The following is a 1,093,794-nucleotide window of genomic DNA, read 5'->3' as shown; positions in this document are numbered from 1 at the left end:
ACAGACTCATCATTAGAAAATTACTAACTATAGAAAAGCACTTCAAAAGTTTCCTTCTTGGGATTTCCCTGGTGGTCCAGTGGTTAAAAATCAGCTTGCCAATTTAGGAGACACAGGTTCTATCCCTGGTCAGGGAACTAAGATCCCACGTGCCACCAGGGCAACTAAGCCTGTGAGCCACAACTATTGATCCCACAGGCCACAACTAAAGAAAGCCCAGGTGCAGCAACCAAGTGCCAAGTGCCATTAAAAATAAATAAATGATTTTTTAAATTCCTTCTTTGAGTTAAAAATTAGCATCCTCTACTTCTTGTTGTTGTTCAGTTTCTAAGTTGGGATGGACTCTTTTCGACCTTAGGGAATGTAGCCTGCCAGGCTCCTCTGTCCATGGGGATTTCTAGGGAAAAATAATGGAGTTGGTTGCCATTTCTTCCTCCAGGGGATTCAGGGATCGGACAGGGGTCTCCTGTGTTGGCAGGCAGATTCTTTACCATTGAGCCACCAGGGAAGCCCCTACTTCTCCTTACGGACAGTTTTTGTACTTAATATTATTCACTGGTTCAGTTATTCATTTGCTTATCTTGTTAGCTGTGGTACCAATTGCACACCTCAAAGACCACTTTAAGTACTTAATATAAGTTTATTGGAGCAGACAGTGACTTTACATTTTTTAAATAAATACCTTCTAAGTTTTCTTCTATTAAGGACCAACAACATCTCAGATAAGGTGCACTAATACAGCTGCTTTGTAAGGTGAGCACCATTACCATCCTCATTTTACAGAGAATCCCGGTTCTGCAACTGATAACAGAAGCTGGCCCAAAGCTACAGAGAACACAGGCCACCCAGGCTTGAAAGTTGACTGTATATGCCCTCATCATCTTTCCTCAAACCCTGTGCTACAGCCTTAGTAAGCTCTGTGTCTGCCTTTCTTCACTGTGTCTTTCATACCGCTGCTACAGTCTTTATTCCCTTCCAGTGGAAATGATCTAGAAATGATTAGCAGAATACCTTTAGCGTTTCAAATTCTGAACATCCAGGAATCTGAGAGTGGCTTACCTGAGCAGTGCTGTTACCGAAAATTGAAAAGAGGCCAGGCAATAAATTCAGTTAAGCCTTTACTTGGACTCACGCTGCAGCACAAAGGAGTGAAAACAAGTAACAGGTGCCCTTGCTTGCTCCCTCACAGATGCTGGAGAGGGGAGGCGGGCGGAGAGCTGGTCCTTGGAGTGAGGGTGGGGGCAGATCCCAGGATCGGGCTGGAGGGATGCTTCGGGTGCTTTGTGCACCTCCTTGGAATTGCTGTCTGCCAGGACCATGTGCAATACCCTGCTTTTGTTTCCAACTCCTCAGATGTGATATTGGGTGTTTGGACTTTTGTGTCTTGTTCATAATTTGCCCTGGCAGTGCATGCATCAGTCATTTTTAGTCTCTCATAGTTTCTTTACTGCTTGATGAGATGTTTGTAAACATGCAAACACTGCTGCAAAGAGTCCCAAGTCCCAGGTCCCAGCCAGTAACTGAGCAGGACCCTGCGAGGCCTTCCCAGGATAGAGCCCCCGACCCGTTTCGTCCACCTGCCTTCTGTGTGTACAAAAACTTTTCAAAGAATACATTTAATCAGAGAAGTGACAAAATGCAGAAAGAAAGGAAAATGGTCAAGCAAGACAAGATAATAATACTTTGGCCATTAAACAGTCAAGGAAAGACCTTTAGTTCTTCCTCAAGGACTATAGATAGTATTCTAAGTCATGTTCTTTGAGCTGTTTTGCAGATACTAAAACCCCCACCAGGTGGAAGAAGTAAACTGTGTGCTGCGCACAAACATGTAACCCCAGACCAATTAGAACCACAGGTTGATGATACTGACTCCTAATTACCTCCCTAAACTCCAGTACTTTGGCCACCTCATGCGAAGAGTTGACTCATTGGAAAAGACTCTGATGCTGGGAGGGATTGCGGGCAGGAGGAGAAGGGGACGACAGAAGATGAGATGGCTGGATGGCATCACTGACTCGATGGACGTGAGTCTGAGTGAACTCCGGGAGTTGGTGATGGACAGGGAGGCCTGGCGTGCTGCAATTCATGGGGTCGCAAAGAGTTGGACACGACTGAGCGACTGAACTGAACTGAACCAACCAGTCAGAAGAATGTCCACGAGCTGATCACGCCCTATTCCTTAAACATGATAAGACTCCTCACTATCCACTCCAGCATGGGACTCACAGTCTGCTGTTGCCCCTTTGCCTGGCAAAGCAATAACACTATTTCACCCAAAGCTTTGTCTCTGAGATTTAATTCAGCACCAGTGGACAGAGGCTGAATTTCAGCAACAAGCCTGTCTCAGTTCAGACTCAGGGTCTCTCTGATAAGGGTGCAGTCAAGGCATTGGCTAGGGCTATATCTGAAGAGTTGGTGAGGACTGGAGAATCCACCTCCAAAAGGGCGTCTTTCCATGGCTACCAAATTAGTGCCAACTTTTGGCAGGTGGCCTCAGTTCCTCATCTCATAGACCTCTCTCCAGGATTGCTTGAGTGTCCTCAGCTGGTGAGTAACCTAAGTGCGAGCAAGACAGAAATGTTACATTCTATTGTACAGAGGTAAAAGCTCCATCAGGTATTTCATGATGCCACTGGAGAGCCTTTAGGAAATACAGATATAACAGACATGGCCTGGGGCCCCTGTTCCATGAAATGCTTACCGAAAGATCCATTACCAGTTGTGCATGACTTTAAATGGAATATTACAGTGCATTGTCATTGTCACCACATTGCAAAGAGAGTATATACTCAAATCTTCTATTTCAAAAAAAATGGGAAATGCAATAACTACTGGCTTGCAGAAACGTGAAATTATACTAATAATATTGTTTTCTTCAATTAAATCTACCTCTGTAAGCCAAGTTTATGTTTAAACAAGTTCTGAAATATACATAATATTTATAAAAATAAGCAAGACATCAAAAACAATATATCAGAAAACAAATCAGAGGACTTCCCTGGTTGTCCAGTGCTTAAGATTTCATGCTCCCAATGCAGGGGGCCCAGGTTCGATCCCTGGTCAAGGAAGTAGATTCCACATGCCACGACTAAGAGCTGATGCAGCCAAGTAAAAAAAACTTAGGTCCACCTTAGGGGAAATAAAGGACATAATCTTTAACCAGAACTAGACCCAAGTTCCAAATTCCTGTTGCTGATCTTTATTGAAAGATAAAGTAATAGAACCATTTTCAATATAAGTATTCATATATCTCAACCCATATGCAAAGAAAATACAAAATGTAAAAATTCTGTTTTAAACGACAGTCTTCTTTTTGAGTGAAGTAAGTCAGAGAAGGAGAAATCTCATATGACATCCTTTATATGTGGAATCTAAGAAGAAATGATAAAAATGAAATTATAAAACAGAAAGAGACTCACAGACTTCGAGAACGAACTTATGGTTTCCCAGAGGAAGGATGTGGGGAAGGAATAGTTATAGGGTTTGGGATGAACATGTACACACTGCTAAATTTTAAATGGATAACCAGCAGGGACCTACACCTGTTTAGCACATAGAACTCTGCTCAACGTTATGTGGCAGCCTGGATGGGAGGGGAGTTTGGGGGAGAATTCAGTTCAGTTCAGTTCAGTTGCTCAGTTGTGTCCGACTCTTTGCAATCCCATGAATCGCAGCACACCAGGCCTCCCTGTCCATCACCATCTCCCGGAGTTCACTCAGACTCACGTCCATCGAGTCCGTGATGCCATCCAGCCATCTCATCCTCGGTCGTCCCCTTCTCCTCCTGCCCCCAATCCCTCCCAGCATCAGAGTCTTTTCCAGTGAGTCAACTCTTCGCATGAGGTGGCCAAAGTACTGGGGTTTCAGAGAATAGATCCATGTATATACATGGCTGAGCCCCTTCCATGTTCACCTGAAGCTGTCACAGCATTGTTGATTGGCTATACCCCAATACAAAATAAAAAGTTTAAAAAAAAAAAAAAGAGTCTTCTTTTAAGTAATAATAACAAGGTTATGCATTCCATGTGGGTTTGTGTTTTCATTTCAAATGAGTAAGGAAAAAAAAAACCAAGACTATCCTTTCAATAAATGGCTTTGGGACAGTTAGATAACCATTTAGATGAAAATTATGTTTCATCCCTGTCTCACAATTCACCTCCAAAAACTGTTCCAAATGGGTTAAAATTCTCACTTGACATAATTTGACTATTAAACTATTAGAAGGAAAAGGTAAATATTTTAATATTCTTAAGGTAAATAAACAGGTTTATGCATGAGTTTTTTTAACTAGGAAAAATATTTGCAACACATATGACAAGAATGAATTCTTAATACTAAATAGCTCCTATAAATTAAAAAGAAGGGACTTCTCTGGTGGTCCAATGGCTAAGACCCCAAGCTCCCAATGCTGGGAGCCTGGGTTGGATCTCTGGTCAGGGAACTAGATCCCATATGCCACAACTAAGACCCAGGGAAGCCAAATAAATAAATATTAAAAAAGAAAGAAAACCCCCAATGTCAATAGAAAGAAATGGGGAAAGTCACAAAGGAAGAAAAATAAGTAGCTAATGAACATGTGAAAATATTTTAAATTCCTTAATAACATCAAAATGAAAATTAAAACAATACATTTTTTAAACTTATCAAATAGGCAAAGACTTTTCTAGAGTATGTGTTTGTTTAGTCGCTGAGTTGTGTCTGACTCTTTGCAACCCCATAGACTGTAGCCCGCCAGGCTTCTCCGTCCATGGGATTCTTCAGGCAAGAATACTGCAGTGGGTTGCCATTTCCTTCACCAGGGATATTCACGACACAGGGATCAAACCCTCGGCTCCTGCCACATATCCTGCATTGCAGGAAGATCCTTTTACCACTGAGCCACCAGGGAAGTCCAAGATTTTTCTAAGGGGAGCATCAAAGCAACTTTTCTGGTGAGTGATATGGCAAGATATCAAAACCCTAAAAAATGTTTTTTATTCCTCGATTTTTCTACTTATTCCATTGGTACTCTAAGGAACTATTTTTTTTAATCCATAGAAATATAACTATAAGCATATTCATTTCACAGTTTTCCAGAGCAAAAGAATTTTTCTACAACCAAAAATGTTCATCATTGCCTGATTGAGATAATGTGGTTATAGTATCCATATGTATCTATTTAAAGCCATGATGTAGAAGAATCTTTAATGATACAGAAGGATGGTAAACATAAAAATAGTTGCACAGGGACCTGCCTGGTGGTCCAGTGGCTAAGATTCCAAGCTCCCTATGCAGGGGACTCAGGTTCGACCCTAGGGAATCAGGGAACTAACTAACTTCCACATGCCTCAGCTAGGTGTTCACGTGCCACAACCAAGACCTGACATAGCCAAATAAATAAGTAAACAAATAAAAAAAAATTTTTTAATGTTGCACAAAAGCACTTGCATATATGTTGGTTTCTCTCTTTATGCCCCAGCAAACCCACTGTCTGTTTTCCCTTCTCTAATTTTCTGTCCTAGAGAGCCGACCCTTAGGAATTGCTCCCTAGTTTCCAATATGGTTTGGCCAATGAAGGTCATGGACAGACGTGAGGATTGCTGGAGAAAGAGGTCAGGGTAAATCATCTGTGCTCCCTGCCTGCTCCCACCCAGTTCCCTCCTATGGAACAGCTTCCACTCTCAGGCTCCGTTTCTCCCGCAGGTCTAGGGAGCATAATAGCTTCCCACCATTGTAAGCACTGGCTCCCTCCTTGTACCTTATTGACTTTCCAACACTGCCCAAGTTTCTCTTCAAAACCCCAGTTGGGTGCCTTCTGTTTGCTGCTAGAACTCTGACTGACAGAAGACACTCTAATCCAGTTTTTTGAAACATTTGCATAGTAATTATCTATTGCTGCAATAACAAACTACCCTAATAACTTGGCAGCTTAGAAACATGTCCCATCTCAGAGTTTCTGTGGGACTAAAATCTGGAAGCGGCATAGCTAGGCCTGGCTGCCTCAGAGTTTCTCATTAGGCTGCAGTCAGCCAGGGCTGCAACCCCATCTGACGGCTCAAATGGAGATCTTCTTCCAAACTCACTCACTTGGTTGTTGGCAAGATTCAGTTCTACAAAGAATGTTGGAGTGAGTGGCTCAATTCCTCAATGTCTGTTGACTGGAGGCCTCCCTCAGTTTCTTGCCCTGGAGGCTTTACATGTGGAAGCTTTCGACACAGCCCCTGGCTTCCATCAGAGAGAGAGCACCCGAGACAGAAGCCACAATCTTTTATAACCTAATTACACTCAAACGGAGGGGATTATACAAGGCTAGACTATAAGACAGAGACAATCAGTGGGGATAATCTTACAGGGAATATATCAATATAATTTACAAATGCACAGAAAAAAATCTGTATGATGACTGGTTATCTTTGGGTACATTAAAAGTGATTTCTATTTTCTTCCTGCATTACTGGCCATTTCTAATGAATAAACATTACTGCTGCAATTGTTACCATCATTTATTGTTTTTGACCCTCCAGCCGGCAGCCACTCACATGATATTGCTTAATTTCTTTGCCTTTTCCATGGGCCAATTTATATAAACCTGCCTAGAATTCACCAAGCATGAATCAGTTATCTCCCATTATTGGATTTTGTTCAGTATTTGACCCAAGAAGCAGCTCTGGCTGTGTTTCTAAAACATATATTAAAATAATCAGGATGAAATTTGCTCAGCTAATTTTTACATACTCTGCCAAAATCTCCACTTCGTTGGATGTGGAGGAAAAAAAAGTTGCTCAGAAATGGTGGTTGCGAAGTGAAGTGAAGTGAAAGTCGCTCAGTCGTGTCCGATCCTTTGTGACCCCATGAACTATACAGTCCATGGAATGCTCCAGGCCAGGATACTGGGAATGGGTAGCCTTTCCCTTCTCCAGGGGATCTTCCCAACCCAGGGATCAAACCCAGGTCTCCTGCATTGCAGGAGGATTCTTTACCAGCTGAGCCACAAATTATCCTAAAACCTTGCGCCTTGTGCATCTACTGCCCATCAATTCTTCAAGCCTCTCACACTGAAATACAACAAGGAAGTGCCTTTGCTGTAATTGCTCTCCTCTATTCAAGTGGCAACTGATAATTATGTCACCTGTGTGATCCCTGACGCAGATGACAACAGCAAATGATTTTTCTCAGCCACTCACTGCTGAAATTCAAGGACAAATTGAGCTTTTTTTCTCTCTCTTTGCAGTAGAGGAAATAATAGGAAAACAGAAATGGGGTCCATGATCTTCCCATTTTAGGAATTTAAAACAAAAATGTCCACCTTTAAACCACAATCTTCTGGCTAATCACAAATAAGAACTTTATTAGTCTTCAAATTAATTCCATCAGCAAGTGCTAACTGCATTGGTGTCCATAACAGACTTTCTTCTTTCTAAACATCTGATCTTCCCAACTTCATTTTTTATCATGGTGTTCCTTGATTCTTACAATCTGCTAGGCTAAGAAGCCTGCCTCTTGTCCGATTTCTTAATTATCCTTGATGCCTAAACCATTGCCTAATTCTTTAGAGGAGTTCTTCCTCTCCTTTCTGCAAAACGACTTGGTTTAAGCCTTCATAAATCGAAATTTAATGACCAAAAAGGTCATAAAAACCTTCTCCCAATTCTGTATCCCCATTTCCAGTTCATCTAGACAACTGCGCAAGAGTAAAAGAAAAAAAAGGAACCGTCTTATCTCAGCCCTTACGTAGATGACTGATTTCCCTATTTATTTTCTCAGTTAATTTAAGCTGCCGACCTGTGACTTAGATATTAAAATCAAGTCTGGGCTCCTGGTTTTTGAAAGGAAAACAGTAAAACCCAAAAGGAAGTCATTGACACTTTGAAAGACAGTTTGGCAGTTTCTTATAAATCCAAATGTAGTCTTAACATATAATTTGCAAATTGTGCTCCACGGTATTTATTTCGTGTATTTCAAATCAGTCGAAAACTTACGTCCACTCAAAAATCTCCAAATGGATGTTTGTAGCAGCTTTATTTGTAACGGCCGGAACTTGGAAGTAATCAAGATGTCATTCACCAAGTAAATGGATAAATAAACTGTGGTCTACCCAGATAATAGAATGGTATTCACTGTTGAAGAAAAAATGAGCTATCAAGCTGTGAAAAGACATGTTGGAACCTTAAACATGTGCTACCGTTTGAGAGAAGTCAATATGAAAATGCTGTATACTGGATGATTTCCAACATTCTGGAGAAGGCAAACTGAGACTATTCTATGTGATGCTATAATGGTGGATACATATCATTACGACTTGTCAAAACGGATAGAATGTACACTGCTGAGTGATTTACCTAATGTAAAGTATGGATTTGGATGATAATAAAGTTTCAATGTAGACTTATCAACTGTAACAAACATACCCCTCTCATGAGGGATGTTTATAGTGGGGGCAGCTGTGGGGTGTGGGTGGACAGGAACCAGGGCGTATATGGGAACTCCCCAGTGAGTACTGCAGATGGAGCACTTTCTGCTCAGCTTTGCTGTGAATCTAGAACTGCTCTAAAAGATAAATTACATTGTAATAATTTTTTTAAAGGTAGTCATTGTACTATACCCTGAGATTCCCACTGAAAACAAACTGCAGTCAAATTCTATCCTCCTCCTACAGGGGTTAGGGCCTCCCTGGTAGCTCAGAGGATAAAGCGTCTGCCTGCAATGTGGGAGACTCGGGTTTGATCCCTGGGTTGGGAAGATCCCCTGGAGAAGGAAATGGCAACCCACTCCAGTATTCTTGCCTGGACAATCCCATGGACAGAGGAGCCTGGTGGCCTACAGTCCACCCGGTTGCAAAGAGTCGGACTCTACTCGACTTCACTTTCACTTTCACTTTCTACAGGGGTTGGGATTAGCAAGGAAGCAGAGACTAGAGGGATGGGAGAGAGGGAGGGAAGGGGGAAGGAAGCAAAGAGAGTGCAAGAAAAAAAGGGGATATAAGACTATATATGAAAAGAAAAATATCTTGTCCCTGCTCCATGGGCTGGAGATGCTTTTTCTCCACCCCAAATGTTCACTGACACATGAATAAACAAAATGTGGTGCGTACATACAGTGAAACCGCGTATGTATGCTCACTCACAAAGTCTTGACCGACTCTTTCTCAACCCCATGGACTGTAGCCCACCAGGCAAGAACACTAAAGTGGGTTGCCATTTCCTTCTCCAGGGGATCTTCCCAACCCAGAGATCAAACTCACGTCTCCTGCATTGGCAGGCAGATTCTTTACCACTGAGCCACCTGGGAAGCCCCTTTGCTTATTACCTTATGTCAAACAAACAGCAGTCCTCCATTCAAAAGGGCATGACCTTTTACTCCTCTGAGTTACCAGCATGAGTCCTAAATGAACACTTTAGGCTTCATGCTACACACTGAATAGTAATCTCCATCCAGCCCCGGGTGAACCAATTAGAGCTCAAAAAATCACTTTAAAAAGGTGACTTAATACCTTTGTCATTTCTCAGGCCTGATGTTACTGACATTGCAAAATGGCCTCTGTTCCCCCAAATAATCACAAGAGAGCGTTGTGTCACTTAGGTGCAAGCCCCATGTCCTCTGTTAACTTTTAGTTCCTCTTTGCAGGTTTTACTCCTCAACAGACATTTTATATTCTTACCTGAATCACTGGGCCCAAGGCTACTGCTTCAAGCTCGTGGCCTGCCAGGCACCTTTCTCTGCTCTTGATCCCCCAGGGAAGTTGATCTTCTCCACACCTTCTGCCTCAGGGCTTGTGCACAAACTCAACCCCCACTTCCACACCTTTCCGTATTACCTGACCTTGACTGATGGCTCAGCTTACTGTGGTTTCCTGAGACGTTGTCTTTTCTGTCACATCGCCCTCATCATATTGTATTTTTCCTGTAGCTTTTCCCCCGCACTTCTCATAACCTGTAATTCTATGTTTGTATGCTCATCTGTCTCCACCACTAGATTATGGAAACCATGAATGGGGACTTCCCTCTCAGTCCGGAGAATCCGCCTTGCAGTGCAAGAGATGAGGATTCCATCCCTGGTTAGGGAACTAAGATCTCACATGCCACGGAGCAACTAAGCCAGCGCAGCACAACTAAGACCTGATGCAGCTTAATAAATAAATGAGAATAAAATCCATGAAGACAAGGTCCACATCTATCAAGTTCACCACTGTACTCAGCACCAGACACATAGGAGGAGTTCAGCTGTTGGAAGAATGAAGGACAGGAGAGAGGACAGGAGGAAGGGAATGAAGGAGACCATAAGAAACAGTTGCATCTTCAGGCATGTAGCAAAGCTGATGTGCATTGGGAAGATGCATCGGGCAGCCAAGACTTCTGGAGACCAATTCTAGAGGGTCTGTGATGCTATGTGAATCTTCAGGTGTCCTTTCCTCCAGAAAACTATTCCTCCTCTATATCTGAGGGTTGAAAAGCAAAGGATGTCAATTCAGAGCATGCGGTCCTGACAAAGGAGCATATATAATCCATACAGCAATCCCTAGCCTAATTTCCCTGATCCGTGCCCCTCCCAGAGTTCACGGTCATTGGCCTGCCGTGGTATTCATTCAAGAAATGAGCTCTCCAGACTTCCCTGGTGGTTCAGTGGCTAAGACTCCGGGCTCCCAATGCAAGGGGCCTGGGTTTGATCCTGGTTAGGGAACTAGATCCCACATGCTGCAACTAAAAAAGATATCGCATGCCATAACTAAGACCCACTGCAGCCAAAATAAATAAATAAATAAAATTTTTTTTACAAAAAGAAATGAAATAAGCTCTTTCAGTAGCACAAGTGAATCCAACCAGTGCAATGAGAAACCGGTTGTGCTGTGACCTGGTTGGAAATATAGAATGGTCATTTCACAAAAGCAGGTAATCATCTCTCTTTTTAAAAGTCATTGAGATGATTGATGAGATTGTGTTGCTTGCAGATAATTAAACAAGAAGACTAAAGAAGAACCTAGATCTTATCTTAGTAAATCCAGAGAAAAAAATCATTGAAAATAAGCTTCAAAAAAGCTAGAATACAGTTGGCTAATCCCTCAGAAACAAAGTGATTTTTCTGTAGTGTTTTAATTATAAAGTCTTTTCCCATGCAATATATGGTTTACTCTCGGCAAGTACTCAGCAAGTACTCTACCTACACAAGTACTCATAGTATGCTTACTTTATGCTTGCATATAATGAATTTTTTAAAAAGTTTTATTAAATTTGTTACAATATTGATTCTGTTTTATGTTTTGGTCTTTTGGCTGTGAGGCATGCAGGATCTTAGCTCCCCGACCAGGGATTAAACCTGCATCCCTTGCCTTGGAAGCTGAAGTCGTAACCACTGGACCACCAGGGAAGTCCCTACAATGAATTTTCAATTCATGAAAAATAGGCAGAACCACCATTGTGCTGTTTCAACAACTGATCAATAGTAATCAGTTCAGTTCAGTTCAGTCACTCAGTCATGTCTGACTCTTTGTGACCCCATGAACCACAGCACGCCAGGCCTCCCTGTCCATCACCAACTCCCGGAGTCCACCCAAACCCATGTCCATTGTGTCGGTGATGACATCCAACCATCTCATCCTCTGTCATCCCCTTCTTCTCCTGCCCTCAATCTTTCCCAGAATCAGGGTCTTTTCAAATGAGTCAGCTATCCCTATCAGGTGGCCAAAGTATTGGAGTTTCAGCTTCAACATCAGTCTCTCCAATGAACACCCAGGACTGATTTCCTTTAGGATGGACTGGTTGGATCTCCTCGCAGTCCATAATAGTGAAGAGGAAAAGTTAAAATTTTTACATAACTTCCTGCCCTTTCTGCCTCTGTAACTCAGCTTACTCCTTGCAAAGTCTTGATCACATAGGTTTCAGAAAGTGGGGACTCACAATACTAGGAACTGGAGCTTATCTCATTCACTCTTATCCTACTTTTTGAGATCGCCCTAGCCCCTACAAACCCACAAACCTCCTTAATCATGCCTGTCCGTGTATAAAAACTCTGTAACCCCTTTGTCTGGGGCTCAGAGCATAGAGTGTTAACTCCTCTGGGCCTGCCGGCATAATAAACCTGAATTCTCCAATTCTCCAAGTATGGTGCTTGCTTTCTCAAGTACTGGTTTTTGCAATAATAGTAGATGATTATATTATACTATATTTCTTCTCTACTTGCATTTCTTCTCAGCTTCTAAATTAGTCCTCTAAAACAAAGCTTAGATGGATAAGAAAATTGGGACAGAACTTATGATCAAGATTTAATGTACATTATGTGCCTATCTTCTTCTCTAAATATTTTACAATTAACGATAAGACTCATTTGTAATTTTTCTAAAAGGTTGATTTTAACTATGTATTTTTTTCTAATGAAAGTTTATATTTTTGTTGTTTAGTGGCTCAGTCATATCTGACTGTTTGTGACTCTGTGCACAGGGTTTCCCAGGCGAAAATACTGGAGTGAGTTGCCATTGCCTTCTCCAGGGGATCTTCCCAACCCAGGGATCGAACCTGTGGCTCCTGCCAGGTCTCCTGCATTGCAGGTGGATTCTTTTACTGCTGGGTCACCAGCGAAGCCCAAAGCCCATGAAAGTTTATAGCATTTGTCAATTGCTTTAGGCAGGAATTTGAAGATGAGGGCCAAGTTTCATATGCATTGTATACTTATTCATCAAAGAATCATGCAAAATATTGCAAGCGAATCATGCACAATATTGCATCGGGCCCTGGGCTGAACCTAGATCTGCCTTTGAAACAACTTCAGAGTGTGTCTTCTTGTAGTTCTGTCTCATTGGAAATGACAAACTAAGATACACATGGAGGGTTTTATCTGCCTTGTTTGCTGTGAAACATCTAATTGTTGGGACAACACCGGACTAGAATGGTCTAAAGAATTGGTGGAAACCTGAGACTGCAAACTCTCGGAGCCAACATAACACACCTGTACCTTGTACACATGGCAGCTGTACCTGTCCACATAGGTGAGGAAGGCCAGAGGACCGGGAATCTGAATAGCAGCTGGGTCCCTCAGTGAGGGACTGTGTGTGTGGTCTGTATCCATCTAAAACGCTAAGAAAAGATGCTGTTAGGCAAAGCTTTCTGGATCTCCAGAGTCTGACGGCCATTTAGAACCTGTAACTACCACTGGGCTGATACAAACATATTAACTGAAGTCCCTTGTTTTCCTGAAATGTCTTCTGTCTGATGCTTTACAATGATTTATTCATCCTTGCAAAAATAATATCTACCCTTCGGACTTTTTTTTAATATAAAAGAAATTGTGTGGGGACTTCCCTGATTTAATGGCTGACTCCACACTCCCAAAGCAGAGGGCTCAAGTTTGATTCCTGGTCGGGGAACTAGAACCCAAACGCTGCAACTAAGAGTTCAGAAGCTGCAACTAAAACTCCTGCACACCACGACAAAGATAAGGCAGGGTGATGCAACTAAAACCTGGAGCAGCTAAAAAAATAAATATATACATAAAAAGAAACTGAGTGTACAGCTTTGCAGGTTGTGTGCCGCATGGCTCCAAGAGGTGACAATCACAGAGTAGTTCTCATGAATGTTTCGCCCAGCGCTCATTGCACAGCTCCGGGAGACAAACATTACATTTCATTCCGTGTAACTGGCAAGCCTCGGAGCGGTAGTGCACAGCCTACCCAGCCTTACACGGCAGCCCTCGATCTACCTCAGTTTGAAGTTTGTTAGTTCTAAAACTGGACCTGCCTTGGAGTAGAGAGAGGATTTTACACTAAATGATACTGCTGCTTGGCCCCAAATCTCTTTGGTTTACCGGCAGTTGTAGTTAACGGTCCCTGACACAATGACAACATCTCAACTCAGGAATCAGAGTCTCTTGTCCTCTCTCTGAATTTTCTCCTGCTCCAAGAGCTTGGCGGGCACCATCAAGGAGTATAGGTAAATCAATGCTCCACCCTTCACTCTTTAACAGGGACGTTCTCAGATGTTCCCCAGGATAACTGAGCCCTAGTTGTCCCTAGCCCTAACCAGCTATTTTATGCACACTTTATCACTTTGTCCCCTTTCCTGTCTCACTTTTTCCACTTCCTCGTTTATGCTTCCAGGAAGTGTCTCCCCCCAAAAACTACCTGCATCCAAGTCTTTGTCTCAGGGTCTGTTGTAGAAGAAACTGAAATTGAGACAGATGCCCTTAGGAACAGATGACCTTAGTTGGTTCTGTAACCTGAGTGCTGGTCTGGGGAAAAATGCTCATTGGATGAATGAATGAATAATTCTCACACAGGGCAATGGACTGCCTCTACTGATCAGGAAGGTGAGAAGTGATAACAAATTAAGCAATGAGTTTTCATGCCTCAAACTGCATCTGTGACAACGTGACAGGAAACTCAGCTGCCCATCACAGAGCCAACAAAGCGTGCTGCATTTCAGATGAAAATGACTGCTCCTTGAGCAAGCACTGACATACTTCACGTTGTAATTTTGAGTGGGGAGAAGTATAAGACCCTTTGTATTTATGCTATAGAAGGTCTTTCTCTACCCCTCAAATTCTCTTCAAGCTCTTAGTAAAATAGCTGCAGACACCCCCAATCTGATCTAGGACACACAGCCTTGAGATAATCTAGCTTTGGAAAAATGACAAGTGCATCTTCTTTCTAACCAGAGAAAGATATAAGACTCTGGGGACGAGGAATTATAAATCCATTTCTTTGTTCTTTAAAATCACTGCTTTATCTCTGATCCTCAACAATGCTTTTTTCTCCATCTCTAATTCAAGAAGGAATACATGTGCAAAGGGTGTGAAATTAACAGAATGCATGCACAATCTCAATAAATAAACATGAAAACCTTTTCGTTGCACATCACTAGCTTCATTCAATTAGTATCATGTTAAAACACTGTTGCATTGCACAACCTTTTGATTTGTGGAAAAACTAAATAAAATAAACAAAAAGCTCGTGAATAAAAAAAAGCCTAAAATTCTTCTGTTTCCACCAGAGTACTCAGCCAAACATGGAAGCAGCAAAATCTGTCTTCCAGAATTCTCATTTCCATCTCAGAACCCCTTTAGTCCTCCTGGTTAATACACATCTCCCATCCAGTACCACAGTCTTCCTCTTTGCAGTCAACTAACTGTCCAGAATGTTAGCTGATACCTAAGGCAAGGAGAGTGGTTTAACACATTCACAGCAAACACATTACAAAAATCCTCACTTTGCCTCATTTTGTACATGCAAACATTGCTAATCTATTGCTGAAACATCACACAGCTCAACAAATTGCTGCCAGCAGACAGCAGCTGGCAATAAGAATTGGTACCAGAAAATCACTCCTTCAACTAATCTTTACAGAACTCCAACTACGTTCCAGTCACTATTCTCACTCAAGGAATGAAAATGAAAATGAAAAAGCAATGTCCTTGATGACATGCTAGAGCGGTGAACACAACACAGTATGTTCCTGTCTGTTGAGTATGAGGCATCAGCATTTTAATAAGTGCTTTTGAAAACATAAAACTCTGAACATCCAAAAGAGTGAACCTACAGGAGTAAATGGTGTGGCTGCTTTCGGCTGCATACACCATCCTGACATTTTCATTAAAGCTTCCAGCCAAAAGACAAGCAATTCTAGTACTGTATCATTAGGTCAATTATCTCATACTGATTACAAATTCAGACACAAAGGAAGGAGGTACATAAATTGAGTAGAGTGTCCCTTTTTTTCACTTCTTCCCAACACTCTGCATGAGGACTATTTGCCAGGTGCTAAACTATGCATGGACCTGACAGTCCAGGTTCCTAGCAATATTGCTTTTTACAGCATTGGACCTTGCTTCTATCACCAGTCACATCCACAGCTGGGTATTGTTTTTGCTTTGGCTCCATCCCTTCATTCTTTCTGGAGTTATTTCTCCACTCATCTCCAGTAGCATATTGGGCACCTACTGACCTGGGGAATTCCTCTTTCAGTATCCTATCATTTTGCCTTTTCATACTGTTCATGGGGTTCTCAAGGCAAGAATACTGAATTGGCTTGCCATTCCCTTCTCCAGTGGACCACATTCTGTCAGGCCTCTCCACCATGACCCGCCCGTCTTGGGTTGTCCCGCAGGCATGGCTTGATTTCACTGAGTTAGACAAGGCTGTGGTCCTAGTGTGATTAGATTGACTAGTTTCCTGTGAGTATGGTTTAACTGTGTCTGCCCTCTGATGCCCTCTTGGAACACCTACTGTCTTACTTGGGTTTCTCTTACCTTGGACTTGGGGTATCTCTTCACGGCTGCTCCAGCAAAGTGCAGCCGCTGCTCTTTACCTTGGATGAGGGGTATCTCCTCACGGCCGCCCCTCCTGACCTTGAAGGTGGAGTGGCTCCCCTAGGCCCTCCTGTGCCCGCGCAGCCACCACTCCTTGGACGTGGGGTAGCTCCTCTCGGCCACTGCCCCTGACCTCAGACGTGGGGTAACTCCTCCCGGCTGCCGCCCCTCGGGCATGGGGTCCTCCCGGCTTCTGCCCCTGACCTCGGACGTGGGGTAGCTCCTCTCAGCCACGCTAAGTGCGCCGGTCGCAGCCGCCTGCACTAAGTGCTCCAGAATTGGAAGTGGTCAAACAAGTGATGGCAAGAGTGAACATCAACATTCTAGGAATCAGCGAACTAAAATGGACTAGAATGGGTGAATTTAACTCAGATGACCATTATATCTACTACTGCGGGCAGGAATCCCTCAGAAGAAATGGAGTAGCCATAATGGTCAACAAAAGAGTCCAAAATGCAGTACTTGGATGCAATCTCAAAAACGACAGAATGATCTCTGTTCGTCTCCAAGGCAAACCATTGAATATCACGGTAATCCAAGTCTACGCCCCAACCAGTAATGCTGAAGAAGCTGAAGTTGAATGGTTTTATGAAGACCTACAAGACCTTTTAGAACTAACACCCAAAAAGATGTCCTTTTCATTATAGAGGACTGGAATGCAAAAGTAGAAAGTCAAGAAACACCTGGAGTAACAGGCAAATTTGGCCTTGGAATATGGAATGAAGCAGGGCAAAGACTAATAGAGTTTTGCCAAGAAAATACACTGGTTATAGCAAACACCCTCTTCCAACAACACAAGAGAAGAGTCTACACATAGACATCACCAGACGGTCAACACCGAAATCAGATTGATTATGTTCTTTGCAGCCAAAGATGGAGAAGCTCTATACAGTCAACAAAAACAAGACCAGGAGCTGACTGTGGCTCAGATCATGAACTGCTTATTGCCAAATTCAGACTTAAATTGAAGAAAGTAGGGAAAACCACTAGACCATTCAGGTATGACCTAAATCAAATCCCTTATGATTATACAGTGGAAGTGAGAAATAGATTTAAGGGACTAGATTTGATAGATAGAGTGCCTGATGAACTATGGACGGAGGTTCGTGACATTGTACAGGAGACAGGGATCAAGACCATCCCCATGGAAAAGAAATGCAAAAAAGCAAAATGGCTGTCTGGGGAGGCCTTACAGATAGCTGTAAAAAGAAGAGAAGCGAAAAGGAAAGGAGAAAAGGAAAGATATAAGCATCTGAATGCAGAGTTCCAAAGAATAGCAAGGAGAGATAAGAAAGCCTTCCTCAGTGATCAATGCAAAGAAATAGAGGAAAACAGCAGAATGGGAAAGACTAGAGATCTCTTCAAGAAAATTAGAGATACCAAGGGAACATTTCATGCAAAGATGGGCTCGATAAAGGACAGAAATGGTATGGACCTAACAGAAGCAGAAAATATTAAGAAGAGGTGGTAAGAATACACAGAACTGTACAAAAAAGAGCTTCATGACCCAGATAATCACGATGGTGTGATCACTCACCTAGAGCCAGATATCCTGGAATGTGAAGTCAAGTGGGCCTTAGAAAGCATCACTACAAACAAAGCTAGTGGAGGTGATGGAATTCCAGTTGAGATATTTCAAATCCTGAAAGATGATGCTGTGAAAGTGTTGCACTCAATATGCCAGCAAATTTGGAAAACTCAGCAGTGGCCACAGGACTGGAAAAGGTCTGTTTTCATTCCAATCCCAAACAAAGGCAATGCCAAAGAATGCTCAAACTACCACACAATTGCACTCATCTCACATGCTACTAAAGTAATGCTCAAAATTCTCCAAGCCAGGCTTCAGCAACACATGAACCGTGACCATCCAGATGTTCAAGCTGCTTTTAGAAAAGGCAGAGGAACCAGAGATCAAATTGCCAACATCCGCTGGATCACGGAAAATGCAAGAGAGTTCCAGAAAAACATCTATTTCTGCTTTATTGACTATGCCAAAGCTTTTGACTGTGTGGATCTCAATAAACTGTGGAAAATTCTGAAAGAGATGGGAATACCAGACCACCTGACCTGCCTCTTGAGAAACCTGTATGCAAGTCAGGAAGCAACAGTTAGAACTGGTCATGGAACAACAGACTGGTTCCAAATAGGAAAAGGAGTACATCAGGGCTGTATATTGTCACCCTGTTTATTTAACTTATATGCAGAGTACATCATGAGAAACGCTGGGCTGGAAGAAGCACAAGCTGGAATCAAGATTGCTGGGAGAAATATACCTCAGATATGCAGATGACACCACCCTTATGGCAGAAAGTGAAGAGGAACTAAAAAGCCTCTTGATGAAAGTGAAAGGAGAGTGGAAAAGTTGGCTTAAAGCTCAACATTCAGAAAATGAAGATCATGGCATCCGGTCCCATCACTTCATGGGAAATAGATGGGGAAACAGTGGAAACAGTGTCAGACATTATTTTGGGGGGCTCCAAAATCACTGCAGATGGTGACTGCAGCCATGAAATTAAAAGATGCTTACTCCTTGGAAGGAAAGTTATGACCAACCTAGATAGCATATTCAAAAGCAGAGACATTACTTTGCCAACAAAGCTCTGTCTAGTCAAGGGTATGGTTTTTCCAGTGGTCATGTATGGATGTGAGAGTTGGACTGTGAAGAAAGCTGAGCGCCAAAGAATTGATGCTTTTGAACTGTGGTGTTGGAGAAGACTCTTGAGAATCCCTTGGACTGCAAGGAGATCCAACCAGTCTATTCTGAAGGAGATCAACCCTGGGATTTCTTTGGAAGGAATGATGCTAAAGCTGAAACTCCAGTACTTTGGCCACCTCATGTGAAGAGTTGACTCATTGGAAAAGACCCTGATGCTGGGAGGCATTGAGGGCAGGAGGAGAAGGGGACGACAGAGGATGAAATGGCTGGATGGCATCACCAACTCGATGGATGTGAGTCTGAGTGAACTCTGGGAGTTGGTGATGGACAGGAAGGCCTGGCGTGCTGCGATTCACGGGGTTGCAAAGAGTCGGACACGACTGAGTGACTGAACTGAACTGAAACTATGCATGAGGATACAAAATGATTACGTTCCATTCTCTGCCGTTGTACTGCTCACAGTGTCACAGGGGATACGGAGGACATCTTCACATTGTTTCGGACCTCCCACCCTTGTAGCTTACTTGACGTTCAACCTGGCTCTGACTAACTATAGCCAGATCTTTACTCTGATGCTCACCGTAACCATCATACTACCTTCACCCTGAACCTGACCCTCACCTTACCTTGACTCTGAGAATGACCCTGATCCTGATTATATACACCTTCCTCTGGTGTCACACTGATACTAACTCTGACTCTGATCCTCACCCTGACTCTCCCCTAAACAGTGACCCTACATTGCCACCTTGTCCTTGATCTTAATCCTCACCTTGTTTCTGAAGCTGAACTCAACTTTACCCCAGATTTGACCCTTATGTGGCCTCCCTCTGTTTCTGATTCCCACAGTGAACCCAAGAGTAACCTTGATCTCAACCCGCCCTCAACACCCTGACACTGCCTTACAGCACACTTGCCCTCCACCTGACTCTGATTTCTACTTTCACTCTGACTATAAACCTTTCATTGACCATGACTCTTAGGTTGACCTTGACACGCATTTTGACCCTGATTCTGAGCCTGATCCTTTCTGTGACCTGAAGCTCACACTCACCGTAAGAGTGACCCTGAACCTCACCGTCAAGCCTGTCTCTGATCCTCTTCTTGACACAAAACTTGGTCCTGACCCTCTTGATTAACCTCTCTGTGACCTGAACCCTACCCTCATCCTGAGCCTGACAGCCTCTATCACCATGAACTACTTAATCAATACCTTGACCTTTTCCAGAGCCTGATACTGACCCTGATTCTTATTATGACCTGGGCTCTGATGGGAGCCTTGCCTTCATCAGGATGAATTTGAATATGAACTCTTGTACAATTATACTCTGGTTTTATCAAGATTCCTTGTAACTCAAGATAAGAATGTATTTTTGAAAACTAGGTATACTTTTGAAGTTTTGAATTCATACTACATGCTTTCAAATATGCTGTTTTGATTTGTGTTAAGATAGTCTACCTCTAAGTAAGAAAGTGCAGTTGAGAAGACCGTGTGGTCCTCGTTGATTTGCCTCAGTTTTGTTAATTCTAAGTCATTAAGAATTTTCTGTAGATATGAAGGTTTTCTTTTCCTTTGGCTAAATAAAAGTAAGTTTTTATTTTTTGGTAGCATCAAGACCATCATCTTTATTAGAGATGAAACTTTGATTCTGAGCTTGATTTCCTCTTTACACCTTGTCTGTACACATATATACAGTTTTCAACTATGTTTGCTTTAACTTGCAAAAAGAAGTTATTGTTGGGAACAATTCGTAAATATGAGCTCTTTCACATACACAACTTAGGCAAGCCTAAGCTTGAAGTTTGTTAAAACTCATAGGAAGAAAAAGCAGTTGAGAGGAAATGCATTTGAGTTTTGTTTTTGTTTTTTCCTCACATAAATCTTGCATATGTCTCAGTTTAGGCAAACAAGAAACAGTATTGAGAACAATTCATATTGGTGCAAATCGGCTCAGCCTCACACAATCCTTTCATAAGAAAGTCATTTCTCCTTAGAGTAAACCGAGATAAACGTGAGGACAGCAAAACAGATTCGTTTCAAAGGTACACGCTTCCCTGAAGAAAAAAAGATATAAAACACTGTTTATAAACCATAATGACCCCGTATTAACTGACCCCTTTTTTCTTAAACTATAAGTGAGTTAAAATAGGCACAAACTTTTGGGTGACAATACATATATATTTGTATTTGTCTTATCAAAAATTTTAATTAATATGAGATAAACACCAAAAAATTACCTGGATGGCTTTTAACTTTCTGTCCTCTAGGTGTCACTTATGACTACAGAAAAAGAAAGAAAAGAATGATTACTTCAATTAAAAATAAGAATTAATGCAGTTGATTGAGAGATTCTATTTGATTTTCTACGTGTTTCTTTTAAAAAGTTGCTGCAGTTCATTCACATAATAAATGTAATATGATCTATATATTGCTTTATTTAGTAAACTAGCAATTACATTACATTTTAGAGCTGTAAGTATAAACTTTAAATTACTACCTAATTACAAGTTTGTATAGCCACAAAAATACTGGATTATAGAACTGGCCCAGTTTTCTAACAACACCCAGTCTACAGCAAACCCTTCACTTCCCTAGACCTTCCCCAAATCACCCAACAAAAGAACAAATTCTGTAAGAGTTATTCATAACAGTCTCCTATTGAGACACCCTGTGGCACACCGGAGCTGTGCATTCTCCCTCCATGCAACCAGTAATAAGCCCAGGTTATTCAATGACAGGTATGTTCCCAGGAGTCACTGATTCAAGGGCTCTGACAAATCAAATGCACACACGGGCACAGGCCTTGTGGGGTAAGCCTGCATAGAGTTAAAAGACCTTTTTTCTTTCCATTTCAAAAATGTTAAAATAATAGAAAATAAAGACTATTTTCAGAAAAAAGCTGGATGGTTTTAAACTTTCTACCTTCTGGGTATCTTTAATGTTTAAAGAAGAAAATAGGAGTTGCTTACTTTAATTAAAGATACTAAATAATTAACAGCATTAACTAATTGATGCTAATTTATATAAATTTTAATGGAAACTATACTAGGTATAATGATTTCACAGACATACAGACCTGTATATAGGGTAATTTTATTTTAAAGCTATTATCAGAAACTTGAAATTATCTCCTATTTATATGTTTGCATGTATGTATGTGCTTGAATTCATACAAATAAATGTATATAAATAGACCCTTTACTAAAATGCATTACATAAATAATGTTAAGAAATAAATTTGAATTTAAGATTTTCATGTAAAATTATTATTTTAATCCGGGATAAACAGAGGTTCCTTTTATCACCAAATTATTGTTAATTCTCAATGCTTTATGCATACTCTTCCACTATTCTGTTGAAATTCCCTTGTGTAGTCCTGACCGAATTTTACTTGTTAATGGTAAAAAAAAAAAAAAAAAAAAAAAATGCCATTGCAAACTTGAATCCCTGCCTAAAATATGGACCACAGACCAGCAGGTGGAGACATCCAGCCCGTGCGTTCCTGCCGCTAAAGCGAGCCCGCTGGCCTACCAGCGCAAGCGCACTTTCTCGAAGGAGCAGGGAGTCACAATCTGATGTTTATCTGAGCCTCGACCCTCCCAGCTGTGTCGTTCTTCCTTTTGAAGAAGGAAGAAGATGCAACAGATCTCCCTGTAAACCTTTATCCTTGCCGCTAACGGGCACGCCAGGGGTTGCGTAGGGCTCCCTCGCGCTGGAATTTGCAAAGACTCAAGGGTTTTTGAAACCTTAGTTAATTTTAATTCTAAAATTCGTTTAGTCTTCTGGGTTGTTGTTGACTTGTAGGTGATAAGGACAGTGGAGTTTCTGTGTAAAAGCACTTAATTGCAGTGATAGTGAAATGAGTGTCTCAGTCATTAAAGGAGTAAGTGGGAATTCCCCTGGTGGGAAAACAAAACCCACACCCCAACCCCTACTCCACCCCAAGTTTGGGGATAACTCTCCAGCAAGGAAAAGCTTAGATGCACTCTGACAGTAAATATACAATGGAAGCAACAAATTTCTAATTTACTGCAAAAAGTATTTGTATTAAGTCCATTCAGAGGTATTTAAAGGACCCTGGGGCTCTTGGTTCCTGTTCTGGATCCACCCACCTTGACAGTTTAAAGGTTGTATGGTTGGCAAGTAAGACTTGTTCAAGATGTCCTTTTCATTATAGGGGATTGGAATGCAAAAGTAGAAAGTCAAGAAACACCTGGAGTAACAGGCAAATTTGGCCTTGGAGTACAGAATGAAGCAGGGCAAAGGCTAATAGAGTTTTGCCAAGAGAACGCACTGGTCATAGCAAACATCCTCTTCCAACAACACAAGAGAAGACTCTACACATGGACATCACCAGATGGTCAATGCCGAAACCAGACTGATTACATTTTTTCAGCCAAAAATGGAGAAGCTCTATACAGTCAGCAAAAACAAGACCGGGAGCTGACTATGGCTCAGAGCATGAACTCCTTGTTGCCAAATTCAGACTTAAATTGAAGAAAGTGGGGAAAACCACTAGACTGTTCAGGTATGACCTAAATCAAATCCCTTATGATTATACAGTGGAAGTGAGAAATAGATTTAAGGGACTAGATTTAATAGATAGAGTGCCTGATGAACTATTGTACAGGAGACAGAGATCAAGACCATCCCCATGGAAAAGAAATGCAAAAAAGCAAAATAGCTGTCTGAGGAGGCCTTACAAATAGCTGTGAAAAGAAGAGAAGCGAAAAGCAAAGGAGAAAAGAAAGATATAAGCATCTGAATGCAGAGTTCCAAACAATAGCAAAGAGAGATAAGGAAGCCTTGCTCAGCAATCAGTGCAAAGAAATAGAGGAAAACAATAGAATAAGAAAGACTAGAGATCTCTTCAAGAAAATTGGAGATACCAAGGGAATATTTCATGCAAAGATGGGCTTGATAAAGGACACAAATGGTATGGACCTAACAGAAGCAGAAAATATTAAGAGGAGATGGCAAGAATACACAGAAGAACTGTACAAAAAAGATCTTCACAACCAAGATAATCACAATGCTGTGATCACTCACCTAGAGCCAGATATCCTGGAATGTGAAGTCAAGTGGGCCTTTGAAAGCATCACTACGAACAAAGCTAGTGGAGGTGATGGAATTCCAGTTGAGCTATTTCAAATCTGGAAAGATGATGCTGTGAAAGGGCTACACTCAATATGCCAGGAAATTTGGAAAACTCAGCAGTGGCCACAGGACTGGAAAAGGTCAGTTTTCATTCCAATCCCAAAGAAAAGCAATGCCAAAGAATGCTCAAACTACCACACAATTGCACTCATCTCACATGCTACTAAAGTAATGCTCAAAATTCTCCAAGCCAGGCTTCAGCAATACGTGAACCGTGAACTTCCAGATGTTCAAGCTGCTTTTAGAAAAGGCAGAGGAACCAGAGATCAAATTGCCAACATCCGCTGGATCATGGAAAAAGCAAGAGAGTTCCAGAAAACCATCTATTTCTGCTTTATTGACTATGCCAAAGCCTGTGACTGTGTGGAACACAATAAACTGTGGAAAATTCTGTGGAAAAAGAGATGGGAATACCAGACCACCTGACCTGCCTCTTGAGAAACCTATATGCAGGTCAGGAAGCAACAGTTAGAACTGGTCATGGAACAACAGACTGGTTCCAAATAGGAAAAGGAGTACATCAAGGCTGTATACTGTCACCCTGCTTATTTAACTTATATGCAAAGTACATCATGAGAAACGCTGGGCTGGAAGAAGCACAAGCACAAGCTGGAATCAAGATTGCTGGGAGAAATATCAATAACCTCAGATATGCAGATGACACCACCCTTTTGGCAGAAAGTGAAGAGGAACTAAAAAGCCTCTTGTTGAAAGTGAGAGGAGAGTGAAAAAGTTGGCTTAAAGCTCAACATTCAGAAAACGAAGATCATGGCATCTGGTCACATCACTTCATGGGAAATATGTGGGGAAACAGTGGAAACAGTGTCAGACATTATTTTGGGGGGCTCCAAAATCACTGCAGATGGTGACTGCAGCCATGAAATTAAAAGACGCTTACTCCTTGGAAGAAAAGTTATGACCAACCTAGATAGCATATTGAAAAGCAGAGATATTACCTTGCCAACAAAGGTCTGTCTAGTCAAGGGTATGGTTTTTCCAGTGGTCATGTATGGATGTGAGAGTTGGACTGTGAAGAAAGCTGAGCACCAAAGAATTGATGCTTTTGAGCTGTGGTGTTGGAGAAGACTCTTGAGAGTCCCTCGGACTGCAAGGAGATCCAACCAGTCCATTCTAAAGATCAGTCCTGGGTGTTCACTGGAAGGACTGATGCTGAAGCTGAAACTCCAGTACTTTGGACACCTCATGCTAAGAGTTGACTCATTGGAAAAGACCCTGATGCTGGGAGGGATTGGGGGCAGGAGGAGAAGGGGACGATAGAGGATGAGATGGCTGGATGGCATCACCAACTCGATGGACATGAGTTTGAGTGAATTCCGAAAGTTGGTGATGGACAGGGAGGCGTAGCATGCTGTGATTCATGGGGTCGCAAAGAGTAAGATAGGACTGAGCAACTGAACTCAACTGAACTGATGTTGATATGATACTGTTGCAGATTTATCTTTGCTTCCTGGGCAATGTCATGAAGAACTGTTGTTAAACTCCCTTCTGCAATTGTTTTGGCATAAGCAGCCATCCAGAAATGTAATGAACATCCCAAGTTGAATTAGGGATGAGTGTCTGACATTTTTTTTTAATTTCTCAAAGATTTCTCTTGTCTGCTTGATTATAAGAGTATTTATCTAGGTAAAAAGAATTTTTTAACATAGTAATCGTCTGCTGAAGCTTTGCTATGAGATTCTAAGTCTTACTCTTTGACCTTTTATTTTTCATTACAGCTATTTTCTTAGGTACAAGAAAGTACCTAAAAGTTCTTTAAAGTGTTGTCCAATGGCACCCCACTCCAGTACTCCTGCCTGGAGAATCCCAGGGACGGGGGAGCCTGGTGGGCTGCCGTCTATGGGGTCACACAGAGTCGGACACGACTGAAGTGACTTAGCAGTAGCAGCAGCCACTTTATTCAGATTTTCAAGGTTAGAAAAACCTTATATATATATATATATATTTATTTATTTATTTAATTTGTTTGGCTGCACTGGCTCTTAGCTCCAGCATGTGGAATCTCTGACCTTCACTGTGGAATTTTTTGTTATGGCATGCAGGATCCTTTAGTCCCAATGTGCAGAATCTTTGGTTGCAGAATGCAGTCATTTGTTCCCTGACCAGGGATTGAACCTGGGCCCCCTGCATTGGGACCAAGGAGTCCTAGCCACTGGACCACTGGGGAAATCCCAGAAACACCTTTATTTCTAAGTAACTCTGAATTTGTGAGCTACCTCCAGAGCATATTTGTATAAATACTTGCACTTTTATTTTTTGAGAGCAGGCAACCACGAATGAGAACAATTATGCTAGTCATCTGAACTCATTTATTTGTGGAAGCTGTCCGTCTAAAGGATGACTTAACTTTGTTAAAAAGGATGGTTTTTAACTTTCAACAGATTGGGTCAAGGCTATCCAAGGGACTTGCTGAGAAAGTGGTTGAAGAGTATGCAAAAAACACAAGCGTTAATAGTTAACCAACAGTTAACATTTGGCGACAAAAAGGAACCTCTGTTGATCTGGGCATAAAGCAATCATTTTACAGAAAAGGCTCAAAGTTTAATATTATTCCTTGGGCACTTCACTTGCGTAACAGATTGTAGAAAAGATCCATACCTATTCCATGTGCACCAAGACATGTGTGCTCAGTTACTCAGTTGTGTCCGACTCTTTGCAACCACTATGGTCTGTAGCCTGCCAGGCTCCTCTGTCCATGGGATTCTCCAGTCAAGAATATTGGAGTGAGTTGCCATTTCTTCCTTCAGGGGATCTTCCCAACCCAGGGATCAAACCCACATCTGTGTCTGCTGCTTTGGCAGGCAGATTCTTTACCCTCGAACCACCTGAGAAGCTCAAGAAATACATAGACAGAAAACATATGAGTAGATAATTTTAAATTAATTTAAATATTAATTTTAATTTAAATATTTAATTTAAAAATAATTTAAATTGTCAGTATACTAAATAAAACATCATCTTAAATTTATTATGTGAATGAAGTGCACAACTTTTAAAAACAAACAGAAAATCACCTCTTACGCATACACCTGTATCTCTGCAGTGCAGTAGCTGTCCACACCAAGTACTTTCTTTAAATAATCCTTTCTTTCTTTTTTCTCTGGACTTAAGGGACACCTAAAGGACAGAAAGTTAAAAACCATGTAGGTAATTTTTTACAAGCATTTTACCAGTGTTCTTGCCTGGAGAATCCCAGGGACGGGGGAGCCTGGTGGGCTGCCGTCTATGGGATCGCACAGAGTTGGACACGACTGAAGTGACTTAGCAGCAGCAGCATGTCATATTAATTAAAGGCTCTGAGAAGGCAAATACAAACAAAAATCTATTATTTATAAAAAATGTTTGCATATTTTTAAATCCATGGACATTTTAAGAATAAAGGATTAATTAAATATTACTTAGTAAACAGTAAATTTTTATCTTTTTGTCTTTTTAATGAGAATGTGCCTTTTCAAGTGTTGTGCTGTACTTATATTTATCTTGCTTTACTCTGAAAAGCAATGTAGAGTTATCTTTGAAAAGAATGTCTGAAACTGAGCTTGTTTATACTAATAGGGACTCTCTTCACTACTATGGCTTAGACTCTTCCTCATTAGCTCTAAGGGTGTGCCTTTGAGACGATCATCCACACTTGTGTTCATCTTAGTTTACTCTGAGAAGCACCAAGGAGTTTCTTTTTCGAGAAATATCTGAGACTGAGCTTTTTTCCATTAATACAAATTTTTTTCAATTCTCCTTTCTGTTTGCCTACGTGCAGACATATGTAAGATTTATATAAGCAAAAAACCCTCAGAAACTCACCCTCATCTTCATTGCATTTTCTTCCTGTGAGTTAGAACAAGATAAGAGGACTCTAACCCATATTTATGAAAATAAGTTCATATTTACACACTGTTCTCCATAGTAACTTTCTTATCGTGAGTTAAGGCATATATCACTGAAAATCACATTTGTGTGAACAAACTAGCAGTACAGAAATCAGATGTTGATCTGTAAAGAAAACTCTTATTGAGAAATCAATGAGAACCACACATGATCAAAAGTAGACCCTATTAACACATCAAAGCAGCACATTTGAAAACATACAATACAAATGTAAGAAAGTTCAGAACTATACAAAGTTCTCAAAAGTATGTTCTTATTGCTAGTTATAAGAAATCTAGGTGAAATTAGTATGAGAGTGTACAAGATTTTGTGTTCAGACCCAACTTGGTGATGGTAGGTAATTGTTAGGGTCAGAACCATTCTGAATAGCATTATGAGAGTCAGAGTCACTTTGCAGGTCAGGCAGGGTGAGGTTAGGGGTCAAAGTCACAATGAGAGTGAGCTTTAGGATCATAACGAGGGTCAGGATAGGTGTTAGGATCTGGGTCAGGGTGTATGCTGGGGTCAGGGTGTATGCTGAGATCAGGGTCAGTGAGGGAGTCAGTGTCGGGTTGAGGATCAGTGATCACCATCAAGGTCAGGCTAAGGGTCCTGATAAGAGTTAGGGTAAACATGTGAATGAATTTCAGGGTCAAGGTGGAAGTGATGATGAAACTCAGAGTAATTGTCCTCCTTCATGCGAGGGACAGGATGAAGATCTGGTCAGGCTGAGATTCCAGCCAGGCTCACTGTCAGTGCGAGGTAAAGGTCAAGGTATGATCAGGATTAGGGTCATGTTGAGGATCGAAAAGCTGACAAAAAAGTGAGGGTCAACTTCAGGGTGAGAGTAATACAAGGGTCAAGGTCAGGGTGCTAATCAAGTTCAGAATGATGAACAGGGTCAAGATCACCCAAGAGTAATATTGGGGGCTTAAGGAAGTCAGACAGAGTCAGGGTGATGTCAAGGTCAGAGGCACTTTGAGGTAAACAAGGTAAACGTGAGCACTAGGGTCAGAGTGAGGATCAGGTTGATGAAGCAGGAATTCTGTGTACTTAGGGTCAAGGTTATCGAAACGGTGAGAATAAGGATGAAGTTCAGGGAGAGGGTCAGGGTCAGAGTCAGCATGAGAGTCAGAGAAAGGGTTAAGTTCAAGCCACACTCAGAGAGGTAGACGGTCAGAGTAAAGTTCACTGATGGTCCCGGTCAGGGTCAGCTTGAGGGATGTCGTGAAAGTCAGCCTAAAGCGCAGAATCAGGTCAAATCCAGTTTCTGGGTTGGTGTGAGGGTAGAGTCTGCGTCAGGGGCTGCTTCAGGATCAGGGAAAAGGTTTTCAAGACAGGGTGATGATGCGGGTCCAGTTAAAGGCAGGGACAAGTTGAGAATCAGTTCACGTAAGGCTCCAGGGTGGGAAAGTCAGAGGCAAAGTTAAGGCTGACCTCAGAGGCAATTCCACTGAGAATGAGGGTCACAGTGAGGGTCAGGTTGAAGGTCAGTGTCGGGTCAGATCTGGGGACAAGGTCACTGTGGGGCTTGGGATTAGGGTCATCATTTATGCACAGAAAGCCAATAGCTACTTTATGATCCTCCACATTTTTCCTGTCCAGTCCATCACGTCAGGTCTTTGGAAAGACCTAGCTGACAATCCGTGGCCTCTTAGAGGACATCTAGAACGGCAAGAAGTAATCCACAACCTGCACTGCAAAAGCTTCCTTCACGCGCCTTCAGGCACAGCCTCCTCCAGGCACATTTTAATTCTCTATGGAAGAATTAGAGCACGGCTGCTTGGAGGTTCCCTAGCTTTTCACCCACACTCCCCTCCCTGCAAGCGCTGATGAGGCCCCATAACCACTGGCCCTCCAGCCAGAGACTTCTCTCTGGGTCTTATTTGCCACACCTGTAAAATAAGGAATTGGATGCTCTTTTCAGACTCCATGCGATCCTTTCAGGCCCCAACTCCTAACTTTCAGGCCCTGCTTCTCTTCTGAAGACTGCAGAATAATGTCTCCCAGCTTTTCACATCCCACACAGCCCAAAACACAGGGTGACTATCACCTCACAATTCAGAGCCCACCTCCTACACAGCTGCAGGGGTCAAGGAGATTCTGCCGAGCTGTGATTTCTATAGTTTGTGTTGTGAGAATAAGAGATATTTTTGGTGTTTTCCCAAACATGAACATCATAATGTGAGATCTATCTGCCTTTTCAAGCAACGCCGCGCCCTTCACTCCCTTAGAAGAGCTCGGCGAGCTCTCTCAGGCTGTCGTTTCCCTGTCTCTTTCCACCTCTCTTTTGGGAATCTCTGTTCTCAAATCATTGAAAGATATTGATTATCTGCTCTACCACGGCCGTGTTCTTCTTCTTTTTGTCCTGATTGCCACTGTTTGGTGTCAGTTTTCAGATAAGAAAAGAGAGTGCTGTTGAGGCTCTATTTATAATATGCCCTTGAAGGCTGAGTGCCGACTTCTTTGAGCTAAAAACTGGCAGGTTAGCAGCAGACTCAAGACGAAGGGTCGTCCTCAGGCAGGTGTGTGTGCGCACACACACACACACAGCACACACTTAGCCTCCAGGTCAAAATGAATAAAGAGAAAAGAAATACAGATTCAGGGAAAGAGGGGAAATGCCAGGAGCATAATAGAAACTCCATACAAGTTTGATGAAGATAAAAAAAAAAAAAAACCAGAAGAGAGGGACTGAGAAGGGAAGGGAAGAATTCAGAGATAGCAACTTTAGTTCAGAGAGCACAAAACTTGGCGTCAGGGGACTTACATTTGAAGCCTGGCTTGATTTATTAGATTTGCTAGGAAATCGAGCTTAGGAAAGTTTTTTGGCTGCTCTGAACTTGGGTTTCCTCTTCCCTCGAGTGGGTGTAACGTTTCCTTTCCAACGAATCTTGTAAGATGGCTATAAAAATAAAATGTAATCATAGTTATGGAAGCTCTTTGTAAACTCAAAATATTGGGGGAAAAAAGCTGAAAATACACTAGGCTCCCAGCCTCCTTAACAGAGCTGCAATTTAGTAGAGCAAATTTGGTAGCAGCCTTTCTGACTTGCTCTGCATACATTAAAGCATCTAACCTCACAGCGATCTTGCAGGTATGAAGTACTACTATTCCTGTTCGACAGATGAGGAGCCACGCAGAGGTCACGCCCTTAGAGGGCCATTAAGTAGGATTTGTCCAGCAGCCACTTCCCTTAACCACCCGGCTGCCTCTCAGACACTGATGTGCATCCTGAGCCGTTTAACATCCCCTTACGTGTGCTTAGTCACTCAGTCGTTTATGACTCTTTGTGACCCGTGGACTGTAGCCTACCAGGCTCCTCTGTCCATGGGATTCTCCAGGCAAGAATACTGGAGTGTGTGGGGTCATGCCCTCCTCCAGGGGATCTTCCCAACCCAGGGATCGAACCCAGGTCTCCTGCGTTGCAGGTGGACTCTTGACCGTCTGAGCCACCAGGGAAGGCCTTAACATCCCCAGGTGAGACGAAATGCATCTTCCAGTGTTGCTTGACATTAACACTGTGAGTCAGGGTGGGCTGCCACAACGGAACACCACAGACCAGGTGGCCTTCCACAACAGCAGTGTATTCTCCACGGTTCTGGGGTTGGAACTCCGAGAGCGAGGTGCCGATACCGCTGGTTTCCAGTGGGAGCTGTCTTCCTGGCTCGCAGATGGCTGCCTTGTGTCTGGGTCTGCACGTGGCCTTTTCTCTGAGTTTGTGCAGAGCCTGGGATCTCTGGTGCCTCTTCCTTCCTTCCAAGAACACCAGTCCCATAGGGTTAGGGACCCACCCTATGACCTCATTCAGTATCAGTTACCTTACTAAAGGTCCTATCTCCAAATACTGTCACATTAAGGGGAAGGGGGTCAGGATTTCAACATACGAATTCAGTCCACACTTGACACATACTCCAAAAAATAAGTAAATACTCTGTCAACTTTTTCTCCCCAATGAGGAAATTTTTTAATCCCATCAGCTCAATAGCAGCCACTGCAGTAAAATTCTTGAGCTCTGAGTCCTGCTCAGATAACTCCCATAATGCCAAGCAGTTCTGCTGTCAAAGGAATGAAGCAGGTTTCGTGAAAAATACTTAAAACGTTCCGGCTCACTCCCTCCTTCCTCTCAAGAGCATTCCGCAGAAGTGAAAGGTCTGTCCCTTGTTCCCCTCTTGCCAGGAGTTCCTATTTATAGTTTCTGGCACTGACGAGTCTGAAGGAGTCAAGAGTTCTCAAATCACTTCCAAGGCTTTACAGCATGCCACCCCTCTCCTATCCCCCAGGCCATTAGAAATCATTATTCCTTGTTCCCATAGGGTGGGAGTCGGGGGAGAAGGGAAAAAGAAAGGTTTGCAGTATGCAAAGCTACAAGTTCTTTTAAAAAGCAAAACAAAACAAAACATAGAGGAAAAGGCATTCTGCTTTGTATCTCTGTAGCGCTTTCTGTTGGCTGGTGGTGGTTTATTCAAGTTGTGTCTGACTCTTGCGACGCCATGGACTATGGAGTCCCATGGAGCCCTGCCAGGCTCCTCTGTCCATGGGATTTCCCAGGCAAGAACACTGGATTTCTATTTAGGTCTCTTCATAACCAAGCCCTCCCCATCTCTTCCTTAAAACTTAGAGAAAAATTTCCTGTGGACTTCATCCTTGAATCCTACTTCAGAGAGATGCTGATGCATTCGAGGGGAGGGGAGAGAGACAAAGGCCAGAAAGGCTTGTTGCCTGGAGGCCAGAAGCCATTAAAGGGTTTTACAACTCATCTCCCTACTTGTGCCTGCACGTGATAAATTACCAGCATCCATCTATCTAACAGGATCAGACTTCAGAATTTGTGAGCCATATGCTCACGTCATTGCTTTGTGCAAATAGAGACTCTAAATATGCAACAACCTGGCACGTTTCATGCGTATTTATCAAAATGTTCTCTTGTCTCCCAACACATATTAATATATTAATAAAAAATAATACTGAATAATTCCAAGTGGCAGCTGTGCACATGATTCCAAATTAGAAGTTCAGTTTGCACATTTAATGAAGGTTATTTTTAATCATTCGAAGGGAAAAAAAATAGCCCAGCAACCAGAAGTACTTATAGAAGATAGAATGAAGCTCATATGTTTACAGTGTTTATAGATGGCTGCAGTCCATGGGGTCGAAAAGAGCCAGACACGACTGAGCGACTGAACAACAGGGGAAGGATAGAAATGTGGTTGAACTTGGTTTATCCCCAGTAAAAATTCTGGATTGAGGGATCAGCTATGCAGGGCAATAGTAAACAGTCTTTACTTTGGGAACCTTGTCCAGGTGACAGGGAAATCGATCACACCCCATCTTTACCCCCTTAGTGCTCATCTCACAAGATTCTAGAGAAGAAATTGATACCTTTAAAAAATTTTCTGTTACCAATGCTTCCCCCTTGGTTACCATAGTCAACAACAGAAGTTTTGGGCTTCTAAAGAAAGCAAGAAAGTTGCATTTCAAGGCAACAAAATGTAAGTTAGAAAAAAATCTGGAGGAAAATATATGGAATTGAGACTACAGCTTGTAGCTTTGAGCTGAATTTATGCAGGACATTTTAAATCTTTGTTTAAAGTTTGAATTCACTGACTTCCTAGGAAACATGTAATACTGCTTTAACTTTCTAATCAGGGAACATTTTAAAGTCATAGTATGAGAAAATATAATAAATGCCTGCATACTTTGCAACCAAAATAAACAAATGTTAATATTCTGTCCACTTCAAACCGTTCTTTAAAATACATAACAAAAGTTACAGATTAAGTTGAAATCCTCTCTAGAGCCCTTGCAAGCTCCATTTGCCTGTTTACTTCCCCAGAGGTGGCCACCACTGTGAATTAAGAAGGCATCCTTCAACCATAAGCACAGGTAGCCCATCAATTACATAAGATGTTGCTTTGTATGTCCTTTGACAATTGTATACACATCTTACTGTATCATTCTGCAACCTAATTTTGCATTCTCATATGCATACTTGGGCTTCTCTGGTGGCTAAGTGGTAAAGAATCCACCACCAATGCAGGAGCCACAGGAGACATAGGGTCAGTCCCTGGGTTGGGAAGATCCCCTGGAGCAGGGTGTGGCAACCCACTCCAGTATTCTTGCCTGGAAAATCCCACGGACAGAGGGGCCTGGCAGACTATAGTCCATAGGGTTGTAAAGAGTCGGACACAAAAACCCAGCCCAGCCAAAAGTAATAAATAAATGAGTGAACTAACTACTTAAAAAAAACCTCCAGCACATAATAAATGCTCAATAAACATACTGTGAACCGTTGACCCCACTTTGTACCTAAAATGCCAACTTGACTTAGCATGACTCCTGAAGGAAGGACAAGTCCATACCCTGACAGTTTCATACACCATCCAGGTCACCCAGCGATCTCACTTATCCCCATCTCCTGGACAATCACAGGACGGACAGAGGATGGATACCTCAGAGACATACAGGGGACCATTGCATCTGTTCTATGTGGGGACAAAAGGTAACATGAGGATTCTATCTGAGGTGGAGGGGACAGGAGATGCTTGCCAGGAGGGGTAGGAACTCAAAGCGTGTTAGTCGCTCAGTTGTGTCCAACTGTTTGTGGCCCCATGGACTGTAGCCCTCCAGGTTCCTCTGTCCATGGGATTCTCCAAGCAAGAATACTGGGGTGGGTTGCCATGCCCTTCTCCAGGGGATCTTCCTGATCCAGAGATTGAACCCAGGTCTCCAGCACTACAGGTGGATTCTTTACCATCTGAGCCACCAGGGAAGTGCTTGGTAGCTCAAAGCAGGAGAGCTGCTCACCAGGAAGTGTTGTGAATTTTACTGAAAACAAGTTTTGCTGGGGGTCCACTGTGATTCTCCTTTTGTCATTTATTCTAGTGGTTTTGGGAACAGTTGCTCTGTTCAGAGCCTCCTTGTTACTTATCATTATCACTAAGATTGCCGAAACCTAATCTACTGTGTTCAATCCTGCTATGTCAGCACTTCCAACATTCTGCAGGCTAGAGATCACATCATCTGATGTTCACTGTGGTACCCAGGGAACCGTCCATTCACTCAGTCAACAGGGCCATCCTTTGATTAAACCTGCCAAGCTCCCAATGCCAAAGGGAAGCTGAGGATGACAGTGATTGACTGGATGACCCCCACCATCATCTCACTTTTGCCCAAGTGTGATCCTTACATTAATTGCTTGATGACTAGAGGGAGACTTCATTCTTAGAATTATAAAATTATAGGACTAGAAAGAGGTCTAAGAAGGTCATTTATCTCCAGGACAATAAGCTCAGTTATGTGGTACAAAAAGATGTAAAGAACAGACTGTTGGACTCTGTGGGAGAAGGCGAGGGTGGGATGATTTGAGAGAATAGCATTGAAACATGTGTATTAACATATGTGAAATAGATCGCCAGTCCAGGTTCGATGCAAGAGGCAGGGTGCTCAGGGCTGGTGCACTGGGATGACCCTGAGGGATGGGATGGGGAGGGGAGGGTCAGGATGGGGAACACATGTACACCCGTGGCTGATTCATATGAATGTATGGCAAAACCACCACAATATTGTAAAGTAATTAGCCTCCAATTAAAATTTAAAAAAATAATAATAATTTTTTTAAAAAGAAAATAAAACAGAAAGATATGAGACATTTCTTCCTTTCCACGCGTAGTGGATGGGGGCTGGGGAGGGGAGAGATTTGTTACCATCCCTGCCCTCATCCTTCCCAGGTGGCACAGTAGTAAAGGGCCAGGAGATTCAAGAGATGCAGGTTCGATCCCTAGGTTGGGAAGATCCCCTGGAGAAGGAAACGGTAACCCACTCCAGTATTCTTGCCTGGGAAATTTCATGGACAGGGGAGCCTCGCGGGCGATAGTCTACGGCGTGGCAGAGTCAGACACAACTGAGGACACAAGCATTCTCTCGCTTTCTCTTACCAGCTTCCACTCCTTCCCCAATAAAGCAACCAAAAATGAAGTCCTCAGCAGATCCTACAGGCTATGAAGTGCCCCTTAGGGACAAAGGATAATGCAGTTGAGGGGATGGGTGAAATGGGTGGTGGTGGGGGGATTAGGAGGTACAAACTTAGAGCGATAAAATAAATAAGTCACAGGGATGTGATGGACATCATAGGGAGCAAAGTTAAAAACGTTGCGGTAACTCTGGTGATTGATGGCAACTAGACATAATAATCATTTCAAAATGTAGGAAGATATGAAAGCATTGTGGTATACACCTGAAACTAACATAATATTGTGTGTCAATTATAATTCAGTTAAAAGGAAAAGGACAGGGACTTCCCTGATGGTTCAGGGGTTATGACTCTGTGTTTCCACTTCCGGGGGTGCAGGATCGATCCCTGGTCAGGGAACTAAAATCCCACAGGCTTCATGGCACAGACAGAAAAAAGAAAAAGGACAGTGTAAGCTGTCCTTTCATTCCTGTCTTCAGTGACCATTTATTTTGTTGGCTAGGTATAAGGTGATGTTACACTTGGAAATGGTGAATTTACGTATACTCAGACGCCTGAGAGCTTCTAAATTCCCACCCTCTGCTTTGGGCTGATATTTTTTCCTTAATAGTCTCAAATTTCTGGCAACATCCTGTAGCTGCAAATAGGTTCTAGAAGATTTGATTTCTTATTTAATCAATGAGGCTCAAATCTGCTTTTGATTTACTAAGCTCCAAGGCGTCCTCTGAATTTATATTAGAGCAGCGAGCTACAGGAACAAGGACTGTCGTTTGTAAACAATGCCACCATTCACCAGCTCTCTCTGTGTTTCCCTCTTCCGGCTGTCACAGCGTTCATCATTCCTAGGTTCGGTTTTTCTTTTTTATGGTTATATAACACCTCAGTCAGAGAAGGCAATGGCACCCCACTCAGTGCTCTTGCCTGGAAAATCCCATGGACGGAGTAGCCTGGTAGGCTGCACTCCATGGGGTTGCTGAGAGTCGGACACGACTGAGCGACTTCCCTTTCACTTCTCACTTTCATGCATCGGAGAAGGAAATGGCAACCCACTCCAGTGTTCTTGCCTGGAGAATCCCAGGGACGGGGGAGCCTGGTGGGCTGCTGTCTCTGGGGTCGCACAGAGTCGGACACGACTGAAGCGACTTAGCAGCAGCAGCAACACACCAATACTTTTCTCAGGTTTGATGGAAGATGCCAGAATATTTGCTCTTTCTTTCTTAAATAACTCTATGTAAGCATAGACAGCTTTTTGAAACCATTACTGGGAGGTGTAATTCTCTTATACCACAAAGTAAAAACAGGATGAAACACTTCCTTTGACACAGCACCTCCTTAATGACAGAAAAAACAAAAAATCCAGGTGTGGGTTTTCGAAGATTCCATTTATCTAAACACCATAGTCAAGCCAAAGATTAAGTGCACTTATGGTAGTCTAATGACAAAAGAAAAAAAAATTTTTTTTTAAAGTTCATAGTGGTTGCCATTTTGCCAAGTGCTTTCCTTCGACACCATGCCCTGTAATCCCACAGGTTAATTATTTAATCCTCAAAGTGACCATAAGGGCCACATATATTTACTGCCATATTGTAGATGAAGAAACTGATGCTTAAAATACTCGCCCAGTTACGTGCCCAGAAAGTAAAGGTTGGAGCTGGGCTCAAAACCAGGTCTATTATGAGTCAAAAGTCAGGTATGCAGATAACCTTTATGCTCAGTGTACCAACTGTGTTTCATTTAACATAGAAACACGACTTACTTTCTGGATTAATTAACCAATGCAACTTACTTTCGGAATTAACTAAAGTGGGAAGCCAGGTAAACTGAAATGGACCCTCTGAACCTGTAAAGCTTCAAGCACTATGTTCTGCATAGCAATAGTTGGTGACTTCTCATAATGCATTTTCATATGTCTGACATCATTTCATTTTGGTTTTCATTTCAAAATAATGATGAATATTAATAAGTGCTCCAGGCACTGTCTTTTCTTATGAGAGCCTTAATCACACGAGTGGGGGAGCATCTGAAAGTCTGGTTCAAAATGGAAATGTGGATATAAACGCTGAAGTGCTGAGATGCGGGGACTCTGGGCTACATGACTTAGCTACAACTCTGCAAACTGCTCCCTGGCCCTGATGAGGAGTTTGGGGCGACGGTATTTCCAGGGAGAGTTGTTCGTCGGCCGTAACTTTATACAGAAGAAGAAAATAACTCAAATTTGGTGGAATACTGAACAATGGCATCCTATCTGTTTTCGGCTGCTTGTTATTTCAAAGACAAAGACAGCCAGAAACCCACCTGGGCTGGGAGAGCGGCAGCCTCAGGAGAAACCAAAGCTGTTCAAACCTTGACCTTGGATTTCTACCCCCAAATCTGTGACTAATAAATAACTTTGCTTTTTAACAAAAATGTCCACCAACAGATCAACGCACAAAGAAGACGTGGTTCAAATATACAGTGAACTATTACTCGGCCATAAAAAAGAAGAATGAAATGAAGTCATTGGCAGCAACATGAACGCCGAGAATGATCATATACTAATTCAGCCAGAGAGGGACAAAGAGCCAGTCACGTCACTTTAAAGTACAATGGAAAAACCAGATACAGCAGTTCACTTTGTAAAGAATAAATTTACAAAAAAGGAAACACACAGAGTTAAACCACCAGGATTACACACTGGAAAGGTTAAGGGGAAAACACATTAGAAGGTCTGGATTCGCATATACACAGAAATATAAAAGTAATAGGAATTCACGAGCAATTGGCTTCAGACAAGAAGATCTACTCCACTCCCAGCTCTAACTGCTACGGGAAAACAATCAGAAAACCACTAGATGCACTGTGATATAGTTGTAAATGAAATTATCAGCTGTACATAGAAAAAGCACACCAATGAAAACCAATTATTTTCACATCAAAACAAGTAGCAAGTTTCAAAAAAAAAATAATAAAGGAATGGGAATTATATTGGTCTCAGTCCTCGGGGACCTGGGCTGGAGACAGATCCCTGGACCCTGAGCAGCCTTGACTCCCAAGGCTGGACTGGGCTGAAGTACAGGGTGCTAGGGGACGATGGACTAGCAAGAGGAGCACAAATTTCAACAGAGCATTGAGGCCTGTGAATGGGACCTCAAACCACAGATCCTGGCAGTCTCTAGTATACCTCAAGTTAGCCTCATGCTCCCCAAGGACGCTGGATCCTCTGGACTGAAAGCTCTTGAAAAGACACGTGGCCTCAGACTCCCAATGATGGAGTTTCCCACAGCAGTCTGTTTCTCCTGAGACTCTGGGCCCCTTCAGACAGGACCCTGAGCATCGCTGTTTGGACAGGATTGAGGATTTTTCTGGGGGCGGGGGTGCAGGGGAAGGGGAAAAATGTCAAAAGACACGGGCCTTGGCACAGGTTTGCCACTCAAATCTATAACCCTGGAACGCGGCTCTGATGGCGGAGGGACCCCTGTAGGGCACGAGACAGTGCTGCCGCCTCGTGGACATTTCTAGTAACAGCAAGAGGAAAACCAGTGCTTAAGGGCACTTCTAGTCACAAAGCCTGAAGCGCTGAGAATACCTGACCTCAAGCAATGCCCAGGGTAGATAGTTGAAAACACCTCAACAGGGCAGACTTTCAAGGACCCAATCTCTTAGAATTCAATTAACAAAAGGCGTTTTGGTGTTTTCTTTTTTTTTAAAGTCCATGAGAGGCTGATCTACGTCCCTAAATATCACAAAAAATATAAAAGCTGCAATAAGGAATCACCTGGCAGCCCTCAGAACTGCCATCATGAAAAAATTAAAAACTGCAGTTTCAGGGAGAATGGATATATGGGAATGGATGGCTGATTCTCTCTGCTTTTCCCCTGAAACTCCAGTCTCAGTTCAGCTGCTCAGTCGTGTCTGACTCTGCGACCCCATGGACTGCAGCACACCAGGCTTCCCTGTCTATCACCAACTTCTGGAGCTTGCTCAAACTCATGTTCATCAAGTCGGTGATGCCATCCAACCATCTCATCCTCTGTCGTCCCCTTCTTCGCCTGCCTTCAATCTTCCCCAGCATCAGGGTCTTTTCCAGTGAGTCAGCTCTTCCCATCAGGTGGCCAAAGTATTGGAGCTTCAGGTTCAGCTTCAGCTTCAATCCTTCCAATGAAAATCAGGACTAATTTCCTTTAGGACTGACTGGTTTGATCTCCTGGCAGTCCAAGGGACTCTCAAGATTCAACACCACAGTTCAAAAGCATCAATTATTTGGTGCTCAGCTTTCTTTATGGTCCAACTCTCACATCCATACATGGCTACTGGAAAAACCATAGCTTTGACTAGATGGACCTTTGTTGGCAAAGTAATGTCTCTGCTTTTTAATGCGCTGTCTAGGTTGGTCATAACTTTTCTTCCAAGGAGGAAGTGTCTTTTAATTTCATGGCTGCAGTCACCATCTGCAGTGATTTTGGAGCCCAAGAAAATAAAGTCAGTCATGGTTTTCATTGTTTCCCCATCTATTTCCCATGAAGTGATGGGACCAGATGCCATGATCTTAGTTTTTTGAATGTTGGATTTTAAGCCAGCTTTTCGACTCCAGCATCGATGCTAATTGGCTCTTCTCCACAGTAAAGTAAAAAGTTGAAGGGAAAAATACAAACAAACAAACAGGGCACCGCGGGGTACAAGGAGTAACGGTGTGAGAGGGCATGGAGAGCTGATAACGCGACTACACTTCTCGGGGACTGTGTAGTTGTTAACAGTCAGGACAAAGGACAATAAAGAGATTGCCTAAAAAGCTGGAAACTGAGATGCCGCATGACTGGTCCTTTTCACTCCAGGCCTCTTCTGGGAGAAAGCTGCGATTCTGGAACAACACAGGCACCGCAACCGTCACTGCAGCATGGTTTACACTCAGCAGAAAGCGAAGTACCCAAAAGTTCTAGGGACGATGGATGGAACAAGAAGCCGTTTCCTATACCTACAGTAATATGCCTCAGCCAGAGAAAAGAATGAGCTAAAATCTTGTCCAGTGGCATGGACGTACTTGCAATGACCATACTAAGTGAACGGAGACTCAGAGAGGAAAACAAAAGGTCTGGGATATCCCGAAGGGGGAAATACGAACATCGATACACATGAACTGGTTTTAAAAAGAGAAACCGACTCTGAGACTTGGAAACTTCTGGTTACTAAAAAGAACGGTCGGGTTCAGGGAGGTTTAAATACAGAGGTTGGTTTGAACATATACACAATAATAGAGGCAATGTAAATAGTCCAACAGGACCTAAGGCATAACTCAGGGAAATCTACTCCATGCCCTGAAATAGTGCCAATGGGAAAAGAATCCCAAGAATACACATAGGTATCTCTATGACTGAATCAGGATACCGAACACGTAAGCCAACACTGCTTTTTAATCAGCTCCACTCCAGTATACAATGATAACTCAATTTAAAAAGAGAAAAAAACCTCAGAAATAAATGCGTGGGGTATTGGCCTCAGGCTTAGGCTACCTGGGCTGGTGACACGTCCCTAGACCCTGAGCAACGGCGGGTGCAGAGGCTGGACTGTACGGAATCAGAGGGTGTTAGGGAGCATGGATCAGCAAAGGAGCCCCACTTTGGAGGAGGAGTCCCTTGTGGCCTGTGGATGGGACCCCGATCTTCAGATGCAGGCGTGTCCTCGGACACCTCCTCCTGAACTGCTGCTGCTGCTGCTGCTAAGTCGCTTCAGTCGTGTCTGACTCTGTGCGACCCCATAGACGGGCTCCAACCAGGCCCCTGGACTAGTGCACCCAAAAGACAGCAGGGCTTCTGGGCAGAAAGCTCCTTGAAAACTCCCCTGGCCTCCAAGACTCTCAGTCCCCGGCGTCCCTGCTGCAGCCTGTGTCTCCTGAGACTTCGGCCCCGTTCCGAAATTACCCTGAGCATCACTGTTTGGGCAGGACTTGGGAATCTTCTAGCGGGGTTCAGGGGAAGGGGAAAAAAATGTCAAAAGACACGAGACTTGGCACAGGCTTCCCACTCGAACCCGGGAACGCAGCTAGCTCTCTGTAGGGATCCAGTTAGCCTAGGAGCCCTAGTAACGTATGAGACAGTGCTGCCGCCTTGTGGACATCTCTGGTAACAGCAAGAGAAAAACCGGTGCTTTAGGGACACTTCTGATGGATGCACAAAGCCTGAAGAGCTAGTTGAAAAGGATACCTGACCTCAAGACCTCAGGTAACTGTCCAGGGCAGATGGTTGAAAAAACTCAACAGAGCCCATCTTCAAAAATCCAATCTCAAGAGTTCAATTTAGCAAAGGTTTGTTTTTTTTTTGAAAGCCCTTGTAAGGCTGATCCACGTCCCTAAATGTCAGAAAATTGAAAATGAAAACTGCAAGGAGGCAACCCTCAGAACCACAGTCATCAAAAAATTAACAAGTTCTGTTTCAGGAAGAACGGCTATATGGGAATGCACAACTGAGCCTCTGGCTCTTCACCTTATACTGTCACATTCATGCTAATCAGCTGCTCTCCACAGTAAAGTAAAAAGTTGAAGAAAAAAAAAGGGCATTGGGGTATAAGAAGCAAATTCACGAGAGGGCATGGAGAACTGAACTGTACTACACTTCTTGGGAACCGTGTAATTGGCAACAGGCCAGAGGACAGTATGCAATTTCCTTAAAAGACTGAAAATTGAGATGCCATGTGACTGGTCCTTTTCATTCCAGGTCCCTTCCTGGAGAAAGCCGGGACTTGGGAACGACACAAGCACTCCAGCATTCACCGCAGCGCTATTTACACTAAGCAGAAAGCAAAGCACCTACAAGTTCCAGGGAAGACGGATGGATCCAGAAGCTGTTTCATACACCTACAGTAACATGCCTCAGCCAGAGAAAATAGAGAGCTGAAGTCACTTCCAGCAGCATGGACGGATGTGAGATGATTAAGTGAAGGCGGACCCCCAGAGGATGACAAAATGTCTGTGACACCCCGATGGGGGGAACATGAACAGCTACACAAATGAACTGATTTTAAAAGGAAAAACCGACTCAGAGACTCAGAAAGGAGATTTCTGGTTACCAAAGAAGAACGGTGGGGTTCAGGCAGGTTTCAATACAGAGCGTGGTTTGAACATCAACGCAGTAGAAGAGGCGATACACATTATCCCCAAGGAGCTAAGGCATAACTCAGCGAGCTCCACTCGACACTGTGTAATACCGCAGACGGAAAGTATCTCTATAACCTCGATGTCTCTATAACTGAAGCAGGATACCAAACACCCAAGACAACACCACTTTGTTCAACTCTACTCCAGTAGGCAATGATATCTAAATAAAACAGAGAAGAAAAACTCAGAAACAAATGGTTTCCAAAGTTGGGATTTACCTCTGGGGTGAGGGGTTATGGTGAGGAAATAATGAGTCCAGAACCCCTTGGGTTTTTTTTTTTTTCTCCCCCTTTGGCTGCCTGGCAAGTGGGATTCTAGTTCCCCCAAGAAGAACTGATCCAGTTGCTGGATCAAATAGAAGCAAGGAGTTTTCACCACTGGACCACCAAGGAAGCCCGCTTGGGTACTTGCTCTAACACGTAACACTTGAATTTGCGACCTGGGAACGGAACTTTCCATAAAGCTCTTGTCTGAGTAACCAGAACTGGGTATGAAGAAATCCTGCCGCCTTGTGGCCATTTCCCATAACAACAACCTTAAAACCGGTGCTTATGGACACTTCATCTTAACAAAGGCCTTCCCTTGGTAGGCTCAGATGGTTAAGAATCTGCCTGCAATGCGAGAGACCCAGGTTCGATTCCAGGGTCAGGAAGGGTATGGCAATCTACTCCAGTATTCTTGCCTGGAGAATCCCATGGACAGAGGAGCCTGGCGGCTACAGTCCGTGGGGTTGCAAAAGAATCGGACACAACTGAGCGACAAACACCTTCACTTCACAAGACCTGGGGGATTGTAAATGACCCCTGCCCTCAAGAAAGGTCCTGTGTGGCAGAGAATCAGAAAAGAATGCAAAACGCACAGCCTGTGAAAAAGTCAGTTTCAAGACGTAACTTTTACTCACACTGTTTAAAAATAAAACACATGACATGATGCTCAACACCCATAATAGAGAGATGCAAATCAGAACTACAACGAGGTATCGCCTTGCACCAGTCACAGCGGCCATTCTCAGAAATTCTGCAAACAAAAGTAGCTGGAGAGGGTATGGAGAAAAGGGAGCCCGCCTAAGCTGCTTGTGGGAATGGAAGCCGACAATCACTGTAGAGAACAGTACGGCAGTTCCATAAAAAACCTGAAAGGACACCGTCAGGTGATCTGACAGCGCCACTCCTGGGGTTTATCCAGAGAAAGCCAGTATTCGAAAAGACCCTCAACCCCAGTGTCCACTGCAGCAGTTATTTACAAGAGACAAGACATGGAAGCAATGAAAATGGCCACAGACAGATGAATGGGTAGTACACGTGGTATGACTATGATGGATACTGCAGATGAATATGTGGTGTATGCAACGGAACACTACTCAGCCATTACAAAAGAATGAAGCAAGGCCATCTGCAGCAGCACGAGTCGGCCTAGAGATGGTCACGCTAAGGGAAGTGAGGAGAAAGAGAAAGACAAACACTGTAAGATAGCACTGGCACGTGGGATCTGAAGTGTGGCCCAAATAAACTCATCTATAAAACAGAAACAGACTCACAGGCATAGCCAAGAGTGTTGTGGTTGCCTAGAGGGAGGGATGGATTGGGAATTTGGGGTTGGCAGATATAAACTATTATATACAGAATGGATAAACAACAAAGTCCTACTGTATAGCACAGGGAACTATATTCAATATCCTATAATAAACCATAATGGAAAAATATGAAAAGAATATATATATATATATATCTGAATCACTTTGTGGCATAGCAGAAATTAACACCATGTTGTAAATCAAATATACTTCAGTAAAATAAATTAAATGGGTCTATATACATATATCTCTATCTCTGTTCTCTTTGTTTAAAGCCATCCATCATGGAGTGCTTTGTTATGATAGCCCTAGCACATGCATACAGGGCCACTGACCAGTCTCGCCTGGACCTGATTTGCCCTAGAATTTTCAGTTTTCTGAGCCTCTGTGTGTGTGTGTGTGTGTGTATACATATATATTTTTTACTTAATTCAATATGATTGAGTTTCTAACACTTGCTACTTAAGATTCCTCACACATACTCCACTGAACTCTTATAGCATTGGTGGTGGGGGGGGGGGGGGGGGCGGGCTACAGGGAATAGGATGATGTTGGGACTAAAACTGTGTCCACTAGGCGAGGTTGAAGAAGCTGGGGACATTTAATCAGCAGAATGACGATGCAGGGAGGAAGTAAAGGAAGAGTGAGGCTATTTTACGTGATCTCCAGGAGAGCAGCACCTTTTCCTGAGTGGTTCCTTGCTGTATCTCCAGTGCTCGCCACAAAGGAGTTGCTCTATAAATATGTGATGAACAAACGCCATGAAAATGGCAGAGGACTTAGTTGCAAGAAATAGCACATGTTTAACAAAAATAAGGTGGGAAGGGTTTATTAACAGGCTACTGAACCAAATAATTGCTGGGATGACTAGAGAATCTGATCAGAGGAAGCACGCTGGATCATAATCAAAATCATGCGACCAGGCACTTCCTGGTGGTGGAGTGGCTAAGAATCCACCTGCCATTGCAGGGGACGCAGGGTAGATCCCTGGTCCAGGAAGATCCCACATACCACGGAGAGACTACTGAGCCTGTGCTCCAGAGTCCATGAGCCACAAGTGCTGAACCCGTGCACCTAGAGCCTGTGGCTCTGCAGTAAGAGAAGCCACTGCAACGAGAAGCCTGTGCTTTTTCTCATCCAGCTGATATTCATTGAGTGTCCACCCTGCATCTGGCATAGTTTCTAGCAGCTGGTGATACAGATGTGAAAAAGACGACCAGGCCTGTGTCCTTGGGGAACTGAAATTCTAGGGGCAAGATTACAATAAAGACAAAAAGCAAGATACAGAACGAGACGGGATACAGTAGCCAAGAGTGACTAATAGGTGGCTGTTTTCATGGGTTGGGCAGGGTAGGTCCTTAGGAGTCTTTTGCGTTGATATCTAAATGGCAAGCCCAATGTTTAAAGAACTAAAAACTGTACTCCAAGGCAGAGGAAATACCAAGCGCAAAGGGCCTGTAGAGGTAATGAACGTGGTCTTAGAGGAATAGAGATGGGACCACTGTAGGTGGCATATAGTAAATTAACACTGAATTTGAGGCCCCAGTAACTCAATAGTGCAATAAGCTTAGTTTCTGACCACTTGATAACTATTTAATAGGATTTTAGAAATAGAACCTGTGAGTACTAATGACAATTTAGGAGACCTGAGTACGTCAAGGCTGTATATTGTCACCCTGCTTATTTAACTTATATGCAGAGTACATCATGAGAAATGCTGGACTGGAAGAAGCACAAGCTGGAATCAAGATTGCTGGGAGAAATATCAATAACCTCAGATATGCAGATGACACCACCCTTATGGCAGAAAGTGAAGAGGAGCTAAAAAGCCTCTTGATGAAAGTGAAAGAGGAGAGTGAAAACGTTGGCTTAAAGCTCAACATTCAGAAAACGAAGATCATGGCATCTGGTCCCATCACTTCATGAGAAATAGATGGGGAAACAGTAGAAACAGTGTCAGACTTAATTTTCTGGGGCTCCAAAATCACTGCAGATGGTGGCTGCAGCCATGAAATTAAAAGACGCTTACTTCTTGGAAGAAAAGTTATGACCAATCTAGACAGTATATTCAAAAGCAGAGACATTACTTTGCCGACTAAGGTCCATCTAGTCAAGGCTATGGTTTTTCCTGTGGTCATATATGGATGTGAGAGTTGGACTGTGAAGAAGGCTGAGCACCGAAGAATTGATGCTTTTGAACTGTGGTGTTGGAGAAGACTCTTGAGAGTCCCTTGGACTGCAGGGAGATCCAACCAGTCCATTCTGAAGGAGATCAACCCTGGGATTTCTTTGGAAGGAATGATGCTAAAGCTGAAGCTCCAGTACTTTGGCCACCTCATGCGAAGAGTTGACTCATTGGAAAAGACTCTGATGCTGGGAGGGATTGCGGGCAGGAGGAGAAGGGGACAACCGAGGATGAGATGGCTGGATGGCATCACGGACTCGATGGACGTGAGTCTGAGTGAACTCTGGGAGATGGTGATGGACAGGGAGGCCTGGTGTGCTGCGATTCATGGGGTCGCAAAGAGTCGGACACGACTGGCGACTGAACTGAACTGAACTGAACTGAACTGAACTGAACTGAAAAGTCCTTATAAAAATTCAAGAAAGGGCTAGCACTTTTAATAATTATTAATTACCATTTTAGGAAGACCTGTGGGCTATAGGTCAATTTTTAGAAATTACTTGACCTAGGTGGGTTCTGAAGGGGTCCAAACCACCTCTATCAGCTGGAAGCTCTAATTCACCAAATTTTTAGACTCCACTGCAGCCCCTCCCTTCATTTCAACCATTGACTCTTCAACATCTCTAAATTATACTCTAAAATGTCCTACTTTTAGGGAAAAACACAAAGTCCCATGTTTCCAGCAGAGATATTTCAAGTTTGGAGGAAAAAATAAGACTAATTATGGTTCTGACTTGAAGTCAAGGCTCCAAAAGGACTCCCTAAAAATGCTTTAGAAATGCAAGCTTTTGTAAAGAGCTCCTCACTCCAAAAGAGAGAGAAGTTAATTTGAGAGAACATCTGCAAAAGTTTTTCCCTCCCTCAGAATTTCAGGAATGTCACTGTAATAGATTCATCTTAGTGCAGATAAAATCAAAGGCAGTGAGTGTTGGAGTGTCCTATCATCCAAAATGGCAGCCATTTCACTGCAATTTAAGCAAAACATTAAGGGAGCAATGGTTTCCTTAAGGTTCTTGTTATGCAAAAAGCTGTTTGCACTTAACTCTGAGCAGCTAGGCATTTTTAACCCATACGGAAAGAAGACAGAGCTCTGTCAGGTTATTATGTAGTTCCCTGAGAAATTCAATAAATGAAACACATTAGCCTAATATCAAAGGAGGGGCAATTGAACATTTTCTCCACCATCAGGGCAACATGGCTGCAGGACTATATTGAAGGAATAATGTTTATTATGCACTTAAGGACACCTGGAGAGATTAAAGGATCAGCTCCAGAGAACATTATGGCAGTTTTTACACTTTCTGCTAGACAAAAGGTTTTCAAATATTTTTCTTGTCCTCATAATAACTCTTAGAGTTCACATGTTAGTCAGGATTCTTTAGGTTGCAAATGAAAGATACATATCTCAAGCATGCTTAAGCATAAGAGGGAATGTATTAGCATATATGAGTGTGGGTTAGTTGCTCAGTAGTGTCCAATTCTTTGCAACCCCATAGACTATAGCCCGCAAGGCACCTCTGTCCATGGAATTCTCCAGGCAAGAATACTGGAATGGGTTCCATTCCCTTCTCCAGGGGATCTTCCTGACCCAGGGATTGAAGCTGGGTCTCCTGCTTTGATTCAGATTTTGTACCTCTGAGCTACCCAGAAGCCAATTGGCATATATAAAATGTATTATATTCAGGTCTGGCTAGATCCAGAGGTCAAACAACCTCTCTCCCTCCCTCTCTTTCATTCTATCTTAACCCTTCCCTCTATGTATCTTGGTTTCATTTTTCTTTAACACATTAGTGTGATCTTCTTCTATTGCAGACGGCTTCCTACAGGCAGCTAAAGCTTATGTCATCCTTGTAGATTGTAACTCCACATGAAGCAGAAATCAGATCATGTGGGGAGATTCTAATGGGCCCTGCCTCAGTCATGTACCCATCCCTTGAGCCAACCTCTGTGAACACTGGAGCAGTTTGTCACCATTAGCTGGGCTCACGTGTATGGTTACTATGGTGACCAGACAGTAAATGTGATTGACAGTCCAGCTACAGCCACATGGAATTAGGGCTGGGGGTACTATCTCTGCAATGGAAGGAGGCATGCTAAGCTGACAAAAGCTACAGATAGGCAGAGCCAATCTCGTTAGTTCCATTTGGCCAACATACAAATTTTAACAGTGGACTTGCCCAAATTAAAACATGTCTGTTAATCATGACCTCATTAACCTTCATTCCATAAGACAGATGAGGTTTAAAGTGTATGGTAAAAAAATAAAAAATAAATAAAGTGTATGGTAACACAGATAAGTTAAACCAACATGGAAGAAAAAATTCAAGGTGCTGCTCTGAGAGTCAGTCTTATGTAGGAAGATGTATATAGTGTGTGTATGAAGGAGGAAGGAGGAAACACAGTAAAGAGAGCTATTTGAGTCCTTGTCACTTCCCCTCTAGACTGCAGACTTTTTTGAGGAAAGAGTCTGTGACTTCCCCCCCTTTCCCCCCTGTAGGGCTTGGCAAATAATCGCAAGCAGCAGTAAATGTGCGCTGAATAAACAGAAATAAATTAGCACCTTCCCTTGTCCTCTTTCCCTTGGTAAATTGCTGTGAGTTCAGTATATCAAGCTCAGCGCTACGTCCATCTGATAGACAAAGCTGACCTTCTACATTAGCAGGAACTGAAGGTGTTTGACAGGGATCTAAGAGTAGTACAAAGAAGCTGGAAGCATGAATTTTCAGATTCGAGCTGAGTTTTAAACAGCCTATGATTCAACTCCTCCAATTTTACATATCAGAGAATGGCTGCCAGAAAATGCATATCAAGCCCCAAGTTGCCTGTGGAGGGAAGTGGCAGAGGTGCTCAGGCTACTGTCCTTGGTTCTGAACCATTGCTTTTCCTAACGGTGGACACTTGTATCCCAGTCCAACCTCTCCTGGTCCTATGGGTGTTCCTGTATTTCTATCTTTGAGATGAATGGGGAAAAAAGATAAGTTATTTACTGCCTCAGAGAAAATAACTGAGACTTGTATTAAATATATAGTTTATTCTACAAGCATTTGATAGTTCTCTCATTTTTTTTTTCTGTCAACTATACCTTCTTCTTCCAAGATGTGCTTATGTCATCCCAAGAAGTGAGTCAGTCTGCCTCAAGTTCACAAATGAAGTAGAGGTCCCAGGCTTCCTGAGTCCTGGTCTGTTGGGTTTCCACCCTCCTCTCCCTACTACACCTTACTGTCTTACTAATATTTGAAAATTCCATTTCAAAAGTCTTAAGACTAAGGCTGGTGTTATCCATGGCTGTGTAACTAATCACCCCAAAACTAAGGGACTTAATCAGTATGTATTGTCTTACAGTTCCTGTGGGTTGGGAATTCGGAAGCTGCTTAGCTGAGTTCTGGCCCAGGATTTCTCATGAGGTTGCCATTAAGATATGAACCAGAGCTGCAAGCAAGCCAAAGGGTGTCTGGGTCTGGAGGAGCTGCTTCCAGGGACATTCATCCCACGGCTGACAAGTTGGAGCTGGTCGTGGGTGGGATGCCTCAGCTCCTCTCTTTGTGGGCCTCTCAACAGTTCCTTACATTGTTCTCACAACAAGGCAACTAGTTTTCCCCAGAATGGCACTTCAAGAGAATGAGGGACAAGCAGCTGTGTCTTTTAGGACCTGGCCTCTAAAGCCATATGCCGTCCCTTCCATTAGTCCAAAAAACCAACCTAATACAAGCAGATGAGTACTAGGAAGCAGGGATCATTGGGGGTCATCTAATGGCAACAGCCTCTTTTATGCATTCTTATCACAGCACTTGTCCTGAGGTGTTGTAATTACCTTTTATTTGCACACCCTTCTGTAGCATACACAGCTGTCTGCTTACCAAGAGTCTTTATTCCCATTCTCCTTGATAATAGAACCCTGGTTTTTTCAGGTATTAGAAAGCAATTTTTCCAGGTATTAGCAAACTATGACCCATTGAACTAAAGATAGTTTTAACAGTTATAAAAATTAAAAGAATGTGCAACACAGACCGTATATTGCACTCGAAGACTAGAATATTTTCTATATGATCCTTTACAGAGAAAGCTTGCTAATTCCTGATGGTAATCTCATTTCCAACTTTCCCTGAAGGGTTTAAGGACAGGTAGGGGTCCCAATTCTAGTCTGAAGAATAAAGAGAAAGCCTACTGGGCTTGGGGAGCTTCTGGAAAGATTTTTTTCTTCTTCATAAGAAAGAAATGATATCACTAAAGGAGATCCCAAATACTTTTCATCTATCCTGCTTTTGGGGTTGTTTTGCAGTCAGCAAAAAGAGACCGGGAGCTGACTGTGTCTCAGATCATGAACTCCTTATTGTCAAATTCAGACTTAAATTGAAGAAAGTGGGGAAAACCATTAGACCATTCAGGTATGACCTAAATCAAATCCCTTATGATTATACAGTAGAAGTGAGAAATAGATTCAAGGGACTAGATCTGATAGATAGAGTGCCTGATGAACTATGGACGGAGGTTCGTGGCATTGTACAGGAGACAGGGATCAAAACCAGCCCCAAGAAAAAGAAATGCAAAAAGGCAAAATGGCTGTCTGAGGAGGCCTTACAAATAGCTGTGAAAAGAAGAGAAGCAAAAAGCAAAGGAGAAAAGGAAAGATATAGGCATCTGAATCCAGAGTTCCAAAGAATAGGAAGGAGAGATAAGAAAGTCTTCTTCAGCGATCAATGCAAAGAAATAGAGGAAAACAGAATAACAAAGACTAGAGATCTCTCCAAGAAAATTAGAGATACCAAGGGAACATTTCATGCAAAGATGGGCGCAATAAAGGACAGAAATGCTATGGACCTAACAGAAGCAAAAGATATTAAGAAGAGGTGGCAAGAATACACAAAAGAAGTGTATAAAAACAATCTTCATGACCAAGATAATCATGATGGTGTGATCACTCACCTAGAGTCAGACATCCTGGAATGTGAAGTCAAGTGGGCCTTGGGAAGTATCACTACGAACAAAGCTAGTGGAGGTGACGGAATTCCAGTTGAGATATTTCAAATCCTGAAAGATGTTGCTGTGAAAGTGCTACACTCAGTATGTCAGGAAATTTGGAAAACTCAGCAGTGGCCACAGGATTGGCAAAGGTCAGTTTTCATTCCAATCCCAAAGAAAGGCAATGCCAAAGAATGCTCAAACTGTCACACAATTGCACTCATCTCACATGCTAGTAATGTTCAAAATTCTCCAAGCCAGGCTTCAGCAATATCTGAACCATGAAATTCCAGATGTTCAGGGTGGTTTTAGAAAAGGCAGAGGAACCAGAGATCAAATTGCCAACATCCGCTGGATCATCGAAAAAGCAAGAGAGTTCCAGAAAAACATCTATTTCTGCTTTATTGACTATGCAAAAGCCTTTGACTGTGTGAATCACAATAAACTGTGGAAAATTCTGAAAGAGATGGGAATACCAGACCACCTGACCTGCCTTTAGAGAAACCTGTATGCAGGTCAGGAAGCAGCAGTTAGAACTGGCCATGGAACAACAGACTGGTTCCAAATAGGAAAAGGAGTACGTCAAGGCTGTATATTGTAACCCTGCTTATTTAACTTCTATGCAGAGTACATCATGAGAAATGCTGGGCTGGATGAAGCACAAGCTGGAATCAAGATTGCTGGGAGAAATATCAATAACCTCAGATATGCAGATGACACCACCCTTATGGCAGAAAGTGAAGAAGAACTAAAGAGACTCTTGATGAAAGTGAAAGAGGAGAGTGAAAAAGTTGGCTTAAAGTTCAACAGTCAGAAAACTAAGATTATGGTATCTGGTCCCATCACTTCATGGCAAACAGATGGGGAAACAGTGGAAACAGTGTCAGACTTTATTTTTCTGGGCTCCAAAATCACTGCACACGGTGATTGCATCCACGAAATTAAAAGACACTTACTCCTTGGAAGGAAAGTTATGACCAACCTAGACAGCATATTAAAAAGCAGAGACATTACTTTGTCAACAAAGGTCCGTCTAGTCAAGGCTATGGTTTTTCCAGTAGTGATGTATGGATGTGAGAGTTGGACTGTGAAGAAAGCTGAGCACCGAAGAATTGATGCTTTTGAACTATGGTGTTGGAGAAGACTCCTGAGAGTCCCTTGGACTGCAAAGAGATCCAGCTAGTCCATCCTAAAGGAGATCAGTCCTGGGTGTTCATTGGAAGATCTGATGTTGAAGCTGAAACTCCAGTACTTTGGCCACCTGATGTGAAGAGCTTACTCATTGAAAAAGACTCTGATGCTGGGAGGGATTGGGGGCAGGAGGAGAAGGGGACGACAGAGGATGAGATGGCTGGATGGCAACACTGACTCGATGGATGTGAGTATGTGTAAACTCCAGGAGTTGGTGATGGACAGGGAGGCCTGGCGTGCTGAGGTTCATGGGGTCGCAAAGAGTTGGACATGACTGAGCGACTGAACTGACTGACTGTGAGAATGGTGCTTTGGCAGCCACTTTGTAAACATGAAAAGAAAGCCAAGAATATTCTGGAGAAGTTGACTCACACCTCACATTGTCGAGTTGCTTAGTTAACCAATCCTAAAACAACCTATTTCCATATTTTTGTTACATGAGAAAATTTAAACTATCTTTAAGCCAATCCTTGGGATCTTGTTACTGGCAGCTTAAATCACACTAAATTATATATACCTTCCTCTAGACAGTGAATTTTTAGAGGGTAAAAATGCATGCTTATCACAGAATCTTTTATTTCTACCATAAGGCCTGGCATAGAATAAAGTCTAAAGTATCACTTGTATAAACCACGGTTTCTCAACCTCAGCAGGACTGACACAGGGGCCAGATAATTCTTTGTTGTGGGGGCTGCCATGTGGATTGTAGGATGCCTAGCAGCATCCCTGGGCTCCACCCAGCTAGATTTTTATTTTTTTGACAGCACCACTCAATATACAGGATCTTAGTTCCCCTACCAGGGATTGAACCCAAGACCCTTGCAGTGGAAGCACAGGGTGTTAACCACTGGTCCACCAAGGAAGTCTCTCCACCTGCTAAATCTTGCAAACACCCCTTCCCTTATGTTGTGACAAACAAAAATGCTCCCAGACGTTTCCACATGCCTCCTGGGGGAACAAAATCACTCCTGGTTGAGAATTACTGGTATTGTGGAATGATTCCCAGGATATTCGTTTCTAGTGCACATGATATATTATGCAAAACTTTAGATTAAGTGTGGGGTTCAGCCACATTCTGGTCAAGGCAGAGAGGCCTTCAAGACAATGGGTACATTGAGACAGGGTGATGGAACCATGAAGACAAAGGAAGAGGAGGGAGGTGGGCACAGTGAAATCCTGGCTGGAGGGGGCACAGAGATAACCACTCCCATCTCCTCTTCTGATCCTTTTTTTTTGTTGTGTGGAAGTTATTGGGCATGATGACAAAGTTTCTTGGTCTGGGTCTTGGACAAAATGGTCCTGGTGAACCACAAAATTTCTGATGATAAAGATGAAAAGAAAGAAAGGTGATCTTGTTAACAGTATCCAGGCTTTAGGGAAGTCATGGCCCTTTGGGGCCAAGGTTCTGATAAAGGATGGGGTGGTGGGGTAGGGGGAGATTAAGTAGCACCCAGGACTTCCCTGGTGGTACATTGGATAATAATCCACCTGCCAATGCAGGGGACATGGTTCAATGCCTGGTCTAGGAAGATTCCACATGCCTCTGAGCAACTAAAGGCCGTGCTCCACAAGTGCTGAGCCCAGGTGCTGCAAGTACTGAAGCTCGTGCACTCTACGGCCCGTGCTCCACAACAAGAGAAACCACTGCAGCGAGATGCCTGTGCATGGCAACGGGAGGGTAGCCCACAGGCAGCAATGACGACCTAGTGCAACCAAAAATAAATAAATAGACCAATCAATTAAAAAAAAAAGGAAGGTAGCACCTAAAAGTGGTTGAGAAAACATAACTCAGCAATGAGAAAAATCATTGTATCAAGAGTGGTTCCCAGCAATATGTCTATCTCTTTTGGAAACACAACAGAAAAGCTTCCAGCAAACTGTTTTCTGTCAAATGCTGGCCCCTGACAGATTGTGGCATATGGAGTGTGGTTTGTCTCTTAAGTCATTGGGGTTTTCTCACTCAACGTCACCAAATGGCGGCTGTAATTATGGCAATCAGTGCTTCTCAAGTGACAGCTTTCTTTCTCCCTTAAAAGGGTGAATGTTTTTAACAAGGCTGTGGAGTAGACCACAAATAAACATGTGCTGCAGGGCTTTTTGGAAGGGCGGCTAGAGAATGCAGTTGATCACTCAGAAAGGAAGCTGATTTCCTAGAAAGAGCCTAGGGTGAAGAGTGAGAGAACAGAGTCCCAATCTGGGTCCCATCTCCACCTCACAGGCCAGCTTGGTGACCTTGGCTCGGCAGGTCCCTCTGTCTCTCTGAGCCATGGTTTTCTCAGCTGTGACTTTGGAGGATTGAACAAAAACATCTTCATGAAAGAGCTTCTTTAACTGCACCTACATATGCAAGGACAATTATTACCCTTATTACCTCCACAAATTGTATTCTACGAAAGGTGCAGGGGTTCTTCCCAGGTAGCACTTGTGGGAAAGAACCCAATGGCTGTGCAGGACCCACAGGAGGCACAGGTTCAGTTCCTGGGTCAGGAAGATCCCCAGAGGAGGGTATGGCAATCCACTTCAGTATTCTTGCCTGGAGAATGCCATGGACAGAGGACCCTGGCCAGCTATGGGGCATGCGGTCGCAAAGAGTTGGACATGACTGAAGCAACTTGGCATGCGGGAAAGGTGAACAGCCTCCTGACTGCTTGTGCAAATCATGCTACGTGAACATGAGGAAAGACCACGTGAAGATGGCTGTCCAAAAGCCAGGGAGTGAGGCCTTGGGAGAAATCAGCCCTGCCCTCATCTTGACTTTGGACTTCCAGCCTCTAGAACTGTGAGGAAATAAATATCTGTTGCTTAAGCCGCCTAGTCTAGGGTACTTCATTATGGCAGCCCAAGGAAACTAATACACCCTAGGAAGTCTTCCATGACTTCCAGGAGACCAACCATGACCCTCCGTTACCACCCTTTATTCTTCTTTTCCAAACACTTATCATATTGAAATGTTCTGTCTCCTCAGTGTGTGAGTGTGTGGGCGTTGATGGCTTGGCTTGAGGGGTGGATGACCGAAAGTCCTGAGGTCAGGGATTATGCATCTATGTATCATCAAGACCTACCTGAATGCCTACAGGCATATAGAAGGCATGCAACACAGTATGGTTTCCATAGATGAACGGATGGACATGAATGGAAAACATCATGTCAGTTATCCAGTAATTTAGGTAAACAAAACCTCCCTCACTTAGGAAAAGACAGATTTGGAGCGGCATCTTGCTAGTTAGTTTACCTAAATTCAGGGATTTCTAATCAAATTATCTATACCTCACCAGATCTATGAAGGTATACATTTCAAATGTTCCCCAAATTTGGCCTGAGAATCATGAATAGTCAAAGAAAATTTTCTGGTGGGTTTTCCATTATTTATCTGTTTATCTAGGTTCTGTGTCTCACCATGTCTGTTTCACTCACACTCCCCATAGGAGTCAGATTAAGTGATGACGGGAGGAGAAGATGAAAGAGAGAAGAATTTCTTGGTGCATTTGCTGCTGCTGCTGCTGCTGCTAAGTCGCTTCAGTTGTGTCCGACTCTGTGCGACCCCATAGACGGTAGCCCTCCAGGCTCCCCCGTCCCTGGGATTCTCCAGGTAAGACCACTGGAGTGGGTTGCCCTTTCCTTCTCCAATGCGTGCATGCATGCATGCTGTCGCTTCAGTCGTGTCCGACTCTGTGTGACCCATGGACAGCAGCCCACCAGGCTCCTGTGTCCACGGAATTCTCTAGGCAAGGGTACTGGAGTGGGTTGCCACTTCCTTCTCCACTTGGTGCTTTTAGGCATCCACAATCTGGAAGCACCTTAGTATCTCCTGTGAGCTCAGTCACTCAGTCGTGTCTGACTCTTTGTGATCCCATGGACTAGCCCACCAGGCTCCTCTGTCCATGGGATTTCCCAGGCCAGGATACTGGAATGGGTAGCGATTTTCTTCTCCAGGGGATCTTCCTGACCCAGGGATCGAACCCACATCTGTTGCATCTCCTGAACTGGCAGGTGGATTCTTTACCCACTGAGCCACCTCATCAGTCCTAATACCTCCTGCTGCACCTCAAATCCATTTATGCTGATTCCATAGGAAAGCAATTGGCCTCCACTTTCTATGTAACCACCAATCATAGCTCAAAATGATGAGTTTAAGGGAATAAATACAAGATTGGAGAAGTTCTTTAGAAAATAAAATCCTATTTTGCACTTTCAGTAATTGAAATCACCCAATAATACCCAGACAAGATCCGCTTTCTTGATATTCGGATAACGAACAACTGAAAGCCAAGACAGCCAGAGGGAGCAATTAGGGAGAAAAAGAAAATTAAGAACTTGCCAATACATTCTATTCTGTCAACTTCATCAGTGAAGTGTTCCCTTTAATTACTATTGGTTTTCATAATAGTTTATTAACCCAATATGTTAATTTAAGTTTGTCGCAGGCTATTGTAGATGTAGAATAATGCATTTTTTGGTCTTGTTGTGGGGGGAGGGGGGCTAGTGTAATGAGAATAAATTTACCCCTCTTACACTTTTGTGTCTGATTTTTAAAAATTGTTTTGCTTGGGCAGAACTTTATTTTATTTCAGGCAGAACTGAGCCAAATGGATCAGTCATCCTGACAGTGTTTTGGCTTCCAGCATTAGCTTCTGAAGCACTCTATTCACTCGCTGGCTTTGGAGAGTGGTGGTGGTAGAGAAATGGGAGACAGACTGATCTGCCAAGTTAAGTCAATAAAGTGAAAGTGAAAGTGAAGTCACTTAGTCGTGTCCAACTCTTTGCGACCCCACGGACTGTAGCCTACCAGGCTCCTCCCTCCATGGGATTCTCCAGGCAAGAGTACTGGAGTGGGGTGCCATTTCCTTCTCCAGGGAATTAAGTCAATAAAACCATCTTATAACTTTCATTATTAACTTCTTATGAATGCAGCCTAGGACTTGTGTCGAACCGAGAGAATCACTGTCAGAACTCATTTGTTTTGCCACTGAAGACACTTTGTAAACCTCATGAGTTAAAAAATGGGGCTTCGTGAACTTCCTTGGTGGCTGAGTGGATTAGAATCTGCTGTCAATGCAGGGGACATTGGTTTGATACCTGGTCCAGGAAGATCCCACATGCTGCCGGAGCAGCTAAGCCCATGCAGCACGTCTTCTGAGCCTGCGCTTCTAGAGCCTGCGCTCTGCAACAAGAGAAGCCACCACGATGAGACATCGTGCACTGCCACGAAGAGTAACCCTGCTCACCCCAACTAGAGAAAGCCTAAGTGCAGCGAGAAAGACCCAGCACAACCAAAAATAAATTAAAAAATAATTTTAAAAAATGGGGCTTCATGATACCTGCTTCATCCTACCTTCTCGAGTGGGGACAGGGCCCACATCAGATCATGGAAGGGCTTCTTAAAGGTAAGAACACACAAAGAGAAGATGTTACAGGCTTCCTTGTTTACAGAAAAGTATCTTTAACCTCCAAACACTGAAGGACATAGCAGACTCTCAGAGCAAACGCCTGGAACCAAAAGCTCAAAAGATTTACCAATCTTGGCTAATAAAATAGAAATTAAACCCCAATTACTACAGAAGGGAAATCAGATTAATGGGGTGGTACCTTATCTGAATAATAATTATGAATTAGGAGATTCCATTACAAGGCCCAGGCAGGGCATGCTTTATTGGTTCATCAATAAGGCACGCATTCTAATGGACTGGCATAAAACATGCTCTGAGGATCTTCCTGCTGGATACCAGAAACTCAAAATAATTTACATGGTACAAAATCGCTTTTCTTCCAATCTGTAAAACACTCATGAGAAATACTGGGCTTTGTAGAAATATGAGGATTTAAAAGGTCACAGATGCTTCCATCTTTCCTTCCTTCAGTAGGCTCACAGCTATTGTGCTTATCCTTGTCAGGCCTAGAATTCCCTAAAAGGCAAAAAGTGACCGTGGATTTGAACAAGGGTCTTAGAGGTAGGGCCACGGGATGTGATCATGGTAGTTGTTAGCCTATGGGTTAAAGATTCATTCCCAAATCAGGCTGACACTTACCCCCCGAGCCTTCCCATGTGACAGCGTGTTCTCACATCCTGGCCTCTTTGTGGAAGCCACTGCCCACCAGCTCATATCCCTCAGCCACCTCCTTGCTGGCCCTCATTCCAGCATCAATATGGGGACACGGTCCCCACCATATTGAACCCCATCCTTTGGGTCCCAAAGCATCCTGCCAGGGCACAGAGTATTATTACTAGGTGCTTCAGGAACTTCTTGAGCTCTTAACTATTTCCTCTCTTCCCTAAGACTTGAGATCAATTCATGAGACAAGGTTGTCTCTACCTTTCCCTTCTTCCGCTGCCTCTTCACATATAAACAGATAACAAAAAACTACCTTATATAGTAATTGGTGAACAAAATACCTATAAGAATCAACACCCTATAACCAATAAGAGGAACAATAGCACTTAGGTTTGTACTTAAGGGGATTAAAAACAAGCATCCACAACACTTCTACATACATGTTTGTTGGTAACAATGTTATTCATAATAGCCAAAACGGAAAGCTACTACAATGGCTATCAACGGATGAATAGATAAATAAAATGAGTTACATCCACACAATAGAATAGTATGAAGCTTTAAAAAGGAATGCAGTACAGATACGTGCTACAACATGGATGAACCTCAAACATACGTTATGTGAAGGAAGCTGAACACAAAGACCACATGCTGATTCCATTTATATGAGACGTCCAGAACATGTAAAGTCAGAGAGACAGAAAGTCAGCAGGTAGTTGCCAGGAGCTAAGGGAACAGGGAAGTGGGGAGTGACTGTGGCTTGACTTCCTTAACTGTAAAAGGGGGATTATAATTGTACCTCATAGTATAATTGTAGAAATTAATACATGTAGAGCTTTTAGAACAGAGCTGTGATACTTCATTTTAGAACAAGAAATATATATTTGGTCTTCATCCCCATTTCTGGCACAGAGCTCCTAAAACCCTAAGAATATCTTAAGTGATGAGTGACAAAGGTGTCTTTTTATGTTAACAAGGTGTGGGATTGAATTATTCACCTGTGGAACCTGGAGCTCTCTCTCCTTAGAGAGTGTCAGATTGACTTGAATTGTAGGACACCCTCTGACCGTGTAGAGTATCCTCTCTCACTCTGAAATTGTTGGCCAGGACAGTTAATTGCTTCCTGTAGTTAAGTTTGCAGTAAACGTCAGCTGTTGCGTTTCTAAGGCTGCTGAGAGTATCGACTTGCCCATTGCTACACCCTTTCTGTGGGAGACTACTGGGAAAAGTCCACGAGACTTGGAGTTGCAATAAACAGAAGAACATCTCTCCCATGCACTCCCCCGCCCTCCCCCTGATGCTGGCACTAGGGAGGCCCCCAGAGAAGGCAAAGATAGGTGGCTCCTGGAATGTGGCTTGTCCTGAGCCATAGAGAGTCAAGAGAAGATGACTCCTGCCCCTGGTTCTTCCTAAACCAGCCCAAACTCCATTCCTTGCCCTGGATTGTTCTTCATATCATGATAAGCACAGAGAGAATTGCAAGGAACATTCTGGATTCTACTTTGAAGTCCTTCTTCATAAATAGAACAACAAGATCCTGGCACTATTTTGGATATTTTGGGCCATTAAGACAGACTAAAACACTGTAAGTGGCTGTTAAAAATAACCGCCTCACTCCTTGCCCCATCATCTTATATTATATTGCCATTTCCTCCATGCACTTATCTGAAGTTATCCTGCTAGTGTTCACAGTTGCTGTAATGTACAATTGTTTGTCCTGTAGAATGAGGGTTCCGGGGGGACAAAGTTCCTGACTGTCTTCTTTCTCACTGCTGGATCCCAGCACCTGGAATAAAGACCAGAACATGGAAGGCATTCACTGGATATTTCTTTCTTTTTTTTTTTTTTCAGTGGATATTTCTTAAATAACGAATGAATGGTCCTTGCCCCAGCGCTCAACACAGTGCCAGCGTTCCAGACACAATAATCTCGATCGATAATCACCGCTGAGCCTCCATTCCCCCTCTGAGAGAACCAGTCAGCGTTTGCCCTCTGCGCCTCTGCTTTTGGGGCCCCTCCACACTGGGGGTGGCTCGGAGGACCTCCCTCACCACACACACTACCTCTGCCATCATGGCTGGTTAGACCTGGGGTGGATTCCTTCTCTAAGCCGAGACATACCTAATTTTGTTCTGGAAAATTTGGGCTTGGCACTCAGAGATTCTGATGATAAGAGTTGGTGCTTAAAATGTGAAGCTGGAGAGGTCTGGATCTCAAATATACTCAAAGCAGAAGGAGCTAGTATGAAGGTAAAGAGAATAAAACGCACTGTAGAGAGGAAGTGAAGGGATGGGAGAAGAGTGAGGAAGAGAGAGGGAGAGATAGTCCGGGTAAGTGAACTCATTGATTGGAGCATGCTGGTTTCCAGCTTTTCATCTTGCCCCTCAAGACTCAGCTGTGTTTCTAGCCTTAATTGTTTCTTTCACTTTACATTAGCTTGATTGGGTTTCTGTTTCTTGCCACAAAAAATTCCTGACCACTAAACCCTAGCATGTGGGAGGCATTCTCAAAACCTTTGTTGACTTGACTTCATTTTTCATATATGTGTTCATTTGTTCACTTACTCAACAAGTATTTATCAAGCTGGGCACTGGGCTAGAAAATAGAGGAAAACAGATGTGCAGAAAGTTAGACACTGCCTCTGCCTTGGTGGAATTAGGGCAGGGAGACAGCATTAATCAAACAAGAGAAATAGTGAATGTTTGCATCATATACTGTCTGCTATGTGCCGGGAATGTGTTGGGCATCATCAGTATTAAGGGGACCACCATCTGCTTAGAATGGGACCCACATATGGTTCTTTACCAACCAAAGAACCAAGCACTAACACACATTTTATCTGATTTGATGCTCAGACTGATCCCACATAATTGGTTTTTAAAAGATATCCATTTTATAGGCATGTTTGTAAAACTTAGCCCCACCCACAAGGGTTAAGTGACGTATCCAAAGTCAATGAGGCTGGTCAGAGGCAGAGCCTGGACTTAACCGCTATCTTCTGTCTCCAAAGCCCAGTACAGTTCTTTACCAGCCATCCTGCAAAATGCTGCCTTTACGAGGAGATGACAAGTGTGGCAGAACCATCACTGCACAACCCTGAAGAAACATCGGGCAGAAGGTATCCAGACAGGACTCTGCTCTGTTATTTTTAGGATAAATTCTGCTAAACCTATGCAAGCAGCAAAGGGAAGAGGCAGTTAGTTAGCTGTGCCTGCTGAAGCAGTGTGTCTATGCCCAGTGCTGGATCTCTGACAGAGGCCCAGGGTCCCCCACCTCAGGAGGCAGGATGGATGGCTGAAGTTCACGAGGACTCCTCTCTCTTCCCTAAACCTCCCAGGCAGCCAGGGTCTGGTACCTGGGGGTTTCACATGCAGGCATCACAGTGAGATGATAAACACAGTCCTGGCCACAGAGCTTCTAGCAGGCTCAGACTAGGCTCATTGCAACTACATTAATGTCCATTAAACTGGACATTCCTCTGTGGGGGGGGTGGTATCTTGTTTTTCTTTCTGACTCATCTCTCAGCACTCTCAGAAAGGAGAGAATTTACCTCCTCAGAGCTATAAAAACGAATGTCAGTGAAACCTTCAGAACTTGCTTGGTGCACTGGAACCCTGTCTTCAGGCAATCTTTCCTCCAAAGAAGATGAGAGCTGGGTTTTTATTTGATTTTACAAGGCCAAGGAACATTCTGTTATTGTTTCTCGAGGTGTGCTCTGTGGAACACTGACATTCAAATCAACTTTATCAAAGTAAGTGTTCAGCTAACTGGACTCTCATTTCAGATTGCATGAATTAATTCTTCAGAGCATGGGACCCAGGAAGTTTCATTTTAAACAAGTACTCTTGTTAATCCTTAAGTACAATTAGGCTTGAAAACAACCATTCTACCCTATATGTTCGCCTACCGGGGTGCCAGAACATGCTGCAAACAAATGACTGTTTCTAAAACCTTTGCCCTCTAGGTCAAATGTTCTTCACTTCCATACTATCAACACCTGGCCCAGGTAGTTTTTTTGCAGTTGGGGGTTATCCTCTACCTTATAGAATGTTTAGCACCATACTATTAGATACCTATAATGACTTCCCTCCAGTTGTGGCCACCAGAAACGGCTCCAAATGTCAATAGAATGTCAATGACCAATGACAAGTGTCCCCTGGGGACAGAACCTCCCCTCCTTTACACCCTACTGAGAAGCACTGTTGTAGATAAGTGGGTTCCAATCCTGGCTGAACATTGGAGTCACTCAAGGACCTTTGTCAAACTTGGATTATTGAACTTTACCCCAAGAAAGTCTTGTTTGTTTGAGTTGGGGTGGAAGCTAGGCACCATTAAGATTTCCCAAATGATTCAATATGGCAGAGCTGAGAATCCCTGCTCCAGGGAGATGCTGGAGGCATGAGTCTACATGGATGTTTGTGACTTCATGGAAGCTATGAACACTCAAGTCACATTGATGGCATTATCTGAGCACCTATGTATCATCAGGACCAGGCACCCAGACAGGATGACAAAAGCCATCTCTTTTGAAACTAACAAACACAGAGCTTCAGCCAAACACATTATAAATTCCTCCCATCTCACCCCACATATGACCTAAATCAGAGTTTAAAACAGAACTTTTCTTGATGGCTAGGAAAACAGATAATTTTTTTTCTACTGGACGGTAAAATATAGAGATATGACAGCTGAAAAAGCTGCAGTCATTTTGCCACTATCAAAAAGCTGACCAAAAACGGAAAGAGTGCTCAGAGGAGGGCAGCACCGAAAGAATCACAGAGCAACCGAGCTATAGCCTTGACCAAATTGTACCTGAATTCCATCCTGCCAAGTTATAATCAGGTACATGACAAGATAAACCATCTTTATTTTTAAAGTAAGCCAGCCTTTGACTGTGTGGATCACAATAAACTGTGGAAAACTCTGAAAGAGATGAGAATACCAGACCACCTGACCTGCCTCTTGAGAAATCTGTATGCAGGTCAGGAAGCAACAGAACAGGACATGAAACACCAGACTGGTTCCAAATAGGAAAAGGAGTACGTCAAGGCTGTATATTGTCACCCTGCTTATTTAACTTATATGCAGAGTACATCATGAGAAATGCTGGGCTGGAAGAAGCACAAGCTGGAATCAAGATTGCCGGGAGAAATATCAATAACCTCAGATATGCAGATGACACCACCCTTATGGCAGAAAGTGAAGAGGAACTCAAAAGCCTGTTGATGAAAGTGAAAGAGGAGAGTGAAAAAGTTGGCTTAAAGCTCAACATTCAGAAAACTAAGATCATGGTATCAGATCCCATCACTTCATGGCAAATAGATGGGGAGACAGTGGAAACAGTGTCAGACTTTACTTTGGGGGGCTCCAAAATCACTGCAGATGGTGATTGCATCCACGAAATTAAAAGACACTTACTTCTTGGAAGGAAAGTTATGACCAACCTAGATAGCATGTTAAAAAGCCGAGACATTACTTTGCCAACAAAGGTCCGACTAGTCAAGGCTATGTTTTTCTAGTGGTCATGTATGGATGTGAGAGTTGGACTGTGAAGAAAGCTGAGCACCAAAGAATTGATGCATTTGAACTGTGGTGTTGGAGAAAACTCTTGCGAGTCCCTTGGACTGCAAGGAGATCCAACAAGTCCATCCTAAAGGAGATCAGTCCTGGGTGTTCTTTGGAAGGAATGATGCTAAAGCTGAAACTCCAGTACTTTGGCCATCTCATGCGAAGAGTTGACTCATTGGAAAAGACTCTGATGCTGGGAGGGATTGGGGGCAGGAGGAGAAGGGGATGACCGAGGATGAGATGGCTGGATGGCATCACCAACTCGATGGACATGAGTTTGAGTGAACTCCAGGAGTTGGTGATGGACAGGGAGGCCTGGCGTGCTACGGTTCATGGGGTCGCAAAGAGTCAGACATGACTGAGCGACTGAACTGAAATGAAGCCAGCTTGAGCTGCATTTTCTGTTTCCTGCAATCAAAAGCACTCTAACTGATATACCACTCCAGACCAGTATCCTCTTGCAATTATAGATGGTCCCCAAATTACAGTGGTTTGACTTACAATTTTTCAACTTTATGATGATGTGAAAGAAACACACATTCAGCAGAAACTGTACCTTAAATTTTGAATGTTGATCTTTTCCAGTCTAGCGATATGATATTGTCTTGAGATGCTGGACAGGGCAGTGAGTGCAGCTCCCAGTCAATCACCGATCACAGGGTAAACAACTGATACACTTAGAACCATTCTGTACTCTGAGAACCACTCTGTTTTTCAGTCTTAGTATAGTATTCAATAAATTACACGAAATAGTCAAGACTTCATTATAAACTAGGCTTTGTGTTAGATGATTTTGCTCAACTTTAGGGTAATGTAGGTGGCACAGTGGTAAAGAATTTGCCTGCCAGTGCAAGAGATGCAAGAGATTCGGGTTTGAATCCTGGGTCAGGAAGATCCGCTGTAGTAGGAAAAGGCAACCCATTCCAGTATTCTCACCTGGAAAATTCCATAGACAGGGGAGCTTGGTGGGCTACAGTCCAGGGAGTCACAAAGAGTCAGACACGACTGAGTGACTAAGCACACACATACAGGGTATGTAAGTGTTCTGAGCACTTTAAGGTAGGCTAGGCTATGGTAGACCCACTCCAGTGTTCTTGCCTGGAGAATCCCAGGGACGGGGGAGCCTGGTGGGCTGCCATCTATGGGGTCGCACAGAGTCGGACACGACTGAAGCGACTTAGCAGCAGCAGCAGGCTACGGTAAAACTACGGTATTCAGCAGGTTAGATACATTAAATGCATTTCCAACATAGCATATTTTTCAGTTATGATGGGCTTATCAGATGGAATCTCACTGTAAGTCAAGGAAGATCTGTATAGTAGATTACTTAGAGGTAATGAAATGAAATAATTTTTAAGGCAAGGCAAGAAAAGAACTTAACATAAAATTTTTTCTATCTTTTGAGCTCTTACCCCTCTCCTTTTAGTGTGCATTGTACCCTAACTAGATCCCCTAAGAAGACTCAGGAATGCCTACTAGTCAAAAAAAAAAAAAAGAAGATGCAATTTCTTCCTGACACCAGCAAGATAACCCTTTGACATTCCTTTCTCAAGTCTGTAAGGGGTTACAGTGACTAGTCTTATTTTGATGTATAACCCTTTGTCTCAAAAACTTATATAAATGTGGTTTGACCTCTAATGGGTGGAACAGTCCTCAGAAGTTTCTGAATGACTGTCTCCTGGGTTATAATCCTCTGGTTGGCCTGAATAAAATGTTCCATTTCTTTCTTAGATTGACTATCGATTAATTTTTTTATCAACAAGCCTTGACGAAGAACGGTCCTTGAACCAGCAGCCTCAACATCACTTAGGAACTTCTTGGAAATGCAGAATCTTAGGCTCCTCTTCAGATCTACTGAATCAGAAACTGTGCTGTAATAAGAACCTTGAGGGACTCATACGAACATTAAAGCTTAAAAAACCTGGACTTAGGTAACTGCTCTCTTAAGCACTGAGCTAGATAATAGGGACCCAAGGATAAGCAAAAAACAGACGTGGTTACTTGGTTCTATGACTTGGTTAAATGCCCTGTTTTATACTTGCCAACACCTCAACTCCATCAGTTCATCCATCCTTTCACTCATTCAACAAATACATATTTAGCACTACGTTTATGAGTTTAAGGCTTCCCTGCTGGCTCAGTCAGTAAAGAATCCGCCTGCAGTGCAGGAGACTACCTGCAATGCAGGGACAAAATTAGCAGAAACACTAAAAAGTGTGCTCAGAGAAGGGAGACGAGGCATACTCTGCCCTTTAAGAAGCTCCTTGCGCACTTGAGAAAACAGATATCGTAATCACACATGTTAACGTGCCAGTGATGTAAGTGCTACCCTGGAGAGGTCCTGTGGGGGTTCCTCCCATCCGGTTCCTCCGTGGGGGATATTTGATTTGATCAGAGTGGTCAGGCAAGGCTGCCCTGAGGAGATGTGAAGTGTGAGGAGAGAAGAGTGGGACACATAAAGAGGAGAGTATTTGAGGCACAAGGGAAGACAATGTGTAAGCTTTTCAAGCTGGACGAAGCGAGTGAACACAACAGTTGCCAGGAGCAGGGAGGGTCAGAATGAGACCAGACAGGTAACCAAGGGCCAGCGCCTTTAACAATATAAAAACCACATTAAGGATTCCTCCCTTAATCCTCAAACTAACAGCCATTGATGCATTTTAATATTTATTTCACTTTTTTTTAAATTTCACTTTGATAGGAATACTTAATCTACCTTCTTACCACATATTTACATGTACATTATTGTTGACTTTAGGCTGACAATGTTATACAGCATTTCTAGAGCTTATTTATCCTCCTTAACTGAAAGTAAATGCCTGTTGATGAGTATTTCCCTATATCCCTCACTCCCAGCTCCTAGCAACCACCCTTCTTTGATTTTATAAATTTTACTATTTTACATATCTCAAATAAGCAGGATCATGTAGTATTTGTCTTTCTGTAGCTGGCTCATTTCATTTAGCATAATATCCTTGAGTTTCATCCATGTTGTTGCATATTACAGAGTTTCTTTTTATCATAAGGTGGAATAGTATTTCCCCATGTGTATATACCACATTGATTTTATTCATTCATCGGTCAATGGACTTTTAGGTTGCTTCCACACCTTGGCTATTGTGGATACTGCTGTTTTGAACATGGGAATGTTAATTTCTCTTTGAGACTCTGATTGCAGTTCTTTGGATCAGATACCCAGAGCTGGGATTGCTGGATCACATAGTAGCTCTATTTTTTTTTTTTTTTAACTTTTTTGAGGAATCTGTATACTGTTCTCTGTAGTGGGTGCATCAGCTTGCACTCTCACCAGCAACGTGCAAGCCTTTCCATCCTTGCCACAACCTCCACCTCCTCACCAACATTTGCCGCCTCTTTGGAAAATAGCCATCCTGGAGGGTGAGGTGAGATCTGATTATGGTTTTAATTTGCATTTCCCTGATAATTAGTGATGTTAAGCATTTGTTCATCTGCCTGTCAGTTGTTGGTATGTCTTCTTTGCAGAAAAGTGTCTTCAAGTCCTTAGCCCATTTAATCGAGTTTTCAGTTATCTTGCTATTGAGTTGTAGGAGTTTCTAATACACTTGGACATCAGATTTGTGGTTTCCATGTGTTTTATCCCATCCCATAGGATAGCGTCACCATGCTGATTCCTTTGCTGAGCAGGAAGTCATTGACATCTTTTAAATATAGTGCTTTCCACATAGCACAGCTTATCAACTGAGAGTGCACACAATCTGAGCCCTTGTCCCAACACCTTTTGTTTTTGTCTTCCCCCTCCTTGCCTTATCACCCAGCAGAGTAGACCAGCACGGCCTAGCTTGTTCACACCACACTTGTTATTTGGGGCTGACAGACAGGATGGAGCTGTGGGTCAGGCTGACTTGACCTGAATCCATTTCCATATCTTCGTTGCTGTGAGGGCCACAATGACAGTGACTACAGGTGACAGCGTCACAGCGTGCTCAGCACTCTACCACACACCTGGGCACAAAGAAGGGCAGACTAGGGACTTCTCTGCTGGTCCACTGGTTAACATGCCGTGCGTCCAAGGCAGGAGGTGTGCGTTCCATCTCTGGTTGGGGAACTAACGTTTCATGGTGAAGCCAGGAAAAAAAAAAAAAAAAAAAAGACAGACTAAATAATCATTAGGTGAATGGCCTAACTCAGGGAAGCTGCTGGGGGCTTCCCTAATCATCACCCCTAGTGACTCTTTGCATCAAGACTCCCTGGAGAGCTGGCTCTCATGTCTACTGAGGGAGGCGCCAGGTGGATGTGCCAGTGAGGCACTCAGAAGGACCCCTGGCTTTGCAGAGGCAGCTCTGGGAGCCCAGGTCTATGGTCTAGGCCAGGAAGCCTTGAACTTGGGCCTGCTTGGTCAGGATGCATGTCCTCTCCCCAGGAGAACCTTCTTCTACAATGTTCTCCAGGTCTTCCCATGAGAGCCAGTCAGCCTGGTCCCCCACGAAGCGTGCCTGCACATGTGTGGCTTTGGAGCCATGTGCAGAGCTGGTGTGCCTGGGTATGTGTCTACTTTTGCAGCCAAGAGTGTCCTGAGCAGGACTGTCCTGAGTGCCCTGCTTTTGTAGACAGCTCTATGGCTTAGAGGGCTCCCCAGGTGGCACTAGTGATGAAGAGCCCCGTGCCAATGCAGAAGACATGAGCCATGTGGGTCTGATCCATGGGTTGGAAAGGTCCCCTGGAGAAGGGCATGGCAACCCACTCCAGTATTCTTGCCTGGAGAATCCCGTGGACAGAGGAGCCTGGCCCAGCTATAGTCCACAAGGTTACAAAGAGCTGGACACGACTGAAGTGACTTAACATAACATTGTTAAAAAAATGTGAAAATATAAAAAAGAAAAGAATCACATCTTATCTTACCCTTAGAGGTGATGATTATGCGCATTTTGGGATATACTCTTTCATAATTTATTTTTTGCAGGTAAATACATATCTACACAAGGCTTATGGTTCATGTGATCAGTTTGATTCAGTTCAGTTAAGCCGCTCAGTTGTGTCTGACTCTTTGTGACCCCATGGACTGCAGCACACCAGGTTTTCCTGCCCATCACCAACTCCCAGAACTTGCTCAAACTCATGGCCATCGAGTCGGTGATATCATCCAACCATTTCATTCTCTGTCGTCCCCTTCTCCTCCCGCCTTCATTCTTTCCCAGCATCAGGTTTTTTCCCATGAGTCAGTTCTTCGCATCAGGTGGCCAAAGTATTGGAGTTTCAGCTTCAGCATCAGTCTTTCCAATGAATATTCAGGACTGATTTCCTTTAGGATGGACTGGTTGGATCTTCTTACAGTCCAAGGGACTCTCAAGAGTCTTCTCCTTGCTTTCGGATCATCAAAAAAGCAAGAGAGTTACAGAAATACATCTACTTCTATTTTATTGACTATGCCTTTGACTGTGTGGATCACAACAAACTGTGGAAAATTCTTCAAGAGATGGGAATACCAGACCACCTGACCTGCCTCCTGAGAAATCTGTATGCAGATCAAGAAGCAACAGTTAGAACTGGACATGGAACAACAGGCTGGTTCCAAATCAGGAAAGAAATACATCAAGGCTGTATATTGTCACCCTGCTTATTTAACTTATATGCAGAGTACATCATAAGAAATGCTGGGCTGGAAGAAGCACAAGCTGGAATCAAGAATGCCAGGAGAAATAGCAATAACCTCAGGTATGTAGATAACACCACCCTTATGGCAGAAAGTGAAGAGGAACTAAAGAGCCTCTTGATCAAGGTGAAAGAGGAGAGTGAAAAAGCTGGCCTAAAACTCAACATTCAAAAAACTAAGATCATGGCATCCAGTCCCATCACTTCATGGCAAATAGATGGGGAAACAATAGAAACAGTGAGAGACTTTATTTTCTTGGGCTCCAAAATCACTGCAGATGGTGATTGCAGCCATGAAATTAAAAGACAATTGCTCTTTGGAAGAAAAACTATGACCAACCTAGACAGCATATTAAAAAGCAGAGACATTACTTTGCTGACAAAAGTCCATCTAGTCAAAATTATGGTTTTTCCAGTAGTCATGTATGGATGTGAGAGTTGGACTATAAAGAAAGCTGAGCACCAAAGAATTGATGCTTTTCAACTGTGGTGTTGGAGAAGACTCTTGAGAGTCCCTTAGACTGTAAGGAGAACCAACCAGTCCATCCTAAAGGAAATCAGTCCTGAATATTTATTGGAAGGACTGATGCTGAAGCTGAAACTCCAATACTTTGGCCACCTGATGTAAAGAACTGACTCATGGGAAAAACCTGATGCTGGGAAAGAATGAAGGCGGGAGGAGAAGGGGACGACAGAGGATGAGATGGTTGGATGGCATCACCGACTCAATGGACATGAGTTTGAGCAAGCTCTGGGAGTTGGTGATGGACAGGAAAGCCTGGCGTGCTGCAGTCCATGGGGTCACAAAAGGTCAGACACGACTGAGCGACTGAAGTGAATTGAACATATATACCTATTTTTTAAAACAAAGGTGAAATGATTATTCAGTTTTTAAATTAAAAGTTCTCAAAAGTGAAAAGTGCATACTAGTCTACCTTTCCTATTAAAACAAATCATAGGAAGTTAATGTTCTCAGATTAAATTTCAATCATAGAAAAGATACATACAAAGATACATCTTTATCTTTGTAGAACATTATTATTATGATTATTATAATGTCACCTTTTCCCAAAACAATTACAAAAAACATATTTTCAGAGTTCTGGCTTATAAAGAAGTGACTAAACTTTCAAATTTTACTCAGGCTGGGAAAAATAAATGTGGAGAATATTTTTTTACTTAGCTGGTTTTCAGTGAATTTCTTCTATGATCATAGAGGAGAAAGGGGAAAAAAGAATTAAAATAAGATAGCACATTATCTAGTTTCAATTTCCATCTGGAGAGGTTCTATTTAGCTTAAAATGAGATATAACATTTTCCCTAGGTACCTCACGTTCCAAGGGGAAAAAAAAGCTACCAAATGATGATGAGTATTAAAAAAAAAAAAAAAAAAGGTATGTATTTCACGATCTGAATGGAATGCTGAGTCAGCAAAGTCTGTCAAAAAGGCAAGAGAATTTGGAATTTTGTATATTACCAAGAACTATCTTGTAACTGGATGCCCAGACATGGCTGAAACCATGCAGAACGTTCTCACTGGTTGGTACTTCCACAAACATAATGAATATGAAGTACACTTTGGAACCTGATATGGCCAGCAATGGGCTTCCCGAGTGGTTCAGTGGTAAAGAATCTGCCTGACAATGTAAGAGATGTAGGAGGCACGGGTTCAACCCTTGGGTGGGGAAGATCCCTGGAGGATGAAATGGCAACACACTCCAGTATTCTTGCCTGGAGAATCCCATGAACAGAGGAGCCTGATGGGCTATAGTCCATGGGGTTACAAAAAGTCCGATGTGACTCAGTATGGACCCAAGGACGTGATCAGCAATGAGCTACATTATTTGTATACTGACACCCCCACCACCCAATTCATATGTTGAAATTCTATCCTTAGTGTGATGCTATTAGTTGGGGGAGGAGGGACTTTGGGAAGGTAATTAGTTCCCAAAGATGGAGCCCTCATGAATGAGATTAATGTCCCACTTATTAGATCCTTTATAAAAGGGACCTGAGACAGCTCTCTCACCATCTTTCCACCATGTGAGGATACAGTGAAAAATCCATCTTTCACCTAGAAGAGGGATCTCACCAAACCCAACCATGCTGGCACCCTGTTCCTAGAATTCCAGCCTCCAGAACTATGAGAAATAAATGTTTGTTGTTTCAGACATCCAGTCTGCATTCGTTTGCTACGACCACTTCAAATGACTGAAGCAGTGTCCTTTAAAATGAATATGATCACATTTATCTGTCTGAGCATGATCTAAGATAACAAAGTGTTTATCTAACCAAAAAGAACTAGGAAATATTTATTCATGAAAATCCTGTGAAGTGTTTATACTGCCGCCTGATCGTTTCTGTGATCTGATATCATCATTTTCTCCTCCTGGATGATACTCATTGCTGTTCTCTCTTGGTTTCTAGTACTAGCAAGCTATGGGAAGACTTGGCGCATACAGGTTTCCCACCACACCCCCAGTCTCCAACTTCATTAGCTCAGTTTTTTTAAACCACTGATTTTACAGTAATTCCTAAAATATCCCTTCTGGACTGCATCACCTCTCTGAGTCACTCATCCTGCCCTCACAGTTCCAGAAACTTCTTGGCTTGGGTGTAAATCCTACTTCTTGGGCCAGGGCTTCCCCAGTTGCAGAAAGAACTGCTAGGTCAGCCAGATGTCTGACTGTTTCACCTACATAGCGCTTGTAAATGCTGTCTGGCATCATGTTCTCCACATTTTTCCCAGTTTCCAGAACTTTATGAGTACTGAACTTTTGAAGGCATGCTGGGAGGGATGAAGAGACACACAGAAGCCCTCAGCAGTGATGGCAGCGCAGCACCCACTCCCGTGTCTGGATGGTGTGTGCGAGAGTGTGCACAGAGGTCACTCTATGCTCTGGGCCTCAGTTCACCCTCCTGCCCCCCACGACTCTGCACTTAGAGACTCCTCTTCTCAGTCCATCCCAGGAGATGGTCTCTGACCCTGGTTGGCATTTACAGTATGCTTCTTAACATTGACTTGCATCACATTCTCCACACACACCACATCCTGCCACCCCTCAGCTCAGCACTCCTGCAGATAACCACAAATTCTCTGTGAAGCAGAGCACATTTGACACATTCGGTGAAAGCTGACTCCCACCCGCGCCCCTGCCGAGAAGGACCTGGGGAACAGCGGTGTGCCACGGCCTGCTCATTGAGAATGATGGGTCCAGAGTCTAAAGTTACCATGCTTCACTGCCTTCACTCCAAAAACAGGTCCAGTTTTTACTGAGTAGAATTGTAAAAACTTGGGGGCCCTCTTCAGGGAACGTATGGTTAGAAATCATACTTCAACACATGCTGAAGTCACCAGGCTCCAGCCACAGTGGCTTGATTCTGTTGTTTTGGCTCTTTACACCAAGAGCATTTACGCCCTGGGGCCTTTGTCCAGTCTATTCCATCTGCCTGGCTGCTCTGCCCCCAGATGGAGATAAACTGTTTCCTTTTCATCATCCAGGTCTGAGCTTGAATATAACCTCAGAAAGGCCCTTCCCTACCACCTATACTAAGTAGCTCACACATTCCTGGTTGTTGCTGCTCATCAAGTATCCCCATTTCATGTACTTGTGGGTGCTTGGCAGCTGAAATGACCATACTTATGTTTTTGTTGTCAGGATCAGCTTCAGCATGAGTGACAGTAAGTTCTCTTGGAATCCCGTGTTTAGACAGGTTCTTCATGTGGTTTAATGCTCTGTTGTTGCTGTCTTGGGATTCTAAATTTTTTTTTCCGAGAATATCTTCATTTTCATTTTATAACACAAGTTATGCACCTCTCCAGCTTACTGTTTATTATCTCTTTGCTAGTAGGTACCCAGGAGAGCAAGGTATCTCCTAGGTTCAATATTGTGTCGTCAGTACTTAGGACACTATAGAGAATACCGTAGCTGCTCAATGAGTATTTGTTAAGTTAGATAGAGGATTATTATGTGACCCAGCAATTTCACTCCTAGGTATATACCCTAAAAAACTGAAAAAAGATGTTCAAGCAAAAACTTGTATACCAATGTTATAGTGGCACTATAACCAAAAGGTGGAAACAACCCAAATTTCCATCAGCTGTTGAATGGATGAACAAAGTGTGCTATATCTGTAAAACAGAATATTATTTGACCAGGAAAAAGAGTGAAACATTGATATGTGCTCTGATATACATGAATGTTATCCATAGCAAAATATTATGCTACGTCAAATCAAATACAAAAGATCACATGTTTATAATTCTGTCTTGTGAAATATCCAGAAAGTTAATCTGTAGAAATAGGAAGTAGACTGGTGGTTGCCAGAGGCTAGAGGAGGCAGGCAAGGAAGGAGAGATGGAGAGTAACTGCTTGACGATGTATGGGGTCTTCATGGATGGAGCTGGATAGAAATGGTGGTTGCGAAGTGATGAAGCGAAAGTCGCTCAGTCGTGTCTGACTCTTTGCAACCCCATGGACTATACAATCCATGGAATTCTCCAGGCCAGAATCCTGGAGTGTGTATCCTTTCCCTACTCCAGGGGATCTTCCCAACCCAGGGGTTGAAACCAGGTCTCCTGCATCGCAGGCAGATTCTTTACCAGCTGAGCCACAAGGGAAGCCATTGTTGCACAGGCTTATTATGAATGTATAATACTAAATGCTGCAGAATTGTTTCTTTTAAAAGGTTAGTTTTGGTTTAACTGTGTATTGTATTAACTTTACCTTGATTTTTAAAAAAAAAGAAAACTGAAAAAAAAATTTGCTGAAAGAATACATATTTATAGAACTTGTGACCAAACTCTTTCCAAAACCAAGTACAGCGTACTCTTAACTTAGCCTAGGGCTTCAGTAATTTCAGTCCATGAAGATAAGGACACATTCATTACCTTTCTTTGAAAAAACATTTTAAGTACTTGCTTCTGTCAAGATGACATCAGATCTTGTTGTCATTAACATGCCAACCGTTTTCTACATTTTTTTTTTGGTGGTTGTTTTGTTTGTTGGTCTTATGGTATCTTTATTTTTTTTTTTAATTGTAAAAGAACTTTTTAGATAATTATAGATGCATATGCAGCTGTAAAAAATATTATACAGAGAGATTCTGTGTTCCTCCTCCCAATTTCTCCCAATGGTAATGTCTTTCAAAATTATAGAATAATATCACAACCAGGAAATTGATATTTATACAATCCATCTACCTCATTCAGATTTGGTGGTTTTATCTGTACTCATTTGTGTGTCTGTGTCCTGTCTCTATACTGAAGTGTAACAACAGTTCCTTTTAGTATTACTGTAGTCTGTCAGCGAGAAAGACATTCCAGAGAGATTGTGGCACAACCAGAATAACCACAAGAAAATGACTCTGAGCACAAGTTAAAAGAAAGAAACATTTCCAAAGAAGTAACAGGGGCCTAGCAGTCTGGAACCTGTTAGGTCAGCCATGCCTTCTTTACATTCACTTGACCCTTTCAGCGCCAGGATTCTCAAAAGGGCTGGCATGTATTTTGGTTAATTCAACAGACTGAGGGATGGGGGTACTCTAAGATACTCTTCTTTCATTTGAGAAAATGGGAAATGTAAAAGCCAGCAAACATTGAGCGGGAGCATAGAAAAGATGCCAGGAAGATTGTTTTTACCTGTGAAGAACACGGGTTATTTCACCCTGGTAACAAACGTAACTTGGAACTCCTCAGGCAAATACATAGACGTGAGGACATTTCCCAGTGTTGACTGTAGGCTCCATCCTGTGTATTAACTTAATTCATGTGAAGGTTCTAGTGAATGTTCCTTTCTACACTGCATTTGTTAAAGGGTCAGACATCTCTTTCGCCTTGTCAGCATCCCTTCACCATCATCTGCTGATAGCATGTAGGTTTCCCTTGAAGGGCCACTCACCTCCTCTCCTAGTCTACGTGTTTTGGTAGTGCTACGTACAAACCCTGTTTTCTCCCGCTTTGCCCCTCTTTCACCTCCCCCACCCCTGCCCTGACACACGTGCACACACGCTCATGGCTCAGTAGAAGGACTCCATCAAAACATGTTTCTCTTCCGGACACAATGATTGGTTCAGAAAACACACATATTCAAAACTGGTCAAAGAGATGTAATCCATGATCTTGCCCGATGATTAGGACCAAGAATCTCTTTCCATTGGGTTTGAAGGTGTTAATACATAAACATGGAGTATCAGTGGAGACCATCAGGGATGTCACGCTGGAAAGGAAGCCAACAGGGAAGGGAGCAGAATTGACAGCCTTACCTAAGTGTCTAGAACCAGCTATATCTAAAGCTCTGAACTTCTTAGTTACATGAACTAATAAGATTAAAAAATTACATTTTGGGGTGTAGGTAAATTTTTGTTTTGGTTTGGTTTTTTGGTCACTTGCAACTCACTGAGAAGGACTGAAACACATAACATTCATTAGGCTAAGCTTGGGGCCATAAACCCTTAAGCTAATTTTAGTCTTTGTCCTCTCATCATTCAACAGTTCCCTTATCTTCTCATGTGTCTGCATTACTGCCTGCAATAATTTGCCTGACCCAGGCTTTGGGGCTTACTGTAAAAGAAGTAACTCAAGTAGAGTGAATGAATGGCACCGGGAGTACATTAATTCTTCTGCCCCTACAATGTTGTCTTTTAAATAGGTTATGCATTAGTAATGCTGCAGCTGACCATCTGTACTGATTATTTAAGTTCTGTAATGAAATGGTCAGGTCTCTCATTGTTTACTTATGTGATGCAGACAGCCATTCTCTAAATCCTACTTCAATTTTCAGTCACTGTTTTGTAGGCTAGGCGCTCTAATGACTGCAAAAGAAATGTCTGCTGCTTCAGGTGGTGTTATTAAAAGAAAATTGCTCCCAAAGAAATTCTTATCTCCTGATGGGGGGAGCTAAATCACTATAAATTATGCAAAAGGAAATTGCAAATGTGTCTTGCTTTCTCTTTATTGGAGGCATTGTTTTATCACAACTGTCAAGGAGAGCGCACACCTATTTTGAAAGCTTTTTACAGCTTTGAATTAAGCCCAAATGGAGAAATAAGAGGCTGCACCATTAGAGCAGCTGAACTGGAGTTGTGCTTTGCAAGGCAAAGGCAGGGTTTTACCATTACTTTCTTATTCACAAATGGCACCAGCGAGGGGGTGGGGCGGGGCAAGGCGGTGGAAAAGCCGAGAAAAGCAACAGCAAAATACAGTTAAGAAAAACAACCGAAGAGATCACCGGAGACCTGGCAGGAGGATAATCAGAATCTTGAAAAGGAAAGGGGAGACCTTTAGAATTGCATTACTCTGGGGAGGAGGCGGGAGGGGGTTGCGGATTCTCATTTGTTTCAACCGAATAAGCACAATCAGTCAATCCATCAGTGTTGCTGTAAACTTTGTCCTTATAAAGATTGCATAAAGGGTGGCTGTTTCTCGTCTGTCCATCACAGGCGATTTCAATGGACTCGGCTCCTCCGTGGTCACTGCTCAAAGCATCACGCAGCGAATGTGTTCGCGGAGGCCAGCAGAGGGAGCGCGAGATTAATGGGTGGGTTCCCAGCGTTACCAAGGCTACCGGCTCCCTGACTCAGGACTGCCCAATCTAGTTTGTGCAGGTGAAGCTGTCTCCATGGCTCCTTTCCTCCATCTCCTCCATCCAAACTGTCTGATTGGTTCATCTGGGAACATTTCTACCCAAGGGTTCACAGGTTGACGTTCTCTTGGCAGATCCCACGATGAGTGCAAAAGCAAGGCCCTACTGCCGGGAAACATGAAAAATGGTGCTGAGTGAAAAGAATTCTGTAACACCAAGTAAAAGGCTGATGATATAATGTTAAGTGGAAATAACTGGTTGCAAAACTGTGTATACAGTAGTAGCCTGGTGGGCTACCGTCCATAGAGTTGCAAAGAGTTGGACGAAACTGAGTGCACACATGCACACACACACACACACACACACATATATTTTTAATTATAGAAACACTGAATTTTGACAAGTTAAGAATGATTAACTTTGATGCGTGATGTGTGTGTGTGTGTGTGTGTACAGGGAGGTGGAATTTGAGGGAGGCCTTTTTTAGTTGCTTTATTATCTTTTCGTATGTTTCAAATGTGTATTCTGGCACAACGTATACAATGTGTACACTGACCACATACAGCTTTGGTAATTGTGGGGGGAATGAAAGACTGGAAATGCTTGTATGTATTTCATGTGTTCATATGGTATACTCTCTGCTGCTGCTACTAAGTCGCTTCAGTCATATCCGACTCTGTGCGACCCCAGAGACGGCAGCCCACCAGACTCCTCCATCCCTGGGATTCTCCAGGCAAGAACACTGGAGTGGGTTGCCATTTCCTTCTCCAATGCATGAAAGTGAAAAGTGAAAGTGAAGTCGCTCAGTTGTGTCCGACTCTTAGCGACCCCACGGACTGCAGCCTACCAGGCTCCTTCATCCATGGGATTCTCCAGGCAAGAGTACTGGAGTGGGCTGCCATTGCCTTCTCCCAGTATACTCTCTACTTTATAATAACACAGGGAATCATGTGACAATACCAAGTGCCATCACAGAAAGAAGGAAGCAAATGAGGCTCCAATTAAGTCCTCTGTGCTAAGGACTGTGTGAGAAGCTGCAGGATTAAAAAGATAAGCCAGGTATACTCTGGGGAGCTTATAGTCACCTGTATCATCTTATTTCTTTGTCACAATGACTCTGTGAGGTAGATGGTAGTGTTCTCAGTTTGGTGGCTAGGTTCCTAGAGGTGGTAATCGACCCAAGCCACTTACTTAATACACAACTGACTGTTTTTCATCTGGATTTTCACCTCCAAAGTCTCTTCTCCATCCTAAATTTGAGGCCTCGTAAATCTCATTGGAAAAGACCCTGATGCTGAGAAAGATTGAAGGCAAAAGGAGAAGAGGGTGGCAGAGGATGAGACGGTTAGATAAAATCACTGATTCAATGGCCATGAATCTGAGCAGACTGGGAGATAGTGAAGAACAGGGGAGCCTGGCCTGCTGCAGTTCATGGGGTCGCAAAGAGTCAGACTCGATTTAGCGATTGAACAACAATAAGAGTCATGGTATTTGCCATCTCCTAGTTCATCACTTCATGGGAAATAGATGGGGAAACAATGGAAACAGTGGCTGACTTTATTTGGGGGGGGCTCCAAAATCACTGCAGATGGTGACCGCAGCTATGAAATTAAAAGACACTTGCTCCTTGGAAGATAAGCTATGACCAACCTAGACAGCATAGTAAAAAGCAGAGACATTCCTTTGCCGATAAAGGTCCATCTAGTCAAAGCTATGGTTTTTCCAGTGGTCACGTGTGGATGTGAGAGTCGGACTATAAAGTTGAGGGCTGAAGAATCGATGCTTTTGAACTGTGGTGTTAGAGAAGACTCTTGAGAGTCCCTTGGACTGCAAGAAGATCAAACCAGTTAATCCTAAAAGAAATCAGTCCTGAATGTTCATTGGAAAGACTGATGCTGACTGAAGCTGAAACTCCAATACTTTGGCCACCTGGTGCAAAGAACTGACTCATGGGAAAAGACCCTGATGCTGGGAAAGATTGAAGGTGGGAGGAGAAGGGAACGACAGAGGATGAGATGGTTGGATGGCATCACTGACTCCATGGACATGAGTTTGAGCAAGCTCTGGGAGTTGGTGATGGACAGGGAAGCCTGGTGTGCTGCAGTCCATGGGGTCACAAAGAGTCAGACACAACCGAGCAACTGAACTGAACTGAGTTCATAACTGTTATTGCAACCTATTTTTGACAGCAATCTATTTTAAGAGAAGTTTTATACTACTAATGTAAATTCAAAACAGAATAATTTTCCATAAATAAAAGATAACCGTTAAATAAGCACAACAAAAACAAACAAAGAAACGAAAATAATTAAAAGTACTGACCGTGCTGGGGAAGCTCTGCAGCTCTCTTTGTTGGAAAAGAGTAGCAAGAATGAGAGAGATGTGAAAGGCACACAGCCACTTCATTGAGGTTTCTTCTCGACATAATCAGAAGGCCTGAGCAAGAACTGAGAGGGAGTAGCCACGTACGCAATTTAATGCATACCTTAAATGAGACCAACCGAAGCTTTGAGAAATATGGTATTATTTGATGCAAAGCCAAGAAAAGCATCCCCACCAAAGCAGAACAGAGAAATAGTTTTCAAGGTGACTTTCAGCTCAATGGACTTTCTAGCAGTTAGAAAGACAAAGCTGGGCTCTGAGACTGTATAAATCAAATTTACTATGAATTTCAAGATTATGGGGTATCCTTTTTTTTTGGATAACAAGTAATGACTTTGAATATCAGCATCAACTGGAACATAAAGCTAAAAGCAATCTTTTAATGCTTAAAAATCTATTTCTCAATAAGAAGGCAATGCTAAGGGATAGAACAAAACAACAGTTTAGGAACTGAGCGGACATGGATTCAAGTCCAGGTGGGCAGTTTATTGCCTGTATATAATTCTCTGAGTTTCTGTGAACCTAACTCTCTTTATCTATAAGCCTAGGGAGAATGATTAGAGGTTTTCTCTGGTTCAGTGGCCATTTATATAATATCTTAGGTTAAAGGATATTTTTCACCAAAAGGTAAAGGCATGACTCCCCTATAGATATGAAAGGTGAAGTGAAAGTGGAAATTGCTCAGTCATGTCCAGCTCTTTGTGACCCCATGGACTATACAGTCCATGGAATTCTCCAGGCCACAACACTGGAGTGGGTAGCCTTTCCCTTCTCCAGGGGATCTTCTCAACCCAAGGATCGAACCCAGGTCTCCCACATTGCAGGCAGATTCTTTACCAGCTGAGCCACAAGGCAAGGAATAGCTTGTAAATATTTTATTTCACTATCAGTGAAATGTGACAACTCATTCAAAGAAGAAGTCACAGAGAAGAGACATGTATAGATGGGAATGCTAAAATAAATTTACAAATGGATACAAAGCTGTTTTCTTCTACAACAGGAGAGGAAAATCAATAGACTGTTCATGGGACACTCTTTGCTTGTCTATGGACAAGAATTATTTGCATTACTAGAGTTTCCTCATCAAATTCTGGATTGTTCTGGTCAACTGAAATAGTTTTCAAGTTGACTTTTAGCTCAATGGACTTGTAAAATAGCTTAGTCACAGATAAACATGTATGTTCCTGTAGGGGTACAAGATCCCCAGAGGTATCAGTGTTCTGCTGAAAGACTATCCAGTCATCTCTTTTTTTTAAATTCCAAAGTCTTAAATTTTTCCCTATGCTTATGTCAAGACGTGATGTGCAGATGTTAATACCACTTTGAAAACAGCAGATTTATAATACAAAATAGATGAAGTAGGGGAAAAAGTGTGCTCAGAAGCTCAGTGGTGTCCGACTTTTTGTGATTCCATAGACTGTAGCCCACCAGGCTCCTCAGTCCTGGATATCTCCAGGCAAGAATACTAAAATGGGTTGCCATTTCCTTCTCCAGGGGATCTTCCTGACCCAGGAATAGAACCTAGATCTCCCGCATTGCAGGCAGATTCTTTAGTATCTGAGCCACCAGGGAGATGAGGTGGGAAACCTGGGGAGGGAAGGGGAAGGGCTTCCCAGGTGGCTCAGTGGTAGACAGAAGAGACGCCGGTTTGATCCCTGGGTCAGGAAGATCCCCTGGAGGAGGAAATGGCAGTGTTCTTGCCTGGGAAATCCCACTGAGGGAAGGGCCTGGCGGGCTACAGTCCATGGGGTCATGACTGGGTGATGGAGCACACAGTAATCATCCAACTAGTGGCAAAGATGGGACAGAAAGGGCCCTTTCCAAATCTCAAATTTTAGGGTCCCATCCCCTAGCAGGTTATAATGTTTATTTACATTTTACAAAAAGCTAGTTTTAAAAAGGCTGGGAGTAAGTTGAAAATCAACCTGACGCAGCCACTGTGGAAAGCAGTATGGAGGTTTATCCAAAAACTAAAAGTAGAACTACCATACATTCCAGCAATTCCACTCCTAGAATATACCAAAACCCCCCAAAACACTAATTTGTAAAGATACATGCAATATCCTCAAATTCACTTTAAAAAATCAACTTGAAATAAAAATAATTGCTGAAATTAAAATGTAAGTCAAGAAAAAAGAACTGCTTATAGGAAAATAAATAACTTTCAGTAAAAGATGCTATATAATCTCAGACTTTTCCTTATTTAAGAAATACTGACAAAGAATGACACTATCAAAGATGAAAGATGACAGAAGCTCTAGCTCAATGTTCTGATCAATACAGAAATTTATGGTAAAACAATTTCCAAGACTTTCTTCAAAGTGACCTACATAATCATTTGAAACTCATTCTTTTGCAAAGCTCTCTAACACTGTTTCAGTAACAGAGTATCATTTTTTAACACAGTAAAAAAGGTAAATCAAGCTACATTTTCTAACCAAATTGAGGTAGCTTGTGAGCATCCGAAAGTTGATTTCCTAATTTCATTAATTTCTTAATTTTACTGTGAACTCAGATTTCCCAGGAAGCTCTATAAGTCTCTTAAATAATTCACCACTGCCCCTAAATGGACTGGTTCTTATGGTCAGTTCAAGGGCCATTCCCAATGACAGATCCACAATCCAATAATTCTCTCTAAGCCTTTTAAACCACCCAAGCCTTCAAATAAATTTAGTGAACAAAGCAAAGGAGTTCAAGTGACATTTCCTTCTATTCACAAAAACTTCAACTTTTATGTTCAGTAATTAATGGCACTGTTTAACCAGGAACGACATTACAAAATGGGGGCAGTTGTTATTTACCATCACCGTGAAATAGAGTGTCAAAGGTTATCACAACAGGATATCTGTGTTTAAATGGAAAGAGATAAAGAGACAAAGTCAAGCTAGTTATGCCTGTTTTGTTTTCCAACTGGAGGGAAGTCTGCTGAAATAGACTTCTGAATACCTACAGCTGCCATCTCAGCACCAATGGTAATTTTGATGTTCTAGCCCTTCTTTCCTTTCAAACTGGGGGTGACTGAAACGAACATTAGAATACAGCAATTCTGAGTGCCTGCAAAGTGAATTATTTTACTGGCATCTTCTCTTGATCCGGATGGAGTATGCATTCTCATTCTCACATTATAGAAGGAGGGTAGGTAGGTTCTAGAAGCAGTCTGGAAACACATAGTGAGCCTGTGCTGATGTTGGTTTGGGGAGTGTGGACATCCCCATGTCTTCACTTTAACTGTGAGAGATTGTGTTTTCTCACAGATTCCCCTGCCATCTTCTTATCGGGATTCATTAACAACTGTCATTTCGACCCTTCATCTTTATTTTTATTGAAAAAGGCACAGCTTTAGAGAAACACTCTTCCCTTTCCCTGAACTTATCCAGGAGAGACGCTGAAGCTTGGAGGTTTAGGTTGCATGTGCGATCAGTAACCCACTGGATTCGAACCCACATCTGCTCAGTTCCTAAGCCGATGTTCTTTCTTCTTCATGCACTCTGTCCTCGTTGAATGTGTATTCACTTAAAAATTGCTTTTAGGAAATTCCCTGGTGGTCCAGTGGTTAGGATTCTGCGCTTCCAGTGCAGGGGGCATGGGTTCGATCCTTGGCTGGGGAACGAAGACCCCACAAGCCTTGGTTCCACAAAAAAATAGAAAAAACATTGCCTTTACCTGTTCTTTGTAAAAATAATTTAAACTTTGCAAGTAAAAGCAAAATAAGAAAGTAAAAATAACTCAAACTTCCATCCTACAATGGTTAATACATAAATATAGTGTTTTCCTGGTTTTTTAATGCATCTTAAAAAACTGGAATCATTCAGTAATTACATTATTCCATATCTTCCATATTTTTATTCAAGACATACTAACACCATATTAATGTTTTTCAGAAAGTGGTTGCTAGTACTTGCAAGTAATTCCTTTGTGTTCACGGACCAGTTTCTTCAAACCATTCAAGAAAGATTTAAAAATCATTTTGATTATCCAAATCTTTCATCATAAATCTTTATCCTATAAGTAGAATTATTACATCCACAAGCTATGGAATTCAGAAATTGAGAGCATAGGGTTTTGTTTTCAGCAGTTTCAAATACAACTGAATAAGCAGCCGGGACTTCCTCTAAACAGATTATTAGCAAAAAAAGTTTTAGATGACAAAAACATGAAAAGGTCTGAATCTATTATAACTCAGATTTTTCACAGTTAAAAAGAAAAACTTTTCACTTAGGCAGCATTTACACAGTACCAAAACATCCAGATAAAGAATGGAAAACCATCTGGATGTGGCAGTTTTGTAAAAGTGCTGAATCATCTGGGCAATCTTGGTAATATCAGGGGTAAAAGCGAGCATCACACAGCACCACACTGCAACCAAAAAGTGAAATGCAATGGAAAGCGTTTTAAACATCTGTATGCAAAGCATAGGACTTCCCAGCTGGCTCAGGGGTAAAAAATCTGTCTGCAATGCAGAAGACTCAGGTTCAATCCCTGGGTCAGGAAGATCCCCTGGAGAAGGGAATAGCTATCTATTCCAGTATCCTTGCCAGGAAAATCCTATAGACCGAGAAGCCCGGCAAGCTACTGTTCATGCGGTTACAGGACTGGACACGACTGTGCAACTGAGCACACATACACACAAAGCATAAAGAGTCACTGGTGAATGTAATGGAAGGTAGCATATTATAAGCATGTTACAGTCCCAGTGTTCACTGACATTGTTCCACCCTTCTCCTTAACGATTCTCTTGAAAGTGGACTTGGATGCACCTGCGGATTTGGGTCCAGGCAAGAGTTTTAGGAACCATACTTGTCAACTTGCACAAAGGTGCGATTATAGCATAAAAGGATTGGGAGGAAAAGAACTGGCAGCAGGAGTCCACACATTAGCCCAGTCTCAAGAAAAAATAAATCTGATAGCATTTGAATTTGCGATTATGGTCAACAAACTTTCTAGATGCAAAAATAACATTTCTGCTTAACTGTCTTATAACACCTGAGCACCTGAGAACCTTTCTAAGGCTGTATGTGAATCAGAACACAACACAAAGTTTCACCCAACACAGCAGCCTCTTGACGCTAAAACATTGAGCTCTCAAAATGCACCTTCTTTAATATTAACCTACATTCAAGAGGATATATGTATACATCTAACTGATTCACTTTGCTGTACTGCAGAAACTAACACAACAGTGTAAAGTCACTATACCCCAATAAAATTTTTTTTTAAATTAGTACATTTACCAGATGGGCTCATGAGTTGAACAGAATGTCTCTAAAATTACTCCCTCTCTTATAAATTGCCCACATCCAGTTTATTTTCTGGAAATAGTTTTTTCTTGCATTTGCCTATACCAAGCTTTAAAAAATAAAAAATAAAATGCCCTCTGACCCCTCCACCTCATGATCATTTACCATTATTTCCAGGAACAATATCATTTTTGCTCTTGTGTGTCAGGGAGAAGAGAGGAGATAATTTTTAAAAGCATCAAAAAGGAGAAAAGGACTCATCACAGCTTTGAAAGAATGTTTAGGAAAACTAAGGCTGATTTATCCCACCTCTTGAAAGCTGGATTTTATAAAACTATGCAGACATGGTTATACTGCTTCCTTGTCCTGGATTAAATTATAACCAACAAAGGATCAGTAAAAGTGCAGTTGATCTTGGCAAGATTGCTTGTTTCCTGATTGAGAATTCAGCTGAAATGTCACCTCTTTGGACAGCTGCTTCCCTAACTTCCAGGTACAATGTAGCATCTGAGTCACTCTAATGTCTCTCCTTATTTTACTACTGCAGCTGTTTCGGATTGTTGTTTTCTGGCAAGTGGGTATGTATGTACTGATGGGTGTGTGTTTGCTTTCTGGTTTGCTGTTTGCCTTAACTACAGTGACAGGTCCGAGGGAGTATAGTTCTCAGAAGTCTTGGAGCAGCTGGCATTGCTAGCTGCTTATTCAAGGATGCCTTTAATTGTACTCTTTCCCCCAATTTTGTTTATGAAATAATACAGCTGACCAAAAGAAGCAAACAAAAAATGCTGTGTTTCTTAGTATTGGTGCTAGGTGGCCAAGAGATGGGTAAGAAGAAGTAAGTGGAGATAGGAAGAGATCGATCACAGGCTGAGGAATCCTCTGGAACACACATTTTCCTTTGGCCATTCCCCTCTTCCTGCTTGGAATGCAGACACTGACGGAGTTGAGGCAGCAAACTTGGGACCACATGGAGGCGGCAGAAGCAGACAGGGTCCCTGGTGGCCCCCTGGAGCCACTGTACGCGCCCCGGACCGCCTACGTCTAGACTTCTAATTATACGAGAAAAATAAAACCAACTCGGTTTAAGCCGTTTCTTCCGGTGTTTCTGCCTTCCAAAAGCCATTCCTAGCTACTATAAAGCGATGTTCCTGGTATTTAAACAGTGCCTGGTATGTAGTTGACGGTCAACATTTTTGAGAGAGCATGAGGGCCATTGAAGGCCATTCATAATCAGGTCCTAAAGGGTATATGTTAGCATGTGAGATGTCAATTAATCATATTTTTTCATCTCTTGGGGATTATAAGTCAATTGATATATAGACACAGGACACTAAAAGAGACTTTTTTAAATGACCTTTCATTCATTCATTTCATTCATAAATATTAAATGACTTTTCATTTAATACTTATTGAACATCTACTATGTACCAGCCACCATGCTAAGCATTTCAGGTAAAGCCACAAACACAACAGACCAAAATTCTGCCCTTGTGGTGCCTCTGTTAAATGGGGTAAGAAAGACAGTGAGCAAGATACTCGTGTATGTTAGAAGTAGAGAGGCGATTTAAACCCGGTGATCAGGAGAGGCCTTGCTGAGGAGTCATTTGAGCATAAACCTAAGAAGTTAAAACTCAATCATCAGAGGGAAAAGTGTTGCAGGCAGAGCAAATGCGTGGGGCTGTCGTGGACATTTTCAGGGTCTTGCCCTTATGCCTCAGGCTTTATTAGTGGAGGGCCAGCCTGACGTCAAATTACCAACATTTTTATCCTTTCTGCCTGTAGGCTTTCTCTGGGCGCTGGAGCCTTCTGTGTTTACACAGGCAGATAGATGGACATACACACACACAACCAGCTACAGGAGAGACCTGGGGCATCACCTCCAGGCCCCTTGCCTCTCGGGAGGGCTGGCCCTGCCATGTCTGTTCCACACTGGCTCCCACACTTTGCCAGTGGAACTGAAATCAGTGGTCCACGGTGACGGCTGCCTCAGCAACATTCCGTATTAGGAGACTTTGCTTTCCAATCTCCCTTCCCAATGTCCTGTGGGTATTTCCTTCGCTTCCCCAGCTAAATAACTGACACTCAAATCCTTGTCTCTGAGTCTGCTGCTGGGGGTGTGGGGGACACAAACAGAAAGGCCCTGGGTGTGGGCATAGAAGGAGGCCTGTACTGCTATATGGAAGGAGGCAGGGGAATGACAGGAGAGAAAGTCAGAGAACAAGACAAAATCACGCCACAAGGCCTGGAGGATGCTCAGATCTAGTAAAATGGGCTTCACAGGTGGCGCTAGTGGTAAAGAACCTGCCTGCCAACACAGGAGATAGAAGAGACACGGGTTCCATCACTGGGACATGAAGATCCCCTGGAGGAGGGCATGGCCACCAACTTTAGTATTCTTCACTGGAGAATCCCATGGAGGGGCCTGGAGGGCTACACCCTATAGGGTCACAGAGTCAGACACAACTGAAGTGCTTAGCATGCATAAGATGGGAAGCCATCTGAGAGTTTTATTTTTTGGCTGCACCGCACCACTTTTGGGATCTTAGTTCCCTGACCAGAGATTGAACTCATGCCCTCAGTAGTGAAAGTGTGAAGTCTTAACCCCTGGACCGCCAGGGAATTCCTGGGGTGACCTGTTCTGACTTATACTTTAAATGCTTGCTCCAACTGCTGTGTGGGGAACAAATTGTAGGAAGAGACCATATTAGAAACAGGGAGACTTAGCAGGAAATTATTACAACTAACACAGATAATAGATGATGAGAGTTTGGACCGGAGTGGAAGCTTTATCGTCATTAAAGTTGGAGGGAAGAATACTGCCAACACAGAGCCAAAATAATCTTCCTGTCTCTCCTCGTCTCAGATGAATTTATTCTCCACATAGAGCAGCTGGAAAACTGCAGACCTCCCAGCACCGGGCAGGTCAGCATTCAGTAAGCTCGACATCCCTGGGTTTGAGTCCTGGCTCCATCACTTGCTATCACTGCATATTGCACAAGTTACCCAATTTCTCCAGGGCTAAAGATATTACCTTCACGGCTGCTGTGAAGATCAAATTAAATGAGAGAATGTTTGAAAATTGCTGCAACTGCCTGGACCAATAAATTACAGTTTTAATATTATCATTCTAATTACCAGGTTTCATCAAAATATAAGACACCATTACTGGTAAATGCATTGTTATTTATCTACCTCCAGGGAAAAGTAAGGATTTCCCAGGTGGTACTAGTGATAAAGAACCTGGCTGGCAATGCAGGAGACATAAGAGATGCCTGGGTGGGGAAGATCCCCTGGAGAAGGGAATGGCAACCCACTCCAGTATTCTTGCCTGGAGATCCCATGGACAGAAGAGTCTGGAGGGCTACAGTCCATGGGGTAAACAGTCCAAGAGTCAGATATGACTGAAGTGACATAGCATGCTAGGAAAAGTAAACATGCTGCCAAATGACAACATAAGGCTTTAATGACAATCCTGCACGATGCCTGAACAAGGTAACGGCAGCTTCTCGATGCTTTAAAATTTCTTTCGTCTATTTCAAGGCATTTGGCCATTTCTCCTTCCTTCAGCTGCATGACTTGACATGAGATGAGAAATACTTTCGCATATACCTGAGAAACAGCATGAACTCAAGTATGACTGGCAGTTTCGTCTCCTTGAGGGGGTCTGTGTTCTTAGGTTTCTTCTACAAATATTTAGAAGAATTGAAGTAATCCTCCCTTGATGAATATTTGTATCAATCACACAATTTGCACCCTGCTACTCTGTTTTTTAATTTTCCTGGTGGCTCAGCAGTAAAGAATCCTCCTGCCAATGCAGGAGACTCAAGATTGATCCTTGGGTTGGGAAGATCCCCTGGAAAAGGAAATGGCAACCCACTCCAGTATTTTTGCCTGGAAAATCTCATGGATGGAAGAGCCTGGTGGGCTACAGTCCACGGGGCTGCAAAAAAATCAGATACGACTTGGCAACTACCAACAACAACAATTCTTGTTTCTATATCCATGAAAACTATGGATGTAACTTTCCATTTTAATGCTGAATCATTATGTTCTCTTTTCTCAAGTTTATCAAACATCAGTTAAACCCAATGTGTGTAACTTTAACCATGTACAAAATGTCATCGATACAACAAAGATGAACAGCCATGACCAAGTTAATTAACAGGTCCACAGGTAAAATCACCTACATCATGACCCAAAAGAAATGCATACACGTGTGCACCAAAACTCATATACTAAAATACTCACAGTCACCCTCTTCCTAAGAGCCTCCGACTGGAAACTTCCCAAAGATCAGTGGTGGAATGGATAACGTTCAGTCTGTGCATACTGTGAGATACACAGCAATCAATAAGAATGAATAAACCACTGTCAGCAATGACAAATATGAATCTCATAGACACAAGGTGGGAAAAAGAAGGCAGATACAAAATGTAATTTTATTTATATCAAGTTTAAGAATAAGCAAACCTCACCTATGAGGCTATCAGAAGACAAGGGAGTTACTTGTTGAGGGGAGTATGGGAATGGTGGATGGCTGGATTTAACCATGAGAGGAGCATTCAGGGTGCTAGCAAAGCTCTGTTCCTGGAGCTAGGTGCTGACTTCCTGGGTGTGAAGAGTTTATGAAAATGAAAACTCATTGAGCTTTACACTTAGGAGTTGTGCGTTTTCTGTGAGTATATTATAGACCAGAAAAGTTTAAAGTTTTGAAGCTCTGGATCATTACATACACACATACACAGGTATGCGTATACGAAAGGAAAACTGATCTTTTTTTGTATTAGGCTAAAAAAGTGGCACTTGAGTTAAGGATGACGTGTCTTGCCCTTTATCATAAAATTTTATGTGTGAAAACTTTATGCCAAGCAAAACAATAAACACTTGATTCATTCTTTGCCTCTTGCATGTCGTTGCCATCAGAAACAACATTTTATCGAGTAAGAAATCATTTCTTTTTATAATTTCTTTCAAGGTCAAGTACCGCTAAGCCTGCTCTCACACCAAACACACATCCACATTAAGCACTGAAGTTTGCACCTCATTTGAAGTTTTGATCCAGTGCCAGGGACCTCTTGTGAGTATAAAATACTGCAGGGACACAGCAGGACAAACAACCACTTCTGCCTGGAGGAATCTGGAAAGCATTTCCCGAGAAGTATGTGTAACAGTGGCTTCTGCACAAGGATCCATAGGTCACCAGGTCAAGGCTCAGTTATTAGATGAAATGAGAGTGATGAGCTGGAGGATGGGCTGTGCTCCGATGGGATTCTGGTTTCTTTGTACATGAGTAAGTTTGTCTCTTCTTATTTATGCTGCAATTTACCAAACGCCTGATCGTTCCTCCAACTTCTTTAACAGCCTTAGGGTCTGGGGAGGCTTCAGTCTTCTCTCCAAGACTGTTCATCCTCTCTTCCTAAAAAATACAGTGTCACTTATTTTTATCGGCTCTTACCTGCTCTGCTGCGAGAGTCAATTTACATCTCTCCTCAATGAATGTATTAGTTTATCCCCTAGCTAATACCATGGATAGACCTCCAGCTACCCCCATAAGGATCAGAAGAACTACTCAGCCCATATTCTGCAGCCACAAAAGCAGGAGACATAACAAAATGCTGGGTTTTAAAAAAACTTTTTACTGGAGAATAGTTAATTTACAATGCCATGTTAGTTTCCGGTGGTGCGGGAAAGTGAATCAGTTATACGTTTATCTACTCGCCATTGCAGAACACTGAGTAGAGTTCCCTGTGCTGTACAGTAGGTCTTTGTGGGTATTTTTTATTTAATTTGGCAGCACCTGGTCTTAGTTCCAGCATGCGGCATCTTCAGTCTTCTTTGCAGCATGGGGGAACCTTTAATTGCGGCATGAGGGATCTAGTTCCATGACCAGGGATCGAACTCAGGCCCCTTGCTTTGGGAGCACAGAGTCTTACCACTGGACCACCAGGGAAGTCCCAGTAGGTCTTTGTTGATTATCTATTTTATATATAGTAGTGTGCAATGTCAATGCCAACTGCCCAATTTATCCCTCCCCCACTTGCCCCCTGGTAATCACAAGAATGTGTTATGTATCTAGAACTCTAAATGCTGGTGTTTTATGCCACTCTTTTAGTGAAGCTTGGTATACAGCAAGAGATGACTGGAGCAGTAATAACTCGATTCAGACGATGAATAATTTAAAGGAAATACACTGAATTTTGGGAAAGACTGAGAAACTTATTAGCCCAATAAGGATAACAGAATAAGACGATAGAAACGAAACTTAGAGAACCACTGGGACAAACTTTTACTTTTTGGTGGTCCTGAAGCTCAGTCCTTGGCCCTCTGCTCGTCTCTAAATAAATACTCCCTGAATGATTTCTTTCAGTCCCATGACTCAACATCATCTATATGCCAGTAACTCCCCAGTCATATCTCTGGCTCAGATCTTTCTCCTACAGTCCAGACTCACTGTTGCAACTACCTACGCAGTTGCTTCTCATGGATGCATATCTAATAGACACGTGGGAATTAACACGGCCAAACTCTACACTCAATCCTCCACTCCACCCCTCACTTGTTCCCTTTGCAGTCTTCCGTATCTCAGCAAATTTCCACTTCCTCTCTCCAGTCGCTCTGGCCAAAAACCTGGGATTCATCCTCGTCTGCAATCTTTGTCTCACTTTCCGTATCCTATCCATCAGGAAATCCTGTTGGCTCTACCATCAAAATGCATCTATGCTCTGTGCTCTTTTATGAGACAGTCAGGCGCGGCCATAAGAACAGACACAGGAGTGGCTCAGGCAAACAAGTTTTAATATCCTTACAGACCTTGGAAACAGGAGGCAAGACAGGCCACCTAGGGCCGTGTGAGGGACACCAGGTTTGGGTCAGGGGAAGGAAGACAGGAAGGAGGGGAAAATCTAGGTCAACCTTTACTGAAGTTTCTGCAGGAACTGCAAAGCAAGGCACAGCTGGGTAAATGGTTTAGGATTGGCTATTTGGAATAATTCTTTGGAATTTAAGCTCTCAGGGTGGTCTCTATTTACCTGGTCCCTGGCTTTAGGGTGATTAAGGCAGAGGAATGGGAAGCAGAAGTCAAGGAGAGGATGTCTGTCTCTGAATTGGTTAGTCTGCAAACCAAAGGCATGCTGAGCCCTTTCCTATCTCTAAGAATAGCCTTGGGAGGGGCAGTCTTTCTCTAGCCAGAAAGGTGTGGTCTTTTAAAGACGTCAAAATAACACAACATAAAGAAAATTTAAAAATATAAACAATGGAATCCAGAATCTGATCCCCTGTAACACTTTTGCAGACAATACCATGGCCTAACTCATCATCTTCCCTCACCTGCATTAAGTCAATGGTTGCAGCCTCTGGAGGACAGATAAAGGCAAGCGGGGCAAGGCACCAGCAGTACCAATTGCAGGGACATCACAGAGAGTTGCACTTATGACCCGTGTCATCCAGCTTTCCAAGTTAGAGTGCTTGCAGCACAGACAAGTACAGACATGTACTCATTCAGTGAATGTATCATGAGCGCCTGCCCCATGCCATGCACTTTTCCGGGCACTGTGGACACAGTGGTAAGCAAGGCAGGCAAGTTTTGTGGAGCTCATAAATGCACCCCTTCTTGTTCCAGAGGAGGCATTAACAAGCCTGGACTTGGCAGTGATCAGATTGATTCATTTGCCTTATTTAAGTACGACCAAGATTTAATTCAGATTCTTCCTTCTTACTTTATATATCCAATTGGTCTCCAATGGTGGGTCTTCCCACCTCAAAATATTCCAGGGACTGAGAGTGGATCCTGGCCTAGCCCACCATCTTTTCTTCTTCCTTCACCTGCTCACTTCTCCAGCTGATGTCACTCAGTCCCATGACTTTAAAATACACTTACTTATTTGTGGACCACCCTTGGTTAAAAAAAAAAAGAGGAAACACAGTCAGGGAACTGCTTACTACTATGTTACTATCTACTGGCAGTAAAGGAGATTGGCAGCTCAGATTTCACTCAGGAGCACATTCTTAAAAGTACCCCTTGGTGAACTTCGAGCAGCAGTTATAAAGTCTTTGTCTAAGGCAAAGGCTCCACAAAGAACAACAGGCCCGGAGTCTGAACCTGATTTCCTATCTTTTTCTATTACATATGGACATTTCCCACTGGAAGACTTTAAGAGTATAAATGTGCTCCCCACCCCACCATATGTAAAACCAGCATCTCCAGCCTAAGAAGCCTTTAGACTTCTGCATCGTAACAGAACCTCTAAACACCACTGTTCTCAGCCGAGGGCTGTTTTGTTCCCAGGGGACATTTGGCAATATCTGGAGACATTTTCGGTTGCTGTGACAGCCAGAGGATAGGTGCTAGAGGCATTTAGTAGGTGGAGGCCAAGCATGCATCCTACAGTGCACAGGATGGTGCCCACAGCAAAGAATGATCCAGCTCCAAGTCTCTAGAGTGCTGAGGCTAGGGATGAGTACCTGCCCTCCTTCCTCCTCACCCCGCCTCACTCCATCCTTCTCTGCACCTCTCAGCCCTTCAAGGATCAGCTAAATTCAATAGCTATAACTCTAGCAGCTTAGACCACCAGCCTTCACAGTCTGGCTCTCAGTTTCTGAGCAGCGAATATACACTGTCTCCAATAAAGCACACTTGCTGATGTACATGCCCTCGGGTAGTCCTCTGAATCTAATTTAAATATATTGGCCATATGGGATGTGGGGATCTTAGTTCCCCAATCAGGAATTGAACCTGTGCCCCCTCCAGTGGAAGTGTGGAGTCTCAGCCACCAGACCAGCAGGGAAGTCCCCTATCCTTGAGTCTAAATGTCCCTGTGATTCCCTGTCACCAGTAGGCATGTGCATACTCAGTTGCTTCAGCTGTGCCTGACTCTTTGTAACCCCACGGACCGTAGCCCACCTGGTTCCTCTGTTCGTGGGATTTTTCCCGGCAAATATACTGGAGTGGGTTGCCATGCTCTCCTCCCAGGTATCTTCCTAATACAATGATTGAACCTGTATCTACTGTGTCTCCTGCACAGTAGGCAGGTTCTTCACACTGACCACTGGGGAAGCCCCATTGTCACCAGCAGAATGTGGCAAATGGGACACTATGCATGATATCAGCCTAAGCCTTTGGAAGGCCTGGTGGCATCTGCTTTTGTACTTGGGAATTCCTGAGGTGCCATGTAAGAAATCCAGCTACCTGTTTAGAGAGACCAAATGGACAGGCAACATGGAGAGGCCATGTGGGGAGGGAGAGGCTCTGAGATGACATGTAAAGAGAGAGAGTGGCCCAGTGTCCCATGTGAGTCAAACTTACAGGCATTCCTGTCAAAAGAGATAAGCTCACTGAGCCCCCAGATAACTGTAGCCCAAGAGATGTCACTAGGAGCAGCAGAACCGCCTGGCTGAGCCCAGCCAGCTCACAGAATTGTAGGAGACAACAAAAGGCCTTTTGTGAAGCCTCTATGTTTGAAGGTACCTTGCTCTGCAATGATAGACAGTTACAACTTTTTCCTTATCTTTAAGATGAGAAGAGGACACAAGATCACGGTGTTTCAAATTCTTTTTAGTCTCAGACTCCTGATCTAAACAAAATCTTACCTGGAAGCACCATGTTTGTATATCTGTCAGGAACGCCTTTTTGAATGCAAGTGAAACACCTGGAGTAACAGGCAAATTTGGCCTTGGAATACCGAACGAAGCAGGGCAAAGGCTAATAGAGTTTTGCCAAGAGAATGCACTAGTCATAGCAAACACCCTCTTCCAACAACACAAGAGAAGACTCTAGAGATAGACATCACCAGATGGTCAACACCAAAATCAAACTGATTATATTCTTTGCAGCCAAAGATGGAGAAGCTCTATACAGTCAATAAAAACAAGACTGGGAGCTGACTGTGGCTCAGATCATGAACTCCTTATTGCCAAATTCAGACTTAAATTGAAGAAAGTAGGGAAAACCACTAGACCATTCAGGTATGACCTCAATCAAATCCCTTATGATTATACAGTGGAAGTGAGAATTAGATTTAAGGGACTAGATCTGATAGACAGAGTGCCTGATGAACTATGGATGGATGTTCGTGACATGTACAGGAGACAGGGATCAAGACCATCCCCATGGAAAAGAAATGCAAAAAAGCAAAATGGCTGACTGGGGAAGGCTTACAAATAGCTGTGGAAAGAAGAGAGGCGAAAAACAAAGGAGAAAGGAAAGATATAAGCATCTGAATGCAGCGTTCCAAAGAATAGAAAGAAGAGATAAGAAAGCCTTCCTCAGTGATCAATGCAAAGAAATAGAGGAAAACAGCAGAATGGGAAAGACTAGAGATCTCTACAAGAAAATTAGAGATACCAAGGGAACATTTCACGCAAAGATGGGCTCGATAAAGGACAGAAATGGTATGGACCTAACAGAAGCAGAAGATATTAAGAAGAGGTGGCAAGAATACACGGAAGAACTGTACAAAAAAGATCTTCACGACCCAGATAATCATGATGGTGTGATCACTCACCTAGAGCCAGATATCCTGGAATGTGAAGTCAAGTGGGCCTTAGAAAGCATCACTACGAACAAACCTAGTGGAAGTGATAGAATTCCAGTTGAGCTATTTCAAATCCTGAAAGATGTTGCTGTGAAAGTGCTACACTCAGTATGTCAGGAAATTTGGAAAACTCAGCAGTGGCCACAGGACTGGAAAAGGTCCGTTTTCATTCCAATCCCAAACAAAGGCAATGCCAAAGAATGCTCAAACTAACACACTATTGCACTCATCTCACACGCTATAATGCTCAAAATTCTCCAAGCCAGGCTTCAGCAATACGTGAACTGTGAACTTCCAGATGCTCAAGCTGGTTTTAGAAAAGGCAGAGGAACCAGAGATCAAATTGCCAACATCTGCTGGATCATGGAAAAAGCAAGAGAGTTCCAGAAAAACATCTACTTCTGCTTTATTGACTACGCCAAAGCCTTTGACTGTGTGGATCACAATAAACTGTGGAAAAATTCTGAAAGAGATGGGAATACCAGACCACCTGATCTGCCTCTTGAGAAACCTATATTCAGGTCAGGAAGCAACAGTTAGAACTGGACATGGAACAACAGACTGGTTCCAAATAGGAAAAGGAGTATGTCAAGGCTGTATATTGTCACCCTGCTTATTTAACTTCTATGCAGAGTACATCATGAGAAACGCTGGGCTGGAAGAAGCACAAGCTGGAATCAAGATTGCCTGGAGAAATATCGATAGCCTCAGATATGCAGATGACACCACCCTTATGGCAGAAAGTGAAGAGGGACTAAAAAGCCTCTTGATGAAAGTGAAAGGAGAGTGAAAAAGTTGGCTTAAAGCTCAACATTCAGAAAACGAAGATCATGGCATCCGGTCCCATCACTTCATGGGAAATATGTGGGGAAACAGGGGAAACAGTGTCAGACTTTATTTTTCTGGGCTCCAAAATCACTGTAGATGGTGATTGCACCCATGAAATTAAAAGATGCTTACTCCTTGGAAGGAAAGTTATGGCCAACCTAGATAGCATATTCAAAAGCAGAGATATTACTTTGCCAACAAAGGTCCGTCTAGTCCAGGCTATGGTTTTTCCAGTAGTCATGTATGGATATGAGTTTTGGACTGTGAAGAAAGCTGAGCGCTGTAGAGTTGATGCTTTTGAACTGTGGTGTTGGAGAAGACTCTTGTGAGTCCCTTGGACTGCAAGGAGATTCAACCATTCCATTCTAAAGGAAGTCAGTCCTGGGATTTCTTTGGAAGGAATGATGCTAAAGCTGAAACTCCAGTACTTTGGCCACCTCAGGCAAAGACTTGACTCATTGGAAAAGACTCTGATGCTGGAGGGATTATGGGCAGGAGGAAAAGGGGACAACAGAGGATGAGATGGCTGGATGGCATCACGGACTCGATGGATGCGTGTCTGAGTGAACTCTGGGAGTTGGTGATGGACAGGAAGGCCTGGTGTGCTGCAATTCATGGGGTTGCAAAGAGTTGGACACGACTGAGTGTCTGAACTGAACTGAACTGAACTGAATGAAAGCCCAATGAAGCAGCTTAGACAGTAGGGGGTTCCTTTCCTCACATGGCTAGAATTCTGGAGCCAGATGTTTGCTGGCATTGATTCAGTCACTCATTGATCGAATTCCATGTCTGTGCGATTCCAGACATTCCCATCATGCTTATGGACACACAGTGACAAGACTGCAAGTGGAGAAGCAGAGGCAATGCTGGCCATGAAGGCAGGCAGAGGAGTAAAGGCAAGGTCAGAAGCAGCCACACATGTCCCTTAGTACTCAGGAAATCACAGTTTCCCCGAAGCTTCCGCATCAGGGACTTCTCATGTTTCCATGAGAAGCCATAGCTGGGTCACATGTCAATCCATAGCTCCCAGCCAGACAGGGATGGAGGGACAGGGTTGTCGTGAACGACTTTGATCAGACCCCACAGCTTGAAGTTGGGCCCACTGCCACTGCACACAAAATCAGGGTGTAGGAAGACAGTGGGGGAAGAGGACTGAGCAGTAAATAGCTAGTTTCTGAAACAGGTCAAGAAGCACAAAAATGGAGTTGATCAGTCTGGACTGGGGAGGAAGGGCATGAATTCCTGGCACTTCAGTCTTCATTTATTACGATTTCCCATTTACCACAGTGAGACTTCCAAGAAGACCCCAGGACTCTAGAAATCTGACTGTAACACTCACTTGATTAAAACTTGTCATTTATTTCTGCTTTAACTTTCTAGAATCTGTATAGTCAATTAATATAACTTCTTGAGGTAGTAACTTCCATACTTTTTTTTTCTGAGTGGGATAAGCATCTTACATTTTAATCATCTCAAGTGGTTAAAACTCTCCACTTTTCATAATATTTCATTCATCCATTCACTAACCAAGTCCTTTACAAAACTCTGGGATTTCTCCCCCATGTAATGATAAAAGGTTAAAAATATATTTTCAGGATCATTGTTTCAGTGATCTTCACAGGTACTCTGTGAGGTAGGTATTATTATTCCTTTTTACAGGTGAGGGAAGGAGGTTCAGAAAGATGGGGGAATGAGTCAAAGTTGCTCATTGTTGGAAATGCCACCCAAATCATCTGACCTCTTGTCAAGTGCTCTTTGTACCTAGTAAGTACCACAATCTCTTCCAGAAGCTGGGGATGGAGTGGTGAACAGGGCAAGTGAAGGTCTTGCTCTCATACACCTTCTGTGGAAGATGAGAAAGACATAAAATAAGCGAACTTGTAGGGCATTCCCTGGCCTTCTCTGGTGGCTCAGTGGTAAAAAAAAAAAAATGCCTGCAAAGCAGGAAACTCAGGATCCACCCCTGGGTCGGGAAGATCCCCTAGAGAAGGAAATGGTAATCTACTCCAGTATTTTTGCCTGGGAAATTCTATGGACAGAGGAGCCTGGAGGGCTACAGTCCACGGGGTTGCAAAAGAGTCAGAGAGGACTTGGTGACTAAACAACAGCAACAAGGGAATTCCCTGGTAGTCCAGTGGTTAGGACTCTGCACTTCCTTTGCAAGGAGCATGGGTTTGACCCTTAGCCAGGGAACTAAGATCCCATAAGCTGCACAGTGCAATCAAACAAAAAAGAAAAGTGAACTGGTAAGTGAATAAGCAGTTATTTCAGAGAGTCCAAAGGATTAAGGAAACAATAAGATAGGGTGACGTATTGAAAGAATATTGCTGGGGTAAGCTGGAGGGGCTTCTTTCAGCGAAGTGACGAGGAAAGCTACTCTGAAGAAGTGATCCTTGAGCTGAGAAAGTGCCAGGCATGAGAAGATCTGGGAGGAAGAGCTTCAGGTCATCATGGAAAAGCTTACATATTTGAGGGGTTGTGAAGAGACCACTGTGGTTGGACTGGAGGGTGGAAGAGGCATTGATTGAGTCAAGAGGAGTGGTCTGAGAGAAGCCAGCCCATTCGTTGGTCCACAACTTCGTAAAGTCTCGAAATTTATCGTCCCCATCATTCTCTTTACAAGACTCTGGTTTCACTTTTGTCTTCTTTGAGGGTCAAAAGCTAGAAAAGTCAGATCCACTGATGTTGATTCTGGAACCCAGTGGTTTTATAAGAGTAGGCTTGGAGGAGAAATGGTAAGAGAGAGCCTACAGGTGAATCTTCCTAATGCTGTTTCTTTTTTTTTTCCTTCTCATTTGGAAGCTGGCATTCATCTGACCAGATGAATCATGGTCTTTGCAGCTAAGAACTGCTGAGTCAAGAAAAGATGATGCTTGGCTTTATGGAACATATGCTATATCTGTAATACATCTATCCTGAGGTGGAGGGGTGGGGTGCCACTGTGATGGTATATACTCCAAAATATGAAGGGATAGCCCTAATGTCCTTAGTTCCACTCCTGCAGAATTTATGGGATAAGCTCTTGGTATCTGTTAGAAACCAATGAACAGATTTTATAACTGCCAAATTACCCTAGACCAAGTGTAAACAAATTGATTAATGACATCTGCTGGCAAAGAACAGTTTCACAGGATTATTGCTCTAACAAACTCTGTTCACACAAGATAGGAGTTTTTGTGTTTAAATAAGATAAAGAGTGGAATTTGGATGTTAGGTGAGGACCTGTTGAGCCAGAGCATCAGGAAGCTTCCGTGGACAAGGAGAACCTTTCACCGTGCAGGGATGATTTGGCATCTTCACAGAGTTTCAGCAATCCCCAAGTACTATTTATAAGGCTTCCTAACAAGCCAATGGGAAATAAACTTGAGGTAACTACATTTGCCCTTTGACATGAGAGCTAAAATGACTTTTAAAGGAAGCTTAACATAACGGTAGTATAATCTGTAACCAATCAACAATTGACTGAGGCTACAAGCACCACCCTTACGTGCTTCATGATTTATGACAGTGGTCATTATCCCTTTAACAGAATGAAAGGCCACTAAAAAAACCTCAGATATTAACAACAAGGATATGTCAGTGAATGGAACAAGAATGAATCAATCATACCATAAAATAATGTCGATGATGACAACAATGATGACCATGATAAATTTTGCCATTTATTAAGAGCATATTATGTGGCAGGAACTTGGCATGTTTTATCTCAGTTCTTACAACGTCCCTGTGAGGTAAGTACTAGTGTAATGAAAGCTACTGTCATAATACTAGATGCTCATTAAACAGAAAATAAAACTAGTCTAAGAATTTGGTAAAAAAAAAAAAAATTAAGAAAATTTAAAAAAAAAGAATTTGGTAACATGCACTGAGATACTTAATTCTAGGTGTTCTGATTCTATAGGAAGTGAACCCAACCATGAGGCATTCTGCCCCTTAAGCAGCATTTGTGCCAATTAGATCAGATTTCTGTTTTTAAAGATCCTTTGAAAACAGGTGTTTCAAAACCCACTGAGCCTGTTGCTCCTTGGCGAGGGGGCTTTTAGTTATGTTTTGATTTGGCTGTATTTCTAAATTCACCAATTCACAGTAAACAAACATGTCAAGCTCAATCAAAGACAGCTTAAAGTATATACTGGTTTGGTTGGCTAGCCATCCATGTTCTATGTCATTTGAAATGGTTGGTTTGCACACTTGCTTGTTTGCCAGGAAAAATTCCATGATGGAGTTGATTCCATGAAGAAGTTTAACCTTCTTAACAAAACAAAGGTAGTCACACACAAATCTCCCTTTGGAAGGAAGGGAGGAGGAAAGAAAGGTGGAAGGACAGCCTCTTATAGCATTCTAATTGATATCCATGAGGGGAGAAGAGCAACAAGAGCAAATCATCCTTCAGGTTCCTGAGATGCCTGGCAAACCCCATCCCTATGTCAGGAGAGTTATTGGCCGAAGATGAAGGGAGACTCCCCCCTCCCTACCAGCTTCTGATCAGTAGTTTATTTTGTAAGGTAGTGAGCAACGGGTTCAGAACTCCAGGAGGTAGGCTTCAGTTAGAATAGCTTTCCAAGAAGTTCCTTTTAGTGTGTACTCAAAATGCTAGTAAATCATGTAATAAAACACACATTTCACACATTTTCTCAGATTCTAACTGCCCCCTTTTCTCTCCTGGTTACTGCCTCATTCATGGGTGGCCATTCTTCTACTTCAGGGAGAGGGTACCTGTTTCCTGAGAAGTTGCCAAGGGGTGAGTGATACAATAGGAAGAGAGGCAAATTAGTTCTCCATGAGGGTAAACTTTGACAGTTGGGAATGGGAAGAGGGAGGGAGAAGAATCGATAAATCCCCTTCCTTTTCTCCTTCCATGAACCACTCCCAGGCACAATGCTTTCTTGCAACCCAGAGAAAAGCACTATGTGCAAAGCCTGAGGAGGGGTTCATGCATCTCTTCATGACTGACTTGTAAAGCTAAGCATCTCACTGCTTCCCATCTTGCCTTGTCTGGCTACAGTTCTTCCCTCACCATCACCTCCCTGGGTTTGAACACCCAAAATCCAAAGTTTTAGTGCCATATCCATGGCTTCACTGTGAGAGACCAAACTCTTGGATCTGGGTGTGGCTATTTGACTAAGTTCTTGCCAATGGGCTATGAGAAGTGGAATATACAAACTCTAGGTCTTGCCCTTAAAAACAATTTAGTAAATGCCTCCCTCCCATCCTCTTTCTATCATCCCACTCCCTACTGGCAGGGAAGTAGTACTGATTTGAATAGTTTTAAGGCTACAAATCAATGATAGCTGAGCTGCCTTGCCAGTTCTGGACCATTCATCACTGGGTCTGTACATGAGAGAGAGAAACTTTGATCTTTAGAATGAAAATGTATTAAGTGTCTCTATCTTTCCTCGGGTTCTACTTTCTAAAGAACTCAAGCCAAGGCCAGTAATAATCAGGTATTATCTGTATTTCATTTGCCAGCTTTCTTCTGGTAAATATTTTCCCCTGAATTATACTAAACTTCCTGGCTAAACCAAAGGTGCTACTCCCACTCAGGAGGTTAGATACATCTGAAAAGAAATGCTTCCATGCTCAAGCATCACAGCTGTTAACTTGGATCCAGCTTTTCCCCCTGTAGGGGGACCTTCTTTTATACCTGAAACGATTGATAGATGACATCCAAAGGCAAGCATTGATCTTTGGACCACTGAACAGTTGGTTTGCTTTATTCTCAAATAAAAGTATGACAAAGATAGAAAGCATGCTCAAATTCTCATAATGTAGAGAAAGACAGAAAGACTCAAGAAATTCCCAGGCTTCCATTCACGTCCCTGAGTAAAATCACTAAATTAACCCTTACAAATAAAATAGTCTGTGCCATAATCTTCAGTGCTCAACTCTTCAAACATGAAGGAGTGGTCACTGCAAGGCAGATAGCCAAGGTCTTGTCCTGCTGAGTCAGGGTCACCCAAGGGCCCTCTGACAAAATACCTAAACCTAAGGACAATGTATCTGCAAGTAGATTAGAGGGATTTGGGGAATGAAACCGAAGGGGAAAACCCCCAAATCTCTCTCCAAATGTCAGCAATTCTACTTCTAGGAATTCACCTTAAGGAAATGACTCAGTGTGGTAAATGCTTTATGTTGCTGTTTAGTCACTAAGTCGAGTCTGACTATCTGTGACCGTATGGGCTGGGGCCTGCCATGGGATTCTCCAGGCAAGAATACTGGAGCGGGTTGCCATGTCCTTCTCCAGAGGATCTTCCCTACCCAGGGATCAAACCCATGTCTTTCATGTCTCCTGCATTACAGGTGGACTCTTTACTGCTGAGCCACCGGGGAATCAGGAGTTAGTTCTTGAGTTAGTCAGGACTACCATAAAATAATACTTATGGCAGGATTGTGCATGTTAATATAATAGCAACTCCCCACCAAACAGAAGTATCTATTATTGGAGAAGGCAACGGCACCCCACTCCAGTACTCTTGCCTGGAAAATCCCATGGATGGAGGAGCCTGGTAGGCTGCAGTCCATGGGGTCGCTAAGTCAGAAACGACTGAGCGACTTCCCTTTCACTTTTCACTTTCATGCATTGGAGAAGGAAATGGCAACCCACTCCAGTGTTCTTGCCTGGAGAATCCCAGGGACGGAGGAGCCTGGTGGGCTGCTGTCTATGGGGTCACGCAGAGTCAGACACGACTGAAGCGACTTAGCGACTAGCGATTATTAGTAGCATGGTTTTGCAAGTTCTGATATAGCTAATATAATACTAGGTAGTCACTCAAAAAGACGATAAAGATCTGTACTCACTGACATGAAAAAGAAGCTCATGAAAGATGTGAGTCTTAAAAGCATGTTGCTAAATACAGTAAGATGGTGGGCTTTCTTGGTGGCTCAGTGGTAAAGAATTTGCCTGCCAATGCAGGGGACGTGAGAGTTCAATCACCAGTCAGGGAAAACCCCACATAACTCGAGGCAAATAAGCCCGAGCATCACAACTACCCAGCCTGTGCTCTAGAGCCTGGGAGCCGCAGTTAACGGCCGCAACTACTGAAGCCTGCATGCCTAGAGCCCACACTCTGCCATAAGAGAAGCCACTGCAAAGAGAAGCCTGAGTGCAGCAAGTAGAGAGAAGTCCCTGTTGGCCACAACTAGGGAAAAGCCCACCAAGTCATGAAGACCCAGCACAGCCAAAAATAAATTAAAAAATACAAGTTTAAAAAGAAAACTAAAACAAACAGATACATGCAGTAAGATGGTATCTAAATTCTAGAGCAGCAGCTCTCAAAGAGTGGTCCCAGGGCCAGCAGCATCAGCACCACTTGGGAAAATGCCCTATTTCAGACTTACTGAATCAGAAGCTCTTTAATAGATTAAGGCAAGCTGTTTTAATAGCTTTGTAGGTGATTCTAACACATGCTAAATATTGAAAGTCACTGGTCTATAAGGGATGAGTAAGAGCATCCCTTTGTTATTTTAATACAGCTTAATACCAGGGCTATTAGTTACAGTGTTCAGTAAAAAATACTCAGTCAAATGGTCCTGAACAATATGTAAATTATTACTTCACATGAACTTGAATAGGGCAGGTTCTAAGACCTCTGTTTAAGGCTCCATCTCCATTTCTTATCATTCTTTCACATATGTGCTTCATCTTCAGTCCTGGCTCTTGCAGTTCCATGCATCACACACCACACCCAGAGGCAAATGGACTGTGTCTTCTGGAAGCTCCTTCTTAATAGTAAGGAAACTTTCCTAGGAGCCCCTGCTGCCCTCAGCAGACCTTTATTCCTTTCTCATTGACTAGACATGGTCACAAGCTTATTATAACTTAGTTAATTACTGGGGAAAGTAATAGGAAAACCAGGATTAACTTAGTTATGATTTGCCCCTGAGCTGGTCATCAGTTCACCTCTCCTGAAATATGGCCACTGAACAAAGCTAAGGTCCTGCTAGTAAGAGGGCAAACGAATTTTGAGTTGAACAACAAATGGTATGCTACCTTAAGTCTGCAGTAATAACTGCTTTTTCATATTTATTGGGCCAAATAAATCCAAGTGAACTTGTGGGCCAGCACCATACTTTTCTACAAAACTAGAACGGGTTACCATTTACTTCTCTAGGGAATATTCCTGACCCAGGGAGTGAACCCACGTCTTGTGCGTTGCAGGCAGATTCCCTACTGCTGAGCCACCAGGGAAGCCCTATTCACCACTGTTGTGAGTTAACTTGTCAGGTGTGAGGAAAAATGCGGTCTGCCGTGTGTTTTTATTTTTTATTTCTAGGGTCTTCTTTGCTTTGGAAATGGCTCCTCAAGCTCCAAGAAAATGATTTATATCATGCAAGGTTTTCCTTTTTTCTTTCTTTTCCTTTAAGGCAACTTAAAAGACTAACAGTATCACAAGCTCTGCGGTTGTGGAGCAACTGGAAACCACATACTTGGTAGGAGTATAAATTAGTACAAACACTTTGAAAAAAAACCAGTCTTATTCTTTGACCTAGCAATTTCATTCCTAGAAATGTGAATAAACATGCATAAGAATAGTCATAGAAGCTTTCAAACTGGAAACAACTTATATGTCTATCAACTAAGAAATGGATGAGACAATCGTGGTACAAGGCATAGAATGGAATACTACATAACAATGAAAATAAACAAGCTACTGATACTAACAACTTCTGTGAATGCATCTCACAGAATTAAGATTAAATGAAAGAAATAAGACTCAAAGTAGTACACACTGTATAGTTGTATACAAAGATCGAAAGCAGGCAAAATTAATCTAAGTGATGGAGTCAGAATAGTTTTTACCCACACTAGAAAAGAAAACTTTAAGTGTGGTCTTGGTCTATCAAATAAATAGCCTTTAAAATTAAAACAGTGTTGTATTTGCAAATGAAGACACACTGACCTGTGCAATAGGAAGCCTCAAATAGACTCAAGGATATATGAGAATCTAGCATATGATAAAAGTGGCATCTCAAATCACACAAAGAAATATTCCTAAGCCATAAAAAAGAATGAAAAAACGCCATTTGTAGCAACATGGATAGACCCTAGAAATTATACTAAGTAAGTCAGAGAAAGACAAATATGTGATATCATTCACATGTGAAATCTAATTTTTTAAAAAATGATCAAATGAACTTATTTACAAAATAGACTCACAGATTTTGAAAACAAATTTATAGTTACAAGAGGGGAAATGTAGAGGAGGGGAGGGAAGGATAAACTAGGAGCTTGGGATTAACATAAACATGATGCCTGTGTGCATGCTCAACGGTGTCTGACTCTGCAACCCCATGGACTGCAGCCCACCAGGCTCCTCTGTCCATATCATTTCCTACTCCAGGGGATCTTCCTGACCCAGGATTGAACCCAAGTCTCTTACGTCTCCTGCATTGGCAGGTGGATTCTTTAGCACTGGGACACCTGGAAAGCCCATAAACATTGTACTATATATAAAACAGACAACCAACAAGGACCTACTATATATTCTGTGATAACCTATATGAGAAAAGAATCTGAAAAAGAATGAATATATGTATAACTGAATCACTTGGCTGTACACCTGAAACTAAGACAATGTAAATCAATAAAATTTTTTAAAAAGCAGATAATAAAGGGTCATGTTTAAAGGACACAGGAGGCAACAAGAAGGGACTTCCAATGGCCTAAAGCTACCCAATGGACAATTTGAGAAAGAAATATTGATAGTAATGAATTATAATGCATAGAATAAAATAAATCTCCATGAGTACAGACTAATATTAATAAATAATTAGGTGAAGAAATAAATGTAGGAGAAGGGCCAGTTCTTCCTTACAGGAGAGTTTCAATTCGTAAGTAGGAAAGGAATGGTAAAAATAGAAAAGCACCAATTTGGCAAATAATGGATGCTAAAATTAGTCAGTAAATGCCTGATGAGTAATAAGGTATTTGCATGGTCTCAAAATATCTCCCAAGATAATTATTAATTAGAAAGGGGGAAAATATCTTTACATTTGAGAACTCTGGGAGCTATTACCTTCATTGTGTGATCAAGACTAAAGTCAACAATATCGAGACGTTATCATACGTCTCCAGTTAGAAAGCACTAAGCCGAGCACATCATTTCTGAAGCATTCTTGCCGAAAACACATAACCTGAATGTAATCTGGGGAAACATCACACGGACTAAACTGAGGGACATGCTCCAAAATAGTGGAATGGTCTCTTAAAATGTCATGAAAGACAGGAAAGGCAGAGGAACTGTCCCAAACTGGGACAGACTCAAGAGAGAAGAAAGCAGGGTGCAATGTGTGAGCCTGGCTTGAATCCTGGATCAGAAAAAGAACTCTAGTGGAATAATTGAGATAAGGTCTCTACAAGAGTTAGCAGTATTGTATCAGTGTTAATTTCTGGGTTTTGAGAATTGTCAATGATTAAGAAATATGTCACCACTGGGGAAAAGTGGGTGATAGGTAGACAAATTCTTTGTCCTACTTTTGAAACTTTTTGTGTTGGTAAAGATGAGATTATTTCATAATGCAATGTTACAAAAAAACAAAAGAATATTGTTCGCTTCCAGAGAAGTATCAACTGGGAGGGATATAAGGAAAGCTGGGGCACTAGATATTCTCTGTCTTGATCCTGGTTCGGGGTACATGGGTGCATACGTTTAACTTCCCCTGAACATGACGCTCAAGATTTATGCATTTTACTGTAGGCATGTTGTTCCTCAATTTTTAAAAAGTGTTTAAAAAAGGGATCAAGTCAACTTAAAGTACAAAGTATGAGCAAGCTCATCAATGCTCAACCCTGCATTAGGCTGGGCTCTTAATCTTTATTAGTCGCTCGGTCATGTCTGACTCTTTGGCCTGTAGCCTGCCAGGCTCCTCTATTGATGGAATTCTCCAGGTGAGGATACTGGAGTGAGTAGCCATTCCCTTCAGGGGATCTTCCTGACCCAGGGATCAAACCTGGGTCTCTCTCATTGCAGGCAGATTTTTTATTGTCCGAGCCACTATAAAAGTTTAGGCATGTACTATTTATCATCATGGTGCTCTCCATGACTATGGCAAATCCCAGAGAGACATCACATGTTAAATTCACAGCCCAATTCAGCTTTTCACAGGTGCTTGTAATTGGCAGAGATTATGTGACATGGTTTTTATTTTACGGATTTTTCACGACAAAACAGTGAAGGAGATTTTAGGACCTACTTCCAGCCTTTTTAAAGATAAGGAAACCAGGTCTCAGAGAAACAAGAAGACATTGACCACTCAGGCAGAAACTGGCAAAGCCAGTCTTTAAAAGCCAGATCCATCTAAGTCTTAGGTGTTTCCTGCTATTCCATACCGCCTTAAACAGGAAGATTTTTTATTTGTATGTTAAAAGAATGAATTCCAAGACATTTTATAGTTACAGCTCTTAGCACCTGAATTATGGTCATGATTTTAGCTGCACTCTAACCCCCACCCCAAACCCCCCACACACAAAATAGCTAATTTAATAAGGGTTTGGACACTTGACACTTGATTAAGAAATGTGTCAAATGTTTAAAAAAGAAATTTTTCCAGTTTAGCTTTTTATCAGTTTGATTTATTTTCTCCTTTTGCTAACTTTCAGACTTCACTTCATTAACTTTCCCTTGAATTTAAGTTGAATGCTGATCACTAATTATAATAAAACGAAAGAACAAGTTGAGACAGGCTCATCATCAAGTCAATGAACAAAGACTAAGTGCAGTAACGCCTTCTCACAGTGCTTCTTTGTATCTGTTTGCCACACATATTAAAGACAGGTCTGCTGCTGCTGCTGCTGCTAAGTTGCTTCAGTCGGGTCCGACTCTGTGTGACCCCATAGACGGCAGCCCACCAGGCTCCCCCGTCCCTGGCATTCTCCAGGCAAGAACACTGGAGTGGGTTTCCATTTCCTTCTCCAAAGACAGGTCTGCTGTACCTCAAATACCTCTTATTCCCATGAGTCCAAGGAATCCTGAAATCATCTCTATCTAATCCACAGAATTCAGCAGGCCCCTCTGTGGGTAAAACAGGCATGCTAAGTTGCTTCAGTTCAGTTCCGTTCAGTTGCTCAGTCGTGTCCGACTCTGCGACCCCATGATCACAGCACGCCAGGCCTCCCTGTCCATCACCAGCTCCCGGAGTTCACTCAGATTCATGTCCATCGAGTCCGTGATGCCATCCAGCCATCTCATCCTCTGTCGTCCCCTTCTCCTCCTGCCCCCAATCCTTCCCAGCATCAAAGTCTTCTCCAATGAGTCAACTCTTCGCATGAGGTGGCCAAAGTACTGGAGTTTCAGCTTTAGCATCCTTTCTTCCAAAGAAATCCCAGGGCTGATCTCCTTCAGAATAGACTGGTTGGATCTCCTTGCAGTCCAAGGGACTCTCAAGAGTCTTCTCCAACTCCAATTCTTTGCGACCCTATGGACTGTAGGGTCCCCTGTCCAGCCCCGCCTGGGAATTGGGGGCAGCCTGGCACCCAGGATGGAGGCTCCTTCTGTCTCAGGTCCCCTGTCCAGCCCTACATGGGAATGCTCTGCTTTCCATTTAATCAAATATGTAAATCAAATATGTAAATCTGGAAGAAACTCATAATTTGAGTCACAAAAGTAGAGAGAAGGACAGAGACTATAAACCAGTAACAATTTAGACTTATTTTGTACTTTTTTTTTTTTTAGTATTTATTGAGTACTAAAGAGCTTCCCAAGTGACTCAGTGAGCAAAGAATATGCCTGAAGTGCCAGAGACACAGGTTTGATCTCTCAGCCAGGAAGATCCCATGGAGAAGGGTATGGCAACCCACTCCAGTATTCTTGCCTGGAGAATCCCATGGACAGAGGAGCCTGTCAGGCTACTCATAGGGTTGCAAAGATTTGGGCATGACTGAGGCAACTGAACATGCATGCATTGAGCACTAATTTGTGAAGCTTCATTCATACTCACATGTGAACATCACAGTAACTTTACTGATAATCTACATCAATCCTCATTTGAAAGATCAAAGCAAACACAATCCCAGTAGTCAAGCACTTACACAGGTGACTGAGGCAAGAGTTAAATCCAGGTGTGAACTAGGGTCAAGGCCAAAATTTTACCCCCTCCCCTTGCCCTCTCCAAGGTCAGCCAGGAAAGAACAGAAAGTAAACTGAAAAGATAGAGGCACATGACAGAAGGGTGAAAATAAAGAATTGGTTTTAGACCCATTTCCAGAGTCCTCTTGGTGGTATCCAGTATTAATTGTGGCAATCACAACTGAGGCCATCACACATTTACAAATTTTTATAAACTGAAGGTACTGCCCAGAGTAAGATTTCCCATGCAGGAGAAGAGGGTCCTCATACTCTGCTTTTTGGCAAGCTTAGGTATGGCTCTCAGACCCAACCCTACCCATTGCCTGTTTTGTTTTGTTTTTAATAAAGTTTTATTGATGTAGAGCCACTCTTGTTCATTCAGGTGTTGGTTTTGGCTGTGGTTGCTTTCATACCTCACTGACCGAGGTGAGAGGTTGTAACAGAGCCATTAAAAGCCTTAAATATCCTCTACTCAATACTCTATAATGACCTGTATGGAAAAGAATTTAAAACAGAGTGGATATATGCCTATGTATAACTGATTCTCTTTGCTATAGAACAGAAAGTAACACAACATTGTAAATTAACTATACACTCCAATAAAAATTAAGTTTTAAAAAGCCTTAATATTGACAATCTGTCTTTAGTAAAATAAAATAAATAAATAAGCAAACAGAAGTGAAGTGAAAGTGAAGTCGCTCAGTCGTGTCTGACTCTTTGCGACCCCATGGACTGTAGCCTACCAGGCTCCTCCATCCATGGGATTTTCCAGGCAAGAATACTGGAGTGGGTTGCCACTTCCTTCTCCAGGGGATCTTCCCCACCCAGGGACTGAAACTGAGTCTCACACATTGTATGCAGACGCTTTACTGTCTGAGCCACCAGGGAAGTAAACCTCAGTTAAATAGAGTCAGGAGACCAGAAGGGGGAGCCCTCACGCCCTAGGAAGAAAGACTTCTTTCCTGGCAAGGACTCAGCCAATGAACAGTCATGGAGCCTTTGTTTACTCTAGCCCTCCCAACTTCCTTTTCCCCTCTATAAAAGCAGTTTCCTTCCCTGGCTGTGCAAGGCTTGCTGGAGTTGCAGATTCAAATTGCAATTCTCTACTGATCCCAAATAAATGACCCCCACCTTTTTTTTTTTTTTTTTTTTTGCTGGAGAAATATCCAGCGGTCTACTTATTTCAGGTCAACACCCTTTACAGAAAAGTTTACCAACCTTTGCTCTCTGATGTGGCTACAGTTCAAAGATCTTCCTATTTATACCACACCAGCTCCGTTGTAACATTAAGCTGAAGCCTTGGGACCAAACACTAAAAATCTGTTTCCATGGATTTTTCCACTGCTGAACACATGGATTCAGAGCTAATGCTGGACCTCTGTATCATAATGAAAACTTTAATTAAATGTTCAGCGATACAAAACCCATTCAGACTCCCACTCTTTTGTGTGACCAGTCTGTACACCAGGAGACACCGCCTGAACCTTGTTAACACATGCCCTTGTGCACGCCTGTTACCTCGATGAAAAACGTGACAGTAATCTTAATTAAGTTTAAATCCACTGGATTCATATTCTATCGAGTCACAATAAATGAATGTGAAAGAAAATGAAGACAGTCGCCTTAGGGAAGATGACTTTTAGAACAGGGTTGGGAAATAGAGGGAAAATGGGCATCTTGGCTGTCTTTTTGAACTGACAGAAAACTGTAGTGATTACATTATTCAGCAAGTAATGAAATGTTCCTACACACTTATTCTCAGAGGGGAGAACCTGGGGTTTTAATCAGTTGGTAATGCACTTCCCTCAAATCTTGCAGATTTGTCAAATGCTGTAAATGAACCACAGTTTTCTCTCTTTTCGTCTCTGGGGCCCAGCTCTAGTTTTTCAATCAGCACAGGCAACTTTAAGCAGACAGGACAGCTGGGAAGGGAAACTACCCTTCCCAAGAACGGCTGAGCGCCACGTGCTGGCCCCAGCTGTGTGTGAAGGGCTGCCGACCCCACCGATCCCTCAGGTTTTCCTGAAATCTCCTTTCAGGCGGCAGAGGCAGAAGGAGCTGCAACATTTAAAAATTTTCTGGGCTCCTAATGGAAAAGCACTCTTAGTAGGTAAAGTCTGGTTTCTGTGCTCGGTTCACAGTGACCACACAACGTGCTTTGATGCCTGACTCGGCGTGATCCTTTTCCTGTCTAATTTCAGCCACTTGTCATTTCTGTTTCCTCTTGGCTTCAAATGCATTGTGGCAATCCTTTCCTGAGGGCGGGGGTGGGGGGCTGTACCATCAATCTTCCTGTGGATTATTCACTGGTTGGATTATAGGAGGCATGTTTCTAATCCTAGCTGGGCTTCCACATGCCACCCAGCACGATCTCAGCCAAACCCTCTGCCATCTTACATGCTGGGGAAAGGAAAGCCAGTTTGAATTAGTTAATTCTGGTCTCTGCCTAAAAGAAACAGTACTACCGGAAGATTAAGAGGAAAGGCTTTTTCAGGGAGATGAACTTAGTTCTGAGCATCGGTTTTGCCTCTTCCTGGCTGTGTGACCTGCAGTCAGTGTCTTAACTGTTCTGAATCTGTTTTCTCATTTTAAAATGGGGTGGCAATACCCAATTCCCAAGCTTGTTATGAGGATTAAATGAGTACATGTATAAAAAGGACTTAGATTCTTAAAATAAATGTTCACAAATAAGAGTAAATCCACCTAGAAACTGCGAAGGAGAAAAATATCAGCAAAGCAATAGAAATACGACTGGAACACTGACAGGTCACAGAAAAATAAACATAAATGGCTCTCACACATTTGAAAAGATGTTTGACCACCTCACTTATAGAAGAAAACTGCAAGTCAAAACTGCACAAGGATATCATTTTTCACCTATCAAGTTGGCAAAAATTCAATTCAGAAGTTTTACCCAGTACATTCTGTAATAAATAGCGGAATTGGGCATTTTCACACATTGCTGGCAAGAGTGAAAAATGGCCCACAACCCTTTGGGGAGCTTATTGGCGATCACTATTGAAGTTATGAATGCATTTACTTTTTAACTCAGCAATTTCACTCCTGGGATTTTTTTTTTTTTTTTTTACAGCTCTGCTTAAACCAATGTGAAGTAAAGTGACAGATAAACCTCGTATTGATCGTAAGATTGGGTGCATGTGTGAGCAAGTGGCTGCAAATACCCAAGTGTCCATCTAAAGAGGAGCAGATAAATAATCCATGGTACTTCCACACGGTATCAGTGGCTGAGCAAAGGAGAATGCAATTCTCCATGCCCTGTGGAAATATCTCAGGGAAAAGAGGAAGGATGCAAAGCAGTGTATATAGCATTTCTATGTAAACAGGGGGCAAATAAGAATATATTTGCTTACATCTGCAGAAATACAAACACCAGAAGGTTACACAAGAAATTAGTGAGTGGGTACATATAGGAGGCTGAAGGTGGAAAATTAGGTAGGTGGAGTCAGGAGATAGAATAAGACTTCTTTTGACTGCAATATATTTTTAAGTTGTGTGACTATATGACAACTCCAATAATACAATCAAAATAAAGAAAATAACATCTTCTAAAATGAATACAGACTTCCCAACTCAGATCCATGTTTGTCTTCTCTGTCATTTTGAAAACCCTGATGGCCCTGTGCAACGTCGTATGCAGCGCCTATAAAGCAGGTAGCCAGATATGTCTCTCACTCTCAAGCAGAGAGTTTAAGGCATACTTTTTCCTGAACAAATGAACGAATGAGCTTGCTGCTTTCAGCTGCAGAGAGAATGATCTTTAGCTGATTCTGTCAAAAACTATCAAAGAACCAAGGAATGGCAGGAAAACAATGAAGTTTTCAGTTTTCAAATGGAAAGTAGAAAACAGACCACTGAAGGAAGAGCTTAACGACCTTAGATAGAAAAAAGAAAACTATAAATGTATTCCTTCTGTGAAGTTGATGGAAGGCTTTAATCCAGCTTTCTTTTGGAGGATTTACATTTGAAATTGAAACCCCAATGCAACAGCGCTGCTGTCTCTACAGGCTGGAAAAACAGCACTCACCTACCCGGTCGTGTTAAACCTGGAGAGAGACTTGTTAGGTCAAAGAGGATGCTCCTCCACAGAACTTTCAACTCTTTCCTCATCATCAGTCCTCCAGGAAAAATGGAGGGGAAGATCAGCTCAGACAGACGACCAGTAAAGTGACTTCTACGCCAAGAAGCCAGTAAAAATTTGTTCACCCATGATTTTCCTTCCTGGATCCACAATAATTTATACAAAAATGCCATCTCCTTACCGCAGGGTGCCTGATTTATAAGATGCGGCATCTGTTTCATATCAAGGGACCCTGAATGGAACAACACTCCACGTTCTAACAAAACAGAGAACTCATTTCATAAATCACTTTCAACCTATCAGATATCTCACACTGAACTTCTTTTAAATCCAGGCACATTTTTCTTTGCCTCAGAGTTTGCCCTGCATGTTGCTATCGAGAACACAAAAACACTTGAAGTTTTGAAAAGACTCCAGCAGAGCAATAGCAAACCTAGCAATTGGTCTATTTCTTTTGTTTGAGCCTAGAAGAACCTGTTATAAATGTTTTCAGGAAGAAATATTTTTTAAAAATTACTGTCCTCGGGGAGCCCAGAGAGTCCAGGAATTTGCAAACAAATGGAACTTATTTTGTCACTTCCTGTTCCTTTGCCCATAGCAGACATTACTATGGGCAATGATCAACTCCTTCCCGCTGAGTTTGTTTGAAGTCCTGCTGTCCTTCTCAGGCCCCAAATGCCAGGAAGCCTCTGTTAGGGAGCAGCAATTAACACGCAGGGTGAGATAGTCCAATTCCATCACTTTAAACAAACAAAAAATTTTTATAATTTATTTTTGGCTGTGTGGGTCTTCGTTTCTGCACAGGCTTTTCTCGAGTTGTGGCAAGTGGGGGCTACACTCTAGCTGCAGTTCGAGGGCTTCTCCTTGCAGGGGCTTCTCTTGTTGTGGAACACAGACTCTAGTGCACGCAGACTTCAGTGGCTGCAGCACATGGGTTCAGTGGTGGTGGTTCCCAGGCCCTAAGAGCACAGGCTCAATAGTTGTGGCGCTTGGGCTTAGTTGCTCCAAGGCAAGTAGGATCCTCCCAGATAAGAGATCAACCCTTGTCTCATACATTTGCAGGCAGACTCTTTACCTCTGTGCCTCCAGTGAAGCCCCTGATCACTTTTAAGATAACAGAACTGAACCCCAGAAGAGGAAAGAAATTTTGCTACAGTCACACTGTCAATCAGTGATGCACTTGATACATATCCCTGAGTACTGATCCCCAGGGATCTCCTTTATCTGCACCAACACATGACTTAAATTCAGAAGATCAAGTAGAATTTTGATGTATGTGCATTGGGGAAGTAGTGTGGGTTTTGTTTTTCAACAGAGCTTTCTTCAGAAGAAGTCCTTTTACACCAAACCGATCCCAAGTAGCCATGCTTTTCAGATAAAGAGTTTACTAATCATTCTAATACAAATGATTCAGAAGCTCCTGGAAGCCTGCTGCTCTAAATATTATTTTGTTTTAGCAATAATCTTCTTTTACCATCAAATATGCTTCCTCCTCAATGCAGAAGAGATAATTGTTATTAAACAGGAAATTACTTCTCATTTGGGCTAACAAAGGACTATGCAACAAGCTTGGATGCACAGGCACTGTTTTCCATCACAGTTATGCAAGGACGTGGTAAACCTGCAGTAGCTCTTTAATCAATTGATTACAGAGTTTACTCAATCTCAACTGGGTTTTTTGTTTTGTTTTGCTTCACTGAAATTTCTTAGAATTACAGAATGTCAGAGCCAGAGGGGACCTTACAATTCATCTGATGAGACAACTAGGAGAAAGCAGAAGGAGAGTCCTAGACATGACTTGCCCAGGGTAGCACAGTGAGGGCCCAGGTATCACAATTCCAAGCTCCCTTTAACTCAGCATCTCACAGTTCTGAGATCAAAACGAGCAATTCCCCATGTAGCAGATAATGCAAAACATACTGAATTCTCTGATCAAGCTTCTGAAATTGTAATGTGTGTATAAATCACTTGGCGATCTTGTTAGAATTATAGATTCCTCTTATGTAGGTCTAGGATAAAGCCTGAAATTCTGTAGTTCTGACAGCTCCCAGGGGACACTGATGCTGCTGATCCCTGGACCAGTCCTCTGTTTAGTCTAAGATAGCCATCTCAATAGAGAAACTTGACTTAATCCCAAACTTATAAGTCACATATAATTATTGGGTCAATCAGATTATCTCAGGTTGTAAAAACTGAATTACAGTTTACATAGTAATGTGAGAAACTGATTAATTAAATGAATTGAACTTGATAGAGTTCCTTGATAAGGAACCAAATTAATTTCCCCCATTGCCATCTTTAGATCTTCTCTACTGTGTTTGTCTCCTCTACCCCAGGTCAATATCTAGGCCAGATTCCATGGCTTGTTCGGGAACATTTGAGTATTAACAATCTCATTTTCAGGTATTAGAGTGTCCAGTGTAGTGTAACTATCAAAACTTCAGTTTCTCATCCATTCCAGAATTCTTTCCCAAGTAACTCAGACCCCAAGTAGCTAGATGGTTAGAGCAAAATGCTTTGATGCTTCTCTCCTTGTTGTGCCTCCAATTTTAGCCACTTTGGGGTACTTCTGGATCACAAAGAGCTGAGGCTGGGAGAAAGGGAAGAGCTTATGGTCTTTAGTGAACCTTAGATATGGTCCTGTGTGTGTGCATGCTCAGTCACTTCAGTTGTGTCCAACTCTTTGCAAACCTAGTATGCCAGGCTCCTCTGTCCATGGGATTCTCCAGGCAAGAATACTGGAGTGGGTTACCATGCCCTCCACCAGGGGATCTTCCCAACCCAGGGATCAAACCTGTGTCACTTATGTCTCCTGCACTGCAGGCAGATTCTTTACCACTGAGTCTCTGAGGAAGCCCCAAATATGATCTTCAGTTCAGTTCCGTCGCTCAGTCACGTCCGACTCTTTGCGACCCCAAGAATCGCAGCACGCCAGGCCTCCCTGTCCATCACCAACTCCCAGAGTTCACTCAGACTCACGTCCATCGAGTCCGTGATGCCATCCAGCCATCTCATCCTCTGTCGTCCCCTTTTCCTTCTGCCCCCAATCCCTTCCAGCATCAGAGTCTTTTCCAATGAGTCAACTCTTCGCATGAGGTGGCCAAAGTACTGGAGTTTCAGCTTTAGCATCATTCCTTCCAAAGAAATGCCAGGGCTGATCTCCTTCAGAATGGACTGGTTGGATCTCCTTGCAGTCTGAACACCAGAATAAGGGATTTCTGACACTGCCCTATTTCCTTAGTTAATGTACATTTTCAGCAACAGCCTGTGTTTCCTTCCAGGCTACTTGGGTGAGCCAGCAATGCCACATTTGGCTACTCTCCTCTTCAGTGTGGGGGGACCTTCAGAAAATCAAAGTTACCAATGCCAATGAAATGTCCACACTCTCGGTTCACAGCTCACTCGGACGGACAATCTCTCAGCTACTAAGCTTCAGGCTATTCTGTGTAAGTCAGGTTCTGGGCCCTCCAAACCAAACTCCAGGAGAAATTAGTCAATCCCTTCTTCGAACCTTTCCATTGTACTCCAGTAGGTGACATTTGCCTTTTTAAAAAGACTCTTGACAACTATACAGTATTATAGAATGATAGTCTATGGACCTTAAATCCCTAGAGGTGTATATCTGTAGACTAAAGCATGTTTCTGAATAGAGACGGTTTTAAAGGTCTAATAAATGGCGCTAATTCTACGAGCATAATGGTTGGCTAAATGGCATTGAATGTTTCTTCTACTTCCATTAATTATAGCAATTGAGCACCTACTAATTTCTAGGCACTCCTTGAAGACTTAAAATCCTAAAATTGCTATGAATTAATGATAAAAGTACTATTAGAATTCTAGTAAGTGACATTTTTTTTTCTCCTCATGAAAAATGAATCATACAGAGAACCTTAATCTCCTGGTACATTCACACAGTAAAATATCTACCAATGTATTTCTTTTTTTTTTTTTAATATTTATTTATTTTACTGCAGGAGGTCTTAGTTGCAGCGTGTGGTATCCAGTTCCCTGACCAGGGATTGAACCAGGGCCCCCTGCATTGGGAACTCGGAGTTCTTAGCCCCTGGACCTACCAATGTATTTCTATAGAAAGACATCTATGATAGATTTAGTGAAAAAATGTTTATAGAAGAGACTATACATAGTATGTATGTGTAATTACAGTTTACAAGGGTATAAGCCATCATGTTAACAAAAATGATGATTTAGTTTGTGGGAGAGCTTTTACTTTCTAATTTATTCTTTCCTGTACTAACTTTTTTCTTTTTTACTGTAATACATTTACAAACAGAAAAAAACATTATTAAGAAACAAATAATGATGCTGCGGAACTAAATCTCTAGTTTTTTCCTTTCCAGGTATCTTTTGTGAGACTCTGCAATAGGTTAAATTAGCCTACCCAATGGAAATAAATATATACGAGCTACAGATAAAATTTTATTCTGTTGACTAAAAAAGATGTACAACTTGAGAGTTGTGAGTTAAGTTTCATTTGTGGCAAAAAGAGAACTGCAGCCCGGGAGGCTGCATCTCAGATAGCTCTGAGAATCTCTAAAGTGGCCGTGGGGGGAAAGTCAATACCTATAAGGTTTTGGTGAAGGGGGAGTTCATGAAGCACTCATTTTACATAAGGTTTTTGTTAGGCATGAAGATCTGATATCACCTTGAAGGGATTTAGTGCTTCTCTAGACAGGAGGAGATGCAAGGATTGAGATAATAAAATCTGTCCCTAAAAACATTCAACTATCTAAAGACCTGTCCCACCAGGCTCCCTGGAGCACAGAGTGCCTCACTCCACCCTGAACTCCCTCAGGGGTTGTTGATGGTCAACAGCTATAGCAGCATGGGGTTCGATTCCCTAGAGGCAGATGGCAAGTGCCTTTCAGTGCTCTTGGTAAGTGCCAATTTGAAGTTGACATAGTAATAAAATATTTTACTTAATCTACTATATCCAAAAGATTGTCATTTTAATATATAATCGATATAATGCCATTGATATATTCTTTTTTTTTCCTAAGCCTTTGAAATTCTCTGTATTTGACATAGGACATCTCAGTATGGCTAGAGTCTTGCTGTATAGAACAGAGTGGTTTTAGATGGGCATATGCCCTCATTCTCCATAACAATAGGGTAGCCAGTTCTGTTATTGGTAACTTTTCGCTTGTATTTTTTTAATTTAAACTGATCATTTAAAGAAACCAAAGCAAAATAAAACAAAGACCTGCTCAAGAGTTAACGGTGTTTATTTTTAGAAGGAGAGTCTTTAATTCACAGGTTGTTTATGTTAAAATTCTATTGTTAAAATATTATTACATATTAAGATTATATCAGTAATATTTATTTATTTCAACTTCCCTGGTGGCTCAGACCATAAAGAATCCGCCGGCAATGCAGGATACCCGGGTTCAGTCCCTGAGTTGGGAAGATGCCCTGGAGGAGGAGAGGGCATGGCAACCCACTCCAGTATTCTTGCCTGGAGAATCCCACGGATAGAGGAGCCTGGTGGGCTACAGTCCATGGGTTCACAAAGAGTCAGACACGACTGAGCAACTAACACTTTCACTTTCAATGTATATTTATTTAAATAGAAAGGAAAATATGTTTAACAGGTTTTAAAATTTTTATTATAGTTATGTATCAGTATCTTTAAAACAGAGTTGGTGCTGGGTTGTTTGTTTGAAGAAACTGCTGCTGTCAGGAATGCCTTTCCCTGCACTAACACAACTTGGGTGAAATCCTACCTCTACTTTCATTCTCTATTGTTGACAGGTGGAGTCAAAGCCAAAATCTTCAGGAGCTACAATTTTTGCTTACCCCTGGAGGAAGGAAGGGCAGGGAGATAGCAAGAAAAGGCCACACGTAGCAGAGATCACTCAACTGCACCATGAGAGAAGGACTGAAACTATCTTCAAACTTCTCTGAATAATCGAAGTGACATCGCAAAGGTCTGATTCCTTCTAAAGAGTAATCCTGTTCCCTCTTTTGCAGTAATACCAATCCCATGGGGATATTTTCATTGCCTGATACACTGGCTACAGTGTATCCAGGTAGGCCTGGGTTTATATGTCTCTGGGCTTCCTCAGCTGTAAACATCATAATATATAACTTACTTCATAAGACTGTACCATTTTTTGATGACTCTTTCATAACATTTTCTCGCTATTCTATAACAATATACAAAATACAGGGACTTCCTTGGCAGCCCAGTGGTTAAGAATCTGTCTTCCAACGCAGAGGATGTGGGTGCAAGTCCTGGTCAAGGAACTAGGATCCCACATGCTGCAGGGCAACCAAGTCCACCCACTGCAACAAAAGATGCCACGATGAAGATCCCACATGCCACAACTAAGACTCAACAGAACCAAAAATAAATAAACAAAATAAAAATTTTAAACATATATACAAAATACAAATAGAAAAGTACACATATCCTAAGTATAAAGCACAATGAATCGTCACAACTTAAAAATATACTGGTATAGGAAATTCTCTGGAGATCCAGTGGTTAGAATTTGGTGCTTTCACTGCTGAGGCCCAGGTTCAATTCCTGGTTGGGGAACTAAGATCTTGCAAGCCTCAAAGCACAACCTACATATATATGAGTGAGTGAGTGAAAGTTGCTCAGTCATGTCCAACTCTTTGTGACCCCATGAACTATACAGTCCATGGAATTCTCCAGGCCAGCATACTTTTAGCCTTTCCCTTCTCCAAGGGATCTTCCCAACCCAGGGATCGAACCCAGGTCTCTCACACTGAAGGCAGTATCTTTACCAGCTGAGCCACCCGGGGAGCCCAAGGAGCCCAAGAATACTGGAGTGGGTAGCCATCCCCTTCTCCAGTGGATCTTCCCGACCCAGGGATAAAACTGGGTCTCCTGCGTTGCAGGCAGATTCTTTACCAACTGAGCTACCAGGGAAGCCTACACACACACACACACACACGCACACACACACACACACACACTCACACACGCGCGTGCGCGTGCGCGCACACACACACACGTGTAACCATCACTTTGATCAGGAAACAGAACACTCTCAGTGGCCCAGTAGCTCTTTCCAGTCTCTATGGTCTATATTAATTTTCTTTTGCTATGTAAAAATCTAGTTTAGTGCCTTAAAACAAGATACATTGATTACCTCAGCTTCCATAGGGCAGGAGTCGGGGCGTGGCTTAGGTAGATCCCCTGCTTAGGTCCGTGGTGAGAATCAAGGTGTCACACAATGCTTGGGTCTTATTTGTGACCTGAGCTCATTCATGTTGTTGTTGGAACTCAGTTTCTTATTGCTCAATAACTGAGGTCCCCTCTTTCATTAGCTGTTGGCAGGATACCAGTCTCAGCTCCTACAGGTTGCCCACAGTTCTTGCCATGTGGCTTTCATCCAGTTAACCCTGTTGCTTTCTTTCAGTCTAGCAGTAGCTGATCTCTCTAATTTCTATCTCTGACCTTTAAATGCTCTTTCAAGAGCTCGCCTGGTTAGTTCAAGCTACCCAGGTCAATCTCCTGGGTGATTAAGATCTTAGTTACAGGAATTATATCCCATCAAATCACAGGTTCCACTGTATTAAAGTGGCAGAGGTTATGCTAGGGAGTAATACTACTGGCATGGATCATGTGGCTGCCTTGGCATTCTCCTACCACACCCTTCTCTAAGGGTAGCTACTCTCTGATATATATACAACACAGGAGTTTTACCTATTTTTGATCTTTATAAAAACGGAATCATACAGTATGCCTCTTGTGTCTTGTTTCCTTGATCCAACACTATGGTTGTGAAATACACTCAAGAGGAGCTAAAAAGCCTCTTGATGAAAGTGAAAAAGGACAGTGAAAAAGTTGGCTTAAAGCTCAACATTCAGAAAACGAAGATCATGGCATCCAGTCCCATCACTTCATGGGAAATAGATGGAGAAACAGTGGGAACAGTGTCAGACTTTATTTTTCTGGGCTCCAAAATCACTGCAGATGGTGACTGCAGCCATGAAATTAAAAGACGCTTACTCCTTGGAAGGAAAGTTATGACCAACCTAGATAGCATATTCAAAAGCAGAGACATTACTTTGCCGACTAAGGTCCGTCTCGTCCAGGCTATGGTTTTTCCTGTGGTCATGTATGGATGTGAGAGTTGGACTGTGAAGAAGGCTGAGCGCCAAAGAATTGATGCTTTTGAACTGTGGTGTTGGAGAAGACTCTTGAGGGTCCCTTGGACTGCAAGGAGATCCAACCAGTCCATTCTGAAGGAGATCAACCCTGGGATTTCTTTGGAAGGAATGATGCTAAAGCTGAAACTCCAGTACTTTGGCCACCTTATGCGAAGAGTTGACTCATTGGAAAAGACTCTGATGCTGGGAGGGATTGGGGGCAGGAGGAGAAGAGGACGACCGAGGATGAGATGGCTAGATGGCATCACGGACTCGATGGAAGTGAGTCTGAGTGAACTCCGGGAGTTGGTGATGAACAGGGAGGCCTGGCATGCTGCGATTCATGGTGTCGCAAAGATTCGGACACGACTGAGCGACTGAACTGAACTGAACTGAACTTCTATATGTAATTGTAGATGGTTCATTTGCATTGCTGCAAGTGTGACTATAACACAATTTACTTACCCATTTAAAAGTTGATGGGTATTTGGGTACTTCTTCTTTGGGGGCTATTACTAACATTACTCCTATGCATATTTTAGAAAATATCTTTTGGTAAGCACTTGTACACATTTGTGTTGGGTATATATATACTAAGGAGTGGAATTGCTGGGTCATAGGGTATGCATGTGTTCAGTTTGGGAGAGAGTGCTAGTTTTCTAAAGTGGCTTTACCAAGCTGTATACCCACCAACAATGTTAGAATGTTCCATAAGCCTGTTTTGAAGGATGTAAAATATAAAGAACACAGGACAGGATCTGGGATATATTAATAGTAATGACTAAATAATAGTATTCCCAATGGAAATTAATTAATGCCAGGTGTTATCTTCTGTTACACTAGTTTTTGAGATATATGTGTCCTGCTTATTGATATACCCCTAGTGCCAAGCCAAAATGTATTAAATAGCCTAAGGAACATATCTGTGTAGAGTAGTTTCCTGATCAGAAACAACTTTTTTAGATTTGTATTTACTTTCCTTTTCCTTCGTCCCTGCACCAAGGCACACAATAAGAAGATACTGAATCTCCTTTGGTCAGATCTGAAAGTTGTACAGGACTCACTGAGAAGGTAGTTTCTTCAAACTACAAGCCAGCCAGCAAAATTAAAATTAAGGACCACGGTGATTTTGCATACAGCATCTATCTCTAGAACAAAACTACTCAGATTATGTCTTGCAGGACAAGATTTAAAGAAAGATAGTTCAGTTGGTGGGATCACCAAACCAAAAGAAATATTTTGCTTTAAAACCTAGCCTAGGGACTTCCCTAGTGGTCCAGTGGTTAAGAATCCACCTTGCAATGCAGAGGACATGGGTTCCATCCCCCACCTGAGAGCTAAGGTCCTACATGCCAAGAGGGAACTAAGCCACAACTAGAGAAAGCCTGTGGGCCCCAGTGAAGAGCCCACACATGGAAACAAAGACTTAGGGCAGCCAAAAAAAGGAAAACATAGTTTAGGGAAAGACTTTGTCTCACTTTGCATGGGATTAAGGGCTTCCCTGGTGGCTCAGATGGTAAAGCATCTGCCCGTAATGCGGGAGACCCAGGTTCGATCCCTGGGTCGGGAGGATCCCCGGGAGAAGCAAATGGCAACCCACTCCAGTATTCTTGCTTGGAGAATTCCATGGACTGAGGAGCCTGGTAGGCTACAGTTCACGGGGCCGCAAAGAGTCGGACACGAATGAGTGATTTCACTTCGCTTTGCTTGCATGGGATTAAGACTTGAAACAGGACACTTAGCAGTAAAGAAATGCTAATCTTCTGTACTGGGTTATCTTTTTATCCAAGGGCTCAAGCATACCGGCTCCTCCTAATTGTTTGTCCTTACTCCACTCTTAATAGTCTTCTAAGACTGCAATTGCATGCCTTAGAAGGCCAAGTCAAGTCAAAGGGAGTAGTATCAATAGTAACCAGCTCTGGAACACCAGTCTTTCAGCAAATTAAAGTTATTGGCTAGACCAAAAGCTCTTCAGAAATTGGTCTGACTTTAATTAGTGGTCACTTTGCTCCTCTAAACTTCTAATTCCTCATTTGTAAAATAGGGCAAATAAAGGCATCAACTTTAAATCACTGGTTCAAGAAAGATTTCCTTTCTATTATATGCTAGATTCTGCTTCAGGCAATGAATAAGTTTATCAAATGCTATTCATAAATCAGCTATTATTTAATAATTAATAGTAATAATCATTAAATAATTATTTGCAAATCAACTATCAACTTGGTGAAAATGTATCTGAAAAATGTGGAGTCTTATGTGCTGTGTGCTTAGTTGCTTTAGCCATGCCCAGCTCTTTGTGACCCCAAGGACTGTAGCCCACTGGCTCCTCTGCCCATGGGATTCTCCAGGCAAGAATATTGGAGTGGGTTGCCATTCTCTTCTCCAGGAGATCTTCCTGACCCAGGGATCAAACCTGCGTCTCCTGGGTCTCCTGTATTGGCAGGACGGTTCTTTACCACCAGCGCCACCTGGGAAGCCCATGGAGTCTTGGGCTGACTTAATTATTATCAACAATTATTTGCATACCAACTCTTCACTGGGTGGGAAAGTATCTGAAACATCTAGAGTCTTAGGCTGGCTTCCTAAACCACCTAACCCCAAACTTACACCCACCCACATAAATAAATCATATGCCCATTGATGACCACAGTTAAATCCAACTCCTCAAGCCTGTATCCTCCAATTATTGTGAACCAGGAATGACAACTAAGTTTATTAGCAGCCTAAGAGCTTCATAATTTAAAAAGGGAAATTTGCCACATTTCAAAATCATAGAAAAATGTGGGGATTATCTGCCCCACATTTTCCCTCCCATTGGCTAGGAACATTAGGGGGCAGATCATGAGATGGGTCTGAAGGCAGACAGATTCTCATTCTCCTCTATTTTCTTACCTTCCCCACCTTCAGTCCCCTCCTGAGTCCCATCCCCACCTCCTAGAACAGTACAAGAAACTATCAGTGAGAAAAGTTTCCAGAGTGCCTTTTTCTTTCCTCTTAGAGAAGTGTTCAAATTTGCTTATGGCCTTATTCATAAGATTAAAGAGTAAATACTAAATTAACACTGAAAGGGGAACAAAACCACAGAAAGAGAATGGTACTAAACAGACTATTCATCTCTGGAGGGACTTCCCTGGTGGTCCAGGGGTTGGGACTCCCCACTTCCACTGCAGGGGGGCATGGGTTCTATCCTAGTTAGGGAACTAGGATCCCAAATGCAGTGGGAAGTGGCCAAAAAGTAAAAATAGAAATTGAAGCAAAAAAAAAAAAAAAAATCCATGATAAATAACAACAAAAAATAATCTCTGGAGCCAAAATTCTTAGGTTCATATCCTGGCCACTTCATTTTAAAGCTGCCAGATAAAATACACGGCAGCCAGTTAAATTTAATTTTTAGATAAACACTAAATGCCCATTTAGCAAAAATACAGAGATATTTGTATTTACACAGTGGCGCTAGTGGTAAAAAGCTCGCCTGCCAATACAGGAGATACAAGAGACGTGGGTTCAAATCTGGCCCAGGAAGATCCCCTGGAGGAAGGCATAGCAACCCACTCTGGTATTCTTGCCTGGAGCAATCTCATGGACAGAGGAGCCTGGAAGGCTACAGTCCATAGCGTTGTAAAGAGTTGGATAGGACTGAAGGTGACTTGGCACCCCCACACATACTAAAAAATTATTTGTTGTTTGTCTGAAATTCAAATTGAACCAGATGTCCTGTATTTTTATTTGCTAAACCTGGTCATTCTACTCTGTTTACTGTTTTTATGACCTGAGGCAGGTTCCATAAATTCTCTATGCTTCAGTTTTCTCATCTGTAAAGTGGATAAGAAATGGGTGTAGTAAAAGCACATTCTTCACAGAACAGTTGCAGAAGTTATTTTCCTTGTTCAATAAATTTGTGTTTTTCTTCCAGAAATACGGGTAGGGCAGTACTTTCTTGAGCTCCTCAAGTTAGGTGAGGCCTACAATCTGCTTTAGCCAATGAGAGGTGAGCAGAAGGAAGGCATTACTTCGAGCGGAGTCTTAAGTACTGCTGCACAATCTGCCATGCTCTGTTTCCTTGTCAGAGGGGCCTGCAATTTTCCAGGTGCAGCCAAGGCAGACAGAAGATGATGTGGAGAGGAGCCTCCCACTTACACCCACAAGGACCCAGAAAAACTTAGGTGTGAAGGAGAAATAAACATATAGTTTTTATTTTATGGAAGTATAGTTGGGAAAGGTCAGTTTTAGTTCCAGGACCAAAGAAGGACAATGCCAAAAAATGTTCAGAGTACCACATAATTTTACTCATTTCACATGCTAGCAAGGTAATGCTCAAAGTCCTTCAAGCTAGGCTTCAACAGTATGTGAACAGAAGACTTCCACACGTACAAGCTGGATTTAGAAAAGGCAGAGAAACCAGAGATCAAATTGTCAACATCCATTGGATTATAGAAAAGCCAAGAGAACTCCAGAAAAAATTCTACTTCTGCTTCATTGACTACACTAAAGCTTTGACTGTGTGGATTATAACTAATTGTGGAAAATTCTTCAAGAGATGGGAATACCAGATCACCTTATCTGCCTCCTGAGAAATCTGTGTACAGGTCAAGAAGCAACCGTTAGAATCGGACATCGAACAACGGATTTTTTCCAAATTGGGAAAGGAGTATGTCAAGGCTGGATATCGTCAGCTTGCTTATTTAACTTACATGCAGAGTACGTCATGCGAAATGCTAGATTGGCTGGAGCACAAACTGGAATCAAGATTGCTGGGAGAAATATCAATAACCTCAGATAGGCAGATGATACCACCCTCATAGGAGAAAGCAAAGAGGAACTAAAGAGCCTCTTGAAGAAGGTGAAAGAGGAGAGTGAAAAAACTGGGTAAAACTCAACATTTAGAAAACTAGGATCATGGCATCTGGTCCCATTACTTCATGGCAAATAGATGGGAAAAAAAATGAAAGTAGTGACAGACTTTATTTTCTTGGGCTCCAAAATCACTGCAGACATTGACTGTAGCCATGAAATTAAAAGACACTTACTCCTTGGAAGGAAAGTTATGACCAACCTGGATAGCATATTAAAAAGCAGAGACATTACTTTGTCAACAAAGGTCCATCTACTCAGGCTATGGTTTTCCCAGTAGTCATGTATGGATGTGAGAGTTGGACTATAAAGAAAGCTGAGCACTGAAGAATTGATGCTTTTCAACTGTGGTGTTGGAGAAGACTCTTGAGAGTCCCTTGGACTGCAAGGAGATCCAACCAGTCCATCCTAAAGGAGATCAGTCCTGGGTGTTCATTGGAAGGACTGATGTTGAAGCTGAAACTCCAATACTTTGGCCACCTGATCCAAGGAGCTGACTCATTTGAAGAGACCCGGATGCTGGGAAAGATTGAGGGCAGGAGGAGAAGGGGACGACAGAGGATGAGATGGTTGGATGGCATCACTGACTCAATGGACATGAATTTGGATAGACTCCAGGAGTTGGTGATGGACAGGGAGGCCTGGCGTACTGTGGTTCATGGGGTTGCAAAGAGTCCGACACGACTGAGTGACTGAAATGAACTGAACTCATATAAGTAATTATTAGCTTTAAAAAAAAGTGTGCAACACTCTTTCAGTACTAAACAGGGATTGAGATAGGCCTTGATTGCTGTCCCAGTTTTGGTAATAAACATGTATTGTCCAATTTTCTGTCTCCAGGCCAAAGAAATCTAATCTACCCCTTCCCCACAGTGTTTGGTAATAAACTCTGTAAAGTCAGCAGCATTGAGCTCAGGAAGTTTCTTTAATCATTAGACAGAATTTTCATGTCGAAAGCACTCCTGATATAGGTCCACTCAAATTGCAGCATCGGTTCTAACTGAACGGCAGACTGGATCGCAGATGACCTGGGCTAAATCTGCGGAAGCCAACCATGTGCACAGTAATTCAGAGAGGGCAGAGCCGCAGGATCCAGGGGAGAAATCATGGGCAGTTAATGAGAATCAGATGCAGTGTAATTCTGACCGCAGCGCTCGTCCTGATCTCTGGGCACAGAGAATTACATCCATAAACAGACCAGACTTGATTTTATACAGCACTTTCATCCCCCAAAGAATTCCAAAAGCATTCCAAAAGAATGCTCTGGTTGCTGGTAGCTCAGTGATGGGGAAGACAAACAGGGAAATTGTTGTGTTCACAGCCCAGGCTCTGAACCTTCGTTAAAATCTCTGTCCTCCAGAATAGGCTAGTTTGAGAGACCAGGAACCCTTTCCTGTTATGAAAAACATACTCCCTCTGTCCCTTTCAAATATAAATGTGCTCATAAAGGAAATCCAAGCATGCATTCAAGAGGTTTTTAAACTCTAAGAACCACAGTACAAGTACATAGTTCATGTCAGATTCAATGATTCACTGTATTGATTTCTATGTATACTTGGATATATACATATTTTTAAATATACAACTTAAATGAAATTTCACTAAATACTACTTATTCTTCTCTTCTAACGTGATATATTCTGATGTTATCTATTCTATTTCATTTATAAAAAGCTGACCACTCTCCATAAATTAATACTGTTATTGTTTAGTCACTAAGTTGGGTCCAACTCTTTGTAAACCCATGTAGTGTAGCCCTCCAGTCTTCTCTGTCCATGGGATTTCCCAGGCAAGAAAACTGGAGTGGGTTGCTATTTCCTTCTCCGGGGGATCTTCCTGACCCAGGGATCAAACCCACGTGTCCTGAAGCAGCAGATGGATTCTTTACCCACTTAGCCTCCTGGAAAGCCCAAGTCGATATTACAATCCACATATATGCAGGATCTTACATTTTGAAATTTGTTTCACTAAAAGATAGTGAAAGAGAGTGGAGGACTCTAACATCACGGCACTTCAGTTACACCACAACAGACAACCCTGGGACAGCAGTAACTTCACCTTTTTAGGTCACAAACTTTCTGGGATTCTTTCTGGTTTAACTTGCTGAAATTTTTATGTATGGCACTTATGTAGAAAGTGAAAGTTGCTCAGTTGTGTCCGACCTTTTGCAACCCCATGGACTTACAGTCCATGGAATTCCCTAGGCCAGAATACTGGAGTGGGTAGCCTTTCCCTTCTCCAGGGGATCTTCCCAACCCAGAGATCGAACCCAGGTCTCCCACATTGCAGGCAGTATCTTTACCAGCTGAGCCACAAGAGAAGCTGAACCTAAATTCACATGCTGAGACTTTCCCCCAAATTCCTTTGTTGATTCAGAGTTGGGGTGGAAGGTATGGAGGAAGTCCACTTTCTTTTAGTACTAAACACAGTTTTGGGTGACTCCTAAATCAGAACGGTGAGGTTTTTGTTGTTGTTGTTGTTTTTCTATTGCAGGTAACAAAATCCTCCCTCTATCCAAAAACATACAAAGGAAATTACTGGTTCAAATAGTAGACTTGTCTAGAAGCTATAGATTTTAGCACAGATGGACACTGTCTTCCCTCATCTCTGGGTTCTACTTCTCTCAGCTATTATTTTGTCCTGTTATAGATAGGATTGCTCCTTGAAACTAGAGAAGATATTTATCAGCACCTCTAGACTTAAATTCGTCCAGCCTAACAATCCAAAGGAAAGAGGGCACCTCTTTCCTGACTGTTTAAGCAAAAGTTCTAGACTTCTCATCAGCCCATTTTGGGAGGTCACATCCCCATTCTTGAACCCAATATTGTGACCAGGTATATGGATTGTTCCAAATGGTCATGTCTGGACCACGTGTCTACCCCCAGGGCATAGTGATGGTCTCAGAACAAGCAAACTACGTGAACTTGAGAATCTCACAAAGGAAAATGAATGGGCCGTATCCAGAAGTCAGAGACACGAATTTCAAGTAGATGATGAAAAAAAAAAAGGTTGTTACTGACCTCTGTCCAGATATAACTCCAGTCTCTGCTTCCTATTCAGTCTTAAAGTACAGAGACAAAGCTGGCATTCTATCACTCCACTTGAAGAGTACTTTTCTCATCAAGAGAAATCCTGACATTTTCTCTCTCCAATCACTTTGAGAAGTTAGAAGCTGTGGCAAGGGATTCTCTTAGCTTTCAAATGGAAAAACTTAATGTGCCATGAACTTCTGGTCATAAACTAAGAAGCAAAAACTCTCTTTGGGCCTTTTAGAAATCAGCTCTCCAACTTTATGTCCATGGTTTGTAATGTCGTAATTACCTCCCTGGTTGTACAGCAGCTGCCTTTGCAAACAAAGTTGAAACCTGCAGGTCACCTTGGATTAACCAATGTATTGTGTGCACAACTGCCAGGGCCCTGAATATGTGCTCTGTCTTGAACAGAAAAGCGCATGAAGAGGGAAAACACACAGGCACACAAAACAACTTTGGCTAAATCTGACAAACAGGAAGAAAGCATATTGGAGAAAGATGGCTTGGGTATGATTATTTTCCTGCATTTTGCTAAACACCATTTATCTTCTGGGAAGCAGTACAAACAGAGCTGTGGCTTTCAGACTGTGCAAATATTATTGCTATGCATGTGAAGAGATTAACTCACTGAAACATAGAAAAACACAGACTCTAAGGAGTAGTATAGATTCTTTCTTTTGACTTGTGCCTTTCTCTTGTCAGATTATCACGGCCAGCATTTTGGTTTTTCGTTTGCTTGCTTTTTTGGGGGTGTTTGTTCCTTGCTTTAGTTTGGGGTTTTTCTTTCTTCTTCTTTTTTTTTTCAAATGATTTCTCACAGAATAGTTCAAATCAAACTGAGAAAATGCACCCTTACTGTGAAGTAGGCTCATTTATCACCTTCAAGAAATTGACAGCTTTTCTTCGATAACACTCTTTTGCCTTGGGTTTAAGATGCAAAATACAATAGTTATTACTTTATAGGTATCCCATCAGGAATAAAGAAACTGGTGTTTTACCCACTGCCTAGAACATTGTCCCTTCCTTTTTCCTCGGCTCTTTCTTTTTTCATTTTCATATCTTTGCTTAAATGTCAGGACTTAGTTTCTTAAAAATTAAACATACTCCAAAGTAAACAAAATTACCACAACAACTGAGCAATTCTACTTCTAGGCATGTGCCCAAGAGAAGTGAAAACATCGGCACAAAACCTTGTGCATGATTGTTCATAGCGACATTATTCTTAAGAGCCCCAAACTGGGAAATATCCAAAGATTTGTCAACTGGCAAATGGATAAAATGGATAAACAAAATGTGATATATCCACAGATCGAAATATTATTTAGCTGCAAAAAGTACTGGTGTATGCTACAACACTGATTAACCTAAAAACCTTTATGCTAAATGAAAGCAGTCAATACAAAAGATCACATATTGTGGGATCTCCCCTTGTATGAAATGTCCAGAAAAAAGCAAGTCTGTAGGAACTACTCAAAAGGTTGCTTGTGACTAGAGATAGAAATAGAAATTAACTGTACATGGGAATGAGGGACTTTATAGGGGTGATGAGAATGTTCTAAATTATAAATATAAATTATATTTTGATGACAGTTATACAACTCAATCAATTGAATGAAAATCACTGAATTGTACAACAAAAAAATTTTAATAATAATAAAGCCAGGCCTTTTTTAGCCTGAGATTAAATAAAATGCCCTTGCTGTACCTTCCCTTGGCCCCTGCTTTAGATAGCCTCATTCCATTTGAAAGTACCTGGATTTGGTCTCAGATACACATGGATTCTATTCTCAACTGTGCTATTTACTGGCTTGATCTTGCCCTTCTTAAGAGTTCAGGGTGCAGGTCTGTTTGTATTGAATTATTTGTCATAGCATCAGAATGTTTTTATGTTTGTGTCCTTTTACCTAACTAGACCATGCACTTGGGGCCTGTTCTTCTGTCTCTCTTGTACTATGCCTGGTGACACAGGTGACATCTCTGGGCAGAGCAGCGTGGTGGGTAAAACCTCTGCAACCAGGGTGCTTGCATTTAATGACCCACTCTCTAGCTGTGTGACCGTGGCCAAGGTATTTAACCACACTGATTCACCATTCTTAAATGTTTTGTGTGTGTGTGTGAGTTATTAAGGTCTTCTGAAAATTAAATGAGATGATACAAATTACATGAGGTGAAGCATGCTGATACATATACAGTGATCAGAACAGTGCCTGAGGGCCCATCCGAAGTGCTATCTGCTAGGTATAATCTGTGTACACCATATCTGGACAGATACAAATAACACACATCTGCTTGGCTTTTTACTTCCCAGGAGTGTTTGGATCCACCCTCGAAACGCATCACCACCAACCAGCCTTGGTAACACTCTTCAACAGAAAATGCTCACCTAGACCTCTGAACAGCCTGGGTTTTTATGGTTCTTTAATCCTCTGCCTCAGTTTCTCATCAAAGTAGGTTGTCTTTTAGTAAAAACTTAACAAATGTTTTTGTACTTGAATTTTGTACTAGCAAATTCCATTAATTCGAAGAATTGTGCACTTAGCATAGTTATTGAATGCTCACTGAGTACCGGAATTCTAGGAGGTGGAGACTAAAATACTTGTCCTTGAGAAGTTTGAGATCAGCATCAGAGACTCCCAAACTCCCTGGGTACCAGTGCCCTCGAGAAACAGTAGGCGGTAAGGTGTGGCAGGAGGAAGGAAGGATTAAAAATCACTCCTCTACCCCATCACCTCCAGAAAGTTACATCTGGCTAAAACAATTTTTTTTAAGTAATGTAATATCTGCAGAAAACCACCTTTAGAAAACTTTGCTATTTTCATTGATCTGTAACATGCAATCAACGTAAACATAACATGTTTGCTATGCAAACACAGCCTCAGGTAAGTCCCCTATGAGACTGTTCCTCAAAACGAACTTCTGACATACACCTATGTTGAAATTTTGGAATTGTCATCCAAGTATAAAGTTTTGTTTGCTCATTTACTTATTTAAACCAGTATTCTGGTGGATTTAAAAAATACAGATTCACTGGACTTTCTGACTCAGAATCTCTAGAGGTAGAACCCAGGCATCTGTCAACTGTCCCCCAGGGTCCAGTTAACAGATCTGTGTTGGGGAACCACTGCTCACAGGTGGCAGAAAGGGAAGATGGGTTTCACTAAAGACAGGGAGACCAGTGAGGAGGTGAGAAGTGAGGAAAAGGTGAGCAAGGCAAGAAGGATGTGGGGGGCTTAGCCCCTCGAGATGTGCATGTCCTCATGCCTCACCTGACATGGCAAGAAGGACTTTGCAGATGTGATTAGAGACCTTGAGAGAGGCAGGTTATCTGGGCGAGCTCTTAGTGTTATCACAGTATCCTTGTAAGAGGGAAGGAGCGGGAGATTCAGCTGTAGAAGAGGAAGAAGTCTTTGGCAGGGAGAGGAAAACTGTTGTTCTTGGAGGAAGCAGCCATTAGGTTTGAACAACGCTGGTGTTAATCCACATACAATTTACAGTTGGGCCTCCATGTCCGTGATTCTTCTGCAGCCATAGATTCAACCAACAAAGGACCATGTACTGCTATATTATTTACCATTGAGAAATATCCCCATATAAGTAGAAACATGTGGTTCAAACCTGTGTTGTTCAAGGGTCGACTGTACAGAAATATATAGGAATGAAACCATTAAGAGCTGGCAATTGTTAGATTATGCAAGGTTTAAAAACAGAGTGAGAAGGAAGAATCAAAAATGAGTCAAGATTTCTAATTGTTGATGGATGAATTGATTCCTGACCCCCTCAAAAAACAAACAAACAAACAAACAAAAACCCAGAAAACAAAAAAGGAGGTTATAAAAAAAAAAATAGAAAGATTTGTTTGGGCTTTTACTCAGGGAAGGTACAGGTGAAGATGGCCAACAGATAGTTGGATATACACGTTTAAGATTTGGGTTCTATCATCTGCAAAAGGGAAAGCTGAAATATAATCCATGTCTGCTGATTGCCGGGACTAAAGGAGACAGTGTATGTCAAAGTCTGGTGTGTGAAGGTACTCAAGACATCAGAGGAAATACCTCCACCACAGCATAGTTCCATGATCTGGGGTCTGTTTCCAGGCAAAGGAGGCTATGAGACTTTGTCCCTTATCCCACCCTCACCCCATTAGTCTGTTTGGCAGAATGCAAAATGCTAACTGGAGTGGTCATTAAAATAGTCACGAACATCAGCTAAGGTTTAAGTGCCTGGTGAAAGGTGCCTCTGTTGACCCCAGAGGAAGATGCAGGCTAATGCAGCCAGTCAATATTTCTTAACTGAGTAAAGCTTCATTAACTGGGACACAGAATGGCTCAACTCTTAACAGAGTTTATGTTTTCCCCCTTTTTAAAGAAAAGGGAAGCAAAATGAAGAGTTTAACAAGATTTCCAGAGGGAATATTTAAACATCTTACAAAAGCAAACTGCTTTTAATCACCTTCGAACACTTGAGAAGCACCATTGGCCGTCCAGCTGATTTCTGAATGGCAAATCATTTCTAATTCTTTATTAAGCAAGTGCTCAAGGGAAGATGAAGGAATAATTTTATAACCTGGTTCTATTTCTTGGAAATAATGAAGCTGTTTCCTTTAAAATACGTCACCATTCTGACCTCCACTCATTCTAACTGGCTTTCCTCTAACAAGGAGTAGGGGCGTCCCTGGTGGCTCAAATGGTAAACAATCTGCAGTGTAGGAGATGTGGGCTCGATCCCTGGATTGGGAAGATTCTCTGGAGAAGATTTAGTGAAAGCTATGGTTTTTCCAGTAGTCATGTACAGATGTGAGAGTTGGACCATAAAGAAGGCTGGGAGTGAAGAATTAATGCTTTTGAGCTTTGGTGTTGGAGAAGACTCTTGAGAGTCCCTTGGACTGCAAGGAGATCAAACCAATCAATCCTAAAGGAAATCAACCCTGAATATTCATTGAAAGGACTGATGCTGAAGCTGAAGCTCCAATACTTTGGCCACCTGATGCGAAAAGCTGTCTCATTTGAAAAGACCCCGATGCTGGGAAAGAGTGAAGGCAGGAGGAGAAGGGGATGACAGGGGATGAGATGGTTGGATGGCATCACTGACTCGATGGACATGAGTTTGTGCATACTCCGGGAGATGTTGAAGGAAAGGGAGGCCTGGCATGCTGTAGTCCATGGGGTCACAAAGAGTTGAACACGACTGAGTGACTGAACAACAAAAACAAGGAGTCAGATAAATGAGGGTTTCATAGATCTTCTCCAGAGCTCTTTCTCCACCACCTGTCTTAGCCATGTATTTTGGGGTTTCTGGACTCAATTCCAGTGTATGAGTGTGTGTATAGGGGTGGGGCTCCTTCCCATATCAGCAAGCAAGTCTCAGGACACCAGGTGGCGTCCTATGATTCAACTCAGTTCTGTCACTGCACACCCAGGGATCGTGTCAGGTTTCAGAGTCAGGGTTCAGTCCCACAGGAGCGCCCACATCTGCTCCCTGCTGTCCCACTTCAGTTATCTCCTGTGCTTGTGACCACCTGGCTAGAGACTGGAGGTTCTGATGATTCTCTCTAATTCATGATGCCAAATGCAAGTCCAGGTTATCACCTGTGCATCTGACCAATCAGCTATAGACTGAAGGTTCCCACAGCCTCCTTCCTTAATTTGCTAGAGCAGCTTGCAGAACTCAGAAACATTTATTTACTAGGTTACTGGTTTATTGTAAAAGGATTTAATTCAGGAATAGTGAGATGGAAGTCAATAGCCAAAAACCGAAAAAATTCAATTAAAAAAGAGGTTCGATTTAGTTCAGTTGCTCAGTCATGTCAAACTCTTTGCGACCCCATGAACTGTAGCACCCCAGGCCTCCCTGTCCATCACCAACTCCTGGAGTTCACTCAAACTCATGTCCATTGAGTCGGTGATGCCATCCAGCCATCTCATCCTCTGTTGTTCCCTTCTCCTCCTGACCTCAATCTTTCCCAGCATCAGGGTCTTTTCCAATGAGTCAGCTCTTCGCATCAGATGGCCAAAGTATTGGAGTTTCAGCTTTAGCATCAGTCGTTCCAGTGAACACCCAGGACTGATCTCCTTTAGAATGGACTGATTGAATCTCCTTGCAGTTCAAGGGACTCTCAAGAGTCTTCTCCAACACCACAGTTCAAAAGCATCAATTCTTCAGCGCTCAGCTTTCTTTACAGTCCAACTCTCACGTCCATATATGACTACTGGAAAAACCATAGCCTTGACTAGACAGACTTTTGTTGACAAAGTAATGTCTCTGCTCTTTAGTATGCTGTCTAGGTTGGTCATAACTTTCCTTCCAAGGAGTAAGCATCTTTTAATTTCAGATATGCTGAATAGATATTTTTCCAAAGAAGACTTACAGATAGCCAACAGGTGTACTCAAAGACATTCCATGTCACTAATCATAAGGGAAATGCAAATCAAAACCACAATGAGATGTCCCCTCACACCTGCAAGTAGGCCTATTATCAAAAGACAGAAAATAACAAGTGTTGGCAAGGATGTGGAGAAGTATTGGAGAGAATGTAAATTAGTATAGCCACTATGGAAAATAGTGGGCTTCCCGGGTAGCCTAGCTGCTAAAGAATCCACCTGTAATGCAGGAGACCTCAGTTCAATTCCTGGATCAGGAAGATCTGCTGGATTGTGGGCTTCCCTGGTAGCTCAGATGGTAAAGAATCAGCCTGCAATGCAGGAGACCTGGTTTCGATCCCTGGGCTGGGAAGATCCCCTGGAGAAGGGAATGGCTATCCACTCCAGTATTCTGGCCTGGATCATTTAATGGACAGAGGAGCCTGGCAGGGTACAGTCCATGGGCTTGCAAAGAGTCAGACACGACTGAGTGACTTTCACACACATGGAAAACAATATGGGGGTTCCTCAAAAAATTAAAAATGCAACCATAATGTGATCCAGAAATTCTACTTCTGGATATTTATCTAAAGACCTCAGAAACACTAATTTGAAAAAAAAAAAAGAGCCCCCATGTTTTCACACATACAGACACACACACATACAGTGGAATATTATTCAGCCATAAAAGAGAATTAAATCTGGCCATTTGCAACAACGTAAATGGACTTTGAGGGTATTATGCTAAGTGAATACCATATGATCTTATTTAAATGGGGAATCTTAAAACAAAAAACCAAGATGATAGATATAGAGAAGAGCTGATTGGTGGTTGCCAGATGTGGCAGGTGAAGAATGGGAGGAATAGGTTAAAAGAAAGAAAAGATTAATTAAAAAAAATTTTTTTTTCGTCCCAGCTCCCATCATCTTCTACCTGGACTCCTGCAACAGTTCTTCCTCTAGCTTGTTGAATCTACTCAATAGTCTTCTAATTACCCCAGTGACAAGTGCCAGTGAGATCTACCCAAAACAAAGTGTAGTCTCTGGAGTCAGACTGAATGGGATCATTAACCCTGGGACTTTTGCTCATGCATAGTGTTTCCTAGCCTCATTGTCTTCATCTACAAAACTGATAGCAGTCACTGCCTCTGAGGTTTCAGGTGAGGATTAGGTGAAGGTGAAGGGCTTTCCTTGGCACCTACAAATAACAACTGCTAAGTAAATCTAGGTTCCATGACTGTGACCACTTGGCCTGTCCACCAGCCAACCAGTTTGGACAATCTCACCCCAGTTATTACAAACTAGCACGTGTTTATTCTGCAATAGTCATATATCAGTTTATGTAAGTCAAGTGCAAAAGGAGGTTTATGCCTTGTTTTTTTCCCCGTAATTTTTGAGAAGCATAATTAGGAGAATATGCATATAACTTAAATGAAACCAATCATGCTTATGAACGGTCTAAGTCATGGATATAAAACGAGCATTTAAAATATGAGTAGATGGATCGATTCATTATTCTTTCTTTAAAGTGAATACAATACCTTTCATACGCCTAACAGACTCTTCCCACAACTTATCCCCTGTAGCTCCCAGTAAAAAGATCAAAAACATCTTTAAAGAAATTTAAAAAACAACTCTGAGTGAGCCATTAAATATTCAGAAGGGCACTTAATCTATGAAGAAAGAATGCAATCCTTAGCTGACCGGAGATAAACAAAGAAAAATTAGAAAATAATGCTACTCTGAAATCTTCATTGTAATTCTCTCTAGACACAAATAACGTGTTTTCTATCAGGTGATTCCTTTTATCTCAGGAGCTGTTCTAATTGCTTAAAATTTGCTCCGAGTTGGGTAATTCAAAGTGTCTCACCATCATATTTTGTTAGAAAAGCTCATTATCTTAATGTGAAGGAAGCTTTCTCTAAAATGATGAAAAGAATATATTTAAATGAAATGCCATTTTATTCTTTTTAAAGGACTTAGGGCTGCAGTTTGTACTTTAAGAAGCTCTAAAGACTGAAGACATTACAATGGCTACTCTCTACACCCCACCTCGTATTTCAAAATAAAAACAACTCTAAAATAAGTGGGGGAAAAGGCCAAAGTTCTACTTTTCCCACAAGGACTACATTGTTGATTTCCTTCAAATAGCATATACTTAAATTCTTCAAATTTTTTCTTGATGAAGTTACCTGATTGGCTTAATTTGCCTAGTACAGACTCAGCATAGTACGGACCCACAGGACTCTAAGTGTTTGGGCACAGAGTAGTCTAGCAAAGGTGAGACTTGAAGACCTGGATCCAAATCCCATCTGAGCCACTTACTACCTGTGTGAACCTGGGCTAATTCCTTCTCTCTGAGCATTAATCATCTGGTCTATGGTTGAAGCATGGTTGTGTTGGGATAAGAACAAGTAAACAGATGCACAGTCCCCTAAATCTGTCCTCTCAATTTGCTAACTAAATAATAGTATAGAGCGCTTTGCAATTAACCCATCACTTGTACGTAAACAGTGCCTCAGCAAAGCACTATTGATTTCCTTAAGTAAACTAAATGGGCACCTTTACAGTGTTTATTTATTTTAAAAATTTGTTTAGCATGTTCAGACAGCAGAGAATATTTCAAAAACTCCACAGGTTTCAGTTGATCAGAATTTGAGTTAATGAGTTTTTGGTAGGTAGCTTAACATGTGGAGAGAAGGAATGAAAAAAGAAGAGAAGAAAATTATGTACAATGGCCGTTAAAGATAACAGAACACAATCTTTCCAGTGGATTTTAAGCATTTGGGGAGTAAACAAAATATTCTTTTGTAGGAATATGCTTGATACCTGCTGGGAAACCCATTTTCCTGAGAAGGTGAAGGCTTTAAATACCTGCTCAATTACTTTGTACCTTGTCACTTGTTAGGTGACTGAAATTTTAAAGAAAAAGATGGTACTAGTTAACACCTCATTGCTGCAGGAGTCATTCATTCAACAAGCAAACTTTTTATTGAGTCTATTCAATATCAACCCATGATCTTAGATAATTAGGATGAAATTACCAACAAGACTCATATATGACCCTCGTCACACGGAACATACATGTTTGGAGAGTGGAAGAAAGCTACCCTTGAGAACATTTATTTTCTAGTAACCATGTGCCAGGCACTCCTTTAGCACATTACATGTGAATGCATTTTTATGAATTTCACTGATAGGACTGAATTAGAAGCTATGCAATTCCTGTTTCTTCTTGCAGTTACCATCAATAGTTGTTCAGCAGGAATAAATTAATGGTTAGGATTAATACACACACATTACTTTACATAAATATATCTATTATCTGTGTATATATATACATAATAGATAACCAAAGAAGATCTACTGTATAGCACAGAGAACTATACTTACTATTTAGTGATAACCTATAAGGGAAAAGAATTTGAAAAAGTATATATATATGTAAAACTGAATCACATATATTTATATATATAACAGAGTATGCATGCATGAATGCTGAGTTGCTTCAGTCATGTCCAACTCTTTGCAACCCCATGGATTGTAGCCTGCCAGCCTCCTCTGTTCATGGGAATTCTCCAGGCAGTAATACTGGAGTAGGCTGCCATTTCCGCCTCCAGGATATATATATATTATATATATATAATATATATAATATATAACATGTATGTATATGTTATATATATAACTGAATTACAGTGTTGTACATATGAAACTAAGAATTCTAAATCAACTATACTTCAATTTTTTAAAACTTTGTTAGCTGAAAAATTAAAACCACCATCATTAAACCTAAATTTCTCCAAAAATTTTTTCTACGTAATTATATTTAAAAAGGGACCTACGTTCTTCAAAAATGTCACTGCTATGGGAAAAAAAAAACAAAACAGAAGAACTGATCAAAATTAAAGGAGACATAGTAACAAAATGTAATAAGCAATCTTGGTCTGAATCCTGTACTGTAGAAGAAAAATACAATAAAGATCCTTATTGGATCAGTCAACAAGATTGGAATGTGAAGAGTAGATTGAATAGAAATATTGATTAACGTTTAATTACCTGAAGTGGGTAACTGTAGTGCAGTTATGTAACAGAATGTTCTTATTCTTAGGAAGACACAGTAAAGAACCTAAGGATAAGGTGGTATAATGAATGCAACATAACTGCAGATGGTTTGGGGAAAATATTCTATATATGACAAATGACAAAGTAGATAGGGCAAGACATTAACAATTGGTGAATCTAGGTGAAGGGCATTAAGGAGTGTTTTTATACAATCTTGGTAATTTTTTTTTCTTGATGCTTGTCATGCCTTGCAAATAGAAGTTTAAAACTACTGTAAATCTAAAACATAGGCTCCCTAATAGCAAAAGGTAGGGATGAAAATTCCAAGTACATACTCTCTGCAGCTGGGGATCATTAAGAATGATGTCCTGTTGTGACCAGATATTAAAAGTCTGATCTACCATGGTGAATTTCTATGGATCTGGGCAATAAAATGGAACATTCTCCCAGCCTAGGATTTTATTATCATTCCTCTGAGGATGTATTCTTGGTCAGATATTCTTTATTTTGGCTCCAGATCACCTACAACTTCAGGATGTGTTTTGAAGTCAATTCATCTCTAAGGCCTTCCAAATATTGAAAATGTCATTAAAATATGAAGTAGAACTGAGCAGATTTTTGCGATAAAATTCTCCCAATCTATTCCCATTTCCACTCATCACTGTGTGTGTGTGAGTGCGCGCACACACACACACACACACACTCCATCATGTCCTACTCTTTGTGTCTCTTTGGACTATAGCCTGCCAGGCTCCTCTGTCCATGGAATTTCCAGACAAGAATACGGGAGTTGGTTGCCATTTCCTTCTCCAGGGGATCTTCCCAACCCAGGGATTGAACCTGCATCTCCTGTGTCTCCTGCACTGGCAGGTGGGTTGTTGACCAGCTGAGCCACTAGGGAAGCCCTGAGCCACCAGGGAAGCCCACTGCGGAAGTTTTACTGAAAACTGAAATCCCTAAGTAGCTTAGTCTCTTGATAGCTCAAATATAACTTTTTTGCTCTGATTTAAAGTTTTCTTTAACAATGTGATTTATGTGCTAACTTAGACATTTCTCAGGAGATGAGGGATTCAAAGAGCAGCCATGACTTGGGACTCTGGGAAGGAATAATTTTATGGAGGCTCAGTTATAATGGGGAAAATAATTCTTACCTCAGAGGGGATGATGTAAGAGATAATTGTCATTTGCAAAATGCCTCAAGGTCTTGAGATAAAAGGGGTCATTTTGGTGTATCAGGCTGTCATTTTTATTATGTGCTTTCTTATTTTTCTTTTACAGATTATGGAGCAAAATCGTTTTAAATGAATTCAAAGTGGTTGCCTTACTTCACCGATTAAACCATCTACTTGCCCTTGGCCACAGGCAGAGTTCTTATCAATGGAATGAAGAAGAATAAAGTAATTCCTAGCTTTGTTGCTTCTCCTTTTATTTTCACTGGCTTTCTAAATGAGCTACTTTATTTTCAATATATTATTCCGCTTTAATTATTTCCATATTATTATTTTAGTTTAAATTATACAAATGACGCTTGCCTTAGCACATTAATGGTAAGTGTACAGCCACGGAAATTCAATTTCACTGTCTTAGTCTAATTGGGCTGCTATAACAGAGCATCATAGACTGTGACTTCTAAACAACAGAAATCTGTTTCTCAGTCTTGGAGACTGGAAGTCTGAGACAAGGGTGCTAGTATGGATGGGTTCTGATGAGGGTCCACTTCTGGCTTGTAGATTGCCCTCTTCTCCTAGTACCTTCGCATGGAGGAAAATAGACAAAGGAGTACTCTAACCTCTTTTTATAAGGGCACTAATCGGTGGCTCAGACAGTAAAGGGTCTGCCCACAATGCAGGAGACCTGGGTTTGATCCCTGGGTTGGGAAGATCCCCTGGAGAAGACAACAGCTACCCATTCCAGTATTCTTGCCTGGAGAATTCCATGGACAGAGGAGCCTGGCAGGCTACAGTCCATGGAGACACAAAGAGTCAGACAGGACTGAGCGATTTTCACTTTACTTCAAACCCATTTACCAAAGCTTCATCACATGACTTAATGACTTCCACCTCTGAATTCCATCACATTAGGAGTTAGGATTAGGGGTGGGGAACACAAACATTGAGTCCATAACATCCACCAATATTTACTGAACACCTGTCATGTGTTAGGCACTGAGAGAAAACTGATGGACCCACTTGCAGAGTTTATGAAGCTTGGAGTTTAGTGGTGCAGAAGCACAGGGAATAATCATAAAATAAATAGTCCATTTTAAAGTTTGACGAAAGACATAACCAGAGGCTTGATACTACTAGGATAGAGCCTGGTATAAACTTCTAATAGATCTTCCTAGTTCTGTTTGTAATAAATGTGATTGCAGATGTCCTCAGAGGTAAGACATTTTAATAACACACTAATTTGTCAGAAACAGTGTATCTAGGTCAAAGGAAGAGCTCAGTCTCAATTGTTAGTGATGATTTTGGTTTTCTCTGAGTTTTAATATCTTTGAGGATATGATGGAACATTGCAACTGTAGAAAAAATTGCAGACACTGAGCCAAAACTGGTTCTTATATAATTGACTGTAAACATCAAGAGGAAATTAAACTTTTTTAAAAAGAAAAATATGAAATAAACAACATTGCAGTAATGAACTTAAGGACAAAATATTTATGAGTCATTGCAATTCCCTAGTGGAACATCTAGTTATCATTTATTGAATGCTTTCTCTTTGTACAGAGTAAGGACTCAATAAATAATACCTATTACTGTGTTCTATTTTGGAGGCTCATATTGTGGTAAGGACTCACTCAGATTAGCTCAAATAATGTGGAGACGTCAAAAGGACCTGAAAATACAGGCAATCAGGAATTTCAGCTCTGGTGTAAATGATCTCACAGGGACCCAGAAAATGAAATGTTCTATCTAGCCTAACAGTAAGAAGAGGACCCATCTTACTTCAAAGAGATTTGAATGCATCGAATATTTCTGTAGAGTAGTGGTTCTCAAAGTTTGGTCCTTGGATCAACAGTATCAGCATCAACTAGGAATTTGTTAGCAATGCAAAGTCTTAGTGCCCCAGACCCACTGTGTCAGGAATCTGACTGTGGAACTAGTATTATTTTAACAGGCCCTCCAGGCAAGGAGAGAAGATTGTTTCTCGATTTCCATCACCTTTACCATCTGGGATAATTGGGACATCAATCACCAATTAAACAGAAGTCTCAATTTAAACAATAAGTGGAATTATGAACTGACCTAAATTAAAGATCCAGAAGCAGGGACTCTCTGCCCAAGTTTGAGGAAAACTGCCCTAGACCAGACCTGCCCTGGTTAACTCTGGCTTGTCACTGGGTATGAAAACCTTGGCTACAGGATTTCATGACTTGACTATATGACTCAGCCTCTCCTCTCCTTTGGGTTTTGCTTCCTTAGCTAACACTTATTTTATTTTCTCAGTATCTCAATTTGAGATGGTCTGATTAGTCCAATATTGTAAGCACTACTTCTATTGGACAGAGCTCTGGAGCCAGGCCAGCCTATCGGTCACCAATCAGCTTATAAAGTGGCTGCCTTAAGGTCCCATGCCCACTCCTGGTCCAGTCAGCCAAGGCCAGAGAGCTGGGCCTATAGGGAAGCACCTGTAGGTGGGGCTACTGATGCATAATGAATGGCTTGGAACTGTTTCTAGAAGTATTCTATGGAAGGCTCTCCATCAAAAGGGACTATTGGTCCTTTACTTTTATCACCTAGAAATATTGAATGACCTAACACAGACATGACTTCTGATACAGGTCCCAAAATGAATTGGTTTGTACTGAAATAACTGTGAAGCTGTTATAACAAATCCCTTAAATACTAACGTGTCTAAATAACTACGGATGACTGGACATTCATCAGACCTATTACGTTTTTCTTCAGTGAAGATCCTTGAGGTAAGGATCAGTACCCAAAATACTCCCTGGCACATAGTGAGTGCTCAATAACTATTTATTGAATAAATGAATGGATGGATGGGTGAGTGAGAAAAAGGAATCTATCTGGACCTACAGATTACCATATGAAGTGAAGTGACCAGAGAAAGACAAATATTATATATCACTTTATATGAAATCTAAACAAATGATACAAAGTCATTTACAAAATGGGAATAGACTCACAGACATATAAAACAAACTTAAGATAACCAAAAAGGATGCGATGGGGGAATAAACTGGGAGTAAGGGATTAACAGATACACACTATTCATAAAGTAAAAAGTAAGGATTTACTGTGCAGCACGGGGAACTATATTCAATATCTTGTAATACTTATAATGGACAAGAATCAAATACAAAATATATGTAATATATATGTAATATAATATAGTATAATTTAAAACTGAATCACTTTGCAGTACACCTGAAAATATCCTAATATTGTAAATCAATTATCCTTCAATTTTAAACTCTACAGGCTGTTGTTGAGAACATTTTACATAGCTTTCAAACAAAGGAGCATACATAACAACATTTGCTGTAGCTTTATGTAAAATAGCCAAAGGTTATAGCCTAAATGATTCTCTAAAGGACCTTGGTTAAATAAATCACAGAACCAAAAACAGAGAATAGTTTGGAGCTGTTTCACAATTTTAAATGAATTTCTTCAGAAATGTGCAACAGGTATTTGCTACAGTTGCTTCATTTCACTGATTCAACAAACAAATTAATTTACTCACCCTTGTTTGCAGGTAGCAGTGAAATGAAGAATGAAAAATTCCTAGCCGTGTTGTCATGTTTAAGAAGCAATTTTCCCATTAAGAAAAACAAATATGGTTGTTGGTTGCCCATCAACCACATTTCAATTGAAATAAAAAATAAAGAAGCAGCTTAAATATTTTCTGATATGGAACAACCTCTGAAAAATATTTGTAAGCAAAAAAAGCAAGATGCTGACAGCATATATTAAGTTTGCCAAAAGCTTCATTTGTGTTTTTCCATAATGTCTTATAGAAAAACTCGAACAAACTTTTAGGCCAACCCAATAGCACCATTTGTGTCAACTAAAAGGAAGATCTTAGTGCAGAATATCTTTAGAAGTATACTAAGAAGCCCGTAAAGGAATTAAATGTTGCCTTTGTGGAGGAGAACTGAGGAAAATGGGATGGAGACCCCCTCCTCACTGTCTGGAGACACCCTCCTCACTGTCTATCCTTTCATACTGTTGCCATTTTTAAGAAAACACATGTATTCAAAATGTTATTAACATATTTAAGGTGTTAACACTTGGAAGATTTCACTTTAAAAAACTAAGAGAAAATAGATCTTGCAGCAATTACAGCTGTATTCTGATTTCCTATACATACTACTATATTTTTAGAGAACAGAAAATTATTTCTGGATTTCTGTCACCCTTACCTCCTAGGATGTTTGGCCAGCGAATCCAGAAGTTTCAGTTTGAGCAACGGAACATGTAGACTTTGTGGAAGAGTCCAGAAACAGGGCCAGATTCAGTTGCGATATGATTCATGTTATGGGGGCTCCGCTGCTCTTTCCACTCAGTTCTGTCATCTCTGGCCTCTGAATTAGCACTGGTCTCAGGCTGGCTCCCCCTATCAGTGGCAAAAAAATGTCACTGCTGTTCCAGGGGTTGGCAGCACCACCACACAGCCCAGCGTTAGGGGAGCCTCTGTCCCAGCATTCCAAGTGCAGCGCCCGAGGTTCACGCCTGGAACCAGCCTAGCTCACAGGTGCAGAGCCTGGCATCCATGATTGTGGCCAGGTGAACCAAATGGGCCACACCTGGGTTCCCTGCTCCTACCCCTGGGAAGACAGAATTCACTTCCGTGGTACCATGATGTAATGGGATGCATGCATGCTCAGTCATGTCTGACTCTTTTCAACCCCCTGGACTATAGCCCTGCCAGGCTCCTCTGTCTATGGAATTTTCCAGGTAAGAATGCTGGGATGGGTTTCCCTTCTTCAGGGGATCTTCACCACCCAGGGATCCAACCCTCATGCCGCCTGCATTGGCAGGTAGGTTCTTTACCACTGAGTCGCCGGGGAAGCCTCCCTGGTACCACAGGTGGCCTCAAATGCAAGATGAGAATTGTTGGGAAGCAGGAACCGAAGAGTGGAGGCTGATAAGAAATATCAGGAATTCTCCCCTGAAAGTTGATTTCAAGTTTGGAAAAGTGAGGGAGGGGTTGGCCAGCTCTTCGCACTTTGTCCCAGAATCATGCTATACCTTTTGTTTGTTTGTTTTTTCCTCGCAGATGAAATGCCTTGGCAATCCATCTACTGGATGGGCAGTGGTATCTTAGATAACACCACACATTCTTGAAATAAAAGAACAATATTGTCTTCTCATCTGACAGTTTGATTCTTTAAGACTATGCAGTAAGCACCCACCGTAGACTAGAAGTGCACTATGGCTGAGTCAAGATGAGAATGTCATCTTGGTATGATAAAGGGAGAAAAGTGCCGCTTGGACTCTTTCTCAGAGGGAGGATATCTTCGAGGTCACAGTCAGCTTTTATCTATGATTTTGAAACAGAAGTCACAGCTTTGAATACTACCGAATTTGCTGTGCTGTTCTAAACCCAGAATGTGGCATAGTCCACTCACAAAACTCTAGTTGCCTGTTACCACTGAGGCTTTCAGCTGGTTGTGAGACTGCTGGGGCTGTTAGCCAGTCAGTCAGCCAGTCCACAGATAAAGCCCCTGCCCTTGGGACTTCTCAGCTTGTCCAATGGTTAAGAATCTGCCTTCTAATGCAGGGGACATGGGGCTCCATCCCTAGTTGGGGAACTAAAAGCCCACATGCTGCAGGGCAACTGAGCCCTCACACCACAGTTACAGAGCTCACATATGCTCTGAAACCAGCACGTACCACAACTGGAGAGAAGCCCGTGCATGTGCAACTACTGTGCCCTTGAACTCTGGAGCCTGCGCTCCACAACAGATCCCCCGAGACTGGGGCTGGCGCACTGCAATTGGGAGTCATCTGCAGCTCTCTTACCTCAATGGAAAGATCCCATTTGACACAGGGATGATCCTGAGGGCTGCCTCCTTTCCCCTCAGTTCACCCTACTATTTATTCCTAAGGGAACCCCGTGTTCAGATTTGATCAGGTATCTTTTCTATTTTCTTTTGCAGGGGTGTGGGAAGGGGACATAGCAAACAGGCAGGATCTTCATTTCTTGGCTGTGGCAATTTATTACTTTCTTTAAATATATATATATAATTTAATTTGTTTATCTTATTTGGGGCTGTGCTGGTTCTTCGTTGCAGCTAAGGCTTTCTCTAGTTGCAGTGAGCAGGGGCTACTTCCTCGTTGTGGTTTGTGGTTGTGGTTCACGGTCTTCTCACCTCTGTGGCTTCTCTTGTGCGGAGGGCGGGCTTCACTAGTCGTGGCGCAGGGGCTTAGTTGCCCTGAGGCAGGTGGAATCTTCCAGAACTGGGGATTCAACCCATGTTTCCTGCAATGGCAGGTGAATTCTTAACCACTGGACTACCAGGGAAGTCCATTTCTTAAGATAACAGTGAAGTTTGCCACACCGATTGACTCTTCCTTTCACAAATTATTTCTCTTTAGCATGCAATTTGATAGCATTACCCATAGTAGGACTTCTTTCAAATTGGAGTCAACCGTTTCAAAGCCTGCTGCTCCTTTATCAACTAAGCTTATGTCATATTCTAAATCCTTTGTTGTCATTTCAATGATCTTTACAGTATCTCCTCCAGGAGATGAAGGAACTAGTGATCTCAAGAAACCATTTTCTTTGGTCGTCCACAAGAAGCAACTCTTCATTTGTTCATGTTTTATTCTGAGATTGCAGCAATTTAGCCACATCTTCAGGCTCCACTTCTAATTCTAGTTCTCTTGCTATTTCTACCATAGCTGTGGTTCCTTTATTCACTGAAGTCTTGAAATTTATATAGTTATATATATATAACAAAGTTATATAGGAGGGTTGGAATTGACTTCTTCCAAACTCCCATTAATATTGACATTTTGACCTTTTCCTATGAATCTTGAATTTTCTTAACAGCATCTAAAATGGTGAATCCTTTCCAGAAGGTTTTCAATTTCTTTTGCCTAGATTCATCAGAGGAATCACTGTCTGTGGAAGCTATAGCCTTAGGAAGTATATTTCTTACTAATAAGACTTGAAAGTAAACATGACTCCTTGATCCACAAGTTGCAGAATGGATAATGTTGCTAGCAGGCATGAAAACATTAATCTCATTGTTTATCTCCGTCAGAGAGGTTAGATGACAAGATGCACTGTCACTGAGCAGCAGTAATATTTATTTTTAAAAATAATTTATTTATTAATTTTTGGCTGTGCTGGGTCTTCCTTGCTGTGTGGTCTTTTCTCTAGTTGCGATGAGTGGGGGCTACTCTGTAGGTGCGGTGCACAGACTTCTCATTGCCGTGGTTTGTCTTATTGGGGAGCACAGGCTCTAGGGTGTGCGGGCTTCAGTAGTTTCAGCACATGGTCTCAGGAGTTGAGGTTCCTGGGCTCGAGAGTACAGGCTCAATAGTTGTGGCACATGAATTTAATTGCTTCATGACACGTGGGATCTTCCTGGACCAGGAATCAAACTCATGTCTCCTGCATTGGCGGGAGGATTCTTTACCACTGAGCCCCCAAAAAAGCCCAGTGAACAGTAATATTTTACAAGGAGTCTTTTTTTTCCCTGAGGAGTAGTTCTCAACAGTGGGCTTAAAATATTCAGTTAACCATGTTGTAAACAGATGTGCTGTCTGTCATCCAGGTTTTGTTGTTCCATTGACAACGCATAAGCAGAGTAGATTAAGCATAATTCTTAGGGGCCCTAAGATTCTCAGAATGGTAAACGAGCATTGGCTTCAATTGCAAATGACCAGCTGCAATAACCCCTCACAAGAGAATCAGCCAATCCTTTGAAGTTCTGAAGCTAGGCGTCAACTTCTCCACTCTAGCTACCTCTCTAGCTATGAAAGTCCTAGAGGACATCTTCTTTCAAAAGAACATTGTTTTATGTATATTGAAAATCTCAGGATAGTCACCTTCATAAATTATCTTAGCAAAATATTTTGTACACCTTGCTGCAGCTTCTACGTTAGCACTTGCTGCTTCTGTTTGCACTTTTATGTTACAGATATGGTTTCTTTCCTTAAGCCTCATGAACCAACCTCTGATAGTTTTAAATTCTTGTTCTGCAGCTTGCTTACCTCTTTCAGTCTTCATAGAATAGAGGAGAGTTAGGAACTGGCTCTGGATTAGGCTTTGGCTTAAGGGAATGTTCTGGCTGGTTTGATCTTCTATCCAGACCACTAATATGTTCTCCATATCAGCAGTAAGGCTGTTTCACTTTCTTATCATTTCTGGATTCACTGGAGCAGCACTTGTAATTTTCTCCAAGAACTTTTTCCTCTGCGTTCACAACTTGGCTAACTGGTGCAAGAGGCCTGACTTTTGGCCTGTCTAGGCTTTTGACTTTCCTGCCTCACTAAGCTTCATCATTTCTAGTTTTTACTTAAAATTAGAGACATGAGACTCTTCCTTTCACTTGAAAACTTAGAGGCCATTATTAACTGTCCTAATGTCAATATCATTGTGTCTCAGGGAATAGGACAGCAGGAGGAGAGGGGTCGAGACAGGGCCGGGGGAACGGTCAGTTTGTGGAGCAGTTGGAACACACACAGCATTTATCAGATAAGTTAACTATTTCCTTACACAGGTACAGTTTGTGGTGTTAGAAAACAATTACAATAGTAACATCAAAGATCACTGATCACACATCACCATAACAGATACAATGTTAATGAAAAAAATTGAAATACTGTAAGCATTACCAAAATGTGACACAGAGACCAGGAGTAAGCAAATGTTGATGAAAAATGGAACCAGTAGATTTGCTTGAGGTGGGGTTGCCACAAACCTTCAATTTATAAAAATGTTAATACAATATCTGCAAAATGCAGGAAACTGAGGTATGCCTGCAGGTCAAACGTCAGTTAGACTTTGTTATATTTGTTGGTAAGACTAGCATGTTTGAACAGGCATGGAAACTGTTAAACCTTTCCCTCCCTAGATACCCATCAGACCCAGCTCCCTGCTCTTCACACAGTCACTCAGTTGGCAGTTTTGTTGGCCTGTAGTTTCTTGCCAAGAATGGAGATCGAAAATCTCCCATAGAGCAATTAGCGTCAGGGTTGACCAAGTGGAAGCCAAACCCTGCAGCTATTTTCCTCCCCGCATTCCTCAACTCCCAGGAGAGCCCAAGAGGATGAGGAACAGGGGTTAGAGGGCAGGGTTCTAGAAGTTTCTTTTTCTTACTTTAGAAAGGCTGAGTTGTGTGGCTGGAAGAATTGTGTATGGTGTAGAGCAGAGAGTGCTGTCTGAATTTTTGGGAGATGAATTTCCTCTACCGCGGTAAATTTGCCCTTTCAGTTACTAATGACGCTAAAGGAGCAACATGGTTTCTTCCTGAGCTATGTCAGGATTTGCTCCGAAATTACCTGGGAGGATGCCATATGCAAATCCACAAAGAAACAGCAGTCTTGATATTCATGGTGACAGCTTAGTTATCCTCAAGGGGAAGGGAAGGAAACGTAGGTATCTTTTCTTCCTAATAAAGTCTTTCCTATCAATTCCCAGATTCCATGACTATTCTTTTGTAGAAACAGTTGGAAGCAGCCTAGAAATTTTAGTAATAGCAATTTAGCCTATATTTCAGTATAACCTCGCATAATCATTACAGTGAATTGCTGGACTCCTTTGGATGCCATTTTAAAGATCTGTTCATGGGATACTTTTCCTGGGATGTAAAAACTCACATATGGTGATAAAACTATGATTGTTATCTCCCCAAACCCAGATCACTTTCCTTTTAATGAAATTATCATTAGGAAGACTAGTAACACTCAATTCACATATATACAAAGGTGAAAAAAAAACAAAGCATATATTAATCATCATCATTATTTTTAGGCTAGGTGACAACTTATATAAAAACTATTTCATTATAACCAGTAGCAATGACACACAGTTGACGAATGAGGACTCTGAGTCTCAGACAGGTTATAAAACTTGCCTAAGGATAACTAGTCATTATGTGAGAGCACAGGGCTTTGATTCTACAGCTGCCAGTTTTGAAAGTCCACGCTCTAAATCAAGATGCTGTGCTGAACGCTGATATTTCATGTAATATTTAATTTTTTTTCCTTTTTAAGTTGTATCATATCTCCCAGAACATTCTATTTCAGTATACTACCTTTTAAAAATGGTATCCCAGTGAGCTTTTAAATTGAGGTAAAATTCACTGAACATAAAGTTTGCTATTTTATTACTATTATTCTTGACATATGGCTTTTGGGACAAGGGATTGAACCTGGGCCACTGCAGTGAAAGTGCCAAGCCCAACTACTGGACTGCCAGGGAATTCCCTATCTTATCCATTTTAAAGTGTACAATTCAGTAGCATTTAGTACATTCAAAGTACTGTGCAGCTATCACCATTATTTAGTTCCAGAACATTTTCATCATCCCAGAAGAAAATCCCATGATCATTAACTAGCACTCCCTCATAACATATGTCAGTCCTTTGTTCCATTTTACAGCTGAATACTGTTCTACTGTATGGAAAGCTACATTTTCTTTAACATAATTTTTGATGGATTTTTGGGTTATTGCCATCTTTGGCTATTGTGACAACTGCCGCTATGAACATCCACATACAAGTTTTTGTTTGTACGTCTGTGTTCAATCCTTTTGCATATATGGATATACACCTAGGAATTTAATTGCTGGGTGATACAGTAATTCAACATTTAGCTTATTGAAGAGCCATCAAACTGTTTTACAGTGTATGCATCATTTTATAGTTCCAGCAAAAATGCATAAGTGTTCTAATTTCTTTGCATCTGCACCAACACTTGTTATCTTCCATTAAAAAAAAAGTGTACCCATCCTAGTGGAGGTATAGTAGTATCTCACTGGGGTTTTGGTTTGCATTTCTGTAACAACTAATGAAATTAGACATTTTTTCATGTGCTTCATCGTGTTCTTAAAAAATTTATTCTAGAATAATTTTAGATTTATAGAACATTTGCAAAAATATATAACACAACATTTTAATAACAATTTCCATATCAAATGTACTGGAAGGCATTTCTCTGCCTCCTCTACTTCTTCCACCTTGAGTTTTTAACTTTTTGGTAGAGAAATATGTCACTGAAAAATATTATAGTTATTAATGAAGGTTTTGATACATTGTCTATTTTGGTTACAAAATTATAGGGGTAGGTATTACCATGATATTAGAAATTAATAAATGGAAGTACATAGCATAGTAATTAAGAAGATCATCTGTCTTAGTCACACCAGATCTAACTATACTAGTCACACCATCTTAGGCAATGTACTTAACCTCTCTGGACCTCAGTTCTTCCTTCTGTAAAACAGGGATAGCATCTAACTCATAGTGCCCTTATGAGGGTTAATTGAGTAAAGATACTGAAAGCAATTACATAAAGTAGTTGTTGTTGGTGGTGGTAGTTTAATTGCTAAATCATTTCAGACTCTTGTGACTGCAGCCCGCCAGGCTCCTCTGTCCATGGGATTTTCCAGGCAAGAATATTGCAATAGATTACCATTTCCTTTTCCAGGTGATCTTTCTGACCCAAGGATCGAACTTGAGTTTCCTGCATCTCCTTCAACGCAGGTGTGTTTCTTTACTGCTGAGCCACCAGGAAAGCCCACTTGAAGTATTTAGCACTTAATAAATGAGGGATTTACTTTGTTTATTTGTTTGGTTGGTTGCTTTTTAATGCACCAAGCAATCACCTAATTTATCTGTGTTCTCATAGTTGGTCAGGGTCTATGGATACCATCAATCTATCTCTGCATCCTTCATTCATTCATTCTTCAAATATACATTGGGTCCATATTATATGTCAAGCTATGGTCAAGAAGCTGAAAACATCAATAGTATTAAGAACCAAAAGTTTGGAAGCAGAGAAACCTAGGGTTAAATCCTAATTACCACTTCCTAGGTGTATAATCCTGTGCAAGTGATATAGCCTCTGTTTTGTCATCTATTAAGTGTGACTACTAGTATCCCCTGCCTCATAGAGTGAAAGAGAAAATTTTGGTCGCTTAGTCATGTCTGACTCTTTGTGACTCCATGGACTAGCTTGCCAGGCTCTCTGTCCATGGAATTCTCCAGGCAAGAATATTGGAGTGGGTTGCCATGCCCTTCTCCAGGGGATGTTCTGAACCCAGGCCCCTCTCATTGCAGGCAGGTTCTTCACCATTAGGGCTACCTGGGAAGCATCATTGAAAGCACTTACCAAGGCATCCTGCACACTGAGCACTCCCTCAAAATATGTTAACCACTAAAGATTTAACAAGTCAATAAATGCAAAGGCTCAGAAGAGCACATGACATATTGTAAATGTGTCTCATTATAATTTGTTTGTTTGCTTTTTAACCACTGAAAAACATAAAACCATTCTTAGCTTGTAGGTAATCCAGGGAAAGGTTAAGAAATATGGCTGTGGGCCATAACCCAAGGCATAGTACATCATATGCAGAAAGGATAAATACGGTTTCCTGAAATTTCTGTTTCAATCATATATATGTGTGTGTGTTTATATATGTTTATGTGCTGTTTCTTATTCTAAACAGCAATCATAGAATTTGAAAACATTAATCTAGAGAACAGTCTCAGCTCTCTGGAGAGCAGTGTCAAAATGCCACCTTGCCTTAGCAGGTGGGTCACACAGCTTTACTAGTTTTAGGTTTTAGTGCTATCAATTCAAAGTGTAACGTCGTACCAAGAAGGTAGATTAAAAAAAAATTAATAACTGGAAGGGAAGTTGGGTCTAGTTTAAAACAAAGTAGCCTAAGATTTAAGCAAATAAATAAAAGAAAAAGAGAATTGCTATCTGTCTAGTTTTGCTCCCATCACTCAGCTGTGACTGTTCCCAGGACTCTCAGGATTCTAGAGGAAAGGTCACAAGATCAAGGTCAAACATTTTAAAAATGCAGTTGCTGTGAGTTTGGAAACAGAAACATTCCCAAACATATGCCAGCTTGTGCATTCACTAAAGCAGGGGGCTAACTTAATAATTGAAACTGCAATGTCTTCCAACACTAAGCTTAATTCAGTAGTTCTCTGCTGCATGTAAAATCCTTGGGGTACCCAAACTTAGGCAAGCTGAATTTCTCAGCCAGTATTGTCAGGAATGTTCAGAATACAAGCACTCCAAATTTGGGAACTGACTTCCTGGGGGATGGTGCTCATAACTGTTCCTGGCTTGGCTAAGCCCCCCTCACCTGGGCAACAGTCCATAAAAATGAGCTTAAAATTCTAGGAATGCGCTAAATCTGGAAAGTGAGTACTGCATCTTTGGGGGTCCTCGTTCATCTGGCTACAAGATTTTATACAGAACAATTTTCCAAAGATAGTACAGTTCAAGGAGCAAGGCTGCTCAGATTCCAGATTGCTGAGTCATTTTCCAAAACTCCACCTAGCGTTTGCTGGATCACTTTGTGGCAAGACAGAGTTGTCCTTTATAGAAGCACATATTCACACTATATTCAACTGTAACCATCTGGGAACTCAGTGAATGGTTCCATGAAACATATCCTCAAGTATCATAATGTGATCATAAAACTGGACATTCTCTTTCACTTATTAAAATACTATTAAAATAAATTATGGGTAGAGGAGGCAAGAAGTTCTAAAAACTGCACCTTTAATTTCTGAAGCCATGTTTGCAAACTATAATTTTCCTAAAGAGATGTCTACCAAGATGACCCTAGCTCCTTGTCATTGAACTTACCCAACACAGTTGAACTTGTATTTTTTTTTTGTCTGTGTATCCAATTAGGAGGTAACCTTCCTCCAGCCAAAAAAAAAAAACAACAACAAAGCCTAGTGAGTCTTTTAGTTCTATACCATCAGTGTCTAGTGCAAATTGACAAAATAAGTATTTAATCAGCATTTGTTGAAGGAACAAATGAATGAAAACAATCTAACAATCTACCAACTGTCACGGATCATCTTAAAATATTTAACTTTCTCTTTTTTGGTTTAGCTTCAGAAAAACTTAAGACTCATTTCAGAATATTTGAAATTGATGTTATGTAAATAGTTTAACAAACCATCTGTATTAAATAAGTATAACACTTGACTGGCTTCCTTTGTAAAGGGTACAATCCTGCACTACTGCCAGCTTCAGAGTTTATTCAAAATAGCTACCAATGTGTGGGCCAACCACTGCAGCTTTGATTGAAATCAAACTCCCACTGTATTTGTATTCTTGGAACTCTTAGTTAACTGCGTAACAGGCAACCACGATAGGAGCTTGTAGAGAAACGTACCTTAATGACCGTTCCCACACACACACTGCCAGGCTTGATCAGGTAGCCAATCATGTTTGTGACTTACTTGTGTTTATTCTCAAAGCTGGTGAAAAGTATACAAACTCCATCTATATGCTCCACAATTTAAACTGAAAGCTTTAATACAGAATGAAATTTCTCTCATTGCTTTTCGCATCTGTTAGTGAAAATCTTTCTTTTGGGATTACTAAACCTAGATGCACGTGGTTGTCTTTCCTGGATTTTGGAAGAAGGTCAATCCATATGTAGTATGAGAGGATGAGGGCAACTAAGGAAAAAAGAACCGAGACATGGAGGGATAAAGCTGACAGCATTGATTGAGCCTCTTAATCTAGGCTTGCTGAAAACTAGTTTCATCTCTAGCCTTGCCAGTTATAATGGATTAATACATTTCCTTTTATTCCTGTTAGTTCAACTAAGTTTCTGTCCCTGGCAACCAAAACATCCTAATACAAATAATTACTTTAGTTTCATGCAGAATCCTAAATGATCATGAATAGGGCATTATTTTAATAAATTTTGGAACATTTAAAGAATGGAATATTATTGAGCTGATAAAAGTGATAGATATAGGTTTATATTTAACAAATAGAAATTTGAGGATATATTGGTGAGTAATAAAAGATAAGGGGCTTACCAGGTGGCACAGTGGTAAAGAATTCACCTGCCAGTGCTGGAGAGGCAGATTCAGTCCCTGGGTTGGGAAGATCCCCTGGAAGAGGACATGGCAACCCACTCCAGTATTCTTGCCTGGGAAATCCCATGGACAGAGGAGCCTGGTGGGCTACAGTCCATGGGGTCTCAAAGAGTTGGACACGACTGAGCAACTGATCACACAAACACACACACACACACACAATAAAAGGTATAAAGGATTATTTTATTCCATAAACTAACTATAAATCCTAAATGAGGAGAGAGACAACTAAAGAAAGTAGATTGTGTCAATGTGTGTATATTTGTATTGGCCTAAGTCCAGGAGGAGATAAACCCAAATATAAAAGTAGGTAAAACAATCTTGAATTATTTAATTCTGCCTTTTCATTTATCTATTTTTAAAGTTGTTCAGCAATAATTTATACTATGGGGTATTTTTTAAAGTGCCCGTATTGCATCCTTGATTTCAATGTGCAATTTCCTCTTCTTTCATTCAGTTCTGCTTCAGTGCAATAAAAATTGTTAAAATATATAAGAAGAAGACATACACAGAATGAACACCTTCACTAATCAAATTATTATTTAAGCATGTACCATGTTCCAATTACTAATTTTCATAGAGTTGGTGGGAGATAAAAGAGATACAAATATCTATTATGAAGAAAATTGCAAATATCCTGTTCATAAGGAAATTTACTGTCACCAGGTATAGTTTCAGTGGAATTATGCAGGATGATATGCTACAGTATAGCTGAATATTTGGGAAATTTTAGGAGAGAGTCCCATAATAAATTCTTGGGTTTCTCTTGGTTCCTCACAGCCAACATTGAAATTTCAAATCTTCCAGTTACCAGTATTAACTTTTTCCCATGGAAGTGAACTAGAACATTAGCCAGGATTAAACTCTCTTCCTGGAGTCCTTCCTCTAGGATATGAAAATAACAGTTCACATGCGATTGCTTGGAAGATCATGAGAATTAACATTTTATTTTTTCTTCCCTAGCTGAAAGGACTAGAGGGGTACTGTGGTCAGAAAAAACCTGTCTGCCTCCCTGTGAGGAAAAGAACATGTTATCAAGTGAATCGTAAAAGTGCCTCCAGGAGATGACTCAGAAAGTGGTCCTCACTATCTGTTTCCCTTTATCTGAAATAAGGATTTTAACTGTCTTTGTTGATCTGCTCTAAATTACCAGTTTGGAGTCAGTTACCTTATTGAATATGAAGCATTTACCTTGATATCTATAATATATACTTCTTGATGACATTCTTCAGAAACTTAAAGATAACCAATTTATATGTCCTCTTTTGCCTCACAGTCAACCAACTTATCTCCTGTCTTCACATTTTCAGAAAAAGGAGGTAAGTTACCACTTTAGATTGCAGTAATGCTTTCTTTACTCATAGCTAGAAACCTTTGAAAAGAAATGTCTTTGGAAGAAAGCAATGCACAATTTTACAATTGTGGATTTTCTTCTTCCTTTGAGTGGAACTAGCTATAGGAAAATAAGACCATCGTTTTTGCAGTTTATTATGTCACAGTTTACTTCTTAATCACGTTTATTAAGATTCCGTTGTTGAACTGCTTCTGCAGTAACAATATATTGGCATGTCACCTGTACCAGAGCCCATAGATCTCTAGACACTTCAGAAATGTTTGCAAATTAATCCTCTTTACATTCCAATAAATTATTTGATCTTCAGAGCCCACAGAAGGAGGATTGCAGATTGGATTCCAGAGTGGAACACTGTGTTCTTTCAGTTTAAAAGGAAGAGATAGGAGAGTGTCTTAACTGATATGCACACACTATGTGGTGGATACTGGAGCCAAAATATGCTGGTACCCAAATATGCTACATGGTGGATGGCCACATCCTACCCCTCCCATAGGGCTGTAGTTCTGAATGTGGGCCTTGGTTCAGGCCCCTGCATTCATATCCTAGCTCTATCATTTCCAGGCTCTTGAGCAGATTTCTTTACTTATCTAGCTTTACTTTCCTTTAAAATAAAAGTCACTCATACAAAATCAAGGCCATACCTACCTCACACAATTGTTATAGTGATTAAATAAAATAATGCACATAACTATCCTGGCATACATGGTAAACCTCAAAGTTAGGTATTTTATGGCATTATTTCCCCCACTAGAATGTATTGTCAAAGTCATGATGTAAGTGAGGGAAGCCAGAATACAGGGTTCTTCTTTATATATATTCAAGAAAAATCTACTTCAAGATAGCTATAAACTCTTAAGAAAACAATCTATAAATATCAGTTTTAGCCACAAAATCTAAATGGGTTTCATGTTTTTTTTTTTTTAATTTTACTTACTTAATTTTTTGGCCATGCCACGGGGAACTCATGCCCCCTGCAACAGAAATGTGTAGTCCTAACTAACCACTGAAAGGCTAGGGAATTTAATTGGGTTTCATGCTAAAGGTCACAAACTACATAGTTTAAGGTCACACTTCACCCATGCATTCACACATTCATTCATCAAGTGTGTATGTGCACACTCACCTCGAGGCATGGGTTTAGGTGCTGAGGATTCAAAGTTTGGGTAGAATAAATATGATTTCTGCCCCGAGGCTCCTTCCAATCTGGGACACAGGAACTGAACCAGGAGAAAGAACAAACAGAAAGGTTCAGAGGAGAGACAGAGAGTTTGGGAACATCATAAACTTAATGTCTGGAAATTGGCAGTCTTAGCTGTTTTGAAAGTTCAAATTACTTCTTTTTAAATTCCTGGATTTTAATATGTCTCTCTACACCTCTCTCTACCCTGCTGTCTGTGCCCTCACTTTTCTCTTCTTTTTTGGGGGGGTTATTCCATACCTAGAATCTGAAATAGGCTAAATTCCAAGTCCATTCCTCTTCTCTGCTTCAGGGTCATGTGGAAGCCTGGAGAGGGAAAACGGTGCTGCTGCCAGTAATTGCCAACCACTTGATCTTGTCTATTGTTCGGAATCCTCTAGGTAGGTGACCGCTGATTAGAGGCAAGTAGGAGAATTCCTCGTAAGTAGGCACCTATAGTTATAAAATATGGAGTGTGGGAGGTGGGAAATATAGGTCAAGCTCACCAATGATCTGTAGGGAAATCTGTGATTTCACTCTTAAGGTGGTATGCAAAAATGTGCATTTGGGAAGAGGGTTCACTCACTGAATACTTGAACATTAACAAGGTACCAGATACTGTTCTAAGAATTGGGACTACATCAGTAAACCAAACTGCCAAAATCCACTACCTTCCTGGAGTATATGCTGTCCAAGGAGATGTGGACATAGATTCTTACCCTAAAAGTGTCTGTGAGCTCAGGAATCAAGCTGACTTCTGGTCCTCAGTGTTGTGTACTAGCACCATGCATGTAAAGGCAACCTTAAACATCCAGATGATAGAGCCTATCCTTAAGATTCTGACTGGGTGGATCTTTATTTCGTTTTGGGGCTGAAGCTTTTTAATTTCTCATTCATTTTGATCCAGTCAAGCTGGAGACAAATGGATATTTTCTGAGAAAAGAGGCTGAAGATGGTTTCCCTTATCAAGAAGAGCCATGGAAAACTGGTCACTTTCTTCTTTTACAAATACTAGAAGGCAATAGGATTTTTCAGTTTTGGAGATCTCAAGAGAGAAGTAGCAACGTTCTTCTCTTATTTTTATTGGCTTAGAAAAGTGCCCTATAAGCAGTGCTTTAAAATATTTAAATGTATGCCTATATGCGAGAAGAGGAGGAATTACCATGTAACTTGAAACCCCGAATGATTCCTAAATTTTCAAATTACTACTAGTACTACTACTAGTTAGCTTTTATTATATATCCCCGTAATACTCCCAAGAATCTTGTCAGGTATTGTTACACTTACTTAAGAAACTCAGGCTCTGAGGGGTCCCAGCGCTTGGTCAAGATCACATGGACACTGGACCGGTGAGAACCTAAACCTCAGAGCTCAGCTCTCAACCGTGACCTCTGCGGCACCCCGTCCTTTCGGAGTCCTTTACACTCACCTCCCTTGTTTAGCACTTGAAATCTCTCTTGTGACCCAAGATGGATAAATAAGTTATAAATCACTGAGGAAAAGAAAATGTTTAGGAGACTATCGCCCAGGCCGATTGGGGAGTATTTAGGGAGGGTAGCCTTGCCGGTGCAGGATATTCTTTCTGTCCGCAGCCCCCGAACACATTCCGAAACCTAGCAGGGACATTAGCTGGCTCTACCCCCGCCCTCGGGCGGTGCCCGAGGCAACAGCAACTCCAGGCTGTGAATTCCGAGAGGTGGCTGCCGCGCCCACGCCCCCGCGGGCGCCAGGACTTGGGTGCAGATCCCAGACCCAGGAGTGAGCCTTATCTCCTGGCCCCGGGGCGGGTCCAAAGGCTGCCCAGCTTAGCCAGGAACAAGAGTCCAGGACAGACGCCTGGTTCCAGAGGTCTCTGGCCGCAAGTTTTAAAGAGCTAGACCCTTTTCGGTTGAAGACCCCAAGCCTCTCATGCTTTTTGGCTTCTTTCCCTCGCCTTATACTTAATCTGCGTCCAGAAAAGTTGGCCCTAAAGTTTAAGGATGCAGATAAGTGTGTGTATACGTGTGTGAGCGTGTGACGGATCCCATTTGGGGGACCACCACGGCCCCCTCTCCCCAGGGCCGCAGAGGCTGGGGCACACCCTACTCAAAGACCAGAACCCGCCCTCACAGTGCAGGTTGGGGGGAAGCCGGGCAGGCGCTCTCCTCTGGGTTGGGTTCAGGGTATTAGAGGGACTTGCGGCGGGGGGTGGGCTGGTGACCGACAGCGTGGCCGGCCACTGGCCGAGGGCGGTAAGGAAGCTTAGGCCGGCGTGTGTGCGTGCGTGTGTGCGTGAGTGTGAGCGCGAGGGTGAGTGTGAGCCTCCCCAACCCCCACCTGTTTGAAATGGTTTTAAAATACCCAAGCAGATTGCCCCTGTTAAGTTGCAGACAGTTGGAGTAAAACACTTCCTCGTCTCCCAGACCCCCGAAGGGCTATGCAGAGTCGTGAGCACTGAAATAAAAGTAGGAATGAGAAGGGTGTGTGAAGGGGGAGAAAAGTGGCTGATCCTGGAGAAGTCGGACTTAGGACCCAACGGGAAGCACATTGGAATCTCTCACTTCGGGAAGGCGGGGTGGGGCGGGCCGGCCGGCAGGCGGTCGCGGGGCGCATGCGCGCGCGTCTCCTCTTGCCGGCCGCTGCGCTCGGCCGCGCGGAATAGAATGAACTGTAACAAAACAAGCCGAGCCTTTGTATCTGCTTAAAGGGGACGCAGGCACTTCCCTCCTGTCCCCCCCCGCCCCCGCTCAGCTACAGCGTCTCCAGGGCTCCCAGCAACTGCCTAGAAGGGCTTCCCTCACCCTCAGAAACTGCCCGCCAGCGAGGAAAGGCGACCCAGGCGGGAGGCAAAGAGGAGACACCGCATTTCTAAGAGGCAAGAAAGAAAGGAAGGAAAAAAAAATAATCCAAGCGGCGCAGAGTGGACTCTGGTCCCAGAGAGCACGGTCGGGCGCCGGAACGTGGACCGAGAAGCACCGGAATGCAAACAAAGCTCGCGGGCGCCTGTGCAGGGCTCGCGGGGAAGCCCAGAAAGTTTGTTTTATGATGGCTTGAGTGAGCGAGTGTGTGCAAGGGAGCGAGGCTGCCAAGTTTCTCTCTCCCGCTGCGTTGTTTGGAGGGGAGATGTCTCTCCCATGAACCAGCAGGGGCTTGGGGGCTTGTGCTGTGGGGGGCACCTGTCTCTCATTTTATCATTTTTTTTTTTGGCGGGCGTAGTAGGGGTGTAACTCATCATGTCGAAAGTGATCCAGAAGAAGAACCACTGGACTAGCAGGGTTCACGAATGCACCGTAAAACGGGGACCCCAGGGAGAGCTGGGGGTGACGGTGCTGGGGGGCGCGGAGAACGGAGAGTTTCCGTATGTCGGAGCGGTGACGGCTACCGAAGCGGCGGGGCTTCCCGGCGGCGGCGAGGGCCCTCGGCTGATCGAGGGCGAGTTGCTACTGGAGGTGCAGGGGATCCGGGTGTCCGGCTTGCCCCGCTATGACGTACTGGGAGTCATCGACAGCTGCAAGGAGGCCGTCACCTTCAAAGCCGTCAGACAAGGTAAGTCGGGCCGCGCCTCCTGGAGGCGCCCCCAGAAAAGAGAACCGGCCTGAGAAGTCTCCCTCAGCCCCCCTTCCGATTTCCCGCTTTTCTTCTGCGAACGCGGCATAGGGGCGATGTTGAGGCCGTGTGCCCAGTGATGGTGAAATACACCAAGTTGTTGAGAGGCAGTGGGTTGCTTGCCCACCTGCGTTGGGAAGAGGGGCTTGGGTTAGGTCGGGGAAGCGCAGAGATTTTTCCCTGGCCCGGTTTGCTAACCTGTTATCTCCGCCACCAAGCGCAGCAGTGGCTTGCCTGCACCGGGAGGAGAGTTGGGACACTGAGGCAGGGGCAAAGTGGACGCTCTCCTGGCTCCCTGGGCGAGTGTTGCAGCGGGCGCAGCTACTGTGTTCTTTGATCTCTTAGCTGTTTTCAGACCTGGAGAATGGGTATGAAGGAGGTGAGGGTCTTTGATTGTTGGACATCCTGAATCAAAAAATCAGCATCACCCCGTGACCGGCCAGGTGGGCTAGGGCATCAACACCTTTCAGTCCTAAAGCTTGCAGCTTGAAGATCTTGCATTCACCCCACAGCTGGATGACGCATGTGTCTCAACCCGTGTGGCCTGGCCCCAGACTTTTGGGTGGCGGTGCGGGGAGAGAATAGAGAGGGTATTTCAGCGCCATTCAAGCCCAAGTTTATACTGCCAACAACATCACCACCATCCCCATCACTGCAACCATCGTCATCATCCCTGTGAAGATGATTATAGCTGCTGTTTCTTATTCACTTATTATGTGTCAGGTTCTATGTAAAATGCTTTCCTTGCACTCTTTTGTTCTGATGCACAATTCTGAGAGCGAGTGTTTCTTCTAAACCCCCTTATGTTACCGATAAGGAAGCTGGGACTGACGTTGTTTCATTTACTGATATTGGTTCAGTTACTTGCCCAAGGTCACACAGATGCCAAGAGTGAGGGTTTGAAAATCCTTGCTGCAGAGCCTTAACCACCAAGGAGGAAGAGGATGAGTGTGGGAGACCTGAGGGGTGCACTTAAGAGAAGGGAGTGGAAGCAAATTCACCTCTCCGAAGCTTGGAGAGGAGTGATGACCCTTCTGATGGCTGCTGGTTGCGGGGAGTCCCTTGCATCTTAGTTTGGTATAGCCTCAGGGCTGTCCCTGAGTAGAGAAGTAGAGAAGGAGTGGATTCCCTTAAAGGGGTCCCTTGTATGACCAAGCACCGCGATGCAGGTTCTTCCCTGGTTGAGCCCTGGTGAAAAGTTCACACATGTGCCTGTGTGCTTGAAAGGGCAAGCAGCAGCTGGAGGACTGTGTCAGAGGAAAGGAGGGCTAGGCTGAGCTAGTCCTCTTTTGGAAACAGGCCTGTTCCAGATGAAGTGGAGGAGGGGGACAGGGAGAAGAGATGGGCCTTTTGGTAGCTTTGGGAGTTGAGGGACTGACAGTTATGGAAATCTCCTTCCATTTGTGTCCTCATTATCTGCTTGCACACCTCCTCCAAGAAGCCCTCAGGCGTCCTGCCAGGATGAAGAAATCAGCGTTCCTCTGGACTCCCCTAATGTGTGTCTTGTCGGTTTTCTACTTATTCTGAACTATGCGTTAGATCCCTTCCCTTCTTTCCATACAAGGTGGTAAGCTTATTGAAAGGAGAGAATATGCCTCATTGACTGCACACCACCTCATCTTTGCTTAAGGTCCAACACCTTGTCTCACCTGGAAATATGTCTCCCGTTATCTGTAAACTGGCTGTTTTGTATTACATAAACTTATAAAGGGTGCAGGATAGTGCCTGACACATAATAAGTGCTCAGTAAAGACCACCTATTATTGTTATGTTTCAGGTGAAATTGGGGCAGTTATTTATTTCTGTGTCTAGCTTTTAAGTTTAGCTTTAAAAAAAAATATTTTGGCACTTTATTAGGTATTAGGTATAGAATGATAATAAACCAGTGTATTACCATTACTACATTAAAACAGGTTCTGCTTACTCCATATATCACCAAACATTTTGAGACACTTATGTGCTATGTACTGAGCTGGCAATGCTAGAGATAAAATGAAGTTTACAAAACAGTCCTCAATCTCTAGGAGCGTCCAGTCTCACAGAAGAAAATAATGCCTATGTACAAACAGGATCTTAAAGTGCGATGTATATGATACTTAAAAAAGTGAACATTAGCATTTAGGAAACTAGGAGCTAACTTCCAGTTGTATGGTCAGAGAAGGTTTCCTAGAGGACTTTGTCGTTGTTCAGTCTCTAAGTCATGTCTGACTCGGGCTTTTTTAGTGTCAGGAATCTGAATTATGAGGTAAACACCATAATTCAGGGTCCTGCATTACTAGGACTTGATACAACTGTAGAGAAAATACTGCATCTTAGCATTTGATGGGATCGGCTGTGGGTCACCATGCAGGGGCATCTTGGAGACATGGCTGGTAGAGGATGGGCATGAGTTCCTGACTATCCTGGAGATTATGGGGGCAGGGAGCGTTTTACTAGTGTCTAATTGATCGATGGGAGCTCATTCTCAGTGTGCGAGATACTATAGGTGGCAGCGCCTCCCTCCACCAGTTACCAAAGATTGGGAGGCTTTGTCCCAGTGTTGCATCATCGCGAAACCTTGGAAAGGTCAATGAGGTAACCAAGTGTCTTTGGAATCAGAGGCCTCTGTGTTTGAAGGAAGCTAGTGTATCCCCATCTTATTTCCTTTCACCTGGAATTATTCTGTGTGCTATGCAAGAATGCTCATAGAAAGTGTGTGTGCATGTGTGTGTATGCAAATCTACTTGTTCTTTTAGTGGGATAAAGTTATGGATGGGGACATTTGAATGGCTTCAAATCCACCACAATGTGAAAGCTACTATTTCCTGTCATGATTACCCAGGCGCAGGCAGCTCTTCTAACATCTTCATTAAAGAAAGAAGGCACTGGAAAGCATTTCACCAGCCTTCTCTCTCTCTGTTTTCTTTTGGTAGCTTGAAACTTTTTATTTTGTATTGGGATATAGCTGACTTAACAGTGTTGTGGTAGTTTTAGGTAAACAGGGAAGGGACTCAGTCATACATATATATGTGTATCCATTCTCCCCCAGACTCCCCTCCCATCCAGGCTTCACCATCACCAGCCTTCTCTTTCATATTGAGAATATGATTTAAATTATATGACAAAATTGTTCTTCTTGTGTTTTCATTACTGTGTTTTAATCATATTAAATAGGCTCCTACTTGGTAAAGGAAAATAATACTTTTGAGTTGTCTCCACCTTAAACTCGCTACTCCCAGGGCCATGGGTCACTCTTATGGAAATGTCATGGTCCTCTTCTGGGAGAGAATTCTGCTCTATTTCACGGCAGCTCTCTGGAAAGTTGCACAGACCAAACTAGTCTGTTGTAAATGGTATATGAAATAGGACTGGTCTGTGAAAGAATCAAGCTAAATGGATCTACTTGGTTGGAGTTGGTTTATTTGAAATGAGGGATGACAGTTTTTTGTCACAAAAGTGCCTTAAGAAATTTACATATATATGCTATATAAAATAGATCACTTCATATATATAATGAGATATATATACATGTACTATATATACTATAGGCTTATATTTACCTGTAGTAAAATGCACAGATCTTAAGTATATAGTTTGATGGGTTTTGACAAATGTATATGCTCATGTCCGCTTCACCCAGATCAAGATACAGAGCGTTTCCGTTACCTCAGAAATTTCCCTCCTATACTTTTCCAGTCAGCTCCCTCCACCTCTTCCAGAGGCATTGATTGTTTGATTTCTCTCACTTTGGTTAGTCTTGTCTGTCATTGAAATTCATATCTATGAAATAATGCACTATGCACTCTTTTGTGTCTGGGTTTTTTCCCGCAACAAAATATTTTGGAGATTTCATATTGTGTGTATCATGGTTGTTTTGTATTGTAGAGTAGCATTACATTGCATACATATACCAGATTGTTTATATTTTTATTTCTCAATGGACATTTAGACTGTTTCTTCTTTCACCTATTATGAATAAAGCTGCTATAAATGTTCCAGTTCTGCCATATCTTTTCCAATCTTTGATCTTATCTATCTTTTGAACTTTAACTATTCTAGTGTATGTTGAGAAAGGAGAAAAGTGAAGTATTTTCAAATGGTACATTCCAACTTAGGCACAGTGAGAGATTAACAACATGAGAAAATAGAACAAATTAGAACTGTATAAAAGGTATGTGACTGTGGCCTCTAAAAATACCTTACTGTACAAATTTAATGCCTTTTCTATCTTATTAATATCAAAGCATTTATTATGCACTGCAGCTGCAACTTTGCAATTTTAAGTATGAAAGCAAAACTAGCATGTATTTCTTTTTTCCTTCTTCATGATTTTACAGATAGAAAATTCATTCTTGCTGTAGATCTTAGTATCCACAGCTTAATGATTTTTTTTGGTTGTGCCCTGTGGCATATGGGATCTTAGTTCCCAGATCAGGGATCAAAACATTGCCCTCTGGGGTAGAAGTGCAGTCTTAACCAGGGAAGTCCCCATAGCATATGATTTTAAGTTGAGAACTTGCACCTTTTCACTTCAAGGAAGTACTTTATGGCTTCTCTTTGGCAGATCTGAACTACCAGCATCTCTCCTCTTGTGCTTTTGGGCCATTATTGAGCACAGTAAGGGTCACTTGAATACAAGAACTGCTATACCTGGACAGTTGATTTGATAATGGGACTTCGAAGTGACTAATGGGCAGGATACCCTGGACAAAGGGATGATTCATGTCCTGGGCAGGACAGAGCGGGAAGGTGGGAACTTTCATCATGTTACTTGGCGCACAATTTAAAACGTGTGAATTGTGTATTTGTGGGATTTTCTGTTTAATATGTTCAGACTGGGGTTGACGGTAGGTACCTGAAATCACAGGAAGTGGAATAGCAGATAACGGGGAGCCATGATGATGAAGGAAACGTTTCTGTATTGGGATGTAACTAGTATTTTTTTGAGCACTTGCTTCTAAAAGGCCTTGCTCTTGGCTGAGCTAGAGCTATATGGGCATTTCTTTATTCCTCCCAACTGGACTTATGTGTCAGAGACTGAAGTCCAGAGGGTTTGGGTGGCTTTTCCAAGGGTCATCCAAGTGGCTGAAGTGGAGCTGGAACTCAGCTGTGTTAGGTTGCAAAACCCATGCTTCCAGTTCTTGGGTCAGTGAATTTCAAGTAGGGTCCCCAGACTAGTGGCATTGACATCACCAGGGAACTGGTTATATGTGCAGATTCCTGGCCCTTACCCCAGCCCTACAGATACCTAAAACTCAGGAGCATGCAGCCTGTGGGTGTTTTAAACAAGTCCTCATGTGATTCTGATGCATGCTCAATTTTGAGCACCACTGTCCTAGGATATAGAGTGACATTGGAAATATGGTGTTGAACTTCCCTGGTAGTCTAGATGTTAAGACTCTGTGCTTCCAATGCAGAGGGCATGTGTTTGATCCCTGGTTGAGGAACTGAAATACCATATGCTGCACAGTGAGGCTGAAAAAAAGAGAAGAAAACAAATATGGCATCAAATGAAACAGATAATCGTGAACAAGCTAGGTGACTAGTGCTGTTATCGCCATTATGTTACCTATTTGGACCTTTCTTTATTCCTAAAATAAGTGGATATGCCCCTTCAGTTCCTTTGCATTCATAAAATGCTAAGATTCCCTGAATAACCCAGACTCCAAAAGTTTAAAAGGGTGTGACTGTAGTTTCCCAAACTGGTAATATTATAGGTCACGCTTACATATTTTTGTAAGTGAATTTTGTGGTTTTGCAAATTACCCAGGAACCAAAACTGTCCTTCCACTTTTTTTTTTTTACAGACAGAATGGAGACAATAAATAAGACACAATTTAAAAACCACAACACCACCACCAGACCCTTCCCCTCGCTGTAATGAGGGACTTAGGACCATTACACAATTTAATATAGCTCTTTGTGCTTTTTTGAGTTTTGTTTTGACATTGCGTGTTTATTTTGACCAATTGGAATGTATTACAACATTTTAACAAAATAATTCTGTTCTTGTTTTAAAACAGTGCTTTATCTTGCTTGGTTTCCTGTGAATTCTGCTTTTGGGATCTCTGGGCTTGCTTCCTCCCCGACCCCACCCAAGATGGTCACAAGATTGACTTGTCTATTTAGTGTCTCTTCAGAAAGACCTCCTCATCTGGTGGTGTGCTCCTAAAGGCTTAACAACTGGCTCTGGTGGCAGGGAGACACTGATTGGTTGCATCACTGGAGCTGCAAAGAGATGGATGTAATTGGTTCTCCAGAGCCAGTCTGAGGTGGCCCCAGTGTTCACACTGATCCCCACATAAGAGAGCTCCCTGGATGACCTGCCATCTCCCCATTTTGGTTTGTGTCTTCATAGCCTTGATATAATTTCACATTATCTTCTTTCGTTGCTTGTATATTGTCTGTCTCTCTTCCCACTGGAATGTAAGGTTCATGAAAATAAGAAATTTATCTCACGTATTCATGCCTCTATTTTCCAAAATTAGTACCTGGCAAGTCATCAGTTCAGTACAGTCGCCCCGTCGTGTCTGACTGTTTGCAACCCCATGGACTTGTCCATCACCAACTCCCGGAGTTCACCCAGACTCATATGCATCGAGTCGGTGGTGCCATCCATCCATTTCATCCTTTGTCGTCGCCTTCTCCTCCTGCCCCCAGTCCCTCCCAGCGTCAGAGTCTTTTCCGATGAGTCAACTCTTAGCATGAGGTGGCCAGAGTACTGGAGTTTCAGCTTTAGCATCAGTCCTTCCAAAGAACACCCAGGAATGATTCCTTTTACGATGGACTGGTTGGATCTCCTTGCAGTCCAAGGGACTCTCAAGAGTCTTCTCCAACACCACAGTTCAAAAGCATCAATTCTTCAGCGCTCAGTTTTCTTTATAGTCCAACTCTCACATCCATACATGACTCCTGGAAAAACCATAGCTTTGACTAGACAGACCTTTGTGGGCAAAGGAATGTTTCTTTTCAGTATGCTGTCTAGGTTTGGCATAACTCTACTTCCAAGGAGCAAGCGTCTTTTAATGTCATGGGTGCAGTCACCATGTGCAGTGATTTTGGAGCCCAAGAAGATAAAATCTGTCACTGTTTCCACAGGTGCTCGCTAAAATTTGTTGGCTGCATGAATGAATTTTCTCTTGCTGCTGCTTATTAGGATGGTGAATGTAGATCAGGCCATCCACAACATGTTTCCTCTTTTCCTCTCTATTCCTCTTTGATTTCTTCTCAGTTTGGATCCTAATATGTTCATTTTCTCATCACTAGGCATTCTGATCAGCTGGTTCTCTGTCTAATAATTTATACTGAGCTATAAATAAATAAATAACTGACAAGGCTTCATGAATTATACTTAAGTGTTTCTGCCTGTGGACTCTAGGTGGGGTTTAAGAGGTGAAATTTCAGATGTTCACTGAACAGGATGATGAGGAGCTGTCCTGTTTTTTGTTTATGTGGGACCTGGTCTATGTCAGCATCCAGAAGAATGACACTTTACCTCTGTCTTCTTGTAGCCTTGTCCCTGGGTACAGTTTTTCCAGCCAAGAGCAAATCGGATCTTTGCTGGGGAAAACAGCCTGATTTTTTTCCTCTCTTGCTCTTAAACTGAGCTTTGTGTTTATGTCTTTTTTTTTTTTTAACTTAAACTTTCAAAAACCAATCTGTTTTTGTTCGTGGTGCCAAAAGACCACTCTCTGAAGGATATATTTAGGTTTTACTGTGGAACATTCTACAGCTTTTACAAAAAATAATGCAAGGACAGTGAACCCAACATGTCCATTGTTTCTGGTGGCTACTCTTTGCCAATGGCTGTGTTATTTAAAAATAGAATAACTTGACCTTATGATGCCTTGGCATACAGTGGGCTCACTGCATTTGTTGGCATTCATTACCCAGCTAGTTTCGGATGGCAGAATTGATGACATCCACCAAGGGGAATTAAGTGGTTTATAAGGGAAAACATTCTGACATCTCCTTACCACAAGGGTTTACATGAAGGATGTTGCTTTATAAACGATGATTATTTAATGCAAAACACCAGTCTCTGATGTTAGTGGTCCCTTCCTTAAGTTTGTATATACGTGTAACAGAATATACTGATTTTTGTATACACTGTGAATAAAGGCTGTCAAATTCGTTAAGGGCTGACATTCATATCCTAAAAAAAGGAGGTTACTGCCTTCCTGCCTGTCTTCATGGAGCTCATATGTGAGATCTATAACCTTGAAAAATCCTTGGGAAACACTGGAGCTTTGCTCTACTGCGCTCCTGTGGATGTCAACATCCATGTAGTATGTCTGGGGAATTTGTTTTGGTGTTTTTCACAGCTGAACCTTCATGGATGTCAAGGACAAGCAAGTAATGCCGACTTTTGCTTTAAGGTATAGTAGTCTGTGGAGGGTCCAGTGTGTTCTAGATGTTATCCTTTCTGAAAGCACGGAGCAAACTGAGAAGATGGAATTTGAACAATGACTCTTATGATTAAATAGTAATCTCTTTTTATAGCTAAATAATTAAAGAATGGATAATCTATAACACAGTTGTTTCTCTAGTCCTTCTGTCTTGAGTAAAAACTGAAATCCTCCTGGTGACTCACAAGACCCCCCAGCCCCCAACAACCTGGCCTGTAACTTGTCCTCTGTCTCCCTGGCCATGGCCTGATGGTCCCCACCTGGTCACCTGGGAGGCTTACTCCCTCATAAACTTCAAATCTTTCCCACTTGTCTTGTCATTCCCCATTCCCGTCCTCTGCTTTATTTTACTTTATAATATGTTGAGTATTTAAAAATGACTAAGTTCCTTACGTTGTCTCTTTCAAATATAAGCTCCAAGCCGGTAGGCTGGTTGTGGATCTGTTTCCTGTTGCATCCCCGATACCAAGACTGGCGCCTAATGCATAGTAATTGCTCAAGCATTTCTTGAGTGTCCATTGTCCACTTTAGAGCTAGAAGAATTCTCTCTGAGCTTGGTTGCCTCTGAAAATTCTGATATTTGAGTCTCTGAAAATGTAGGTACTTTGTGATAAACTGCATTAAACTTGATTTAACTTTTGCTGTCTATAACTTGGGCTAAATAGAGCTTCACTGATTGATTTCAGAGTAACCTTGAAGACAGGGAACCTTGCAGGTCTTCATTTTAGGGATTTAGACCAGCACTGTGCTGAGTGTGCCAGATAACTTTGCACACTCTCTCACCCTTCAGTGGATGGTGGAGATGTTCTGGGCACCGTCAGTTGTGTGTATAGACTTTTGCCGTTCCATCTGCAGTGTGGTGAGAATGAGTTACGTAAGAGAACTACATCCTCCCGGCTAAGGTGTCAGCCCTGTTCTTACTGCCAGAGGAGGCATTAGTGTGTGACTTTAATGGGATGCAGTTATGTTTTCCACAATAAGGCTAATCTTTCAGTCCATTGTGAGGAGAGACTCGAAGCTCTCTTTATGGACAGTGGCATGATGGTGCAATTAAAAGGCCATTATGCCCTGATTATAAGCCATGTTTCACTGTTATTGCCACATACAGTGTTAACAGGACTGTATGCATTTATCGATGTGTTGTAGATTGGCAGGTTTTGGACTCAGTCTGGCCTGGGTTAGAAGTCAGGCTTTTCAATGTAGTACCTGTGTGACTTGGGGCAAGATACTCTACCTCATTGTGCCAGGATTTCCCCTTCTGAAAATGGGGATAATAATACCTACTACCTGAGGCTGATGGAGGGATCAAATTAGGAGATTGAGGTAAAGGGCCTGGCACGTGGTGAGTGCTCACAAAATACCGGCTTCTGTTATTGTTTGAATGTTCCCTGTTGGAAAGCACGTGCGCGAGAAGAAAGGATCTCTTGAGAGATAGCAATTGTGGTACACAGTTCCCTAGAGAGCTTTTCAAGTCTAGAAAAGCCCTCATTTTTTTTTTTGCCTGATTCAGATACCACTATTTAAAAAGGCTGAGACTGGATTAGTACAGACAAAGAAGAAGGAAACCTCTGGATCTCTGCCTGAATTGCTTCCGTGTTGTCACTGGTGAAGAATTAATTCTGATGAGTGTCCTCAGGACCCTGGTTCAGGAAGGTGTAGGAAGGATGGATCCTCTCCCAGTTTCCTGGGGATCCTGGGTAGGGCAGTACCAGTGAAAGTGATCCTTAAGAGCTTGACCCTGAGGTCCTCTGGCCTTCCTGGCACCATACCTGGGCTCCTGAATCAAGAAAGGCTGGAGAGGCAGTGGGACTTGGTGTTACAAGCTTTTGAAGTCAGCCTGGTTGGGTCTGACTCCAGCTGAAGAACCACAGGCATGTTAACCTCCCAGAACGTCAGTTGTCCCAGTTGAAAATGAGAATAATGCCTACCTCATAGGGGTGGTTGTGAAGATTAAATGAGAAAACATATGCAAAACACTTTATCCTCTGTTTGGCATGTACGGTATGTAGTCCTTACCTACTTAATAGCAGCCATGATCATTTTCAGTTCAGAAATGAAGACCCATCAACAAAGACCCAACAATCCATCCTCTGAAGAAGTGGTTTTTCAACTGAAGATGATTTTGATCCCCAAGGGACATCTGGCCATGTCTGGAGATGTTGTTGGTTGTCTCAACTCAGGATGGGTCAGTGCTAAGTGGCATTTAGAGAGCAGAGCCCAGAGATGTAACTAAACATCTTACAGTGCACAATATGTCCACCTGATGCGAAGAGCTGTCTCGTTGGAAAAGACCCTGATGCTGGGAGAGATTGAAGGCAGGAGGAGAGGGGGATGACAGAGGATGAGATGGTTAGATAGGGTCACCAACTCAGTGGACATGAATTTGAGCAAACTCCAGGAGATAGTGGAGGCCAGAGGAACCTGGCGTGCTTAGTGACTGGACAGCAACAACCATCGCAGAGAGATATCGAGCCCCAGAGGGCCCAGAGACTGAGTCCAGAAGCTCTTCTCTCAGGTGTAGTTTCATGGTTGAGACTGGGAATCTGAATTAGAAGCAGTAAACTGAGCATCATAATTACTATATATTGATCTTCCGCCACGTCTCTGAGACCGTGGTTAGGGTTTTGCCTGGGTGGATGATGTCATTTCTCATTTTAGCTATGAGAAAAGTAGCTTGAGAGCTCAGGTAATTTATCCTGGTCTGCAGGTAGCTTACACAAGGGAGATTCAAGCTCAGATCTGCCTGGTTCCAAAATTCTCATCCTAGGTTTTTCCACACTAGAAGTGTGTTGACCTCTGTTAAGCTGTACCATTGCTGTCTGAGATAGCAAACCATGCCTGGTAACCTCACCTATCCCCCAAAAGAGTCCAAGAATTAATAATAATAAAATGGATTTGCAAAGTGTTTATTGGTCAGAACACAGAGAGGGTGTTGCTACAACGGAGTTTCTGGCAATTCTGCTTATTTGCCTTCTCTTTTCCCAGATCTCCATCACCAACACTGTTGATTCTTTCCTCCTCTGTGCTCTATCTTCCCCCATGCACATCATGATTTCAGGAGTCACAATAGTGTCTTGAACGCAGATTTGCTTGTCTGTTTCCTGCACTGGGTTACGTGTTTCTCACAGTCTTGAAGGCCGCATCCCTGTTTTATGTCTCTTTGTAATCTCTGCCCTCTCTAGGTACTCAAGCAATCACCTTTGAATCGAAATCTTTTGAGGTAACGAGTAGGCATAACTTTTAAATAAATAAGAAAAATTCTTGCCTAAGATCTTGTTGGCTCAAAAATCTGTGGCTTATTTTTAAAGCATATTAAATATACTTAGCCATATGTCTGACTTTTCCGTGATGATTTAAGATGGTTGTCTGCCAGTTGTCGTGGCATTTTGAACTGTCAGGAAAATATTGAATTAATTGTGTTGAAGGTCTTAGAGGGCCTTTATTCTGACCAGATGTGTGCAGCAGTGGAGCCTATTGCTTATGTAACGTGGCCACGGAAGGCATCACTTTGGCTTGATTTAAATAGAGTCAGTATTTTACCACCTGGATTCTTGGCTAAGCGTTGGAATTTACATCTGATAGGGAGAGCCTGTTCATTTCCTCCTCCAACTATCAGCCTGTTTAAGTCTGTGTGACTTGGTTAAGAATTCAAAACTCAAGATCAAGTTATTAAAAAATGACTTTCTTTGGTGTTGGAGCATGTAGTTTTCTTTCTTTTTTTTTTTCTCTTCCCAGAAAGCACAGGCATGTAGATTTTTTTGGTTTCTAATTTTTTAAAAACTCCAAGTTGTGATCTTGGATGACTGTCAATCACTCTCCATTGTTGTTCGGTGCTTCCATAGCTTATGGTTTTTTCATGGTGAAATTCAATTTGTTCCCTCATTTAAACAGTGTGTACAATACAGAAAGATGTGACTCTATGAAAGGAAAATGTACCCACATCGCACATAATCCCATCTCAGAGAAATACATGTGTTACTCTATTTTTACCCAGACATTTATATGTATATATAAACATACATAAATACACATACTTTTTTTTTTGGTAGACTTTTTTGGCAGGGTCTTTTTCTTCTGAAAATTGAATAGTACTGCACATACAGTTTTAGTGTGATTTTTCTTTGTGCCTAACGACATATCACAGACTTTTCTTTTACACTTATGTGTAGATCAATTTTACCATTTTGATGGCTGTGGAATCGGTTTTTAGTTGTGCTATAATATGTTAAATCATGTTTTCAGAAGGTCGTTTTTAGTTCTTGTTTTATACAACACAATGCTGAATATCCTTCTATATACATTTCAGTGAACTTCTTCAGCTATTTTCTTTGGATAGATGTCTAGAACTTCTTGTCTCACTTGAATTTTATCTTTTTAAACCTTAATGCCTTGAAAAAACCATTCAGGCCGTTTATCAACTTAACTCCCTGCTGCCTGGGAGTTAAGTCCTGTATTTTTCTTACCTTAGCTCAGTTAGAACAGATCCTACCTAGCACTGGAATTGTTCCTTTGCAATAGTCATCACAAACGCAGATAATGAGTGGATATTTTAAAGGGCATTAGGGAGTGGTGGGGGCCGGGGTAAATTGGAAGGAGCTGTTTTGTTCAAAGAGAGCAGTTGCCACTCAGCTTCAGCCGGTTGTTGACTTGTCGGGGCATTGCCCATTGATGCCAGATTTTTTTTAAGCTTTAAACAGAAATGCAGAATCTTTGATTGTTAAAAAAAATGAACTTTGCCAATTTGAAAGTGTTAGTTCAAAAATTTTCTAAAGCATGGATAAACCAAGCAACACATCTGGGAGCCATATTTGGTCCTCAAGCAGCAAGCTGCAGCCTCTGGTTGACCTATTTGTCTTTCTCACTTGATGTCTCTCACACTGTTTCTTCAAGAGCAGTTATCACATTTCTTACTTGTCTGTGTTCTCAGGGCCCAGGATAGCCACTGGCTCCCAGTGAGGGCCCACAAACGTGTGGTGAGGAGAATAATAAGTTCCAGAAGTGGTCAGGTTTGTCTCTTTAGACCGTGCTAGTTTATTGGTTGCTTAGCTGGTGACAGCTCTCCCATTCGAGTTACAAGAAGATGGGGAGACGATATATTTTGACAGCTGATCTTGAGTCTTGGACTATTTTATTTCAGGGTCCTGATCTGCTGAGTCTTAGAACTGGGTGCAAAATAACATCTTGATGATGACATTTATGTGAGTATGTACTGGGAACAGTATATATTCTCTGCCCTGAGGTTACTGTACTCTAAAATTTGTAGTCTCCCAAATTAAAGAATGAATGACTTTTGTGTGTATTTCTTAGGCAACTTCTAAATATGGCAGGAAAATCCCTAATAACATGTCTCGTTTGGCTATTCTACAGGTAAATCAGGACCCTGGCCTTTATTTTTTTTATTTTTATTTATTTATTTATTATTTTTAGGACCCTGGCCTTTAGCCCAAGAGCAGATGCTTTCAGAACACGATTCGCCTCTGTTCTCCAGGCCAGCATTATTTGGTAGAATTCTAGTTTTTTGAAAGCCAGCGCAGTCCTTCTTGCTTTCCTGCCTGCATCATGGATCATTTTGTGCTGCAGGATTCATGGTGGGCACCAGGCTTGCTGACCTAGGATGGGGAAGGGGACTTGTGTAAATCAGATTTGAAATTTAGGGAGTGCAGTTTTTCTATCATGGAGCCAACCAAGGACGGGCCTCTGTAAAATGAAAACTGTAGAGTTGGCAGTGAGAGCCCGACATGGAGCTCAGATTGTGCCAGGTGTGGATTGGGACTGTGTTTCTATTCTCTTCTGCTCCCGTTGCCTTCTTTCTCTCCATATCTGTATCAGAGTGAGAACATTCCAAGAGACTGTCTAGGAATTCAGATTTTAGATAAGATATACTATATGTAATCCAGGACTTTGGGTGTGAGACAAAACTAAGGAGTGTTTTCAAGTGGAGACTGCTATATGCTCTGATCCGCCTCCTTCAGTATGATCACCACTTTTGGGGCACCCATGATTTCCCCAAGTCAGGATGAAATTTGGCTTCTGTCCTACTTTAAAATGCCCAAGGATAAGATGGAGCAGGAAAGGCTTATATTCTGCAGTGTTTTAACTGTTTTTATTATTTTTTTTAATTTTAATTTTTTGGCTGCACTATGCCGCATGCAGGATCTTCCCAGACCAGGGAATGAGCCTGTGCCCTCTGCAGTGCAGTCTTAACTGCTGGACCACCAGGGAAGTCCTCTGCAGTGTTTTAGGCTGGACAGACATTGGTAAGCTTCCTGAGCTTTGGTATTTGGTAAAGAGAAGAATCCAGCTATGAGGAATCATGCCACAGTGCAGAGTCACCGTTCAGTACCTGCACAGGGTCTAGGAAGACTCTTCAGAAAGCACACAGTGTTGTCTCAATATTGATATATTGTACACATATCATGATTTGAAAAAGGAATGTCAGAGAGATAGGATGCCCAGCAGAGGAAAACTCAGTGCAGCTCTTGGCTATTTCTGTCTCTGTCTGTGGGAAAATACTGCCATAAGGAAGAAAGGCCTAGGCTTTCTAAAGCAATGTGAATCTGTTTCTGAGACATTTTAGCTAAAAATGTAAGCTCAAGCTATTCTGTGTGAATTATCTCTGAGCAGGGCAATTGTTAGAAGACGGCGTTATTGAGGAAGATGATAGCTGGTTGTCACTGTTGGAATCTGTTTCGGTAGAAGGCACCCGTCCATGGGGTTTAATAAAACATGATGAGTCACCCTATTGCCTGGATTCCTGAGGGAAGAAAGACATTCTGGAAGGGCTGTGGGGAAATTTGAAGCCCTGAGTACCTGTTACCAGGCACTTGTAGTCACCTGGTGGCTGCCGGCAGCTTGCAGGCAGAGCTGCTTGGAGAAAATCAACTTCGGAAACGGGCCTGCAAATTAGGTTTTAGGTAAATGGAAAGTACATCAGAATTACCTGGGAGAGTTTGTAAAGCTCTGGACATCTGTGGGCGAGTCCGTTAGTGGACTTGCCCTGCCCAGTGGAATCCTGATAACCCCAGCTCCAAAGAGTGGTTCATAAAACAGTCACCGTTCAGAATCATCCAGAGTGTTTATGAAATTCAGGGGTTACTCGGCCCCATCTCAGACCTGTGGAATCTAGAATCCTAGGGGGTGGACCGTGTGAATCCACACGTTTTTTCTTTTTTTTTTTTAATTTTGCCTTGTTGTGGTAAGTTTAAAGCTTGAGACTCCAGGCTCTAACATGCTGGCCTTTTCAAATCCAGTTCCCTAATAAATGACGGTAGCAGACCCCACTCTACATCTAAACGAACATTGATTGGGGAATGGAGTCAACAATAGAAATACTAATTATTTGAGCTACAGTTATTTGAGCTGCTGGTTCTTTTAGGGTGACACATACTGGCTGTGTGCAGATGCGTACGTGGAAGGTCATTTTTTTGCTTCAGGATCCTAGCATTAGCCTGGTAATTTAAGACACCTCTTCCTCATCACCACATGTGCCTTTTTGTAAAATAGAAAATAAACTCTGGAGAAGGAAAGTATTAATACAACCCAGTAGAATTTTTTTTGCAGTGATGGAGATGCTCTTGACCGGTGCTGACTGCTAAGGAGATTGTGTACTTGTGTGGTTGGCGTGGCTACCTCTCACCAGCCAAGCTACGAAAAAGGTTTTTTTTCCTTTTTATTTACATAGCATTAATTTAAGTTTAGCCGTCAGTGGCCACGCGTGGCTAGAGTCTGCCATATTGAACAGCATGGGAGACATTGCTATCACAAATGGTGAGGGCAGTCATATTTCTTTAGTGACACATTTATCTGCTCCAAGAAAAAGAGGCTGAAGTGACCCTTTGTGTTGATGTTTGTTAAATGTGGAGGCCTGGGATAGGTAGATTTTAAGTGTCCTTTTGACCGTTTTATCAATATATTTACTGGTGACAGTTTTCTTAAAGAAGCTCAGTATGGCAGTATGCTGATTGTCTCAAATGGAGTGGTTTACGTAGAACAGATGAATTCCATGAAGCTAGGGGTGATGTTTTTCCTGTGGACTGCTCAGTTTCCAGCACCTAATATAACAGATGGTTGAATAAATTACTTCAATTTGAGTATTTTATGCAGGGAGGGAAACTCTTAAGTTACCTGGGAGTTGCGTAAGCCATTTTATCACCTGATGCTTTTGGTTACAAATCATAGGAAAAAACAACTCAAGTGGCTTAAACAGCAAAGAGGATTAACTGATATATGTAACCAAGGATTTCAGAATAAGAAGGGAGCTTCAGGTAGGGTTTGATCAGGGCATGGGCCATGTTTTTCTGGTTTGCTTCAGAGCTGCCACTAGCCCATATGATGTCTTTGTTCAGAGTAGAAATTATATCTCTGCTGGGCAAACACATCCCTGCGTGGCATGGAGAGCAGAGAATGGATTGGATTTCAGCCTGTACTTAGCAGGTGTAAGGACACTGCCTAGATACCATAAAGGGAGGCCTTGATTCTCTCAGTGCTCTCTTCACAATGCTGGCTTGACCTTAGGATGGCTTCTCTTGTTTGCAGACAGGTGACCGTGGCCAAAGGGGTGACGGGCCTGCTTATTTATAGCCAGGGGGAGAGAGATGGGGAAGAATGCCACATACTGTGTGTAAACCAGTCCTTGAGGCTTAAGCAGATCATTGGCCACTTGCAGTAGGAGTGAGTTTAGCCATCTGGGTCCTTTGTATTGTACCAAGATTTAGAAATCCTGGTCTAGACTCGTGTTGCCTTCTGAAAAAACCTTCCTCTCCTCCAGTCACTCACCGCTTCATCACTCTACTTTTACTTTTGCCCTCTTCGCCATCTGAAATGAACCCCTTTCTTATCTGTCCCACCAGAGTGTGATTACCTTAAGGGCAGGAACTTGAATCATATACTTTGTTATTTGTCTTTTGGCTGCGCAGTGCAGCTTTCAGGATCTTAGTTTCCCAACCAGGGATCCGACCCAGGCCATGGCAGTGAAAGCACTAAGTCCTAAGCACTGGACCACCAGGGAATTCCCTGCTTTCTTATTCTTGTGGCCAGGCAGTTTCTGGCACTTGATAGCTGAGCAGAACAAACCAATGAATTGGTCCATTCATTCCATGGACCAACGAATGAATGAAGCCGAATGGCTGCCTTCTCATGGTGGGTAAGTACTTTCAGATATATACATGGCTTAGGGAAGAGATGAAAATTAACCAGGAATTTTGATTGAGCAGTTCAGGAGAACTATGGAGACACACCATGGATTCCTGAAGGGCAGAGTGAGAGATGAGCAGACAGATTTTCAGTCTGCTGGCAAAGCTTGACAAGCACTGACTTGAAGAAGGAAATGGAATTAAGTAAGCAGAACAAGTGTGTGTTGTGCTGAGTGAGTTAACAGCCTGAGCACTCAAAATGCAAGGGATGTGAAGAAGGTCACCAGCCTCATTAGCTGTAGCAGGTATTGCTGGAATACATGTATAATCAGGCTGTAGGGAACCATGAACTCTGTGAATCAAAAGAGCTAGGTGGTTACAGTGGGCTGCCCTGATTTCAGTTCCAGTCCATTCTTTACCAGCTGTATGGCCTTGGGCATATGACTTCACTTCTCTGTGCCTCAGTTCCCTTGTCTGTAAAATCCAGTGATAATTCTAGTTCCTGGCTGCAGGCCACATAGCTAGCTTCTTACTTAAGAGTTTTGGAAATGCAGAGTGGGTTCACATGCTGGCTCTGAATACCCTGGTAGATGGGTGTAGGAGGGAGATGCCATCTTTAGGGAAAGATAGTGTGGCCAAATTCTGTTACCCAAGCATATAGTTTTTGGAGGAAAATAGTCTTCTTTTACATCTCCCAAGTAGTGGTAACAGAAAGTTGCAAATGTGAGAATATGCCTCGGTTGCTCCTGTGTGTATTGTGTGTATGAGAAGTACAGCCAGCAATAATTAGGGACCCCATCTCTGACCAAGATAAGAGGGGGAAAGTTAAATGAATCCCAGATAAGAAAGCAATTGGCAGATTTTTAACTCCCAAAGAGGAGTAAGGATGCTTGCTTCTCCTTTATTATGTTGGCTCCTGGCATTCTCACGGTTCAACTCAAATGCCCTTCTGCTTTATTGTGTGAGACTGTAAGTCCATCTTTCTTGTCAGAGTCGGGAAGCCTTCTGGCCCCCACCTCCTCATACTTTGTCCTGTTGTCTGCCTTTTGGACTTCACGTATGGGAGTGAAAACCCAGCAGAGAAAGCTAGTACCAGTGAGGCCCTCAAGAGCAGAACTAGGTTCAGTGCTGGGCAGGTCAGGCTTTGCTCTGAGGGCTACCCAAGCCTGATCTGTAATCCTCAGCACAAGCTGTGAAGTGTGTGTGGTGGTGGAGGTTGTGGTTTAGTCGCTTAGTCATATCTGACTCTTTGCGACCCCATGGACTGTAGCTCGCCAGGCTCCTCTGTCCGTGGAATTTCCCAGGCAAGAATACTAGAGTGGGTTGCCATTTCATTCTTCCGGGGATCGTCCTGACCCAGGGATTGAACCTGGGTCTCCTGTGTTGCAGGCAGATTTTTTACCAACTGAACCACCAGGGAAGCCCGTATATCCCCTGCAATCACCATCTGATTCAGCCTCAACACAGAAGTCACATCTGAACAGCAGACAGGTCCTGCCTAAAATTGAAGCGTGTGTGCCATCCTCCCATATTTAATTAATTAAATTAATTATTTTAAAAACTTTTAATTTTGTGTTGATTAACAATGTTGCGATAGTTTCAGGTGAACAGCAAAGGGACTCAGCCATACATAGACAGGTATCCATTTTCCCTCATACTCCCCTCCCATCTAGGCTGCCATGTGACACTGAACAGAGTTCCCTGTGCTTTATAGTAGGTCTTTGTTGGTTATACATTTTAAATATAGCAGTGTGTACATGCCCATCCCAAACTCCCTAACCGTCTTTCTAGTTTAGAGGTTGGAGCATTGAGGCTTGAGAGGTCATTACAGACCTAGGTTTCTCCTCCGATTAAGTGACAGCGATGGCATTTCTGCAGGCTTCCACCAGGATGCTGCATTATTGCCTTGTGCCATGTGGTAGGATCAGCTTCAGATGGCACCACACCACTGTGTGAATTCAGGGTGTGGAGACTTCTGGAGTGTAGTCTGGGGAAGGCGGGGAAGGCCGGAAGCCAGGCACCCTTTATTGTGCTCAGGGAGTCTACAGTCCTTGTGTCCTCTCTGGGGAAGGAAATGTCAGTGCCTGGGGGGTGGTTTGCGGTGAGTTTGCTTGGACCATCGCAGCTCAGAGCTTCTGTTTGTCTGTAGCCGTGCCCTGCGTAGATCCTGACCCAAGTGCCTGCCTTTCCCAGCACTTAGGCACAACTCTCTTACGGTTCCAGGCAATGGAACTTGCTCTTTATGGCCATAGCAAGGTTGTATTTGACTTTTTGTAAAAATGGTGGTAAAATATATGTAACATAAAATTAATTTAACCATTTAAAAAATGTACAGTTCAGTGGCTTTTAAGTACGTTCACATTGTTGTGCAGTCATTAGTCATTTGTCTCCAGAGCTCTTCCATCTTCCCAAACTCGCTGTCCATTAAACACTCAGTCCCCATTCTCCCCTCCCTTAGTGCCTGGCAGCTACTATTCTAGTCACTGTCTCTATAACTCAGACAACTCCAGGTACCTCATCTGAGTGAATCATACAGAGTTTGTCCATCTGTGTCTCGCTTCTCTCACTTAGCATATTGTGCTCAAGGCTCATCCATGTTGTAGCATGTGGCAGAATTTCCTTTTAATGGCTGAGTAACATTCCATTGTATGGATATACCACCATTGTGTATCCATTCTGCTGCCAATGGGCATTTGGATTTTTACCTTTTTCTATTTGACTTTTCCCACTGCCATCAGAAGCAGGTGCAGTTAGATTTTCTTGATATCTTGGCCGAATCTGTTCTGCTTTTTCTTCTTTCTCATAGCTTTGCCTGACCTTCCCAGGTATGTCAGGAACACCATTTGCTTGATGTCTCTGGCTCAGACGATGGGGAATTTGTTGTCTGGGTTTGCCAGCTTTGCCATCAATACTTCCTTATCATCTCTTTGGCACTTAGAGGGGTATGTATATTGGTCACCAGGTTTTTTTTTTTTAAGCTGTCCCTGGTCAACTAGACTTGGAGGCTTCAATCCTACCATCAACTTTGATTTGGCCAACATTTCTTGCTGGGTTTGAGGCCATAAGCTTAGAAGTGATACTCGCCAACTTTGCATTTCAGATATGTGTGTGTGTGCACTCCATCTTTTTAGTTGTGTCTGACTCTTTGTAACACTATGGACTGTAGCCCGCCAGGCTCCTCTGTCCATGGAATTCTGCAGACAAGAATACTGGAGTGGGTTGCCATGCCTTCCTCTAGGGGATCTTTCTGACACAGGGATCAAACCTGGGTCTCCTGCATCTCCTGTATTGCAGATGGATTCTTTACCCACTGGGTTCAAATCCAGTCTCACTTCTTGACTGCTGTGTGACCTTTGCTGCATGGTTTTACTTCTGTGACCTTGTATGGTTGTTGCAAGGATTAAAAGAAACGTTGCAATGAAGCTCTTATTGTGGAACACAGAGCATTGAATGAATGATATTATTATATTACATTTGTCAGCTTCTCTCTTTTGAATCTGATTACTTTTGATTTTAGGTTTATGGAACCACTGAATTTACTGCATAATTGACTTAAAACACTTCTGTTTAACACTCTGCATTTTTATATTCTTCCTTGGCACTAACACCTCATCTTAGATTTTATGGAGCTGAATTTGTTGGACCAAATTATATGGAGCAGATTTGATAGAGACACATTCTAAGTATACTGTCTTTATGTCTTCATGTTATTTTTCTTAAATCTCTCTCTTGAGGTCTGAATTTAGTCACCACTCTGTGGAAGCTACAAATGATTACAGAGCAATTAAATGATTCCTGAGTCTTTAGAATTCTAGAATGATTAGTATAAAGATAGGCATTTTCCAATAAACTTGATGCAAGAGTAGCTACCTAGTTCGGTCAGTTATTCTTGCAAATGTTTATTCCAGCTGTGAATGGGATCATGAGGGAACCACTAGACATTTATTGCTTATTAAATTTTTTGTATACTTTTCTCTCATTTAATCCTTCTTAAAAGTACTAGTTAGAGCTTGACTGTGTGCTATGCTTTGTTGTCAGTGCTCTATATTATTTCATTTACTCCTCAACTCTGTGGAGTGTAGGTACTATAATCCTTCCCATTTTATGGAAGAAAAAAATTGAGGCTCGGAGAAGTTAAAAGTATCCTCTGCCATTGGTGTTAACGGCAGACCAGGAATACAAAGTGAGTCCAGGAATGATGGATGCCCTTCTGAGCACTGGGAGGTGGTTGGCGTCTTTACTTGTTGATAAAGAAATGGACTTCTCTGAGGATCAGCAGAGCCCATACCGGTCTTTTTTTTTTTCCTTTCTTTTTTAAGTATAGTTGATTTACAGTGATGTGTTATTTATAGCTGTACAGCAAAGTGACTCATTTATTTATATATATATATACACACGTACATTCTTTTTCATAATTGTTTTTCATCGTGGTTTATCATAGGATATTGAATATAGTTTCACCCATCCAGGTCTTTGATGCTGTGTCTTGAGCTGATTTTGATTTACTACAGCAATCTTCATTATGTACATTACATCTTCCATTTCTCCAGGTCCAGAAAAACCACTGATATATGACAAGGGCATTTTGGACAAACCCTGCGAATGAGGCAACAGATCAGCAAGGTTGTTGAAGGGAAAACTGTACTTCCCAACTATTCCATTTTATCCCTACTTTCAAATGATACAGGACTCTGCTACTCTGTACTGCCAATGCCTCAGTTTCTTTGTCTATAGAAAGAGTACTATGCTGTATTTGTGGACGTCAAGACATATTTCTAGAATTCAGTGAAGTTATTGTTTGCATGTCTGCCAAGGTTGAGTATCTATCCCGAGAACATGGCTTCTTTGCACCTTACGTGCTAGCAGTGGCTTTGGCTGTGCACTCCTCCCCCGTGGAGCTCAAAGTTGCTCATATGTGCAAGTCTCGTTTTGGAATTGTTCCCCAAGCTCCTGCAGTGCCCAGGCCTGTTTGCTGTCCTGAGGCTGCAGGCTGCAGCAGGGCTTTATGAATATGTCTTGGGCTTGCAGGGTGCAGCGTGGGGCAGCTCCGGGACTGGCGGGACTGAAAGAACCCCTGGCTGAGCCTAGCTTCAGAGACCTGGCATTCTCCATCCACAGAACTGTTTCATCTGTCCCTGCTTTATATTTAAAATAAATATTCGGTTTCATTGAAAGGGAGAGCTGGTGACAGATGGGTGATTCAAGGTCAGGGATACCTGAGTGGTGATTCCACTAAGCAGCAGGTTCCCCCCACAATCTGAAAATCGAGGCGCCATGCATATAAAGATATTTTATAATCTAGGAAATAACTCATATGTAACTACGGCAAGGAGGTCTTGGGACTCCGTTGATTTCCCTCTCTAGTGGGATTTTAGATGCATTGTGGGGTGTAACACAGGGACACAGGGCCACTGTGTTAGGTACAGACTCTGGGGTCAGGCAGCTGTGAGTCTGAATGTCTGATTCGCCTGTGGCTTTGGGTGAGATTTGTAACCTCTTCAAGTCTTAGTTTTCTTACATGTTAAGTACCTACCTCATAGAATTATTTGTGAGGATTAAGTTATGATAATGGATGAGAAATATTCATCAGAATGCCTTGTGCTTTTCTAAATGCTCAATTCATGTGAGATACCATTGTTATTAGTATAATTTGATCCATTGAGCAATAACATTAATCTCCATTCAACAAACACATATATTGTATGATTTCTATGTGTGATTGAATGTGCTAGATTCCAAAGGACTCACAGCTGAATCAAACTTAGCCCTCAAGGGCGTTCTCTCATTAAATAGTAATAAATTAAATTGTTAGCATTTCTTTCTGTTATATTATATGTTAAGTATTTGCTATACACTTGCTCATATAATTTTCAAAATAAACCTTAGGGTAATTTCTATATAAAATCCCCATTTTATGGATGCAGAAACTGAGGCATGGAAATTGGGTAGGGCAGGTCTTTTGCCTGTGTGTGCCCGTTGACTCTTGTCTTTGAGTTCCCATGATTTAGTGGTAATTGTGGACTCTAATTCAGGTTATGGGAAAGGGGTTGCAGTGGGGGGGATTAGCATGGTGGGCTTTCGTAGGAGGAAAAGATGATGTGAAGACAGTTTGTAGTTAGTCTGGCTCAGGACAGGTCTTATGGAGGTTGTATTTATTGTTGGTAGCATATTTAAAGAGATGGGTAGAATGTTATTCTAAGTGGAGGGAGCAACAGAGTAGAGGCCTGGTGGCAGGAAAATTCCATAAACACTCACGGCCCAGATTGTCTGGAGTTGAGGGAACATATAAGGAAATCATGGAATGAGTTAACATCCTTTTTTGTTTGTTTGTTTTGTTTTCAATTTGGCACAGTTGATCAGGGTATGAGGATAGAAATGCCTTTGACATCTCATCTTCGATCATTTGGTCAAGCCTTCTGGGGCATGGTCTCTGACCCCTACCAAAAGGTCGCTTATTGCCTATTCTTTTTTTCTCTCTCTAATTTTGTGTGCATCTGCTTTAAAAAAATATCAGAAGATTGTTTACATTCTGTAGTGCTTTACAGTTTTCAGAAGTATCACACACATGATTTCATATAATTCCATAATAACCTTTTTCATCTCCCTTACCCCTATATTGTCCCTCTCACCACTGGTAACCTATTTCTGTGTATCTCTGAGTCTTCTTCATTTTTGTTTTATTTGCTAGTTTTATTTATTTATTTTTAGATTCCCCATATAACTGATGTGGGGCTTCCCAGGTGGCTCAGTGGGTAAAGAATCCACCTGCAGGGCAGGAGATGCGGATTCAATCCCTGGGTCAGAAAGATCCCTTGGAAGAGAGCATGGCAACCCACTCTGGTATACCTGCCTGGAGAATCCCATGGACAGAGGAGCCTGGTGGGCTACAGTCCATAGGGTCGCAGAGTTGGACACGACTTACGAGTGAGCATGCACGCACATAAGTGACTTCATACAGTATGTGCCTTTCTCTGACTTATTCCACTTAACAGAATGCTATCCAAGTCCATCCATGTTGTAAATGGAAAAATGTCATTCTTTTTTATGCCTGAGCAATATTCTATTGTGTATTTATGGCCCATCTTCTTTATCCATTTGCCTGTTGATGGACACCTAGATTACTTCCATTCTGAGGCAATTGTAAATAATGCAGCTATGAACACTGGGGTACGTTAGCATGCTTCCTTTATCAGCTTGGCAGAAACTCAAAAACAGTCAAGGAACTGTCTTAATATGACCTGGGAAGGCATTTGGGGAAAACCCTTCAAAAATTGTAACCTTTGATTTAGCATTTTCACCACCAGCAGCCTATTCTCCGGAAATACACAAGCCCATAAAAGATGTGTTTAGGGTTATGTTCCCTGTAGCACTACTTATAATGACGAAAATATGAAGTTGCCTTACCTGTGTTTGAAAAATTATGGTACCTTAGATCAGCCCTGGGATTTCTTTGGAAGGAATGATGCTAAAGCTGAAACTCCAGTACTTTGGCCACCTCATGCGACGAGTTGACTCACTGGAAAAGACTCTGATGCTGGGAGGGATTGGGGGCAGGAGGAGACGGGGACGACAGAGGATGAGATGGCTGGATGGTATCACTGACTTGATGGACATGAATCTGAGTGAACTCCGAGAGTTAGTGATGGACAGGGAGGCCTGGTGTGCTGCGATTCATGGGGTCGCAAAGAGTTGGACACGACTGAGCGACTGAACTGAACTGAACTGATATAGTAGTATATTCTGCATTAACAACAACAACCAAAAAAATGAGGTGATCTCTGTTTTCTGACATGTAGACACATCATATGTTAAATTAAAAAAGAAAAAAAACCCTACAGGAGACAGCAGAATCTATAGGCTCATCCCATTAGTGTGACTCATTCACAGTTGACCTCATGGATGCCTGTGTGTGTACCTTAAAATTGTGAATGACAGGTAACTATGAGCCATGGCTACCTCTGAGTGGGGTGGCCATCCGTCCCACTTTGCTGCAGAAATACCTGGTCCACACCTGTGCTGCTGCTGCTGCTAAGTCGCTTCAGTTGTGTCCGACTCTGTGTGACCCCGTAGACGGCAGCCTACCAGGCTCCCCCGTTCCTGGGATTCTCCAGGCAAGAACACTGGAGTGTATCCACGCCTGTTAACCCGGTATAATTATTCTCGTGCTCCCTTTCAGCTTTGAGTGGCCTGGTTGGGATGATGAATTACGTGGTTACTTTACCTTCCTCTGAGGATTAGAAATGGGGCAAGAGGAAAGGGAAATTGGATGTCACACACTGGAGTTGGTATAGTTTATAACAGGCAAGTATTATTTTTATAAGGTAAACTGAGGATATGCTCCTAAGATATTATGCATTGGTGTTCTGCTTAGCCACAACGTGAGGCCATTACTAAAAGATAAGTTACCTTTTTTTGGTTTTGTCTGATATCTGAGCATCTACTTTGTTCTGCTTAAATAAGTCTTGGGTCCACTCATTGAAGATACTCCTTTGTCTGAGAAAAGTGCTTATTAGGCTTCTGACTAACAGGCTTTTTCATTGATCTAGTGGGGATTTTTGCATTTCCTTCTTTCATTTGGCTCCTAGGCCATTAAATTGAAATTCTCTTTTGGAAAAACAACACACCTTAAAAAAAAAATGTAAAAATTGTGGCCTTCCTCACCCCTGGGTTTCTCAAACATAAAAGACACAATAGGAGTCAGAATTATTAAATGAGCTAGATGCAAACTCTTGACCCAGAGTGGGCTTCAAAGTTGGCTGGGTTCCTCTTTTCTTTGCTTCCCAGTAAAATCATAGAGGAAATAGAGATGGGTGGGAAGTAGCTGCAGTTAAAAAATAGCAGTGATTCAGACTGCCCAGACATCATGGGCACCTTTGATGTGCCGGGCACTGTGCTGGGTCATTTCTCACGTGCCATCTCATGTGTTCCTTACCAAAACTCTTCAAGAGTGTTATAGGCCCCCTTTTAAGCCTTTGGAGACTGAGGCTCAGAAAAACAAAGTTCCTGGCCCAGGTAACGTGGGATTCTACTTGGGTTCCTTTGACTGGGGATTCTAGAGCTCCCTCCACTCCACTAGGATTTTCCCTCCTCAGCACTGTTAACATTTTGTGCTGGATAATTATTTGAGTGCCACTTTCTTGAGTAACTTGACCAAGAAGATACATCTGGAAAGTAGATGTGTTTGGATTTGAGTTCACACAAAAAAATTACTTTTTATCTTTTGGCTGTGCCACTCATGTGAGATCATAGTTCCTCGACCAGGAGTGGAACCAGAGTCCCCTGTGTTGGAAGCTCAGCTTCTTAACCCCTGGACCGCCAGGGAAGTCCCCTGAATTCACATTTGACTAGTCCCCAAACCTTTACCGAGACAGCTTGCAATGCGAGTTGCCCCAGAAAAGAATACCCATGGCAGTCTGCTTCATTTTCCATGTGGCTTTATATCCGCTGCGGTGTGCGGACCCCCTTGAGGCTTGGTGAATTGACTTTCTCTGACATACCTTTTGTCACAGGGGGTGAAAGGAAAGGTAAAATCATTTGTCCTAAACGAATCATCAGTTGGAAAAGAAAAAGTCTGAACTCTATGCCTCTATTATGTTCCTCAGCCAGGGGTGACTTCAAACACATTGGTGACCCTCCAGTTCCTCTGGGAAGCACTTGACTCACCAGGTCCCTTACCATTAAAATCCGGCGGGGAACACTTGGCTTCCTTTCAGAAAGCTCTCAAGTCCTGGTGCTTGGCTTACAGCTGACTGGCGTTCTGCTTGCCCCTGATTGCACTAGTACAGGACCAAAGCTATAAAAGATTTCTTCTCCGCTTTTGTCGATGCCTGGAAATCCTGAGGGCAAAGGTGTTTTGTAAATACCAAATTGGCGGTGGCCATGGTGTGCAAAACATTGGAAAATAAAGGTAGTTCAGTTTATGGTTGAAGGAACCCAGAGTTGAAGCAATTCCTCTAAATACCCCAAACAGGAAATTCCAAGGAGAAAGTTACATTTTACCAAAATTCAGTCCTGAGGGATTTGCAGGTCACTGGACTGCTTTAGGACATTGCAGTCCAGCCAAGACTGAGAGATATAGTGAGGTGCTCTTCTCTTCAGCCTTTCTTAGTGTTTTCTTTTTACCTTTTCTTTTTTTGGCCTTGCCATATGACATATGGGATCTTAGTTCCTCAACCAGGGATGGATCCCATGCCCCTTGCATTGAAAGTGCAGGGTCTTAACCTTTGGGAGTCCCCAACCTTTCTTGCTCTTCACCTGACTCGGAGGGTCAGATTCTTTTAGCAGCAGCTTCCTTCATCCAAGCTTTTTACTCAGTTGGAATTTGGGTGCACCAGGTCTCATTAGGAATTGGTGAATTTTGTGCTGATTGCTTCAAGGAATGGGGGAGCCCTTAGTGGGAACTGCCCCCCTACCACTTGGTGTGTGCCCACGGGGAGCCCTCAGGATCCATGCGCCTGCTTAGAGCCTGGACTCACACTTGGCGCATGAGCTGGCAGCTTGTCCTCTTTGTGCTTTGTTGTGCAGTGGGCTTAATAGCAGTGTCCACTTTGTAGAGCTTAATAAATGAGAGATGAGGGCTTTACATTGTGTCTAAGTATTTGCTCCTTGGTAATGAAGATGATCTTTTAATAAAGAAGCTTTTAGCTTCAAGAGTTAATATGTTCATGGAGGCAGGTTGAGAACCACAGTGATGTGTAAAGATAAGACATCTTTCGTTGAACACCTACTGCATGCTAAGGGCATTGCTTAGGGCTTGTAGACTCTGTTTCTGCTTTGTTCAAACCAATCAGACCCCTGTGATGTAGGGATTATTACGGCCTTGAGTAAATGAAGGCTGAGATGTCCAGCAGTAGAACCAGGTCTGAATTCAGATATTCCTAGAGTCTCAAGTACTACATAACATCCCTCCAACATTACAGGAAGCCATTTAGGCTTATTGACTAGCTTAACTGTATGTTTCTCTTGCTTTAGCATTGGGGAGCTTCTTGCATACCCTTCTGTAGGTAAGGGGCTCACTTTGTGTTGTGGGGTGGGTGGCAGGCAAGGTAGAGTCAAGGTGCAAAAGGAGGGAAGGTAAATTGTACAGAGAGGATTGTCCAAGATCTGAGTCTTGCTTCCAGAGTGAAATCTCTGGGATCTGTCCATTTGTCTGCTCTCTTTTTTTCTCACGTTGGGGAGCCTACCTAAAACCTGTCAGGGACTTCCCTCTGTTCTTAGGATCAAATGCTTCCTGGATCTACAGGAGCCGGTGTGATCTGCCCTCTGCCTCTCTTGCCAGTCTCATTTTGTAAGTATTGGGCCAATATAGTTCCTTTAATGTGTGGTGTTCCTTCAGGCCACAGGGCTTTTGCATATGCGGGAGACCTGGGTTCGATCCCTGGGTTGGGAAGATCCCCTGGAGAAGGGAATGGCAACCCACTCCAGTACTCTTGCCTGGAGAATCCCATGGAGGGAGGAGCCTGGTAGGCTACAGTCCATGGGGCCGCAAAGAGTTGGACACGACTGAGCGACTTGACTTTACTTACTTCCTCTCTACCTGAATGCCATACCTTCTCCTTACCTACCTAGTTAATGTCTAGGCATCCTGCAGATTTCAGTTCTATCATCGGTTTCTCTAGGGAGCCATCCTTGACAGGGTCTGATCTCCTTATTTTATGCTTTCGGAAGACCACATGTTTTTCTTTGAGAGCACTCATGACACTTTTTATGTTGTACTTTTATATGTATTTGTGGTTGTATGAGTCTTCTCTTCCCTCCACCGCACCGCACCCCCCACCCCCCCGCCCCGCCCAGTGCTCAACTCTAAGCTGCGTGAGGGCTGGTGACTTTCTGTTTATTTGCTTATTGCCTGCTCTCCATCTTCATTGCTGAGAGGGGGCTTTCTCTATTATGGTGGCTTCTTTTGTTGCGGAGCACTGACTCCAGGGCACACAGGCTTCAGTAGTCGCAGTACATGGGCTTTGTTGCCCTGTGGCATGGTGAAATCTTCCTAGACTAGGGATCTCACCCATGCCTCCTGCATTGGCAGGGGGATTCTTAACCGCTGGACCACCGAGAAAGTCCCAACATGCCGTTTTTTATATCAGTTTTATATATCTACACTCCCTGCCAGAGATGGTGCCTGCATTCCATGGGTCTTCACATTTTGGAGACTAACAGAAGGAAGAGATGAAGAGAAGATGGGTTCTTCTGGGTTCACCAGATGGTGTAGGGCCCAGCAGAGTAAACTTGAATATGTATATGAATTATATGGGGATGTCAATTCTGACTCAGTGGCTCAGGTTGGGCAGCTCTAACAAGCTGCCAGGTGATGCTGATGCGTTGAATAGTAAGAGTGCGGCCCGGTAAGATCCAGAGAGCAGGTGTGGCTGGTGCGCACACCCCTCCCCCATTTGTACCTTTCATTCTCTGTTGCTCCCGAGGAAAGTAGAACAGATACCCTGACATAGTTTTCTCTTCTCTGTGGCTTGTCACATTTAGTTGTTCTCTGTTTTCCTTCTTGTGTACAGTGTATTTTCTCTTTTGTGTCAAGCTCATCCGTATCATGTTCCAACTCCTGTGATGAATGGTCCTGAAGTATTTCCTCTGAAACAACACTGCGGCCACAACAGACCTTACCGAAGGTGGCTGCTTGGGATGCGGTTGAGGGATTTCTCCTCCGTGTAGCAACGTTCTTTTCCTCGTACATTTATGGAGCTGAGTTTCTTTGTCCGCTCTCCTCGTCCTCCGCAGGCCTGAGCTGCGCCTGAGACATGTGGTGCCAGAGGACTTGGAGGCAACTCCCGGAGTCTTAGGCACTGATTAGGTTCTGAGTGTGTGACCCAACTTTTCTGCTTCTTGTTTTCCTTATTCTCGTGTTTGCAACTTGATTTTTGCCTGTTAATTAATTATATAGGAAAAGAGGCCGTGACTTATTGGGAAAATGGGAATGCCACCGTGACCTGGGGGCTTAGATAATCAGATAGAGCTGATAATAACCTGAAGGTCTACCAGGATGCGACAGGGGACTCACCCTCTTCTCCTGACCCTCAAATCCAGCCTCTGCTCTGTGCTCAGAGCTTGGTAGAACTCAAATACATTTTATAGGAACTTTGTGCTTTTTAAAGATAAAACTGCTGAACTAAAAACAAACCGAAACAAAATTTAAAAATGTATAATCCCATTCTCTCTTAATATTTATGTGTCTGTTCAGATGTTTTTATGTCATACTCTTTAAACAGTATAATATGTGACATCGTTGGAAACTTCCTTAAGTCCTGATACCATAGGATGGTTAGCGTTAAGCAAATAAAAAAGCTTTATTTGGCATTTGCCTGGGGTTTGGCATTTGCTGAAAGTAAATCACTTTAGTTTGACTTAGGCATACAGACACACCTACATACATACATGTACCCAAATATATGCATGACTGTAGTTACTTATAAACCCCTATACATACATGTGTGTATACATTTGTGTTGCAAATTAAAAAAAATAACTTGATTGACATTATGAGAAGTTTCTAAGACTTTAAAACTGCAAATAAAATCCATGGCACTTTTCTCTTTTAGAAGGTTGGAATTCCTTTTATTTTACATTTACCACTGGCAGTAATTTCTCAGCCTCTTGTGAGTTAATTTTTCTTTGTTGATATTATTTGCATAGTAGCAACACAGATGCCTCCTTTCCTGGTTGCTTGTCCTGCCTGGTGAATAGTTCATGCTGAGGAACAATAGATGATAAGAGCTCAGTGAATCTGTATGATTTCTATTTGCCCACTATGTTGCATTGGTAAATCACATTCTTGGGCAGAACTGAGTTGTCAGCTTCCAATTAAGCCTCAACTTACTATGATTTTTTTTTTTTTTGGTCCTGCTGTGCAGTTTGTGGGATCTTAGTTCCCTAACTAGGGATCAAACCTGGGCCCCCTGCAGTAGAAGCACTGAGCCCTAACCACTGGACAATCAGGGAATTCTCTCTAAGCCTTTTTATCAGCTGTGTGGACCCCATGAAAATCCATAGGTCCTGGTGCAGCTTCTCCTTCAAGGAAAGTCTAGGGCCAACAGTAGAAGTGGTTCTCATATATCTCTTGAAGAACATTTAGAGGAACTCAGGCAGGCAACACTTCCGTTCTCTGACAATCTGTCTCCAATCCCATTCTTGGTACCTGGTAGATGCCTTGACGGTCTCCTCACCGTACATTCCTTATTCTCTAGCAAGTCTCTCCCTGACGTCCTGCTGCCCTTCTTCTTGGTCTCGTCCTCCCTCTCTTTTTCTTCATCCTTCAGCTGCTATCTTCTAACCTCCCTTTGCATTTTACTCCTCCACCCACACACAGTGATTGCCTCAGTATGTTGGATAAGACACAAGGAGATTTAGGAATGGAGTTAATGCTAAGTGGAAAAGGCCAAAGATTTCTTAGGAGGTGAGAGGAGGCAAAGAGGCTGTGGGTATTGATTACTGAACAAGTCTCAGTAGGGCAGTTACTTCCATAATAAATGTCCTAACCTAGTAGCAGATAGCGATGATGGTCCTGGTCGGTGGTGGTACTAGAAATCTGAAAGATGAGTGTGTGTGTGTGTGTGTGTGTGTGTGTGTGTGTGTGTGTGTGTGTGTATGTTTGTGTGCGCATATGCACTTTCAGTTGTGTCCCACTCTTTGTGACCCCGTGGACTGTGGCTTGCCAGGCTTCTCTCTCTATGGGATTTCCCAGGCAAGAATACTGGAGTGGGTTGCCATTTCCTCCTCCAGCGGATCTTCCCAACCCAGGATCTAACCTGGGTTTCTTGTGTCTCCTGCATTGGCAGATTCTTTACCAGTGTACCACCTGGGAAGGCCAAAGATGTGTTTGTTACATCCTTAAAGAGGAAGAGGCATGATTAGGTATTTTAGGTTTAAAAAGGGGAAAGTTGCTGATAAACCATGGGGCAGTGTCGATCATCTCCTCTGCTCTGCCTCTTCTTGCCATCTTGGAGAGCAGGCTTGCTTTGAATGCTACATTATTGAAGACTGAAGTCTCCCTTGCAGTACATCTGTAGGTCACATCAGCTCTGAATTAAACCTAACCCATGGCTTTGCATGTGGGGCTGCTTTATAAACAGCTGCTCTCTGTGTTCCATTAAAAATTGAAAAAAAAAAAATGTATTTAACATGGTGAATTCATGGTTTCATAGATTTCATCTCAATGTCATCTGAACTTTGGAATTGTAATTCAGCAGATGTTTTATTACTCTCGTACATTTAATCATATGTCAGTGGAATACAGAAGAAACCAAGCTGTAATAAAACAGAGGAGATACATATTGTATGTTGAGGACACTTTTAATTGTTACCAGGACCAATGTTTGTAACCATGACTTCAAAAGAAACTCAATGGGCTTCCGTGGCTAAAAAGCCGTTCCTCTGGCTTTGGGCTGTGATCTTTTGCCTATCAAAGTGCTGGCTTTAAATTGACAATAGTCAAGGATACCTGAGATCCAGATTTTTGTACTTACCTTGGTCATGTACGGCAGACTGCATTTCCAAAGGTGGAGGCAAAACTCTGTCCCATTCCACAAGCTTATCTTATAACATGACTGTGACTCTTCTTCCATGGAGTAAGGAGGGGTGTTTATATCTTCTCCTCTGGAACCTGGGCAGACCTTTGTGAGCCTCTTGACCTACAGAGTATGATAAAAGTCATACTGTGACTTTTGAGGCAAAACCATAAAAGTGCCATGTGTTTCTGCCTTACTCTTGGAACCCAGCCACCATGCTGTGAGGAAGCTCAAACTAACCCATGTAGAGAGACCACATGGAGAGGCCATGTGTAGGTGTTCCAGCTAATGGCCAGTATGAGCCTCCAGACATGTAACTGAAGATGCCTTCAGACGTTCCAGTGCTTAGCTGTCAAGTCACCCCCAGCCAAAGCCCCAGACACTGTGGGGTCCAACTGTCTCCATTTTGTTCCATCTGAACTCTAGAACCAGTGAGCCTAATAAAATGGTTATTTCATACCACAGAGTTTGAGGATGATTTGTTTCAGAGCATTAGTAATCAGAGAGAGAGAAACAAAAAGCTTTCCATTCAAGTGAATTTTGAGTGTTTTTTTTCCCCCCACATATGTATATTTATAACATGAAATAATTCAAAACCTTTTGAATTATTTAGCTTGCCTCCCAGGTATAAAGGAAGTAGCATTGTTAGCTTCAGGTAGACGCTGTGATGTACTCACCTTTTCTTGGTGCTGTTCTGTTACTAAAACAAACTAACAAAAAGGTGAGAATTTGCTCCAGGCAGTTACCAGGTTAGCCTTAAATCACCAGGTTAAGCCTTAAAAGCAATTGGGGTTTCTCTTCAATGTGAAATGTTTGAAAAATTTTGGTGTCCTGACATCCCACAGGATCTGCAGTATTCTTGGTTTTGAGTTACTGTCTTCCTGTATAGCTCCCTATCCATGATGACTTTTCTCAACCACATTTGACAAATATTTGGTGAAAGGCACTTTCTGGTAACGTGTGTCAAGGCTACAATGACCTTGGCAGTCACATATCTATCATCTTTATCTTTTGGTTTTTTTCTTTTGGCCATACTGCTCAGCTTGGTCATTATTAGTTTCCTGAGCAGGGCTCAAACCCATTCCCTCCCCACTGGAAGCGCGGAGTCCTAACCACTGGACCTTCTCTGTTATCTTTATCTTACAGAAGCCGATACTGAGAGAGAGATGACTTGGCTGGGGTCACACAGCCAGGATGTGGTAGAGCTTAGACTAGGTTTCTGGCCTCCTGGCTCTCAGGCCAGCACTATTTTTGGACACCATGCTATCTTCAGACAGAAATTGCCTAAAGGTGATTTTAAGAAAGTGTTACTCACTCAGTGGTGTCTGACTCTTTGTGACCCCATGGACTGTAGCCTGCTAGGCTCCTCTGTCCATGGGATTCTTCAGGCAAGAACACTGGAGTGGGTTACCATTTCCTTCTCCAGAAGGTAATTTTAGTGTTAATAAAAGCTGTTTGTATTCACAGGAGATGTCCTGGGGACTATTATGTTCCTTTCTTCCTGGTACATAAATATGTAAATACATTTAAAAATTTTTATCTGTCCATGTGTGATAGAAATTATATGACAGGAGATTCCCCCCTTTTCTGTAGTGGAGAAGTTTTCTCTCATGCCTACCCTCTTTTAACCTCAGGAGTCAACAAGCCAATTTACTTTGCATTATACTGTGGCCAGATTGCCAGTGCACAGTGCAAATGCCAAAGAAAGGGGAGGGGAGGAAGGGAGGGGATGAAGAGTTTGAGTGAGAGCTTATGGCACCACCTGTCTGTGCATCGTCACTACGTTATTAGGTATCAAACTTATCCTTTCTTCTTTTGTATGTTCACGGCGAACAGGTCTAAGTAGTTCAAGCAGAAGTTTTGCCTAATATATGAATATAGATCTAATACTGCCTGGATGGTGTGTGTATGTGTTTGTGTATATGTGTTAATTGTTTATTGTTAATTCCACCCCTGCACTAATTCTCCTGTTGAGTCAATCATTAATTTACCTGCCTAAGCTAATGGTCCTCCTTGTGCCAGTGGTACCTGGAAATATTAGAGGCCAGATCTGAAATGTAGTGAATCAGAAGCACTGCTTTTGGTAGTCGTTGGGACATGCAGGTGTTGAGTTGTCCTCATTCATTTTGGAGAAAACACAGATCATCTTTTCCTCTCCAAAATGTCTTAAAAATAGTCTCCAATTCTTGCCTAAGACCTATGTCCTTTCACATAAAATAGGGGTGGTAGTGTTGTCTGCTGTATAATTGCATGAAAAGGAAACAAAATGTCAAGTGGTTAAAGTGGATAGGTAGGGAATATTTGTATTATAGAGGTGTTTTAAAATAGTGAGATCTCACTTCTGCAGCCAGACTTACTTTTTTTTCTTTTCAGCAAATTGACCCTTTGTTTCTAAAAGTGCTAATTTAAAATGCTTTATTTATAAGCATTGATTAGAAGTTGATTTTAAGCATGATTATAAGCATGGTTATGGAAGTTAGTGTTTTGTTTGAGGAAAACGAATGCCAGGGCCTTTACTTTACTGGCAAGAGATTTCTGTGTTGACCAGTTGCTTTTGTTTACGAGACTCACTCGGTGAAATTGAGGCATCAAGCATGTCAGGTGACTTCAGAGGGTCTGAAGTCTAGAGGCAGGAAGTAGTTTGTCAAAACTGAGCTTTCTGTTGGGAGGGATCAAGTACAGAAGCTGGGGAAATATTTGGACCTTGACAGCCATCACAGAGGATAGTTTTTTTTTGGCTACACTTCCCAGCACGTAAGATCTTTGATTCCCATTCAGGGATTGAACCCTCACTCCCTGAATTTGGAGTGCAGTCTTAACCACTGGACTGCTAGGGAAGGCCCCAGGGTAGCTTTTCATTTTATATACAGGAGAGCTTTCAACGTCCATCTCTTTCTAAGGGCTTTCATAGCTTGGCCTGTGGGCAAGCAGTTATTTCACTGAATTTGGCACAAATGTCCAAGATTTTCCATTGTTTTTCAGATTATTTGTGTTTTGATTAGGCAGACATATCGTTATGAACTGCAGAGGAAGCAAAGTCTGAAGGGCAAGTAGGAACAGTTTTTAAGGTCTCAATCATGTACATTTCTGTATTATATTGGAATGGAGTCCAATCAGTTATTTTCCTTGTTACTCAAACTCTCACTGAGGCTCAGTTTTCCCCTGTGTAATATAGGGCTCATTATAGGAACTACTCTTAGTAGTCATGAGGATTTAAGAGAGATCCTGCCTGTTAGGCCTTTATGACAATGCCTGGCACATAATAATCACAATTATTTTTAGATGTTATGCATGTTTTTTGGAATATTCAACGTTTATTTCAAGATTTTCCTTTTAAAACCCCATTGGGGTGAATTCTTTCTTTTTTTAAATATATTTTTTTATTTAAAATATTATAATTGAAGTATAGTTGATTTACAGTGTTGTGTTAGTTTCAGGGGTACAGCAAAGTGATTCAGTTATATATACATGTGTTCTCAGTCGCTTTAGTCATGTACAGCTCTTCACAACCCCATGGACTGTAGCCCATCAGGCTTGTCTGTCTATGGGATTTTCTTAGCAAGAGTATTGGAGCAGGTTGCCATGCCCTCCTCCAGGGGATCTTCCTGACCCAGGGAGCAAACCTGTGTCTTATGGGCCTCCTCTGAACCTCTTGTATTTGCTTCTTATTGTAATATTCAGTTATTGTCTGAAAACCTTTCTATCTCTTCTGTTTGATAAGCAGGTACCTTAAAAATAATTACATTTCTCCATTTCACCACCTCCAGTACCAGGACAAGGTATCTTCCTACTGTCTTAGTACATGCTGACTGCAGCTCTTGGAGCCTCAGTTTCCTCATTGCTCACTAGGTCATTGGGGTGGTTAAATGAAATAATATGTGTGAAACACTTTAGACAGGGTTTAGCCTGGCGTGGATTGTCACTGAGGTTGGTGGACTGAGAGTAAGTAATTCCCGCCCTTTCATAAACTCTGATAGAGAAGATTGAACCCATGAGCCAGGGGATTGCATTCCTTAAGTGCCCGCTCTGGGCCCAGCCTTTGTGCTAAGTGCTGACCATCCCGACATCAGCCCCCAGCTCCCCTGTCCCTCCAGGAAGCATAGGGCCTAAGCCAAGTTCTTAGCCTACCTGGTTACTTTTTGAGATACTACAGTTTGTAACGCCTTTCATCGTGTGTGGTACTGTTGGATAATCTTCATTTTTAATCCCTACCATTACTTGGTAAATAACCAGAGCTGAATCATCAGAGTATGTGTATATAGGAAGTAGTTTTTGCCTTCATCATCATGTGTGTGTGTGTGTATATATATATATATATATATATTTTTTTTTTTTTAAAGCCTGTTTTCTTTAGTAAGAAAATTTAATTGGGATAGGAAGAAAGATAAGGGAAATTAAAGATTAAAACCACATACTATCTCTCAACCTGGTTTCCTGTGTCTTAGAGTTCTTAAAAAACCTTTGGGGAGGGGGGAATCTCAAGTTTTTTTCATTGTTAAATGAGAACAAAATCTGCTGGACTAGAGTTTGTTTTCTAAAGATGCGGTTACGTAGGTTAACTAAAATATCAAGTTTCTTTACTTTTAGTTGGAATTATCTCACCTCTGTTGGTTTCATTGGCTATCTTGGAAGCAGATAAGTTTCTCATTATTTTGTAAATGCAACCGGGGAGCACAGGCTTCTCATGACTGGGCTGTATTTGCAAAGCATGATGCAATTAGTTCTCTGGATGGCAAAAAGATAATAGACCACTGGTATACCCTACTGTGGCTCTGTTAGGGGCTTCTCCGATATTTTTTCACAGTTGGAAGGGAAGAAGCCATTGATAGATTATGCCCATCTGCACATACAGACTTTTAGTATTTCATATGCTTGGCACATTCAAATTAAACATATCAGTACCATAGCTGGGAAACATATTGGTCTCAGATTTTATTGGTCCTTCCCCCTTTCTGTCTGTCTATACGCCACCCCACTGAAATTGTATTAATGATTGTATTACAAAGGGATTCTTTCACAGCTGTTGCATTGAGTGATAAAGGGTCAAAATGAAAAGATACTTAGAGATTGTAATGTGGCTTTACTCCCATTTCGATGTGATTCTAGTCTCTGCTAAGAAATGAAGTAATTGTAAATACAGTACGTAAGTGAACTGTAAAACTACTTCCATTTAGTGTTCAAGTAATGGAAATACATCAACAATAACCCTACAAAGCTATATGCCTTAAAAGTTTACAGCCTCAATTTTATGAGCTTCAAGGCTTTCTGCACTAGACGAAAGGGATAGTACCCCATTAAAGTTGATATCTTATGAGCTTGAAGCCTTCACCAGCATTTTAAGAAAGGAGAGGGTTAAAAAAAATCATGGTTTCAGAATATAATCTATAAATGGAAGAAGTAGTTATTATCTTTTGGTTCTGGTTCAATAAGAAAGACCAAACAGATCACTGTTGGTCTCTTTGGTCCCAGTTTCTGAATATGTATTCTTTATTACACAAAGGAAGCAAAACCAGGCTTAAAACTTGATGTGTTTAGAACTGTCACGAATAGTAGAGTTTTAGAAGTGCTAAGTGGAATGAAATTTTTTTCTTTAGTTACTTTAGCAAACGTACATGGGAAAAAATGAAAACAAACATATTGAGAGGCTACTGTATTAGTCATCTGTTGGTACAAAAGTGGTGTGTAACAAATTACTCCAAGTAAGTTTTTATTCTCACACTACCATGTCTGCAGGTTGGCCAAGGAGCTCTTTTCTGCAAGTCTCTTTCTGGGGACCAGGCTGGTGGGAGCATTGGTAATTTAGGGCAGGTTCTCCTTGTGGTGCAAGAACCCAAGCTCCTAGAGGGCAAGCAGGTATACATGTAGACAGATAAGTCTTGTCTTGGAAGTGACATGACACTGTCATTTAGACACATCCAAGGCATGTTAATGAAGTATATTTCTCCCACCTTGGTTATAGAAGGAGGGAGAGATATTTGCCTGAAAAAATTTGAATCCATACCCACTACTATTTGCTATACCTTGTAAGGTCAGAGTTACAACGATGAACAAGACTGATAAAGTCCTTGCACTCAAGGATCATTTATTCTTGTTTCAGGGGAGCAGGGGTGGAGGGAAAAGATCGTAAACACAACAGCAAATACTGGAACAAGATGGTTTAGATAGTGGATGAGACGAAGAACATACTGCCTGAACTATCATATATGTGTATTTTACTTTGTCATTTGTTTAGAGTTCTGTAAGGTTGATAGTTTTTTCTTCCTAGTGTGATATTGCTATAGTTTTATAGGTCTTGGCAAATCTGAACATTGGTCTGTGGTCAACGTGGTGGAGGTTTTTGTGGTTTGGATCTTGTATGAAGTTTCGCACATGCTGGTCAGAGGAAGTGAGGAAGTTTGTTGCCAGACTGTGTCCATCAAGGCCAAGGTGTGCACTCAGACACATTTTTAAGTCGTCCCTGGAGCAGAAACTATTCTCTTGATAGTGTCAAGGGCTGGAGGCAACAAAATCTGCAGGATGTAATCTAAAGAACCATCTATATCCCAATTAAATTTCTGCCTTCACTAAGCATATTAGCAGCCAGCAGGCTGTTTCCTTTTCAGGAGTGAGAAGTTGAAAGTTGAACACCCAGCAAGGTGTGTCCTGGTGATGATGTCATTTGATCCTGCATATGGCCACACATGAGTTGCTTAAGCAGCAGGCATGTCCTTTGGTGATTAAATCTTTAACCCTGGCTGACTGGGGCCCTCTCTCAGATTAGGGTGCTTATACTATCAGAAACACCCCAGAAAGAATGGTAGAAAGATTCCTGAGTTCCCAGCCCCTCCCTTGTCTGTCCCAGCTGTCAACACAAACTGGAGTGTCTCTTGCTTTACCTGGCAGAGAGCTCCTGGCTCAGAACAGGAAATGTGGGAGTTCTCCACCCAACCTTGACAGACAGGAGTGGAAAGGAGCAAAGCTAGAGGAAGTCTAACTTCATTTTTGGTTTTCAGACCGGCAGACTGGGAGGGTGACTGGAAGTTGGGGATTTTTAATTTTTTTCTTAGTTTTTCATTTATAGTTATCACTAAATATATTCCAATGATGGAAAATTACGGCTTTTCACTTGCCATTTGGCAGCTGTGCCTGTATCTCTTTTTTAGTTTTTGGTGTATATTTGAAATTCAGTTAGACTTGAATGGGATGGAATTAGACCTAAAAAGAATGAAGTGTCTCACTGCTAATGTAGGGTTAGGTGTGGTATAAAAAGGCGAGTTATAATAGTAGCTAGCAATTATTGAGAGTTTATTGGGTGCTATGTCCTGAGCAAAGCACTTGACATATCATTTTTTTTTTAGCTTCCTAACATCTTTATGAGGTGGGTGTTATAATTATTCTCTTATTATAGATGAGGAAACTGAGGCTTAGAGAAGTGCAGTAGTGGCCCAAGGTTACTGAGCTCATGACTGGTGGGTCCTAGATTCTGATCCACACTTGTATGTCTAGGACGCAAATTCATAGAACTCTAGTTATTATTAGGAAGCAGATAAAGAGCCTTTTGAATTCCTGTACAAACTCTCGTTATGAAGAACCTATTGCCAGGGTTCACACAGCATGGACTTGGTACTTGGATGTTGAGTACTATGGAAACCAGTGCACTTGAATAATTACAAATGGGAATAGAAGGACCCAGTGGAGCAGTGCTCTCTCAGCTGGAAGAGATTATGGGAGGTTGTTAAGTTGGTGTTTTAGGAATGCGCTTGCTATTCCTTCATTTCCCCTACTCCTCTGACTATAGCTGGAGTAGGATTTGAATTCGTTGTTTGGGGCCTGGAGACACACTTCGAATCTGACCCCTTTCTCAAAAAAAAAAAAAAAGCCTGTAAGGGAGCCATCATTCCCTAATTGCCTACAGGGAAAATGGGAGAAAAGATTGTGTCCTCTTGTTTCCATCAGCTGTATGGTTAAAAAAAATATTTTCAATTTCCAGTTAACTTGAGCTTTCAGGGGGACCAAACCTGTCTCTTATTATTTCTTGACTGCCCTGTGTTGGGTCAACTCAAGCCGCTTACCTCCTAATGACTCACTGTAGTAATTGGCCATTGCCAAATCCTCTGGACAGGCACTGTCGAGTAGAAAATTCATCCCGAGACCAGATTGCTTGTGTTATTTATGCTGCTGCTTATCTCGGCGCCTTTATGGAAATGTGTTTCTTGTTGTCTGCACCAGGGAGATGCCAAAGCTGTGTGACTCATCAGAGGGTCATGGACGGTGCCTTCCGTGTTTGTCTGAGGCCTGCAGTGTGTGAGCCAGGGGCAGTCACTGAGGAACAATGCAATGTTCTCCCCCCTGAATCTTGTATGTTGGTGGGGAGGCTTCTGGTCCAAGACTCTGTGCCCCTCACTTTTAGTACCTGGTTTCCTAACACTCTGTAAACATTTCTAACCATTCAACCGTTCTTGTTGGGATCCCCAACTCGTGGGTGTACAAGGTGTCTCAGAGACCCCGGCTCCATTAGATAAGATACCACTTTCAAAATAATGAAATGGTTCTTGAATTTGTTCTAAGCCCCTAAGTTTTGGTTAATTTGGTTTTAAAAAGGTAATTGAAACATACATTCAGGAGATAGTTCAGTTCAGTCTCTCAGTCGTGTCCAACTCTTTGCGACCACATGGACTGCAGCACACCAGGCTTCCCTCTCTATCACCAACTCCCAGAGTTTGGTCAAACTCATGTCTGCCTAGTTGGTGATGTTGTCCAATCATCTCATCCTCTGTCATCCCCTTCTCCTCCTGCCCTCAGTCTTTCCCAGCATCAGGGTCTTTTCAATGAGTCAGTTCTTTGCATCAGGTGGCCAAAGTATTGGAGCTTCAGCTTTAGCATCAGTCCTTCCAATGAATACTCAGGACTGATCTCCTTTAGGATGGACTGGTTGGATCTCCTTGCAGTCCAAGGGACTCTCAAGAGTCTTCTCCAACACCACAGTTCAGAAGCATCAATTCTTTGGTGCTCAGCTTTCTTTATAGTCCAACTCTCACATCCATACATGACTACTGGAAAAACCATAGCTTTGACTAGATGGACCTTTGTCAGCAAAGTAATGTCTCTGCTTTTTAATATGCTGTCTAGGCTTGTCATAGCTTTTCTTCCAAGGAGCAAGAGTCTTTTAATTTCATGGCTGCAGTCACCTTCTGCAGTGATTTTGCAGCCTAAGAAAATAAAGTCTGTCACTGTTTCCTTTGTTTCTGCATCTGTTTGCCTTGAAGTGATGGGACCGAATGCCATGATCTTTGTTTTTTGAATGTTGAGTTTTAAGCCATCTTTTTCACTCTCCTCTTTCACTTTCATCAAGAGGCTCTTTAGTTCTTCTTCGCTTTCTGCCATCAGGGTGGTGTCATCTGCATATTTGAGGTTTTTGGTATTTCTCCTGGCAGTCTTGATGCCAGCTTGTGCTTCATTCAGCCCAAGCATTAAAAATGTCCAGGAGATACTTAGTCAGCACTAAGTGTCTCTGTACCTCTTGGAGCTTAGTGTATGTGTGCGTGCTAAGTTGCTTTGTTTGTGTCTGACTCTTTGCCACCCTATGGCCCATACATTGCATGCGAGGATCCTCTGTCCTTGAGATTTCCCAGGGAAGAATATTGGAGTGAGTTGCCATGCTCTCCTCCAGGGGATCTTCCCAACCCAGGGATTGAACCCATGTCTCTTATGTCTCTTGTATTGGCAGGTGGTTTCTTTCCCACCGGTGCCAACTTGGAAGCCATATTGTATGGATGGGAAGAAAGAGGTTTGATATAGTTTCCCAAGTTAAAAGTATTTTGAAAAGGGCAATGAGTTGCTCATGGGATGCTGAGTTCTAGAGGATGTTGTGTTGGAAGTGTTCCCTTTGGCTTACCATTTACCATTTTCTGTGTTTGTTGAAATGCCTCCAAGCTGTGGGTTGTTCTCTATTTTTCATGAGATGGTAAACTTCTTGAGGGCAGGCATGGAGTTGATTGTCTCCTCTGAGGAGATAGAGCAGGCTCAAGATGGAGAGCATGGATCTTGGAGTCAGGCGGGATGTTGTTCCTTGGTATGTATTAGCTGTTTGGGAGAAGTTTACTTAACCACCCCAAGATGGGTATGTGTGTGTGTGATCTGTCTCTCTCTCTTTTTTGTCTATGCCATGTAGCATGTGGGATCTTAGTTCCCTAACCAGGGATCAAACTTCTACCCCCCTGCAGTGGTGGTGCAGAGTTTTAACCACTGGGCAGCCAGGGAATTCCCTGTGATCCCTTAACTATAGATAATGTTAACCTCCTGGAGTTCAAAAACTGTAAGATGATGTAGCAAGTAGTCTGATAAGATCTGATAAGATGATGTTTGAACTTCTGAAGGCATAGGCTTGTTTTGATCAAATGTCGTTCAATTTGATTAAAAAAAAGAGAGAGAACCTACCAAGGATTGTTAAGGCTACAGTATGAACAAATTTCTGAGTTCGGTGCCAGCATTTGTTGAATGAATGACTAGTGTGTGAAGTCTGTTTGGATGGAAGTTATTCTTGGTCAGTAGGTGTTCAGTAAGGGCTTGCTGGTTTTTCTAATTGCCTCTCAGTTCCTACAGCGACCCAGCCTCTAGCTACCTCGACATTTGTTCCACCAACGCAGGGCCACACCCTATGGAATAATAGGCCAAAAAACTGTCAGTTTGAATTGTCAGTGGGGAATCTGACATCAGATGAGTTGCTGGTAAAATCATGCAAAGCAAGCAAATTAGCTTTGTGTCATTATAACCAGCACCTTAAGGCCTGATCCAGTGGTTCTTCATTAAGTGGGGGAATTGTGTTAGACATTTTCTGCTTGGAACATCTGAAAATGAAGCTGAATGACAGTCAGACTCTTGGAAAGAGAAGGAAATTTGTGAGAATCTGATAAGGTTCTTCCCTTGTTCTAAGTACTGGCTCTGGAAGGTGATGATGTTGTCTGGGTTTTTGCTACCTAAAATGTAGTCTTTGGACTGACTAGCAGCTTCAACATCTCCTGAGAGCTTATTAAATATGGCATCTCAGTCCCCTTCCCGGTGCTATGAGATGAGAATCTGCATTTGAACAGGATCCTTAGGTGATGCCTTGGCCCATTACATGTGATGGGAGGAGAGTTTTGGTTAGATGGGCCTGGTATTGAAGGGAAGGCAAAATGATGACTATTAAACTAAAAGTGCAGACAGGATACACTGTTAATTGACAAGTAACTTTGGTCACAGTTAACTTTGGTCTGTTTTTGGCTCAGTACAAACTGCATTCATTCCATGTATTTTTATTACAGAGAATGGAGAATATCACTCAGGGATCTGAGGAAGGAGAGCAAAATACTTGTCCTAAATTATTTATGGGCTAAATGTCTGTGTCAGGACATGGGTGAGGTCCTGATTCCTTAACTCTATAACTGGCTTTTTTTTTTTAAAGAAAGGGAAAGCAGGCTGACATTTATGAAATACCTATTATATGTCAGTTAGTACATGACCCACCTTTTGTGCGTTATTTCATTTCATCATCTTACAGCTTCGGAAAGATGTGGAGGTTTGAGGAGATTAATTTGATTGTGAAAGTTAAAGGGAAGTTGCTCAGTTGTGTCTGACCCTTTGCGACCCCATGGATTGTAGTAGCCTACCAAGCTCCTCCGTCCATGGGATTTTCCAGGCAAGGGTACTGGAGTGGGTTGCCATTTCCTTCTTGAGAGGATCTTCCTGACCCAGAGATCGAAGCTGGGTCTCCCGCACTGCAGGCAAACGCTTTGCCACCTGAACCACCAGGAATTTGATTGCCAATGATCAAACTCTGCATCTTTCTGGCACCTGAACACTTCTGTGCCATCATCCTGCACACTTTTTTTCTCATGGCTTTGGGATGTATTTTTTTTTTAAACTAATATCGACATGAGATTTAGGGAGGAATCTAAGCAAGAAAAGAGTCTACATCAAAACATCATCTTTGGTTGGTTAAAGTCTTCAGTGTAGTAGTGGTTGGTAAATGTTTGAATTTCATTGCATCAGAAGCAGGCCAGGAGGATGAGCTCATGAGAGCTATTTTTTTCAGTTTCCTGGGAACGAGAAAAAGTGATGTCTAGTTCTGCGTTTCCAATACCTACGTCTCGTAAATATACTGCAGCTGTAGAGACACACGTATAATGCCATTGAAAGAGAACACTAAAACACATATCTGCAACAGAAGTCCTCAAATATGAGTCATTTGGAAACCACCTTCACGATTTCCCCCCTGTTCACATACTGTTGCTGGACTATTAACCTGTTTTTCTGTAGCTGAGTCACTTTTAAAGAATTAGATATGCTTTAGATCAGTTTTCCGTGGAAACCCACACTGTTTGCCATGAATATAACCCATCTTAAATACAAGCTTCTGGGCCTGAGTCCTGCTGTCCATTCATTAAAGAGTGACCTGGAGGAGTGGGATGGGGGAGGGGAGCGAGGCACAAGAAGAAGGTGTTATGTGTATAATTAGGGCTGATTTGCGCTGTTGTATGACAGAACCAACACAACAGTGTAAAGCAATTTTCCTCCAGTTTAAAAAAAAATGCGATTAACCAGTGTGAGATGGGAAAAACCCCCTCTAGTTCTAAACTCTGGCCTTCTGAGATCCAAAATGTGAAGAATTGAGAGAGAATTAGACAGGAGTAATTTTCTCAAAATGTGATTCACTCATTTTTGTGTCTGTATACCATCGGAATTCTTCTCCTGTCCATTGGCACATATGACTGAAGATGAGTAAGTTTTCATGGTTGGAATTCTCTTCCTCAAGCCATCCCTGAGCAAGTGGTTCGTAGACTTCAGGAACATTACATTATGCTGAGTTCATGCTCATCATTTACCCTGTGTGAGGAGGCAGACTGCCTCAAAGGAATATAGTGCCATGGCAGGAACTGAATTTGAAGAATGAAACTTGAAGCATGCATGTGCCCGAGAATGGCTTGATAGCTATGCTCGGATGGTTTTAGAAACTTCGGCTAAATAAGGAGAGTCTCTCTTACTCCAGGGCCGTTCTGTGGCAGGCTGCCATAGTAGGTGGCACCTTCCTCAAGGGACCTGTGGATCTTTCTAAGGCAACTAGCCTGAGCATTTGGTTTAGATGTTGGTCTTCCATGAGCAACCTCCTTAATCTTTAATAACTTTTCCTTTTTCTGCCTGTGGTGGAATGCTTACTGAAACCCTACCCGGTATTTATAGTACTTGGAGCAAGATAGAGAACTAAGAACTTGACTTCTTTTTCCTGCACTTTGTCATGGTGCACTCTGTCATGGTGCACTCTTGGTAACTCCTTCTGCCTCTTCCCAGCCACTTGCTGGTTCCTCTTCCTGTGTCTACTTTTTCCTGTCTCCTTTCTCTCAGTTCCCCTCCCCACTCCATCTTTTATCATCAAAGATCTAGACTTCAGCCATTCTTGAACCACCTTCATAATTTTTTTCTATGTCTGTCTACCACCCGTACTATTTTTTACTTATATTTTTCTGTTGGTCAGAAACTTTTTACAAGGTAGTCTGATAAAGTCTGTAAAATCCTTGGTTTTATAGGGTCACTAATGTTTTCCAAATATTCATAAAAATGAACATATAACTGTTAAACACACAATGTGCCTGGTATGACAAAGTCATTTCACGTACCCTCCTTGCCCATGTATTTTGGGTACTGAGCTCTGACCTGTAGCAGCGGTTTTTCAGCTGAAGTATATTAGATTCATGTGGGAAGATATTTTTAAAAAACCCAACAAACTCCATGTCCCAAGCTTTATCAGTTAAATCAGAATTTCTGAGAATGGGTTACAAGTAGAACGTGTTTTTCTAAAAAGCATCTGTGGTGAGTCTGTTGTGCAGCTGGAGTTGAAAACCACTGAGCCTAGAATAGGGTCAGATAGTCTTACTATCTTTAGTCTCTACCTGTTTTAACTCCTGTTTTACTGTATGTCTATGTTAATCTTCTCAAAGCTGTGATCTTCAAGGCTCACTGGTTGTACAGAAATAATTACAGTGCTTTGAATAGTATGTGCAGAGGGCACAGTTTAGGTACAGTTTGGTGATACTGGAGTGAAAGTGAGCAAACGGGGTCTAAGCTCAGTTCCGCCATGTTTTCACTTGAGGACTGTAGGTAAATGGCTGTCTCTTTCTGAATTTTAGTTAAGTCAGTAGTCACATAGAGAGACTCATCCATACCCTGCATATCTCCCAACTCAGTAATGTTCAAATGAGAAAATGCATTCTTAACATGCGCCATCAGGATATATAATTATGATTGATTCACATTGATATGGCAGAAACCAACACAGCATTGTAAAGCAATTTTCCTTCAGTTAAAAAAAAAAACCAAAAAAAAAAAGTGCCATCAAATGTATTAAGGGTATCATGTCATACAAGTATTATTAATTAGCAAGTCTGGGGAAAGATAAGAAATAACATAGGAAGAGTATGAGGAGAGAATATTTCACATTAGTGTTGGGTGATTTAAAAAAATGACTGCTTGCTAATTATAATTATAGAATCTACCCTATATTTTTGCTCTCGGACTGTTCATAGTCCCCAAAATGGGACAGCTGGGCTCATCGTAGTGCTTGAAATGAATAGTGGCTGTTAATTACAACTAAAATAAAATATATAGTTGGGTCTGAATTTGGTGTCTTGAAGTTAGACTCCCTTTCCCTGTATCTCATTGTGTTTACTTTGTTTTTACTGCAGTGGGTTAGCTCTGGATTTGCCCTCATTTGTGGTAGAGTCTTGGAAGTTGCGTGTTTCCACACTGGTGACAGAAGTCTTGTTTTGTTCCAGATGATGGCTCAGATGCAGGAGTGTGGGTGAAGAGAAACATCTACCCTCCCCATCTCCCAGGGGCTTAGGGTGCTGTATGAATTCCTCCTCTTCCTAGGGACAGTTTCTAACATTATCAGGAACTCAATTATGCCTGATTTAACCTTCAACTCGAAAACAGCTGGCCTTCCTGGCTTCTGGGATCCATAGGCTAAAAAAAATTTGGATCTTACAGACAAACAAAAACCTTAAGTTTCAGGACAAGTGGAGATCTGAGTGACTTGGAGAGGCTTCTGAATATTTCCATTACTTACTGATGTAGGTTTCTTTTTTTGATTGGAATGTCCTAAGTCCCTATTAATAAGCTTTGAAAAGTTGAGAGGATTTTTGTTTTTCAAACTTAAAAAAAAAGTATTCAGATAATAACTTGCACCTGTCTTATATTTTCAGTGCATTTTCAGATCCCTGTTCTCATTTTAGCCTTATAACACTATGAGGTAATCAGGAAAGGCATCAGCTTCATTAGATAGAAGTAAATGGTGCTGGCAGTTAAAATCCAGCTTTAAGTAAGCTGGAGTCAGAAAGTAAGTGTTTTGAATTCTGACTCCTGTCACTTACAAGCTGTGTGACACTGGGCAAATTAGTTAGTTTCTGTGAGCCATGTTATCATGGGCTGTAAGAATGTAGTACGTGGGTGTATGAAGAGTTAAAGGATAACGTGGGAACCCTTGTGATTTAGCTCAGAATTGCTGCTGTTGTTCTGTCGCTAAGTTGTGTCCGACACTTTGTGACCCCGTGAAAGGCAGCATGCCAGGCTCCCTTGTCCTTCACCATCCCAGAGTTTGCTCGGACTTGTGTGTATTGTGTTGGTGATGCCATCCAACCATTTTGTCTTAGTTAATAGCTAAGTTTCACAGTGGTTAAATGATGGGTGTAGGTCAGAGGACTAGTTTGTACACAGAACTCCTGAAGTTTGATACTGTGGGAAAGAGCACTGGCCTGAGAGTTTGAAAGTTTACTTACTAGTGCCGACCAGGCCATGGATCATCCGTGTGCTCAAGAGCTTACCCTGTCCTATGTTCACATTATTTACATTTATATAATTACAATTAAATGAATAGAAATCAAATAAAATAATACATTTAATTCCTCAGTTACACTAGCTTCATTTCAAGAACTCAGTAGCCATGTGTGGCTGGTGGTTGCTGTAATTGGATAGCTTAGCTGGAGAACAGTGGTCCCCAACCTTTTTGGCACCACCGACCAGGTGTGGAAGAATGGTTTCAGGGTGATTCAAGTGCGTTACACTTGACAGGAGGTGGAGCTCAGGCAGTAGTGTGAGAGAGAGGGAGTGGCTGTTAATACAGATGAAGCTTTGCTTCCTTGCCCACCTCCTGCTGTGCAGCCTGGTTCCATGGAGCTGCCCATATCCTCTGTCCATGAGATTCCTACTATGCCACCTTGAGCCTCCCCTTATCCCACTGCACATAATCCCCTTACAGACTTGTAAATATTCTATGAGAAGTTTTATACACTAAGACTCAAAAGATGGTGTATATGTATTTTGCATGTAGAGGCAATGGCACCCCACTCCAGTACTCTTGCCTGGAAAATTGCATGGATGGAGGAGCCTGGAAGGCTGCAGTCCATGGGATCGCTGAGGGTCGGACACGACTGAGTGACTTCATCTCACTTTTCACTTTCATGCACTGGAGAAGGAAATGGCAACCCACTCCAGTGTTCTTGCCTGGAGAATCCCAGGGACGGGGGAGCCTGGTGGGCTGCCATCTATGGGGTCACACAAAGTCGGACACGACTGAAGTGACTTAGCAGCAGCAGCAGCACTCCTCCGTCCCTGGGATTCTCCAGGCAAGAGTACTTACCCCTAATCTTAAAAGTGGGGCCCTCTGGCTGCCTTCAGAGCTCAAATTCTTAAAACAGCACTGCAGTGCAGCACCTTCTGACCTTGTAGGAGTGGACGTCTTAATTATGTAACTTAAAATAGCGAAGCCATATCTTCCCTGCAGTGCTGTTGTGGCTGCCACTGGGTGTTATCTGAAGACAAGCTCCTTCAGTCTCTTGGCCTAGGCCCCCTGGGCATCTGACCTTTTCCTAGTGGCTCTGAGAAGAACCTAGTGATTTAGGGAGGGGATTTCTATGAGCACTTCAGCCTGAGATTGGCTTGGGATTCAGTTCCCACCCCCTCCTTATCTCTGGGGCTAAACTTGGGCAGGCTCCCTGCTCCTTGTCTTGTACTGGATATTCCTACACAAGGTACAGCTTCCAGAATGAAGGCAGATCCCTGTTCTGTATCTGTCTCCTCACTGTCGACATACTTCAGTCCCAGTCCTGGACAGAGGTTGGGAGACACTTGGGTACTTTCCACCGTGCATTCATAAAGGGAATAAGTGCCAAACAAGCTATAAAAATGATGGTATATTTTAAATATTTATGCCTAATAAATTCGTGCTTTTAATGCATACCTAACATGCCATGTGGAGTTACTGCCATTATTATATGGTTATGGTTTCATAAAAAATATTAATTACTGGTGTCTTAGAGGATGTGTGGTCTGGTAATGGGGCTTATGTGTAGAGTTGTACTGACAGTGATGTAATTTCATTCCTGTCAGTAGATTATAGTCAGGTATACCTAAACTCACTATGAGACAATGTTGCAAGACTGAATTAGAAGCTCCCTGTGACTAAGAGACCCTGGAACTAAGAGCTTGCAAAAGCCTTCATGATAGTCTTGGGACGGCACAGTCTGGCCTATAAAAATTAAAAAAAAAAAATTTTTTTTTTTAACAGCGAGGAGCATGGCTGTTTAAATGCATGGGGTTTCTTAGAGAAGAAGAAAAATCCAAGCTACCTCATAAAGGAGAACTTGTTTGCTTTCTGACATAAATATTTGCTTCCTTTTCTTTATTATGTTCACTTACTATTTATTTCTCTCCTCTTGCTTTCTGCTTCAATAGCTCCTGATTTATGGACCATTGTTTACTTGTGTTCCCCTTTGAAGTTGTGAAAATTAAACGAAGTTCTTTTATCCCAATAATGCAGAGTACAGTGTGGTTCTCTGAGGTCTCTGTGAAGTGACTTTAAAACAGCTGGTGAGCATGGCAACTCTGGGCTTTTCTGTCTTTTAAAATTTACTTACAGAATTTGGATTAAGAGAATTGGAATGAATGGGACTTCCCTGGCAGTCCAGTGGTTAAGACTCCATGCTTCCAGTGCAGGGGGGTGTTGGCGCAATGCCTGGTCAGGGAATTAAGACCCTGCATGCCAGTGCCGCATAGCCAAAAAAAGAAAAAAGGAAGAATTGGCACTGACAGCGAGATTTAGATAGCATGATTTCAAATTTGAATGCTTTCCTCTACATTTTCTTTTTAGATAAATATTGTGTTTAAAAAAAAAATCAAATTAAAGGGTTTGGTGGCTAGTCCTTTAAATAAATCATTGATCTGCCCCTCCTATATTCTTTTCTTCCTCCCAATTATCCTCTCACTATTCCCTCATGCCCTCATCTTTCCATCACTCAGCATTCCTAGAATGGACGGAAATATTAGTTGGGAGCAGCTACTTTCTTGGGTGACTTTGCCAGTTACTTAACCTTTCTGTGTCTCCGTTTTCCAGATTTGTAAAATGGGAATAGTGATATTACAGCCTCTGATGATAACTACCATAGGTACAGTGTATAAATTAGTGGGAGGTTTAAATGAGTTAATGCATATAATGTACCTGGCACCCAGGAAGTACTAAGTACATTGTCATTAATATTACTTTTCTGATGTTATTATTAGTCATCATTATCATCATCATTTAATTCACCTGCTCTCTCATTCATCCAATATGAGCTGAATGCCTTCTTAGAGGGCAGTGTGTTAGTGGTTAATGGAAAAATGTGGTTTTCCATTCGTGGATGCTTGAACTTAATATTTATACCAGGGTGGGAATTCTGTTTATACCAGGGTGGGAATGCTTAATGGAATTGTTGTGGCCAATCTGCATGTTTATGTCTTCCCCCTTTTAAATATATAAATATAATAGACCATTATGTATTTTTCAAAAGATAATGCCATTTTATTCTCAGATTGGGACTTCTCTGGTTGGTAAAGAATCTCTGCGTGCAATGCTGGAGACCTGAGTTTGATCCCTGGGTCAGGAAGATCCCCTGGAGAAAGGAATGGCTTTCCACTCCAGTATTCTTGCCTGAAGAATTCTATGGACAAGAGGAGCCTGGTGGGCTACAGTCCATGGGATCGCAAAGAACTGGACATGATTGAGCACCTAACACTTTTTTTTTCAGATTAATATTGTGGAGAGGAGGGGAGATTTTACTTTTGTTTTGCTTTGTAGTAATTTGAAGTTCTACCTAAGTCCAGTTCTTTGTAGCAGCCCTTGCAACCTACTTTTGGTACTGATGGCAAGCCCATTTCCTCAGTTATTAACTATGGATTGTGAGCCTTTTGTAAGGCTGTTAGCCTCTCGAGTTCCGTGATGAATTAGATAGCCATTCTCTTACTCTGAGCATGTAACTAGAAGTATGCTGGGTATTGGATGGAGTTCCCAGAGTTTCAGGAGCATGTGAGATAAGTTGTTCTTTATACCATCTGTATAAGGAGTGGCAAGTCAAGGACTTGGCAGAAGATAGCATTGACTTGAGTCTTTTCTGAGAAGGGCCAAAATGATCACAGTGGCCTATTTGGTAGCCTGATTATTTTTGTCATATTCAAGGCTATTGTCAATGGCTGATTGGATCTAGTTGGTAAGTCAGTATTTAGGCTCTTCCTCATTGGAAATGTATGTGATAAATAATTGGGAAAAGTTTGAAATGTCTATCTATCTGTCTTGATCTTATTGAAAACTCTTTATGTATCACATTCTGAAAAGTTCAGTGGGATTGAAAGTCATGGAAGGGAGTACAGGACAAATAAACTATAAAGGAGTGAATCCCATGCCTTTTTCCCCCTGGTACTTTGAGAGGCTAAAATAAACTTCATTTCCAGTATTTGATTGTTTATTTACTAACCACCTTTTTGGAGGAAATGTCATATTGTCTCAGAACAATGGGGCTATGATTTCAGACAGTGATTTGGGATAGACCCAATTTGGCTCAAGTTTTTTGCATCTGTGAGTTCAGGTGAAAAGGCTAGTGGCATTGCCGAAAATCCAAGAGAGCTGAAAATGGAAAACTAAAACAAAATAGTGTCCATTTTGAGTCTACACCATGTCTCAATTTAGAACCATTAGTCAAGAAGGGTGTATTACATGCTGCAGACTTCTGCCCTAGTTGGTAGATTGCTGTCTTTCACTGGCTTTTGGATAATCAACTCAAGGGCAAGGGTTTAGGATCAGAGTAGCAAATGGGTTAAGTCTATGTGGTCATTGTTTTCCCAAGCCCATGACAGACACAGCTGATTTTGGCACCTTCTCCCGCCATATGCAGTTGTGGTTGCAGTTATTCTCAGGTTATTAGAATTGGCACATGAAATGAAACTGTGTTATTCATAATAATATGACATGATTTTTTCTACTGATGTGTCCTAGATTTTACCCATATTAAATTAACTTAGAAAAAAAGGATCAAATTATCTTAGAAGAAGAGTTAATATTTGCAGAGATCCTTAGGTTCAGATGAAGACATAGGTTCTATAAATACATTTACAGCCTATCCTAATTTTATCCATGGATGAGTTGGGATGTGCATCTGAATCAAGGCCAACCTCTACGCTCTACTAGTATAAGTGTGTAATTAAGGTAAAGGGTTTGGAACAGGCCCGGCAGTCCTAAAATTAGCTCTTGCTTTGATGTTCCCCAGGTGCAAATGCATACATCTCAGATTCTTTCACCCTTGATTTCATTTTCTAAGGGATGTGTGTGGCCTTACCAAGGTTGCAGCAAGTTTGGTTCTGGCTCAGATTAGGTAACTGAGGTTGTTTTTCTCTTGTGGTACATAAGTCACAGTTGAAGTATCCATTGGAGTTGCAGAAGCTTATATGCTTGTTTGTCTAAATATTCTTTTAAGGAGAAGTCTTACATGATAGTCCAGCACAAGCTATTTCAAGCTCTTTTTGGGCTGATACATTGAGGGTTATGTTGTATTCCTTGTATCCTTTCTTTTAAGTGAAGGTAGGCAGTGCAGTGCAGGAAGGGGTTTGAAGCTTACTTGTCAAGAGATACCAGTACAGCTACACATTCCCCTCTGGCTCCTTTAGGAGGGAAGCCCTTGGACTCCCTGCAACCTTGGGCAAGTTATGTAACTTGTCTTGACTAAAATGGCGATCATGACAGTAGCTGCCTCATAGGGTTGTTATGAGGATTAAATCAAATGACATAACAGAGATGAGTAAATCCACTGACACGTGAAGCTTAAGATGTAAGCAGTACTCCATAGAGATGGGCTGCCCGTGCAGCAGCTCACCTTGGTAGAAGCACTCACCTTGGTTGCAAAATTTCTGGGGTGCCAAAAGCTCAATAATCAAGGTAAATAATAGCAAATGCAGTACTTTTAAATTAATGCAAAATTTATGACAATACTAAAATTGAAAATAAATTCAGGATCTGACCCTGCACACGGGTGCCCCAGCCTCATTCTCCCTGTCTGCATCTGGCCCTGATGGTTGTTCAGATGTGCTCTCACCCAGGACCAATGACTCAGCAGCTCTTTCAGGAATGGTGTTCCGTTGTACTGACCCACTTTGCAGGTCAGTTCGTTTTGAGTCATTAGCACATACTTTCAAGATGGACTCTCTAAAGCCAAGAGTGCAGCCGAATCCTGAAATATTGCTGAGCTCAGTTTATCAGGAGAGACTGACTTTGCATCCTTGCTCTCATAGCCGGGTGCTAGAAATGTCTGGGGCTTCCCTTATAGCTCAGTTGGTAAAGAATCTGCCTGCAATGCAGGAGACCTGGGTTCGATTCCTGGGTTGGGAAGATCCCCTGGAGAAGGAAATGGCAACCCACTCCAGTATTCTTGCCTGGGAAATCCCATGGACAGAGGAGCCTGGCAGGCTACATCCATTGGGTTGAAAGAGTTGGATATGACTTAACAACTAAACCACCGCCAGAAGCACCTGAATGATGGAGTCCCCAGACACTGGAGTGATCAGTATGTCCTATTATTGCATAAAATATTCACTCATAAAGATCTCTTTAGGACCCTGTATCTTCAAGTGTAGCAGTGCAGCTGTTCTTCAGAGAGTTGAAGCGTAAGTTCCATTTCCTACTGCTGACCTGGTTTCTAAAAACAAAATGAGGAATAGGGAGAGACAAGATTCCAGAAGAGGCTTCAATTGTTGCTCATATGTCTATGAGTATTTTATGTAGTAAAACAGAGATTCTGCCATTCAGTTCCCTGAAGTGAAGAGAGCTAAGAGTCCTATAAGCACGTCCCCAAAGAAAGCTGATCAGGGTTCCTTGGGGTTACTGGGCTACACTGCTTTGAGGAAAAACAGCACAGCCCTGAAGAGTACAAATAGCTGAAACCACACATCCCAGTGAGCTTCCAGCCAAGGGCTCCTGAAGGAAACCGTAGTTAACTGCTAGGAAGGTTTTGTTGGATGGCATTTTGATTAAGCAGCAGGCTACTTACCTCCCAGCCCTGGGAATGGGATCTCTTGAAGATAGAAATACTGTAGTCCGCATAGGAGTTAGAGGAGCAGCAAGGGCTTGCAGGCTGAGGTTGTGTGTTGTTTGATAAATTACTGTAAAAAAAAATTGGACTGGATTTTTAAAGTTCAGTTCTTATTTATTGTTTCAGAGATCTTGAGATCTCTGTAAGTTGACTGTGGCAAAAACAAAAAATAACAAAACACGAAAACCCCCAAACCTGGCTGTTCTCTCTAAAACTCTTTTTCTGGAAATGAGTGAGTTGAGTAGCTATTAAGGCCCATTGGATGAAGAAAGAGATGCTCTCTGGATACTTAAAATTGTTGCTCTATGATTGAAGAAATTTATAGCTGAGTCACCCATATTATATTATTTCAGATTGACCTGGTAACGAAGAAGCTGAGTGCACTGGTGGAGGCTGGCAGTATTTGGGGTGATGGGGTAGGAGATGAATTAGCTCCCTTCTTCTAACCCTTTTCTTACCAGCATCCGGCAGTGAGTAGAACAGAGAGGGTCTCTGCTCTGACAGGAAGGCAGCAGGATGTGATGGTTAAGAGTATGAATTCTGGACCCACACACTTCTGGATCTGAATCCTAGTTTTATCCCTGAGTAGCTGTGTGTCCTGGGCAAAGTATTTAACCTCAGTGTGTTTGGTGGTCCCATTTGTGAAAAGAGGATGAAAGTCTTGGTTAGTTGCCTTATGTAGTTGTTGAGAGAACTAAGGTACTTGGAACTATGCTTGGCAACCTAATGAATTTTATATCCAACATCAGCCTTAGTTTTTTTATCAACTGCTGTTATTATAGAGCTTGTTGCCTTATGTGTACCCACATGACAGGTGATAGACATGTTAATGAGTAAATGCAGGCAAATACAATAGCTAATGATAAGAGAGAATGGGATATGCAATGTTAGTTTGATTGGTTGGGGAGGGCTGTTCTGAGAAGCTGATACTTGAGGCAGGACCTGGATTCTAAGGAGTCTACCTCTCAATCATCTGGGGGAAGAAGGAGCAGCCCCACCAAAGGCCCTGAGGCAGAAAAGAACCTAGTGAGCTTGAGGAAGAGCTGCAAGACCAGTGTGACTCAAAGACGTGGCCATTTCACGTAGAGCTTTGTAGACCTTGGAGGTGAACTTGGATTTTGTCGAAAGGGTATTGTAAGGTGGGTGTCCAAATGAGCAGGGTCTTGACCTGGTATTGGAAAAGCTACTCTGGAACCTGTACCTGAGTGTGCTCTTAGAATGAAGTCAAGTGAAGTTGCACACAAGTTAAAGGTGACTTTGACACTGGCAGTGATGTTGACAACCTTTGAAGCATGTCATTGGATGGAGGAGAGGTCCACAAGGGTTAGAGTCTTTGATGACCTCTGGTCTCCTTTCCAAGGCTGAGATGCTTAAAGCACAAATTAAATGGAAGGAAACCTCCTGCTATCACCATCTTTTATAAATAAGTATTGAACATCACTAAAGAGGGCCAATGTTAACTGTTTTAATTGACATTTAGGTTTCCTGAAATTAGAATTTGAATGATTGCTGGAGTTGTTTCCATTTATTAACCTGAAATATTCAAATGATTTCTGCTTGAAAATACCTGAAAGAGATACCACAGAGAATGAAGGTGTTTTTTGAAATGCCTTCTGCCTTTGTTGCTTCTGAACAAAGCAGGTGTGTGATCTGAATTAGGGCAGGTAAGAAAGCTTCTACCAATTTAGTATTACAACTTCTAATGCCTTTTCTTGGTGTAACTGCCTTTTAAACTTAAGTGTGTTTGATTGATTCACGTATGTAATTGAGTTTGATTCAAAAGGCTAACAGAATCAAATTCAAGAGTAATTAATTCTAGACCATGATCAAAAGTGTTTTGCCATCAATAAACTCAGTGGTGAGAGATGTCTTTTATATATATATATATATATATTTTTTTTTTTAAAGGATTGAAGTATATAGTTAGTTGATTTTTGTGTTAGTTTAAGGTATAAAGTGATTCAGTCATACATACATGCAAATATATGTGTGTGTTTATATATGCATGTATATATTTTTCAGATTCTTTTCCATTATAGGTTATTACGAGACAGTGAATTTAGTTCCCTTTGTTATATAATAGCACTAAGGTCTTTGTTGTTTATCTGTTTTGTTTATAGTAGTATATATCTGTTAATCTGATACTTCTAATTTATCCCTCCACCACCTTTCCCCTTTGGTTACCATAGTTTATTTTCTATATGTGTGAGTCTGTTTCTGTTTTGTAAATAAGTTCATTTGCAACATTCTTTTTCAATTCCACATTTAAGTAATATCGTATGTTATTTGTCTTTCTCTCTCTGAGAGACCTGAAGAAAATTTTACCATTACCTTGTGCATGGCCTATGTTTTAACCCCCCTCCTCACTTTGAAGAACAGTCATGAACAATAATTTCTGTCATTTGAAGGTGTTGGGGATAATTTGCTTTACTTATGAATATCCTACTACTCAGCAGCTTTTACAGTATCATCTAGGGTCATATACGGGCTGAACTGGGAGGGGCAGCAAGGGGTTACAGCCTACAGAAAGAAGCACGATTGAGGTTACCAGCTGCTTCTGGCTTTTTTAGCATTTGCAACAGAACTTTGATGTATGTGGGTGTGAGAGCTAAGTTGCTCAGTTGCATCGGAATCTTTGCAGCCCCATGGACTGTAGCCCACGGGCTCCTCTGTCCATGAAAAATTTCCTGGCAAGAATACTGGAGTGGGCTGCCATGTCCTCCTCCAGGGGATCTTCCTGACCCAGGGACTGGACCCGTGTCTCTTGCGTCGGCAGTTGGATTCTTTACCACTGTGCCACCTGGGAACTCCGGAATATTGATGATGTATTTGCAAAAGGCAGTTTTGAACATACCAGAATAGGAAGCAGCCATAAGGATGGTCCTTCGGGAGAGGGACCATCTCCATCATTCAGCAGTAAAACTGAGTTCAGCCTGGCGTTTGTTTCTTCTTAATTCCAGATCCAGAGGGGAAAAAAAAGCTTTAAAGTACTTTGTATTAATGTATGCTGGCCACTGCCACCATCCTCTGGAAGCATTTAAAAAGAGGAAGATGTGCCACATAAGGGTATGCAGGGGCTTGATCCAGTCACGGAAGAAGAGCTCAAAAAACATCGGTCAGTTATGACTTTATTTTAGTTCAAGTCTGGGTGACATCTGATTACAGACAAAGAAATAGAGGGAAACTGGTGCAAAGCTTTCGGTGATGTAAAAACCATCTTCCAATTCAGACCTTGGGTAATAAGGCATTCTAAAAAAAGTGTTTCCTTCTATTTTATGCCTTACTTAAAATGTAACTTATTTATACAAGGGCTCAAAATGACAGCTCATTTTGTGGTCTAGATTGTTTCTTCATTTATATCTAACCTGTGCTCCAGAAAGAGCGAGATGTGATTTTAGAGATTTGCCTTTTTGGCATTGATGTGTTTGCTGAGTTAAGTTTTGAATTTTTGGAGTGCAAACCACTATTGCCATGAGTTGGGAGTTAGACAGCAGGTCATTTTTGGATCAGGAAGAAAATTAAAGTTGACATTGCTCATAGATGGTTACTTTTTCTTCTTTATAGGTATTTCCCTTTTTGGTTTTATAACATAATATGAATGTTTTGTATAAGCTTTTGTTACTGTACAAAAAGAAATCGCCTCTGATGCTGTGTTACTTTGTCAGCGTCTGAGTTGGCTCAGAGATTTAGAAGAGTTGATGATTTTAAACTTTATAGCCTTTAGAATGTCCCTCCATGATTCCAGGTATTCACACCCTTGTGCAGGACTGGCCTGTGTGACCCCTAGCAGAATTGATGGTGCATCTTTATAAAAGCCTACCTTCTTTCCTCAGCATTTTTTCTCTTTCCCTCTCTCTTGGGATCCCTCACTCTGGGGAAAAATCCATGTTGTGAGCAACCCTGTGGAGAGGAATATTCAAACAGACACATGCATGAGCTTGGAAGAGAATCTCCAGACCCAGTCAAGCTGTAGATGACTGCAGTCCTGTTAATGTTTTGACTCCAATACCGTGAGAGATCCTAACCCAGAACCACCCAACTAAGCCATTTCTGGTTTCCTGACTGATAGAAACTGCAAGATAATAAAATTTTATTATTTGAAGTCAGTGCATTTGGGGTAATTTGTTATAAAGGAATAGAAAACAAATACAGTCTAGTAATATAAGATTGGTTAATTTATCCACCCCTGCATCTACCCTTCCATTCATCCATCCATCCACCCACCCCACCCACCCATTCCACCTACTTTATCCATACATTCATCCATCCATCCAACTCTCTGCTTTCAACAAATATTTGAGGAGTTACTCTGTCCTATGAACAATACTCAGTGATTAGAAAGCTGAAGTGAATGCCACAATCAGTGTTCTCAAGGAGTAAAAATATCTAGTTTTCCCCATTAAATCAGGGTGGAATACTACCTTTCCACTTTCCTAGGATTAATTTTTTTTAAGGTAGAACTAAATATGACTTTAAAAAGTGAATAAATATTTAAAGGAAATTCTTGTTTTTTTTTCTCTGTCTTTCCTTTTTTATAATCTTTATGCTACTCAGAACAGGTAACAATAAACATTGCATGCTAAGTCAGTTCAGTCTCTTCCTACTCTGTGTGACCCCATAGACTGTAGCCTTCCAGGCTCCTATATCCATGGGATTTCCCAGGCAAGAATACTGAATGGGTTGCTCTTTCCTCCTCCAGGAGATCTTTCTGATCCAGGGATTGAACCTGAGTCTTTATGTCTGCTGCATTGGCAGGTGGATTCTTTTAGCGCCACCTGGGAAGCCCATAATAAACATTACTTTAAATCTTAAAGTGAAGTCGCTCAGTCCTGTCTGACTCTTTGCGACCCCATGGACTATAGCCTACCAGGCTCCTCTGTCCATGGGATTTTCCAGGCAATAGTACTGGAGTGGATTGGCATTTCCTTCTCAGGGGATCTTCCGGACCCAGGGATCGAACCCAGGTCTCCTGCATTGTAGACAGACGCTTTACTGTCTGAGCCCCATTATAAAAATGAATTTTAGATGAAATTAATGCAAAATATATGGCCTCAGTATTTATAAGTTATATATAATGCTTTGATTGAATTCTTGATATTCATTGTTTATAATTTTCCCCTGATTATATGAATGGTTCCAAAAATAAAAAGTTACTAAGGAATTTCAGGAAGAAAATGTGGTTTGAGCCAGATTAATGCATGAGTGCGTGCTCTGTCATGTCTGACTCTTTGAGACCCCATGGACTGTAGCCCACCATGCTCTTCTATCTATGGAATTCTCTAGACAAGAATACTGGAGTGGGTTGTCATTTCTTCCTCCAGAGCATGCCAGACTCAGGGATCAAACCCACATCTGTGTCTCCTGCATTGACAGGCGGATTCTTTACCACTGAGCCACCTGGAAAGCCCCAGTTAATACTTAATAGTAAATACTATTAATGATATTGATTGGAGTGCTTTCTCTATGCCAGATTCTGTGCTAAGCAATTTATTTACATATTTTCTGTTAGTCCTCAAAAGGTATTATAATTATTATCCCTATTTTGTGGATATCAAACTAAGATTTAGAACAATTAATCAGCGCGGAGTCCAAAAATCAGTAAGGGTGGGAGGTGACTTTCAAGCTTGTGTCTCAAGATCTTCGCTGCTCTGTTCCACATCGATGTATGTGCCTGTATACCGATACGCAGGGCCATATTTCAGGAGTTAATAGTTTTTGCAGGGTACTCTCAGTTGTCCTGTTTTTTTATGTGGAAACAGAGCCCTTAAAGCATGATTTGGCCAAATTTGTATCAGAATATCCTGGGGGCTGTAATAGTCAGAACTGTGAATTGAGGTTTATCCTGTGCAGCCTAAAGGAACTCTTCCTTCGTAAAGATGCTGAAGTTGGGGGAAAAAAGAGAAAACCATAGCAGATTCTCTTGAAAGTTCTTATGAAAACTTACTTTATCTCATTAAATTTTGATCACTGTTAAGAGAGGAGGCCGAGATGAGTTGACTAACGCCTCTGGGAGGAGAACAAGTCCCCTTACCTTTTGTCTTTAGAAAGCTCTGTTTGTCACCCACCTGGAGGGCAGGGCACTTGGGAAGGTGTTCCGAGATCAGGACTGGGATTAATTGGCCCTGGCTTTAATCCAAGCACCACTGTTTACCAAGTGTATGACTTAAGTCAGAGGCCTAGGTATTTTTTAGCATATTTTCCCATATATAAAATTAGAATAATATTAGCATACTATTATGTTCTGAGGATTGAGTAAATGCATATATATATGTGTTTAATAAAAGTTGACTGTTAATAGTTTAATATAGAGTCGCTCTTCTTTTCCCTTTCTTCCCCTCTTCGTCATCATCATCCTCATCATTGGCAATGATTTTAGCAGGAATACATGGGATTTTAGGCTGGCTAGAAACTTCAAATAAAAATTAAGGAACAAAATAGTTCCAGCCAAGTGAAGGTCATATGGTGCTGACTACCCAGGAGGTTGCATAATAAAAACTGAGTTAAGAGGAATACTTTTAGTTAATTTACAATTTAAATAAAAGAAGAAATGTGTATGCATGTGGCATACACATAGGGCAGCGGAACATTACTGCATCAGGAAATATTTAAAATTGCCAACAACCCCCCCTCCCACCCAACTAAAAACCAAAAAACTTCTAAAAATAAAAATAGAAAAATAAATTTGTCAGTGAAATTTCATCTTTTGGTAAACATCTTTCTAAAGTATTTCTGTTCTGTCATTTTTTTTTTTTAAACACTAATGTTTTGAATTTAAAACAATATGCTTTGCGTCACAAATTCCTCTTGTCATAGTTTTCTCCTTTCCACTTTTTTCTCTGCTGCTAGTGTGTGTTTCTCTTCCCTGCTGTCTTGGTCCCTGGTGGTTTTCCAAATAAGAAATGGGTGCTGCTTTGCCATGTGATGGGACCTGCTAGAGGCTGCGGGGATGGAGGGGGTGGGTGTGAGAAAACTTTGTCTTAATGCATTCTCTCCTGTGCTCTAGATCAGTCTTCTCCTGGGTGCCGTTCCTCTTATCCCCCGATCGAATCTTGTTCCATTTGCCCTTGGATTCTTCCTCTGCTCCTTCTTCTATTGGTGCAGTGTGATTATTGTATATGCCCAAGGGTGAGCTTGGGGCATAGAAGCATTAGAAGTTTGCCTCTTGGAGAAAAAAATCCAAACCATTCTTCCTCCTTCGGGCACTTGGTGCAGAGGTGAAGAGAGGCTGGAGCTCTTGGAAACCCAGGGAAGCACATCAGGCAAGAAACAAAAAAACTTCCTCCCAGGAAGATGCAGGAAGGCATCTCTGTGTTGTGGAAGTGATGGAGCATTGGAGTTGGCTTCATCGATCTTAGTGGATGTTGACAGGGCTCCTTTGAGCCTTCTGATTGTTCAAGGTTTGGTTTCTTTGACTTGCATCAAAACATGCACTTGACTTGGATGTGAATTTTATTTCCTCCTTGGGTGATGGGTCTTGGATAGTACAGTCTGTCAGCTGCCAGCTTGGAGTGACTACCAGGGACTGCTGAAAGGAGAAATTTTGAAAGGAGAGTGCTAAATGAAGCTTGTGCTTCAGGGAGCAGTTCAAATTAGATCCTTTCTGAATCAGATGGTCTTCTCGGATGATAATGCATTATGAGAGGTGCCAGAATTTGTTTTCTTCAGATTTAACACCATTTAAGACTATAAACCTTTTCGTACTGCTCATGGGGTTCTCAAAGCAAGACTACTGAACGGGTTTGCCGTTCCCTTCTCTAGAGGGACAGAGGATGAGATGGCTGGATGGCATCACTGACTCGATGGATGTGAGTCTGAGTGAACTCCGGGACTTGGTGATGGACAGGGAGGCCTGGCGTGCTGCGATTCATGGGGTCGCAAAGAGTCAGACACGACTGAGCGACTGAACTGAAGACTATAAGCCACAGGCCCTTAAGGAATGAAGCATATTTCTACATTGGACTCACCTTGTTCAAAACTCTGAGGCCTAGTGGGCCTCCTAAATAATTCATAAAAGTTTATAGTTCAGGGCATTATATTTAAAATAACCTATACACATGTAATTCTAGAATGCAACTCCTCCTAAGATGCTTGTGGCAGGTACTCATTGATGATTCTCTTGATGGCAAAACCATGACCACTAAAACTCTTTGTATCAGGTAGCTTTTGGTCTAAACATGCTGTGTAACAAATTGCTCACATATCCCATAGCCTGCAATAGTAACATGTCTTTCTCTCGGTCACAGGTTGCTGAAGTGGCTTTAAGTCAGGCTGTGGGTTAATAGATCTTGGCTTCAGAGTATGGGGTTAGGTTTGGATCTGTTATGTTTATTTCTTCTTTCTTTGACTAGCAGCTACTCGGGCATTTTCTTCTGATGGTGCATCAATTGAGTGCCCTAGACTGCAAAGGCAAACCAGACTGCAAAGTACATGGAAACCTCTGTTTGTGTCTTGTCATCCTGTCCAAAGCAGATCATGTGGTCAGATCCAACATTAATGGTGCAGGGAAATATACTGTATCCATATCAGAAAAAAGAAAACTATAAATGTACAGGGGAAAGGGCATGGATGTATAATTTTTATGCAGAGATAGCATGAAGAATCATGAGGCATGGTTTAGTCCACCATACTCCATTAGGTTTTGTAGGTCCATCCATCCATTCATCCGTCCGTCTGTCTTCCCTCCTTCTCTTTCTTTCTTTCTTTTTTTTTGTGGTAAAATATATATAAATCTGGGCTTCCTGGGTAGCTCAACTTGTAAGAAACCCACCTGCAATGCAGGAGACCCCAATTCGATTCTTGGGTTGGAAAGTTCCCCTGGAGAAGGGATAGGCTACCCACTCCTCTATTCTTGGGCTTCCGTGGTGGCTCAGCCGGTAAAGAATCCCCCTGCCATGCGGGAGACCTGGGTTCCATCCCTGGGTTGGGAAGATCCCCTGGAGGAGGGCATGGCAACCCACTCCAGTATTCTTGCCTGGAGAGAGGAGCCTGATGGGCTACAGTCCACAGGGTCACAAAGAGTCGGACACAACTGAGCGGCTAAGCACAGCACAACACATACATAAATCCATAGTTCTTTATGTGGCATTAACGACATTCATGTTTTTGTGAAGCCATCACTATCACCCAGAGCTTTTCATCTTCCCCAAGTGAAAGTCTGTGCCCATTAAACACCAGCACCCCATTTCTTCTTTCCCCCAGCCCCTATCAACTTCCCTTCTATATAATGTCTGTATGAATTTGATAATTCTAGGAACCTCATGTAAGTAAAATCACCTAATATTTGTTATTTTGTGACTTGGCATAATGTCTTCAAGATTCATTCATGTGGTAGCATGTGTCAAATTTTCCTTTCCTTTTCGGGCTGAATAATACACATATACCATATTTTGTTTATATAATCATCTTTCAGTGGATACTTGGGTTAATTTCATTTTTCTGATTCTTTACCACTAATTTTCCATTTTTCCCTATGGCTGGAGTCATCTGACTTTGCCTAATAATCCTTTCCACTCCAGAACCTGTGTTCATTCTTGTTCATTCATTAATTCAACAAATATTAAGTGCCAGTATGTGCCAGCAGTTTTCCTCAAGCACCCTAAAATTTCTCAATAGACAGAGTTGTGTTCTCCTTTTTGGTAGCCAATAGTTACATGTGGCTATTTCAATATAAATCAAAGTGAAACAAAATTTTAAAATGTGCTTCTTCACTTGCAGTAGCTGCCTTTCAAAGGATTAATAGCCACATGTGGTTAGTGACTACTGTATTGAATGATGCAGATATGAAACAGCTCTCTCCTTCTGGAAACTTTCTTCCTCTAAACCACAGACCTGTCAAAGTCACCTTCTGAGTGCAAGATGGCCATATTTTATTTGTCCAGATCTGAGCAACCAGCTAGCCAGTCAGAGCCCTTCCTCAGCATTTCGGAAAGTAAACTGAGCAAATAATTTAGATTTCTCTAGGTCAGTGACGGAGAAGGCAATGGCACCCCACTCCAGTACTCTTGCCTGGAAAATCCCATGGACGGAGGAGCCTGGTAGGCTGCAGTCCATGGGGTCGCTGAGAGTTGGACACGACTCAGTGACTTCTCTTTCACTTTTCACTTTCATGCTTTGGAGAAGGAAATGGCAACCCACTCCAGTGTTCTTGCTGGGAGAATCCCAGGGACGGCGGAGCCTGGTGGACTGCTGTCTATGGGGTCGCGCAGAGTCAGACACAACTGAAGCGACTTGGCAGCAGCAGTAGCAGCAGCAGGTCAGTGATAATTTTACCCGCAGGAGGCATTTGGCAATGTTTGGCAAGTGTTTTGATTGTCACAGCTTCAGGGAGAGGGAGGTGCTACTGGCATCTCATCTGGAGGGTGGAGGCCAGGGATGCTGATAAACCTCTTACAATGCACAGGGCTGTCCCCGTACCACAAAAGTATATGGCCCCAAATGCTAATGATTCCAAACTAGAGATATGTTCCTGCTCCTGGTGAACTGTTTACAGATGATAACGGATATCTGAGAGACATGTTTTCTGGTATGTAGAAGAAGCTGGTGTCACTGAGAGAGAATGCAGCCACAGAGATGGAGACCCCTGACCAGGATCCAGTTTCCTTGTTTCTGAGACCAGCCTTTTTCCTTTTCTGGGGTTCTGTATAGGACCTCAGTGTTACAAAACTTTCCTCTTTCATCTGAGTTCTTTTGGGTTGGGTTTTTAGCCTTTTGCTGCATGTTCCTAATAAGGCAAGTTATTTAGTAGTTCCTTATCTTAGTTCCACCCTGTGTAAACTGGGTCAGAGGGTAATTGTCTGCAGTTGTAGAAGACCTGGGTTCCATCCCTGGGTTGGGAAGATCCCCTGGAGGAGGGCATAGCAACCCACTCCAGTATTCTTGCCTGGAGAATCCCATGGACAAAGGAGCCTGGTGGGCTGTAGTCCACGCGGTCTCAAAGAGTCGGACACGACTGAGCGACTAATACTCTCTCTCTTATGTCTACGCAGAGTAGGCATTCACTGCAGTAATCTCATGGAGATGTTTTAACTACATTCCAAATGGAGTATCTCATTCCCTATGAATGAAGTATTATTTTGCATAAACAAATGATGTGACCTCATCATACTTTACTTTGGGTAAAGTAAATAATCTTTGGGTTGGTGATACTCTTTGGGTTGGTGATAATCTTTAGCCCTACTTGTCAAATCAAAGGGCATCAGTAAAATGCTTTTTTTAACGATTTTATCAACTCAGCAGGCAGTGGTAGCATCTGAGGATTTTCTGTCTTACATCACCTGTGTGGACTGAAAGACCTGTAGGTACTTAGTCAAAGTGTTAGACACTCGGTCGTGTCTGACTTTTTGAGACCCCAGGGACTGTAGCCCACTAAGCTCCTCTGTCCATGGGATTTTTGAGGCAAGAAGACTGCTGTAGGTTGTTATTCTCTTCTCCAGGGGATCTTCCTGACCCAGGATTGAACCTGGGTCTCCTTCATTGCAGCTGTATTCTTAACCATCTGAGCCACCAGGGAAGCCCATATGTACTTTAAGGGGGACCTATGTTTTTTTTTTTGGACATGGTGCAAGGCATGTAGGATCTTAATTCCCTGACTAGGGGTTGAACTCATGCTCCATGCATTTAAAGTGCCCAGTATTAACCACTGGACCGCCAGGGATGTCCCAGGACCTGTGATTTTTGAAGAAGACTTGAATTTTAATCAGTTGGAAACTATATGAATTAACATGATTTCCCCAATTCGATAGCCCCTGAGATACTTCGATTTTTATCCCTGAAAAAATCCATGGCAGAATGCGCATGGAAGTGACATGTTTTTGTCCTGGATATTTTAATCAACAGCAGTTAATTAGACACATGCATACTTTTCCCCCATTTATCACTTTGCTGTACAGCAGAAATGAACACAACAGTATAAATCTTTAATAAGAACATATAGAAAAATATATAGAAAAGAAAATTTATATATATGTATGTGTGTTACATAAATACATATACATACATAGAGTCTATGTAATTTTTTATGTTCTATTCCTTATTGTTTTCAGTTAATATTTACAACTTTGTCTCAGAGCTGTTTTTCCATCAGTACTGAAACTGGCTTCATTCTTTTCAGTGACTTGGAGTTTGCCCTCCTGTCAGTGTTCCATACATAATTTATTGAACCAGTCTCCTGCTAATGTGCATTACAGTCCTCTCCAGTCTTTGGGTTTTATAAATGCTGCAATGAACAATACACTCTTGTATCTTAATCTTTATGCATTTATAATTATATTTGTAAAGTAAAATCCCGGTAGTGGACATTCTCGTTCAAAAGGTAGGTACATTTTATGTTTCTATGACATATTGCCAGATTACCTTTTAAAAAGACGCACCGTTTTCTACCTTAACCTGTTTATGCACGTGCCTAAAATTTCATCTTTCTACTTCGTTATAATCTTTACCACCCTGTTTCCCTCTCCATCTTTCATCCTGCCCCCAGGCCCAGTCTAGAAGTTGAGAAGCCTTCAATGAAAAGGTTTATCTTATTGAAGTCTGTAGAACACAAACTGCGGGAGCTTTCCTGAAAGACACAGACCTGTCCGCTGTGTGAGCACTGGCCCTATTTCCTTCCTGGCGGGGTAGGCAATGCCGCCGGCCAGTGGCCCCCTTCCCCTGCATTTGCTGGCTCAGCCTCATCGGTGTGAAATCCCTCTCCTCACTCTTCTCTCTTCATTCCTTTGGGAAGCTTTTAAGAGCTGGTCTTCGTCGCTAGCACCCCGAGAAAGTCCAAATCTGTTCACTTGTCTTGGGTGCTTGCCAGTACTTAAAGATAGGCATGGTTGGCCCACTGCATTCTTTGCCCTTTCAGACGAAGTTGTGTCTTGTTTGCAAGTACAGTGTCAAGAAACGATTTCCAGATGACTGCTTTGGCCTGGCATCTCCATTAACGCTTTCAGTGGGGAGATGGTTTCTCTAGTGAACCTGGCAGAAGACCAAGGTTTTCATCCCCTCAGCTCCTCTGTTTCCCAGCCTTCCATCCCATGTGGGGTTACCTGTAACTTGATTCTGTGGCCTCTGGAATTTAATGGGGACACTGAAGAAAAAGGGATTAAAAAAAGGATTAAAAAAATCCTTTCAACATGACATCATTGGCAAATCCTTTTTTTCAGTGTTCTTCCATTTTTTGAGCAGGAAACAACATCCTGGGCTCATCCTCACTCTCCTTCCAGTATTTTATTATGAGAAATTCTAAACATCTAGCAAAGTTGTAAAAATTTTATAGTGAACACTCATATGTCTGCTAATAGATTCTGCCCTAAACATTTTACTATACTTATTTTATTATATTGCTGTCTCCCCATTCATCATTTGAGGCTCTATTAGTGATACCTCTGGCATTTCAGAGGCATCATGGCATGAGTGTGGTTTGGAGTGTGAGCTGTGAGTTTGAATCCTGGCTCCTCTGTTTGAACCATGTGACCTTAGGTAAGTTACCAAACCTCTGTCACTTCGGTGTTCTCATCCGCAAAATGGAAATAATAATAGTGCCTGCTTCAGGGGGTTTGTGAGATTAAATGCATCAGTACATGTCTAGCATGTAGAACAGGACACCACATATAAGTCACTTAGAACATGCCATAAAGTAAGTGCTAAGTTAATTTTGATTTCCTGGATTAAAAAAAGAAGCAATAAATTTCCTGGATTTTAAGGGGAAACAACTGTGTACTTGATATTGGGCCAGACATTGTATGTACATTGCCTCATTTGAGCCTCAGAATAACCTTAAATAGGTTATCCCATTTGCGGATGAGCTAACTGAGGCCAGAAAGTGTCAGGGATGGGATTTAGTCACAAGTATATCCTACTCCAGTGGTCATTATCTCCATGCTTCGCTCTTTCTCTTTTAATCACAAGATGGAGACATTGCCGGATTGTGTAAGGTGGCAGAGATTTCTATGGCTCAGACAAAAACTTCCCCTTGAATTCCAGAAGCAGGCACCAGCAGGCACTCAAGGTTTTACCACTTCGGTGTGACCTTGAGCTGCTGAAGGTCAGTCTTGCAAAAAAAAAGAACTTGCTGTTTTTTTTGTGTCTTGTTAAAATTCTTTTCCTTCTCATTCACACTTCCAGTTCTGGGTCCTCCTGCTGCTGGGTGTGCTGACTGACCTTGCTGGGTAGGAACTACCTTGAGGGTATTTTGGAGTACCATTGTATGTCACCTGTTTAACATCTCAAATGCTAGCTTGCCTGCTAAGTGGGTTCAGCTGTGTCCAACTCTTTGCGACCCTATGGACTGTAGGTTTTTTAATCCAGGAAATCCAGGTCCATCAGGCTCCTTTGTCCATGGATTCTCCAGGCAAGAATACTGGAGTATGTTGCCATGCCCTCCTTCAGGGGATCTTCCCTACCCCAGGGATCAAAGCGTTTGGGCTAGTGGCAGGATCTGCTGGCCAGTGCCGCAGACAAAAGAGAGGCAGAGTCCATCCCTCTGTTGGGAAGGTCCCCTGGAGGAGAGGAAGTCTGCAGTAAGCTGTGTTATGCACACACCTCAAGCAGTAAAGACGAGATTGAAGTAAAGCCCCTAGGCTTTTTTTGTTTTCTCCGTGGAGTTCCTGCCTCCATTCAGATTCAATCCTTTCCCCTGTTCCTCTTAATTCTAGGTGCTAATATGTCTTTAATACCCTTTAACATTTGCTAATCTCCCTTTCTGCTGCCTAGGTAGAGCAGTGGTAAAGAATCTGCCTGCCAATGCAAGGGACATAGGTTCAGTCCCTGGGTCTGGAAGATTCCCCTGGAGTAGGAAATGGCAGCCCACTTAAGTATTCTTGCCTGGAGAATCCCTTGGACAGAGGAGCCTGGTGGGCTACAGTCCATATAGTCGCCAAGAGTCTGACACGACTGAGCATGCACACGTGCACAAATCTCCCTTTTTAACTGAGAGGCCCAGTGGCGCCCCACTCCAGTACTCTTGCCTGGAAAATCCCATGGACGGAGGATCCTGGTAGGCTGCAGTCCATGCGGTCGCTGAGGGTCGGACACGACTGAGCGACTTCCCTTTCACTTTTCTCTTAACTGCATTGGAGAAGGAAATGGCAACCCACTCCAGTGTTCTTGCCTGGAGAATGCCAGGGACGGCGGAGCCTGGTGGGCTGCCGTCTCACACAGAGTCGGACACGACTGAAGCGACTTAACAGCAGCAGCAGCAGCAGTTTTTAATGACAGCATTTTGCCTTGCTTGTATTTGCTTTTGGAGTTACCTTATTTTTATGGCAACTGATTCTGTATGTCTGCTTATAGAAGTGATAAAAAGTTTCCACATAAGATATGTTTATTTACATAAATATAAGCTGGGGTTCTTTTGGAAAGTGAAGATGGAATAATATAATGATACTCAACTGAGACCAGATTTGTGAGAATGAGAATGCAAATGATGGTGTTTAAAGAAATACTGACCAGTCCTCAGGGTTTTTGGTCCTGTCTCTTGACAGTAAATGCTTTGGAGAGAGGGAACATGTATCAGGAAGTTGCTTCTGTTGTGAAGATACTCAGTGGAAAATGCTCACCCTACATCTGTCTCTTGGCTGAGAAGACATGTGTAGTAGGTTTTGGGCTCTCTGGAAGTTTTCAGAGCAACACTAATTATAATTATGCCTTGGAGCTCTGGGCAAGCACACTTGTTTTTATGAGACAGCCCTTGGTATCATTGGTACCTAGAATGGTTGAGTTGGATGCCGATGTTTTTAACTTCTCCTTGAATTTCTTTGCATTTATGTGTCCGGAAACCCAGGAAATGGTTACTATATGTCTTGTTAGTCTTGGGGTGACTTCATAAGGCAGAGGGACATCAAAAAGGACGTCCTCAGAGAGTGCCCTGAAAGGGAGTCCAGGATAAGCCTCAGGATTGGCATGGTTCTCAGTGATTCTGTTCAGGAGGATAAATGTGTACCCCTGCTCTCAGAATCTGTCTGAGCTGGGTTAGTGCTAAATTATTGGATCCTCCTTTGGAAAGGAGGGAAGGTAAGGACAGGACCTAACCTCGGAAATAGAAGCAGATGCTCACTGATAAGAACTTGTTCCAATTCATGGACACTTGAGAAAGGGTGCAAATGAAAAAGAGAGAAACCGATTGATTGATTGGGAGAGACTGAGAGATTTCTAGGTATGAAAGGAGAACTCCTTTTCTTTGCATCACTTGGTAAAAGAGGAACCCATGACTCATGCCACTGTTCTGTGAAGAGTTCTTCTTTCCCTTTGATTCACTTGCTGATACAGGGATATGGGGCCCATTCAGATTGTCCGGGTGATTTCGGATGAGCTCCCTCTACCCTTTGCTTTCTCCTTCTTCTTGGTACTGATTTTGACATTAAACAGAAGTGACTTTCTCCCACAGGGGCTATGGTATCCACAGGTCCATGGTTTGGCTTCTCCTGAGTTCTGGTGGTCTTCACTTCCCCATGTAGCTGTGCACGTGTGCTAGGCTGCTTCAGTCGTGTCCGACTCTTCGCTACCCTGTGGACTGTAGCCCGCCAGGCTCCTCCGTCCATAGGATTTCCCGGGCAAGAATACCGGAGTGGGTTGCCATTTCTTCCTCCAGGGGAGCTTCCCGACCCAGGGCTCTATCCCAGTCGCTTGTGTCTCTTGCATTGTCAGGTGGGTTTTTTACCACTGGGGTCGCCTGGGAAGACCCTGTGGAGCTGTGGCGGTGGGGGTTTAGTTGCTAAGTCGTGTCTGACTCTTGCGACTCTGTGGACTGTAGCCCACCAGGCTCCTCTGTCCATGGGATTCTTCTCCAGGCAAGAATACTGGAGTGGGTTGCTATTTCTTTCTCCATGGAGCTGTAACTCTAAAGAAATTCTTGGGGGTCAAGTTTCCTGAAAGAGACAGTGGAAGGAGAGTGAAATTCATGGGCAGGGCAGTTACTGGGTTAATGGATTAAAGAATGTTTCTCATTCTACAGGATAGTGCCTTGTAGCTGCCTTGCAGGGGTATGATGTGATCTTAAAAGTGTTAGAAGTCGATTCTCTTTGTCTGAATCTCTATTCCTGGACTTGTGGACACGAGGGAAGGGAAGGGGATGTGTGACAAATTGAGATAGTAGCATTGTCATACATACAGTATAAAATAGATAGCTAGTAGGAAGCTGCTGTATAACACTGGGAGCTCAGCCTTGTGCTCTGTGATGACCTAGAGTGGTGGGATGGAGTGTGTGCGTGTGAGGGAGGTTCAGAGGGAGGGGATATATGTACACATACAGCTGATTCATGTTGTTGTACAGAGAAACTAACAATAGTGTAAAGCAATTATACTCCAATTAAATTTTTTCTTTTTATGTCCAGCCCTGCCAGGACTCAGGAATCCCACCACCTTTCTTTGGGAGCCTGGCTCAGCCACTTCCTAGTCTTCTGGTCTCCGACAAGGTGCTTGAGATTTATGAGCTGCATTGTCTAACATATGACCTCAGTCAACAGATTTCACTATATACCTACTGTGCACCAGACACCATGCCAGCTCTTAAGATAAATGAGTGCAAAAGCAGGCAAAGCTCTCTGCCCTCACGGAATTTTTTTTTTCCCTTCTTACTTAAGATTATTGTGAAATTTAAGTAACTTAGTGCCTGTAAAAGGGCATAAAGCTCTAGTTAAAATTAGGAAATAACTGTTATCGAGAACTGATGAGCTGCCCATTCTACACTGGGGTGTCAATTTAACAATAGAATTATTGAAAAATGACTTCATTATTCTACACACAGTATTTTTTAAAAATTTGTTTTCTTTAAATGTTCTTTTTTCTTTTTTTTTTTTGCCTATATATGAGAGAAACCAAATTTCTCTGCCCCTGTGTCTTGACTTTTTAATCACTATTTTGATGTAACAAAGTCCCATCTTCTTTTTTTAACATTAATTTTTATGGGAGTATAGTTGATTGACAGTATTGTGAAAATGTGTCCTCTTAAACAACTCAGTAGGAAAGTGCATTTATTTGGTGTGTGTGTGCACACATATGTGCATGTGTATAACTCTTGGAAAAACTTGAATACATTTGAATAACACAGTTGAGTAGTGTCTGTGAGGAGAAAAAAATAAATATGCTTCCTTCTTATCTTGAAAGTACTGATTATGAGAAAGAGAGTAGAAGAAAAAGAACCTGCTGTTGAACATTGTTCCAAGTGGGACATTGAAAGTGTCCCAGTTGGAAATAACCTCTTCCAAAGACCTTAACTGATTTGCTCAGGTGGCTCCTAAGTGTTTAGTTCAAACCAAGCAACTTGATATGAGCTTCTTTCTTCTTGGCACAGTGGAATATTCATGATGTTTATCAGGGAGAAACTTCATTAAGGGAAGCCTGACAAGAGCGATTCATGGGATCGCGAAGAGTCGGACACGACTGAATGACTGAACTGAACTGAACTGACAAGAAGGTCATGGGGAAGAGGAATGAATGTGTTGTTATTGGAAATCTTGATTTTTGAAACATGTAGAATTGCATAAACAGATGTACTTCTGTATGATCTTTTTGGCTCCTGACTGTACTGAAAAAGAGGATACTTATTCTTCATAAAGTGCCTTTTGAGGTGCAATCTAGGTGCTAAGTCTTCCTTATTTCATTGTTATCTCCAAAAAGAGCTCCATTTTAATATTATTGCTTTGTGGTAAGTTGAGCCGTGTATTGAGGGTCCACCATGTGCTGTGTATGGCTCAGACAGCCCATCATGTGGCCCCTGTGGTCTGAACCACGAGGGTCGGGAGGCAACTGTTCCATCCATGGTGGAAGGACTAGATGGCCCTCTTGCAGATGGAATTTTGCCTCTTTGAGAATGCAGTGTGAAGTTCCCAGCATCTTTTGGTAATACAAGGATTTCATGTTTTGTTTTGTTTTTTCGTAATATGGTGAGCATATGTATGTGAGTTTTTAGAATTGGTACTAGGAGGGTCTTCCCATGTGGCGCAGTGGTAAAGAATCTGGCTGCCAAGGCAGGAGATGTAAGAGATGTGGGTTTGATCCCTGAGTCAGGAAGATCCCCTGGAGTAGGAAATGACAGCTCATTTCAGTATTCTTACCTGGAAGATTCCATGGACAGAGGAACCTGGCAGGCTGCAGTCCACTGGGTCCCAAAGAGTTGGACACACCGAGTGGCGGAGCACACATGGTAACCAGCAGAGCACGTATACAAAGGTATTTCAACTGTTAAAGCCAACCATACAGTATGCATGTTATTTTTCAACATACTTTTTTTAGTTTTATATTTTTTCTCAATTTACATAAGGAATCTTCAAGACCCTAGTAATTTATTCAGTGCTGACAGTATACAGTTCATTTGCACATATTCAGGAGCTTAAGCAACTCTATCTCAGGAAAGGATGGGCTGAGTCACTCAATGAATTCAAAGAGGTAAGGGGAAATGAATGCTGGGCAAGTAGCACTAAGATCAAGGTGGCTTTTGTTTCTATAGATCTGTGTTGAATAAGTTTCTGATTTGATCAAGAGTAGTTTTCTGTCGTCTTCCTTCTGATGTATCTTAACACATGGGGATAGCCTGATGCAGGGGTATACCAGGTAGCAAACAGCAGTAATCTTACCCTTTTTCGTTCACAGAAGCTTGGTGTCAGGGAAGTTCAAAAGGTTATTCTGGCATTTCATGTATTTCAAAGCAGAAAAGGAACCTAACTTATCCATCTAGCCTATCAGTGTTTGCATGCCTGCTTTGCCGACATATAGGGTGTACTCTCTGCTGAGAGTATGGAAAAGACAGATCAGTCCCTGTCTATCAACAGCTTAGAGCTTAGAGTCAAGGTACAGAAAGTCAGCAAGGGTAATGGGTTATTAACAAACAAGGAAGGAATGCGTGTATCTAGAGCATGAAACTCATTTCTTAGAAATTTTTTCCTCATGGCCATATAGGAGGAATGATAAGGAAATTGTATGTAAACTAAGATGGGGACATTTTAGGGGAAAAGTGAGAGAATGGATATGGGGGAAGAGTACCAGAGACCCTCTGCCCGGCACAGTTCTGCTCCATGGCAGTTTTATGTATTAATATATGTGTATGGGCACTGGGGTCCACAATTCTAGCTTGAAACCTGGGAGATTTTCTCCTCTGTGGTTTCAGCATAAAATATTGTAATTAGATCATGATTAAGCATATTTTCACTGTGTTGGAGCCACTCCATAGGACAGGCCTTCTTTTTTGTTCGGCAACCGCGGGGACCAGTGACATCCTAGCCTTTTAGAATTGTTTGTACTTACTGGTTTGTTGGAAACCACTCTAAAGACTGCAGTCTGTCCACCCATCCCCCAACTCTCTTCTCCAGAGATGTCAAAACCCTCTTGTGGAATCTGTGAAATGTGAACTATGACTCGGTTATATGAGGTTCAGTGAAATAGCTGGAGGTTTTCCCAGCAGAAGGCTAAGCAGAATTGTCTAGACATCGCTTTCTCCTTATCTCGGCAAGCCTTTCTGGGAGCTTTTCCACATGGGGAATCTAGGCAGAAAGGAAAATGAACTTGACTGTCTAAAAACCCCCTTGACTTTTAGATCTCTTCTGAAACTTACCAGGCTGCAGTTTATTGTTTTGAATAGAACAGGAAGATATTTGCCTTTGTTGTTACTACGAGAGAGATTTTTCATTTATCCATTAAGACTTTATCAAGCACCCACTGTGCACAGATATTTTGTCATAAGCAATCGAAGATGGACAGAAAAGTGATGTTCTTTGCAGCAAATGAAGTTAAGTAGATAAGGATATAATGACAGTTTGAGTAAAGGGCTGATTGGAAAAGAATAACATTCTAAGGGTCTAGAAGATGAAAGGACCCACAGGGGAAGGGGAGGTCAGAGAAAGCTTGGAAGCAGTAAGCTTGAGGCAGGTCTGAAAAATATTTAGGAGTTAACCAAATGAAGGGACCAGACAAACAAACCACTTTAGAGTCCCAGGATCTGTGTCTGTTGGAGGTACCATGCCCTCAGGGGCTCTTGGAGAGTTTGAAAATTTTTTTTAAAGAAATGTGGTTTTATTTTTATTTAGTTATTTAATGACCGCACTAAGTCTTTGTTGCTGTACGCAGGCTTTTTCTAGTTGCAGCAAGTGGCGGGGGGGCAGGGCAGGTGGTGCTCCTCTCTAGTTTTGCTGGGTGGTCTCTCCTTGCGGTGGCTTCTGCTGTTGCCAAGCAAGGCTCTAGGGTGTGAGTTTCAGTAGTTGCTGCGCATGGTCTCTAGTGCACGGGGTCTGTGGTTGTGGCCCATGGGCTTACTTGTTCCATAGCATGTGGAATCTCCCCGGACCAGGGATTGAACCCGTGTCTTCTGCGTTGGTAGACAGATTCTTAACTGCTGGACCACCAGGGAAGTTCAAGTTTGAAATCTTATTTGTCCTTTGGCAGGTTGAGAAGCAGTGCATTTCTTTCTATACTGGCCAAGGGGCGTAGTGAGTATTTTTCCTCACTGGGAGCATGAAGATTTTTTTTTTTTAATCTCAGATGTATGGGTCATATCATACTATATAGAGCCCTGTCGTCTTATAGGATTGCTGAAGTAAGTCTGCCATGGTAAAGACAACATTTAAGACCAGGCTGGTCCTTTGTTTTCTCTTAGTAGCTGATGTTGAGAATGCTCAGTTTTTACCCTGGCATACAGGATTTTGTACCAAAATACTAAATGACTTCATCATTGCAAGAAGAGAGTTATCCTTTCGAACCCCTGGCACTGTGTGTGTGTGTGTGTGTGTGTGTGCATGTGCGTGTGTGCCCCTTCCTGAGATGGATCACATTTGTGTCTCTTTGATGCCACAATAGAGGATTTTGTACCAAAATACTAAATGACTTCATCATTGCAATAAGAGAGTTATCCTTTCGAACCCCTGGCACTGTGTGTGTGTGTGTGTGTGTGTGTGTGCCCCTTCGTGAGATGGATCACATTTGTGTCTCTTTGATGCCACAATAAACAGGTCTTTATTGAATACAAACATGGTTTACAATCATACTGAGAAGATCTCTCTGTAGAGCTTTTCCTGTGTGTTAAGATCATTGAACTTGGTTTAGAATGTCTTATACAGTACCTCCCCCCACCCGCCAGTATGGATCTTAAAAACCTGGTTTATTTTTCAGGGTTTTATGAATTTCCTTACTTTGTTTGTTTGTTTTGAGGGAAGGGAGAGGAAGGTCATCTGAAAGAGAGTCACAGAAGTCTTAAGCAGACAATGGATAAGTTTACCCCAAAGGCTGGATCTGAAATTAGAACTTGACAAAACCAAGACGCTCCTTCTTAGGACTTGCTTCCTTCTCCCCAAAAGTAACCGCTGTCCTGACTTTGCTGCCCACTGATGAGCTGTGCTTGTTTTGGAACTCTTTATAAATGGATTCATTCAGTGTTGTATTCTTTTGCTTTCATTTCCTCACCATTATCCTGAGGTTTGTCTGTGTTGTGGATAGCTATGGTTCATTCATTTTCATTTTTGTATAGTATTACAGTGTGGAGACAGCACCGTTTACAAGCATGCTTTACTTTTGGTGACATTTATGTTGCTTGCAATTTGGGACTCTTATGAATAATATCACTGTCACTATGACCATCGATGACCATCTATGTCTTGGTGCACATGAAAAGTACATGCATTTCTCAGGGGTTGAACCCTGGGGTGCAATTGCAGGATTGGGGCATAGGGTATGAGTTTATCTAATTCTACTAGATAGTTTTAAATAGTGTTCCAAGATGGTGGTGCCAGTCCGCATTCCCACCAGCAGTATATGAATTTCTGTTGTTTAGCATTCTCACCTACACTTGGTATTGCCATTCTTTTCATTTTAGACATAGAAAAAGTACGCCTACTTTAAATTTTAAAATTGATCATTGTAGAGTCTAGGTGTTTTTGGTGAAAAGAAATGAGATGTGGAGCCCAGAAACTTTGAATGAATTTCACTTAAACCCTTGTTGAAGGGACACTGAGGTACTATCTGAGCCAATTTTCTTAAAGTTCGACCTCCAGAATCTCACAGACCACGGTCCAAAAGCCAATGGCAAACTTTGTGAACCTATACCATGGCTTGACCTCCATGAGCCTCAGTCTTCTCACCTACAAAATGGGAATAATTTCAAATTCATCACAGCACTGGTACAAAGAGTCTGTGGGTCAATCCACCAAAGAGCATGTCATTCCTGGCCCATGCTCATTACAAAAAAGAAGCCATGAGATCGTTGTGAGTCACAGGAAGAAGTAGCTGACTACAGTGCTTTGGAAAACGCCTGTATTTGTTTTAGTTTACCTATTTTTAGGGGAAACAAAGTTATTTCACTCAGTGCATTGGACGTCAAAACCCAGTATATCCTTTCTGGAACAACCTCGCTTGTTTGATGTTGGGTGGCTCTGTGTGTTGTTTTGAAGGATGGCGTGTTTATAGCTCCGTGGGACCATAAACACTCCTTGAGCCCAGGGCAGCTCTGAATTTGTGTGCAGTTGACACCAGGGCAGCAGAGAAGGAAATCATCTTCAGCTTGTGTTTTGACACAGAGGAGTTTTTGTTTTTCCTTTGTCAAGTCTCGGTATCCTCCACCGAAAACTAACAAAACATTCCAGCCCTGGTAAATATTGTGACAAGCAGCCCTGTGTGGTTGTTTTTTTCCTTTCCTGCCATCACAGGGTGAGCGAGGGTGGCATTTTGAAAGATCAGTCATTGTCATGCTGATATTTGAAGGACAACCAACTGTAGCAATTCCAGAGATGAAAAAGTGATATAAAGAAACATAGGAACCTCAAGGTAAATATTTCTTTCGAGGGAAACTGGGAGACTTCTCAAGGAGGAAAAAGCACAGCAGAGTTATGTGCGTTGTTTGCATTCCCTTCCTTAAGCGCCTGGATTTATCGTGCTGCCTCTCTTGAGCCTTAGGAGAGATTTTTCCAAGAAAGTTGAGCTGTGGTTAATTGAGTCTCTTCCCTGTGAGCATGGCCTTCCTCTGCTCTATTTGCCCGTCTGGGGAAGATCAACTAGAATTGGGGTGCAAGCCAGGCCAAGAGGGCAGGAGAAGAGTAGCCCCTCATCTCTCAGCCTTCAAGAGTTTGACTTGGTAGAATTTCATGTCTTTAAGATTATTTTTATTAATTAGAAAAGTATAATATACCCTATTTTTTTAAAAAGACTTCTCCTATCACTTTCTTTTTTTAAGAGAGAAATAAGTCAGTAAAGAAAAGCCAGACAAGAGACCAAAGAGACTAACCCTGCTGGGTTGTGAGTTGACACCACTGGTGTGCATCCCTCCACGTGGTCTCTTATTAACTCCATGGTGTAGAGCAAATTCTGTAATTTCTCTAAGCTTCTGTGCTTTCATCTCTGCATGGAGACAGTAGTCCTACCTTTTGTTAGAAAGGTTGTGGCAAATGTGACAAATGTTACCAAGTAACATGTGAGAACTGCAGTTACCTTAAGTACTGGGTATATATACGTTCATTAATTCTTACCACAGCCGTGTGGGTTGTGGGCTCTAATCTACAGAGGAGGAAACTGAAGCAGAGAGTGTCTGAGTAACTTGACCAAGCATCACTCAGGTAAGAAGAAGCCAAGCTGGGATTTGTACAGGAGGCAGTTTGGTTCCCGAGTTTATGTCTTTGTCACAATATTTTCCACCATCCCTCCAACCAGGGTATCCCCATCCTTCACTGTTATCTAGAGATAAGCATTTCACAGGTTGGCATAACTCCTCCTATGTAATTTGAAGCAAGAAAGCAGATCCAAGAAACCGGGTCCATGTTGCTTGTTCCCTGACACACTGTCATAAACATTTTTCCAGGTCAGTACCTATAGCTCTACCTGGGTCAAAAATTAACCACCTTGGCAAGAGCTGGCCATTTTAGCCCAGCCTTGGCGGGGGCTGGCTGGCTTTCAGAGAAACCCAGTTCTAGCTGGCTTGTTGCCTAGGAACTGGCTTTCTTTCCCACAAAGTAGCTTCTGAGAAAAACTGTGGGAAACAAATGACTTCAGAGGTTTTGAGAAACAAAAGTGCAAACTCTAACAAATTTCATCTGGCCCCAAAATGTTATTACCCCAAATCTTGAAAATATTTTCTTATAGGATTATTCCCCTAAGGTTGTTAATCTGAGAATGGGCCAGGCCTATTAGGCCTGACTTTTTGCCCCTTGATATTGGAATCCTGTGTATTTGAGTGCCGGAGTGCGGGGGTCGAGGTAAAAATATTTCTCTGGAGGAAATGAAGTCATTTTATTTAATATTATAGTTACCACTGGGACTCCATCATTTCAGCAAGGGGATGGCAGTTAACATAGCCAAGAAGAAGCTTTTATATTAGTCCAAGAAATCTTTTAAAAGAGAGCAGTGGGTTTTCTGAGCCACAAATATTGATCGATTGTATCTGCCCCAAAGATTCCTGATGTAGTTAAATTTTACCCAAGAAGCCTTGTCTATCTAGATGAATGTTATTGTAACATTATCAGACTCTTTCTTTTAGTGGTTGGCATTCAAAGCCTTTTACTTTCAGCGTTACAGAGTGGCAGCCTGCTAAAATGTTTCTGTGTTGAGATTACTGTGTGTGTTTTTGTGAGGCTGTTATCTGGCTCTTGGAGCCTAGCACAGCCTGGAGACAATTCTGCATTTGTTCACAGAAGGCAAGAATGTGGCCCTTGTACACCTGCCTCCCTGGATACACCTGTAGGGCTGGTTTCTCTGGTGAAAGCTCATGGCTGAGCGCCTGACACAGGCGGAGTTCGCATGGTCCTGGCAACAGTGTCAATAGTGACTGGACACCTAGGAACTAAGGTTTCTGGGTCATTCCCCTGCTGGTTCAGTCCCATGAGCATGTGTGTAATCTCTCTTGAGCTGGTGTGGTGAAGTCGAAACTTGGCTTATCACAGGCCTCAGTTCCCCTGGAACGTATTTCAGATAAGAGTTGGAAGAAATGCCAGGCCTAGCATTCTCTGTGCTGAGATACAGAAGAGCTTATTTTTCATCACAGACAAAGAAAGGCCTTTGGTTTAATTTTGAAACCTGATTGTGAATATGCTGGGAGGTATAAAAATGGCCTTTCTTATATAAAGGTGGCCTTTCTTACCTCATCTAGCTTTACTTTTTCAGCAAGTGATTAAGAAGCAAGAATGAAGATGATAAAACAAAACGAAACAAAACAAAACCATTAGCTCACTTGTAATGAGCAGTCTTGAGGTTCCATTGTTTGGTGTTGACCTCACCTTGAAAATACAATAGGCAGCTGGTTTCTCTTGGAAGCCCAGCTGTGTAACCTTGGGAAAGTTATTTAACATCTCTCTGAGCCTCAATTTTCTCATTTTTATTAGGGGATAATACTGATTATACTTAAGTCATAGGATTGTGTTAAGGATTTAGGAGTTAATGCTTGGAGTCCTAGAACAGTACCTCACAGACAATAGGTATAGTAGAAGTGTTTGTAAATTAAAATAAACTGGGAGGTACTTTGTGCAATTATATTTAGTTCAGTTGCTCAGTTGTGTCCGACTCTTTGTGACCCCCATGGACTGCAGCATGCCAGACTTCCCTGTCCATCGCCAGCTCCCGGAACTTGCTCAAACTCATGTCCATTGCATTGGTGATGCCATCCAACCATCTCATCCTGTCGTCCCCTTCTCCTGCCTTCAGTCTTTCCCAGCATCAGGGTCTTTTCCAGTGAGTCAGTTCTCCATATCAGGTGGCCAAAATATTGGAGCTTCAGCTTCAGCAACAGTCCTTCCAATGAATATTTAGGACTGATTTCCTTTAGGGTGGACTGGTTGGATCTCCTTGCAGTCCAAGAGACTCTCAAGAGTCTTCTCTAACACCACAGATCAAAAGCATCCATTCTTTGGTGCTCAACTTTCTTTATGGTCCAACTCTCACATCCATGCACGATCACTGGGAAAACCATAGCTTTGACTAGACAGACCTTTGTCACTAAAGTCATGTTTCTGCTCTTTAATATGCTGTCTAGGTTAGTCAAAGCTTTTCTTCCAAGGAACACACATCTTAATTTCATGGCTGCAGTCACCGTCTGCAATGATTTTGGAGCCCCCCCCGCCCCCAAAAAAGTCTGTCATGTTTTCCATTGTTTCCGTATCTATTTGCTATGAACTGATGGGACTGGATGCCATGATCTTCGTTTTTTTTGAATGTTGAGTTTTAAGCCAACTTTTTCACTCTCTTCTTTTACTTTCATCAAGAGGCTTTTTAGTTCTTGTCGCTTTCTGCCATAAGGGTGGTGTCATCTGCATATTTGAGGTTATTGATATTTAGTACGAAATGCAGTAATTGGATGCAGTCTCAAAAATGACAGAATGATCTCTGTTTGTTTCCATTCAGTATCAAACCATTCAATATCACAGTAATCCAAGTCTATGCCCCAAGTTCTAATGCCGAAGAAGCTAAAGTTGAACAGTTCTATGATGACATATAAGACCTTCTAGAACCAACACCAAAAACAGATGTCCTTTTCATCACAGGGGACTGGAATGCAAAAGTAGGAAGTCAAAAGATACAAGGAGTAACAGCTAAATTTGACCTTGGAGTACAAAATGAAGCAGGGCAAAGGCTAACAGGGTTTTGCTAAGAGAATGCACTGGTCATAGGAAACACCCTCTTCCAACAACACAAGAGACAACTCTACACATGGACATTACCAGGTGGTCAATTATATTAAGTGCCACTGAAATTTCTGTGGTCTTTGTGGTTGCTGAATATTCTGACACACAGAAATTAATCATTAGATCAAAAGACTAATTTTTGATACTATGTACTTAAAAATTTTTTTCTTTCCTTTTAAATATACATTCTTCAACAGGATATTCAGGATATTCAGTATGTTGTGATAAATTATAATAGAAAAGAATATGAAAAATATATGTGTATAACTGAGTCATTTAGCTGTACAGCAGAAAATAACACATTGTAAATCAACTATACTTCAAAAAAATTAAAATATATACATTCTGAACTGCTCTTCCTGTTCTCTTTGGAGAGCAAAAGTATCGGAAAAAAACAAGTGCAAGCATTTCCTTATAATATTGGTTTGGTTGTGGTCAAAAACAGGAATTGTGAGTCATGACCTCCAAATGAACAGGAATGAGCCAAGGTGAAATGACATCCTAGGGATAGGGGTCATTTTTAACAAACAGATTCAGGAATTCACCAGGTAGTAAAACAGTCCTTTTAACCTAGAGTCCATGGATCCCCGCGGGGGTCTGTGAGTAAATATTAAGGGGTTTATACATTTGGGCGGAGTAAAAAGTAAGTACATCCACATTCCCCACACCTCACCCTGAACTGCACTTGAGCATTTCCTTCAATTATAAATGTAGGCAACAAACCTCAGCAGCATAAACAATACCCACAACTTTGCCATCAAATAGAAATCTTGGAAAATTTAATATGGCATGACAGATTCATTTATGTTTGTCTCTAGTTAGAAATTATGCTAGTCATTTGACTCATCACTATTTATTTATGGTTTTCAGTTCTTTAATTATGAAAAGTACACTTTCAAAAAAGAAAAGCACAATTATAAAATTATTTTTAAAGAATTTGGGCAACAGTATTTTAGTATAATTGGTTTCATTTGTGAAACCAATTTATTTTATTGTATTCATTTGATAAACCACTCATTTTATTTATTTATAAGCATCATTCTTAGAAGGGTCCATAGGTTTTATCTGATTGCCAAAGTCCAGACACAGAAAAGATTAAGAGGGAGTTTTAAAGCTGAAAGTTTAGCCTGATTTAAATCTGAAGAGTGGTGCTGTCCAATGTAAATATAATGTGAACCACAAGTAGTTAAAAATTTTTAATAGCTACTTTAAAAGAATAAAATGAAGTAGATTTAATTACTGTTAATAATAGAATTTTATTATTGTATAAATAAAATTAATTTCAACTGGTAAATTATAATAAATTAATTTTAATGATACTCATTTTGACTGAATCTATTCAGGATATTATCATTTCAACAAGTAGTCAATATTAAGTTACTAATGAGATTTTTACCTTTGTTTTCGTACCGGTCTTTGAAATCAAGTGTATATTTTACATTTAGAGTACATCTCAGTTTGGATGCTGTGATTTCATTGGGAATACTTGCTCTGTGTGTGTGTCTTCCATACTTGAGTATATACATTTAAAAGAATTTAGTTGGAAAAGTAGATTCAGGTGGTTTAAAATAAAATGAAAAGTTTTCCATTAACTGCACTATCTTTTTAAATCAGTGAAGATGAAATTTAAAATAAAGTTTCTCTGTCGCATTCGCCTCCGCTTATAAGTATGTAAGCAGTCCTGTGCGTGGCCTGTGTCCATCCTGTTAGCCCATCTTGGGAGCCAGACTAGATATGGAGGCCCCGCAAGGAGATGCAGGAATAGGACTCCAGGGAGACTTCCTTAAGATAACATGCGCTCTTTTGTTACTTTGTTTAGTGAACCAAGTGCTTTTTTTGTCCTCTCCCTAAAGTCTCCCCAGCGCTCTGCCTGTCTTTCAACAGATGCATCCTTCCTGTTCCCCACTAGACCCGCACAGAATACAGAACTCTGGCTGGAGCTTTGTGTATTACAGGGTAGGCATTTTCATTCAAGTGTTGGCTTTTGACGATCAGTGGGAGCTGGCATTTTGTAATTTCCATTCCAACTGGTAGAAGAGGGATTTACAAATTCTTGGAGAGGAGAGATTCTAATTATTTTTCTTGAGCAATCCTTTGGCATAATAAGGGAATTAATTTACATATGAATTTATAGTAGTTATATCTGTGTTTTGCAGGACTCAGTTTCATCATTTAGTCTTTTACTTTAGTCCTTACTTTTTGGATTCAAATCCTATCTTCTTTGACTATCATTCACCAGGTAGGGCAGGTGCAAGCCTAGTGTTCTGGTTTTGTGCCCACGTGTGTGTGTGTGTGAGTGTGTGTGTGTGTTCTGAGATATAGTTGGTGTATAATATATGTTTCAGGTGTCCAACATAGTGATTCACAGTTTTTAAAGATTGTACTCCATTTATAGTTATTGCAAAATAATGGATATATTCCCTGTGCTGTACAATATATACTTTTAGCTTATTTTATACATTGTACTTTGTATCTCTTAATCCTCTATCTTTATCCTGCCCCTTCTTCCCTCTCTCTTCTCACTGGTAACCACTAGTTCTCTAAATCTTCAAGTCTGTTTCTTTTTTGTTGTATTCACTCGCTTTAGTTTTTAGATTCGCATATAACTAATAACACAGAGTATTTATCTTGACCTACTTATTTCACTAAGCATGAAACCATCCAGGTCCATCCATGTTGTTGCAAAAGGCAAAATTTCATTCTTTTTTATGACTGAGTGGTATCCGAGCCTAGTGTTTTTTAGTCTTAGCAGGGCTGAGAGGAGATGTAAATTCATGTGGAGTTCCTTTACCAGGAACGTTAAGTGAGGCTCCACATTTTCCACAATTGACTGCAGTTGTTCATGTCTTTCCCTTCCAGGAATGGATCTCTGAAGTTAAGCTAGGTAATTTCAGCCAAGACTAAGCTCTCCACAAGACTAAGCTCTCCACTTGGGCGGTCCAGCTCTATTTTCATATCCTAACGTGTGTGTCTAATTTTTGATCCTGGATGTGGCCTTTTCATTTCTTCTGCTTAAAATTGACAAGCTGTGAAAACATTATGAACCAACAGAGTAGCTAGTCCCAATCCGGTTTATTGTTTCCTAGACATAAAAGTTTAAACATTTGAGGTTTAGATGGAAATGGAAGGCAGTCAGATGCTGTTGGTAAATGAATTCTGTACTCCTGGGTGTATTTGGCTCTTTGAGAGAATGTTGAACTCTCTGGGACCTTAGAAACCTAGAAGCATGTCCCACCCTTCAACTGACCTCTGGGCCTGCATGTTAATGTCATAGTGTTTCTAGGGCTTCTGAAAGAGAACCAAAGGCACTCTTCCTGCTCTTGGGGACTTGGAGTCGTTAGTCTTGGTAAAACAAAGCTGTGAGTTTGGATAAGCCTAAAGGATGATTGAGACAGAAGGTACAAATGTCAGTGGATTCTGTTTTGTTTGTTTAATCCCACACCTAACAGAAACTTAGGAATTTCCAGCCAAGCAGCAGTAATAACATCAGAGACAACAGTGGGCATTTACTGGTTCATTCAACAAGTGTTTAGTGGGTGCTTCCTATGTGTCAAGCACTGTTCTAAAATATAGTTACCCACACAATGGATGCAGAGTTCGCTTGGGTTTATTGTGCAGATGTTGGGGACTTATCAGATGTAACACTGGCACACTTGTACTTTAACGAGTTGGGCGACTAAAAATTTATAGCTGAATAATCCACTGCTATGGAAGTGTGCTCAGGAAGTGACCAATGCTTGGAAGAATATGGAGCAGTAAGTCTGTTGAGTGCATTTCAAGGAGTGACATTTGCCTTCTTTTCTCTTTACTTCTTCACTCTGCTCTTGTCATCTTTTTAGGTTTGTTCCTGGGCAGTTGAAGGAGGCTGGGTGAGTCAGTTCAGTCCTTTTGCTTTGGGACATAAAAATTCAGCTGCGTGGTTCACAGATAGTGTATCTCTGCAGTAGCTTCTTCATGCATTGCAGCATTTGTTTCTTAATAAATCTCTTGTGAGATTTTATGATGCTAAAATCAAAACAGGTTTTAAATTGTTCAAACAATTTGAAGCACTTTAAATTTTAGATAATTTAAATAGTTGCTTAGACATTATACATTGGCAGGAATGACTTTTGAAATGCTTGAGTTGAAGAGGAATGCCTTTGCTTGTGATATTAAGGGATTTGTTTTACAAATCTATTGAATAAGCTGAGCCAGTATGAATTATGTTATTATCTTTTAAAGGAAAGATGTCCAAAGTTCAAACATGGGTTTTGAGGTTTTGAGTTAGTCCGACTGAACTTTCCAAGAATTTTCGACCTCTTGGGTTTAACACAAACTGAAGTTTAATGAGGCTGGCCCAGGTGACTTCTAATCCTGTTTCAAACTTTACCATAGCTCTGCTTGAACACTTTGAATTTTATCACAACGAAAAGGCAAATTACTGAGCATTTTATTCAGGCTGTTGCAGTAGGGAAAACTTTCATTAATGAGGAAAGTCTCAAAGTAGAGAGAGAAAACTCGACCTTTTATAGAACAAGAGAATCACTGAGAGGGCCAAGTGAGGTGGGTCTCATCTCAGAATATTCCAGGTCTTTTCCTTTTGCCTTTAAAGAGGGGGTATGATTGAACTGGTCATTTTTCCTTGGGCTTAAAGTTCAACACTGTCTTAGCACACTGGGCAAAGTAGTTTTAAAAAGGTACTACTGGTAAAAGCTTCATTAGTTAATCAAAGATGTGCAGTTTATAATTAGTGTTATTTGGTCACAATAATTTCATGATAGCTTGTCTCAGTGTAGTCTTTTGGTGATCTTAAGATATAAATACAGGATTTTTTTATATGGGCTTCTCTGGTGGCTTAGCTGGTAAAGAATCCACCTGCAGTGCAGGAGACCTTAGTTTGATCCCTAGGTTGGGAAGATCCCTTGGAGAACGGAATGGATACCCATTCTAGTATTCTGGCCTAGAGAATTCCATGGACTGTATAGTCCATGGGGTTGCAAAGAGTCGGACACGACTGAGAGACATTCGTTTTTCACTTTCACTTTCACGGGATTTTTAAATGCTTGCAAATTATCTTAAACCAGAATTTAGAGAAATGTTGTTTATTCTCCCCCTTCTCCCATTTTAGGTTGCTCATACATTTTTCTAGGTTCGTAAGCCTATGTGTGGTATAGTTCCATCTTGCAGTTCTGTTTGGGAGTTTTACAAATTTCAGTCCCAGCCTTAGTATGGATACAGGTATAAATATAAAAGGACAGAGGCTGACTCTCTTAGCATTTTGCTGGTGTGCTTTCAGAAACTGTTTACTGTGGCTAATAGATCTAATTCTCTTGTAACACTGGAATTCTGTTTCCTTTAGGGACTGCAGGAAGTGCAAGCTGGGAAATTATTTTACATAACAGTCAGGAGAAAATGTTATTTATTTATAAGCTACTCAGGGCCTGAAGGCCTTAGGGCACCAAACATAATGCCATGTAGAAAGCAAACCAGTTTTCCTTGACATTTAGCTGTAACTTGAAATTAACTCATATAAAATACCTGAGATGAAACACTTTAGTAGTGGAATTTTGGGTACTGCTTGGCTTTCCTGGTTTTGTCATTTAACTTCAGAAGTATGCTGTATCAACTTATTGGGTAAAATTCTCCAGCTATCCGCATTTTATTCTGTACTTTCTCTGTAGCTAAAAAAAATCTTTGTGTATTGAAAAATTTTATGTGTTTTGTTCCATGTTGATTGTATCTTTTTTGTTCTCATTCCCTTTTGTCTGGCCCTGCTTCTTTTGAAAGGCACTGGAGAGGTGGTATACGGTGTGTGTGTGTGTGTGTGTGTGTGTGTGTCTGTGTGTGTCTGTGTGTGTCTGTGTGTGTGTGTGTCTGTGTGTGTGTGTGTCTGTGTGTGTGTGTGTGGTCAGGATACCATTTTTGGGAAATGGATGACTGCAAAATAGCCAGGCCTGCCTACTTGTGGGTGAATGACATAACCAGCAGCTTACTGAATGCCTTGCCAAGACAAATAGGACTGAGTTGTCCTCTTAGGTGGCTGATCCTGCCCAGGGTGAATTTTATACCCTCATTGAGTCTGTCATTTTCTAACCTGGAGATGCTTTTGCTGAAATTTGGAACCAAAGGGGGTGGGTGGAGGACCAGAAATAGAACGTAGTGAAGCTTTAATATTTTAAATCAGGAAGTAAATGATAAAATGCAGAAAAGGGAGAGAGCAAATTCTAACTGCACTGAGTTCAGAGGGTCGGCATCAGTAACCAGAAGGAGGAAGAGGAGGACTTGCAGCTTTGAAAGTCCTTTAACCGGGGCTTGTTGGCAAGAGAGCGGACATATTTTTTTTGCTTCCTCTCTGTCAGCACCCTTTCTGTTCTCCAGTGATCCTCCCATGGTCCCAGGGAGAGGGCACACACAGGACTGGCAGGAAAGGCTGGAGCCTCCTTTGTAGACCCTCTCCAGGTGGCTGCTAGCCCTTGTGGTCAGCCTACTCCACTCCCTCCCAGTGTCCACATCTGAGACTGACCTTTGGGTCAACCCCAGATGGCTGCCTAACGGCTTTTTCCTCTAATGTAATAAATAAATTACAGCCGGGAAATTTTGGTTCCCGAATAATTTTTTTGAATTTATTTGAAGAATACTATATTACTTTAAAATAATTTTTAAAAAGTTATTACCACCCGAATGCTTGTTTCTCACGTGTGCTTTTCTCACTGATCGGATTTTAGCACCTCAAGCAGGTATTACGCACTGAGGTTTCATTGAAAGAATGTGTGGTCTACAGACCAGCAGCCTCAGAAGCTGCTGGGTGGTCGTTAGAAATGCAGATTCTCAGGCACACCACAGGCCTCAAGAATCAGAATGTCTGGAGAGAGGCCAGAACATCTGCATCTTAAGGTTGATTTCTCCAGCAGACTCCTGTTGAGAACTGATGCCCTCACACACCAGCTCTCTTCAGTTTTCCCTGTTGTAACATGAGGATCTTAGTTCCTGTTCTCCAGTCCAGACTCCCTGCCTCTCCACAGCAATATCATATAAGGAATATCCCCTGTATAACAGCTGAGTGCTGACATTATATAATTCATGTTTACCCAGTTACACATTTTGGTGTTATCCAGCGAACCGACAGTCTCTATATTACATAACCAATTCCCTGGTTTTACCTTACCTTCCCCTCCCCCCATTTTCCATTTTCCATTTTTGCTTGTTTTGTTTTTTGCCTTGGTTTCCACTTTCCCATTTTAATATTCTGGCAGACTAGAATTTAATGAACATTTGATGAGTGAATCAATGAATGGGTATGTGAATGGGCACACACACACACGTGTGTGTGTGCATGCGTGTGTGCCCTGTTGCTCAGTAGTGTCTGTAGTGTCTCTGACCCCATGGACTGTAGCCAGCCAGACTCTTCTGTGGAACTTTCCAGGCAAGAATACTGGAGCGGGTTGTTATTTCCTCCTCCAGTGGATCTTCCAGACGCAGGAGTTGAACACAGTCTCTGGCGTCTCCTGCATTGGCAGGGGTGTTATTTACCACTAGCGCTTCCTGGGAAGCCCTCTGTTATTCTGTAATGCTACAAAGAATAATTTAGGCATATAGCTTTTCAGTTTGTGAGCTGGTGGTTCTTTCTCGAAGTATCTTACAGAGAGGAAATAGACTATCCAAAGGATTCTCTTCATGGTCTTAAATATTTTATTTATTTAAAAGACTGTATTAAAAAATTGCTAGCTCTGTAAAGTAATAGATGTTAACTAAACTTACTGTGGCAATCATTCAGAATATATATATATCTAATTATTAGTGTTATATATTGTAATACAACATTATATGTCAATTATATCTCATTTAAACTAGGAAAAAAAAAGAAACGCCAATCCTCCACCCTAAAACATATGTGTCTATATATTATATAATCATTATATTAATGATATACAATTAATATAATTAAATGCTCACACACACATATGGACACCCAGTGTAGTGCTTACACATAAACATTTATTGGGTACAATACTGCATAAATGGATGAATGAGCACCCTCCCCCAAAAAAAGACTTTTGAAAGCTTTTAGCATCTATGTAGCAGTTTTAATCTCATTTAATCTTACTTATACAAAAAAGATCTTCATGATCTAGATAACCACGATGGTGTGATCACTCATCTAGAGCCAGACATCCTGGAATGTGAAGTCAGGTGGGCCTTAGGAAGCATCATTGTGAACAAAGCTAGTGGAGGTGATGGAATTCCAGTTGAGCTGTTTCGAATCCTGAAAGACGATGCTGTGAAAGTGCTGCACTTAATGTGCCAGCAAATCTGGAAAACTCAACAGTGGGCACAGGACTGGGAAAGGTCAGCTTTCATTTTAATCCCAAAGAAAGGCAATGCCAAAGAATGCTCAAGCTACTGCACAATTTACTCATCTTACATGCTAGCAAAATAATGCTCAAAATTCTCCAAGCCAGGCTTCAACAGTACGTGAACCATGAACTTCCAGATGGCCAAACTGGATTTAGAAAAGGTAGAGGAACTGGAGATCATATTGCTAACATCCGCTGGAAACAGCAAGAGAGTTCCAGAAAAACAGCTACTTTTGCTTTATTGACTATGCCAAAGTCTTTGACTGTGTGGATCACAACAAGCTGTGGAAAAGAATGAAAGAGATGGAATACCAGACCACCTGGCCTGCCTCTTGAGAAATCTGTATGCAAGTCAAGAAGCAACAGTTAGAACTGGACATGGAACAACAGACTGGTTCCAGATTGGGAAAGGAGTACGTCAAGGCTATATATTGTCACTCTGCTCATTTAACTTACATGCAGAGTACATCATGATAAATGCTTGACTGGATGAAGCAGAAGCTGTCATCAAGATTGCCGGGAGAAAGATCAATAACCTCATATATGCAGATAACAGTGAAGAAGAACTAAAGAGCCTCTTGATCAAAGTGAAAGAGTAGAGTGAAAAAGGTGACTTGAAACTCAGCCTTCAGAAAACGAAGATGATGTCATCCGGTCCCTTCACTTCATGTCAAATAGATGGGGAAACAGTGACAACAGTAAGAGACTTTGTTTCTTGGGCCCCAAACTCCCTGCAGATGGTGACTGCAGTCATCAAATTAAAAGATGCTTGCTCCTTGGAAGAAAAGCTATGACCAACCTAGACTGCATATTAAAAAGCAGAGATACTACTTTACCAACAAAGATCTGTCTAGTCAAAGCTATGGTTTTTCCAGTGGTCATGTATGAATGTGAGAGCTGGACTGTATAGAAAGTTGAGCACTGAAGAATTAATGCTTTTGAACTGTGGTGTTGGAGAAGACTCTTGAGAGTCTCTTGGACTGCAAGGAGATCCAACCAGTCCATCCTAAAGAAAATCAGTCCTGAATATTCATTGGAAGGACTGATGCTAAAGCTGAAACTCCAATACTTTGGCTACCTGATGTGAAGAACCGACTCATTGGAAAAGACTGTGATGCTGGGAAAAATTGAAGCACGGAGGAGAAGGGGATGACAGAGGATGAGATGGTTGGATAGCATCACCGACTTGATAGACATGAGTTTGAGAAATTTCCAGGAGTTGGTGATGGACAGGGAGGCCTGTCGTGCTGCACTCCATGGGGTCGCAAGGAGTCGGACACGATTGAGTGACTGAAATGAACTGAACTGAACTGAATTTTGCTTACTCAATTCGGACATTCTTTTATAAGGGAAGAGCAATTCAGGATCAGTTCAGTTCAGTTCAGTTGCTCAGTCATGTCCTACTCTTTGTGACCCCATGAACCGCAGTATGCCAGGCCTCACTGTCCATCACCAACTCCCGAAGTCCACCCAAACCCGTGTCCATTGAGTCAGTGATGCCATCCAGCCATCTCATCCTCTGTCGTCCCCTTCTCCTCCTGCCCTCAATCTTTCCCAGCATCAGGGTCTTTTCAAATGAGTCAGCTCTTTGCATCAGGTGGCCAAAGTATTGGAGTTTCAGCTTCAACATCTGTCCTTCCAACGAACACCCAGGACTGATCTCCTTTAGGATGGACTGGTTGGATCTCCTTGCCGTCCAAGGGACTCTCAAGAGTCTTCTCCAACACCACAGCTCAAAAGCATCAATTCTTTGGCGCTCAGCTTTCTTCACAGTCCAACTCTCACATCCATACATGACCACTGGAAAAACCATAGCCTTGACTATATGGACCTTTGTTGGCAAAGTAATGCCTCTGCTTTTCAATATGCTATCTAGGTTGGTCATAACTTTCCTTCCAAGGAGTAAGCATCTTTTAATTTCATGGCTGCAGTCACCATCTGCAGTGATTTTGAAGCCCAGAAAAATAAAGTCAGCCACTGTTCCCACTGTTTCCCCATCTATTTGCCATGAAGTGATGGGACTGGATGCCATGATCTTTGTTTTCTGCATGTTGAACTTTAAGCCAACTTTTTCACTCTCCTCTTTCACTTTCATCAAGAGGCTTTTTAGTTCCTCGTCACTTTCTGCCAGAAGGATGGTGTCATCTGCATATCTGAGGTTATTGATCTTTCTCCCGGCAATCTTGATTCCAGCTTGTGCTTCCTCCATCCCAGTGTTTCTCATCATGTACTCTACATATAAGTTAAATAAGCAGGGTGACAATATAAAGCCTTGACATACTCCTTTCCCAATTTGGAACCAGTCTGTTGTTCCATGTCAAGTTCTAACTGTTACTTGCTGACCTGCATACGGATTTCTCAAGAGGCAGGTCAGGTGGTCTGGTATTGCCATCTCTTTCAGACTTTTCCACAATTTGTTGTGATCCACACAGTCAAAGGCTTTGGCATAGTCAGTGAAGCAGAAATAGATGTTTTTCTGGAATTCTCTTGCTTTTTCCATGATCCAGCGGATGTTGATAGTTTGATCTCTGGTTCCTCTGCCTTTTCTGAAACCAACTTGAACATTGGAATTCACGGTTCACGTATTGCTGAAGCCTAGCTTGGAGAATTTTGAGCATTGCTTTACTAGCGTGTGAGATGAGTGCAGTTGTGTGGTAGTTTGAGCATTCTTTGGCATTGCCTTTCTTTGGCATTCAGGATCACTTGTCATTAAATCATATTAAGAAACTGCAAAATGCTTAACAGAATTGAGTGAGAATTCCTAAGCACCTCCTTTGAGTTAGTCACAGGTTTAAGGCACTTGTAGGCTGAGTCACGAAGAATGCCTCTTTGAGGCTTTGTTTTCCTTCCATTTAAGAAATATAAGAATTAGCTATGATTCCTCAAGCTTTGTAGTGGTACTCTGTTACCAACGAAGAAAAAATATTCCCAGTCCATAAATAAATTTGAGATCTTTGAGTTCTACAGGATGAATCCATTTCTTAATTTGGAATTTCTTGGCTTGCATTGTGTTTGGGGTATATGACATAAACTGTTTCCCAAACTTATTTGACTACAGAACCCCTTCTTTAATATCTGCTGATCTTACCTCTCTGCAGAACACCTCTGACACATATGGTCCTGAAGTGGTGTTTTCAAATGGTAGAACAAGGTTCATAAATGATGGTAGGGAAATTTATGTAGTAGGTTGCAATCAGAATTGACATGTACACATACGTATATACATAAGGTTAGTACATCACATATAGTGGGGTATTGTTTTCTAGGAAAAATAAAATGATTTTTTCCCCAAGGTGTGAGTGTGTCCTAAAAGTTCAGAGATAAAAAGGGACATTTCAAAACAGTGTTCCTACCAGAAGAAAAACAAGAAAAATAACAGCCAATTTGACATGAAGAATGCCACCATAAGCATTAAAATATCATGTTCAAATAATCAGGCCACATTAACTTTATTTAACAATCACTTATGTTGATTCCTATGTTGCAACACTGTTGTGAACCTTTTATAAGTTTGATCCTCATAACAGCCCTGTGCTATTATTATTCCCGTTTTATAGATGAGAAAAGTGAGGTGCTTGCTAGCATTCTGTCTGATACAATGAACTGTAAAATCAGAAAGTGGCAGTAAGTATTACTCTAGTGTGTATAACTTTGACCTCATGTTTAATAGTGGTCAATAAAAACCAAAAAGAGAAGTCAACCATATAATATTAGAGTGGGTGTCATGCCAAGTATTCTTTCTGGCCCCATAGTGATGGGGTTGAGGGACATAGCAAGATATGCTCAGCTGCTGAAATGATCAACTGTCTGCTTAATGGCTCTTAAAATATGACCATTGTCCAAAACATGGATAAAACTTCTTCTGGTACTGCTTGCCAGCCATCCTTAGTAAGAAGTAGTTTTGTTTGATAATAAAGTGTTTCACTAATGTCAGGATTACTGCTCTTGTTGGTTTTATATCTGTCTTCTCTGAAAGCGGATGAAAGTATCAGTTCTCAGAAACTGAACTGTGTACATAGTGACATGTTGAGTTGGCCACAGGTGAGGAAGAAAACAGTGTTCAGGACATACTATCCCAAAGTATGACCCTTAGCACTTTGGATATTCTTTTTATTGAAGTATAGGGGTTGGAAAGATCCGCTGGAGGAGGGAATGGCTCCCCACTTCAGCATCCTTGACTAGAGAATTCCATGGACAGAGGATCCTGCCTTGCCACAGTCCATATAATCGCAGAAAGTCCGACATGACTGAGCGACTAACACTGCTGCTGCTGCTGCTATAGTTGATTTACGGGGCTTCTCAGTTGGCTCTGTGGTAAAGAAATTGCCTGTTAGTGAAGGAGATGCGAGTTTTAATCCCCGGGTCAGAAAGATCCCTTGGAGAAGGAAATGGCAACCCACTCTAGTATTTTTGCCTGGGAAATCCCACAGACAGAGGATCCTGGTGGGTTACAGACTCAACAACAACAGTTGATTTACAGTGTTGTGTTAATTTGTACGATACAGCAAAGTGACTCAGGTTTTCATACATGTATATTCTTTTTTTAAAATTCGTATTGTTTTCCATTCTGGTTGATCACAGGATACTGAGTATCGTTCCCTGTGCTATATACTAGGACATTTGTTGTTGGCATTTGACTGCTTGGAACTGAAGGAGTTTGAGAATTGGCATTGGCATGAAGGGCTCTCTGACCCTTCCCTGAAGCAGGCTCATGACCCTTGTGTGCCCAGGAGGAAAGGAGCATCCATGTTTCCTAAGACACCACCTGTGTGCCCATTTGCTCAGTCATCTCTGGCTGTCTGTCATCCTTTGGACTGTGTAGCTTGCCAGGCTCCTCTTTCCATGGGGTTTTTCAGGCAAGAATACTGGGGTGGGTTGCCTTTTTCCTCCTCTCAGGGGTCTTCCCAGCCTAGGGATCTAACCTGCGTCTCCTGTACCTCCTGCATTGCGGACGGGTTATTTACCTGGTGAGCTGTTAAGACACCAGGAGACATCTGAATTAAGAGGTTTTGCCAGGCTTCCCCAGTTCACTTCCCTTGCCTCATGTCCTTCTGTCCTGTCACCTTTTCCATGAGTTTGTGCTCTTCATCAAACATAGTATAAAGAAATGCTCAGATTTTACTACTTTGTTTGGCCTTCATTTCCTTATGAAGGCTTCTGTGTCATGTAAAACTTATATTAAATAAATCTGTGCTTCTCTCTTGTTAATCTGTCTTTTGATATAGAGCCCTGGCTGAGAATTGAGCAAGACAGAGAAAAAAAGACTTTTCCCCCTCCTCAACGAAGGAAACTGGCATTCTCTAAGAAAGTTAATATTTTTTCCTCGACTGCCCCAGAGCTGTTGAGAAACACTTTTCATTTCTAAAGAAGTTATTTGATTCACTTAGGAGAGAAGCTAAACTCATGAGTCTGGTGACTTTATACTAGAGTTGTGGTTCTCATTTCAGTGATGTTAACCTAGCAGTGGTTCTCCACAGGGTTAATGGTGTCTCCCAGGAGACATTTGGCAATATCTGGACACAGTTTTGATTGTCACACCTGGGAGGGTGCTGTTGGCACCTAGAGGGTAGAGGCCAGGGATGCTGCTTAAACATGCTGCAATGCACAGTATAGTTCCTCAGAGGAAAGAATTTACTAGCTGTGAGAGCAAATAGTGCTATAGTTGACAAAGCCTGCTTTGGAGAAATTAGATGCAGTTCAGTATTAGTGAACCATCTTGGTTTTAACTAGGAACAGTAGAATTGAACTCCTTTGCACTTTGATTACATTAATTTTTTTTTTTTCCTTCGCTACAGTTTCATATGCAGTTGCAGAAATTAGTTGGAAGGGGATAGAATCCTGCGGTGGTGAGGAGAGGTGAAAAACAATGGCAGCTGCCTGGAAAATCATAGTATTCATAGAGTTTCTCTAATTGTTGAACTTTGGAGTAACAGGAGGTTGTTTGGGGTTTGAAATTTGTGTGTTGGTAGAGATCTTCTGCTGAAATGCATGCTACAAACAAGCTAAATCATGATTAAAAATTTCAGGTTGTCCCTGTGTTGGGTAGTGTGACAACTGCTTTGCATATATTATTTTGCTTACTCATGATAGTCAATAAACTTCAAAATCTTACTCATTTTAATGATGAAAAAAAGAGTCTCAGTATTGAAATAACTGGACTCCCTAATTCTTTCTTTAAGCATGATGCACGAGGTCTTTGGCATCACTGACTTGATGGACATGAATTTGGGCAAGCTCCAGGTATTGGCGATGGACAGGGAAGCCTGGTGTGCTGCAGTTCATGGGGTCGCAAGGAGTTGGACACGACTGAGCAACTGAACTGAACTGAATTTGAGTGGGCATTCCTAACAGTTGCTTTGCTTGTGAGCTTTGCTTTGTTTGGGATAAAGAGAAGTAGGATGTAGAGAACTTCCTGAGTGTGAGTCTGGTACTGTGAAACCTTCCCTCCCTGATGATCTAGCTCAGCTCCTGGTACTTGATCACCAGTAATGTGAAAGTTCTGTTACTAAGGGGTGAAAGGGTAGAATTGACAACAGGCAAATTACAGCTTGTACTGCACTAATATTTCAAGATTCTTCTTCTTTTTTTTTTTTAAATTTCACTAAAAATTTGTCTTGCTCATTTTTTCTTCCTTTATCTGAGAGACTATAAATTGATCCAGAAACTAGAGAATATTTTGAGTGGCCATTTATCAAGTGGCCACAGTGTGCTTACTAATGTTCAAAGAATATGAGGAATGTCAGTTCTGCTTCCAAATCCTCATTAGCCATGAACTACTTCATACCGTGACTGCTTCAGTCTTTTTACTCCCCAAATCAATCACCCTTTCCTTTTTTGTAGGGTCTGTGATGTGGATGATACATTCTAGGGAAGATCAGAGGGGCTAGTCTGAGTGATGGAGAAGTAGGAGTTGGTGTTTTATATGGCCCTTGTTACTCCTACTTAATAATTTAAATGGGCTCATCTTTTAACATCCACCATTGAAATATTTTCTCAGAAATTAGAAAACGAACCATCTTTCAGACCCTTTGACAGTGTTTCATTGCTATACTTTCACATTATTTAGTTTGTCTGTGAGTAATTCAAGATCAGTTGTCTACATTTAGCTATTTGTAATTTGTTTAGAATTAGCATTGGTCATCCATCTGGTTATTGATCCTGCCCCCCGCCCTCCCCACCAGTGTTTAACCATGAAATACTACTGTGAAATACAGATGGTAAAATGTACTTTGTATATATTTTTAATAGTAAAGATTACCCAGTTTGCTGTTATATAGGTCTTTGTGCCGATAGTCATAAAATGTGGAAGCCTGCAGGACTTGAAAAAGGAAATTTAAAAAAAGAGAGGAAATAAAAATACTTCATGTCCAACTAGGGGGGCCACAGTAAGTTCCAAAGAGTATATTTCATGGATGATCTGAGTGTCCCAGTTTCTGCGTAAACAGTCTACTTATTTGAAATTAATCTACGTTAATTTAAAATATAAGTAGATTGATTTATGTTTTTCTCTTCAGCTGCATGATCAATCACAAAGGAATTACTAATGCTAATGTTCACTCTATAAGCATAGGGTCTCCTAAATTAATGAGTTAAACAGGACAGGATGTAATAGCCTGAGAGTGTTCTTGCTGTTTACCTCCAATGGCTGCATCCTCTTTTCATTTTTTTTTTTTTTAATGCCCCTCCCTCTGCTACAAAGGCTGAGCTCTGGCAGCCTACCACAATAAAATGATTTCAGTGATGTGGTCTCATTTCAGGAAATGTTTAATGAGTCTCAGGAAAACTATAAATAAATCTTATGTCACTGTTACACCAAAGAACAAGGACATCTTGAGGCCTGAGATAATTAGGATGTCCCACCTACGTACATTACAAGCAGTCTGCATTTAAAGGGGTGTGTGTTTGACACTTGTTTTAATTTATTCCATTCCGGGCTTTAAATTGTTTTGTCTAAATGCTGAAAGGGGAAAAATAACAAGTCTCCGTGAATATGGCTAGTGGTGAGGTTTTCCTTTTGAACAATGTCATCATAAGACTGAAGGAGACATTCAGAGATTGTCCCTCCTGTCCCAGCCTCTATGTAGTACTTGAATCACCTGGAGCAGGTAAGTGAGAGCAGAGCCTTTGTTAACGTTCTTAAAGAAGCAAGTTGTACAGTTTCCCCCAAGTAACACTTTAGTTAACTAAGCTAAATTGGAAGATATTGCATCTTTCCATGGATCAAGTTCTTTATTTCTCACAGTAGCTCTATTTTCATTTGTACCATGGATAGTTGAAAAAACATTGGCAGTAGCTTAAAGATTGTCTTCCTTGTATGTGTTTGCAGTTGAGAGCAAGGATGATCATATTGACATTTAATGTGGAATATATTCTCTTAAGGTCACGTGTGCGTGTGCACTCTGTCGTGTCTGACTCTTTGTGGCCCCGTGGATTGTAGCCTTCCAGGCTCCTCTGTCCATGGAGTTTTCTAGGCAAGAATACTGGACTGGGTTGCCATTTCCTGCTTCAGGAGATCTTCCCGACCCAGGGATCAAAGTCATGACCCTTGCATCTCCTATATTAGCAGGTCGATTCTTTACCACTGCACCACTTGGGAAGCCCCCTTAAGGTCTTAGGTGTGTAGTTAAATAGTTCATCCTTAGAAAAATATTATTTTGGCCATATTCCTTTGATTCTGGCAATTGCTGTTAAAAAAACTAAATACATAAATAAAATTAAATAAAAAGTAAAGAGCTGCCATATTCTCTTTTTATTGAATTGACTGGGAGGCTGACTTCCCCTATTTAAAACTCTTTCGGGCTAAAGTATTCATCAAACTGAAGAATGTCTTTAGGGAAAATTCTTATTTAATTTTGATGTAATTTCATTACCTCTCTCTTCACCCTTCTTGGATTGAGACGCCACCCTTTGCAATAGCACTCCTATTTATCAGAAGTGAAGTGGGAAATAAAAAAACCAAACAACTAAAATTTATGACTTAAAAGTTCTATTTAGCAGGTGAGGGATAGTGGGTCCTGGGTGGTGCTTATTTGAAGCAGTCCATACAGCAGACACTCATGCAGACAGGTAATTCACACTGCAGAGGCTGCCTGAGGCCCGGTGGTCGGCCCAGCATCCACAAGTTGACCAGCTGGGGAGACAGCTCCAGAGACAGTCTCCCTCTCTCCCTGTAGGCAGTCAGGCCACCTCCAGGAAAAAGCTGACTTCTAAACAATTTCCTGGTGAGCCAGCTGGGGAAGGAGGGGATTTCCTTAGCTGAACACTGTGCCCTGCCATTCAAAACAGACAAAGCTGGGGAGCCTGGGAAATAGGAGGGAAAGGGCAAAGGAGATGTGACAGGGAGGGGCAGACTGAGGTCCGCAAATTGGCTGAAAGCAGTTTCAAGGTATTTGGCTACCATCCTTTTGACAGCTTTTGGTGATCTCCAGCGGTCATAACTTGCTGTTGGAATTTAGAGTCCAGAAAATAGGCCTTCTTCTCTTTTGCTAATTTACTTCCCTGATGAGATTCTCTGCCCGGTATAAGTACGTGGGTATCAATTTGCTTTTGGTCATCTGTACAAACTAGCTCATCATTGGGATGAAAGATTCCATCTATAGAGAAAGTTAGGGAGAGAATTGTTTTTTTTAAGGAGTTTGACTCAAATTTTGCTAAATTTTTGGCCTGCAAGATAGATAAAATTTCTTTGCTGTATTCATGAGTTGGCACCATGGTGTGGTAAGCCTTTTGGTGTCTCTGATGACTACTCTCACTTCTGGGACCTTCTCTTTGTTCCCATATTTGCCATTTAAAGACAAGTCTTTTTGGAGAGCCTTTCCTCTGTGGCTAGTCTAACAGGTTAAAATGAACCCATCTCCCTGATGAAAAATGATAAATGTAACTATCTAAGAATTGATTTGTAGCCATCCTGCTGCAGATTGCAGACATCTAATGAAACATGAATGAGCTCTGATTCTGCCTTTGTTTTTGTTTTTGTTTTATGTTCTTTTGCATTTCATAATCCATTCCGTCTCTTCTTTAACTTTACAAGATTTTGCAGCTCCTGGAAATCTTGTTGGCCTGGGCACTGTATCTCTGGTACTCATAGATTGTGTTACTCGACTCTAAAAACCCATCCATGTCTTACCATTGATTCAGGATGAATTTCAAAGTCTTTTACCTGGTCCTGTACAATTTGTCTTCTTTCTATTTGCTAACAAAATCCCCAAAGCTTAGTAACTTAAAAAAATAAAAAACTAAGAATTTTTTATTTCTTACGATTTTTTGAGTTGACCAGATGGTAGTTGGGCTAATTTCACCCAGGTGGTCAGTTGGAGGGGTAACTGAGCTCTAGAAGGTCCAAGCTCATCTCCATCATGTGTTTGGTCTTTGGTTCTGCTTGTCTGCTGGGGCACCTTGCTTCTCTTCCAGGTGGTCCCTTTGCCTCCATTGGCCTAGACTGGTTTCCTTACCTGGTGGTATTGGGACAGCATTCCAAAGGAGTGAAAGAGGATATGGCAAGGTCTCTTGGGGCCCAAACTAATAGAGGTCACAGTGTTACCTTCACCACATTTATTGGTCAAAGCACATCCCGGGCTGGCCAGAATTTAAAGGGTGAGGAAATGGACTTCTCTTCTTGCCAGGACTTGTTGCGCAGAATTTACTCTGCTAAACCATTCCTTTCTCGTTTCCCACTTACCCCCTTTCATTGCACATTTTAGTCTCTCACTTCTTTCAGTTCCTTAAATTCATCTTGTTTTCTAGCTTTTGGCCTTCAAACATGTATGTCTCTCCACCTGGAATATACTTTCTTGCCTATCTCCCCCCGCGTCCCCACCCCCCACCGTTAATGCATACACATAGTTTAGTTTTTTAACTTCATTATCCTTACTAGAGCTTAAAAAAAAAGTTGTTTTTTTTACCTTTCCTGATAAACTGGAAACTGTCAGAGATCAGGATTGGTGTCTGTCTTGTTCTTAGTCTGTGTCTAGTACGCAGCACAGTGACTGGCTTATAATAGCTCAGTTCAGTTCAGTTCAGTCGCTCAGTCGTGTCCGACTCCTTGCGACCCCATGAATCGCAGCACGCCAGGCCTCCCTGTCCATCACCAACTCCCGGAGTTCACTCAGACTCATGTCCATCGAGTCAGTGATGCCATCCAGCCATCTCATCCTCGGTCGTCCCCTTCTCCTCCTGCCCCCAGTCCCTCTCAGCATCAAAGTCTTTTCCAATGAGTCAACTCTTCTCATGAGGTGGCCAAAATACTGGAGTTTCAGCTTTAGCATCATTCCTTCCAAAGAAATCCCAGGGCTGATCTCCTTCAGAATGGACTGGTTGGATCTCCTTGCAGTCCAAGGGACTCTCAAGAGTCTTCTCCAACACCACAGTTCAAACGCATCAATTCTTCGGCGCTCAGCCTTCTTCACAGTCCAACTCTCACATCCATACAGGACTACTACTGTTAGATAAATATTTATGAACTCACAAGATGAAATTGGTGTAGATTCCTTATTGTTGTTTGCTCACAAGATGATTTTGAAGTTCCCCTTGGAATACTACCTCCTACCCACTCTAAAAGTTTTTTTTTTTCTTCCCTTCTCAGCCCAGCAATCTAGCATCAAGATGATAGCCCAGTTGAAGAGGTACTTGGTTGTGGAGTAATTAAGGTGGAAACCCTTTTCTTAGATTTAATGAGTCATTAGAGCTGTTAAATCACTTACTAGCCTCAAATGAATGTTTGGAAGAAGTCCTACCTGTAGTCCATAAAATAGGTGGTTAAAAATGTGAAGTTAAGCTAAGCTTTTGTTTGTAAAGAGTGGAGAATGGCTTTCCCATAGCTCAGCCACCCTATTAGTTCTTCCTTTTCTGAGTCTGTATTACACTTAGAATCAGTGCACTCTAATTGCTCTCTCATTATGCCATGTGCAAGTCTCAACCTCTCACCTAGAATTAACTTTTTGAAGGAATAGGAGTGTATTTCATTCCTCATTTATTTTCTTCGCAATGCATACTATCATAAATAATTAATAGACTCCGGCTCAGCCAAAACATCCTCCTCCTTTCTTCTTTTGCTCCAAGCATTAGATTTAGTGTTAAGAATTTCAACGAATTTATTTTCTAATTTAGTCAAGTGTAGTAGCTAGTCTCCAAGGCAGCCCTCCCCACTACCCCCGACCTCAATAGTTCCTACCTCCTTGTATTTATGCCCATGTATAGTCTCTTCCCATACCAAATCATACCGACATTTGAGCCAGTCCAGGATGGTGGAATAAAAGACATTGTGGCTTCTGGTGTGCTTTTTTTGATCACTTGCTCTGAGGTAAGCCAGTTGCCACTTGAGGATATGCAAGCAGCCTTTGAGAATTGTCCATGTGGTCAATTGGACTATGACGTGAGGAACCCAGGTCTCTTGCCAACAGCCATATGAATTAGCATCTTAGAAGCAGATCCTCTAGCTTCCATCAGGCCTTCAGATGACTGGTCAAAATCCTGACTGCACAAACATGAGGGACAGAGCCAGAGCCCCATAGCTATTTCCAAATCCTGACCCACAGAAATAGTAAATATTGAGGTAATTCATGACTCTTGTTATTTTAGGCTTGTTACATGTTGAGTAGTATGTTACATGGAAACAGAAGTATATATTGGCCATTTTGCATTCTCTCTGGACTCTTATGAAATGAACTTGGTGTTTGTCTGTGACAAGATTGACTGAGCTTTGCTTTGGAAAAGATACATATTGCATGATATATCTATTTATTGGGAGAAACATAAGTATAACTTTTCCTGTATACCCAGATTTCAGTGGAACATTGGGTTAGATGCTACCTAGAGGCAGATGGGAAAATCGTGTCGTCTTTCATATCATTCATACCTTATATGATTAAAACTCTGAAAAGATAGAAATGTTAAGTAAGTTAAGTCTGGTACAGGGTAGTATAGCAGAGTGCTTTATTTAAACTTAAGAATTGGCTTTGGTTTCAAGTAACAGCATAAGCAGAAAGGAAATTGATTATATAGAAAAAGAGATGTCTCATGGAGCCCCAGGTTAAGGATGGGAGGAGCTGGAGTTGGGGTGGGACTATGGGACTGCTTGTAGCATTTTCCTGTTGATGGTATAGGTATGTTGGGTGGGAGTTGGGTAGGGAGAGTAAGGATACTGTAGGGGCTGTTAGGTTCTAAAGGAGCCTGTGAGACAGACAGAAATCTCAGAGGTATTTGCTCAGATAGGAGACAACCAGTTTTAGAAAACATGATTGTATTATCTCAGCTTTGTGAGGCAGCACATTCTCAGCCTGTTGTTTTATAAAATGGTAGTTGATGATAAAACCCTAGATATCATTTCCCTTCTCTCCCTTATTCCCACTTAGATCCTGGGTTATAAATGTTACTACCAAGAACTTTAGTGAGAACATAGTTTATTACCCATGTTAAAGGTCAAAATCAGAGACAGGTATCAATAATGTACTTTTATGACACCCATGAGGAAAGTCAGTGTTCTTGGTCATTCCAAATCATCACTTGTAAATATACATTTGAAAGAGTGGGAGGAGTGAAAATAAATACCCTTCTAGTCCATGTACACTTAAGCTTTGTCTGGCAATTTGGGCAAAGTACATGTGGCAGTTCTGATGTTCTTAATTTGCCACATACATCTTAGAGTCAGGATGTCTGAAATACTTCCTCCTTGAACAATATAATGAAATAATTGGGATACAGTACTAGTTTCCAACAGGGCTTTCTCTGTGTTGTTTTAAACAGAATGGAAGAGAAAAATGAATAAGAAACTGATGTATTAGTCAGATTAAAAAGAGCAAGTTTGATGCATTCCTTGCTGAAAAAAAATAGTTCATTGAGCTCTTCTGAAATGTTTCTAACCATTTGTGTTTTCACAAGTTTACTTTACTGTGTTTTTCTTTTTTCTATTCAAAAATGCTTGCATTCATCAATCACTTGATTTATCTGTGGAATATTTGGCATTTCCCAGTTTCAGTGAAGTATCTGGAATAACGTATGTGATGGTAAGGCTTTCCTGGTGGCTCTGATAGTAAAGAATCTGCCTGCAATGCAGGAGATGAGGTTTGATCCCTGGGTCAGGAAGATCCCTCGGAGATGGGAATGGCTATCCACTCCAGGATTCTTGCCTGGAGAATTCCATGGACAGAGGACCCTGGTGGGCTACAGTCCAGTTCACAAAAGAGTCAGATATGACTTAGGAACTATTGTAATATTCCAATGGGGAGGGAGTATTTTAAAACACATGGTTTAGTTAGTGTCATAAGGCTTTTCTGTAAGTGTACATATCTGCATACTCTAGCTATAATACTGTTACAGTAAGCGGGAGTCCTTCCCAGGGCTCTAGAGATCCTGTGTAACACTCAGAAATGCACGTGCTGATAAAGCTAGACTTTTATTGGGAAAGGGCGCCTGTGCAGAGAACAGTAAGGCAAGGGAATCCAGGAGAACTACTCTGCCATGTGGCTCGCAGTCTCGGGTTTTATAGTAATGGGGTTACTTTCTGGATGGTCGTCTTGCTTGGCTCATGTCTGACTTCCTGGTGGCACATGCGTCTCTCAGCCAAAATTGATCACTGAAAAGGACTCTGGAAGGTTGGTCATCTCCTTCTTTTGGCCTCTCCCAAATTCTCATGGCTAGTGTTCTTTATCGGGACCTTCTGTTGTGGGACAGCTCAGGCAAGTAGTTATCACTTGCCTGGCCAAGTTGTGTGGTTCCCTAACGGTACAAGGAAAAGTCAGTTGTAAGAAAATATAGGTAGGGATTTTCCCTGTGCCATACATAAAATTGGGTTCAAATCCTTTTTTAATGGTGGTATTTCTGTGCCCTTGGGAATAATGCATAACCTGTTTATCCTATAATATCGGAGGAGGAAATGGCAACCCACTCCAGTGTTCCTGCCTGGAAAATCACATGGACGGAGGAGCTTGGTGGGGTACACACTCCATGGGGTTGCAAAGAGTCAGACACGACTGAGTGACTAACACACATCCTGTAATATAACTTGAAAAGAAGTTGAGCAAACACAAGAATGCAAGTAATCTTTTTGATAAATACTTGGAGAAGCTGAAGGCCAAAACATAATCGGAAGAACCTAATGCTTATTTTAGATACAATATACATTTTTGTTATTCATAGTTTTCTCTTAAAGAGTTTACACTGAGATACTTTTAAGGGATTTACCCTGTAGAAAAGATGTGAGGTCCCCACGGGAGCATTTTTCTTTTGCTGATGGGAAAAACTAACTTCATTTAATTGCTTGCCCAAAGCCATGAAGGTGTTATCACATCAAAGAATGAACTAGAACCCTGGATTTCTGACTGAGTACACCTCCCATGTTACATCCCTTCCGCTTCTCATCCTAAATAATTCCCCTGACTTGGTTTCTGGACCAGGCCCCCTGGTTTGTGGTTTATGGTACCTTGTTTGTAAGGATTTTTTTCATTTTTTTACTTTATAACTTCGACAGCGTGAAAAGATCTTAGTTAAAGAATAGGTGAAATTGTCCAGTATCTTATACAGATTGCTTTAAATATTTTGATTCCATTTCTTTGTGATGGTGGAGTTTTTGTCACCATTTTGTTACCACCAAGAGAGGATACTTGTGTAAATGAGTTTTGAATCAGAATGAGGAGAAAGGATGAATGAAATAGAGGTAGCTTTCAGGACAGGTTCATTGTCACAGGCTTTTTTCATTGAATGCTCTGAGCACTCATTATCATTGCTTCGCTGGAAACTGCTCATTGCATCATTTTCAGGGTGGGGTGGGGTGCTGGTGGCGGTGGATGTCCTTTTCATTGTTTTGCCCGTAGGCTAGGATGGTAGCCCTGTAAGGTGTGGTTTTCTTTGTGTAACAGCTTCCATTGTAACTTTATTTGGAAGGTAGGTTTTAAAAGGTGAAACTGCATGTTTTCTATTTAAAGGAAGGCATTGGCTGCTTTTCTGTTGAGGTCAGGACCATGGAAATCAGATCTAATGTAGTTTGACGTGTATTACAGAATTTTAGAATCTGGAGGGAGATGGAAGCATACAGCCAGCATATGCAGCATGCTTGCTCCTGTGGCAGTGTTGGAGGTGCGGAGATGGGCGCAGTGGAGATTCCTGTGCGCGCAGAGCTGAGTCAGTGGGAACACAGTGCATTGATTGCATTTCATGTACTTCTGACAAATGATGTCCATTTTCTGTTTAAACATGCTCCTGGGGCCGCTTTGGAAAACTCTCTCACTGAAAGTTTGTCCGTAAGTTGCTCTTGCCCCTAATTCTGTCCTCAAATGTAATTAGTGGTATGCTGGTTAATGGTTATCAACCTGCTCAGGGCAGGGAATGCTGGTTTGTAGTGTTTGCCTATTTCCACTGTGTAAATACTCACACTTTGGCCAATGTTAAGTCACTAATGAAAAGACACTGAGCACAGGATTGGGAAGAGTTGCACACAATTGGCTCCTTGGTGTTAATAATGAGTGGCTTCTGCCGCCACTGAGCTCCATATTAATATGATAACTGTAAATGAGAATGGATAACAGTTTATTGGGAACAATAGTTTTAAAAGCTCTTTTACACACACACACACACACATTATACCATGATAACTGGGAAATAAGTGTTATTAATCACCTCATTTTAATACAGTCTCTATTCCCAAATACTTGGATTCTCAACCTCTTTATAGTTACCTCTGTGAAACTTGAGGTTATCCAAATATTTAGAGTGTAATTGCCTGTAAGTGGCAGATTCAAACCCATGTCTTTCTGATACCAGAATCTTCACAGAGAGTCACCGTACAATACAAAATAAAATTAAAGGCTGATTGCATTTCATCTAAGCATCTCCTTTCTGGTTGTGTGCACCCACAATTCTAATAAAGTAGCTCTTTCATTGAATGAGTGTACTGAGCATCTGTGTGTATTAGTCATTGTTCTGGGCACTCCTGGTGCATCTGTGAACTAAACAGTAAATACCCTCCCGTTTATGGAGGGAGATAGACAACAGACTCATGGAAAAGCAAGGAATTTGCCTGTTAGGAGGCGAAAATGCTGTGAAACAGAATAGAAGAGAATGAAGGGGATTATGTATATTGGAGAGACTTGGGTTGCTGTTTTAAATATGGGGATAATATTCCTCACGTGACTTAATTTTCAGACCTTTCACGATAGCTCATTGCCTTTTCTCAAAGGACACGCTGTGTTAAGTTGTGTGTCCTGAGCCCCAGGTGTCATAGTGCAAACTGGTCCCTAATAGGTTAAGCACTCAGCCTGAGAGGCCCTTCTCTCTCCATGGACCCAAGTCCCATTCTTGGCCGCTGTTGTCTTGTGGTCAGTGCAAGCCACAGGTCCCTTGCCACAGGAATGCCTGCCAGCCATGTTAGCTTTCCCTCATCAGATCGTTTCACCCTTGACTGATGGAACCTAGAGGCAGTACTTTATGTTCATTTCTGTGGTCTCTCATTATGCAAAATAACTACAGGGGCAGCTTGATTTATTGGCAGATAGATTTGCATTTGTGACATCTGTAGGTCTTAATGCTCCTTGAGGCGATGTTTTCCAAAGTGTGGAATCACTCATGAAAGGTGGGGATTGGCACTGAAAGACGCTGAATCTTAAAGGAACAGAGTTGCTCCCCTTGTAGTTCACTGGCAGTGAGTGTGATGCAGTTGAGGTTACAGTCTCATTTTGGTGCCAGTGAGTCTTTAATAGCTTATATCAGTTGGCAAGAGTTGGAAACTGAGCAACTGAACAAAAACAGCAATGTTTTTGCCGATGTACCTTTTCTCAAAAGAGAAAGGAGACAGGGAGAAAGGGGTGTGTAGGAACTTTAGAGTCTTCACAGATGACTGGTTTAACTAGAAATGAACATTCCTTTAGTTACAATATATTGTATTTATGTATCTTTAGGGTTGTCTTTTACTCACAGTGGATGATACTGATTTTCCTCTCACATAATGAAATAAAATTTTCTTTCAAATTGAAACTATTCATGTTAAAATGTGTTTATTTAAAGAAATTGGAAATAAATAGCAGGTGATTTTTAAGTTTGACACATTATGAAGGTAAACCTTCAAGGTCTGAAGTTCGGTTAATGTCTGTGTAAACAATGCTGCAATATCGGAAGTGGATACAAAGCTCTTTAAGAGCTCAGATCATAAAATAAGCAACATTTTAAAATCTAAAAACATTTCATCATAATCATGGTTGTGTATAGCAGTCAAGAGTGTGAACCATGAGTCTCTTGACTTGAATTCCTCTTTTACCAGTTGTGTGATCTTGGGTAAGGTTCTTAGTGCTTGGTGCATCCTCAGTGTGCTCGTCTGAAAAATGGGGATAAAAGCCCTTATGTCAAAGGGTAGTAGTGAGGATTAAATGAGCTATACGTTAAAGATAGTTATGGCTATGTAAGTGTGAACTATTATAATTATTTTTAAGAGAGTGATGTTCTTCATGGTGGCAGTGGTGGGGGAATTCTTCATTTTTATCAGTCTAACCGATACATTCTAGTTCTTAAAGGAGTGTTACTTAGGGTTCTAAGTTATGTAAACAGAAAAAAAGAATGAGCCACATTGTGTTAATATGATGAACAAAAGTTCTTATTGTTTTCCTCCCAGCTCCACTTTGGGAAATTATGTTTTCACTGGCCCTGGGTTGTTTATAATTGTCCTTGTTGAGTCAAGGTGGGCTTTTTTACACTAAGTCTGGGCAAGATGCCCTTTATTGTCATTTCATGTGACCTTTCAGCCAATTTCTGATGTATAAATAACACATAAAAACACCACCTGGATTGAGGCCTTTTATTACTTTGAAATTAAATTTCAACGGAAATATCAAGGACGATGCAATAGATGAGGAACTGGAAATTTAAAGGTGGCCTAAATATGGGTCTGCTTTTTCTTCTGCCATCTCGTGACTTCTGTTATAAATAAAATCTCCTTCTGGATTCCTGAATGAGCAGCTGTGTGTCCCATGGTGAGCTCTGTAGGACTTGAGCTCCCCTAGTGATACAAAGTGTGTAACAGGTAGAAAAAAGGATCTGCTGGCCAGACAAGTTTGGGAAAGATGGGCACACGTAGAGCTCAATGGATTTATCTGTTCTCATGTTTGTTCACAGGGTTTTATGCATGGAAATCCATCGTGATGCTTTAAAAATGAAAATAGCAATAACAGTTAACTTGTATTTAGCACTTACTATGTGCCAAATGTGGTTCTGAGCACTTAACGTGTATTACCTTGTAAATCTGCAGAGTGGCTCTAGGAGGTAATAAGCACGACTGTTACTCTCATTTGATATGTGAGGAAACCGAATCCTAGACTGGAAGATGTAGGATTTCTTAAATGTTATCTGACCAGAGACAAGCTTTTTGATGCACCTCATGTAATGAGAGCCGTGGGAAGCTTGGTCTAACGCTCTAAACACAATAACTCACGTGTAGATAATTTTGGATGTCGGATGGCCTTTTTCTGACCTCACGTTTCTAGGCCTTCTGGTTTCTGTGGAGGAAATGATAGCTTCTCTTAAAATCTGCATGTTATATAGATTTGTTTCCCAATGATTTTCTTGCTTGCTTTGATGCTATAAGTTCTGAAAGTGCAGGACTCATACATCTTAATGTGACAGATTTAATTTTCCAACCTTACAGTCTCCTGGATGGGGAGAATAGATCCCTTTTCTGCAGACCTAACCTTCTTCATTTGAGCATTTTAGTAGCATCGCTTGAAAGTGAGAACTTGCTGTGTGGAAATGAAAGACAGCTTTGCATAGGGCTTGTGATCTTACTGGAGTCAAATGAAAGTACATCTGATTAATAAAGGGTTTATATCCTCCTGAAGTTAAGAGAATGAAAAAAAGCTATATTTTTCATCCTAGTTTTAAATGCACATTAACTGGTAAAATGCCAAAATGGCATTTTGACAAATGGTCTTCACTTCAATTATTTATACATTTCCTTGAATTATTTCAGTATTACACAAGTGATGAAATCATCTTGAGTAAATTACTGCCTCTGCTCCCATAGACAGTTGAGTCTAGTATGTACAAAATTCTTCCATTATTTGCCACCACTCTTAATATGAAATCCAGATTTATTATTGCTACCTACAAGACCTAACCCCTGTCGTCTACAGCCTCAGGGCTGATGCTAGTTTGAATTGCCTCTTTGTGGTAATGAGGAAATAATGCTTTTCTGGTCAGGCTTTACCTGTGGACAGGGCTACACATGTTCCTTGGCCATGTGCCCTTGTGCAGTGCACAGCCCATACAGCTGCACCTAAATGACCACCTCATCTCATATTCCTCGTAACATCTTTTATGTTTCCTCGGTAATTCTTGTCTCACTTAAAATGACTGATTGACTGTCTCTCATTTTTGCTAGAGAGTAAACTCTCTGTAAACTGTGTCTGTATTTGTCGTATTTACTACTCTATTGTTAAGAACAAGCAAAATGCCAGGTACCCAGTATGCTTTTTATGATGTTTATTGTTTATGATGTTTATTGAAGGCAGGCTTGACAGTTGCATCCGTGGCTGGGCCCATGGATGTCTATGGAATGAATAGAGCAAGCATAGGTCTTACACAGAAGGATTAGAAATCTTTTGACTGAGGTGTATGAACCTGGGATTTAGAATCAAACTTGCAGGCTGGTATAGAATAATCAAGTTTTATCTAGGTACTTTTCAGCCCTTAGGGAGGCTATATTTTGCACATATCTTCTGTTGTAAATCTCTTATATTTGACATAACCAGATGTTCCTGCTGTCAAGAAAAAGTGGTGTGTTTTCTCATTATGTGCTGTGCCACCAGAGCTCATCTTAGGTGTATGTAGTAGTAATAGAGTGGGGCAGTGCACAGCCCTTAGCATGCAGCTGTTGCCCTATGCCATTATAGCGCATCTCCTTACCAGGCAACAGTTACCGTGAAACCACTAATGGGAGATCACTGATGTGAGATGGTTAGAGCTGTGGTTAGAGGTCCCTGCTCAGCCATTGGTTGGTGACACAGTGGGCTCCTCCCCAAAGCGAGCAACTGTCAGTTGTCAAAGAGCGACGGTTAGTGGTCCTGCTCAGACCTTGGTTGGTGCTGCTGTGGGCCCCTCCCCAAAGCGAGCACCTGTCAAGAGTGGCCGTTAGTGGCCTGTTCAGCCAACAGTCAGTGGAGTGTAGGCTGTTGGAGAACGAGGTAAGAGGTGGGTCCCAGCCTTATCCCATGGCTCCTCGGTTTACCTGGCCTCAGGCTGGCACGTGAATTGGGGGGCCAGGGAACAGGCTGGGGCCTTTGTCCTGCAGGGCTTCAGAGCCCACACCAAGGCCGCCCACTAGCCAAGCCCAGGCCTTGAGGCAGCGGTGAACCTTTCCTCCCTTTCCCTCTTCCTCCACCTGATGGCAGCGGCTGTCTCCTATTCTTTATGTGACTTTGTGCATGTCATGTCGTATATTAGATGCTCAATTTCAGTAGAAGGGCACCAGTAATAGTACTTGTGTCTTAGGAAGTTTTCAGCATTAAATGTGATAATGCAGATAAATAGTATAATACACAACCAGTACAGGGTAAAGCTAATACTCTCTTCTTCTCGTTCTTTTCTTTCGTATTTAACCTGAACCTAAAATTACTTTCTAAACAGAATTTTTTTCTTAACTTTTTCCAAATCAATTCTGATTTTCTTCTTTGTTTCTCTAACTTTTGTTGGTAGGTTGCATACAATTATCATTCTTTTTAAATTCATTCTTCTACAATTGACAGGGCAAAATGATCATTCCTTGGGGATCAGGGAAATGGCGAGTGGAGAATGTATTACAAGAGAGGTAATGGTGTCTGTGTTGATTGGAGGTTATTCTAATCCGGTGGTAGAGTTTTTAAGAAAGTTGTTAAGTCGAGGCTAAAATACATACTTTAAAAAATTGTCTTTTCAAGTCAATTTTTTTATGATTGCACATTGGCTTGAGCAGATGTCATGTGATAGGGTTCTTCCAACTTGGCGAAACCATGTTAAATAATTTGTGCAGTGGGTTGAAATGGTAATAAAAAGTCAAAGTCATATGTTTGCACTTTTAGTGCAATAATCGCTTTTCACTGAACTTATTCTGGCAGTGGAGTAGATTATAAGTATAAAATTGCAACCTAATTCTATTTTGTACTTAGTGAATGTAAATATAATATAAATTAAAACCCATGTATAAATAATCACAGGGGATAATTTAACATTAATTTTAATTTTCTTCTGAAATGTGAAATTGAATAAATGTTAAGAGTTTTTTTGAGAAGTGGCAGAATGGGCTAAACTTAATTATACTGTATTGTTTGAAAAATATGTAAGTTCCAGGAGAGAATGAAGTTTATAAATATGGTGTGCCTTGAGGTGATTGAATCTAAGAGAAGTTAGGTTTTACGTCTGACTCGTATTATGGCTTAAAATGAGATGGCCCAGGATTAGAAATTCATATGGCGTTTGTATGTGACTATCAGAATTTGATTGAAGATCCAATACGTTTTGTTCCACACAATTTAAAACTGGAAGGAAAGTAATTTTAGAACAACTTGTTCTGGAATATTTCTGTCTTTAATGACTATTGACAGAGGCCTTAGAGAAAATGAGGGCAGAACTTGAGGAAATAATACAGCAGATAGGAGGTGGAGACCAACACTTTGAATAAGTGAACAACTGATATTTGTAAATGAACTTCCGTTTGTTTTAAAAGCGTCTGCCTGCACTGTGGGAGACCTGGGTTCAATCCCTGGGTCGGGAAGATCCCCTGGAGAAGGAAATGGCAACCCACTCCAGTATTCTTGCCTGGAGAATCCCATGGACGGAGGAGCCTGGTGGGGTACAGTCCACGGGGTTGCAAAAAGTTGGACACGACTGAGCGAGTGACTTAACTTAAAGAGATGTGAACAGGACTATGGCTGTAATTGGTGACTTGTGAAGTGCCCTAATATGAGATGTGGCCGCCTCAAAAGGTGGTTCGTTCATTGGCATCTGAGCTCTCCAAACCCATCCTGGGTCATTCTAAGCAGAAGTTGTGAATGGACTCAGATATTAGATGAGAAGTTGGGCCAGGTGACCACTGAGATTCCTGTCATTCTTGCATTTCCAGGAATTTTAAGCTGATGACCACTGGATACAATTGAAAAATTTAAAGGAGGCAACATGATTGAAGGTCTAGAATGTGTGTGTGTGCCTTTCTGTTTAACTGCTCTTGATTCTCTTAAATCTGATCCCTTACTCAGCTTAAATGTCCTCCCTTTGGAGAGGCCATGCCTAGCTAAAGTTTTGTTCTTGTTTAGTCAGTAAGTCATGTCCCATTCTTTGTGACCCTGTGGACTGTAGTCCTCCAGACTCCTCTGTCTATGGAATTTCCCAGGCAAGAGTACTGGAGTGGGCTGCCATTTCTTTCTCCAGGAGATCTTCCTGCCCCAGGGATTGAACCCACGCCTCTTGTGTCTCCCTCACTGGCAGTGAATTCTTTACCACTGCACCACCAGGAGGGTCCTTGAAGGTCTAGAATATTTAGTTAAAAAGTAGACTTTTGATACACAAATGAGTATCTGGCTATTAATGAGGTGGCTAAGAATATGTATGAGCAAAATTTTTCCAACAGTATTTAGTGTTCATTGTCAGCAAGGCCTCAAATGGTGGAAAATTGCCGTTTTCTCACTTGGCACAACGTGAGAGGTGTAGAGGATGGAGGGAGGAGAATGAATATGAATGAGAATATATCCAAATTCCCTGTTGGATGCCTTCTCTTGTGTAAGCACTTTGGGGATTAAGAAATAGCAAATCTGTATAAAAATATTGAATTCTTATGTTGTATACCTGAAACTAGTATAATGTTTTATATCAGTTTTAACTCAACAAGAAAAGAAATGGAAAGCTGTGTTGTTCTTACATATATAGTTTCAGAATGAGAAGTCAGCATTTTATCTTCTGGGTGGGGGAAAAAAACCCCCTCCAAAACCAGTTATAGTAATTCACCCTTCTCCAAAATAAATGGTGATGAAATTCTCTTGAGTAGGGTCATGAAAACTGATCTTCTCAAATCAATGCTTAGCTTATTTCCTGGTTCCACGTACTTTGAATCCCCAGTAGACATGCTATTGTTGTCTTCCAGAATAATATAGGCCTCAAATTTTGTGCCCTTTTGGCTGGTGTTCATTTTGTAGTGGTTGTTCTATTTATTTTTATTTTTTGGAAAATGAGAATTATCATCTTTCCTTCAGAAAATCAGTTCTCTCTGGGTTTAACTGTTCAGCACTTTTTATAAGCATTTTCCATATGAGACATTTGTTTATGGGGATGGGGAGTAATTTGAAGTGAAGAAAAATATTTGAAATATTTTAGGCATACCTTGATTTTCAGTTCACATGCCTAGCCCCTAAGCAGTAGGATGAAAACAATTTATTTATTGTAAATAGATCAGTTGAAGAATGTTGTGGAGCTAGATATTTCTATAGATTCTCAAAATAATACATTGTACAGACAAAAGTTTCCTACTCTAGATTTTTAATCAAGATAAGCTAAGTAAAGAATGCATAGGGGAAAAAAAAGAGGTTATTATATGAAATCATGTGTGTGAAACTTTTGAAAATTATAAAGAACTGTAGAATATAAATTCTTTCATTCAATAAAAAATAGAATTTTATATTAAATATACTGTGATTAAACTCACAGTAGTTACAAAATACATTGGAAGCCCAGTTGCTGCCAACAGTCAAATAATATATGAAATATCTGAGGGGCAGAAGGATCTTAATTTTAACTACTTCTTAATTATTTATAAGTATAGATATCTGTAATGAAGAAATAGGAATATTCCTATACAATAAGTTGAATCTGGAAGAAAGAAAAGGATGCAGAAAATTAACCTGATATAATTAAGTCCCTGTTTAAACTACAGTTGTCCTGAGCATTTAATAAAAATGCTTAAAGATAACAATTTATTTGTAAGGATTCTGACCCTACCTCAGTATGTAGCTATTCTCTTTATAAAATTAACTCAGTCTCATTCTGACATTTTTCTGTGTAGGTTAAAAAAAATAGATTTTATTTTTTAGAGCAGTTTTAAGTTCATAGCAAAACTGAGAGTACGGTACAGAGATTTCCCCTCTACCCTCTGTCCCCACATGTGCATAACCTCCTGTGTTATCAACATGCCTCACCAGAGTGATAACATTTGTTATAATTGATGAACCTACACTGACACATTGTTATCCCCTTTTGTTATAATTGATGAACCCACACTGACACATTGTTATCGCCCAAAGTTCATAGTTTCCATTAGGGTTCCTTCTTGATATTATGTAGTCTCAGTTCAGTTCAGTCGCTCAGTCGCTCAGTCGTGTCTGACTCTTTGCGACCCCATGAATTGCAGCATGCCAGGCTTCCCTGTCCATCACCAACTCCCGGAGTCTACTCAAACTCATGTCCATCGAGTCAGTGATGCCATCTGGCCGTCTCATCCTCTGTCATTCCCTTCTCCTCCTGCCCCCAATCCCTCCTAGCATCAGGGTCTTTTCCAATGAGTCAACTCTTCGCATGAGGTGGCCAAAGTACTGGAGTTTCAGCTTTAGCATCAGTCCTTTAAATGAACACCCAGGACTGATCTCCTTCAGAATGGGCTGGCTGGATCTCCTTGGAGTCCAAGGGACTCTCAAGAGTTTATTGTGATCCGCACAGTCAAAGGCTTTGGCATATTCAATAAAGCAGAAATAGATGTTTTCCTGGAACACTCTTGCTTTTTCGATGATCCAGCAGATGTTGGCAATTTGATCTCTGGTTCCTCTGCCTTTTCTAAAACCAGCTTGAACGTCTGGAAGTTTGCGGTTCACATATTGCTGGAGCTTGGCTTGGAGAATTTTGAGCATTCCTTTACTAGCGTGTGAGATGAGTGCAATTGTGCGGTAGTTTGAGCATTCTTTGGCATTGCCTTTCTTTGGGATTGGAATGAAAACTGACCTTTTCCAGTCCAGTGGCCACTGCTGAGTTTTCCAAATTTGCTGGCATATTGAGTGCAGCACTTTCACAGCATCATCTTGTAGTCTGTGTGTATGGACAAATGTTTAAAGACTTATATTCTCAGTTATCGTATTATACAGAGTATTTTCTCTGCCCTGAAAATTAGCTGTGTTCTGGTAGTCATCCTTCCTGCTGCTCTAACCTCTGGCAACCACTGATCTTTATACTCTTTCAGTAGCTTTGCATTTTCCAGAACGTTATATAGTTGGAGTTGTATAGTATAGCTTTTTAAGATTGGTTTTTCATTTAGTCATATGCATATAACATTCCTCCATGCCCTTTCATGGCTTCATTGCTCATTTCTTTTTAGTGCTGAATAATATTACATGGTCTAGATGTACCACAGGTTATTTATCCATTCTCTTACTGAAGGACATCTTGGTTACTTCCAGATTTTTACAGTTGTGAATAAAGCTGCTCTAAACATCTGTGCATAGGTTTTTCTGTGGTTGTAAGTTTTTTACCTCCTGTGGGTGACTACCAAGAAGTACGACTGTGTGGTAGCAGTATTTAGTTGTGTAAGAAACCACCAAAATGGCTTCCAACGTGGCTGTACCATTCTTTGTTCCCACCAGAATGAATGAGAGTTCCTGCTGCTTCTACATTGTTGTCAGCATTTGGTCTTGTCAGTTCTGAATTGTGTCCGGCCATTCTAAGAGATGTGGAAGTGGTATCTCTTTTTCTACCCTGTGAATTCAGTTCAGTTCAGTCGCTCAGTCATATCCGACTCTTTGCGACGACACGGATTGCAGCACACCAGGCTTCCCTGTCCATTACCAACTCCTGGAGCTTGCTCAAACTCGTGTCCATCAAATCAGTGATGCCAACCAACCGTCTCATCCTCTGTCGTCTGCTTCTCCTCCTGCCTTCATCTTTCCCAGCATCATGGTATTTTCCAGTGCATCAGTTCTTCGCATCAAGTGGCCAAAGTATTGGAATTTCAGCTTCAGCATCAGTCCTTCCAATGAATATTCAGGACTGATTTCCTTTAGGATTGACTGGTTTGATCAGCTTTTACTTTATTATTATTATTTTAAAAATTTAAAGGTGATACTGTTACAGAAGTCTAGACAAGAAAGCAAACCTTCTAGTCCCTTCTGCTTAGAGTTAGTGGTCTGATGTATGCCTTTCTAGATGCTTTATTTATGTGTAAAAAAGAGAAATATCCATGGGTAAATTTTAGTTAAAAACAGATTAGTGTAAACTTCTTTTTTAGTAGTTCTTTTATATGTAAGAAACACCTGGCAGTCCGGATGAAATTTTTAAAAGAGGTACATTTTGGGGGCCATTAATATATTCATCAGGTGTATAATTTCAGAAGGTAAGAGGGTGGACGATGAAATCCGTAATCAGCTTGGTTCCCCTCAGCTCCCTTGGTGGGTTCTCTTGGGTTAATGACAAGGTGTGCATAGGTGTGTGTTGTGAAACACAAATGGTAAATTTATACTCATTTTACATCTAGCATTTTTTTTTAAACACTGACAGTATACTTTGATTTAAAATAAATTAAAGCTTGATTTACTTAGCTCTGAGCCTCTTGCTTCATGGTTACTTAATTATTTTTAGAATTAAGGAAATACAAATGAACTGAGATGTCCATAGGGAGGAAAGCCAGGAAGCAGAAAATACCATTAGTTACCTGATAGTCATCATTTTACCAAAACTAAGAGACGGCAGTTTTCAGGAAAGCATATGGAATATGCCTCTTGCTGGGGCTACGTGCCACTTGAAGGATACATGTGGATAATCCACAGGGATGATTCACTACCGTGCAGCTGTAAACTTCTTTTAATTAGGTAGGAAGCACCTGGGTGTTATTACTTCATCATTTTTCCTCTTCCCAGTCCATTTTCTTCAGGGATTAAAAAAGAAAAAAGCTCAACAAGTTGGAATTTAAATTTTTTGTAGGGGAAAGTGTTCAATGTCTTAAAAAGGGGAGTTATACTGATCATCTGCTGGAAGATGAGGTGAGAATAGTAACATTAATCCATGTGAATTATAGAGGGAAAATGTGTACATTGCAAAGTGTTTGACAGGGAGCTGTGTATTAGCATCCTATGTGTATTTGGATTTGCACTTCTGATTTGTGTTTAAAAATATTTAATAGAATTAATGCTAAACGTGTACAAACTACTCTTCAAATTTGAATGGCACTAGTAGTTTTTAATCTTCTCTGGGTTCTGAGCTTTTCCATGAGGTGGCCCTGGCATCTTTCCATGACTTCTGGAAAGTGACTGATGTTGGTCACAAGATTAGTAGCTTCTCCCAAGGGATTGATCAACGTTGTTTACCTATGAAATTTACTCTATCCTCCAATGAATCATTCTGTACATCACGTGTAGTAATAACTGATATATACTTCATAATAAAAATTATTAACTGTTGTTTAATTGTGTGTGTAGGTCTGCAGTAAATAGATTGCCAGAAACTTCTCCAGCAGAAATATTTGGGATCAGCAGAGAATCAAAGTTTTGAGAGTTGGCAATCTTGGCAAGTCACCTGCAAGTTCCTTCTTTGGCAAGGGAAGGAGACCACTTTAGCAGAGGAAAAGGAAATGGGGGAGGGCTATAGTAAACAGAGACCCTGGCTTTTCATTGGCTGAGGCCCTACCAGTTTCTTCCTCCCATTGGGTTCTAATATCATAGCAGGTATTGACACAGCTCTATTTAATTGAAATTTCTTTTTATTAATATTCTTAACAAATGCCTGCTATCTGCTAAAAGTGTCACAAATGTTACAAATGTATCCTTGTGTAACCTGTACTACAATACAGAGGGCTTGATATTATCATCTTCATTTTATAAATGAGCAGACTCAGGCTCAGAGAGGTGACATCTATTGCCTGAGGTCACTCAAGAGGTGATTGTAAGGCGTTCAACTCAGTTGTACAGTGTTGAAAATATATTATGTTGGTATGTACACCTTGCAAATAGTCATCCACCATAAGCAAATGTATTTGACACATCTGGGTTGACACTCTATTCTCAACTTGGCAATTTGTGAATTTAATGTGCTCATCAGGCATTTGCAGAGGAGTTGGGTCAAATCCTCTTAAGAATGGTGGGTCTCCAGAGGTCTCAAGCCAGCAGCCTGTAGGCTGAATGTGGACTGCACCTGTTATGTTTTGTTTTGGAGAGGGGAGGAAGGGAGACGCCAGCCCTGTGTTTTAATTGAATTGATCATGAAAGCCTTGAGGCTTCTGTGTGCCCTCAGGTTCCTCCTTAGTCCCCTTAACTCTATTTCCTTAGGCCCTGCCTGCTTCACTCGTTAAGGTTATCTACATGGACCCTGATTGCATCCACATTTGCAATTGCAGAAGCCATTCAATCAGAAAGTGTGCTGGTTAGGATGTGTTCATTTGTGGGTTCAGATTTATTTACATTACTCTCTATAAAACAATGGGTCAACTTCATTACCAATTTACTGTGAACATGTTTCACAGAAGGCCTTTGGTAGGTAGAATTTCCTGCCTAACTTCTGTCTGCTGACGTGTGGTAGAATCATACGTTGCATCCCCTGAAGACTGATGTTTGGTTGATTAGAATAATATACCCTGAGGTGAGTTTTTTCGTAAGTTTAAATCTCTTGACTGAAAAAAAGATGAAAGCAAGTTTGTTCATCATCATTAGGAGAGAAAGAACAGTCTGATTTTTTTTTCCCTCCCTTCCTTTCTTCCTGCATTCCTTCCTTCCTCCCATGTTTCCTAATTGACTCTCCAGTTTTAGATGACTTGCATTTTGGCCCCATATGAATGTTTTTTAATAATGTTCAAGGAACCTTAGTACTCCTTGAATAGTATGAAGGGAACTTGGGATACTGAGTCAGTGGTAGAACTCCCCTCCCATGCTGCTATTTATGTGCATTGCTGTGTTTTGAAAAGAGGTCTGTTTCATGTATTTCCATCTTTAAATATTTTCTACCATATTTTCAATGTGTCTCCCATGAAATACTTCCCTGTAGGATGCTCAATACAAATGTTTGGGAAATATTTTTTATTCCAGCGTTTACTCAGGAACTTGAAGTGCATACTATATTAGAGTATGTGGGCAGTACCATATTTAAGGAATATAGTTAGTTTATCAGAGAACTCCTCTGGAATCCCATCCTTTCTGTACATCACCTCCTTGTCCTCCAAAACTGCACATACCTATCAGCTTTCTACAGAACATACATTGAGATTGCCTCTTAATAGAAGTTACCTAAAAACATGAACCACGGTTTTTGTTGGTTTCTTGGTGTTGTTTGGGCAGGAGGAGGGGAAGGGTAAGAGCATGATCCCAATTCCATTTCAATGGATTTATTTTGTGAAATGCAAGTTTGTCAAGTCTGAATAATTTTTAATGAAGCATTGAACTTCATAGCTTTGTTGTCTTTAAAATGATTAGGCTAATAAATAAAGCCTATGTCATTCTTCATGATGTCTGTGGGTGGATTGCTTGATGACATGGGAACTGCATTTCTTTCTGTTTCGGTGACTGGCAACTAATCTTATCCTGCAGTTTGTAACACATTGGACAAACTTGTCCAGATGTCGACCCAGGTGGACCTGCTTTTTCTCCTTTCCATGTTTGTTAATATCTTGTCTTGGTCGTAAATCTTTCCTGAATAAAATACTTTCCTTTGATTGTTATAATAATCCTGTGAGATTACTGTAGGAAACATATTTCCCCATTGTATTAAGGAAGCTAGTTCTAGAAGATCAAGTCGCTTGCTCAGGGTCTCATGGTGAGTTAATTCAGTGACAGTCTTTCTAGCTGCATGTCTGCATTACCAAAACTAACCCTGCTTTGTGTATGACTTGAAAAAAATACCTTTGTGTTAACTTGATTTTTTTTTTTTAAAGCCCCAAAATGAGAATTCCTTACATTTTGGCATTTGTTTATTAGACAAAACAGGGAGTCCAAATAAAACCAGATGTGAGCTGTTTTTAACTGTGCCCCAATCCTAATGATCCATATGTAAATTACCACTTGTAGCTAACTTTTAATCCACTGATGGATTCTTCCCAGCTTCTCTGTCGGCTGTTCTGTCACTCTGCCCCTGCCTTGGTTTTGTCAGAGCTGCTTATAAAGCAACTCTAAAGTCTGTGGACATTACTTTGCCAACAAAGGTCCATCTAGTCAAAGCTATGGTTTTTCCAGTAGTCATGTATGGATGTGAGAGTTGGACTGTGAAGAAAGCTGAAGAATTTATGCTTTTGAACTGTGGTGTTGGAGAAAACTCCTGAAAGTCCCTTGGACTGCAAGGAGATCCAACCTGTCCATCCTAAAGGAGATCAGTCCTGAATATTCATTGGAAGGACTGATGTTGAAGCTGAAACTCCAATACTTTGGCCACCTGATGCAAAGAGCTGACTTATTTGAAAAGACCCTGATGCTGGGAAAGATTGAAGGCGGGAGAAGGAGATGACAGAGGATGAGATGGCTGGATGGCCTCACCGACTCGATGGACATGAGTTTGAGTGAACTCTGGGAGTTGGTGATGGACAGGGAGGCCCGGCATGCTGCAGTCCATGGGGTCACAAAGAGTCAGGCACAACTGAGCAACTGAACTGAACTGAACTGAAAGTCTGTGGACATGGCATGTGTGATTTAGGATGCTGACATTTTTCTTAAGAGGACAGCACTTTATTTTTTCTGTTTAGATGAAATAATGGATTGTTTCATTTAACTCTGAATAGTTTTCAAGACAGGGCTTGTGGACATTCAGATTGGCAGAGTTTTTAAATGAGACCCAAGGGAAGATATTGGTTGGTCATCTGCAACCAGTCAACAAAATGAAAATCGCCAAGGTCCAATTAGTTTCATACCCATTTCCTCCACTCCAGTCAAATGTTATCATTGGTGGTTGGGAATTGAGGTTTTTGAGGGTATACTTGGTTTTAAATCCTGGTTTGTTTTTTCCCGAGCAGTGTATGTATATTGTGCAAGGTAATCTCTTTTCAGCCTTAGTATACTTGTCTGTTAAAGGGGATTGCACCACCTATCCTGTGTAGATTAAGTGAAATAAGGTATGGTGGGAGTAAACACCTAGGAATGGGTAGATGAAATAACTTGATCACATTGTTGGTAGCAAATTCAATGTAGGAAAATCACAAGTTAGTGGCCTATAAAATTATGGTTTTGTATTTTTTTGAGAAAGCAGAGTACATAAAAAAGTAAGAGTACAGGATAGGAGTCATAAAAACTTTGAGGAAGGAGGTTCATGGTGTTGGGGTGTAACATTGAGGGACTTGAAAATTATCTGTGACTGGGTTTTGGTACCAAGCTGTCAGAATGATCTTGTCAAGCATGTGGGCTTTGTGTGTTTTGGGTACAAGCAGCAGATTATCTGCCCTGAATACACTTTAAGCAGAAGATACATTTATTAAAAGCCAACAATAGAGACACGGAGTAAGTAGCCTATGGAGTCTGAGGGTCACCTGAAAAATGGAATCAGAGAGGTTAGGAACTGGACACCTCCAGGGTTGCTGGGTGAAAGAACTGATGCACCATCTCTGTCAAATGCCCCCTGTAGAATGATTGCTCCCTGGCCTTTTTCAGCCTTTTTCTGCTGGAACAAGTGGTCCAGCTTGGGTAAGTGCCCACACAGAGCGCTTTAACTCTCACTCAACCAGAGCCAGTGAAGAAAGGATTTTGTCTTTTGAAAGAATTGCATTATTCCTACCAGATACAGGGGAAATGCATGTTAGGTGGCAAAAGGTTACCTACCATGTACGGAAGAGACCTGAAGGTAGAAATCAATCAGTGATGTTGCATAGGTGATGAACAGAGATTTGATGAGACCAAGGCCTTTGCATCAGGAGGATATTGGGAAGGAAAGCTGGAGCCACTGTTAGATTTTGGTGAAGGTTGAAGGTCATGTCTTGTTTTTACAGCAAAATATTATAAGTACATAGTTCTTTACAAACCATCACTGACTCTTTCCTTAGATTAATTTCTAATTTTTTCTGGCTACCCCATACCTCCATCATTATAGTTTTTGGCATGTGCTGACCCAGCAACCACTTTAACATATAAATAAGAGAGACACTGACGAATGGTGACATGCTTTTTTGGTTGTTTTCCACTGACTTATTTTCTAGGATATTTGCTTTTCCTCTGGAATGTGTCTTTGACAGATTTGTATATTGTCAGCACAGGATTTATCATCATTTTCTATATATCTGCTTTGAACTAACTGGCATAGTTAGCTCTCTGTATCCATGGGTTTTGCATCCATGGATTGAACCAACCACAGATTAAAAATATTTGACAAAATTTTCCATAAATTTCCAAAAAGCAAAACTTTAATTTGCAGCACATTGGCAACTATTTACATAGCACTTACAATATATTTTACAACTATTTATGTGACATTTACTTTGTATTAGGTATTATACCTCATGTAGGGGATGATTTAAAATATGTGGGAGGATATGCACAGGTTATAAGCAAATAGTGCACAGTTTTATAAAAGAGACCTGAACATCTGCGGAATTTGATTTCCACAGGGAATCCTGGAACCAGTTTCCCTGGCAGATATTAGAGGGATCACTGTATATTCTTTTCATGGGGATAAAAAATCTCATAAATTTGACATTCCCAGCTCATGATATATCTAGCTCATAACAAAGGTGCTTCTTAAGTCTTTAAATTAATAGCCCAAGCTACTTAAACAACTTATTATTTTGTATTCAGTTATTCAGTATAATGTTTTCGAAACAGACATATGGTTATGAACTAACATTGTATTGATATTATTTGTGTTTGCTTACATTTGGAATCTCCAAACCTCTGAAATAAAGCTGGCAGCGGCTACTTTGGGAAGACGTGGGCTGTAGAACATAATTTTGAAACTCGCACTTATTGATGGTTGTCAGTGTAGGAAGAAGGATTTTATACTTGTGATTATAACTTGAGAGTCGCCTCCTGGAGATGGGAGGTACTGTGAGTAGAAGGCACCCTCTAATGAGAATCAACATACTGTCCTTGGAAGTAGTTTCACTTTTGAGTCCCAGTTGTGTACAGGGTTGGCACTGCAAAATGAGTTAATTCCTCATAGCTGGGAGGAAATATTTTAAACCATAAATGCGCCATTTTTGTTACTAAATTGATCTTCATAGCATAACATGCTAGGAAATGAAAAGGCTTCTGAGTAGCAGCCCCACTGTGTTACAGATGGAAATGAGAGGACTGTGAATAGCCCTTATAGCTAATGACCAAGAGAGTCTTCTAATGAGGTACACTGGAAAGTTGCCCTGCGTTGGACAAATGTTGGACAGACTGATCAACGCTTTTGGGAGGGGCAGGTGGCCAGAGAATCCTGATCTACTTTATTTTGGACAGGTTAGTTAGTTTTTTCTTAGCTGATTGTTGTATCCTAACCTATTTCTTGGCAACCCACTGGAGAATTCTTGCCTGGAGTATCCCATGGACAGAGGAACCTGGTGGGCTACAGTCCATAGGGTTGCAAAGAGTTGAGCACGATGTAATCCTAGTAGGCCTCTTGGAGGAAGTGATGTTTGAGTTGGAATATTGAGCCAAGCCAGGCACATGGATATTGGGGAAAGAGAGTTCCTTGCGGAGAGAATGGCAAGTGTCAAGGGCCTCAGGCAGGAACAAGTCTGAATAAACCATTGGATGTTTGAGGAAGGAAGTGAGATGGAGAAGGAATAGTTAGAAACAGGTTGCAATGACATGACAGTGAAGTTTCCCCGGAGGATTAATGGTGGCTAAATGAGGATTCTGGGTCAGGCAACATGAAAAGCCAGGTCTACTGAAGGCTTCTACCTGAAAAATGTCAAGCCTCTGATTGGCCAGTTCTGGAGAGCAGAGTCTTCCAGATTTTAAAACAGTTTGTGCTTTTGCTTTTAACCTGGTTCTTTGCTTTCATAATTCCTTATGTTTCAGTAGTGGAAGCTTGACTGACTGAGCTGTTATAAGATCCAGGACAGAGGTGGGAGTGGAAGCATTTTGCAGGTGGTGACCTTCAAAGTATTTGGAACCAGAGACCCGAGTCTGAGTCTTAACTCTGTCACTGACAATCTATAGGACGTTGGGCAAATAACTTCATCTCACTAGGCCTCAGTCTGTGAAAAGATAGTGATATTCACCCACTAGAGTTTTCTGAAGGATCAATGGGTATAACATATATAGAATGTTTATTATTAATAATACATATGACATCATATTTGAAACCAAAGAAAGGTAAGCAGTAAGATTCTTAGGATTTAATACTCTAATTAAGGGCTTTTTAGGCAGTAGCATGACTAAAACTAATGTTACTGTTGTAACCGAGCTATTTCTTTATGAAAATCCTTAACCTGCACCAAGATGAGCTTATTCCAGTGGTTATTGTTTTAAGTAAATAAGAAGCAAGATTTTTCTCACTGAATGTATGGATGCATGCTAGATCCAATGGGCTTCCCAGGTGGCTCAGTGCTAAAGAATACGCCTACTAATACAGGAGACGTGAGGTTGATCCCTGGGTCAGAAAGATCCCCTTGGATGAGGAAATGGTACCGCACTCCAGTATTCTTGCCTGAAAAGTCTCATGGACAAAGGAGCCTGGCGGGCCGCAGTCCATAAGATCGCAAAGAGTTGGACAATACTGAGCCTGCACACTAGATCCAATAGGGAGATCTCATTTTTCTCACCCAACTCAGATGCAGAAGTACATTCTTAATTTCTTTTTAAAACTTCACGGGAAAACCATAGACTTTGTTTTAGATTTAGACTTTTCATTGTCTTTCCCTTGAGAGTTTAATGAAGGCATTGACTTTCATGGACACTGAAGAGGGCAAGCAAGGTCTGCGAGCCTGGGGGCTGTTTCCCTGCAGGAAAAGACGAGTGCTCATCGTTCGCCTCCTCTCCCCCCAGGGCACAGCTCTTGTGCTACAATTAGCTGCTTGTCTCGGCTGTTCTTCATACTGGGCTGAAATCCTCCCTTGCTTCTATGTCCCTGTGTAACCCTAACCCTCTGTAAGTCCCACCCCTAGTGCTTCTTTCTCTACGAAGCCTTCACTTGCTCTTTTGAGCCACCTTAATCTCTGCAATCCTTTTATTAATTTTAGACCATGAGTCTCCCTTTCCTCTCTTAGTCCTGATTCAAGACCTCCATTCTCTTTATGGTTAACTGCTATCATTGTGAACATGTGCTTTCATGATAGCATATTTTCAGGCAGAAGAATGACACACCTCTCCATTATTAGGTAATGCAAAACACATGTTCCAAGACAGGGATGTTAAAATAAAAAGTGAGCAAATGCAAAGTTATTTTTTTTAAAAAGGAATACTTTAATTGTACATAAACCACCCTAGAAATTCCATTCTTTTAGCATTCTAAAAACTCTTGAGAATGCTTCCTTGTACCCAGGAACAGCACACACAAAAAATCTATCAGAGGACAAGTTTGTCCTCATCTTTATGGCGCTGCCCTGTGGTTTAGCTACGCGATTTTTCCCTGCTGTGTAGTATAAGTTGAATGGCGTACAGTCCTCAACTAAGTTTTTAGACTATATTTTCTCCCATTTCTGTACTCTTTGGGTAAGTGCCACTCTGAACATGGGTTTTATAGACTCATGTTGGGTGCAAATGGTGTTTTAATTCCTGGTGCACAATTATTGATACAATTCAACTTTTAGAGATGTAACAAGGGCCTTGAGATTGGATGACTTTAATGCCTCTTCTAATCCCGAGAGTCTGCTTTCAGTCAGTTCAGTTCAGTCGCTCAGTCGAGTAGTCGTGTCCGACTCTTTGTGACCCCGTGAATTGCAGCACGCCAGGCCTCCCTGTCCATCACCAACTCCCGGAGTTCACTCAGACTCACGTCCATCGAGTCAGTGATGCCATCCAGGCATCTCATCCTCTGTCGTCCCCTTCTCCTCCTGCCCCCAATCCCTCTCAGCATCAGAGTCTTTTCCAGTGAGTCAACTCTTCAAGCAGGGGAAATAGAAAATGAATTGGGGTTGGTCAAGGTAGGTAACTCTGGCCTTCAGCAGCTCTCTTCACCTCATAGATTGTAGATCTATCAGCCATGAATGTGATGGTGTTTCTGCATTGTCTAGAATTAGTTTGAAATGTGAGAACTGAATCAAAAAGTTATTACACAATCTAGATGGCTTCCCCAAAGAGGACGTATTCTGTGTCCCAACCTAATTTGCTAGGTTTATGTGTTTTCAAGGAATTTAAAATTTTCTGTGCCTTTTTTCTACCACATTGTAAACTGGGCCATTTGTAAAAGGTACTTAGGAATTTTCCTTAAAGCAAACCAGTTGACAAGGAATAAAACCAAAAATCTTTCAGGAAGTATCTTCTTTTCTTTCTCTTCAGGAAACTGGTCTTGAAGGTATGGGTGTGTGGGTGTGCGTACATGCTCTTCTGTTCATTCCCCTTAATAATGGCATTTCGTAAGTGCTCTTTGTGTGTTCAGAATTTAATTCTCACCCCACCCTATGAAGTTTAGGCACTGTTGTTATCACTGTTTTGTAGATGAAGAAACTTTACCCCAGAGAGGAGGGACTTGTCCAAGGTAACACCCAACTAGGAACTGGCGGAGTCAGGATATAAACCAGGGTTGCATAGCTGGAGCTCTTATCTTCTGCTCTCCCACTGCTTGAAGACTTCAAACTAAGAACTTCTGGCTGAATGTCGACAAATTCCATGGCTCCTTTTTAAAGGATTGGCCCTGTGCCTAATTTCAGCCATTTGATTGACACTCATGATCTCTTTTGTTCTCCTCCTTTGATCTTTCATTTTTGATTGTGTTAAAGCTCCTTAAGGCAATTTTAGTTTCCTGAGATTAATAATAGTGTTGGAAAGTCAGTACTAGTGTCCTGGTCTTTCTCTTGAGCTCCTGATGAAGGTGATATCCTTGCCCTGGCATCTTCCTGGAGAGGGAGCATTCTCAGTTTCCTGCACGCAGGTGTGAGCAGTCATTCCAGCAGCCCCGCCCCTTACTCGGAGTTGCAGGGAGAGCCCTGATAGCCTGTCCCAAATTGGAATAAGGGGGAGGGAGCCGCAGGCTGGTACAGGTAAGAGAGCCCGAGCTCGGTCTGTTGTTTTACAGCTAAAACTTAGCCCTTCTGCTTGTGACTCCAGCAGGGCCGTGGGTGCTTTCTGCAGGAACGAATGACTCCATATGGGGGTTTATTTTTACCCTTTCAAGGGGCTGGGGCTATCCCTGCCTCTGAAATCAGTTTTGGTGGGTGGCTGTCTTCCTGCATTGCTGGAATTTCAGTGTGAAGGAGCCATCTTGGCTCTTTTTATTTTCATTACACTCTTGGAAGCTGGGCTTCATGTCGGGGGCTGCCAGTCTGTGACTTCCCTCCTGGAGGGAGAGGCAGTGTTTCTGGCACCAGTTCTTTGGGAAGACAGAGCTCAGTTCCACTTTGTGTGTGTGCCTCCCTTTCATTTGTGTAATGCTAACATCCCAACCTGTACAATTGTTTAGGAAGCAGAAGCAAATCCAGCTGTCTATTCCTTATTCTTACTCTATTAGAAGATATTGTTAATTTGTATCAGAGAATGCTCACAGAGGTTTTATTGTTACAGTTTTTGATGTTTAGTATCATGGGGAAAAATTGTTATGTTTGTTCTTTTGCAGAAAACAGTCCTGACAGGTTTTTTTTTTCTTGGGGGGGGGTATGGTGAAAGGGGTGTATTTTAATAATAATGATTTTTTTTTCAACCTGGCAGGTATCTTCTGAAGCAGATTGAGCATGTTCTAGTAAAAGTGAAGATTATCGGAACTCTGTGGGGATAGCAGGCATTTGGGGGAGTTTTTAGCCATTCTTGGCTATGTCAGTGCAAGTGTGTGGAAATGAGAACAGTAGAATTAGTCTCTACAAAATTTGCTGTTTTCCCAGAATCTGGGGATCCGACCAGAATCTTCGTATAGCTTAAGCAGAAGTTATTTTTGTTTGTAGATTTTCACCATTCTGAAGCTTAGGAAAAATATTTTTCAATAGAAATCCCCCTTGAAAGAACTGTAGTTCTTTCTTTTCCACAGCGGTAGCAAGTGGTGAATGAGAGAATGTTTCTAACTGAAATCACAGAACTTCATCTCAGCCAGCTTTTGATTGCATCCCCTGTGTAGGATTTGCCAGAGTTTCAAGCAAGACTGTACAAGAAAGGAAAAGAATGTGGTATTCACAGATACTAAAACATTGTAAAAACAGCGCTGATAGCTGCAGCCAGTGGGATCACTGTCTTTCCCCAGCCCTTACTCAGTGGATGAACAGAACTGCAGTTCATCTGCTTGCTCTGAGCTCTCCGGCCTCCGTCTTGGCTCTGCGTGGTGGATTCCTCTTCTGTTCAAGTGCCACCCTGGATCATTTGCCCTTCCCTTTCTCGCCTTTCTTATCTGTTGATTATTTTTGTTAATCTTTCATGTAAGGCTGAGTTGCAAGTAGTATAATGCTTTTTAGCAGAAGCAAAACGGAGGTATGTATTTGTAGGAAATAAGGTGCCTGAGAGATAAGGTAAGGCACATAGTCAAGGTAAGGCATGACATCAAGCCTTTAAAATACCCTAGAACTTGGGGCTTTGAACCTTATTTGGTTTCGTTATAAGTATCTGCACTTTCCCCCTTAATATGCGCTTGCTTTAGTCTTCTGTTTCATAAAAATAGACTCATCTCCCTTCCATACCCGAATGTGATTCCCTGCAGTTCCCAGCATACATTTCTTAACTCTCACTGGCTCAGCCAGACTGAGGTTGGAATCATGTAAGTCCCTTTCAGGGAGAGGAGCTCTGATTGAGAGAGTTGGGTCCATAAGAGCCTTGATCCATAAATGGTGCAATGGAGTTCTATGCAGCTGTGGTAGCTGGAAGTGTGTCTGTGGAAACCAGTAAACAGGAGTATGACAATGACTAGATAATTGGAAGGAGGGTGGTAGCAGAGTATTTCCCAGGCTTCCCGGTGGTATACACCACAGTTGGATTTTATGCTTGTTCATTGGACCTTGTAGGATCTCTTGCTAATGCCCTCTCCATCCTAACTTGAGCTTTATCAGAACTTAATCAAACACTGGTATTTATATGTGTGGTGTTGGACAGACAGATATGGCAAAATAATTATGTCTAGAATATTATTATTATTTAGTGAGCATTTGAGTGTCTACTGTGTTATGCTTTGTTTCAAGTCTGGTATTAGACATTAATTACATGACTCAGTTTATTTTTGTCCATGTCTTTACTACCTCTTCCCGATTTTAACTGGTTTTTTCTGTCTGCTTGTCACGCATCACGTTCATTATAGTGAACAGCAAGTTATTTTGAGAGTTAGGTAGTGATGTTTGATATGTATCTTTTATGTCCTGGTGTTGGTTGTGACTTTAAATAGTGAATTCAAAGATGCCCGATAAAGGCAAGATAAGATCTGTAAGAAACTGCATATGTCCTTGAAGGAAACTGCATGTGTCTTTGAAGAAATATCCATGGCATGAAGATTGGATATCTGTTGCCCATCACCTGTCCCAGAGACACTCAAAGAATAATTTACCAGTAGGCAAGAAAGCTCATTATATTCTGGGTCTAGGTAATTGAAATCTTGGGACACTAATTCTTTTGGAACTTTAATTATTCTCTTTGATCTAAGCATACAAGTGATTAACTGCAGACATGTGAAAAACATTCTTTTCCATCTTTCTTTGGAGGCAAGATGTGCATTTCCACGGACTTATGGCCATTTTAGTACTCTCACTTTGGACTTGACCAAGACTTCTGTTTTCTCTGGAAAAGGAATGCCTCAGGGAGAGTTTGTTTTAATTTGCATTCCTTAATCCAATTTTAACTTTAATCCCCCTTTGCACATCTAATTCAAAATGTAAGCAAGTTACCTGAAGTATATTAGAAATTATATTAAAAATCTCTATGGGTTTTTGGTGCATGTATGGAAAATTAACATTGATGCCAAGGTCCTTGCTCTAAATTAATTTTCCAGCATAAAAATAAAAACAACTAATAAGTGTTCTATTCCCAGTCCTCTTATTTTATTTCTCTGATATTGTTGTCTACAAAGGATTTTAGTCCAGTCATGTCAAAAGGGTTGGTAGTTTTTGGCATGGGTGATATTTCCATTATCTGTCAGCACCTCTGTAATGTTCTCTCTCTCTCTCTCTTTTTTATGAAGTTGACTTTCCTCCTCTGCCTTCCTGTGATCTGTTTTCATTTCATGATAAGCCTGATTTTTTTCAGATGAATGATCATGAAGGTACATGTTGTTAGTAAGAATTATAGAGAGAAAATAGATCTGAATAAGTGGGAATTTCCTGCCTCTGGTGACTGTTTTCATGGACCTGAATCCTCTTGGTATAGATTTCACAGTGTGAATGCATCTTTTTACAGTGTATTGCTTTGTCATTGGTTTCTGTTGTTTTTATTTGTTGCTCTCAGTTAGTTGTCTTGAAGGACTTTGCATAATAAGCATTTCAAAATGGTAATAGAAACTTTTGCTGAAATGAGTCATAGGAATGAATGAGCCAGCAACTAACTTCTATTGTTTGTACTTGCCAAAATTTGAATTTCAGATTATATGTTTTGTTTGATATGTGTATGTGTGGGTAACTATACACACATACACACAGAGATCCATAATACAAACAAATATGTATATTCAATTTTTACAAACAAATGACTACATTATATGTTGTTGCCACACTAAACTCTGCTGTGTCACTGCTTTTTCTTAAGGTATTAAAAAACAGTACTTTTTCCCGTATCCCTTACCCCACCCCATTTGTATTTAAAGTTTTCAGTGGAATATCATTTGGTAAGACTCAGAATTTGATTCTTTATAATTAATATTGGACTTCTGGGTGAAAATACCTAGCAAAAATAGATAAATTGAAAAAAGTTATTTTGAGCACTGATTCTATTGAAAGAAATATTAAACTTGTGGCGTATCAAATGCTCTGGCTGGTGGTCTTATCTCAAGCATTTATCTTAAGAATTGTACAGAGAAAAAAGAGCTAGTTATGAAATTATCTTGAGTTAAATATTTGGATTTGGGCTACAAGTTAATTTTAGGGAGCAAATATCTCTTTGAAAACAATATGCCTTTAAAAATGCTCCATTTAAAGGCACAGAATGTGGGAAACTGCTTATATGATTTCCATTAACTTTCTGATGCAAAAGAATGCTCTGTGTTTGTTAGAGTAACATTAGAATAGATTTTAAAAAAACCTTTAATTCCACCAATGTTATCCTTTTGTGATGTTACTCTAGAAGTATATTTGTATATAAAATTAAGATTCATATTGAAGTGTGTACATGTTGCTACTTGAATTTTCACTTCGCAATAAATTGTGAATATTTTGTTCTGCCCAAAACATCCCCATATGATTTTTACACTGTCCCTTTAAGGTTTATTCAGCGCGCGTGCGTGTGTGTGTGTGTGTGTGTGTGTGTGTGTGTGTGTGTGTGTGTGTGTGTTGTCGCTTCAGCCCTTTAAGGTTTATTCAGCGCGCGCGCGCGCGCGCGTGTGTGTGTGTGTGTGTGTGTGTGTGTGTGTGTGTGTGTTGTCGCTTCAGTCCTGCCCAACTCTTTGCAACCCTGTGGACTGTAGCCCGCTAGGCTCCTATGACCATGGGATTCTCTAGGCAAGAATATTGTAGTGAGTTGTCATTTCCTTCTCCAGGGGGTCTTCCCAATCCAAGGGTCGAACCTTGCATCTCCTGCATTGACAGGCAGGTTCTTGTGACTACTGCTGCTATTGTTGTTATGATGATAATGATGGTGATTTCACATCCTGGTGGTTTCTGTTTTGACTAGGACTTCAGTTTTCTTCCTTGCCCAAGTATGTTTACTCATGCCTGAATTTGAGGTTTTGTAACATTTGACTTTTGGCCTCAGCCTGTAAGAGGGAGAATAACCACAGCTGGTAGAGATGTGATGTCTTGGACTTTCTCAGCCAGGCAGTTGGATGTTATTGATAGGATCCTCTTTGAGCATCCTTTAGGAGTGTGGGCCAGATGCAGTGAGAGTGAATCTGTAGTCCTCTCCTTGCTAGAGGAATGCTAGGAAGTGTTTCCATTGTACAGCAATCAGGGTACCTCTTGGTGTCTAGGCAGCTAAGGAATGAGGAATAATTAACTGGGTTCCAGAGAGATGTTAATTTCTGTCATTGAATATTATTTTGGGCTTAATGGCAATAATAGTTTGATTATTGAAGAATCCAGTTAGAAGAGAAAAGCATTTAGAAGTAAGTGTGTTGATGACATAGATATGCATTGTTTTCCAACATTAATTTGGAGGTTGACTTGGTATAATTTTGGGTGAGGCTTCTCCATTGAGATGATTTGTTTTAATGTGAGCCATTAACTATGCAGTTGGCACCTCGAACTATAGTTAATATATGTTATTCCCTTTGATAAAGCTCCAGGATAGGTAGATAGTCATTAATCATTTCACAATTTATGGTGGGGGTTTGGAAAGAAAAATTGTGATTATTGTTTGAAGGCAGAAGTAGTGTCTTTGCTGTGCCATGCCTTCTGGAATGACAGACAGTAATTTTGAGAATTCTGGCCTCTGACTCTGGGGCATTAGTTTGATTCTGAACTCTTAAAATGTCACTGATTAAACCCAGACCAGGAAATACTGTGTGTATTTCACCTGTTGTATTCTTGGGTGGAGAGAAGAGGGATTGAAAAAGAGGGACTGAAAAAACAATGATTTTTAAAACAAGGCATTCTGTGCTTCCCTGGTGTCTCAGTAGTAAGGAATTCGCTGCCAGTGCAGGAGACACAGGATCGATTCCTGATCTGGGAAAATCTCACATGCCGTGGAGCAACCAAGCCCGTGTGCCACAGCAATTGAGCCTGTGCTCTGGAGCATGGGAACTGCAACGACTGAAGCCTGTGCTCCCTAGAGTCCTTGCTCCACGACAAGAGAAGTCACTGCAATGAGAAACTCGCACACTGCAACCAGAGAAAAGCCCCCACTTGCCGCAACCAGAGAGAAGCCCATGCAGCAGTGAAGACACAACGGAGACAAAGCAAAAAGATACAGTGATTTTAAAAGTAAGGCGTTCTGCTTATTGCACTGATACGAGCCCATCTCGGAACAAGTGCTGACCCTGCCCACTTGAAAGCTGCATTTGTTCCAGACATTCACGCCTGGCATTTCCTCACCCCAGTGATCCAGCGGAGGCTGGATGGATTTATTGTCAGGTTATGCAAGACCGTGTGCAGATTTCTAAGTCTCCCACGAATATCCCAGACCCCTAGAAAAAGAGAAATCTTGAATTGTTTTAATAAATAACATGAAGTGTCCTCATCTCTGATCCTTGCTGTATTGTTCAGTCCTCTTTGGAAGTGTCGCAGTAATGGGTGTGTGTTACCTTTGCCTCGTATGAAGGCGCTATGGCAACAGTAAACATTCAGCTTACAGTTTTTATGAGGCAGTGACTGTGGGTGATGTCAGCAGCCTTGGCTTGTAATGAAGAGGTGTGGAGAAATTTCCCATGCCAGAGGAGTCACTCGTTGCTGGGCTTGGCACTTTCGTGGCTGTTGATGGTGATGACTAAGGATTCCTTTCTTGGACTTGACCGCAGGTGAAGATGGTCGCTCACTGGGTTCTCTGTGTTGCCTGGGTCTGTCCTATATAGGCTTCACTGGATGGTTGCATAGCTGCCCTAGGTGGCTCTTGTTCTCCTCAAGGACTGTCTTTACAGAATGCTCTTGGTACTCTGTTTCTCTTCTCTTAACACAAATCCTCAATTAAAAACAAGCTCTAGTATTCAACATGCTTGACAAGGCTAAAAATGTAATAGGATTTTTACTTGCCACCTTTCCAAAATCTGATAATTCATATTTGGATAATCTTTTAGCATAATTTTTATGAGATGCTTTGCTTTTTAAACATTTTTTTTCAAAAACACAGGTATGCTACCTTTTGCCAAAGAATAGCACAATTTCAGTGGTGGTTTTACAAGTAATGGTAAATTGTATAGAATTTGGCATCACCATGGCCTGTTTTAGCATCTTAATATAGTTTATTAGTTATGTCAACTTAGGAAGGTCACAGAGCCTTTCTGAAACTTAGTTTTTCAGCCTAGTTAGGAATCATAATACTCGTCCCTGAGGGATTATGGCACCAACTGACTGTTGTGATAGCTCCCATTCGACTGGACACTGTTTCCATGGGGAGGAAGGGGGCAGTGGAGTCTGTGTCGCTTCTCTTTGAGTCAAAAGGAATTTGTGATGATGATGGGAGTGGTGCTGTGACAATTCCAAGGTAGTGTCCTGAAAAGAGAGCTATTTGCTGAGTGTCTTGAGACATTTGCCTTTGGAATCCAGCCAGCAGGCTGCGAGGAACCTCAGGCAACCACTTAGAGGTGCTCCCATTGGTTTTGTAGTGGACAGCCCCACTTGAGCTAGCAGGATACTGCATGAGTTACCCCTCGCTGTCGAGTCACCCTCAGTCTTACCAGCAGAAGCTCCAGGAGTAAAGAAGCAGAGACAAGACATTTTCACTGTGCTATGTGTAAAACCCTGATGCACCACAACTGTAAAAGGTAATAAATGTCTGGTTGTTGTCTGAAGTCATGATATTTTGGGGTGATTTGCCATGTAGCAGTAAGTAACCAGAACAAGTTCAGTGCAAGATTCAAAAGAAGCAGTCATTCTTCTAGGTTTGAATCCTGTCTCCACCCCGTAATAGCTGTGTGACCTTAGGGAAGCTATTTAACTTCTTTTGTTTGTTTCCTTAAGTATAAATGGGACTCCCTCTAGACTTATGATATTTAGTGTTTTAATACTTGTGAGATGTCAAATAAATGATACTTGTTATTTCCTATGAAACTATATTGTTGGTGTTTGATAATGTGTGGAGGGATTTATGTTGATTGTTATGATTTTTAAAGGAGTTACGCAAATGTTATTTAAGCACCTTTAGGTAAGAAACCAATGGGGCTTTTGGATATCAAAGTTTGAATGTCATTTTTGTGAAATGAAAAAAGTCTTTTACTAATATCTGTCAAACATTTATTTTACATATCTTGCTAAGATTAAGATTGTACATGTCCAAGAACCTTTAGTTTCGGTTGGTAGAAAGAGGAATAAATATTCCATTATAGAAGAACAGATGAAGAAAAGGGGAGCAGAAGTAAATCTTATTTTATTCGTGTTACATACCAAAAACTATGCTATAGGCTTGTATTTACTGTTGTTTTCATAGGTACTTTGAGGCAAATAATTGTAGAAGAATCTTACTAAATCTTTGCTCTCACTGAAATTGAGTTTGTTACTGTCCTTCTTTGTTGTGTTTTGGGGAAAGAGGAGTTTGTTGAAAGTCACTGATAGTATTCAACTAAGGGGAGTCAAGAATAGTCATTACTATGGCTCATTGTGTTGCACAGTAGCTGAGAAGACAGAGAATATGACTCTGAATTAAAAATGTTGAGCGCATCGCTAAGCCCAGAAGAGAAGGATTTGTGCTGATTCAAAATCTGTGGAAGCAGTGGGACCTTTCCAAGGACTCCCAGAAACAGAAAGGAGTTCTTGGCTTTTTCAGTTCATAGATCTTTCTCTTCTCCTTTCACACATGTTCCACTGCAGGTTGGATGATTGGTCTTTTTGCTTAGTTACTTCAGCCATTTCAGACTGACCCAGGTCTGATTTAGTAACTCTCGCTAGCTATCAGATAGTTTATTACCCAGGTTAATTGAAAGATCACTCTGGCTAAGGATGTGGTTTCTATTCTTTTAGAGTCTGTATTAAAAAAAAAATTAGACACTTAATATTAATTATACTTTTAGGATCTGGTACTTTTGGAAAGCCACTATGAATCTGGTAGTGCCTATTTATTATATATTGCAACTCTGTATTACCACATCTGTTACATATGTGTGTAATGGAGAATATTTTGTTTATATTATTTATTTATTATACAGATAATATATAGAGTACCAAACCTCTCGGAATAACTGTTTTCCATCTATCAGATTTTGTCACTTGAAGTTCATAGCAGTATTGGACTGGAATGTCTTGAGCATCTGGGCAATCTTTATGCTTTCTCTTTCTTTTAGAATGGGAAAATTAAAGGCTTTTAGTTTTTTATAATCAATATTTTGTTTTTGAGAGTTTTTTTTAAAATTGTAAAGAATACTGTTTTAGCATTTTAAAATTTAATATCTGTGTGTGTATATGTAAGATTATCAGTTCAGTTCAGTCGCTCAGTCGTGTCCAACTCTTTGCAACCCCGTGAATCGCAGCACGCCAGGCCTCCCTGTCCATCACCAACTCCCGGAGTTCACTCAGATTCACGTCAATCGAGTCAGTGATGCCATCCAGCCATCTCATCCTCTGTCGTCCCATTCTTCTCCTGCCCCCAATCCTTCCCAGCATCAAAGTCTTTTCCAATGAGTCAACTCTTCGCATGAGGTGGCCAAAGTACTGGAGCTTCAGCTTCAGCATCATTCTCTCCAAAGAAATCCCAGGGCTGATCTCCTTCAGAATGGACTGGTTGGATCTCCTTGCAGTCCAAGGGACTCTCAAGAGTCTTCCCCAACATCACAGTTCAAACGCATCAATTCTTTAGTGCTCAGCCTTCTTCACAGTCCAACTCTCACATCCATACAGGACCACAGGAAAAACCATAGCCTTGACTAGACGGATCTTAGTCAGCAAAGTAATGTGTCTGCTTTTGAATATGCTATCTAGGTTGGTCATAACTTTCTTTCCAAGGAGTAAGCGTCTTTTAATTTCATGGCTGCAGTCATCATCTGCAGTGATTTTGGAGCCCCCCAAAATAAAGTCTGACACTGTTTCCACTGTTTCCCCATCTATTTCCCATGATGTGATGGGACCAGATGCCATGATCTTCGTTTTCTGAATGTTGAGCTTTAAGCCAACTTTCTCACTCTCCACTTTCACTTTCATCAAGAGGCTTTTTAGTTGCTCTTCACTTTCTGCCATAAGGGTGGTGTCATCTGCATATCTGATTCCAGCTTGTGTTTCTTCCAGTCCAGCATTTCTCATGATGTACTCTGCATATAAGTTAAATAAGCAAGGTGACAATATACAGCCTTGACATACTCCTTTTCCTATTTGGAACCAGTCTGTTGTTCCATGTCCAGTTCTAACTGTTGCTTCCTGACCTGAATATAGGTTTCTCAAGAGGCAGGTCAGGTGGTCTGGTATTCCCATCTCTTTCAGAATTTTCCACAGTTTATTGTGATCCACACAGTCAAAGGCTTTGGCATAGTCAATAAAGCAGAAATAGATGTTTTTCTGGAACTCTCTTGCTTTTTCGATGATCCAGTGGATGTTGGCAATTTGATCTCTAGTTACTCTGCCCTTCCTAAATCTGACTTGAACATCTGGAAGTTCACAGTTCATGTACTGTTGAAGTCTAGCTTGGAGAATTTTGAGCATTACTTTGCTAGCACAAGGGTTGAGTGCAATTGTGTTGTAGTTTGAACGTTCTTTTCCATTATCTCTCTTTGGGATTGGAATGAAAACTGACCTTTTCCAGTCCCATGGCCACTGCTGAGTTGTCTAAACTTTCTGGCATATTCAGTGCAGCACTTTCACAGCATTATCTTTTATGGTTTGAAATAGCTCAACTGGAATTCCATCACCTCCACTAGCTTTGTTCATAGTGATGCTTCCTAAGGCCCCCTTGACTTTGCATTCCAGGATGTCTGGCTCTAGGTGAGTGATCACACCATCGTGGTTATCTTGGTCATGAAGATCTCTTTTTATAGAGTTCTTCTGTATATTCTTGCCACCTCTTCTGAATATTTTCTGCTTCTGTTAGGTCCATACTATTTCTGTCCTTTATTGTGTCCATCTTTGCATGAAATATTCCCTTGGTATCTCTAATTTTCTTGACAAGATCTTTAGTCTTTGCCATTTTATTGTTTTCCTCTATTTCTTTGTATTGATCACTGAGGAAGGCTTTCTTGTCTCTCCTCGCTATTCTTTGGAACTCTGCATTCAGATGGATTTATCCTTCCTTTTCTCTTTTCCCTTTCTCTTCTCTCCTTTTCCCAGCTATTTGTAAGGCCTCCTCAGACAATCATTTTGCCTTTTTGCGTTTCTTTTTCTTGGGAATGATCTTGATCACTGCCTCCTGTACAGTATCATGAACCTCCATCCATAGTTCTTCAGGCACTGTTTGTCAGATCTAATCCCTTCGATCTATTTGTCACTTCCACTGTATAATCGTAAGGGATTTGGTTTAGGTCGTGCCTGCATGGTCTAGCGGTTTTCCCTACTTTCTTCAATTTAAGTCTGAATTTGGCAAGAAGGAGCTCATGATCTGAGCACAGTAAGCTCCTGGTCTTGTTTTTGCTGAGTGTATATAGAGCTTCTCCATCTTTGGCTGCAAAGAATATAATCAGTCTGATTTTGGTATTGACCATCTGATGATTTCTATGTGTAGAACCGTCTGTTGTGTTGTTGGAAGAGGGTTTTTCCTATGACTTCAGTATTCTTGCCTTGAGAACCCCATGAACAATATGAAGAGTATGAAAAGACGAGGTTTAGTTACATTATTAGCTGCGCTTAGTCACTCTTGTCTGACTCTTTACGACCCCATGGATGGTAGTCTGCCAGACTCCTCTGTCCATGGGATGTCCCAGGCAAGAATACTGGAATGGGCTGCCATTTTTTTTCCCAGGAGATCTTCCTGAACCAAGATCAAACCTACATTTCCTGTGTCTCCTCTTCTCTTGCCTTGTAGGTAGATTCTTTACTCACTGAGCCATTGTAATTTGCATATGCTCCCAAATCATAGTGGTTTCAGTATCACAGAAGTTCATTTCTGTCTCATATAATGGTCAAACCCTATAATAGTTCAGGGTGAATGTGGGGCTTCTTTGGGGTTGTTAAGTTGGGTTCCATTTCATTTATTACTCTGCTGTTTGCAATATTTTGTCCTCCATAGCATTCCTGCTAGTGGTCAGTGGGCCATGGGAGTGCAGGGCTCTACTTTTGTAGACATGTCTTAGAAATTACACACTCCACTTCTGCTCGCATCGTATTAGCCAGACCTCATCATATGGTCATAACCAGATGCAATGGAGCACTTTAATCAGAGCAGCCATATGCTCAGCTGAGAAATTTGGAGGATGTGGGGAACAGGTATTTTCGAAGGCGTCTCACAGTCTTTGTGACAAGTATAACTTTATCATTTTGTTTAAAGGGAATCTTGAGACATAAACATAGTTTGCAGATTAAGTGAAAAATCCCCTATTGGACCAAATATAAGTTAACCAAATAGTTTTCTCTTTTAAGTATTTTCCTTGTTGTTAATCATTTATGTAGTTTGACTGTCAAAAAGTATTACATATAATTTTGCTGATAATGGAAGCTTTTTGTTGTTTTTTTGTTGGTTAGTTGCTAAGTTGTTGCTGACTTTTGCGATCTCATGGAGTATAACCCACCAGGCTTCTCTGTCCTTGGGACTTTGCAGGCAAGAAAACTGGAGTTGGTTGTCATTTCCTCTTCCGGGGGATCTTCCTGACCCACGGATCGAACCCATGTCTCCTACACCTTCCGCACTGACAGATTGTTTACCTCTGAGCCACTTGGGAAGGTCAATGAAACTTTACATATGAATATTCTCTACAGAATAAGTATGAAGCTAAAATTAGGAAACCATTTAAAAAATAGGGAGATTTGGAGTATAATAGTTCATTTCTCAGCCTAACGAAAAATTGGCTCGTTACATACATAGATGCCTAATCTTTAAAAAAGTATACCACCTTATTCTTGTAGAGTTACTTTTACTTGAATTTATCAAACTTGTTTGCTATACTCAGAAAATATAGACAAAGAAAACTGTAATACCTCTTCTCAGAGATTACTGCTGTACAACATTTGATTTTTAAATAGTATTATATATATGTGAATATATCTGTATATAGAAATATATACATATAATACCCACAATTACATAAGCATTTGACTCAGAGATCTTAGCTGCTTCATAGCCTGAATTTTTCCCACATGATCTATATTTGATAATGTAGGATGTTCACGGTTCTCTTGTATTGTTGGAAGAGGGTGTTTGCTGTTACCACTGCGTTCTCTTGGCAAAACTCTGTTAGCCTTTGACCTGCTTTGTTTTGTACTCCAAGGCCAGCCTGATTTCCTGTTACTCCAGGTGTCTCCCGACTTCCTACTTTTGCATTCCAGTCCCCTGTAATGAAAAGGACATCATTTTGGGATGTTAGCTCTAGAAGGTCTTGTAGGTCTTCACAGAACCGTTCACCTTCAGCTTCTCCAGCATGACTGGTTGGGACATAGATGTGGATTACTGTGATATTGAATGGTTTGCTTTGGAAATGAACAGAGATCATTCTGTCGTCTTTGAGATTGCATCCAAATACTGCATTTAGGACTCTTTTGTTAACTATGATGGCTACTCCATTTCTTCTAAGGGATTTTGGCCCACAGTAGTCGATATAATGGTCATCTGAGTTAAATTCACCCATTCCAGTCCATTTTAGTGGACTGATTCCTAAAATGTCTGCGTTCACTCTTGCCATCTCTTGTTTGACGACTTCCAATTTTCCTTGATCCATGGACATAACATTCCAGGTTCCTTTGCAATATTGCTCTTTACAGCATCAGACCTTGCTTCCATCACCAGTCACATCCACGAGTGGCGGGGAATGGTTTGCTTTGGCTCCGTCTCTTCATTCTTTCTGGAGTTATTTCTCCACTGATCTCCAGTAGCATATGGGCACCTACAGACCCAGGGAGCTCACCTTTCAGTGTCCTATCTTTTTGCCTTTTCATACTGTTCATGGGGTTCCCAAGGCAAGAATACTGAAGTGGTTTGCCACTCCCTTCTCCAGAGGACCATGTTTTGTCACAACTCTCCACCATGCCCATCCATCTTGGGTGGCCTTACACGGCATGGCTCAATGTTTGATTGAGTTAAACAAGGCTGTAGTCCATGTGATCAGTGTGGTTAGTTTTCTGTGATTGTGATTTTCATTCTGCCTGCCCTCTGATGGGGAAGGATAAGAGGCTTATGGAAGCTTCCTAATGGGAGAGAATGACTGAGGGGAAAACTGGGCCCTATTCTGACGAGTGAGGCCAAGTTCAGGAAATCCAATTTGATGTTGATCGGCTGGGCTGTGTTTTCTCCCTGTTGTTTGACCTGAGGCCAAATCACGGTGGAGCTAAAGTGGACATCACCAGATGGTCAATACTGAAATCAGATTGATTATATTCTTTGCAGCCAAAGATGGAGGAGCTCTATACAGTCAGCAGAAACAAGACTGGGAGCTGACTGTGGCTCAGATCATGAACTCCTTATTGCCAAATTCAGACTTAAATTGAAGAAAGTAGGGAAAACCACTAGATAATTCAGGTGTGACCTAAATCCAATCCCTTACGATTATACAGTGGAAGTAACAACAGATCAAAGGGATTAGATCTGACAGATAGAGTGCCTGTAGAACTATGGTCGGAGGTTCGTGACATTGTACAGGACACGGGGATCAAGACCATCCCCAAGAAAAAGAAATGCAAAAGGCAAAATGGTTGTCTGAGGAGTCCTTACAAATAGCTGAGAAAAGAAGAGAAGTAAAAGGCAAAGGAAAAAAGGAAAGGTATATCCCACTGAATACAGAGTTCCAAAGAATAGCAAGGAGAGATAAGAAAGCCTTCCTCAGTGATCAATGCAAAGAAATACAGAAAAGCAGTAGAACAGGAAAGACTAGAGATCTCTTCAAGAAAATTAGAGATACCAAGGGAATATTTCATGCAAAGATGCGCACAGTAAAGAACAGAAACTGTATGGACGTAGCAGCAGCAGAAGATATTAAGAAGAGGTGGCAAGAATACACAGAAGATCTATACAGAAAAGATCTTCATGACCCAGATAATTATGATAGTGTGATTGCTCAGGGCCTCATGAAGCATCGCTATGAATAAATCTAGTAGCGGTGATGGAATTCCACTTGAGCTTTTCAAATCCTTAAAGGTGATGCTGTGAAAATGCTGCACTCAATATGCCAACAAATTGGAAAACTCAACAGTGGCCACAGGGCTGGAAAAGGTTAGTTTTCATTTCAATCTCAAAAAAAGATAATTTGAAAGAATGTTTAAACTACCGCACAGTTACACTCATCTAACACGCTAGGAAAGTAATGCTCAAAATTCTCCAATCGAGGCTTCAACAGTATGTGAACTGTGAACTTCTGGATGTTCAAGCTGGATATAGAAAAGGTAGAGGAATCAGAGATCAAATTGCCAACATTCGCTGGATCATCAAAAAGGAAGAGAGCTCTAGAAAAACATCTACTTCTGCTTTATTGGCAAAGCCTTTGACTCTGGGTTACAACAAACTGTGGAAAATTTTTAAAGAGATGGAAATACCAGTCCACCTGACCTGCCTCTTGAGAAATCTGTATGCCCATCAAGGAACAACAGACTGGTTCCAAATCAAGAAAGAAGTACATCAAGGCTGATATTGTCACCCTGCTTATTTAATTTATATGCAGAACACATCATGTGAAATGCTGGACTGATGAAGCATAAGCTGAATCAAGATCGCTGTGCTAATTATCAGTAACCTCAGATATACAGATGTCACCACCCTTATGGCACAAATCGAATAATAACTAAAGAGCCTCTTGATGAAAATGAAAAGGAGAGTGGAAAAGGTGGCTTAAAACTCAACATTTAGAAAACTGAATCATGGCATCCTGTCCCATCACTTTGTGGGAAATAGAGGCTGAAGAAATGGAAACAGTGAAAGACTTTATTTTTCGGGGCTCCAGACATCACTGCAGATGCTCATTGCAGCTGTGAAAAGCTGTTAAAAGATGCTTGCTCCTTGGAAGGATAGCTATGACCAATCTAGACAGCATATTAAAAAGCAGAGACATTACTTTGCCAACAAATATCAGTCTAGTCAAAGCTTTGGTTTTTCCAGTAGTCATGTATACATGTGAAAGTTGGACCATAAAGATAACTGAGTGCCGAAGAATTGATACTTTTGAGCTGTGGTGTTGGAGAAGACTCTTGAAAGTCCCTTGGACTGCCAGGAGGTCAAATCAGTTAATCCTAAAGGATATCAGTCCTCAATAATCATTGGAAGGATTGACGTTGAAGCTGCAACTCCAATACTTTGGCCACCTGATGCGAAGAACTGACTCATTGGAGAAGACTCTGATGCTGGTAAAGATTGAAGGCATGAGGAGAAGGGGATGACAGTGGATGAGATGGTTGGGTGGCATCACCGACCCGATAGACATGACTTTGAGTAAGCTCTGGGAGTTGGTGATGGACAGGGAAGCCTGGTGTGCTGCAGTCCATTGGGTTGCGGGGAGTTAAACATGACTGAGCGACTGAAGTAACCTTAACTGACATTCATGCTACATGTAAAAACCATTTTGCACCACTATTAAGGTATCTATTTTATGGATATTTTAGAATTGATGTAAGGAGTTTCAATTTTGAATATTTAGTCTGTGTCTGCACTTCTGCTGTTTTAAACAATACCATGATGAATATTTTTGTGTACATAATGTATATTTTTCTGAATATTTCCTTAAGACAGGTATATGCAGAACTATTTGGTGATGGGATTTATACTTTTTTAAGGTTTTTGATAAATATTATGTTAATACAAATTTCCTTGTATTCTACTCAACCCTGGAGTTTTATCTTTCTCTTAAATCTATGATGATCTGATAATAAATATGGTTAATTGTTTTAGTAGTTGGGAAATTGATTCTAGTTATTAAAATTTTTTTTTTTCTTCTTTGATTTTATCCCTCACTTGGAAATAGTGTCTCTGTATTTGAGGGGATTATTTTTTCCACGGTTTGCTATGTTGTATGGATGTTTGTAGATGGTGGCATAATTGAGTTCTCCCTTTATTCTTCCACTCCGTGTGGTACAATTTATCCTTTCTTATTGGTAATGAGTCTGCACTTGGATACCTCATGTTCTGTGCTTTCTGTCGATAGCTCCCTGTTGTATCTAAGGATAGGCAGCAATTGTTTGGCCATAGGGAATGGCGATTGGTCAACTTTGTGTGGGCCTGCAATTCTTTCTGTTAGATTGTGAGTCTGGGAATCACATTAGTGGACCATCACTTTCTTTCTTTCTTTTTTTAACCTACTGGAGTATGATTCTGAAAAAATTCCTTTCTTCTTTCTTTTTGGTAAACTTGGGGGAATTAATGCTGAAAAGCTTTTTTTTTCCTAATGAACAAGAAATAGAGTAGCCCTGGTAGTTTATTTGGGAGAGTCACAGTTTATTGAATGCCCATAGGCAGTTCATATATACATAAAGCTCAAGATGAATGTAATTTTTGCAGTTTCCTCTCTTAGTGTCTCAGGGTAAGAGACAGGGAAGATAAGACCCTAGAGTAGGTTAGAACAGTGGCTGTCTTGAAATATATCATTTGTCTCACAACTGGATATTCTGATGCCTGTGTTTAGAGTAACAATTTCTGTCAAAGAATATATTTTTAAAACTGTGAATATTAGTAATTCACTAATTCACACATTCCATCTTAACTGGGTGGTCTTCCAGCAGTAGAATCCTAGTGCAAATTGCCAGTTTCAGCGGAACTGCACAAATACGTCTTTACTGTAATTGTTGCAGAGTTATTTATCTTAACAAGTATGAAGTTCTTTCCTATGATCCATCCTGCTTATAAACAAGATACTGTTTTTCATTCTTGAGAATTACATTTCAGAATTTTTTCGTTCTGTGTTTTTGGACGCAAGAAGCTCCTAATTCAACTTCTGCATGCATATGCTTTTTTAAATTGACTTTTAATTGGAAAATGATTGCTTTACAATGTTTTTGTTGGTTTCTGCCATACAACAACATAAATCAGCCGTAAGTATACATATGTCCTCTCCCTCTTGAACTTCCCTCCAATGTATGTTTTTGAAACACTATTTCCAGCTTGTTTGGTTAACACAAAATCCAGCTTCAAAAAGGATTGTAGGATGAGGTACATCATCATAAGAAAGTTACTTTGTATGATTTTCACTGACTTTGGGGCTCCTTTTTAATATATGTTTTACCTGTGCTCTTCTCATGAGAGTCCCTTGTTATATTCACACCCAGTCTTCCACTTTTTTAGTGTAGCTAGGCCCATGAAAAGACTGGCATTTTAAATAAATTGGAGAGATCGGCAGTCACATCAGGTGCGACTGTGGGCTTCCTAACTGAACTTGACATGACTTTGGGCATTTTCTTCATGGAGGTGATTGGCGCACATTTTCTTTCTTTCTTTTTTTTTAAATTTAAATTTATTTTAATTGGAGGCTAATTACTTTACAATATTGTATTGGTTTTTCCATACATCCACATGAATCTGCCACGAGTGTACACGTGTTCCCAATCCTGAGCCCCCCTCCCACCTCCCTCCCCGCACCATCCCTCTGGGTCATGCCAGCGCACCAGCCCCAAGCATCCTGTATCCTGCATCGAACCTGGACTGGCAATTCGTTTCTTATATGATATACGTGTTTCAATGCCATTCTCCCGAATCATCCCACCCTCTCCCTCTCCCACAGAGTCCAAAAGACTGTTCTATACATCTGTGTCTCTTTTGGTGCACATTTTCTTTGATCATTTTTTCCTCATTCTTTTGCTTCCTTTTTCTCCCCTCCCCCCTTTTTTGCCCATTGGGAAATGTCTCATTTAGTTTTAATGGGTTCGCCCCCCAAAGTTCTCTGACTTCTGCTGGGAGAATGTGTGACTTAAGCTAAACCCGTAAGACCCTTCCAAAAGTTAAATACAGAACTGAGTGATGTGAAAACTTACTCACCCAGAGGTGAAAAGAGACTGTGGCTCCCACTTCGTAGATCTTTATTTTGTTATTTTGTTACCTGTTCTTCCTGAGGCTGTTTCTAAAGCCTTTTATTTTTTGGTCACACAATAAATTGCTCTTTTTCTTTCAGGTTAGCCAGAGTTGGTTTCTGTTGCTAACCAAAGAAGCCTGTCTGAAATGTACAATGTACACTTGTACAAATGTACAATGAACAATTTCACAGTGGCTCAAGGGCAGCTAGTGCAGCAGCCAGGGAGCCTCCAAGGAGGGTATTTACCTAGCTGCCAGGAGCAAATTCACATTAGTTCATTTCACAGAACCATGAGTTAGAATGAACACATATGAATTTATAAAAAGAAAGGCTGCTGTCAATGTGCAAGCTTAATATAGCATTTTAATGCTTGCCTATTGGCAAGCCATGTGGAATTCAGGAATTTCCCAGATAGAAGACTGCTTGATGAATAGGGTAAGATAGTTGTATGACGCAGGATAGAAACCTGATTTCCTCTTGATAATGCTTGAGTGGACTCTTGTCAACCCATAGCCCTTTTCTCTGCTAGATTTCCAAAGGATCCCATGCCTTTTTAACCAGTCTACTGTGAGGAAGAGAACTTTGAATTTCCTCTCCTACCCAGGTCACCTGCAAGGAAAAATACAACTAATTTAGAAAGATGCGAAGAGCTGAGGCGCTCCGCCATAAAATTGAGAGCACATTCTTCTTTAAATCTATACATTCTTAAGGCTAAGTCTTATCATTTTATAAAGCTACTCCAAATGTAAGATGAGCTTAATACAGCTGCATTATGTTCTCAGGTTCCTGGGACTTAAACCGTGCTACCTGGATTGGACTCTAAATGCTTCTGAATTCTTCAGTGTATGTTAGAGAAAACCTCATGTTCATGCTGTAATGTGGCCATTCACAGTTGCTGCCCCGGAGAAACAGCTTTAGTCTCTCCCTCCTTTTTATCCTATTTTCCTCTCAAGATCTTGGCGGAAACTTGAGAATAACACCTCTAGATTAGAGGCTGAAAAAGGACCCAGCCTTCCCAGAAAGATAGCTAGACTTGATTTCCCCAGATATTTTATGTGTCCAAGACTAGAACGTCTTAGGACCGTTGCTGCCACTGATGTTTATTTTTCTTTGCTGTCACCTTCCCTTCCCTAAGGATTGTTAGAATAAGTTTACCTGGTTTCCCTGATTTTAATCTCATCCTTTTACTTAATTTTGTTGATGTCATCAGAATAACTTTTCCAAGAAATTACTTTGATCCTTCTGGTTTCCGTACTCTTTCTGTCTGTAGAGGAGCTGTATAGCACACTGGCCTGGAGCACAGGTTCTGGAGTGTAAATGCTTGGGCTGACTGATTCTTCTCTTGGGTAAATTACTTCCCCTCACAGTGCCATGATTTCTTCATCTGTAAAGTAGGGGATAGTTACAGAACTTAGCGGCTATTGAGAGGATTAAATATGTTTGATATTAAATATCAAAATGGCCTTTGTTCTACTTTTTAAGGCTAAAGTTGATTACCGTTTCTTAATCACTGGTATATGCCATGTACTGTGCTAAATTTTGTTAATATGTTGTGAAAGAGCTATCCTCCAAAGTAGTCTTCAGCTCCATTTTTCAAGTAGGAAAATGAGACTGGGAAAGGTTAGGGCCCAAAGTCAGGTTACTTAGCTGCTGAGGTGTGGTAGAAGAAAAATTCAGACCACGAACTGCCCTGTCCACACTGTCGCTCTTGGTTCCTCTTGGAAACTGCACTGTATGAAGTTCTGACACACCTGGCCACGGTCATCCAGCCAGCAGTTTGCCTACTTGAGATTTTCATTGTTGCATGCTCAAGAATTGCACCATATATTATTTTTCTAATCAATGGAAATGCTCTAGCACAGATTTTTAAACTACTTAGAAAAAAAAAAGACATAATTTCTTAGAATTCCTCCACATCAAGAGACCAAACAATGTTTAAATACTTTAAAATAATTTGTAAAGCTGACTCTATTATTGAATCATTTTAAAGCAGAGTCAGTGGTACATCTTGGCAGTTCTCATAAAATTTCAGTGTATTTAGAAAAGAGGGTCATTCTGGATAATGATTTTGTAGATAGAGAATTGAAGACAGAAGGTTGTTTATTGACTTGCCAAAGGCCACCTGGTAAATTAACAACAAAACTTGCTTTACAGCCGTGTTTTCCAGCTCCTTCTGTGCAGTTTCTACCCTGAGACCATCTTGTCCTTTAAGGCGAGAGAGTAATTTAAAATTTATATGTGATGCTTCCTGGGAAACTAAATCTGTTTGAAATTGTATTTGGGAGGAATTGACACATTCGCCAGGCAGCGTCAGGCTGCTGTGTGTGGATTTCAGTGATGGAGGGCGAAGACATATAGGTGCCTAGAAATTGGTTATTAATATTTTTTAAATGTTGGAATGTCTATAGTGTGCGGTTATTTGTAATCTTGACTTCAGGCTTGATATGAATCTGCTGTTCCCTCCACCTGGGAGAATTGACCCCATTTCTGGTTCTCATCCTTCTCAACACACCTGTTCTTGTCATAGTCCTAGTTTAGGTCTCAGGGTCAAGCTCTTTCTCAGAAAACCCAACCCTTATTCACTGCTCTGATTCTTCCTCATCTGACCTCACTTCTGTTCTTCAAATTTCCCCCAATTCCCATTTTCCCAGTTTCCCAATTCCCAGTTTCTTCCTCCCTTTTAGGGGCCAGTGTGTCAGAACTTGACTTTTAATCATGCCTATGGATTCTCCTGCCCAAAACATATTTTCCTTGTTGGTGAAATCATGGTCATCAGAATCTTCAGATTCAGTACATTCTACTACTGGCTACAAAACATCCACAGTGTTCCAAAATAATAAGCACCTTCACATGGAGAACCTCTCACAAGAATCATTTTTTTTTTTTAAACTTGTTACTTACCCCAACCATTTCTAATCATGTAAACATAGGACATTTTTCTCCTGATCAGTACTACCCATCTGTATTATTTAATTAATTCTGTGATATGATTCTTTACTTTTAAGAATGAAGACTGCATGGGGACAGGTTCAGTTCCTGTTTTGGTCATTGTTACATCCACAGGGAAGTGTGTAACACAGAGGAGAAGCTTAGTAAATATTTGTTGGATAAATGCACATTTTGATGAGTGTGTGCAAATGGGCAGTGGTTGAGAGACTGAGGGTGAACGGAAGGGTAGAATGATGAATCTGGGCATCAAGGAACTTCCAGTCCAGAGGAAGAGAAAAATGGTGAATGATAAAATTCATTTACAGGATCCCTGAACTGAGGGTTAAGTGGCAGATCAAGGAGAAAGGGCTGACTTGATAAGAGAATGAGAAGTGATTGGTCCTAATTGGGCTGAGGAAAGACAAAGTAGACCTCACAGAGTAGATGAAATTTAATTTGGCCTTGAAAGAGAAACTGATTTAGGAGGGTGGGAAGGGTTTGAAAGCATGATAAATTGCTGTTGTGTTTACGCATCCCTGGATCCCTCGTATTTTTCTCTCCTGTCAGGATAGGAGACAGATCCTATGGCTGGGAATCAGGGAACCTGAGTTTGTTGCTGTTTATCATGGGGCCTTTCTCACTGCTCACTATTTCAGTTTGCAACAGAAAGGTATTACACATGAATTTGAAGGACTCTTTCTCCTCTAGAACTCTAGGATGCCATTCTGTCCTCTGACTCACGTGAGAAATGTGCCTTTCTATTGTGACCTTTCTTTTCTGCACGTCATGGAAAATGTCAGTGAGGAGTTAGGGTTGTGTCCTGGTCCTCTTTGTGGCTTGCTGACTGCAGACCTGTTCTAGTGTTTCTCTGGTTTTGTTTTAGTAGGTGAGATGTGCAGTTAGAGCGCAGGGTAGGTAGTGGGATCACAACCTCTTGGGTTCTCCTTGGATCGCCCTGGTCTCCAGGTCAGGGTTTTGTCAGGCTGAGTTGGGTCCACTTGACTTAGCGGAATACTGATGGTGAGCAACCCCGTTGATACAGACTTGGTCTTTCTCACTTCCTACATGTGGTTTGGAAATGCATGGCCTTTTGACCCACAGCGGCTGAAATTCCTTCTTGCACATGAGTTCTTGGGAGAGATGTCAAGTTATGAAACAAGTGGAAGCAGGGGCCTGAAGAAAGGAATAGGCTGGAGTTGAGCCCAAACTGCAAATATTTACAGAGTATCTGTGGCCTTTGCAGATCTAAAATTATCTTATGTTAATTATACTATGTTTTGAGAACATCGAATGTCCTGAGTGTGATTTTGTTTTCATATGAAATTACTACATTTCTACTCTTCTTCTATGGTAAATTGAGAAGTTTGGTCATTAGATAATCTTTGATATTTCTTTAGTTATAACATGCTATGAATTTTTTAGTGAAGGTAGGTGAAAGAGTGAGTAGGTACCAGAAAAACTGGGATAGAGGAAGCATCTCCTCTGTTAAAACATCGTTACCCTGGGACTTCCCCAGCAGTCCAGTGATTAAGACTCTGCAGTTCCAATGCAGGGGGCGTGGCTTTGATCCCTGGGTCAGGAAGAAAGTAGTAATCTTGCATTTCTCTCTTCTTCACTTTTTGCCCTCGAGAAATTTGCTTTCTGATGCAAAGAGAGGAATCAACAATGATGAACTTCCAGCTTGTGAAAACAATAGTGCCATCTGGTTAATTACCTTTTTTGCTGTGTGGATTTCTTCTGTATTTTCTGGGAAGGAAGTGTTCAATATATACACAATAAATTGTAGGAGTTGTGTGTCTGTGTATATATGATTCAGGTTTGATTTAATCCCTCATTTATGATGGCAGGGATCTGTTTGTGAAATGATGAATTGCAAATGTTCATCTTTTTTCTTTATTTCTGAGATACTAATGAACTTTGCATGTAAGACTTGCAAATTGTGAGATCCAAAGAAATAGATTAATCCTTTTGTAGAGGAAAACAGAAAATGTTAATAATGAGATACCATTAATTTACTGAGTCCTTAGTGTTTGCCTGCTAAGAGATTTAAAGATATCATTTATGCATTCAGCAAATATTTAATATCTGCTTAGTTTGTGCCGGTACTGTTATAAGGTATTGGCTGTTTACTGGTGAACATGACTCAGTCCCTGTCCTTATAGACATTAGGGCAAAGAAGAGGAATTAAAATCAGACCCAGAGATGTTTCATTGTCCAAGAAAATGATGAAAATGTAGAAGATGAAAGTCATGTGACATTGTTGAGATGTGTCCTGGACCGAGAGTACTTTCCTAATCGTTAGTTCAGGAGTTACAACGATTTCTCAAACTTGTCTTTGATTTTCTCTATTGAAGAAAAATTAAGGCCATTTCCTCCCTGCTTAACCTGCTGAGATGGTGCACAGATCACCTCCCTGTGATCTGTGACTGTCAGCTGTTCGTCAAGTTCTCATTTGTGAGGTGTGTAATGCTTTCTTTTATGGCACAAGCATTTGCTCCTCCCACCCTATCTGTCATAAAGATCCTTGTTTGGGTACCATTCTCCAGTATTTCTTGTCCATAATTGTCCCGCCAAAGCATAGCTCCCTTTCTATGATCCAGATCGCTGATGTTTTACCTGATATGTAACCCTTGGATTCTCTGCTGACAGAAAAGGTGAGATATTGTATATACACACTTTAGTCCACAGTGGCACGCAGAGGGTCACTGAGGACTGCTATGATGATGATAACCACTGCCAACACCACCCCCGCCCCTATTGTTAGTACTGAATGGGCTTGCTAGGAAACTTTAATTTTTCTTCTAAGTTTTTTTTTTTTTAAATCTTATGGACAAGCCAACAGCTGATCTCATGTATCTGTTGGGGTTGATAAGGGGAAAGGTATAGGGGAGAGGAGGGGCCCATCAGACCCACTTATCAGACCCACAACTTATCAGCTATGTAATGTTAAGACAAGTGTGGTATCCCTTCTAAGCTGGTTTCTTTATCTGTAAAATGAGAATAATAATAACCATAAAATGATGTTGATTACTTATTATGAATCAGACATTTTACTCAGATTGTTTACTTTGGACCTTTTAAATAATTCCTCTTTGAGTTGTAGGAATTGTTATTATTTCCAATTTACATATGATCCTTAGCATCGAGAGGTTAAGAGCTTTGTCTGTGGACACACAGCCAGCATGAAGTGGGGCTGGGATCGGAACACAGGCAGTCTGGTTGTCCCAGGTTGTTGTAATACATGAGACTTTGTACATCACTTCCCTTGAAGGGTACATTGTCATGTTTATTCAGAGTGTAGTATCACGACCACAAACTGGGCTTTCAGCATCAAATAAAGCTGCTCTTCCCTCATGGAGGTGGCCTTGACTGCTCTATCAGTTCAGTTCAGTCGTTCAGTTGTGTCTAACCTTTGCAACCCCATGGACTGCACCCTGTCCAGGGGGATGGACCCCCTGTCCATCACCAACTCCTGGAGCTTACTCAAATTCATGCTCATTGAGTCGGTGATGCCATCCAATCATCCTCTGTCGTCCCTTTCTCCTCCTGCCTTCAGTCTTTCCCAGGTAGACTGCTCTCTACCCAGAACCCTTACTCCCAACTTGGAGTTCTTTCTGCCGGCTGCAGGTGGAGGTGGGTCTGATGTTCCAAATTCCTTAATGCAAAGGAAGAATGATTACTTAACCAGTGTTTAACTGTTCATCCTGGAACTTCCTGGTGAACTTAGTCACGTCTTTTCACTCTCTGCTTCCACTTCAATTTCTGGTTTGACATCAGCATGTTGAGAAATGTTAGGGGAGCTTTGCAGCTAGCCTCTGTTACCTCGATGAGCTTTTGCACCCACAGGACCTGCCCGGTGAGGATACTTTTTGTTTACTGAGAAGCATTTCTTTTTTTTTTTTTCTTAAGGTGCTTTGATGGCATGGAAGTTACTCCAAAGTAAGATCTGTGTTGACTTTGATCACTTCACCCCCAGCTGAAGGAGTTCTGGCCCCAGGGGCAGCTGAAACCAGCTCCAGTGCGGTCAATGATGAGGATTTGGGGGAAGAAACTCTCTAGTGCAAAAGTCAGTTCCCACCTTAGCACCTCTGTTCATCCCCCCACCTGTTGCCTACATCAACTGGAGGTGGCTTCTGGTCTGAGCTGGTTACCACATCAACCCAGGCAGCTTTCCTTTGGGCTGTGACAAGGAGCTGGTTCTGGGCTATTTGTAAATAGGTTGACAGCATCGAAACAAAGTGTAATATTTAAACCATAACACAGAACATGCAGTCATGGTGGCAAGGCTGTCCCATCTCTGGTGTGATTTGTCCCTTACTTTTATTTTTTCCTTCTCATCTTGTGGTAAAGATGTACTCATTTGAGGACTGGAGAGAATGATTATTTTGTCTTTATTTGGGTAATTAAAGGATGGATGGATGTATACTCTCACATCCAAAGTTTTGATTTACAGTGTGAACCCTATGACCTGAGTATTTCATCCAGTGCCAGAATGGTTTGGCTATGGACCGTGGTTTGTTTTTGTTCTGTTTTGGCAGGTGATTAGATTCTTCCTTAAAAAAAAAAAAGTTTATTTAATTTATTTTAAAACTATTTTGGCTGCGTGGTACAGCATGTGGATCTTAGTTCCCTGAGCAGGAATTGAACCCACATGCCTGTCAGTGGAAGCTTGCAGTCTTAACCACTGGACCACTAGGGAAGTCTCTGATCGGGTTCTTTTCTGATGATCAGAAAGCTTCAGCACATAAGTTAACTGAAAATTCAGGTTTGTATATTTTGTGGGAAACAGTTTCTCTGTCTTTTTCTTACCGTACTCATTCTGTTCCTGAGAGCTAAGACACTTTCTCCCTGGATGAGGCCTTGTTCACTGCAGCTGGATGCAAGCTGAGATCATCTCTAGGGAACCAGTCCTCATGGGTGGAAGTGGAGAAAAACACATTAAAATATCTCTGGGCTTTTGAGAGGTCCTCATTCTTATAAGGAGGCTGCCGATGTTTATGGCCCTGACTGATTACTGGTGTTACTCATCTCAGTTAAGTGTTAGAAGATAGGGAGTTGAACTGTGGAGGGTTTCATCTCTTCTGTGGAATGAATAAACTCATGTTGGTGGTTATGTCAAAATGTCTTGAAGACGTTTTCTAAGACATCTCCAAGATAATTTTTTTATAAATTTCAGAGGGAAAAAGGCCTAGTAGGTTGGGCCACAGAGTGTGTTGATAACAGCGTGAATTTTGAATTGAGACCTCCTTTTGAATTTCAGCTCAAACTTGAAGAGGGTTTTGGCTTTAACTTAATTTTTATTTTAAAAAATTAATAAAGCAGTACACATAGATAATTTTAAGAAGCACAAAGGTTTATAACAATAACTTGAGAGTCCCCAACATCACTCCTCCCTACCCTTCAATGGGATCCCCCAGAGGGTACCATTTTTAACTGTAAGTTTTTCTTCTGAAATTTCCCTTTATATTTAGAACTCATATGTTTGTGTCTCTTTCTTAAAGTTTAAAATGTAGGTATCTTGTCTTGTTACCTCTTATTGTCCCTTGAAAGGACCTTGAGGTTTGTTTACTCACTCCATCTAAAAACACAAAATTCTTCCTCTACCCTCCTAAAATCTACATAGTAGTACCAGTGTATCAGCATTTTTGGATGAGCATTCACAGTGAAGTCTTATAGTGTACTATAATTACATTGTTTTTTATGGCAGAGGTGCTTTGCTTTTTCTGTTGCTCGTTTTCCTTTGTACCCTAATTCTTTTTCAAACTCTATACCAGAACTGAAAAATCCTCCCAACATAGTCAAACCAATCACATTCTTCAGTTCCTTTAAAATTTTTCTTTGGAGTCCTGTCTCATGTTGTTGACTGGCTTTCTGCCCTAATCTTGACTGGGTGTTTTCTGTGTCTGTCCCATAGTGTCATATTGGAATTTCTCTTCTTAAAGTCCTTGAAAGGGAAAGTGTCTTAACCCTTCTCAGCCCTGGATCTTCATCTGTGAAATGGGGCTAATATTATCAATAACAGGGAGTTACTATGAGAACTTAATAAGCTGAGAGAAATGGAAGGCAGTGGCATGAAATAAAAACTTAATCAGTGTTAGTTACTGTTATTCTTGTTAAAGAAAAACTTTCTCCTCTTCTTTATCATGTTAAATTATGCTCCCGAATCCGCAATGCATCTTTAAGAATCAGGTGTCTTTTTATAGCTGGAAAAGACCTGAGATGTAATAACCTTTCATTTTGCAGTGAGACCCAGAGTAGAGAATGTGTCTTTACCGAGGTCATGGGTCTAGTCAGTACAGAGAAGTGGAGCCATAAGGAGATCCCTGTATCTCTAACATTAGTTATAGTCATGTGTTCTTTCCATTTTCTCTTGTAGCCCAGTAACTTGCAGGGTTTTTTATTTTGTTTTTATTGTGTTATGTCTTAGCCACTTCTTCTTCCTTTGCCTAATTTCTTAATTTAAAACAAATAAGTAGTAGCTTTATTGAAATAGTTTGAATATCAGTCACTTACTTAAAGTTTATAATTCAATAGTTTTAGCATATTCACAGAATTGTATGCCATTGCCAAAATCTGACTTAACATTTTCACCATCTCAAAAAGAAATCCTGTAGTTTTGCTATCACTCCCCTGACCCTTAACCCTCAGTTCAGTTCAGTCGCTCTGTCGTGTCCGACTCTTTGCGACCCCATGCATCGCAGCAGGCCAGGCCTCCCTGTCCATCACCAACTCCCGGAGTTTACCCAAACTCATGTGCATCGAGTTGGTGATGCCATCCAGCCATCTCATCCTGGGTTGTCCCCTTCTCCTCCTGACCCAATCCCTCCCAGCATCAGGGTCTTTCCCAGTGAGTCAGCTCTTCACATGAGGTGGCCAAAGTATTGGAGTTTCAGCTTCAGCATCAGTCCTTCCAATGAACACCCAGGGCTGACCTCCTTTAGCAGTATTAAACACAAGTACTTCATCCAGGGTTTTCTGGAGTAGTTCAAGAAGGAACAATGATTGTATGGAGTGAAGGACAAAGGAGAGTTGGCGGATCTCTTTCTATAATATTTAGCCTCATCTTCATGGTAAGTTTTTGAGTTTCTTTCCCAGCATTCACTAGAAACTTTGCATCAAGGTTCTGATAATGGTCCAGATCACACCTTCCCCCCACTTCTTTCTGAAGTCTCATCCCTCAGTCTGGTCCCAGGTAAAAGTGCCTTCCTATTCCATTTTCTTCTGGCTCCACCTGCCATGTTTTGTGCTCTGCTGGCCTTACACCATGTTTCTGTTGCTTTCTAAGATCCAGGATTTGCCTCCTGGGAAGCACCCAGGGTTCCACAGTTATTTTTCTTCCTCTTCCCCTCCGTAATTCCTCCATTGCCTTCTCTCGGTGCTGTGCTCTTCGCTGGATGGCTTTGCGGTAGTTCCATAACCCCAGTCCTGGAGCAAGTCACATATTTCAGAGGTGCAGGAAAGAAATGTTAACCTCCCTCCTTCCCCCTCCAAACTCACCCTTCCCTCAGCCCCACTCCAGCCAGCCAATGATGCCAGACTGATTAGCTTTTTGTACTTGTAGGAACATATAAAAGACTGAAGACCATAGTCTGTCTTCATTTCTTTACTAAAATGGTAGGGCCTCACTGTGCACACAGTCCAGTTTTCTGCTTCTCTCTCCTCTCCTCTTTCCTGTGATTTTTCCTCCTTCCCTCTCTCGCTGTCTCCTTTCTGCCTACTTCCCTGCAGATCCATTCTCTCTCCCTTTCTGGCTCCTTCCGTTTTCCCCTTCATTTCCCCCTCTCCCCTTCCTGATTTGAGTTGCTTGCTTAGTTCAGTCATCGTGTAGGGACCAGGGGGTATAAAGATGCACTGAGACAAGGCCATCACTTTCTAGGAGACCAAGATCTTGTGAGGAGGTCAGAATATGAATAGTTTATTGTTATAAAAGCTTTCTGTCTTTTAGACAGTCCTCCTTACTCACTCAGAATGCAATTGAAGAACCATTGGCGACCCAAACTCCCTTCTCCAGTATAGAATTGAACTTGGGGCCTGAGAATTTAAAAAAAAAATCATATCCCAGTGCTCAGGCAGCCTATTACATTAAGTCCATTCCTATCCTTCCCATGTTTGTTTACATTATAGATATTTGTCAACATTATAGGCTTCTGTCTACAGTAGAAATAAACTCTCAGCATCGTTGGTAGAATAAATAGCTCTTTCTAAGGGAAATTGCATTTAATGAAGAATGGCTTTCCCAACCTCAGAATTAACTTGATCCATTTTAAGGGTAGCAATCAGTGATTCACTCTATACAGCCAGGTATTGGAATGCAATGCAGAATTCATTTTCTGGGAGATGTATTGACACTCTATTACTCTGTGCCCAGTCTTACACTGTATGGTCCACACGTCTCATCCTCTCATTCTCATTCTCAGACATGAAATAACCAGCAGTGGAATCGTTTAATTGCAGACAAGAAATGTGAGGTGCTAAATAGTAAGAATCTCTATCTATTTCAGTTTAGTTCACTTAGGAGTATTCATTGGGTGCCTATTGTGTGCCAGGCTCTGTTGTAAGACACTTGGAATACATCATTAAAAAACAAAGAGGCTTGCCCTTAGGTAGTGTACATTCTAAAAAGGGTAGGTAGGTAGGGTAGGATAGATAAAAATGTATAAGCATAATCAATTAGAAAATTATAGAATACAGTAGAAGTTGATAAGAACTGGGGGGGAAAAGAAAGTAGAGCAAGGTAAGGAAATTGAAAGTGGTCAGGGTTCAGCAGATTATTGTAGTAAATGAAACAGGGTAGACTTCATGGAGAAGTCAAGAATTGAGTAAAATATGGAAAATATTACCTCTTATCTCATTAAGAGTTGGAAAACTCATCTACCAAGTCTTTTTGGAGCTGGGCAGTGCAGGAACGGTTCATCCTGTTACCCATGCCCCTTAATGGCTCATAGTTTCTCTAGGGGGATCTATTAGCCCCAGGAAGTGACTGGGTGGCGGAAGGAATAGGGCAGACAGTTTTTCAGTAGAGTTCAGAGGATGTGAGACTGTATGTCGGTAAGCACCTCCTGCAGATAAATGCTTAGCACATGTTATGTGGAGATTTTGTGACCGACTTCCAGAGGTTTTGAGCCATTTTTCCGGAATACTGGGAACCTCTCTGGGATTTTAAGTGACGGAGCTCTGTCTTCAGAGTCATACTGTCTTTTGAATGTGAGTTTTACCATTTGACAATGATGATTGTGTTTCTTCACCTTTTTCAGCTTTGCTTTCTTCCTCTGTAAAATGGGAAAATTGATACTTAGCTCAAAAGTTGTTGTAAAGCTAATATAAGTGTTACTGACAGTGTTTAGTATGGGGTCTGACGCATTGTCACAGTGGTGATTATTCTTATTCATTCTCATCTGTAGAAACATCTAAGGTTTTGTTTCAAGAAAGGAGTTGTTGGCAAGATGGTTTAGGTAACAATTAGCCTTGCAAGGCCCCTTGTCTAGGCCAGGTGAGAAGCCTAGAGTAGGGAGGCCCTCGCACTTCTCACTTCCGCTTCCTAACACGGGGCCAACTTTTCAGAACAGCATATGGACCAAAAGAACTCACGGGGATTTTTCTCAGCAGGTAGACTCGTAAACAAATGACAGGGCAGAGAGAAGTGACTTGTGGAATCTTGATAGATCAGCAGTTACAAGGAGTCACCCCTGGGACCACCATCTGTTCCCAGTCCTCCCCTGGCTGAGGTTAGCTTTACGCGGTAGCTGTTTTCTGTGCAGCCCATTCACGTCCTTTAAGATGATGTGGGTTCTCGATCAGTGATACAGAAAGGAATTCTGGACCTTAGGTCTTGGGGAAATATTCCAGGACTGCTTCAAGTATTCAGAAAGCATTGCTGCCCTCAGTGTGTCAGACACTGCACTAGGGGTTGTGTAACCAAAACTCGTGGAGGCACAGGCCCTGCTGTCCGGGGGCTTCTGACATAGTGGTTCTTTGGGAGCGTGGGTGGATGATGGTTGGATGATGATAAACACTATGTGTTTATTTGGGGCCAGGTAAGGTCTGATCCACACAAAGCGCTTCTAAGTCTGAAGTCATTTATATGTTACAGCAGCCTTGGGGGAGATACTGTTGTTATCTCCAATTTACAGGATGAGAAAACTGTGCTGGAGAGGGGTTAGGTAACTCACCCCAGAGCACACCCATTGGTAAATGGACACTTAAAATATCAGATTTCCCAGATATCTGGGTTTTCAGCTTCTGCTTAAAAAGACCTGCAGATGGATGGACATGAATGGGCTTGCATCCTGCTCAGCGTCGGCCGGCAGCAGTTGTGTGGCTGCTCATCCTGTTGACTGGCTGCAGTCCTCACTGCTCCATAATCTCGCACCCTCTTCCCTGTGCTGACTTCCTGACCTCTTCCACACTTGGTGAGCAGCCCTGAGTTACGCTGTTTATCAAATTTATTTGATTAATATGGCAGCACCCCAGTTGTGGAAAATGGTCAGCCTTAGAAAGAAGTGGAGTTCAGATGCCTGGGGAAGGAGAGGGGAAGGGGGACAGCTGAAAGGTGTAGGAGGCAGTGCCCACGGTGGAAATGCTATTGTGCCTCTATATGCATATAATTGAGACACTGCCTTTCTTAGTTCTAGAGCACATATTACATAGGTTATTCTGTCATAACTTGGTCTTGATGCTGAAACTTGGCTTCTGTGCACTGTTGCAGGATTGATTTTCAGGGACAGAGTGTTGGGTGAAGTAGAAAAGAATAGTGCTTTGCCAGTCAGACGGGGATACAGTGGGCCAATACCCTCAAAACTGTGTGTCCCAACCCAGGAGGATTGGGTGAGGAGTTTTATAGCAGTGGTTCAAGGGATGGAGAGTTGCTGATAGGGATTAAGGTCTGTGCAGCGCCTGTACTCTTTTAATCTGACCTCAGGTGGTCTCCTGATCAGCCTCTGTGGTTTTTCATGTTATCAGACTGTGACCTTCTTTGGAATGAAGACTGCTTCATCAAGTAGTTAACATCTTCCATTTGCTGGAGGTTCTAGTTCTGTAGAAGAATTCAAAGATATTGTTTTATGTATCCCTTGAAGAGGAAGCAGGATCCTGGCTCAAGGCTGCAGGATTATTTCTTGACTGCTCCTCCCTTGTGTCTCATCCCCTCCCTTCCCTGATTAGAACTGAGCTGTTGAACTTTGAAACTCAGGGAAGGTCTTGGAGGCTGAAGCCTATTCCCTGCAAATAAGAAACGGGACACAAAAAGATTTCCATGTCCCGGAAACCCCCAGGGTCCTGCTTGGTTTCATTCTTTCTCAGCCGGCTTTTCTGAACCCTTGTTTAGGTAGTCTTCCTTTTTGCTTTAGAGTTTTCTTTGTTCCCGCCTTAAAAAAAACCCTGTGTATCTCATTTTTAAAGAAAAAAAGTAGAAAATATGGGAGAAAAACATAAAGAGAGTCAACATCAACAATCCCTCCCAAGCATATCTATGCTATTCATGTGTAGTATACCTTCATTTTATATATGATTCAAATAGTTTTATATCCTATGTAATATTTATATTTTAATAGAATAATATAAACATTTAGTTTATATATATGTTATATGTTTATGTTAACAAAATTTGAATAAATATATGTAATATTTTGAAAACAGTTACAGTATTTTGAAGTTTGTTTTTCATGTAATAATACATCATGAACATCATTCCCTGTCAGCAGATGCACCTGTGATTTTTAAAGTATGCAAAGTGATCCTTGTTTCGATGTACCAAAGTTACTGCTTTGGATATTTCTATATTTTCATTTTGGCACACATCCTAGATTTTTTTTTTTTTGGCTGCACCACACAGCATTCAGGGATCTTAGTTCCCTGACCAGGGATTGAACCTTGGCCCCTGTCTTGGAAGCATGAAATCTTAACTAGTGGACTGACAGGGAAGTTTCCCTAGATTATTTGTTTGACAAATTTCCAGGAACACATTGTGCCATCAAAGGGTGAAGAATATCAGTCTGTGCCGTCTAGTTTCCCCTACTTCTGATTTTTTAAGTAGAACATTATCATATGTATACCTTCCACATACATAGTATATGTATGTGAGTATGCATGCATGTATTATTGTATGTATAGGCATGGATGAGTGTCTATATACGTGTGTGCATATGTACATATGTATGTGTGTAGCAGTACTGTAGATGTCCTTATCTAAAGTGTTGAAGGGCAGAGCTGCTTTTGTATATCCTTATGATAATGGTAGATATTTACATATATTCCTTTATCCCTGCCAGCTTTCCCTACGAAAATCTTCATTTCCCTTATTATGCAGCCTCAGTGAAATCTCCCTGTTGTGACTGAGACTTGAGACTGAAGAGCAAAACAGTGACTAGGCAGAACTTTCCCATTAGTTCAGGGTTTCCAGTGATTCACCTTGAAAAGCTACCTGGTTCTTCATCACAGCCTGGAGGCAGGTAGCGGGGAAAGGGTACCAGTGCTTTCCCTCCTTCTATAACTCTTCTCCATAGTGAGCTTGCTCAAACTGGGTAACTGAAAATGCAAAGTGCTGTTTTTTCCAGTTTGATGTGCAGCTGGCAACACAGCAGACCCGGTGGTCTCACCGCTCAGCTAGTGCCCTGGGCCCTGTTGTAGTGCCATGGCTGATGGATGGCCTGGACCATTCACACTTGCTCATCACAGCTGCTGTTTTCTCAGTTGGCAAGCAAGGCAGGGAAGCAAGCCACCTCTTCCACCTGCTCACAGAAGTGGTCCATTTCATCCATTGCTCGGGAGGAAACTCGAGTGGACTGGACCAGGAAAAAGAAAGAGAAAGAGCCTGGAATCTTCTGATCAGGATTATAAACACCCTACAGACGTTTTCATCTTGGGTAGAAAAGCCCATTATTGACACTTTGGTTAAAGATCTTCCATAGGTTCCTTACTGTGTGTGTGTGTGTGTGTGTGTGTGTGTGTGTGTGTGTGTGTGTTGTCAGGCGGATGTAAAATTTTTCTTTTGCAAAATAGGACTATGTTGAATATGCTCCTCTGTAACCTATTTTAAAATTTAGAAGTATATTATTTTTTCATGTCAGTATTCTGTTGAATATTCATTCATTCATGTATTTATTCATTCACTAACTTTTAAAAATTACACAAAAGAACATGCTTGCCACCATCATTCAGTATCATTGGGAGAGACAGATAATAGTCAAATAATTGTAGCAATGAATGTGAAGGAACTCTGAAGGAAAGTTGCTTGGTGGACATTTAGCAGAGAGGACCCAATCCCCAAGGGACTGTCACTGCAGTTGCCATTTGAGGTCTGCATCTATTTTTATAGCTCTGTAATAATTCCATTTATGGATATGTCACAGATTATATAACATTGTTGGCCTTTTTTTTCCCAGCTTTATTGATGTATGTGGTGGCATTTAGATTATTGCTGATTTTTCATCCATTTTGTTCATTTTTTATGGATGGATTAGAGCTTTGAGCTCTTGGTCTGGCAGTGGAATGAATTTGCCTGTATTTACCAACATCCTTATCTGGCTTCTGATACTCAGTGGTCCAAGTTTCCAAAGCTCAGACTGGACTGTTGGCAAAGGTAATAGGCCTGCCAAGGAACTGCACAACGAAGTGGCCTCATGTGGTAGCTGGAATATGCCCCTTTTCCTTTGGGCCTCTGTGAATCTCGTGTAACATTTACCAGGGCCCTCCTCCTGACAACTAGTATGTTAAGGGCTGAGAACATGAAGTCGGGAAGCTCTTAGCCTCTTCCTTCAAGTGCACCCAGTGTATGTGGTGATACCGAGGCTGTTCACTCTATGGTATTACAAGGCAGCCTCGTGTAGTAAAGGATTGAGCCTAGTCTGTTCCAGCTGTTCTGGAAGCCCGGGGACATGGTCACCAGCTCCACGTGGGTGCCTCAGTGGAGGTTGTGTATGAACTAATCCTTGAAGGCTGATTGGAATTTTGTCAGGTATCGAGGGATTTGGGCCTTCTGATAGAAGGAACCCTAAGAGGAACAATATCTGGGATTACAGAGGCCTGGCGATATCTGGTACTTATGGAAAGTACTAGGTGCATCACTGGCTTTTTGGTGGGAAATGGGCTTGTAGAGGTTGGGGCTGGATTGGCAGAGACCTTGAATGCTGTGCTAGGAAGGTTACATCTCATTCTGTAGGTAGTGAGGAGAGAATTGTTTCATCATGATTATGTTGGGGAATATTAGCTGATTTAGCAGATTAACTCCAGAGCCTCTGTGACTTCACACCATAGAAGTTTATTTCTCCTTCACATAATGTCCAAAAGCGGTGTTTGTAATTGACATGCGACTCTCTTTCAAGTGGTGATTCAGGACCCCAGTCTTTTCCATTTCGGGGACTCTGCATCTTTAGTCTGTGGCTTCCATGTCATATCTGCAACAAGCTGGTGGAAGAAGGAAAAGCACACAGCAGCCTGAAGTTTTTGTATGCCAAGTTTATAAATGGTCTCATGTCACATTTGCGCACATTTCGTTGGTCCTAACTAAGTTCCAAGGCACCCTCAAGCTGGACATGGGCTCGGGAATGGAGTCCAGGTGCAAACGTCGCTGCCTCGCTGTCTTAGTTGTGGTGGATAAGAGTGTGATCTAGAGGAGAAGGAGCCCAAAGACAGGGAGGGAAAAGGGCTCAGCACGAAGGCATGAATAATTAGGGCTAACATTTTTTTGTTAATAAATGTTAACAGATGTCACTGTAAGACTGGAGCTGAGTTACTTCATAAGCACCAACCCTGTGAGATAGTTTGGAGAAGGAAATGGCAACCCACTCCAGTATCCTTCCCTGGAGAATCCCATGGGCAGAAGAGCCTAGTGGGTTACAGTCCATGGGGTCACAGAAAGTCCGACACGACTGAGCGACTAACGTGAGGTAGTTACTGTTGTTGCCCCCATTTTACAGAAGAAAAATCTCAGCCTGGGGATGGCTTGTTGAGAACTAGAAGAACCAGGGTTCAGAACGAGGCAGATCTTACTCTAGCATCTGAGTTTTGAGTCTAGACTGACTCTTGCTGGGCTGGGCTGCCTTCCTAGAATGCAGGAGGAAGGGGAAGGTGAGCATTTGGACCAGGTCTGCACAGAGGTGGCCAGTGCCTCAGAAGTCCAAGCTGAACAAGATGGCAGCTTGGGGGCCCAGGGGTGCGCATTAGAGACAGGGCATGCTCTGTGTGACTCTGTGTGAGAGACCTTACCGGTTGTTCCAGATCTCCCATCTCACAATGCCTGACCCCGTTGTTAGCACATGGACTGTACACGCCTGTTCACATCTTGACGCATTGCCTTGTAAGTAGTTGTATTGGTTTTTATTGATTGCTCTGTGGTAAGGGATAGTTTGATGCACTTTTAGATGGGACAGTGGAGGCACAGTCCCTGTGACTCAGCCCTTGAGTCATTCCGATCTTCATTGTCTCAGGCTGCCCCTCCCCTCTGCCACCTTCCAGCCATCTTCAAGACCAAGGTCAGATGGCCTCTCCTTGGGAAGCTTTCTCTAACTTCCATGGTCAGAGGCAGTTTAATGTTCATGCTTTGACGTTAACTCTCTTTATGTTTAGTTTTTGTAATAATCTCTTCTGGACTCTTTCCTCTGTGAGGATATTAATTTAACATCCCCAGTTTCTGGGGTTTATATACAAATGGGGTTGCAGGGGACATACTTTTTGTGGACATGAGGTTTGTTCTTTTCCTCTTCTGAATATATAAAATGGAGGTTGCAACAGAAAATGTTTAGGGGCCAGGGAGGTGACATAAGAGTGACCCTCACCTGTCTGGGACAGTCAGAATTGGTGGGGTGGCAGCTCAGTGAGAGAGTGCATGCATGGTCTGTAAAACTGCTAACTAAACTGAAGAACAAAGCAAAATATCGTTTTGGCAAACAAAATAGTTACATGAGATATGTTCAGTCCTTTGGTTTCTTATTTGTGATCTCTGATAAAGAATATAGCTCTTTGGAGAAATCATAGAAAACACGGATTATTAACATCAAGAGCATATAGCCAAGCCCCCACCCCCTGTGCACCCCCCAAGCCGAAAACTAGTGTGAGGAGGCTTTGTTTTCTGTCACTCTTAAATTTGGCCTCGTGGTCACAGGGCATGCCATCAGCTGACCCGCTGACATCCTTTGAAATACTGCTAAAATCAAGACCTTCACTGAGACACGAGCTAAGCCCCTCTTATTTGAATTCTGCATGTTAGTTTGGAAGTAATGAGAAAACAAGGGAAGGTAATGAGTGTTGTTTGTTATTTTGAAATGGCTCAAAAGTGTAATTTGTCATGTCAAACCCAGTTGAAATCTATGAAGGGCAGTCTCTTCTCAAAGGAGGTGGTGGAAATGGAAGAAGAGGGAAAATTACTCACGATGAGTTTACCGTACTCACATCCTGCTTTTCTCTCCTGAGGACGCCTTTCAGAGGCACCAGCTGCCTTGGTGGAGGGCAGCTCAAATCACAACCCCAGAGGGACGTTCTCTGTAGCATCTGACTGAGGATGCCATCACCATGGCAGATCCCCATAGGTCCTGTTAGAGACGTACCCAGAGATCCCTGTGACCTCCCACGAGGACTTCTTTCTATTTTTGGAGCAGGAGGGAAGGGAGCGGGGCGCAACTTTTGAAAGAATGACATAGCCCAAGGAGGCAACATAAGCTGATTAGAATCAGATGATTCTAAGATGGCAGTCAAGCCAACTTTGACTAGACCTTGATCCTCAGTATACACTCATCGTAACGCATTAGAGAGCTAAATGACACACTCAGAGGTGCCATGACAGTTCGGCCACTGACCGTCCAAGACCAAAAGTGGGAGGTGGCCCAACTCCTGGAAATCTCTGCCCCTTCCCCAGATAGTGGGAATAGTCCTCCCACTAATGCAGAAGGAGAAGAGGCTTATGGAAGCTTTACTGAGGGGGAAACGGGGTCTTTCCCAAATTGGGAAAGGGGTACCTCAAGGCTGTATATTGTCACCCTGTTTTTTAAACTTATATGCAGAGTACATCATTAGAAAGGCTTGACTGGATGAAGCACAAGCTGGAATCAAGATTGCTGGGAGAAATGTCAATAACCTCAGATATGCAGATGACACCACCCTTATGGCAGAAAGCAAAGTAGAACTAAAGAGCCTCTTGATTAAAGTGAAAGAGGAGAGTGAAAAAGTTGGCTTAAAGCTCAACATTCAAATAAAGAGGATCATGGCATTTGGTCCCATCTCTTCATGGCAAATAGATGGGGAAACAATGGAAACAGAGACTTTATTTTTGGGGGCTCCAAAATCACTGCAGATGTTGACTGCAGCCATGAAATTAAAAGACAGTTTCTCCTTGGAAGGAAAGCTATGACCAACCTAGACAGCATATTAAAAGCAGAGACATTACTTTGCCAACAAAGGTCCATTTGGTCAATGCTATGGTTTTTCCAGTGGTCATGTATGGATGTGAGAGTTGGACAATAAAGATGGCTGAGTGCTGAAGAATGGATGCTTTTGAACTACGGTGTTGGAGAAGACTCTTGAGAGTCCTTTGGACAGCAAGGAGATCAAACCAGTCCATCCTAAAGGAAATCAGTCCTGAATATTCATTGGAAGGACTGATGCTGAAGCTGAAACTCCAGTACTTTGGCCACCTGATGCGAAGAACTGACTCACTGGAAAACACCCTGATGCTGGGAAGGATTGAAGGCAGGAGCAGAAGGGGTGACAGACGATGAAATGGTTGGATGGCATCACTGACTTGATGGACATGAGTTTGAGTAAGCTCCAGGAATGGACAGGGAAGCCTGTCATGCTGCAGTCCATGAGGTTGCAAAAGTTGGACATGACTGAGCGACTGGACTGGACTGAGGTCCGGAAACCAGGTGTTGTGATCTCAGTTGAAAGATTGTGGGTTTTGGCTAGGTTTCAGTCCCAGCCAGGTGGGTTCAAGTCCCAGAGTGGGTTTTGGCTGTGTCTGAGTCCCAATCTGAGGTGAACTGTTTCATTTTGAGTAGTGTGGAGGGAGGGAGGGGAAGCACATGAGCTGCAGAGACCAGCACTCTCACTGCCCAACTATGAGGCTCTGGTTCCTCCTTGATCCAGTGTTTGTGTCCATTTTTGAAGATGGCTCTGTTAGTATGCTTGTTTACGATTCTGGTATAAGGAAAAAAGAAAATCGTATATTTAAAGCACATGCCGCAGTAGTTATGCTGAAATCTCAGCTTCTCTGTGCATCAGTGCTAAGCCAAATCTTGGAGACAGGGTATTGGGTGAAGCATAAGAGTAGTTTTATTGTTTTGCCAGATAAAGGGGGCCATAGCTGGCTAATACCCTCAGAAGCATGTGTCCCAACTTGGGGGAGATAGTGAGCAGTTTTATAGCAGCTCTTCAAAGAGGGCGTGATCAGCTTGTGGACACTCTTTTCATGGATTGGTGGTGAGGTAGGTAGCAGTCAACGTCATCAACCTTCAGGTCCAACTGGTTTGGGGTCTACATTCTTGTGGGCAGCATACCATCATTAATTGTTCCCTTCATCCCCTTTCCTGCCCATGATAAGAATTTCTTGCTCTTTAAGTTTGAAGATTCCGCTTGTATTTATAGTTGATACAGAGAAACTTGGTGTTAGCTCATTCAGGAGTAAAGATGAGTTAACTTTGAATTACTAATAAAATCAGTGACAAAATGCGATTTCATTTATTGCAATTGCAGTTACATGTAGTTGGAGATTATGTATTTTTCTAAAATAATCCTTGAAAACTGCAGTATTGTTTTATCTCATGTCATCAAACAGTTGGAGTTTCTTGCAGAGATGAGAAAAGCAGGTCCTTGGTGGGTTTTTTTTTTTATTTGAGTCATTAAACATTTATTTTCAACTTTCTCAGTTCAGTTCAGTTCAGTTCAGTCGCTCAGTCGTGTCCGACTCTTTGCGACCCCATGAATCGCAGCACGCCAGGCCTCCCTGTCCATCACCATCTCCCTGAGTTCACTCAGACTCACGTCCGTCGAGTCCGTGATGCCATCCAGCCATCTCATCCTGGGTCGTCCCCTTCTCCTCCTGCCCCCAATCTCTCCCAGCATCAGAGTCTTTTCCAATGAGTCAACTCTTCGCATGAGGTGGCCAAAGTACTGGAGCTTCAGCTTTAGCATCATTCCTTCCAAAGAAATCCCAGGGTTGATCTCCTTCAGAATGGACTGGTTGGATCTCCTTGCAGTCCAAGGGACCCTCAAGAGTCTTCTCCAACACCACACTTCAAACGCATCAATTCTTCGGTGCTCAGCCTTCTTCACAGTCCAGCTCGCATCCATACATGACCACAGGAAAAACCATAGCCTTGACTAGGCGGACCTTAGTCGGCGAAGTAATGTCTCTGCTTTTGAATATACTATCTAGGTTGGTTATAACTTTCCTTCCAAGGAGTAAGCGTCTTTTAATTTTATGGCTGCAGTCACCATCTGCAGTGATTTTGGAGCAGCCAAAAATAAAGTCTGACACTGTTTCTACTGTTTCCCCATCTATTTCCCATGAAGTGATGGGACCAGATGCCATGATCTTTGTTTTTCTGAATGTTGAGCTTTAAGCCAACTTTCTCAGTGTTTTTAAAAAGCAAACTTTTAGGGTCTTAATGCTACCCACGCCCATGAAGAGATAAGGAGTAGAATGGAGTTAAAGGAATTTTAAGTTCCTCCTGGGAAGAAGCAATGATTTAGTGATCTCTTATTAGAATTTTGAAAATCCTGTTTCTCATCTTTTCAAATTTATTAATAGCATTTCCCATCCAAACAGAGTCACAGATCCACAAGGTTGAAAATTTGTTGAGTTCGGCATGGACGCACTGATGTATTGTCTCTGCAACAACTGGCTTGTGTTATGAATGTTAGGCATGGAACTTTCTTTTTGCTAATCACGCTGTTTTATAAACATCCCTTCATGTTATGTCAACATGGAGCAGAGACTTCTTTCTGAAGTCATCTGGAAGCTTCATTTTGTCGTGAAGTTTTGTTCAATGCAACGGTTACATTTAAGATTATACCATTATTAAAATATTATACTTGTTATTGTCATTTTGCAGTTAATACAGTTGAAAACACTAGGTTTTTATGAATATTTACTTAAAAGTGTAAATGTTGTATCGCTTGGTCAATGCATTCCTTCCCTCTTCCCGTCGAGTATTCTTTTAAATGCCTAAGGGATGTTTGCAGGGTTTCCCTCCAGAAAAGAAAGAAATACAGGTAAAACAGGACCCTCCTGTGACTATCCCATATATAGTCTGACAGACTATAGCACCATCTAACCAGCTTCCTAGGGCATAGCACTTTTCAGGATTTCAAGAAAGGCAGCATCTCAGGTGTGCACATTTTTAGCTTTTTAGGGAAGGGAAAATAATATTATCTTTACCCTGTTGGTTTTAGCTGAGACACTCCCCCTGCCACCCTCTTAGTAATAAATGAAAGATTCACAGGAGGAAAACAAATAGAGGTTTAATAACATCTTTACCTCTTGTATACAGGAAATATACCTAGGAAAACGGAATAAAATTCCCTGAAATAACCCAAACCATATCTTAAATGCCATCTCCATTAAAAGACAAAAGAAGGTGTTAGGGATGAAATAGGGGGTAGTCAGTTATGGGGGATTCCTAGAAAACCACACTCAACCAGAGTATGGTTAATATGCAGCTTTAAATCCTTGATTCTCTGTTGATAAGAATTTCTTATTCATGTTCCTCTTCCTGGGACAGACAGGAAGATACCCTTACAAATGGAGATTTCCCTTATCAAGTAAATGTCTCTTATAAAAGGTAACTCTTACTCACTTTTCAGAGCTTCACCCTGTCGGCTGTTTCTTAAAAATGATCAGCCCTAAAACAATATTTTTGTCTGAGAGACATATTTTGGGGTGGCAAATTCTGCTTCCCTTCAGGTTCTTCCGTTAGGGGAATACTGGGCAGAAGAGCCAAAAAATCACAGCCTTGCTGAGCAGCTCCCTGTAGCATATCCCCGAGGGGAAGAAGAGCAGAGACCTTGAACTCCGAACTGTGTGATCTGGCAGGAAACTCCATCAATTGGGTTCCAAGATCTCTGCTCTGGCCACAATAATGTGAGGCTTAACCTGTGTAAATTTACAGAATAGCCATGAAAGCACTCTAATTTTCAATGATTCTTGGGTGATAATTACACAGTTTCCATCCATTTTAATGTTGTTAAAATGTGAAAAGTAGGACATAGCTGAAATCATAGATGACTTGGCTTCATTTTTGTGTTTTGATGGTTTGTAAAATCTACAACAGTCTCAGACTTTGGGCAGGTCTTGTATGTGTCCTCCCTCCAGAAAACCACTTGCCAGTCCTCATAAAGACCAGTTCTCTTTCCTGTTCTGAATACCTCTGACCATGACTCTAGCAGCTGCCCCTAGGAAGAAGGCCAACTCCTATGGAGAAATAAGGTCTGCCTTTCTGCCAGGTGTGCTTGTGTGTGTGTGCGGTGGCCATGAATCCCGCTAAGCTCCGTTACCTCTGCTTGAGCTGGCTGATTCCTGTCAAGTGAATAGGGCAGTTAGGTTATATTGGTTTTCATATGGTTCCTGCATTTTGAGGAGACTGGTTGACAGTTTTTCATATATCACTCAATTAAGAAAAAGGGAAGTCTGGTGCAGTTTGAGGTCCACTTCCATTTGGCATCCTATAAACTTGAGCATGTATCAAGCCTCCCAGAGAAGAGAAGATCCTGTTCCTTCATGTGCTGACTGCACTCAAAATCAAGTTCCCCTGCCAAGTTGATGATTAACCTCTCTCTATTCAAAACTGCAAGGCATTCAAACCAGTCAATCCTAAAGGAAATCAAACCTGAATATTCATTGGAAGGATGGATGCTGAAGCTGAAGCTCCAATACTTTGGCCACCTGATGCGGAGAGTCAGCTTATTAGAAAAGACCCTGATGCTGGGAAAGATTGAAGGCAGGAGGAGAAGGGGATGACAGAGGATGAGATGGTTGGATGGCATCACCGACTTGATGGACATGAGTTTAAACAAGCTCCGGGAGTTGGTGAAGGACAGGGAAACCCGGTGTGCTGCAGTCCATGGGGTTGCAAAGAGCGGGACACAACTGAGCAAAACTATTTCCTTTCTTGTTCTTTTCTTATTCCCTTCAGGATTGAGAAGTATCACAGAAAAGGGAAAGTGAAACCCAGCAGGACTCTGTGGAGCCTTCCCTCTCTCCTAGGCCTTCCTAGAGTTGCAACAAGCAGACTGAAGCAGTTACTAATTGGGGAAGTGAGGCAGAAATTAACAAAAGCAGTAAAGCTAACAAAATCCTGGTAACTTAAACAATAATTCAGCAATAAAACAAAACCCTAATTCTTCCTTGAGGGATATACGTATGTGACAATCTGTTGCATATCTTTGAGTTGTTCTGCAGAAACTAAGACCCCTGCCCAGGTGGAGGGTGCTGACTGCATGCTGACAACCCAGACTGGTTGGAACCAGGATATTGATGATTAAGATTCATGAAACATTACCTTGTTACCTCACCATGAACCAATCAGGATAAAGTCCACAGACTTCAACCATCACCCCAAATAAGCTGATCACTTAAAAAAGGATTGTTGACATGAAGTTTTAGCTCATGATGTCCTCCCTTATTCATCCGAAATATGTCAGAATAAATAGGAGCAAAGCTTGGTGTGTTCTCTTAGACTCCTTGTTTTCTGTAGTGCTGCAGCGTTTCTGTTCCTTGATGTGCAGGTGATCTTGTCATTCTGCCTGTTGGGATGTGTGGGAAGGAAACAGCATCACGCAGCAGGCAGTCTGGACTAAATTGGGTTGGGCATCGGAGCTCATTCACTTAGTGTTCTTATAGATACTTTATTGGATAGGACCTTAAGTGTTTGTCACCACCTGCCATTTGATTTTAATTTCTGTCACCTGGGATAGTTTTTTTCTTTTTTTTAAGATTGGATGGAGGAGGTAGCCATGGAAAAGCTGAACATGTCAGCTGTTTAATTGGTACCGAAAATTTAATATACAGAGGGGTGTTGGGATGGGTCCTGCATTCTGTCCCTCTGGAGTCTTCATTTTTCCTTTCTTTTCTTCTTTCCGACTGAGAATTGCTCATCTCCAAGCTCTCCCTGTGTCTATCCTATCCACTGTGGTGCCCGTTAGCCACATGGATCTATTTAAATAGAAATATAAATTGACGAAAATGAAAAAGAATGAAAAGGCCCTCAATCCCTCCAACACAGTTTCCATGTTTCAAGTGGTCTGTAACCACGTGTGGCTGCCATGTAGGACAGTGCGATGTAATTGTTTCCATCAGTGCACAAAATTCTGTTGGACAGCAATACAGTCAGTAAACTCTGAACGAGCAGATGGCCTCTGTATGTGTGTGTGTGTGTACACGTGCATATGTGCATATTAATTCCATCATCTTTAGTGCAGAAATGGGGGTGCCTGACCAAGAAAAGCTCCCAGTGACTATCCTTTGCACAAGTGAGTTAGAGAAGGAGAGGTGAATGAAGGGATTTCGTTCACCATATGCTTGGTTTCAAGCTGTACTTTTCTCCCCCCTCACTCAAACTGATGTCCCCAGTGAGTGTAATGCTTTCCAGGAGTGGTTCTTATAAGTATGCCATGTGCCATCTGCCCCCTTCTGACTTCTCTTATTTAATTAAATTTCCTCCCAGTTCTTCAGAGCTGTTGGATCTTTTGCCTGAAGGTCTCAAAGCAAGCATTTCACAGGCCATTTTCTGTCGTTTGGACTTATACTGTGTCATACTCCTAAAGGCATTTTTCTTTGAGTACATCCTGTACACTGGGCACTAAGTGTCTTAGGTCAACAATTTAATGCAATCCTTGCATTCTTCGCGGGAGGTAGATTCTCTTGGAGTCCCCATGGGAAAGCTGACGACTGCCAGGATAAGAAGCTTGCCCAAGGTGAGCCAGCTGTGTAGAACGTGTCAGATCTAGTGGTCACATCTGTATCGAAGAATTGAAAGCCACTAGGTTGGACCCTCTTTCACTATATCCTTATTGTTTTCATTTCTGTAATATTCTGATTCATCTTGGAAGTACCTCAGGCTCTGTATCATTTAAGATTAATTATATTAGTATCATTTAGGATTAATTATATTGGGATGATAATGCAGAGACCCTAAAGTGGTAACCTACACAAGATGGACTTTTTTCCCCAGGAAATGAAAAGTCTAGGCAAAGGTGATCTAGGGTGTTTAAAGCCCATTGTAATATCATGATTTTTGTTTTCTATTCTGCTGTTCCTGAGTCAGGCTCTTATCCTCACCTTGAATGAGACTCCTTTGTCAAATTCAAGATAGGAGGGAGCAAGAAGGATGAGAAGGGGGATAAGATTAGATGACAGCTGTCTGTCCTGTTTGAAGGAAGTTTTTGAAGTTCCACCCAGTGACTCTGCTGGCACCTCCTTAACTTTCCCTCACTGCAGGGGAAGCTGGAACATGTAGTCTTTCATCTGAACATCCTTCCCCTAGTGACATTGACCTTCCACCCACAAGTAATAAGTGAAGAATGAGTATTAGGTAGGCACCCTGTAGCCTGGCTCGACCCCATGCTTTTATTTCCGTTTTAGAGGTTGTGAATGCATATTCCATGGATGTGGGCAGGTTCTATTCTATACGCCCAGACCTTAACTATTTATTTTTATCCTTAAGGATAGGCATACCCTCTCCAGCTGCAGTCAGCACATCCCCTCTTGTATAATGCCTAGCACATGTGCTTATTAATGGTCACCTTCCTGGTTTCTGCAGACACTTGAGTCTCCAGCCCCTGATCAGAGGATGCTATTCCCATCTTTCAGGTGCCACACTTTTCTCTAGATTGTGGGGTTTTGTTGTTTTCTTTGCAGTGCTGAGTAGCTTGTGGGATCTCAATTCCCCTGCTGCTGCTGCTGCTAACTCACTTCAGTTGTGTCCGATTCTGTGTGACCCCGTAGACGGCAGCCCACCAGGCTCCCCTGTCTCTGGGATTCTCCAGAAAGAACACTGGAGTGAATTGCCATTTCCTTCTCCAGCACGTGAAAAGTGAAAGTGAAGTCACTCAGTCGTGACCAACTCTTTGTGACCCCATGGACTGCAGCCTACCAGGCTCCTCAGCCCATGGGGTTTTCCAGGCAAGAGTACTGGAGTGGGTTGCCATTGCCTTCTCTGCTTAGTTCCCCTACCAAGGATTAAACCCAAGTCCTTTGTGGTGAGAGCATGGAGTCCCAACTACAGGGCTGGCAGGGAATTCTCATTGTGGGCTTTTAACAGGTGTTTCCTTTTCAGGGATGTGACCATCTGTCGTGGCTTATCATCCAGGGGGTATGTGGGAACTGCCCTTCATAGTGCAGCCTAAAGAGCCAGGTGACAGAGCAGATAGCTTGATCTGTAGATCTCTGCTTTTGTGAAACAGAGCCCCCCTCTGGGTGGATGTTGCAAATTACCCTGAATAGGATTTCCTGGAGTGATGTTTTTAAGACTAGCTTTAAGCTTTTCTATGAATGTATTTGAAAGTTATCCATGTTGTAGAGAAAATGATCCTCTAAAGTTTAGCCTTTGAAACCACGTTTATTTACATGGTCGGCTTTTTGTATGACTCATATGGAAACTGCAATTCCTACAGTATAGGAATTACAGTATAGGAATTCCTGAGCTTTCTGAGTGGAGAGTGGATGCCTGTGATTCACTTCATTCATTGAATCATCCTTCCATCCATCCACCCATCCCCCATTCACCCATCCAAAGATGTGATATTTTGTATGTACAAAGCACACTCTACGTTACTGTGTTGGCAAAATCCTTGAGTGCACGAAAGCATGTTGCATTTGTTTATGTTTCTTTGTTTTTATCTGCTGAATTTTTTTTCCCCCTAAATGAAAGGTTAGACTTTTCATATAACTGATCTGTTTTTTGTCAAGGACATTTCTGAGAGTTCTTGGTTTAGAAGACCATTTTCTTCTGTAAAGCTTTCTGCTTTTAGTATTAGCTACAAGATATGCCAGGCAAATCATTTTATCTCAATTTCATAAAATATGTTCTTGTGTAGATAAAGACTGCTTTTCTTTGCAGTCTCTATCTTCTTTTTGGACACATCTTAAGATTTACTTATTGATTCAGAAATTCATTGTATGTTTCTCTAAGGGAGGCCAGTATGGACAGAGCAGATTAATGAGTAAGGGTTAGATGTATCAGAACTTGCCAGCATCCAAGAAAAGTGTAGTGTTTGAAACTTTTGATAGTAAGGCATTTGAGGGCTGGAGTGTGTGTTAAAAATATTATCAGCACATCATATGCATAGAAGAATGAGCTAAGATCTTGCTCCTGCCAGGAACTCACTTATCTGTATCTTAAACATCCACTCATAGAACTCTTCATATCACACAAGTAAGGTAATGCTCACAGTTTCCACTGAGCTGTTCACTACATCCATGTTGTGTTGGGCTTTCTAGAGATTTTCATCAATATTAAGACACTTCTTTTTGAATCTTGGGTTACAAATCAACAAAGGATCTGGTGGTGTGTCTCAGAGTAGAGACCACAAATATTTTCTCATAGTTTAGCATTTATTTAAAATATGGGTGTAAGGCATGTCTTCTGTTCCCCCCGCTCTTTGTAATGGACATGTGTGTGTACACACCTGTAGTGTTTGTTTTTACTTATTAGGTATGAGCGCCACACTTCTACCTCCCATCCTAAATGTGTTTGATCACTGCCCTCCTCTTACTTTTCTGGGCAGGCTCAAATCTGATGCTGACCAGGGGCAGGAATTCCATCCCTGTCAGCCTGCTGTCCCCCTGACTGGGTGCCGTGTCACCTCATGGAAGCCACCAGGAGAAATACCTTGGTCGGGATCTCTTCGTTGTGTTGGGGTCCAAAAAGAGGGCAGTTGCAGGTAGTGTTGACCCATGAACACTTGACATATAGGCCAGTCGTAACCCCAGCTGGTAGAAGAATCGACTACTAGGCTTGGGCCCTTGTGCTCTTGAGCCCCCAGGTCGATTTATTCTCTTTTCAAACCTTAGAAAACTTCTCTATAGGATCTCAGCTTTTGGCCTTCATCCACATTGCTCTCAAATTCTTCCCCCTTTTCCTCTTTTTCTTGTAGATCAAAAATCTGCAGCTTCTTCTTTCTTTTGATGCTTATGTCTTCATACTTTTTCACTTAAACTTTGTTTTTGTTTTTTTAAATTACTGAGTATAAACACATGATTTCTGCCAGCATAATATCTTTTAGAAAATATTCCCGAACATATGTGGCCATGTCAGTATAGATATATATAACTTAGCCTAACAGATTTCCCCCAACTTAAGTTTACAGATATACACCACTACCCAACAAAATCCAAATCAAGCAATAACGTAATATTTATAAATCACTGAAAAGGGAGAAAATAAGATAAAGAAATTTACAAAAATAAATGAGATCACTTTCATACAGCTTTTATTAGTATGCAAATTACTTCTGTAAATATGCTCATCTTTGATGGTTTCGCAGATCCTACCATGGGTAGTAGTTTTATCTCTGACTGGAGATTTAGCTCCTCATTTAGTGAAACATTGCAGATTGAGCCCTTCCTGTGTGCCAGGCCTAGTTCTAGATACCAGGCACACAGTACGTCATTAACAAAGCAAAGTCCTGGCCTTCTAGTGGGGATTGCTTGAAAATAAAGGAAGTGTGATTGTGCCTTTGAGGGGTTCAAGGCCTGGCGTAGGTTCATGTAGCAAGTTAGGGAGGGTGTGAACATTGCATCCTAGATGTTTCTATGTCGGCAGTTTTTCTTCTGTAGTCTTGTTTATCAGTTCTTTCCACCTGTGTACCTCTGTAAAAACCGAGCATGAACAACTCAACTACTTTGACTGCTTGAGTTTTTTTTCCCCTGAAAGTTCATCCAGAGTTTACGTAGTATTCTATTATATATCTTTGTTTTCATATGAAACTCTTTTAGGTGATGTAATGTCCCTCCTTTTACCTTTACATTCCAGGAAGATGTTTCTTGTTTACTTGATGCTTGAAGGATGTCTTTTCTTTACTGCGTGACCCAGCATCCTGGTTTGTCCTGGATTGAGGGGACTCTTGGGATGTGTGACTTTCTTAACATAGAGACAGTGCTGGACCATCCTGATGGTTTCCCTGAGAGTGAGTGGTTTCCTGGGTCTGTGGGACTTTCAGTGCTTAAACTGGGTTAAGTGTCAGGCAAAATGGTACTTGTTGGTCGTCCTAGATTGCATCCCGGAAGTAGGAGGGGGCTACATTTATCTCAGTTTGTAGCACATCACAAACATGCTGGTACATACTCTTAGAACGTTCTACAAATAGTTACATTTAAATTAGTGTTAGTATTATTTTTTTAAATAGAGAAATAAGTTTGACTGCTGATATTTTTTATCTTGCGTCTTGTTGTTCAGTTGCTAAGTTGTGTCCTATTCTTTGTGACCCCGTGAACACAGCACACCAGGCTTCTTGGCCCTTCACCATCTCCCAGAGCTTGCTCAAACTCATGTCTGTTGAGTCAGTGGTGCCATCCAACCATCTCATCCTCTGTTGTCCCCTTCTCCTGCCTTCAATCTTTCCCAGCATCAGGGTCTTTTCTAATTAGTCAGCTGTTTGCATCAGGTGGCCAGAGTATTGGTGCTACATCAGCATCAGCCCTTCCAATGAATATTCAGGGTTGATTTCCTTTAGGATTGACTGGTTTGATTGTTATTTTCTAAGCAGAGAAACAGGGTATCTAAATAAGTTTGGCTGGTGATATTTTGTCTCACTTCTAATGTTAGTTATTTTGGAGAAAAATATGATACGGCCTTTGAACTATGATAGTGCATGATTGGTAAATTGATTTTAGGTACGTATTCATGTTTTGTTCCTTGCTAGTCAAGTATCTTATTTATCTGTACTGCAGAGAAAGTCTCTACAGTCTATGTGTGTTTATATTTGTGTTTATTTTCCTTCTGTGCTGAGAATTTTCAATGAAGGGAAGAAAATGAACTTAAATTTATAAAGAGATAAATACATTCTGTAGTAGGGAGGGGAAGAATAGCAGCTGTGTAATTTAGTGTTGAGGCTTGGGTTGCTGGACCCTGATAGTCCTGAGTTTGACCCCTGCCCATGCAAGCAAAATGCTCTTGGTTGAGTTGCTTAAACTCTCTTAGAAGGTGACTCTGGAGGAAAGAACTCTTTGGGATTAAATTTCTGTAGGTTTCCAAACACCAACATCAAATCTTTAGTGGAACCTGGAAAGAAGGAAAAAAGAAAATGTTTACTGGTTTATATTTTAGTTTTGTTAAACCTCTTCTGTGTTAGGTGTGAAGAAAAAAATATACCTCCAGTATACCCTGGGAACACCATTTAACCATTTGTACTTGGTAAAAATGTGTATTTCTTACCAAACAATCAAATGACAACAAACACAACAACAAAAAATCAGTTATTCGTTGACTACTTGTGGATATCTTAACTTTACTCCTTATAATTAACTTATAAAAGTGGTCTATCAGTTGGTATTGTCTAAAGTAACAGATGCAAACCAACCCCCCAAATACCAGTGCTACCAAAAAAACAAGAACAAAAACACAGAAAAAAAAGAAAATAGACTTGCTTTTTTCTCAGGATACTTATGCATCAGTAGAGTCAATGAGTGGGGAGTGGTCCTGCCCAGCATAGTCACTCCGAGCCATGGAGAACTCACCCTCCCTGGGTGGTTTTGAATCTGGAGTTCAGAGTTTGGAGTGGACACAGTACCCTTGGTTTCTACATACATCTGATGGGCTAGAACCAAACATATGCTCTCCTACCCACCTCTCACTTATAAAAGAGGAGACTGGGTAGTTAACCCTTTCATGTCTTCACTGGCAAAGGGCAAACAATAGTTGGTGAACTGCTTTGATGTCCGCCACATCTGGAAATCTCTATTTGAAGATGAGGGACAAGAGACTAAGAAAATTCAAGTAACTTGATCTATAGCATCCTGCTTGCAGGTGACAGGACTCAGTGCAGGTTTTTTTGGGGGGGAGGGTTCTGTTTATTTGGCCATGAGACTTCCCTGTTGGTTCAGACAGTAGAGAATCTGCCTGCAGTGCGGAAGGTGCAGGTTTGATCCCTGGGTCCGGAAGATCCCCTGGGGAAGGGAGTGTCTACCCACGCAGTGTTCTTGCCTTGAGAGTTCCACGGATAGAAGAGCCTGGCAAGCTACAGTCCACGGGGTCACACAGTCAGACACGACTAAGCGACTGACACTTCCGTTTTCATTTGCCAACACCATATGGTATGTGGGATCTTAGTTGTTGCCCAGGAATTGAACCCACACCTCCTGAAGCGGAAGTTCGGAGTCTTAACCACTGGACCACCAGGGAAGTCCCTGTCTCTGTATAAATTATCATTTTTTCCCTTTATTGATAACTCTCCGAAGAGAAGGAACACACACACACAGATACAACGTAAGTTGAGTAACTCTACCAAAAAAGTCATTTTCTTTGTACAAAGTATGCCTCAAGTTATTTTCAGTGTATTTTAATTAAAATTTGCCTGTCAGCTGTTTGTAAGTGTTATTGTAAGCTGCACACTAGTAGGTCTCTGGGACCAGGGGTAAATGTATTTAAGTGCTGAAGTAGATTCTCAGTTCATAGGACGTCAGTCTGAGCATCTTATTAAGGTTGTTCAAGCCTAGCATGGGTGTGAAACATTCTAGGTCACTTGACTTTGCTTCATCCACCTCTTTAATTCTCCCATATGTTTCCCATTTGGTTTTATAATGCTCGAAACCATTCAGGATAACACACAGTTCTCCTGGTCACCATACTTTAGTTAGTTACTTAGAGAGACAGAGCTGGACAGAGTGGATTTCTTCAGACTTGTGTCTCCTTGTTGATGCTTGGTTTCCGTTTACCAAACATCCTTCCTATCCTTTGGGTAGTTCTTACCTTCTGGTTATCTCTTGTGTGCTTCTACTGGGCAAAGGTATTTAGGACTTTAGAGCTACCGAAGGTATACTGAACTTTTAACTATTTGGCTAATGCTTGAGCACTTGTGTATCCAGTATAATTACACCTATATTTAGCAGGATTTCCAGCCAAGGACAGTTTCAGCTTGACTGCAGTTAGTTAATAGGATTTAAAGATAGAACTCTTAAAACAAAACCGGAACGTCTCCATTTTCACGCACATATATTTGGATGAATCATCATTGTGGTCATCATGACAAAGCAAATCACAGTATAGCAGTGAGGACCATTAAAAAACAGGTAAAACAGCATTTAAATCCCTAGTTCTGGGAAAAGTTTTAAATCCAGGCTGAGCCTCATTGTTCTTACCTGTAAAATGATGACATGGACAGTACCCAGTGGAGTTACATTATCAGAAGCACATTTACCTTTGAGGAAATTGTCTCTCCGTCCTCAGCATGAATGAATGTTGTGGGTGGTTCCCCATGCTGTATGGTTTCAGAAGTGCTCCAGCTGAGCCGGGCGTGAGTCTTTTCAACTCATGTATTTTGATAGAAGTTCTATATTTAAGAGAATGCTCTAGAGGTGAGAGTATTTTCATGTGGATAAAAACTAAATTCATTCAACACTTTAGTTAGAATTATGTGAATGAAATATAAAGATTGCCTTCTTTCTTCCATGGATAACCCTGACAGAATATCTTCCAGGTCTTAGTTTTATGGTTCAGTGAAATTTAGCTTTTAGAGGAGGAAGAAAGCCACCAGGTGGTGCCAGCCATTTTCAGATGCAAAAAGAAGACAACTCAGCTAAGGAATTTCATCCGGGATACCCTTAATAGTTTGGGATCTCTTAAGGCACTCAGCCATATGCCTCAGATTTAATGTTATTAAGTACTTTGAAATTCTTGAGCTTTAAATCTCTATGGAGAAGACTGTGTCTCTGGCTTGTGATCTGTCCTGCTACACTCTTTCAGCTGATTGGAGTTTTGTATTTACAAAGAGAAAGTAGTTGCCTGTAGTGATCAGCTGTTGCTTTTTTGCATAGCCATTTCATTATGTGGCAATGTTTGAGCACCTACTCTAAGGGTAGTAAAAATTTGGTTCAGCAGATTATTGTGTTAAAATCAGTACAAACAAATAATGCTTGGTATTTAGTAAGATAATTCCACTCTGTAATCTGTAGGGAGAACAAATCAATGTTTCCCTCTTTTATTTGGGAAGGGAAAAAAAGGCCCTGGAGGATGAAAAGATCAGATAATTGTATTAATTAACCCACCCATCCTTTCACATATTAAATGCTTCCTTCGGAAGCGATGTGATCTGCTGGCTGTAACCTCAGACCCCGAAGGCAGATTCCCTGCGTTTGAGTCCTTGCTCCAGCATTTCCTAGCTGCCTTGGATAGAAGTCCTGTGACCTCTCAGTCTACAGTTATCCCATCTGTTTTGGGGGTAAGAGGACCTAGTTTGGGGTTGTTGTGAGCTACAAGTATGAAGCATGTTTTTTTTTTTTTTTCTTACAGAATAAATGCTGAAAAGACATTGGTGACCATGAATATTGGTACTTTGATCCCAGTTGCTACCTAGGATTATTACAGGGACTTTTAGGGAGCCAGAGACCCCATCCCAGTTTCACTGCTCTCCTGTGCCATTGGTGGCAGAGCATCATTTAACTCTTAACAACCCAGAACATCCAGAGCATGATCCCCATTTTGCAGATGAGGGAATGTTGCTGAGAGTGGTTAAATAACTTACTAGACCAAGCTGCATCCAGCATCTCAGTGTTGCTGTAGATTTACAGTGTGGTACAGTCTGGGGTGAAGTTTACCTTTTTATCTATTGTTCACTTGAAACCATACTGTATCAGGGCTTGTTGCATCCTAGAATGACACTAATTTTTAGGCAGCCCCTAGGCAACTTTGGAGCTTCCTGTGAGCGTCTGGAAAATAACACTTTTACAGGAACACTGCCTTCTGTTCGCGTTAGGATGAGGCTAGCAGTTGCTGCCTTTATAGTTGCCTGATCTCCTGTTCCCTCGCGCTCTCTGTGTGCCCACAGCCCAAGTCAGTTTCTTTGGATTCAGAACTGGCCAAATGAAGGGCTTAAGGTTAGTACTTCTGATTTGTAGCTTTGAGTCCCAGATTTTTTATAAGGAAGATTTATTTATTTATTTTTTTAAATCACAGCCTTCTACTTACTTTTTATCTTTTAATTCAATAAGGAGGGCAAAAGGATTGGATAGGTTTTGCATGTTAATCTGTCTCTAGGCCATAAGGTCAGTAACTTATTGGGTGATATCATGAATGATCTTGGAAGTAAGATAGCAAAGCTTACCCTTTGTAAAACACGGTAAGCTCTGAAGCTTGCTAGAAGGAAGGAAGGGTGGAATTATGGAGAAGCATTTTGCTGTAGTCCAAATATTTCTTTCAGCAGGAAAAAATATTAGGTTAAAAGTACACATGTATAAAATTCAAGGGAAAGAGAATGAAAAAGAGGTGAAAACAGGTGTGAATTTGTTTACTTGATGAAATAACCTTTTATACTTCCTCCCTTAGAAGAGTATAAATTGTGATGTTACAAATGCGGATATTATTTATTTGTTATCTCTTAAGAAACCCAGGAGGGAACAATCAACTGCTTCCTCCTCTTTGGGAAACAGCTCCATAACTCAGAGCTGTGACATCTGTTTTGATGTTAGGGAAATGGTAATAAAAATTTGATTGAGGCAAAACATTTCTGTGGGTGGTGGGGAAGGTATGGGGCAAGAACTAGAAAGGTAGAAATAAACATTCTGCGGCTGATGTTTAAATATTGAGTTATTTAAATGTTTAATTACCAGGATTGGCTTCCTTTATGTCTATATTATCACCGTAGTTAATGATCCTGTTTTTGAAATGAGCCCCCGATGTCACTCAGGCGTTTTGAGTTGGCTCCCTTCAAGCCAGCTGTAATATGGATCGTTTGTTTTCCATATGTGAAAATCCCCTTCACCTCCTCCCTCACTCACTCCTGGATGCTGTCTGGACACATTTTTGATGAACTTGGTGGTGGTGGTGGGAGATGCTCCTGACAGAGGCGAAGGGTGCTGCTAAACATCCCACAGTGCACAGCAAAGCCCCAGCAGTAGAGAATTATCCATCCCCAAATGTCAACAGTGTGAGGGTCGCAGAGTTGGATACAGCTGAGTGACTGAGCACGCGCACAGCGCGTAAGGAAGTGTGAGATTTGGGGTTATGCCTTTAAGTAACCAGAGAGCAATATCAGATAGGAGCAACATAGCAAAGACCATCATAGATTAGCATGCTGACAAAAACCACTCTTATGTCTCTAAAGGAGAAAAACGTATAGCATGAAGAGAAAGAAAATGACAACATGTTTTGAGTTATTTTGTGCTTTACAGTCACCTGGGGTTTTTAGGCCACAGGTAAATGCTCATTGTTACCAAGCAACAGGAGCTTGGCTGGAGCTTGGGTGAGCAGCTGGTTGCAGGGGCTGCAGATTTCATACAAGCAGAGGATGAAGACCCTGCTAGTGTGGTATTCCCTTGTGGTGAGCTGGAGGAATAGCGACAATGGTGGTCTGACTTTGCAGGTGTGTGGGTGTTGGAGAATGGGGCTGGAAGAAATCCAGGGGCCCTGTCTTACCTATGGGAGGTTGTTGCATTTCCCCCCACTCTTTCTGCTTCAGTGTTGTGCTCTGTCTTCTCTCAGCAGGCACTGCAGCTGGTGTTGACCTGAGGCTTGTTCAGCCAGCTGCTGCAGAAACACCAGGCAGGTCCTGGGATGGAGGAGGCAGGAACAGGGAGGCACACATCTGCCTTGGAAGCTACATTTGCCTGGGATTATTCCTAATAGGAAGTGGTTCCCATATCCCACCTGTGCTGCCTTGGAGCTGAGATATCATGGTTGTTTCACAAGGACACTGATCTGATTCCATTTCCCTGTGTGTGTGTTTTTAAAAATTTAATTTTGTTCATCATTTTTTCTCAAAGTATAGTTAGTGTATTAGTGATCTTAATTTTTTCTTTGTTGACATCCTCAATCTCTGTTGCGTTTTAGAGATCCTTTAAGGAACTAGAAAAACTGCAAGAGCACTGCACTGTGCCTGCAGAATTGGTTACCTAGGGCTAACCAAGGTAACTGTCAGTAGCTGAGGTTGTTTACTGTCCTGATGGTAATCTCTCATGCAGAGTTTTCAGATTTTCCAATGAAAAAGTTATCCTTCTTTGGCTTTGTGATGTTGTGTATAGTTCCTTTCACCTCTTACATGGGACTGGATTCGCCTCACTTCAGTCCTGGATCCCACAGCCTGCTCGAGGCAGCACTGAGCTGGTAGACCAAAGGAATATGTACCTGACACTGGTGGATAATGTGGCGGAAGCCACCAAACTAGTGTCCTGATACTGGGCCCTCAGGTTGAGCAGCCTGGTTGTGTGCAGTGATGTGGACTTCAGTTTGCCTTTCTTCTCTTCTTCATGATACCGATTTCATTATTTAAGCAGAAATAACCAAGAAGCCTAATGCAATCTACAAGGGAAGAAACAGGGTGGTTGAACAGAAGGGTTGCATTTTGGTTTCAGGCACAAGATGGGAGAACCTATGTATGGTGCAGTGGGTGCTGAAATTATAATTATAAATCATTAAATCTGCCAAATAACAGTCTATAAATACCTAGTGTAAAGGAAGAAGATTCTCATTTACATTTAAATAGTTTAGATTTCTTAGGTTTTACTATAAAAATGTAATATTAATGCAAATATTATTTGGCAATGAAAGGAAATATACTGGACAGTTATTAATTTGTTACACACAGTCATCTATTTTTAAATATTGGCTTATCATGAATGGTCTTTATCACACTTATGAGCCCTATTTGTTGAAGTGGCAAGAACTAGAGACAGGAAATGGAGATTCACGGAATTAGAAAGTGCATTAGGTTTGGATTGAAAGTGAATCTTTTTTGTATTTGTTTGATATAAATTAGCTTGCTGGTACATTTGTCATTGCTATTAAGAGGCCCATCTAACACTTCTCTCTTTCTGTCAAACATACCTGAACTAGTGCATTTTTAAATATTCTTATGATATAACTGCAGTCTTGTGTCCTTGATGTGAGTGAAGTAGTTGTATAGTATCTAGCACAAAAGTCCCTGGATAAAATAAATATTTTAAGATATATACTCAAAAATACTATAGATAAATCGAAAGGAATTCTAAAAAAGGCTCAAGTAACGCATAGGAAAGTAGGAAACAGAAAAGAGAGAAAACAAAAACAGAAAGAAAAAAAAAGACCTAAGTCCCAACCCCTTTGATGAGTAATTTCATTAAATGCAGGTGGTGTAAGTACACCAATTCAAGACAGAGACTGGCAGGGTGGGTTGAAAATATGACCCGATTATATGGTATCTTCAAGGAACTCACTTCAATTAATAGGAAATAGGCAGATTCAAGGTAAAAGGATGGAATAGTGTATCATGGAAACAGTAATCAAAAGAAAGCAAAGGTGGCTATATTAATCTCAGATAAGGAAGGCTTCATAGCAAATAAAATAACTACAGATAGAGAGAGACAGTTTATAATAAAAGGGTCGTTCAGCAAGTTGATATAGGAATTCTACATGTCTGCGCATCAAACAACAAAGCAGCCAACTGTGTGAAGCAAAAACTTATAGATGAAAGAAAAATAGACAAATCCACAGTTATGGTGGGAGACTTCAACACCTGTGTCTCAGCAACTGTGAGAACAAGTGGGAAGATGAGCATAGATATTGAAGAATACAGTAGCACCATCAGCCATCAGGCTGGCATTTATAGAACACTCCACCCATCAAAAGCAGAACATGCGTTCAAGTACCCACAGACCATTTACCAAGATGGACTGTATCTTGAGCCATAAAACAAGCCTCACCAAGTTTGAATGAATTGAGATTGTCCTTTGACCACGATGGGCTGAAAAGTAATCAGTAAGGGAACGACAGCTCCAGCAATTTGGGCTTTCTGTATTGTTTCTCTAACATATTAAACCCATCCACACCACTTGAGGTCTTTGTCTAGATGTCTTTCCTCAGGTTTTCTGCCGACTTCCTCATCTAAACTCTAAATTCACGACCATCTCAGAAACTTTGGTAGTTACCTTTGGTAGTTACCTTATCATCTAAAGAAAATTTGGGTTTCCCTGGTGGCTCAGTCGGTAAAGAATCTGCCTGCGATGAGGAGACCTGGGTTCCATCCCTGGATTGAGAAGATCCCCTGGAGGAGTGCATGGCAACCCACTCCAGTATTCTTCCCTGGAGAATCCCCATGGAGAGTGGAGCCTGACAGGCTACAGTCCTTGCAGTTGCGGTGAGTCTAACCTGACTGAGTGACTAAGCACACAAAGAAATTTTGCACAGCATCGTCTGGCCACTGTCTTCTTGACTTCACCACCCTCCATCAACTTTTGTGTTAGTCTGCATTTTCTTCTTAGTACCAGGTGGCTCAGTGGTAAAGAATTTGCCCGAAAAATCCCACGGACAGAGGAGCCTGGTGGACCACAGTCCATAGGGTTGCAAAGAATTTGACACGACTGAACATGCATGCACACACTTATTAATATCTGAAATTACCTTTTCTTTTTGTTTACTTATTTATGAGCCAGTATTATACACAAGAATATTAGCTTCAGGAGACTTCCCTGGCAATCCAGTGGTTAAAACTCCATGCTTCCACTGCAGGGGTGTGGGTTTGTTCCTTGGTTGGAGAACCAAGATCATGTATGCTGCATGAGGCAGCCAAATAAATATATGTGTACGTTTCAGAAAAGTAGGGATTACACTTGCTGTATCACCAGTCCCAGCCTCTGGGGCAGTAAGTGCTGAGTAAGAATTTGTTGCATGATTGTAGATTTCAATCATCTAGGTAGCCACATATACTGGTTATCCAAAGGTACTCTCTCTGTCACAGAAAGCCACTAGGGGTCTTGTGAAAGTTAATAAATAAACTCTTTACTGCATGCAAATGAGACAAAGAGAACTAGCCTCTCTCTGTTTAGCTAACCTTTGGTTCATATATTTGTTTTCCCAGCTAAGGAAACTCTTAGGGGAGTTTGGGTTGAAATAGGACAAATGCTTATAAGCATTCAGAAGCCTGCAGACTTAACTTGTGGAACAAGGCTGGTGGTTCCCCGAAGCTGATTGTAATAATGAAGTAAAACTGGAATTTAAAAATTAATATTCTCTATTTTATAGAGCATTGACAAGACTTGAAAATAGGTAAATGATTACCAAACAGTGGTTACCCTATCAAATAGATAGTTGAACATACGCATGCATATTAAGTGAAAAATCATTGTCAAGTTTTTGTTCCTTCTATTTTGGAGTTGGACATACGCTGTTGGGTAAATTGAAGAGACCATAATGCATAGGTTTGGGAGTTTGATAGATCTAGGGACCCAGTCCTTGGTTTGTCACTGGTTTTGTTGGGAGATATTTGGAAAGTCATTTACTCTTTCAAGACTTAGTTACCTCAACTGTAAGAAGGGGAATGGCAAAGGCACCACTGTAGAGTTGCTGTATGTATTTTAATAAGAAAAAAAATAATGCATTTTTAATTTGTTCCCTTGACACTGTCATATGCTGGGTGAAAGTAGTGAAGTAGTGAGTAGAGGTCAAGTTATCTCCCTCCCCCTGTCCCCAACTACATAAAAATAATCAGACTTGCAAACTCAACAGTATCCTTGATGGTGTGTTATTTCCATCAAAGTGGCTAGAGACCTAGAGGGTTAAATTTGAGGCAGATCCTTTTCTTGATTGACAGGCATGGAAGTAAATATGAAGTACCACTTATATATCTGGTGTGGGGCTAGGCTGTTGAGGTACAGAAATGAACAGAAAAATTAGGTCTTGGGAGAGAAATGGTCAGAAGAAAAGGAACAGCTACAAGGCATATAGTAATTGCTGGAACTGAAGCTGTGGACTGGGCTCTTTTGTACCAGAGACAAAGAAACATGCACCTTCCCTCAGCAGTCTCCAAGGATGAGTGACTCTTCAGCTGACAAAGGTAGAGGAATCAGGCGGAGTTTACTCGCAGAGCAGAGAGGTTTGGAAGAACACACATTCAGAGATTTGCTAGCAGTCTGGCTATGAAGAATTGCCATAAACTTTCTAGTTTTGTGATTTCCCAATTCCTAGAAATTTTATTTTCAATAGGTTTAGTTTTATTATGTGTACTGAAAACACGCTGAAAGTCTTTCCCCATTGTTTTAAAGAGTATCTGTTTGCTTCTCCCTTGGCATAATTTTTTGAAGGCTTAGCCAAATTATAAGGCATGAGGACCCTACAGAACCAGCTGCATTTGCAGGCACTGATGTGAGAGACATCAGTTCTGCCAATTAAACGTGGCGGTTAGTGGATCTGCAGCGTGACTTAGGCTGATGGCTGTGTTTGTTCCTTTTTTGTACACGATTAAACATCCCTCTGTGGACAGATGAGAGAGGTGCTCTTGGAAAGGGAGATGGTTGAGAACAGCAGAGACCAAGAGGCATTCAGAAGTGATGCCAAGAAAGTGGTCAAGACTTCTTGATATGAAGTCTCTCAAGAGAGTATTGGCACTATTACTGAAAGCAAGGTCCCCCCAATTATTAGTCACCATTCACTAAGTCCAGGAGGGGATAAATGATATGAATTAGAATTCTGAGGATGTTCTCCTCAGTGTAACCTTGTGTCTCACATTGTGGTGGCAGGATTCAGATTTGCCTTTTTCAATTTCATATATGCAGTAAAGACTGATTACCTGCCACCTTTCTTCCCTCCCTCTCTTCCTTTCTTTAAAGTCCTTGCAGTTCAAGTGGGGCATTTTATCTAAAAGTCCCATTCCTGCAAGTAGGTTTTCTTTAGTAGGTGCTTTTAAAATTCTCTCTTGCCAAAAATATTTGTGGAATTCTGTTTTGTCTCATTTTGCTTTCCTGCCCAAATCTTAAGACTAGGAGTCATTTAGCCTGATTTTTTTTTTTGGTTCAGAAGCTTGGCGTGCTTTATTGTGGCTGCATGCCAGTTGTCAGGAGTTAGAGGCCAATCTTCAAGTCGATTTCATGGATTAGGCATTCTATTTTGTGTGCTTTGGAAGAAGGATGGCCAAGTCCAACAGTGTATTTGGTCCCAATGAGATGCTCTCCCTTTTTTATTTTTCCACTCCACACACTCCATTCTTAAAATTATAAAGGAAGTGGAACTCACTAGCTTGGAGTTTAATCTGAGCATTATTTAGTTTTTATAAACAGGGATGCTACTTTGATTGTATAGGAATGTCTCCCCAGGTAGCCCTATTCTCTTCACAGTTAGAAAAGGAAGCTTTTAGCAAAGGAGAAGCTGAGGCTTGCTGGGAAATCCACACTTGCTCGAGTTTGCTCATCAAATCAGGGTTCAGAGCAATGGGCTAACTGACACCTAGCTCAGTCTTAGAGGTAAGGAACATCATCAGAACCTGACGACAACAGGGACACTGCTATTCCACTTTGCATTCGTGAATTTGGAGTGCAAAATCAAATGAGAACCAACCGCATCATTTTACACATGAGGGGGAAAATCTTGAGGCCCAATTATTTGTCTAAAGATGTACATCAGATTATTGGCAGAGTCTAAATGCCAGTCTTGTTGTCACTTAAAAAATTCCATATAACCATCCTAAAACCATCAAATGTTGCCTTCTCTGTGGTTTTGCGCACTTGTTTGGTTCAATTTAATATTATAAACCTTTTCATTAGTTATCACTAGATGTCACATTTGGGATTTGTGATAAACCATGAAATTACTTTCATCTCTTTATATTTTACTTACCCATAGTACTGAAGTAAGATTATATTCTAACCTTGATAAACTTTGGGCAAGTGTTCTGGTATTTGACTACATGGGCGTATCTAATTATTTTTAATGGATTGTGCAACATCATACTGTTAACTATAAGTTATATTGGAAATGGATTGTGTTTGTTAAGTTATCCTTGTATTATTTGAGGTTGGTTGCTGGATCTCATATTGATATAAAGTCTGCCTTTGGGAGTCTTGTGGACATAATGTCTACTGATGGAAAATGAGTATAGCAGCGTATTCTCCAAGTATTGGTTTTGTGTGATTTAATATTTAGAAATATAATTGAATCATTTTTCTGTTTTAAAACATTTTCTTTTTGTCTTAAGAACTTAGTTGAACCAAGGTATGTGTTGGTGAAAAACGGAAACATGCCAACATGCTGCCTCATGTATTTTTTGGAAAGTGATTTTTGTTAGGGGGGAGGATAGTCATTCTGTTTATAGTATCTTTCCCAGGTGTGGTTTTAGCAGTGTATAACATAACTTCATGTGGTTTTGTGATTATTAAAAAATTCCTTGAAATGTTAAGAGGATTAAAAATCCTTAGATAGTAAAAATATATTAAGACTTATCCATAAGATAGAAATTGGAAAACCTATGATGCCTCTGACAGAGGTACCCTCTGACACATATGTGCCAAGACTAATGGCGGTATTTAGTCCATGATGCTGGTTTTCATTTTATGGGTCTGAGCAGTGCTGGTGGCCAGGACCCAGAAGAATCTTTGCCCCTCCATGTGTACCAAGCTTTGTATAAATAATTTTCCCTTTTGTGTATGGGATGCAATTTTTCATCTGTATGTAGATTCTGTTGTGATTAATAAGATGCAAAGACATTCACAAGCATTAATGAATCCAGACTAGATTTGGGGGATTATGTCAATATATACTTGACTAAAAGCATCACTGTTCATGTAGGAGCCCATCCATACCATTTATTGCTTCTATAAAAGCTCGTTATACTTGAAAAAAACTTGGAATTACTGGTCAAAGTTAATTATCTTTGCTTTTGAGGATAATCTGGGTTGATTTAATATTTTTGGGAATAATCTTTCAGAGGCTTTTCTGAACACCAACAGCTGTCTTTGGTATTGCAAATGTTGTTCTACAGCCGCTCTCACTTACTGAAGAACATTTGTAAACAATGTACTATGTAATTTGTTCCTTGTGATTTTAAAGACTGAAATCCTAGAAGATATTCTCACAAGGCTTCATTTTGCCTGAGCTCATGTATTAGTTTTCTCTTGCTGCTATAACAAATTGTCATGAACCTAGTGTCTTATGACGACACAAATTTATTTTATATTTCTGACACAGAATTTACTAGGCTAGTATCAAGGTGTTGGCAGGGCTGCCTTCTTTTCTGGAGGCTCTTGGGAGAGGTCTGTTTCCTTGATTGTTTGGGTTGTTGGCAAAATTCATTTCGTTGTCACTGTAGTAATGAGATCCCCATTTTCTTGCTGGCTGAGAGCCATTCTTAGCTTCTAAGGACCCTCCGTTTTCATTAGCTGGTTACTGTATAATCTTCCGTCTTTAAGCCAGCAACAGTGGTTGAGTTCCTTTTGCTTTTGAAATCTGTCCTCCTCCTTCTATCCTGTCTCTCTGACCAGGACTTGCTCTCAGTTCTTAAGGACTCAAATGATTTATATTGGATCTACTGGATAATCCAGGATCGCCTTCACATCTGAAGGACTGTATGTGTGCTCAGTTGCACAGTTGTGTTTGACTTTTTGCAACCCCATGGACTGTAGTCTGCCAGACTCCTCTGTCCATGGGATTTCCCGGGCAAGAATGCCAGGGTGGGTTGCCATTTGCTACTCCAGGGGATCTTCCTGACCCAGAGATTGAACCCACATCTCTTGAATCTCCTACATTTCAGGCTGATTCTTCACCACTGATCAACCAAGGAAGCCCCTAGAGGACCATACCTTTTCTTTATCCTACCTGCCAAGTCTTTTAATGTAACATAACATAATATCTAGGCATTAGGATGTGGACATCCGAGGGAATATTATCTTGCTTACATAGCCTAACCTTTAAAACTTGAAAAACCATGTTAGTTTGCTTAGATTTCTGCCTTCAGGATTTGGTGATCAGAGTATTAATCATTAACCATAGGGTAACATTGTAGTTCTTGCTCCCTTTCCTCTAGGCCCCATGTTAAAGAGTCATTCAGAGAAATCTGGCCATATATCTAAGATAAGACGACCTCAAAGAACAGTAACAATGCAGAAGGTAGATTTCACTGTAGAGAAGTGGAGAGAAGTTTTGGTGGTGGAAAATCTTATTGCTGTGGGGTGACCCTTCTCTCTCCTGTCAAAGTTCAGCCCCAGAGTTAGCCTGTGATGCTGATGTTTGATGTTCACTCACCTTGTGATGGAACTTGATAAAGAAAGAGTCCTCCTCTGGCCTTGAGATCTGTTAAGATGTGCTGAGTTAAGACAGTGAAAAGTAGACCTAGATGAGAACTTTTGGTTTCAAGTCCAGATAGAAACATCCGAGACTCAGATCTCCCTTAAACTGACTTAAAATCCATCTCCTCTACACTGCCAGGAAAGCAGATGGGGTCTTGTCATTGCGAAGTGAAGCAGTGTTAATTAATATATTATGAAACTGACTCCAGTTGAACATGCACTTTATATGAATGAGTGGTTTACTGGTTCTTCTGAAAGGAGGTGCTCAGGGAATTTTTTGGATGAATATTAAGTCTCAGCATTGTCATGATTGATGTAAAGATGCTGTTTATTTTTAGACATAACTTTTTATTATACTGCAGGCAGTTGGAAGGATTTGATGGGATATAACTTACATATTACATAAATATGAGAGCTGTATTTCTCAGTACTAAAGTGAGATCAGAGAAAGCTTATCTTTCTCTGTGATAATTATCTCAGTAATCTTATACAACTTCCTCCATGCTAATGTGCATAGCTGGGGAACTAGAAATTTAGTGTGTGGTGGAGGGACTGTAGGTGAGTAGGGCTTGATGAAAAGATGCACCTGATAATGCTGTGGTTTGCCCACTTCACTAAGGTATCCTGGGTCAAAAACAGTAAAATTTAGATCCTGGCTTGCTTGGAGGTAGAAGATTATAGTGCTCAAGATAAAGAGTTTTGGGCAAGGGTGATTTGACTTCATAGTTAACCAACTTTGCTGTGTGTGACTTTGGTATTGTCTTATTTTACTGAGTACTATCTGGATGTTAGTCTCCAGAAGGGATTTTTGAGCATTGAGAGACTTTTTCTTTTTAAATAATATGTTGGTACTGTGCTTGGCATGTGGTGAAGTGATCAATAAAAGGAAATAGTTGCTTTCTTCTTCCCTTGCACCCCCACTTGCTGTCTGACATTCCAGTTCATCATTAACTTTCTCAAGTCCTGCAGATCTCTTATGCTTCTGGTCACGGGTATTCCTGTTTTGCTGCTCTGTCAGGGAAACTAGTGAAATATATAAAGGAAAAGAATGAGCTACCCAATGATTAGTGGTGAAGATAACAGGAATTCTGTGTGTGTGTGTGTGTGTGTGTGTGTGTGTGTGTGTGTGTCCAGTATCCCTCTGGGGCTATGCACTATGGTAGTCCTTAAGATGGCATACATTTGTAGAGCAAATCTCAGATTCCTAGTACTATGGGACAACCACTCAGTTCAGTCACCCATTCATGTCTGACTCTTTGTGACCCCATGAACTGCAGCATGCCAGGCCTGTCTGTCCATTACCAACTCCCCAGAGTCCACCCAAGCCCATGTCCGTTGAGTCAGTGATGCCATCCAACCATCTCATCCTCTGTCGTCCACTTCTCCTGCCCTCAATCTTTCCGAGCATCAGGGTCTTTTCAAATCAGCTCTTCACATCAGGTGGCCAAAGTATTGGAGTTTCAGCTTCAACATCAGTCCTTCCAATGAAAACCCAGGACTGAGCTCCTTTAGGATGGACTGGTTGGATCTCCTTGCAGTTTAAGGGACTCTCAAGAAAATGTAACTGCAAGATAAATGAAATATTTCTATCTAACATAGCTGATGAGAAGATCCCAGATCTCAGTTTCTCAAAAAATTGTGCAGGTTAAAAGTATAAATACCAACAAAATAAATGATAGCATTGAATTGTAGCCCGAAGAATAAAATGATTATCCACGAGACCACAATAATGACAGTCATTACAGAAGAATTCCAAGTAGTCTATGTTGATGCTTGCACTCTTAGAAGGGGGAGCTAAATTTGCCTCCTATGAAGTGTAGTGTGAACTCAGTAACTTGCTTTCAAAGAATATAAGGTAGGGAATGGAAAATAGTGACTTTACCATGGAGAGACCTGGTAGACACAATCTTACTAAGTGAATATGGTCAACATCACCAGTGATAAGCCATGTTAGCATCACGTGCCCCTAATATGGTATGATTAGAAGCACATCTCACCTGTTCATATTTTTTCCACAACTTTATAACCCTAGTCTAATGAGAAATACATCAAAGAGAAATGGAAGGTTGTTCTATAAAATACCAGATCAGTATTCTTCAGAAGTGTCAAAGTCATGAAGAAAAGGCAAGTCTGAAAAACTTGAATAAAATAAGGAAATGCTTATTTTAGGAGCCTTATAATCATCTGATTACTCTGGATTATGGAAATTGAACTCCCACAGGAGATGCTATAGCCAGAGATCTCTTTACTGGAGTAGGGTACAGGGGCTGGTGGTACAAATTCGTATTAGATTCGAATAACTCAAGTAATGTGAGGAGAAGCTGGAGGATGTTGCTAAGAACAGTGCTAGTAGGATGGATTAATTTCCTCTTACTCATTTTTAAAGACTTTCTCATTCCTCTCACTAATGTTATTGTTTGCATTATGTTTGATAAAATGTTTAAAGGCATTGGAAAATAGTCACATTTGAAATAGGAAATGGATCATGTTTCCGCCTTCAAAACCTACTGCAGACGGTTTTGGAGAATCTGAGATTATTAGAGCATCCGAATGGCGAAACTGTTGATTTCTCAATGCAATGATGTCTTTGCGGCAATTAGAGAGTTAAAAAACAAAACAAAACAAAACATGCTGTATATGTCATGTTGGCCTGGTCTTCTGAGTTGGGCACAAAATATTCCAAGTGTTGAATGCTATGGACCAGTGTATGCAGTGATAGGAAAGTTCACTAAGAAAAGAATTCTTCTCAATTATATGCTAGTTTTTTTTCAAAGTTTTATCAGACTGAGTATCCATTCTTAATTAGTCTGGAAGCAGGTGAAGGTGCATTTAGGCCAAAACAACTCAAAATTTACAGGGAACTCTGATACCTAATTCATTTCAATATTTTTTAAAAAATAAATAAAATGAAAAGGAGAGAATACTCCCCTGTACTTCTTACCCCAATCATCTTCACATACAGGTGGTTCATGATTCTAGCATTGAAATTTGTATACTTGGGCCAGTATTATAACACTAATTTCTTTTCATTTAAGTTTCACTGTAGTCCCCTGCCCATTTTGAAATTACAGCCATTTATTCCAAAAACTTTGGAAAATTCAGAAAAGTTAGATAAACTAGAATTGACTCATACTCTTACCAGCCATTGATAGTGTGCTTTACATATTTTTCCAGACTTTTCTCTCTTTGTGTGTGTATGTATATGTATTTATACATATGTAAGTTATTAAAATGGTATCCCATGTAAAAATACATATGTATATATATGTAGTTTTAAAATTACCTCCAAAATCACTACAGATGGTGACTGCAGCCATGAAATTAAAAGACGCTTACTCCTTGGAAGAGAAGTTATGACCAACCTAGATAGTATATTCAAAAGCAGAGCCATTACTTTGCCGACTAAGGTCCGTCTAGTCAAGGCTATGGTTTTTCCTGTGGTCATGTATGGATGTGAGAGTTGGACTGTGAAGAAGGCTGAGCGCCGAAGAATTGATGCATTTGAACTGTGGTGTTGGAGAAGACTCTTGAGAGTCCCTTGGACTGCAAGATCTAACCAGTCCATTCTGAAGGAGATCAACCCTGGGATTTCTTTGGAAGGAATGATGCTAAAGCTGAAGCTCCAGTACTTTGGCCACCTCATGCGAAGAGCTGACTCATTGGAAAAGACTGATGCTGGGAGGGATTGGGGGCAGGAGGAGAAGGGGACGACCGAGGATGAGATGGCTGGATGGCATCACTGACTCGACAGACGTGAGTCTGAGTGAACTCCAGGAGTTGGTGCTGGACAGGGAGGCCAGGCGTGCTGCGATTCACGGGGTCGCAAAGAGTCGGACACGACTGAGCAACTGAACTGAACTGAACTGAAAATTACCTCTAACATATAATTGTAACTTTAAAATGCTGTGGACACCTTTCCTTCTCCATCAATATATATTTTGGAATTCTGTTGTATAGTTTTGCCATAATTTATTAAATCTCTCCTTAATCTTTTTTTTTTAAGTTCTAACTCTTGGCTCTGCTGGGTCTTTGTTGCTGTACAAGCTTTTCTCTACCTGTGGTGAACAGGGCCTCTTTTCTAGGTGCGGTGTGCGGCCTTCTCAGCATGGTGGCTTCTCCTGTAGCAGAGCATGGGCTCTGGGGCGCATGCTATTCAGCGGTTGCGACACGCGGGCTCAGGAATTGCAGCTCTTGTGCTCTTGAGCACAGCCTCAGTAGTTATAGCACACAGGCTTAGTTGCTTTGAGGCATATGGGATCTCCCCCGACTGGGGATCAAACCCATGTCTCCTGCATTGGCAGGCAAATTCTTTACCGCTGAGCCACCAGGGAAGCCCAAACCAGTCCCTGTTTGATGGATATTTTGCTCTGTTGGTGTGCTGGTGTTTAACTGGCTCTCTGGGCAAAAGAAAAGACTTCTGACTTGTAGCATTTGGTGATTTCCAAGGTGTAAACATACCTACCATGACTGATTTCAGCCTATTAACATGAATGTCACTGAACCTGCAATTGAAAAGAGATACTGCAAGCCAGCTTCAGCCACCTAGTACTAGGGTTCAAAGTTTTATACAATTGATGTTAAGAACAGTTTTTTTAATAGAAGTGTTGTTTAAATGCAAGGCCCTCAGGGAGAGAAAAGACAGTGTCATTGGCCAGAATGGTTATTGGTGAGCTATAAAGTATGTTGCCTCTCTTAGATTTCTGAAAACTAACCTTAGGCTTATGTTTTCAAAAATAATATATTAAAATGTCTTAAACCAAGATGCTCTTTACAAATGGTTCATTCATTGTCTGCTCTACTTTTTGAAGATAATTCTTTCTCCACTTTAAACTTCAAGGATCTTCTCCCTTAAGCTGCTTGTGTGTGCCTGTTTGATTGTTTGAGGTAGGCAGTGCAGATCACGCTTCTCACAGGGAGCACTTGTAAATATTTAGTATCCATGTAATCTTAAAATATTTTTGAATATTGCCACAGATTCGTTGTTGTGTGGCAGCAGAAGAGTTTATGATGGAAAGTAACATGGTGCTTTTCAGCAAGCAGATGTTTCCTGTAATTTCCTGAGAGGTTAAATTATTGATAGGAAGAGAAAATCCATGGCTCTGTGCAGTACTGACTGCTTTCCTGACTAAAAACCCAAACCCTAGATGCTGGTATAGATTTGAAAGGTATTTAGGTGGCCACTTTCAGGAGGAAATGGAGGGCTATTGTATCTTGTTTCTTTGTTGGTGAGTCCATTAGTAATGGAAAGAGGTTGAGTCAGCTGAGAGCAGTGGATGGATTTATTTTTGAAGATGATGAAACTAATACAAAATCCTTTCAACAACTCATTTGGCTTGTACATGCTGCTTTCTGAGGGTCTCCCTCACCATTCCTGTATTTTTTAACAGCTCAAGGTTGGGGAATTAACCTTGGGCCTTCAAGACCTGCTGACCCCCTCCCTTGTTTGCCTCCATCCATACAGTGGAGTATGGCTCATTTGCCTCATGCAGCAAGTTTACAAATAAGACTTAAAACTTTGGAACTTGTGAAGTTCCAAAAAATTGGAACTTGGCCACCAAGGAATTGGAGAGAAGTCCAGATGTGATGAGCAGCCAAGTCCTATTATCTGCATTTCTGCAGCTCTGGAAGTTGTTAAGTCTCTCATCTGAGACCCCCCCACCCCCACCCCACCCCCCCCACCCAAGGGCTTAGGAAAAGAGCAGAATGGGGATTCTCCAAATCATGTGCAATTCCAAGTTAGCAGGGGTAGTGAGTAGATGTGGGTAACTTGGCCAAACAGCCTTTAATCCTCTTCTAATTAAAACAAGTTAATCTTCAAACTTTGCCTGGGAAAAAACCTGATATGATAACCAGTAGCCGTAGTCATTATTTTGGCTGGATGTTGTGATAGCCATTTTGTGTTTAATCCCAACAACTCTGGGAAGTAGAATTTTAAATATTCTCTGTTTTACCAGTGAGGACACCGAGGCAAAGAGAGTTTAAAGGGTTCATCTAGTGTCCCACCATCTGGTCAGGGGCAAAACCAAGATTTATACCCACTCTTAAATTCTAGAGCCTTCCTGTGCTTTGATGCCTCCCATGGTGACATTGAGGAGGGGGTGTGCCGGGCATGTGTCCATGCTTCAAAGTGAAAGCCCCATGAAAGGCTTATCATCCTCAGGATCTAGGTCAGTACAGGTGCAGTAAATACCATTTTTCAAAAGAAAAAAAAAAAGATTCCCTTGGGTTGGACTTTTCTCACTTTTATTGCATTCCAGTAAGCATGGAGATGACGTGCCAAGCTGTGAGCACTGAAGGAGAAGCCACCTGGAAGCTCAACAGTAGTGGGAGACGGGAGGAGGTGCTGTTGACAGCAGCGGGGCGTGCAGTGTATGGAAATACCAGTAGCAGTAGGCTGGGGAAGGTTTTATTTAGATTTATGCGGGCCTCACCGTGTTACCACTAGCCTTAGGACTAGTGAAGTAATACGAACCAAATGAATACTATGAACTAGTGGGGATACCCTCTACATTCATTTCTTTTCTTTCTCTTTTTTTTGGTTGAAATATAATTGATGTACAATATTATGTAAGTTTCAGCTGTACTACATAATGATTTGACATTTCACACATTATGAAAAGATTACAGTAAGTCTAGTAACCATCTGTCTCCATACAGTTATTAAAATATTGTTGACCGTATTTGGCATGCTGTATTTTACATCCTTGTGGATGATTTATTTTATTGATATAATTGGAGATTTGTACCTCTTAGGGCTTCCCAGGTGGTGGTAGTAGTAAAGAATCTGTCTGCCAGTGCAGGAGACACAGGAGACATGGATTTGATCCCTGGGTCGGGAAGATCCCCTGGAGGAGGAAATGGCAACCCACTCCAGTGTATTCTTGCCTGGGAACTCCCCTGGACAGAGGAGCCTGGTGGGATACAGTCTGTGGGGTTCCCAAAGAGTCAGACATGACTGAGCATGCATGCACCTTGTACCTCTTAATTCTCTTCACCTATTTTGCCCTCCTACCCTCGGCATCCCCGACTTCTGGCAGCTACTCTTGCTCTCTGTATCTATAAGTCTGTTTTCATTTTTTAAAAAAATTTACGCATATAACTGAGATTATATGGTATTTGTCTTTCCCTTACTTTCCAGCATATTACCTTCTAGATTTACGTACGTTGTTGCAAATGACAATATTTCTTTTCTTTAAAAAATCGCTGGTTTATTCTTCTGTGTGGGGTGTGTGTGTGTGTGCACCACATGTTCTTCATCCATCCATCTATTGATGAACACTTAGGTTGCTTCACACCGCGCTATTGTAAATAATGTTGCAATGAACATTATTATGCATATGTCTTTTTGAATTAGTATTTAACCCTCTCTTTCCTTTAACCCATATTTATTATGCTTTTTCTTCTTTTTTGATTACCGCAGTAAGGTTATTGAACATCCAGCATCATATATATATATATATGCAGTATTAAAAGAAACAAAATTTTTTCCTTGTGTGAGAACTTGCTTATGATTTACTCTCTTAACAACTTTTATATATAACATACAAAAATGTTAATTATATTTGTCATGTTGTACATTACGTCCATAATACTTATTAGCCTAAAAGGGTAAGGACCCTTGCTTGGTGAAGGTATGTTTAAATCAGAGTTGAAGGTATACTTCTTGACTTAAATGGAAGAGATTGCTACTCTATCATGGGGTTTCCCAGGTGGCGATAGTGATAAAGAACCTGTCTGCCAATGCAGGGGACATAAGAGACACAGGTTTGATCTCTGGGTTGGGAAGATCCTCTGGAGAAGGAAATGACAATCCCCTCCAGTATTCTTGTCTGGAAATTTCCATAGACAAGAGTCAGACAGGACTAAAGAAATTTAGCATGTAAGCATGCACTCTGTCACTGCCCATTCTACCCATTGACCCCTTGAAATGGAGGATGATGTCACTGATGTAACTGGAGATGGGCTGTAAATAGCAAGAAAATCATGGAGAAATCTCAAATGCTAAAGAGCAGACTTCTAAAACTGTTGCCATTTGTGGTAAGAGCACCAGAGATTCATCTCCAAGGATCTCCCAGAAAATGGTAATTTTATGCGGTGCAAGCTGAAAGGCAGAAAAAAATATATGCTACAATAAATAACACTATTCAAGTATGGTGATTTTTTTTTTTTCTCTCACTTTGAAATACTTGCTTCTGCAGCAGTAAAGACTTGTTTCTCTTTGGGTACTAATTTTTGGGTATTCTAGAAAGTCAGCTTAAAGGTCAGTTAACTAATTTATAAATTGCTGGGATAATGCCTAGTATGGTCCAGTGGGATTCTTCCTGAGTGCAAATGTAGCATATTTGCTTGATATACAGGTATATAGTTCTGCTCAACAATTTCTGGAGGGATACATTTATCCCTCAACTTTGGTTTTTATTGTTTTAATACTGGGTGGACTGTATTATATTTGGTAGAATTAACATTGTGAACAAAAGAAGCTACTTTAGTTCAGGGGAAGATCTATCTCTTAACTGTGACCTGCTGCTATGCAGGTGTATCCATTGACCACTAGAATGACTGATGTGAGGGTGGTGGGAAGAAGATAGAGTACCTAAAATTTGGGGGAAGCTAATTTAGTGGTTATGAAACAGCTTAAACTCCATATCCTTACCACCTATGGATGGTAAGCACATACCTTGTTAGTAAAGAATGATAGAAGTATGTATTTTGGGCGTGAATAGGTAAATAGGTTTTCCAGCATGAATTAAGTTAATCAATGCTGTCGATTGATCTTGCATTGAATCCTGTTAAACTGCCTTCTGAGAGACAGTCATCAGGAGTCTTATGCACTTTGGCCTCCTCCACACTCCAGTTTCTTTTCTCCAAGGCTATCAGGATAATTGTCCCATAAAACTCAAGTCTGGCACCTCCAGTGCCAGAGGGATAGAAGCTGAGACTCCTTAACGTGATGTATAAATCCTTCACTGTTGCTTCTGCTCATTCTCGGGCCATGTCTTGAACCCACTTTCTTCTTGAGCTTAGTGAGCATTGCCTTCTCCTTCATTCAGTGCCCTGCTTACCACTGAGCTGTTGTACATGTTAATTTTTTGGATAGTGATGCTCTTAATGTCCCGTATTCTCCATTGGTTCTGTTTTCCAACTTAGATCACATCTTCTGGAAGGTGTTTTCTCCCTTCCATATGTGGGCTGGATCCACCCTTCTCTATGTTCTGACAGCATCCTGATTGTGCTCCTGTTAGAGCCCTTATCAGATCTTTTTTATCCATAAATTTATATGTTGTTCCATCAGACCATTAAACTTACCGTGTTCATTGTCAGATTGCCAGTGTCTGATATGGCACTCGGCATATGGAGCCTCAATAAGCATTTTTTGAGTTAGATATTGAAGATAGATGTGCAAACAAAAATAGTACAGTGAATAAATACTTTGATAGGAAAATGTATAAGATATCCCATGGAGGATCAGTTAACCAACCTTTTTTCAGGCCAGGGTAGTGTTTGAATTATATGGACTATTGTCTTGGGGAAAAAAAAAAGGACTATAGGCTTTAAAACAAATCCTGTTTAAAAAGATAAAGTGAAATATATTCATAATTTCACTCGTTCTTTGCTGCAGCTAATGTGTTATGTCTTTGACTTTCACTATGTAATCGGAAAGGAACAATTAGTAGATATCATGGTCTCTTCCAGTCCTGGGTGTTCAGTGGAAGGACTGATGTTGAGGCTGAAACTCCAATATTTTGGCCACATGATGTGAAGAGCTGACTCATTTGAAAAGACCCTGAAGTTGGGAAAGATTGAAGACAGGCGGAGAAGGGGACATCAGAGGATGAGATGGTTAGATGGCATCACCGACTCAATGGAAATGAGTTTGGGTAAACTCTGGGAGTTGATGATGGACAGGGAGGCCTGGGGTGCTGTGTTTCATGGGGTTGCAAAGAGTTGGATATGACTGAGCGACTGAACTGAACTGAACTGATGGTCTCTTGCGTTGGAAATGACTGTTTTAGGCCATTATCATAGTCCAAATTTCTTTTAAGATTTGCTTTTCCTTTTATGGGACCATTGTGTCTTGTATTACATTTGTATGTCATTTTCTTGAAAACAAAGGCAAACTTACTTTTCATTGCTGTCATAAAAGGAGTTACCAAGGCCAGAACAGTAGTTGTTACTTGGATGATATAGAGTAGAATAGGAATGGTCCAAAAGAACTGTACCCTGAAAGCAACTGATGATCTTGGATCTTGAATACATTCAACACATTTGTGTTGAATTAGTGTTACTAATCCCTCTTCCTCTCTCTTTTCTAGCAGCTCTTAGTCGTTAACTTGTCCTGACTTTGGAAAATGGACATTCAAGTATATTATCAAGTTAATAAGTGTATCAACAAGGTTTTAGTGTTTATCTCCAGACAGTTTAATTTACCAGATGAAGTTCCTGGTTTTGTTTAGCTTCGTATTATCCTCAGGTTTTGCGTGACTGCACTATAAAGGGAAATACAGAGCCATAGAGGATGTTTCTTTTTGAAAGTCCCATTCAGAATATAGTAAATCATTTTAAATAATTGAGGTATTCACATATATAATTAGTTAAACATTAAGTTAAATTTTAAATTCAGATATAAAATATTTTAACATTTGATATGCAAAATTCAAATAATCTGAGCTTTTGAAAAAGCATCTCACTTTATGGCAAAATTTAGGGAAATACACACATGTCTGGAATGACTACTGACATGTAGTCTTGTAGCCCAAATTAAGGAATGTTTCTTATCAGAATTTTAAAAATTCTTATTGAAGTAAAAGTGGCACTTTTTGGTAGACTGTGGATATTTTTTTGACTTTTCAGGTGGTTCAGTGGTAAAGAATCCACCTGCCAGTGCAGAAGATTTGAGTTCGATCCCTGGGTTGGGAAGATCACCTGGAGGAGGAAATAGCAACGCATTCCAGTAGTCTTGTGTGGAAAATACCACGGACAGACGAGTCCATGGGCTACAGTCCACAGTGTTGCAGAGAGTTGAACATGACTTAGCGACTGAGCACATAGATTTTTTAGACTGTAACTTCTGTCTAAGCCCTTATATTCCTCAAGTATTATTAGCTACAATATTCACAATATCAGATAAATGTATTTATATTTTCTATACTATTACTAATCAATCCATGGAAAATATGTGTGTGTGTGTGTGTGTGTGTGTATGTATACTTTAGTAGATGCCAAAGATATGAAGATGCAGTTTCTTCACATCCTTAACTGTCTCCACTTCTTTGCATTATCAGTATGATATGGTGTATATAACAGACATGGCTTGCGGGTCGTACTTGCTTTATACAGAACAAATAAAGAATGATTCTGAAGACTTGTGTCCTCAAAGCATATTTGGCTGGACATACTTTCTATGGCATTGAAAGTACCTTACCCTGTAAGGTACTCAGAGCATCTGAATTGTTAACAAAGCTCCATTTTAGAAAATTGGTCCTAAGGGATATGAACAGTAAGGCCTTATCTACCTTGCCTTGTTGCTTTCAGTCCATCTCCCTCTTTTTAGCTATTGCAAACCAAGGATGCTGAGATGAATTGAGGGGGCCTCTGGAACTGTGTTGTCCATTATAGTAGCATCTATTCTCGATTAAATGGAAAATAATTGAAATTAAATGTTAAATTGACTTCAGTCACACTAGCCATTGTAGCTAGTAGCTACCATACTGGACAAGGCAGATTATAGATCATTTCTAACATGGACAACACTGTGCTAGAGTATTCTAAAACTTCATTTGGTCACTTAGCTTCTTTTATTAACTAACATTTAATTTCTACTCTGCATCATTCCAGATGGTAGTTTGACTTGTACTCTCTGTGTAAATCACCTGTGGAAGTATATAAAAATTCTGATGTAGAAACTAATTGGAATCAGAATAGGGATCAAGGCCTGGGGCCTGGGCACCGGCATTAAAAAAAAAAAAAAAAAAAAAATTCCCTGAGCCATTCCAGTCAGCTGCTAACATTCAGAGCCACCATCTAGACAAAAAACATTTTGTTTTTTAATGGGACAAATCAGTGTCCTCTGTACTTGCTACTTCTGTCTTTTGTTTACCAGCCTCCTTTGGAACTTGGCTGGAGAGCAATGTGGATATAATATTAGAGTTAGCATTTAGAGTCAAATGACCCTGGGTTGTTCTGCTTCTTTACTTGTTGCTTGACTTTTGGCCAGTTACTTAACCAGACTAAGGTTCCGTAACTAAAATATAGATAATAGAACTTGCCTTGACACATATGAGGATTAATTTAAGATAAGGCATACAAAACACTTCTCTATAAACTACATATAATCACCGTTCCTGGCACAAAAATCCTTAATAAATATTAATATATCTTAGAATATACTTTACAACATAAAATGGATTTTATAATTTAAAAATATAATAAAAAATTCATGCTAAGATAATACCACAGGATTTGTCTTCATGGATTTTGCCCTTTCTGACAGGGAAATGTTAAGTATTTCCTTACTATATCTCATGGTAACTCAAGGTAAGAATTTAGGCATTCCTATCAAATGAGTAGGGAGAAATTTTGAAACAGGAAGGTTCCTTTCTTTCTTTTAATAACAGACATTTATTTCTCACAAATGTACACGTTTGGAATCTCAGATTAAGGTCCCAGCGTTTTTGGCTTTTAATGAGAACTCTTTTCCGGGCTTTTCCGTAGGAACATTTCTGTAGAGTCTGTTGTACCTACCAGAAGTTGCTTGCTCAGCTTTTCTGGTTCACAACATAAAACTGCTGAGCAGGCTTGAATCTGAGTGTTCTTAGCAGGTGTTCTCTCTTGAGACTTGACTGGATTTGGTATTGCCTCCATGCATAGAGCAGTCAGGGCTTCACTGGTGGATCAGATGGTAAAGAATCTGCCTGCAATGCAGGAGACCTGGGTTCTATCCTGGGTTGAGAAGATCCCCTGGAGACGGGAGTGGCTACCCACTCGTGTTTTTGCATGGAGAATTCCATGGACAGAGGAGCCTGACTGGCTACAGTCAATGGAGTTGCAAAGAGTCAGACACAACTGAGCAACCAACAGTTTTCACTTTTTAGAGCAGTCAACAACCAGTTGGCGGCCCTGGTTTGGATTAGGCTGGACCAGTTTATTCGCAGACATCAGGCCCAGACTTGTCAGATTTTGAGGAAAGAAACTCCCTTCTAGGTCTCTGAGTCCTTGAGACTTTCATGAGGTTAGATGTAGAAGTGGTGATGGAGGAGCACATGTCAGCTCTGCTGTTCACTATCGGCTCCTGGAACCCTTTAGACAAGGGACTCTCATTGCAGCAGCTGGCTGGGAATGTACCAGGCAGGCCTTAGCAATATATCAGTGGATCTATAGATTGAGTTTCCCAATGGATGATCTTGCAGCTTTCCCAAGTCAAAACTAAAATGCAGTTAAGTTTTATGAGCTTCATCCATCCTTTTCCTCTCTGTAGACACTAGTAATTTCTTTCAATAGGTATGTTTTCATAAGCTGCCTATTAAAATGCCAAGACTCTTAGCAACTGGTTATATAAATGAACCATTTTATGTGTGAATTTTAAAATGATAAAATCAAATTACTATAGAAGTGAAACCTGAATTATTGCCGTTTCTCAAAAACATAAAAACACAACAGCCATACTTTTCTAAATAAAAGACTTTTGTAATGTTCTTTGATGCTCTGAGTGTTCTCTGAATTGTCCTTTGGCTGTGGGGAAAGGCAACCTGTTGAGTTGTTACTGAGGCTGTGCAGTTGTTTTAAGAAAATGAAGTGCTTGCTTTGTTAGCTGCAAATGTCCCTGCCCCTGCCAACACCTGCACAGTTCAGATTGGAGTCCTTTGGGTGAGATTTTTGACTATGTAAAAGGCATGGCTTTGAACTATCTATAAGGTGAAACGTAACATTTTAAAAAGTTTTGTTACCCTTTGTTGGGGAGGGGCTTTGAAAAAAAATGCTTCCATATTTGATTTGGTTACTTATAAATGTATTCTCCATTATTCCAATTATGCACAAAGTTATTATATTTTAATAGAACAGCCAATGGAATAGAAACGTATGCATTCAGTTCAGTTCAGTTCAGTCTCTCAGTCATGTCCGACTCTTTGCGACCTCATGGACTACAGCATGCCAGGGCTCCCTGTCCTTCACCAACTCCTGGAGCTTACTCAAACTCGAGTCCATTGAGTCAGTGATGCAATCCAACCATCTCATCCTCTGTCACCCTCTTCTCCTGCCTCTTTCAATCTTTCCCAGCATCAGGGTCTTTTCAAATGAGTCAGTTCTTCGCATCAGGTGGCCAAAGTACTGGAGTTTCAGCTTCAGCATCAGTCCTTCCAATGAATATTTAGGAATGATTTCCTTTAGGATGGACTGGATGGACCTCCTTGCCGTCCAAGGGACTCTCAAGAATCTTCTCCAACACCACAGTTCAAAAGCATCAGTTCTTTGGCACTCAGCTTTCTTTATAGTCTGACTCTCACATCCATACATGACTACTGGAAAAACCATAGCCTTGACTAGATGGACCTTTGTTGGCAAAGTAATGTCTCTGCTTTTTAATATGCTATCTAGGTTGGTCATAACTTTTCTCCTGAGGAGTAAGTGTCTTTTAATTTCATGGGTGCAGTCACCATCTGCAGTGATTTTGGAGCCCCCAAAAATAAAGTCTGACACTGTTTCCACTGTTTTCCCATCTATTTGCCATGAAGTGATGGGACCAGATGCCATGATCTTAGTGTTCTGAATGTTGAGTTTTAAGCCAACTTTTTCACTCTCCTCTTTCACTTTCATCAAGAGGCTTTTGAGTTCGTCTTCACTTTCTGCCATAAGGGTGGTGTCATCTGCATATCTGAGGTTATTGATATTTGTCCTGGCATTCTTGATTCCAGCTTGTGCTTCATCCAGCCCAGCATTTCTCATGATGTACTCTGTATATAAGTTAAATAAGCAGGGTGACAGTATGCAACCTTGACGTACTCCTTTCCCTATTTGGAACCAGTCTGTTGTTCCATGTCCAGTTCTAACTGTTGCTTCCTTACCTGCATACAGATTTCTCAAGAGGCAGGTCAGGTGGTCTGGTATTCCCATCTCTTTCAGAATTTTCCACAGTTTATTGTGATCCACACAGTCAAAGGCTTTGGCATAGTCAATAAAGTAGAAATAGATGTTTTTCTGGAACTCTCTTGCTTTTTTGATGATCCAGCGGATGTTGGCAATTTGATCTCTGGTTCCTCTGCCTTTTCTAAATCCAGGTGGAACATTTGGAATTTCACGGTTCATGTATTGTTGAAGCCTGGCTTGGAGAATTTTGAGCATTACTTTATTAGCGTGTGAGATGAGTACAGTTGTGCAGTAGTAAGCATTCTTTGACATTGCCTTTGGGATTGGAATGAAAACTGACCTTTTCCAGTCCTGTGGCCACTGCTGAGTTTTCCAAATTTGCTGGGATATTGAGTGCAGCACTTTGACAGCATCATCTTTCAGGATTTGAAAGAGCTCAACTGGAATTCCATCACCTCCATTAGCTTTATTCATAGTGATGCTTCCTAAGGCCCACTTGACTTTGCATTTCAGGACGTCTGGCTCTAGGTGAGTGATCATACCATCGTGATTATCTGGGTCGTGAAGATCTTTCTTGTATAGATCTTCCGTGTATTCTTGCCACCTCTTCTTAATATCTTCTGCTTCTGTTAAGTCCATACCATTTCTGTCCTTTATTGTGCCCTTCTTTGCATGAAATGTTCCCTTGGTATCTCTAATTTTCTTGAAGAGATCTCTGGTCTTTCCCATTCTGTTTTTTCCCTCTGTTTCTTTGCACTGATCACTGAGGAAGTCTTTTCTTATCTCTCCTGGTGTTCTTTGGAAGTCTGCATTGAAATGGGTGTATCTTTCCTTTCTTCCTTTGCTTTTCACTTCTCTTCTTTTCATAGCTATTTGTAAGGCCTTCTCAGACAGCCGTTTTGCTTTTTTGCATTTCTTTTTCTTGGCGATGGTCTTGATCCCTGTCTCCTGTACAATGTCAGGAACCTGTGTCCATAGTTCTTCAGACACTCTATCAGATCTAATCCTTTGACTCTATTTGTCACTTCTACTGTATAATCGTAAGGGATTATATTCATTAGTTAGGCATTTTTATTGAAAATAGTTTGCATTCTGTTAAAATTTCCCAGAAATAAAATATCTTTCCATAATCAGAAAAAGAAAAGACTTGGTTTTATGGGTGCCTTCTAGAAGGACTGAACTGCTGCTGATTTTAATTGCTACATTAATGGAAAGTGAAGGTTGAACACTGGGAAAGTAAACTTCTAAGCTTTAGGCTGACGTATAGCAAAAGGGCTTCCATTGTGGACTCTTGTGTATCAGACACTGAGGCAAACACTTTTCTATCATCTTAATTAAATTTCATCATCATCTTAAAGATGAATTTTATCTTAATTGCCTTATCTAGATAAAGTTAAAGAGCAAGTTAGGAGTACATTTATATATTTTCTTTTAAAGAATGTAAGCCAATTTAAACTAGTCATTTGGTGTCATTAATTTTAAGTCATCTAGAATTCCTTTAAAGCATAGCATGCCAAGTGTCATTGCTAAGTCTTTTAATTATCCCATAATTTTATTCAATCCTTGATAGGAAAAGATGTTTTTACAGTTACGACAGCAAAAGTGTGCCCCCATCTCACATATCCTACTGGGGAGCACTGGGTCAGAAACAGCTAATTAATAATAGCAACAATAACAGCTATTAACATGCCTAGAACACTCACTCTGTGGCAGCTTTTATGTTGCACCTACACTGAGTCAGAAATGCCACGAGTGTCCAACTTGGTGGGGCATTCTTATTTTCCCTCTCTACTTAAAAAAATTATCATTTGTCTAGGAAACTATGTTTTCTGAAAACTATTTAGATGGTTTGTTCTTTGAGCTTCATAAAGCAAAAAAACAAACAAACAGTTTCATGCTGAATTCATTTACAGATTGTGAGATTTGGAGTTTTTATGGGAGTTTGCAGTAAGAGAAAAAGTTTCATATTCATAGCCTGTTGTATGCATGTTCCCATGCATATGTATATAAATACACAAAAGGTTTTCATTTTCTTAGGGTATGTAAATATGCATATTGGGTTGTATTCAGTTAATTAGCTAGCAACAAAAGTAGCTCAAGTAAAAGAAGAAAAAGAGGGTGTCTGTTATACCAGGGTGTTTCTTGGTATTCCCGGTCACAAGTGAGCTGGTACTTGGGAAAGGGCAATCTTCTGGACCTGAAAACCTACTGGGATATTCTCTGGTTCTCTTGCCTCTCCTTTTTAGTTTTTGCTGCATTCTGCATTCTTCTGCTGAGCAGCTTTCTCACTGAAGAATACATGAATAACCCCTAGCTGCTTCTACAATTCCAGCCACCCACGGAGACTGGCTGGCTGGCTCTCATTCACAGTTCCAATTTCCCTGGAAAGTTAGATTCTGCTTTGCCAAGCCTGGGTCATGTGACTGCTCTTGGCCAATGAGTGCAGCCTGGCTTCCCTGTCCAAACATGGCTGCTTGGGGCTCCCTTGGAGATCTGGCAAGAAGCTTCCCAAGAAGATGATCGGCTTCTGGGCTTGCCAGACAATCCAAAAGATGTCCAATATAATAAGAAAAAAGCTACCCAGGATTCAGACACTAATCTCCTAGACTCTAACCAGGAAATGTTAGCAACTGTAGTCTTCATTGTTTGTTCATGTCCGTACTGTCTGAATTATAAGACTGACGGAAAGTTATCATAACAGAAACATGTTCTATAAATATTGAGGGGCCAAGATGCAAAGAACTTTTTCTGTGAAACTACATTCAGATAAATAATGAAGTATGTTTGCCAACTTTTTGCTTTCTTGTGTACTTGCTTTGGTATTATAGAATATTTTCTACTGTTAACTTACAGAAGCTAAAAGTCTATGATGAATCATGCAAAAAATCATTCTTTCCTTCTTCCATATGTGTTATGGACTGAATGTTTCCATCCCCTCCAAATTTGTATGTTGAAGCCCTACTTCCTAACATGATGATATTGGAGGTGGTGTCTTTGGGAAGTAATTAGATTTTGGTGAGGTCATGACCTTGTAGCCCCCTTGATGGGAATAGTGACCTTATAAGAAGATAAACAGACCAGAGTGCTCCCTTTTGTCACCATGTGAGAAGAGAGTGAGAACGTGGCCCATCTGGAAGCTGGGAAAAGAGCTCTCCCCAGGAACCAAATCAGTTGGCGCCTGAATCTTCCACTTCCAAATTTTATTAACTCTGAGAACAAAATTTCTGATATGTAAGGCACTCAGTGTTTTGTTATATTTCTAGCTGACTGACTTAGTATGTAGCAATTCATTAAGTTAGTCATCAGTCTTTTGTTTAAAACCAAAGGATTAATTATGCTAAGAAATATGTATGAAGTGTTTTATACTAGGTCAGGAACTTACAAGGTAATGAAGATACTGCCAGAAGCCTCCTGAAATATGTGGTCTTGCATGGGAGAATGGGGAGAGAGACTGAACACGTATATACATAACAAAAGAAGTGCAATATCAAAGGTATGTGGGTGCTTTGAGGCACATAAATAGGTTGCTGTAAGTGAGAGTCTGTGGAACTGAGGATGAAATAGGGCTGTTTCCAAACCATTAATTTCAAGTCATGAAAAAGATGCATTGGCTTGAGACTGGAGGAATGGGAAGAATTGGGCAAAGACTCCTCCAGATAGAGGGAAGGACAGTCTTGGCTGGGTCCTAATGAGTGAGGCAGATTGGTGTGCCTGATCCTGGGTCATGAAGACCTGGTGGATGGTGAGTTTTCATTTTTTAACAATTCTGCATGGTTTGTAGTCCATTTTGGAATATATGATGGATATGACAACAAGCAAATACATCTGGGAATGAGAGGTACAGGGAACTGTGGGGCCACAGTAAATGTGGCATCTAAATTTCTCAGGAGCGGGGAAAGAAAGTAGGGAAAATGTCTGATTATCCCAGGCTGAGTGAAGTGTGTCAGTGTAAGGTCTGGAGGCTAGATATTTTTGTTTCATCTAAAGCATCTGGACACATGGGGTGTCTTATTCCCACATTCAGAGATGTGCGTTGAGAAAGTCTCTGAACAGGCGATACCGTTGAAACTGGAAGACAGATCTAGGTTGCCATTAAAAAAAAAAAAGAAAGAAAATCTATCTGCTCCTCCCCCATAATACCTTTAGCAAATATTTAATGAAATTACTAAGAAGGCAAACATGTCCTTCTGGTACTAACATTATTTGTGAGTCATTCTGCAGTTCGATTGACTGCATCATTAGGTGTTTTTGTACATATGTATGTTGTGTAAGCAGCAGGGGAACGAGATTTGAGCTTGTATTGCCTGTATTTTGTGGAAATGTGGAGACCTATTCGTTGCCATATGTTGACACTGGTTTGTGCCCCTTTGGCTGACTGAGGAACACAAGATATCCAACAGAGGCCTGCCATCATCTTCCCTGTGACTGACCTCTTAGCATCACTGACAGACAGGGAACCTTTGCTGGATCTTCCGAAGTTAGAGAAGGGAAATACCCATCCGTTCATTCAGTTCTCTCCAGAGAGCCCAATTGGAACTCATTTTCCATTTGTTGCTGTGGTTACTACTTTCTTGTCTGAAGTAGTTTCTGCCTTGTGTTCGTAATCAACGCTAATGGAATTACTCATGTTTCATTTAACAGTCTGTTTTGAAATAACCTTTTGGAAGTATTACTTTTCCAGGTAAAGACATTACTGGCCATGCATATCCTTTTAGGTGGATGGAGCAGAAACTGGATAAAGAGAGAGGCCTCCTGTGGGCTATCTCTGTGGCTGTTCTATCTCTGTGGCATGATTTGAAACCCATTCGGAAGAAAGGTCTTCTTGGTCTCCCCAGAAGTGTCGCAGTATCTGAAATTCCACCATTAGCATGTATGCCTTCAAGTTAAAATAACTTTATGTAAAGGGACATTACAGGCAAAGAGGAAGATGACAGCACCTTTGGTGAATTATTTCTTATACTGGCTCATGTTTGTACTGTAGCTTAAATTATAAGATACTTGGAATAAGTGGAGATCCTGAAATGGAGAAAAATGGCAGATAATGGAGAGAAGTTTGTGTGTGTTGAGTGAGGGATCAAGAGTGAGCACGCAGAGGAAGTAGGAGGACAGTTAGGGAGGGGCGGTCCAATTGGGGATGTGTAGTAGGGCAGTAGAGAGGAAAGGAACACAAATGAGTTTGAAAGACTGTGAGTTTTTCTAGGAGGAATAGCTTGGGCAGTATTTACCGTTATATGTACATGATACATGATTGGAATGTGCAGTATATGTTTTCTCCTGCGTGATCTCCATTCCCTCTTCTTGATAACTGGATACCACCTCCCACTGGGCCTGCCACCTTTTTCTCCTGCATTAGCCTCTTCCAGGCTCCAGGGCTGGGCATGTGACTAGGTCAGTAGGTGAGAGTCTCCCGTCTTCCGCTTCAGTTGGGTTTTCCGTCATAACTGAAAGGTGTTTTTTTTCAAGTTGTTTGGGACCTTTGCATGGTGGTGGAACTGAACCTCCATAGTGTTAGAACACAGTGGACAGCCCAGTGCCAGGTGCTCCTGAAAGCCCCCAATGCAAGTCGCCCTTTCCTACTCCGTAGTTGTCGCTTCTCCGCCACCTTTGATGCCTCCAGTTTCTGGCTTGTATAAGCTCTCCTTTCCCTATTGCAAAAGAACTTACGATGGATGACATCTGAGAACTGAATTTCTGTGATCCTGAAAAATAATATAAAATTCCTTAACCTACTTATTTAACTTCCCTTTGGAAACAGTGACAGTTGTTGCTAAATTCTAATGGCCTTGCATTTAAATTGGTCTTCCACATGTGAGCTCCTGAAGCATCCAGAAACAAGCGTAGGATCCCAGTGTTGTCAATTATCCTAGCTTTTAGATCATCTCATCACTGTGATGGGAGGGCTCTGTGAAACTTCAAACAGTGCTTTTACACTGGTGTGTGTAGGCAGAATAGTCTCTCAGTTAATAACAGTCCTGGGCCCTTCTAAACCATAATCATGGCCTCAATTCTCCTGTGTTATTCCCAATATCCAAATATTTCTCTCCGATTAAATGTCTGTACTGTAGATTATTTCCGCCTTGAGTGTTGCTCTCGTTTTCCCACCATAAATCTCCCTTTGTGTCTTTGCTCCCCTTTTGGATTATCCGCCAGACACGTTGTACATGGACCTCACATGTCCCAGCTGACCTTCAACTGTGAAGTTAATATCCTGGTAAAGGGAAATTTCACTTAGAAAAAAACCACAAAATATCTGGTTCTACTTAAAATAAAATCTAAAAAGCCAATACCTAAATGGAGCCTGAGGTGGTCCAGAGGGACAGGATACCGGAACAGTCCCCAGTTTGTGAGGTGCTTGGATCATGAGTGAGTTCTGTTGGTCTTAACAAGATCTCACCACAAAGTGGGACCCAAGGGGATTTCACCTGCATTGGTTACTGCCCATGGTATGTGTGCTGTTGATGCTATTATTCTTTCTCAACCCATAAAATCATTGAATCCCTAGCAGTTGAAGCTCAGTTGTCAGAACAATCTCATTTTAAGTCTTGGCTCTATTCGGAAAGTCAGTTATGTGACCTTGAATTACTTAGTCACGTCTCTGGATGTAGTTTTTTTGTTTTCTTTCTTTTTTTTTTTTTCCTTTTTGTCTTTACCTGTAACATAGGAATGCTGGTGTCTATCTTGAGGGGTTGCTCTGAGGATGATCAAGATTGTATGTAAAGCCTATGTTATTAATAGGAGCCTCCCAGGGGTTTCCTGGCCAGCGATGCCCTGCTTTACCTGCCTCTCCACAAAGTCTGTTGTATACTTTGGGTACCACGTTATACATTGACCTCTCTCTGCAACAGCCTGTTTAGTGTTGCATTCAAAAACACACTAATGATTCTTGGGGAGATGGCAGTATGTAGCATGATTTAGAAAGTGAACGCTTGTCACCCCCTTAATAATTGTATGACTTTGAATAAGGCACTTAACTTTTTAAAACTTCAGTTCCTTTATTTATAATATGTGGAAAATTGTAGTACCTATCTCATAGGGTGGTTTTATAGGATAAAGTATATGTAAAGCCCCTAGGACAATATCTGATGTAGAATAATAAGTTGAAATTGTTCTGATTTATTATTTTTCCTGCTTTTTTACTGTCTTCATCATCATCATTGTCATCATCTGCGTCGTTGCTCTTCCTTAGTGTTTCTCACCCGAGGGCTGTTTCATCCCCCAGGAGATATCGGGAATGTCTGGAGATTTTTTTTTTTTTGGTTGTTGTGACTTGGGTGTGTACTACTGGTATCTAGTGGGCAGAAACTTGGTATGCTGTTAAGCATCCTGCAATGCACAGTCTCCTATAAAAAATAATTGTCTAGTCCCAAGTGCCAAGAGTGTTGAGGTTAAGAAACTCTGATGTAAATAAATTGTCCATAGCAGTCAGTGATGTCAGCTGGAAATCTTTCTTCTGTTTTGATATTCTGGAATTACTGTGTCTCTTTTGCTAAGCCATCTGAAAAAATGTTCTGTTTTGCAGCATGATGAATTCTTTGGAACTTTCTGCCTTGCTTGTATTCTGCGCCAAGCAGAGTCTGTGCCAGGCTGTGTCAAGGAGCTAATGGTGTGATCCTTCTCTGGGTTTCTGCATTGCTAAGACAAATGTTTGTTTTTCAGACTTCTTGAAGGTTACAAATGGGACTTGAATGTCCTTGGAGTTGTCCCAGGGATAGACGGAGAGTGGATTTTAGAGATTCCTTAAACAGTTTGTGCTAGATTCATGTTACCATCATTATCTTAAAGATTTAAGTTGTTTTTATGGACCTTCTTTAAAAAAATGTTTGAGGCCTTCATGTTATCATTCCTGTGTGAAAGAAGGTATGAGGTATTTTGTCCTTAGCAAAATTGATTTAACAAAATAGCTTACCTTCACACATTCAAGTGATGGGTGGAATAAAGTTTCACACAGGGAACAATTTTAAGATGAGAAGTTTAAGGGGACACATTGTGTCACCTCTGAATATTTCCTTAGTGTATCTTTTATTTTTAGTCAACAAGCATGTGAATAGAAAATTATTTAAGCATCGACTATTGAGAATAAAGAGAATTTACAAATAGAAATGTTGAATGCATTCTTATTTGCAGAATACGCTTTATAATAGCACATAGGTAGTTTAGATCCCAACAGTGTTAAATTTTCACCTCCTAACAGAATGCTGTTAGATTCCTCATACTATTCTCAGTCTGTATCACTGCTAGATTAGAGATATTTTCTCTAATACAAAAGAAAAAAAAATCAACTTGTTTAATCATTGTTTTATTCAAAACCTGTTTCACTAAGTAGCAGAAAACAAACAAAAAGTGGAGGAGGACGTTACTAAAAACATAAAAGGAGGACCTACTGAGGGAGTCTATTGGGATTGTTTAAAATGTTGTCTCTGTCTTTATCTGCTTGTTGGTTTCGTGGATACAGGGTCGAAATTTGTGTTCCTCACAGCAGCTAAGCTGTGCTGTGCTTAGTAGTGTCCAACTCTTTGTGACCCCATGAACTGGAGCCTGTCAGGCTCCTCTAGCCATGGAGATTCTCCAGGTAAGAACAGTGGAGTGGTTTGCCATGCCCTCCTCCAGGGGATCTTCGCGACCCATGGATTGAACCCAGGTATCCTGCATTGCAGGCTGATTCTTTACCATTTGAGCCACTAGGGTAGCCCAAGAATACTGGAGGGGTTAGCCTAACTCTTCTCCAGGGGATCTTCCTGACTCAGAAATCAAACCGGGGTCTCGTGAATTGCAGGCGGATTCTTTACCATCTGAGCTACCAGGGAAACCCAGCCAGTCAAGCTAGCTGTCAACAAAATATAGACACTTAGGAGTGATCCTTTGAGGGGGGTCTTGGATAGTGTGTTGAAGTCACCAAGGAAGGAGAAATGATCAGCATTCAGTCCTTAAGACGTGACACTGGAGCTTCTTCATTCACTTATTCTTTCAGCAAGCCAGTTAATAATTACACAATTCAGTGTTGGTTGTATGCCAGTCACTGTGTACTTGATGGGGTTTACAAGGACCAACAAAAGGAAGATGATTCTTGCTTGAGTGTTGTCAGTTTACTAATTCTCATTGATGTGAACAACTGGGGAGAGCCACTGGTTTCTCATTGTAACATGCAGTGTAGAGTTGGGTAGTCTTGTATGCTGAGGATGGCAAGGGTGAGGAGGGCTTAAAGTAGTTGGAAAGGACTGTTTAATGTTTCTAGGTATCTCTTAGTGTTAGTCACTCAGTCGTGCCCGACTCTTTGCGACCCCATGGACTGCAGTCTACCAGGCTCCTCTGTCCATGAGATTTTCCAGGCAAGGATCCTGGAGTGGGTTGCCATTTCCTTCTCCAGGGGATCTTACCAACCCAGGGATCGAACCCGGGTCTCCTGCACTGCAGGCAGATTCCTTACCGACTGATCTACAAGGGAAGCCATCTCTTACATAATTATTTTACCCCCTCCCTTTATGTTTAGTTTCATGACTAATTCATGAATACATCTACGTAGTCAAAAATTAAAACACCAAATATAAAGGAAAAGTTACCTCCATCTCTTTCTCTTATCTCCTTCCCTCAACCAAATAAAATTCAGAATTCTTCTGTCAGAAGAAGCCATTTTCTTCAGAGCTCTTTTGAGACAGAGAGGTCTAGGAAGGAGGGAGAGCAGGAATGAGAAGGTCTGAGAGGCAAAATTTGTGTCTCAAGTTCTGTGAACAGTGTCTAGCACATAATAGGGTCTCAAATATCAGTGGGATGACTTGTTTTTAAGTGAATGCAGATTCTTTGGGGATTAATAAAATAGAAACCCTGTTGGCTTTTAAATGTTTTTAAAAACATTTTTGTTGGGGGCATAGTTGATTTACAAAGCTGTGTTAGTTTCATGTGTACAGCAAAGTGAAACTGTTATACATAGACATATATCAACTCCTATTTTGATTCTTTTCCTGTATAGGCCATTCAGTTCAGTTCAGTTCAGCCGCTCAGTCGTGTCCGACTCTTTGCGACCCCATGAATCGCAGCACGCCAGTACAGGGTATTACCTAGAGTTCCCTGGGCCATAACAGTAGGTCCTTTTTAGTTATCAGTTTTATGTCTAGCAACATGTATGTGTCAATCCCAATCTTGCAATTTATTCTTCCTCCCTTGGTGAATTTCTTAATGGTTTTTAAATATGTATTTTCTTAACCAACATATTAATAACTGAATACTTAGTCATTCCACTGAAGTTTAAAACCTGTCTACATGGTTGGAAAAGATGGAGCCACTGAGTTGGAGTGCTGGACAAGCAGTGGGTGGGCAAGTTGCTGGAAAGTGAGGCAGGGTTCCAGGATATAGAGATCTTCCTCAGAACTTAATGTGAAACTGTTTTCAGGCCAAGTTTGTCTAAGATGGTAACTTCAGTGAAGTTACTCAAGTACGAGTTTGCAGTCATCTTGATGGAATCTAAAGTCTAAGGGGTCTGTCATTTCTCTATAATGTTATGACTTTGCATCTGATCTCAAGACGTTGGTACTTTTATCACTTCAGAGCTTCCATTTTTTTTTTTCTTTTTCTTTAAACCCATCCTTTGAATATATAGTATTAGATCTGGAAATACTCAAGCTGCTGTTATTGACTCCATCAGTGTTTTGTATAACTGCAAGCTAAACACCTGCTGTTTAGGAAATCTGTATTCCCTCCCCCTCCCGACTGTGGTTGTCTCTTGCCATTTCTAAAACGAATATTCTCCTGGAAATTTTAGCACCATGGTGTGAGCCCTAAAGAACGTTACCCAGAGTTGTTCTTTATCTCTCATTTTCATAAACATCTAAAATAGAAACCAGTGTTGCTTGGAGTTTGGAAAGAAATGTAAGGTGACTGAGAAGGAGAGTTAAGTAAGAACTTGGAGAGAAAATTGCTTGTACTCACTCGATTCATCCCACCCTCTAGCCTCCAAGAAAACTTAAAAACTATGTAACAAATACCCTCATTTTAAGGCAGAGGAAGTATATATGCTGTGGAATTTCTGGCAGAATATAAGAATATTGAGGTGCTTGAAAACCATAGCAATGGACACATTTTTATTTTTTCAGTTTTTATTTCTCTTTCCTAGAAATGCCAATTTTGCCAGTTTCTTGTATAGTGATTTTTTCTTGCTTATTTAAAAATATGTCTCATGGTGGGTGTTACCTCTTTCAGTGAATACATTTCACACATTTGAAGCAGTTCAAGGTTTGCTCACAGAGCTCCTGTTTTCTGGGCTGTCTGGTAGATGATCAGGAGACTGTGATAGTGTTGAATTGGTCTCACTGACCCTCATGTCTGGCCTTCTCTAAAGATCCCTCTATTTCCTCCTGGGGATAAGAGAGAAATTCAGAATTACTAACAGCTGTTCTTCAATTTTAAACAAACTAAATAATGGATGGTTGACTGTATTTAACAGTTAATGTGCCCCCCCCCTCAATTTTTATCTCCTTGTACATTTAACTTTCATGACACCTTTAAATGAGAGGACCAAAAATTGATGAAGAAAAAGATGATGATGGTGGTGCTGATGATAATTAGCACTTACTAAGGGCTTGCTAGGGGGCTTCCCTGGTGGCTCAGAGGTTAAAGCGTCTGCCTCTAATGTGGGAGACCTGCGTTCGATCGCTGGGTCAGGAAGATCCCCTGGAGAAGGAAATGGCAACCCACTCCAGTATTCTTGCCTGGTATCTGCCATGTATTTTCCTAAATAATTTACATTCATTGAGTCATCTCTCTTCCTTAGAGCCCAGTATGGGGGCAACATTATTAAGATCTCCATTTCCAAAACAAAAAACAGGTTTTGGGAGATGAAGTAACATCCTTAAAGATGGTACAACTAGTAAATGCTTGACCTGGAATTATGTAGCCTGAATATTCATTCATGGTATCAAGAAAAATCTGGAAACACACTATAAAATTGTTTTTGAGCATTATGTTAGCTGTTTGTTCAAATAATATGCTCACTTTTGAAACTACTAGGCATCTTTTCAACTGAAGAACATTGAAATGTTCTTTGGGTCCACTTACTCATCTGGAAAAGAATGTACAAAATGCTACAGCATTTCCAAAGATTTTTTAAAACACGGATCAAAAGAATATACTTTAAAAATATTTAAATGTGGGTTTTATTATGCTTAGTCCTTTCCAGTGCCTTGTGACCCTATGAACTGTAGCCTGCCAGGCTCCTCTGTCCACAGGATTCTACAGGCAAGAATGCTGTAGTGGGTTGCCATTTCCTACTCTTAGGGATCTTCCCAATCCAGGGATCGAATCCATGTCTCCTTCATCTCCTGAATTGCAAGCAGATTCTTTACTGCTGAGCCTCACATTAAAACTATAGTAGTCTGATTTGTAAATCAGTCTTTAATATAGCTGTAGCATTTCTGTAAGTGTTTTAATTAAAAGAACCTCAGTTCACAATGAGGTTCTCAATGAAGATTGCTTTAGATCTTGGGACTATTTTTTTTTATTGGCAATCTTCCTGAATGTTGAGCTTAACGAAACTCAGGGCACTTTTCTGAAGCCACAGTTGAGACATAAGAGCTGTAGCAGCTCTACACTCCTCTTGATGGGAGTCCTACCACTGATGTCTTTCTTTGAAACCTAAAGGTGACGTCTTTAATGCTCAGAATGATGTCAGCTCTCTCTGGGCTCTGATGACTCCATTTCCTGTGAGGAAGAAGGACATGGAAGGGTGGGGAGGTCACTGCTGAAAGCACCTGTGGCTGTGTTTTTAAAAGGAAGAATTGAAGATACGTTCTAGCAGTTCAGGCAAGTTATATCCGTGTCAAGAGCTGTACTGCCCATATACTAATATTTCAGGTTTATCTAATCCAAGGGTGTACTTACTCATAGCACTGTAATCATAACATACTTTTCCAGTATGCTGAATCAATTTTGTATCTTTTTTCCCATGTCTCTATTTTGGACTCTTCTAAGTTCCTGATTATTAATATTGGTTAAAATGCTAATATTTATAGAAAATAGGTTTTTGTTTTATTTTTCTACTTCAAATCTGTTTCATCAGAAGAAGAAATTCAATTCTTATATCGCAGTAATTAAAAAGCTTTTCTGGAATAATACAGTTAGTCCTAGACTCTCTCAAGGCATCATGACTCCATTAAAACCTTCCTTAGAAGCTTCTTCCCTGTTGATGGTGCTACAGTGTTTATCTATCTCCACTTAATTCTTTTGAAAACTTGAGAGCCCATTGAAGCTGGGTAATGGCTTGTATAGTCCATGCTAATTAGGCTTGCTTTCTATCTCAGAGAATGAGGCTTTTAATCATTTTTTCTTACAGTTAAAAAACTGCCAGCAAATAGTAATAACTCAAGATTCAACGTACAACAAGTAATCATGACTCATGAAGCATAGCCAGAGTTTTCTAGATAAATAGCAAGCGCTATTTAAAAAAAAGAAGTATGATTAGATTCACTTCAAGATCACACCCTGAAAAGTTGAAGGGAGAATGAAAAATTTTTGAAAATCTGTTGGTAATAGCTAAGGCAAGGATCTTCAAACTGTGGCCCTCAGACCAAAATCTGCCCTGTGATCTGTTTTATAAGTAATGTATGTTGTTGTTGGTTTTTTCCCACCATGTGGCGTGCAGGATCTTAGTTCCCTGACCGGGAATTGAACCCATGCTCCCTGCAGTGTGTAACCCCTGGACCAGAAGGGAAGTCCCTATAAGTAAAATTTTGATGGAACACAGTCATTCTTATTCGTTTCTGTGTAGTCCAGGGCTGCTCTTCCAATACAACGGTGGACTTGAGAGGTTAGGGTAGAGAATGTATATCCTGCAGTGCATGAAATACTTACCATCTGATGCTTTCTTATATATATTAAGGTGAAAAGTGAAATGAGTCACTCAGTGGTGTCCAGTTCTTGTGACCCCATGGACTATAGCCCGTGAGGCTCCTCTGTTCATGGAATTCTCCAGACAAGATTATTGGAATGGCCAGAAAAATAAACAATCCAATCAAAAAATGGGCCAAAGAACTAAACAGACATTTCTCCAAAGAAGATATACAGACAGCTAACAAACACATGAAAAGATGCTCAACATCACTCATTATCAGAGAAATGCAAATCAAAACCACAATGAGGTACCATCTCATACCCGTTAGAATGGCTGCTATCCAAAAATCTACAAGCAATAAATGCTGGAGAGGGTGTGGAGAAAAGGGAACCCTCTTAAACTGTTGGTGGAAATGCAAACTAGTATAGCCACTGTGGAGAACAGTGTGGAGATTCCTTATAATAGAACTACCATGTGACCCAGCAATCCCACTGCTGGGCATACACACCGAGGAAACCAGAATTGAAAGAGACACGTGTACCCCAATGTTCATTGCAGCACTGTTTACAATAGCCAGGACATGGAAGAAACCTAGATGTCCATGGGCAGACGAATGGATAAGAAAGCTGTGGTACATATACATATGGAATATTACTCAACTATTGAAAATAATGCATTTGGATCAGTTCTAATAAGGTGGATGAAACTGGAGCCTATTATACAGAGTGAATAAGTCAGAAAGAAAAACATCAATACTGTATATTAATGCATATATATGGAATTTAGAATGATCCCTTGCAGGCGAATTTTTTACTGTCTGAGCCACCTGTGAAGCCATTTCACATATATAAGATATGCCAACCCCTCGGTTAGAGCATCAGAATCAGTGTAACTATTATTCATTAGGTTTAAGCTTTAAGTATTCAAACTGACTGAATAAAAATACCTTAATTCTGTTTCATGGAAAAGCTGAACTTACTAATATCTTGCTTGCCCCACTTAGATGTCACCGTGCTCAGAGCCAATTTCTGTGAGAGCCAAATGGCCCACTCCCTCCATGTTCTCTGTTTAGTGGTTGAACACCAAAGAGAAAAGTGCAGGGTGAGGACCAGGTTGATGCAGGCAAGCCTGGGGACAGAAACTATGGGGAAACCATGAAGTGAAGTCTCCCCAAGGTGGCCTTTGCTTCCCCAGTAGGCCTGAGCATTGTAGCGGCAGCTGAGGAAAAGAAAGGGTTGAGTTTTGAGAGTTGCCTGTATATTCTGGATCCTAGTCCAGTATCAGATACATGATATGCAAATATTTCCTCCCAGTCTGTAGCTTGTCCTTCCGTTGAGCAAAAGTTTTACATTTTATATCTCATTCATGGTTTCCCTTTCCATGGATGGTGCTGTCGACCCTTCCGTATCTTCTGTCCATGGCTTTCCTCTCATCTTTTTACTGTTATTGTACCTTTTAGTTTGAGGACGTGGTCCACGAAGGGGGAAACTCGCGACCCAACATGTATTTTTTATAGTGGATGTGCAGTAAATCCCTGTTGCTGTGGTTTCTATGTCCCAGGAGAAAAGAAGGGGATGGGTTTGCAGGCTCGCTGGAGTGCAATATGAGGAGGAGGTTGGATAACTTCTCAGCCACTAGGAGCTTTAAGTATCATCTGGGTCCACAAGTTGCCAGCATCACATAGTGGAAAATAGACTTGTTTCTGTTTATGTGGTATGGATGCAGAAATATATCCGGGTAATAATGTATTTATCGTTTCCATAACTAGAGTCTCTGTTGGAGTATGGAGAAGACAAAGCAAGGAGAAGAACCAGGGGCACAGTGCTCTTGAAAGGCAGTTCTTCTGGACAAAACAGCTCAGATATCTGCTTCAGTTATTCTTTCTGAAATCATAATCTCTTCTAGGCTAACCACCTTGAAGTTAACTCAGTGGTTATTTTGATTCTCTAACTTATCCATGGTCTCTTTTTGGATAAATACTTTGATGTGCATAGCCCATACCTTAGGGTGGGTTTTTTTGATACTCCTTTTCTGATCTGCTTTATGTAATTTCTCAGTTCCATCTCATATCTATCATTCTGTGATTCTGTGGTTCACAGTGGGAAACAATTGGTTTCTTTATCTCAGGCTCTATTGGTGGGAACTCTTTTCATTAGTACCATTGTATATGATTAACCAACTTATATATCAATCATTTTATCCTTTACCAGGGCCAGTAATTTTATTAAAGATGATTGCAAACAGATTCATCCCATGTGCAGTCTGTCCCAACTAAACTGGCTTTTTCCCTTCAGCAGAGCCCAGAGAACCTAAATGGTATGAATTCAGTTGAATATGACCAAGCCCTGCCAGTAATTGCCACTTTGGGTTCATGACTCTGCCTTCCAGATTCCCTTCTTTCTGAGACTGGCTTCCCCAGAGACAGCCTTCAAAGGGTTTCTCATCAAAAAAAGAAACCTATTCAGCTTAGCTGGTTGCCTGAACAAATGACTAGGATCAGAATTTAGCCTTATAATAAACCAGTTTGTAAAACTCAGAGACAGTATTTCTCCTACTTTGATGTGCTTTACAGATGTGCTTTACAGTGAATCACTGAGAGAGACTTAAAATACAAATTCTAGGACTGCCTCAGAAGTTCTGATTTAAAAGAATGGAGTGGAGGTAAGAACGCTATTTTGAAAAGGTACTCACAGGCAGTTGTGTTGCTTATGGTTCCACAAGCCATACTATTATAAAGGCCTTAAAGAAACATCAAAGGGTAGGTTTGTGTATGTGTGGGGTGGTATATATGTATATGTGTGTATATATATATATCCTACGTGGGGATTCCCAGGGAGCTCAGTGGTAAAGAATCCACTTGCAATGCAGGAGATGTGGGTTCAATCACTAGGTTGGGAAAATCCCCTGAAGAAGAAAATGGCAACCCATTGCAGTGTTTTTGCTGGGAAATACCATGGATAGAGGAGCCTGGCGGAGTGTAGTCCATGGGGTTTCAAAGAGTTGGACATGACTGAGCATGCAAATATTTTGCAAGGAGTCCTCAATGGACTTTCTAGTTCTTTTTCCTTCCGATTTATGTGAACTGATGTAATTAAGAAGGCAATAAGATCAAAAGGTCAAACAAAACATTCTATCACTTGTTTTTCTTTTTTATAAATTATGGTCCAGTGGTTCCTAATTCTTTAATATTATATCTTGATTTTTAAATGTTGGTCCAGTGGTTCCTAATTCTTCCTAATTTTTTAGTATTGTATCTTGATTTTTAAATGCTGAGTTTGTTTAGTGAAATTCAGTTCAGTTCAGTTTAGTCGCTCAGTTGTGTCCGACTCTTTGCGACCCCATGAATCGCAGCACGCCAGGCCTCCCTGTCCATTACCAACTCCCGGAGTTCACTCAAACTCACGTCCATCGAGTCCGTGATGCCATCCAGCCATGTCATCCTCTGTCATCCCCTTCTCCTCCTGCCCCCAATCCCTCCCAGCATCAGAGTCTTTTCCAATGAGTCAACTCTTCGCGTGAGGTGACCAAAGTACTGGAGTTTCAGCTTTAGCATCATTCCTCCCAAAGAACACCCAGGGTTGATCTCCTTCAGAATGGACTGGTTGGATCTCCTTGCAGTCCAAGGGGCTCTCAAGAGTCTCCTCTAACACCACAGTTCAAAAGCATCAATTCTTCGGTGCTCAGCTTTCTTCACAGTCCAACTCTCACATCCATACATGACCACTGAAAAACCATAGCCTTTAGTAAACGGACCTTTGTTGGTAAAGTAATGTCTCTGCTTTTGAATATGCTATCTAGGTTGGTCATAACTTTCCTTCCAAGGAGTAAGCGTCTTTTAATTTCATGGCTGCAGTCACCATCTGCAGTGATTTTGGAGCCCAGAAAAATAAAGTCTGACACTGTTTCCACTGTTTCCCCATTAGGGCAAGCATAAACTTGCTTTGGCTCTTAGGAAAGTTAGAACTGGTTTCCTCCCGCCCCCCAAATAGTTCTTTGATTTTTAAAAAGAATGATATGCAAGTTTTGAAATGAAAGTGAGGCTATTTATTACATTTATAATGATGATATATGATTATGCATTTAATAATAATGGTTTTTGTTTTGAGTGCTCTGGGCAAGACACAATTTTGAGGAGTTGAAGATTTTTGTGTTCAAGATGCTTCCTTTTTGTGGGGAAAAAAAGAACATAGGAAATTTTGATGAAATTATTGAGATTGCATACTGTTGAAGGACTTTATAAAAGCAAGCCTTGTGATTTTTTTTCCATTTGAAATTTGCTCCATAAATTTTACATAATTCTCACCAATTTTGAGTCCCCAATGGCAGCATTAGGGCCCCGAAGAACTGAGGCATTCACAAAAGCAGCCTCTTGAGGTGTTTCTGTCCCATCATTTAATGTTTACTGAGCCCAGAGGGTACTTTCTTGTACCGTGTATGAAAAAGATTTTCTATAGGGCTTGAGAGATTTGAGCATGGAGACACATATTATTCAAAAAGACAGATGTGGCTCCCTAACTTAGGGCTCAGAGATTTGAGCTTGGTTTCTGATTTTTCCTTACACTGAGTAGCTGAGTTTAAATTTCTCAGCCTTTTTGATAATCATCTGCGTCAAAGTGTAAAATGGGTCTCATTTAAACCTCTCAAGGTTGGATGAAGGATTAAATGATACCCAATAATTTGCAGAATGGAGAAGACTTGGAGCTAAGCAGAATGTTCTATGACTCGTGACTATAGGCTGTAGTTGGGCTTTCAGCATCTGGGTCAATCTCTTTTCTCCCACAAAAAGAGTTTCCGAGGCCTCTGTTTCCACCTGCAGGAGTTCTGGACCCAGGAGGATTAAGTATCCTTTGAGAATGGGGAGGAGAGAGGAGTGCCATAGGGCGTTGCCTTGTCCACATGCTTGCTTTTTGCCTTCCCAGTAGAGGAGATGTTCTTGATCTTTTTGTTTTGTTTTGTTTCTTAAAATTTTTGTTAGTTTGTTTTGTGAGTTTTGTGCTTGGGAAATCAATAAACTTTTCTAAATTATCCTTTTAGCCTCACTGAGAAAACCCCACGCATAATTGGAGAAGGCGTCTTAGACTAATATTATTTTCCTTTGAGGATGCCCCATTTCTTTGAATATTGATTTACTTTCTGAGATGCTTCTGTTTGGTGTGAGTAGCAATACAGAGATTTTATTACAGCAGAGTGCCTTAAGTGCAAGCTGAACTTGCTAATTTTTCTTAGCAGTCCACAGACCTCAGTGACACTGCTGCCAGTAGGGCCTGTGAGAAGTGAATTTAGGCAGAACACACTGGAAAAGAAGCTTCCTGAAATAGACATTTGAAATAAACTATCAAAAAAAGCTTAGTGAAGAGTGGTCATAACTTATGTACACACTAACAACTTGTTTCCAGAGGAAGTCGGGTGTTTTGGTAGCAAAAAAGAAGAAAATTGGAATAGGAGAGGCCGGGTTTGGGGTCCAAGTATCAATATTATTCGTGAGTTCATGACCATAGCTAGCCTATTCTCCTTTTTGAACCTCAGTAGTGCTATTTGTAGGATGGGAATGAGAGCCCCTACCTTGTGGGATGGTGGTGGGATTGCTAGGACAAATTGCATTTGATGACTTTTTAAAACTTTAAAGTACTTTTAGTATACATGTGATTTGTGAGTCCTGCCCACTTGGCTTTTCAAAAGTTTCACACAGTTGAGTGACAATGTGTGTTAATTACTTTGTAAGGTTTTTAGTTTGACCTCAAAGAAATTTAGAAGAGTCTAGAAAATATGAGGAAAGGAACAGTGCAGCTTCCAGACGTTCAGGCATTGTAGCCATGGCTCCCGTAGGATCTGCCTAAATAAATTTCTTTTTTTTTGTGACTGGCTCCTCTTTACCTCCTTCACCCTTGTAAGCCTCTGTTCCATAGTTGGATTCAACTGTATTAAACCCTGTTATTTCTTGAACTTGCTAAGCTATTCTGCTCCCAAGTTTTTATACAGGCTTTTTGTTTTCCTGCCTGGGCTATTTTTTCTATTTATGTCAGTGGTTAGATTCTTCTCTTAAATTTCAGCTGTATTGTCACATCCAGATATAGTCATTAGTAAACACCCAGAGTTAAATTAGGTGTTCAACCTCTGTGTTCCCATACACCACCTGCCTACCCCTGACATTCCTGTCTCTTTGGTTAGCACCAGTTTATATTTGTTCATCAGCTCTACTAGGCTCTGTGCTTCCAGAGGGCAGGAAATGTGCCCTTTTTGGCCCTTTTTGCTGTTATGTCTCCAAGCGCCTAATATAACCCCGAGTTACATGGAATAATATTTAGGTATATAAATGAATGATGTGTGAGAGTTAGTTTCCTTGTTGCTCAAGTACAATGTGTTTTGGCGTTCTATTTAAAGTTTCTGGGCTGCCTAGAACTGGCTAAACATAACATCTTTGTTTTGACAGTACACTCTTCACTAAAAAATGGCAGAGGAAGACTTTTCAAGTTGAGTTTATCGTTTGGTGATCCAGTTTCCTGCAAAATGTGTTGCTATGAAAGTGTTTCAGTGCCTGATGAATTCAAGGTACCTTAAAGATGACCAGTGTCTGTGTCTGCAGCAGCTCATCCTCTACCCATTTGTTAATCCCAAATGAAAATGCAGTCTAAAAAAATCATGCCTAATTTTTATTGTGGTTGAGCTAGGGGGTAATACAATTTTTGCAACTAAACCTGGCTTCTGCGTAGGAAATAGGGCCAGTATTATTATTGCTTGAGATGCTATTCTGATGTCAAACTGTTTGAAATATGAGAGGGATGGATAGGAATATGACTTCTAATGAAATGTTTTATGCTTGTGGTTTATTGAGAGGTACATTGATTGAGGAACTTTAAATACGAAGATGAGAGACAATGCATTGAGAGAGAGATGTCAGTCAGTATTAAAGGATTCCTTGGCCAAAGAAACTATATTAAACACCACAGAATGTCTCTGTAGATACTTATTCAGTGAAATAACTGTAATGTTTTATTCATTTCTGGTATGGACCAAGGGAAATATTTTGATCTGGCTTCCAACGCATAGGTAAAACTTTTTTTTTCTTATAAATTTAAGAACTGTGGATTTCACTCAGTCATTTGTTTCTCTGATTCATTTAATGAATATTTATTGAGTGCCACTTACACCAGGCATTGTTCCGACGGAAATAAATAACAAAGAACTGGAGACCAAGTATTTATAACGTTTTATTTCTTGTAATGATTTTTTATTTTATGCTACTTTGTATAATGTGTTATACAGCTAGAAGGGAAAAAAGAATGAGACACAGTGTCATCCATAGTTTCTCTGACGGAGGTTAATATTAAACGTTTACTTTTTATCTGTGTTTAAGTCATGATTAACTAAACCTGTCACCATCTCTGGTCACACTATTGGCTTAAAGGTATTGGATGAAATATACTCCAGCATTAACTCCAACAAAAATTGGAGAAGGATGGTAAACTGGTAAATATTATCCAGGTAATGTAAAATTGGTCTTCCCTAGTGGCTCAGATGGGAGAGAATCTGCCTGCAATGCGGGAGCCCTGGGTTCAGTCCCTGGGTTGGGAAGATCCCCGGAGGAGGGCGTGGCAATCCAATGCAGTATTCTTGCATGGAGAATCCCCATGGACAGAGGCTGGCGGGCTACAGTTCATGGGGTCGCAAAGAGTCTGAGGCAACTGAGCTACAGTGTGTAGACTCTCCTGAGTGTGAAGCTGTGAAGAACGTGCCCTCTTGTGGCTGCTTGAGGTTTTAAATTGTTTTTCAAGTTGCTTCTTTATTTAAAACTGGGGAGCAGTTCATAAATACATATGGAGAATAGAATAGTATATTAATTATATCTCAGTAAAGCTGTTTACAGTGTAATTTAACTTCTGTATACCATATGGTTTTTTTTCTCTTGTGTATATACCTAGGAATGGAATTGCTAGGTTATAGGGTAATTCCGTGTTTAACTTTTTGAAAAACTACAGGACAGTTTTTCAAAGTGACTGACCCGTGAAGGTCTTAATTTCTCCACATCCTCACCAAAACTTGTTATTATGCCTTTTTAATTTAAGCCACTCTAGTGGATGTGAAGTGGTATTTCATTGTAGGTTTGATTGATAATTCCTTAGTGAGTAATAATGTTGAGCATCTTATGTGCTTAGTGGCCACTGTTTATCTTTGAAGAAATGAGTATTTAAATTCTTGGTGAAAGTCTTCTCAGTCGTTGCCAACTCTTTGTAACCCTATGGACTATACAGTCCATGGAATTCTCCAGGTCAGAATACTGGAGTGGGTAGCCTTTCCGTTCTCTAGGGGATCTTCCCAACCCAGGGATTGAAACCAGGTCTCCTGCATTGCAGGCGGATTCTTTACCAGCTGAGCCACAAGGGAAGCCCTTAAATTCTTAAGCCAGTTTTTTAACTGGACTGTCTTTTTACTGTTGAGCTTCAGTTTTTGTTTTTTTCCATCTTATAGATAATGGACCCTAATCACTACATGGTTTCCAAATATTTTCCCCCTTCTTCAGGTTGCCTCTTCACTTTCTTAATGGCATTGTTTTCAGCCCCTAATTTTACTTTTAACGTAGTGCATTTTGTCCGCTTTTTTCTTTCGTTGCTTGTGCTTTTGGTCACACCTAAAAAACATATTTTGGTTAAAGGTCATGGAATTTACTTCTGTTTTCTTTTAAGAGTTTTAAAGTTTTAGCCCTTAAATTTCAGCTTATGATCCATTAAGTCAATTTTTACCAGTGGCCCAACTGTATTTGCCTCACAGGTTGTGAGAACTTATACCTGGAACATAGCCAACACTCAGCCAATATTAATGGTTGCTATTGAACTTGAAAACGGATCAATTTTACTAAAATAGAATCCTCCAACTATTAAGATCGTGCCCTAAACTATAATAAAAGTGAACTTCAATTACTCTGGAAGGCAGATATTGTGAGGAAAATAATACTAATAATGAACAACTGTTCATCTAACTTGTGATATTTTTTCTTTTGCTAGAATAATCCATGTAATTCTTTTAAAAAGAGTTTATATTATTCTTTGTGTAAAGAGGTCTAGACAAAAGTTCAGTAATTACTCCCTGTATTAATTTCCTTTTTACTACTGTTAAAAATTAAACCAATTTATGACTTATTATACTTTTTTAGGTTAGAAATCTGACAAGGGTCTCATGGGGCTAAAATCAGGTTATCTGCAGGGTTGTGTTCCATTCAGATCTCTAGGGGAACATCTGTTTCCTTGATTTCTCAGTTCAGTTCAGATCAGTCACTCAGTCGTGTCCGACTCATGTGACCCCATGGACTGCAGCACGCCAGGCTTCCCTTTCCATCACCAACTCCCCGAGCCTTCTCAAACTCATGTCCATCAGGTCGGTAATGCCATCCAACCGTCTCATCTTCTGTCGACCCCTTCTCCTCCAGCCTTCAATCTTAGCAAAGTCAAGTCTCCTTTGGCATGTATCATATTCATAAATCTGGACATTAGGTTGTGGGTATCATCAAGGGCCATTATTCTGAGTTTCATTCTTCCTAATTTTGTCTGTGCCAGGTGTAACTCCGGAGTATTTCCCTTTGATAGCCATGAGTTTCTAGACATGGTACCTGTGAGAAACTGACATGCAAGGCATCTCATTCCAAACTATGTGAGATAGTCTGCTCAGGAGGATGCTCTTCTCACGTGTCTCTGTTTTTACAGAACCATTTGCAATGAGGGGCTCTCCAATCAGATGGTTCAGCTTCCCCCTGACCCTGTGAGGAAAGCTACCTCAACTGTTTTTGTAGCCTCAGAGGGAGAGGCAGAGTGATAGAGATTAATCAGAATTGACTTTAAATGTTACCAGGTTCCTCTCATGGAGGCTGTTTTCATTATGGTTATTGCCAGTATGGCCCCCAAAGCTGTTATGATCCTATAACAGCATCTCAGTCATGAGATGAAACTGAATTATCTATAATATGACTTTAATGTCAATTCAATTTCATTATATCCTTCGTTTTTGAAAAGCTGTAATTGTATATAATTTGTATAATAATTATTTTAATGAACCTGTTTCTATGAAACAAACTGTGTACTTAAAAAAAAAAAAAGACTCCATTTGCTGATCAGGGTTGATGAGGGAGTTAGGAAGATGAGAAAACCAAATGCTTGTATCATCGAGAGCAATGCCTGGCACATGGATGTGCTCAGTGGATACTATGAACTAGCTTATGAAAGTGAAAGTGAAAACTGCTCATTCATGTCTGACTCTTTGCGACCCCATGGGCTATACAGTCCATGAAATTCTCCAGACCAGAATACCAGCCTTTCCCTTCTCCAAGGGATCTTCCCAACTCAGGGATCGAACCCAGGTCTCCTGCACTGCAGGTGGTTTCTCTGCTAGTTGAGCCACAAGGGAAGCCCAATAATACTGGAGTGGGTAGACTGTCCCTTCTGCAGCGAATCTTCCTGACCCAGGAATCGAACCGGGATCTCCTACATTGCAGGTGGATTCTTTACCAACTGGGCTATCAGGGAAGCTCGAACTTTCTTACGATGATGCGCACCAATGTTTGTTTTTGAGGATTCTATTTGCAGGCGTTATTCTCTTTTGCTTCCAAATTTAAAAAATACAAATACGGAAGTATTACAACATAAAAACTTAAAAACGCTGAAAAAATAAAATTCATCCATAAACAGAGCCCTGAGAAGATATAAAACAAGTGTTGCTAATACCTCCTTCTGCCTTCAGTGAGCTAGATTTTTTTCCTCTTCTCTCATCAGCCCCACTCTGTGAACCACTGTTAATAATTTGATACCCATCCTTCCTTAATTTTTTTAAGTTTTACACACAAATCCACACTTGCCCTTAAAATACACAGTGGGTTATTCATCTAATTGATCAGAATGGTGATTTATTTTAATGTTAGGATCATGCTGTTTTAGAAAAAAAAGAGGAACTTTAGTTCCACTGTTAACACTTTCAGACCTTGGGTAATCTTGAATATGAATATAAAAACCATTTGAAAATTGGCCCTCCCAGATTCTTCTTCATTTTAAAATTTCATTTATTTATTTGTGACTGCACTGGGTCTACACTGCTGCTCACGGGTTTTTTTTGCAGTTGTGAACAGGGGCTCTATTTGCTCTGTAAGGACTTTTCATTGCAGTGGCTTCTTCTGTTGTGGATCATGAGTTCAGGTTCTAGGGCTAAAGTCCTCCGTATTTGAGGCGGGCAGACTTAGTTGCTTAGTTTCATGTGGAATCTTCCCAGACTGGGGATCGAATTTGAACTCGCATCCCCTGCTTGGCAGGCAGATTTTTAACTAGTGGACCACCAGGGAAGTCCGAAGTCCCTAAATGGTTTCAGATCTGACTGTTCATTCTTTGGGGAAAGGGAAGTTGCTCAGTCATGTCCAACCCTTTGCAACCCCATGGAACCTACCAGGGTCCTCTGTCCATGGGATTTTCCAGGCAAGACTACTGGAGTGGGTTGCCACCTCCTCCAGGGGGTCCTCCCAACCCAGGGATCAAACCTGGGTCTCCTGCTTTGCAGGCAGATGCTTTACCATCTGAGCCACCAAACTGGATGAGAACAAATCAAATTTGTAGCTTTTTTATTTTCTGGAATTAAAACATCTTGAAATTAAATTCAGAGAAGGCAATGGCACCGCACTCCAGTACTCTAGCCTGGAAAATCCCATGGACGGAGGAGCCTGGTGGGCTGCAGTCCATGGGGTCGCTAGGAGTCGGACACGACTGAGCGACCTCACTTTCACTTTTCACTTCCATGCATTGGAGAAGGGAATGGCAACCCACTCCAGTGTTCTTGCCTGGAGAATCCCGGGGACGGGAGAGCCTGGTGGGCTGCCGTCTCTGGGGTCGCACAGGGTTGGACACGACTGAAGCGACTTGGCAGCAGCAGCAGCATGTTTAAATCACTGCAGTTGTTACTAATTTAACATTAATCAACAGAAAATCTACCTGTATAATCATAAATGGATGGATAAAGTTAGAAAGAAACTGTGTTCAGTAAATAACTATTGAGTACATTTGTTGAAACAGTGTCCCTTTTGGTCAGCTTCTCATTTTAAAAATTATCAGGGTCTTCTCTCTCTCTTTTGGTCACGCCTTGGCATTTGGGATCTTAATTTCCCAAATCAGGGATGAATCCAGTGCCCCCTGCAGTGGAAGCTGGCGTCCTAACCAACGGACTGCCAGGGAATTCCCAGGGTCTTCTCTTTCTAAACTACAAACCCAGTTTAGAAATATGTCAGTTGGGTGTTAGTAATTTAGCATTAAGTGCTGATTTAAAGTATTCTGTGTAAGTTTGCTGCTGCTGCTGCTGCTAAGTCACTTCAGTCGTGTCTGACTCCGTGCAACCCCATAGAACTGCAGCCCACCAGGCTCCTCTGTCCCTGGGATTCTCCAGGCAAGAATACTGGAGTGGGTTGCCATTTCCTTCTCCAATGCATGGAAGTGAAAAGTGAAAGTGAAGTCGCTCAGTCGTGTCCAACTCCTAGCGACCCCATGGACTGCAGCCCACCAGGCTTCTCCATCCATGGGATTTTCCAGGCAAGAATACTGGAGTGGGGTGCCATTGCCTTCTCTGGTGTAAGTTTGCTAGGGAGAGTATTTTTGCCATCCTGCTTACACGTTAGATGGCCATGGCCTTGAGTAAATCTCCTTTCCTTTTTCCTGCTTCTTACTGTGACACATTAAGTTGACAGCATCATCTCACAAGGCACCACCTCTTTTTCAGGTTGTCAGAAGTGCTACAGCTGTCATCCCTCCCCCTTCTTAAATGCTGTGATTTGCCTGACAATTCAGATACCCATCACAAGTAATCTGTAACAGATCTAGCCAGTAAGAAGATGGTTAGAGTTATTTGCTACTGCCGAGGCTTAACAACATACTTGTTACTGATACAAGATGGATCTTGGAGACCTTAAGAAATCAAGATCTTTTTCTTTATGATGTGAGAAAAGTTCATTAGACTGTGACTTTTAAAAAAGGCTTGTGTTCCCACAGGAGAACTATTCATTCAACTAGAACCATAAATCTTAAGTTGAATTTTTCTGGGAAGGGGCAGAGGCTATCAAATTAAGGGATAAATCTATCAAGTGACTGTGTGGTTCCTGCCATTAGAAAGCAGATTTAACTTTGCCCTTGCAAAGTTTAATTTTAAATTGTTCCACAATTTCTTATGCTGGAAAACACAGGCAGAGGAGACCTTATCACTAGGGCGAGGATGTATTATATCTGGAAAAAATTTTAAGTGTGACAATGAATGTCATCTGAAAGAGCCTGCCCCTGACCTTCCTTACTTTGGGCTGAGTCCTTCCAGAAGCTAATTGAGAACCTCCTGTACCAACTTGAATCCAACCTCGGTCCATTTGTTGCCATCTATATGGAGAAGAGGGCCATGAACGTGAATGCTGGCTGAGCCCAGAATGTGATGGGCAAGGTCATATTGCCAGTAATGTCTGCTGAAGCAGAAACTTAATAGTGAAGAAAAAATGAGTATGTTAAGTGGTTATTCCTGTGGAATTCTGAAGCATGACCAAGCACAAGCACAGTACAACTGTTTGGAGAGTCAAAGGTTTTTACTTAATTGATTAATACAGGATTTCTTAATCTCTACTCTATTGATGTTTGGACTGGATAATCCCTCACTGTGTATAGAAGGGCTCTTTGGGCTAGTCTATGTATTGTAGGATATTTATCCACACCGTTGGCCTCTAGTTGTAGGCACCAGTAGTGCCTCACTCATCGTGACAACCATTAATGTCACTGGACAGTGACGGCTCCCTGGGAGCATCATCACCCCTGTACAGAGCTTTTGGATACATTGCCATCTTTGGAGATTTGTTAATAATAAGACCATGAGCTGAGATGAAGAGTTCTCTTTATAAAAGTTACGAAATATGAAGATAAATTCTGATTATTTGGCTTTATTCACCTCTGTTTATTTTTCTATTTATGAAATTTAAAAAGAGAAGGGCATGGAGTTGGGTGGATCTGAGTTTGAGTTCTGGTCATTTCTGGTCCGGTGTGGTCTTGGCAAGTGGCTTAACTGCTGTGTTTCCTCACCTGTGCAGGTGAGATGATGGTATTAATCTTCTTGGTAAGCAGTGAGGAAGAAATTAGATCATATATGTGAAGGGCTCTATACAGGGCCTGGCATGTGCTGGATATTCAGCGAATGTATCTCGTTCTCACCTACATTCCCCCGAAGGTTTTTTTTTTTTCCTTTTTAATGTTTTGTCTTTAATGAAGTTAGTGCTATAAACTCTCTCGTTTGGCTCTTGTGGGGCTTTTCAGAATATGGATCTAAAATTGCTTTGTATGCTATAAGTTCTCATAAGCATGAGATGCATGAGTAAATGAAACAACATATAAATTATTGTACAATATCTATTTAATCATGATGTTGAAAAAATGAAAGTAAAAGTCACTCAGTGGTGTCGGACTCTTTCTGAGCCCCTAGACCACACAGTCCTTGGAATTCTCTAGGCCAGAATACTAGAGTGGGTAGCTTGTCCCTGCTCCAGGGGATCTTCCCAACCCATATTACTCGATCGTCAAATAGCAGTCTTGTAGTGTTAGCTGAAATGTATTGCTTGTTAACTTTGTGCCAGGCATCTTGCTAAATTCTTTACAAATACTATTAATTTAATCTTCACAAAAACCCTATGAGACGGGAACACAAAAACTTATCATCTCCATATAGAGATTGTTTACACAGATGCCCATACATTATATTAATGTAACACCCCAACCAAATAGGCAGGATTCATAGCCAGCTGTGAGTATTTGATCCTCATTTTTTAAGGAGACTGAACATATTTTTCATGTTCATTTGATATTATACTAAGGATGGCCCCTTGAGTTTTAATAAACTAGTGATAATGAACTTGGTGTTTATTTGCTTCTAGTTACTTTTCCCCCTTGACTTTTATTCTGCAACCCTCATCCTGTTCCAGTTACAAGCAGTAGCTGATTTAGCCGTTTTATGACAACCCCCTGAGACAGAGACTATTACTGTTTGTTTTCCAGATGAGGAAACCAAGGCACAGAGGCTAAGGGTTTTACCTAAGGTCACATAGCTATTGAGCACAATATCTGTGTGTCTGCTTCTAAACTTAGAATAAGGATCCTCAAAGACTTAAGAACAGAACTGCCGTATGATCTAGCAATTCCACTTCTAGGTATGTAACCAAAGGAAACAAAAAGGTTAACTTGAAAAGATATCTGCATCCCCATATTCATAGCAGCACTATTCACAATAGCCTAGACATCACAGCACGCCAAATGTCCACTGAAGGATGCAGGAATGAAGAAGCTGTGATATGTATATACGACGGGGTGTTATCCATAAGAAATGAGGAAAACCTGCCGTTCGCAACAACATGGATGAAGCTTGGCTGCATTGTGTTAAATGAAATGTCAAGTGGGAAAAGACAAATATGATCTCACTTATATGTGGAATCTAAAATAACCATCTAAAATAACCAAGCAACCCTCGCCCCCCGCCCCTGCCCAACTCGTAGAAAAGGAGATTACATTTGTAGTTGTCAGAGGTTGGGGTGGACAGAGGGAGAATTTGAGGAAGGTGATCAACAAGCTTCTGGTTATAAGGTAAAAAAGTACTAGGAATTTAACATATAACATAATGACAGAAGCTAACACTGCTGTATAAGATGTAGAAAAAAATGTTACAGGTGTAAATCCTAAGAGTTCTCATCACAAAGAAAAAAAAATTAGTTTTGCTCTTTTCTTTTTATTCTGTCTATATGAGATGATGGATGCTAACTAATTGTGATTATTTCACAATATATATGTCAGACCATTATGCTATGTACCTTAAGCTTATACAGTGATATATAATAGTTATGTCTTGTTGATTGAAAAAGATGCACATTGTGAGAACTGTCGCCCTTTTATTCCGGGACTTGACTGTAGCCTGGGAGACAGCCTCTCAGATAGCTCTGAGTAATCACTTCAAAGAGATAGGAGGAGATGCCAGTCTTTATACCATTCTGGTGAAGGAGGACATGCAACCCAGCATACATCTCAGTTACTGTTGTTCAGGAGAAACAGATGGCTCAGGGATTTTAGTGCTTTTCAAACTATGGAAAGATGCAAGAATCCAGATTCATAAAAAATGTTTTCCCTTGAAATATTACTAAGAACCTGTTTTGCTTGTTTTTCCAGAGCACAGAGCGCCTCACCCGGTTCTTCATCCTGAATTCCTTTCAGGGTGGACTGTAAGTCAGCAACTGCAGTGGCTAATAACTTAATCCTTGTAGAACTGGATGGCAGGCAACACTGTTTGTTTTTTAATCTCAAGAAAACTAGAAAAAACTTGAAACAACAGAAAATTTTGTTTTTATAAATTTGTAAATGTTATAAAGTTTTTACATTTTTCTTTATGAATAGTTTTAGAACCAGGAATGTGTTTTAGTTTTCAGTGCTAGCTTTTGGTACACATTCTTTATTTTAAAAAATTATTTCATTGACATATAGTTGATTCGCAGTGTTGTAGTAATTCCTGCTTTAAATTTTAGTGACTGGTTGTACGTATATATACATTTTTTTTTCTTACTCGTTTCCATTATGGTTTATCACAGAATACTGAGCATAGTTCTCCATGGGATACAGTAGGTCCTTGGTGGAAAGATACATATCTTTCTGTGTAGGATAGTTTGTGTCTGCTGATACCAAACTCCCAGTCCTTCCCTCCCCTACCTTCCTTCCCTTATTAACCATAAGTCTTTCTTTACGTCTGTGAGTCTGTTTCTGTTTTAAGTTCATGTGTGCAATATTCTACATTAAAGGGATTCGTATGGTGTTGGTCACTCTCTTTCTGGCTTACTTTACTCAGTGTGATGGTCTCTGATTGCACCCATGCTGCTGCTTATGGCACTGTTTCATTCCTTTTCATGGCTGAGTAATACTCTGTTAGCGCTTCCCTAGTGGCTCAGTGGTAAAGAACGCCCCTGCCAATGCAGGAGACGCAGGTTCGATCCCTGGGTCAGGAACGTCCACTGGAGAGGGAAATGGCCACTCACTCCAGTATTCTTGTCTGGGAAATCTCCTGGACAGAGGAGCCTGTTGGTCTACAGTCCATGGGGACACAACTTAGTGACTAAACAACAACAACAAATTTTCTGTTGTGTATATGTGTACCACATCTTCTTTGTTCGTTCATCTGTTGATGGACATGTATGTTGTCTTCCGTGTCTTGACTGTTGTAAATAGTTCTGCTCTGAATATAGTGATGCATGTATCTTTTGGAACTATACTCTTGTCTGGATATATGCCCAAGGGTGGAATTGCTGGATCATCTGGTAGTTCTGTTCTGAGTTTTTGGAGGCATCTCCATGCTGTTTTCCATACTGGCTCCACGCATTCACATTTGCTCTAACAGTGAAGGATTCCCTTTCCTCCACATTTTGGCGCACATTCTTGATCTGTGTGTTCATTTGCCACCCAGCCTGTCAATCCACGGCCTCTCATTGAGCATCTGCTGTATTCTCGGCACTGTGCAAGCCCTTGATGCCGCTCAGGGCTATAGGCAGATGTAAAATGAGGAGAAAATAAAGGACTTGTTGGAATCAGTGATAGAAGCCACAAGTGCTGTTCAGCCCAGACATAATCTGGGTATGAATGAAGCAGCCAGTGATGGGAGTCAATAAGAGTAGCTGAAATGCAGAAAAGGTCTGATGGAAGAGATCAAATCACTCTTTGTTCATGAATGACACAAATGTCTTTCAGCTGTTCTAGGCTAGAAGCCCTGAGGATTCATGTTTTACATTAAATCTGTGGTTATTTGGGGCGGCGGGGGGCGGGTGTACCATTTTTTGTTGCTGTCAGGTTTTTTTTTTTTTTTTCATTATGATGCCTGAAAGCTGGCATTAATTATTGTAGCGGTGTGTCTGCCCAGAGAGTTCTTGCAGCTGCCAAGAAAACCAAATATTCGCAAAGTCAAAATCACCCCAGATGTGTTCTATTATAATTTAGAAATCAGCCTTTACAAAACTGATGTCCAATTTATCATTTAATGTGTTTGACAAGGAGATCTTTGTGTATGTTTTAAAAAGCATTACCATTTAAAAAATTATGTTTTCTGGGACTCAGAAATCTTAAAAATTCTTTGGAAGTATATCTTTCATTCTTTCAGTTCATCACTTTTTTTAATGTCAATGTTTGTATGCTTTTTTGAAAAGAAAAATTGAAAGGAGGATTTAATTAATGGAAGGTAAAACATTCCAAAGCCATAAAAAAAACCCTAGCTGTCTAATGCCAGTAGTGTTTCATGCAGAAGGTAGTAAAGAATGCTTCATTAGTTTCATTTATTCTTTCTGTACCACCTATGGAGAAGACAGAGGAATGAGTATTTATACCTCAAGGAACTGGTAAAAATTGCCAACTGGGTAGCAAGGGTGACCAAAAAATGCATTCGTGTAATATATTCACCTGTACTTTGGACACTTTGTAAGCTGGTGGTTTTTGTTTTCTTTCTTTTATAGAAGCCCATTTTAATTTCTTTATTTCATAAGTACTATTTGTTCATTGAACAGCAGCAAGAAAATGCTGTTAGAAAGACCTGTAGGTTTACCATTTTTTGTAACCTCGGTTGACACTCCTGTGTAGATTATGGCAGATATTTTCTGTGCACGTCCGTTAGCATATAGTCTTTGTGGTTTAGTTGCTCAGTCGTGTCTGACACTTTAGCTACCCCATGGACTGTAGCTTGCCAGGCCTCTCTGTCCATGGGATTTCCCAGGCAAGAATACTGGGGTGGATTGCCAGTTCCATCTCCAGGGGATCTTCCTGACCCAGGGAGTAAGCCTGTGTCATCTGCATTGCAGACAGATTGTTTACCACTGAGGCACCAGGGAAGCTATGCTTTCTTCGAAGAATGGATACTTTCAAATTGTGGTACTGGAGAAGGCTCCTGAAGGTCCCTTGGACATCAAGGATTTCAAACCAACGAGTCAGTCCTAAAGGAAATCAATCCCGAATATTCATTGGAAGGATTGTTGCCGAAGCAGAAGCTCTGATACTTTGGCCACTTGATGTGAAGAGCTGACTCACTGGAAAATATCCTGATGCTTGGAAAGATAGAAGTCAGGAGGAGAAGGGGACAACAGAGGATGAGATGGTTAGATGGCATCACCGATTCAGTGGACATGAGTTTGAGCAAACTCCAAGAGATAGTGGAGGACAGAGGAGCCTGGGGTGTGGCAGTCCACGGCGTCACAAAGAGTAGGACGTGACTCAGCAGCTGAACAACAATGACAGCAGTTTTTACAGTGTCTGTCATTTTCTCCCAAAGTAAGCAGCAGTGTTTCTGCAGAGTGGTGGGGGGAAAGGTGAAACTTTATAATATAACATGATTTCAGAAAATTTAGAAAAATACATTTGAGATTAATGTATATCTATATTGTGTTAATGTGAGTCTCCTATATGATAATAAGAATATGATGATGATAAAAATCATAGCCAATCTTACTGAACTCTCTCAGTACCAGGCACTATGAACTTAATGTATATTGTTCTATCACATTTTCACTACTATCTTGTGATGACGGTAATATTTTATCCTACATTTGTAGATAGATGAGGAAACCGAAGCTTAGAAAGGCTGGATAATTGGCTCATGTAGCTAATCAACTGCAGAGGCAGCAATCAACCCAATCCTACCTGGTGCCAAACACATGACCTCTTAGTATGGTCTCCCACTGGCCAAGGCCAAGAACTCCTTGTTAGGCACACAACACTTGCTCATCTCCATTTGGCTCTCTGTTTCAGTTTCTTGACCGTCTTACTGTGATCTTTAAGTTCTACATAGTTGTTCTTCAGCAAATGGGAAAGTATTTTGAGTATACTGTTTCTCTTAGCAGAACAGTTGAGCATCAGGATGAAGAATGAGCGCACAGTACAGTCATACGCTGTAGGAACAGTAGCTTGATTGACTCTTGAGCTTTAGAGGACACCTGCCAGTGAGGTTCTAAGGAAATTATGTGAGCACCTGCTCTGAGTCCTTTTCTACCAAAACCTGGGTATTCAAAATAAGAAGGAACCTTTTGCTCCAAGAAGATTTTAAATGGAGGCCAAATTTGGCCTTTGGAAGCTAGTTATTCTAGAAGCATTTGCAGGACAGAAGTTGTGCTCATTTCAAATGTATTTACAATAAGTTCGTTGGGTGGGAAAAAAATCACAGGGAGATTTTAGAGGCAATAATAATATTATCTTGGTACTATCACTGATAAATGCCTTCTGTGCCTTTGGTAGCAACAGCATAGGTGATAACCACCATTTCGTCCTGCTCAGGACTTATGTGCTTGTTAAAAACAGAATTTTAGTTCAGCTGGAATTATATTAATGTCACAAACAGACATTCATAATAATTAAAATTTTCATTCAGTATTAGGATAAAATGTTATATTCTTTTGGTTTTCAACTTTTGTTTATTAGCTAGAGAATCTGGGGCAAAGGAAACAAATATCCTGTGCCACTTAATTGTTGAGTTGGTTGCATTTGGGAGTCAGTAGTGTGTAATTTTTATAGCAGAGCTATGTACCCTTTGGAATTTTCTCTCTTCCCGTGAATTCTTCTTCCTCTTTGTTCTTTGTTCAGAATTATTCTAATTTGTAACTTGTTCAGCAACCACAAGTAATTCATATTAAATTGAAAGTACAATGGGATATAAAAATTCTAATCTTTGTATCTAATTACAAAAAATGTCATTAAAATTAATGACTTAAGTATAATTAAGGCATAGCCAGCCTAGTCAAGGAGATCTGAGGCCTGAGAAAAGCAAATTAGAACAGTTATATTTTCCTTCTGAATTGACTGTACTCTCCAGAAGGCAGTCTTGTGCACTTCTTAATCATAGAGGAAATTCAAAGGTGATTGTAACTTAGAATTACAAGTCCTGTCTACCAGCACCACAGCCTGTGTAACTTTCTAAGCCAGTGGCTGACTTTGTACATTCAGAATGGTGTTGTTCAGACCTGGTGTCAGAATATTATAAGTTCATCTGCCAGCAATCCTTACCCAAACCCCATCCTGTTAGGTCATTAGTCTTCAGAAGGCGTTGACTCTTGTTTTAATGTGTCAGTCCTTGGTCATTGTGATTCAGGGTCAGTGAGAACATGAGAGTTCATGTTTTTTCTTTAACTTTGCATGTTATGGCGGTTAAAGTAGTAATATCTAGTATTAATGGAGAGCCACCATATTTGAAGAAGTCTGGTTATATCTCATTTTAATAGCCAGTTTTTTTTTTAAATTGCAGATATGTAATATGATAATTGTGATTTTATATTATACAATTATGAAATTTTTTTCCTTTTGGTTTATGACACTATCTCTGCTCTGCTACCTGAAAACACTGAGAACCACATTTAAGATTTATTTTTCCCACTTTCACGTATTACCTGTGCTGATATTTGCCTAACAATAGGGCGCTAGTGGACTGCAAGGAGATCCAACCAGTCAATCCTACAGGAAATCAATCCTGAATATTCATTGGAGGGACTGATGCTGAAGCTGAAACTCCAATACTTTGACTATGTGATGCGAAGAACTGACTGTTGGAAAAGACTCTGATGCTGGGAAAGTTTGAAGGCAGGAGGAGAAGGGGACGACAGAGGATGAGATGGTTGGATGGCATCACCGACTCGATGAACATGAGTTTGAACAAGCTCCAGGAGTTGGTGATGGACAGGGAAGCCTGTGTGCTGCAGTCCATGGGGTCTCAGAGAGTCGGACATGACTGAACGGCCGAACTGAACTGAATTGAGTGGTTAAGAACCCGCCTACAAATGCAGGAGATATAAAAGATGTGGTTTGTTCCCTTGGTTGGGAAGATCCCCTGGAGGAGTGCATGGCAACTCACTCCAGTATTGCCTGGAGAATCCCATGGACAGAGAATCCTGGTGGGCTATAGTCCATAGGTTGCAAAGAGTCAGAAATGACTGAAGCAATTTAGCATGCACATGGTCTTTATGTCGACTTCATTAAAAAAAAAACAAACTAATGAAAGAAAACTCACCTGTATACGAACCACTCATTTTTTGAATGCTTCAGTTCAGTTCAGTCGCTCAGTTGTGTCCGACTCTTTGTGACCCCATGAATCGCAGCACGCCAGACCTCCCTGTCCAGCACCAACTCCCGGAGTTCACTCAGACCCACGTCCATCGAGTCCGTGATGCCATCCAGCCATCTCATCCTGGGTCGTCCCCTTCTCCTCCTGCCCCCAATCTCTCCCAGCATCAGAGTCTTTTCCAATGAGTCAGTTCTTCGCATGAGGTGGCCAAAGTACTGGAGCTTCAGCTTTAGCATCATTCCTCCGAAAGAAATCCCAGGGCTGATCTCCTTCAGAATGGACTGGTGAAAAGCATCTTTCATAATCCTTTCCCATCCCTCCGTGCAAAGTGCACCACACTTTGAAAAACACTTGAGGCAAATAAGTACCTTTTACCCGTTTGAGCTGAGGCACACAGAGTGACTTGCTTCTGGGAAGGGCTAGTGCGTATGGTCAGAACAAGAACTGACCAGTGGAGTTTTTCCCAGCTCTGTTTCTTTCTACACCTAGCAAGATGAATGGCAGATTAACTTTACTGAGGTAATGTCCTATGGTATTGAAAAGGGTAGAGAAAAATCCATGTTCATTTTAAACACTACTAATGGTGCTTGGCCAATTTTGATATAAGGACAGGAATGACAGTTTTCCAGGAGGCATCTTCTTTAGAATGGGGCCCAGATTGAGATTCCCAGGGAACAGTTGAATGGCCTGAAAGCTTTTGTCCCAGTGGATGCATTTCTGTAGGCAGAAAATTCAAATAAGCCTGTGGTAAGCAGAGAGCAGTTAGCATTATGATATATTTTCCTCTCTATCCCTCACTTGCCCTGTATCCTCAGTAATAAGGTACATGAGAGGTATATCATGTCAAGGGCACAAGATAGCAGTCTTCCAGGTGGCATATAGATCTGCCACTTGAGACTTTCAGTGGTGAATTTTGGACAGGAACATCTTTGCCCAAGAACCCTGTTGGGTGCATTGATTTTCATTAAGAGTTGTGACAGCAGAAGCCATCCCATTCATGATGTCTAAGTGACTTTATTGGAGAAGTGATGGAAGCTGGGGAAACTGTTCCCAAATACCCTTCACCTCTCCCAAAACCTGAACTCTAAGGGTCCTTTAACATCTTTCTGCTTCACTTTCCTTTGCGACAAACAAGTATGTGAAGTTTATTGCACCAAGATTAAATGAGATGGATAATGAGATTAGGTAATTGCTTACAGTGGTTCTGAAATGGTTTTTTAAGTTGTGCTTTTGTTTTCACAACAGTTTAGAGGTAAATAAGACACATTATCATCACCTATGGGTCCATTCTAGAAAAATCAGATCATGCTATTTTTTTTTTTAAAGGCATTGTTATATAGAGATGGTAGAGACACTTTTAAAACGAGGTGCATATTTATTTCCTTGGTGTCCGGGGATACGTGTTATCAGTATCTGGATCTGGATCTGGATCTTCTCCCCACAGAAGAATAGAGAATGGTGCTTTAGAATCCCCTTACAGCCCAGGGCTTCTTCAACGTTCTTTTACATATGAATCCCCTTGAATATCCTTAAAATACAGCTAGTACCTGGGGTGGTGCCTGTCACTGTGTATTTTTAATAAGCTTCCTATGATGCTAATGACCTTTGAGCAGTAAAACCAAGGAAGGGCAAGTGCAGTGTGAGCCCATGTTTGTAAAAAGATTGTTGCAGGAAGGGGGCTCCTGCTAAGGGCCCGAGAGTGTGTTCTTGTCTGACACTGGGAAATGAATTGTTCGAGGAGACACACGTGCTGACAAAGCAAGGGACTTTATTGGGAAGGGGCGCCTGGGTGGAGAGAGCAGGGTAAAGGAACCAGAAGAACTGCTCTGCCAAGTGGCTTGCAGTCTCAGTTTTTACGGTAATGAGGTTAGTTTCCCGGTTGTCTCTGACATATCATTCTGACTCAAGGTCCTCCCTGGTGACACACGCATCACTCAGCCAAGATGGCTTCCAGTGAGGAGGTTTCCAGGAGGTTGGTAGGAGCATGGACTTGTGTTTCCTCTCTGCTTATAACATTTCCTGAATTATTCCAGTTGGTAGTGTGTTAGTTCCACATTCCTTCCTAGGACCTCCTGTTGTAAAATAACTCGTGCAGATGGTTGCCGTCAGGTCTGGCCAGCGCGGTCAATTTTGGTCAGTGGTTCCCCTGAGAAGATCATGAAACAACCCTTAAATACACACATTTATTAGAATTATATACATTAAAATAACCATTTTGCCGTGCTTACTTGAATTCCTTTGTCATTAAAAAAAAAAAGATTGATGACTTTTGAAGAATATTTTCCTGATTCTTTGTTTTGATGATAAAGCAGGCAATGAGTTCAGACTTTGCAAAAAAATATTTTAAGTCACTGCTTCTTATTAAGGAGATGTTGACTTTAAAACTGAAATACTTCAATTGAAGTTACCAAGATCTATTTGCTAGTTTTACATTTTCTGAATTTTTAGCACTGAGTTTGGGATAGGAAGACTTACTTAGAATCCCAGCGGGCTGCAGTAGGGTGGCGCTGGAAAAATTTACCTTGTCCCTGGGGCTTAAAGGGGAAAATATTATTCTCTATGTGGTGCGGTTTTTATCTTTTAAGAACATATTTCTCACATTTTCTAAAAGATAATGATTTCTTTAAAGTAATGCCACTATGGAGTTGTCTAAAGCAGAGATACTAAAAATTAAATTTTAGGAAGGTTCAAACGCACACTCATGTGTGCTTTACCTTAACTGGAAAAAAATAGGCCTTCACTGCTGCATTTCGTCTTTGTCATTTACTTAATAGACCTGAATAAAGTCATTCTACCCCACAGCTGGCTCTGTTATGTAAACCCTGCAGGAGTGATTAGTTTTTCAGAAACCATTCTAACTTTCTGCTCTTAGATTTCAGTAGATTTTGTAAGCATGCATGTGCACTTTAGTCAAGCAAAAATGATTAAAAAACTCAATTGAGGCAAGTGACCTTTGTTTTACCAGTTCTTGAATTTGATATGGTAGAACCAATATCCTTAAAAAAAAATTTTTTTTTTCTGTAGTTTGTTTAGAGGATTTCCATTAGGAAAAGGATGCTTGCCTGATTCTGTTCTCAGACCTTCATCCTGGGATGTTCTGTCCTTTACAGAAGAGGATGGCTTTGTGCTTTTAAATTAATTTGTTCTTTTTTGCTGTCCTTGGTCTTTGTTGCTGTGCACCGACTCTCTCTAGTTGTGGCGTGAGGGCTTCTTACTGCAGTGGGCTTCTGCGAGCTTGGGCTCTAGGGCACACAGGCTCAGTAGTTGCGGCTCCCAGGCTCTAGAGTGCTAGCTCAGTAGTTGTGGTGCGTGGACTTGGTTGCCCCAAGACATGTGGAATCTTCCTGTATCGGGGATCGAACCCTTGTTCCCTGCATTGGCAGGTAGATTATTAACCATAGGACCAGCAGGAAAGTCTAGCTTTTGCTTTTTAAGTGCTATAAAAATATTCTCCAATTTAGGATGATGGGGATTTTGGAAATGCTTTGAGGAAGGTCTTCATTAACCAAACAAAATTATGAGTGACTCAGAGAGAGAAAGCATATATATTTTTGGATCATATAGGGGTTAGGAAGGAACGTTAAAAGTGTGAATAGGTGATTATTGATAAGATGGAGAGGCAATAAGTGTGAGGATCTGAGGAATTCTTACTGACCAAATGGAACCTCTGTGCTGATTGATTTTGCATGCCGTGGTTCTGCCATTTCTGCTAGATAATCGAGACCAAACACATGGAAGAGAAAAAAAGAGAAAGTGAAAGTCAAAGAGAGGCATCTGACTTGCTGAGGATAGTGGTCTGCTATCAACTGTTGGGACAAGAACCAGGCATGTTTACCCCCGTGCTAGTGGATTCTGTATTGGTCCATCACACTAATGGCTGTGGTGAAGGTTTTTCTTTCACTTCAGCAGACCATATTTCCCACTCTTGCCATTTTATCAAACATGCCAATTTGTCTTTACAGGTGTCTCGAAGCTCTTGTCAGTAGCTGGTATTGCCTGCTGAGGTGTAGATGTCTAAGCCTTTTTTTTTTTTTTTTTTTTAAGGGGGGAAAAAAACCTTTAGCATCTCTTCCCTAAATGTGTCCCCCCTAAATACTAAGAATGTTAGTATTTTTTTTAAATCTCCAATAGGAAGATATTAGAGTATCGTATCATTTCCAACTATTTGACATACAACCCCCCCTTCTTGTTTTTGTTTTTTAGTGTATCCTATTAAACTCTTGTTTTGAGCTAGTATAAGGAACATTTTTTTTTTAGATATATACCTCCCATAGAATCCCTTTCAACCTGGTTTCAGATCTCTCTTATTTGCACCTCCTTTGGGGACAGTTTGGTTTGTGTCCCTCTTAAGGTGTGGCACCCAGTGAATTACAGTAACTTCGGTGTTTTGTCAGGACCATTGGTCCCCACTTATCCATGGTTTTACATTTCTGTGGTTTCATTTATCACAGGTCCACCATGGTCCGAGAATATTAAGTGGAAACTTCCAGAAATAAACAGTTCATAGGTTTTAAATCATGTGCCTCTCTGAGCAGCACGATGGAATCTGCCGACCTGCCCTCGGAGCGCATCATCCCCCTCTGTACGTCATGTCCACCTTGTAGTCACAGTAGCAGAAAAGATCAACTGTGTTCACAGTCCTTGTGTTCTAGTGACCTTTATTGTACTTAATGACCCCAAACTGCAAGAGTAGTAGTGATACTGGCAGTTCAGGTTTGCCAACGAGAAGTCCCAGAGTGCTTCCTTGACGTGAGTCCATGAGAGTTCTTGACTTAATGAGGAAAGAAAAAACTGTGCAGAGGCTGCTGAGATGTCTGGTAAGATTGAATCTTCTATCCGTGAAATTGTGACAAAGGAAAAAGAAATCCGTGCTAGTTTTGTTGTTGCATCGCAAAGTGCAAAAGGTGTGGCCACAGTGAGTGATAGCTAGCTAAGATGGAAAAGGCATTAAATTTGGTATTAAATGCGATATTTTGAAAGAGAGATAATATTCACATAACTCTCATTACACTATATTGTTATAGTTGTTCCGTTTTCTTATTAATTATTGTTAGTCTCTTCCTGTGCCTACTTTATCATGGGGTAGGTACATCTAGGGGAAAACATAGTATACGTAGGGCTGGGTATTACCTCCAGTTTTAGGTATCCACTGGAGGGGGTGGATCTTAGCACATATGCCCTAGCAATAAGGGGGGAACTGTTATATTGCCTGCTAGAGCAGGATGCCTCCTTCTTTTTTGACTTTTTATTGAAGCATAATTGATTTACAGTGTTGTGCGAATTTCTGTTATACAGCAAAGGGAGTCGGTTACACTATGTGTGTGTGTGTATTATATTCTTTTTCATATTCTTTCCCATTATGGTTTATCACAGGATATTTAATATAGTTTCCTGTTGTTTATCTATTCCATACATACTAAATTGCGTCTGCTAATCCCATACTCCCACTCTACCACCTACCTTCAACCACATCTGTTCTCTAGGTCTGTGAGGTCACCTCCCTTCTTCTAGATCGTATGCTACATTGAATACCACCACAACTCATTAAAATCTCTACTTCTGAGCTGAAGCGGATACTTCACACTTATACCAATTTTCTGAGCATTAATTTGTTCACTTGTGCTGTGCCTTGTAGAAAGAGCTGTGCTAAATCTGTGAAGCTTAATTAGTACTAAATATGTTAGGAAGGCAAATGCAAATAGCCATAGTTGTTAATTAAATAAGCAGGGAAATGTTAGGTTTAGTTCATTGCTACCCCTTTATCTCTGGTTAATAAGTAGCAGGAATAAAACCACGCTGAGACTGGTGTTTGGGATGGTCAAATAATCAAGTTATTATTTAGTTAAGGGCAGCTAGTATTTTGGTTATATTAAGCAGAGTTATGTACATATTAACAGGTTAGGCAGATTTTGAAGAAATGAGAATATTGTCTAGGAAGAATCATTAACCTGCTTAGAAACAAGTTTAAGAAGGACAGGAAATCTGAAAATGTTAACCCATGTGAAGATTGTCCATTGACTTGCTTATAGAAACAAAGGAATTGATTCCATAGGGAAGGAACCACTGGCATTCAGCAGCTAGTGATTGACTTCTCTACAAAATTAATTCCAAAATGCTGTGTAAGCTCTGGCTGAGTATTTCTAAATGCTAGTATCACACTTTTTAAGGCAAGGTAAAGGTGGAGGAAAGGCACTATCGGTTAGTGAATTTGAGGTTAGGCTATGCCGAGCTTGATTCCTGACTCGTCCAGATCTCTAGTTGAATGACGTTGGTTTATTACTTAAATCCTTTAAAATTCAATTTTCCCTATTATTTAAGATAGAGTTAATCAGACACACTAAGATTGTTAAGAGCACTAATGAGACTCTTGTGTTTTACAGTTCTCAAATATTAGTACCTTTATAGTTGTCATTGCCATGACCAGCTGTTGAGGGAGAACCAAATACTTGGCACTAAATAAAAATCGAGCCCCATATTAGCTATCTTGTTGTAGTTGGGTGGCTTTTACCGTTAGTATCAGCCCATTCCTAACACCAGCACTGTAAATGGGATTCATCGTGTTTGCCAGAGATTTTCACTCTATAGGAGCTGACTTCATGTATTACACTTTTAAAATAGAACAGATCAGTCAGTGTTAATCACATAACATTAGCTTTTGAGTTCTGTAGGGCTGATTGACCTCTAAGATGGAAAGCATGCATTGCAACCCCAGGGACATAGCCCCTTAGGAAAGCCAACCTCACTGTTTGGTTGACTTAATTTATTTCCTATGATTTCTTTGATGATTGAGTGTTCACTTTCCTGCCATAATCTTGGTTAAGTGTTGGAACTGCAAGGGGATAGTACACAGTGTGTTGCCATGGGACTTGGAGTCAAGTGAACAAGACATGAAAGTGGACAGAACAAGAGCTGCTGTTCTTAAATGTCTGGCAGAAATCATGAAACCCCAGGCATGAACTGTATCTGTTGTGTAGGTATCGCTAGTTCATCTCAGAAATGAATGAATTTCTGAAATTCCATTCAAAAAGTCATGTTAATTGATATTATTTTTTTGACATCTTGTGCTTTTTGTAAAAAAAGAAAATAGATAGATATAAATAGATATATCTCAATAATTCAGTATCATACCATTTTTGACATCTCTGTTTTTTTTTGTGGGGCAGGGGTTGAGTTCTAGAAATTCTGCTAACTGTATGAAGTATTTTGTTATAAAATGGAAGAGAAAACTTTTAAAATACCCTCTTATAAATTTTTTTTTAAACAATTGGGGGTTTTCCTTTATGAAAAAATATAAGTATATGTAATAAAATATGGAATATACATACATTCCCAAAAAGGAGAGTGTGTTGTTTTGTAGCCATTAATATAGGGTACTGCTTAAGAACGTACACTTTGAGCTGACAGCCTGGATTGGATCCCTAGCCTTTGCACTTAGCAGTCACGTGATTGGGTGCTTTGTTTGTCTGTGTCTCAGCTGTCTGAACTGGTTGAGAGGATTAAATGAGCTAATAGATGGGAAATATCTGACAGACAGTGAGTGCTATGTAAATGTTGCTGTTATCCCCTCCCTTAGCTCTGTGTTTCCCTTTGCATATATTACCTTGCATGACTTGCTCACAGTTTTGTGACCCAGCGCTACTTTGTGGATAGATGATATTTTCATTTTTTGTTTTTACTCTGTTGCAGTGAATATCCTTGTATGTACACTGATGCCTGCATTTAGTAGACCATGTCCTGGAGGTGATAGAGTGATGTATACATTAATACCACATAGAAAATGCTGCTCCATTTCTTTTTCTAAGTGCAGACCAGAGTTTAAGTCCTATCTCAAGCCACTTACTAGCTATATGACTGGTGAGTTACTTAGCCTCTCAGGACCTGTTTCCTCTTTGATAAAATAAGTGGAACCAATAGTATCTACTTCAATGCTGTTTATAAGGATTATGTGAAAAAAGCATGTAAAACACTTAGGGAAGTGGTTGGGCCATTATAAACGCATCAGACATGATGTAACCAACGGAACAAATAGAAACGGGATCATTATTGTTAATGATAGCATTCTTGCTTCCCCAGAGTCCTGTTCACGATCCTCCAGTAAATGAGTAAATGAAGAACGAGTGGTTCACTACTTTCATGGGATTATTATAAAGTAGAATAATGATGGTGTCTGTCTGAGAGCTTGTGCATTTTTGCTTTTTTTTCTTCCCCTTCCTACTCTTTGTTACCTCACTGTCCATCTGATCTGCAATACTGAGATTCCTAAAAGAGGCTAGGTTTTGGAGAATGAATAGGTGCTTTGAAAGTACCTCTGCTGCAAAGATCTCTTTTCCATCATCAGAGAGGTCTATACAGAATTTCTGATTTGGAGAAGAGCGAAATGGATTTTCAAGGAGGTGCCGATGGAACCCCTTCCCAGGATACGTTTGTGGTTTTTGTTGGAAAGGAAAAAGTGAAACCAGTTGAGCTGTGATTGTTCATGGATTGCCTGCCTGAAAGGACCTGGGCATTTGAAGGGGTTTTTACCTGTTGAAATGCAATTGTTCTGGAGTATGTGAATGCTGGATACAGGAAACTGAGTTACAGAAACAAGAAAGGAAAGTACTTGCCCTCAGTGCCCTGGGGGCTCCTGAAACTTTGTGGGTTTCTATCACCATCTGGATCTCCAAGAGTTAACAGTCCTCACTTTGTGTCCATTGAGTCCTGTGTACAAACAGGATGGAAAACACAGCTCTTCATCTTGTCAAGGCCATTTTTCATTTCTTGCACCAGCTGACTTGTTTTCACAGACACCTGGAAGCCCAGGAATCCTTCCCTTGGAGGGGAAATAAAACCGATTGCATTCGCTACTATGTGGTCCTGAGAGGAAGACCCGTCAGTTTTACCTGCAGCCATCACTAGCCTTTCTTTGCTGTGATTGCCATGAAATTGTGCATTCCAGGCTCATTCCTGGCTGGTTAATGAGGAGCAGGCTGGCTGACAGAATAAAGATTTCTTTTGCGGCATTGTGCATTCAGTTTGTGGCTTGTTTGAAAGAAAATTGTTCTCTCCTCTTAACCTTTCTGCCTTTGCCACTATAGACAAGAGACAGACATAAAAGCGTTTGGAGAGGTTAGGAATGAAACCTCATGTAATTACTGTAGGAAAAGGCTTAACAATGTTGGGATTTGGTATTCTGTTGTAGTTCTTTAGAGTCTTTACTTGACAAGATTACGCCTAGGACTATTGGAAATGCTGTATTCTTTCTTCATAGAAATGTCTATAACGGTTTTCTTAAATTGACTCTATTTGCCTTCTCTGGCTGTGTTGGTATCTCCAGTTACAGTCTTGAGCTGAATAATTATTCCTCTGAATTTGGTTGGTGATCATATGGTGAAGTTGTATAGGTTTATGATGCCTGAAGGCTGTTTTCCCCCAAATATCCCATCTTTTGCATTCTACATCTCAGGGACACTCTGGAAATTGGATTTGCTTGATGAGAGTCAAGATTGAGGGTTTAAAATAACATATGTTATTTTACTTCATCGGCCATGTGGAAAGGCTTCATGTTTTCCTTCTTCAATATCTGCCTTTTTCAGGGATCCTTGATTGTGCCTTTAGGTCATCTGTCGGTATACACTAAATATGTTTAATGACAAGCAAGCTCACTGCACTCAAATACAATTTCCCACCTACCTCAATCCCGTATTTTAAAGATGTGTTTCCAGAAGCTTCCCTCTACAGGCCAGCTCGGGCATGTCGTTTCTCTTCATGATTTTGAGGTGAAGCTCGTGTGTTGAAATTTTAGGTTCATGAGAAATTTCTCAGCCTCCGTTTCACTGTTCCTCTTTTTTTTTCCCCGCGCCATGCCTCATGCATCATGTGAGCCCACACCCCATGCAGAGGAAGCCTGGAGTCCTAACCACTGGATCTCCAGGAAAGTCCCCACTGTTGCTTTATTTTAAAACAGGGTGTCGGGTGGATAAGGACTTAGACTTTGAAGCCTGACAGCCTGGGCTCAAATTTCAGCTCTGTTGCTTCCCAGCTGTGTGACCCTGAGCAAGTTTCTTAACCTCTCTGATGGCCAATTTCTTCCTTTTTCAAAGGGGATGATAATAGTAACTACCTCATAGTACAGTGTTTGGCATGTAGTACACCATCATTAAATATTTGCAATTATTAATCAGTAGACATTCAAAATTGTGAGCCTGCTGTGAGCTTGGTCTTACGGATGATGGTGGCGTTGATGACAGTCATTGTGATGATAACAAAAAGCAGCATCAGTAGTGATGGTTAGCATTTATTCTACATGTACTATATGTTAAGAGTTCAACACATGCTTTTTCATTTCAATCTCAAAATCGTTCTGTGAGGGAGAGGTACTGTTGTCTGGTCCAAATTTGACAAGAAAGCTGAATTGTTACCAGTATTATGTAACTTTCTACTGATCAGAGCTAGAAAGTCTTAGAGCCAGGATTTGAATCTGGGTTGTCTGATTTGAGTTGGGCTTGAGTTTTAATTTCAGTGCCACGTCAGTCATGTAAAAATGAGCTTCATTTTGAGTCTGTTTGACCTATCCCTTTCAATAGGGAGATTAGATTCAGATCAGTTTCACTGGACAAAGATATTTACGATAGGTGCTGCTTATGGTGGCTTTCCTCTCCTGCCGTTGGGTTGCTTGCTTAAATATTATTCTGCTATAATTACACACTTGATCTGCAGTCCCACTTCATGCGAAGAACAATAGCAGCTGTTTGTTCTTCTGAGAGCTTGTCCTGTGCCAAGTACAGATTTTTTTCCAAGTGTTTCACGAGTGCCTTTCTTGGGTACAAGCTCCGCATGATTAAGAGAAAAAAACAGTGAGACAGACTGCCCAATATGTGGACTGTTTTGAGGATAATAAACTCAGCTGCTAGATCTTTAAAGACAATGAGTACCTTTCTTTCCCTCTCTTCCCTTGGTTTTGTTAGTCTTAGTCTGCCCCAGTCTTGACTTGGGAAGGTGATTATTTTAACAATGTGCGTCTCTCTTGTGTGTGTGTTCCTCTCTGTGCCTCTTTGAGAGACTCAACTAGAAGTGAGAGATTTATCTCCTAGAGGGTTAGTACACTCTTGAAGTCAGCAAGTGTCCTTTTTTTGGGGTTTGAACCACTTAATTGGGCTCTAGGATTTCAGGTGCCTTTAAGCTATGTGTAACACACTGAGAGATCACAGAAATGGGCCTCTCATGTTAGCTCTTCCTTGGAGAAGTTCCTGGCAAGAAAAGAAATAGTCGTAAATGTCTCCCTGGAGCAGAATGTCTTTCAGTATTTTTCAGAGGAAATTAGGTGCTTCATTTAGTTAAAATTCAAGTGTGTCTTACTTTCTATATCAAAAGATGGAAATCTTAACTTTTAAACCAGAGAAAGCAGAAATGAGTATTTTTTTCTTTTTAATTTCTTTAAGAATTCATTTTAGAGTTCCAGTTTAATGAATCAAACTGTAAAGAATCTGACAGAAAAACCTCAAACTGAAGTTGTTATTTGTCCCTACATCTTCTGAGAAGATGGTTTAAGTAACTAAGAGGTTATGGTTTTATTTATAGAAATTTAATTTACACTATATTTTAAGAAATCAACTGGTTATATAGCTACAGTAGAGTCCCTTTGTTTTCATGTTCAGAAAATCTCTTTTCTGCAAATGCCCTCCAAAATGGTTATGTCAATGGTTATAAGTCACTTAATGGTTATAAGTCGCTTATTTATAAAAAAGAGTCCATATGGATAACCAAATATAGTTTTTTCTCCAGGTTTCTGGTTTAAAAAAACTAGCTAATGGAAATTACATAATTTGGGAAAGGCTTTTGAATGATTTTATAAACTTTGCATTGAAAACTGTAATAACCTGAGGCTATGATATATTACAAGATTCTGAAGTATATTTTAAGTGTCTGAAAGCAAATTATTTCTGCACGGTTTTAGAGTTATTTTCTTCAACTGAAAATCTTTCAGACTTCACTGTCTATGTAAAATTTCAAATATAAGTTCCAAAGGAATTCTATTTTTTATCAGGGTTCAGTTCAGTTCAATTCAGTCGCTCAGTCATGTCCGACTCCTTGCGACCCCATGAATCACAGCATGCCAGGCCTCCCTGTCTATCACCAACTCCCGGAGTTCACTCAAACTCATGTCCATCAAGTCGGTGATGCCATCCAGCCATCTCATCCTCTGTCGTCCCCTTCTCCTCCTGCCCCCAATCCCTCCCAGCATCAGGGTCTTTTCCAGTGAGTCAACTCTTCACATGAGGTGGCCAAACTATTGGAGTTTCAGCTTCAACATTAGTCCTTCCAATGAACACCCAGGACTAATCTCCTTTAGGATGGACTGGTTGGATCTCCTTACAGGCCAAGGGACTCTCAAGAGTCTTCTCCAACACCACAGTTCAAAAGCATCAATTCTTCGGCACTCAGTCTTCTTCATAGTCCAACTCTCACATCCATACATGACTACTGGAAAAACCATAACCTTGACTAGATGGACCTTTGTTGGCAAAGTAATATCTCTGCTTTTGAATATGCTGTCTAGGTTGCTCATAACTTTCCTTCCAAGGAGTAAGCATCTTTTAATTTCATGGCTGCAGTCACCATCTGCAGTGATTTTGGAGCCCAAAAAAATAAAGTCTGACACTGTTTCCACTGTTTCCCCATCTATTTGCCATTAAGTGATGCGACCAGATGCCATGATCTTAGTTTGCTGAATGTTGAGCTTTAAGCCAACTTTTTCACTCTCCTCTTTCACTTTCATCAAGAGGTTTTTTAGTTCCTCTTCACTTTCTGCCATAAGAGTGATGTCAGTTGCATATCTGAGGTTATTGATATTTCTCCCAGCAATCTTAATTCCAGCTTGTGCTTCTTCCAGACCAGCATTTCTCATCATGTACTACAAGGTTAGGTAACAATTAAGTAGAGTAACCATCTTAACAAATACTTAATAGGTAAGTAGTTAACTATTTCTTATGATGGTATATTTGTGGGTGTTACTTTTAGTCAAGACTGAAGCATAGATACTGTATAGCTTTCATTGTAGCTCTCTCCTCTGAGTACTCTGCACTGATAATAAGAATGTCTGCCATTAACCTCACGCAGAATGTGTCACTTGGGAATATTACCATAATTTTCCAGACATGTAGTTTATAGGAAACAGACCGCCACCATAATTCATGTTGGAGAATGTCCAGTGGGCAAAGGGCTTATTTCTGGATGTCCAGATACTATGAAAGGCTTGTTGTGGATATCTCTGCAAATAGCAGGTGCTGGATGCTGGCATGCACAACACATCATGTTTATAACTCTGTACTTACCCTGTCCAGTCCCAGAGCTGTGTTGCATTTAAAGAAGCATAGTCCCATGTGAATTTTGATCTTTACTTATGTTTTTACAAAGAACCCAGATGGTACCAGTGAAGAATTCTCCTGCCAGTGCTGGAGATGTAAGAGATGCAGGTTTGACTCTGGGTGGGGAAGATCCCCTGGAGGACGGCATGGCAACCCACTCCAGTATTCTTGCCTGGAAAATCCCACTGATGGAGGATTCTGGTGGCTTACAATCCATGGGGTCGCAAAGAGTCAGAAACAACTGAAGCAGCTTCACATCAGTTCAGTTCAATTCAGTCCCTCAGTTGTGTCCGACTCTTTGCGACCCCATGAATCACAGCACGCCGGGCCTCCCTGTCCATCACCAACTCCCGGAGTTCACTCATACTCACGTCCATCGAGTCAGTGATGCCATCCAGCCATGTCATCCTCTGTCGTCCCCTTCTCCTCCTGCCCCCAATCCCTCCCAGCATCAGAGTCTTTTCCAGTGAGTCAACTCTTCTCATGAGGTGGCCAAAGTACTGGAGTTTCAGCTTCAGCATCATTCCTTCGAAAGAACACCCAGGGCTGCTCTCCTTCAGAATGGACTGGTTGGATCTCCATGCAGTCCAGGGGACTCTCAAGAGTCTTCTCCAGCAGCACGCATATTTATACAAAGTATTGAAGGTGGTCCAAAACCACTGACTACATGACAGCTCTTACTGAAATTTTTTTGCAGCTCTTTTCTCTAGCTTCTCAGTGCTTGAGAACTTGGCTTTCACTTACACCATCATGTACCACCATTCAGTTCCTTAGCTGTGCTCCAGAGAAATGTGTACAGTTTCTTCCTAAGAGACCCTGTTTCCCCAGTGGTAGGCAGCCTCCATTCTGACTCTGATGTGGAAGCTCATCAGATTGTCCCTTTCCTTTTCATCCAGTGGGGATCAGGGAGGAAACTCAGTTGGGAAAGAGAAGAAGAAATCCATCAATTCTCCTATATTAATGTTTTCATCACCTGCATATTGTGTCTTTGTTCCAAGATTCAGAATATTTTTGAATATTCAAAATATCTTTGGATTCTTTCATTGTGAAAGTATTTTAAAAATTTAAGATGAGAGCTTATTCATAAGTGGATAAGTAAAAATAGTAATGCTGTATGAATGTAACATGTAAGAGATCAGAAAGGACAGATTTTGAATTATCCAGGTTCAAAGGTGATTCATTATTTGTGTTACAACATAATAATGCAGTAAGTTGCCTCCGGGGTAACAGTTTCCTCGAATGGGCACTATTTGAAATAAGTTGGTGCAGGGTTAATAAGATTTTATTTTAATAATTGTGGTAACTTTGAAGAATACCTGTTGAAAAACTTAATTTTTTTCTAGACTTGCTTGATTGTGGTAAGTTAATTTCATTATTCACATGAGAAAATATTAAAGCATTATACTAACCTTTCTGTAGGTCATCAATATATATAGTCATATCCTTAGGTAACATTTACATTTTTAGAAGATATTTATTTTGTATGCTTATATACCTACCATCCTCATGCTGAATTCCATCACATATGGTGTGGAAGAAATTAATTCTAATATTGCCCACACTCTTTCCCTGCCTCGTCTACAACTCTGCACAAAATAGTGATTTTTATTTCAAATAAACTCCCATGTGTTTGTGTAAATGTGCTACTCTTAGGGACTGCAGGTATAGGGCACAAGAATATGGGCTGCATCTGGTCAGAAATGACCATGAACCCAGACTAGTCAATTAAGTTTTCTAAGCCCTTTCCTTAATTGTCAAAAGGAGGTAACTACCTTCTTGGGTGAATTGTTTAAGCATTCATTGAGACAATATGTAAATTGATATAGCTACTGTGGAAAATGTTACAGAGGTTCCTCAAAAAATGAGAAATAGAGCTACCATAGAATCTAACAATTCAACTATATCTCAAGGAAATGAAATCACTAAGTCAAAGAGATATTTGCATCCCCCTCCCCACCATGTTCATAGAAAAGTATTATTTATAATAGCCAAGACACAGAAGCAACCTTCGTTTCCATCAGCAGATGACTGGAAGAAAAAAATGTCGGGTATGCGTATACAGTGAAATACTGTTCAGTCATTAAAAGGAAACTATGATTTGTGACAACAGAGATAGGCCTCAATGCTTCCGGGAAAGATAAATATTATATGATCTCACTTATATATGAGAACTCATGGAAGCAAAGTAAAAATTGGTGTTTGCCAAAAGCCAGGGGCAGGGATGGCATGGGGTGGGAAATGGGTGAAAAAATTGAAATATTCTAAATATACTGTGTTTGGGGGGATAGTAGGTATTGAACTGGCCCTTCTTCTACCCTCCTTTAATTGGAAGGTTCTCAAATCTTTTAAACATGGAAAATAGCAATCAACTGATAAGTTCTCCATATGGATTTAACCTCTAAGAGAATATTCAAATCAGTTGACTAGAAGTTTGCCATGTGTTTATCTGTAACTTGCATATTTGGTTTCAAATAATGAGAAGATAGAATTTGAAACCTAATAGGGCTTTTCCAAGGTTTTACTTCTTTTAGCTTCCTGGAACTAACACTGCCTTTGGGGGCTAAAACTGGTTTATATAAAGCTGTTTTCCTTAAGGTATTTCCTTTCACAGTAGCACCGCTAAAAAGGTAGACTCAGCGATAAAAAAAATTACATCATAAAATACAGTTAATAAAATGCTTGTCTTGGACACTTGTGAAATAACTTCCTTATTACTCTTGATAAAATGGTGATGAGGGTAAAAATCTGGGGACTAGAACAAGTGAGTAAGCATCAAATTGGTTGAATGTGTTTTTGAGTGCCCGGTTGGATCTACTTGCAGTCCAAGGGACTCTCAAGAGTCTTCTCCAACACCACAGTTCTAAAGCATCAATTCTTCGGTGCTCAGCCTTCTTCACAGTCCAACTCTCACATCCATACATGACCACAGGAAAAACCATAGCCTTGACTAGACAGACCTTGGTTGGCAAAGTAATGTCTCTGCTTTTGAATATGCTATCTAGGTTGGTCATAACTTTTCTTCCAAGGAGTAAGCGTCTTTTAATTTCATGGCTGCAATCACCATCTGTAGTGATTTTGGAGCCCCCAAAAATAAAGTCTGACACTGTTTCCACTCTTTCCCCATCTATTTCCCATGAAGTGATGGGACCAGATGCCATGATCTTCGTTTTCTGAATGTTGAGCTTTAAGCCAACTTTTTCACTCTCCTCTTTCACTTGCATCAAGAGGCTTTGTAGTTCCTCTTCACTTTCTGCCATAAGGGTGGTGTCATCTGCATATCTGAGGTTATTGATATTTCTCCTGGCAGTCTTGATTCCAGCTTGTGTTTCTTCCAGCCCAGCGTTTCTCATGATGTACTCTGCATATAAGTTAAATAAGCAGGGTGACAGTATACAGCCTTGACGTACTCCTTTTCCTATTTGGAACCAGTCTGTTGTTCCATGTCCAGTTCTAACTGTTGCTTCCTGACCTGAATATGGGTTTCTCAAGAGGCAGGTCAGGTGGTCTGGTAGTCCCATCTCTTTCAGAATTTTCCACAGTTTATTGTGATCCACACAGTCAAAGGCTTTGGCATAGTCAGTAAAGCAGAAATAGATGTTTTTCTGGAACTGTCTTTCTTTTTCCATGATCCAGCAGATGTTGGCAATTTGATCTCTGGTTCCTCTGCCTTTTCTAAAACCAGCTTGAACATCAGGGAGTTCACGGTTGCTGAAGCCTGGCTTGGAGAATTTTGAGTATTACTTTACTAGCATGTGAGATGAGTGCAATTGTGCAGTAGTTTGAGCATTCTTTGGCATTGCCTGTCTTTGGGATTGGAATGAAAACTGACCTTTTCCAGTCCTATGGCCACTTCTGAGTTTTCCAAATTTGCTGGCATATTGAGTGCAGCACTTTCGCAGCATCATCTTTCAGGATTTGAAACAGCTCAACTGGAATTCCATCACCTCCACTAGCTTTGTTCGTAGTGATGCTTTCTAAGGCCCACTTGACTTCATATTCCAAGATGTCTGGCTCTAGATGAGTGATCACATCATCATGATTATCTGGGTCGTGAAGATCTTTTTTGTACAGTTCTTCTGTGTATTCTTGCCACCTCTTCTTAATATCTTCTGCTTCTGTTAGGTCCATACCATTTCTGTCCTTTATCGAGCCCATCTTTGCATGAAGTGTTCCCTTGGTATCTCTTAATTTTCTTGAAGAGAACTCTAGTCTTTCCCATTCTGTTGTTTTCCTCTATTTCTTTGCATGGATTGCTGAAGAAGGCTTTCTTACCTCTTCTTGCTGTTCTTTGGAACTCTGCATTCAGATGCTTATATCTTTCCTTTTCTCCTTTGCTTTTCGCGTCTCTTCTTTTCACAGCTATTTGTAAGGCCTCCCCAGAGAGCCATTTTGCTTTTCTGCATTTCTTTTATATGGGGATGGTCTTGATCCCTGTCTCCTGTACAATGTCAGGAACCTCATTCCATAGTTCATCAGGTGCTCTATCTATCAGATCTAGTCCCTTAAATCTATTTCTCACTTCCACTGTATAATCATAAGGGATTTGATTTAGGTCATACCTGAATGGTCTAGTGGTTTTCTCTCCTTTCTTCAATTTGAGTCTGAATTTGATAATGAGTTCATGACTGTGAAGGAGGCTGAGCTCCGAAGAATTGATGCTTTTGAACTGTGGTGTTGGAGAAGACTCTTGAGAGTCCCTTGGACTACAAGGAGATCCAACCAGTCCATTCTGAAGGAGATCAGCCCTGGGATTTCTTTCGAAGGAATGATGCTAAAGCTGAAACTCCAGTACTTTGGCCACTTCATGCGAAGAGTTGACTCATTGGAACAGACTCTGATTCTGGGAAGGATTGGGGGCAGGAGGAGAAGGGGACGACCGAGGATGAGATGGCTGAATGGCATCACAGACTCGATGGACGCGAGTCTGAGTGAACTCCGGGAGTTGGTGATGGACAGGGAGGCCTGGCGTGCTGCGATTCATGGGGTCGCAAAGAGTCGGACATGACTGAGCGACTGAACTGAACTGACTGAACTGAATGTTAATAAGTCTGTGATAGATATTTTAAATAGTGAACTGTTTCATTTTGTTACCAATTAGCTTTTTATTTTTTTTTCCTCCTTGCAACTGTCACTTGAATAGAGACAAATTAATTTTTAATATGCCATTGTTTTTACATCAGATACTGGCATACTTGCTTGGTTTACTCTTTGTGGTAATGATCACAATTCTGTCTCTCATCGGTAAGTAGGAAATAACAGTTTTGCTTTTATGCCTTAAGATAATTGGCAAAAAGTTAGTTTTTCTAGCAGGAGCCATCATGTGTTAGATTTCAAGTGACTAGTAGATGGGTTAGGAAGGCGAATTCTAGGAGAAATTTTGGAAAAACAATGAGAAAGATTTTGTGTGATTATGGCTAACGTTGAGGGCAAACTAATTTGCTTCTTCTGTAAGACTTTGTGTCCATCAAAAATTGCCTACATCCACATGGTCCACTAACAGGACTGTGGCTGAAGGCAAGTCAAAGTAATTAGGTATCAAGGAGGGGAAAGTTATTATGATTTGTTAAAATGGAGCTAGGCAGGCCAAAAGTGGGATGAGGAACAAGACCAAGAGAAAAGCTTAGAGGAGCCCAGCTAAAATTTGGTCTAAGAGAGAGTCTTTGTCAACACACAGGGATACAGGAAGGCCTGTCCCCTCAGTAGCTTGGCTCTTTCTGGATGCTTAAAAATCACACCTCTGAGATTGCACTTATATCTTTACAAAATCAGTTTTAAGATTTTATGGAGAGGAACCATTTTAGATTAATTATGTGATTCATTTTGACTGTAAATTTTCTTTATGTGCTGGGTTGCCATTTGTAAAGTACTTTCCTATACATTATTTCATTTATGCCTCACAAGAAACCTAAGTAGGCATCTTAAAGACAAAAATTAAAGCTTAAAGAGATTAAGTGACTTGGCTGACATCATAGTAAAGTAAACATCAAAACCTGAGGTTTGAATCTCGATCTTAAAAATATCTTTTAAGTATCTTTAGAAACAGCTTTAAAGGTAGTGAAATCACTCAGTCGTGCCCAACTCTTTGTGACCCCGTGAACTGCAGCCCATCAGGATCCTCAGTCCACGGGATTCTCCAGGCAAGAATACTGGAGTGGGTTGCCATTTCCTTCTCCAAGGGATCTTCCTGACCCAGGGATCGAACCCATATCTCCCGCATTGCAGGCAGATGCTTTAACTTGTGAGCTACCAGGGAACCTTTAAAAATTTCTTCCGTAAGGAATGCTGTAGTTGCAAAAGACTGAACAGAACAAAGAAGGAAATTTAAAAAATTAGTGATCAAGTCTTTCAATTATTCTGTTTTCTTTTAAGCTGTAAAAATGTTACATGAACTTAATTGTAGAATTCGTATACATTTCAGTGAAGGAGAAAAATGGGTTTAATATATAGGTGCATATACAAATTCACACAAACACATATTCTTACAATACCTACCATCCACATTTGCCTCAGTGATACTTACAAAGAACATTCTTCAGTGACATTTGGAAATCACTTTTGTCATTGGTGTCTTTTTCCTAAGGCCACTATTAAATGACAATTGTTGTCTTGTCCTCTTGGTAAGAAGTACTGCTAGGGTCTAGGAAGTGTTTTTTAGAAAGCGGCTTATCAGAGCTGTGTAGAGCAGCACCCTTTTCTCTAAAGGTTAGTGTGACACCATAATCTGAGGTTGAAAAGAGTCATCAAAGTAGACACGGAGAGACACTGTTTGCTCTTTGAAGCTGACCCTGCCACGTAGTGAAACCGCTCTGGCCTGACTGATGCTGCAAACGTCTCATTCTTCCTCTCCGTGTGAATAACCCGTTGCCCAGCAGGGGGCAGGACAGTTTCTTTCTTTGGGAGAAGAGGGCAGCCGAAGGCTCCTCACTTGTACTTCAGGGAGTCTCAGGGCTAAGGGCAGAAATGTAATTGACACTTTCCTCCTCTTTTAAATGCAGGACTAGCTATCTCATTTTAAGCAAATATTTTATACAGATAATTATAGCTTATAACCGTTAGGCACTTGCTCTGTGCCAGGCGCTGTGCACATGATGAATGTGTTAGCTGGGCAAGTTCTCTGAAGATTTATGACATTATTTTTAATACCCGTTTTAAAGATGAAGAAAGCGAGGTTCTGAGAGGGTAAATAGCTTGCCCGCTGCATCTTTGTTTGAAAGCTGGCATTGAGTCATTATTGTCATTAGTTGATTTACAATATTAAGAGTTTCAGATGTGTACCATAGTGATTTGCAATTTTTAAGTTATGCTCCATTTATAGTTATTATAAAACATGGGCTATATTCCCCACGCAGTACCGTGTGTCCTGGTAGCGTAGTTACTTATTTTACACAGAGCGATTTCTGCCTCTTAATCCTCTGCCCTGCCTTGTTCCTCCTCCGTTCCCTCTCGGTACTGGCAACCTCGAGTTTTTTCTCTGTATCCGTGAGTTTGTTTCTTTTTTGTTATATTGACTGTTATATTTTGACTGCATCTTATACAAAGGAAGGTTCAGAGATTTTTTATAAGCTGCTCATTTCAGTATCCAAAGACACCTGCTCTTGTAAAACTCTTTCTTTGGCTACAAAAATTCCAAGTAGTATTTTATTTCTTAAGTTCATTGAGAACAGTTGAGTATGTAACAGCCCATCCTTCAAGGTCGGCTTCCTTTCCCCTCATGGCTTTCAAATTTCAGTGTTTGTAAAATTCTTCGGGGGACCTTCTGAAAATTTCATATTCCTGTGACCTGAAGATTCCAATGAAATGAATCTGATTTGACTCCTAAAGTGTGCTTTTTTTTTTTTTTTTTTTTTAAACAAATATCTCAAGTGAGAGAGCGCTAGATTCTCCATTGGCCACGTTTGGAGAAATTCTAATCTAAATAGCAAATTTTGAACTTAAGTCTGATTCTCAGAGTCACTAATGACATTAAATAGGTTGTCTAAATGTATATAAACCAGTATTTGTGAAATAAATCTCAATTTAGAGGACCTATGTTGTGAGATCTTTTATAAAATTTGTGAGTTCATCTTCTTCATTCATCTCGTTTGTTAATGCCAGATTTTGTCTTAGAGGGAGATGAGAAGCAGTATTAAAGATTTCTTTCCTACCTCTCTGCTTATAAATCCCAGCTCCTCAGTCACTTTTTAAAAAGCCTGTTCTCCCAACCCCTCTGTGACATGTGTGCCTACCTTTTGAACTCTCAGATTTCACATATTTTCGTCCCTATCTCTATTAGCACACTTGGCAGAATTACAGGATGCTTCCTTTATGGTCCCCGACCATCATTTTACTGATTACCCACTCGTCTTGTTCTCCTGTTTGCCTGAGGGCTTCGATTTTTCTGATTTTAATTTGTGGCATGTATCTAAGCTTCAGCAGCAACTGGACCCCATCCTGTTTTTCCTGCCCTTAACCAGAGCTTTGTCCTCCAGGAAGTTGAATTTTCCTCATTTGTGCTGTCGTTTTTCTGACCTGTCTTCCATTGCATCATTATTTTGACTTTAAATCCTACCCTCAAGGTTATAGAGCCTGGTGGAAAGAGGATGCTCTGTCTGTATCACCTGGACTTTGCCCGAAGAGGCTCAAACAAAGTATGTATTTTAGAATAAAGATTCCAGAACAAGGCTGGAGGCCTCCCCTTTGTTTGCTTGGCCATGATTTGATTCTGTAATATCAGCTCTTTCTGAATATAACTTTCAGCTTCACTCACGTAATAAATGATTAGCCCGCAGCACAGTGTAATAGCTGATTTTGGTCTATGTTTTACATATAACAGAATCAAATTCATCTTTATTTGTCCTGATGCTCAGTTACAAGGAGAACTCCAATAATAGCAGTAACAACAGTTATTATGAATCACATTTTCAGACACTTCCAGGGTTTCTTTTCATTTCATGTTCCTCACAATCTTGGCTATGGTTTGCTGGCCACCACCAAATGCTTTCCACTCCTGTGTGACCTGTCAGCTCTTCCACTAGAGAGAATTGGCTGTTCGTGCTGTTTTCCTCTCTTTAATTTTGTGCATCCTGTCATTTGCATAGTCCTGGGCTTCCCTGGTGGCTCAGATGGTAAAGAATCTGCCTGCAATTCAGGAGACCTGAGTTTGATCCCTGGGTCAGGAAGATCCTTTGAAGAAGGGATTCGCAACCCACTCCAGGATTCTTGCTTAGAGAATTCCATGGACAGAGGAGCCTAATGGGCTACAGTCCATGGGGTCGCAAAGAGGTGGACACCACTAAGCAACTAACACTTTCACTTCCTTTTCATCTATGGCATTCCAGAATATCTCTGTATCCATCTCCTTCTATCACTGTTCCTAACTGGCCAGGTTGACGATGCCAGTCACGCCCACTGTCATCACGCCTCTCTCTTCTCCAGCATTTAGTTTAATCCCCTTTCCCAGAGTTGCTTTGGGATCCTGTGTTGCTTCTGCCTTTTGTACATGTGTTCCTCCAAGTTTCAACACGGTTGGACCTTTCATTTCCTCACCTGGCCAAATACTACTTGTTAACCAGACCTCAATTTTGACAATGTCTCCTCCAGAAAGATATGTTCTTCTTATTGTCCTTCCTTTGGGTGCCTATAGTATCCTTTCTTTATCTTTTAACATATATCAGACTCTCTATTCTGGTCTTTTTTTTTTTTTTAATCAGTTCATCAACTTGATCACCAGGTCCTGGATGTCAGGTCTGACACACAGTTGGTGTTTAATAGAGGTCAGTTGAAAGAATGAATGGACTGCTGAACCTAGCCTGTCCTGTACTGAGTAGCAGTACAAAGCAATAGCTATAAATTTACATCATCCTCTGTCTGAAGATTGCATATCTTTAAGTGCCTTTCCCGAGCATCTTGCACTCTCTGGGGGTTACTGCTTGGTTTTTAAAAACCCTAACCCAGAAGAAAGCTCAAAGATCTAAAGGCTCACATCCTGCCCCCAGCTTTACGTTAATCATGTCCAGAAGATTTGAACTTGAGAATTGAAATGTCTGTACAGTCTTTGCCTGTTTCCTTCTCTTTGCCAGAGGAGAAAGTGACTTTAGTCACTTTAGTCTATGATGACATTTTCAAGTTCAGTTCAGTTCAGTCGCTCAGTCGTGTCCGACTCTTTGCGACCCCATGAATCGCAGCACGCCAGGCCTCCCTGTCCATCACCATCTCCCAGAGTTCACTCAGACGCACGTCCATCGAGTCCGTGATGCCATCCAGCCATCTCATCCTGGGTCGTCCCCTTCTCCTCCTGCCCCCAATCCCTCCCAGCATCAGAGTCTTTTCCAATGAGTCAACTCTTCGCATGAGGTGGCCAAAGTACTGGCGCTTCAGCTTTAGCATCATTCCTTCCAAAGAAATCCCAGGGTTGATCTCCTTCAGAATGGACTGGTTGGATTTTTTTTTTTCAAGTTACCTGGTATATATTAAAAGAAGAAAATCTTAATTCTTCTAATCTTGATAAGAGCAGACTTCACAAGTCTTAATATCTAAATTCTGCTACTCTGGTGCCTACAGCCATTAGTTGTAGCTTGATTGCCTCTGAGACTTTTTGTTTTTGTAGTCTCTCTTAGCTGTCATTAGAGAGAAGAGGGGTCCTATTTCAGGCAATCATGCTGGGAAGCATTTATCTTACCCATAGCATTCTTCAGAGTCACACCTTAGCTCTCGTTACCATCGCTTCTCATCCTGGTTGCTGAGCACTCTGTTTACAGGTTTCTCTGCCCACCTCCTTCAGTAGCTTCAATTCTTCTTTTTTATAGGTCAGTGGTTTTCAAACCATTTGATCTCAGCATTCTTAATCCCCCCTCTTTCTTTTATAAGGAATAATTGAATTAAAGTGTTATTTTCAGGGGTACAACAGAGTGATTCAAAATGTTTATAGATGATACTCCATTTATAGTTATAAAATATTGACTGCATTCTCTGTGCTGTACAATATGTCTATGTTGCTTGCCTATTGTATATATAATAGTTTCTGCTTATTAATTCTCCACCTCTATCTTTCCCTTTTCCCCCTTTCTTCTCCCCACTGGTAACCTCTAACTTATTCTCTGTCTGTGAGTCTTTTTTCTTATATTCATTCAGTTCAGTTCACTCACTCAGTCGTGTCTGACTCTTTGTGACCCCATGCACTTCAGCACACCAGGCTTCCCTGTCCTTCACTAACTCCTGGAGCTTGCTCAAACTCATATCCATCAAGTTGGTGATGCCGTCTAACCACCTCATCCCCTGTCATCCCTTTCTCTTGCCTTTAGTCTTTCCCAGCATCAGGGTCTTTTCTAGTGAGTCACTTTTTCACATCAGGTAGCCAAAGTATTAGAGCTTCAGCTTCAGCATTAATCCTTCCAATGAATATTCAGGACTAATTTCCTTTAGGATGGACTGGTTGGATCTTCTTGCAGTCCAAGGGACTCCCAAGAGTCTTCTCCAACACCACAGTTCAAAAGCATCCATTCTTTGGTGCTCAGCTTTCTTCACAGTCCAACTCTCACATCCATACATGACTACTGGAAAAGCCATAGCTTTGGCTAGATGGACTTTTGTCAACAAATTAACGTGTCTGCTTTTTAATATGCTGTCTAGTTTGATCATATATTCATATATATGCTCTCTAGGTTGGCTTACAAACATTAGTCTTGACTAAGCATAATATACTCTAGTTCCATCCATGTTGTTGCAAATGGCAACGTTTCATTTTGATGGCTGAGTCATATTCCATAGTGTGTGTGTGTGTGTGTGTAATGTCTTTGTCTATTCATCTGTTGATGGACACGTAGGTTGTTTCCATATCTTGGCTATCATAAATACTGCTGTTGTGGACGTTACGTGCAGGTGTCTTTCTGAATTAGTGTTTCTGTTTTCTTCAGATCTATGTACCCAGCAGTGTAATTACTAGATCATATGGTAGTTCTGTTTTTAGTTCTGTGAAGAATCTTCATACTTTTTTCCACAGTGGTTTCACCAGTTTGTGTTCCCACCAACAGTGTTCAGGGGTTCCTTTTTTTCCACATCCTGGCCGATGTCTGTTATTTGTGTTTCTCTTGATGATAGCCATTCTGACAGGTCTGAACTGATATGTTATTGTGGTTTTGATTTGCATTTCTCTGATGATTAATGATGTTGAACATCTCTTCATACGCCTGTTGATCATCTGTATGTCTTCTTTGGGAAAGATAGCTATTTAGGTCTTCTGTCCATTTTTTTAGTCAGATTGTTATTTTGATGTTGAGTTGCATGAACTGTTTATACCCTTTGATTATTTACTCCTTCTCAGTCATATCATTTACAAATATTTTCTCCCATTCAGTAGTTTGTCTTTTTGTTTTGTCGGTGACATCCTTTGCTGTGCCAAAGCTTTTAAGTTTAATTAGGTCCTGTTTGTTTCTGTTTCCTTTGCCTTAGGGGACAGATATTTTTTAAAAAAATTGCTGCAATTTATGTCAAAGAGCATTTTACTTTTTTTTTTTTCTTCTAGGAGGTTTATAATTTCTGGTATTACATTTAGGTCTTTTATCCAGTTTGAGTTTATTTTTTCATATGGTATGTGAATCTCTCTCTTTTTAATAGACTGTAGTTTTTAGAGGAGCTTTGGGTTTACTGAAAAATTGCACAGAAAACATGTAGAGTTCCCACATATCCTTTCCCCTTTACCTCATCGTTTCTCTTATTAATAACTTCTTGCGTTGCTGCTGTACAGTTGCTAAGTGATGTCCAACTCTGTGTTTGTGTACAGTTTTTCTGTAAACCCAAAGCTGCTCTAAAAATCTCTTGTGTTAGTGTGTATTTTTGTTAGCATTGATGAAGCAGTGTCAATATATTATTTAATCAAAGTCCATAGTTTACTTTCTTCAACTCATAAATATGTTTGAGAATGCAGAAAGGCTTTGTTTCTTATGTAGTCACCTTTATAAAATTAAAACTGAGAAATTAAAAAATATGTATGTAGCAATGATATTCTTTTATATTTTTGTCTGTTTCTTTCAGGTCTGATTTAATAGAATACAATTGGTTTCTCATGATTGATTCTGCCTTCGTTCAGTTTTGATGCCACTAGTCACATAGGCTCTGCAAAACACCACTGTATACTCTAAAAAAACTGAGAGTGAAAAGGGCATATATGTGTTAGTATTATTAGGAAATGGTTTGAGCTTGTCAGTCCTCTGAAAGGGCCTTGAGAATGCTCCTGGGTTCCCTGACCACACTTTGGGAACCACTTTTATCCACCTATATGATGCTTCCTTTAAGTCCTAATAATCGTTTAGGTCTCAGTTTAGATGTGTGTCATCAAAGAGGCGTTCTCTCACCCAATACTACAGCTCCCTATTGTGCCATCATATCAGGCACACTTATATTAAAACATCTGTATTTAACTACCAAATTCTAAGGTCCCTGAGGGCAGGGACTGGAGCTTCATTCACTATTATATTATGCATTGCTACACATATGGTCTGATTATACTTACTGTATCCATTATTGAGTAGGCAGAAGTAAAAACTAATACAATTATTTTTTTAGGAATTTACTAGTAACGAGGAAAAAGGCTATAACATCATTTATTTCTACTTTAGGATCTAAAGTCCTTAATGGCTGGCATCATGCTTTTTCTCCATGGATCATCAGTGGACATAGTTTGTGTTCAGTACATGTTGTACTGAGTGAATGGATGGATATTCAACTAGTGAATAGGTGAATTCAGGGATTAGATGGGATTTTGACTGAGAGTGGAGGACTTATTTCATTATGTAATTATTGTATCCTGGAAATGACTAACTGCCCTATTAATAATATAATTGCTGTCAACTCTGAGTTATGTTTGATGCAATGGTTTCATATATTTGTGTTAGGAGCACTCATCAAATATACATGCTAGATGGAAATGTCTCCATCAAAACAGTCTTGAGCTGGTGGGAATAATGTGCTTTGAATTAAGACTTCGATATTCCCTTGCCTTTGCCAGTCTTCCGTGAGAAGAAGAAATAATTGATTAAACATGTAGCTTAAATGACTAAGAAAGACATAAAATTATGCCAATTGAATTTTAATATGTGTTACGTGTTTATGTTTTTCAGGTAAGGAATGACATTTGGTTCTGCCTGGTTTCCTAAGGAACCTGACAGATGCTGTCTTGTGTTCATTTGTACCCTGCCAAGTCATGCAAAATACGCTTGCCTGCAAAATTAGGGCTTCAATTGTAAGTAAGATGCTCTGTGCTTTTGTCAGTGGAGTGGATCTGGAGGTAAGAGCTCTGCAAGACACTCTGCGTTGTATTTGCTCTCCGTTGGGCTGATGTCAGCGTGCCAGTCAGATTCAGAACCGCTGATCCTAAGCTCCTCTCCCTACACCAATGTGTGGACCGTCTGTCCTCTGTACTGTTCCTGCTATATTCTTCCTTCTTGGGGCGGCTTCCTTTCTCTCTTCTGCTTCATTGTTTATCACTCATTATTAAAACACAAAGCCTGATGTTATCCTGTATATAACATTTCCACTGTAATACAAAATTCAAATATGCAAATACAAATTGAAAAAAATGATCAGTTGTAGAGGAACCTCGAAAACGTTGTGGTACTTGAAAGAAGCCAGAGACAAAGGCACTGATATTATATGATGCCATTTATATGAATTCTTTAGACTAGACAACTTCATAGCAATGGAGAGTAGACTAGAGGTTACCAGGGATGGGAGGAGGGAGGCAGAGAGTATGAAGTTATTGCCTAATAATTACAGAACTTTTATTTGAGTTGATGACTAAGGTTTTTTTTTTTCTCCTGTGTTATTGAAATATAACTGAAAAAGTTTTGTAAATAAATAGTGATGATGGTTGTATAACATTGTGAATATAAGTAATGCTGCCCAATTATTCATTTAAAAATGGCTAAAATGACTAATATAATGTGTATATATTTTTATATACACACACATGTATATATATAATCACAGTTTTTAAAATGTTGAAAAATAAATCAACCATAATCCTACCCTTCCTACAGCAATATCACTGTTAATACTCAGGCACGTTTTCCTTACATTTTACATTTTTTTTTTTTTTTTTTTTACATTTTACATTTTTAACAATTTTCTTGATAATGTTTCTTATGATTGAAGTTAAACTCATGTACATAATAAATTCCACATCACTTTCTTTGTCTCAGTGTTCGCTCATAAGTATTTTTTCCATACCTTTGGAGCCTTTGCATCCATACTGTCAACTACATAAGATTTCATCCTAATCAGTCACATTGATTCAAGACCAAGGGCTGTTCATCCCATTCCTGGTCACACTGATTTGTCCGTTTTGTTCATTCAGCACGCAGCTCTTGAGCACTCACTGTGTGCCAGTCATTCTTCTGGGCCCTCTGAACCCAGAGGGTTCATCTGACCTACGCAAACTAGTTGTGTGGATATATTTCGGGTGACACTGGGCTGAATGTTCTAGGATTCTGTCCCCTTCCTGTGGTCTGAGATTCTCTGATATAGGGCATTTAATTTTGACACTTGAAAACTAAGTGCAGGTAACCTGGCCATGAACAAGCAATTATGAGCATTTTTCAAAGTAAGCTCTGTTGGACATTGCCTGGTGGTCCAGTGGTTAGGACTGTGCAGTCTGATTGCTGAGGGCCGGGGTTCAATCCCTGGTCAGGGAACTAAAATCCCACAAGCACGTGCTCCAGCCAAAAACCAAACAAACAAAGCAAAGTCAGCTAGCTCTTCTTTCTTATGTCAGTGGATGCTTGACAGACATGCTTTTGGCCTTTCCTCAAAACTGATTTGTAATATAATAGTTCACTTTAGTAGAATTCTAATGAAGGAGGGTGTAGTCTCATATTTTAAGAAGTAAAAGGACAGAGCTCATGCACAATAGTGGAGTCTTGGTGAATATGTGTCTGTCTTAACGTGTAAATGAATTCTCCTCAGGCTTTCTTTTCTTCTATTAAAATGTATCCCATTCAAGATTAGAGAATCAACACAGGAAAATGAATATATTCTAAAAATACAACAGGGACAGGGGAAAAATACACATTTTCACAAAAGCCTTAATGAAATGCATTGAAATTTTTTTAGCATTTTTAAATACTGGTGGAAACTAGGTTTGCTTCAGAAACATTTATCTTGGTTGATTTATAAGTGAGATGGTGGAGTGAGAATAATTGGAGAAACTGTTTGGGATCTTCTGGACTATCTTATCATTGTGTATAATGGTACCAGGTATATAATAGGAACTTGATATGCAGCTAGATGAATGAAGGGATTTTTGAAAGGACAGAACTTTTTAACATTAGACCACGAATGTTATCACCACAGGGACAAAGATATATTTTAACACATGATCTCAGGGAAATTGGGGAGGTGATCATGGGATGGTATGACTCCTGTTTGTATTGTTATGAGCATCTGGCAGTAAGGACTGTGTGCTGATGCCTTTGTAGGTACAAAGCAGATAGCATTGCTTTTCCTAGAGATTGATAAAATAGGGCTTGTTTTACCCTACCTCCTATTACCTCCTTCAAAAGTTAAGTATCCTGTCTGTTTTCAGGCTTGTATGTGGGCAGATGTTTCAGAGTTTGTTTACAAACATTTCCCAGACATATTGTCGATCAGCAGGTTTCCTCAATTAACATGCAGCTTCTTAAGTCTGTTTTCTGTGTTCTGATTGTATGACAAATGCTATAGGGTTTTGTAGATGCAGGGACAGAGAAGTTTACTGACTCAGCAGAGTCCAGGGAGTCTGAGGACGGAGTGTACACCATGGAATTTATTAAAAGGGTGAGAGCACAGGAAGCAATTTGGTTGCAGGTCTTGACTTGAATAAGAACATGGCCAGTTGCCATGCCTATCCTGCCACGTTCCTGGCAGTGCACACACACATTCACTCACGTGTGGTGTCTTCATGTCATCTTCTGAAGAGTTCTGGAGAAGAGACTGGAACCTTCATTTCACAGATGAGGATAGAGTGGCTCAGAGACTATAGAATTGACTGAAGTTTGGACAAATTCTCAGTGTCCCCCAAGTCATACTCTGTTGTGTCAGGCTCCAAAGCCCTACCTGCTCTTATAAACAAGGAATTATTGAATAAGAAACGTGTTCTGGGGTGTGTTGAATTTTTGTGAAAGGAAAAAGAAATGGATGCATTGTCTTAAAACACGAGCACAGAGATTCTGAGAGTCAACTCTTAAATATGAGAGACAATGTAAAATTTTTGACATGGTCCCTGATACCCTGTAAGTCATGAGATCTGTTGCTGCTGTTTTTGTTATTGACACAGAATGGCGGAAGACTGTGTAGACAGCCTCTGTTCTTACACTTAATATTGGTGGGCATGGTTTTGAGAAACACAGGTGTTGGAGTCAGGCTCTCCAGGTTCAGATCTCAGGATTGTAATTTACTGGATTGGTAACCCTTGGCCAGCTCATTAACATGCCTAAGCGCTGCTCTTTGTCCTTGCACATTGGGGATAGTAATTGCACTAACCTCCTAGGATCCATGCGAGGATTAAATGTTAAGGTCATGTGTGAACTGTACCTTGTACGTCTGGCACTCAGAAAATGTGATTAGTGTTATTATCCGTCATTAGTGTCGTTATCAGTTGATCATTATAAAAACCTAAAAGGCACCCCCATTGGAAGTTGATCCATGGGTATTTCCCAGCAGAAATGTGAATCTAGGTTGCTGATTTGATATGTGAGTGTGTGGTTGTGTGTGTGTGTGCGTGTGTGTACTGAGTATACCTTCCTATCAGATGCTTCAGCTGAACTAGCACAAGAAAACCAATTATAAGTCTCCTTGGAGGCACTGGGGAGGATGGGTGCTCGTTTCATTGTAAACCTGTTTTTGAAAACACTTTGGGACTAGAGTGAGAAGATGTGGCCTGAAGCCATTGGCTCAAACTGGAAAGAAAACTGGGAGCTTTGGAAAGCACTCTTGCTTACAGTGAGTCTTTTTATGTTAGAAAATTGTAAGAGGATACAGAATCTAATTTTAGGAGGCCTAATGAGGCTGGTTTCACAGGCTAATGCTATGTGTGGGTGGGTGTGTGTATTCAGTCATTGGAGAAGTGGAACCTCAGTCTTGCCTGTCACCCACTTCTGACCCATTTGCCAGAGGTAGCTAGCTGGAGTGATGCTGATGAAGTGGAATCTGATGGCCTCACTTCCCTGTTTGAAGCCTTTCGTTGATTCTACTTTGACAGGACTTACTTGGCTTTTGGTGACCTGGCCCTGGCCACCTGCCCATCGAAAGTCTTTATTTCCTGCTTGCAGCAGAGTTGGAAGGGCTGGCAGTAGGTGGTGGCGGTAGGTCGTCAGTGAGAAGTGGTTGAAGCCCTTAGACCAAGCTTTCAGGCCCCACAGCTTACTAATGTCACTTGCCTGACATCTGTAGACATTTGCTGCCTGTGGATGAAGACGACTGTGGTGTCTTTAGTATAGAAATTTAGCTCCCTGTTGCTGTGTTCCCATAAAACTTGCTTCTGCTTACCCTCATTGAAACATTTGCAAATTGGAGCATTCCAATGTCTACCATGTTGTAGATTCTGACTCAGGGCACGCTAGGTGAATGAATAAATTAGTTCCAAAGATTGACTGGTCTCTTACCTGAGACCAATAGAAGTTGCTTTTATCATTAATTTTGGGGCAGATGTGTCTTTCTGTCAAGCTAGACATCCATCCATCCATCCATCCATCCATCTACCCACCTATCTATTCCTTTTACTTTTATTTCTTAAATTTTAACAATTTAGAAGTCTTTCCAATTCAGTTGGTTCATTTATTTATTTATTTTGGCTGTACAGTGTGGCATTTGGAATCTTAGTTCCCCAACTGGGGATTGAACCCATGCCCCCTGCAGTGGCAGCGCAGAGTCCTAACTTCTGGACTGCCAGAGAATTTCCCTCATCCCTTGTTTTAAAAAAACTTGAAGTAGATAGTATTAATGGTCAGTTTTGGCAGGTGAGGATACAGGGATTTATAATATTTGATTGATTCAAAGACATTGTTGTCTTTGAAATTAATAGTATTCCCTGAAACAAGGCCCCTGGAGCATTATTCGTCTAAAAATAACCACTGTCAAATCCTAAATAAGTCTGCTGCTGTGTCTGGGAACTTTTCATATGGGTTTGCCATCCACTGATAGCATTGAAAGTCCTTTTGTAGTGAGACCCATATAAAGCTATAGGTGAGTTAAATGATGGAAACAGAGAATGAGGGGTGGATAGCCAACCATTTCCTCTCTGAATTCATTTTAACAAATATCCATGTTGTTTCTGAAAAGGCTATGTCTGGGAATTTTAGTTGTTAGAGCTTCTTAGGTAAGATATATAGCTTTGGATCTGGGTTTGGGCTATAGCTTGGGTACTCACTGGTGGGATGACCCTGACTGGGCCATCTAATCTCCATGGGTGTCCGTGAACCCTGACTATAGAGATCAGAGTGGCAAGTCTCACAAAGACATCTTCAGAATTCATTGACACAGTGCCTGTTAAGTGCTTGGCGTAGTGCCTGGCATGGACTATACATTTAATGGATGGTGGCAATTATCATTGTTAAACTGTTCATATTGAAATGCCTGATTTCTTTAGTTGTAAATGAGAATTAGCAAGGAAAAAAATCTTTACTTGTGGAGCCCTTTGGTTACCATGTGTTGCGTTTTGTTTGGTCTTTAATAGGTTGTTGATAATAATCACTATCGATATGCTGCTCTGGGACCTGGGGGTTGTATTTTTACAGTTTCCGCTGACTTCAAATGATCCACAGCAAGAGTTATGTATACTGAATTTCAGTGCCATCTGAGCATGAGTGGAGTCTTTAGATTGCCCTTGACCCTTTGACAACATGACTGATTATTCTGATATATAATCTCCAAATGATAAAGCAAGTCCACAGAATCTCACTGATCCCACTTACTCTTACATAACCTCAGTTATCACATCAGCATTTGTTAAAAAAACAAATGATAAGAAACATTTGATAAAAAAACAAACTTAAAAAAATCAGCCTTATCCAGGGGAGAGGGGAGCGGAAGGTGAGATGTATGGAGAGAGTAACATGGAAACTTACATTACCATATGCAAAATAGATAGCCAACGGGAATTTACTGTATGTCTCACGAAACTCAAACAGGGTCTCTGTATCACCCTAGTGAGGTGGGATGGGGAGGAAGAAGGGAGGGAGGTTCAAAAGGGAGGGGGGATATATGTATACCTACAGCTGATTCATGTTGAAGTTGGACGGAAAACAGCAAAATTCTGTAAAGCAGTTATCCTTCAATTAAATTAAAAATAAGTAAATTTAAAAAAATAAGGAAAAAAAACTCAACATTCAAAAAACAAACAAATGAAAATCAACCTTATTCACTTTTAAAATGAGAGACCTAAACAATACATTCTGCTTTCGTTTGTCTATTATTAGAACACTTGCAGGGAGCAATCAATACAGTGAAATTGTAAACGAAGCAGTCTGCATGACTCTCGTACATTCATTTGCAAGGGAAAAATTAAGTGTTAGGAATATAATACAATTGCAGTAGGGATTTGAAGCAGTGTTTGGAGATGAAATGACATCCATTGGTCTTTAAATGTAACTTTGCATCTCCTTCAGGAATAATTTGCTTTTAAATGATCAATAAAGATTTGGTGAGCTTTTCAAGTAACTTAACTGTATGTACAGGTTCATACATTGTTTAATATATCTAGAGAAACTCTCATGTGAATCACAGTGGTCAGTAGGATAATTTTAGGGTCTGTTCTCTTGCTCTCTATCTCTTTCTCACTTACTCACTCTGTCTCTTATCCAGAGCTGTTAATCCAGATATGATACTGGATTTAGGCTCCCTGGGAACTCCTGGTAAATGCATAAATATATTCAGAGAGATTGCATCTTTTTATTAAATTTTAGCAACTCTGCTTCCTTCAGAAATCTTCAAAGGTCATGTATCTGAGTGGAGAACAGTCACTAAGGAGATTTCAGTGCTGCTTGCTGAAATAGAGATTTGACTAATGATAGTAAAGGTTATATAGATAAGATAGTGTATTTAACCCTCAAATGAAAATGAGTTGGCACCTTGCCAGCTCATCCTCATTTGCTAAATCTTTTCTCATATGCCTTGGTCTGTCAGCTCTGGAGAAAATGAACTGAGAGTCTGTACTCATTTTTGAAAAGGATAAGTGGAAGTGAGGAAGGGCCATTATGCCATTAGGAAGGGTAGATTGGAATTTAAATCAGACCCAAGATGAGGAAAACTAACAGTAGGAGTTAAGGCTAGAAATTTTGTTTCGTGCATTGCTCTTCCATGGGGGACAACAACTGACAGAAGAGGTGCCATGGCCTCCTGCAAACATGAAGGCTGTTCCATTGCCTCCACTTCCTCCTCGGGGGATGACCTTCTGACTACCTGTCCTCTGAGCTTTTGGACTGAGCCAGCAGGAGAAGAAATAGGCCAAACTCTGGGAGTGATTTATTTATGTTTTAATATGCCATAGAAAGCTACTTTGTTTCAAAATTAAGTGGAAAAACCCAAGAAAGGGACTAGCTGAAGATTTAAGCAGTCTTCAAATTACCACATCTGCTACATCTGTCCCTATTAACCAGATGGTTTTTTGATAGGCTGGATCTCATTGTAGGAGAGATGGATGAGTTTTCCTTGTCTGGTTTGTCGTTGCCGTTGACAGATGATGTTACAGCAGAGATATCCGCTCTGGTGGGCAAATCCAGTGTATTGTGATTTCTTTTACCCAGTATAGTGTTTGGTGGTAATTTAAACATCAGAATCATGGAGATTTTATATATATATTTGGGGACTTTTCTTTAGAAAAAAATCAAGTTTTGCTGCAACCATGGGCCCAGGAATGAAGAAGATCCTCACCCCTATAAGGGGCATGAGTTTTCCAGTGTGTCACAGTACTTACCATTCCTTAAGTTTTTATACCCAGCTTATTTGCATTTCTAATCAATGAATTCAAGAATCACCTAATCAAAAAATGGGCCAAAGAACTAAATAGACATTTCTCCAAAGAAGACATACGGATGGCTAACAAACACATGAAAAGATGCTCAACATCGCTCATTATTAGAGAAATGCAAATCAAAGCCACAATGAGGTACCACTTCACACCAGTCAGAATGGCTGCGATCCAAAAATCTGCAAGCAATAAATGCTGGAGAGGGTGTGGAGAAAAGGGAACCCTCCTACACTGTTGGTGGGAATGCAAACTAGTACAGCCACTATGGAGAACAGTGTGGAGATTCCTTAAAAAATTGCAAATAGAACTCCCTTATGACCCAGCAATCCCACTGCTGGGCATACACACCGAGGAAACCAGAATTGAAAGAGACACATGTACCCCAATGTTCATCGCAGCACTGTTTATAATAGCCAGGACATGGAAATAACCTAGATGTCCATCAGCAGATGAATGGATAAGAAAGCTGTGGTACATATACACAATGGAGTATTACTCAGCCGTTAAAAATAATTCATTTGAATCAGTTCTGATGAGATGGATGAAACTGGAGCCGATTATACAGAGTGAAGTAAGCCAGAAAGAAAAACACCAATATAGTATACTAACACATATATATGGAATTTAGAAAGATGGCAATGACGACCCTGTATGCAAGACAGCAAAAAAGACACAGCTGTGTATAATGGACTTTTGGACTCAGAGGGAGAGGGAGAGGGTGGGATGATTTGGGAGAATGGCATTCTATCATGTATACTATCATGTAAGAATTGAATCGCCAGTCTGTGTCTGACGCAGGATACAGCATGCTTGGGGCTGGTGCATGGGGATGACCCAGAGAGATGTTATGGGGAGGGAGGTGGGAGGGAGGTTCATGTTTGGGAACACATGTAAGAATTAAAGATTTTAAAATTAAAAAAAAATAAAAAGTAAAAAAAAAAAAAAAAAAAAGAATCACCGAGTCACCATAAAAAAGAATGAAATAATGCCATTTGCAGCAAGGTGGATGGAACCTAGATATTATATTAAGTGAAGTAAACCAGACAAAGACAAATATATGATATTGCTTATTTGTGGAATCTTTTAAAAAAAAGAAAAACTATACAAATGTACTTACGTATAAAACAGAAATAGACTGACTGCATAGAAAACAAATTTATGGTTATCAAAAGGGAAGGGGGATGAGGGATAAATTAGTAGGAGTATGGGATTAACAGGTACACACTATACTGAATAAATTATGCTTAAATGTGATGTACAGTCAGTCTATGACAAGATTTTTGCATAATTTCCTCATAGTAGTCAAAATGGAAAAACCTGTCTCAGAAGAGTTTTGAATGTTATATTGAAGACATCGTCATTTTAAAACAATTTCACATTCTTGTTTTTAAGTCATCAGAAATAAATGAATAAAAAGTATGTAGTGATGTGAAAACTTTGGCAGTCTGGTCTTTTTTTTCCTGCTGTAATATTCAGCTCCTCTAGAAGGCAGTATAGAGCAGTCTAATGTTAAGAGTCTGGGGCAGGGTCACCGGTTTGGAATAGTTCTGAAACCTTCTATCTTTCTTGCATGTAAATTCTGGGAGTACAGGAAGTTGTTGGAGATGTGAGAAAAGGGATGAAAGTTAGATTTTCTGTTAGGTATTGTTTAGTAGCATCGCTAGGAGTCAAATAAGAAATGTGTATATACAAAGTATTGGCAAGTTTTTGTGTCTTTCGTTTTTTGTGTGTGTCTTTTAAATCATTCTGGCCAAATACTGCCTTCATGTCTGTGTTGTTTGACTACCAAGTGCCAAAGAACTGGACTGTAATCCTAGCACAGAGACAAGGAAAAGAAAGCCGGAAGCTCTTCCTCTCTAGTTCCTGTTGTCTCAGATTTCTGGCCTCTGTCTTTAGACTAAGACTGAATTCATTTTATTCCTGAACAGGTTGGCAAGAGCTATTTTGCTTAATTGATTTACATGGTTATTTTCTACTAGGAAGCAGAGTAATTTAAAGGGGAAATTTTCCACAGGATTTATAATAGAATTGTTTAATTTTGGCATTTTATTATCATCTTTGCACCATATCTGAACCCCAGATAATCACTTTACCAATATTACATTTGGTAGTTTCTAAAATTTGCAGACTCATTTTGCCCTGTGCTTAAGATTTAGCAAGAAGGGAGACTGCATCTTACTTTCCAATCTTGGCAACTACTAACATTTAATGTTTATCTAAGTCCTTGATTCCTGGGGATACATATACACAGTTTGCTTATTGGCTGAGTTTTAAGAAATACTGTTGACTGTTTAAAACACTAAAAATTGCTAATTTATGTGTAGTAATGTAAATTTCTTTATATGCTACTGGAATTCAGTTTTAGCCAGACTGCAACCAAATGTTAAGGTTGGCTGTGCAATGGTGTTTTTAGCTATAACATAGATATTACTTGTATGTGTGCCTGACTTGGCAGAAAAACATCCTCATGTTTCCTTTGGAGCTCTATATTCTGACAACAGATTGCCTCCAAGTTTCACCTTTTCTTTATATACTACTTGTTGTATCACTGGAGTGAGTATGTGTTGTACATTTTAAAATGGACATTTAAATCACCTTCCAGGGAGAGTGGATGAAATAACCTGTTGTATTTTTGTTACCCTTGGAGTCATCCGATCACTGCATTTGGTGGGGTGGGAAGATATTTCCAGAGACGATTTGATCCTGCTTCTTTGCAGAGGATATGGTAAAACTTGGTATGGAGATGACCATCTCTCTTATTAAGAACAATCCTCATAAAATCCAAGGAGGAGAGTTAGATAATAACTCATCTGTGTTTATAGCTCTGACCCATTTCAGTTTCCCACAATATTCAGGCTTAACAGGAGATGGAAGATATACTATTATATTTTTTTCTTTAATGGCCATGTGTTTATGTGGCTTTTCAGAGATCCTTCCATTCTGTGAAACACTTGTAGCATAAACAACTATTTTTGCCTAACTAGCACCTATCCCCTCAGTTTTGTATGTAGTCAGCTTGGTCTCAAGCAAAGCAGGTTGACTCCAGTAATCCTTGATGAATTGTGGTTAGTCTAAGCCAGTCTGGTCAGCCCATTCTGTTTCAGAAGTGATTGGTATAAAGCTGTGCATTTGACTCAGTCCTAACCAATGAGGCTTAAGGGGAAGTGGGAGAGATTCCCTTCCTGAATAAAAATGACTCCCATGAAGGCAAATCCTTTTGCCTCTGTCTCTCTTGCTTTCTGCTTTAATAGAGGATATGTTGCTTGGAAAGGTAGCAGCCAACTTGAAAAACGAGGGGACAGGCTTGAAGAAGAAAACTCACATGCTGAGGGTAGTGGACTAGAAAGGGAGAGCTGTGTCTTCGTCAGTATTGTGGAATAGCTGAATCTCTCCCAGGGACCACCTCTCTCCAGATTTCTAGGCAAAAAATAAACTACTAATTATTGAAGCCACTGTTATTTAAGGATTCTCTTATTTGCACTCAAAAGCATTCCTGATTGATATGCCATGTAAAGGTAACATGCAGTGGAGAAGTTCAGCAACTCAACTAGATGAAAAGACTGTAGCATATTTTATCTCAAGCTGCTATTCTGTAAATATTATTTTCTTTTGGCCTGGAATGAAACACAGATGTTGAGAAATGTAATTAGACTCTCGGTATTTGTGGCCAAGTTTTAATTTTTAATTGAACATGAGGTCCCAAAGTATTTGGCCACAGAAAGAAAATAACCTAGCATTTCTTTTTTAATTAAATCATCCTGTACTACTGTATACCTGAAGATCAGCGCTAGCAGGGTTGCATTTCATGGTCATTTTAGTGTTGCTGTCTTTTATTGCAAACCACTTGTTTTAAAATCTAGTCCAGTCTCCTGCTTAGACTACAGTACTATATTTACAGTAGACTGACTCAGAGTTTGCCTCCAGAGACTCTGAGTATGACTGTATTTCTGGAACAGCTGAAGAGGTCAGGAGGTGGAGTTTACTTTCATTAGTGATAGGAGCCTCCAGGATGGGTTCCCAGAGAGGGCAAGCACAGGTCTACTCAAGGAACTTGGCCTTGTTGGGCAGTTCCTGTAATATTTAGATGAAGCAAGATTAGTAGTGTCTCTTCTGGGCTAGATTCAGCTTCATTTCTAAACCTAAAGAGCTGTAGGTTACTGCACTTAGAAATTCAGGTAAAACTAAATCTACAAGTGACAGACTGAATATGTCTGTTGTTTATTAAGTATTGTGTGAAATATTATACCTGGAATATTAAAATGCACTGATTGTGTGTGATTCCAATTAACCACAATGTTTAGCTAGAATTCCTGAAAATTTTCAACTAGGAAATATTTTGAAATTAATACATTTGTTTGCTAATATATAGATGCAAGAAACCTCAAAGTAGGCTATGAATGTAATAGTAATCTTTAAGTGGCCTGCATGAATGAGTAGATGAACAGTTTGTAATCAGTGGTTGGTTGTGCATAAATATATTTCTGTACAGTTTGTTCTCTTCAGAATGAATACCCTCCTCCCCGTAATTATTTGTTAATCCCTAATTTGTAGAACAGAATTTGAAAAAAATTGGATAAAGCAGAATACTGATTTAGATTACCCAGGTCCCGATTTTTACAGAATCCCATTTAATAGGACCAGAATTAATCAGATTTTGCCATATGCCAAGGTTTTCTCTTTTAAATCTCAAGAATTATTAAACATGGTAAGTTACCATTTTGTGAGACAATGTCATTTGGGTGTTGATTAAAAATCAAGGTAAAGCCTTACTATTTTTAAAAAATAATTGGCTTCAGTACACACTTGGGCTCTACTAGAGGAATAATGCTTATGTAGGTAAAAAAAAGTTTTATCTTCACATTCTTTCTCTTTTTTTCCTTTCATTTACGATTCAAAAGAAGGTTGTTAAGAATAAATGACGCTGTAGACAAGCTAATATGAAAGCAGATTTTTTTATTTCTTTGTGTCACTTCTTTGACATGACTGTGTCTCCTCTGACAATAGTGCTGTGCCCCCGTGTGACAGAACATCTGGTCCTTCTTGCTGCTGCTGCTAAGTCGCTTCAGTCGTGTCCGACTCTGTGCGATCCCATAGACGGCAGCTCACCAGGCTCCGCCATCCCTGGGATTCTCCAGGCAAGAACACTGGAGTGGGTTGCCATTTCCTTCTCCAATGCAGGAAAGTGAAAAGTGAAAGGGAAGTTGCTCAGTCGTGTCCGACTCTTCGCGACCCCATGGACTGCAGCCTACCAGGGTCCTCCGCCCATGGGATTTTCCAGGCAAGAGTACTGGAGTGGGGTGCCATTGCCTTCTCCACTGGTCCTTCTTAGTTGGATGAAAATCAGGCTTGACTCATCCCTGCAGAATTTGGACTTTTAGGCCCTAAGATTTGAGGAGGTAACCTACCATATAATTATTCTATTTCATTTCTTTACTTTTTCCTATCACTGTTTCCCACACAACAGCACCCATCTTTATTTTAAAGAAAAGTTTATATATTTACTTATTTTTGACTGTGCTGGGTCTTTCTTAAGGCTTCCCTGGTGGCTCAGATGATAAAGAATCTGCCTGCCAGTGCAGGAGACACGGGTTCGATCCCTAGGTCTGGAAGATCCCCTGGAGAAGGAAATGGCAACCCACTCCAGTAGTCTTGCTTGGGAAACGCCATGGACAGAGGAGCCTGGAGGGCTACAGTCTATAGATTTGCAAGGCGTTGGACACGGCTTAGCAGCTCAACAACAGCAGGGTCTTTGTTGCTGCTCAGGCTCTGCTCCAGTTGGAGTGAGCTGGGGCTGCTCTCCAGCTGAGCTGCTCGGGCTTCGCATTGCAGGGGCAGAGCACGGGCTCTAGGGTGAGGGGTCTTCGGCAGTTGAGGCATGTGGACTCGGAAGCTGCGGCTCCTGGGCCCTAGAACACGTTGTGGTGCACAGGCTTAGTTGCTCTGCGGCGTGCGAATCTTCTCAGATTAGGGATCTGAACTGTGTCTCTTGCATTTGCAAGTGGATGCTTTACCAGCAAGCCACCAGGGACGCCCCAACAGCACCCGTTTTTAGGGACAGAAATCACGTCAGGGCTTTTACTGTTAAAAGTACTGAGTTCCTTTCCTTAGATGTGCGTCCGGATTCTTCACCGTGAGCTCTATGCTCCTGTGCGATCTGGCCCCCTCCTGGGTCTGCAGGCTCATCTCTTGCCACCTTCTCCCTCTTAGGAAGTGCTCCAACTGCGCTTACTGTCTTTACCCCAGACTCATTTCCGGCTCTAAGCACTTGCGCCTGTTGTTTGTCTAGTAAGGGAAACCTCTTCAGATCTGTGCTTGGCTGACTGAGTCTCCTGGTTACACACTCCAGTCCTGTGTCACTCCAGTCTTTCTTGCCGTATCACATCACCCAGGTGGACGAGTCACACTTAAAAGCGTAACATATTTCAAGTCGTATGTTGGTATTTCTATTGTCCGTCTCCCTTTCTGTGGACGGAAGTTCCACGTGGCCCGCTGTAGGTATTTCTAAGGACCATGGGATCTCCCAGTGCCTAAGGCACATAGTAGGCACTCATCGATACTCCTCAAATGGAGCAAAAGGAAGCAAACAATGTAAAAATATACCTGGAATATTTTAGAAGTAAAATGGCAGAATTAATTGAGGCCATCCAAATGTATTCTTACTCTCTTCTCCCAGATCACATTCTGTCCTTTGTATCATAAAGTGTCTGCATCATCAGGAACTCCATCTGGAATGATACCTCCTTTCTTTTTTAATTTATTTTAAAAACAATTCAAATGTAACTCAAATGCATATTGAAGCCCCTTCATCCGGTCACAAGGTAAATACTCAGAGCAGCAGTTCTCAAACTGTGTGTTCTGTTCTTAATCCAGATGAAACACCATTAAAACGTGAGTGCTATCAAATAAGTTGGAGAAATCCAGCAGTATTGTATTCCTTTAGCATATTCCAATAGCATATCAAGGGATTTTTCAAGGTTTGTAGTAAAGAAACCCCTTATTACTTTGTGTTCCTATTCACTATATTTATTTAGCCATGGAGTCCCCATCCCACTATATTTTGCTTTCTTCCAAACTCCTGTTAAGATTGTATGGAACTATAGCCTGTCCTTCTGCCTCCAACTTTGGCATATCATGGCCGAAATAGCCAGTGGTATTATTAGCATGACATTTCAGAGAGAATTTAGAGCTCTAATAAAATGCATATAGGATGAGTTCATTCTGGAGCTCTCATCTCCCCAAATCCCCACCAAGGCCCCCAGGGCCAAGGGCATCAATCTTCCTAGGAACGCTAGTTGAGAAGCTGTGCTTCTAGCGCATTTATGAATGGAGTCCTAGGTAACGTAGACTGTGGCCTTTCAAATCACTATGTGTAGAAGATCACTGGAGAGAATCACATTCTCTCCAGCTGTTTCCTAGATGTCATCTGTGAAGTAAAAATGGCATCATTCAGAGACTTCTGGACTTTCTGAATGCTGCAGAAGTTTGGTGCCCCAACAAGAAAGCATGGTAGTACATGTCTGTGGTATAGTTGTTAAAGATTGGTAGAATTTTAAAATCTACTTCCCAATCATAAGAAAATATACATTGCAATAGTTCTCCAGTGTCAGAGACTCAGTGTCTTTACCAGATTGAATGGTTTAGCATCACACATACTAAATTTTCTCTTCTCCTAGACTCCCGTTTTGGCATAATTTAATTCAAAAGCAAGGTTCCTTATTGTGAAATATTAAGCCAAGGTGTTTTATATAAAAAGTGTTGAATTATTTTATTCTCCCGGTGGCATAGTTTAAATAAGATGAAAGTGTAAATCTAATCAACTACAAGACCATGTCTATTTTATGCTGTATAGATTCTTGAAAAAAGACTGATTCATATGCAACAGTAATTCATTTAATCTCAACAAGTCTTTGCATAATTTTATATTTCTTCACTCTACTCTCTCTGCCAAGAATTTGTTCATATAAATCTCTTTTCCCCTGCTAAATTGGCTTCAAAAAATATTTGAAAAGCAACCAGACTATTAACCCTTTAAACCATAGGTTCTTTTCCCCTTTTCTTTCCTTTTTTTTTTTTTTTTTTTACTAATTAGATTATCTGAAACCAGGTTTTCTGAGAGGTTGAGTTTCCACATTTTTCTTATTATGCACAGAATTTTCTAATAATTGGAGCATCTAGCTTGGAGTGTCTCAGCTAACCTCTAGATTTTTTGGTCTATGATTGGTTGAGGCTGGGTCCTTCCACTTTTTTAGTTGGCTGGAATCAAACGTGTTGCCACTCATTCTGCGGTTATGGTGGAGTGTGGATGGAGGAGATCATAGTTCTTTTCTTTCAACCCCTTGGCCTCAGTGAAGTCCCTCACGTTCCTTCTTTTTTGTGCCGTGGATCAAAAAGCAAGCCCACATGTTTAGTTTCCAGTCTTAGTTTCTGAGTAGCGGTTGGAAATTCAAAGCATCTATTCATTGTGGTCTTCAGAGATTTGGCAGAGTTTCTAAGTCCACTTCCCAACTGTAGGAAAATGTCCACCAGTTTTTGGGACAGTGGAAGGCTATCTCGTGATTGTCCTTCTGCCTCCTGGTGGGGAGAGTTAAACATGTAGCCATATATATATAGTATCTGCTGCTGTTGTAAGAACATGGGGATGTTTTAGTCATCTTTTTATCTGTAGTGTGTGCTGAATGGTAATAGCCAACATTTAATGTCGGTCCTGTTTCTCACTGTCTTTCTCAGATGGAGACGCTGAGGCACACACAGTAGTTAGCTGATCGCTTTAAAGTCACTAGGTGATAGACTCAGAATTCAAACCCAGGCATTTTGGTCCCAGAGTCCATCTACTTCACCATTGTACTCCTGTGTCTGCTGAATGAGTTCATTATAAACGGAAGGGATAAAGAATAAAGCTTAAGGAATCTTGTTTGGATTTCTTCTGATCAGATTGAGAAATTGAGTACTCTTGACTCCAGACCTGGGCCTTTTGATTTTACAAGGCTGTGGCGTTTTACGCTGTGGTTCTCCTTAGTGCTGTGTTTTTCATTATCTTTCATTTGACATAAACTTACTGGCACTTAGCATGTGCCAGGCATTATCTTAGGTAATGCTGATTCAGCAAAAAGCAAAACCGTGGAGAAACCCTGCTTTCATGTAGCACACACGCTACTGGGCAGTGCTGCCAATTTTTTTGAGCCAGGTATGCAGTAAAATTTCCTGTCCAGAGACTTTTGTAGTTATGGTCACACTCAGGTGATTCAGAACAGAGTCCTGTGCCTGAGGGACTTTCTTCTGGATGGCTGAAAGATACCTCAAGCAAGTCATTCTGGTAAGAACCTGAGAGATGAGACGGAGTCACTCAGATATTTTCAGTATGGTGGCGATTTTCATTGCTATGGTAACCAGTTCTCTTAGCATCCCTCTCCAGTGCTACATCATAATTTTGACAGGACAGAGTGAGTGAGTTTATGAACACACAAATGTGCTTTTTACAGAGCCTGGTTGGGTCGGAGGAAATCTGTAATACCTGTGTTGTCTTTATAAAGATATGCAGTGTTCAGGGTAATTAAACCTGTCTGTGCAGGCTTCTCATTGCCCCTGCCTCGCTTGGAATATCAGATTGCTTTGTTTGTAATGATAGTCTGTCTGCGAACAATGGGCTTTTTAAAATATATATGTTCACAGGTACACCTAGCAGATTCTCACTTTTTCTAATCCAGAAAGCATGCTAATTTTCACGCAAAGCTCTCTGAAGCTCATGTTGCATCTCAGTGAAGATGAAATACTTGAGGCTCTAATGAGGCCCTCCTCTGCGATTCAGATTTCATTGCTCTCACTTTGGCATAAGTTCTCCACCAAAACTGTGATTACGATGTGCATTTTACATGTCAGAATGACTGACTTTATCATCTTTTGTTGTTGTTGTTGCTGATTTCCTGAGATTAATGAGGGAGCACTACTTAGACAGGAGCTGTGTGCTCGAGAGGCGTAGATGCCAGCCTGTTTTGAATGGTGGCACAAGTTACATCTGCGGAATCCCGTCGGCATCCTGGGGGACCCTGTGAGCAGGAGAAAGGCCTTGGCAGAATGATTTAGGAAAGTATAAAGAAGTCCTGAGACCTTGAGTAGTTTCTACAATCAAAGATACCAAGATAAGACTCTCTGCTCTTGTCTCTGCCATCTGGAGGGTCTCTGCTTCCTTCTTGAGCTACCTTGGGATAGGGGGATGTCAGATAGAGACGTTCTGTGTGAAAACCCCAATAGTGAGCCTTTGATGAGGTAGCTCCTTTTTTCTCCCATACACCCACGCGTTTTCCTCACTACAGTGTATCCACAGTGACAGAGGGATTTCGCTGCTAGCCATACCCTGTCCCCCTCCTAGGGCCATCGTTTGCTCATTCATGTATTAACAGTGATGTCATAGGTGAATATGAATTCGTATGAAGCAGTGTTCACAGTATTTGTTCCTGGTAGTATTTGTTCATCTGGTAGAAACAAAGTTACAAAACAGCACATAATGTTCCATCGTTTATTAAAAGTAATCTGTGTAGTCAATATAGGGCTTCCCAGATGGCTCAGTGATAAAGAATCCGCTTGTCAGGGCAGGAGATGAGGGGTTGGGAAGATCCTCTGGAGGAGGAAATGGTAATCCACTCCAGTATTCTTGCCTGAGAAATCCCATGGACAGACGACCATGAAGGGCTGTAGTCGCTGGGGTCACAAAGGAGTCGGACACGAATGAGCACACTCACAACAACGGATATAGTCAATGTAGTCTAATACAGAAATCTATGCAGTAAATATGGTATAATAGCCATACCGTAAATGTAGTATATTACTATGCTTTACAAAAATGAAGTTGTGTATGGTAATATATATGGACTGTATGTGTGCGTGCATGCTAAGTCGCTTCAGTCATGTCCAATTCTGCAACGCTGTGGACTGTAGCCTACCAGGGTCCTCAGTTGATGGGATTCTCCAGTCAAGAATACTGGAGTGGGTTGCCATGCCCTCCCTCAGAGGATCTTGCCAACCCAGGCATCAAACATGAGTCTCCTGCGTTGGCAGGCGAGTTCTTTGCCACTGGTGCCACCTGGGAAGTCTGTATGTACTGTGTATGTATGTATACATTCTATGTAGTTCATAAGTGTTTGTATAAAGGCACACATTTATGTACAGTTTGAACAAATCTAAAGCAGCATGTTTATACTGATTACCTTTGTGTGGACAGACAGCTGCTTGTAGATTTCTTTGTATTTGTGTCTTTTGGTGTTTTGCAATGAATATATAAGTTTTTGGTTTAGATGTTATTTTTTGAAAGGGCATTTACTGTGTGTCCTTTCGTTTGTAGGGCTGTGTGCTGCTGGTTGGAAATTCTGGAAGACAGCTTGTAGGATGGGGTGAGGAGCAGAAAGAGGGCAGGGTGGAATTGGCAAGGACTCCTGGTGAATTCTGAAAGGAAGGAATGATGGAAGGGAATAAGGAGGGAAAGGAAGAAATGAGAAATGAAGGGAGGAAAAGTACTGTGCTCTAGTTTGAAAGGAAGGGACACTTCTGTAAAGGATGCTTAGTGATGCTTGACTTGGGAAGATGAGTCCAAACATGACAAATATATTGTTCATGGGAAATTCCTATGCAAAAAGAGGATTTTATTCGTCTTACTTTTATGTTGCCCTCGTTAGTGTTTTATCAACTTCTAGGTTCACAGTATCATGTTTGTATGTGAATCCTATAATATTTTGACTTCACTTATGCTCAGAAATCTGTATCATCCTTGATCACAGGCTACTTTTGACTATTTATATAAGAGTTATGAAAAGTTAAGGAAATTTTAAGGCAGGGCACATGACCAATGCTTAACTAAAGTGAACCACTTATGCTTTGCAGATAAAAGGAGTGTGAGAGGTCAGTTTGAAAAGATAAAGCAAATACTCACCATTGCCACGTTTGGGCTGGGGCACTAAGGTCATTTTCCTTTCTCCTGTCCGTTGCTGTTACTGATCAAAAATTCATTCGTCTTTGTCTTGGTCTAGAAACGTGTACTGTGAAGAGAATTGCATCAAGTTCTGAGGCTAATCCTTTTTTCATCATCTTAGGAAGTTATGTTTCAGATCCAGCCACAGTGCTTCTGGCAGCTTTGTAGAGTTTGTTTCTACTATGAGAGTGCCCAGTCATAGCATTCTTAAAAAGAAAGTCTTCTTGACCAAATCGTGTCATGTTAACCTGAGACAACACAGCCTGTGAGCTGGATGTCGTTTTGACCCTTCAGAAACACTCTGATGGAGAGCTGGGGACAATTCAGAGGCCCACGTAGAGATGTGGAGCCAACAGATTCCTGTTCATGGGAGATGTTGTTAGTGGTTATAAAACCCCCCGGAATCACTCTTGATCCACTTGATTGGACAGGCTCTGTCTCAGCAGCAGACATTTCAAATTCTTTCTTACCTTGTTTCCTTTTGATGGTCATCTTCTGCCGCTGCATAATGGTTTATGTGGAGCTGGAGCCGACTCAGCCCTTTTGGGCCTAGGGGAGGGCATGTGACTAAGCGTGGCCAATCAAAATAGTACTTCATCCTCATAGCTGCTGAGATTGATTTACGCTGTTGTTGTTCAGTTACTCAGTCATGTCCGACTTTGCAACCCTGTGGACTGCAGTATGCCAGGCTTCTCTCTCCTTCATTATCTCTCGGAGTTTGCTCAAACTCATGTCCATCGAGTCAGTGATGCCATTCAACCATCTCATCCTCTGTCGTCCCCTTCTCCTCCTACCCTCAGTCTTTCCCACCATCAGGGTCTTTTCCAATGAGTCAGCTCTTCGCATCAGGTGGCCATATTATTGGAGCTTCAGTTTCAGCTTCAGTCCTTCCAGTGAATATTCAGGATTGGTTTCCTTTAATTCTGGTTTGATCTCCTTATGGTCCAAGGGACTCTCAAGAGTTTAGGAGTCTGGATAAATCAAGATGGGCCAATCAGAATGACCCCCAAGAATTTGCCAGACCCAGCAAAGAAGGGATTTTTGAGGTTGAAAGCAGTGGGCTTGAAGCTGTATGCAGCCACTTTGCTACCATGTGGGGAGATCTTACCTAAGGATAAAACTAAACAAAGCCAAGACATATAGAGAGATGTGTCAGTATAATGTTAAGACAGAGCACTGTTGATGTTTTGGGCTCGGTGATTCTTTGTTGATGGGGGCTGTGTTATACCTTATAGGATGTTTAGCACCATGCTTGACCTCTACCCAGCAGATGCCAATTGCACAACCCCTGAACTTTAGGTTTGATAACTGGACATGTTTCCAGGTTTTGCCAAATGTCCTCTGAAGGACAAAAGTCTCTCTAGGTCAAAACTACTGGTTGAAGCAACAGGGCCTAATTGGGTTTGAAGGAACTCCTGAGGTTTTTGGTTGTTTGTACTGTATCAGTTTTCTGTTGCTGTTGTCTATACGACCCTTGTTCTGTCTTCATATCTGTGACTAAAGCCAGAAAATACTCTTCTCTTTTAAGGAGTCATGTGATTAGATTGGCCCATCCAGGTAATCCAGAATAGTCTCCCCATCTTAAACCTTAATTTCATCTGCTAAGTCATTTTGCCATGTAAGGTGACGTATTCATAAGTTCAAGGAGTTGGGTTGGACATTTTTCTGCCTCCTCCGTGCACTGATAAATTTCTTTTTTGCTTGAACTAGATTGATGTCAGTGACTACAGCCAAAAATTAACAACGAAATGTTTGAGATTTAGTATTGGAAACCTCTTTCTAGTCATGGTACGGTTTATAAACTCAGTTTTTTTAAACTCCCAGCACCTAACACAAAGCCTGTTACACAGTGGGGCCTCCCTTTGGACTCAGTGAATGTGAGTTTATTCTTTCCATTCATCTTGGGTGCCATGAATAAGAGTTATTAGAAACTTTACCGCATGAATTGTTAGATAGGACTCTGGGAGAGAAAATGAAGAGAAAGGAAGTAAACATTCCCTGCAAAGAGACGCAATTAAGTGATTTTAAAGAGCTGGGATTTCAGAGTCAGGTAGCAAAGAAGGAACTGTAGTTCCCCACTGTTCCTGCCACTCTGTGAAATAAGATAGTCAGCCTTCATGTTAGCCTAATTGCTGCTCTCCCTTCCCTTCATTTTTTGTGCTTTGCGCATCGAGGTAAGTGACTGATAAATCAACCTGGGTGGATAAGAATTTATTACTTTTATTTTCCTTCTCAGAGCAGTTTCTCAAACTGCTCAGACTCAGAGCAGTTTCTCAAACATATATTTATGTTCTCAGCTGTGTGTCCGGGAGTCTGTGAATTTTCTAACAGGGAGATTACACAAATCCCTTTGGAATTACCATTTAGCAGCCTGGAGCACATCCAGTGGTCCTTTCAATGCCTTCCATGTCCTCAGGGACTCTCCTAGCTTCTCAGGTTGGTCCTGCCTCTGATGTCGTTCCTCACTCCACAAGAGATGGTGTCTGGTACATCAGCCCCCAAGGTGACGACCAGGGATGCCTTTCATTTAAAGCAATCCAAGGGAGCCTGACTGCTTTAGTAGAGCAAGTGCTCTCTTGGAGGCTAATTTTTTGTTTTCAAAGGCCTCAGGGAACAAAGAGACCTGAATCTCACATCCCTTGACTTATGACAGGGAACAGGGAACTTCTTGAAAACTCGATTCTCATGAACTGCTTCCAGCACCTCTGGTTGTTCAAAGGACAGCTGATACGGGAGTGTCGTCCTGGCCTTAAGGTGCTCAATTTGTAAATCCCAAACAGAATGAATTTAGCAACCTAAACGCTTCCTAATTTTTTACTTCAGCAGAAAACCTTGGTTATAAAAGGCAATGTTTTCCTATAATGAGTGTGCATAAATATTTCATTAATGCGATTATCTTTGACGTGAAATAATTCTGCAGCTTGGCTAGTGCCTGGGAGAAATGATGAACCTATTTCCTTCCCCTGAGTGATTTCTTTTTTAAATAAACAAAATGTGCATCTGAAATGATGGTTCATGTGTGTACGTATCTCTTTGTACCTGCTGTTTCCTTCTCTGGAATTTGCATGTGACTTCTAAGAGGAAGTTGTAATGAGATAGGAAAGCAGTGGGTTTTTGTTTTGTTTTTCTTTTGTTTTTGGCAGTCACAATGAAATAGTCAACGGCTGGTCCAGTTGCAGTTTCCAGACTCCCAGCAGTATCCTTATTTGAAAATGCATTTCAGATTCTGAGCTTTTGCCATGTATAATAAGAGTTAGTGAATTCAACTTACACCTTTGCACTTAAAAATAAAATGGCTTAGAGAGAAGAAAGAAAATACAATAATAAGAGTCTAGGAAAAGCTTCTGACTCTTCAGAAGTAATAACTGCTGCGTGTGCATTTTTTACTTTTACTTGAGATAGAGGAAACTGTTACACACCATTTTTTACCATCTGATACAAGTGATATGCCCTTTTGCTGATTAAAACTTACTTGTCTAAGTTCATTTTCCTTCCTAGATAGGTCTCCATTTGAGAGCAAATCTATGTGCTTTACCTCATTTGCAAATTTGCCACCTTCTCTGTTTTTTTTTGATTCTTTGGCAGATTTCACTGTCTTTTGTCATAACTTTGTCACTGTACTATATGCTGATTCTAAAGTTGTGTCTGTATAGGGCCTCTGGTCTTTCTGACTTGCTAGAGGAAAAAAAAAAGCCATCGTTCATACAATAGTTCTCTAGTGATGAGGAATAACAGAAACTGCCCCGCTTAGTGGTGGTGGGTAAAGAAACTGGAGGTGATTTAGACTGGTGCTGTGTGGTGTGTGTATGTTTTGTGATGATGGTACGTGCAAACCACCATTAAGAGAGCCTGCTGTGTCAGGGAGGAAGTGACTGATGGCTTATCTGTAGAAAACTAACTTAAAGGTCATTGGTGACTTTGAAAGGATGCTATCAGGATTAGAGATTCTACCCTGCATATGAACTAAAATTGCCTATTATGGTATCATGCATGCTTCCAGAAAACATAAGGCTCCTGGGTCAGATAAAGAACTTAATCAGTCACAGCACAATAGGCAACAAGAGCGTCACATATGTATCAGCTCCCCACATCCCACGCAGGCGATGTGAAGGGGCCTAGGGGAATACTGTGTGCACTGGGTTTGCTGCAAAGCCAAGGAATTGGGAGCTTGGGGGATCCATCTCTTTTATGCAGACTTGTGTTTTGCCCTGGAAGCAGACAAGACTTTTCCCCTCAAGATTGCTCTCTGCAGACACAGACCTGTTAGTGGCCTTGGCAAAGAGTGGTCAGGACTTAGCATTCTTTGCTGGGATACTCAGGGCTCATGGCCTGTGGTGGAATGCTACTCCCAAGATACTTTGATGTGTCATATTAATCATACAGCTAGCTGCCATTTACTGAGCATCATCGTGCTCCAAACACAGCATATGTACTCAGTGTAGTTTAATTTGCATCCTTGTGACAACTCCAGCGCAGTGTATGACTGTTTTGCTGCTGCTGCTGCTAATTTGCTTCAGTCTGACTCTGAGCGACCCCATAGACGGCAGCCTGCCAAGTTCCACCATCCTTGGGGTTCTCCAGGCAAGAACACTGGAGTGGGTTGCCATTCCTTTCTCCAATGCTTGAAAGTGAAAAGTGAAAGTGAAGTTGCTCAGTCATGTCCGACTCTTCACGACCTCATGGACTGCAGCCTACCAGGCTCCTCTGCCCATGGGATTTTCCAGGCAAGAGTACTGGAATGGGTTGCCATTGCACGCAGACTCACACGTAAAGAGTTGAAACAGCATTACCTGCACTAAGGTGAAACTGTTATTTCGTGTTAGCTTCTTATATGTCTCTTTCCTGGCTCTCATCACAACATGTCCTTTCGTTTAAATGTTTTCCTCTGTCTTCATTGCTAGAGTGAAAGCTCCTTAATGTCAAGGATTTCATCTCATTCACCTTTGTTTTCCCTGCAGCTAGATTATGTGCCTAGTGGTGTGTTAGGCATGGGGTAGATCTTCTGGAGTATGTCTGTTTTGTATCCCAAGGGTTTTCTCAAAGCTACTGTGACCTAGTAGATACCTCAAATATTTGTTGAATGAATATATAAATGAGCAAATGGACTTGCCCAGCTACTTAGTAATGGAGTCAGGACTGGAAATGAGGTCTGACTCGGAGTTAATTATTATTAGTCTCTGCCCTTCTCAATTAGTGGTGGAATCAGCCTGATGCACAGACATCCTTGGAGCTTATGGTTCTTTATCACTTGTTTTAGTAGTTCCCGCAAGGTAGGCAGTTAAGTGTAATTTTGGAAGTCAGTTACAAACGAGTTTCATTTGTTTTTATTTTTGGAATCTCTCTTACAGCTTCCTAGGGAGAAAACAATGGGAGAAAGCAATAGGTGCCTCTCCGAATTTGAAATAACCATTTTTACTTAAATACGAGCTTCTCCTTCCAGAGCTTTCTGTGAGTGATAGCATAGAGGGTTCGCCCAAGAATGTTGAGCTTCTCCCTGGGCTGGTTTCCATGGTAATGGTTGCAGCTTTGATTGGGCTGGGACCGCAGAGAGAGGAAGCGGCAGACAGGGTGACACTGCGTTGTGAGGTGTCCCAAGTCCTTATGGCCACTAACAGTACAGTCTGCAGCCAGGGACAGTGGGCAGGAACTGGCTCCTCATGTTCCAGGAATGGGTTCTGAAAAGCTGTTTTTGTCTGTGAAAGAGAGGTTTGCCTGTACTCAGGGTCAAGACTTAACAATAGGATTACTTTTCTAACTAAGATTTGCCTAAATACATAGTAAGTTGGAGATGTTACCTGTGAGGGAATAAAGGTAGAATGGTGCCCTTGTGGTAAGGTTCCCAGAGGCATCCCAAAGCACTATGGACAAAATTTGTAGGAATATGTCAGAAAGAAATTCATTGAGAACATATTTAAAGAGTGCTGTTTAAGTAATCTCTTGCTCTATAACCTTTCCAAAACAACACAGTTTAGCATAACAACTGTATGTTATCTGCCCTGGTTTGGGGGATTGTTGTTGTTCTGGTCTCTTGTGTGGTTGCAGTTCAAATAGGAACTGCAGCTGTATTCATCCTGGGGGTTCCTAATTCATGTTCTGGCTGATGCTGCTTCATAGCTGGGACCTCACCTTGAACTGTCAGCCAGCACATGTGCTGGTAGTCTCTCTGCCTGGCCTGGTTTCATCACACTGTGGTGACTGGGGTGCAGGAGTGGGTGTCCAGGAGAAAGGAACTGGAAGTCTCTTAAGCCCTCAGCCTGAAAACTGGCATGACATTGCTTCTACTATATTCTGCATGGTCATGTTGTCCAAAAGCCCACATTAAAGGGGAGGAGACATAGACCCTACCTGCCAATGGAAAGAGTGTGAAAAAATGTTTAGGTTGTCTTTTAAGCCATCACAACTGGCAGCTCTATCCTCTTGCTGTTCTTCTGAAGTTCGTAGACAAATTAAAACACTACTAAGTACTCTTCCCAGGTAGCGCTAGTAGTAAAAAACCTTCCTACCTAAAAAAAAAAATAATAATAAAAAATAAAAAATAAAAAAAAAAGAAGAAATTAAAAAAAAAACAAACCAACCTTCCTACTTGTATAGGATCATAAGAGACCAGAGTTTGATCCCTGGGTCAGGAAGATACCCTTCAGGAAGAAATGGCTACCTGCTCCAATATTCTTGCCTGGAGAATCCCATGGACAGAGGAGCCTGGTGGTCTACAGTCCATGGGGTCACAAAGAGTCGGATGCATCTAAAGCGACTTAGTACATAAGTACTCTTGAAATTTAAGGGGAGACATGATACTCAAAATCAAGTGTCTTCTAAACTTACCGATTTTAAGCCTATGTTTGTCAATTATGGACTTCCCTGATGACTCAGATGGTAAAAAATCTGCCTGCAATGCAGGAGACCCAGGTTCAGTCCCTGCGTCAGGAAGATCCCCTAGAGAAGGGATTGGCTACGCATTCCAGGATTCTTGCCTGGAAAATCCCACGGACAGAGGAGCCTGGTGAGCTACAGTCCACGGAGTCACAAAGAGTTGGACATGACTGAGCGACTAACATTTTCACTTTTTCAGTTATGCCTAAACTGTCTCCCTCCTGTAGTATTTTGCTTTTCTAAATCAACTCTAAAGGATTGTGAAGTCTTAGGGAATAACTTATTCAGTTCAGGTCAGTCACTCAGTCATGCCCAACTCTGCCAGCATATGGACTGCAGCACGCCAGGCTTCCATGCCCATTGCCAACTCCCAGAGCTTGCTCAAACTCATGTCCATGGAGGCGGTGATGCCGTCCAACCATCTCATCCTCTGTCATCCCCTTCTCCTCCCACCTTCAACCTTTCCCAGCATCAGGGTGGTCTTTTCCAACGAGTTAGTTCTTTGCATCACGTGGCCAAAGTATTGGAGTTTCAGCTTCAGCATCAGTCCTTCCAGTGAATATTAGGTGATCTCCAAAAGAGTACTTTCAAAAGCCAAAAACTTAGACTTCTATGTTCTTCTATGTTTACTCTTTTCTCCTTGAGTAGGCTTTTTGGAGGAGCTATGGCCATAAGGTCACTCATTTTGGAGACAGTTATTCCCCATAACTTACAGCACACCAGACACTTCTAGGCATGTCAGGCATTGTCTGATTTACACCAGTTATAGTTTGCATTTCAATTAATACAGAGGCTGGTGTCATAAGTATATTACAGCTACTCATTTTCTCTTCAAATTGCTTAACAAAAGCATGTCTTGAGTTTTTAACCTGTTTCATATGACACATCAAGTGAGCACTTCTGTGTGCTGATGGAGGTGAGAGAAGTGGATGTCACCTTGCTTAAACACAACTCTAGTGGATAAGAGACAGAAGGGAAGGCATTAAATGTGTCTTGTCTTGCTGGAAGCTCATGTTAGCAAAAAAGTGCTGATGTCCTTGCTTTGTCTGTAATTTCACATCTTCATTTTCCCAATGTTTCTAAAAGAGATTTAAATATTTTGTCCTCCAATCTGGTTTTTTTTTTTTTTTTTCAGTAGATCTTAAAAGTGAAGGGAAACCTCAGAAGTATTAACAGAGGTGGTTGAATTGACTCACTTTTAAAGGCAAAGTCTTGGCAAAAGACACAGCCTCAAAGATGAATTTTCTCAAAACTTTTGAGGACTCTGTAATCCAGTGTGCTAAGCACTGGACTGGAGACAGAGATAGAAGGTTTTCATTTCTGATGTGTCACTAACCACTTCTACCTTGGAAGCTGGTTTAAGAAATGTGTCAGGCTGCATATCTTTCTTTCCTCCTCAACTCTTTTTATACTTGTAAAAAACTGAGTGACAGTGATGTGAATATAGAGCGTATTTCCGTCACACAAAAGGGAACAGAGATCTCTTATATATATAACATATGTGTATCCATCCATATTTATTGGAAAATGACTGAGTAGTTTTAAACTTAGTTTCTACCCTGCAGAAGCTGGGGTGTGGGGTCTGTCCCATGTTCTGAGGTCTAGTTAAATTAGAACAATTTGTCAACTCATATGAAACCTCAGATTTCTCCCTCTGAGCCACAGAGCCAGTGTAGGATGGGGAGAATATAATAGGGTGAGAGTGGGGAAATTACTCTTCGCTTCTTGGCTGGATTTCTCCTTTTATCAAGTACCTGCGCAGTAGGGTGGGTAATAAGGGAAACACTAATTGGCAAGTTCTTTGGAAGCTGTCAGAAGACGCAGAGTGTTATCTTTTGTCTGTTCTTTCTCCTTTCTCCTTCCTCTTCTTTTTCTTTCTTTTGGTTGGTCATACCATATGGCATGTGGGATCTTAGTTCCCCGACCAGGAATTGAACTCACTCCTCCTGTGGTGGAAATGTTACAGCCTAACCATGGGACTGCCAGGAAATGCCCCCTCCTCCTCTTCTTCCTTCTTTAGCCTTCTTCCTCACCCCCATGCATCAGCTCTTCTCTCCTCCTGTATTCTTTTCTCAATTTACCTTCCTTTTTTTCCCGTTCCCCCCCACTACCAATAACACAATTGCCCGTCTTACTATTTACTTAAACCCTAGTTAGAAGAAATAAATGATTGAAACCTTCGTCCCAAATGCTTTTTTAAGAAAAGAAAGCTTTTCTGGATTAAGGAGAAAATGGCATCTCCCAGCTTTTCTCTCTTTCTGCTCCACCTATGATTGGGCTCTTTCCCCCGTGGCTGCTCTTCTGACCGAATCCCCTCTTTCTCCACAGAGACAGAGAACCCTACCCAGGCTCTTCCGTCTCCATTTCAAGTGGCCACAGGATCCTTGTCCCAGCAGACGCTGCCATTCCTCCTCTCCTGGGTCTCGCTATCTTCCCTTAATTGTTCTTTTCTTTTTTTTTAAAGTCTCCACATTTAAATGGGCTTATTATTATTATTATTTTAAGGTAGAGGGAAAATCAGGTTGAGTCTTATCTATAAGTGGTTGGAGCAGTCTTGAAACTCAGATTGGAGGTTTAGTTGCGGGAGAGTCATGAATCTTGTTAGGCTAGTTCCAAAGATTATTTTTCAACTTACAGAAAGTGGGTTGCATTTGTAGGGTTGGTTGCTTTGGTCAGTAGGTTGTATGTAGAAGTATGTCCAACTTCATGCTCTCTGATGATGAAATGCTTTTTTAGTATGTGTACATTGATGCTCTGTCTAATGATGCATGACTGTTTGTACCTATTCAGTTGTATATTCTCCACATAGTCACAGCCTCAGGTGGGACTGGCATGGTCATAACTTTGGGTTTTGACAGGCCTTCTAATTGTCAGTATTTTATTGATCATTTTCCTCTGGTTCGACTATCGATGTAGTTTAAAGGCTTTACTGAGAAAGAAACTTGAGAGGGAAGTTTTGATAACCTTGACTGGCAAAACATCTTTTATCTCTGTGGCTTTTAGTAACTCTCTCTTCTCCACAGGTGCCTTTGCCTTCTTGATTGCATATTTTGATTATTTACAAAGTGCTTCCATGTGGCATAGCATCAAACCTGAAGCATATGAGTCATGAAATATTTAATTTGTAAGTGTGAAATGTCAGGTTCAGTTTGAAAGTTATACCTTAGGAGCCTTGCTAATCAGCCCTGAAGAATGTTTCCTACATCTAAGGTTTGGTCAGACTTTGGGGATGGAAGTTCCTATACTGTTTACAGTAACTGTTGCATACACAGTCATGTTTGATCAATGAGCTGTCATCTCTCTAAGTTCTTTGCCAAGGCTTTAGTTTATCCTGCTGCCTCCTGAAACAGTGGCTCACTGGAGATGATGGATGAAACCCACAGGTGGTTTTGGTATGGAAATTTTTTATGCCTCCCAAAGATGGAATTATAGGGCTGGATTTAAAGCAAATTGAGCATCCTAAATAAATGTCTTCAGTGTCTTCCTGCTGAAATGAGAATAAGATGCAGAAACTTATTACTATGGCCAACCAAGCCCTGTGGTGTCTGGCCCCTCCCTGCTTCTTTAGTTCCATCCCATGCCACCCAGCCCTGTTTTCATTTGTCTGAAATCAACAGAAATGCCACAGTGCTGTCATAATTACTTTGTCTTCCCTATCTACTTTCTGAATCTCTCCCTTCTCCTCCCATGCTTGCAAGCTTGCGTGCTAGGTTGCTTCAGTTATGTCTGACCCTTTGCAGTGCTATGGACTGTAGCCTACCAGGCTCCTCTGTCCCTGGGATTCTGCAGGCAGGAATACTGCAGTGGGTTGCCATGCTCTCCTCCAGGGGATCTTCCCGACCCAGGGATTGAACCCTGCTCTCTTGTGTTGGCAGGCAGGTTCTTTACCACTACTACCACTTGGGAAGCCCTCCTCACCTTTTACTCCAGTCAGGAGCATCCTGGGTTTCCTCCCAGCATCGCAAGCTTCCCTGTGCCCTTTTTATTTGGCAGATTCTATTGTAAGTGTGAGTGTTAGTCGCTCAGTCATGCCCGACTCTTCGCGACCCCATGGACTGCAGCCCACCAGGCTCTTCTGTCCATGAGATTTTCCAGGAAAGGATACTGGAGTGGGTTGCCATTTCCTTCTCCAGGGGATCTTTCCCGCCCAGGGATTGAACCCCGGTCTCCACTGCAGGCAGACTCGTTACCGACCGAGCTACAAGGGAAGCCAATAGAAAAGCCAGTAGAAAAGATTCTATTGCAGTGTTGTCTGTTTCCCAGCTGATTGAAACAGGGGACCTTGGCTCATTTTTGACAGTTTTTCCATGTGTTGCCTTGTGGTTCGTACCTGGGATATGCTTAATCTACACTTGTTGAACCAGTGAATGGAGTTATAAACAGAGAGGATAGGGGAAGAATTTGTTAACTCATGGACTTAGACTAAGTTTATGCTAAAAATACACTTCCTCCACAGAAATATACAGCAGGTAAGGAAATGATCTTTCTACTACAAGAGTTTTCCTTCATTAATAAAATTATCAGTACTCACTTTTTGTTTGATTCTGTAATGTGAGGACAGATGCTCTGAAACCTGAAGAATCTTGGAACTTTTGTTCTGTGGCATTGAACTTAAAGGTCAATAGTTATTTAATTTTAAAATTAACTTTTTCATATGGAAGTAATGTTTGAGATGACATGAGTGAAAGTCTCATCATCAGGGGGAGTGTGAAGATGTCCAGGATCAATTATAATTCAGAGATTTAGCCATAAATTGCTTTTTAAGAATCTGGTGTATAATTAGCCTTGCTTCTCTTAAGGGTCTAGTTAGAATTTTAGTAAATTCCTAGAGGACCTCATAGATGGCCTTGGTTTGCCACTGAATGCTAACCACTTTCTAAAACTTAACAGGGCAGAAAAAATACTCAGGTAAGCTAACACACTCAAATTTTTTTTAATTAGCTAGAATAACACTTTATTATTCACCTGTAAGCTTAGAAAATTTCTCTTACTTCAAATGAACCTTGATACGAGCATAACTTGACTTAACACCATGAAACTGAGAGTTTTTAGAAAATCTTCCAAAATTCTCTGCATCAGTGTCCCATCTAGTATTTGTATGAAAGTAATATGTGATGAATTGTGACTGATCCTTCAGATCAGCAAAGTTCTCCAAAAATTCAGCCAGGCAGAGCCATTTTTAATTGATTGGGGATTTGGGAAAACCACTAAGGAGTTTGTGCAGCAGTAGAAAGCCATGTTTTGAGTCTAGAAGGAAAGTAGGGATTAATTGGAAAAGTAGGTAAATATGAGACATACCTCACAGGGCACATCCATTGCAGAATGGAATGAGATGGGGTCTTATGCATGACTACAACAGAGGAGAAATACTTAGCTCGTCAGATAGGTGCCTGTCTCTATAGGGTTAGTGTTGATGCTACCAGTGTCATTGAAAAAAAAAAAGAATCTAAAAAAAGTCAGTCTTTACAAGTCAAGGCATTCAGTTCTCAGGAATTGATGAAAATAAATGTTGAAAAAGAAACTGATCTACAATAACATCCCTAAACTTACAAATCCACGTCAACTCCATTGATTCTGTTGTAAAATATACAAGTTTTTGGTGCCCGCTCAGATGAGGGGGATAAAAAAGAGGCCACACTTTCAAATTAAAAATAATCTGTCTGGACAAGGATAATTGGAAACAGAGAATATCAAGGGCAGGAGAAATCTGGCAAGGGGTAATGTCCAAAAGCTCTCAAGGCAGCATGTGGAAAGGAGGGGAGCACAGCCAGTCTGACCTGAGCACCTCCCTGGGCAGGATAGATGGTCGGCCCTGGGCAAACCGGCTGAGTTGATACCTGAGGCAGGTGCACATTTGGTAATAACCCCGTCAAAGAAAATTGGAGAGTTGAAGCTTGGGAGCAAGCTGCAAATGAAACTGTGTCTTTTGAGAACCACAGCACTCTGTTCAAGGATGTTGCTAACTAAGACTGTTGGTGAACGAAAACATAAAAGGAATGAGGCAAAACACAAGACTGACTGGACTTGGATGGTGTTGCTCAAGAAACAGTATTTTCCTAAGAGGATTGTTAAAAGAGAACAGTGGATTGATGATCTCCATCCTCTTTCATTCCTTCTCATGCCCTATCCTGGGAGATCCTTCATTAATTGAGACACCTTAAAAGCTAAGTAAGCAATAAAGGGCTATTAGGTTGTACCTGCTTCCCTGCACTCAATTCTAGGCAAGTGAATTTCTTGCAGCAACTGTAAGGCCATCATTGTCTAAGAAGTCCCCAGCTAACACTGTCGTTTACGATTGCCAGGTTAATGGGAGGTTGGGTAGCATTTTATTGACAGTGTTCACTGCCGTTTGTGCTGTAGAATTCATTTCCCTGAGGTTCATTTACCCAAGCAAATCAGTTCAGTGGCATCCTCCCTACAGGCATCCCCATCCATGAGAGGGAAAGACTGTGTATAATCTTTCGTGTCATCTGAACCTGAAATGAACCTGCCACTTTCTATCAGCATGACCTTAGGCAAGTTTTGCACATTATGAATTTGAGATGCCTGCAAGATACCCAAGTAGCCAAGTCCAAGGGGCAGTTGGCCATGTGGGAGAAGCTCAAGAGAGAGGTCCAGCCTGGAAGACTCATTAGCATAGAGATTGTAATGGAAGACTTGAGCTCAGATTGAATTGCCTAAGGGCAACATGTCTAATGGAATGGGAAAGGGCACCAGGAGTGTATTTAAATTTTCTTGAGCAAGTTTTTATTGGGTCTTTATACTAATGAGCCAGAAAAGTTGTCCAGGGCAGTCTTGCTAGCATTTGAATAGATAATTGCTTCACCAGTCTTGGGTCCTCACTTATACCTCATTCCTGGGTTCAGTGTATGTGCTCCTGGTGTTCATTACTCTAGTTAAGCTCACTCAGCATTGGGGCAGCTGTCAGATGTGCTCATCTTCTGGCTCAGTAGCCATACAACACATATAGCAGCGAAGGCTGAAAAGCCAGCCACCCTCTGCCCAAACAGTAGGGAGAAGTACATCATGCCTTGAAGCCCAAATGAGGCAGATTGGCAAGTGCTGAGTGGATCTCCTGAACTTAGAGTGTGCCCTGACTCCCTGGGCCCCTCCCTCAGTGTTTCTGCTGCAGATTCTACTGGAAAGTGTTCTATGAAGGCAAATACCTTCCATTATCCTTAGCAGGGGGATAGCCCTGGCTCTCAGATATCTAAGGAAGAAAGTTTCTCACTGCCATATGTGGAGCTCAAGCTTTTAGGAGTGGAAATTTTAAAAGCGAGCTGCTTATTTATTTATTTACTTGGCAAGCCTGCATCAGCCTCTGCGTTCGAGATACCCTATTGTCATTACAAACAAAGTCTCTGCTTTTAAGGAATTCACATTCTAGAAGAGATATACTATAGATAAATGAAATAGTTACAAGTGATTAATATTCTGGTAGAAAATAATTGAGGAATCTTCTTAGCTTCCCCAGTGGCACAGCAGTAAAATGTCCATCTGCAGTGCAGGGGGAACAGGTTTGATCCTGGGTTGGGAGGATCCCCTGGAGGAGGTCATGGCAACCCACTCCAGTATTCTTGCCTGGGAAATCCCATGGACCAAGGAGCCTACAGTGTGAGCTGGTAGGCTACAGTCCATGGGGTTGCAAAAGAGTTGGATGCAGCTTAGCAACTTAGTGACTAAACAACAAGAAATCCTTAGCCTAGGGACGGCCTCTTCAAAGAGTGGACATTTAAGCTGAGTCCTGAAGGATGCAAAGGGGATAGATTTAGGACAATCTAGAGCAGTTAAACAGTTACAAAGGCCATGCTGGAAAGTCTTTGGTAATTCTAGGCAGCGAGAGGTGTATGCCGTGTGTGAGATGTCTCCCAGGCTAGTGACCCTATGACAGGTGACAGCAGTGACTCAGAGGGCAGTGGTGGCGTTGAGCTTTCCGTGGTTTCCATTTGAATTCTCATTTCAAAGGCATTGGGTTCAACTGTGAAAAACTTCTGCCTAATGAGTCCATCAAAGAGGTGGTTTGTTGTGTGCGTGTGTGGATTTTTAAAGAAGCAGGGTGGCAAAAGTCTGTCTGTAACTAGGCTGAGACCTTTGAAACTGACACTTAAAAAATACACGTATACACATTCTTCTAGATGTTTGGATTTAGTGCTGCCATTGTAGGAGACCAGTGAACATAGGTACCGAATACTGATCAGAAACTTCCCTCAGATGTGTCGTCTCCACTGCAGCAAATGTTCCATCCAGAGCACTGAGCCAAGAGGGCAATCCCAGTTCCATTGTTTCTACTTCGATTTCCTGAGGGCCACATCCCAGGGAGGGCAGAGCAAAAGAAAAAAAAAAAACAAAGGCAGGGAGAGAGGGAGAGGGAGAGACAGAGAGAGGGAGAGAGAGAGAGATGGGAATACGTGCAGGCATTGTGGAGGAGAAGGCAATGGCACCCCACTCCAGTACTCTTGCCTGGAAAATCCCATGGACAGAGGAGCCTGGAAGGCTGCAGTCCAAGGGGTCGCTAAGAATTGGACACAACTGAGCGACTTCCCTTTCACTTTTCACTTTCATGCATTGGAGAAGGAAATGGCAACCCACTGCAGTGTTCTCGCCTGGAGAATCCCAGGGATAGGGGAGCCTGGTGGGCTGCCATCTATGGGGTCACACAGAGTCGGACAGGACTGAAGCAACTTAGCAGCAACAGCAGCAGCAGGCATTGTGGGGGATTTGCATGGGATTTACATAGGACTTGATAAGCTGAAATCTGGTCTCCGAAAATGTTCAAATTAAAATTTTATCATGGCTACCAATGTAGCCATTTCTTACTATTTCCCTGTCTATTTTATTCTTTCACTCACATTGACTGTCTGTGATGCATGTATCTTTTTGTTAGAAATGTACAGCTGTGATTCAGAGCATCAAAGAAGGAAAAAGGGGGAAAATCTGAGTCTGCCGGAGACCATTTCTTGGCAAATGAAGTTTGCATTCAAGTGCTTCAAGTCTAGTCACATCTTTCTCTGTCCTTCAGTGGAAGTGCCTTTATTTGGGTTTTCTTGGAAGCTCAAGGAAGCCATATGTGTGACAGGGGGAAAAAAAGTAAGTCTTGTGTAGAAAGCTACTTGGATTCAAGTTCAGGCTTTGGTCTTTGTGTTGTGCAATTTTAGATAAATTACTTTGTCTGTTGGGACCTCAGTTCCTTTGTTTGTAACTGAGGATAAATACAAACTTCAGAGGGCCATTGTGAAAATGAAACAACATGTACTATGAATGTAGCACTTGGTATAAGGCAGATTCATATTGCTAACTTGTTTATATAAACTGTCCTCAAGCCATATCATGGGCATGGTTTTTGTCTCTGAAATTTGATAATGAACACTGTTGTGGTGGCTGCAGAGTGTCAACTGCAGTGATCTGGGGACCCCAACACTCTGTGTTCACTGGAGTTGGGGAGTGACTTAAGCACTTAGGTTTTCTGAAGAGCCGTGCACATCTTATAAGTACTCACATTTGCACTTAATATTTAATTAACACATGCATTGACTTCATTAGAAGCAATTAGAGAAACAACTTCAGGTAAAGACAGTTTGTGAAATTTCTGGATGTGGGGCCATTAGACACATGTTTTCAGTCCTTCGAGGATTTCTTACAGGACGTTTTACAGTCAGTTTTTAATTTGCTGATTCCTGCTAATTATCAGAACTTCTACCTGAAACAGTCACAACATTGGCATAAGGTTAGATGTGCTTGTTCCATTTTATTTATAAGTAGATCTGGGGCAGATATGGAATATGAAGCTTGATTCTTGAAAATGCTTAAAACATTAACTCCATTCTGTACAACTTTTTGTCAAAATGACAGTCCCATTAAGGTGATAAAATCAGGTTTGCTATTATTTAACAGCTGTCTTATTCACCTTATAAGGAATCATGTTTTTAATTTACAAGACAAAAGAGTAAAGTTTTGCCTAGTTAAAGTTTGAAAAAGTTCAAATCTCCTTTCGGGGCAGTAGTTAGCAAACTCGAATGTACATCAGAATCGTTTGGAAGGCTTGTTAAAGGGCCTCTATTTCTGGGTCTCTACCTTTAGAGTTTTTGATTCAGGGTATGTAGTGTGGGGCCCAAGACTTTGCATTTCGAGCTTGGAAGGAGGGGCCCTGATGCTGAGTTTAGGGACCGTATTTTGAGAATCACTGCTTTAGGGAAACCCTGTAAGGGGTTATGCAGGGGGCTTTCCCCATCTTGTTTCCTTGTTACATGTATGTCATGAGTGAGTACATTGCTTTTTGCTGAGAATGTACATTTCTGTTTGTCTTCTCTCTAAAATTGTTTCAAATTGGGAAATTGGATTTATGGTATTTGGTAGGAGGGTAGCAAGATATGAAACCCATATACATTGCAGGAAAGGGGACCCCTTCCAGGACCCAAGGGTGAGCTCTTGTCTGACACTTGGAAGTGAATTGTCCAAGGAGACAACACTAGCTGACAAAGCAAGAGACTTTATTGGGAAGGGGCACCTGGGTGGAGAGCAGTAAGGCAAGAAAACCCAGGAGAACCGCTCTGCCATGTAGCTTGCAGTCACAGTAATGGGTTTAGTTTCCAGGTTGTCTCTGACCAGTCATCTTGCTTGGCCTATGGTTGTTCTGACTCAGGTCCTTCCTGGTGGCACGAGCCTCTCTCACCCAAGGTGGATTCCAGAGCAAAGGATTCTAGGAGGTTGGTAGGATATATTATGGGCTGGCGTCTCCTCCCTCCTTTTGGCCGCTCCCAATTTTTCCAGTTAGTTTTCAGCACCAGCACCACGTTCTTGTTTGGACCTCCTGTTGCAAGACCACTCATGCAAGCAGTGACCATTGTGCCTGGCCAAGGTGGGCAGTTTCAGTCAACAGTTCCCTAACATATAGACAGGTTTTAATGGGTGGAGAAGCTATTCTTTCGATGAAAATAGGCTTTAATCATTTTAATTATCAGTGGGAATTTATTTATTTACTATTCATTCATTCAACATGTATGTTGGGGGGACTCTTCATATGTACCCAGTATTATTCTCAGCATTCTGGATACTTCTTGAAGTAAGACAAAATCACTTTTCTAATGGAGTTTAGGCATTTAGGTGGCACATGGGAAGGGATGGAGGGAGCAAACAGACAATAAATCATGTCAAGTAAGAAGTGTCCTAAAGAAGAATAAAGCTAATGGGATTACAAAAAGTGGTGGTGAAGGAGTGCAATTTTGCAAAAAGGGTAAAAGCCATTGAATACCAGACCACGTGACCTGCCTCTCGAGAAATCTGTATGCAGGTCAGCAAGTAACAATCAGCACCAGACATGGAACAACGGACTGGTTCCAAATAGGAAAAGGAGTACGTCAAGGCTGTTTATTGTCACCCTGCTTATTTAACTGATATGCAGAGTACATCATGAGAAATGCTGGGCTGGATGAAGCACAAGCTGGAATCAAGATTGCCGGGAGAAATATACCAGAAATAACCTCAGATATGCAGATGACACCACCCTATGGCAGAAAGTGAAGAAGAACTAAAGAGCCTGTTGATGAAAGTGAAAGAGGAGAGTGAGAAAGTTGGCTTAAAGCTCAACATTCAGAAAACTAAGATCATGGCATCTGGTTCCCATCACTTCATGGCAAATAGATGAGAAACAGTGGAAACAGTGGCAGATTTTATTTTGGGGGCTCCAAAATCACTGCAGATGGTGACTGCAGCGATGAAATTGAGAAGACGCTTACTCCTTGGAAGGAAAGTTATGACCAACCTAGACTTCATATTAAAAAACAGTGACATTACTTTGCCATCAAAGGTCTGTCTAGTCAAGGCTATGGTTTTTCCAGTAGTCATGTATGGATGTAAGAGTTGGACTATAAAGAAAGCTGAATGCTAAAGAATTGATGCTTTTGAACTGTGGTGTTGGAGAAGACTCTTGAGAGTCCCTTGGCCTGCAAGGAAATCCAACCAGTCCATCCTTAAGGAGACCAGTCGTGAATATTCATTGGAAGAACTGATACTCAAGCTGAAACTTTAGTACTTTGGCCACCTGATGTGAAGAACTGACTCATGGGAAAAGACTGTGATGCTGGGAAAGATTGAAGGTGGGAGGAGAAGGGGATGACAGAGGATGAGATGGTTGGATGACATCACTGACTCAATAGACATGAGTTTGGATAAATTCTGGGAGTTGGTGATGGACAGGGAGGCCTTGCGTGCCTGGGGTCCAACGGGGTCCCAAAGAGTCAGACACGACTGAGTGACTAAACTGAACTGAACTGATCTTTTGGTGTCTGCACATGAAATGAAGTCTCTTTCTCTCTCTCCCAGCAGTTCACATAGCAAATGGCTTTCCAGTGCTCTATCTGTCCTTCAAAGAGGTCTGGGCACCTGCTTCAGTGACATTTGTTCATCAACACTATGTACTGAGTGTTGTGAGGCAGACATTACAAAAAGCCTATAAGCAGATGGACTTGATAATTTCAGATCATAAGCGCTTTGAAGAAGAACTTGATTGAGTCCTGAAAAACGAGGCCATTTACATAATAGGGGAAGCAGAAGAGCAGGAGGTACAGGGTTCCATGGCAAGATGGACTGAAGGAGAGTGTGTCTTGGGCACAGATCCTGTTTTTTCTTAGTTCACATGTACCCTTCTGGTCCATGCATCCTTTGATGGGGGTGATGGATGCCTGCGTCCGTTCTGGGCTTTCCCTTTAATATCCCCCGCCATCCAACTCTCTTGCTCTCATTTCCATTTTGTCTTCCTTTCTGTAATTCTTTTATTTCTTATCCTCTTTTTTTTCATTTTTCCATTACTTATGTTGATGAGGATTGTGTGGGGGACTATATTAGAATGGATCTCACATGGCATTTATGTATTAATAAGTTTATTAGTTTGGGGGCTTCCTTTCTTCTTTGCCTCCATAATTATTTTTTGTAATAAATGCCCGTTTCATTTTCTAAATTTTCCTTTGAGCCCAGGAGACCTTGTGTACAAAAGGTATTTCTCATCTTGTACCCTGATATAGTATTTGCTAAAATATACACACAGAAAAAAGTCATTAAACAGGAAAAATAAAACAAAAAGGAAACCAGTTGTTTCATCTGTTCAGAGAGGCATCCAGCCGGAGTAGTGAGTAGTAATTGCAGTATTTTGTCATGGAAGTCTTTGGTTGTAAATAATAGATTTCTGTTTTTGGCCTACTTTTGTCTTATTGCCCATTGGAGGGCCTCACTTTGAAAAGTGCAGCTGAGGGCTTAGTCATGGGAGCGTGAGTTAGCGAGAATTATGGGGCAGCTGCTCTTTGCTGTGTAAGAGTTTCCAGGTGTGGTTGGTGCAGAACTGAGGCTCAGCCAGAACCGACCCTGTTGTCAGAGTGTGTCTTGATTAAGGGACTCTACGGTGAGCCCTTTTTGCTCTCCAGCCTTGAAGATGGCTCACTATGCTTTGGTATACTCATCTGTAAAATGGAGTTAATTGGGCCCACCTCATTGGGTTTCTGTGGGGATTAACTCAGGATGGTGGTGATGAGAAGAGTTCACATTTTGAGTGCTTGAAATCGACCAGGCAAATGCCAGAACACTTTCCATTCACCGTTTCCGTTGATCCTTGCAGTAGCTGCTGAGATCAACACTGCTGCCCTCATGCTTCTCTTGGGGAATGGATGGCATGGAAGGTTAGGTGAACTGCTCAGGGGCACCCAGGTTAGTGCAGTGCCTGATACACATGGAGTGTTTCTGGAAAGGAAATAGCTGCTGCTGCTGTTCTTTAGATTTAACAAAAGAGAGACGTAGTTTGAATGTATTACAGAGTATAAGAGATCTGATACCTAGTATGCGCTGTTTTCTGTTTATGTAGTTGTCTGACTCCATTTCATAACACTAATTTTCAGCTTTGTTTTTCCACTGATAAAAAATCAGTTTAAATTTTTTGTTTTTCCCATTTTTTTTTTTCCTCCTGTAAATGCTCTGAGTATGGGGATCCTATCACAACACAATATCTGCTGGTCCTTCTTTGTGTCATCTAGGAAGATTCTTCTTGACTCCTCTTTAGGGATAGGGGAATAGTCATTTTGTATAAGTCAATGAAGATCCTTCAGGAAATTATGACTGTGGCTATTGCTTCTACTTCTTCTAATTTTTAGCATCTTCAGAATCTCATTTGGCTTGCTTGGAACCAGAGCCAGTTTGTACGCTACTTTTAATATTGCGGGTGGGTTGGACCCAAGAGTGTGAGGGCAGGAAAGACTTGAGTCTATGTCTGAGCTCTGCTTATAAGAGTTGCCTGATCTTAGGCAAGTCTCTCAGTGTTTTAGCATCTCAGCCCTCATAACCCACAAGGGGCTGGTGGGGATGATGACATGATGACAATGTCCATCCTGTAGGGTTACATTAATTAAATACGACTTTGTAGGTTAAGGCCACTGTAGGCTTTTATTCCTCCTCTCAAGTTGCATACTTCATTCCCTGTGTGTTCTACTTTTCCCTCAATGCCTGTTTCCTTTACAGTGTTCCTTCCTGCCTTCCCTACCCTTTCTTCCATTCTCTCCATCCTTCCATCTGTCCAATAGTCTATCCACTCACCCACCCCCCCATTCTTCCTTCCATACACCCATCCATCCATGCAACTGTCCATCAATCCATCATCTATCCATCTGTCTATTCGTCTGTCCAGCCAGCCAGCCATCCAGCCACCCCCCACCCCCTCTTCAACTTTGAGTTTCAGTTTTACCAAATGCCGCTTTGCACCTTTGGCCTACAGCAGTGAACAACTTGTTGCCAGTTACAGTGCCATGGCCACGTAGGTGTGAATCTATACCATGATCTTCTAGATAATATGTTTTTCTTATTTTATTGTGTTTATTTTCTGTCCTCCCCTCCACCCCCTAGATGTTTTAGTTAATGCTCTAAGTGTAGCTATATCCCCAGTGTCTCGACCAGAGCCTGGCACGGAGTGAATTCTCAACAGATGCTTTTGAATAAACAAATGGATCCCTACTGAAACGTAACATGCAGGCAAGTTGAGATATGGATGAGCTTGCCTTTTCTAAGGACTTTTTTTGTTTTTTTAAAGAGATTTTGGTAGTTTCAGAATTGTTATAGCAGAAGAGAACTATGAGGTTTGCAAATGATGGCCTTTGTAGATTTCAGAGTTTCTTTAAAGTGTGTTGAAATTGATTTTCTTGGAGAAGAGAGAAATGCTGAGCTGATGTGATTCTGGCTTCCCACACCCAGCTTCAGTCAGACTGGTTTTGCTTTTCTCTGATTTATGTATCTGGCTTCTACTTAAGATCTGATTTGAAGAATGGTTTCCCCTACTGAAAAGTTTTATTTTAGATTGGAAAATTCTTCAAATGCAACACTGCTCTGGCAGTCTCTTGTTTTGGCCATTTTCTGACCTCCTTCAGGCATTTTCCATATCAGAGCCAAGATGGTATTTTGAAGTATAAACCTGACCACCATGTCACTCCTTCAAAACACTACAATGGATTTGTGTTAATAATAAAAGCAATATCTGCTGTTTATTAAGGCTTACTAAGTCCATTCTGGGCGTTTTCTGTGTATTGGATTCTTTATACTGTAGAGAGAGTCTTCTAAAGCCCCATTTTACAGATGAGGGAACCAGGTTTCAGAGATGTTAAAACTTGCCCAAGTGACACAGCTGGCAATTAAACTTAGAAGAGAGACGAAATAAAGATATTAAAAGTTCCTAAACTTTTTGTGCCTGTACCCTTTCTGGCACTCTGGTAAAACCTATGGAAACTGTCTCAGCATATTATTTTTTAACTGTATAAATTAGTATTACAAAGGAAACAATTACATTTAAATATAATGTGCAAAATATTTTAAATAAACTTGGAGCTTATGGATCATAGAAGTAATATATAAACTTCTTCAAATGTATTAAGTTATGAGATCCAGAGCTAGGCACAGTAACTCCATAATTTGTAAGTAGTGATAAATGTGTATGAATTTCATGGTGTCTGCAAAACCCTAACAAGATAGGAAAATGGATTCTAACTTCTGTGGGTGAGAAAGTGGCAGCTATTGCTATAATAGCATCATGATTTGTTGGCCTATGCTCATGATAGGAGGAAATGCTGAATTTTAGCCAAAGAGAGTAAAGATAGAAATGTAATTTTTACCCATCCAAGTTCTGAGACCCTTGGAATATAATCTTAACAGTAAGTCCTTCCCTGTCTTGTACCCTATGGCTTGGCCTCTGATTACCTTGCCAGACATGTATCTCCTCCACATTAGCTTCCTCTTTGCTCCCAATCACACTGCCTACTCTTGGTCCCTCATATGCCTCTCCATGAGACCTTTGCACATACTGGATCTCCTGCCTGGAGTATACACCCCCTCCTTTCTCATTCTGTTAAGTTTTTTCCTCCCCATCTTGGTACAGTGTCTCTTCCCCAAGGAAGATCTCCGTCATCTCCCCTCCAGGTCACAGAACCTCTTTTGGGATCTCCATGCTCCCACTCAGACCTCCAGGTTTGGGATTCTTTGCGTGATCATTTGATCAAAGTCTGCCTCTATATAGAGTTTAAGCTTTCTGAGTGTATTTGTTTGCTAATATCACCAAGTATTGACTAGGTGGCTTCCGCAACAGAAATTTATTTCCTCACAATTCTGGAGGCTAGAAGTTGGTTTCCAGCAGGATTGGTTTCTTCTGAAGTTTCATTCCTTGCCTTGTAGATGGCCTCCGTCCTTCTGTGTTTTCACACGGTCTTGTCTCTGTGCTTGACTGTGTCCTAATTTCTTCTTCATATAAGGATACCCTTCGTATTGGATTAGGACCACTCTTATGTACTCATTTTAACTTAATCACCTTTTTTAAGACCTTATCTCCAAATACAGTCACATTCTGAGAAAGCTGGGAGTTAGAACTTAAATGAATTTGGCCTGCATGGAGGTGGAGCACAATTCAGCCAATAACACGAGTGAAGGAGAAAGTGTGTTTCATTCGCCACACTTTCCCCATCATCTAGCATCTAGCGCTTAACCCAGAGTTGACCATCGATAAATATCTCTTGGGCTTCCTTGGTAGCTCAGCTGATAAAGAATCTGCCTGCAATGCAGGTTCAGTTCCTGGGTTTGCGAAGATCCCCTGGAGAAGGGATAGGCTACCCACTCCGGTATTCTTGGGCTTCCCTGGTGGCTCAGATGGTAAAGAACCAGCTTGCAGTGCGGGAGACCTGGATTTGATCCCTGGGTTGGGAAGATCTGCTGGAGCAGGAAATGGTAATACACACCAGTATTCTTGCCTGGAGAATCCCCAGGGAAAGTGAGAAGACTGGTGGGCTCCATGGAGTCACGAAGAGTGGACATGACTAAGCGACTAACACACACACACACACACACACACACACACACACACACACACACACACACAAACACACACACACACACATCTATTAAATGAATGAATATGGATGCAGGTGTAAATGAATGAAATATACTTTGCTGGCCATTGAAACATTAAAAACATGGCTTTTTATCTCATGTTCTAACATTGAGCTTATTCTTTCTGGATTCTATTTTTCACTGTTCTGAAGTGAGTCCATCTGATCTAGGAATGTCCAAATCACATTAAATGGAAAATCTCATGTGCCTATACTTGTCTACTTGATTCAGCTCAAGTAGCATTACTCATGTAATTAAATCACAGACTCGGAATATGTAAATTTCACTTCTGGGCTGATTAGTTATAACCTGAATGTTACTCTGTTCTGACACGCAGCACGTTGACTTTGGTTGTTAATCGAATCGCTATGTGGTTGTAGAAAGCAGGGTGTTAGCTTCTATGAGAAACTAATTAGATTGAAATTGGTTGAAGCAGCTATTTTCTGGGATGATTGCAGTCCCTTTATGCATGCCTTTTTCTTTTTTGCTCCCATGTAAGTACAGGTGGCCACAGCAGTCTCACATACAAAATTGAAAAATGTAACACAGTGCTGATAGTAGAACTTCTAGAAGTACATTATCGTGTGATAGGCTGTGATAGTGGGATTTAAATTCTGTTGGATTTCAAAAATCAAGGTTCTTAGCATTTTTATCAATATAGCAGCAAACTGGGAAGAATGAGCTGAGGGATGTACTTAACATGGGACTGGTGGGTTCTTTATTTTTTTTTAAGGTTTTGCACGTCTAACATGCATGCATGCATGCTAAGTCACTTCAGTTGTGCCCGACTCTTTGTGATCCTGTGGACTGTAGCCCTCCAGGCTCCTCTGTCCATGGAATTCTCCAGGCAAGAATACTGGAGTGGGTTGCCATTCCCTTCTCCATGTGTAACATAGGCAAAAATATTTAAGTCAACAAATTCTTAAGGAATTTCACATGTTCTGATTCTTTCCACTGCCAGTCACTTTAGTTCCACCAAAGTCATGATCTTCTAGATAAGATAGGCCTTTCAAAAAGTTTTGTTCAATTCACAGCTGTCATTTTAGTCAGCCCACAATTCTTTCAGTTGGACCTCTTTGATCTCCAGTGGAATACGGACACACTTCAAAATTCCCCATCTGTACTCTTTGGGATCCAATTTCCTCAAGCAATTTACTGTAGGACCATGTTTAGGGTCAGAAGATGGATCTGCCTGAATTTGACACCTTATAAAAGTATTAAGTTCATATCATATTCACTCCTAGGTTGTCACACCCTAGAATAGTACACATTGTTGGGATATGCCAAGACCTTTGTAAAATCCAGACACTGCGTTTTCAAGATAAAAGGCTAAAAAAAGAAGCCATCTTTGTTTCATGTCAACATTAAAATTAGAGTACTCAATCAATACAGCTGATGATTTAAATGTAGCTGATGGGATCTTGAGTGTAGTTGTTTTCCCTAATGTTCCTAAGTACTGCTAAAAATAAAAATAAATAAATAAAATTGTAAAAATAAAAATATAATAATAAATGAAAGTTTTTTGGTCAAAGAGCAAAAATGCTGATATTCGTTGTGACTTTCCAGGTCGGAAATACAGCGTGCACACTTGCACACATTTCCCCCCCACACTCTTTTTATCTTAAGGGACTGGTATCCTGAGAAACATACTTTGAGGATGGTCTCTGTAGGCAGTCTAAAATTAGTTCACGCGTTTTGTTGCTTTGGGGGTATTTCTTAGAATTTCATCTATTACCATTCAAGATATCATAGAATTATATGTTGGTATTTCACAGGCATCATTCTAAATATAAGTTTTTAATGCAGACCATTACAGTGGTTAAAGTGTAAGTTTTAAAACTATATTTAGCAATTAAAAAAAAACAAACTCCTCAAAGTTTCCTTGTTTATTGTTGCAAGTGTCAGAAAATCATCTCCAACTGGCTTTAACAAAAAATTGTGTGAAAGTGTCTGGAGAGGGATTTATTAACTGCTGAAGAGTATGTCATCAAGATTCAGCCCAGTTCTGTCTGCAGAATTTTCTGTCCCTCTGCAGTCACTTGATCATTAAGGAAGATCTTTGCCTGTCTAAGGAGATGGACTCTTGTAGGTCTGCTCACTTAGGGTGTACAGTGGCTATTGATATATATCTATATATATTTCCTTTCTTCCAACAGAGCCCTAGATTTAATTCTCATTGGTCTGGTTTGGGTCCTGTGACTCCCTGCCTCCTACTTCCTCCTACTCCTGTGTGGGCAAAACTAGATTGTGTATCCCGTCTTATGCCGAGGGGTGGGGCTACCCCATTGAAAGTCCATGCACAGAGCAAGGAAGGGGACGCGGGATATGGATCCCTAGGGAAAAATGGAGGTACAGTGCCCCAAAGAAGCAGAAATGTATGCCTGGCAGGTGAAAACATCAGGTATCCCATTTGCCTGCCTTCAGGCTTGTGAATACTCTTTTCCTGTAAATCCAATGAAAATGATTTCAGTTAATTAAGTTTCTAGTTAGTTAAACTGCAGCTAATTAAGTTTGTTAGCTAACTAGGTACTGATGAAGTAAACAAATAGAAGAAATGTCACAGAAATAAAATCAACATATCCTGACAATTGATTCTGAGTGGGAAGCAAGTAAGAGGGAGGTTTCGAGGATAACTTTATTCCGATGATATGACTTTGACTATGAGGATTTCTTGTCTGTGAGCTTGACCACCTGGGGTACCATGTTTGTTCCATCTTGGCATCACTGTAGCCTGGCATATAGTTAATTGTCAGTGACTTTTTTCACTGTTACAGAATTAGAGGATTGGGATTTGTATTTATTTATTTATTCTTGGTGAGAAGTCATGAACTGAAATAAGGGAGCGTAGGGGAAAAAGCAGATTAAGGAGAAAAGATGCTGAGTGTGAATTTGGAAGTGAGACACACTTGACCTGTATTAGTGGAACAGTGGCAGTTGGGAGCATGAAACTCAGGTCCATTTGGTTGTATCCTGAGAAAATCCAATTTTAGCTGTAACTTCAGTTTAAAGCAAAATTTTCCCTGGTAAAAGTGTAGGCATATTTTCTCATGAGATGCAGGAGGTTGGGTGCTGTATTAAGGAAAAAGACTATTCAAGGGAAGTATTCATGGGGTGTTTTCTCTTAATTGCACTGATGTGTTTCCCAGTGTTTCCATTTGTGAGTGGCAAATTGTGTTCATGCCACACTTTAGCGACATTAACATCTCACTGCCTCAATGAAGACAATTTAGGGTACAAAAATTATAGTCAAGGGAAAATTCTTGTTTGTTTCTATTGTAATCAGCTGAACTTCACCTCTTTTCCTAGGGCTAGAAAAATAAAACTACAAACAGAGCTGGAAATGGGTAAATAGTTTCTTCAGTAGTTCTCAACGCTGAGACTCCCTATTTTATATTTAATAATAAATATTTTTAGTATTCCCTTTATTTTCCAAAAATGAAACTAGTAGGTAATATATTTTTAAATATGCCTGATTCTTCTCTCTCTGTTTATTATTATTTTTTGTTGAAGTATCGTTGATTTATAATGTTTTATTAGTTTCAAGCATATAGCAAAGTACTTCAGTTATTACATATGTGTATATTCTTTTTCAGATTCTTTTCCATTATAGGTTATTACAAGATAATTGCATATGGTTCCCTGTACTATAAAGTAGGTGATTGCTGTTTATCTATTTTATATATAGTAGTGTGGATCTGTGAACCCCAAATTCTTAGTTAACTTTAGTTCGTCTAATTCTTTAAACTCATGTACTTCTCTAACGCTAGAAAATACAAATGGAAGAGATTTATAACAAATGTTGCAGGATGTGAGTGATGCTTCAGCACAGGTTTTCTAGAGCATCACTTCTCTTCAGAATTTTCTAAGATGCATATTCTGACTCTGCGGCTCTGGTATGGGGCCTGAGATTATTCATTTCTAACAACCTACAAGGAAGTGCTGGTACCAATGAGTTTGATCCCTACTTTGGACAAGAATACTCTGAAGAACATAAGAAGATATCAGATGCTTGCGCTTATACACAAACTCTTTATGAATGCTTCAGCTATGAAACCCCCTGCTACAGATGCACCGAATGGGCTACCGTTGCTGTGGGTGATACCACTTTTGAAATGGTAAACAATCCTTAGTAAAGTTCCCAGCAAAGCAGAATAGCAGTTTCTTCTCATTTTAACACAATTTTACATGCCGAGTATATTAAGACTGTAAAGCAAAAACAGAAACGAAAAAATATTATTTGCATTTTTGTGAACTGAAGGAGGTTTCTAGGTTTGGAGGCTTGACATTTTGTTTCCTACCCACTAGGGTAGTCCTGTATATGTCACGGCTGTATAGTGTCACCCTGCTTATTTAACTTATATGCACAGTACATCATGAGAAATGCTGGGCTGGATGAAGCACAAGTTGGAATCAGGATTGCCGGGAGAAATATCAATAACCTCAGATATGCAGATGACACCACCAAAAGTGAAAGAGGAGAGTGAAAAAGTTGGCTTAAAGCTCAACTTCAGAAAACTAAGATCATGGCATCTGGTCCCATCACTTCAGGGGAAATAGATGGGGAAACAGTGGAAATAGCGTCAGACTTTATTTTTATGGGCTCCAAAATCACTGCAGATGGTGATTGCAGCCACCATCTTAAATTGAATTAAATTAAATTTAATTTATTTTAGTTAAAAGCATCTTAATTAAAAGACGTTTGCTCCTTGGAAGGAAAGTTAAGACCAACCTAGACAGCGTATTCAAAAGCAGAGACATTACTTGTACCAACAAAAGTCCATTTAGTCAAGGCTATGGTTTTTCCAGTAGTCATGTATGGATGTGAAAGTTGGACTATAAAGAAAGCTGAGTGCCAAAGAATTGACGCTTTTGAACTGTGGTGTTGGAGAAGACTCTTGAGAGTTCCTTGGACTGCAAGGAGATCCAACCAGTCCATCCTAAAGGAAATCAGTCCTGAATATTCACTGAGAGTACTGATGTTGAAGCTGAAATTCTAATACTTTAGCCACCTGCTGCGAAGAACTGACTCATTAGAAAAGACTGTGGTGCTGGGAAAGATTGAAGGCACGAGAAGAAGGGGATGACAGAGGATGAGATGGTTGGATGGCATCACCGACTCAATGGATATGAGTTTGAGTAAACTCTGGGAGTTGGTGATGGACAGGGAGGCCTGACGTGCTGCAGTCTATGAGGTTGCAAAGAATCGGACATGACTGAATGACTGAACTGAACTGAACTGAGGGCAGTCCCGAGTTGTGCAGTGTCTTGCAGAAGTCTCAGATCCCACTCCGGCCTCTCAATTGCTCCCTTTCCCTCTGGATTCAGAAAACACCCCGTAGATTTCCAAGATGCCCCTTGTGAGCAAGTACCATCTGTTGAGGACTTCTGAACCCAAAGACCAATACACGGGAGCCGGCCACAGGGACATTCACAGGTATGGTGTCACTCCCTGTAGTTTATTTAGGCACATTGTCCCATGACCCAGGGCCCGTGGTTAATAGAGAAATGGAAGTCCTTGCACAGCACATGGCAGCTGAAGGGCACATTCTTTTCGGAGGTGTTTTCCCTGCTGTTCACTTTGTTACCCTGGTAATTGGGGGAAGTTGCTATGGCCGTATTTGCTGCTGGCTGATTTGTTTTGCAGTGTGTTGTGAGAGGGTGTTAAATCCAGGCCTGTGAAGAAACTGAAGCAAATGGAGATAATTTTGGGGGTGGGGTGGAAATAAGCAACGGTAACTTCCTGGTAACCACAGCCTGAATTGTTTTTCCAGTTTAGTTTCTACCTCTCCCAGTGGCCCTGTATTTCCAGTGTCAGAGACCATGGGTATCCTCCTGACACAGAAAAGGAAAGAGCAGTTATTCAGGGTGATGTAATCCCTGAAGTCCTACCTCTGTTCCATACAGTTCTGTTGAGTCTTATTCCTTGGTTTTAATAGGTGTATTGCAAGAAAGATTTATTTTCAAGGAACCACCACTTCTGGATTCAACGTTACTGACTCAGATAGGTTCTTAACTTAAAAAAATCTTAACATCTTAATCCTCAGACAAGTTGCCTTCTCTCTCATTGTGCTGGGTAAGAAATACATACAATGAGGATGATTTTTTTCCTCCTTTTGATATCAAGCATTTTTAATACCATTGGAGTAAAAGAACCATTGGATTATATACATTTTTGAGTATTTGAAAAATAAATTACAAATTTGAGAGAAAAATTAAACAGCAAGTAACAGCGTGCCTCATCTCACCATCAGAAATGACAACTGCAGACAAGTATTTCTTCCTAAACTTTTTTAAATGTAAAAATAGTATAGGCACATGTTCACATTTTAACAGAATCAGAATAGTTCCACTCATTTTGTATGCTAGTATTTTTATTTAGTGTTAAAAAGTATGCATCTTAATGATGCTTCATATTAGCACTAATTTTTTATTAATAGAAAACTTTGAGATACTCATAGGTTTACGGGCAGTTTCATGAGATAGATACCTTTGACACTTGGACCAGTTTCGTCCAATGGTTACATTTTGCAAAACTCAAGTCTAGAAACAGAAAGGGTTGAGAACAGACCTGTGGTTGCCAAGGGGGAGGGGCTGGGAAGGGGTGGGGTGGAGATTGGGTCTAGCAGATGGAAACCATTATATATAGAATGGATAAACCACAAGGTCCTACTGTATCTAGCAAGGGGAAATATATTCAATATCTTGTGATAAGACAAAATGGAAAAAGGGTATAAAAATGGATGTATATATGTGTATGTACATTTATGTACATATTATATACATATATATGTATAACTGAATCAGTTTGCTGTACTGCACAAATCAACTCAACACTGTAAATCAACTATATTTCAATTAAAAATAAAAGGCTCAAGTGATTAGAGGGTTGGAAATTCCATCCCGTGCCACTGACTTTCAGCGAGAAAGAAGTAGCTGGAGATGAACTCTATGAAAACTTTTGAACCACAAGATTTGGGGAGCTTCCAGGTTAGTGAAAACATCGGGACGACACACTACCTGTGAGCATGGAAGCCCCGCACACATACACACCCTCTTCTCTTTGGCTGTTCCTTAGTTGCCTCTCTTTATATTTAACCAGTAGCAGTAAGTAAAAACAAAAAAACCCCACCTCTAGTGTAATATCCCATCACAGATATGACACTGATACAATCTACCAGTTTTGTTACAGTTTCTCCTATTGTGATTGTACTCATTTGTGTGGATACATGTACTTGGTTTTGTAAAGTTCAGTCACCTGCGTATGTTTGTGTGTCCACCTCCACAGTCAAATATGAGCAGTTTTAACATCACAACTAGCCCTCCTTTTACAGCCACACTCATCTCCCTCCTGCCTCCACTTCTAACCCCCGATAACCACTCCTCTAGCTCAATTTCTAAAATTTTGTCTTTTCAAAAATTTTGTTACTGCAATATTACATATTAACATTTTGGGGTTCCCATCCTCATTCTCTGGAGATTCATCCACATTGTTGTTAGTATCAATATTCTGTTGTTTTTCAGTTGCTGAGTAGTATATCATGATACATACACACATACTGTTTATATACAATATATATGTGTGTACGTCAACATATCATTACATATATATATATTTAGATGTATGTACGTAGACATGTGTATATTCTATGTATTCCACAGTTTGCTTAACCACTCACCTGTTGAAAGACACTTTGGCTGGATCCAGCTTTTAGCTGTGAGAAAGCTGCCGTGAACATTCATGTACAGTTTTTTTGTTTGGTTGCTTGTTTTGAGTAAAAATTTTCATTTTTTTTCCCCCAGGATAAATACACATGAGTGCAATTGCTGGTCAAATGCTTAGTTTTATGAGAAACTTGCAAGCCGTTTTCCAGGCTTGTATCGTTCTCACCAGCAGTGTATGAGTATAATCCAATTTTGTCGTATCCTTACTAGCAGATGCTGTTGTCACTGTTTTAATTTTATCCGTTCTGATAGGTGTGAAATGATCTCATTGTAGTTTAAATTGGCATTTCCCTAGTGCCTTATTATTAGTTCTTTATTACTGCTTACAAGGGCTTCCCTGGTTGCGTAGTGGTAAAGAATCCTCCTGCCAATGCAGGAGACGTGGGTTCGATCCCTGGGTTGGGAAGACCCCCCCGAGAGGAAATACTTTTGAGGTGGCAACCCACTCCAGTATTCTTGCCTCAGAGATCCCATGGACAGAGGAGCCTGGCAGGCTCCATGAGGTCACAAGTCGGACACAACTGATCAGCTAAACAATAGCAATAATGCCTAGTAATGTTGAGCATCTCTTCATGTGCTTGCCATCCGCAGACCTTCTTCGGTCAGATATCCATTCAGGCCTTTCGCTCATTTTTTTTTTTTTTAATTTTTTTAATTTTAAAATCTTTAATTCTTACATGTATTCCCAAACATGAACCCCCCTCCCACCTCCCTCTGCTCATTTTTTTAAAGTGGACATTTTGTTTTTAATGTTGATGTTTGAGAGTTCTTTATATGTTGTAGATACTAGTCACATATGTGATATGAAATATTTTCTCCCAGTCTGTAGGTTGTCTTTTTCTTTTTCTTCACGTGGGTTTTCATAGAGCAAAAGGTTTAAAGTTTGATTAGGTTCAAATCATCAATTTTTTGGTTTTATGAATCAATATTTTGGTATCAAGTCTAATAATTACAACAACAAATAGCACTTACTCTAGATCTAAAGATTTTTGCATTTTTTCCCCTCTAAAAGTGTAAACGTTTTTACATTTTACATTTAAGTCCCTGATCCGTCCTGAGTAAAGTTTTGTGTGTGGTGTGAGATTATGTCAGTAGTCTTTTTTTTGTTTTTTGCCAATGAATATCTACTTGTTCTAGTACCATTTGTGAAAAAGACTAATCCTGTGTTCGAATGCTTTTTGTACCTTGGTCAATCAGTTAGGCGTGTGTGTGGTCTGTGTCTGGGTTCTAGATTATGTCCCATTGGTTTTTGTGTCTTTCCCTGTGTCCTCATTATTGTAGCTCTGTAGCAAACCTTAAATTAGGTAGAGTGATTCCTTCCACCTTATTCTTTGTCAGGATTGTTGCAGCTCTTCTAGGGCTGCTTGTCGCGGGTGGGTCCTCTTTTCTGGTTTTGCATACCTGTCCTTGGTGTTCATTTTCAACCCTGGACTCAGTGTTCTAATTTTCTCTCCAGAGATTATTTTGTTTTACAGAGGGAACGTTTCCTTTTCCCAGGAAATCCTGTCTTTTATTTTTCCTTACTCAGTTTTCACAATTAAAATTGTAGATGTCAACAATTTTATTTTTGTGCACCTAAACCTGCTGAAATTTTCAAGGACATTTGCCATAAACTCATTCTGGCCTTTTTTTTTTTTTTTAAACCATCATCTACTTAGATACTTGGGTATCTGACTTCTTTCGATTTTGTTCAAATTTATCTACATGATTGGGAATGGGGATGAAGAGTGAAAATTAGCCACTGACATTCTCACAGTATTATGTTCAAAGGCAAGAGGGTTTTGCACTGGAATCTCAGTGAACTTGAGCATAAATAGACGTGCTCAGGGTCTGCCAGTGTTTATTTAAACAGAAAGTTTTTTGGAGTTATCTTCTTTGGAAAATATTTCCAAACAATATGACAGCAAAATGATAGTGTAAATTGTAATGTCTGTCTCAGATTTATAAACATAGGAAGAGTTTTTTCTGAAAAATGTTTGAGTTGTTCATTTAGAGTGAAAATGATATAACTCATATTATAAAATAAGGGCAGGATGAAATAATGATTTTATCTTTGAGAGTCATAGGTCCTTTGTTACTTGGCAGGGAGTTGAAGGGACTAGCTTGTTTGGGGCAGATGTTTTTAGATTGTGGTCTGTGAGTAAATCCCAGGTCTTTGGAAGAGAGAAGGAATACATTCAGGGAGAGATGATTTAGAAATATTCTTAGTTCATAAATAATGGAATGGGTGCTCTCAAGTGTCTCTGATCATGCTGTAGCCAATAAACCATGGAGTACCTAAGCTCTCTTCTCACAGTTCCTGAGACACTTGTGCACAGAAGATGAATCAGAGTGCAAGCATGTAGACAGCTTTGTCCCCAGGGCCCCCTGCAGACCTTGGTTAAGCATATCTGGACCTACAGACCTGTGGGGAACACCTTTCCTGAGCCCTGTCAGGCAAACCAGGCATCAGTTCTTCGGCGCTCAGATTTCTTTATGGTCCAACTCTGACACCCGTACATGACTACTGGAAAAGCCATAGCTTTGATTAGATGGACCTTTGTTGGCAAAGTAATGTCTCTGATATTTAATATACTATCTAGGTTGGTCATAGCTTTCCTTCCAAGGAGTAAGTGTCTTTTAATTTCATGGCTGCAGTCACCATCTGCAGTGATTTTGGAGCCCAAGAAAATAAAGTCTCTCACTGTTTCCATTTTTTCCCCATCTATTTGCCCGAAGTGCAATAGGGGACCATGATCTTCATTTTTTGAATGTGGAGTTTTAAGCCAACTTTTTCACTCTCCTCTTTCACTTTCATCAAGAGGCCCTTTAGTTCCTTTTTGCTTTCTGCCATAAGGGTGGCGTCATTGGCATATCTGATTTATTGAGATTTCTCTCAGCAATCTTGAGTCTAGCTTGTGCTTCATCCAGCCTGACATTTCTCGTGATGCATATAAGTTAAATAAGCAAGGTGACAATAAACAGCCTTGATGTATTTATTCCTTTCCCAATTTGGAACCAGTCCATTGTTCCTTGTCTGGTTCTAAATGTTGCTTCTTGCCCTGCATCCAGATTTCTCAGGAGGCAGGTAAAGTGGTCTTGTATGCCCATCTGTTTAAGAATTTTCCACAGTATGTTGTGATCCACACAGTCACAGGCTTTGGCATAGTCAGTAAAGCAGAAGTAGATGTTTTTCTGGAACTCTCTTGCTTTTTCTGTGATCCAAGGGATGTTGGCAGTTTGATCTCTGGTTCCTCTGGCTTTTCTAAATCCACCTTGAACATCTGTAAGTTCTCGCGGTTCACGTAATGTTGAAGCCTCACTTGGAGAATTTTGAGCATGACTTTGCTAGCGTGTGAGATCAGTGCAGTTGTGTGGTAGTTTGAGCATTCTTTGGCATGTCACATGTCTGTGACAATTCTAATGTATATCCCTGGTTGTCCCAGTATGATTAACTGTTTACTCCCTTTCACTCTGAAGAGGGTGCATGTTTGGATGATATTATAGGCCCCGTAAGCTTAGCATACTAAGTCCTAAACAAATCAGAAGGAAAGTATTGGTGCGAGCATGATGTGACCTCCCTTAATGCCTGTGGGAGGCTACCCTAGGCCTCTGTCCGCTAATGGGCCCTGACTGAGATGAGTTAGGCACAGTGCATGGGAATCTAATGGAAATACTTACAGATCTGTTCTACTTTTTCTCATGAAAGAATAGAAAGCATACAAAGAAAAAAGTATGAAATGTCAGGGCTTTTCCTACGCATGCCTTTCCACGTTTTCTACCCAGATTTCAAAGACGGGGAATCTTTGAGGTCAAGGGAGAAAAAGGTTCTGTCTCCTTCATCCCCCTTCATCAAGAGAAGAGTCAATGCCAGAATATCAGCAGCATCTTGCCATGCTCTCTCCTAGAGCCTTAATCATGTTACTGCCCGAGAGCCATGGAAACTTGGGAGATGGACAAGATTCTGCAGCCCCGTGCAGTCAGACTTCTGACCGGCAGAAAGCAATCACCCCCCCACCCCAGTCTTTGAGACCACTAAAATGACCTTTGCCCTCTCCGACGATGGTAGCCCTCTTCTTACTGGATGGTAGAATGAAGGTGGGAGATATGAGGGGTTTTCTTACAGCCACATCTATCTCCTGCTCTTCATGAATAGTCCCCGGTTCTTACCATTATTTTGCCTCTAAGGAATGGGGTAACATGATGAAACTTCCCCAAAGGTAAGGGGAGCATCAGTGCCTCCACTCTTCTTAGGTATAGCATGTTTAACAGTATTTTTTAAACACATAAGTAGTGATACCAACAATTTATGTATCTCAAAAAGTCTCATCTTAGCAGGAAATGAAACTGATGTCTTAAACATTTCATTAGAAAGTGTTTGTTGCTATTAATGGCACTATCAGTAAGGAATGCATACAATATTTGACATTTGAACAGTAAAATTCACACATTTCTCACTGAACTAAAGAAGATAGAGTAGAATGCAGATATGGGAGGACTACCTTTTTTGTGAATGTGCCTCTAATTCATGCTAGTTTATGTGAAAAAGAGAAGAAAATAATTAGCAAACCTGAACGCTTGATTGTTACGTTTCTTGTTTCATTCTTTCTATCCTTTTGGGAAGTATACTGGAGTGTTTGAGGACCTCTGACCAAGAGTGGGAACATTTAACAGTTACAGGCCTTAAGTCATCTGTCCAGGTAATATGTAGAACCCTCTGAAGGAAGCACCCTCTATAAGGTCTTGTGGGTTTGATTTGTTCTCCTTTCTTTTTTTTTTTTTAAATTACTTATTCAATTTTGACTGCACTGGGTCTTCATCGCTGCACATAGGTTTCTCATTCTGGTGGCTTCTCTTGTGGAGCTCACGCTCTAGGCACTTGGGCTCCAGCTGTTGTAGCACAGAGCTCAGGAGTTGCTGCTGCTGGGCTCTAGAATGCAGGCTCACTAGTTGTGCCCTCGGGCTTAGTTGCTCTGAGACCTGTGGGATCTTCCCAGACTGGGGGGTTGAACCCACTATCCCTTGCATTGGGAGGCGGATTCTTATCCACTGAATCACCAGGGAAGTCTTCTCCTTTCTTTTTGATGGATTTTCTGATTAGTCCAGGGGAGGCTTTCATTAGGCCGTGGGAATGCTTACAGTAAGACTTATCCAAAAAATCCCCAGGGAAACATCGATCACAGTTCTTATCACCATAGATACCTGCACAGGGATGGTCCTAAAATGAAGTAATCACTGGCTCACTGTTTGTAATTCATGTATCAAACACAGTGCAGTTGCAGAATACTTGAGACAGTTGAGTACTTACTACATTCAGGTTTTTGAGCTGAAGGAGGTAGGCAGCTAAACAGCAAGCTCTCCCTGCAGAAATGGCACACGCTGGGGGAAAATTGCTTTGTTAGTCCAAAGATATGCTTAGCTGACAAGAAATTAAACAACATGATTAAGGAGGAAAAGCTAAGCAGGTAGAACATGGAAATAACAAAGAATCTTGTCACCATCTATGCCATTATTCATGTTTGGAGATTAGATAACTCTTAATTATTCATTTGGGTCTCCATGAGGATAGAGAACATCTATCTTTGAAGACAGAAAGGATACGTTGAAATGAATAAGAGATTCTCAAGAGTCACAAGATAAGTATGTGTGGAATTTTGCAGCTGTTCAGAAATCTGTTGAGTTTCGGAATAGGAGAGCCATGCTCCACTGATGGACAGTATTGTTTGAAGGGCATTAGCACAACAAGCTGACAACAAGCACAGCATGGATAAGCAAAGGAATAAAAAGATGACTCTGAGGTTTCTGCATTGAACAAGGCAAGCTGTGTGTTAGTATCAGTGCAAGCAAATCCAACTACGCTTCCTTGAATCTTTAGAAAGTTGAAAAGTACAGAGTGGACACGAGATAGTCTTGATTATCCATTCCCTCCAGTTTTAGGACCAGAAAGACTTCTGTACATTTCCCTTAATCCCATTGTGCTGTTACTTGATCTGGTAGTACTTGATCACTTGTTACCTGATCACTTATTTTGTTGGCAACGGCATTTGATTTAATTTTTGGGCTGCGTGGTAGATACATAAAGAAAACACAAAAATACTGCCACTTAGTAGATTTTTCTTCTTCTTCTTTTTTTTTTTAGGGAATGGAAACACAGTCTACCAATGATTAATAGTGTTAAATTTTTGTCCTCACCTGTGGCGCATGCCCTGTATCTGTTCTTTAGTGTATTTCCTAGTGGATTTACATTAGGCAGAGGTGGGTCGCTTGGTATATGAAGAGTTTTACCTTTTGGCATGGATACAAAAGATCAAGCAGAAGTGGCCCCTGAGCTTTCATGTCAACTGCAGAAAGCTGTAAGCTGTAGAAAGTATGGAGGCAACCAAAGTGTTGATTCCTTTTCCTAAAGGATAAATCTGGATCCAAATTTGACTTTTTAAACTGCTTTCCTGTTTCCACAAACTGATGTGAATTCTTGCTCATTTTGTTAAGTTCTCTTCTCGAATTCAACATCTTTCTTCCTGTTTGTGTCAGTTATTGGAACATCCCCCATTGCTGTTTATGAGACTACCAAACCTTGCTAATTTGCCACCACGCCAGGTCAAATATTCTTTGATGGTCACTACCCTTAACTCAGCTGGCACTGCTGGATGGCTTATGGCTGTGGAATGCTCTTTCCTCCTCTTTATGCCTTCAACTTGTGGTATGGCCTGACCAGAACTTCAGTGTTCTCTTTTCCAAAGCTTATCTGATCCTGCTGGCAAATAGTAAATACCAAAGCAAGACAAAACCAAAAACTTAAGAAGGAAAACGAATTAAAATAGTAAAAATTTAAAAAGTCATTAAATAGTTTTCTGCTTACCCTATTTAGCCTAGTCTCAACTCTATAAAGATCTTGTTTATGCTATAATAATAATGATCATAATTAATGATGATGATGGAATGCAGTCTCCTGGTTAATCTTAAACTATCCTGAATTGTTTATCTTCTTTCCTACTAAGGAGTTTTAAATTTGTAAAGTTCCCTCCCCTGCTCGTAATAAAATATCAGTGCATGGGAGACACTGAATTAATATTTGTTGAATTAAGTTAAAAACATCTGGTGAAATCCCTTTGAATAGCTCATTAGTAATGAAGTCTGCCAAGTTCCTGTATGAGCAGCAAACTGGGGTATGTCACTCCGTATTGTCAAACATGATATTGTTCCTCCAAAAAAACATTGTTGGTTTTGTGTGATTTCATTGACAAATTCAAAGGATGGGGTGACCATCTGTTTTCTATAGCTCCTGAGGAAAGAACAAAAAGTCTGGGCTCTGAGCTGAGAGTAAGAAGAAGAGGGTAGATAAAAGGGAGGATTTTTTTTTCACTGTTCATGTTATATAACATTGACTGGATTATCTCAGAACTCTGCCATCCTCTTCCCTAGAGTCTTCATAAAAAGGAAGGTCCTCTTTGATGGAGGTGATGGGCATAGTTTTTCCGGATGACCTCTCTGGGCTGATTCCAGCTCTGTGGTTTTTAGTTCAGGTGTTTTCCCCTCTTATTCTCCAGATTTATGTTTTTGTTTGTTTATTTTAATTATAAGGGAGATTTGTTTGTTTAAAAATATATGAGATTTCAGAAATGTATAACATAAAAAAATGCAACCTCTGCTTCACTTTCTTTCCCCAGAACTAACCACTATTAATGGTTTAGTGCCTGTCTTTTCCTGCTTTTTACTTTAAATATAAAAATATATATATATGCATATATGACAAAACATGTCATGACATTTATAAAAGACGATTATAGTTTTTATTCTTTCTCATTTGCATATTTTCTCTCATTACTGTGTCTGCGTATTTCCTTCTTTTTAATGATTTTGTAGGATTTGTCATAATTCTGTAACTGCTCTCAAATAGATACATGTTGGGGTTTTTTCCAGAATTAACTACTGAATCCAATGCTGCAGATATTCCTGTACTTTACCAAAGTGTGTCAAGAATTTGTGCTCAATTTTATCAGAGGCTTTCTTTCTATTATATGCTCAGGTAATCATATGGTTTTTTTCTCTAAATTATTGATATGTCGAGGATCTTAATGTTGAAGGCCTTCACAGGTGGCTCAGCGTTAAAAGAAGCTGCCTGCCAGTACAGGAGACATGGGTTCAGTCCCTGGATTGGGGAGATCACCTGGAGAATGAAATGACAGCTCACTCCAGTGTTCTTGCCTGGAAAACCCCAGGGACAGAGGAGCTGGGTGGGCTATAGTCCATGGGGTCTTGAAAGGGTCAGACATGACTTAGCAACTAAACAACGAAACAAATTAATGTTGAAAGTTAATAAACAAGGTGAAAATTGTACAGATGTTCCCTGACTTATCATGGTTTGGCTTATGATTTTTTGGCAAAAGTGTTATGTATCCAGTAGACACCATGCTTGGAAGTTTTATCTTTTCCTGGATTAGTGGCACACAGCGTGGGCCTCTCTTGTGATGCTGACAGTGGCGGCCACTGCAGCTCCCCGTCAGCCATGTGAGCAAAAGGGTAAACAACCTTTAGGATTACAACCGTTCTGTACCCAGACAGCCGTTCTGTTTTCACGTTCAATGCAGTAGATAAGAAGTTACATGGGATATCAAGACTGTATTCTAAAACCTGCTTTGTGCCAGATGGTTGTGCCCAACCACAGGCTAAGTATTCTGAGCATATTTAAGGTATGCCGACTACGCCATGGGATTTGTTACCATTTACACTTACTGGTATTCCCACTTATGATGGGTTTGTCAGGACATAATCACATTGTAAGTCAGCAAGTTTTGTACAGTACTGTCATGATTGTTTTTGAAACTCTGTCAAACCATTCCCACTTCTGCTCTAGTATTTCTCAGTGAGAACAGCTCAGCCAAATTTTCCTCTGAGCTTGAAATTGATCATTGTTTCTTTGAATGAATCTCATGAACTGACTGGCTTGTGTTAAAGAACCATCTTTTATCAAAGACAGTTGTTCTTGGTTTTGTTGATACTGTTTTGTTTTGAGATCAGTAATACAGTTGAAATTCCTAAGTCAGATTGTGGGTATGAGACTCTACCATTGTAATGAACTCTGCAATAGATCTTTCTGTTGTTTTTCCCTTTAGTTTTGGGGTCAAGCCCTGCTTGGTTCATGGTGGATTTGCTTTTGTTTTTAATACATTGTTGAATTCACTGTGCTCCATTTGTGTGTGAGTTTGTATGAGCTTATCTTTTTATGTTTTTCAAAAGTTCCTTAATGGGTAACCTTTGTTCTATCATGTACTGTTAGTACACTTTTTCAAGTAGTATTTTTCTGGCACCTTTGAAAATTTTTCTTGTGTTTAAGTTGCCATTTATGCTTTGGCAGAGATTACTTTGAGACTGATGACTGCAGCTTTCCAAACTGATTTATTCAAAGCAAGCATCTTCGTTCCTCCTTGAAGTTTGGAGGCCATGGGGGTTCCATTTTTAAGGCTGATACGTTGCTATTTTAAATTATACCGAAACTCTAAACATATGGAGCTTTTCATCTACCCTTCCATCACACATGTTAATGAATGTCGTGATTTTATTTTTATTTGGCCTCATGAATCTCAGTGCCCACATGATGTGATTAAGAGTGCTGATATGGTTGAAGTTTTGTTAGGAAGATCAGAGGGGATCAGGTCAGAATGTTTCTCCCCCTCTAATTTCTGAATCTTTTATCTTGTGAGATACAGCAGAGCCGGCTGCTTGCATCCTTGGGTACTGCACCCTTAGATTATCAATGGCACTCTCCCCTCCTTTCTGTTGGGAACCTGGTACAAAAGCAAAATTGGGAATGCACTTTACAGTGTCTGCAGGAAGTTTGAAGTTTATTTATCAACACTAAATGCATCTGTTGGGCTGCAGTGATGAGATTAATCCTCATTTTTAATATTCGGTTTGCAACTGATTAATAGCTTGAAGCCTTCACTGTCATACAAATGTAGACTACTGATGTGACTGGGAAGTGTACCAGATATTTAGTCAGAGAGCAGGTTGTGTGGTGGGCAGCGCTCAGACCACAGAGTGCGTGGAGCTGGGTTGGAGTGGAAATAGTGACGAGGTGAAGGGGTGCATTGGAATTTTTTTTTTTCGCAGTGACTAGAGAATGAACCTTGTCTAAGAACATAAAATCTGGGAAATAGCTGCTGTAGGAATGAGGGAAAGCTGAACTGTGTCAGTAGAAGAGATGGACGTGACTGAGTACGCATGCTATCTCTTTGCAAGCCCATGGACTGTAGCGCCCCAGGCTCCTCTGTCCATGGATTTCTTCAGGCAAGAATACTGGAGTGGGTTGCCATTTCCTCTTCCATGAAATTTTCCCCACCCGGGGATCGAATCCCCTTTTCCTGCATCTCCTGCATTGGCAGGCTAATTCTTTACCAGTGAGCTCCCTGGGAAGCTCAAAAGAGAGGGAGGGTGTTCTTGTATTCATTGCTCCTGGCACTTTGGCCTTGCCCCTGAGAATACACTTCCCATATGTGAAGTCTCACAGGCACCTCTTGCAGTTGGGTCTGTCTGTGATCACAGGGAAGAAATAAAATGCCTGGTTTTTGTTCTTGAAAATACATTTGAGGACTTGATTCTTCAGTGTTTGTAAGAGTCTGCCCTGAAGACCTCAGGCGGATTGGGCTGTGACTGGGTTCTCTGTCCTGGTGCATTATCTTTTGGGGCTTGTCAGAATGTGAAAAATCCACAGACCACCAAGTGGGAAAATCTCAGCTATTTATCTTCTTTTTTCAATAGGTATATGTATATATTTTTAAGCCTTTTTTTTTTAGGACAGTATTAAGTTCACAGCAAAATCTCAATTTAGCTGTGAAGATACAGAATTCCTATATATACCTTCTGCTCTTAAACATACATAGCCTCCCCCATTACCACCATCCCTCACCAGAGTGGTGGCGGTTGTTGTTCAGTCGCTAGGTCATATCTGACTCTTTGCAACCCTGTGGACTGCAGCACACCAGGCTTCCCTGTCCTTCACTATTTCCTGGAGTTTGCTCAAACTTAACATCTATTGTGTCTATGGTACCATCCAACCATCTTTTCCTCTGACCCCCCTCCCCCCCACCTCCTTCTCCTGCCCTCAGTCTTTCTCAAGATCAGGGTCTTTTCCAGTGAGTTCACAACAGGTGGCCAACGTATTGGAGCTTCAGCTTTAGCATGAATATTCAGAGTAGATTTCAGAGTGGTACGTTTGTTCTAATTGATGAACTTAAATTGACAAGCCGTAATTACCCAAAGTGCATCATGTACAATAGGATTCGCTCTTGGTGTTGTACGTTTTATGGACTTGAACTAATGTATAATAATATGCAGCTACCCATCACTATAGTATCATAAAGAATAAGTTCGACACCCTGAATATCCTCTGTGCTCTACCTGTTCATCCTTCCCCTCCCTTAATCCCTGGCAACCACTGACCTTTTATTGTGCCCCTAGTTTCACCTTTTCCAGAATATCATTGAGTTGAAATCATGGAGTATGTAGCGTTTCAGATTAGCTTCTTTCCTAACAATGCTCAAAATTCTCCAAGCCAGGCTTCAGCAATACATGAACTGTGAACTTCCAGATGTTCAAGCTGGTTTTAGAGAAGGCAGAGGAACCAGAGATCAAGTTGCCAACATCTGCTGGATCATCAAAAAAGCAAGGGAGTTCCAGAAAAGCATCTATTTCTGCTTTATTGACTATTCCAAAGCCTTTGGCTGTGTGAATCACAATAAACTGTGGAAAATTCTGAAAGAGATGGGAATACCAGACCATCTGACCTGCCTCTTGAGAAATCTGTATGCAGGCCAGGAAGCAACAGTTAGAACTGGACATGGAACAACAGACTGGTTCCAAATAGGGAAAGGAGTATGTCAAGGCTGTATATTGTCACCCTGCTTATTTAACTTATACGCAGAGTACATCATGAGAAATGCTGGGCTGGATGAAGCACAAGCTGGAATCAAGATTGCCGGGAGAAACAAAATAGCCTCAGATATGCAGATGACACCATCCTTTTGGCAGAAAGTGAAGAGGAACTAAAAAGCCTCTTGATGAAAGTGAAAGAGGAAAGCGAAAAAGTTGGCTTAAAGCTCAACATTCAGAAAACGAAGATCAGGGCATCTGGTCCCATCACTTCATGGCAGATAGATGGGTAAACAGTGGAAACAGTGGCTGACTTTATTTTGGGGGGCTCCAAAATCACTGCAGATTGTGACTGCAGCCATGAAATTAAAAGACACTTACTCCTTGGAAGAAAAGTTATGACCAACCTAGATAGCATGTTGAAAAGCAGAGACATTACTTTGCCAACAAAGGTCCGTCTAGTCAAGACTATGGTTTTTCCAGTGGTCATGTATGGATGTGAGAGTTGGACTGTGAAGAAGGCTGAGTGCCGAAGAATTGATGCTTTTGAACTGTGGTGTTGGAGAAGACTCTTGAGAGTCCCTTGGACTGCAAGGAGATCCAACCAGTCCATTCTGAAGGAGATCAGCCCTGGGATTTCTTTTGGAGGACTGATGCTAAAGCTGAAACTCCAGTACTTTGGCCACCTCATGCGAAGAGTTGACTCATTTGAAAAAACCCCGATGCTGGGAAAGATTGAAGGCAGGAGGAGACGGGGACGACAGAGAATGAGATGTTTGGATGGCATCGCTGACTCAATGGACATGAGTTTGGGTAAATTCTGGGAGATGGTGATGGACAGGGAGGCCTGACGTGCTGCGGTTCATGGGGTTACAAAGAGTCAGACACGACTAAGCAACTGAACTGAACTGAACTGAACTGAATTAGCAATTCAACCTGAATATTTGGTGATAAAATATAAGAAATTCATGGCAATACTGGTTTGGGGGTTGGTTTTTTCCAGGGATGGAATAGATAGTTTGCTTAATGCCAAGCTGCATTTCTAATTGAGATTAAATTTCACTTCCCCTCAAATGTGAAGTGGAAATTAGCCTTTTTCCAGCAGTGATTCTTTACCAGTTTTGTGTCTGCCGTGAATAGATTGTGTTTCTGTTAAGAAATCTGTCTTTGGCCAGATTGTCTCATAGTCCTATGATGGAATTGTACAAACTTTTCTGTTGGGGGAATTTGGCCCACTTTGTGCAGTGTGGCATAGAAATCTGGAATGGAGTGAAACACTGGGTGCCGGACGGTTTCACAGAATGGATGGTTAACTATGGAGAGGTCTTCCACATTGCCTAGCTGTGTCTACTCAACTTATTGATAAGGGATTTGAGACTCTGAGAAGGCAAGTAGTTCCTCAAGATGATACAACTAATGGGGCTGGGACAAATGTCTCCTCCTCCTCTTAAGTTTCTCCTGAGCCATTTTGCTGGATCCCTAGAGACTGGAAACTGCAATTCTAATCTTATTTTTTAAAGTGTCTTGTAGGTATTTCTAATTTATAGTCAGGTTGAGGAATTCCTCTACTCTGTTTCTCTTAATTTGCAACAGTGCTTCTCACTAAGGGGCAGTTTTGACTTACAGAGGTCATTTGGCAAGCTCATTGGAATGAGTTTTGTTCTTACCAGAGCCACTTTTAATTGTCACAAATGGAAATGGCTCCTCGTATCCAGTCGGTGGTGGCTAGAGATGCTGCTAAACACCTGTGATGCACAGCACAGAATTATTGAGTCCTGTGTCAAAATTGAGAAACCTGATTACAGTAATTAATAGCACAGGGTCTCAAGTCTACCAGACTCCAGACTGAATCTTACCAGGTCTGTGACCCTAGGCAAGTTACTTAATTTCTTGAAGCTTAGTTTTCCCATCTGTAAAATGGCGATACTTCACAACGGGGGACAGTTAACAAAATAATGTAAAGTACTTAGAAGAATGCATAGCTGGTAGTAAATTCTCAATAAACATTTGGTGTTATGACTAAATTATCATTATAGTGCATGATTTTTAGTTTTGATACAGTGTTGTTAAGACGTGGCTAAAAACAGTGAATGAATGACCTTCAAAGGTGAAAACTTATAAAAAGTACTTTGGCACATTCTGGGGGTTTGATGTGTGCTTGTTGATTTTTATTAAGTTGAAAATTTGAGAGAGAGAGAGTGAGTGAGTGTGTGTGTGTGTGTGTGTGTGTGTGTGTGTGTGAGTGTGTATAGCATCACCCTCTGTATGTATCTAGTAGGAATGATGAGCCCCCAGTATGCATAGCCTCAGGCTATACTGAACCATATCAACTGTGGAGAGAGCTGAGGTTTCTGGAGGAAGGACAGAAGACAGATAATGGTACTTAAAGGGACCCAGGGAAGGCAATGATCACTGGCTACTTGGGGCCAGATTCCTATTTACTCTTCCTTTAATCCTATGAGAGAAGAGATTGAGTTTTACTTCTGGCATTTTCTTGGCAAACAGTTTTAGCTAGGTGGAAAACTCTTTGTGGGCAAAGCCCTTTGTTATGCCTCTTCAGTAGTCCTTAATGACTAGGCCTGTGCACATACACATGTGTGTGTGTGTGTGTGTGTGTGTGTACATATATATGGATATGATGTTCTGGGAAATGTTTAACACTGACTGCTCTTTCAGAGGATGACAGATGTCACTGAATATGGAATTGGAAAAGAATTTTACTCTGAGCCAGTGCAAGTGAACTCTAGCACACAGCTATTAATACTCTTTGTGTGTGCCAGGTACTGTGCTAAGTATCATAAGTATATTAATTCATTTACATACTTATGTATATAAGTATATAACTTCATGTCAGCCCTTTTGAGGTAGATGTACTAGTGTCATCCCCATTTTGCAGGTGAGAAAACTGATCACAGAAAGGGTAAACAAATAACCTAAGGTCACAAAGCCAGTAAATGTCAGAGTTGGGTTGGGGACCCAGGCAGCCTGGTTTCAGAGTGCGTGTCCTGCACTGCAGCATTATATTGTTATTGCTCAGAAAAGTCTAAGAGGTCCAGAATTACTTCTGAAAGACACCTCTTCCTCCTGGCTGTCTCCTTTTCCCTCACACGCAGCCCTCCCTTCTGTTACCAGTGCCAGGCACACATCACGCTTCTCATGCAGGCATGTCTCTGATGGCTTCAGAAAGCATAATTAAGTTTTACCTTCTGGCTGCTTTTCTCATAGGAGCTAGCCACTGTGGAATTCTGAAGAACTGAACTCTACTTTGCATACATTTGTTCATCCTGTTTAAACCACCCTTCCATATTCTCAAAAGACTCCAGTCCCACTTGTCCATTTGGAATTGTCCCTCAAGGCCTAGCCCATTGCTTACTTCTTTATGGACTCTCTCCTGATGCCACCAAATCATTTCCATAAAGGCCTTTTGAAAATGAACATATGTTAATTTGTAGACTTTCTCCTCTGTTCTTATTCCAGACAGAAGGAAGGCCATTTTCACTCTATGTGGACAAACAGGAAACTCAGTTTTCTTCTATAAGAACATTCTTTTGTCATGCTCGTCTCTCCCAATGGGGTGGTTGTAGCTATTTGTAAAAGACTTAACTTGGATTGTATTGTCTGGTTTGGGATGGATATTGTCATGGAGAAAAAAGAAGTGAAGCCCAATCTTTGTCTCCCCCTAAGCACCCTTAACTGTGGCATGCCACTATGAGGCAAATGGTGCAGCCATGGAATTTCTTAAGGGATCCAAAACTGTATAGAGAGGGATCTGTGATGAGTCCTTACATTTAGGAAAGGAAAGTGAGGAGTCCCAGAGGACCCGTGAGAGCAATGAAGGGCCCTTTGGTGGCAGATGGTTTTATCTTTCTCTGTGGCCTCTTCCAGTAATATATTCAAACAATATTTTCCAGTGTTGTTCCCTGGAGTTTATAGGTGCTTAAAAGAAGTCCCTCATCATCTAAGTCTAAGAACTGCTCTTTGAAACATATTTCAGACATGTTTCATTCCTATCTTCCCTTTAGGGAGTCTCTGAGCTTTTATTATATTTTATGTGATGGAATGTCTGCAAGATTTTACCTAGCAATTTTCCTAGTCTCACCTGCCATAGAATTCTTTCTTCTCGAATAATTTTATGGGATTTGTGTTCAGTAGAAGATCCTCTGGGGAATTTTGTATTGAAGATAAAAATTGTTTGACATTTGAGGATGACCATGAGATCCACACTGAGCAGGAGTCAGTCGTTGTTCTCTTAAGAACATAACATTTCCAAGTCATTCATAATCCTGTTAATGTCTCTGATGATTTTTTAAGTGTTTTAAAATAATTCTGTTTGTTTATTTTTGGCTGTGCTAGCTCTCGGTCACTGCCCGGGCTTTTGTCTAGCCCCCGGGGCTGCTCTCTAATTGCGGTGCGCAGGCTTCTCACTGTGGTGGCGTCTCTTGGTGTGGAGCATGGACTCTGGGGGGCACGGGCTTCAGTACTTGTGGCTCCTTGAGCTTAGTTGCTCCTTGGCATGTGGGATCTTCCCGGATTAGGGATCGGACCCGTGTCTCCTGTGTTAGCAGGTGGACTCTTTACCACTGAGCCACCAGGGAAGCCCACTGTGATGGTTTTTAAATGCTATTTGTGTATTGCTCTGATTATTAATGTAATGGTTCATGGTAAACAAAGGCACAAATGTGAAGTTTTCAAGAGGTGGGAAATTTAAGTGACCAGGAGTCGATGATAGACTCCTATTATATACTGATTAACATGAGTGACAGAAGAGATGATTGGATGGCATTACCAAGTCAATGGACATGAGTTTGAGCAAACTCTGGGAGATAGTAAAGGACAAGGAAACCTGGCGTACTGCAGTCCATGAGGTTGCAAATGGTCAGACATGACTTGGTGACTGTACACCCCCACCACCATGAGTTAGTGTAACTGTGGTTAGTATAGAAAGCCTTCTGCCTCAGTGAGTACACTTTTGGCTGGAATTTTAGGTGGGGTTACTTTTTAAATAACCCCATGAAGGTGTTGAATTTTTTTTCCCCTGGTGGTTTTAAGTAAATTGTTGACTGGAAGCAAAGATATCCAGATAATTTCATGACATCAGCTTGTGTTTCTGGCTATGCACATTTAATTCAGGGTTATGCCAGATTCTGGGATGAATAACTTCTGTTAGGGAACATAGTATGCGCCAGGTATTCATAGACACAGATCTGTGGATAAAGAACATTCAGACTTATGGACCCTTGTGCTGAAATTTTAATTCAGAGCACCAAGTTAAAGCTTAGAAATGTGTGATTTCTATGGGTAGTCTAAAAGTAGTTAGTTGGTGCTTGTTATTTGCAGTACTTATATTCTGTAGGGTTGCCAGAATGCTGACTTTGCAAATACTGAGCTAGTACTCCTAGGGTAAATACAGGATTAGGTTCCTGCAAGCTTTTGGTTACATTTTCATCCATTACTCAGTGCCTGTCTTTGTTTTATTTCTGTTTCTGTTTACGGACATTTTATGTAACATGTACGTCTAAAAATCATACATGCAGAATTTCTTTATAATGAAACAGGAAATAAGAAAGATCTAATATTTTCCTGACCCTGCATAATGTGACCATAAATTTCTTTGACTTTCAGTCTCACAGTGCTGTCTCCTATGCTGTTTTTTAAAAAATCAGTTGTCATCCCAAGAACTCACAAATGCAGTCACTTTTCTATTTTTTTCTGTAGCTTCATCATATGCTATAAATGTTACTTTTAGCACTTTCTGGAGCAGCCTCATGTACAGATGGGCAAATTTTCTATTCCTTTTTCTGAGTATACCTACTATTGAACTCATGGCACTATATAGCCTCTTAATATCTGAGGGTGATTGGTTCTAGGACCCCTGCCCTGGGGATACAAAAATCTAAGGATGTTTATAGAAAGTGGTTTAGTATTTGCATATAACCTAGGCTCATCCTATATATATATTCTGAATCATCTCTGGATGATTATAGTACCGGATCCAATGTAAATGTCATGTAAATAGTTGCTGGTGCATAGGGAAATCAAGTTTTGCTTCTTGGAACTTTCTGGAAAAAATTTTAAAATCTTTTTGATCTGAGATTGATTAAATATGCAGATGATGAAAGCTACCTACAATTAATGCCTCAGTTCAGTTCAGTCGCTCAGTCGTGTCCGACTCTTTGCAACCCCATGAATCGCAGCACGCCAGGCCTCCCTGTCCATCACCAACTCTCGGAGTTCACTCAGACTCACGTCCATCAATGATGCCATCCAGCCATCTCATCCTTGGTCGCCCCCTTCTTCTCCTGCCCCCAATCCCTCCCAGCATCAAAGTCTTTTCCAGTGAGTCAACTCTTTGCATGAGGTGGCCAAAGTACTGGAGTTTCAGCTTTAGCATCATTCCTTCCAAAGAAATCCCAGGGTTGATCTCCTTGAGAATGGACTGGTTGGATCTCCTTGCAGTCCAAGGGACTCTCAAGAGTCTTCTCCAACACCACAGTTGAAAAGCGTCAATTCTTCGGCGCTCAGCCTTCTTCACAGTCCAACTCTCACATCCATGCATGACCACAGGAAAAACCACAGCCTTGACTAGATGGACCTTAGTCGGCAAAGTAATGGCTCTGATTTCAACATGCCATCTAGGTTGGTCATAACTTTTCTTCCAAGGAGTAAGTGTCTTTTAATTTCATGGCTGCAGTCACCATCTGCAGTGATTTTGGAGCCCCCCAAAAATAAAGTCTGACACTGTTTCCACTGTTTCCCCATCTATTTCCCATGGAGTGATGGGACCAGATGCCATGATCTTCGTTTTCTGAATGTTGAGCTTTAAGCCAACTTTTTCACTCTCCTCTTTCACTTTCATCAAGAGGCTTTGTAGTTCCTCTTCACTTTCTGCCATAACGATGGTGTCATCTGCATATCTGAGGTTATTGATATTTCTCCCAGCAATCTTGATTCCAGCTTGTGCTTCTTCCAGCCCAGCATTTCTCATGATGTACTCTGCATATAAGTTAAATAAGCAGGGTGACAATATACAGCCTTGACATACTCCTTTTCCTATTTGGAACCAGTCTGTTGTTCCATGTCCAGTTCTAATTGTTACTTCCTGACCTGCATACAGATTTCTCAAGAGGCAGGTCAGGTGGTCTGGTATTCCCATCTCTTTCAGAATTTTCCACAGTTTATTGTGATCCACACAGCCAAAGGCTTTGGCATAGTCAATAAAGCAGAAATAGATGTTTTTCTGGAACTCTCTTTCTTTTTCCATGATCCAGCGGATGTTGGCAATTTGATCTCTGGTTCCTCTGCCGTTTCTAAAACCAGCTTGAACATCAGGGAGTTCACAGTTCACATATTGCTGAAGCCTGGCTTGGAGAATTTTGAGCATTACTCTACTAGCATGTGAGATGAGTGCAATTGTGTGGTAGTTTGAGCATTCTTTTGCATTGCCTTTCTTTGGAATTGGAATGAAAAGTGACCTTTTCCAGTCCTGTGGCCACTGCTGAGTTTTCCAAATTTGCTGGCATATTGAGTGCAGCACTTTCACAGCATCATCTTTCAGAATTTGAAATAGCTCAATAGGAATTCCATCACCTCCACTAGCTTTGTTCGTAGTGATGCTTCCTCAGGCCCACTTGACTTCACATTCCAAGATGTCTGGTTCTAGATGAGTGATCACACCATCGTGATTATCCAGGTCATGAAGATCCTTTTTGTACAGTTCTTCTGTGTATTCTTGCCATCTCTTTTTAATATCTTCTGCTTCTGTTAGGTCCGGACCATTTCTGTCCTTTATAGAGCCCAACTTTGCATGAAATGTTCCCTTGATATCTCTAATTTTCCTGAAGAGATCTCTAAATGAAACTTACCTAATGCGTATTTTTTCTGTAAGGCACATCATGACCTTCTTGCACTTTGGGACACTAGACAGCATTTTAGCAGTTTATTTGAGGGTTTCTTTAAATAGAGAAATCACAAAAAGCACAAAAGTGTGAAAACATGGCACTTAATAGATCATGAAAAAAATGCTTGTTTATACTGTGGGACCTAAAAAAAGAAGGTAGAGCCTCACCTTCTTTAATCTCCTGTAATGTGATGTTGGTCAATGAAAATTTTTCACCGATGGTCATGTGTCTGTGAATTATTGGGAAAGTGCCACAAAGGTTGATTTAGGGGTTACATATAGGTGAATTCAGAAATACCTACTCCATGAATAATCAGTATTTCTCCATGTGAAGTTGGATTTTGAGGAACCACCTGTGTAGAAGCATTCAAATCCCTCTTCCTACAGTTTGTGTCAGAGTGCCGTAACTTCAGACTCATTATTTAGTTTCTCTTAACCTCAGGTTATTTTTTGGTACAAAATGTGACAGTATCAGATGCTCTCTCACAGGGCTGTCATTTAGTTGAGATAATGGTGAGAACAAGTTTACATATGTGCGTTCTCCATAAATGTTAAACGTTCTCTGTTGTTGGCCGTCATGATCTTAGACTTGGAGTAAACTCGCCTGCTTCATGCTAAAGGTTTAATTTCTCTAGGTCTGTTTACTTTCGCTTGCAAGCATACTATAATATTTACACTTGACTCTTGTACAATGCTGGGATTAGGGAGAGTAACCTTCTGTGCCATTGAAAATCCATTTATAACTTCATAGTATTTGTGGTTCCACATCCACAGATTCAACCAGATTATGCAGTAATGTAGTAAATTACTGTAGAAAAAAAATTTGTGTGTAAGTGGATCCACCCAGTTCACCCTGTGTTTTTCAAGGTTATTCTGTGCTTAAGAGGGCTGCAGTGTGCATTTTATCGACATACCATTGGTGACAGAATTTGGTTAGCTCTGAAGGCCAACAGAACAGTTACAGTTTGATGAAGTCATAAATATCACTTAGTCAGCATTTATAGTATTTTTCCACAAGGATTTAAGATTTTGGGGTAAAGCCCCTTTCTCACCACTTAGCATATTATACTTCCTGTCAACTATAATTATCATTCTTTTGCTTTCAGCCAGTGGCTCACATTGGAAATGATTTTGATTATCAGGGGCAGCTGGCAATGTCTGAAGATCTTTGTGGGTTGTCATAACTGGAGGTGCTATTGGCATCTAGTGGGTAGAGGCCAGGGTTGCTGCTAAGTTTCTTACAGACACAGGACAGCTGGCTGCCCACAGCAAAGAACTGTCTGGTTAAAAATGGCCATAGGACCAAGGGTGAAAAACCCTGAATGAAACTGAAAGCTTCCTGAGCTCAGGCACCAACTTTCTCACCCTGCGAACCCTGACACAGGAGTGGATACCCAGTGGGCCCTCAAGGGGTACTTGTAGATTGAAGGAATTTACAAATGCACAGACCTTTGATTTGGCATATCCACAGGTGGGCTTCGTGACCTCTAATGTTAAAGAGTTAATCTTTGACTTTTCTCCTCCCTTTTCAGTTAATTATTTATAAAATTTCAACTGTGCCATATTTCAAACATATGGAAAAAAGAAAGAAAATAGTATAAACAGAGCTCACAATGTGGTCTGTGGAGTGGTGCCAGTCTGCAAACTGTTATCAGTCCAGAAGGAGGCTAGTAGATAATGTGGGAGTAAGAGTTTAGGCATTTTGAAAGCAATTGGCCAATCCTGTGATGTTTCTGTTGAATATACAGAATCATCGAACTGCAGCAGGTTGGAAATTTAAAAGCCTGATTCTTCACTTTTGCTAGTTTGAGAAGTATAGATAACCAGTGATCAGATTCTGACTTTCCAGATTTCACAAATGTTGACATTTTGCTATCTTTTTCTTTTTTTTTAATTTTTATTTTATTTTACTTTACAATACTGTATTGGTTTTGCCATACATTGACATGAATCCACCACGGGTGTACATGCGTTCCCAAACATGAACCCCCTTCCCACCTCCCTCCCCATAACATCTCTCTGGGTCATCACCGTGCACCAGCCACACGCATGCTTGGCCAAGCCACATGTCTTTCAGGATCTTAGGTGCTTGAGCAGGGATCCCCTGCTGTGGAAATGTGGAGTCCTAAGCCCTGGACGGCCAGGGAATTCCTGACACTGCTGTCTCAAGTTTGTATTTGTCATCTCCCTTTCAGCCTCACTCTGTGACCTTTTCTCTGTTTGTTAAAGAGGTACAACGTTGCTGACATTGAGCACCCAGTCCGTGCTTGGGCACAGGTCGGGTGCCGTTCTCTGGAACAGGTGTTTCAGCGCTCTGCTCAGCATGCTGCCTCCACTCCACTCAGAAACCTGTCTTCACCCACCCCAGCCCCACCCAGAACCACAGCAAGTCGACAGAACCAGCTGCTGGAAAAACGATAAACCCATACCTACCATACTGACTTCTCAAACTTCCGTTTAGGCCAGAGATTGTTAAGCTACTCCCGTTGCATAAAAGTTTTATTGGAACACAGCCATGCCCGAGCATCGTCTGTGGCTGCCTGCTGAATTGAGTGGTTGCCACAGAGTCTGTGTGGTCTGCAAAGTGTAAGATAATCAGTGTGGTCTTTTACATAAAGTGTTCGGTGATTCCTAATTTAGACAAGCACTTTTTCACGTAAAACCAGGCTAGGGTGCTCATTTGCATATCCGATCTAAACAATTTGATTTCTCTTTGAACTGAATAGGTCCTACTTGTTATGATGGGGGTGAGAGAAAGTAGTTCCAGTCAAATGATGATTTTTCTTTTTATTTTTTTCTCCTTTAATGCACCTTTTGGTTTGTTTTGATAAAGCTTCTCTCCTGAATTTGTTAGTGGAGTTCTTGGTAGTTCCTGTTTTTTCAGTGTGTTCATGGCCTGCTTTCTTGGTGGTCATAATAAAGAAATAAAGATGAAACTGTGGTTTTCCAGTAGTCATGTACGGATGTGAGAGTTGGACCATAAAGAAGGCTGAGGCTGAAGAATTGATGCTTTTGAATTGTGGTGCCAGAGAAAATGATTGAGAGTGCCCTGGATAGCAAGATCAAACTAGTTAATCCTAAAGGAAATCAAGCCTGACTATTCATTGAAAGGACTGCTGCTAAAGCTGAAACTCCAATATTTTGGCCACCTATTGCAAAGAGCTGACTCATTGGAAAACACCCTGATGCTGGGAAAGATTGAGGGCAGAAGAGGGAGACAGAGGATGAGATGGTTGGATGGCATCACCCATTCAGTGAACAAGAGTTTGAACAAATTCTGGGAGATCATGAAGGACAGGGAAGCCTGGCATGCTGCAGTCTGTGGGGTTGCAGAGTCTGACATGACTTAGTGACTGAAGGACAATAATAACATAAGACTAGAAATAACAGGTGATGCTTACTAGTACAAAGCACCAGGTTATATGCTTTGTATGCCTCACATCATAGCAAATACGCCCCTGTTTTCATATGGGGAACCCAAGGCCCAGATATGAGACACCCAAGGTCTTCTAGCTTAGAAGGAGCAGGACAGGGTTTCCAACTCAAATATCTTGACCTGAGTCTATTCATAACCCTTATACTTCAGAGGCTTTGATTATTGATGTGTTGCTGTGGTTTCTGTTTTCCCCATATATTTTAGAATGTTAATTTTCCAGCTCTTTTTCTGAAAAACACCAAGATGTCATTTTAAATGGCTGTTTTCCACTGAATTTGTCCTTGTTTAATTATGAAAATGACTTGTGTGTTTAATAAGATGCCACTTCCAAAACAACCTACAGGATTCGTTTTGTTGACAGGAAATCATTTATTCTGTAATTTACATAGGATAATGGGGGTATGCTGTGACATTTGCTTTTCTCCCCACTCATTCTAGATTGAGACTAGGGACCCGAAACGGCTAGTTCTGCCCCCTGGGGAGAACATATACCCACAATAAATCTAGTTGCAAACCATCTGCTGAGCAAATGTGTAGAGGATGGACATTTGGGCTTTTCAAGTTTGTTTGTTTGTTTGTTTGTTTCTCCTAGAGCTCTCAACTAGTGTTGGAAAAGATAATTCTGTGTCCTGAAGGGTGCCTGATTTGCTCGGGAAATGAGTATTGGTGCTGGTCCTGGGGTGTAGTTTGGTGTTTTATCTGATATGCCTTTGAGGTGCCAGTTTGATGAGTGTGTTTTTGTTTGAACTTGATGCTTTTCTGCCTACCATTTTTATCCCCAGGATTAACTTCTAGTAATAATTGGTCCTCTGGCATTTTGTAGTTGACTTCATTGTGTTGTAATAGCTTGTTACGGAAGACTGGACCTTGTGGCCTCCCCTGGAGATGATGTTTCTTGTTAATCTTGTTTCATTATAGCAAAATTTGTCTAATCTGAAAGTGAAAAGAATAATTAGAAGACAGATGTCAGGAAACTTTTTGACACCCCTGGTTTCTGTGATTTTAAGCCTAGTTTGAAGTAATCATGTGATAAGAGCAGGAATCTGGCCCATTTTCCTCTAATGAGATCTGGACACTTTCAAAAGACAATAATGTCCTTTGTTCCCCATGAATGTGTAGATTTCAGAGTTGTCAAGGGGCCATCACTTTGTATAGCTAGACCACTCCTTCAAAGGTGGCTAAATATTGGTGTTTGAGTATTTATCTTAACCTTGCTTGAGTTTCTTAGAATGTACTGTCTGTGGCCCTACACAAGACCATGTCTCCCCCAGCATTTTGTACTTGACTGTTGCTCCACTCATCACATTTGTATATGATTATTTATATAATTTCACATTTAATGTGTATTTCTACTGGTTGACTATGAACTCAGGGTGAAACTGTTGTTTGACTTTGCAGAGTGGGTGACATGGGATAGTCACAGAGTGAATATTTGTGAAATGAATGAGACAAATCAATAAAAGTTTTACCTCACCAAAAATACTGGGTTCCTTTGGAGGCTGAAACCATGCCTTCTCCTTCTTGTATGTACATAACAAAGCACAGAAGAGTAATTTTCTAAATAGCAGTTAAATTGGACAGCTGAGTGATTTCTATGTGGCCAGTTTATAATCTGTGACTATTTAGTATTGTTCTTGGCAGGCTATAAAGCATGGACTCAATCTATCACATGGAGAGACCCAACCAAACTCTGGGAACCTGCTTTCTTCACCATCCACTCATTCGGAAATTCTAGGGATGAGAAAGGTAGAACCTGAGGCCGACATCACTGTGACACAGGCAGTGATTTGGTGCTGAATTTTTCCAGAAGCAGAATCGGCAGTTCTGGGATAATTGTACATCATGGCATAGTGTTTATGAGCATGGACTTGGTAGTCAGACACTCTGTACTTCCTGTCTGGTGACATTGGGCAAGTTATTTAATCTGGCCGAGCCTCACTTTCCTCTTGTATAGAATAGAGATAAATACAGGACCTACCTTGTAGTTCCTTTTCATACTGTTCATGGAAATGCCAGACTGGATGAAGCACAAGCTGGAATCAAGATTGCAGGGAGAAATATCAATAACCTCAGATATGCAGATAACACCACCCTTATGACAGAAAGTGAAGAGGAACTAAAGAGCCTCTTGATGAAGGTGAAAGAGGAGGGTGAAAAAGCTGGCTTGAAACTCAACATTCAAAAAACTTAAGATTATGGCATCTGGTCCCATCACTTCATGGGAAATAGATCATGGCAAATGAAAACAGTGGGAGACTATTTTTTTGGGCTCCAAAATCATTGCAGATGGTGACTGCAGCCATGAAATTAAAAGACATTTGCTCCTTGGAAGAAAAGCTATGACCAACGTAGACAGCATATTAAAAAGCAGAGACATTACTTTGCCAGCAAAGGTCCGTCTAGTCAAGGCTATGGTTTTTCCAGTGGTCATGTATGGATGTGAGAGTTGGTCTATAAAGAAAGCTGAGCACCGAAGAATTGATGGTTTTGAACTGTGGTATTGGAGAAGACTCTTGGGAGTCCCTTGAACTGCAAGGAGATCCAACCAGTCCATCCTAAAGGAAATCAGTCCTGAATATTCATTGGAAGGACTGATGCTGAAGCTGAAGCTCCAGTACTTTGGCCACCTCATGCGAAGAGCTGACTCATTGGAAAAGACCCTGATGCTGGGAAAGATTGAAGGCCGGAGGAAAAGGGGATGACAGAGGATGAGATGGCTGGATGGCATCACCAACATGATGGACATGAGTTTGAATAGGCTTCAGGAGTTGGTGATGGACAGGGAAGCCTGGTGTGCTGCAGTCCATGGCGTTGCAAAGAGTCAGACACAACTGAAGGACTGAACTGACTGACTGACTGACCTGGTAATTGCTGAGATTAGGTGAGTGCAGAGGACTGGCATGAAACATGTGAGGAGGGAGGCACCATCATTGATCCTTAAAAGAAGAAATTGTGGATAAAAGTGCTGGTTAATTTCAGGTATTTACTATCTTCATCCTTGTGTAGTTATAGTACTGGGAAAGAAAATCTTCAAATTTAGACTCAGTGTACTTATGTACTTTGTATATATTTCATTTGGTTTTGGCATTGGACAGAAACTTAGGTAGGAGCACAGAATGTTGCTTATGAGCTGATAAAGTTTTTTTTCAAAGCTGGATTTATGAGAGAGAGAGCATGTGTGCACACGTGAGTGATGGTTGCCTTGTGTCTCACAACCTTGCTACTCAAAAGTGTGATCCATGGACCAGCAGCATTGGCATCACCTGTGAGTTTATTAGAAATGCAGAATTTCATGGCTCACCTCAGTCCAGAGGAACCAGATCAACACTGTAACCAAATTCCTAGATAATTGAAAAAAAGGCACATTAACATCTGAGAAGATACATCTGCTAGAGTTCCTTCATTTGGTTACTAGCAAATGGGAATCTTGGTGCCTATAGATGGCATTGGAGGACAGAAAAGTTAAAAATCATTTTTTAAATTAAACTTGTTTGTTAAAACAGCAGCATTTTCCTTGACCAATTAATTTTGACTCAATAACTAACTGGAGCTTTCATTCCTTTACTGATATATTGATATTTGGTTTGTCATATCCTTATGGAAAGTCAACAGTGATATTTATAGAGAACTGTGTAGTTCTCTGGAGTCCAAAAGAAAGATTTTATAAGTGAAGTCAGAAAGACTATAATAAATAAATGTTAAGAAACCCTCACGTCATTCCACCTTTGATTGTTCTTTTTGGCATTCAATTTCTTTCCCCAAGGAACATAATAGTTAAGTCACTGATTTTCCCTAGTGTGACTTCCACATCATTTGAAAGTCCTCACATACTGCATTAATGTTAAATCCTAAATTGCTTTCTGTGTACACACTTAATGCTTCACTGATAAATATATCAGATGTGATGCAAACATTTCACATGCATTATCTCAATTGTCAAAGACCCTCACGGGAAGATACTGCTCCACTAGTTTGATAGATGAAGAAATTTCACTTAGAATATTGGTGACCTTCCCAGTAGCAGGTGGGCGAATCAAGATTTAAACAAAGGTCTTAGTACTGTCGCTTCTATTGGAGGTTTTTTTCAAGTTGGTTTGATTTTTATTGGGCTTTGCTCCAGACTTGGGAGCAAGTGTCATTGCTATCATGTTTTGGCTGCACAAAGCTCAGGCTAATTAGGATGCATGCAGATAGAGGTTTCTATAGAAAGCAAAGTTTAACCAGACTGACCGTTGAAGCAGGTAGGAGGCAGGCTGCTGCTGCTAAGTCGCTTCAGTCGTGTCCGACTCTGTGGGACCCCATAGATGGCAGCCCACCAGGCTCCCCCGTCCCTGGGACTCTCCAGGCAAGAATACTGGAGTGGGTTGCCGCAGGGAGGGGTGTTCAATTTCCCAATTGCTTGGGGGATCCTGCTTTGTGTTCCCTTTGACAGGGGGCTTCATTTAGGAAATAACTGCAACTTTCTCCCTCAATAACTAGCTACATATGTCTATTGTACATATTAAGTAGAGAGCACTTTCCCCTACCCCTCTTAATTCAAAGGCATATTTTCTGTTTGTTTTACCTGGGAGGCATTGTCAGTACAGGCCCTGGAGGTGGATCTCAGCTCCACATTTGCTGTACGCCTTGGGCAATATACTTAGCCTGCCTGTGTTTCTGTTTCTTTCTCTTTAAATTGGAGCTAACAATAGTATTTACTTTCTAGGGATATTGTGGCTTTAAAGGGGTGTGAGTGTGTGCCCGAAACATGTGTGTGCATGTTCAGTCATGTCTGACTCTTTACAACCCCATTGTAGCCCGTGGACTAGCCCACCAGGCTCCTTTGCCCATGGAACTTTCCAGGCAAAAATACTGGAGTGAGTTGAGATTTCCCCCTCCAGGGGATCTTCCCCATCCAGGGATTGAACCCATGTTCCTGCATTAACAGGTGGATTCTTTACCACTGGGCCACCTGGGAAGTCCTGGGAGGCTTATCAGGTTCTTAGCCCAATGCTTGGCAGGTATTAGGCATTCCATAATATTAGCTATTGATATCATTATCCTTAGCCTCTTTATCATCATGTTTGCTATTTTATCTCTTTTTTGATACCTCCAGATATAGCCTATGTTTGGTGTGGAACACAGTAGATTTTCTTCCATTTATTCTCCCCCTTTTTTTGTTTGTTTGTTTCTTTTTTTGTTAGATAGCCCTTCTTCATTTCCCCCATGGAAGAAGAAGTTTGTACCAAAAGATTCCTTTATATTTTTACCTATGATGATTATCTTAAGTCCATTAGCCTCTTTTATATTCCATAATATTTTATATTATGGAATGCATAATATAAATTATGAAATGCATATATTATGAAATGCATAAGATTTAGAATTAAAAATGACTTAAAAGATGCATGTTATTCTGTGTTTAAGGATGGTTTGGCATGTAGAATTTGATCTCCTTTGGATCTCAGATCTAGTTTGAAAATTGATACCAAACTTCACCTCATTTCTAATATTAAGCCTTCTGGGAGGCCAACTGGAAAAGAGAAAGAGAGCTAATATCGTAGCAGTGTTCTATATAGTTTGAGATACAGTAAGATGCATCAGAGGCAAAGGGGCTTTGAAATGGATGCAAGTTTTCTAACTTTTGATCAAGAATGAATTTTCTCAATATATGGCTTGGAATTTTTGTGGTGATATTGAGGGAAACTTTTTTTAAATTTAGCACTTCTGAAACTTCATTTCTTTTTCCCTGATGCAGACTTGATGAGATTAGAGGGTTATGTTTTTATACTGAAATCTGAAATGGTCAGCAAGAAGACCCACGCTTGCATGCTCAGACAGTTCCTGTGTCTTTGGCATTAGAGCTTTCCAGGTTGTCAGTGAACTCAAGGTACAGCCCACCTTTGAGGAGAAACTAAAAGACAAAAACCAAACAAATCCCCCAAATTTAGAAAGATGATTTCTTGCTAAACAGCATGACTTTTCACAAGAGTGTGAAATAGCCCTGGGAATGGGCTCTTACTAAGCTGTTTGAACTTGGGCAGCTTTCTCAACTTGTCTGTGCTTCCATTTTTGTTTCCGAAAACAGAGATAATGATAGTTCCCATTTCAAAAAGTGGTGAGGATTGAATTAAATAATGTATGTAAGCACTTACCACATAGTCCTGCAATAAATTGCAGTCAGCGTGGTGATGGATGAGGACGATTGAGAATTCTCCTCTACATGTCAAAGTGAGCAACATGAAAAAACTCTTTGAGTTAACAAATTTGTAGGCATTGTACCATCAGTGGAATGACAACCAGAAAAGCTCTTCATTTTCTCATGTGTGTTTTGCTAGAGTTTGGGTTCTATTTCTAAAGTCACAGTTGACTGTGTAATAATCTGTACCATAACTCTGTGTGGCTGGATGTAGACCCTTTTTTCCCTTTTAATTAGTGCATTGCTTTATATTTTCTAAAGCCTTTATGGGTTTTCGGTGAAGTGTCTTCCAGTGCCATCTGGGATTACAGGTGGTGAGATGCTGTTTTTCCCCCTCTCTTCTCTCTGTGTCTGAATTCCCAGTCATCATACTGTTAGAATGCCAGGGAGTTGGATGAGACCCCCCCGCTGGCCTTCACACTGGTAGGAAAATGCATTGTGTGTAATAAAGAGAGCTTATAAAGGCTCCTGTAATGATTGCAACTGTGCTAAGGCAGGAGACAATTTTCACGTTTTGAAATTGATCTGAAAGAAATGCAAGAGGCATTTTCATGTTGAGATTTAGGTTATTTGACAGTTACAAAATACATAGTTCACTCCACGTGTACTTTATGCTTACCATTTTGCATTTCTCAAACTACTGGACAATGAAGTCAATGTAGTTTCTATTCTCATAGTTGAGACCCTCAACACTCAGGAACTTGGGAAAAGAAATGGAATAGACAGAAGGAGTCAGTGTGGAACGTGGCCCCTACACAGTGGTGCATTTCGTGCCCTGACCAAAGTTCACACTGTTGCTTTGGGGCAAGAAGAGATAAAAGCAGGTAAAGTTAGGCAGATTGGCATGTCCTCTTGCCCAGAGTGAAAAAAAGACATTCTTCAGGGCAAAAAGTAGACAATCACTGCCCATGTCACTAGCACAGAGAACAAGACTCAACACTGTGCGTTGAATTAAGCTGTGAATTTGAAGCTTTTTACTCTGCATGAAAGCGGCGAGGAAACCTTTTTACTGATCATTATCAGGCGCTCATACTTCAAAACTGCGCTTTTCCTTTTGCTTATATTCCCTGTGGGTCAGCATTCCACAGCTTTCTCTGTACTTTTAACTTGTGCACTAGTGTTCTCCTACCACCGTTTAACAATGTTACAGGACATTCCCCTGTCCTCAATTTTGTCTGTCTTGCTGTGTGTTTGTCAAAAAGCTTAGGGCTGAATGAATTGAGGGAATAACTTCTGGACACACCACACGACAACAGTTTCTATCCTGTGCCCCGTTATCTGGGCACAGAGATCTGCAGCTTAGCAGAGTAAGGGCAAGTGATAAATCTTTACATTCCAGAATAATTTGATACTACTTTTGCCATCTGGTCTGTATCTTAGCCAATATATAAAGGCTTACATTTTTTGTTAATTAATTTTTTACTGAAGGATAATTGCTTTACAGAATTTTGTTTTCTGTCAGACCTCAACATGAAGCTAAGGCTTACTTAAAGTTACCTTTTAGAGTTTTTATTTACTTTTCTTATTCTGTTATTGATAGTGGAAACCACATGAAAGTGTGGAAAATCAAATTAATCATCTCTAATCTCAGCATCCAGAGATATTCCTGTTAACATATGGCTGTGTTTCTTTCTGGTTCATTTGCCTTGCTAGGAACTGCCTCCATAAGGGCTTCCTCTACCCCATGGAAATATGCCACATATGTGTATGTGTGTTTTGGACATAGCTGGAGTTGTGTTTTATATTCCCGAATCACATTCTAAATAATGTTTATCACCACTTTAACTTCCCCAAACCTTCACCCTTGCCACATTTAAACTAATCTTGGCCTAACTCCCTCACTGTCTCAGGGAAAAGGAAAGCACAACAGAAATTCAAAGAAAAACGAAGGTTGATTCTTGGCCTTTGAGTTCCAAAAGCCCAGGTCCTGGCAGGCTAGTGGGATTTTAAGGTATAATTTAGATTACCAGTAATTCTGGCTTTTTAAACTTTTAGTACCAGGCTCAGCTTAAGATCTGATTCCATTGCATGTGATACTGATTTTTTTTTTTTTTTAATATCCCTCCCCTGCACCCATATTGATGGTCCAGATAATGTAGAAGCATGAGGATGTTTGGATTTCATTTAAGAACAGTGGGAAACCCGTGAAGAAAGGCGATCAGATTTGTGCGTTTAAAAAAATCAGATTTGTGCGATCAGATTTTTGTGTTTTATGTCCCATGGGAGAAGCCAAGACTAGAAGCTCAGTATTTACTTAGGAGGTGTCTGTAGTAATTCAGCAATGAAATGTATGATGCAAAGAAGTGGGCCTATTCAAGAGAGATACAAGAGGTGGAATTGGGAGAACTTTGCAACTATTGTAATATGGGGGATGTGGGAAATAGAAAGAGTCAAAGATGCCTTTCAGGTATAAGAAGGTGCCTTTTCCTGTTCACCAGGTTGTGAGTTCAGTGCAGATTTTCATTGGGAAAGAAATGGAAAAATAACATACGGAGTTGCTTACCTCTTTGAATGTATTTCTTAAACACCAGTGACCTTGTGGATGAGTTAGTTCACCTCGTGCACTTCTGCTAACTACTCAATGTTCCTGGACTCCAGCAATTTAGGCCAATAGGCTGTCATATTTTGATAACTTTGGCCAGGACCGCAGTCTACTTGCCCATAGTTTTGGGCATAGTGACTATTTCAGGTATGCCTCACAGTAACTCTAGTCACTAGCTTCAGCCTTCAAAATATACATATATTCAGTCTCTAGAAAATCAGTGAGCAGTTGACACCACCATCATTTCAATTCCAGTAAAGCTGAGGCCTCTTCATGCATGGGCTTGCATTGCATGCCATCTGCTAATACTTGATGATTCCTCAAATACAGTCATAGGAGGTTGAATGGTGACAGTCATTCTCTTGTGTTGGCAAACCAGTGAACCACAGAGGCCAAGAGAGTTTTCAGTTACATTTAGGATTCACTAGGCTACTCTGTTGCTTAAGCTAAGCCGTGGTGCTCAATCGAGGACAGTTAATTCCCCAGGAGAAGTTTGGCAATGACTGGAGATGTGTTTGGTTTTCACAACTGGCCACAAATGAGTTTTGGCATCTCGTGCGTAGATACCAGGGATGCTGCTAAACATCCCACAATGCCCAGCACAGCCCCCACAACAAAGAATTACCTCACCCCGGATGTCAGTAGTGCTAAGGGTGAAAGCCCCGAATTAAAGTAAAATTTGTATTTGTTCTAGTTGTTACGGCTCTCTTACTGTCTTTGAATGACTGTGAATTGCCCTTCCTTTTTGAAATCTTTCAAAAATGACAAGTGACTTCATATTTAGAAGTAAAAACCAATTTTCCTAGAAGAGTGTTTATTTATCTACCCTTTGATAATCAGAGTTTAAAAATACTTAAGTAATGATTTCATAGCATGAGTATGACTAGTATAGAAACAGTAATAAAGCTCCTTTGGTTTTCATTTTGGATGGCATGTGTATAAATAATTGTTGAAGTTTGGAAGTAGATATTGTTTTGTTCAGCCAGTATAGCATTATCCCTTTAATTAAAGTGTTGTTGTTGTTTTTTTTCCCTTCAGTGTAATAGTTAAGGAATATAGGGTTTTAGATGTTTACATATAAATATTCCCAGAACATGTTTGAACTGGGTCACTACATACTCTAAACATGAGCTGAAGAGTTTATCTGCAATGTAGTCATTTTGAGATGAAGTGGGGAAAAGTTGGCTTGTAGTAAAAAATCATTTGAAGAATTAACTTTGGGGTTAAGTTAAGCATATAGTTTTTTTTCAGCTATGGGACACAGATTATCTCTTGGATCCTCTGAAAATCTGGTGGTGTTTTCTTGGTGCCATTTACAAGGATGACATGCTTGGGATTCTGCCTGCAGTGAGGAAGAAAAGGAAGCAAAGAATTTAAAAGATGACTCGTTGATGAGCAGTCAGTTGATTTCTTTGTCTGGTGCTGATGCCACGTGACTGGAGGAGTGGGTTTAATGTACAGTCTCAGAGACCATAATGTCCAGGCCCACAGCTAACCACCATCACAGTCAGGACATTGTGTATTTCTGGTGAGTGCTGGGCTCTCGCTGCCATGTCTGCATCCTGGAGCCAGTGTAGACCCAAAGACTTTGGACCTGGAGAGAGTGTTACTCTACCGACAAGTTGGACCTTATGTCTAGAGCATATTTGAGATGCTTTGGGTGTGCCTTCAAATGAGGCTCCTTTGGACCACTATTTGTTCTTTTTGCAGGTAGTTAAACTGGCTAAAACCAAGCCAGGGCCCTTGCAGATCTGGTTGCTCATGAGCCTGTGTAACCTCGAGTATGTGGGATTTCATTCTACCAGGTCATCATGATCCTAGGAAAGCAGCAATCCAGAAAGTAAAAAGTGTTGATCCTCATACATTGGCCCTGGCATCTTGTCATATAACATATTAGCAGGATTATAAGTGTTAAGAACAAAGTGGGGGACTTGGTGAGGAAAGAGTCATAATCCCTCTGCCTCCAAACTGCTCTTTTTATGTTGTGCTCATTTCCTGCCAGGCCTTGACTTGTGTGCACACACAGAAATTACACTAGCATTAAGGAATTTCAGATGTGTACCCTGCTTATTTTGCTTGTGGGGATATAGTACATACATTCCATGTTGGTGCAAAGTCATCACTACGGTGAATTAAGAATTGTGTAGTAGGAAATTCCCTGGCAGGCCAGTGGTCAGGACTCTGTGCTTTCACTGCTAAAGGCCGGGGTTGATCTCTGGATGAGGAACTAAGATCCCACAAGCTGTGTGGTCCCCATCCCCCCAATCATGTTCATATCAGTGCCCCTCAAACTTTATTTGCATGTTCATCACTTGGCAATATTTATTTTTTTGAATATTTATTTGTATTTATTTATTTGGCTGCACCAGGTCTTAATTATGGCATGCAAGATCTTTCACTGGTTCCAAATAGGAAAAGGAGTACATCAAGGCTGTATATTGTCACCCTGATTATTTACCTTATAGTACATCATGAGAAACACTGGGCTGGAAGAAGCACAGGCTGGAATCAAGATTGCCAGGAGAAATATCAATGACCTCAGAAATGCAGATAACACCACCCTTATGACAGAAAGTGAAGAGGAACTAAAGAGCCTCTTTGAAGGTGAAAGAGGAGGGTGAAAAAGCTGGCTTGAAACTCAACATTCAAAAAACTTAAGATTATGGCATCTGGGCCCATCACTTCATGGCAAATAGATCATGGTAAATGAAAACAGTGAGAGACTTTATTTTTGGGGGCTCCAAAATCACTGCAGATGGTGATTGCAGCCATGAAATTAAAAGACGCTTAACTCCTTGGAAGAAAAGTTATGACCAACCTAGACAGCATATTGAAAAGCAGAGGCATTACTATGCCAACAAAGGTCCATCTAGTCAAGGCTATGGTTTTTCCAGTGGTCATGTATGGATGTGAGAGTTGGACTGTGAAGAAAGCTGAGCACCGAAGAATTGATGCTTTTGAACTGTGGTGTTGGAGAAGACTCTAGAGAGTCCCTTGGACTGCAAGGAGATCCAACCAGTCCATTCTGAAGGAGATAAGCCCTGGGTGTTCATTGGAAGGACTGATGTTGAAGCTGAAACTCCAATACTTTGGCCACCTCATGCGAAGAATTGTCATTGGAAAAGTCTCTGATGCTGGGAGGGATTGGGGGCAGGAGGAGAAGGGAACGACAGAGGATGAGATGGCTGGTTGGCATCACCGACTCGATGGATGTGAGTTTGAGTGAACTCTGGGAGATGGTGATGGACAGGGAGGCCTGGCGTGCTGCGATTCATGGGGTTGCAAAGAGTCGGACATGACTGAGTGACTGAACTGAACTGAACTGAAGATCTCTCATTGCAGCCTACAGAATCTTTTAGTTGTGGCATGTGAACTTCTCAGTTGCAGCATGTGAACTCTTAGTTGAGTCATGTGAGATCTCGTTCCCTGACTAGGGATCAAACCCAGGCCCCCCTGCCTTGAACCTATTACCTGGTTCTTTAGGTAGAGAGAACAGACTTTTGTTGGACTCTCGACATTTACTTGTTGTCAGCGTCTTCTCCTGCAATGCTGGATTATATGGGACGTAAAGAAAGAGAACTCACCTGCATGCTGAGATCTTTCCTGAGAGTCCTAAGAGGTCTGCCTTCTGTTCACATTTCAGAGCCTTCTTGTCAGTTTCGTAGATGACATTGGAGGTCTGCCGTTGTGCTCCGGGGGAGGATGAGGGAAATGCACGTCTGCATCATCTTCCCAGAAGAGGAGGTGTTACTCCTTTACTGTTCATAGACAGCAGATGTGACGTTGACTTGGCTCTGTAAGCCAGAACATTTATTAATGAGAGCTGTTGAGTTGGCATGAGATGTTTGATAAAGGCATGGTTTTAAAGGAGATAATAATTCCCCAGAGAGCTGGTTATATGCATTTATCCAGTTCTTGTCTTTCCAACCCTTGTAAGGCACCCTCACCTGGAGAAGCTCTAATGTAAGGGCAGAGATGATGAGAAGCTGAGAAATGAATAACCTACCCCACCATCTGGCCTGTTGCAGTTCCAAAAGTCACATGGCACAGCCAAGTTAGTTCTTCTTCGCTGTGTTTATTTGAGGTGCCAAATGCTAGATTTAAGCCAAGAACCGATTTTGAAAATATTTTTCTACTTCTGTTTTGTCAAACGTGTTCCTTGGCATATTATGTTAGGGCTTGTTCTGCTAAAGCTTAGCAGAGCCTTCTGTTTCTTCAAGCTGATTTGGCTTGCACAATTTAAACATTAGACCCTCGTTTTGGAACAGAATTCTTCTCTAGAGATAGCACGAAGTGTTTTAATTTCCAGTCAGGTAATACCTATCAAATGAAGGATGGAGCTTTTATTCTTTAATTGTTATTCTTTTGTATATGGGGCTTCTATTTTAGCTATTTTCTGCTCAAGCCTGTTTGACTACATTTTCTCTTCTCTTTCCATAATCTTTCTAATTAAGGGGAAAAAACGCAAATGTTAAGCTAGAATTCTTTTAACAAGAAAAAGAAATGAAAGTGTAACTGCTTTACTTTAATAATTTGATTTTGCTTGAACTTTTAAGATACCAGTGTGATTTTAGTATAAAGAAATAAAGAGTACACATGAGGGTTTTAGAGATTATACATGTCCAGGTAAGACAGCACAGAAACACTTTTAATTTGTGAAAAATTTTAATATATGGATGAGGAAAAAGTTTTCTGCTGGGGTTAAATATATGTAGTTGCTGATGAAAAAGCTTTAAAGCCTTTTCACTTATTCCCTGGGAGTCTTTTGGAGAGAGGGATGATTGTAGTAGCTTCTATATCTCTGACTAGTGGCAGAACAATATTTCATTAAAGGAAATTGATTGTTTGTGAGCACTGAACAGCTTGACTGAGGTCTGAGGGTGGCTGAAAGCATCACTTGGTGTTGGTACTTGAAGAAATGAGGCAGCCCATGGTTCAGCGTCAGCTTGAGTGTAGAATCCATCAACAGAATAATTACCCGATTCACAGCAGTTACATTTGAGTTGTGTTTAATTTAGGGGAGATTTCTGTTTGTTCTTTCATCCTCTCTGTTTCTTCCTAAGTGTGTCGGTGCTTTATTCAGCTCCAGAAATCAGCCTGTACCACTTTTCAGACGTCAGCATTACTATTTTCATGTGGGAAAGCCCTGCGTTTGTGCTCGCAGTCCACCCTTTCTCACCTTGTTCTCTGTCATTGGTTGTAGCCCCTTTCCCACCTTGTCACTTGGTAAGTGTTCTTCAAACTAAATATATGTAACTTATTACTTTTCTCAGGAATTGGTCAGAAAGCCAAGGAGATGCCTGAGCTGCAGTGAGAGACATCAAAGTCCAAGTCCCCCAGCATCCCCAGATCCTTGGAAATGAATTTCCTACCCAGCTAAGTTGAGTGTTCTTCCCTAGTCAGGGCAGGCAGAAACCCAGTTTAACTTCCCAGGGCTATGGCTCTAAGAGGGTGTTAGATTTTGTTCGTTTGTTTTAAGCTCTCTTTCCTCTTGGTGTTCTTCACTCCACCCATCTCACCCTGCTCCTGGTTCAGAGTCTGATTTCACCTTTGAAGCTCAGGGCACTTCATCTTTGGAGATCCTACAGGATTCGCTCTACACAGAAGGTTCTGCAGAGATATTCTCACAATTAGTGACTCCACTAAGTGTCCAGGATCAGAGAAGTAGGCTAGGCTTAGAATGCTGACTGCACACTGCAATCCCTAGGGAAGATGAAAGACCAAAACACCCACCACTGTCCATTCTCTCCTCATAGATTCTTATTTAGTTGCTCAGAGGTGGGAGATTGGACACTGGTGTTATTTCAGCTGTGCCCTAGTGATTCTAATGTTCATCAAGGTTCATAACCCTCCCTTCCAGGTAACGTCCAGTCACCTCTTCCATTCTGAGTGAGCCTGGCTGGTTGCTTGTCATTAAGACATCCCAGGCCCCAAGGAGAGACCAGTTCCCTGCTTTTGCTGTTAGAGACATGTGAGGGAAGCCAGATGAACTCCATTCCTTCAGGTTCTCACGGTGACTCTAAATCATTGTCACCTAATTTTCTTATTTAATACGACTTATTCTAAAGCAGGAATTCTCAAATGTGGCTTATCATCTCCCTGGGATGTAGGCTGGTCTCAAAAGGCATCGCAAAATTTATTTAAGATCACTTTAATTTCTAATGAAAATTTTCTGTCTCCTTTGGACTGGTCTGAAATCAGTCAGTGGAAAAGAGGGTGTCAGAGGTTCCCAAAGGGTGAGGTGTTGACATACTACTGTTTGTTCCTCTGACAAATGTTAGACCCCTTTCTGTGTTTTGGTACCTCTGGAGTGTCACCTGTGACTTGCTCGCCTCATAAACAACAATCAGTAGTTAGATTTATTGCCTCATTTGGTGACTTTGTTGCAGTTTTTAAAATGTCAGTTTAGAAGTCCGGTGAGTATGTCTGTGTATCAGCAATTTATTTATTTATTGTTTTTTGGTTTGTTTTAGCATCCTGTTTTTTTTTTAATTGAAACATAGTTGATTTACAATGCTGTTTTAGTCGCAGGTGCATAGCCATGATTCAGTTATACATAGATATATGAATCAGTTATATATATATAGATATGATTCTGTTTTAGATTAATTTAGATTAAAATTCTTTTTTAGATTCTTTCCCATTGTAGGTTATTACAAGATCTTGAGTAAAATTCCCTGTGCTGTTAAGAATTTGGCTGCTGTAACCTGTATGATGTGTAAATACTCAAATAACTTTGAACTGTCTGAACTCCTTAGCTAGCACTCTCCTTCCTCAATGTTGGGGCAAACAAGCCAGAACAGGTTTACCTGTAGCAGGGCCTGTTAAGAGTGACTGCTGAGTTGATGAGCCAAGAGAATGGTTTGTCACTTTTTCTGAGAAGCATAGCTGGATTAATTTTGCAAGAGGACACCCAAGGGAGAAGCCCTTGCTGGAATGGAAAGGTGAGATCAGATAAGTATCAGAATGGGAGAGAACTCTGGGATGGTTAAATCTAGCCTGTTCACTTCAAGTATGTGAACCAAGCTGATTTATTGGGGATTTCAGCAAGATTCATTAAGTGCCTGTTAGAATGTTGCATGTCATGTTGGAACCAGAAGAGGTAGTTAATGTATTCGGGTTCTGCAGAGAAGCAGAACCAATAGGAAGTTTTATCTATTTATGGATATTTAGGAGAAGGCAATGGCACCCCACTCCAGTACTCTTGGCCTGGAAAATCCCATCGATGGAGGAGCCTGGTAGGCTGCGGTCCATGGGGTCGCTAAGAGTCAAACACGACTGAGCGACTTCACTTTCTTTTTTCACTTTCCTGCATTGGAGAAAGCAATGGCAACCCACTCCAGTGTTCTTGCCTGGAGAATCCCAGGGATGGCAGAGCCTGGTGGGCTGCTGTCTATGGGTTCGCACAGAGTTGGACACGACTGAAGCGACTTAGCAGCAGCATGACAAGAAATTGGGCTTCCCTTGTGGCTCAGCTGGGAAAGAGTATGCCTGCAATGCAGGAGACTTTGATTTGATCCCTGGGTTGGGAAGATCCCTTGGAGAAGGGAACAGCTATCCACTGCAATATTCTTGCCTGGAGAATTCCATGATCTGTATAGTCCATGGGATTGCAAAGAGACATGACTGAGCAACTTTTCCTTACTTACTTTATGGTAAGAAATTGGCTTATGCAATTATATAGACCTACAAACCCAAGGTCTATAGTTGATAAGCTGGAGGCCCAGAAATACTGATGGTGTGGTTTTAGTTAAGAGTCTAGAGGTTTGAGATCTGGGAGAGCTGATGGTGTAAGTTCTAGTCTGAAGGCTGCAGGCTTGAGACAAGGAGAGCTGATGTTTCGGTTTAGTATGAAATCCGGAAAGCTGATGTCTCAGCTCAAAGGTTGAGGCAGGAGCTCTTATTCATGAGCTTATTCATGAGCCCTTACTCATGGGCAAGTCAGCTTGCCCTCAACTGATTGGGTGAGGCCCACTAATATTAGAGATGGTGATCTGCTTTACTCAGTATATGAATTGAAACATGAAAGTCATCCCGTAGAATTCTCATAAGAAACATGCTAAATAATACTTGACTAGATACATAGATATCTAGACACCCTGTGGTCCAGTCAGGCTGATGCATAAAGTTAGCGCTCACTCATGACTTTTCCAAAACATATGGCACAGATGTAGGTCTCAAATCAACATCTCCTGACCCTTGCTCAGGGTTCTGTCTGCTTCATGTTCCTATTTTATGACTCATCTGTAACAAATGAACAATAAAGACAAAAGTAACCATAGAAATCAATAAATGAGGCTTCATCAACCATCAAAACTTCCACTCATCAAAAGATATCCTTAACAAAGTGAATAGACGAGTCACAGGCTAGGAGAAGGGGTTTGCAAATTTATTTCAGACAAAGGACTGATATGCAGGATCTATAAGGAACTCTTAAGGAAAGGAAGCAATATAACACATATATGAAGAACATTGAAATAAATAGTAAAGTGAAAAATGAATGCCAGATTTCCTGATAACTGGTGCTGGACTGAAGGGTGTGTGATACTCTGTACTGTCATTCATATTCCATACAAACCTAAAAATCCTGTCTTTGTCACACACCTTTGGCCGTAGAGTATACCGTGGATGCGCTATTTGTAAGTGTTCGGTGTGTGAAAGCAGTCCAGCGACAGCATCCAAGTTTTAGTTAGTTTTCAGCCTAGTAATATGGAAAGCTTGACTTGTTTAACTTGTTTTATACATTCTGTCATGAGCATTAATTATTAAAAAACTCTCCCTGAGGACAAACAACCCCACAAAAGGTACATTTTGGAATATGATACTGATACTTCCAAGTCAAAGGGAGGGTAGCTAGCATTTGCTGAACATTGCATGTTTTCATTTAATAATCTTTACCACCCTGTTGTATGTACTGTCATTATCCCCACTTTCCTAATAAAGAAACAAAGACCCAGAGTGATTAAGGAACTTGCCTAAGAACACAGAGGTAGCAAACGGCAAAGCCAGGATGGGAATGTAGTTCTGCTTAGTCCTGCTTTAGTCACTAGTGTTATTTTAAATAGTGTTTTCATCCTTCATCCACTCATTTCATCATCACTAGGTCTATGCCAATTTCTCCTCTAAGCTGAGAGGGTCTCAGCTCTCATGTGAAACTATCATGGTGGTAGAGGACACATAATAAACAAGATGAAGAAACATATTGATAAACCACCTTAGGTGGCTCAGTGGGTAAAAAAATCATGACTTTAGGTGGCTCAGTGGGTGAAAAATTCACCTGCAGTGCAGGAGATACAGGAGACAAGGGTTCTATCCCCGGGTCAGGAAGAGCCGCTGGAGGAGGGCATGGCAACCTACTGCAGTGTTCTTGCCTGGAGAATCCCTTGGACAGAGGAGCCTGGTGGGCTACAGCCCATAGGGTCGCAAAGAGCTGGACATGACTGAAGCGACTGAGCATACATGCAAAGGCTGTGAACACAGTAAACCGGAGTGATGGGCTAGACACTGGTGGAGGGGCTTTCCATTGAGAGGCTTGCCGGAGACTGTCTCTGCTGTATCATTGTTAAGACTAGCACAAACCTCTGGTCTCAGCATTAAGCTCTGATTCCTCTTCACCAGCATCCCTGCACTAGAAGACAGATATGCTTATGTAAGTATGTGCCGAGGAGATCTTAGCTGTTTGAAATCATCCCCAGTATGAGGGTTTTTCCCCCAGTATTTTTCTAATATGCTCTTGGATCTAAATGGAGAAAAGAAAGAAAACTCAACAGGAATAGCTGTTCCTGATTGCTCTTCATTTATCCGTCTCCCAGCGTGACACTGCCTCACTAGGCTTGTGGCAGTGACTGGGGATCACTTCAGGCATTTATTTGGAAGCTGCCAAGAACCAGGCTGCTGAGATTCAGAGAGTAAACCCACAACAAAGAATTTTCCTGTCCAAGATGCCAGTGGCACTCCTGGAAGAAACCCTTGGTGAATCGTGCCATGGGCTTAAGCTTACATCTGTTAAAGTCTTGTGTATCAAGGGGGTGAGATTTGACCAGCTCGTCCTTGGATTTCCTTTAGGTCTTTCCCCTTCTGTGACAAAGGCCAGGATTCTAACCAGATCCAGTTGATGATGTTTTCTGCTTTTCCTCTGGTTATCTGGATCCATGAGATGGCAAGACAGAGGATGGTTTATTGAGTCTGGTTTTCTTTCCTTGTATATAAAATTTTAAATGCTGTAGCACTTTGGCTCGCAAGTCAGTGCTCTAGTTAAGAAAAAGATGACTATTAAGAGCCCTGTTTTCATCTGCAATTGGAGAGTTCGTCAGAGAGAAACCAGCTTGGCAGATGTGATGGGGTTTCCTTACATAAATCACCTCCCACTGTCGGGGTGGGCATATGGCCAGTGAGTGTCCTAATTATTGAATGGCTTTTATAGCCCCATTATTTATAATCACTTTTGAATAACAGCTGAAAGATGGTGATGGAATGGAAATAGTAATGTGAAAATGATAATCACTTATGGAATTACAAGAATTAGAAATATCTTGTGACCACCTATGAATTAAGAACTCTTTCTCCCAAAGATTTTTTAGCCACATATACTGTATATCATACTCTCTATAAATGAGAACTGTGATCAATCCCTGTAAGAATTCTTACCTACTGGTTTCGCAAAAGTAAAACAGCCTGAGAATCCTGCACATAGGCACTTTCACATAGGTGCATTATGTACATTTTTTTAGAAATAAATTCTGTTTTGGAATATTTTAGATGCAAAAAGTTGCAAAGATAGTACAGAGCATTCTGGAACCTCCTTTACCTAATTTTCCCCAGTGCCAACATCTTGCGTGGTCATGATACATTTGACATGAGTTGCTTTTACAGTGCCTATTTCTGTCTATGTTGTGTTTAGTTGTCATGTCTTAAACTCCTCTAGTCTGTACAAGGTTCTTAATCTTTTCTTCTTCTTCCATGACCTTGACAGTTGTGATAAATACCAGTATATGTTTTTAACAAAAAGTTTTACTCTCCACTGCTGGATAAACACCTGGTTTAGAATCACAGAGATGAAAGGGGGAAAGTGTAGAGGTTTGGAGTTAGGACATCTGAGTTCTAGTCCTACATCCATCTGATCCCTTCAGGACCTGGGAGTCTCACTTTCTTCATCTGTTTTGAAGTGGGAACAATGTTAACCATTCTCCCTGGGTTTTCTGAAGTTTAAATGAGATAAAGTTCATGAAAGAGATTTATGATAAAGCATCAAACATATGATCATCAAAGGGAAATTTTTATTTATAATGTCTGAGTTTTTCTATCCTGCAGATCTCTATAGAGTGGAGATTGACACCAATAACATTCCATTCCAGGAAACATTTAATACATTTCTCAGAAGGCTCTTTAAATGTGTAAAATTGTTCTGCTTTGTAGAGGCCATGAGAATGGGTTATGTTTAAGCAACTGAGTTTTTTTATGAAAGCCCCATCAGTGCAGATCACGGCTCACCCTCCTACTCTTTTTCTAAGGCAGTTGTTTGTACACCAGAGCTACCTGTATACACACAGATGCACAGTTATGTAAAGCCTGGCAAGCTTAGGCAAACAGCACATTTTTGAGAGAGAGACAATCCTTGGGATGGGGTGGTGGCAAACTACAGCTTGTGGGCCAAGTCCAGGCTACTGTATGATTTTGTAATAAAGTTTTATTAGAACATAGCCAGGCACAACTGTTTACATCTTGTTTAGAGTTGATTTCCTGGTAAAACAGAGCTGAAGAGTTGGAACACAGACCTTAGAGCCTATGAAGCCTAAAATATTTACTATCTGACCTTTCAGAAACGTTTTGCCTGCATCTGCTGTAGAATCTTACTGATGCAAGGTGTCTGTCTTTCCATTCTCACCTGTCTGGGACCATATACTTGTGGTTCTCTCATTTGTTTTCAGTTCGGAAAGATTTTTAAAGAGGAGTACTATGCAAAGCATAGAATTATTAGGATGCTTTGCTCAGGGAAAATGGTCTCACCTTTTTCAGACCCATCAAATAATGTGTAGATATTGTTGGTGGGCTCTGTTCTCACAATCCAGCAGAAAATTGGAGTGGCATGTGCTAACGTAATCCTTGTTGTTCAGTCACTCAGTAGTGTCTGACCCTTTGTGATCCCGTGGCCTGCAGCATGACAGGCTTCTCTGTCCTTCACTATCCCCTGGAGTTTGCTCAAACTCATGTCCATTGAGCTGATGATGCCAGCCAACAATTTCATCCTCTGTTGCCTCCTTCTCCTGCCTTCAGTCTTTCCCAGCACCCTGTTTGTATGGCTTGGTGGCTTCCCTGGTGACTTTAAGACAGTAAAGCATCTGCCTGCAATGTAGGAGACCCGGGTTCAATCCCTGGGTCAGGAAAATCCCCTGGAGAAGGAAATGGCAATCCATTCTAGTACTTTTGCCTGGAAAATCCCATGGACGGAGGAGCTTGGTAGGCTACAGTCCATGGGGTCCCAAAGAGTCAGGACACGACTGAGTGAATTCACTTTAACTTTCTGCTTCTATGATATTTCCTTGTGTGGGTCAGAGGACCTGGAACTCTAGTCCTCGTCTGCTGTTGCTTGAATGATATCAGACCATATTAGAATATTGTTTGCCACCTGCATTATCTGTTCTTATCTGAGAATAAATTGGAGTGAGATTGGGACGGTAGGGGAACAGCTTCGTTAATTACTATGGATGTTCAAACTATGGAATGCCACTGGCATCTCAGTTTGTATTTTCATAAACACACTGAAAACTTCTTACTTGTCAACAGTGTCCTAAGACCCAAAAGTGCAGGGCTTCAATCTGGGGTGCCCAATCCTGGGAAGGAACCTTGCATACACTCCCTGGTTGGGTGTTCTCTGGAATCTAATGCTGTTCAGATGTCACTTTCTTGGTGTTTCCTTATGTTGAGCATCAAGAGAATACTGGAACAGCTGTACAATGCCGCAGTTTTATGGGAAGTCAGCCTGCGGTTTTTATGTTGAGATCCACATAGATGTTTTCTAGTGGCATGATGAGTGTGACTGTTTAAGAAAAAAAATCATTTTATTCTTTTTTTAATCTTGAAATATTTCAAACCCATACACTAATTTAAAAAAAAAAACAGCATAATGTATTCCATCATCACTGACCAGCTATTAACATCTCGCCATGCCCATTATCTCTCTCTATTTACACATATTTCCACTTTGTCAAATTACCTGGGTTATGGGGCAATCTGTGAGCCTCATCTTCAGTAAGATGACATTGGAGGCAGAACCAGTCTCATTGGGTTGGAGTAACGATTGTAAAGTTATTACTTAGCATTGTGGGTGGCCTTCAGAGCCATGTTCCATCCAGTGTTCACTGTCAGCACTTGAGTCCTGCAGGCTGGCTGAGCACAGTTCTGTTAGTTCCTAATGTGTTTTTAAGAATTGAGTGTCTTCTTGAAGGACACACACACACACACTGTCTTCAGATTCCACTCATGGTTCTGATTATAGAGACATTTGACTTCAACTTTACATGAGGTCATGCAGCTGTTTGTTGATTAGGTTTAGGCAGAAGCTCATATCAGCTATATAGTGTTGCCAGCAGGGGACCATTGTCTTTTCTGCTCTCAGTAAATCTTTTATGTATTTATTTTTCTGAGCAGGTGTTATTCTACTACCCTGTTTAGCTAGAATGAATATAAGAAGCACAAAAGGCTGGAAATAATGAGAAGAATAGAGATGATGGAATTTGAACCTTGTTTTCCTTTCCAGGCTTAATTCAGGTTTCTTCTGGCTAGGGGATGAAATTTATCAAAAGACTGACCAGGAGAAAAAGAACCAAGAAAACAGGCGGGATAATAATAATAAAGCAGCTATCCTCAAGTGGTAGCAAAGTGTTTCATGCTTCTCCATGTGGGGAGTTAAATGTAGATAGTAATTTCTAGAGCTTCATCAGCATACAGAAATCTGTCCTGCAGCCTCTGTTTCACATCACAGACTCACCATGTATTTTTCTTCTCTGTTTTTTAAGTTCTGCAGAAACAAGACTGTAAGGATAGCAGTCTTTGTACCACTAGGGGAAAGGATTCAATCTCTGCTGGTCTAATGAGATACCACCTGCCTGGAGTCATGTGTGCTGTGCCTCTTATTATAAAGTGTTATTACTAGCTCACTAGCGGAGTGGCAGCATCTCTTGAGGTTTGCAAGAGATGGGAGAAATAGGGAAAAGCTCGTTCTTAGAACCTAGTTCCCCAAGTTTTATTAAGGAACTTTGCTGGACTTAGACCTTTAATTTGAAGACTTTAGCATGCATAAAGGCTTGTTAAACCATAGATTGGTGAACCTGACTTTCAGAGATTTTAGTTCCGTAGGTCCTGAGTACAATGTAGTAATCTGAATTTCAGTAAGTTTCTGAGTAGAGCCGCTTAGGCTAATGTTCGAGACGATGAATATCCTGTACCCCAAGTATTACACACGAATTGCTCACCTGGAGATGCAGAACCAACATCTGGACCAAGAGTTAGCCAAATGTGGCCCCTGGGCCGAATCTGCTGCCTACGTTTGTAAATAAGTTCTATTGGAAAACAACTTTTTTTTACATATAATCTATGGCTGTTTTCATACTACAAAGGCAGAGTTGACCAGTTGGACTGAGTCCATGCATGCCCCCAAAGCTGAAAAATATGTGCTGTCTGGCTGTTGGCCCTTTACAGAAAAATTTTGCTGACCCCTGACCTAGACCAATGCTTCCGTGTCATTTGGGGGAAGGCATCTTGGAAGTAACTCTGTAACTGGCACACTGAGTGTTACCAATTTCTGTATTTTTTAGACACAAGGGTTCTTCTGTTTTTATTTTATTTTTTCACTTAAATACATATGATTGTGGAATTCATTTGTTATTTCTCAACAAGCTGTTCTCCAAATCGGTTTTCTCATTGGAACCAACAGTTTCTCAGAATTAAAAGAAACATAGTTTTAGTAGCCATGCTGCTTCTGTAATACAGAGCTTTGAATTAGAATTATTTGAATTATTGGTGGAAACTTTTTTTTTTAATCACATAATTTAAAGGAGAAAAATCATTCTCATATGGACTCTTTACTTGTTAGATGTGTGTTAATTGCTCAGTCGTGTCTGACTCTTAGTGACCCCATGGACTGTCGCCCACCAGGCTCCTCTGTCCATGGAATTCTTCAGGCAAGAATACTGGAGTGGGTAGCCATTCTCTTCTCCAAGGGATCTTCCTGACCCAGGGATTGGTCTCCCACATTACAGGCAGATTCTTTACCTTGTGAGCCACCAGGGAAGCCCCCAGTTGTCAGATCAGTGATACCATATTTCCTCCAAAAACTGCCGTATGGAAGGCAATTTGTCAATATGTTATAAAAATCTTTAATGTTCATACTCATTGCTCTATTCATTCTACTTCCAAGAAATTTCAGCAAAAATTCATATTCAGTGTTTTCCATTACAGCACTATTTATATATATATATATTTTTATATATATATTTTAAGAATAAAACATCTATATGACTGTAAATGTGAAGCTAATAATGTTAAGGTGAACCCACACTGCTATTTTGGGACCATTTAAAATCAAGCTGGAAGGAAATGCCCTGGCTGTTCAGTGGTTGAGACTCCGTGTTTGTACTGCAGGGGGCATAGATTTGATCTCTGGTTGGGGAACTAAGATCCCCACATGCCTTGTGATGTTGTAAAAATAAATGAAATCAAGCTGGATGAAGGGATGCTGATACAATCTTTTTGGAGGGGATTTTCTGTCAAGAACCTTAAACGTTTTTATACCTTTTGTACCAACATTTTCACTTAAGGATCATGAGAAAGTAATAAGAAATACAGATAGATTTTGTATAAGGAAGATAAGCACAGTGGAAACAATTTGTATGCTTAATAATTGGTAATGATTACATAGGTTGTAATAAATTGATAAGCTAAAGTCCTATGTAAATTAAAAGTATATTTTGAGCTCTAATAGTATATTGGAAATGCTTATGAATTATTAGAACATTTGGGTATGAATCATGTATATCACATGATCTTACATATCCCATGTTCAATAGGTACTCATGGAACTCTCAGTTCCCCTCAGACCTGTAAATCACAGCTTAACTGAAGCTCAGACACTGAAGTCATTTTTGAGTCCTCTCTTGCGTTTGGTATTTTCCTCCATCACATAGGTGAACTCTTATCAGTTTCAGCTTTAAATTGCACCTCCTCTGTCCCCCCTGCCCTTCTATTTGGTCATTTCCTTAATCCAGGTCATCTCAGGTCTTGTTGGGTCAGCTTCATCCCATTTCCTCCCTGTACGCTTCACCCACTGCTCGGCTGCAAGCGTCATCTCAGAATTTAGACCACACCTTCCCATCTCTCTGACTAAATCCCTTGAGTGGATTCCTACTGAGCTTGGAATAAAATGCAGACTCTTTCTCACGGTCTGCAAGGTACACAATTATCTGGTTCCTGCTTATCTTTGGAACCTCAAACTGAGCCGAGCCCTTGTCTGAGCTTTTTGCTGTTTCTCTAAAATTTCAACCTCTGTTCTGCTTCTGGAACTTTTACACATGCTGTCCCTCTGCCTACAGTGCTTTACCCGACACTTAGCAAAACTAACCAGCTTCTCGTCTTCCTTCTCATCTTACTATTACTTCAGTCCTGAGGCCTGCTTTTTGCTGCCTGAAACGGGTGTGTCAGTCCTGACTCAGGAACTCAGTGTTTTCATGCCCTGTCTTCTGGGTCCACAGGGTATCTGGCTGAAGGCACTTAAGAAAAATTTGTGGAGTGAATCAATGAATCTGCTCCATTATTTAAGCATATTATAAGTATATATGTATATGCCTACTCGGGGCATATAGTACTAAATGTTAATGGTGATGCAAATTAAAGAAGAGTTTATTTTAAACTTTTGATAGAAAACAAAATTCTGTAAAGCAGTTATCTTTCAATTAAAAATAAAAAATAAACTTTCTTTGGGAAGTTTTGTATATTTTTTAAATCTTGTAATTAATTTATATTACTTCTTTATTGCGGTAAAATATACATAAAATATATCATTTTAACCATTTTTAAGTATACAGGTCTGTGGCGTTAAGTACATTCACTTTGTCGTGCAGCCATCAACACCATACATTTCCAGAATTTTTTTCATCCTTCACAGGTGAAACTCTGTACCCATTAAATATTAAATTTCACCAGTAACTTATCTTATTTTCACAATAAGAAAAACATTAGGAAAAATAGGTTACGACAAAACAAATAGCGAACATACTTTTTGGACAAAGCTCATTTAAAGGTATGTCAGATTGTGAGTCTGAGTGACTACAAAGCTAGTAAATTTGTTCTTCACCTTATAATTTTGTATTAGAAAGGCCCATCCTGTATATAGTACCTGTATATAGATGTATATGTATAAAAATGTATATACACACACATACATCTAAAGCATATATATATTCTTTTCAGATTCTTCTGTTATAGTTTAAGATACTGGATATAATTATTTGTGCTATACAGTAAGTTCTTATTGTTTATTTACAATAGTGTGTATCTCTTAATCCAAACCTCTTAATTTATTACCCCTCCCTTTCCCTTTGGTAACCATTAGTTTGTTTTCTATCTCTATGAGCCTATTTCTGTTTTGTAAATAAGTTCATTTATATCATTCTTTAGATTCCACATATAAGTGGTATCATATAGCATTTGCCTTTCTCAGTCTGACTTCACTTAATACAATACTTCTAGGTCCATCCATTTTGTTGCAAATGAATTATTTTATTCTTTTTTATGGCTGAGTAATATTTCAGTTGTGAGGTTTTTTTTTTTTTTTTTTTTTTGCGTGTGTGTGTGTGCCTGCATCTATATGCACACATACACTGTATCTTCTTTATTCATTGATCCACTGCTGGACACTTAGGTTGCTTCCATGACTTGGCTATTGTTAATATTTCTGCTGTGAGCATAGGAGTTCATATATCTTTTTGAATTAGAGTTTTCACCTTTTCCAAGTATATGCCCAGAAGTGGGGTTGGTGGATCATATGGTAGCTTTATTTTTTGTTTTTAAGGAGCCTCCATACTATTCTCTGTAGTGCTTGCACAGATTTACTTTTCCCGTCAACAGTGTAGGAGAGTTCTCTTTTCTCCACATGCTCTTCGGCGTTTATTAATTGTAGACTTTGATGGTGGCAGTTCTGGTTGATGTAAGGTGATATCTCATTGTAGTTTTGATTTGCATTTCTCTAATAATTAGCAATGTTGAGCATCTTTTCATGGGTCTCTTGGCCGTCTGTGTGTCTTCTTTGGAAAAATATCTACCTAGGTCTTCTGTCCATTTTTTGATTGAGTTTTTTGTTTTTTTTGTTGTTGTTGTCGGACTGTGTGAGCTGTTTCTATATTTTGGAAATAAATCCGAAATAGGATGCATCGTTTGCACATACTGAATATTTTCTCCCATTCTGTAGGTACTTTTGTTTATGTGGAAACCTAATTTCTTGACTGTGCAGATTATTTCTACTGACAAGCATTCCTCCTTAGAATCTATATTCTAGGAGATAGAGATCAGAGCAGAGTTCCCTCATAGTCCATCACCTTTAAATTGATGCTCTGGTTGAGTCGGTAGAAAACCACCTAGCATGGGAGAGGAATAGTTGGAGAATAGCACAACTCAGTTATTTTGGGAATTGTTTCATGTTTAAATAATAATAGGCAAGGTTTGTAACATAAATACTTGATGAAGGAATCATACCCAGAATATATAAATAGCATCTTATCGAGAATAACAAGACAGCCTATTAGGAAAATGCACAAAGGCTATGAACAGGCAAGTTACAGGAGAAGAAATGTTAAAAAGAAAACAAGAATGTCCAATTTCATTAATACTTGGTTTGTAAATAAATTAGTGTAACACCAAAATATCAATTCATCTTTATTAGATTAGGAAGATTTTTTTTAAAAGATGGGTGGTTTGTGTATGCTCAGTTACGTCTGACTCTTTGCCCTCCCATGGACTGTGTAGCCCACCAGGCTCCTCTGTCCATGGAATTTTCTAGGCAAGAGTACTGGAGTGGGTTGCCACTTCCTACTCCAGGGGATCATCCTGACCCAGGGATTGAATCCTTGTCTCTTGCATCTCCTGCATTGGCAGGTGGATTCTTTCCCATTGTGCCACCTGGGAAACACCATGGACAGTACAGAAAAGAGCTGATGGTTAGTTTGAATGCCAGCGTACCAAATTGGCTCTTGGCTAGGGTCTGGAACATTGCATTTCCAGAGGGTTCTATCCATTCCCAGAACTAATAGCGGCTTACTGTGCTTTAGCTGTTGATACAAAAGATACATTTTATCCTTTCCTTCTGAGAGTTTGGAACTTGATTTTGTGCCAGGCAGAGGCAGCCTGCATGATTAGCTTCTAATACAAATTCTGGGCCCTTATGTGTAATGAGTTGCCTTGAGTGTCTAATGGGCACATTTCACATTGTTGCCCTGGGAATTAGAGTGACTTCACTGGGGAGGGGACTCTTAGAAGCTTGTACCTGATTTCCTTTAGACTTTACTGCCCCTTGAACCTTTTCCCTTTGTTGCACTTGTGGTGTACCCTTTTTCCATAATGAAATATAGCTTTGAGTACAAGTATATTCTGAGTCCTGTGAATCTTCAAACCTGGGACTAGTCCCAGGACCCTACATATACAAATAATAGCAAATGTTGGCCTAAGTGTGGGGAAATGGGACTTCCCAGCCTTTTGGTAGAAAAGCAAGTTGGTCCCAATGATTTTGAGAATTTAGAGATACCTAGGTAAATTTGAAGGTGACTACATCTATTTCCAGGTTTAGATATTTAAAAAGGGTAAAAAAATACACAGTTTCGCTTTTAAAAAAAAAATATTTTAATGACACTTACTGCAGCATTGTTGAATTGTCAGCAACATTGGAAGTAGCCTAATTATCTCTGAAGGAGAAATAAAATTGCTGTATTTTAAAAATGGAATATTATATAGCATTTAAATAATTCAAAAGTACACTGATTGACATGGTTAAATTTCTGTCAAGTAATGGTAATCAAAAAGCAGAGCTATATTGTTGTAAATTTAAAACCACAGAATTCCAGATATATACATATGAAAATATGAAATAGTGGCTAATCCAACACAGGGTCTAAAGTCCCCCTTTTCCTATTTAAATAATAAAATTATCTTAAAATTAGCTCTGAAACCTTTTCTTGGAAAAAGTTCTGTATGTTGCTGATCTGTGTTCTCTTTTCCATTTGCAAAACAAATCTTGAATTTCACAGAGAGCGAAGATGCTATGACAAACTCTTCCTCTAACAATTATTATTTCATTGGCTCGCTGCCCTTGACAATTAGGAGAAGATTTATAGACATGTCCCCTGAATAATTGGCAATTAATTTGAGATTAGATGCCCAAAAAGTACAGTATTTCTAATGTAATGCGAAGGTTGAGGCTTTTGGCTTATAAATGTCACGAAACACAGAGTAAATGTTAACTGGCAGCGTAGTTAACCTTGCCCTTTTGCACATCCGCAGTAGGGAGGAGTTTTAGTTTAATGATCATAAACTTTAGCTAGCTTGGCTAGTTTGATTGTAAAGCTCAAGTGTAAACAAAGAATGTCTATGAATTAAGAATGCTTCCAGTCTCAATGCCCCAGGTTCATCTTGACAGGTATTGAATATGATTCATAAGGATCTATGTGGGATAAAGAAATACTCTATCCTGAGTCTTCTTTGGATTTTTGTTTTGGACTCATAAGGACCTATATGAGATAAAGAGATACTGAATCCTGAGTCTTCGGAATTGCTTTTGACTTAGGCAGTGGTACATTTGGATTCCATAACATCTTTACAACTTACAGATCAAATGTTAACTGTCAGTGTGTTTTTATTGCACAGAACTCTGGTCTCCTAGGGGAATATAAATCCTAGGTTCTAGGCAATGAGGATTTTGCTGATAAACTTTCTTGTCCTTGTGGTCAAATTAAGAAAGTTTAGACCTAGAAATAGAGTTGGCCAGCATGACTATCACATGTCAGTAATTTACTAGTTGATTTTATTTTCTGAACAATTCCAGTGCAGTGCCAGTTCAGTTCAATTCAGTCGCTCAGTTGTATCCAACTCTTTGTGACCCCATTGACTACAGCACACCAGGCAGGGGTCTATCACCAACTCCTAGAGCTTGCTTAAACTCATGTCTATCAAGTCAGTGGCAAGGTGCCAGGAGTATATTAAATCTGTGCTAAATGTTAACCAGATTACATGTGTCCAGAAAATTTTAGTGCTGTAAAGTTTATATTAGAGTCCTGAATAGTTATTGGAAGGACTGATGCTGAAGCTGAAACTCCAATACTTTGGCCACCCGATGCGAAGAACTGATTCGCTGGAAAAGACCCTGATGCTGGGAAAGATTGAAGGCAGGAGGAGAAGGCGATGACAGAGGATGAGATGGTTGGATGGCATCACCTACACGATGGACATGAGTTTAAGTAGGCTTCAGGAGTTGGTGATGGACAGGAAAACCTAGCGTGCTGCAGTCCATGGGGTCTCTAAGAGTCGGGCACAGCTGAGCGACTGACCTGAACTGAGAGTTTTATTCCCTTCTGGAAACTCTAGAAGTATCTTTTATTCCAAATTTCCCTGTGCCTGTATTTTGTTTCTGGCCATGTAAGTCAAAAGTTTTATGTGCATTTTTTAAAAGTTCATTTTAATTATAATTTCTTATATATCTAATTCATAGTTAGTATTTTGTATATGTGTATATTTGGCCACTCTGTGTGGCTTTTTAGGATCTTGGTTCCTTAACCAGTGATTGAACTGAGGGAGGCCCTTGGCAGCGAGAGCTTGGTGTCCTAAGCATTGGACCACCAGGGAATTTCCTGTGTGTATTTTTAAAAGGAATAGCAGTCTGTTTTTGGACTGATCTCAGCTCTTTCTTCACTTGCTTCGATGGTGGCCCACTCTAGTGATAATCTCCATCTTTTATTAAGTGCTTTCTCTTCTCCAAGTACTGTCTGAATCTCATTTAATCCTTACAAGTCTTGTATTAGAGCGACTGTTACATCAGTGCTCTGTTTTCATAAATGAGAAAAGTGAGGTTCAGAGGTTAAGCAAGGCACTTGGGTTCACCAGCTAATAAAGAGTAGAACCAGGATTCACTCTTCATTCCCAAACCTGTCTGTCTCAACCACCAAGATTTACTCCACTCTTCTTTCAGTTTCTCTCTTTAATGAGACATTGAAAACTAAGCATTTATAACAGTGCCTACCATATAGTCTTTTAATAATTATGTACAGTTTAAACTTTTGAAATTGATCTTATGATAGTATAATTTCTATACTATAAAATGTCTCCATTTAGATATACTCTTCTGTAAGTTTTGATAAATGTGTAAACCCGTGTTATCACTAACACAATTGAGATATACTGCATTGGAATCCCCCCCGCTGCCAAAGTTTCCTCTTGATTCCCCCTTTTAAAAAAGTTTTTGTCTTGATATCAGTGTTGACTCTCAGGAAGTCATAAAAAATAGTTCAGACTTCTTGCTTTATCCTTCACCCTGCCTCTTCCAGTGGTAACATTCTTATATAGCTATATAATACAGTTGCAAAGCCAGGAAATTATAAGTATACTGTATGGATTTTATTCCCTGTGTGTTAATCTCTTCCTGTTCTCACTCCAGGTAACTGCTGAACTGTTTTGTGTCATTGTAGATAGGCCTTCTGTGAAGCTTTATATATAAATGGCATCAGACAATATGTTGTCTTTTGTGTCTGGCTTCTTTTGCTCAGCATAATGTATTTGAGATTCATCAATATTAGTGATTTGTATCTTTTCATTGTTGTATAGCGTCCTGTTGTTTGAATATAATACAGTTCCCTTATCCATTCAATACTGATAATTGTTTGGATTGTTCCAATTAGGGGCTACTATATAATGAATAAAGTTGCTGTGATGATTCATCTATAAGTTTTGTGTTTATATGTATGTACTTGTTTTCACTTCTCTTGCATAAGTAACAGTGGAATAGGGTCATTTCATTAGTGAAGATTAGTTTATAAGATACTGTCAAATTGTTTTCCCATTTTAGACACCCACTAGTGTATATAGGAGTTCCTGTTGCTTCACGGTCTTGCTAAAACCTAATACTGATTTTGCCATTCTGGCAGGTATGTAGTAGGATCTCACTATGACTTTAATTTGCCTTTCTCTAATAATTAGTGATATTGAATATCTTTTCATATGCTTAATGCACAATTGTATATATTTTATAAACTATATATTCAGACCATTTTGGGGTGGTAGGAAATGTGTGTGTGTGTATGTCTTCTTACCTAATAAATATTTGATGAATAATTGAATGACCTGAGATAGAGCTATGTATTTTTCTTTTGGCTACTCGAAATCTTAGGTGTACTACAACTCAAATAAAGTAGTTCAAATTGAATTTCATTAGCCTATTCTAAAATGATCACCTATAGTAGGAAATCTGGTTTAGAATATGATACTAAAATAAAGATCAGTAATTCCTCTCCTAGGCGTCATAGCATCTTCTTGACCATCAAAACTTTCATCCTCACAACTTGTTCTTTTTGACGATGGGAAAATGATCTTCTGAAGACGTGAATTTTGTGGTTCACACGGATACTGCATTGTTTCTCTAATGCTAAAAATGCTCTTACCTAATTTTTATCTTGTCTAAAAACGGAAGGACAATCTTAGCCTTGTTATTTTTAGCTGTCACTGAAGCAGTTTTCTCCACTAAGAATAAGTGTTAGCTATAGTGATCTATAAGCCATCTGCTGATCATGTAGACTATAATTTGTGTTTATAATTTTTTTGAAAAGTTTGGTTACCTACTTCTTTCTGTGATACAATTTGTATTTTTTAAGCTTTTGTGTCGGTCTGTTATCTGTAGAGAATTAAAAAGAAATAAACACATAGACCAGCCCAGGTAACTATTGCTTAAGCAGCACCAATTTAAAAAAAATGTGTTTAGTGATTATAAATCAACACAGAATAGTAAGCTCTATATATCTCTTTCTGTCTCTATAATGAAGAGTGACGTCTCCTCTTTTATTTCCCAAACTCAAGTCCTTCTTTCTAAAGGAGACTGTTGTTAAAACTTTTTGGTGGTTCCTTCCATTAACACATGGTCTCTCGTTTTCTTTATTCTTCTCACATAAAAGGTCAGATACCGTTCCACGTATTTTCCTGCAGTTCCAACACATGAAGATCTAGCTTTTGTAGAGTAGTTATTATGCAGATCATAGTTTTACTTGGTTGATTCCTGATGGTTGTTTCCAGGGTTTTTTTGTGATTATTTTTATTTATTCACCGTTACAAAAATGTTTCAATACTGGAGATTTGGGCAGACTTTTGCAAGTATAGCCATAGAGTAAATTTATTGCAGTTGAATCCTTGGTCAAAGAGCATTTTTAAATTTGTCAGCTATTGCTAGACTGTCCTCTGTAAGATTTCAGCCATCCACTTTTCATCTAATAATGTTTGCAAGTGTCTACAATACATATTTTAAATGTAATAGCCTCTTTTGCATTCTTTGTTATTTGAGTCTCCTCGTATTATGTGAATTGGGATCCCCAAACTGATGCTGTTTCAGTGCTGTTTTATCTCTGTTACATTCCTGCTTGCTTTTCCCCCTGCATAGGAAAACCTAAACTTGAGTCTTCCCACTGACAGAGGGTAGCAGACTAGAATGGCTTCATGGGGCTTTCCTATACGTGGCTCTCAGGCTGCCCAGTCTCTAGGAAACCTGGTGTTTGATGCCTTCTGTTTTATATCTTTCCTGTAGGAGGAAAGCTGAACAAAGACCTGCGACATTTTCTCAATCAGAGGTTCCAGAAAGGGTCGCCTGATCATGAGCTCCAGCAGACCATAAGAGATAACCTTTACCGCCATGCTGTGCCTTGTAAGTAGCCAGTTTTGGACATCTTACTGCTAGTGGGTGTGTGAAAAGCTGAGGGAAGACAGACGATAGCTGGTTCTGGAATACTTGGCAGTTTGTTCATTTAGTGACTCCCTAAGTGCAGGAAGTCCAAATTGACAACAAGGGACTGGCAATCCAGTGGTTAAGACTCCACACTTCCAATGTAGGGGGCATGAGTTCTATCCCTAGTTAAGACACTAAGACCCCACATACTGCAAGGGGAGGCCAAAAAATGGTGAAACAATTTAAAAACAAGCAAAAAAATGGACAGTGAGACAGAGTACTAAACCAGATGAATGACTTGGTTTTTCAAGTTCTGGCTTGAATATGCCAGGCAAATTATTTATCCTTTGTAAGGTCATGTTTTCACAGCAGTGAAAAGCACATCTCACTCCTACTACCTTCACAGAACTGTTAGAAAGTCAAAGGAGTGACATTTGTCAATGTGTCTGTATGGTATGGGCATGGTGTAAGCCTCATAAATGTTAACCATTTTTGTTATGAGTGGAGAGGACCAGGCCAGAGGCCTTCAAACTGACCTCTGGTGGCCCTCAACAAAGGGAATGCCTCAGTGAATATTCTCTTCCTCCCCACCTTAATGAGATTCATAAATCATGATTTCATGTATGATTTCTTTTGAAGAAAGCCTGCGATTCCACAGATTAAAACCCCCAAATTTCCAAACCTATTAGATAAGACCAAATCTGAGAAAGCAAGATAATGGAATATAGGGACTATGACATTGGGAATTTTGTGGTTAAGGGAAAGAAGGAAGGGAGGAGGGAATCAGCCTATCAGATCATGAGGTATTACCATGCTCTATCAGACTACATTCTCATCCAGCTCATTATGAGATGAGAATCCTGGGAAGACGTGTGATTATTTACATTCATTCAAAATAGGAAGGAAAAAACGAAGAAAAGAAGATGAAAGAATGATTTTTATTTTATTACTTGGGAGTTTTCTTTTTTCTCTCAATTATCCAGTCATTCAAAATTTTATAATTAAAAAAAAATTTTTTTAATCACCTAAAGAAAGGAGGACAAATTTGAAGTTCAAGGTACTCTGCTGATTGCTCTAATTTGTTTGCTATGGATGGTAATATTTTTCCAGTGATGTGCTAGAGTGCTAGTGTTTCCTCATACTACTGCAAAATGATGAACAGAATTGATTTCAGGCATGCCATGGTTCTGCAAGGACTTAGACTGAAAGCGTAGCTGGGGACCTTTAGCGATCAGATTTTAGAACAGACCCTGCCTTCCATTTCACCTATTCATAAAGCCAAGACTCCAAGAGTAAGACTGAGTTGACTGCAAGTGACATGGGTCAGTGCCCCAAAGTTGCCTCTTTCTGCTGAGTGGAAGAGCCAGATTTATTTATTTATTTATTTTCAGAGCTGCATTTGACAGAGAAAATACGGTCATGCATTGATGTGAATCCCTGGCCCCCAGTTCTTTTAATTTTGCATTATTAGTATTGAAAGCCATAATCCTAAAATATCCTAACTGTTCCTTACACTTGGATTAATAATAATAATGATGATAATACCTATGGTTACTCACATGCATGGGCAGGGATTGCCTTTCTATTTTTATATAAATAAAGAAAGAAAACAAGACACAAAGGTAAGCCAATTAAAGCAAGGCCAAAGGTGACTAGGGTTTCAAGTCATTGTCCTACCTCTGATATACTGTCCCATGTTACACTTAGAATAGCAGCCCTTTGAGGTCGAGGTTTCCAGTACCCATTTTCCAGATGAGGAAACACAGTCACAGAGCGATCAAGTAACTGTTTCATGGCAGATCCAGGGCTTTGGGACTTGTAAGCCATCCAGGGCTATTTCTGTAGCTCAACCGTTGCTGCCCCCGAAGTTCTAGTAAGCAGGTTGGATGCAATTTTGCATAATTCAGTAATTGCAGAATCATGATTGTTCTCTGTGTAATTTTTCCCCTACTCAGATTCCAATTTAAGAAATGGGGAATGAAGCAAATGAGCACACCATTTCTTGACGCATCTGTGGTGTTACTATGGTTACATTTTGGCAAGCTTTTCCATTTATTTTTTCCCAGTGATTTATTGGACCTGACTGTGAGCTAAATGGCTTGATTTTAAGCTTATCACTCTGTAGGAATTGGGGCAAAAGTGACCTCAGCCTTTTAAAAAACAGTGGAAAATAATATTTTGTCTTTGCTTATATAGAGCCATTGGTATTGATGTTTCATGTCCATGAAACCAATAAATCAGAAATTAGAATGTGGAGAGAGTTTTTTTTTTTCTTACTAAAGAGAAAACAGGTAACATTTCATTTTGTATTTCCTGCATAAAACAGGAAGGAAACTCGGAAGAGGTCTGTTTCTGAATCTGGCACAGTGTGTGTGCCTTTGAACAGGGGTCACATGGGATTTGGTTATGGGCTTAGATGACTGGGGCCACATTTGTGTTTATTTTGGTTCTTTGGCTCATGTGACTGATAGAGCAGAACTCAGTACCAAGCTGTTGTGCTCATGGATGAGGAAGCCCTTGATTGAGTCACGGATCTTCCCAGTGATGTTGTAACTGTGCCACCGGGAAATGAACTGCAATCTATATTTTCCAGAACTTCCTGCTGCCGATATTTCAGTAACATTGGTCTTTTGAGAAGGGATGATCTCATGAACAGGTGCTTGCGAGCTGGGGTAGACTTCCTTTTCTGTACATTTTAGGAGGCTCACATGTCACTAGAAATGAACAGATAAGGCTGTTTGTTCTCAAGTTTGTTTTAGGGTCATCATAGTGTAGTAGAACCTTCTGGGCACCATGATGGGTTTTGCCATTCAGAATTCCATTTTATCCTCGTTTTTTGGCAGACAGTATAGGTTTTGCATCCATATTTTCAGGTAAAAAAAGTGAAGTAACAAATGTAGTTTCCTCAAAATCATACCAGTTCTAATGCCACATTACTCACTTCTCATCCACTGCTATTTTTAAAAGTGGCTTTATTGAAATATAATTCATATATCATATAATTCACCCAGTTAAATTGTTCATTTAGTGCTATTTTTTGCTATAGTCATTATTATTTTCTACTCCTCTTTTGTTTTGATTCAAAAACATTTATTATTTCCATAGTATGAAAAGGGTCATCATAGATAAAATTTAATTATATTATTATTGAAAATTACTCATTTCAGTTCAGTTTCTCAGTTGTGTGTGACTCTTTACAACCCCATAGACTGCAATACTCCAGGCTTTCCTGTCCATCACCAACTCCTGGAGCTTTCTTAAACTCATGTCCATCGAGTTGATAATGCCATCCAACCATCTCATCCTCTGTCATCACCTTCTCCTCCTGCCTTCAATCTTTCCCAGCATCACAGGCTTTTCTAATGAGTCAGTTCTTGACATCAGGTGGCTAAAGTATTGGAGCTTCAGCTTCAGCATCAGTCCTTCCAATGAGTATTCGGGATTGATTTCCTATAGGATTGACTGGTTTGATCTCCTTGCAGTCCAACAGACTCTCAAGAGTCTTTAACACCACAGTTCAAAAGCATCAGTTCTTCAGCGCTCAGCTTTCTTTATGGTCCAACTCTCTCATGGATACATGACTATTGGCAAACCCATAGTTTTGATTAGATGGACCTTTGTTGGCAAAGTAATATCTCTGCTTTTTAATATGCTTTCTAGGTTTGTCATAGCTTTTCTTCCAAGGAGTAAGTGTCTTTTAATTTCATGGCTGCAGTCACCATCAGCAATGATTTTGTTGCAGGAAGGGGGGACACTTCCAGTTACCAAAAGTCTAACACTCAGAAATGAATTGTCCAAGGAGACACATATGCTGACAAAGCAGGAGAGTTTATTGGGAAGGGGCACCTGGGCGGAGTGCCGTAGGGTAAGGAACCCAGGAGAACTGCTCTGCCTTGTGGCTTGTAGTTTCCAGTTTTATGGTGAAGGGATTATTTTCTGAGTTGTTTTTGGCCAATCATTGTGACTCACAGTCCGTCCTGGTGGTGCATACATTGATCAGCCAAGATGGATGCTAACTAGAAAGATTCTGGGAGGTGGTTGGACATGTGATGTCACCTTTTGAACTTTCCTGAACTCTTCTGGTTGGTGCTGGCTTATTAGTTCTGTGTTCCTTACCAGGACCTCCTATTGTAAAACAGATGGTTAGTATTTTGCCTGGCCAGGTCATACCTGAATGGTCTAGTGGTTTTCTGTACTTTCTTCAATTTAAGTCTGAATTTTGCAATAAGGAGTTCATGATCTGAGCCACAGTCAGCTCCCAGTCTTGTTTTTGCTGACTGTATAGAGCTTCTCTATCTTTGGCTGCAAAGAATGTAATCGGTCTGGTTTTAGTGTTGACCATCTGGTGATGTCCATGTGTAGAGTCTTCTCTTGTGTTGTTGGAACAGGGTGTTTGCTATGACCAGTGCGTTCTCTTGGCAGAACTCTGTTAGCCTTTGCCCTGCTTCATTCTGTCTTCCAAGGCCAGACTTGCCTGTTACAGCAGGTATTTCTTGACTTCCTACTTTTGCATTCCAGTCCCCTATGAGGAAAGGACATCTTTTTTGGGTGTTAGCTCTAGAAGGTCTTGTAGGTCATTATAGAACTGTTCAACTTCAGCTTTGTCAGCATTAGTGGTTGGGGCGTAGACTTGAATTGCGGTGATACTGAATGGCTTGCCTTGGAAACAAACAGAGATCATTCTGTCATTTTTCAGATTGCTCCCAAGCACTGTATTTCAGACTCTTGTTGAGTATAAGGGCTACTCCATTTGTTCTAAGGGATTCTTGCCCACAGTAGTAGATATAATGGTCATCTGAATTAAATTCACCCATTCTGGTCCATTTTAGTTCACTGATTCCTAAAATGTCGAGGTTCACTCTTGAAATGTCCTGTTGAACACTTTCAACTTACCTTGATTCATGGACCTAACATCCCAGGTTTCTATGCAATGTTGTTCTTTACAGTGTTGGGCTTTATTTCCATCACCAATCACATCACAACTGGGCATTGTTTTCACTTTGGTTCTGTTTCTTCATTCTTTCTGGAGTTATTTCTCCACTCTTCTCCAGTAGCGTATTGGGCACCTACCGACCTGGGGAGTTCATCTTTCAATGTCATATCTTTTTGCCTTTTCATACTGAAAATTACTACTACCACCACCACCCCCAAAATTACTGCAGAAAAAGGGATAACTAATGAGTCAGAAGCCTTGGTGTAAAATCTGAGGGCTGTTCTATAACTGGTCAGCTTGGTCAGATAGCCTCTCTGAGTCTCTCTCTATATATATTTTTTAAAAATCGGAGCTGGAAATATCTATCTCCAGCATTGTCTTACCAAATGCTGATGGCAGCCCCAAGAGATGGATACACTGGAGGAGACAGAGACTCAGAGAGGTTTATAGGTTGCTTCAAATCACACAGTTAGCAAAGAGCATGGTCAGGATTTAACCAATTCTCTAACTCCTGTACTAATCACACAGTAATGTGATTAGAGAAACCTGTTTGCAGTTCAGGAAGCAACCATTAGAACCAGACATGGAACAATGAACTGGTTCAAAATTGGGAAAGGAGTATGTCAAGGCTGTGTATTGTCACCCTGTTTATTTAACTTATATGCAGAGTACATCATGTGAATGCTAGGCTGAATGAAGCACAAACTGGAATCCAGATTGCAGGGAGAAATATAAAGTAAACCCCAATACGCAGATAACACCACCCTTATGGCTGGAAAGTGAAGAGGAACTAACTAAAGAGCCTTTGAGGATGGTGAAATAAGAGAGTGGAAAAGCTGGCTTAAAACTCAACAATCAAAAAACTAAGGTCATGGCATCCGGTCCTACCACTTCATCACTTCATGGCAAATAGGTGGGGAAACAATGACAGACTGTTATTTTCTTGGGCTCCAAAAGCACTGCAGATAGTGAGTGCAGCCATGAAATTAAAAGACGCTTGCTCCTTGGAAGAAAAGCTATGACAAACTGGAACAGCATATTAAAAAGCAAAGGCATTACTTTACCAACAAATGTTTGTCTAGTCAACGCTTTGGTTTTTTTAATAGTCATGTATGGATGTGAGAATTGGACCATAAAGAAAGCTGAGTGCTGAAGAATTGATGCTTTCGAACTGTGGTGTTGGAGAAGACTCTTGAGAGTCTGTTGGACTGCAAGGAGATCAAACCAGTCAATCCTAAAGGAAATCAACCCCGAATATTCATTATAAGGACTGATCTGAAGCTGAAACTCCAATACTTTGGCCACCTGATGCAAAAAGCTGACTCATTAGGAAAGACCCTGATGCTGGGAAAGATTGAGGCCGGAGGAGAAGAGAATGACAGAGGACCTGATGGTTGGATGGAATCTCTGATTCAATGGACATGAGTTTGAGCAAGCTCCTAGAGATGGCGGTGAACAGGAAAGCCTGGCCTGCTGCATGCAGTCTATGGGGTTGCAAAGAGTCAGACACGACTGAGAGACTAAACAACAAAAATGTGATTAGAGCAGTATACCATGGACCACTGAGACTGAAAGAAGAAAGAAAGAAAAACCTCATTGTTGAATTACAAATGTTTAAAATCATAGAGTTTTATGTCTTGGGGGTGGGAAGCTAGGTAAGTCATCGTATCTAAGAAATAAGCATCTTCTCTCTGATTTTCATGTATTTCACTGATGTGTGTAGTATTGAATTTTAATAACTGCTTAATGATTATTCAGCTTTTAAAAAATCACAGTAGGAACCTTTTGAGATATATCAGTAGTCTACTCATGGAAAACCACCTTAAGATAAATGGATCTTTTAAAAAAGATTTTTTAAAATTTTCAGCTGCCCTGGGTCTTCCTTGCTGCATGAGCTTTTCTCTAGTTGCAGTGAATGGGGGCTATTCTGTAGTTGCAATGAGCAGGCTTCAGTGGTTATATCTCAGTAATTGCGGTTCCTGGGCTCTAGGGTACAGGCTCAATGGTTGTGGTGCCTGGGCTTAGTTGCTCCTCAGCATGTGGGATCTTCCTGAACCAGGAATCCAATCTGCAGGCAGATTCTTTACCACTGAGCTACAGGGGGAGCCCCAATAAGTGGATTTCAAATGCATGGAAACATCATCAGTGTTGCTGACTTCTATTATTCCTCAGAATCATCTGGATAATATTTCTGTCTCCTGCCCCTCAAATCCTGCTTACATTCCCAGTATCCTTCCCCTGAATTCTTTAGTCATACAAACTTTGTCCATTTCTCAAATATGCCTGATATCTTCTTATAACTGGATATCAATTATTGTCTCTTTTCTCTCCATCTTTCCATCTAACCAGTTCATAAGCTTCCTGTAAGCTTTAGTCGAGATGCCACTACCTCCAGGAAGGTCTCCGTTGATTGGACCCATTGCCTTCCTCACTGCTTCCACAGCCCCGCCACCCCATTTGACCACATACCCTGCCTGCTGTATATCTGTCTGTTCTTTTAGAATCCTACTCTTGTGAGGCCAGCGACTGATCTACCTCAGTGATCAGCCCACACCTGGCTGGCTGAGTGCCTGGACCATGGGATAAACATCTATTGATTGAAAGAACTGATGAAGAAATGGATAGAGACCCTCTTTGTTTTTCTTGTTTTATTATTTGTTTTCTTCATTACTTAACATTTGGGGGAATCAGCAGAGCTACTCTTGCCATAAAGCACTCAGAATAAAGGGCAGCTCAGCAGCTTGAGCTCCGAGTTGGCTGATGAAGACTCCCCTGATTACGTGACTGAGAATCTAAACCCAGAAAGTCCAGTCTCCCAGTGAGTTTGGAGCTGGAGTGCCCATTCACAGCTCCTCCTAATTACAGTCTAGATATCACCGCACCTCCTGCACTGATAGCCATTCTGCTTTATGACTTCTTGTCTTAGCTGATGTGACAACATCTGAGATTCTTGCTTTGGAACGGCTGCTTTGCCCGTGAAGATAAATGCATTACCTGACAGGGCTTGTCATTTACTCTACTGCTGCTGTCAAAACGAGATACAACTCATCTAGGAGTCTCAGGGCTCTGGAATGCCGAAGTCCACCCCTCCTGTTCCTTCTCCCTTCTCTGGGCACAATAGTGATTGAACACATCTTTCTTTTCAAGCAGAGGTCATTTGAAAGAGGAAAGGATAAGTCAGTTTTTTTCTGTAGCTTAACATGTTGATCAAGCCTCTCCTTGATACTGAGATCATTGCAACCTGTAAGAGGCATTGGTCATTGACTTAAAGGAGTTTACAAAGGAATTAAACATGTTTGATCTCTAAGATTATTTAAATCTAATGTGGTAAACATAGGTGATCCTGCTTTTTGTTTGTAGAGGTGGTGGATTTTAATGGACATGTTTGTTAGCATCTGCTAACCAACAGTTGATGTTTTTATTATTTTGAATGTGACTGTGAAGTCAGGGGAGAAGGAAATGGCAACTCACTCAAGTACTCTTGACTGGAAAATCCCACGGACCGAGGAATCTGGTAGGCTACAGTCCGTGGGGTCCCGAAGAGTCATTTAAGAGAATGAAATACAATATATGTTTAAAGAAATCTTGTATCAAATGTGTTTTATAAAACTATGTACAAATAAAATTTCTAGCTTCTCTAATGGATAATGAGCACTTATGATGAGATCCAAGTAAGAACACTTCACCAGTTATGCTGTGTTAAGTTACCCAAGTCCCTATGAAGTGAGCTACCCACAGTTTAAACAATAAGAAAATGTCACTTTTGTTAGTTTCAGTCATGATAAGAATAAAGTAGACTTATGAGCTGCTTGGCCTATTGCCTATTGCATTTAAAATTTAACCAGTTATACATCTCTATTTTGGGAAAATACACTGTAATGTATTTAGGGATATAGGGCTATGGCTACAAAAGATTAGAAATGGTTAAAATTTTGTACTATTCTTACTCTTACAAATTTCTATAAATATGAAATTATTCCCAAATAAAAGTATTTTAAAAACAGTTCAGTTCAGTCACTCAGTTGTGTCTGACTCTTTGTGACCCCATAGACTGCAGCACACCAGGCTTTCCTGTCCATCACCAACTCCTGGGGCCTACCCAAACTCATGTCCATTGTGTCGGTGATGCCATCAGCCGTCTCATCTTTTGTCATCCCCTTCTCCTCCCACCTTCCATCTTTCCCAGCATCAGGGTCTTTTCGGTTCTTCGCATCAGGTGGCCAAAGTATTGGAGCTTCAGCTTCAGCATCAGTCCTTCCAGTGAATATTCAGGGCTGATTTCCTTTAGGATGGATTGGTTGGATCTCCTTGCAGTCAAAGGGACTGTCAAGAGTCTTCTCCAACACTACAGTTCAAAAGCATCAGTTCTTTGGTGCTTAGCTGTCTTATGGTCCAACTCTCGCATCCATACATGGCCACTGGAAAAACCATAGCTTTGACTAGACGGACCTTTGTTGGCAAGGTAATGTCTCTGTTTTTTAATATGCTGTCTAGGTTTGTCACAGCTTTTCTTCCAAGGAGCAAGTATCATGGTTTCATGGTTGCAGTCACCATCTGCAGTGATTTTGGAGCCCCCAAAATAAAATCTCTCACTGTTTCCATTGTTTCCCCATCTATTTACCCATACCATAAATTTTTTTAAAAAAACAACCAATGTAGTTTCTGGAAAAGGGGATTATATATTAGTGTTATATTTTTGTTTTTCCAGATTATTAATATTAATGTTTTTAACCTAACATTGTGATTTTGTTAGTACTTTGATAGATCTTATTTATTAACCTATAGTGGGACTAGCCTGAGACATTGTGCATATATTAAACCCCCAACACTTACAGAATACCAAATACATGCTAAGTGTTGTAGTTTTAGGTCCTCATTTAACCTTTGCGGAAAAACTGTGGGGATAAAGTAATTGTTATTGTTCTCATTTACAGATGAGGAAACTGAGCCTTGGTAAGGTTAATACTTTGTCTTAAAATTGTGGAATCGAACTGGAACCGAGGCACTCAACACGGATGCTAATGCTGCCTCTAGTAGCCACCACATTTTCTTAGCTCAGACTGTGTGTATGGATATATATACACAGAGTCAATATATTTAGGAAATAAGTTAGGAAAATTCTTTTAAATGGGTCCTAAGTATCTGCTAATGGCATTCTAGATGACTATGAGTATAATAATCATCATTAGAATTATTACCGTATATTGAGTGCTTGCCAGGTGCTAGGTTTTGTCTTATATTTGTGTAATAACTCATTTAATCCTCACAGTAGCCTTGTATGTGTATGTTATTACTCTCCACATTCAGGGAAACTGAGGAACAAAGTGATTGAATACCTTGCTGAAGATGTCACGGTGAAGGTAGAACTGTGTTGTCTTGTTCTGAAAGTTTGCTTCTTAGCCAGTGGCTCATATTGCCTGCTATTTATAACTCTGGAGAATATTAGGAAAAAAAAAGGAAAATAATCCGTAATTCAACATACTCCTTCTTTTTTGGAGAACAGAGCAACTATTTTTTCATACTCTTTTTTTGCTGGGGGAATGGGGGTATTAGGTCCATGACCAGGGATTGAATCTCAGCCCACAGCAGTGAAAATGTGGAGTCCTAATCACTGAACTGACAGAATATTCCCTGCTTTTCAAGATAATATGTCTTAGTCTTAGATTCTATCAAAGCTACCACAGTATACAATTCCAGGGGGCACTATTCAGTTTATAATCTATGTGAATGGTGCCCTGGGTTGTGGGCAGCACCCTGACTGCCTGGCTTTATGTTGTGGCTGAGTTCCAGTAGCCGATACTCAGCTAGCCTGAAAGAAAACCCATTGCCATTCAGTTGGGATGCATGTGTCTCAATCATGGTAAAACGGTACCTTACCCCTGTGAGGGTAATACCCACCACATACTTGAACACCAGAAGCCTAAGCCAGTCCAATTACATGATCTCTCCATCCTTAATTCTGCCAATTAAAGGTTTGAGACAGTACTGGAATTGAATCTTTTAGGTTAGAAGCTGATATTTCTTTTATTTATCCTGCCTTCAGTCATTTGCTCTAACTATTCACACAGCCAGTCTCCATTTATTTCATGTATCTGTCTATTCAGCAAGCATGTATTGAATACTACGCTCAACATTTAGGGGGGAAACTGGTTACCTTTCCTGCTTTCAGGGAGTTTATAGTATAGTGGGCAACCACTATAACAAACAAGAGACAGCTGTAAGAGAGAGAAGTAAATCCCATGGTAGAGTAAGCCCAGGACTACATGACATACAGGGACAGACACCAAGCTCAGTCTTGAGACCAATGAATCAGTGTGACCAGGAAGTGAAATAAATCCCCGAAGAGAAGACAAAAGGAAAAGCAGTGCAATATCTTTCCTAGGAAGAATCAGGAAATATCTACTCATGTAACCATGGGCAAATGACTAAAATCTGTAGGCTTAATTCCTCTTTAAAAAGGAGTATGTTCATTAGGGGTATAATTGACTCATTAAGCATCTTAATATCCCAGGCCCAGTCTCAAGATAATGTAGTCCTTTGTACAGTGCTCTCTCTTAGGTCCCTTCAAGAATAGACTGCTTAGAGTTTTGTATCTTACAACAACTAAAACCAGTGCCACAGTAAAAGATAGGATGCGATTTTAATGCTTGCATTTACTTAATCCTTTTAGCATACACATAACAATGCAGTATAATAGGGCAGTTCACTAGCTGCAAGATGTATAAAACATTAACTCAAGGTATACTAAACACAGTATATTCTAGTAATAGACTCCAAGTCCAAATACATTTCTTTTAGTGTATCTTTGTAACTGTAGACATAACTTTATTTGATGATAACAAAAGTCTAATTTTCAGGCTCTTTTTGAATAGTAGACATGGATTAAAGATCTTGCCCCTTTGCCTGCTTGGCATCTCAGTAGATATAGGATGCTATGAGATGAGATAGGGGCGTCCCTGATAACTCAGTTGGTAAAGAATCCACCTGCAATGCAGGAGACTCTGGTTTGATTCTTGGGTCGGGAAGATCCACTGGAGAAGGGATAGACCACCCACTCCAGTATTCTTGGGCTTCCCTTGTGGTTCAGCTGGTAAAGAATCCACCTGCAATGTGGGAAACCTGGGTTTGATCCATGGGTTGGGAAGATCTCCCAGAGAAGGGAAAGGCTACCCATTCCAGTATTCTGGCCTGAAGAATTCCAAGGACTGCATAGTCCATGGAATCACAAAGAGTAGGACACAACTGAGCGATTTTCTAAAACAGCTTGAACATCTGGAAGTTCACGGTTCACATATTGCTGAAGCCTGGGTTGGAAAATTTTGAGCATTACTTTACTAGCATGTGAGATGAGTGCAATTTTGCGGTAGTTTGAGCATTCTTTGGCATTGCCTTTCTTTGGGATTGGAATGAAAACGGACCTTTTCCAGTCCTGTGGCCACTGCTGAGTTTTCCAAATTCACTGGCATATTGAGTTCAGCACTTTCACAGCATCATCTTTCCGGATTTGAAACAGCTCAACTGGAATTCCATCACCTCCACTAGCTTTGTTTGTAATGATACTTTCTAAGGCCCACTTGACTTCACATTCCAGGATGTCTGGTTCTAGGTGAGTGATCATACCATCGTGATTATCTGGGTCATGAAGATCTCTTTTGTACAGTTCTTATGTGTATTCTTGCCACCTCTTCTTAATATCTTCCGCTTGTTAGGTCCCTACCATTTCTGTCCTTTATCAAGCCCATCTTTGCGTGAAATATTCCCTTGATATCTCTAATTTTCTTGAAGAGATCTCTAGTCTTTCCCATTCTGCTTTTTCCCTCTATTTCTTTGCATTGATCGCTGAGGAAGGCTTTCTTATCTCTCCTTGCTATTCTTTGGAGCTCTGCATTCAGATGCTTATATCTTTCCTTTTCTCCTTTGCTTTTCGCCTCTCTTCTTTTCACAGCTATTTGTAAGGCCTCCCCAGACAGCCATTTTGCTTTTTTTGCATTTCTTTTCCATGGGGATGGTCTTGATCCCTGTCTCCTGTACAATGTCCCAAACCTCCGTCCATAGTTCATCAGGCACTCTATCTATCAGATCTAGTCCCTTAAATCTATTTCTCACTTCCACTGTATAATCTTAAGGGATTTGATTTAGGTCATACCTGAATAGTCTAGTGGTTTTCCCCACTTTCTTCAATTTAAGTCTGAATTTGGCAATAAGGAGTTCATGATCTGAGCCACAGTCAGCTCCCGGTCTTGTTTTTGCTGACTGTATTGAGCTTCTCCATCTTTGGCTGCAAAGAATATGATTGATCTGAATCAGATGAACCAGAGGTCAAATTGCCAACATCCACTGGATCATGGAAAAAGCAAGAGAGTTCCAGAAAAACATCTATTTCTGCTTTATTGACTATGCCAAAGCCTTTGACTGTGTGGATCACAATGCTGCTGCTGCTGCTAATTCTATGCGACCCCATAGACGGCAGCCCACCAGGCTCCCCCGTCCCTGGGATTCTCCAGGCAAGAACACTACAGTGGGTTGCCATTTCCTTCTCCAGTGCATGAAAGTGAAAACTGAAAGTGAATTTGCTGAGTCTTATCTGACTCTTAGCGACCCCATGGACTGCAGCCTACCAGGCTCCTCCGTCCATGGGACTGTCCAGGCAAGAGTACTGGAGTGGGGTGCCATTGCTTTCTCCGGTGGATCACAATAAACTGTGGGAAATTCTGAAAGAGATGGGAATACCAGACCACCTGACCTGCCTCTTGAGAAACCTATATGCAGGTTAGGAAGCAACAGTTAGAACTGGACATGAAACAACAGACTGGTTCCAAATAGGAAAAGGAGTACATCAAGGCTGTATATTGTCACCCTGCTTATTTAACTTATATGCAGAGTACATCATGAGAAACGCTGGGCTGGAAGAAACACAAGCTGGAATCAAGATTGCCAGGAAAAATATCAATAACCTCAGATATGCAGATGACACCACCCTTATGGCAGAAAGTGAAGAGGAACTAAAAAGCCTCTTGATGAAAGTGAAAGAGGAGAGTGAAAAAGTTGGCTTAAAGCTCAGCATTCAGAAAACGAAGATCATGGCATCTGGTCCCATCACTTCATGGGAAATAGATGGGGAAACAGTGGAAACATTGTCAGATTTTATTTTTCTGGGCTCCAAAATCACTGCAGATGGTAACTGCAGCCATGAAATTAAAAGGTGCTTACTCCTTGGAAGGAAAGTTGTGACCAACCTAGATAGCATATTGAAAAGCAGAGACATTACTTTACCAACAAAGGTCCATCTAGTCAAGGCTATGGTTTTTCCAGTGGTCATGTATGGATGTGACAGTTGGACTGTGAAGAAGGCTGAATGCCCAAGAATTGATGCTTTTGAACTGTGGTGTTGGAGAAGACTCTTGAGAGTCCCCTGGACTGCAAGGAGATCCAACCAGTTCATCCTAAAGGAGATCAGTCCTGGGTGTTCATTGGAAGGACTGATGTTGAAGCTGAAACTCCGATACTTTGACCACCTCATGTGAACAGTTAACTGATTAGAAAAGACCCTGATGCTGGGAGGAATTGAGGGCAGGAGGAGAGGAGACGACAGAGGATAGATGGCTGGATGGCATCACTGACTTGATGGACATGAGTTTGAGTGAACTCCGGGAGTTGGTGATGTACAGGGAGGCCTGATTTGCCGTGATTCAAGGTGTTGCAAAGAGTCGGACACGACTGAGTGACTGAACTGAACTGAACTGAGCGACTTTCACTTTCATGAGATATAATGACACTTTGGACTGAGACTTGGCTCTTTCAAATCAAGGTGCAGTGGGTTATTAATGGAAAAAGCCAAAGTAGGGTAAATAAGTGATCTGAACTATCTAAGCAAGCAAGACAGGCCCTACTGAGCCAAGGCTCAGCTTTCTCATTGTATTTCTAACACTTCTATCCTCAAAAGGAAAACGTTTTATTACTTGGACCATTTCGTCTGAGGTTGCCATGTTTCTAATTGGGTCTTCTCTCCTGACCTCCCTATTAGAAGTGAGACCATGCTATCTCTTAAGTGCTTTGCTTTGAAAACTGAGACAGAATTTGGTTATATTACCAATGAAGTCATTTTCAGGGTCAACAAGCTTAAAAGATTTATTAGTTTGGCTTTCTAGTTATAGTTGCTGTACATAAATAAACTTGATATTTTTCTCTTTTCCAGTTTCATAAGATCATTTTAAACAGATCTTACAGGATTGTCAGAAATTACAACTTAGGTATTTTTAGTTTTCCTCATCAGTTAAAATGATGAGGGATGCACACAAAAATGTTACCCAAATTGTACATAAAATATTCTCTAGATGAATAATATGACTTGGAAGTGAAACATCCTAGAAAACCATCAGATGAGCTCAAATTTGACCTAAGCTCTGATGGTTTGGTGCGTGACTATAAATAAGTCTGAGAATCTACATGTTTTTGCCCTAGTGAATAGAATTTTGTGACTAATACAGGTTCTGTTGAATTTCGAGTTTGCTGCTTAATGTGGTCCTCCCATATAGGTTGCCTGCTAGAAGGTAGGCATTCAACCAGGCATTCAACCTTCTTCATTACACTGGAATCAGACACTGCTTGCAAATCCACCATTGTCTGGGATACTTTAGAAGAATTTCTTACCTCTGACTGTAGATTAGATGATTTGCAGAAGCAAACTGTTAGATACAACTTAAAAAAATGATATCTTTAGGGAACATGGAGCAGTTGAAAAAAAATAACTTATTGATATAATACTTGCTGTTGTGTTCTGAATTCATGTTGTATACTTCAGGGGCCTGGCCTGCCTTGACCTGTCAGCCTTCTTTCTCCTTTCCTCTGTTGTTTCCTTCCTTCCATTGTCCTTCCCACCCTCTATTTCCTACCCCCTCTTTCTTTTCTTTCCTTCCACCACAAACTGTCTATTTCTTCCCCTTGTTCCAGACTCTGGCAGTAGAGCAGTCAGTAGCCGTTACTGGAGGTATGTGTACTTGGGCTCTAACAGAGACCCTAAAAAAAAGTTAAGGTAGAAAACAAATAAAACATCTGTAATAAATTATATAAATCTTAAGTTCATAGCTTGCTGAATTTTTATGCAGATTCACATTCATACCCCCACCCCCATGTCTATGTACCCATTACCCAGATCAATATGGAGAACACTGAGCATTCCAGCAGGTCCCTCATGTCCCCTCTCATGATTGTAACTTAAGTACCCTAGATTACTTTGTCTCTTCTTGAATTTCATATAAACAGAATCATGCAATGCGTATTATTTTGTTCTAACTTCTTTTTCATCCATATTGTTTGCATGTAACAATAGCCATAGTTTGGTTTTTCCTTGTTTTTGTGCTGAGTCTTGCATTATGTGACTATACCACCATCTTCATCCATTTTTCTGTTGATGTAAACTAGCTTCCAGTTTTAGCTTCCTTACTGCTGGGAACATTGTTATGTAAGGGGATGTATGGACTCGTTTCACACCTAGAATTGTTGGCATATGTGTAGGCATATGCAGGCATACGCAGTTCTCTGTAACAGAGATTGTCACATAGTTTCCAAAGTGATTGTACCGATTTGCACTAGTACTTTACATGAGTGAGAGTTCCAGTTGCTCCTCATCCTTACTGACATTTGCTATTGTCAGTCTTTTACATTTTTCATCCTTGTGGTAGATGTGCCATGGTTCTTCATTATCATTTGAATTTTCATTTTTTCTGATATGTAATGATATTAAGCACATTTTCAAATGTTTATTGTCTACTTGGGGACCTTCTTTTGTGAAATATAATTGAAATCCTTTCCCATTTTTCTTTTTAATTGGGTAGTTTGTTTTTTTCTTGCTGATTGGTAGAGAAAGCTGGGTTTTAAATCCTCACTCTGCTGGTTATTAGATGTACTTGGAAAGGTTGCCTCACCTTTTTGAGCTTCATCTATAGGATCGGGCCAGTAATACCTATTTTATAGGTTGTGGTGAGAGTGGCTTGAAGAATTGTGTGTTAATTTCTAGTAATATACATTACTATGCCTGTGTTTCCACGCACAGAAAAGGCATGGGTGTCTTATACCTGAACTGAAAAAAAATCTGTTCTGCTATCAGGTGAATAGCCTATTGAGATATTTTAAATACCTTTCTTTTTCTTTCCCAATATTCTCTTCTCTTTTTTATACTTATGTAACAAAAAGGAAGACAGTGCCCATGTCCATTATACACTATAGGCCAAAGTGACTTATCTCCTACAAACGAACACTAGAAGTTGTATCTGTTCTCCTAAGAATTCTGTGCTTGCAACTGGGACAAGTGAGAGCCAAGAGACTTTCTGAAAAGGAAAGAATAAGATAAAATGCAGATGTAGGACCCAATTAAAGAAATCTGCCTGCCCTGGGTAGTGGTGGGAAGCATGTCTTTTATTTCCTCTTTCTTCCTTGTCAGCCAGTTTCTTGAGACTTTGCTTTCTCATTTGGAAAATAGGAATAACAACATTTTCCTTAAAGGTTGAGTCAGGTGGCCTGGCACAATCTGGACCTCCTGTAAGCACTTCGCATCTGGAGAATGCTGGGATGGGTCATAGGCATAGTGACTGTGCGGGCCATGATGGGGATAGTGGTGAAGGTATTGAAGATACTGAAGGGATGACTTCTGTTAGCAGACTTGTTTACAGCCTACGTGAAAGGCTGTTTCGGGGCACACAATAGCAGTTTCAGGAAGTAGGTGGGAAGGCTAGAAAAGAGCAAAGAATCCTCTGTCCTGAGAGGAATTAGCGTAGGTTGCCCGTTTGTACACCAGATTTGTGTGTGTTGAAGATGACCTGGGCATCCCAAACCATATTACTGTGATAGATTATTTATTCCTAAAAATATCAAAATCATTATATCCTAATGGTATAGGCAGTTATTGAAACCCACCTTGAATACCTGTGTCAACATTGAGCAGAACCTTATTACAAGGGAGTGAAGTGAAGTCACTCAGTCGTGTCCGACTCTTTGCGACCCCGTGGACTGTAGCCCGCTCAGGCTCCTCTGTCCATGGGATTCTCCAGACAAGAATACTGGAGCGGGTTGCCATTTCCTTCTCCAAGGGAACTTCCTGGAAAATCAGTCCCCTTCAGTTTTCAGGATGCTGAAGAGGCACAGGGTTGTGACTGCTGAGTCAACATAAGCTTCGGTTGTGGATAGAACTGGTTTGATTCACCACCCCTCCACTCTGTGGCTCTGTGATCTCAGATAAATTACTTCCCTGAGGTTTCCTAGTTTATAAAATTGGGACAGTAGTATCATCCCAGTAGAAGTGTGGTGAGAGTTATGTGACATAAGACATAAGAAGCACCAAGAGAGGTCCTGGCAAGTAATAGTTGCTCAGACTGCAGAAATATATTCATGTATCTGATGAGTACGTGTGCATGCTCTATTTCTATGACAACTGTTTAGTGAGCAGAGTGGAGTGATGCAGAGGAGGACGAAAGGGTCTTTCGATGTAACTACCCTGCTGTATAAGAGCGCTTGCTAGACCTCATCTCTGGGTTGTGGATAAAAATGGGCTTTCTTTTAAAAAAAAAAAAAAAAAAAAAGGGCTTTCTTGCAAGGTTTGGTCTCTATAATTCTTCCACTATAATGTTTGATATTAGAGCAATTACCGTTGAGAAAAGTCCACTGCATAACTCACCCACTATCGAGGCCATGTTGGACAATTTATAATTTACTAACATAGGGCCCACTGATAGGTACTCTCAAATGCTGCATAGTGTAAGCTTAATTCATTCTTTCCTCCTCATTAACTCTGATCTGCTGAAAGCCCTTCAGCACACTCTAAAGGTAGGATAGGCACCCTGGAAAGGACTAGTTGGCCTCCAAGGGCTAGTTTTTCTTTTATTGCCAGCTCTTGGGCTCTCCGTCTCTGAGTCATTGCATATCTGCAAGAAGATAAGCACTCCCAGCAGTGGGGCATGGTCCCCGAGAAGCACAGTTGCCTTTCACAACAGACTCTCCAGAAAGTATCGAATCTGTATTTCATGCCCCCTTTACTCATTCACTGTGACAGATTTATTCAGAAGCCTTTTTGGCTGGTATATGAAAGTAGTGAAAGGTTCTAACTTGCACACGGTGAATATACTCTTGGGAGGCCTAATTTGTATCCTGAAGGCAGCAGGAGTCAAAAGACACAAAGATGATACTGTAGATTCAATGTAAGTTTTGCAGTTTAAAGGAGGGAGAGATGTGGTCTTGTAAAACAGGTCATTTGTAGAGAAATCTGGTCATAAAAATGTAAAGAGTCAATTTTGACACCGTCCTTTGTGCAGTTAAAGTCTGAAGTTCCTGAAACTTTGATCTTTGATAGCACCATTGCAGGATCCTTCTCCTATTAATCATCTTAAATTGTGTATTTTCATTGCATGAGCCATTTTCTTGTGTATTAGCTGGAAGCCTGATTTTTTTTTTTTTTTTTTTTTGCATTTTCTTGGAAAAACCTGTAAAAAATCTCATTTGAGTCCCATCCAAGAATATGATCATCTTTCACACCTTAAAGAGAAGTAATGCTAGGATTATGACACTTGAATATAAATGTTCCATGCCTATCCTTTTCCACTTCTTGTTGAAATTTACATCCATAGGAATTCTATGTATTTCCCCTTTGCTATTTGGCTCCTCTTTTGACTAAGAAAAGCCAGGAAATTGTCACTGGACTTGTTACTTCATAAAGAGTCTCTTCCTCACACTTCCATGGAAATTCAAGTTAAAAATCCAGCTGGAAAATACCATCTCAGGTTGATCTATATATTTTTTAATGCTGGAAATCCAAGTTTATTATAAGGAAAATACCCATTTCTTTGGGTGTGTAAGTACTTGAAGCTAAGTGATATGGTCATTTGTCTTTGACATATGAAAGTTGTTATCTTTCATCCATAAGTCATGAAAAAACATAAACAATATAAACTCCAATATCACTCTTATATGTTGATCTTATATTCAGGCCCCTTGGTCACTTTAAAAAGCATCATATATAATGAGATGCTTCTGTTTTCCTTCCTAACCAATGGTGTTTTCCTAATAACCAAAATATTTGTTATTTCTTATAATTAATGTCCATATCTTATTAAATATCATTTTCCAGACCGATCTTGGCTACAGAATCTAAACAACACAGATTAAATTATTATCATTTGAAGAATATTTTTCTTTTTTATCAGCATTTCACTTGGTTAGATAGCACCATTATTTCTTGATTCTCAGATAGTAAGAAATCAATATTTTTTTCTGTAATTGGCTGTTGTTGAACATAGATGTAGATGTTTATTGTGGTAGTTTTCCTTTTTTCTGGAAAGTTATTAATTCAAAAATGTATTTTATAATTAATGATATCTTAGAACTAAGAAAATTTTGGTATTCAAAATTACCAGGCTTCTGCTTTGACGTTTTGGTCAGGCTTGCAAATCCACCATTCAGTCAGTTCAGTTCAGTCACTCAGTCATGTCCGACTCTTTGCAACCCCGTGAATTGCAGCACGCCAGGCCTCCCTGTCCATCATCAACTCCCAGAGTTCACTCAAACTCATGTCCATCAAGTCGGTGATGCCATCCAGCCGTCTCATCCTCTGTCGTCCCCTTTTCCTCCTGCTCCCAATCCCTCCCAGCATCAGTCTTTTCCAATGAATCAACTCTTCACATGAGATAGCCAAAGTATTAGAGTTTCACCTTTAGCATCATTCCTTCCAAAGAACACCCAGGACTGATCTCCTTTAGGATAGACTGGTTGGATCTCCTTGCAGTCCAGGGGACTCTCAAGAGTCTTCTCCAACACCACAGTTCAAAAGCATCAATTCTTCGGCATTCAGCTTTCTTCACAGTCCAACTCTCACACCCATACATGACCACAGGAAAAACCATAGCCTTGACTAGATGGACCTTTGTTGTCAAAGTAATGTCTCTGCTTTTCAAGATGCTATCTAGGTTGGTCATAACTTTCCTTCCAAGGAGTAAGCATCTTCTAATTTCATGGCAATCACCATCTGCAGTGATTTTGGAGCCCAAACAAATAAAATCTGCTACTGTTTCCACTGTTTCCCTATCTATTTCCCATGAAGTGATGGGACCAGATGCCATGATCTTCGTTTTCTGAATGTTGAGCTTTAAGCCAACTTTTTCACTCTCCTCTTTCACTTTCATCAAGAGGCTTTTTAGTTCCTCTTCACTTTCTGCCATAAGGGTGGTGTTATCTGCATATCTGAGTTTATTGATATTTTTCCTGGAAATCTTGATTCCAGCTTGTGCTTCCTCCAGCCCAGCGTTTCTCATGATGTACTCTGCATATAAGTTAAATAAGCAGGGTGACAATACACAGCCTTTTCCTTTTCCTATTTGGAACCAGTCTATTGTTCCATGTCCAGTTCTAACTGTTACTTCCTGACCTGCATACAGAGACTATTTATTTCGTTCCTTAGGGATTTTTGCCTGCAATTAGAATACATTGCCATAAGGTGGCAATAATGGTACCCTCTTATCTACCCTCCATGTTTCAGTCAATGAGACAGAAAATTTAGAATCCAGTGAACACTAATTTTTTTTCACTTCACATTCCTTTTTCTATTGTGTAAGCAATGCATGCCAATTTTTCATTAAAAACAAAAACATCGTAATAAATGTCAGCATCCTCTTGGACCATCCCACCCTCATGCTGTTTTCTATTGTTTTCCCCAAAGGCAACCACAGATCATCATTTAAAATTGTCCCCTGGGATAGTTTCCTAATCATACATAAATAGATATATAAATCCAGAGAAAATGGAGAATACATAGTTGTGTGTGTGTGTTGATTACCATAAAGGGTACCACATTCTTTGAAAGTCTTTGTAAAATCTGCCCATAAAGCATCCTGGCCTAGGACATTTTTTTCCCCTTATAAATGCTAGGAAAAGGGAACAAGGAGATAATTCTTTAACATCATTTCATTTTAGTTAAAGCCATTGCTCTACTTAGGATTCCTATTGCTTCTTGAGGTAGATCCATTAATTTATTGCCCTGGAAAATGATCTGTTCCTACTAGATTTTGAAATTAAACTGGTATAAAGCTGTACATGGCATTCTCTTATACATGAAAATAAATCTCTTTTATATATTTTTAATGCCACCTCTTTTGTGCTAAAGTTGATTTTTTTTTTTTTTTTTTTTGAGTGTGTGTGATTTCTCCTCCCGACTCTGCACCCACCCATGGTCATAATTGCCAAAGGCTTTTCAGTTTTATTAATCCTATCATAAAACAGCTTTTTTTCCTCTTGATTTTTTTTCTTTATTGCCTCCAGTTACCTATCTATATTTCTACCTTAATTTCATTATTACTTCTTTCTACATTTTTAGAACAACTTTATGGAAATGTAATTCACATACTATATAGCTCACCCGCTTTTCAAAAAGTCAGTGTTTTTTAGTATATTCACAAGGTTGTGAGGGTGTCACCACAATCAAATTTTAGAGTGTTTTAATCTTCCCCATAAGGAATCTTTGACTAATTAACAGTTATGCCCCATTTCCTCCCAAATCCCAAAGCTTTAGGTAACTATAATACTAGTCTATTCTTCATCTATAAATCTGCCTGTTCTTGGACATTTCATATCAATGAAATCATACACTATGCAGCATTTTGTGTCTAGTTTCTTTAACTTAGCATAATGTTTTCAAGGTTCATCCAAGTTGCAGCATCTATCAGTACTTAATTCCTTTTTATTGCTGAATAATATCCTATTGTATGGATACACCACGTTTATGAATTCATTTGTTAGTTGATGGATGTTTGGTTTATTTCCTTTTTGGGTTATTATGAATAATGTTGCTGCTGCTGCTGCTGCTGCTAAGTCGCTTCAGTCATGTCCAACTCTGTGCGACCCCATAGATGGCAGCCCACCAGGCTCCCCCGTCCCTGGGATTCTCCAAGCAAGAACACTGGAGTGGGTTGCCACTTCCTTCTCCAGTGCATGAAAGTGAAAAGTGAAAGTGAAGTCGCTCAGTCGTATCCGACTCTTGGCGACCCCGTGGACTGTAGCCCACCAGGCTCCTCCATCCATGGGATTTTCCAGGCAAGAGTACTGGAGTGGGATGCCATTGCCTTCTCTGGAATAACCAGGGAAGCCCAATAATGTTGCTGCTGCTGCTGCTGCTGCTGCTGCTGCTGCTGCTAAGTCGCTTCAGTCGTGTCTGACTCTGTGGAACCCCATGGATGGCAGCCCATCAGGCTCCACCGTCCCTGGGATTTTCCAGGCAAGAGTACTGGAGTGGGATGCCATTGCCTTCTCCGGAATAACCAGGGAAGCCCAATAATGTTGCTAGCAACATTCAATTAAAAGTTTTGTGTAGAAGTAGTTTTAATTTCTCTTGGCTATAGATCTAGGAATAGAGTTGCTGAGTTTTCAATGATAGCCACCCAAGTGAGTTTGAAGTGGTATCTCATCTTGGTTTTGATTGGCATTTCCCTAATGACTAATGATGTTGTACTTCTAATATGCTTATTGGCCATCTGTGTATTGTCTTTGGAGAAATATCTAAGTACTTTCTCATTTTTTAATTTAACATTTCAGTTATTTGTCTTTATTGTTAAGTTGAAGGGAGTCCTTGTACAGTCTAGATGCAAGTCTCTTATCAGGTATATGATTCACAACTATTCTCTTCCATTTTGTGGATTGTCATTAAAAAAACAATGTTGGACTGTAGTTGATTTACAATGTTGTGTTAGTTTCAGATATGCAGCAGAATGAATCTGTTATACATGTACCTATATCCTCCACAGATTGTCATTTCACATTATTGGTAACATTTTTTTTCAGCACAAAACTTAGATTTTGATGTAGTATAACATGCCTATTTTTTCTTTTGTGATGTGTACTTTTGTTGTCATTATCTAACCCAAATTTACTCCTGTGTTTTCTTCTAAGAGCAGCATAGTTTTAGGTCTTACACTTAGGCTATGATTCATTTTGAGTTACTTTCCATGTACTGTATGAGGTAGGTTTCCAACATGATTCATTTGTATGTGGATATTCATTTGTCTCAACTCAAATTTTCTCTTGCTTCTTTTAAAAATTCATTTCATTTTTATTTTATAGCTTCATGAGTCTAAAGCAGAAGACATTAATTTTCTGTCTCTCTTGTTCTCTAATAAATACATTTAAAGCTATAATTTCCTTCTGTTTAGGAATCTAGGTACATCCCACAGATTTTATTGTTATTATCGATAATTTTTCTTCCTTTTCTATTAAATTTTTTCTGTTTTTATTTTATTTTACTCCACGAAGGTAGCCTGTATTATTAATGTCACATGAAAAAATCAATATAATTTTATCCAAAGTACATTTCTATTAAAAAATAACTATAAAGTGTTTTTTCAACTCTATACATGTAGTACTTATTACATGCAAATGCTGTGTCCTTGGTATGTGCTAATACATATTTATGGAAAGACATATGTAGAGCAACCTAACTGTGAGAAGTGATTGATGTCACAGTAATAACTAACACTTACTAAGTACTTTTCTCTGCCCCAGCCACTCATATAAGTGCCTTGCCCGGTATGTACTCAGTTTTTGTAGCAATCCTAGGAGGCAGGAATGTTTATTCTCACTTTATAGGTGAGAAAGTGAAGGTGTAGCAAGGTGGTGTCCCTTACCCAATGATTCATACCAAGAGAGAGCCAGAGGCGGGTTTTCAACCCAGCTAGTCTGGCCCCAGATGCCACTCTGAGGATTACTACATTCTATCGCCTCCTAAATGGTCACTTTCCCACATTTAATTGGTCTGATTTATAATTATTTCTGTAATTGCTTTGAACACAGTCAGTGGAGGAGATTCTTGGCCCTTTTCTTTCCATTGTTAGTTAAACATTGTGATAAAGGCATATCTACATTTCGCTACCACTCCGAACTGTGCTCTGGAGACACTGCATAGCTCACCCTTAAGTTTCAGAAGTTAGACATCCAGGAAGGAAGGCTAGTTCAGGACCTACTGGTTTTCATTTGTGTGTGTGTGTGACACAAAGAAACTCAGAAAAAATGCAGTAAAGCATCTCTCCTGGCTTACGCTGGAGACCACACAAGCTCAGAGAGCCAGTTTTTGAGATCAAGTGTGTACTCTGATAAAAACCAAGTAGATTTTCATGGAATCTTTTCCTTGTGCTTCATTAGACATAGAGAAACCTGGTTTTTGGAGCTCTGATTGAAAATAATTTGTTATTGTTAGGGACATTTCCAAACCAAATGAGGGCTATTTTTCTCCCCCTATTGAAGATTGGAAAGCTACATCCTTGAATACTTATTGAATAAAAGTTCCCTTCTTTCTTTCATAAGGAGAATGGCTTTTGTATTTTTGTTCCCATCAGTGCAGTCTCTAAGCAGATTCCTTGCAAAAGAGCAATTTAATTTGTACTGCACAATCATTTTCTTGTGGAAAACTAATAACACACAAATTCCATTTTTCAGCATTGGGTTGTAGCTAAAGGCTTTTAAAAGTTTTATGTAGAATCTGCTTTCCTTTCTGTTTCTTCTTTTTGATGATGATCAAGAGGGGAAATGATGTAAATGTTCACATGTATTATGTACATGGTTGATAAAGAAACCATCCCCTTAAGTTTTTATTGTTTCTTGCAAACCAAAAATGTAATCTAATACTCCTCATTCACGTCTCAAGGGCTTTCCATCTTCCTCAAAGTAGATGTGAGACAAGAATGAAGCAGATGAAACTGCTTTTTCTTCCAGGGTGTCTGTTTCTGACCAGGTGACATCCAGGGTGCTGGTGTGTGCCTTTTGCTAAGCCTGGGGAGCTGTCCCAATTTGTAGGTGTCCACAGAAGTAGAGGATGGAGGTTTTCACTTTGTGAGGACTCTTTACATAGAGATAAAGTGATAATAATAATCATAGGTGACATTTATTTTAGGGAGCACCGTTTTTTTGTGTGGTGAACTGTGCCAGGCACTTGCTATATATTATCCAACAAGTAGTTTTAGTACCTTTTACATGTGGAGAAAAACAGGTGCAGACCTAGCAAGTAAGTTACCCTCTGCCCCACTGCAGAAAGGTAGAGAGAATAGGGAGAATGCAGTGAGTGTGACTCCAGAGTTGAGGGTTTTGACCATCATGAATGACTAGAAGGACAAGGAGCTTTAGCAGTGCTGTCCGTCCACATCCCGGTTTGTCAGGGAACAGATAGCAAGATGGATGTGCACACAGAGACTGTTTACTGGGTAGCAAATGTCGAAGGAACACATTCTGTTTTCTCATCTGGTGTGAAATGCAGCTGGCACTGCCTTCAAGGGTGGACTTTCTGTTACCCTGTGATTTCAATGTCTCTGCTGCCCTCTCACCTTTCCTCCATCACTGCTCTATGATCACATGAAATCTGGTCTTCTGTCCATGTTGAATATAGGTTCTGCATTGTCCTTGTCCACCCTGGCCCCCAGGAATAGACATGTCCCTTGCTTCCTCCCTCCCTTTTCTTATATTCTTGTCACTTGTCCCCCTGGAATATTTCTTCTGCCTCCTTATCTCCTCCTGTCCCAACTGAGTCAGGAATTTTCAGAGGCTGCTTACATGCGGCTCTGTCACACCTGGGTGAGGGGAAGGCAGGCAGTGGACTGTCCCCCTCCTTTGACAGTCTGTGGGCGTTCTCTGCCTTACAAGTGGCTTCAGCAGTTTCTAAGGACCGACTATTTGACAGTAGAGGGAAAAAATGTACCTCTTTAGAGCCAGATGGCTTTCAATAAAGTTTTCCCGGTAAGGAGGGTGAGGACCCCTAAAGAGGGGAAGGATGCCTCATTGGAAGCAGAGGCGAGATAACACCACTAGTCTCTTACGTTTAAAGAGTGGATTTGAATGACACAGAGATAAGCCCTAAAGAAACAGCTTGATTCTGAGCCTGCTTCTGCTCTGAGTTCTTGAAGTGGCTGTTCCTTGAAAGTAGATTTCACAAATTAATATGCTAAGCTTCTCCATCCACCTCTAACTCCAGGGAAAACTATTATTTCAAACATCAGAGTTATTATCTTTGAAGTTCCCTCCAGAGCTGGGGACAAGGCAGAAGGGCAGAAATGAGTCCCACCTGAAGGTGCTTGGGAGCCAGCTGCCCCTTCCTCTTGGGAAGTTAGGGTTGCATCCTTAGCCAAGAGAATCACCACCTTCCCCCGTCTTTCCTTCCCCCAGCCTTCTGCGTCTTGCAAATGGAGCAGCCTTATATCCCGCCTTTCCTTGGCCAAGGTCTCCCCCAGGCAGGACCTCACGGGCGACGGGGACCTGACGCGCCTGACGGGAGAGGCCGTGCCCGCTTCGCTTGGCTCTTGGCTTCCGCCCACTCCGCAGGTGCGGCCCTAATCCCCCTGGCCTAGATATCCGGCAGCCTCTAGGAACCCGGGCTCTGTGATGTAATACTCTTTTTTCACACTCCCGGCTTAAATACAGATGGAAATTGTTGTCATGTGTTAGAAATGTCGCCTGTAATATAAAAGGCGCAAGCTTGGGCATCTTCGTTTCCTTCTCGCACCGTCAGCTGCTCCTGCCGCCAGCGCCTGCTTCCCTCGCAAAACCTCTCCATGGTCAGGTGGCCGAGGCGCCCCCAGCTCGCCTAGGAAGGGGTTCGGATCCCACCCCACCCCCTCAACCCCCGCCTCTCTTTACAGCCGCTGCAGAGCCGAGGGCCGGCGTGGTGGGAGGCTCTTTCTGGCTCACAAAGGGAAGGATTAATCTTGGCGATTGGGCTGGGGTTTGCAGGCAAGTACAAGAGGTCCACGATCGCCCGCTCTTCGCCCCTGCCGCCCCCTGCCCACCTCTGGATTCGAACGCTCGCCTGCGGGAGGAAGCCTGGGCACAGGCAGGCGTCGGCAGAGGCGCACCGTCGCCCGAGGTTTGCGCTTGGGTTGTGGGAACATCCATGGAGGTGAAGATGCCCTGTGTGGTGTGTGGACCAGGGAGGAGGGGCGGGGAGAAACCGGGCCAGCTTGGGAGGGCCAGATGGCTGCGGCTGCGTTCTAATTCACCGGACAGGCCCGTTTGGCCCGGCAGGGCGGGCGGGAGGGGGTGGGGGGAGAAAAAAAAATCAGGGGTCAGTGGGTAGGGAGAGGCCGGGCTCTGGAGCAGATGCCTGGCGAACAATGGGTCTTTTGAAGGGGATGCTGGAGGAAGTGTGGCGCGCGCTTTGTATCGCCTCCTCCGCATTGCAGGTTGGAATCGGGCAGCTAAATTTTAATGAAGTGCATTCCAAAGTGTGCTCGTCAGCCTCGGCTTTGGAGAGAGGGGCTCGGCTGAATGGGAACCGGCGGTGGGAGGGGGAAGGGGGCGCCGAAATGAGTTCCTGATGGATGGTAAAGGAGGAGATGAAAGCCTGCTCAGTGTGGAGGGCAGGGGAAGGGACGGGGGAAAAATCAATAGGTCCCCGTGCATATTAATAGGCTCCAGCAGGTGTTGGGAAATCTATGTTACTGCATTGTTCCGGCGGCCAGGCTGGGGTAGGCGGGGAAGAGGGTGAGCTACTTCGCCCTGGTACTGGTGGGCAAATGTCTTTGCACTTTGGAGGGCTTTGCAAGCTCCCGGGGAAATGAAAGGAGGAAAGAGCTGCCATCCCCTCCTCCCGTTTTACCCATTTTTAAAAGTAAGAGAGTACCTGCAGGTGCAGGCGGCTTTTTAAGTTTCCTGGAAATTAACATGTGTGTATCAGAGCACTGTCTTATCTAGGTAAGATATGGATGTCTGTGGGCAACCAGAAAATAGAAAACAGAATCTAGAGTCTCTGGCTTGCTGAGTGCTTGGGAGCTGAAAGGCTCTTCTCGCTGTGTGGTTCTTATAAGTGAGTGGGCCAAGCAAGGAAGGCTGGGAGGGTTTTAGAGAGGCATGAAGGCTGGCCCTTCCCCTTCCCAAGTCGTGAGTCTGTCTGACCGGAGTACCAGGCAACAGTGGAGTGTGCATGGAAGCTGTCATGTCGTGGTGTTGAAACACGGACTTTTGCCTGGAACACAAAGGGAATGGATTTGTGCCTGAGCCAAATTATTTGAGGGTATGTGTAGCATATTTATAAGGATTAGGAGGTATGTAGTAGAGTTTACCGTGCTCGTGCTTTGTCAGTTGAGAATCATTGAGGAGGCTACTTCCTCACGAGTGTGTGCTGACCAAAACAGCCTTGCTGGTTTTTGTTGTGGTCTGTTTGTTTGCTTTACTATTCATCTTGAATAAGTATTCAGTGCTTTCACAACGTTCAGACATGTTTGTTGGGGGAGCCAATAAAACTGGAAGCTTCTGTATGAGGTCATCGTGACTTTTTCATATTAAAAATATTTGAGAGTGGGTATGTATACAACACAGATGAACCCATGTATATGAACTCGGTAACCTCAATAATAACATACTGTCTTTCTGGTTCTGGGAAAATACATTTCTTTAGTTGAGAAAAAGCTTGTCTTTTATCACCTGTAAGGCTCTTACCTTCTAAAAACTGGTGTGTTTGATAACTTTGCAAGCCCTCAAGTATTGATTGGATATGCCCGTAGGTTCTTTTCTTGATTTAACTTGCACTGGAACTTGTCAACAAGATGCAGCTCATCAGTTGCCCATGAATTTTAGTGCTGTTGAAAGCTTTAGCAGATTAATGGTATCAACAGGGTCTTGATTCCTCCATTTCTCAACTGAGCAAACAGAAGCAGTCTGCCCTGGCCTCCCAGTGTCTTTCCTCTTACCTTTTGGGAGAAGGGGATGGGCCAGAGGGAAAGGCTCCCTGCTGAGGACACTGGTCTCTAATCCTGAAGCCCACCTCACCCCTCCTGGACCCCACCAAATGAAATACTGAATGTTACTGATTTGCATCCCTATGTAGTTTTTTTCTTAGGCTATATTTCTGCGGCAGCATTAAAAAAAAAATGTTTGGATTTTGGTATTTGAATTTGTTGTGCATGTAATAAAGAGATGTGGGATCAGTTTGTTGTTCTTTTCACTTACTATAGCTCCTGAATGGATCTATATTTCGTTTAGACTTGAGTCTTACCTGCTGGTGTGTGCTGAGCAAAAACATGGAGAGTTGTGTTTATCATGAGACCTCCCACAGGGGAGTCCAGAGCCTCACTACCTTTTACGTTAACTGTGGTCAGAGGAACGGTTTGTGATGGAGCCTCTGGTGTGTTTCCTAGAGCTACCAATCATGGAACTCAGGTTCTCTGAAAACTTGCAGGTAACAATTTCATGAACAGAAAGGACCACCTCAGACTAGTGTATTTTTTCTGACACCAGGGCTGTTTTTGTAGTCAACAGCTGTAGCTCTTTGACGTGCCTAAGTGTGAAAACAGAAACGCTGCCCGTGCATTAAAGGTACCACAGAAGCCCTGACAGTAGCTGATATTACTAAGACTCAGGCAGCAGAGGCTTCTGATGAGGCACTCTTTCTCTCCCCCTTGTTTCCATTCTCTCGTAGCATCTGGATGTGGGTAGAGGAGAGGAAAAAGAGGAGAGAGCGAGAGAATGAGGCTCTCATATTCACAGAGAAGCCAATCACCATGACTACGTGATACCAGTGATAGAAAAATTAAATTGTAATTTCTGTTTGACCCTCTGTTGTGTCACTTAAAGCAGGTGATGTAATACCAACAGAGATTGCTGATTTACTGATCCCAAGAAGTATATATAGATCCATGATGCTGGCTGATTAGAGTTGCTGTAGGGAAAAGAATTTGGGAGACACCTATAACTAAAGGTGAAAGAATTTCTGAAAGGAAAAGTAAAACAGAGAAATAGTGTTAGAAAAAGGGAAATCACAGGAATCCCTCAGCTCCATCAAATACATACCAAGTAGTGTTTTTCCCTTGTAACTATGTTTTCATGGCAAAATCCAGTTAGTTTGGTGATCACCATTTTCCTATCTTGTTTGCCTCTTCTTTTTAGAATTGTTTTTATGTTGATAATCAGGCCCCAAATATTTGACTGTAAGCACATCCCTTGCAGTCATACTGACACCCTCTGGCACCAGAAAAACTGTCGAAAAAAATTTGAGAAGTCTGGTGGGAAGAAAAGAGAGCAGTGCCAACCATTAATTCAGTAACTCTTCTGATGGCTGTGTCTGACAGCCGGTCGGCTCTGGGTGACTTTTAGAGCATTATAAACACTAAGTGCAAATATCTTGCTGGCGTGTTGGGTCTTGATGACAATTTTCAGCTCCTGGGGATCTCCGGCACAACTGATCGATTTAGGATGCTCACAGCCAGGAAAATTATGCCCAAACAATACCTCTGAAGGAGTGTGGTATGCCATTTTCACTGATAAACCTATTTGATATGTGGTGCCATGTTGATAAAAATGCCACACTGAACCCATTCACTTCCCCATAGTCTTATTGAGTTGATGACTGCATGCGATCTAGATACCTGTTTTTGTTTTTTGTTGATACAGTTCTGGAGTTGCTGTTAATGATTTTTATTCTTTCTTCCAATGAGGTTGACATCTGTTAAAGTTTGGAATCAACTATCAAATTTAAAAACAGAATGGTAGAAATGTTGCCTAGTATTTACTAAGGTGTTTGAGAAGATTGTAAGCATGAGAGTAGAAGAGGACTTAGAAATGAATTACGAGGCTGAAAGTTCTTGAATGAGAAGATTTGAAGGTGTTGACACTTTACGTTTATCTAACCTGAAAGGACAGCAAAAAAGCATAGTGCACATACCTCTGTTTTGTGAGGCACAGCATATTTGTCCCTGGAGGGTTTTGCTATTCCTTTTTCTGTGTACGAGTTCTAAGCCCAAACACTTAACCTATCACATGTGATAGGTTAACAAGCAATTGAATGAGCGGTTGCATCGAGAATGTAGACCACTCACTGTGAAAAAGTTTGAGTAATTTCCTGGAGTGAAATTACTCAGCAAAACAGCAAAACGCACGATTCCATCGAATGTTGTTTTAAAAACAGAAAAAGGAAACACCACTTTTTATCAATTTTAATAACATATATTCTTTCCCACAAACCAGTTTTCCTGTTGTTCTATTGGAAATTTGAAAATCATTTAGGTTTCTACTAATTGGTTGATTGATCTTAAATGCTGAGCTATTCTCTTGATTAGAGAATCTCCTTTTTTCCATGACCTGTCCCACAATAGTTGACCTTGGGTCTGAATTATTGCACTGGGTATTCTTCTTTGCTGCTATGAATATTAGATCAGTGGGAATCTATACATTTGACAATTATCATATGAAATAACTTGCCTAGGAGACAACAAATGCCATAATTTTCAAGTTAATTGTGGAGCAGTGCCAAAGAGAGTTGCTTTAAAAATACACAATGATTGTGAGAGAGACCTGAAAGGGAGCAAAAATGTCTAAAACGTTTTAACTCCTTATTTGGAGGCTTAATACTCTAGTTTATGGAGGCCTTTGATATTTCTTTTTGAACTGTTTCATTCACTGCTTATATTTTTACCTGGAGGTGGTCTCATATTAGAACCAATTTACTTTATAAATATTTAAGAGCCTACTATGTGCCAGACACTTTCTGAGTATTAGCACAGTGACCAAATCAGACAGTCTCCCTGCCCTCCTCAAGCTTGTATTAGAATCCATATTAATTTACTCCTAATAAGATCACGGAATAGGGAATAAGGTTGAAATGATTAGTTAAAATGAAATCTTTCAGCTGTGAGACACTTATTCCAAAAATGTCTGTGGTTGGTTTGATTCCTTCTGAATCAAGCAAACTGCTTGATTCCTTGCACAATGAAACAATGCAGTATAAAATTACACAGGACCCTTCTTTCTCTCCTCAGCCTCACTCCTCAAAAATAACTTATTTTAAAATATATCTTTCAAATATAAAAAATTATATGTATAGAAATTTGGTTTCCCTCCTTTTTTGCTTTAATATTGATACACACAACTTCTTTTCTTTTTTTTTTAATTTCAAAGTAAATGGTATTACACTCTAAATCCTGTTCAGTCAATAACAACTTTTTTCCCCTAGCTGAAATTGACATCTTAATACGATAAAGTAAATACTCATACATAATTCTTGGTAACGACTATGTGGTATCCAAAGCATGACTTGAGGATTGGCATAATCTATTTAAGTATTACCTGGGTAAAGAGATTTTAGATTATTTCTGTTAGTCTTTTTTTTTTCCAGTATTGCTAATAGTGCTGTGATAACTGTCTTTGCATACTAGTAACTTGGCTTTAATTATTGTCGTTATGATTGGCCAACCTTCCACATCGGTACCTGTATGCTTACTTCATTCTTTCTAATAACTGGAACCCATATTTATTAGATGATTATTTGCTAGGGCTGGTTCATTTTGTTCTGACAAAATCATTAAGATTTTTCATTCAGCAAATATTTATTAAACAACTTTCATGTGCTAGAAACTGTTCTAGGTGCTTAGGACATTCTTGACCAAAAGAGATGAAGATTCCTCTTGGGGTTTATGTTCTAGTCAGGGAAACAGACAATAAACAGTTAATGTACTCAAATAAGTAAATTATTTTGTATGTTAGAAGGTGGTATGGGGGAGGGGAAGCAATGCAGAGTAACAACATTGTCAAGACTGTGGAAATGGGCCATGTTGTAATTTTAAACAGGGTTATCAGGGTAGACCTCTCTGGGAAAGTAGCATTTAAGCAGAAATTTGAAAGAGTGAAGCGAGGGGCCATGTGTATATCTGGCTGAAGTACAGATGTCCTTTGGTGGCGTTGCAAAGGCCCTGAGATAGAAGTGGTACCTGCATTGTGGCAAGAGTGGCTGGAATAGAGAGAGCAGAGGCTAGAAATGTGGAAGGAGAGGTCACATTGTAAGGGACAGCAGACAGGTCATGATAAGCATTTTAGATCCTTTTAATTACTTGACTCCAGGTGTAGCGGTAGTCACTGCAGGGTCTTGATTGGGATAATGACATGTCTCAATTAACATAGGAGAAGTCTCACTTTGGTTAATGCATTAAGGATTTATGGAGGAGTAGAAGCAGGGAGCACAGCTGGGAAGCTGTTATTGAAATCCTAGTGCAAGATGGTAGTGGTTAGACCAGAGGAGCAGTAGGAGTAAAGGTGGTGTAAATGGTTAGGTGTATTTTGAAAGCATCCCCAAAGCAATTGCCTGATGGCTTAGATGAGGGATATGAGAATGACTACAAGATTTTATTTGTCTGTTTTTTTAAATGGAGCACCTTAAAAGATGGAGTTGCTCTTTACTGGATGGGGAGAGCTGGGGCTGTGTCAGGAAGTGAAAAGTGAAAGTGTTAGTCTCTAAGTCGTGTCTGACTCTTTGCAACCCCGTGGACTGTAGTCTGTCACGCTCCTCTGTCGATGGTATTTTCCAGGCAAGAATACTGGAGTGGGTTACCATTCCCTTCTCCAGTGAGATCTTCCCAACCCAGAGACTGAACCTGGGTCTCCCGCACTGCAGGCGGATTCTGAATGGTCTGGGCCCCACCAGGGAGGCCATGGGCTGGGTCATCTCTTGTTGTAAGATCTGGAGTTTCATTTTAGACTTACTGAGTTTGAGATGTTTATTAGACACGGAAGTGGGCTGTCAGGAACTCAGTGGGTGAATTCATGGAGAACATGGCTGCACCATCATCCCTCAGTTGTGGAAAGGTAGAAACAGTGCTGAAAAAGAGCATCTTGCACATACACCTGGGCGCCCAACTGTGAATCCTAACGAAAGCTAAACTGAAGCTGGCCCCACTGAGTTTCAGAGTGTGTGCATTTTGGGATTTGAAAGTACTTCCAAATTATTCTACCGAAAGGATTGTATGATTTACATTCCCATCAGTGTGTACAAGAGTATTTATTTCACTTCGTCTTTGCCAAAACTTAACATAGTTTTTTAAAGTTTTGCAACTTCGATAGGTCAAAGACTTTTTACGGGCTTTTACTTTGAGCTCACGTGTCCTCTGATCTCAGAAGCTCTGTCCAGCTCTGGAACACATAGGGCTGTTCCCTGTTCTGTGAAGGTTTGCACAGTGGTGATGCAGGTCATGCTTGGTAGCTTGAGGACTAATTGCTTGAGGACTTAGCTCTCTGGAAGAGGATGCAACATATTCAGCATTGTTCAAGCAGCTAATTAAAGACTAATGGGGAGACAGCGAAGTAGCAGTTTTAAAGTACATCTCTTTTAAAAGGGGAAATGTTGAATTATATCCTCCTGAAAAAAGAACAGTTCATTCTGACATTTGGACAACGTTAAATAGCGAGTGTTGAATTCAAATCATTGACATCACCAAGATAGAACATTGAGCGAATTGCAGTCTCTTTATTTAAATTTACGCCAAGTCAGATGAAGACCAAGTTAGAAGCTTTGTGACTTCCTTTTATTAATTAAATAAATTAATAAACTTAGCTGTTATGACACAGCTAATGCAAAGATATATGAAACACAACCTTTATCCTCATAGAGGGTCCATTGGAGTTGGTGGGGGAAGACACATATACAAGCAGACGTTCCAGTGTGCCATGGGTATAAAAGAATTATGTAAAAGTTCTTGGGGAATAAAGACACTGGCCTGAATTTTGTCCAGAATTCAGGTCGGGGAATTTTCATGAAACGCTGGTTATGGGTTTGAAGGACAGACGCAATATATTAGAGACGTGATGTATTAGAGGATGTATGTAGCCAGTTAGACTAGAGGAGACATTGCAGAAAGAGGACCCAAGCCTGTCCAAATCATGGCGTGAGAGGTTGGTATTTCTGGGAAGCATCAAGTCATTGATTGCTGAATGTGCAGTCTCGAGCTGTGAGGGACTGGCGAGGGGAGAGACACAGAGGCCCTTGTATGTCCTGCCAAGGAGCCTGGAACTTCTCCTGAGGGCAGTGGGAGACTTAGAAGAGTTTAGGGTGGGGAATAACATGGTCTTATTGGTATTTTTTGAAAGCCACTCTGGCAGACATCTAAGACATGGTTCATCAAACTATGATCCTCAGGCCACTGCCTGTTTTTGTTAAAGATGTTTTACTGGAACACAGTTCTATGTTTATGTATTGTTTATGGCTGCTTTTGTGCTACAGGGGCATTGTTGAGTAGTTGAATCAGAGACTGTACAGCCTCCAAAGCCTGCGCTATTCACTATCTGACCCTTTACAGAAAAAGTTTGTCAACCCTTAATTTATGGGATGAAATTAATGTGGGTGGTGAGGAACAGAGTGGAAACAGAGAAGCTGTGGCTAAAGTGAAAACTTAAGGCAAAGGAGGCCAGGGGGAGGGGAGACTCAGGAGGTATTCAGGAAAGAGAACTTAGTGAGTCATGGGATGGGAGGTGTAGAAAGAGGGAGGAGGCCAAGATTGTGTACAGGGTCCTGGGAAGAGTGACCAGGCTGCCCAGAAGGTCATAAGTGACATCTGAATGGAAACGTGCAGCTGAATGAGGGATAAATGAGCCCAAGTGTGGTAGAAGCGGGTGTTCAAAATGGTGAGTTTGCACCTGTGTTCAAAGTATCTTGTTATCATGTAAAAGTCCAGAACCATCTAATCCCACTGCCCCATCGAACATCATATTCTGGAAATGAGTCCTTTCTTTGACATTTTTAATCTTTCTTGGCCAGTCAATGCTTGTCATCATGTCTGTGCCCTTCAGGAGGCCTTCTTTGCAGACTACAGGCTGTCCGTGCTGACTCTCCCTTCTCTGAACCTTTATGTGGATTTAGTGGACTGCCTATGTGGTTCTTCTATCAAACAATCGTTTCTTGTCTCCCTATCTAGATCATAAGTTCAAGGGTACGCTCTGTGTCTCCTGCGTGTTTGTGTGTCTGCTAGGTCTACCATGAAGTGTCAAATTAGGTGTATAAAGTTTATTTCCAATTTACAGAACCCAATAGTCAAATGATGGGACAAAAGCAATCTTATCTTACCTCTAATATCATTCACTCAGTTGTTCAACAAAAATTTATTGAGAACATTGTACATATATGCCACTCTTCTAGGTTTCAGTTCAGTTCAGTTCAGTCACTCGTTCGTGTCCGACTCTTTGCGACCCCCATGGACTGCAGCACGGCAGGCCACCCTCTCCATCACCAACTCTGGGAGTGTACTCAAACTCATGTCCATTTGAGTCGGTGAGGCCATCCAACCATCTCATCCTCTGTCATCCCCTTCTTCTCCCAACTTCAGTCTTTTCCAGCATCAGGTTCTTTTCAAATGAGTCAGTTCTTCACATCAGGTGGCCAAAGTATTGGAGTTGCAGCTTCAGCATCAGTCTTTCCAATGACTATTCAGGACTAATTTCCTTCAGGATGGCCTGGTTGGATCTCCTTGCAGTCCAAAGGACTCTCAGGAGTCTTCTCCAACACCACAGTTCAAAAGCATCAGTTCTTCACCACTCAGTTTTCATTATAGTCCAACTCTCACATCCATACATGACCACTGGAAAAACCATAGCTTGGACTAGACAGACCTTTGTTGGCAAAGTAATGTTTCTGCTTTTTAATACGCTATCTAGGTTGGTCATAACTTTTCTTCCAAGGAGGAAGTGTCTTTCAATTTCATTCCTGCAGTCACCATCTGCAGTGATTTTGGAGCCCAAAAAATAAAGTCTGTCACTGCTTCCACTGTTTCCCCATCTGTTTGCCATGAAGTGATGGAACCAGATGCCATGATCTTAGCTTTCAGAATGTTGAGTTTTAAGCCAACTTTTTCACTCTCCTCTTTCACTTTCATCAAGAGGCTCTTTAGTTCCTCTTTGCTTTCTGCCATAAGTGTGGTGTCATCTGCATATCTGAGGTTATTGGTATTTCTCTCAGCAATCTTGATTCCAGCTTATGCTTCATCCAGTACACTATTTCTCATAATGTACTCTGCATATAAGTTAAATAAGCAGGGTGACAATATACAGCCTTGAAACACCTCTTTCCCAGTTTGGAACCAGTCTGTTGTTCCATGTCCAGTTCTAACTGTTGCTTCATGATCTGCATACAGATTTCTCAGGAGGCAAGTCAGATGGTCTGGTATTCCCATCTCTTGAGGAATTTTCCACAGTTTATTGTGATCCACACAGTCAAAGGCTTTGGCGTAGTCAATAAAGCAGAAATAGATGCTTTTCTGGAACTCTTGCTTTTTCGATGATCCAGTGGATGTTGGCAATTCGATCTCTGGTTCCTCTGCCTTTTCTAAAACCAGCTTGAACATCTGGAATTTCACAGTTCACGTACTATTGAAGCCTGGCTTGGAGAATTTTGAGCATTACTTTGCTAGCGTGTGAGATGAGTGTGCAATTGTGCGGTAGTATGAGCATTCTTTAGCATTGCCTTTCTTTGTGATTGGAATGAAATCTGACCTTTTCCAGTCCTGTGGCCACTGCTGAGTTTTCCAAATTTGCTGGCATATTGAGTGCAGCGCTTTCACAGCATCATCTTTCAGGATTTGAAATAGCTCAGCTGAAATTCCATCACGTCCACTAGCTTTGTTCGTAGTGATGCTTCCTAAGGCCCACTTGACTTCACATTCCAGGTTGGCTCTAGATGTCTGGCTCTAGATGAGTGATCACACCATCGTGATTATCTGGGTTGTGAGGATCTTTTTTGTACAGTTCTTCTGTGTATTCTTGCCACCTCTTCTTAATATCTTCTGCTTCTGTTGGGTCCATACCATTTTTGTCCTTTATTGAGCCCATCTTTGCATGAAATGTTCCCTTGGGGTCTCTAATTTCTTGAAGAGAACTCTAGTCTTTCCCATTCTATCGTTTTTCTCTATTTCTTTGCATTGATCACTGAAGAAGGCTTTCTTATCTCTCCTTGGTAATCTTTGGAATTCTTCATTGAAATGGATATATCTTTCCTTTTCTTGTTTGCCTTTTGCTTCTTTTCGTAACTATTTGTAAGTCCTCCTTAGACAACCATTTTGCTTTTTTGCATTTCTTTTTCATGGGGATGGTCTTGATCACTGCCTCCTGTACAATGTCAGGAACCTCCAACCATAGTTCTTCAGGCACTCTATCAGATCTAATCCCTTGAATCTGTATCTCACTTCCACTGTATAATTGTAAGGTATTTGATTTAGGTCATACCTGAATGATCTAGTGGTTTTCTGTACTTTCTTCAATTTAAGTCTGAATTTGGCAATAAGGAGTTCATGATGTGAGCCATAGTCTGCTCCCCATCTTGTTTTTACCAACTGTATAGAGCTTCTCCATCTTTGGCTGCAAAGAATATAATCAATCTGATTTCGGTATTGACCATCTGGTGATGTCCATGTGTAGAGTCTTCTCTTGTGTTGTTGGAAGAGGGTGTTTGCTATGACCAGTGCATTCTCTTGGCAAAACTCTATTAGCCTTTGTCCTGCTTCATTCTGTCCCTCATGGCCAAATTTGCCTGTTACTCCAGGTATTTCTTCCCTTCCTACTTTTGCATTCCAGTCCCCTATAATGAAAAGGACATCTTTTGGGGTGTTAGTTCTGGAAGGTTTTGTGGGTCTTCATAGAACCTTTCAACTTTAGCTCCTTCAGCATTACTGGTCGTGGTATAGACCTGGATTACTGTAATATCAAATGGTTTGCCTTGAAAACGACCAGAGATCCTTCTGTCATTTTTAAGATTGCATCCAAGTATTGCATTTCATACTCTTTTGTTGACTATGATGGCTACTCCATTTCTTCTAAGGGATTCTTGCCGACAGTAGTAGACATAATGGTCTTCTGAGTTAAATTCACCCGTTCCAGTCCATTTTAGTTCACTGATTCCTAAAATGTTGATGTTCACTCTTGCCACCTCCTGTTTGACCACTTCCAATTTGCCTTGATTCATGGACCTAACATTCCAGGTTCCTATGCAATATTGCTCTTTACAGCATCGGACTTTACTTCCATCACCAGTCACATCCACAGCTGGGTGTTGTTTTTGCTTTGGTTCCGTCTCTTCATTCTTTCTGGAGTTATTTCGCCACTGATCTCCAGTAGCATACTGGGCACCTACCTACTGACCTGGGGAACTCATCTTTCAGTGTCCTATCTTTTTGTCTTTCCATACTTTTCATGGGATTCTCATGGCAAGAATACTGAAGTGGTTTGCTAGGTATCAAGGATACAATGATTGCCCTCATGAAACTTAAATTTTAATAGGAGATAGAAAAGATGTTACCCTCTACGCTTTTCTTAAAAGTATAGACCATAATATTGCAAGAGAACACTGAGATTGTATTCTTGCTCAGTTATCTTATTTTACAGATGTTTAAATTGTGCAGATATAGAACTTGAACTGCCCGTTTCAGAAGTAGAGTGATGAGGCTTTCATTCGTGTTGTTCAGATTGAACAGTGTGATTTGATTTCCATTCAAGAACATAGCAATTCACTGTTTTAATGCACTTTTGTATACAGGGAGTTGCTTGTTATGTTTACTCTGGTGAGTGTCCATTCTGAAGTGCCGGAGTTTTATTTTTGTTTTTTTTTTCTGCTTCCAGATTTGTATTTTCCTGCAAAATCTCTGCCATACTGGGGTCAAATTTAGGGAGGAATGCTTCCCCCTGGTTCCCATTTTATTCTCATGTAACATGCTGATATCTGTATTCTTGGAAACTGACATGGAAAATGAAGGAACACGGAGTCTCTGGCGGCTTCCCGTTTTCATCATTATAGGAGTTGAAAGCATCAATTTTCATTTCATGCTTTGAATTGCTTGTAATATAGGTTTTTAACAAGTCTTTGGTAGGCAGATGAGCCAGAGCTCGGGGGCTGTTCATGGAAGGAGCCTCTAAGGAAAGCAAGAGAATAACCTCTCAAGCCCCAGGGAGGGAACCATATGTGTGCTGGGGAATTGAGACACGAGTGTTCCTCTCCCAAAACTGCCAAGCGGAGCTGCTCTGGCTTGCCAGAGACTTCATTTATACTTACTGATTGAGGGCCTCTGTTAGGTCTCTTTATGTTCAATGAGTCTTGCAAAAAAGTGGGATGGAGAGTGTGGCTAATATTCTAGTGATAGTAAGAAAAACATTAGGGTAAAGAGAGACTTGGGGCCCAAAGATAACTTATTGGGGAATGGCACAAGATGTCAAAAGGAGCTAACCGTGACTTTGACAGCAGAGTACTTACCCAGCAGTAGATGAGGAAGGAAACTCCTGGGGCAGTAAACCAGGTTATTCTTATGGTGCATCTTCCCTAATGGGAAACCAGCAAGCCTTTGGAAAATTACAGCTTTGTGACAGTTTCTCTCCAGTAAAGACATACATTAGCTACAGCAGATTTTATGACATTACAGACTGAGGAGAAACCTGTCTCCCCTATCCCAGGAGCTCCCCTGCACCACATTTTTGTATTTTCCAGCATTCAGAGTGAAGGTACTGGAGGGAACTGTTCTACTTACCAACCAGAGGGAAGGGGTTAAAGAAAAAAAGTCTGTTACTTGCTGGTAGGAAAGTATGTGTGGTCCAACATTTTGTCTTTAAGAAAATTACTTGTAATTTGAGATGGCTATAATCAAGATGAGTTTCCAGCCTTGTAATGCATCTATGAGAGGTGTTTAATTTGTCATGTTAAAAAACCACAGTTTTTTGAAGTGAGCTTTACTCACCTTTCAGAGTTTACTTGCAATAAAGTTTGCTCTTCTTGCTAAACTACTGTCTGAGTTGTGGTAAATGCATACAATCTTGTGACACCATTTCATTCAAGGCACAGAACAGTCTCAGCCCCTCTGTCTGCACAATTCTTTCCTCTCATTCTCTTGTTCTTAGTCTTCCGCTATCACTTGGCAACCACAGCTGTTTTCTGTTCTTAATGATTTTGCCTTTTTCTGAATGTTGTATAAGTGGAATCATATAGTAGGAAGCTTTTGGATTTAGTTTCTTTCACTTACTAAGAGGATTTCAGGTTCATTCATTTAGTTGCTTCTATCATACTTGTTCGCTTTTCTTGCTGCATCATATTCCGCTTTATGGACATACCAGAGTGTGTCTATTCTTTCACTAGTTAAAGGACAGTTGAGTTGTTGCTGGTTTTAGGGGATTATGAATAAAGTCAATAAACGAGCTTCCAAAGGAAGCAAGAGAATAGACTCAGAGCCCTAGGGAAAGAATCAAAGATATACTAGAGAGGTTTTGTGTAAATAGCAGGTTGTCAGTTTGCTTGGATAGATACCCAGGAGTGAGATCACTGGTGATGGTGAATATGTACAACCTTATAAGAAACTGCCGAAGTCTTTGGCAAAAAGCTGAACCATTTTGCATTCTTCCTTAGCAATGTTTAAAAGTTCCAGCTGCTCTGCATCTTCACAGGCAATTGGTATTGTCAATTAAAAAAAGGAAGTTTCCCTTACCTCCAGACTTTTTAATACATAATATGGGGGTATTTCCTTGTGATTTTAACTTGCATTTTCCAAATGATTAAGATGTTGAGCACGTTTTCATGTGTATATTTGCCATCAATGTCTTTGGTGAAGTGTCTTTTATCCATTTTTTAAAGTGGAGTTTTTTTCAATTACACATTTTAAGAGAATGTACAAACTATCACTCAATCCTGCTCATGTTTGGCTTGCCTGATTTTTTAAAAATACAAAATAACACTTTCAAACATTATTTATAAACATTTCATTTTTTTAAAACTTAGAGGTGAGTTACAATATTGTATTAGTTTCAAGTGTACAGCAAAGTGGTTGACGTATATATGTGTATATATATGGAAAAGGATCTATATATATAAGGGTATATCTATACACATGTATTCTTTAGAATACATTTAGATTCTTTTCCAATATAGGTTATTACAAGATATTGAATATAGTTTCCTGTGCTATACAGTATAAACACTTCTTTTTCAAACATTAAGCTTACGACAGCTATCAAACCTGGACCTCTTGGCTCTGTCATTGACTATCGATTGACCATGGCAAGTCATTTGACCTCTTCAGCATTCAGTTACATCATTTGTAAAATGGTCTCAATGCCTACTTACTGATGGTTGTTAGGATTGGGTGCCTTGCATAGAACATAACACATGGTAGGTATTCACCAAATAACAGTTCTTATAAATATCAGCATCACTGACTCAGGTGAACGTAGGTAGGCAGGTCTTTGTCAACCATTGCAGCGTCCGTGTCTAGCATGGTGCCCAGTGCATGAAAAGATGTGAAGTGATTGAAGAAATGAGTCGGGGAAAGCATGCCTACTGTTTGTGCTTACCTCACCGAGAATATCACGCATACAGTTTTGTGAGACAGTGTCCTGAGTCGAGGAGTATGTGTTGAGTTGTAGCCCTGTTACATTTCCCATTTATTTTAGTGTGTAGTTATTGATATCTTTTTACCCACACACTTCAGATTTATTTTTAGGGAGGCTGAGGGTGGAAGCATTTGGGATGCTGCATGATTTTCTTTTTCTTCCCTCTGCTTTTATATGCTTTCTTAAAGGCCAAAGAACCATGACCCACGACTCATTCTTAGATATCTCTCCCACTTGAACGGGATGCTAGCAAATAATTGCAGATAGACCAATGGCTTCCCAGCCTTGCGGAACACTGCTAATCACTCAGCTCTGCTAGAGGTTGCTGCCAGTTTCGTTTGGGCTGTTTTCTGGCTAGTGGGTGTGTGTGTAGGCTGGTCTTTGCCTTTTCCAAGAAAGAGGGCCGGTAGATAGAGCCTCTGAGTTTCTGTGTCCTGACCCCATTTTGAAGAAATCACTGATTTTGGCAGGGTGATTTCAGAGCCTCACCAACTCCAGAAGTGGTCTGAAAAACCGTTTTTTCAGCTGGTCGCTGCTGAGTCAGCTGTTAGAAGTGGGCCTGAATGTCTCATTCTGTAGGCAGAACAATACTGGAAACTAGCCTTCCACCCTCAAAGGAGGCAGTTAACATTAAACCAGTATGTTCTCTTTTGCAGAAGGAACTTTTTTTTAGGTCGTGGTAGATGGAAATAAGGGTGGGGAATGTCTGAGTCTGGACACTCAGTGATGTGTTAATTATTTTAGGTCCATCGTGCTACAGACTTCACACCACTGTTGCTGTGGAAAGTTCTGCAAATTGAACTGCCTCTCGTATTCTGGTAATCCATTTCACCTTTGAGAGGCTAGTGGAAGCTCTAATCTCTGAGGAGAAAATGACAGAGCTCTTCTTGGTATAGATTTTCAAAGCAACTCTCTCCCCTGGTAAATTCTCTCCTAACCTGAGTGTATTTAAAGTTCTTCTTCATTAAAAAGTTGGTTAGAGCATTCCTTTGAGTTCTCAGAGTTCTGTCCTGTTCTTCTTAAGCCTCATCTTGGTTTTATCTATTGGACCACTAAGAGCTGACTTACAGGCATGCAATTACAATGAGAAGGTAATTGCACTTGAACTTTGCCCTGTTCTAGCTTCTTTTCTGTTGCTGTGCATTTGTTTGATGTTTGTTCGTGGTGATGTTGGCATGCTGTTTCAAGAAACCTTGCAGTCAGCACAGACTTGCCCTTGCTATCCATAGAAACTCCATATAAGAAACTTAAGGAAGTTGATGAAATTAACTGAAATGGGTTCTAGTTAGAGGTCAGAGAAACACACATAGTATTTTCAAATGAGAGACAGGTTATCTCTGTCTTACACGTCTGTCCTTTCATGCTATGATATTGCTTCATTTAACTGCCTTGCAAGGAACATGTTTTTGAACCTGAGAATAATGAAAGTGATGTCATTATAGGTTAGGAGACATTTTAAAATCGGTTGTAAAATCTTGAAATGGTGCTAGTCTGAGAGTTACACTAACATCCTGAAAGAGAAAGAACTTAACATACAGACTTGGCTGCCCACTCTGGTAGCCTCTAGCCATTCATGACTTGGAGAATTTCTAATGTGACCAGGTAGCACTGAAGTAAGCTGTCCGTGCAAAATATATACTAGATTTTGAAGAATTAGTATGAAAAAAGAAAGTAAAATATCTCATTAACAATTCTTTGTTGACTTCATGTTATACTTACAGTATTTTGGATATATCAGGTTAGAATTAAAATTTAAACAGTATTAAATTAATATCACTTGTTTATTTTTACTTTTTAAAAAAATATTTTTAAATTGAAGTGTAATTATTTTATAATGCTGTGTTAGTTCAGGTATACAGCAAAGTGATTCAGCTTTATAGGCGCATACACACATACATACATTTTATATATATGTATATATTTCAGATTCTTTTCCATTATTGGTTATTATAAGAATGTAGTTTCTTGTGCTATACAATGAATCCTTATTGTCTGTTTTATATGTGTATATGTATACACACACACACACACACACACACACACATATATATAGTGTATGTGTTAATCCTAAACTTATTTTTAATGTTATGCATGTAATTTGACATTGCATATGTGGTTCACATTATGTCTTTATTAGATGGTGCTGCAAGAGTGTATGAAAATGGTACCCTTCATCCCAAAGGCTATAGACATTGTAGTCCTGTCTCATAGCAGTGCTCATTTGCTGAAGAGGTCTATCCATCTTTGGAACATTCACATTCATGTAGCAAAGCCTGTGAGAATTGCTCTATCAGATCAGAGACCCCAGGGAAAGACAGGTGATGACCGAAGTTTCTTCCCTGGATAGCTGGGCTCATGGCAGGGAATATCACCTGAGTGGTGACGTTCAAGATGAGAGAAGTGAGGTCACAAGGTGAGAATGTGAAGGGAAACCCCAGCAATTTCCCTTGAGAAGCTTGCCTTCCACAAGAGTCTTACTTGACCTCGTTTTTGTGCTCGGCATCCTCACGTATGTCAACACTGGTGAGGCTCTCTCTGCTGTGATGTAATAGGAATTCCGAAGGGCTGTCCCCTGATGTGAAATGCTTCTGTGCCATGTTTAAAATCATCCCTTTTGCTAATATTCCCAAGAATAATGAGAGAGGCCCCTGTGTGTAGCGCTGCCACCTGGTTGGTTGGTTGATTTTTCTTTGATCTAGTCATTACGCAGAGCTGAGCCTGTGTCTGGTGTGACTTCTGTGTCTGGGTAGGATCAGACACTCAGAGCCATCAAGAGCTGTATTTCATGTCCACAGGGAGCTTATAGCATGCCACGTGTTATCTGGGTTTGAGGAGGCAGCAGTGAGAAAGCAGATGTAAGTTCCTACCTATAGGGAGCTTACATTCTGGTGGAGCCTATGGTATAGTTTAAAACCTCAATTGGAATAAATTTGTGAGCTAGGGAGGAGGGTTGCCTTGGGGATATTTTACATGGTAAATGTATCATAGGGGTTAGTGCAATACCTCACATATGGCAGTCTCCACTTGTGTATATTCATTTACTCGACAGGTATTTATTAAAAGCCTACTGCATTCTAGGCACTTTTCTAAGCATTGGGAATATATTGGGAAGTAGAAGAAAGATTAGTGTTCTCAAGGAACTTTGATTCCATCTGAGTGTGGGTAATGGGGTATCCACTGACAATGGCCTAAGATATAAGTAAGTTATATGACATGTCTGCAACTGGCAAAAATGGATGAAAGGAAAAAGACAAGTATAGCAGGGCAGTAGTGGGTATTGGGAATGCTGGTGGGAGATGGGTTGCAACTTTCAATAGAGCCTAATTTGGGAGGTATCTGCTGTGCAAGAGTTGGTGTGGAGGATATTAAGGACTGGCAGGGATGAGGGGCTAGAGGGGTTGGGTTACATTCCAGGTAAAGGGAACAAACTGGTACAAAGTTGCCAAGGCAGGAGCCTGCCTGATCTGTTTGAGGAGTAGCCAAGGGGCTAGTGTGGCTGGACCACAATGTGCCAGAGGAGAAAGAATATTAGAAGATGAAATCAGGGGGGTGATAGCCAATTGGATCAAAGGGGAATTTCACTTTTACAATATAGGATTTTGAGCAGAGAACTTCAGTGGTCTGACTTAACATTTTTCATTAAATTTTTTTAAACATACCTTTTTTGCTGTACAGTTCTCTGAGCTTTGATAAATGCACACAGTCCTATGACCACGACCACAATCAAAGCACACAGTCAGTCTTCCCATCACTTCAGAAACCTCCCTCATGCTACCCCTTTGCTAATAACTTAATACTTGAGAGGACAGTTCTGGATGCTCTGTGGATTGTAGATTACAGGAAAGCACCTGAGATGCAGGAAGACCAGTTGGGACGCTTATGCACTTATTAAGGTGAGTAGTGATGGAGAGTTGCTTGGAGCAAGTGGGGACTGGTCTTTTCTGAAGGTAGAGGTTTGGTAGGTGTAAAAGAAAGAGAGCAGAAAATCATGACATGATTTTTGCCCTGAGCCAAAAGGAAAATTGGTGTCATTTACTGAGATAGGACAAGTTGTAGGTGTGAAGGGGAAGAATATTGTGTAGCTTTGGACATTTTTTATTTCATTAGCTATCCAAGTAGAGATATCAGTTGGAAAGTCAGGTGAATTGAAATGCACAAATAATTTTTAGAAACCAAATTTTTAATATCATGAAACAGTTGGGGGGGGGGGAATGTGCAATTCTTAAAGGAAACCACTTTTGAGTCTTTAGCATTCAGAAGTTCTTGAGTAATCTGATACCCAGGATTTTTGTGTGCACAACTTTTTTATGGTCCTTCAATTCTTTCTCTTTCTTATTTTTTTCTATTTTTGCCTATGCCGCACTGCATGTAGGAACTTAGTTTCCCAACCAGGGATCAAACCCATGCCCCCTGCAGTGGAAGTGGGGCATCTTGTCCCCTGGACCACCAGGGAAGTCCTTCAGTTCATTTCTTTATCTGTTCTTTGGTAGATAGACCTACATCCTTTCTGTGCAGAGAATACCACAAAGTTCAGTATGATGGTAATGGTCCTGGTGTTTGCTTAACTTGTTAATTGAAAACATGACCTGTGTTAGTAGTGAGGAAGAACTAGTTCAGAAGGACTCTTTTTATTCCACCAAAGATGTTTAACTCCAGGAAGAACTTCCAGTGTTTGACTTTAGGTCACTGTGTATTGACTGACTCATTTCTGGTGCCTTTAGCTGCCAATGTACTTGAGTTGAAGAAGAGAGAACCGAAGGGAAGGCTAAAAATAAAAGCAAGATATGATGTTAGTTGGCAAAGAAAAGTAGAATGCAAAATTCTATATATGGTCTAATCTCAAATTAGATTGAAAGCTTGTATGTACATGTACAGAATACATTCTGAACAGAATATTCTGAAATAGAACAGCCACTATCTCTCTGTTGTGAAATGATGGGAGAGTTTTATTTGAAGTATTTTGGGGGGGGAATTTCAATAAGTAGATATATTTTTCTTTTTAAAAAAATATTCAGGAAGTGTTTATTCAATATTTGATTCAGATGCAGATGAAGGCAGATCAGTGAAGAAGACAGGAAGAGGTTTCGCAGCTTCAGGGAGCTAATAGCCTTGTGAGATCATTGTAGTTTTATAATTAGAAGAAAGATACACTAATTAATGAAGAAAGAATGCGAGTGAACTTATCTAGTTTCATTGGCTTTTTTATACACATGGACTGAGCGAGTTTTTTATGAATCACCCTCTGTCCACGTTTCTTCCTGTGATGGTCTCAAAAGAGTGAGCCTTTGTGGCTGTTGTGACTCTTGGCTGAATTTCTGAAGCCACTCGTATAATATGGTGTATCTTGTAATAGTGGGTTGAGGGGTCTATCTTGCCTTACCATGGTGAGGGGCTACATAAAGCCTGGACATGTAACAGCCTTGGGCTTAATTGATCCTACCACAGGGCAGCTACAAAGATCATACTTCCTCAACAAAAGCTTTGGGGAAAAGTCAAACCTGCTGTCTGCTTCCCAAGGGGCTCAGTGGTAAAGAATCTGCCAATGCAGGAGATTCAGGAGACACAGGTTCAACCTCTGGGTTGGGAAGATACCCTGGAGAGGGAAATGACAACCCACTCTAGTATTCTTGCCTGGGAAATCTATGGACAGAGGAGCCTGGCGGGCTACAATCTATGGGGTCGCAAAGAGTCAGATGTAACTGAGCATGCGCACACAGATACCTGCTGTCAGTATAATCTAAAATGAGTTACCCAGTCTTGCTAAGCAAGCTTCTGCTACCTCATTTGAATAATATCTGGGACTAGTTGAATCTGATCCTCTCTGAGTCCAGAATTTACACAGTGGTGGTGCTGGACAGTGCCTGATTTGAGTGTGAAGAACATTCAGCTCGTGGATATTTACATGAACATAATTATCCAACCTCCCTTCTGTTAAGAGATGTCCTGTGCCAAATCCATGCTTTGTTTCAGCGACCCAAAAATGGAGCTGATTGCGGAGAGCTCACAGAGAACACCCGTTCTCACTGAGAGACTTAGATCAGGGAGGTTTCATTTTCCCCCGTGACTGTCTCTCCATTTGGGCTCAAATACACTGAGTAGAATGGGCGTCCAGCTCTTAGATTAGTGACTGGCTAGATGTCACGAGGAGGAGCAAAGAGGAATAGGAGGGCTTATTTTGTACCTGAGGATTTGAAACCTGCAAGACACATTTGCTCTTATCTTCTCTGTACTGGATTTTGTAGCTGGTTGAGTTTTGCTTTCCTCCTTTTTTTCTCTCTTCTTGTGTGAAAATGTTGATATGGTGACTTTCTTCTAATTTTATCAAATACAGTATGTCCAGAAACAAAACAGAACCATGTTTCCGTGTGTGATTCCTGGCAGAAATGGTGCGATTTCATCTCAGGATAAAACTGTGAATTTGTGGGAAGCAATATGGTACGGGTACTTAGGGAAAGCAAAAGGAATACAGAGCCTGGCTGCCAGTCGCCTTTGTCTTGGTGACTGGAGGAGATCACTCGTGATTTGTAGGAGCTGAGGCCCCTGAGGATAGAGTCGGTCAATGAGCAGGCAAGCCGGGTAAGGCCAAGGCTCAGGCAGTATTATGTTTCCAGTAGAGCCACATAATTTATGCATTCACCTTACACGTGTGTGTGTTTATGTGCATGTGAGAGAGAGAAAGAGAAAAAGACCGAAATGGAGAGAAAGAGGCACAGAGGGAAAGAAAGAACACAAATGAAAACACATATGGACAGAAGAGCATAACTGGGTCCAGCTGCCTTGGAGGCTGTGCCTGAAGTCGGGGTGACATGGAAGACAAGATTCTGTTGATCTCACTTCCCAGGGACCTCATGCAGCATCAGCACCTCGAGCTGAGTGTGACAGTGCTGAAGACACATTTTGTGTATGGTGAGGCTCTTTAAATATAAGCCAGCATCTTCATGCAGGGCTTATCTGGAGAAACAGTAAGCTGTTCCAACACTGTCGACAAATGAACTGGGTTGACTATGTTGAGAGTAGAATATTTTATTTCATAGACAGTCTAAGGGATTTTTCAAGGTCAATTTTGACTGTCAAGCAGAGCTGGGGTTAGGTGAAGCCAATGAGGCACTCATCTTCAGCACAAAATTAATGCAGGTGCTAAAAAAGAATTCATAATCATGAGAAATAATATTTTTAAAAAGTCAAAAATTTTTAAAAATAAATGTAGGATTGGTGTAACTATTTTTTTTCCTTTTGCCTCAGGCTTCAATATGACTCAGCATGGCACTATTAACTGATTTCATCTTTATTTAAAACTGATGCTTGGCTCATCAGGGATTTGTTTGCATTAATTTTGATTTTAAAAAATGTTACGTGAAAATAACTATTTCTCCTAGTTACTGAATTCTGGGGGCAATTCAGTGAAATTTGTACTCAAGTGATGTGGTTTAGTTGCTTCTCTCTAGTCCAGCTCTGTTCATGACATTTGCATTAGTTTTTAACTTTAGAAGCCCTGAGTAAAAAATGATTCCAAGGGACAAATAAAGCACACAGGGTGACTATCTCCAAGAACCTCAATATTTATAGACTATTATCTATGTATATGAATTGACATCTTTTGTATATGCCATGATACGGGAAAGGCTATTTACACATTCATTTATTTAGTAGCTATTTATTCAGCACTTAGTATGTGCTTGGCACTATTTTAGATGCTGGAGTTACAGTGATACACCAGTTAGACAAAATGTCAGTATTTGTAGAGCTCACATCCCATTGGTGTGATGATCCCATACATCATCTCTAGTTTTCACAACTCTGTAATATAGATATCAGTTTCACCATTTCATAAGTGAGAAAAAGGATGCTCAAAAATAACTCTAGCTACAAATAACTATTGCATTGTCTAGTACAGAATCTAGTGTTGAAAGGATTCAGAGAAAGCCATAGTTACCATGATATGGGCTTAGTCAATAGGAAACTTCTGGAATGAGTCTTAAATTGGTTCTTAAAGGAGAACATTATGGAAACATATTTAAACGCAAGACTGAATGTCAACAATAATACCAAGCCCATTTCCCTAGATTTTAATAAAGCAATAAATGGCCCAGTGAAAGCCAGGCAAGAAAATAAAGATAGAAAAGTATTTACCTGCCTTAATCAGCAGCACCCCCTAGATATCTGGAGTGGCATGAGGGTTAACCTTTTGTACCAGCTCCAAGCTATTAGAACTGGAATCTTTTATCCAGGCTTAGAGAGGAAGAGTTTAGTGATTGGTTAGTAGTATCTCCGTGGATCACCACTAGTTTTATTCTAGTATGTTACATGCATTATGATATTGGTGCCACTATGTTGATTATCCTAGTGTCTTAAGGTGAATTTCTAGATTGTCAGTGTTGTGATGCATCGAAATTATTGTTGAATGGGTTATTAAAAAGTGTCACTGTATAGGAAAGTGTCCATTTCTACAAAAAGGCATGGTGGGATGTTGATTGTGATTACATTGACTGTAGAGAGATTAATTTAGGGGAGAATTGAATTTTAAAAATACTTGATCATGAAAGGAATACATCTTTTAAAATATTTCACAGTAAATTTTTATAGTATTTATATAGGTCATTCAAATTTTTAGTCAGTTATCCCTGAGTATTTTTTATTTTTAATGCTATTATAAGTATGATTTTAAATATGCAATTTCTGACTACCAATGACAAGTATAGGTATACTTTATTGCAATAATGTGCCCCACACAAATTTTTTGGTTTCCCAATATGTATTTGCTTTTTCTTTCTCTTTATGAATAAAATATGTGAACCCAAAGTGAAATTTATAGTAACTCCTGGGAAATTCTGTGGGGAGTGTGTAAGTGGGAGAGAAATCATCTGGCTTTAGGTGAGAGGTCCTTCCTAGAACTGTTGAACAAACCAAGTGTTTCTATGATCTGGTTGCTCTTTTGGGAAGAAAACAGTGTGGGTAGGCATGGTTTTTTGTAACTAGACGGATCTGACCTTGAATCTCTGTCCTGTTAACTGACATGCCTGTGGGCTTTTACTTTTTCTTGATTTAAAATGAGCGTAATATCTACAAGGCAATATTGTTACAATGATACAGGGTACTATAAAAAAACTAACATAGAACATTTAAACTAAATGGTAATAAACGGTCATCTCTACTACAACTGCTGTTGCCGGTCCATTTATATGATCAAAGAAACACAAGGTCTCTCTCAAACCTTCACACTCAGTGCCTACATTATCTTCCTGTTTGACAGATGATCTCCTGCTTCTGCTTAACTGCTTTGAAGGACAGATGTTTATGGCCTTGTGGTCTTTTAATTCTTCTGCTGCAGTGGTCAGCAGTGTCTACCTGATTGGTTGTCCAGTCTCCCCTCATATTGTGCCACACATCATGGGCTAGCAACACTGGCTTTCTTTCTGCCCCTCTAGCATCTTTAGCTTGTCCTTAGCTTGAGGGGGTTACATTACCTGTTCTCTTAGCCTGGGGTATAAATCCAGGTTGCCTCATTGAAAGTAATGTGATTTTGGACCATCCTTTGACTTCTTTGAGTCTTAATTTAATTATCCATGAAAATGGGATAGTAGGGATACCTTCCTTGTTGAGTGGTATTGATGAAATATAACTTGGAAAATATTAAGAACTAACGGTGCTTGACACACACTAAGTGTTCAGTATTATCAACCAGTCAGATCTGCCTCATTCTCATTAGTCACAAGTTAGTAGGATTAGTTCCTCCCATGTTTTACACACGACTGCTCTATTAAAGGATAAATCTTTCCTGTCCCTGTCTCCTAAATGCCCTACCCCTATTGGGATATATGTGGTATATACATAAAGAATGGGTAGCCTTTCCCTTCTCCAGGGGATTTTCCCAACCCAAGGATCAAATCTGGGTCTCCCACATAGTAGGCAGGTTATTTACCATCTGATCCACCAGGGAGGTCCCATATATATGAGCATAATACACTACCTGGGGGGTGGGACAGGACATTCAGTAAAGTATACAAATACATATAAACATATTTGTCTGACTGATCAAGTGATTTTAAACCTTTTAAAATGCAGCAGATTATCCACATTATCTTGGAGCTATTTTTGATCAACATGCCATTTGTGTTTTCATCATAGATAAGCACACATCAGTGAATGGGACAGAGTCAAGTATTGAATTTGTTTACATCTCTCAAAATTGAGCCATCAATCAGTACTCTTTGTCCAGTTACTCTTGGCTCCTCCCTTGTCAAGGATGTCATAGGCAAACCCTCAGTTCAGTTCAGTTCAGTCACTCAGTCTTGTCCAACTCTTTGCAACCCCATGAATCGCAGCATGCCAGGCCTCCCTGTCCATCACCAACTCCCGGAGTTCACTCAAACTCACGTCCGTCGAGTCGGTGATGCCATCCAGCCATCTCATCCTCTGTCGTCCCCTTCTCCTCCTGCCCCCAATCCCTCCCAGCTTCAGGGTCTTTTCCAATGAGTCAACTCTTGGCATGAGGTGGCCAAAGTACTGGAGTTTCAGCTTCAGCATCAGTCCTTCCAATGAACACCCAGGACTGATCTCCTTTAGGATGGACTGGTTGGGTCTCCTTACAGGCCAAGGGACTCTCAAGAGTCTTTTCCAACACTACAGTTCAAAAGCATCAATTCTTCAACGCTCAGCTTTCTTCACAGTCCAACTCTCACATCCATACATGACTACAGGGAAAACCATAGCCTTGACTAGACAGACCTTTGTTGGCAAAGTAATATCTCTGCTTTTCAATATGCTGTCAAGGTTGGTCATAACTTTCCTTCCAAGGAGTAAGCGTCTTTTAATTTCATGGCTGCAGTCACCATCTGCAGTGATTTTGGTGCCCCCAAAAATAAAGTCTGACACTGTTTCCACTGTTTCCCCATCTATTTCCCATGAAGTGATGGGAACAGATGCCATAATCTTCATTTTCTGAATGTTGAGCTTTAAGCCAACTTTTTCACTCTCCTCTTTCACTTTCATCAAGAGGTTTTTTAGTTCCTCTTCACTTTCTGCCATAAGGGTGGTGTCATCTGCATATCTGAGGTTATTGATATTTCTCCCGCCAATCTTGATTTCAGCTTGTGCTTCTTCCAGTCCAGCGTTTCTCATGTGATGTACTCTGCATGTAAGTTAAATAAGCAGGGTGGAAATATACAGCCTTGACATACTCCTTTTCCAATTTGGAACCAGTCTGTTGTTCCATGTCCAGTTCTAACTGTTGCTTCCTTACCAAATGGCTTTTGAAGTCCCGATGCACTTTGCTATATTCTTTGACCTATACTCTGTAATAATGAACCCTAAGAATTATTGAAAGAAGCTGATTGGTTATGGTCTTCTCTTGCTAATCCCATGGTTATATCACTATGTACTTTTGAAGGGTGCATGTTTTTTTAAAGTAGCCTTTACATATTATTTGTTTATTTGTGGCTGTGCTGGGTCTTCAGTGCTGTGCATGGGCCTTCCCCAGTTGCACTGTGTGGGCTTCTCTTGATGTGGAGGACAGGCTGTAGTCTGCCTGGGCTTCGGTAGCTGTGGCTCCCACGCTCTAGAGCACAGGTTCAGTAGTTGTGGCGCATGGGCTTGGTTGCTCTGAGGCATGTAGAAACTTCCTAGACCAGGGAACGGGACCTGCGTCCCCTGCATTGGGAAGCAGATTCCCACTGTACCACCAGGGAAATGCTTGGATACATTTCACAAATTTATGAAATACAAAAGTCTGTTTAAGAAAGTCTTCTGAAAATTTCATCTAAGGATTCATTTGAAGATCATCTGGACACTTTTTAAGAATAACACTATACAACTTCCTTTTAGTGATAGGCCTTTATTACATGTGTTCATGATGTTTAAAATCATTTAAAGAGCACTTGTTTTCTTCTGCATTTTCCGTGGTACAAAACTTGAGAAATAGTTTCTTTTATATATTTGTATTGCTCAGTAGAAAAGTTATACGATATAATTCACATATAGTTGAGTGATTGGGGCAGTGCACCTTAGTTTCAACCACTGCAGTTTTTAAAATGGAATCTTCCAAGCAATTAATGCCTAATGTGGGCAGGTGCATTTGGGTTTTTCATTTGCTGGAACAAATTTCATGTTTAAAATTTTAATGAAAAACAATAAAGAGGAAACTGGTTTATAGGTTTCTGGAAAAAGAGATGACCTTTCTGTCTGCCCTCTTCAAGGTAAAAATATTAAAATAGTAAATATACCTGATTTTAAAAAACACTTAAGGCCATTTTCTACAGATACAGTGGCAAAACTGAATATGTTATACTGTAATTGACAGTTTGCTTTGGTTTCCTTTATTTATATATAGATATATATTTCTTTTGAATCATTAAATTTAAAAAAGACCCAAAAGCACTTGACAGCTAAAGTTAGACCAATGCAGTGGTGGGGGGGGGGGGGGAAGTTACTTTATCTGTTTTCATTGCTTATTTGTATTCAATTTTTAACTTGGTTTTTCCCCCATAAAGAAGATAGACTATTGTAATAAATCTAGATATACCCAACACTGTGTTTTTATAGTTATCAACTCTTGGCAAATTTTGTCTTATCTATACATCTATATTCTCTGACACTGGATTAATTTGCAGCAAATCTTGGACATTGAGTAATTTCATTTGTTCAGTTCAGTTCAGTTGCTCAATAATGTCGGACTCTTTGCGACCCCCATGGACTGCAGCACGCCAGGCCTCCCTGTCCATCACCAACTTCCAGAGTTTACTCAGAATCATATCCATTGAGTCAGTGATGCCATCCAACTGTCTCATCCTCTGTTGTCCCCTTCTCCTCCTGCCCTCAATCTTTCCCAGCATCAGGGTCTTTTCCAATGAGTCAGTTCTTCGCATCAGGTAGCCAAAGTATTGGAGTTGCAGCTTCAGCATCAGTCCTTCCAATGAACACCCAGGACTGATCTCCTTTAGGATGGACTGGTTGGATCTCCTTGTAGTCCAGGGGACTCTCAAGAGTCTTCTCCAACACCACAGTTCAAAAGCATCAATTCTTCGGTGCTCAGCTTTCTTTATAGTCCAAATCTCACATCCATACATGACTACTGGAAAAACCATAGCTTTGATTAGATGGACCTTTGTTGGCAAAGTAATGTCTCTGCTTTTTAATATACTGTCTAGGTTGGTCATAACTTTTCTTCCAAGGAACAAGCATCTTTTAATTTCATGGCTGCAGTCACCATCTGCAGTGATTTTGGAGCCCAAAAAAATAAAGTCTGACACTGTTTCCCCTGTTTCCCCGTCTATTTGCCATGAAGTGATGAGACCATATGCCATGATCTTAGCTTTCTGAATGTTGAGTTTTAAGCCAACTCTTTCACTCTCCTCTTTTGCTTTCATCAAGAGGCTCTTTAGTTCTTTGCTTTCTGCCATAAATGTGGTGTCATCTGCAAATCTGAGGTTACTGATATTTCTTCCAGCAATCTTGATTCCAGCTTGTGCCTCATCCAGCCCAGCATTTCTCATGATGTACTCTGCGTATAAATTAAATAAGCAGGTGACAATTTACAGCCTTTGATGTACTCATTTCCCTATTTGGAACCAGTCTGTTGTTCCATGTCCAGTTCTAACTGTTGCTTTGTGACCTGCATACAGATTTCTCAGGAGGCAGGTCAGTTTGTCTGCTATTCCTATCTCTTTAACAATTTTCCACAGTTTGTTGTGATCCACACAGTCAAAGGCTTTGACATAGTCAGTAAAGCAGAAGTAGATATTTTTCTGGACCTTTCTTGCTTTTTCGATGATCCAACAGTTTGGCAGTTTGATCTCTGGTTTTTCTTCCTTTTCTAAATCCAGCTTGAACATCTGGAATTTCACAGTTCATGTACTGTTGAAGCCTGGCTTGGAGAATATTGAGCATTACTTTACTAGCGTGTGAGATGAGTGTGCAATTATGCAGTAGTTTGAGCATTCCTTGGCATTGCCTTTCTTTGGGATTGGAATGAAATCTGACCTTTTCCAGTCCTGTGGCCACTGGTGAGTTTTCCAAATTTGCTGGTATATTGAGTGCAGCACTTTCACAGCATCATCTTTTAGGATTTGAAATAGCTCAGCTGAAATTCCATCACGTCCACTAGGTTTGTTCGTAGTGATGCTTCCTAGGGCCCACTTGACTTCACATTCCAGGATGTCTGGCTCTAGGTGAGTGATCACACCATCGTGATTATCTGGGTCATGAAGATCTTTTTTTTTAGTTCTTCTGTGTATTCTTGCCTCCTCCTCTTATCTTCTGCTTCTGTTAGGCCCATACCATTTCTGTCCTTTATTGTGCCCATCTTTAGAAATGTTCTCTTTCTATCTATTTTTTTTTTTTTACTGAAATACTCAATAGGGATGAGGTAATTGAGGAATTTGCAGCACGAGAAGGAAGGTGAGAGGCAACATTTTCCCTCAACACATAAGTAAGCTTCTTTCATTTCTACAAAATTTTAAAGGAATTAAAATCTTCCGCTTCTGTTAGGCCCATACCATTTCTGTCCTTTATTGTGCCCATCTTAGAAATGTTGCCTTTCTATCTGTAATTTTCTTGAAGAGATCTCTAGTCTTTCCCATTCTATTGTTTTCCTGTATTTCTTTACATTAATCACTGAGGAAGGCTTTCTTGTCTCTCCTTGGTATTCTTTGGAACTCTGCATTCAAATGGGTATATCTGTCCTTTTTTCCATTGCCTTTCACTTCTCTTCTTTTCTCAGCTATTTGTAAGACCTCATCAGACAACCATTTTGCCTTTTTGCATTTCTTTTTCATGGGGATGATCTTGATCACTGCCTCCTGTACAATGTCACAAACCTCCTACCGTAGTTCTTCAGGCACTCTCTCTATCAGGTCTAATGCCTTGAATCTATTTGTCACTTCTGCTGGATAAGTCTAAGGGGTTTGATTTAGGTCATACCTGAATGGTCTAGTGGTTTTCCCTACTTTCTTCAATTTAAGTCTGAATTTGGCAATAAGGAGTTCATGATCTGAGCCACAGTCAGCTCCCGGTCTTGTTTTTGCTGACTATATAGAACTTCTCCATCTTTGGCTGCAAAGAATATGATCAATCTGATTTCAATGTAGATCATCTGGTGATGTCCACGTGTAGTGTCTCCTCTTGTGTTGTTGGAAAAGGGTGTTTGCTATGACCAGTGTGTTTTCTTGGCAAAACTCTTTTAGCCTTTGCCTTGCTTCATTCTGTCCTCCACGGCCAAATTTGCCTGTTACTCCAGGTATTTCTTTCCTTCCTACTTTTGCATTCCAGTCCCGTATAATGAAAAGGACATTTTTCTAGATGTTAGTTCTAGAGGTTCTTGTGGGTCTTCATAGAACCGTTTACTTTCAGGTTCTTCAGCATTACTGGTCGGGGCATAGACCTGGATAACTGTGATATTGAATGGTTTGCCTTGAAAATGACCGGAGATCATTCTGTCATTGTTAAGGTTGCATCCAAGTACTGCATTTTCAGGCTCTTTTGTTGACTATGATGGCTACTCCATTTCTTCTAAGGAATTCTTGCCCACTGTAGTAGACATAATGGTCTTCTGAGTTAAATTCACTCGTTCCAGTCCATTTTTAGTTCACTGATTCCTAAAATGTCGATGTTCACTCTTGCCATCTCCTGTTTGACCACTTCCAATTTGCCTTGATTCATGGACCTAACATTCCAGGTTCCTATGCAATATTGCTCTTTACAGCATCGGACTTTACTTCCATCACCAGTCACATCCCCAGCTGGGTGTCATTTCTGATTTGGCTCCATCCCTTCATTTTTTCTGGAGTTATTTCGCCACTGATCTGCAGTAGCATATTGGGCACCTACCGACCTGGAGAGTTCCTCTTTCAGTGTCCTATCTTTTTACCTTTGCGTATTGTTCATGGGGTTCTCAGGGCAAGAATTTTGAAGTGGTTTACAAATTTCGTTTGTAAATATTTCAATGCCTTTGATCTGATGATCATAGGCTTTACAGATAGTCAACTTTTCCTGATGTTTGGTATTCTTTTTTAGTACAGTATTAAATTTCTAGTCAACTTATAATTTTTTTCTTCCATTGTTAAATTTTAATGTGATCAGATTAAGCATATATTCCTTTAAAATTTTGTAGAAATGAAAGAAGCTTACTTATGTGTTGAGGGATAATGTTGCCTCTCACCTTCCTTCTCATGCTGCAAATTCTTCAATTACCTCATCCTGACTGAGTATTTCAGTAAAAATAGTGAAAGTCTCAACAATGAGCAGTTAAGGTTCTCTTGAAAAGTATTAATCTTAGATCATTAAAAGAAAAAGTCCTAAGGTGGATTTATACCAAAATAATGAGCATGGTTATTTCTGAGTTGTGCAAGGAGTTATATTTTTGTATCCTCATTTTTGATTCTACAATGCACACATATTCATTTTTATAAATGAATATGGTTTTTTAATATTTAAAATTATAGCTAAATATACACAACAAAATTTATCATTATGACTGTTTTAAAGTGTGCAGTTCATTTTTGTGAAGTATATTTACACTCTTACACAACCACTACCATCATCCATCCCCAGATCTTTTTCATCCTGTGAAACTGAAACTGCGTGATCACTAAAGTATTATTTCCTATCCCTTCCTTTCCCCAGCAGATGGTAACCGTGTTTTTTCTTCTTCTTTTTTTAAATGTAATTATTCAAGATATCTCATATAAGTGAAATTATATAATATTTGTATCTGGCTTATTTCACTGAACATGGCTTCAAAGTTCATCCTTTGACATGTATCACATTTTAAAATTAAAAAAAAATTTTTTTACGGTCCCCGTTTAATTGTGTCCTTTGTTTTATAGTTGCAGAACCTGTTTGACATTCATGTTTTAGCTAACCCTCCAGAAAACTTGAACAGGGGTCACAGGACTCTTTTTGCAGATGCAGAAACTGAGATTGTGGAAGCCTGCATAGGCTTGCGAGGAGTGCGTGGTGTTCATATCTGCAGACAGACTGTGGGACTCGGTCTTGGATTCTCACATTGGTGTACTTATTCTGTATTTGAATCACATGGAGAAAGGCCTATCGATGCCAAGAAGTTAACATAAATCAACATTTCATCTTCTTTATTTTAATGGCTTAATTGGCCCTGTGGGTGGCACAGTTCCATTGTGTGACATTGTCTCAGGTATCAGAGCCCATTTCATATCTCTGTCTCTGCACAGTGCCCATCCCTTAATGTGTGACAACCAAAATCGCATCCATGCATTTTCTAAGAGTTTCCTGGTAAAGAGGGGTAGTTATGGTGGTGGTAGGCATTACTCTTTGTCAGATGTATAGGGTCTGAGATATGCAAACCACTTTACATTCATTTCCCATGATTAAACATAAAATAATATGGAAACTCCCCAGAAGTAAAAAGCCAAGGATTACTCTTGTTATATAATACACAGTAATACAGAATCTACCTGCAGTGCAAGAGACACACGTTTGATCCCTGGGTCAAGAAGATCCCCTGGAGAAGGAAATGGCAACCCACTTACCTGGAGCATCCCATGAATAGAGGAGCCTGGTGGGCTACAGTCCATGGGGCTGCAAAGGAGTTGAATATGACTGAGTGACTGAGCACACACAACAAAACGTTGCCTAACGTAAAACGAATCTTCCCAAACGAAATCTTCCTATGAATACACATCACCTATCACAGGGTATTCGGTCTACATGGGTGTCTGCAGTGGGCCATTAGTCACTTTGGAGAAGGATCTTTGTGTTACCAGCGACCAGAGAGGACATCACTATGAGTTGACTCTGATTTTGGCTCGCAACAGAGCGAGACTGACAATCTCTGCTCAGAGGCTGGTCCTTCCAGTAGTGGGAGAGTGAAGGGCTGCATTCATCCCTGCAGAGAGACTGAATGTCATTGAGCTATGGAAGCTCAGGGCTTGTTGCCTTTAGCAGATCCCAGTTTATTGGTCTTTGTTGTATCTCTTACACATGCTTTCTTACTTTCATCCATTTAATTTTAGGTTTTATACTGGACTGGATAAGATTCTCTGGATATACCCAGAATATTATGAATATAATGTATGGGTATCTTAAGCGTGCTATGGCTAGATCCAAAACTAAGCACCATCATTCATACACGCAAAGCACTCTGCATGCCCCATGTTGGGCACTCTTGCCATAACTAAATGAAATGGGCTGTGCAGGTTGACGAGGGAGGGTAGGGAATTTGAGAAGCTAGGGCACATAAAGGGTATATTCTCCTCTGCTCCAGCCTCCATGCCAGGCACAATGCAGGCCCCATGCTGTCACATCTTCCATTTTTTTAAGGCAAGCTAGAAATGTGGATTTTTTTTTCCTATGGCTTCTCCCAGTTTTTAAATTTATTTCTAAACTTTTACTTGGATGATAATTACTTTACAATATTGTGATGGTTTCTGCTATATATCAGCATGAATCAGCCATGGGTATGTATGGGGGACGTATGTCCCCCCCTCTTAAACCTCCCTCACACCTGCCTCCCCATCCCACCTCTCCAGGTTGTCACAGACCACTGGCTTTGGATTCTCTGAGTCATACAGCAAATTCCCACTGGCTATCTACTTTACATACGGTAATGTGTATGTTTCAGTGCTACTCTCTTAAATCATTCCATCTTCTCTCCCCCCCGATCTGGGTCCAAAAGTCTGTTCTCTATGTCTGCATCTTCATTGCTGCTCTGTAGATAGGTTCATCAGTACTGTCTATTGGCAGTACTTTAAATTGTGCTAAAATATATACAAAACCTAGCATCTCACACAGTTTTAAGTGTATAATTCAGTGGCACTACGTGCACACTGTTGTGCACCCAGTCTCCAGAACTTTCTTTTCCTTGTGAAACTGAAACTGTACCCATTAAACAACTCCCTACTGCCCCTCCCCCAACTCTTGACGACCATCCTTCTACTTTCCATCTCTATGAGTTTGACTACTTTAGGGACCTCATATACGTGTGTGTGTGTGTATGTGTGGCTGTACCACACAGAATATAGTATCTTAGTTCCCTGACCAAGGAACAAACTTGAACCCCCTGCACTGAAAGCATGTAGTCTTAAGCACCGGACCTCCAGGGAAGTCCTCTCAAATAAGTGGAATCATACACAATGCTTGTTTTTTTGTGATGGGCTTGTTTCACTTAGCATAATGTCTTCAAGGTTCCATCTATGTAGCATGTGTCAGAACTTCCTTTTTAAGGCTGAATAATATTCCTTTGTATGTATAGGCCACCTTTTATTTACCCATTCATCCATTGATCAGTACTTGGATTGCTCAGCAACTAATTTACCAAAGGAATTGGAAGCACAGTGTGACAAAAAAAATTTCAGGTGTCTGGATTTAGCACATGGGCTTCCATTTGCCTCAGCTGCCCTCCACGGATACTAAAATCACACATGGACGTTTTTATGCACTCATTGCCATCGGTCACAGAAACCTTGAAGGTGGAGAGGATAAAGTAACCCCAGAAATCATACTAATGGGTCAGGCCTCCATCTACTTAAAGGCTTGATTTGTTCTGTAAGTGAAATTTATGGAGCATTATCAGAGACTTTTCAGGACACTCTGCACTTATATTTAATACTTAATGTGGTTAAAGTCCTAAAGCAAACTTGGCAGCAGTTCTTTGGGAACCAACATACAGCACCTTGCATGGAGCTTAGCCCAACAGCAGGCACTAGCAAGTGCAGGATGAATGAATACATTGCAGACCCAGGTTGCACTCAGTTCCTATTACCTGGTACACCGCTAGAGAAATGAAATTTTTTGCCACAGCGGCCAGCCTGAGCACAGCCTGAGGGCTAATCAAGTGAAAGCTTCCTGCCCATGTGCAGTGGCTGCCTGACCTGGAGTTTCACACAGATGTCTCCTTTCTGTGCCTTGATTTGCTTATGGTTAAGGCCTGATGACACCCCACTCCAGTACTCTTGCCTGGAAAATCCCCTGGACAGAGGAGCCTGGAAGGCTGCAGTCCATAGGATCGCTGAGGGTTGGACACGACTGAGTGACTTCACTTCACTTTTCACTTTCCTGCATTGGAGAAGGAAATGGCAACCCACTCCAGTGTTCTTGCCTGGAGAATCCCAGGGGCGGGGGAGCCTGGTGGGTTGCCGTCTATGGGGTGGCACAGAGTCGGACACGACTGAAGTGACTTAGCAGCAGCAGTGAGGCCTGATGACAGACCGTACAGCACCTCGCCTGGATCCCTTGGATGTGTATGGCAAGGCCTCTCTAAGCTCATGGGAACAACAAAACAAGTCCCCAGATACATGTTTCCCAGGCAATTCTTATTTTACTTTTTGCCACAAAGCTTGGTTTATAAACTGGAGAAGACAGGGAATGAGCTGTGGAAACAATTCCTGCTTCTCTCCCAATATGAAGAGTGCCTATGATTTACTCAGAGATGTGAAGAATTTATGAACAGTCAGTCTTAAAGTACTGTCTTGGCTCTATAGCAGTCTTCCAGGTCACTTGCCCCTCTAGTTGGGTCCTTCCCTTGGTAAATATGTTCCCTTAGGACCGTGCTTTTTAAGGTTTCTGTGTTGGTGTTGACATGGATGCTGATAACAGGATTTATGTCCAAAGATTCCTTTGAAGGAAACATTGAGTGACTAAGAGAAATTTACTAGAGACCTGTTCAGCCTCAGTCAGTTCAGTTCAGTCGCTCAGTTGTGTCCGACTCTTTGCGACCCCATAAATTGTAGCACGCCAGGCCTCCCTGTCCACCATCAACTCCAGAACTTCACTCAAACTCATGTCCATTGAGTCAGTGACGCCATCCAGCCGTCGCATCCTCTGTCGTCCCCTTCTCCTCCTGCCCCCAACCCCTCCCAGCATCAGGGTCTTTTCCAATGAGTCAACTCTTCACATGAGGTGGCCAAGGTACTGGATTTTCAGCTTTAGCATCATTTCTTCTAAAGAAATTCCAGGGCTGATCTCCTTTAGAATGGACTGGTTGGTTCTCCTTGCAGTCCAAGGGACTCTCAAGAGTCTTCTCCAACACCACAGCTCAAAAGCATCAGTTCTTCGGTGCTCAGCTTTCTTCACAGTCCAACTCTCACATCCATGCGTGACCACTGGAAAAACCATAGCCTTGACTAGATGGACCTTTGCTGGCAAAGTAGTGTCTCTGCTTTTCAATATGCTGTCTAGGTTGGTCATAACTTTCCTTCCAAGGAGTAAGCGTCTTTTAATTTCATGGCTGCAGTCACCATCTGCAGTGATTTTGGAGCCCCCAAAAATAAAGTCTGACACAGTTTCCCCATCTATTTCCCATGAAATGATGTGACCAGATGCCATGATCTTCGTTTTCTGAATGTTGAGCTTTAAGCCACCTTTTTCACTCTCCTCTTTCACTTTCATCAAGAGGCTGTTTAGTTCCTCTCACTTTCTGCCATAAGGGTGGTGTCATCTGCATATCTGAGGTTATTGATATTTCTCCCAGTAATCTTGATTCCGGCTTGTGTTTGTGTGGATCACAATAAACTGTGGAAAATTCTTCAAGAGATGGGAATACCAGACCACCTGACCTGCCTCTTGAGAAACCTATATGCAGGTCAGGAAGCAACAGTTAAAACTGGACATGGAACAACAGACTGGTTCCAAATAGGAAAAGGAGTACGTCAAGGCTGTATATTGTCACCCTGCTTATTTAACTTATGTTCAGCCTCAGTTAAGTGTAAATATCACCTGCCTGTGGGGTACGTGATAGCAGCATATGAGGAGTGCCTGCAGCTTCCCCTCATCTTTTTTTTTCCTTATTTCAATTTGATGAAATGGTAATGGACACAGTGATAGGGCTTTCCATCAAATACTTTAGACATTAATTTTTTTTAAATTTAATTACTCAACTAATTTTTGGCTGCTCTGGGTTTTCGTTGCTGTGCGCAGCCTTTGTGGATCATGGGCTTTAGTTGCTCGGGCTTCAGCAGTTGCGTTGTGTGGGCGCTAGACCATGGGCTCAGTAATTACAGGACCCGGGCCTAGTTGCTCCATAGCATGTGGGATCTTCCCCGACCAGGGATCAGACCACATCCTCTGCATTGGCAGGCGGATTCTTCACCACTGACCACTGGGGAAATCCCAAACGCTCATTTTTTTTTAAGTTACTTTTTCCACCAAATGCTTAGGACATTATTTTTTTTTTAAGTATTAGTAGCTCTACTTCTATAGAATCATTTCGGGGCCGGGGGGAGCATTTCTTTTCATCCTTCACAGGGTCAGAGTAGTTATTAAGGGAGGAAGAATGGCCCCAAGTTTAGACTTTTGACATCATCTGCAAATGAAGGGTGACATAGAATCATGTAGATACATTCACAGGATTTAACTAGTACTGTTGTTGTTTAGTTGCTAAGTCATGGCCAACTCTTGTGACCCCATGGACTGAAGCCCACCAGGCTTCTCTGCCATGGGATTTCCCAGACAAGAATACTGATGTGGGTTGCCATTCCCTTCTCCAGGAGATCTTCCCAACCCAGGGATCGAACCTATGTCTCCTGCATTGGCAGGCGGATTCTTTACCACTTAGCCCCCAGGGAGGCTGTTAACTAGTCTATGTAAAGATAAATCACATTTTTTATAAGAATTTCTGGGTGTTTGTACAAAAGGCCTCAAAAAACCAGAAGCTTCCTGGGCCTCTTCTGACATGGAAGAGCCCTGTTCATTTTGCCTGCTTTTAGAGAAGTACTACTAATTAATACTGTATTGTACATTGGATTGCTTTTTGCCAAACGCCTAAACACTTGAGCAGAAGCATGTGCTTTATATTGCAAAGCAAACAAACAAAACTTCAGTAGTACTGACTTGGGAAAACTGACCTTTATGTTAACATGTCATGTTAGCCAAAGCCTTAAGAAACTCTGAAAACAAATGTCCCCAGGTTATGAGTATGACATGTGTACTTCTGCTTTTTCTATCATTTGCAGTTCATATAACTATCACAGATCATTTGTGTTAATTGTGGAAAGAAAAGACAGATAAACAAATGGGGGAAACAAAAATCATCCAAATCCTACTGCTTAGGCACTGTTAATATCTTCATGTTGATTTCCTTCCTGCCTTTTTTCTGTGAGTATATAGATGAAGTTTGTAGATGTGTGACCTGTGTACATATGTTATCCAGACTTGCTTTTTATCCTTTTTTCCTACTTAAAATGTTGTGCCATTTTTCTCTTCCAGTTCCTATACCTGCCACTTAACGTGGTAAAAGCTCCGAGTCCATTGAATGGTGGATTTTTCCTTAGCTGCTACTTGGTGCCCGCTTAGGGGTATGTAGATTGCTACAGAAATATTTCTTAATAAAAGTAATTTTACCCAGCTGAACCACATTGTTTAGCTGAAGAGGGTTAGAACCTGAGATACTAAACCAACCAAACGGAGAAGGCAATGGCACCCCACTCCAGTACTCTTGCCTGAAAAATCCCAGGGACGGAGGAGCCTGGTGGGCTGCAGTCCATGGGGTCGCTGAGGGTTGGACACAACTGAGCGACTTCACTTTCACTTTCTACTTTCATGCATTGGAGAAGGAAATGGCAACCCAGTCCAGTGTTCTTGCCTGGAGAATCCCAGGGACGGGGGAGCCTGGTGGGCTGCTGTCTATGGGGTCGCACAGAGTCGGATATGTCGGAAGTGACTTAGCAGGAGCAGTAAACCAATCAAAACACTTTGACTTAACAATCATGAGTGCAGATGGCCGCTGCATGTTTTTATTTTAAACTTCTCCTACAGTTCTACTTTTACAGTCTTCTACAGTCTTATGAAATACTCGTGGTCTGTTACTGTGCCTGCGTATTTTCTAATTAGTACAGACATGCTAGATTTGGCCGCATACTGTGGGTTCACAGCAAGGAATATGATAGGCCGTTGATAAGAGTAATAGAGTTAATCTGTATCTGATACAGGCCACAGCATTTGATAATGAGAAGTAAAGAGAAAAGGTGTCCTAAATCATGTACACTTCTTTTCTCTTGCTTTTGATCACTAGAACTGTGTTTAATCGTTTCATGAATTGCTTGTACATTCGTGTGTGTGTGTGTGTGTGTGTGTGTGTATGTGTGTGTTTGAGTCACTTAGTCATGTCCAACTCTTTGTGACCCCATGGACTGTAGCCCACCAGGCTTCTCTGTCCATGGAGTTCTTCAGGCAAGAATCCTGGAGTGGGTTGCCATGCCCTTCTCCAGGGGATCTTTCTGACCCAGGGATCGAACCTGGGCCTCCTGCATTGCTGGCAGATTCCTTACTGTCTGAGCCATGAGGGGAGCCCAGTATATACACCCCTATGTGTGCACATGTGCATATGGGCTTGCGTTGGTGCCTGTTGGTGAGCATCTAGGTTTGGGCAGAAGTTACTGTTAGTATCCATAGTATCTTGGCAGATCAGCTGGTCTGAGCTGAAGGTTTACTGTGTTTGTCTTCTCTGGGGTACCTGTAGTCTGAATATGTAGCCTGCTGGCTCATCTCTCTTTTTAAGTTGCTGTCCCACTTGGTCTGAAGCCTTTGGAAACACACTGTATTTCTGCCATGGATGGGTTGGTTGGCAGTGAGAGACCAGTAAACTTATTCTCTCATAGACATTTAATGGCGTCCAAACATTAGTGACGCCATTTAAGAGCAGTTTTGACAAAGTCTCTCTGCTGAAGACCCTGGCTACCAGTTAGAATACTGTTAGACCATCAAAATGTTAAGCAAATAAATCTTGAGTTTGCTATTGAACATGAGATGAGGCTGTGCCTATTTTTAATTTCCTGGGGGATTCAGGAATAGCTACTACATGGCCCGCTATTTTTTTTTTTTTTTTCTGGTGTACTTGTTGTTAGTATTGTAAATTAGATGACAACTCTTGTCCACAGTTATTTCAAGATTTCTGCAGGGAGTTATTTATAAGGGATTTTTAAAATAAAATCTCATTCATTCTTACACCATCTAATCATCTCTTTGCCTTGGCTAGATCTATTCAGTGAAAAAGAAAAATCAGAATTAGATGTGGAAGGAGGCCAAAAGCAGGGGCAGAACATGGCAGTGGAAATATCAAAATCAGGGCATTTGTGAAGCACATTGTGATTGTAAAAGGAAGGAAAGGATCTTTAAAATAGATCTGTTCTGATGGTTTTATTTTTTATTTTTTTCCTTAAAAGATTTGTTGTCTATTTTTGTAGCCTTATCTAAGGCAGGGCCACTGGTCCAGGATCCATGAGGTCACCTGCCAGCCCTGCACTCCATTCTGATCAGTTTTTCTGGCCCCTTTAGTAGGAGAGAAGGAATGGAGGACAGTGAATCCAGGAGCTCAGCTGGTCCGTTTGGCCTGAGGGGACCTGTGTCTTGTTTCCCTGGAGTCCAGCCTCTCTGTGCTGGAGTGCTTCCTTATCATATGTCCTTTAGCTGGAAGCTGCATCTATGATGTATTTTCCAAGTGCCACACTCTAGTACCTACCTTAGTGAGAAGGTAAGGATGAAGAAGGCTTATGGATCACCATAAGAAGGCTTACGATCACCGTAATATGACTATACACACATTAAGGCCTGGTTTGATGTAAGTTTGCATTCGGTAACCATTAGTTGTTGGCAGTATTTGTACTGAATTTATAACAACTCCTGATAACAACCCAGTGAATTCACATGAATGTCAATCCCATTTTACTGACGAGAACATTGAGTTTAGGAGAGTGGAGTACCTCACTTACCGAGCTATCAGTGGCTGCATCTGGGTTTGAATCCAGGTCGGAAAGATTACAAAACTTATGCTCATAAGCACTGATTAAATTAGAGATCAGCATCATGTATGTAATGGGTGTTTGCTGTTGGCAGTTATTTTGTAGACATTCCTATGTAATCTATATGAAACTCAGTGATGTTGGTCCGATCTGACTCACCCAGGATCACAGAGCTTACAAGAGGTAAGATGAAGTTGTGAGTTCTGTTCTTGATTCTGTTTTCTGTGCTGTCAAACTGATTTCAGTCCTGGAGGCAAAGGAACTATAGGACGAATTGTCTATGTTTTTACCAAAATGAGGCTCTTACTTTTGAGCTGGAGTTCAGCTCTTTCTGCAGCCTCTCTACCCTTCTTGTATGATGAAGTTGGGGATAGTCAGAGGGAACCCACCACCATCCAAGAGAGTAAGCGGCTGGAATGCCCCTGCTCTGACCAGTGTTAATGGAAGAAAGGGCCAGGAGAGACACATCTGTGCATTAGCTTCCCCGTCTTAGTGTAGAACAAGGGAAGTGGGTGCTCACCATGTGATTTGTAAATTCTTAATCCCCATGACTTGAAATGTTTCCTTATCTGTAAAATTTATAAGATAATTATAAGAAAGTATGTTCAGGACACATGAGAACCATGGTATCTATTTCTATTTTTGCCAGTCGGAGTCTACTCTTGCCCTCTGAATTTTGAGGTCTTGAAAGCCAGCTTCATCTAATACATGCTTCTATGTTAGCCTCTTTTGTATTTCGTAAAACAGATTTATTTAGCTAAGGCTTGACCATGAGGATTTGAATAAAACACCAGTAGTTTCTGCTAATTGATTTTCTTTGAGTATAAAGAAGGACTGGATTGGCTCTACTAAAATGTAGGTATTTTCTAGATCACTTACTCCTGGGTTTTTTTCTGCCCCAGATTTTGTATTTTTATGATAGAGATTTGTATGTGGGCTTAGAGACCTACTTTTTCAAGCTTGGCTTTTCCAAGGACCGATGACTCCCCAATTTAGACCTTTAGAAGTACAGTGCAGTCCAGGAGGAGAAAGCAGATAGAATTGAGGTTTTGGCCAGGAGCCACGTGGAGGTGTTAAGGAAGGGTAACAGGCAGTGGACACTGGTTTGACATCATGAAGTCAGCAAGCAAGCACAAAGTGGGTTGGATTTTCCCAGATCCTCTTTTCTTCCCAACTTCCATTTGTTACAGGGCTCAGCCACCTTTACCCCAACCCTCTTGCTTACTGGTACCATTGTTCAGTTCAGTTCAGTCGCTCAGTCATGTCTGACTCTTTGCGACCCCATGAATCGCAGCACGCCAGGCTTCCCTGTCCATCACCAGCTCCCGGGGTTCACCCACACTCATGTCCATCGAGTCCATGATGCCATCCAGCTATCTCATCCTCTGTCGTCCCCTTCTCCTCCTGCCCCCAACCCCTCCCAGAATCAGGGTCTTTTCCAGTGAGTCAACTCTTCGCATGAGGTGGCCAAAGTACTGGAGTTTCAGCTTTAGCATCATTCCTTCCAAAGAACACCCAGGGCTGATCTCCTTCAGAATGGACTGGGTAGATCTCCTTACAGTCAAGGGACTCTCAAGAGTCTTCTCCAACACCACAGTTCAAAACCATCAATTCTTCAGCACTCAGCTTTCTTCACAGTCCAACTCTCACATCCATACATGACCACTGGAAAAACCATAGCCTTGACCAGACGGGCCTTTGTTGGCAAAGTAATGTCTCTGCTTTTCAATATGTTATCTAGGTTGGTCATAACTTTCCTTCCAAGGAGTAAGCATCTTTTAATTTCATGGCTGCAGTCACCATCTGCAGTGATTTTGGAGTCCAAAAAAATAAAGTCTGCCAGTGTTTCCACTGTTTCCCCATCTATTTCCCATGAAGTGATGGGACCAGATGCCATAATCTTTGTTTTCTGAATGTTGAGCTTTAAGCCAACTTTTTCACTCTCCTCTTTCACTTTCATCAAGAGGCTTTTTAGTTTTTCACTTTCTGTCATAAGGGTGGTGTCTTCTGCATATCTGAGGTTATTGATATTTCTCCCGGCAATCTTGATTCCAGCTTGTGCTTCTTCCAGCCCAGTGTTTCTCATGATGTACTCTGCATAGAAGTTAAATAAGCAGGGTGGAAATATACAGCCTTGACATACATCTTTTCCTATTTGGAACCAGTCTGTTGTTCCATGTCCAGTTCTAACTGTTGCTTCCTGACCTGCATATAGGTTTCTCAAGAGGCAGGTCAGGTGGTCTGGTATTCCCATCTCTTCAGAATTTTCCACAGTTTATTGTGATCCACACAGTCAAAGGCTTTAGCATAGTCAATAAAGCAGAAGAAGATGTTTTTCTGGAACTCTCTTTCTTTTTCCATGATCCAGCAGATGTTGGCAATTTGATCTCTGGTTCCTCTGCCTTTTCTAAAACCAGCTTGAACATCTAGAAATTCATGGTTCACGTATTGCTACCATCTCTTAATTTATTACTTACCTTTGATTCAGTACCATTCTGGGGAATTAGGAAAGAAGACTGCCATGTGGTAAGTCACTTCAGTCATATCCTACTCTTTGTGATCCTATGGACTATAGCCCACCAGGCTCCTCTGTTCATGGGATTCTCCAGACAAGCATACTGGAGTGGGTTGCCATTCCTTCCTCCAGGGGATCTTCCCGACCCAGGGATCAAACCCACATCTCCTGCATTGGAAGGCGGATTCTTTACCCCTGAGCCACCAGGGACGCCTGGAACGGAGACTAGAGTCTCACATAAAAGGAGTATTTGGTAGCCTCTAGTAGTACAGAAGTGCTTCCCTTGTGGCTCAGCTGGTAAACAATCCACCTGCAATGAGGGAGACCTGGGTTCAATCCCTGGGTCAGGAAGATCCCCTGGAAAAGGGAAAGGCTATTCACTCCAGTATTCTGGCCTGGAGAATTCCATATACTGTATAGTCCATGGGGTCACAAAGTCGGACACAATTGAGCCCCTTTCACTTTCAGTGATATAGAAATTCAGAGAACTTAAGGAAGCTTCACTTAATCAATTCACTCTTCATTCTGAAAAGTGCCCTGAGCCTGCTAACTGCCTACATTGTGTAGAAGGCTGCTGTATGTGTTACCACTTTTATGTGACAAACTATCCACAGACTTTGTGACTTAAAACAATGCATGGCTTCATATAGTTCCTGTAGAAGGGGAAACTGGGAGTGGCTTGGCTCGGTTGTCCTGGGCCAACTTCATCTCAGTGGATATCAGCCTCAGTGGCTGAACCCTCCAAAGGCTTGGCTCGGGCTGGACGATCTATTTCCTAGCTGTGTCACTTGCACACCTGGTTACTGGGTGTTGGTTGTGGGCAGGTTGTTAAATTAGCTGTTGGAATAACTGCAAAATGTAAACAGAAGTCATTAAAAGAAAATCTAAAACATTCATGTTGCTTTGCAAGTGTCTTTACATTATCATTCCATTTCAACTGAACCCAAATTGGAAATCATAGACTCTAAATTAGAAGTGTTTATATCAAGAAAGAGCCTATAGAATCCTAAACTGGTAACATATGTCCAAAAATAGTTCTCAATCTACTTTAAAAGATGGATGAAGGAATGAATACCCTGTGTGTTAAAATAAGATACTTGACGTATGTATGAATAATTTTGTATGATTTCTTCTCTTGTGATTAACTCAGTATGTGCTAGTCTCAAAGATGTTGCAAAGAGGACTTTTAATGTTTCACAGGCTTTCGTTTACAGTTTAATTTTTACAAAAGGAAGTTTACTACATTCTGTTCTTCCAGGAGTCATATAAATCAAGGCATTACTTTTTTGCAATATTGCATTTCATCAAGTCTAAGACACAGATTTTTAGAAATCCACATGTATTCAACCATCTTGTTATTTAATTGGCAGTTTATTTCCTGCCTTATTGCTTCATAAATTACGATTGTTATCTTATACTTGGTGAAGCACGGTATGTCTTATTTTTTTATTTTCTAGAAAACATGTTAAATACTTGTTAATTGCTTATTATAGTTGAGGTGGGCATATCTGCCCAGCTGTGGTTTGGCCAAGTCTGTCTAAATGTATTAATAAAGTTTTATAAAGCAATGGCTTCTTTTAAAAAGTGAAAAACTTGTATTTTATCTTCTTTGAGTGAAAGTAGTCATCACATGCTTGTGTCTCACTTTTTCATGTGTCAAATAAGAGTGGCCATAAATTAGGTCTAAAAAGTCTCTGTCCGTTGATTATCCTAAGATTCTGGATCTTTTCTAGAAGAAAACAACTTAATTCTTCATCTGCGTGGGTAGGGGAGAGTCAGAAGTTTTTTTAATAGTAGGATGAAATCCATCAATCCTCTCCAACAAATAGTGCTCATGAGAGCATAATATCAGAGTCTGACTGTGATTTCAGGAGGGCCATGGACTCTTGGGCTTCCCACGTGGCTCTAGTTGGCTGTCTGCCAATGCAGGAGATACAGGTTGAATCCCTGGGTCAGGAAGATCCCCTGGAGAAGGGCATGGCAATCCAGTCCAGTATTCATGCCTAGAGAATTGCATGGGCAGAGGAGTCTGGCGGGCTACAGTCCATAGGATCGCAAAGAGTCAGACACGGCTGAAGTGACTTAGCATGCACGCACACATGGGCCTCTGCCTCAGAGCTCTTTCCCAAACATCTCAGGGTTCTTTGACTTCCAGCTAAGCAGATACTAGGATATTGCTTCTTGAGTTTAGATTTTCCTGTGTGGTGGTTTTTTCGTTTGTGAAAAACAGGCGAAATAGAACTTTTTTGAATTATTAGTTTATCCATTGCTAATATCCTCCACTTTAATCTGGGTAGAATCCTTACTTTTCCTTTGCCCCAACCATAGATACTGTAAATGGGGCCCTGGTACTGAGGATAAAGGACTGAATACACATATGGAGGGGGTAAAATAGCTCTCAAAATACTTTGATAAAATGAGACCTTCTTTATAACTCAAACCTATGCCAAATAGGGAAGTGTTACTAATATAAAAAAATCAATGTTATATGTTCTGAGTTATATGTTCTTAGTCATGTTTGAAGATCTGTGAAATATTTTTCTACATAGAGGTATAAAGTCTTGATAAAACCCTAAGGTATAGAGCCTGTTACAGAAATAAGATCAAAGTTGGACTTCCCTGGTGGCTCAGATGGTAAAGTGTCTGTCTACAGTGTGAGAGACCCGGGTTCAGTCCCTGGGTTGGGAAGATCCCCTGCAGAACGAAATGGCAATCCACTCCATTATATTGCCTGGAAAATCCCATGGACAGAGGAGCCTGGAAGGCCACAGTCCATGGGGTCGCAAAGAGTCAGACACGACTGAGCAACTTCACTTCACAGAAATAAGGAGAGCACCAGGTTTGACACTGAAGTGCCTCAAACAAGTTGTTTTTATTTCCTCTCCAATCTCTATTGGGACTTTCCTGGTGGCTCAGTGGCAAAGAATTTGTTTGCAGTGTAGGAGATGTGGGTCCTATCCTTGGGTTGGGAAGATCTTCTCGAGAAGGAAATGGCAAACCACTCCAGTATTATTGCCTGGGAAACCCCATGGACAGAGGAGCCTGGCGGGCTACAGTCCATAGGGTCACAAGAGTCAGACACGACTTAGCAACTACACCACCACCCCATCCAATCTTTATTGTTGCCTCCCTTCTACTGACTTTAGGTTTTATCTGTTCTTCTTTTTCTCACTCTTTTATGTGGTGGGTTAGGTTGTTTATCTGAGATTTTTCTTGCTTTTTCAGGAAGGCTTGTATCACTAGGAACTTCCCTCTAACAGCTGCTTTTGCTACATCTCATAGATCAAATAACTTTTTTCCTCTATCTTTATATATCTATCGTACTGGTTGTGTTGTTGCAGTAAGACTTACTTGTAGAGGATGCTTTGCCTGTAACATTTTCAAAAAGTGGACTGCATCTGTACTGAAGCAAAAATTTATTCCAATGGATCAACTTTTATGCCTTTTATGTGCTTTTAGGCCTGGCAGTAGAGTCCATTTCTTCAGTTACTTGTTAAAAAGGCTGATTCCACGGCTCTTTCTCTGCAAATTCTGACTGAATGTATCGAGATGGGGTCAAAAATCCAGATTTTTTTTGTTTTAAGCAAGCGCCGCTGTTGAAAGTAGGTATTCAAGAAAGGCTGCACAACTCTAGCTTCCACATTCAACACACTGGAAGTGATGGCTAAAGCCCTGTGTTTCTTGGAAGTGAATCGTGGGCCTTTTGTTCCCCTTGTCTACCCATAAGACCTTAAGTGGGGAAGTAGCTGAAGGTGCATTGTGCAAGGAGAGAATAAAATATATCATCAGCTTTGAGTTAACACTGGGTATTGATGGCCTGTCACATCTCTTTGGGCGTACTGCTGGCTGTATTTTACTTCAAAGATGATTCCCTTTATGACCAGCAGTTTTTATGTTACAGAGGGGAGACCAACAACGTGGTTTTCATCTTTGGTTGAATGAAAATCAACCAATTAAAAATAGAAACAAGTTAGGGCACTTAGTCCCCTGGTTGGGTATTGAGAGCATTTACCTCTAGTTCTTAGGAAGACATTGTGCTTAACATGCAGTACTCTGATAATTATCCTTCAGGGGTGAGAAAGTCTATTAGTGCCCCGGACTTCCATAGATCTCCATGACAGTGACAGGAGGGAAAGTGCAATCTGGCCAAATCGGGATCAGATGCTATTTTATTGTTATGATTAGCCTATTGGGTTTGACAGCCAGTGTTCCCTGTTGAAGGTATGCTGCAGAGTGACAGTAATGGTGGATGAGGCTGTGTTTGGGTACTTGTTTACATGGATCTCTCATATTAATTACTGACTACATCTAGGGCTCATGTTATGTATAGTGACTCCCTACCAAAAGCAAGTTTAACAAGGTGATTACGTTACTGAAGGAAAATCTTCCCGGTATATGACTTTGAAAATAGAATCCTAGTGTCAGAAAGTGAAGAGGAATTAAAAAGCCTCTTGTTGAAAGTGAAAGAGGAGAGCGAAAAAGTTGGCTTAAAGCTCAACATTCAGAAGACGAAGATCATGGCATCTGGTCCCATCACTTCATGGGAAATAGATGGGGAAACAGTGGAAACACTGGCAGATTTTATTTTTTTGGACTCCAAAATCACTGCAGATAGTGACTGCAGCCATGAAATTAAAAGATGCTTACTCCTTGGAAGAAAGTTATGACCAACCTAGATAGCATATTGAAAAGCAGAGACATTACTTTGCCAACAAAGGCCCGTCTGGTCAGGGCTATGGTTTTTCCTGTGGTCATGCATGGATGTGAGAGTTGGACTGTGAAGAAAGCTGAGCACTGAAGAATTGATGCTTTTGAACTGTGGTGTTGGAGAAGACTCTTGAGAGTCCCTTGGACTGCAAGGAGATCTACCCAATCCATTCTAAAGGAGATCAGTCCTGGGTGTTCATTGGAAGGACTGATGCTAAAGCTGAAACTCCAATACTTTGGCCACCTCATGCGAAGAGCTGACTCATTGGAAAAGACCCTGATGGTGGGAGGGATTGGGGGCAGGAGGAGAAGGGGACGACAGAGGATGAGATGGCTGGATGGCATCACTGACTCGATGGACATGAGTTTGAGTGAAGTCCTGGAGTTGGTGATTGACAGGGAGGCCTGGCATGCTGCGATTCATGGGGTTGCAAAGAGTCAGACACGACTGAGCGACTGAACTGAACTGAACTGAATGTTTTTGATGGTGCACTTTGTGCCTTGTGCAAAATTCTAGAAACACCATGGTGAGATGGAGAGACAAAACTGATGAAGAGACCAACACTGATGCATTTACTTCCATAAATATGTACTTACCAAATACTATATGCACAAGAAAGGAGAGGAAGCACTAAGATTCTGTGAGAGGGTATGACCTGGCTATCTAACTAAGTGTGTTGATTATCTATTGCTGTGTAAGTTACACCAGTCAAATTACCCTAAAACTTAGCAATGTAAAACAACAAATATTTAATCTCAGGGTCTCAATTCTGAGTGTCAAAAATCTGGAAGTGGTGTAGCTGGGTGGACTTACTTCATATATTCTGAAAAGGATAAAGTCAGATGACTGGGGCTACCATGATCTGGAAGTTCAACTGAGGCTAAAGAATGTACTTTGAAGATCATTATGTATCCCTCGGCAGAAGGCTTCAGTTCTCAAATGCTTACGTGATGACAGCTGCCTTCCCTAAACAGTCCAACAGGAGACCGAGAGTGCACACAAATGACCAAGATGGAAGTGGTACTGTCTTATAACCCACCCTTGGAAGTGAAAGACCATCACTTTTCCCAACTATTTGTCACATAGACCAACCCTGGTACCTGTGAGTGGAGAGTATATAATAGTCTGAATACCGAGAAATGGACATCATTAAAGGTTATCTTTGAGGTCACCAACTCACTGAACGTGGGGCGTTGTTGCAGGTCTTTTATGAGAAAGTGCTGTTTAAGTGAGACACAAAAGTTGAGTAGGTGGAATGAGGGTGATTTGGTGGAAAGCCTTTACCGGGTGGTCCCAGTTTGGTATGTTTTGAAACAGTGAATGATTGCTAGTGAAGACAGCAGAGAAAGAGACAGAAATCATGTGCTGAGAGAGAATGCTGGAGAGGTTGGCAGAGACAAGACCAAGCATGTCCTTTTAGGTCGAATTGAAGATTTTCTTCTTGGGAGACTTAAGTTGGTAAATGACATGATCAGATTTACTTAAAAAAAAAAATGTTTTTTAAGTCTCTCTTTCTGCTATAAGCAAGATAGATTATAGGTTGGGAAACCAGTTTAGAAGGTATTATAATTGTCCAGGCTAAAGATCATGGTGGATGAGAACGTTAGCAGCAGAGACAGTCGTGGACAGACGTGAAACGTATTTAGGAGGAAAATTTGTCAGAACTTCGAGATGTACCTGCCAGGGTTATCCAGGCTGATTGGTGAGGTTCTGGCTTCTAGAATGGGGTGGATGGAGGTGACATTTGCTAATAGAGTGAATCGTGGAAAAAGGACCAGGTGTATGGACTACATGATGGGCCTGACCCTGAACTTACACACATCATTACATGTACTAAGGAAGTGTGTCAGATGGTTAGGGTACAGGGATGAACAGGAAGGTCTTTACCAACAAAAATGTAATTCCACACTTATCCACAAAAGCACACTGCATTTTAAGAACCATCTGACAGGTTTGGGATTTTTTTGTTCTAATTTATGTGTAAGTAGCTAAAATCTGGTAAGTATGACAGGGATTTCTTGGCATTTCTCTGTTGATTATCATCCTTGTCTTTTAAAGCATGTTGTTGAAATCTTATAAAGAAAGAAAGAAAGTGAAGTCACTCAGTCACGTCCGACTCTTTGCGACCCCACGGACTGTAGCGTACCATGCTCCTCCATCCATGGGATCTTCCAGGCAACAGTATAGGAGTGGGGTGCCATTTCCTTCTCCAGGGGGTATTCAGACCCAGGGATCAAAGATCCTGGGTCTCCTGCATTGCAGGAAGACACTTTACCATCTGAGCTACTAGGGAAGTCCCATCTAGGGAAATCTTTTAAATCCCAACTTAATTTGTTTCTTGAAGTGTTAGAGTCCATTAGGATGTATCAGTTCAGATCTCCGTTTCTGTTTCCCACTGACTCTAAAATAAATTCCCTATCATTCTCTCGCACAATTTCTCTAACACACATACATACACTCCTACTTGTCAAGAAATTAAGTATTACATATCATAAAATTGTAACATTTAAGTCTGAGGAGACAAACAGATGATCATTCTTAAGTTCAAGCCAAGGAATATAGTAATTGAACACCTACTTTGTTGTGTGTGTGTGTTTTTTTGGGCCTCGCTGCATGTGGGATCTTACTTAGTTCCCTGACCAAGGGTTGAATCCATGCCCCCTGCAGTGGAAGCATGGAGTCCTAACCATAGGACCACCAGGGAAGTCCCTGAACAGTTACTTTGTGAACAGGCTCTGTGTCAAAAGCTTTCATGTTTTTAAAAATGGCATCTCGTATTACCTATCCAAGGTCTAGTCTGTATTATGCACTGTTCTAGGCATATGTTACTTGCCATGCAGTGGACTTAAGAGCTCTCATCTCCCGTCCACTCCCCTGGAGAAAAGCAGAGGAATATAGCCATATGCCTGTATGCAACTTACACTCCCAGCACGGGGGCGTGGCACGAGCACACGGATGGCACAGCAGTAACAGACAAGATCGGGCCCATGGGTGTTGCCCCATAGCTATACTCAGAAAGGGTAAAATCCCTAAAATATAGAATAATATCCATGGCATTAGGAATTTTTGTTTTGCTTGGTTCATTGCTGATTACCAGCCTCTGGGCACACTTGATGCAAGAATGAATGAACAAATCATCATCTTTCTTAAATTTACTATTTCAAAATCATTTAAATATGGAGAAAAGTTGCAGAAATAGTATGAAGTTTTGCCATAACCAGCTTCCCCTAATGTTAACCTCTTATGTAACCATGTACAATGATCGAAACTGAGAAATTAACATTGACACAATACTGTTAACTAAGGACTCTTTGGATTTCACTGTTTTTTTTCCCCACTGAAGTCTTTTTCTGTTTCAGGGTCCAGTCTAGGGTACCATATTATATTTAGATGTCTTGTACTCTCCAATTTGGGGGAGTTCCTCCTCAACCAATCCTAGTCTTTCATACCTCAACATTTTTTAAAATAAACTGTAATATGTTATTCTGTAAATGTCCTTCAGCTTAGATTTGTGTGATGACTGAAACCTGGCAAAGACTTTGTACTGAAAAAGACATCATTAGGAATTGGTGCTTTGGGTGGACTTGATGGAGGAGTGAGACTTGGATGGAGAGAAAAGTGGGAAGTGGAGTTTTCAGGCCAGAAAAAAACTCCGTGCCCACATCTCTAACTGGGAGCACTTTGGTGCTATCTTGGTTCTTCTCTGCATGTGTAAGTGATGGGTAACCTGTGTTGACTGATTAAGAGTTGTAATCACACCTTGTCTAGCTGCCCTGCTGCTATGCATCTTGCCTTTTTCTCATCAGCAAGAAGATCTTCTGATTCGGGCTCAACTCTAGCTTCCAGATGCTGCTGGCTGTGATACTGGATTTGGGCTTTGGTTCCCTGGATAACAGAGCTGATGGGTTTTTGCTTTTTATCAGACTTTATGCTCTTCTGTAGTCTGGTGACACAGGGCCTTCTATTTATTTTTACTATGACTATTATATTGGTTAAGACTCAGCAAGCACTGTGCCAAGCTCTAAGCCAACTTTTCTCATTGGGGAGCAATATCACCTGTAAGGGAAAAAACATTGGGTTTTTGGGAAGTGAAAAAAAAAAAAATTCTTCTTGTGTATAAGTACACAATACCGAAACAGCCATACGAGATATCTGTGGTATTAAAATTTCATTGAAGGGGGCAGGTATTGATTAGGGGAAAAGAAATCTTAAAAAACTTACTGATAGGGTCAGTGAGGGAGAAAAAAGGTTGAGATATGTTGATTTAGGCCAGATGACTTGCTTATGTCATCTCATTTTAATTCTCAACATTATCTCAAGGGACATATTCTTATTATTCCCATTAAAAAATACAAATGGGGAAATTGTGAATTAGCAGAATTGAGTACCTTCCTCAAGGTCACAGAGCCAAGTGTAGATTAGGGATATCCATTCAGGACAGGTAGGCTCCAAGGTCAAGGTCTAAACAGTGATCATCCTTGTCAATTTGTAGCCTTAGTCATGAAAACCAGTAAAAAAGAAAGTCAATAGAGTTAAACCATAACATATCGTAAAACCAAGGAAAAGTTTTCTAGGCTTACTCAGTAATTAGAATTTCCTGTTATATTATTACCCCATGATTAAGGTTAATAATTGTGGGTCAGTTCTGCATACATTTACAGTGTTGATATTAGGAGTCTAGTCAGCTACAGTAATATAATTGCATGAAGGCAGGTGTTTTTGTCTGTCCACTGTTGTATCTCCAATGCTGAGAACAATGCAACACATACTAAGTGCTCAAAAAATATGTGTTGAATAAATAAAAACAAAAGGTTATTGTATTTTAAGAAAAAAAAATTCAAAGCCGAACTCAATTACATCTGTTTGATGTTAACGCCGTGATGCTTCCTCTTAAAAAAATAAACAGCAACCACCAAAATGTATGAGAAGACACATACCTACCACAGTGAAAATAAGTTCTGGGTGGCCATTTGAGTTTGATGTAGCAACCGCCTCCAGCTACTCAAACTCCAAACATATGACTTAATATTGTTATACCATGCAGAGCTAAGAGAGATTAAATCAGACCTAATTTTTCCATCCATTTTGAGGGGTTAAAAAAAACACAACCAATATTATTGTTTGAGATAGAATATTGATAATACAATTGGCTGAAATATACAGTGTCATCTTTTCTTTTTCAACTGAGTGTCAAGACCAGCTATTTCTGTTTTGGGGTAGGGACTAAACCTACCTGAGATGTATTATAGTCATGGACAGATGAACACAAACCCCAAGTTGTATGGGATGTAATTTCTTCCCCTTGAGAAACTTTACATTTACCATCTGTGAATAGGAAACATAAATTAGGTTAGTACACACAATGCATCTCATAAACCTTACCAAGGGGGAGCACGAGCCTCTCCTTGAGATACTGCGAAGGTTCAGGAGTGACTATAGAATTAAGTTGGATTTGCCAAACTATCCCTTCCAGACAAATGCAAATTTCAGTTCTCACAGACCCTTCCTGAAATAAGTAATTCAGAGGATCAGCCCAAGAAAGGCTTGGTTGGTTCAGAAGAAGCCCACTTTCATATATATGAGTGGAGACAGACAAAAAGGTGGTGACATCACCACCAAGTCCTCATTTTCTTATTCTCAGTGGCATATACCAGCAGCATTGAGAGGGCTTCTAAGAAGGTTTACCATGAGTGCAAATGAAATAAGTCAAGAAGGTTAGAATCTGAGAGTGGGGAGGAATTCTGCTGGCTGCTTCAAAGGCTAAGTCACTCTCCTGCCTCCATGTTAGATGAGCTGCTTTTGGATGTGGGTTCAAATATCTCTTTCTCTAAATCACAGTTTTTTTAGGGTCCTGTTAAGTGGCTTTTTTGTTTCCCTTTGTTTTTATTTCTTTTTTCCCCACCACTGGAAACTCATAAACCTTGGTATTATATGGTAATTAGATGGGAATGGAGACTGAGGACACACACACACTCTCTCTCACTCTTACACAGACACAGTCACACTCAAACCCTATTACCTTGGCAGGCTGTCCTCCAGCCTTCTTCATGGAGAGGTGGGTACTTCAGGGCTTCTAATTACAGGCTTTCTGCGAGAACCCTCTCAGCAGGAACACTGTGTACTTACTACAGACACTCCTTTCTACACACGGAATACCCTAGTACAGTTGTTTGAAACTGAAAGTCACTTTCACTTCAACAGAAGGCTCTCAATCACCTCCACCCGCCCCCTTACCTGTCTGGAGTTATTAGCATAGACATTCCTTTACTCCATCTTATCACAATCAGGCTTATCTAGTCTTTTAATGAGCTCCACTAGAGAAATTGTGTTAGGTTCACTCTGGGAATCCCCTCATGCCAAATCCTTCTCCTGTGGCTGCTGGGGGGAAAAAAAGACACAGGAGTAAATAGGCTGTGGTGTTTGCTCTTTTGGCAAATATTTTTCCACACGTTGGAAGGGAGTCCCATTCAGACCGTCGATGTGGATTTTATTGTCCTCCGCTTGTATAACTCACATGGAAACTTCATTTTAACATTATGTAAAGTGTTTCAAATAACTGCATTAAGGGCTTCTTCCTTGGGAGATGATTTGGGGTCCCAGGCAGTGACGTGCATTTGCTGGAGACCAACCCCAGTGTTGTCAAATTGATGACTTCCCGTGAATGCTCCACTCACGACCGCCACAGTTCAGTTCAGTTCAATCGCTCAGTCATGTCCGACTCTTTGTGACCCCATGAATCGCAGCACGCCGGGCCTCCCTGTTCATCACCATCTCCCGGAGTTCACTCAGACTCACGTCCACCGAGTCTGTGATGCCATCCAGCAGTCTCATCCTCGGTCGTCCCCTTCTCCTCCTGCCCCCAATCCCTCCCAGCGTCAGAGTCTTTTCCAATGAGTCAACTCTTTGCATGAGGTGGCCAAAGTACTGGAGCTTCAGCTTTAGCATCATTCCTTCCAAAGAAATCTCAGGGTTGATCTTCTTCAGAATGGACTGGTTGGATCTCCTTGCAGTCCAAGGGACTCTCAAGAGTCTTCTCCAACACCACAGTTCAAAAGCATCAATTCTTCGGCGCTCAGCCTTCTTCACAGTCCAACTCTCACATCCATGCATGACCACAGGAAAACCATAGCCTTGACTAGATGGACCTTAGTCGGCAAAGTAATGTCACTGCTTTTGAATATACTATCTAGGTTGGTCCTAACTTTTCTTCCAAGAAGTAAGCGTCTTTTAATTTCATGGCTGCAATCACCATCTGTTGTGATTTTGGAGCCCCCCAAAATAAAGTCTGACACTGTTTCCACTGTTTCCCCATCTATTTCCCATGAAGTGATAGGACCAGATGCCATGATCTTAGTTTTCTGAATGTTGAGCTTTAAGCCAACTTTTTCACTCTCCTCTTTCACTTTCATCAAGAGGCTTTTTAGCTCCTCTTCACTTTCTGCCATAGGGGTGGAGTCATCTGCACTCCACCTGAAATTAGAACTAAAATTCTATATGAATCGAAAGGAAATGCTGAGGTGAGGTGATAGATTCAAAGGGAGCTCTGTTTTTTTTTTCCCTCTTAGCCCAAGGAACTCACCTTTTTCAGGTTTATCCTTGCCAGAGAAGAGGTGAAGTATTTTCCAGAGTTCAAAAGGCATGCCCCTTGACCTTAAAAGTTCACAAAAGGCAGATGCTCAGGGAGACCAAGATTCAGGACTTTGAACTTGGACTGGTCGGAGACATTGCTCCAAGCTCTTAGCTGAGTGACCTTTGACTGTTACTTAACCTCTTTGATCTTCATCCTTTTCATCTTTCAGAGGCCAGACAAATAGTTACCCCTTTCCAGGGCTGCATAATGATGAGATGGATTGGCTTTGCAACTAGAGAGTTGGGCCCCCTTTTTAGGATTTCTTTTTTTTTTAAGGGACCTTGAATGCTAAGCTAAGGTGTTTGGCTTTTATTCTATGGATTGGGGCCAATCTAAGTTTCCTGAAGAGTGAAGAGACAATCTGTATTAACCAAAGGGTCACAGTGGTATACTGGAACACCAGCACAGTACTTTCAGAATAGTCTGTACCAGGAGAGAATAAAAGGCTCCTCATAGTCATTAGTAAAAGGGCAGGTGCTATTTAAGAATTGTTATTTTAAATAAAATAATGATAAGGAAGGAAAGTTCAACTTTATTCCTGATATATTTTAAAGTATATCTGACTCTCCTGTTTGACCACCGTCTCCACATCCGTTTCCAAGGTTGCAGCTCTTCGTGGGCCCATATTTCCTTGGTTACCCTGGACCGGGACCACGTGACCTCCCCTCCCACGCTGGGTACCGTGAAAGCCCTGTTTATCCACACCCCACCCCCTCCGCACCCCTACCCAGGCCCTGTGGATGGGGGTGGGCGGGAGGCCACCGCTCACTACCAGGGACCCAGCAGCGGCCCGTGAGTGTGAATAGCGCACATTGACGACGCTGCCGCCCCGAGCGGGCTGGGGACGCCAGGGCACTGCCTCTGCCTGCGGGCCCCATAAAAGGAGCAGCTGCCGCTGGGGCGGCTCAGATGCGCGGGGATGAGGCGGGCGGCGGCTGAGTGCGCGCCTGGACTCCGGCAGTGACCGAGGCAGACCTTGGGGCCACTCTGAGGGCCCGCAGGTAACCGCGGGCGGGCGGGTTTTGTCCCCTGGCTTGGGAGTGACAGCAGGAGGAGGGCAGGGACGAGGGTCCGGGTGGCAGGAAGGAGGCTGGGCAGGGATGAAGAAGGGAGGAAGCCAGGAAGACGGGAAGGAGGAGGAAAGGGGAGGAAGGAGAGGGAGGGAGGAAGGAAGGAGCCACGCCAAGGAGCAGCTGGCACGCGCTGCACTTGCCTCCAGCCCAAGCGTTCAAGTTCCCCACCTCCGACCTCTCCCAGCTGCGGGCCGGGCGCCGGGCGCATCCCTCCCCAAAACGCTCCCGCGTCGCGCGCGCATCGCGGATACTCAGCCATGTTTTCTGGGCGAGCATCTCCGGCGGCACAGCGGAGCGGCAAGGCCCCCACGCGGGGACAGCCTTGGTTGCGGCGTGGGGGCAGGTGGAAGGGGATGAGAGCGGCCGCTCTGCTCCAGGCTCGCGCTGCTTAGGGCAGGGGGCCCGGGGGATGATGCTTTACTTTGCTTCCAGTTGGGTAAAAGACAGGGTCGCGCCCTCTCCCCCCGCCCCCCACCGCCCGCCGCTGCCTCCCGTCCCTGCAGACCCCACTTCACTGGCCTGCTGCCACTCTCTGAACTGTTGGCTCCCCCACCTTGTCCTTCCTCAGCCATCCAGTAGCCTGCATTTTGAGCTTCTTTTAGAGCGTTGTTTGCATATAACTGGGCTCAGCTGGAGAAAAAGGAGAGGGGCTGAGGAGGAGGAGGGCCTTTTGTGCTGAGCCCCATTGTAAAGCCCTCTTCCCCCCACCCCAACTCTGAGCCGCTGAAGGCTCCCAACAGAGAAGGACGGATGCTAAGGCACCCCAGACGTCCTTGGCTTGCTGTCAGTCAGCTGCCCTTCTCCTCCTCTGTTGGGATTCTTCTGTGGGTAAAAGGTCGCTCTGAAGCTGTGAGGGCTCCATTTCACCTGGGATGCCCCCAGACATCCCGTGGCTCTAGTTGCCATGGCGTCGCTGCCCACTCACAGGAAATGCAACTCCTGGCAATCACACCAGTCTGCCAAAGGCAGAGTTTCTTCCTCCAGCCCGAAGTAGATCCACGTTAGCAGGTTCTGTGAATTCTCAGCAGGGTTTGGTGGTTCTTGCTTGAGGAGCTGTTGGATGGGAGTTCAGGAGTTCCTCAGTGACTCCTCAGTTGAATATTGTCCTTAATTTTCTCCTAATAATGAATTTTCACAGTTGGCCTTTTCTACAGCATATGATGTGTTTCAACCCCAGGCTGTGCTCCCTGAGGTAGTTTTGTGGTTGTTTGTATTTTGTCGTTTGGTGGCTCAGTTGTGTCAGACTCTTTGCGATCCATCGCTGCAGCACGCCAGGCTTCCCTGTCCCTCACCATCTCCCTTGCTCAGACTCATGTCCATTGAGTTGGTGATGCCATCCAACCATCTCATCGTCTGTCATCTGTATGTAAGATAGGTGATTGTAGCTCTATTCTAGAATGAATAATGGCAGTGTTGTCCTAGTGGTGAGCTGTCTAGAGAGCCTAAGCATTGGCTGGACACAGTTCTCAGCTCTTTACAGATATTATCCTCTTTGATACATAGAGCTACCAAGAATCTCTAATAGATAAATGGAAACATGCAGAGATTAATTTATCCGGTGTCCACAGTAACCACTTGCTGGGATTTGAATCTAGGCAGTATTAGTCCAGAGCTGATAGCCTTAACTATTCTTCTTTGAGGAAGGTGGGCAGTAAAATCTGTCATGGCATCATCATTCTGAGGTTCCACAAGGTGGATTCAAGAAGACTCAGTGTTGAGTCACATAGACTGGGGTTGAATCTTGGATCCAATATATGTAGAATTGTGAGTTAACCTTTATCACTCTTCCATGGTTTGTCATTTTAAGTGACTGGTACATAATTTATACACAATTATTAAATGGATTTTGTAGTTGCAGGAACAGAGTGTCATAACCAGTTACAGATTTTAAAGCCAAGGCTGTCCATGTTTACGTTCAGTCCTACCATGTAGGGGCTGAATGAACTTGGCAAAATATCTAAACTTCTCTTAAGCCTCAGTTTTCACATATGTAGAGGGGTTGTCCTGCAACCACATGAGAAGGTGTACTTAAAACCCTTGACACAGGGTCTGGCATACACAGTACTCAAGAAACGTCGTTGTTGGAGTTTGTTGTTTGGTTTGGTTTGATTGTGGTTTTTTCTTGGTGACTCAGTGCAGGTTCCTGTGTCTGGTTTGGTTTTGTTTTGTCATTTCTGAATTTGTATGGTTCAGCAATTACTCCCTGGGCCGTAGTGCATACTGTGCTTAGCCTTTCAGTCATGTCTGACTGTTTGCGACCCCATGGACTGTAGCCCACCAGGCTCCTCTGCCCATGAGGATACTCCAGGCAAGAGTACTGGAGTGGGTGCATCACGGACCCTTTGCAGATGTTGTGGGACACACACACACACACCTGCACCCAGAACATGTACATTTGAAATGATAAGTACTAAGTGAATTCACACACACACACACCTGCACCCAGAACATGTACATTTGAAATGATAAGTATTAAGTGAATTCACACACACACACACACCTGCACCCAGAACATGGACATTTGAAATGATAAGTACTAAGTGAATTCTGTCCTGTTCAGTAAGAGCTCTGTTTCTCTTGGCAAAGCAGTCACTCTGACTTTTAAGGGTTAGGGAAACTTCAAAGGTAATTTTTTTTTTTTTTAATATGGAACGCTTCACGAATTTGCGTGTCATCCTTGCGCAGGGGCCATGCTAACCTTCTCTGTATCGTTCCAATTTTAGTACATGTGCTGCTGAAGCGAGCACTCAAAGGTAATTTTAAAGCTGTCTGAAAACCAGCTGGAAGAATTAGCACCACACTTAATAGTTGCAAGGGGCAGTTGGGGGGGGGGGGTAGGATTGGTAATGACATTTGCTTTCTTCCTGGGTTCTGGAAAACTGTAACATATTCTGCTAAACTGTTACAAATAATCAACTGGAATTTTAACTTAGTTAAACAATTTTAGGAGAAGATCTTCTCCCATGTGGTTTTATAGATACTGGTTAAATGAAAAGAACTTAATGAATAAAATATTTTCAAGATACAATGTTGACGTAAATTGACTGGTTTTAAGTGGCTGTTTAGAATTTGGCCCAAATATTTGTTTATAAATGAAAAGAATGCCATAAGATCAAGATTTATTTTTTAAAAAAAAAGCATGCATTAACTGGAAAAGGATCTAAAAGCCCATCAGTAAGGGACTGGTTGAAGACATAGCAGCATATACTTACAGTGGGTGAATACAGCCCCTTGAGAGAATGAAGTATGGTTTATATGCTGATATAGAATGTAATACTGCAGTGTCAACTCCATGAGTTTCAGGATTTTATCCATTTTGATCAGCTCTCCAGCCCCTGTACAGTAGTGCTTGCTATGTAATAGATGCTTAGTAAATCACTGACTGAATAAGTGAATGTTGTTCATTGAGGCAAAACAAGGTATTGCACAGAGTTTATAGTTCAATGCCATGTATGTTTTTGAATGAGTGAATGTATATTTGTTTACAAATGTAGGGCTAGGGGTGGGAGGGAATTTTTGTGTTTGCTGGTTGGTTGATTGTTGTTTTATTTTTTAAACCCTTCCCCATTTTGCACATGTACTAGTCAAACACTGAAAAGTAAAGAGTACCTAATTTTCCCCAGTGTTCTATTTAACTAACCCTTTCTGTTATTCTTTTATTATATGCTGTTTAATTTCTTTGCCTTATTTAAATACTTGGAACCCTTTGATAGGACTTCCCAGGTGGAGCTAGTGGTAGAGAACTCACCTGCCAATGCAGGAGACGTAAGAGGCTCAGGTATGATCCCTGGGTTAGGAAGACCCCCTGAAGGAGGAGATGGCAACCCACTCCAGTGTTCTTGCCTGGAGAATCCCATGGACCAGGGGCCTGGAAGGCTACGGTCCATGGGGTTGCAAAGAGTTGGACACGACTGAAGTGACTTAGCAAGTCACACATGCAACTCTTTGATATGATGATAGGACTGGAATTTTTTTTTTTTTGAGAGGTGTCTACTGGATGTAATTCCTACATTGATTCATTGTCCTGCCTTTGGAGTTGCTCATGAGGCAGTCTCTTTTTTTGTCTATTAGAACAGGTTTCATGCCCCTTCATGCCTTATACAAAGCATGGTCCCTCTCAGGAACCCCAATTTATTTTGTAATGAATGGATTGCTAAACTATGAGTCACATCAGTTCAGTTCAGTCGCTCAGTCATGTCCAGCTCTTTGCGACCCCATGGACTGCAGCATGCCAGTCTTCCCTGTTCATCAACATCTCCCAGAGCTTGCTCAAACTCATGTCCAGAGAGTCAGTGATGCCATCCAACCATCTCATCCTCTGTCATCCCCTTCTCCTCCTACCTTCAATCTTTCCCAGCATCAGAGTCTTTTCCAATGAGTCATTTCTTCCCATCAGGCCAAAGTACTGGGGCTTCAGGTTCAGCATCAGTCCTTCCAATGAATACTCAGGACTGATTTTCTTTAGGATGGACTGGTTTGATCTCCTTGCAATCTAAGGGACCCTCAAGAGTCTTCTCCAACACCACAGTTCAAAAGCATCAATCCTTCAGCACTCAGCCTTGTTTATGGTCCAACTCTCACATCCATACATGACTACTGGATAAACCAAAACTTTGACGATATGGAACTTGTCAGTAATGTCTCTGCTTTTTTAATATGCTGTCTAGAGGTTGGTCATAGCTTTCCTTCCAAGGAGCAAGTGTCTTTTAATTTCATGGCTGCAGTCACCATCTGTTGTGATTTTGGAGCCCCCCCAAAATAAAGTCTGTCACTGCTTCCACTGTTTCCCCATCTATTTGCCATGAAGTGGTGGGACCAGATGCCATGATCTTAGTTTTCTGAATGTTGAGTTTTAAGCAAAATTTTTCACTCTGCTGTTTTACTTTCATCAAGAGGCTCTTTAGTTCCTCTTCACTTTCTGCCATAATAAGAATTTTAGTTTCATAACAATAACGACTAGTCTCAAATTAAGCAGTTTTTGCTTCAGGACAAGTACTTCCCTAATTTTTGAAAAACATCTTACATGTACTTTCAGAATTCCGACCCTTATGTAGGTTCTGTAAGGAGATCATCTCCAAAATATGAGATGGCCCATGAGAATACAGGAGGAAGCTCTCAAGAGTTCTGTAGCTTTTTAATACTGTTTGTAGGCTCAGATATTAATAGTGTGTGATACTTGCTTTCTCTCATTGCTTTGTTTTGTTTCTGACTGGACCATTGAAAGTTTGTTGCACCCATCATTCTGTTTCACCTTTGCTCCTCTTCCCCCTCAATCTTTAAGTTTCTTTTAGTTACTGTATTTGGGGATAGGTATTACACTTCTTTCTTTCTTATGGATTTTTAAGGATACATGTTACAGTTAAGAAATAGATGTTTTAAAAGTTGTCTAAATATTTAGTATCTATCCGTTTTAAAGATCTGGGCCTTAATTTTTACCATCCTTAACTGTCTCGGTAGAGTAAAACCAGTGTACAAGTTTCCGTTGCTGACCTCTGAAAGAATACTGATTCTTATTTCTTACGTCTTAGAAAAGATTGATACAGATGACAATGATCGTGAAGATGTTAGCACCACCTTAATATGTATATAGTAGTTTTTAACTCCTCAGTCGAACTCACATGTATTACTTAATTTATAAAATAACCCCTGAGTTTTCAGTGTGTTTGTTATCAGAGATAACACATATCACAATACTTTTTCCTCGATACTTTTAACAGCCTATCTGTTCCTTGAGATTCTGGAGCTGGCCTGCTGCTATCAGTGAGTCCTTGTTACTGATGTGAAAGATGAGTCAGGACAAGACCACTCATAATCATGTCTCTGCATGGCCAAAGACGTAAATGTTGTTCAGACCACCAAAATGATGGTACATCCCCTCCCTCTGACTAATATGACTCACTGCTGCTTCTTGATTTTTATAGTTACAGATGCAGTATTCTAAGATTTATTCGAATATGCAAACAAAATTGTCTCCACTTTCTAATAGCATCCAGTTTGGAAGGAAGCCTTACTTCCTGAACCTTCCCTCACATCCCCTGAAGTCACTTGCCTCATGCCCACATGTCTCAGGACTAAAAACCCTCTGCAGTACCGTCTTGTTGATATGCTTAGTCGCTCAGTCATGTCTGCCTCTTTGTGACTTCATGGGCTGTTGCCCCACCAGGTTCCTCTGTCCAGTGGATTTTCCAGGCAATAATGTTGGAGTGGGTAGCCATTCCCATCTCCAGGGGTTTTTTCTGACCGAGGGATTGAACCCTGGTCTCCTGCATTGCAGGTGGATTCTTTACTATCTGAACCACCTGGGAAGTCCACCGTGTTCTTGAACCACCCACAAACCTCAAAGTGTGCACTCTCCCTGTTGCAATGAGGAATAAACCAACTGGTTCAACTATAAGTATTTTCCTGATTGTTTTGAAAGCATTTGGTATTTAGTTGTGAATAAACCACATTCTGTCAGACCTCCCACCATGATCCGCCCGTTTTGGGTGGCCCCGCCGGCATGGCTTAATTTGATTGAGTTAGACAAGGCTGTGGTCCTAGTGTGATTAGATTGACTAGTCTTCTTTGAGTATGGTTTCAGTTTGTCTGCCCTCTGATGCCCTCTTGCAACACCTACCATCTTACTTGGGTTTCTCTTACCTTGGACATGGGGTATCTCTTCATGGCTGCTCCAGCAAAGCACAGCCGCTGCTCCTTACCTTGGATGAGGGGTATCTCCTCACCGCTGCTCCTCCTGACCTTGAACATGGAGTAGCTCCTCTCGGCCCTCCTGCACCCCTGCAGCCACTGCTCCTTGGACGTGGGGTTGCTCCTCTCGGCTGCCACCACTGGCCTCGGGTGTGGCGTAGCTCCTCCCAGCTGCCACCCCTGGTTTTGAACTGTGGTGTTGGAGAAGACTCTTGGGAGTCCCTTGGACTGCAAGGAGATCCAACCAGTCCATTCTAAAGGAGATCAGTCCTGGATGTTCTTTGGAAGGACTGATGCTAAAGCTGAAACTCCAATACTTTGGCCACCTCATGCAAAGAGTTGACTCACTGGAAAAAACTCTGATGCTGGGAGGGATTGGGGGCAGGAGGAGAAGGGGATGACAGAAGATGAGATGGTTGTATGGCATCACTGATTTGATGGATATGAGTTTGAGTGAACTCCAGGAGTTGGTGATGGACAGGGAAGCCTGGCGTGCTGCAGTTCATGGGGCTGCAAAGAGTCGGACACGACTGAGCGACTGAACTGAACTGTTGACTAAACAGAATATTTCATAAGTGCTTGAGTAATATTCTAAAGTAAATTACAATATTTTGTCTGAAAAGTACAAAAAGAAAATCTGAAAAGTACGAAAAGATACCAAGAATAAATGGTTCTTAATTAATTACATAAACTAGGAATCATCATTTGGAACACAGCTATATTTTCCTTAGCTATATCCACTTCTGTATCTTTCTTTCCATATATATATATACTCTCTCTTCGTGTGTGTTTGTATAAATAATGTGTATAAATATGTGTGCATATATATGTGTATATATGTTTTTATATTTTTTAGGTCAGAAAGTTCATTCAGGATTTCCCATAATATCTAATGTACTTTTGTGTCCTGCTTTTTACATTTAATGTGAAATTATGAATATGACCTTACATAAATCTGATTTTGCTCAAGTACTTATTTTTTATCATTAAATAGTATCTTGACATTAGATGCCAAAGCCTTTGACTGTGTGGATCACAATAAACTGTGGAAAATTCTGAAAGAGATGGGAATACCAGAGCACCTAACCTGCCTCTTGAGAAACCTATATGCCGGTTAGGAAGCAACAGTAAGAACTGGACATGGAACAACAGACTGGTTCCAAATAGGAAAAGGAGTACATCAAGGCTGTATATTGTCACCCTGCTTATTTAACTTATATGCAGAGTATATCATGAGAAACGCTGGACTGGAAGAAGCCCGAGCTGGAATCAAGATTGCCGGGAGAAATATCAATAACCTCAGATATGCAGGTGACGCCACCCTTATGGCAGAAAGTGAAGAAGCACTAAAGATCCTCTTGATGAAAGTGAAAGAGGAGAGTGAAAAAGTTGGCTTAAAGCTCAACATTCAGAAAACTAAGATCATGGCATCTGGTCCTATCACTTCATGGGAAATAGATGGGGAAACAGTGGAAACAGTGTCAGAGTTTATTTTGGGGGGCTCCAAAATCACTGCAGATTGTGACTGCAGCCATGAAATTAAAAGACACTTACTCCTTGGAAGAAAAGTTGTGACCAACCTAGATAGCATATTGAAAAGCAGAGACATTACTTTGCCAACAAAGGTCTGGCTAGTCAAGGCTATGGTTTTTCCAGTGGTCATGTATGGATGTGAGAGTTGGACTGTGAAGAAGGCTGAGCACCGAAGAATTGATGCTTTAGAACTGTGGTGTTGGAGAAGACTCTTGAGAGTCCCCTGGACTGCAAGGAGATCTAACCAGTCCATCCTAAAGGAGATCAGCCCTGGGATTTCTTTGGAAGGAATGATGCTAAAGCTGAAACTCCAGTACTCTGGCCATGAAAAGACTCTCATGTTAGGAGGTATTGGGGGCAGGAGAAGAAGGGGATGACAGAGGATGAGATGACTGGATGGCATCTCCACCTTGATGGACGCGAGTCTGAGTGAGCTCCCGGAGTTGGTGATGGACAGGGAGGCCTGGCATGCTGCGATTCATGGGGTTGCAAAGAGTTGGACATGACTGAGCGACCGAACTGAACTGAACTGACATTAGATAGTTGCTTGTTTATTATCCCCCATAAAGTTATCAGGTTTTACTTTTTACCTGGTTATGAGAGACATCTTCATGTTTTAATGTATGTTTAGGTTTCTGTTTCTTTCTTTCGCCTAGTTTTCCCTAGGAAGGTATACACTTTAAAGAAGTTCTTCTTATCCAGTGCCTAATTATTCCCCGCCACCCCCGCCCCCTCAGAATTGCTGGTTCTTGTGCCACCCAGGGATTCGGTGCCAGTTGGAAACTGGGATTGGCAGCGCTGTGGGGAGCCCTGACATCCTCTTTCAGCTGCTGCGTCTCTCTACATCTGCTTCCTCCATCCTTCTCCCTGCACACTCGTTGTTACAATTTAGCGATGTGGCCGCCTTTGCTTTCATCACATAGGAGGATGGCGAAGGGCAGTTCTAGCGAAAGAAGCATTACTGTACTTTGATGCACCCCAGGGCTTCCCCAATAGGTCCGTTGGTTAAGAATCTGCCTGTAGTGCAGGAAACGCCAGTTCAATTCCTGGGTCAGGAAGATCCGCTGGAAAAGGGATATGGTTCCCACTCCGGTATTCTTGGGCTTCCCTGGTGGCTCAGCTGGTAAAGAATCTGCCTGCAATGTGGGAGACCTGGGTTCAATCCATGGGTTGGGAAGATCCCCTCGAGAAGGGAAGGCTACCCACTCCAGTGTTCTGGCCTGGAGAATTCCATAGTCTGTATAGTCCATGGGGTCGAATAGAGTTGGATATGACTGAACGACTTTCACTTTCACTTTGATGCACCCCAGTGTATAGAAGGCAATGGCACCCCACTCCAGTACTCTTGCCTGGAAAATCCCATGGACAGAGGAGCCTGGTAGGCTGCAGTCCATGGGGTCGCTAAGAGTCAGATACGACTGAGCGACTTCACTTTCCCTTTTCACTTTCATGCATTGGAGAAGGAAATGGCAACCCACTCCAGTGTTCTTGCCTGGAGAATCCCAGGGACGGGGGAGCCTGGTGGGTTGCTTTCTATGGGGTCGCAAAGAGTCGGACACGACTGAAGTGACTTAGCAGTAGCAGTAAAAGTGTATAGAAACCAGATTATTCTAAAACCTGTTTAAGGTCAGGATCTGATTAATCATTAGCTCTTCGTCCATGCCTAGAAGGTAGCATTTTGTACTTCCAATAAATATTTCTTGCCTAAGTAGAGGATATCCTGTTTGACTTAAAATAACCTGCAATATTAAAAATACTTTTATCAAAGACACCCTTCTCCCCAGAACAAATACATAAATTTATAACCCTTATACTTTTTGACTTCACTTCATTCTATCATCCTCCAGATTTTTATTGAGGGCTTCTTTTTAGCCAGACACAGTTATGGGAACTGGGGGGCATAGCAGTGAGCTCAACCAACCTTACATTATGGAGTGTGGATACAGAAAATAACCCCCTAATAAATATACAATGCCAGGGAGTGGTACATGTTTTGATAAGAAATAATAAAGCAGAATGAGAAGATATAGTTATTTAGTTTTGTGTTCCTTGGTTTCTGTTACCTGAGATCAACCATGGTCCAGAAATGTCAATTGGAAAATTCTAGAAGTAAACTATGTACTAGTTTTAAATTGTGCACCATTCTGTGTTGCATGAAGAGGTCTCCGGGCATCCTGCTCTGTCCCACCTACATGGAATCATCCTTTTGTCCAGCGAGTTCTGTCCATTTGTCACTTAATAATAGTAGCCCTCTTGGTTGCCAGGTTGGCTGTCCTGCTCTCAAAGTGTTTGTGTTTGATTGATCCTTATTTTATTCAATAATTGCCTCAAAGCACAAGAGGAGTGATACTGGCAGTTTAGATGTGCTAAAGAGGAGCCATGAAGTGTTTCCTTTAAGTGAAAAGAGGAAAGTCCTTGTTTGAATTTTTTTTTTTTTTTTTAAAGCTAAGATCTATTGGCAAATAGATGGGGAAACAGTGGAAGCAGTGACAGACTTTATTTTTGGGGGCTCCAAAATTACTGCAGATGGTGATTGCAGCCATGAAATTAAAAGACTCTTGCTCCTTGGAAGAAAAGTTATGACCAACCTAGACAGCATATTAAAGAGCAAAGACATTACTTTGCCAACAAAGGTCCATCTAATCAAAGCTATGGTTTTTCCAGTAGTCATGTATGAATGTGAGAGTTGGACTATAAAGAAAGTTGAGTACTGAAGAATTGATGTTTTTGAACTGTGGTGTTGGAGAAGACTCTTGAGAGTCCCTTGGACTGCAAGGAGATCCAACCAGTCCATGCTAAAGAAAATCAGTCCTGAATATCCGTTGGAAGGACTGATGCTGAAGCTGAAACTCCAATACTTTGGCCACCTGATGCAAAGAACTGACTCGTGGGGAAAAGACTCTGATGCTGGGAAGATTGGAGGTAGGAGGAGAAGGGGATGACAGAGGATGAGATGGTTGGATGGCAACATTGACTCTCTGGACATGAGTTTGAGCAAGCTCTGGGAGATGGTGATGGACAGGGAAGACTGGCATGCTGCAGTCCATGGGGTCGCAAAGAGTCGGACACGACTCAGCAACTGAACTGAATTTCAAAGAGGTTTGTATTTCTTCAGGGTAGAGTGGTCCAGGAAGGCAAATATAAATTAAGAAGACTCTTCTATTGTCTGTGATAGTTGATCTAGAATAGTTATCATGACATACCTGTTACTGAAAGTCTAACTACTGGTTGTCATTGGGTGTACAGGCTTTGTGACTTTCCCTTAAGCACTTCATGGTGACAAGCACTTCCATCCATTATTTAACCTCATATTCTCATTGGTCTTATGAGAGAGCTATTATGCCTTTTCTAAGTATATGGCAAAGCAAGAGAAGTTAAGTTACTGACCCAAGTTCACAAAGCTCCTAAGTAGCAGAGGTGATACTCAAATCCAGAATTGAAATCCCTTTAAAAGCAAGGGCTATGAGTCTAGAGTTAGTCCTCTGGCTCCTGAGGCTCAGAAGGAAAAGGCCCTTGTGGTCAAAACCACTGGGGAAAGGTTAATTAGAAACTACTGGTATGCAAACTATTTATATTGATGACAGACAGCTTTTATTTCCAGAAAGTGGGTATGGGCACAGGGCCTCTCTTCATATGCTAACTAGTTGTACACAAGCTGCTAAAGTACTAAGGAAGCCAGCTCCCTTTGTGTCTAGCAATAGCATTGCGAGGTTTGCTCTGCTTTTGATCCCGAGTTGTGCTGTAGTGAGTTATTTAACATATGTTTCATTACACCCCTATTATTGAGCACATATGCTTTGGCCCGTGATCACAAATGCGGGTCCAGGTTAAAAGGACACAGGCATCTTTTTTTGGTTGTTGTTCGCGTTCCTCAGAGAATGGGGATATCCATTTCAGATGGCCCCTTGGCAATAGCAGGAGAGAATTTGCTGTTTGATGGTACTTGGTGTGTGTGTCTTGTTTCACAAAAGAAAAATATTGAGGACCAAATGGAGAGAAAGTGGCTGCTCTGGGTCTGGCTGCTGCCTTTCACATCCATCTGGTTCTGACATGAATCTTGCTCGTTGAGACTGAGATGATAGTGGAGTGTCTAGGAAATCTTACCAGTTGAAGAGAATTACATTGAGGCTGTAATTAATTTTTCAGCTCAATTACATGCTTCTCTTGATAGACTTAATGTTTTCTTTTCCTGATTTCAAAGAGCTTTGGTAATTTTACAGTTAAACCCAGCCTAACTTACAATGCATCTACCTGTAGGAGATTTCTGGATGTATGTATTTCTTTCCAACAATGCTTAACACAAGACAAATATTTTTGGATGAGAGAAGGAGAGTGATCAGTGTCACACCTTGCTAAAAGTGTGATGTGTACGTTTCTGTCTGGGCAACCAATTTCCCGTTGAGTATCCATCCCTGTTAAAGGATTATTTGTAGCTGAGGCAGTTTGTTGGCTATACTGCGAGTAGGTGTCCTTGAAGCCATTGCTTTCCTGAAATCCATATTGCTGCCTTAAGATTTCCTTCTTATGCTCTAACCTGTACATTATGGAAAATGTGAGAAGCAGGTCCACAGTTGTGATTACATTTAACTTCATTAAGTTTGTTCTCTGTCTCTCAAAATGTAGTTTTCATAAGTTTGGGGTAAGAACATGGAATCCTAATTTGGCTACAGCAGTGATTGTTTCTAGTGATTCTTCAGTGTAAGGAGGAAGCTGGGAAGGTTATTTTGGAAATGTTTGAATCTAATACTGATCTTCTGATTTTTGCTTTTATTACAAGTTGTTTTCAAGTTCTCTAGAATCTTGTTCAGAAAATATCCCTTTCCTCTGCCTTTCATTCCTTTTTCCTTCATACAGTCCTTTAGTGAACATTAAACTGTGAGGAAACAAAAGTGAGTACGTTCACTTTCTTGAGTATGGACTGTTGAACAGGAGGAGAGAGAAGGGAACATTTAACAGTAGTCCAGTGTGGGAAATGCCATCCCATCCCATATCGTATGAGGAAATACAAAGGAGACATAGAGAAGGGAGTTGTTGTTTCTGCTAATGAGTCTTGGGAGATGGTTATGGAAAAATGGACTTTGTAGTATAAATAGTTTTCCAGGCAAAGAAAGAAGGAAGGATCTCATGAAGAGAGCTAATATCATGAGCAAAGGCATGTTGGCATAAATGTGCCTGGTCTTTTCATGGGCAGTTGATAATGGAGGGCATCTAATATTTAAATGCATGGAATGAATGGTAGATGATGGCAGGTGAGATTAGAGAAAGTAGATTGGGATATATTGTGAAGAATCTTGAGTGTTGCAAACCTGTGTCAATCCTCAGGAACACCCATATTTCACTTAGAACTCTTTTCCATTACCATAGTTAGAATCTGAAATTAGTCCTGATTTAATCAGAAAAGAGAATTTATTGGCTTATCTAATGGGAAAAAGTCTGAAGATACAGCTGCCTTCAGGAATGGCTGGATCCAGGTACCCAGAATTTGTTATCATGAATCTGTACCTCAGCTCTGCTCTGTGCTGTGTTGATTGAATTCACAGGCTCGTCTCTGATGGGAATGATATTGTTCCTCACAGCTGTAGACTCCCTTCCTTGCAGCTTAGCAATCTCCCAGAAAAGTGGGTTTCTTTTTCTTAATGGTTACAATTATAAATAAGTCCTGAGTTTGAATCCAATCGGATTAACTTGGATCATATGACCACTGCTGAACACTTGGCTAGAGAATGGACCATGCTGATAGCTAGGTCAGGGTCACTCACTGGACTGTAGGAAAATAGGAAATGGAGACTAGATAGAACAAAACAGTACGTTCTTAATGCAAATTCTACCCTGTAAATTAAAAGGATTGTCTTCTTTGAAAAGACTGTGAAATCCTTTTGGGTGCCTTTTTACCTTCCTTACTGTTGTAAGGAGGCCAGCCAGAAGGCATATTATCCTTTTTGGTGCACTGGGACAACCCTGAGGGATGGGATGGTGAGAGAGGTGGGAGGAGGTTTCCGGATGGGGGACACATGTACACCCATGGCTGATTCATGTGAATGTGTGGCAAAAACCACTACAATGTTGTGAAGTAATTAGCCTCCAATTAAACGAAATAAATTTACAAAAAAGAAAATTTCTAGGAAAGGTAAGATGTAGCAACATTTTCATACCTTTCATTTTAAAAAAATCACATTTCATTAGCACATTATTTTTCCCCCATTACTATTATCCAGTATAAGGTTCCTGAAAACCTCCTGTGTGGAAAGTACTAGAAGCTAGGAACCTGGAGTGTGCTAGGAGTTATTACACAAAGATGAATTCCACCCTCACAGAAGTTACAGCTTGTTAGGAGAGAGATTAGAACAAAAATAATAAAATAATAGTAAAATGTGAGTCTATATAAAAAAAAATCAAAATTTATAAGGAAAGACATACATATAATACAATCCATGTCAGCTGCCTTTCAATGCTGTGGGTAAAATCTCCAGAGTGAGCAGAAATTGAGGCATGAATCTTTTTCATTTGTTTCAGTTTTCATGTGCCCCTTATGGTGTGAGCATCTTACCAAGTAGATATGAATCTAGTGCTTTTCTCTATTTTTTTTTAAACGTGGTCCTCAGAGCGATGGGACTGGGAGGGAGGTGGGAGGCGGGGCTCAGGATGGGGAACACATGTACACCCATGGCTGATTCATGTCAATGTATGGCAAAACCACTACAATATTGTAAAGTAATTAGCCTCCAGTTTAAAACAATAAATAAATAAACGTGGTCCTTGAATTCAAGCCAGCTTGCTCAGCTGCTGTTTAACCAAAGCAGCAGCCATGAAGGGTGATTTTGACTGTAAGCTGTCAAGAAGAAAATATTGAGGTGTCATAATTAAGAAAGAGATGACCTAACTGATCTCTATTTTAAGAACTGTTAATTTTCATTTTGCCTAGTACAGCCCTTTGCCGTTTTTCTTTGAATCATCCCTCATAGTCAAATGCATAAAATAGCTTTCAGTTGAATGAAATGTATGTGCATGTCATTGATAGTTTCATTCTATTAAAAAAGAAACAATATTTGGGTTACTTTCTGGATTCAAAAGATCACCATGTTCATTTTTCTGGTGTGACACATACCTGTATACTCAAAGAAATACACGTGAGGTCACATTCTTAGGGATCCTATTTCAGTGTTCCCTGCCTTTTTCCTTTGAAGATGAATTTTACTCCTAGAGACAGGTGGGATCCGTCTCTACAGCTTCCATCCTCCTCTCCCCTTTGCCATCTCTGGCACATGACCTCAGAAACTTACGTCAAAGCTACAAGAGGTGAGCCATCTCATTTAGTTCACCTGCTTTTTTTTTTTTAAACGAGAGAGTGAGGTTGTTAAGCTTCCTCAAAGTTAACAATGATCTTCCCTTTGAAGAGTTATTGATGCACCAGGCTTATAGGAAAGGAGAAAATTGTTTTAATGGCCTGGCCTTAGAAATATCTGCTATCATCAGTTTTCCTTTTCATCTTTCAGTTCGTTTTCAAATTCATCACAAATCAGTAAAATCTCTTGGGAAACAAGAACAGCCCCAAGAAGGAGCTGACCTGGGCCGACATCTCCTACCAGCCGTTTTGGACTTTGCCAGGGTTATTTTTGCTCTTGGCAGTGTAATTCCTCCCTAATTGCAGGGCCATATGGTGCCTTGTCCCCCATGTGGAGAATTGGCACTTCCCCTTCAGTCTCTATCCTTCCTGCTGCAGATTACCTGCCATAGTGAAGGGGTTGAACAGACTCATCCTGCAGAGATTTTGCACCTTCTACACCTTAAGAACCAGAGCTGAATGCTTGTCTTGATGCTCTAGATTGGAGACCAGAGTTGAAAAAAGCTGTACAACAGATAGTAAAATGAGATTGAGTTTCGGAGGCAATCAGACCTGGATTCCAGCTCTGGCTCACTCTTGCTGTCATTATCGTCATACTCACTGATGTCATAGTGCTCGTTTATGCCAGGAGCTGTCATCTCATTTCCTGATCTCATTTATTTGTGGAACTGAGGCTTGGAGTAGTTACTGAGGCACTTGTCCACATCACATAGCTCAGGCCAGTTTCAGACTCTGGTCTTTCTTTCTCCTAACCCCACGCTCCTAACCAATAGTCCTTTTTAACCCTAAAATAGTACCTAGTATTGTGCTTTATACTGCATTCTTTGTCATAATGTAATCTGGAAGTGGAACCGTTAGTGGCCATTTTTTGAAAAACTATCCCAAGGTAACATTTACACAAGTGATAAAAGCTTTCACAAGCAATCTTAGATAGTAGTGGAAAATCTGAGATTGGATGGATGTAGTAAGTGAAATGATTTTATAAGACTTTGTAGACTGAATTTTCAAGGCTTCTTCCTTGCATTGAATTAAATCAAGAAACCATCTTAACCATGAAGATAATTCCTTGCTCACGTGCACAGAAAATGTTTTGAGGTGGGTGGTCTGTTTGGAATTGCCTCTTGTGAGAATATTTGGTCTCTTTCAAAGCACTTCGTAAAATCCTATTTGTTACTATTCTCAGGGGGTAATCAAAGTCTTTGAATTCTGGAGAGTGATTTTGAAGAGAGGATGGAACAGTGATAGAACTTTTCAATAATTGAGTGTTTTGTGACATTTTTAAAGCTATCTTTTGGAAGATATTCATGTTTTGTGATAGAACACTACACAAGTGATTCCAATGTTCTCCAAAATTAGATCCAAAAATGAAAATAATGGGTAATGCCTAAGCTCCTCTCTAAGTATACACTGAACAGAAGTTACCATCAACTTACCATTTACTTCTTGAATATTTAATGGTGCTCTAAGAAATGAGGAAAACAGTATTGTCACGCCGTGAAGTCACTGGGGATAGTGACTGTGTCAGCCCTGTGGGTGCTCAGTTACTGTTTATTTTGCATTAAATGTACTAATACTGAGATTAGGTATTAACTAGCACCTGCCTTTTTAATCCTTCCAATAACTCTGTGCTGTAGGTGCTATTTATTCTCATTTTACAGATGACAATACTGAAGTAAGGGAAGGTCAGGTCATTTGTCCAAGGTCATTTGGCTGGAAACTGGCGGAGCCAGGATGGTGCCTGATTGCTTCCCTTCCATTAGATGTGCTGTGGTTCTTTTATTGAGATGGCTGGGGAATTTAGAGGTAGAGAACAAACCTATACTAGTTCAGTTTGGGCCAGGTTAGTTTTAGTAATCATTAATGACTGAAAAATCATTAATGACTTTTACTCTGAAAATAGTGTGACTTACATAAAGTTGCAAATATAGTACAGAGAGTTTCTTTATTTTCTTCCCCCAGCTTCCGCCAATAATAATTCCTTAAGCATGCACTATATTAATTCTGAGATGCTTCAGTGATCTGAGTGAAGATTTCACATAGACTTTTAGATAATAGACAAGTCTGCAGCTCACACTGCAGCTATAAATTTAAAATCCATCAATATGTAGATGTAGAACCATGGGTCTGGATTGAAAAAGTTAGAGTTAATGTTCCCAGAGATTTTGGTGTGTCCTGGGAGACTTTAGGCTGAGGTGAAGAATCTGCCTGTTAGTGCAGAAGACTCAGGACACATGAGTTTGATCCCTGAGTCAGGGAAGATCCCCTGGAGGAAGAAATGGCAACCCACTCCAGTATTCTTGCCTGGATAATCCCATGGACACAGGAGCCTGACGGGCTGCAGTCCATGGGGTTGCCAAGACTTGGGCATGATTGAGTGCCTGAGCACACATGTGGGCGACTTTAGTGTAAGAGGAGAGTTTTGGCTTAGACTTGGAACCTACTTAATGGTTAGAGGCACACTTCATGTGAGTTATGTCATTCACTTCTCTTAGCAACTCGAAGGTGTGTGAATTATTTTCCTTGTTTCTTAGACGGGCAAATGGAAGCTTACAGGAACTGTAGATAGCAACATGGCTGGTAGAGATTCCAGCAGTGATCTGTCTCCAAACTTTATATTTTTAACTGCTGTGCCATACCATTAGGAGGAGTTTGCTGATAGATGAGAGAAATCAAGGTCAGCCTTAGCACTTGCCTAATTAAATAAAATGGGTGAATTGGTAACAGGTATTCTGAAAGTGAAAATCAGAATAGTACTCTGAGCACTGAAGGCTGCCCTTTATTTTAACCTTGAATATTGATCATGGGGTGAATTTTCCTTCAGTTGCTCACTTTATCTTTGCTCTACACAAGGTACTGCTTCATTCATTCAGTTCAGTTCAGTTCAGTCACTCAGTCGCGTCCGACTCTGTGCGACCCTGTGGACTGCAGCATGCCAGGCCTCCCTGTCCATCACCAACTCCAAGAGTTTACTCAAACTCATGTCCATTGAGTCAGTGATGCCATCCAACCATCTCATCCTGTGTCATCCCCTTCTCCTCCTGCCTTCAGTCTTTCCCAGCATCAGGGTCTTATCAAATGAGTTAGTTCTTTGCATCAGGTGGCCAAAGTATTGGAGTTTCAGCTTCAGCATCAGTCCTTCCAGTGAATATTCAGGACTGATTTTCTTTAGCATGGACTGGTTGGACCTCTTTGCAATCCAAGGGATTCTCAAGAGTCTTCTTCAACACGACAGTTCAAAAGCATCAACTCTTCAGTGCTCAGCTTTCTTTATAATTCAACTCTCACATTCATACATAGCATTCATTCATTCAGCAGACATTAATGGAACAACTAGTACATGCTAGGAACTCTGCTTGATATAAGGGTAATACATAAGCAGGGGGTATGGAAAGGACATAAAATTGTTTCAGGAGATTACAATAGGAAAGTGAGAGTTGGTCAAAATCAGCTAATGATGGAGAGGGGAATAGGAAAGGTCTTAACTGAACAAGTATAACAAAGGATTACTACAGAAGCTGTGTGCTATGTGTGTGTACATATTTAGTATAACTACATGTTAATTTTATCTACATATATGTAACATGTGTATGTTTATATATATTATTTTATGTATGTGTGTGTATTTCATATATATGATATATTTAACATATTTTAAATCCATTCTACTGCTAGGTATATATGCAATATAATTGCAAACAGATGCTCAAACAAAAACTTGTACAGAAATGTTCATGGCAGCTTGCTATTCACCATAGCTAAAAGGTAGAAACAACCCAGACATCCACCAACTGTAGATAGATAAAGAAAATGTGGGGTGTGCACACAACAGAATATTATTCAGGAATGAAAAGAAATGAAGTGCTGACATATGCTACAATGTAAGTGAACCTTGAAAACTTTATGCTCAGTGCAGGAAGCCAGGCAGAAAAGGCCTCATTTTGTACAGTTTTGTTTATAAAAGCCCCTGATGCTGGGAAAGATTAAAGGCAGGAGGAGAAGGCGACAACAGAGGATAAAATGGTTGGATGGCATCACTCACTCAATGGACGTGAGTTTGAGCAAACTTGGGGAAATAATGAAGGACAGCTGCTGTCCATGGAGTCATAAAGAGTCTGACTCGGCTTATCAACTGAACAACAATAAATTTATATGAAATGTCCAGAAAAGGCAAGCCCATAGCAGTTACTGGGAGGTGGGGGACAGGGGAATAGGAGTAAATGCTTAATGGGTACGGAATTTCCATTTGGGTAACAAATGTTTAGGAATCAGATTATGATGATGGTTGCACAGAATTGTGAATGTACTAGATGGACTGAATTTATACAGTGTAAAATGATCTGAATGGTGAATTGTATATTTTTTCTATTGTACTTCTATAAAAATAAGTATTCAAAACCTTCCACTTTTGAAATGGAACAGAACTTCCAGGATTTCTTTTTTTTATTTTTAGAGAAGAAAACATTCTCATTAGACATTAATTAATGGCAATATTTTGAATAGCTACAAGTACTGTATTGGCACAGTGGTGAATTTTTACCTTGGAAAGAAGGAAAAGAAAGGTGTGTTGACATTTGCTGTGTGTATGCTCTCTTTTTAGACCCTGTGCAAAATGTTTAACGAGGTTATCAAGTTTAAATAGCTCTTTGTTGAGAGGTGGGGTGGATGTATTTTCTCTGTGTTACAGACTCAGAAATAGAGGTGTAGGTGTTCTTTAACCTGCCCAGTGTTGCACAGAGAGGTATAGTCTCTGTGAGTGCTGGGGTCCTTGGATGTTCCATTACATGGGGCCAGGCACCCCCTCTTCTTGCTCATCCATGGTGATCTCCGGCCCTGGCTCCTGACCCACCATGGCTAAGGTATTCAGTATTCAGTCTGGTCAATGAATGGACATAGGTCTTTAGCTACATAAAGCATCTCCATTTTTGATGACAAGTGCACCACTTTTGGAGGGGGGGAATCATTCCTGAGAAAACAGATGAATTTTGCACCATTACATGACTCTCTATTGATTGACATGGAATAAAAGTTAAGTGCAAACATGGTATTTCCGATCAGGTTTAAAAGTCTTGAGTTTGAAGTCATGCTTTTCAAGGTGTTTGAATTCTTCCTGATGTAAATGATAGAAGTGGAACAAGAAGGACTTAATAAGTAATTTAGAATTACTTTATTGTCCTCTTAAAGTCTTGATATTCTTTTCAGTCAACCGAAAAAGGCAGTCTATAAAATTAACTTTAGGTAAAGCTCAGTATTCTACACTTCTTGTGAACTTGCCAGTTGCTACTTATAATCTCTCTGAAATGTAATTGACTTTGAAAACAGTATTGCAAATGTGTATCTGTGAGATGATGCTGAGGGTCTTCATGGCAGCATCCCCAGCTTGCCCGCCGTGTAAGTGCTAGTTGTGCTGGCTGCAACTTGGCCTCCTTGGACGTAGACTGCTGGAGTGACCAAGGGATGCTTACTTTTACTCTGCAGGTTTAGCCTAAAAGCAATGATTCAGAATGGCTATTGGAGAAATCAAGAAAATACCAGAGAAAGAGAAAATGTATGACTGTTAGCCTTCCTGAAATTTAATGGCCCTTGTCAATGGGTTAAGCCTGCATTCTTGCCATTATGCGTGGTTTCAAGCCTGGAAATAAGGACTGAATATTCTTTTTTCCTTTCTCACTCCTACCTTCTGATAGCCTTTACAATTTCTAGGAAAACCTAGGGCTGAACACCTGTGAGTTTGATGGCTGTTTAATTTTTTAACCTTTAGAGGACTGTGGAATTGCTTAATCACCCGGTTACCCATATTGTTAGTTGAGGGAGCATTCCCATTACAGGATTGAAGAAGACAGATCTGTGAAAGGTAGCCTGGAGATTCCCCCCTTGGCTTTTGCACTTATTTAAAGCAATGTGGAGGTAGGTTAAATGCAGGGTCCCATGTGCCGGAAGGCAGTTAGTTAGGCCTTCGGTCGGTAAACTATTGTGGGTATATGCAGTGGGTTATTAGAGTAATTGAACTGTGTTTCCGTAAAGAGGACAGTTTCATTATCAGATTCTTGTTTGAGTACTGTCATAATAGCAGCTGTAGCACATATGACCTAATTTGCATGCAGATAAGAATTCTAGACAGCTTGGTAGCATAATTACTACATAACATACGTTGCTAGTAAGAACTGGGGCTTTAACTGGAGGTATGCTCCTGGGACGCATCTCCCTGACTTCGTTAAATTTCAAATGATAGACAAGTAGGAAGTGGCCATTTCAGTGATGCCCTACGTGTTTTACAGCATCCTAATTTGAGCAGCCTTTTTGGTGTAATAGGGTAGTGGTGTCAACAACACCTTCAGAATGAACCAAATCTCAGGAGAGCAGGAAAAATAAGAGTGGGTTGCCATTTCCTACTCCATGGGATCTTCTGACCCAGGGATCAAACCTGCATCTCCTGACTTAGCAGGCAGATTCGTTACCACTGCGCCACCAGGAAAGCCCAAAAGGCACAATAGATTTTGCTAACTAGAAAGTCTAATGAAATGGGGCAATGTAAATTATGGTGAAAATGGAGACCATAAGATTAATTCTTTGAAAATCTAGCAATAAGTAACAGAAGGTTCTTTGTTGTCTTTGCAAAGATCAGGAAGCCTTTTTTTCTGTGCACGTTGTGTAAAAACTTTCATCTCCCTGTGGCTGTGATTCAGTGAAGTCACTGAGGTCCCCAGGGGAGTGAGCACCTGTTTGCATGCAGGCAGGAGACTCTTTGCATCCCTTACACTGGGCATGGTGATTAAACATAGTATGTGCTCAGTAAATATTTATAGAATGAAGAATTAGATTTTTTGATTATCATCAAAAAGTCTACATGTGGGACTTCCCTGATAGTCCAGTGGTTAAGACCTTGCCATCCAACGCAGGAAATGCAGGTTTTATCCCTGGTCCTAGAGCTAAGTTCCTACATGCCTCACAGCCAAAAAAAAAAAACCACAAACAAAAAGCAAATCTTAAAGCAGAAACAATATTGTAACAAATTCAATAAAGACTTTAAAGATGGTCTTCATCAAAAAGAAAAAAGTCTACACATAATGATTGCTGGAGAAGATGTGAAGAAAAGGTTACCTTTGTACACTGTTAGTGGGAAATTAAATTGGTGCAACTGCTGTGGAAAACAGAATGAAGCTTCCTTAAAAAATTCAACATAGAACCACCATATGATACAGCAATTCCACTCCTGGGTGTATATCTGGAAAAAAAAGAAAACACCAATTCACAGAGATACATGTATCCCAGTATTCAGAGCAGGATTATTTATAGTATGATATCACTTATATGTGGACTCTAAAAAATCAAACGAATGTGTACGTGAAAGAGAAACAGACTCACGGGTATAAAAAACAAATTTGTGGTTACCAGAGGGAAGAAGGGAGGGGGATAGGAACACATTGGGAGTACCAACTACCATATATAGTAGGAGATTCACAGTATTGTAAATCAACTATAGTTCAGTTTTAAAAAGATACCATTTTATTTTACCTTTCTCCAAGCTACTCTATTGGACTTGAAAACTCAGTATCCTTAAACTTAGTGTTTACATTTCTGATTACCACTGGTCCTTTAGTGAAAATGAAATCTTTGGGTATCATGAATTTATCTTAAATACTTGATTGTTAAAAGCATTCCAAATATTAGTTATCTCTTTGCAGATTGCCTTAGTATAGCTGATGATAGCCGATAACATGCTTGGTTATAAAGACTCATTAAGGAGAAGAAAGGAAACAGAACTACTAAGTGTCGATGGGATTTGTGAGACTAAGTTGAAGCTGTTGATTTGAGGAAGGTGTTCTGTTCAGTGCTTGTTGGAATTTTCCCAGGAAGCTTGTCTAGAAATGAGGCAGCCTCGACATCAGGACAGAGGGCTGGCTGCATCTGGGGAACATGCTGGTTGATCATTGTGAGCTGAAAGCGGGGACCACAGACTCGTTCTAGGGAGATGAGAATGCTTACAATTTGAGTCTAGAAATGCAGCTAAGTAGGTATTAAAATCCTGGCTGAGGTAAGTGGAGCAGAAGGGAGTGGAGAAGCTAACCTAGCGAACTACACAAATGAACCTCTGTTTTAAAGTAATTGTTTCTGGAAGACAGATGTGAGGCTGCACCTCCAAGCTCTGTGGTCTTGAGTGCTTGATCTGAGGGGCACAGTTTGCCAATTATTAATGGGCTGACCTGGGAGCTTTGCCAGTTTTCCTATTATATTTTTCTGGATCACAGCCAGAACCTTGTGGATGAGCTTCGACCTCCAGAGAGAGCCCCGTGGAGCTGAGAGAGCTGGAATGGGAGTGACCGCAAGGAATTCTGCCTGCATTTCTGTGCTGCATTTCTTTGTTCCCTGTGTTGCCCAGCCCTACTCCATTCTAGCATGATCGGTCTGGAACTGAGTGATGCCCTGAAACACCTGAGCAGTTGCTCTGGACATCGGTCAAAAAACAACTAAATGCCTCTCTCTTTTCTGTAAGCGAGAAGGCAATGAGAGAAGACCTAGGGGCTCACATTCATTAAATCCTGTGAAGGGCCAAGCCTTGTATATACGAAGAGTTCTACCAGTTATCTCAGAGTTTTCAGAATAGTGCAGTGAGCTGTGATGAGAAATGAGCACTGTTGCTTTATTGTGGTCCTTTGTCTTCTTATGGAGTCTATCAGAGACTCCATTGTTTCTAGAAAGAACATGTTGGAATTTTTCCACTGGGCAGCATCCATTTTCATTGTATACCAAGGCTCGTGGTTTGAGAGTATCGGTTACAGTTTTAGTTGTCCCACATTGCTGTGGAATTACAGAATTATCCTAAAGGCCCAAACCAACTTGCCTTGCTTCTTTCCCTCCCTCTTTACTTTTCTTCCTCATTCTTTCTGTTACTCCTCTTTTCCTTCCTTCTCTCCTCTTCATCCTCCTTTCCTTTCTTCCCACCCTTTCTCAAAATTTTACTGAGCATTTGCTTTGTAACAACCTCTGGAGTAACTTGAGGGCAGTGTTTTCTGAGATCTCTAAATTTGAGTTTCTGTTGCTGTCAGGAACTTCATTGACTCTTCTGTAGTGAGATCTCCCAGGATGTGCACTCTGGAAATATTTATGGTTGTCCAAATGACACAAAATTAAGAAAAGGATTTTTTCAGCTTGGTGGCTAATTTGTGTCTTCTTCTCAGTTCTCACCACTATGTCTAATTCTTGCTGGCACTGAAGAGAGTCCTTTCTTAGAATGCTTAGGCAGTTGAGTTTTAACTTAGAACAAGTTCATTTTCAAGCACATGATGCAAATGAAATAGCTTTAAGGTCTAACTTTCCATTGAAATGTTCGTATTTGGTGAAGTGTCTAACTTCACCATGGGGCAAGATGCTTGCTTTGAGATGCACAGGAAGCAGAGACTGCCCACTGGGAGAGCAGCCTTTCATTTCCTGGTTACTCAGAGACAAACGGTCATGTAAATGGAGTAACCGGAGCGCTCTCCCTTGCTTTTCTTTCTCTCTTGTGTATTTCTTTTTTTTTCCCCTCCGTCTCTCTCTTTTTTTCTGATGTCACTCATGAAGTTTGCTCACATCAGGTGACATTTATACTGATTGCCCTGTAATGTTCTCTTGGACCTTTATAGTGTATAGACTAGAACATTGTCTCATTCAGCATTCCTAGCGTCTGAAGTAGAATTTTCTCCTCTTGAGATTAAGTGGCAGGGATACAGTGGTTCAAAAACAATTTGTTTAGTGATTCTTACGGGCTAGCATACCTTCTGAGCAACTACCTGTGCTCAGTTGATTGATTGCGGTGTAAAAGATTCCTTAGTACACATGACATGTGTGTGCAAACGCAACAGTTACTAATAGCATCTAGGGAATGGGCATGCTGGTTGAGGAAACAGCCGAGTTCTTTGACTAGAGAGTGGTAGGTGGCTGTGGTGTGGCCAAGGACCGGATACCATGAGAATCCACAGTAATGATACCCAGTCCAGTCTTTGTGTATCAGGCTAGGTTTCCTGGAAGAATTGATGTCTGCACTGAGAATTACACTGCAGGAACACGTGGGGGTGCAGTAGGGATTGGTAGTGTAAGTGTTGTGTGAGAGGGAAACAGCAAGCTTGGGGTTTCCGAGTGTAGACAGTTACAGTAGGGGCCACATTCAGAGATTAGCCAAGACTGCTCTGCCTTTGGAGCAATTGCTTGGGGCGGGGGTGGTGGTGGTGGGGGGTGGGTTACAGGGCACCAGAAGCGACAAAACTGAGATCCTGAGTGCTCAGCGCCGATGGATATGACCAGAGGAGAAAGCTCGAGGCGGTCATGGGAAGCTTCCAGGAACTCTACAGAAATTGAGTTTTATGTTTGTAGACTTTGGGAAGCTTCAAACAGGTGAATGATGTAATTACATTTGAATTTGCTGTTCTTGTCTCCTGAGTCTAGAAGCTATAATCTGTATAATTAATTGTTGTCAGATTTTTATCTTAAACTTAGCTTTATGTGGTAGAAGAGGAGTCATTTCTTCATATTAAGATCTTCTAAAACCATGAGTAAGCTTCATAGGAAGTTAAGGATAGTGGTACTCAAATTTTGCCTGCTTCTGTTAGTATTTCTCAAAGTGTGTGTCATGAATACTAGTCCTGTGAAATGCCCACTGAAGAAAGAGTTGGGTAAACAGAAAGAAGTCTTGCAGTAAAGAATTCTGTTGAATTGGATTAAACTTGGTGCTTTCCAAAATCATTTGACTTAGATTTCTTTATGGCTGAAAATCTGTTAATATTAGGCCATGCTGTGGGAGAAAGCATTGTTCTTAATGGAGGATATTGAATGAAATATTCAGTATTCAATAAGGAATGAAACTGGATTTTCCTTTCTCTATGATAGTATGTTCTCTTGATTGCTACCTCTCTATAGCAGTTAAGGGAATCAGGAACCCCTTGCTAACTTAAGCTAGTGTAGTTGTAAAGAAGAACACTGGAAATTGTAGAGAAACACATCCCCAATAAATTGAATCCTGTTGAACTAAAGCATAAGGTTAATAGCCATTGCAAGTTTTTTGTTTCTTTTTGCTTTGGCCACACCCCACCATTTATGGGATCTTAGTTCCCCGATCAGGGGTTGAACCTGGATTCTAGGCAATGAAAGCAGAGTCCTAACCACTGGACCACCAGAGAATTCCCCGAAAGTCTTTTTAAACAACAAACCTTTGGTTTGTGCTTTAGCAGATAAATGGTAACTTCTCTGTAAAAATGAAAAGTTTTAGAACTGTTAGTTTGTAATGACTTTCTAATGCATTTCACCATTTGGCAGTTTAAAATGATAACTTGAGTCTTCATAAAGCCCTTATGCCTTGAATTACTCTTTAACATATGATAAGAGGTATACTGTTTATCATAATTAACAACCACCAAATAAGAAACTAAATCACTCAGGAACTCAGGTATGCATATTTACATTAAAACAGTGAATTTTCGTCATTCATGAATATTCATTGTTCTTTGTATTTACTCAGTAAGTAGTACAGGCCTCATGTCAATATTTTCTGAAGTTTATATTTCACAAACTAATGGCACATCAGCACGCATATTTAAATATTTATTAAACTAGTTCTAAATGTCTGTCATGCTGCTGCTGCTGCTGCTGCTAAATCGCTTCAGTCCTGTCCGACTCTGTGCGACTCCAGAGACGGCAGCCCACCAGGCTCCCCCGTCCCTGGGATTCTCCAGGCAAGAGTACTGGAGTGGGGTGCCATTGCCTTGCTCCTAAATCATGGGCTGCTCATGTTTTTAAAGGAATATTCGTTTCTAATGTCCTTCCAGTGATGTATCTTTAAGGCTGATTATTTAATGTAAAGATATATGACAATAGGTTTTTCTCTTTTGTTATAGTTGTTAGGTCAGTATCTTATTAGTTAGTTAAGTCACTCAGTTGTTTCCAACTCTTTGCGACCCCATGGACTGTAGCCCACCAGGCTCCTCCGTCCATGGGATTCTCCAGGCAAGAATACTGGAGTGGGTTGCCATTTCCTTCTCCAGGGGATCTTCCCGACCCAGGGATCGAACCCAGGTCTCCCGCATTAGAGGCAGACACTTTAACCTCTTAGCCACCAGAAATCTTATTGCTCATGGCTAAATGCCACGGAAAGACTTTTACTGTTAAAAGCAACTCTCTCTTCAGTGTAATCTCTGTGATAAAGTGGAAATAGAATGTGAGTCTCAAACAGTGATCTGTTATCAAGCTCAGGTTAATAAAGTGATAAAGTGATGGTTCTGTTTGAAGTCTCATCCACTGTTTGTGGTGAATGTTATAGTGCATGTCTTGGGTTTTACAATGGAGTTTGCACTAATTATCATTATTAGCAGGGAGATTCTGGACAGAATGATAAAATCATTGTCTTTCTTTTATGAACTTACAGAATCTCATAAGTTGGTGTCATGATGGTTTGCCCTCCCCTGGGTTGGCTAAAACTTTGCCAAAATATATTTGGAGGTCTTAAGTTTTGGTAAGGGTTATTATGCTGAGGTATTTAGTTATCTTCTGTTACCACCATGCTTCATCAGTCACAAGAGGCTTCTGAAAGGAAGTTTGACAGATCATAATAAGACAAATAAGACATCTTAATAAACACTGTTCACACTTAGAAGATGGGTAGTCAACTGTGGTTGCTGATTCCCCTGGGACTAATTCTTTTTGTAGTTCAGCTCTTAATGTAATGGAAATCAGGGAGTCATGCCACACAAGTTTCCGTTTTGAAAATGTTCCATGATAATGCCATTTTTAAAAAATGTGAAAATCAATTCTTTTGCTAGCATACTTTTTTTTTTTTTGGAAAGAACACTCATCATGTGTCAGGCACTGGCTGAGTATTTTATGTACATTATCTCAATGTAATCTCACCATATTTTTAGACACTAGGCCTTATTATTAATCTCATTTACAGACAGGGAAGCTGAAGTTCAGAAAAACCAATGAATTTGCCTTGGGTCGCCTGTTAAGCAGCTTACCTGAGTTTAAATACAAATCTTTCTGACTCCAAAACTCAAGTTCTTAACTGTATTAATGTAATATCTTCCACATAAGTGCTTTGGACCTTTTTTTTTTCCCTTATGGCTGATCCAATGCCCAGTGAATTGTATGTTAACCACCGCTGTGTCACAAGTCACTCCATCACTCCAAAATTTAGCGGCTTAAAAGCAGTAGCAAGCATTTATCTTGTTCGTGAATCTGCAGCTAGGCTCAGTCTCAGTGGGGTGTCTTCACTAAGGGTAGGCTGGGTGGTTCAAGTGGAGTTAGAGGGTTTACTTCTTGTAGCTGCAGAGTTGTGTGGGCCGTTGATTGGGAGCCCAGCCGGGACTGTTGGATGGGAACTTTGGTTCCTCTCTGTTGGTCTGTCTAGCTCCCTCCTAGCATGGCTGCTATATTACAAAAGCCTATTAGCAAGTGGCCACATCACAAGCTACAAGAGTTCTTTTGACTGGGCTCAGTAGTAGCATCCATCACTTCCTCTGTATTCTCTTGGCCAAGCAAGTTATTGGTGGTGGTTTAGTCACTCAGTCATGTCTGACTCTTTGTGACCCCATGGACTGTAGCCCGTCAGGCTCCTCTGTCCATGGGATTTCCCAGGCAAGAATATTGGAGTGGGTTGCCGTTTTCTTTCACCAGGGGTTTTCCTGACACAGGGATCAAAGCTGGGCCCGCTGCATTGCAGGCAGATTCTTTACCAGCTGAGCCACCAGGGAAGCCCAAGCAAGTTAATAAGCGGTGTCGGGGTCCAGCCCCAGTGGATCCAGGGAATTCAAAGCGGGGACAGAGTCGGCGTCTGGGAAAGGACTATTTAATTAGAAATATAAGAGATTAGGAAAGAATAGTAAGAAATTTAGAGGAGGAGAGAGGCTGTATTCCTTGGTTTACATAGAAAGCCAGTAAAGCCCCAAGACAAGGGACTTGAACCTTCTGCGTAGGGCCACAGGCACCCGCTTGAATAGCGGAGGGTGCCCCGCCTTTGGGCTCCCTCTCGCGTGGGTCTTAGAAACCTGGGCAAATAAATAGACACGGCTAGCCTCTATGCCCCAGACGGGAATCAGCCAGAAAATAGAATAAGAGAGAAAAGAAGACACGGGGGAACCAGTCTTTCCGGTGACTGGTCCATCCTTTATTGTCCGGGAAAGCTTTTTATACTTTTGGTTGTGCATAGAGATCAATGGATAATACAAAGTTATGCAGCGTCAGCAGCCCTGACTCTTATCAAGACCAGGCTTTCTCTCTGCATACCTAGCTGTATGCGCAAGTCTTAGGTGATTTACATCATCTTCTGGACAGGAGGTCTATTAGCATTTTACAGCCCTTTTCTGATAAGGGTCTGTCAACCAGAAAACTTATTTGCCTTAAAAGTGTTTTTCTTTCCAAAGTCTGGTGCCACTCTCAGAAAGCACTAATTAAGGTTACATTCTTATATAGCAAGGACACAACAATTTATAACAAGGAAAGAGTACAGTGATTTATAATAAAGAGAAAGTTCATTAACTCAAAAGTCTAGTGTTGCTAACATCAAAACTACTATATTCCTTTTTCTATATCCAATTACATTGATTAATATCCTTCAGGTGCCTAAAAGATAAAGAATATGGAGACCTGGCAGCAGTCATTGACTCAACAATGAAAACCCATCCCCATTATAATTCTTAGCTCTTTAGAAAAGGCTCTATATCTTTAAGATGTTTTAAGCTTCATGCCTCTCGCAGTTGGGGGGCTATAAACAGTCACAAGTTGTAAAAGTCTCTAACTGTCAGGCAAGTTAGAGAGCCATCAGAGGGGTTTGAGCTGAGACAGTCCTTTCATATGCAGGAGACCAGTTGGAGCTCTAAGTTAACTTTTTCCAGAGCAAGGTGGTCGGGGATAGCCCCCTGTAATGTCAGAAGAGTATAGTATAGCAGACAGTAAACAGACAGATTTTGGTTTCGGGCTAGATGCTCAGGCAGAGGACCCCTTGAGACCTGACTCGCCTTGCCCTATCAGGTCTCTCCGCATGACCTTGTCATGGGTAGGATCTCCCGTGCTGGCTCCCGGCAAAGCAGATTCAAATTCAAGAGGAGTAGAGTTGGACATCATGTTTTAAGGGGCAGGATTAGTAGCTCTTTTCCATTCTCACAATCTGTTACTTCAGTTTCTATAATATCCTCTTAACTATTGTTCCTCTTCCTATTCTAGTCCAGCATGGAGTTTGTTCTCAACCCAGCAGACAGAGTGACCTACTTAAAATCAGCCTGTAAAACCTCTTGACCCTGCTCTGGTGAAAACCCTCTAACTGCTTCCCTTCTTATTTGAAGTAATAAACAAAGTCCTCATGGGAGCCTGCATCTGCCTGTGCTGTCAAATCTTTATCCTCTCTGCTCTAACGTTTGACTGTCTCTGTTCCATGTTCTCATTCAAACACCAAGCCTGTTCCTGCCTCAGGGCATTTGTATTTAGTGTTGGATACTGTGTACGCCTAGAATACTCTTCCAGGTTTTTTATATCACTCGCATCTTCCTTTCCTCTAGACCTCTGTGCATTTTACCTTCTCGGTGAGGCATCTGCTGACTAGAGAAGATTGAATTCCACTTCACCATCCAGAATTTCCTTTCACTCTTATTCTGCTTTTTCTCCCTTACACTGAGTGTCACATGACATATTTATTAACTTATTTATTGTGTTGTCTACACCCATTAGAGTATAATCTCCATGAGGACAGAGACTTTGGTTTATTTTGTTGCTGGATCCCAGTAATTTGCACAGTACAATACCTGGCATGTAGTAGGTGTTCAGTATTTTTCAGATGCACAGAGGAACTTGATTTCAACACAGATTTTAATTTTTCATGGCATTAATGTTTATGAAGTATTTTAATTTATGAGTATAACTTTGTGTCTCGTAATGCTGTGGGATTAAATCTGGTTTAACAACAGCCATTTGGAATTTCAGGTCTTATTGAGGAGATCCACAGTGAAATCTCTGTTTATTCCAATCTCCTCCTACTTTTTCTTTTTGTAAACATTCGTGGAGATTTTCATCTCGTGAAGTTTTCTAAGCCCCAATGTACCTTTCTTTCAATAAATACTTGTACAACTACTGCATGCCCAGTCTGTGCTAGTCACTGAGGATATAGTGAGACAGGCATAGCCCTGTCCTTACAGTGTTACCATCATGATGAAAGAGAAAGACAGTAAATAGTTATACGTATACACAGTCATTACAGATTCTAAAAAGCACTGTGAAAGCTATGCAGTGGTCTGTGAAGGGGAATTAGGCAGGATTTGCTTTAGATATAGACAGGGAGATATTGGGTACAAGGAGGTCTTTAGGCTGAAATGTAGACAGTGGCTTTTGGTTAGTTTTAAGCTACCAACCAGAGGGATATGTTTATTCAACTAATGTGAATTTAGCACCGCCATGTGCCAGATTTGACTTAGGTCATACCTGAATGGTCTAGTGGTTTTCCCTACTTTCTTCAATTTAAGTCTGAATTTGGCAATAGGGAGTTCATGATGTGAGCCACAGTCAGCTCCTGGTCTTGTTTTTGCTGACTGTATAGAGCTTCTCCATCTTTGGCTGCAAAGAATGTAATCAATCTGATTTTGGTGTTGACCATCTGGTGATGTCCATGTGTAGAGTCTTCTCTTGTGTTGTTGGAAGAGGGTGTTTGCTATGACCAGTGCATTCTCTTGGCAAAACTCTATTAGCCTTGCCCTGCTTCATTCCATATTCCAAGGGCAAATTTGCCTGTTACCCCAGGTGTTTCTTGACTTCCTACTTTTGCATTCCAGTCCCCTATAATGAAAAGGACATCTTTTTTGGGTGTTAATTCTAAAAGGTCTTGTAGGTCTTGATAGAACTGTTCAACTTAAGCTTCTTCAGTGTTACTGGTTGGGGCATAGACTTGGATTACCGTGATATTGAATGGTTTGCCTTGGAAACGAACAGAGATCATTTTGTCGCTTTTGAGATTGCATCCAAGTACTGCATTTCGGACTCTTTTGTTGACCATGATGGCTACGTCATTTCTTCTGAGGGATTCCTGCCCACAGTAGTAGATATAATGGTCATCTGAGTTACTCACCCATTCCAGTCCATTTTAGTTTGCTGAATCCTAGAATGTCGACATTCACTCTTGCCATCTCCTGTTTGACCACTTCCAATTGGCCTTGATTCATGGACATAACATTTCACATTCCTATGCAATATTGCTCTTTACAGCATCGGACCTTGCTTCTATCACCAGTCACATCCACAACTGGGTATTGTTTTAGCTTTGGCTCCATCCCTTCATTCTTTCTGGAGTTATTTCTCCACTGATCTCCAGTAGCATATTGGGCACCTACCGACCTGGGGAGTTCCTCTTTCAGTATCCTATCATTTTGCCTTTTCATTCTGTTCATGGGTTTCTCAAGGCAAGAACTTTGACTATGCCAAAGCCTTTGACTGTGTGGATCACAACAAACTGTGGAAAATCCTGAAAGAGATGGGAATACCAGACCACCTGACCTGCCTCTTGGGAAACCTATATGCAGGTCAGGAAGCAACAGCTAGAACTGGACATGGAACAACAGACTGATTCCAAATAGGTAAAGGAGTACGTTAAGGCTGTATATTGTCACCCTGCTTATTTAACTTATATGCAGAGTACATCATGAGAAACACTGGGCTGGATGAGACATAAGCTGGAATCAAGGTTGCCGGGAGAAATATCAATAACCTCAGATATGCAGATGTGAAGACAGAAAGTGAAGAGGAACTAAAAAGCCTCTTGATGAAAGTGAAAGAGGAGAGCGAAAAAGGTGGCTTAAAGCTCAACTTTCAGAAAACGAAGATCATGGCATCTGGTCCCATCACTTCATGGCAAATAGATGGGGAAACAGTGGAAACAGTGTCAGACTTTGTTTTTTTGGGCTCCAAAATCACTGCAGATGGTGACTGCAGCCATGAAATTAAAAGACGCTTACTCCTTGGAAGGAAAGTTATGACCAACCTAGATAGTATATTCAAAAGCAGAGATATTACTTGGCCAACAAAGATGCGTCTAGTTAAGGCTGTGGTTTTTCCAGTGGTCATGTATGGATGTGAGAGTTGGACTGTGAAGAAAGCTGAGCACCGAAGAATTGATGCTTTTGAACTGTGATGTTGGAGAAGACTCTTGAGAGTCCCTTGGACTGCAAGGAGTTCCAACCAGTCCATTCTAAAGGAGATCGGCCCTGGGTGTCGTTTGGAAGGACTGATGCTACAGCTGAAACTCCGATACTTTGGCCACCTCATGCGAAGAGTTGACTCATTGGAAAAGACTCTGATGCTGGGAGGGATTGGGGGCAGGAGGAGAAGGGGACGACCGAGGATGAGATGGCTGGATGGCATCACTGACTCGATGGACATGAGTTTGAGTGAACTCCGGGTATTGGTGATGGACAGAGGCCTGGCGTGCTGCAATTAATCGTTGCAAAGAGTCGGACACGACTGAGTGACTGAACTGACTGACTGATGTACTAGATGTTTTTCCAGGCATTAGGGATTCAGCTTTAACAGGACAGAAAACCCGTCTATTTTTATGGATTTTACATTCCACTGTGAGACAATATTTTAAAATTTTCTTTGTAATCTAAAATTAAAATTATTGTAATATTTTACAGTATGTTCAGCAGGGTCAAGTCAGGAAGACAGAAGCAATACTAGGTATTTCAGCAGAGAGAATCTAGTAATGTAGGGTCTGAAAAAGCTAAAGGAGAGCTCAGTGTTATGCAAAGAGTAAACAATAAGGTCATGAAGTGGCTCACACTGTTAGGGAGGGAGAGTCCAATGGAAGGGGGGAATGTTAGGGGAGGGACTTAATGGCTGAGAGCTCAGACCTCTAAGGAGGCAGCACTGGCCTGGGATATAGGTACCTCTCTGATGGCTTGGGGAAAGTGCAAAGGCCCTGAGGCAGGAAACCTCCTGGAGTGTTCTAGGAACAAGGAGATCAAGGTGGCTGACACAGAGGGAGACATCAAGATGTTTGGTATCAGACATAGTGCTCCAGAGTCAGGAAACGCCAACTTTTAATACCAGTTCAGCTCCCTCTTTAACTGACCATCAGAAGCAAGTAATACATGCTTTCCAATGCTCAGTTTGCCCATTTGGGAAACAGGGATGTAAACACTATGTCCTGTGGTTATGATGATGTTTCAAGGGAAAAAATATACTTTACACAGGGGCTGACACAAAGTAAGTGCTTAATTGTGGTTGGTTGTGGTGGTGATAATAGTAGACCTGAATTATTATTTTATATAGGTCTATTACTGTTTTACACAGGTCTACTCGGAGAAGGCAATGGCACCCCACTCTAGTACTCTTGCCTGGAAAATCCTATGAACGAAGGAGCCTGGTAGGCTGCAGTCCATGGGGTTGCTAAGAGTCGGATACGACTGAGTGACTTCCCTTTCACTTTTCACTTTCATGCATTGGAGAAGGAAATGGCAACCCACTCCAGTGTTCTTGCCTAGAGAATCCCAGAGATGGGGGAGCCTGGTGGGCTGCCGTCTGTGGGGTCGCACAGAGTCGGACACGACTGAAGCGACTTAGCAGCAGTAGCACAGGTCTACTACTACAGAGAATTCCAGAAAAACACCTACTTCTGCTTCATTGACTGTGCTGAAGCCTTTGACTGTATATATGTAAGAAAAAAATGTAGTGTATATATATATATATACACACACACATATATATGTGTATATATCCATATGTATATATGTGGATTCTGCATTATCTGTAGTTTTAAGTGTCCACCGGGGTTGTTGAAAGGTATCCTCCTGGGATAAAGAGGGGCTGTTTTAAAGGGATTTAGAAAAGGCAGAGGAACCAGAGATCAAATTGCCAACATCCATTGGGTCATTCCAGAAATACATCTACTTCTGCTTTGTTGATTATGCCAAAACCTTCAAATATGTGGATCACAACAAACTGTGGAAAATTCTGAAAGAGATGGGAATACCAGACCTCACCTGACCTGCCTCCTGAGAAATCTGTATGCAGGTCAAGAAGCAACAGTTAGATATGGACATGGAACAACAAACTCGTTCCAAATTGGGAAAGGAGTACATCAAGGCTGTATATTGTCACCTTGCTTATTTAACTTAAATACGTTAGTTATTTATTTAACTAAACAAATTCATTTATTTAATAACTTATGTAACTTATATCATGTGAAAGCCAGTCTGGTTAAAGCACAAGCTGGAAACAAGATTGCTGGGAAAAATATCAATAACCTCAGCTATGCAGATGACACCACCCTTATGGCAGAAAGCAAAGAGGAACTGAAGAACCTCTTGAGAAAGTGAAAGAGGAAAGTGAAAAAGTTGGCTTAAAACTCAACATTCCAAAAACAAAGGTCATGGTATCCAGTCCCATCACGTCATGGCAAATAGATGGGAAGCAATGGAAACAGTGAGAGACTTTATTTTCTTGGGCTCCAAAATCACAGCAGATGATAACTGCAGCCAGGAAATTAAAAGAGAGTTACTCCTTGAAAGAAAAGCTATGATCAACCTAAACAGCATACTAAAAAAGTAGAGAAACTACCGCCAAGTTCTGTCTAGTCAAAGCTTTGGTTTCTCTAGTAGTCATGTATGGATGTGAGAGTTGGACCGTAAACAAAGCTGAGGGCCAAATAATTGATGCTTCTCCAACACTCTGGTGTTGGAGAAGACTCTTGAGAGTCCCTTGGACTGCAAGGAAATCAAACCAGTGAATCCTAAAGTTTGGAAGGACTGATGCTGAACCTGAAGCTCCAGGACTTTGGCCACTTGATGTGAAGAAGTGACTCATAGGAAAAGACCCTGATGCTGGGAAAGATTGAAGGCAGGAGGAGAAGGGGACGACAGAGGATGAGATGGTTGGATGGCATCACCGACTCCGTGGACATGCATTTGAGCAAACTCCCAGCAATAGTGAAGGACAGGGAAGACGGGTGTGCTGTTGTCCCTGGGGTCCCAAAGCGTTGGGCAGGACGGGGCAGTTGAACTGATCATTATTTTAACCCCTGCTGTCACTGGTGGTGCTGCTTCTCTCCCTTTTGTTCTTGGTCATGACTGCTACTGCTCGAAACTTCTTTCATGACCCAGGGTCTGGAGCCCAGGACACGAAATTGCTTTCGGTCAGTTTTGGAATGTTTAGAATTCCAACCCCTATACTCAATGGAAAGGTTTCTGAGTTGTGCCTCAGGCAGTGCTGCCTCCTGCAGGAAACTTTGCGATGTGTCCTCCCTCTCAGTTTAGAACGTGTGTCATTGAAGCATTACAGTGGCAGGTGTGCTGGTGTGGCTGGACAAACAAAAACCAGTTCTTTCTCTTTGTCCAGTATTGGCCATGGTCATTATGCTGATTGCAGTGGAGGCTGCAGTAGTTAGGGATGATTCTGATGACTGAGAATTTACCTCAAAATGCCAGGACTCAGTGGTGACTGAGGACTTAAGGTCCTTGAATACTGACATATTGACGTGTTCCTTTCCGGATGGTGGAGAGGCTTGTTTTCTTTATGCTTTTTTTATGGGTTTGACATAGGCTAGAGCATGTACTTTTTATCTCTGAAGAGAGAAATAAGAGAGTAAAAGTTGTTAATTTTTAAGCTAGCCACTTCTATGTCATTTTGATCAGGCCCTATTTTGTGAATGTCCTATGTCACATGTATTTTGTTGTAAATGTCATTCATTGACCTTAGCTGTTGCTCATTTAAAGGTTTAGGAAGGCACTCTTCCCTTTTAAATGTCTCATTTCCTGTTTTAGATATGTAAAACAAAAATCTTCCGTACAGGTTGGTGAAAAGTCCCTAACTGTAAAAATGAATCACTTTAGTCTCATTACTCTTTTCAGATGTAACATGTATGGCATGTTGAGAGTAAAATACGCTTTCTGAATTTCCCAGCTGGCTCAGTCAAATACCTATACCCTTTTTTTGTTTGTTTGTTTGTTTTGTTGTGTGAAACTAAATGTGTGGAAGGCTGTGGTGGTAGCTTTTGGATAAAACTCAGTTTTTATGCTTTTTGGATTTATTGAAGATGTTGACTCTGCTCCCTCTGGGCATAAATGTGGGTTTCCTAGAAAATGAAAGTGTAAGTGCTGGGTAAATAGGTTAAGAGGCAGGTGTCTGGTGAAAACTCCTTGTAGCAGCTCCGGGATCATCTGTCAGGTCCTCAGGTCTTCACCTGCTGACAGAAGGCTAATGCCAGTGGTGCCAGTGCTGCCAGACCAAGGAAATAAAGATTGCCGCTCCCTTCTCCTTGCCCTTGATCAGCAGGTGCTGTCAATAGGGCTGATGAATTAGGTGAAACTCAAGACCAGGAAGCACTGTACAATATGACATTTAATTACTAGGTGTGAAATAAACCAAAAACAAATGAAACCACTTTATTTTTTTCCTAAAGATAGATTGTTCATATGTCAGAGCTAAGATGTCATTGCCTTTTAATGAATTGGTTTATAAAATTCTGTCTTTAATAGTCATTGATTTGATCCTTGACCTGATTTTATCTGGAAACATATTAGGTCTAGTTTGTGTTAAGGACACGGGCATAATTTGCTTTCTTGGGTTAAGGGGAAGCCTGTGGACTGAAAATGATGTGGCTGTTTTTTAAGGCAGCTCTTTCACTCACCTGACATCTCTGAAATAAGGTTTCTTTGAAAAGGGCCAATTTCTATTAGAAAGCATAGAATAATTTATAGAGTTTTATATAGTAATTATTATAAGTAACTCACAATAACATTTCTACTTGATTTTACTTATTCAAAACTGGTCACTCACTTCCTAATATACCTTTGCTATCTTATACATTATTCTAATGAAATCATGCCTTTAGAAGTCAGTGTAGGTGATATCATATGAACTCAGGCTTATGTTCATTACTGTCTGCATTTTTCCTAGCAAATGTTTCGAAGCATTAATAATTTGTGTTTAATTTAAACTCTGAAAGATACTTCATTTGGCTTACCAGGCAGAGTGAAAAATAATAATTTATATGAGTCATCTATCTAGGAAGTGTAGTCTATAACATAAAACGACCCAGAGCTGTGACAAGAGAAGTACTGCATAATGTGAGACTGTAATTGCTCATTGAGAAATGAATTAAGCAAAAGAAGGGCAATAACAGTTCATCAGCTGGATCTACATCATTTTGCAGTTGTTCCCAGTCCATATTTTTTTGGAATGTGACTTAGAGTTGGAGAGGCAGTTGGCAAGAATTAGATAAGGTAATGTATGGTCCCAGGGTGGGGGAAGTCAAGGCGGTAATTCAGTTTTCTCGCAATCTGCTGATGTCATCATTTATGGGGACAAGCATAAGTCGCTTATGAACAATAGCAGAGTCCCAGGAGTGAATTCAGCTGCCTGGGATCCCATCCTTATGTCCACATGTTCATATTTCTCGGACTTGGCTCATAAGACACTTTTTGAATATTAGAGTTTTGATAGACAAGAACCAAAGTAAAATTTACACGGTGATGACTGTTACTCTGAATACTTGAGAAGGCTTTAAGAATTGTCATGCCTAGGTCAACTGAGAACCAGTGTATTAATTAAATCAATGCAAGCTCTTTTTTTCTTATGTCCATCTTGACTTGCTCTTGTAACTGTTCTCTGTGGTGTTAGATATAAATTGCTTTCTCTCTTTATATCCAGGTTTATGGTATTTCTTTAGTAAGTCTATATTTAAGCTTTGCATGGGAAGGAGTTAATTGTATGAAGAATAGCATGTAATGTTAAATTATGGGACTTGAGGGCCTCACATTCAGTCAGACACACTGTATTCTAGCAAATAGGCATCTATCTATCCTTATAGATACATGCTAATGCTTAATGACAATGATCATTTAAAATTATGGTATTTACAGAACAAGTTGACTTTATGATTTCTTAACAAAATACAGTCCACAAAGTTGTGACTGGGAGTTGTGTGCTTGTGTGTGAGAGCTTTTGACAAATGATAATTAAAAATAGAAAATTTTGTGTGATGTGAAACTTGTGGGAAAAGAATGCCACTCTTGGGATAATTAAATTAGGCATTATGTACAGAAAACCTGTGTCCCACAATAGCAATATAATGAAGGGGCAGAAGTTACTTTCTTTACTTTTAAAGGGAAATGGTTGGAAAAAGAGAAGAGGGAGCTGTGGTGGTGATGGTGATGATGCTTTTGTTGTGATAGTCGATGTTCATTGAATGCAGATTATGACCAGACCTAGCAGGTTATATGTATTGTCTTAATCCTTACACAAGTTTATGAGGCAGGTATTATTATTCCCATTTTGGAGATGAGGAAGCCATGGCCCCAAATGTTTAACTTGGTTTTGGTTACACAGTTTGTCAATATCAGAGCTGGAATTTGAACTCACCAAGTCTGATTTTAGATCTTATAACAGTTTCTGTCTCTATATGGCTGTTCTGGGAGAATTCCAGACCCCTGCAGTTTTTAGAAAGATATAACATGGTCAATAATTTCTGATTTCTGATCTCACGCTTACACTTGATTCATATATTGGAAGGACTAATGAAAGCAGGTTACTGTTAAAGAAGAAATTTATGCAATGCACATATTATCCACAGAAATGTTAACAACTCCTCTACTGAATAGTCATATCCTTGGAGACAGAGACTACCTTCTGTTTATCTCTGCATATCTGTAGTGTAGTATTATTTTTAACAGTGTTATTGATAGTGTTTACTCCATAAAAGTCAGCATTTTTATTATATTCCTAAAACTGTGAAACCAGCTATCTAATTTCAGGACATTCTTTTCACCCCTGAAAGAAACCATCTACCCATTGGCAGTCAATCTTGATTATTTTTTTTTTTAAACTAAAGAAAGAAAGCTGCCAGAGATTAGCAGCATTTAGCATTGGCTTGCAGTCACCTAATTTGTGAAAACTTGACATTCTCCATTAATTATAGCTTTTCACCAAAATAACCGTTTTCTTTCACATGCTTTTGAAATTACCTGGTTGAAATCATTGGCATTAGTTCATTCCATTTTATACAAACAATTGCTGTCATTAATTCAGAGAAAGTAGAATGTATAAACTGTCATAATACGGAAAGTCTATCTGATCTAATCCCTTCTTATCGTAGACAGCCTTTAGTACTAAACTATGGCATTACTGATTTTCAGAATTCCTTTCTGAACAGAAAAATGCCTCAAGATAATCCCCCCTAAAGTTGATTTTTGATAAGCATGTACAGAGTGTTGGAAATTCTTTTCGTTCATTGCCTGAATGCTGAATGTTTGCAATGAATCTGTGACAGCTTGAAAATTTTTCCTTTCCTGTTTTTAATGAATGCAGGATTTCCATGACTGTGTTTGCCTCTCCCCCGCATCAAAGAGGAAGAATGGTTAATATGCATGTTGAAGTCATTGCTTGACTTTCCTATTCAGTGATCCTGGCCTGTATTACCTCATTATTCTGATTAAGAAGTAGTAAAACATGTTTCCTGGGAGCTCAGGTTTTGGATTAAGAAAGTCATAGGGGGTGGGGCAGAGCATTCTCCCCCAGGCTTAACTCCATCAGCACCCCTTCGTTTTGCTTGATGAGGACAGAGATGAAGAGCTTTGAAAACTAAGCTGTCCCCCTCCTCAGACTAGCTTGTTCCTGTACCCAGTGCTTTCTTCATATATAGGGGCTTTTGCTGCCCTGTGGAAATAAAGTCTCGGGTTCAGATCCTGGCTCTGCCACTTACCAGCTGTGTAATTCTTGGCAAGTTACCTCATCTCTGTGTGCCCAGTTTGTCACCTGTGAAGTGGGGGCAATAATAATAACTATAGGGTTGTTTTCGTTTGACTATTTAGTGGATTTAAAAGGACACAAGGACACAAGCAGGGGACTAGTTTTAAACACTATTAAAATTATCAAAAATTGAGGTACAGTTGATTTACAATGTTTGGGTATACAGCAAAGTGATTTCATTATACATATATATATCTGTAAGTATGTATATCTATGTATGTATTCTTTCTCAGATTCTTCTCTGTTATAGATTATTCTAAGACATTGAATATAGTTATAGTTCCCTGTGCTATACAGTAGGTCCTTGTTGTTTATCTGCTTTATATATAGTAATATGTAAATGTTAATCTCAGATTCCTAATTTATCCCCCCCCCACCCCAATTCCCCTTTGGTAACCATAAGTTTGTTTTCTATGTCTCTGAATTAATTTACAAATAAATTTATTTGTATAATGTTTTTAGGTCCCACATGTGAGAGAGATCATGTGATATTTGCCTTTCTCTGTCTGATTTACTCCACTGGAGACTGTCTAGGTCCATCCTTGTTCCTGCAAATGGCATTACTTCACTCCTTTTTATGGCTGAGCAGTATTCCATTTTATGTGTATATACCACATTTTCTTTAGCCATTCATCTGTTGATGGCCTGATTTTAAACATAAACATGTTCTCCTAGGAGAAAAGGCCTATTGGTCTTCTGTTCTCCATTCTCTGTTCCTGCCTCCTGTTCGCTTACAGCCCTGGTAATACAGAAGCTTCAGTAAAAGCAAGTGCTTTTTATCCGGGAAGAAACACACACTAGCTATTCAAGGGGCCCTGCATTTGGGTGCCTAAAGCCATGATTAAGGCGCCATAGAAAAGTCCCTAGTGTTTTGAGTCTATTAGACTTGCAAGGCTTTGTGGTCCGTATTAGTAGATACATTGTTTCTAAATCTCTGTTTGGGGAGGAAGAGGGTTTATCCCCTTGTGGCTGGTCAGGCTCCCTAGAAAACGGCATGTACTCACAGAAAAATGTTTGTTATGGCACATGCTACAAGATTTGTATTTCTGGGTTGGTGACAAGAGGACATGAGCATTCATGAATTGGAGCCAAAGAGTTAGGACTTATCCCTACAGGGTAAAAACATAAAGATCGCTTCGTTGTAGGACATACCTTCCTTCCATTTTTTAAAAACATAAAGATCACTTAATTGTAGGACATACCTTCCTTCCGTTTTTGAAAAACATAAAGATCGCTTAGTTGTAGGGCATACCTTCCTTTCATTTGTATGTTGAAATGAAATAGACGGGGTTGACATGGTAAATAGGCAGATGATCTCCTAGCCAGGGTAACGAAGGTTACATGAACTGAGGGCCAGAAATGACGCAGGTTTGACTGTGAGAATATCTAGCAGGAAAACAAAATAATATGCTATGTATTTAAATGATATGCAGAGAGGTTTTTCTCCTTGAACATATCTCCAAGAGTGTTGATGAAACTCACCTCTGAGTTTCCAAGCTAGCCAAATCCAGGTCAGCTGCTCATCACCTACCTGTTTGTTTCAGGTACTCTGTCCCCGCTGGGCACCGTGATGGGAGCGGCACATACCTGTTTCCCTTTGAACTTGCACAAAGCCCAGAGGTGGAGGTGTTTTTAGTACTTAACAATTGTTATTTTATATGTTGATGGTTTTATCTTTTCCACCCTCAATGTAGGTGAGGAAACTGAGACTTAGGTGGAGCAACGTAAATTCTTTAGAGAGTAAGGTGATCGAGTAGGACTCTGAAACTACCGTTTTCCACCTTAGAAACTAGAGGCTCTAACGTCTGTCCTGGGCTTTCCTGGTTGGTAGAGACCTAGTCCTAGTGGTTCCCAACATGACTTTAGTGATGAAGGGAGGTGATTTTAAGCAGTGTTCTTGATGCTACTTGAAGATCTGATCTAATACTGAGCATATGACTCTCTGTAATTAAAAATAAAATGCCTGTAATTGTGTCAAGGAGAAAGTCTCAGTTTGGTGCTAATAAGTCTCTAACGTTTGTTAATCTCCCTTTGTCATGAGAGAATGTGGACTTCAGGCTCAGAGCCTTGGACTCCAGGTAAAATGAACCAATTTTATTTTTGTTGTTTTTATTTTTAGTTGTTTATGACAGGCTGGAACTGATTGTTCATTGTTGGTAATGCTAAGTGTTTCCTTTCTGAAGTTTTGTAACGGTAAAATCTGCTCTTTGTCGTGTGCAGTTCTGTAGGCTTTGACAAGTACATTGTCCTTCACCTTCCACCACAATCAGGATACAGAACTGTTCTGCCTCCTCAAGCCCTCTCCCCTCCTCCCATTCCCTGGTGCTGCCCCCTCGCAGTCAACGTCAACCATATACCTGGCAACAGCTGGTTTATTCTCCATCTCTATTGTAGTTTTGCCTTTTATGGACTATCACTGATATGGAATATGCAGTATCTAGCCTTTTGAGTCTGGCTTTTTTTTCTTACACTTACTGAAATGTATTTGGGATTAATCCATGTTGTTGTGTACATTTAAACTGTTGTTGAGTTCGTTGCAAGGACTTAACACTGTGTATCCAATTGTCAATTGAGGCACGTTCAGGTTGTCTGTCTGTTTTGGGCTGATTATATGTAGAGCTGCTTTAGACGTGTATATAGGTTTTTGTGTAAATGAATTTTCATTTATTGAGGATAAATATTTAGGAGTGTGATTTGGGGGTCCTATGTAGATTTGTGTTTAACTTTTTAACAAGCTGCCAAACTCTTTTTCAAGTGGCTGTACCATTTTGCATCCTTACCAACAATGTATGAAAAAGTTCCAGTTGCTCCTTGTTTTCACTAGCATCTGGTACTGTAAGATTTTTTTTTTTAAGCCCATTCCAATAGGTATATAGCAGTTAAGCATTTCTTTTGATCTCAAGATATGGCAAAAACCGTGTGCGTGCATGCCAAGTCACTTCAGTCGTTTTCAACTCTTAGTGACCCCAGGGACTGTAGCCTGCAAGGGTCCTCTGTCCATGGGATTCTCCAGGCAAGAGTACTGGAGTGGGTTGCCATGCCCTCCCTGAGGGGATCTTTCCGACCTAGGGATCGAGCCTGTGGCTCGTGCATTGCAGGCAGATTTTTTCCACTGAGCCGCAGGGGAAAAATTGTGTGAGTGGTAGGTAGGTAACTGAGTGAATTTTAGGAAACATGTTCTACTCTGCTTTATCTCTGGCAACTAAAGAATAAGGACTATGAGGCTATCTTGGATATCTAATGAATTTCAAGCAACATAAACACTTGTTTCCTTAACCTGTAAGCAGATGGAGTGACTATGATTTTTGAAAGTCTCGTTACATTTGGATAAGCAAAACCCAGATGAAGTTAACATCAGATGATCCCATTGAGTATTAACAATTTACTCTTAGTAATGATCCTTATACTAGCAGTCTGGCCTTGAGGCCAGTTGGAGTGATGACTTGCCTTGAAACTTAATGGTGTTGGGAACACTTAGCAATAGGAAATAGCGTATTACTGTTTCATTTCTAAAATTATTTTCCTTCTTGAACTGGGTATTTCAAGAGGAATTCTAGAAATAAGGAGAGAATGCAGATGAGCTCCAAACTTGGTTTTGTTTCTGTAGCCATTTGTTGTTCAGTCACTCAGGCGTGTGAGGTTCTGCGACCCCATGGACTGCAGCACACCAGGCTTCCCTGTCCTTCACTGTCTCTCAGTTTGCTTAAACTCGTATCCATTGATTCGGTGATACTATCCAGCCATCTCATTCTCTATAGCCGTAGTTTGTGGAGTTTGATGATAAGGAAAGTAGTTTTTTGATTTCCTCATCAAGATTCCCTCGTGCCGGGTACCCTGAAAGTTTATGAACCATACCGTGTGCCCAAGAAGCAAGCAGCCACTCAAGCTTTGGAGGCAAACTTTTGTGGGTATTGCTAATTCATGCTGAGACAGTCAGCAGGGCATAGCTCAAATTCATTTATCTCGTGCATAAAAGGCGGATAGTATTCACTTCTCTGGTGCAAATCTTGTTAAATTTTTAACACTTAAAAAAAACTCTGTGTAAGTGATGAATGGTTTGAGATTTAAAAACCAAAATCAGGCAGAAAAATATTGCCACCTTCTCCTAACTTTAGGTCGCAGTGTCGGATACCACTGAGCGACTGAACATCCAAGTATTGAGGACCTTGATGCTAGCTTTCCATGAAGTGGGGAACTTTGGGACGTATTGGGTGTTGATTCAGTTGGAGCCTCTGGTCTTTGGCATGTTCTTGCAAGGATTAAGCTAATATTGAAGTTGTTTCAGTAAGATGCCCAAGAATCAGGACTTTCAGGATTATTTTATTATTTTAATTATTTGATTTGATTTATAAAATACCAAAACAACTAACTACAAGCACCGTGGTACAATTCAGAGGGATGTAAAGAAACAATTTTTTTTTTTTTCTCCTCCCATTTCTGCACCCACCCTCTTCTGGTTACCACTGTTAAGGATTTATTCCATCCATTTAACTATTTATTAACTCAGAAAACCTGTAGCACCCATAGGGCTTTCTTTTCTCTTTTTCAGTAAAATGCAGTGGTTATTTTTGTACTTTATGTTACTTAACTGTATATTATAGATATTCTTTCTCATAACTGCTTGGGCATCTAACTAGTATTTCTTTACAGAGCAAAAAAAAAGAAAAAAAAATCCTAAGGGCAAATCTACCATATTTCATTTACTCATTCCTATATTCACAGGAACTCACTTTTTGTGTGTGTGTATTTGGAGGATTGCTTTTGTTTTGATCTTGTTGCTTTCGGTTTTTGTTTTGGCTGCCAAAAGTGATGGCACGAATATCTAAGAAGACTTTTTTCCCAAGATACCATGTCCAAAAGAAACCAAACAGAATTTTTAGTACAAAACATAAAGCTTGACTGTCATTTTTCAAAGCAGATAAGAGGTTTTTAAAGGATGCGTTTCCTGTTGAAGTATAAGATTCTGCAGTTTGATTGTTGTTGTTCAGTCAGTAAGTCATGTCTGACTCTTTGTGACCCTGTGGACTGTTGTTTGCCAGGCTCCTGTGTCCATGGTGTTTCCCAGACAAGAATACTGGAGTGGGTTGCCATTTCCTTCTCAAGCAATTTGATATGTTTCTTATTTTTATTTCAGAAGCTGAAAAGTGCTCTGGGGGCATGGTAGTGAACATAATACTGGAAATGACCTCCTGGTTTAGAAATGCACTGGCCAAGCCAGTTGCTGCTAGCCATGTGTGCCTCTTTAAATTTGAAGTAATTAACATTAGATAAAATTGCAGTTCAGTTCCTCTGTCACGTTAGCCACATATCAATAGCTACATGTGTACACATGTTGAACTTCGATGCTGTGCACCTGAAATGTATTTAATAAAAATAATAATGACCAGATGTGGCTCGTGGCTACCATCTTAGACTCACATCTACATCTATGAAACATTTCCCATAAGGCAGAAAGTTCTTTTGGACAACAATGATTTCAAATGACTCGTCAGATTGCCTACTTTCAAATCATAGCTCTGCCCAACTGAGTTGTATGTGTCCTTGGGAAGGTTACTTTGCTTCTCTGGGTATCAGCTTCCTCATCAATAAAGTGAGCATAATAGTAATCCTTCTGTGTTTCTGAGAAACATTAGCTATAGCACTATTGATTAACTGTTGAACACTTCACCTAAGATATAGGTAAGATCAAATAAGTGGAAGCTGTTCTTTTTTTTCCTTGTGTTTGATTATCTCTCTTTTCTTTTGGAAGGCCAGGAGGTGAGCTCTGTGTTTGTTTGTTCAAACATAGTAGCTGCAAGATATTGTTGCCCTGATTTCTAGCTGGACCAACAAAAGACGGTGTAGTAAGCTGTAAGCAACCTCCGTTTGTCAGCCTGGGGTTTTTTTTTTTTTTTTTTTTTAATACGTTGTCCCTGAGAAACCCTGTAGAATTTGTTTTACTTCTCTTCTGCCAGGAAGTAACCCTTCTGGCTTTGTTAGAAGTGTGGTTTGTAATAACTGTACCCACCCCAGATGGCTCCTGAAAAACCTTTGAAATGCCATCTGCCAGGCGTGTGTCCAGCAGGCAGCCTGTCATTCTGCTGAAAGAAAAGAGAGGGCGAGGTCCCCTCCCAGGCCCTTTCTCCCTAGCATCTCTGAATGGGAGCCTGGTCATGTGGACCAGGCCCAGGGCCGGTTGCTCAGAGGATAACTCCAGTAAGCTCCTGCTGGCCTGCAGAGAGGAAAGGTTTTGTCTGGGTAGTAAACCCTGAAGGTTTTCTGGGTGGAGATGAATCCTTCCCTACCCGCTTCCCCCGCTTCTTAAAGACCATTCTAAGTGTATTTATTTCCAAGGGAAAATGGTGTCTGCATGTTTTCATTTTTCCTCTAAAATGTACCATTTCCCCCCAAGTTCTTGATTATTTTCAATCCTTTCAGGAAATTAAGTCCCAGAGGTTAGTGTTGTCTCAACAGTTACTCTGACAAATTGGTTCAGAAAACATGACTGGAAGAAATGTCAACGATAAGATGATTATAAGGGTAGAAAAACCAAAAAATTGTCTGGTGTGGAAGACTTTTAGAAAACAAACAAACAAATCTTCTGTTTGGTCTTACTTATTTATCCGCATTTGGGGGTGCTGGGAAGGGAGGGATGGATTTAGTTAATAGAATTTTGGTATGGAGACTTGAGTGTGAGAGTTGCCATATAAAACATATTTAGGACAGATTCTTTCACAGCAAGTTTCAAAGAGAGTCTGTTCTTGCCCTGCACTGGAATTTCCCAGTATGATGCAGACCGTTCGTGTTTTCCAAATAGCCGGCTGAACAGCTTTTGCACTTGGCTCTGAAACATCACACCCTCCTCCTCTGCTCCTGCTTTGTTGCCAGATGCCTCTTCATCTCCTCTGCGGATCTTTTCCTCTGCTCGGTTTCCAAAAATTCTTAAGTTTTTGTGTTTAAGTCAGACTTCTTGACTGCTTTTTCTATACTGTCTCTCCCCCTAGATTCTTTCTCTTGCCTTCAAATGCCAGTGGTTTAGTGATAACTCTCAAATTTAGGGCCCAACCACCCATCTTATTTTTAGATTTACATGTTCAGCTGTCCAGAGCTCTCTACACCCAAGGTGTCTGATAGGCATCTCAAGCTTTCACATATTCGGAAGTGAACTCTTGGTTTTTTTTCCCTTATACACCATTCCCCCATCTTCTTGATATCTGTCAGTAGCACATCCTGTTTGCCCAGGTCGTATTTTTCTGTTTTTCTTACACACTCCATCAGAGGTTTCTGTCTTTAAAATCTAAACCTAGCATAGCCTGATGAGTTGATGTACTTTGAACACATCTATCCTATGTACTCTCTTACAGCTGTTTAAAGTGTTCACAATTCATAACAGAAATCTCATTGCTTCTTATCACCTCTGTCCTATTTTTCTTGTCTATGCCTTGATTTTTTTCTCAACTGGACACTGAAAAGAGTGAAAGTGTTAGTCTCTCAGTCATGTCTGACTCTGCAACCCCATGGACTATAGCTCACCAAGCTTCTCGTTCATGGCAAGTTTTCTAGGCAAGAATACTGGAGTGTATTGCCATTCCCTTCTTCAGGGGATCTTTCCCAACCAGGGATCACAGCAGGGTCTTCTGCATAGCATGCAGATTCTTTACCATCTGAGCCACTGGGGAAGCTTGATTATGTATATAATTTGAACTATAATACCAACTCATTTCATTCTGTAATAACATAAACTATGTATCTGGTAGCAGGTACTGAGCTAGGCCTTTTAAAAGCCTTGTCTTATTCAATACACACAACAAACGTATAGGTAGTTTATTGTCCTTATTTCACAGATTAGGAAACTGAGAAACAGCAGAAGCTCCAGGAACCAGACAGCCGTGAATTCATCGTTCCCTTTCTATGTGTACCGCCTCAGCAGCAGTATATGGTACTCTTTATGCTTCTGGAGTACCCACTGTATGCCTGACACCCGAGACGTAAATTTAAGCATTGTAAAGTACCTCAAGGGTGTCATAGTCTGCCAAGGAAGCAAGAAATGGAAACAACTTAGGAAACACTTTAAGAATAGACTTTTGGACACTACACAAGCAGGCTTTTATACCAGAAAGTCCTGGTGTGCTGAGCATGACAAGCAAACATTTGTAACATAATTGGTACTATGGATAATGTGCAGCTCTTTGTAACACTCAGATTTCAGATATTAGAAAAATTGGACTTGTTTCAAAATGTTCTGTTTGAGTAAAATATGGAAGAAGTGTTGAGTTTTTGATGTAAGAGATATCTGGATATCCATTGTAGATGCATGGAAATTCACATGGGCAGGCAATCAGAGACTGTGTCCTGCCATGAACCCTGGAGACAACATACAGTTGGTTATTTAATCGCTTTTTAGGGAGAATTATAATTAGGACTAGGGGGAAAAGTCTTGCTTATTGTATTTTTTAAAAATGACTTAAAAGCACTGTGGGTAATTGTGCCTTGCAGAATGAACGCATGTTGGTTGTATGCCCTACCTAACTTGAATGTTGGAGCAGAAATCATGAATTTTGCTCTTTTAATTTTTTTTTAATCTCCCCTACCATTTAATATAGATTCCTAGTATGTACTGCAAAATTGCTTATGGTTTATTTTCTTTTTTTAGTTTGAGTGTAAACCACACTCCTTCCACACTTTTGATTGAGGTTGACTGGGCTAAAATGATAGGTCTTTCACCCAGCACCTCAGATGGGTAACTTAAATATTCTAGAGGATCTGTGTTATTTCATAAGAAGAATTGTTGTATTTATGAGTCTTTGATTGCATGATGAGATTAATTCAGGGGGAGAATTTTCTATCAAATGCAGTGTCCTTTTTCTCCTGTCAGAACTTACGGGTGGCCTCTTTTTGCCAAACATATTAATTACATGGAGACACAGCAACATTTTGATCCCTGGGAGGTATCCAGCCACAGATCTTGGGCAATTGAATTTCTCTAGTGATGTGTTTATGCAGCGGGTGTCATTTTCTTCAAAGGGCTTATTACATTGGAAGTTGCCGGATATATTGAGGAACACAAGAATTTCGAGGCCTGTGATAAAAATATAAACCCCTTAGGCTCTGAGCTTAAGGTGGATAATGTTTTTAGAATTTACTGGAGCCCTAAAAGCTGCTGATTGTGAATGTTGTCTGGGTAAAATACAGTTCACCCTTTTCATTCAGTGCATTCATCATTTTTTTCAGTGATAAAAATCACCCTGGGCTGCCTTGCTGTGATTGGCTTTGTCTTTCTGGTATTTGAGGGGCCCAGGCACGAGAGGGTGGAAGTCAGGATGCTTTTCTTCTAGAAAGACATTACCTTTACCAGCTCCCTGTCTCAGTAGGTGGGTCTGTCACCTTAGGTACTTACTGAACTGGTTATTTTAATTACACTTGGATGGGACGCTTCCTCTTTCAGTGGACTGATGTTTTCTTGTGCCTTTTGTCTTGTCTGCCACAGGCACAACCCGGTCTCCCAGAGAAGGAGAGGTGCCTGGCGTGGACTATAACTTTCTGACTGTGAAGGAGTTCTTGGACCTCGAGCAGAGCGGGACTCTTCTAGAAGTCGGCACCTATGAAGGTGAGCTGGTCTGTATGGCAGCAGTGAGCGTGCCTCTCTGCTGGGCACCACAGAGGATCCTGGGCCATTGAGGCAGAGATGTTCTGTGGGCTAGTGAAGTCTAAACATCTGTAGGAGATGGCAGTTCACCTTAATGAGATTAATAATAATAAAATATACGGAATAAGGCTTTGTGGAGCTCTTTAAAAATAATTTGGATTTTTTTCTTTTCCTCCAGGATTTTTCTCCTTTAATTTGTTGATTTAAATCCAGGCACGTGTGAGTGTGGGCGTGGGCGTGTGTGTGTGGGCGTGTGTGTATGTTTAATATGGGTATGTACGGTAGTAGAAAGAAGAGGAAGAAGACCCATAGCATAAAATGTGACCTTATAGGTGGTGGTGTTTTAGTCTCAAAAGGACTGGAATGTCATTTGTACCACCAATTGATGTTTAATATATTTTTGAGTAGGTGATACATTTTCATGGAATATTTCAAAGCAGAATATTTCAGAAGTAGTCAGTAAGTAAGCTCTTTCCTAGATCTATCTTCCACCTGCCTAATTTCCATTTCTCTTTTCCCCAGATATTAAAACTGGTGTTATTCATTTCTGATTACTCTTCTGAAGTTTTTTTTTTTAATGTAAATACAAACACATATATGCAAGTGTACACATACATGTATTCGTTTCATACATGTGTTCTCATATCTTCCCTTATAGAAGGTATATATGCTATTTGGCATCTTACTGTTTTATATCATGAAACTATGTCTTCTAAGCCTTTGAGGTTCAGTACTAGAGTGCTTTTTGTTTTCTTTTTTAAGTGACTGAATACGTGGACCATAATTTATTTAACTAGGTCTTTTTGAATAAACATTTTTTTAATATTTCAAAACACGACTGTGTTGAATAACATGAGTATAAATCATTTCACATAGGTGAAAGTAAATCTGTAGGAAGAGATCAAAGCCTAATGTGGGGAGAAAATTAAACTTACATCTTCTGAAGACAGTATTATAGCTTGATTGCTTTGTTGAGTGTCATTATTTGAGACAGAAGGACATACTATGATACTGTTAATAACTGGATCAAGTTATTAAGTTTTGTGTACTTTTTAGAACCTCTCAAAATCTGGATTTATGAGACAAACACAGTGGCATTTTCCAGATGAGACTTAAAAACAAAGGGTGAATACAAAATAGACTTATTTTTTTAGGGGCATTGTAACTTTGACGTGATAATTGCCCGTTTCAGGGGAATTTTTTGCAGTGGGTACAGGGAAGAATACTAACTTTGTGCCTACTGTTCATGTCCAAATTTTGAATATACATTTAACATTAGGTAGATATTAATGAGATTCCTGATTGTGAATACAAGAAGATTTGCTTTGAGTATTGCTGGTTATCCATTGTTGTGAAAGTCATTCAGTCATGTCCAACTCTTTGCAACTCCGTGGACTGTAACCTGCCAGGCTCCTCTGTCCATGGAATTTTCCAGGTCAGAATACTGGAGTGGGTAGCCATTCCCTTCTCCAGGGGGTCTTCCCACCTCATGGATCGAAGGCAGGTCTCCTGCATTGCAGGCAGATTCTTTATTGTCTGAGCCAGTATTGCTGGTTATCCATTGTTGTAGTTTCCTTGAAGTACTGGGATTTGACTTGGGGTTGGTGGGCTGGGAGATCTGAGAGTGCCCCAAGGAAGAATGATTTGTTAAGACTGGTATATATATACAATGGAATATTACTCAGCAATAAAAAGAAATGCATTTGAGTCAGTTCTAATGAAATGGATGAAGAGTGAAGTAATGAGATGGATGAAGAGTAAAGTAAGAGTGAAGTAAGTCAGAAAGAGTGAGACAGATATCATATGTTAATACATATATATGGAATCTAGACAGATGATACCTCTGATCCTATTTGCAGGGTAGCAAAGGAGACGCAGAGGTAAAGGACAGACTTTTGGACAAAGTGAGGGAAGGAGAGGGTGGAATGATTTGAGAAAGTAGCATTGAAACATATACATTATCATATGGAAAACAGATAGCCAGTGGTTTGACACAGGGAACCCAAAGCTGGTGCTCTGTGACAACCTAGAGGGGTGGGATGGGAAGGGAGATGGGAAGGAGGTTTAAGAGGGAGGGGACCTATGTACACCTATGGCTGATTCATGTTCATCTATGGCAGAAGCCATCACAATATTGTAAAGTATTCATCCTCCAATAAAAAAGAATTGACCTAGTTGTGAGGTTAGAAAAGGGATGGGGGCTCAGTGGATATACCAAGAGCTTCTTCAGTGTGCTGTTTTGTAAATGTGAATATGGTTATAAATTCACGTGGCTGAGAAGAGAGCAAGTGTGGATCCTCTTTGCTGTAAGAAAGTGAGTTGTCCTGTCTGAAATCACTTATTATGACCATCAGAGGAGCTTTAACCCGGAATATAAAAAATACTCATTTGCATGTTTGGAGAGGGTAAGGGTGGGAGTGGCTGTGCAAAGTCAAAGAGTACTTTGTTGAGAAAGAAAAGCATGTGGTTAGGCAACAGCATATATGGGACAAAAAAGAAAATCAGCTCATTTTATTGAGGTATTTATGTTACAAGTGGAATATAGGTGGAGTCACTTTTTTCCCTATTAATTTTATCACTTTGACAGAGGTAGCTATTATCCCCAGCTTTTTAGATGAGGATGCTTAGACCAGGTAGCACTTAGCGACTTTCTTAAGGTTGTGCAGCTGGTTCCAGAAGGCGAGAGCCAGGAAACAGACCCAGCTGTTGGATTTTTAGATCCCATGCTCTTTCCTGGAAATGCCCAGATGATACTGATGTAACTAAAAAGTTGTGATAATAGACCATTAGGACTTCCACCCAACTTCTTGCTGGGTAGCAACAGGAAGAAGTTTTTCAGAAAATGTCTAGTCATCCTTCTTTCTGTGAATGTCATTCAGTTTTTTAGAGTTGAAATTCTCATGCTGCATATGGGCCCAGTGTCTTTTAGCCGTTTACCTGTGTTCTTCAGCCTTTTGACCTTTTGGCTGTATGATTTCCCTGCTGTACGAGATGGCTCCTAATCTTTTGGGAGCAATTGGAATGTATTGTACTGACTTTCATAAGGTGAAAGCAAAATGGAATTTTTATGATATGCCAGTTAGTGTGACAGGAATAGGGCTGGAGAGATCTTTGTGAGCCCCTCTGGGCCCCCTTAACGGTGAGTCTGTCAATTGGACACTAACACGCCTGCAGGCTGGGCTGTGGCCCTGTCAGAGTTTAAGTCTCAGCCCCTTTGCTGCTGAGCTGTGTGCCCTCCGGCAAGTTACTTAGTGCTCCGTGTCTCCATTTTCTCTTCGGAAAAATGAGGATAATAATAGTGCTTTCTCATAGGTAGGATTAAATGAGACAATAATTGGAAAGGGCTGAGGACCGTGTCTGACACCCGTAAGCTCTCTGTCAGCATTAGCTCTTATATTTACACACACGACTGGCCCCAAATTGCCACCCTGTTGGATGGATTCTCTTCTCCTTCCTCTAGTCAGTAAACAAGTGGATTTACCAGTAAAATATCTTTATTTACTTCCCTAGGTACTCACTGTCTATTTCCCTTGCTCACATTTGTTTCCTCTTGTCCTGACCTGGCTCCAAAGAGTTTCCTCAACACCGCAACGCAAATCACTCTTCAAAGCAAGACTTTTAAACAGCTTGAAGTAAAAGTAATGAATTTACACGATGGAATTATTTCCAGAGTAAAGAACTTAAACACCTTTTAAGTCTAAGTTGATTCTCCTCCTCCTCACAGGAAACCTCTGTTAAAGGGTCTAGTGCAAAGATTCAGAACACGTGGACATAAACGGCATAAACCTAAGTATTGTTGTCTGTCGACTTAACACATCCTGGAGATCTTTCCAGTTACCCCATACAGCTCCACCTCATTCTTTATAAATGCTGCAAAATATCCCATTGTATGAATTTATATAGCTTATTTAACTCACCCCTGCAGGCGGACGTCTAAGATGCCTCCTCCCCACCACTTTTTGAATGTTTTGTAAACAATACTGCTGCGAGCATCTCTGTACAAAGGTCTCACTGTACTGTTTTGAATGGATGTATAGAGGAAATTCCTGGCAGTGCAGTTTTAATGGCAGCCCTTCCGTGCCTACATGGTTCATTTCAACATTTTCCATGGCATAGGGTGTGATGATGGGGCAGAAGATCAAAGTAGCTCTGCCTTTGAAGGTGCTAATGCTTCATAGTGATTGATTTCTGACAGTGTTTGTCTAGTATATACGTGATGAGTGCTTTTCAAAGTGCCTTATGTGTAACAACTCACTTAATGATCCAGTAATCCTATGAGCTGAGTACAGTTTGTCACCATTTTACAGAAGAAGAGTATGAGGCCCAGAGATGCCCACTGTCTTTTTTTTAACTCCACATGGTGAGCCCAACATAAAGCTGGCATTCAAACCCAGGCTTCTCTGGCTCTAGGGTCTCCACTCTACAGCTCCTCAGTCTTGGGAGGCAGAATAATTTAAACAGCTTCTAGAGCAGTGATGAGTGCTCAGAGAAGAGAACTACAAGAGTGCTCCATTGACTCTAACATTAGGGGCAGTCCCCTTGAAGAAATGGACTTTCCCCTGCAGCTTGTCAGAGGATCTCATGGGTTCAGGTGTGTCAGCACCGACCCTAAAAAGCCTGAATCCCGAGAAAGCAAATGCAGTGTGAACCAAGAAAAGGTCGGAACGTTGGTGCTAGAGACGGAGGAGCAGGGAATCATTTCTTGCTTCCTGTACAACCAATGCCATCCAACGGGACTTTCTTCAGTGATGAAAATGTTCAATATTCCGAGCTGTCCAACACAACAGTCACGGACCATATGTGATTTTTGTGACTGAGAAGCTGCATTTTAAAATTAATTTAGTTTAAACTAATTTAGCCTTAAAGAGTCCCATGTGTCTGATGACTGCCATATTTTCTAGGGCAGTTCTAGAATGAAAGCTTCTGCAAGGATGGTTGAGGACCCACTCAAGAAGATCTTGCTCTTCTCAGTCATCCGACTTCAGGGAGCTAAGCTCATCTTTAAGAGCTAATCTCCTTTTGGAAAACGTAGTTTTGAATCCTCCCAAAGAGGATGTCACTACAGAGGAGAGGTGATCTTCTTTATGTACATTCTGTGACATATATAGGGCAGACAAGTAGAGTGAACCAATGAAACCTCAAGGCCTGACAACCTTCTGAATATTCTTTCAGGTCCGGTATTTGTTTGGGGTTTAGAATTTCAGGGTTGTAAAAGTTTAAACTGAAAGGCAGTAGAGCTCATCTCTTCAGAAAACAAAACCGAGGTCCAGAAAGAGAATGTCGAAGACACTAAAGGGAATTGGGGAATTGGGGACCAAATCTGGCCAAATGTCTTTCTCTAAGGTCATGTCCCAGGCAGGACTGAAATGCTCATCTTGCCTGAGTCTGTGGCTTGGAAATGGATACTCTTCCTGTAGACTCTCTTTCTAGTTTGTGCATTCATTCCTTTCACCATTAATGATAAAATGTTTAGCAAAACCAGACATGATTGTTGTCCTTAGAGGTCTAACAGTAGTCTGTAGCTACTAGTAGACTGTAGCCTGCCAGGCATCTCTGTCCATGGGCTTCTTCAGGCAAGAATACTGGAGTGGGTTGCCATTCCCTTCTCCAGGGGATCTTCCCAACCCAGGGATCGAACCTAGATCTCCCACAGGCAGATTCTTTGCCATCTGAGCCACCATTTTTAAGGGAGTGTCACATTATTATATCAACAGTATGAAATGTTTATGTGGACTTGCTAATGTATTAGTTATTGGAAGAAGAGGTAAAAGATTCAGGTGATGATATTCTGCCTAGGATGACTCCTGCTTCTGTCTTAGAAAAGTGGAAAGATGTTGGTACACTGGAAAAAGCCAGGATTGGTGTGTGTGTTGCTGGTGGGGGAGAGGGTTGTCAGGGGCTCCATGATGGTATTTTCCACCCCCAACAGCTGTAATGCTGGCATATTATGTGTATCCTCCAACAGAGTAGATGCCCTTCATGACTGTTTAGGGAACCTAAGTATTGCCCCTCACAAAGGCATACGAGTTATGAGTAGAGTTCATAATTGGTCTCAGCTCTGCAGTTTGAGCCAGCTCCTCATTCTGTCACTGGTTGCAGTCAACATCAAGGCAAGACACAGAAGACAAGACTAAGCGTGTCCTCCTTGGCCCAGCTTCCTAACTGTGACACTGAGCTCATTTATTGGATAGCAGTCTTGAAATAAATCAGAAGCACCATCTCCTTTTTGCCTTGCCTTTTTTTTTTTTTTTTTCTCCTGTTGACATTTTTGCTCAATAAGACAGGTTGCTGCCTCAGCCAGCCCTTGGGACTTCTCTGGGAGAGAGTTTGTAAGGGCGGAACTATTCAGTGGGGGTGGTTCCAAACATGCCTGTTTTACAAATGCCTCTGGGTAGAAGAAGCTGATTATACACTTTGAGCTTGCAAAGGTTTTCCCTCAGCATGGAAGTGTGGTCTCAATGTGACATTTCCAATTGGAGTTATGGGTTGCATATCTCTTCATGTTAATTAGGAAGGGAGTGTGTGTGTCAGCCTTCAATAATGGTACTGTTCTGCTTCTTAGAAGGTCTGCAAAAAGGCAGCTGCCAAGGGTCTACTTTGGGGGGACATAGTAATAAAGGTGGGGTGAAGAGAGTTTTTGTTTGTCATTGAGGAAGACGAGACCGTCTGGAGTCCTGTTCTTTGGCAGGCCTCAGCAGCCGTCTGTTGTGATAAGTTCTGTTGGCAAACCCCACTGTGGAGTGTTCTCTGTTGATAATGAAGGAACCAAAGGAAATCTGTGCGACAATTGTATATTCCTCTGCCTTTGAAGACAAGGAGGCCAAGCCCAGGGATGTTTTGGTTAATTTTCTGCTCAGAGATCCCCAATCATTCCTGGAGTCGAGAGCATAGACAGTGGAGACAGATCCATGTTTAAATGCCAGCTGTCATTAAGCATTGTGTGAATGTCAGTTTCTTCGTCTGAAAATGGGAATATTAATTTTTTTCCTGTAGAATTGTTAATGATTAGAATAAGAGAATGTGTAGGTAGCAACATATGGTAGATGCACAATAAAGGAAACTTTTTGTTAACGTTCTTTAAATATACACTTTGATAACAATACCAAATTTTACACCTTAGAGCTGCTCATAGTATCAGGAACAACTGATGCTGGGGTTTATTACATGCTCATATTGTGCCAAGCACAATACTGAGTGCTTTATGTATGTGATCTAATTTAATCTGCACAAAAACTCTGTTTCATGGGTACTAGCCTTTCTACATGAGAACCGAGGCCGGAAAGAAAGAAGTCCCTTACCTTGCTCAGGGTCACAACACTATTAACTTACTTTGCCCTTTCTGGTCTTAAATTCAAAGCCAAATGGCACTAGTAAGAACAAACCTCTACTTACAGGACATGGGCTTATTATCCTTCTGTGCATGCAAATCAAAGATTTGTAGAGTAGAGCAGGTCAGTAAAGAAAGAATAAGTAGAAAGTGATGGGAGTTTTATGAATGATACCATCATGTGTTGAGTAAGCAAGTGGCAAAGTGAAGTGATGTGGATCTGAGATAATTCAGATAGAATTGATGGACTGAAAAGAAACTGCCATGAGTCATGCTCTTAAAAACCGGATCCACAATATAGGTATTGAGGAGCATCCGGGCTAGGATTTGTGTGTACTGTCTCCAGTTGATTCAGTTACTCATTCTGCAAAGAACCACTGAGTGACAGCATGTGCTCGGCGCCATGTTTGTTTTGGAAATGCCGTAGTGCACAGAACACATGTGGATCCTGCCTTCATGGAGCTTAGTTTAGAGGTAAAGACAGGTATCATTTCATTAAATAGTCTGATAAACTGAGCAAAGGGCCTTGTGAAGGAAGAGATACACGCTTCCCTAAAAACATGTATAGGAGACTTTGATCTAGTTGGTGGGGTCAGAGGATCAGCAGGTGATATTGGGATGAGGAGCAGAGGGAAGAAAGTTAAACAGAGAGAAGAGTGAGTGCAAGAGCTGTGAGGTGAATGGGGCACAGATTGCATATGAGACCTGAAAGAAAACCAGTGAGATTTGAGCAGAGACAGCAAGGGGTCCAACTGTGAAGCTTGCCTGCAGAGCCTGCAAGGGTCAAATATGCATGACCTTGAGGCCAAGACAAAATCAGGTATGCTGGGTCTGTGTCCTTAAGTACTGTATACATATTTGTGTTTTACAAAGAACAAGAGTAAGGTTTTTGGACCCCTCACATCTTACCCTGGGCTTCCCATGTGGCTCAGTGGTAATGAATCTTCCTATCAATGCAGGAGACTCGAGTTGGATCCCTGGGTTGGAAAGATCCTCTTGAAGAGGAAATGGTAACCCACTCCAGTATTCTTGCCTGAAAACTTCCATGGACAGAGGAGCCTGATGGGCTCTAGTCCATGGTGTCGCAAAGAGGCGGACACAACTGAGCGCACACTCACTTTTGCCCCTTGGGTATAGTATTGCCCCTTTGATAATATATGCTCCAGATTTCCAGCCATTCGTGGCCACTGTCATCCTGTTCTGCTATTTATTTTCAAAGCTTATTCTGCTTAGAAAAAGAGAAGCAAGCCATCTGTCCCTTCATCTCCTCCACCCCTGCCACCTCCCAGTTCTAAAGAAACATAGGACTATAGGACAAAGGACCTAAATGTGAATGCTTTTCTCTGATTTCTTCACCTTTGCTACACAGAAGGTGGTCCGTGGACCAGTATCATCAGCATCACCTGAGTCCTTGTTAGAAATTCAAAATTTCAAGCCCCACCTTGACCTTTTAAAAGAGAATCTTCATTTGATGTAACTATTATTTGTACAGAGTTTTAAAAACAAATGTATACCATGCAGAGCATTTGTGAAAATCATGTTCTAGTTCCATCTCTGCCTTTCCAGCATAGTGCCTAGCATAACAAGAGGTTCTCTGTAAGGAAATGAATGAATGAATATTAAATGGATACAAAGTGAAAGGCGTTAAAGATTTGATTCATTCTGGCTTAAAACTCAGGGTTGCAGTCCTCCTTCAATATTTTATCAAGCTCTAAACATTGATTTGCAGTCCCCATTAATTTTTAACTGTGTGTCAGAAAATATTTTCTTTGGCTTGGTCATGGCCAAAGAGTGTGCCTGTTAATTATGGCCATTGGTGGCTTCCTCTTGCGTCTTCCCTGCCCTCCTCTCCCTCCCCAGCCGTCATCCCTGCTGAGTTGTATTGTGGAGCCAGTTCTGAAAATAGTAGCTGGGACACACACGATTGTCACTTGGGAGGGAGCCCAGTCACCTCAGGAAGTGTGTGTTGGCTAACATGGGGACTGTGGGATGGTCAGGCTCGTGTCTCTTAGAAACTGTGCAGCCTGCCAAGTGATAACCTAAATTAATTTTTTATTCATTTATAATTCTTCCGATGATTTTTACTTAGTACCATTAAGCGATCCAGATAGTCTTCACAGGAAGTCTCTTGTGCATATTCTATGTAAAGTGTGTGTTGCTGGCTAGGCTTGGCTTGATGCTGACCAGAGTGGCAGTGATTGATGAGGTGGAGAGTTTCCTGGAAGGGCAATGTTTTGAATTGAAATGCCTGGAGGTCAACATGAGTGGAGTGAGTAAATATATGGCAGGTGAGGTGGTGGTGGTGGGAATGGTGGTAAACGGTGGAGTACATGAGTCATCTTGCCCTTGGTTGTGTGGAAAGATAACGTGGCCAATCCCAGATTCAGCAAAAATCAATTCATTCACAGACTCATCGGAATTCCTGAGGATTTTTTGAAGTTTTAAGTTTTCTTCCATCCCTCTTATGTCCATGCCTCTTTATCTGCTCAGACCTTAGGGCACTCTTCTGGGTTGAGGTCAAGGTGTTTGTCTGGCAAAGGCTGGGACACACCAAAGATAGGAGCAAAACCTCTGTGCAGAAATCCTTAATTGTGTGAGTGTTCAGTTCAGTCGCTCAGTCATCTCTGATTCTTTGCAACCCCATGGATTGCAGCATGCCAGGTTTCCCTGCCTATCACCAAATCCCAGAGCTTGCTCAAACTCATGTCCATTGAATCAGTGATGCCATCCAACCATATCATCCTCTCTTGTCCCTTTCTCCTCCTGCCTTTAATCTTTCCCAGCATCAGGGTCTTTTTCCAATGAGTCAGTTCTTCGCATCAGGTAGCCAAAGTATTGGAGTTTTTCAGCTTCAGCATCAGTCCTTCCAATGAATTTTCAGGACTGATTTCCTTTAGGATTGACTGGTTTGATCTCCTTGCAGTCCAAGAGACTTTGAAAAGTCTTCTCCAACAGCACAGTGTAGTGTGGTCCTGGTGAATTTGGTCACACACTTGTCACCAGCATTGCCCATAAGAGACAAATCTCAGGAAAACAGACTTTACAGTTTGTCCAGCAGCATATCTCAGTATATCCAGACTTGAATCAGAGATACTTAGTTTTTAAATGTGGGTCACTAAATTCTTTATTTTGAAAAATGTATCTGCAATAGAAAGTTGAACCCTCTGCCCTTAGGAAACACCACTTGATTGAAGTTTTTCTGTAAAGGTTGTAGGTAATATGCTGGAGAAGTTTGAATAATTATACTCTCTCGTATTTATAACACCTTATAGTTTATAGGTACGTTCGAGAAAGTTACATCATTTGATTGTCGTGGTAATCCTGTGATGTTATTAGAGCTCATGCTGTTGTTATCATATCACAGAGAAAGTATGAGATGATAGTAAGTAATTTGCTCAAGGTTATTTGGTCATTGAGAGGTTTTCCTGCTTGTTCCTTTATGTCAGTAAAGTTGTGGTACTCTGTTACCATGTGGCAAGCACTTCAGACATATTGTCTCATTAATCCTTCTACTAAGGTGTAAAGAGCTTCCTTTTAAAGATTAGAAACATATACTGTTAACATTAAGTATTATAGCATGTATCAAGCCTTGTAATGAAGTCTTTCCCAAGTGCTAAAAGCATTAAATGGACTGTCTCATTGTATCCTCATAATAGGATGAGTCCACTCTTCACATCAGGTGGCCAAAGTGTTGGAGCTTCAGCTTCAGCATCAGTCCTTCCAATGAATATTCAGTGTTGATTTCCTTTAGGATTGACTAGTTTGTTCTCCTTGCAGACCAAGGAACTCATGAGTTTTCTCCAGTACCACAATTCGAAAGCATCATCTCTTTAGCACTCAGCCTTCTTTAGCGTCCAACTCTGACATTCATACATGACTACTGGAAAACAGAGCTTTGGCTATATGGACCTTTGTCAGCAAAGTAATGTCTGCTTTTTAATATGTTGTCTAGGTTTGTCATAGCTTTCTTTCCAAGGAGCAAGCATCTTTTAATTTATGGCTACAGTCACCATCCATAATGACTTTGGAGACCAATAAAATAAAATCTGTCACTACTTCCACTTTTACCCCTTCTATTTGCCATGAAGTGATGGGACCAGATGCTGTGATCTTAGTTTTTTTAATGTTGAGTTTTAAGCCAGCTTTTTCAACCTCATCAAGAGGCTCTTTAGTTCCTCTTCACTTCCTACCATTATAGTGGTATCATCTGCATATCTGAGGTTGTTGGTATTCCTCCCTGCAATCTTGATTCTAACTTGCTATCCATCCAGCCTGGTATTTTTGCACAATGTACTCTGCATATAAGGTAAATAGGGTGACAGCATGCAGCCTTGTCATATTCCTTTCCCAATTTTGGACGAGCCGCTCTGTGTGAGGTTCTCACTGTGGCTTTCTGACTCACATGCCGGTTTCTCAGGAGACAGGTCAGGTGGCCTGGCACTCTCCTCTCTTTAAGAACTCTCCACAGTTTGTTGTGATCCACACGGTCAATGGCTTTAGCATAGTCGGTGAAGCAGAAGTAGATGTTGTTCTGGAACTTTCTTGCTTTTTCTGTGATCCAGTGATTGTTGAGCATATGTTAATCTATACTTTAGGTTAACCCAAATGAAATTGCTGATATTTGACCATTTGTCTTCTACATCAACAGTTGCATATGGTTCAGTCTAATAGTATGTACTTTATCTGTCTCTAATCAATCTTAAACTAATTTCCAGAAGCAGGAAACAACTATGAATAAGTGGGTTGTTTGGGGAGAATTTGTAATTGCGTTGAGAAATCTGCCAATCATTTACTAACATAAGAAAGACCCTGACCTCCCTTGAAAACTGAGGAAAATGCACATGAATTTGTCAAATTTAGGTAGAACTTTTCTTTTCCAGACATTTATTTCTGTCATAAACAAGGATGTCTAAGTTTTAATTGATTTTTAAATGACAAAGCTTCATGAGTGTTATAAACTTATAATTATAAAACTATGAATCAAGAGTCCTATTTTTAAAATTACATCCTTCAGTGGAAGATTCTTGTTTGTAGACATTGGTCTTACTTTAATCTCTGACTGAAAAATGTCCACTATGTTTTGGTATAATAATGATCATAAAGAATTCAGTAGAGGTTTGTCTTTATTTCTTGTTCACCGTGAAAATTGCTTTTTAAATAGTCAACTGTTTTATTTACCTAAACCCCACTAAGAATCTTCAGTTAGTGAAAATAGTCAACACTGTAGCCGAGTTTCAACTTCATCAAAGGCCTGGGGCATCGTTCGGTGTAACCTGTTTAGAAATGCAGGCTGAGTGTTGGCTTATACGTGTGTTCATTTTTCCCTGCACTTGTGTTAGTCCCTAGAAACACACATGGATGCCTTTTCTTCACACTGGTTCCACTTCGTCTCTGTACCTTTGAGTTAGAAAGCTGAATGAAGGTTTTGAAGAGGTTGAGATATCACCTTGTGTGCAAGAAGTGATTGAATTGAGTGCAAGCCACCAGAATGTGCTCATAGGCTTCTGTGTGGTTTCCTTCAAGTTCAAACATGGTGCCCTTTAGTCTGCTGGTTCAGGATTTCCCTGCTGACACATGCTGTTTGCACCACTCTCAAAGAAAGTGGATGCATGTGTTCATAAATTCGATGATTCAAAAAATATTTTAAGGAAATAATGTTCATAAAGAAAGTTTAATTATAAAGATAAAGCTTAATGGATATAAATCTGTAAAATCTGTGTGTCTCATACAGAGAAGCATAGTCCTGTCTTCCTCTGCTTCTGTGCTTTTATCATTAAAATGTGTATTTTATATGATTTAATTATGTGGTGAGGTTCGACAATGGGATGTGATTCTTGGGAAGAAACAGTATGTGTAGAATTTGTTATTATTTACAAATTCTACTTTACCAAGCACAAAACTAGAGACATTACATAGGATTTTTTTGTAGGGCTTAATAAGATCTGTCTATCTGACCTTACTCTAAAAGATGTGAGATGGTGAGTGGATTGATGGCATTCTGATGTTGATGCTTTTGATCATATGGTCACTGTGTATTATTGATTTTAAGCTGTCGTTTCAAACTTTGCCCATTCATGAATTACCTTCAAGATTTTGTCTATATCTTGTTATAATGTCCATTATTTGCTTGACACTTTCTTTAAAATAACTTAATTTTTAACTTGTGTTCAAAAGGAACCTCATTGCTACCATTGTTATTATGTACTCAATTAATTTCTTATTAAATATATCTGCTTTTTTAAACTTGAAATTTAATCTTCACATTTTAAAAAGTCAATTTTATAAAATATTGCTTTGTCACTTAACTTTTTAAAGTAAATATTTTATTTTACTAGTTAGATTTCTGTACTGCACACTAAAAATATATGCATTTTAAATTTGAAAAATTAAGACATAAAAGCCTATCCTGGTCCTGCCCAGAGTCACTTTGCACATGAGAGTCAGAGCTGAGCCAAACTCTAGAGGCAAGTGTCTAAAAATGAAAATGAGCCCTGACTAAACAAGTGACCCGTGAAGGGTGCCACTCTGCCACTGCTGACCCAGAGTTTCCTGTTAAAGCTGGGCAAGGGTTTGTTCCAGCCACACATGACTGTGCCAGTCAGACCTGCCATTCAGTTAAAGAGGCGCCACGTGGTGTTCGCTCTCTTTTTTAAAAAAAAAATATTGCTTGGGTTCCCTCTTGAGGAGTTTCCTTATTAAGGGAGGGTGACCTCCGCTGCGTCAGCTTGCAAGGGTGCTGGTGGTAATGAATTTGTTATTTTGTGTGCCACTCACTCCAAATTGGATTCTGCATTATGCTAGTGCATATATGTGAAACGGTGACCAATTGAAATTCAAATGTAATGAGGATGAAGCTTTTCCATTCTGCACAGCCCCTTTTGTTTTCATCCCTAGTAGGTTCTTTCCCCACCACAATGTAGCTTTCCTCCTGGCTTCTGAAATCACCATGTCTAACTGGGTAGGACCAACATGTTTTCTTACCCATTCCAGAAATGAAATACAGTTTGTTCTGGTTTTCTAATTTAAAAAAAAAAAAATTTTTTTTTTAAAATGGGCTAAGAGATTTGGATTTGCAGACTTGAGAAAAACAAAGTATTCTTTCTAAAACATGCAAATGTGTCTCTCCATCACCTAGGAAACTATTATGGGACACCCAAACCTCCTAGCCAGCCAGTCAGTGGGAAAGTGATCACGACGGATGCCTTGCAGAACCTTCACTCTGGCTCCAAGCAGTCGACCCCAAAGCGAACCAAGTCCTACAATGATATGCAAAATGCTGGCATAGTCCACGCGGAGAATGAGGAAGAGGATGATGTTCCTGAAATGAACAGTAGCTTTACAGGTAAAGACCAGACGATGCTCCCCCTCAGTGGACTTGGGGAAGGAGGGTGGGGGGAGGATTTACAAGGAGTTGTGAGGAGGTTTCTGTTCTCAGGAAGAATTTGGAAGGATCACCAAAATTCAAACTCTGACCACACAGTGCTTATGGAAGAGATGATCTTTTTATTTTTTTTCTGTGCCCAGAAATTTTTTTTTCTTTTTTAAATTTTATTAATTTTTTAAATTGAAGGATCATTGCTTTACAGAATTTTGTTGTTTTCTGTCAAACATCAACATGAATCAGCCATAGGTATACGTATGTCCCCTTCCTCTTGAACCTCCCTCCCATCTCCCTTATTTTTAAAATTTTTATTTTTAATTGAAGGGTAGTTGCTTTACAATATGGTTTGGGTTACTGCCATACATTAATGTGAATCAGCTGTAGGCATACATATGTCCCCTCCCTTTTGAACCTACCTCCCACTGCCTCCCCCACTCATCCCTCTAGGTTGTCAGAGCACTGATTTGAGCTCCCTGAGTCATACAGCAAATGCCCACGGGCTATCTGTTTCACATATGTTCGTGTGTATGTCTCCATGCTACGCTCTCCATTCGTCCCACCCTCCCTTCCCCCACTGTGTCCGCAAGTCTGTTCTCTATGTCTGAGTCTCCACTGCTGCCCTGCAAATAGGCTCATCAGCACCATCTTTCTAGAGTCCATATATATGCGTTAATATACAACATTTGTGTTTCTCTTTCTGACTTACTTCACTCTGTATAATCGCTGGTCTTTTCCCTGGTCTGGTTTTCATGCTTCTTGTCAAGAGTCCTTCACCCAGCTATCTTACAGGGACAGGAGGGAAGTGTTTGTAGAAGGAAATAAAAAATAATTGGCATCCTTTCTCTCTTTTCAAAATGATACCTATAAGAATCACTATTTTGTTCATTTATTACTTGGCCTTGACACTGCTCCATAATTATGGCTGATTGTTTATAAAGGGAAATAGGAGAATTTGTTTAATATCACTTGATGCTATATGGAATGCATCCTTTTATGTCATACCTTTGTAAATAGAGATACAGTGGAAATAAATCATGTTTTCAGTTAATTAATGCAAAGTTTAGTATATTCCCTAAGAAATAAAAGATGGAAACATAATAAATATTCTAAGATTATATTTTGTATATGTATTTTATATTGCATAGCATATATTACTCATTGCAGTATATATTACTCATTGCAGTATAATTTTTAATACACAGTCAGAGCTATCTATGCTCAAGCTTAGTAGGCTATATTTTATGAAAGGATCATCAAGGACAAACCCTCTGCATAAAGCTATACAGATAAGGATGTGCACATTCCTGGGAGGCACTGTTCACTGAGGCCATGATATATGCTCTATAGGTTAGCACAGTGACCCAGAATGGTTCAATAATATTTTTGGCTTTGTGGGGGTTTAATATATAGAATGACTCAAAATTTAACAACTGCGTAAGACGTGAGTTACTCCAGTCTACAAGGTGGTGACTTTGAAGACCATCTTGTTTCTTCTGTTTTTCCTGTACTTATTTTCTTTGATATTTTAGAATATTTTCCCCCTTGTGCTGTCAAGTCTAACAGAGTGTTTCAGAAAAACAGTTTCTATTAGTTGAGTGCTTTCTACTGCCTGTATGGACCTCTCTGAAGCTTTCTCATTCATTGAACTCAGAAGCCTAAAATTTTTCAAGTTAACAATTAAAAAAAAATGTTTTTGGTGACTTATCATCATAACAGTAGCCCAGCCATTCTTCGAGAAGCACTAGAGAAAAGAGGAGACCCAGTTTGCTACCCTAGCTTCGTTCTTGGTAGCTGTCTTGTTATGAATTTAGTATCTAACTTCTCTAATTACTGATTAGGATTCAATCACATCAGGTTCCCTCTTCCAGCTCTAAGGATTCAAGTTCATGAAAATTTCCATTTTCTTCATTAGGCCAGTCACTGACCTATTGTTAACAGTATCTAGGAGAAATTTACTTGTTTTTACTTAGGCGTTTATTGAAATTGGCTAATTTCATCTACTTCCAAATATTTTATCCATATGTAGTAGCCGTCACCAAAATGAAAGCACATTACAAAAAAAAAAAAAAAAGATCTTGATCTTTCAGCAGGTAAGAATAGCAAATCATGATACAACCCCAAAATATAGATGTGTACCTTTGTGTGTCCTCCATTGACTAAGTAGATTTGTCGATGCAGAGCATGAACAAAGCAGGGAGAGCTGATTGTAGGTCTGGATGTTTCCTAATTTCTGACCACTTTAAATCTCTGTTGTAGAAGCCAAGCCTCAGAAAATCTGACCTTGTAACACCCCTGTTTGAAATCCTGGTGTCAAAAAAGAAAAAATCTGGCTCCAGGTCATCATTGCTAAAGGCAGTCTAAACATTCATTTATGCACAAAGGAAGAAAACTGATTGTCACCTGATCAGATGTTCAAGGAGAGAATTGATCTTGAGATAGATAAGCAATGGGGCATCTTCAGTATGCAAGGGATATGTTGAATAAATGGCTTCTCACTTACCAGACTACAAGTATGACAACTGACAAGCTGTCATACGCTCACTCATGTGAATTCTTTGAAATAATTGACACTGCCCAGTCTGTGAGCTGTGTGCCATGCTAGCTGTGTCAAAACATCTTGCACTCTGAACCACTTGTAAGTAGCAATCCACCAGCCGCTTCGAGCACAGAGTGGCAGTGGCATAATGGAGTCTTGGCTCCTGGTTGGGCCAATTCTGATGAAGGGTACCGGATTCAAATGTAAAAATACAATACAGCTATTTAAAATGATATTTACCTAGGATGTTTTTAAATAATGGGCTATTGGTACGATTTCAGCTCATGTCTGCTTGGGTCTCTTGAAAGAGACACAGGATATCTAGATAACATGCCTAAATAATATTGGCGCTGTCTGCTGGCAGAAGAGCAGGGTACTTAATGCCTGGAGCATCCTGGGGAGGTTGTGTCTTCCTTTCTGCAAGCAAAGATGGAGGCAGGAGCTGAGTACTGAGCAGTCATCCCAGATTCTTACCATAGAACTTACTGTCAAACACAAGGCAGAAGGAGAATCATCTATAAATAATGCCCAAATTATAGATTTAAAGGAGGCCCTGGAGAGAGAATACTGTTTGTGCTTCATGAAGGTAGATATAAGCTTAAATTGTGGGGCAAAACACGCAGTTATTTATATAAGTAAATGAAAACATTTTAAAAAAGATTTTGTTCATTATAGAAAAACTTGGAAAGTATATAACAAACCACCACAACTAAAAAGTAGTTGATGCATCCATCAACCATATCTAAGAGACACCAAAAATGTTATTTAATTGTCTTCCTAAGCTTGTTTCTTCAACAACTTCCCTATTGTTCAACATTAGGCTGCTGATGCTTCTTTCTCATTAGTGATTAATGATAAAATACTGCTTTGGAACGTCAAGAGATAACGATATTACCAAAAGAGCTAATGTTTCCCCAGTGCTCTGGGGCAGGCATTTTGGTAAGCTCTCATGCATATTACTGGGGAATTCTAACCACTTGTCCAGTATTACTCAGCCAGTGAGGGTTGAAGCTGTCATTTCAACCCAAAAACCCTGACTCCAGAATCTATATGGCTTTGTGTTTTAAGTTAAGTTTGTTAGCCCTTTGCAGCATCAAAGGTTTTGACTGGTTATGTACACAGTGAGTGTACACATAAATCTAAATGCATGTGTAATTTAAAACAAGCTCCAGAATGTGTGTTTGACGTGAGCTTATGCTCTCAAAGTCACCTTCAAAATCTCTCAAGAGAGAGAGTGTGTGTGTGTGTGTGTGTGTGTGTGTGTGTGTGTGTGTGTGTGTGATGTAAATACTAGGAAGCGTCTGCAAATGAAAATGTTTTTGTGTTTGTTTATGGTTTATGAATCTTTTTCACATGTAGCTTATAAACCTTTTGGAAATTTTGAGAAATAAGCAGTCTAACTATTATCTTCCCCGTTTTTCAGACAGAAACCCTGAGAAATAGTGTTATCAATCCTACTAGGCAGTTGGAGCATGTAGCTTCTTATCTACTTGCCAGTCTCAGTATTCCAGTAATTCATTCTACCTGTTCTCTTTGGATGCATTGGCAATCTTTAGTAATAATTTAGTAATCTAATCTTTAGAGCATGATAGCAGTGCTCTTAAATGTTTGGTAAATTAAATGAAAGAGAGTTTGAAGTCAGAGCATGCTTCAGGGTCAAAGCTGTGATTAGGACTATGAATTTTTAAAATCTGCCCCCACTCTCTCATTTTTGGACTTCTCATTTTCTTTCAGAGAATGAGAATGTTTAAGGTTCTATTGAAAAAAGAAACAGAAAACTAAACATATCAAGTTGTATGTGTTTAATATCTTTTTTTTTTCCAAAAAAAATAACTAGATGGAAGGAATCCTTGGGTAACATATGTCAAATTGTCAGGAGGTACATTTTAAATATCTTAAAAAAAAAAATCTTAGAGTTTTGTCAATTATACCTCAATAAAACTGAGAAATTAATATCTGTTACTTTTTGTGTGTCAATCATGTGTAAATAAAGTCGTTTTAAAACAGGAAGACACTGAGAACCTATGAAATAAATATTTGGATAGTTTAAAATAAGGTCGCATTGCTAGAGGAGTTTCTTTTTTCTCTAGGAAGTTACAGTTTACATACATGTATTTCCAGTGAGCTAATGTCCCCTTCATGTAGTCGAGATTCCTCTTCTTCCTCGCCCTTCTCTCTTCTCTTCCCAGCATAAACTGTATACTGCTGCTAAGTCGCTCCAGTCGTGTCCGACTCTGTGCGACCCCGTAGATGGCAGCCCACTAGGGTTACCCCCGTCCCGGGGATTCTCCAGGCAAGAACACTGGAGTGGGCTGCCATTTCCTTCTCCAAAAATTGTATACATTAGGTATTAAATCACATTGTTTCTCTTTTCATCTGTAGTGACCTACCTATGGCTTCCATCCTTTTGCTGTTACACCTAGTTTCTATTAAAATGGGTTAATTAAGATTTTCCAGTCAAATTATTGAGTGTCTACTGTTGTCCCAGCATTTCTCTGACTCTTAAATGTCATATTGAGAGGTGACCACTGACCTTGGCCCTGGGTATTCCTGGTAGCCAGTCCTGGGCCTGAGCTGTCCTGGGCACTCTGAGCACGACGTTTGGCAGGTGCTTTGCATGTACTGAGAATGTTCCATTCTTGTAGTGCACGTGTTATGCCCATTTTACAGATGAGGAAACAGATACCCAGAAAGGTAAAGTCTCTTTCAAAGACACACAGCTAGAAACAGGCACACTGTGATTTGATCTGTGGTTTGATGTCTAATCCATCCTTTTCTGCCTATTTGTAAAGAATCTGCAGCCTATGGGTGAGCTCTGACCAGGAAACAAAGATTAAAAATAACAACTTTAATCAGGAAGATGAGGTTTATTGTATACTAAAAACTGTACTGAGTGCTTTAGCTTAACTAATCCTCCCTACAACCTTATACGGTAGGTACTGTTACTCTTCTGACTGTAAAGTTAAGGAAACTCAAGCACATAAAGGTTGAGTAAACCCAGTAAACGTAAAGCCAAGATTCAGACTCAAGTAGACTGGCCTCACAGTCAGTGCTTATAGTCACTGCTTTTTTGTTTTTTGTTTTTTCACTTGTGCCAGACACATTGCTTTATTTTTTCAAGGAATTTTGATTGGTAAATTGGTAATTTTTGCATCACAATATAAATTTCCACCTTTTCTTAAAGAGTTGGAGATCTGGAAACCCTGACTCCATTTTTTTCAGGATGCTAATTGCCTGGCACTGAGTCCTCTACTTCCTTCAGAGAGGATGCGGTGTTCTGGATATCTAGCATTTGTACCATGTGGCTGCACCATACTCTGCCACACTGCCAGCTGACAGAACCTATCTGAGAAACTAAAGCTTCCAGTGATTTTTTTAAAATTTTTTTTAGTGCTTTTTGTATCTCAGTCTTCAAAATGTAATGCTTGTACTTGAATCGCAATCACCTGGGTGCTCTCAAAGTATATATTTTGAACCTAATTCCAAATCTGTGCTCTGAAGTAGGGAGCCATGCCTGGAGGAGGGAATGGCATCCCACTGCAGTATTCTTGCCTGAAGAATCCTGTAAACAGAGGAGCCTAGTGGGCTACAGTCCATGGGGTCACAAAGAGTCAGACATGGCTGAGAGACTTGGCACACATGCATGCTTTGAATTCTTGCCAACTTTTGAATTTTTGTTATTGATTACCAATTTCAGGGGCTTTCCTGGTGGCTCAGCTGTCAAGTATCTGCCTACAGTGCGGGAGACAGAGGAGACACAGGTTCAGTTCCTGGTTAGGGAAGATCCCCTGGAGTAGGGCATGGCAACCCACTCCAGTATCCTTGCATGGAGAATCTCATGGACTGAAGAGCCTGCTGGGCTACAGTCCTAGGGTTGCAAAGAGTCGATCACAGCTGAAGCAACTGAACACACACGCTCACACTAGTTTCAGACTGTTTCTTCCATGGTGGCCTAATTTCCTCTTTCTTCCTTCTAACTTAAAATTTTACTAATCTCCATTCATGAGTGCAAATTGTGAAAGCAATTCACATTGGTTTAAGCAGGAAAGGGAGTTGAGGGGATCAAGCAATTGGAGAAGCCAGGAGTACCCCTGAGAGGTACCCAGAGAGGCTTCATCAGGGGTATTGGGTGACTTTCTCGTATTTCATCTTTCCTCCATAAGGGTTTAGTTCTCAGATAAGCCTCGCCAAGGTTCATCAAGATGGCCATCAGCACCATCAGCATTCTCATCTCACAACATGAGAATCTACCAGCTTATTGATTTTAGCATCAAGAGGCTACCTCCTGCCTAACAGTTCAGCAAGCACTTGCATGCTGAACCGTCAGAAGTTTGCCATGGATCCTGTGCCTGATCCAGCCATAAAGACAAGAGTGAAATGGGTGTGAGTTGAGCCCACTGCATGAGCTTGGAGTGGGCATAAGTCAGTGTCCACCTGGACTACACGAACCTCCGATGAAGGAGATGATTTCCAAATGGAGATCCGAGTGGTTGGTGCCAGAAGAGGGTATAGATGCAGGGCAGGGAAAGACCCCAGGCTTCCTTCTCAAAGGAAGGGTTTTTGGTGGAGGTGATTGTTTAATAGGCTTGGCGTGTCCTCCATCCAACTTTTGGATTGCCTTTATTCTCAGCTGTGTCATTGGGAGCTACTCATCAGAGAAAGATTTGAAAGCAACCTTTTATTATTCCTCAGTTGGCTTTGAGTAAATCAGAAATGTCTGTAGGAGAATTACTGTGGGAGACAGAAAATGACTACATCCCCTGATTAATGTTTTAAAGTCCCATAGAGATTGACATTTAATATCATCAGCCTCTATAAAAATTCAACCAGAATGTCAACAATGCCGTTTGTGTAAACTGATGACATCCCCTCTGGATATTTCTAGTTAATAAGAAAGCAAGGAGATTCAGAAACTTAGAGCCTTCAAGACCCAAGTCAATTAAAAACAAACAAACAAAAAAAAAAAACCCAAGTCGAATCAGTCCACCCACAGGATACTCTTTGGGGGTAACTGTCTTGGTTTTCACAGGAACATTCTTCTCACTTTTCCAAAAGAGGCTAGACTGACTCATTGGTGGAGCTGTCTCTGTATTCTAAACCTTTGTAGACTTTTTAGTTTGATTTGTCAGTCTTTGATATTTGCCACCATCTACCAAAAATACTTTAGATAAATTTTTACAAATGGATGATAATGTCACTATCTCTGTGTTTTCAGCATGGACTTTTTCCCTGCCCCAGAAGTCCTTTTAAGTCATTCAGCTCAGTCTGTAACTTGATCGCCTTCTTAAATTTAGAGGGACTTGAGGGTTTGAGTCACGAATATGTTTCTTCTTTGACATTTCCAGGATTGTGAGTAATGCATTATTTGAGCGTATTTTCTCCTTTTTCAGTAAAATAAATTTGGTTCATGGCAGTGTTTTCTATTAAAAGAACTTTCAACTAAGTAAGACAGAATATAGTTGATGTCCTGCAGTTAGGAAAGAACTTTAAGAACATAAGTGTGCACAGTAATGGTCACCCTGGTATGGAGTATGACTGATAAATTATTTTTTCTCTCTCTCTCTCTCTCTGGTGAATAAATAGCCGATTCTGGTGACCAAGAAGAGCACAGTCTCCAAGAAGCAACACTCCCACCTGTGAATAGTAGCATCATCGCTGCTCCCATCACGGACCCTTCTCAGAAGTTCCCTCAATACCTACCTCTTTCTGCAGAGGATAATTTAGGTCCTCTACCTGAAAACTGGGAGATGGCCTATACCGAAAATGGAGAAGTCTATTTTATAGAGTAAAGTAACATTATTTCTACTTGAATCTCTCCCTTTGCCCCCTATTTCCTTTCTCTTTCTTTAGCAGCTACAGATGTAAATTAACTCTAAAAGGATTGATCACATGCTGTTGGTCTTCTCTCCTACAATTTAACAAGCCTTGTACAAAATAACAATTAGCATAACATCCTAACCATTGAATCTGAGAGCTGGAGGAAGCATAAGAATAATTATTTGCCTAAAGAGTTAAACAGCTAAATTATGGTGCATATATAAATTATGATATTATATATTAATATGAAGAATATATCTAGCTGCTTAGAAGAGGTAAATACTTTGCTTTTTTTTTTTTTTTTTCCTTAATTGGGTTACAGTTTCCTTTGAGTGTGGAAGAGTTCTTCACATATTTTTGATTCAATTCCTTAATTACATTTGTGATTTGCAAACATTCTGTCCAAATTTGATTTTTCATTGTCTTAACTGCATCTTTTAAAGAGCCAGAAGCTCTTAATTTTTATCAACTCTAATCACTTTCTTTTTTCCTTTGTGAATTGTGCTTTTATTGTGGAGCCTAAGAAATTGTTGCTTGACTCGAAGTCAAAATTAAATCGTTTTCTGCTATATTTGTTTTAGAAGTTTCATAGGTTACATTTTACATTTTGGTATATGGTCTATTTTTAGTTAATTTTTTTACATGGTGCAAGGCAAATGGGTTAAAGTTTGAGAATATAAAGATGTGAAAAGTCTTTTAAAATTAAAAACTTAAATGTTATATAGTTAAACATTTAGCAACCTATACTGGAAAGGAACAAAAAATTTATAAAATTGAAACCATTCTAGAAAATCTAAGCTAATGTAATTTCTTAACCATGACAGTCAATTTTTAAAATTTTTTGGCTCTCCTTTTGAGATTTCCTACCATTCACCATAGTATTATGAACCTGTAAAAAATAAAAAGACCAATTAAACTATGAAATAATTCAAAACATAGGTAAATCTGTTCTACTCAAATGGATTAATGTTGCAGGTCTGCTGTTCATGGAACAATAACAACAGAGGACATTTCTGAACGGCATGAAGTATCTTATTTTGTAAAATACATGGGTATATACACTTATGTGTTTTCTGTGAAAATGTAGATAAAATTCTATGTGAAGAAAAATTCCAGAAGTATCTATTAACACTTGAGTTTGAGTTAAGTAAGGAATTTAAGGAATTTATTTTCTTAACTACATTATACATTTCTGTGGGGTTTGAATTCATATTTCCACTTAGAAAGATATTCCAGCATACATTCTGTAATCAGAAAAATCAGCAAGGATAAGAAAGTCCAATTTTCCTAAAGATTTGGGAGTAAGGGAGAAGGCTTGGGTCTCAAAAAATCCTTTCTCAGAACTAACCTAGGAAATCAGAGATGAGTGAACGATTGCTCCTGGTTTATTTTCCAGCCTGAAGGAGATGACAGTCCACGTTTTTGTCTTCATGTTAATAACAAATGCTTGTTGAAGACAGGGGTGGACGGTGAAGTCTTTCCCTTGGATTTAGGAAAGTACAGTGGTTAAGAACTCCCCAAAGTTCATTATCTGTGTGACCTTGAGTTTGCCTCTCCACATCTCAGTTTTCCCTATCTGCAGAAGGATGTGAGTATTATTGATCATGCCTACCCTGTCAGATTTTCGTGAGAGTTAGATGAGATAAGGGATATAAAACTTGGGCCTGTGCCAGTTAGTGAGTATTATTGTTACTGTTACCATGTTTATCTTCATGTGGTTATTACAGAGAGGCTTAAATGCTATGAAAATGGATATCAGCTATAAGCTTAGAATTTTGTACTTAGCTTTTGTGATAAGTTGTCCTTTAAATTATGTCTTTTAGTAAGGAAGAATTGTATGGAGCAAAGGAAAATAACAACAGAGGAATTCCTAATACAGAGTAATATGAGAAACTTAAACTTGGAAAAGAGTGTGTTAATAGTTTTGCTCAAGACTGACTTGATAAATTTGAAAAAAAAATTTTGGTTATTTTGAGGGTTAGTGAGGAATGTGGTTAGTAAAAATAGTTAATGAAGACCCAAGACTTAGAGTGCTGTAGAGGGGAATATGGTGATTTGCTTACTTTTTACAACCTAGTTTAGCTTTTAATCAGTGCTAGGCCAATCTTTGGTCTATTGTTTAATAGAAAATTTATGCAAAAGTGTAGCTTCTTACGACAACTCTGTGATTTGGTCTGCAGCAGCCAAATTCCATACACATTAAATTATTAGATGCACACCATTTGGGCTTCCCTCATGGCCCAGTGGTACAGACTCCACCTGCCAATGAAGGATATGTAGGTTCGACCCCTGGGTTGGGAAAATCCCCTGTAGAAGGAAATAGCAACCCACTCCAGTATTCTTGCCTGGGAAATTCCATGGACAGAGGAGCCTGGCAGGCTACAATCCATGAGGTCACTAAAGAGTCAGACACAACTGAGCAACTCAACAACAACAGTATGTGTGGTTTGATGAGTTTTCCAGTATCCTGCATTCTGAAAACGTCATCTTAGAGTGTCGTACATTGAATAGCAAGTTAAATTTCTGTAGACTCAGATCTACCTGATTTTACTTATACATATGTAAGTCTATGTTAGCTTTACAGTTTATGGGAAATCTAAGAAATACTGGAACATTAAAAATTAAGCATAAACTTGCAAACCCTGGATATTGTATAGAAAATGAACAGAAGAAGACTTGAAAAGGAAATAAAAATAATGCAGATTGGCTAGGACTTGGGATCACAGAAATGACAAGTCATAAATTCCCTGAATTTTCTTTTTACCTCATATATCCCAGATTTAGAGCTGTAGAAGCCAGTAATCCAGAAACACCAGCAAATGAACACCAAAAAACAAAACCCTCATGAAAGGAAATAAAAGATACATAGACTGATTGTCTAACTGGAAAATCACCAGAAATACACAAGAAGTTCTAGACTAATCATTCAAATATCAATTGTAAATCTATATACTAACAGTGAACAAGCAGATAACAAAATTCAAAGTAAAAATATAGTTTACATTTACTTTTAAAAAGTCACTTAGGTATAAGTCTAATGAAATATATACAGGATTTGTATTCTGTAAACTACAAAATGCTGATGAAAGAAATAAATGAAAGTTTCAGTAAATTGAGAGACCAACTCTATTCATGGGTTGAAAGACTCAGAATTGGTATAGTAAAGATGTCAGTTCTCCCCAAATGTGTGTACAGGTTTAATATAAATCCTGTCAAAAATCTCAGTGAGGCATTTTGTTAGTATCGACAAGTTTATTCTAAAATTTATTATTGAAAGGCAAAGGAACTAGACTAGTTAAAACAGTTTTGAAAAGGAGAATAAAGTCACAGTAATCAGTCTACCCAATATCAGGTTTATTATAAATCTACAGTCATAAAGGTTGAATGCTACTAATGAAGAAATAGACCCATAGATCAAAGGAACCCACGAACAGCCCCGCAAATGTGTCCAGCTGATTTTCAGTAGAGAATGCAAAAGCAGTTCAATGCATGGAAGGTAACCTTTTCAATAAGATAGTACTTTAAGCAGGGCTATAGACAAAGGCAAATAAATTAACCTGAAACTAAACCTCTTGCCTTATTAAAAAAAAAAAAAACTCAAATCATCATAAAGTATAAAATGTAAAGTAATAGAATTTTTAGGGGGGGGGGAATAGAAATTCTTTGAGACCTAGTAATAGGCAAAGGGCTCTCAGACTTGACATCAAAAGCATAATCCTAAAAGGAATAATTGGTCAACACAGCTTTATCAAAATGAAAAAAAATTTCACTTTGCAAAGACTGGTAAGTAAATGAAAGGACAGCCTATACACAGGGAAAAAGTATTTATAAAGCTTGTATCTCAAAATGGACTGGTATCTAGAATATGTAAAAGTGAAGTCACTCAGTTGTGTCCGATTCTTTGTGACCCCATGGATTGTAGCCTACTAGGCTTCTCCGTCCATGGGATTGTCCAGGCAAGAGTACTCAAGTGGGTTGCCATTTCCTTCTCCAAGGGATCTTCCTGATCCAGAGATCGAACCCAGGTTTCCCGAATTGTAGGCAGACGCTCTTACCATCTGAGCCACTCTCAAAACTCAACAGTAAAAAGAAAGAAAAAAAAAATCCAATTAGAGAATGAACTAAAAAACACTAAATGGTGGTAAAGATGAAGAGAAGCTATATCACTAACACATTGCTGGTGGGTATGTAAAATTCTGTGGTATTCCAAAAAGCAGTTTGGCATTTTTTTTAAACTAAACATTTCAATTACCATAGAACCCAGCCATTGCACATTTGTCCAGAGAAGAGAATCCTTTGTTGTGGTTGTTTAGTCACTAAGTTGTGTCAGACTCTTATAACCCCATGAACTGTACCCTGCCAGGCTCCTCTGTCTGTGAGATTTTCCAGGTATGAATACTGGAGTGGGTTGGCCTATCCTTCTTGGGGGGATCTTTCCAACCTAGAGATCACACCCATGTCTCCTACATTGACAGGCAGATTCTTTATCACTGAGCCATCTAGGAAGCTCAAGTGAACACTTACATTCACATAAAAGCTTGTACATAAATGTTTATAGTAGTCAGTTCAGTCACTCAGTTGTGTCTGACTCTTTGCAACCCCATGAACTGCATATAACACACCCTGTCCGTCACCAACTCCTGGTGCTTGCTCAAACTCATGTCCATCGAGTCGGTGATGCCATCCAACCATCTTATCCTCTGTTGTCCCTTCTCCTCCTGCCTTCAGTCTTTCCCAGCAACAGGGTCTTTTCACTGGAAAAGTGAGTCAGTTCTTCACATCAGGTGGCCAAAGTATTGGAGCTTCGGTATCAGTCCTTCCAATGAACACTCAGGACTGGTTTTCTTTAGAATTGACTGGTTTGATCTCTTTGCAGTTCAAGAGTCTTCTCCTACACCACAGTTCAAAAGCATCAATTCTTTGGCGCTCAGCTTTCTTTATGGTCCAACTCACACATCCATACATGATTACTGGAAAAATGATAGCTTTGACTAAATGAACCTTTGTCAGTAAAGTAATGTCCCTGCTTTTTAATATGCTGTCTAGGTTAGTCATAGCTTTTCTTTCAAGGAGCAAATGTCTTTTAATTTCATAGCTGCAGTTACTCTCTTCTGTGATTTTGGAACCCAAGAAAATAAAGTCTCTCACTGTTTCCATTGTTTCTGCATCTATTTGCCATGAAGTGATGGGACCTGATGCCATGATCTTAGTTTTTTGGCATGTTGAGCTTTAAGCCAGCTTTTTCTCTCTCCTGTTTCACCTTCACCAAGAGGCTCTTTAGTTCCTCATTGCTTTCTGCCGTAAGGGTGGCATCATTTGCATATCTGAGGTTATTGATATTTTTCCCAGCAATCTTGATTCCAGCTTGTGCTTCATCCAGCCCAGCATTTCACATGATGTTCTCTGCAAATAAGTTAAATAAGCAAGGTGACAGTATATAGCCTTGCCTTACTCCTTTCCCACTTTGGAACCAGTCCATTGTTCCATGTCCAGTTCTGATTGTTGCTTCTTGACCTGCATACAGATTTCTCAGGAGGCAGGTCAGGTGGTCTGGTAATCCCATCTATTTAAGAATTTTCTGCAGTTTGTTGTGATCCACACAGTCAAAGGCTTTAGCATAGTCAGTGAAGCAGAAGTAGATGTTTTTCTGAAATTCGCTTGCTTTTTCTATGATCCAATGGATGTCATTCCCTTCTCCAGGGGATCTTCCCAACCAGGGCTCAAACCCAGGTCCTCCCACATTGCAGGTGGATTCTTTATTAGCTGAGCCACCAGGGAAGCCTGTTTATAATAAGTTTTCTTCTAAATAATCCAAAGTTAGAAGCCACCCAGGTGTCCTTTACTGGTTAAACTGTAGTACATTCATGCCACGAAATAACCACTGACAATAAAAACAATTACTGATGTATGCAACAATCTTGAGGAGAGTTATGCTGAATGAAAAATGCAAATCCCCAAAGATTGCATACCATATGATTTCATTTATATAACATTTTGATATGACGAAGTATGGAAATGGAGAACAGATTAGCAGTTGCCAGGGATTAACAGTGGTTTTCTTTGTAGGTAAGGGTTGGAAGGGAACCGAGTGTGGCTATCAAAGGGCGACATGAGGGATCCTGTGATGATGGAAGCCTTCCATATATTGACTGTTTGGCCGTCAGTATCCCAGTTGTGACTTTGTACTATAGTTCCACAAGATGTTACCTTTGGTGGTATCTTGGTAAGGTGAATGTAGGATCTCTCTTTGTTCATTCTTACAGCTGCATGTGAATCTACAATTATCTTGAGATACAGTGTTTTTTTAAAATATCACACCCAATATCCTGCCCCCCCCCCCCCCCCCCCCATCATTCTCCACTTTTGGTCTCTTATTTGTGAGAATAGCACACCCATGGTTTCTAGTGGGACTCCTTGGATTTGATTCTGTCTAGTGGGACTCCTTGGATTTGTGTCAGCAGGGTGTCCTTTTCAGGGTTCTTCACATCTCTGTCCTCAGTTTTCTCCTGTGCAAAATAGGGAGTCATCATTTTAATACTAATGATACTTCTCTCATAGGGTTCTTGGTAAGGATTAAGTAAATTTAATATAAAAGCAATTTATATGTAAATGACAAAGCAGGTTAAGATAGTTTTAATTGGGCTTTTGGTTATTCTATAGGTCCTGCTTCATGATAAAGATAGTAACTTCCTGATGGTCCCCCAGCTCCCTGTCTCTTCCCCCTCAGCTTTCTTTGCTGATTGTACCCCATCTCACAAGAGCTCTGTTTCTGCCCAGTCTTTGCTGCAGGCATCTCAGTCAGGCCCTGGGTTATACCCTGTTTCTCTGGGCCAGTCATTTCTCTTCCTTCATCTCCATGTCCAAACTGTTCTGAACGCTAGTCTTGTATATTGTCCACATACCCTTCCCAAATATACCCTCCAGTTTCTTCTCCACTCCCCACCTTCCACCCCCAGCTATACTGGTGCTTAAAACCTGCAGAAAGTTCTCCTTGTTCTAAGGATAAAACCCCCCAATTCTTAACATGCCTGCAAAGCATGCATGACTGGCAAAATTAGGATAGATTAGATTAGGATAGTTCTGCATAGACAAGTAAGTATTGTTGGTTGAGATACTTGTAACTGTATTACCTTTCATTTGTTTTATTTTATTTGAACACATTTTAGACAATGTTTGTAGGCTTTTGCATATTCTGTTTTTCCCTTAAGCCTTAAGTTTTTCCCATCAATTAATAAGATTTGAATCTAGAATTAAAAACTGTGACAATTTTTTCAACATATTTATTAGTACAACTTAAACTTAAGACTTCACTATCTACACTTGCGGAAAAAATTTTTTTTCTGTGTTTCATTTTTGGTTTGCAGCTTGAACTGTTGGGCTTGTAGCTCTTTGATCCTCTTATTTAGTTTGCATAGAATGGACTGGTTGCTCAAGCAGAATTTTGTCCCAGATCTGCTTCAGGTCAATCAGCCCAGTCATTTTGCCTATCATTTCTCTCTTGATCGAAGGGCAACGGTGTCTATTGAAACACTTCATCTCCGGTTGAGCTCGACCCTCCTGAAGGAAATAGAATTTCATGTCCAGCCTCTCCAAGCTTCTCCTTGTTCCAGAGCTCTCTTTTGCCCTCAGTTGACTGTTAGACAATATCTTTGCTTTAGTGAAGAGTAAATATTCAAGACTGTTTAAATCTTTTGTCATTGAGCTTTTACATTCCCGCCCCCCACCACCACCCTTTCAAACGTATTTCTTGTTTCTGAATTTCAGCCACAACACAAAAACAACATCTTGGTTAGACCCTCGGTGCCTGAACAAGCAGCAGAAGCCTCTGGAGGAGTGTGAAGATGATGGTAAGGGGCTAAGAAAGTCTGGGTTTAAGTGGGCTTGTTCACACATGCAAATTTTATTTTATTTTTTCTTGTTTTGGTGTACCGTGTGGCATGTGGGATCTTAGTTCACCAACCAGATTGAACCTGTGCCCCTTGCAGTGGAAATGCAGAATCTTAACTGCCAGGAAAGTCCCCACATGCGAAGTTTAAAGAGTTGTAGCAAGGTCAGCCAGGTTTCTAACAAAGAGTTTTTGAAAGGTAATCCAGTTTCTGTTAAGTGCATTATGGTTTCCAAAAGCAGGAGAGAAATCTGTAAAATTGTTTTAGAAGAACCGTTTGTTTAAACATAAAGACATACTCAGCTCTCTATTAGAAACCGAACTGCAGCCCAGTCAGGAAGGATTCAGATGTGGATGCAACCTAAGCCCTTCAGGAACTTGGAGAAAACTCTAGAAAGTCTCTACGAATTTAGAAACCAAAAATGCTTTGGTCACTTACCTGCTGAACCATAATCATATATTGTGACAGCATTAGAGAAAAAAATACTAGAAACTTTTCTTGAAGTGTTCATGCTTCATAATTTGAGTATTTCTCCAGGTTTAGCATTAGGAAAGCAGATCTTATTATGTTTGGGAGTCTCTGTGTGACTTACAGTGTATCCTAAATATGAGAAAGTACGTTCTTCCAAGAAAGAGGCTGAGGTGTTACCCTTTGCCCTACTCTTCTTGTTAATTTAGAGAAAAAAGGTTCAGCTGTCAATAAAGTCTAATTCAAAGCTTTGGAATTTCTAGTTACTTTTGCAAAAGTGAAGAAGAAATTAAGGTTGAACAAGTGTTCCCTTTTGATTTGTCCTAAGTTTTACCAGAATTGCTTTTTGACATGGACAAATTAAAAGGAAAATGGCTTGCTTTACTGCTCATCGTTCATTCTTGGCATTTGAATTAGTAGTATAATTATTGGATATACATTTTACTGTAAGTTAGTGAAACTTTATTAATTTCTTCTACGGGGCACAATTATTGTCTGTATACACTTGATGTTTGTTTGAAAATATAAGCCAGTAAAGTATGATCCTGTGAAAGCTTTAAACTACAGGATATATGTGGATTGTAAGATTGCATGAAATGAACATAGAATTGTGTGTTCATGTTTATCTAAGTAACTTCAAGTGGAAATACAAATCCTTCTGACTGAGGAGGCATAACTGAGGGACTCATTTTATTTTGATTGCTTAGTCGTAAAGAAGAAAAGGAACAGGCATGGGCAAATGCATTATTTTGCATGCTTAAGGATAATGGGCTATCATGATCATTCACATATTCTCTTTAACATGTGATACAGAAGTGACCAGTTTTCAAAGATAAGAACATAAAATACATCCAACCATAAAACTTCTTGGAACAGAATGTAATCTTCATTTGATGTCTGAGATTCTGAAGCTGTTTTAAGCCCTCTTATTACCATCAGATCTTCAGTTTCACTATCCATTATAATTATACTGGGAATGTATGAAAATGCCTGTTAGTATAATTTGATAGATGATAGAAGACTCCAGTAGCTTTTACTGAGAAAAATGGAGTGAAAGTGTTGATACAATTACTGAATTTTCTTTTTAGCCATTCTAATAATTTTTAATTCTTAAGAGTTCATGTCACTGGTGTGAACATTATTCCCTTTGAAACAAGTATGTATTCATATCCAATGCAGTTCACTTAGTGATTGTCGCTTCACCATTAGAATTCATATGTTCTTTTTCTGGTAGAGACTATATGTATGTCCGTGTGCCTGTAAACCCACAAATGGTTTAAGCATATACAAGCAGATTCTACCCCAGTGGCAAGTATCCATTCCCATATCTGCCTTTTCTCCTGCCAATTACCCCAAGACTGTCTTGTGCTGTTTATATCAGGTCACAGAGAAGAATCACATTGTTCTTTTACAACACTGTGTTTCTTTCTGCTCTCTGTAGGTCATATGCATGTTGAATGTAACAGTATAACATTATTGTAGAGAATGTTGTTTTCTTTTTCCTGTCTCAAAAAGGCAGAAACTAATTTGGGATTTTGACAGTCAATGTATAACCCTTGTTGTGATTTCTGTGTTTTAGTAGTTCTTTAGATTTCTCCCTTGCTCGTGAACTCCAGGCCAGTATTATTTAATAATGCTTTTTGTCCTAAAGAGAATTCAGATTCATTTTGATTAAAACCCAACTAATGATTCCCATCAACCCAAATCTGCTCTTCTAAAAGTTTTCGCTGTCAGTACTACCAGCTGAGCTCACCTTGCCTCCCAGATGTCTCTAGAATTCATTCTCCATTTTCCCCACCATGTATACCATCCTAGTCAAGGTCAAGGTCGTGCTGATCTCCCACCCACACTCTTGCCCACTCTCGTTCTTGCACTGTATTCAGAGCAGCCTGTGAAAATGTATTTGCGTTATCACCACTGCCTCAAGCCCTGTTTAATATTGTAGCTCTCTGATCTGTTCAGTGAATGCCAGGTTCAAAGCTTGTCTTTCCAAGTTCTCTGTGTTCAGCCTCTGAGCTTGTCTGACTAGTTCCATCGCACCTTCTGTCCATCACCCCCAGTCCTCATTGAGTTCCTGTGCTGCGATAGTTAGATGTGCAGTTCTCCCTTCTTAGAATGCTCTTACATTCCGCAAATAATTGTTGAATGCTTTTTGTCTGTCAGGTGCATTCTGGGAATGTCAATTGTATCATTGAACACAATAAACAAGAACCCCACTCCAGCCAAGCTTGAATTCTAGCCATTTTTCACTCTAAGTCTTCTCATTAAATTTTACGTAACGTTCAGACGACAGCTCAGGGGCTTGCACATAGTAAATCTCATTAAAGAACTTTAAGGGAATGAATGAGTGCCCCCAAAGATATTTTAAATAATATCCTAATGGGCATTTTCATGAAAGATTTTATGTAAATAAGATTCCCTTCTTAGGGAACAGTGCCAGTGTCAACCTTGTTACCTTATTGTTGGCAGTTGGTGACTAAAGTCAGTGATTGGTTCGTTTATTTATTCATCCCTTTGAGAAATATTTGGTGCCTGTTATGTATCCAGAGCTCCCACGGGCACTGAGCGCGGCAGTAGTGAAATGGACTTGCCCCCTGTGCTTGTTCAGCTTATGGTGGAGGGGACAACCATAGCTGTGTATGAAGTGGCTTGTTGTATGGTGTCCTATATTCTCTTTGCAGTCATCACAAAATGTTTTACTGACAGCAAGAGGTAGTCAGGAGTGGAAAGGATCTTGACTTGTTTTGCTTACTGAAATTACAGAGAACATTTTCATTCTAATATTTCTGAGCTGCTTGACTTAGAAATCTTACGCAAAGTAAACTCTGCTTCCCAATCGTCCTTTCAGGGCAGCTTTCAAGCCTCACCTCCCCAACCCCCGATGTACATCATCCTGACATAGTTCATTTTTCTAACTCCTTTTGAAAGACAAAGTATAGCTTATCTTAGAATCTTTGTTCTCAGTTTGACCTCACCTTCTGTTTTTCAGGCAGCAGTATTACTTATAGGTTAAGTACATTTTTAATTGTGAGTATAATTGCCTTGCAGATTAGAGGATCATAGAAGGATTAAAAGGACTAATATTGAAAGGTCTAGCAGCTTTGTTTGCTTGAAATAAGGTCTGTAATAAGTGACTTCCCACGTAAGAAGACCAAAAACCGCAAAGGTGTTTGTCATCTTTTACAACCAATCAAACCTTATTTTGACACACAAGGAAATGAGCCATGTAATTATGTTGCCAATATCAGCTCTTCCCATTTTGTGATTTACACTGAGGTCTCGAGTTGAGTAGCCAAGCCAATGAAATAGCCACAATGCAGGTAAGGACAAAATGAAGTGATGTGTTTGCTGTTTTTCTTGAAGGGCGTTTCTTTCCTTGGTGCTGGTGTCTGAATTTTTCTTTCTCTCTTTTCTGTCTCATTCCTGCTATTCCTTTGGAGAAGAAGGGATCCATACGGAGGAGCTGGACAGTGAACTAGGTAAACTCTCCCAGCCTGCATGACTTGCTCTGGGTGCTTTTGTTTCCAGTGACTTGCTTAATCCCTCTGTTTCTTTAGTTTGCACTTCTTCAATTACGATTTTCATTCCGGCTTAGCCACAAAAGGTCAGTCATATACAACCCATGTGTCTGACTGCAGACATCATACAGAGTTGTAATAAATTGTGTCTACAAAGAAAATATCTGAGGGAATTGGGGCTAGAATGAGAGTTAGCAGGTCAGTACTCTCGTAAATTAAGGATTAAGAAAAAACTGAGGGATAGATGGTTGCCATGTCCCCTGAACTCTCTTATAGTCTATCTCAGTCTCAATTCTTTATTTGGTATGAGTGGTTTTCTCCATGGGGAATATAGAAAAGCAAAACAAACAAAAATCTACCAGACTAATTGAAAGATCTTAGGGAGAGTAACAGCGGTACAACAGTTCCACTGATAAACTGAATGGTTGCTAAGTCCTAGTATTAGATTGTTAGTCACAGGCTACTTGTTGAGTTTGTAACTGTAGTGAATGGCTTGAAAACCAGAGGCCGGTTTCTGTGTTATTTTCCTTCGAATGTGTATGTCAGTAGAAATCAAGTCTTGACTACTCTGAGTTCTTGCAGTTTGGGAATAATTTACATTAGCTGATAATGCCAGACTCTTTTATCTTTGCTGTTGGAGCATAATGAATTATGTTCCCTGGTCAGTTAAATGTTTAATGTTCATCTTTGAACAGTGTTAAAATTAGTTGGCTTTCCATTTGATGCATGTATGAAACGGTAGATGGGAAAGCACAAGTTTTGGCTAAATTGCACTTGAGAGCCTTGGCTGATTGAAAATTGACAATAATATATTTTTAAAACAAGATTATTTAACATTACTATGAATAGAACTGTCCTGAGATTATTCAATCAGACTAGCATTTTTAAGTTTGCCTTAAAAACTGATAATATAAATATTTAATACAGATTATTGGGTTTTGTTCAGTTTGATTTTTTATTATCTAAATAAAGATGATTTATCATGGTTGGCTCAGGGTATGATAGAATCTTGCTCTATTTTTGTTAATGTTTGGAACATATCCTGTTGTTATTGGTGGGTATGTCAACAGTGGTCAATAACTGTTGAAAGATATATTTTTAAAGACATACAGTAAGTTGTCATTGTGTTAGGAATGATTTGATATTCAGCCTGTGTAATAGAATAATTTGAAACTCATTTTGTAAATTAAAAAATATATTAATCTAGTGATATTAATGATTGTTGCAAAAGACAGAACTAGGTTTTCCAGATGAAAAATGAGTGCCTCAGTCCTTTGTGGAACCCATTTAAACTGCTCCGTGTGCTCAGGCGTGTCTGACTCTTTGCAACTCCATGGACGGTAGCCCCTGGCCACCTGACCGATGTGTGTGAGTGCCCAACACCATGTGAGATAATTCCAGTGTGCACAGGGGCACAGCCTATTTGCTTCTATGGAAGCTTGAATGTTGAAATTTTTAGGGAAAAATCAATTGTCCTCTTTTTTGGTGTACCTGTAACATTGTGGAAACATTCCTGTGCTGTTAAACTCAGCAAAGTAAGTTTTACTGGCTGCATAGTATCCCTTTTCACGTTCAGAGCCGCAGTTCTGGGAGATGGTTTGGTAAAGCAGAAGCTGTTTTTGGGGTCAAGGCACATTGACTGGCTTCATTTCTGGGCTCTCTCACTTACTGACTCTTGTGAACTTGGGGAAGTCATTCGCCTTCTCTTAGCTTCCTGTTCCTAACCTGTACGACGAGCTCCCATGGGGCTTAAGAGAAGACTTAATGATACTGTATCTTAATATATATTTGTCCCTGTGATCACATATTGTTTTTGCCAATTTTCTGATTTATTAACCAGTTCTTCCCTGTTGGACATTTTGGTTCTTCCTTGTGATACTTTTTGTGTTTAATATGGGACAGGAGAGCGACATGTATACTATAGAGTTGGCCCAAATGTGTCCTTGTGGGTAGAGATAGGACTCCCTGGTTTTTGTCTGTATGTGTCCTCTGTATAAAGAGTGGTGTATATACACACACACACTTTTTCCTTGCATTCATTTCAGGTTCTTTTGACAAGCTCTCTGCCCATTTTCTTAATAAGAGGATCCTAATTTCAGACAATAGCAACTGTCAAGGTTTTCACTGAAAAATATGATTCTAGATGTGACGAGGACACCCTCCCTATAATCTGCCTCTGAGAACTAGGGGTGGTGGGCTTGGGTGTTGGACCCAGATCATTTGCTTACAGAGTTGTCATTTCTGAGCTCTGTTGTTCGTGCTAAATGGGTAGCGCCGTTATGCACTTTGGGTTTGTAGAATTTATCACATCTTCTGCAGTAAACTCCCCAGAATCAAAAAGCACTTGAAGAAGCTTCTTTTTGAATTACAGAGTATTCATGTGCTGCAGCCAATTAGGAGGCAGAGACAGAGAAATGAGGTCCCCTCCCAGCCAACACTGAATCACAGTTTAGAAATTTATCTCTGTTTGTGAACATGACTTTTACTCTGTGTGTTGACAAAACTCTGGGAACATTTGTCGGCTCCATATTCGCTCCATGGTGATGATTAGTACAGCGTGAGTTTTTTAGTGGTAGGAACAGCAAGCTAACAGGCTGTGTGGATCTGTCCTGCTCCTTTTGGGCTTTCTTACAATTGCCATTAGCTAAGCTTAGGTGCCAGGTGCTATGTAAAAGGTTTTCAAACCTTACTTAATCTACATATGACCTTCGAGGTAAATCTAGGGGAAAGGTGTGGTTTCAAGATATTAGTAAGTAGCTGAACACGAGGCAGATAGAAAAGAGTATGGCTAAGGTTCATAGCTTAGGTCTTCACCACCTTCCGTCTCAGTGACATCTTGTCCAGACTGGTCTGAGGTCTGACAGTTGTTAGACATGAGGGCGTGGCTCTCTTAAGTATCTTTAGAGTAAGAAAAAAATTTTAATGTCATCATTTTCTAGGCTTCAGTATTTTCTCCCATTTTCAACTTTTTAGGACCAAATGGCACACTGCAAGACAAACACCCTCTGTTTTTAAATCGATGACCAATTTCTATTTTAAGCTTTCAGAAATGAATGCCTATTATTAAGTTAATCACCACATTGGAAGTGAGAGATCTATCTTTTCAATGTTAAATGAGCTTTATCTTAAAAAACTGGACCATTTCTGGAGTTTGTTAATCTGTCCCAGAAGAGCAAATGTCCAGAAATACCAGTTGACCAACGTCGTGTCTCAACCCTAGTATGTAAGTTGTCGAGTAGGTAACATGGCTAAGTCAAAGGTGGCTTCTTTTCTTGAAGCCCTCTTGGACCTTCATTAAAGCGCTCACTGTGCCATATTTGAATTGTCTGCCCAAACGGTGCCCTTGTAATTATCTTTGTGTCCTTGGTGTCTAGCACGCCCTCAGGCACTCAACAAATGTTTGACCAGTAATGGAATGAATCGAATTCTTAATTTTTTTCCCTATATTAGCCAAAGATGATCAGGCCATATATGTTTGTTTGTTTTCTTTCAAATGTAGACCACTTTTTAAAAAAGAGTCTTTCTTGAATTTGTTACAATATTGGTTCTCTTTTTTATATTTTGGTTTTTTGGCTGAGAGGCTTGTGGGATCTTAGCTCCCCAGCCACCAGGGATAGAACTTGGACCCTGGGCACTGGAAGACAAAGTCTTAACCACTGGACTGCCAGGGAAGTCCCTAGGTCATATATTAAGGTTGTCGAATTTGAAAAGAAGTTTGATTCATTAAACAAGGTGCAGTCCCCTAATACCCACTCACTCTTCTGCCCTGTGCCAGCACAAACATATGCCTGGGCACCACTTTGCATTTTTCTAATCTTCAGATTTCCCAGCTCTTTGGAAATATTTTTCCTGGTTCGTTTTCATTTAAATGGTAATTTCCAGCATTGTAAGGGGAAACCACTTCCCAGGCATTTGATTTGCATCAGTTCACAAGACATTGCGTATAAAAAAGCCAAGTTGTGTCAACATCTGCACATTGGACCTGCCTTGCATTTTAGTAGCTATGTCTCCCAGTATTCAAAGACTTCTTTAAAACCTGCTAAGTGTTCCCCATGCCCATGAAGAAGGGGGGAGGGGAAAACATGTCTCTGTTTGCAAACAAACAACATGTGGAATAAAACCCATAAAATTAATGTCTCATGTGCAGCCAAATCTGAGCAAAATGTAAACTTTGAGTAATTAGCCTGTGTGTGTGTGTCTGTATCTGTGTCTGTGCGTGCGTGTATGTGTGTGCACATGACTCCATTTTAGTGTAGAACTGTTTGTGTCTTATGGAAAACCTAAGCCCTGATGAAATGGGCACGATTTTCAAATGGTGACCACAAAATCATTGATTTTTTTTTTTTAAAAAGTCTTTCTTTTCAATCAAGTGTAATGTTCAGTTCAAGCCAGTCTTAACGTGTCCTTCTAGGAATAAAGGTTCGCTTTGGAGTACAGTGTTACACCACCTTGCCTTAACTACACACAGAGCGGAGTGGCTTTGAAATTAAGTTGAGAATTACAGCTCTGCCTGAAGAATTGTTTAGTGACACAAAATACAACGTAGCTGCTCTTTCACCGAGTTATCTGATGCAGTGGACTTTTAGAAATAAGCACTTGTTATGACAGAACCCTCTGTTACCTCGTTAAACGAAGTTGCAACTTTTGATATGAAACTTTATGAAGTGAAGTTCAGTAGAGCACAGATGAGTTTTCCAAAAGGCATGTATATTCCCCAGTGCCGTTTTACCACCACCATTTAAAGGAATGAAGTATACCCAGTTATGTGGAGAGTTTTTGGAGAGCAGGACCGATGTTTCTGCTTTCATAGGCACAGCCTGGTGAAGATTTGGGCCTGTCCAGATGTAGCCAGTTGAGTGATAGGTGTGTACAACTCAAGAACTCAACTCCAGGTGGGCATTTTTATTTACTTGATAGCATTTTGATTAGGAACAAGGAGAAAATTAGATGTAAATTTTAAGTATTCTAGGGAGAGCAAAAATGGGACTTACATTGAAAATGAAAAAGAACGTTGTTTTTCATCCATTTTTGCTTGTGTGGCAAGGCAGTCTAGCAATAGAATGAAACCACTGCAGATATTTAGGATGGGGACCAGGCATTCAAGGCAAAATTTAAATATATTTTCATTAAAATCTAATTTAATAGTTGATTTAGAATGAAGGCACCTAAGACTGCATTATATTAACTTTCATTTGCTTATACAAAATATCAGTAAAGAATTGCTCTTTGTGTAGGAAAACACTGATAAAATAATGCTCACTTTTTAATTGGACTTTAGACAGTATTTTTATTTGGACTTTAATTGGACTTTAGACAGTATTTTTATGACTCTTTTTTTTTCCTTCTTTTTTAATTTTTTTGGCCTAAATCGGTTGTTGAAAATCTCTAGGCTCTTCAGGAATATCTTCTTCTTGCTCTGAATGTCCTTTTATTTTTCAGAACTGCCTGCTGGTTGGGAAAAGATTGAAGACCCTGTCTATGGTATCTACTATGTAGAGTAAGTGCCTATTAAGACACATTTTAGTTTGCATTCTTCTGTAATTATGTACATTTATGCTGAATAGAATTTGCCATTGTGATAAGGTAAAAACAAGTAGTAATAGTAACATTATATTAATTTTATAATGAAAAATAGTTTAATGAATAAGGACATATTCAGCAAATCTGATGATGATATATAATAAAACCCCTGAGGGCCACATGTCTTCTGTTTACTACAGTATTGCTAGAGCCAAACATAGTCCTGGTCTATGGCAGGTACTTAATAATAGGTATTATTTGAATGAATGTAAAAAGCTCAATAGGCCATATGAGTATGAGTTGTTTATCTTCAGGAAGAGCATCAGTTTTGCCAATTGTTTTGCCCTGCTCAGGTCTGAGATTCTCAGTGATTACTTATTCATTTAAACTTTCTAAATTCTCCAGTACCAGAAGATAGCCGTTTCCTTTTCCAGGGGATCTTCCCAACCCAGGGATCGAACCCAGGTCTCCCGCATTGTAGGTGGATTCTTTAGCAGCTGAGCCTCCAGGGAAACTGTTAAAAACTAAAGCCTGACTTGAAAATTATTTTGAGTTCTAAATAATCATAGAGTAGGAATATTTCTAAACTTCTCATGAAATATGATTTTGATGAAGTAAAAAAGAATATGTGTAGGCTTGTATATATGTGTGTTGATGTAATATGTGTATATATACATGTACATATATCGCAATTGTTGTTTAGTTTCTCAGTTGTGTCTGACTCTTTTGTGTCCACATGGACTGTAGCCTGCCAGGCTCCTCTGTCCATGGGATTTCCCAGGCAAGAATAGTGGTGTGGGTTGCCATGTCCTTCTCTAGGGGATCTTTCTGACCCAGGGATCAAGCCCAGGTCTCCTGCATTGGCAGACGAATTCTTTACTGCTGAGCCAAATGGGAAGCCTACATTACATATACATACACTGAATAAGAATGGGAAAAAAAAATGCTTTGGATTCATATATATGTTTGTACGTGTGTGTGTGTTTATGTTTCCTTGGCCTTATTCGTTTTGGAGCCATCTGAAGTATCTGGGTCTTTGTCACTTTGAACACATCACATTTGCTTAGGTTAGCTGCATTTGGAATCTTTTTGCCTAGGGCTTATACTTTGAATCCTGACTCCATGCTTATTGATCAAAATAGTTGACAGATGTTGGTAGAGTCCTTTTTTTAACTTGATCTTTGGGGGTCAGGGTGTTTATGGTTCCATGAACTGTAGAAAGTTACACACAGTTTTTGGCACTACGTGTTACAGACAACACCACATCTCCACTTTCAGCTCCATTTAAAAATAATTCTGTTAACTGACTTCTTGTTGAATTAAAGAAACATTCTTTGTCACGTGATTCTTTGGACATTTGGGAGAGTCGGTGCTTTACAGTCCTGGGGCTTGAAAGCTGGCCATGCTAAGCTTGAAGCCTCCTTAGTGCTGACTAGCTGTTTTGTTAGGTCAGCTGGTACTTAACTACTCAGAAACTTACTTTCCTTATCCACAAAATAACAATAAAAACAGGACCTTCATCTTGGCATTTACTGAAGATTTTTAAAATAAATCACATGTAAAACTGGTTTTACAATACTTGGTACAGAGAAGCAGTCAGTATGTGGAAACCATTCATTTTTGTTTTTGTTGTATCTTCCTAACTGTGCTTTTTGACACAAAATGCTCAACTACCTGCTTTACTCAGGTCCAATCAAGGGAACTTGGCCTGATTGGCGTTTTGCTTGTGGGACAACATGTTTCCTAACTGAGTGCAATATACCTTCTGCTTCAGCCACATCAACAGGAAGACACAATATGAGAACCCAGTCCTAGAAGCCAAACGGAAGAAGCAGCTGGAGCAGCAGCAGCAGCAACAACAGCAACAGCAACAGCAGCCAGAAGGTTGGCTTTCCCTCTATCTGTGGGCCAGGAGCTCCAGGCAAAGCCTGGGCACTGACACCCCCATGTGGTCAGAAGTGGCCGCGAGGCTCATGTCCTGTGTGGTGCTAGGAACTCAATGTCCTGGAAGTGTGGGGAGTGATGCAGAACCTCTGCTAGAGTCCACACCCCGAACCCAGACAGCTAAAGTGGGGGGCCCCGTTTAAAAGCACCCAGTCTCCACTCTGATTTAGAAAGGGGCTGTTAGATTGGAGAACATTTCTGATGGTGACAGAATTCCCTTGCCCCTGGGAGCTTTTGCACAGCACCTGGTATCTAAGTCCAAACCACTTTAAGATGTGCAGGGTATGGAACTAACTTTTAATTGTAGGCATGTAGGCATCAGAAAAAGCTGGTAAACTTCAGTGCTTTCAAAAAATTAAAAGTTACTTTGTGCTCTTCACAAAAACATGAACAGTTCAGAAGTGGAGAAATTTACATCTCCCCTGCTGGTTCCCATTCTATTCTCAGCAATAAGCAATGTGCAGAAATTTTCTAGGGATGTACAAATATGCAGATTTTAACAAACACCAGGTCATAATTTATGTATATGAATACATTCTGTATTTACATACATATTAGTTTTCTGGCCTATTTTTCTCAGTTAAATATATTTCTTGCACATTTTCAAGGCTGCTTAATATAGATTTACCTTGGGATTATTTAATGACTGCATAATATTCCTTTTATGAATCTCTTTACTTCATTTAGCCCTCTGTTTATTAGCAGATGCTTAGATTTTTCTTCATTTTTCATCGCAGTCTTTAAAAATATTAGGTTTACTGTTCCTTTTATATGAATATAAAATTCAGTACTTCTCTTATTATCATAGTGAACTTAATAAATATAGAGCATAGCATGGAAGTTGGCAGACTTTTTTTGTAAATGACCAGATAATAAACACTTTAGGCTTTGCTATTCATACAGCATCTATTACAGCTACTCATCTCTGCCCTTATGGTATGAAATACGTTATAAACTGTAAACAAATGTATGTGGCTGAAACACTGAACACTGAAATTTGAGTGTCATGTAATTTATGTGTCAACAAAATATTCTTCTTACTCATATAGAAACATGTGAAAATCATTCTTGACTTGCAAGCTTAATAAAAATAGGCACAGGGGCCAGTTTGGCCTGTGAGCCATAGTTTGCCAACCGCGGCCATAGACTGTATTTTAGAGAGTGTTTGTATGTATCTGTGTGTGTGTATGTGTGTGTGTGTGTGTGTGTGTGCGCACACGCACCTAGCTATTGAAAAGTTCTCCTTAATCTCTCTTCTATTTAAAAATTTAAAAAATATTTTTATGAATTTGGGGAGTGAGAATGTACCATTGAAAAATGAGTGTAAAATTAACTATATGTACACAATTGAGTTTGTTAGCTTAGCTGGAAAGGTGAGTTTGGGATGAATCTTAAGATTCATTCGCAGTGAGTTACTTCTCGGTCTTCAAGGTGTACGCGACTACACTTAGTTCATACACTTAGGCTAGTTAGGACTCAGGGGCTTTCATAATCCCCCTCGGGTTTTAGAGATGATAGAGGACAGCACCTTACCAAACTCCTGAAACCTACCTTTACTGCCCCAGCCAAGCAGACTTCAGCTGTCCAGCCAAGTCTCAGATGAATTATAGAAGTTTCTGCCTTATTGGGCCTGCTTTAGTTTACTGTATATCTTTTCTGATATTTTTTTTACTTGATCTCACTTTGAACTCTGCAGCCAGAGAGAACTGGAGATTTTTATTGGTTGTATTTCCATTGGTTTTATTTCTGTCCTCAGAGGTCTTAGGAGAAAGAGACATAAACACACACACACAGGGAGGGACCTTAACATAGAGTAGGTGTGCTGAGTAGTGTCCTACTCTGTGCAGCCATATGGGCTGTAGCCTGCCAGGCTGCTCTGTGCATGGGGTTCTCCACACAGGAATACTGGAGCAGGTTGCCAGTGCCCTCCTCTAGGGGATCTTCCTGATCCAGGGATCGAACCCACATCTCACGTCTCCTGCGTTGGCAGGAGGGTTCTTTACCACTAGCGCCACCTGGGAAGCCCTACGTAGAATAGCATCAGATACCAATTTCTTGTCAAGTGAAGCTTTCTGGTTCTGGTTTTATTGGCTTGGGTAGTTTTATAATGAAGAAGGTGGTGAATCCTAAGTAAGGTGACCAGTGGTCGGAAGGAAGACAGTAAACTGTTTCTTGTTTTCATTGTAGAATGGACAGAAGATCATTCATTGCTTGTGCCTCCTGCTATTCCAAACCACCCCCCAAGTAATCCGGAGCCAGCCAGAGAAGCTCCACTTCAGGGTAAAGTGTTTTTATAATCGCATCCTACTTTGGCTCAAAAGTTCGATTTTTTTAAAGAAACTTTAAAAAATGAAATCTGATAATTCCGAGATCTTTCCAAAAGATTGTTCCAAGATAGTTCTTTGTTGTGGGGCTGACCTGTGTATATGGTAGGGAATGAGCAGTATTCCCAGCCTCTGCCCACTCAGTGCGAGGAGAAACCCTCCCCCAGTGTGACAAACAAAACTGTCTCCAGATATTGCCAAATGCTGCTGGGAGTGGGGCGGAGGGTGGTGTACAAAATCATGTTGAGTTGTGAACCCTAAATTTAGAGAACACATACGTTTAATGCTGTGTTAAATAAGATACATTGAAAATTCAGCACTGCATGTTTTAGCATTCTAGTCGATGTATTTGCTTTTGACAAAGATTTTCTTGTAAATGTAAAATGGTTTGGTATTACTGTGTTATACACTCTAACCTCTGTTCTTGTTGCAGTTTGGGCATTTATGCATGTTTTACAACGTTTCATTGGTTCTCACTTATTTACATTCACAAATAGTATGCATCCCTACTGAGATTCATTACAGAAAATTGGAAACTCAGAATCTTGCTACTTTCAGGCCTCATTACTTTTAAAGGATAGAAAAGATTTGGGGATTTTTTTTCTTTAGCTTTTTTCTTTTAAATAAAAAAACAGAATAAACGTCATATTTAATAGTGTTGGGGAGTATGATACAGAACCAATAAAAAGCTGTAAAATTTGTCTTTTCTTCTCTCTACATTTTTAAAGATATAAATGTGTTAGATATTAAAAGATAGGTAAGATACCCCTTTTCCCTAATTTTCATTCCTCCACTTTTATTTTTATAAGAAAAGTTATTTCCCTTTTAGCTGATATTATCATGAGATTAGTATTAATATCAACTTGTATAAAATAGTTTGATACCATTTAATGGTGATAATGTTTTTAATAGAGACAAAACATAGAAGATAATGATATATAAATTAATATCAACAGGATTGTGGGCTTGTCTTTATTTTTAAAGTATAAAATTCCTTCTTCAACTTCATGTTGTCTTCTTTCTTTCTCTCATGGTAAGTTAACTCCACTAACTTCTCAGTTCCTTGACCCTCTTGTTACTTTCTTGAGTCCTCGAAACTGTGGACACACCAGGGTCTTTGCACATGCTGTTCTCTGGACACACCAGGGCCTTTGCACATGCTGTTCTCTGGACACACCAGGGTCTTTGCACATGCTGTTCTCTGGACACACCAGGGCCTTTGCACATGCTGCTCTCTGGACACACCAGGGCCTTTGCACATGCTGCGCTCTGGACACACCAGGGCCTTTGCACATGCTGTTCTCTGGACACACCAGGGTCTTTGCACATGCTGTTCTCTGGACACACCAGGGCCTTTGCACATGCTGCTCTCTGCTTGTGGCTGTCTTCTCCTCCCACTCTTTGCTCTGCCAGCTTCTGCTCAGCTAAGGTTTCTGTTGGATTCTGTCCGATTCACTCTTCCCATGTCAAACTTCTCGTTTATAGAATTTAACAGTTGGTAATTTGTGTTCATCTGAGTTCAGTTATTTAGCAATTTCCTCTTCAGACTTTCAATCGCATGGAGGTATGAGACTGTGTTTTGTTTTGTTTTGTTTTTCCACAGTAGGATATCCTGAACTAGATCTCATCCTCTCTGCTAAATTTATTATTGTGTGAAATAATGTATGTACATCCGTGATAAACAGCCTGGCTTCCTTAAAGGATTGTCTTAGAGATTAAATCAATTAGAGCTTTAAAGTTTCAGATTCTGAGTGTCAAATGCTTCGTGCAGCAACTGAGTTAAGAGTCCAGACAGTATTGATCTGTATGAGGAACTTTATTTCAGATTTTTCTCTTTCTTTTTTTTTAACCCCCTTTTCTTCTTTAATCTTCTTGGGTCCCCTAGTGGTTGGGGTTTGGGAGAGGCTCACTGAGCTCCCTGTGGGAAATAGTCTATTCTTAAAACTTTTACTCTAGTCTCTGTATTGATTGTTGTCTTTCAAGCATAATCGTAATCTTCAAAGTATAACTAATACCATAGAAGACAGTTTAAATCCATACTCTTTGACTCCAAGCTACAGTTGTAAGAAACATTAAGTTGGGCTTTATCACCATCGGTTACAACTCTGAGTTCCCTGTGTACCTGTAAAGTATCCTGGTCTATGTTCCTGACAGTACTCTCAAGAAGAGGCTGTGTAGCTAATAGGGTTAGATTGTTTGGTATTAATTTTGCTGAGTTCATTGCTCAACTGACTTTCCTCTGATCAAAAGAGTATCCTTCTCAACTCAGAAAATGTTAACTTTTAAAGAGATTTGCTCTTGGGAAATCTCTCCAGCTTCCAGATTTATGCTCAGAGATTTTGCAGCTACCCCTTCACCCTACCCATTTCACCACCACCATCAACAAAATAATAACCTACATTGATTGAGCTCTTTTTATGCATCAGGCACCTCCTTGAGCACTTCAGCTATGTTATCTGTCACCGTTCCTTCTTAAAACTATCATGTAAATAGTGAGGTTAGTACTCTCATTATCTCCACTTATACATCCGCCGCTCAGGCAGAGAGAGGTTTAGTAATTCAGACACATCCAGGAAGTAGTGGAGCACAGAGCTGAACCCTGGGTGTCATTAGAAACAGTTTAACTTCTGACTTAAACCTTTTTGTTATGTTTTTGTGGGATACCTCATCGTCTTAATGTATGCCATTCAGTTTGGATGCTACTGGGTACATGTTACCTTTTTAATTCAAGTTAATTACAGTTAAAAAAAATAAAGTTAGTTTCTTGTTTCCACTGGCCACATTTCAAGGAGTCAGGAGAGCCTCGTTTTTGACTAGTGGCTGCTGTGTTGGATAGTGTAGATAGCGAGCGTTTGCGGTGTCACAGGAAGTACTCTGGGGCAAATGGTACTATGGTATTCAAATACTAGTTCCAAGAATAGTGCCAACTTGGCAGAGAAGCAGGCAGCTACAGGTTGTTCATGAGTAGATGTTTTGGGGCTGAGACCCAGAAGTTCCAGATTCAGTGAATCCAGGGCAGGCCCTAGAAATGAGTACATTTTTAAAAAGCTACCCAGGTGATCCTTCCACATCACCAGATCTTACAGCTGTTGACTAGTCAGCAGATTAGCCTGTCTTAGAAAATTACATGTGCCACAAGGCTGCAGCAGAGAGCTCCTCATTCCACTGCTTGTATATAGAAAAGCACTTCTCCAAAGCTACAGTAACTGATGACCTGCCTGTACATAAAACGTAATAAAATGTGCATAAATGTGGAACCCTCTGATCTCTCCCTAGTTAAATGTTGAAACAGAAAGTCAGTGTGTAATTTCAAAGTCCTCTTCATGTCTCTTTTAAGCTGAAAGCATTCTCAACTCAAAATATGCTAATGGCTTTTTAAAACATTCATTTAGATAAACTGCCAGACACATTTTTACATTTTCTAACTTTGCTATAATCAGGGTGAAAAACTTACACACCCAGCCACCTCTTGCAGCCTTCTCAAAGACACGTTAAATTTCACTTCTTTGTGCTCTTATTCATTCGTTCATTCAACACACATTTTTGGAGCACACACAACGATACAGGCCATGTTTTATTTACACTCTGGACATGCAATCAGGAATCCTTGTGGAGTTTGTTCTAGTGTTGCATGTGTGAGCATGTGCAGTGCCCCTCCTGCGATAGGGTATGGGGGAGAGGGAGATAAAACCCCCTTCAGTGAGTAAGCTGTATCCTGTGCAGGATGGTGATAAATGCTGAAATCAAAAGTAAAGCAGGTAAGGGGGATTGTGAATGCTGGAAGAGATATTGCAGTATTCAGTAACGGGACAGAGAGTGTCTCACTGAAAAGTTGATGGGTATTGATATCTTTGCCTAAGTGAAATATGTGTTTGCCTTAAAGCTTTCCCTAGTAGCCTGTGCTTCTAGAATAGCTGCTATTCATATACCCCATAAAGGGAAATTTGGGGGTTATCTGAACGGTTCTCAATTTTCCATCTAGTAATTGCCATGGCAACTCTTTCAGTACAATCCCTGACTGCGCTTGACATCCCTTCCCTGGTGCTTTGGCAGATGACTTCTCATGGTAAATTCAGATCGGTCTTGCCTTTCTTTAGCCATGCTGACAGGACTATAGTTTGTCGTGCTTCCAGCCAGCCTTGGGACTACAGTAGAGGGGAGGAGGTTAGTGAGCAGACCTGTGACTCCAAGCAATTTTAAAAAGCCTTCTTAAGAGCCAGAGACTTTTGAAATGTGCAATTAAAAATTGTATGTGTTCCCAGAGACCTTTTTAAAAAGACCTTTTAGATGTAGCTAACCAAAAATAACTTTCCTTCCTGCGTGCCAGCCTCCTAGTGCAGGGGTATTTGGAGACATGGAGATTTTTTTCTCCTTTTTTTGGATAACATTTTTGGTAGAAAAGTAATAGGGCATATGGGGAAGCAGTGTCAAGGGCAGGAGATAGGAAGTATAATAGGAGAGTTGAAAGAGTCTGCACCTAGAATGATGTTCATTACTTTGGGATAATTGGGGAAATTCAATTGAGCTTCTCGATTACAGAGAAATGCCCAAACTCAAAATAAAATATTGGGTTTGTGTGCGAAATGTTATTTGTGAATGTTATCAAGAGAATTCACTAAATGTTTGGAAGCTATTTAGCTGTATATCTGTTAATTTATTTTTAATGAGACAACTGATTTTGGACATACCTAGGCTATTTCACCAGAGAAGGCAATGGCACCCCACTCCAGTACTCTTGCCTGGAAAATCCCATGGACGGAGGAGCCTGGTAGGCTGCAGTCCATGGGGTCGCTGAGGGTCGGACACAACTGAGCGACTTCACTTTCACTTTTCACTTTCATGCATTGGAGAAGGAAATGGCAACCCACTCCAGTGTTCTTGCCTGGAGAATCCCAGGGACGGGGGAGCCTGGTGGGCTGCCGTCTATGGGGTTGCACAGAGTCAGACACGACTGAAGCAACTTAGCAGCAGCAGCAGCAGCAGGCTATTTCACTACTTGTTAAACGATGCAAATGGACAGGAAAAATTGGTTGAATTTAGAATTCAGTTCAATTCCTTTTAATTTTTAAAATAGCGATTCTCTGTCTATTTGTTTATTTATTTTTGGTTGTGCTGGGTCTTCACTGATGGGCATGGGCTTTCTCGAGTTGCATTGAGCGGGGCCTACTCTCTGGTTGCGATCTGTGGGCTTCTTGTGGTGGTGGCGTCTCTTGTCTGGAGCACGGGCTCCAGGTTGTTCAGGCTTCAGTGACTGTGTTGCAGGGACTCAGTAGTTGTGGTGCACAGGCTTAGTTGTGCTGGGGCATGTACAGTCTTCCCAGACACCCGGGAATGCGGGTTGAACCCACGTCCCCTGCATTGGAAGGTGAAGCCTTAGAGAATGTGTATTAGACTCTCAGTTGTTTCTGACTGTTTGTGACCCCGTGGACTGTAGTCCACCAAGCTCCTCTGTCCATGGAATTCTCCATAACGAGAATACCGGAGTGGGTTGCCATTTCCTTCTCCAGGGGATCTTCCCGACCCAGGGATTGAACCCGGGTCTCCTGCACTGCAGGCAGACTCTTTACTGACTGAGCCACAGGGAAGACCTCCTAATCACTGGACAAACAGGGAAGTCCCATATGAGTTATTCTTTGTGACCATACGGTGTCTCCTGGTATCATCTGTTTCTTTTCAGAATGAGTTTTCTCTTTGAAAAGTTTCGTGTAATTGACTCTACAAATGGGAGCCAAACTCGAGACAACATACTGGAAGCCAGAGTAGAAAATATAATCTGTAACAAAACAAAAGACACGAAGCAAGGACCCACGCCATTGTTTTTTTGAAGGCCTCATGGCAGCTCAGTTGCTGTCAAACTACATGAAACAAGACCAAAGATCTGTGTCAGAGACTGGACACCAGTGTCATCCTTCTGTTACATTTTCTTTTGATCTTCGTGCTGACACACAGTGAACCCTAGCCCCCTCCTTACACAAAAGGGTCTGGGAATTCCCTTATAACTGGAATCAAGAAGGACTTTCTTGAAACACCTCTGTGCCCCCATGCCCCCGCACAGGAGTTTGGAGAGATATGTCTAACTTGTATCATTTCTTATTTACTTCATCTTTTCATTCATGGTCACCCTCCTTCTACATCTTGTTTTGATGCAGGCAAACCCTTTTTTACACGAAACCCTTCAGAGTTGAAAGGCAAATTCATTCACACGAAGCTGCGGAAAAGCAGTCGTGGCTTTGGCTTCACAGTTGTTGGAGGGGATGAACCTGACGAGTTTCTGCAAATCAAGAGCTTGGTCCTAGATGGTCCTGCTGCCCTGGATGGCAAGATGGAGACAGGTATGAGACACTACAGCATGGACCAGACAGCACCATGATGTCCTGAGCTTGTCATTGTCCTTTAAAAGCTTGGTGAATGAGCAAGCTTCCTGTATGACGTAAATGTGTTTCCTGGTATAGATGAAAAACTTTGAAGCTGCTTTAACATTTTCCCTTTTGGGGAACTGTTAGGGTACTGTCGAGTATAGTAAATGAGTAATTTACTAAAAATGCAGATCCATTTGAATGAATGAATTCTCAACTTCGCATTCTGCAGTGATTTTTTTTTTAATATAGAAAAGCTCAAATGTTCTTTCAGTGATCATTTTATTCCCATTAGCATGGAAGACAGTAAATGCTACACGAATGCCTTATTAGCATAAACAAAGTAATAGCAGCTGTCTTTTTGTGCCTTGCAGTATCACCCCCTACTCCAATTTCAGTTCAACTTCTTATTGGTAGGGTTTTATAGTATAAAATTGATGGAACTTTCCTGGGCAGTTTTTTTAATCCCCAGCTTTTTTGCAGGAGACGTAATTGTGAGCGTGAATGACACCTGTGTTTTGGGACACACGCACGCACAAGTTGTGAAAATCTTCCAGTCCATTCCCATTGGTGCCAGCGTGGACCTTGAACTCTGCCGAGGTTATCCGTTGCCTTTTGACCCAGATGACCCCAACACAAGTTTAGTGACTTCAGTGGCCATTTTGGACAAAGAACCAATTATTGTGAATGGGCAAGAGACCTATGACTCACCAGCTAGTCACAGTAGTAAAACAGGCAAAGTCAGCAGTATGAAGGATGCCAGGCCAAGCAGCCCTGCGGATGTGGCTTCAAATGGTTCCCATGGTTATCCCAGTGACACTGTCTCTTTGGCTTCCTCCATAGCCACTCAGCCGGAACTCATAACTGTTCATATAGTCAAAGGGCCAATGGGTTTTGGTTTTACTATTGCGGACAGTCCTGGGGGTGGCGGCCAAAGAGTGAAACAGATTGTTGACAGTCCAAGGTGCCGAGGCCTGAAAGAAGGGGATCTTATAGTGGAAGTTAATAAGAAGAATGTGCAGGCCCTAACTCACAACCAAGTCGTGGACATGCTCATCGAATGTCCAAAGGGAAGTGAGGTCACATTATTAGTGCAACGAGGAGGTATGTGGATTTAGTTTGATTCATTTTTTTAAAACCTTACATCCATTGTTATATATACTGGTTATGAGATGGGTCTTTGGGGCTTTCTAAATGTCTCCTCCTTTAAGATCATTTTTATTTAAATACTGGGAAATGCATTCAAAATGCCTTCTGATTTCTCCAAATGCTAGCCTCTTTAGACTAAAGGTTATGTTTATACATTATGTGTTTATACAGAGGACATGCACATAGGGTAACACTGTTGCTGAGAGTGGGATCCAGCTGCTCCAGACTGAAAAGCCAATAAAAATGCAAGGCTGGGGGAGAGGAAAATTCACTTTGTTTTGGAGGCGAGGGAGGGTGGACTCGTGTCCAGAGGCCAATCCCCACCTGCCCCTCCCCCACTGACATTCAGTGGCCCAGAACTTTTATAGGCAGAAGGAGGAGTTGTACAGGCAGAGAGAAGAGGCTACATGTGGAAACAGCACAGTCGTCTTAAAGTTGGTCATGCAGTGGTCTGATCAGTGTCATCTTGATGTTGCAAAGGCAGTTAGTTTTCAGTTCCAGGGTCAGTTTATTCCCATTTCTTTGAGGCCAGTTCTCAGAATTGTGGCAGTTTATGTCATGGCCACATTCTGATCATCAGGTAGGTAGCTTATTCCACCTGATGGGGGTTTCAGTGTCTATAAAACAGCTCAAAGGATATGGCTGCAAATGCTGTCCATAGCCACTGAGGAGGACCTCAAGGTCCCTGACTTTGCTTAGTGACTGAACTAATATTTTTTGGTTCTGTTTGATTGTTTTCATTTGCTTCTGCATTTTCTCACTTCTCAGATTAAACTTAATCTTTGACTAAAGTTTTTCTATGGACAAAAGACAGGCAGAAGACCTGGAGGGAAAGAACCATGGTGTCCTGCTCTGTTTCAATTTCCTTTAAATGTAAATCAAACTGTGCCTTTTAAAACCCATTAAGATTTGAAAACCTTTATCCTGTAAGTCTCCTGAGCCTGGTCTGCACAGCGTGCATGTGAAATGTAGCTCCTGGCCACTCTTCCAGCCTCATCTCACACTCCTCTCCCTTCCTCAGTGTGCTTGGCCACCTGACTTCTCTGTGATGCCTTCAGTTCTCTAAGCCCTTCTGTCTCAGGGCCTTTGCATTTTCTGTTTCCATTGCTTGGAAAACTTTTCCCCAACTCTTCACCTGGCTGGCTCAGTCTCATTCAAGTCTCCTCCTGAGAGAGGGATTCTCTCATTATTTCTCTAAGGTACCCCCCAGCAATCCTGTGTAATCCCTGTTGCATCAGTCCATTTCTCGTTAGCTTTTATCACAGTCATTATTATCACAAGCCATTGTTTTGTACATTTTCTTATTTTTCTTTGTTGCTCTCCCTTTTTCATTAGAATTTAATGAATCTAATATCTTTAAAGCCAGGGCCCACGTCTGCATGTTGACAGTTGTGTCCCTGGCATTTAACATAGTACCTGACTCCTGCTAGGTGTTCATGCATAAACAGATAACGAATGAATGGACATGTGATTATTATTTCCCTTGGTGGGAGCAACAGTTCCACGAATCATATTAAAAACATTTCAGCATACCCACATTTTGATGAAGTGGTTAAGAATCTCAGAGAAGTGAGGTATTCGAAATAAATCTTGAGACAGTTAGCTTTCTTCTTTTTCTCCTGTCAGCACCCTCAGCCCACCAGAACTTCCAGGACCTCACACTGAGAAATATTTCCTGGGTCAGTGTTTGTGGCTAATCCTGATTGATTACCTCCCACACTGGGCAGGAGATTGGTAGTTCCTCTGACTCTTGCCAAAATGAGGTGTTTATGCACGGAGTATTCTGCCCCTCTGAAAAAAGATCAGGACCAGATTTCTACTTTCTCTCTGTTTCACGGAGGTGGAAAAGCTTGTGTATGTTGCGACAGCGATGATCTCGGGCTCTCATGAAACTGTGTGTTCTGTGATCAAAATGATTGGGGTTGTTGGAAGGGAATCCAGAATTCAGAACTGTGTGTGACTCAGAGTGCTCAGTTCACCATTCTTAAACAGGTATAAAAGCCATTTGCACATTTTTTTCAAAGAGTTATTTCTACCAATAATATTTTGAAGTGTCTTCTTGTACCCAAATCGCTTGATTTCACAGACATGTGTTAAACAGTGACCAAGATGTTACAGGAAGTGACTTGAGGTTAAGGATGAGGAGGAGGGGGAGAGGGTGGAGGATGGTGGTACCTGGCACTCACAAGCAGGAGAGCAGTTTACAAAGTGCTTTTCAAACCTACACGCGCCTCTCAGGCCTTGCTTACCATGTCTCTGAAAGGTAGGCAGGCACCAACCAAGAGCAGGATTGAGACGTTCACCCGGATTCTTTGGTTTCCAGTCCAGTATTCTGCTTTACTTAACTCTGAATACCGCTGATTTTTGCATTTTTGCTGGTTTTAGTGGCCAGCAAGTTGGAAACTTGTCAATAGTTTTTGGTACATCAGGGCATCTCTGATTCAGCCACTGCTCATTTGACATTACAAATCACACTGTTCTCCTTCTTCATTTATTTGCCCCTCCATTTCTTTTGTCATTCTGTTCAGTTTTTCTTTTCCATTCAATTTAATTTCAAAGGGATGAAAAACAAACTATCATTGCAATCTACTAAACCACGATGGTTAATGGAACCATTTTGTAATGAATCTGCCCGAGATAGCAAACAGGTCATTATAAAAACATATCGCTAGCTGATTCACTTTGTTGTACAGCAGAAACTAACACAACATTGTAAAGCAATTATACTCCAATAATAAAAGTAAATTTAAAAAATATTTTGAAGAGTGTACAGGGAAACATGTTAAAGAATCTTAACCACAGTGAAATACAGTGGAAATGATCAGACTGTTCATCAATAAAGTATGGGTTAAAAATAAAATACCCTTGATTTCAAATATGTTTATTTTCTCTCTTAATTCCTCAGACTGTCTTTCAGTTAATGCCATTGCATTTTATAACATTAAATTAATGAGAAGCTCCAGAATATATTACCACATTAGTCAACATCTGCATCTTTTATTCCAGAACCTGAGTAATTTAAAATCACTGTAACATCAGCAGTCTTTAAAATATGCTATATGCTTTGCGTTTGATTTATGTGTCAGATAGAAAGTTTGTACATCTTCCCGTGGCAAGCCAGCACCAGCTATTATTAATCTTTCTAGAAAGCATATAAATATATTTGTTTCTGCCATATATCAGTTATTTGAATCAGAGCTGGCATTTTAATCATTCTTCTTGTATGATGGGAGTGTAAATGAGAAGGTTTGATGATCAATAAGGATAGCAGCTAGGTTAAATGAGAAAGCAAATGGCCACTTCACTGATTCTTTCTAATGAATCTCATTTCTGTCTTAACTGCTGGTAAGCAGATTGATAAACTCATTAAGTCCACACTTTTCTTGATTCTCAGGATTTCATATCTCAAGGATGGCACTTTCTGTGCTTTAAAGAAGTAGTCTTTCTACTTGGGGGCAAAACTTAGCTATATTTGCATTTTGGTTTTCACTCTTAGTCTCCTAAACTCATTTTTTATTTTTGTTCTGGTTGAGATCAGGTGCATTTTGTTTTTCTTTCCATCTCCCTCCTGCCAACCTGAAAATAAGCAGAGGTTGAAATATTATTTGTAAATTTCTGGAGACGGTTTTCTGGGTCAGGCTTGGGCTTGCTGGGGGTGTCCATCCATAGCCTTGTCAGTTGGGATCGTTACTGATTTGTTTACAGGTGTCTTCTCCGTAAACAAGTCCGTGTCTGTGGCTAGCAGTCAAGTTCTGTAAAGGGCAGCCCCTTCTTTTGCCTGGCTTCCCGTCTTCCCATGGCCAGTCCATTGCTCCTCCTCCCTCTGCTGTCCAGTCAGGAGAATGCCTTTTATTTTTCTTAGTTTTTCACAGAGCATTTGCATTCAGAAGACCCATCACCTGACTCCAGTGTGAGTCTAGAGTCTTTTTTACGTGTTTGGAAAATGATGCTCCAAGGTTATTACTATTGTTTTGAATAATTTTTTTTAATTTACAAAAGATGAAGAATTTGTTTCATAAAGGTTTTTTTTATTTTTAAAAAGGAATTATACTATATGTAGCATAACTACCTGTGCCCCCTGTGTATTTGACTAATTTATACCCAGTGGGAAGTACAATGCTTTTGAAGATACCACTGGGGGTGAGTCAGAATACTCTGTTTCAAGAGGCAACTTGGAATATTTTTTGAAAGAGAAGAATGTGTGTTTTACTTTGACAGAAGATGTGTATTGAAAAAGCTAAACTGAGGACTTCCCCGGTGGTCCAGTGGTTAAGACTCTGAGTTCCCAATGAAGAGGCCTGAGTTCATTCCCTGGTCAGGGAACTAGATCCCACATGCCACAACTAAGATTCAGCGTGGCCAAATTTAAAAAAAAAGAAAGTACATATCATTTTGTTTTTGTTGTTCGGTCACTAGGTCATGTCTGACTCTTTGCAACCCCATGGACTACAGCATGCCAGGCCTCTCTGTCCTATACTATCTGCTGGAGTTTGCTCAAACTCCTGGCCATTGAGTTCGTGATGCCATCCAACCATCTCATCCACTGTCGCCTTCTCCTCCTCCTGCCCTCATTCCTTCTCAGCATCAGGACCTTTTCAGTGAGTCAGCTCTTTGCATCAAGTGGGCAAAGTATTGAAACTTCAGCTTTGGCATCAGTGCTTCCTATGAATATTCAGAGTTAATATCCTTTAAAATTGACTGATTTGATCTCCTTGCAATCCAGGGGACTCTCAGGAGTCTTCTCTAGCACCACAGTTCGAAAACATCAGTTCTTTGGTGCTCAGCCTTCTTTATGGTCAACTCTCACATCTATCCATGACTACTGAAAAAACCATAGCTTTGACTATAACAGACCTTTGTTGACAAAGTGATATCTTTGATTTTTCATGCACTGTCTAAGTTTGCTACAGCTTCTCTTCCAAGGAGTAAGCGTGTTTTAATCAGCTTGTTTTAAGTGATATTTAAAAGAAAAGGCTGAACTGAAGGTTCCAGGAGTCTGCGTCTAGTTCAACCTCTGCCTGTAACTCCTCTGTAACTCTGACTGGGTTACAACTCCTGCCTTGAGACTCATTTCTTTTTCTTAAAAAAAAAAAGAAAAGGATATTTTGAACTAAATCATGTTTAGGATGACCGCTCTAATTTTATGCCAATACTTTCATTGGCGTGTAGAGGAAAGAAAGATCCAAGACTCAGGTGATGCAAGTTTAAATTCCCTCTCCTGCCTTTATCCCCTTTGTGACTTTAGGCAAGCCATCTGAAAAAAGTAGCATTTGTGCCAGTTCCTGACCTAGAAGCAGTCACATGATGAGTAGTGTATTACTGATCTTATCTGGTATCAGAAGCCCCTGAGTGTGGTAGCTTATTTTTTCTCTTCTTAAAAAGAGTTTTTATCCTTTATCTGCAGAATCTTAATCTGAGTACACGATGTGCAGGCACCTGTATTTTTTTTTAGAAGCTCTACCAGCAATTCTGATATAAAATCAGAATTGGAATCAGTTTTAGGCTCCTGCCCTCCCGATTCCTTCTCATTTTGATTCTGTGACATATAAATGGGAGTTAAATAAGTTTATAAAGTTTAACAGTTGTTTTCATTTCTAAGTAATATTCTTCTTCTAAAGTCTACTTTCTAAGCAACAGATTTCTCCATCTTCGCTAAGGTCCCTTGTAGCTCCCAAATTTGATATTTTTCTACTTTAGAGGAGGTTAGAAAGGAGGACTTGGTCTCAGAGATGCTTCTTTTGAGCTCATCCCCCAAGTGGCTTTAGCTGATCAAAACGGAATTAGAAGTGATGCTTTGTTTACTGAGTGCTCTTGTCAGGACACTGAGTAATTTTAGGATCTGAATGTAAAGTAATAAAAGGCTAGGATTCCTAGAGGGCAAGAGTCTATCCAACTTGTACTTTTGTATCTCTGGACATCATGGGGAGCCTGGTATGTGGTAAGGTCTCAGTTAAATACCAACTGGATAAATTTAACTTCCTCTGCAAGTCACATTAGAAAATTAATTACGTAGCTTCACAGTCACTCTTCATAACTTCTGAAACATAAGAGAGAGATGTTAAAAGACAACAAATCAGATATAAAAATGGTGGTAGTGATAGTAATGATAGTGTTAAAAATATTATTGGTTATATTGTGTACCAGAATTGTTACTATGGTACAAGCGATACGTACACACTTAAATAAAACCTCTTAGCATCCCATTGTTGTGACCACGTTGGAACCAGGCATTTGCAGTGTGATTCTGAACAGGGCTCTGTGGGAAATGAAGGCAGTGATTGGTAGGGGAAAAAAAGGAATTGCTTTTGTTGTAGGTGTTGAGACTCCACAGTTAAATTTGCTTAGTGTAAAGCAAAAGGGAAATTTCTGGTTTAGTTGGTAAGTATGTATAAGACACTTCCTTGCTTAAAGCTTTTGTAATAAAAGCAGTAAATGCTTCCACAGTGTGCCAGCCTGAGTTGGTTCTAAACATTTTACATGTCATAATTCAGGAGCCCTCTGAAGTGATTAAAACCTAGTTGTTGTTTAGTCACTAAGTAGTGTCTAACTTTTGCGACCCCGTGGACTATAGCCCATCAGACTCCTCTGCCCGTGGGATTTTCCAGGTAAGAATACTGGAGTGGGTTGCCATTTCCTTCTCCAGAGGATCTTCCTGACTCAGGGATCGAACATGCATCTTCTGCATTGGCAGGCGGATTCTTGACTGCTGAGCCACCAGGGAAGCCTGATTAAAATCTTATCTCCCCTTTAAAGATTTTTTAAATAGGAAATCATTTACATTTTTATTTATTTATCTTTGAGGTCTTTATTGAATTTGTTGCCATATTGCTTCTGTTTATGTTTTGTTTTTTTGGCCCCAAGGCATCTTAGTTTCCTGACCAGGGATCAAACCTGCACCCCAAGAATTGGAAGGCAGAGTCTTAACCACTGGATTAGCAGGGAAGTCTCTACCTCCACTTAAGAGGAGAGGATCCTGAGGCCCAAAGAAGCTCACTGATTTACCCGGAATCACACAGCTGAGTTTGAACCCAACGATTCTACTTCCAAAGACAAATCTCTTACCCACTATGTTAAGCAGCCTCCTGGCTTTTAGATAAGAAGCTCCAATACCTAAACTGTTGAGCAGTACGCCTTATACATAAAGGAATGAATAAGGTCTGAAGTCCATGGCAAATTAATGCAACTTAATTTTCATACAAATTAATGATGATATTTAGTTGATTAAATCGTCATCGATCCACATAGGGAAAGCAATATCTAATCGCATCATCCAAGCACATGATTAGCATTAGCTCTGCTTTGTTGTGTGTTTTTCCTCTGTCTGAAACGATGTAGAACCATCATAATTAGAACCGCAGCGAGCTGTGCCCTGCCTCAGAGTTAAACCCGAGTTATCTGGCGCCTCTGTTCTCTTTGCCCTCTGGTCACAGACTGGACAATGAATTGCAAATTGCACCACTTAAGGTTTGACTGCCAGAATCTCTTCAGTTGAGCTGCAGGGCCTCGGAAAGGAAAATTCAGGTTGCTGGCAGAGTGATATCCTAATAGAGGTGGAGAGTCCTGTGTATTCACATCCGCACAACCCATCCCCTCCCCCTTCTCGGTCCTGTCATCCTCCCATGTCTTCCCCGGCCTCTGCCATCCATCATGTGGCATCTGGCCTTGCCGTGGCCTTGCAACAGGTCTTGACACTTCCTGTAGTCCATTCTCCAGCTAGAGTGATTTAAAGTCAATTGGATCCAGTCACTGCTAGTGTCAGGATGACGTCCCATCATTCAGAGGAAACTCCAAAGTCCTGTGTCGCAGCCGAGAGCTGCTCTTTTTTCTGTCTATTTCCTCTTGCAGAGAGCCACAGGGCTCTCTCACTCCTGTCCTTCAGGCTTCTGCTCTGACTGCTACATAGCAAACAGTGTCCACCGCCATCATGCTCTGCTCTTTCCTCCGTGAGAGCAAAGACGTGTGTGTGTGTGTCGTGTGTGTGTACACACACACACGACACACACACGACACACACGTATGTGTATAACTGAATCACTGTGTACCTAAAACTAACAGAACATTGTAAATCAACTCTGCTTCAAGTAAATAAATAAATGGCAAGGAAATACATTATATGGCAGTGGATCATGGTCCAATTAAGCCTGTTCGCCAGGTCCAGTGCAGTTATTAATATCCACATGTGGCTATTTAATTAAAGTTAGATACAATGTAAAATGTAGTCTGGTGGACCGCATTTCAAGAACTGAAGAGCCATATGTGGCCAATGGCTACCATATTGGACAGTCCAGTTTTAAATCTTTGCATCCTCATAGAAAGTGCTATGTTGATTATCCTTCATTTTACCCTTTCTCTTATTTTTAATGCCTTTTAAAGAAGAAAAATACGAAACTGAGGGCAACTTCATGGCTAATGTGCTTCTTTTATAAAGATAATAATGATAATAGGTCCTATTTATTAAATTCTTTCCACGTGTAGGTACTGCTCTCAGCTCTCTACATGTGTTTACTGGACGTTAGGGGGTCACAAGGAATTGAGCCTCGGAGAACATGAAACACTTGAAACATATCAGCGCTTGGGCTATCTGCTGTGTTCTAGTCCTGAGATGGCGTATCAGCTTTTAACCTGGCCAGGAAGCATCTCATGTGTTATACTGGACCGCTGTTAAAGGAGTTTAATTTACATTATTATATTATGTAAAGTATCTTTATCCCCAAAAGGGAAGAAACTTTAACACACAAAAAAATTCACCTTAAATTCTTATATATAAAATAGTATATAATCTGCTGCATGAACTATCAGCAATTTACAGTTTGTCAGCCTTCTGCTTAAAAAAGGAAGATGTAGAAGTCATCTTGGTGTGCTTATCTGGTTTGGTATCTCAAACTAATTGACCTCACTTACCTGTGATGCTTGGTTTTTCTAGTAATTTTGAAAGTTGAGGCCTCTTATTAAATCTAGTGTGCTCCCTAATAACTTCTTAGCGATTAAATATAAACTTAATGTACCAAGTTATTTGCTTTTGTGCATTATTTATTATAAATGTGTATGCGATTTATAATTTTCATTAAGGAGTGGTGACATTGTCTCCCGTTTCTGGAAGAGAGTAGGAGTTTCAAGTTAGAGTTATTGCATTGGTATGTGGGCTGTAGAATACTCATTCTACCTACAGGTCTGCATTTAAACGTAAAGAGGTTCTTTTGTTTTCCCTTTTGGAGGGGAACAAATTCCTAAACGTTGTGGGCCAGGCATTGTCTGGGCGCTGGGAATGAAACAGATCATCCACAAACAAAACAAGTTTACTCCAGATTTCATGACCCTTTTATTCTACAGGAAGGAGAAAAGGGGCAGACATATTCAGATGAGCAAGAAAACATCATCCAGAGAGAAGTGCTGTGAGGAGACTGGATGAAGTGGTGAGGGAGTGACAGAGGAGTAGGGCCGAGAGGGCTGCTTTCAATTAGGTGACAAGATTTGAGTGACCGCAAGGAAGGAAACAGCATTCCAGGAACAAGGGACAGTTAATGCCAGGGCCCCAAAAAGGAAGTAGAATGGGGGACAGTGTGGCTGAAGAAAGGTGAGCAAGGGGAGTGGTGATGAGCTTCAGAGACCAGCACCCAGGGTCTGGAATTCGGATTTTATTTTCTGTGTGATGTCTGGTTTTTAGGAAATACAAGGATGAGATCTCGTTAACACTTTAAACAATCCCTCTGGCATATTTGTGGAGAATTTTAGAGGAACTGATGTGGAAGGGGAGACCCAGTAGGGCCATGTGGTGGTTGGAGAAGGGTGTTTGCGGTGTGAACTCTTGTGATGGCTGTGGAGACAGAGGGAAGTTGGGGGTGGGGATGGTGTTGAGGAGTGTTCAGGAGAGTTGACAGCACTGGGTAGGTTGACTCAGGATAAGTGTTGGCAAACTCTTGTCTCTGAAGGGCCAGATGGTCTGTATTTTCACTTTGTGGGCCACATACTCCGTTACCACTACTGTCCTCTGCCCTTGTACCAGATGACATTAACACAAATGGATTGCTTGTGTTCCAAGAAAACATTATTTGGTCCTGGGGCTACAGTTTGCTGAGCCCTGCCGAGGAAGGAAAGGAGAGGAGCCAGGAATGACCCCCAAGTTTCTTGCTGGGGCAGGTGGATAGACAGAGGGACCATTTGTTAAGATGTGAATACTGAGGTGGGAGTGGATGGGCCTTGAACTCAGGCATCAAGGGTGCCTTCTCAGACATGGTAACTGCGAAATGCCCATCTGACATCCAAGCGGAGCAGAAACACAGGCAGTTGTCTGGGGCCTGGAGTTCATCACTGGCAAGTTAGGGCAGGAGAGAGAAACATTTATGAGCCATTATCTTATTAAGTTTGCTGTATACCATGAGCCGTGGCCCCTTACTAGGTCCTGAAACTACTGTACTGGGCTATGACCAGTGTTTTTCTCAAAAGCAAAATAAAATAGAAACAATAATAATATGTCTTCCTCAGTAAAGATAAGCACATGTTCATGAAACTTTGACTTACATGTGTGCATACACATATACACTCACATACGAACACATGTATGTATATGTGTGTGAATCTGTTACCAAGTGCATTTCTCACTGTGGACTATGTTCACTACCATTTGTCAAACACACATGTAGATAGTATATAGAGCCATGAGGATGAATGAAATTGCTTAGGGACAGAGTAGAAAGGAAAGAAAGAGCCAGGACAGGGGCCTGGGGCACCTCATCTTGCAGGGATCAAGCTGAGGAAGAGGGACTGGTGACGGAGCTTATCATGGGGCACCCAGTGCAAACAGGATATGTGGTGTTATGAGTCCCAGAGAAGAAAGTATCTCAAGTGTATTCCTTCCACATCAGGAAGTGGAGGCATGTGAGGGTGGAAAGATTGCGTGTGGCACTGGTCGTCTCTGAGAGCAGAGTTCATGATGTGTCTATAAGCAGCAGCCTGGAGTGGGGCATAGAAGGCAGGAGTGGGATGAGGATTTGATCAAGTGGTCCAAGAATTCTCCCTGTGAAATGGAGCAGAGAAAAGAGCTATGGCGAGAGAGGTTGAGAGGGCTGTGCAGCTGAGAGAATTTGCTTTGGTTTTTTACATGGGAGACAGTGCAACATGTGTGTCGATAGAAACAACCCAGAGGACAGAGAAACCAGAGATGCAGAGGAGAAAGGGGCGTCACTGTAGGAGTGAGGGCTTTAAGAAGGGAAGGAAGTAGGACCCAACGTAAAAGAGGAGGGATTGGCCTTTGGAACAGTATTTGTAAAATGCAGAAAACAGAACCAGATTTGGTGACTCCCTTTTCTCCTAAAATTAAGCTAGAGAAATTTCTGTGTATTTGAGGTTTTCTGATAGTAGAATCAGTTGAGCTTATATATTATAGCTGTTCTTCCTCTGTATTTCACATCCTTGTTCTAAACTGGTGACAAGCCTTTTTCCAGTTGACCCATTGTCAACTCGAGGTCTGAGTGCATTCCATGTGCACAGCCCTAGGGTAAGGGGAGAGGAAACAAGGTACCCACAACCCAGATACAGAGACCCGACTCACCTGTGAATGTAACCAGCAGTAATCTGTAGTCTGAATCTGTGCCTACAGATTTGGGTAAGGTGTGCATCAAGGAGGAAAGGTGTGACAGTGGCACCTTCTAAATGACGTGAGGCCACAGCAGAGTGTCTCAGCCTCAGTACTATTGACATTTAGGGTCAGATTTTTTTTTTTTTAATTGGAGTTTAGTTGATGTACAATGTTGTGTTACTTTCAGATGTACAGCGAAGTGACTTGGTTGTACAAGCGTCTATTCCTTTTCAGATTCTTTGCCCATATAAACCCTTATAGAGTTTTGAGTAGAGTTCCCTGTAGTATAGAGTAGGTCTTTATTAGCTATCTGTTTTGTATATAATAGTGTGTATATGTCAATTCCAGTCTCCTCCTCACCCCGCCACACTCAGGGCCAGATAATTGTTGCAAGGGTTCATCCTGTGCGTTGCCGGATGTTGAGCAACTTCCCTGGTCTCTGCCCAGTAGTGTGCCTCCCTCCACAGTCCCTCCCTGAATGCCTTCAGACATTGACAGATGACCCCTGGGTGGGAATGGGACGCAATTACCATTTGCTGAGAACTACTAGACCGGAACTTTGAAGTACCTGAAGGATTGAGAGTTGTGAATGGGTCATCCATGCGTGGTATTTGGCCTGACCCACTCATGTCTATTTTAGTAGTCTCTTTAAAAAGTATTTTTAAATTGACATGCCTTTGGTTGGTGCCAGCAATTCCAGTTTGCCACGGCCTGCCATTTCCTTATTTATCCCATCTGGCCTCACACACTCCTGTGCATTTCCTGCCCGCTGCTCATACACAGTGGACTTTGAGACCCCAAAACAGCACGTGTGCAGGCACTGTGAGGAGGACCTGTTTCCTAGGAATTTCTTTTTACCATCCTTATCTCAAAATTTCAGGAACTGGCTGCTTTTCTTTTCTTTTGGATTTCATTTATACTTTTTTTTTTTTTTTGGTGACAAAAGAAAGATGACATCCTCAGACTTTTTTTTTCTTGACATTGAAGTTTATTTTCTTCCTTTACTTTGGTTCTATGTGAAAATTAATTAGTGATCACCTCCTTGGAATGGGGGCTGTGGTGTGAGAGGCATCTGATAGGAGAAACATTATTATGTTTTTTTAATTACTATTCTCCCTTATTTGATACTAGTTTTGTGACCTCACTTCATTAAGCTTCTCTTTATTGGAAGAGATATCTTCCTAGCCTTTCCTCTAAGCATTTTGCAGTTCTGAACATTTTCAAAACAGTTATTGAGGCAGAGAGTTTACTCAGGGTAATGTTTTTCCACCTTCCTTCATTTTCCTTAAATTAAATCACACATTCTTTACCACCATCTGGAGTTAAGTGTCTGCTATGGTTTTTATTGAGTCTGTCTTTGCATTGCACCTGCAAATTTTAAAACATTCCCCAACTTGTATCCTGCCTGGTATTTCACATGTTTGTATTCCTGCTCAAAGATTAGTCATGTCCTTCATTTATGAACATAATCCTTTTTGGTTCCGAAATCATGTTGGTAGAATTTTAACATCTTTGAAAATAGCACTGGGTCATTCAAGTGTTGTTTCCACTGGCAGCGTGGAACCTGCCTTTTTTTATGCCACATTGGTACCTGGGTTTATGTTATACTCCTATGTAGTGTGTGTGTGTTTCTAATGTTCTTGATGTTTCTTGTTTCTCACCACATGCAACAAATGCTATTCAGCCTTTCTTTTATGCAGTGGGCCTTCAGCACTGTGATAATCTCTCATTATAGATGAATGAGATGCAAGTAAACATCTAAAATACAGTGTGGTTAATCATATCCTCTCCATTTCCTGATGCTCAGTTCTTTTTCTAGAGATTCCATTTAGCATATTACCTTTGCCATGAAAACTTCTCATATCCTAGTTCTGTAATTTTAACATTTGAGGCAGAGTTATTCAAAAGATCCTTTGGCACTGTATCTTAGGATAGCAGTCATAATAGCTAGGAAACTGCAGCGTGGAACAATTTTAAGATCCTGTAATAGAGGGAATTCCTTTCCATCTCAGGTGTTGGGCATCAGCATGCCTTATTCAGCCACCTGTTTGGTTTCATTTTGTCTTTTAATATTGTTTGTTTATTTTTTTGACTGTGCCACGTCTTAGTTGTGGCCTGTGTAATCTAGTTCTCTGACCAGGGATCAGACCCAGGGCCCCTGCATTGGGAGCGCAGAGTCTTAGCCACTGGCCCATCAGGGAAGTACCTTCTGTTTTTATTAGACATTTATTTTAACAGTTGGTATGTTCAGGGTCCATGGCATGAGGAACCCATCAGAAAAACCCTATATTTTAAAAATCTTTCTTATAGTTGCATAATACAAATCAGTTTATTTTAATCATTTGGAGACAGTTGGAATTAGATCTATGCTTCCTGAGATATTCATATTGTTTCTAAACTGAAAAATGTTCTCCATGATTACTTTTGCCATAGATACCAATGACCAAAGCGGGAAATGTTTGTGTTGGAAAAATAATAACAGTGCCCATGAATTCATGGAGTCTTTGTTTATGTAGTTTTCCCCTGCAAAATCCCTGTTACTTTGACTTTGGTGATGAAACGGGAAGGTGCAGTTGTTTTTTTGTCCCAGAGTTTCTCTAACCGGACCCTACTGACACCATGGACCGGGCAGTTCTTTGTTAGGGGGGCCACCCTGTGCATCATGGGATGTGTCACGGCATCCTCTGCCTCTGCCCTCTGGATGCCAGCAGCACTCTCCTCCTCCCCAGCAATGATACCCGACAGTGTATTCAGACATGGCCGGTGTGCCCTGAAGGGCAGTAACAACCTGGAATGAGACTCCTTAGACACCCTTTGTTTTAGCTTCTTGGAAATGGTGTCTTTTTTTTTTTTTTTTAAGATGTAAATGGAATTAGTTTATGGATTTTTGTGTGTTGAATTTGGATGGAAAAGAGTTCATGGGAGAAGTCCCCGTTCCTTCTCAATCGTTGCTTCTATATCAGCTCATTGATGGAAGTAGCCCATTGGCCACATTGTGTCCTCCGTTCAGTCCTCCTCTCCGCCACTTGCCAGCAGTTCTGCCTGGGCCAGCCATGGGCCACGTCCCTGAGCCTCTGTATTGTCATCTGAAATGCGAGGGGATCTGTACCTTCCTCAGTGTTTCAGTGAGGATGGAACGAGACGAGGACTCGTCTTAACTCACCCTGCTGCCCTGTCCTGATGGAGGGTTGACTGTATGATTGGATGGGGCTTAGGAGAAGGGGGGTGGATGAAATACTCAGGTGGTCCTCCCGTGTTCAGTACTTCAGGAGAAGTTTTCTGGGGGAGAGACAAGAGAAGGCAAAAAGGAGTCACCTCAAGAACAAAATGTGACTGGAGATGTTTCTTATTCTACTCTGTGATGACAGTGATTTTCAGTAAACAGTGAAATGAGAAAAAGCAGGATAGAGAAGTAGGTTATTCGTGAAGTTTTATAATCTCTCAAAGACTCTCTTAAGTATCGTTTTACTTATGGAATAGTAGTTGTTACCTTTCCACCCCCTTTTTAATGTTTCTAGTTTGCAAAATAAGGAATTGGCACTCTGTGGTCAGTTGCTCAAATCCATTTAGTGAAAAATTACTGGTTCCTAAAATCTGAAATGCAGAAAGTACTGCTGTAGGAAAGGAGGCTGCCAGGATTTTAGAGCAGAGGAAAGGAGGTGGGATGCTTGGAAGTAATGTGTGAGTGGGGGGGTCTAGAATCCAAGCCGCAGGAAGAACAGTGGAAACCTCCTTGGTCTCAGCCAGGGCTTCCACAGTCTCTTAATTTAGGGAGAAACTGAGTGAGGAGTTCAAGGCCAGGGTGGATTCCTCTCTCTGCCCTGTGTTACCCTTACAGAAGACTACATTTATTGGTTAGACTCTTTCAGAAATTCTTTTGTCATGTGTAAATTATTAAGGTAACTCAGAGAATGTTAAATCCAAAAGCAAGAGAAAAATTGGATGAACTGTACACATTCATGATGCATGAGGCATCCCAAAATATCCATGGCTAATTCTGCGTGTATAAAACAGTGTCAAAAACTTAATGATAGCTTTTTAAAAAAAATCCAGTTTCAGTGGGTCCCTTTGCATTAAGTTCTCCCTCTGCATTGACTCTAAACCTGATTAGAGCTTTATTTCCTAAGAAAAAAACCTGCCAAAATCAGATAGGGGAGGGAGCAAAAGGATTCTGGCATTTGATCTCCACCATGAGAAATGTGTTGAGTACCTTCTTCAGTGTAAATGCTTACTGGGGGATCATCTGTGTCATTTCCAATATGAATTTATGTTACTTACTCTTTATTGCCATAAATGCAATGTACTTCTTGAAGGCAAATGCCCTGTTGTACATCTTGTTCCCAGCTGAAATATTTCATTAAAAGGACTTGCAGTCCTTGAATTTCCCTGCATCTTAAATGTACTTGACCTATAAAAGTTCTTTCTAATTGAGATTCATCCTGAGTGGGACATTGTGTGTGTTGGGGTGTGTGTGGGTGAAACCGATTCCCATATTCTGCCTTTAAGCAAATCCAATTCGCAAAATGAGTATTGACTCACTGAAACCTGCAATCTAATAGTTGAATAAAGCATGAGCTTCTACTGCTTCCCATAGCTGTATGAAGCAGCTATCATTAGAAATTGACAAAGTCAAGGTAACAGCTTTTTTCCCTCTGTAATTCACATAATCACTTAGACCAGGGCAGATATTGTTTCAGCAAGAGGATTTTGAAGACATTTAATATCTCCATGGGAGAAGAATGGGGCTGCTCATCATATGTCCTTTGCTCTTTGGAAAAACATGACCCGTTAGTAAATGGCTCTTTGGGTCTGAGTGCCAGACACTTTGAATAATGCAGTGCTGTCGGACTCATAAGTTGGATCTCCCTGGCTTTGTTAACATGACCCATGCTTTCCAAAAGCTAATATGATTTTCTAAATTTAAGAGATTGGAGTCAGGTTTGATACAGTGCCAGGGGTGGCTTCCGTCGCAATTAGGCAGTTTGGTAATGAAGTTAATTGAAATGGCTGAATAATAGATGCCCTTACAGAGCAGACGGGAAAATTGCCCTCCTATTTGGCAAAAGTACACTGTGACAGAAAAGTGATTGTCGCACCCAATAAAGGCTGTTAAAACTGCTCAAGAGATTCATGGATTTGACTGAAGGAAAGAACGTGAAATAGTTTTCATCCTCCTGTGTTTGCCTTTTGTCAGGAAGGGTGAAGCATTTGGAGCTTTTTAACTCAGTGTTGTCATAAGAGGTTGTTTTTCTAAGGAAAGGTATGAAGGTGTCCTTAACTGAAAATGTGTTTAGATTCTCCAGGAGTCCCTGGGAACACACTCCTCTGCTGGGACCAATAACTGTCAGGCTTGGGGCTGCTTTGTGAGCCTCCAGTTTACCCTGGGACTTGAGCGATTCCCATTCGTTGTGATAAGGAGTTTAGAACACAAGGTGGCACAGCGGAACCTTGCTCTCCGCGCGGAGGGAGGCAGCGGTGAGTCAAGCTGAGCCTGGCCGCTCACCAGTAAATCAAGGAGCAGCCCGAGGATCAGGAGCTAGTAAGCAGTCACAGCAGTGATGGTGGTGAGCAAAAGAAAGGCCAAGTCTCCCTCCCCTTTGCCTCATCAGCTCTTCTTGCAGCCCTCAAGACGCAGACTCACTTTCTGAGATCCCAGCAATCATGCATTCATTCCAAAGATACTTACTGAACTGGGACCAGATACCCTCAAGGGCTGGGGGACTAACTTTAGTATAACATCCAGAGTCCCTGAAACAGAGACAATAAACAAGTAAATGGTAATAAACAATATAAGCAGTAAACAAATAAATACATAAGTCACAGGGTCTATGAAAACAAACTGAGCTATGTGAATATAGTGGGACAAGAAGGATCTTTTCTTCTGTTGGCCAGGATTCCTGAGTGGCTTCTCTGAGGAAGTGACATTTGAGGAGAGCTCTGAGTAATGGGAAAAAGATGCCCCATGTAGATCTGCAGGAACAGTGTTCCAGACAGAGGGAACAGCCAGTGAAAGTACCCAGAGGAATGAAAGGAATGAGCCCAGAAGTGGAGAGAATGCACCTCTGGCTGTGGCTCATGGTCAAGGGGAAGAGTGGTGAGATTTAAAGAGGCAAGCAGGCTCAGAGCAAGGAGGGCTTTGTGGGACACAGAAAGAGTTCGTGTTTTGTTGAAACTGTATTGGGAAGCCACAGCGATGTGTAGTCAGGAGTCCATGTAATCTGATTTATGCTGTAGAAAGATGTCTCTGGCCTCTGTGGACAGTGCGTTAAAGTGGATGAAGAATTAAATGGACACCAGGTTTTGGCTCTTGTAGTCACACAACCAAGAGAAGGGGGTGGCAGTGGAGATGGATGGATGTTTCAGAATACATTTAGGAGATGGACGTGATAAGAAAGATGAATAAGCATCAAGAAGGGCTGCAAATCTGGGGGTACCCTCATAGATCGCATACCTGGTCCTGTGTCCAACTTACATTGCTAAAAGTAGGCAGCCAGGATAAGCATCATCCCCAAGGTCAGTAATCCTGAAGAAAAAGATTCTGGCATGTTCTTTTTTTTTTTTTTTTTTTAACCTAGAAACATCTCAGCACCAATTACAGTGCTATTTGTGATAGGTTTCCCTTTGGGCCGGTGACCTTAATTTAAAATAAGGACCCACACAGCATCCTGTTTTTCACCTCAGGAAAGGAATCCTTATCAGTTTTTTCTTTCAGTGAGCTGTTTTGGGCTATTGTTTCATGATCCCCCCATACACCTTATGCAGCTGAAAGTCAAACTTAACTTTGGAGGCACTGCCCTGGAGACAAGTTTTCTCTCCTATCCCTTGGAGACCTTGATGAACTATTGGTAAGGAGAATGGGTGCAACAGGGCCAGCCCGTAAGCATGTGCTCAACAAGTATTTCAGATTTGAAATATAGGTGGTAGGAAAGCCAGCTGGGTAGTCCTCCTTAGAGGCAGAAGCATTTGTAAACTAAGGTAAGATCTTATGCCCAAATACCCATATTAGAAACATTTCCAATCCACATTGAGAGGTTTCCTAGAACCACCTGAAAAACTGGTTTAATTCCATTGTTTTAAGTAGATCTTGGTAGGAATATTTCCTAGAGAAGAAAGATTGGTCCCCATAGTACACCATGAGCAATTAGTGGACTTTTTAAGTTGACTGTTCAGTTACTTCTCTTTTCCTACCTGGAGAGATGATGCCACAACCCACTCTCCTTTTCACTCGTTCCGTTTTTTCCCCTGTTGTTTTCCCAATAGCGACAACAACAAAAATCTGTTATCAAGTAGTGTCAGAATGCATTTTCAAGCTAGAAAAAAGCAGAAATTTTTAAAAGTATATCACAGGACTTGGTGTCCAGCCAACCTATTAGTTGTGTAGCTTAAAAGACTGGCTTAATTGCCTTCAAATCAGAGACCCAGATTATTACATTTTAGCATGTGTAGTTTAGATGGCCAATGATTTCCATACTGTGACTTGGAGTAAAATATCACAGACATCTTAAGAATTTGATTGACCTTTCATGGACTCTCACGCTGTTTGTAGAAAGGAAACTCTCTTTCTAGATTCACATTACAATTATGTGTCCAAGATACCTCTACCCACTGACCTACAGGTAGATATTCATATATTCCATGAAGCTATATGCCAAGTTTGCTATGAATACATTTTGATGCACAAACACTGTCATTCTAATCACTTCATGATGGGCTACGATCCAAATAGATGAAGCACCTTTAAATGAGACTGTACAGTTCAGTGTTTAAAAGCATAAACTTGACATTAGACCAGGTCTTCAGGCCACTGCTCACCTAACTGTGTGACCTTGGCCATGTTATTTACCCATCAATGTCTCAATTTTCTCATCTGTAATCATAGAGATGCTATTAGTACTTGGACAGCAGTTATGAAGAGTAAGTGTATGTCAGAGGCAAGTTCTCAGTTCTTGATATTTTTGCATTTAGCTCTTGCTTTTGAAGACCCCCTTTTTGTTTATTTCTTAACAAATAGGAAGCTGAGTCAGAGACCCTTCAAGGTGTTTTTTATATTTTCAAAAGTCAACAGTAAGACTATCCATGTTACTTCAGTGACACTCTGTCTGAAGTGACCATTTATCTTTCAAGAATTGCATGAGGACAATCCATCCATCTTACCCAGATTTTGGAGCAGCTCAGAGTATTATTGACTCTGGGTCTTTCCTCACCTGTGCCAGTTCAAGGCTTATGACTTTGAGGTGAAAGGCTCTGTAAACCATTAGCAATCACCAGCCTTGCAAGCCATTTATTTCTCTTCAGGACATATTTATTAGGCTATATGTACTGTGTAATTGAAGCAGACTTCTCCGTAGCAGTAAAGCTGTACAACTGTATTCTTAATCTTCTTAACAAAATGCCACCTGACATAGCATTGGGAGCTCACTTAGCCCATACGTCAGAAGTCTAAGCATCTCTTTAAATTATGATGGCTGTACTATTTCATAATGACCATTATGAGGTCCCCAAAGGAAAGAATGTCTTCATCTTTTTAGAGACATTGAGTCTGGTGCTTCTGTTCTTGGCAGCTGATATCATATTTGCTTTGGAAAATTATGCTGCAGGGTTGATGATGGAATTTGGCTAGAAGAAGGAGACAGAAATCAAACATATCTAAATTAGGACCATTTTTCATTTTGCTTTATGGACTCAGTTTTGTTTATAAGGTCCTTCAGTGGAAACGTACTCTAGTTTTAAACTTGGCGTTGAGTTTATGCTGGCACCCTAACTTTGTTTGAAGGGAAGGTAACTTTTTTAAAAAAAGGTCATCATCAGTATTCAATCAGGAATCAGTTATTGCGTGTTGCTTCCAACCTCTTGACCTCATGTTTAGATGCTTCCGTGGTCATTGTCCCCTCTGCTCCCTTCTTCACTTTGGATTTGCTTTTTTCTCTCATACTCCCAAAAGCAGTGGAGCTCCCTCTTATCACAGCACTTAGTACTGACCACATTGCATCATAACTGTTGTTTTGCATCTTTCTCTCTCTTTAAAAAAAAAAAAATTCTTTTTTTGGCTGTCCTAAGTCTCAGTTGTGGCATGTAGGATCTAGTTCCCTGACCAGTGATTGAACCCAGGCCCTGTCTTAAAAGAGAAAGAGGTGGGACTTCCCTCGTGGTCCCCTGCATTGGGAGCTCAGAGATTTAGCCATGGGACCTCCAGGGAAGTCCCACCTCTTTCTCTTTTAAGACAGACTATAAACTCGTCCAGGTCAGGGCCATGTCTGATTTACCTTCCATGCTTCGGTAGGCATTTGGCAGAGCTCAATAAATCTTGCATAGATGAATAGGTACATGGACAGTCTCGTCTCATGATACAGGTCTTATCTTAAGTACTCTCTTTAAGAAAGAGATGCTTGGCCACTGAGTATAAAGTAGCCATGCATGCCAGGCACTGCACGTTCCATTATCCTGCTTCAGTTCAGTTCAGTCGCTCAGTCATGTCCGACTCTTTGCGACCCCATGAATCGCAGCACGCCAGGCCTCCCTGTCCATCGCTAACTCCTGGAGTTCACTCAGACTCAACGTCCATCGAGTCGGTGATGCCATCCAGCCATCTCATCCTCTGTCGTCCCCTTCTCCTCCTGCCCCCAATCCCTCCCAGCATCAGGATTATTTCCAGTGAGTCAACTCTTCGCATGAGGTGGCCAAAGTATTGGAGTTTCAGCCTCAGCATCAGTCCTTCCAAAGAACACCCAGGGCTGATCTCCTTTAGAATGGACTGGTTGGATCTCCTTTCAGTCCAAGGGACTCTCAAGAGTCTTCTCCAACACCACAGTTCAAAAGCAGCAATTCTTCGGCACCCAGCTTTCTTCACAGTCCAACTCTCACATCCATACGCAACCATTGGAAAAACCATAGATAGCCTTGACTAGATAGACCTTTGTTGGCAAAGTAATATCTCTGCTTTTGAATGTGCTATCTAGGCTGGTCATAACTTTTCTTCCAAGGAGTAAGCGTCTTTTAATTTCATGGCTGCAGTCACCATCTGCAGTGATTTTGGAGCCCAAAAATATAAAGTATGACACTGTTTCCACTGTTTCCCCATCTATTTGCCATGAAGTGATGGGACCAGATGCCATGATCTTCGTTTTCTGAATGTTAAGCTTTAAGCCAACTTTTTCACTCTCCTCTTTCACTTTCATCAAGAGGCTTTTGAGTTCCTCTTCACTTTCTGCCATCAGGGTGGTGTCATCTGCATATCTGACGTTATTGATATTTCTCCCAGCAGTCTTGATTCCAGTATGTGCTTCTTCCAGCCCAGCATTTCTCATGATGTCCTCTGCATAGAAGTTAAATAAGCAGGGTGACAATATACAGCCTTGACGTACTCCTTTTCCTATTTGGAACCAGTCTGTTGTTCCATGTCCAGTTCAAAATGTTGCTTCCTGACCTGCATATAGGTTTCTCAAGAGGCATGTCAGGTGGTCTGGTATTCCCATATCTTTCAGAATTTTCCACAGTTTGCTGTGATCCACACAGTCAAAGGCTTTGGCATAGTCAATAAAGCAGAAATAGATGTTTTTCTGGTACTCTTTTGCTTTTTCGATGATCCAGCAGATGTTGGTGATTTGATCTCTGGTTCCTCTGCCTTTTCTAAAACCAGCTTGAACATCTGGAAGTTCACGGCTCACATATTGCTGAAGCCTGGCTTGGAGAATTTTGAGCATTACTTTATTAGCTTGTGAGATGAGTGCAATTGTGCGGTAGTTTGAGCATAAGTGAGTTAAGTGATTTATTTGTTTATTGGCTGCACTGGGTCTTCACTGCTGCACACCCGCTTTCTTTAGTTCTGGCAAGTGGGGGCTACTCTGTTGCAGTGTTCAGGGTTCTCACCGTGATAGTTTCTCGTTGTGGACCATGGGCTCTAGAGTGCAGGCTCAGTAGTTGTGGCATATGGGCTTAGCTGCCCCGAGGCATGTGGAATCTTCCCAGACCAGGGATCAAACTGTGTTCCCTGTATTGGCAGGAAGATTCTTATTCACTGACCACAAGGGAAGTCCTATCCTGCTTCATTTTCTTCACCAAAATTATCACTCTGAAATTATTTGTGGATTTTTTTTTTCTATTTCCCCACAGAATGTGAACACTGCGAAAACAGGTTCAGTGAAATGCACTATGTCATGCCAGCTCTTGGCACATAGCAGGCTCTTAGCCCAGTTTGCTTAAATGAGTGAGTGCATTTTCCCTAATTTCCTTCCTGCCTTTAGCGAAAAAAAGTTAGGGCAAACTATACGTACCTTTTTCAGTTTTCTGTCCTTATTAGCATTTCACTGGTGAGGTGAGGGCAAATTAAATTTGTTTTGTGGTTTATATATTATGTATTGAACAAAACAAACGAAATACTGATTGGTAGAGAATGGTGCAGATGGCTTTTTTCCAGAAAGGTTACTGGCCATTAATGTTAATTGTTCAGAGCTGTTGGTTTGCAATCTAATAATCATCAATTCTGCATTACCAGGAACATCACAAATTTTCTCACTCTCTTTGTTTTGTACCTCTTCCCATCTGTATCTTCATGATCTCTTGATATTTGGATCCATCGGCATACTACTCTATCCTCCAGTAAAAGCATTACCTAGTAGTTTCATAATTTTTTCATGCAGCAGCATTTTTGCCCATAAATATTAGTGTTCTGGTGTGTTCTTAGTATCGCTCCTCAGATTTTTTTTTTTAGATCTTCCCAAGAAAGAAGGAGAGGAAAGCAGCAAAACCTTCCCCTTTCTGCTCGATTCTTCTCATTGTCCCCTCTATTTGCAGATGAAGTATTTTGCATACCCTGTTCTTAGAGACACAAACTCAGCAGAAATGAACTTCATTCTAGGAATTGCTTCTAACACCATACTCATGTGCTTGAACAAGATGATTTAACCTGCAGATCATATACCCCAACAGAAGGGGCTTCTCAGGCTCCCTGGTCAAGGTTTCAGAGGCTCCTTGAATTTGTATGCAAAACTGTGTGCTTCTCTGCAGCTTTGCTTCAGAAAGGCTCTAACAGCTTTGTATCCCATTTTCAATCGAGGCCATGGCCCATAATTTAGCAGTACAGGACACTTGAGTAGAAATGGCATCATTGAATCAAGAGAGAGCTAGAACAAACTCCAGTTGTTTTTCAATCTAGCGGTGCACTAAAGCCAGTAGGTATATCCCACTGTCCAGGTGCATTCAGTGTGGCTGCAATGTTCAATAAAAAGTAACTGTTTACGATTCTAGTTGTAGTGTATGTAAATTCTTAGAAAATACCAAAAATAAGAAGATGAATCACCTATTCATCCTAGCAGTCTGGACGGATATTTTAATACATCTTTCTGTAGTCTTTGGGTGTATGATGTATGTGTGTGATATAATATTTTTTAAAAAGGAATTTATATTGTCTGGCAGGTTTTAGTCTGCTTTTCATGTCTTGTGTCGTTACCATTTTCTCACGTTGCTCAACAGTCTTCACTTTTACAATCCACTCATTTTTAATGAATTCATAATTTTCCATCTTGTTGATAAAACAATATGCTTGCTCATTCCTCAGTTCTTGGAAGTTCAAATTGTTTCCATTTCTGCCTTCTTTAAATAACACTGTGTGGAACATCTTTTCCATGTATATCTGTGTGAGACTCCGTTCCTGTTCCCTTAATACAAATCCTAATAAGTTTACTGAGTTAAAGGCAGTTGTAATCTGTGAATCCTGCATTTAGCATTATGCATTGATAAGTTTTAGAATAAGAAAGAAAACTTGTAGGGTCTGAAATGAAACTGTGTTCAAAAGTAGTCTTATTCTCTTTGAAGTCTACCTAAGACTAGCCTCTGACCAAGTTCTTAGTTTTCTTTCTGTGGCTTTTCTGGGAGCTACCTCTTTCTTTCTGAATATATATAAGTTCCTTGCTCCTTACACATGGCATTACCATATTCAGCAGTACAGTTGTAAATGCATCATTTTGCTCTGCACATTGCTAAGGAATCCTTGTGTTTGATGATGTAAATTAGTGACATAGTATATGTTAGAATACTGAGGCGGGAACCAAATGTTTCCATTAAAATTCTCAAATCTAGAGACTAAGTGAAAAGGGGAATGACTATCACAATGAAAAGAAAAGGAAATTGATGACACAGTACATTTTTCTTATTTGAAGATCCACTTTGCTTTTGACAATGACTTTACCATTCCCCTCTTCCAGACCCTTTGTGCAATTTTTCTTGGTTCTTTCAGAGAGTAAGGTTGGTAGACATTCTCACTTCCTTTCAACCTAGAGGAAATTTGGTCCAGGGAAGTCCAATCTCTTTCCCAGCATCTCAGGTTTTGTTTATCTTGGTGACAAAATGGGAAAGAGATTGACTTCTGTTTGGCTTGCCTGATACCCAGCTGAGCTATCCAGTGTCTTCCCTATTTCCATCTAGTCAGTAGCACAAACACAAGTCTTAATCTCAATAGGATGTTTAAAGAAACTCAATGTGTATATATTCATTTTGGGAAAAAGTAAGCAACTCTTGGAGAAGAAGTCAGTAGAAGTCAGTAGTGGCTCTAGAGATTTAAAAATGCAATAAAATGTTCTGAAATTTGCTGCATTTATCTTACTTAAAGAGGCAGTATAGACCTTATTGGGGTGTCTGTGGGTATGTATATGTTCATAAGTAAACAAAGCTTTTCTTGTTGTGGAACATTCTAAAATAGTAATAAAGCCATCCATGAGATCATCGGCCCAAGGACACACAGTTTTAGTGTATAAATTTCTGTGCTTTATTCCCAGATGCTTTGTATTCTGTTATATTTTTACTTTTTTCATATAAACGTTCATGTACAACCATTTTAAAATTTCACCAAGAATAACACTTGCCATATAGTTGTATGAGAACATGTTCAGTAGCGTAGTTTATGGCCTTGATAGCTAAAGGAAAGAGATTCCTCCTCCTCCTCCTGTTAATTGATCATATATCAGTCACTAGCCGGTCATTTGCCATTTGTTTTCTCCAGAGGGACACCTTGTTCATTGGAAACTTTAGAAATTCAGGCCCCCAGGTTTTCTCACTTGTGTAGACCACACCCAGACTTAACACTTTGAAGGTTCACTTCCCCGTGAAATTTTCTGGGATCCCTTTGAAGTTCCAGGCTGTAAGAGCAGATGGTGCTGTCCGTGGATTCTTCTGCTTCTTCTCACAATCCCGCTTCCTTTCCCTGAAGGGAGCAGATGAGCCCCTTAAGACAGGTGCTCTTTCTGCCCATATGCCTCCTATGTAGCGTGTGACATGATTTCTACAAGACGGGCTTCCTGCTTCCCCTGGGAACACAAAGTTTACCTTTGTCCTAAGGAAAACCACTGACATGCTGTTGGTATGGGGTGGTTCTGCTTTCCGTGGCGCATCCAACGTAGGATGGCCTGCAGTCACCTCCAGTGAAACCAGAGCCACTTAGCAGGATTTCTCAGTCTTGGAAAATTCTGCCGAAAAGGGATCTCTTTTAGTGCTTTCCATTAGGTCTTCACAGCTATTTTCAGCCCATCTGAATAGCTTTGGTTGAAATAAATTATAAATTGTCATCAGGAGCTTGGTTCCAACATTCATATTCATTAGATTTTAACATTTAATGATGATGTGGACCTAAAACAAATCTTTGATTTCTTCTTTTTTTAGCAGTCAAATGGAGTCTCTTGATTTTTGACTTTTTAAATACTGTTTTGTGGGCACATTTGGCTCCTGTCAGTGGTGTGGCTTTTTTAAAAAGAAGAGTTTTGGCAACTAGCCAGCACAGAAGAGCAAATCCCTCTTTAAATTAAAGAACTTTATTTGTAAAACAACTTGTTGGGTCACTTGAGCCTGGGACTTTTTAGAAGGGTCCATGGACTGCTTCTTCAGAGCAAACAGACTAACTGGTTACCACAATATGCTTTAGACTGGTTGATTTTGTACAGTTAATGGAAGGGCCATTAATTAATTAATGTTTAGTTTATTGCCTCAACAAGATGTGAGTATGTTCTTGCGGAAAGAATTCTAGATTAAGGCTGAAGCCTGCTTAAAATAGTCCATCCACTCCCTGCCCCTTATTTCCCCACTGGAAATACTTCACTTGCCAATATTTGTGTTTGACAGTCAAGAGCACGGATGTGTCTGAATCTGTGTAATACCCATCTCTTGTGCCTTCCCTTCAGCTTCATGCTCTTCTCATTCAGCATTATAGTTAGGAGACCGTTCATGCTGTCACTAGTAGAAATAGCTTGTAGCATTTAACCTCTGCTTCATAGGTTGGCCGTCCCTGAGTTTATCTTGAACTTCCAGTTGTTTCCAGATTCTTTTTGTACTAATCACGCTGCAGTGAGCAGCATGTACCTGCAAAACTTTGAGTGTGGGTGCGAATATTTCACTATGATAGAGGATCCAAAGTACCCTTTATTTTATATATGAAAATCATAAGAGATTGAGGATTCGAGATGGTCAGAGTTTTAGAACTGATAAGCACAGTGTAAATTGAAGTCGTTTTCCCTGACTCCTCGTAGCTAGTTGGAGATTCTTTACAAAGTTTTGTGGAGGGTTGTTAGAATCCTGGGCATTGACAAGTCTAGCAAAAGCTCACTCCAGTGAAGTATTGTTTATTCCAATGCACTAAGAAGAGCAGTCTGAATTAGAGAAAAATCTATATTTAAAGATGTAATATTAGACCATTTTAATGTGTACACAGTGACCCAAAACTAATATCACTTGATAAAATTCCTTAAGGGGAATCCATTAATGAACAAATCAAAGCACCTAATGATTATTTTTAAGAAAAAAATGACACATCTAAATTGCTCAAGACAGTTATTCTCATCCATAGGCAAAATATTTCCCCTAGCATGTTAAAATCCAATATATATATATATTGCATTTTAAATATATATAAATTGTTATAAATAATAAATATATATTCTATAAGTATAAATAAATATATGTTTTTATATATATTGCATTTTAACATGCTGGGCAAATGATTTTTCCTAATTAGAGTAAGATAAGCATAACCATTTATTTTTCCTCCTGAATGGTGTAAATTAGCAGAGAAAGGTAAAAGGGTTGACATTTGAGGTCCCACCTGCTCTGTGCCGGGTTTGAGGCCTTTAAACATTTTGTCTATTAAATTACCCCAAATGGGCACACAGAGTCTGTAGTCTCTCCATTTCCTGAACTGAGGAGTGAAGGATGGTAAAGCAGCTGACAGAAGGTCGTCCTATGCAAATTTGCCAGAACTGAGCGAGTGATGATCCTTGTCCTGCAGTGGCACAGTTTCCTTAAAAGAGTCCTCAGACCTTCCGCGTCAGAATCTCCTGGGATGTGTTTGCATTCTGCAGATTCCTGGGCCCCTGACGGTGGGTCCTGGGATTCCGCTTTGATAAGAAGTTGCCAGGTGCTCCATATGCACTCTGTAGTCCCAGAGCCACTGTGCCAGACGGTGGTGACCTCCTTTCAGTGAGATGACAGTCCATCCCAGAAGAGTGTCCCCACTGCCTGTGGGGACGAGCAGCCCCTGCCACGCCCTCTTGCAGGGCCCCATTAGCAGCGCTCCTCTGGACAGCTTCGTTCTACTCACCCACTTCCGCCGCCTCCTGCTACTTGCATTGAACTTAGCGTGCCTCGTGGTTTGACAAGTCACTTCCAAGTAGAGGTGAAATCATCACTACCTAGGGATTGTGTTCTAAAAGAGGTTGACGTTTCCGGTGCAAAGTCATCAGATCCCAATACATCAGGACCTGTATTGTGCCTAACACAGGTGAAATCTGCGTTTTGCAATCTAACCTTGGCTCAAACCAGAAATTAAAGGACAGCTTGCAGAAATGATTACTTTTTAAACACCGATAAACGCTGTGCTTTTCCTTTCCAGCCCTCCTTGGCCACACTCCTCTTGGTGACAGGTTTCCCATAAGTCTGCCCCTAATGGCTGCTGAGTTTCCCAGAAGTGAGAGCAACGGTCCCTTTCAGCTCTCCCTCTCCCAGTAAAGACAGGGGGTTTTAGAAGAGCCTGCTAGGATCCTTGAGCACCTTTTCTCCTCTGCCTTTCTCTTTCTACATTATCTCTTTCTCTCAGCACCATGAAATTTCTCTTTTTACATCCTAACAATCTGCATTCAAGGGGCTGGTCCTAGGAAACTGAATAGGAGTTTACTTGCACGAGTGACGTGTGGAGAGGTGTGCCATGAGCCAGAGGGGTTCCTAGACTGGCTTGGGTTTGTGATCTGTGTGTGCTGTCTTTGTTTTGGTATTCAGCTCATCCAAATAAAGAAGGCATTTCCTCTCCTAAAAGGCAGGGGAGAAAAAAAGACTAAGAAAAAAATTTCTTTTTAAATTTTAACCATGGACTCCTCTGAAACTAAATATACACCCCCTTCCTTTGTCCTGATTGGTCCTCATCAACTGACAAGTGGATCGGGTGGAAAGGAAATATCTTGGACTTAATTGTAAGTTAAGTCTCTCTTAATCCAGAAGAGCATTTGAGATTCTGTCCAAGTGTTCAATTTCCCAGGCCGCTGAGGTCTGTGAATTTCTTTTCCCAGCCTCCAGGCTGCTGCAGTACAAGTCAGCATAGCTAATGCAGATAGATCTCCTGCCTCTCGCTCTCCTCCTCCCTCTGCTTTGATTCGATATGAACAGCCTGGTAACTCCGATGCTGGGGAGAAATCTGACATAACTCTGCAGATGGCTAGGTTGCCATGAAACACCTGGGGATTGTTCTTTAAGGAAAAGGTAACATTTATATGCTAATGATTTCTCCTTCCCCCCCCCCCCCCCCCCCCCCCCCCCCCCCCCCCCCCCGCCCCGCAACCCCTTCCCTCCTTGTTGCATTTTTTCCAGGACTGCCAGTTCCCAAGAAGAGCCCAAAGTCGGTAAGGACTTGTCAGTTACTTGGTACTGGTTTTTTGGGGTGGAGGGCGGGAGGCTGGTGGTGGGAGGAGATGTTATCTGGCTGGACTTCACTAAATGTGTTTTAGAGTGGGCGAAGGACACAAGAACCAAGGCTCATTTTATTAAGTTCTGGAGCTCCGTTTGGTATAGAAGGTATTATCTGGGTTTGTCTTTTAACTGTCCAGTGATTTGTAGGCAGGCTGCAGGAGCCTGAATAAAGAATGCACGTTTGTCATCTTCTCTGTATACATGCTTCACAACTCTCATTCCAATGCATGAGTCTCTTAAATGTTTTAACTTGATACAAATGCTATTGTTTCTTTTTGGAGGAGGGAAAAAAAAAACCCTCCACCTGCTTCCTGAATAGCATTGCTCTCAACTGGTGTTCCCAGCCATTCACATGGGTGGGTTCTCTCCCTAAGCTTTCTTATGCACTGGATGATAAATTATTTAAAAATTGTAAAGCCTGTAGGTTTACGGAGGAATAACTCTGTCCTGTGTATATGCCCATGCTCACATGGAAAATGCCCCAGCACTGAGAATAAGATATTTTGCCTTCTGTGGAAATGTCCTTTGTTGTTTTTCCGGCTTTAGCGGCATTATACTGCAGGTATAGGAGTCTTTAAAAAAAAAAAAAAATCGATGTTACGCTGTCCTTTCTAATCTGGTTTCCCTGAAGATGCATTACCTAGTTGACATGTTAGCTAATAGCTTAGAGGCTCTAGTGTTTGCTTGGTGGTGGTGAGCTTCTGCTCCCTGGGCACTGACAACAAATTAAAATGCTACTTAAAAACTCAAAATCTGGAACTCTGGTGCCTGTGCAATTGATCCAGGTGAAAGAACTTTTCCCAAATCTTTAACACTAAGATACAGAGAGAGAGGTGTGCTTCCTTGTGGCTTAGAATATTAGGGGGTGGGGGAGGGAAAACTGACAACCTTCTGCCATCCGGGAGCGGAGAACCCTTAAAAACTTTGCAGCTAATGTGCTGCAGCTGAATTTTTCCACCTGTCTCCAAGACTGGCAGCAAGAGGCAGAAGTTTATTCAGGAGATGACAGAGGGGGCTTCCTGCATTCATAAGCCCTACTCCTAAGTTCTCCAAAGAGAAAAACCTGCAATAATGGATGTGATTCCAGTGGCATGATGCCATGGTGATGGGAACATATGACTTTGGGGCTGCCTTCCTTGTCATTTTGTGTTAATGTCCAGGCTGAGAAGGGCTGGTAGGTGTCCGTGTTGGAACTATGGAGATTCCAAAGCCTGTGTATGTGTGTGTGTGTGTGTGTGTGTGTGTGTGCACGCGCGCGCATGTGTGTGTGAGTGTGCGTGCGTGTGTGCGTGAGTGTGCGTGTGCTTGTGCGTGTGTGTGCATGCACGTGCGCGTGTGTGTATACGCATGCTTATGTGTCCCCCCATCCCTGGGTCATAGTCAGAAACCTTTTCAGCCTTCAGAAAAAAATAGAAGCACAACTGAGAGAAGTGTCCCACGAGCTTGAGTTATCAGGAGTCATCCCTTTTTCTCCCCTGCCCCCTGGCATGCTACATGATGCATGGACTTACTTTATGCATTCCACATGAAATGGAGTCTTGACATGGAGCATACTGGGGGAGAGAGCAGTTTGGCACAGGCAGGATGACATCAGTAGCAAGGTGTTCTGTGTTGTTTTGCATTCCATTTAAACTTGCTGTGCAAAAGGATCTTTGTAGATTGATTCGCACCTTTTCTCCCCCAACACATTGTGGAATTTCCTGCTGAACTCAAAGGGTATCAAACAGGTATGGGGGCCCGCATTCACCAAGTCAGTTAAGAATTCCCCATGACCGTTTATTTTCGTGGAAACCGTGTCGTTAGCAAGCAGCAAACCAATTACTCAGGTTGCATTCCTAGGGAAAAAAGCTCTCTCAACTGCTTTGCCCACAGTCTGCTGGCTCTTAATTACCACAAGCTAAGAGACTGGTGTGTTGCTGGGTTAGAAAAGAGCCAACCCCCCAGCCTGGGGCTTGTCCTTTCCTGGTTTCTCTGCCAGGACAGGGATGGTGGTTTTCACTGCATTACTGGCACCCTTTGGCAGCTGCTGCACAAAACTGGTGGGGGGGGGAGGCTATCAGCCAAGGTCTGCTGTTGCCAGTTAGAGCCTTGCTAACATCTGTGATCAGTGGGAGTTCTGTACAGGTGGGTTGAAAGCTGTTCCCCTTTCCCAGTATGAATTTTGATGAAGTCCTGCCAGAGAGACAGATGACGATGAGTTTTTTTTGGGTAGAATGGGAGGGAATCCATGGGGAAGTTGAATGTCCTGGTTCTAGAACGCCATTCCCTTAGTGACAGACAGAGTCAGTTAGGCTGCAGAATGAAATGTACACTGTCTGTGCCTGGGTTATGATACGCTGAGAGTTACTATTAGTTCTGAGATAACATTGTCTGAACTGAGGATGGTGTCTGTCCTTTATTCGTAGAGGCTCCTGATGTTGACTTGCTCATGTGACTGACAGCTTCCTTTGCCCTCATACCTTTTTTTTTTTCCCTAAAATTTCAATAATTGAGTAGTTGGGTTTTTTTTTTAGAACAGAAGGACTTCTCTTTTCTATCTCATTTCCCCTCCTGGATAGTCTCTGTAACTTACTCTCAATCAGCAATTTCACCTACTAGGTTTAGTGTAAATGTTAAATTTATGGTTTATATACTCATGGGGGACAGTGGTGATGTCTTAATAACATCTTTCTAATTTCATACCTGGACATCCATAGCATCAGGGATTTTTCTGCCAAATGGCAGAGACAAAAATAAGACATATTTGCTGTCAAGTTTTAGCCCTCACTGGGAAACATTTGGTGGCCCAATTTAATCCCCATCTTGACTGGAAACTTGTTTAACAGAGACTCTTTGTCAAAATCACACACAAGGATTTTGTGTCTGAGAACTGAAAACTCTCGGTATCACACTAAACTCTGAATCTGAAGTCAGTGTCCACCTAGGTTTGCTCTATCGTTCATTTCCCAGCTGTTGCTTTCTTTTCTCTCTTCTTTCATCTGTCCATCTATCCATACATTTCTCTCTTATCTCCTCATCCTTTCATCCATCCATTCAGCAAGCTGGTGTTGGAAAACAACTAAGTGTAGGGTTTGGTGTGAGCCACTGGAAATGATGTAATAAAGAAGATGGTGCCTTCTTGGAGCCTACAAATGATTTATTGATTGCTCCTTTCAAAAAAAGGATGCCCTGTCACAGATCACTAAAAATTTTTATACATTTGTTCCATCAACGGATATTTATTGGGTATCTCCTATGAGCCAGACCCAGACCCAGACCCAGGAACTAAAACAGAAAACATTCAAGCCCTCATACAGCTGGGGAGAGATAAAAAGACAAATCTATACTCACCGTCCTCATGAGGCCTAAAGTCTGATGAGCATGTACTTTTAAAAGGTAGCAAAGCAGAAATATAACATTGAACAAGTACACACATAATGAAACTCATTGAGCGCTTAATGATAATAACCTTAGTGAAGTAGTCATCCAAAGCCGTAAACAGCCATTTAAAAAATTGAGTTAGATGCTGTGATGGGGCTATGAAATTCTTCTGAGTTCCCCAGCAGCCTACGCAATGTAGGTAACCACATTATTTACTTATCTTTTATTTTCAAATTAAAAAAAAAAAAGCATAATGTGTTCACTAAATAGTATTTTCCTAGTTTTGATAAAAAGTTCTCACACAAAGTTTTCCTAAAGGACACCAAATGATGGGCAAAGAAGTATCTTCAGCAAACACAACAGGATGAAAGTAGCAACAGTCACAGGTTTCTGTTCCATTGTCCTCTGTCCCTTACTCCTGGAAGGACTGCTAAGGACATAGCTGACATCTAGTCATTAAAAAATACAAGAGAGAGATGTTAGGCAATGCACACAGTTAAGTAACCCAGCCTGCCTCCTCCTGAATGCTGCCTCTTTCTCAAATTCTCCATTCCCTTAGTGGCCCGAATGCCACTTGACCCAGAACCAGGACAATGGTACAACCCACCTAAGTCCAAGCTACAAGGAAAAGCAGTGGCAGAAGTAGACGGTAGAAGGCCTAGAGTTGCTTACGTGAGTCTTCTTGCCTCTCGTTGCTCACAGCAGCTCATACCCTCAGCCCTCTGGAGCCCCGCAAAATAGACTTTGCGGTTGTATTAGACTCCATCAAAACATACGTAATTCATTTTCATATTAATCGATACTTCCCTTTTCTTCTCCATTCACTCCTTCCTCTCTCTTGCTTTTTGGAAAAAATCATTTGCCTTAGACCCATAAATGATAAAAGAAAGAGATAAAAAGGACCGTCCTCTGCTTTGGCTTGTATTTGAGACTGATTTTGGAGCAACCTTTAATGACATTGGCCTAATACCTCATCAGCACTTGGAGTTTTTCCTGTTGTCCATGTAAATCGCTGCAGTGGCCTTCAGTCTTGGCAGATACATGAACTGTAAATAACTTTGCTTTAAAAATGGATCAATTTGTCATTTTTAAGCCACATGAATTCTTTTCATCATTTAAGCGCCTAAGTGCTGTCTGTATTAGTTTGTTCTTCCGAGCAAATATTTTCAGCTCGCTTTATAAGTACCTCCACTTTGAAATGATTCTGTGAAATACTAATGAGCTGACTTTTTCCCCCATTCCCATTTGTAAAATCCATTGCATCTTTCCAATTTCCCTGGCCTGTCAGTAATAAGGAAATCATTTGTTTTAGGGAGACTGGTTCAGTGTTATTTTCAAAGGTCTTATGACACAAGTTCAAGGCGAGTGTGTGGCCAAGGACTTCCAAGGAGTTTTCAAAATTGAACCCATTTCTTTCTTCCTAGTTGGCCCTGATGTGATACTTGGAAATAAAAAATCTTGCTCCAAAAATGTCCACGTAGTGTTAACAGCTTGTGTTGGAGATATTCAGCTCAATATGTAGTACTCCTTTCCAATCGTTTATTTAAGCTGGAGACCTAAGGGTAGATATCCATGTCTCTAGGATCTCCTTTTCCTCTACCTAACCACTCCTCCTCCTCGTCTTCTACATTCAAGCTTTTAGCAATGCCTGTCAATCTGGCACCAAAATGTCTTTTGACTTTACTCATCCCTCCCCTTTGTCGCTGCTTTTCCCCTGGTGTAAACCACCCTCGGTCCTTCACTGTTCTGTACAGTAGCCTCCTGACTGGTGCTCTGCTTTTACTCCCATCCCCACCCACAGATTCTCCAGGTAGTAGCCAGACCAAATTTTCTGGGAATAAGTTGGCTCTTGGCACATCCCTGCTTTAATTTGTTAATGGCGTCTTCCTCCGCAGAACAGAGAGTGAACCCAGACTCCTTAAAGTAGCCCACAAGGCCCTTGCATTATTTGGTCTCCAAGTCCATCTGAAGCCACCTCGGCATCCCCCCTGCCCCTCAACCCCAGTGTGCCTCCATAGCTGTCTCTCAGTTCTTCTAACAGGTTAGGCTCCGTTTTGCTTTGCAGACTTAGCACATGCTGCTTTCAGCAATGGAATATTCTTCCAGAAGCCACCCCTTACTACTTACCTAAAGAATGTTGCAGTATGTTGTCATCATCCTGTGTTGATTATCTGATTAGTACCCATCTACAGACACATGGACACACACACACGCGCGCCTCCCCTAGATACATAGGTATAACTTCTCAGATAATACCTCTTTCTTACTTACACATTATATCTTTCAGAATCTGGCTCACAGCAGGTGATCAGTATATATTTATTGGGTGAGGGAATAAATGTATGGGAGGTATTTACTCAAGAAGGGCTGTTCTGGGTGTTCTGTCATTGATGTTCTGGGTGTTTGCACCATCCATGTTCTTAGCATGCACAGAACTACTCAGCAGACTTGAAAGTGTATGCGTGTGTGGGTGCTAAGTAGCTTCAGTCGTGTCCAGTTCTTTGCAACCACATGGACTGTAGCCCACCAGACTCCTCTGTCCACGGGATTCTCCTGGCAAGAATAATGGGGAGGATTGCCATGCCCTTCTCCAGGGGTTCTTCCAGACCCAGGGATCCAACCCATGTCTCTTATGTTTTCTGCAATGACAGGCAGGTTCTTTACCACTAATGCCACCTGGGAAGCCCTTGAAAGTATATCTTTAACTATTAATGCTTATTGGGGGCCAGTTTCTCACCTAGAAAAATGAGGTGAAAGATAGTCATACTATCTTTGCATCTTTCTGATGCAAGTCAGATCCTGTGTTATAACAAGTTCAGAAGTGAATTTGTTCTTATGCCCCAAGTCTTCTGGGAGGTAATCCAAACTGTTGAAAGGCATACAAGATGACTTTAATTTGAGAGCTATATAAACATTGCTTTTCTCCTGGACAGTTCTGGACCCTAACCAAATAAAAGACAATGTTATAGCTAATTAACATGTTCTCAGAAAATAAAAAGGCGTATTTTGAACTTCTCCATACCCACCAAACAGCTTCAGAAAGGTTAGGTGCCAAGATATTAAATACAGAATGTATCTTCAAATTAAGTCATTTTTATAATTGAACTTGAGGAGAAACATAAAGCAAGGTTAAATCTTATCAGGGAAAAGTCCAAAAAGCTTCCAGATGCTCATATGTTTAGCCCCTGAGGGTAGGTTAGAATATTCCAATTAGTGATAGGTTAGTGGTGGCATAGTTTTTAGAGCATATTCTCAGGATACTGCTTTGCTTTGATTTTCCACATTTAGGAACAAAGTTTAGATGGGATTCAAAGGGGATGCAGAGGTGCAATATGATGGAAAGGCAGTTTTGCAAACTCAGTCCGGATCGTATCTGTCACTTTGTGATAAATTGGACCTAAATGTGTCCTTTATGGGAAAGTTGAGAAAAAGTGATAAAATTTTTTAAATGGTCCAAGCCATTTCCAGTAAACTTCATTTGCACTCTTTGGCTATGGTGAGGCTGTCTCTTCAGTTAAACACAAGATTTCCAGGCCCTCCATGTCAGATCTGTTACACTGGGATAGCCATCAGAGGGTCTTGGAAACCCCTGAGGTGATGGACAGAATCTCTGTGCATGCCTTTGTGGGCATGTGTGTGAGAGAACACGTGTCCTCTGTTGGAGAAATGTCCAAACTCTTTCAGTGGGACAGGGCTGCCGGAAAGATACTTTTCTCTTGTTTGGGAAGAGACAGTGATTGGAAGAGGTTACATTTCAAGAGGTTACACAGTAGCCCCGGGACGGGAAGAAGAAGGGTGTGCGGTTTCCCTCAGGTAATCCTGCGGTGGACCTCACAGGGTCCCAGAGAGGCTTCGTGAAGAGGAGCCTCTGTACAAAGGATGTGAGAGCTTCCGAAGTCTGAGTCCGACCCTAACCATGAACTGAACTTCATGATAACGGTCGGAACGCACATCTGGCATTTGCTGCTCGTTTGAAAAGCCGGGAAAGGGGGGGGGCATTTGAAGAGAGGGATGCAACTCTCACGGTAAACCCAGCGGTTCTTCATCTGTTGAATTGTTTGCTTTCACTTTTATTTATTTCAGTTTTTCACTTATTTATTAATTCAGCTATTTATTTTATTTTTTTTAATTAAAAAGATTTTTAAATTAAGTTTATTTAAAATAATTTGAAATTTTTTAATTGGAGACTATTTTACAGTATTGTAGTGGTTTTTGCCATACATCGACATGAATCAGCCATGGGTGTACATGTGCCCCCCGTCCTGAACCCCCCTCCTCCATCCCTCCCCATCCCATCCCTCAGAGTTGTCCCAGTGCCCCGGCTTTGAGTGCCCTGTTTCATGCATGGAACTTGGACTGGTCGTCTCTTTTACATATGGTAATATACATGTTGCTTTCACTTTTAAAATACCATTTTCCTCCCCTTCCACATGTTAGTCACTTCGTTGTGTCCAGATCTTTGCAACACTATGGACTGTAGCCCACCAGGTTCCTCTGTCCATGGGGATTCTCCAGGCAAGAATACTGGAGTGGGTTGCCATCCCCTTCTCCAGGGAATCTTCCCAACCTAGGGATCAAACCCTGTCTCCTGAATTACAGGCAGATCTTTACCATTTGAGCCACCAGGGAAGCCCCCTCCCCCACCCCTTTCTGGGAGGGCAGAAACAAAACGCTTCCAAATTGTAAAAAGCAGAAAGTTACAGTCCCATTAGTTCTCCTTACTAAGGTTCATTTCTAAATGAAAACAGGTTTACATTTGGTCTGCATTATAAAAACATTCTCTGTGCATTATGCAAGTAAGAAATAGGCAGTACAGGAAAATACAAGAGGGGGAAAAATTCCCCCCGAATCCAATATATTTTCTGTTTATGCTGCGATGTTTACACACCCAAAATGGGCTGACACTGCACATATTTGTTTACAATGGAGACCCTTGTAAAGTCTGCGCTGAAGAGAAAAACAAATTCCCATACATGTGTATAGGGGTTAGGAGTTGTATCCGTCATTAACATTTTTCTGACTCTGAACATCTTCAACATGTCCCTAGGGGAAGCAAGAAGGCAGTATTGACCTTCTCAGGAAATAGAAAGGAGATACCTGGCCCTGAGAGCTGAATTCACCTTGGTGGGGGGCATTGTTGGAAGTTGGCAGAACCAGGTTCTGTCTTTGGAATGCTGACCCATCCAGGTCTGAGCTGAGCCCTTGGTCCTCAAAAGGGAACATGGTGATGTGGGGTAATGGTGATGGTTGTCCTTGCCAGTGTGTTTTCCTGACCTCTTCATCAGCTTTTCCCTTGAGTCTGAGTGAATTAAGCCTCTCATACCATTGGTTACCAAGACTTCTTTGCTAGTTTAGAATATGTTCCTCAAGTTTCTCCCACAGGCCACACCAAGTATAATTTTAAAGCATGTGTTTTACCTTCATGAAACACATTCCCCATTTTCCTCAACTCTGAATCCTTGCTAAAACCTATCTTCAGATCTATAATCTGGAACAGTCAAGGGAAGATTAAGTTTTTGTCCTTCTTGACCTTACTTTGATGTTTATTTCAAAGCAAGGACTGGAGAGGGAAGGAGTAGAGGGACCTAAGAAGTAAATGAGAGGGACCTTGGAAATTTCTGTTGAGATGGGAATAAAAGTTGGAGGCTTTCTGGGGAGAGAGCAAGGAAGAAGGATGTGATAGGACTGATTGTGAGACCAAAGGCAAGAGTTTGATTCTATAAAGAACATTAGCGAACTGGGATGTCTAGGTCAGAGATCTTGTAAACTACTTGATAGGCTACACAGAATCTATAACACAAGCTGGAGATGCCCTTTTACTGTAAGTATAGTGACAGTGTGCTATAAGAGAAAGGACTCGAGGATTTTTCTTTTGAATGAGGAGAACACACACCTGGGCTTACCACATCTTTCATTAGAGAAAATAAGCAGAAATTATTTTATTTCCCATCCATTATTTTTCCTCCCACTAGATTTTGCTGTCCCTTCAGTGGTCCTTTCTACAAAGAGCATCTCGTAAAATGGGAAGGGTCTTTTGCTGAGCATATTTTAAGGAACAGGAACTTGCTTATTCTAACTGCAATTCAAGTGAAACTCTGTGCCTTTGACTACTGCTTGGAGTTTGGACAAGTCAGTGCCCATCTAAGAAGGCTGAGCCCTAGAGGTCAACCCATATATAAAGTTGGATCTTGGTTTTCAATCAGCAGTAGTTATCAGGAGATCAGAGGTGAAATGTGATGACTGCAAAACTAATTCACTAAGAATTATGAGAGCTCTTCAGATAGTAGTTATTTATGTAGTTGTAAGTACAAGTGCACACATAATGCTAGGCGTGGGTTTTTTTTTTAGAAGCTCTGATCCTTGTTTCTTACAGACTAGAAAGACTGATAGTAAACCCTTCACTAGAGGTTGGGTATTTTATTATTGAAAGATGGAAAATGCAAGATCTGAAGGAATCTTGTTAGCCCTGATTTACTTTCTTGGATATTTTAGCCTTCTATTTAAACCATGCATGATATTTTCTGTCAGATGTTTGATTTTAAAATGACGATGTTTATGCAAGTATTAAGCTGGAAGGATTTAACTCCTGAATAAAATTCTTTGTAATTAAAAAAAAAAATGAAGATGTTAAAACAGATACATCTCATAATAAACAAGCCTGGTGTCTTAGCTGAGAACCTGTGATGAAAATTGGATTTGTTTTCTGCGCTAGCCCTGAAAGCAGTATGTTTTGTGGTGATGTCCTTCTATCTGGCCCACCCCTCTATCTGTCTGTCAATCACCTGGAGATTTATCTGCATTCAGCATGAGCCCGACAAAGGTGGAAGCCAAAATGTTGTTGATAAATTTATGTATGTGTGCACAGAAGTGGTGAACAAAAGCAAGCTGATGGAAAACACCCACTCGGAGAACCAATAATAATCTTCTCTTCTTGCCCCTCTCACTTGCTTCCTTTCAGCAACCACTGGAAAGAAAAGACAGCCAGAATAGTTCCCAGCATAGTGTCGCCAGCCACCGAAGCCTGCACACTGCCTCCCCCAGCCACAGCACACAGGTGCTGCCCGAGCTCCCACCCGCCGAGGCCCCGGCTCCAGATCAGACCGACAATTCTGGGCAGAAAAAACCAGATCCTTTTAAAATCTGGGCCCAGTCCAGGAGCATGTATGAAAATCGACGTGAGTAGCACCCTGGCTCCTGTCTTGCCTGGACCCCATCTTGGTGCTCCAACTCTGTCTTGAGGGTTGTTGAGAATGGATTATCAGTGTGTGAACAGGAGAGAGATGAATCCAGGTGAAAGGTGGCAGCATCTCAGAGCAGTGATAGAATCTGATGGACATTCATGGAGGCTCTGTTCTGTCATCTGTTTGGGCGGGGTGGGGGTAGTCATGGATGGTCATCAGATGAAGGGCCTGGGGGGAAGATGGATTTATTTTTCCTTTCTGTTAGAAGAAGTGGCAGATAAGAGCTACTGCCTCATCAATGCTTCCCTGCATGGAGATAGTGGCCTCTTTCGAGCTCCTGTCTAGTGAAAGGGCTCTCATGTACAATAGAACATAAATACGATTGGTGTGGATCGCAAGCGTAATAAGAAGAAATTCAGTGCTTTCTTAGTGGTCTCTTGGTTTTTAAGAGTACTTGTAATGTTTTAAACTGTTATTAATCTTTCTAAACATTCCCTTCAAAAAGGAAAAAAAAACAGCTGTGGGTATTTGAGCTTTAATTGTTTATACTGTCCTTGTGTGTGTTCCTTCAGCTTCACCTTTTTGATAAATATGAGCTACTGATGTCTTATAAACTGAATAGTCCCTGGACTTTTTAAATTTTTTTTCCTTTTTATTATGAGATGATGTCCAAAAACTGTTCACCACAAATAATATTCATTTATCTTACTAAATCCAAGTTCCTAAAAATGCTTTAATCTTAGGGCATGCAAATAGACACCCCTTCTCCCTTTTTTTTAGCTGTTGATTTTACTGACATTTTTTTCGTACGTGTGGTCAGGACAAAGTAACTATAAAGTACATGCACTTTAGGTTGTCATGGGATAGGAGAGCATGTTTAATGAAGGTCTGCTAAAGGGTCTGATTAAAGTTGGAATAGAGAAGGGAATCACTCTGTCCATCCTCCTGGCCCCCACTCCCCTCAGCATAAGTGTCTTTTGGAGTCATGGCTGGGGTTCTCTCGGTACAGCCCTCTCGAGAGGCGAGACACAGAGGTGATGGGGTGTATGGGAAGTGCTGCAGCCTGCTGCCTACCGCCTTGGACTTGGCCAGGAAGCAATTCCCTGGCTGGCTGAAGCAGCTCCTCTGTGACCCAAACCGGACAGGGGAGTGAACCCAGCAGCCCTGTCTGAAAGCAGGCCACACTGCTGGGTGAAAGTCAGCACTTAGGGGACACAAGGCCTGTCTGTAGTCTTCGTGATGGTCAAGTGTTAGAAGTTACCCAGGGTTCGTCTGTCTCGTTTTCCTCTTCAAGGGAGAGAGATCATTACCTTCTCACTATAGTAGGATGTGGAATTAAGTACGCTCTTTTGGCTAAGGCTTCACTATTGCTGGAAAAAGCCCGATAATTTGAGAAAGATTTATTTAGTCTCTGGACTAGAAAGACCCCTGGAGTATGCCTGACTTCAGGCCAGAAGAAATGAAGTTCCATTCGGGGCATCCCTTGTAAGCAGTGTTGCTAAGCGTGAACCTGGCGTCTGTTCTCACAGTGTCTTCTCATTGATTGTAATGATTTCACTGAAGAAATGTTTTTCAAAGAGGAGTATGTTCACATTCCCTTCACATTTCCAAGCACACGGCTCCTCCAATCGATGACCCAACTTTAGCTGAGGTGGAGATACCGCTTTATTGACCATGTCCCTGCTTTTCTCAGTAGAGGACACACTTATGACTGAGTTTCCCATGTATGAATCTTTTTGCAGTAAAACAAATTGTGTTCTGAAGTGCTGGTGAGGGCTACATGGACTTGACAGACAATTCTAACACACCCAAGGTATACGAGGCTCTAGCCCAGATGCCATTTTTACCTTGATGGAAATGGTATTTCTGTTATATCAAGTGATATTTCTATTATATCAAGACTTTGGTATTTACTTTTTTAAAAAATTTTCACCAGAAAAAAACAAAAACAAACTGTTATTCTGCCACAGCCAGCTGCTCTAAACCTAGAATGAGAAGCAGGCCGAACCATTTGGAATGGTGCCTCTTTAGGCCTTGACTTTCTAGGACATCTAAGGAATAGGATCTGGCAGCACAAATGAGAAGCAAGGTTTTTTTTTGTTTGTTTGTTTTTTGGGTGATTAGAGGCTCCATAATTGAGTGATTGTAGAACCTAACTGATGTTAAAATTCACATGGATCTCTTCCTCACAACTAAATGAGGGTAATGATAAGATTTCTCTCTCCATGATAGTTATTCAGTATCTATCACAGATTTTTTTTTCTTCACAATACCTATTGAATGAACTTAGATTAGTCTTGTCTTTTAATCAGTATTTTGCTTTATTCCAGATCAGTTTCTGCCTTTCCCACAGGCTGTTTTTTAATCTGCTTTTTTGAAAAAAAGAAATATTACAACATGTAGCCTCATTAGGTGTGATTCCCTGCCCCTCCCCGCAAGGCAAAGTACTCTAGGAAAAACAAGAAAATTAAAGTCAACGGTACCACCTTCATTATACCCTTAATTTATCCCCCTTTTGAGGGGGAAATATATTTTCCTTATACTTTATTTTATTGTGAAGGGCAGTGTAAAGATTCTTAACCAAGTCTCTGATCCAGTTCCTTCACATGGTCTGAATGCTGTGAATACCACATTCTTTATATGGCCATCTGTCAAAACAGTAGTGTCCAGATGAATTAATCTGAATTACAGTTGTGTTAATAAATCCCTTTGATAAATTTAGATGTTCAGTTAAAAACAAGCATGGAAGTCCCTTAAAAGTCACGTTGACTGTTTTGTATTTTTTCTAGATTACATGGCAGTTGTGCATATCTTTAAAAAATGACATTGATGAAGTCAATTACTTGTAAATGTTCAGGAAGAGCAGCTGGTATCCACTAGTGTTTACTACAAAAGAAAATCTAAAGCTTTGACTTGAAACTTTACCTGTTCACAAGAGAGTTGGGAAAGAAAAAATGACAAAGCTGTCATATTAACCAGCGTACACCTGTCCCTTGAGAGACATGCTTACTGATCTCAAATTGGTGTACAGCTCCTTTATCATGGTTTAAGAAGCTTGGAAGCTCTAGATTTTAAGAGCTATTGTGACAGTTCTTACTTGTGTATTTGTTCAACTCTTAGCCAGATCTGATGACTTGTGTCAAGTCACTAAAATAGTATTTTGGTTGAATTGCTAAGAATACATCTGAACAGATATTAGTCCAAGAATTAATCCCATCAGAAACTTGACACTATTTTCAATGACAAAAGCATACTTACCTTTTTCTCAAAAGGAAATAAGTGGTTTAGATAAATCTCAGGTTCATGACTTGATTCAAACAAGGTCATATGAGAATGGGTACTTTAGAGTATAATTAAATAGAGAGAGTCTTAAGATGGTAATGCTGGTTCGATGAAATTCTCAATGGTACTGTTGTAAATTCTAGCTTTTTGACAAGAAAAGTACCATGAAAAAGAAAAGACTCAAACTATAGTCTTTTAAAATCCACAGCAGCCTTGACCTTTACTGTGAAAGCTTAACTGCACATTCCTTATCAATCAAAACTAAATTAAAATGAAGTAAGAGAAAGCACATACATTAAGCTTTGCAAAATTGTGACATTAATATTCCAGCTATGTCACCTTCGCCTGCATCGGGATTGAGCAAGGGTGAAAGAGAGAGAGAAATCAATTCCACGAATTTTGGAGAATGTCAGAGTAAGGATCCGCCGAAACCTTTCATTTCTCTATTATTATTCATCCTGTTTGATGTTCCCATTGGTCCGGGGGTGGGAAGAAACTCAGAAAAAGGAGGGAAGAAAGAGGGATTCCAGGAACAGAAGTGTTTGGGACTTTCTTGTTGACCAAGCCTAGATCAAACACAAGGTGAAGTAAAAAGTGATAGGCATGTTGTAACCGAGTCTGCAAATATGTTGTGTGTCTGTAGTAATGGAGACACCAGGAGGGTTCTCTGCAAACCTGGTGATTCCATTGTCTCTAATTATCAAAGGAAGTCTTTTGACTGCTCTGTTGGGTTGTTGGTGCAATTACAAAGGAAATGAGCTACTCTTCCTGTCCCCTGTGCCAGTGCTTAGAAGTAAAGAGAGCTGGACGAGATTTTCTTAGCTCTTCTTGATTTAGACTGGGAAAAAGAAAAAAAGGCGATAGTAATATCAGAAAGTTGGTTCTACCCTGCTACCTCCTAAAAACTTAATTCTAATAAAATCTTCCTGAAATAAAGAAGAGAACAAAAAGACATTTGGGGGGAGTAGTTTAGAAACTGTAATGCCATTGGGAATAAGTGGCAGCAGAGGACAAAGAAGGTAAAATAATTTTGTAATAGGTTTCAGTACTGACTGATCACCAGAGTTCTATATTTGGTACATGGTATTTGGTTGGTAGAAGAATATAATTGTCAAAATGCTCAAGTTCAAGGGCCAAAAGACTTTCTTTGTAACTTATCTGTGTTTGTGTATGTTTTCCTGGAGGTTCATTGTTTGCATCTTCTGCATCCTTGGGGTCTGTCATTGGGCATCTTCATTTTCAGTCAGAAGCTCTTTTAGTAAATTTGCCATTTGCTTATTTCTGATAACAAAATTTTTTTTTCCAATGGACTAAACTGTTTGATAAGCCTAAGTCTGCTGCTACGTTTGGTGTCACTCTAGGGTGGGCAAGTGTTCTAGTGTTACATGATACTGCAATAAAAATAAAAATTGGTCTGGGCTGGAGGTCTCTGCAGAGGTCTTTCCTTGTTCACAGAAAAGTTCAGCTATTTTCAGGCAGATCTGCCAAGAACCTTGTGCTGGCTGGAAAGCACCCATGGTCTATTTTGGTAATAATCCTCCTGCTTGAGTGAACCTAAGACGGAGACTCAACTTGATTTAATTTGTTGTTTCAATGAGGCTATTACAGCAAATACCCTTTAGCCAGCTACTCAAACAGAAAGAAAATATTGTTACCTTAGCATGCTCAAGAAAATATCATTCTCAAATTGTATTTCTGGGAGTACTATGATGTAGCTTAACTCCGTGTACCATGGCGTCTTACAGCTTAGCCCGGCAATTATAATGAAAATGCGTTGGATAAGAAGATTCATTGAAAGCACAGCATTAAGGTAGCTCAAGCACAAATATTGGATTCAGACTCCTCTGACTTGGATTTACCTGTACATTTAGCTTCTTCTCTCTCGGCATATTCATTCACTGTACATTTTAAGCTTATGGATGAGTCCCCAAAATGGGACATCTGTCACCTGCTTGAAATCTGAACAGCCACCTTCTTCCCTGTCCCATTGTACAAAATCAGAGAAGACGGAAACTAAATTCTTAGTATCTACACACTCCTTCAGCCCCAAAGCCAAGGAATTAAATAAACCAGAAATTCTGCAGAGCAGTATTTGAAAACCTCTTTTAGGATTCACAGCCACTAAATTATTTTTTTTCTCTTTAAATAAAAGATTTGTCATTTTATAGACTATAAAACACACTACAAATACACTAAAATATTAAGTAAGTATTAAATAGGAATAACCCTTTTTTATTACCTTAGTTAAGTCGTAATGATGTATAGGACAGTCTCATGTACAGTAAGCATGGTCTTATGGAAATTACTTTTCTTTAAACAAAAAATGAGATTTCCATTTCAAAACCCTGAACTATTACTGCATTTTGAAAGTAAAATATCAAGTTATTGGATAATAAATTAGTACTTACAATGTTGAAATATTATAGGCAAATCATGGAGTAAAAAACTCATTTAGTGATGAAATATGGTTCATTTACATAGAACAGTTTGTTGTCACCATTGATCTTAAGGATATAGAAGGCTGGCTACTTTTTGGTAATAGTAGTGAAATCATAGTAAATGTTCTAAATTGGGAAATATTAGGATGTTTGAGAGTAACTCATTTGGCAAAAATGATCTAACAGATCATATTATCAGTGTGCTAGTCTTGGTTACTTTAAGGAAAAACAGAAGTGATTTTTTAAAAATAGTTTTTGCCATAAGCTGTTTTTTTGATAACATCGGCACTTAACAGGTCTGCTGAATCCTCGTCCCCAGCCTCCGAATCAGAGGTCAGTCTGACTTAGCATGAACCCCTTCCTTAGATATGGGCAGCCACTTTGTGGTGCAGAGCATGATAATTTTAATTTACTAAATTCCTCTAGCAACAATACCCAGGAGAGTGGTGAGCACTGACTGCAGCCTTCATAAGGGATAATTTCTTGATGAGGAATTATCAAACAGTGATTAGTCCTTTGGAAAAAAAAACACAAAAAACAACACTTTAGGCTCAATGATTGTCCCCACCATTTATTTTTGCGCACCGTCTTCACCCATCCAGATCATTTTGTTTGCTTGTCTGTGTTTGAAAACTGTCATCCATTCAAGCACCGTCAGTGTTGGTCCTGTCACTGTGTTCGCCTTAGGGCTCTGATTCCTTTTATCACAGAAATAATCCGTCTCTCCCCCTCCCTTCTCTGCAGTTCCGGATTATCAAGAACAGGACATCTTCCTCTGGAGAAAAGAGACCGGATTTGGATTTAGGATTCTGGGTGGCAATGAACCAGGGGAACCTGTGAGTCTCTTGTCTCCCTGCCCCATCCTGTCCCTCACGGTACTAATTTCTAAGAATTCAAAACCAGTTGGCAGCAGTGACAGATCACCAAGATTGGAGTCCCAATAGGTGCACGCAAAACTGTTTTCATCTTTTGAAAAAAAGAGTTTGATTTACGATGTTGGTGTTAATTTCTGCGATACAGCAAAGCGACTCCGTTATATATGTATATATCTTCTCTGGCCGTTTCATCCTAACCAGTGGGAGCTATTCTTTGGGTTTTGTGGCGCTCTTTCTGTCTTGAGGAAGAAGAGCCTAGATCCTTTCTAAACACTGTGTGTTCATGTTTGCGGAGGGCGGCAGCTGCAGCATCTGTAGCTCCCTATCAAAGAAACGGAAACCAAAAAAGGCAAAATAGGAATAGACGTCAACTAAGAACACAGTGGCCTGATCCTTCTGGGCAATTCTGTTAAATCTGCCAGCAGGCCGTTGGCTTTGTATATTGGGTAGCCAGGACATAGAAGGCACTTCACAAGGCATTATGAAAGATTAGAGAAAGTAGGACCACTCTCTTTACAAAATTAGAGAAAGAACCCTGAACAAGGATCAGGAGACATTTAATCTCTCCAGGCCTCATCTTTAGAATACATTGAGGAGACCACCGTGCGATTCTTTTGAAAGGGGTGAAAAGAACTAAAGATAAGTATTGTTCAAATTTTCCTCATCACAATAAAAATAGTTATCATTTCTTGTCTGCTTACTGTGTGCCAGTTGCTATGCTAAAGGCTTTTGACATACATCCTTCTCATGTGTGCATCAAATCTATGAATTTATCCCCGTTTTCAAATCATGAGATAAAGACACAGAAAGATTAATGTGGTCTTGGCCTGGGATCACAGAGTTAGTAAATGGAGGGACTGGAAAGGCTGTGATTCCAGAGTCCGTATTCTTAACCGCTCTTCTACCAAAGTTCTTTGTAAAAGATACGTGTCACGTAAAGACCGCTGTGCATTCTTACCTAGTGAGAAGGCAAGGGAAACAGATGTTTTAGTAAAGTTTGTGACGTGCTCAGTCCCTCAGTCGTGTCTAACTCTGAGCGACACCGTGGACTGTAGCCCGCCAGCCTCCTCTGTCCGTGGTATTTCCCAGGCAAGAATACTGGAGTGGGCTGTCATTTCTTTCTCCCGGGGATCTTCCCGACCCAGGGATCGAACCCATGTCTCTTGTATCTCCTGCACTGCAGGCAGATTCTTTACCACTGTGCCACCTGTGAAGTTTAGTGACCAGTTAATATAACAATACCAAGACACTAAATATAAAGACCTGCTCTGCATGCCAATGCTGTGGACTGTGGAAAAAGGGATGCCCAACCAGACTTTGCTTGATTCACCCTTTCGTTGAACAGTATTTGTCATGCATTCCCTATTGCTAGGCACATGCTGACCTTTAAAGAAAAGTTGTATTACTGTTATACTTAGCAGAATTCTCTGAATAGAAGGCTTAAAGGTAGATAGAAAAGGAGAAAAGTTTTGCCCATGAAGGGAGTAAAATGATTGATTTCTGCAAAGGGGATAAAAGAATGAGTCATCAGCAAACCACAGATAAATGTCAAGGAACCAAACAACAAAAAGTTATTTTTTTCCACCACTTAAGAATTATTGTACCACCTAGCACAGCAGCTAGAACCCAGTGAGGGGCAGGGATGCAGACACAAATGAATGGACTGAATTTTGCTCTGAGATATGAAGGCCATCGTTACACAGACAAGCCTTGTTTTATTAAGCTTTGCAAAAATTACATTTTTTTACAAGTTGAAGTTTGGTGCCAACCTTCCGTTGTCAGATGATGGTTAGCATTTTTTGACACTTCAGATTTTTTTTTTTAAATTAAAATATGTACCTTTTTAGACATAATGCTATTGCGTACTTCCTAAACTACAGTATCTGTGTTTGTTTGAGCAGTCAGTCATGTCCAACTCTTTGTGACCCCACAGTCTGTAGCCCACTGGGCTCCCATGTCCATGGAGTTTCCCAGGCAAGAATACTGCAGCAGGTTGCCATTTTTTTCTCTAGGGGATCTGTCTGACCCAGGGATTGAATCCGTCTCTCTTAGGTCTCCTGAATTGGCAGGCAGATTCTTCACTAGTAGCGCCGGGTAAACATAACTTGTATGCACTGGGGGAAAAAAATCATGTGACTCGCTTTGTGGTGATACTTGCTTTATTGTGGTGATCTGGAACTGAACCCACAATATCACCAAGGTGTGCCTGTAATAGTAAACCAAAAGGTTAGTGTTTCATCTATCTAATTGCTCAACAGATTTATATTGGTCACATCGTACCACTGGGTGCTGCTGATACGGACGGCCGTCTGAGGTCTGGGGATGAATTAATCTGTGTGGATGGGACACCAGTCATTGGAAAATCACACCAGCTTGTGGTCCAGCTTATGCAACAAGCCGCCAAGCAAGGCCACGTCAATCTAACAGTGCGGCGTAAAGTGGTGTTTGCGGGTATGTTTTTCATTCATTCCTTTAGACGTTGCCTCGTCCCTTTATGCACAGAAGAGGCCCCCTTCCTGTGTCTGCCTCCTCAAGCATCTATTTTAGCAAATGTTTGCAAATGTGATTAAGCACAGAATTTCCAGATGGTTTGCTTCTCTCAAACCCTGCAAAACTACTGTCACTCAAAAGTACTGTAATGTGCCAGCCGTGCATATCCAACAAAGGCTTTTAGAGGAAAGCTAGTTGAATATATATATTACGTCCCTCCAGCCCCTTGCCAACTAGAACTTAGTCGTTGTCTTCATTTGATGAGAATTCTCAACAAAAGAGGTCACTAATTGTAGCACCCAAATAAGAGAGTAAAAATCAGTTTCATGCTGCCAAATAAGCTTATAAAAAAGTTACTCTGTTGTTGACAGTCATATGTGTTAAACTATTTTAATTTTTTACTTTTTCTCTATAAGAAAGCCAAATGGCTAGCCAGGTTTAGGTTATCTTTGATTTCTTCCTCTATACCTGGAAGTCCTATACATTCTTAACTCAAATATAACCTGTTTTGTAAAACCCTTGGCAATTCTCTACTCTCTCCAACTGCCTGCTGATTTTAGCCTTCCTTTCTTAACATCCTTGGCAATCATGGTTTACTTCTGTGTTGGGATCTGCCAATTTGAGACAATCCATTGAGTGTCTTCCTTTCACATTCATTCATCACCTTTGTTGGCAGCCCCCACCTCCAAGTATTCGAGACAACCCAGAATGCTGAAGAAAGAAATTCCGTGTTACATCAGTGGAATTACTGAAAAAGTATGACATGAAATTTTATGAATTCTCCGTAGTTATGGTACCAGTGAAACAGCTACTTATCAAATAAAATCAACTGTCTCCTTGTTTAAGAAAAATTAGTAGAACTCACTTCAATGGTATATAATTAATTTCAGAAGAAGACATCAGGGTCCAGTGTGAAAGCCCTACTACCTGTTGCCGCCATGGAAAGCAGTGTCACTCATTTATGTCCTGAGAGCTCATTTATGGTGTCAGGATAACGTAGTGTCCCGTGTAGCCAAGAGCAATCAGAAACAGACTTTTGAGATGAGTTGAAAACTTTTTATTTCACTGGTCCAAATAAAAAGAATAGAGCAATGAGATTTTTGTTTGTTTCAGATTTATTTTTTAAAATTTTAAATATTGGGGTTTTTAAGCTCTTGGGTAAAAAGGCATATTAAATCTTTGAAGAGACATAAGGCTCAGTGAAATAAGCCAGTCACAAAAGGACAAAAATGGTATGCTTCTGCCTCCATGAGGTGCCTATATAGACAGAAAGAATAGTGGCTGCCAGGGGTTGGTGATTAGTGATTAGTTGCCAGGGAAAGTGATTAGTGTTTAAAAGATACAAAACTTCAGTTTTCAGAAGATGAAAAGTTCTGGAGATAGCTGGTGGGGATGGTTGGACAACAGTGTTTCTGTACTTAATGCCACTGAAGGATACGTCTAAAATGGTTACAATAATAAGTTTTAGGTTCGTATATTCTACTACCATAAAATGAAATCTGTGAAAGGAGATGCTTTAGGGAATAAATTTAGTAGTCCTATCCAAAATCTGAACCCATATTTTGCTTTTGGCATGAAAAATAAGTGGTCCCACCTACTCTTGTGGCTATCTAGGAGTGGTTTACCCTGTCACTTGAGAAAGCAATAAGACTGGAATTTGATAAAATGAATTCTGAGGGAGGTTAATGTATCCAGTTGTGTGATCAGAGTGGATCATTGGCATCTGGAAGCTGGGAAGAAAAGTGAAGTATACCTCTGACAGGTGTTGTCAGGAATCCTGAAGTAGGGACGTCATAATGGTGCTGTCAACTGACAAGTCTCTCTGATGGAAAAAGCAGAAGCAAAGCTGAGCAGAAATGTGACTTGAGGGCAATGAGAGCTTACATGCAGATATGTCTCTGAGGCAAAGACGGTGGGCTACGTCTTATGCTTCCCTCAATGGGTTGCTTCTGTTTGTTTCATTGAAGTCTCACTGCTGTACAGTATCACATGTTACAAGTGTATAACACAGTGATTCACAATTTTTAAAGGTTATGCTCCATTTGAGAAATGAAGTGAAAGTCGCTTAGTCATGTCCAACTCTTTGCAGCCTCATGGACTGTAGCCTGCCAGGCTCCTCTGTCATGGAATTCTACAGGCAAGAATACCGGAGTGGGTAGCCATTCCCTTCTCCAGGGGCTCTTCCCAGCCCAGAGATCAAACTCAAGTCTCTTGCGTTGCAGGCAGATTCTTTACCATCTGAGCCACCAGGGAAGCCCATTTATAGTTATTATATTGCAACATTGTAGAATATATCCTTATAGCTCATTTTACACCTAATAGTTTGTACCTCTTACTCCCCTACCCCTGTACTGCCCCTCCACCCATCTTCTGCCCTCTGATAACTGCTAGTTTGTTCTCTGTATGTGTGTCTGCTTCTTTTTTGTTAATCCACTAGTTGGCTGTATTTTTTAGATTCTACACGTAAGTGATACCATGCAATATTTGTTTTCTCTGTCTGACTTATTTCACTTAGCATAATGTCAAGGGGTCATTTTTCGACCTGTGAAGCAGGAGATATTTCAGAGTGGGCCCGTCTTGCTGCAGATTTGAGTCCAAATACAGACGCTGATACACAGTATGCCCTAAATGTAACAGACTCTGGGCGTCCCCTTTGTTCTCCCATGGTATCGGTGTCTGCAGATCCTGAATGCTAAATGCTTATCAGAGTGGTTTTTGGTTCCTGTCTCAGTTATGTGAGGCCAGGTGCTGTCAAAGCTGTCACTCTCTTGGTTTGGTTGTGGAGTAGATGGGGGAAGGAGGAAGGGGTGACGGCACATTTCTTGGCAAAGGCGGGTAACCCAAGAGGTATGTCTCTTGCACAGCCCCCAAAACTGAGAACGAGGTACCCTCGCCAGCCTCATCCCATCACAGTAGCAACCAGCCGGCCTCGCTGACGGAGGAGAAGCGGACCCCGCAGGGCAGCCAGAACTCCCTGAACACGGTGAGCTCAGGCAGTGGCAGCACCAGCGGTATTGGCAGTGGCGGTGGCGGCGGCAGCGGTGTGGTGAGCACTGTGGTCCAGCCCTACGACGTGGAGATCCGGCGCGGCGAGAACGAGGGCTTCGGCTTTGTCATCGTGTCATCGGTGAGCAGGCCCGAGGCCGGCACGACGTTCGGTGAGTGTGGTCACTTCTGCTCCCCAGCGTTTCCTGGGGTCACTGTTCTCTGGAGAGGAAAAGACGAGCCAAAATCTCATTAACAGAAATGCTCGTCATGCTTTCCGCTTCAGGTAATGAAAGTCTTAATTGGGGACGGACTTTATTGGGTAGCTTTTCCTCTCCTGAAGGTTGGGATTTTTTTTTTTTTTAACTCTTCAGCTTCCATTCTGGTGGCACGTTCACAGGCAGACAACTTCATGCATAGGTGAAATTTGCAAAGAAGCCCCTTGACAGGATAAAGTGTGATAAATTCTTGCCATAGAGAGACCTTTGCAAGGTCCTGAGCAGGGTATCAATCATAGCAGTTGTCTCAGAAGGTCTCCACATTTTTAAAAGAAGCATATGGTTTTAGAAATAAATGCCTGCGGGGGTTGGGGGGGAGAGAAATAGAGGTGTGAGGAGTGAAAAATATACATGCAATGCCCTTTCCATCTTATCTGTGTCCTTCCTCTACTCTACCTATCTCCATCTGAAATTTTTAAATTTTAATTTAAAATAATATGTTTACTGTTGCCTGGTGGAGAATCTAATTAAAATCTGAGTGCAGAGCTGTTTGTCTTCGCTGCCCTTGAATTCTAGCAGGGGTGGTTGTCCTGTCTCATCCAGATGTTGAGGGTTTCAGCAGAGAGTGGAGAAACACAACTGTCACCTGCAGGGTACATGGGCTGAGACAAACAGGAAGCCAGGTGATTCTAGGAACTAGGAATCGTGAGTCTTCCTATTAGAATGGATCATAAGTATATACTCCAAAACTGATCCACCTTCTTCATTAAATAAAACGTCATCTGTTGTTTTCCCCAAGCACGTTTGTTAGTTAATATGGAATATGATGGGAGATGGGAAGGGCTGTGCAGGCTTTGAAACATGCTTCAGCTCTGTCTCCAAATGACCTACCCACAAGGAGTCTGAGGACCAGTGGTTCAGGTCGCTTGCTGGCTAACATCAGCTAGGTGCTCCATCCTGTTGGACTTCTGCTCTGGTACAACTCCGTTTGTCTCCATTTAGTCTTGGTACTTTGTTTCCTGCTTAAGTCATGTCCCTTTAAGGTGCAAACTTCAGGGGACAGTGTATCAAGCCAGGTCTGTGCATGTGTGGCTGCAATAACAAACATGCATTACTAACAATGCCTCTGTGAGCTCTGTTAATAGCATTATCACAGCATGTTGTGGGTGGTGGGTGACTTGACCTCAAGGCAGGGTGGTTTTCTGGCTTGTTTTCTCCATTAGGTTTGAAGACTTTTCCGTCCAATTTAAAAAGAAAAGCAGAGGGGACAAAGACATCTCAAGTTATTTTCTTCAGATCTGCAGTTTGTCCCTATGCACCCAGTGATATTCTCAGAATTTGAGTTCTCAGTTTCTCCTTCTAGAATGAAACAACAGATATGTCTGGTGGGAGGTTTTGTGTTGTTTAACAAATATCGAATGTCTTCACTCACAATTTGGTCTTTGATTGTTTTCCTCCAACTTTTACAATGAGCAAATTAAATTTTCTCTAATACCTTGCATGTGACCTCTCTTCTGAGCCAGGCAGACTTTCCTCCCACCTGCATGATACCTTTTCCATGGACTTGTCCTTGGAGATGGGCTAAACTTAATCAATACCTTGAATTTGAGTATGGAGGCTTTCCACCACACCTGCTTGTTGCTTTCCAGAAGACTGTTTAACTCTCCTTTGAAAAATTCTTTAACCTTAACATCCAGTGATACAGACTCAGGCAAATATACTGAAATTCAAAGCAGTTGCAGCTCATTTCCCATACACTTAATCCTTACACTCTGAATTAGGATGGAAGAGCCTTCTCTTTCAGGGTTTCCCATGTTAATTTTGTCACCCTTTCCCAAAGATGGCTCAACTACGTAACTATCTTTACAGAAAGACAAACTCTCAAAATCAGTGGACATGCCCAACAAAATTTACAACTCAGTATGCAAGTATCTGGAAACCAGATCAGGCCACAAGCCTATTTTCTACCTCTCTTCTAAAAGTTACCAGTCAGTCTTGGTTGTGACATGAAGTGCCTCAGAGCACACAGTAAACTTTCTTCTTCAAATGCACTTTTCCTGATTTTTCCTGCCAGAGCTGTGTAGTAACTGAGGAGGACGAAGGAAATGATTAAAGAAGAAGGGTTGAGGAATGATTTGAACCTAGCTTCAGATCACTGTCCTCCATCTGAGTATGTACTAGATTTTCTTATGGCTTTGAGGGGATTTCTATGAGGAAGAAGGAGGATTTCAGAGCTAATGAGCCATTTGGGCCCTTCTCTGAAAGCCCACGAGAGCAGCTGATTGAGCAAAGGTCATAAAAGGAAAAATGCGTGTCAAGGTTGGGTGCTTTCTTGGCTCATCTCGTAATTATGCCCCTTTGCTAAAGCTTTCATCATGCTGGATAGCAGGCAGAAAGTCTAAGTGTTTGTCTATTAGGTGTTTTCAGATTGGATTTTTGGCACTAGCGGACTCTCTGACCTCACTAGACACCCAGTGATTGTGTTTTCTAAATGGAGAAAGAACAAAACATTGGCAGAAGCTTAAGCAACATCTGGCAAAAATGAAGTGACATGAACACAGAATGTGCAAAAGCTTCCATCCCAGCTCTGGGTTTCATGTTTGAAGTCCCCAAATAAGCCCACAGCAAGTTACTTCGGGGGCTCTTGAGAATCTTTGGAAATTGCTAAAGATCCCAAATTTTGCCACTGATAGAAAGAGGAAAGCTGGGGTGTCCCCCTCATTTTAAATCGGGAAAGGACTGCAGCAATGAACTAGCATTTAGGGCTGTAACTTCTTCCACAAATGCCCGAAACTTTGCCAATGTTTTGACCCTCGGCACAGAGTTCTCCTTTAATAACATTTGCTTAATGCTTTAATTAATTAACACTTAACCTTCTCTTTCCCTTTTCAACCCTTTTTCTCCTCCCTTCACTCTATTCCCATGTAACGTTAAAAAAAAAAATTAAAACTGACTATCAAAGCAGGCAATGCATGTGTGGCCATGCCTCACAAAATAGGTCGGATTATTGAGGGGAGCCCTGCTGACCGCTGCGGCAAGCTGAAAGTGGGAGACCGGATCTTGGCAGTAAATGGATGTTCCATCACCAACAAATCCCACTCTGACATTGTCAACCTCATCAAGGAAGCGGGCAACACAGTCAGCCTCCGCATCATCCCTGGGGATGGTAAAGTATACCTCTCGTGTGCGTCTCTGTCTCTCTCTTCGGTCTCACTCTGTCTTTGGTGTTCAGGTAATTGAATAGTGTTGACTTAGAGACAGTTCTTTCCGACCCTCTCTGAGAATACCCATCAAGCACTCATGAGCCACTGTTCTGAAATCTTACCTCACCTTCTTGACTTCATCCTCTTGCCCAGGGACCCTGTCTTGCTACAGAGATAAACATACCAGAAAATTTTTAACTCTCTCCAGTTTATTTTGGCTGTGGTGCCCTTGTCTTTAAAACAACAGAATAGTTTGAGGATAGGTGGTAAAACTTGACTGATATTCTACCTGGAAACTATTAATGATTTTTTTAAAAAACAGGAATGTAAAATCTGAGTATATAGCATGATGATACCATAAAACCTATGTAAGGACAGTGGAGAGCCAATGCTGGTTTTTGTGTTGTTGTTTTTTTTCTATCAGAGTAAGTGAATGTATCCATGTTTTTTGTTAAATAGGAGGTTATTAGAATTTGTGCGATATGATTTGTCTCTACTTTTTGCACGTGGATGAAGAAAGAATAAAATCTCAGTATTTTTAATATTTTGACAGGCTTCCATTAAACTAGGCCTGTTCTTATTTATTTGTTTGATTGGTTCAATTCAGATCTTTGGTTCTTTTATAACAGTGGTGATTCTGCCCCTTGAGGGACATTTGGCATTGTGTGGGTAGAGACCAAGGACACTTCTAAACATCCTACAGGACACAGGACAGCCCCCACTACCAAAAGTTTTCCAGCAAGAAATATCAGTACTTACTTTATTATTCTTACATACTATATTATTATAGTATATAATACTTATTATATTATATTACATTATATTTACTTATTTTATTATTATTTAATAAAAATGGAGTTGACATACTAATGTCTCTTAGAACCCTCAGAGAATTAAGTCCTGTATAATGACTTCCTTCCAAGCAGATTTTGCCCTTGGGAAAAAAGTGATATTTTTCCCAGAATGTTTCAGTGTCTTTTGTTTTTCATTCTTACTATATATTTATAAAACAAAATATATTCCAAAAGTCAGTGGTTATTTCTGAAGAGACAACTGTGGTTTATGGTTATAGTGTGATAAAATTCTATGCCACTGATCTATAAAATAAGAAAATCAGAAGTTTTATCTGAAAGTAATTCAACATTTTTATCTACTAATTGCTAGAAAGTGAGCCATGTTAGTTTAAAATTTGAGTACTATAGGCTGTGCACTTCAGAAGATGTAAATCTAAAACCAAACAATAAATATTTGAAAATTGTTCATTCTAAGAACAGGGATATTTCTCTGTACCAGAAATACCCCCTGCCAAATGTGGAGGGGAAAAAATAGCTCCTTGAATGATGGTCTATTTCAGCCTGCCTCAAATGCATGGTTAGTAATTTACCATCTGGTCTAGAGTCCATTCTACCAAATCACCACTCTGGAAAGCTATTACAATTTAGGAAAGTGGTCACAAGATGATATAACCTGGGTTCCTAATGGAAAGGATGAAGGAAGCTAGGAGAATTTGGTGACAAATGGTGGAGAGAGCCTAATGTAGTATAGAAATTTAGATACATTTATCTCCATGCTGTAGTGAGATTTCAGAAAATTAATTCAAAAGAAATGAACACAGGATATAACTTGCTGAGTCTATGTTGGTTAGTCTGTGGGAATGAAAAATTTCCAAAAAGGAAGGAAGGAAAGAAAAAGCGCCTTGAGGGAAGAGCTTGGAAAGGAATTCACAATCAGGAAAGATAAATATGCAGAAGCAACTTATACTCCTGTGCACATACTTGCTGACTTAAATTAATATTGGGCAAGGGAAAGTATTTTTTGAGAACCTGAACACCAAGAAATGGAAAGCAAGATAGATTCGTTCGTCAATAAAAAGGTGTTTTTTAAAACCACAGTCCTTCAAAAGTGTAAAATTTGAACAGAGCTATCATAGGCCATCTTGGTGAGAAGAAAGTAAATGTTGATACAGTGTAGTTAAAGCTTGATGTGCTGCTGAGGATGTGATTTCATTGCAAGATATTTTAGGAATTCACCACCGTGAAATAAAAACTCTTTACCAATTACTTGGTCATTTTCCAAGTGCAGGTAAAGGGAATCAAGTCTGACAGAGAGTGGATTTCTAATACTCTTCTTTGTACAGGTAAAGGGAATCAAGTCTGCAGAGGGTGGATTTCTAATACTCATCTTTAAAGTGGGGCCAAAAATTGCCATCTTGGAAGTTAGAATGAAGGCAGGGGGGTTAGATTTCTGGACAGATGCTGAAGCAATCCATGAGGATTTTGCAAAAACCTATAGAACAAAGAGTGACCTTTGCAATCTGATGAAGAGAAAACCATGCTGGATCCACTCCTCTCCATAAAAGTGTGCTGGCCGTGGTAGATTGTAAGGTACAAGGAGGCATTCTCTCCATGTCAGGAAGTTCTGGTCTCCTTCAGTCTCACTCTAGTGTTCAGTGGACTCGCCCAGAGACATTTTGTTGAGTGATCTTCATAAAAAAACTGAAGTCCTTCATCAGAGTGGCTCAGGAGCTCTTAGAAATCCATCTTGTTCAAGGTACTGTTCTCAGAAACACAAGGAGCCGCTTCAGGAAGAGGCACTCTTATGAGCCAGACAGAAAGAGATAAGCTGACCAAACTTGGAGGAGATGAGGCTAAACACTTTATCTTAGTTTCTGGGCTAGTTACTTGTTCATTGTGGAGTTGAAGACTAACTCATCCTTTCTTTGCACAGTTCCTCAAAGGGGAACTTTAAAAAGCAGGGTAGTCTTGAAGTAACATCACAACGAGGTTGAGCAATTTTAACATTTCTTGGGGGTTATTTTTATCAGACAAGGATTGAACTGAAGTCATCGTTTTCACACTGTCATTGAATGCTTGTGTTTTCTGATTTTATCCTGTCATGTCAGTCATATTTCAATTCAGGACAAATATTTGCAAAATGTGTATTCAAAGATGCCTCTAAGAATAACCCATTTACTTTTAATGGAGTCATGAATTAAGGAGAGATCACATATATTTAATGACTGAGAATGTCCCTAAATGAAATTCACAACCAAAATATTAATATTAATGGTTTATTCCTTTAAACCGTACCTGGCATTAGTCCCCAAGTGATTTTTATATATATATTTTTTTTCCTTCTATAAGGCATCATAACCATTTTTTAAAATTTCTTACTACAAACTGTTTTAGTTTTCTAACTAAAAAATGATCAAATTAAAAAAAAAAAAAAAAAAAAAGGACGACACACCCTTGATTGGGCCATGCTGGGAACTTACTTCCTATCCATTTGCTGTGCCTTGTGGCATATGGGTTCAGAATTATTCCCCAACCAGGAACCTGACCCATGCCTCCTGCAATGGAAGCATGGGATCATGATCAGCTGGATTCCAGGGAAGCAGCATGCTCACCTGATTCTCCAGCTTCACTTCTCTCCTCACTCTCTCTCTCCCATTCCCTTCTCACTGTTCTGTCTCTGCTAGCCCCCTCCAACAAAAGCTTTGAAACATGACCCCCCTTGATTTGGGCACTGTTGTGTTTATAGTTCTCAGACAGGCGTGTTCAGGGGAGTTCTCACCATCCTAGGCTTTTACGACCTTTGGGAAGAGGCTGGGAGGTGGAGTGAGGGCAGAGCCTCTTCTCCTGTGAGAGGGGGACAGCTGGATAAGAAATTTATGGTGGCAACACAGAAAGGCCCATAGCCTGGCTTACGTACTAAATTTGAACTTGAATTCTGGCAAGTCAGAGCACACATGCCTCCTATTACTGGAGTGTATAGAAATACCCTGTGAAGTCTGGGTGTGAGTGAGACTGTTCAGACAGGGCAGATCCTGACTGAGCCAGGCTCTCCTGGAATCATCAGACTGAATCAAGTTCAAACTAATGAAAATATTTATGAACTTAAAAATACATTATTTAGGGACTTACTTGGAGGCCCAGTGGTTAAGTATCCATGCTTCCACTCCATGGGGTGTGGATTCGATCCCTGGTTGGGAAACTAAGATTCTGCTTGCCCCATGGTGCACCCAAATAAATAAATAATAAAAATAAAAGACGTTATTTAAATATAGTCTCTTTTCCCTGAAGTCTTTTTTTTCTTTTTTCTTTTTATTGGAGTATAGTTGATTAACAACGCTGTGTTAGTTTCTGGTGCACAACAAAGTGATTCAGTTATACATGTTTATGTATCTATTTTTGTACTTCACGTCTCTCTGACTTAAAGTATTTACTTGTATAGTAAGTAAGGCTTGGTGACACAGGTAGTGCCATTTCCTTGGCAAAGGTCTAAAAGAGTTTAATTATCTTAATAGAAAGCTCTGTAGATATGACAGCTAGCATATACCCAGGCAAGAAGAACAGAGTTTCTACCATACAGATTTCAAAAGTCTCCCCAAACTTTTCAAATATTTATGGGATTTAAATTTTCAAATGCTTCCTTCAGGTTTTTATTACATATGTGTTTATGCATTAAAATATTTATGAATGGAATGTTTGTATCCGTTGTCTATTTGCTTGGCCTTGTAATGTGGTTCTGTAAGGGCAGCTAAGGATATTAACATGGGAGCAAGGTTAGAATGGTAATCACTTGGCACGGAGATAAGTTTAAACCCAAGAGAGAAGTTACTTTCAGAAGTTAGTGCCCTGATTTAGCACAGCACCGTGATGGTGCCTTGAGAGCTAGGATATGCTCCTCTTGATACGTGATTGCTGTGGGAAGGGTAATAATATCCATTTTCATTCCTCCGGGAGAGCTAAAGCAGGTGTAAACACTGTTTAAGAAAGCATATAGGGCACTTCTGGAATTCATCATGAAAACAGTCAAGCTGTCCATCTGCCTTAAGAATTCCGCAAGTCAAATACATTGACAGTCCTTTTTAAAACTGTTGCTAGGGTGTATATTATATCAGACCCGTCTTTTGTGTTTATTCTTTTATATGGGGGACATTTTACTTTGGACTAGAGATAGAAATTTGTGAGGATGGGCTTCAACTGCATAGTTTTAAAAGCTGGAGAGATTTCAGCACACTCTGTCTTGGTTTGATTCTAAATGAAGACTTAAAAGCTCATTTAAAAATATATAACATTATAAATCTTCTAAAAAGCATCCTGGAAATTGAGGGTATGCTAAAAGTTAGAGTGCTTGAAAATGACCCAGGAAATCTAGAAGTCAAAACCAGAGTGTTTTGTATTTTAATTAATCTGTGATACTGCTTAGTGAAGTTGGTGGTATTTATACAGGAAGGTAAAAGTACTTGTTTGTTAAGAAGGAAATGTACCAATCAGATCCAGTTTCCTTGACCCATGAATAATTCCCTTGTAAACAGAGTGAAACTAAAAATTAACAGTCAGGCAGGCCCTGGGTTTAATTGCCAGTGCCTCCACTTGCTTTCTGGATGACCTTGGACATATTGCCTACTTTTTGTAAGCCTCAGTGTCTTTAGCTTTAAAATGGGCATAATTAATTGCACCTATTTCTTTGAGTTATGAGGATGAAATGAAACAGTGCATGTGGGAATGAACCTTACACGGCGTGTGGCACATTGGACATAATTGAAATATGGTGGTTGTTCATAGATTAAGAAAAACAACAGGAGAAAAAATTCAGTGGGCTCGCTCAAATAGGCACTTGCATACCAAATGTTAATTTCTGAAATGCTTAACGTTAAGCTTCAACTCAGAACAGATTTGCATATAAATATTTGAAAATAGCAAAGGAATGATAGGAAAATAAATAAAAGAATTCTACTTATACGTATGTTGAGTGGTTATCTGTTACATCTCATCAAACCTTGAAAATGGCAGAAGTACTAGAAAGGCTTGAGAATAGGATCTGATCTGCCTAGAAAACTGGCTACCAAAAACACCCAAGAATTCTAAAGGGGAACCTCTGCACAATTCAGTAATTATAATCACTCTAATTACAAGGAAACTTTCTTTTTGGTATCCTGATGGTGATTTCCCCATGGCCCAAGCAATCTTGTGATTTCCCAGAGAGTCTCCATAAAGTTAATTACAGTACATAATATGAAGTTTTTTTAAAGGACCAATACATGTTTATGAAACTTCTGGCAAGTCACATTGATAGGCTTTGCAGTCTACTAGTCCTTTGTAGGGGCACAGTGGGTAGACTTTATGAAATACCAGTTAGATTTACCTTGGTTGTGCCGGTTAACTGCAGTCATAAAAACAGACTAATATTATGCTGTTAATATTGTGATAACGGTAATAAATACATGCCACCCATAAAAACTGCTTCAATTTTTGAGCAGTTTTTACGTGCCAGGCACAAGCCCAAACACTTTTCCTCCCAGGTAGTCTTTGCATCAGTGTTCTTAGATACTTCTGTTATTCTTTATGTGTAGATGAGGAAACTCAAGCGTAGAAAGTCTAAGTAACTTTCCTTCTAGTCCCAGCTAGTAAATTGCAAAGTTTGGGTTGCAAAGCCAGGTAGTCTGAGTCTAGCCTCTGACCTTGTAACCAATACACCCGACAAGCTTGAGAAGCACCACCCCCCTCTTGGAGGGTCCCAAGGTATACTGGCACAATTAAGGGTCCATAGGGAAAACAAAACACAGACACGCAAAAACATTTCTGTTTCATCCACTGTTTTTCACCCTTACTTGACCACAGATTACTATTCCCTCAGATTCTGGTGCAGCATTTGGTAAAACAGGTTCTAGGGGAGACGTCGTTCTGAAGCATGAACTAGATTCACAGTTTTGTTCACCTGATTGAGTTACATTTTCTTACTAATCTTGTACCACCACTATCCAGATCATAAGCTTTAGGGCTGGAATAGAAACTGTCAAAATCATATTTAAACTGTCTCATTTTGCAGAGAGTTTAAAAAACTTAAACACATTTCCACAGTAATAAATACAAAATAGAAATAGTAGCAAGGGCACTGGCTGCAGTCCGTGTATGTTGAGTGTATGTCAGATACAGTGCTAAAGATTTCATACACTTTAATCCAAGAAAAGGGATGATGATTGTCCCATCCCTTTCAAGGAGAAGAAGACATACAGATAGTGAGTCAAGAACAAAGAGATTTGAACACGGGTCTGATCTCCAGGCCTTTGCTTTTAACAGCTATTTGTAATGAAAATAGAATAACGGAAAGTCAGACCTAAGCTGAGTAGCGTTTTTAGCAAAGTACAGTGGAAGATAGAGCACAAGTAAGTGGGATTAGTGAGATATCCATAGAAACTCCGTTATACGTGATGGGTAGATACATGTATTCCACAAACTATGGAGTGCCTACTGCAAACCTCAGGACTCCTAGAAACTTCTCGACTTCATGGTACACTGTGAAGTAAAAGGGTAGGTTACAGGCTAATCTAAGAACTTCACCCCCACATTTAGCATTTTCTTGATTAGAAAATGTGTGGCAGGTTCCAAACTGTCAATCTAAAAATAAATTCAAATAGTGCAGCTTACTCATCAGTGTTTACTATCTGCCTTGATCTTAATGGAGAAATAATTAGTAAAATAACATAAGACTGATACTATGTAACTTATTTTAATATATTTTTATATATGCACGTCAGTTAGCAGTCTGTAGGCATGTTCATGAGTGTTTTCAAATCCTAGGTTTCCAAGCTCCCAGAGAGTAATGAAGTTGTTTATGAATGTGTTTAGTGAAGAAGAAAGTCAATTTACATAAGAATATAATCATATTTGTTACATTAGGGTGGCTTCCTGATTTGTACAACTTAGATTTACATACTGGCTCTGACTAATGCAAGTTTTGAATATAACTCTTCATGAGTGATACTAGGCAAGATCTCACAAGAATTCCACATTTTTAGTTGTATTTCATTAAAAGCTTTGGGGAAGAAAGTAGATGTTCTCTGTATGTGTATTTATTAGTAGCAAGAAGTTAGAACACTGACTATTCACATGAGAAAATCAAGCAGACTCACTAAAGATCACCGATAAATTGCAGGGACATTAGCAGAGACATTTATTATTAGCCTGTAAAAGTCTGGGAAATAATTTTGCAGTGATTTGATGGGACTGCCCTTTTCAAGTGATGGGGGAAGAGTGAAAGGCACCTACCTTGGCTATGATTTTTAAAGTACCATTTTCTTGGGCAAACTCTTTTATTTCATGTTTCGAGATACCTAGTTGGAGGAGTGTCATGGGGGTGTACATGGCTCACATCATAGAAGATCTTAGAATGGTTCTTTACACTCTTGTTTAGAAATTCAAGTCAGAACATTTTGAAATGGTGACAGAGAATTCAGATGTCATTCAGGTGTGGGGCTTCTGCACACCTAATTTGATGATGTCTTCTCCGGGGCCTTCATTTCATGATGCTCTGTCTTACCCTGCAGAGTCTTCGAATGCCACTCTGCTGACCAATGCAGAGAAGATAGCCACCATCACCACCACACACACCCCTTCGCAGCAAGGAGCCCAGGAGACCAGGTCAGACACGATTTTGGTTTCTTTTGTTACTTTCAGGGGAAAAAAGTAACTCCTGGTGGTGTGATGATACTCCTCTTCAATGCTTTCTCAGGCTCTCCATGGGTTTCTCTTATCTTTTTTTTTTTCTCTTGCTTTGGCAGGAGCACCACCAAACCAAAGCCAGAATCTCAGTTTGAATTCAAAGCACCCCAGGCAACACAGGTGAGGACTATGTCTCTTTTTGCCTTGCTGGATTTGTGCATTTCCTTCCAATTTTCTGAAGCTCTTTTTACCAGGTATCTTATAAGGTACTCTCAATTAACATAAATAACCTTTTATGTACTAAATATATACTAAACACGAACTCACATTGGGTTATCAAAATAACATTATTTTACTACCTGTGAAAAATATCCCTAGACATCCTTTTTCTGGAGGCAGGGGGCGAGGAGGACCAAACAAAATAAAATGCTACCAATTATCTCAATAATAAGTGATCAGAGAAAGAGCAAAACAGGAGATAGCTGGTCATGGTATTCGTAAAGGCATTTATGTCAAGAAAATGTCTTTTGGTTAAGCTGTTACTCAGACTTGTGAATTTCACGTGAGGCTCCTAAAGCTACCTACCTGTCCCACAGGGTGGTAATGGGAGCGTGTACAAGTGATAATAGGTGCAGCAGATTTGGGAGACATTGGGTGATACAGAGTTAAGTAGTTTTTTCTGTTTTTACTCCCCCTCACTGGCCTTCTCAAAGCCTTTCCTAATCTTTTCCCAATTTTCCTTAACCAGCATAGGAACCACTATCAAGGTGTGTGGAGCTTGTCGTTGCTATCCAAATGATGAGATATTTTAGGGCCTTGGGCAGGGAGACTAAAACACCAGCAATGTGCAGGATGATATTATTTAATGAAGGATTTTTCCTGTCACAAATGCAAGTCACAGCCTCACTGATTAAATTTTAATATATGCGTGTTGGTATGCAATCTGTATGCACATTCATGAATGTTTTCACATTCTGGATCTCCAAACTCCTAAGGTTAATTGATATTAATAAACAATTAGGAACCACCAAGAAGGGGATATAAATTGTGCCTTTGGGTCAAATGAGCCATAATGGAGAGTGTTTGGGAAGAGAGAGAGAAATGTGTGTCAATTTAAGTCCTCCCAGAATAACTGCATTTAATTTCTTTGAATAGGAGCAAGATTTTTACACTGTGGAGCTGGAAAGAGGAGCCAAGGGATTTGGTTTCAGTCTTCGAGGCGGTCGGGAGTATAACATGGACCTCTACGTTCTGCGCTTAGCAGAGGATGGTCCTGCAGAAAGGTGTGGGAAGATGAAGGTAAGTAAGGGCGAAGCATCTGGGATGGATGTAAATAAGTCATCTGCAGTGACTTCTTCACATCTTATGATTAGAGCCTGCACGCTCGGGAGAATTACATGTTTCTACAGCTTTTCATCTCTCCCTCAAGCTTAGATGTATCTGTCAGAATTAGGTGAGCTCTTCCAACTCTGGCATTGAATAAAGGATTAAAATCACCCATGAACTTACTAAAGTGGATATTGTCTGAATCCCATTTCCGAATCCCATTTCCAAATCCCAAACCCATTTTCCGTTTCTTATACTTAATCTCGTATTCAGTTCAGTTCAGTTCAGTTCAGTCATTCAGTCGTGTCCGACTCTTTGTGACCCCATGAATAGCAGTACGCCAGGCCTCCCTGTCCATCACCAACTCCCGGAATTCACTCAAACTCATGTCCATCGAGTCGGTGATGCCATCCAGCCATCTCATCCTCTGTTGTCCCCTTCTCCTCCTGTCCCCAATCCCTCCCAGCATCAGAGTCTTTTCCAATGAGTCAGCTCTTCACATCAGGTGGTCAAAGTACTGGAGTTTCAGCTGTAGCATCAGTCCTTCTGGTGAACACCCGTGACTGGTCTCCTTTAGAATGGACTGGTTGGATCTCCTTGCAGTCCAAGGGACTCGCAAGAGTCTTCTCCAACACCATAGTTCAAAAGAATCAATTCTTCAGCGCTCAGCTTTCTTCATAGTCCAACTCTCACATCCATACATGACCACTGGAAAAACCATAGCCTTGGCTAGACAGACCTTTGTTGGCAAAGTAATGTCTCTGCTTTTCAATATGCTATCTAGGTTGGTCATAGCTTTTCTTCCAAGGAGTAAGCATCTTTTAATTTCATGGCTGCAGTCACCATCTGCAGTGATTTTGGAGCCCAAAAAATAAACTCAGCCACTGTTTCCACTGTTTCCCCATCTATTTGCCATGAAGTGATGGGACCAGATGCCATGATCTTCGTTTTCTGAATGTTGAGCTTTAAGCCAACTTTCTCACTCTCCTCTTTCACTTTCATCAAGAGGCTTTTTAGTTCCTCTTCACTTTCTGCCATAAGGGTGGTGTCATCTGCATATCTGAGGTTATTGATATTTCTCCTGGCAATCTTGATTCCAGCTTGTGCTTCTTCCAGCCTTACTTCCCTGGAATTCCTGGGTATCCAGGCATGCTTTGAGAGCAGGAAGCCATGTGGTTCTGTAGGTTCTGGGTGGTGAGCTCCATTCAGTCTCTCACTACTCACTGCCACCTTTCCCTGGCCTCAGGAATGAGTAACTGTCTTTCTTAACAGTGGGCCAAGGACACCATAGCATGAATATTCAAGATCATTTGCTAGTACTCAGTAATGCAAATTTTAAACGCACACATGCCAAAAAAACCGTTGTGTTCTATTTTGATATCTAATATCTCTTACCACATATGAATATGTTGCTCTTCTGGGCAGATGAGATGATTAAAAAAAAATCATTTGCTCATTTATATCTAGGGGGCATAGACTGAGACATACATAGGGAACAGTTTGGAAGGAATTAAAAGAAATCGAGAGTCAGCTCAGGAAAGGAAAAAAGTGAATAAAATTAGTCCTGAGCAGAAAGGGGGGAAAGTGACCAAAGATGAGGAATTTAATACTTGTAACTTAAGACAGAATCTTGAAGTTTATATTTCTGAAGACTGAATTTTTTAATAAGCTTTTTTTTTTAAATTGAGAAAGTAGACCAGGAATGTGATTTTTTAGAATTAGATTAAAAAAATGATCCATAGTAAGAATATAATTTCTAAGGTCAAACTATGTACCAGTTTCTTATATATCCTTCTTCTATACACACACATGCATCATTTGTGCATATGCAGTGGTATATAGTCCTTCTGTTCATATTTCAAACACATGGATTTTGCTTTTCCCTTTACTCATTTAAAAAAGTTTCTGATTGAAAGAAACACCATTATTATGATATTTTGTATCATGTTATATAGTTCACATGACATACTGTAACATTTAATTGGACCTCAACATGGTAGGCATGAGCTGTTATCCTCCCCTTTCTCAGATGAGGAAATGAACTGCAAAAAAGTAGAGGACTTTGCCAAGATCACTTGGCTAACAAGTGATAGGACTCAAATTCCGTGCTTTAAACTCCAGCACCAATCTTTCTCTCTTCTGCCTTCTAGATTATGTGCTTCTTGAGAGGAAGTATCTGGCCTGTCTTGTTCATTCCTTTCCCTCCAACGTATTAGCAGTCAGTGTATCAGCCAGGAGTGTGGTCTCATCTGAAGGCTCCTCTAGGGAAGGATTTGCCTCTAAAGCTTCATGGTTGTTGTCAGGATCAGTGTAGCTTGGGCTGTTGGCCCGAGCCCTCTCTCATTTCCGTACTGTAGGTTCTGTAGGGCATCTCACGGCATGCATCAGAATAGACAAGTGAGACAACAAATGAGGGCCAGTAAGGCAAAAGCCAAAATTATTTTGTAACCTTATCGTTGACCTCTCATCACATTTACCATGTTCTGTTTGTGAAAAGCAAGTCATTCATTCCAGCTCACATCCAAAGGAAAGGAGATTACATAGGATATGAATTCAAGGAGGCAAGGATCATTGGGGATCATTGGCAAGGATCATTCTAGAAGCTGTCGACCACATCCTCTTCCTTCAGCAACTTATATTTCCCTCTGCTTTATTTTTTTACCTTAGCACTTACAAGATCTAGCATACCATGTATTTTTTTTTAAGTTGCCTGTTGTATTGTATTTCCCATATTAGAATGTCATCTCCTTGAGGACAGAGAGTTTGTGTGTGGCTTTTTTTTTTCATTTCTGTCTCCTAAGTAATAGAAGATTTTTCTGGAACATGTCCAATGAGTAGTTGGTCAGTCAATAAGTAGAAGAATTTGACATCATAAAGCACCTCCATGGCTGATGAAACCCTTTGGTGATCTTCTCACTTGGCTCTCTCTTTCTGGCAGGTTGGTGATGAAATTTTAGAGATCAATGGTGAGACCACCAAAAACATGAAGCATTCTCGGGCTATAGAACTGATTAAGAATGGTGGCCGCAGAGTGCGTCTGTTTCTGAAGCGGGGAGACGGCTCGGTCCCAGAATATGGTGGGTCAAACTATGAAAACATTCCTTCCTTCCCTGGCATGACTCCATGAATTTGTCTCCAGAACTGCAGCAGGAAAGTCTTTTTGTTTCCCCTATTCACCAGTGTCTTACCAGCCTCTCGCACCATGTGATTATTTGCCTCGCTTGTTCTGAAATCTCTACACGTTTCATCCTTTTGCTTGCTCACGTGGACTGGGGCATGGTCTAAGACGAGATCTTTATATAGCCCCCTTTCTGATAATCAGAGAGAACATTTTGTCTAGTCCGACCAAGAGCGAAGGAATGTTTGTTTGAACTGTGCCAAACCGTTTCTCAGATCCAATTGTTAGCACAAAATGACTCTACTCCTTTTAAGAAGCAGGAAAGCAGGTTTCCTGAGTGATAATGTTGAGGCACAATTTTTTTTTTCTCCTCTCTGGTTTTTGATTACTTGATATCTTTATTTAAGAGGCATGAATTTTGGAGATGATTTGGGGGCCTTGCTCAGCATCAAGGAGGTGTATACAGTTCTTCTGCATCCCTCCCACTAGTCCCTACCCCAAATCAGACCACCTGAGCCCACAACTACAAAACAAAACTGTTGAAACTTCAGCCATATGTTTGTAGATGATAAAGGATGAAATCAATTCCCAGTGCCCATCATGAGGGAAACACATTACTATACCTTTCCTGTAAGGAAAGCCAGCTTATGCATAGAGTTCCTTTGTCATATCTGTAGACATGATTTGACTAAACAGCAGTGATCTTTACATAGCTTAGTGTTCTGATGGCGAAATATTGTATATTATAATAATTATGTCCTATTTGAGATTCTTGTTTAAAATTTAAAGGAAAAAAAAAAAGCTATGCCCTAGATGTAGGGCTCTTCTTCCCAACCAAAGGTCTACAAAAGTTTCTATAGAAACTGTGATTGAATGGTCCCCATATACATCGGTCCCCTTTATTAGGGATTTATCTGTCATTGCCCTCTTTTCTGAAAGTCATTTGGCACAATTCCCAGTTGCATTTTGGACTTGATGAGATCCTTAATTCAGATGCAGCTCAAGGAGAACGAGAACTCCTTTGAAGGACAGTCTTCCCAGGTGTTGGACATCCATACAGGTGCAAAATAATGAGGGGCCCGTGGGGGGGAGGGGTGGGTATCTGATGAGGCCCCTTTAGACATGCCCAACCACAGGGGAAGTATTTTGACAACGTTAAGATGCCACAACTGTGCCCTGTACTAAACCTTGACTGTAGGTGTATCGATGCCACTGAAACTGTGTAACATTGTCTCCCTTTTCTGTCTTCCCTATGCTTCTGTTGGATGTGATCTTTCATTTGCGAGTCATCATCAGTAACCTGTGTACCTTCTCAAAACCTATGTCTGTTGCACTGAGGATGAAAATCCAACACTAACCAATGTTCTTTGGGCTAAAAATAAAGATCATTTCAATACACCGTTTTTTTTTTTTTTTTCCAAAAAGGGTTGAATGTGCCAGGGTTGTGCTACTGTAATGTCTCTATATGTCATTGGGACTAAATTTCTCTAATTCTATTGATTAGAGTCACAAATGGGTTATAATATGTTAAGTTCCAATATTTTTCTGACTTGATTGGAACCTGCTTCTCTGTGAGGCTATTTTTGTAATGAGTTTTTTGTACTTAATTTAACTGCCGCGGTCTTGGGGGCGGGGTGGGGGAGGGAGGGAACTTTGTTCTTTTGTTGTCTATTGTTAATGCTCTCCTATGCCAGCCTGTCATTGTTCCAGTTGTTTGAAAAAGAAAGAGTAAAAGAAAAAAAAGGATGCATCCATTGTCTGGGTTCTCTCACCTTATCTGGCTGTCTGAAAACGTCACTGTTCTGATTTTGGTCTCTGCAGCCTTATTTGAGTGTTGCCTTAGACTGTCTGACTGGACAAATAAACTCTCTTTACCCTATGTTAACAAATGCAGATTTTTTTTTCTTTCCTCTTTGTTATAGGGAATCTAAATGTTCAACTTTTTCTCTTTCTCTCTCTCTCTCTCTTCTCTGACTGTTCTTGGTGCTGGGCCCTCCCTTCTACAGCGATGATACCTCCTAATATCGCTGCATGTATGAGAAATGAAAAGCTCGGGGAGGCTTGCTTCTACCTTATGGGCCATAATCAAACTACGGTTTGTAGCTCAATCAATACTAGGTGTTTCTGTGCTGTGGCCTAATTTCCTCATTGCTTCTGCTTTAGCTCTGTTTTGATATGTTTGGCAATTCATTCTGAGCACCCTGCCTTCTTTGAATTGTAAGTACACCACTGACTCTGTGGAAGCCTTACTCTCCCTTCTCTTAAATATAGGTGTAGGAAACCCCAAGGTTAGATTTAGGATGGTCACTGAAGCCCCTTCCCTCACCTAGATCTTAAAATGACTTCATAAGCTTCTGTGTTTGTTATTTCTAGACACCTCCCCAGCCATTCCAAAAGAACAAATCTCAGATCACAAAGCTCTCACCTAGAGAGATAAGACTCTGCCAAAACAGGAAACTGAGATCTCCTACTTAGTTATCTCTTGTCGAATGACAGTCCAGGGGCCAAATCTTGTTCACAGCCTGTTTTTGAATTGATAAGTAAAGTTTTATTGGCACATAACCATGCCCATTTCTTGTATGTGTTGTCTGTGGCTGCGTTTGCCATATAATGGCAGATGAACAGTTGTGACAAACTACGTGGCATGCAAAAACCATAAATATTTTACTCTTTGGCCCTTTACAGAAAAAAGTTTACTGATTCCTGCTTTAGGCTACGTTCTTGTTTTTGTTAAAACTCATCCTAGGTTTTGGGAGATCATTCGTGAAAGATTAATTGCGTAATGTTGACCTTGTTGACTCCTGAAAGATCCTTAAAGAGCGCCCCTGATTTCTTAGTCTCTCACTGTGGCCCTGGTTTGTCCTCTGTGACGCAGCACATCATTTCTGGTGCCCAGCCTGGAATGGGATAGCATGTATGACTTACTGGGTTTAGGTATGACAAGGCTTTGAAAAGAACTCTCATAAATCCAGGATGCTATTTAATGTTTTTGCAGTGTCATTTCAGATAGTTTAACAATAAACAGGAGCCTTTATGGGGCTCCCCTGCTTTTTAATCTATAGATGTCTTAAGGTTGTAAAAAGTCGCCCAGTGAATCCACACCTTAGATGTAATTATGGCTGCTTTTATAGCATCAAGAAAAGTGCCTCTATGCAAACCCCATGTAATGTCAAATGTGCACTTGACAACCTCTCTTGCACTTCCTTTTATCTGTCAGATGACTCCACAGTTTAAAAACAGTTCCTTAAACATATGCAAAAATAAAGAAGATAGTTGGACGGCACTCACACAGGTAGAGAGACCGTGTAATGGGCCCTCTCATAATGTCACATTTGCCTGTTGTCAACATCCGGCTGTGTTGCCTCTGTCATCACCAGCCTGGATTTTTTTTTTTTTTTTTTTTTTTTTAATGAAAGTATACTTTGCTCACAGTAACATTCATAAAGCCTGAGGGCCCAGAGCAGTGATTTCTGCCTCTCTATGCACCCATTTAATCCCTACTCAGATTGAAACATAGATTCTTTCCATTCCCTTACAAAGTTCCCTCATGCCCCTCCAGTTCAACAGCCCAGATTTTTGTAAGCAAATTAAAACAATCTTTAAACAAAGGAATATTTTCTGTCATGGGGTGGGGGGAGATGTCAGGGAGGAAGGGTGATGGCTGGGGGAAAAAAGAACAGGAGATACTAAGGGGGAGGGCCTTTTGATACTTCTAGACAGATTACTTGGGCTATTCCTTTAAAGACTAAACTCATGACTGATGTTACAAGTTGAATGATCTATATGAGTACAAAGATGGTAGGCTCGCTGCCAGAAGCCACAAGTACCAGTTTTTAACCATGGCTAGTTGGAGTTATACTTAAATTAACTAAGAGTCAGTTTGGCTTTGATTCTGACTGCTTTTAACAGTTGTTTGCTTGTTGTGACTAATGGGGTCTCAAGAGGGCGGGTGGGGACAGGAGCCAAGGTCCTTGATACCAAGCTCTTGCTCTCGTTTCTCTTCCTGGCAGACCCCAGCAGCGACGGGAACGGCCCCCCCACCGGTCCACAAGGTGTTCCGGAAATGAGGGCTGGGCCCCCTGACCGCCGACAGCATCCATCATTGGAGTCCAGTTACCCACCCGATCTTCACAAGTCATCACCACATGGGGAAAAGCGGGCACACGTGAGAGACCCCAAAGGCGGCAGAGAGTATAGCAGACAACCCAATGAACATCACACATGGAACGGAACTTCTAGAAAACCCGACAGTGGGGCTTGCCGACCCAAGGACCGGGCACCCGAGGGACGAAGAGACGCCCAGCCCGAGCGGATGGTGACCAACGGCCCCAAGAGGAGGTCCCCGGAGAAGCGGCGGGAGGGCACGCGCAGCGCTGACAACACTTTGGAGAGAAGGGAGAAGCAGGAGAAGAGGAAGGAGGTTTCCCCGGAGAGGAGGCGAGAGCGGTCCCCGACCCGCCGGAGGGACGGCTCTCCAGGCCGGCGGCGGCGGTCTCTCGAGAGACTCTTGGATCAGAGAAGATCGCCCGAGCGCAGGAGAGGAAGCTCGCCCGAAAGGAGAGCCAAATCCACCGACCGGAGGCGGACCAAGTCCCCCGAGCGGAGGAGAGAGCGGTCCCTGGAGAAAAGGAACAAAGAGGACAGAGGCAGCCACCGGGAGAGGGACGAGACGAGCCTGAGACAGGACGCCGGCCGGAGTTCCAGACATCCCCCGGAGCAGCGGAGAAGACCTTACAAAGAATGCAGCACCGACCTCAGCATCTGAGAGCCTGCGCCGCGTTCCCAGCCTTTGCCATGTCAAAGGTTCGAAGAGGAAGCTCTCAAACCTGGAGTCATTTAGTTTCCTACCTAATGAAACATCTGACGCCAGCCTGATGATCCTCTGACTAGCGACATTTGATGCATTTGAAATCTTATAAGAAAAAAAAATATATATGGAAAGTGGTGTGCCTGATGTATCATATTAAAGAAAGTATTTTTAAATGCATACTTTTTTGGGAAATTATTTGCTAAATGCTTCCCCCAAGGGATATAAATTTTGTTTCTACATTAACTGTAGAATTGTTAAGAATTGTTCCCTTTGGGGGTGGGGGTGATCTTTTTCTCTCCGGGTTAATTGGGGCTGTTGATCATTTTCTCTAAGTAAGGAAAATTATTGATCAAATTTAATTAATTTGATGGAGACTGTTATGGACTGATGTAGTGTTGTAGTGTAGTTAGGTGTGTTTTTTTTTTTTATAAAAGCAAAAAGGCAAAAGTTATATTTGTAAAAGCTGAGGACTCCTTGGAATAAATGAGGATTACTGATGATCCTAAAGTTAAGCAAACTGTATGAAGAGACTACTGTTGCAAATGAAGGATATTTATAGCTAAAGGACACAGCACAAAGCACAAAGAAATGTTATGTTCTCAAGTTATTCTCCATTCAGAAAACAGTTTGTACTCTCCCTGGCTATAGAAAGGTGCAGAGAGGAGAAGGTTGGTCACCATTACCTAAATGCAGCCCACGCACAGATGGTCAGGTATTAGCATCACCAACATTGAATGAGAATCTCATTAAGGCAGTGCCATGAAAGTTTTGCTCAACTGCTAGAAGGAATGTGCAGGAAACACCTTTGGTGTTGTCTTGCCTGATTTAAGACTGAAGAGTAAATGGCATGGGAGACAGTGTGGCGGTGTGAGGAGCCCTAGGAATCACTAGTACAGAAAGTTTCCCTTTTTATCATGAGCCTGTGGTTGCCCTTTGCCAAACTGGGGAGGAGGGAGTAAGCCTTGGTAGAAGGAATTTCTCTGTTGATATTTAAAGACATGAGGGTTGGGCATGCTCATTCTTAGAAATGCCAGTTTTCTTTGGAACCGTAATAAAAATCTCCGAAATGATTGAAAGAGAGAGAATAATTCTATTTCATTGGTTCTAGATCTGGTTGACAAACATCTGCACTTATGACCCTGTCCTTTTAATCTTTGGGCAGAACAAAATGTAGAAATTTCTCTTTAATAGAAGACATTCTTTTGCTATCTCACAGGAGGTTGGTTGGGTCGGCTATAGCCCCGGGTTGTGGTTGAAATGAATTACTGCCTAGCTGAGCCAAAACCTTTGCTTGTACCTGTTGGACCACTACAACAAATCGCTGCTTATGATGCATTGCGTATTTCCGTAGTACTGTTTTGCATTTTCCATACAGACACCAAACTTTGCAAGTCAATCACTGTTGTTCTCATGGTACTGTTTAAAAAAAAAAAAGGATAAAGAAAAAAAAAATGGAGAGAACCAGCCAATTATCTTGTGTACAGAGTTAAAAATTGTAATTAATAGAGCCTGTTTTAAAAACAAACAACTGTTGCCTTTTTTTCTTGTATAAAAGAGAATTTATGACAAAAAAATTAGCTGTGAGGAATGTGACGTGTGTTTATATTTCTGAATATGGAACAAATTGATTCATTGGGATATATTTTACTGTAAACTAAATCAGGTATGTAAAGCTGTTTTAAAAATGGGAGACTATATAAGTAATTCTCTAAAGCTTTAGTTGGTTTGAATATCATTTCCTCCATGGTGAGCCTGCTTGTGAATTATTAAGCACTTGTTTGCATTTCTGTTCTTCATTCATTTCTTGCAGTGTGCTGTGGACTTAATGCTCTTTCTGTATTGATGAAAAGCAGTATGTGGGCCAATCTTTTTATAAAACACTATGCATATATAAATATTACATTGTTCATAGCTTTATTTGACTTATGGGTTTATACAACATTACAATGAGTAGCTGTCTTTCTGTGGATATGCACAAACCAAGTTCATTTCCTGGAACAGACACAATGTACATTCTATAGCTAAAAAAGAGGAAAAAGTCTGAGACTGCTATTTTTATCTTCAGAGTTTTCCATACAGAGCATATATTGAGCTACAGTAGTATGGTGAGGGAGAACGCAACTGAATAATGATGTTCTTTTTTCATCAATTTCCTAAGAGCCAACTGGGGATTTTATTCCTAAGGCTCCACTGCTAGGAGTTCTCTCACTCATTCTAGCCAAATCCATGATGTTTAATGATCGATGCTCTCAGTTGTGGTCCAGAGTTTTAAATAAATGAAATCAAGAGGTGGATTTTTGGAGTGGATCGTGAAATTAACATCTCAGTGTCTTTCTTGTTGTCAGAGATGTTTGACATGTTAAAATCTATGTGCTACCCACCTGGGCTTGGCTTTATCCGTGAAGACTTTTAGTGTGGCAGTGCCATCTGAGATTCATACTTTGAAAATATCATACTTTACAGGGACTGTACATTAAGCAGAAAGATAGAGTTTTTCTCTGAACTACTGTAACCTTAAATTGGAGACTGATTCTTTTGAGCCTACTTTCCCTAGTTCCCCACTTCATGTAAATGTCTTGAGAGATGATATGAATGAGTATTTTGTATGATTAAATCAAACCCTTTAGGAACTCCCCTCCCACCCATGAGACAGTTGATGCCTGAAAGAATGTTGTGGGGAGGACTTAACACCCTACTTGTATTTTTTAAGTTTCTTTTGTGAAAGATTTTTTAATGCATTTTTACTGTAAAAATACATGGAAATGTATGCATTCCATAACCACGATTGCTTCTGGATTGATATCTTTCTTGTCTCTGTGTTGTCTCAAGTATATCAGGGTCACGTAACCAAGTAAGAGTGTCTGGCTCCCAATGCAATGAACTATCATACCATTCTGTTCAAAGGGAAGAGATGATGGTCTTTCAGTAATATAGTGCCTTGCTACTCAAAATCCAGCCTGTAGACCAACTTGCCATCTCATCACTGGAGAGCATGTTAGAAATGCAAAGTTTCAAGCCCCACTCTTGACCTGCTGAGTCAGAATGTGCCTTTAGCAAGATCCCCATCTAATATGAATACACATGAAAGTTTGAGCTGCATGGTGTTGCACAGAACCCTGGTGATAAAGCACAGCCTGCTAAGCCAAGAACTTCATTGCCTCCTAACAGTGTAATACTGGGCCAGTTCCTTAACCTCTTTTAAAGAATCAGTTTCCTCATCTTTGAAAGGGCAGATGTCGTAGAGTTGGTGAAAGGAAATGCAAAGTGATTGGCACACCTCTGGCAATCAGAAAAATTCTCAGTGAATAACACTAAACTTTTTTTTTTTTTTTAAGGAGAATTTTCTGCATTCCAATCAGTATTCTACTCCTTTTTATTGTCCTGGTTTATTTTCCAATCAAAACAAAGAAGTATTTTCTTGATAAAATGGGGAAGAAGACCTTCTATTTTAATTGTAAAGTTAGCAAACAATGTGGTTCATACTACTTCACAAGTATAAAAATTACAGTGACCAGTGTTTTAAAATAGGAATCCAAAATGCCATGCTGTGAAAGTTAAGATGAAAATAGCCTCAAAACTTATCTTTTGGTGATAGAGATGTATGTGAAGTTAGACATACTTGTAACTCGATGAAAAGGCTAACCAGTCAGTGAGTGACTCTGCATGTATTCTGGTTGACATGTAGTTTGTAATCCTTTCCAATTTCCTTACAGTTTTGCCATTATTCCTTCATATGACTTAGCAGTTAGGATTTTCCTACAGAACCTGAGTTCCTAGGCACTCAAAAAGTATCGTCTGTGATAGTATATTGCTTTATTTTGTCACCAACATGGTGATTATAGACACTGCTCACTTCCCAAAACTCTGTTTTGCTAAAGATGGTATCCAGATTGGTCCTTGGCTTAACTGACCATGGAAACTATTTGTGAAACCCTTACATTGCACAAGTTCTTTGCCTGTCATAAACCACAAAGAAGGTGCTGAGGGTCAGTTAGAGCTCTCAGGATTTTTCCTGCTGGGGGGCCAGTTGAGACCACCTCAGGTGGTCTGCATCAATTGTGAAAGGCCCTTCCGAGTTCTTCCAGGAGTCTTTTCTTACCATCCCACGACATCATCAGCATGAGGGTATTTAGCACAGTAAGATGCTAGTGCTTTTGCAGTATGTGTAATTACAAACTTTCAAGGAAAATAACAAAGCTGGCCCCTTCCAATACGGTTATTTGTTTTTGTTTTTGCAGGAGTGGACCTTCTGTGAAAATGTTTTGACAAGTTTCATCCGGTGATGTCTTTAATCATTGTGCTCATTGTCAGGGGCAGGAGTGGTGTGGTTTTACTTCTTCACACCACACAAGACATCAGGTGTTCACTCAAGCCAAAGGGCAAGGCCTCTTTGAAAGCACATAGGTCTCAGCAAGGTGGTGGAACTGCACAACTCAGATTGGAACGTGAACCCACTGTCTTTGAATTGAGATCACATACCTGGCCTCAGAACTTAATGAAACTCAGATTCTTTGTGTCTCATCGCAGAAAGAATTCAGTGGGAGACAAAGTGATAGGTAAGAAGTGGACTTCTTTAGAGCAATACACATTCCATAGACAGAATGCAGTCTGTCTCAAAAGGCAAGAGAGACCCTAAGGCATGGTCATCTCAGAAACTGAGAGCAGCCAAGGGCAAAACACACACTACAGTGTGGAGTGTGGGCAGTCTCCATAGGTGAGAGACCCTGAAGTATGGGGTGGTTAGTTTTTATGGCCTGGATAATTTTGGGGGTGGGGGGGTTGGGGACATGTCCTGTGGGATTCCCAGGTTGTGCTCACGCTACCTGTCAGTGCAGGAGACATGCAATGTAAGAGACGCATGTTCAATCCGTGGGTCCGGAAGATCCCCTGGAGAAGGGCATGGCAACCCACCCCAGTGTTCTTGCCTGGAGAATTCCAAGGACAGTGGAACCTGGCAGACTACAGTCCATAGGGTCACACAGTCAGACAGGAGTGAAGCGACTTAGCATGCACACGCTCACAGGCACAGGCCACAGCCGTGAAAGTGCAGAGTCATAGACACTAGACCGCCAGAAAATTCCCTGGGGTGGGTAATTTCATACTCTAATGAGTGGGAAGATTATTCCAACTATTTGAGAGGAGTGGTGCTGGGAAGGGCTGGAATTTCTAGGAACTGTCATGGTGCTGGTGGGCGTGTCATTTAGGTAATTACTATAATGAGTGGATAAGGAGGCGCAAGGTACACTGGAGGTTGAGACTTCTGCCATCTTGGACCTAGGCAGTTCTAACCAGTTAAGCAGGGTCCTCTGGCTTCAGTTGTACCCTGGCCGCTTCCCTCCACTTTCTGGGGTATTAACAGTAAATACTGGAGTTTTGCATGTGACTGCTACCTTTCCACCTAACTGATAAGTGTGCATTGTCATGTTGAGGAAATAAGAACTTGGTCTGCACAGCAGGGCCCTCTAAATGTCACACCATACTGGTAAGCATTGACCTTTTTAGTATATTTATCTCTCAGGGAAGAAATTCCCATTGATCGCCTAGGATCCTACAGGTGAAGGGAAAAGAGCTCAAAAAGGCTGCAAATTCCTTCATGTGTCATAGTCAAGGCTGTGACACATTCATTCTTTCAACACATTGAGGACCACTCAGGGCCAGGTATAGCCTGGGACTAGAAACACCTGCTCCTGGTCTTAAACACGTATAGTTTAGTGGGGGAAAGTGAATGGTCAAATACTTATAAACTCCATTTCAAGCAGAAGCACAGGATATTGTGAGAGAAAGTAATTGGGGTTTTAGGCAGACAGGAAAGATGATTCCATAAGGAGGAGGGGTTAACTGGTCAAAGAGGGAGAGAACATGGTTCAAAATGGGAAAAGAGAGCACTTTGAAGGGCCGTGGGGCCGGGAGGGTTGTTATTTTGAATTTTAGACTTTGCTCTAATAAGTGACCACTGGAGAGTGTAACCGGACCACCGCCCCACCCCACTCCTTAGATCTGCACAGAGAGCAAATGAGAGGAGGGGGGAGGTGAATCTCCTAAAGCACTAGTTCACATCTGGAGACCATCACTTATCATAAAACAGCATCCTGGTTAAGACAGGAGTTTTCTTAACTGAAGAGAAGGGAATGGCAACCCACTCCAATATTCTTGCCTGGAGAATCCCATGGACAGAGGAGCCTAGCAGGCTTCAGTCCATGGGGTCACAAAGAGTCGGACACGACTGTGTGACTACCGCTCTCAATTGAAAAGTCCCCAGGGCCATGTTTATCATCCCCTTGTGAAGAGAATTCGTTTCCTTTCCAACCTAATCCTTCTACCCCATTCCCCACCCCACCCCCCAATGCCTTTGCTAGACCTTTGTTAAGATGTGCAGAACACTCTGTACCTGGTTTCTTTCTTTTTTTTTTTCCAGCTTCTGGTTTAAAACCTTGTACTCCTGTTTTGTTTTGTTTTTTCTTTTTAGATCATCTGTAATACATCTTTCTCAGGCTATAGAAGCCCAGTTGAGTATTACCCCATCTTTGTTAAACATCCCCATATTTGTATTCAGAAAGGAACTGCTCCTAGAATATCGCACTTGGAAAAGCAGTGTGTTTGGGGGTTTATTTTTTTGGCTGTGTCACATGGCATATGGGACCTGAGAAGCTGAACCCCATGCAGTAGAAGCACAGAGTCCTGACCACTAAACTGCCAGGCAATTCCCAGTGGTGGATTTTTTTTTTTTTAACTTTACAAAACTAACTCATTCTTAAAATATTCAAGTGTGTCAGGAGAGCATACAATAAAATATGACATTGTTCCTTACTATCTGGCAATCCCAATCCTGAGAAATTATTATTAACAGCATAGTTTCTGACATTTATCTTTTTCTACATAAGTATGTGTGTATACGTATATGCATATATATCACACACACACACACTTTGGGAGTTTGATTTTATACAACAAAAATGGGTCATTGGGACTTTCCTGGTGGTCCAGTGGTTAAGAATCCCATCTTACAATGCAGGGAACATGGGTTCAGTCCCTGGTTGGGGAACTAAGATCTCACATGCCCCGGGCGGGTGGAAGGCACCTCAGCCCAACTGATCCATGTATTAGTTCAGTTCAGTAGCTCAGTCGTGTCCGACTCTGCAATCTCATGGACTGCAGCACACCAGGCTTCCCTGTCCATCACCAACTCCCAGAGCTTACTCAAACTCATGTCCATTGAGTCAGAGATACGATCCAACAATCTCATCCTCTGTCGTCCCCTTCTCCCACCTTCAACCTTTCCCAGCATCAGGATCTTTCCTAGTGAGTCAGTTCTTCATATCAGGTGGCCAAAGTATTGGAGTTTCAGCTTCAACATCAGTCCTTCCAATGAATATTCAGGACTAATTTCCTTCAGGATGGACTGGTTGGACCTCCTTGCAGTCCAAGGGACTCTCAAGAGTCTTCTCCAACACCATAGTCCAAAAGCATCAATTCTTTGGCACTCAGCTTTCTTTATAGTCCAACTCACATCTGTACATGACTACTGGAAAAACCATAGCTTTGACTAGACAGACCTTTGTTGGCAAAGTAATCTCTCTGCTTTTAAATATGCTGTCTAGGTTTGTCATAGCTATTCTTCCAAGGAGTAAGCGTCTTTTAATTTCATGGCTGCAGTCACCATCTGCAGTGATTTTGGCGCCCCCAAAAATAAAGTCTCTCACATTTTCCATTGTTTCCCCATCTATTTGCAATGAAGTGATGAGGCCAGATGCCATGATCTTAGTTTTCTGAACGTTGAGTTTTAAGCCACCTTTTTCACTCTCCCCTTTCACTTTCATCAGGAGGCCCTTTGGTTCTTCTTCGCTTTCTGCCATAAGAGTGTTGTCATCTGCATATTCAAGGTTGTTGGTATTTCTCCCAGCAATCTTGATTCCAGTTTGTGCTTCATCCAGCCTGGCATTTCACATGATGTACTCTGCATAGAAGTTAAATAAGCAGGGTGACAATATACAGCCTTGATGTACTCCTTTCCCGATTTGGAACCAGTCTGCCGTTCCATGTCCCGTTCTAACTGCTGCTTCCTGACTGTGTGTGTATATATATACGTACACAGAATTAGAGTGTGTATATATATGTATAGATAGACAGATATATAATACATATATCTGTCCTTCATCCCGAGTTACTTCAATAGCTTTCTTCTTGTTTTTCTTGCCCACCTACAGACTCTCTCCACACAGCAAATCTTTCAAAATCCCAAGTGAAGGGCCAGAGTCCTTAGAGCAGACTCTAAAGCGCTGTGTGACCCAGCCTTTCCTTCTCTCCTGATGCTACCTCTCCAGTTCTGCTCCATCCACACTCCAGGCATGCTCCCAGCCTCACTTACTGCCTTTGCTCTAGCTTGTCCTTCATCTGGAAAGCTTTTTCCCCAAGTATTCACAATGGACTCCCTCACTTCATTCAAATCTGCTCAAATCTCCCCCTTCCAATGGGGCTTATCCTGACCACTTGCGTTTACAACTTGATTCCCTTTCTTAGTTCTCTTTTTCCCTCCCTGGCGCTTACCAGCTTCTAACATGCTGTACACTGTATGCACTTATTATCTTTATTGTTTATCACCTGTCTCCCTCCTTTAGAAACTGGGTTGACTTTATGTATGTGCAGTCCTGCACATCCGTGGATCCCATACTTGATTTAATGCTCTGCCATCACCATCTTGAAATTTAGTAATTCTTGAGCAAGGAGCAGCACATTTGCAGTTTGCACTGAGCCCTGCAAATGATGTAGCTTGCCTTGTATAGAATACAAGATTCGCAAGATCTTGGGGCTGAACGCTGCTGTATTTCAAGTTCCCGTGATAGGATCATATTTAGAGTAGATGCACGTGATATTTGCTCAGTAAGGAGAAGGATTATATTTCTTAGTTTTTTAGTATTCTGAAGTTGAACATTTACTTAACTAGTTGAGTTATAAAAACATGCTGCTGCAAACAACTAATGCAAAAACTCAGCACTCTTGAGTGGTTTGAACACTTTTAAGGGGATACATTGTGGGTGCTAGTTCTTTTTATTTCTGGTAATACTAGTATTGTTGAGACTTTGCCTGCTTTCATTGGAAATAGCTGTCTTGAGCAAAATGCTTGCAGACTGGAGACCTATATCTCATCAGGGAGAGTTACCAAACACAGTGTAGCCGCTAAACCACCAGTTCATAGCCTTGGATACACATGGAAATCACCCAGGAGCTTTCAAAATGCCTGGACCCACCCTCAGAGATCCTGGCATAATTAGTCTGGGATGTGACCTGGCTTTTCTTAAGGTCCCAGAGGATTCCATTTGGCTGCAGTTGCGTTCTTCCTTTACTTGAACCTCATAGACTGTGTGGGATTGAATAGGCCTGTCCTACTTCTTTCTGCTTTATAGTATCTACTGTTCTCATTTTTAGTTTGCAATATAGCAACAGCTCAAAGGAAAGATGGTTAGAGAATATTTTCCCAAAGTAAACTAACAGCCTATACAGTCCATGTAATTCTCTAAGCCAGAATACTGGAGTGGGTAGCCTTTATCTTCTCCCGGGGATCTGCCCAACCCAGGGATCAAACCCAGGTCTCCCACATTGCAGACAGATTCTTTACCAGCTGAGCCACAAGGGAAGCCCAAAGTAAACTAAAATGCCTTTCAATTCCAAGAAGTTATTAGTCAAATAAAAAGATAATAAGTGTATATATTTCCATTGTGAGTTCTGTTTAATATTCTTGCCACTGCTTAACTTATTCATTAGGAAGGATAATGGAGAGACGTCTACATCCTCAACAAGAAGAGATCTGAACACTACCATTTAAACCAAAATTTAGCTGGTGTGCTTTCACTTAAATTAGTTTGAACTCATTAGTTCACTTACAAAATGGAGCAATACAATGCAATGCTAAGTCGCTTCAGTCATGTCCAACTCTGTGCTACCCTCTGGACTGTAGCCCACCAGCCTCCTCTGTCCATGGGATTCTCCAGCCAAGAATACTGGAGTGGGTTGCCATTCCCTTCTCCAGGGGATCTTCCCCACCCAGGGATCAAACCGGCTTCTCTTACACCTAACCTGTATTGGCAGGTGGGTTGTTTACCTCTAGCCCCACCTGGGAAACCCATGAAATCAGACATGTGGTGTTAAATAAAACCTAATGAAATAAAGAGAATACTGAATAATTAGCAATCATGACGATGAACAATTGTTTTCTAACAAGTTCTTCCAAAGTATTTATAATTCTTCTTCCCTCAACCCCCTATACAGCTATTGTACTTTTAGCAGACAACTTTGGGGCTGAAAAGTAATTATTCCGTGACATTCCTATGACCAAAACAACATCCATACTTTAAAATCTAACGGGTGTAAAATTCTTGGGAAAAAAGTGCTGGGAATAAGTGCCATTTACATAGATTAACACGAAAGACTCTAACGTGGATCCAGGCCATTGGTGCAGGATCCACCATTGAGATGACCAGCCCTAACTCTGGACCAAAGGGAAATATATTTGAAATAGTCATAGTGTCTAGACAAAGGCAGGATACATCTTTCATTGACTGATGAATGTAGCAAGACCAATGAAAATTTCATCTGTCTATCCAACCCATCAACTTGATAGCTCTCCCTATAGTCACCCTTTCTGTAAGGAATTTTATCAGGCAAATTCTCCATATATCCTTGGAATAATAACTTAGTTGACTTTAACTCCTCCCATTGTTTCCTGAAAATGGAGCTTTGTTCAAAGCAGTTTGTTAGCAAGTATGTAGTGACAACTGTTTTCCAGGCACAGTGCTCATTGTCAAAGGCAACAAAAATCCCAACCTTCCTGAAGTTTAGAGTCTGGCAGGGTGGATGGACATTGAATGATGAACTTAAATTGTGGTAAGAGCTAGAAATGTGGCTACAGTGCCCATGACTGTCTATAAGAAGGCAACTTACTCTAGATAGTGCAAAGAAAGGCAAAGAGGAGGAAGGGCTTGCCAAAGAGAAAGGAGACCTGGGCAGAGGCCTCATGGCAGAGGGAGTGCAGCTTGTTCCAGGAGTGAATCCAGAGACCCATGGGACTAGAAATCTAGGCCAACTGGAGAGGAGAGGGAGAAGCAAGACGTGGAGTGCGTCTGTAAGCCATAGGGAGAGAGACCTACTGGGTGAGAAAAGAGAGCCCAAAGGAGGAATTAGCAAGGGACCAAGTGATTCCCCCGTCACTAAAATGTCACACACACACACACACAAAAGCTGTGAGAATGGAGGACATTTGACATCTCTATAATCCTAAAATCTGCCTGGGTAACCACAAATATTTGAAAGAAAATAATGTATTAATCTCCTTTTTACAAAGAAACATATATTATGTGTTTGTTTCTTTGTATTCTTGCTGTAAAAGCCAACCTTTAGGTTATAGAAAATGCACTTAGGTTGGGCGGTTGGGCATACCTTTGCCCTTGGTCACACCTTTGCCCTTGGTCACTTTTTTTGTTTGTTTTAAACCAGGTAGGTCTTATTGGAAATGTGTAACAGGAAACATTTCCTGCAGATAGATGGGAAAAATTATTGAGCAAAGTTACAAACCCTGTGAAATCACTCAGTCTGATTTATGATGTCTTTCCCCCTCACCCTGTTTTGGTTTTATTTTAGAAATCTATTTCATGGGGGGTTATTTTTATTACTTGGATGTATTATGTTTGGATGGCTCTTGTTTTGGTCTTTCTTACTAAAAATTTGTTTTCTTTCTCTTCCTGACTTCCATGGATATGAACTGAAAAAGAAATTCCAAAGGTGTGTGCCTGGAGAATGAAAATGTTTTAATTGTACCCCATATTAGTGAACTTTAATTTGGATTTGAGGAAGAGTTAGTTCCTGTATGCCCCACCCCCTCCAATGATGGCATGAACAGTGACATTCAAAGACTGGCAAGAGATCTGCTCCATTCATAGGATTTAGACCAAAAAGGCAGAGAAGGAAATGGCAACCCACTCCAGTACTCTCGCCTGGAAAATCCCATGGATGGAGGAGCCTGGTAGGCTGCAGTCCATGGGGTCGCTAAGGGTCGGACACAACTGAACGACTTCACTTTCATGCATTGGAGAAGGAAATGGCAACCCACTCCAATGTTCTTGCCTGGAGAATCCCAGGGACAGGGGAGCCTGGTGGGCTGCCGTCTATGGGGTTGCACAGAGTCAGACATGGCTGAAGTGACTTAGCAGCAGCAGCAGACCAAAAAGGATTCCCTATTCTCTTGCTGTTTCAAATACTTTAGAAAGAGCCAAGTGTGAGCCTCACTGAGAGTGTGATTCAGGCTTTGAAAATACTCCAAGGACAGGTGAGACAAAAACCTTAACTTTTTATTTGTTTTGTGACACAAATAATAGATACTACATTAGCTTTGTTTTAAAAATAATCCAAATAGTCTAAAATAAAAGACCCTGTTGATGACACCCCCTCCCCAATTCCAGTCATTCCCTGCAGCTAGACACTGTTATCACATCAGGTCTGTCCATTCAGACACATCACTGTACATATGTAAATGTGTGTATATATATATACTTATGTACACACACAGTTTTTGTCTGTGGGACTCTAAAATAAGTGCATGATAATATACATATTGCTTGGCAGTGTTATTTTTTCTCACATAATATATCTTGTAGCTCTTACCAGTTTAGTTAGTGTTCTCACACTTTCTTTCTTGTTTTTTAAACTGCTGAATAGTATTCTGTAGTCTACCAGTCTGCTCATGCTGCTGTAACAGAACACCATAGATTCAGTGATTTAGCAACAGCAGTTTATTTTCTCATCTTTTTCTAGGCTGAAAGTGAAGTCGCTCAGTCATTTCCGACTCTTTGTGACCCCGTGGACTGTAGCCCACCAGGCTCCTCCTTCCATGGGATTCTCCAGGCAAGAATACTGGAGTGGGTTGCCATTTCCTTCTCCAGGGGATCTTCCCGACCCAGGGATCAAACTTAGGTCTCCTGCATTGCAGGCAGACGATTTAACCTATGAGCCACGAGGGGCTAGAAGTCCAGAATTAAACTCCTTGGATCGGTTCCTGGTGACTACCCTTCCTGGCTCTGGGCCTAAGCCCTGCTGCTATCTCTCCCTCCTCTTGTAAGGACACTAATCCTTTCTGATTAGGGCCCACCCTTATAACCTCATATAAGCTTAGTTACATCCTTAAAGACTATCTCCACAGTCACACAGGGATTAGAGCTTCAGCATAAGAAATTCAAGGAAACATAATTCAGCCCATAGCATTTATATGGATGTATTTTTTTCTTTAATCTCTTTAACTGTATCTGCCATGTAGAAATTCCTTTACATTTTTTTGAAGTTTCACTACAGCATGATTTTGTCCTCTTAATCTATAATAGACTGAGATTTCCTTCGCCTCTGGGGGTATGGAAGTCGAGTGAGAGGGAATAGAGATGGGGAGGGATAGGAAGTAAGAGATTGATTTCTAAAAGGCTGATTCCCCAATTACTCATTATCACTTTGCCCACGAAGTTTTCAGCTTCTTCTCTCCCTGCAAAGAAAATGGGAGAATTTGACATTTGAGGATGCAAAGTTGGAGGAGGCAGGCAAGGCCAGAAATGTCCTGTGTGGGCTGCAAACCTTCTGTAAAAATTAGTATTACCAGTGGGAAACCTCGGAGGACCAGAAAAAGCTCCAGGCCACAGGCAGACACCCCCAGCTTGGTTCCCAGCCACTTTTCAGATGGGTTGCCCAGGGGGATTAGCATCCAGTTACCAAAGTCTGCATTCACCATTCTGCGCATCTTTAGGAACCCTCTGCATGCATCCACACCCAAGTCCCTTGATGCATGGGAAAATCTGAAATTCTCTGTTCATTTAGATGAAGAGTAATAACCCAGGGAAGATAAAGAAAAAAATTTTTTTTCTAGTAACTCTACCAGGGCCCTCTGGAGGTGAGCACTACTGAAGAGAAATACTTTGACCTCTTGCTTAAGACAATGGTTCTCAATTTTGCCCCCAGGGCACAGTTATCAGCATCTGGAGACACTTTCATTGTCATAACTAGGGGAGGGGGATGGGTGCTGGCTACTACATTTAGTGGGTAGAAGCCACGGATGCTGTTGAACATTCTCCAAAGTACAGGACAGGAACAATGAATTATCTAGCCTCCAATGTCAGTAGTGCCAAGGTTGAGAAAAACTGGTTTAACCCAAATGGTAGAAATGTGCTGGGGAGTTGTATCTTTTTTATTGAAGTATAGTTGATTTACAATGTTGTGTCAGTTTCAGGTATACAGCAAAGTGATTCTGTTTTATATATATAAATATATATGTGTGTGTTTTTTTATTACGTTATACTGCATAGGTTATTGCAAGATACTGAATATACTTCCCTGTGCTATGCAGTAGGTCCTTGCTGTTTATCTCTTTTATATATAGTAGTGTGTATCTGTTAATCCCAAACTCCTAATCTATCCCTTCTCCCCCTTTCCCCTTTGGAGACCTGAAGTTTGTTTTTGGTCTGTGAGTCTGTTTCTATTTTGTAAATAAATTCATTTGCACTAACTTTTAGATTCCACATATAAGTGATATCATATAATATTTGTCTTTGACTTATGTCACTTAGTATAATAATCTCTGGCTCCATCCATGTTGCTGCAAATGACATTATTTCATTGCGTTTTAATGGCTGAGTAATATTCCATTGTGTGTGTGTGTCTGTGTGTGTGTGTATACCATATCTTTTTTATTCATTCATCTGTTGATGGACACTTAGGTTGCTTCCATTTCTTGGCTTTTTTGAATAGTGTTGCTGTGAACATTGGGTTACATGTATCTTTTTGAATTACAGTTTTCATTTTCTCTGGATATATGCCCAAGAGGGAGATTACAGGACAATACAGTAATTCTATTTTTAGTTTTTAAGGAACCTCCATGATATTTTCCATAATGCTTGCACTAATTTACATTCCCACCAGTGTAAGAGGGTTCCCTTTTCTCCACACTCTCTCCAGATTCATTATTTGTAGAATTTTTTATGATGGCCAGTCTGATCCAGTGTGAGATGATAGCTCATTGTGGTTTTGATTTATATTTCTCTAGTGTTGAGTACTTTTCATGTGCCTGTTGGCCATCTGTATGTCTTCTTTGGAGAAATACGTTGAGGTCTTCTGCCATTTTTTGAATAGGTTGTTGGGGTTTTTCTTTTTTATATTGAGCTGTATGAGCTGTTATGTATTTTGGAAATTAAATCTTTGTCAGTTATATTGTTTGAAAATATTTTCTCCAGTTTGTAGACTTTTTGTTTTGTTTATGGTGTCCTCTACTGTGCAAAGTCTTGTATGTGATTGGGTCTTATTTATTTATTTTTGCTTTTATTTCTATTGTTTTGGGAGACCTAAGAGGATATATTTATATTTAAAGAATGTATTGCTTATGTTCTCTTGTAGGATTTTTATGGTATCATGTCTTGTATTTAAGTCTTGAAGCCATTTTGAGTTTATGTTTGTATATGGTGTGAAGGAGTGTTTTAACATCAGCGATTTATATGTGGCTGACCAGATTTCCCAAAACCACTTGCTGAAGAGATTCACTTTCCTCCATTGTGTGTTCTTGCCTCCTTTGTTGAAGATTAATCGACCTTCTGTGTGCGGCATTATTTCCGTCCTCTCTTTTCTGTTCCTCTGATCTATGTCTGCTTTTGCAACAATACCACACTCTTGTGGTTACTGTAGTTTGTAGTATTGCCTGGAATCAGAAAAGGTTATGCCTTCAGCTTTGTTCTTCTTCCTCAGGATTGCTTTGGCAATTCTGGGTCTTTTGTGGTTCAATATATATTTTAGGATTATTGTTCCAGTTCTATGAACAATGTCATGAGTAATTTGATAGAGATCTCATTAAATCTGTAGACTGCTTTGAGTTTTATTCCCATTTTAGCTCTATTATTCCAATCCAAGAGCATGGGATATATTTCCATTTCTTGGAATCATCTTCAGTTTCCTTCATCAATGTTTTATAGCTCTTAGCATATAAGTCACCTCCTCCTTGGTCAGGTTACTTCCAAGGTTTTGGTTTTTTTTTTTTTTTTTTTTTAATGCAATTCTAAATGGGATTTAAAAAAAATGTCAGTGTAAAGAAATACACCAGATTTCTGCGTATTAATCTTGTATCCTGCTACCATGCTGAATTATTCATTCATCAGTTGGAATCCCTCAGAAGAAATGGAGTAGCCATCATGGTCAACAAAAGAGTCTGAAATGCAGTACTTGGATGCAATCTCAAAAACGACAGAATGATCTCTGTTTGTCTCCAAGGCAAACCATTCAATATCACAGTTATGCAAGTCTATGCCCCAACCAGTAATGCTGAAGAAACTGAAGTTGAACGGTTTTATGAAGACCTACAAGACCTTTTAGAACGAACACCCCAAAAAGATGTCCTTTTCATTATAGGGGACTGGAATGCAAAAGTAGGAAGTCAAGAAACACCTGGAGTAACAGGCAAATTTGGCCTTGGAATGTGGAATGAAGCAGGGCAAAGACTAATAGAGTTTTGCCAAGAGAATGCACTGGTCATAGCAAACACCCTCTTCCAACAACACAAGAGAAGACTCTACACATGGACATCACCGGATGGTCAACACCAAAATCAGACTGATTATATTCTTTGCAGCCAAAGATGGAGAAGCTCTATACAGTCAACAAAAAACAAGACCAGGAGATGACTGTGGCTCAGATCATGAACTCCTTATTACCAAATTCAGACTCAAATTGAAGAAAGTAGGGAAAACCGCTAGACCATTCAGGTATAACCTAAATCAAATCCCTTATGATTATACAGTGGAAGTGAGAAATAGATTTAAGGGCCTAGATCTGATAGATAGAGTGCTTGATGAACTATGGAATGAGGTTCTTGACATTGTACAGGAGACAGGGATCAAGACCATCCCCATGGAAAAGAAATGCAAAAAAGCAAAATGGCTATCTGAGGAGGCTTTACAAATAGCTGTGAAAAGAATAGAGGTGAAAAGCAAAGGAGAAAAGGAAAGATATAAGCATCTGAATGCAGAGTTCCAAAGAATAGCAAGAAGAGATAAGAAAGCCTTCTTCAGTGATCAATGCAAAGAAATAGAGGAAAATAATAGAATGGGAAAGACTAGAGATCTCTTCAAGAAGATTAGAGATACCAAGGGAACATTTCATGCAAAGATGGGCTTGATAAAGGATAGAAGTGGTATGGACCTAACAGAAGCAGAAGATATTAAGAAGAGGTGGCAAGAATACACAAAAGAACTGTACAAAAAAGATCTTCATGACCCAGATAATCATGATGATGTGATCACTCATCTAGAGCCAGACATCTTGGAATGTGAAGTCAAGTGGGCCTTAGAAAGCATCACTACGAACAAAGCTAGTGGAGGTGATGGAATTCCAGTTGAGCTGTTTCAAATTCTGAAAGATGATGCTGTGAAAGTGCTGCAGTCAATATGCCAGCAAATTTGGAAAACTCAGCAGTGGCCACAGGACTGGAAAAGGTCAGTTTTCATTCCAATCCCAAAGAAAGGCAATGCAAAAGAATGCTCAAACTACCGCACAATTGCACTCATCTCACACGCTAGTAAAGGAATGCTCAAAATTCTCCAAGCCAGGCTTCAGCAATGTGTGAACTGTGAACTCCCTGATGTTCAAGCTGGTTTTAGAAAAGGCAGAGGAACCAGAGATCAAATTGCCAACATCTGCTGGATCATCGAAAAAGCAAGAGAGTTCCAGAAAAACATCTATATCTGCTTTATTGACTATGCCAAAGCCTTTGACTGTGTGGATCACAATAAACTGTGGAAAATTCTGAAAGAGATGGGACTACCAGACCACCTAACCTGCCTCTTGAGGAATCTGTATGCAGGTCAGGAAGCAACAGTTAGAACTGGACATGGAACAACAGACTGGTTCCAAATAGGAAAAGGAGTACATCAAGGCTGTATATTGTCACCCTGCTTATTTAACTTCTATGCAGAGTACATCATGAGAAACGCTGGACTGGAAGAAACACTAGCTGGAATCAAGATTGCCGGGAGAAATATCAATAACCTCAGATATGCACATGACACCACCCTTATGGCAGAAAGTGAAAAGGAGCTAAAGAGCCTCTTGATGAAAGTGAAAGAGGAGAGCGAAAAAGTTGGCTTAAATCTCAACATTCAGAAAACGAAGATCATGGCATCTGGTCCCATCACTTCATGAGAAATAGATGGGGAAACAGTAGAAACAGTGTCAGACTTTATTCTGGGGGGCTCCAAAATCACTGCAGATGGTGACTGCAGCCATGAAATTAAAAGACGCTTACTCCTTGGAAGAAAAGTTATGACCAACCTAGATAGTATATTCAAAAGCAGAGACATTACTTTGCCGGCTAAGGTCTGTCTAGTCAAGGCTATGGTTTTTCCTGTGGTCATGTATGGATGTGAGAGTTGGACTGTGAAGAAGGCTGAGTGCCAAAGAACTGATGCTTTTGAGCTGTGGTGTTGGAGAAGACTCTTGAGAGTCCCTTGGACTGCAAGGAGATCCAACCAGTCCATTCTGAAGGAGATCAGCCCTGGGATTTCTTTGGAAGAAATGATGCTAAAGCTGAAGCTCCAGGACTTTGGCCACCTCATGTGAAGAGCTGACTCATTGGAAAAGACTCTGACGCTGGGAGGGATTGGGGGCAGGAGGAGAAGGGGACGACCGAGGATGAGATGGCTGGATGGCATCACGGACTCGATGGATGTGAGTCTGAGTGAACTCCGGGAGATGGTGATGGACAGGGAGGCCTGGCGTGTTGCGATTCATGGGGTCGCAAAGAGTCGGACATGACTGAACAACTGAACTGAACTGATAGAGTATCATTTCATCTTCTTATGATGTCAATTTAACCACTTCCAGGGATTCCCTAGTGGCTCAGACTGTAAAGACCCAGGTTTGACCCCTGGGTTGGGAAAGTCCCAAGGAGAAGGGAAGATCCCCTGGAGCAGGGCATGGCAATCCACTCTAATTTTCTTTCCTGGAGAATTCCATGGGCAGAGGAGCCTGTTATAGTCCATGGGGTTGCAAAAAAGTCAGACACCACTGAGCAACTTTCACTTTTACTTTTCCAATTTGGATACCTTTATTTATTTTTCTTTTGTGATTGGACTTCCAATACAATGTTGGGTAGAAATGGTTAGAGTGAGCATCCTTGCCCTGTTAGCAAGAAGGCTTTCAGCTTTTTGTCATAACTGGCTTTTATTGTCTTGAGATATATTTCCTCTGTATTCACTTTGGTGAGAGTTTTATGGATGTTGAATTTTATCCAATGCTTTTCCTATACCTATTGAGGTATTCGTGTGGTTTTTGTCTTTTCTTTTCTTGATGTGTTATATCACATTAATTGATGTGTATATGTCAAACTATCTTTGTGACCTAGAACGACTCCAACTTGATCATAATATGATCCTTTTTATGTGTTGTTGGATTCAGTTTGCTAATTTTGTTGAAGGTTTTTGCATCTATATTCATAAAGACATTGACCTATATCTTTCTTTTTTGATATCGTCTTTGTCTGATTTTGGTATCAGGGTGATGGTGGCTTCATAGAATGACTTTGAGAGTATTCCCTCTTCTTTGATCTTTTGGAAGAGTTCAAAAAGGATAGTTATAAATTCTTCTTTGTAGTTTTGACAGAACTTAGGGAAATAATTTTAAAGAATATTGACATCTTAATTTTGCAGAAGATACAATTTTTAGACGAGCCTCCAAAATTGGTAATCTGAATGTTTCCTTGAAATGGTAGACATCTCAGTGAACAGTTTCCTTTTTTTTTTTTTTTTTTTTTTTCAGACAGCTACTGAAGCAGTCTGTTAAATTTCTTAGTTGTAACATACAGGTTTCTTAGGAGGGCTGACGTCTACAGCCCCCCTAAGTTTGGTTACATATTCAGTTGCATTATTTCTCACTATCAAATGGCCTTGATCTAAATTTCAACCACCAACTGAGGCTTCACCTTGAATTAAATAGTAATGCATGCATGCATCGGAAGGTGTTATGGGAATTAATTAGTTAACTTTTGTAAGGTTCTTTAAAGATAAAAACCCTGCTCTGAGTTCTCAGTTTTATAAATAGGCAGATTAGGCATTTTTTAGCCATTATGAGTAGCTTTGATCCTGTCTGGCTTCTTTCTTGCCCAAGCAGTTAGTTTGCTGTGAGGAAGGATATTGGAATAACAGTAGTGACCCACAGTGGAAAAACACTAACCTCGTTTGTGATGGTTATTTTCAGATTCTCTTTTAGTGGCAGGATGAGGAGAAAAAACACCCCCAAGGGAAATTAACATCCCTTAGTAGTGATGGAAGACTTCAAGGCAGTACTTCTGAAACTCCGATAAGTAAATTAGAGAAATGGTGTGTGTTCTCTTATGTACTTTATCCATTCACCCTGTGTCCCCTACTCCCTGTCCCCCCTAAAATGGAAAATATGACTGAGTCTGCTAAAAATCTTTCAAGTAAACCACAGCCTCTATTAGGGAATCTTTATTTCCTATGCAGACTCTTATCTTTTAACCCCTCTGATGTTTGTCTCTTTCTTCCCTTATAATGATCAGCTTTGTCATTTTCATCATTAACTTTTATTTGTACAACCTTTTGTAGTTTGGAAAAAAAGTTGTAGTCAGAATGTGCCAAGCTCTGTCCTTGCCTGCTGCATACCCCGTCTAATCGTCACAACACCTACTGAGCTGGGTGCCACTGGCCCCAATTTACAGATGCCATAACTGAGGCTCAGAGGCTGCTCTCAAGACCATGGTCACATCTGGGAAGGGGTGATGCTGAGACTGACTGTTTCAGTGTTGTGTTCTTTCCAGCACCTCATGCAAAAGAATTTTCATTGCACCTTTTCTTTTCCACTCTGGCTTTTGACTTCCTGTGAGTCTAGTAGGAAAGGTGGTATTTTCTCTGTTCTTCAGATTAAAGAGACAGGAAATAAAGGATTTGCCCACAAATGACAACAAATGTTGTTGAGTTCACCTGCTCACCTCACATGCACTCTGCAGCCCCTGCAATTCAGACTGTGTATTGACCCCTGGTGACCCAAGCCCATAAAGGCTAATAGACAAGTCTTAAGAGACAAGTTCAATGTCCGTTTCCTGCTTTCCCTCTCTTCCCTTTCTGCAGCACTGCACACACAGCTGACCACCCTCTCCTTGGCTCTCCACCTTTGCTGTTCCCTTCCTTTCCTCTAACCTATACTGTCCATCCATCTTCATTGTCTCCTTGCCCCTATGTACCTTTTAGATGCTAATAGCTTCCAATGGGACCATCTGGGTGTTCTTCTCTACTTTGGTGTTTGCACCTATGTTCAAAATCAGTATGTCCTAAATTTTGCTGCCAGTTTAGAATTACCTGAGGATGCATTTAAACATCCCAGTGCCCAGACTGCACCATAGATCAATTAAAACAGAATTTCTAATCATCGATGCTTTTTAAAAATCTCTCTAGATGATTCCCAAGCGCAGCCAAATACAAGAAGTGGAAGTGTGAATCATTTCCCAAAAGTGATTCTCAGGTATCTGCTTCTAGCCTCAACCTCTCCTCTCAATGAGACCTAGGTCTCCATCTGCTCCCCATGTCCCATGGACACCTCAAACTCAGTACATCCGAAACCTAGGGTTACCAAACTTAGCAAGAAAAGTAGACAAGGCTTCATTACATGTATATTTCAGATAAACAATGAATAACTTTTTAGGTTAAGTATGTTCTAAGTTTTGCATGGGATATGCTTATCCTAAAAATGTACCCATTGTTTTTCTTAAATTCATATGTAACTGGGCCTCCTGTATTTTATCTGGTAATCCACCCTAGAGAAAAACTATCTCTGCTTTTGAATTCCCTCTGCTCAGGAGAGAGCTTGCCCATGTGCCCTGTGGACCTAAAGTCAACGTCAGAGCTTTCTTTCTTTGACCCAGTTCTTCCAGCTTCACGTCCTAGCTCCAACTCTTCTGAGCAATCCGGAAATGCTCCCCAAGTGTCTTCTCACTTCTTTGCCAGTGTGTCTGCCTCAAGCCTGTCTCAAGTCTGCCTCAAGCCTCCTTCTTATTCTTTCAGGAGTATGTCAGTTTTGTAGCTGGACCCCTTTGCAGCTATACTCTTTCCTCAAGTAATGTGATTCCCTTGATTTGCCAAAAGAACTTTATAAAACACAGATCTCATTATGGCACTCTTCCCTATAAAAGCCTACTTACCAGGGTCACTCACTGCTGAAGACAAGGCACTGCTCCTCCAAATCAGACCCCAACCTAACTTTCTAGCAGCTCCCCTACCTCCATCCTAGACCCCCAAGCATCCAGTCTCAGAAAACACTGTAGTCTGGCACTTGCCTACACTTCAGTTGCTGCTTGGCCTTGGATGCCTTCCCCTTCCTAACAAAATTATAACAAACAAAAAATGTACTTTGAGGTCACTCTTGTGACTTTCTAATCTATTAGTAATTCCTGTAGACTTGACCTTCTAACTTACCAGCCATCAACCACTTCTCCCCAGCCTCACCATTCATGCTCTTTCAAGATACTAGCATCTTAAGCCTGGACTAATGTAGAACTTACTTATTGGTCTCATTTGCCCCCTTCTAGTGTGAACCTTTTTGGAAGGAGGTCAGATGCTGCCTGGGTGCCCCTCCCTGCTCCCTCACACCCTCCCCGCTGGTTGGTTATGGTCAGTGCACATCAGCTGGGCTTCCAATGGCTGGGATCTGAATTTTGAAGCCCATGAGCAATCTCTGGCCACGGGAACCATTCTTACTATGTAGGCAGCAGACTGGCAGGACCAGGGATTAAACAATCCAGTCCTAACAGCCCTCAACCAGTGCTTGACAAGTCTTATGTGTGTGACCAACACTGCTTCTTAAGAGTTTCCCAGCAGGATTAAGTGTTCATTGCCCACAATGATAATTTGCTTGTGAATCCACCATTAATTTGTTCCTTCTGGTCTCTGGTTTTCCTCACTCCTGTGTTGACTTTTCCTGGGATCACCTCCCAAATAAGCTGAAAAGTGAAAGTGCTCTGTCGTGTCCAACTCTTTGCGACTCCATGGTTCTGCCTGCCAGGTCCCTCCGTCCGTGGGATTCTCCAGGCAAGAGTACTGGAGTGGGTTGCCATTTCCTTCTTCAGGGATCTTCCCATCTCAGGGATTGAACCTGGGTCTCCCACACTGCAGGCAGACTCTTTACTGTCTGAGCTGCTTAGGAAGCTCCTGAAGAAGCGAATTGCCCTTAAATCTTTGACTCAGAGTCTGTTGCTAGGGATCCCTCAAACTAAAACTAAAATATTTCTCTTCAGCATGGTTAGATAGCGGAAAATAAGCAATGCCATCTTTCAGCTATTCTAAAAATTTAATATATTGGAACACAGATTTTCAAAGAATCAGAATGAATGAATGGATTTTTATGATATCACAAGATTGACTTCTTTCCCTCCTTATTGAAACCCCTTCCTAAAGCTGGGGAGAATTACTATCATCAACACTTTAGAGGTATGCCTATGCAAGTCATAACAACCTCTTAAGTGCCTCCCTCACCCATGAAACAAGGGGCTCCGGGAACCACTTTTACAGTCTCTAACCCTGGTCATATATGGTTGGACAAGTGTGGCCCTCTGTCCCAAGCTGGACCAATAAAATCTACCTTATCAGGAATATGAAGTTAGGACTTAGACTTTCTGGATCCGTTTGAGCTGAGAAAAATAAACCATAGGAAAAACAGGACAGCCATTTTCCACCCTGTATTCTCTACCATGTGGGTTAAGGAACAGAAAACACTGGTTTGCAGAGAGAGGGAAATAAAGTCAGCAGAGATGAGAGAAAGGCTGTCTCGTTTCCTGGCTGCCTTTCAGCCTCTTCTGGAAACTCTGCTGCATCTTTGTCCACCAGTTCTGAGAAACAGCCTCTGTCCTTTTAAGTCTCTCTCTCTCTCTCTTTTTTTTCCAATGCCTTAGCTGATTCAAGTTGGTTTCTGTCACTTGCAACCAAAAGATTCAAATGAATATGGTTTCCATGGAGCTTGCAACAAAAGAAGGGAAACATCTTTGATGTGTTTTCTTGATGGAAGATTTTTGCTCAGATCACTCAGGCGGCTAAACAGAAAGCACCCTGTGCCCACAGGAGAACCGTCTGGATGAAGGTAGGGAGCACAGTGCTCTGTGTTTTTGTTTCCTGACAGGCTTTTTTGGTTTGTTTGTTTGGTTTAGTTTGCCTCTCTAACCAGAGTATTTTGATGCTATGTTACTTCTTAAGACTTCTTGTCTCTGTTAAGTCTTAACTTTGGGGGAAAGTATATTTTAAAATAATCACCACTGAAATTATAAAAGAATTCTTTTCAGCATGGTTAAGTAGAGGAAAAGAAGCAGTACTGTCTTTCAGCTATTCTAAAAATTTGGAACGTAGATTTTCAGAGAATCAGAATCAGTTGATTTCTCCCACTCTTTCCCCTGGTTAAGTGATAGCATGATGTGTTCCAATCACAGAGAATGTGTGGCTGTATGGAGCTGATATTGGAGTGGCCACAGGGGTGGGCCCGCTTGCATTGATGACTTCAAATCATTGTCTCTCTGGATTTCTTCCTTTTGCCCTGAAACTTCATAGTTTCCATTTCAATATGATTCTTGGCCAGCTTTGTGATTTGCATTAGCCAAGAGAATGTGTTGGGAATGATGACACAACCGTTTGGAGCCTAGGTCTCGAGAGGGCTTGCATGTTTCACCTGTTCTCTTGCATAACTGGGCTGGTTCTCATGTCTGTTGCTAGTGTTCTAGAGGATGAAGACCTTATGGAGAAGAGCTAAGTCCTCCTAGTCAAGGCCACCCAAGGCCACCCAGCCCCAGCCGACCCACTGGCTGACTGCAGACAATATGCAAATCCAGCCAAGATCAGCAAACCAGGCCCAGTTTAGCAGAACCATCCAGGGGATCACTAGATTTTGGAGAAATATAGATTGGTGTTGTATCCAGTTATTGAATTGGGGGATGATTTGCTTTATAGCCTCACTGTTGTAATAGATACAGCATATAGACCACCTGATTTTTCTTCTATTGGAATTAAAATGCTGAAGTTCCCAACATGAAACTTGAAAGAGAAAGATATTATAAGTCTGTTCATTTGTGTTATTATTTGCTTTTCAACAGATTAGGAGGCTATACTCTATATGATTGTCTTAATATGGGCCCTGCTGTATACATGAAAGTCACTTGATGGTTGACTGGGATGTCATCTGAAAGAGGTTAATCCTACAGAGCAGAGCTCTGTAACCCATGGACCAAATCCCACCTATGGCCAGTTTTTGTCAAGTTTTACTGGGACACAGTCATACTCACTTTTTCACATGTTATCTGTGGTTGCTTTTGGGCCACAATGATAGAGCTGTATAATTTGACAGACATTATATGGTCTGCAAAGCCTAGAATATATATTTTCTGGCCTTTATAGGAAAACATTTGCTGATCCTTACTCCAGAGAATCTAAAACTAAGGTTCCATGTCCTAATAATTGGAAGAGAGGTGCCATATGGGTTAAGACTACAAGGGCAGAGAAAACAGCAATGACAAATAACAAGCTAAAAACCTGAAGTCTCAGAGATAGATGCTCCAAATGGCAACCACCCACTGGTGCTTTTCACAGGAACACATGCATGCACGTGCTCCATGGAGAGAAACAGCAGGGGGTTGTTTAATTAATGACCAGTAGCAGTTTCTCTACTCAACCCCAGAAGGCCCAGCTTGTTCTAAATATAAACATCACCCTTAAACTCCTTAAAAATCACTTTTGTCTGTAGTCAACATCTGAGTCTGTAATCCTTCTCTCTGGAGTGCAATTTTTTGTTTGTTTGTTTTTGTTTTTGAGTGTGAGAAAGCATAGAGAAAAATCTTATAAAGAGATTGGTCCCAAAGAACTCTGCCACTGATTTACCATCTAACAAAGAAATGGAGGGAGAGTCAGGAAAAAACCCAACTTCCCATGGATGATGGATCCCAGTTACTCAAATAATTCCTCCTATCAACTATCAACTATCCTATTTCAGCAAGAAAAACTATTCTATTTTAGCAAATGGGAATGAAAGGTATGAGTAAGTGACATGGATACAATTTTCTTCACAAATTTGTCTGAACTGAAATGTCTGCGGGAAACACACTTCAAACAGCAGTTCAGAGGCTTTCATAAAGAATTCTAGGCTATGATTATTCAGCTGTGTCTGCTTTCCCCCTCTCTTTTTCTCGCCCCATTGATAGAGCTCTCAGTATGTGCCAGGCGTTGTGCAGACCCTCTCCCCACCCCCTACCTTCATGAGAGAGGAGAACCCCGTCAAAGGCAGCAAGTCCAAGTTGACAGTATTGATTCTTCCACCCAAACTCACTCCTGCTGTCTTGCCCAGCCACGTGTAATTTCAGCAGCCCCACCCAGATGTTCATACCCCAAGTTAAGCATGTCTTTGGGTTCTGTTCCCTTGGTTTCTCCCTTCTGATACATCTCCTGATTCTAACAGTTCTTCCACCAAAATATGATATTTTCTGACAACTTCTCCAAGTGCCCATTGCCATCGTCACAGTCTCCACACCAGCATCTCTCCCTGGGTGCCTGAGCAAGCCTCTATAAGTGGACCCATTTCTTCTATTTTCACATCGGTACAGGACTACTGGGAAAACCATAGCTTTGACTAGACAGACCTTTGTCAGCAAAGTAATGTTTCTGCTTTTTAATATGCTGTCTAGGTTGGTCATAGTTTTTCTTCCAAGGAGCAGTTCAGTTCAGTTGCTCAGTCGTATCTGACTCTTTGTGACCCCATGGACTGCAGCATTCCAGGCCTCCCTGTCCATCACCAACTCCCAGAGTTTACTCCAGCTTATGTCCATTGAGTTGATGATGCCATCCAACCATCTCATCCTCTGTTGTCCCCTTCTCCTCCTGCCTTTGATCTTTCCCAGCATCAGCAAGCATCTTTTAATTTCATGGCTGCAGTCATCATCTGCAGTGATTTTGGAGCCCCCCAAAATAGTCTCACCTTTTCCACTGTTTCCCCATCTGTTTGCCATGAAGTGATGGGACCAGATGCTGTGATCTTAGTTTTCTGAACATTGAGTTTTAAGCCAACTTTTTCACTCTCTTTCGCTTTCATTAAGAGGCTCTTTAGTTCTTCTTTGCTTTCTGCCATAAGTGTGGTGTCATCTGCATATCTGAGGTTATTGATATTTCTCCCAGCAATCTTGATTCCAGCTTGTGCCTCATTCGGCCTGGCATTTTGTATAATGTACTCTGCATATAAATTAAATAAGCAGGGTGACAATAAGCAGCCTTGACGTACTCCTTTCCTGATTTGGAACCAGTCTGTTGTTCCATGTGCATTTCTAACTGCTGCTTCTTGACCTGCATACAGATTTCTCAGGAGACAGGTCAGGTAGTCTGATATTCTCACCTCTAAGAATTTTCCATAGTTTGTTGTGATCCACACAGTCAAAGGCTTTGGCATAGTCAATAAAGCAGAAGTGAATTTTTTCTGGAACACTCTTGTTTTTTTCATGATCCAACGGATGCTGGCAATTTGATCTCTGGTCCCTCTGCCTTTCTAAATCCAGCTTGAACATCTGAAAGTTCATGGTTCACGTACTGTTGAAGCCTGGCTTGAAGAATTTTGAGCATTACTTTGCTAGTGTGTGAGATGAGTGCAATTGTGTGGTAGTTTGAACATTCTTTGGCATTGCCTTTCTTTGGGATTGGAATGAAAACTGACCTTTTCCAGTCCTGTGGCCACTGCTGAGTTTTCCAAATTTGCTGGTGTATTGAGTGCAGCACTTTCACAGCATCATCTTTCAGGATTTGAAATAGCTCAACTGGAATTCCATCACCTCCACTAGCTTTGTTTGTAGTGATGCTTTCTAAGGCCCACTTGACTTCGCACTTCAGGATGTCTGGCTCTAGGTGAGTGATCACACCATCATGGTTCTCTGGGTCATGAAGATCTTTTTTGTATAGTTCTTCTGTGTATTCTTGCCACCTCTTTGTAATATCTTCTGCTTCTGTTAGGTCCATACCATTTCTGTCCTTTATTGTGTCCATCTTTGCATGAGAAGTTCCCTTGGTATCTCTAATTTTTTTGAAGAGATCTGGTCTTTCCCATTCTGTTGTTTCCCTCTACTTCTTTGCATTGATTGCTAAGGAAGGCTTTCTTATCTCCTCTTGCTATTCTTTGGAACTCTGCATTCAAATGGGTATATCTTTCCTTTTCTCCTTTACCTTTTGCTTCTCTTCTTTTCTCAGCTATTTGTAAGGCCTCCTCAGACAACCATTTTGCCTTTTTGCAATTCTTTTACTTGGGAATGGTCTTGATCACTGCCTCCTGTACAATGTCACAAACCTTCACGAATATTCTGATTTCACTCACTCCTTATTCTCTTGTTCAGCTTAACAACCACCTGGAATCAGAGTTCCATTTAGGTTTTGTGTCTTTCATCCCTTAAATTTCAGGTTCCTGAGGGCAGGAGCTCATCTGCTTTACCACTGGTTCTTAAGTGCCTGTGGGCAATGCCTGGCACACAGTAAACCTTTAGTACATGTTGACGGATCTCTGAGGTTTGGAAAAGTTAGTAATTTGCCAAAGATCACATGTGGCTAGGAAGAAGCAAAGTCGCCCATGTGTCTATCACTCCCTTAAAGGCCCTGCACAGACACATACAATCCAAGGGAACAGCTTAATGCTGGTTATGTAAATATAGCTTTAAGATAGTTTTCTCAGCTTTCCCTTTTCAATTTCCCATAGCCTTCCCATGCCCTATTGCAGGTTGCTCCTATGCAGAAATTCTCAATTCATTAAAACCCAGATCCTCTGGCAAACAGTTCTTGAACCTTCTCTTCCTAATCCAAAAATGGCTAATGAAAGTGAGATGGAAATGCCAGGCAGCTGGGAGCCAGATAAGTCTATCAGCAAGTCCCGCTGTCAATGTTGCATTAATTGATTGTTTAACCTTGAGTTCCCTGTAGCTTTTTGCTCCCAGACAAAAATTACCAGTCCCCTTTAGTACCAGCTTGGCAGTGATAGAGGAAGATTGGAAATGATTATCCCCATTTAAAGATACCATGAATTTCTGGCTCTTTTTTTTTTTTTTTAACGTGAACATAATATAGTGAGTGTCTTTTGTTCTTGCAAAAGTGAAGAGCTTAAAAAAAGTCATTTATTGTCCCTTCTTGACTTTTCTGTAGTCAAGACGGGACAATAAATGTCTTCGTATTTTATTCCTCAAAGACTTGGCATTTCTGTTGTTTAACATTGAACATTGTCATTTTAGGCTTGGCCCATTTCCCTAGATTTTCTTCCATCCTGCCTATGCTCTCCCAGTCTCTTCTGCCCCCCAACACATCATTTCTAATGATGAATAAATAGCCATTCTAACCATGGAAATGATCTTGACCTGGGAGAGCCAGTTGTCTAAGGGAGCCCCCAGCTGGACACCACCAAGGTTGCAAAATGGATTGAGCCATATCCTTATTTGCAAGGAGGTTCCGAGGCTTTTGGCTGTGTGCTTGCCTTTCTGCCTTATCAAAAGCTGTGTGCTTTCCATGGCACTGGAGCCTGTTTCTTTAATGAATCAATTTCTTGGCAGCCTTCTTGGTGTACAGCTGAGCACTTCATTTTCTCATTTGGGATTTCCTGTCAACCTTGACCTCACCTGGCTCTGGCTGGGAAAGTAGCCTGCAGACTAGCTTCGCTTAGTCTGAATTACCGCTTTTTTAGAAGACAAGTTGCATGTGTTCCCCCTCCATAATCCCTCTGAGGTCTTCAACTTGAGAGGACCCGAAGCTCTTTGAATTACATTCAAACAGCTGTTGTGTTGGCTGCAAAATTTAAATTAGCCAAGCTCAGGAGACAGCTACTAAGACAATTCATGTTTCAAGGAGGTAGTATATATTGAACATGCGGCAGAATGTCACAGAGCGCATAGAACTCAAGCTTTGGGGAATGAACTGGTTCGCATTTTATTCCAGTGTGTACATGTTGTGTGACCCAGGCTAAATCACTGAACCTCTCTGGGCTTTAACTGCCCCACAAAATGGCATTTCCTATGTATATTTAATATCACTTTAGAGTTTGGGGGAGGATTAAAAATAGCATATGTATAGTGACTAATAAAGTGATTGACATGTAGTGGGGCTATTTGTATCTTTACTGAAAAATAAATAGCTATGGAATTTTTATTTTCTGTGAAAAGCTCAGTGCCTTTTTGTTTCTGTTGAGCAACAGTCTGAATGATGATCCTCTGCACTCGTGTGTTGGGGAGGGCAGATGAAAGACTGAGTTTTCTGAGGTTGGGAATTTCCGTTTGAAGAATACATGGGGAGAGGGAGATTTTTAAGGGAGAAGAAAAATAGTGTGCTCTATCTGTGGGCAGAGTTATGGGTATGAGATGCTGGTTGAGCTGTGGGACCATCCATAGAAGGGGTCTGGTGACTTTGCCATTGCCTGACAGTCTGACCCGGAGATATGCCAGGCAACTGGAACTCAAGGTTCTCTAGTCTGTGTAACTTCCAATGACCAGTTTGTTTGTACTTTCTGATTCAACTCTCCATAATGCCCAGATTGTGTTTAAACACTCAGCAAGCAGTGTGTTTTGTTTTATACTCATTTTTTCCTGTTGTATTATCCTTCCTTTTTCCCCCCTCTTCAACCAAGTGTTTGATATGCGAGTGTCTTAGGTTGTGCTCCTCCAGAAGCAAACCGCAAGGTAAGCCATTGAATGCAGATTGTTGCTTTGGAAGGTGATTCCAGGATGCACTGGGAAGGTGATGGGGGAAGTGAGACAGGAAAAGAAGGAAACCCACCCAAGGGAGCTTGGTTGTTGGATACCTCCGGGGGCTGCTGGGGCTCAGTCCCACAAGCAATTCCCTGGGAGACAGTGTGCAGCATCCTCAGGGATGTTCCACCAGAAGCTAGCACAGAAGCCAAGCAGCAAATGCTGAGTGGTGGCAGCTGGGGCATTGGTAGCAACTGAGACAGCGGGATAGGGTGAAGAAAACAGCACCTAAAAATGAGGAGGAGACCAGTTTGATGTTGCTAAAGGAACCCTAGACCAGGAAATGAGGAGAACCAGTTTTGAATCCTCTGACTCTACCCAGGTGGGTAAGCTTGGGCAAGTGACTTCCCCTCTCTGGGTTTCAGATTTTCTCATCTGGGGAGCATGGGCTAAATGATCCTGGAGGGATCTGGCAGCTTAGAAAGTCACTGGTCCTTTGAATCAGAGTCCCATGATGGACTCAAAGGAACATGTTGATGTACCAGCTTGTTTGATTGCTCAGTTGTATCTGGGAGGCAGTAGAAAATAGCGGTTACAAGTCAGACTGGCATGATCTCAAAGCTCACCTCTATCTCTTAACATCTACGTAGCAAGGACAAGTGCTTCCCAGGTGGCACTGGTGGTAAAGAATCCACAAGTTAGAGCTCAGACTGCATTTCCCTGTGCCACCTAGAAATCAACAGAGGAGTGACTGAGAGCCATTTCAGCCAAGATGATCCAGGTGCCAGTATGTGACTTGAAACACTTTCATGTTGTCTTTGTTCCCTGGTTCATTCTACTTATTGTAAATGCTGTTACCCTGAAAGAAGTGGGTTAAGTCCAAAGAGACTTTTTATTCTTAAACCCATTTAGGAACATGGCATCTGTCTGGGTCCTTATTAGTGTTTGAAAACTATGTTGCCTCCCAGTGTTCTCATAGTATCTCTCCTTCATCTGTCCCCAGTTACTTCTGAGCTAGCGTAAGCATGGTTATTCTGTGCAACAACCAAGTTCCATTGGTAAAAGTGCTTCTGGTTGCAGGATCCAGAGCATTCTCCAAGTGAAGACACACAGGCCAAGACTGTCCATGCCACAGGCACCTGTGGTGACTTTTTTTTTTTCTTTTATTGAATGAAAGATTCTTTAATTTCTAAACAGGATTGGGTATAATCCCTAATAAACTCCCCCCTCATAGTGTGCCTTCCCTGTCCCCACTGGTAACTGCTTGCTTGTTCTCTCTGTCTGTGAGTCAGCTTCTTTTTTGTTCTAATCACGAGTTTGTTGTGAAAGTGAAGGTCGCTCAGTTGTGTCCAAATCTTTGAAACCCCTTGGACTGTACAGTTCATGGAATTCTCCAGGCCAGAATACTGAAGTGGGTAGCCTTTCCCTTCTCCAGGAGATCTTTCCAGCTCCAGGGGATCGAACCCAGGTCTCCCGCATTACAGGCAGATTATTTACCCAGCTGAGCCACAAGGGAATCCCAAGAATACTGGAGTGGATAGCCTATCCCTTCTCCAGCAGATCTTCTTGACCCAGGAATCGAACCGGGGTCTCCTGCATTGCAGGCAGGTTCTTTACCAACTGAGCTATTGGGGATAGGTTTTAAAATTTCACACGGTATCATACAGTATTTGTCTTTCTCTGTCTGACTTATTTCATTTAGCAGAATGCCCTCCATTATATATATGCACACACACACACACATATGTATATATATACACACACACACACATATATGCACCACATCTTCTTATCGATTCTTCTGTTGATGACGCTTAGGTTGCTTCCATACCTCGGTAATTGTAAGCTATGTTGCTATGAACATTGGGGTGCATGTTTCTTTCTGAATTAGTGTTTTTGCTTTTTTTTTTTTCAGGTACATACCCAGGAGTGGAATTGCTAGGTCATATGGTCTTTTGATTTTTAGTTTTTAAAGAGACCGCTATATTGTTTTCCACAGCGACTTCACCAATTTACATTCGTACCCACAGTACCTGAGGGCTCCCTTTTCTCCACATCTTCTGCGACATTGGTTATTTGTGGTCTTTTTGATGATAACCATTCTGACAGATGCGAATCTCATTGTGATTTTGATTCACATTTCCCTGATGATGTTGGTGATAATGCGATGACTTCTTTACCTACTTGCTCTGCATTCATTCATTCATTCATTCCAGAATCCCACACCAATTCATGATCAGATTCTCTACGAGGAACCATGAGGAACACAACAGGTGAATAAGACTTATTCAGAATCCTCAAAGGTCTACTGGTCAGCTTTCTAAAACACAGAGTTGAGGTACAGATAAGGAAAGAACCAGTTAATCATGGAACGAAATTAGGACACTATCATGAAAAAAACATTAACTAGTGAAAAGTCACCACCTTAAATATTTGAAAATACATACTTCCTTCAGAAAATGATAGGAAAATTCTGGCTATGAAATAACAAGCATTCCTCAAGTTAGAAAAAGCAAGGGGATAAGACATGGCATATTTTCAAAATAAATTAATTTTAATTGCAAATTTTAAAATGTCAAGCTCTTTTTAAAAGCTTGCTTAATTTTTTTTTTCCTTTAGTTATTTAGCAATGTTAAAATTAGATCAGATTGTGCTGGTAGCTCATTTGAATTTAACCTCTGATCTTAGCTTTGAGGGATCTCGAGGCTTGTACATCTCGAGGGATAGGTACAGTTCCTCACATGGATATGAAAGCGGTTTGTAATTAAACAGGAAGATGGAGAGAGACTGTAGTTGTTCCTGAAGGTGGTGGTTACAGGTGCTGAAGTGTGCACTTTCTTTAGCAGTGACAGATCCATTTGTCCTCAGGAGAGGAGAGAGCTGAAGGCAAGAGGAGAAAAACATTTCATTTTGAAGGATAGTTGCCCATCGTGATCTCTGCAGGTGGCTTGCATTTATTTAGAGAGCACAGGTCAAATGTCTATGGGAGGTATCAGTGATGATGCAGTATGTGGATACCATGGCCTACTGAAACAAAAACTGGTGATAGGCACTTCTTCCTGGCTTATCAAAATCCTTAAGCTGTAAATAACTAGTGTAAGCCATGCTGTTCTCTAAATAGACTCGTTGGCTATTGTGGAGTAACCAAAGCATTATAGGATAAGGCCTATAGTGTAGGGACAAAGAGGCTCCTAAAATACCAACAGTTGCTGAGCTTCATTGAATTATAGCCCCAGTCATCCATTTGTCTATATGCTTCACTAGATAAATATTTATTAAGCAGCTACCATGTACTTGCAATGTTCTAGGTGCTGGGACTTAATAGTGAATGGACAGAAGAAATCTTTATCTTTATGCAGTGTATATTTTAGTGGAGTGATATATCTACTGCCTCTTGAGAAACCTGTATGCAGGTCAGGAAGCAACAGTTAGAACTGGACATGGAACAACAGACTGGTTCCAAACAGGAAAAGGAGTACGTCAAGGCTGTATATTGTCACCCTGCTTATTTAACTTATATGCAGAGTACATCATGAGAAACGCTGGGCTGGAGGAAGCACAAGCTGGAATCAAGATTGCTGGAACAAATATCAATAACCTCAGATATGCAGATGACACCACCCTTATGGCAGAAAGTGAAGAAGAACTAAAGAGCCTCTTGATGAAAGCGAAAGAGGAGAGCGAAAAAGTTGGTTTAAAGCAACATTCAGAAAACGAAGATCATGGCATCCAGTCCCATCACTTCATGGGAAATAGATGGGGAAACAGTGGAAACAGTGTCAGACTTTATTTTTTGGGGCTCCAATTCACTGCAGATGGTGACTGCAGCCATGAAATTAAAAGACGCTTACTCCTTGGAAGGAAAGTTATGACCAACCCAGACAGCATCATGTATAGCAAAACCAATACAATATTGTAAAGTAATTAGCCTCCAATAAAAAAAATAAATTAATTAAAAGCAGAGACATTACTTTGTCAACAAAGGTCCGTCTCGTCAAGGCTATGGTTTTTCCGATAGTCATGTATGGATGTGAGAGTTGGACTATAAAGAAGGCTGAGCGCCAAAGAATTGATGCTTTTGAACTGTGGTGTTGGAAAAGACTCTTGAGAGTCCCTTGGACAGCAAGGAGATCCAACCAGTCCATCCTAAAGGAGATCAGTCCTGGGTGTTCATTGGAAGGATTGATGTTGATGCTGAAACTGTAATACTTTGCCCACCTGATGCGAAGAGCTGACTATTTGAAAAGACCCTGATGTTGGAAAAGATTGAGGGCAGGAGAAGGGGACAACAGAGGATGAGATGGTTAGATGGCATCACTGACTCAGTGGACATGAGTATGGGTAAATTCCGGGAGTTGGTGATAGACAGAGAGGCTTGGCGTGCTGCAATTCATGGGGCTGCAAAGAGTTGGACATGACTGAGCGACTGAACTGAACTGATATAACCACTAAATAAGTAAGTAAGAAAATTCTGCAGGATGTCAACTGATGATGAATGATATGTACAAGTGAGGGACAAAGGTTGGAAAGAGGGGATGTGGGAGCTGCAATTATAGATTGTTTATTTTTGGCCATTTGTTGTTTAGTTGCTAAGTTGTGTCTGACTCTTTGTGACCCCATGGACTAGACCACCAGGCTTCTCTCTCCATGGGATTTCCCAGGCAAGAAAACTAGAGCGGGTTACCATTTCCTTCTCCAGGGGATCTTCCCCACCCAGGGATTGAACTCACATCTCCTGCATTGGCAGGCAGATTCTTTACCACTGAGCCACCTGGAAAGCCTACAGTTATAAACAGGAAGGTGTAAAAGGTCTCATTGAGAAGGTGAAGGAGGTGGGTCAAGCTGTGCTTATCTGGTGACAGAGCACAGGTCCAAGCTGGAGAGAACTAGAAACTCAAAAGTCCTGAGTTGGGTGGGTTCCTGTCCAGTTCAAGGAATAAGAGCGAGATTGGTATGGTGCAAAGGAGAGAAGCAGGAGATACAAAGAGATGGAAGCAGTGGAGGTGAATACACTTTGCTAGTAGAGCCACTGGTATTTACTGACAAATTCGATGTGGCCTAGAAGAGTGAACTGGGAGTCCAGAATGATTCCAAGGATGTTGGTCCAAGCAAATCAGATGATGGAGTTGCCATTTACTGACATGGTGGACCATATTTTCAATATAATGTTGACTTATAATAAGAGGTTAAATGAGAGATGGTCAGTCACCATTTCTTCATGCTGGATCCATGGGAGACATTAAGTATGGGTTTGAATGTGATCTCAGAACAATTCTTAACATAGTTCTCCTGGAAGCCAATATGTGTCAAAGTTGGCATTCAGGATGAAACCACTGTTGTGTTGCCTATGACTCGGGTACAGGGGTGAGAAAATATGTGACCTACTTTATAAAGAGTTCTAGCCAAGAATGATTTAATTTCTATAAAATATAGTTTATTAATATGCTTCATAATATAGTTGATTCAGGTCAGTTCAGTTCAGTTGCTCAGTCGTGTCCGACTCTTTGTGACCCCATGAATCGCAGCACGCCAGGCCCCCCTGTCCATCACCAACTCCTGGAGTTCACTCAAATTCACGTCCATTGAGTCAGTGATGCCATCCAGCCATCTCATCCTCGGTCGTCCCCTTCTCCTCCTGCCCCCAATCCCTCCCAGCATCAGAGTCTTTTCCAATGAGTCAACTCTTCACATGAGGTGGCCAAAGTCCTGGAGCTTCAGCTTTAGCATCATTCCTTCCAAAGATATCCCAGGGCTGATCTCCTTCAGAATGGACTGGTTGGATCTCCTTGCAGTCCAAGGGACTCTCAAGAGTCTACTCCAACACCACAGTTCAAAAGCATCAATTCTTCGGCACTCAGCCTTCTTCACAGTCCAACTCTCACATCCATACATGACCACGGGAAAAACCATAGCCTTGACTAGACGGACCTTAGTCGGCAAAGTAATGTCTCTGCTTTTGAATATGCTATCTAGGTTGGTCATAACTTTTCTTCCAAGGAGTAAGTGTCTTTTAATTTCATGGCTGCAGTCACCATCTCCAGTGATTTTGGAGCCCAGAAAAATCAAGTCTGACACTGTTTCTCCACTGTTTCCGTATCTATTTCCCATGAAATGATGGGACCAGATGCCATGATCTTCGTTTTCTGAATGTTGAGCTTTAAGCCAGCTTTTCCACTCTGCTCTTTCACTTTCATCAAGAGGCTTTTTAGTTGCTCTTCACTTTCTGCCATAAGGGTGGTGTCATCTGCATGCATATCTGAGGTTATTGGTATTTCTCCCAGCAATCTTGATTCCAGCTTGTGTTTCTTCCAGTCCAGCATTTCTCATGATGTACTCTGCATATAAGTTAAATAAGCAGGGTGACAATATTCAGCCTTGATGGACTCCTTTTCCTATTTGGAACCAGTCTGTTGTTCCATGTGCAGTTCTAACTGTTGCTTCCTGACCTGCATACAGATTTCTCAAGAGGCAGGTCAGGTGGTCTGGTATTCCCATTGATTAATACTCTTCAATTCCTTACCCTGGGAGTCCATGCAAGGAAAAGATTGGCAGAAGTGTGCAGAATTATCCTCAGAAACTCTGCCATCCTGACTATAACATCTTTCACTGTAGAGTGGAATTTCATATGGCATGGAGCTGATTTATGCCACTATAGCATGACTCTTTGAAGGACAGGAGCCATGTCCCATTCATTTCCATCTGTTTAGTACTTGGATTACTACAAATGATCAATAAAGTTGATTACCTTGAACATTTTTGAATTAGTGCAGGGCCTGATTTTAAAGTGACCTTACCACATTATGTAAAACTATCAAGCATTTATTAAGTACCTGCCTTGTACTGATTATATGAGGTCTAGTGGAGCCAATCAAGAGAAGGACAATGTGGGCTGTCTAAGCAATATGTATGGAGAACTTACTGCATGTCACACACTGGGCTTGATTCCATCTGGCCCTCAAGTAGCCTTGAGTTTCACAAGGATGCTCTCAATCTATTTTAATGGCTTCATTAAGTATCACAAATTCACATAAGCATAGAACTTGCACAGAGATGTCAGAGAATCATGTCATCCAACTTCCTATCCTTAAGGCACATAGAATAATGTTATCCACACTGTTGGTGTAAACAACAAAAGGCCAGAGAATGAGAAGCCTTGCCAAGGACACACACCTGAGCCTTTCTGGAAACTGTTCTCAACTGGGGCATTTTGTCCTCTAAAGGACATTTGGCAATGTCTGGAGACACTTTTGTCTGTATTAAAAAACAGGAAGGTTCTATTGGCATCTAGTGAGTAGAGGCTGGGGATACTATTACCCATCCGCTAGCACACAGAATAGCCCCATAGCAGGGAGTTTTACAGGTCAGAATGTCAAGAGTGCCAAGGCTGAGAAACCATTATGCCTATGCTATAGAGCATCAGAGCTTTGGGTCTGCTTACCCTAATCTGAAGGAGAGAATGAAACAAGAAGTATAGTTTTAGAAATATATAATATATGGCATAGAGTCTCTTTAAACTGTGAGGCCCCCTGTGTGCACTGGACAGTGTGGGAGTGTTTGCTTACACAGATACTCAGCCTTGTCTTCATCTGATGAGGCTCCGAACTTCATTTTGACTAGTGTTTGTGTATTCTCAGTCAAATTGGGTGGTGTTTCTTGGGAGAAAAATCAAGAGGTTTGCTTAGAAAAAAAAATTTTTATTATTTTGTTGGCGATTTGCTGTTGATCTTTCCAATGCAGCCAAGAAGAGAACAGGGGCAAAAGCTCTGATGTATGCTGATGAGGTTGATGATGGTGAACCCTGGTGTGTGGGTATATCATATGCTGATGATTTGTAAACTCTCCCCCCTTTAAAACAGGTGAAAGAAAAACTGTCAAAGTCAGGATGATATTAAGGGTCAGAAAGTAGCCTAAAAATACTTTATTCTCTTACTATATGACATGGACTTGAAAAGTAAAATTTAACCCTCCACTGGCTTCTTGACACCTTTCAAGCAAAGCATCAAAATTCTTAGCCTGATCTACAAGGCCTTGCCAATGTCTCTGACCATCTCTTTGCTGTTCACTTCCCTGGCTTCCTTTCCGGGCCTTAAGCACACGAGGCGTGGTCCTACCTCAGGGCCTTTGCATTTCCTGTTCCTCCTTGTTTGAACTTTCTTCTCCTGCGTATCCCCCACTCCTGAATGTCTCCACTCAGAGCGGCTGTCTTCGAACGTTACCTCCCTCAATGTCTCTCTTTATTTAAGAGAATATCATGTTTATATCTGATATAAGTTTTTAATTGAAGTAGAGTTGATTTGTAATGTTGTATTAGCTGCAGGTGTACAGCAAAGTGATTCAGTTACACACACACACACACACTTTCTTTTTCAGATTCTTTTCCCTTGTAGGTAATTATAAAATATTGCGTATAGGTCCCTGTGCTATACAATAGGTCCTTGTTGTTCATATATTTTATGTTGAGTGGTCCCAAACTCCTAATATATCCCTCCCCCTCTTTCCCCTTTGGTAACCATAAGTTTGTTTTCTATAACTATGGGTCTATGTGTGTTTTGTAAATAATTTCATTTGTATCATTTGTTTTAGATTCCACATATAAGTGATATCATATGATATTTGTCTTTGGCTTACTTCACTTAGTTTGATAACCTTTAGGCCCATCTGTGCTGCTGGAAATGGCGTTATTTCACTTTTTACGTCTGGGTAATATTCCATTGTGTATGTATACGATACCTGCTTTATCCATTCATCTATTGATGGACATTTGGGTTGTTTACATGTCTTGGCTGTTGTAAATAATGATGCAATGAACACTGGAGTGTGTGTATCTTTTCATGTTAGAGGTTTCTCTGGATATATGTCCAAGAGTGGGATTGCTGATCAAATGGTAATTCTTTTTTTCATTTTTTAGGGAACCTCCATACTGTTCTCCATAGTGACAGCACCAGTTTACATTCCCACTAATAGTGTCAGAGGGTTCATTTTTCTCCTCTCCAGCATTTTTCATCTCACATAGCATATCGTCTGGTATAGCTTTTCAGTTTGTTTGTCTGTTCCCTGCCATCCTTCAACACCTGCCCCACCCCTCTTTAAACCCGCAACTGCTCATCTCTCCTCCGTTTCTATTATTTTCTGATTCCAAGAATGTTACATAAATGGCATGTCACAGTGTGTAACCTTTTGTGATCGATTCTTTTCAGTCAATGTAATTCTCTGGAGGTTTGTTCATGTTTTCACATGTATTCAGAGTTCCTCTTTTTGCTGAATCATATTCCATAGTATGGATGTATCACACATGTAATTTTTTCACCCATGGAAGGTCAACTTGGCTGTTTCCATTTAGGGACCATTAAGAATGTTGTAAACTTTTGTGTACCAGTTGGATTTTGGCTTCTTTTGGCTTCCTTTGGGGATATACATGGCAAACAGAAAATCCAGGATATTTAGCACTGTGTCATTCCTTTGATCTCAGATCCCTAGCTGAACTGCCTTCTTCATTCCTTTTAGAGTTTCCTTATGCTTGTTTTATATATAACACCCAGGGTTTTTAGTTATACTTAGCAGGAAGACTACTGAAAAGCATATTCTCTTCTCCCAGAAGCAGAAGTCCCGGCATCCTTTTTAATTGGTAAGTATCACCCTGTAGTATGAATGCATGGGTATATCACAGTGCAGGTCATCTAACTTAACATCTTCCCACATTTTTATTAAAAATCCATGCTCCCCAGAATGGCCTAGTGCACGTCTATGTGTGCTCCTGTAAAGATGCTTTTCTGTGATATTAACCAGAGTGCAATTTCTTGATCAAAGGGTATAAACCCTTTTGTTATGTAAGCTTCAAGTGTACAGCATTATCATCTGACATGTGTGCTGCTGCTGCTGCTGCTGCTAAGTCGCTTCAGTCATGTCTGACTCTGTACGACCCCATAGATGGCAGCCCACCAGGCTCCCCCGTCCCTGGGGTTCTCCAGGCAAGAACACTGGAGTGGGTTGCCATTTCCTTCTCCAACGCATGAAAGTGAAAAGTGAAAAAGGGTATGAACTCATATTTGATAGATACTCCAAATTGTTTTACAAAAACGCCTTCTTATTATACATTCCCACCGATCCTAAGAGTCACTGGATGATGTCTTATGGATGTTGAAGGCTGACTCTGTACTCACTTGATGTGGAGTAGGTGCCAGTGAAGTAAAGTGGGGTAGATCTGTTGTGACCTAGAAGTGGGCTCAAACATGGGATCATCTTTTCCTGCATCTGAATGTTGAGTGCTTATTTATTTTTTACATAACAACTTAAAAATTATCGTTGGAGTATAATTGCTATAAATTGTTATGTTAGTTTCTGTTGTACAACCTAGTGAATCAGCTATATGTGTCCATATATCCCCTCCCTCTAGAGCTTCCCCCGTCCATCCTATCCCTCTAGGTGATCACAAAGCACTAAGCTGAGCTCCCTGTGCCATATAGCAGTTATCCATTTTACATATGGTGGTATATATATATATGTCAGTGCTTGAGTGCTGAGTATTTAAAAAGCTGGTCAGATGGCTGATAAGAAGCTGGTTCCACAGCTCTTAGTTCCAGTGTATCAGTGGTGAGGGCCTCAGTGAACTGATTAGAGAGCTGTGTTTTACAGTGGGATGATTCCTCACTGAGCCTTTCTCAAGCTCGTGAGTTTGGTTGGCTGGAGAAATCAGCCTGGGCTCAGAGTCAAGAAGAAACCGACTTATAGCTCTAAAGGGGTGTGTGTGTGTGTGTGTGTGTGTGTGTGTGTGTGTGTGTGACTAAAGTTCAGGAAGATGCTAGGAGTTGTCTTTGTTGTAGGGAGAGGAAGAGAGCCAAGTGGTGAGAAAAGAAGTGATGGACCCAGGAAAGCAGGACTACAAAACGTGAAGATCTTACCAGGCGGAGGGAATCGATTGAGTTGGATATATCTGGAGTTATGGTGATCTTTGTGGACACAGGCAGAGAAATCCCTGAAAGAAGACAGGCCCAGAGTCACCCCTGTGGGAAAGGGATATTGAGAAGAGGGTAAAAATCAAACTACTAGGGAGGCCCTGGGACACATTGTTAGGGTTTAGGTGAGGAGACGGCAGAGGAGAAATTTTGGATGTGATTCTTTACAAAAGAACAGGATTTCAAAGACAAGGAAGAGCATTCTCGAAAGACAGCACAGTACTTTCTATATTAGTTTTCCCTGCTGTGTAACAAACTTAGCAGCTTAAAATAACACACATTTATAATCTCACCAGTTTTGTGGGTCAGGCATTTGGGCAAAGCTTGGCTGAGTTCTATATGCAAAATCTCACAAGTCTTCAATGAAGGTGTTAACTAGGGCTGGTTCTCATCAGAGGCTCAACTGGAGTAGGGTCCACTTCTGAGTTTCATTAAATTGGTGGCAGAATTAATTTCCTTGACTCTGTAGAGTTCAGGGCAGCTTGCTTCATGAAAATGAGCAGTGGAGAGAGAGAGAGATAGACAGAGATTCTAGAATGAATCTGCTAGCAATAGAGAACGTTGTATAACATAATCAGGGGGTTTCATCCCATCCTTTTGGTCATATTCTGTTGATCGAAAGCAGACACTCAAGGGGACTGGATGACACAAAGATGTGAATGTACCAGGCATGTTGGGGATGGTGGTTGCCCGTTTGTATTTGGTCTGTCACAGTAGCAAAACACTGGAGGTTATTAGAATATTGGTTTCAAGAGGGAAGAGAAGAGAGAAAATGGCTGTTGACAATTATTGGACACAAAGCTGGATCTGAAGTTTCCTGCTACATTTTTAAAATTACTTTAATTGGAGAATAATTGCAATACTGTGAAGGTTTTTGCCATACATCAACATGAATCAGCCACAGGTATACATGTGTTCCCCACCTTCCTGAACCCCCCTCACCTCCCTCCACACACTACATTTTCCGGATCCTTGAAAGACAGTTTGAGAGATTTGCCCTTTGGGCATTATGGAATTCTTAAAGGACATTTCCATCCTCGGTCTCATGGTGCTTCTTGAAGCCAGCATCCTGGCTAAACAACCCATTTTTAAAAATTTTAGTTCTGTGCTTTGATACTCATTTCCCAAGCAATCATTTCTTTTTAGAAGTGTTGTAGAAATGAAATGACAATTCCATTTAAAGTGTAGTATCTACATTAAAAGTAACCTTGACCATTCTGTGGTTTCATTATTTATACAGTTGTTGAAGCCAAATACACAAACTCATTCTGCATTTATAAGGAAAACAATAGCTAACCTTTTCTGCCTTTTCTCTACCTTGACTCCTCTGTGGGACTAATTGTGGAGAATAGAATGTGCTACCCACTCAATGCTTCGTATCTTTATTCTCTCCTGTGAGTGTCTGTTTAAGGAGATTTGTGAGAAAAGAAAAGATTCTTTGGAAGTGTTCAGGAAGATAAAAATTTATGGAGATGGAGCTTGTTTGGACTATGTCATAAATAGTTCTCAAATATCATAGAAAAGATTGAAATATAACAGTAGCACCAAATAAAAATGTTCCCTGTAGGCGGAATTTATAAGCCTCTAAAATAGTGTTTTGCACTGTTTTAATTATCAAAATGTTTCGTGAACTTCCATATGATGTGTATATTTGACCAAAAGTAAAATCTTTATAATGCACTTACACCTTATTGAAAATGACAACCTCATTGGTGATTAATTTTTTACCTGTGTATGATGAGAATTTAAAAAAATATCATGTTGAAAACTGTGGACTTTTTTTCCTGAAAGATGTTTATAGGCAGAACATGAGTGCTTGTAGTGTTCACGGACACCCCCATCCCCAAACCACCTACTGTGGACATCCAGGGTCTCTACATTAAGAAACTCTGAGTTACATATATTTGGGAAAAATAGTAAATTCAAATATAAAATATATAACATATTTAGTCTATACCTGGTGATTTTTGTTGTTGTTCAGTTGCTCAGTCGTGTCTGACTCTATGCGACCCCATGAACTGCAGTGTGCCAGGCTTCCCTGTCCTTAATCATCTCCCAGAGCTTGCTCAAACTCATGTCCATTGAGTTGGTGATGCCATCCAACCATCTCATCCTCTGTCATCTCCTCCTCCTGCCTTCAATCTTTCCCAGCATCAGGGAAAGATTTGGCTTTTCTAATGATTTGGTTCTTTGTATCAGTTGCCAAAGTATTGGAGCTTCCATTTCAGTATCAGTCCTTCCAATGAATAGTCTGGGTTGATTTCCTTTAGGACTGACTGGTTTGATCTCCTTGCTGTCAAGGGACTCTCAAAAGTCTTCTCCAACACCCCAGTTCACAAGCATCAATTCTTCGGCACTCAGCCTAGGTACCTATAGACTTGAGGATATCTCTGGACATATTTTGGACTAGTGATCTAAGTGACGAGAAGGAGGCTTCATTAAATCTTTGGGTCCTCGTGGAAAATCCTGGATGCTGAGGATAATGAAGACCCTGCCCTGTGTTTGCACTGGGACTTTGTTTTCTAATAATGAATGACATTTCTCTGCAAGGAAACATTGTTTTGCACTGTGCTAGTGTGGGAGATATGTAACAGTTTATTGGGGTTAATAGTGAAGAGAAAACAGTAATGCCATTGGTGGTTTGTGTATGCATGGGCAGGTATGAGACAGTGAGAGACGGAGAGAGAGAAAGGGAAAAAGGCACACACATACACACACATTCAGAAACAGAGACACACACACACAGACACACTGCTGCGCTCTCTCTATAGAGAACCAGAGGGAGAGAGACGAAGGAGCAAGAAAAAGGGAGAGACTGAGACAAATAGAAAGACAGAGAAATACACATAGAAGGAACATAGAGAGAGAGGGGAAGAAATAGAGAGAGGCATGTGGAGACAGAAATTAACTTCAGGAGGGAGAAAGAAGAAGAGGTAGAGACGGACCCAGGGACAGTCTGTCAGATTGCCGTGAAGACTAACAGACGAGCATGACACAGGCAGAATGAGAGGCAGAGAATTTCTTGGCCTGTGAACTCCCAGGGGTGCTGTTACCTGCTGACCAGCAGCTGGGTACCAGCAATGTGCTTTATCACCACGGCTGTACTGTGAAGGGGCTGCTGGATGATTAAACAAAGAGGTAAGGCCCTGCTGGGAGAGTTACTTCCTGGGTAAAATTAGGCGATTGAGAAAGGACATCAATATAGACCTCGCTCTACCATTTGTTAAGCCCTTGGCTGGGACTGTGCTGCTGGGCTGGAAGGAATTGATCAATACCTCTTAGCCTTCCAGGAGTTTTTTGTTGAATTTCTGAAAAAGTTTAGCTGAACTTCTGGAAATGTGTGTATCTCATCTCTCTGTGAATGCGAGAACATCTAAAACAAAACATGCTTTCAACTCTTCCCAGAAATTTGCTAAGTTCTTTTCCCCCTGAATGCCTGGTCTGTGAATGTTACATAAAGCAAAAAAAAAGTTATTTACAAAGACATTATACTAGTCTTTCATGGGGGATCAGTCAGGGCAAGCATTAACGTCCAGAGAGAGATGGAAAATTTGCTGGCAGCATCTTTTGATGTGCAGAGAATTGCCCACTGGTTCCCCACACAGTAAATGGCTGTAATTCATGCCGTGACTGTTCAGTGCCTTTAATGTCTTGCAACATGAAAGACTTGGATTTTAAAAATCTTGCTCGGAAAAATGATAAGTCATGTCTTCATGCATATGTCCCTGATAAACATATGCTTTGAGCAGGCACTCAATCTCTCCTACCTGCTGAGTTGATGAAAACTCTAGAGAATTTACCAGAAAAACCTCCTTTTCATATGTCATCATCACATTGCATTAGGACCTCATTTGTGTCAGAGGAATGACTTATTGTTCAATCAGACCTTGACACGAGCACTTTTCCAACCACCAAAATTAAGCATCAATATTTCTGTCCATCCTGGGACCCACTAACTTGAAAAAGTGTGGGTGAGAGAATAGAAGTGGAAGTCAAAGTCACCCTGATGAATTGTATAGCCTATAAATAAAGATGGGAGTTTAGTGAATACCTATATCGTGGACCATCTTTAAAGGATGACATTTTCCAGTGAGTGGCCAGGAAAGTGCGTGGTGTGAAAGAAAGACATTTTAGAACAGCAGCCTTGACTGAAATAGCTGGGATCAGGAACCGAGTCTATCTTGGTGATTTTGTGTTACATTCAGAACAGTGTCTGGCTCTTTAGGAGATGCGCAAATAATATTTTTAATGAATTAAATGAACAAATGAATAAAAATAGTGTTATGTTAGAAATATGCGTGTGTTAGAAAGGAGGGCCTAGAAAATCATGCTTAGTAATACAGAACTGTTCATTTTAAAGAGAAGATGGAGAGACAGGAATTTCAGAAGACCGTTGATTGATAATGCAAAGCAGATGTAGCTGATTCTACAACTGGCGAAAGCATTTAAAGTATTGTTTTTAGTCACTCGGTTGTGGCCTACTCTTTGCGACCACATAAACTGTAGTCTGCCAGGCTCCTCTGTCCATGGAATTCTCCAGGCAAGAATACTGGAATGGGTTGCCATTTTCTTCTCCAGGGGATCTTCCTGCCCCAGGTATCGAACCTTGGCCTCCTGCATGGCAGGCCGATTCTTTACCATCGGAATCAATTTAGTTTCTTCTCATACTTTCAGCCCCCATATTCTTTGCTTCAATAAAACATTTTGCTTTGGTGAGAACTGAGTCATTAGGGACAGATCAGGGATTCTGGCTCTTTGGTAGAAAAAAGGTAAGTCTGTGAAATTGCCACATACACATAGTATGTAAACCCTTTGCCTTTCTAGTGATATTAATATTGTTCAGGTGATTGTCATATTGTAGGAGCAGCTATTAAAAGTACTTTCTATTTAAGCTGTGCTGGACATTGTGCTATATATGTTATATGCTGTTATTTAATCATCAAATAATCTGCAATGTTAGATGTTATCTTTATTTACTCATGAGGAGAATGAGGCTCACAGAGACTCTGCAGTTGGCCCAAGTTTGCTCAACTAGATTGGGAATAGAAGTTTATGCAAAAACATTTTCATTACACATCCAGTTACTCTTATTTGCAAACATTAACTTCAATGCTAAGCTCTTTGTCTGTGACACAAATACTTCACTGTCTGGGAATGTCCCAGATTAATTCTTTTATTCTGTTGCCATAAGGTCTGTGTCTGTCTATCAGTGTGAGTATTAGATTATCTATTAACTCTTAGAGCACAGAGTTGGCTTCTTAAATCTCTTCACAAAGTACCTGGCTCCGTGTCCCCAGAGTCGGCCACTTAGAATGCACTCACTAATTTATCCAGCAAGTCACTGAATGAGTGAGCAAGTGTCACATGTGAATTAGGACCTTTCCTTTGGGCTCACTTCTAATGTATAAATAAGTTTGTTCTTTACATGCTCATTATACACAAATTCTAAAGTATCAGGGAAAATTATCAAACGGAATGTTGAATTGTACATCAGGAAAGCTTTTGTGATGCTGATGAGGTACATGGTCCTGTTCTCTCTCCTGGGGCCGGAGGTAGGACTGGCGGCTCATGTCCCATTTTCTAGGTTGAGAGCACTGGCGATTTCAAAGTTCCTCTGTGAGCAGTTATGAAGAACTCCATGTGGAAGGGGCTGGCGCATTTTCTCTCCCTATTCCTTAGACTTCCACTATAGCTATTCTTTCAGGGCTAGTTAATACTAAGCCACAATTACCAGTTTTCCTCACTATCCTCAACTCCCTTAATATTTATGTGTGTTCTACTACCCTTCCTGTGAATTTTCTATGTTTAAACAATTTATTTATTTATTAAAAAATTTATTTATATATGTATTTGACTGTACTGAGTCTTAGTTATGCTATGTGGTATTTGATTCCTTGACCAGGGATCAAATCCGGGCCCCCTACTTTGGGAGAGTGGAGTCTTAGCCACCGGATCTCTGGAGAAGTCTCCCTGTGGATTTTCTAAATGTCAAATTGTAGGGAGTAGGGACACCTCATAAAAAACTTACTCATAAAGGAAGCCTTGGGTTTTCTTTTATAGTTGCCCAAGAGCTGGTCCTGACTCATGTTTCAGGATTGTATCTGACTGCTTCTGTGCTGGTTCAACTTGGGTGTCCACTTGACTGGGTTACAGGGTGCCCAGATATTTGGTTAAACGTTCTTTAGGGTGTGTCTTTGAGTGTGCTTTTGGATAAGGTTAATATTTGAATGGTAGACTGAGAAAAGCAGATTGCTCTACATAATATGGATGGCCCTCAGCCAGTCCACTGAAGGCCTGAATAGAACACAAAAGCTGACTTTCCCATGATGAAGGGATAAACTCCTGCCAGACTGTGGAGCTGGGACGTCGCTTTTTTCCTGGCTTTAAAACTTGAAACATTGGCTCTTCTTAAGTCTCGAGCCTGCTGGCTTTTGGACTGGGGTTTATTCCATCAGTTCTCCTGTTTCTCAAGCCTTTGGATTTAGCCTGGACTTAGATCATCGGTTCTGTTGAGTCTCCAGCTTGCTGACTGCAGCTCTTATGACTTCTCAATCCCCCAAATCACATGAGTCAATTCCTTACAAATAAAAATCTCTTTATATCTTCATTTATCCTGTTGGTTCTGTTTCTCTGGAGAACCCCAAGTGATATAGCTTGTTATGATAAAGCCTGTAAAACTTATATGAAAAAGAGGTCTAATTGTCTCAGAGGAGAAGGAAAGTTCTGGCAGTGGGCAGTACTCAGTCAACACGGTAGCCCGCTGATCAAGTATCCAGGCTCTCTCTCTCCTCTTGCTTTGCCTTTCTCTGTGACTTTTTCTCATACTCATAAGGTGGTTGCTACACATCTAAGAGTTCTTCTTGCCTTCAAGGCAGGAAGGAAGTCCAGGGACGAAAGCTAAAGGGTTCGTGGGAAGCCTTACGTGGCAGCACTGATACCGCATTGGCCAGACTTACAGGCTCTCTTGTCTTCCAAGGAGTTGGGAGATAAAGCCTTCGGTCATTATGTTACTGCTACAAGTAAATTTTGGGTTCTGTTAGGAAGAAGTACAGAGAAGGCAATGGGAACCCACTCCAGTACTCTTGCCTGGAAAATCCCATGGACGGAGGGGCCTGGTAGGCTGCAGTCCATGGGGTCGCTAGGAGTCGGACACGACTGAGCGACTTCACTTTCACTTTTCACTTTCATGCATTGGAGAAGGAAATGGCAACCTATTCCAGTGGTCTTGCCTGGAGAATCCCAGGGACGGGGGAGCCTGGTGGGCTGCTGTCTACGGGGTCGCACAGAGTCGGACACGACTGAAGCGACTTAGCAGCAGGAAGAAGTGAAAGTGAAAGTGTTAGCTATTCAATCATGTCTGACTTCTTGCGACTCCATGGACTGTGGCCCTCCACTCTGCTCTGTCCATGGAATTCTCCAGGTAAGAATACTGGAGTTGGTTGGCATCCCCCTCTCAAAGGAGTCTTCCCAATCCAGGGATTGAACCCGGGTCTCCTGTGTTGCAGGCAGATTGTTTACTGTCTGAGCCACCAGGGAAGCCCATTAGAAAGAAAAGGGGATGGATATATATATATTTTTTGCTAGGTCACTAGCTAAGTCACTAGCAATATTCTCCACAAATTGTTAGATAACTATGTCATAAGCATATCATTAAGTAACTGTGACAATCAAAAAGAGATTTCAGTACTTCTTTGGCTTTGGAGATTATGTGAATTCACAATTCATTTGAAATTAAATATTATATATAGGTTTCTCCAAATCCAATGCATGATTAAATGTTTTTAGTTAATGAGAGAAGATACTTATACATTTGCTGAGCAGAAACTATATACCGTGAGCAAAGCCATTGCTTTCTGAATTGCCTTTTTGTTTCTATTGTCCCTATCTTAAAAATAGAGTAAATGAGCTTCAGGGAGATTTTACCTAAGTTGTTTAAAACTGCAAAGCAAGGAAGTAGAAAAGTCAGGTTAGAACTCATAAAACTCTTGTTCTTATAAGAAAGAATGTATAAATTACATGTAGCGACATAGGTATTTTTAATTCTGCTTAGCACAGTGTTTTGCATTTAGTAAGCTCTCAGTAAATGTCTGTTGATCATATCAATTTATTTTTTCAGTTGCAGCCACTGACATTGCTACTTCTTTTACCAGATCTTCTCTAAGTCCCAATCTAGAAGAGCCAGCTCACATCTGAAGCCAGAAAATAATCTCATCAGTAAAATTAGAGTGCCGTTGGTTTCCAGAGCATTCAGCAACCATTTGTTGAATACCTGTTCTAAGCCAGTCCCCTGTAAAGCCTCTCTTATTTTTCCAGTTGTTTGCTTTGTGTGCTGCTTTCTGGATACTATTCCACTTATTCTCTTGTTATGTGATCTCCTGCTCAATTTATTGTTTCAACTTTCAGTTGTTGTATTTTTAATTTATGCAATTTAATTTGGTTCTTTTTTCAATCTGCTGGAACACTTTTAGAGTTTCCTGTACCCTTCATTTTCAGATTTATCTCATTTCCTTAAGCAGAGAAGCATAGCTTTTTGAAAATACTCCATGTCTCATAATTGCAGTATCTGAAGTATTTAAGTGTCTGTTATATCTGCTGTTTCTCACTCATGGTATATTATTTCCTTAGGTAATTTTTGTTACCTTTGTGGCTCACTGAGCTTAAGCAACTGTGTGTGTGTGTGTGTGTGTGTGGAGGGGCACTTCCTGATGACCAGAGGACTATTTTAAGCTAAAACCATCGTGTATAGTTTTTTGATTGCTTAGGTGCTGCAAAATTGAGACAGTAAGCCCTAGAGAGCTTATCCATAGTTACACCCTCTCAAGGACAATTCTCTTTACTTTTTCTTTCCTTTCTTTACTCCTGCTCTGCTCAGCAACAAGTTACATTTCCCCAAAAACTACTGGGATGGAAGGAGTGGGGTGGAAAAACTGTCGGTTGATCCTTTCTCTGATGCTGTAGCCCTTTGGGATCTCAGCTTAATGCATAACTGTGAGGTGGTTTACCAGACACACAACAATGAATGAGCCCCATACTTTTGTAGTCCTCGTCCCGCTAGGCCATCAAAAACACAATTTTGTTTCTTCCAGATTGGCAAATGCCTTCAGAGCTAAAGCAACTCATAAGTTTTCCATTTACCTTTCTTATTTTAGTATTGTACTCATTCGGTATTTCCTCTCTATTTTGTCAGCTCTTTGATGCTGCTAAAAGGATTACAAATATTTAATGCAGCAGTTTCAGCTGTTTTCAGTAGGAGAGCTAGTCCAAATAACTGGGTCTGTCATTGTCACCTCATCAGCCTTTTAAAGAATCATCCTTAATAACCTTTTTCCTTTTATAATTAGGAAAGAAAAAAAAACTAAGAAATTCAGCAATTTTTCTTTCCTTTTGTTGGACTTATGTTCTATTCTTTTCCTTTCTTCTTTTAAATTTTGAAATTATGTCTAACTTTCTGGGATTTATTATTTTTTTCCAATCATACCATCAGCTTCAGAGTGCTGAGGGGAAATGGAGTGAGCATATGGTAACTACTGCAATGAAATTTGGTTCTTTACTCATGTCTCTATAGGATGTGGTATTAGGCACAGAATCACCATTTCTTTATAAAATTGACCAAATTGGCTAATTTCCTTAATGTCTTTAACATATTTCCATAAAGAAAGTGATCTGAGCTGAATTAGCCTGGTAGGAAAATGAGAGTTATCCATGAAGACATAAATTGGGAGGGGAAGTATGAACCATTTCATTCACTTCCTTAATATGAATGCAACTTCAGAGTACATGGATTTTACAGATCTGGCCGCTAACTTCATTCACTTGCACTTTTCATTAACCTTTAGCTGGTTTCTTTCTTTTTTCTTTCATGCTTCATGAAGTGCACTTGTTCTTATGGGAATGTGACATAAGATGTATCATTCTCTGTTGAATGAGTTTTTTCAGATTATGAATTCCTCTCTCCCTCTTTATTATAAATGTCTTTTTTTCTTTCTTTTGAAAAAACATTCTCTGTAGTTCTATGTAGACTTTTTATGTTTATTACTCACTTAACTTTTGACATTACTTTGCCGACTAAGGTCTGTCTAGTCAAGGCTATGGTTTTTCCTGTGGTCATGTATGGATGTGAGAGTTGGACTGTGAAGAAGGCTGAGCGCCGAAGAATTGATGCTTTTGAACTGTGGTGTTGGAGAAGACTCTTGAGAGTCCCTTGGACTGCAAGGAGATCCAACCAGTCCATTCTGAAGATCAACCCTGGAATTTCTTTGGAAGGAATGATGCTAAAGCTGAAACTCCAGTACTTTGGACACCTCATGCGAAGCATTGACTCATTGGAAAAGACTCTGATGCTGGGAGGGACTAGGGGCAGGAGGAGAAGGGGATGGCAGAGGATGAGATGGCTGGATGGCATCACGGACTCGATGGAAGTGAGTCTGAGTGAACTCCAGGAGTTGGTGATGGACAGGGAGGCCTGGCGTGCTGTGATTCATGGGGTCGCAAAGAGTTGGACACGACTGAGCGACTGAACTGAACTGAGCTGAACTGAACTTTTCTAAATGGAGATAGTTTCACTTTCGTTTTCTCATTGTTTGAGTAATACATCTCTGTAAAAATGCAGAAAATCAAAACTTTGGTTGGGGAGTGGGCTGCAAAAGCTTTATTATTTCCACATCCTGGGAAAGGGATCCAGGGCGGTTAAAAAGCTGCCTAGTGGCTGCAGAGAGGAGCTTCAAGAAGAAGCTCTGACACCAAAGAGGCTCCTCAAAGGCCGCTGGGCTTCCAAGGCTGCCAGTCAAGCTTGAGAATTAGCCTTTCAATAAGATGCTCTCCCAGCCTCAGCTGTGGACCAGTCATCCTGCGGAGGTTAGCCACGTGGTCATACATCGTCTTGATGCGTTTCACCTGCTCCTGTGAGAAGCTGCTCTCTGTGGGTTTGCCTGGACAAAACCAGGCTGTGCAGGCCCACCAGGTCGTAGTTCCGGTTCTTCTCCATAAGAATGACTGCTTCCACAGCACTCTGGTTTTGCCCTACCTGTCTTGGGACGGCCACTGCATGTTCTGGAAGAGGGGGACTACTGCCACAGTGGTTTTGCATTTTCAAGAGGTGCTGGCTGCCCTCTTAATTCTCCTCAGCAGATTACCAGAAAAAGCCGGCACACACCTTCCGGAGCCACATTGAAGAGGTGGAAATAGAAGCCAGAGAGAGGTAGGTTTAGGAGGCCCACAGATGCATGGTGGTTGTTGACAGCTTCCATATTAGTGAAATAATTCTGAGAAACCTGGGAGCTTGTGGTTGATCGCTAATAAGGAGTAAAGCTCAAAAAATGGTGTTGGCTGGCCCCAGTGGCTGAGGATAGCTGAGAAGCCGGTTCCAAAGGTTGTGACTGGAAACCTCTGAGCGCACTGTCCAAAGCTCTTCTTTTTTTTTTTAAGATAGCATATTCTTTGCTATTATATTATTGGTGGTGGTTTAGTTGCTAAGACATGTCTGACTCTTGTGACCCCATGGACTGTAGCTCACCAGGCTTTTCTGTCCCTGGGATTTTCCAGGCAAGAACACTGCAGTGGGATGCCATTTCCTTTTCCAGGGGATCTTCCTGACCTGGGGGTTGAACCTGGGTCTCCTGCACTGCAGGCAGATTCTTCACCCACTGAGCTACCTGGGAATTACCCATTATTATTATTGCTTGGGTTATTGTTTTAATCTTTATTTTTTTAATGGGAGGATAATTGTTTGGCAATATTGTGTTGGCTTCTGCCATACATCAACATGAATCAGCCATAGGTATATGTATGCCCCCTCCACCCCCAACCTCCCTCCCACCTCCACCCCATCCCACCCCTCCAGGTTGCCACAGAGCACTGACTTTCCAGAATTAATTTCTCTGATGGTGGATTAAGAGTTTTGGTAAATATAATTCCAAATTTCTCTTTCTCTCTCTAACATGTCTAAATTTGTGTGTATAGTATATACATGTCTGCCTGTATATGAAGTGTATGTGTATATGTGCATACACACATGTATTTATAAAGATGTGACCACACCATACAGCTATAAGGAGGTGTGAGGAAAATAAAACTGTTCATTACTAATGACTCAGGTACATCCACGTCTGTCCCTTTAAGGGGTGGCAGCATTTCTTTCTGCATCAGATAACTTTTTGCTTAGCAAAAGTACATGAATAGGCTATTTATCCACAAAATGGTGGTCTCTGTAGATGTCTCGAAGGTAGGAAATTGAAACAAAGGAATTAAATTCCTCTCATAAAAGAATGTGAGCGCTCTCCAGGAACCACCGTGGAAAGGGGTAGAGGGGCTCTGGAGGAAAAACAGCTAGCTAGAAAATTAGCAAGAGACAAACTAAAAGCCAGTGGCAGTTAGAGAGGGATTTGAAAGAAATGATGGCCAAAATCCAATCTTTAGTCCATTGCTATTAAAGTGTTGAGACTCCCCCCTTCCCTGCCTCTGGCCCATCACTCTTTTCTAAACCATCTATAGGTGGTTTAGAAATCTCTTTTGTCTGGGGCACTTTATGGAGTGAAAGCACTGGGATAGTGTTCAACGTGGCCTGATATTCTGCCGAAACACACAAGAAGGGAGAGATTCAGAGTGGTGATGGAGAATTCAGTATGAGATAGAAACTGGATCCAGAGCTGATGAAACGCTATTAAGCTGGGACTACACCCTGGATCCCTGTTCTTAACCACTGGAATCCTGAGCATGGTAGCCTCCACCCTTCCCACACACTAGCCTTTACTGTCCTCAGCTATAGACCAGTACCGTTTGTATTTCCCAACTAGTATTACATCCCTAGTCATTTTAGGATTTCTTAACTCCTGTTATTACTCTATCCTCACCCCATACCTGTTCTCGAATTCTCCAATACAGCTTCAATAGACAGTTACCAAATGCCATCTTTTCCTTTTCGTACGTAGAAGTTAGAACCTTTTAGAGTTATTCTTATCATGATTAAAAAAAGCAATCTTTGAGAAGATGATTTGGTTGAAAAAGTGAAAGTTAGTCACAGTCAGGTCTGGCTGTTTGTGACCCCATGGACTGCAGCCCACCAGGCTTCTCTGTGCATGGAATTCTCCAGGGAAGAACACTGGAATGCGTTGCCATTTCCTTCTACAGGGGATCTTCCTGACCCAGGGATCGAACCCGGGTCTCTCGCCTTGCGGGCAGACTCGATACTGACTGAGCCATTGATTGGGTGGATGGCAGCCTCAAAGGTTAGAAATAGACCTTTTTAAATTTGATAAAGTGTCTGATACATACTGTCCCTAACATTAATAACTTTTTTTTTTCTCACTTGTATTCAAGAAAGCTATAACTAAGGGCAGGGTAATGAATGTGGCTAAAGAAACAGATGGGTTAGAAAAGAAAATAATATGGCGCTCTTAATGCCAAGATTCCCCATTCCACTCTTTTCAGCCAGTAGACTACCCTTCCCTGTGCACTCCTAACAAGAGACAGGGTATTTATTCTCTGGGGAAATGACTCTTTCCTGCTTGCAAAGACTTAAAAAGTCTTTTGCAAAGACATAAAACGTATTCATAGTATCCTGCCCTATGAAGATTCTGGAGGTTGTACTCCTATAAACAATTGGGTACAAAACAGAGAAAAAGCAAACAAAGAATTCAGGAATGGGTACTCCAATACAGGAGACTTGCAAAGGAGGAGACTAGAATGACCTAGAGTAGCAGGCCTAGAAATGAAGGTCCAGAATGGAGCAAAAGTGGGTGGAGATCTTGCTGAAGAAAGAAAGTGGAACTGATGTGTGTGGGTAAATGGAAAATATTATTCACAAGTGTGTAGTAGAGATATTGAAGCATTTGAAAAATTTAACAAATTGTACTCTGAAAATCAGGCTAAAACAAGAAAATAAACCCAAGGCAGTGATTGACTCCAAAAGCTATGAAGGACTGTCCAAAGAAGGCATGGTCAGGAAATACAGACTGGCTCAGAAGTGTCATGAAATGTGTAGATAATATCTAAAATGAGTGAGTTAGGAAAGAATAGTACAGCCCTATTATTTATAAATATGGAAATAAATATTAATTTAAGGAAAGCAATAGACGAGTTTGCATGTTTGTTGCCTGTGGGGAGTTGGTCTGAAGGATGCAGAAGAATGTGGATATGTCATTAAAATAAGTGCGCTGTTGGCAACCCACTCCAGTATTCTTGCCTGGAGGATCCGTGGACAAAGGAGCCTGGAAGGCTACATTCCATGGGGTCACAGAGTCAGACACGACTGAGTGATTCGTTGGTTGGTTGTCAGGCATTTAAAACCATGCACCTGTAATTTTTTGATAAACATTAACTATAAAAGTCAGACTTTATTTATTTATTTATACAGCAGGGCCCATAAACACAACCCAAAGACTTCATTTGGTGTCAACTGAGAATTTGTCAACATTGGGAGAAAAATGGTCTGTTTGGAATCACTGAGAGATAGTACAATGATATAAAATCAAGTAGATTAAGACTTTGAGTGATTTAAATCATTTTTCTTGATATTTTTTAAGCCAGGCAATTTTTCCTTAATCACCATGTGAATTGGAACCCTACATGAACAGAGACTAAGGTGCCAGACTTAGCAAACACAAGCAAGCAAGCAAACAAGCAAAAGAAAAATATAGCAAACCAAATGAAGGTGGTTAGTTACATTTGAATTTCAGATAAACAATAGCTTTTTAAGTACAAGTATATTTCAAATACTGTATGGGATATCCTTACACTAAAAATCTCTGAAACTTGAATTGAGTGTCATGAATTTTATGTGGAAACCCTATTAGATGCCCAAAAGATAATTGCTGGGTCTCTCTTTTCTTCACGACCCCTTATTATCTGACATCCAAGAATTATGAAAACCTGCTTGTAATCAATCTCTATTTTCAAGCTCTATCAGCTTTGGGGATTAATAAGTTCCATAAGGTCACTAACTCACCTGTAAGTTTAGAAGAATGAGTCTATCTGTGCCTGTCTGTCATAAATTTGTCTGTAACTTTACAATGGCCAAACTAATGACTTGGATGCAAAACCTTAAGAGCAAATCCAGGTACAAGTCATGTTAAACAAATCTGATAGCAGGTTTTAAAACTTTGGTGGTTAAAGAAAGGATGTATGACATGGAGTAACATATCTGAATAAGCTGGCATATACTTGATAGAAGGTGGTGACCTTGTTTTAAGACTGTCAGACATAAACTTGATCTTGTCCTCTCTTTGAACTCAAGCCCAACATCTTAATAGTCATGGCTGTTACCAATCAAGCTTTTATCCCAAGTCAGTCCATTTTTTTTTGGTTAAAATTTTTCTCTGGGACCTCTTTCACCTTTAATATAATTGCAGAGTAATTCATTCTTCTTCATTGGCAATTAGCTGGTCAGAGTTCCAGCGCCCAGTTTTCAAATCCTTTCCAGAATTCAACTCTTCAAACAGCCTGGAGAAATCAAAGAAGCCATAAAGTGATCTGTTGCATGCCTCTGCTTTTCAATTATTTCCCGCATGGTGGAGATTCTATCTGCAATGGACTTGGGAGTATTAAGTCCCTGACTTTATAATGTGGCATTTTCTGGTTATCAAAGAAGTTTTCTGAAACTAAATGTATCTTACTATAATTACTTCCCTAGCTTGTACTGCTCTTTTTCCCCTGTCCTTCTTCTCATTTATAAAAGGCAGAATAATTTTCTCTTCATAATTCCCATCTCTTTGATTTTCCGTATCTAGCCAAAATGTCAATAAGCCTCTTTGTTTGAAGATCACTGGCTTCTGTAAGTGTTGTTGCTTCAGCAGTTTTAGTCCTTTCATTTTTTTCCAACTTAATCTGTATCAGTCATTTTATTCATCTTCTGATAATGTACCCCAAACTGCAAGATTTAGAATGGATTGTGTTATCTGTGTGTATGCTCACATATGTGTTTGTTTCAAAAACAACAGGTATGTCTAGGGAAGATGGGATACTAGAGTAAGTTGTTGAGCTTCATTTGAAGATTCTAAAATATTATCTTGGGCAGACCTGAAGGACAGTGAGATGTTTTGGAAAATTGACAAGACTAGAGAATATGACTACAACAATCACAGTCACTGAATGTGTGTATGTGTGTGTTTGTGGGCGAGAGAGAGAGAGAGAGAGAGAGAGAGAGAGAGAGAGAGAGACTCTAAATTAAAAAATAATAATAATAATAATCCTGTAATGGATGGAGCCATACAGATCCACAATTGAATCCAAGCCCTATGATTTTCTGTCTGTGTCATAAGACTAAGTCACTATAGTTCTTCCTATCCCCAATTTTATCAACTCTAAAGCAGTAACAGCATCTGCCATGTAGATTGGGCTCCAATGAGATGAGAGTAAAGTTTGCATGGGCTCTGCCACAAACTTGTCTCATAATAAAATGTAGCTATCCAGAAAGTATTTTCACACAAAATAACCATTTTGGGGGGGGTCAAGCCCAGATCCAACCCCTCAACCTGTGTGTTTTGCAGAAAATATCTCAGTGTCAGCATAAATGAATTGCTTCATGCCTCAGGGCTTCTAACTAGATGAACAGGGCTTAGAACGTAGGAATTCTGATGCTCTCTGTTCTGTCTAACACACCACACTGCCTCATGGTTTCAGTGGTACGGAGATTCTTTAGAAGCATCTGCTTTCCCTGAGTTAATTTTAAAAGTTCTCTGTATCATGGTTTCATTAGATTATTTGAGGAAGAATCATTGTTTTTCAAGGCTGTCTTGTACTTTTGTGAGCTTTTGGAAAATTTCCATTGTAAGAATATGCCTCTGGGGGCTCTCTGGCCCCACAAAGAATGGAGAATGGTGACAAAAGTCATCAAATACGAAAAATAATGAAAAAGGAGATTTGCTCTATGTGATGTGTATAATGTCCGTGATTTGGAGTTGTGAGAACATTTGCTGCTACCTACCAGGAGCAGGAAGTAGTATCATGAATTACCTCAGAAGGAAGCACAGGGCTGTGCAGACAGTGGCAAGGGCGGTAAGGGTAGACTGTATGCAGCGGTGACAATCTTGTTTGGCTCAGTTGCCGAGCGGTTATATTGTTTGGTGCCCTTTGAGAGCCTTTGCTAAGCTGAAGTCAGCTTTGTCTCTCCTGCCACTGAGAGATGCTGTAAACAAAACTAGGTGTTTCCAAGGAGCCATTTGCCCAGTGGCTTTTCTTCAGTTTTTTTTTTTTTTTTTTAAATTTATTATTTCTTTACTTTTGGCTGTGCTGGGTCTTCATTGCTGCACACGGGCTTCCTCTAGTTGAGGTGAGTAGGGAGCTGGTCTTCACTGTGGTGTGAGGGCTTCTCACTGTAGTGCCTTCTCATGTTGCAGAGCGTGGCCTCTAGGCTTGAAGGCTTCGGTAGTTGTGGTGCATGGGCCTAGGTGTGCCACGGCATGTGGTATCTTCCCAGACCAGGGGTCGATCCCATGTCCCCTGCATTGGCAGGTGGATCCTTAACCAAGGGACCACCAGGGAAGTCCTCTTCTGCCGTTTTTATCTCTCTGACATGGAAGCTACAAAGTTATGATAACTCTTCTCAGTTATTATGAAAGTATTTGCAGAGATTTCACCTGAAAAGTGTGGAAAACACAACCATGCTTGGGGGGTGCTTTTCTCTTGGGGAATCCACTAGACTATGGAGGAACCTGTCCGTTGTCTGCAGTAGACACAGCCATTTCTTTTTTCCCAAGAACAGAACTCAGGTTTTTCTTGGGCAGTAATGTGTCTAGGTCTCGGGGTGCATCAAGACTGGTCGAAGTCTAGCCTTTGCCACCTACCCCTGTACTAGGGAGCTGCTGATACAGCTCTTGCTGATTAGGTGTAAATAATAGTCAGCTGAGGCATCTTGGAAAGCAGAGCTTGTGTGTACCACCCCTCTCTCTTCCTGAATTGTCAATGCGATGCCAGAAGCTACAAGAGTTGTCTTATAACTATGAAACAAGAAGCATGAAGACAAAAGGCCAAAAGGTAACTATCAGAATGACCACTAGTGATTATTGACCTTCATACTCCTTGTGTAAGCCACAGAAAGTTGGGTTTTCTTTTGCTTTAAGCCAGAAAGCACTTCTAATAGCTTATTGCTGGTTATTGCTGGTGGAGTAGGTTTTGAGTCTTTTTGCCTTTCTTTCCTCATTTTCTTTCTTTCCTAATTTTTTTATTCTTGCTTTGGAATAATCTTCAGATCTTTTATCTATCCTTTCCAAGGTATCTATGAGGTGTGTGTTAGCCTCTCAGTCGTGTCCAACTCTTTGCAACCCATGGACTGTAGCCCACCAGGCTCCTTTGTCCATGGGATTCTCCAGGCAAGAATACTGGAGTGCGTTGCCATTTCCATCTCCAAATCTATGAGGTAGCACAGTAAAGAAAGAAGCTATTGAATTCAGAAAGTTTAAATATGATTATCATCTGTTTCAGGGACATGACCATCAGGGAGGATTTAAATCTTTTTCTTGGACAAAGATTTTAAAACAACTGTTTCTTTGATTTTTATTGGAGTGTAGTTGCTTTAGAGGATTTAAATCTTGAAGGCTCAGTTTTCTCATCTGTGAAATGAGGATGATGATGACAATCACATCAACAGTAATGATAATAGCTGACTGACATGTAATGCTCATTTATGAAATGCCAGGCTCTGAGCCAAAGAAATTTGTTAATATTATCAAAGACTTCTCAACATGGTGACAATGTAGATATTTGAAACATTTCTAGTGTATTGAGAAAACTTTATAAAAATTAAGTTATTCATCTGAAGATCTATGTCTTTGAACTCATCTCTTTCAGGTATTTATTCAATGTCAGTGTCAGCCAACCTCCAAGGAGGCCCCCAGGGATCCTGGCATCCTAATAGTCACACTCTGGTAGTCTCCCACAATGTCCCAGGTTTCATGTGTGTGAACAAGAGCATACAGCAGAAGGATTGTTCTGTCACTTCTGGGATGAGATTATAAAAGCCTGTGGCTTGCATTTCGAGTTCTCTCTATCATCACTTGCTCTGGGGGATGAAGTAGCTAACTGCCGGGTTGCAAATACTCTCGGAAGCACACGGAGACATTCACACAGAAAAGAACTGAGGTTTGCCAAACTGTGGATTCTTCAGCCCTAGGCCGGTCTCAGATGCCTGCAGCCCCAGCTGACATCATCTTTATGAGAGGCCTTGAGTCAGAACCACCCAACTTAGCTGCTCTAGAATTCCTGACCCATAGAAACTATGGGATAATAAATGTTTGTTTTAAGATGCAAAGTTAAGGAATATTTTTCTATTGGAGCAACAGATAATGAATACAGTCACCTTCTCAGGGCGTCTTTCCCTGATTCTCCTATTTAAAACTGACTCCCTCCCTTGCTATCCCAGAACTCCCCAACCTCCTTCCACTTTTTCTTCTTAGCCCTTATTACCACCTGAAGCCTCTAAAGACAGGGGTTTCTTATCCATTTCATTTAACACTATATCCTCAGCACGTAGAGTGGCTCACGGCACATAGTAAGGGCAATCACTATTTATGAAATGAACAAATGCTCAGCTCCACAATCTCCACTCTTAACACACTTGTGTTGTACATTTCCTGTCTCATTTGCAAAATAATGCGTGAAAATGTCTCCTGGAAGGTCTGGTGTTTGTTTTCAAATTTGAATGACCTTTTGCAGTAGGCGCCTATCAATTTTAAGCCATATTTCTGTTAGGACTTATCCCTACTATAAGTCTTCTCAGTCTGTAAATCAATACATAGAAGGAATTTTAGGTAAGATGTCTATTAGAACAAGTAGACGCCAATTCTAATTCCATCTCTACCTCTCATTTGTTTGTAACCATGAAGAATGAACTTTCTTCCAACTTCTTTTTTCTCATCTTTGCCGTTTCTTTTTTATTCAAACACGTTGTCTTATTCATCTTCGTTATCTTAGAAAAAAGCAAACTATAATAATTTTCTAATAATTGTGCCTATTTCATCTTCATTTATATTAAAAGTTTTGCCTAGCAACTTTTTGATGATGATCTTAGGGAAAATAAACGCCAGAAGGCTTGTACTTGCTTGGTCTTGTCATCAGAGCCCAGAGTTAAAGAAGCCTAGATAACATACTTGGAAATTTACAAAGCTGTGTTCAAGGACTTGCACTGACTACCACAGGGGAATATGTTGAAGAGTTAAGGCCAGGGGCATCTACCCAAGTCTTTGATCTACAATAGTTGCTAACTTAATGAGGCTTTTAGGTTTAAGGCATCATCTCACCTACCAAAGTCTTTTCTATGGAAGAGGGTGGAGTAAAGAGTGATTTCACAGTGTTGTAGCCACGGTTCCGGGAAACAAACTCACTCAGAAGGACAATGCAGACAGTGGAGGGCAGTTTATTACACCGGCGGGCCCAAGGCAGAGTCTGCTCTTAGCCAAGGACCCTGACCAGCATTTGTGAAAATCTTTTATACCCCATGCGTACGTGTGTGACCCCACCACCCCACATTCTTTGAGACTTACAGAAACCAAGGAAAATACAATCCCAATAACCCCATCATTCACGTGCTATGTGCTCATGTGCTCAAACAGTCAAACAATTAGCCAATAATCAATAAACCTGAGGTTACACTCCGATTGATACAGAAAAATTTATGGCCTGTCTGGAGGAAGGGGTGATTAGTGTATGTTTTCTCTTAGGTGATGAGTAACCTAGATACGCTCTTCAAGGTTCCCCTGTCTGGAGGGGGGTCTTCTCCTTCTGTTGTTTTCATAGGCAGTAAACACAGAGTTCAGAGTCCATTGGAAAGGTGGCCGAGCATGATCAGCATGAACAGGCCTAAGGGAGTCCAGGCCCTATGAATTCCTTCTTCAACAGTAGAGTTTAATACCTACTAGCTAGTTTGGGAAAGAATTTTTTAGAACATACTTTTTGACTGCTCAGTACCAGCTCTTCTTTGTCATCTATCCTTTGTTCTGAGAAGTTTTGGTAGTATTTGGGTCATCCGCTCTTGTTGATATTCAACACTTCCATTTTAGTTTATATCCTCCCTGTTTCTGAAGGTAACTTTGGTCAAGGTTTTGTGTCAAGGATAATTTCGCATCTTTCAGTATTTACCTTGGTCTTTCTCCCCATCTCTTTCTCTGTCCCTATCTCATTTTGTATCTTAGGATGTTTTGATGGAAAATAAGAACATTTCAGTTCAAGCTCTTTTGGAAAATATGGACATTTACAGAGGTGACATAAATGAAAAGTGTGAAGACAGAGCTTCAGATGTGATTTGATCCAGAATTTTATGATGTTACTAGATATCTAGATACTTTTTCCTGGGATTTGCTTGATTCCACTTGGCACCTTCATCCTATTACTGGTTTCCTTATGGTTTCCAAAATTGGTACTGTCAGGAAGCTCCCACTTCAGCAAGCCATACATCCAGAAAAAGAATATGCACCTGTTTTCTTGGGTTCCAGGCTACAACATGAGGATCTGCAGGAGTTCAGTTCACAGGCCAGGAAGAGGCTACTGGTTGACCCCTAATATCTATTCTTTCCTAGTAACGTAATTGTAGCCGGGCACATATATGCCTAGGAAAAAAAACCCAAAACTGTTTCCCATCTTCCTTCGCTGTTTCTATGACTGTGTGGCTGAGTTCTAGCCAATGAGAAGTAAGTGAAACTATTGTGTACAGTTTTGGTGTTTTTTCCCTGGAGTAAAAAGAGGAAATGAGTGCTTTTTAGTTGCAAGCACTCTTGGAAATATGCAGATAAGAGCAGAACTTGAGGAAGGGAAGAGTAACAAGGCAGAAAAAGCTTGGGCCCCTGCTGCTGGCACAAAGCAGAATTATTATACCAGCTTGAGTTGTATCTGATAGAGAAATAAACTTTGATCTTGTTTAAGTCACTGCTGGGGCTTCCCTCATAGCTCAGTCGGTAAAGAATCTGCCTGCAATGCATGTGACCCAGGTTCAGTTCCTGGGTTGGGAAGATCCCCTGGAGAAGGAAATGGCAACCCACTCCAGTATTCTTGCCTGGAGACTCCCCTGGGCAGAGGAGCCTGGTGGGCTACAGTCCATGGGGTTGCAGGAGTTGGACACAATTTAGCGACTACACCACCACCACCCCAAGTCACTGCTAATTTGGAGTCTTTGTCCCATTCACAGCTGCATCCTTTTAAAAACACCTGCCTAATACTGACACAATCACTGACCTAAGGGGTGAAATGCAAGGATGGGTTCAGCTGAGGTCACACATTCCCCTGCAGAGTTTGGGGTGGAGTCGGCTGATCTCCAAATACAAATTGAAGACTGCTTAGGATAAAGAAGGAAACTACTACCAATTATTCAGTAAGCCTTAGTTTCCTTTCTCTACCTCTATTTATTCTGGTTTTAGCTTTCATAACTAGTTTGCTTACAACTCAGAGATTGTTGTTGGCTTTAAGCAGCCCAAACAGATAAATAAACAAGAACACTAGGAGGTTGTCACGACATCTTAGAAAATGGTGGTACTCAAACCATGGTCTGGTGACCGCCGTGAAGGGCATGCTGCCCCTTTGCAAAGAGGACAGAAGATTGAGATGCACGTCTTCCCTGTCTTTCTTTGATTTTCGTTTTTTGTCAGGAAAGGCTGTGTCTTTATCATGAAGAATATGCTCAGTACTTGTTTGTCGTTTGAATGTGTTTAATCACTGCAGCACAGAGAATTAAACAGGCTCTCCAAAGAGGATCCTAAATGTGCCATTAACCAAGAAAAATAGGGGTAAGAAATAGATTGTAAAAATATGGAAAAAACTCTAAAGGAGAATACATTTCCCCAGTGGCACCAGAGAATAAGTTTTAGGATATATGAATAACGGCACAGTGATATGTACCACAATTATGGAGAGGAATCAGAAATAGGGAGAGAAAAATCTTAGAGTAGACATTTGCCAAGTTCACTTGCTTTATTTAATTTCATGGTTTGCTTGTTCATCTGGAAATTCATGGATGGGGATTCAGAATTTAGCATGCTGGGAATTTATTTTCAATGTGTATACCTGGGAGGCAGTTATGGGTGGGGTGAGCTGGAAGGCAATTCACTTTTCTAATTGTCCAGATTTGCCTTGAAGACCCATTTCACAGATTGAAGTCAATTGCCAGCAAGTAGTATTGTTTACCCTTATAATTTCTCTTGTGTAAAAAATAAAGTCTTTTTGAATTTCAAGATGTTGCCCCAGACTTTTTGAACAGAGTTAACCAATTTATCTTTAATAAAGTAGAAAATTGATTTATCTTTAATAGAGTTAAAAATCTATATTAAAAATGCATGAAAGTCAGTGGAAGAAGTCCCCACAGTACTCTGGCAAGGAGGATAGAGCAAACACAAGAGTGCAGAAAAACCACCAGCAGATAATGAGGAAATTGCTGTGAAGGTTCTTGTGCTTACATTTGCATAAGAGCTCCAGCTATGTGCATTGTTTCACCTAAATATTTTATATTATGTCACCCTAGGCTGTATCACATATCAGTCAAAGCACAGAGCTTTTGCTCAGTCTCTCTCTTTCCATTGTTGTGTGAACAATGTGCTTCAAACACTTGTCTAAACAAGGTCTATTGCTGCTGCAGGCGGCAGCAATGACTGCTGGGATATCAAACTAGGAGAGTGGGAGCAGAGTTGAGCTGTTGTGTGGTTCCACTGCATGCAAACGCCTGGCCTGGGTTAAACACGGACTTGGTGCCCATTGATTCTGGCTGTTATTGGATATATTTGCCTGGGTTATTGTACTGTAGCCTGCCAGGTTCCTCTGTCCATGGGATTCTCCAGGCAAGAATACTGGAGTGGGTTGCCATTTTCTTCTCCAGGAGATCTTCTCAACCCAGGAATCTCACCCAGGTCTCTAGCATTGCAGTCAGATTCTTTACCGACTGAGTTATGAGGGAAGCTCATGGGTATGGGCACCACACATCTTTAAATACTTGCCAGGATAGTATGGAGAAAGTGATTGCTTTGTTTGGGCTGAATCAACAGTCACATGTATACAGCCCTCAGTTCTGGTAATATTTATAGACTTAAAAGAACAACTTCCCATCCTAGTTAAGTAGCCTGCAGAGAGCATCGTTTTTTCTCAATGTTTCCGGAAAATCAGATAGAGCTTTTCCTTGTTTGCTGAGTCTGTGCCAAGAATGTACCAAGACCACTTAAGCATCTAACGCCTCTGCTCCAAGCTTGCACACAGGCTCATTGTGGGACCTTGTGGCTCAGAATTAGATGGAGAATGTTCGCTATCTCTCGGCAATGACTGAGGGGCTGGTTCCTGTCTGTGATCTGGGGGACCAGGATGGTCATCAATGGACAGCGTAACATTCTGGGAGAGAGTGGGATAAATAGAGGGACAGTGGAACACAGAATTCGTCAGTCTAGGGAGCTCAAAATGTTTTAAAGAACAGTGGGCACAGGCTGTAACTTGTGATTTATAATGGAACTGAAATTGATATTTGAGTGACTCTTAAGTCTGCGCCAAGAAAGCTCTTGATTTTGATGTAGGGAGTTGACACCTGGAATGAGTCCCTGCCTCCTGAGCTATACTGGTCCCAGGTGAGTTAAGCTCTGCAGGAAAACACTTCTGTCATGTTGGCAGATGACGCAGCATTGTCTGTTGCAGAGACCATGGTGCTGGGGGCAGGGACAGCTAAAGTTAACTCTCTGCCAGGGTCATCAGTGTCCTGGTCCTCTAAAGCCAGGGTTTCTAAAGTCCTTTGATCTTCAGAATCCCCTGGAGAGCTTTAAGCATTCTGATTTTAGGTCCACCTTGACTGACTGAATGGGGCCCTGTGGTATGAGTCCTGAGATGAAGTCTTTGGAAAAAAAAATAAATCTCTGCAGGAGGTTTTGAGGATTGCCTAGAATTAAGAATTGCCTTGAGCAGCATTGCGTCATGGTGAAGTGTGGATACTTAGAATCAGACTGTACAGTGTTAATCCCTGTGTTGCTACTTCTGAGCTCTGAGCCTAGACTAGTAACTTCTCTGTATTTCACTGCTGTCACCTGTAGACAAGGGGAATGATAGTACTTTCCCACTATGCATGAGTGAGTAATAATGTGTAAAGAACTTAGCATAATGTCTGGCATGCAGTCAATACTCTCTATAAATTAACTGCTGCTATTAGCTATTAGGACATGTTAGTCTTTAAGAGCCAGATCTAGTCATAGCTTCTCCATGCATCAAAGACCAGAACAATGATAATAGTGAAGGGTTATGCAGTATTTTAGAGGAGGCAATGGCACCCCACTCCAGTACTCTTGCCTGGAAAATCCCATGGACGGAGGAGCCTGGTGGGCTGCTGTCTATGGGGTCACTAGGAGTTGGACACGACTGAGTGACTTCACTTTCACTTTTCACTTTCCTGCACTGGAGAAGGAAATGGCAACCCACTCCAGTGTTCTTGCCTGGAGAATCCCAGGGACAGGGAAGCCTGGTGGGCTGCCATTTCTATGGGGTCGCACAGAGTCGGACACGACTGAAGCAACTTAGCAGCAGCAGCAGCAGCATGCAGTATTTATTTTGTGCCAGAGAGCACAAGGTTTTTCCCAACAATTATACCATCTTGTTATCGCAAGTTCTCCCTAAAGTAGGCTGTGTTAGTATCTCTATTGTTTAAAAGAGGTATCTGATACTCAGAAAAATGAGGTCCTACAACCAGAGTCCCATTCCTTACAGCTAGTAAGTGGCAGTTCTGGGGTTTGAACTTGGGTCTACCTGACCCCAAAGCCCTCGTACCTAATAAGGGCTATCTTCTGCTGTTGTACCTACCATAAACCTCTCCTTTAGCTGAAAAAATTATAGAACTAAACAAAACAAAACAAAACAAAACATGTTCACTCAATACTCCTCCCTGTCTTCTGTGTATCTGTACCAGCCATAGACTTATTTAATAAAGCCTTATGTTTTTAGGGTCTTGAGTGTTTTCTCAAATATCTAACACCTTTTCCCTCTCTGCTGAGAATGACTGTCCTTGAACATGGTTTAATCTGCTTCACACAACTATGATCTTGGATAAGCCAGCTTATTCTTTCCTGTATGAACACTGTGAGCATTTTAAGGACAACGAGAGTATTTATTGTCCTTCTTTTACCATTCTCAGGGCCCAGCCCAGTGCAGATGAAATAAGATATCATGGGCAGATGCTCAAAGAGCCTTTGCTGAAACCAAACTGACTAAGTTTGGGTTCATATACAATTTTTCTTTCTGAAATCTCTCCATTGGAAGTTGAGACTCTATTTCCTGCTCTGGAACACTTAAAATTTCTTATTCTCAATTCCATATCCACAGTCTATGTTGGGGAGCCTTAAAAAGATCCAAGAGAATTGAAATTAAGTTTTTGGAGAGATATCTGTACTCCCGTATTCGTTGGAGCCTTATGCACAATGGCCCAAAGTGGACATAATATAAATGCCTGTCACAGATGAACAGATGATGAAAATGTGGTGTGTATGTATATGCAAGGGATTATGACTCAGCCTTAAAAAAGAAGGCAGTCCTGCTATTTTCAGGTCCTTCAGGACACTGCGGACATTGTGTGAAGTGAACTAAGTCAGTCACAGGAGGGCAAATGCTGCCTGATTCCACTTAGATGAGGGGTATGAGCCCGTCAAGTGCATAGAAGCAGAGAGTAGAATGGTGGTTGCCAGGGGCTAAGGAAGGCGATATGAGGAGTTACTGTTCACCAGGTATAAAATTACAGCTTTTCTAGATGACTAAGTTCTCGAGATCCGCTTGATAACATTGCGCCTATAGTTACCAACACTGCACTGTGTACTTAAACGGTTGAGTAGATCTCATCTTAAGTATTATTTCCATAATTGAAAAAAAAACAACCACAGGGTTACTCACATGAAGTGGGAGTGAAACTGCCTTATCTGTCAGGTTAGATCTGTCTCTCATTTGCCTTTGTCTTTCCTGAAGGTGCCTCTTTACTGCTGCCTCACACCAGCGTCCTCTCTACCTGTAGACATTTCATGGTCTCTTTTGTGTTCAGGGAGTAGTCAGATAGACCTTCATTATAGCCTTGAAGGGCTCTATATTTTCCTTCTTAGCATGTTTTCCTAGCATATTTTCCTTTCAAAGCCTTTTTTTTTTTTTTTTTTTAAAGATGCTTACTTAAATTTATGTTTTCTTTTTTTGGCCACATTGCATGGGATCTTAGTTCTCTGACCAGGGATTGAACCCGTGTCCCCTGCAATGGAAGTATGCAGTCTTAGCCACTGGAAAACCAGGGAAGTCCCTCAAAGCCTGTTTGTCTGTGCTTTTACTTGACTCATGTCTCCACTCTCAGAATGCAGTGCCTCTTTTGCACACAATATTTTCCCTTATCAGAGTGCCTGGTCCTCACAAAATATTTTATGAATGAGTGGATGGATTTATTATTCTTATATTTGTGAAAAATAAGCATGGAAAGTAACACAAGTCAAATGGTTTCAGTCACAAAAAGGGATAATTGACTCATGTAATTGAACAAATCAGGCTTCGATTCAGGAATGGAGGCCAAAGGAGGCAGACGGTTAAACTGAACATCAAAATCTGCTTTTCTACGTGTCTCAGCTCCACTTACATTACCTTCATGCTTGGGAAGTCTGTTATCTCGTGGTGAATAGGCTGCCACCAGCTACAGGCAAGTATACTCACAATTTCATCATCTCACTGAAAAAAAAGCTGTTTTCTTCTCCATTCTTCCATCAGAAGTCCTGGACTTGAATGTCACTGGCCCAACATGAATAACATACTTGTGTCCTGAACCAATCACTGTTGCCTGGAAGGAGGATCATGTGAATGGTCCAGGGTTTGATCATGCCCATGCCAGGATCTGGAGAGGGTGCGCTCAGCCCCACTAGCAATGTGTATTCTGAGAGTTGGGGAGGTATTTTCCCCTTGCTAGGACCTAGATGCTATCCCTGGAAGGAAGAAGATGGTGTCCTGGAGAGACAAAACTCACAGTTATTCACTGTGATTCAAACTACTTCTAAGTCTGATGAGTGTCCCTGAAGTTAAGAAGTAGAAAAGCTCTTAGGAAGAAAAAGCTTATTGACTAAAAGAACTCTAGATTACTAAATGAGGCCCTCAATGGCAAATTTCAAAGTAGAGGCAAAAATTATCTGTACCAGCGTACTCTTCACTTCTTTGCTAATAAGAGGCTTCGCTGTGGTTATGAACCTTCGCTGTGATTTATTATGGTGAAGAGGTGTACCCTGAGCTGGGCGGAGTACACTGCGGATGAAAGAGTGCAGGATGGAACAGGGCTCAACCAACACAATGATTTGTACATGTGTGCTTCCTTGAGTGGAAATTACAGAGCCTCCTTCCACCCATCTCTCACCAAGTCAGCCAGGCTTTCTAGGATTCTGTATGTCCTACCAGCTTCTGTTTTCACTACGTTATTCCAGGGACCCCAAGAATGGTCCAAATGATGGGAAATGGTCCAGCTGTGTATATTAAGGCTTTCACTTCCTAGTGAAATTCTCTTGGATAATATATTTATCTCTAACCTGAGGTAGCAAGTGCTTGACTTTCATTTTGGGCTCAGTGATCATTCATCTTCTTAATGCCATCAGTTTTTTTTTTTTTCCTGGAGAACTAGCCCTCCTCCACTGAATGTCGGCTTGCATGTACTACTGTCCTGCTACAGAAACTGAAAGGTGAGGATAGGAGAGCAGATTCCTCCTCTGCCAGTTCTTTGAAAGACCCAGGGGCTGGATGTATGGCTTGAGTTCAGCCAGTCTGATGCTCTCTCTTGTGACTTCATTCTTGAAATATTGATACAAGCCTAAAGAAGAATTTGGAGGAATTTTCGTGGTTGTTGGTGGCACTGGTAGTGACAAGAGTGGTATCACCTGTAGTATACTTGACTAGACTATTTCTGAAGAAAGTTACTATGCTTCCTGTTTCTAGCGAAATCACCCCCACAGAGCTCTGGCCGTCCCCACACCCTACTTCCCAGCTGCTTATTGGAACTGAGCTATTTAAATCCTTCCAATGAATCCTTCTTGCTAAAGGTCATCCCAGTTGGTTTATCTTCCTTGAAGCCAGGAATCCTAACTGATGCCTTTTTTTTAAATTGCTTAAACTGTATTTTATAGGTAAGTAATTCTAATTCCAAATTCATCCACCTTCTAGAAAATCTTGCACCTTAGGGTGAAGCCACTGGTCTGGGAGTCAGGAGCACTAAATTTAACCCTCAGTGCTGTAGCCATTTAGCTGTAGGATTTCAGTAAGTTATTAAATGTCCATCTCAGTTTCTTCATGAAATGGGAATAGAAAGACTTTCTGAGCATAAGGATATTGCGAGTGCCAGGAAGAGTGTGTGGCAGAGTCCTGAAAAGATAAAAGGCCATGTAAACTATCAGTGTGAGATAGAATTACGTGGATCATCCATGAGTGGATGAATTTAATTGAATTCTTCAGGGTTGCAACTTTATTCTACGTCCACTCAGCACATGCTAATTAGTGACATTGGGATTCACGTATTCATTCCAGAGACTTTCATTAAGTGCCCACTATGTGCCAGTCGCCAGTTTCTAATTAGCATTTTTATAAGGAATTTATCATTTGCTACGTGTCTGTCATCTCCTTCCACTTCTACGGAATACATGAGTCAGATCTCCATGCCTGCAGGAGGAAATCACTGACTGGTTTCCAGGTGTCTTGCCTCCATTGCTGAGCATCTTTTTCCTCCTGAGAAAGCCCTGATGAACAAGGGCAGCCAGGAAGCAGCCTTTCTTTCCTGCAATGCTTTTAGTTTCCCCAACCAAAAAAAAAATGTTTTTCAACTGTGTCAGCCTTGGTGCTTTATCCCTTGCTCTACACACACCTGCCCCAGCAGTTTCTCAAGTTGTCCCTGCTGGCAAGGGGAGAAGACCCTGATTAGCAAGCACTGAAACTTTGATGTCAGTAAGATATGGCAGAACAAGCAAGGAGGCAGATGATAATGTTCCCAACTAAAGAAATATTATTTTCTGACAAGAAAAGTATCAAAAAGTAAAGAAAAAAGGTGAGATCTTCAGTTCAATAACTGAGTGCAGTGCACAAGTCTTGAAATAAAATGTGTGTGATATGCACTGAAAGCTACATTGTGTGATCAGCAGGGCAAAATTTCAGAAAACGGTTGCAGACAATAGTGATGACTTGGAAACCTTGACAAATGGAGTTTACCTGAAATGGGCTAAGGATTTGCTTATTCTTGTAGGAGCCTAAGGAGACCCTTCTTTCTTGCAAAGTATTATAGAATCAGTTTTTCTTGGAGATTTATTTGTCTACTGTAATAGAGCTGCAAAATGATGCTAGTGGTAAGTGTTACTATCTAGCTAATTCCAATCATGTAGGGGGTGAGACCTGAGGTGAAGTTGACATTTTCAATGTCAACTATTTATAATTCTTAAAAGAACACAAAGAAGAGAAAATTTGGCTGCCACCTAATTATTCGTGGTGATTCAATATTTCTGGAGTGCCGGCTCTACCAGGGGCACATGAGAGTGAGCACGAAAGCACATTTCGAGAGGGGCCCTTTGCTTTTGTTCCTCAAAGCTGCTTGTTTTACTGAGAGGCGGACAAGCCTCCCTCTGTTGGGACTGGCTTCTGTTTACCACTTAAAAGCAAGCCTTTGCAAGAGGTGACCCATAGGAATGTGGATTCTCAAAATGTGGGACCTTAAAGGGACCTTGGAAATCATCACATTCAACCTCCCCTCCCTGCCCCTGCCACCTTCCCCCCCCAGAAACTCAAGATGTAGCACCTAAGGGATTTGTAAGATGATGACACGTCATACTGGAATAAAAGACGAAGAATTTTGAAATCCTTCCACCGGCTATATTGTCTCTCCGTTTTTCAAAAACAGAACCATTTGAAGATATAGCACAGTTTATATACCAGGTTATAAATGGCTCTATCAATCTGAGGTTGGGTCTTTGCATCTCCTTTCTTAGGGATTATCTTATTCATTTTAAATAGATTGTTTTCTAAGCTCTTGTGGAATGGAGGAAGGGAGAGGCAGATGTCAATTTCCAGAAAACATCTTCTGTGAGAGCAAACAGAGAAGACGGGAGACTGAGAAATTCAGCTTCCTGAGAGAGGCTCCGTGGGCCTGATGACCTTGATGTTCATGCTACAGTTGTTATGGCAACAGGAAAGTGAAATGATGGTTGCTAAGGGACACTGAACTGAAGCAATCTCCATTACTTACTGGTCACTCCACTTTGAAACTCAGAAATCCACCCCAAGCTGGAATGAGTCAGCAAAACAAATTTTTAAAGATGGAGTTAGAATCGGGTTCCGTTTAGTAATTTTTGTTCTTGAAGAAGGTCCCAAGATTTGGTCATGGTTGGAGCAATTATTTTAAAGGCCTCAGATGGCTTAAATGCGGTAAAATCTTCCAAATGGGAGGTATTCTCATGTGGCCACGTCTGCAAACCTTTGCAGGCACCATGCCACCGTTTCATTTACAAACAGATGAGTTTTGAAACAGGTAATATATTCACAGTATCAATCTTTGCCTTGAGAAAGGTCAATATAATTAGTGAAGAGAAAGCTCAGGCTGTACCTGAAAATGACTAATGAGTCACTGAGTGGAATGTTGCCCTGTGCCATCTTGGGGGAACTGTCAGTGACATCAAAGTTCATTTTCCCGAGCGATGACTCTCACCATCCCTCAGAAATTTCCCGGTCTACGGAGGATACTTTGTTGACCAAGTAAGGCTGGGAAACGGTGACCACAGTGGAATTAAATGCCTTGTGTTGCGCTGCTCAGGTCGGAGACCACAGGCACGATGTCCTTTCACCATCTGGTACACAGCAGGCACTCAATATATATTTGATAAGTTGTGTGGGTGACAAGAAGGGACAGATGACTGTATGCATGCATGATGAACATTTCTGGACATGTGCAGAGGTGCATGAAAAATGGTTCCTGTCCTTTAACCCTTCTCCTCTCATTCTTTCCCTCCTGCCTGAGTGTCTTTCTTTCTTTCTGCATATATTTCCTGAGCATTTCCTATCTGCCAGGTGCTGCCAGGTGCTGGCGGTACAGTGATAAGTAAGGGTATGCACGTAGCCTTCAAGAGGCATATTCACAGTGGGGTCGTGGACTTGTAAACAACTGTGACAGGCTGCAAAGTGTGATCACGGAGGTATGAGTGAGGCAATGGGAACAGAGAAGAGCCAGCACTGTCTGGGGGTGTCGGTCGGCGCTGAGAGAGGCATCCTCATGCAGCGTCCTTAACCATGCGTGTGTCCCCTCTCCCATGGGTGTGTGCAAGAGCTTGTTTGTGGGCGGTTTTAGTGATTTGTGCCAGGGAAGTTCCTTGCGAAGCAGATACCAAGTTAGAGGTAGGCATGGAAGAGGGTTAATACCTGTGAAGGATGAGAGGAAGGGAGGAAGAGTAGGCAGGGAAATCCTTCAGATCATGAAGTAGGACTGGCACCTAGGACAGGTAAGGTGAAAGGAAGGTGTAGGAGCCTCACATTGTAGGGTGGACCTGAGAGAGGCTTGGCTCGTCCAAAGGGAGCCCTGGTGTGAAGGTTGCCTGCAGAGGCATTTCATGTACGTGTCAGGCCTGTACCGCGCTGTGCTTCATTCTTGGCTGGAGTGTGCCTGGGGACTGGGGGGCCTCCACTAAAAATTGAAGCAGGTTCTGAAACAACCATGGTGGAGACTGAGAGCTAACTGTACTCTCTGTTTCTGTCTCTCTTTTTTTTTTCTTTCTCCTTCCCTCCACCCACCCCCTATTGTGGTCAAAAACACACAACATAAAATTTACCGTGTTAGTCATTTTCAAGCGTACAGTCATGTTAAGTATATGCACATTGTTGTACAACAGTCTCTGGAACTGTTTCATCTTGTACAAAAGAAATTTGATATCTCTCAAACGACCTTCCTTTCTCCCCTCTCACAGTGACCACCATTCTATTTGCTGTTGCTAAGAGTTTGATTCTATTAGGTACCACACATAAGTGGCATCATGCGGTATCTTGCTTTCTGTGACTGGCTTATTTCACTAAGCATACTGTCCTTAGGATTCATCCATGTTGTCGCATGTGTCAGAATTTCATTCTTTTCTCAGGCTGAGTAGTATTCTCTTGTAGGTATAGATCACACTTTTTTATTCATTCATCTGTTGATGGACACTTAGGTTGATTCTACCTGTTGGCTATTGTGACTACTCAGGATGAACATAGCTGTGAAGATATTTTATCAAGATGCCATTGTCTTTTGAAGGAAGATGTGAGTGGTATACCCCCATGACTTTGGCACTGTTAGAGTTCACATCTCTTTTTGGATGGATTGCCACAATGCATAAATGGAGATGCCCATCATCCAGATGTTTGGGAGTAGGCAGATGATTGATACCAGGCTATTGTCGTAATATCCAGGTTTATCCTGATAGTTTCTTTGGGGCAACTCCTTCTCTGAGAAATTGTCCCTCTCTGCACACAAAGATGTGCCACCTTGCAATCATGATTATGTTATGTAACTATACTTTTAAATGACTTCAGCCCAGTTTGGATGAAAATAGATGCCTGAGTAAAGTGAGTCTTTTCATTGGTTGGGCTCAGCTATGAGATGTTCTGACCTGGGAATTTGGAATTGGGACACAGGGATGATGGGAGCTGGTTGGTGGCGCTGGATCTGGGAAGCAGTATAAGGCATTGAGGTAGCTGTGTTTCACTAGCTGTTAGGAAGAAGAAGAGAAAGCTGGGCTTGAGAAGAACATGCACATGAGAAGTGAATAGCTGAAAAGAGCAAGACAGAAAATAGCTTTGCCCTAGCTCTTCCAGTTTCAGTTTTTCAACAGCCTTAAAATTCCATGAGATATTCCTGACCCTTAAAAAAATTTCTCCTCTTAAGGCAGTCTGGATGGGTTTCATTTTTGGTAACCAAATAATTCTGAACCTTTGTTAAAAATGAAACTAACATTAATCTCTTCTGATAGACCAGCCAGAGTTTTCACCCTGTGGCTGAGAGCAAGGTAACCTGATAAGAAATAACCCTGCTAATCTGTGAACTAGAGAAGAGATGTTAGTCTTGGACTCAATTTTAGCTCCCATCCTGCTACTTTTTGACTGTGTGACCTTGGACAATTGCTTACTCTTTGGGCTGAAATTACTGCATTTGTGAAATGAGAATTGCTCCTGGCTTATAAAATACTGGGCTTCGGTAGTGTGTGTGATGTGATGGTCTGTGACGAGTGCCAATGGCTGCTGTGTTTTGGGTGCACAGTTGGTGGAAGGCAGAGGGATTAGTTGGTGTTTTGTAAAAGATGCTGCTGCTGCTAAGTCGCTTCAGTCGTGTCCTACTCTGTGCAACCCCAAAGACAGCAGCCGTTAGAGATAATGAGGCTAAAATATATATTTGGATTTGCATGTTGTGAACATTAAATATGTTGTTACTAACTATTTAGTAACCTATCAGGAGAATGATACCCGATGCTGTGAATCAAGTTTGGTGTACAAACTATCATCACTACAGTAGCTCATTGAAGGGCCACAGTGGGATGGAAGATTCTCAAAGGGCATGATGGAAGAATGAATCTGGATGAGTTATCTCGTACTTCCGAGACAGGTCTCCCCATGGGGAAAATGGAAATAACAGTGCTCTGATTTATTCATGGTGATTTTGTGAAATCAAGTCAGGTAAAGTGTATTAAAGTACTTTGAATTCTCCGAGTGCTTTTCAAATGTGAGGACTTGGTTATATTTATTTGTAAAATTTATTCACATGTAATTTATTGTTATGCTATCATAAATAAAATTTTCTTATACAGTTGATTTATTTTTAACTTTTTTGTTTTACATGATAATATAGTTGATTAACAATGTTGTGTTAGTTTCAGGTGCACAGCAAACTGATTTAATTATATATGCATGTATCAATTCTGTTTCAAATTCTTTTCCCATTTAGGTTGTTACATAATATTGAACAGGGTTCCCTGTGCTTTATGGTAGGTACTGGTTGGTTATCTGTTTTAAATATAATGAGTATGTGTTAATCCCAAACTCCCTAACTAAGAGATTGGTCTTATGAATAAGAATAGGTAGGATTTGGCAACCCACTCGAGTATTCTTGCCTGGAGAATCCCATGGACGGAGGAGCTTGGTGGGCTACAATCCACAGGTTGCAAAGAGTCGGACACGACTGAGCGACTTCACTTTCACTTTATACTAGCAAAGACAAGGAGAAGGAATTCCAGGAAAGGAGAAGATCATGAGATCATGAGGACAGGTAGAAGTAAAATTGTATGTGATCTCTTGCTCTTTCTCTCATCTCTGTATCTCTCTCTATTACTACCCCTCTCTCGCCATGTCCATTCCTGTCATCTCCAGAGGTAGAGATGGCTGTGCAGAAAGATATAGAAATATACAGGGATAAGGACAGGAATGAGGAAGGGGTTGATGGAGGATGGGGAACGGGGATGGGAGGAGATGAGTGGGGGAAGGAAGCTCACCTGACCTCAAAGGAATTTCTTAGGATTTGAAGAATAGAACTATACATTGAGAACTATTTGCTAATGGAAGCATTTAATCTAACATGGAAAAGTATTGGGACATAGTGAATATTGGGACATATTCCATTTTCTTTGGTTACCCAGTATCCAAGCCCTGTTATCCTTACAGCAAGGCTCTCCTATTAAGGGTAGTTCTTTCTGGGAAACTGAGGGGGCCAACATAGATAGGTTGAAGATGACCCTGAGACAGACGTTAGTCTGTGTGTGGTTCACTGGGGTGCACTCTTAGGAGAAATGCCTGTAAGGGAGACAGGGAAACAGGATGATGTTGAACTGTGTTGTGGTTTGTCAACCCACCAGGAGCTCTGAGTCTGGGATGGTCCTTTGCTGCTGCTAAGTTGCTTCAGTCGTATCCGACTCTGTGCAACCCCATAGACGGCAGCCCACCAGGCTCCCCTGTCCCTGGGATTCTCCAGGCAAGAACACTGGAGTGGGTTGCCATTTCCTTCTCCAATGCATGAAAGTGAAAAGTGAAAGTGAAGTCGCTCAGTTGTGTCTGACTCTTCGCGACCTCATGGACTGCAGCCCGCCAGGCTCCCCCGTCCCTTGGATTCTCCAGGTAAGAACACTGGAGTGGGTTGCCATTTCCTTCTCCAATGCATGAAAGTGAAAAGTGAAAGTGAAGTCGCTCAGTTGTGTCTGACTCTTTGCGACCTCATGGACTGCAGCCGACCAGGCTCCGCAGTCCCTGGGATTTTTCCAGGCAAGAGTACTGGAGTGGGGTGCCATTGCCTTCTCTGCTGGGATGGTCCTTTAGAGATGTCCAAATTGAGGCACAAGGGCCAGACTTTAGTGTCCCCGTATCCACTGGCATTGACTATGGGCTGCTCCTAGAAGAGGGTGTACCCCGGGGTGAGGCAACCCCTCCCACTGGAGGATGATTCCTTGGGAAGGGCTCTGTGAGGCATCAGTGGGTGACATCCCGAGGGGCTGGGAGGAGCTGGCCATGGATCACAGCGTCCACTCCTTGGGCCACTTTCCCTGTCTCTGTGCTGCCTGGCTGCCCTGGCATGTGCACTTTTGTGAGAGGAGCCCATCCTAGTCTCTCACCACAGACTTTAAATCTTGAGCAAAGGAAACAGAGAAGAAGGATCCATTAGTATTCCCTTGGGGCCATGACAGCAGCTGTAGGCATGCTTGTCTTTTGAGGTTTGTGGAAGCAGTAACTAGCCCAAATATGTCTGATACCCGGCTTTCCAGTGCCTCATGGTTCCTTAACATTTCCACATCCTGGTTCTTGAATCTCTGATTGATACTGTCTTTCTAATATCCTTCCAGCAAATGTCTTTTTATCTGTTAACATTGAGAGTTCATTTTGGTTTCTTGGACTTAGGAATTCATTGCTAGTCTATTTATTTATTTAGGGTTTCACTGGGCCTTTGCTGTGGCGTGGGGGCTTCTCACGGTGGTGGCTTCTCCTGTTGTGGAGTCCAGGCTCTAGGCAGCACGGGCTTCAGCAGTTGCAGCACAAGGACGCAGTGGTTGCAGCTCATGGGCTTAGCTGGCTCTGTGGCACGTGGAATCTTCCCAGACCAAGGATCGAACCTGTGTCCCTTGCACTGGCAGGTAGATTCTTATCCACTGTACTACTAAGGAAGTTTGGACTTAGGAATTCTGATTACTAAAGGCAATGAATGCCAAAAGAGAAAGAGGAAGGAAGGAAAACTACGTTCTAGAGTAATGCTGATTATCTATACTAGTATTAAAGGGAGAAAGTATCTTTTTAATAAGATATAACAATGGTAATAATAAGTTGACTATTATTTCCCCATCCCCTGAGACTTCACGTCTTTAACCCCAGAGGATAAAAAAGAGATACGATTTTGTTTCAAAAAGTGCATTTAAAAACAACTTTACAAAATGAGCCATTTGATGGGCTGTCAGAGGTGGCATACATTTGGTGACAGAAGTTCGATCCTTGATCCAGGAAGATTCCACATGCCGCAGAGCAACTAAGCCTGTGAACTGTAACTACTGCGTCCTTGGCTGCAGCTAATGAAGCCCACGCTCCCTAGAGCCTGTACTCTGCAACAAAGGTGGCATAACCCTCCTTTGCATCATATTGTCAAGCATATTTGCAAAAACAAGTGAATTTTCAGAAGATGAATCTGATTAAGTGGGTTAAGCTAATCAGTTGAGAAAAATGGGAAGCTGCCACTTGGCATATTAACATCTTCAGGGCCAGGACAGGCAAAGTCATATTAAGAAGTATAGAAGCTGGTTAAGACTTTGGTGGCAATTCTGTGAACGCCTCTCTGGCTAAATCAGAATTAAGGGCTGAAGGGTGTACATAGAACATGAGGTGAGTTGGGGATACCATTGGTTCTTGGGGCATATACCCAAGGTAGCAGCCCCTAGCAGACTTTCCAAGAAGTGGAAAAGGAAGGTGAGAGATAAGGTAGCTTAAGTATTAATGACAGCATGTTTGGGGTGTTGAAGTCTTTGACTAATGGCTTAATAAATCATGGATTAATAGAGAGGTCTCTGGTGGGGAAATCAAAGTTCTCATCCAATCAACTGATATGTGGATAGAATGCTCCCTGGGTTAGGTTATTAAAACTCTGTTAGAATGTACTTATCAAAGCAAGTGGTACTAAATGGGAGACTAAGTTTGCCTTTCCTTGTTGACTGGATTGAAAGCAAATCAGCTCAAGTGGGTCCCCCACCATCCGCATGTTATCCCTTTTGGAGCGTGCCTGCTGATAGAGGAAATGGATGCCAGCAGGAACAGATCTTGAAGTGCTTAATCTCTTACTGCTGCTGCTGCAGAGTTGACCTGCTTGAAAGAGCCCGGCTAAAAATTGGGATTTCTGTTTCTCAGACTCTTGAGACAGGCTAATGGGGATAATGTGAGAACCCTAGCAGAAGGCATCAGACTTCCTTTTTGGGAGGATGGTGTTGCAAGGTGTTGGACTTGGAGGAATAAAGAATACTCTTTGGGCACGTTGGTCAGAAACCTCCTCAGTGAGGGGGTGATATTTAGGGCGAGACCAGTAAGATCAGAAGGAGCCAGCCATGCAAAAAGGTTGCAGATGAGGCTGGGTGTGGTAGGGAAGAATGTTTTAGGCAGAGGGAATTGCGCCGAGAGGAAAGAATTCAGTATGTTTGACAAACTGAAAGGTGGGCAGTGTGGCTGAAATTAGTAAGTAGGGGAGGATGGTGGAAAGGGAAGGAGAAATTGGGTACCAGTCATTGTTAGAGAGGCAGGAGGGGCAACAGTATACTTGGCCAAGTAGACTACGATACGTAGTTTGGATTTTTGTGGCATCTAAAAAACTAAAACAAACTACTGATTATAACAACAACAACAAAAAAACAGACTCATAGGTACAGACAACAAACTAGTAGTTACAGTGGAGTAGAGGGAAGGGGGAGGGGCAAGATAAGGGTAGAGGATGAAGAAGTACTAACTACTATGTATAAAGTAAATAAGCTATAACGATATATTGACAACACAGGGATTATAGTCAATCAGTTCAGTTCAGTCGCTCAGTCGTGTCCAACTCTTTGTGACCCCATGAATGGCAGCACAACAGGCCTCCCTGTCCATCACCAACTCCTGGAGTTCACTCAAACTCATGTGCATTGAGCTGGTGATGCCATCCAGCCATCTCATCCTCTGTCGTTCCCTTCTCCTCCTGCCCCCAGTCCCTCCCAGCATCAGGATCTTTTCCAATGAGTCAACTATTCTCATGAAGTGGCCAAAGTATTGGAACTTCAGCTTTAGCATCATTCCTTCCAAAGAAATCCCAGGGCTGATCTCCTTCAGAATGGACTGGTTGGATCTCCTTGCAGTCCAAGGGACTCTCAGGAGTCTTTTCCAACACCACAGTTCAAAAGCATCAATTCTTCGGTGCTCAGCTTTCTTTATAGTCCAACTTTCACATCCATACATGACCACTGGAAAAACCATAGCCTTGACTAGATGGACCTTTGTTGGCAAAGTAATGTCTCTGCTTTTGAATATGATATCTCGGTTGGTCATAACTTTTCTTCCAAGGAGTAAGCGTCTTTTAATTTCATGGCTGCAGTCACCATCTGCAGTGATTTTGGAGCCCCCAAAAATAAAGTCAGCCACTGTTTCCCCATCTATTTCCCATCAAGTGATGGGACCAGATGCCATGATCTTCATTTTCTGAATGTTGAGCTTTAAGCCAACTTTTTCACTCTCCTCTTGCACGTTCATCAAGAGGCTTTTTAGTTGCTCTTCACTTTCTGCCATAAGGGTGGTGTCATCTGCATATCTTAGGTTATTGATATTTCTCCTGGTAATCTTGACTCCAGCTTGTGCTTCTTCCAGCCCAGCGTTTCTCATGATGTACTCTGCATAAAAGTTAAATAGCAGGGTGACAATATACAGCCTTGACGTACTCCTTTTCCTGTTTGGAACCAGTCTGTTGTTCCATGTCCAGTTCTAACTGTTGCTTCCTGACCTGCATATAGGTTTCTCAAGAGCCAGGTCAAGTGGTCTGGTATTCCCTTCTCTCTCAGAATTTTCCACAGTTTATTGTGATCCACACAGTCAAAGGCTTTGGAATAGTCAATAAAACAGAAATAGATTTTTTTCTGGAACTCTCTTGCTTCTTTGCAATATTTAATAATAATTATAAATGGAATATAACCTTTAAAATTGTGAATCACTGTTGTACACCTGAAGATTATTCAACATTGTATAACAACTATGCCTCAATAAAAAAGTTTGGATTTTACCCAAAGTGCAATGGTTTTTAAGGTATAATGTGATCAAAGAATTGATGCTTTTGAACTGTGGTGTTGGAGAAGATTCTTGAGGGTCCCTTGGACTGCGAGGAGATCCAACCAGTCCATCCTAAAGGAGATCAGTCCTGGGTGTTCATTGGAAGGACTGATGTTGAAGCTGAAACTCCAGTACTTTGGCCACCTCATGCGAAGAGTTGTCATTGGAAAAGACCCTGATGCTGGGAGGAATTGGGGGCAGGAGGAGAAGGGGACAACAGAGGATGAGTTGGCTGGATGGCATCACCGACTCGATGGACGTGAGTTTGAGTGAACTCCGGGAGTTGGTGATGGACAGGGAGGCCTGGTGTGCTGTGATTCACGGGGTCGCAAAGAGTCAGACACGACTGAGTGACTGAACTGAACTGAACTCAACTGAACTGTGATCAGATTTCTATTTATAAAAATTACTATGACTTCCACAAGGAGAATGGAGTAGGGGGAAAGGAGTGGAACCAGGTAATTACAGTACAGGAGACATGGTAATGGCTTGGTCTAGGGTGGTGATGCCAGTAGAGGTTGAGAGAGACTGATGAATTAAGGGTATAATTATGTGGTAAAAAATGAGGATCCAGTGATGGTTTGGCTGGTGGAGAGGGATCGTTAGAATGGGAGGAAGACAGTATAATACCCAGGTTTCTGTGTTGAGTTTACTGATGGTATGTGGTCTGTTGGGCAGTGTTATATTCTTACATTTTATTCTCTTGAGCCCTTGCTAAGTCAGGGTCTCAGTCTTTGTTCTTTCTCCCCCCTCATGCCTGTCCAGTGTCCAGAGACTGAAAAACAAAAGAAAGAAAAAAACCCAGCTTCGCTCCTAAGCAAGCTGTGCCTCTTGCCAATAGAAATGAAAAATGGAGCTCCTTTTGGGTTATCAGCACTGCATGACTCACCTTGTTCGCATGCAGTGCTGGATTCCTGAATGATTTAGAATCAGCTCTTCCTGCTCAGTCCTAATATGAATGCATTGCCTGTTGATTATTTCAGACACAACTTATTGCCCTGAATTTAAGACTCCTTCAGCGTTGTTTCAATTAATGTGGCGATGAGAGTGCACATTAGAATGGCCAAGCAATAGCTAGGATTTAATTGATTTAATTTGCATATCTCATTCTGAAAGAATTATATGTTATAAATTCACCCGCTGGCAGGACCTGACCACTGCTGCCTCCTTTGTGAATGCAAAATTAGCTTCCCTGAAGGTTTTCCCAACCCTGGTTGCCTTCTGATCACTTAAGATTCATGGTGTTTGTTCCATCTTTTAAGAGGAGAGTACTGAACCCTCTTGGTAAATGAATGTGAGTTCAGGGGAAGCCTGAGAGTAAGGCTAGATTGCTTATGAGAGGACTAGGTGACAATGAGTCCAGCATCACTTTGGAGCCATCTCAAGGGATCTTTCAGGAACTGTTTCTTTGGGAGCTGAAGTCAAAGCAGATGCTTCTTTGATGGAAAAAATAATGGGAAAGAGAGTTAATGTATCTTTCTGGGCAAAATTATCTTTCTCAGATATCTGGCTACTTGTATGCATACCACTGGAAGTTGGAAAAGAGAATGTGTAAAATGCAAACTGTTGGAAATCTTATTTTTCATATGTACACCTGTATATAAACTATATTACACATATAAATACACACAAACACATATACAGCTGGTTAATCATCAGAAGTGCACCAGTACATTTATATTGGTCTTCCCTGGTGGCTCAGTGATAAAGAATCTGCCTGTTAATGCAGGAGACATGGATTCAATCCCTAGATCGGGAAGATCCCCTGAAGAATGAATGGCAACCTACTTCAGTATTCCTCCCTGGGAAATCCCATGGACAGAGGAGCCTCGTGGTGGTGGTGGTTTAGTTGCTAAGTCATGTCCAACTCTTGCAACCCCATGGACTGTAGCCTGCCAGGCTCCTCTGTCCATGGGATTCGGTGGGTTGCCAATTCCTCCTCTACTAAATGGGGCTTAATGGCATCAACCTCACTGGACCGTGAAGGGGCTCAAGAGAGACAAAGACTCCTAAAGTTTTCCCCACAAGGCTTGGTACCCAGGAAGTCTTCCATACACAGTAAACTCACTGTGAGCAGTGATCAGGAACACTCCCAGGGGCCTGCAGTGCTCCCTGAGGGAAAGGAGCGGGGCGCCTACCTCCCCAGTCTGAGAGCGCCAGGAAACACTGGTGCACGGCCCTCCTTGTGGAAGCAGCCTGACGGGTTGTAATCTATGGGGTCACAGAAGGGTTGGACTTGACTTACTGACTAAACAACAACAAAGGTATATTAGCTGCTGAAGTACTGAAATGCTTCCACAGCACTTGGTAAGTAGCTGCTGACTTCACATGCTTCTCTTGCCACCCCCGAAAATGCTGATCTCCCCATGATAGAGCTGCTAAGTGGCAAAACTTGGCCCTTGGAGGGTGCCTCCGTGCCCCTGTCCCAGTCTTATGGCCAGCATCAGTTCTAATTGATCCGTGCATTTACAGGTTGCTGGCTATTTTGTATATTACCTGTGTGGAATGGGCATGTAATCAAGGTCTGCCTAAATGTATCTCCTTTCCCCTTGATTGGTTCAGTGATGAGCATGGGACCTCGGTTCAGTCCAGTAAGTTTCAGTCCCAAGATATGTGATGGATATGTTAGAAAAAGGAGGTTTCTCTCGTTCTGCTGGTGTTGCTAAGCAGATCAGCATCTGGTTGTCAACTTGCTACTGTGAGGAGAGCTAGCCACCATCTTGGAAAGCAGAGTTGAGCTATGGAAACCCAGATTCCTAATGGATACCATCTAGGCATTTGGATTCTGCCACGCTGATGCCTATAGAGACCTTGGCTCTTTTAGTTTTGTCGGCAGTAATACCCCTTTCAGCTTAACTCAGTCATGGTAAGGTCCTGCCATGTGTAAGTGAAGAGACCTGACTGGTACCTCTTACCCAGTAGAGTAACCCACTGGGACTCTTGGGAACAATACAAATTAAAAGGCAAGTGGATTTAGAGGACTTTGCCAAGGATGTAAAAATGGAAATGTCAGGAAATGGGAGGAGAACCCACACAGTTGCTTGTACAAAGAGCTCTGTCTGTCAAGGTGAATATATTTTATTTTCTTAAATAAGTCTAGGAGCAGAAGTCACCTTTGCATACTGACCACGCATGCAGCCTCCTTTTTCTGTTGAACTTGGTCATATGCAATCCATATAATCTACTTTCCATCATTTAATTTGTTTTAAAACCACTTCTTAAAAATCAGCAGTTTAAAGGGAAATGCCAGTAAGGCATTTTCCTTAACAGCACTGGATCTGAAGAAGTGAATTTTAATTTAAAGATGTTTTATCATAATGCCCTCAAGCACTGTATTCTTTTCCTCCTTGGCTTATATCAGTTTATTTGAGGACCACTTCATTTTGTCACTTGTACTTTTTGATTTCATGGTAAACTAACTTAATAATAATGTTGTAGCATCAGTAATAATATTGATCACTTACTCCATGCTGAAGACTCCTTTAAGCTCTTTGTATGCAGCTAGCCTGTGAGGATGGCAACCATTATTAACCCCATTTTAGAGATGAGTAAGCTAAGGTGTTGAAAGACTGAAATGTGCCCAAACTCATACAGCTAGTAACTGACAAAGTCAGGTCATTGAGCTCACTTTTATAGGATTTGTTTTTTCTATTTTGGACACACATATGGAAAAAACTAACCTTCGAAGGCCTAGGTTTTATGCTCTCTGACATTCATTTTATGTGACTTTTAATTTCTTAGTTCTTCAGTGATGTCTCACTTCTCTCTATATCACCTCTGAGTCAATAATTTACAAGACCTCTCATTAGCAACAGGTAATAACTCTCTTTTTTTCTGTGCAACTCTGATGACCAGTCTCTCTAGCCATCTCCCCTCCCTGTTAAAAGTGATTGCCTTCCATGGATCGCTTTGTGTGATTTCTGAAACATCACAGCCAATATTTATCCTTGGTTGCTTAATAAATACAGTCAGCACAGCAGCCCTAAGTATTTCGTGAGAACCACTCCTTGATTTCTCAGCAGTAATGAATCTGTCGACCAGAGGAGCAGCCTGGAGGGATGCTATTTTTTGTAAAATGGGATGAAAAATTTTGCCCATAAAACAAAACCAGAAAATCTGGTGTTTCCCTCAGTGCTGTTGCCTGATTTTTCTCCACTCTGATGGCTTTAATCTCTATGATGGTTATCTCTCTGCATCATGACAGATGTAAATAATTTCTCAAGTGACTGCTAAGAGATGCAGGCTTAGACCAGTTCACATTTTTGATAAGCATTAAAGTAGGCATACATTCCTTTACAGAAGTGTTTCTTACAAATGCCAAAGCAAGACATACAATAGATGATAAAGTCTCATATCTTTCAAATTTAAATTCTTTGTAAAACATGTTCAAGTCAAGCCCCCTCCTTAGTTTTATTTTCACTCACTGAGAGGAAATTGTTTTTATCCACAACACATCTTTTCTAAACTGCCAACTGAAAAAGAAATATAACCAAAAAAAACAAAACAAAACAAAACTTCATGGGAAAACTATTCTAGAACCTCTTAGCTTATTAGGAGTGAGGAGAAAGCAGAGCAGTTCTTGGTAATGAAGTCATTCTAGCAGTTTCTTCCTGTGTGAGACCTGCCTTTCTTGGCATAAAAAGAGTGCTCCTTGACAGAAGAGTTTGTAGTCACTGATTTTTTGGAGTGAAGACAGAAGTTCTTGGCTGTTAACTTTCTCAAAATGTTTGTTTCAACCCTTCAGTCCTGTCTGACTCTTTTGCAACCCCATGGACTGTAGCCCACCAGGCTCCTCTGACATTGGGATTTTCCAGGCAAATCCTGGAGTGGGTTGCCATTTCCTCCTCCAGGGGATCTTCCCAACTCAGGGCTTGAACCCATGTCTCCTGCATTGCAGGCGAATTCTTTACTGCTGAGCCACTGGGGAAGCCCGCTTTAAGTGGAGGCAGTCTGATTTTCTACCACTTAGGATAAAAGAGCTGGAATGTTTTCCACCTAATTTTTGGTAGTCTGTCTATAATCTAAGTTGAACTGCCCAATTAAATGAACCTGTTTACCGAGACACCAAGATGGGTTTAGAGATGTGCTCCTGATCCATTTTAGTTCTGTTCCATAAGAGTCTTCCTTTCTCACCTCCCAAGGTTCCTCTTCTTCCCCCTCCCCTAGCTATGAAAAGAGGCTCAGTTTTACTGCTAAGACTCCTGAACATGTAGGATATGAGGAGGCAGGAGATGGCAATAGTAAACATCTACATCTTAGGAAAATCAGTGAACTTAAGTAGATGGGAATGGGAAAATTTAACTCAGATGACCACCATATCTGCTCCTGTGGCAAGAATCTCATAGAAGAAATGGAGTAGCCCTCAGAGTCAACAAAAGAGTCCGAAATGCGGTGCTTGGGTGTAACCTCAAAAATGATAGAACGATCTCAGTTTGTTTTCCAGGCAAACCATTCAACATCAAAGTAATCCAAGTCTATGTATGCCCTAACCACTAATGCCAAAAAAGCTGAAGTTGATAATTTCCATGAAGACCTACAAGACCTCCTAGACCTCACACCAAAAAAGATGTCCTATTTATCACAGGGGATTGGAGTGCAAATGTAAGAAGTCAAGAGATACCTGGAGTAACCAGCAAGTTTGGCCTTGAGGTACAAAGTGAAGCAGGGCAAAGGCTAACAAAATTCTGCCAAGAGAATGTAAACAGTTTTGTTCAGCAACATAAGAGATGACCTAATGCATGGACATAACCAAATGTTCAATACCAAAATCAGATTGATTACATTCTTTGTAGCTGGAGATGGAGAAGAGAAGCTGTATACAGTTACCAAAGACAAGACTAGGAGCTGACTGTGACTCAGACCCATCAGCTCTTTATAGCAAAATTTGGGCTTAAACTAAAGAAAGTGGGGAAAACCACTAAGCTAGTCAGGTACAACTTAAATCAAATCCCCTATGACCATACAGAGGAGGTGACGAATAGATTCAAGGGATTAGATCTCCTAAACAGAGTGCCTGAAGAACTGTGGTTCATAATTTGTGTAGGAGGCAGCAAACAAAACCATCCCAAAGAAAAAGAAATGCAAGAAGGCGAAGCGGTTGTCTGAGGAGGCTTTACAATACTGGGGAAAGAAGAGAAGTGAAAAGCAAGGGAGAAAAGGAAAGTTATACTCAGCTGAATGCAGTTTCAGAGAATAGCAAGGAGAGACCAAAAGGCCTTCTTCCATGAACAATGCAGAGAAATAGAGGAAAACAGTTGAAGGGGAAAGACTAGAGATCTCTTCAAGAAAGTTAGAAATATAAAAGGAACACTTCATCCAAAGATGGGCACAATAAAGGACAGAAATGGTAGACAACTAACAGAAGCAGAAGAGATTAAAAAGCGATGGCAAGCATACACAGAAGAGCTGTACAAAAAGCATCATAATGACCCGGATAAACACGATGGTGTGGTCACTCACCGAGAGCCAGACATGGTGGAGTGTGAAGTCAAGTGGGCCTTAGGAAGCACTGCTGCCAGTAAAGCTAGTGGAGGTGATGGAATTCCAGCAGAGCTATTTAAAATCCTAGAAGATGATGCTCTTAAAGTGCCGCATTCAGTGTGTCAGCAAATTTGGAAAACTCAGCAGTGGCCACAGGACTGGAAAAGGTCAATCTTCATCCCAGTTCCCAAGAAGGGCAGTATTAAAGAATGTTCAAATTACCAGACAACTGCACTCATCTTCCATGCTAATAAAGTTATGCTCAAAATCATTCAAGTTAGACTTTAGCAGTATATGAACCGAGAACTTCCAGGTGGTCAAGCTGGATTTAAAAAAGGTAGAGGAACCAGAGATCAAATTGCCAGCATTTTCTGGACTATAGAGAAAGCAAGAGAATTCCAGAAAAAATATCTACCTGTGTTTCATTGTCTATGCTAAATGCTTTGACTGTGTGGATCATAACAAACTGTGGAAAACTCTTAAAGAGATGGGGATACTGAGAAACCTGTATACAGGTCAAGAAGCAATAGTTAGATCCTTATATGGAACAACAGACTGGTTCAAAATTGAGAAAGGAATATGATGAGGCTGTTTATTGTCACCCTTTTTATTTAACTTATACACTGAGCACATCATGTGAAATGCTGGGCTGGTTGAGTTATAAGCTGGAATCAAGATTGCCGGGGGAAATATCAACAACCTCAGATATGCAGATGATATAATTTTAATGGTAGAAAGTGAAAAGGAATTAAAGAGCCTCTTGATGAGTGTGAAATAGGAGAGGGAAAAAGTAAAACTCAATATTAAAAAAAACCTAATATCATGGCATCTGGTCCCATCACTTCATGACAAATAAAAGGGGAAAAGGTGGGAGCAGTGACAGACTTTCCCTTCTTGGGCTCTAAAATCGCTGTGTATGGTAACTGCAGCCATGAAATTAGATGATTGCTTCTTTGTTGGAAAACTATGACAAACCTAGACAGTGTGTTAAAAAGCAAAGACTCACTTTGATGAGTCAAGGCTGTGGTCTTTCCAGTAGTCTCATATGGATGTGAGAGTTGGACCATAAAGAAGGCTGAGTGCCAAAGAACTGATGTTTTCAAACTGTGGTGCTGGAGAAGACACTTGAGAGTCTCTTAGACAGCAAGGAGATCAAACCAGTCAGTCCTAAAGAAAATCAACCCTTGTTACTCATTGGAAGGACTGATGCTGAAGCTGAAGCTCCAATCATTTGGCTACCTGATGCAAAGAACTGACCCATTGGAAAAGACCCTGATGCTGGGGAAGATCAAAGGCAGGAGGAAAAGGGGACGACAGAGGATGAGATGGTTGGATGGTATCACCGACTCAATGGACATGAATTTGGACAAGCTCTGGAAGATGGTGAGGGACAGGGAAGCCTGGAGTGCTGCAGTCCATGGGGACAGAACTTGGCAATTGAACAACAACAAGGGCTGCTTGTGATGGTTTGCAACCATGAAGAGAGGACCTATCTAAAAAAAAAAAAAAAAAAAAAGCCAAAGAGATTCAGGAAGATACAAGAAATAGGGGGAGACACAGATTTCCTTTGACTTTACTTGGACCTCTGGGTCAAACTATGCCTAAGTCTGTTATCCTTTTGATTCCTCAATTATATGATCTTATAGCTTCCCTTTTGCTTATACCAGTTGGGTTTCTGTCGCTTGTGATACAGAGTTCTGACTCATGGTTGTATAATTTAACCTGATTTAAGTTTCTCCTCCTGAATTTATAGTTAGAAACCATCTCTTTTGGTAAAACTGAGCAGGAAGATTGTAGCATTGCGTTTGTCACAGAAATCCACATTTCACTGGTAAAAGAAAAATACATTTCATGGTGGGAGGGCTTCTCAGAGGCTCATTTCAGGCATACGTTGGAGCTCCTTGTGGTGGGAGTGTGGACAGTTCAGCCCTTTTGTGATACTAGAATGGACATTGGATGAATGAGGTTGTGTCATTTAAAACTGATGTGATCATATCAACAATGAATGCTAGTTTTGAAATCTCAACTCCACGGATGAGAGTAGTTAACTTTAAACAAAGGAGTGGCTATACATCTCTACTATTTACAAACTGTGTTGGCTCCATGTTGCCTAGAAAAAGAAAAGTCAAATTTTGGTCCTTCTCAGTCAAATCTTAACCTGCCTTTGAAGCCATAGTTCCTGCCATGCTTTCTCAGAGAGTTTGTGTGACAGTCATGCTGTGTTATTGATCTCTTACCAAGCCCAGGCACTGCTACTCCCTGCAGCCACCATTGCCTCTCACCTGAATTCCTTGGATTGGATGCACGTCTGTGTGTACTCATTTTTCAAGATATGGATGAAGTGAAACTTAATCCATGACCTGCTGTTCACATGAAAATCAAACCCTCCTTTAAACCCTGAATGTATTTTTTTTCCACATTCCTCTTACTAGACTTCTCAGATCATAAAAAGTTGATTTGTATTTTTCCCTTTATTATGCTGTGAGGCATATCTCTTTTATCTTCAGTGCCCCAAAGAAACTAACTAGGTATTCCTCTAGCATATTCTGTTGTGGCATCACTTCTCTCTCTACAATATTTGTCATGATTGGAGTTTTATAGTTGTTTGTGTGACTTTTGGATTAATTTGTTTCTTCTTTACTACATCAGAAGCCTAAAAGTGTCAGGATCAAGACAAATTTTGTTTGCCAGTGTAACCCTCTGGCCTAACATAGTTCCTGACATGTAATGGGTGCTAAAAAATAATCATTGAATAGATGGGTAAAATTTTGTCAAATGAATGAATGAATATGTATTCTCCTTCAGGAATGCTAAGTTGCTTCAGTCGTGTCCAACTCTGTGCAACCCCATAGATGGCAGCCCACCAGGCTCCACCATCCCTGGGATTCTCCAGGCAAGAACCCTGGAGTGGGTTGCCATTTCCTTCTCCAATGCATGAAAGTGAAAAGTGAAAGGGAAATCGCTCAGTCATGTCCAACTCTTGGCGACCCCATGGACTGCAGCCTACTAGGCTCCTCCATCCATGGGATTTGCCAGGCAAGAGTACTGGAGTGGGGTGCCATTGCCTTCTCTGCCTTCAGGAATATTAGTAGTTTAAAAAGATAAACCAAAAGAAGATAATACTTTCTTCTAGTGGAGACAGCTAGTAATGTCAATAATAGTGGAATTTCAGGATGAAGGGTTACTTTAAAAGAATGTTCGAATTTCTTCTTACAGAAAAATTGAAGAAACTACACAAAGAACTTTTTCCCCACCTTGTGGGTTCAATCCCTGGGTTGGGAGAGTAACTTGTAAACATAGAGGCCATTCATTCCCTAGTACTTTGGAGTATACTTGACCTAAATGAGGACATACTCCTGTATAACTAGAATATAACCATCAACATCATGAAGTTAACATTTATAAATGACTATCATTTAATTCTAGACCACATTCAAGTTTTGTTCATTGTTCCATTAATGTTTATAGTGAATGGATCTAATCTTGGATCACATTGTCCTATCTCCTTTTATTTATCTAAATACATTTAGTTAGCTTGACTTATAAAACAGATTACTATAGTATGTAGCTCTTCATTTGAACTCTTGCCCTAGGCCTTGCATATGTTACTGGTGGGATTTTCTCAGATTTCCCTATCTACACCACTCCTTATGGAGGTCCCTAAATTTATCATTATCTTGAACTCTAGAGACAGCTCAGAGATAATTTTCAAATTCTGTGCATTGGAGAGGACTGGATGTGTTTGTCTAATTAGTAACCATTGCCATCTGCTTCCTAATCACACAGCCTTGTGGATTGTCAGGGGACTCCTGTGTGCAGTGTCTTCTTTTGGTTCAGGTCTGATGGCAGTTGACAGTTAAAGCTTGGCTTTAAGCATGTTGCCATTTCCTACTCCAGGGAATCTTCCCAACCCAAGGATTGAACCCACATCTCTTGCATTTACTGCACTGGCAGGCAGATTTTTTACTGGAGCCACCTGGTAAGCCCCAAATAACAAAGTTAATACGGTTAAAAAATGAGTCTGATCATTTAGAGTTTGCCCAGTTTACTGTTTAATTATCTGTTCACGAGTTGGTGTTGGTCTGCAGTATACAATGGTATTTTGGGCCACTAGCCCTTCTAATGAGTTCTTGTGGAATCTCAGTTTAGACAGTGTAGCATATAAGTGTTTCTAGAATGGAAACTCTTCCCATTCCAGTAAGGAGCTGCTACTGCTACTGCTAAGTCACTTCAGTCGTGTCCGACTCTGTGCGACCCCATAGATGGCAGCCTACCAGGCTCCCCCGTCCCTGGGATTCTCCAGGCAAGAACACTGGAGTGGGTTGCCATTTCCTTCTCCAATGCACGAAAGTGAAAAGTGAAAGGGAAGTCGCTCAGTCACGTCTGACTCTTCGCGACCCCATGGACTGCAGCCCACCAGGCTCCTCCGTCTGTGGGAGTTTCCAGGCAAGAGTACTGGAGTGGGGTGCCGTTGGAGCTGGCTGATGTTAAAGAACTGTCTCCACTCTACTCTTCTTCCTACTGTCCCTTTGATCATATAGTTTTTTTTTTTCTTATCATAAAACCGATACATGTTTATAGAAGGAAAGAAAAAGATAAGCGAAGGAAAGAAAATAACAGCTCCAGAAATTCTACCAGGCAGACAGTCACTGATTACATATCAGTATATCTTTAGAATCACTTGGGGAGCTTTTAAGGAACAACAATGACTATGTTTCTCTTCCAGAGATTCTGACTCCAGTGGTCAAGAGGGCACTTGGGCAGGGGTCATTATATGGGTCTAATGTTCAGGCAAAAACAATAGATCTGGGCATTTAGTATGTACATAAAATGTATATTTTACCAAAATGGGCATTCTATAATGCAGTTTTATAACCTGATTTTATCATTCAACAGTTTATTACCAACATCTTGCCATAGAAGGATAAGTTATCTAAGCAGGATGTTTTCACCCAAGCCAAGGGACAGAGCGGGAGTGGGGATTGAGGATAGGGGTGGCAGCAGAAAATGCTTCAGAAAGCTCACTGGCGCCGAGAAAACAGAACCACACTTGTTTTGGATTATGACAAATGAAACAAAGACTGGAATTCTTTGCCTATAAAGCTGTGATTGTCAGTGGAACTGTCTCTAAATAATTGCTTATTAACCATAGACACAACTGGAAATGCTTCCAATCACTTATTTCTCATTCATTCCTTCTTTTAGTCAACACATACAGAACACTACTTAGGGTATACTACTAGAGATATAAAGATGGATAAGATTTTGTTCTTCAATTCAAGCAGCTTATAATCTCAGACGAGCTGAGACATGTACAAACACTTGCATGTGTATTTATTGAGCACTTATTCTGTTCCACCTCATGCGAAGAGTTGACTCATTGGAAAAGACCCTGATGCTGGGAGGGATTGGGGGCAGGAGGAGAAGGGCACGACAGAGGATGAGATGGCTGGATGGCATCACGGACTCGACGGACGTGAGTCTGAGTGAACTCCAGGAGTTGGTGATGGACAGGGAGGCCTGGCGTGCTGCGACTCATGGGGTCGCAAAGAGTCAGACACGACTGAGCGACTGAACTGAACTGAGTCTGTTCCACGTACTCTGCTGCTGCTGCTGCTGCTGCTAAGTCGCTTCAGTCGTGTCCGACTCTGTGCCACCCCAGCGACGGCAGCCCACCAGGCTCCCCCATCTCTGGGATTCTCCAGCACACTAAATAAATGTCCTCAATAAATGTTCCCCATTACCTGATTAAATCGGTAGTATTATTACCCTTTTCTACCCTTGAGGAGACTGAGGCCTGAGAGGTTACATTGTCTGGCTCCAGAGTTCAAGCTCGCAACCTCTATACTCTGCTACATCAAAGAATATGCCAAAGGACCACATGTACCATAGTCAGGTTCACAAAGGAGGAAATGATGAATTCTGATGTGAGGAATGAGAAGGAGAGCTTCAGGAAAGACTGTGGAGTCAGAGTATTTTATTTTATAAGGGAAAATACCATAAGTAGGGAGGATATGTAAATACTTGCCATATATAGCCATAGTGCTGTTTGTTGGGAATATTTTGTTTCTTCTCTATGTCTCCTATGTCTTCATAGCCCACGGAAGCTGCAGGAGGACCAACTGAGTTAGTCTGGTAGCCGCTACAGTGTGGATCCATTCATGCTTCAGTACCAGGTGGGGCACTGGAGCCAGCCCCCATGGCTGCACTGGAACTCCTACATGGGAGAAAAGTCACACTGGCACCTTTGGATTAGGGGCAGATACAAGTGTGCACAAAAGGAGGGTAGCATCACTTCAAGGTCTTTCTCCTAAGGGAAGACCACTGAACCAAGAACCGAGAAGATGATACTCAGGTGAAAATCCACTTTGTTGTGAGATCTGAGGAAACTGCTCGAGGAGTTCTGATCAAGAGACTTATTGAGAGAGAGACTCCAGAATGTCTGCTGCTACAACCCACATTGCTATAGGTGCCCTGGCTGTCTGGAAGAGGATACTGGTTAGAATTTACTGGACTGTCAAGCAGAAATAAGCACAGAGATATATCTTGCCAATAGAGGGGCAGAAAATCACACGGTGAGGATTAGAAAGTAGACTACTCCTGAAGAGTGTTCAAAAAGTTTTTACATACACTGCTAATCTTCTTTGACAGGGTGAATCCTGGCCTTGGTTCTGTGAACATATAGATGGGTTTGTTTATGCATATATAAAAGTAAGAACTGTAAAGATACGAGTTTCTCTGTTAAAATGCTTTGTATCAAAGGAAAAACAAGATCTTGCCCCCAAATAGGTTTAAAAATTATAGTAAGCTTGGCTCATAAGAGTTCAAAGTCTAATATTAGAAAGACTTCAGGCTTGGTTGATTCAGTACCCAAGGAATTTGGTTATATTAATTAGTGTAGGAAATGCCGTGTGCCATGTCTTTGTCATTTTGCTACTGTAACAGAATGTCATAAGCTGAGTGACTTAAAATCAACAGAAATCTGGAGATTGGAAGTCCAAGATGAGGGTTCCAGCATGGCCAGGTTCTGTTGAGGGCTCTTTTTTTGGGTTGCAGACTGCCAACTTCTTATATTTTTGCAAGGTTGAAAGACAACGAGCTCTCTGGCCTCTTCTTATAAGGACACTAATCCCATTTATGAGGGCTTCACCCTCATGACTTAATTACCTTACAGAGACCTCACCTTGAGTACCATCACACTGGAAATTAGATTTCAGTGTATGAATTTGGGAAAGACACAAACATTCAGTCTATAATAGGCTACAACAAACTAGCTGTGAGGTCTCAAGGGCTTCATACAATACAGCAGTACTATTCTATGAAAATGGAGGCTTCTGCTACATCCATGGACCTTGCCTCATTTTATGCTATAGTCCTGCCATCTTGAACATGGCTTCACAGTCATCCTGGCACAATCTATTCTACAGTGGAGAAGCAGAAGGATCAAGCAGGACATTTTCCAGCCCAGTTCCAGAAGCTGTAAACATCATTTCCATCCATAATCCACTAGTCAGGACTCAATTGTGTGGCACTGCCTAACTTCAGGGGAGGCTATTAACTATGGTTTCCTTGGTGCCTAGGAAGAAAATCAAATGAGTTTGGTGAGCTTACTATCTCGATCTCATGAGTTCTTTCCATTTTTCTGCTTTGACATTCTCAAAGTCTTCTGGTTGCTACCTTCTGGTTGCTACCTTCTCTGATAGCAACATGGCTGCAGCAGTTCCAGGGGTCACATCCTGTCGCCATGGCTGAGGAAAGAAAAGAAATTGTCTGATTTTGGCTGTCTCCTTTGAATGAGTACGCCTCTTCCAGAAACCTCCCAGCAAACCTTGCCTCACTTCTCATTGACCATCAATTGCCCCTACCTGCATACATCGCTTGGAGAAGGCAATGGCAACCCACTCCAGTACTCTTGCCTGGCAGATCCCATGGATGGAGGAGCCTTGTAGGCTGCAGTCCATGGGATCACTAGGAGTTGGACACGACTGAGCGACTTCACTTTCACTTTTCACTTTCATGCATTGGAGAAGGAAATGGCAGCCCACTCCAGTGTTCTTCCCTGGAGAATCCCAGGGACGGGGGAGCCTGGTAGGCTGCCATCTCTGGGGTCACACAGAGTCGGACACGACTGAAGCTGCTTAGCAGCAGCAGCAGCATATATTGCTGGAAGGTGAATGAGATTCCTCTTTGACAAATCAAGTCTGTTGTTGGAGCTGGTGAGAGGGGATGTGTCCTCTGAAGCATGGAGTTGCTTGTACAGTTGGATTGCTAAAAATTTCAGGGTTCTATTAGAATGCAAAAGAGGGAAATGTTGCTGATTACATGAACATCAGTGTTTGGTGTATTTATTCTGCATATTCGAGAGGGACTAGATAGGTTTCTCTGGGAAATGACTGAGAAGGGCAGTAAGGAGAAAGGTCAGTGATACGGAGTTCTGATGGGACTATTCTCTTTGTCCCCTGCCCTCTAATAAATTCTTCCTTGCTTCCAGCATTGCTTTTGCAGAAACTGGCAAAGGACTGAATTTCTCATCTGGATTGACAAAGGGTAACAGAACACACATGGAAGCTGGGGCTATAGGAGAGATGGGAAAGCAGCAGAAGACATTGGGAGGGCAATGTAATTGTGAGTTAAAGCTGAGGTCGTCTAAATCTCAGATGAAGACAAGTCTCAGCAGCAGCCATGCAGGTAACAAGAGGACAGCTGTGGACTTTAGGATTTTTTTTTTTTTTTTTGGCTGTGACCGGTCTTAGTTGTGGCACATGGGATCTTCAGTCTTTGTTGTGGCATATGAGATCTTTAGCTGTGGCATGTGGAATCTTCAGTCTTCACTGGGGCATGCAAACTCTTAATTGCATCAGGTAAGATCTAGTTCCATGACCAGGGACTGAACATGTGTTGGGAGAATGGAGTCTTAGCCACTTGACTTGATCCACTTCCCTGGATCACGAGGGAAGTTCCAGAAATTATAAGTAACACTAAAGAAAACACCTTAGTGTTTTTAAGGAGGAGACTTAGGATTTGTGGAAATCTTTGGGTAGTTTTAATGTGCCATTTACTAACTACAAGATACCTGTTGATTCTCCACTACTACTTTAATAAAATAAGACACAGAAGTGAAGAAATTTAAGATTGTCCAGCAGGGTGAATTTCCAAAGGTCTAGATGGGAGCTGGGGCTAACTTGAGTGTAATTTCCCCCCTAGGAAGTAATGCAGTGATGTTCTTCTGTCAAGGAAATTTCAGTGATGAACATGAAGTGGTGACAAACCCAGAGTTCTCTCCAGACAAATGTCCAAAGGCTTTGATGCGCCTGTGAGTGACCAAAGCATGTTCCTTGGGAGGTTCTGTGACGTAGAGGTTAAAAGTATGGTTTCTGAGGTCAGAGAGTCCTGGGTTCCAAGTTCCATTCTACTTCCAGCTCTTTGACCTTGGGTGGCTAACACAACCTCTTTAATCTCATCATATATCCTCTATTAGGGTCATTATACAGTTTCTAAGAGGTATTTAAAGTAAAAGCACTAGACAGGGTTCCTGGATGGTAAAAAGTACTTAATAAATTCCAGCTGATCATGTTACTATAATTTGGTTTATAATACAGTAGCTACAGTGCTAGAAACGCAGATGCATTTTGTGGATTACATAAGGGTGAATAAAATCACACATACAGCACAGTGGAAGAAGACACCCTCAAACAACTTTTTACGAAGATGATATTGTCAGTTCTCTAGCATGGTTGGAAGCCAAGATAGAGGACATAGTGCCCTTCTTGGGAAGAGGAGCTCTGCTTTTAGAGATACTTGACATTTTTTGGTGTGGGATTTTAATGAGCCACATGGTGATTTTTGTCACTAAGCATTTAGCTAAATGTATTTTAAACAATTCTTAAGAATTTATTCAAGTAAAACTTCTATATGTGTCTAGATGAAAAGGTTGATCTGCCCCTCACTCATTCATTCTCTGTCTACCTATCTATCTCTGTCCATCCATAAATTCATCCATTCTTTTATCTACCCCTGGCACTGAGTAATGTCCATGGTTTATAAATGAGAAAGAACTTCCTGACCTCAAATTCCTTGCAAACTATGAGGGAGAAATGCAAGGATACTGAACATTAGGGTTAAAGTATTCACGGAGTGCTTGAAAGCAGCACAGGAGGGTATTCATTCCAGATTTGCAGCGGGCCAAGAGGCTTGGTGTGCTCCTGAGAGAAAGCTGTAGCACATTGCTCTTCAGAGTGTGGTCCTTGAAGTCAGTGCCTCATCACCACCTAGGAGCTTGGAAGAAATGCAACATCTTAGACCCCACTCCTGATCTTCTGAATCGGAATCTGCATTTTGACAAGACCCTCAAGCAATATGATGCCCATTAAAGTTTGTAAAGGATTTCTATGAGTTACTCATCAGGGTGCATGCATGCTCAGTCATATCCACCTTTTTTGTGACCCCCAGGGACTGTAGCCTGACAGCCTTCTCTTGGCCATGGAATTTTTCAGGCAAGAATACTGGAGTGGGTTGCCATTTTCTTCCTCTGGGGGATCTTTCCAACCCAGAGATTGAATCACATCTCTTCCATCCCCTGCATTGGCAGGTAAATTTTTTTTTTTTTAACCGCTAGTGCCACCTGGGGAGCCATATAGTACACTGGTCAGGGGCAACCCTGTAAGTGGTCTTGCCAGTAATGGTTAGATCCTTAATCTAATAGGGTATGGCATGCCATGAAAATATGTTCATTAGGGAGGTTTGGTGGTCACATTTGTGCTTTGTTTTATTTTCAGTATTTGTATGTTAGTATTTAATATATTTCTTTTTCAGTTGAAGTATGGTTGACATACATTAGTTTCAAGTGTACAACAAAGTCAGAACTGAACGTGGAACAGCAGACTGGTTCCAAATCAGAAAAGGAGTATATCAAGGCTGTATATTGTCACCCTGCTTATTTAACTTATATACAGAGTATATCATGCAAAATTCTGAGCTGGATGAAACACAAGCTGAAGTCAAGATTGCTGGGAGAAATACCAATTACCTCAGATATGCAGATGACACCACCCTTCTGGCAGAAAGTGAAGAACTAAAGAGCCTCTTAATGAAAGTGAAAGAGGAGAGTGAAAAAGGTGGCTTAAAACTCAACATTCAAAAAATTAAGATCATGGCATCCGGTCCTATCACTTCTTGGCAAATAGATGGGGAAACAATGGAAACAGTGAGAGACTTTATTTTTGGGGGCTCCAAAATCACTGCAGATGGTGACTGAAGCCATGAAATTAAAAGATGCTTGCTCCTTGAAAGAAAAGCTATGATCAACCTAGACAGCATATTAAAAAGCAGAGACACTACTTTGCTGACAAAGGTCCGTCTAGTCAAAGCCATGGTTTTTCCAGTGGTCATGTATGAATGTGAGTTGGACTAAGCCCCAAAGAACTGTTGCTTTTGAACTGTGATGTTGGAGAAGACTCTTGAGAGTCCCTTGGACTGCAAGGAGATCCAACCATTCCATCCTAAAGGAAATCAGTCCTGAATATTCATTGAAAGGACTGATGCTGAGGCTGAAACTCCAATACTTTGGCCACCTGATGCGAAGAACTGACTCATTGGAAAAGACCCTGATGCTGGGAAAGATTGAAGGCAGGAGGAGAAGGGGATGACAGAGGATGAGATAGTTGGATGGCATCACCAACTCGATGGACATGAGTTTGAGCAAGCTCTGGGAGTTGGTGGTGGACAGGGAAGCCAGGCATGCTGCCGTCCATGGGGTTGCAAAGAGTCGGACATGATTGAGAGACTGAACTGAACTGATACATTACAAACGGATCACCATAAGTCTAGTAACCATTTGTCACCACACAAAGTGATTATAGTGTTATTGACTTTATTTCCTGTGCTGCACATCACATGCTTGTGACCCATTTGCTTTAAATATGAAGCTTTACTCTAGGCCCATTCATGTTGTCAAAAGTGGCAAAATTTCATTTTTCTAAATGACTGAAGAATATTCCATTGTATATATACTGCATCTTTCTTATCCATTTACTTACAATGGATATTTAGAGTGCTTGCATTTCTTGGCAGTTGTAAGTAATGCTGCAGTGAACATAGGGGTGCCTGTATCTCTTCCAATTCATGTGTCTGTTTTCTTCAGATAAATACCCAGAAGTGAAATTGCTATATGATATGGTAAAGTTCTATTTTTAATTTTTCAAGAAATCTCCCCACTGTTCTCCCTAGTGGCTACACATATTTACATTCTTAGCAAAGGTGCACAAAGATGCCCTGTTTTACATATACTTGCTAACACTTATATGTTGTCTTTTTAAAAAATATGTTGTTATTTTACTGATAGCCATTCTGATAGATGTGAGATGCTGTCTCATTGTGGTTTTGATTTGCATTTTCCTGATGATTAGTGATGCTGATAATCCTGTCAGGTCTCTCTTGATCATCTTTGTGTCTTCCTTTGAAAAATGTCACTCAGATCCTCTGCCTCCTTTTTGAGAGAATTTTTTTTGATATTGATTTATATGAGTTATTTGTGTATTTTCAATAACTGCTTCTTGAATGTATCATTTACAAATATCTTCCATTCAGTAGGTTGCCTTTTTGTTTTGTCGATAGCCTCTTTCACTGTGCAGAACTTTTTCAGTTTGATTTGCTCCTACTTGGTAAGTTTTGTTTTTGTTGCCCTTGCCTGAGAAGGCATATCAAAAATATTGCTGAGATCTTTGTCAAAGAACATGTTGCATATGTTTTCTTCTAGGAGTGTGAAGGTTTCATTTTACATTTAAGTCTTTGATCCCTTTTGAGTTATTTTTATATATAATGCCATAAAGTGGTCCAGTGTCAGTCTTTTGCATCTGGCTGGCTTTCTCTACACCATATATTAAAGAGGCTTTTCCTTCACTGTAGAGTTTTAGCACCTTCTCATAAATTAATTGACCATATAAATGTGGGTTTATTTCTGGGCTTTCTCTTCTGTTCCAATGATCTGTGTCTGTTTTGGTGCCAATACTACACAGTTTTGATTATTATATCTTTGTCATATAGCTTGAAACCAGGCAGTATACGTCTAGCTTTGTTCTTCTTAAGATTTCTTCGATTATTAAGGGTATTTTATGGTTCCATACAGATTTTAGAATTATTAGTTCCAGTTGTATTAAAAAATACAGTTGGCATTTTGATCGGGATTGCCTTGAATCTGTAGATTGCTATGTGTAGTATAGACATTTTAAACATGAGTTTGAGTAAATTTTGGGAGTTGGTGATGGACAGGGAGGCCTAGCATGCTGCAGTCCATGGGGTTGCAAACAGTTGGACACGACTGAATGACTGAGCTGAGCTGAACTGAATTGATTTCTAGTATCCTCATTTTTTAACATTCTTTTTTTCTTTTCTGTAATTACGATGGGGTGATTTTAACTGCCCCATCTTCCACATTGCTCATCTGTTTTTCTGCATCCTCTAATATACTGTTGGTTCTTTATAGAGTATCTTTCATTTCACTTATTGCATTCTTTAGATCAGATTAAAAAATATTTTTTAATCTCTTTGTTGATGTTCTGAGTTCAGTGAACATCTTTGTGAGTATTTGAATTGTTTGTTTCATAAATTGGTTATCTCCATTTTATTTAGTTCTTTTTCTGAGGTCTTTGTCTTACTCTTTCATTTGCAAGGTTTTCCTTTGTCTTCTCACTTTGCCTAACTCTCTGTGTTTCTATGTATTTGGTATATTACCTACAATTTCCTTGTCTTGAAAGAGTGGCGTTAAATAGAATGTGTCCTGTGGGGCCCACTGGTGTAATACCTCTTTGGTCACCAGAGCCAGGTGCTCCAGGGGTGTCCCCTGTGTTTGCCTCTCCAGTGTGGTTTAGCTACAATTGCTGTGGGGACACTGGTGGGTGGGCTTGGTCCCCAGGCAAGGTGGCTGCAAATTCAACCTTGACTGATACTGGTTTATAAAGCGTATCTTGCTTTGCTTCAGTGTGCTAATTTGGAGCTCTGCGCATGACTCTGAGGTGAACAAAAGGCATATCCCTTTTTCAGCCCACTTGTACCTCAAATGCCACCATATTTGTTCTTTCTGCCTAAGTGAAGTGAAGTCGCTCAGTTGTGTCCGACTCTTTGCGACCCCATGGACTGTAGCCTATCAGGCTCCTCCGTCCATGGGATTTTCCAGGCAAGAGTGCCAGAGGGTATTGCCATTTCCTTCTCCAGGGGATCTTCCCGACCCAGGGATCGAACCTGAGTCTCCCACATTGCAGGCCGACGCTTTACCGTCTGAGCCACCAGGGAAGCCCTTCTGCCTAAAGTTCTGTGCATAATTGAAATGCAAATAATGGCTATGATTATTTTCCTGTGGTGCGTTAGGTACTCTGCTAAGCTGCGTAACATCTTGGAAATCCTCACAAAAGCCTTGCCGGAAAGGTACTATTAATACTTGCACTTTACAGATGAGGAAACTGAAAGCCAGAGTGAAACACTGGATTTGAACTCGGGCCATCTACAGATGCCATGGGTTTTGTAGTCTATGAGACTTCGGCTTGCTAGTCACTTCTCCATGAGACCGAGTTTTATCAGCTGTGTGACTGAGATTTAGTTTTGATAGGTAGAGGGAATTACTTACTGGGTATAGAACTCTGTGTGCTCTGAAAAACAGAGGTACTTAAGATCAAGAAAGAGGAGTGTGATAGTATAGTGATGATGAATTCTTATTCTTTCCTGAAAAATGGAGCAAAAAGAACCTTCCCGTGTCTCAGTTTGTGACATTGTTTGTCTTCTGCTTATTTGATGATGTTAACTCTGTTTTAAAATTCTCTCAACACATCAAGCTTCCCTATTTATTATGATTTTAACCTTTGCTGTACCTCTCTTTGGAAATGATCCTTCTTTTCTATTCCTTTTCCTTACCCAATTATCTTTTCTCAGGGAGAGTAAAAGCCCTCAGGGAAGATTGTTCCCACCTGCTAACCTAGGTAATATGACCCTGACATCACCTGTAAGAATACTTCTCTGTCATGCAACACTGTGGTTCTGTGGTGGTTCTGTGTGAAGACCAGCAGGGGGCGTAATTCTTAACAACAAAGAGGTGGTAATACAAGATGAAGGGAAAGGGGGCGTCTTGGTCATTCAGGACATCAGGAATGTACCAACCCTTGGGCAAAACTGAAAATTCTGGACTAGATAAAAAGAGTCCATCAGAAAGCACAGGGTAAGTAAGGCGGTGGAAGAGAAACACAAAGACTTGACTTTTTAGGCATCCCTGCTGTGATGCAATCCTCAGACATCTGTCCTGGCCAAAGTGTTCATTTACTTCATCCAAAGATGGAATCTGGAGTTAGAAACCCAAATGGAAACAGATCAATTCTTAGAAGCTCTGTCCCTGGAAGAGTGAAGAACACACCTCCAGAGGTGTCTCTGCAGCCCCTTTCTGTTTCACCTTTTCTTAGAGGGCAGGTTGGTTGCATCCTTTTTGTTTCTGTGACTTATAGAGAGTATCCATGGCTTTCTGGATCATTTCCCTACCCATCATTATTTGCTCAGATTGCTGACTGATCAAGAGAAAAATACTAAAACCCAATTTTTGTGCTAGGAATATGACTCAAAAAGTGGCAGTTTGTGTGTTATTTGTTGTTAGGTTCTGCCCTTACATTACATATTCCTTACAAATAACCTTTTGCAAACTGGAACCACTGCCCATTAATTTTATGAGATACTCTGCTCAGAAGTCTTTTGAGCATGCCACCATTTAAAAAATTTTCTCATCTGTCTTACTGAGTTTAGTTTTAGGTTGTGATTGAAACTCTTAATTAATCTCTGCAAACATGGAGATGTGGAAAGGAACTCAGCAGAAAAGCAATTAAAGGACTCTCTCTGATTGTTTTTCCCATTAACCAAGTCTACTGAAATCACTAAGCCAGCTGTGGTGAGTCTATTTAATAACTTTCTTTTCATTTCCTGATTTCTTACTCAGTTTCTCCTGCACTCCTCATTCCTGGGCAGCCTGGATTCATTGTTTGCTATTTCCGTCCATATGCTACTTTAAAATAATCACATGTGGATTTATGTTAAAGTCTGCCTTTAGAATTGATTTCTTTGGCCAGCAGTTATCAGTGATGGAAACCAGTATAACAGAAGACTGGGATAAATGATGAAGGGAGATAAGAAATACATCTTCCCCTCTCCAGCATAAAGTTCAATAAGGTACTGAAATTATAAATTCTATTATGTATATATTTTTAATTAAAGGTAATCTTTGCCCAAAAAGGGCCCTCGCATGGTGAGGCACAAGAGGGCAGTGTTACGTTAAATTACATTAAATTAAACTTCATGAAGATGTGATTAGTTGTGGAAACATGGGGGTATTAGATGAATTATGATGCTGGAAATGAGACTTTGGTGCTAACGGCAGTGAGAACTTGAATAATGCAAGAGGAGAGATAGGAATCCATCTCCTAGTGCTCAGATCCACTGGCCACGCTCCATGGTATCAGCTAGTAGATTAACCTGAGAGGAGATGGGAAACTGGTCCTCTGCAACTTAGCCATACCAGGGACTTTGCAGGCCATGATAACTCTTGAATCTATTTTTAAGTACCCTTGGGTTTTTAAAAGTCATGCTTATTTTTTTAATTTGATATTGCCTTAAAGAGCTCTAGAGAGAAAGCGTACGGCCAAGAAAAAGCTAGGGGTGGGGACGATTGACATGACAAGAAACTTTATTATTGCAAAGGCTCATATCCCAGTATTCTGGAGTCAGTGGACTTCAGGACTTCTTGTAACCTTGTGGGCTGCTGAATATTTGACTTAAATATTTGACTCCAAAGCCAAGAAGTGTTCGTGTTTCAACTTCTGTAAGGTGGTAGCCAAGGGATATGATTGTCCTTCAACGAAGCAGACTTCCTTGTCTTTGCTTTGTGCTCAGTTGCCAGCCTCTTTTTCTTTTAGTAACTTCTTCATCTCCTCTGGATATCATGACTGTGTCTTCCTTCCACAGCAGTGTTCCTCCCACTCCTGGTTGATCACTCCACAAGCCATTGCTCTCTGTCTTGTGCCTCATTTCCACATGTATAGAAACTGGTTAAAAACAAAACTGTAAAACTTATATGTGAAATAAAATCAACAAATTACCATAATGACAAGCGAACTTGCTTTTTAATAAATGGTAAAGAAATGTTTGTCACTGTGATTCTATCAATCTATGACATGAATGATATTGAAAATGAGTCCAACTTGTCAGAATGTTAAGGTATCTTCAACATCAAAATACCCTTAGGCTTTTATTTTTTTCAAATTTTAGAGAGATTTACCAAAATTAGGTTGACTCTACACCTGAAACTAACACAACATTGTAAATCAACTATCAGGAATCAGTTCAGTTGCTCGGTCGTGTCCAACTCTTTGCAACCGCATAAACTGCAGCATGCCAGGAAATCAACTATACTCCAATAAAAACTTAAAAACAAATTAGATTGACTGTATAAATGCATTTAGCATTCAAGCTCAGATACCTTTGCAAGTGAAAGGTAATGCTATTAATAATTACATCAGGACAACAGGAATAAAGCTGGACTATCATACCCAAATCAGGATGTATGGTCATGCTAATAAAATGTACATGCTTTGTTGAAGCAATAAATTCAGATTTGAAATGCAAGGAGACTGTCAAGTGAAGCTTTATGACACGAGCATGCAGTGAGAAATGATTGCAGAAGTTGTGAAAAGGAAAATAAAACAATTGGAATCATTTCCCCAATTATATTAGAATAGAAGCTCTGTTTTTATGCTTTTTGTTATGACTGTCTCCAGTCACAAGCAAGAAAACCATGCCCATCTCAAGCCCTCAGTTCCAATACCTTAGAATTTACTCATGTCTTCTGGAGCTCTTTCATTCAGGCCAGTTTTCATAGCACTGCAATCTGGGTGGGGAGTTTTCCTTTAGTTTCTTAATACCTATTGAGTGATGTTTGCAGGTCCTGTTTGGGATGTAGCTGGGCCTGGGAAGAGGGTAACCTTCAAATATCTTCTGTTCAGGGTAAGACCACTGGAACCCTCTTTCCTGGTGCCACAGCCCTTTTTCTGCATTACATTCTGATTGCATTGTCCTTTTGGAACAAGGAAATCTGTCTCATTCATCATTGTCAACAATCTGTAAGGACAGTGCCTGGCACATAATGCAATGCCCTTGAATTAACGAGGGAAATAAAACAAAGGCTTCAACCCCTTAAAAAGTTAAAAAGGAAAGGACTACGCAACACAGGTAGCTGCACAAGTTCCTACCAAGGACTACAGAAACATTTATTGAGCTCTGGCTCTCTGCCAGGCCTTGCTAAGCTCTTTACATTTTGATTTCATTGAATCTTTACAACAGTCTTAGTCCCAATTTATAGATGGAAAAATTGAGGCTCAGAGATTTTAGGTAACTACCCAGAGATCATATGACCTCTAAGTCAACTTAGATGAAGGCAAAGGTTTCAGACACAGTTGCTGAAAGAATTGCTGAGGAATAACATGAGGTGTGGACTCTCAAGGGTGGGTGAGAGCCATTGCTGTGTTGTGCATGACAGGGAGCCATCATTAACCAGAAACTCTGTGATCATTTCCTAATATAGACCTATCCATCATGCCACTTACCTCATCTTCCTCTGTTCTCAGAGAATCTTTGTTCCAGTGAGTATGGATTCCAGGTGACTTCTCCACTTTTAAATGATTTCTCCTTGGAGAGGTCACTTGAGCTACTTAAAAAAAAAAATCCAATAGTGACCTTTCAAGTACCACTTGCCGCAACAAGTAATGCTTGTGGAACTGGTGCAATGGGTTTTGAGTGGTTAAGAAAGATTTCCTCTAAGTGGTGGAGAGAAGCAGTTTACTTCTCTAGTTGGTACTGCTGGTGAATTCCAGTTGCCTGTGACAACCTCTCCATGGAAACTTCCTCAAGGCCAGGTACATTTGCCCCATTTCTTCATCTCACTGTTAGATTTAATAGGCAGTGATCTGCCTTCCAAAGTGCTGGTTGCTCACATCCCCCTGCTGAGTCACAAGCAGCCAGCTAATAGGGCAGATTCTAGCTTTTTGCAAAGGTTCTTGCCAGCTCCTTCGACACCATTCTGCAATATATTTTTGGCAGATAGCAAAGAAGGAAATACAGGAGTTGGAATGGTTTCTTCAATATTATAACAGCACAGATATCTTAAAAGAATGAGCACAATGTGTTTGGTATTGGGCCACAACAGAATCGATCCTTTGAAACAATAACGTCAGTATTTTTAGCCTGCTCTGAGTGTGTACTTTTGAAACCTCCTATTTAGGAGAGATTTAGGCCACCTCATGTGAAGAGTTGACTCATTGGAAAAGACTCTGATGCTGGGAGGGATTGGGGGCAGGAGGAGAAGGGGACGACAGAGGATGAGATGGCTGGACGGTGTCACTGACTCGATGGACGTGAGTCTGAGTGAACTCCGGGAGATGGTGATGGACAGGGAGGCCTGGTGTGCTGCGATTCATGGGGTCGCAAAGAGTGGGCCACGACTGAGCAACTGAACTGAACTGAGGAGTTAAAATTTTATGGTTAAAGCTTCCTGTTACTTAGAGGATGAAGTGTTGATTTTCCTGCACTACATACATTCTCTTCCCCCTCAGGATGAGCTAGCTGCTGTAACAAACAGCTCCTCAGTCCTACTAAATCCTTACCTGCATGCCCACTGTGCTTTGGCTGGGGCTTGTTCTCAAACAGTCTCTCAGAGACCCAAGTGGAGGGAGGTTTCATCTTAACATATGCTTCCTTGATCACTGCAGTAGTCAGGTGGGAACAAGCAGAATCATAAATAGGCCTCCACAGGTTCTTCCAGAAGCAACACTAGCTTACATCTCTAGGCCAAAGCAAGTCATTTGCCCACATCTAAATTCAAAGAGGACGGGAGGTATAAACTCACCCAATTCCCTGAAGTCAGAAAGCTAAAAATACTTGATGAATAGCACTCCATGCCTTTTTTTTTCCTACCAACTTTTTATCATGAAAATGTCTACGGGAAGAAGTTGGCTTGGATCAGCTGCCCTTTCTGGATCAACTGATATTGCAGGGAAATTTGGAAATACTTTCTTGCATATGAAAAGGGAAGTAGTGGACACCATGGTTGACCACTCAGAGAATAGGTGGTCATGGTTGTGGATGCCAATTCCAGAATTGAGGACATTAGGCAAAGGAAAGCACCTGGGTCCTCTCCATCCACCTACATAGTCAAAAAAAAAAAAAAAAGGTAGATGAATGAATGCTGGGCTGGATGAATCACAAGTCGGGATCAAGATTGCCCAGAGAAATGTCAACAACCTCAGATATGCTGATGATACCCACTCTAATGGCAGAAGGTAAAGAGGAACTAAAGTGCCTCTTGATGAGGGTGAAAGAAGAGAGGAAAAAAGCTGGCTTGAAACTCTACATGAACAAACAAAGATCATGGCATCCAGTCCCATCACTTCATGGCAAATAGATGGGGAAAAAATGGAAGCAGTGACAGATTTTAGTTGTTTTGGGGAGGGGCTCAAAAATCACTGAGGATGGTGACTGCAGCTGTGAATTTAAAAGATGCTTGCTCCTTGGAAGGAAAGCTATGACAAACCTAGACAATGTATTAAAAAGAAGAGACATCCCTTTGCTGACAAATGTCTGTATAGTCAAAGCTATGGTTTTTCCAGTAGTGATACACAGATGTGAGAGTTGGACCATAAAGAAGGGTGAGCACTGAAGAATTGATGCTTTTGAATTGTGGTGCTTGAGAAGACTCTTGAGAATCCTTTGGACTGCAAGGAGATCAAACCAGTCAATCCTAAAGGAAATCAATCCTGTATAGTCATTGGACAGACTGGTTCTAAAGCTCCAATACTTTGGCCACCTGATGTGAAGAGCTGACTCATTGGAAAAGACTCTGATGCTGGGAGAGATTGAGGGCAGGAGGAGATAAGAACAGAGGATGAGATGGTTGGATGGCATCACTGACTCAATGGACATGAATTTGAGCAAACTCTGGGAAATAGTGGAGGACACAGGAGCCTGGATCCTGCAGTCCATGAGGCTGCAGAGTTGGACATGACTTCATAACTGAACAACAGCAAGAAATTTTAAGTGTCCTAATGCCTGTATGAGATCCTGAGGGATTGTTCAGCACAGCTCACTCAGGATAGGGCAAGGTCAGAAGTGCTAAGTAGGGTAAGAGAGATAGAGTTGAAGGGTGTCACTTTTCAGAGGAAGGAACTATTCCCTACAGCCAGGGGAAGTTAGCTTTTCAGATGTACTATTAACTTGATAATGAAATGCGCACATTACTGGCACTTAAAAGACTAGAGTTTGATTCTTGGCTGCACTAGTTATCAGCTGTGTAACACTGGCACTGTCTAAACTCACTGTCTCCAAAATGGGAGTATGATAGTTTGTGCCTCCTCAGGACATGGCCTGGAAAAGAGGCACATTTTCAGTATAAGGCCTAGCATGAAACAAAAGCTCAATGAATGGCAGATGTCATTGTTTTATTGTTTTTAGAGCTTTGTTTGAAAAGTTCCACCTGGAAAAGAAATGTGACATCCTTAATGACATTTGTGAATGTGCTAAGGATACAGAAAAATGGTGTGACTATAAAGACACCAGTGTTAGTTCTGTGGAAATGGTGGAGGAAGGGGGGGGTCTCGGTTGTTGCGTGATGGGCAGTAGCCTCATGGTGGGTGGCAGCTGCATTGTGTCATAGCCAGTTGTGTGCCCAGGACTTTGTGTTTCCTATTGAAGAGGATAAAGAGACAACTAAGGAAAAATAGACATGAATTATAGGGGAAAGGGCACTGAGTCTGTTTTGGATTAGTGGCAATGAAATGGGTGGAAAACATTTGGTTGTTTGATCATAAGAAGAGCTATTTAAGAAGTCCCAGGTTTATATGTTCTCCAGAATGCTGCTTCTAGTAATAATGCCAGGGGAGTCATGTAATGTAGGAAAGAAGTTGTAAGTTGGATTCAAAAGAATTAGTTTTAGTCTTAAGCCATCAGATTCTGTTATGGGAACCTGGCCAGGCTCACCTCGAATTGTCAGTCTCTATTTCCTCATCTGCAAGTCAGGGTGATGCTCTGTCTTCCTTGCAAGGTTATGAGCAGGAAAATCAAGTAACACAACAAACTACGAGTCATTGGCACTGCAGGGCAGTGTAAGTGTTGGACTCAGTTCAAGAGACGTGTCTAGTTAAGTCAGTGCAGCTTAGGATTCCCTATCACAATGTGGAACTTTGATAACTGGGGTGACTGCCCAAGCTTGGAATCCATAGCCCTGTCTTTAGGGAATGACTTATTTTCTTCTTTTTTTAATCATTAAAAAAATGTTTTTTAAATTGAAGTGCAGTTGATTTATAATGTTGTGTTAATTACTGCTATACAGCAAAGTGATTCAATTATACATATATAATTGACTTCCCTGGTGGCTCAGACGGTAAAGTGTCTGTCTACAATGCAGGAGACCTGGGTTCAATCCCTGGTTTGGGAAGATCCCTTGGAGAAGGAAATGGCAATTCTCTCCAGTACTATTGCCTGGAAAATCCCATGGACAGAGGAGCCTGGTAGGCTACAGTCCATGGGGTTGCCAAGAGTCAGACACGACTGAGCGACTTCACCTTCACCTTCTTCATACAGCAAAGTGATTCAATTATACATATATACATTCTTTTTCCTTTAAATTGTTTTCCATTATGGTTTATCATAGGATATTGAATATAATTCCTCATGCTATACAGGAGGACCTTGCTGTTTATCCATTCTATATATAAAAGCTTATGTCTACTAACCCCACCCCCTCTCCTTTGGCAATCACAAATCTGTCCTTTATGTCCGTGGTCCCATTTCTGTTTTATATTTAAGTCCATTTGTGCCATGTTTTAGATTCCACCTGTTAGTGGTACCATATGGTATTGGTCTTTCTCTTTCTGACTTACTTCACTTAGTATGATAATCTCTAGTTTCATCCAGGTTGCTGCAGACGGCATTATTTCATTCTTTTTTATAGTTCAGTAGTAGAGAATATGGAGAAGGCAACGGCACCCCACTCCAGTGCTCTTGCCTGGAAAATCCCATGAACAGAGGAGCCTGGTAGGCTGCAGTCCATGGGGTCACGAAGACACAGACACGACTGAGCGACTTCCCTTTCACTTTTCACTTTCCTGCACTGGAGAAGGAAATGGCAGCCCACTCCTGTGTTCTTGCCTGGAGAATCCCAGGGACGGGGGAGCCTGGTGGGCTATCATCTATGGGGTTGCACAGAGTCGGACACGACTGAAGCGAGTTAGTAGCAGCAGCAGCAGTAGAGAATGAGTTGTGGTCTATAAGGGTGTTTCAGTGTTGTGCTTTTTTGTTTGTTTGTTTTGATGAAAATCTAACAAAAGCGATACATGCATCTTCTGGATCATCTGTGTCTGCTTATAACCAAGTATTGCCACTCAGTACCAAGGCCTACATTTGCATTGGTGTTTATGACTCTTTTGGAGCCAAGAAGAACTACTTCGTCTCAGGCTAAACAGTAAAGGCAGAACTTCCACAGAAATTCTTAATACATGCCAAGGGAGGGCCACGTAATATCATGGCACACTCTATGAACAGTCCAGGCAAATTTGCAAGCGGTGATTTAGGGTCAGCAAGCAGCAGTGTCTCTCTGCCTACTGTTCATATTCTGTTTCATAGATGAGTTCACTTGTGCCATATTTTGCTTAGACCTAGTCTTTACTTTTTACAGTCACATAAAGTTAATAAGTAAAAGAAGTGTTTGCCTGATTTTGTATTGGCACTTTGTTAATATCATAATAAAAACGGGGCTTTCCCTGGCAGCCCAGTGGTTAGGACTCTGCACTCCCAGTGCAGGGGGCACGGGTTTGATCCCGGGTCAGGGAACTAAGATCCCATAGGTCATATGGTGTGGCCAAAAACCACATATATAGGTACACACATAACAGTATAAAAATTATTTAAGTAAAGTTTAGGGATTGGTGTGACTTTATTTTTTTCAGTTAAAAAGAAGCACATTGTCTTGTTTGGGAAACAGTGATGTTGAATATAAAAGCTTGCATTTTAAAATAAACACATGAAAAGATGTTCAAAATCATTACTCCCTGGGAAAATTCAAGTTAAAACCACATCAAGACTCCGCAGCTGCCACTCCGGACTTGACTCACTCACAGCTTGCTTGGCTCCCTCTGCAGCCATGTCTTACAAGCCCGATATGGCTGAGATTGAGAAATTCGGTAAGTCGACGTGGAAGAAAGCAGAAATGCAAGAGAAAAATCCACTGCCTTGAAAAGAAATGATTGAAGAGGAGAAGCAAGCAGGCGAGTCGTGATGAAGGGTGCGCCGCCAGTATGCACTGTATATTCCACAAGCATTGCCTTATTTTACTTCTTTTAGCTGTTCAGCTGTGTAATATGCAAAGAGATTGGATCAAGTTTAAATGACTGTGCTACCCCTTTTCACATCAAAGAAGGGAGAACTACTGACAACATAGGCCGCGCCTGTCTCTCCTACCTGTCTGCCTGCCTGGCAGGGAAGGAAAAGAACTTGCTTGTTGGTGAAGGAGGAAGCTGGATGGAATGAGAGTGAAATCTGGAGGAAAAAGCAAGCTGGTCCAATCTGATTTGTGGGCTGTAAAATGCAGTTTAATCAGAGTGCCATTTTTTTTGTTGTTCAGATGATTTTAATTATTGGAATGTACAGGTTTTTAATATGCAAATAAAAAGTTGTAAAACCTGAAAAAAATCCACAACAAGGTATCACCATGTATCCATTACAAGTGTTAACATTAAAAAGGCTAACCTATACTAAGTGTGGATGAGAACATGTAGTCACTGGAACCCTGTAACACTGCTGGTAAGAATGTAAGGTGGTGTAATCACCTTGGAAAGAAATCTGGCCATTCCTCAAAAGGTTAAATGCAGTTAATATATGACCTGGTCATTCCACTCCTGTATATTTATCCAAGAGATATGAAAACATATATTCCCACAAAGATATTACATGATTGCTTTTGCAGTGTATGTGTAGTTGTCTCAAACTGGAAACAATCCAAGTATTCATTAACAGGTGAATGGATAAACAAAGTGTGGAATATTCATAAAATGGAATATCACTTAGAAAAAAAATAAGAGGGAACTATTAACACTCCCAATAATGTGGATGAATCTCAAAATTTATATGCTGAGTAAAAGTAGGCAGCTGAGAAGGTACATAGTCTATAATTTCATATAAATATAACTCTCAAAAACCAAAGTATAGTAACAAAAAGACCACTGGTTGTATAGGGTTAGGGTAGTGATCAGGAGAGAGGGATGATACAAGAGCATGAGAAAGCTTTTAAGGGGAGGTGGAATCACTTTTTTGGATTGTGATGATGATTTTTTAGATGTAGACGTATTTCAAAACTCATCAAATCATCCCCTTTATACACAGCTAATTGTATGTCGGTTAGACCTCAATACAGCTGTTAAAGAAATAAAAAACACACACTGCTAAACCTTGCCTTCAGACTGTCTTGGTTTTGATCCCAGCTTTGACTCTAGGGTGTCCCTGATGGCTCCGATGGTAAAGAATCCACCTGCAATGCGGGAGACCTGGGTTCAATCCCTGGGTTGGGAAGATTCCCTTGGAGGAGGGCATGGCAACCCACTCCAGTATTCTTGCCTGGAGAATCCTCATGCACAGAGGAGCCTGTGCATGCTCCTGGGCTGCAATCAATGGGGTCATAAAGAGTTGGACACAGGTGTCCGACTGTTTGTGACCCCACGGACTGCATCATGCCAGGCCTCCCTCTCCATCACCAACTCCTGGAGCTTACTCAAACTCATGTCCATTGAGTTGGTGATGCCATCCAACTATCTCATCCTCTGTCATCCCCTTCTCCTCCCACCTTCAATCTTTACCAGCAAGAGGGTATTTTCCAATGAATCAGTTCTTTGCATCAAGTGGCCAAATTATTGGAGTTCCAGCTTCAGCATTAGTCCTTCCAATGAATATTCAGGACTGATCTCCTTTAGGATGGACTGGTTGGATCTCCTTGTAGTCCAAGGGACTCTCAAGAGTCTTCTCCAGCACCACAGTTCAAAAGCATCAATTCTTCAGCACTCAGCTTTCTTTATAGTCGAACTCTCACATCCATACATCACTACTGGGAAAACCATAGCTTTGACTAGATGGACCTTTGTTGGCAAAGTAATGTCTCTGCCTTTTAATATGCTGTCTAGGTTGGTCATAGCTTTTTTTCCAAGGAGTAAGTGTCTTTTAATTTCACGGCAGCAGTCACCATCTGCAGTGATTTTAGAGCTCCCCAAAATAAAGTCTGTCACTGTTTCCATTGTTTCCCCATCTATTCACCATTAAGTGAAGCTGTCTTAGCTGCAAGCTGTTTGACTCTTGGACAATTGGTTAATTTTTTGAGTGTCACGTGAAATGGGTATGATAATACCTACCCTAGTAGGTTATCTTAGAGTCAAGTGAAATATATGTGCCTTCTAACAAAGGACTTGCTTCTTAGTAAATACTCAGTAAGTAGCAATCGTGCTTCAGTGGTATTCTACCTGAGAGAAAGCAATCTAGGCCATATGTCTACATAAATATTTTCTTTTTCCTGGAGATCATAGTATATTCTCTCTATTTATGACCTGTGACAACTTCAATATAAATGTGCTACCATTTCCTTGTAGGTAGAGGTACTAACAACAAAAATGCCCATTGCCTAGGGTACATCCTACATCTGCGAAATTAGAATCTCTATGGGTGAAAACCTGGCAGCAGTATTTTAACAGCTTTGAAGTGACTCAGATATATGGGGAAGTTAAAGAAAGAGGACTCTGAGGCCGTGCTCCTCTCAATGTGATCCCCAGACCAGCAGCACCACATCATGTGGGAGCATCTTAGAAATGTAGCAGCTCAGGCCCAAACCCAGATCTGCTAAATCAGAAGCTGTGTTTGATTTATTCCAAACCCCAGGCTGATTTGTGTGCACCTTAAAGATGGAGGAGCAACAGGAGGAATCGTCTCAGAGGGTCCTTCCTTCTTTCAAATACTGTGCCAAATTTTTTGAATATGATGTAACATAATATCTCATTTTAAATCTTGTTGGGAGGAATCAGAGACCAGAAGATAATACCTCTGAGAGAAAGGCGGTTCAGAGAAATGTTTGCTAGAGGAGGTGCTTACTTCCCAGAACAGAAGGCTCTCCATCAGACCTTTATAAAATGATAATATGGGATGACTGGGGACAAATTGACCTTGATAGAAACTCAGCATTTATATACTTAGCAAATGGCTCTGTTTATATGGTTCATTTTCAGACACTTTCCAAATGTTGCAATTAACACAATAAATTTTTCTTTCAGGAATCTGGTTTGATGGGCCACTATTTCATTTCAATTATAATCAATTGAACTGGGTTTTGCTGAACTGTCGTATTTAATTTAACCCTCATGTTAACCCTATGAAACAGTTACCATTAGTTAACCCATTTTTATAATGGAAGGAAACATAGCTTTGAGTTCTTGGTGATTTGCCCTAGATCCCATCCAGCTAGAAGCTGGCAGCATGGGGATTTGAACCCATGTCTGTAAAGATCAGAGCTTGTTTGTATGCCAAGGCTAATTGGGCAAAGAGGAGAAGTGCTTGATTCTGGAGTTGGCCTGCTGGGGTTCGTGCCTTGACTCACTGTTGAATGGAAGAATACATGAGTGATTTTGCTGTATAACATGACTGTGGGGTAGGGAAGAAGGTCCAGAACAGGAGGGAAGCACGGTGGCAGTCAATCTCTAACTCAGAGGGTTGGTAGTGGGGGACCAGCGACATAGAGTCAATAGGAAGGATGGAGTTGCGGGAAGATGGAGGTGTTGATCATGAAATGTGCCTGTATCACATCTTTGCCCAAATTAAGTGATACACGTAAGGATTATATCTGGTGCATGGCCTGACATCTATTAGCACTTAAATGACAACTATCTCTCGGCTCAAGGACAAATCTATTTTTACTGTTTTCTGTCAAACAAGAGTCTGTGCAGGAACCAGCTGCCTCATCTATTATTTCATTATCCTCCTTTCCTAAAGGTGATTACTGCAAACTGGAAATCCCACACAGCTCCATCCTAAAGGTCTATTTCAAAGATTACAAAATACTTCTTTGCAATTTCTCTCCTATATTATCTTCTTGAGTAATCTAACTTGATTTTTAATATTACTTAATTTAAAATATCTTAAGAAATTGATTTTTTGTGAAAAAACAAAAAGCACATTTAAGCAAAAATAAAAGACATATAACTCTAATCTTTTGTTCTTTAATATTTAGGTAATTGGCAATATCTTACCGTTATAAAGAGGCTTCCATGGTGGCTCAGACAGTAGAGAATCTGCTTGAGACCCAGGTTCAAATCCCTGAGTCAGGAAGATCCCCTGGAGAAGGAAATGGCAACCCACTCCAGTATTTTGGAGAATTCCACGGACAGAGAAGCCTGGCAGGTTGCAAAGAGCTGGACACAACTGAGCAACTAACATTTTCACACTTTCACTTTTTCCATTATAAATAATGCTGATATGACCATCCTTGTCTGAAAATCTTTGTGCATATCCTTTATTATTTCATTAAGATATATTTTGCAAGAAGAACCAACAAAGGTATTTGTCACCAGTGCTGGTTGTGATTTCCAGCCTTAGATTCAGGGTATAGCCCCTAGAAACTTAGGTCTGTCACTAAGAGAGACTTGCTAAGTGGAGAAAATTTGCCCTTCCTAATTTACATGTAGCTTCCCCTGAGATTGAACCTGCTCTGGTGTGTCTCAGAGGTAACATTTCAAAATAATTGGGTGGGGAACTCACCTAATAAAAATCCCTGAGGACAGCATTTTCAATTCTGCAGATCTTTTCCGCAGGGTTTTCCTCTATAGCTGACTCTAAACCCAAGGTCTGAAATGCCAATAGGAATGGTAATCTCTCTGTTTAGTATAACACTTTCTTCACTCCTCAGGAGAACTCAAAGTACTATTTTAGGTACTTTTTGCACGGTCTGAATTCTGGAAAATTGCATCACTTTACCATCAACAAAGCCAAAATAGTTCAAATTGGTCATTCCAGTGAACAGAGCATCGGTATGAACATAAACCAGATCTAAAGCAACCAATCATACTTATTGGAACAAAATATTTTCCCTGAAAGCAAAGTAAAAATTAGAAAGAAAAGCAATTCTTTTTACTAGGACAAGGAAGGATATAGAAGAACACTGCAGGGATTCACGCGAAAAAAAAACCTCACCTCCATGTTTCAAAATAGAGTAATCACTGATGGATGAGTTTCCTACGAGCTGAGAAAAGGAACCCTGAATCATTTGTGCTGCCTTCCCATTACTTATGAAACAAGAGAGAAAGCTGTGGCTGCTGACATGGAAATGAAGGATTTAAAATGTTCTCCAACTAACTTCCAGGGGAATTCCACAGCATGTTTGCCTCCACATATCCAGTTTTATGGCCCCAAATGGACCTCGAGCCTCAAGACTCAGCTCCCATATCTTTTTTCAAGACCTTCCTCTGTCCAACAAAAAAGGGAGGTGATCTAACCGCATAGCAAGACAGAAATTTCTGTTCTTCTCAAGACTCTTGTTTATAGTACTTGGCTTGCTGAAATGTTTATCACGTGATCTTTGTAAAATATTTACATGGAAAACCTTAAGCTAAAAATATGTTCGAGTTGGCAACCAATTTTTTTTTTGTTAAATGGGAAGACTTATATAGGCACTTGACCAAAGAGAACAATCAGTATTTGAAAATATTTGAAAGGTGCCCAACATTGTGATTACAACAGTAACACAAATGACAACTACCATGAAATTGCCACTAAAAATCTATGAAAATGGCAAAAATTATATATCAGAAAGCTGAAAGTGTGTATGGATATCTAATGCCTTCGTAATTCAACACTAATGTGTTAACTATCCCGAAGGAAACGTTCGTATCTGTACCGAGAGGCAGATAGGAAAATGTTCATAGGACGTTATTCCAATGTTGTGGCCATTAAACCCTGAATCAACAATATAGTTGATAATTAAATTATTATATTTACACAGAAATCCCAAACTACAAACTACCGTGTATGCAACAACATGGATAAATCTCAGAGATGTTGGCAAAACAAGCTGACATGGAATAATACTGTGTGATTCCATTATAGAATATTCAAAACAGGCCAAACTGATCAAAGATGTAGGTCAGGATGGTGCCTACCTCTCATGGAGGAGTAGTGATTGGTAGAGAGGCAGAGGAGAGGCTTTTAGAATGCTGATTAAGTTCTATTTCTTTCTTGATTCCATGGGTATGAACAGTTCGGAAAAATTCACCAAGCCACTCAGTACGCAGGAAACTTTTATGTTTGTAGGTTATACGTCAACGAACTGGTTTACTTTAAAACAAGATCAGAAGGGAGATGCCTAATAAATATGCAGCTCAGCTCTTTTTATTGGGTGAAGATAAGAACTGTAGTTGATTCCAGGACAACAGTTTTTATAATTGTATCTTATTCTGCTCACCAAGTGTGGGATGAAAACTTGTGGGTAAACAAGTTTTGCTAAATTGAATCTAGTTCTTTAAGGAGATCCTGTGCCAAATAATTTTGAGAAGGTCCTTGCTCTCTAATTCATCTTGTCTGTGAATTAAGAAATTTATTCATTAAGCTTGTCTCCAGAGAGGTACACCTATAATGCTTCAAATATGGGTCATTTGTAGTTGTTTTATTTAAGCTATAAGCTGTATTCTCAAACAGCATCTACATTCCCTGGTGGCCCTGATGGTAAAGAATCTGCCTGCCATGCAGGAGATGCAGATTCGATCCCTGGATTGGGAAGATCCCCTGGAGAAGGAAATGGTTACCCACTTCAGTATTCTTGCCTGGGAAATGCCCTGGACAGAGGAGTCTGGCAGGCTACAAATCCATGAGATCATGAAGAGTTGGATACGACTGAGCGACTAACACTTTCTTACTACTATATTTGATTCCTAGGGCTGCCATTAAAAAGTACTACAAACTGGATAGCTTAAAACAACAGAAATGTGTTCTCTCAGTTTTGGAGATCAGAAGTCTGGAATTGAAGTGTGAGTAGGGCTACATGCCTGACAAGGCTTTAGAGAGGAATCCTGTCTCATCCAGGTTCTGGCATCTGGCATTCCTTGGCTTATGGCACCATAACTCCAGGTTTGGCCTCTGCATCTGCACAGGGCCTTCCTCTCTGGGTTACTCTGTGTTCTCTCTTCTTCTTTAAAAGAGAAAGGGCCACCCTAAATTCTAGATGACTTTTATCTTTATTTTAGATTCTTAACTAGTGACATCAGCAGAAGATCCTATTTCCAGGTAGGTCACATGCTGAGGTTCTGGGTGCATATGAATTTGGGAGAACTGAGACCGATTTTACTGGACTCAGCCTACCCACGATCCTGTACTCCATGCTCTTGGCTTCATGGCCTGGAAGCTGTCAGGAGCTCCATCTCCCAGAACACAGATTTCCCTTTCAGTAATTCAACAAACATTTTTGAGCCTCTGCTATATGCTTGACATTACCCGAGACATAGAAGATCAAGAACATGGCCAGTAATGTTAGGAAATGACTAGGTGCCAAGATTTTTATCATTTAATCCTCTGCACAATTCTATCATTTTATAGGTGTTGCAACTGTGGTGACACAAATTGTTTACGTAACTTTCTCAAGCTTACACAATTATCATGTGATTAAGCTCAGGTCTGTCTGCTCCTAAGGGCATATACCTGTTCTTCTTCTTTAAATCTGGCTGCCTTTGGTCTTAGTTGTGGCACGTGGGCCCTTTCATTGTAGTGCACAGATTCAGTTGTGGTGTACAGGCTTAGTTGCCTGGTGGGCTGTTTTGAAATAGCTTAGTTCCCTTACCAGGGATCAAAACCACATACCCTGCAAGGCGGATTCTTAACCACTGGACCACTGGGGAAGTTCCTACCTGTTTTCAGACACCTATTTTATACTACATGGCACTGAACATTAATTGCATATTCAATTTGGGTCAAGGCCCTGAATTAGACAGTGGGCCATGGAAACAAATGAAACACATGCCCTGCCTCTGAGAAGCTCATGAGCTATATTCATACTTAAACCAAGAGTATGAATGGCAAACTGTTCATTCAACAAATATGTAACAAAAGCTTTGCATGTGTTGAGCATGGTTTTAGATGATGAATCACTAGCAACTGTGACACATAGGATCCTTTTTCTCTTGGAGCTTATAGTCTATTGGGGAGAACAGAATGATAATAAATAAGCCAAGAGGAAATAAATATGTCCACATTGTGATAGATAGTATGAAGTGAACCAGGAAATCAGTAATGGTGTGGTGTCATCCCTTCTGGAGAAATAATAATTTAGCAGTGGCCTTGGAGAGCAGGCCCAAGTGTAAATACTTGAGGTGATCTAGCCTAGCAGTTAGGGTATAAGGCTCTACATAAAACCTGGTAGAGCTACTCATGACATGGGTGACTTCATGGAAGTTACTAAAAACCCTCATCTGTATATTAGGGATAACAATAGTTTCCACTTCAGAAGGTTGCTTTATAAAGTGAATACAGACATAAAGAACTTGGCATAGTGCTTGGCACATAGCAAAGGCTCAGTAACAATTAGGACCCATAGTTTAGTGCAGGAGGGTGGAATGGTTACTAGTTGCTAAACCTTTCCGGCCTCCCTCTTCCTCTGATACCTCTATGCATTGACTCATCTCCCCCGCACAGGGGGCTGGGACTTCAGTAAGCTTGCATTCGGTTTAGGAAGATAGTGGCTGACAGTGAGGGAAGATGGATGCAGTGTGTTCTCTCTCTTAGAATCCTGCTTTTATTCCTCCTGACAGTTTATAGCCTTCGAACCAAGCCCACCTCTCATCTTCCCTGCACTGAGCCTGTTTCCTCCTACATAAAAGTGACTCTCTGTCCTGTGGAGCCTCACGTCCCCATTGGTCAGTGCTGCGCGCATGTGCAGATATTTCTGGTTGCATCTTATTAAGCATCCAGGGGAAATTTGAATATTGCAGCTGTGATTGGTCGCTGGACGCAGCCCACAATTGCAGAGCTGATTTCTCTTTCTCCTCTTCCAGTGATATGATAGATTTCATTCCTGGAGAGCTTTATGGGCAAGATTTATGTCTGTTTTTCCCTGCTGTGAGCCTGGAATAAAGTCTTTGCAGATTGCCGAAGCAGGTTCAGTGAATCACTCCCGCTTACTTACTCCTGCTCCTCATTCCTCCGCACGGAGGATACAACCTGATTTAATAAATGTCACTCTCCCCTTCTATCCATCACTAGCCTCAGACACACTGCCAGGCAGTGACACTCAGTTGCAGCGGTTCCTATCAGGGCATTACAGAAGAGCCTTTTCCCGATGCAACCTTTCAAATAGGAGATTGCCCTTCTGCAAGACCCAGAATGGCAACATGCCAGGGCCACTCCATGGCCTAAGAAGCCAGTGATCCCTGGGACCAACTACAGAAACATCAGCTCTGGAAAAAGCCTGTGTCAAAGCTGGTGATAGCTTCTGTCAAGATGTAGAATTTTTTGTTGTTGGAGAGGCGGGCTGTCTGGATTGTTTGGATAAAATGTTTACAAAAGATAAAACTGCTGGCTTAGGAACGATGAATGATGCAGCTCATGTTTGAACACACTAGTTATGATTTTGTAGCTGCGGGCAGGTTTTTGAACTTCTCTGATCCTCAGTTTGTTTGTCTGTAGAATGGTACTTAATGTGGGGTTTTGTTATAGGGTAAAATGTGTGAGAGTGTGGGACCTGACGCTTAGTAAATGTGAGATAGATATTATCTTCAGCTCCAGGTGACTCCAAACCCTTAGGTTTAACTACTGTTTGGTCAAATGAGTTCATGTTTTTAAAGGTGAAAACTCCTTCTCAAACTCGTTTTTTCAAAGAAGACTTCTTCAATATCTTTTGGTGTCCTGAATCCTTTGCATGGCATTTGGAGGCCTTTGAGGGCTAACCTAGGTCACATTCGCATCCTCACATCTTAGTGTTTCCGGGGGTTTGTGCCTTCTCACTGTATCCATAATTTTCTTGCTATTTCCCAGAACTTTCTGTTCACATCGACCTCTGAGCCTTTGGTGTCTGTTCCCTCTGACTATGATGTCCTTCTCCTGTCTGCTTGTTTACCTGAAAAAATTGTGGCTTTCTTTAGGCTCGGGATTGTTGACCTTCTCAATGATGCATGATTCTGACCTCTCAGGTAGAGCCTGTTACCTTGTCCTTTGTGTTTTCAGGGCACCCGTCTCATGACACATGGCACATTATCACATCCTTCCAGGATTATCTATGAATCTGTCATTATCTCTGTTCAAAATGCTGGTTGGTAAACTTTGAATTGCTAGCACCATTCACAGTACTTGGCATAAACTCAGTGTTTAATACATACTTGTGGAATGAGTGAGTGGAATATGCCTTGTAGGAGTTCTATCCCTTTTGCCTTATTGGTCTTCCCCTACTTGACAGGTGATGGGGAGGAGACACTTCAGCTCAGTGATATGTTGAGCACTGCAGTGTAGGCTAGGAGATCATGTTATTTAGAAAGGTTGGCTTGCCTTAGAGTTACTCTTCTCTTATGCTGACACCTGGGGCAAACGGTTGTGGACTGGGCTGGGGCCAGGAAAACTTGGTATTGTGTGTATCGCTAGAATATTCTTGTGGAGAAGGCAATGGCAACCCATTCCAGTACTCTTGCCTGGAAAATCCCATGGGCAGAGGAGCCTGGTAGGCTGCAGTCCATGGGGTTGCTAGGAGTCGGACACGACTGAGTGACTTCACTTTCACTTTTCACTTTCATGCATTGGAGAAGGAAATAGCAACCTACTCCAGTGTTCTTGCCTGGAGAATCCCAGAGACAGGGGAGCCTGGTGGGCTGCCGTCTCTGGGGTCGCACAGATTCGGACATGACTGAAGCGACTTAGCAGTAGAATATTCTTGATCACCAAATTCCACATCTAGAAATTCATCCTGAAAATTTAATCACTGGTGAAAATATTTTATTGTTGTTCATGATTGTAGTTATTTAACAGCAAACAATTTGAAAAAATTGAAATGTCTGGCAATGTGTAATTGATTGCCTATATTTTTGTATATCTGTATAATAGAATTCAAGTTACTGATTAAAAATAACATTGTAGATGAATATTTTTGATACAGGAAAATATGTTCACAGGTAGAGTAAGAAGAGCAGCTTACAAAACGGATGTATGGCATACTGCCTTATTTATAAAATTACCTTATAAGTAATTTTATAATATTTCTCTAAAATATTTTTCATATGTATAATACAAATCTCTGTGTGTGTGTGTGACAGAGAGAGAGAGAGACGGAGACAGAGATACATTTAGGAAAAGGTTTGGAATGTTATATACCAAAATGTTAACAGTGTTTTTCTCTGGTTGGTAGAATTACAAGCATAAAAGTTATTTTTCTTGTAATGAAGATATTCTGAAGTTATATTTAATTTTAAAGTATATTTATATCCAAAGCAATGTTCAGTAGGGTTTGTTTTCTAAATGCTAACATTTCCTTTATATTAAGACAAAAATTCTTTTACAGTAGGGTAGTAAAATGAAGCTAGCTACAAGTGATCAAAGTTTCCTTTTTATTATATATGACAAACTTTCTGAAAGTGATGGGTTTTTGGCAATTTACAATCCCAGTTGCTGGAGTGAAAAATTATTTTACCACAGACAGAAGGAGAGGGTGAATTATAATTGCTTCTTTAAATTTACTTTATGTAGGGGGGATTACCTGATTGCTTTATGGTAAAAACCAGGCTTTCCAGAAAGCTCCCCAGATATATCAGCTGACAAAAACAAGTTAACCCATCCAGGCTCCAGGGATGGTAATATAATGAGACATTTAAAATAAAGATCATGAGAAACTACTCAGTTGTAGGCAAGTTGCCATCTGCAAGGCTAATGTAATTATAGAGACCAAATCTTGTATAGTTTTTTTCTTCACTAAATTCCTTTGGCACTCAGGATCTTTTCTTCACAATGTAGCTCTTGATTACACAGTGTCTTTTATTCTTCCCTTGTTATTTGAAATAAATTCTGTTCTCCTTATCACTCTGTGAGTATCCTAAGATATATGCGTTCCTAACTGAAGCCCAGCTAGGGATGAATGAGTAGCGAGTAGTGGATGAGAAGCCTTGGGTGTTTCTAGTATTTCAAAATGCCAACCAGACAAGGTATATTTCCCCATCCTAAAGCCATTTAGGCCAACTAAAATGTCAGTTGTCCTTGTTCTTTGCTGGAATTATATAAACAGGGCAATAATCCTAGTCATTTTTTCGTCTGCTCGATGTGCAAATTGGCTCTCGAGGATGTTATAGAAATTTTGGGGATGTATATGGGGGACTAGTTACCAGAGTCCTATAGTTTGATTACGAAAGAATGGCAAACCATTGGTTGAGGACACAGATGAGCACAATATTTATGCTTAATATATATTAATTGGCTTGATTGAGGAAACATTTATTTCATCAAGATAAGTACTCAGTTTATTCAATTTATTTGACACTGAATCAAGCAGACAAAATAACAAGTTCTTGACTGAGATTTTGCTTCTTTTGTGGCTGTGATTCCTCACTGGTTGCATCAGCATCATATAGAGAACCTGTGACACTACAGATTCTCCCATTTCCCTATTCTAAATTCCAGGATTCTAATTTAGTAGGCTTAGGCAGAATCATGGGAATGTGAATTTTTAACAAACCTCTAGATGGTTACTATGCACATTTCAGTTTAAGAACATCTAATGTAGATTAACATTAAATAACTTACAAAAGCTAAATAGGCATAAAGTTTCAACAAACTTTGCATAAATGTATGCAACAATAAGGATGCCTACAAATGACCTACCTAGGATGATTGCTAGAATGTTCTAGCTCTTGCTGACTCTTCTTTCTGCCTGCTGTAATCCCTAGGACAGCTTCTGTAGAATGTTCCCTGAATGAAATGCAGACTGTGTTAACTTGCCATGAGGTTAATGAGATTCTCTGCTGATAAGATGATTCTTTCCCCTCTGGCTTGAAGAATGTGAAGACTCTATAAATAAGGAGAAGAAAAAATATAACCAGAAGGAATTAGTGTAAATTCTTAATTCAGTAAGAAAACAAAAAAGATAGAGTGTGCTTCCAGATAATATTCCAATAGATACACATAACTATTATTCTCCTCTCCTTATAAGATCATTAGTGTTTCTAACACTGAATAAACAAGGTGGATTCATAGCTTGGCTGGGTTTGAATCCAGAATATTTTTCCACTTTGGAAGCAGGACCCCTGAGAATACTTTATTTACTGTAATGATGCAGTAAGAAGCTCCACTGCTGTTAAGAAAGTTCTATCTAAATGATCAAAACCAGTATCATTTAATAGAAATAAATGCTCAATTAAATTGAAAATCAACACATGGGAATCCATGTAAAGAATATTATTGAGAGTAAACACATTTTGGGGAAAGAATAATGACTTTAAAAAAATTATTTATTTTTAAGTGAAAGATAATTACTTTAAAATATTGTATATTTTTTGCCACACATCAACATGAATCCATCATAGGTATACATATGTCCCCTCCCTCTTGCTCCTCCCTTCCAGAATGATGACTTGTAAAATGTTTAGGATACAGTGTTAAGTGATACAAACAATTAAAAATATATATACTGGCATAGACCAACTTTGGGGAATCCAAATAGAAAAATAAATTGGTTAGTAATGGACACCCCAAAAATATCATCAATGGTTATCTTTGGTTAACATAATTAAAGTCATTTTTCTTTATCTTATTATAATTATTGTCATTTCCCCTTCATTTTATATATTTGCTACACAAAGTACATGATAACATTCTGATAGGAAAACAAATAAATTTATTTTAAAGCAATTGCCTGCATATATATTGGGTAGCGATCTTTTATTGATCTATACCCATACAATAAAAGTTAGATCGCAACCCAATATAATCATGGCATCTGGTCCCATCACTTCATGGGAAATAGATGGGAAAAGAGTAGAAACGGTGTCAGACTTATTTTGGGGGGGCTCCAAAATCACTGCAGATGGTGATTGCAGCCAAGAAATTAAAAGACGCTTACTCCTTGGAAGGAAAGTTATGACCAATCTAGATAGTATATTGAAAAGCAGAGATATTACTTTGCTGACTAAGGTCCGTCTAGTCAAGGCTATGGTTTTTCCAGTGGTCATGTATGGATGTGAGAGTTGGACTGTGAAGAAAGCTGAGTGCTGAAAAATGGATGCTTTTGAACTGTGGTGTTGGAGAAGACTCCTGAGAGTCCCTTGGACTGCAAGGAGATCCAACCAGTCCATTCTAAAGGAGATCAGTCCTGGGTGTTCTTTGGAAGGACTGATGCTAAAGCTGAAACTCCCATACTTTGGCCACCTCATGCGAAGAGTTGACTCATTGGAAAAACTGTGATTCTGGGAGGGATTGGGGGCAGAAAGAGAAGGGGAGGACAGAGGATGAGATGGCTGGATGGCATCACCGACTCGATGGACATGAGTTTGAGTGAACTCCAGGAGTTGGTGATGGACAGGGAGTGCTGTGATTCATGGGGTTGCAAAGAGTCGGACATGACTGAGCGACTGAACTGAACTGAACTGATACCCATACAAAGATTAGAATCCTGGATAAAGAAAATAGATTGGTGTTTCATGAAAAACATGAAGCTGTTGTATCAAATGAGAGGGGAGCTGGGGACTGGGTTGATGGGAGGACAAGGCAGATTAACTTGAGGTCACCCACTCCTGCCCTATGAGACCCATGGCAGGCATGACCAATGACTTCAGCCCTCTTTCCCATAGAGCCCTTACATTAAACTTCCCAACATCCTACCAGTTAGTAGCACTTGACTGGAAATGGCACAAAGGGAGGTGGTCTTCACTGGCTTATTAAAGAGTCCCTGTCCTCAAGTCATGGTATCTAACTGGGAGACAAAGCAAACATAAGACATGTTAAGTATGAAGATTTAATTCCTAGTTCAAAATAACTGAGAAAGAAGCATCACAAGGCAGTCCATGATTAATTACCAAATGAATCAGACAAGGAGGATGTTTTATTTGAGGATGGTGAGAATACCAAATGTTCTCCAGCGTGTTCGGGCTTTGTCCTTGTGACGTCAAAGTACATGGAAGAAAATGTCTCTGCCTTCCACATTGCAGGTCAGAATCCTTTCCACTCCTGGGTGATCAGAGTTGAGACATATCTAGTCAAACAATGAAACTGAACATTCTGGTTTCATCCTATGGGTCTTCATTTTCTTTTTCTTTACAGTGAGGTAGGAGGCTTTGCCATCAGAGGTTGTGGCAAATGTGATAATATGTCAGTATTTTGACTGTAGCAGAAAAGCATGAAGTTACTTAAGTATAGTAAAAGTCCCTTTCAGGATTTTATTTTCACAGACCTATTTTATCCCATGTATCAAGCAATGGCCTCCCTATGTTTTGGCTGTGATAAGGTATCTTTTACACTTTACTCGGGAGGGTTTGAAAAACTGATTGATTGTGATAATTAAACTTAACCTCCTTTTAGAATGTATGTATTGCATTTCATTTAATTACGGATAGAGTCATAGAACAGATTAAGGCATATAGGGGTTGGTGGCTACAAGACAGTTACAGAAAGAAGGAATTCAATTTTGTTGCTTCCCTTAAATGGATGATGGCTGCTTCATTTTAACTTGTGAAAACAGCATTTTGTCATGAGTTTTCACACAGCAGAATGTTTTTTTTTTCTTTTTTTTTTTTTTTACACTTCTTAGCAGATAGAGGAAGAGTGCAATGGCAGAGATGAATAGACCATATTCCAGTGTGTGGAATGGTGTTTTCCAGTGCTGTGCTGGGGGTCAGAAGACCCGGGAGTTAGTCCCAACTTGGTCCCTTACTGGTTTTCCCTGTTGGGTCAAATGGTAAAGAATCTGCCTGCAGTATGAGAGACCTGGGTTCCATCCCTGGGTTGGGAAGATCCCCTGGAGAAGAGAATGGGTACCCACTCCAGTATTCTTCCCTGAAGAATTCCATGAACAGAGAAGCCTAGTGGGCTACAATCCATGGGGTTGCAGAGTCTGACATGACTGAGTGACTAACACTTTCACTTCACTTTTTCACTGTGGCCATTTACTAGTTATATGTTCTTGGATATTATAAGCCTGCGTGTATTTTTTTTTTTAATTTCCCCTGCCAAACTCCCACTTTACCCTTTTCAGAGCAGTGGTGCCTCAATTTTCCTTTGAATAACTGTCCTTTCTCCATTCAGTGCCAACCTGTAAATAAGGTATGCGATGTGAACAAGCCTGGCTGATAAGGACAGCAATGATTGCTCGAGAGATGGGCATGTGACCCAAACTGGGCCAGTTAAAGTGAATCCTGAAATTTGCCAGAATTTCTGGGAAAGGAGAATTCTCTTTTCCTTGGGAGGCTGCTAACCCTCCACTCCCCCATCTTCTCACTGTTGGAATTACCTGTCTGAGAATGAAAGATAATTTTTACTACTTCTACTAGTAGTAGAAGAAATAAAGAAATAAAAAGGAGAAAAATATTTTCAGACAAATATTTTCACCTAAATTCAGCTGTTACTGAAACTGAAGGCCTCAGAATCCTGTGAATCAGTAAGTTAGCTGATTTGCTGAAATTTTGAGTCAGATTTTTGCCACTTGCAGCCAGAGTTCTTGCCAGTTGGGCAATACTCCTTGAGGGCTTTAGTTTTCTTCTCTTTAGAAGGTGAGATACTTAAAAATTTTTTATCTTGCTTTAGAAAGCAATACATTTTTTCTCATTGTAAAACTATAACATTGTAGGAAAGGATTATAAGGTTGTATTCACTTAACCATTATGTGTTAGTCACTCAGTTATGTCCAACTCTTCAGGATCACATGGACTGTAGTTTGCCAGGCTCCTTCTTCCAAGCAAGAATACCGGAATAGGTAACCATTCCCATCTCCAGGGGATCTTCCCCACCCAGGGATTGACCCCGGGTCTCCTGCATTGCAAGCAGATTCTTTACCATCTGAACAACCAGGATATGAGCTAACTATTCAGTTCAGTTCAGTTCAGTTGCTCAGTCATGTCCGACTCTTTGTGACCCCATGAATCGCAGCACGCCAGGCCTCCCTGTCCATCACCATCTCCCGGAGTTCCCTCAGACTCATGTCCATCGAGTTGGTGATGCCATCCAGCCATCTCATCCTCTGTCGTCCCCTTCTCCTCCTGCCCCCAATCCCTCCCAGCGTCAGAGTCTTTTCCAATGAGTCAACTCTTCGCATGAGGTGGCCAAAGTATTGGAGTTTCAGCTTTAGCATCATTCCTTCCAAAGAAATCCCAGGGTTGATCTCCTTCAGAATGGACTGGTTGGATCTCCTTGCAGTCCAAGGGACTCTCAAGAGTCTTCTCCAACACCACAGTTCAAAAGCATCAATTCTTCAGCACTCAGCCTTCTTCACAGTCCAACTCTCACATCCATATGTAACCACAGGAAAAACCATAGCCTTGACTAGATGGACCTTAGTCAGCAAAGTAATGTCTCTGCTTTTCAATATACTATCTAGGTTGGTCATAACTTTTCTTCCAAGGAGTAAGCGGCTAACTATTACTATATAACAAATCTCATCTGAATCCAGTGGCTTGAAATAGTAAGTGTTTATATTACTCATGACTTTAAATATTTGTTGGGTGGTTCTGCTGATCTGGTCCAAGCTGAGTAGATCATACCTGAACTTGCTTATCTGTCTGTGGTTACTGAATATATTGGGTAGAGTAACTGGTTTAGGATAGCCTCATTTGTAAATCTGGTGGAGCTGGCTGTCAGCTGGGGCAATGGAGGTGTCTGGGCTGTGTCTTTTTTTTATCACCAGCAGGCTGGTTCTCACGGTGGCTGAGCAGGGCCCTACAAGAGCAAGTGGAAGCTTTCTGAGGCCTGGATTTGTAACTGGCATTCCTTTTTTCCTGCTTTTTCTATTGGCCAAAGCAGACTCATGGCCAGCCAAGATTCAAGGAGAGGAGAAATTGACTCCATATTTTGGTTGCAAAGTCACATTTTAAGCAGCATATATACAGAAAGGGGAAACAATGTGAGCTCTTATTGTAATCACTATATAACTTTATTCCCTCAAAAATAATCGCTATTTGTATTTTAAAATTCTTCTGGATTTATCCAGAATATTTCTATCTATTTTTATTTTTTAGAACATTTTTTTTTTTTCCAGAAAAGGTATATATTTTTTGTGCTCATTATGTTTATAAGGACTTCTCTGGTGGTTCAGTGGTAAAGAATCTGCCTGCCAATGCAGGAGATGTGGGTTCGATCCCTGGGTTGGGAAGATGCCCTGGAAAAGGAGATAGCAACACACTCCAGTGTTCTTGCCTGGAAAATCTTATGGTCAGAGGAGCCTCTCAGGCTATAGTCCATGGGGTCACAAAAGAGTCAGACATGACTTAGCAATTAAACAACAATGTCAGCAAATTTATAAAAATGGATATTTATATATTGTTTTGTAGTTTATTGTTTTCATTGACAGTATACTTTCAACATTTTCATGCTTATACACATCAATGTCTTATAAAGAAATTGAATATAGATGCTTTTCTTGGTTTTGACCTTTTGAGACTCTGGAATTCTATGACTCATTATGAACCAAATTTTCTAAATCCTCAAGCTCATGTCCTGAAAGTGGTAAGAAAATTGTTAGATTCCCAAGCAGCTAAGAAGTTGATCCTATAATTCTAACTGAGATTATGTGTCAATTTCAGTGTTGAGTGATTTCATCCTAGCTGGTTAGAAAATTACCTATATTATTATTATTATTTATAATGACAATTAAAAGACTATTTCTGTTGAAATTCCAGCAATTGTTCTCATTAGCCCACGGAACTATATGTTGACTATTCTGGATATACTGCTTGTCTTCTGGTCTGTACTGATTTAATAAATATGCTAAATATGGAAGACAGAACTTGCTACTAAGAATAGGTAACCCAGTTAAATGCTCACCATGTGGTTTCCACAGTGTCAAGTTAAAAAAGAATGATGGACCGAGGTTTATTGGGCTCTGGCTTCTTTCTGGCCCTTTGATTTGAAAACTCATGATCTTAAGAGCTGTTCGTATTTCTTGCCCTCCTAGTTCTTAAGCAACTTCAGCCTGAGGAGAGCTGAGACTGTAGTAACTGGAAGAAATTCTTTCTGTATTATGGTTAAGAACTTTGGGGAAATTTCAGCTAATCAATGTTATCTAAAGAGTGACAAAACTGTTACTGATTCTATAAGTGACTCATCCCTGAAATAGTTGCTTCTAATCTCTTTTTTTAAATAGGCTATCTAAGTTGGTCATAACTTTCCTTCCAAGGAGTAAGCGTCTTTTAATTTCATGGCTGCAATCAACATCTGCAGTGATTTTGGAGAATCACCCCCAAAATAAAGTCTGTCAGTGTTTCCACTGTTTCCCCATCTATTTTCCGTGAAGTGATGGGACCAGATGCCATGATCTTAGTTTGCTGAATGTTGAGCTTTAAGCCAACTTTTTCACTCTCCTCTTTCACTTTCATCACGAGGCTTTTTAGTTCCTCTTTACTTTCTGCCATAAGGGTGGTGTCATCTGCATATCTGAGGTTATTGCTATTTCTCCCAGCAATCTTGATTCCAGCTTGTGTTTCTTCCAGCCCAGCATTTTTCATGATGTACTCTGCATATAAGTTAAATAAGCAGGGTGACAATATACAGCCTTGATGTACTCCTTTTCCTATTTGGAACCAGTCTGTTGTTCCATGTCCAGTTCTAACTGTTGCTTCCTGACCTGCATATAGATTTCTCAAGAGGCAGGTCAGGTGGGCTGGTATTCCAATCTCTCTCAGAATTTTCCACAGTTTATTGTGATCCACACAGTCAAAGGCTTTGGCATAGTCAATAAAGCAGAAATAGATGTTTTTCTGGAACTCTCTTGCTTTTTCGATGATCCAGTGGATGCTGGCAATTTGATCTGTGGTTCCTCTGCCTTTTCTAAAACCAGCTTGAACATCTGGAAGTTCATGGTTCACGTATTGCTGAAGCCTGGCTTGGAGAATTTTGAGCATTATTTTATTAGCATGTGAGGTAACTGCAATTGTGTGGTAGTTTGAGCATTCCTTGGCATTCCTTTCTTTGGGATTGGAATGAAAATGGAGATTTTCCAGTCCTGTGGCCACTGCTGAGTTTTCCAAATTTGCTGGCATATTGAGTGCAGCACTTTCACAGCATCATCTTTCAGGATTTGAATAGCTCAACTGGAATTCCACCACCTCCACTAGCTGTGTTCATAGTGATGCTTTCTAAGGCCCACTTGACTTCACATTCCAGAATGTCTGGCTCTAAGTGAGTAATCACACCATTGTGATTATCTGGGTCATGAAGATCTTTTTTTGTACAGTTCTTCTGTGTGTTCTTGCCACCACTTCTTAATATCTTCTGCTTCTGTTAGGTCCATACCATTTCTGTCCTTTATCGAGCCCATCTTTACATGAAATGTTCCCTTGGTATCTCTAATTTTCTTGAAGAGATCTCTAGTCTTTCCCATTCTATTGTTTTCCTCTATTTCTTCGCATTGATCACTGAGGAAGGCTTTCTTATCTCTCCTTGCTATTCTTTGGAACTCTGCATTCAGATGCTTATATCTTTCCTTTTCTCCTTTGCTTTTTGTTTCTCTTCTTTTCACAGCTATTTGTAAGGCCTCCCCAGACAGCCATTTTGCTTTTTTGCATTTCTTTTCCATGGGGATGGTCTTGATCCCTGTCTCCTCTGTAATGTCATGAACCTCCGTCCATAGTTCATTCGGCACTCTGTCTATCAAATCTAGTCCCTTAAATCTATTTCTCACTTCCACTGTACAATTGTAAGGGATTTGATTTAGGTCATACCTGAATGGTCTAGTGGTTTTCCCTACTTTCTTCAATGTAAGTCTGAATTTGGCAATTAGGAGTTCATGATCTGAGCCACACTCAGCTCCTGGTCTTGTTTTTGCTGACTGTATAGAGCTTCTCCATCTTTGGCTGTAAAGAATATAATCAATCTGATTTTGGTGTTGACCATCCGGTGATGTCCATGTGTAGAGTCTTCTCTTGTGTTGTTGGAAGAGGGTGTTTGCTATGACCAGTGCGTTCTCTTGGCAAAACTCTGTTAGCCTTTGCCTTGCTTCATTCCGTACTTCAAGGCCAAATTTGCCTGTTACTCCAGGTGTTTCTTGACTTCCTGCTTTTACATTTCAGTCCCCTATAATATTAAAAAGCAGAGACATTACTTTTCCAACAAATGTCCATTTAGTCTAGGCTATGGTTTTTCCAGTGGTCATGTATGGATGTGAGAGTTGGACTGTGAAGAAAGCTGAGCACCAAAGAATTGATGCTTTTGAACTGTGGTTTTGGAGAAGACTCTTGAGAGTCCCTTGGACTGCAAGGAGATCCAACCAGTCCATCCTAAGGAGATTAGTCCTGCGTGTTCATTGGAAGGACTGATGCTGAAGCTGAAACTCCAATACTCTGGCCACTTCATGTGAAGAGTTGACTCATTGGAAAAGACTCTGATGCTGGGAAGGACTGGGAGCAGGAGGAGAAGGGGATGACAGAGGATGAGATGGCTGGATGGCATCACCAACTCAATGCACATGAGTTTGGGTGAACTCCAGGAGTTGGTGATGGACAGGAAGGCCTGGTGGGCTGGGATTCATGGGGTTGCAAAGAGTTGGACACGACTGAGTGACTGAACTGAACTGAATCTCTCTTTTAGCATAACCTCAGGTTAGCCTTCAGTTCCATTGACAGAACTGATCAGATTAATGTGACATGAGCTAAGAACAAGTTGATTTTTTGGACGCTTTGGGGCAGAATTTTTTCATCCATCCATTCATTAAAATATTTATTGATCATCTGTAATTTGTTATGGGAATATAAAGATTAATGGAAACAGTTTTTTGTCCTTAAAGTCTCACATTTTAGTTAAGGGAGAGTCATACCTATAGTGTGATTTACAGTGTTCCATGAGTAGAAATTGATGTCATAGTTAAAAAGAAAATTAAGATGAAGATGTTGTACAAAGATACAAATCCAAAAGACTTGATTGTGTAGATCACAATAAACTGTGGAAAATTCTTCAAGAGATGGGAATATCAGACCACCTGACCTGCCTCCCGAGAAATCTGTGTGGAGGTCAAGAAGCAACAGTTAAAATCAGACATGGAACAACAGACTGATTCCAAATTGGGAAAGGAGTACGTCAAGGCTGTATATTGTCACCCTGCTTATTTAACTTATATGCAGAGCACATCATGGGAAATGCTGGACTGGAGGAAGAACAAGCTAGAATCAAGATTGCTGGGAGAAATATCAATAACCTCAGATACGCAGATGATAACATGCTTATGGCAGAAAGTGAAGAGGAACTAACATGCCTCTTGATGAAAATGAAAGAGGAAAGTGAAAAGCTGGCTTAAAGCTCAACATTCAGAAAACTAAGATCATGGCATCTTGTCCCATTACTTCATGGCAAATAAATGGGGAGCCAACGGAAACCGTGAGAGACTTTATATTCTTGGGATCTGAAAGCACTGCAGATGGTGACTGCAGCCACGAAATTAAAAGACACTTGCTCCTTAGAAGAAAAGCTATGACAAACCTAGACAGCATATCCAAAGCAGAGACGTTACTTTGCCAACAAAGGTCTGTCTAGTTAAAGATATAGTTTTCCCAGTAGTCATGTATGGATGTGAGAGTTGGACTATAAAGAAAGCTGAGCACCAAAGAATTGCTGCTTTTGAACTGTGGTGTGGGAGAAGACTCTTAAGAGTCCCTTGGACTGCAAGGAGATCCAACCAGTCCATCCTAAAGGAAATCAGTCCTTAATATTCACTGGGAGAATGGATGCTGAAGCTGAAACTCCAGTACTCCAGCCACCTGATGCAAGGAACTGACTCACTGGAAAAGACCCTGATGCTGGGAATGATTGAAGGTGGGAGGAGAAGGGGACGACAGAGGATGAGATGGTTGAATGGCATCACCGCCTCAACGTACATGAGTTTGAGCAAGCTCCCAGAGTTGGTGATGGACAGGGAAGGCTGGCATGCTGCTGTCCATGGGTTCGCAAAGAGTCAGACATGACTGAGCAACTGAACCAAACTGAACAAATGAAGTACATTGTAATAATATATGGTAATAGAGTATGCTTGTGTAGTGTTTCTATCAGTCAGAGTTCTCCAGTGAAACAGAACCCATAGGAGTTAGACAAATAATCAGTAAATGTTTTTTTCGTATTGGGAAAAGGGAGAGGGAGAAGGAGTGGGAGAGAAAAAGATGACTGTCAAAGGAGGACCGTTTGTGCACCTGCTCAGCTGTTGGTTGGTGCTGCAGTGGGCCCCTCCCCCAAGTGACAAGCTGTCAAAGGGCGACCCTTATTGGCTATTCAGCCAACGGTCCATGGAATGGTGGTTCTCAGGCGGAGAGCGAGGTAAGGGTTGGATCCTGGCTTTCTCCTCAGGGCTCTTCTGCTCACTCGGCCTGTGCCGCTAAGTGAGCTGGGGGCCCCAGGGAACAGGCTGGAACCTGCAGGGCTCCAGAGCCCTCGTCATGGCTCCTCACTGGCCAGTTCCAGGTCTTGAAGTGGCAGTGAACCTCTCCCCCATCCCTACCTTGGCAACCTAAGGACAGCAGCCGTCTGGGTATAATGCAGTCTGAGGGACCTGCCCCCACCGTGTGGGCGGCCTGAGGGGCCTGGGGGCCAGCTGTCTCTTGGACTCCTGGCTCCGTCAGCAATGACAGCTAGGTGGAAGTGACCCTGAGGAGCTGCCGACTGAGACCTGCCTCCTCTCAGTCAGGACCTGGACCTCAGAGGGTGAAAACTGTGCCTGGGGACCTTGCACTTTCTTGTCAGAACAGAGAGTAACAGTCTGTTTCATGGAGATTTGTAGGAACATCGTTACCTGACTGTGACCTGACCTCAAGAACAAGACCTCTGACACCAAGAAGTTTGCAACAACTCATTATTGCCCCTCCCTCACCTTTCCTAGAAAAGGGCTTTGCTGAAAGTTTACAAGGAGTTTGGGGTTTTAAGGGCATGAAACACCCATTTCCTTCCACGGCACTCAATAAAACTTTCTCTCTTCCAGACTCTGATGTTTTGGTATAGTTTGGCCTGACTGTCCATTGGGCATATGGACTTCTGTTTCCATAACAATTAGTTAAGGGAATAAGAGAGGGAAGAGAAAGATGTTTGCTTAATACACATAGATTCACATTTGTAACAAAATGAGAAAACACTGATGACAACAACCTGTTTCTGAAACGGATCTCATGACCTTTGCTGGTGTTTATAACTACTTTCCTCTACTAACCTGTTCTTTGTCCTCACCTCAGGACAAAGAACAGGTACTTCTCTGACCTCACCTTTACCTGGTGATGTGACCCAAACCTTCATTCCTGAAGACTCTTGGCCCTAAGTAGCCCCACTTCAATTGAGTTGTGATTTTCTATTGATTTTAACCACAAAGCAAAGAGTACATACCAAGAGACACCCTAAGAGCCCCCTCTTCCAGATGTACTCTTCTTTACCTCCTACCTGATCGGAGCAGTCATCCAGTTTCCCCTTGATAATCAGAATCAGTCACACTAGCCAGTGTGGTAACTCTCTTCTTTGCCTGCTAATTCAGAATCATGAGAGCGCAAAGTGGCTGGGTGGCAGTCTTAACTTTCTGTTCAATGGAATCATTGTCATGGCTTCTGGTAAACGATTCCTTTGGAACTGAGACCTGTAGATTTGCAGAAAGAAGTTTCCAGGAGTAAGAAGAAAATTTGTTAGTGGATCATTAGAGCTATTTCCTAGTGAATCCCCTTTTGATTTCTGGATCCATCAGTTTCTTGACTGTGGGAGAAATGTTGGCTATGGGGCTCTGAATCAGAGCATATATAGCTTCTTGGAGAATCTTGCCCCTGCCCTGCAAGGGATTGCCACTTAAATGACACTGTGACTGAGACATCAGATCATGCCACCAATCTATCAAGCCACCCACTTCAGGATGGTGGGGAACGTGGCAGGACAAGTAAATTTCACAAGTGTGGACCCATAGCCAGTTTATTCGCTGTGACTCAAGTTCCTTGGTCAGAAGCATGCTGTGTGGAATGGCATGAATGTGGATGAGGCATTCTGTAAATCCACCAGTGGTGGTTTTGGCAGAATTTTTGACTGCTGGGAAAGCGAATTCATGTTTAGATTAAGTGTCTGTTCCAGTAAGAGCAAAATGCTGCCCCTTCCATGATGGAAGTGGTCCAGTGTAATCAACATGCGCCCAGGGAATGGTGCTGTATTGGGAACTCAGTGTTGGTCTCTGCTGCTGGGAGAAGTCAAGGTCACAAAGCTAGAAAGGAAATGTGGCCCCGGAGTTTGTGTCGTAACTCTGCTCTCTATCTAGCCTGTCATAGTGAGAAACATCCCCATAGTGAGCACAAGATGAAGTAGTTTTCAGGAAAACCCTGGTGTTGAGCATGACATACTAAAGTAAGCCTCTGGAGACCTGAGTCTGATTACAAGTCAGCTAGTAACTTGACATGAGTAACCCCCTTTCTTCCGTGTGTTGTCTATAAAATCACAGTGTTAAATTACAGATCTTCAAATGGTGTTAATGACGTTTGGTCACTCAAAGTTTTGGCAGTGAGAAATCTCTGAGAGGCTGAAGAGGTGGGTTTCTGGGTATCTTCCCACTACCAGCTCTACTTCAAGCAGAGAAGCTCAGCTTTCATCTAGTTTCATCTATGGGAGGTTGAAAACCCCAGGACCAGAAGATCAGGTGTCTTCTGTCTTCAACATTACAGAGGAATAAGATTGAGCTTCAGTCAAAGTGTACTATATACTAAGTTTCTCTACTTAGGAGCTCTAAACCCCAAAACTGTTTTCAGTTATCACTTAGTGGCTTAACTTAACCCTGTGTTTTTTCTTACAACCCTGTCTGGGCTCCATGGTTCTTTTGCTCCACATGGTGTTGGCTGGGAGACCTCATGAAGTTTCATTCAGCTGGTGGCTGGGCTGGGCTGTAAGACTTCACCATCTTGTCTCACACTCGGAGATTTCAGTGCTGGCTAACATTGGGAAGCCCTTGCTCTTCTCCTTGTGTCTTCTCTTCCTCCAGGACTTTCCTGAGGCCTCTGTCTCAGCAGGCTAGGCCAGACCTGTGTAGCAAGATATCCTCTTTAATGATCATTTCTGCTACATTTGTTTGGTCAGTGCAAGTTACAAGATATTCCCAATTAAGAGAGAAGAGAAATTGACCCCCATGTCTTGATGGGAGAAATGGTGTGTGTGTACAGGGAAGGAGGCTTTGTTATTGACTTGTCTTTTGATTCACTGATTTTCTTTACTTTCTAACCCTTTATACTTCTATATGTTACAGGCCTAGCAATACAATTGTGTATGCATTTTTGGTACAGTTGCCTTTTAAATTAGTTAAGAAAAGAAAGTAAAAGAAACAAGAATTTGTGCCATCTTTTATAATTACATAATTACCTTAACTGGCGTGTACTTTATTTTTTGGTGTGGATTTGAATTACCACCTGGGAATGCTTTCTTTCAGTCTAATGAACTTCCTTTAGTATTTCTTGTAAGGTGGATTAGTGACCATCTTAAGAGATGATCTGCCATAAGTCATAGAATTTAAGAAAGCCACACACTAGACCAGGAGCATATCATCTCTACCCGCCACCAACAAATGGCATTAGAGATTGCAGCAATGGCATTATAAATGCACTGATGATCACCTTGGTTGGAGCTTTAATTGTAAGTAGAGGACGCTTCAGTGATGCTGGGCAGTGTGCTAAACAAGCCTTCTGGGGAGGGGCTCAGGAAGGTGGAGGAAGCTCCTAGGCTTGGGTCAGGGCCTCAGAGTTGTCAAACAGTCTGCCTTGGTTGGCCTGACCCACAAAGCAGAAGAGAGGAAGCTTCCAACTCTGGCTCTTTCCCAAGACAAAGAAAATATTCCCATGTATGCTGTGGCAGCTTAAAAATAGGTCACATCTACAGCCTCAGCTATTTTGTGGTGACTCTGTAATCTAAACCAGCTTCTTGCTCTCTATTTAATTTGGAAAATCATTAAAACAAAACAAAACAAGAGTCCAATTAGGAAAGACCTGCTGCATAACAGAGAACTACTGGCTTTTCAGAAAATGAGTGTCTTCGAGTATACCTGGACTGGGAGAGGCAGTGCCAAATGCCGTGGACTGGACACCCTACTGGGCATTGTCAATAATTTCTCTCTAATGCTTCATGAGAAACCCTGTGAGTCAGATGTTTCTATCTCCTGTTTATAGAAGCAGAATCTGGAGCCATGAGAGTTTAAGTAACTGGCTCCAGTCACATAGCTCGTAAGTGGAAGAGAGTCGAAATGTATGTCATTGTGTCTCAGGTCTCGTGACAGTTGTAAGGGTCAAAATGATAAATTCAGAGCGGTGAGAGTAACTTTCATTCTCCTGGTTTAGCTTGAAGCAGTTTTGTTCATCATCATCTTCCTCGATCTGTCTGTTCCAAGTTTGTGTTTCATACTGTGTTCTATTTTATGTATAGATTGATGCTCTAATGTAAGTACATTCTATTTGATGATTCAATGGTTTGATAATTTTAGCATTATGATATTTGCTTTCTATTCTTCTCCCTGTTGGAAAGGAATCTGTGGGGCCATACTGACCTCTAATAAAAACTTAAACAGAAGTTTGTGTGTAAGACTGACCTGCAGGTCATGACACTTTGAATACATTCATGATAGCATCATAATAAAAGCCAGTTATAAAAATCAATTTAAAAAAGACATCAGAAGAAATAAAATAGAGCTAATTTGATTCCTCTGGTTGATGGGTAAAAAATATTGGTGTTGGCTGTCATGAGATCTTAATGCATCACTACTTCTACCACAAACAAATTGCATGATTTGGGGCAAGTCATTTTACCTTGCTGGACCTCCATTTTTTCCATCTGTGAAATTAGAGGGTTGCACTTGATACTGCCAAATTTCTATGATTTTTGACTTAAGACTTCGTTATGGCTTCATCAGATGATTAGAGGTTGGGAGAGTAATTAGAAATGTGTATGAGCTTGTGTTCTCCATGTCCCACTATCATTCCAGCCACAGCACATACAAGCCAATTGCCCAGCTATTGGCTTGTTCACACTCTCTCTTTCCTACTTGACTTGAACACCTGTGGATTGTTACTCTCTGAGGTTTTCTGGTTTTAGAATGCAAGGACTCACTCTTTTCATAAACTTTGTACCACCAGTACAATGTTGGCACTTGCTGCCTACAGTTGAGTCCTGCTGTATTCCAATGCCCTGCCATTGTTTGAGCATCCACTATTTGTAGATTATCTCATTTAATCCTCACAACATGTCTGTAAAGTGGATACTGTTATACCCAGTGAGATAGGATGTATATTAAAAAAAAGCCCAGAGAGAGTAAGTGGCAGAACTAGGATTAGAAATCAGACTCTCCAACACCTGAACCTGTGTGCTTAGCCACGAGGAAAAGTGAAAGACTGGGAAACCTCAGCACAACTCACCAGGAGTGTGGGTCCTGGATGTGAGGTCCCCCTTCCCCAACTATGTATCTTTTTTTCCAGTGGGGAATGCATAGAATGAATATTAAGAGGTGGAGAGTGAAAAAGTTGGCTTAAAGATCAATATTCAGAAAACGAAGATCATGGCATCTGGTCCCATCACTTCATGGCAAATAGATGGGGAAACAGTGGAAACAGTGTCAGACTTCATTTTTTGGGGCTCCAAAATCACTGCAGATGGTGACTGCAACCATGAAATTAAAAGATGCTTACTCCTTGGAAGAAAAGTTATGACCAACTTAGATAGCATATTCAAAAGCAGAGACATTACTTTGCCGACTAAGGTCTGTCTAGTCAGGGCTATGGTTTTTCCTGTGGTCACGTATGGATGTGAGAGTTGGACTGTGAAGAAGGCTGAGCGCCGAAGAATTGATGCTTTTGAACTGTGATGTTGGAGAAGACTCTTGAGAGTTACTTGGACTGCAAGGAGATCCAACCAGTCCATTCTGAAGGAGATCAACCCTGGGATTTCTTTGGAAGGAATGATGCTAAAGCTGAAACTCCAGTACTTTGGCCACCTCATGCGAAGAGTTGACTCATTGGAAAAGACTCTGATGCTGGGAGGGATTGGGGGCAGGAGGAGAAGGGGACAACAGAGGATGAGATGGCTGGATGGCATCACTGACTCGATGGACGTGAGTCTGAGTGAACTCTGGGAGTTGGTGATGGACAGGTAGGCCTGATGTGCTGGGATTCATGGGGTCGCAAAAAGTCAGACACGACTGAGCGACTGAACTGAACTGCTGCTTGCTGCTGGTGCTAAGTCGCTTCAGTTGTGTCTGACTCTGTGCGACCCCATAGACGGCAGCCCACCAGGCTCCCCTGTCCCTGGGATTCTCCAGGCAAGAACACTGGAGTGGGTTGCCATTTCCTTCTCCAATGCACGAAAGTGAAAAGTGAAAGTGAAGTTGCTCAGTCGTGTCCGACCCTCAGCGACCCTATGGACTGCAGCCTTCCAGGCTCCTTCGCCCATGGGATTTTCCAGGCAAGAGTACTAGAGTGGGGTGCCATTGCCTTCTCCTGAACTGAACTGAACAATGTCTATTCTGGGGTTTTAGATAAACTTGCTAAATATAACTTACATTCAGATAGGAAGTTATCAGTAGTTCATAACTAAGTATCATCTATCAAATAAGGGGGTTAAGATTACAGAAAAGACAAGTATGTTTTTCCCATGGGCAGAAGGAAAGGACAGGACTCTCCCATCCAAGATGGAGGATCTGAGAATGAAGACCAATAAACTAAGTTTTTGGCTATCATGTCCACTGTTACATTTGTATCCAATGAAGTTATATATGTCGAGAAACCACTTCAAAATAGCTTCAAGGACCATTTCCACCTTGGAGTTCCTAGAAGTGTATACCTATGATGTCTCTCCTCTAGCCACAAGTCCTGAGACTTCTAACTCAGCCATGTGAGATGCTTTTCATGGATAACACTGAGTGAGACCACAAAGTGGAGATGCTTGTCCTTTCCAACCTCATTTCTAATCTTTGAGTTGAAGGGCATAGGAAGAGAGAGGAGCATTCAAGCCACTTCTCACAGAAAACTTTGAGTCTTAAACTTTGTGCTCTGATTGTTTGTAACTGGTTTGGGAATAAATGTTAAGAAGGGTTGATGACAATTTTGAAAGTCAGAACCAGCTATAAAGTATCAATTATTATAATGATAATTTGGTGATGGGAAGTAGCTTTGTAGCAGAGCTCTCTACTGATGAGCAACATTTCTCTGTAGATCACGTATCTTGGTTTAAAAACTAGATGGCAGGTTATTTTTTGTTTCCTTGAATGAAATTGACCCACGCAAAACTTGAATCAAGATGAACAAATTTTCTGCTGTGGCTTTACTCTCAGTCTCACCCTTAGTCTTCCCATATGGGAGCACAAGAAAGATCTTCAGGCTACTGGTTAGTGCCTGTGATTCTCTGGGGGCAATTTAACACTGTCTTCTACATAGCTGGGAAAATGAAGACATTTATTCAAGAATAAGTAGCAAACATGCAAAATCTAGAAGTGCCAGTCTATGTGGAGAAAAAAGTAAGTAAAAACTGTAAATAATTCCTTTTATACAAGCTTCTCTAGAAAGCGGTGAAACAGTTTTCAGAATAAAGCTCTCTAGAGTCTAAAACTTCTTTTAAAATGTATATTCAATAACTTTTGCCAATGATTTCATCCTTTTTTTGTGCCAAATCTGAATAATGATAGTTCTGTTTTAAAGCTTAACAGAGAGCTGTTTAATGGTGTCAGTTTGGTTTTATGGATTCATTTTGCTAGAGGAACATGTTTACAAAAGCAAATAGGATTTTATGGAGTAATTAGTGGTTAGAAAGGAGGAACGAATATATTTTTTTTTAATGGAGGATGCCCAAGTACTCCTGATAACAGATAGCTTGTGATATGCTTCCTATTCCACCAAAGTAATTTACTCTGAACTCTAGCTACATTCCTACAGACTCAGGTACACCTGTGTCCCTAAGCAGCTGAGAGTGACCTCAGTGGCTTGGGTGGGAAAGCCTTGGTCCAAGGCCAGTCTTCCTTTAGACCAAGAAAGCTGTGGCTTTTGTGTTAATGATTTTTAAGTATATGATGAATGCACACCTGAGATTTGGAGAAGGTCTAGTACTATATTCTCCATCTGTTAGTCTCACTCCTTAACCACTCACTGAGAAGCTAAAAGAAAATAAGAAAAATCTAGTTTCTACCTTCTAACAAGATTGTTGACCATAGTCCCCTAATATATAGCAATAGTAATTCTGAAATAGCCTTGGTTTTAGGGAGCCCCACCCTACAACTTCCTAAAAGGATGGTTTTTTTTGGTCATCACTAATTTCTGTACCAAGAACCCCATCATAATACACTTGTGACTTTAAGTTTGGCCTTAGAAAATATAGGAGACTTCAGTGAAGGAAGAATGTCCTTGGAGAAATATTTAGTATCTAAAATGTTGCCCATTGACCCTAACTTTCAGTCTTTGTGTCCTTGTGTCAGAGTGGGCTGGACCTAGTACTTGCTTTTGTTGTTCTTTGGTTGCTAAAAGGAAAAAAACAAAACCTGAGCAGGTAAAAAATGAGTGATCATTCCAACTTGGTGGCATGAAATAATAATAATCATTCATTATTATCTTTCACAGTCCTGTTGGCTAGCAAGCCATTTGATTTCTACTTGGGGTCATTAAAGCAGTTGCAGTCAGATGGTGGCAAACCTAGAGTCATGTTAAGGGCATCATCACTCATACATTTGACACCTGGGCTGGGAAGATTTGAGCAGCTGGAATTCCTGGCTCATCTCTCTCTCTCTTTGTTGTTTTGCCAGTATGGTGGCTCAGGGTTCCAGAGATCTATGTCCCAAGAGGTGAGAGAGCCAGGTGCCTTTTATGGATCTAGCCCCAGAAGCCACACAGAAATCCATTGCTTCCTCTTCCTCAAAAGGGAGCTATATTCTAGGGAAATGGAATAAGAGTTCACTCTTGATGAGAAGAGCATCAAAGAATATATTTTAAATATCACTGGTGGATTAAAAAAGGTTTTTTTTTTTCCTTTCTGAATCAGCACTTACTTGTGAATTATTCCCAGATGAGACCAAGATTTGACTGAATCCTATGTGTATTTGACTGAGGATAACATCACTGAATCCAAGGACTGAAGTTTTTAATTTCCAGACTTGGAAAAAATTACATATATTTTCTTAATCAGAACTCCAAATCTGAAAAAAATATGGGATTTAATACTAAGAATTTATACACACACCGATATGTGTTTGCATTTTTATTTATTGACTTGAGCAAGCTCAGCTATAATTCATTGTATTTCCTGTGCATGCAGAGGGTCCTTATTATCCTCAGGGTTTGCTTTCTTGTACACAGCATCAGTTTTTATTGAGGAAAGAGATTCTGAGTGGTAGAATTGTTTTTTGCTCTCTAAAAGTTGGTTAATCTCCTTTCATGCCATTATTTGTTGTGTATTTCCCAAGGATTTCTAACTGTACAGTTGTGTTTGTGTGTGTGTGAATAAATGGTTTAAAATGTTTTATTAGTAAAACCAAAGTGAAGTAGCCATCCTTTTGAGAAAAACTTGAATGCCTGGCCTTAAAAACTCTTTTTGCCACAAACTTTAATTGTATCTCTGGGCAAGTTGTTTCATCTTTCTGTGCCTCAGTTTCTTTGTTAGGATACATTGGGCATGGAGTGTAATGTATTCAGAAGCTCATATCCAAAATTCATACACCGTTAAGCCTGGGCTTCTGGGCCTCACATACATAAAACAAAAGCCCTCCTGTATAAGTATCTTAACAGATTCCTTCTAGATGTGCTTGAACCCCATAAAGCATAAAATGGACAAGATCTTCCTCTCAGTAATTCTTCAGTGCCTCTGTGTCACTGCCGCAAGCTTCTACCCTTCTCTTGATGATGAGATACAAGAAGAGATGGGATGCACAAAGTAGATTTTATGATTTCTCTATTCCTCTACTGGCATGGCTCAGGAAGAGGAGAAAAAGCAAGATGGATTTCATGAGATTATTTGGGATTTGGGGGTCACTTGCTATGGGAGCAGGAGACAATAAAATATGCATTTTTGACAAGCTTGTGGTGCTCAGTCCAGACTCCCTGTTAGTGTATCTCCAGGGGGAGGTGGGGATGGTTTGTGGGAACTCAACCAAAAAGGAGATGTACAAGTGAGCTCAGGCAGGATGTATCCATGAATTGTGGTGGTGGGAGTCTTGGAGGTCAGAGACTCCTCTGAGAATCTCTGAGCACAGTTGCCTTTCCTGACATTTTAGTAAGTGAAGTGAAGTTGCTCAGTCGTGTCCAACTCTTTGTGACCCCATGGACTGTAGCCTACCAGGATCCTCAGTCCATGGGGTTTTCCAGGCAAGAATACTGGAGTGGGTTGCCATTTTCTTCTCCAGGGGGTCTTCCCAACCCAGGGATCGAACCTGGGTCTCCCGCACTGTAGGCAGATGCTTGAGAGCGCGAGACAATAAAATATGTATTTTTGACAAGCCTGTGGTGCTCAGTCCAGACTCCCTGTTAGTGTATCTCCAGGGGGATATGGGGATGGTTGGCGGGAACTCAACCCAAAAGGAGATGTACAAGTGAGATCAGGCAAGATGTATCTGTGAATTGCGGTGGTGGGAGTCTTGGAGGTCAGAGACCCCTCTGAGAATCTCTGAGCACAGTTGCCTCTCCTGACATTTTAGTAAAAGAGTGTAATTTTCTCAGATTAGGAGATTCTTGTGATTCATTTCTTGGGTAGTGAAACCTGTGAAGCATTCCGTCAGTTCCTGAGTTGACCTTTTGAGTTTGTGGCCATAGCATAGGGAGAATCTTGAGGCAGGCTGACTCTTGGGAAGGAAATTCTCTTAACACTTTTATCCATAAACACAGGGTCAAAGGTGTGGTCACATTTGAGGCCTTTTCCAGCTTTTAGAATCTTATTCATCCTCTTCCTAGTACAGTGCAGGCAATGGGAACTCATTGAATACTGAGTGAATGAATGGATTCATCTGAGCATCATGAAGTAGTGGGAAAACTATGGCTGTTGGATGCACACAGACTTGAATTTCAGCCCCAGCTCACCTTTTTTTAACTGTGACCTTGGACATGTAAGCTATGGTCTCTGGTTCAGTTAGGATCCAACCAGAAAAAGACAACACCATATTTGTTTAAAATCCTGCACTGACAGGCGGATTTTTTTTTTACTGCCTGTGGCACTTTACCACTAGTGTCACCTGGGAAGCCCGTGTTTAAAATCAAGGGGATATAATGCAGAGAATCAGTTACATGGATCATCAAAGATGGGCTGAGTGGCCAGTGGGAATTGACAACCAGTTAGCCACTAAAGTAAGCATGTAGCATGCCAACGGGCCAGGGACAAAGAGGAAAGGTAGGATCATTGAAGCTTAAGGTCTAGGGTCAGATGCTGTAAGGCCACTAGCTAAGTAGTCTTTGGTTCAACTTTAATTTATATAATTTATATGATGAAAATAATAAGAGTTATTACACACATTTTTTTTCAAACCACTTGTATACTCTTCCCTCCCCCTCTCCCTAACCTAATTCTTATAGCCTCATTCTATTAAAAGCCACTGAAATAAGACAAGTTTAATCAGGGAACAGAAAGCCTCATTCATAGCAGATGGTTAATAAGTTTTTCAGCAAAATGAAATTGTAATACAAATGTCTAGGGGAGGCACCAGATTATGACGCCTTCACCTTGGGATGAGGTAGATTATAAGATCTTTTTCTGTTTGCTGGGAGATGGATAGATGGGCCTGATATCCCCTGTAGCTCAAATTCAGAGGCACATAAAGAGGTCAAGGGCTCCCTGATATCTCATTTGGTATAAAAAATTCACCTGCAATGCAGGAGACCCTGGTTCAATTCCTAAGTCGGGAAGATCTGCTGGAGAAGGGATAGGCTACCCACTCCAGCATTCTTGAGCTTCCCTGGTGGCTCAGCTTGTAAAGAATCCACCTGCAATGTGGGAGGCCTGGGTTTGATCTCTGGGTTCGGAAGATCCCCTGGAGAAGGGAAAGGCTACCCACTCCAGTATTCTGGTCTAGAGAATTCCAGGGGTTGTATAGTCCATGGGGTCGCAAAGAGTCAGACACAACTGAGTGACTTTCACTTTCACTTTCAAAGAGGTCAAAGTATCTTAAAAAATGACGAACTCAGAACTCAGATCTTTTGGCATAATGAAATTATAAATGTTTGCCCTAAATTCTTCAACCTACTCCAAAGATATTATCTGGCAGGTAATTCTTTGCTCTACACTAAGCTTTGGTATGTATATCTTATATACATTTTAATGATTCACAGCATCTGAAATACTATTTCTTCCTAAAAAGAGAAAATATATCCATTATAACCAAGAATTAGCCCTTAGCCTTTGGGAAGAAAGGCCACTGGGCTGTCTTTTTAAACTCTTTGGAAAATTAGGCTTTTGCCTGTTTGCTCTGTAAACCAGTTTTTTCCAGTATTGATCAAGAAGCTCTAATACTTTGGCCATCTAATTTGAAGAGCTGACTCATTGGAAAAGACCCTGATATTAGGAAAGATTGAGGGCAGGATGAGAAAGGGGTGGCAGAAGATAAAATGGTTAGACAGCATCACCAACTCAATTAGTTCAGTTCAGTTCAGTCACTCAGTTGTGTCCGACTCTTTGAGACCCCATGGACTGCAGCATGCCTGGCTTCCCTGTCCATCACCAACTCCTGGAGTTTGCTCAAACTCATGTCCATCAAGTCAGTGATGCCATCCAACCATCTTATCCTATCTTGTCCCCTTCTCTTCCTGCCTTCAATCTTTCCCAGCATCAGGGTCTTTTTCCAATGAGTCCGTTCTTCACAAAAGATGGTATGGCCAAAGTATTGGAGTTTCAGTTTCAACATCAATCCTGCCAATGAGTATTCAGGACTAATTTCCTTTAGGTTTGACTGGTTTGATCTCCTTGCAGTCCACGGGACTCTCAAGAGTCTTCTCCAACACCATAGTTCAAAAGCATCAATTCTTCTGCACTCAGCTTTCTTTATAGTCCAACTGTCACATCCATATATGACTACTAGAAAAACCATAGCTTTGACTAGATGGAACTTTGTTGGCAAAATAATGTCGCTGCTTTAGAATATGGTCTCTAGGTTGGTCATAGCTTTTCTTCCAAGGAGCAAGCATCTTTTAATTTCATGGCTGCAATCACCATCTTCAGGGATTTTGGAGCCCAGGAATATAAAGTCTCTCACTGTTTCCATTATTTCGTCATCTATTTGCCATAAAGTGATGGGACCAGATGCCATGATCTTAGTTTTCTGAAGGTTTAGTTTTAAACCAGGTTTTCACTCTCCTCTTTCACTCTCATCAAGAGGCTCTTTAGTTCTTTTTTGCTTTTTGCTATAAGGATGGTGTCATCTGAGTATCTGAGATTATTGATATTTCTCCCAGCAATCTTGATTCTAGCTTGTGCTTCATCCACCTGACATTTTGCCTGATGTACTCTGCATATAGGTTAAATAAGCAGGGTGACAATATATACCCTTGACATATTCCTGTCCAAATTTGGAACCAGTCCATTGTTCCATGTCCGGTTCTAACTGTTGCTTCTTGACCTGCATACAGATTTCTCAGGAGGCAGGTCAGGTGGCCTAATAGTCCCATCTCTTAAAGAATTTCCCACAGTTTGTTGTGGTCCACACAGTCAAAGGCTTTGGCATCGTCAATAAAGCAGAAGTAGATGCTTTTCTGGAACTCTCTTGATTTTTCAGTGATCCAATAGATGTTGGTCATTTGATCTCTGGTTCCTCTGCCTTTTCTAAATCCAGGTTGAACATCTGGAAGTTCATGGTTAGCATACTGTTGAAGCCTGGCTTGGAGAATTTTGAGCATTACTTTGCTAGCATGTGAGATGAATACAACTGTTCAATAGTTTGAACATTTTTTGGCATTGCCTTTCTTTGGGATTGGAATGAAAACTGACCTTTTCCAGTCCTTTGGCCACTGCTGAGTTTTCCAAATTTGCTGGCATATTGAGTACAGCACTTTCACAACATCATCTTTTAGGATTTGAAATGGCTCAACTGGAATTCCATCACCTCTACTAGCTTTGTTTGTAGTGATACTTCCTAAGGCCCACTTGACTTCACATTCTAGGATGTCTGGCTCGAGGTGAGTGATCACATCATCATGGTCATCTGGGCCATAAAGATCTTTTCTGTATAGTTCTTCTGTGTATTCTTGCCACCTCTTCTTAATATCTTCTACTTCTCTTAGGTCCATACCATTTCTGTCCTTTATTGAGCCCATCATTGCATGAAATATTCCCTTGGTATCTCTAATTTTCTTGAAGAGATCTCTAGTCTAGACTCTAGTCAAGAGTCTTGAGTCTAGTTAACTCAATGTACATGAACAAACTCTGGGAGATACTGAAGGTCAGGTGAATCTGGTGTCTTGTAGTCCATGGGTTGCAAAGAGTTGGACATGACTTAGTGACTGAACAACAAAGAAGACACTGTGTTTGCTTAATCCCTATTTTCTAAAAAGGTCAGAAATAAGCTGGTTAAAAGCATTTAAAAAGTCCAGATAAGAATCTCCATGGGGGATAGATTAGCAGTCCAACTTCATTCTCCCCGCAAGGTTCACCATCTTGCACAAAACTCTGATTGGCCCCTCGTTGTTGTTCAGCCACTCAGTTGTGTCTGACTCTTTACAACCCCTTGGACTGCAGCACACCAGGCTTCCCTGCCCTTCACCATCTCCTGGAGTTTGCTCAAATTTATGTCCATAGAGTCTGTAATGCCATCCAACCATCTTGGCCTCTGTCAGCCCCTTCTCCTCCTGCCTTCAATCTTCCCAGCATCAGGGTCTTTCCTAATGAGTCAGGTTTTCACATCAGGTGGCCAAAGTATTGGAGTTTCAGCTTCAACATCAGTCCTTCCAATGAATATTCAGGGTTGATTTCCTTTAGGATTGACTGGTTTGACCTCCTTCCAGTCCAAGGGACTCTCAAGAGTCTTCAACACCACAATTCAAAAGCATCAATTCGGGGGGCGGTCCTAAGATGGCAGAGGAATAGGACGGGAAGACCACTTTCTCCCTCACAAATTCCTCAAAAGAACATTTCAACGCTGAGCAAACTCCACAAAACAACTTCTGAAGGCTGGCAGAGGACATCAGGCAACCAGAAAAGCAGACCATTGTCTTCAAAAACAGATGTTTTATCATTGGTGCTGTATAGATGGAGAAGACTAGAGGCTACTGTAAAAATAAAACTGAAAACCAGAAGCAGGAGGCTTAAGTCCAAAGCCTGAAAACATCAGAGAACTCCTGAATTCAGGGAACATTAAGCAATAGGAGCTCATCAAATGCCTCCATACCTCCACTGAAACCAAGCTCCACCCAAGGGCCAACAAGTTCCAGAACAAGACATACCACGCAAATTCTCCAGCAACACAGGAACACACCCCTGAGCTTCAATATACAGGCAGCTCAAAGTTACTCCAAAACCTTTGATGTCTCATAACCCATTACTGGTCACTCCACTGCACTCCAGAGAGAAAAAACCGAGCTCCACCCACCAGAACTCCAACACAAGCCTCCCTAACCAGGAAACCTTGACAAGCCATTGATACAACCCCACCCACAGTGAGGAAGCTCCATAATAAAGAGAACTCCACAAATTACCAGAATATAAAAAGGCCACCCCAAACGCAGCAATATAACCAAGATGAAGAGACAGAGGAATACTCAGCAGGTAAAGGAACAGGAGAGTTGCCCACCAAACTAAACAAAAGAGGAAGAGGTAGGGAATCTACCTGAGAAAGAATTCCGAATATTGATAGTGAAAATGATCCAAAATGTTGAAATCAAAATGGAATCACAGATAAATAGCCTAGAGACAAGGATTGAGAAGATGCAAGAAAGGTTTAACAAGGACCTAGAAGAAATAAAAAAAGAGTCAATATATAATGAATAACGCAATAAATGAGATCAGAAACACTCTGGAGGCAACAAATAGTAGAATAACAGAGGCAGAAGATAGAATTAGTGAAATAGAAGATAGAATGGTAGAAATAAATGAATCAGAGAGGAAAAAAGAAAAATGAATTAAAAGAAATGAGGACAATCTCAGAGACCTCCAGAACAATATGAAATGCTCCAACATTCGAATTATAGGAGTCCCAGAAGAAGAAGACAAAAAGAAAGACCATGAGAAAATCCTTGAGGAGATAATAGTTGAAAACTTCCCTAAAATTGGGAAGGAAATAATCACCCAAGTCCAAGAAACACAGAGAGTTCCAAATAGGATAAACCCAAGGTGAAACACCCCAAGACACATATTAATCAAATTAACAAAGATCAAACACAAAGAACAAATATTAAAAGCAGCAAGGGAAAAACAACAAATAACACACAAGGGGATTCCCATAAGGATAACAGCTGATCTTTCAATAGAAACTCTTCAGGCCAGGAGGGAATGGCAAGACATACTTAAAGTGATGAAAGAAAATAACCTACAGCCCAGATTACTGTACCCAGCAAGGATCTCATTCAAATACGAAGGAGAAATCAAAAGCTTTACAGACAAGCAAAAGCTGAGAGAATTCAGCACCACCAAACCAGCTCTCCAACAAATTCTAAAGGATATTCTCTAGACAGGAAACACAAAGAGGGTGTATAAACCCGAACCCAAAACAATAAAGTAAATGGTAATGGGATCATACTTATCAATAATTACCTTAAACGTAAATGGGTTGAACGCCCCAACCAAAAGGCAAAGACTGGCCGAGTGGATACAAAAACAAGACCCCTCTATATTCTGCTTACAAGAGACCCACCTCAAAACAAGGGACACATACAGACTGAAAGTGAAGGGCTGGAAAAAGATATTCCATGCAAATAGAGATCAAAAGAAAGCAGGAGTGGCAATACTCATATCTGATAAAATAGACTTTAAACAAAGGCTGTGAAAAGAGACAAAGAAGGCCACTACATAATGATCAAAGGATCAATCCAAGAAGAAGATATAGCAATTATAAATATATATGCACCCAATATAGGAGCACCGCAATATGTAAGACAAATGCTAACAAGTATGAAAGGGGAAATTAACAATAACACAATAACAGTGGGAGACTTTAATACCCCACTCACACCTATGGATAGATCAACTAAACAGAAAATTAACAAAGAAACGCAAACTTTAAATGTTACATTAGACCAGTTAGACCTAATTGATATCTATAGGACATTTCACCCCAAAACAATGAATTTCACCTTTGTCTCAAGTGCTCATGGAACCTTCTCCAGGATAGATCACATCCTGGGCCATAAATCTAACCTTGATAAATTCAAAAAAATTGAAATCATTCCAAGCATCTTTTCTGACCATAATGCATTAGATTAGATCTCAATTACAGGAGAAAAACTATTAAAAATTCCAACATATGGAGGTTGAACAACACACTTCTGAATAACCAACAAATCACAGAAGAAATCAAAAAAGAAATCAAAATATGCATAGAAACTAATGAAAATGAAAACACAACAACCCAAAACCTGTGGGACACTATAAAAGCAGTGCTAAGAGGAAAGTTCATAGCAATACAGGCATACCTCAAGAAATAAGAAAAAAGTCAAATAAATAACCTAACTCTACACCTAAAGCAACTAGAAAAGGAAGAAATGGAGAACCCCAGAGTTAGTAGAAGGAAAGAAATCTTAAAAATTAGGGCAGAAATAAATGCAAAAGAAACAAAAGAGACCATAGCAAAAATCAACAAAGCCAAAAGCTGGTTCTTTGAAAGGATAAATAAAATTGACAAACCATTAGCCAGACTCATCAAGAAGCAAAGAGAGAAAAATCAAATCAATAAAATTAGAAATGAAAATGGAGAGATCACAACAGACAACACAGAAATACAAAGGATCATAAGAGACTACTATCAGCAATTATATGCCAATAAAATGGACAACGTGGGAGAAATGGACAAATTCTTAGAAAAGTACAATTTTCCAAAACTGAACCAGGAAGAAATAGAAAACCTTAACAGACCCATCACAAGCATGGAAATTGAAACGTAATCAGAAATCTTCCAGCAAAAAAAAGCCCAGGTCCAGATGGCTTCACAGCTGAATTCTACCAAAAATTTCGAGAAGAGCTAACACCTATCCTACTCAAACTCTTCCAGAAAATTGCAGAGGAAGGTAAACTTCCAAACTCATTCTATGAGGCCACCATCACCCTAATACCAAAACCTGACAAAGATGTCACAAAAAAAGAAAACTACAGGCCAATATCACTGATGAACATAGATGCAAAAATCCTCAACAAAATTCTAGCAATCAGAATCCAACAACACATTAAAAAGATCATACACCGTGACCAAGTGGGCATTATCCCAGGGATGCAAGGATTCTTCAATATCCGCAAATCAATCAATGTAATTCACCACATTAACAAATTGAAAAATAAAAGCCATATAATTATCTCAATAGACGCAGAGAAGGCCTTTGACAAAATTCAACATCCATTTATGATAAAAACTCTCCAGAAAGCAGGAATAGAAGGAACATACCTCAACATAATAAAAGCTATATATGACAAACCCACAGCAAACATTATCCTCAATGGTGAAAAATTGAAAGCATTTCCCCTAAAGTCAGGAACAAGACAAGGGTGCCCACTTTCACCGCTACTATTCAACATAGTTCTGGAAGTTTTGGCCACAGCAATCAGAACAGAAAAATAAATAAAAGGAATCCAAATTGGAAAAGAAGAAGTAAAACTCTCACTGTTTGCAGATGACATGATCCTCTACATAGAAAACCCTAAAGACTCCACCAGAAAATTACTAGAGCTAATCAATGAATATAGTAAAGTTGCAGGATATAAAATCAACACACAGAAATCCCTTGCATTCCTATACACTAATAATGAGAAAGTAGAAAAAGAAATTAAGGAAACAATTCCATTCACCATTGCAATGAAAAGAATAAAATACTTAGGAATATATCTACCTAAAGAAACTAAAGACCTATATATAGAAAACTATAAAACACTGATGAAAAAAATCAAAGAGGACACTAATAGATGGAGAAATATACCATGTTCATGGATCGGAAGAATCAATATAGTGAAAATGAGTATACTACCCAAAGCAATTTACAAATTCAATGCAATCCCTATCAAGCTACCAGCCATATTTTTCACAGAACTAGAACAAATAATTTCAAGATTTGTATGGAAATACAAAAAACCTCGAATAGCCAAAGCAATCTTGAGAAAGAAGAATGGAACTGGAGGAATCAACTTGCCTGACTTCACGCTCTACTACAAAGCCACAGTCATCAAAACAGTATGGTACTGGCACAAAGACAGACATATAGATCAATGGAACAAAATAGAAAGCCCAGAGATAAATCCACACACATATGGACACCTTATCTTTGACAAAGGAGGCAAGAATATACAATGGAGTAAAGACAATCTCTTTAACAAGTGGTGCTGGGAAAACTGGTCAACCACTTGTAAAAGAATGAAACTAGATCACTTTCTAACACCGCACACAAAAATAAACTCAAAATGGATTAAAGATCTAAATGTAAGACCAGAAACTATAAAACTCCTAGAGGAGAACATAGGCAAAACACTCTCTGACATAAATCACAGCAGGATCCTCTATGATCCACCTCCCAGAATTCTGGAAATAAAAGCAAAAATAAACAAATGGGATCTAATTAAAATTAAAAGCTTCTGCACAACAACGGAAAATATAAGCAAAGTGAAAAGACAGTCTTCTGAATGGGAGAAAATAATAGCAAATGAAGCAACTGACAAACAACTAATCTCAAAAATATACAAGCAACTTATGCAGCTCAATTCCAGAAAAATAAACGACCCAATCAAAAAATGGGCCAAAGAACTAAATAGACATTTCTCCAAAGAAGACATTTGGATGGTTAACAAATGCATGAAAAGATGCTCAACATCACTCATTATTAGAGAAATGCAAATCAAAACCACAATGAGGCACCACTTCACACCAGTCAGAATGTCTGTGATCCAAAAATCTGCAAGCAATAAATGCTGGAGAGGGTGTGGAGAAAAGGGAACCCTCCTACACTGTTGGTGGGAATGCAAACTAGTACAGCCACTATGGAGAACAGTGTGGAGATTCCTTTAAAAATTGCAAATAAAACTGCCTTATGACCCAGCAATCCCACTGCTGGGCATACACACCAAGAAAACCAGAATTGAAAGAGACACACGTACCCCAGTGTTCATCGCAGCACTGTTTATAATAGCCAGGACATGGAAATAACCTAGATGTCCATCAGCAGATGAATGGATAAGAAAGCTGTGGTACATATACACAATGCAGTATTACTCAGCCGTTAAAAAGAATACATTTGAATCAGTTCTGATGAGATGGATGGAACTGGAGCCAATTATACAGAGTGAAGTAAGCCAGAAAGAAAAACACCAATACAGTATACTAACACATATATATGGAATTTAGAAAGATGGCAATGATGACCCTGTATGCAAGACAGCAAAAAAGACACAGATGTGTATAACGGACTTTTGGACTCAGAGGGAGAGGGAGAGGGTGGGATGATTTGGGAGAATGGCATTGAAACATGTATAGTATCATGTAAGAATTGAATCGCCAGTCTATGTCTGATGCAGGGTACAGCATGCTTGGGGCTGGTGCACAGTCATGACCCAGAGGGATGTTATGGGGAGGGAGGTGGGAGGGGGGTTCATGTTTGGGAATGCATGTACACCCGTGGTGGATTCATGTCAATGTATGGCAAAACCAATACAGTATTGTAAAGTAAAATAAAGTAAAAAAAAAAAAAAGCATCAATTCTTCATCACTCAATCTTCTTTATGGTTCAACTCTCCCATCCCCTCATATCTTACTACAGAAAATGGTCATTCTCAGAGAAGAGAATTTGTAAATATATAAGAACACAAAGTCTTCATCTACTTCTATCAAATATAACAAATGCCTTTGAAAAGGAAGTTTGTTTTTTCCAGAAACAAAAGATGCCAACATTAAGAAATTACCATAAAATAATGGCAAAGCTGTTTTCGTTGTTTCTCAGCATGGCGAAGCTCCATCTGGTCTTAGATTTGTTATGTTTGTGTCCTAACCGTGCTGTATTCCCCCATCTTGATCTCTTATTTCATTCAGGGATCCCTGAGGTCTCTGCTCAAGTGTCATCTCCTCAGAGAAGTCTTCCTTGATCATGCTGGTGACAGTGTCTCTGCTCTGATAGAGGGGGATGTCAGATAAGCCAATTGATGCTTAACGTGACACGAAACCGGGGTAAAGGGCTTTAGAGAATAAGCTGGTGGGAGGAGGAGATTTTATTGATCAGTCAGCAAAGGCCTTCCTGAAGGGTGGACATTTGTGCCCAGTAATGACAGGAGCTTGCTCTATATGTTCAAAGAAAAGAAAGCAAGCCAAAAGTCTGAATTGTTTTCCCTGAAAGTCACAGGTAGGAAGTGAGATCCAACAGGTAGCAGATCACAGAGGCTGGAATATAACTTTGGACTTCATGGTTCTCAGTGGAGGGATAACATGGCCAAATTTCCTTTGGTCATTCCAGTTACTTTATGGAAAATACACTGTTGTAGCTTAAGGGAGAACACAGAGAGACTAGGTAAGGGCTCCTTGTTTGGCTTTTCTTTGGATGACTGAGTAAAGAGGTCATGTGTGTGAATTCCCTTTTGGTTTTTGGACTGTGTTCCATTGACTGCCATTCTCTAAACTCTCACAAAACTGGCTGTATTGGCCTGTGGGATTTATCTCCTTTACTTGTACATGAAGTATTTCCAATATACCAGCCTCAGTGCCAAGCACCAGGGTAAGAACTTGCCAACCCACAGTTTTAGTTACTGCTGAAACCAAAGGATGGCATGATCCTAAGTAGGGAAAAATGTTTAGATATGAATCTCTCAGCCAGTTTTGGGGAGGCCTATTTAACAGAAGAGTCGGGTAGGATAGGAGAATATAACATAGCTGCTATATTTCCCCTTTTTTACTCTCTGACTTGTAAAAATGTTTGTGAGACACGCACATGGCCTGAACTTCAGAAGGAAGATTAGCGGGAAGGAGGAAAAAAATCACTCATTGTTTGAGTCATCTGGCAGGGGCAGAAAGGTTTTGAGCTCAAAGGAGGCCCTCCTTCATGAAATAACTCATTCTGTCAGCTCAGTTTAGAGGCAGGAAGAGTATTCAAGGCCAAGCTTGGGTCCCGGCTCCAATTCACTTGAGGGATATCCCCCAAAATTATTTCTATCAGGGATACAATGCTATAGTTTCAATTTGAGACCCCCAAATGCCAAGACAGAAGTGCCCATGTGGTGTGAATATCATTTCCAGGTCCCAGTGGCTGGCAGCCAAACTAGTAACATCCTGTTGCCATGGCAGTGAAAGTGTCACACCTCCAATGACATCCAGGGGTGGCAGGAGGCAACAGGACCCTGAGAAGACCAGGTATAAAACTTTTCAATGTTGTGTGTAACTCTGCAGAGCCCACTGTCTTAAGTGTGAAACGAAATTTGCAGGTGCACTTGTATGGAGGAGTTCTGGAATCTTAGAACATTCTTGGGGCTCTTAGAACATTCCTGTCTCCCTCCCTCTTTACTTGTTATCAGCTGTTGATGACATGGCTCACATTTGTCGTACATATAGCCTTGAACTCAAGTTGAAAGCATTCACAATTCTACCAAGACCAACACTTGGGAGGATAAAAAGATCAGCATGCTGAGACCAACACATGAATTAATGCAGTGTCACGGCTACTCTATTTGCTAGCACAACCTGATGCTCAGGTTAAAATTTCTTACATGGAGCCTCTTAACCTCTTTATTTTAACATAAGCCTCAGCATTCCAAGACTGAAAGAACTTTTGGTTAAGAACTATTTTGCTTAGTTTCCTTGGGGTAGAGGTGTAAGTGATTTGTGTTACAATGGGTTGAAAGATCTTGTGTTATATGATAGAAAGACGTTTGGTAGAACAGGAATAATCTTTGTCCTGTGAAAGAAGCCAGACTAGTAGCAAGACTTTACATCAACATTGAACTCAAGAGTTTATCTTTGCCATCTCCGTGACTGCCTTTGGTTTCTGCTCTCCTTTTGAGAGATGGGAAATGGAGACCCTAGGATATAGCAGACAATAGATCTGATAGGGTGTGATGTAAACCAGACACTGCAAGGTGGTATCAGCTGGGTGGCTTCTAGGAAAAATATGAACAGGGCTCTCCATAAAGAATGATTCACTGGCTTTCATTGTGGTGTGGACTCCAGTGTAGTCTGACTGGTGGGCACATAAATGCTTTAGGGGCATCTCAAACCCCTCTGTTCTCGTGGCAGCCATTCCTCTTTGATTTGACTTATTTTGTTAGATCCCTGTTTTTATTCAAAGCCTTTTCGTAATGGATGGTTGGAGCAGGGCTGATGCCCTGGTGCCTTTCACGGGCTCCCCATTCTCATGTCACTGGTTTTCAGTTGCAGATGATTGTGCCCCCAGAGACATTTTCCAGTGTCTGGAGCCATTTGTGGTCATCACTACCGGGAAGGAGGTGCTTCTGACGTCTAGTGTGTAGAGGAGGGATGCATCTTACAATGCACTGTACAGATCCCTTCAACAAGGAATGATCTGGCCCAAAATGTCTACAGTGAAAGGTGGAGAAACCCTTTGGTGTTACTCTTTTTTAAAAATTTTATTGGAGTATAATTGATTTACAATGTTGTATTAATATCTGACATACAGCAAAGTGATTTAGTTATGCATATATGTAGATATTCTTTTAAAACATTCTTTTAAATTATAGTTTATCACAGGATATTGAATATAGTTCCCTGTGCTATACAAGTAGAACCTTGTTGTTCATCCATTTTATATATAGTAGTTCAGTCGTCCAGTTGTGTCTAACTCTGCGACCCCATAGACTGCAGCACTGCAGCACAGGTGGCATCTGCTAAACTCCCTCCCACTTCATCTCCCCACCACTGCCCTACACTGATGGCAACCACAGGTGTATTCTCTATGTCTGTGAGTCTGAGAAATCCTGCTCTAAATGAATGATCTGATCTCCGGCCTCCCCACCCGCTACCCCCATCTCATGTCCTTCAGTGTGGTCCATAGGGAGATTCAGAACAGAAGATAGGCCTGCATGTGGTTTTCCATTCCGATTTTGTTTCAAAGTCTATGTATTGTGCTGCTCTGTGCTTAGTTGCTCAGTTGTGTCTGACTTTTTGCGACCCCATGGACTGTAGCCCACCAGGCTCCTCTGTCCATGGGGATAAAAATCTATATTAAATAGTATTTTGTATTAATACTCTAAATGTTAATAATATAAATACTATTTAATAATCTCTATTATTTTTAATAGTCTATATTCCACAAGGGAATACAAAGTTGCTATTAAGAGCTCATAGACTTTGGAGTGAGAAAAACTGGGATTCCCTTTTGGGTCTGCTACATGCAATCTGTGTTTAACTACTCAGAGCTCAGTTTCTTCATTTGTAAAGTGAAAGGAATATCTGTGGTGAGAATTTAGTGAAACTTAGGACATAGAAGTTCTATGAAGAAGACACAACAAGACTCCATGAGCTGAACTTGTAACAGCGCTGCCTAAGTCTCTGTGCTAAGCTGACTGAATGATTGCTGCATCTATCATTTTTATTATCTGTGGTTAGGAAAATATATATGGCAGTTTCTGTGTCAAATAAAGATTTCCTGACCACATCCCCTTTTCAGAAAAATGCTGCTTTTATGTACAGCGTATAATCTTTGGTATGGAGGCCTCAGAATCAAAATAGAAAATACAACTACAAACAGAAGTAACTGAGGATAGAAGAAACATTGAACCCATACAGAATTAAACAATGAGTTGGATTTTGTGGTGATATAATTCTGAAAGAACTCTAATTGGAAAAAAAAAAATGCTCTTTTTAGGAAAACGTTTCTCTATTCTTGAGCCATTTAGCTGAATGATTCTTGCCTGTACCTCCCACCCTAACCGTGACTCCCCAGAAATGTTTCTGAGTTACCAGAATTTCCAAGCGAGTGTCTCTGGGTTCACATGAGGAGGGCTTCTAATAGGATTCTGAGAATGCCTTCAACATGGCTTATGATGGATGTCTGTGATGGAAGGCCCCTGCGGTTTTCATTTTGGACTTGACTTAATCAAAAACAATCATGCTAACAAAAGAGGATGGGAGGGAGTCTGCTTCTCTCAGTTTTTCTATTGTGTGGCCAATTTAATGTCGGACTTCTCAAAGGGCTTTAAAATATAAGACGGCAGGAAAAACAATTTAATATAGAAATGCCAGCATGGACTAAACTTAAGTAGAGTAAATCAAGCATGAAGTAGAGTGTCTTAAGGATATAGATTTTGCTTTTTTTTTTTTTAATTTCAATGCTCAACTGCACAGGGCCATGGAGTTTGCCTTTCTATGCATTAATATAACCATCAAGAGAAGACTTTCATCAGACACACCCCAGTTGGTATCAGAACCCCTCTCATAGAGTCCTGAGCCAGTCTAATTTCCCTGTTGGTTAAAAAAGATGAGAATTTCGGATACAATGCTGGCATCCTGTGCCAAGATGGAAGAAGACACTGATTATATCAAGTGATATCCAAACAAAACCAAAATATTTCCTCTCCTAGAGTGCTTGAAATTCCTCGTTGGAGTTAAAACCTTATAGACCCTCGATTACAGATAGAGTATTCTATCTGGAAACAGCAACCCAGTAGTTATCAAGCTTGGCTGCAATCAATTGGAGAGTCTTTAAGATGCTGATGCTGTTCAATATCTACAAGAAAATAACTTAACTGACATAGGGTAGAACTGGCCATCAGTATTTTTTTTTTTTTAAAGCTCTTTCACATGATTTCCAACCTGCAGCCAGTCTTGAAAACCATTGCAGAAACAGTTGAAGCTCTGGTCCTTAGATTTTTTTTTTTTTTTTTCTGAATCAAGATACCTAAAGATGAATACACATCTTCATTGATCGCAGTGACTCCCTTTGTCACTGATTCATGAGATAGAGTTTTGAATTTGGGTAAGGAGCAGAGAAACTGGAGGGAAGAGAAGGCATGACATACATACATATATATATATGTATGTATAAACATGCTCCATGTGCAGGGTGGTGTTAAAGTCTTTAACAGTGTGCCACAGGCCCTGAGCTGTTAGCACAGATGGTCCTTAATACCAGGTCTGTGCATTGACATCCCTCTATCTTTGAGAATCTGGGTATTAGGACACTGGCAGCTCGTGACTCTTTCACATTGTGAATTCATCCTATCATCAGCAATCTTCTAGCAAAAATCCAAGTCAAGGGAGTGGAGAAGAAGTTGAATATTGGGGGGCCACAGAAGCAGGGTGTCTGACTGCCTATTTAGTCAGGGAGAGAAGGATTTAATAATAGAGCAGCAATGGACAGAAGGCTGATAGTGTTGAGATGCAGAAACAGATGTTATCTACTTCCCAGGGTTGCCTTGGTTCAGCCATGTTCTTGGGTGTTGAGATGTTTTATGAATATGAAGCCTCTTGCAAGAATTCTGGAGATGGGAACTATTAAAAACTTGGAACTTAAAAACATGTCTTCTAATGAGAATTAATGGTTCTCAATAAACCCCCTCAGGTCACATAACAATCAAACTATAAAATGTAGAGCCTGAGACCCAACTGAGGGGTCACCATGACATCGTGTACATCATTAAATTAGTGAGCCTTACTTGCCTGTTGGTGGCTGAGGACCTCTCTCCTGCAGCCTCAATCATCTGTGTTCTTTGTGAGTCCAAAAAATTCCTGGGAAAAGACCAGTCCTGGTTTCAACTGTACCTCCAACCCCAGCTTGTCTTTCAACAGCACTTTTCCCCCTTGAAACCATCCCTTTGGCAGTTCTGTTCTGTTGATAAAAGGGAAAAACTGGAAATTTAAGTTGGTGTAGAATTGAAAATTCATAGTTTGAAAAAGGAAATGGCAACCCATTCCAGTATTCTTGCCTGGGAAATCCCGTGGACAAAGGAGCCTGGCAGACAATAGTCTGTGGGATCGCAAAAGAGTTGAACACGACTTAGTGATTAAACAACAACATCTTGTGATAAAAAAAAGAAAGTTCATAGTTAAAACTCTGGTGTGTAATTAACCTGTGACCTGGGAAATATGACTTGTTCCACATTCGTCAGAGATGCTCTTTGACTTTAGTCCACCTTTAACTCAATTCACATTGATTTGAAAAATGATGTGCATTGAAGTAGATCTGTTTTTACAGATATCAAGCATGTTCAAACCTTTAAGATCAGAAATCTAAAAATCAATTTATGCCATGCACCTTTCAGACACATTTCCAAGCTGTGGTGATTTATTAAAACATTTGCCAGACACTATCTTTTTCTTCATTCTCTACGAATGCTAAACTGCTCATGGTCAAGATTTTCCTTGACAACAATGAAGCATTGCATTGCTGAGCTTTTATTTATGTGATTTTTGAGGTCAACAGGATATTTGATCTTTCTATCACTACCACCTTCAAAGAAAAGAAGAGTTGATTTTATTTCCTAGCGTCTCCTGGTAAGTGAAAAATATCCTGGTGGCAAAGATAAACTGTTATTTACAGGTCATTTCAGCTGTACTGTATAACAACCTTTATTTCTGGTTCAGAATCCATACAGATGATTAGTTATAGGTCTTCATATGCAGCTTAGAGGCTGCCTTCTCAGCCTGATACCTCCCAGGCTTTCTGAAACTGCAGCCATAAAAATGTTTTATTTATTTAAAATTTCATAGACAACCTATGGAATGGGGAAGAAAATATTTGCAAATGATGTGACCCAGCAAGGAGCCAGAGTGCAAAATATACAGACAACTCATATAATTCAATATCAAAATAACAAACAACTCAATAAAAGGTAACTTACAGATGACTAAAAGGCACATGAAATGATGTTCAAGAAAGTTAATTATCAGAGAAATGCAAATCAAAACACAATGAGGTATCACTTCACACCTGTTAGAATGGTGTGGCCAAAAAGAACACAAATAACAGATATTGGCAAGGATGTGGCAAAAAGGGAACCCTCCTACAACCCTTCATGGGAATGTAAATTGGTGCAGCTACTGTAGAAAACTGTGCATGTTTCTCAAGAAACTAAAAACAAAACTACCATATGACCCAGCAATTCCACTCATGGGTATATATCCAAAACACAAAAAGACTAATTCAGAAAGATACATGCACCCCAATGTTCATAGCAGCACTATTTATAATAGCCAAGGCATGAAAGCAACCCAAGTGCCCATCAACAGACTGTTGGCTTAAGAAGATATGCTAGATATACACAATGGAATACTATTCAGCCATAAAAAGAATGAAATAATGGCATTTGTAGCATCATGGATGGACTAGAGAATATTATGGCTAGTGAAAGAAGTCAAAGAAAGACAAATACTATATGATATCACTTATATGTGGAATCTAGAAAATACTACAAATGAATGTATATGTAAAACAAAAACAGAGTCATAGACATAGACGACAAACTTGTGGTTACCAACGGGGAGAAGGAAGGGGGAAGGGACAAATTGGGAGTATAGGATTAACCAGTACAACTACTATACATAAAATAGGTAGTCAATAAGAATTTACTGTGCAGCACAGGGGATTATACCCATTATCTTGTAATAGCCTAAAATGGAATATAAACTGCAAAAGTACTGAATCATTATCATGTACACTTGAAGCTAACACATTATAAATGAACTACACTTTAAAAAAAGATAAACAATTATTTGTTGTGATTGTTTTTGGACCTCCAGGATAAAGCCTTTAGTTGGTTGTACACACCAGTTGCTGCCACATTACCATCACTGTTCTGTGGAAGATCCTCTTTTGTTCTATTTATCATTCACCCCATTTCATTTGCACATTCCCCACTCCCATTTATGCTAATGGTACTCTTTATTATTTTATAGACATTTTTCTATTAACTACTTTTTTCATTAAGCATTGTGATTTCAGATTTGCAGTGACCAATATGATGTCAACTGTAGGATCCAGCATCTCTTCTCATCAACTATAAATGAGCTGGCTGGTATTAGGAGCTCCTTTCCTCTCTCCAGGAGGGATTGACTGTAGCCAGTCTCAGTTTCCCAAAAGTTCTGCAGATGCATTTAGCATTGCAACTACCCTGAATAGCCAGTAGGTACAGCTTGGTTTCCCCGGTGGCTCAGACTGTAGAGAGTCTGCCAGTCATGGGGAGATGACCTGGGTTTGATCCCTGGGTCGGAAAGATACCCTAGAAAGGAATGGCTACCTACTCCAGTATTCTTGCCTGGAGAACTCCATGGAGAGGGAGGCTGGTGGGCTACAGCTATCACAGAAGGTCAGATACAACTGGGCCACTAACACTTGCGCTATTTTTTTCTACAGCCTGGTTTGGCCTTGTTTTGCTGCATGCAGAGCAGCTCTCACAAACCTTATGAACTCCTTATGCACAACCCACAATCCATCTGGCTACATTCTGACCTAAGAACTTCTCTCCAGGGGATGCCATGGTAAAGGACAACTATGTGTCCTACTCTGTGCTGTAGCTCTTCTCCCTGGGATTCCTGACCTGTCTCTAAGTAGCTTGCACCATGTGTGACAAAGCCCCGCCCTCAGCAAGCACCTTCTATGTGCCGCCGTGTAGTCCTTTGCTTCTAATTGCTGCATAGTACTCTGTCATGTGCACCCACTGAATTCTACCTCACTTCCTCTTGCTGCGATAGACACGCAACTTCTTGCCAATACAGTGTGCAAAGAATATCCTTATTCATGTTCCTTTATGAACCTGTGTGAAATTTTCCTTGGAGTGGATTTCCTGGGTCACAGGAAATGTATTTACAGCATTTACCTGAGTGTTTCTTCTACTAGGAGATTGTTCTTGTGTGAGAGCTTTCTCTTCTGTTGAAACCTGATTGGAGGTTGAATTTCATGTGGATATTCAGAGTCAGGAAAAGTAGTCTGTCTAATCATTCAAATTCATTTCAGTTCAGTTGCTCAGTTATGTCCAGCTCTTTGAGACCTCATGGACTGCAGCACTCCAGGCCCCCCTGTCCATTCCAGAGCTTAATCGAACTCATGTCCATTGAGTCAGAGATGCCATCCAACCATTTCATCCTCTGTTGTCCCCTTCTCCTGCCTTCAATCTTTCCCAGCATCAGGGTCTTTTCAAATGAGTCAGTTCTTTGCATCAGGTGGCCAAAGTATTGGAGTTTCAGCTTCAGCATCAGTCCTTCCAATGAATATTCAGGACTGATTTCCTTTAGGATGGACTGGTTGGATCTCCTTGCAGACCAAGGGACTCTCAAGAGTCTTCTCCAACACCACAGTTCAAAAGCATCAATTCTTCTGCACTCAGCTTTCTTTATAGTCCGACTCGCATATCCATACATGACTGCTGGAAAAACCATAGCTTTGACTAGATGGACCTTTGTTGGCAAAGTAATGTCTCTGCCTTTTAATAATGCTGTCTAGGTTGATCATAGCTTTCTTCCAAGGAGCGAGCATCTTTTAATTTCATGGCTGCAATCACCATCTGCAATGATTTTGGAACCCAAGAAAATAAAGTCTGTCACTGTTTCTGTTGTTTTCCCATCTATTTCCCATGAAGTAATGGGACCAGATGCCATGATCTTAGTTTTCTGAATGTTGAGTTTTAAGCCAACTTTTTCACTCTCCTCTTTCACTTTCATCAAGAGGCTCTTTAGTTCATCTTTGCTTTCTGCCATAAGGGTGGTGTCATCTGCATATCTGAGGTTATTGATATTTCTTCCAGCAATCTTGATTCCAGTTTGTGCTTCATCCAGTCCAGCATTTCTCATGATGTACTCTGCATATAAGTTAAATAAGCAGGGTGACAATATACAGCCTTGACGTACTCCTTTCCCTATTTGGAACCAGTCTGCTGTTCCATACCCAGTTCCAACTGTTGCTTCTGGGCCTGCATACAGATTTCTCAGGAAGCAGATCAGGGGGCCTGGTATTCCCATCTCTTGAAGAATTTTCCACAGTTTGTTGTGATCCACACAGAGTCTTTGGCACAGTCAATAAAATTATTCAAATTGGGGATCTGCAAAATTGTGAGTTGCAGGAATGTCCAGTTTCTGTCATGCATGCCTGCAGTGGCAGAGGAAGCTATTTTACACAGAGAAGACTGAAATCGACTCTACAGATATGCAGAAATGACAGAATATCATGCAGGTAGATCAGGATTCAGAGACTGGCTGTCTAGGTCTTGGTTCACATCCAAGAACTATTCCCTGCCCTTGAGTTCTACAGTATATTCTGTTCATCTTCTATCCCAAAGCAAGATTCAAAGAATTTCTGTTACTTGTGACCAAATGAGCTTTTAGCACAAAAGGAATTCATCCTTCTAAAAATTGACAATAGCAACAACAAACATTTAGAATGTTGTTTTTTTTTTTAAGTTTGCTGAAAGTCATATTCTAGAGATTTTTGGAAATAAAGTTTTAGATTGGAAATTAAGTTTTATCAGTGCCTTTACTCATGAGAAAGGTGGTTCTTCTATCAGATAAAGACTGTTCTTGAATTTCTACTGAGAGAATAAAAGACAGTGGTATACGTCAGAAAAGTTTTGCAGGACTAGGACCCTATAAAAACTAGATACCAAATCCCTAACATGAAGATAGTTGTTTTAATGTATGACCTGTTTTTTGGTATCAGGTAGAGGGTCGGACACGACTGAGCCACTTCACTTTCACTTTCATGCATTGGAGAAGGAAATGGCAACCCACTCCAGTGTTCTTGCCTGGAGAATCCCAGGGATGGGGGAGCCTAGTGGGCTGCCATCTCTGGGGTTGCACAGAGTCAGACACGACTGAAGTGACACAGCAGCAGCAGCAGGCATAGTGTATGAGTTTAAGTATATATATATAGATAGATAGATTTATTTTATATTTAAACATTGTGTATCATGATATAAATTGCTCTTCTGCCATTAATCTTGAATTTTAACATAACTTTTAAGATTGCAGACACTTGTTCAATCAGTTGACTCTATTCTCACCTGTCCTGGAATGTTTGGATGGGCTAGATTTCAGTGGACCTTGATTTCCATAACATCTTTTTGCAAGGCTGGTTAAAGATGTCTGGTGAGTTTTGTTTCAGAAAGAATGCAATTTTGAGTCAGAAACTTGGGAGTTGGAGGATTTAACATCACTGAACATGGTTGCTCTGTTTTATGACCACTAAGTATGCAGAGAGCAATGGAAAGAAATCCTTTATGTCAGGACATTAAAATATGATGGATATAATGCCAAGGTATCTTCTCTCTTTCCAGGCTGCAATAATGCTTAAGGTGAATGCAGCTGTTTCTTAAGTTTTAAGGAAATGTTTTTCTTCATTTAAAGGTAGTTATCGAATCTTTTGTTTTGTAAAGATTACCTCTTGCATCCTTGTTCTATCCTTTTTGAGAGCTGTTTTATCTTCTCTGTAGCTTTTGCCCAGTAATTTTATCTCTCCTTTCTTTCCATTTTATTTCTGTTGATTCATAGCCCATCTGTTGTGAATCTCAGATAAAATGTAGTAAAAATTCAGATTTATGGCAAGGGAAAATCAGAATCAGGTGGTTTGCAGTTAAAGAAAAACAGATTTGTAATGACAAAAATCTAGTAAAATCACATGTAAACCTAGAATATATTGAGCTCCCTTCACAGAAAAGCGTAAGAAAGGTAAGTGAAAATGACCTTGACTTTTCATTTGAACATTTCTACATGATCAAGGCATAGATCATTAAAAAACATTTGAGGTCATGGGGAAGCAATAGCCAGGGTCCTGTGAATTTACCAAAAGGAAACTTATTTTTTTCAGCTTGTAAACTTTTGCTTTTCCCATGAAGATAAAAAGCAGAATTTCAAAGCCACAAGTCTCCTTTTGCTCCTAGGAAATGTTTTTGTACTCATACCATTGTTACAGAGTTTAACTTTTTTTTTCTTTTTAATTGAGCAAATGAATTTCTGGGGTTATACCACATATTTGAATTTCAAACTTCTTTTAGTCATTTAAACTTTATGAAATGAGTCAGAATTAAGTAGATGTGAGAATTCTGGTCTCTGGCTTTCAAGTTATGGGACAGACTTCTTCACCGGGCTGGGATTAGTGTGGATACCCTTTGCTCCATGTGAACAGAACTTGCCTTCTGAAAGCAGAGGTCTTAGTGTGATGGTTGCTTGTGACCTCCAAAACTCTCTTTCTGTCTGAGAAGTGCTACTTCAAGTCTTCCAGTAGGAGTTTCTTTCAGTGCTTTCTCTACTACTCCGTTTACTAATTCCCAGCACAATTCACACATTTATGCTGTATGCTTGGTTCCTCTGGGGATTTTTGTAATGCTTGGCTTAGTTGATAGATAAATGGTACCTAAGACAGTTCACCCAACCATCGACCCATTCATCTATCCATGGAAGTTTATTTAGTGCCTCTATGTGCTAGGTCCTGTTACATGTTGAGGGTGTAATGGCAAATATTAAAATACCAAGTCTCTGCTCTTCAGGAATTTAGAGTCTGGGAAAAAAGACAAGTATTGCTCAAGTAGTCCAACTGGATGAATGCATAATTAGAAACATTTAGAGACATATCTAAATCCTGTAAAGGGAAAAAAAATCTGGCTTTAGACTAGGGGAGGAACTGTGCCCATGAAAGGCTCTCTGAAGCAGGACTGTTGAGCAGGAATCTGACAAATGAGCAGGGTTAATGGGGGAAAGAGCACTGTGGGCTGAGGGAGCCTTTGCTCAAGACCCTGTGACACCAAGGGCCTGGTGTGGCCACAGGTCTGAAGATAGCCAGAATGGCTGAACATGTGGGGAACTGGCTCTAGTTGAGGTGAGTGAGGGGCACAGTGGTCATCTCTGTGAGGGCCTCGTAGACCAATTAAGGCTTTCATTTCCAATCCCAAGAACAGTGGGTAGTCACTGAAAGCAGTGGTGTGGTGTGGCAGGTGTTTTACCAGGGACATTCTGCCTGCTAAGTGGAGAATAGAGGGGAGTGGGGGGAAAGGGAAGCAGTGGGACCAGATAGAAGCAGGCTGTTGCTAGAAGAGAACTGAAGAAGGGTTGGCAGAGGTGATAAAATCGATTGTCTTAAGTGATGGGTTAAATGTGACAGTGAGGGGGAGTTATGTCATTTTATGTCATTGTGTGTTCTCAGTCGTGTCCAACTCTGTGTTGCCAAGGCCTGTAGCCCGCCAGAGTCCTCTGTACACATCCAGGCAAGAATACTGGAATGGGTTGCCATTTCCTCCTCCAGGGGATCTTCCCTTTCCAGGGATTGAACCCGGGTCTCCTGCATCCCCTGCATTGGCAGGCAGGTTCTTTACCACTGAGACAGGCTATTACAGAGGAGGAGCAACATTATTGCATCTTGGTCCCTGATGTGTGACAGCCTCCCTCTGATCACCTGAGTTTCATTTCCAAGTCATTGTACACTGAGATACAACTTGGGAAAGACGGTGTAGTGAGGTGGGGTGGAGTTTGAAAAGTGATAGCAAAAGGAACAACCGATTTTTATTGAGCACTTACTATGTGCCAAGCAATGAGTTAATTGCTGGGATTCTAGGAGTAAGGAAAGTAAAATCATGTTCTTGCTCTCTTGGAGTATCTAGTCTAATAGGAAAGACTAAATGTATATAATTGATGCTAAGTCACTTCAGTCGTGTCTGACTCTGTGCGACCCCATAGATGGCAGCTCACCAGGCTTCCCCGTCTCTGGGATTCTCCAGGCAAGAACACTGGAGTGGGTTGCCACGTCCTTCTCCAATGCATGAAAGTGAAAACTGAAAGTGAAGTCGCTCAGTCGTTTCCGACTCTTAGCGACCCCATGGACTGCAGCCTACCAGGCTCCTCCGTCCATGGGATTTTATAGGCAAGAGTACTGGAGTGGGGTGCCATTGCCTTCTCTGAAATGTATATAATTACTTCATTAATTATTTTTGCTTTTGTGATCAATACGATAAAGCAAATTGAACTAATCAGCTCTGGTTGGAGGTGGGGAGGGGAACGAGGTCAAGACAGGTGCTCAAAGGATGAGAAGACATGACCCAGGATTCCCACTGGTGGGCATACACACTGAGGAAGCCAGAACTGAAAGAGACACATGTACCCCAATGTTTATTGCATCACTGTTTACAATAGCTAGGACATGGAAGCAACCTATATGGCCCATTAGCAGATGAATGGATAAGGAAGTTGTGGTACACGTACACAATGGAATATTATTCAGCTGTAAAAAACAACGCATTTGAGTCAGTTCTCTTGAGGTCGATGAAACTGGAGCCTATGATACAGAGTGAAGTAAGTCAGAAAGAGAAACACCAATACAGTATATTAATGTATATATGTGGAATTTAGAAAGATGGTAACGACAACCCTATATGCAAGACAGCAAAAGAGACAGATAGAAAGAACAGATGTTTGCACAATGTGGGAGAAGGTGAGGGTGGGATGATTTGAGAGAACAGCATTGAAACATGTATATTACCATATGTAAAATTGATGACCAGTGCAAGTTCAAAGCATGAAGCAGAACACTCAGGGCTGATGCTCTGGTACAACCCAGAGGGATGAGATGGGGAGGGAGGTGGGAGGGGGGTTTAGGATCGGGGGGCCACATGTGCACCCATGGCTGATTCATGTCAATGTATGGCAAAACCACCACATTATTGTAAGGTAATTAGCTTCCAATTAAAATAAATTAATTAATTTTAAAAGAGAAAGCTGAGAAGAAAACGAAACCAGTTCAGACAAGGGAATAAACATTTTTGAAGTTTCCAAGGAATCTATAGTATGGTGTGATTAAAGAACTGAGAGAGAGGGATGTCCTTCTAGCTGGTGAAAGTGGAGGGCGCACTGTGACAATCATGTGGACAGAAACGCAGTGCAGGCATGATCCTGGCAAGTCAGTGTGTCACTGCTTTCATTGACCCAGACAGCTGAAAGTTGTTGTTGGTTGTTTCTTTTCTTATTTTGAAATAACTTCCCATCCTGAGAACTCAAGAGAGAAAAGAAAACTTTCAGTTGGGAGGTGTATGGTTCTTACAAAGTAGCACTTGGAGAAAGAAGGGGAGGGACTACATAGCGATAGGCAAAGAGACTTGGCTAGAAGAAGAATTTTGAATCTTTATGTATTTCAGACTCAAGCTTAAATTCATCCCCCTTCCTTTTTTTGCACTTGACTTCTTGGTCTAGGATGATTTTAGTTTATTACCTTTTAGATCCCATTAGTTCCTGAGCTTACATCTTGACCATAGTTGTGGAATATGTACCATCTGGTAACCAGTGTCTTCAAGTCACTCACAGAGGTGTTTTCCCTTTGGAACTTACCCAACAGCCTTCTCCAGAGAATGTGGGTGCTACTTTTATTTTGGATGAGAGAGGAGATTTAGAAGATTCATAAAGAAATAAGATGCCCAGTGAGATGGTCTTGTAGAACAATGTCCCCTGTCTGCTTTCTGTTCTAATGTGTATTTTGGTATACATGTGTGCTTGCATGCTAATTCAATTCCGTCATGTCTGACTCTTTGTGCCCCCATGGACAGTAGCCGGCTAAGCTCCTCTCTCCATAGGATTCTCCAGGTAAGAATACTAGAGTGGGCTGTCATGCCCTCCTTCAGGGGATCTTCCTGACCCAGGGATTGAACCTGCCTCTCTTAACATCTCCTGTCTGGGCAGGTGGGTTCTTTACCACTAGCACCACCTGGGAAGTCATTTGGGTATGAAGATACTTTATGATTCTCTCCTTATTTTTTCTGAAATTTTCTCTAGTCTCCTTTCTCAGTTTTAGTCTACTTTATCCTGTCTTTTATCATGTTGTAGTTCCTTTTGTGAGCTACCAGAAATATCGGCCTCGCAAGGAGATCTGTCTCATTTAATAACTTGCTTGAAAAACAGAAAGGCATCATGGAACATTCTAATCTTTCCCATTTTCTAGATACACTCAGCTGAACATTAATTTGAGGCACTTTCTTTGAAAGGAGATCATGGCTTTCTTATCTCCATGGCTTTTCCTGATAATCTGAGTTGTGTGCATGTTCTGAGATTGGGGGTTTCTTCTTGGGCAGTGCTGGGGACAGCATGATTGGTTCTATCTTTGGAATGAAATAATCTCTTGTACACTTCTGTTATCACGGATTTTTCAAGCAATAGTTTCTTTCTGACTCAAGACAGAATAATATAAATAGCTTTAAGATTTGTTTTGAAACAGATTAGACATCCTAGATTTCACTTGAATTGGTGTATGTGTGCATGTGCCTGCATGGATATGAGTGTGTGTGTTTGTGTGGTGGTGAGAAGAGAAAACACAGTGCAATGCAAAGAACATAAGACAAGGAACTTGGAATTCAAAATCAGAATATTGGTTCTGTCTGTCCCCAGACTAAATTGTACAACCCCAGGTGCATCATTCTACTCCCCTGACCACAGTTTTTGAAATCCAAAAATGGAAATAATATAATAATTTCTACCTCTCCTCACCAAAATGCTGATTTGAGGACATGAACAAAGGCTTTATAGATATGAGAACATTATTATTAGAACTGGTGCTTCTTCTCCTATGCTTAATCATTCATTCATTTGTTCATTCATTCAAAAATGATGGGCTGTGATGAGATGTGACTTGCTGGGCAAAGGGTGGGCTGGAGGGGAGCATGAGTAGAGGTGGGAGAACAGTAGGGTGACTGTAGTCATCCAGGAAGGAATGGCCCAGACCTGGCAGTGGCTGAAGAAGTGGAAAGATGTGGATGATTCATTATGATACAGTGCACTGATTAGAATCTTTCTGCAGGAAACAAAACTTAAGCTTAGATAACTGAAGAACAAGATGAGTACTTGGGAACAAATGTGTAGAAAAGAGTGTCCCAAGAAGGAAGAGGTCAATGAGGAATAGGTGGGAATATTCCCAGTTTTGTTTTTCTTTTAATTCTTAAAGTTATATATTCAGAAAGGAAAAGGGGGAAGAAAAGTTGCTTTCCATGTAAAAGATCACAAGCCATCAGACTGATGGTATATCATTTTAAGTGCATATGGTATGAATGATTTCTGTCTTTATTAACTTCCAATTACTTTAATTTCTCAGGGTGTGGCAATAGCAACCTCAAAACCCCAAAGAAACAAACTTTGTAGCATGGTTCAGAATGACTTTTATGTTTTACTGAACAGGGCTGGCTTGTGGGAGAATCACAGTATCTGTGGAACGTGTTAAGACACAGAGTCACGATAGAGCCGCCGACACTTTCATTTGGCTGTTATACAGTCATTGTTCACAGAATCAGGATCCACACATCCATGCGAGTCTGTGCAATAAAGCCTGCATTACAAATCAGTGTAATCAGCTTGTTGCCTGACCCGTTTATTCTCTTTTTTTAGCATCACTGAGTGACAAATGTATAGCACGTGCATATAAGTTTTGTTGGTTGAAAATACCACAGTAGCAGACAGCACTCTTTAGAGACTGTGACTGAATTAACTACGATAAGTATCAGCATGCCTATGTTCCATACATCCTCCATTTCTAGTTTGACCAGTGCATGTGTTTTATGGGAATACACCATTATTATTCTATCTAAATAAATGAAGGACATGAATTTGCATCATTTTTCACTCAGGTAGTGCTATGTATTATCTAGCTATATTTGGGGAGGATCATTTTTTTAACCTTTAAATTATTCATGCATTTGGTGAGCATGTGTTTTACCATATGCTAGGCGTTGTTTTAGGCATGGGGATTAACAGAGGATGGGCAGACATTATTGCTGCTCTTCTGAATGGGAAAGTCTGACCCCATACCCTGAAATGAAGTATTAAACAATGAATAATATTGAATATATTATAATGAACAATACAAAATAAATATATGATACATGTTGGATAATGATAATATATTATCAATTACTTTAGTAAATTAAAGTCAGTAAAATAATTTAAAATTAGTAATTTCAAGTTATAGTATTATGCAGGGCCCAGTATGTTGTGGGAGGGATTTGGATTTTAGTCTAAGTGTAATGGGGTAACCTTGTAAAATTTTAGGCAAAGAAGTATTGAGACCTGGTGTAGGTTACAGACTATAATTTTGCTTCTATGTGAAGAGTAGATTGAGCAGAAATAGAATAGCCAATATGTACAATAATAGATGCTCAGCATAATTAGTCGTTAGGGTAAGGCAGATCAAACTATAATGAGATACTATAATGAGATATCACTTCACATCCACTATGAAGACTATAATCAAAATGACAGATATAGCTGGCAAGGATGTGGAGGAACTGGCACCTCAGATATTGTTGGTAATAATGTAGACCATTTCTCAAAAAATTAAAGATAGAGTGAACCATATGACCCAACAATTCTACTCCTGTGTATATTGTTATTGTTGTTGTTCAATTATTCAGTCATGTCTGATTCTTTGCGACCCCAAGGACTGCAGCGCACCAGGCTTCCCTGTCCTTCACCATCTCCCGGAGTTTGCTCAAATTCATGGCCATTGAGTTGTGATGCCATCCAACCATCTCATCTTCTGTTGTCCCCTTCTCTTCCTGTCTTCAATCTTTCCAAGCATCAGGGGCTTTTACAGTGAATTGGTTTTTCACATCAGGTGGCCAAAGTATTGGAGCTTCAGCTTCAGCATCAGTCCTTCCAATGAATATTCCTAGGTATATACCCAGGACAAATAAAAATATATACTCATGGAAGTACTTGTATATGCATATTGAGAGCAGCATCATTCATAATAGCCAAAAGGTGGAAATAATTCAAAGGTCCATAGCTGATGAATTGACAAATGGATATATAAAATGTGCTGTATCCATACAGTGCAATATTATCGAGCCATGAAAAGGAGTGAAGTACTGATAAATGCTACAACAAAGTTGACTTTAGAAAACATTGTGCTAAGTAAGATAAGTCAGAGAAGACTAGATATTATAGGATTCCTTTTATATGAAATGTCCAGAACTGGCAAATATGTAGAGACTGAAGTAGATTAATGTTTGCCTAGGGGTGGAGTGTAGGGATGAGGGCTGATTTAGTGGGTACGAGGCTTCTTTTGGGGGGTGATGAAAATGTTCTGAAATTAGATAGTGGTGATCGTTGTACAACTCAGTGACTACACTAAATCTATTGACTTGTACACTTACACAGGTGAATTGGACAATATGTGTATTATATATTTGTAAAGATGTCAAAGAAAATAAAAAAAAGAAAAAAAACATAAATTTTTTAAAAAAATTAAAAAAAAATAAATAAAAACAAGAGAGGAGTCTGGTAAGAACATGGGCTTTGAGGCTGGCCTTCTTGCTATGGTTCACAACTGGCATACTTGGGGAAAATGTGCCAGATACATTCATACTAGCTGTCAGAATGACTTCTGATCACCCTCCGTATTCATACACCAGCCCTGCAAAATGACCATCATTTCTCTGAACCAGCCCTGCACTTTTGTTTCTGCTTACCTTTCTTTAGACTCGGCTATGTCTTTCTTTTCATACTGTTCATGGGGTTCTCAAGGCAAGAATACTGAAGTGGTTTGCCGTTCCCTTCTTCAGTGGACCACATTCTGTCAGACCTCTCCACTGTGACCCGCCTGTCTTGGGTTGCCCCACAGGCATGGCTTAGTTTCATTGAGTTAGACAAGGCTGGAGTCCTAGTGTGATTAGACTGACTAGTTTTCTGTGAGTATGGTTTCAGTGTGTCTGCCCTCTGATGCCCTCTTGCAACACCTACCATCTTACTTGGGTTTCTCTTCCCTTGGGCGTGGGGTATCTCTTCATGGCTGCTCCAGCAAAGGGCAGCTGCTGCTCCTTACCTTGGACAAAGGGTATGTCCTCACTGCCACCCTTCCTGACCTTCAATGTGGGATGGTTTCTCTAGGCCCTCCTGCACCTGCGCAGCCACTGCTCCTTGGACATGGAGTTGCTCCTCCCTGCCGTCACCCCTGGCCTCTGACGTGGGGTGGCTCCTCCCGACTGCCGCCCCTGGCCTCAGATGTGGGGTAGCTCCTCTTGGCCGCCTGGCTTCGGGACAGTATGAAAAGGCAAAATGATAGGATACTGAAAGAAGAACTCCCCAGGTCAGTAGGTGCCCAACACGCTACTGGAGATCAGTGGAGAAATAACTCCAGAAATAATGAGGGGATGGAGCCAAAGCAAAAACAATGCCCAGCTATGGATGTGACCGGTGATAGAAGCAAGGTCCAATGCTGTCAAGAGCAATATTGCATAGGAACCTGGAATGTCAGGTCCATGAATCAAGGCAAATCGGAATTGGTCAAACAAGAGATGGCAAGAGTGAACGTTGACATTTTAGGAATCAGCAAACTAAAATGGACTGGAATGAGTGAATTTAACTCAGATGACCATTATATCTACTGTGGGCAGGAATCCCTCAGAAGAAATGGAGTAGCCATCATGGTCAACAAAAGAGTCCGAAATGCAGTACTTGGATGCAATCTCAAAAATGACAGAATGATCTCTGTTCATTTCTAAGGCAAACCATTCAATATCACAGTAATCCAAGTCTATGCTCCAACCAGTAACGCTGAAGAAACTGAAGTTGAATGGTTCTATGAAGACCTACAAGACCTTTTAGAACTAACACCTCAAAAAGATGTCCTTTTCATTATAGAGGACTGGAATGCAAAAGTAGGAAGTCAAGAAACAGCTGGAGTAACAGGCAAATTTGGCCTTGGAATGTGGAATGAAGCAGGGCAAAGACTAATAGAGTTTTGCCAAGAAAATGCACTGGTCATAGTAAACACCCTCTTCCAACAACACAAGAGAAGACTCTACACATGGACATCACCAGATGGTCAACACCGAAATCAGATTGATTATATTCTTTGCAGCCAAAGATGGAGAAGCTCTATACAGTCAACAAAAACAAGACCAGGAGCTGACTGTGGCTCAGATCATGAACTCCTTATTGCCAAATTCAGACTCAAATTGAAGAAAGTAGGGAAAACCGCTGGACCATTCAGGTATGACCTAAATCAAATCCCTTATGATTATACAGTGGATGTGAGAAATAGATTTAAGGGCCTAGATCTGATAGATAGAGTGCCTGATGAACTATGGAATGAGGTTCGTGACACTGTACAGGAGACAGGGATCAAGACCATCCCCATGGAAAAGAAATGCAAAAAAGCAAAATGGCTGTCTGGGGAGGCCTCACAAATAGCTGTGAAAAGAAGGGAGGCAAAAAGCAAAGGAGAAAAGGAAAGATATAAGCATCTGAATGCAGAGTTCCAAAGAATAGCAAGAAGAGATAAGAACGCCTTCTTCAGCAATCAATGCGAAGAAATAGAGCAAAAGAACAGAATGGGAAAGACTAGAGATCTCTTCAAGAAAATTAGAGCTACCAAGGGAACATTTCATGCAAAGATGGGCTCAATAAAGGACAGAAATGGTATGGACTTAACAGAAGCAGAAGATATTAAGAAGAGGTGGCAAAAATACACAGAAGAACTGTACAAAAAAGATCTTCACGACCCAGATAATCACGATGGTGTGATCACTCACGTAGAGCCAGACATTCTGGAATGTGAAGTCAAGTGGGCCTTAGAAAGCATCACTACGAACACAGCTAGTGGAGGTGATGGAATTCCAGTTGAGCTCTTTCAAATCCTGAAAGATGATGCTGTGAAAGTGCTGCAGTCAATATGCCAGCAAATTTGGAAAACTCAGCAGTGGCCACAGGACTGGAAAAGGTCAGTTTTCACTCCAATCCCAAAGAAAGGCAATGCCAAGGAATCCTCAAACTACCACAAAATTGCACTCATCTCACACGCTAGTAAAGTAATGCTCAAAATTCTCCAAGCCAGGCTTCAGCCATACGTGAACCGTGAACTTCCTGATCTTCAAGCTGGTTTTAGAAAAGGCAGAAGAACCAGAGATCAAATTGCCAACATCTGCTGGATCATGGAAAAAGCAAGAGAGTTCCAGAAAAACATCTATTTCTGCTTTATTGACTATGCCAAAGCCTTTGACTGTGTGGATCACAACAAACTGTGGAAAATTCTGAAAGAGATGGGAATACCAGACCACCTGACCTGCCTCTTGAGAAATCTGTATGCAGGTCAGGAAGCAACAGTTAGAACTGGACATGGAACAACAGACTGGTTCCAAATAGGAAAAGGAGTGAGTCAAGGCTGTATATTGTCACCCTACTTATTTAACTTCTATGCAGAGTACATCCTGAGAAACACTGGGCTGGAAGACGCACAAGCTAGAATCAAGATTGCTGGGAGAAATATCAATAATCTCACATATGCAGATGATACCACCCTTAAGGCAGAAAGTGAAGAGGAGCTAAAGAGCCTCTTGATGAAAGTGAAAGAGGAGAGTGAAAAAGTTGGCTTACAGCTCAACATTCAGAAAACGAAGATCATGGCATCTGGTCCCATCCCTTCCTGGCAAATAGATGGGGAAACAGTGGAAACAGTGTCAGACTTTTTTTTTTTTGAGCTCTAAAATCACTGCAGATGGTGACTGCAGCCATGAAATTAAAAGATGCTTACTCCTTGGAAGAAAAGTTATGACCAACCTAGATAGCATATTCAAAAGCAGAGATGTTACTTTGCCGACTAAGGACCATCTAGTCAAGGCTATGGTTTTTCCTGTGGTCATGTATGGATGTGAGAGTTGGACTGTGAAGAAGGCTGAGTGCCGAAGAATTGATGCTTTTGAAGTGTGGTGTTGGAGAAGACTCTTGAGGGTCCCTTGGACTGCTAGGAGATCCAACCAGTCCATTCTGAAGGAGATCAGCCCTGGGATTTCTTTGGAAGGAATGATGCTAAAGCTGAAACTCCAGTACTTTGGCCACCAACTGATGTCTTTCTTTTCCTTGTCTTTCTGTTAGGAAAAAATAATGTTACTAAATCTACAAGTTTAATTCAAATTCCTCCTTGAAACTCACCTTGATTTCCCAGTAATATATTGTTGTTTTCTGTGGGTTCATTTCACGTGGCTTGTGCCTCTGTAAGATCTTAACCACATAGCATTTCAAGATCCATTTTGAATTCACTTTTTCTCTTCCTCTCTCGCTTCCTCTCTCTCTTATCTCCTTCCCTTCCTTCCTTTCATCTGCTCCAGCCTGTGTTCTCTCTCTCCTTCCATTCCTTTTTGACAATCAAAAGGAAGTTTCTCTGATATTTTAAAGTCCCCAAATCTATCTTCTCCCATTTGATATCTGTAGATTTGCTTGGGCTTCCCTGATGGCTTAGTGGTAAGGATGCCTGCCAGTGCAGGAGATGCAGGTCAATCCTGGGTAGGAAGATCCCCTGGAGAAGGGAATGGGAACCCAATCCAGTATTCTTGCCTGAAAAATTCCATTTATAGAGAAGCCTGCAAATTACTTGTATAGGCTGGCAGTTTCAAACAGTATATAATAAGCAATTCTGAAAATAATCAATTCAATAAATACTTATTAAACACCTCCTATGTACCAGGCATCAGTTCCTAGGAATACAGCAGAGAACAACAGGTATCTTCTTTGAGATTATTTAAGATCAGAAAATGACAGCTGTACTGCAGAGACTTATACTGAGTAATAGGAGAAGGAATAAAGACATCTTAAGATTAAATGGCCAGGGAATATCAGTGAGGAGATATGACCTGAAGTGTGATCTGAATGACAGAAAGGAGCAGAATATCCTCCAGATACAGGGAGAAGTTCATGTGTAGGCCCTAGGGTCAGAAGGTGCTTGGACCAAAAGAATGTTTCCTGTGATGAGAGTTTGGTGGGCAAAGGAGTGAGAGAGGCAGCAATGCAGTTGGAGAACTAGCCAGGGGCTGGATCTTCTTTTTCTCATTTCCATGGAAGGAGTTTTGTTCTAATTAAAATGAGAAGCCACAAAAGAAAATGTGTGTGCATGTGTACCAGTTTCCAAATTTGTTGAAATTTGGGATTTCATGTTTAAAACTTTCTAAGGTCTCTGAAAAAGTAACATTCCAGTCCAAGAAGTGTAAAAGAGAAGTGAAGAGATGATCAGGAGAAGGTGGAACTCACATAGCTAAGGGTCAAACTGGAAAAGAATGGAACTTACAAAACACTGGACTTCAAGTGATAAAGGATAACATTTAGAGATGTTGTTACCAGAAGTTACACAATATGTATTGTGGGCTTCTTGTTTTTGCATAATCAAATTCCAGCTTAAATGACAGAGGAAGGAATTATTTTCTTTTTTTTTAATTATTATTTTTTTTTAATTTTAAAATCTTTAATTCTTACATGTGTTCCAGGAATTATTTTCTATCAGAAAACTTTAAAAGCCTTTCTTACTGTCACACAGAAGAGTGTGTGTGTCTTGTAATGAAACTGAAAATAAGATGTGATTGGTTAGTGAGACAAAGAAGTGTAGCATCACATTCTTAGGCCAGAATTGTAAAGAACATTTTGAAAGGAATAACGTATTCAAGTAGAAATCCATTGAATATACCCAAAGGTTTCATAATGTTTATTCATTTTAGACATTGGAAACTTTACTTCTAGGAATTTATCTTAAGGAAGAGATCTTAAATCTGCGTAAACATTTACCAGCAAGTATGTTCAACAGTTTTGTAAAACTAATAAAAATTTGGAAACCTTCTAAATATCCAGTAATGGGACAATGGTTAAATAAATACTCTAAGCAATGCAATGCTAAGAATTTTTTTCCATAAAGTATGGTTAAGTGAAAAATATGACATTTTCCAATTAGTGATAGTTATATGCAAATAAATTAGGTAAAAAAAAAACATCTGTACTTTATTCCTAGTTCTGAGATTGTATATTAAGAACTCAGGAAGGAAACTTGTCCCAAATATTAACAGTGGTTATTTCTGAGAGACTGGATAACAGAAAATTTTAAATCTTCTTTTAATTTTTCTCCTTTTTAATTTATTTTCTTAAATTTCTAATGCAAATATAAGTAAAAATTCGTAGAAATTTATTAATCAAAAATTAATTAATAAAATAGCTGAAGATTTACCTACTGCTTACCATGCTCTAAATGCTTTATTTTATCATAAGTAAGTTGATTTAATGCTTACCATCATTTTTTGAAACAGGTAATCCCATTTAGTGTTGACAAAATTGAAGCACAGAGATGTTAGTAATACACCCAAATCACACATCTAGCTAACACTGATGCTAGATTTAGAATCCCAGGCATTTGGATACTATGCTCCTTGCAAATACCTAAACAGAAAGTAAAAAGTTTGTTACCAGACACAGAATGAGAACTGTTTCTTCAACTTCACTGTTGAGAGTTTGTCACCAGCTCCTCAGTGAGGAGTGGCTCAAGATTACATGTCATCTATTAACAATTTTACAGAACGTGGATTTTCTTATGGAATATGAATTATATCATTTTCTATGAGCCTTTCAAATTTTTTGATTAAACGCATCTCATTTATAGGTACTTAGACAAGAGGCCACCTGACCTGCCTCTTGAGAAACCTCTATGTAGGTCAGGAAGCAACAGTTTGAACTGGACATGGAACAACAGACTGGTTCCAAATAGGAAAAGGAGTATGTCAAGGCTGTCTATTGTCACTCTGCTTATTTAACTTATATGCAGAGTACATCATGAGAAACACTGGGCTGGAAGAAGCACAAGCTGGAATTAAGATTGCCTGGAGAAATATCAATAACCTCAGATATGCAGATGACACCACCCTTATGGCAGAAAGTGAAGAGGAACTAAAAAGCCTCTTGATGAAAGTGAAAGAGGAGAGCGAAAAAGTTGGCTTAAAGCTCAACATTCAGAAAACGAAGATCATGGCATCTAGTCCCATCACTTCATGGCAAATAGATGGGGAAACAGTGAAAACAGTGTCAGACTTTCTTTTTGGGGGCTCCAAAATCACTGCAAATGGTGATTGCAGCCATGAAATTAAAAGACACTTACTCCTTGGAAGGAAAGTTATGACCAACCTAAATAGCATATTAAAAAGCAGAGACATTACTTTGTCAACAAAGGTCAAAATCGTGTATGGATGTGAAAGTTGGACTGTGAAGAAAGCTGAGGGCTGAAGAATTGATGCTTTTGAACTGTGGTGTTGGAGAAGACTCTTGAGAGTCCCTTGGACTGCAAGGAGATCCAACCAGTTCATCCTAAGGGAGAGGGAGATCAGTGCCGGGTGTTCATTGGAAGGACTGATGCTCAAGCTGAAATTCCAATACTTTGGCCACCTCATGCAAAGTGTTGACTCATTGGAAAAGACCCTGGTGCTGGGAGGGATTGGGGGCAGGAGAAGGGGACGACAGAGGATGAGATGGCTGGATGGCATCACCAACTTGATGGACATGAGTTTGGGTAAACTCCGGGAGTTGGTGATGGACAGGGAGGGCTGGCATGCTGGAATTCATGGGGTCACAAAGAGTCAGACATGACTGAGTGACTGAACTGAACTGAGACAAGAGGCTTCATGAGTCAAGATTCTGATGTCTCTCCAATGAGAAAAACCAGGTAAGCTTATTTCGCATAATGTCTTTAGACTCTAATTTCACCAGATTTGCAATGTACTATCCCACTTCCACTTATTGTGGCCTTGTATCAGATGGCTTGGACTGGCCCTTGTCACGTATACCTTTTATAAGGTTAGACTATATTTTAGCAAAAAGAGGACACAATAAGAGACATGAAAAAGTAGCCTTTACAGTAGGAATGAAACTGGAATAAGATGTCAAATGAGACTGTGATGGGAACTGCCCATAACCATGACACTAGCATGTATCATGTAACAGATATAATTATTATTATTAACTGAAGTTTGCTGATTCATAATATTATGTTAGTTTCAAGTTTATAGCAAAGTGATTCAGTTATATATATTAATATATAGATAGATATTAATAGATATTCTTTTTCAGATTCTTTTCCATTATAGCTTATTACAAGATATTGAATATAGTTCCCTGTGCTATGTAGTAGGTCCTTGTTGTTTATCTATTTTATATATAGTGGTGTTTATCTGTTAACTCCATATTCCTAAGTTATTACCTGTGCCTTTCCCCTCTAACAACCCTAAGTTTATTTTCTTTGTCTGTGAGTCTGTTTCATAAAATAGATTTTATTAATAAGTGCTTGCTAAGTGCATATAATACATGTAATTCCCCCTACTCAAAACAGTCTGTGAGATGGGTGCCATCTTTCTCCCCGCTCAGGCAGAGAGAGGTAAATTGCCCGAGGCCACGCAGCCAGCCCTAGTGCTTTTCATCACAAGCTTTCTTCTGCTTCCGCAAAAGCAAATGGCTTCTTTCACAGCCAACACACTATCTTTCTGTTCCTTCTTCAAATAGCAATCCTTAAATTACTATTTTCATTATTGTTTTACTTCTACTAAGTGATAAAGAAATGAAAGTTTTTCTTTTTGTGGGCTTTCAATGTTCTTTGTGAGAGACCTTTTCCCTCTTATTATTAAAACTCTTTGCTGAAATGTCTGTGTTCCTTCAGCTGCCCCTGAGGATTCATGATCCTGAGTTGCGCTGGCAGAGAACGTGATGGTTCACTGTATGGGGCTCTGGGAATAGGCTGATCATCATGAAATGATTTCAGTAGGCACTGAGTCAGGATGGCTGGAAGCCTTTGGAATTTGACAAATTCACACCCTTCTTTATTTACCTGTCACTGTGCCTTACTCTGTGTCTGAATATGGCTGAGGAACAGGGCTGTCAGCCCTTTTGCTCAGGAACACCCAGAGTAAAGCAGAGTGACAGGTAAATAAAGAAGGGTGTGGTTTTCTTGCTGTTGCGTCTGTGTCTAGCCTGCCTGCTGTACAGCATCTGAGGCTGCCTCTGCAGGAGCCTGCCCTTGTCAGAGGACTGGGCTCACTCTTAGCCAGCTGGGAGATCAGAGCCATGTTTCGGTCACAGCCCCTCTGTCTCTGCCAGCTGCTTGCCAGAAATCCTTAACTGGTTGTCAGCAGTTATGCTCTGGTCCTTCAGATTGGACACTCTCATTTGAACGCATTGTCACTTCAGTTTGGGTCATTTTCAACTAGTTTTAAACATGGCAGCTTTTTCCCATCGGCATTCTATACTGACTCCCACTCTCCTGTCTTGAAAAAGGCAGTCCCTTTCACCTTGCTGTTTAGCACACAGTCTACGTGTTACAGTGTTTATAACCTCACTTTCAGTGTTGCCTTTCTCTTCTATCCCATTCTTCAATGAATTATAATGCATCTTTAAAGGATGTTCACTTTTTCCCTTAAAACAACAGCAACAAAAATCAGTGTTCATTTTACAAAATCAAAGGGGTGAAAAAGAGAAAATGAAAATTATGTGCAATTAAGGTGCCCAGACATTATTGCTATTGTCATTATGCAAGTGTCTTCCGTTTGTATTGGTGCCTGTGTCCTATACATTACAGGTAGAGGTATGCTTACGGCTGTACAGCAATGAAAATTGCCTTTAAAATTAGCCTGCTGGTCAAAGAAGGTGGACATATTTGTTTGAGATAATTGTTATTTTGTTTAAGCTAATGCTAATTTTTTCCCTTTGAAGAAGTTATAACATGCATCCATTATAGTACACAAATATTCAGTGCATAATTTGTCTTGCATATGTATATACCTGTGTAATAACCCCCCAAGATTAAGACAGAATGTCTTCAGCAACCCTCACCTAAGAAGACCCCCTCATGGCCCATCCCAGTCAATAACCCCTCTTCCCTAAGAGGACTGTTCTGATCCTTATCATCTTAAATTAGTTTTGTCACTTCTTGAACTTTATATAAATGGAATCATCCAGTCATTCCTTTGGTGTCTGATTTCTTTTGCTTAATATTATGTCTGTAAAAGTCATCCATGTTGTTGCATGAACAGTAGTTTGTTCTTTAGAAAAATTTGGCTGCATAGTATTACTTGTGTGAATACACTGCAGTTGATTTTGTTGATGAACATTCTGGATTGTTTCCACTTTTAGGCTTCGATGAATAGAGATGCTATTTTGATTAAAGGTGAGACCTTTGTAGTGTTTGCACTGGTAGTGATTGCACTGTTGCCCAACTTCTCCCTCTGCCCAGTCCAGCTCTCTTTCCTCCCAATCCCACTACCAATTTTGAAGGACTCCTTAATAATCTTCTCTAATGGTGTTAATTCTGTTTCACAGTTCACTTTCTGAAAACCTGACCCTCAAGAGCAGCTTTGATGAATGTGTTATGTTATGTCATGTTGTCGGTGCTGGGTTTTTTCTTTCCCTCTAAGACTTGAAAATGCTGAACCCTAGAAGTCAAGTCTTCATAAGGTCCTGGTCATAAAACAGACATAACTTGACATATCAGGTGCACTGTCAGATTGAATGTCATGGTGAAAAGTAATTTCCTAAGCACAGACGTGATAGTTCTTTAGATTTTTAGGCAAAAGCTTCATGTAAAGTGAAAAAAGTGGTGTTGTAGGAGGTGTCATCTGGCTTTGACATACAGAATGAATTGAGAAGAAATCTTTTCTGGACAATTATAGAAGTTCTGACATACGGAAGCAATAAACATGGAGGGAGGAATGGATGGAAGGACCTTTGTGAAGGAAAGAGATCCAGCTTGAGGCATTGAGACTGTGTGTAGACTTGTCAGTGCAGAGGATGGGGAAGTTAACGATGACACCAGTGCTCTGAATCCACATGGCTGGGATTACATTTCTCATTCCGTTCATTTGGGCTTTGGGAAAGAGGAAAGAAGAGGGTGAAGAAGCATGCTTTTGAAAAAAAAGAAAAAGCATGTATGTGGATAAGAAGATGCAGGGTTTAGGAGATGCAGTTGGAACCATTTTATTCCATCAAAGAATAAAGATATTGGCCTTTTATGTACATGGGGATTCAAAAAATAGGGATAAAGATCTGGAGGTCATACCATATGTCAGTTATCTATTGCTGCATAACAGGTTACCCCAAGACTTATCAGCTGGTAAAAGACAAGATTTTTCTTAATTTACAGATCCTGTGGATCAGAAATCCAACTTAACTGGGTTTCTCATGGGGCGACTGTCATCTCAAGGCTTAACTGGGAAGGATTTGCTTCCAAGATCATTCACATGTCTGTTGGCAAGATTCACTTCCATGTGGGTTGTTGGGCTAAGTTTCAGTTCCTTGTGAGCTCTTGACCACCATCAGTTGGTTTCCAGCTGGCCCTGTCCACAGGGCAACAGACAGCAATGCTAACAGGGGATCGAGAAGCTTAGAGAGAGTGCCAGCAGAAGAGAGAAAAAGTGAGAAAGATGCGAGTCAGACTTGTTTGTAACTTGATCATGGAAATGACATCCCATCACCTTTGTTATATTCTGCTTGTTATGAGTGAGTCCCTAGGTTCTGCATGTACTCATGGAAAGCGGGGATCACAGAAAAGTGTGGGCCCAAGGAGGCAAGGATCATTGGGAACCCTGGCAAAAGCTGCCTACCACATCTAGATAAAGTAATGTTGGAGGACATGGTGCTGATACACTAGGAAGAGACTCTCCAAGCATTTTTGACTGCTTATAACTTTGTGATTAGGAACTTTCAGAAAAACATTAGAAACATTTTCCTTTGATAGAAGGTCATATGTCAGTGGAGGTGTTTTGGACGTTTATTAGTGCACTAAGTAACCTGATTTGAAAAGTGAACTGTGTGATACTGTAAAATATCAAACACTTTTCTAGCAAAAGCATATTACCTTTAATTACACTGATTTAAAGATGTTAATGTTTTTGTCAGAAATAATTTTTAAATGGATGTGTCAAGGTAAAAACAGCAGTTGTCAAGTGAAGAAAGAAGTAATTTGTGCCTGTGCTGTATGTCTTATGATCAATTGAGTCTTTAAATACTGAGCATTTGTGCTTACCATTTCTTTTCTAGAAAGCCCTCTGACAGTGAGGGATTCAAACTGCTGGAATGCTATTGTTTGTGGTAAATATTTGTCCTATGACTAGGGAATTAAATTTGGTTTCTACCCTGTAATATAGACAAAAGCATCACGAAGAAGTGAAAGCATTTAAGCAATTCACCAATTGGTCTAACACACAGCATAAGCAAAGCATTCTGGGTGATTACAGAGTGGAATAATAATAATAGTAATGATGACTACTCTTTGATGAGAGCAAATCAGGTGACTTAAAGCACTTGAAAGTGCTTTAAGCTATTAATTTCTTCAGCAAGTCTTTGTTATTGGGCAGTGAAAAGGAGGGCTTTTGCTTGACCTCTATGGCAGGGTTTCATAGCAGTGGCTTTATTGACATTCTGAGTCATGTAATTCTTTGTTGTAAGGGGTGGCAGGGCTGTCCTGTGCATTGTAAGATGTTGAGCAGCATTCCTGGCTTCTATCCACTGGATGCCAATAGCTTTGCTCCTCCCACCCAAGTTGTGACAATGAAATATGTTTCCAGACATTGCCAGGTGTACCTGGGGGTGGAAGGAGAAAGGCAAAACCATCACATTATGGAAATTAACACAACTTTGCAATTAACATTCTAAACTAACAAGAGGTACTGTTATTTCACTTGTACCTGTTGCACTTATGAACAGGTTGTCTTTTTTTTTCCATTTTATTTTTTATTTAAAAAATTTTTTTATTTTTGCTTTATTTTACTTTACAATACTGTGTTGGTTTTGCCATACATTGACATGAATCCACCACGGGTGTACATGAGTTCCCAAACATGAACCCCCCTCCCATCTCCCACCCCGTATCATCTCTCTGGATCATCCCCGTGCACCAGCCCCAAGCATCCTGTATCCTGCATCAGGTTGTCTTTTCTCTTGATCCTCGAAAGCAAAATTCTATATGCTATATACAAGACAATTCATTCTTTTATTCATTGAGCCAATAAACATCCATTAGACACATCCATTGAGTGCCTACTGCATGCAATCAACTTTAACTTGGCATTGTAAAGAATAAAGAAAAAAAAATAGTGCATACAAATTTTTTTTCCTCCAGAAGCTTGAGATCTTAGAGGGGGTGGAGTAGATATTTAGGCCATGAATGTGTATAGCTATAGTGCAAGTAGGAAGCATTAAATTTGACAAAATAAAGAGATAAAATTTATGAAATGTTTTAAAGGAGGGGAACTCTTGGTTTTCTTTTGTACATCAGTGGTAGATGAGAAGCTCATTTCTGGGCTGGGATTCTGTAATCTGAGTTTAATAGGGTGAGGTTGACCTACAGTTTGGGGTATGAGATTAGACTGAAGTTAGAACTAGACCGCAGGAATTAAACATCAAATCCAAGAGGCCAGAGAGAGAGACAGAGATGGAAACTCCCTCTGAAGCTTAATGTGGGTTCTCAGCCAGAAATGGCAAAATGGAGGAAGCATGCATGCATGCTAAGTCACTTCAGTCGTGTCCAACTCTTTGTGACCCTATGGACTGTAGCCCACCAGGCTCCTCTGTCCATGGGTTTCTCCAGGCAAGAATACTGATGATGCCATGCCCTCCTCTAGGGAATCTTCCCAACCCAGGGACTGGACCTGCATCTCTTTTGTCTCCTGCACTGGCAGGTGGGTTCTTTACCACTAGCGCCTCCTGGGAAGCCTGGAAGAAGCACATGTGTGTTGTTAGTTGCTCAGTTGTGTCTGACTCTTCGCAGCCCCATGGACTGTAGCCCACCAGCCTGCCAATGCAGGAGACCCAGGTCTGATTCCTGATCCCAGAAGATCCCACATGCCTTGGAGCAACTAAGACCATGTGCCACAACTACTGAGCCTGTGCTTTAGAACTTGGAAAAGCAACTACTGAGCTCACATGCCTAGAGTCTGTGTGCCTAGAGTCCACGGAATTCTCCAGGCAAGAATACTGGAGTGGATTGCTGTTTCCCTCTCCATGGGATCTTTCCCACCCAGGGACTGAACCCGGGTCTCTGGCACTGCAGGCAGATTCTTTACTTCTGAGCCAGCATATTTAAGACCAAAAATGTGAGGAACCTGGAGAACTTGTCCTGCAATACTGTTAAACAACATTTAGTCCCCTTTGTACAAATCTCTTAATGGCCAACGCACAGAGGGAGCTGTAAATGTACTGAACAGATTTGATGAGAGGGAGACCTCCCAGTGGGACCAAATTTATTTTTCTATTACTCATGGTATCCAGTTACTCAGGACTGGTATATGGAGAGCAATTCCAGTTGAATACAGGAGTAGAAGTGTAGCCATTAGAAGGTACCAAACACCTTCCACTGACCAGCCATGTGCCCCCCATCTCCTTCATTAGAGGTGTGTTGTTTGGATGAGCCTTCAAAAAAAAATTCTTCAGAGAGGATGTTATTAACCACAAATCTCATGGTGTTAAAATTCTTCAAGTCTATTCCAAGACTGTTAATAGGTATTACCTTAAAGAGTTTAAGCCATAGATTTGTTTTCGAAATGCCAGGTAAAGCAAATTAAACACATTTGTTTACTGCACAACTTGTCAGAGCCATTCAGATACATCACAGATCTCAAATGGAGGGATATAAATAGTATGAAACATTTCCAAATTATTTGATTACTAAACTGTTTTGTCCTGTCGCATCTCATGAGAACATGGTCTAGGCTACATGCTTTGTAGAGCCCTGCCTGCTTATGAATGAGTTTGTGAAATGAGAGACTATTGAGGGTACAGAAGGAAAAATTCATCAGCATGTGAATATTCACATGTCCCTCTCTTCACTTGCTAAACAAACATCTGGCTCTGCTGACATGGTTCCATCATTTCTACTCTACCAAATAGGTTTCTGTCTTGATCACTAGCTTCTTGATCTTTATAAAACATCACTGGACATGGTGAGGACATCCCTGGGCATGGTGAGGCCTGGAGATACTAGTTAATTACTCTGAAAAGGTCAAAGAGCAAATAGTAGGAGAAAAATAATAGTGAGGGGAAAATGAAAAGTGGGACCAGTTTGAAGAGCAGTTGTTGGTGTTAGCTTTCATGCATCTTAGTGTTTGAGAAAGAGGGAATATTTGGCAAGAGACTTCTCCTGGATGTTATAAGATTGATTTTTTAAAGAGGTTTATCTATTTCTTTATTTTTGGCAGTGCTGGGTCTTTGTTTCTGTGTGGGCTTTTCTCTAGTTGCAGCAGGTGGGGGCTACTGTCTGGTTGTGGTGCTTGGGCTTCTCCTTGTGTTGGCCTGTCTTGTTGGGAAGCACGGGCTCTAGGCACACAGGTTCTAGGCATGTGGGCTCAGTAGCTGCCTTCCCCAGTTCTAGAGCACAGGCTCAGTAGTTGTGGGAGGTGGGCTTAGTTGCTCTGAGGCATGTGGGATCTTCTGGGATTAGGCATCAGACCTGGGTCTCCTGCATTGGTAGGCAGATTCTTTACTACTGAGCTGCCAGGGGAGTCTACAAAAATAATTCTTAAGTTGACTTTTTTGCTTATCAAACTGTAATAAGCATTTAAATTGCTTTTTATTTACTGGTTACTAGGATACATTTCTTTAAATATAAAAATGAGTTGAAATGAAGCTTTTAAGATGGATCCAAAAAGTTTTTATAACCATTAAAATGTTGTTACAGGGAGTATTTAATTGGAATCAGAGCTTGTGGGTTAAAGTGAAAGAGGGTCACAGTATATGGATATCCTGGAAATAAAGGCTTAATGGAATGAATTGATGAATATCTCTTATTTTTATTTTCCCACTCGTGTTCTCAGAACAGCAAATATGCCCCATTTTCTAGGAACTGTTCCTCTTCTACTCCATGTGGTTCTGAGGAACTGCTGATCCCAGGTGATAGCCTTGTGGCCACAGGAATGGACACGTGAAAGAGTCCTGGCCAATCACGATCACCCATTCCCGCAGCTGCAGGTGCATGTGACTCAACCCAGGCCAATCAGAATCTTTCCCTGTGATTTTATATAGAGAGATGGTGAACTAAAGAAATGGTGATGGGATTAAGCAGGGGTGATGGAAACCTGGCATTGTCTGCATCCACATTTCTGTTACCACTCCATCCCTCATGCTGGCCACCAGGAAAAAGCCAGTCTATAGAAATGAAGGAAGGCACCAGCAGAATCTGAGTTGGGAAACAGAAGAAGATTGTAAAACATAATTACATTGTCTAAGTTACTGGGTTCCCTGTGACCAGCTTACCTCTGTACTCTCTTGTTAGTTTCTGTCCCTGGTAACCAAAGGCATCCTGGGGAATTATCCAGACATGTTCTGAGTGTTATGAGGACAGAAATGTATACATGACAATGATGAAGTAGAAGGGCCTTGAAGATGGAGAGAGAAGAGATTGCTGTCAATTTTCTCATGAGCTCTGTTTGCTCAGAGCAGAGGCTGATAGAAGACTGAGGGTGTGAGGAGGGAGTGGCAATCGTGAAGTGAGCAAAAACTGAGAAACTAATTTCATCTGCTCCTTGAGCTTGCTGCCTAACTGAAGTGATAAGGCAAGATGAGCTGGATGCCCTGGATGGTGATTTGATTTTGAATTACCTAAGTTTACTACCTAAAGATTGATCTTTCTTTTCTCTGATCCATTTATCACTATAGTTATGGTATATTGCCATAAAATACTTTTAGGGTGTATTACCATAACAAAATAAATGGCATATTATCATAATATAATACATACCCACACTTTTTATCATTTGCTTGTTTTAAGCACATCTTTATGGTTTGAAGAGGCTGTAGGTACAAAGAAAATATGATGCTTCTCCAGATTCATCTGGTGCAGTATTCAGGCTGTGGATGTGAGCAGGATGAAACGGTGGTAAAATCTACCCACATCTGGCTGGGCAGGGTTATTCACATCATCAATGCCAGGTGGCACCCACAGATCCTTCTCGTATCCATTCCCTGTGTATTTCTTTAGAAAATTCAGTTCTTCCCGCACAAATTCACATCTCACTTTGTGTCTTTGTGAAAGGCAGTAACTAAGCAGATGATATGCTTTGAAGTGGGAAGCATTTGAGTTCTTGAAAGAAAACACAGAGACCATATTGATTTTTCACTGTGAACCCAAAACATAAATGAGAGCACCACATCAGGGTTTTTTTTTTTTTCCCACCCCCCTTGGCATTTACTTTATTTTATTCTTCTATCCGTCTATTAAAAAATAAAGTTCTTACGATGCTGTCCCTGATCTTAGCATGTCACTTTCCTTCTCTTCTATTGCCTGTGTACGTAGGATTGATACCTAGTATAAACTGAATTTGAATCAGAAATCCATTTCCAAAGGCAACTAAACTGGGAAATTAATTTACCCTTTGGTCTGTGTGCATGCACGTGAGGTGTGGGCTTGGCTTAGTGGGAGGAGGTGGGCAATAGGCTTGTGGTCCTGGTCAGCAAACCCCTCATAAACTTGGCAGCAGGGCTAGGAAACCTCTAAACATAATGTAGGACCTTTTCTCCTCAGATAAAGAGGTCTTGGGCTCTATGTCCTATGATGGCTCAATAAATGTTAGCTGACATTTTTTAGCTAGTTAATACAATTATGCATTGACTAAAGACACTTGGGGTGTGTAGCCAAGTGAGTGGAAGGGATGTGGGGGAAATAGATGATGATAATGCTGGAGACTAGTGTTTATTAAACACCTACTCAGTGTAAGGCACTACTGGAAGCGCTTTGTGCATGTTTTCATTAAATTGCTACAATGACCTTATGAGGTTGTCCATCTCTCACATGAGGAAACAGAAGATCTGAGACAGAGCTCATGTAGCTAGTGTGTAGTGGACCCAGATCTCTGTGACTCCAGAGGCTAAGTTATGAAAGAGCTAATTGTGAGTCAACTAGTGAATGGTAATTTGATGTCTAGCAAGGGAATGGCTGTCTTGCTGTAGCTGTTCCTAGAGATGCCCAATCCTAGGCTGAGGTTTATGGTCAGGGCTGTGGTAGAGAGGCATTCCATCCACTGTATAAAGAGGACAGGGTGAAAACTCAGAGGAGAAAGAGAGCTTGTGGGGCAGTGACCTCAGAATCTGGACAGATGAGCCAGGGTCATATGTTATTTATAAGGGTTTGATATCTTCATCCTAAAAGCCTTACAAAGGATTGGAGAGGCTTAATGCCAGAGTGGGACTTGAATTTTTATAAGATTTACACTTGCTTCACTACAAAATGGATCCAAGTGTCCAGATGGGGTCAGCAGGAACTTTTAGGAGGTCATTCCATTGATACCATGGGCATGGGAGAGCTAATCATGGCTTGAATTAAGCTACTTGATTAAAATAAATTCAACTTCGGCAATATGATCCCAAATGTTTAGTCTGTCACATTCATACATTCCTCTTGCTTTGTAATTTGGTCACCACTTTCAGCTGGACAAGGAAACTTGGGGGATTTTGTGAAGAAGTTACTCATCAAATCTGAGTAGTGAAGGGGGAGAAGTATAAATAAGTGACTAAATCTTGTTTCTGGGTAGAGGTGTTTGGATGAAGGAGGAATGTGGATCTGAAGGAAAGGGTTTGCTGTTAGTGAGAGGTGGAAGGATTGAAGTTACTATTTGTTCCAAAGACAGGCATCTCAGGCAAGTAGAAACACCTGTGAACTGAGAATCAGGAGACTGCTACTTTTTATTCATTAAAAAAAATTATTTCATTGAAATGTGGTTGATTTATAATGTATTAATTTCTATTGTACCAGCAAAGTGATTCAGTTATACATATGTATACATTCTTTTTCGTATTGTTTTCCATTATGGTTTATCACAGAATATTGTATGTAAGTCCCTATGCTGTATGGTGGGACCTTGTTGTTTATCCATCATATATGTAATAACTTGCATCTGCTAATTTAATCTGCTAATCCTACTGAACAATTCCACTCATCTCACATGCTGGTAAAGTAATGTTCAAAATTCTCCAAAGTAATTCTCAAAATTGTCCAAGGCAGGCTTCAACAATATGTGAACCGTGACCTTCCTGATGTTCAAGCTGGTTTTAAAAAAGGCAGAGGAACCAGAGATCAAATTGCCAACATCCACTGGATCATGGAAAAAGCAAGAGAGTTCCAGAAAAACATCTATTTCTGCTTTATTGACTATGCCAAAGCCTTTGACTGTGTGGATCACAATAAACTGTGGAAAATTCTGAGAGAGATGGGAATACCAGATCACCTGACCTGCCTCTTGAGAAATCTGTATGCAGGTCAGGAAGCAACAGTTAGAACTGGACATGGAACAACAGACTGGTTCCAAATAGGAAAAGGAATATGTCAAGGCTGTATGTTGTCACCGTGCTTATTTAACTTCTATGCAGAGCACATCCTGAGAAACGCTGGACTGGAAGAAACACAAGCTGGAATCAAGATTGCCGGGAGAAATATCAATAACCTCAGATATGCAGATGACACCACCCTTATGGCAGAAAGTGAAGAGGAGCTAAAAAGCCTCTTGATGAAAGTGAAAGTGGAGAGTGAAAAAGTTGGCTTAAAGCTCAACATTCAGAAAACGAAGATCATGACATCCAGTCCCATCACTTCATGGGAAATAAATGGGGAAACTGTGGAAAGAGTGTCAGACTTTATTTTGGGGGGCTCCAAAATCATTGCAGATGGTGATTGCAGCCATGAAATTAAAAGACACTTACTCCTTGGAAGAAAAGTTATGATCAACCTAGATAGCATATTCAAAAGCAGAGACATTACTTTGCTGACTAAGGTCCGTCTAGTCCAGGCTATGGTTTTTCCTGTGGTCATGTATGGATGTGAGAGTTGGACTGTGAAGAAGGCTGAGTGCCGAAGAATTGATGCTTTTGAACTGTGGTGTTGGAGAAGACTCTTGAGAGTCCCTTGGACTGCAAGGAGATACAACCAGTCCATTCTGAAGGAGATCAGCCCTGGGATTTCTTTGGAAGGAATGATGCTAAAGCTGAAACTCCAGTACTTTGGCCACCTCATGCGAAGAGTTGACTCATTGGAAAAGACTCTGATGCTGGGAGGGATTGTGGGCAGGAGGAGAAGGGGACGACAGAGGATGAGATGGCTGGATGGCATCACTGACTCGATGGACGTGAGTCTGAGTGAACTCCGGGAGATGGTGATGGACAGGGAGGCCTGGCATGCTGCGATTCATGGGGTCACAAAGAGTCGGACATGACTGAGCGACTGAACTGAACTGAACTGAATCGCAAATCACTCAGTCATGTCTGACATGGTAGCTATTACTATTTCAATGCATTTTCAATTTTACAGGGCACTTTTCAGCTGCATTTTCTCATTTAATCATCCTTAACATTACTGATAAGGTGGTGGTGGTGGGGATGCCTGATTATTACGCATCTTACACCATTTATCCACTTACATAAGTTTTGCACGGATATGTGAATGATCTTCCCTGCCCTCCTTTCCCCATATCCCCTGGGAAATTCTCTAGGAGAGAGAATCAATGGGAGAGGGGTGGAGACAGCTTGTTAGAAGGGATAATGATGAGAGCAAATGACATTAAGACTGAAGACATTCCCATGCCCCTGGGCACCTATAACACTGTAGAGAAGTTCTGATCAGCCTTTGCATCATCAGTGACCTGCCTTCCCATCAACCCACAGGGGATGACGTTGGTGGTACACCCTGAGGTGATGCTGACGCATGGCCCTGCAATTTTCCAAACAGTTCTGGGGTGGTAGTGGGCACCCAGCCGAGCTGGGACTCATGATGTCACAGAGGAATCTTAGCACTTGGAAGGCTGACAGAGCCTGCCTCTGCCAGCTACACACTGCAAATCAGAAGGGAATTGGACTTCCACAAAGCAAACTCTCACTCCAGCCTAGAGCCAGTCAAAATCAGAACAAGACTCTTCATGGTTATAGATTGATTTAGTTGAAAGTGACGAGTAGCACCCACTAATCCTCTCTAAGATGGTTGATTAAAAATTATTCCCATCCTTACAGGGCAAACACCCAGCTCCACCTTCCTGTATCAGAGCTGAATGTTCTCGGCCTCCTTCCCTAAAGCTGAGGACCTGCAAGGAGCAAAACTGTAGGGGGAGCTGTTTTGTTTTGAATGTGGAGTGTAATTTTGCCTTTTCGAAAGATAGTCAAATTCTCTCTGAGTTTCTTCTGGAGAAAAATTGTACTTTCTGAGACATTACAAAAATGTCATAGAAAGAAGTCTTCATCATTGTATAGGAAACTTCACATGATATGATTCAAGGTTGAGTCTGAATTAGGAAATGAGGCACATACTCTTTGCAACTATACCACATGAAATATGGACATTTTGGAGATAAGGAAAAAACTCAGGCTTTGAAGTGGAAGAGACCCTAGCTCAACTGCTTACTAGTTAAGTGACCTAGGACAAGTTGCTTCCTAACCCTGTGAAAAGGAAATAGAAGAGCATCAATCACCCACCATGTTATTATTTGGATTTATTTGACAAATGCATTTAAAGCTTGACCTGCAGAACAAGTGCTCAACAAATGATTTTTGTACTCTTCTCATTTCTTAAGAGTTTCAGACATGATACCCATACATCCCACTATGAATTTTATCTCTCTAATTGGTATTTGGCTTTTCATATGAAAGATGTGATTAGGTTCACAAAACAGGGCACAGACTCAAAATTAGGGCTGCTCTGAAGCTAGGCATCCTCCTTCCAGGATGGCTGGAGGATTGAGCCTCGGCAGAACAGTGTTTGGTGCTGTGGGGAAATGTATTTGTGCTCAGGTCAGAGAGAAAATAATGACGGAATGGCATTTGCTTCTGTGGAGATGCCTGGGAAGTGACTTGAAAATGATTCTTGAACAAAAGCATATTTCCTGGCATGCTATGGATATATGACTGTTGCAGCCTAGGGACTGCTTGGCTCCTCAGACAATATTCTGCTCAGGTTAAGCCTCCTTCAGAACCCAAAAGCCTAGAGGTCCAGCAAGCCAATTTCTCTGCCTGCAACAAAACAAAGATTGCTTTGGAATCCATCTTATAAATCACAAAGGGGCTTACTACCTGTCTAAGAAAACTATGAGTAGTTAAGTAATAAATGGAATCAAGATGGCAGCGGGGGGGAACAGTCCACAAAAGACCAGCAACAGATTACAAGGGAAAGCGTTCTGTGTGTTCTCTTTTGTTCTGCTGTGTTTGGACCCAAGCATCTTAATGAGAAGCTGTGTTCTGTCAGGATATTACCTCAGAGAGTCTCTCAGAAGCCTTGCTAAGAGGTTGCTTTCTTAGATTTTTTTTTCCCTCCTGTCTCATGTCTACAAGAGAATTCCATATTTGACAGTGTCCTGGTACTTCCTCTATTGAACAAAGGCATCTTAATTTTTCCATGACGGTAGCATTTAAGTTACCTCAAGTCCAGTCTTAAAATAGTTGTTACACTTAAGGGGTATTATTAGAATAAAGGTGGAAGGAAACATGGAGACAATTACTCCAATTCCCTCATTTTGTAGGTGACAATTAGGGTGCCCAAGTTTAGTGCCTTTTTAAAGCAACAGAATGACTAAGGTCAGGGCTTAGTCAAGAACTCATTTGTATTTCTACCTTGAAGCTGTTTTGACATATCATCCTTTGGGTAATTAACTTAGAACAGTAAAAGGGATGTAACTCTAAAAGGATAACACTGCACAGGACCACTGTAGAAAACGGTGACGCATAGAATGAAGGCACCGCAGAGATCATGCGGTTGATGTTTTATATAGAAAATGCAGCAAAGATAAGGCAACAGGGCTAATCACCGATGGAGCCAAAATTTGAACTCATTGTGTCTGGTGCATCTGGTATCAGTTACAAATTAAGCTGGAGCTGGCCAAGGGTTTTACTGGACTAATCTGTGTTTGGAATATTCTGAAAGATTTGCTGATCCAGCTTCAGTGGTGTGTGAAGAAGTTTGCACTTTGGGAGCACAGAGAGGCTGGAAATAGGAATTCCGCTGAGCCTGAATGGAGAGAGTTTTCCAGTTGCATCTCCAGTCCTATACCACACAAGAGAGTACGTTTGCTTCATAAGAAGAGCAGAAGTGACTTTGAAATAAGTGTGTGTGTATTCCCAGGGTGAGGGAAGCGGGGAGAGGCTGTGTTCTGCTTGAACACAATCTGTCATTTCCTTTTTTGCCTTTCAGCTCTTTTAGGGACTTTTACAGCCAGAAGAGCTTTCATGGTTTCACTGATTTGACAAGGTGTAGACACAGATGGCCCCTATGAAAGCCCCTCTCCAGGGTGCTTGAATTTGGGCATAGTGATTGAATTAGTCACCTTTGGAGAGATGAAAGTCATATAGACTTATGATTCGATGCCACAAGGGATGCCATGCTCAGATATGTGTTTGAAAGCAGAGAACGACTAAGTGGAGAAACAAAGAGGCCAGACGAATGAATGAACAAGCAAATGAATGATTGCATGTGCTGTGCCATCAGCTCCAAGGGGCACTCGACCTACGATTTTTCATTATGACCATTAGGAGTCTGACCATAAAGTCAACACAGTGGAAGGCAGAGTGGTGCCAGGGAATGAAAATATGTCAAGATAATATCATTTGGATCTGGAATCTCGTTGAGCCAAAGCCAGCCTCTATTACGGACATTTCTGAAAAAGAGGCAAATAGCTTCTCTCTTTTCACTTAATTCTGTTCAAGTTGAGTTTTCAGCTCCATGCAAAAGACAGTTGTAACTGACACATGAACTTCAATTGCCAGTAAATTGCTTTGTTTTGCAGGATGCCCAGCCAAGCTTTAAGAAAAAAGAAAAGAAGTGCTAGGTCGGCAGCTTTCTTATTGCAGTTGCTTTATTTATTTTTTTCCTTTTTATTGTTTTTGTAAAGAACATGTTAAGAAACACTCCAACTGAATTCCACATGGTGCCTAGATCCTGATCTTCTGAAGCAATTTTTTTTTTTTTCTATTCTCTTGATGGTTCCTGGATACTGAGGTTCTAAAAGAATAAGAAACAAAGGAGTTGGTCAGAGTACAATTTTTTTAAGAAGTCAGAGAACTGAAGGGGGGTAGAAATGATCAAAACAAAGAAAAACAAACAAAAAGGAGTGAAATATCCAAGTTTGAGGTTGATTTCATCTGCCAAATGTTCCTAGTAAATTGAGAAATTGGCCAAAAGCATCATAAAGGAAAGCTTGTTTGGAAAGGTATGTATTAATCAAGTAACTCCCATGGAAACAGTAAGTATTTTTTTCCAAAGTAGGCTCCAGACATTGAAACTCATTGGCCTTAACCAGCCTAGATTGAGTACCTTTGTTCATCCCTGAACTAATTGCTATGGTCCCAGGGATGAGATGCTGTGATTGGTTAGTCTCAGATACCTGGCTGGAGCTATGGAGTTGATGGACGCCACTCTACTGAGATGGTGGAAAGGCAGTACCAGGAAAATCAGGATGTGAAAGGTAAGTGAAGAGAAATTAGGCAGGTAACAGCCTAGAACATTCATACTAGAGTTGTCTCTAAAGCGGCCACTGGGTTGAATCAAAATTCCTTTAATGACATATTTCTAAGGAAACATTAGTGTCCAAGGTAAGTATTTCTGTGAAATTTATAATAAACATACCTGTTTCCGTATGTTGGCATTTTCACATGTACAGGAGTAGTCCTAAAACACAGAGAATGCTAGGAACCTATAGAATACTTGTGGTTTATAGTGTAACAGTGAGAAAGTTGAGAACTGAACATTATACTATCATGAAGACTTCACTTTCAGTTACTTGTTATATCATCTTATTATAGACTCAAGATTTCCTTCAGAGCATATTAATATAAATAATTTCAGAGTCATAAAACTGTAGTTTTTGTGAAACTATCGGCCTTGGGCTCTTTGATTGTAACACATTCAGAGCTTTCTCATTGATGTAGCTGTACAGAAAGAATCCATTTGTTTGGAGTGACTAATTGGGGTGACTAACCAAAATGATTTCTTGGAATTATTTGGCCCTCTTGTAAGAAGTTTCCTATGAAACAAAATCTATATATTGTATCTTTTCACAGAGTTGGGTTTGGTGACTTTCTTATTGCACTTTTCATATTCCTTTTCCTCAAAATATTTGGTACATAAATAATTCACTAATTTAAAAACCTTCCCTCACACTTAGGAAATGTGTCGTATTCTGAGAGGAAGATGGATGCCTACAATAAAAATAAAGCAGGGGAAAGATAAATGGGCAGTGTTGGATAAATGCTGGAAGAAAATAAGATGGTGGTCATGTCATTCTGGCCTGTTTCCTCTGTTTGACTTGCTGGTTCACCTTCAGAAACAGGTCACTGTGCCATCCACCATATTCTCCATTTTCTTTGTAGTAGATTTCACTGGTTTTAATTACCATATGTCATTGACTGCATGTAATATGCAGTATTTGAGTTGAAAGGGGGCATGGACAACTAAAATGACATCTCATTTTTAAAGGAACCTCTGTTCTTAAATACAGGAAGTTGTAAAATCTCCAGTAGCAAATTTCATTAGTTCTTAGGCAGTACTATAAGTGATGGTATTCTATCGAGTCAATGCCTTGAACATGAATCAGGGGTTTAACTTTTGTAACAAACTGTCAGTCTTCACTCTTAAATTACGGTGAGTAGTATTTTTTGTTTGTTTGTTTTAACTTTGAAGTTGAATTATTCTTTTTCCTCAGTTCTGTCAATCAGAAAGGAGATTTTTCTTCTCATGTGCGTTCTGCATGGTTTTCTGTAGATAATTAACAGCTCTTCCCCCTCCTCCACTATGCCATTACTTTGTTATTATTCTCATTCATCAAGTTCTAAGTATTTCTTTAAAATTCTGAGGAGCTTGACAGGTAAAACTATATCCTGTTATTTATGATATTAAATAACACCTTCTGAAAACCCCTTTTCAGGCTTTCTGTCACATTTTTAGTAAAATGTCATTATATTTGTATCTTTATTTCTTTAAGAGAGAGAGACACACACACAGAGGTCATTTCAGAACCATTTGCCAACGCTCTCTGCAATATGATACTATCTATGTCAACAGACCTATGAGCTTGACTGTTTACATATTGTGTCCAAAAAATTTTATATCTGCCTTATTTTTATCAGCTAAAAAACAAGAGTAGAAATGATCTACATTTCCAAGTAGGTGAAACATTAAATAAACCATGTCACAACATAATGTTAGATAATATCAATAAAGGATAAAGTAGATTTACTTGGACTCACTTGAAATGAAGTTTATGGAGTATTGTTAGAAATAAAAAAGCAATCGCATGATAGTCCATAGAGTAGAGTCATTTTTAAAATAAATATTTTTATCTCATGTATCTATGAATACATAGAAACTGTCATGTGTGGTTATCTCTGAGCAGTGAGAATTATGGCTAATCAATTGGAGGGATGTGTTCCTGTTACGTTGACATACCCCTGCATTTTTTTTTATAAGAAAGTATAAAGATTTTAGAATGCACATAGATGGAAGAAAATACATTATCACACACTCTCGTTTTATAAGTAAGAGAAATGAGAATGGAGGAGTTAAATGACTTTCTCACAGTAACACTGCCCATTTGAGCCAGAGATGGACTTTGGATCCAAGTCTGTGGACTTCAACTTCTGTATGATTATTCCTGTATCAGATTGGCCTTCCTCATATGAACTAATTTAAAAAAAACCTAATCATCAATAGTAATATCTTTAAAATCAAATAGAAACAAAACTTCCAAACCCTACCACAAAAGCTTGGAATTTAAATTTTAAAAGTTTAGATTTTACTCTTCCTCATCTATAAATGTACTTTTCCTGAATGAGTTAAAATTAAATGCTTCTCTTCATTTTTTCAAGTGAGCTTTATTATCATCTAATTGGAGAAGGCAATGGCAACCCACTTCAGTACTCTCGCCTGGAAAATCCCATGAGCGGAGGAGCCTGTGGGCTGCAGTCCATGAGGTCGCTAAGAGTCCGACACGACTGAGCGACTTTACTTTTACTTTTTACTTTCATGCACTGGAGAAGGAAATGGCAACCCACTCTAGTGTTCTTGCCTGGAGAATCCCAGGGGCTGGGGAGCCTGCCGTCTCTGGGGTTGCACAGAGTCGGACACGACTGAGTGACTTAGCAGCAGCAGCAGCAGCAGAAAGGATAACCCTTTCCTTTCAGGGAAGAAATATCTTAATTAACAGAAAAGTTAAATTGAGTCATCAAATCAATGTGTGAAATTAAGAGGAAGAGGGCAGAGGGAGGAAGGGAAGACTGCATTTGGGCTGCTCTGGGTAAAAGTCTACTTTTCCAACACCAGGGAAAGTCTCCATGCCTCAGCTCTTCCATCACAGATGCTCACTGGAATATCTGTGAATTGACTTTACAAAGACCATCTATACAGGTGGATTCTCTTTTTTTGAAAATGTTGTCTTCTGTATTTATTTATTTGGTCATACTGTACAGCATGTGGGATCTTAGTTCCTCAGTTCAGTTCAGTTCAGTCGCTCAGTCATGTCCGACTCTTTGCGACCCCATGAATTGCAGCACGCCAGGCCTCCCTGTCCATCACCAACTCCCGGAGTTCACTCAGACTCACGTCCATCGAGTCCGCGATGCCATCCAGCCATCTCATCCTCTGTCGTCCCCTTCTCCTCCTGCCCCCAATCCCTCCCAGCATCAGAGTCTTTTCCAATGAGTCAACTCTTCACATGAGGTGGCCAAAGTACTGGAGTTTCAGCTTTAGCATCATTCCAAAGAAATCCCAGGGCTGATCTTCAGAATGGACTGGTTGGATCTCCTTGCAGTCCAAGGGGCTCTCAAGAGTCTTCTCCAACACCACAGTTCAAATGCATCAATTCTTCGGCACTCAGCCTTCTTCACAGTCCAACTCTCACATCCATACATGACCACAGGAAAAACCATAGCCTGGACTAGACGGACCTTAGTCGGCAAAGCAATGTCTCTGCTTTTGAATATGCTATCTAGGTTGATCATAACTTTTCTTCCAAGGAGTAAGTGTCTTTTAATTTCATGGCTGCAATCACCATCTGCAATGATTTTGGAGCCCCCCAAAATGAAGTCTGACACTGTTTCCACTGTTTCTCCATCTATTTCCCATGAAGTGATGGGTCCGGATGCCATGATCTTCGTTTTCTGAATGTTGAGCTTTAAGCCAAACTTTTCACTCTCCTCTTTCACTTTCATCAAGAGGCTTTGTAGTTCCTCTTCACTTTCTGCCATAAGGGTGGTGTCATCTGCATATCTGAGGTTATTGATATTTCTCCCGGCAATCTTGATTCCAGCTTGTGTTTCTTCCAGTCCAGCGTTTCTCATGATGTACCCTGCATATAAGTTAAATAAGCAGGGTGACAATATACAGCCTTGACATACTTCTTTTCCTATTTGGAACCAGTCTGTTGTTCCATGTCCAGTTCTAACTGTTGCTTCCTGACCTGCATATAGGTTTCTCAAGAGGCAGGTCAGGTGGTCTGGTATTCCCATCTCTCTCCAGGATTAAATCTGGGCCTCCTGCATTGTTAGTGTGATGTCAACACTGGACCACCAGGTTAGTCCCCAGGTGGATTCTCAGTTGAGTTCAGCTTCTTTTACTCTTCCCTTGGTCTCATTCATTCTTTCCTCCCTGGCTGCCCACAAAAAGTTGCCCTGGATAGATGCTCAAGCACCTGAATTCACCTTGCTGTGTACTTTATTCGCTATTTTCTTGCCGTTATCTTTGACTTAGAAATATTTAAACTTATTAGCGTGTTGATATTCTCTTTCTGTCTGGGGGATTATAGAGTCCTTGAGTTTTGAGGAAAGAACATTGTGAAAAAGAGAGAAAGGCAATAATCAAAAAGAGTTTCTGAGCTGAATTTTTATATGACCTTATCATGAGTGTTGTCTTCCTTACCAATTATCAATCACCACTCTCATCAGTCTAATCCCTGTCTTCATCAGAACTACTATTTGTTGAACACTGACTGGGAGCCAGGCGTGGCAATAGGCATTTTATATAGCCTTCTGCTTCATACAACTCATGAGGGTAGGTGCTGTTATTATTCTTGTTTGTATGTAAGGAGAGTAAAGCCAATAAGGCTTACATTATTTGTAAGCCAAGGTCACATTGATAAGACTGTCTTAGCTGTTTTGGAGTAAGGGATTTAGGGTAGGCAAACAGGCCAACAGAACATACTAACACACTTATCACAGAAATGGAATCCTCCAACACTTTCCCCATCCACTGTGTTCAGCTTCTTACTTTATAGGGGATCTCTTTGACTTTCTGAAAACATCTATTGATTGCTTTGTGTTGGGAGATTTACACAGACAATTTGTAGATCTAAGATGCCATTCAAACATTCACTGCTTGGTTTTGGATAGGAAGGATGTTTGTAAAAGGAAGGCCAAGTAATGTCATCATTTGGCTTCATTTGTGCAATGGATGACTGTGTTCCTGGCACTGAGAGAGATGCCCCAAAGCCATTTGAAAGATGAAAGTGCTTATCTTGAAGCAAGGTTTTCTGCAAGATCACAAACCAACCCTCTAAAAGGTTGGTTCAAAAAAAAATAAGAGCAAAGAACTATCAGACTCTTCAAATTGAAATTTCTAATTAGGATTTTAATGGCATGTAGGAAAATTATCTTTGCCCTGGTCTTTGATTCTTCTTATAGGATGGGGAGAAGGTTTTCTTATCCTTTGGTATTGAAACTTCAAAGACACATAGCAATTATGGAGTTTTCACTTGGCCGAAGTTTGGTATCTGGGCATTCTTGCTGGATTCTATAGTCAAAATTCTTGTCTGCAGCTTGGGACTGATTTTTATATAAATAGTAGGTTTCTCCTATCTCAGGTGCTTATTAAAATGTCATTAAGTAATTAGCTGAATCAAAAAAGGATCATTGTACACCTATATTCTGACTCAAAGCTTGTCCATATCTGAGTTGAGAATCTTACTTTACTCCCATTACATTGAAGCAACTGTTGATCTGGATGCCTGCACTATAAATAGAGAAGGAACAAGTGCCACTCTTCAGTTATCTGAAGGAAACCATTTCTGTTACTCTCTCAGCTAACAACACAAACTAGTTTTGGAAGTGATAAGGGTACATGTCCTGAGGTCATCAGTGGCTATGTAACACGTTATGAGATAAAATAATTGTATTGTAATGTTACTTCTTATAGCGCTTTCCACAAATGTTTAGGTTTTGTATAATCTTGAAAGTTGGATATTAAAGTGTTCTAAAAAAGTTTTTTTTTTTTAAAGATTTACCCCTACATAATCTCAGACTGCAATAATGTATGTATTGTTATTACTAGTGGGATTTTGTATTTTGTTTCCCTTCCAATACATTTGGAGGAACTCCCTGAGATGTTGCTATCACACTAAATGGTTAAATTTTTTTAGGGTAAGCCTGAAGCAATTTAATTTTCTTAATATTTTGCCTTATCTCTAGTATCTGCTAGAACATGCCTCATTTTGGTAGCAATATAGTTGAGACATACTTTGGGCATAGCAAAAGTAACAAAAATAGGGAATCTCCCCTCTTCACTCTTCCTGGAGAGTACCAGGACTGTACATAATACGTACATGGATGTACATGGATGTTTGGTATGGTGAAATATTACTTCAACTCTGCTTGATTCTGAGTTCATAGTAAGGATGAAGCTTATATGTACAAAGAGCTTTGTCATTGAACAAAAAGATTTCCAAAACTTTTGGTCAGCTGGCACATAACATTATTCTTCATTTTATTTCATTGATCTACATGTCTACCTTTATGCCAGTAACACCCTGTCTTTATTAATGTAGATTTTAAATAAGATTTGAAATCAGAAAGTGTGATTTCAAACAGCCTTGCACTGTGATAGCTAGCTACAAATACCAGCAGCCTATTAGCCACTGAATGCAGAAAATGTGTTTGGAACTCCCCTGAAGCCCAGTCTCCAGAGAATTTCCACCATTTAGCTCATCTGGAAGCTTGCTGAAAAACTCCATTCTCAGGGCTTGCTCTTATCTTACCTGATTCAGAACTTACTCTGTATCAGCAGCATTTTCCTCAGGGTATTTGTTGAAAACAGTAAGTGACAGTTATTTATAATGGCCAAAGTTGGCTTAAAACTCAACATTCAGAAAACTAAGATCATGGCACCTGGTCCCATCACTTCATGGCAAATAGATGGGGAAACAATGGAAACAGTGACAGACTTTATTTGGGGAGCTTCAAAATCACTGCAGATGGTGATTGCAACCATAAAATTAAAAGACGCTTGCTCCTTGGAAGAAAAGCTATGACCAACCTAGACAGCATATTAAAAAGCAGAGACAATACTTTGTCAACAAAGGTCCATCTAGTCAAAGCTATGGATTTTCCAGCAGTCATGTATGGATGTGAGAGTTGGACTATAAAGAAAGCTGAGTGCAGAAGAATTGATGCTTTTGAACTGTGGTGTTGGAGAAGACTCTTGAGAGTCCCTTGGACTGCAAGGAGATCCAATCAGTCCTGAATATTCTTTGGAAGGACTGATGTTGTAGCTTAAACTCCAGTACTTTGGCTACCTCATGCAAAGAACTGACTCATTTAAAAAGACCCTGATGTTGGGGAAGATTGAAGCAGGGGACGACAGAGGATGAGATGATTGTATGGCATTACTGACACGAAGGACATGAGTTTGGGTAGGCTCCGGGAGTTGGTGATGGACAGGAAAGCCTGGCATGCTACAGTCCATGGGGTTGCAAAGAGTTGGACATGACTGAGTGACTGAATTGACCAGAGGTACCATTACCATTAGGGTTAACAAGAGGTGGACCAACAAATGAGGAAAGAATAAGGAATGGGAGACCCATAGTGGGTTTTGAAAGTCTCTGACATATTCCTAGGAATCTAAAAGACCATAGAAATTTTACGCAGAAAATCTTCAGGAACCTGCCTCCCTCCCACACACAAATCATTAGAGATAATAAATGAGTTCAACAAGTTGCAGGACATAAGATCAGCATTCAACATCAATTGTATTTCCCAGTTTTATCAGTGAGTAAATTGAAAATGAAATGAAAGCAATTCTATTTCCAATAGCATCAAAAAGAATGAAATACTTAAGAATAAAGTTAACAAAATAAATGTAAGACTTGTACCCCGAAAACTAAAAGAAATCATTGATTGATGCTAAAGAATACTTCAATTCAGTTCAGTTCAGTTGCTCACTCGTGTCCAACTCTTTGTGACCCCATGAATCGCAGCTCCCCAGGCCTCCCTGTCCATCACCAACTCCCGGAGTTCACTTAGACTCACATTCATTGAGTCAGTGATGCCATCCAGCCATCTCATCCTCTGTCGTCCACTTCTCCTCCTGCGCTCAATCCCTCCCAGCATCAGAGTCTTTCCAGTGAGTCAACTCTTCGCATGAGGTGGCCAAAATATTGGAGTTTCAGCTTTAGCATCATTCCTTCCAAAGAAATCCCAGGGCTGATCTCCTTCAGAATGGACTGGTTGGATCTCCTTGCAGTACAAGGGACTCTCAAGAGTCTTCTCCAACACCACACTTCAAAAGCATCAATTCTTCGGCGCTCAGCCTTCTTCGCAGTCCAACTCTCACATCCATACATGACTACTGCAAAAACCATAGCCTTGACTAGATGGACCTTAGTCGGCAAAGTAATGTCTCTGCTTTTGAATATGCTATCTAGGTTGGTCATAACTTTTCTTCCAGAGAGTAAGCGTCTTTTAATTTCATGGCTGCAGTCACCATCTGCAGTGATTTTGGAGCCCCCCAAAATAAAGTCTGACACTGTTTCCACTGTTTCCCCATCTATTTGCCATGAAGTGATGGGACCAGATGCCATGATCTTTGTTTTCTGAATGTTGAACTTTTAGCCAACTTTTTCACTCTCCTCTTGCACTTTCATCAAGAGGCTTTGTAGTTCCTCTTCACTTTCTGCCATAAGGGTGGTGTCATCTGCATATCTGAGGTTATTGATATTTCTCCCGGCAATCTTGATTCCAGCTTGTGTTTCTTCCAGCCCAGCATTTCTCATGATGTACTCTGCATAGAAGTTAAATAAGCAGGGTGACAATATACAGCCTTGACATATTCCTTTTCCTATTTGGAACCAGTCTGTTGTTCCATGTCCAGTTCTAACTGTTGCTTCCTGACCTGCATATAGGTTTTTCAAGAGGCAGGTCAGGTGGTCTGGTATTCCCATCTCTTTCAGAATTTTCCACAGTTTATTGTGATCCACACAGTCAAAGGCTTTGGCATAGTCAATAAAGCAGAAATAGATGTTTTTCTGGAACTCTCTTGCTTTTTCGATGATCCAGCGGATGTTGGCAATTTGATTTCTGGTTCCTCTGCCTTTTCTAAAACCAGCTTGAACATCAGAAAGTCCACGGTTCACGTATTGCTGAAGCCTGGCTTGGAGAATTTTGAGCATTACTTTACTAGCATGTGAGATGAGTGCAATTGTGGGGTAGTTTGAGCATTCTTTGTCATTGCCTTTCTTTGGGATTGGAATGAAAACTGACCTTTTCCAGTCCTGTGGCCACTGCCGAGTTTTCCAAATTTGTTGGCATATTGAGTGCAGCACTTTCACAGCATCATCTTTCAGGATTTGAAACAGCTCAACTGGAATGCCATCACCTCCACTAGCTTTGTTCGTAGTGATACTTTCTAAGGCCCACTTGACTTCACATTCCAGGATGTCTGGCTCTAGGTGAGTGATCACACCATCATGATTTTCTGGTTTGTGGAAATCTTTTTTGTACAGTTCTTCTATATATTGTTGCCACCTCTTCTTAATATCTTCTGCTTCTGTTAGGTCCATACGATTTCTGTCCTTTATCAAGCCCATCTTTGCATGAAATGTTCCCTTGGTAGCTCTAATTTTCTTGAAGAGATCTCTAATCTTTCCCATTCTGTTCTTTTCCTCTATTTCTTTGCATTGATCTCTGAAGAAGGCTTTCTTATCTCTCCTTGCTATTCTTTGGAACTCTGCATTCAGATGCTTTTATCTTTTCTTTTCTCCTTTGCTTTTCGCTTCTCTTCTTTTCACAGCTATTTGTGAGGCCTCCCCAGACAGCCATTTTGCTTTTTTGCATTTCTTTTCCATGGGGATGGTCTTGATCCCTGTCTCCTGTACAATGTCACGAACCTCATTCCATAGTTCATCAGGCACTCTATCTATCAGATCTAGGCCCTTAAATCTATTTCTCACATCCACTGTATAATCATAAGGGATTTGATTTAGGTCATACCTGAATGGTCTAGCGGTTTTCCCTACTTTCTTCAACTTGAGTCTGAATTTGGTAATAAGGAGTTCATGATCTGAGCCACAGTCAGCTCCTGGTCTTGTTTTTGTTGACTGTATAGAGCTTCTCCATCTTTGGCTGCAAAGAATATAATCAATCTGATTTTGGTGTTGACCATCTGGTGATGTCCATGTGTAGAGTCTTCTCTTGTGTTGTTGGAAGAGGGTGTTTGCTATGACCAGTGCATTCTCTTGGCAAAACTCTATTAGATGAGTTGAAAGATATCCCAAGTCTATGGATTGGAAAATTAATAATGTCGAGAAACAAAGCTTCCTCAATTAATCTACAGATCTAATACTGTCTCTTTCAAAATCCAAGCTGCATTTCTTTGCCAAAATGGACAAGCTGTTCCTGAAATTCATATAGAAAAATAAGGGACCCAGAGAAGAAAAAGAAAGCTTGAAAATTCACACTTCCTTATTTCAAAACTTATTAAAAATCTACAATAATAAAGACAGGGTGGTACTGGCATGCTGCTGCTGCTGCTAAGTCATGTTAGTTGTGTCCAACTCTTCACGACCCCATGGACTATAGCCCACCAGGCTCCTCTGTCCATGGGATTCTCCAGGCAAGAGTACTGGAGTGGGTTGCCATTGCCTTCTCTGGTATTGGCATAAGGGTAGATATATAGAATAGCAGAATAAACTGAAATGTCCAGAGATAAACCCTGATTTATTTTAATTGATTTTTGGCAAGAGTGGTAAGAATATTCAATAGGGAAAGCATAAACTTTTCAACAACTGCTACTGGTACAACTAGATATCCACGGGCAATAGAATAAACTTGTATCCCTACTCACCATTATATACAAAAATTACCTCAAAATGCATCATATCCCTAAATATAAGAACTTAATCTTCGTGACATTTGATTAGGCATGGTTTCCTGGAAATTACAATAAAAGCAAAAATAGAAACTATAGATAGAAAAGAAAGTCTGATATCCTCAGAATTTAAAACTTGTGTGTTTCAAAAGATCATCAATAAAGTAAAAATAAAGTCATCAATAAAGTAAAAAGACCATCCAGATAATTGGAGAATATATTTTCAAATTACATATCTAATAAGAATCTAGTATCCATGATATATAAAGATTCTTATAGCTAAACAATAAAAGGACAACCTAATTTAAAAATGAGCAAAGGGTTTCAACAGACTTTTCTCCGGAAAATATACAAATAGTCCATAATCATTTGAAAACATGCTGAATATTATTATTCAATCAGTTCAGTTCAGTTCAGTCACTCAGTCATGTCCAACTCTTTGCGACCCCATGAATGGCAGCACAACAGACCTCCCTGTCCATCACCAACTCCTGGAATTTACTCAAACTCATGTCTATTGAGTCGGTGATGTCATTTAACCATCTCATCCTCTGTCGTCCCCTTCACCTGCCTTTAATCTTTCCCAAAATCGGGGTCTTTTCAAATGAGTCAGCTCTTCACATCAGGTGGCCAAAGTATTGGAGTTTCAGCTTCAGCATCAGTCCTTCCAATGATCACCCAGGACTGATTTACTTTAGGATGGACTGGTTGGATCTCCTTGCAGTCCAACGGACTCTCAAGAGTCTTCTCCAACACCACAGTTCAAAAGCATCAGTTCTTCTGTGCTCAGCTTTCTTTATAGTCCAACTCTCACATCCATACATGACTACTGGAAAAACCATAGCCTTGACTAGATGGACCTTTGTTGACAAAGTAATGTCCCTGCTTTTTAATATGCTGTCTAGGTTGGTCATAACTTTCCTTCCAAGGAGTAAGTGTCTTTTAATTCCATGGCTGCAATCACCATCTGCAGTGATTTTGGAGTCCCCAAAAATAAAGTCAGCCACCATTTCCACTGTTTCCCCATCTATTTGCCATGAAGTGATAGGACCGGATGTCATGATCTTATAGGGAAATGCAATTCAAAACCACAGTGAGATATCTATAATCAAACAGAATGTCTATAATCAAACAGACAGTGAACAGCCAATGTTTCTAAGAAACTAAATTTCTTACTGGTAGGAATGTAAAATGGTGAGGCCACTTTGAGGAAACTTTGGCAGTTTCTCAAAAATTCAACATAGGGTTATCATGGCCAAAAAATTCCAACTTTAGGTATGAACTCTACAGAACTGAAAATATGTTCACACAAAAATGTTTATACAAATGTTCATGATAACATTATTCATAATAGCCAAAATTTGAAGCACGCCAAACGTCCATCAATTAATGAATGGATAAACAAAATCTGATATGTGTATATATTGGAATATTATTCAACCATACAAAAGTGAATACCACTATATGCTACAACATGGGTGAACCCTGAAACACTAAGCTCAGTGAAAGAAGTCCATCACAAAAGGCCACATATTGTCATATTCTGTCTATATAAATTGTCTGTAGGCAAATTTATGGGGATACAAAGTAAATTAATGCAGCACCTGGGTGGAGAAGGTGGTGAGGAGTGACTTTTTATTGGGTATGGCAATTCTTTTGGACATAAAGAAAATGTTTTGGAATTAGATAGTGGTGATGATTGCACAATTTTGTGAATATACTGAAAACACTGAGTTGTATGTTTTAAAAAGGTCAGTTTTATGGGATGTGAATTTTATCTCAATAAAGCTGTTTTTAAAAAGATAAAGGGTTTTCCCAGCTATTCTCAAATAATGCGCTCTGGTCTTTTGTGGATGAGTGACTCAGCAGAAGCCAGTAGTTTTTAATTTACATTTTTAAGAGAGCTAAACTGTTTTTGCAACACAGCAAACATGTATTAAACAAAATGTAATCATCACATCTCCCTGTTAGAAACTAGATAAACAAAGCAGATTTCTTCACAAACAACATATGGAAATGAGATTCATCCATCAATACATCTAGTTAGCTTTGGTCACTTTGCACTGAGCTTGTGCTGGCAGAGAAAAAGAAAAGGGAAATTAAGACTGAAAAACTTCAGCCTGATGATTCTGCTCTTGATCAAAAACAGTAAAAAGGTTTTGTTGGATCCCTACCTGTCCAGTCTGGCTCCCTATACTGATTATGTTCGACAGATAATAGTTTGTTGGCTAGGTACTGCTAATTATTTTAGATGGTGAGATTTTGCTATGATTACGTTAATTAAAATCTGTCTCCTTGGCATACTAAATAAAGCCTGTAGGTCTCATGGTTTAAGTCTTTTTTTTTTTTTTTCCTTAAATTGGAGAATGGTTAAAGAGAGATTGGTGTTTCCTTGAAAAAGAAAAAAGTCAGACTCTTCTGTGTTATGTGTTAGTTGTTCAGTCGTGTCCGACTCTTCATGATCCATTTACTATGGCCCACCAGGCGCCTCTGTCCATGGGATTCTCCGGGCAAGAATACTGGAGTGGGTTGCCATTTCCTTCTTTAGACTCTTCTACTTGGTGTCATAATAAAAGCTGATAATCAAGTAAGAGTTGGGCCTTTTTGCAATGAAGATGGCTTTAAACCTGAATGTCTCCCATTGTATTTCTTCTTGGTCTCATCATTTCCTTTCCAAGTCAGTATTGTTGTCTATTTAATGTCAGATTTTATTCTCACATTTTAATGTTAATATTTTAGTCCCAGAACCTTGGATGCAAAAGAATTCAGTTCAGTTCAGTCGCTCAGTCGTCTGACTCTTTTCAACCCCATGGACTGCAGCATGCCAGGCTTCCCTGTCCATCACCAACTCCAGGAGCCTACTCAAACTCATGCCCATTGCATTGGTGATGCCATCCAAACATCTCATTCTCTGTCATCCCCTTCTCCTCCTGCCTTCAATCTTTCCCAGCATCAGGATCTTTTCCAAGGAATCAGTTCTTTGCATCAGGTGGCCAGAGTATTGGAGTTTCAGCCTCGGCATCAGTCCTTCCAATGAATATTCAGGACTGATTTCCTTTAGGATGGACTGGTTGAATCTTCTTGCAGTCCCAGGGACTCTCAAGAGTCTTCTCCAATGCCACAGTTCAAAAGCATCAATTCTTCAGCACTCAGCTTTCTTTAGATTCCAACCCTCACATTGATACAAGACTATTGGAATATCCTGCTGGGATGCTTTTAATTGCCATGAGAAATGACTAAGTGTATCCTAAAAAGAAGGGGCACATGAGAAATTTAAACAGTTTGTTTTGAGATTTTAGTTTTTAGTTGTTCATATACATAGATATTTATATTTTGCTCTGTGTTTGCTAACATAAGTCTTACATGGTCATATGATCTTGGGTATAACCAAGGCCATACTCTTGAGGAAATGAAATTGTGATGTTGTATTGCATTTTAAATATTCCATGGGGAAAATCTAAAGATACTGTTCATTTTATGGATTGACAAGCTTTTTGGGGGGAGAGTTTGAAATATAGGTCATGCATAACTCTTCCTCCTGGTAAACCTCTTTAGCCACTTGACAATGAATCTACTTTGGATACATCTATCTTAGGTTTGTCACAAAAGGACAAAGAGGAGGGCTTTGAACTGTCATCTGCAAGCTGAATTGTCTGATATCATTTATACGTTTTAAGGAACCTGCGGGCAGATCCTGTTTGTTTAGATCTGATATATACTGTGTAATTCCCATGTGGATATGAATATGGTAATCTTGAAGGGTAATTTAGATTTTCTGTTGCTTTTTTGTAGTGACTGGTTTTTGCTAAAGAATGCATGTAAATTACAAATTAGAACAACTTTAGAATTTTGAACTTGTATTGATGATTGATGCAGTCTAACATTGCCATAAACATTGGAGAGATCTGAAAATATTTCTAAGTGAAGTGGAAAGTTATTGTCCCAGATCTGCTCAGCAACACGAATCCCAAAAGGAAGACTATATTAGTAGGAACATGAAAGGTTGGCTTAATTTTGGAGCAGTTACATCCAAAATGGGAATATGTTTCCAGAACCTGATGAGAATCTGCTGACTCTCTGAAAGTTTTGGAGATTAAAGATTAAAGGAATTTTAGGGTCCCAGCATGCATGCAAGAATGCATGACAGCCCTCTGATTGTCCATTCAGGGCAGATATCACCAACAGAACAGAACCAACTTGGCTGATAAACCCTTAGATAAAGTATGACAGTCAGTCTCCAAAATGTCTCCCGAAGATCCTAGCGTCCCTGTGTATCCACTCCCTTGTGTCATTCCGTCCTAGATTGTGTAAAGCTGTCCTGTTTGAATCTTAGAATAGAGTGTAAGTGACAGTGTGTGACTTCTGAGACTAAGTCAAAAAGATGTGACCTACTCCCTTTGTTCTCTTTTGGATCCTTTCTTGGGAGGGAGGCCCTGTTGTGAGGAACTCTTAAGCAACACTGTGGAGAATTCCTTATGGTGAGTCCTCCTGCTAACAGCCAGTAGAAACTTGCCAGTCTTCTGAGTGAGCCACCTTGGAAGTGGACCCTTCAGGTCCATCACACCTTCATTTGACTGCAACCTTGGGAGAGGCCCTGGAGCAGAACCATACAACTATGCTTTTCCTGATTCCTGACCTATAGAAACTATAAGAGATAGTAGGTTTTCTTTATTGTCTCAAGCTGAATTGGGGGGCCATTTGTTACACAGCAGTAGATAACTAATGCATAGTGTTTGAATGGTGATCCTAGAAAGCAGAAATGAAGGAGTGAGGAAAGTGAGTCAGGGGACAGAGAATAAAGGATACCTTAATATGGACAGTTGGGTTCAGTCCCATCAGCATATCATTGAGGATGATTTGTGACATACCTGAGAATTCTGTAACCAAGACACAGGGCTTGTGTACTTTTCCACTGCCTTCCATTTCTCATGAACACAAAGTTTCCCTGTGGGGGCATGAAATTGTCAGTCTTTCAGGCTGCTCTGATCTTGGGCGCCTAGAATCAGAGAAAATCCTCAGAGAAGCAGAATGCTGTAGGTGGTTGAAATGGGAGGTTGTCAGCATGTAACAATTGTCCACTGAGGCTACAGGTGAACTCAGGGGTGGACAGAATTGAGGAAAAGTGGACCTCCAATAACATCAGCCTCATTGCTTCACTGTGTTTTTCATTGCCACACTTGGAGCGACCACCACTCCCAGTCAATTAGCATTAGGATTTGAGATGAAGTCACTTGTTTTCACTAGTCTGGAATATACTCCACACTCTTTGTTCTGTCTCCTCCACTCAACAGTACTTTTCACCTGGTAAATTCTTACTTAACTCTCAAGGGTCAAGGGTTACCTACCCAATGACCCTTACCTAATAACACCCCTTTGCCTGACTAAATTAACCTTCCTTTCCTCATCAGTCGCTGCTTTCAGTAGTCACACAAATGGACTGTAATCATTTCTTTATGTGCTTATCTCCCTGACTTCTCCTGGTGAATGTTTGCTCATCTTTATATATCCAATATCTAGGATATCTTAGGCCCTTAAAAAATACAAGCTAAATATGCAAGACTTAGAGGATTTGAAGTAAAGGTACAAATCTCCTAAGTGTTCCACAGCACCACAGTGTTCTCCCAGACTTTATTTTCTCTACCAAGGTACCCAAAGATGTGTGTTTTACTATGCATAAAAGGAACATATTGACACGCTTCTGGATTACTTACATTGCTCTGTATAAAAGGAACAAACCAAGTGAGAATAAACATTCTGGCAAACTGGGTTTGGGAAAATATAATTTTAAGCCTTAGGCTCTCCATTACCTGAATTTATCAATATATATACTATGTGTATTTTTTTTTCAAACTGTCGTCTTCTACTGATTTGGTAGAGAAACACTTTTATGCAGAAAAAAAATATGGACTCTCCATAGCAAAATCATGGAATGGCTATGTTGCCATGTGAAGTGTAGTATAAAGTTTGGTTCTGATTATTAAAGTTTGAAGAATTCTGTTTATATGGGGTGGGGGGAAGGGGAAAGTGACCAGCACTATTTCAAAGCTGGCATTGTTTCTAAAGGTCCCTGGGGAATGTTTCCATCCCCAAACACTAACAGATGTCATTCTCCTGTCCTGGATTGACCTGAGGCCCTTACCCATGGTTCACTTGTGCAGCGATTCAGCCCATATGCATTTCGTCATATTTCCCTTCAGGGCAGGACATGCAAAGAGAAGAGAAGTGAATTTCATTTTGGCTTATTTTGTGTTCTTTTTTTTTGTCCGATCAGAGCCACTCCATGGCTTTGTTTAGAGTATCTAATACTTGCCGGACCTGGAGAATCCCTTCTTGCTGGATGCCAAGAGTTAAATGGATTCAGTGTATTTTCCAGGGGGCTTGATGAAAGGTGCTAACAGATGTCGATTTCAGCTTTGTCATTCAAGTGCTTCTCAAAAACCACCTGATGTATCTGGGTTAGAGCTTTTCTTTCAGCCTTTTCTCATTACATTTTAGCTCTATTTTGTGACTAAAGCTTTGAAGAAATTTGAGAGCTATTTTGGAAACCCAAGGAGTAGAAAGCTTGAAATATCTAAGCTCTGAAATATGCATTTGACCTTATTCCCAATGCCCATAATCTAGGGAAGGCAACGGCGGATGCTCAGTATTTTTCTGTGCTCTGAAAATATGATATTTCATTAAAAAATTAATCATTAATTCTATTATAATTATACATATACACATTCTACTTTTTCCACTGTGGTCTTTGTAAAAATCCTTTAAATTTGGTGTTGAAAAGTTCATATGTTTAGAACTTTGAAATGCTTTTATTTATCCTAAAGGTGGATATAATAAAGCTTCATTCAAATACTTTTTTTTTTCTGTAGGAATCTGTAGTAGAGACAAGAATTACATGCCAGTATTAGGCTCAGGGTTTGCATTTTCAGAAGTAGTTTGGGACCCATTTGATTTTAAGGAAAATATAGAAGTCTTTTAATTCAGCTAATTTCCCTTCAGTTCTAGTTTAAGCCTGATTCAATTAGGACAGTAAACAGTGTTTGACTATCTACATGAGTGAATAGGAGTGTTAAGTGTATCTCTGAGGTGCCATGTCACATAAATAGTCCCACTTTCAGCAAGTTGGAAATGACCTGGCAGAGACATGCAATGTCAAGGTTATGTCGTTTTTTTCCCCCCTTTTTTCCCAGTTTTATTTATTTATTTACTTTACAATATTGTATTGGTTTTGCCATACATTAACATCAATCTGCCATGGGTGGACATGTGTTCCCCATCCTGAAACCCCCTCCCACCTCCCTCCCCATCCGATCCCTCTGGGTCATCCCAGTGCACCAGCCCCAAGCACCCTGTATCATACATCAAACCTAGACTGGCGATCTGTTTCACATGTAATAATTTACATGTTTCAATGCCATTCTCCCATATCATCCCACCCTCGCCCTCTCCCACAGAGTCCAAAAGCCTGTTCTATACATCTGTGTCTCTTTTGCTGTCTCACATTCAGGGTTATTGTTACCATCTTTCAAAATTCCATATATATGCATTAGTATACGATATTGGTGTTTTTCTTTCTGGCTTACTTCACTCTGTATAATAGGCTCCAGTTTCATCCACCTCGTTAGAACTGATTCATATGTATTCTTTTTAATGGCTGAGTAATACTCTATTGTGTATATGTACCACAGCTTTCTTATCCATTTGTCTGCTGCTGCACACCTAGGTTGCTTCCATGTCCTGGCTATTATAAACAGTGCTGCAGTGAATATTGGGGTACATGTATCTCTTTCAATTCTGGTTTCCTTGGTGTGTATGCCCAGAAGTGGGATTGCTGGGTCATATGGCAGTTCTATTTCCAGATTTTTAAGGAATCTCCACACTGTTCTCCATAGCGGCTGTACTAATTTGCATTCCCACCAACAGTGTAAGAGGGTTACCTTTTCTCCACACCATCTCCAGCGTTTATTGCTTGTAGACTTTGGATAGCAGCCATTCTGACTGGCATGAAATGGTACCTCACTGTGGTTTTGATTTACATTTCTCTGATAATGAGTGATGTTGAGCATCTTTTCATGTGTTTGTTAGCCATCTGTATGTCTTCTTTGGAGAAATGTCTGTTTAGTGCTTTGGCCCACTTTTTGATTGGGTCATTTATTTTTCTGGAATTGAGCTGCAGGAGTTGCTTGTATATTTTTGGAATTAATTCTTTGTCCATTGCTTCATTTGCTATTATTTTCTCCCATTCTGAAGGCTGTCTTTTCACCTTGCTTATAGTTTCCTTTGTTGTGCAGAAGCCTTTAATTTTAATTAGGTCCCATTTGTTTATTTTTGCTTTTATTTCCAATATTCTGGGAGGTGGATCGTAGAGGATCCTGCTGTGGTTTATGTCAGAGAGTGTTTTGTGTATGTTTTCCTCTAGGAGTTTTATATTTTCTGGTCTTACGTTTAGATCTTTAATGCATTTTGAGTTTATTTTTGTGTATGGTATTAGAAAGTGTTCTAGTTTCATTCTTTTACAACTGGTTGACCAGTTTTCCCATCACCACTTTTTAAAGAGATTGTCTTTTCTCCATTGTATATTCTTGCCTCCTTTGTCAAAGATATGGGGTCCATAGGTGCATGGATTTATCTCTAGGCTTTCTATTTTGTTCCCTTGATCTATATTTCTGTCTTTGTGCCAGTACCATACTGTTTTGATGACTGTGGCTTTGTAGTAGAGCCTGAAGTTAGGCAGGTTGATTCCTCCAGTTCCATTCTTCTTTCTCAAGATTGCCTTGGCTATTAGAGGTTTTTTCCATGTATTTCCATACAAATTGTGAAATTATTTGTTCTAGTTCTCTGGAAAATACTGTTGGTAGCTTGAAAGGGATTGCATTGAACCTATAGATTTCCTTGGGTAGTATAATCATTTTCACTATATTTATTCTTCTGATCCATGAACATGGTATATTTCTCCATCTATTTACATCCTCTTTGATGTCTTTCATCAGTGTTTTATAGTTTTCTATATATAGGTCGTTTGTTTCTTTAGGTAGATATATTCCTAAGTATTTTATTCTTTTCATTGCAATGGTGAATGGAATTGTTTCCTTAAGTTCTTTTTCTGTTTTCTCATTGTCAGTGTATAGGAATGCAAGGCTATGTCTTACATGTGCTGGCCGAGCACTCCTGCCCCTTTCCTAGAGAACAGCTGGTCAAGTTTCCATTGAGGAACCACTGATCTCTAATTCCTAGTCTCCCCCACCCACTAACCCCCAGATGTGGGAATGTTTCTACTTTGTTGACTCAAGATTCAGCCTGGGCCAGTTAGAAGATCACAGTTGTCCTGATCACAGTTCAGGCAGATCAAAGCCTTTCTGAAGACTTTTGCTGAAACTGTAGTGCAACAGTTCCCCTTGTCTTCAACGACATAGATGTCAAGAAATTTAAACTCAGACCTGTCAGTGGCCACACTGATGAAGAGATCTGCCTTCGGTAAGAAGCATTACAGAGGAAACTGGTACAGGCGATGGTGAGAAAGAGTACTTCTGAGATCTTGCCATACCAGGAACAAGTGACCTTAGTCTTCCCTTTTAAGTGAGCCAAAATGATCCACTTTTGTTGTTGCTGAAGTTCTTTGAGTTGAAATGCAAACTAATATACAGCACTCCCTGTAAGAGCACTCCCTATAAAGAGCTCCTTTATAGGTGGAGTTGGACTTCCTGAAGACTGGAGAGCGGGTCCTTGGAAGTGAGATGGGATTCTATAAAGAGATGTACTCTGGCTGCACTTCACTTCTTCATCATGAACACTACAATTTCTGGCAATCATTTTTAAAGCCATTTTTTTTTTTTTTTTTTGCGGTGGGGGGTGGGGTTGGTGTGTGTGGAGAAAGCCAGAGTGAATGCAGAACATGTGTCTGAGTTCATACTCCTCTTCTGCACTAATGCATAACTTTGTACCAATAGTTACCCATGGTAAAAGTTTTGACTTCCTTGCAGTGGACTGCAGTTTCTTGCAAAGTTAACCTAGGTTGGTAAATTTCAAATTATTATGCAGAGCTCTTGGAGGAAGAAGTAACCTTAGGAAATAGAGGAAATCAAGTCATCACAGTTTGGATTTCCCAACCATATTCCCCATCCTGTTCAATGTGCAGTAATCTTTTACTTATTTTATGTTGAAAATTTCATTTGAAAAGGAGAAAAACCTTTCTTCTTAAAAAGCATTTGAAAACCACTTAGGAGGTCTCTGAGTAAGTTTCCTTCTAGCTTGTTTCTCTGACATCCTCAAGATGGTCATCTCTGAGGAATTCATGTTGAAGGCTCTAGATAGAGTCTGGTCTGCATCCCAGTTGAATTATATCTCTTGATTGATGTGCAGAGGCAAATATCCTGTTTTTACCTCTTCCCTGTTTCTAAATTTTGACTTTGCTTTCTTGGTGATGTTAGCAGTTTTTAGTTCATTGACCTTCTCTCCAAGAAGGGCTTATTTGGTGAATAGTTTATTGTATTTGTTTCTTTTTAAAGTGAGTTTAAAAAAAGCTGTTTATCAATGGCATAACTATATTTGCTCATTTTAGAATTTTTAAAAATCTGAAAGTTAAGGGGGAAAATATCTTTCTTAGTCTCACTACCCAAAGAGAAGCCATTGTTCTGCTGAAAATCTGCCTGATGCTTTCCAGTATATTAGAGATCAAATCCCCTCTTTCAAGCCTGCCCTGCCACCAGGGCCTCCACCTGACCTAGACTGAGCCAAGTCTACCACTATACCTGGTGGCTCCTAGCATCTTATGACTTCTCCTGCTTCCTTCTGTTCTTTGGAAGGGCTCATTTCCTTTTACCTCCAAACCTTTGTAGCTGCTGTTACACACCTCCTTCACAATGAAAGTTTCTCCTTGAGTTGTGCATCTCAGCTGAGCTGGCCCAACCTGTAGGAAAGCTGCTTTTCACAATCAGGGGTTTGCTAGGCATATACTCCTGGAGCACCTTGTACTTTCCTGAGCACTCATTTCAGTTCAGTTGCTTAGTCATGTCCAACTCTTTGTGACCCCATGGACTGTAGCATGCCAAGCTTCCCTGTCCATCACCAAACCCTGGAGCTTACCCAAACTCACATCCATTGAGTCTGTGATGCCATCCAACCATCTCATCCTCTGCCATTCCTTTCTCCTCCCACCTTCAATCTTGCCCAGCATTAGGGTCTTTGCCAATGAGCCAGTTCTTCACATCAGGTGGCCAAAGTATTGGAGTTTCAGCTTCAACATCAGTCCTTCCAATGAATATTCAGGACTGATTTCCTTTAGAATGGACTGGTTGGATCTCCTTGTAGTCCAAGGGACTCTCAAGAATCTTCTCCAATACCACAGTTCAAAAGCATCAATTCTTCAGTGCTCAGTTTTCTTTATAGTCCAACTCTCACATCCATACATGACCACTGGAAAAACCACAGCTTTGACTAGACAGACCCTTGTTGGCAAAATAATGTCTTTGCTTTATAATATGCTATCCAGGTTGGTCATAACTTTTCCTTCAAGGAGCAAGAGTCTTTTAATTTCACTCACCATCTGCAGTGGTTTTAGAGCCCCCCAAAATAAAGTCTGTCACTGTTTACATTTTTCCCCATCTATTTGCCATGAAGTGATGGTACCAGAAACCATGATCTTCGTTTCCTGAATGTTGAGTTTTAAGCCAACTTCTTCACTCTCCTCTTTCACTTTTTCTTTTTTTTTACTTTTTATTTTTACTTTATTTTACTTTACAATACTGTATTGGTTTTGCCATACATTGACATGAATCCACCACGAGTGTACATGCATTCCCAAACATGAACCCCCCCTCCCACCTCCCTCCCCATAACATCCCTCTGGGTCATCCCCGTGCACCAGCCCCAAGCATGCTGTATCCTGCATCGGACATAGACTGGTGATTCGATTCTTACATGATAGTATACATGTTTCAATGCCATTTTCCCAAATCATCCCACCCTCTCCCTCTCCCTCTGAGTCCAAAAGTCCGCTATACACATCTGTGTCTTTTTTGCTGTCTTGCATACAGGGTCATCATTGCCATCTTTCTAAATTCCATATATATGTGTTAGTATACTGTATTGGTGTTTTTCTTTCTGGCTTACTTCACTCTGTATAATCGGCTCCAGTTTCATCCATCTCATCAGAACTGACTCAAATGTATTCTTTTTAATGGCTGAGTAATACTCCATTGTGTATATGTACCACAGCTTTCTTCTTTCGTTCTTCTTTGCTTTCTGCCATAGTGTGATGTCATCTGCATATCTGAGGTTATTGATATTTCTGAGCACTATTGATATTTCCTGAGCACTACCATGATATAATATTGTCAGTAGTTTATTTACCTCTATCTCCCAGCAGTTCCATGGAAACAGACATTAATTTAGTCTTTTTCACCATTATATTACTGCCCCCTCCCACTACCATATTTAGCCCTCATCTGGTATAAAGTTGTTACCCAGTATAGATTGGCAGAATGAGTCAATGCCATTCAGCAACTGAATCTTTATTAAGACTTAATTTTTTTCAAGCAGTTTAGGTTCACAGTAAAATTGAATGGAAGGCACAGAGATATCCCAGTTACATGTTTAGCCACCTGCTTTGCCTCCCCCATTACCAACATCCCCCATAGTAGAGTACCTTTGTTAAAATTGATGAATCTATGATGACACACTGTGGGGCTTCCCGGGTGGCTAAGTGGTAAAGAATGCACCTGACAATGCAGGAGACACTGGAGACCTGGGTTCAATCCCTGTGTCAGGAAGAGCCCCTGGAGATGGGAATGGCAACCCACTCCAGTATTCTTGCCTGGAAAATCTTGTGGACAGAGGAGCCTGGCAATTTACAATCCATAGGGATTCAAAGAGCTGGACAGGACTTGGTGACTTTCACTTCACACTTGTGAAATATATAAGATCAATGTCTTGATTTATTTCTTTGTATGTGCCTGTCCAGTTGTTCTAGCACCATTGGTTGAGAAGACTGTCTTTGCTCCATTGTATTTTCTGTCTTTCTTTGTCAAAAATCAATTAACTATATTTATGGAAGTCTATTTTGGGGTCCTCTATTCTGTTCCATTGACTTGTTTGTTTATTCTTTTGCCAGTGCCATAATGTTTTTGATTATAGCAGTTTTATAGTTAAGCCTTGAAATCAAGTATTATTATTAATAGTTCTCTAACTTTGTTCTTTCAATATGGTGTTGGCTAGTCTGTGTCTATTGTCTCTCCATATAAACTTTATTTTTTTTTTTATTTTTTTTTATTATTATTATTATTTTTTTTTTAATTTTAAAATCTTTAATTCTTACATGTGTTCCCAAACATGAACCCCCCTCCCACCTCCCTCCCCATAACATCTCTGTGGGTCATCCCCATGCACCAGCCCCAAGCATGCTGTATCCTGCGTCAGACATAGACTAGCGATTCAATTCTTACATGATAGTATACATGATAGAATGCCATTCTCCCATATCATCCCACCCTCTCCCTCTCCCTCTGAGTCCAAAAGTCCGTTATAGACAGCTGCGTCTTTTTCCTGTCTTGCATCCAGGGTCGTCATTGCCATCTTTCTAAATTCCGTATATATGTGTTAGTATACTGTATTGGTGTTTTTCTTTCTGGCTTACTTCACTCTGTATAATCGGCTCCAGTTTCGTCCATCTCATCAGAACTGATTCAAATGAATTCTTTTTAATGGCTGAGTAATACTCCATTGTGTATATGTACCACAGCTTTCTTATCCATTCATCTGCTGATGGACATCTAGGTTGTTTCCATGTCCTGGCTATTATAAACAGTGCTGCGATGAACATTGGGGTACATGTGTCTCTTTCAATTCTGGTTTCCTCGGTGTGTATGCCCAGCAGTGGGATTGCTGGGTCATAAGGGAGTTCTATTTGCAATTTTTTAAGGAATCTCCACACCAGCGGTCCACCCAGAAAGCTGAGCAAATCCATATAAACTTTAGAACTAGTTTGTTCGTATCTATAAACAAGCTTTTGCAGAACTTTTTCTGTCATATGATTACTGTACCAACAAAGGTCGGTATAGTCAAAGCTATGGTTTTTCCAGTAGTCGTGTATGGATGTGAGAACTGGACCATAAATAAAGCTGAGCACTGAGGAATTGATGCTTTTGAACTGTGGTGTTGGAGAAGACTCGTGAGAGTCCTTTGGCCAGAGGGAGATCAAACCAGCCAATCCTAAAGGAAATCAGTCCTGAATATTCATTGGAAAGACTGATGCTAAAGTGGAAGCTCTGGTATTTTGGCCACCTAATGCGAAGAACTGACTCATTGGAAAAGACCCTGATGCTGGGTAAGATTGAAGGCAGAAGGAGAAGGGGACGACAGAGGATGAGATGGTTAGATGGCATCACGGACTTGATGGACATAAGTTTGAGCAAACTCTGGGAGTTGGTGATGGACAGGGAAGCCTGATGTGCTGCAGTCCATGGGGTTGCAAACAGTCAGACATGACTGAGCAACAGAACTGACTGTGATATCTATAAAGCAACTTACTGGGATGCTTCCTGGGTGGTGCTAGTGGTACAAACCCGGCTGTTAATGCAGGAGATGTAAGAGATGCAGGTTCGATCTCTGGGTTGGGCAGATCCCTTGGAGGAGGGCATGGCAACCCACTCTAGTATTCTTGTCTGGAGAATACTATGGACAGGGGAGCCTGGCTGGCTACAATTCATGAGGTCGCAAAGAGTCGGACATGACTGAAGTGACTTGGCATGCACACATGCATTGACTACAGTTCAAAGGAAAGGACTGACATCTTGACAGTTATTGAGTGTTCCTATTCAAGAACATGAGATATTTCTTTGCTTATTTAGTCTTTGTGAATTTCTTTTTGTTATGTATTTCCTTGGTCAATCCTTCTACCTCAAAATTTTCTTTTAAATATAACTCATGGCTGACGCTTCCGCCTTACTCTGGGTATTCTGTTAAACATTGATACAGAAAGTGAGAGCCATCTCTCTTTGCTTTAACTGCTGTTTCTTCTGTGCCATGACATCATTATTGTTTTTGTGCCCTGCCCCTACTCTGTGCCAGGTTCTGTGCTGAATGCTTGTCCATATATTAGTTCTGAAGTATTGCCTAGGGCCATGCAGAGTAGGGAGGCTTTATCACTCTCATTCTCTAGATTAGAATTTGGAGGCTTAAAGAAGTTAAATAACTTGCCCAAGGACACCAAAAAATTAAGTATCTGACTTGAGTTCTGAACCGGGATTCAGGTATATCTGAATTCAAGTTATTGCTTGACTTCTATCATGGTTCCCTGGCCTGTGAACTCAGATCACTCTGTAAAGAAGTTTTTATTGACTCTAATTAAATGAAGAATTTGAAAAAGTGAAAGTTTTCTACCAGTTAGCATATCTAGAGGATGAGGTTATACACAGGATAAATGTAATTCTAGGTAAAGTTCAGCCTGTTTTAATATGGAAAGTCTATTGTTGCTTCTGCTTTGGAAGAGGTGATTTAGCCCATCTGAGAATGAGGTGTCTTCCTGAAGGATGGCAAGTAAATATTTCTTCTCACTTCTATGAATTGAAATTAAAGAATCTTATTTTAAAGACCAAGCCCTTCTTGTCCTCAAGGGAATGGCAACCAAATTTTTGCTTGTTGATTTAGATTCTGCTTTAAATGGGGCTGTGAAAGTTTCCAAGTGGGCCAAACAAAGGAAATAGGATTTTGGAGGGTGGTATGAAGCTAAGTGATAATCTATGGGAAGGAAAGCACAGAGAAAGGAGCCTAAAGCCCGTGACTCTGGTCGGAAGGGATTTGGCAGTACCTCAGATCTGCTTAGGAAGTGCTTGGTTAAATGGCCCTGGAGAAAAAGTACTGGTCACAGCATATATTAACAAACTGCTCATTCCCACAAAATTAGTAACTCTACATGACCTCTGCCAAAAGGTCTGACTGATTGACAGGCCAATCTTGACGCAAAGTTACTCTTAGCAATGACTACCCAGCAGGAACAGCGCTTGGTCTAAGCCACAAGGCTTCCGTCTGAGGACCCGTGTGTGTACCTTCCCACAGTTCTCCCAGGGCTACTGTAAATTCAAAGGGACCCCTTGAAGTGGTAGGGAAGCAAACACCCTCCTGGGTGTGAAATAAGACCGAGCATGAAGCAGATGTCTCTCTTATGCCCAGTTTGATGAAAGACCTTGCCTTGGGCAATTTTGGATTGTGAGATTGGAATCAGAATATAAGCTGCACACTTCAGACATCCTTTCATCCTGTGTAGCAAATGGCACCATCACCAAATCATTAGAGAGCTCCTGCTGTGTGTTCTGATGAGACCATGTTTAAGTTGAATCTCCTACAACTCAAGGAAGCTCTAAGCATTCTCCGTGATTTTGTAGCATTAGCACTTCTGCTTTTCACTTTCTGCTTCCTGAATTTACTCAGCCTTCCAGATTTTGCCTTATCCTTGCTCTTAACAAGTTCTGACTCTTCTTTTTCCATTAAAAAAAAAAAAAGGTCTTTCTGAATACTTTGTGAAGCATTAGTAATTTTCCTAAAAAGTTGGGATGTACTCTAGGGCCTGTCATCCAAGGCTGACTATCTGTTACCTTCAGGTACTCACATTACCCTCCCCATAATGGCAGCCACCTGGGAAAGTAACCTTTTGTTCCCTATTTACCCACTATTTTACTTTGGGGTTTTATAGTGTCTGGCACAGGGCCCAGAGCTTCATCCACATTTATTGAATGAATTAGTGAATTTGTCCAAAAATGCATGATTGGAAGGACTGATGCTTATGCTGAAACTCCAATACTTTAGCCACCTGATGCGAAGAACAGACTCACTGGAAAAGACCCTGATGCTGGGAAAGATTGAAGGCAGGAGGAGAAGGGGACAACAGAATATGAGATGGTTGGAATGCATCACTGACTCAATGGACATGAGTTTGAGCAGGCTTCAGGAGTTGGTGATGGATGGGGAAGCCTGGCATGCTGTAGTCCATGGGCCGCAAAGAGTCAGATACGACTGAGTAACTGAACTGAACTGAACTGAAAAGCCTTTCTTCTGTGGATGCCAAAGTGAAATTGAGACACTTACAACATTGCAGAATGAAGAGTTACTGTCTCTTATCTGAAGAGTACATTCAATACAGTAATGAGAAGTACTAAAGTACTGTTGTGAGCTCCCTCTCAGGCTCCACAGATGGTCAAGTGTCTCATCTAGACCTAGGCCAGTTCTTTTCTTTGTTATTCTATGCACAGGAAGAACTTTCTTAGGCAGCCTGTGAAACAGTGACAAGCTCATTTCCCACTACTGTGATAAAGTTTAATGCTTTAGTGTCCTATCTGAGTTTTAAAACTTATGGAATCACAGTATCTAGCCTGGCCTGATATTTTTAAAATGTGCATACAGGAAGTAAGGTAGTATTACCAGTTCCATACCTAGAAATAGAAACACTTAATTTCACCTCTTGGTTCAGAATTCTTTCCTCTATAACATCCCCTTTCTTCTAAATAGGAGTCCTCTTGCTCAAATGTGTTATGACGTCCTAAGAGGGAATATAAGGGCAAGAAGTTGTGAGGCTTAAGACAATAGGGAGTGAGGGTGAGTATGGCAAACTAGATTATATGTTCCATTTCAAGGACAAGACCTACATTTTAGCTCTTGCTAGTGCTGCATGAGGAGAAGGCAATGGCACCCCACTCCAGTACTCTTGCCTGGAAAATCCCATGGACAGTGGAGCCTGGTAGGCTGCAGTCCATGGGGTCACTAAGATTAGGACACGACTGAGCGACTTCCCTTTCACTTTTCACTTTCATGCATTGGAGAAGGAAATGGCAACCCACTCCAGTGTTCTTGCCTGGAGAATCCCAAGGACGGGGAAGCCTGCCAGGCTATGGTCCCTGGGGTCGTAGAGTTGGACATGACTGAGTGACAAAGACTTTCACACTTCCCTTCACATTTTTTTTTGTTTTATTTATTTATTTGCTTTTAAAAATTTTATTATTTATTATTTTTTTTTAACTTTACAGTGTTGTATTGGTTTTGCCATACATCAACATGAATCCGCCATGGGTGTACATGTGTTCTTATGTTAATTTAAGTAAATCACACTTTGTTTTTAAACAATATAAAAAGAGAAGTATCACTGGATGGTGAAAGGATCAGTGATTTGGGAACCAGCAATGGCACCCCACTCCAGTACTCTTGCCTGGAAAATCCCATGGATGGAGGAGCCTGGAAGGCTGCAGACCATGGGGTTGCTGAGGGTCTGACATGACTGAGCGACTTCACTTTCGCTTTTCACTTTCATGCACTGGAGAAGGAAATGGCAACCCACTCCAGTGTTCTTGCCTGGAGAATCCCAGGGATGGGGGAGCCTGGTGGGCTGCCGTCTATGGGGTTGCACAGAGTTGGACATGACTGAAGTGACTTAGCAGCAGTAGCAGCAGTGTTGCATGAGGGAGCATTGATAAACCTGCTTCTCCTAGAAAAGTCTAAAATTTATGAATTTTTATATGAAATTTATGAATATTTTATGAATATTTATGTAAAAATGTTCAACCTTTACATTTTGACAAAACATTCTTTAAAACTTAAAGATATCATATAGACTGAGCAGGGCACGTATTCAAAACTTACCCAAGCAACTTCTGCTCTGTGCCTTCCAGTAAACATGACCACAGAGCTAGGATAGAGAATTCTAAGTGTTGTCTCAAGTCATTTGACACTGGTCTGTGGTTCTCTATACCAATATCTGAAATAAGCAATTTCCTATTTAAATGTATTTTTGTGTGAATTTAAAATTCTCTAAAGCTAATTCTTACTTTCTTTGCCTTTGATGATGTTTTATGAAGAGGAGAGAAAAGGATGCAGTTACATTTCTGTTTCTTAACAGGTAGAAGAGATAGCAGTCAAGAGCAGAATCTGTGGAAGCTATCTGCTTGGATATGTGACCTTGGGCAAGTTACTTAATCTTCCCATCCCTTGGTTTCTTTGTGTTTCATAAGAACTGACTCATTTGAAAAGACCCTGATGTTGGGAAAGATTGAACAGAGGATGAGATGTTTAGATGGTGTCACCGGCTCAGTGGACATGAGTTTGGGTGAACTCTGGGAGTTGGTGATAGACAGGGAGGCCTGGCGTGCTGTAGTCCATGGGGTTGCAAAGAGTCGGAAATGACTGAGCGACTGAACTGCCTGACTGACTTCATAGGGTTGCTGCAAGGATTAATTGAGTTATATGTTAATTGCTTAGAATAGTGCCTAGGCACCCAGTAAGCACACAGCAATTTTTGGTGTTTTTAGGATTATTTTGCTAGTATTGCTAGTGAATTGTGCTTATCCTTGGATTTACTGCAAATCAGTTCTGTCCCTCATGTGGATCAGAGCTGAACAAAGGGTGGGTTTATGCACTACTCTTTATGACATGTAGGCAGATGAAGGTTAAGAGTAGCAACATATAATCCCTAGATCTTCTCACCTGGATAACCTTTCAGGGGGATCAGGAAGCCATCAGGCTATGTAGGTACTGGCAAAAAAGAAGGAATAAAGCTGAGGGTTGAGACCGTCCAGAGATGGCTGTACTGAGAGAGCCGAGCTGATTTAAAACAGAGACCTCTTTAAAGTTAGTCTATTACCTATTTCTAATTTTATCACAGTTCAGTTCAGTTCAGTCGCTCAGTCGTGTCCAACTCTTTGCGACCCCATGAATCGCAGCACGCCAGGCCTCCCTGTCCATCGCCATCTCCCAGAGTTCACTCAGACTCACTTCCATTGAGTCAGTGATGCCATCCAGCCATCTCATCCTCTGTCATCCCCTTCTCCACCTGCCCCCAATCCCTCCCAGCATCAAAGACTTTTCCAATGAGTCAATTCTTCGCATGAGGTGGCCAAAGTACTGGAGTTTCAGCTTGAGCATCATTCCTTCCAAAGAAATCCCAGGGTTGATCTCCTTCAGAATGGACTGGTTGGATCTCCTTGCAGTCCAAGGGACCCTCAAGAGTGTTCTCCAACACCACAGTTCAAACGCATCAATTCTTCGGCACTCAGCCTTCTTCACAGTACAACTCTCATATCCATACATGACCACAGGAAAAACCATAGCCTTGACTAGGCGGACCTTAGTCGGCAAAGTAATGTCTCTGCTCTTGAATATACTGTCTAGGTTGGTCATAACTTTTCTTCCAAGGAGTAAGCGTCTTTTAATTTTATGGCTGCAGTCACCATCTGCAGTGATTTTGGAGCCCCCCAAAATAAAGTCTGACACTGTTGCTACTGTTTTCCCATCTATTTCCCACAAATATGTCATTAAAAATGACCACCTCTGTTGCTCTAATAGATTACTGTTCTCAGAATTTCTACTAAAGCATTTTAATGTCTTTGTAGTCACTTTCTGATACTACTGCCTTTTATTAAACTTAACCTACTTCATTGAATTTATTTATTATCTTGGTCATTATTTTGTAACATTATTTTTCCACTTTTATCAATAAATAATTGATATACATCACTTGTATAAGTTTAAGGTGTACAGCATGATGGTTTGATTTTACATATATTGTGAGATGACCACAACACAAACAGTTGGTTTAGCTAACCATTCGTTCTTCTCATACAGACATAGTGTTACAAAACAGAAAATGGGGAGGAAAATCCTTCTTTGTAATGAGGTCTTTTAGGATTCACTCTTGTAACAACTTTTTAATATACCATACAGCAGCATTAGCTATAGTCATCACATTATACTTAGTATCCTCGGTTTGTATTAAAACTAGTAAGTCTGTACGTGTCGACCCTACCTTGGAGCATATATTTTCTAACTGGTTGAACAAGCTGGAATCTCTTGCTCAGGTAGAGGAACAAGCTCATTTTATGTGGAGAGAGAGTGTCCAGAAAGAAATCATGTGATAGATTTCTTGTGTTTCTTAATAGTGCAGACAGCTGGAGTATGATAGGAGCAGTGCAAGATCTGACCTCATAAACATCTCAGAACCATACTCTGGGGCTTTCAACCAATAGCTTGCCTTTCACTTGAGCCCACCTTGCCATGTGCAGAAACCCTCCAAGGAGAGGAGACGATCACATCTCTCCAGGTGGCAGACAAGTGTCATAAGAAAGGAATGTGGAGACTCCGGTGGGTTGTGGCCATGATGTGGAGATCACGGCCGTTTCTCTTTGAGCTGTCAAAGAGTTCATAGTGAATGTGTCTGGAGAGGGTTCCTCCTCCTTAAAAAAGGCTCTTTCTTCAGGTGTTCGTTCTCTGACCCCTTTCTTTGTGTGGATCATCAACTCTTTCATTAATCTTTTTTTTCCCAGGGAGAGAGCTCTATGTGACAGTGATGTCAGGAATATATTTTGGGGGCCTGCCCTACAGACCCTCCCACCTCCCATGCTGACATTTATGAGACAGAAAGAAGATAACCCAGAATCCACAACAATTGGTGTGGATGCCTGAAGGGATGTGATCATTTTCTGAGTCTGAGCAAGGCTCGACAGGGTGACTGTGGCAGGCATCCATGGATGGTCCCCTCTGTCTGTCCTAGTGACTCATCGGATGGTGAGTTATGTGCGAGATAAGGCATGTTTGGCATGGCCAAACAAGAAAAGGCCTTGCCTGATGGCCCTACTGGGGTTAATTCCAGTGAACGTGTATACCATCTTATTCCTCTTGGACAGGCCTTCCCCTGGGTATAAAGGGCTCAGTGGTACATGGTCTCTGATTTATCCACCTCTCTGTTTGACAGCACCAAAGATCCTATCACCCCTTTATGCTTGGGATCAAGTGATTTCTTTAGTGTTTTGGGCTTTTATCCAAGAGTTCAATTGTCCTTTTCAATGTCATCTATGATTAGTAGGAAACTGAACTTTATTTCTCTATTTTGATTTGCTTTTTCTTGAACTGTGATTTCCCCATCTTGATTGAAGCAGGAATGATTTGCCTATTATACTCTTTCCCTGTCTGGAAATTGTATCAAGATTGGAGACATCATGGGCTGTCTCTTGAGCTATTCATTGCATAATGCCTTCTTGATAGGCCAATTACAGTGAACAAAGCATTTTAGGTGACATCTAACTGGAGACTTGTAAACTATAATTGTCACTTTGATTTCTGTTCTATCATTTAGTACTGTGTTTTCTCTGCTTTGGTTACAATCCCCCATGTGGTTTTTAATCCATCCCAGGTGCTGAACTTTAAAAATGTATTTGTGTGGTCAGCACATTATACCAGAATAGCCTCTCTTAATCTGGTGTGAGTTTGGGGTTCAGTTTACATGTGTTTGTACCAATTCTTGTTTCCAAAATTCAAAGCCCTTTTCATTTTTATGGATGCTGCTGATGGAGCTAGTCATATCCCAGTATTTACATGATTAATCCACACCCCATATCATGGCTTCTAGCATCTCCAACTATAGATGAAAAAGTCTTGGTAGCAGTGCCTTCTATTTGAAGTTGTGATGAGAACTGACTTTTGTGTTTACTGATGATGAAGGGATTTTTAAAATGTCCATTTACTGATGCAGCGTTGGAAATCTTTTATAAGTTGAAAAGAAAATACCACACCATTGACATCTTGGCCTCTGTCTCTGCAAAATCTTTACCTTAAAGGGTGGTGACATCAACATCCGACATATCTCCCTGCAATGCTGGAAATGTCCTATTCTGTGCCATCCAATATGGTAGTCACTAGCTACATGTGACTGTTGAGCATTTGAAAGATAGCTAACGTGCCTCAGAGACTGAAGTTTTCATTTCATTTTATGATTTAAATTTGAATAGCCACGTGTGTCTAATAGGTCTCTTATTGGGCAAGTTGTAGTATATGTGAACTGAAGGTTGATTATTGAGACTAAGTTTGTGAATTATTCTTTTGTTGTTGGTTTTTTCCCCCCTTCTGTTTAAATCTGCCTTGAAAAATCAATACTGTTGGTGGTAATGATAGTTGTGAGTCCTTATTCTGTGCTATGTGTTATCTGCACTTTGTGTTTTCACATGCATTACCTCATTTAATCTTTACCTCCAACTCTAAGGGAACTATCAATGCTATCTTGTCTTTGTTGTTAAAAGAGAGACCAAGAAAAGAGAAACCACTTGTTCAAGGTCACACTGGAAACAGGAGTTGTAGCCCAAGGCCAAGTGATCCCAGGAGGGTACTTTCCTGTCTCTCTTCCAGACATTAAACTGTTTGTGCTTTTCTCTTGTTTATGGATTGTCTAAATGAGAGTGGTATTAATTCCCTAGGGCTGTCATAAAAAATACCACAAATTGGGTGGTTTAGGATGACACATATTTATTGTCTCACAGTTCTGGAGGCCGGTGCTCATAGTGCTCTGCTCTCTCGGAAACCTGCAGGGAAGAACCCCTCCCTGTCTCTTCCTGGCGTCTAACAATTTGTGGCAATCTTTGGCATCCTGTCTTGTAAATGAGTGACCCCAAAACTCCTTACCACATGGTGGGCTCCTTTTGTGTTTCCATTCACATGGCTTCCTTCTTATAAGGACACTAGTCTTATTGTACCGCAGGCCCACCCTACCCTATGTGACCTCACCTTGACTAATTACATCTGCAATGATTATATTTCCAAAGAAGGTCACCTTCTGAGATTCTAGGGTTTAGGACCTCAACATGTCTTTTGGGGGGACACAATTCAACCCATAGCAAGAACCTATCTTATTTTATTAGGATGGGGGCTTTTCTGCATTATTTGATAATCTTAGACTGAAAGTTTTCTGGTGAAGGAGGAAACAGACAGAACAGGCTCCATCTTGAAAGCAGGACTCCATCTTGGGCCGGACTGTGGATTTTGAGCTACATGCCCAATATCTATGGAAACAACATACCAACTGGAAAAGCAGGCCCCCTGGATGCAAGAGCCCCAGGGCTCGTACCTAGACTCTCTGTTGTCTAAAAGAATACCCTAATTATCTGTGTAACTGAATAAAATCATAAATTCTATTATGCTTATTGGGGTATGACCAGAGGCCTATTGATAATTGTCCACTGTTAACTACCTAGGCTTAAGGCATATGAATCAGGGGTTAACTTTGATTGTATTTTTCTTTTCCTTTGTTCGGACTAGTTTCAGGGAATTTGGGGAGGTGGGTTTGGGCACGTACACTTAGGGTATAGAAGGTTTTCAGAAAAACTGGTCAGGGTCCTTGGCTAAGGGGAGATTCGGCCTTGGGCCCACCGGTATAATAAACTGCACTCCACTATCTGCATTGTCCTTCTGAGTGAGTTTGTTTCCCAGAACGCATGGCTACAACATTTGGTGTATGGGTGAGGAAACTCCTCATTTTGAGGAGACAAGTCCCATTTGGTACTGCTCCGAGACCTTCAGTCTTGCATCTTCTAGAGGGGGGAATCGCCTCGCCCTTCTGGAAGGATTCTGCTTCTCAATGCCCAGACCTTTCATTTTAGCAGGTAGTGGACAGCAGCAGGGGACTGAGCACTCAGGTGAGGAGGAACCCACCTGGTAGGGTGAAAGAGCGGGCCTGATCACCCCCTGGGAGGGATTATAAGGGGCACAGACCCACAGGAGCCTGGTATAGGCAGGTGGCAACGATTGCTTGGTACACAGGTTGACGAGTGTGTTAGGGCTTAGGAAGGAAATTTGTGAAGGTCATTTAGCAGGTGGTGTCCATGCCGTCTCAGGGAAAATTATTACCAAGCAAATACCAGGGGATTTTTAGGAGAAGAAACTTGATTTTTGTGTGCTCGTATTCTGCCCTCCCCAAGGAGGAGTCCCATCTGCTATAAAATTCTTGAACACCTCTGAACTGTCAGGCTAGAAGGAGGGGGATACATAAGTGAGTATGAATTGGCTTTTCCAGAGATGGCCTGGGACGTGGAATATTTAACCCATCTGTATTTTTATCCGCACCAGATCAAGCCCACCAAGGCAGAGCGGACTTTAAAAGTTAAGGGAGAAACAGTCTTGGATCACGTGGGGTTCTGGTTCATCTGTGCTGACCGGCAGGTGAAGACACACCGATCCTCCTTCTCCCTCTGGGATCTGGCAGGAGAGGCTCTTCTCACCCCAATTAGAAAGGAGGCAGAAAGGCAATTGAAGTGTCATTAAGTGGAAATCTCAGAAGTACATAGGGTACTGAGAACTTCGTAGACAGAACAAAAATGAAAAGTAGAAGAAGGTCTGAGAAGGTAAGCAAGATAGGGGGAAGTGAATCTAAGACAACTGTATTGGAGTGCATGATTAAAATTTTAAAGAGGGGATTTGGAGGAGGCTATGTGGTGAAGATGAAGCCTAACTGCCTCCACATACTCTGTGAGGTCAAATGGCCCCCTATGGGAGTAGGATGGCGACCAGAGAACACCATGAACTTACAAATGGTGGAAGCAGTCTATACAGTAGTCACAGGAGAGCCAGGACAGCTGGATCAATATCCATATACTGACTCATGGCTAGGCTTAGCTCAAGACCCTACTACTTGGACAAGGTTCTGTATCCAGAAGGGAAAGGGAAAAATATTAATGGCACAAAAATTGACTGATGATGAAAAAGGAAATTCTACAGGATTTGGACGGGGATGACCTGACCCCTCCCCCATACTGGATAATGAAGTGCCTGCCTCCCAGTGCTCCACCAGGACCAGAGGCCACCTTAATGCCCAATCCAGGGCCAGGTGAAGTTCCTGCAGCAGTCACTGCTCTTCCGCCAGCTCTCCTGGAGTTCATAGAGCCGCTGTTCAGCAGGCTCCAAACCCAGCAATGGAGACCTCTGGTCAATGCCCCCAGAATTCCACCTCAGCTGGACCTCCTAGATTGTATCCACCTCTCCTGGTGAGTACTGATGGGAAGGGGGAAGAAAACACAGCAATTAGACAGAGGCTGTGATCTGCCAAGGAACAGGGGGAAGAACCCCACTGCAGATGCCCCTCAGAGGGTACAACAGCCTCCAGTTCAGGACACATGGGGCACTACCATCAGCGCCCTGTAGCCTAGTATTACCAGCCATTTTCCTCTATGGATATATTAAACTGGCAGAGACACGCTCCACTGTACTCGGGGGAGCCACAAGCCACAATTAGGCTAATGGAGACTATTTTTTGAACCCACGACCTTACATAGGATGCCATAATCCACCTACTAGTCTCCCTTTTCAGCACTGAGGAAAGACACAGGATCCTACCTGAGGCCAGAGAATGGTTAAGAGAAATGGCACCTGAGGGTACTGCAAACCCACAGTGGTGGGCAGAACTAGCCACCCCTGATGAGAGGCCCAGTTGGGACTGAAATACAGAGGAAGGGAGGGCCCACCTGGAGAGATACCAGGCCTCAAGGGAGGGCCCGAAAAGCTATGAGTATCGCAAAACCCTCTGAAGTGATTCAAAGGGAAAGCGAATCACCCTCTGAGTTCTGCAAAAGACTGTGTGTGGCCAATAGAATTTATACACCAACAGACCCAACCAGAGGCTGCTGGGTCTCAGATGGTGATAAATGCAGCCTTTGTGTCTCTAGCCTACCCTGAAAATGTCAGATGAGGGGACACCAAGTGACTCATGAATTTTTATACATCCCTGAATGCCCAGTACCTTTGTTAGGAAGAGACTTGCTGTCTAAATTGGGGGCACAAGTGACCTTCCCCCAGACGAAAGACCCAACTGTTCGAGTGGGCTCAACCACCTATTTACTCTTCCATTCAGCCACCCCTCAAGATAAATTGAGACTGCACAATCTCCCAGCAAGGAAACTGGACAGGCTAAACAGTCAAGAGAGAGAGTTAACTCAACAAATCCCTAGGGTCTGGGCGGAAGACAACCCATCCCCTCCTCCCCCCACCCCAGGCTTGCAAAACATGTCCCATTTGTAATATAACTCAAACCTTGTACAATTATGTCAGCACCTGCCTTGGGCCTGCCAGACCTTGCTAAGCTGTTTGCTCTTTACATGACTGAAAAGGACAAGGTGGCTATGGGAGTGTTGTCCCAGACTATGGGGACATGGGACAGACCAGTCACTTATCTCTAATCAGCTGGACAATGTTGCCACTGGGTGGCTGGGATGCTTACGGGCAGTTGCTGCAGTTGCCTTACTGGTCCGGGAGGCAACCAAGCTGACTTTGGGCCAAGATTTGTTTGTAAAAGTCCTGCATGAAGTCAACACTCTCCTGCAAGGGGACCCCCAGAAATGGCTGTCAACATCCCAGATTACTCAATACCAGGGACTGTTATGTGAGAACCCCATGTTACTGCTGAGCCTTGTCAGGCCCTGAATCTGGCCCTCTCTTTCTTGTGGGAGAAGGTCGGCCCTCACATGATTGCAAGGAAATATGCCAGCAGGCCTGACTTGAGAGACTTACCAATCCCGGACCCAGATTTGGTCTTATACACCAATGGCACCTGCCTAGTGAAACAAGGACAATGATTGTCGGGACAGGCAGTAGTCACGGAGGAAACCATTGTTGAGGCTAGCTCTCTGCCATCACACTGATCCACTCAACAGGCCAAACTATATGCTCTAATCCAGGCCCTCCAGCTGTCAAAAGGACAAAATCTCAAAACTGCACTGCCTGCTCACAGGTCAATACTGCCTCTCGGCACACAGAAACCTCCAGGGATTCAGGTAAAAGGCACGCTGCCCTTTGAACACCTGGGATTGGACTTCACTGAGATGAAACCTCACCGATACTACCATTACCTGCTGGTCATAGTATGTACGTTCTCGGGATGGGTAGAAGCTTTTCCTACTAGGTTGAAAGAGCATCAAAAGTAGCCTGGTGTCTGCTTAGAAGGAGATAGTTCCCAGATTTGGATTTCCTATCAACATTGGATTGCACAATGGCCTGGCTTTCGTAGCTGATTTAGTATAACAAGTAAGCAAAAGTTTAAACATCAAGCGGAAATTACATACAGCATATAGGCCCCAGAGTCCTAGGATGGTGGAAGAAACCAACCAGACACTTAAAGAGACACTCTCCAAGTGGATCTTAGAGACTGACTGTTCCTGGGTGGACTTGTTTCCGATGGCTCTGCTCAGACTCGGGATGACCCCACAGTCCCATGGCTCTTCTCCGTACAAAATTGTTTATGGGAGGCCCCCTCCCATAATAAAACAGGTGTCAACAAATTTGCTTCCGGTAAGGGGAGATGAGATTTCACAGCAGATGGAACAACTGGGTAAGGTAATAAATCAGGTAACTAAGCTTGTACAAGGAAGGGTGCCATTCCGCCTTGAGGAACAGATTCACAAATTTGTGCCCAGGGATCAGGTGTGGTCAAGGACTGGAAACCCGACTCGCTGGCCCCATGTTGGAAGGGTCCATATACTGTTGTTCTAACCAGCCTGACTGCAGTGAAAGTTGGAGGTGTCACTCCCTGGATCCACCACACGAGAGTGAAGAGAGCATACCACGCAGACCCGAAGGATGCCAAAAGGACTACACCAAAGGACCCCACTAATCCCGTGAAACCAAGATCATCTTAAAGAAGAAAAAGACATGCAGCTCTATAATCAACTGCTGCAACCAGGACTTGCTGGTATCATCTGGAGACTAACCATAGTTTCAGTACAAAGAGGGACCTGTGCTATAATTAAAGTTGAATGTTGTGTATATATTCCTGATTTATCTGGCTGTATATCAGCCACCCTAGATGACATGAAATATCAGGTAAAAGTCATGTCTGATGATAATCTTCCTTTGTGGACCTCGGGTCTATCTTGGGTGAAGGGTGATTGGTGGAAACTATATTTACCATTGTTATAGTTGCCTTGATAGGTCTGCTTTTTGGACCCTTTAGTTTACAATGTATTATGAACTTTGTAACCCAAAGGTTGATGTCGTTCTCCCAAATTGGAGGTTGGAGGGTCAGGGTGCAATATATCCCTATGAATGATGCTCATACTATGAGTTAAGCCATCAAAAGAGGGGAATGAAGGAGGAAATAGACAAAACAGGCTCCGTCTTGAAAGCTGGACTCCATCTTGAGCTGGACTGTGGGCTTTGAGCTATATACCCAGTATCTATGGAAATGAGATATCAACTGGAAAAGCAGGCCCCCTGGATGGAAGAGCCCCAGGGCTCATACCTAGACTCTTTGTTGCCTGAAAGAATACCCTAATTATCTGTGTAACCGAATAAAATCATAAATTTTATTATGCTTATTGGGATATGACTAGAGGCCTATTGATAATTGTCCACTGTTAACTACCTAGGCTTAAGGCATATGAATCAGGGGTTAACTTTGATTGTATCTTTCTTTTCCTTTGTTCAGACTAGTTGCAGGGAATTTGGGGAGGTGGGCATGTACACTTAGGGTATAGAAGGTTTTCAGAAAAACTGGTCAGGGTCCTTGGCTAAGAGGAGATTCCCCCTTGGGCCCGCCGGTGTAATAAACTGCACTCCACTATCTGCATTGTCCTTCTGAGTGAGTTTGTTTCCCAGAACAGGTGGCTACAACACTGGGAGCCAATTATCATAATGGGAAGAGCACTACAGTGGGGTCAGAAGGCCTGGATTTCAATTCTGGGAACCCTTTAGTCTAACCTCCATTCCTTGGTTCTCTGTCTGTAAAACGGGCATGGCATTAACTGTGGTCTGGTTGTCCGTTTCTCTCCTCTTCCTCTGGCAGAGCTTGCTAAGCAGTGGAAAGCGTGCAGCCTTTCTCACCTGGCAGAGCCTGCCAGTTAATGGTGATGGCTCTTTGTCCTATACCTCTCATCCCCATGCAGGTGTCAGGACATAGCCCTTCCCACACGTTCAGATGAAGACAGGGGAAGGTGGTGGCAGATGACATGACTTTGCACTCACCTTGGTTTTCTGGACTCCTGAGGACACGTTGGTATTGCACAATGGGTGGTCCTGGTGGAAGAGAAGGAAGCATATGGGAGTGGGGAGCACCACCACGTGCCGTGATGATGTGGAGAGATGGCTGAGTAGCAGGATGCATGCTTGGGATCTAGCTCTGTGGTCGCCATCTGTGTGACCACTGGGGAGAGATTTCCTCTCTGCATTCCAATCCTTTCTCCTACTGAATGCAGGATTAGATTCCATGTTCACTGAGCCGTCTTCTTTCCCTAGATTTATTGATTGATGCAGACTTAAGCCAAAGAGCAGCGAGGTCTTTAAAAAACTTGTTTGTTTAATCCACAATCATTTCCTCCTTTTGCAGACTTGGATGTTTCTTTGGAATCATAGAAGCAAAGTTTGACCTTTCCTTATGCTGGATTCAACAGCTTAATACGGATATCTCCTCAGAAGGTAAGGAAGTTGCATTGTGTGCATACTGCTCATACGTCATATATTTAAAGCCTGAATCCTTAAATCTTTTGTGCTGCTACTGTCTAAAAAATCTGGTGGTAATTCATCTGAATATCTCTTACTCAGTGTCCTTGCAGTACATTGTGTTTTATATTCTCCTTTTGACTCTCCATGGCTCAATCTTCTGATAGAATTCCTGGGTTCATTGACTGAAGTCTTACGCTGCTCTTTTTCCTGTATTGGCTTATCAGGTAGGAAAGCACAGGCATTAGAGGGCAAATCAAGAAGAGTTTGGGACTATATCCATTCTTGGCTCCTGATTAGCTGTACCTAAGATGATACTCTGGGATTTCTTTGGAAGGAATGATGCTAAAGCTGAAACTCCAGTACTTTGGCCACCCCATGCAAAGAGTTGACTCATTGGAAAAGATTCTGATGCTGGGAGGCATTGGGGCAGGAGGAGAAGGGGACGACCAAGGATGAGATGGCTGGATGGCATCACTGACTTGATGGAAGTGAGTCTGAGTGAACTCTGAGAGATGGTGATGGACAGGGAGGCCTGGCGTGCTGCGATTCATGGGGTCACAAAGAGTCGGACATGACTGAGTGACTGAACTGAACTGAAGATGATACCCAGAGACAGAATCTTGATCTTCCCCAAATTTCTCAGGCATTGAATAGACAGAAATTAAAGAAATGCCCACTGCTCTAGTCATGAGCTGTCATGGCCTGAACAGACCTGCTTGCATTATTGGTCGATATCTGTTTCCACCCTTTTAAAGTTAGTTTTTAAAGAAATTGACTTGCTTGGTAGTATCCAGTGATTTGAAGACTGTCTTTTAAAAAATGATTCTCTTTTAAATGGATGTCTCAGCTTGTCATGCAGTATTTCTTCTTAAAATATGGTTTTTACTTTCAAAGATTTTGTTCCACATATATACTAACCTTGCCCTTTGCTAAGATTTCTTGAGGGAACCTTTGTTTTCCAAGTATGATTATGCCAATTTTGTGCATTGTGCAATAATGTATTAGAGGAATTTAATAAATATTTTTTTAATAGTCAGCCCTGGGTTACACTTCAGTGGGAATAACAGAAAAAAATTCCCCAATAGCCATGGTTTAATAAAAGGTTGATGTGAACTTCTTTTTCATACTTAAGAAGTTAGAGGAAGTCCACCCAGGAATGCCACGATGGCATGTGGCATCAGAGAGTAAGATTTCTTTCATCCTTTGTTTCTGTCAGGTGTATTTTTTGCCCCATGTATATCTCATGGTTCAAGATGGCTGCTCACTTGAAGCAATTGCCTCACTATTCTAACCAACACTAAACAGAAAGGAGCAGCAAATGGCACTCCCCATCGTTTTAAGGAAAATTCATAAAAGTTGCACACACACTGGTTTTGCTTATATCCCATAAGTATATTTGAGCCAAGGTTATAATTAATTGTGAAGGGGTCTAGGGAGTGTAGAGTTTATTTAAGGTTGGTTTGTGCACAGCTAAAAAGCAAGTGTTCTTTTCTGTTTTTTAATTGAAGTAGAGTTGATTTACAATGTTGTTTGCAAAATTTGTACTTTGTTTCTGGTGTATAGCAAAGTGATTCATTTGTATACATGTATATGTGTGTGTGTGTGTATTCTTTTTCAAATTCTTTTTCCATTATAGGTTATTACAAGATAATGAATATAATCCCTTTGCTATACAGTGAGTTCTTGTTGGTTATCTACTTTATATACAGAAGTGTGTGTATGTTAATCCAAACCCCTAATTTGTCCCTTCTTCATCCTCTTTCCCCTTTGGTAACAATAAGTTTGTTTTCTGTATCTGTGAGTCTATTGCTGTTTTGTAAATAAGTTCATTTGTATCATTTTTTAAGATTCTACATATAAGTGATGTCATATGCTGTCTGTCTTACATCACTTAGTATGATAATCTCTAGGTCCATTCATGTTGCTGCAAATGGTATTATTTCATTCTTTTTATCTCTATTTCATTCTTTTTATCATTGTGTGTATATGAAGCATCTTCTTCACTCATTCATCTGTTGACGGACATTTAGGTTGCCTCTATGTCTTGACTATTGTAAATGGTGCTACTGCGAACATTGGGCTGCATGTACCTTTTCAAATTTGAGTTTTTATCTTTTCTGGATATATGCCCAGGAGTGGGAATGCTGGATCATATGGCTATGATATTTTCAGATGAAGTAAACTCCATACTGTTTTCCATAGTGGTTGCACCAATATACATTGCCACCAACAGTGTAAGAGGCTTCCCTTTTCTCTTCACCCTCTGCAACATATATTATTTGTAAACTTTTTGATGATGGCCATTCTGACTGGAGTGAGGTGATACCTCATTGTCATTTTGATTTGCATTTCTCTAATAATTAGTCATATTTTTTAATTTATTTTTTTTGATTGGAGGAAAATTGCTTTACAATGTTATATTGGTTTCTGCCACACAACAACACAAATCAGCCATAATTATACAAATGTCCTTTCCCTGTTGCACCTCCCTCCCCTCCCCATCCCATTCCAGTAAATTATCAGAGTGCCAGGCTGGGCTCCCTGTGTTATGTAGCAACCTCCTACCAGCTATTTAACACATGATAATGTATATATGTCAATGTTACCGTCTCCATTTGTCTCACCTTCTCCTTCCCCCACTGTGTCTACCGAGATGTAGACCATTATCTACATCTGCATTTCCATTCCTTCCCTGCAAATAGGTGCATCAGCACCACTTCTCTAGATTTACATACAGATGCATTAATATACAATATTTGTTTTTCTCTTTTTGACTTATTTACTCTGTATAACAGGCTCCAGGTTCATCTTTTTTTTTTTTTTTGGCAGAGTATTATTCCTTTGTATAGATGGACCACATCTTCTTTATCCATTATTCTGTCAGTGGACATCTGGGTTACTTCCTTGTCCTGGCTATTGTAAATAGTGCTGCAATGAACACTGGAATACATCTGTCTTTTCGAATTGTGGTTTTCTCAGGATATATGCCCAGTAGAGGGATTGCTGGGTCATCACTGACTTGATGGACATGAGTCTGAGTGAACTCCGGGAGTTGGTGATGGACAGGGAGGCCTGGCATGCTGCGATTCATGGGGTCGCAAAGAGTCGGACATGACTGAGCAACTGAACTGAACTGAACTGATGGTAAATTTATTCCTAGTTTTTTAAGGAATCTCTGTACTGTTTCCCATAATGACTGTATCAGTTTACATTCCCACCAACAGTTCAGGAGTATTCCCTTTTTTCCACATCCTCTCCAGAATTTATTGTTTGTACATTTTTTTGATGATGGCCTTTCTGATTGGTATGAAGTGATATCTCATAGTAGTTTTGATTTATATTTCGCTAATGATTAGTGATGTTGAGCATCTTTTCATATATTTATTGACCATCAGTATGTCTTCTTTAGAGAAATGTCTGTTTAGATCTGCCCATTTTTGTTTGGGCTGTTTGTTTTTCTGATACTGAATTGTATGAGCTGCTTATATATTTTGGAAACTGATCCTTTGTCAGTTGCTTCATTTGCAATTATTTTCTCCCATTCTGAGGGTTGTCTTTTCCTCTTGTTAGTAGTTTCCTTTGCTTTGCAAAAGCTTTTAAGTTTAATTAGACCCAATTTATCTTCATTTTTATTTCCATTACTCTAGGAGGTGGGTCAAAGAGGATCTTGCTGTGATTTATGGCAAAGAGTGTATTGCCTATATTTCTCTGTAAGAACTTTATAGTTTCTGGCCTTATATTTAAGTCTTTAACCCATTTTGAGTTTATTTTTGTGTGTGGTATTAGGAACTGTTCTAGTTTCTTTCTTTTACATGTAGCTATTCAGTTTTCCTAGCACCACTTATTGAAGAGGCTGTCTTTCCTCCATTGTGTATTCTTTCCTCCCTTGTCAAAGATAAAGTGCCCGTAGGTGCATGGGTTTATCTCTGGGCTTTCTGTCATGTTCTATTTGTTTATATATCTGCTTTTGTGCCCGTACCATACTGACTCAATGACTGTAACTTTGTAACATAGACTGAAATCTGGAAGGTTGAGTTCTTCAGCTCTCTGTTTTTGTTTCTCAAGATTGCTTTGGCTATTCAGGGTCTTCTGTGTTCCTACACAAGTTGTGAAATCTTTTGTTTTAGTTCTGTGAAAAATACCTTGATAGTTCGATAGGGATTGCATTGCATTGTAGATTGTTTTGGGTAATACAGTCATAATGATAATATTGATTCTTCCAATCCAAAAACAAGGTATATCTCTCTGTTTTTGTTGCCATATATTTCTTTCATTAATGTCTGATAGTTTTCTGCTTACAGGTGTTTTATCTCTTTTGGTCTGTTTATTCCTAGGTAATTGATATATAATCTTACAGCATTGTGACCAGAAAAATGCTTGATAAAATTCCAATTCTTAAAAATATACCCAGGCTTGATTTGTGACCCAAGATGTGATATATCCTGAAAAACATTCTGTGTGCACTTGAGAAAGAGGTGAAATATACTCTTTTTGGATGAAATATCCTATAGATATCAATTAGATATTTTGGACATCTTTTCATGTTCCTGTTGGCTATTTGTGTATCTTTTTTCTCCAAGCCAGGCTTCAGCAATACATGAACCGTGAACTTCCTGATGTTCAAGCTGGTTTTAGAAAAGGCAGAGGAACCAGAGATCAAATTGCCAACATCCACTGGATCATCGGAAAAGCAAGAGAGTGCCAGAAAAACATCTATTTCTGCTTTATTGACTATTCCAAAGCCTTTGACTGTGTGGATCACAATAAACTGTGGAAAATTCTGAAAGGGATGGGAATACCAGATCACCTGACCTGCCTCTTGAGAAACCTATATGCAGGTCAGGAAGCAACAGTTAGAACTGGACATGGAACAACAGACTGGTTTCAAATAGGAAAAGGAGTACATCAAGGCTGTGTATTGTCACCCTGTTTATTTAACTTATATGCAGAGTACATCCAGAGAAATGCTGGACTGGAAGAAACACAAGCTGGAATCAAGATTGCCAGGAGAAATATCAATAACCTCAGATATGCAGATGACACCACCCTTATGGCAGAAAGTGAAGAGGAGCTAAAAAGCCTCTTGATGAAAGTGAAAGAGGAGAGTGAAAAGTTTGGCTTAGAGCTCAACATTCAGAAAACAAAGATCATGGCATCCGGACCCATCACTTCATGGGAAATAGATGGGGAAACAGTGGAAACAGTGTCAGACTTTATTTTTTGGGGCTCCAAAATCACTGCAGATGGTGAGTGCAGCCATGAAATTAAAAGACGCTTACTTCTTAGAAGAAAAGTTATGACCAACCTAGATAGCATATTGAAAAGCAGAGACATTACTTTGTCAACAAAGGTCCGTCTAGTCCAGGCTATGGTTTTTCCTGTGGTCATGTATGGATGTGAGATTTGGACTGTGAAGAAAGCTGAGCACTGAAGAATTGATGCTTTTGAACTGTGGTGTTGGAGAAGACTGTTGAGAGTCCCTTGGATTGCAAGGAGATCCAACCAGTCCATTCTGAAGGAGATCAGCCCTGGGATTTCTTTGGAAGAAATGATGCTAAAGCTGAAGCTCCAGTACTTTGGCCACCTCATGCGAAGAGTTGACTCATTGGAAAAGACTCTGATGCTGGGAGGGATTGGGGGCAGGAGGAGAAGGGAACGACAGAGGATGAGATGGCTGGATGGCATCACCGACTCGATGGACGTGAGTCTGAGTGAACTCCAGGAGTTGGTGATGGACCTGGAGGCCTGGCATGCTGTGATTCATGAGGTCACAGAGTTGGACATGACTGAGCGACTGAACTGAACTGAATATTCCATTGTGTATATGTACCACAGCTTTCTTATCCATTCGTCTGCTGCTGCACACCTAGGTTGCTTCCATGTCCTGGCTATTATAAACAGTGCTGCGATGAACACTGGGGTACACGTATCTCTTTCAATTCTGGTTTCCTTGGTGTGTATGCCCAGAAGTGGGATTGCTGGGTCATATGGCAGTTCTATTTCCAGATTTTTAAGGAATCTCCACACTGTTTCCCATAGTGGCTGAACTAGTTTACATTCCCACCAACAGTGTAAGAGGGTTCCCTTTTCTCTACACCCTCTCTAGCATTTATTGCTTGTAGACTTTTGGATAACAGCCATTCTGACTGTCGTGAAATGGTACCTCATTGTGGTTTTGATTTACATTTCTCTGATAATGAGTGATGTTGAGCATCTTTTCATGTGTTAGCCATCTGCATGTCTTCTTTGGAGAAATTTCTGTTTAGTTCTTTGGCCCAGTTTTTGATTGGGTTGTTTATTTTCCTGGAATTGAGCTGCAGGAGTTGCTTGTATATTTTTGAGATTAATACTTTGTCCATTGCTTCATTTGCTATTTTTTTCTCCTATTTCGAAGGCTGTCTTTTCACCTTGCTTATAGTTTCCTTTCTTGTGCAGGAGCTTTTACTTTTAATTAGGTCCCATTTGTTTATTTTTGCTTTTATTTCCAATATTCTGGGAGGTGGGTCATAGAGGATCCTGCTGTGGTTTATGTCGGAGAGTGTTTTGCCTATGTTTTCCTCTAGGAGTTTTATAGTTTCTGGTCTTACATTTAGCTCTTTAATCCATTTTGAGTTTATGTTTGTGTATGGTGTTAGAAAGTGTTCTAGTTTCATTCTTTTAAAAGTGGTTGACTAGTTTTCCCATCACCACTTTTTAAGGAGATTGTCTTTTCTTCATTGTATATTTCTTGCCTCCTTTGTCAAAGATAAGGGATCCATAGGTACATGGATTTGTCTCTAGACTTTCTATTTTGTTCCATTGATCTATATTTCTGTCTTTGTGCCAGTACCATACTGTTTTGATGACTGTGGCTTTGTAGTAGAGCCTGAAGTCAGGTAGGTTGATTCCTCCAGTTCCAATCTTCTTTCTCAAGATTGCTTTGGCTATTGGAGGTTTTTTGCATTTCCATACAAATTGTGAAATTATTTGTTCTAGTTCTGTGAAAAATACAGTTGGTAGCTTGATAGGGAGTGCATTGAATCTATAGATTGCTTTGGGTAGTATACTCATTTTCACTATATTTAATCTTCCAATCCACGAACATGGTATATTTTCTCCATCTATTAGTGTCCTCTTTGATTTCTTTCACCAGTGTTTTATAGTTTTCTATATACAGGTCTTTTGTTTCTTTAGGTAAATATATTCCTAAGTATTTTATTCTTTTTGTTGCAATGGCGAATGGAATTGTTTCCTTAATTTCTCTATTTTCTCATTATTAGTGTATAGGAATGCAAGGATTTCTGTGTGTTGATTTTATAACCTGAAACTTTACTATATTCATTGATTAGCTCTAGTAATTTTCTGGTGGAGTCTTTAGGGTTTTCTATGTAGAGGGATCATGTCATCTGCAAACAGTGAGAGTTTTACTTCTTCTTTTCCAATTTGGATTCCTTTTTATTTCTTTTTCTGCTCTGATTTCTGTGGCCAAAACTTCCAGAACTATGTTGAATAGTAGTGGTGAGAGTGGGCACCCTCACCGAGTTCCTGACTTTAGGGGAAATGCTTTCAATTTTTCACCATTGAGGATAATGTTTGCTGTGGGTTTGTCATATATAGCTTTTATTATGTTGAGGTATGTTCCTTCTATTCCTGCTTTATGGAGGGTTTTTATCATAAATGGATGTTGAATTTTGTCAAAGGCCTTCTCTGCATCTATTGAGATAATCATATGGCTTTTATTTTTCAATTTGTTAATGTGGTGTATTAACTTATATGCAGAGTACATCATGAGAAACGCTGGACTGGAAGAAACACAGGCTGGAATCAAGATTGCCGGGAGAAATCTCCATAACCTCAGATATGCAGATGACACCACCCTTATGGCAGAAAAGTGAAGAGGAACTAAAAAGCCTCTTGATGAAAGTGAAAGAGCGAGAGCGAAAAAGTTGGCTTGAAGCTCAACATTCAGAAAACGAAGATCATGGCATCCAGTCCCATCACTTCATGGGAAATAGATGGGGGAAACAGTGGAAACAGTGTCAGACTTTATTTTTTGGGGCTCCAAAGTCACTTCAGATGGTGACTGCAGCCATGAAATTAAAAGACACTTACTCCTTGGAAGAAAAGTTATGATCGACCTAGACAGCATATTCAAAAGCAGAGACATTACTTTGCCGACTAAGGTCAGTCTAGTCAAGGCTATGGTTTTTCCTGTGGTCATGTATGGATGTGAGAGTTGGACTGTGAAGAAAGCTGAGCACCAAAGGATTGATGCTTTTGAACTGTGGTGTTTGGAGAAGACTCTTGAGAGTCCCTTGGACTACAAGGAGATCCAACCAGTCCATTCTGAAGGAGATCAGCCCTGGGATTTCTTTGGAGGGAATGATGCTAAAGCTGAAACTCCAATACTTTGACCACCTCATGCGCAGAGTTTGACTCATTGGAAAAGACTTTGATGCTGGAAGGCATTGGACGCAGGAGGAGAAGAGGTACGACAGAGGATGAGATGGCTTGGATGGCATCACTGACTCGATGGTTGTGAATCTCAGTGAACACTGGGAGTTGGTGATTGACAGGGAGGCCTGGGCGTGTTGCGATTCATGGGGGTCGCAAAGAGTCGGACATGACTGAGGGACTGAACTGAACTGAACTGAACTGAAGAGCAATTGCACCCCTGGGATAAAACCCACTTGGTCATGATGTATGATTTTTTTTTAATGTGTTGTTGGATTCTGATTGGTAGAATTTTGTTAAGCAGTTTTGCATCTATGTTCATCAGTGATACTGGCCTCTAGTTTTCTTTTTTTGTGACATCTTTGTCAGGTTTTGGTATTAGGGTGACGGTGGCCACATAGAATCAGTTTGGAAGTTTACCTTCCTCTGCAACTTTCTGGAAGAGTTTGGGTAGGATAGGTGTTAGCTCTTCTCTAAATTTTTGGTAGAATTCAGCTGTGAAGCCATCTGGATCTGGGCTTTTGTTTGCTGGAAGATTTCTGATTACAGTTTCAATTTCTGTGCTTGTCGTGAATCTGTTAAGATTTTCTATTTCTTCCTGGTTCACTTTTGAAAAGTTGTACTTTTCTAAGAATTTGTCCATTTCTTCCAAGTTGTCCATTTTATTGGCATATAATTGCTGATAGTAGTCTCTTATGATCCTTTGTATTTCTGTGTTGTCTGTTGTAGAATCTCATTTTAAAATGGGCTTAATATTGAAAGAAAAACACCAATACAGTATACTAACACATATATATGGAATTTAGAAAGATGGTAACAATAACCCTATATGCAAGACAGCAAAAGAGACACAGATGTATAGAACAGTCTTTTGAACTCTGTAGGAGAAAGTGAGGGTGGGAAGATTTGAGAGAATACCACTGAAACATGTATATTATTATATATGAAATAGATCACTAATCCAGGTTCGATGCATGAGACAGGGTGCTCAGGGCTGGTGCAGTGCGATGACCCTGAGGGATGGAATGGAGAGGGAGATGGGAGGGGGGTTCAGGATGGGGAACACATGTAAACCCATGGCTGATTCATATCAGTGTATGGCTAAAACCACTACAATATTGTAAAGTAATTAGCCTCCAACTAAAATAAATAAATTTAAAAAATAATAAAAATTAAAAATAAAAAAGGGCTTGATAAGAGCATCTAACTCCTAAGTATTACACTGATTTGGATGGGCCATGCTGCACTGACAAGTCCCCCAAAACTTTGGTGCTCAATCTGACAAAGCTTTATTTCTCATTAAAATCTGCCAAGAGTCAGGTAACTCCCCAGAGCAACTACTCTCCATTCACTGGCTTCGTGGTAATCTAGGTGACCTCAGTCTTGTGACATTGTCCCTTTAATGCAACTTCCAGGAACAGGAGAGGAAGCTGGAGGAAAAGGGGTCATCATTCCCCAGGCTTTAAATGCTTCAGGTGGGAGGGGAAACGTGCCACATCTCCTCACAGCCCATTTGTCAGAACTACTCCCATCACCTCCTCTAAAGCACCACTCCTCCAGACCTACTCTATAATTTTTGTGTGTTTTGTAGTAAAATTATGGAAAAAGGCTTTGGAACAAAAATACCTGGTTTTTTTTTTTTTGTTTGTTTTTTGTTTTGATGCTTTCCTCAGATCACCTTGTTACTCTCTAATAGCTGACAGACTTGGGTCAGCTTTAACTGGGTCTCTATTTTTCTCATCTATTTTAGGCAAATACGTTTGTGAGGAGACTTCTGATTTGTCTTTTCATCTGTTGTTTTTCAAATTTTCAGAGTGAGCAAATGTCATTGGACTTTGTTCCCCTTTCCTTTTGTGAGTGAAATGTCCTTTTTTGTCTCTATGGAAACCCTCTGGAAGTGCTACCAGTATTTCTGGTAGAAGGCACTGGTGCTTTATGTTTGAATTATTGCTTCCTTCTGGAAATCTGAGGCATTATCGTTTGATTGAGCAAAATCTCTGAGAGTGTACTCTATGTTTCTTCTAAAAGTCAAGTTTCTCATGGAACCATAAGAAGAAGGCAAAGATACAACACTCATGGTGGAACTTAAGGTGAGGGATGGTTTCCAGGGTGTCTTCACCATGAGTCTGAAGAAGTTCAGAGTGGGAACAGCGCCCCAGGTTGAACATGGTGGCTGCCAGCATTGCATATCATGGGCAGATCTTTCTGTGTGTGATTAGGAGCACAAATGAAGGCTCTAGGGGGAGTGGATCAGTACATTCATCATGGGAATTGAGCTTCTCATGCTTTCTTTATGCAGGCTGGAATACATTAAACTAAAAACCAATCCATCATGGCCACTCCAAGGTACAGGCACCTTGCCTAGAAAATGAAAAGGGAAGGAAAGGAATTACATCAGGTGGTAAAGCTTATTGCTCTCAGACCAGCCAAATTAATGAGTGCTTGGAAGAGGTCTGGCAGCCAAGTGGATTGTTGGCTTGTTGGTATCACTCTAGTGGTTGGGGATTTTGAGATAATGGGAAAAGTGGGAGAGGACTGGGGCATTATAGGCTGAGCGAGAGCAGACTGTATCCGAGCCCATGAGAGCAGAGAACTTAGATGTCATTTAAAAAATGACCTGACTAGCCACAAAGATTGATGATAAGAAAAGAAAGAAAAGGGAAAGAGCTTTTGAAAGAGCTTTTGCCTCAATCAGGTGGTCATTTATTTACTGTTTAATATAATAAGAGATACAAATGAGATTCTGGGTTAGAAAGAGGGATTTCAGGTATGACCATGAATGGAACCTTAAAATAGAGCTTCCCAAATCTGTTAGCCAAACAGGCATGGCAGCTTAGCAGTGTGTGCCTAACCAGGAAATAGCCTACAGTGTTGTAGGGGAGACAACATCTGGTAGCTGTCACTGCACATAGACCTTGAGATAGAACTTGGAAGATTTGAAGTCAAATGAAACAGTGTAGTGTCAAAGACATAAGGAGGAAGATCTCTGGGCCACCTTGTAGAGTACATTTCCATCAAAATAGTATCTCTCACTTATTGAGATTTAACCATGAATAAATGTATTATTTGGATTAATCCTTGCAACAAATTATGAGTTAGACCAAACTGTTGTATCCGTTTTACAGATGGATAGACTAGGGCTCACAGATGTTAAGTGACACAACCAGAACACAAAGGTAGGGTAGAGGGTTGAGTTGTTGTTGTTTAGTCACTAAGTCGCATATGACTCTGATGCGACCCCATGGACTATAGCCCACTAGGCTCCCCTGTCCATGGGATTTCCCAGGCAAGAATACTGGAGTGGGTTGCCAATTCCTTTTCCAGAGGATCTTCTCAACCCAGAGGTCGAACCCGTGTTTCCTGCATTACAGGCAGATTCTTTATCATCTGAGCTACCAGGAGAGCTTGAGAGTTAAAGGATATTGGAGTGGATAGCCATTCTCTTCTCCAGGGGCTCTTCCTGACCCAGGGATATAGCCCATGTCTCCTGCATTGCAGGCAGATTCTTTACCATCTGAGCCACCAGGGGAGCTTGAGAGTTAACTCAAAGTTGAAGCTCTTAGCTGCTTTCCTCACAAGGGACTCACAAAGTATAGTATATGTGTGTGGAGACCAACGTAAATGTGTCTTGCTTCAGACAGGGGTTAAAAGGCAAAAATATGTGTTGGAAACCATTCTGTTTCTTATACACTTTCTTGCCTCTATTGCCTCATATCCTTGGCCTGATATTTTTAGTTTTGTTTCCTTTTCCCCTTCGTATATTTGTACCCATCTCTTAGACTGCAGCTTTGATCTGCCCTTTCATTCTGCTTTGCTTTTGTTTATATCAAAACAGTCAACAAAGAATGGTGGTTGAAGGTGTGACTTCGGATGCTGAGTAGCCTGGGTTCAAATCTTAAGTTTTGCTGCTTGATTAGCTATCATGGCCCTTTGTGATCCTGTTTCCTCATCAGTTTTGGTTGTCTATGGCTGCGTAACAACCCACCCCACAACTTAGAGTTTTAAAATTTGCTCACACATTGGCCAGAACTCGATGTGGATGGCTCATCTCTGCTCCATATGGTGCTGGCCTGCAGGGAGGCAGGGGTTTGACTGGAGCTTGAGGAGCCACAATGGCCTCATTCATATGCCTAGGGCTTCAGGGATAGGGATGGATGGAATAGGAACAGCCCAGGGTTGACAGACTCTCTCCCTCTTGTCTCTCATCATTCAAAAGTCTAGTCTAAACTTTTTAACATGGTGGCTGGATCTCAAGAGTGCAAATACAGAATCTGCCAAGTCCCTTACAGTCTAGGTCCAAAAATACATTGGCTGCATTATATGGCCAAAGAGAGTCATGAGGTCACCCTAGTTTTAAGAGAAGGTGAAATATGCTCTACCTCCTGGTGGGAGGAACAGCATAGGTGGAATTGAGGGGGGCATTTTTGCAGATCATCTACCATGGAGAGGTGAGTAGGTTGTTGAGGTAGTTGGTTCATATTGTCCGGACCACAACTTCTTGAGTTATCAGAAAAATATCATAAAGTATAGACTCTTGGATTCTGTTTTGAGATTAAATGCATACCTGTGCAAAGTTGGAGCAGGAAAAGAATTCAATGGCACTAAATCCTCGTTAGAAGCCAAATGGATGTGCTAATGTAAAAAATTAAAACATCTACCATTCAGCTGACATTTTTGTTTCCTGCAAAGGCAGAGTCATGCTGAGCTTTTCCAGATAGTTCGTTAATTATAGTCCTCTAAATAGTCATCTAAATTATAATTTGAATTTCATCAGGGTTTTAAATTATTGTTAGAGGAACAGAAATGAAATAAGGCCAACTTCCCTAATAAATTAGGAATTCACAGATTCTTGAAAGTAGCTAATTGAAGACACTGTGAAATATTTACCATCTACTGCTTTTAACAATGCCTGTATCACATCATGTTGCATGTGTCATAAAAATGTGGACCCAGTCAGCAAAGATATACCCATGACCATGATTGCTGAGATGTATCACAGCTTCTGAAGAGGAGCCCATGAGATATATAGAATTATCCAAGGCAGAAACAGACAGGAGCCTTAGCAAATCCAGTAAGCTAAATATCTTGAGTCTCACGTCTTGTTGTTGACATGAAGAGACTGATTTTTTTTTTTTCCTTTCATGTGGAATCCTGAGATGCTCTTTTCTGAAGTCTTCCATGCCCCTTTCATAGACACAAAGCTAAGCACTAAGTTCTCAAGGTCATCTCCATGGAGAACCATCATCTGCCCATCAGCTTATATGAGTTCAAGCACACACAAGAAGTGAGACCCCTGTTGCTTCACTTATCAATAGGCAGTGAATGAAATTAGTCTGAATGTGATTCCAGTATCATTGCATAGTCTTTTCCTGAATGTACATATATGCTCATGTGTCTGTCTTAGAACATCAGTTCCATGATAACAGGGATTAATTGTTTTAATTGATTCAGCCAAAGCTTATATGTAAATAGAGCATACATACATATAATAGCTTATACAAGTTAAACATTCATCCATAGTCAACAAATGTTTACAAAGCACCCACTATGAGCCACACACTTTTCTAGGCTCTTTGGATATAAAAGAGAATGAGATTGATGTAATTATTGACCTCTAGGATTTTTATCCAAGGTGGGACAGTAGATATTTAATAAATAATTGTTAATAGTTAAGTAAATAATTTTAAGAGTATATACTATCACAAAGGGAAAGTTCAGAGTGACATGGAGTATATATTTTGGAACCCAGCTTGGTCTAGAGAGTAACAGTCCTCCCTGAAGGAAGCTCATATTATATTCAGTCAATCAAAGAATAGTTATTGAGTATTTCCTATAATCTGGGTACTTTCCCAGGAATTGGGGATAGCAAAAGGAACACAATGACACTAGGAAATACCTAGATGAATAGAGTGGAGAAGAATATCTCACACAAAGGGAGCAGCATGTGTAGTGACCTGGAGAGAACCTGATATTCAGCTCAGTTCAGTTCAGTCGCTCAGTCGTGTCCAACTCTTTGCGACCCCATGAATCGCAGCACGCCAGGCCTCCCTGTTCATCACCATCTCCCGGAGTTCACTCAGACTCACGTCCATCGAGTCAGTGATGCCATCCAGCCATCTCATCCTCGGTCGTCCCCTTCTCCTCCTGCCCCCAATCCCTCCCAGCATCAGAGTCTTTTCCAATGAGTCAACTCTTCGCATGAGGTGGCCAAAGTACTGGAGTTTCAGCTTTAGCATCATTTCTTCCAAAGAAATCCCAGGGCTAACCTCCTTCAGAATGGACTGGTTGGATCTCCTTGCAGTGCAAGGGACTCTCAAGAGTCTTCTCCAACACCACAGTTCAAAAGCATCAATTCTTTGGCATTCAGCCTTCTTCACAGTGCAACTCTCACATCCATACATGACTGCTGGAAAAACCATAGCCTTGACTAGACGGACCTTAGTCGGCAAAGTAATGTCTCTGCTTTTGAATATGCTATCAAGGTTGGTCATAACTTTTCTTCCAAGGAGTAACTGTCTTTTAATTTCATGGCTGCAATCACCATCTGCAGTGATTTTGAAGCCCCCAAAATAAAGTCTGACACTGTTTCCACTGTTTCCCCATCTATTTGCCATGAAGTGATGGGACTGGATGCCATGATCTTCATTTTCTGAATGTTGAGCTGTAAGCCAACTTTTTCACTCTCCTCTTTCACTTTCATCAAGAGGCTTTGTAGCTCCTCTTCACTTTCTGCCATAAGGGTGGTGTCATCTGCATATCTGAGGTTATTGATATGTCTCCTGGCAATCTTGATTCCAGCTTGTGTTTCTTCCAGTCCAGCGTTTCTCATGATGTACTCTGCATAGAAGTTAAATAAGCAGGGTGACAATATACAGCCTTGACTCACTCCTTTTCCTATTTGGAACCAGTCTGTTGTTCCATGTCCAGTTCTAACTGTTGCTTCCTGACCTGCATACAGATTTCTCAAGAGGCAGGTCAGGTGATCTGGTATTCCCATCCCTTTCAGAATTTTCCACAGTTTATTGTGATCCACACAGTCAAAGGCTTTGGCATAGTCCATAAAGCAGAAATAGATGTTTTTCTGGCACTCTCTTGCTTTTTCGATGATCCAGTGGATGTTGGCAATTTGATCTCTGGTTCCTCTGCCTTTTCTAAAACCAGCTTGATCGTCAGGGAGTTCACAGTTCACGTGTTGCTGAAGCCTGGCTTGGAGAATTTTGAGCATTACTTTACTAGCGTGTGAGATGAGTGCAATTGTGCGGTAGTTTAAGCATTCTTTGGCATTGCCTTTCTTTGGAGTTGGAATGAAAACGGACCTTTTCCAGTCCTGTGGCCACTGCTGAGTTTTCCAAATTTGTTGGCATATTGAGTGCAGCACTTTCACAGCATCATCTTTCAGGATTTGAAAGAGCTCAACTGGAATTCCATCACCTCCACTAGCTTTGTTCGTAGTGATGCTTCCTCAGGCCCACTTGACTTCACATTCCAGGATGTCTGGCTCTAGATGAGTGATCACATCATCATGATAATCTGGGTCGTGAAGATCTATTTTGTACAGTTCTTTTGTGTATTCTTGCTACCTCTTCTTAATATCTTCTGCTTCTTTTAGGTCCATACCATTTCTGTCCTTTATCGAGCCCATCCTTGCATGAAATGTTCCCTTGATATCTTTAAGTTTCTTGAAGAGATCTCTAGTCTTTCCCATTCTGTTCTTTTCCTCTATTTCTTCGCATTGATCACTGAAGAAGGCTTTCTTATCTCTTCTTGCTATTCTTTGGAACTCTTCATTCAGATGCTTATATCTTTCCTTTTCTTCTTTGCTTTTTGTCTCTCTTCTTTTCACAGCTATTTGTAAGGCCTCCCCAGACAGCCATTTTGCTTTTTTGCATTTCTTTTCCACGGGGATGGTCTTGATCCCTGTCTCCTGTACAATGTCACGAACCTCATTTCATAGTTCATCAGGCACTCTGTCTATCAGATCTAGGCCATTAAATCTATTTCTCACTTTCACTGTATAATCATAAGGGATTTGATTTAGGTCATACCTGAATGGTCTAGTGGTTTTCCCTACTTTCTTCAATTTGAGTCTGAATTTGGTAATAAGGAGTTCATGATCTGAGCCACAGTCAGCTCCTGGTCTTGTTTTTGTTGACTGTATAGAGCTTCTCCATCTTTGGCTGCATAGAATATAATCAATCTGATTTTGGTGTTGACCATCTGGTGATGTCCATGTGTAGAGTCTTCTCTTGTGTTGTTGGAAGAGGGTGTTTGCTATGACCAGTGCATTTTCTTGGCAAAACTCTATTAGTCTTTGCCTGCTTTATTCCGCATTCCAAGGCCAAATTTGCCTGTTACTCCAGGTGTTTCTTGACTTCCTACTTTTGCATTCCAGTCCCCTACAATGAAAAGGACGTCTTTTTTGGGTGTTCGTTCTAAAAGGTCTTGTAGGTCTTCATAAAACCGTTCAACTTCAGCTTCTTCAGCATTACTGGTTGGGGCATAGACTTGGATAACTGTGATATTGAATGGTTTGCCTTGGAGATGAACAGAGATCATTCTGTCGTTTTTGAGATTGCATCCAAGTACTGCATTTTGGACTCTTTTGTTGACCATGATGGCTACTCCATTTCTTCTGAGGGATTCCTGCCCGCAGTAGTAGATATAATGGTCATCTGAGTTAAATTCACCCATTCCAGTCCATTTTAGTTTGCTGATTCCTAGAATGTCAGCGTTCACCCTTGCCATCTCTTGTTTGACCAATTCCGATTTGCCTTGATTCATGGACCTGACATTCCAGGTTCCTATGCAATATTGCTCTTTAGGAATTGAGGAAAGTCAGAACAGCAGAAGCTGAAAGAGAGCGGGAACACTGGAGGGGTATATAGGATACAGGTCATACCAGTCTTTGGAGGCCCTGTTGAGGTTTTGGGTCTTCATCCTGCAAGCAGTGGGAAATCTTTGAGTGTTAAGGAAAACAATTCATTCACTTATTTTCATCCAACAGATGGCTTTTGAGCCTTTTTAATTGGCAGTCATTGGCCAGGTCTTAGGTATAGAGCAGGAAATAGGACAAATGTGTCTGAGCCTGCTCACTGCATTCTGGTATTAGTTTTTCCTATCTTCTTTAAAAATAAAATCCCTGTTTTTGTTTTTTTTTTGTCTGAACCAGTTCAGAAACAAAGACTACATTTCCTAGCCTCCCTTGCAGAAAATATGACAATGTGATTTAGTATAGGCCAGTGAGATGTAAGCAGAAGTATATTTAAGGCAAGAAGGGGTTTCCTTCTTTTCACCTAGTTTTTCTTGCTACTCATTGTAAAACGGAAGCCATGACTGAACACTGAGGTGAAAATTCGCTGAAGGCAAATTTAAAAGTTTGAAAGAACCTGAGCCCCTTGAGGGTCTTGGATTCTCCTTATCAGCCTTAGACTTCTTACTTCTGATCAACTTCAATGTGAAAAAAAAAAACGAGTTCTTATCTGGTTGATGAATTTCCATGAACAGCAGAGCAAACTCATCTTAATTGGAACAATAGTTAAGGCTCCAGTTCTCATGGAGTTTATACTCTGTTGTAGGGAAATAAGACAGGAAAAAACCAGAAGGGAGAGTCAGGGAAAGAGAGGCACTGGGAAGACAAATGTTGCCTGGCTATTTTAGATTAATGGTTCAAGACTCTTTGAAGAAGTGTGAGTAAAGCTGTGGCAGTGACAGATGTTGTGAAAGATTGCTGGCAGAAGTGTGGTATGGCAAATCAGTTTTAAGAGGAGACATTCTCTTCTTTTTGAACAACACAAAAGGATATGATTTATGGGAGTTGTCTAACATCAGTCCCTATATACTTAGATTTAACTGTGCACAACATCCTCTAACATACAAACATCATCCTCTCACATGATGGATACCTCAAACAGAAGTCCAAAAAACATCAGCTCATTAGGTCTGCACACCTGCCCTCAAAACAGTTACCAAAGTATTGTTGTCATTTCCCAGCCATAGGGACAGGCTGCCCTGGGTCTGAATCAGTGATGAAATACGAGTGCATTTGTATTATATTGAATGATAGACCTTGTGGCTCACACTACCAATCTCCATTGGCAAATCCCAGATTTTAGATGAATTCAGTGGTTTACCCCATGTTGAAGCTGATGAACATTTTGGAAAGCATCTAATAGATACATGAGAAGAGAAAGCAGTGATCTGTGAGGCCCCCTCTTTACAGGTAGGTTGCATTTCACCTACCAGTGAGGATACTCTTTCCTCAACACTCCAAAATTAAGACTTTTGTTCTTGGACTAGAGGCCACATTTAGAGCAGTTGACATGTCCACTTCCCCTCTCCTGACTTGGTTTTCTCCTTTTCCCAGAACCAGAACATCATTTTGACTCATTCATTGGGACTGACATAACAAGATAGTCTTTTAAGTTGTTGGGGAATGGATGTGGCAGAAGCAATCTTGTCCTGTGGATGCAGTAAAATCAAATACTTTACTACAGTCTTCACCAAGATAGCAGGGAGTGTAAGAAGGACTTCTGTAACCAGAATTTGGAAGGAGAGTTTAGATACCTGCCATGACTATGGTCCTTGTCCACAACTTTTGATTTGTTTAGCAACCATGGGAAAACTACCACAGTTCTCCCCTCTTGGGTTTGCCCATTTCTTTCAAGGTTAGTATCACTTGCTGACATTTAGTAGGGGGCCTTAGGGGGTTACCTGGGTGATGAGAAGAACCCCTGAACTTTATGGGAAAATGGTTTGTGTTCTAGATAGGAACTTTGTTTAACTATGAGAACAGCTGTGGCCTAGGAGTCAGAAAACTCTGGTTTTAATTCTAGTTCAGTTCAGTTCAGTCGCTCAGTCGTGTCTGACTCTTAGTGACCCCATAAATCGCAGCACGCCAGGCCTCTCTGTCCATCACCAACTCCCGGAGTTCAATCAAACTCACATCCATCAAGTTGGTGATGCCATCAAGCCATCTCATCCTCTGTCATCCCCTTTTCCTCCTGCCCCCAATCCCTCCCAGCATCAGAGTCTTTTCCAATGAGTCAACTCTTCGCATGAGGTGGCCAAAGTATTGGAATTTCAGCTTTAGCATCATTCCTTCCAAAGAACACCCAGGACTGATCTCCTTTAATTCTAAGCTTCTGCCAATTCTAAGATAGTTCCAGAAACACATATATTTCTGCTTTATTGACTATGCCAAAGCCTTTGATCACAACAAACTGTGGAAAATTCTCCAAGAGATGGGAATACCAGACCACCTGACCTGCCTCTTGAGAAATCTGTATGCAGGTCAGGAAGCAACAGTTAGAACTGGACATGGAACAACAGAGTGGTTCCAAATAGGAAAAGGGGTACGTCAAGGCTGTATATTGTCACACTGCTATTTAACTTATATGCAGAGTACATCAGATTTCCTTGGAAGGAATGATGCTAAAGCTGAAACTCCGGTACTTTGGCCACCTCATGCGAAGAGTTGACTCATTGGAAAAGACTCTGATGCTGGGAGGGATTGGGGGCAGGAGGAGAAGGGGACGACAGAGGATGAGATGGCTGGATGGCATCACTGACTCGATGGACATGAGTCTGAGTGAACTCTGGGAGTTGGTGATGGACAGGGAGGCCTGGCGGGCTGCAATTTATGGGGTTGCAAAGAGTCGAACATGACTGAGAGACTGAACTGAACTGAACTGAGAGTACATCATGAGAAATGCTGGGTTGGAGGAAGCACAAGCTGGAATCAAGATTGCCGGGAGAAATATCAATAACCTCAGATATGCAGATGATACCACCCTTATGGCAGAAAGTAAAGAACTAAAGAGCCTCTTGATGAAAGTGAAAGAGGAGAGTGAAAAAGTTGGCTTAAAACTCAACATTCAGAAAGCAAAGATCATGGCATCTGGTCCCATAACTTCATGGCAAATAGATGGGGAAACAGTGGCAGACCTTAACTGGGGGGCTCCAAAATCACTGCAGATGGTGACTGGAGCCATGAATTTAAAAGACACTTACTCCTTTGAAGAAAAATTATGACCAACCTAGATAGCATATTAAAAAGAAGAGACGTTACTTTGCCAACAAACGTCTGTCTAGTCAAGGCTATGGTTTTTCCAGTGGTCATGTATGGATGTGAGAGTTGGACTGTGAAGAAAGCTGAGCACCGAAGAATTGATGCTTTTGAACTGTGGTGTTGGAGAAGACTCTTGAGAGTCCCTTGGACTGCAAGGAGATCCAACCAGCCCATCCTAAAGGAAATCAGTTGTGAATATTCATTGAAAGGGCTAATGTTGAAGCTGAAACTCCAATACTTTGGCCATGTGATGCAAAGAGCTGACTTATTAGAAAAGACCCTGATGCTGGGAAAGATTGAAGGCAAGAGGAGAAGGGGATTACAGAGGGTGAGATGGTTGGATGGCATCACTGACTCAATGGACATGAGTTTGTGTAAGCTCTGGGAGTTGGTGTTGGACAGGGAAGCCTGGTGTGCTGCAGCCCATGGGGTCGCAAAGAGCTGGACACAACTGAGCAACTGAACTGAACTGAATTCTAAGCTCTTCCTCTGATTGACTCACCTAGTGACTTTTAGCCATGCTGCTAATGATCCCAGCCCATTCCTAGTTCTCAGGAACTCTGAGGATAGGGTATCATGATGTGTATTTTCCTTGAGCTATGCAGAACTATGGAACTCTGAATAATTACAGACATGGAAATCAGTCAATGATTATATTAATTTATTAACTATGGCTTCTAATCTGAGAAAAGATATCAAACAATGAGTAAGTGATTAGGCATGAGCCGTGGAGTTAGATAAGTCCAGGATGAAGGACCAGCTCTGCCACTTTTACTTGTGTGACTTTGAAAAAGTGCCTTACTTCTCTGGGGCTCAGTTTTTATTTTTTTTTTATCACAGAAACATAAAATGATACCTTCCTCTGAAATACAATGATGGTTACATAAGTCTGCCTAGGAAGCATTTAGCACCATGCCTGGGGCATTTATTAACACTCAGTAAAAGGAAACTTTTAAACTTATTTAAATTATTTTTCAGTTCAGCTCAGTCACTCAGTCATGTCCAACTCTTTGTGACCCCATGGACTGTCCCACAACAGGCTTCCCTGTCCATCACCAACTTTCAGAGTTTCCTCAAACTCATGTCCATTGAGTCGATGATGCCATCCAACCGTCTCATCCTCTGTCGTCCCCTTCTCCTCCTGCCTTCAATCTTTCCCAGGGTCTTTTCCAATGAGTCAGCTCTTTGCATTAGGTGGCCAAAGTATTGGAGTTTCAGCTTCAACATCAGTCCTTCCAGTGAATATTCACAACTGATTTCCTTTAGGATGGACTGGTTGGATCTCCTTATTGTCCAAGGGACTCTCAAGAGTCTTCTCCAACACCACAGTTCAAAAGCATCAATTCTTCAGCACTCAGCTTTCTTTATAGTCCAAGTCTCATGTCCATACATGACTACTGAAAAAACCATAGCCTTGATTAGACGGACCTTTGTTGGCAAAGTAACATCTCTTCTTTTTAATATGCTGTCTAGGTTGGTCATAACTTTTCTCCCAAAGAGTAAGCGTCTTTTAATTTCATGGCTCCAGTCACCATCTGCAGTGATTTTGGAGCCCCCTAAAATAAAGTCTGTCACTGTTTTCACTGTTTCTCCATCTATTTGCCATGAAGTGATGGAACTAGATGCCATGATCTTTGTTTTCTGAATGATGAGCTTTAAGCCAACTTTTTACTCTCCACTTTTACTTTCATCAAGAGGCTGTTTAGTTCTTCTTCACTTTCTGCCATAAGGGTGGTGTCATTTGCATATCTGAGGTTATTGATATTTCTCCTGGCAATCTTGATCCCAGCTTGTGCTTCATCCAGCCCATTAATAATACATAAATAATAGTAATTTGCACTTTGACGCACCCTAAATGACCTTTCTTGGGAGTCCCAGTGAGAAGAGACTAAAGAGAACCTTCTGTACAAGCAACAATGTAGAGGAGGCAAAAAATTATGTGACACTATTATATGGAAATGCTTGAGAAATCCTTAAAATGAGAAAAGTTAAATGGTGGAAATTTCTTGGATAGCTTCTAGAAACCTTATATAACAAGCAGTATTTATATTGCCTTTGCTCCCATCCCCACCAAAAGTAAGCAAGCAAATAAACACAAACCAGGTCATTCCTTTTCAATAGAACTCCCTTCCTCCTCTGCCCCCAGATATTCCTCCAAGGAAGAGAGCCTTCTCTTTAGCCAAAAGATTAATCCAGAGTCAATCAAGAATATCCCTTCTCAATCAATTATTTTAGGTGTGACCATGAAACCGAGCTCTGGCCAATGAAAAAATGAGAGGTTGGCTCAGGACATTTTTGAAAGAACTTTCTCAGAAGAAATTTCTGTCTCAGTCACGTTCAGGAAGAGATGCTCTCTTTTCTCCTAGATATTGTTTCATCACATGTGAAGCCTGGAACTGTGTGGCAGCCATTTTGTGACCATGAGGAGAGCTAACCCAAAGCAGAGCATCTATGTTGAGGATGGTAGAGTCTAAAAACTAGAGAAAAAGATTTTTCTAATGCACACCCTGAATGATTCTCTTGAAATCATCTTCATATAAAACTTGTGTCCTGATGTCACACATATGTGTACCTGTCTACTCTTCTGACATTGTAAGTATAGCACTTGAGTTATGCTACTACTCTTAGCTATTGCCTGCTTGAGGGCAATCATGGAAGTCAGAGAAATTATCTAGTCTTTACAGGAGGCAAATTATCGAAGGGACAGAAGGGTATTTTCTTGTAGATTATTGGTGGAATAGAAAGAACAAAGTATTTGTAGCCCGAATATCTTGACAATGTTTATAGAATAATGTGATACAGAAGATATGTATGGATATATATATACCTACACACACACACATATATGGATACACACACGTGATATGTAAATGTCATCGACATCTTTAGCAAGTATGAAATCTCATTACATATCTACAGCTAAGCAGGAAGCATACTATTGGTATATTGGAGTGCTTTGTGGTTTTTGGTTTTATCCCTGTGATTTGTCATTGTTTAGTCACTGTTGTGTCCTACTCTTTTATGACCCCATGGACTGTAACCCAACAGATTCCTCTGTCCATGGGATTTCTGAAGCAAGAATACTGGAGTGGGTTGCCATTTCCTTTTACAAAATGTCTTCCTGGACCAAGGTATCAAACTTGTGTCCCCTGCATTGGTAGGCAGATTCTTTACTGCTGAGTCACCAGGGAAGCCACAAGAGACATTCCAACTGATTCTTATTCCAAGATAACGTAAGAAGACTCAGCGATAATAATTCATCCTTCTTTCTCTTGGCAGTATTAAGACTAATAAAACATAATATTTCTCTACTTGGGCTCTAAAATCTGCAGATGGTGGCTGCAGCCATGAAATTAGAAGACAATTGCTTCTTGAAAGGAAAGCTATGACAAACCTAACAGTATATTAATGTGAAGACATCGCTTTGCGACAAAGGTTCACATAGTCAAGGCTGTAGTCTTACCAGTAGTCATGTGCGGACGTGAGACTTGGACCATAGTGAAGCAGAGTGCCAAAGAATTTATAGTTTTGAACTGTGGTGCTGGATAAGACTCTTGAGAATCCTTTGCACAGCAAGGAGATCAACCAGTCAATCCTAAAGGAAATCAACCCTGAATACTCATTGGAAGAACTGGTGCTGATGCTGAATTTCCAATACTTTGGCCACCTGATGTGAAGAGTCGACTCTTTGGAAAAGACCCTGATGCTGGGATAGATTGACGGCAGGAGAAGGGGACAACAAAGGATGAGATGGCTGGATGGCATCACCAATTCAATGGACATGAACTTGGGCAAACTCCAGGAGATGGTGAATGACAGGGAGGTCTGGCATGCTGCAGTCCATGGGGTTGCAAAGAGTCAGACATGACTTGCTGACTGACCAGCAACAACAACAAAAAACAGTATTAATAGAGAGAATTTCCTCACCAGCTTGCAGAATAGGTATTTTCAGTAGGTATTGAGAGTATTTTCATTACCTATAGACCTCCATTTCATAGAGAGATACAAAGGAGTTCAAATACTTTACCCTTAGTAAAAGACAGAGTTCCATGTAGAAACCCAAGAATTATGCTGTCCATTTTTGGACACTAGTAAGCTGCTTTCCAGACTCAGATAAAACCAGGGCGATGTCTTTTGAAGTTTCAGAGACCCAACTTAAGGGAAATAGAGAAAATCGATTTGCTTCTACCTAAAAGACAAACCTCAGAATGTCTCTGGACTGGACTATTTTGGACTGGACTCTCTTTTCCCTCAGTTTGTGCTGTTTTCTTCTGTTGGTACTATCTTTGCAAGGCCATGGAATGAGACCACTTTCTAAGCTTTGTTCATTAACACTGTAATGTTAGAGAATTGTACTTAGGAACAGAGATGAAAAAAAACTCAAGGTTCATGGTTCTAAATTCTCTTCAGTGGCTATGATGCTGTGGGCTTAAGAAAGCAGTAATATCAGAAAGAGATGATCAAACAAACCATTTAATGTTGGAGAAACACGTAAGTTTCAATAAAGTCACCTCCCTTCAGGGGTTATGTGGGAATTACAGGTACAGGTTTGGTTGTTCCAAGGATCGGGAGTGTTCGTAGCTTTTGTGCTCCTCTGCACAGATGAAATCTTCTGACTCTTTCGTTTATGACTTTCAGTGCCCAAACATGCAAATATTGTAATGCATAACATACAAAGATAAGTAGCATTTCCCCCTCTAGATTATGGGCAGGAAATATTTATCTATCTTTTATTTAAATGATACATTGGTATGTCATCTGTGGCTTTTATTTCTGAAGACAGGTGTGGCAAAATGAATGGCTGCTAACCACTGGTTTACACAGAAGAAAACTTCCCTGTAGTTCAGCAGAAGTTTTCAACTTTATCACCGGTTAATTCAGAGTTGTATGGATAAAACCTGTCTCCTTGCCGAAATCAAGAATACATTTCATCAGTGCCAACTCCTTGCAGCTCCCAAAGTGTTTGAAGACAAAAAAAATTCATTCACTGGCAAATAACTTAGTAATGAGTCATTGGAGAGCTAGGATGTTAGAAGAATAATTTAGAGGACAATTTTGTATGTTTCTGGGTAATTAACTTATCTGTTTCATGATTTATAGTACTGACTATGAATGTGTATTTACTACATGTGACTGTTTCTCCCTCCTCCCAGGTTATTTTTGTATAGGAGGTTTATTTCTTTAGTTGTGTTTCTTGGTTACCAGTTCTTAAAAGAACTGAAATCTGCATGAGTATTTAATGTGGAATGTTGAGCTAGTTTTAATCAGCAAAGTGCACTGTAGTAAAAATTGCCACTCAAATCTTTTTTGTATGGTTACAAAATACTGTCCATTCTGTTCATAGATTTATAGCTCACTTCTTATAGGACTTAAGTCCTGAGGTTATGAGACTCTCTTGTGCACTGTTTTAATGAGCAAAATAAAAATTGGAGTTACACCAGAGCTGACATAATAAGGTGGGATTGGCCATTTGGGTATGATGTGACGAGCTGTAAAACACTGTGTGTATGATGAGATGAGGGACAAGTCTGTTCCTCTGGCTTTTAAAGCCCCAAATTTGAGTCAAAATGTAAATGGGTAATCTGGGCAGCATGATTCATTTTAAAATTCTCATTTAGCCTTACTCTAATGCAAATTACTTAAAAAATTAACCTGTAAACTGAAACACAAAGAATGAGCCATGTTGCAGGCAACTTGAGGTTAAAGCGAGTGTCCAGGGTTTATTTCTTAAAGTCAGGGTAACCTGAAAAGAAAATGGACCAACATCTTTGGTTAAGAGACTCAAAAAAAAAAAAAAAAAAAAGAAAAAAACCAGAGAATTTCCCCATGATCCAGTGGTTAGGACTCTGTGCTTCCCCTGAGTGGAGCATGTGTTTAATCCCTAGCTGGGGAACTAAGATCCCACAAGCCATGAAGTGATGGGATTAAGTGGACAGTTCAAGATGAAATCTATCAATAGAAACATTCATTAGGGGACAGATTGCAGAAATGTAACTTGTGTCCCTATGCAACTTGGTATTTTTATGGACATAGCCCTGATAATCTGGGCATTCATTCCTGTTAAGGGAAGATGTAGCCTCAGAATCATTTTAAAACCCAGAAGACACTACCAACCCATTCTTGGCACATGAAATGAAACATTTCTTTTTGTACATACTAGGGTATTCCTTTTAAGTGATGGCAACATATAGTTAAACCCAAAGTATAAAAGAACCCGGACTTCATCTGGAGAAGTGCGAGCAGGAGTTCCTTTAGTTGAGGCAGAGAATGCCAACTGTGTGCAGAGGTTCAGCGCTGAAAGTTCTCTAGTTAGCTGGTCACTGGAACCAACATCCTGAGATAGAGCCTTTCTGAAGCCGGAACACATAGAAAGGGTTAGGAGAGGTAACTGTAGAATGTTCGAGATTTCTTTGATGGAAAAAAAACAGAGAGAGGAAAAATGATCTTTAAGTCTGTAGCCACACACGTAGACAGTGCAGTTAATCTCAGGGGAAACAGAAGTCAAAACAAAAATATGGAATCACTTTGCAGGTGAAATCATTTATCAGTTGTGCTTGCAGACAGGATATAATGATGCCTTTGATTTTGCAGGTACAGTTGCCTAATCTATCATTTTGGATACAGGAAACTCTTCAGGTTTGCTGCTTAACAATTGGATTTTGTGAAAACACACTGAAGATATCCAGATTATTGGTAGCATTCTCTTGTAAACACTTTAAAATTTGGGTTCTAATCGAGAACTTTCACCCTTACATAATTTCATTAAAATGTATTCATGGACACTGCATGTAGAAAAATCTCAACATTGCTCATTAGAGATGTGATTATAAGATGAGAAATATTCCCCTGGCTTCACTCTATTAGAAAACAAAATATCTCAAAGCATCTAAATATCTTATCTCCTCAATGACTCCCCTTGGGTTTTCTGACTCATTTCCTGAAGTGCTTTAGTTCTCCTTCTGAGCTTTGCTGCCTGTGAGATGCTCTGAAGGAGCTAAGTTTTGACATTGTATGTAATTCAATCTTTCAGGGCAGAGGCAATGGTGGATCAGACGGAGTCTATCTTGAGTCTTCTTAGGAGAGCAAATAGAAAATGCCACAAGTCTACCTACCCCCAGGCAGATTTATGGCTTGGTGTCTGGTGAATCTTTAGATTAACACTCTCCAACCCCTATTGTCTAGACCTGGCAAAGGCAAGAAGATTAATGTAAACAGGGAGGCAGTCTGGTCTAGATGTTGGAAACAGAGATCCTACCTTTGACTGGGCTATAGATCAAAGAAGTTTGCCATTTAGACAGCCCTTGGGAGGAGATTTGCAAATCAAAGAGAGGGATCTATGTCACAAGTGAAAATGTAAGCCTCAGAAAAGAAAAAGAAAGTGTGTGAAAACTTGAGTTAAGAGACCACAGCAATCTTGTATTTTAACTTGAACAACTTCTGTCTTATGGGTTAAAGTTAGTTGGAAATGGAGGTAAGAATGAAGGTGGAGATTTTGTCTATGTATTACAAGCTTTGTTCAGTGATGACAGATACAAGAGTCCTCTCTGTGGTCTCACGGGCAGAAGCAGGGTGTTTGTTTACCACCATTAGTTTCCAGTCAGATGTGTGAGTTTGGAAATTTGCTTTCATCAAAAGAATTTTAAAGGGGATGTTTGCAGAGAACATTTACCATCCCTCCTCCCCTGAGTAAAATGTTTCAGTGATTTATTTCTATGGAAGTTAGGAGGATGGAGATAAATCATAAAATACACTCTCTCTGAAATGAGAGCACTGGGCTGCCTGACATCCAGAGCAGGAGTGGTCAGTGGTCCTGATTTCTGATGGGAAGGGTCACAAATGGACCCGGGGTGAGTTTCAATGGGCTATAAGTCACCAATGGTTTTGACTCAGTCTTTGGTTCTGCTGTTTTAATTCTTCATTGTTTATTTGTTCATTCAGCAATGAAGTATTACTCTGTCTTTAGTTTTGAGCTTGACATTGGGTTTTAAAGACCTACTGTCTAGAGTGGTTCTCACTTGCTGCCATTTTGGCTCCCTTACATTCCATTCTCTGCACAGAGCCAAAGTAAACTCTCCAAAAATGTGAACCACATGAGCTCATACCTTAAGCAAGACCCCCTAAGTGGCTCCTCCTCCCCCACTTAAAATAGCATCCCAACTCCTTCCATTGACCTTTAAAGCCAGCAGGAGATGGACCTTCCCCACTAAGTGCCACATTTATTGTGGATGAGTGACCCAGGATGGATGAGGACACCATAGTGAATGTGTGTATTGTGTTAATAAATATTAAGTTGTGAGATAAAAATAAATGTAAAGGAAATGGATTGGAGAGTAATACAAGGTGAATTTACAGAGAATGGTGAGACTTTTTAGGGTAGGAGTAAAGAGTTATACTTTATCCTAACTGGGGAGAAAATCACTAAAAGGTGATATGATCAGATGCTTGCTTTAAAAGGTCCCTTGGGCAGATATGTGAAAGTTGGATTGAAGAGATAGAGAATATAAAGAGAAGCCTTATTAGGACACCATTGTAGTAGCTTAGGGAATGGGAAATGGGTGAATATGAAATGTACATTAGAAGTAAAATTCATGGGATTGGAGTTAGATTGGGCTTAGAGTGGGGTGAGGGAAAGGGAGACTCTTGCTCAGTTCATGGTTCTCAGCTTCTCTGTGAGGTACTCTTCCTAAGATGCTCAAAGTGTCACTACTTTCACATTGGTATCAATGTGGTTGGTAGCATCACTGGTATCATCCACTCCTATATGCAGAGTTTAGTTGGCTTTTATTTGCTTTTGGCAAAAATATGATGAATTATGTAAAAAACTCACTAGACTTGATTTAAGAGACAGTCAAACCAGATACTCCATCTTTTCTTAAATGTGAATGAAGCTCTTACTAAAAGATTTCATTGAAGTTTCCTTTTTCTTTCCAAAAAGTATATGATTGTGTACAAAAGTATGTGTCCTGAGATTTAAAAAAAACAAGGAGTTGAGACATGGTAACAATACACACTTCTTGTGAGAAGTTGACCGAGCAAATATATTGTGTTGGATGAATTAGTATAAATAAGAAGTGCAAACTATTAGATAATTGAAGACTTCCTGATGGAACCATCTATAGAGTAAAGCCCAATGCATTTTTAACACATCTTATAAAACTTCAGAATATTAACAGCAAAATATCTGCAACGTGTAGTTGAAAGTTCTGGCATCATAGCAACTCTTTGGGCGAAATTCTTTTAGCTAAGAATCAGAAAGCTGGCTTTATGCCATCTTGCAAAGTGCAATGTCTTTTCATGCTTTCAATTAAAATCAACCAATAATTTAGTCTAACAATCTGGTGCTGCCTAAAAAGTCCTCTTCAAGTCTGAGTTTTGTATATGAACAGTTAGTCATTGGTCTTCATTCTGTACCACTTACAGCTGGTCCTCATATTGTTCAAAATAAGTGACATCACAGAACTTCCCAAGAATCATTGAATGTGGTACTACATTGGTAATACATTGGTTTCTAAAATTTTTAAAATTTGTATTTATTTATTTTAATTGGCAGAAAATTGCTTTACAATATTGTGATAGCTGTTCTTATACATCAGCATGAACTGGCCATAGGTATACATGTGTCCCACCCATTCTGAACCTCCATCCCACCTCTGTTCCCACCTCATCCCTCCAGGTTGTCACAGAGCACTGGGGTTTCTATCAATTTAAAGTACACTCTTATGTCCCACAGAAATTCTAACCTGAAGTCAAAATTATTAATAGTTTTAATCAGAATATGATCAGCAGGAATTTTAACCTTCTGTTTGTCTTTCTAAAAATAATTTTTTCACCTGTACTATTTATGATATGTCATCAACATGCCACATTTGTTTGGCATGCAGTCCAAAAGGGTTGCATAAGCCTTTTCTTCTTCCAAAAGAGGGTTTTAATCATGAATTCTCTCTTAGGTATGTACTGATATTTCGTCTAACTTGTTTTAAGAACTTGCTAACAGTTATCTTGATTACGACTGTCTTTTGCATCCTTAGAAACGCTATCACTTTTCTTTTCTCCCACATCTGTAACTTTTCTCCTTCCTTCTTGTCATCCATCTCTGTCTTCATGTCTTCCTCCCTTTCTTTTCCAAGGAGTTTCTCTTTAAGCTACTTTATATGTGTCAGTCCCTAAACTATGCATGAAGACAGACAAAGACCCTTAGCCTGAAGGTCACACAATTAAAAGTAAGATGGATTCAGAAATAAGAAATTGCAATATTGGTAAAAGAGGCTCTGAGAAAAAGTATGGATAAATTAGTAAGGTGGCTAATAGGATTACCTGACTCACATCTGTTCTTCATTTTGTTCATTCATTCTGTTAACAAATATTTATTGAGCTAGAGAGAGCTTGAAGCCCAGGAGAACTGGCAATTTTTAAAAACTGCACTTATAGCAGTATAACTGCAATTGTGGTGTTCATTATCATGGACAAGTTTAGGATCCTATGAGGTCACATAACAGAACATAGACTAGTAGTTGGAGTATGAATGGTGGGCTTCTCCTGACAAATGGACTTTCACACTATGATTGAAGGGTGGAAAGAAAGAGAAAGTCAGGGGCAGGGGACAGTGGTCTCAGCGGAGACCCTATGGTGGAAGAAAGCCGATACAGTTAAAGACCAGTAAGCCTGGAAAGAGTGATAGAGCAAGGACTAAGGAGTTGCCAGATTAGCCTAAAGACTCTGACCTTAATCCCAAGAGCCATAGACACAGTTAAGCAGAAGAGGGACAAGATCTTGTACTTCTCAACATTGTATTTAACCTTGCCTCTCCAGCTTTGACTTCTGGCCAATTTTGACAATGGGTTTTGTAGCTGAAGAAGTGGAAATCAGTACCTAGGATTAGTGTGCTAATGATAATTAGAATTCATATACTGACACCCCAAGCCAGAAAACACACTGACAACATGGCCTGGGGACGTAATAGTCTGTTAAGAGATACGCTGCCCATGTCACAGAGGTTTAAATAGTGACCTTTGGGAGCAGCAATAATCCAGTACAATTTTTTGCCTTTGCCATGTTTGTAAATAGTATAGTGTATAACAGCTTGAAATATGATAGCCTTGATAAGGTCTTAGGAAGGCACATTCAGGTGAGCAAGCTCCTATTTTCTCACTCTTTCTTTTTTAAATCTGGAGAATTTTGGTGATATCCACACCAGCAATCAGTGATAATAAATCATAAAATCTGAGCACTCATACAATATTCTCATGAAGTTTAGCACTTTTCTCTCCATCTGGTATTTGTGTATATCTGTTTTATTGGCCTTTTCTGTTTGGTTAGTTAAGTATTCATTGCAAAAAAGAGCACTTAGTCTTGTGGGGATCTTTGTTCTGAAGTCACATACATGGTACTCTACCTAAGTCAAGGAAGATCATGTGTTACCATGTGTAGGCAATGTAACATCCAACGTTGTGCTTAAATTTAAACAAAATCCTTTATTTTTGTTATAAGAACCCCCAACCATGAGGTCAGATCAGACAGGCACCAAAAAGAGAAAAAGAGTCAGGAAGGGGATCTCTCTGATTTTTCTTCCTGATCTGAAAATTATTTTAAAAAATAAAGGTTACAAGAGTTTGTTTTCCAAAGAGAGCCATCACTTTACCTTCAAAGACTCTGCATGACAGATATTTGGTTGCAGATATATTTTTTTGATTTGCACAAATTTTACCCAGCAGTCCCAAGGGCTAGTGTCTACACACAGTTTATAAATTCCCTTTTGCACTATCACCTTTACTTATTTAGATTCTAAAATCAATACTCTGTTGTGTGCACAGAAGGAATAATGCGTAGAAGGAATAATGGCTGTTGATGTTCTAGTAATTCACTTAAATAAAAACGAAAACAAAAATATTCTTACTGATAATTTAGTTCCACAAGTTGGAGATTATTTTATTTTCATTCACACTTGTCAGAAATATACAGCTAAATCCAGCGTTCAGCATCTGTTTTGTCTTTTCCTCTCTTACAAACTGCTAACTTATAGCTATGTTGGGATCTAGCTCTAATTTAGCATTATTAAATAATTCAGTGCAAAGATGGATGAACATCAACAAAAACATTGCAAAATAATGGGGAAAAAACTTCTATTTTAGGAAATTATATAGAATGGTTACTGCATATTTGTAGATTGTAGGAGTTGTCTTGAATTCTCCTTGCCTTAGCCATCATTCTGCCTAAAAAAAGATGAGAAAAGTCCACAAATATGTAACTCATCTAAAGTCAGGGTCTCTCAGTTCAGTTCAGTCACTCAGTTGTGTCCAACTCTTTGTGACCCCATGAACTGCAGCACACCAGGCCTCCCTCTCCATCACCAACTCCTGGAGTTTACCCAAACCCATGTCCATTGAGTCAGTAATGCCATCCAACCATCTCTTCCTCTGTTGTCCCCTTCTCCTCCTGCCCTCAATCTTTCCCAGCATCAGAGTCTTTTCAAATGAGTCAGCTCTTTGCATCAGGTGGCCAAAGTGTTAGAGTTTCAGCTTCAACATCAGTCCTTCCAATGAACACCCAGGACTGATCTCCTTTAGAATGGACTGGTTGGATCTTCTTGCAATCCAAGGGACTCTCAAGAGTCTTCTCCAACACCACAGTTCAAAAGCATCAATTCTTTGGCACTCAGCTTTCTTCACAGTCCAACTCTCACATCCATACATGACTACTGGAAAAACCATAGCCTTGACTAGATAGACCTTTGTTGACAAAGTAATATCTGCTTTTTAATACACTGTCTAGGTTGGTCATAACTTTCGTTCCAAGGAGTAAGCGTCTTTTAATTTCATGGCTGCAGTCACCATCTGCAGTGATTTTGGAGCCCCCCAAAATAAAGTCTGACACTGTTTCCACTGTTTCCCCATCTGTTTGCCATGAAGTGATGGGACCAGATGCCATGATCTTCGTTTTCTGAATGTTGAGCTTTTTAAGCCAACTTTTTCACTCTCCTCTTTCACTTTCATCAAGAGGCTCTTTAGTTCTTCACTTTCTGCCATAAGGGTGGTGTCATGTGCATATCTGAGGTTATTGATATTTCTCCTGGCAATCTTGATTCCAGCTTGTGCTTTCTCCAGCCCAGTGTTTCTCATGATCTCTAGTGGCCCTCTTTTATCCAGTTTCATGTAAAAAAAAAACAACAGTAATGTCACCTAAAGATAGTGCAGAACAAATTTAAAACTTTTGTAGGGTTCCTAAAAAAATGACAGATGGAAAACCATTTAACATTGTACAGCAAGACTTTTCTCATCTTTCTATATATTTATCTGTGACTGCCTTCCATTTCATTCATGTCTCTACATTTTTCTAAAGTTCACCCACAAACTCACCCTGTCTGAATCTCTTTGCCTTTCCCTCTCTGCTTATTTATCTCTTCTTGATGAATGTCTGCTTCTCCTATCTCAGTTTTCCTATCTATCCATTAGCCTTTCTAGGTGGCTCAGTGGTAAAGAATCTACCTGCTGATGTAGGATACATGGGTTCGACCCCTGGGTCTGGAAGATCCCCCAGAGAAGGAAATGGCAATACACTCCAGTGTTCCTGCCTGGAAAATCCCATGGACAGAGGAGCCTGGAGGGCTACAGTCGATGGGATTGCAAAGAGCTGAACAACTGAGCGCACACACACACACACACACACAGACACACACACACACACACATCTATCCATTTTAGGCAAAACCAAAGGTGAGGAGACTGCAAAATAAGTAGGGAGCCTTTCTCTTTAATAGAGTGGATTGTAGGGTGGGTGTGGGGATGGAGGCAGGTAGAACCTATACCTGTGGTTCTTATATTTGAATGTTCACATGAACCCTTGGGTATAAGTATCAATGTGTTAGTCACTGAGTTGTGTCTGACTCTTTGCAATCTGGGGACTGTAGCCCACCAGGCTCCTCTGTCCACAGAATTCTCCAGGCAGAATTACTGGAGTGTGTTGCCATACCCTTCTCCAGGGGATCTTCCTGACCCAAGGATTGAACCTGGGTCTCCTGCCATTGCAGGCAGATTCTTTACCATCAGGTTCAGACAGTAAAGAATCCTGCAGAACCCTCTCCAAAAAGTGGATCCTGATTCACTGGGTCTGAGATGGGGCCTCAGGTTCTGCACTTCTAATCAGCTCCAGGACAGTCTGTTGCTTCTGGTTCCTGGACCACTCTCTGAATAGGAAGGCCTTACAGAGCAGTCAAGCTAGGTTCCAAGAAAGAGAAGGCCTGGGTGTAAAGAAAGTAGCTACACTATAAACCAGCTGGACTGTACACCCCACAAAGACACTAATGATGTCTGCTTTACATGGCCTGATGCAGTTTACCTATTCTGTAAATGTGTATGTTTTCCCTGATGATCTTCAATACAGCATGCCCTGAAGGCTCCTATTTTTTTTTTGTCTTGTCTTATTTTAACAGTTAAAAAGCCTGAGCAGAATCCACATTTCTTAGAGCAACCCCATTTATTCCAGACATTTATCCCTCCTCTGGTTCACACTGAATCCCGTGGCACTGAAGTAGTTTTGTCTGACCCTTACAGTCTTCAGAGATTCATTCTTCACTCCCAACTATGCTCACATCCCACCCTTGGTCATAGCTCACTTCTGACAGGCTGGTTTGGATCTTAATCACGGCTCCCAAAGTTAGTTAATACAGCTTTATCCGTAAACGTAATCAGCAAGCTCTCTACTTTATCATTTCAGCCATTGATCAAACAACAGCCACTAAATCATAAAGGGCCCTGGCTGATTCCTGAAAACTATGCCCATTCTTGATGCTGAGACACTGATGGAAAGTACTTGTATGTTGCTTTTTAACCCCTTATTTACCAGTTTCATTTTAACAGAATCACTCATAATTAGCAGTTTTAAAAATTATTTATATGCAAATGTGAAACTTGCTTTTTGTTTTAAAAATGCAAGAAACCAATCATAACCTCATACATCTACAGTTTTTTTTTTAAGTTCAATAAGATCAAACTATGGATATTGATCTGCAGCTTATTTTGTTCATTTAGTATTTCTAGGTAGCAATCCTTGTCAGTATTATCCTAAGTTTATAAAATGATAAAACTGAATTTTGACATTTAAATAGCCATCCTTTTAGCATCAAGTCTGATAAAATTTATGTATAAGGTAAATTTGACTATATACCTATCTGTAAATATATATTTAAATATTTTCTTTGCCATTTAGTCATTTGTAAATGTGTTTTACAATAATTATGTATAATCTTATATGTAAAAATAATCTGGGAGACCTAAGTAGCATACTCACAAAGAAAAAATATTGAAAGCAATTTTTTTAAGATAAAATATTTAAGAATGCAATGAATAACAAGCCAGAAGCAACACCAACCAAATGAATAACAAAACTCCTTATCTTTAAAATTAAGTGATATAGAAAACATCAATTTGTTTCTACATGATAAACTTTGCTGCTGCTGCTGCTGCTGCTGTTGCTAAGTCGCTCCAGTCGTGTCCGACTCTGTGCGATCCCATAGATGGCAGCCCACTAGGCTCCCCCATCCCTGGGATTCTCCAGGCAAGAACACTGGAGTGGGTTGCCATTTCCTTCTCCAATGCATGAAAGTGAAAGTGAAATCGCTCAGTTGTGTCCAACTCTTAGCGACACCATGGACTGCAGCCAACCAGGCTGCTCCATCCATGGGATTTTCCAGGCAAGAGTACTGGAGTGGGGTGCCATTGCCTTTAGGATACCTAATTTTATAAAAGGGGAGGGGATAACAAAGCACATAAATGTAAAAACATAAATATAAAAACAACAATATGTGAAGGTGTAGCTAATTTCAGTTTTCAGTAGATGATGTTTTCTAATTTTTTGTGGAAAATCTGAGAAGTCAGAGTTCAGTTAATCTAAGGATTTTATTGTAGAAACAGACTCACATCACAGGAGAGGTACATTGAGTTTTTATTTGCAGTCTTGATCTGAGGTTAGGTCAAGAGGAAAAAAAAAATGTTTTCTGTTGACTAAGCCTAGTTTATGGTATTTTGTTACAGCAGGCCTATCAAAGGAACACACTGGAAAATGTAGACTTTGATGTGGACCTGGATATTAATCCAATCTTTGCTCCATTACATACTAGCTTTTGACTTTTGACAAGTAATTTTAACATCCTCATGGTTCGTTGTTGTTGTTCAGTTACTAAGTTATGTCTGAGCCTGCAACCCCATGGATTGCAGCATGCCAGGCTTAGGTCAGGGGAATTTTTCAAATCATCATCTACAGACTTTTTTTTTTAATGTTTCTGCTTCTCAGCTTTCCTTCATTAAGTGGCGAGTAGTTAACATTTAATGCAAGATTGGACTAGTTCAGAGAATCACTTCTGTTGTGGACATTGGTTCATTGTGTTTTGATTGCCCAGCATCTCTTAGTTTTTCTTCAGGCACTCTGATTTCCTTAGGCTAAGCCCATTGTAAACAATCTTATAACCATACCTTTTGTGCAACCCCATTTTTTTTGCTGTTTTGGTGGGAAAGAAAATTAAGCTGTGCATCCTTCTTAACACGGAAGTGAGGGAGAATCTGCGAGTATCTTCAGTCAGCTTTTTTTTTTTTCCCATTGTGGTGTGACAGAAAATAGGAAAGAGGAGAAAGTGAAGGTAGTGATGGATTAGACATTAAAAGGCTGGTTCTTAACTTGCTAAAATGTACTCTTGGAAGGACAGGGATACACATTAGACAGCCTCTGCTTTTCTCTTTCTCTTCTCTCTTTTCTATTTCCATTCTTCTTTTTCTCCACAAACTGTTTATCATTATTTATTTTCTCCCACTTCCTTGTCCTCTAACTTTTATTTCCTTTTTCTTACTAGCCTATACTTTTTCTTCCTTTGGTACAAAAGGGATTCATCTCTGAAAATCTCTGTTATCCTATGTCTCTTTTCTGTCTAGTCATCCGACAGTGTTGGTGTCTTTAATAGTTTTCTCCTTTTCTTTATCCCCTCTCATATTCTTATCAACATACTCAAAGGAAGGAAAAAGTGGCTGTGTTTTCCACAACTCAAATCAGATGTTAACCTATAGTTTGCTGAGAAAAGAATTTCATGTTACTTGCAGTGGTTTCCCTTATCTGCGTGTCTCACTTATCACTGGCTACTCTGTTTGACTGTGAGGGATATATATGGGGCTTAAACTGTGTTCTCTTCCCAAACGTTTGCAATAGTGGTTGGTCCCAAGGTCTCCAGTCTTCTGCATGTAATGGTCGTTTTTCTAAGTTCTATGCATCTCATTTTTATATTTTTTTTTCATTATTTCAAATGTGAATAGCTGGAGCTTCACAACCCACAAAAATTTAAATGTTTTTGTCAATTGTGGACAGCAGGCCAAATAGCTTCAAGCGTCTTCTAGCCCCCTCAACTGTAGCCTCTACTTCCTCTCTCTCATCCCTTTTCTATCCTCTCCCTTCTCCCCAGCACACTCTCCCATTGTATTTTACAGTAACATTACTGTTAGAAAAATAATACATAAAAGCGTATTCTATTGGAAACTGTAAACCACTGAGCTGGTCACCAGAAGACCAGTTTCATTCGTATTATGCAAACATGTATTATTTTTCAGCAGAGAAAGAGATGGTGTCAGAAAGTCTGAATCTGTACACTCTGTAGAGACAATGAGGTTATACAAATGCATAGACTCCAGAAATATGCTCTTGTGGTTTGTGTGATCTGTTTCTCTGATGAATGGCAAGCCACTAAGCAGGATCAGTTAAAGCTGAAGGAGGAAACCTCAGGTTTATATTAGACCATGGTCATTAAGGTCAGATGTAGATATTTTCTTGGGCATTTTATCATGAATCTGATTATTAGTTCTGCTCATGATGACATGTTTTGGCTGTCTCAGAGGAAATACTGGGGTGTATTATTATTTGATCCAAATAAATGGAAAGGAAGAAAATATATTTTAAAAGACCTTCTAATGCCAGAGAGAAGTTCAAGATGACTTGTTCCAACTCCTTTACTCTTCAGCAATAGAAGCTGAGGTCCAGAGAAATTAGAAATCTGCTTGAGTCACACAGGCATTTCTGGACAAAACCAGGTCCAGAATCATGGTCTCTGGTCTCTGTGATTGATGCCCGCGCCTCTTCTTTGAATTTACATTTGTAAGGATTTAAGTCCTTTTGAATAGTTGTAGCAAGTTCAACAAATATATATTCATTCTTATCTTTACTCTTAAAAATGTATGATATGCATGCAAAGAATTGTGCTTGTGGTTTGAATGGTTTGAATGAGTATGGGAGTAGTATTTGTTTTATATTGCTAATGTAACAAACAGTTGACAAAGTTAGTGTCTTAAAACTGCAGAAATGTATCATCTTACAGTTCTGTAAGTTAGAAGTCTCATAATACTGGTCAAGAGTTTGGATTCTAGACCCCTAAATGGCTTTGTGTGAACAACAGATGTGTTACTGGACATCTTAACTGTTCACTGACTCAGTTTTCCCTTCTGTAAAATGTGCACATTGATGGTATCTGATACTTAGAGCTACTATGAAGATTATTGGTGTTAATTCCATTAAACACAGTGGTACATTCAAGCACAGGAGAGAGAAAGATTTTTTCTCATTATTATAATTGTCATTACTACTAAGAAAATTGGGCAACAAAATTCTTCCTATTTAGGAGCTTACAATTGAGATGCTAAGAAGTGTTTTAAGATGAGTAGTGTTTTACACTATGAGTTACTCAGTTTTCTGGAATGGTTTCGATAATGTAGTAAGATGACTGTACTTGATGTATAATAGAACAGGAGGCATTTTGAGTGGGGGAAGGGGCAGGAAAAGAAAGGCTTAAATCCAAAATGTAGAATCTGAGCTCTGTTGTATCCAGTATGTAAGCCAGACAAGTGTCATAAATGGAGTTACCTTGTTGGTTCACGTTTGTCGAGATCATTCAGCAAGTATTGGTAGCCTCTGACAAAAAAAGCAGGGTGGGAAGTGGATGTCTCTTCCCCTGCGTATACATTTTTCTATCAAGTCATTTGTCATTAAAGAGGGCAAGACTTGAAAAAAATTTCTGCCCAGAGTATGAACCTTTACTCAGTTCTCTTCTGTGAACCTGTGGCTAACTCTGTTCTTGTGGTTTTAAGTTCTCTAAACAATACCCTGAAGGACAGAGTCACTCTAAGACAGACACGGCCATGCTCTGATGGTGAGATTAACTAAGATAGTTGTGCTGGGCCACAGACACAGCTGTGATGTAGGCCTACCTATGGCTGAATGGCACTCTAGTAGCATTGCTAGGCTGTTAGGCCCACCAGATTCCTAGATTCCATCTTTGTAAGGCTGAGAGGTCCTGGATAGCGGTCAAAATCAACTACCTGTCTTGAGTACCATTCACTTGACCAATGGAAAAACTACTTCCAACGTCTGTTTTACTCATTCATGAATCCACTATTGGGCCTTTAAAAAAATTATCTAGTTTTAATTGGAGTATAATTGCTTTACAATATTGTGTTGATTTCTGTCATACATCTGGCTGTTGTACATTTTGATGGAGTTATTTGAAATGCTTGCTGTAGAATTACTAGATTATGGGTTCCTGTTTGTCTTTTAAATGCTAACGAAACAGATTAGGATTCTTCAGATTTAGTCACCTGACCCCAGATTCTATATTAGATTTAATTTATACATATGCACCTATATATTACATGACCTATTAAAAATATTTTCAAGTAAATTGCATACAAATGGCTACAGTTGAAGATTTGTGTTATGCACCAAGAAGCAGTAATATTACAAATGAGTTTTGGCTGTTTGGTGCTCACGCTCTTCCTGACATTCCAATATCTTTGTTGTAAATAAACCTTCAGCATAAAAGCATGCTCAGATCTCTTACAGTACTAAAATCTTCCTTTGAGTCCACCTCTCCTAGAGTTACTACCTCATTTCTTTGCTTTCCTTCATAAGCACACCATAATAATTCCAGTTCTCAATTCCCCTTTTTCACATTTTTTATGATAAAAAATATTTTTGAAACTATCAAATGTATCTTCCATGTAAGAAGAGTGTATAAAATGCCTTTATAGCTAAAAGAATAAAAATAACTCGCGCATCACATGTACAGTCAAGAATCTTGGATGTTCTATCCTTGAATCAGAATAATCAACAACAGGTATGGTGATGGCAGGCTCAGATTCCCTGTTTCCTTAGTCACACTGATCCAGTCTGGACTCACAGTCTTCTGGACAATCTAGGACAACCTGTCTCATGTGACTGGATTTCTTATATTCATTTCTTTCTCTTCTTTTGATTTGTTTCTTATTTTTTATGGGGTCTATCCTTTGATAGCTTTTGAAGAAAGATTAGAGAGGCAGTACTATTTTTTAGGATATGTGTATTTAAATGTGGTCTTCCAACCCACATATTTGACTCATAGCTTAGCTGAGTTTGGGATTTTAGGTCAAAAATGATTTTCCTTGCTTCCAGGGCTGCGTTGAAAACCTCAAAATTGTTCTGATTTCTGATCTTTTGTGTCTGACATATTACTTTTTCATTTCTGTATGAAAAATTAGGGACTCTTATCTTTATTCATGAATAATAGACTGGTTCCAAATAGAAAAGGAGTACGGCAAAGCTGTATATTGTCACATTGCTTATTTAACTTATATGCAGAATACATCATGAGAAACGCTGGGCTGAATGAAGCTGGAATCAAGATTGCTGGGAGAACTCTCCATAACCTCAGATATGCAGATGACACCACCCCTAAGGCAGAAAGTGAAGAAGAACTAAAGAGCCTCTTGATGAAAGCAAAAGAGGAGAGTGAAAAAGTTGGCTTAAAGTTCAACATTCAGAAAACAAAGATCATGGCATCCAGTCCCATCACTTCATTGCAAATAGATGGGGAAACAGTAGAAACAGTGACAGACTTTATTTTTTTGGGCTCCAAAATCACTGCAGATGGTGACTGCAGCCATGAAATTAAAAGACTCTTGCTCCTTAGAAGAAAATTTATGACCAACCTAGACAGCATATTAAAAAGCAGAGACATTACTTTGCCAACAAAGGTCCATCTAGTGAAGGCTATGGTTTTTCCAGTGGTCATGTATGGATGTAAGAGTTGGACTATAAAGAAAGCTGAGTGCTGAAGAATTGATGCTTTTGAACTATGGTATTGGAGAAGACTCTTGAGAGTCTTGGACTGCAAGGAGATCCAACCAGTCCATCCTAAAGGAAATCAGTTGTGAATATTCATCGGAAGGACTGATGTTGAAGCTGAAACTCTAATACTTTGGCCACCTGATGCAAAGAGCTGACTCATTGGAAAAGACCCTGATGCTAGAAAAGACTGAAAGCGGGAGGAGAAGGGGACGATAGAGGATGAGATGGCTGGAGGGCATCACTGACTCAGTGAACATGAGTTCGAGTAAACTCCAGGAGTTGGTGATGGACAGGGAGGCCTGGCACGCTGCAGTCCATGGGGTCGCAAAGAGTCAGACACTACTGAGTGATTGAACTAAACTGAACTGATCTTTATCCTCACTGATGTGTTTATTTTCATCTGTTATTTTAGGCACTCTGTGAGTCCTTTCAATCTGGTGACTAATGTCCTTCAGGAAATACTGCATTCTTTTGTTGATGTTTTCTACTCCTCTCTTTCCTTTGTTTATCATACCCTTATTTCTAGGACGGTAGACTTTCTAAATTTTTTTTTTCTAGTCTATCTTTTCCTCTTCTGTTTTCTCCTGTTTATTTATTTATTTAGCTTTCTTTTTGAGTGATTTCCTTAATTTTATCTTACAATTCTTGCTTTACATAATTTTTCAATTTGTTATCCTGTATTTAATTTTCAAGAGAATCTTGTTTTGCTCATGGGAGCATTATCTTTCTTTTACTATTTGGAAGGTATTCACATCGGTAATTTTGAAATTATGTCTGTGTAGTGCTTGTTTCCTCCAAGTTTTTTTTTTTCCTCTTTGTATTGTAACAATTTCTGTCTTCCATGTTAGAGACTTTCTTCCATGTGTCTGATGATGCTTGAGCATATACTCATGATTAAGAGTAGAGGGGAACTGAAATATTGGGATGACCTGAGTACATGGGTGGGGCTTATCAACTTTGAACTTTACTTATTTTTGAACAAACCCTCAAAGTAAGTATCTTTAGCACCTTCTCCATGGATTTGATCAGGTTCCCCAGGGAAGTGTTTCCCCATCTCCTGGCTCAAAGAATAGGTTCTGAATCCTTGTTATTTTGGAGCCAAGTAGGAAAAGAGAGGTAGGGTGCCTCTGTATTCATCACTGAATATTCATGCAATCACTTATGCTCTGGACAATCTTTGGGCAGAAGGGCCTGTCAGGGTATAGTTCATGGAGCCACAAAGAGTCAGACAAGACTGAGCACACACAGGAAAAGAGAGAACGTGGGTCTCTGTATTCAGCATTGAATAGTCACATAATCATTTAATCTGCCTTGTTTTCAGTATGTCACTCACTTTCTTGACTAATCCAGAGACTCTCCGTTTTACTTTCTATAGGTAAAAAAATCCCCTAGACTTCTGTGGGGTAGAAGAGGGACAAGTTACGCAACAAAGTGAAATGGGGGAGGGAATTGAGGAATCTGGTTTTCAAACAGTTTTCAACAAGTCTTTTTCATTTTGGTAAACTCCCCCAGCACCTAGTTCTAGAGTTACTGGCTTACTAATTCTTGTGCCTGTTGAGGACTTTGTGGTACAAATTGGCTTGTGCTCCGATTTCCTCATGACTAGCTTGGATTCAGTTTTCTTGAGTCTGCTAAGCCATTTGCCACTCATCCATCTGCTTTTAAGCTTCCAAAATTTTGTTACTTTTGTCTTATCTCCTGTTCTCCTTCTCTTTGTCTCATCCTTGTAGTCCTGTGTCTTTCTTTTTCTTTTTTTTTTTTTTTGATGGCTTTTTACTGAACTTTTGTGAGAACATGAATTAGATGTATGTTCAGTCTATTAACTTGGCCCAGACCGTCCCCATTCTTCTTCAACTTGCTTTGATCTGGTTTCTGCTTCTATTGCACCAATAAAAGTGATCATATTTGGGTCACTAGTGACTTCCATGTCGCCTCATTCAGCATCCATTTTGGGTACTCATTTCATTGGACCTCTCCACATCACCTGATACTATGCCTTGGAACTACCAACTTGCCTTCTGTGGTAAGGCTCTTATCTGATTTTTCTCCGATGTCTTTTAATTAGCCTTACATTCTGGTTTCTTTACCTCAGAACAACACTCTTAAGTCATAATGTTCTTTGGTTCCTTGTGTCTTGTATTTATTCTGTCACCCTAGGTTAGCAATCTGTTGTCCATCACAGCATCAAAAAAAGACCTGTATGTTGATTATGCCCCACATTTCATCTCCATTATTAATCTCTCCTCTGAGTTTTCAGTCTTATATATCCAATCATTCATTTTCCTTATCACATGTTCCATTTTTCATTATGTAGTAATTTACATATTTAATTATATCTTCATTTTCTTCCTAGACTCTGAAGCCTATTAAGGAAGAAACTGTATCTGTGTGCTTACTATTATTTATCTAGTATTGCATCTGTCACCTGGAAGGGTCTCAATAATGCATGTTGAATTAATTAGATGTAAATATCTATGAATATGATTTTAGCCTCATATTTTCTATTCTCCAGCATATTATACTCTTTGTCTAGGACTGAGCTACGGACTTTTCAGGCTGTTAAAAACTGGCATGGATCACTGCCCTTGTTTTCTTTTATTTTCTGCATATGCCCTTATCAACCCTTAGAGAAAAGATTCAACCACATGCATTTAAATTCAGACATCTTAGAACAAGGTGGTGAATAATATGAGGAGAGTTGAGTAAAATTTCTTTCTTTAAAATACCTATTTAATTTGTAAAAAATAAACTCCAAATTATCAGCATTTAACTTCTTGCCAAAACTAACAACAACATAAAACCATGAGTTTCCCCCCTCCACCCCCACCCTGCTCAATTTTCATAGTCTCCCATTAGGGAAAAAGATACGATGAGATTTTCAGGCACTTAATCATGGGTTTTTACCTAGTTCTGGAGTCTCCATTAACTCCTGACATCTTTATTTGTTGAGGTAACATTTTGGGGATGCAGGTAGAGTAGAATTGAAAAACAGGGGATTTCCATCAGCCTCCTGGCTAGAAGTTTCCCCTTTAGTTTTTCCCATTGCCTAAGGATGGTAAGCCAAAGATTATTGAAAAGAAAACAATGATTTGCCAGGTAATGTGATATGGAAAGCCAGTGTTGGCTGTTCAGGGAATTGCACCTCCCACGCTGTTGAAACAGGCTTGCTTTATCATGTGTTGAAATCACATTTTAGATATTCTGCTATGCTTCTATGCCTCTGGTGGCTGAGCCTGTCTCTGAAGTGATTTCAACTGGGCCTAGATTAAAATCCAGTTTAGTTCCAAGAGCATTTGCACTGTGTACTATGTATCCATAGCCAGTGAAATCACCCCTTAGGAGTCTTTTATTTTTTTAATGTTCAATTAGCTTGATAATGATTGATACAATTTCAGTCATTAAAGTAGTCTGCTGCTGCTGCTGCTAAGTTGCTTCAGTCGTGTCCGACTGTGCAACCCCATAGATGGCAGCCCACCAGGCTCCCCTGTCCCTGGGATTCTCCAGGCAAGAACACCAGAGTGGGTTGCCATTTCCTTCTCCAGTGCATGAAAGTGAGAAGTGAAAGTGAAGTCGCTCAGTTGTGTCCGACTCCTAGCGACCCTATGGACTGCAGCCCACCAGGCTCCTCCATCCATGGGATTTTCCAGGCAAGAGTACTGGAGTGGAGTATCATTGCCTTCTCCGATAAAGTAGTCTAAGACATTGTTTTTTTCACACATATTTTGAAGGGCTGCTACACAACAGATGCTGTCTTAGGTACTGTAGACATTGTAGCAAACAAGTCTAAAAGTTGGACAAAGATAGAAAATAAAAAATAAACAAATATATTGAAAACCCAAGTACCTTTCAATAAAAGAAAACAAATAGTGTGGTGTGATTTTCTAATGCCTTGGAGGGGGTGTATGTGTTTGGGTTCTTTAGATCAAGGTGGTCATGGAAGACCTCGATGAGGAGGTACTTTCAAGCCGAAATTTAGACAATAACAAGAGGTCAGTCATTTAATGACCTGAAAAGAGCATTTTGTGTCAGAAAAATAGGGTAAAAAAATCTATGTCATCAGAGATCTGGGTGATGGAATTAAAAGACCAGTTTGGCTGACTGCAGTAAGCAAAGTGGGATAGTGTTTGGTGATGAGTGTTTGGAGAAAGACTGAAATTGGAGTAAGAATTCAGAGTAAACCTCTATGGTGGTGCAGGCCTGGAGGAGGGAACAACAGTTTCTGTGGGAAAGGCGTGAAGGCCAACCAAGTCCTTCAGCTGGAACCATTGGACAAAGGATTTAAAATTAATTGAACGAGTATCTTATAGATTCTAGTAAAACAGAAGATGACACACAATATCAGATGATGAACTTCAGCAGAGAGATGGAAATAACAGAAAATGATCAAACGGAAATGCTATACATGAAAAACAGAGATTAAAAAAAAGTCACTGAGAAGCTTATAAGTAGACTTAAACTAGCTGAGAAAAGAATCAGTGAAATTAAAAGTAGGCCAGTAGAAATTGCTCAGTATGAAACACAAATGGAAAAAATAATTTTTAGAAAAGAGATCTGAGCATTCAAGACCTGTGGAACAATATCAGATGATTCTACACACATATGATTAGAATCCTAGAAAAAGAAGAGATAAAGAATAGGACAGAAGCAATGTTAAGAGATAAAGAATAGGACAGAAGCAATGTTTGGAAAACTGGCTGAGAATTTTCTAAGATTAATGAAAGATTCCAAGACACGGATCTGAGAAGCTTGGAGACTACTACAGATTTAAAACAAAATAAAATCCAGAAACCTGGACACCATATACTCAAACTTCTAAAAAACAAAGATAAAACCTTGACGGCAGTATGAGAAAAAGGGACATTACATAAACAAGAACAAAGCTGAAAATTACAGGAGACACTTTTTCCAAACTCTTTAAACCGGAAGACAGGAGAGTGACATTTTTAAAGCATGGCAAAAAAAGTCAATGAAGATTTCTATACCCCTCCAAAAAGTCTTTCAAAAATGAAAGAGAAGTAGAGGCTTTTTCAGACCATAAAAACTGAGCGATTCATTACTGTCAGATCTTTTCTCTTAAAAATGTTAAAGGAATTTCTTCAGGTAGAATAATATAATACAATAAAAACTTGGATCTATATGAAAAAGTGAAGAGCACTGGAAATGGCATTAATGAAAGTAGATATAAAATTCATGCTTTTAATTTTTCACTTTGCTGTAAAAGATAACTTACTTTTCTAAGTATTAATATTTGTCTAAAGCAAGTTCAGTTCAGTTCAGTTGCTCAGTCGTGTCTGACTCTTTGCGACCCCATGAATCGCAGCACGCCAGGCCACCCTGTCCATCACTAACTCCCGGAGTTCACTCAGACTCACGTACATCGAGTCAGTGATGCCATCCAGCCATCTCATCCTCTGTCGTCCCCTTCTCCTCCTGCCCTCAATCCCTCCCAGCATCAGAGTCTTTTCCAATGAGTCAACTCTTCACATGAAGTGGCCAAAGTACTGGAGTTTCAGCTTTGGCATCATTCCTTCCAAAGAAATCCCAGGGCTGATCTCCTTCAGAATGGACTGGTTGGATCTCCTTGCAGTCCAAGGGACTCTCAAGAGTCTTCTCCAACACCACAGTTCAAAAGCATCAATTCTTTGGTGCTCAGCTTTCTTCACAGTCCAACTCTCACATCCATACATGACTACTGGAAAAACTATAGCCTTGACTAGACAGACCTTTGTTGGCAAAGTAATGTCTCTGCTTTAGCCCCTCAATAAAAAATAAATTAGTTAATTAAATAAAAATACATTGTAATCACAAAAAATAAAATAGGCATAACAACATTTCAGCTTTAATTTCAAATATGGTAAGTATGAATAGGTATAACCCAGCTTTTTACATTTTTGTTAATTTTTAGGAGTGTAAAAGAATACAGAAACCAAAAAGTTTTACAGTTGATGTAACACCTTAAAGGCCTTGGAAGAAATGTCTTTTAATTTTTTTCTAAGTATGATTTGAAGCTCTTTGAAATTTTTAAAAATGCATTTATTTTTAATTGGAGAATAGCTGCTTTACAATATTGTGTTGGTTTCTGCCATATATCAACACGAATCAGTCATAGGTATATGTATGTCCCCTCCCTCTTGAACCTCCCTTCTGCCTCCCATCCCATCCCTCCCCTCTTGGTTGTCACAGAGCACTAGATTTGAGCTCCCTGTGACATACAGAGAATTTCTACTGGCTATCTAATTTTACTTGCGGTAATGTATATGTTTCGATGCTAATCTCTTAATTTGTCCCACCCTTTCCTTCCCTGACCCATGTCTACAAGTACTTTCTCTATGTCTGTGTTTCCATTGCTGCCCTGCAGATAGGTTCATCAGTACCATCTTTCTAGATTTCATATATATGCATTAATATACAATATTTGTTTTTCTGTTTCTGACATTTCACTCTGTATAATAGGCTTTAGATTCATCTACCTTATTAGACCTGAGTCAAACATGTTCGTTTTTATGGTTGGGTAATATTCCATTGTGTG

At 40.9% G+C, this 1,093,794-nt stretch overlaps 1 protein-coding gene and 1 non-coding gene across 2 annotated transcripts; one reads left to right on the top strand and one right to left on the bottom strand.

The window, feature by feature from the left end:
* Positions 1-162,193: 162,193 nt before the first annotated feature.
* On the top strand, positions 162,194-804,990 carry MAGI1 (membrane associated guanylate kinase, WW and PDZ domain containing 1). Its single transcript, XM_052636253.1, has 24 exons — positions 162,194-162,510; positions 543,723-543,839; positions 679,306-679,425; positions 693,927-694,133; positions 702,292-702,493; positions 710,290-710,372; positions 714,323-714,358; positions 719,837-719,894; positions 721,692-721,801; positions 724,049-724,141; positions 730,335-730,517; positions 731,025-731,645; positions 761,101-761,132; positions 771,518-771,734; positions 775,353-775,436; positions 778,205-778,296; positions 780,594-780,786; positions 783,690-783,983; positions 787,027-787,194; positions 795,564-795,657; positions 795,798-795,858; positions 796,834-796,977; positions 799,943-800,081; positions 804,133-804,990. Exons 1-24 carry the CDS (start codon positions 162,198-162,200, stop codon positions 804,885-804,887), a joined length of 4,416 nt encoding a protein of 1,471 aa, XP_052492213.1. The 5' UTR covers positions 162,194-162,197; the 3' UTR covers positions 804,888-804,990.
* LOC128057869 (U6 spliceosomal RNA) lies at positions 631,175-631,281 on the bottom strand. Its single transcript, XR_008200343.1, has one exon. It is a non-coding gene; the product is annotated as a U6 spliceosomal RNA (small nuclear RNA).
* Positions 804,991-1,093,794: the final 288,804 nt, after the last annotated feature.

This window comes from Budorcas taxicolor, chromosome 1, assembly GCF_023091745.1.
Source record: "Budorcas taxicolor isolate Tak-1 chromosome 1, Takin1.1, whole genome shotgun sequence".
Classification (NCBI taxonomy): Eukaryota; Metazoa; Chordata; class Mammalia; order Artiodactyla; family Bovidae; genus Budorcas; species Budorcas taxicolor.
This window is presented reverse-complemented; position numbering and strand designations above follow the sequence as displayed.

Coding starts and splice junctions, on each gene's coding strand:
- MAGI1 (XM_052636253.1), top strand. CDS start 162,198: ATGTCGAAAGTGATCCAGAAGAAGAACCACTGGACTAGCAGGGTTCAC. Junction 162,511..543,722: donor CTTCAAAGCCGTCAGACAAG/GTAAGTCGGGCC, acceptor TCTTTCCTGTAG/GAGGAAAGCTGAACAAAGAC. Junction 702,494..710,289: donor GGAGAAGTCTATTTTATAGA/GTAAAGTAACAT, acceptor TCTGAATTTCAG/CCACAACACAAAAACAACAT.